Source organism: Haematobia irritans, chromosome 3 (genome assembly GCF_050003625.1).
Source record: "Haematobia irritans isolate KBUSLIRL chromosome 3, ASM5000362v1, whole genome shotgun sequence".
NCBI classification, from domain to species: domain Eukaryota; kingdom Metazoa; phylum Arthropoda; class Insecta; order Diptera; family Muscidae; genus Haematobia; species Haematobia irritans.
The window spans coordinates 137000823-138065155 of record NC_134399.1 but is presented as its reverse complement, the minus strand read 5'-3'; the positions used below and the strand labels follow the sequence as shown (position 1 = coordinate 138065155).

Below are 1064333 nucleotides of genomic sequence, written 5' to 3'. Positions count from 1 at the left end.
AATCAATAGGGTTCTATTCTGAGCCAAAACACATACTTGTGTCAAATTTGAAGTCGATTGGACTAAAACTGCAAATTTTGACAAAATTTTTTTAGAAATAAAATTTTGACAATATTTTCTTAGAAATAAAATGTTGACAATATTTTCTTAGAAATAAAATTTTGACAAAATTTTCCATAAAAAATTAAATTTTGAATTTTTTTTTTTTAAAACTAAATAGAAATAAAATTTTGATAACATTTTCAAAAGAAATAAAATTTTGACACAATTTTCTATAGAAATAAAATTTTGACAAAATTTTCTATAGAAATAAAATTTTGACAAAATTATCTATAGAAATATAGTTTTGACAAAATTTTCCATAAACCTAAAATTTTGACAAAATTTTCTAACGAAATAAAATGTTGACAAAATTTCTATAGAAATAAAATTTTGACAAAATTTTTAATAGAAATAAAATTTTGACAAAATTTTCAATAGAAATAAAATTTTGACAAAATTTTCTAAAGAAATACAATTTTGACAAAATTTTCTATAAAAATAAAATTTTGACAAAATTCCCTAAAGAAATACAATTTTGACAAAATTTTTTATAGAAATAAAATTTTGATAAAACTTTCTATAGAAATAAAATTTTGACAAAAATTTCTATTAAAATAAAATTTTGATAAAATTTTCTATAAAAAAAAAAATTTTTGAAAAAATTTTCTGAGGAATAAAATTTTGACAATATTTTTTTAGAAATAAAATGTTGACAAAATTTTCTAGGGAAATACAATTTTGACAAAATTTTCTATAGAAATATAGCTTTGATAAAATTTTCTATAGAAATATAGTTTTGAAAAAATTTTCCATAAAAACAAAATTTTCTAAAGAAATACAATTTTGACAAAATTTTCTATAGAAATACAATTTTGACAAAATTGTCTATAGAAATAAAATTTTGAAAAAAATTTTCTATAGAAATAAAATTTTGACAAAATAAAATTGTGACAAATAAAACTCTCCAAATTTCTTACTTATTATAAGATTTAAGTATCTCTGGATTTAAACTCTCAATTTAGACTTACGGTATAACATTGCTGAAATCGGCTTCTTTATCAAAAATGGAAAATGTTTAGGAAAAAGTGTTACAAATTCTTCATACCTTCCAAGAACTTTAGCCAAAAATAAAAAAACAAAACAATATCATCTAGGATTTGTTGTTTATTTTAGTAGTCACTAAGTCCGCATAAATTCATTTAAGTTTCATGACTTACATTTAGTGAGGCAGTCAGTGAGTGTTAATGGCCGACTGACTGTTCCAGTAAGTGAAGGCACTTGCAACCAAACATTGGACTTAAACTTGGTTTGTTCGTTATTGTGGTTGACATGCACATACTTGATCGCTAGACTTCAAGTAAACCTCTAAGTTAAATACTTCGCACGATTCTCTATGAATAAAGTACATTGCAAGTTCTTAATGGATGAGAAACCGTAAATTCTATCAGACAATGGAGGGGTATATCGTAGGTTTTTACTTTGATTTTAGTTTTAGTGTTTCAGTACCTTGACTTGAAGTTTTTGATTTCAATGTACAAGGCTCTGGCATTCAAAAGTAATCACCTGAGAACATGCTACCGACGAGACACCCCATATGCTTTACTAACATAGATTTTTTGTATGAATTTTTAGTTTTCGAAACTTAGAATGGGGAGCTGTCTGGGGGTGTTCGCTGATAACATTTTTTAATAACATAACTCAAGCATTTTATGACAAGCTTTACCACATATTACCGCCAATAATTAATTCGATAAATACATTTCTTCACATTTATGCATTAATATTGCACACTCACATTCTTTAATACCAATGTGCTTGCAGCTAGACTCCTATATTTTTTCTACCATCATACGATGGGGGGTATAAAAAATTTGGTGTTCCGTATATAATACAAATATTTATCGATTTGCTATCACATGGAATATATCAAAATTATTGATTATGGTATAATTGGGTGCCAAATTGAAACAGTGATCGACATTCCCGCCATGCATGCAAAGGGTCCTGTGTTCAAAATTTCATCGGTGGTTGGTGATATTTTTCGTTTCGCAGTAATGTGAAACTCCGTTCGGACTCGGCTATAAGAAGACTGTACCTCAACATTTTGCTAATCATAGAATCAAACACCACTCATCGATAAGGAAGAATTTCATCACCTGTGTAATCACAATGGGCTGAATTGTCAATTGACAGCTCTTTCCTAAATTTTCAGAACATACGAGCGGTATTTAATTGTTTACAGCAACTTTATTCCGGACAAAAAATCGAATTCTATAGTAGACGCTTTCTTGCAATTTATAAATTTAAATTTTTTTATAAAATTAACAATTATAAAATCATAGATTTTATAAGAAATCGAATTTGATAAATTGTCAAAATTTTATTACTATAGAAAATTTTGTCAAAAATTTATTTTTATAGAAAATTTCATCAAAATTTTATTTCTATAGAAAATTTTCTCAAAAATGTATTTCAATAGAAAATTTTCTCAAAATTTTATTTCTATACAAAATTTTCTCAAAATGTTATTCCTATAGAAAATTTTGCCAAAATTTTATTTCTATAGAAAATTTTCTCAAAATGTTATTTCTATAGAAAATTTTCTTAAAATTTTATTTCTATAAAAAATTTTCTCAAAAATGTATTTCTATAGAAAATTTTCTCAAAATTTTATTTCTATACAAAATTTTCTCAAAATGTTATTGCTATGGAAAATTTTGTCAAAATTTTTTTTTCTGTTACAAATTTTGTCAATATTCTACTTCTATAGAAAACTTTATCAACATTTTGTTCCATAGAAAATTTTGGTCAATATTTTGTTTCTATAGAAAATGTTGCCAAAAATTTCACCTAAAAATTTTGTCACAATTTTATTTCTATAGATAATTTTGTCAAAAATAAATACCTCGCACGATTCTCTATGAATAAAGTACATAGCAAGTTCTTAATGGATGAGAAGCCGTAAATTCTATCAGACAATGTTTTTGTTTGACAAAATTTTGTCAATATTTTGTTGCTATCGAAACTTTTGTCAAAGTTTTATTTCCATAGAAAATTTTGTCAAAATTTTATTACTATAGAAAATGTTGTCAAAATTTTATTAATATAGAAAATTTTGTCAAAATTTTATTTCCATAGAAAATTTTGTCAATATTTTATTTCAATAGAAAATGTTGTCAAAATTTTATTAATATAGAAAATTTTGTCAAAATTTTATTTCTATAGAAAATTTTTTCAAAAATGTATTTCTATAGAAACTTTTCTCAAAATTTTATTTCTACAGAAAATTTTCTCAAAATGTTATTTCTATGGAAAATTTTGTCAAAATTTTATTTCTATAGAATATTTTGTCAAGATTTTACTTCTATGGATTATTTTGTCAAATTTTTCTTTAGAAATAAAACATTGTCAAATTTTTTTTTTCGTAGAATATTTTGTCAAAATTTTTATTTTCATAGAAAATTGTGTCGAAATTTTATTTTTATAGAAAATTTTCTCAAAATTTTACTTTTATAGAAAATTTTCTCAAAATTTTATTTCTAAAGAAAATTTTCTCAAAATTTTATTTCCATAGAAAATTTTCTCAAAATTTTATTTCTACAGAAAATTTTCTCAAAATGTTATTACTATGGAAAATTTTGTCCAAATTTTATTTCTGTAAAAATTTTTGTCAATAGTTTACTTCTATATAAAACTTTGTCAACATTTTTTACATAGAAAAATTTGTCAATATTTTGTTTCTATAGAAAATTTTGCCAACATTTTACCTCCATGAAAAGATTTTGTAAACATTTTATTTTATTGATAATTTTGTCAAAATTTTATTTCTATGGAAAATATTGTCAAAATTTTATTTCTATAGAATACTTTGTCAGGATTTTACTTCTATAGAATATTTTGTCAAATTTTTCTATAGAAATAAAACATTGTCAATTTTTTTTTTCGTAGAATATTTTGTCAAAATTTTTATTTCCAGAGAAAATTGTGTCAAAATTTTATTTTTATAGAAAATGTAATCAAAATTTTATTTCTATAGAAACATTTGTGAAAATTTTATTTCTGTAAAAATTTTAACAATATTTTATTTCTATAGAAAATTTTCTCAAAATTTTATTTCTATAGAAATTTTTTTCAAAATGTTATTACTATGGATAATTTTATCAAAATTTTATTTCTATAAAAATTTTTTCAATATTTTACTTCTATAGAAAACTTTGTCAACATTTTGTTCCATAGAAAATTGTGTCAATATTTTGTTCCTATAAAAAATTTTGCAAAATTTTACCTTTATGGAAAATTTTGCAAAATTTTACCTTTATGGAAAATTTTGTCAACATTTTATTAATATAGAACATTTTGTCAAAATTTTATTAATATAGAAAATTTTGTCAAAATTTTATGAATATAGAAAATTTTGTCAAAATTTTATTAATATAGAAAATTTTGTTATTATTATGTTAGCCTGATATCAATGCAGGCTGGTTCAATGTCCAAATCATTTAAACTAGAATTTATTACAATATTTATTCGAACTTATTGGACAGGAAGATTAAGGGAATTGACATTATTAATCGCAAGTCTGACTATACATATATGTTTCAGTGTTGGCCACTACACATTTCCATAGTCTTTAGCGAGATCAGTAACTTAATAATGTCAATTCGCTTAATCTTCCTGTCCAATAAGCTCGAATAATTGCTAATAGAAGATTTTGTCAAAATTTTATTTCCATAGAAAATTTTGTTAAATTTTCTATTGAAAATGTTGTCAAAATTTTATTTCAATGGAGAATTGTATCAACATTTTATTTCTATAGAAGATTTTGTCAGAATTTTATTTATATAATATTTAGTCATATATACTCGTATATATATCCAATCATCAAGAATTCTAGCAATCTACCAAACAGTAAAAAATCTATAATTTTTGAATTTCACCAACTGTGGCAACCGTGTTTGAATCCCATACAATTTGTCAATCACACAGCCTCGTGTCGATTGTTTGAAAGAAATACTCCCAAAATACCACCACAGTTCTTCGAAACACGTCTATGACATCTTGACATGTGGTGATTCGTGGATTTACGCTTAGGAGCAGCAGCCGACTATATGGGTGTTTCGAGATGGGCCAAATCCGCTCAAAGTACTACCAAGCAAATGATCGCATGTTTCTTCGGAAAAACTCGACATATAGAGTCTCCCAATGGTTGTGGAAACAACAATTTTTATCCCATTTGCCACAAAAACCCGATTAACCACGACGAAGAGTTTTCCAATTATGATACTTTTTTAATGTTTTGTATGTAATTATAGGTTAATAGTTAGTTTTAAGTCAATTTTTCCTGAATTGTACTAAATTCTATCTATAGGGCGTTGGTTCATTAAATAATTGAATAAATAAATAAATTCTGACCATATCAATTTACCCTTCAAAATTGAGTCTGTTTTATATCGTTTAACAAATTCCCACATTGTCATTAGTACCTCGTATAACTAAACTACCACAATAACATCTAATACATCTGTTTATCAGATAGATGCTCGTTCTTCTTATGTTGTTATTTATATTCAAAGGAATTTTTCATACATTTTCATTACTTGATATAGACTTAATTAAAATGTAGTTTCTCTCTATTTCGAGCTCTTTAAGGTTGACGATTACCTGGCATTTTCCATAAATAAAACATAAAACAATTTCAGGATGCTACATTGTAGCGAAATCTTTACTAGCTAGAATTTATTCTTGTTAATTTCTCTCTTAGTCATCCGCTGTTTTGATTTATTCTTTAATGACGATCATTAAAGACAATTTAAAATTAATGCATTTAATTAGAACTTGGAACTAGTGAATAAAACAAGATGTTAATAACAAAGGATGCGTATTACAATTTTTTTTTTCAGAAAATCTAAAAATAATAAAAGAGGCCGCTCTAGAATATCTCAAATAAATTTTAGGATAAAAATTGATAATACGTGAATTTAAAAGTCCCCGAACTGAAAAATAGATATTGCTTTACAAATCAAAAGTAAACTGTTTTATACAATTTGTTGATATTTCCGCAAAACAGTGTTGCAACAAGGAACAAATCGATGACTATTTGGTATTTGTCTACCATGTGTGAAATTAGTCCTTATTATAAAACAAGTAAGTAAAGTAGAAAGTCGGGCGGGGCCGACTATATCATACCCTAAACCACCATTACAGAATTAGTAATCATAAGCATTTTTTGGGTAATATATAGGTCTGGGAGATAAACCGCAGTTGCATATTTAAGAAAATTAAGGGGTACATGTCTATGGGTGCTTTGTGTCAATCTGACTATAGCTCATAGTCAATGTTGCCAGGGAAAATGTTCGGCTTACCCTACAAGGACAAAAAAAAAGTTCCCTACTTTCCTATGCATTCCCAAACAATTTTCCCTACTGTATTTTTCGTTAAATTTAAAAAATTTTACAAAACAAAAATGGTTCTAAGTACTTTATTATCTTAAAACATGAATATGCAACGTATATAACTTAGAATATAAATTTGTATTACCACCACGGTTGCCACAGTTGGTAGAGTTTTACCCAAATTAGTAATCTTGTTTGTTAAATCTCTATAAAAATAAAATTGTGGAAAAAGTTTCTATAGACAAATTTTTGTAATTATTTTTTCTATAGAAATAAAATTTTGACAATAAATTCTATAGAAATAACATTTTGAGAAAAAATTCCACAGAAATAAAATTTTGAGAAAATTTTTTATAGAAATAATATTTTGAAAAAAATTTCTATAGAACTACAATTTTGACAAAATGTTCTATAGAAATAAAATGTTGACAAAATTTTCTACAGGAACAAAGTTTACCACACATTGTTAAAGATCAAGCCTTGCCGGCTTCTAATTTCCTCCTCTAGAGCCACCAAAATGTAAAAATTATTACAAATTGTGTTGAGTGAAAATGTCCTACATTGTGGGCCTACGTCCCTACAAGACGCTAAATATTAGAAAAACCCAATATATAGGGAATTTCCCCTACTTCTAGCAACACTGGCTGTGTTGATATTGCGCCTACGGAGTTGGTATGTCACTAATATTGATCCCATTATTAAAAAAGAGAAAATCGTTAAATTAGTGTGGCTAATAAATACGAGCAATATTCTTATGTAAGAGCTACAAGTACGTATAAGTACGATCGGCTAGTACATCAAAATTGAAATGAAATTTGAGTAACATTGGTTAATAAATAAGATTACTATGGCCAAATTTGGGAAAATCGAGCGATGCATATATATGGAAGCTATATCTAAATCTGAACCAATTTGCATAATATTTTGCGGGTTTGATTAATACCATAAAAGGTTACCTTGTGCAAGATTTGAGTAAGATCAGTTACGAAAAGAGGCCTGTATGGCCAAACATAAGGTTATAAGGGCGAATTTTTCAAAATCGGGCGATACATATATGGGAGCTATATCTAAAAAACCGATTTCGATGAAATTTTTCACATATAGTTAGTACTATAGAGGACTGGATCTAGCCAACTTTTAGTAAGATCGGTTAATAAATAAGGGTTCTATGGCCAAATTTGGGAAAATCGGGCTATACATATATATGGGAGCTATATCTAAATCTGAACCGATTTCGACGATTTTTTGCACATATAGTTAGTGCTATAGAAGACTACATTTAGCCAAATTTGGGTAAGATCAGTTGATAAATAAGGGTTTTATGGCCAAATTTAGAAAAATCGGGCGGTGCATATATATGGGAGCTATAGCTAAATCTGAACCGATTTCGATAATTTTTTGCACATATAGTTATTGCTATAGAAGATTATATTTAGGCAACTTTGAGTAAGATCGGTTGATAAATAAAGGTTTTGTTGCAAAATTTGGGAAAATCGGGCGATACATATATATGAGAGCTATATCTAAATCTGAACCGATTTGGATAAAATTTTGCAGATTTGAAGGGCGATGGAAAAGATTACCTTTTGGTAAATTTGGTGACGATCCGTTAGAAAAAACGCGCAACGTGACCCCATTTGTCGAAATCGGGCGATACATATATATGGGAGCTATATCTAAATTTGATCCGATTTCTTCCAAATTCAATAGCGTTCGTCCTTGTGCCCAAAAAACTCCCTGTACCAAATTTCATCAAAATCGGTTAATAATTGCGATCGGAATCCTGTGAACAACAAATACATGGACAGACGGACGGACGGACGGACGGACACCAAGCGCTAGATCGACTCAGGAGGTGATTCTGAGTCGATCGGTATATATTTTATGGGGTCTAAAATCAATCAATTTCTGGTAGGCACATTTTTTGGCCGATCAAACTTATTATACCCTGACCACTATGTTGTTTAGGGTATAAAGAAAACAAAATTAAATAAAACTAAGAAAATAAGTATAAACGGCCGTAAGTTCGGCAGGCCGAATCATATGTTACGTACCCGCAACCATGGATTGAGTAGAAACTTCTTCAAGATGCTGTAATCCACAATCAAATTACTTGGCTTGTGGTAGCACATGTCGATGACAAGGTATCTTAAAGCTTCTTAACAATGTCTTCTAAATTGTAAGTTGGTCCATATGTGGTATATGTTAGTCAAAAATGGCAGATTAAATACCTGTATAATTCAGTTATTGAACGGTATGTACAGGGGAATCTATAACTAATTACGAACCGATATGCCTATAGCCCCCATTAAAAATCAATGCCCAGATTTACCTTTCGGAACCTCCTGGAAGAGCAAATCTCATACTATCCGCTTGAAATTAGGTACGTTATGTTAGAATAAACCTCATAAAAAACCATGCAAAAATTAGTCGATATATGTCCATAGTTATTGTAGACCCCATGTACACGGAAAAAAAGTAAAATGTTTTATAGCAAGAATGACCTACTACATTCGAAAATTGAACTAAATTATACTCCACATTTTGAGATTTCCACAAAGCGTTGTTAAAACTAAGAAAATTTAAGGCCCTGTGTAATTTTTAACTACAACACAGCTTGTTTCGTTCGGAAGTTAGCGTGATTTGAACAGACGGAGAATTTCACCCAACCCAGAATATTTATAAAGGGTGGTTAAAATTTCAAGGGCCGATGTTGATTTTGAATAAAACACAAACTATTTAGAAAATTATTGTAATTTTATTTTATTATGATATATTGGTATTACTCAATTATGTATGGAACAAAATGTCGGCCAAATGGGCGCCGCGATCTCGGTGGCACACCTTCAACCGATGGTCCAAATTTTCGATGACGCTGAGGCATAATGGAGGTTCCATGCCGTTAAATTATCTCATCCTTTAGCTCTTGAATTGTTGCTGGCTTATCGACGTACACCTTTTCTTTCAAATAACCCCAAAGAAAAAAGTTCAACGGTGTCAAATCACATGATCTTGGCGGTCAATTGACATCGCCATTACGTGAGATAACACGGCCATTGAATTTGTTGCGCAAACGATCCATTGTTTCGTTAGCTGTGTGGCAAGTGGCACCGTCCTGCTGAAACCACATATCGTCCACATCCATATCTTCCCATTCGGGCCATAAAAAGTTCGTTATCATCTCACGATAGCGAACACCATTCTCAGTAACTGCCTGACCGATTTCATTTTGGGAAAAATACGGCCCGTTGATGCCGCCAGCCCATAAACCGCACCAAACAGTCACTTTTTGTGGGTGCATTGGTTTTTCGACAATCACTCTTGGATTCTCATTCGCCCAAATGCGGCAATTCTGTTTATGGACGAATCCACTGAGGTGAAAATGTGCCTCATCTCTGAAGATGATTTTCCTCGAAAATTGATCATCCACTGTTGCCATTTCTTGGAACCATTCTGCCCATTCACGACGTCCATGGTTCAAATTGAGTAAGTCTGAAATAGAGAAATGTCAAATAAAATTCGAAAAAAAACTTGGTGTTTAGGTGTGGTTCACATTCAACATCGGCCCTTACAATTTAACCACCCTTTACTTTAAAGAACAAAGTCATTGACGCCAAATCATGACCATTTTAATCATACTGTAGTTCATTCATACTTGTTTGGGAATCGTACGAAAATGTTCCTTTGCGTTAGTTCATATTGAACTTATTTGTATGGTCACTGAACTTTATACCCACATTTAGTTCATAAAACGTTTGAGACATACTTAATAAAAGGAAAATTTCATTGGTCTGTGGAAAATTTTGAAAAAAATAATTAAATTTAATTACAACCAAATATTTTTTTGCAATAAAAATAAGTTCAATTTAGTGTTAGTTTAATTACGGTTTTTTTTAATGTAAACAGATCCCCAGATATGATTTTCCACGATTCCTGCACGTACACAAATATCATCCGATCCGGTTACAATGTGGCCCTCTACACTTATAGAAAAAATCATGCATGGCGTGCTCATTTCAAAACGATTCGTTCATGAAAGTGAATCAACGCACATGTGGTGTCAAACTGAGAACAGGTGGTGTCAATCTGACAACGATAAAATGACACCATGCGTTGTCAAAACAACAACCCGCGTTCATGATCTGAAAACGTTATGGTTACGACTTTATAAACAAAATTTAAAAAAGATTTCCGCTAGCGTGACTCGAACTTGTGGTTTCTGCACCATACGCCTTTGCACATTGCACCACCGAGGAAGTTGCCATAATAACGTCTAACGATTATTTTAAGACTTTTCATGGCCAAAGAAAAATTAATGCCGTTCATGAAATCGTGAACGCCCGTGGACGAAATTGTGAACATTCCGTTTTGATTTTTAGTGAACGTTTCCGTTTCATTTTGTCACCGTCCGTTCACGACTATGGAACGTAATTTTTTCTATTAGTGTAATTACCATGCGAAAATATAGATTCCTCTATACAAACCGATCAAGAACTTAGTTGGCTTATATAGGTATTTAATCTGCCTCCATATGGGCTAAGACAAGTGTTACCACAACCCAAGATAGTCATTGTAGATGACAGTCGTTAGTAGAATTTTCTGCCCAATCCATGGTGGAAGATGGACTAACCGACATAAATAGATCGACTCGGAATTTCACCCCGACCCAGAATGTATATATATTTTATGGGGTCCGAGACCAATATTTCGACGTGTTGTAAACGAATGAGTTAAGACTGCAAATGATAAACCTGTCGGCTGTTACACCAAGGCAACGAATTGCTTTAACATCTTATTTGTCAGATCTAGACTCAGCGACAATTTCCTTTCTCAGAGAATGGAAGAAATGTTCGTTGTATGAAAAAGTGACCACCGAATTTGAGGCATAATTTGAAAAGGAATTTCCACTACAAAAAGGGTATCGAAAAGTTGGAAGATTTCTATAATCGATTTATTAGTTTTTATCTGTTATTACGGAAGAAAAGAAACAAAATAGAGCTTGCCAAACAAAATGCTATTTGAAATGTTTTGAAACAATGCAAAAAAATACATGGCAATGGGGCAAATATGCACCGTGCATGGTTGAGTACCTTGGCAATCACCAAAGTCACAATGGAAATCTTCCCAAAAGGCAGAACAAATTACAGCAGAAACAGAGAAGGAGGTAATAACAATAAATTATTACATTTGTGCGATTGTGCGCGCCCCACAATAATTTCCTTTTCTAATAGCACGCAAAAACCAAAACGTGAGCCAAATTAGGTGATAAAGCAATATAGGAACCACTAGTACTACAGTGGATGTGAAGGGAACAAAAGGTTCTCGAAAATATTGAGGTAGCTATTGTAATTATTTTAACCGCAGCACGGTTGTTCCGCACTTATAAGATTTTATTCCGATCTGGTTCTTTCATATGTTTGATTTGTTGTTGTTGGTTTCTTCCGTTTTAATTTCTGCTTAAACTACAAAAGTACCTTAATATACAGAATGATTATCAAATTGATTTAGGAAAAATGGTTTTAGACTGCAAGAAGATTAGGTATCATCGGCATCCTCTCCTTGTATTGCTACAACTACTACCAAAAACAAATACATATCAATCAACATACTAGGGCCATCACAAGGGTTTCTTGTCCAAGGAATGCAATTCTACCATATCCCACTCTCCAACCCAAATCCCAATCTCCATCCCATTCCGATTTCCTTCCTGGGCAGAGTCTGTCATCCAGTCTACTCAGATTCCTCCTCCTTTGTGCAGGAGACATTGAGAGCAATCCAGATCCTACGTGCGACCAGTCATGTCCGGAGCTTATTCTGTGATGTGCAGCGATTGTCACAATTGGGTTGCTCGGAACTCAAGAAAGTTGGAGAATGCACTGCTGCTTTCAAGAGTTCCACATGTGTGATCCAGCCCCCTTTGTCGACCCCATCTGTAAGACCTTTGATTTGGGATCAGCATTCATAATAGGAAATTCAACATCACCCAACCTTAATATACACCCTCCCCACATTCACCAAGGTAGTTAAATTGATTCCGTGTCCCGCCTACAAGACCTCGACACATGAGATACTTAGGCCTCACAAATTCGCACCAATATACCCTAGATTTTGTTGGAACATGGTGCCGGTGAACCGAACAATATCAGTCAACAATAGACAACACACAACAGCAATAGTGTATTGTATATTGCTGTCGTAGCTTTTGATACAGTGAAACATACCACCCACTTAAGGGATATTATGGAAACCACCCTCCCTATTTATCTTAAGAGATGATAGGCAAACTACATGGGTGGTAGAGAGTCCTATGTGGAATTTAGAGGAAAACCTTTTTCGCCCAGAAGAAAGAAACAAGTCATACTTCAAGACGGCTTACTATCCCCCTCCTCTTTAACTTATACTGGGTAGGAGCTCCTCTTCCACCACAAGATTTCTTCTGATAACGTATACGGACGACTGATCCATCAGGTAGAGACATCAAGAAGCTTGGCATGAGAATTAATGGCTACCTCACTGCACTAAGGGACTTCTTTGTCATAAGGAATCTGAAATTTTCTACATCAAAATCTACGGCAAAAAAATTCTTATCTGGAAAAAAAAGTGTTGAACCGGGAGCTTGATAACCACATACGTGGTCGAAGCATTCCCACATACAAGAACCCCAAGGTTTTTTGACTGCTACACTTTGGAAAACATGCGGAAATGGTTTCTAAAACCATTGGGAGTAGAAAACAAGTATATAAGGCCGTAAGTTCGACCAGGCCGAAGCTTATGTACCCTCCACCATGGATTACGTAGAAACTTCTAACCACTGCCATTCACAATCGAATTACTTGAGTTGCGGTAACGCTTGCCGATGGCAAGGTATCTTAAAACCTCCTAACACCGTCTTCTAAATAATAAGTAAGTCCATAAGTGGTATATATAAAATCAAAAAAGACCGATAAATACGTCAGTTTTGACAAAATTTTCTATAGAAATAAAATTTTGACAAAATGTTCTATGGAAATAAAATTGTAACAAAATTTTCTATAGAAATAAAATTTTTACAAAATTTTCTATAGAAATAAAATTTTGACAAAATTTTTCATAGAAATGAATTTTTAACAAAATTTTCTATAGAAATAAAATTTTGGTAGATTATTTTCGGCTCGAGTTGCAACCATGATTATAAACCGATGTGGACCAATTTTTTGTGATTTGTGAGATCGGCTATATATAACTAAAGACCGATATGGACCAATTTTGGTATGGTTGTTAGCGACCATATACTAACACCACGTTCGAACTTTGAACCAGATCGGATGAAATTTGCTTCTCTTTCAGGCTCCGCAAGCCAAATCTGGAGAACGGTTTATATGGGGGTATATATAATTATAGACCGATATGGACCAATTCTGGCACGGTTGTTAGAGACCATATACTAATACCATATTCCAAATTTCAACCGGATCGAATGAAATTTGCTTAGAGGCTCCCCAAGCCAAATCTGAAAATCGGTTCATATGGGGGCTATATATAATTGTGAACCGATGTGGACCATTTTTTGCATGGATGTTAGAAACTATATACTTCCACATTTGAACCGGATTGGATGAATTTTGCTCCTCCAAGAGGCTCCGGAGGTCAAATCTGGAGAACGGTTTATATGGGCGCTATATATAATTATGGACCACTTTTTGTTTTTTGGTGTTCTATTCGATCTTTTTCTTTTTAATAAAAGTCAATAGTTTTTTTTATATTACTTACTTTTAAGCTTGAAAAACTATTGACTTTTATTATGGACCAATTTTAGCATGGTTTTTAGAGACCATACCAACACCATGTACCAAATTTCAGCCGGATCGGATGAAATTTGCTTCTCTTTCAGGCTTCGCAAACCAAATCTGGGGATCGGTTTATATGGGGGCTATATATAATTATGGACCGATGTGGACCAATTTTTGCATGATTGTTAGAGACCATATATAAACCCATGTTCAAAATTTCAGCCGGATCGGGTGAAATTTGCTTCTCTTTGAGGCTCCGCAAGCCAAATCTGGGGATCGGTTTATATGGGGGCTATATATAATTATGGACCGATGTGGACCAACTTTTGCATAGTTTTTAGAGACCATATACCAACACCATGTACCAAATTTCAGCAAGATCGGATGAAACTTGCTTCTCTTTGAGGTTCCGCAAGCCACATCTGAGGATCGGTTTATATGGGGGCTATATATAATTATGGACCGATGTGGACCAACTTTTGCATGGTTGTTAGAAACCATATACCAACACTATGTACCAAATTTCAGCCGGATCGGATGAAATATGCTACTGTTAGAGGCTCAGCACGCCAAATCTGAGGGTCCGTTTATATGGTGTGCTATACGTAAAAGTGGTCCAATATAGCGTATTTGCAATACCATCCGACCTACATCAATATTAACTACTTGTGCCAAGTTTCAAGTCGATAGCTTGTTTCGTTCGGAAGTTAGCGTGATTTCAACAGACGGACGGACGGACATGGTTAGATTGACTCAGAATTTCACCACGACCCAGAATATATATACTTTATGGAGTCTTAGAGCAATATTTCGATGTGTTACAAACGGAATGACAAAGTTAGGATGGGGGGTATCCCCCATCCTACGGTGGAGGGTATAAAAAATTCTGAAGACATTGATAGGTAGAACTTAGGGGAAAGATAAAGAGATGATTCGAAAGACCTATGAGATGACTGGTCATCCCCTTATCTATTGTACAGTCCCTCCTTTGGGCGCCCAGTATAAGCGCACATGGCAGTGATTAAGGAAACAATATTTTCGTACCAGTGTATGGTCGCACTGGGTGGAAGACCTCCACCTGTCATTGATGACGAGAGACGGCTGCCTAGACATTGTCTCAGCTATGATCCTGTATCTCTACACGGTTGAAAAAGACTGTTTTTCATATGTTTGGCTATAAACATTATATGTTTGGAACACAAATTTTTAAACACAATATTTTTGAGTGCAAGCATATAATGTTCATAAACTAGCATAACATGTTTGGGACATACACAGTCTCACATAAGTTTACATACCCTTGAGGGTTTTACCTTATAACTAAACATGTTTCTTGTTGTTGTTTATAATCCAGACTAAAAACATCTTCTTGAAAATGGACAAATACTTTGTTTTTCAAATTAATTTACAAAATCTAAAGCATATATATGCATATTTTATTATATTTTAATAATTAAAGAAAATACAATTTCTTAAACCGTATGTAAACTTGTGTAAGACTGTGTATATGTTAATATGTTAGAACATATTATGTTTGGGACATAAAATGTTTGTAAATATAATATGCTTGGATGCAAACATATATTAATTTAGAAATAGCCTATAAACATATATGTGTTTGGTAGCTTGGAGCGCTATTTAACAGGGAGCGATATTGAATTAAGTTGGTGGTTGTTGCTTGTTATTACAAAATTAACATTTTATTTTCCCTTGGGCAATTCATCAGCTACTTCTTTGATCCTTACAAACTGTGTGGCCCGCTGTTCGAATCCCCGTCCGGCAAAAGGTAAAATTAAAATAAAAAAAAATCATAAAATTGAAAAATTTCTTCTACAATGTTTGTATTACAGAAAAAGGTTCTAAGAACTAAAAAATCTCGTGGAAGTGAGAAAGATGTGGGGGAATATACAATTAGGCAGAAACAAAATTTTGAGAATTCAGGTCGAAAACCTATGTTGTTAGCACCTATATTACCTGTTTATTTTCATAATTCATTATGATTGTAAATATATAAATAAATAAATAAAATTTTGAGCACAATATTGTTTGGGAGAATTTCTTTTAAGCATATAATATTTTTGGGTGCAAAATGCTTCCAAACATTATATGTTCACATAATAACATATTGTGTTTTGGAAGACAACATTATTGAATTTGGATGCAAAAATACAAAATGTTTGGAACTTAGACTACCCAAACATATATTGTTTAGACCAATATGCTTTCAAACATATTATATATTGGAAGAGATCAAACATATAAATGTTTGGGCAATACCCAAAAATATATATGCTTGAAGCAAAATATGTTTGGGAGTATATGTTACAGAAGCGATTTTTTGTGAGCGTGTAGGTACCTGAACAGTTACCTCTCACCTCTGAACTCAGAAAATAAATATGATTGCCACATTGTGGACATTTGCCTCATATCACGAAACATCTTTTTGCATGTCCTGCGAATCCAATAGACCTGACATCCACATCACTCTGGACTCATCCAGTTTAGACTCGCTTAAGCCTGAACAGTTACTTATTACTTCTGAGGGCAGCAATTCAAAATGTTTACCCAAATTGTGGACCTACGCCTAACGTTACGAAGCAGATCTTTGCGTGTCCAGACTTGACACCTACATCGCTCTGGACTCATCCAGTAGAGGCAGCGTTCTTCCTTGAGCTTGAACTGGTACCTATCACTTCTGAACCCAACAATTCAAGACTTTTGCCTAAATTATAGACATTCGCCTAACATCACGAGACAGATCTTTGCGTGTCCTGTGAACTCAACAGACCTGACACCTATTTCACCCTGATCTCTTCCAGTAGAGACAGCCCAAATGGTCGACAGAGTTTGCCCAAATGGTCGACATTCCCCACGCATGACGAGGCATCTCTTTACATGTCATGAGACCCAACACCTACTTCACTCTGAACTCATCCATTAGACCCAGCTCGCTTCCTCGAATCGGATTTCAATGCTTAAATGTCTAACCCAATGTAGTAGAGACAGATCGCTTCCTCGAGCCCGAACAGTTACCTCTTACTTCTGAACCCAGCAATTCAAGATGATTGCCCAAACTCCAGATATGCGCTTCACACCACCAGACATTTTTTGTGTGTCCTGCAAACCTAACAGACTGAATGTCTAACCCAGTGGAATTTTTTGTCTTTCCTTATCTTCTTTTATTTGTACATAGGGAAGTATCCTAGGGTCTACAGCAACAAGGAATCATCAGAATAAATACGATGAATTTACCAAAGCTGTTCTTAGGTTAGGTTAGGTGGCAGACCGATGTATCAGGCTTACTTAGACTATTCAGTCCATTGCTATACCACAGTGGTGAACTTCTCTCATATCACTGAGTGCTGCCCGATTCCATGTTAAGCTCAATGACAAGGGACCTCCTTTTTATAGCCGAGTCCGAACGGCGTTCCACATTTTCCAAAACTGTTGTAAATTCCCCTCGAAACTCCAGAAAGGGATTTTAACATTGATAGAAGATTTTTCCCTACATCAACTGCACAAACGTTTAGTTTTTCCTTTGCAAAATTCAAACCATCGATTTGAATGCAGTTGAATGAAAGCACCGACTAAGTATCGAATCATTCTAGTTAGAACGGTCGGATAAATATTACGATCGCTTTCTTGTGATCAGGGTCTAAGAAGCATATTTTTGATAGACACATTTTCACTCAAACCTAATTTATGTTACCCGGATCACATACTTACAGTGGAGTTTTTCACTTTTTTCTATGAAATTCAAAATTTTGATAATACCTTTTATCATCATATCCACTGTTGTTTTGCAATCATAGTCTCTAGAGCACTGGGGCAGCGAGGCATCAAGTCACTAGTGTCTCTATGTTTTTGTTGCCTTATTTACTCGTCTGTCTATCCATATCTCCTTGTCCGCAAGTACATTCAAAAGACCATCCATATGTCCGCTTATCTCATGGCTGTACTATAAGCTGACTGCTACTTAATGTTTAACTGATTTAGTCCTCCATCCCTCCCTCACAATAAAGTATGAAGAGAAAGACGAGAACTACATTTCTCGAAAAAATGTGCGTAGGCACTCAAACATATCCCAGCCGCCAGGTTGTTGTGAATAAAACATGGACGTGGACGTGTGTTGCAATTGCCTACTTCTATGCCAAACCAGTAATGTTGAGTTGCAGCACAATACCATGGTGGCATGCATTCATTATGCTGCCCATTGCCTGACATGGATGGCATGACATTAGTTTACCATAACCATCCATAACAATGAGAGCAAGCCTAACAACCTAAACACCAGGCATCAGTGTGCAGTGTACAACCTTAGGGTATGGAACAACAACAAAGTGGTCCAAAGCCCATATCTCCTTTGAACACAATTATTAGCGAACAAAGCTCCGAAACTTCTTTGGTAGATTTACTTCGTAGGGAACTAAAAAATTCTTCTATTCTCTAGCGATTATTTCTATTATGGAAGCAGGGAGAAATGTTCCTGCAATTGTGATGTTTATCCATTGTGATCGATAAGGTAGCATGTGAGTGGGGTTTGTTGTTTGAAACGAATAATAAAGAAAAAAATCGCAGAAAACTATGTCTAACCCTGCAACAACAAAAATCGACCATTACCAAGGTTGCCATCATTATAAAATAGGAAAATGTATCTCATATATCAAAGAAATAACAAGAATTCTTAAGGATTTTCATCTTAAGACCATTGGTTAGCTAAACTGTAAGTGTAAAAGGACTGCTCTACTGTGACGCCAGCAGTTTTCATTAGCCTCACCTCCGACTCTTACTTATTTATGTGTGCACTATTTACTATGAGCACTATATTTGAAGCAAATTTCACCCTGACATTCCTTAGTATTTCAGAGGTCTAATAGGCTCCAATAAACTCAATTATGACATAGGTCTAAATTAAAGTCAAATCAAACGAACGAGCCAAACATAACACAAGGGAACAAAATTGAACTTTTTTGTGTTGATTTGAAATTTGTAGCAAATTTGACATGACATAGGTCTAAATTAAAGTCAAATCAAACGAACGAGCCAAACATAACACAAGGAAACAAAATTGAACTTTTTTGTGTTGATTTGAAATTTGTAGCAAATTTTTACTAATTTGAGGTCGCTGAATCCAAATCTGCACTAAAACTGTGATTTTTATCCCATTTTTATTTTTTTTAGGAATTTTTAAGGAACCCATTTGTCGAAATCGGGCGATACATATATATGGGAGCTATATCTAAATTTGATCCGATTTCTTCCAAATTCAATAGCGTTCGTCGTTGTGCCCAAAAACTCCCTGTACCAAATTTCATCAAAATCGGTTAATAATTGCCACCGGAATCCTGTGAACAAGAAATACATGGACAGACGGACGGACGGACGGACACCAAGCGCTAGATCGACTCAGGAGGTGATTCTGAGTCGATCGGTATAAATTTTATGGGGTCTAAAATCAATATTTCTGGTAGGCACATTTTTTGGCAGATCAAATTTATTATACCCTAACCCTAAAATTTATTATACCCTATGTGGTTTAGGGTATAATGACTTTAAAACAATGTGTTGAAACATTTTATTAATTTTGAAGATTTTTTCAGAAATATTAAATCCATTTTGACTTCATTAAAACGAAATTTTCATTCATGTTAGGATACACATTTTTATGTCGAATCACTTAGCTATAAGGACAAACTGACTTCATTGAAAAGTTTAGAGACTTTTAGACAAGGAAAAAACTTTATATCAGAGAAATACATCTTCTATTCTAAGCAAAATTCGTATTCGTATTTTAAGCATGTGAAATATTTGGCCTCCCGACAATATTCTTTGCGGTGCACCATCTACTATTTAATATGTGATAGAAAGCAAATTTATGAAAATGGACCAAAATGGACCAAATTTAAAAATTAGAAATCTTTTGGACCAATTTTGGTCCGATCGGACTAAAACGGCAACGCTGATTGGAATTGAAAGTCTATAAACAGAGTAGAAGTAACTACTCTCCGAAAGTTTTTTTTTTTTTTGTTTTGCAACAGACGTAGAGAAAAGGTTTTGTAATGATTTGACTTAAAAATGGGTATCTTAACATGAAACAAAAAATTTATAGGCTAAGGTCAATTTGACTTTAATAATTCAGAAAAATTCTTTAAATTTAATGAAATTGTCTTTAAATTTGTTGTCTTTTTGCATATTGACTACAAAGCAAAAAATCGTTCAAATATAGGACATGTTTTTCAAAACTTTATTTTAAAGAAGTTTTTTACTTCAAACATAGCATAATTTCTACTGGAAGTCGAGTCCTAATTTGGAAAATAAAGTTGCCGTTAACTCGTTTTTAAATGACTTTGATAGCATATGAAGAAAAAAAGCTGAGGAAGCGAAAAATTAAAATTTGCTTCCTAGAAGCAAGTACACAAAACCTAAATTTAAAAGAGAATTGTGTTTTAAAAGTGTCCTTGCTTGTATTCTCCGCTTCTTTGGCTCGGAATCAATACCAAATTTTTTAAAGTAAAGACAAAATCTTTGGAACCGAGTATGCTTTTTTTCAGTGTATGTTTGCAACAACCTCCATCGAAATCAATCCGTGGTATACCTACGAATATTCTTACTCAGATCTAGTGTTACCTAATTTCGCTTTTTTCCCCTTTATTGTAAAAATACATTTTCGAACAGCGTTTTTAAGAAATGTTCGTTCTCAAAAAAGTAGATAACATGCAATAATAAAATCAAGTCATTAGTTTTCAATGTGAGAAAAAATTAAAATAAATGTATATGCGCATATTTTTCAACCAAAATTGAAACTATCCATAATTTTAATTAAATTTTCGAGAACTAATATCAGAAATAAGAGAATGCTAGGGTATAGTACAATAGTAAAGCAAATATGAATGTCCTTACACTGAAAAAACGCATGCCCGGTTCCAAAGATTTTGTCTTTACTTTAACAGTTTGGGTATTAATTCCGAGCCAAAGAAGCGGAGAATACAAGTAAGGATACTTTAAAGACGCAATTCTCTTTTAAATTTGGGGGTTATGTACTTGCTTCTAGGAAGCAAATGCTAATTTTTAATTTTTTTTAGATTTTTTTCGTCAGTTGTTATCAAAATCCTTTAAAAACGAGTTAACGACAATTTTATTTTCCATATTAAGACTCGACTTCCAGTAGAAATTATGCTATGTTTCAAGTAACAAGCGTCTTTAATATAAAGTGTTGAAAAACTTGTCTTTTTTTTAACGATTTTTTGCTTTGTAGGCAAGATGCAAAAAGGAAACAAATTTAAATACAATTTTATTAATTTTAAAGAATTTTTCTTAATTATTAAAGTCACGTTGACCTTACCTCAAAAATTTTATCTTTCATGTTATGATACACATTTTTAAGTAAAATCACTTTATTATAAGGACATTACAACTTCATTCAAAAGTTTATTGACTTTTGGACAAGGAAAAAAACTTTATTTTAGAGAAATGCGTCTTCCATGTTAAACAAAATTTGTATTCTTATTCTAAGGACATGAAATCTTTGACTTCACGACAATATTTTTTTCAGTGTAGAAAACTAAAAAATTAAATATAAATAAGATCGTTTAATTGCATTTATTTCACGTTCATTACAAACATCTTTGTAGTAATACGGGATGAAATTGATCGAAAGTACTGTTGTTACTTTTACAACACATACTAGAGATATATTTTGACATTTGCCGTTTTTGAAAAAAAATTACTAAAAAACACGTTGTGTTTTCCCCAATGTACGTACGTACAAAAATACATATCGTACATTTTAAACGTTTACTCACACTACGCTAAGTACTAAGTAATTTCAAAGTTACACATTTCATTCAAGTAATATTTTATTCGGAGCGGAGCGGTTTTTCATTTGGAAACCGCTCCGCTCCCGCTCCGCTCCGGATTTTAGAAATGCCGCTTCCGCTCCGCTCCCGCTCCGGATCCCTGCCCACCACCATAGAATGGTGATGGTGACAATTTTTCAATTTATTCAATTTACCTGAAATTGGAAATCTAGAGGTATTGTAGGACCACAAATACGTGTGCCAAAAATTGTGAGTATCGGTCCGTGTTTTGGTATGGTCCCCATATAAAACGACCTCCCGACTTGGGGTCTTGGGCTTATAGAAACCGTAGTTTTTATCCACTTTGTCTGAAATTGGTAATCTAGAGGTATTTTAGGACTATAAAGAGGTGTGCTGAAAATGGTGACTATCGGTCCATATTTTGGTATAGCCCCCATATAGACCGATTTCCCGATTTTACTTCTTGGGCTTCTAGAATCCGAAGTTTTTATCCTATTTGCCTGAAATTGGAAATCTAGAGGTATTTTCGGATCATAAAGAGGTGTGCCGAAAACGGTGAGTATCGGTCCTTATTTTAGTATAGCCCCCATAAGAACGATCTCCCGATTTAACTCCTTGAGTTTCTAGAAACCGTAGTTTTTATCTGATTTGCCTGAATTTGTAAATATTCTGGTATTTTAGGCTCACAAAAACGTGTATCGGATTAAGTTTTTATCGGTCCATTTGGTAATGCCTCCATATAGACCGACTTCACTTCTTGAGGGTGTAGAAGGCGCACTGATCATGAAAATTGCTTGAAACTCAATGTAAAATTTCCAGATTTTACTTCTACAGATTTAAGATTTCAAACCAAGACGTTATTTTATAATTTTCTTGTACACTTACAAGAGATGTTAATAATTCCTCTAAAACTCAAACAAAAATGGATCTTATAAATCCAGAATCTGATATAGTCCTCATAGGTGAAATCTTTAAATTTATCTTCGGGAAGTGTCCTAAAGTGCTCAAGCCCTCCTGAAATTTCAAAGGAAACCCTAATATTTTGTTCATGGTGGTGGGTATTTAAGATTCGTTCCGGGCCGAACTTAGTGCTGTATATACTTGTTTTTATTTAATATGGTGAACCGTTTTCAAGTTATTCCAAAATAACCCTATGGGAAATTGGTGCAAATTGCCACTGACGGACCTATCCCGGAACTGGTACCTGTGCTCCAGTTAGTTGCAATTTTTAAATAGTCGTATTTTATTTATTTCCGTACCCGCTTGATATTAAAATCTTAGATCCATTAAAATTTTGATATCAAGCATTTTCACATTTAGAGAAATAAAATTATCAGAATAACCTATTTTTCGACATATTTTAAAAGTTTTTTTTTTTTTCATTTCGGGTTCGATTGGAATGCCCAAATTGAAACAGATTTCTAAGAGTTTGTCCGAGACTGGTTCCTGAGGACCTGTCTATGGGGTGCTCCTGCTAAATTGCCCCAGGACGTGTCCTTTGGAATGAGTCCAAGGCGCGTCCTAAAATGTAAATTTACCCCGTCAATGACAAACCCATGTTAAATTGACCGATCCCTTCCATACGTTTTGACCAGAACTGGAACTGGTCTATACACACCAGGGAATAGTCCTGTGCCGGTTCTGTGGTTGATCCATTTCACGTAGAGAAGTAGCGGAAGTGCCTTAATTTTGAACATAACGGTATATCTCGAATAGTCGAGTTGATAGAAAAAACCCAAGTGCAGATTTGGATTCAGCGTCCCAAATAACCTTAAAAACAATATTCAGTTCTTAATCTACAGAACCATTGTTCCCTTGTGTTATCTTCTACAATTTGAAGAAAATTTTATTAAAAAAGAACTACCAAAATTTTACCTGGCAGTTTTTGATAAAATTTTTGGGTTATTATGAAAAAACTGTTTCTGTGAAAATTTTCTCTAGGAAAGTTTATCAAAATTTTATTCCTCAAGAAGAGAATTTTACTTCTATAGAAAATTTGTCAAATTTTTATTTCTACAGGAAATTTTGTAAAAATTTTATTTTTATAAAAAACTAGCGTAACCCGGCCCGCTTCGCTGCGCCTTCCGAAGCGTATTTGGAGGAACATTATGCGTTAACTTAGTCAACTATATCCTTCGTGCTGAAAACAAATTCGAAAAGATTTGAATTCTTTTAAACAAATCGGACTACTTGATTTTTCGTTTATAGGTACAAATACGGCGGGAGAGGGTGTACCCTTTCCTCCAAATTTTTTTAATAATGTTCTGTATTCAAGTAGTTGGACAATCTTCTATATTTCTTGTGAATTTTAAGTGTGGTTTGTCAAGGAAAGGTATCCTTTTCCTCAACAAATCTGAAAATTAAGCACTATATTATCCAATAAATCGGAAAAAGCAAACGTAGTAAAAAATTTTACCACATTAACATTTGCTAAAATGTTGGAAAATGATGTACCCTCTACGTTGGCTACCAATTTCATGTAAATTTAAGTTCTTTACTAAAAAGAAGTCTGGCAGAAGCCTGTGCAAAAATCATAAAATTATGTACCGAGTTCCCATTTATGGACAACCCTCTACTTTCAATTTAAGAAAAAAAAAAACGGACAAAAGGGCACCCTCTCCCCACCTTCGCACCACTCCGACCTGATATCGGACTATCACGTACCCTATATTAATTTCGCAACTACTCAATGGTCCCTATAAATTCTATCGAAGTAAATCGACAAAGTTTATTTCAATTTTCCCTTCCCCAACCAGATATCGAAAAATCATATACCAATGTATAAATTTAATCACCTCCTCCCACGTTCCCTGTAAATTTCAAGTAGATCGGCGATGTTTAAATTTTGCTCTATTGTTTTAAAGGGACGTCACTTTCCCCGACACAATATCGACAAACACCGTAGTGAATAGCACCCCTAACCTTCCCAGGTTGCCTCTTCGTTCATAACGTTCCCCCACTGCTTTTGTAAATTTCAAGAAAACTTAATTTTTTTTGCAGTTTTAGAGGAGGACCTCCTCCCCGACCAAATATCGAAAAGTGATGTAGCGTATCTTTTGTAAATGTCCCAAAAAATGTCAAACAAATTATAAGCCTAAAGGGGCGGCTTCTCTTCCGTCCAAATATCACAAAATCAGGTATCAACTATTAATATCGTAACCTCTCCTCAGTCCTCAAGTAACTCGGTAAAGTTTAATTGTTTCTCTGTATGTACTTAAGAGAAGCGGATGTCTCCCTATCGGCAAAAAATCGGCAAAGGGGAGGTCCCCCTCCCCGACCAAATACCGAAAAATAATGTAGCGGATTTTTGTCTAGATGCCAACCCCAACATTCAATGAAAATTTCAAGCAAATCGCATAATTTTGTTCCAAGTTTCAAAAAGTAGGTCAAGGGGGAGGTCCCCCTCCCCATCCACATATGAAATCATCAGGTACCCCATATTAATTCCATAACCTCACCACATGTTTTCTGTAAATCTCAGATAATTTAGAGAATTTTAGTTTTTTCACAGTACTTTAAAAAAGTCGAACAAAGGGGAGGCCCCCCCTCCGCCGCCAAATATCGAAATAAAAAGTAGCGGATCTTTGTCTAGATGCCAACACCAATCTTCAATGAAAATTTCAAGCAAATCGGTCAACTTTGGTCTAATTTTCAAAAAGTCGGACAAAGGGGAGGTTCCTCTCCGCGACCATATGTCAAAATATGAGGTACCCTATTTTCAGCACATGAGTGCCCACCACGATCTCTGAAAGTTTCAAGTAAATCGGTTCAGTCGTTTTCGCGCCAACCCGGAACATACAAATAAACAAACAAACAAACAAACAAATAAACAAACATAATTTGAATTTTATATATATAGATTTTATCAAAATTTTATTTTTATAAAAAATGTTATCAAATTTTTTTTTTGTAGAAAATTTTTTCAAAATTATATTTCTATATGATGTTCTATCATAAGTTTTTTTCTATAGTAAATTTTGTCACAATTTTACACCTCCAGAAAATGTTGTCAAAATTTTATTTTTATAGAAAATTAGTCAAAATTTTATTTCTAAAAGGAATTTTGTCAAAATTTTATTTCTATAAGGAATTTTGTGAAAAATTTATTTTTGTAGAAAATTTTGTAAACATTTTATTTATATAGGAATTTTTACCAAAATGTTATTCCTTGAGAAAATTTTGTCAAAATTATCAAAATTTAAAGCTATAGAAAATATAAAAAATTTTGCTAAAATTTTATTTCTAAAGATAACTTTATTTCTATAAAACTTTGCCAAAAAAAATGTTCTCACAATTTGCTTTCTATAGGAATTTTTTCAAAATTGTCAAAATTTGTTACCTATAGAAAATTTTATATCTATAGAAAATATGTCAAAATTTTATTTCTATAGAAAATATGTCAAAATTTTATTTCTATAGGAAATTTTGTCACAATTTTATTTTCATAGAAAATTTTGTTAACATTTTTTTTTCTATATGAAATTTTATCAAGATTTTATATCTATAAAAAAAATTTGTACAAATTTTATTTCTTTAGGAAATTTTGTCAAAATTTTAGTGTAGAACTCAAAAAAATCGCTTCTGTAACATATACTCCCAAACATATTTTGCTTCAAGCATATACATTTTTGGGTATTGCCCAAACATTTATATGTTTGATCTCTTCCAATATATATTATGTTTGAAAGCATATTAGTCTAAACAATATATGTTTGGGTAGTCTAAGTTCCAAACATTTTGTATTTTTGCATCCAAATTCGATAATGTTGTCTTCCAAAAAAACAATATGTTATTATGTGAACATATAATATGTTTGGAAGTTTGGAAAAAAATTCTCCCAAACAATATTGTGCTCAAAATTTTATTTATTTATTTATATATTTACAATCATAACGAATTATGAAAATAAACAGGTAATATAGGTGTTAACAACATAGGTTTTCGACCTGAATGCTCAAAATTTTGTTTCTGCCCAATTGTAAAGGGTGATTTGTTAAGAGCTTGATAACTTTTTTTAAAAAAAAAACGCATAAAATTTGCAAAATCTCATCGGTTCTTTATTTGAAACGTTAGATTGGTCCATGACATTTACTTTTTGAAGATAATTTCATTTAAATGTTGACCGCGGCTGCGTCTTAGGTGGTCCATTCGGAAAGTCCAATTTTGGGCAACTTTTTCGAGCATTTCGGCCGGAATAGCCCGAATTTCTTCGGAAATGTTGTCTTCCAAAGCTGGAATAGTTGCTGGCTTATTTCTGTAGACTTTAGACTTGACGTAGCCCCACAAAAAATAGTCTAAAGGCGTCAAATCGCATGATCTTGTTGGCCAACTTACCGGTCCATTTCTTGAGATGAATTGTTCTCCGAAGTTTTCCCTCAAAATGGCCATAGAATCGCGAGCTGTGTGGCATGTAGCGCCATCTTGTTGAAACCACATGTCAACCAAGTTCAGTTCTTCTATTTTTGGCAACAAAAAGTTTGTTAGCATCGAACGATAGCGATCGCCATTCACCGTAACGTTGCGTCCAACAGCATCTTTGAAAAAATACGGTCCAATGATTCCACCAGCGTACAAACCACACCAAACAGTGCATTTTTCGGGATGCATGGGCAGTTCTTGAACGGCTTCTGGTTGCTCTTCACTCCAAATGCGGCAATTTTGCTTATTTACGTAGCCATTCAACCAGAAATGAGCCTCATCGCTGAACAAAATTTGTCGATAAAAAAGCGGATTTTCTGCCAACTTTTCTAGGGCCCATTCACTGAAAATTCGACGTTGTGGCTCGTTAGTAAGTCTATTCATGATGAAATGTCAAAGCATACTGAGCATCTTTCTCTTTGACACCATGTCTGAAATCCCACGTGATCTGTCAAATACTAATGCATGAAAATCCTAACCTCAAAAGAATCACCCTTTATATTCCCCCACATCTTTCTCACGTCCACGAGATTTTTTAGTTCTTATCACCTTTTTCTGTAATACAAACATTGTAGAAGAAATTATTCAATTGTATGATTTTTATTTTAATTTTACCTTTTGCCGGACGGGGATTCGAACAGCGGACCACACAGTTTGTAAGGATCAAAGAAGTAGCTGATCAATTGCCCAAGGAAAAATAAAATGTTAATTTTGTAATAACAAGCAACAACCACCAACTTAATTCAATATCGCTCCCTGTTAAATAGCGCTCCAAGCTACTAAACACATATATGTTTATAGGCTATTTCTAAATTAATATATGTTTGCATCCAAGCATATTATATTTACAAACATTTTATGTCCCAAACATAATATGTTCTAACATATTAACATATATGTCCCAAACATGTTATGCTAGTTTATGAACATTATATGCTTGCACTCAAAAATATTGTGTTTAAAAATTTGTGTTCCAAACATATAATGTTTATAGCCAAACATATGAAAAACAGCCTTTTTCATCCGTGTATAGAACATTTTGTCAAAATCTTATTTCTATACAACTTTGTCAAAATTTTATTCATCGAGAAAATTTTGTCAAAATTTTATTTCTATAGAAAATTTGTGAAGTACCTCACAGAAGGAGAGGAATATTTTATAATCTACTACAACATCAAGAGTTCTATCAATCTATCAAACAGTAAAAATCTACCAGTTTTGGTAGAATTCTACCAACGGCAATCATGGTTTTAAAATTTTATTCATCGAGAAAATTTTGTCAAACTTTTATTTCTATAGAAAATTGGTCACAATTTTATTTCTATAGGATCTTTTTTCAAAATTATCAAAATGTTATACCTATAGAAAATTTTGTCAAAATTTTAGTTCTATAGAACATTTTGTCAAAATCTTATTTCTATACAACTTTGTCAAAATTTTATTTCTATAGAAAATTTGTCAAAATTTTATTTCTATATAAAATTAGTCAAAAATTTATTTCTATAGGAAATTTTGTCACAATTTTATTTTAATAGAAATTTTTGTCAAAATTTTATTTCTATATGAATTTTTATCATTTCTATATGAAATTTTATCAACATTTTATTTCTAAAAAAAATTTGTAAAAATTTTATTTCTATAGAAAAAAAATTTGCAAAAATGTTATTTCTATAGAAAATTTGTCAAAACTTTAGTTCTATGGAACATTTTGTCAAAATCTTATTTCTATACAACTTTGTCAAAATTTTATTCATCGCGAAATTTTTGTCAAACTTTTATTTCTATAGGACATTTGTCACAATTTCATTTCTATAGAAACTTTTGTCAAAATTATCAAAATGTTATACCTATAGAAAATTTTTCAAAAATTTATTTTTATAGAATATTTCGTCAACATCTTATTTCTATACAACTTTGTCAAAATTTTATTCAAAAAAAATTTTTGTCAATATTTTATTTCTATAGAAAATTTGTCAAAATTTTATTTCTATAGAAAATTTTGTAAAAATCTATTTTCTATACAACTTTGTCAAAATTTTATTCATCGTGAAAATTTTTTCAAATATTTTTTCTATAGAAAATTTGTCAAAATTTTATTTCTATAGACAATTTTGTAACAATTTTATTTTTATAGAAAATTTTGTCAAAATTTTATACATAGGAAAAATTATGTCAAAATTTTTATTTCTATAGGAAATTTTATGAAAATTTTATTCGTATAGAAAAATTTATCAAAATGTTATTCCTAGAGAAAATGTTGCCAAAATTTTATACCCAGAGATAATGTTTCCGACATTTTATTTCTATAGAAAATTTTGTCAACATTTTATTTCTATAGAAAATTTGTGAAGTACCTCTCAAGAGGAGAGGAATATTTTATAATCTACTACAACATCAAGAGTTCTACCAATCTATCAAACAGTAAAAATCTATCAGTTTTGGTAGAATTCTACTTGTGGCAATCGTGGTTTCTATGCTCTCAAGAAATCGGTTTATATAGTTCTTTATCGACATCTATACCGACGGGAGCCATATTTTGCGCATTGCTTTAGGCATTCAACATTCTGGCAAATCGTATGAAGTCTGGACAAAACATGCTAAACCTTTTTGGGGAAACCAGACTAACGTATTTAAGCTCTCAAGAAGCCAAATTAGTTTATGTGTGAGTATGATATCACAAATTTTGCGGTGTGATCTATTTTCGAGCTTGCTTCCTCTTTCTTCGTTTTATGTTATAGTAGGTTTCTATTCAATATATACCTAAAATAACACACTTCAATCCGCTACTTGTGCTAGCCAGATTTCAACAGATGGACGAACGGACATCTCTAGATAGTCTCAGAATTTAACCACGACCAATAATGCATAAATAAACGGTATGACAAAAGTTAGTAAATAATATTAGAGGGTATAAAATTTATTTCTAAATTTTTACTGGAGATTTCTCTCCACATTCTCTGAAATTTTTCAGAAAACCAGATCAAGGGCTAGGTCCCCGGCAAGATATTGAAATATCAGATCGCCACAGGCTTTTTCCTTATACACTAAATACGCACTAAACTACGGCAATGTGATTTCTATATCGTCTTGATTCTTGGGTCATAACTAACCGGTATAATTAATACCTTTCTCTATATATAATATAACCATGATAAATTAAGTATTAAAACACGCTTTTTAATTTCCCAGAAAATCAATTTTCCTTGCTCTATTTAATATAGCACCTGCAGTATGCATTGTCATAAAATTTAAACAAATTGAATAATAAATGATCTCAATTACTTTTTGGGCTATACTGGCAACTCTTTGACCGCAAGCGAAAATATTTTCTTTCGATTACTCGTACTCGTGTTGATGAGAGTTGTAGTGCGGTGAATCGTTGTGGCCCCTGTTATCTAGCTAGCATTTAACCAGCTAATGGTTCCACAAACTGCCTCAAGGTTTCACCACACTTCAGCAGAGAAGACAATTTTAGAGATGTGTTAGATGTGAATGTTTTTACGAATTTTGAGGTAAACGCTTGAACTTGGCTTGTATGCTAATGCAAGGTATAATTTTTCTTTTCGTGCAATTTTTGTCAGCACTTGTGGGCTTATTTTCCTACTTCTGACAGGGGAATTTGCTGCTGGTTTAGTGTTATTATTATCTTTAAATGCACCACTCTGTGATGATGGCAACTTCACAATATTGGTGAATCGAAGTAATGTGGGAATTTCAGTGAGGGCCCATTTTACTAGACTTGAGGAAACGTTTTGCAGAGGGGTGGCTGATATGTAATGCAACAAACTAAAGCCGTACATATATGTTTATACCCTAAAGCACATAGTGGTCAGGGTATAATAAGTTTGATCGGCCAAAAAATGTGCCTACCAGAAATATTGATTTTAGACCCCATAAAATATATACCGATCGACTCAGAATCACCTCCTGAGTCGATCTAGCGCTTGGTGTCCGTCCGTCCATCCGTCCATGTATTTGTTGTTCACAGGATTCCGGTCGCAGTTATTAACCGATTTTGATGAAATTTGGTACAGAGAGTTTTTTGGGCACAAGGACGAACGCTATTGAATTTGGAAGAAATCGGATCAAATTTAGATATAGCTCCCATATATATGTATCGCCCGATTTCGACAAATGGGGTCATGTTGCGCGTTTTTTCAAACGGATCGTCACCAAATTTGGCAAAAAGTAATCTTTTCCATCGCCCTTCAAGTCTGCATTTGTTGTTCACAGGATTCCGGTCGCAGTTATTAACCGATTTTGATGAAATTTGGTACAGAGAGTTTTTTGGGCACAAGGACGAACGCTATTGAATTTGGAAGAAATCGGATCAAATTTAGATATAGCTCTCATATATATGTATCGCCCGATTTTCCCAAATTTGGCCACAAAACCTTTATTTATCAACCGATCTTACTCAAAATTGGCTAAGTATAATCTTCTATAGCACTAACTATATGTGCAAAATTTCATCTAAATCGGTTTAGATTTAGCTATAGCTCCCATATATATGTACCGCCCGATTTTTCTAAATTGGGCCATAAAACCCTTATTTATCAACCGATCTTACCCAAATTTGGCTAAGTGTAGTCTTCTATAGTACTAACTATATGTGCAAAAAATCATCGAAATCAGTTCAGATTTAGATATAGCTCCCTTATATATATGTATAGCCCGATTTTCCCAAATTTTGTCATAGAAGCCTTATTTATTAACCGATCTTACTAAAAGTTGGCTAGATCCAGTCCTCTATAGTACTAACTATATGTGCAAAATTTCATCGAAATCGGTTCAGATGTAGATATAGGTCCCATATATGTATCACCCGATTTTGAAAAATTCGCCCCTAATAACCTTATTTTTGACCATACAGGCCTCATTTCTTAACTGATCTTACTCAAATTTTGCACAAGGTAACCTTTTGTGGTATTAATCAAACCCGCAAGATATTATGCAAATTGGTTCAGATTTAGATATAGCTTCCATATATATGCATCGCTCGATTTTCCCAAATTTGACCATAGTACTCTTATTTACTCAAATTTCAATTTTGATGTACTAGCCGACCGTACTTATACGTACTTGTAGCTCTTACATAAGAATATTGCTCGATTTTGACAAATTTGTATTTATTACCCACACTAATTTAACGATTTTCTCTTTTTTAATAATGAGCTCAATATTAGTGGCATACTAACTCCGTAGGCGCAATATCAACACAGCCAGTGTTGCTAGAAGTAGGGGGAATTCCCTATATGTAGGGTTTTTCTAATATTTAGCGTCTTGTAGGGACGTAGGGCCACAATGTAGGACATTTTCACTCAACACATTTGGTAATAATTTTTATATTTTGGTGGCTTTAGAGGAGGAAATTAGAAGCCGGCAAGGCTTGATCTTTAACAATGTGTGGTAAACTTTATTCCTGTAGAGAATTTTGTCAACATTTTATTTCTATAGAACATTTTGTCAAAATTGTATTTCTATAGAAATTTTTTTCAAAATATTATTTCTATAAAAAAATTTTCTCAAAATTTTATTTCTGTGGAATTTTTTCTCAAAATTTTATTTCTATAGAATTTATTGTCAAAATTTTATTTTATAGAAAAATTTCTCACAAAAATTTGTTTATAGAAACTTTTTCCAAAATTTTATTTTTATAGAGATTTAACAAAAAAGATTACTAATTTGGGTAGAATTCTACCAACTGTGGCAACCGTGGTGGTAATACAAATTTATATTCTAAGTTATATACGTTGCATATTCGTGTTTATACCCTTCACCACTACTGTGGTACAGGGTATAATAAGTTTGTGCATTTTTATGTAACACCAAGAAATAGTGGTCATAGACCCATCTTTTAGTATACCGATCGGCTTAGAATTAAATTCTGAGTCGATTTAGCGATGTCCGTCTGTCTGTCTGTCCGTCCGTCTGTCTATATATGTAATTTTGTGCACAAAGTACAGCTCGCAATTTTAGTCCGATCGTCCTCAAATTTGGCATAGGGCCGTTTCTTGGGACAGAGACAATCGCTATTGGTTTTGGAAAAAATCGGTTCAGATTTAGATATAGCTGTCATATATATTTATACCCGATTTGGTCATAGTTAGCGTGTTTATCAACCGATTTTCTTGAAATACCGTACATCCAAATATTTTATGAATCTCGAAAATCTTGCAAAATATCAGCCAAATCGGTTCAAATTTAGATATAGCTCCCATATATATCTTTCGTCCGATTTAGACTCATATGACCATAGAGGCCAAAGTTTACTACACATCTTCGTGAAATTTTGCACAGACAGTAGAATTGACATTCTACCAATGTTTGGTAAGTTTGATTGGAATCGGTTCAAATTTAGATATAGCTCCCATATATATCTTTCGTCCGATTTGAACTTATATGGCCACAAAAGCCAGAGTTTTTCCGGGATTTGCTTCAAATTTTGCACAAGAGGTACGTTTAATAGTATCGTTAAGTGTGTCAAATTTTGTTCAAATCGGTTCAGATTTAGATATAGCTCACATATATATCATTCGCCCGATTTGGACTTATATGGTCTCAAAAGCCAGAGTTTTGCCCTGACTTACTTCAAATTTTGCACAACCGGTACTTTTAACGATACTATTGTATGTGCCAAATATGGTCAAAATCGATTCAGATTTAGATATGGCTCCCATATATATCTTCCGTCCGATTTGCACTCATATGACCAGGGAGGCCAATGTTATACTCCCATTTACGTGAAATTTCGCATAGATTGCAGAATTATTATTCTAACTATACATGTCAAATTTAGTCAAAATCGGTTCAGATTATATATAGCTCCCATATATACGTACACCAGAGTTGGGAAAATATGGTAGACTGTTACACATTTTATACCCATTTTCAATGGAAGTTTCCTCCAATTAACTGGATAGCATTAGCCGATTTAAATTTTAATTCTAGAGATTTTGTAGAATTAAAAAATTGTCTCCTTTATATAGCTTCCTTCAAATGTGAAGTAGTTGAGATGGTAACACAAATTTTGGCCTACATAGGGGTGAAGGGTATAATATAGTCGGCCCCGCCCGACTTTGGACTTTACTTACTTGTTTTTCAATATGTGTTGCATCCATTCTCGCTATATCCCTTTCCGACCGTGTACGCACAATTGTGCGCACGGTTGAAAAAGACTGTTTTTCATATGTTTGGCTATAAACATTATATGTTTGGAACACAATTTTTTAAACACAATATTTTTGAGTGCAAGCATATAATGTTCATAAACTAGCATAACATGTTTGGGACATATATGTTAATATGTTAGAACATATTATGTTTGGGACATAAAATGTTTGTAAATATAATATGCTTGGATGCAAACATATATTAATTTAGAAATAGCCTATAAACATATATGTGTTTAGTAGCTTGGAGCGCTATTTAACAGGGAGCGATATTGAATTAAGTTGGTGGTTGTGGCTTGTTATTACAAAATTAACATTTTATTTTTCCTTGGGCAATTGATCAGCTACTTCTTTGATCCTTACAAACTGTGTGGTCCGTTGTTCGAATCCCCGTCCGGCAAAAGGTAAAATTAAAATAAAAAAAAATCATACAATTGAATAATTTCTTCTACAATGTTTGTATTACAGAAAAAGGTGCTAAGAACTAAAAAATCTCGTGGAAGTGAGAAAGATGTGGGGGAATATACAATTGGGCAGAAACAAAATTTTGAGCATTCAGGTCGAAAACCCATGTTGTTAGAACCTATATTACCTGTTTATTTTCATAATTCGTTATGATTGTAAATATATTGTTACGTTTTTATATTGAGGCGTATTTAATTACCCGATAATTAAAAAGACAGTTCTTTTCAATAACGTTAATCTACAATTTATTTGTTTAACTGATTGGTTTCACTTATTTGCTCTACGATGTGTACTGTATAAACTTTAGCTTACGACTGACTTGACTGCACCCTCCTCCAGGGGCTTATATACCGTGATTTGACGATTTCGAAAATTCTGGATAGTCTGGCCTACAACCATCGAGAACTATCTTGATACAATTTATCTAACACCACATATTCAACTGGTTATCTTCATTGCCTACAGCCATCTGGAATATTCCATCGGCGTTATTTTACAGGTGATATGGCACACATACTTTTAGGCTTATGCTAGTAATCTAGTGCATTCTACTAGATTAGGTAGATGTCGTGCAGGTATAAAACCAAAGGCGTTACTTTTACAATGAACGATTGGAAACACAAAAGATGTTTAAGGAAGTACTAGAAAATAAAGAAATGACTCTAACAAGTTATGACGTAATTTTATCGTTACAATTTGAAAATTAACGTAAACTAATTTAAATAAACTTAAATCTAGAAATATCACATTCGTAACACTGCCTCCCGCTTAAGCCTGTTCGTCCCGAATAGGCACAGAACCCGTTCCGTATGGAGCCAAACGTTCCAGGTGAACGACTTTCATCTTTGACCTTGGGCTGTCGTCTTTTTGAATGCGGTATACAACATCATTGATCTTCTTGATGACTTTATATGGGCCTTCCCACTGTGTTTGTAGTTTAGGACATAATCCTTTCTTTCGGTGCGGGTTGAATAGCAGAACCAGTTGTCCTTCACTAAAGCCCTCAGTGTTTGCTGCACGATCATATCTCGCCTTCATTCTGTTGCTAACCATTTTTATTTTGTTTCGCACTGATTCGTGAACTTTACCAAATGTGTTTGGTATGTCGTTACTGGTTTCTTCCATGGCGAGCTCATTGGGTGTAGCGCCAAATATCAAATCTCCGGGCAACTTCAATTCCGTTCCGAATAGGACCTTGGCCGGTGTTCGTGACGTAGAATCATGTATGGCTGATCTATACGACAGCAAAAACTTTGGTATATGATCGTCCCAGTCTCGTTGGCCGTTATCCACTACCTTTCGAAGATGTTCTTCCAGAGTGCGATTAAACCTTTCTACCATGCCATCAGACTGCGGATGCAATGGCGTAGTCCTTGTTTTCTTGATACCGAGGGAGTCACACATCTCTTTGAATATGGCCGATTCGAAATTTCTTCCTTGGTCTGAGTGTATCTCGGTCGGCACACCGTAGCGACATATCCAGTTCTTGTCGACTACATCTACAATCGTCTTCGCCTCTTGGTTAGGAATGGCATAAACTTCTGGCCACTTGCTGAAGTAGTCCATGACCACAAGGACATATCGATTTCCAGAATCACTTACTGGGAAAGGCCCTGCAACGTCCATTGCTATTCTTTCAAAAGGCGCTCCTGGCCTATACTCTTGCATAAGACCTCTACTTTTTCGTCTTGGCCCTTTCGCCTTTATGCACTTCTCACAATTTGCCACCCATTCAGCAATTGATTTCTGGCATCCAACCCAGTAGAATCGTTGCTTCACTTTCTCGGCTGTTTTGGTTATTCCTAAGTGACCTCCACTAGGTCCATTGTGGAATTCCGTCAAAACATCCTTTACCTTGGAATCTGGCACGATTATCAAGTTGCGGCTATTCTTGCCATCTTCACTTTCCCACTTACGTTGTAGGGTTCCGTTGACCAGACATAGACTGTCCCATTGAGCCCAGTATGATTTCATAAGTGGGCTTTCGGCTGCGATGTCTTTCTTACTGGGTTTCTTATCTTCTTCTTTCGCCGAAATAATTTTGCTCAAAATGAGATCTTTACGCTGTTCTGCTGGCCAGTCCACTCCAGATTCGACGTGCAACAGCCTGATATCCACGATTTCTTCCTTATGTTCAGCTTTCGAGCAGTGTTTGCACTCGACATTACAAGGTCGACGTGACAAGGCGTCCGCGTTGCCGTGTTTGCCACCTTTTCTATGCTCGATACTGAAATCATAGCTTTGGAGTCTTTCTATCCAACGTGCCAGCTGAGCTTCCGGATTCTTGAATTGAAGCAACCATCGTAGAGCTGAATGGTCAGTTCTTAACAAGAAATTCTGTCCATACAAGTATTTGTGGTAATGCTTCACGCTTTCTATGACAGCAAGCAGCTCTCTTCTTGTTACGCAATAGTTCTTCTCGGGCTTGGATAACGTTCGGCTAAAATATCCGATGACCTTTTCTTTACCTTCAATCTGTTGAGATAGTACACCACCAATTCCGTACGCACTAGCATCTGTATCCAAAATAAATTTTTCGCCAGGAATTGGATACGCCAGAACAGGAGTTGAACATAAAAGTTCTTTTAGATGATGAAATGACTGTTCCTGTTCTTCACTCCACTGGAACTTCGTACCTTTTTGCGTTAATTTATGGAGGCTTGCGGCGATGCTGGCGAAGTTTGGTACGAAACGCCTGTAGTATGTGCATAAACCAAGGAAGCTGCGCAACTCGTGGAGATTCCGTGGACGAGGCCAATCTTTTACTGCTTGAATTTTGTCTTCATCGGTGGATATGCCCTCTGCTGTAACATGATGACCCAGGTACTTAACTTCTCGCTGGAAAAGCGAGCACTTCTTGGCGTTAAGTCGTAGGCCAGCGGCTGACAATTGCTGGATAACGTCTTTCAAGTTCTTAAGGTGCTCGTCAAATGTTTTGCCCATCACTATGATATCGTCGAGGTATATCAAGCAGGACTTCCAATGCAACCCCTTTAGCACCCGCTCCATCAATCGCTCGAACGTAGCCGGAGCATTGCAGAGCCCGAATGGCATTACATTGAATTGCCAAAGACCGCCATTAACGCCAAAAGCTGTCTTTTCTTTGTCTTTCTCGGCGATCTCTACTTGCCAATATCCACTCTGCAAATCAAGCGTGGAAAACCATGTTGTTCCGGCTAGTGTGTCCAACGTGTCATCAATGCGTGGAAGCGGATAACTGTCCTTTTTGGTAACATCATTCAATTTTCTGTAGTCCACGCAAAATCGGGTACTTCCATCTTTCTTTTTGACCAGCACAACTGGCGAGCACCAAGGACTTGATGATGGCTCGATCACACCACTTTCCGCCATTTCCTTAACGAGCTTTTGAACCTCATCTCGTTTTGCTAGAGGGACACTTCGTGGTGCCTGTTTTATGGGTCTTTCTTCTGTGGTATTTATTTCATGCTTCACCACAGATGTTCTCCCTTGATTTTTCTTCTCAATGGCAAAGGCGGAGGCATTTTTCCATAACAATTTCTTGGCTTTATTTTTCTCGGACGGTGATAGATGACGTGTCCAAGTTTCGACATAACCTTCCAGATGTTTCATCACTTCATTATGCTTCTTTGGAGATTTGCTTTCCAAGTTGACTATTGCTTCGGCAGGAGTACATTTGCCAATGTCCGAAAATTTTCCAATTTGCTCTTGATGGTCAGATAAATTCAAAACTCGAACTGGTATAAGTCCCTCTTCATTTGTTGTTACCAGGGCATTTGCTATCAAGATGTTGTTGTTTTTATTTTCTGCTGGTTCAACAACCCACAATTTGCCGACTTCACAATCTCCATTCATAGAAACCCATATAATTGTTTCGGAATTTGGTGGTATTGACTCTGGCTGGCTCATTGTCAAATATCTGACAGGTGTATTCTCACTGTAGCCCACGTTTACCGGTATTTCGATATCGCACCAGGTCATTACACGATGCTTCAAATCCAAGTTGAGACCAAAAGCAATCATAAAATCCGCTCCAATTATAACTTCGTCCACTATATCGGCCACAATGAATTCATAATTAACGGATTTGTTTGCAATGGTTAACTTTACAGGAACCTTTCCATATACAGTTGCGGGTTCACCTGTAGCCGTGCGTAGTCTGACTCCAATCAATGGTGTAACTTTCTCTTTTACTATGTCTGATCTAATGATAGACTTCGACGCACCCGTATCCAACGTCAATGTACGCTTGTCGCCGTTAACACACCCCGCGACAGTTAAATTGTTATTTTGCTGTTGTACTATTGCTATGGAGATTGTGGGGCCATCATATGTGGGAGCCAGCTCTTGCCCCGCTGAACTAGCTCTATTTAGTTTAAAGGTGACTCACTGGACTGTGGGTTCACCCACAAATGGCTATTGTTTGATGGGGATGGGTATGGCGATTTCGATCTTGATCGCTTACGACGTGCTTTACATTCCCGAGCAACATGTCCAGGCTTATCACAGTTATAGCACTTCATTCTGGATCTTGTTGTCTCCTGCTTCATTTCTTGCATTGCCTGCTTAACGGCTTCTTTCACTGAATCAATCACGGAATTTGATTCGTCATTCTCAGTCTCCACCTTACGTACTTTGTGAACTTGAGGACGTGCTAGTACTCTCGCTGTCTCTTGTGCAAGGGCAAATGTTACAGTTTCCACAAATGTAGCTTTTTGTGACGCATATGTTGCACATTTTATGTCTGGGTCTCGAATGCCATTCACAAAGGTCTCAATTCTGATGCGGTCCACAAGTGGGTGACTCTCTCCTGGGTATGCCAAAAGCACCAACCGCTCAACCTCTGTTGCAAAGTCTTGTAGAGTCTCATTTGACTTCTGGACTCTTCCTCTTAATTCCATTCTGAAGATGTCTTGCTTATGTTCTCCGCCGTACTTACGTTGAAGTGCCGCTATTACTTCATTATAATTATTTCTAGAGGCAGCGGGAATGCTTTGTATCACATCAGCGGCGTTGCCCTTTAATGCCAATAGAAGTTCAATTGCTTTGTCATTGTCGTTCCATAAATTTCTAGAAGCAACCATTTCAAATTGAAATTTGAATACATCAAATGAAGTTGAGCCATCGAAAACAGGAGGTTTGGTTTTCGAGCCCTCGATAACGCGCACTGGTCCACCTTTAATTTCCAGCTCTGATATTTTTCTTTCAATGTGTAGAAACTTCTCATCATGAACCATAATTTTCTCATCCACAGAAATAATCTTCTTATCCAGCTCCCCAATTTGGCTTTCGATATGGTCCACACGTTTTTCCATGCCTTCAGCAATTTGTTGAAGATTCTCATTTAGAATTCTAGAATTTTCGTCCATCTTTTTTGAATTTTCGTCGAATTTTTCTTCCAATTTTCTAGAATTCTCTTGCATTTTTAGAGAATTTTCTTCCATCATTTTTCTAGAATTCTCTTGCATTTTTAGAGAATTCTCTTCCATCATTTTTCTAGAATTCTCTTGCATATTTAGAGAATTCTCTTCCATCATTTTTCTAGCATTCTCTTGCATTTTTAGAGAATTTTCTTCCATCATTTTTCTAGAATTCTCTTGGATTTTTAGAGAATTTTCTTCCATCATTTTGCTCAAAATATTGACCATCGATGTGTAATCAACAACATTAGAAGCTACAGATGGAGTTTCCGAGGCGCTGGCTACTACTGATTCGTCAAGATCTTCCTTATAATCGAACTCATGTGTTTCGATATCAATACTGCGCCGCTCGAACTCTTCCAGTAGTCGCTTTTGTAATTGAGCCTTGTTTCCTGTAGTCGGCTGCTCCATTTTGCTCAATTCCTTCTTCAAGTCTTCCACTCGAAGCTGATTAAACTTCATTGTAGATTTTTTTCCGTTATTTCACTTCCGACACCAATTGTTACGTTTTTATATTGAGGCGTATTTAATTACCCGATAATTAAAAAGACAGTTCTTTTCAATAACGTTAATCTACAATTTATTTGTTTAACTGATTGGTTTCACTTATTTGCTCTACGATGTGTACTGTATAAACTTTAGCTTACGACTGACTTGACTGCACCCTCCTCCAGGGGCTTATATACCGTGATTTGACGATTTCGAAAATTCTGGATAGTCTGGCCTACAACCATCGAGAACTATCTTGATACAATTTATCTAACACCACATATTCAACTGGTTATCTTCATTGCCTACAGCCATCTGGAATATTCCATCGGCGTTATTTTACAGGTGATATGGCACACATACTTTTAGGCTTATGCTAGTAATCTAGTGCATTCTACTAGATTAGGTAGATGTCGTGCAGGTATAAAACCAAAGGCGTTACTTTTACAATGAACGATTGGAAACACAAAAGATGTTTAAGGAAGTACTAGAAAATAAAGAAATGACTCTAACAAGTTATGACGTAATTTTATCGTTACAATTTGAAAATTAACGTAAACTAATTTAAATAAACTTAAATCTAGAAATATCACATTCGTAACAATATAAATAAATAAATAAAATTTTGAGCACAATATTGTTTGGGAGAATTTTTTTAAGCATATAATATTTTTGGGTGCAAAATGCTTCCAAACATATTATATGTTCACATAATAACATATTGTTTTTTGGAAGACAACATTATTGAATTTGGATGCAAAAATACAAAATGTTTGGAACTTAGACTACCCAAACATATATTGTTTAGACCAATATGCTTTCAAACATATTATATATTGGAAGAGATCAAACATATAAATGTTTGGGCAATACCCAAAAATATATATGCTTGAAGCAAAATATGTTTGGGAGTATATGTTACAGAATCGATTTTTTGTGAGCGTGCGGGTAACTTTAAGTCTCTATAATTTCTTTAATATATGACGTACTGCGATAAGAGCGGCAAAAAAATAATTGTGTATGCTCTCTCTTTGTCTAAGAATGTGAAGAACCGTTATAAATATTTGCTTTTCATATTAATTTTGTAGTTTCAGCAGTGTACTTTGCGCATTTGTAAAAATGAGTGGAAGATGTAAGTTTGCAAATATATTAAAATTATTTAAATTGTGGAATATTTCATCAAATAAGTGTTTTCAATAAGAAAGCATTTTAAATATTGTATGCAAACAGTAACTTCGTGATTATTTTGTGTTTTTTGATATTTTTACGTCCGGACTTTTACCGGAATTTACCGGACTGCAACAATTGTACGTATCCCGAAAAAACAGGATACAGGATCAAACTGAACAAACTTAATAATTTAAAATGTTCTATGTACACATAAATAACAGAATTCAAAAAATTTAGGAAAATCTATCACGTGGATCGGCTATAGGTCGGAAAGGGATATACTCATCTTACGCGGAAGTTTTCTACCAAATTTTGAGAAAATTTTGTTAAAAATTTATTTCTTTAGGAAATGTTGTCAAAATTTTATTTCTATAAAAAATTTTCTCACAATTTTATTTCCATAGAAAGTTTTGTCAAAATCTTATTTCTATGGAAAATTTTCTCAAAATTTTATTTCTATATAAAATTTTCCCAACATTTTATTTCTATAGAAAATTTTATCAAAATTTTATTTCTATAGAAAATTTGTCAGTTTTTTATTTTTATAGAAAATTTATCCAAAATTTTATTTCTATAGAAAATTGGAATTGGAAAAAATGCAATATTCTTTAAATTCTTTATATCGAGGCCCTACCACTTATGGTAATCCTCACTTCTTCCCTGACTATGTTGCGCCTCGTTGAACTAATAGAAAATTAATGCCTTCAATTCATTTGTGGCAACATAATTGTGCACCCACATTGTTTTGCATACGCTTTAAGCGTTGAAGCATCTCCCATCTCATTGGTGGTAATGTCGTTGGGATGCCTATTGTGGAGGCTAAAGGAGAATAGCAACTTTATTTTTTTCGATAGTAAAAAAGCCCAAGACCATGCTCCCTCTAGTATATGGCGTGTGCTTGCAATAATGGACTAACCACCATGGTGTTGTGTCTCTTGGTTGGTTTCATTGCTTTGTCAAATACGAAGATAAAACCCGCTCCCTTGCCAACAATATGGAAGTCATTCCAATACTTATGATGAGGATGGCGATGATGATGAAGGCGATTTTCGTTACATCGACTTGCTTTGTGAACATGAAAATCGACCTACCTATCTAGTAACCGCACAACCTACAACCTACTCCTTTCGCGCTGCAGTGGTGATTATTTTCGGGCATGCATTTCGGTGGTGATATAGCCTACTCTGGAGTTAATAGCAAAGTCATTCTCTTGTCTTCGACCTGTCCGATGATGGTGGCTTAGGTGTGCCTTAAAGCTAAATCAGATTCAGATCAGCCGCCAAAATGGCTATTTTATTCGGTGGCATTGCGCATATAATTTAGTTGAAAAAAATTGTGTGACCTCAAATTTATTTGCCATCATATTTTAATGTTATTTTCATGTCTACCACATCTGGTTTGGAGTAGTCTGTGTTTTTGTAAGGATTTATGATGATGATCTGCAAAGCTTTTGATATGAGGCGAAATCAAGTGCTGATCAAGGGGTATAAAGAGAGCAAAATAATTTGCAAAATTAATAGTAAAGGAATGTCGTAGAGAGATGGAGACGAAATAGACACTTGTCTTTGGCAATAATGCTCTGGACCGGCCCATTAGCAAGGTTGCCACAGATGGTAGAATTCTAGCAAAAGTGGTAGATTTCGCAAAACATTCCTCTCCAATTAAGAGCTTTTTAAATTTATGACAATGTTGTAAAAATTTTCTATAAAAATAAAATTTTGACAAAATTTTCTATCGAAATAAAATTTAGACAAATTTTTCTATTGAAATAACATTTTAATAAATTTTGCTATAGAAATAACATTTTGACAAAATTTTATATCGAAATAAAATTTAGACAAATTTTTCTACAGAAATAAACATTTTGACAAAATTTCCTATAGAAATAAAATTTTGACACAATTTTCTATAGAAATAAAATTTTGACACAATTTTCTATCGAAATAAAATTTTGACAAAATTTTCTATCAAAATAAAATTTAGGCAAATTTTTCTATAAAAATAAAAATTTTGACAAAATGTTGACAAAATCTTCTATACAAATAACATTTTGACAAAATTTTCTATAAAAATAAAATTTTGAAAAAAATTTTTATACAAATAACATTTTGACAAAATTTTCTATACAAATAAAATTTTGACAAAATTTTCTACAGATATAATTTTTTTCTAATTTCTATAGAAAAATAAAATTTTGACAAAATTTTCTATAGAAATAAAATTTTGACAAAATTTTCTGTACAAATAACATTTTGACAAAATTTTCTATACAAATAAAATTTTGACAAAATTTTCTATAGAAATAAAATTTTGACAAAATTTTCTATAGAAATAAAATTTTGAAAAAATTTTCTATACAAATAACATTTTGACAAAATTTTCTATAGAAATAAAATTTTGACAAAATTTTCTATAGAAATACAATTTTGACAAAATTTTCTATAAAAATAACATTTTGACAAAATTTTGACAACATTTTTTATAAAAACAAGTATATACAGCACAAAGTTCGGCTGGGCCGAATCTTAAATACCCACCACCATGAACCAAATATTAGGGTTTCCTTTGAAATTTCAGGAGGGCTTGAGAACACTTCCCGAAGATAAATTTAAAGATTTCACTTATGAGGACTATATCAGATTCTGGATTTATAAGAACCATTTTTGTTTGAGTTTTAGAGGAATCATTAACATCTCTTGTAAGTGTGCAAGAAAATTATCAAATAACGTCTTGATTTGAAATCTTAAATCTGTAGAAGTAAAATCTGGAAATTTTACATTGAGTTTCAAGCAATTTTCATGATCAGTGTGCCTTCTACACCCTCAAGAAATGAAGTCAGTCTGTATGGAGGCATTACCAAATGGACCGATAAAAACTTAATCCGATACACGTTTTTGTGAGCCTAAAATACCAGAATATTTACAATTTCAGGCAAATCTGATAAAAACTACGGTTTCTAGAAACCCAAGGAGTTAAATCGGGAGATCGTTCTTATGGGGGCTATACTAAAATATGGACCGATACTCACCGTTTTCGGCACACCTCTTTATGACCCGAAAATACCTCTAGATTTCCAATTTCAGGCAAATAGGATAAAAACTTCGGATTCTAGAAGCCCAAGAAGTAAAATCGGGTAATCGGTCTATATGGGGGCTATACCAAAATATGGACCGATACTCACCATTTTCGGCACACCTTTTTATGGTCCTAAAATACCTCTAGATTTCCAATTTCAGACAAATTGGATAAAAACTACGGTTTCTATAAGCCCAAGACCCCAAATCGGGAGGTCGTTTTATATGGAGACCATACCAAAACATGGACCGATACTCACAATTTTTGGCACACGTATTTGTGGTCCTACAATACCTCTAGATTTCCAATTTAAGGTAAATTGAATAAAAACTGCGGTTTCTATAAGCCCAGGAAGTACAATCGGGAGATCGGTCTATATGGGGGCTATACCAAAATATGGACCAAGATATGGCACACGTATTTGTGGTCCTACAATACCTATAGATTTCGAATTTCAGGTAAATTGAATAAAAACTGCGGTTTCTATAAGCCCAAGAAGTAAAATCGGGAGATCGGTCTATATGGGGGGCTATACCAAAACATGGACCGATACTCACCATTTTTTATGGTCATAAAATACCTCTAGATTTCAAATTTCAGGCAAATTGGATAAAAACTTCGATTTCTATAAGCCCAAGACCCCAAATCGGGAGGTCGGTTTATATGGGGACTATATCAAAACCTGGACCGAACTTGACCTGCATGCAGACAAAAGACGAGTTTGTGCAAAATTTCAGCACGATTGCTTCATTATTGAAGACTGTAGCGTGATTACAACAGACAGACAGACGGACAGACGGACATCGTTATATCGTCTTAGAATTTCTCCCTGATCAAGAATATATATAATTTATATAGTCGGAAATCGATATTTCGATGTGTTACAAACGGAATGACAAACTTATTATACCCCCGTCACCATTCTATGGTGGTGGGTATAATAACATTTTGACAAAATTTTTTATAGAAATAAAATTTTGGCAAAAATTTCTATAGAAATAAAATTTTGACAAAATTTTCTATATAAATAAAATGTTGACAGAATTATGTATACAAATAAAATTTTGACACCATTTTCTATAGAAATAAAATTTTACCAAAATTTTCTATAGAAACAAAATTTTGACGCTGTTTTCTACAGAAATGAAATTTTGACAAATTTTTCTATAGAAATAAAATGTTGACAAAAATTCTATAGAAAATAAAATTTTGACAATATTTTCTATAAAAATAAAATTTTGACAAAATTTTCTATAGAAATAATATTTTGACAAAATTTTCTATAGAAATAAAATTTTTACAAAATTTTCTATAAAAATAAAATTTTGACAAAATTTTCTATAAAATATAATTTTGACACAATTATCTATACAAATAAAATTTTAACACAATGTTCTATAGAAATAACATTTTGACAAAATTTTCTATAGAAATAAAAAATTTTGACAAAATTTGCTATAGAAATAAAAATTTTGATAAAATTGTCTATAAAAAAAAATTGATAAAATTTTCTCTAAAAATAAAATTTTGCCAAAATTTTCTATAGAAATGAAATTTTGACAAAATTTCCTATAGAAAAAAAATTGATAACATTTTCTATAGAAATAAAATGTTGACAAAATTTTCTGTAGAAATAAAATTTTGACAAAATTTTCTATAAAAATAAAATTTTGACAAAATTTTCTATAGAAATAAAATGTTGACAAAATTTTCTCTAGAAATAACCCGATTCCCAGATTGGATCTCCATGTCAGTTATGCTCATGGAAAGTCCGTTATGCTCTCTAACAACAATGCAAACCTTGGTCCGACAGCCCAAGATTAGACATTTGAAGACTCAAATTTCAACTGACCGGTTGAAATTTGGCCCCCTAATTAGCATGCGAAAATTGGTTCATATCGGTTGCTGAGCATCAGGTTCTTCATCTTCACCATCGTCGTCTTCACTTATTTCTTTATTAATGTTTCTATTTCCGAAAAGACAGTGCATTTACTAAAAATTTCTTGGAATTTCAGTATAGAGAACCTTTTCACACGTTCCCGTACTAATCTCATTCAAATTTCTATAGAAACTAAACTATTTTTCGGATCGCTTTGAAACTTTTTGTTAACAATTCTAGATAAAATTTCCTTGGATATATTTCCCTTGGACCATCAAGGTGTAATTTCAGTTTGGAAATGAAAAAGCTAAGCGACCTTGCCACCCGTCTGAAGTTTAAAATTAAGTATTGAAAAATATCTATTTTTGAACGATTTTTGTCTTTATAGACTAGATACAAAAAGTCAACAAACTTAAAGACGATGCCATTAATTTTAAGGAAGTTTTAAGAATTATTAAAGCCAAGTTGACCTTAGTCAAACAAAATTTTCTTTTATGTAAAAGACAAAATGATTTCATTGAAGTGTCTATCGACTTTTGGACAAGGAAAAAACTGTATATGAGAGAAATGCGTCCTCTATGTTAAGCAAAAAACGCATTCGTATTTTAAGGATATGCAATCTTTGGCCTCACGGTAATAGTTTTTTCTGAGTATGAAACAAAATTTTCGCCTTGTTAAAAAGTTCATTGACATAACCGCATACATGAGAGATAGAAAACTAAATGGAATTATCAACAGAAAAAATGTGACAGAATTGACAGATAAAGTAATAGTTAATATGGACAGATTATTATGAACATTTATTATTATATGTACATATACATGGCTATGTTCTATGTATGGATTTCTAACATACATGTATGTGTACATAAACTTAAGATCCAGATGTTCCAATGTGCGTGGTCGTAGTAACAAGGTTTTAGAAATTCAAGAATTCTATCCAAAACAGGGTGAGCCATTAAGAACTTTTAATTAACATTTCTATTAATAAGTTAGAGGACATGAAAAGAGATAGTATCCAAATTATGAGTTTATCTGACTAAAATAGAAAAACCAAAACAAATATTTGAATTCCATATTTTCAAATAATCCCCATTGTATCCTCGTCTTCTTATGGGTATCGTCAATATTTGTAGTTTCAGATAATGCATGTTCGATTGCATGTCTAGCCTGTTACACGTAAGCCCATGTTAAAAGCCATGTTTTTACAATGGACACAGACGGATGGACAGACAGGTAAATGTTGAATAAGTGATAAATGTTACATTGCATTTGGTTCTGCTGTTGCTACTGTTCATTAAAGACGTGCATTGCGAAGAAGAACTAATTAAAACGGAAAAGGTTTGCTGCAATTGGCCAGCATTCCATATTTGGTCTGAGTAAGAAAAGTTGTCATTTGCTATGGTTTAGTTTCGTCGAGAGAAAAACATTTCAACGTCATTACTGGCATATCAGTGGGGACCAAGTTTTTGTTTTCGTTTTTAATTCAACATATCCTTAAAAAATTATGGAGTTATTGCAGAGTCGAGAATTCCCATTTTCGTCTTCATCAAATATTTCAATTAAAAAAAATTATTGCCTGGTACTTCAGACTGTAATGGACAAGTAAGCCTCTTCGATTAGGGATAACAAATCGAAAATCGACTTTACGTCTTTTTGTCAAAAATAAGACGAAGTCAACTAGTCGACCAATGGTAGTACGTCCATTTTTCACGTAAAGGGTCATAGGTTCAATCCCAGTTTCGACCAAACACCAAAATGATTCCCTTCAGTAGTTCCATATGACTTATCTGAGTGGTTCCATCGCAATGTGCAACGCCGTTTGGACTCGGCTATAAGAAGGAGGTCCTTGCCATTGAGCTAAACATAGAATCGGGCAGCATTAAGTGATAAGAGAGAAACTTAATAGTCTAAGCGAAATGTCAGGCTGCCACTATACCTAACTTGAAGCCTTTGAAGTTCCAAAAAGTGCAAGACCACAACGCTGCACAAAAACCGTCACACTGAAAGAGCGAAGCTTCCACAAATCTTATTTTAAAAATGTTAATACAATTTTTTGGTTAGTTTGAAACAAATGTTTTTCTCCGAAAGAAATGTTGTACTATTTTATGTAAGTTAAGTTAATTTTAGTATTATAGAAAATTTTGTCAAAATTTTATTTGTATAGAAAATTTTGTCAAAATTTTATTTCTATAGAAAATTTTGTCAAACTTTTATTTCTATAGAAACTTTTGTCAAAATTTTATTTCTATAGAAAATTTTTTCAAAAATTTATTTTATAGAAAATTTCGTCAAAATTTTATTTCTATAGAAAATTTTGTCAAAATTTTATTTTTATAGAAAATTGTGTCAAAATCTTATTTTTATAGAAAATTTTGTCAAAATTTTATTTCTATAGAAAATTTTGTCAAAATGTTATTTTATAGAAAATTTCGCCAAAATTTTATTTCTATAGAAAAGTGTCTCAAAATTTTATTTCTATAGAAAATTTTGTCAAAATTTTACTTCTATAGAAAATTTTGTCAAAATTTTATTTCTATAGAAAATTTTGTCAAAATTTTATTTTATAGAAAATTTCGACAAATTTTTATTCTATATAAAATTTTGACAAAACTTTATTTCTATAGAAAATTTTGTCAAAATTTTATTTCTATAGAAAATTTTGTCAAAAATTTTTTTCTATAGAAAATTTTGTCAAAATTTTATTTCTATAGAAAATTTTGTCAACATTTTACTTCTATAGAAAATTTTGTCAAAATTTTATTTCTAGAAAATTTCGACAAATTTTTATTCTATATAAAATTTTGACAAAACTTTATTTCTATAGAAAATTTTGTCAAAATTTTATTTCTATAGAAAATTTTTTCAAAATTTTATTTCTATAGATAATTTTTTCAACATTTTATTTCTGGAAAATTTTGTCAACATTTATTTCTGTAGAAAATTTTGTCAAAATTTTATTCCCATAGAATTTTTTTTCAAAATTTTATTTCTATAGAAAATTTTGTCAAAATTTTATTTTGTCAAAATTTTATTTCTATACAAAATGTTGTCAAAATTCTATTTCTATAGAAAATTTTGTCAAAATTTTATTTCTGTAGAAAATTTTGTCAAAATTTTATTTCTATAGAAAATTTTGTCAAAATTTAATTTCTATTGAAAATTTTGTCAAAATTTTACTTCTATTGAAAATTTTGTCAAAATGTTACTTCTATAGAAAATTTTTGTCAAAATTTTATTTCTATAGAAAATGTTGTCAAAATTTTACTTCTATACAAAATCTTGTCAAAATTTCTATAAAAAATTTTGTTAAAATTGTATTTCTAGAGACAATTTTTGAAAAGTTTTATTTCTATAGACAATTTTTGAAAAGTTTTATTGCTATAGATTTTTTCAAAATTTTATTTCCATAGAAAATTTTGTCAAAATTTTATTTCTATAGAAAATTTGTCAAAATTTTATTTCTATAGATAATTTTTTCTAAATATTATTTCTATAGAAAATTTTGTCAACATTTTATTTCTATAGCAAATTTTGTCAACATTTTATTTCTGTAGAAAATTTTGTCAAACTTTTATTTCTATAGAAAATTTTTTCAAAATTTTATTTCTATAGAAAATTTTGTCAAAATTTTATTTTATAGAAAATTTTGTCAAAATTTTATTTTATAGAAAATTTTGTCAATATTTTATTTCTATAGAAAATTTTGCCAACATTTTATTTCTATAGAAAATTTTGTCAAAATCTTATTTCTATAGAAAATTTTGTCAAAATTGTATTTTGTAGAAAATTTGACAAATTTTTATTCTATATAAAATTTTGTCAAAATTTTATTTCTATAGAAAATTTTGTCAAAATTTTATTTCTGTAGAAAATTTTGTCAAAATTTTATTTCTATAGAAAATTTTGTCAAAATTTAATTTCTATTGAAAATTTTGTCAAAATTTTACTTCTATTGAAAATTTTGTCAAAATGTTACTTCTGTAGAAAATTTTTGTCAAAATTTTATTTCTATAGAAAATTTTGTCAAAATTTCTATAAAAAATTTTGTTAAAATTTTATTTCTAGAGACAATTTTTGAAAAGTTTTATTTCTATAGACAATTTTTGAAAAGCTTTATTGCTATAGATTTTTTCAAAATTTTATTTCCATAGAAAAATTTGTCAAAATTTTATTTCTATAGAAAATTTGTCAAAATTTTATTTTTATAGATAATTTTTTCTAAATATTATTTCTATAGAAAATTTTGTCAACATTTTATTTCTATAGCAAATTTTGTCAACATTTTATTTCTGTAGAAAATTTTGTCAAACTTTTATTTCCATAGAAATTTTTTTCAAAATTTTATTTCTATAGAAAATTTTGTCAAAATTTTATTTTGTCAAAATTTTATTTCTATAAAAAATGTTGTCAAAATTTTATTTCTATAGAAAATTTTGTCAAAATTTTATTTCTGTAGAAAATTTTGTCAAAATGTTATTTCTATAGAAAATTTTGTCAAAATTTTATATCTATTGAAAATTTTGTCAAAATGTTACTTCTATAGAAAATTTAGTCAAAATTTTATTTCTATAGAAAATTTTGTCAAAATTTTATTTTATAGAAAATTTTATCAAAATTTTATTTTATAGAAAATTTTGTCAATATTTTATTTTATAGAAAATTTTGCTAACATTTTATTTCTATAGAAAATTTTGTCAAAATCTTATTTCTATAGAAAATTTTGTCAAAATTGTATTTTATAGAAAATTTGACAAATTTTTATTCTATATAAAAGTTTGTCAAAATTTTATTTCTATAGAAAATTTTGTCAAAATTTTATTTTGTCAAAATTTTATTTCTATACAAAATGTTGTCAAAATTCTATTTCTATAGAAAATGTTGTCAAAATTTTATTTCTGTAGAAAATTTTGTCAAAATTTTATTTCTATAGAAAATTTTGTCAAAATTTAATTTCTATTGAAAATTTTGTCAAAATGTTACTTCTATAGAAAATTTTTGTCAAAATTTTATTTCTATAGAAAATTTTGTCAAAATTTTACTTCTATACAAAATCTTGTCAAAATTTCTATAAAAAATTTTGTTAAAATTTTATTTCTAGAGACAATTTTTGAAAAGTTTTATTTCTATAGACAATTTTTGAAAAGTTTTATTGCTATAGATTTTTTCAAAACTTTATTTCCATAGAAAATTTTGTCAAAATTTTATTTCTATAGAAAATTTGTCAAAATTTTATTTCTATAGATAATTTTTTTCTAAATATTATTTCTATAGAAAATTTTGTCAACATTTTATTTCTATAGCAAATTTTGTCAACATTTTATTTCTGTAGAAAATTTTGTCAAACTTTTATTTCCATAGAAAATTTTTTCAAAATTTTATTTCTATAGAAAATTTTGTCAAAATTTTATTTCTGTAGAAAATTTTTTCAAAATTTTATTTCTATAGAAAATTTTGTCAAACTTTTATTTCCATAGAAAATTTTTTCAAAATTTTATTTCTATAGAAAATTTTGTCAAAATTTTATTTTGTCAAAATTTTATTTCTATAAAAAATGTTGTCAAAATTTTATTTCTATAGAAAATTTTGTCAAAATTTTACTTCTGTAGAAAATTTTGTCAAAATGTTATTTCTATAGAAAATTTTGTCAAAATTTTATTTCTATTGAAAATTTTGTCAAAATGTTACTTCTATAGAAAATTTTGTCAAAATTTTATTTCTATAGAAAATTTTGTCAAAATTGTATTTTTTTGAAAATTTGGCAAATTTTTATTCTATATAAAATTTTATTTCTATACAAAATGTTGTCAAAATTCTATTTCTATAGAAAATTTTGTCAAAATTTTATTTCTGTAGAAAATTTTGTCAAAATTTTATTTCTATAGAAAATTTTGTCAAAATTTAATTTCTATTGAAAGTTTTGTCAAAATTTTACTTCTATTGAAAATTTTATCAAAATGTTACTTCTATAGAAAATTTTTGTCAAAATTTTATTTCTATAGAAAATTTTGTCAAAATTTTACTTCTATACAAAATCTTGTCAAAATTTCTATAAAAAATTTTGTTAAAATTTTATTTCTAGAGACAATTTTTGAAAAGTTTTATTTCTATAGACAATTTTTGAAAAGTTTTATTGCTATAGATTTTTTCAAAATTTTATTTCCATAGAAAATTTTGTCAAAATTTTATTTCTATAGAAAATTTGTCAAAATTTTATTTCTATAGATAATTTTTTCTAAATATTATTTCTATAGAAAATTTTGTCAACATTTTATTTCTATAGCAAATTTTGTCAACATTTTATTTCTGTAGAAAATTTTGTCAAACTTTTATTTCCATAGAAAATTTTTTCAAAATTTTATTTCTATAGAAAATTTTGTCAAAATTTTATTTTGTCAAAATTTTATTTCTATAAAAAATGTTGTCAAAATTTTATTTCTATAGAAAATTTTGTCAAAATTTTATTTCTGTAGAAAATTTTGTCAAAATGTTATTTCTATAGAAAATTTTGTCAAAATTTTATTTCTATTGAAAATTTTGTCAAAATGTTACTTCTATAGAAAATTTTGTCAAAATTTTATTTCTATAGAAAATTTTGTCAAAATTTTATTTTATAGAAAATTTTGTCAAAATTTTATTTTATAGAAAATTTTGTCAATATTTTATTTCTATAGAAAATTTTGCCAACATTTTATTTCTATAGAAAATTTTGTCAAAATCTTATTTCTATAGAAAATTTTGTCAAAATTGTATTTTATAGAAAATTTGACAAATTTTTATTCTATATAAAATTTTGTAAAAATTTTATTTCTATAGAAAATTTTGTCAACATTTATTTTTTATAGACAATTTTGTCAAAATTTTACTTCTATACAAAATCTTATCAAAATTTCATTTCTGTAAAAAATTTTGTTAAAGTTTTATTTCTAGAGACAATTTTTGAAAAGTTTTATTTCTATAGACAATTTTTGAAAAGTTTTAATTCTATAGACAATTTTTTCAAAATTTTATTTCTATAGAAAAGTTTGTCAAAATTTCATTTTTAAAGAAAATTTTGTCAAAATGTTACTTCTATAGAAAATTTTGTCAAAATTTTACTTGTATAGAATATTTTGTCAAAATTTTATTTCTATAGAAGATTTTGTCAACATTTATTTTTTACAAAATTTTACTTCTATACAAAATCTTGTCAAGATTTCATTTCTATAAAAATTTTGTTAAAATTTTATTTCTAGAGTCAATTTTTGCAAGGTTTTATTTCTATAGACAATTTTTGAAAAGTTTTGTTTCTATAGACAAAGTTTTATTCTATAGAAACTTTTGTAAAAATTTTGTTTCTATAGACAATTTTGTAAATATTTTCTTTCTAAGGAATTTTTTTATATAAAAGTTGTTCAAAATTGTAGTTTTATGGAAAAGTTGGTCGATATAGTATTTCTATAGATCATGTACTTCTTAGTTGGACAGGTATATTTGGCAAAATCTACCAAAACATCAAGAATTCACCAATCTACCAAACAGTAGCAAATCTAACATTCTTGGTAGAATTCTAGCAACTGTAGCAACCGTGTTGTCTTCGCACGAATGTGACCAGTTACCGAACTTGCCAAAGAGGACAGTTTAAAATGTATCACTTCTTCGCCGTTATGGTTAACTCTTTTCCTCTTTTAAAGGGAGGGTACTGACAAATGTAGGGTTCGAAGGACTCATCATCCTCAAAACACGCCCCACATGTTCCATCTTCTGTTGCTGTATGCGGCACAGATATGCTCTCAATTCTAGATGCCGAGTCATTATTTCCATGGCCTTCTGACCACACTGAAAAAATGTTCACGAAAATTTTTCCAATTAAAGTCTTAAATGAGTTTTAAAAATTATTCCATTAAAAATTTAATTGATTCAAGAAACTTTTTAATTGGATCAATTAATTTTTTAATTGATATTATCGTTTCTGTGATTGAAGACAACAAATATTTTTGTGTGTGCTGAGAATGAAGCCGCCGAGACGCACCAACGAATTTAGTCTCCATCGACCATTTAGTATCAGTCGTCGCCACCACCGCCGAGTAGTATGATCACCCCAATCATGTTTCAAGGGTAATATGTTATTTTTGGACTGTGGACATGGAACATTTTTTTCGCAAATTATTTTCTCGAAAATTATGTATTTGATTTCGGCAACAATTTTTATGTTTGCCGAGAAAACAAAATTTTTGCTACAAAATGTTTGCTACCAAAATGTTCCATGTTCATCATCCAAAAATAATATTGTGCTCTTGAAATATGTTTGGCGTGTCCACATTCCTTTTGACTACTTGAAAGCATTTATTAACGGAAGGTACCTCATGTTGTTCACCTCAGCATACAAAAGGGATTTTTTTTTTTTTTTGTATAGAATTAAAGAAAATCGTATCAATGTTCCACGAAAGAATTAATTTCATGTGTTTTTATTTGTGCTCGCTTCCATGTTCTCTTGTCACGAAATCATGTTCTATAACACTTGATAGAAACGTCCACAATGTCTGCAATCATTCTTCCGTACTAGATGGTCGGCCAATACAAAATTGGTAATAAAATTCCAATTTCCAGCTATTGCAAAGTCTATTTCTACTTCCAGTTCTTATATTAAGGACATACAAACAAACAAAAAAACCATCATCAGTGTCGATTTTACAATTCTATGTGACTAACATCGGTTCGGCAACAGAAAAAAAGCAGAGCTCCATTTGATCATATATCAGAATGAGCATCAATCACAGATGTTGACCATAAATGGGATGACATATTCCAGAGATTCACATCATGATCTGCAAGATACACACACACACACTGATCACAGTATTTGTAGTTAAAGTAAATGCTCAGGATTACTTTCAGTTTATTTTTGGGCTATAGAACAGCGGTCTCACGTTCCACGATTTTTTGTTCTTTTTTTATATATAAAGCCACACACATACTCTCTTAGTTGGTTACTAACCACCAAAGGTCCTAGCCATTGGCTATGGGTTAGCAAGTGCACAATGCAATTAGTTGCACTTTTCTTTGCCTCTGACCCCTGAATTACCCCCCGTTGACCAGTTACCCTTTCTCACAATACAGACCCCTTTCCAATTTCCTATTCCTATTTGGTCGTCAAGTGTAGCAACTATGCAGCAACATTTCTTTCTTAACAACTTTGACGTATTTTCTGCTTATTCCAACACCAACAGCAAGTACAACATTGTTTGTGTGTTTGCCTAGACCTGTCTACGAGTGTTGCACGTTCTACCATTTCATTTGATTCCATTGACCATTGGTCTCTATTTGGTGACGATGGACATTGAAAAAGGCTCTAATTAAACTGTTTGTCCAGCACTTATTCACTTCAAAGTCATCTTCCGTCTGTCCCATAGTGTCGTAGTGAGTGTTTTATTGCCTGCTTTCTGTCATCTGTAGTGAGGCTGTTGCTAAGAAATATTGCCTCGGGAAAGACTTCAACATTTAAGAGTCTTGTAAAATTTTTATTATGGTCATTGGTCATATAAAAGCATTAATTGGTCACTTTCGGAAAATCAATGGCTCAGATTTCCTTTTAAGATTTTTCTGGTGATATCTAGCGCCATTAGTAAGGTGCGGTGAATGATAGTACTAACCAGTGTCATTACGTTATGGTTCTTGTCTTAGATAGTTGTGCCACCTTTCAAAATTCGGAATTAAATTCAATATCGTAGACAACAACTTACCGAATAATGTATAAATATTTTGAAGCGTGTGAACACATCACCGGCGAGTAGTGTTGTCTGATTGGGGGATTTTTTCTCAAACTGGGGATTTTCCACCTTATGATCAGAGAATGAAGCCGACCCAGTTTTGTCGGCGGCGGCGGACACTAAATTTTTGCCTCCGGCGGCAGCGGCTTCACGGCTTAGCCGATATAAATTTGTTCAATCGGCGGCGGACAATTATCCATTATAAAATCAATTTGAAGTTAATCGAATGGTAATGAGATTAGTTGTACAACCTATCTTACAAACAAATTTACTTTCCTTTCAAATTTTCTGAGCTAAATTTTTGCCAAATTATTATAGCAGATTAAATATGATTGGTTGTGTTCAAAATTTTGGAAAAAATACGACAATTTGATAAAAAATTTTCTGATTTAAATCGATATTTTTGATTACTTGGCATCTAAATTTGAGTCGAGATGAGTCGACATATTCGGCGGCGGCGTCGACTGGCAAGAAATGGTCGGCGGCGCAACTCGGCGGCTTCATTCTCTGCTTATGATTATCATTATCATGATATTATGCAGTGTTATAATGAAATAAATGATAGAATTATGTTTTTCGTGTTTAATAATTTTTCGTGAGAAAATTTTATTTCAGAAAAGACTACGAACCAGGGTTGATAAAGTTGACACTTTTGTACTTTTTTTTTTGACACTTTTCGACTGCCAAAATCACTGTGGCACGACCGCGAACCATTTGGTACTTTTTCATCAGAGTTACTTTATATATAATCAAAAAACAGTAAACCACCAGAAAGTAAAAGTTCAATCTTTCAAGGATGTATTATAGGACATATGATTTGAAGCATTTTTAATTTTATGAAATTATGAACCTCTATCCAAGTGTAAAAATTTATAATTTTTAATGCTTATTTTATTTTCATTCAATTCATTTTGATAAGTAATGAATTTCAAATTTCAAAATATGTTTTCTCAGAGGAGAAAATACATTTTTCGACATTCAATTTGGAAATATTCTCTAGTATTTTAATATTTGAAGGAAGTCTATTTCATATTTCAATTAAGAGTACTTATGTCAATTTCATTAAAACTTTTTCAATGACATCTTTGTAAAGTTCATAAATTCTGCACTCGTCGCAAGATTTTTCAAAAGAATACCCTAAATAAATACACTGGTAGAAAAAAGGCGGTACGTGGCCATTATCGTTTGGTACTAATTGATTGGTTCACGTTACCTTCTAATTTTGATATTACTTTCTATCAAATCATTTACATCCGCACTGTTAGAAAAATATGTTTTTCATATGTTCCGATGTAAACAAAATGTGTTTCGGGCACAATTTTAAAACACAATATATTTAAGTGCAAATATATAATATTCCTAAACTAACACTAAATGTATGTGTGGACATGTGGTTTGTTTATCATTTTGGCATTATGGGCACAATTTTTTTCTTGGTTCGTTAAAAGAAATCAGGGGTCTTCATAAAAATAACGAAAGGGCACTATACTCTTTTTAGAGTTGGGACAGTAAAATGAAATAAGGAGGAAATAGTGAAAAATTACACAGTAAAATGTATAAAAACAAAGTTTAGTTCCTCTTTATTAATAAGTAGTCCACGAGGAGTTGACGGACACCTTCAAATATAAAAGCGGGCATTAAGTTCGAGTTTTGCAGCTAAAACAATTTAAAAAGTTTATTTTCCTTAAAATGAATTATTAAAGAAAAATAAAAGGCATTTTAGAGCGATGGTGTTAAATGCTAGTAAAAAACTGTTCACGCCTAAATAAATGTATGTTTATATTATAAAATTATTTATGTATGTTCCTCTTTGGTTAGAGTTTTTGAACTCCTTGCAAATTTTAAAGTTTTGTACCAAAAACAGTTTTTTGTTACAAAATTGTTATTTTTGCAATAAAAACATAATATTTTATCCAAAAATCAGTCAATTTCGTTTATATCAAGCACTATAAATCTTTAATAAATCACATTTCGAGGTTTCATTATAAAACTTTAATATAGTATAAATATAAATGTGTAAATTAAAAAAAAAAAAAAAGTGCTCGGTCGGAGCAGGGATTGAACCCACGACCCTTTGCATGCAAGGCAGACATGCTAACCACTGCTCCACGTGGCAAACAAATGTATGTTTTTGTTAAATAATGTTATGTTTGCATGGGCTCGTGGGCGCTGCAAACTATTCTATATAAATGTAACTTATAACGATAATTATCTACTGGTGACTATAACAGCTACATAGCCCAGTGGATAGTGTGTTGGCTTACAAACTGTATGGTCCTCGGTTCGATTCTCCGTGCAGGCGAAATTTATAAAAGTGAATTATTTCTTCAACATTATTTGTATTACAGAAAAGGTGCCAAGAACTAAAATATTTCGTGGAAGTGAAAACAACGAGTATGTTTGGGAATGAGCACAATCGTCTTTGCGAAAAATTCTTCCAAGCATATAATATTTGTGAGCTCAAAATGCTTCCAAACATATAATATGTTCACATGAAACAAACATATTAATGTTTCGGCAGTATCCAATAATATATGTGCTTCCTGCAAAATATGTTTGGAACATATGTTAAAGAAGCGATTTTTTTTTGAGGGTGCGGTATTATTATGGTATTAACTATCACATACCCGTAGCATATGATATGTCGCCGTTGCTAAAAACTAAGGGCGTTTTCGATTCGCAAAATATATGTTGCCTTGGTGTTACACTACTTTTTCCCTAATTGACATTTCGCCCAAATGCACCCTCAAAAAAAATCGCTTCTTTAACATATGTTCCAAACATATTTTGCAGGAAGCACATATATTATTGCATACTGTCGAAACATTAATATGTTTGTTTTATGTGAACATATTATATGTTTGGAAGCATTTTGAGCCAAAAATATTATATGCTTGGAAGAATTTTTCCCAAACACGATTGTGCTCATTCCCTAACATACTCGTAATTTTCACTTCCACGAAATTTTTTAGTTATTGGAACCTTTCTCTGTAATACAAATAATGTTGAAGAAATTATTCACTTTTATAAATTTTTTAAATTTTACCTTTCGCCTGCACGGAGAATCGAACCGAGGACCATACAGTTTGTAAGCCAACACACTATCCACTGGGCTACGTAGCTGTTATAGTCACCAGTAGATAATTATCGTTTTAAGTTACATTTATATAGCATAGTTTGCAGCGCCCACGAGCCCATGCAAACATAACATTATTTAACAGAAACATACATTTTTTTGCCACGTGGATCAGTGGTTAGCATGTCTGCCTTGCATGCAAAGGGTCGTGGGTTCAATCCCTGCTCCGACCGAACATTTTTTTTGTTTTTTTTTTTTTTTTTTTTTTTTATTTACACATTTATATTTATACTATATTAATTTTTTTTAATGAAACTTCGAAATGTGCGTTATTAAAGATTTATAGTCAGTAACAGAGCTTGATATAAACGAAATTGACTGATTTTTGGATAAAATATTATTTTTTATTGCAAAAATAACAATCTTGTAATAAAAAACTGTTTTTGTACAAAACTTTAAAATTTGGAAGGAATTCAAAAACTAACAAAAAAAGAACGTGGAGTCGAGTATAAACATACATACATAATTTTATAATATAAACATAAATTTATTTAGGAGTGAACAGTTTTTTACTAGCATTTAACACCATCGCTCTAAAATTCCTTTTATTTTTCTTTAATAATTCATTTTAAAGAAAATAAACTTTTTAAATTGTTTTAGCTGTAAAACTCGAACTTAATGCCCGCTTTTATATTTGATGGTGTCCGTCAACTCCTCGTGGACAACTTATTAATAAAGAGGAACTAAACTTTGTTTTTATACATTTTACTGTGTAATTTTTCACTATTTCCTCCTTATTACATTTTACTGTCCCAACTCTAAAAAGAGTATAGTGCCCTTTCGTTATTTTTATGAAGACCCCTGATTTCTTTTAACGAACCAAGAAAAAAATTGTGCCCATAATGCCAAAATGATAAACAAAACACATGTCCACACATACATAAAATGCTGCTCTCAAGGCGAAAACATAAGCTGTTTGTTTTTCAAATGTCTATTCTCTTGGTTCAGAATGTATATTCTCTTTATTCAAATTAAATAATATTTAGACTTAAACATATCAAATTTTTGGCCTTATCATAAAACAGTTTTCCGAAACAACATACAAGCGGTTTCACAAAAATTGTTCTCTTTTGACTCTTTTGCTGTGTTATATTGATATCTTTCGTCAACTCTCCCGGTTTCCATCTCTATTTCTCTCTATACTCTCTCTGTCGCTTTGAATAAAATATCACAACATATGTATGTTTAGTCGAAATTTGTAAATTTATATATGTTTGTATTCACACATATGGTTTTTATGAAACATTGATGCCCCAAACATAATATATTCTAACATATTAACATAGATGTCCCAAACATTTAGTGTTAGTTTAGGAACATTACATGTTCGCACTTAAATATATTGTGGTTTAAAATCGTGCCCGAAACACATTTTGTTTATATCGGAACATATGAAAAACATATTTTTCTAACAGTGTGATAGTGTAATTCTAAAGTTATTGTTAATTTATAATATTGTGAGGTATAAAGGATCCAAAATCTATGACAGTGTCCTTGATATGTTTCAATCAATTTCGAGAATATTGCACCTTTTTTCCCAATCGAAATCGCCATAAGTTGTCGCCTTAGTAGTTTAGTTTGTTCACATAAAGTAAATAGACGCCTTAATTGCAATATTTCTTGGAAAACATGATGACTGAAAAAACTAAATTTGTGGATATAGCGAAGTATTCGTAAGTATAAAATGTTTTAGTATTATTAATGTTTACTAATTCGGAACCATTCTCTCATTAGATACGTAAGAGACATACAAAAGCTTTCCAAATTTCACAACAGACAGCTTGAGACATGCAGAGCCTGTGACGGGACATAAAATTCGAAGAATAATTTTGCATGAAAAAGGTGGTGAAGTGTACTATGTATTTTATAAATGTATTAAAGGAAAAGTCATTGTTACGTGTGTTTTATTGAAATAATATATATTATAACAACAAATACCGGGTTTGTATTAAACCCAATACCGTTTTGGTATTATTTGGTAATACCACACTGTTTACACATCAATAACATAATGGTATAAATATTAATACCGCTTAGGTTTTATTTTTGATACCACTTTGGTATTTTCATAATACCATATGGTACTTTCATGCTATGCGTACCGCCTGTACCGTTCGGAATTGATATTGTACCATACGGGGTTGGCTAACTATCAATAACGTACGGTATCGATTTGAGCCCGTATAGTAATTTTTTTTCAATGGGTGTATATTGATTAAAAACAGGATCAATACCAATTTCAAAACAATCAAATTCTATATTTGGCAATTTAGTTGAGTTTCTTAAGCTTTCAGAACTTTGTATGAAAAGCATTAAGCCATACTTGTGCGTCTGTGAAGAAATACAAATTTTATTTTATTTTCCAACCAAAATAACAGCTTACAGTTGCTGTTGTATTTTTAGTAAATAACGAAAAATTACGAACTCACCAAAACTACTCCCACAGAAGTACAGAACGTAAATGATCTAACATTGGTAAAAAATTAAATTCTCAAATAACAAAAAAGTTGGTATTTTAAAAGTTATGAACTGAAAAAAACTTACATATAAAGTACCAATTCGATTTAATCAAAGAAGTACTTAGAAAACACTAAATATATGGCGAGTATGTTTGTCATGGGTATAAAACGTTTTCTAACGCTGTTATATATACCACACAAGAAATAAAATAAAACCCAAAACAACAAAAAATATCGTCCGTGGAAAATTATCGTAACACACAAAAACCAACTAAACGATACAAACATAAAAAACTAACTAATAGTTTCAATTTTGGATCTCAATAAAATAGCCTATTGGGTAAGGAGTGGAAGCGGATATTAAACGGATGCAACTCATGCTGACGGCAACGGAAACTCTCAGTGTTTGTGTGTTTTTGTTTTGTTTTTATCGGAAGGGAACATAAAATTAAACTCTTCTTTTCTCACTCGCAGTTTTGGGGTTTTTTGTTCCCCTTTATACCGCCACACCATTGTAGATTTATTTTGCCGTTCTTTTGTTGTCAACGAGGTTGATGCTCTGTAAATACTCTGCTTTATTCCCCACTCTGTTCTCACAATTTCTTTTGCGTTGAACACTGTTAAGTAATAGTGAGTTGAGTTGAACGGTATACCACAAGCAATTGCTTACATTAATGTATGCCCATATTTAATGTAAGCTTGTGTGTGTATGAAGAAATACAAATCGTATCCCTTCAGTTCTTGGGACTGGTCCCAAACCGGTCGATTCACCTGTCCTTTATAGCCGGTACAGGTCCTTTAACTGGTTAGGTGACCGGTGAAATTAACATGGGGTTGTCATAGGAAGGGTCAATTGACCCCCACATAGATACCTACAAACCAATCCTTCAACCCATCAATTAACCAGTTCAAATAGACATGTTGAGAGACAGTTCTAAAAAACAAATTTTTCCACCAATTTTACTTCTTATTTCTATCAATGTTGGTTTTTACTTTTATTTGTCGTCTTATTATCTAATTTTTACAATTTGATAAACTTTTTCGCTCCGACCAGGTTTTGAACCTGGGTTTACTGGCAGCATAACAGAACGCCTTAACGCATTCAGCCACAAACGCCATTGAACACACAGCGTTGAAACGTCAATTTAAATGTTTGTGATATTGGTAGAAAATGAACAAATGTAGGGAAAATGTAACTGAGAAAAAAATCTAAAAATAGAACTGTCCCTGTTATAGATGCAAAAGGGCCAGAAATGTGTTAATTAACCCTGTGATATAGACATTTGAACCGGTTAGGGGATGGGTTCATAGTGGTCTAGAGAAAAATGCATGAAGTGGCTACCAATTGGCTAAATACAACCAGTCCCATGACCGGTATAAAATTCCAATTGCTTGGAAAAAGGGGTCAATTGGCACCAAAAAAACTGAAGGGATTTTATTTTCCTAACACAAGAACATCTTATGGTTGATGTTGTATTTCTAGTAAATAACGCAAAATTTTATACTCACTAAAACTACTTCCACAAAAGTACAGCACCTAAGTGATTTAACAGTTATGTATCGGACAAAATGAATTTCTCCATTTACAACAAATTTATGTAAGCATTTTAAAAACTTTGAACAGTACACAAACTAACATGTAAAGCACCAATTGTCCACAGAAGAAATAAAAACACACGCACACACACAACACTGCAAAAATAGCAAATTTTCATAGCACACAACACGAACTGTACAGTACGAGCATAAACACCGAACTGCTAGTTTAGTTTTTGGATGACAATAAAATAACCTGTTGAGCAAGGAGAGGAAGCGGACATTAAACGCATGCAACTCATATTGATGGTAACGGAAGTTCTCTCTCTCTCTCAATGGTTGTTTCTTTACAAATAAAACTTAAAAGTATGAGAGACAGGTAGTTAATGAGATTTCTGATCTCTAATGTAGAGAGCCTCCAATTTTGCCGGGATATTTTTTCCCAATTTGAAGAACGAAGCATTTACACCAGAGGTGCCAAATTGGTCCAACAAATTTTTAATTTTTGAATTTGGTTAAATAAAGAAAATGTTCTATAAAAAAAAATTTTGCATTACTTTTTTATTAATTATTAAATGTAGAAAAAAATTCTTTGGAAATAAAATTTTGCAAACTGTTATTAAAGAAATACATTTTCTATAGAAATAAAATTTTGCAAACAATTTTGTGTAGAAATAAATAAATATGTAAAAATAAAATTTTTGTTTCTATAGAAAATTTTGCAAAATTTTATTTTTGCTACTCTCTAATGTCTTATTCAAATTCTTTTTAAAATCGTGTTAACCTCAGCATAATTTTCCAACTCGAGATTAAATGACCAATTTGATTAAAATGAACAAATATATGCCAAATTTAAAAGTTTTTGCAAAATTTTATTTCTACAGAAATTTTATTATATATTTTATAGAAAACATTATTATAAAATTAAAATTTTGCAAAAATTTTCTATAGAAATAAAATTGTGCAAAAATTTTCTATAAAAAAAATTTTGGAAAAATTTTCTATAGAAAAAAATTTTAAAAAATATCCAATAGAAATTAAATTTTTGCAAAAGTTAGTTAGAAATAACGAAGTCTTTAAAATTTGGAAAAGTCTGCTTTTCGAAAAAAGTGAACACTCCAGAAAGAAAAATGTTTTAGACATTTTATGTTAATGTTAGAAAATTTTAACTAAACTTTAACACAAACGCATATGCCACGAAGATTTCATAAAAACAAAAATATATTTGTCGACAAATTCAAGACTATTTTTTATACCCTCCACCATAGGATGGGTGGTATATTAACTTTGTCATTCCGTTTGTAACACATCGAAATATTGCTCTAAGACCCCATAAAGTATATATATTCTGGGTCGTGGTGAAATTCTCAGTCGATCTGAGCATGTCCGTCCGTCCGTCTGTTGAAATCACGCTAACTTCCGAACGAAACAAGCTATCGACTTGAAATTTGGCAAAAGTAGTTGTTATTGATGTAGGTCGGATGGTATTGCAAATGGGCAAATTTGGCTTGCGAATCCTCTAAGAGAAGCAAATTTCATCCGATCCGGCTGAAATTTGGTACATGGTGTTAGTATATGCTCTCTAATAATCATGCAAAAATTGGTCCACATCGGTCCATAATTATATATAGCCCCCATATAAACCGATCCCCCGATTTGGCTTGCGGAGCCTCTAAGAGAAGCAAATTTCATCGGATCCGGCTGAAATTTGGTACATGGTGTTAACATATGACCATGCCAAAATTGGTTCACATCGGTCAATAATTATATATAGCCCCCATATAAACCGATCAGCAGATTTGAAATTTGGTACATTGTGCTAGTATATGACCGTTAACAACCATGCCTAACTAGGTCCATATCGGTCTATAGTTATATATAGCCATCAGATAAATCGATCCCCAATCACACAAAAATTGGTCCATATCAAGTTCATAATTGTATATAGACCCCATATAAGCGACCCCCATATTTCAATTCTGGCTCTCTACGTATTGTCTAATATATACCACGTATGGAATAACTCACAATTTAGAAAACGATGTTAGGATACCACAACCCAAGTAATTCGATTGTCGATGACAGTCTTTCGTAGAAGTTTTTACGCAATCCATGGTGGAGGGTACATAAAATCCGGCCTGGCCGAACTTACGGCCGTATATACTTATTTTTATTTATTTATTTATTTATTACTTTTTTTGTTTAAGAAGTCTGAAGAAAAAAAGAAGAATTTTGAAGTCTGAAGAAAAAACTTGGAGTTAAAAATTGCAAAAATTTCTTTAGTACCATATGAAGTTCTTGACGAGACTTATGTACCCGTCATGAAGTTTATGACGGGTACATTGTTCTAATAAATTCTGAACTATTGTGTTGAAGACACGAATTTAGTACATTTTTATGCTTCATTTGTGTAATTGTTCCTCCTTCATTTGTGTAAAACATAACAATTCCATGAACTAATAATTAATTAAATAACATATAGTATTCACTTTTTTTTTTGTTTGAGTGAACGCTGTCATGGTACATAAAAAAGACTATGTAAAAGACAACTGGACAGATATAAAACCACAAATAATAATGTATGTAAGACACTTTTCATATTTATTATATAAATATGAAGCTGTGATTAGTGATGCCAAGTCCTAAAGGGAAAAAAGCACCAACAATATTTTAGAAATTCTTATATCAATTTAATACAAACGTTTTTAAATACATCTTTGTAAAGTCCATAAATTCTACACTTGTCGCAAGAGTTTTCAAACGAATACCTTAAATAACTAACAAATAACAATTGACAACGAAACATTACGTACGCACCAAAACTACTCCCACAGAAGTACAGTACGTACATGATCTAACATTGGTAAAAAATAAAATTCTCAAATAACAACAAATTTATGTTGGTATTTTAAAAGTTATGTACTGAAAAAAAGCTTACATATAAAGTACCAATTCGATTTAATCAAAGAAGAACTTAGAAAACACTAATTATTTGGCGAGTATGTTTGTCATGGGTATAAAAAGTTTTCTAACACTGTTATATATACCACAGAAGAAATAAAGTAAAATACAAAAGAACAAAAAATATCGTCCGTGGAAATTTATCGTAACACACAAAAACCAACTAAACGATACAGACATAAAAAACTAACTGATGGTTTCAATTTTGGATCTCAATAAAATAAGCTGTTGGGTAAGGAGTGGAAGCGGATATTAAACACATGCAAATCATGCTGACGGCAATGGAAACTCTCTTGTTTATGTTGTCTTTTTGTTTATCGGAGGAGAACATAAAATTAAACTCTTCTTTTCTCACTCGCAGTTTTGGGTTTTTTGTTCCCCTTTATAACCACCACACCATTGTAGATTTATTTTGCCGTTCTTTTGTTGTCAACGAGGTTGATGCTCTGTAAATACTCTGTTTTATTCACCACTCTGTTCTCACAATTTCTTTTGCGGTGAACACTGTTAAGTAATAGTGAGTTGAGTTGAACGATATACCACAAGCAATGTATGCCCATATTTAATGTAAGCTTGTGTGTGTGAAGAAATACAAATCTTATTTTATTTTCCTACCACAAGAACATCTTATGGTTGATATGTTTCTAGTAAATAACGCAAAATTTCATACTCACTAAAACTAATTCCACAAAAGTACAGCACGTAAGTAATCTATCAGTTATGCATCTTAAAACTTTGAAGAGTAAACAAACTTACATGTAAAGCACCAATTGTCCACAGAAGAAATAAAAACACACACACAACACTACAAAAATAGCAAATTTTCATAGCACACAAAACGAACTGTACGGTACGAGCATAAAAATCGGACTGTTAGTTTAGTTTTTGGATGATAATAAAATAACCTGTTGAGCAAGGAGAGGAAGCGGACATTAAACGCATGCAACTCATAACGGAAGTTCTCTCTCTCAATGGTTGTTTCTTTACAAATAAAAATTAAAAGTATGTGAGACAGATAGTTAATGAGATTTCTGATCTCTAATGTAGAGAGCCACCAATTTTGCCGGGATATTTTTTCCCGATTAGAAGAACGAAGCATTTACACCAGGGGTGCCAAATTGGTCCAACAAATTTTTAATTTTTAAATTTGGTTAAATAATATTTGAAAAAAAAATTTATAGAAATAAAATTTTGCATTACTTTTTTATAGATATTAAATGTAGAAAAAAATTCTTTGGAAATAAAATTTAGCAAACTGTTATTAAAGAAATACATTTTCTATAGAAATAAAATTTTGCAAAAAAATTTTTGTGTAGAAATAAATAAATATATAAAAATAAAATTTTTGTTTCTATTGAAAATTTTGCAAAATTTTATTTTTGCTACTCTCTCATATCTTATTCAAATTCTTTTTAAAATCGTGTTAACCTCAGCATAATTTTCCAAATCGAGATTAAAGGGTGACATGGTCAAAATTTGGTCAATATAAACTTGACGTATTTCTTTCAATTTTGCATTTAATAAACCTGAACACCCCTCATTTTGAAGGTGTGTGTGTGTAGAATGTTGCTCCTATTTTGATTTTGGAATTCACTCTTCAGTTGTCAAAATGCCGTCCAAGCAAGAAGAGCAGCGTATCAAAATTTTGCTCGCGCATCGCGAAAATCCAAGCTACTCGCACGAGTAACAAGACGTGGTCGTTTTGAGTTTTAACTTCAAACTAAAACTTTATTGTTAACAATTTTTTACTTATCGACTAGGTAAGTGTGTTTGTGTGTTTTATGAATTGCAGATTTGACAATTCGTGGTCATTACCTTTACTGTTTTGCCAAATCTGTGACCTAATTATTGTCTGGTCTCTTTCCGTTATTTGAACATAAATGTATGGTGTGTGTGTGTGTTTAATAAATTGAAAAATAAAGGAAATGCTTATTCTAGAGTAGTTAAAATGAAATTGAAATAATAAAGAAAATGCTTATTCTACATTGTCTGGTTCGTTTCCTATGATCGAATATAAAGGTAAGTGTGTGTGTGTATGTCTTTAATAATAAATTGAAATAAAGAAAAATGCATTATAAAGTGTTACAAAATTATTGTCAAATGTATGTCTTAATCAGAGAATTGTAAAATATGCTTATTCTATATTTTTAGTATATTAGGGTGTCTCGATGGTTCTAGATTTCTAGTATATTAGGGTGTCTCGATGGTGGGGGTTCTAACGTAACTCCTCCCCCCTTAGTGTAGAGCGAAGGCCACAGTGATTGCGATGGGGCCAAAGCGACTTTCATCTGCTCAGGGTAGAATTTTATACTAGATTTACTCCATAGGACGATCGTGCTGCAAACCAGTGTCATTCCAAATATCATTAGTGTGCCTAGTATGATATTGTTTTTGGTTGATGTATCTTGTTTGAGGGTAATGATATCATTTCTATTGTTAAAAGAGTAGTTTTTCAACTTTATAAGGTTCAATGAGTCGCTTATGGTTGAGGCTGCTATCTTGTTGTAATTGGGTGTGGATATCATGATGTGGTCCCAGAAGTACAAAGGGTTGTCTTTATAAGTTATCGAGGCTGCAGTTACTGAACAGTTCGAAAAGCGTATTAACGAATTCCCTCTGATTGTTACATTAGTTTTGCTGCAAGTAGATGTGATTAGTAACTCTTTTACATTAATAAACATGATATAGTTATTTTCAGGTTGGAATATTGAAGATGTGTGACCAACATCTTCCAGGGGACAGGTTGGTGTTTTTCCGCTTATGATACTGCCAATACAGGTGGATTTGTCTGTTTCCTCGATGACTGTAGATTTTTTACAGTAGTATGTATTCTCAATTCGTGGACAGGGTTCAGTAAGGTGTTGTATGCTTTGATTATTATAATTTATATAAGGGTTAGTTATAATTCGCATGGTCTTATTTATGGGTAGTGGAATGAGATGATAAAGTGTGTAAGTTTCATTTGCAAAATTTGGTATTTTTACATTAAATATGAGATTGTTATCGTTATAGTAGGCTTGAAGTTCTAAGAGTTCGTAAATGTTTTGGTCTGATGTTAGATCAACTCCTTGTGTTTTGAAAATATTTCGTATTACGGTGATTTCTTCAGGGTGAAGAATGAGTTTAGATATCGTACCCAATTTAGCAAGCATAATTGCATCTATTATGTCTGAAATATGGTCTGATAGTAGATCTATATTAAAGTTAAGTTGGTTCATGTATTGCATTTCTTCTAAAATAGTATCTTCTTTGCGTATACTATTTGAGGTTTCTGTTGAAAGTTTCGTCAAAAATTCGTTTATAACGTCCTGTTGATAGTTTATATGTTTAGTTAGGTTCTTAAATCTTTCAATCATTTGTAAATTTAAGTTCCTCTGATCCCGAATCATGCTGGCTGATTCATAGGTCATACTTTCTAAATTCTGAATTTGCTTGTTAATAGTCTCAGCATCATTTGCGTCCATGTTCCCAGTAATAAACTTTATTGTCGACCCTAGTCCATTTATAAGTCCTCGTTTTCTTCTTTTATATGGGCTTAATGTATTGAGTTTGGTTCGTGCATTATCTAATTTTAATATGCATATCCTTACAGAATCTTGAAGAACGCTATGTTTTCCAAATTGTTCAATGATAGCAGATATATTTGCGATCTGGTTACTGTAGTTGTCTAAGTCAATAATGTGTGTTAGACTGAAAAAATTGTCTATTGTCCTAGATTTACCAACATTTAATATTACCATACTTTGGTCTATGTCGAAATTATGTACTTCCAACATTTGTCCGAGTGTCAAGGGTATGCTAGAAACAAAACAACAACAAAAAAAAAATAGATATTGATCACTTCCTTTTCCTTAATTTCATCTTACTCTTATGTAGTTTTCTCTTGCTAGTAGTCAAGATAGTGAATTTATTATCCTTTAGCACTCTCTGCCTAGAAAATCTTGGAGTGAGTTTATTTCTCCTACATTCCTTCCTATAGATTTCCTCATTTTCGTCCCTCGATTCTGGGTCCTCTCGGTGTGTATTGAGCTTAGAGATTAATTTTCTTTTTGCGTCTAACACTTTTTCCTTTACTATTGGATATAATTTCTGTCTATATTCGTTAAGTTTATCTAAATATTCGTGTTCGTTTCCAAAGTCTACATGTTCTGCGAAGTTATATGGTCTGCCGAAAAAGAGTTCATAGGGAGTAAATTTTGTGGATGAATGAATTGTATTGTTATAGGTTATGAATGTCTCATCTAGGATCTCTTCGTGATCTGTTTCAAGTTTCTTTTGTTTCCTGGTTGTCAGTATAATCCGATAGATTTCGGTCAAAGTAGAATGTAATCTTTCTACTGGTGAGTTGCTAGATGACTGCTGGAATGAAGTGAAATGAAGGTCTATTTTGTATTGTCTACAAAAATCCTTGAATATATTAGAATTGAATTCTGTCCCTTGATCACAAACGATTTTCTTCGGTACGCCTAGAATATTGATAAAGGATTTTAGGGATTTCAGTACACAAATACTAGATTTTGACGGAAGTGTATATCCCGTCGCATATTTGGAAAACTTATCTATCATAGTCAATATACTCCTTCCGTTTACCGTATAAATATCAATATGTAGTATGTTAAGAGGTTGGGATGGTGTTTCAGTCAATTGGAATTTTAACTTCGGTGGATTTCTGTCGTATTTGAGAGTATCATAGATCTCGCAATTATTTATAGTCTTGTTTATTATTTCCTGCATGAGAGGGAAATAATATGTCCTTTTAAGGTAATTATAGGTATCTGATATTCCTCTGTGATTCCTATTCTCATGACATTCCCGTATTAGTTCCACTTGTTTGTCCTGATCCGTCACGTCTAACAAAAGTCTCGTACAGCGAACCACACGAAATTGTTTCCCGTATGCAAAGTATCTGGAGTAAACTATCTGTATGGTCTTGAAAATATCGTCATCTGTATAGATAGCCGTCAGTTTCTTTGGAGGGAGATATTCCTTCAATACCCTTACCAATACCTCCTCGGTAAAGTCCGGTTCTTCTATTGTTCTACGCTGCTTGTTACGGAAAACGTTTTCGACCCTCATCGCATGTTTTCCGGCAGATTTATTGAGAACGAGTTGAATACTAAATTCATTCAGAGGCTTCCCAGATATCGGAATCCCGTCGTCTAGATTTTCTAGACATGAATGTATGGTAGAAAGATCCGCAGAAACGCCCATATTCACCTCGGCAATATCTCCACCGTCGGTCCTTATTCTGCTTAATGCATCCGCGTTCATATTCAATGTACCCTTCTTATAAACGATCTCATAATCATACTCCTCTAACTTCAATCGCCATCTTATGAGCTTTGAGTTAGGTTCCTTCAAGGACATTAACCACGTAAGTGGCCGATGATCTGTGACTATCTGAAATTTCCGCCCGAAAAGATAAGGTCGAAAATATTTCGTAGCCCAGATTATAGCAAGGAGTTCCTTCTCTATCGTGGAGTAATTGCATTCGCTGCTTGAAAGAGTTCTACTTGCATAACAGACGGGTCGGTCGCTCCCTATCCGGCCCTGCGATAAAACCGCACCTAATGCAAAATTGCTAGCATCCGTCGTCAGTATGAAAGGTTTAGTAAAATCCGGGTATTGCAGAATGGGGTCATTCATTAGAATTTGCCTACATGTCTCAAATGACCTAACATAGTCCTGGTCAAGTGTGATTTGTCTGCCTTGTTTCAGACAAGCCGTCATCGGTCTTAAAAGTTTGGCTAGGTCAGGGATAAACTTCCTATAGTAACTTAGTAGTCCAACAAAAGATTTAATCTCTCGGCGAGTCCGAGGAATAGGAAATCTCTGTATAGCCTCAATCTTCGCTGGATTTGGTTTTATGCCCTCAGTCGATATCAGATGGCCCAAGAATGCTATCTCCTTTCGGAGAAATTCAGACTTGTCCAGCTGTATCTTAAAATTTGAAGCTCGTAGTCTTTCGAAGACCATCCCTAAACTCACTATATGCTCCTGTAAGGATGTCGAATATATGACGATGTCATCCAGATACACTAAACATACCTTCCCGATCAAATCCCTAAGGACATTATCCATCACCCTTTGGAAAGTAGATGGTGCATTCTTTAAGCCAAAGGGCATCCTGACATATTCGTAATGACCGCCCTCTACAGTAAAGGCTGTCTTCTGAATGTCCCTTGGATGCATCTCTATCTGGTGAAATCCGCTTGCAAGATCCAAAGTTGAAAAGTATAGGCATTTGCCCAACTTATCCAAGATTTCCGCGATATTGGGTAGCGGATATCTATCAGACACGGTCTTCTCATTCAACTTCCTATAGTCTATAACCAGCCTCCACTTTTGTTTCCCAGATGCGTCCTTCTTCTTTGGTACGACCCATACCGGAGAACTCCATGGGGAATAACTTGCCCTAATTATACCTTGATCTAACATGTCCAATATCTGACGACGGACCTCCTCCTTATGAATATAAGGGTACCTGTACGACTTCGTGTGTATAGGAATATCGTCTGTCGTAGCTATCCTATGCTTCACTTCGTTTGTGAAGGTTAATGTCTGTCCTTCCCTATAGAATACATCGTCATATCGTTTGCAAAGCCGGAGTAGTTCTTTTCTCTCTTCGCTATTGAGATGTTCGATGCGTAATAAGTCCGTTAGTTTCCTAGAGCTATCGTTCCCCATATCGTATTGCATATCAATCTGATTAAGTTCCACGAAATTACATGGGTTGTATGGATTTACCTTTATCGGTTGTTCTATAGAAAGCCTCAAATCCACATCTGTGGGATTAACTATCTCCATCGCACTAACCCAGTCGTCGGCATTGTATAATCCAGGTGGGATAACCAATCCGTTGTCCAAGTCGATTTTCCCTATTAAAAAGTCGCCCTTTTCAATGTCCACGGGAAGTTTAATCAGTTGTTTCGTCCTCGCCACCACGGTGTGTAAGCCGGAGGTAATATTCGGTTTTAGGTTCAAAGGGATTGTCACGTTACCTGTAATTAGTGTTCTGTCCTTGAGGTCTACCTTTGCCTCTATTCTAGTTAGATAGTCAGTGCCTAATAGGCCATCGAAGTAGCCATGGAATTGAAAAACGAAGAATGTGAAAGTTCCTGACCTTCCAATTTCCTTAAAAAATGGTAAAGTTACCTTCTTATTGATCCTATGCTCGTTACGAAGAGCAGAGATCGTAATCGATTCGCATTCCCTGATGGAATTAGGATCTACGAATTCAGGGTTTATGAAGGAAGCCGAAGCTCCAGTGTCAATCAAAAACTTTAATGGTCGTCCGAAAGGTGAAGAAATATTAATATAAGGCAATTCATTTCCGAGGCTATTAATGTCTATGTACCCCGTCTGTCTTCCGAGGCGAAATGTCGAAAATCCTGATTGTCATCAATATTGTCTTCCTCATATCTATCTAAGTTTGTCATGTCCTGTTCACTAGTGAAGAATTTCCTTTTATTGAAATCTGAATTCTCATAATCTTCCTGCCTTGGAGATTTAAACCCATTCACATTATTCACCTCTCCTCTATTAGAAAATTTACTGAATCGAGTGCTTGGGCTTGATTTGAACCTCCCAGAGTCCCTTTCAAATTTCGTAAAGGTCGTACCTATGTCCATCGGCTCTGGTTGTTGGGCCTTTCTCCAGGTTGGCTGTCTAAGAGTTGCTCCGAATGTCTGGCTTTGTCCGTTGTTATAATTGTCATTATGATTTGGCGGTTGAGACGTTTCCGTCCTCTTGTCCGAATAGTGAGATATTAGATTCCTCTTGATGTCGTCCCAATTGAGGGGTGTCCCATACATATTCAAGACCTCATTAGCTTGACCATCTATTTTGTTCCTAATTGCCCTGAGAAGAATTTGTCCCTGTGGGGTATTATCGGTTCCCTTGATGAATAATAATATCTCCTCTACATTACTGATAAACTCATGTAGAAGACGAGGATTGCCATCGTATTTGGGCAGATCCTTAATGACATCCGGTATCCTAAGTGAGCTGATAATATCGTTTGCCTGAGACATAGTGGGGTTACCTTGGTCTAGAGACATGTTAAAATTTGCTAAATCGTTCTCGGGAATGGAATTAAGACTTCTCGATTTAAAGATCTTAAAATTCTTTGGATATGGTAAAAATCTAGATTTACTGTTCATTAGGGGATGGCGAAACGTATAACAATATTTTTTTTCTAAAGGCACAAGGAGGTAACAACAAAAATATAAAATTCGTGTTATTCTCGTCGAGTAGTCTTGTCGTATTATTATTCCTTTCTATAACAAAACAATTATCTCACAGTTCCTCTTAAATTTTTGTACACAATCATTCAATCTTATTTCGTCTTACTTTTCTTTTTCCTTTATTATTTTTTTTATATATTTGCTCTGTAATAGCAATAGGTAAACAATTCACATAACATATTTTTTTTTCTTATTATGGGTATAAATTCTTTTCACAATTTTCTTTCCTTTCTTATATGATTCAACTTTTTCAATCTTTATCTTTAATTTCTTCACTTTCTTTTTTTTTTTTTTTGAGTTTTACTTATTTATTAGTTTTAACATAACAACATTTACTCACATTAGCCCTGTCCACATATATGCCAAGATTGTCATGTCGCTGCTGTTGATTCCTCTTTTGGTCCAGAAAGGCTGCTAACTTCCAATTTGCGTATGGTTGTGGGTTTGTGGGTTCCGACCACTGGTTGATTTTATCTCTGCCTGGTACTGATATTCCCTCAATACCTGTTGATAAGTTTTGATATACCCTCAGACTTATCAACAACGACAATAAGGAGATTTTTCCGTGGGTTTGTAGGTTCCGACCAATGGTTGACTTTATCTCTGCCTGGTACTGATATTCCCTCAATACCTGTTGATAAGTTTTGATATACCCTCAGACTTATCAACAACGACAATAAGGAGATATATTTTTTTTGTCGATTGGTCGCCTTTTGACTGCGCCAGTAACAAGACGTGGTCGTTTTGAGTTTTAACTTCAAACTAAAACTTTATTGTTAACAATTTTTTACTTATCGACTAGGTAAGTGTGTTTGTGTGTTTTATGAATTGCAGATTTGACAAAACCGTGGTCATTACCTTTACTGTTTTGCCAAATCTGTGACCTAATTATTGTCTGGTCTGTTTCCGTTATTTGAACATAAATGTATGGTGTGTGTGTGTGTTTAATAAATTGAAAAATAAAGGAAATGCTTATTCTAGAGTAGTTAAAATGAAATTGAAATAATAAAGAAAATGCTTATTCTACATTGTCTGGTTCGTTTCCTATGATCAAATATAAAGGTAAGTGTGTGTGTGTATGTCTTTAATAATAAATTGAAATAAAGAAAAATGCATTATAAAGTGTTACAAAATTATTGTCAAATGTATGTCTTAATCAGAGAATTGTAAAATATGCTTATTCTATATTTTTAGTATATTAGGGTGTCTCGATGGTTCTAGATTTCTAGTATATTAGGGTGTCTCGATGGTGGGGGTTCTAACGTAACTCACGCAAAGCTGGCAAAATCGTTAAAAGTTGCCAAATCAACCGTTACAAATGTAATTAAAGTGTTTGGGGAATGTTTTTCGACAGCCAGGAAGTCTGGATCGGGGGGAAATCGAAAACCGGAAGCCGCTGAGACGACAAAGAGAGTTGCCGGTAGTTTCAAGCGAAACCCTAACCTCTCTCTCCGAGATGCCGCAAATAAGCTGGGTGTATCGTCTACAACCGTGCATCGAGCCAAAAAACGAGCCGGACTATCGACTTACAAGAAGGTAGTGACTCCAAATCGCGATGATAAACAAAATACGACGGCCAAAGCGCGATCCCGGTGGCTCTACACTACGATGCTGACGAAGGTTGACTGCGTGGTAATGGACGACGAAACCTACGTCAAAGCCGACTACAAGCAGCTTCCGGGACTGGAGTTTTATACGGCAAAAGGAAGGGGAAAGGTAGCAGATATTTTCAAGCACATAAAACTGTCAAAGTTCGCAAAGAAATATCTGGTTTGGCAAGCCATCTGTACCTGTGGCGTGAAAAGCAGCATTTTCATAGCTTCCGGGAGTGTCAACCAAGAAATGTACGTGAAAGAGTGTTTGAATAAACGTCTGCTGCCTTTCCTGAAGAAACACGGTTGTTCCGTACTGTTTTGGCCGGATTTGGCATCTTGCTATTACGGTAAAAAGGCCATGGAGTGGTACGCCGCCAACAACGTGCAGGTGGTTCCCAAGGACAAGAACCCTCCCAACACGCCAGAGCTCAGCCCAATTGAGAAATACTGGGCTATTGTCAAGCGGAACCTAAAGAAGACCAAAAAAACTGCTAAGGACGAGCAGCAGTTCAAGGCAAACTGGCTTTCTGCGGCGAAGAAGGTGGACAAGGTGGCTGTACAAAATCTGATGGCAGGTGTCAAGCGTGAGGCCCGGCAACTCGGATTTGGAAAAGCGAAAGCCTAACTGAATATTTTTCCTGAATTTTATACTAATTGAACTTGAAAAAGAAATTTATTTTGATTTTTTAAATAAACGATTTCACCGATTTACACGCGTTTTCCCTTGACCAAATTTTGACCGTATCACCCTTTAAATTACCAATTTGATTAAAATGGACAAATATAGGCCAAATTTAAAAGTTTTTGCAAAATGTTATTTCTATAGAAAATTTTTGCAAAAGATTATTTCTATATAAATTTTATTATATATTTTATAGAAAACCTTATTATAAAATTAAAATTTTGCAAAAATTTTCTATAGAAGTAAAATTTTGAAAAAAATTTCTATAGAAATAAAATGTTGCAAAAAATTTCTATAGAAATAAAATTGTGAAAAAAATTTCTATATAAATAAAATTTTGCAAAAATTTTCTATAAAAAAATTAAAAAAATATCCAATAGAAATTAAATTTTTGCAAAAGTTATTTAGAAATAACGAAGTCTTTAAAATTTGGAAAAGTCTGCTTTTCGAAAAAAGTGAACACTCCAGAAAGAAAAATGTTGGTTAATTTTAGAAATGTTATGTTAATGTTAGAAAATTTTAACTAAACTTTACCACAAACGCATATGTCACGAAGATTTCATAAAAGCAAATAAATGTTTTTCGACAAATTCAAGACAATTTTATTTATTTTTACTTGTTTAAGAAAATTTCGAAGTTTGAAGAAAAAACTTGGAGTTAAAAATTGCAAAAATTTCTTTAGTACCATATGAAGTTTATGACGGGTACATTATTTTAAGAAATTATGAACTATTATGTTGGAGACACGAATTAAGTACATTTTTATGCTTCATTTGTGTAATTGTTCCTCCTTCATTTGTGTAAAACATAACACTTCCATGAACTAATAATTAATTAAATGGGCTTTAGTAACATATAGGATTCATTTTTTTTTTTTTGAGTGAACGCTATCATGGTACATAAAAAGGACTATGTAAACGACAACGGGACAGATATATAACCACAAATAATAATGGATGTAAGACACTTTTCATATTTGTTATATAAATATGAAGCTGTGATTAGTGATGCCAAGTCCCAAGGGCAAAAAGCACCAACAATATTTTATAAATTCTTATGTCAATTTAATACAAACGTTTTTAAATAACATCTTTGTAAAGTTCATAAATTCTGCACTCGTCGCAAGAGTTTTCAAAAGAATATCTTAAATAACTAACAAATAACAATTGATTACACACAGGATCAATACCACCTTCAATTTAGTTGAGTTTCTTAAGCTTTTACCAGTTTAATCAGAACTTTTGTATGAAAAGCATTAATCCATACTTGTGCGTGTGTGAAGAAATACAAATTTTATTTTATTTTCCAACCAAAATAATAGCTTACAGTTGCTGCTGTATTTCTAGTAAATAACGAAAAATTACGTACTCACCAAAACTACTCCCACAGAAGTACAGTACGTAAATGATCTAACATTGGTAAAAAATAAAATTCTCAAATAACAACAAATTTATGTTAGTATTTTAAAAGTTATGAACGGAAAAAACTTACATATAAAATACCAATTCGATTTAATCAAAGAAGTACTTAGAACCCACTAATTATTTGGCGAGTATGTTTGTCATGGGTATAAAAAGTTTTCTAACACTGTTATATATACCACAGAAGAAATGAAGTAAAACACAAAACAACAAAAAATATCCAACTAAGCGATACAAACATAAAAAAACTAACTGATAGTTTCAATTTTGGATCTCAATAAAATGGCCTGTTGGGTAAGGAGAGGAAGCGAATATTAAACGCCTGCAACCAGTGTTGCCAATTTGGTGCTTTTAGCACCAAATTTAGTGCTTTTTGATTTCTAAAAAGCACCAAATTGCCGTATTGGTGCCTTTTCAAAAAAAGCACCAACTTGGTGCTTTCTGGCATTTTCATTTAGTGCTTTTGGTGCTTTTTTATTTTGAACAGTATTAAGTTTAATTGATACAAAAATTTTGATTAGACTTTCAAGAGCCGAAGAAACTCAAATTTATTGCCAAATATAGAATTTGATTGTTAGGAAGTTGGTATTGATTATTTTTTAATTAATATTGTTATTTAGGGTATTCTGTAGGAAAGTCGAGCGATGAGTGTCGAATTTCATAATGGTGAGTACTAAGTTTGAGTTTTGCCGCTAAAGTGAAAACTATATCAGTAAAAATGGGCATAAAATTATGCATATTTGCTGCAAATTTTATTATAACTTGATGGGGAATAACCAAAAGCAAATTTTCACAAAGTTTGTATTCCTTAAAATGATTTATTAAAGAAAAGTAATTGTGAAAAAATGACTATTTTAGCGGCTAAACTCGATCTTTTTATTTTTTTTTTTTTAGTAGAGCATTTAATTTTCGATTTTGTGGTGGAAGGTGGTATGTTAGAATTTATATTTATAATATTTTTTTGGTGCTTTTTGGCCTTGGGGAGTTGGCAACACTGCCTGCAACTCATGCTGACGGCAATGGAAACTCTCAGTGTTTGTGCGTTTTTGTTTATGTTGTCTTTTTGTTTATCGGAGGAGAACATAAAATTAAACTCTTCTTTTCTCACTCGCAGTTTTGGGTTTTTTGTTCCCCTTTATAACCACCCCACCATTGTAGATTTATTTTGCCGTTCTTTTGTTGTCAACGAGGTTGATGCTCTGTAAATACTCTGTTTTATTCACCACTCTGGTCTCACAATTTCTTTTGCGGTGAACACTGTTAAGTAATAGTGAGTTGAGTTGAACGATATACCACAAGCAATGTATGCCCAATGTATGCCCATAATGTAAGCTTGTGTGTGTGAAGAAATACAAATCTTATTTTATTTTCCTAACACAAGAACATCTTATGGTTGATTTCTAGTAAATAACGCAAAATTTTATACTCACTAAAACTACTTCCACAAAAGTACAACACGTAAGTAATCTAACAGATATGCATTTTAAAACATTGAAGAGTAAACAAACTTACATGTAAAGCACCAATTGTCCACAGAAGAAATAAAAACACACACACAACACTACAAAAATAGCAAATTTTCATAGCACACAACACGAACTGTACGGTACAAGCATAAAAACCGGACTGTTAGTTTAGTTTTTGGGTGATAACAAAATAACCTGTTGAACAAGGAGAGGAAGCGGACATTAAGCGCATGCAACTCATATTGATGGAAGCTCTCTCTCAATGGTTGTTTCTTTACAAATAAAAATTAAAAGTATGAGAGACAGACAGTTAATGAGATTTCTGATCTCAAATGTAGAGAACCACCGATTTTGCCGGGATATTTTTTCTCGTATTTGAAAAACGAAGCATTTACACCAGGGGTGCCAGTTTGGTCCAACAAATTTTTAATTTTTAAATTTGGTTAAATAATATTTGAAAAAAAAATATAGAAATAAAATTTTGCATTACTTTTTTATAGATATTAAATGTAGAAAAAAATTCTTTGGAAATAAAATTTTGCAAACTGTTGTTAAAGAAATACATTTTCTATAGAAATAAAATTTTGCAAAAAATTTTTGTGTAGAAATAAATAAATATGTAAAAATAAAATTTTTATTTCTATATTTTAGAAAATTTTGCAAAATTTTATTTTTGCTACTCTCTCATGTCTTATTCAAATTCTTTTTAAAATCGTGTTAACCTCAGCATAATTATCCAACTCGAGATTAAATTACCAATTTGATTAAAATGAACAAATATCGGCCAAATTTAAAAGTTTTTGCAACATTTTATTTCTATAGAAAGTTTATGCAATATATTATTCCTATAAAAATTTTATTATATGTTTTATAGAAAACCTTACTATAAAATTAAAATTTTTCAAAAATGTTCTATATAAGTTAAATTTTGAAAAAATTTTCTATAGAAATAAAATGTTGCAAACAATTAATATAGAAATAAAATTGTGCAAAAATTTTCTATAAAAAAAAATTTTGCAAAAATTTTCTATAGAAAAAAATTTAAAAAAATATCCAATAGAAATTAAATTTTTGCAAAAGTTAGTTAGAAATAGCGAAGTCTTTAAAATTTGAAAAAGTCTGCTTTTCGAAAAAAGTGAACACTCCAGAAAGAAAAATGTTTTAGACATTTTATGTTAATGTTAGAAAATTTTAACTAAACTTTAACACAAACGCATGTGTCACGAAGATTTCATAAAAACAAATATATATTTGTCGACAAATTCAAGACATTTTTTTTTATTTTTTATACCCTGCGCCACACTGTGGAACAGGGTATTATAAGTTAGTGCATATGTTTGTAACACCCAGAAGGAGACGAGATAGACACATGGTGTCTTTGGCAATAATGCTCAGGATGTGTCCCTGAGTAGCTATAACCATGTCCGTCTGTCCGTCCGTCTGTCTGTCTGTGAACACATTTTTGTGATCAAAGTCTAGGTCGCAATTTAAGTCTAATCGCCTTCAAATTTGGCACATGTTCCTAATTTGGGTCAAAATAGAACCCTATTGATTTTGGAAGAAATCGGTTCAGATTTAGATATAGCTCCCATATATACCTTTCGCCCGATATGCACTAATATGGACCCAGCAGCCAGAGTTTTATACCGATTTGCTTGAAATTTCGTACAAACATAACACTTAGTCGTATAGTCATGTGTGCAAAATTTGATTGAAATCGGTTCAGATTTAGATATAGCTCCCATATATATCTTTCGCCCGATATGGACTTATATGGCCCCAGAAGCCAGATTTTTGGCCGAATTTGGTTGAAATTTTGCACAGAAACTAGATTTAGCATTGTAGCTATGCGTGCCAAATTTGGTTGAAATCGATTCAGATTTAGATTTAGCTCCCATATATATCTTTCGCCAGAGATATGGACTAATATGGTCCTAGAAGCCAGAGTTTTGGCCCAATTTGGTTGAAATTTTGCACAGAAACTAGATTTAGCATTGTAGCTATGCGTGCCAAATTTGGTTGAAATCGATTCAGATTTAGATTTAGCTCCCATATATATCTTTCGCCCGATATGCACTTATATGGACCCAGAAGCCAGAGTTTTATCCCGATTAGCTTGAAATTTTGCAAAAGGAGTACAATTGGTAGTATAGTCATGTGTGCCAAATTTGATAGAAATCGGTTCAGATTTAGATATAGCTTCCATATATATTTTTCGCCCGATATAGACTTATATGACCCCAGAAGCCAGAGTTTTGGACCAATTTGGTTGAAATTTTGCACTAGGAGTACAATTAGTAATATAGTCATGTGTGCCAAATTTGATTGAAATCGGTTCAGATTTAGATATAGCTCCCATATATATGTTTTTCTGATTTCGACAAAAATGGTCAAAATACCAACATTTTCCTTGTTAAATCGCCACTGCTTAGTCGAAAAGTTGTAAACATGACTCTAATTTTCCTAAACTTCTAATACATATATATCGAGCGATAAATCATAAATAAACTTTGCGAAGTTTCCTTAAAATTGCTTCAGATTTAAATGTTTCCCATATTTTTTTACTAAAATTGTGTTCCACCATAGTGCATTAGCCAACTTAAATTTTGAGTCTATAGATTTTGTAAAAGTCTATCAAATTCTGTCTAAATCGAGTGATATTTAAATGTATGTATTTGGGACAAACCTTTATATATAGCCCCCAACACATTTAACGGATGTGATATGGTATCGAAAATTTAGATCTACAAAGTGGTGCAGGGTATAATATAGTCGGCCCCGCCCGACTTTAGACTTTTCTTACTTGTTTTTTTACTTGTTTAAGAAAATTTCGAAGTTTGAAGAAAAACTTGGAGTTAAAAATTGTAAAAATTTCTTTAGTACCATATGAAGTTCATGACGAGATATATGTACCCGTCATGAAGTTTATGACGGGTACATTATTTTAAGAAATTCTGAAGTATTGTGTTGTTTTTTGAGTTTTGTAGTTTCATTTCGCTTACCTTTGTGCTTACTGTTGGCTATCAGAAAATAAAAACCAAAATTGTGAAGAAATAAAGAAAAATGTAAAACTACGGTAATTACACCCTGCGCCACACTGTGGAACAGCGTAGTGCAGCACCCAGAAGGAAACGAGATAGACACATGGTGTCTTTGGCAATATTGCTCAGGATCCGTCCCTGAGGCGATGTATCCATGTCCGTCTGTCTGCGAACACATTTTTGTAATCAAAGAACAGGTCGCAGTTTTAGCACATTCGGTTCTACACCCAGAAAAAGGTGCCTTCGAAACTAAAGGAAAAAATGTTCATCAATATAGGTTTGCCATCTTATTTGCATTAAGTCAAATTTTTGTGTGAAATAATAAAATTGAAAAAATCCTAAACTGAAAGCAGTTAGGAATATTTCATTAACTAGAATAAGGCATGGAATTTTACTAATACTGTTTTCTTTGCTGAGTATAATAATTTACTACTGAACAAGCAAATTTTATTCACTGCATTCGTAAAAATAAACAAAAACCGAACTAAAACCAAGTTTCCTCAAATTTAGTAAGAGCATAGAAAAATATTTTATCCTTTCAAAACTTTCAAAACTTAAGGAAACATACTTGTTTTGTCAAAATTTTATTTCTATAAAAATTTTTGTCAAAATTTTATTGCTATTGAAAATTTTGTCAATATTTTATTTCTATAGAAAATTTTGTCATAATTTTATTTCTATAGAAAATTTTGTTAAAATCTTATTTCTATAGAAAATTTTGTCTAATTTTTATTTCTCTTGATAGGTTTAAGTTTAGATAAATAAATCAAAATTTTATTATTATAGAAAATTTTGTCAAAATTTTATTATTATAGAAAATTTTGTCGAACTACTACTTTATTTCTATAGAAAATTTAGTCAAAATTTTATTTCTATAAAAAATTTTGTCAAAATTTTATTGCTATAGACAATTTTGTCAATATTTTATTTCAATAGAAAATTTTGTCGAAATTTTATTTCTATATAAATTTTGCCAAAATTTTATTTCTATACAAAATTGTGCCAAAATTTTATGACTATAGAAATTTTTGTCAATATTGTATTTCTATAGTAAATTTTGTCAATTTTTTTTTTCTGTAGAAAATTTTATCAAAATTTTATTTCTATAGAAAATTTAGTCAAAATTTTATTTCTATAAAATATTTAGTCAAAATTTTATTTCTATAGAAAATTTTATCAAAATTTTATTTCTATAGAAAATTTTGTCAAAATTTTATTTTTATAGAAAATTTTGTCAAAATTTTATTGCTATAGAAAATTTTGTCAAGATTTTATTTCTGAAGAAAATTTTTTCAAAATTTTATCTCTATAGAAATTTTTGTCAAAATTGTATTTCTGTAGAAAATGTTGTCAAAATTTTATTTTTATCGATAATTTTGACAAAAGTTTATTTCTATAGAAAATTTATATATTATTTCTATAGAAAATTTTGTAAAAATGTTATGTCTATAAAAAATTTTGTCTATATTTTATTTCTATAGAAAATTTTGCCAAAATTTTATTTCTATAGAAAATTTGGTCACATTTTTATTTCTATAGAAAATATTGTCAAAATTTTGTTTTTAATATAAGATTTTGCCAAAATTTTATTTCTATATAAAATTTTGTCAAAATTTTATTTCTATAGAAAATTTTGTCAAAATTTTATTTCTATAGAAAATTTTGTCAAAATTTTATTTCTATAGAAAATTGTGTCAAAATTTTATTTCTGTACAAAATATTGTCGAAATCTTATTTTTATAGAAAATTTTGTCAAAACTTTATTTCTATACAAAATTTGGTCGAAATTCTATTTTTATAGAAAATTTTGACAAAATTTTATTTCTATGGAAAATTTTGTTAAAATTTTATTTTTGAAAAATTTTGTTTTTATGGAAAATGTTGTAAATTTGTTTTTATTTTTTTCGCAAAACTTTATTTCTATAGAAAATTTTGTCAAAATTTTATTTCTAAAAAAATTTTGTGAATGTTTTATTTTTCTGGAAAATTTTGCCAATATTTAATTTTTATGGAAAAGTTGGTAAAAACTGTAATTCTATAAAAAATTTAAGTTCCCCTTAATTGGAGAGGTATATTTTGCAAAATCTACCAAAATAACGAGAATTCTACCAACAGTAAAAGATCTACCATTTTTGGTGGAAAATCTTCCAACTGTGGCAACCGTAATTCATATACCAGAAATTTTTGTTATAGATCACCGGATATGGCAAATGGGCATTGCAGACTATGGATTGGTATATCTCTCACATAGACCCTTCCCCACATTTGGCTTCTTGAATTCCAGGAGACCAGGAGATTTTACATAAATCTTTGAATAAAGAAAGGTAACGGAAATAGTTCTCTTCAAAATTATAATTTATGGAGACTCACTTTAATGAAATGAGGAAAAAGCGATCATTTTAAACACAACCGCCATCTTACAGTAGCTTTATTAACTATGATATAATCGGTTTGTGCATTTGATGGTAAACACTCAGCTTAGATAAATTTTAATTGCTACTTTGTGTATTCAGAGGGCGCCGTCCTCTGTGTATTCAGAGTGTGTTAGTCCCTTAGAGATTAAAATTTCCAAAGTCGATTCCAATAGCACATATTTTTATGAAATTTTCAAATTATATTTCACCTTTTGCAAAATGTGCACTGCTTTTAGATGAGGTAGATTATATTCCTAATGGTTCAAGTTGTGGGACTCCATTCAAGCACATTGATAGCGCACTATAGGGAGAACGGAAAACATTCAATCTGAACGCAACAACCGCTTCTTCAGGTGTTGAAAAACGTTAACCTCTCATTTTAGTTCTTATGGGACATTTGGTGTCAAGTCATGACTATACGACGGATGACCTATCAAATGGTGCGTTTTGAATATTCAAAAATACAATTGTTTCACCTGATGTGTGGAATTCGCCTTGTGGTGGTGAAAAGGGATCCGTCTTCTGTGGTTGGTTTTCCTGATTTCTTGGAAGACCACTGGCAAACAACTGATTGTGTACCATTCAGAATTGATGGTTCTGCGTTGCTGTAGTGGTACGATTGCGACATGTCTAGTTTCTCCTAAAAAAGTCGATAGTTCTCTTCATGCGCGGGCAACTTTCGTTGGATTTGGTTCTTCTTAAAACACCCATACATTCGACTGGTGGCAACATAACCCGGTTCAACTCTTGGTCTTAGTAAAAACATCTAATGTATAGTTTGTACATGAATGAAAAGGATCAGAGGTGATGATTTTAATTTAAACTTCTTCCAGATTACAAGTTGGGGCTTCAGTTTCAGTTCGGCGTTTTGCAGTTTTTTTTCTTTTGTTTTATCACTGTAACAAAAGACTTAAGAAACAAACATTAATAGAGACCTCTGTTGGCAACATAAATAAACTAAGTCTGAATATTGTGGACACAAACCGTTTTTAACCAATTCAATCAAAAAGATAACAGTTTAGATAATTCGTTAATGGAATCCAAAACAAAATGAACTAATCTGCACTGATGCCAGTGATGGAAAAATCTTTAGATATGAAAAATTCCGTACCGTTTTTAATTACAAAAACTTAGTATTGTATGGAGATAATATTAAGCATTGCTCGAAATTCGGGAGTAATATTTCATTTCATTTCATTTCGTTTATTGAGTCTATGGAATATTTCCTTACAGACTAGCATAATATTTTAATTACTTAACTAAATTACTAACATGTTTCTTAAAGATTGAACAATTGGAAGTATAATCAATATTATCACTAAGTGAATTATAAAGCCTTAAAGTTTTAGTTAATGGTTCATTAAATGCATAGTTTGTAGAATGACTAGCAATACGGAATGGATAAAACCGTCGTAGAGGGCGGGAAGGAGCGTTAAAAGGAATCAAGGCAAGTAATTCCGGACAATCAATTACAAAGTTTATGATTTTATACAAAAACATTAAAGAATTGGCATCTCTTCTAGATTTCAATGTCTCTAAAGAAATCAACAAACACTTACTTATTATATTTTACTAACAGTCATGCACACTAACACACGCTATATTTCTTAGGACTTAACCTCACGCACACTCACTAAATAAAAATCCTTACTCAAGGAAGAAATATGTTTAAAGACTTACAATCCCGAGTGGAACATTTTTATTCACGTATGCTCTCGATCAGAAAAAGGCACAAAGGCACAAAACTATCGTGACACATGAAACCCATCGAAACTCACATACATTCTCTTGACTAACGAAAATTCGATTCACTCTAGAAAATGATCGTGGCTCTCAATTGAGTCGCACGTTACGTTTGAAATCTACACTGAAAAAAATATTGTCGTAAGGTCAAAGATTTCATGTCTTTAAAATACGAATGCAAATTTTGCTTAGCATAGAAGACGCATTTCTCTAGTATAAAGTTTTTTTCCTTGACCAAAGATCGATAAACTTTTCAATGAAGTCGTATTGTCCTTATAATTAAGTGATTTTATTTAAAAATGGGTATCATAACATGAAAGAAAAAATGTTTGGGCTAAGGTCAACTTGACTTTAAAAATTTAGAAAAAATCTTTAAATTTAATGAAATTGTCTTTAAATTTGTTGTCTTTTTGCATCTTGACTACAAAGCAAAAAATCGTTCAAATATAGGACATGTTTTTCAACACTTTATTTTAAAGACGTTGTTTACTTGAAACACATCATAATTTCTACTAGAAGTCGAGTCTTAATTTGGAAAATAAAGTAGTCGTTAACTTGTTTTTAAAGGACTTTGATAGCATATGAAGAAAAAAAGCTGAAAAAGCGAAAAATTAAAATTTGCTTCCTAGAAGCAAGTACACAAAACCCGATTTTAAAAGAGAATTGTGTCTTAAAAGTATCCTTACTTGTATTCTCCGCTTCTTTGGCTCGGAATCAATACCAAATTTTTTAAAGTAAAGACAAAATCTTTGGAACCCGGTATGCTTTTTTTTCAGTGTACTCTAAAAAGAAAATTAGATGAGAATAAGAGTTAGAAAACATTTGCCAACGAGAATAATGAAGTAGTCGCTATTAAATATATGGTCAATAATAGTATTGTCTGAGTAGTGTACCTAGTGAACTTGTGAAAACCTGGGATTTATTAAACTCGAGGCTAAAATTGATTCGAATTCAGTATCCAGCAAAAAAGTGTCGCCATAAAAGTAGTGAAAATTTTTTTTGGATCCGGAATTGGCGCAGAAGCGATGAATTTAACATGGGCTTGTCATAGATGTCCGTATTTCAACAGATGTCCGCCATTTCAACATGCGTTGTACAGAATTTGCATCACTTCTTAAGGTGTGATCCGAATTCAGTGTTTTGGATGTGAATTAAAAAATTTTGTCATATTTTGCCAAATAAATGATGATGATTTTTAATGCATTTTAACGTTTATTTGAAACGTTTGACTCCAAATATTTTCAAAAATTCACAATTTTTCTAGAATGGATTTAGCATTTTTTCCGACAAAATTTGAATAATTTATACCATTTTATTAATTCTTACTCTGTTCTTAACCTATTTGAAGAAAAAAGTTAAAATTTCCCCATTAAAAATATGAAAAAAACGAATTATAAAAAATTTAAATTAAAACAACTTACTGTGTAGTTAAAATGGAGAACATCTTTGGGAGGACAGTTTCGGAAGCGCTTTGAAAGTCGTGCCTTTAGAAGAACTTCCAGAGTGCAGATTATTTCCGTGACTCAAGCACGATATTTGATCATCATGAGTCACCATAATTTCGTATCACGCAAACACCTCTATTATGCATGTATTTTATTTAACTGATTTTTTAACCAATATTCACACAACTTTAAATTTGTGGGGAGTAGGTTAGCCTAGGTTAGGTGGCAGCCCGATGTATCAGGCTCACTTAAACTATTCAGTCCATTGTGATACCACATTGGTGAATTTCTCTCTTATCACTGAGTGCTGCCCGATTCCATGTTAAGCTCAATGACAAGGGACCTCCTTTTTATAGCCGAGTCCGAATGGCGTTTCACATTGCAGTGAAACCACTTAGAGATGCTTTGAAACACTCAGAAATGTCACCAGCATTACTGAGGTGGGATAATCCACCGCTGAAAAACTTTTTGGTGTTCGGCCGAAGCAGGAATCGAATCCACGACCTTGTGTGTCCAAGGCGAGCATGCTAAAACTTGGACTACAGTGGTGGGGAGTAATAAATAACATTTGTGATTTTCTCTCTGATACGTCGTTTGATTTAGACTAAACAAATATTAAATACACAAACGAAATTATCTTATATAAAGCTTTTTGGTCCCCACGTTTCCCCGTGAGTAGGACTGACGAATAAATTCACATTCACGATAAATTTCACGCTTACTAAGAAAATTCACGCTAACGATAAAATTCGTTCAAACAAAATACAAAATTAAAATGCTCACGTTCAAGAGTGAATTTACGCTCACCGATCATGGTTTTAAATAACGAGAATTCCCACAAATCGCGAAGTTTGTTGAGAATCACGGAAATGTTCGTTCACGAGAATTTTCGTGAATCACAAAAGTTATTCTGAGTCACAAGACTTGTCGTAGGTTAGGTTAGGTGGCAGCCCGATGTATCAGGCTCACTTAAACTATTCAGTCCATTGTGATACCAAAGTGGTGAACTTCTCTCTTATCACTGAGTGCTGCCCAATTCCATGTTAAACTCAATGACCTAGGGACCGGCTTTTTACAGCCGAGTCCGAACGGCGTTTCACATTGCAGTGAAACCGCTTAGAGAAGCTTTGAAACACTCAGAAATGTCAACAGCATTACTGAGGTGGGATAATCAAGCGCAGAAAAACTTTTTGGTGTTGGTTCGAAGCAGGAATCTAACCCACGACCTTGTGTATGCAAGGCGGACATGCTAACCATTGCACCACGGTGGCTCCTCATCTTACGGACTAGTCTATCTGGTAATAAAAATTCAAACTAAGTGATCGTAGTCTCCTCGGGTATACGGCCATTGAAAAATTCTAATTGCAATACTTAATGTGGCAATTTTTTGTCTTACCTATTTTTGTCTTCTGGTTTACATTCGAAACCTAGTCTATCCATTTGCCTTTTTATGTCGGGTCCTTACTTTTTATCAACGAGATATTTATTTATTTTTTGCAATTCTATATTCAGGTGTAAACAATCAGGATACAGAGCCTATTTTAAAGTTATAAAGATTTTAATAAAAAAAATATTTGTGAAACATAGCTCCCCCTTTTCCTCAGGATCCTCAAGCCCTTTCACTACAATACAAAATTGTCTTTCTGATGCAATTTATTCACTCCAATTAGATATCTTTTGCATCTTCCTCTCCCACAGTTAAGGTCAGTGAAGATGGTAAAAGATATTCGCTAGTACAAAATGAACCAAAAATGGTACATGCATATCATCCAATTACCACTATTTTCATCTCTGACCCACACAACAGGCCAAAAAGATTCCAATTGAAATGTGGTTCGCTCACAAATTCATTCATTCATTCGAGTTTCAACCGTGTTCGAGTAAACAACGTGTCGTCGGAAGAAAAGTGCGTGAGGTACAGTGGCGTGAAATAATCGCTCTCTCTCTCTCGTGTGTGTGTGGTGTGGAACCCAAATAGGATCCAACTAAATTGAAGAAGAATTAAACGAGAGAGATACTCTCGTAGTAGAGAAAGAAAAACAAAATCGGAAAAGTTAAAAGGGAAAAAATAGAAGAAATATACGAAAAAAAAAATTCATCGGTACGTACGTTCGTGCTAGTACATATATATGTGTGAGTGTGTATGACCACAAATTGTATTGTGTAGTTTAATTTTGTTTGGTCTCTGTGAGTTAAACAAGTGGAAAATGCAAATAAAACAAAAAATATTTTATAATACCAAAATCAAGTGTATAGTCGTTCGTCTATCATCTGTATGAATGTGGATACATACAGACGACAACAATAATAACAACAACAACAACATGCATGTGGATAAAGTTTTGAAAACGAAGTAAAAGAAACCGAAGAAGAAGAATAGGTATACAACAATAATAACATAAAAAACGCAACAACAGAAATACCAGAAAAAGGTGTACGACACACGAAAAAAAAGAAAAATAAATACAAACGCATTTTTTACAGCGCCAAGTGTGTGAGGGGCAAAATATGCACTGTGTATGTGTGTGTGAAAGGAAGGTGTGTTTCTTCCAAACAAATTGATGATGAAGAAAATAAAAACAAATAAAACGCTTAAAAAGAATTTAATTCAGTTTGGAAGAATTAAAATAATATATTTTTATACAAAAGAAAGTTGAAATTACAGAAATATAATTTCAACTTTTTTTCACGTCTGGTGCTACTAAACAAATGTGAAAAAACCCGCCCAATAATTCAACGATGTATGAATATTATGTGCATGTGTTCATTTGTTTTGAATTTACCATTTCTCTAAGAGAGTCGGTGTTTGTATGAATTTTTACACTATGTTGTTTTTGTGGATTCATCATATGCTTCATTGTTTTTGTTGTTGTTATTTTAATAAAAGAAAGTATTTTACCTTTTTCTATAGTTTTCTTTTTACCGTCTCGTCTACCTTACAAACGTTCACACAAATTTTGTTTACCGTGCGTGCGTCGAGTTCGTTTTTATTTCGTATTTAAAACCCCATAATGTTTGTCTGCTGACGCGTCGGTAGTGGCATACCTTTGCATTGCTGTTGCTTTCACGTTTGTCGGGGTTTTTATTTTATTATTTCTTGCTGGAAAAACAAAAACAACAACGGCAATAAGAATGCTATGTTGATTTCATTTGAGAAAAACTTCAACTCTCCCACAACCATATACACACTCACATGTACTCAATACCCCCCAATCATAGGCATTTGTGAACATGGGGGTTAAACAGAGAATGATGCTGCCGGCTTTGCTTTTGTACTACACTCTGGCTCTGTTGACTTCGCTACTCCATGACATTGCTATGGGGGACTATTGTTTATAATAATTTCCCTTTTTTTGGGGGGGGAGAAAAGCAAATTCCATAAAAATATGACAAGTGGAGAACAGATGAGCACATATTAAAATGATCTGACAGGTCATATGATCGTAGGAATTAAAACCTATATAATATCACTAATAACAATAACTAGAAGAGATGTATTAAAATGATGTAATGAAAACTAAATAAACAAAAATAAAAACTACAAAATAAAAATGATTTTCAAAAATTAGGAAAACTCTTAATAAATTGGATTTTACTAAAAATTACAATATAGCATCAAAAACAACAGCAACAAAAAAATTAATAAAAATAAAAACTACCAAAAAAGGTGTTTCAAAAATTAAGAAATCTCATAAATAAATTAAAATATAGTAAAAACTAAATACATGAAAACCAAGAAGTGAAAAGAAAACATGTATTTTTTTTAAATTTGTTAAACCTTTTATGCAAATAATTGATTACTTTAATTGATTATTATGATTTATTAAAATAAAAATGAATTAAAGTAAATAAAAATCTAAATTTAAAAACTGAAAGAAGAAACAGAAAAACTTTTAATGAAAAAAAAAATAAATTTATAAAAATAAAAAAAATCTATATTAACAAACTACAATAAATACACCCAAAAAAAGTGAACCAAAAATAATGATTTTTTTTGTGTTGTTTAAGAAAATGTCACATTTTGAAAGAAAAAAATGGAGCTTAGCTCCAACTGGTAAAATATCTTTACCGCTATATAACGTTTATGGCGTTTTCTTTTCTTGTAAAAAATGAACACTTTTTTTGCATTTTGCCCGGAAAATGTACTCTTTAGGTTCTTTTCTAAAAAAAAAAAAGGCAAAAAAAAGGCAAAAGTGCGAAAAGGCTTCGAATTCTGTTGTGAAAATAGCGCCACGCATAGAGGCAAATTACGGGCATTTTCAGCACTGCCAACAAACGAGAGTGCTGCGATTGCCCTGTTTCCTTCTTTGAATTCTTTTCTGCCCGCTGAAATGATAGAATTTTTTTAGGTTTCTGGTAACATTTTAAAAATGCGCATTCTGTACAGACAAAATGAAGGCAAAGCACTTTTTTCAGAAAAGAAAACACCATTAGTGTTGTAAATTTTGATTACTTTCGACTACTCGTTACCAGTCGGTACTTTTGAATTGAGTACTCTTTACTACTCGTTACTTTAATAAAAAAATCGTTACTCTTTACTTAAAAAAAAAAATAAAAATACATTTTGGGTACTTTTAATTCCACATTCCAGATTTATTGCAGTGTTATAAAATAGGCCGTTGTAGATATACAGATCTCGTTAGAAACAGCATTGTATATATAGCATTGTGTATGTCTGATTCTTGCATTTATTTAAATATATGTCTTTCAAATATTGACAGTATATGCAAATCTTTAGCTTGAAACAAATTTTCATAAGTCTCTCGCAAATGTTACATTTTTCACATCCTTTATCTCTTGCATTGAGCTGAAGCCATTTGGCCTTTTCCCGACATTTTAACTAGTAAAGGCCGGTACTAAAGGGTGATACAGTCAAAATTTGGTCAAGGGAAAACGCGTGTAAATCGGTGAAATCGTTTATTTAAAAAATCAAATTAAATTTCTTTTTCAAGTTCAATTAGTATAAAATTCAGGAAAAATATTCAGTTAGGCTTTCGCTTTTCCAAATCCGATTTGCCGGGCCTCACGCTTGACACTTGCCATCAGATTTTGTACAGCCACCTTGTCCACCTTTTTCGCCGCAGAAAGCCAGTTTGCCTTGAACTGCTGCTCGTCCTTAGCAGTTGTTTTGGTCTTCTTTAGGTTCCGCTTGAAATAGCCCAGAATTTCTCAATTGGGCGGAGCTCTGGCGTGTTGGGAGGGTTCTTGTCCTTGGGAACCACCTGCACGTTGTTGGCGGCGTACCACTCCATGGCCTTTTTACCGTAATGGCAAGATGCCAAATCCGGCCAAAACAGTACGGAACAACCGTGTTTCTTCAGTAAAGGCAGCAGACGTTTATTCAAACACTCTTTCACGTAAATTTCTTGGTTGACAGTCCCGGAAGCTATGAAATTCTCAAGCGACAGGTACAGATGGCTTGCCAAACCAGATATTTCTTTGCGAACTTTGACAGTTTTATATGCTTGAAAATATCTGTTACCTTTCCCCTTCCTTTTGCCGTATAAAACTCCTGTCCCGGAAGCTGCTTGTAGTCGGCTTTGACGTAGGTTTCGTCGTCCATTACCACGCAGTCAAACTTCGTCAGCATCGTCGTGTACAGCCTCCGGGATCGCGCTTTGGCCGTCGTATTTTGTTTATCATCGCGATTTGGAGTCACTACCTTCTTGTGAGTCGATAGTCCGGTTTGGCGGTTACTTTATTAAAATAGCTTAATTCAAAGCAGAAATTTTAACTTCATTGATACTCATTTTCTTTGTCGTCGAGATTTCGACAAGATTTTACAGGAATATGTTTGTTTTCATGTATAATTTTGATTATTTCAGAAAAAGTAATCGCGAAATAAAGTGAAATTCGAAAACCGAAGTTTTATTTATTTATATTTTTTTTTTATTTATACTTTTCCGGAAATCAAGAATTTTGCTTTCAATCCACCGACTCGCCGTCAAAGGAAAAAAATATAGTATTGAAGTTCTCTTTTACTAGTAATGAGTACTTGTAATCAAATACTCGTTACTTTCCCAACACTAATAACGTTCAAGACAGACACAATTAAAGAAAAATTTAGTCATTTCCGAAACTTGTGAAAGCAATTTAAGTAAACTCGCCCATTTTAGGAATATAATTGAAAATAGTTCATCAAATTAAGTAAAATTGTTTACTTCATTTGTATACCATTCTTTTTCTCATTTTTAGTTAAGGAAAATATTTCACATTTGGATATATTTAATTAAAACAACTAATTCTCATGAACTAAAAAAAAGAAAAATCAGCCATAAAATCTTGCGTTCACTTTTTTCTGAGGGTATCTTTAAAACAACAAAGAATTAACAAATATAAATAATAGTCAACAAAAAAACTTAAATAAGAATTCAACAAATATGAACAAAAATCTAAAACTAAAAAAAAACAAAAAAAAAAAGAAAAATAGGTTTAAAAAATATTTACAACTAATAAATAATATTAAAAATTAAATGAAGACAAAACTTACAACTAATCCAAGCAATTTCTAATAGATGATAAACAAATTAAATCAAAAATAAAACTCTAGATATTGACAAAAATGGAAAAAATGCATGGATATAAAAATTTTTGGATATACATACATATGCGTATATATATGTATATTTATCATATAAACAACATGAAAAGAAATGTGATAGTGATATGAAAATTTTCAATAATTAAAGTGCTTTATGTGAACATCCATTAATTATACAAATTTTGTACCATTTTTGTAGCCCCAAAAGCAAATTTAGTCTATTCTTCGGTCAAGAACCTTACTTTCTGTTGCCCTAAATTTAAATTTGTCCAAAAACTAAAATGACCGAAAACAAAAATTAAAATATTTTGCACTTTTTCTTGTCATAAACCAGTTTTCTTATGATTTGTTTATTTCTTGTTCTCTTATGTTACCATTCTTTTTTCTACAATTCCATTGAGACTTTTTTATTTGCTCTTAACCTGTTTCAGAAACATGCTAAGAATATAGATAAGTTTTATAAATAAATGTCAAATTATACGTGTTCTTTTAACAATAAAAAAATTATAATATAATCTTTTATTATTCAATGTGATTGTAGAAAATTATAAACAGATATTTTTCTGTATTATGCTCTTTATCTATTTTCTCACATTATCTTCACTGTAATTCTTTTTGTGTCTTGTTTGTTTTGTTAGCCATCCTAAAGCCAGTAATAAGCTGAGCTTTTTTTTCAAGTATTTATGCCATTCTTCTGTTTCTTGAGTTCACCTCATGTTTTGCTAATGGAGTTGTATACAGAGTTGCCATACTCACAATAAAATAAAACGGTATTAACTAGAAGGGATAGAGTAGATAAAAATAAAAATATTTGCAAAAAAAAAAAACACTTAAAGTCGATAAAGATGTTTTTGTCAATTTTTATAATCGATATTTTACGACATTAAAAATTCGTGTTTAAAGTTGTCCTTCGAAAATTTTCAAAAAAAACCTAAATTAAAAAATATTAATATATTAAAGAAATTGAAAATCACATCAATCACATAATTTTCATCCCGCAACTAATTGATTGCGAAGGTGTAGTACACTAGAGCCACGGATGATTTACTATCATCTCCTTGAGGTGGGCAATATATAGAACAAAGGGTTTATCAAAAAAGAAGACAAAAGTTACTCTCATAATTCTAGCGTGAAAATCAATCACAAAGGTCTAAAGGCGTACTATACTGCCTTCTTAAAGTTCTGGAAATACTGAGAGATATTTATCTTAGAACTAGGACATTGCAAGATGTAACCGGAGCTTTCAGTAACGAAAATCCGAATCCAAAATTGGTTACCACCATCAAAGGATAAACCGGCTATTAGACGAAATCCTTACGATGAGGAGTAGTCCTCTGCCGCAATGGTACCCGCATGGGTATTTAATTTATTTATTAAGACACAGAATTGCAACGATATGGCAACTATTGCTATTCCTCTCAAAACTAAGCAAACTATGATGAAGTGAAGAAATTGAATTAGGGCAAATAAACAAATCATAATAAAACTAGTTATTTATATATAATTTTTGCACAAAATTTTAAATAAAACAAATTTATTTATATAATATAATTGTTGATTTATTTTCATCTACAGTTCCATCGCACAAAAAATACAATACACTTTTTAAAAATGTTGACATATCATTGATACTAATTTATACTGTGACCAAACTAAATAAACTCAACTTCCAAAAAATCATGACCAATTTATTAAAAACTTAACGACCAGCAAATCTGCGAAAACTTAGTTTGTAAAACTTTCAACCACAACTCCCGAGTTGCTCTCCAAAACTTCGCCCCATCAAAACAAAAAAAGATAGAAAACAAAATTGCATTAAATTCCCGCGCTGTTTGTCTCGTGACTCTCATTGTTGTATGCTGTGTAAGTGCTAGTGTGTTTGGTGTCCCATCTCCCTCTCTTTGAGCTTCTCTCTGTTTATCAATGTGGTGTATATGATGTGTCTATTTGTATGTGTAATCCCCACGACAATTAATTTTTTTACTGGATACAATATAACCACCACCCACCACCACCACTGCCCTCTTGCCACCGGCTTATAATAGCAGTGTTTTTGAGGGAACAAAAGTAAACCCGAAAATAATAACAAAACAAGTTCAACGACAAAAAAAAACAACACATAAAAATATAAAATCAGTCAATTTATATGTGTGGAAGGGAATTTTTAACAGCAACAGCACAACGAATAAAAAATGTTAATAAATAAACATTCAAATGACTTAAAGTCTTCAAATATGTGTGCCGCAAACGTCACATCCACCGTAAACCCCACCAGTAATAACATCGGCAGCTCCATGAACAAACCCACCCTAGCCATGACAACCACCACCCCCTCTATAAATCCTACTTGGATACAAAAACAGCAGCGGCTGCAGCAGCATAACAATCATCATAAGGCAGTATCAACAATTTCTTCGTCGTCGCCATCGTCAAGTCTGTCGTCGTTTGTATCGTCTCTGTCGCTGTCACATCTACTACAAATACAACGAAATCTTCTCATTGGATTTATTTTAACTATTTTATATATACAGGTGAGTAAGTGAATGAATAACTATCAAGTGTTCTATGAGTACATGGGTACGTAGAGTACCATGTCGGAGAGTTGTAATGACTCTCGTTTAGCAATATGGTTGTTATATTTTTCAGGCCCAACTGACTTTAGTATTAAACAGAACAAGTATATATGGCCGTAAGTTCGGCCAGGCCGAATCTTATGTACCCTCCACCATGGATTTCGTAGAAACTTCTACGAAAGACTGTCATCCACAATCGAAATACTTGGATTGTGGTATCTTAAAACTTCTTAACATCGTTTTCTAAATTGTGAGTTAGTCCATACGTGGTATATATTAGACAAAAAAGTTATGTATAGGTAAGTCTACAAATAATTACGAATCGATATGGACTTTTTGCACGGTACGTAGAGAGCCAGAATTGAAATATGGGGGTCACTTATATGGGGGCTATATACAATTATGAACTTGATATGGACCAATTTTTGTGTGATTGGAAATTGATTTATCTGAGGGATATATATAACTATAGAGCGATATGGACCTAGTTAGGCATGGTTGTTAACGACCATATACTAGCACAATGTACCAAATTTCAACGCACTCGGATGAAATTTGCTCCTCCAAGAGGCTCCAAAACCAAATCTTGGGATCGGTTTATATGGGCCTATATATGATTATGGACTGATATGGACCACTTTTGGCATGGTTGTTAAATATCATATACGAACACCACGTACCAACTTTCAAGCAGATCGGATGAATTTTGCTTCTACAAAAGGCACCGGAGGTCAAATCTGGGGATCGGTTTATATGGGAGCTATATATAATTATGGGCTGATAGGAACCAATTCCTGCATGGTTGTTGGATACCATATACTAACATCACGTACCAAATTTCAACCGAATGGAAAGAATTTTGCTCTTCCAAGGGCTCTGGAGGTCAAATCTGGGAATCGGCTTATATGGGGCCTATATATAATTATGGACCGATTTCGACCAATTTTTGCATGGGAGTTTGAGACCATATATTAACACCACGTACCAAATTTCAACTGAATCAGATGAATTTTGGTCTTCCAAGAGGCTCCGGAGGTCAAATCTGGTGATCGGTTTATATGGGGGCTATATATAATTATGGACCGATGTGGACCAATTTTTGCATGGTTATTAGAGACCATATACTAACACCATGTACCAAATTTCAGCCGGATCGGATAAAATTTGCTTCTCTTAGAGGCCTCGCAAGCCAAATCGGCGGATCGGTTTATATGGGGGCTATATATAATTATGGGCCGATGTGGACCAATTTTTGCATGGTTGTTAGAGACCATATACTAACACCATGTACCAAATTTCAGCCGGATCGGATGAAATTTGCTTCTCTTAGAGGCCTCGCAAGCCAAATCGGGGGATTGGTTTATATGGGGGCTATATATAATTATGGACCGATGTGGACCAATTTTTGCATGGTTGTTAGAGACCATATACTAATACCAAGTACCAAATTTCAGCCGGATCGGATGAAATTTGCTTCTCTTAGAGGCCTCGCAAGCCAAATCGGAGGATCGGTTTATATGGGGGCTATATATAATTATGGACCGATGTGGACCAATTTGCATGGTTGTTAGAGACCATATACTAACAGCGTGTACCAAATTTCAGCCGGATCGGATGAAATTTGCTTCTCTTAGAGGCCTCGGAAGCCAAATTTGGGGGTCTCTTTATATGGGTGCTATACGTAAAAGTGGACCGATATGGCCCATTTGCAATACCATCCGACCTACATCAATAACAACTACTTGTGCCAAGTTTCAAGTCGATAGCTTGTTTCGTTCGGAAGTTAGCGTGATTTCAACAGACGGACGGACGGACATGCTCAGATCGACTCAGAATTTCACCACGACCCAGAATATATATACTTTATGGGGTCTTAGAGCAATATTTCGATGTGTTACAAACGGAATGACAAAGTTAATATACCCCCCATCCAATGGTGGAGGGTATAAAAACGGAATGACAAAGTTAGTATACCCCCCCATCCTATGGTGGAGGGTATAAAAAGACAACAAATCAAGATTTTTCAAACCTTTGTCCATTCTAATAATTATTAAAAATATATATCGGAGTGTTTTTGGCGGGTTCTTTGTCATTATACAAATATTTCGAATTTTTTAACGCCTATTAAATTAACTTATTCATAAAAGACCAGATTCCAAATTATGGCAAAATCATATATTTCCAAACATATAAGACAACAATGTACTTGTTTTTAACACTATCCGAAGCTGACACGCTTCGCAGCGTCTTCCCGATTTTTTTTAACTGAGAGACTATTTGTTAAAAAAATATCGCACATTTAAGGAAGGTTTGGGAGCCACCGTGGTGCAACCCCCGCCTTGCATACACAAGGTCGTGGGTTCGATTCCTGCGACCGAACACCAAACAGTTCAGCGGTGGATTATCCCACCTCAGTAATGCTGGTGACATTTCTGAGGGTTTTAAAGCTTCTCTAAGTGGTTTCACTGCAATGTGGAAAGCCGTTCGGACTCGGCTATGAAAAGGAGGTCCCTTGTCATTGAGCTTAACACGGAATCGGGCAGCACTCAGTGATAAGGGAAAAGTTCACCAATGTAGTATCACAATGGACTGAATAGTCTAAGTGAGCCAGATACATCGGGCTGCCGCCTAACCTTATGGAAGGTTTTGCGTTAATTGCTGAAAACAATCTCCTACCGATATTTGATAAATTTTAAAAATTATAATAAAATATGAATTCGGAAATTCGAAGTTTTTATCGCTGGATCACTTTCAAAAAATTCTTGACACTAAATATATTGAGAATGTTCATGATATAATTAAACCCAAAAATAAACCTGAAAACTCATAAAGAGTTCACTGATTTAGTTGCAATTTTGCACAGGTAGTAGAATTAACATTCTAGCTACGCATGCCGAGTTTGGTTGAAATCGTTTCAGATTTAGATATAGCTCCCATATAAATGTTACGCCCCATATGCACTTATAATGCTCCAGAAGCCAGAATTTTTCTCTAATTTGCTTCATTTGATAGTATCGTCAAGTGTGCCGAGTTTGATTTAAATCGGTTCAGATTTAGGTATAGCCCCCATATAAACGTACATTTGCAGAAATGCATCATTTTACCCGGGTCTAAATATAAATTTTTGCAGAGAAAATTGTTTTAAGAAATATTGCTGAGTATACCATTCCCAAAATTGGTATAAAAATCCCCAAAGTGGGGACATATGTTGAAAAAACGTTATTTTTTGTAATTTGCATATTTCTCTGCTGTTGACTGGAAGGCAGGGCTGCCAATAAAATTTTAAGAAAAATCGTCACTTTTTCCCGAAAAAATCGTCATAATCGGGAATTTAAATAATATTAAAATAAAACGTATGTTTTGGTTACGCATTCTGAGTAAGCATATCCGCCATCCAGTAACTCTTTGCATATTCTATATTCCAGCTTGCAAAACATTAAAAACAATAAATGCATCCAGATTTTATATCGCAACCAACATAGTATTTAGAGTATAATGACTTTGATCCGAACAAAAATGTGCCTACCAGAAATATTGATTTTAGACTCCATAAAACATACTGAGTCTTCGGTCGGTCTGTCTATGTATTGTTCGCAGGATTCCGGTCCAATTCTTTTGATGAAACTTACTTCAGTGCTTTTTTGGCACAAGGACGAGCGCTATTGAATTTGGAGAAAAATCGGATCAAATTTAGATAAGGCCACCATTTATATGTATCGCCCGATTTCAACCAATGGGGTCGTGTTGAGCCCATTGGTTGAAATCGACTTCAAATTTAATGCAAGGTAATTAGGAAACCTTAAAGTAAGCAACATTTCATCAAAATCGGTTCAGATTTCGAATTCGCTCGATTTTCCCACATTTTTTAACGGAGTAAATATCGTCATTTTCGAGGCAAAAATCGGAAATTGCTATTTTTTGAGTTAAAAATCGTCAAAATGCCGATAAATCGGCAAAATTGACAGCCCTGCTGGTAGGATGTTGAAACCTTTTACAGTTAGTTAGTTGACACATAGGGCTCTTTGGAAAAGAGATCGGCTTAGCAATCGGTGCTTTGCCCAATGAGAATTTTTGAAAATATTTTTTTTTTTGTTTTGAAAATTTTCCGATTTTGGAAGGAAAAGAACTCATATACTACTTGACCGAATTGGCCAATAAAAGCTTAAAACGTAACCTTTTTTGGTTTTCTGTAAGAAACAAGTAAAACAAGACTGGGAGAAATCTATAAAAAATATGTTACGACAGAAAGAATGTATGTGCCTTTTTCCACAAAAAAATGGTCAAAATTCGATTTTTTTTGAACAACTTTTAATGTAAGGCATATAGGTATACATTTTTTCTTTTTAAATTCGTAGAATTCGTAGGGAATACAGTTAAGAAGAAAAATTACAAATTCACTCAAAAACGGAAATTCTAGGTTCAAAATACTGTCCCCACTTTGCCAAAATTCTGCAAAACAATAAATTGTGGGGCCTATATCATGCGAACAGTAAACGATAATCGCACACGCACGCGAACTTTTTTTAGAGCTTTACAAATTCTCATCGTTTCAAAATTGCGGAGTTGACAGCTAAAAAAATTTCATATCCCCGAGGTGACCAACTTTCAACGCCTACAGGTCAAACCGTGGACGCACTAGGTATCCACAAATTTACAAACTTAAGAGGAAAACACCTCAGCTTGATAGCTTTATCCGTTCAAAAGCTGCAGAATTATTTCCAAAAAAAGCGTTTTGGAACCACTGTGCGTCGTCTGTAAATTTCAAGTATATGAGAGTGGTTTATTTAGACGACATTCCGAAGCTTCCCTGAACATTTTAAGCCAATCGGAGAATTTTGATCCAATTTTCAAAAGGTCGGCCAAGAGGAGGTCCAGATATAAAAAATGAGGTACCATATTTGCAACACATGATCACCGTCTACGTTTCCTGAAAATTTCCAGTAAATGGAATCAGCCTTAAAAATATGTTAAAAGCTTCACCATGTTAAAGCCCACTGTTTTATTTGTTTCAACCTATTATTTATTGAAGAACTGGCCTATACATACTTTTGCTTTTTTCAACTATTCGTTTATGTGTTCCTATGTAGTGCTTTGTACTCCTTTATTTGTTGTTGTTGTTATTTCGGTTCTTTGTCTATTCTTCTCTGTCTCTTGTGACTCGCGTACGTTTACTCGTTTCAATTCATTGGTATGAATTGAAGTTCTCTGTTATGAGTTCCACACTCATAACTACAGAGAATTAGGTATTTTGTGTGCTTTATTGTGCGACGAGAGTGGGTTGGTTGATGGTGGGGTACATGTATGGGCGGGGTATTATAACTGTGTTTTGCGGTATTTCAAATCTGTCTATCATACCTCCATGCATTTTTTATGGTTTTTTGGTCAGCTGGCTTAACACTGAGCACTGAGCTTTATAGCTGTAGGTTTATACAATTGAGTGTCTTGTATTATGTTAGTGAGTGAATGGTATTCACCATTGAAGTTGTTTTATTTATTTTTTCATTTTTGAGTTAAATTGGTTTTAGCAATGAAAAAAAGAGAGGATTTTTAAACTTTGTTACAACAAAACAAAACTGGTTTTTATTCACTCCTCACAAAGGTTGGGTCATTTGAGGGGTTTTTGTTTTGATCAAAATATCAAAACCAAATAGAGGTCAAAATTTTGTTTTGGCTGAAATCTCTTTGTGTTTTTATGTTTATGAAAAAAATAAATTCTAACCTAAATTCATATTAAAGTGTATTTGAAGTATGAATCTTAAATTAAACTTTCGAGTAATCCGAGGTGGATCCACTTTGAAAATCGATATTTTCCCCAAATTGTTGCTGAACAGTCGCTTGGACTATTTGTCGGTAGTCGACAGAGCATTATGTGCTATATATAAAGGCAATATATGCAACATAATGTCTGAATCAATACATGTAAACTTTTGTTTAACAGGGACATGAGATTCTTCGTTGGGGAGAACACCTTGTCACATACATTTGAATTTCGCCGATTGGATTTTGAGTTCTCCCATTAGACGATGCATTGATCAACATTTAGAGGAGTTCATAATGCACTTTTTGTTGAACTCCGTTGCATGTTACAAAAAAGCAACTTAGATCAGCATAGAATAGTCCCCTAAAAATTCCAGATTCACATCTCCAGCCGATGTGACTCTGTGTGGCCGTCCACTAATATGTTGTTCGCATTTCAATTTTTCTATTCACTATCATAGCATGCCTTTCCGTTTGTAACTCATCGAAATATATATTTCCCACTATATAGAGAAATTCTTGGACGATGTAACGATGTCCGCCTGTCTATTGTAATCACGCTACGTCCTTCAATATTGTTCCGAAATTTTATATACACTCAAAAAACAGTGAACTCTCTATTTCACTAAAGCCAATTTAACTTTATTTTAGTTCATGGATTTATTATATATTTGGATTTATTCCTTTACTCTAATAATTTTTTGCGTACGTTAGTTAAATGAACTAAAAAACGGGAAAAATATACAAAAATAAAGTAAAAAGTTTTACTAAATTCGTACTTCTCACAAAATACAGTCGACTCCGCTTTACTGAAACGTTAAAAATGCAGCCATTTAATTTCAGTTATCCGAAGTTTTTGCTAAAGCGGACAACGGATAACTGAAAAAAACTTCCAGTAACGCGAACTTCGGATAACTGAAAAAGTTTCAGTAAAGCGGACTCCGTATAACTGGAAAAAAATCCACTCAATTTCAGTTAACCGAACTTATGACCAATGCTATGTACATAAAATAATAAAAACAAGGTGTTTGATTCCGTGTGTGTGCCATCTACAATTTTACCTTTCAGTTGATTTTATTTACAGAGTGATTTAAACTGTTTTGAAAGTGCCATCTTCACTTGAAATAAAGCGTTCTCAATACGGAGAAGAAAATGTACTCTCTCTCAATAGCGAGAATGTGGCATTTTCAGTAAAGCGAAGTCATACTAATGTGACGAAACTCATTTGAACACAAAAAACTTTTCAGTAATCCGATTTTTTCAGTTAAGCGGAGTTTCACTAAAGCGGAGTAAATGAAATGGACAGAAAAAACAACTGGGGAATGCGATCGATTTCAGTTATCCGAGGTTTTTCAGTAAAGCGCATTGCGCTAAAGCGGAGTCGACTGTAGTTCATTATTTCTTTAAATTTGTAAATTTTATTACAAATGTGCCCATCATGAACTTCGTATGTCAAAAAAGACATTCTTGAAATTTTGAACTCCAATTTTTTCCTTCAAACTACAAAATTTTCTTTAACAAGTGAAAAAAATTAATTATGTCTAATAATTTTTCTTGAATTTGTCGAAAAATATTTACTTATTTTTGTGATATCTGTGTGATGTCTGCGTTTGTAATACTGTTTAGTTAAAATTTTCTAAAAATATTAAAAAATTTCTATAATTAATCAAATGTTTTCTTTCTGGTGGGTTCACTGTTTTTTCAGTGTATACTCAAAAAAAAAAAGTTTAATTGGATCCAAAGATTTTGACCTTCCCTTAATGATTTTGATGCGGCTTCTTTAAAATAAAGAAATATATTAGCGACCTGCCTGGCTTTAAATCTAGGATCAATAAAATTAAAATTAGGATTCAGATCTCATTTATCGAATATTAATTCACTTTTCGCGGTGTATTAATGAAGCTATACACGTACAAACGAATGCCAAAAAAAAATCCAAATTATAACGGATACTTCAAAGTAACAAATGTTTTCTTAATTCCAAAACAACTTTAAAGCAGAGATGCTAATTCCTCAAAATAAGTCTTAGCCTATATTCGAAGCGTTTTTATCTTAAATCTAAAGATTCAATATATCAGTTAATTTAAGGACGATTTCTTTGTATTAGAAATGTGTTTCTTTACCTTAAGGAAAATTAGCCTTAGTTCAAAGACATGCGACTTTAACGGAGGGTCGCAAATTTACAAAATTTGTGTCCTAAATTTAATGGAAAAAATTTTTGAAGCAAAGATTATATTTATTTTAATTAAAATTTCATTGCTTTAAAGAAATTTGTCCTTATTAGTTTGTAAATTTGGCATACTACAATTTAGGTTGCGTAATCTTTAATATCACGTAAATATGTTTTTCAGTGTAGAAATAAAATTTTGACAAAATTTTCTATAGAAATAAAATTTTGACAAAATTTTCTATAGAAATAAAATTTTGACAAAATTTTCTATAGACATAAAATTTTGACAAAATTTTCTATAGAAATAAAATTTTGACAAAATTTTCTATAGAAATAAAATTTTGACAAAATTTTCTATAGAAATAAAATTTTAACAAATTTTTCTATAGAAATAAAATCTTGACAAAATTTTTCATAGAAATGCAATTTTGACAAAATTCTCTATAGAAATAAAATTTTGACAAAATTTTCTATAGAAATAAAATTTTGACAAAATTTTCTATAGAAATAAAATTTTGACAAAATTTTCTATAGAAATAAAATTTTGACAAAATTTTCTATAGAAATAAAATTTTGGCAAAATTTTCTATAGAAATAAAATTTTGACAAAATTTTCTATAGAAATAAAATTTTGACAAAATTTTCTATAGAAATAAAATTTTGACAAAATTTTCTATAGAAATAAAATTTTAACAAATTTTTCTATAGAAATAAAATCTTGACAAAATTTTTCATAGAAATGCAATTTTGACAAAATTCTCTATAGGAATAAAATTTTGACAAAATTTTCTATAGAAATAAAATTTTGACAAAATAAAATTTTGGTAGATTATTTTTGGGGATCGGCTATATATAACTATAGACCGATATGGACCAATCTTGGCGTGGTTGTTAGCGGCCATATACTAGCGCAATGTACCAAATTTCAACACGTACCAAATTTCAAGCGGGTGGGATGAATTTTGCTCCTCCAATAGCTCCGGAGGTCAAATCTGGGGATCGGTTTACATGGGGGTTATATATAATTAAGACCGGTATGGACTAATTTTTGCATGGTTTTAGAGACCATATACTAACACCACGTAACAAATTTCAACCGGATCGGGTGAATTTTGCTTCTCTTAGATGCTTCGCAAGCCAAATCTGTGGATCGGTTTATATGGGGGCTATATATAATTATGGACCGATGCGGACCAATTTTTGCATGTTTGTTAAAGACCATATACTGGCACCATGTGCGAAATTTCAGCCGGATCGGATGAAATTTGCTTCTCTTAGAGTCTCCGCAAGCCAAATCTGGGGATCGGTTTATATGGGGGCTATATATAATTATGAACCAATTTGGACCAATTTGTTAATATATGATCTCTGACGGTTGTCAGAGATCATATATTAACTCCATGTACCAAATTTCAACCGGATCGGATGAAATTTGCTCCTCCAAAAGGCTCCGCAAGCCAAATCTGGGGTCCGGTTTATGTGGGGACTATACGTAAAAGTGGTCCGATATGACCCATTTTCAACACCATCCGACCTACATCAATAAAAACTACTTGTGCCAAGTTTCAAGTCCATAGCTTGTTTCCTTCGGAAGTTAGCGTGCTTTCAACAGACGGACGGACTGACGGACGGACATGCTTAGATCGACTCAGAATTTCACCACGACCCAGAATATATATACTTTATGGGGTCTTAGAGCAATATTTCGATGTGTTACAAACGGAATGACAAAGTTAATATACCCCCGATCCTATGGTGGAGGGCATACAAAATAGGGATGAAAAATTCATGACCTACCCAGCAAAAAAATTTTGATGTTCTTCCAAAGGCACACCTTTTAAAGCACTTCCAGAAGATACACTCCCAATGATGTTCTTTATTTTAACTACCCAGAAAGTTCTTTTAATTCAATTTTTTATAACTTGGGTTTTTCATACTTTTAATGGGCAATTTACACTTTTTTGTTTCAAATAGATTAAAAACAGAGTAAGAATTAATAAAATGGTACAAATCATTTAAATTTTGTCGAAAAAAATGCTAAATCCAATCTGAAAAAATTGTGAAATTTTGAAAACGTTTCCGACAAGCGTTAGAATCTATTAAAAATTGTAAAAAAATATTTATTTGACAAAATATCACAGAATTTTTTAATTTACATCCAAAACACTGAATTCGGATCACATCTAAAGAAGTGATGCAAATTCAGTGCAACGGATGTTGAAATGGAGAACTTCCATCCTATGACAAGCCCATGTTAAATTTATCGCTTCTGCATCAATTTTGCACCACTTCCGGATCCAAAAAGAACATTTTCATTACTTTTTTGGCGACGCTTTTTTTGCTGGGTACATAAAGCAAACATATAAACACAAAAAAAAAAATAAAAATTCATCATTCAAAAATATTAGGGTTTAAAAATTAAGTGCATAAACAAATAAAAACCCGTTACGTTATATACATATAAAAAAATCGCCACTTCGACAATTGTGTTATATATGCAATATCAATCAGAATTTGAAGAATTTTCTATAAGAATTTCAGAAATAAGTGTTTCGATGTCATCATCGTTGGAACTTAACATATTTCCCTTATGGAAGGCGTCAATTTTGCACCACTTCCGGATCCAAAAATAATATTTTCATAACTTTTTTGGCGACGCTTTTTTTGCTGGGTAGTTTAAGGTATTATCTTGATAATAACAGTCCTCAACTTCGATTAAAAAGTGGATTGATCTAATTAAATGCTTAATTTTTGTAGTGATGATACAATGTTTATATGTTTATCAATTACTCTTTTAATTGACTTTTGTTTCAATGCAATTAATATTTTTATTGAAAAAAAAATGTATGTGGTTTCCTCCGTGTAGGAGATTAGCCTTTTCTAACTTATCCACTCAATTCCAGAAAATCTCATGTGGCAGCTGTAAAAAATTAACGGACGCACACCACTGAACAAACAAAACAGTGTTATTATTTACCTGCTGTTTTTGTTAAATTTCCTATCATATTAATTTGCAAAATTTAACTTTTGTTCATTATTTAATTAAAAAGGCAATTAAAGTAACCCTCTCCCATTTTAATTTGCCTCCTCTTCTATAAAAGTTAACTGTTGATTGAAAGCTATATTTAAATTTTATTCTTAATGATTTATACATTTAATTCGTTACTGGCATAATAGAACAGAAAACATCACTCCATTACTCTTTTTGCTATTCTAATTATTAACAATTGAATTGCATGCAAACAATTCATTAAAAAAAGAAACAAATTGCATTCGAATATATATACAAACTGCATAATAATATTGGGGTCATCCATCATGTGAAATGTTAAATAAATTACAGAGTGTGGAGAAGATGGAAATTGTATGCTACTGGGGATAAGATGAAAAATTACTAAAATTTATTAAATGTCTTTGAAGGACCAAATTATAGATTGTACGTTTACTGGATTTATGATTTTTCATTTTGAAATTCATTTAGTTTTTAATAGATTTGTTTACTAGGAACTCTCCTCATTTTATGGGTCATAGACAAATCAATTAAGTAAAGTGGTTGTTATTTGCAGTCAATTATTAATCATTTAACTCCGTAAAGTCTAATGAAAATATGAGCCAATTCCAATAGCCATTTTTTATGGGGGGGTTTACACTACGTTGTAGACTTGACTACAGATTGTGTCAGCTCTGCTGGTATAGTTAAGACAAGAGCTATATTATACTATATTCAAATCGAGATGAATTTCCATTATCATAGAAGTAATATGGTGTAAAGTTGTCGGACTCCAAGCACATGATTAAACTTTTATCTGTTCCCGCTACCACAGTAGTAGCGTCCCTATGAATTTTGTTGAGACCAGTCTGGTGTTCTACACGATTTGACTGGTATTCTGTTTATTGTATCGCTAGATTTGGCAACCCTTAAATGTTTCCTACAGTGAATGAAGGAGTTATTTTCTTAGATAAATAAAAGAGCTTCGAGAAAATCGTTAAATAATGTATCACAAAGTCGGATTTATTTTCTCTTAAAGAAAATACTTTATAACAAAGGGAAATTCCGTTTGTTTAAAATTTCGTTCCGGAGGAGTGTATCTTCTCTTTGTGTTTAGGTAGCACAGAATAGACTACATGTACTTATGTCTAGGAATAGCGATAATTCTCTCCCTTAGAACCGACAGATCTGTAAGATATACCACTGCGCATCGATTGTCTTTTGTAGTGCTGACATTTTCACCACCCAGTAGTGATTTCGAATTTTGGTAGTAGTGTAAATTTGGATCATGATCTTGTCATATGTATCAGTTTTTCTGATCTTATGCATTGTTGTTGAAGTCATGCTTTGGAATTTTATTGGAATGAAAAAATTAAAAAAAAGTTTCATTTATTTTTAGCAATTTTTTATTTTCCTAGAATATAATTTTTACAATTTTAAAAACGTTTCCGCTCCGACCGTGGGGTTAATCTGGCTATGTTGGCACTATAACAGAACGCCTTAGCAAACTCTGCCACAAATGCCATTGAACATAATGCATCAACGCGTCAATTGAAATTGATTTGTGACACCAAGGTATAACATTCTAACTACTTCTCGAGATGTTCATTACCCAGTGTAGACACAAACATACAATAAAAATGTTATTTTTGAATCCGAAAGAAATACACTGAAAAAAACGCATGCCCTGTTCCAAAGATTTTGCCTTTGCACAAATGATTTTTGTATTGATTCCGAGCCAAAGAAGCGGAGAATTGAAGTAATGACACCTTTAAGACACAATTCTCTTTTAAATTTGAGTTTTGTGTACTTGATTCTAGGAAACAATTTTTAATTTATTCAATTTTTCAATTTTTTTCTTCATGTGCTGCTAAAGTCCTTTAAAACCGTGTTAACTAAAACTTCAATTTCCAAATTCAGACTCGACTTCAAGTAGAAATTATGCTACTGTTGAAATAAACATCATCTTTGGAATAAAGTTTGGAAAAACATGGCCTTATTTCGACCGAATTTTTGCTTTGTGGTCAAGATGCAAAAAGTCAACAAATTTAAAGACGATTTCACTATTTTTAAATAATTTTTCACAATTATTAAATCTTTATAAAAATTTTATAAAATTAAAATTAATATTATAAAGCAAGTATATACGACCGTATGTTCGGCCAGGACGAAGCTTATGCACCTCCACCATGGATTGCGTAGAAACTTCTTCTAAACACTGCCATCCACAATCGAATTACTTGGGTTGCGGTAACTCTTGTATCTTAAACCCTCCTAACATCGTCTTCTACATTATCAGTAAGTTCATACGTGGTATATATTAAAAAAAAAGACCGAAAAGACGTATATAATTTAGTTTGACAAAATTTTCTATACACTGAAAAAAATATTGACCTAATATGGAAGATTATGCAACTTAAATTTTAGGAATCGAAATTTACTCAAAGTTAAGGACAAAGTTCTTTAAAACAATGACATTTTAATAAAATGAAAGTTTATAATCCTTGCTTCAAAAATTTTTTAGGACACAAATCTTAAAATTTTCCGTCTCTCTGCTGAAGTTGTAGATCTTTGAAGTAAGGCAGATTTTCCTTAAAATTTAAAGAAATCGTCTTTAACTCAACTGACATATTGCATTTTTAAATTTAAGATAAAATCGCTTCAAATATAGGCTAAGACTTATTTTATGGATTTGCATCTTTGGTTTAAAGTTTTTTTAACATTAAGAAAACGGTTTTTACTTTGAAGTACCTGTCATAATTTGGATTTTAAATTGGAATGTGTTTGTACATAAATATCTTTATTAATATATCGCAAAAAGAGGAGAAAAATTCGATGAATGAGATCTGTATCTAGTTTTAATTTTATTTATCCTAGATTAAAAGCCAGTGAGGTCCGTCAAAGATGCATGTATTTTAAAGAAGCCGCATCTGTGGCTCGGAATCAATACCAAAATCCTTAAGGGAAGGTCAAAATCTTTGGATCCAAGTAAACTTTTTTTTGAGTGTAGAAATAAAATTTTGACAAAATTTTCTATAGAAATAAAATTTTTACAAAATTTTTTATAGAAATACAATTTTGACAAAATTTTCTATAGAAATAAAATTTTGACAAAATTTTTTATATAAATAAAGTTTTGACAAAATTTTCTATAGAAATAAAATTTTGGTAGATTATTTTTGGCTCGAGTGGCAACCATGACCATATGGACCAATTTTTGTGTGATTGGGGATGGGCTATATATTATAGACCGATATGGACCAATTTTGGAATGGCTGTTAGCGGCGATATACTAACACCACGTACCAAATTTGAACCGGATCGGATGAAATATGCTTATCTTAGAGGCTCCGCAAGCCAAATCTGAAGGTCCGTTTATATGGGGGGAAGCAAGATGCTTCGGAGGACAAATCTGGAGAACGCTGTATATGGGGGCTATATATATTTATGGGCCGATATGGACCAATTCTGACACAGTTATTAGAGACAATATACTAACACCATGTTCCAAGTTTCAGCCGGATCGGATGAAATATGCTTATCTTAGAGGCTCCGCAAGCCAAATCTGAGGGTCCGTTTCAGCCGGATCGGATGAAATTTGCTACTCTTAGAGGCCTCGCAAGCCAAATCGGGGGATCGGTTTATATGGGGGCTATATATAATTATGGACCGATATGGACCAATTTTTGCATGGTTGTTAGAGACCATATACTAACATCATGCACCAAATTTCAGGCGGATCGGATGAAATTTGTTTCTCTTTGAGCCTCCGTAAGCCAAATCTGGGGATCGGTTTATATGGGGGCTATATATAATTATGAACCGATGTGGACCAATTTTTGAATGGTTGTTAGAGACCATATACAAACACCATGTACCAAATCTCAACCGGATCGGATGAAATATGCTTATCTTAGAGGCTCCGCAAGCCAAATCTGAAGGTCCGTTTATATGGGGGCTATACGTAAAAGTGGACCGATATGGCCCATTTGCAATACCATCCGACCTACATCAATAATATAATAATATTCATAAAAGTAAACAAGTATATATCCATAAAGCAAAAATATAAACAAACAAATAACAATTCATTATTCAAAAATATCGGGGTTTGAAAAACCGTTACGTTGCATACATATAAAAAAACATCGCCATTTCGACAAATGCGTTATATATGCAATATTAATCAGAATTTGACGATTTTTCGGTAAGAATTTCAGAAATAAATGTTTCGATGTCATCGTCGTTGGTACTCATTTCACTTATGGAAGGCATTTCTGATAAAGTTGGCAAAAAATCGAATGGCGACGTAAATCTAAGTTGGATAGAACAAAAAATTTGACTACATAAATCCAAATAACGTAGACCGAGGCGACGTAAATCGAGGGATTGCTATATATGTCTTACTTGAAAGGCATGCTACGTTAACAGAGGGACGCAAATTTCAAAAATTCGTGTCCTTAATATAAAGAAGGCAAATTTTAAAACAAAGATTTTCTTTTAATTAAAATTTCTCAATTTTGAAGAAATTTGTCCTAATATTGTGTAAACTACTGGGTGACCTAAAATTTAGGTTGCATAATCATTCATTAGATCATTATTTTTTTTAGATTAGGATCAAATCCCAACAGCGTCGGGTTTTTGTGTGAAAGAGAGGGTATAAAATTAAAAAAAAAAAAAACAAAATCTACTAAATTAAAAATGCATTTAAAAGAATTGAATCAAACTTTGTTGGTTAGTATTCAAAGATTATATTAAAAGATTTATATTATTTCATATAACAATTAAAAAGTAACTATATATATAAATATTCCTTGAGTTGTAAATAGTTGTAAAGTCATAATTTTTTGAAAAATTCGCAAAAGCTTGTGAAATTCTACCGCAATGCCAAGAATTCTACCAATCTTCCAAACAGTAAAAACATTACCAATGTACTACAACGTTGAGTGTCAACACTCCATATATTCTATCTAACAACTGGCTGTTATTCTATTTTAATTACTAAAAGACATGTATCAATAATTATCTCCATAAGTCCACCAGACAGACATTTCTGAGGCAGTTGAACTCAAGCAATTAATAAATTTCAAAATAGCTCTTTTTTAAAAGAATTTAATTGAGGTCTTTAAAAAAAAATACAGAATTGAAGTGAATAACATTTATATTTGCAACAAATTTAAAACCATGTGACGGCTATTTACTTGTAGCTCCGTTAAGCTTTAACTGTCAGTTAACAGAAAGTAAAGTAAAGATTTTTTTGTTGTTGATTCATTTTAAATGAAAAATGTTTATGCTTCTACCTGGCCACAGGTAGAAATAGTCAACAGTTTAAAAGTTGGTTAGTCAACCTTGTCTTAGCGGAACTTTATGAAAATGGGGGTGAATCACTTTTATATGGAAATACCAACACAAGACGATTAACAAGATTACTAAACAAAATGGCTTCAGTATAAGACAAAATGACAAACAATAAAATTGCACATAATTCTTGTGTCATTAAGGTAATTAATTTTTATCTACAATACAAAGTATTTTGTTTCTTCAATAATTAACAAAAAAAGAAAGAAAGGGATTATTTAATCCATAAGCATCTTTGTGAAGGGCATACCACTAAGATTTCTCTTTTGTTTATGAAATAAAAAAAAAATATTTAATTACAAATCCCAAGCCTGAAAAAAAAATCATATGCCGGCTTAACACTTCAATTGCGTGAGGCTAGGTTGTTTTGTTTTGTTTAGTGGTCGATATCATTAGAGTGGGAGTTAAGTCATTGCCAGACATGAATTTAGTACAGACAATCATTATGGCGTGCAGAAAACCTTCAGATATTCAATTTTTTTTTCATTAATTCAATAACAATTGCCTATTGGTGGTATTGATGTAGCCACATAAATACTTAATGTGAAGGATCAATAAAGTGACGATAGGCACTCACTTTGTTTAAGTTAGTTTTCAATTATGGCTTTCAATTTTGTCCAATATATTGTAACCCCGAGATATTTTCGCTTTTTATACCCAACACCATAGAATGGTGATGGGGGGTATAATAACCTAGCAAAAAAAGAATCGCCAAAAAATTAATGAAAATGTTATTTTTGAATCCGGAAGTGGTGCAAAATTGGCGCAGAAGCGATGAATATAACATGGGCTTGTCATAGGACGGACGTCCACCATTTCAACGTACGTTACCCTGAATTTGCATCACTTCTTAAGGTGTAATCCGAATTCAGTATTTTGGATGGGAGTTAAATCAAGTATATACGGCCGTAAAATCGGCTAGGCCGCATCTTATGTACCCTCCACCATGGATTGCGTAGAAACTTCTACGAAAGACTGTCATCCACAATCGAATTACTTGGGTTGTGGTATCTTACAACTTCTTAACATCGTGGACTTTTGCACGGTACGTAGAGAGCCAGAATTGAAATATGGAGGCTATATAGAATTATGAACTTGATATGTACCAATTTTTGTGTGATTGGGGATCGATTTATCTGAGGGCTATATATATCTATAGACCGATATGGACCTAGTTAGGCATGGTTGTTAACGGCCATATACTAGCACAATGTATCAAATTTCAACTGACTCGGATGAGATTTGCTCCTCCAAGAGGCTCCAAAACCAAATCTCGGGATCGGTTTATATGGGGCTATATATGATTATGGACTGATATGGTCCAGTTTTGGCACCACGTACCAAATTTCAACCAGATCGGATGAATTTTGCTTCTCCAAAGGCACCGGAGGTCAAATCTGGGAATCGGTTTATATGGGGGCTATGTATAATTATGGACTGATATGAACCAATTCCTGCATGGTTGGTGGATACCATATACTAGAGGTGTGCACGTGAGTAATAGTTTACTCACGCTCACGCACACTCACGACTGAAAAATCATACTCACGCACACTCACGCACGATATTTTTTGGTAGGACTCACGCTCACGTACACTCACGAAAAGAAAATTTGTACTCACGCACACTCACGCACACTCACGCACACTCACGCTCGAAAACGTCGTGACTCACGAAAAAGACCGCGACTCACGACAAATATCGTGACTCACGAAAAATAACGTGACTCACGAATAATTGTATGATTAATTTACCTTACCGAAGTGTCTGAAAACATGAGCATTATTAAAATCGCGAGTGTTATTAAACTCTTAACATCCCAGATGTCACTCTTAAGCGTTTTCTGTTGGTGAGCAGGAATATTTTCGTGAGTGTAATTCGTTACTCACGCACACTCACGAAGATATTATTTTCGTGACTCACGCACGACATTTTGGTTTGTTAATCACGCTCACGCTGTTATCAGGAGCGTGGCTCACGAATCACGAAAATTTTCGTGAATCACGACCATTTCGTGTCACGTGCACACCTCTACCATATATTAACATCACGTACCAAATTTCAACCGAATCGGATGAATTTTGCTCTTCCAAGGGGCTCCGGAGGTCAAATATGGGGATCGGTTTATATGGGGCCTATATATAATTATTGACCGATTTCCACCAATTTTTGCATGGGTGTTTGAGGCCATATATTAACACCACGTACCAAATTTCAACTGAATCAGATGAATTTTGGTCTTTCAAGAGGTCTTTCAAATCTGGTGATCGGTTTATATGGGGGCTATATATAATTATGGACCGATGTGGACCAATTTTTGCATGGTCATTAGAGACCATATACTTACACCATATACCAAATTTCATCCGGATCGGATGAAATTTGCTTCTCTTAGAGCAATCGCAAGCAAAATTTGGGGGTCCGTTTATATGGGGGCTATACGTAAAAGTGGACCGATATGGCCCATTTGCAATATCATCCAACCTACACCAATAACAACTACTTGTGCCAAGTTTCAAGTCGATAGCCTGTTTCGTTCGGAAGTTAGCGTGATTTCAACAGACGGACGGACGGACGGACATGCTCAGATCGACTCAGAATTTCACCACGACCCAGAATATATATATATATACTTTATGGGGTCTTAGAACAATATTTCGATGTGTTACAAACGGAATGACAAAGTTAATATATCCCCATCCTATGGTGGAGGGTATACAAATTTGTGATATTTTGCCAAATAAATAATTTTTATAAGTTTTTATGATTTTTAAAGCATTCTCATGTTTTTTTTTTTAACATTTGACCTCAAATATTTTGAAAAATTCGTAATTTTTCTAGAAAGAATTTAGCATTTTTTCGACAAAATTTGAATAATTTGTATACTTATTTTAACTCTTACTCCGTTTTTAACCCACTTGAAACACAAAACTTTACATTTCCCATTAAAAGTATGAAAAAAGCGAGTTATAAAAAATCGAATTAAAAGAACTTACTATGTAGTAGAGGTGTGCGCGTGACACGAAATTGTAGTGATTTTTTCCCCTTTTTTAGTTCATTTAATTAACATATGCAAAAAATTTTAAAGGAAATGAAACTTTCTCCAAACATAATAATTCCATGAAAAACAATAAAGTTAATTTGGCTTTAGTGAAATAGAGGGTTCATTTTGTTTTGAGTGAACCGCACTTTTTATCCGATTTGCATGATATGTGAAATTTAGGACCACAACGACCTCTGTTGTCCATTTTTTGGTCAAGCCCACATATAGATCGATCTCCCGATTTCACTTCTTTAGAGGATAGAACGGCATCCAATTAGCTCAATACTAAAATTAAAATTTCTAGATTTTACTTCTCGTACTCATTCGAATAACAAGGGTAAAAGTCTACAGAATTTCGATTTCAAATCACGAGATGTTTAAGATTTCTCTGGAATTCAAACAAAAATTCTTCTTATAAATCCAGAATCTGGTGTAGTCTCCATATCTAGAAATTCTAAATATAACTTCCAGAGACCTATCATTTGAACCTATTTTCATGTTTCTTACAATTCACCTGAAATTCTATATATTTTCAAATAAGCCGCTACGACGAGGTGTTTTCAGAGAAAATTATTATATTTGATTGATATATACTTTTTGGAGCCACCGTGGTGCAATGGTTAGCATGCCCGCCTTGCATACACAAGGTCGTGGGTTCGATTCCTGCCACGACCGAACACCAAAAAGTTTTTCAGCGGTGGATTATCCCACCTCAGTAATGCTGGTGACATTTCTGAGGGTTTCAAAGCTTCTCTAAGTGGTTTCACTGGAATGTGTAACGCCGTTCGGACTCGGCTATAAAAAGGAGGTCCCTTGTCATTGAGCTTAACATGGAATCGGGCAGCACTCAGTGATAAGAGAGAAGTTCACCACTGTGGTATCACAATGGACTGAATAGTCTAAGTGAGCCTGATACATCGGGCTGCCACATAATCTAACCTAACCTAACCTAATAAATGTTTAGTTTGCAAAATACGAAAGCCTTGAAATATTTGAAAAAACAAAATACAAATAATTACATGAGCACAAAAAACCCGAATATTATACACGCTTTGAAGAGATAAATATGAGGTTTCGTTATATCGGGCCAATGAGAAATGACTGAAATTAACTCGTCCATAATAAACAGATTGAGCTATGATAAATCGAGTTGATTGATGAGTGATATAAACTTCAAAATATTATGTGTTAAATTTCATGGTATATGGTATATAAAATATATAATTGAAATCGAAATCTAAACAAAAATCAACTAAATTAAGTATCTTTATAAACTATGTCAGTTTTGTCGAAAAAAAAAACACTTGACTAATTGTTAGAATGTGTTTAAATTAACACCTTAAAATTGCTTACAAAAAATTTACTGAATTACAAGTGATTACGCACTCTAGTTCAATTATTTATTTTAGACACCTTATGACATGTTTGAGCGTTTCAAAGCTTCTTCAAGTTGTTTCACCTTAATGTCAAACGCCGTTCAGGCTATTAAATCCAGATCTAATCGATATTGTCATTGATCTAATCATGTAAATGAGTCGATTTCGAGTTCATATGAAATTTTCTATAAGAATCAGATTTTAACAGTATTTTTTTTTTAGATATTTTAAAAAATTAATATAAAAATTAATTTAAAAAAAAAAATTTTGTATGAAAAAAAAAACAAGTAAGTAAAGTGTAAAGTCAGGCGGTGCCCACTATATTATACCTTTCACCATCGCGTAGACCAAAATTTTTGACACCATGTCAAATCCATCATTTTTTTTTTATACCCTCCACCATAGGATGGGGGGTATATTAACTTTATCATTCCGTTTGTAACACATCGAAATATTGCTCTAAGACCCCATAAAGTATATATATTCTGGGTCGTGGTGAAATTCTGAGTCGATCTGAGCATGTCCATCCGTCCGTCTGTTGAAATCACGCTAACTTCCGAACGAAACAGGGTATCGACCCCCAAATTTGGCTTGCGATTGCTCAAAAAGAAGTAAATTTCATCCGATCAGGCTGAAATTTGGTACATGGTGTTAGTATATGGTCTCTAACAACCATGCAAAAATTGGTCTACATCGGTCCATAATTATATATAGCCCCCATATAAACCGATCCCCAGATTTGACCTCCGGAGCCTCTTAGAGGAGCAAAATTCATCCGATCCGGTTGAAATTTGGTACGTGGTGTTAGTATATGGTCTCTAACAACCATGCAAGAATTGGTCCATATCGGTCCATAATTATATATAGCCCCCATATAAATCGATCCCTAGATTTGTCCTCCGGAGCCTCTTGGAGGAGCAAAATTCATCCGATCCGGTTGAAATTTGGAACATGGTGTTAGAATGTGGTCTCTAACAAACACGCAAGAATTGGTCCATATCGGTCTATAGTTATATATAGCCGATCCCCAATCACACAAAAATTGCTCCATATCGGTTAATAATCATGGTTGCCACTCGAGCCAAAAATAATCTACCAAAATTTTATTTTTATAGAAAACATTGTCAAAATGTTACTTCTATAGAAAATTTTGTCACAATTTTATTTCTATAGAAAATTTTTGTCAAAATTTTATTTTTATAGAAAATTTTGACAAAATTTTATTTTTATAGAAAATTTTGTAAACATTTTATTTCTATAGTAAATTTAAACTTAATTATATACGTATTTAATCGGCCTTTTTTAGTTTAATATATACCACGTATGGACTACGTGGTATATATTACGGTGTTAGGAAGTTTTAAGATACCTTGCCATCGACTTCAGTAGAAGTTTCTACGCAATCCATGGTGGACGGTACATAAGCTTCGGCCTGGCCGAACTTACGTCCGTATATACTTGTTTTTTTTTGGGAGCTGTACAAAGGTCTGCATTGGAATATACATGTAGTTAAATCCGGAGAGAATTTTACAACATTTTTAACACTTCTATTAATTCTCTGCAAATAAAATGTATATTGTCTAACACCCTGGGACGAAACAATATGGGAATGATTAAATCCAAAGTTATTTCTATGCAATTTGATCATAGTACATTTATGATTTATCGGGCGTTACATATGTATTAGGGATATAGGACAATTTGAGGTATTTTTATAATTTTTGCTATTTATCAGTGGCGATTTTACAAGGATATTGACTAGATCTTGTCAAGATAGGTGTTCAATTGTGGGTTGTGAGATATTATTTAGCCAAATCTGGCGATATTTACACAAGTCGGATCCTTATTTAAATTAGAGATGTGCACGTGATTAGTATTTTACTTACGCTCACGACGGAAAAATCTTACTCACGCATACTCACGCACGATATTGTTTGGTAGGACTCATGCTCACGCACACTCTCGAAAAGAAAATGTGTACTCACGCACGAAAATACCGTGAGTCACGATATTTTTCGTGAGACCTTTCATGAAGAAATTAATTTTTTAGCGACTAATGACACATCCAAAAATTCTTAACCTACATTTTTTTATACCTTATTGTTCCATATATATATATATATATTTTTTTTTTTTCGAAAAAATATAATGCATTGAAAAAAAATTGCGGAAATTTTCTGCATTTTTTGATTTCCAGAGGCTACAGCAAGAAAACGGCTCAATAAATTTCACTTTTTTAATTTTTTGTTATTTGCTTGAGCATTTAGCTCAAAGATTGCGCTTTAGATATTTCTTATATTTACTAATAAATTATTTAAAATTTTGTTTGTACGTATACCTTTAAAATTTTCGAAAATTGTCAAAATCCTGAATTCAACCGCGTTGAGCAACTTTTTGGCAAAGGTTTTTCAAAATCTTTTTTCACAGTTCTTATTACAATCATTGGGAGATTCTAAAACTGTAAGTGCTCATTAAAAAATTTGAGTTTTGAAAAACCTCATACATTTCCTGGACAGGTCTAGTATACACAAAAAAAATAGTTTTTGTCCTCAATCACAGAAATGATAGTATAGATAGTAAAATTAATTGATGAACCTAATTTTTGTGATTGGTTTTAGTTTCAATAAAAAACAAGTATATACGGCCAGGCCGAATCTTATGTACCCTTCACCATGGATTGCGTAGAAATTTCTACGAAAGACTGTCATCCACAATCGAATTTCTTGGGTTGTGGTATCTTAAAACTTCTTAACATCGTTTTCTTAATTGTGAGTTAGCCCGTACGTGGTATATATTAAACAAAAAAGGTACGTATATGTAACTCTACAAATAATTACGAATCGATATGGACTTTTGCACGGTACGTAGAGAGCCAGAATTGAAATATGGGGGTCGCTTATATGGGTGCCATATGCAATTATGAACTTGATATGGACCAATTTTTGTGTGATTGGGGATCGATTTATCTGAGGGCTATATATAACTATAGACCGATATGGACCTAGTTAGGCATGGTTGTTAACGGCCATATACTAGCACAATGTACCAAATTTCAACTGACTCGGATGAAATTTGCTCCTCCAAGAGGATCCAAAACTAAATCTCGCGATCGGTTTATATGGGGGCTATACATAATTATGGACTGATATGAACCAATTCGTGCATGGTTTTTGGATACCCTATACTAACATCATGTACCAAATTTCAACCGAATCGGATGGATTTTGCTCTTCCAAGGGGCTCCGGAGGTAAAATCTGGGGATTGGTTTATATGGGGGCTATATATAATTATGGACCGATTTCGACCAATTTTTGCATGGTTGTTAGAGACCATATACTAACACCATGTACCAAATTTCCGCCCGATCGGATGAAATTTGCTTCTCTTAGAGGCTCCGCAAGCCAAATCGGGGGATCGGTTTATATGGGGGCTATATATAATTATGGACCGATGTGGACCAATTTTTGCATGGTTGTTAGAGACCATATACTAACACCATGTACCAAATTTCCGTCCGATCGGATGAAATTTGCTTCTCTTAGAGGATTCGCAAGCCAAATTTGGGGGGTCCGTTTATATGGGGGCTATACGTAAAAGTGGACCGATATGGCCCATTTGCAATACCATCTGACCTACATCAATAACAACTACTTGTGCCAAGTGGCAAGTCGATAGCTTGTTTCGTTCGGACGTTAGTGTGATTTCAACAGACTGACGGACGGACATGCTCAGATCGACTCAGAATTTCACCACGACCCAAAATATATACATACTTTATATGGTCTTAGAGCAATATTTCGATGTGTTGCAAACGGCATTACAAAGTTAATATACCCCCATCCTATGGTGGAGGGTATAACAATTGTTGAATCAATTAAATTTTTTAATTGAATATTTTTTAAAACTCAATTAAAATCTTAATTGGAAAATTTTTTGTGATATTTTTTTCTGTGTATTTTCCCTTAACCGGAAGAACATTTATATGGAGGCTTTATCTAAATCTAAACCGATTTGGATCAAATTCTTCCATATTTCGTCAAATTATGCGCACATATTGCTAAAATGTTAATTCTCCTCTCAGTGTAAAATTTCATGTAAATCGGAATGAAACTTTGCAATCTGAACCGATTTCAACTATATTTGTCACACTTGACCATCACCCAGCAAAAAAATTTGTAAGTTCTTCTAAAGGAACGACTTCAAAAGCACTTTCAAAAATGCCCTCCCAAAGATGGTCTTTATTTTAACTAAAAGTTAAAGTTAAGTTTTTTTTAATTCAATGTTTTATAACCCGCTTTTTTCAAATTTGTAATGGGTAATTTAAAATTTTGTTGCTTTAAATATGTTTAAAACGGAGTAAGAATTAATAAAATGGTAAAAATTATTCAAATTTTGTCGAAAAAAAAAATGCTAAATCCATTCTTGTAAAATTGCTAATTTTTGAAAAAAGTTGATGTCAAACGTTTCAGAAAAGCGTAAGAATGCATTAAAAATCGTAAAATATTATACAAATTATTTATTTGGCAAAATATTCCAAAACACTGAATTCAGATCACACCCTAAAAAGTGATTCAAATTCAGTACAAGGGCTGTTGAAATGTTGGACATCTGTCCTATGACAATCCCATGTTAAATTCATCGCTTCTGCTCTAATTTTGCACCACTTCCGGATCCAAAAAGAACATTTTCACTACTTTTTTGGCTACGCTTTTTTTGCTGGGAAACGATGGGTCCCAGACTGTTCCTTCTTGGCGTTACATACAAATGCACAAACTTATTATAACCACAGTAGTGGTGAAGGATATAATTAATTTTCGAAAAAAAATGTATGAAAAAAAACATAATACATCTGTTTGGAGTGTGCATATGATCGCCCTTTACTTAAAATAATATATAATTATTAATAAGTGTCTTATTTAATTGTGCCTTAATAGCCTTTTTTTTAATTTACACAATATACGAGATTGTATCACTATTGTGCACACATTTAATTTGATATTTTTCCAACAAACAATAATAGATTGATTTAGTTTACGTTTTTGTTGTTGTTGTAATTACACTTCAATTTTAAAAATGTCTATTAAATAATTGAAATTGATTATTGCCATAATTGAGTAAGAGTGCCTGTATTGGTTTGCTGGTCGACCGCTTGTTGTTGTCACCAATCGATCATTTATTACAGTGAAGTGCATCATCTCAAACACTCTCTAGTGAGGCTCTGTAATAAAAGATTCATTTCAATCGATGCTGTCTGTCTGTCTGTGAATATATCAATAATTATGACATTTTAAGGTGATTGATGATTGAGTTATGATTTGCTAACATTTTCCCTATATATTGTACATGTGATTGTTACTTCTGCTCTATAAATGAACAATGGTGAGAGAAAATCATATAAAAGGCATTTTTCTTCAAACTTTCACCATTAGGGGAGGTTGAATGATAACCAAATTAATTTGAAAGCCGTGTACTGTTTAGAGATAGAGGTGAATGTTAAACGGCTGTCATGCAATAACTTTTAACATTGATAATTGATTATTGGTCTATTGTGATAATATTTGTATATAATACGATTTATTATATGATTCTATGAATGGAAATTTATTTTAAACTAGCGTAACCCGGCCCGCTTCACTGCGCCTCCCGAAGGTCCATATGTTATTTTCGTCAACTTAGGCAACCATATCCTTCTATCTGAAAACAAATTCGAAAAGATTTGACCTCTTTTAAAGAGTAGGGTCAGGCCTGACACAAAAACTGAAGTACCGATTAATAACCCATGGTTTCCACACACGTGTTATGACGGGGGTTTCACGCACTTGCACAGTTTTACTTTGACAAATTTACACTGAAAAAAATATTGTCGTGACGTCAAAGATTTCATGTCTTTAAAATACGAATACAAATTTTGCTTAGAATAGAAGACGCATTTCTCTAAAATAAAGTTATTTTCCTTGTCCAAAAGTCAATAAACTTTTCAATGAAGTCGTATTGTTCTTATAATTAAGTGATTTGACTTAAAAATGGGTATCTTAACATGAAAGAAAAAAAATTATAGGCTAAGGTCAAATTGACTTTAATAATTCAGAAAAATTCTTTAAATTTAATGAAATTGTCTTTAAATTTGTTGTCTTTTTGCATCTTGACTACAAAACAAAAAATCGTTCAAATATAGGACATGTTTTTCAAAACTTTACTTTAAAGAAGTTTTTTACTTCAAACATAGCATAATTACTACTGGAAGTCGAGTCCTAATTTGGAAAATAAAGTTGCCGTTAACTCGTTTTTAAAGGACTTTGATAGCATTTGAAGAAAAAAAGCTGAGAAAGCAAAAAATTAAAATTTGCTTCCTAGAATCAAGTACACAAAACCTAAATTTAAAAGAGAATTGTGTCTTAAAAGTATCCTTACTTGTATTCTCCGCTTCTTTGGCTCGGAATCAATACCAAATTTTTTAAAGTAAAGACAAAATCTTTGGAACCGAGTATGCTTTTTTTTCAGTGTAAATTGATTTTTTTATTTTAAAGGCAATTGAAAAATTGAAATGCCTTATATACATGTGTCAATTGGAAAATACAAAATTTTCATTCTGTATTGACTTCACAAGCATAATAAGTTGCAAGCAAAGTTTTTTATAAAATAAAACATAAAGAGAAATTGGTTTTGATTTGCAAATAAGATATATTGCAATTAGCTTCGAAATACAATTTTTATCTTTAGCCGGTAAGTTTTTTTGTGGTTTCGGCCAATATATGATTTAGTGATATTATGGGTAATTTTGGTTTTAGAAATCCTTTAATATTTTTTAAATTTGAATACTGGTCCGACATTATTAAATCAAAGACAGTTGGACAAGGCTTTTAGTTGGACACAGATCTTTTGGGATCGGTGGGATGGCTATCCCACAGATTGCAAAATTGGCATATGGAATTTTGACATGGCTGAAGCGTACAATTTAATTTGATTGTGAAAAAAGGCATAAATTGTGGAAATTAATGCGGCATGAATATCCCAAATTTACCTAAATAGCGCAATTCGCTATAAATTACATGAATCAACAAAGAATCCGGGTATCAAAAGAAATTATATATAAGGAAACTATTTCTAGAGCCCTGTCTGGCCTACACTTCGAAAAATTACAATCAATATAGATCAACGTTTTCCAGATATTACAATGGAGACAGCAAACCCAATCATCTATATATGTATATACTCTTAATTTAAATTATTCTTTTCAAGTTGTATTAAGAAACTGTAACTCAAATACTGGTCCACAAGCGCTTGTTGGCTGAGCAACTCAAATATTTTTCGTGAGTATTATAGAATCTTTATTTTTTTATTTTTTTATTAAGGAGGTATACTTCTCCTCAACATACCGTCCAATAAATCAGAAAAAGTAAAAGTACTTATAAATTGACCATATTAACATTTGTTCGACACGGAGAACATGCCTTTCCCAATATACCGGAAAATGAAGCACCCTCTACGTTGCCTGTCAACTTCATGTAAATTTAAATTTTTTAATTAAAAAAAGGCTGGCAGAAGCAATCTACTACTTTCGACAATCCTCTACTTTCTATTAAAAAAAAAAAGAAATTGGGCAAAATGGAACCCCTCTCCTTTGCTCCTCCCCGACCAGATATCGTAAATTCACGTACCCTATATTCATTTCACAACCTAGCCAACTTCACTATTCCCCATCTTCAACCAGACATCGAAAAATCATGTATCCTAGATAAATTTAATCATTTGTTTCACAATTTCAAATAAATCGGAGAAGCTTAGATTTTGCACATTCTCTGCAAATTCCAAGAAAATTTGTAAAATTCCCTTTAAGTTTCATAGTGTGGGACAAGGAGAAGGTTCCCGTCCAAATATCCAAAAATCAAGTGCATCATATTGATTTTATAACCTTCCCCTACGGCCTTTGTAAATTTCAAGTAAACTTGAGAATTCTAGTTTTGTTCAGTTTTAGAGGAGGTCTTCCTCCCCGTCCCAACATCGAAAAATGATATAGCGTATATTGTGTAGACGTCCCAGAAAATCCCAAGTCCAATTTTTAAACAGCAGGACAAGAGGGGTATCCCTTCCGAATATCACAAAATTAAATATCCATTATATTAATATAACTTACCCTCTGTAAATTTCTGTAAATTTCAAGAAAATTGGAAAAGTTTAATTGTTTCACGGTATGGACTTGAGGAGAAAGGAGGTCTCCCTGTGCCCTTTTATTTTTCCCCGACCAAATATTAAATAGTCATATACCTCATATAAATTTCATAATCTCCGCCAAGTTCTCCGTAAAATTTCAGTAAGTAGGCAAATTTTAGTTTTTTCACTGTACTTTAAAAAAAGTGGGACAAAAGGGAGGCCCCCTCCTCGACTAAATATCGAAAAATAAAGCAGTTGTTCCATTCAACCTTCCTAAAAATTTCATGCAAATCGGATATTTTGTTCCAATTTTCAAAAAGTCGGGCAAGGGGAGGGTTCTCCTTCTCAAGTAAATCAGAGAATTTTTGTTTTTTTTTTTACTGTACTTTAAACAAAAATCGTATAAAGGGGTGGTCCACCTCCGCGACCAAATATCGAAGAACTATGGCCCAATTTTGTAAAATTCGGGCAAATGAGATGTCCCCCCACCCCTTTTCCCTTTTCCCTTCATTTCCGTTGAAACTTTTCTTGGATTTTTTTTGCTCACAGAGCCCGAAACCTTTCCAACGAATGTAAAACCGTGGAAATCGGTTCGTGCTTTCTGGAGTTATTGCATCAGGAAGGAAAACACGATTTATTTTTATATAGATATGTTCAAGTGTTGGCCACTACACAATTCCCTTAGTCTTCGGTGAGATCTGGCCGAGTTTAATTTGGGTCTTTAATTCCTTACGAAATTTACATACGAGAATTATTTTTGGATTTTTTTTTTTTAAAGACTTAACTAAATTGTTCTATTTTATAAATTCTTACTCTATTTTTATCCTATTTGAAACAAAAAAAGTTAAAATTACACATTAAAAATATGAAAAAATCGAGTTGTAAAAAATTGAATTAAAATATCTTTCCGTGTAGTTTAATTAAAGATCATTTTTGGGAGGACATTTTTGGAAGTGTTTTTAAAGTTGTGTCTTTAGAAGATCAACAACACACACAACCCATTATTTTAACTGACAAATTTGTCTTCACATCCTTTGCAATTTAGGTGTATTTTGGGTCCATAAATATATGAGGGTTGCCTTTTGTATCTCGGCATTAGGCAAATCTAGTGTTGCAATTTGCACAATGACAGCTCTTGAAGTTATACGTTTTGACATATTTGTATTGTTTACATCAGCATCAAAGATTCATTTCGCCCAACAAAAATGGAATTAAATCGTGACCATATTTTTGCGATTATTTTTTACAACTTTCGATGAATTTAATTCAAATTTTTGGCACTGAAGTTACTAGTTACAAGGTCTAGTATTTTTCAATGGTATTGCGAATTCAATCCGGATCGCAGTTCACTCAAAGACGAATTTCGTAAAGGTCGTCCAAAATCAGTTGTTGTTTCAGAAACCATTGATGTTGCGTGCAAACTGGTATTGCAACCTCGTCATGTGTCCTATCGTGAGATTGGGGCAACCTTAGGCATTAGTGGGTGCAGCAGACATTCCATATTGCATGAAGATTTGACGGTAAAAACTTTTTTTTCGCGTTGGATTCCACACAATTTATCAATGGTCAATTTGCCGATTGATTGAAAGAAATGTTCCAAAAATATGATCGCGGTGCTTCGAAACACGTCTATGAGTTCGTGACAGGAAACTCGAATATAAACAGCAGTTGACTGTATGAATACACAGAGTCGTGGGTGCAAACCCCGTTTCGACAAAACACCAAAAAGATGTTGGGGACGTTTCTGAGTGATTCAAAGCTTCTCTAAGTGGTTTCATCGCAATGTGGGATGCCGTTCGGAATCGACTATAAACATTGAATCCGGCAGCACTCACTGATAAGAGAAAAGTACCCACTGTGGTAGCACAATAGACTCAATAGTCTACGTGAGCCTGAAATATCGGGCTGCCACTATACCTAATCTAACCATGTTATTGCTGTTTCAAGATGATCCAACAAGTTGGGCACATGAAACACATCCAAGCAAAGGATCACTTTCCGGACCACAGGATCTGTCCACAGAATAACGTAGACCAGTCAATTTTGAGTGGTACACATCCTTCGTTTATCAGTTGTCTTCCAAGAAATCAGAAAAACCAACCGCCACGATAATGGATCAGATTGAAAAGAGTTTCGACAATTGGTTTAAGCGCATGCAATAGTGTACAGATCTTAGTGGGGTATATTTAAAAGTACTTCCAAAAATGTTCTCCCAAACATGTTCCTTGTTTTAAATACCCACACTAATAGAAAATGTTTCGTTATATTAACGAAATGTGTCGTTAAAAGTCAGCCAACGAAATAAATTCTTGAATACAGCAAAAATGTTCGTTATTACAACGAATTTTCTGTAAATCGACGTAAGGTTTCGTACTATTAACGAATATTTTCATTGCATTAATGTTAATGTTTCATTATATCAATATTGGTAGACTTTTAATGAAATTTTCTTTGTATGCTGGAAGTTCCTTGAATTCAAGTTTTTTATATCTCGCTTCTTTCATATTTTTCATGGGTAATTTTAACTTTTTTGTTTCAAATGGGTTAAAAACACAGCAAGAAGTAATAAAATGGTATAAATATGGAAATTTTGTCGAAAAATGCTAGGAAAATTGCAATTTTTTAAAATATTTGGGTTCAAATAATGCACTAAAATTCAAAAAAATTATAAAAAATATTATTGGCAAAATATTAAAAGTTTTTTTAATTCAGATCCAAAACACTGAATTCGAATCACACCTTAGGAAGTGATGCAAATTCAGTGCAACGGCTGTTGAAATGGAGGACATCCGTCCTATTCATCGCTTCTGCGCCACTTCCGGATCCAAAGAGAATATTTTCACTACTTTTTGGCGACACTTTTTTGCTGGGCTTATAAACCGATCTCTCGACTTGGTTTCTTTTTTTCTGAAATTTGACAAAAATGGTCCATGTTCGCCTTCCACAAATAACATTCCAACTAAAAAAGAGTCGTTAAAAAAGTAGTGAAAATGTTCTTTTTGGATCCGGAAGTGGTGCAAAATTGGCGCAAAAGCGATGAATTTAACACGGGCTTGTCATAGGACGGATTTCCACCATTTCAAATGCCGTTGCACTGAATTTGCAGCACTTCTTAAGGTGTGATCAAATTCAGTATTTTGCCAAATAAATAATTTTATAATTTTTACGATTTTTAAACCATTGTACCGCTGTCTGAAATATTTTCAAAAATTGGCAACTTTTCTAGAATGGATTTAGTGTTTTTTTTTGCAAAAATTTTAATAATTTTTACCATTTTATTAATTCTAACTCGGTTTTTAAATTATTTGAAACATACAAGTTAAAATTTCCTTTCAAAACTACGATTTGTCGTAGTTTTAAAAAGATAATTTAAGTTACAACAAGTATATACGGCCGTATATACTTGTTGTAACTCGCAAGCCATATCGGCCTCCTAGCCAAATCGGGGGATCGGTTTATATGGGGGCTATATATAATTATGGACCGATGTGGACCAATTTTTGCATGGTTGTTAGATACCATATACTAACACCATGTACCAAATTTCAGCCGGATGGGATGAAATTTGCTTCTCTTAGAGGCCTCGCAAGCCAAATCGGGGGATCGGTTTATATGGGGGCTATATATAATTATGGACCGATGTGGACCAATTTTTGCAAGGTTGTTAGAGACCATATACTAACACCATGTACCAAATTTCAGTCGGATCGGATGAAATTTGCTTCTCTTAGAGCAATCGCAAGCCAAATCGGGGGATCGGTTTATATGGGGGCTATGTATAATTATGGACCGATGTGGACCAATAGCTTGCTTCGTTCGGAAGTTAGCGAGATTTCAACAGACGGATGGACGGACATGCTCAAATCGACTCAGAATTTCACCACGACCCAGAATATATATACTTTATGGGGTCTTAGAGCAATATTTGTGTGTGTTACAGGCGGAATGACAAAGTTAATATACCCCCCATCCTATGGTTGAGGGTATAAAAACATTGAATTAAAAGGACTTCCTTTGGGAGGACATTTTTGGAAGTGCTTTTAAAGTTGTGCCTAGAAATTATTCTCACTGATTCAGAATCATATGAGCACCAAACTCTTTGAACCTATCTTCTTGAAGTCGAATGTCTAACCAAATCCACTAAAATTTTACTTATTATCATGGAATCCGTTACGACGAGATTTTTCAAGGGAAAAATAATATATGCAATATTCCGTGCGGTCAAACTTAAGCCGTTCTCACTAGTTTATATAAAAAATGTTTACTGTTGCTTGTTTAAAAAAGTCAAATCGTCTACCTCAATTAGTTTAATAAATTCTAATTTTTATTTTAAATTCTAACATAATTTTTATTCTAATTAATTATATTTATATTAAACCTAACTAAATTGAAAACATATTAAATTTTTGTGAAAATAATTTTCTTTAGAAAATTTCAATAAAAACAACAAATAATATTTTCGTTTTCATTTAAGAATTTTAGACGTATTTTCTCAATTCATAGTTTTACTAAAAATTATTCTCATGAAAATTTCACCTTTTTTTATCGTGTTTTGAATTAACAAAAATCATGATGTAAGCCTTATATTCTTCCATGGTTAATTTCTTCATTCAATGTTTATACGCAGAACACCTGAAAGGCATAGTCTTTTAGCTAACTTGTTGTATGTAGACCTTTAAAATGTCGTCACCTCTGCTCTATGTTAAATATTGTTAGCACATCATTTACTTGCTGTATCCCACTCAAAAGCGTTTTCTGTTTTTATCCCCTGAGTTCAAAGACCTTACAAATACAGTTTTTTCTTCTTTGCAATGCTTTTTGTTTTGTAGACTCTTTATTGTTGAAATATTTATTTACGGTAAGAGATTTTTCTTTCCTTTTTTATAAATTTTGCCCTGCATAACCTTAGCCAGTCATAGGGTGATAAATTGCTTACAGGTGACACATTAGGTCAAGTGGTTCTTAGGTGTTTTTGTTTCAAGCGCCCCTTGGATGGATGAGTGGAAAGAATGTCCATGTATAATTTCCATATCGTCATCGTCAATGCCATAAGGAAACTAAAAATATTAAGAAATTGAAAGACTATGAGAATTTCAAAAGGCAAAATAGTAAATCACCGGTCCATTTCTCGAAATAATGTTGTCGTTGATATGTCCTTGCAATAAGTCTATTGTTTCACCCGCAGTATAAAAAGTGGCAACAAATCTGTTGAAACAACATTTTGTTTACATCCATATCTTGAAGTTTTGGCAATAAAAATTCTTTGATCATGATTTTGTATCGATTTCCATTCACGATGACGCGTCGTCGTTCCTCTTTTGTAAAGAAATAAAAATGTCCATTTATAGCACTCTTCTCATTCTTTTCGGTGGCTTGGCATCCAAAAGAATATAGACCAAAATTTAGAAATTACGGTCTTTATGGAGGTCTCAGACGCACGAGGTCTCAGACGCAAGAAGTGCTCTGAAAACATTTTTAATTGAACCTTGTTTTTGTAAATAAATTTCCACGATTTGAAAGCGTTGTTCTGGAGTTAACCTATTAATGACGATTCGTCAAACAATACTGAGTAGAGACGTCACTTTCAACTAACAAAACAGCTGTCAAACAACAGAGTGATTAATATAAGACAAGTATATAAATACGGCCGTAAGTTCGGCCAGGTCGAATCTTATGTACCCTCCACCATGGATTGCGTAGAAACTTCTACGAAAGACTGTCATCCACAATCGAATTACTTGGGTTGTGGTATCTTAAAACTTCTTAACATCGTTTTCTAAATTGTGAGTTAGTCCATACGTGGTATATATTACACAAAAAAGGTATAATTACGAATCGATATGGACTTTTGCACGGTACGTAGAGAGCCAGAATTGAAATATGGGGGTCGCTTTTATGGGGGCGATATACAATTATAAACTTGATATGGAGCAATTTTTGTGTGATTGGGGATCGATTTAAAGGGTGATACGGTCAAAATTTGGTCAAGGGAAAACGCGTGTACATCGGTGAAATCGTTTATTTAAAAAATCAAATTAAATTTCTTTTTCAAGTTCAATTAGTATAAAATTCAGGAAAAATATTCAGTTAGGCTTTCGCTTTTCCAAATCCGAATTGCCGGGCCTTACGCTTGACACCTGCCATCAGATTTTGTACAGCCACCTTGTCCACCTTCTTCGCCGCAGAAAGTCAGTTTGCCTTGAACTGCTGCTCGTCCTTAGCAGGCTTTTTGGTCTTCTTTAGGTTCCGCTTAACAATAGCCCAGTATTTCTCAATTGGGCGGAGCTCTGGCGTGTTGGGAGGGTTCTTGTCCTTGGGAACCATCTGCACGTTGTTGGCGGCGTACCACTCCATGGCCTTTTTACCGTAATGGCAAGATGCCAAACCCGGCCAAAACAGTACGGAACAACCGTCTTTCTTCAGGAAAGGCAACAGACGTTTATTCAAACACTCTTTCACGTAAATTTCTTGGTTGACAGTCCCGGAAGCTATGAAAATGCTGCTTTTCAAGCCACAGGTACAGATGGCTTGCCAAACCAGATATTTCTTTGCGAACTTTGACAGTTTTATGTGCTTGAAAATATCTGCTACCCTTCCCCTTCCTTTTGCCGTATAAAACTCCTGTCCCGGAAGCTGCTTGTAGTCGGCTTTGACGTAGGTTTCGTCGTCCATTACCATGCAGTCAAACTTCGTCAGCATCGTCGTGTACAGCCTCCGGGATCGCGCTTTGGCCGTCGTATTTTGTTTATCATCGCGATTTGGAGTCACTACCTTCTTGTAAGTCGATAGTCCGGCTCGTTTTTTGGCTCGATGCACGGTTGTAGACGATACACCCAGCTTATTTGCGGCATCTCGGAGAGAGAGGTTAGGGTTTCGCTTGAAACTACCGGCAACTCTCTTTGTCGTCTCAGCGGCTTCCGGTTTTCGATTTTCCAACGATCCAGACTTCCTGGCTGTCGACAAACGTTCCCCAAACACTTTAATTACATTTGTAACGGTTGATTTGGCAACTTTTAGCGATTTTGCCAGCTTTGCGTGCGAGTAGCTCGGATTCTCGCGATGCGCGAGCAAAATTTTGATACGCTGCTCTTCTTGCTTGGACGGCATTTTGACAACTAAAGAGCGAATTCCAAAATCAAAATAGGAGCAACATTCTACACACACACACCTTCAAAATGAGGGGTGTTCAGGTTTTTAAAATGCAAAATTGAAAGAAATACGTCAAGTTGATATTTACCAAATTTTGACCGTATCACCCTTTATCTGAGGGCTATATAAAACTATAGACCGATATGGACCTAGTTAGGCATGGTTGTTAACGGCACAATGTACCAAATTTCAACTGACTCGGATGAAATTTGCTCCTCCAAGTGGCTCCAAAACCAAATCTCGGGATCGGTTTATATGGGGGCTATATATGATTATGGCCTGATATGGACCACTTTTGGCATGGTTGTTAAATATCATATACTACCACCACGTACCAAATTTCAACCGAATCGGTTGAATTTTGCTCTTCCAAGGGGCTCCGGAGGGCAAATCTGGGGATCGGTTTATATGGGGGCTATATATAATTAAGGACCGATTTCGACCAATTTTTGCATTGGTGTTTGAGGCCATATATTAACACCACGTACCAAATTTAAACCGAATGGGATGAACTTTGCTCTTCCAAGGGGCTCCGGAGGTCAAATCTGGGGATCGGTTTATATGGGGGCTATATATAATTATGGACCGATTTCGACCAATTTTTGCATGGGTGTTTGAGGCCATATATTAACACCACGTACCAAATTTCAACTGAATCAGATGAATTTTGGTCTTCCACGAGGTCAAATCTGGTGATCGGTTTATATGGGGGCTATATATAATTATCGACCGATGTGGACCAATTTCTGCATGGTCATTAGAGACCATATACTAACACTATGTACCAAATTTCAGCCAGATCGGATGAAATTTGCTTCTCCTAGTGGCTCCGCAAGCCACATCGGGGGATCGGTTTATATGGGGGCTATATATAATTATTGACCGATGTGGACCAATTTTTGCATAGTTGCTAGAGACCATGTACTTACACCATGCACCAAATTTCAGCCCGATCGGATAAAATTTACTTCTCTTAGAGGCTCCGCAAGCCAAATCGGGGGATCGGTTTATATGGGGGCTATATATAATTATGGACCGATGTGGACCATGGTTATTAGAGACCATATAGTAACACCATGTACCAAATTTCAGCCGGATCGGATGAAATTTGCTTCTCTTAGAGGATTCGGAAGCCAAATTTGGGGGTCCGTTTATATGGGGGCTATACGTAAAAGTGGACCGATATGGCCCATTTGCAGTACCATCCGACCTACATCAATAACAACTACTTGTGCCAAGTTTCAAGTCGATAGCTTGTTTCGTTCGGAAGTTAGCGTGATTTCAACAGACGGAGGGACGGACATGCTCAGATCGACTCAGAATTTCTCCACGACCTAGAATATATATACTTTATGGGGTCTTAGAGCAATATTTCGATGTGTTACAAACGGAATGACAAAGTTAATATACCCCCATCCTATGGTGGAGGGTATAAAAACACCTCATAAAAACACCCTTTAATTGTGCCGAGTCTCAATCCGATTCGTTCGAATTGTTTCGTTCGTTGTCTGTCCGTCAACAACAGTCGGACGGACATCGTTAGATCGACTTAGAATTTCATCACGACCAAGATCATATATAATTTATAAGGTCTGATACCATTATTTCGGAATGACAAATAAATAATTAAACTTAATAACAATAAAACTCTTGATGGGAAATAATCACCAATTGAGTGGATCAATGTTTCTTTATTTGGTTTATTCTTAAACCAACTCTAATTGCCGGCTTCTAAATTAATTATTCGTAAACATTCATTTCAAATTGTATAAACGTTTATTTATAGTATATCCACATATCTCTCACATAAAATTATAAATATATATACATATATGAACATAGCCATATTTGTAAATAAGCATGGCAGAGAAAAAATATGGTTTTATTCATTTAAAGCCAGTTTTTAAAAACGTGACTGAATGTAAGAATTTCTCATTTGAGGAATATGTGTGCGTGGGGAATGTTTTGGAAAAAAACAACAAAAAACTATAATGTGTCTTTTAGTTAAATCATTTTTGTTTTATTAAAAAAAAGAAAAACAAAGAAAGCTGCAAAATATACACGCAACAAAATAGTTCGTTTTTTTTCATAAACGTTGATGTGATGGATGATGGATGTGAAAACAGTTTAATGAATACTATTTTTTTTTTTTGGAAATTTCTGTCTAACTCATTTTCCCTCATATGTTTCTCACTTCCAAGTGATTTAGTTAGAACTTTCTCTTTTCTGTTCCATAAACAATATAAAGGGTGATTTGTTAAGAGCTTGATAACTTTTTAAAAAAAAAAAAAAATGCATAAAATTTGCAAAATCTCATCGGTTCTTTATTTGAAACGTTAGATTGGTCCATGACATTTACTTTTTGAAGATAATTTCATTTAAATGTTGACCGCGGCTGCGTCTTAGGTGGTCCATTCGGAAAGTCCAATTTTGGGCAACTTTTGCGAGCATTTCGGCCGGAATAGCCCGAATTTCTTCGGAAATGTTGTCTTCCAAAGCTGGAATAGTTGCTGGCTTATTTCTGTAGACTTTAGACTTGACGTAGCCCCACAAAAAATAGTCTAAAGGCGTCAAATCGCATGATCTTGGTGGCCAACTTACCGGTCCATTTCTTGAGATGAATTGTTCTCCGAAGTTTTCCCTCAAAATGGCCATAGAATCGCGAGCTGTGTGGCATGTAGCGCCATCTTGTTGAAACCACATGTCAACCAATTTCAGTTCTTCCATTTTTGGCAACAAAAAGTTTGTTAGCATCGAACGATAGCGATCGCCATTCACCGTAACGTTGCGTCCAACAGCATCTTTGAAAAAATACGGTCCAATGATTCCACCAGCGTACAAACCACACCAAACAGTGCATTTTTCGGGATGCATGGGCAGTTCTTGAACGGCTTCTGGTTGCTCTTCACTCCAAATGCGGCAATTTTGCTTATTTACGTAGCCATTCAACCAGAAATGAGCCTCATCGCTGAACAAAATTTGTCGATAAAAAAGCGGATTTTCTGCCAACTTTTCTAGGGCCCATTCACTGAAAATTCGACGTTGTGGCTCGTTAGTAAGTCTATTCATGATGAAATGTCAAAGCATACTGAGCATCTTTCTCTTTGACACCATGTCTGAAATCCCACGGGATCTGTCAAATACTAATGCATGAAAATCCTAACCTCAAAAGAATCACCCTTTATATATAGCCCCCAATACATTTGACGCATGTGATATGGTATCGAAAATTTAGATCTACAAAGTGGTGCAGGGTATAATATAGTCGGCCACGCCCGACTTTAGACTTTCCTTACTTGTTTCAGAGATATTTTTGAGATAGAAATTGATAGCGATAAGCTCATAACAACACTTTGACCTAAATCCATGACAATTGCTAAATGACTCCCATATTTACAATTGCTTCTACCGCAGATCTTAAAATCGCTGATCGGTTTACATCTTTCAACTCTGTTATTCAATTTCAAACAATTTTGTATCATAAAACAACAGTACAAGTATTTTTTATTACCATCATATATGGATTTATGAAATTGTTCCTGCAAGTGTGCTTAGGATGCGACTTAGATTTTCGTACAGCCACCTTCATACTTTGCTTCCCCGGAGGCTGAAAACAAAAAAAGCTTTGGTGTACCTGAAGGCACGACCATCTCATCTCATCTCATAACATGACATGTGCTATTCTATTATTCCATTGTCATCAATATGATCATCGTGTTCCTAACATGTCTTTCGAACTCCTTTCCACCGACTACTACTACTCAACTACCCCCAAAGGTGAAGCATAAATGAGATCTCAACAATAAAATAGCGCTGGCAATGGCGCTAGTGTCATCTTTGCTATAATTTTCCTGCGATATACTTTGTATGGAAAACATTCAGTATTGAGCTACCATAGAGGTTGTTGTAGTTTTAGCTTGAGGTCTGCTTTTTGTACATCCATCAATGTTGGTAATTGCCCACTATTACCTGTATGTAATTAATTTGATTTTGAGTGCTTTCGGGAATACTGCATCGTAGTTTTTTGCAGTTACCATTTGAAAAATCCGAAGAGATGGTGGGACTTCATGATTTGTTTGCCGATCGTCTGCATTTTTGATGTTTTATTGCACACACACTTTGGCAATTATTTGGAACAGAATTCTTTAGGTGACGTTGCTTGATGGCTAATGTTGGTGGCGACAAGTTTTCTAGTCATTGGCCATATTCCAGAGTTGAACCTGTAGCACGTACAAATTGGAGTTTTCCATAAACGAAAAACAACAACGAACATACCAACATACAATGTAATGTTTATATGTTGTTTGGAGTTTTTGTAGTTGTTGGTGTTTTCTTGTTTTTCGCTTCATATTCAACATCACCTTGACAGTCATCAAAATGCTCGATTGCGAGCCGAGTTGTTGGTGTTGCATTTTCGCGCTGAAGCTTATCAGCGATCACTTATGCAAGCGTACGTGAATGCCTGCAACATGCAGAGGAAACCTACTCGTCACCATCACTTCGACTAACTGCCATGGCTGGCCCAGAATAGAAAATTCCTTTCGTAATCAAATGACAGTTGCTCCAGTCATCATTGTCATTGTCATGATCTCCCCGATTATTCGCACCATCTCCCCTTTGGCCGTTAGACAAGTATTTTGATTTTTTATAAAATGTTTCTTTTTAATACCCTATACAAAGAACTGGTATACAGGATAGAAGACACCAAAAGTTATCTACTCAACAAAAAAATAAGACTTTGATCTTCACTTATGGATTTTGAAATCGATTCCAAGCCAAAGATGTACCTTCTTTAAAACAGTATATTCTTGTAACAGGTAAACATATTCCTTCGCACCATCTCCCCTTTTGCCGTTAGAAAAATATTTTGATTTTTTCTAAAAAAAAAAACAAGTAAGGAAAGTCAAAAGTCGGGCGAGGCCGACTATATTATACCCTGCACCACTTTGTAGATCAAAATTTTCGATACCATATCACATCCATCAAATGTGTTGGTGGCTATATGTAAAGGTTTGTCCCAAATACATACAATTAAATATCACTCGATTTTGATAGACTTCTACAAAATCTATAGACTCAAAATTTAAGATGGCTAATGCACTAGGGTGGAACACAATTTTAGTAAACAATATGGGCAACATTTAAATCTGAAGCAATTTTAAGGAAACTTCGAAAAAGTTTATTTATGATTTATCGCTCGATATATATGTATTAGAAGTTTAGGAAAATTAGAGTTATTTTTACAACTTTTCGACTAAGCAGTGGCGATTTTACAAGGAAAATGTTGGTCGAAATCAGAAAAACATATATATGGGAGCTAAATCTAAATCTGAACCGATGTCAACCAAATTTGGCACGCATAGCTACAATGCTAATTCTACTCCCTGTGCAAAATTTCAACTAAATCGGAGTTAAAAATTGGCCTCTGTGGTCATATGAGTGTAAATCGGGCGAAAGCTATATATGAGAGATATATCTAAATCTGAACCGATTTGGCTGATATTTTGCAAGTTTTTCGAGACTCATAAAATATTCGGATGTACGGAATTGATATACGTTTGATATACACGCCAATTATGACCAGATCGGTGATAAATATATATGGCAGCTATATCTAAATCTGAACCGATTTTTTCCAAAATCAATAGGGATCGTCTGTGAGCCGAAACAGGGCCCTGTACCAAATTTTAGAACAATCGGACTAAAACTGCGAGCTGTACTTTGCACACAAAAATACATCAACAGACAGACGGACAGACAGACGGACATCGCTAAATCGACTCAGAAACGATGGGTCTCAGACTTTTCCTTCTTTGCGTTACATACAAATGCACAAACTTATTATACCCTGTACCACAGTAGTGGTGAAGGGTATAAAAAACATAAACATATTCCTTCTCTTCGCGCAAAAAATCAGAGTTTTGTGCCTTTTATGAGAGAATGTCCTAGAATATGACAATACACTGAAAAAACCGTGCTTTGATTATCTATGATGTGCATTCGAGACTTATTGTACGAAGTACATTATTATACTCTAATACATGTAATAATATTATCGCTCATATATATGAGCATATCATTACCCATTGCTTATTATGACGTTATGGAAGGGCAAAAATGTTGTCCAAATTAGTTGCCAAGAATTACGTACTTTACAAGATTTCCTTTAGAAACTAAATTTTGACAAAAAAAAATAAAATTTTGTACACAAATAAAATTTTGAAAAAATTTTCTAAAAAAAAATAATTTTGACACAATTTTCTATCGAAATAAAATGTTGACAAAATTTTCTATAGAAGCAAAATTTTGACAAATTTTCTATAGAAATAAAATTTTGACAAATTTTCTATAGAAATAAAATTTTAACAAAATGTTCTATAGAAATAAAATTTTGTCCAAATTTTCTATAGAAATAAAATATTGATAAAATTTTGAAAAAAAATTCTAAAGAAATAATATTTTGACAAAATTTTCTATAAACATAAAGTTTTGACAAAATTTTCTATGAACATTAAATTTTGACAAAATTTTCTATAAATATAAAATTTTGACAAAATTTTCTATAACCATAAAATTTTGACAAAATTTTCTATAAACATAAAATTTTGACAAAATTTTCTATAACCATAAAATTTTGACAAAATTTTCTATAGAAATAAAATTTTGACAAAATTTTCTATGAACATAAAATTTTGACAAAATTTTCTATAAACATAAAATTTTGACAAAATTTTCTATAAACATAAAATTTTGACAAAATTTTCTATAAACATAAAATTTTGACAAAATTTTCTATAAACATAAAATTTTGACAAAATTTTCTAAAACATAAAATTTTGAAAAATTTTTCTATAAAAATAAAATTTTGACAAAATTTTCTATAGAAAATCAATTTCGATAAAATAATATGGTGACAAAATTTTCTATAGAAATAAAATTTTGACAAAAATCTTATGGAAATAAACTTTTAACAAAATTTTCTATAGAAATAAAATTTTGTCAAAATTTTCTACAGAAATAAAATTTTGACAAATTTTTTATAGAAATAAAATTTTAACAAAATTTTCTAGAGAAATAAAATTTTGACAAAATTCTCTATAGAAATAAAATTTTAACAAAATTTTCTAGAGAAATAAAATTTTGACAAAATTTTCTATAGAAATAAAAAATTGATAAAATTTTGACAACTTTTTCTTTAGAAATAAAATTTTGACAAAATTTTCTATAGAATTGAAGTTTTGACAAAATTTTCTATAAACATAAAATTTTGACAAAATTTTCTATAAACATAAAATTTTGACAAAATTTTCTATAAACATAAAATTTTGACAAAATTTTCTAAAACATAAAATTTTGAAAAATTTTTCTATAAAAATAAAATTTTGACAAAATTTTCTATAGAAATACAATTTTGACAAATTTTCTATAGAAACACAATTTTGACAAGATTTTCTATAGAAATACAATTTCGATAAAATTGTCTATAGAAATAATATGGTGACAAAATTTTCTATAGAAATAAAATTTTGACAAAATTCTTATGGAAATAAACTTTTAACAAAATTTTCTATAGAAATAAAATGTTGTCAAAATTTTCTACAGAAATAAAATTTTGACAATTTTTTTATAGAAATAAAATTTTAGCAAAATTTTCTAGAGAAATAAAATTTTGTCAAAATTTTCTATAGAAATAAAATATTGATAAAAATTTCCAAAGAAATAAAATTTTGACAAAATTTTCTATAGATGATTTGTTAAGAGCTTGATAACTTTTTTTTTTAAAAAAACGCATAAAATTTGCAAAATCTCATCGGTTCTTTATTTGAAACGTTAGATTGGTCCATGACATTTACTTTTTGAAGATAATTTCATTTAAATGTTGACCGCGGCTGCGTCTTAGGTGGTCCATTCGGAAAGTCCAATTTTGGGCAACTTTTTCGAGCATTTCGGCCGGAATAGCCCGAATTTCTTCGGAAATGTTGTCTTCCAAAGCTGGAATAGTTGCTGGCTTATTTCTGTAGACTTTAGACTTGACGTAGCCCCACAAAAAATAGTCTAAAGGCGTCAAATCGCATGATCTTGGTGGCCAACTTACCGGTCCATTTCTTGAGATGAATTGTTCTCCGAAGTTTTCCCTCAAAATGGCCATAGAATCGCGAGCTGTGTGGCATGTAGCGCCATCTTGATGAAACCACATGTCAACCAAGTTCAGTTCTTCCATTTTTGGCAACAAAAAGTTTGTTAGCATCGAACGATAGCGATCGCCATTCACCGTAACGTTGCGTCCAACAGCATCTTTGAAAAAATACGGTCCAATGATTCCACCAGCGTACAAACCACACCAAACAGTGCATTTTTCGGGATGCATGGGCAGTTCTTGAACGGCTTCTGGTTGCTCTTCACTCCAAATGCGGCAATTTTGCTTATTTACGTAGCCATTCAACCAGAAATGAGCCTCATCGCTGAACAAAATTTGTCGATAAAAAAGCGGATTTTCTGCCAACTTTTCTAGGGCCCATTCACTGAAAATTCGACGTTGTGGCAGATCGTTCGTCTATTCATGATGAAATGTCAAAGCATACTGAGCATCTTTCTCTTTGACACCATGTCTGAAATCCCACGTGATCTGTCAAATACTAATGCATGAAAATCCTAACCTCAAAAGAATCACCCTTTACACACAAAAAAACAATGCTTGACTCCCAAACTAAATTTTAGACAAACAGCCATCGTTTTCCATTTGCTTTGGAAGAAAAGTGTATACATTGTGTGACAAACGTTGATTCTTTCAAAGAATGTAAAAACTAATTCATAAAGACCAATCCAAACATTTTTTTTAATTTCTGGGTAATTGCATCTTCCCTCACATCTTCATCGCTTCGACGATGTTTATTTAGTTCTGAGCACCTTTTTTTTTGTAATACAAACAATTTAGAAGAAATTATTTGATTTTTAAAATTTTACCTTTCGCCTTACGAGTATATCGCTATAACCATCAATGCCCAGTGAAGCAGTTATTTTTATAGATTTATAGAGCATAGTTTTGGGCACCCATGAGCCGATGTAAAGAAACTTTTTTTTAACAATAACACCCCCTTTAATTGGCCTCTTTTTCCAAAATACAATTTTTGGAAATGAATTTTACATATATTCCGAAAATGTTCGCATGATTCCGAAAAGATGTCCAGCTTTATATACTACTATATAAAATGTTTACTATGATTTTTCAAAATGGGTGTGCGACACCCAGAAGGAGACGAGATAGACACAGGGCCGTCTCCTGAGTCGATCTAGTCATGCCCGTCTGTCTGTGAAAACATTTTTGTAATCAAAGTCTATTCCAATCGACTTCAAATTTGGCATATGTATGTTTATACCCTGCGTCACACTGTGGAACAGGCTATTATAAGTTAGTGCATATGGTTGCAATACCCAGAAGGAGACGAGATAGACACATGGTGTCTTTGGCAAAAATGCTCAGGGTGGGCTCCTGAGTCGATATAGCAATGTCCGTCTGTCCTTGAACACATTTTGTAATCAAAGTCTAGGTCGCAGTTCTAGTCCAATCGACTTCAACTTTGGCAAAAGTATGTGTTTTGGCTCAGAATAGAACCCTATTGATTTTGGAAGAAATCAGTTCAGATTTAGATATAGCTCCCATATATATATTTCGCCCGATATGGGCTTATATGGCCCCAGAAGCCAGAGTTTTACCCTAATTTGCTTAAAATTATGCACAAGTAGAACAATTAGTACTATAGTCAAGTGTGTCAAATTTTATTGAAATCGGTTCAGATTTAGATATAGCTCCCATATATATCTTTCGCCCGATATGAACTAATACGGTCCCAGAAGCCAGAGTTTTACCCCAATTTGGTTGAAATTTTGCACTAGAAGTACAATTAGTAGTGTAGTCAAGTGTGCCAAATTTTATTGAAATCGGTTCAGATTTAGATATAGCTCCCATATATATCGTTCGCCCGATCTACACTCATATGACCAGAGTGGCCAATCTTTTACTCCGATTTAATTGAAATTTTGCACAGGGAGTAGAATTAGCATTATAGCTATGCGTGCCAAATTTGGCTGAAATCGGTTCAGATTTAGATATAACTCCCATATATAGCTTTCGCACGATGTACACTCATATGACCACAGAGGCCAATTTTTAACTTCGATTTAGTTGAAATTTTCCACAGGGAGTAGAATTAGCATTGTAGCTATGCGTGCCAAATTTGGTTGAAATCGGTTCAGATTTAGATATAGCTCCCATATATATGTTTTTCTGATTTCGACAAAAATGGTAAAAATACCAACATTTTCCTTGTAAAATCGCCACTGCTTAGTCGAAAAGTTGTAAAAATTACTCTAAGTTTCCTAAACTTCTAATACATATATATCGAGCGATAAATCATAAATAAAGTTTTGCGAAGCTTCCTTAAAATTGCTTCAGATTTAAATGTTTCCCATATTTGTTTTTACTAACATTGTGTTCCACCCTAGTACATTAGCCGACTTAAATTTTGAGTCTATAGATTTTGTAGAAGTCTATAAAATTCTGTCCAGATCGAGTGATATTTAAATGTATGTATTTCGGACAAACCATTATATATAGCCCCCCAACACATTTGACGGATGTGATATGGTATCGAAAATTTAGAACTACAAAGTGGTGCAAGATATAATATAGTCGGCCCCGCCCGACTTTAGACTTTCCTTACTTGTTTTTTACTAACATTGTGTTCCGCCCTAGTGCATTAGCCGATTTAAATTTTGAGTCTATAGATTTTGTAGAAGTCTATCAAATTCTGTCCAAATCGAGTGATATTTAAATGTATGTATTTGGGACAAACCTACATATATAGCCCCCAACACATTTGACGGATTTGATATGGTATCGAAAATTTTGATCTGCAAAGTGGTGCAGGGTATAAAAATTTTGATCTGCAAAGTGGTGCAGGGTATAATTTAAATAAAGTTTTGCGAAGCTTCCTTAAAATTGCTTCAGATTTAAATGTTTCCCATATTTGTTTTTACTAACATTGTGTTCCACCCTAGTACATTAGCCGACTTAAATTTTGAGTCTATAGATTTTGTAGAAGTCTATAAAATTCTGTCCAGATCGAGTGATATTTAAATGTATGTATTTCGGACAAACCATTATATATAACACCCAACACATTTGACGGATGTGATATGGTATCGAAAATTTTGATCTGCAAAGTGGTGCAGGGTATAATATAGTCGGCCCCGCCCGACTTTAGACTTTCCTTACTTGTTTTTTACTAACATTGTGTTCCGCCCTAGTGCATTAGCCGATTTAAATTTTGAGTCTATAGATTTTGTAGAAGTCTATCAAATTCTGTCCAAATCGAGTGATATTTAAATGTATGTATTTGGGACAAACCTACATATATAGCCCCACCACATTTGACGGATTTGATATGGTATCGAAAATTTTGATCTGCAAAGTGGTGCAGGGTATAATATAGTCGGCCCCGCCCGACTTTAGACTTTCCTTAGTTGTTATACCCTGCGCCACACTGGTATTATAAGTTAGTGCATATGTTTGCAACACCCAGAAGGAGACGAGATAGACACATGGTTTCTTTGACAAAAATGCTTAGGGTGGGTTCCTGAGTCGATATAGCCATGTCCGTCTGTCCGTGAACACATTTTTGTAACCAAGGGATAAGGTAGTAATTTAAGGCCAATCGACTTCGAATTTGGCACAAGTATGTGGTTTGGGTCAAAATAGAACCCTATTGATTTTGGAAGAAATCGGTTGAGATTTAGATATAGCTCCCATATATATCTTTCGCCCGATATGCACTTATACGGCCCTAGAAGTCTGAGTATTACCCCAATTTGGTTGAAATTTTGCACAGGGAGTACAATTAGTAGTATAGTCAAATGTGCAAAATTTTATGGAAATCGGTTCAGATTTAGATATAGCTCCCATATATATCTTTCGCCCGATATGGACTAATAAGGTCCCAGAAGCCAGAGTTTTCCTCCAATTTGGTTGAAATTTTGCACAGGGAGTAGAGTTAGCATTGTAGCCATGCGTGCCAAATTTGGTTGAAATCGGTTCAGATTTAGATATAGCTCCCATATATAGCTTTCGCCCGATTTACACTCATATGACCACAGAGGCCAATTTTTTCCTCCGATTTAGTTGAAATTTTGCACAGGGAGTAGAATTAACATTGTAGTTATGCGTGCCAAATTTGGTTGAAATCGGTTCAGATTTAGATATAGCTCCCATATATAGCTTTCGCCCGATTTACACTCTTATGACCACAGAGGCTAATTTTTAACTCCGATTTAGTTGAAATTTTGCACAGGGAGTAGAATTAGCATTATAGCTATGCGTGCCAAATTTGGTTGAAATCGGTTCAGATTTAGATATAGCTCCCATATATAGCTTTCGCCCGATTTACACTCATATGACCACAGAGGCCAATTTTTTCCTCCGATTTAGTTGAAATTTTGCACAGGGAGTAGAATTAACATTGTAGTTATGCGTGCCAAATTTGGTTGAAATCGGTTCAGATTTAGATATAGCTCCCATATATAGCTTTCGCCCGATTTACACTCATATGACCACAGAGGCCAATTTTTAACTCCGATTTTGTTGAAATTTTGCACAGGGAGTAGAATTAGCATTGTTGCTATGCATGCCAAATTTGGTTGAAATCGGTTCTGATTTAGATATAGCTCCCATATATATGTTTTTCTGATTTCGACAAAAATGGTCAAAATACCAATATTTTCCTTGTAAAATCGCCTCTTCTTAGTCGAAAAGTTGTAAAAATGACTCTAATTTTCCTAAACTTATAATACATATATATCGGGTGATAAATCATAAATAAATTTTTGCGAAGTTTCCTTAAAATTGCTTCAGATTTAAATGTTTCCCATATTTTTTTTTTTACTAACATTGTGTTCCACCCTAGTGCATTAGCCGACTTAAATTTTGAGTCTATAGATTTTGTAGAAGTCTATCAAATTCTGTCCAGATCGAGAGATATTTAGCCCCCAACACATTTGACGGATGTGCTATGGTATCGAAAATTTAGAACTACAAAGTGGTGCAGGGTATAATATAGTCGGCCCCGCCCGAATTTAGACTTTCCTTACTTGTTTTGACTTAAAGAAGGAGTCACTTTTTTCTGGGTTTATGTGACACCTTTGTTGAAAATCCTTTGAACTTTTACTAAGAAACCTCAAAATGTGTCTCATCTAAGACATAAATCTGGAGTTTGTCATTCATTTCTCGAAAACTGAATTGTGTGTAAATTTTTCAAGGAATTGTGTAACTTTTGGGCCTATCGAATTGGCTCTTTATGAAATAAATAAACAAATAAATCCCAATTTTTTTCTGTGTACACCACTTAGTAAGCAACAATTTGGTAATGATTTGATGGCATGGCAGAAAATTTGTACCGCACACTATTCGATGATGACGATATGATTGTGGATAATACCAAGCACATCATTTTTGTAAGTAATGTTATTATGTGAAAAAATGTTTATGTTGAATGAGAGATATATACGTGGAGATAATCACAACATAATGCTCAGATAATCTGAGTGACAATTTTATTGACAAATACCATGCTACAATCAAATATTTGTTGTCTTTTTATGATTGTGATAAATGACAATGGCATAGCAAAAAAAAAAAGCGAAACTAAATTGCCAAAGAATGTGGAAAAAATTCTCTAAATAATTTATTTGCGAATATATTCTAAATGGAAATTATAGTCTTAGTCTCTGTCTTTTGGCTGTTATGTTAATAAATTCCATATAGGAATTTGCATAAATATCAAAAGGCTTTGGGAAAATATTTTGGTTTCTATCCAAGAGGCTATCCATAAATTGAGGATATGTTAGTCATAAAAGAAAAGAGAATATTTTGTTTTAATTCCGAAAAAGAAAAGTGGCACAACCATTCTAGTGGTTTCTCGAGAATTTATTGGAGTAAAAGTGCTTAAGTTGACGAAAACGTTCTTTCGAAAAAAATTTAAATATAATCTTTGTTGTCAGTCTAGAATCTAAAATTGAAATTGTTAAGCCAAACATTTAAAATGAAGTAGATAATAGCAAATGTTTGTTTGTGTCCTTCCGTTAAAGTCGTATGACCCCCCCCCCCCCCCCATACTTCAAGTAAGGCAATTTCCTTTAACAAATAAAACAATTATGCCGTAAGTTCAAGACTGTCATCCACAATCGAAATACTTGGGTTGCTTGCGGTAACACTTGCCGATGTATCTTAAAACTTCTTAACACCGTCTTTCAAATTGTAAGCTAGTCCATACGGGGTATATATTAAACAAAAAAGGCCGATTAAATGCGTATATAATTCAGTTTGACCAAATTTTCTATAGCAATAACATTTTGAAAAAAATTTCTATAGAAATAAAATTTTGACAAAATTTTGTATAGAAATAACTTTTTGGTAGATTACTTTTGCCGATATGGACCAATTTTTGTGTGATTGCCGATCCGCTATATATAACTATAGACCGATATGGACCAATTTTTGCATGTCTGTTAGCGGCCATATACTAGCGCAATGTATCAAATTTCAACTGAATCGGATGAATTTTGCTATAAAATTATGGACCGATATGGACCAATTTTTGCATGGTTATTAGAGACAATATACTAACACCACGTACAAAATTTAAAGCAGATCGGATGAATTTTGCTCTTCCAAGAGGCTCCGCAAGCCAAATCTAGGTTTATATGGGGACTATACGTAAAAGTGGTGCGATATGGCCCATTTGCAATAACATCCGGCCTACATCAATACCAACTACTTATGCCAAGTTAAGTTAGCGAGATTTAAACAGACGGACGGACATGCTTAGATTGACCCAGAATTTCACCACGACCCAGAATATATATATACATTATGGGGTCTTAGAGCAATATTTCGATGTGTTACAAAAGGAATGACAAAGTTCATATACCCCCCATCCTATGGTGGAGGGTATAAAAATATTTGACTTAAAGAAGACACAGAATATTTGGATTAAAAATAAAAAAGCTTTGGAAAATAGGCTCGTGATTGCCAGCAAAAAACGAACTTCCAAAAAAGTAGTTTGGATTCCCAATTTGTGATCCGGAAGTAGTGCAAACTAGGATCAACGGACTGCAAGATTTTTTATTAAATTTTTTTTTTTTTAAATATATTTTTACGTTATACATCTTTTTTATTTTGTTGTTTTTTTCGGCATATTTATTTTTGTATAGATTTATATTTTCCATTTAAAATCAACAAAAAAATTAATAAAAATTGTCGTAATTTTCAAAACCTTCTCAAAAGAACTCCCTAGGAAGTGAAAAAGTCAAACGGCACAGGTTCAAATACCAGCGGGGATGATTTTTGTAAATATTTTTTTTTACTTTTTTATTGATTTTCTATTCTTTTTTGCGAAATTTAATTACCCAAAACTTAAATTTTTAATTACAACGATCTATTTCCGTACTTTCTAAGACTTGTCCAAAAGGACTGCATCGGAAGTGAAAAAAATCGATAGGAGATCGATTGGGGTGCGGTTTAAAAGAAATGTTTGTGCACTTGTCCAAAAGGACTGCATCGGAAGTGGAACAAAATTGATGGGGGATTCCAGGATGTGGTTTAAAAGAAATATTTGTGGAACAACTTCCAATTTTTTTGCTGGGTTAATATGAAGATTTTGCATTTTTTTGTTATAATTTTTTTTATTGTTCATCAATTTGGACGTACATTTTAATCTACACCCAAAGAAAAATTAACTTTCCTCAGGAACGAAGTTTTAGACAAACGAAATTCCCCTTTCCTTTTAGACCAAACAAACCCAAATTCATGATATGCGATTCAACGATTGTCTCTACACGGACGAAAAAGAAAATTTTTCATATATTTGGGTATAAAAATTATATGTTTGGAACTCAAATTTTTTAACACAATATTTTTGAGTGCAAGCATATAATGTTGATAAACTAGCATAACATGTTTCGGACATATATGTTAATATGTTAGAACATATTATGTTTGGGACATACATGTTTGTAAATATAATATGCTGAGATGCAAACATATATTAATTTGGAAATAACAAAAAATGTGTTTAGAAAGAGAGACCTAGAGAGTATGCTGCAAGTAAAATAATGGATGTAACCAATTGGCGCCTTCAAAGAAAATTTTAATAAAATTTTTTACTACCAGTGTATGCCCTAAGGTGAAACATAACATGTTTGAACAATGCAAACAATATTTTGTTTGCACCAATCCTGAAAATATATATGCTTGAAGCAAAATGTGTTTGGGGTATATGTTACAGAAGCAATTTTTTGAGGGTGTAGTTCTTTTTATTTTCCATTAAAGAAATTTAATTAGCGTCAAAAGAAAACTTTACTTGTCTAAAACTTTGTTCCTCAAAAAAGAAAAGAAAAAAGATAGCTCTCTAAAAAAGTCTTTAATCTTTGGCTCGGAATCAATTTCAAAATCCTTAAGGAACTTTGACTGGCTATGTCCGTCCGTCTGTGGAAATCATACTACTACCAATTTGATATAGTTGTTTTTGATGTAGATCGGATGGTATTGCACTGGGCCATATCGGACCAATTTTAGATATAGCCCGTATATAAACCGACCCTCAGATTTGTCATGCGGAGCTTCTTGGAAGAGCAAATCTCAACCCATCCGGTTTAAATTCGGTACGTAATGTTCGAATATGCCATATAAAAACCATACAAAAATTTGTCCGTATTATATTATATTGTCCGTAATTATATAGAACTCCTATATAAACCGGGTTCTATCCCAGGTTTGACCAAACACAAAACAATTTCTTTGCGGTGGATTATCCCTCTTAGTAATGCTGGTAACATTCCTGAGTATTTCAAAGCTTCTCTAAATGGTTTTAGCGCAATGTAGAACACCGTTCGGACTTCGCTATAAAAAGGAGGTTCCTTGTCATTGATCTAAACATAGTATCGGACAGCACTCAGTGATAAGAGAGAAGTGCATCACTGTGGTACCACAATAGACTGAGTAGTCTAAGCGAGCCTGAAATATCGGACTGTAACTATACCTAACCTAACTAAACAAAAGTCGTTTTCATACCTAAAGCGGGAAAAGCCTCTCACTCGAGGGCGAAGGATTTCCGACCAATCAGCTTATCCTCATTCCTACTTAAGACTCTGGATAGGATGAAAGATATTTATCTTAGAACTAGCATCGATTCAAGTTTGTTCTCGAAACGACAGCATGCATACTCGAAGGACAGGTCTACTGAGACCGCACTACATGAACTAGTCAGCTTTATTGAAAGCTCACTACCTGTCAAAGAATACACAATCGTGGCGTTTCTAGACATCGAAGGGGCGTTCAATAATGTCCATCCGAGCTCTATATTAAATGGACTGACAACTCTGAATGTTGATCCATGTATACCCAGGCTGTTAGACGAACTGCTAATGAAGAGACGTATTTTAGCCACACTAGGACAAGCAAACATACAAAGGTATGTGAACAGAGGCACTCCCCAAGGAGGAGTTCTATCACCTCTTCTTTGGAATGTTGCTATAAATAGCCTTCTGGTTACTCTAGAAAAAGAAAGGATAAAAGTGGTGGCATACGCAGATGATGTAGCTCTGGCAGTCAGGGGAAAATTCCCATCCACAATCAGAGATATTATTCAGAGGGCCCTCCGGATGACTGAGAAATGGGCGAAAGACAATGGTCTTGGGGTAAATCCTGCAAAGACAGAATTATTCATGTACTGCAAAGATCGCAAAACTCCCAAGGTTAGGACTATTTCCTTAGGGGGTATTGAAATTCCCTTTGATGATTGTGCAAAATACTTTGGCGTTATTTTGGACAGGAAGCTGAACTTTAAGCTTAATATTGAAGAAAGGGCGAGGAAGGCAACTGTAGCTTTGTACTCGTGCAAAAAGGCAATAGGAAAAAAGTGGGGACTAAAACCAAAAATTGTGCATTGGCTATACACGGCAGTGGTTAGACCTATAATGCTATATGGTGTTGTAGTCTGGTGGCCGGCACTTCAGAAACCGACTGGTTTAGATAAAGTTCAGCGTATGGCGTGTTTGTGTATTTCAGGCGCATTCAGCAAGACAGGAACAAATTCCCTTAATGTCATGCTGCATCTATTGCCTTTAGACATTTTGGCCAAACAGTCAGCTGCAACAACGGCTGTGCGGTTGCGCGAACTATCGCTGTGGTCGGAAAAAGGTTACGGTCACAATTCTGTCCTCAAAATAATGCCAGATGTGCCTAACGTAGTGGATTACACTTTGGTGAGTCCACTTTTCGACAAAAAGTTTGAGGCTCTAATCCCCAACAGTGAGGCGTGGTGCACACAGACCCCGGGGAATAAAGAATATATAGATTTCTACACTGATGGCTCCAAATTGGATGGACAAGTGGGTTTCGGAGTATATTCTAATGATCTGGAACTTCGAATAGCGAAAAGATTACCTAATCACTGTAGTGTTTTTCAGGCTGAAATATTAGCAATAAGAGAGGTGGCGAATTGGCTGAGAAGTAATGTTCCAAAAAATGTGGGCATTAATATATACTCAGACAGTCAACCTGCAATAAAATCCTTGGACTCTGTGTTCCTCAACTCGAAAACGGCCATCGACTGCCGCAAATCTCTCAATGAGATGGCTGAGCAGTACAATATTCACCTAATATGGGTGCCTGGCCATAGGAACATACCGAGGAACTGCGAAGCGGATGAGTTGGCAAGGCTAGGGACTACCTTACATATTCCAGGGGAACTAGAATTTGTTGGTATGCCCCTAGCTACCTGCAAGCTCATGCTGCGTGAGAAGGCTGTTATGATGGCAAATGTTCGATGGGAGAATTGCAAGGGTTGTAACGACACCAAGCAAATATGGCCCCATTTCAACTTAAACCGCACACTAGATATGCTAATGTTCTCGGGACGTCAGATATCACTCCTGATATCTGCTATAATGGGTCGCTGCCTGATAGGCGATTTTGCAAAAACTATTGGTGCGAAGTATAATGACTATTGTATGAGCTGTCATGATGCGGAGGAAAAAGAATCAATTAAACACCTCTTGAGTGAGTGTCCTACATTTTGTGTAAAGCGCAAGTAACTTTTAGGAGCATATAGCTTCAGATTACTGGTGGATCTGGAAAACGTTAACTTAAGCAGTCTGCTAATGTTTTTGGAACAATCTGGTTGGTTTAACAAAGAAAAATAATCAAGAAGGTTCAGCGGTTAAAACTAGAAGTGTCCATATATAATAGGTACCTTTAGTTAATGTGGTATCACAATGGACTGAATAGTCTAAGTGAGCCTGACTACTTTAACCTAACCTAACTAAACCATATATGGGATTTTGCCCGACCGAACCAAGTTCCATTCAATCTGCTCCTATGTCATCTGTCTTTGTTTTTTTTCATACTAATTTTAAATAAAAAATTACTCAATTCCTGTCGAACTAATTTATTTGGCATACAATTAATATCCATGGTATGACTCACATATTTTAAAATGTAAATTGAAAAAATTACATTTAAATTTCAAATTGTGTGTAATTTTTTAGTTTTTTTTTATTTATTATGTTGTACGTAGAATTCAGCACAAACAAGTTGCAAACATTGTATTATACAAGAGTCATTAATTTCCATTCTCAACAACGACAATAAATCGCAATTAATGTTTTATTTATGTGGCCAGTTTGCGTTTCAATTTTCTGAGAAAAAAGGCAAGTTCTATCTATGCTACAAAACTCTATTTCAATGCAAAAATGCAAACCAAATCGACAAAAGCTAATAAATAAAACTCGATTGCAACCGAATTGACAAAGAGTCGAAAATACAACATAAAGTAGACTGTCATTGTTGATGAGTTGTAGCATTTCGTTTTTGCTGAAGTTTATTATATCAACCTTTAAAATTCAATCTGCACAAAAAAAAAAAATAATATAATATTCGTTAAAACTATAAATAAAAAAATCGCCAAAAAATAACCTACATCATAATGCAGAAGCTACCGAAGCCATTCAAGCAATTGTTGGCTATTATTATTATTTTTTTTTTTTAAATCGCCTCATCATCATTATCTACTGCCAGACGATTCAGCATCATCTGTCCCATACTCCCATACATCATGATCTTCTATAACAGCGCCATTTTTTATTTTCATTGGTGAGTCTGTTTGCCCCACTCTAGCTATCATTGTCTGCTGAGCCACATTTTTGACAATATCGTAGCCGTATATCTTTATTGTGGAACATTAAAAATTCATAATTCGTATATTTTTTTAATGGTTGTTTTTGTTGATAGCTTGCAAAAATAGTAAGCAATAAAGAGAGGAAATTTTTATTAGCTTTCATTTAATATGCATGCATCCAAAGTCTCTGCTTTATTTAGTTTGGGTTAAACATTTCGGGCGCCAATATTTTTGTATACCCTCCACTCTAAGTTGTGAAGGCATAGCATGAAATTTGTTCCTATATGAGGCTCAAGAAATAAATTATGGCGATCGATTTGTATGGGGGCAATACCTAAAAGTGGTCCGATATGGCCCGCCGACCTACATACCTATAGAAAATTTTGTCAAAATTTTATTTCTATAGAATATTTTGTTAAAATTTTATTTCTATAAAAAAATTTGTCAACATTTTATTTCTATACAAGATTTTGTCAACATTTTATTTCTATAAAAAAAAAAATTGTCAACATTTTATTTCTATTCTGATTATTAATTTTGTTCGGCTTGAGGTCATACAAACAATCGATTATTGATTTGTTTTTATATTTATTTCCAATATTTCGGTTAGTACCACTAACCATCTTCCGGGATTTTGTATTTACATAAAATACAAAAATTAAATTACATTTAATGTTGAAAAATCACAAATATTATTTGAGATATAATTTATTGAAAATAACTAACGTGAGTTCGTGTGCTGCTGTTCGTTCTGCAAGTCACCGTACAGTAAGCTTCGTTTGTCTCGATGTTTATCTCGATATTCTCGCGCATTCTTCCATGCAGGGCTGCCAATAAAATTTTAAGAAAAATCGTCACTTTTTCCCGAAAAAATCGTCATAATCGGCACTTGCATTATAAAAATCGTCCAAAAATCGGGAATTTAAATAATATTAAAATAAATGCATCCAGATTTTATATCCTAACTCACATAGTGTTTAGGGAATAATAACTTTTATCGACTTTAGACTCCATAAAACATACTGATCGACTCAGAATCACCTCCTGAGTCGATTTATTCGTATTCGTCCGTTCATCGGTCGATATGTCTATGTATTTTTCGCAGGATTCCGGTCGCAATTATTTTGATAAAACTCGGTTCCATATATATGCATCGCCTGATTTCAGCAAATTTAATACAAGGTAATTAAATACCCTTTAAGTAAGCAAAATTTAATCAAAATCGGTTAAGATTTCGAATTCGCTCGATTTTTCCAAATTTTTGAACCGAGTGAATATCGTCATTTTCGAAGCAAAAATCGGAAACTGCTATTTTTTTGAGTCAAAAATCGTCAAAATGCCGATAAATCGGCAAAATTGGCAGGTCTGCTTCCGTGTCTTTTTTGAAATTGCTATTTTTGAGTCAAAAATCGTCAAAATGTCGATAAATCGGCAAAATTGGCAGGCCTGCTTCCGTGTCTTTTTTGAAATTCATTCCCTTGTCAGGAGAGAGATCTATTATATTAAGCATCTCAAGAGTGTATCTACGCACATGATTATTCTCTTGAGCAAGTATTTCGACGTCTGTGATATTGGGCTTGTGTCCTGTTGTTGCACAGTGTGCTGCCAGTGCTTTGTTTTGCTCTACCGATTTGTTTACAGCTTTAAGTTCTGATTTATGCGACGAAAGTCTTGTCTTAAGTTTGGCCATTGTAGTGCCAAATTCAAAATCAATAATACGTAAAATTTTATATCTATAGAAAATTTTCTCAAAATTTTATTTCTATAGGAAATTTTATTGCTATAGAAAATTTTCTCAAAATGTTATTTCTATAGAAAATTTTCTCAAAACTTTATTTCTATACAAAATGTTGTCAAAATTTTATTTCTATAGAAAACGTTGTCAAAATTTTATTTCTATAGAAAATTTTGTCAAAATTTTATTTCTATAGAAAATTTTGTCAAAATTTTATTTCTATAGAAAATTTTGTCAAAATTTTATTTCTATAGAAAATTTTGTCAAAATTTTACTTCTATAGAAAACTTTGTCAAAATTTTATTTCTAAAGAAAATTTTGCCAAAATTTTATTTCTATAGAAAATTTTGCCAAAATTTTGTTTCTATAGAAAATTTTGCCAAATTTTATTTCTATAGAAAATTTTGTCAAAATTTTATTTCTATAAAAAATTTTGTCAAAATTTTATTTCTATAGAAAATTTTGTCAAAATTTTGTTTTTATAGAAAATGTTGGTAAAATTTTATTTCCATAGAAAATTTTGTCAAAATTTTATTTCTATAGAAAATGTTGTCAAAATATTATATCTATAGAAAATTTTGTCAAAATTTTATTTCTATAGAAAATTTTGTCAAAATTTTATTTCTATAGAAAATTTTGTCAAAATTTTATTTCTATAGAAAAGTTTGTCAAAATTTTATTTCTATAGAAAATTTGTCAAACTTTTATTTCTATAGAAAATTTTGTTTCTATAGACAATTTGGTTTCTATAACGACTTTTGTCAAACTTTTATTTCTATAGAAAATTTTGTCTAAACTTTATTTCTATAGAAAAGTTTGCCAAAATTTTATTTCTATAGAAAATTTTGTCAAAATTTTATTTCTATAGAAAATTTTGTCAAAATTTTATTTCTATAGAAAATTTTGTCAAAATTTTATTTCTATAGAAAATTTTTCAAAATTTTATTTCTATAGGAAATTTTGTCAAAATTTTTTTTCGATAGAAAATTTTCTCAAAATTTTATTTCTATAGAAAATTTTGTCAAAACTTTATTTCTATACAAAATGTTGTCAAAATTTTATTTCTATAGAAGATTTGTCAAAATTTAATTTCTATAGAAAATTTTGTCAAAATTTAATTTCTATAGAAAATTTTGTCAAAATTTTATTTCTATAGAAAAGTTTGTCAAAATTTTATTTCTATAGAAAATTTTGTCAAAATTTTATTTCTATAGAAAACTTTGTCAAAATTTTATTTCTATAGAAAATTTTGTCAAAATTTTATTTCTATAGAAAATTTTGTCAAAATTTTATTTCTATAGACATTTTGTCAAAATTTTATTTCTATATAGAAAATTTTGTCAAACTTTTATTTCTATAGAAAATTTTGTCAAAATTTTATTTCTATAGAAAATTTTGTCAAAATTTTATTTCTATAGAAAATTTTGCCAAAATTTTTTTTCTATAGAAAATTTTGTCAAAATTTTATTTCTATAGAAAATTTTGTCAAAGTTTTATTTCTATAGAAAATTTTGTCAAAATTTTATTTCTATAGAAAATTTTGTCAAAGTTTTATTTCTTTAGAAAATTTTATCAAAATATTATTTCTACAGAAAATTTTGGCAAAATTTTATTTCTATAGAAAATTTTGTCACAATTTTATTTCTATAGAAAATTTTGTCACAATTTTATTTCTATAGAAAATTTTGTCAACATTTTATTTCTATAGAAAATTTTGCCAAAATTTTATTTCTATAGAAAATTTTGGCAAAATTTTATTTCTATAGAAAATTTTGGCAAAATTTTATTTGATGTGATTAGATATGAGTAGATACGAAATATGGTCAGTCAGATTCGATTATCTTGCTTGTCTTTTTATATGAATGGGGAGGGATATATTGAAGTCTTCTATTATCACTACCTCTTTCACATTCTGCATAAGGATTAATTGAATATGACATAGTGCAAAAATTAAAGAAATATGCAGCCGAGCACGATTCCAAGTTGTGAGCTCAATTTAACACACATTACAAATTCTTTTGAAATCGTCGTCACAAATTAAACACTCTCGCTCTTCCTACTGCAAAGCTTCTGTGTATTACAATAAAGGAGTCTTTGGTCTAAATTTTGAAGGCACTTTATTGTTTTTTATTAGCGATTTTTTTTATATTATTTTTGCTATAGCGTCAACTGTGTTGAGGGAGTATTCATCGGCGTAATTGATGCCATGCCGTTGGTGTTGTCTAGTCATCGGTCGAAGCTACTGGCAGTCAAGCCATTGTTGGTTGGCATTAATTTTGCTCATGAATTTTGAACATTGGCGGTTGTTCGTTCGACCGGTTGATTGTCAAAGCATTTGGCATATTTTTTTTTTTGGTTTGTTTGCGAAGCGGCGTAAATCGGTTTATTTTTATTTTTGTTCATGTTTTTTTCTCTCTCTTTCTCTTCTCTGTCATTCAACTAGCGCACCCCTTACGCCAATAGTGACATTTTCATTGAATATTTGAGGGAGATTTGTTTTTGGTGTTTTCCCCATTTCATTTAAAATACAAATCATTCCGTTTGCCTCTCTGGGATATTGTTTTATTTTTGTTTTTTTGGTGAATGCAATCAAATGAATTGAGTTTGATATACATCAACATCAAAATAATGCACAGTGGGAGATTCGAGTTTTTTCTTTCAAGAAAATCAAGAAATTTATTATTCCATAAAATGTCTATATATCCCACAACGGAAGAACATTTTTCTTTGCCAAGTTCATGAAGTTTTCTTACATTCAACATCGATTCCGACTTATAATCACAATTATATTTGTAGTGATTTATACAAAATTAATGAAATATTTAATTCATCGACTGTTGCTCAGCTGCGTGTTATTATCACGGTTGCCACAGTTGGTATCACAATGGACTGAATAGTCTAAGTGAGCCTGAATCTTAATCGGGCTGCCACCTTAACCTTAACCTAACAGTTGGTAGAATTCTATCAAAATATTATAAATTTGTTTGTTTTTTGGTAGATTGGTGGAATTCTAGATGTTTTGGTAGATTTTTCAAAATATTCCTCTCCAACTACGAGGTACTTACATTTTCTATAGAACTAAAAAATTGAAGAAAAATTTTATAGAAGTAAAATTTTGACAAAATTTTCTATACAATAAAATTTTTACAAAATTTTCTATAGAAATAAAATGTTGACAAAATTTTCTATAGAAATAAAATTTTGACAAAATTTCCTGTAGAAATAAAATTTCAAATTTTCTTTAGTAATAAAATTTTGACAAAATTTTCTATAGATATACAATTTTACTAATTTCTATAGAAAAATAAAATTTTGATAACATAGAAGTAAAATTTTGACTAAATTGTTAATAGACAACATTTTTACAAAATTTTCCATTGAAATAAAATTTTAACAACATTTTCTATAGAAGTAAATTTTTGACACAATTCTCCATTGAAATAAAATTTCAACAAAATTTTCTATAGAAAAAAAATGTTCACAAAATTTTCTATCGAAGTAAATTTTTGACACAATTTTCTATAGAAATAAAATTTTTTTACAATTTTCTGTAGAAATAAAATTTTGCCAACATTTTTTATAAAAACAAAATTTGGCCAAAATTATATACAATTTTACTAATTTCTATAAAAAAATTAAATTTTGACAACATTTTCTATAGAAGTAAAATTTGGACTAAATTTTCAATAGACAATATTTTTGACAAAATTTTCCATAGACAACATTTTTGACAAAATTTTCCATTGAAATAAAATTTTCACAAAATTTTCTATAGAAGCAATTTTTTGACACAATTTTCCAAAGAAATAAAATTTTGACACAATTTTCTATAGAAATAAAATTTTGACAAAATTTTCTATAGAAATAAAATTTTGACAAAATTTTCTATAAAAACAAAATTTGGCCAAAATTTTCTATAGAAATAAAATTTTGACTGAATTTTCTATAGAACTAAAATTTTGACAAAACTTTCTGTAGAAATAACATTTTTCCATCATTTTCTATGGAAAAAAATTTGGCCTAAATTTTCTATAAAAATAAAATGTTGACAGAATTTTCCATAGATATAACATTTTGACAAAATTTTCAATAGAAATACAATTTTGCCGACATTTTCTATAGAAACAAAATTTGGCCAAAATTTTCTATAGAAATAAAATTTTGACAAAATTTTCTATAGAACTAAAATTTTGACAAAATTTTCTATAGAAATAAACGGTTTACAAAATTTTTATAGAAATAAAATGTTGACAAAATTTTCTGTAGAAATAAAATTTTGACAAATGTTTCTATAGAAATAAAATTTTGACAAAATTTTCTATAGAACTAATATGTTGACAAAATTTTCTATAGTAATAAAATGTTTACAAAAATTTTTATAGAAATAAAATTTTGACAAAATTTTCTATAGAAATAAAATTTTGACAAAATTTTCTATAGAAATAAAATTTTGACAAAATTTTCTATAGAAATAAAATTTTAACAAAATTTTCCATTGAAATAAAATTTTCTATAGAAGCAAATTTTTGACACAATTTTCTATAGAAATTAAATTTTGACAAAATTTTCTGTAGAGATAAAATTTTGCCAACATTTTCCATAGAAACAAAATTTTGTAGAAATAAAATGTTGACATTTTTTTATTGAAATAACATTTTGATAAAATTTTCTATAGACATAAAATTTTGACAAAATTTTCTATAGATATACAATTTTACTAATTTCTATAGAAAAATAAAATTTTGACAACATAGAAGTAAAATTTTGGACTAAATTGTTAATAGACAACATTTTTGACAAAATTTTCCATTGAAATAAAATTTTGACAAAATTTTCTAAAGAAGCAAATTTTTGACACAATTTTCTATAGAAATAAAATTTTGACAAAATTTTCTATAGAAATAAAATTTTGCCAACATTTTCTATAAAAAGCAAAATTTGGCCATAATTTTCTATAGAAATAAAATTTTGACAAAATTTTCTATAGAGATAAAATTTTGCCAACATTTTCCATAGAAACAAAATTCTGTAGAAATAAAATTTTGACAAAATTTTCTATAGAAATAAAATGTTGACAACATTTTTTTATTGAAATAGCATTTTGATAAAATTTTCTATAGAACTAAAGTCTTGACAAAATTTTCTATAGAAATAAAATGTTGACAAAACTTTCTATTGAAATAAAATATTGACCATATTTTCTATAGAAATAAAATTTTGACAAAATTTTCTATAGAAATAAAATTTTGACAACATTTTCTATAGAAACAAAATTTGGCCAACATTTTCTATAGAAATACAATTTTGACAAAATTTTCTATAGATATAAAATTTTGCCAAATTTTTCTATAGAAATAAATTTTTTCCATTTCGTCCAAGTGCATTGCCAGTAAGTTTTCCTTTACTTAAATATGATAAAAATCCTCTAAATAAGATTTTGTTTTAATTTGGTACATTTTTGGTTATATTTTCTTCAAATGTTGGTAGATTATTTGTAGCACGAGTAGCAACCGTGGTCATGATAGCCATCAGCAATGCAAACAATGTGCAAGAAAAAAGCAAATTTGTTCATAACATTTTAAAACATTCAGTGTGTGTTGTTGTTGTTGGCCTGTTTCGTATTTTCGTCTTTGGGCGAAATTAAATAAATGTGGTTATAATGGTGTTGTGCTTAGGTCGTCTTTTTGGCTATCACATTTGCGAAGCAACGAGAAAAGTGCGTCCAACAAAAATCAGAAATCAAAGATATTGATATTTAATTCACTTTCTCTTTGACAGTGCAAGGTATTCAATGTAAACACGCTGAAAAAATATTAGGCCACCTAATTTACACAATACTAAAGACAATTTTTCTTATATATAAAAACTAATTAAAAGAAAATTCATAAAGTTTGATTTTTTCGTTCTATTTAGGACAGGAATTTGTAAATTTAATAAAGTAAGAGTCATATTTTTTTGGTATTTCAATTTATTTCAATAAATTTGTTGCAAATTTATGTGTGTCCACTTTTTATTTACTTATTTTAAAACAAATTATTATTTGTCATTAGGTTTATGTAACATAAAACTAAAGTGCAAAAAAATTAAAAGTGGTCTATTATTTCGAAATTAATCTCATACCCACCATATATTTCCTTTCAAGGTATCGTGTATCAAAAGTCCATTAATGCAGCTTTTAACTTAATTGAAAATTGAGCAGCGATAATAAACGGAAGTATAAATATTTATGAAAAAATAGGTAATCTACTAATATTTTCGCAAAAATAAAAAAAAGCAACTTAATATTTCTATTGTATAAAAAATAGTAAACAACTTATATTCAAATCACAATACTCTTGGACACGGCCATACAATAATCCATTTGTGAACCAGCACTACGAATATGAGAAAAAAATCGTGCCAATTTTTAGTTCATTTTTTCCCTCAAGCCACAGCATTTTGCGTAATTTCCACACAAACAAGTAGTAATTGCCTGCATCACATAAAAACATTGCTGCGAAATCGCAGACTTTTTGACACAATATTTTAAAATTGAAATTGAGAAGTAGCAAATAAAGCGAGATATTCAACAACACTAAAACTGGTTTTAACATTTAGCACAAAGAAAGAAAGACAAAAAACGCAATATTTTTTTCAATACCGGCTCAAATGTTGGCGCTGCTAGCATCGTTTGTGTGTTGCTATTTTATATTTAAGCCATTTATTTATTTATTTGCTGTTTTTTGTTTTTCTTAATTTTGTTTTGAGTGGTGTACTTAGGTTTGTTGATTTTTTTTTTCATTACTGCCAATGTAAATAATATGTATGTGAATTATATACTGGTTTAGATACTAAATAAAAATATAAATAAATACACACACACGTATGGCCTTTTTCGTGGTTTGATTTATACCTCTTATCTGTCATGTAGTAGCTTTAGGTTTCAGCTGTTGGGTTATTATGAATTGGTTTTTGAGTTCATGGTACAAACACATGAGAAACTAAATACTAACGTAACTTTGGATTACATTCTTCCTTTTTGGTTTCAATGGTTCAGTTAATAGATCCAATTCATTTTTTATTGAAATCTCATTTCTATAGAAAATTTTGTCAAAATTTTATTTCTGTAGAAAATTTTGTAAAAATTTTATTTCTGTAGAAAATTTTGTCAAAATTTTATTTCTGTAGAAAATTTTGTCAAAATTTAATTTCTGTAGAAAATTTAGTCAAAATTTTATTTCTGTAGAAAATTTTGTCAAAATTTTATATTTAAAGAAAACTTTGTCAAAATTTTATTTCTAAAAATTATATCTGTAGAAAATTTTGCCAAATTTTATTTGTATGGAAAATTTTGTCACAATTTTATTTCTATAGAAAATTTTGTCAAAATTTTATTTCTATAGAAAATTTTGTCAAAATTTTATTTTTCTATAGAAACTAGAAAAAAATTATATCTATAGAAAATTTTGCCAAAATTTTATTTCTATACAAAATTTTGTCAAAATTTTATTTCTATCGAAAATTTTGTCAAAATGTTATTTCTATCGAACATTTTGTCAAAATTTTATTTCTGTAGAAAATTTTGTCAAAATTTAATTTCTGTAGAAAATTTAGTCAAAATTTTATTTTTATAGAAAACTTTGTCAAAATTTTATTTCTATAGAAAATTTTTCAACATTAAATTTCTGTAGAAAGTTATATCAAAATGTTATTTCTATAGAAAATTTTGTCAAATTTTTTTTTGTCTATAGAAAATGTTGTCAAAATTTTATTTCTATAGAAAATTTTGTAAAAATTTTATTTCTATAGAAAATTTTGTAAAAATTTTATTTCTATAGAAAATTTTGTCAAAATTTTATTTCTATAAAAAATTTTGTAAAAATTTTATTTCTATAGAAAATTTGGACAATATTTTATTTCAATAGAAAATTTTGTCAAATTTTATTTATATAAAAATTTTTCAACATTAAATTTCTATAGAATGGTATATCAACATGTTATTTCTATAGAAATTTTTGTCAAAATTTTATTTTATGGAAAATCTTGTGAAAATTTTATTTCTATAAAAAATTTTGTCAAAATTTTATTTCTATAGAAAATTTGGTCAAAATTTTATTTCAATAGAAAATTTTGTCAAATTTTATTTATATAAAAATTTTTCAACATTGAATTTCTATAGAAGGGTATATCAACATGTCTGTAGAAAATTTTTCAACATCAAAAATTTATAGAAAGTTATATCAAAATATTATTTCTATAGAAAATTTTGTCAAAATTTTATTTCTATCGAAAATTTTGTCAACATTTTATTTCAATAGAAAATGTTGTCAAAATTTTATTTCTGTCAAAAATTTTGTCAAAATTTAATTTCTGTAGAAAATTTAGTCAAAATTTTTTTTTTATAGAAAACTTTGTCAAAATTTTATTTCTATAGAAAATTTTTCAACATTAAATTTCTATAGAAGGGTTTATCAACATGTCCGTAGAAAATTTTTCAACATTAAAAATTTATACAAAGTTATATCAAAATGTTATTTCTATCGAAAATTTTGTCAAAATTTAATTTCTGTAGAAAATTTAGTCAAAATTTTATTTTTATAGAAAACTTTGTCAAAATTTTATTTCTATAGAAAATTTTTCAGCATTAAATTTCTGTAGAAAGTTATATCAAAATGTTATTTCTATAGAAAATTTTGTCAAATTTTTTTTGTCTATAGAAAATGTTGTCAAAATTTTATTTCTATAGAAAATTTTGTAAAAATTTTATTTCTATAGAAAATTTTGTAAAAATTTTATTTCTATAGAAAATTTTGTCAAAATTTTATTTCTATAAAAAATTTTGTAAAAATTTTATTTCTATAGAAAATTTGGACAATATTTTATTTCAATAGAAAATTTTGTCAAATTTTATTTATATAAAAATTTTTCAATATTAAATTTCTATAGAATGGTATATCAACATGTTATTTCTATAGAAATTTTTGTCAAAATTTTATTTCTATGGAAAATCTTGTGAAAATTTTATTTCTATAAAAAATTTTGTCAAAATTTTATTTCTATAGAAAATTTGGTCAATATTTTATTTCAATAGAAAATTTTGTCAAATTTTATTTATATAAAAAAATGTTTCAACATTGAATTTCTATAGAAGGGTATATTAACATGTCTGTAGAAAATTTTTCAACATCAAAAATTTATAGAAAGTTATATCAAAATATTATTTCTATAGAAAATTTTGTCAAAATTTTATTTCTGTAGAAAATTTTGTCAAAATTTTATTTCTACGGAAAATTTTGTCAAAATTTTATTTCTATAGAAAATTTTGTCAAAATTTTATTTCTATACAAAGTTTTTCAAAATTTTATTTCTATCGAAAATTTTGTCAAAATTTTATTTCTATAGAAAATTTTGTCAAAATTTTATTTCTTTAAAAAATTTTGTTAAAATTTAATTTCTGTAGAAAATTTAGTCAAAATTTTATTTTTATAGAAAACTTTGTCAAAATTTTATTTCTATAGAAAGCTATATCAAAATATTATTTCTATAGAAAATTTTGTCAAATTTTTTTGTCTATAGAAAATGTTGTCAAAATTTTATTTCTATAGAAAATTTTGTCAAATTTTTTTGTCTATAGAAAATGTCAAAATTTTATTTCTATAGAAAATTTTGTCAAAATTTTATTTCTATAGAAAATTTTGTCAAAACTTTACTTCTATAGAAAATTTTGTCAACATTTTATTTCTATAAAAAATTTTGTCAAAATTTTATTTCTATAGAAAATTTGGTCAATATTTTATTTCAATAGAAAATTTTGTCAAATTTTATTTATATAAAAATTTTTCAACATTGAATTTCTATAGAAGGGTATATCAACATGTCTGTAGAAAATTTTTCAACATCAAAAATTTATAGAAAGTTATATCAAAATATTATTTCTATAGAAAATTTTGTCAAAATTTTATTTCTGTAGAAAATTTTGTCAAAATTTTATTTCTACGGAAAATTTTGTCAAAATTTTATTTTTATAGAAAATTTTGTCAAAATTTTATTTCTATGGAAAATTTTGTCACAATTTTATTTCTTTAGGACATATTTCTATAGACAATTTTGTGAAAATTTTATTTCTATAGAAATTTTTGTGAAAATATTATTTCTATAGAAAATTTTGCTCAGAAAATTTGAAAGAAATGTAAATGTGATTGTAAGATTGGTTGAGAAACTAATCTCACTACCATTCGGATAACTTCAAATTGATTTTATAATGAATAATTGTCCGCCGCCGAATAGCTAAATTTATATCGGCTTAGCTGTCAAGCTGCCGCCACCGGAGGCAAAAATTTAGTGGTTCGGCTTCATTCTCTGCTCCCGTCCTGTGTAATATGCCTTCCCAGTGTATTAGTCCACAATGATACTTTTCATTAAACACTAAAACTTCCTATTCGAATTAAGTTAAAATTCTTTATAAATAGATTTCTGGTTTTATTTTTTTATTTAGATCATATATCTCTTTAAAGCTTAAACTGTTCACTATAGCACAGGGAGATAGATAACTAGTCGAATTAACCAGCCGCAGTAGAAACTAAATATACCAGTATTCAACAGTTGAGGGTCTTTGCAAAAAATGAAAAAATGGATGCATTTAAATAAAAACAAAAACAGATATTTTTGTTTATTTCTACATTATGCGGTTGTTGCTGGGGATATTTTTTTGTATCATAAACTTGCACTGGAATTGCAGACAAACTTGTTTACCTTCAATATTAACGCTTTTTTCACATCTACAGAAAAACTCTATATTTTTTCATCTTTATTTATGCGCAATCTAAATACAAGTATTGATTCAGATTGATGAATTGGCTAGTTATGAACACCAAAAGAATTTTGTTTTTTTTATAGAAAAAATTTACATGATGTCATGTAATTGCGGATTCTATGGAAAATCAAATATGTAATGGCATACAGTTTTTATGATATTGGTTTTAGCCGTGATATTCTGCAAGATAAGTAATTTTGTAATATGAAGAGAGCGAAAGAAACTGTTTTAAATATGATCAATGTAAACATGTACAGTGTGGCTGATATATATTACAACCAACTTTAGTTTGCTATCATTTCGCTTATTCGAAAGTGGTCAATTTACAAATTTCGTTTTCTAAGATAAGAAGCCATTCCAAATTGAGCAGTTTTTCAACAAAAAAAAAAATGATCGTGTTTGATTGCCTAAGACGTCTGCTGACGTCTTACAATGGTAATTATGGTCTCCCCCGCTCTTTTTCATTGAGCGTGTCGAATATTATTGGGAAAATGTCCTAAAGAAAGTACTGAAGCTCTGGACATACCCAGAGAAGAAATCTGATCACCCCAAACAGGTATTACAGCAAAATGTTATTTTTAGACAATGAACATGGAAAATGTTTGTCGCAACCATTTTATTTTTTCGAAAATTATGTATCTGATTTCCGCGACCATGTACATGTTTGTCGAGATAACATTTTTGCGACAATAATGTTCAACGTCCAAACATAACATTTTTTCTCCTGAAACACGTTTGGAGTGATCATGTCACTCCGACTCCGGAGTCGACTCCGGGTAATATAACTAAATCTAATTTTAATACCACTAGTTTGTAGTGTGGGGGTACCGTAAGTGGATCGATATGAAGTATCGAAAGTGCAAAAAAAGGTCTTAATTTCACATTAGATGCCAATTGTACTCTATATTTCAAATTTAGGGCAATGTTTAATAAATAAAATAGTGATATAAATACCCATCATAATATGAGAAGATACCAACAGTATATGTAACATATTTGTGGACCAAAATTATTGATACTATCTCAAATCCTTTAAATTTGTTGCGAGCTATATAAAGGTTTATATTTCCATATGCATGAATTTGAATCTGAATCGATTTAGACAAAATTGTATATATTTCTACAAAATCTATGTACTTAAAATTTAAATCTAACGTTATGGGACGTAACACAATTGTAACGAAAAATAAAAATGCAAGGAACGTCTAAAGTCGGGCGGGCCGATTATAATATACTCTGCACAACTTTGTATTTAGATCTACATTTTGATAAAATCTCAAATCAGACTTCTACAAAATATCGGGCAATATTTGGGAAATATTTATAATTGTTTAGACAATTTTGCAAAAATGCATTTATGATTCATTCATTGAAAAATTTGAAAATTAGAGTCATTTCAACAAGTGTTCGACTTAGCAGCAATTTTTACAAAATTGTATGCTCACTGTATACAATTTTGGAAACATTTTCTACAGAAACAAAATTTTGACTAAATTTTCTATAGAAATAATATTTTGGAAAATTTTCTAAAGAAATAAAATTTTGGAAAATTTTCTATAGAAATAAAATTTTGACCAAATATATAAAAATAAAATTTTGAATAAAATTTATAAAATTTGCCAAAATTTTTTATAGAAATAAAAGTTTGAAAACATTATCAATAGAAATACAATTTAACAAAAATTGTGTAGCAAACAATATTTTGCAAAATATTCTATAGAATGTTCTATAGAAACAAAATTTTGACTAAATTGTATATAGAAAAAAATATATGTATAGTAATAAAATTTTGAATACATTTTTTATAACAGTGAGTATCAGTGAGCATTATCAGTAAGAAAAAAAACTGAGAAAATTTGCTATAGAAATAAAATTTGACAATTTTTTCTTATAGAAATAAAATTTTGAAAAAAAAAAATTATCAATAAAATGTATTTTAGAAAAATTTTAGAAAAATTTTTGTGTAGTAAATAAAATTCTGCAAAATATTCTACAGAAACAAAATTTTTACTAAATTTTCTATAGAAGTAAAATTTTGACAAAATTTTCCATAGAAATAAAATTTTGAAAAAATTTTCCATAAATAAAATTTTGACCAAATTTTCTAATAAAAAAATCTATTACTATAAAATTTTGGCAAAATTTTCTATAGAAATAAAATTTTGACCAAATTTTCTAATAAAAAAATCTATTACTATAAAATTTTGGCAAAATTTTCTATAGAAATAAAATTTTTGACTTAAATTTTTATAGAAATAAAATTATCAATAGAAATAATATTTTGAAAAAATTTTTGTGTAACAAACAAAATTTTGCAAACATTGTATAGAAACAAAATTTTGACTCAATTTTCTATAGAAATAAAATTTTGACTAAATTTTTTATAGAAAAAAATATTTCTATAGTAATAAAATTTTGACTAAATCTTTTATAAAAAAAATATTTCTATAGTAATAAAATGTTGAATAATTTTTTATAGAAATAAAATTTTGACAAAATTTTCTATAGAAATAAAATTTTGACAAAACTTTTTATAGAAATAACATTTTGACAAAATTTTCTATAAAAAACAACTTTGAAAACATTTTCTGTCAATATTCCACATAACATATGTATATGGCCTTAAAATAAAATTAAAATAAAAATAATATCGATTGTTCGAAATATTTCAAATAAACTGATAAGGGCATTAAAATGAATCGATCCACCCCATCTGATAGTCTAACATTCTTGGAAACATAAAAAGATAGACGTAATTGGAAGTTGATTTTCATTTACAATCATCCTGTACATTGATCGAATGAATAACGCAATGGAAATTAATTTGCGTAAAAACTTGCTTAGTTACAAAAATGTGAAGTGTTTATAAAAATTTGGTTTAGCCGGAGTCGGAGTCGAGCAAAATTTTTACGACTCCGACTCCAGCAAAATCTTCAGACTCCGACTCCAAGACTCCGACTCCGGCTCCACAGCCCTGGTCAAAGGTACTCAGTCCGAACACTTCTAAACTGGTTTTAAAATTTAATGTTATTTCAGACATTTGTGAGTTTGAACAATAAAGTTAAAAAAAAATTAAAAATATAGATTATTACTTTGTTGCATTACATATCAGCATACCATGTATATTAAGTGTTTAACACTAAAATTCAATTTCGGTGTAAAGCCAGTCGTTCTTCCGAAAAGAACAGTGCTTGTTATAAACAAAAATCGACAGTGGTATTGCAATAAAAAAATTTACGCCAAAAATAAACATGTTCTAACAAACCTTTTTTTTTGTAAAACTTTGAACTTTTCGAAGAAATAAAAAAACAATAACAAAAATTTCGACAACTGTTTTATTTTTTGGGTAAAATATTTTTTGAGTAATAAAGCGTTTTCCAGGTGGAATCCCACAGGTGAAATCCCACAGCGTAAGTGTGGATAGTAGCTGAAGAGGAAAAATTTCATTTTTTTAGAAACCCTCAGAAAAAAATGAACGAGCTTTTTTTTATAGCCGATTTAACTTTATTGTAGTTCATTAAAATTGGTTGATTTTAGTTAAGTTTTTCAAAATGTTAGAAAATTTTCCTTATTTTAAATAATTTTTGGTTACTCTCGTTTTGTTATTGTTGGTTTATTCTTCAATCATTTTGTTGTTTTTGATTTCAGCTGACAACCATGCACTGACTAAACTACAAGTGTAGCTTAACCAACAGAGGAAAAGAATGTTTGTCAAATTTATTTGGGCAAAGCCCTATAGACTGCAAGATGGTTGGATGGACGCACGTTTCGGAATTACCACATTCCCCATCAGCATCCTCTTTTTGCTTACTTTAGTGACGTGAACTATAAATGAGAAGAAAGTCGTATACAAATGAAGTACACAATTTTACTAAATTTGAAAATAGTTCATATTTTCCTAAAAAAGAAATAATATATTAGAAATTTCCAAAAAAAAAAAAAAAAAATGTGTAAAATGTTTCGATCCATTTCTCGATAGACGTGGAATTTGCAATAAAATATTTCCTAGCACTATTCAAAACATCTCTATGTAGAGATAAAAGCCGAAAATATTAAGAAAACAATATGTTTTTATACCCTGCGTCACACTGTTGAACAGGGTATTATAAGTTAGTGTATATGTTTGCAACACCCAGAAGGAGACGAGATAGACACATGGTGTCTTTGGCAAAAATGCTCAGGGTGCGCTCCTGAGTCGATATAGCCATGTCCGTGAACACGTTTTTGCAATCAAAGTCTAGATCGCAGTTTTAGTCCAATCTACTTCAAATTTGGGACAAGAATGTGTTTTGGCTCAGAATAGAACCCTATTGATTTTGGAAGAAATCGGTTCAGATTTAGATATAGCTCCCATATATATTTCGCCCGATATGAACTTATATGGCTCCAGAAGCCAGAGTTTTACCCTAATTTGCTTAACATTTTGCACAAGAAGAACAATTAGTATTATAGTCAAGTGTGCCAAATTTTATTGAAATCGGTTCAGATTTAGATATAGCTCCCATATATATCATTCACCCGATATGGACTAATACGGTCCCAGAAGCCAGAGTTTTACCCCAATTTGGTTGAAATTTTGCACAGGGAGTAGAATTAGCATTGTAGCTATGCGTGCCAAATTTGGTTGAAATCGGTTCAGATTTAGATATATCTCCCATATATAGCTTTCGGCCGATTTACTATCATATGACCACAGAGGCCTATTTTTAACTCCGATTTAGTTGAAATTTTGCACAGGGAGTAGAATTAGCATTGTAGCTATGCGTGCCAAATTTGGTTGAAATCGGTTCAGATTTAGATATAGCTCCCATATATAGCTTTCGCCCGATTTACACTCATATGACCACAGAGGCCAATTTTAACCTCCGATTTAGTTAAAATTTTGCACAGGTAGTAGAATTAGCATTGTTGCTATGCGTGCCCAATTTGGTTGAAATCGGTTCAGATTTAGATATAGCTCCCATATATAGCTTTCGCCCGATTTACACTCATATGACCACAGATGCCAATGTTTTGCTCCCATTTAGTTGAAATTATGCACAGGGAGTGGAATTAGGATTGTAGCTATGCGTGCCAAATTTTGTTGAAATCGGTTCAGTATTAGATATATCTCCCATATATATGTTTTTCTGATTTCGACGAAAATGGTCAAAATTCCAACATTTTCCTAGTAAAATCGCCACTGTTTGACTCCAATTTTCCTAAAATTCTAATTCGTATATATCGAGCGATAAATCATAAATAAACTTTTGCGAAGTTTCCTTAAAATTGCTTCAGATTTAAATGTTTCCCATATTTTTGACTAACATTGTGTTCCACCCTAGTGCATTAGCCGACTTAAATTTTGAGTCTATAGATTTTGTAGAAGTCTATCAAATTCTGTCCAGATCGAGTGATATTTAAATGTATGTATTTGGGACAAACCTTTATATATAGCACCCAACACATTTGACGGATGTGCTATGGTATCGAAAATTTAGATCTACAAAGTGCTGCAAGGTATAATATAGTCGGCCCCGCTCGACTTTAGACTTTCCTTACTTGTTTTCTGTTAACAAATTGAAATTTTAGACAAATTTTCCTTTAGTTTAACGTATTTTTTTCAGAGCACATATATACTCGAATTTATGATGAACAATGTAAGGATTTTCTCTAATCTTTTTTTTTTTAATGCTGTTAAAAAATTCTTCCACATCCCTCACAAAAGAAAAGGCGTCTTTCAGTGTAACTTTGAATTTTCGGATTGGCATTTAGTTGAGCTAATAAAGTTGTATTTGGTAAGGGTCAACCCAAGGAGAGTTAGTTTTTCCACCTCTATATAAACTCGAACCACTGAAATACTACCTATCTCTTGAAAACACTATCACTTTCAAATAATTTCTTTATAAACTATCGAAAAAAGAATAAACACATTATTTTCAATGCCTCAATAAATAAACAAAATACACACAATCATTAAAATACCTAATAATCTCAATTGCACCATATTCTATCAGCTCACTCACATTTCAAAGGAATTGTTAATTTCGAATGGCATTTTAATTGAAATTTATTAACACAAATTTATAAACACAAAATTTGTTTTAAGTTGAACGGATGTTCACATTGCAATACCCCAATCTCATTTGAGATGGCCACATTACAAATATGTTAGTGTTTTTGTGTGAGGCATGTTTGTGTTTTGATTACAGGATATTAACCCTTGACTTGTCTCCTCATGAATGAGGGAAAATATTCAAGAAGAAGTGGATAGAAGATGAAATTTCTTTTCCTTTCAGTTGTTAGTTTAAGTATTTTCAATTTCGAGTATCTCAAGAGGCAAATTCATTTACACACAGCAGCAGCATCATCTTCTTCATCAGTATTCATCATTGCTCTAGTAGTATAGTCATAGACATCGTCAGTTTTCCTCATTGAACACTCGAGCTCTTCAGCTAGAATGCACTTAAATTTAATTTTATGTGGTGGCGGTGCATCATTACAATAACGCTTGCCACACAGAGGCACCCATTATATGCCATAACACCAATCTAGAGGATGAATACAAATGATGCAGGTCTTTCACAAATGTTTGGGTATATGTTTGTTATTTGCTATTTACTTCCTTAGTTGTATGCCGAGAAACTACACTGAAACATATATTGTCGAGAGCACCAAGATTTCTTGTCCTTAAAAAGACGAATGCTAGTTTTGCTTAGCATAGAAGATGCATTGCTCCGATATAAAGTTTTTCTTAAATGAATTGAACTGTCCTATAAAAATCTGAAAATATTCTTCAATATTGAAGAGTTCAGGGAGTAGTTTCTAGAATGTACTCTATATAAATGAGTGACAACTCCCAGAATTGTAGAACAGAACCCAAGATCAGAACAGTGTCACCAAAAAATATAGAAAAAAAGAACAATTACGGATTCCGGATGGACTAATGCCCTGGGAGCCACCGTGGTACAATGGTTAGCATACCCGCCTTGCGTACACAAGGTCGTGGGTTCAATTCCTGCTTCGACCGAACACCAAAAAGTTTTTCAGCGGTGGATTATCCCACCTCAGTAATGCTGGTGACATTTCTGAGGGTCTCAAAGCTTCTCAAAGTGGTTTCACTGCAATGTGGAACGCCGTTCGGACTCGGCTATACAAAGGAGATCCCTTGTCATTGAGCTTAACATGGAATCGGGCAGCACTCAGTGATAAGAGAAAAGTTCACCAATGTAGTATCACAATGGACTGAATAGTCTAAGTGAGCCTGATACATCGGGCTGCCACCTAACCTAACCTAATTGCCTGACGGACTGAGCGTCTATAAATCCTGACGGAATTGTCGAATTGTCCGTTACTCGAGCAGATGATGAATTTGTTTCCCTAAGGGTACCCGAAAGCCAAATTTGTTCATCGATTTATATGGGGGATATACGTAAAAGTGGACCCCAACTTATATTAATAACAACTTCTTCTACCAAGTTTCAAGTCGATAGCTGGATTCGTTCGGAAGTTAGTGTGATTTCAATAGACGGACGGACATTCACACAAAGAAAATTTCATTAAAATTGAGCCAACGAAAATTTTTCATTGATATAACGAAACATTTTCATTAAGACAATAAAAATGTTCGTTAATAGTACGAAACGTTTCGTTGACTAACAGAAAATTCGTTATATTAACGAAAAATTTCGTTATATCAATGAATTTGTTTCATTGGCTCAATTTTAATGACACATTTCATTAATATAACGAAACTTTTTCTACCAGTGTTGTCACATCGACCCTGAATACATATAAAATTTATGTGGTTCGAGACCAATATACCGATGTGTTGCAAACGGAATGACAAAGTTAATACCCCCATCCTATGATGTAGGGTATAAAAACATACAGGACAGATTTACTGAAGATACTCCTTACCTCCTTCAATGAATATGGTAAACCATATGCATAAGTGCAGTGAATGGTAAAAGGCAAGTATTTGAAATCATTTGAGTAAAAGCTTTCTCTGTGGAATATAGAGCTACCTCGTTGTGTACTTGACACATGTCATAATTTTCACTTAAAATTCAGTCTGACTTTGGACACAAAACACGTTTTTACATATCTTCGATATCACGCGAAAAAAAAAACAAATTTGAAGAAAATTTAAAATTTTGAAGAAAAACATTGGAACCGGGCCAGCTTTTTTCAGAGTATAAATGATTCACATCAAAATGGGCGATATGCAATTAAATTCAAATTGTTTTAATTTTAATAAGAAAAAATTAAAAAGTTTATTACTATTTTTCCCCAGTGTATTATTTAGCTTATAAGACATTCTTAGATCTTCGCTGTCTATTGAGATTCCTCTTCTATGTGGTCACAAATTGATGTTTGAGCAACACAATGTGTTGTGGTTATTGGTTGCACTATCATCTTGCCCTATGCAATCAAATAGCATAATGTTTTTAAAAATTTTTTGCATTTTCCGAGGATGGGTGGTTTGAATTTGACGTTCGGTTTGTAACTTATCGAAATACCTCTTTTCTATTGCAAATAGGAATTTTGACAAAGTTTTCTATAGAAGTAAAATTTTGACAAAATTTTCTATAGAAATAAAACTTTGACAAAATTTTCTATAAAAATTAAATTTTGACAAAATTTTCTATAAAAATAAAATTTTGACAAAAATTTTCTATCAAAATAAAATTTTGACAAAATTTTCTATAGAAAAAACAATTAATCAATAGAAATAAAATGTAAACCAAAACTTCCTACAGACATACACATTTTGACAAATTTTTCTATAGACATAAAAAATGTGACAAAATTATCTATAGAAATAAAATTTTGACAAAATATTCTATAGAAATAACATTTTGAAAAAATTTTCTATAGAAATAACATTTTGACAAAATTTTCTATAGAAATAACATTTTGACAAAATTTTCTATAGAAATAAAATTTTCTACAGAAATAAAATTTTGACAAAATTTTCTATAGAAATAAAATTTTGACAAAATTTTCTATAGAAATAAAATTTTGACAAAATTTTCATAGAAATAAATTTTTGACAAAATTTTCTATAGAAATAAAAAAACAATTAACCAATGGAAATAAAATATTAACCAAAATTTTCTACAGACATAAACATTTTTACAAATTTTTCTATTAACATAAAAAATGTGACAAAATTTTCTATAGAAATAAAATTTTGACAAAATTTTCTATCGAAATAAAATTTTGACAAAATTTTCTATAGAAATAAAATTTTGACAAAATTTTCTATAGAAATAAAATTTTGACAAAATTTTCTACAGAAATAAAATTATGACAAAATTTTCTATAGAAATAAAATTTTGTATAGAAATAAAATTTTGACAAAATTTTCTATAAAAATAAAATTTTGTATAGAAATAAAATGTTGACAAAATTTTCTATAGAAATCAAATGTTAATAAAATTTTCTACAGAAATAAAATTTTGACAAAATATTTTTTAGAAATAAAATTTTTTTTATACAAATAAAATTTTCTATAGAAATAAAATTTTGACAAAATTTTCTATAGAAAAAACAATTAACCAATAGAAATAAAATGTAAAGCAAAATTTTCTACAGACATAAAAATTTTGACAAATTTTTCTATGAACATAAAAAATGTGAAAAAATTATCTATAGAAATAAAATTTTGACAAAATTTTCTATAGAAATAACATTTTGACAAATTTTTCTATAGAAATAAAATTTTGACAAAATTTTCTACAGAAATAAAATTTTGACAAAATTTTCTATAGAAATAAAATTTTGACAAAATTTTCTATAGAAATAAAATTTTGACAAAATTTTCATAGAAATAAATTTTTGACAAAATTTTCTATAGAAATAAAATTTTGGCAACATTTTCTATAGAAAAACAATTAAACAATAGAAATAAAATATTAACCAAAATTTTCTACAGACATAAACATTTTTACAAATTTTTCTATTAACATAAAAAATGTGACAAAATTTTCTATAGAAATAAAATTTTGACAAAATTTTCTACAGAAATAAAATTATGACAAAATTTTCTATAGAAATAAAATTTTGACAAAATTTTGTATAGAAATAAAATTTTGACAAAATTTTCTATAGAAATAAAATTTTGTATAGAAATAAAATGTTGACAAAATTTTCTATAGAAATTAATGTTAATAAAATTTTCTACAGAAATAAAATTTTGACAAAATATTCTTTAGAAATAAAATTTTTTTATAAAAATTAAATTTTCTATAGAAATAAAATTGTGACATAATTTTCGATAGATATAAAAATTTTCACAAATTTTTCTATAGACATAAAAATTATGACAAAATTTTCCATAGAAATAAATTTTGACAAAATTTTCGATAGAAACAAAAATTTGACATAAAAATAAATTGTTTGACAAGATTTTCTATAGAATTAAAATTTTGCAAATTTTCTATATAAATAAAATGTTCTATAGAAAATTATCTATAGAAATAAAATTTTGACAAAATTTTCTGTGGACATAAAAACTTTGACAAAATTTTCTATAGAAATAAAATTTTGACAAATTTTTCTATAGGCATAACAAATGTGACAAAATTTTCTATAGAAATACAATTTTGACAAAATTTTGTATAGAAATAAAATTTTGATAAAATTTTCTGTAGAAATAAAATTTTGACAAAATTTTCTATAGAAATAAAATTTTGACAAAATTGTCTACAGAAATAAAATTATGACAAAATTTTTCTATAGAAATAAAATTTTGACAAAATTTTCTATAGAAATAAAATTTTGACAAAATTTTCTATTGAAATAAAATTTTGAAAAAAATTAAATAAAATGTTGACAAGATTTTCTATAGAAATAAAATTTTGAAAATTTTCTATATAAATAAAATGTTCTATAGAATTAAAATTGTGACAAAAATTTCTATAGAAATAAAATTTTGACAAAATTTTCTATAGAAATAAAATTTTGACAAAAATTTCTATAGACATAAATATTTTGACAAAAATTTCTATAGACATAAAAACTGTGATAAAATTTTCTATAGAATTAAAATTTTAACAAAATTTTCTATAGAAATAAAATAAAATATAGAAATAAAATTTTGACAAAATTTTCTATAGAAATAAAATTTTGTCAAACTTTTCTATAGAAATAAAATTTTGTCAAACTTTTCTATAAAAAAAATTTCAATTTTTTTTAATTTGGTATAATTTTGGTAACATTTTCTTCAAATTTTGGTAGATTATTTTTGGCACAGTGGCAACCATAATTCAATCCGTGGGACTTTTGCATTTTGGGTCATATTAGAGAGTAATGCTAAACACTAAAAAATACCAAAATACCAATACTAAAAATACCAAGAGAGAGCTTTGGTGGAAATGGACCAAAATACCGGGAATGGTGGGAATGAACCAAAATACTATGACACTTTCGTTCAGCTTGTTATGGTTTTGTCGGTCGTTTGAAGGCAATAATTCGTGCTAAATGTGATTCTAAAATGTGATATTATTCCCATCACTTTTTTAAACAATAAAAATGAGAAAATATATCGCTTTTCTTTGTTGCATTACATACCAGCCACCGTGTATGACAAAATAACAAGCTATGTCTTTTATATAATATTTATGTGCATGGTGAAAGATCCACAAAATTCGTTTCTGCCTATCTTATACACATTTACTTCAATGTCTGTATTTCCCCTTGTCTGGTGTTTCTTGAAAAGATTTTTGTGTTCTTTTTTTTTACTGCAGCCATTGTTTTAGTTTCCTGAGATGTCAGATTCCAATTTTTGTTTATTCGACTAGGGAATGGGGAAACCTCAAGTCGTAGATTTTTTCATTATGTTTATCTAAACTACACTTGATCAAATATTTCTTTGTCCATCGCTCCAATCTGCCGACGACGAAAATGCGTACAGACCAACACTTGCAATCACCATCATCGCCGAGTCTATGTTTTTTTCGTACTGAAGTGCATACCGTTGTAAATTTTATAGCTCTTATGATTTTATTTCATTTGAATATCAAGTGTATTTCCTTTTCAATTGGGTGTAAATGAGTTTCTTCCTCCGTCTTATGATTCAGTTGTTATTTCAGGGAAATTATGGTCAATGTTTATTCTGTCTATTTTGTCCACATCTTTCCAGCAAATTATGACTTCTTGGAGCTTGATTTGGAGAAAGTTTATGGAAGGAAAGGAAAATACCTTTCGAATATTCGTATAAATTCTCTTTTATAATTAATATTTTTTGTTTTATTGTAATATTGTTCTTGCAACTTTATAGCAAAGCTCGAAATTCGTATTTAGTAAAATTGTGTGTATTTGAGTATGCTTTCGTTTCTTTTTTAGTTCTCGAAACGAAAGTAAAAAATTTTTATTGTGCTTCAAACTTTCTCATATTGGGAAAATTTTAATTAAAGCATAATAATTTCCCTGAACTAATATATAAGTCAGTTAAAAAATTATGAATATTTTTTTTTTAATTTTTAATTAAAATTTTTTGGGAAACAATCAATTTTCGAATCAAACTAAAAAGATTTACAAATAGTTATAGAAAGTGATTGAAATATATTTTATAAAGGGTGATATGGTCAAAATTTGGTCAAGGGAAAACGCGTATAAATCGGTGAAATCGTTTATTTAAAAAATCAAATTAAATTTCTTTTTCAAGTTCATTTAGTATAAAATTCAGGAAAAATATTCAGTTAGGCTTTCGCTTTTCCAAATCCGTATTGCCGGGCCTCACGCTTGACAACTGCCATCATATTTTGTACAGCATAATAATTTCCCTGAACTAATATAAAACAAAGTTTTCTCTAACATGATTCGGTTATATCCACAACAGTGTTAACTATAAAATAGTCTTAAACAAAATAATATAAGTGCCATTTATAATTCACTTTTATTAAACCAAAATTTCATTTTTTATTAATCATTTTTAATCTTCTTATTTTCAGGTATGTTTATCGAATAAGTTATTAAAATTTTTATTATATGGTGAGTAAAATACGAAGTAATATTAAATTGTTATTCCGCTATGTTCCGGTATATCAATTGAATAAGTAAATTCAGAATTTTAGTCGTTTGCATAAGGTAACTCAGATTGTCCTTGAACCAATCCTTAAATTTCCAGAGATTTTGAATTTTTGGATTACAAATATTATTGGCAACATTTCTCGAATTTCTCCGAAACCGGAATAAAAGTTCACTGTGTTTGAAGCATTACACCCATAGAAAAAATCATGAACCGTGTGCACGTTTCCAAACCAAAGAAAAACGAAAGCGTTCATAAAATCGTGAACGTCCGTAGACGAAACCATGAACATTCCGTTTTGATTTTCCGTGACATTTTCTGTTTAATTTTGCTACCGTCCGTTCAAGATTTTGGAACGTATTTTTTTCTTTTAATGTAGTCCTTTATAAAGCGCTATATTGTTTTCATTTTTATGTAGACAAAGAGGACATGCCAACCATTGCACTATAGTGGATCCCTTTGCCACGAATTGTGGCCTCCAACCTTCCGACAAAACCATCACACGCTGCACCGTGTGATGGTTTTGGCCCATTTCCGGCGTAGAGCAGTCTTGAGACGTTCGACAATTTGACATTTTTTAGTGCCAACCTTACTCTTCAAAATTTCCCAGACACAGACGATCAACCGGTTGAGATCCTGTGATTTTGATTTGAAGTTGAGAACTTTTTCAATTAAACAATTAATTGATACCTTAAATGAAACCTTCTAATCCAAACTAGAAACATTAAGCCAATTACATCAATAATTGATTTTTTTTTAATTTGCAATTAAAAAATTAATTGATACAATTAACTTTTTAATTAAACTCGCAAGAGTAAGCCAGTTAAAAAATTATGAATATTATTTTTAAATTTTTAATTAAATTTTTTTGGGAAACAATCAATTTTTGAATCAAACTAAAAAGATTTACAAATAGTTATAGAAAGCGATTGAAATACATTAAAAAATTAATTGATACAATTAACATTATTAATAAAACTCAGTCAGTTAAAAATTTATGAATATTTTTATATCCTCCACCGTAGGATGCGGGTATATTAACTTTGTCATTCCGTTTGTAACACTTCGAAATATTGCTCTAAGATCCCATAAAGTATATATATTCTGGGTCGTGGTGAAATTCTGAGTCGATCTGAGCATGTCCGTCCGTCCGTCCGTCTGTTGAAATCACGCTAACTTCCGAACGAAACAAGCTATCAACTTGAAACTTGGCGCAAGTAGTTGTTATTAATGTAGGTCGGATGGTATTGCAAATGGGCCATATTGGTCCACTTTTACGTATAGCCCCCATAAAAACGGACCCCCAAATTTGGCTTGCGAGGCCTCTAAGAGAAGCAAATTTCATCCGATCCGGCTGAAATTTGGTACATGGTGTAAGTATATGGTCTCTAACAACCATGCAAAAATTGGTCTACATCGGTCCATAATTATATATAGCCCCCATATAAACCGATCCCCCGATTTGGCTTGCGAGGCCTCTAAGAGAAGCAAATTTCATCCGATCCGGCTGAAATTTGGTACATAGTGTAAGTACATGGTCTCTAGCAACTATGCAAAAATTGGTCCACATCGGTCAATAATTATATATAGCTCCCATATAAACGGGGAGCTATATATAATCCGTCCCCCCGATTATATTATTATATAATAGGGGGGTCGGATTTGGCTCAATAATTATATATAGCTCCCATATAAACGGGGAGCTATATAAAATCCGACCCCCCGATTATATTAATATATAATCGGGGGGTCGGATTTGGCTTGCGGAGCCTCTAAGAGAAGCAAATTTTATCCGACCGGGCTGAAATTTGGTACATGGTGTTAGTATATAGTCTCTAATGACCATGCAAAAATTGGTCCACATCGGTCAATAATTATATATAGCCCCCATATAAACCGATCACCAGGTTTGACCTACGGAGCCTCTTGGAAGACCAAAATTTATTTGATTCAGTTGAAATTTGATACGTGGTATTAATATATAGCCTCAAACACCAATGCCAAAATTGGTCGAAATCGGTCAATAATTATATATAGCCCCCATATAAACCGATCCCCAGATTTGACCTACGGAGCACCTTGGAAGAGCAAAATTCAACCGATTCGGTTGAAATTTGGTACGTGATGTTAGTATATGGTATCCAACAACCATGCAGGAATTGGTTCATATCAGTCCATAATTATATATTTAACAACCATGCCAAAAGTGGTCCATATCAGGCCATAATCATATATAGCCCCCATATAAACCGATCCAGAGATTTGGTTTCGGAGCCACTTGGAGGAGCAAACTTCATCCGAGTCAGTAGAAATTTGGTACATTGTGCTAGTATATGACCGTTAACAACCATGCCGAACTAGGTCAATATCGGTCTATAGTTATATATAGCCCTCAGATAAGTCGATCCCCAATTACACAAAAATTGGTCCATATCAAGTTCATAATTGTATATAGCGCACATATAAGCGACCCCCATATTTCAATTCTGGCTCTCTACGTACCGTGCAAAAGTCCATATCGATTCGTAATTATACCTTTTTTGTCTAATATATACCACGTATGGACTAACTCACAATTTAGAAAACGATGTTAGGGAGTTTTAAGATACCTCAACCCAAGTAATTCGATTGTGGATGGCAGTCTTTCGTAGAAGTTTCTACGCAATCCATGGTGGAGGGTACATAAGATTCGGCCTGGCCGAACTTACGGCCGTATATACTTGTTTTTGTACCCTAAATCACATAGTGGTCAGGGTATAATAAGATTGATCGGCCAAAAAATGTGCCTACCAGAAATATTGAATTTAGACCCCATAAAATATATACCGATCGACTCAGAATCGTCTCCTGAGTCTATCTAGCGCTTGGTGTCCGTCCGTCCGTCTGTCCATGTACCCAGCAAAAAAAGCGTCGCCAAAAAAGTAATGAAAATGTCCTTTTTGGATCTGGAAGTGGTGCAAAATTGACGCAGAAGCAATGGACTTAACTTGGGCTTGTCATAGGACGGAAGTCCTCTATTTCAACAGCCGTTGCACTGAATTTGCATCACTTCTTTAGGTGTGATCCGAATTCAATGTTTTGGATGTCAAATAAATAATTTTTATAATTTTTAATGGATTCTAATGCATCTCGGAAACGTTTGACTTCAAATATTTTCAAAAATGCACAATTTATTATACCCTGCGCCACACTGTGGAACAGGGTATTATAAGTTAGTGCATATGTTTGTAACACCCAGAAGGAGACGAGATAGACACATGGTGTCTTTGGCAATAATGCTCAGGGTGGGTCCCTGAGTCGATATAACCATGTCCGTCCGTCCGTCTGTGAACACATTTTTGTGATCAAAGTCTAGGTCGCAATTTAAGTCCAATCGCCTTCAAATTTGGCACATGTTCCTAATTTGGGTCAGAATAGAACCCTATTGATTTTGGAAGAAATCGGTTCAGATTTAGATATAGCTCCCATATATATCTTTCGCCCGATATGCACTTATATGGACCCAGAAGCCAGAGTTTTATCCCGATTAGTTTGACATTTTGTACAGATTTAGATATAGCTTCCATATATATGTTTTTCTGATTTCGACAAAAATGGTCAAAATACCAACATTTGCCTTGTAAAATCGCCACTGCTTAGTCGAAAAGTTGTAAAAATTACTCAAATTTTCCTAAACTTACAATACATGTATATCGAACGATAAATAATAAATAAAGTTTTGCGAAGTTTCGTTAAAATTGCTTCAGATTTAAATGTTTCCCATATTTTTTTACTAAAATTGTGTTCCACCCTAGTGCATTAGCCGACTTAAATTTTGAGTCTATAGATTTTGTAAAAGTCTATAAAATTCTGTCCAAATCGAGTGATATTTAAATGTATGTATTTGGGACACACCTTTATATATAGCACCCAACACATTTGACGGATGTGATATGGTATCGAAAATTTAGATCTACAAAGTGGTGCTGGGTATAATATAGTCGGCCCCGCCCGACTGTAGACTTTCCTTACTTGTTCAGATTGGATTTAGGATTTTTTTCGACAAAATTTAAATGATTTGTACCATTTTATGAATTCTTACTCTGTTTTTAACGTATTTGAAACAAAGTTAATATTACCCATTAAAAGTATGAAAAAAAAACAAGTTATAAAAAATTTAATTAAAAGAACTTCCTGGGTAGTTGAAATAAAGAACATCATTGGGAGTGCATCTTCTGGAAGTGCTTTTAAAGTTGTGCCTTTGGAAGAACTTCCAAAATTTTTTGCTGGGTATTTAATCGGCTTTTTTTTTTGTTTAATATACGGGGTATGGACTAATTTACAATTTAGAAGACGGTGTTATCAAGTTTTAAGATACCTTGACATCGGCAAGTGTTACCGCAACCCAACTAATTCGATTGTGGATGGCAGTCTGTAGTATAAATTTCTACGCAATCCATAGTGGAGGGTACATAAGATTCGGCCTGGCCGAACTTACGGCCGTATATATTTGTTTTATTTAGAATACTAAAGACTAATGGTTTCGACATATTTTTCTATTACAAAATCTCTTAAATTCCTAAGAGAAACATATACAAAGTTTTTTTTTTAGTTTATGTAAATTCCCAAAAGCATATACACTCCTATTATACACAAGAATAATGCATTACTTCAAAAGGTATTGTTATTTCAATTGTGTTATTTTTATAGATTTTTGTTCCCATAGAGTTGGTAGTTTTCCCATCAACTAAGTAAATACTATAGGCTATGAAAGAAAAAAAATCTACAAACAACAACAAGTAACTATTTCTCAAATAATAGAACTAATGAAAGTATGCATTGTATACAAATAACATAAAACACTATACGAAAATAAGTAATTAAAAATATCTCTACAAGAGGATGAGTTTTTCCGGAGATTGGAGAAGGCATTGGAAATTGTATGCAACTAAAAGGAACAATGCATACAAATGCATATATCCATTGGCAAATATGTTAGTGCTACTTTATTACTGTATACACCTAGAGAAGTATTTTCGTAATCAATTTGAAATGAAGTTACATTTTGTTTATTGGAATTTAGTTAGATTTTTCTATAGTTTAATTTAATTTAACTTCAATACTTCATATGCTTAAAACTCTGTATTGTACAAACTGCATACGTGTTTACATATTATAAAGCTTGATCTCAATAAGTGAATATTAAATGATCAAATAAAGAAAGATGTCTTCTCGGCAATTTAAACAAAAAGTGAACCCACCAGGAAAGACAATTTTAGTTAATTTTACAAAATTTTAACTAAACTGTATTAGAAATGGGGATGTGACGGCGACTTCACAAAAATAAGTAAATCAACAAAATGGAGAACATTTATTAGACAAAATTATTATTTTCCACTTATTAAAGGAATTTCGTAGTTTGAAGGAAAAAATTGGAGTTCATATTTACAAGAATGCCTTTAGTGCGATACGAAGTTCAAGATAGGCGCATAATTGGTAAAATTGAAAATTTTTAGAAATACTGAACTATATTGTGGAAGACACAAATTTAGTAAATCTGTAAAAATGGGTGAAAAAAATTTTTAGTTTCATTTTTTTTACATTTCTTCATTCATACAAACTTCCAAGGTATAACTTCTAAAGCACTGCCACGAATCCCAAAACGAAGTACTTAGAAACCCATGTAAAATTCATAGGAAATTATTCAAGTTTCCACTACTTCCAATCACAAGTTTAGGATCCGAACCAATTTTTATACCCTCCACCATAGAAGGGGGATATTCTAACTATGTCAAAATGGTAGATTTTATTGCTGTTTGGTAGATTGCTGGAATTTTTGATGTTTTGGTATATTTAATTAAGAGGTACATCAATTTTCTGTAGAAATAAAATTTTGGCAAAATTTTCGATAGAAATAAGATTTTGACCAATTTTTTTATACAAATAAAGTTATGAGAAAATCTACAGAAATAAAACTTTGAGACAATTTTTGTATAGAAATAAAATTTTAACCAAATTGACTTTGAAATAAAATTTTGAGAAAATCTTCTACCGAATCAAAATTTTGAGAAAGTCTTCTATAGAAATAAAATTTGAGACAATTTTAAATCGAAATAAAATTTACATAAAATTTTCTATGCACTAAAATAACAATGTAATATAGTTTAATTTATTTTATTTATTAATCCACGAAGTAATGCAAAAGCCCTATGGCCAAAAAACGTATTACATAGCAAAACAAAATACCTGAATTATAGAAAATAATTAAATTCAAAAACCTAAAATATAGATAACCTAAATTACAAAAAAACAAGTAAGGAAAGTCTAAAGTCGGGTGGGGCCGACTATATTATACCCTGCATCACTTTGTAGATCTAAATTTTCAATACCATATCACATCCGTCAAATGTGTTGGGTACTATATATAAAGGTTTGTCTCAAATACATACATTTAAATATCACTCGATTTGGACAGAATTTGATAGACAAAATCTATAGACTCAAAATTTAAGTTGGCTAATGTACTAGGGTGGAACACAATTTTAGTAAAAAAATATGGGAAACATTTAAATCTGAAGCAATTTGAAGGAAACTTCGCAAAAGTTTATTTACGATTTATCGATCGATATATATGCGTTAGAAATTAAGGAAAATTAGAGTCATTTGTACAATTTTTCGACTAAGCAGTGGCAATTTAACAAGGAAAATGTTGGTATATATATGGGAGCTATATCTAAATCTGAACCGATTTCAATCAAATTTGGCACACATAACTATATTACTAATTGTACTCCTAGTGCAAAATTTCAACCAAATTGGGCCAAAACTCTGGCTTCTGGAGCCATATAAGTCCATATCGGGCGAAAAATATATATGGAAGCTACATCTAAATCTGAATCGATTTCAACCAAATTTGGCACGCATAGCTACAATGCTAAATCTACTTCTTGTGCAAAATTTCAACCAAATTGGGCCAAAACTCTGGCTTTTAGGACCATATTAGTCCATATCGGGCGAAAGATATATATGGGAGCTATATCTAAATCTGAACCGATTTCAATCAAATTTTGCACACTTGACTATACTACTAATTGTACTCCTAGTGCAAAATTTCAACCAAATTCGGCCAAAAATCTGGCTTCTGGAGCCATATAAGTCCATATCGGGCGAAAGATATATATGGGAGCTATATCTAAATCTGAACCGATTTCAATCAAATTTGGCACACATTACTACACTACCAATTGTACTCCTTGTGCAAAATTTCAACCTAATCGGTATAAAACTCTGGCTGCTGGGTCCATATTAGTGCATATCGGTCGAAAGATATAAAGGGTGATTCTTTTGAGGTTAGGATTTTCATGCATTAGTATTTGACAGATCACGTGGGATTTCAGACATGGTGTCAAAGAGAAAGATGCTCAGTATGCTTTGACATTTCATCATGAATAGACTTACTAACGAGCAACGCTTGCAAATCATTGAATTTTATTACCAAAATCAGTGGCAGAAAATCCGTTTTTTTATCGACAAATTTTGTTCAGCGATGAGGCTCATTTCTGGTTGAATGGCTACGTAAATAAGCAAAATTGCCGCATTTGGAGTGAAGAGCAACCAGAAGCCGTTCAAGAACTGCCCATGCATCCCGAAAAATGCACTGTTTGGTGTGGTTTGTACGCTGGTGGAATCATTGGACCGTATTTTTTCAAAGATGCTGTTGGACGCAACGTTACGGTGAATGGCGATCGCTATCGTTCGATGCTAACAAACTTTTTGTTGCCAAAAATGGAAGAACTGAACTTGGTTGACATGTGGTTTCAACAAGATGGCGCTACATGCCACACAGCTCGCGATTCTATGGCCATTTTGAGGGAAAACTTCGGAGAACAATTCATCTCAAGAAATGGACCGGTAAGTTGGCCACCAAGATCATGCGATTTGACGCCTTTAGACTATTTTTTGTGGGGCTACGTCAAGTCTAAAGTCTACAGAAATAAGCCAGCAACTATTCCAGCTTTGGAAGACAACATTTCCGAAGAAATTCGGGCTATTCCGGCCGAAATGCTCGAAAAAGTTGCCCAAAATTGGACTTTCCGAATGGACCACCTAAGACGCAGCCGCGGTCAACATTTAAATGAAATTATCTTCAAAAAGTAAATGTCATGGACCAATCTAACGTTTCAAATAAAGAACCGATGAGATTTTGCAAATTTTATGCGTTTTTTTTTTTTAAAAAGTTATCAAGCTCTTAACAAATCACCCTTTATATGGGAGCTATATCTAAATCTGAACCGATTTCTTCCAAAATCAACAGGGTTCTATTCTGACCCAAATTGGGAACATGTGCCAAATTTGAAGGCGATTGGACTTAAATTGCGACCTAGACTTTGATCACAAAAATGTGTTCACAGACAGACTGACGGACGGACGGAAGGACGGACGGACATGGTTATATCGACTCAGGGACCCACCCTGAGCATTATTGCCAAAGGCACCATGTGTCTATCTCGTCTCCTTCTGGGTGTTACAGACATATGCACTAACTTATAATACCCTGTTCCACAGTGTGGCGCAGGGTATAACTAATTAACCATAGTATATTTGGCTCCTCAGCCATACATAGATTTAAAAAAATGATCACTAAGATATGCCCAATTATCCATGTTAAAGCAACACAAAAATAGAGAATCATTCAGTATCATCTGAAAAATGTTTTAAAAGCTTACGCCTAAAAGCATTATTAGAGTATGAAAAAGTCTGTAATTCAATAGGCAAATAATTCCAACAACGTGCCACACGAATCAGAAAATATCTATCGAAGGTACTACACCTACTCAGAGGAATATCAATATGATTAACCCTTGCAGACCGAATGAAAGAAAATGCATTACACAGTGGTAAAACTACTCCGTCCTATAGAAAATATACACTGCGCGAATCTTAACGAAATCCCTGAAAGAACATCCTAACAATTATCTAACATAACCCCATATATGTTCCCTTCTCCTAACGCCAAAGACAAATCTTGCCGCATAATTAACAATACGTCCAAGGAAGTCAATATTGTTAGATGTAGTGCCCGTATAGACCTCGAGTCCATATAGTACCTGCGGCATGAGTAGCGACCAAGCTATACGATACTTAGTACCAAGTGGCAAATAAATGTTAGTAGAATAAATCCTTCGTAGAACACTCAAGACCTTACGCTGGACAGATTTTAGATTTAGTCTATTTAATTTCGCAGTAACAGAATTTGAAATTTATTCCTAGTCCGTTAATGTACATTCAAGAATGTTCTTCCAAAGAAATTTTTTTGAAAAATCTTCCGATAGATTTTTTTGGAGACTGAGAATTTCGGGTGAATTATGTGTCAACATAAGTCAGCACGTCTTTAAGTAGCGACTAAAATCAAGAATGTTTTGTGTTTTGACATTCCAAATAGCGAAGCATTTTAAATCCCAATTCGAAATGAATCCACTGAATACTTAAAAGAATTAATTCCTGACTTCCATGATATACCCTTGTAAAATTCAATGCTTGTGATCCGATTTTACACAACTTCCGGAATAATTCCATTTTTTGGCAACACCTTTTTTTTGCTAGATTAATGTATATGGACCCTATTTTTAGGTTATTTTTATTTTTTTTTGAGTGTACTACAATTCTGCGGATACACATTTTCAAATTCAAAAGAGTTATTTATTTCGAATGCACATGTACAGAACTCAACGTTGTACATCCATAGATCACATTTTGAAGTAGAATCTATTCAACGTCACCATAGATAGCTAAAGCCAATTCTTATTTCCAACATTTCGGCTCGAAATTCTCGTTGTGGAACTTTTATTTGTACAAAAAAAAAACAACAACAACAAAACGAAAATACCAACTTGCAATGACAATAGCAACTTTCAACTTGATGTTCTTTCAATATTTTCCAAGTAAATAATAAAAGGCAATACCAGTTCGGGAACATTGTCTGAATGCCTATCTCAATCGAGACAAACTAAATGAGAATCTGTGAACAATGTTCACATTTCGGAATTTATATGAAAGAAATATGTGTATTCGTTGTAAACATGAGCATGTTTCAGTAATGGAACATGGATTTAATATGGATTTTTTTTAGTTTGGTTGTCAACATCCAGTGGGTTATTCTGGAAGAAATTCGTCAATGAGGAGAATTAAGGAGAGGCAGTCAAATTCTGGGAAATTTATTCAATGTTCTTTTTTTCTTAACTATCATTTTATTCAGTGAACATATTTTTGTTTTGTCAACAAAAATATATATTTCGCTACAGTTTATTTCTATTATCTTTTGTTTATTTCCTCAAGTATGTGCCAAACATTTTTTTGAACTAAAATTCAATAACCTCCCTCACATGTTATTGTATTAAAACCACATTGCATTTTATTTGTTTTCTTCGATTCATATAATTTTTTCGTGCAGTTGTCATAATTTTGATGAACAATTACGAGGCAGTGGTTATGAGTAGGATGTTCTCAAAAAAAAAGAGACAACAAAGAAAACTAATGCCACTCTAGAAACATGAATGAAAGAATGAAAAATTGCAAGCAGAAGATCTAACGTACAAAAGAAAAATCCACATATTAATATTTTTTGTGATGACTGACTGACATTAGAAATAAATCTCTAGCAGATAAGAGCAATTCATGAATGAATCACAAAATGGATGAATGGATGCACTTCACATTATCATCATGGGATTGGTGTTGATTAATGTGTGTGCGGGATGTGGGTATCTTTGCAGGTGACATGTGTAGAAATTGTAAGGAAAACTTCTACGAGGTCGGTTCGGAAAGAGAATAGTTAGTTTTTCAAAAATATTTTTATTTTTCAATATAATCTCCTGAAACTTCAATACACTTAGTCCAACGCTTTTCTAGCAATTCTATCCCTTGATTAAAATAGTTTTCCACAAGGTCTTCAAAATAGTGGTTTACAACTGTAATTGCATCTTCATTTGAGGTAAAACGCTTGCCAGCAAGGAATTTTTTTTAAATTTGGGAACAAGTAAAAGTCACTGGGAGCTAAATCAGGAGAATAAGGTGGGTGGTCAAGCAACTCGTACTTTAATTCGTTGATTTTAGCCATTGTTAAAACACTCTTGTGCGCTGGTGCGTTGTCTTGATGAAAAATATTTTTTTTATACCCTCCACCATAGGATGGGGGTATATTAACTTTGTCATTCCGTTTGTAACACATCGAAATATTGCTCTAAGACCCCATAAAGTATATATATTCTGGGTCGTGGTGAAATTCTGAGTCGATCTGAGCATGTCCGTCCGTGCGTCCTTCCGTCGGTCTGTTGAAATCACGCTAACTTCCGAACGAAGTTAGCGTGATTTTCACGACTCACGCGTGAATCACGTGAGTCGTGAATAAAATTTGAAGCTACTGTCGTGAATATACGTGAATGGGACTAAAACAAATATGTCGTGCGTGAGCATGCGTGAGTAATAAAATCGGTTCGTGAATAAAATGTCTGCAAAATCACGCTCACGAAAAAAATCAAGATATAATTCTTACTCGTATGTTAACTGAAATTGATTTAGCTGTCGAATTATATTTTATTTATGAATTTTGTTACCCTTGCTCATTCCCGATGGGAAAATGTCGTGAGTCTCGTGAATTTGTCGTGAGTCACGTGAACTGTCGTGAACGTGAGCCTGTAAAAGTACTTCGTGCGTGAGCGTGCGTGATTACTGCTTTTCATTTCGTGAATGTGCGTGACTGTGAGTGGGTACGAAACTTATCGTGCGTGAGCGTGCGTAAATAAATATTTGACTTCGTGAATGTGCGTGAGTGTGAGTGAAATTTCACTCACTCGCACACCTCTAGCACCCATATAAACGGACCCCCAAATTTGGCTTGCGAAGCCTCTAAGAGAAGCAAATTTCATCCGATCCGGCTGAAATTTGGTACATGGTGTAAGTATATGGTCTCTAAGAACCATGCAAAAATTGGTCAACATCGGTCCATAATTATATATAGCCGCCATATAACCGATCACCAGATTTGACCTCCGGAGCATCTTGGAAGACCAAAATTCATCTGATTCAGTTCAAATTTGGTACGTGGTGTTAATATATGGCCTCAAATACCCATGCAAAAACTGGTCGAAACCGGTCCATAATTATATATAGGCCCCATATAAACCGATCCCCAGATTTGACCTCCGGAGCCCCTTGGAAGAGCAAAATTCATCCGATTCGGTTGAAATTTGGTACGTGATGTTAGTATATTGTATCAGTCCATAATATATGGCCTCAAATACCCATGCAAAAACTGGTCGAAACCGGTCCATAAATATATATAGCTCCCATATAACCCGATCTCCAGATTTGGCCTCCGGTGCCTTATGTAGAAGCAAAATTCATCCGATCTGGTTGAAATTCGACCATTCGACCTACATCAATAACAACTACTTGTGCCAAGTTTCAAGTCGATAGCTTGTTTCGTTCGGAAGTTAGCGTGATTTCAACAGACGGACGGACATGCTCGGATCGACTCAGAATTTCACCACGACCCAGAATATATATACTTTATGGGGTCTTAGAGCAATTTTTCGATGTGTTACAAACGGAATGACAAAGTTAAAAAATTTGGAAGTTCTTCCAAAGGCACAACTTTAAAAGCACTTCCAGGAGATGCACTCCCAATGATGTTCTTTATTTTAACTACCCAGGAAGTTCTTTTAATTCAATTTTTTATAACTGGGCTTTTTCATACTTTTAATGGATAATGTTAACTTTTTTTGTTTCAAATTGGTTAAAAACAGTTTAAGAATTCATACAATGTACAAATTATTAAAATTTTGTCGAAAAAAATGATAAATCTAATCTAAAACAAGTATATAAGGCCGTAAGTTCGGCCAGGCCGAATCTTATGTACCCTCCACCATGGATTGCGTAGGAACTTCTACTAAAGGCTGTCATCCACAATCGAATTACTTGGGTTGCGATAACACTTGCCGATGGCAAGGTATCGTAAAACTTTTTAACACTGTCTTCTAAATTGTAAGTTAGTCCATAAGGGGTATATATTAAACAAAAAAAAGGCCCATTAAATACGTATATAATTCAGTTTGACAAAATTTTCTATAGAAATAAAAACTTGACAAAATTTTCTATAGAAATAAAATGTTGACAAAACTTTCTATGGAAGTAAAATGTTGACAAAATTTTCTATAGCAATAAAATTTTGACAAAATTTTCTATAAAAATAAAATGTTGACAAAATTTTCTATAGAAATAAAATGTTGACAAAATGTTCTATAGAAATAAAATGTTGACAAAATTGTCTATAGAAATAAAATGTTGACAAAATTTTCTACAAAAATAAATTTTTTACAAAATTTTCTATAGAAATAAAATGTTGACAAAATTTTCTATGGAAATAAAATGTTGACAAACATTGCTATAGAAATAAACTTTTTACAAAACTTTCTATAGAAATGAAATTTTGACAAAACTTTCTATAGTAATAAAATTTGACAATTTTTACATGGCTGTTAGAGGCCATATACTAACGAAATGTACCAAATTTCAACCGCATCGGATGACTTTTGCTCCTCCAAGAGGCTCCGGAGGTCAAATCTGGGGATCGGTTTATATGGGAGCTATATATAATTATGGACCGATATGGACCAATTTTTGCATGGTTGTTAGAGACCATATACTAACACCACGTACTAAATTTCAATTGGATCGGATGAATTTTGCTCATCCAAGAGACTCCAGAGTTCAAATCTGGGGATCGGTTTATATGGGAGCTATATATAATTATGGACCGATATGAACCAATTTATGCATGCTTGTTAGATACCGTATACTAACATCAGGTACCCAATTTCAAACGGATCGGATGAATTTTACCCCTCCAAGAGGCTCCGGAGGTCAAATCTGGGGATCGGTTTATATGGGAGCTATATATAATTATGGACCGATATGGACCAGTTTTTGCATGGTTGTTAGAGACCATATACTAACACCACGTACCAAATTTCAATCGGGTAGGATGAAATATGCGTCTCTTAGAGGCTCCACAAGCCAAATCTGGGGATCGGTTTATATGGGGGCTATATATAATTAAGGACCGATATGGACCAATTTTTGCATGGTTGTTAGAGACCATATACCAACACCATGTACCAAATTTCAGCCGGATCGGATGAAATTTACTTCTCTTTTAGGCTTCGCAAGCCAAATCTGGGGATCGGTTTATATGGGGGCTATATATAATTATGGACCGATGTGGACCAATTTTTGCATGGTTGTTAGAGACCATATACTAACACCATGTACCAAATTTCAGCCTGATCGGATGAAATTTGCTTCTCTTAGAGGCTCCACAAACCAAATCGGGGGATCGGTTTATGTGGGGGCTATATATAATTATGGACCGATATGGACCAATTTTTGCATGGTTGTTAGAGGCCGTATACTAACATCATGTACCATATTTCAGCCGGAACGGATGAAATTTGCTTCTCTTAGAGGCCACGCAAGCCAAATCGGGGGATCGGTTTATATGGGGGCTGTATATAATTATGGACCGATGTGGACCAATTTTTGCATGGTTATTAGAGACTGCATACTAACACCATGTACCAAATTTCAGCCGGATCGGATGAAATTTGCTTCTCTTAGAGGCTCCACAAACCAAATCGGGGGATCGGTTTATGTGGGGACTATATGTAATTATGGACCGATGTGGACCAATTTTTGCATGGTTGTTGGAGACCATATACTAACACCATATACCAAATTTCAGCCGGATCGGATGAAATATGCTTCTGTTAGAGGCTCCACAAGCCAAATCTGAGGGTCCCTTTATATGGGGGCTATACGTAAAAGTGGACCGATATGGCCCATTTTCAATACCATCCGACCTACATCGATAACAACTACTTGTGCCAAGTTGCAAGTCGATAGCTTTTTTCGTTCGGAAGTTAGCGTGATTTCAACAGACGGACGGACGGACGGACATGCTTAGATCGACTCAGAATTTCACCACGACCCAGAATATATATACTTTATGGGGTCTTAGAGCAATATTTCGATGTGTTACAAACGGAATGACAAAGTTAATATACCCCCATCCTATGGTGGAGGGTATAAAAATTGTGAATTTTTGAAAATATTTGAGGTCAAACATTTCACACAAGCCTTAAAATCGATTAAAAATTATAAAAAATTTTAAAAATTATTTATTTGACAAAATATCACAGAATTTTTTAATTTACATCCAAAACATTGAATTCGGATCACACCTATAGAAGTGATGCAAATTCAGTGCAACAGCTGTTGAAATGGAGGACTTCCGTCCTATGACAAGCCCATGTTAAATTCATCGCTTCTGCGTCAATTTTGCACCACTTCCGGATCCAAACAGAACATTTCATTACTTTTTTGGCGACGCTTTTTTTGCTGGGATGATTTAAAAAAGCTTTGATAGCACACGAATCAGAAAAAAAAACAAAAAAACGAATGAATTCAAAATTATGTCCTAGTATCAAGTACACGAAACTCATGAAATTTTCAGCATGTCTTTGAGTATCGATTAAATCTGAAAATATCACATATCCAAATCTGAAATAGGCAAATAAACTCAGAAGAACTGATGTAAAAAGAATGCATCGGAGACCTAAAAGAATGACTTCCAGCCTATGACAAGCCCGTATAAAATGTATTGCTGCTAAGCGATTTTTCACAACTTTCGGATTTGAAAACAAAAACCACAAAAACATTTTTAATGCTTTTTCACATATTTTCCACAAGTGATCAGACTACGATGTAGTCCTCTTAAACCACTTGAATATTCCATATTCATAAAATAAGAACATTTAGGCGGTATGATATTCCCCATAGTTTGTAAATAATTATTCGCAATTGTTTGCATTTCCATTACCACGATACACATTTCGAATGAAAATGACAAAATGAATGCACAGCTCACAATGGAAAATAGAATAGCAGCTGAGACAATATGTCTACCAACATCGTCGTTATTATATTCCATTCCACTTCCACTTTTAGAGAAAAGAGATTGTTTGTCTTTGATTTTAATTGAATCATGAGACGAAGAATTATTTCAATTAGCCACATAACAACAATTCAATTATTCTACCCCTTTACCCTACTGATTAAATTACACCTTTCTTATATCAATGACCACAATGACCAATAGGAGCAGAATTCCACCATATGAGATTTAACCCCTTTTGGAGGAAGAGGAGGAGATTTGTTTTCTTTTATGCTCATCCATTCACATTTGCCCATTTAACGACATAATTTATCAATTAATTGCTCTCGACCACATTCCCCTGCATTGGACTGGACTACCAAAACCATCACAAGTGATGAACATAGCCACCAATTCATGGCATGTGGTTTTGGTCCAGCTTACGGCTTACGTTTCACTGCTGTAGGCTTCTGGGACGAGGTATTTACTTATCATCAATGACATCTCTTGTTCTAGTGCCAAGCTGATGGCGCTGTAACAACAATCAACCCCTTTCAAAATTTGAAAATGAGCATTTCCATTCATCGGCAGTATTCCCTGTCCATACCCCTCGCCACCATACCAAAAGTGAATAAATATACAAGTGTTTGCTAAAATTTCACAAAACAAAAATTAAAATAAATGAGAACAAATAAACCCCCATGTTGTTGCTTTCATTCAAATAAAAATACTTTTTTCCATAATCAATTCAACCTCCTATGGCTAAATAAAATTAGGTTGGTGTAACCCATTGGGTGGCATCGTTGTTATGCTGTGAGAGCAATGGACCATTAATGCGCTTCAACGATTCGCCACGTGAGTTGCAAGCATGGGGTTGAGATCTTTGAAGATAAGGTTTCGATTTAATTGCATTAAAGTTGAGGTCTAACGATATTAGCAGAAGAAATTAATTTTTTTTTGAGATTAAAGGAAACACCATTTGGTAAAATGGGTTATTTTTCCGGAATTAGTAATGGATAACTGGAATCATTTATTAGTTGTATTCAATATCAGATACTAATAAATTCCAAGTAATTTTTCATTTGGATGAGGTGCTTAGGTTAGGTTAGAGAGAAGTTCACCATTGTGGTATCACAATGAACTGAATAGTCTATGTGAGCCTGATACATCGGGCTGCCACATAACCTACCTAACCATGAGGTGCTTCAACTTGAAACTATTGCAATTTCATGTTTAATTCAATAAAAACAAGTATATACGGCCGTAAGTTCGGCCAGGCCGAAGCTTATGTACCCTCCATCATGGATTGCGTAGAAACTTCTTCTAAACACTGCCATCCACAATCGAATTACTTAAGTTGCGGTAACACTTGCCGATGGCAAGGTATCTTAAAACCTCCTAAACCCCATCTTCTAAATTGTATGTAAGTCCATACGTGGTATATATTAAATCAAAAAAGATCGATCCAAAACGTATATAATTCAGTTTGACAAACTAGACATAAAATTTTGACATTATTTTCTACCGAAATAAAATTTTAACAAAATTTTCTATAGAAATAAAATTTTCACAAAATTTTCTATAGAAATAAAAATTTTGACAAAATTTTCTATAGAAAGAAAATTTTGACAAAAATTTCTACAGAAATAAAATTTTAACAAAATTTTCTATAGAAATAAACCTTTCACAAAATTTTCTATAGAAATAAAATCTTGGTAGATTATTTTTGGCTCGAGTGGCAACCATGATTATGAACCGAATAAAATTTGAACAAAATTTTCTATAGAAATAAAATTTTGACAATGATGAAAATTTTAATATGAACCGAATAAAATTTTAACAAAATTTTCTCTAGAAATAAAATTTTGACAAAATTTTCTATAGAAATTATTTTTGGCTCTAGTGGCAACCATGATTATGAACAGATATGGACCAATGTTTGTGTGATTGGACCAATTTTGGTGTGGTTGTTACCGACCATGTACTAACACCACGTTCCTAATTTGAACCGGATCGGATGAATTTTGCTCATCCAAGAGGCTCCGGAGGTCAAATCTGGAGAACGTTCTATATGGGGGCTATATATAATTATGGACCGATATGGACCAATTCTGGCACGGTTGTTAAAAATCATATACTAACACCATGTTCCAAATTACAACCGGATTGGATGAAATTTGCTTCTCTTGGAGACTTCGCAAGCCAAATCTGGGGATCGGTTTATATGGGGGCTATATATAATTATGGACCGATGTGGACCAATTTTTGCATGATTGTTAGAGACCATATACCAACACCATGTACCAAATTTCAGCCGGATCGGATGAAATATGCTTCTCTTAGAGGCTCCACAAGCCAAATCTGGGGATCGGTTTATATGGGGGCTATATATAATTAAGGACCGATATGGACCAATTTTTGCATGGTTGTTAGAGACCATATACCAACATCATGTACCAAATTTCAGCCGGATCGGATGAAATTTTCTTCTCTTTGAGGCTCCGCAAGCCAAATCTGGGGATCGGTTTATATGGGGGCTATATATAATTATGGACGGATGTGGACCAATTTTTGCATGGTTGTTAGAGACCATATACCAACACCATGTACCAAATTTCAGCCGGATCGGATGAAATTTGCTTCTCTTTTAGGATCCGCAAGCCAAATCTGGGGATCGGTTTATATGGGGGCTATATATAATTATGGACCGATGTGGACCAATTTTTCATTATTGTTAGAGACCATATACCAACACCATATACCAAATTTCAGCCGGATCGGATGAAATATGCTTCTGATAGAGGCTCCACAAGCCAAATCTGAGGGTCCCTTTATATGGGGGTAAAAGTGAACCGATATGGCCCATTTTCAATACCATCCGACCTACATCGATAGCAACTACTTGTGCCAAGTTTCAAGTCGATAGCTTGTTTCGTTCGGAAGTTAGCGTGATTTCAACAGACGGACGGACGGACATGCTTAGATCGACTCAGAATTTCACCACGACCCAGAATATATATACTTTATGGGGTCTTAGAGCAATATTTCGATGTGTTACAAACGGAATGACAAAGTTAATATACCCCCATCCTATGATGGAGGGTATAAAAAGGCCCAACTTTCTATAACTTATTCCGAACTGCGGACGGTTACTTAAAAACTCAACAAATATTGGAAGCGCAAATTAAATATGTGGGATATTTTTCCGAAAAACTTGTAACAGACTGATCCATGGAATATTGTTCATCACTGGCCACTACACCCAGAAAAAAGTGCCTTCGAAACTAAAGGAAAAAATGTTCATCAATTTGGTTTAGCCATTTTATTACCATTAAGTTAAATTTTTGTGTGAAATAATAAAATTTACTTGTGTCCTGGGCTGTGGAGCCGGAGTCGGAGTCTTGGAGTCGGAGTCTGAAGATTTTGCTTGAGTCGGAGTCGGAGCCGGAGTCGGAGCCGGAGTCGTACAAAGTTTGCTCGACTCCGACTCCGTCATCGAAAATTTGGCACACTTGACTACACTATTAATTGTACTCCTAGTGCAAAATTTCAACCAAATTGGGGTAAAACTCTGGCTTCTGGGACCGTATATGGGGCGAAAGATATATATGGGAGCTATATCTAAATCTGAACAGATTCCAATAAAATTTGGCACACTTGACTATAGTACTAATTGTTCTTCTTGTGCAAAATTTTAAGCAAATTGGGGTAAAACTCTGGCTTCTGGGACCGTATAAGTCCATATCGGGCGGAAGATATATATGGGAGCTATATCTAAATCTCAACCAATTTTTTTGAAGCAAATTAGGGCAAAACTCTGGCTTCTGGGGCCATAAAAGTCCATATCGGCGGAAGATATATATGGGAGCTATATCTAAATCTCAACCGATTTTTTTGAAAATCAATAGCCACCGTGGTGCAATGGTTAGTATGCCCACCTTGCATACACAAGGTAGTGGGTTCGATTCCTGCTTCGACCGAACACCAAAAAGATTTTCAGCGGTGGATTATCCCACCTCAGTAATGCTGGTGACATTTCTGAGGGTTTCAAAGCTTCTCTAAGTGGTGATAAGAGAGAAGTTCTCACAATGGACTGAATAGTCTAAGTGAGCTGGATACATCGGGCTACCACCTATCCTAACTTAACCTAAAGGGTGATACGGTCAAAATTTGGTCAATATAAACTTGACGTATTTCTTTCAATTTTTCATTTAACACCCCTCATTTTGAAGGTGCGTGTGTGTAGAATGTTGCTCCTATTTTGATTTTGGAAAAATGCCGTCCAAGCAAAAAGAGCAGCGTATCAAAATTTTGCTCGCGCATCGCGAAAATCCGAGCTACTCGCACGCAAAGCTGGCAAAATTGCTAAAAGTTGTCAAATCAACCGTTACAAATGTAATTAAAGTGTTTGGGGAACGTGTGTCGACAGCCAGGAAATCTGGATCGGGGGGAACTCGAAAACCGGAAGCCGCTGAGACGACAAAGAGAGTTGCCGGTAGTTTCAAGCGAAACCCTAATCTCTCTCTCCGAGATGCCGCAAATAAGCTGGGTGTATCATCTACAACCGTGCATCGAGCCAAAAAAGGAGCCGGACTATCGACTTACAAGAAGGTAGTGACTCCAAATCGCGATGATAAACAAATTACGACGGCCAAAGCGCGATCCCGGAGGCTGTACACGACGATGCTGACGAAGTTTGACTGCGTGGTAATGGACGACGAAACCTACGTCAAAGCCGACTACAAGCAGCTTCCGGGACAGGAGTTTTATACGGCAAAAGGAAGGGGAAAGGTAGCAGATATTTTCAAGCACATAAAACTGTCAAAGTTCGCAAAGAAATATCTGGTTTGGCAAGCCATCTGTACCTGTGGCTTGAAAAGCAGCATTTTCATAGCTTCCGGGACTGTCAACCAAGAAATTTACGTGAAAGAGTGTTTGAATAAACGTCTTGTGCCTTTCCTGAAGAAACACGGTTGTTGTTGGCATCTTGCCATTACGGTAAAAAGGCCATGGAGTGGTACGCCGCCAACAACGTGCAGGTGGTTCCCAAGCACAAGAACCCTCCCAACACGCCAGAGCTCCGCCCAATTGAGAAATACTGGGCTATTGTCAAGCGGAACCTAAAGAACACCAAAAAAAAACTGCTAAGGACGAGCAGCAGTTCAAGGCAAACTGGCTTTCTGCGGCGAAGAAGGTGGACAAGGTGGTTGTACAAAATCTGATGGCAGGTGTCAAGCGTGAGGCCCGGCAATTCGGATTTGGAAAAGCGAAAGCCTAACTGAATATTTTTCCTGAATTTTATACTAATTGAACTTGAAAAAGAAATTTAATTTGATTTTATAAATAAACGGTTTCACCGATTTACACGCGTTTTCCCTTGACCAGGTTTTGACCGTATCACCCTTTAATACTCTACGCCAAATTTGGGGGTGATCGGTTTTAAACTGCAAACTGTACTTTGCACACAAAAATACATGAACAGACGGACATCGCTAAATCGACGCAGAATTTTATTCTAAGACGATCGGTACACTAAAAGATGGGTCTATGACTGTTCCTTCGGGGCGTTACAAACAAATTCACAAACTTATTATACCCTGTACCACAGTAGTGGTGAAGGGTATAAAAATGGATCCAAATCACGAAGATAGAATTAATATTTAAAACAATACAAAAAATAAGGTTAAGCTAACTTATACAGAAGCTTCATTCTCTTTGTATATACATTTCAATGTAAAAGAAGAGGTCTATCAAAACAACCCTTCAGGGGTCACAGTGTATAAAACCAAATTTTTGACCAAATATAAACAAATCTTTAGTTGAAATCTATGTTAATTAGGCAAATCGTTAAAAATGTTTGTATTGTGAACCCAGTGATTCCAGAAGGTACACGAAAATGGACGAGTATAACAAAAGGCAAAATCCTATGTACAACAGTAGTTCAGTATTGTTAGGAAAAGTGTCAATTTCAAAGATTATCATGTAAAAACAACACGCATTTCGTGTAAAAGAGAAGACGGAAAGGTTAAACCAAACAAATGAAGACCTCCGTACTTCATACATACACACCCCTTAGCAGGGCATGGCACATATACTGAAGGATCAGTGTAAAACCCAGAGCTAATTAAAAAGTAACAAATTCCAATCTCCTCATCCAAAGTAGGAAGTTCTAGAGGAACTTCCACAACAATGAAACAACAAACTCAGCAATCTGGAAAATTAAAAGGAAAATGGGGGAAAAGTGTTTTCCTTTTTCATAGTGCAACATATTATGCCATAGTTGATCCAAAAGACTTATCCTGACGGAAGACGCACAACCACCATCACCACCATGCATGGCAGGATGGCATCACCCAGCTAGCTATCCATCCGAAGGTTTCTCTAATAAATTATTAAACAGACTTCTGTTCCAAATGGTTGTAGTGTGAATGGAATTGCATTGCATGGCTGAAACAGGGCTGACTTGACAACCATGAAAAGGGGGATGGTTTTTACTTCAGTCTAAGACCAATTCATTACCTTCGCCTACCCAACTACCTATTCGTTTAACACCAAAAACTCTACAACGGTTCCATATTCATTCAATCTGCTTGCAATGAAATTTGATGCCCTCCATAGATGGACGTATGGTTGGAGAAGTGAAAGAAAACCTAACACGTGACTCATGTGTTTTTTGTGGCCTTTCCTCATCTATGGCCATTGGGTGTTAATGGTGATATGGTGATGATGGCGGCTTGTTCTTCGTCATCGCTTGGTATGCGGCTCTACGTGTTGTTATTTTTGATAAATCTCCCTAGTGAAAGTATTTCACTTTTCATTGCAGTCCAATAATCTCTTGGCAGCGAGGTGAGGTGACTTGTAGTTCATTTTGTTTTGTTTTTTTTTTACGATTAATTTTTGTATTGGTCGCCCTTTTGTGAATAGAGATTTTTCGTTTTTTTTTTCTTCTTCAAAATTTCCCCTTGTTTTGGATGCAACGATTATAATAATTTCTGATTTGGATTTTCATGGTACATCTAAAATAATTTTGTCACACCTTGTCAGTTGCCATGAAATCAGTATTTGGTGTTCTTGATTGGTTTATTAGTAATAATTCATGGGAGTTATTGTTTTCATTCATTTTGGATTCGTTTCACTTAATTATGGACCGTGATTTTTATACCCTTCACCACTACTGTGGTACAGGGTATAATAAGTTTGTGCATTTCTATGTAACGCCAAGAAATACTGGTCATAGACCCATCTTTTAGTGTACCGATCGGCATAGAATTAAATTCTGAATCGATTTAGCGATGTCCGTCTGTCTGTCCGTCCGTCCGTCTGTGTGTATATGTAATTTTGTGCACAAAGTACAGCTCGCAATTTAAGTCCGTTCGTCCTCAAATTTGGCATAGGGCCGTTTCTTGGGACAGAGATAATCGCTATTGGTTTTGGAAAAAATCGGTTCAGATTTAGATATAGCTGCCATATATATTTATCCCTGATTTGGACATAGTTAGCGTGTTTATCAACCGATTTTCTTGAAATACCGTACGTCCAAATATTTTATGAATCTCAAAAATCTTGCAAAATATCAGCCAAATCGGTTCAGATTTAGATATAGCTCCCATATATATCTTTCGTCCGATTTAGACTCATATCACCACACAGGCCAAAGTTTACTACCGATGTTCGTGAAATATTGCACAGAGGGTAAAATTGACATACTACCAATGCTTGGTAAATTTGATTGAAATCGGTTCAAATTTAGATATAGCTCCCATATATATCTTTCGTCCGATTTGAACTTATATGACCTCAAAATCCAGAGTTTTGCCGTGATTTGCTTCAAATTTCGCACAAGGAGTACGTTTAGTAGTATCGGTAATTGTGCCAAATTTGGTTGAAATCGGTTCAGATTTAGATATGGCTACCATATATATCTTCCGTCCGATTTGCACTCATATGACCAGGGGGGCCAAAGTTTTACGTGAAATTTCGCATAGATAGCAGAATTATTATTCTAACTATACATGTCAAATTTAGTCAAAATCGGTTTAGATTATATATAGCTCCCATTTATACGTACACAAGAGTTGGGGAAATATGGTAGACTGTTACACATTTTAGACCCATTTTCAATGGAAGTTTCCTCCAATTAACTGGATAGCGTTAGCCGATTTAAATTTTAATTCTAGAGATTTTGTAGAAGTAAAAAAATTGTCTCCTTTATATAGCTTCCAGAAAATGTGAAGTAGTTGAGATGGTAACACAAATTTTGGCCTACATAGGGGTGAAGGGTATAATATAGTCGGCCCCGCCCGACTTTAGACTTTACTTACTTGTTTTTTTGGGATTTTTGTTTCCAATCTGGAACATATGGAAATTTTTAATGATTACCCAGAAGAAAAAGTAAACTATTTGATGGGATATATGAACTACCTTGTGCGGAAAGTGTAGTAAATTTTATTCCACTTTTTGGAGATTTCCAAAAGGAAAAAGTAATCACCTGGTATACTTTCTAACCACATATTTCGAAATTACATTCTCTCAACTAAAAATTAATTAAAACTAAAGAAAGAAATCATTGGCGTCAAATCATTACCATTTTCAGAACACACATAGATGGTCTGACACATAGATGGCGTCGCTAGTATTAAATGCATATTATTTTTATATAGTACCAACCTTCAAATGATTCATGTCAAAATTTGACGTCTGTAAGTCAATTAGTTTGTGAGATAGAGCGTCTTTTGTGAAGCAACTGAAAAACAATGGAAAAAAGGAATTTCGTGTTTTGATAAAATACTGTTTTCTGAAGGGAAAAAAAATACGGTGGAATCACAAACTTGCCTTGATAATGAGTTTCCGGGCTCTGCCCCAGGGAAATCAACAATAATTGATTGGTATGCAAAATTCAAGCGTGGTGAAATGAGCACGGATGACGGTGAACGCAGTGGACGCCCGAAAGAGGTGGTTACCGACGAAAACATCAAAAAAATCCACAAAATGATTTTGAATGACCGTAAAATGAAGTTGATCGAGATAGCAGAGGCCTTAAAGATATCAAAGGAACGTGTTGGTCATATCATTCATCAATATTTGAATATGCGGAAGCTCTGTGCAAAATGGGTGCCGCGTGAGCTCACATTTGACCAAAAACAACAACGTGTAGAGCCGTATTTGCAGCTGCTAACTCGTAATACACCCGAGTTTTTTCGTCGATATGTGACAATGGATGAAATATGGCTCCATCACTATACTCCTGAGTCCAATCGACAGCCGGCTGAGTGGACAGCGACCGCTGAACTGTCTCCGAAGCGTGGAAAGAGTCAAAAGTCCGCTGGCAAAGTAATGGCCTCTGTGTTTTGGGATGTGCATGGAATAATTTTTATCGATTATTTTGAGAAGGGAAACACCATCAATAGCGACTATTATATGGTGTTATTGGAGCGTTTGAAGGTCGAAATCGCGGTAAAACTGCCCCATATGAAGAAGAAAAAAGTGTTGTTCCACCAAGACAACGCACCGTGCCACAAGTCATTGAGAACGATGGCAAAAATTCATGAATTGGGCTTCGAATTGCTTTCCCACCCACCGTATTCTCCATGTCTGGCCCCCAGCGACTTTTTCTTGTTCTCAGACCTCAAAAGGATGCTCGCAGGGAAAAAATTTGGCTGCAATGAAGAGGTGATCGCCGAAACTGAGGCCTATTTTGAGGCAAAACCGAAGGAGTACTACCAAAATGGTATCAAAAAATTGGAAGGTCGTTATAATCGTTGTATCGCTCTTGAAGGGAACTATGTTGAATAATAAAAACGAATTTTGACAAAAAAAATGTGTTTTTCTTTGTTAGACCGGGGACTTATCAGCCAACCTGTTAGTTCCTTTGGACATAATTACGGTTGCCTTTATTTCTAAATAATTTTGTTTCATTTGGTTCATCTTAAATTTTGCCATAATAAGAAATGTTAAGTCTACCCCCACATTGAATCACTCAAGAAAACGAAGATAGCAAGCATACATTTTAAGTAGATGTCAATAAAAGTTTCAAGTAATTCAAAGAAATTGATAGTAATGATTTATGACTTTGGGTACACTTTTGTTATTGCCGTCATGAAATTTCTTCGACCCATTCAAAAAGCTTTGCGAATCGAATGCATAATAATAGGCCATCATTTGGGCATAATGTTTGAGAAATCAAACATTTGGTTTATATTACATTAGCAACAATTTCTTAGGGTTTCGCCGTAATAGCTTCTTACTTTCCAAAATGTTCGAAGAAACACCCTCGTATAATGATTTCATTCATCGATGGGTGGTTACACAAAGAACAGAGATTTCAACGGTCTGCAGTAAATGCTTTCAATTATATTTAATACAATTTGCTAAAAGTACTCAAATTCGGCGGAAATCGCTTTCAGTGTTAGACATAATTAAATGTAAGAGTCTTACATTAATTACAATTTTAAATGTGAGCTAATTGGACATGAAGATTAAGGAATTGGTATTATTATGCTATTGAAAAGAAAATGCCAGATACAAGCCTGACCATACATATGTTTCAGTGTTGGCTAATCCACATTTCCATAGTCTCTAGTAAGATCTGGCTGGGTGAGTTGATTCAATTTGGATCTTATGTGCTAATTTCTTATGGAAATTACACACGAGAATCATTTCTCCCAAGTTGAATCATTTTTTCACCACCACTGTGCATCATCTTCTCATATAGCTACAATCCCTTAATCTTATTTTTTCGATTTCAATTTGTTATTACATTACTGCAACAACAGATTGAAATCTATTTTTAGAGGCATTGCTGAATTCACCTGATTGGTGAACGATCACACAATGTCTTGTTTCTAGTCAACAACAACTACTGTGATAACTATTTGAAACTGGTGTCAAGGACACAACAACAATTCTAACGACAACATCAGCAGTGGTTTGTTTTCCTTTACGACGGACTCATCGTAGCTTATGTTTGTCGCAACCATGTTATTTTCTCGAAAATTATATATCTGATTTAAGCATACCAGTGTATGCCCTAAGGTGAAACATTATATGTTTGAACAATACAAACATTATTTTGTTTGGACCAATCCTGAAAATATATATGCTTGAAGCAAAATGTGGGTGTACATATGGGCACTTTTAGTTTTAACCACTGAACCTTCACTATTATTTTGTTGAACCAACCAGATTGTTCCAAAAACATTAATAGACTGAATAAGTTAACGTTTTCCAGGTCCGCCAGTAATCTAAAGCTGTATGCCCCAAAAATTCGCTTACGCCTTAGACAAAATGCAGGACACTCACACAGGAGATGTTTAATTGATTCCTTTTCCTCCGCATCATGACAGCTCATACAGTAGCCATTATACTTCGCACCAATAGTTTTTGCAAATTCGCCTATCAGGCAGCGACCCGTTATAGCAGATATCAGAAGTGATATCTGACGTCTTGAGAACACTAGCATATCTAGTGAGCGGTTCAAGTTTAAATGGGGCCATATTTGCTTGGTGTCGTTACAACCCTTGCAATTCTCCCATCGAACATTTGCCATCATGACAGCCTTCTAACGCAGTAAGAGCTTGCAGGTAGCCAAACACATACCAACAGATTCTAGTCTAGTTCTGGAATATGTAAGGTAGTTCCTAGCCTGGCTAACTCATCTGCTTCGCTGTTCCCCGGTATGTTCCTATGACCAGGAACCCATATTAGGTGAATATTGTACTGCTTAGCCATCTCGTTGAGAGATTTGCGGCAGTCGCAAAGGCGGTTTTCAGCAAAGGTAACAAAATTCAAAAATAGGATATATGTTAGTTCGAGAGCTAAATTAATTTCACATAACGTATGAGTATTAATTGAATCTTGATTTTTTCGTGAGCGTGATTTTGTAGAAAATTTATTCACGCACATTCACGAACCGATTTTATTTCTCACGCACGCTCATTCACGACATATTTATTTTAGTCCCATTCACACACATTCACGAGATTTTGTTCACGACTCACGTGATTAACGCGTGAATCACGTTTAGTATACCGATCGTCTTAGAATTAAATTCTGAGTCGATTTAGCGATGGTCGTCTGTCTGTATATGTAATTTTGTGTGCAAAGTACATGTCGCAGTTTAAGTCCGATCGCCCTCAAATTTGGCACAGAGTTTTACTTTGACTCAAAGACAATCGCTATTGATTTTGAGTTCAGATTTAGATATAGCTGCCATATATATTTATCACCGATCTGGTCATAATTGAGGTATTTAAAAATTCGTACCGCCAAATGGTTTGCGGCTCTCGTAAAATATTCAAAATATCAGCCAAATCGGTTTAGATTTAGATATAGCTCCCATATATATCTTTCGACCGATTTGGACTTATATGCCCTCAAAATCGTTTCAGATTTCGATATAGCCAAAATACCCACATTTTCCTTATAAAATCGCCACTGCTAAGTCGAAAACTTGTAAAAATGACTCACACTTTCCTATTACTCTAATACACATCTATCGACCGATAAATCATAAATACGCTTTTGCGAAGTTGCCTCAAAATTGGTTCAGATTTAAATGTTTCCCATATTTTTGTAGTAACATTGTGCTTCATCCCAGGGCATCAGCCGTTATAAATTTTAGTTCCAGAGATTTTTGTAGAAGTACCAAAAAAAATTGTCTCGAAATCGGTTAAGATATAAATATTTGTATATGGGAATATACAACTTCATGAAGGAGTTGAGATGGTAACACAAATTTTGGTCTACAAAGTGGTGAAGGTTATAATATACTTGTAGTCGGCCCCGCCTGACTTTAAACTTTACTTACTTGTTTTTGATCCGAAAGTGGTGTAAAATTGGTTTAGGGACAATGGATTTTACCAGGCTGTGAAGTAAGGATACATTTAAGACACAATTCTCTTTTAAATTTGAGTTTTGCGTACTTGATTTTAGGAAACAAATTATAATTAATTTTATATATTCAACCAGAAATTGCAATATTTCGTCATCACCTTACAGATTTTTCGGTACAATCATATAATATTCTTTACCAAAATCAATCAGACTACTTACACTCATCGTATTCCAACCCATAGATAAAAAAAGGCCGAAAAGACATAACAGGCAACAATAAATCAAGTAATTTTTGAACAAATTTCACACTTGAGAAATCATCAAAAAATCCTATGTCTGTATTAAAGAAATTGTGAAGATTGAACATCTCAACACATACATCACCTTTCAGTGCCCTATACGCAGAATATATGTACTCACGCAATTGTCCCCCGGCAAAGAGCACAATTACATCCCTGCCTTCTGGGATGATGCCAAGTTCTATTCCCAGTAAATAAGCAAATCGAAGTTTATTTGCCCTTTTTTCACAGAGTTTGCTTATTTCATTCGCACATCAATAGGAATTCTAAGAACGTTTTTATTACTGCGTAAAGTAATAAATTTCAACAACCCTCTTCTTACTTCTTACACTCTGACCAAATCTTTTGCTATAAAGTCAGATGTTTGGAATACATGCTGTTTTTGATCTGAAATTAATTTAGTTTTCCCTTTTCGTTGCAATATTCGAGTGGCACCTTTGTGATTGAATGATTTATTGGCATATGTGACAATGTTTTGGAATATGTTGGATTTTCAATAACCGCTGGCATTTATGGCAAGATTCAAAGATTGTATTTTGCCAAAAATTTAATACTTAGTTTTTTGAAATTTTGTAATTGAATAATTTCATCTAATGCTCTGATGTTATGTTGTTATGTTGTTAATGCTAACAGAGTGATATTAATTTCGTTTTTTTTTTTTTACTTTCAGGTAAGAAATAAATTGTGCACACAACTTTATGTAAGTACTAACATGGAGAATTATTCCTAAAAGGAGAATAATGTCATATTGGAATACTAGTGAAATAAGGTGGGAGATTTAACAAATTAATATTAATTATACCAAAAAGGCCAAAAGCTCGGGTTGTTTAGTAGTGCATACGTAACGGACTTAAAAAAATGCAAAACTGATTTTTTTCGAACATACGCCAAAAATATTCAACACGGTCATCAGCAGGAAGCGTCCGTCGAAAACTGGGACATATTTGGCATACATTTACGACGTATTTTACTATACGTAAACCTATATAAAACACTTACTCCCATATAAAAAACACTTATGGCGTTTTCTTTTCTTGTAAAAAATGCGCACTTTTTTGCATTTTGTCCGGAAAATGTACTTTTTTTCTATAAAAAACAAACAAAAGTGCGAAAAGGCTTCGAATTCTGTTGTGAAAATAGTGCCACGCATAGAGGCAAATTATGGGCATTTTCAGCACTGCCAACAAACGAGAGTGCTGCGATTGCCCTGTTTCCTTCTTTGAATTCTTTTCTGCCCGCTGAAATGATAGCATTTTTTAGGTTGCTGGTAGCATTTTAAAAATGCGCATTCTGTACAGACAAAATGACGGCAAAGCACTTTTTTCAGAAAAGAAAACACCATTAAAAAAAAAAAAACACAAGTATATACGGCAGTAAGTTCGGCCAGGCCGAAGCTTATCTACCCTCCACCATGGATTGTGTAGAAAACTCTACTAAATACTGTAATCCACAATCGAATTACTTGGGTTGTGGTAACACTAGCCGATGGCAAGGTATCTTAACACTTCCTAACACCGTCTTTTAAATTGTAAGTTAGTCCATACGTGGTATATATTAAACTAACAAAATGGCCAATTAAATACGTATATAATTAAGTTTGAAAACATTTTCTGTAGAAATAAAATTTTGACAAAATTTTCTATAGAAATAAAATGTTGACCAAATTTTCTATTGAAATAAAATTTTGACAAAATTTTCTATTGAAATACAATTTGGACAAAATTTTCTATAGGAATAAAATTTTGATAAAATTTTCTATTGAAATAAAATTTGGACAAAATTTTCTATAGAAATAAAATTTTGGTGAAATTTTCTATAGAAATAAAATTTTGACCAAATTTTCTATTGAAATAAAATTTTGACAAAATTTTCTATTGAAATACAATTTGGACAAAATTTTCTATTGAAATACAATTTGGACAAAATTTTCTATAGGAATAAAATTTAGATAAAATTTTCTATTGAAATAAAATTTGGACAAAATTTTCTATAGAAATAAAATTTTGGTGAAATTTTCTATAGATATAAAATTTTGACAAAATTTTCTATTGAAATAAAATTTGGACAAAATTTTCTATACAAATAAAATTTTGATAAAATTTTCTATAGAAATAAAATTTTGACAAAATTTTCTATAGAAATAAAATTTGGACAAAATTTTCTATACAAATAAAATTTTGACAAAATTTTCTTTAGAATTAAAATTTTGACAAAATTTTCTATGGAAATAAAATTTTGACAAAATTTTCTATGGAAATAAAATTTTGACAAAATTTTCTATGGAAATAAAATTTTGACTAAATTTTCTATAGCAATAAAATTTTGACAAAATTTTCTATGGAAATAAAATTTTGACAAAATTTTCTATAGCAATAAAATCTTGACAAAATTTTCTATGGAAACAAAATTTTGACAAAATTTTCTATGGAAATAAAATTTTGGTAGATTATTTTTGGCTCGAGTGGCAACCATGAATATGAACCGATAAGGACCAATTTTTGTGTGATTGGGGATCAGCTATAACATATATAACACCACGTTCCAAATTTAAACCGAATCGGATGAATTTTGCTCCTCCAAGAGATTCCGCAAGCCAAATTTTCTACAGAAATAAAATTTTTACAAAATTTTCTACAGAAATAACATTTTGACAAAATTTTCTATTGAAATAAAATTTGGACAAAATTTTCTATAGAAATAAAATTTTGACAAAATTTTCTATAGAAATAAAATTTGGACAAAATTTTCTGTAGAAATAAAATTTTGACAAAATTTTCTATAGAAATAAAATTTTGATAAAATTTTCTATAGAATTTAAATTTTGACAAAATTTTCTATGGAAATAAAATGTTGACAAAAATTTTCTATAGCAATAACATTTTGACAAAATTTTCTATAGAAATAAAATTTTGACAAAATTCTCTATAGAAATAAAATTTTGACAAAATTCTCTATAGAAATAACATTTTGACTAAATTTTCTATGGAAATAAAATTTTGACAAAAATTTACTATAGAAATAAAATTTTGGTAGATTATTTTTGGCTCGAGTGGCAACCATGAATATGAACCGATATGGACCAATTTTTGTGTGATTGGGGATCAGCTATATATAACACCACGTTACAAATTTAAACCGAATCGGATGAATGTTGCTCCTCCAAGAGGTTCCGCAAGCCAAATCTGGGTATCGGTTTATAAGGAGGCTATATATAATTATGGACCGATGTGTACCAATTTTCGCATCAGTGTTAGAGACTATATACAAACACCATGTACCAAATTTCAGCCGTGTCGGATGAATTTTTCTTCTCGTTGAGACTCCGCAAGCCAAATCTGGGGATAGGTTTATATGGGTACACGGTTGTTAGAGACCATATACCAACATCATGTACCAAATTTCAGCCGGATGAAATTTGCTTCTCTTTGAGGCTCCGCAAGCCAAATCCTAGGGATCGGTTTATATGGGGTCTATATATAATTATGGATCGATGTGGACCAATTTTTGCATGGTTGTTAGAGACCATTTACCAACATCATGTACCAAATTTCATCCGGATCGGATGAAATTTGCTTCTCTTTGAGGCCCCGCAAGCCAAATTTGGGGATCGGTTTATATGGGGTCTTTATATAATTATGGACCGATGTGGACCAATTGTTGCATGGTTGTTAGAGACCATATACCAACACCACGTACCAAATTTCGGCCAGATCAGATGAATTTTGCTTCTCTTAGAGGGTCTGCAAGCTAAATTTGGGTGTCCGTTTATATAAGGGCTATACGTAAAAGTGGACCGATATGGCCCATTTCAAATCTCATCCGACCTACATCAATAACAACTAATTGTGCCAAGTTTCAAGTCGATAACTTGTTTCATTCGGAAGTTAGCGTGATTTCAACAGACGGACGCACATGCTTAGATCGACTCAAAATTTCACCACGACCCAGAATATATATACTTTATGGGGTCTGAGAGCAATATTTCGATGTGTTATAAACGGAATGACAAAGTTAATATACCCCCCATCCTATGGTGGAGGGTATAAAAACTTCAAGTCTACTTTTTCCATAGAAATTCCTTCGATAAACTGTCAATAAATTGTTTTGTATTAGTTTTTGACAAATATAAATTTTCTTTTTTAGGCAATTTTTGTATTGATAAAAAATTAAATGTTGTCCAGACCCAACTTTATCAAAATTGGCGTCTAACATTTCACGCTGTCATGAAAACTCCTTATATTTGACCGTTTTCAAGAATTTGAATGCAAGTCGAATTCAAACGTTTTTTAGAGTATGTTTCATTATAAAACAAGTAAGTAAAGTAGAAAGTCGGGCGGGGTCGACTATATAATAGCCTAAACCACCCCTACTGAAATAGTAAACATTGTTTGTGGGGTACCAATGGTATAGGTTTACGAGATAAACCGCATTTCCATATCTAAGAACATTAAGGGGTACATGTTTATGGCAGTTTTATCACAATCAGAACAGAACTGTCTGATATTAGGAGCTATAGTTGATACCGCACCTACAGAGTTAGTATACCACTAATATTGAGTTCATTACTAACATAAAAACGAGGAAATCGCTCAATTAGTGTGGGTTATAAATCCAAATTTGTGTATCTTGGGAAATATATTTATGTAAGAGCTACATGTAAGTGTAGTTACGATCGGCTAATACTTCAAAATTTGAAAGTTGAGTAATTTAATAATAAAGTAATTTGAGTAATTTAATAATTAAAAGTATTGTGACCAAATTTAGGATGCATATATATGGGAGCTATATCTAATTCTGAACCGATTTGCATGATATTTTACATGTTCGGTTGATACCACAGTAGGTTAATAAATGAGTAAGAACGTTTAATAAATGAGGCCACTATTGTCAAAAATATGGTTATTAGGGGCAATTTTCAAAATCAGGTGCTACATATATATCTAAATCTGAACCGGGTTGGACAATAATTTGCAGGATCGGTTGATACCACCGAAGGTTACTTTGTGCTAAATTTGAGTAAGATCGCTTAATAAGGCTATTATGACCAAATTTTGGATAATCGGGTGATACATGTATATGGGAGCTATATTTAAATTTGAACCGATTTCCATAATTTTTTGCACACATAGTGCTATAGAAGATTAGATTTGGCCAACTTTGAGTAAGATCGGTTGATAAATAACCCTACGGGAAATGGATCAACCACAGAAACGGTACAGGACTAGTCCCTGGTGTTTATGGAGCAGTCCCAGTTCTGGTCAAAACGTATGGAATGGTAATTTTAACATGGGTTTGTCATTGAAGGGGTAAATTTACATTTTAGGACGCGTCTTGGACCCATCCCAAAGGACTCGTCCTGGGACAATTTAGCAGGAGCATCCCATAGATAGGTCCTCAGGAACAAGTCTCGGACAAACTCTTAGAAATCTGTTTCAATTTGAGCATCCCAATCGAACCCGAAATGAAAAAAAAAAATTTTGAAATATTTCGAACAATAAGTTATTCTGATAATTTTATTTCACCAAATGTGAAAATGCTTGATATTAAAATCTTAATGGATCTAAGATTTTAATATCAAGCGAGTAGGGAAATAAATAAATTACGACTATTTAAAAATTGCAACTAACTGGAGCACAGGTACCAGTTCTGGGATAGGTCTGTCAGTGGCAATTTGCACCAATTTCCCATAGGAAAGGACTTATGACCAAATTTGGGAAAATCGGGCGATACATATATATGGGAGCTATATATAAATCTGAAGCGATTTCAATCGATCGGTTAATAAATGAGCGCAATTTAACCCCATTTGTCGAAATCGGGTGCTACATGTATATGGAATCTATATCTAAATTTTATTCGATTTTTTCCAATTTCAATACCGTTCGTCCTCGTGTAAGAAGAAATTCATATACCAACTTTCATCAAAATCGGTTAATACTCGTAATTGCGACCGAAATCCTGCGAACAACAAATACATGGACAGATCGGATGAAAATTGCTTCTCTACGAGGTCCCGAAAGCCAAATCTGGGGCTCAGTTTATATGGGGGCTATACATAAAAGTGGTTCAATGTGAATAAGAATGTTGACCTCTTTAGCGAGTTTCAGACAAAAATAAAAACTACGGTTCGGCACACTTCTTTGCGATCATAAAGCACCTCTAGATCTCAATTTTCAGGAAATCCAAATAAAAATTACGACATTTAGAAGACCCAGAAGTCAATGTGAAGGATCGTTCGATATGAAGGTTATACCAAAACTTGGACCAATACACACCATATTCTTCACAACAATTTGAGGTCCTAAAATACCTCTAGATTTCCAATTTCAGGCATATGGGGTAAAAACTATTGTTTTTAGAAGATCAAGAAATTAAATCGGGATATCGGCTTATATGAGGGCTATAACGGACCGCCTCACACTGGCCACCAGAAATCGAGGGCCACCGATGGTAATCGTGTGAGCCGTGGGTCGATGATCGCTCCCCGCTCGTATTCATCGACTGTGGGGTTAAAATAAATGCCGAATATTATCGGGAAAATGTCCTAAAAACAGTGTTGAAGCCCAGGCCACAAGCGATGAACATTCTTACAGGACTCAGTTGGCGTCAACCAAAAATGATCTAAAAATACGGTTCATCTCTTCATTACTACCGCAATACCATCATCAAAATCTTCGGATCTCAATACGTTTGAGTCTTGCGCGTTGAAGCATTTTAGAGAGTAAGGTTAGTACTAAGAAATACCGCAAGGGACACTTTCATGTAGCTTGGAATGGCTTACTCGGCCATTTGAAGGCCATAATTCGTGTCAAAAGTAGCCAATTTGAACAAATCTAAACTGATTCTAAAATTTGATATTATTTTTGACATTTTTTGCTTTTGAACAATAAAAATTAAAGAAAGTAAAAAATAGGGCTTTACTTTGTTGCATTACATATCAGTCCAAATCTTAATCCCAAATCCGGAAAATTTTACAAAGTGGATAAGCCAGTAACGCCTAATAAACAAAAAGACCCAAATAGTAAACGAACATCTTACTTTTTCACTTCAGAAGTAACAGGTTGGCTATAAGTCCCCGGTCTGACACACAGATGGCGTCGCTAGTATTAAATGCATATTATTTTTGTATAGTACCAACCTTCAAATGATTCGTGTCAAAATTTGACGTCTGTAAGTCAATTAGTTTGTGAGATAGAGCGTCTCTTGTGAAGCAACTTTTGTTATTGTGAAAAAAAATGAAACAAAAGGAATTTCGTGTTTTGATAAAATACTGTTTTCTGAAGGGAAAACATACGGTGGAAGCAAAAACTTGGCTTCATAATGAGTTTCCGGACTCTGCCCCAGGGAAATCAACAATAATTGATTGGCATGCAAAATTCAAGCGTGGTGAAATGAGCACGGAGGACTGTGAACGCAGTGGACGCCCGAAAGAGGTGGTTACCGACGAAAACATCAAAAAAATCCACAAAATGATTTTGAATGACCGTAAAATGTAGTTGATCGAGATAGCAGAGGCCTTAAAGATATCAGGAACGTGTTGGATATATCATTCATCAATATTTGAATATGCGGAAGCTCTGTGCAAAATGGGTGCCGCGCGAGCTCACATTTTACTAAAAACAACAACGTGTTGATGATTGTGAGCGGTGTTTGCAGCTGTTAACTCGTAATACACCCGAGTTTTTCCGTCGATATGTGACAATGGATGAAACATGGCTCCATCACTACACTCCTGAGTCCATTCGACAGTCGGTTGAATGGACAGCGACCGGTGAACCGTCTCCGAAGCGTGGAAAGACTCAAAAGTCCGCTGGTAAAATAATGGCCTCTGCGTTTTGGGATGCGCATGGAATAATTTTTATCGATTATCTTGAGAAGGGAAAAACCATCAACGGTGACTATTATATAGCGTTATTGGATCGTTTGAAGGTCGAAATCGCGGCAAAACGGCCCCATATGAAAAAGAAAAAAGTGTTGTTCCACCAAGACAACGCACCGTGCCACAAGTCATTGAGAACGATGGCAAAAATTCATGAATTGGGCTTCGAATTGCTTCCCCACCCACCGTATTCTCCAGATCTGGCCCCCAGCGACTTTTTCTTGTTCTCAGACCTCAAAAGGATGCTCGCAGGGAAAAAATTTGGCTGCAATGAAGAGGTGATCGCCGAAACTGAGGCCTATTCTGAGGCAAAACCGAAGGAGTACTACCAAAATGGTATCAAACAATTGGAAGGTCGTTATAATCGTTGTATCGCTCTTGAAGGGAATTATGTTGACTAATAAAAACGAATTTTGACAAAAAAATATGTATTTCTTAGTTAGACCGGGGACTTATCAGCCAACCTGTTATGTAAGGATTTTTATCTTTACTTAAGTAAGGCAGACAAGGGTAAATCACCTCCCCTTTTATCTTGCCCAATTTGTATAGTATACTTTGTATAAAGTGTGCTGGTGAATATGAAAATTTAATATAAGAAATTTGAGATTCATTTCCTTATGGGACATCCTCTTATATTCCACTAATAGCATTGCAATAAAAATAAAAATAAACAAAAAGTAAACGAATTATTCCTCGTTTATTGACAAAAATTGTTTATTTACCAAAAAGATATTTATTTACCAGTTCACTGTCGAATTCCTTCCTTCTCCCCAGCCGCACCAGATATCCTCCCCTAAAATCTTGAATTATTTTCCATGTTCCTTGTATTGGCCGCCCCCACAATGAACGAATAAACATTTACTCAGCCAACAATGGTGCGTATTTACTCAAGACTTAAGGACATACGGGCGCACTTAAGACGACGGATGGCTTCAATGTATAAAGATTTAAGGATTTGATAAATTGAGTGACAATGAATCGTATGCAAGAGCATTCAAAAGATGTGTGGAATGCATGGTGTTCTCAGTAAGTGATATTCCATTCATCCTAGATATCCTGCAGAGTAAACATTTATTTGCCCTCTGTTCGTTTTGCTGGAGAATGCACAAAAATAATCTTTAATTTATTTTTTGTTGGAATAAGTCAGACATATGCATTTAAGTATATTTACTGCACTTAATTCGTATAGCATATGGAGTGGGTATACGAGTATGAGTGTGAAAACGAAGGGTAGCCTTGTTCTTTGCCAAGAGAAAGTATTGTCTCAAAATATGTCATGTAACTCACTTCCTAATATCACTTAAAAAAATGTCAAAGTGTCACTGCCAAGTATCAAATCAAATGTCAACAATGGAATTAACTTTGTGCATCGACTTATTTAAGATCAAATAATCCAAAATACTGAAACACTTTTATGAGCTATTAATTTGAAATGAGCCTACTAAAAAGGTTGATATGAATTTAGCAGATCTATTTTAAAGTTAGTATGCTGCATCCAGAGAAGGAATATGAAAAACTCCTACACGGACGAAAAAGACCGTTTTTCATATCTTTCGGTGTAAAAAGTTTATGTATGGGACTCAAATTTTTTGCAAACATAAATTAATTTAGAAATTTCGTATGAACATATATATGTTTAGAAAACTAAGGGAGAGAGCGAGAAAAACTAAGGGAGAGAGCGATGAATAACGAAAGCCATGTAAAAATATGCATAACTGCATATCTTTACATAGCTTTCGTGGTGCAATGGTTAGCATGCCCGCCTTGCATACACAAGGTCGTGGGTTCGATTTCTGCTTCGACCGAACACCAAAAGTTTTTCAGCGGTGGATTATCCCACCGCAGTAATGCTGGTGTCATTTCTGAGGGTTACAAAGCTTCTCTAAGTGGTTTCACTGCAATGTGGAACTCCGTTCGGACTCGGCTATAAAATGGAGGTCCTTTGTCATTGAGCTTAACATAGAATCGGGCAGCACTCAGTGATAAGAGAGAAGTTCACCAATGTGGTATCACAATGGACTGAATAGTCTAAGTGAGCCTGATACATCGGGCTGCCACCTAACGTAACCTAACCTATGCATAAATGCAACTTTAATTACATAGAAGTTTAGGTTGCAATTATGAACGTTTAGTTTAGAAAAAATGTTATTTGTAGATTGCGAACAAGTAACATGTTAATCTGATTTCGACAACAATCTTATGCTAACGACCTTTGTGGCAAAAATGTTCCATATTTTGCTCTAAGAGGTGATCACATAGAAAACAGTATATTGTTTTACAAGAAAAATGAACTACCTTGGGGGAAATTGAACTAAATTGGGTTCCACATTTTGAGATTTCCACAAAACCTGGAAAATTTAATGCCCAGGTGTACTTTTTAAATGCAAGTCATGAAATTACACCTTTTTCTAGAAAAAAAATTAACTTAAAGTAAAGAACACCAAATCAAAGAAATTTTAACCACACAATAGTTGAATCTTACTATTTTTGGGAATCGTACGAAAAATTACTTCTGTTTTATTTCATATTGAACTTGTCTGTACGGTCATTGAGCTTTATACCCATGTTTAGTTCATAAAATATTTGAAACTTCACAAAAGCACATTTTCATTGGGCTGTGGGAAATTTCGAAAAAAAAAAACAACAAACAACTATTTTTTTTGCAATAAATATAAGTTAAAGTTAGCGTTTATTTAACTACGGACTTGTTCAGTTCATATTTGTTCTCAACGATAAATTTCGTCGCAGTAGTAGTATTAGTATTAATCCTATAAATATTACATTCGACGAAATTTCCTATAAATTTCAAATTTCGACAAAACTTCCTATAAAAAGTAAACTTCGACCAAATTTCCTACACTGAAAGAATATTTACATAATATTAAAGATTACGTAACCTAAATTTTAGGATGTGCAATTTACAAATTACTAAGGACAAATTTCGTTAAAATAATGAAATTGTAATTAAGATAAACTTTATAATATTTCCTTACAAAAATTGTATACCCTCCACCATAGGATGGGGGGTATATTAACTTTGTCATTCCGTTTGTAACAAGTTGGCTGATAAGTCCCCGGTCTGACACATAGATGGTGTCGCTAGTATTAAATGCATATTATTTTTATATACTACCAACCTTCAAATGATTCGTGTCAAAATTTGACGTCTGTAAGTCAATTAGTTTGTGAGATAAAGCGTCTTTTGTGAAGCAACTTTTGTTATTGTGAAAAAATGGAAAAAAAGGAATTTCGTGTTTTGATAAAATACTGTTTTCTGAAGGGTAAAAATAAGGTGGAAGCAAAAATTTGGCTTGATAATGAGTTTCCGGACTCTGCCCCAGGGAAGTCAACAACAATTGATTGGTATGCAAAATTCAAGCGTGGTGAAATGAGCACGGAGGACGGTGAACACAGTGGACGCCCGAAAGAGGTGGTTACCGACGAAAACATCAAAAAAAAATCCACAAAATTATTTTGAATGACCGTAAAATGAAGTTGATCGAGATCGCAGAGGCCTTAAAGATATCAAAGGAACGTGTTGGTCATATCATTCATCAATATGCGGAAGCTCTGTGCAAAATGGGTGCCGAGCGAGCTCACATTTGACCAAAAACAACAACGTGTTGATGATTCTGAGCGGTGTTTGCAGCTGTTAACTCGTAATACACCCGAGTTTTTCCGTTGATATGTGACAATGGATGAAACATGGCTCCATCACTACACTGCCGAGTCCAATCGACAGTCGGCTGAATGGACAGCGACCGGTGAACCGTCCGTGGAAAGTCTCAAAAGTCCGCTGGCAATGTAATGGCCTATGTTTTTTGGGATGCGCATGGAATAATTTTTATCGATTATCTTGAGAAGGAAAAAAACATTATATGGCGTTATTGGAGCGTTTGAAGGTCGAAATCGCGGCGAAACGGCCCCATATGAAGAAGAAAAAAGTGTTGTTCCACCAAGACAATGCACCGCGCCACAAGTCATTGAGAACGATGGCAAAAATTCATGAATTGGGCTTCGAATTGCTTCCCCACCCACCGTATTCTCCAGATCTGGTCCCCAACGACTTTTTCTTGTTCTCAGACCTCAAAAGGATGCTCGCAGGGAAACATTTTGGACACAATGAAGAGGTGATCGCCGAAACTGAGGCCTATTTTGGTGCAAAACCGAAGTAGTACTACCAAAATGGTATCAAAAAATTGGAAGGGCGTTATAATCGTTGTATCGCTCTTGAAGGGAACTATGTTGAATAATGAAAACGAATTTTGACAAAAAAATGTGTTTTTCTTTGTTAGACCGGGGACTTATCAGCCAACCTGTTAACACATCGAAATATTGCTCTAAGATTCCATAAAGTGTATGTTCTGGGTCGTGGTGAAATTCTGAGTCGATCTAAGGATATCCGTCCGTCCGACTGTTGCAATCACCCTAACTTCCGAACGAAACAAACTATCGACTTCAAACTTGGCACAAGTTGTTATTGATGTAAGTTGGATGGTATTGCAAATGGGCCATATCGGTCCACTTTTACGTATAGCCACCATATAAACTGATCCTCAGATTTGGCTTGCGGAGCCTCTAACAGAAGCATATTTCATCCGGTCAGGCTGAAATTTGGTACATGGTCTTGGTATATGGTTTCTAAGAACCATGCAAAAATTGGTCCACAACGGTCCATAATTATATATAGCCCCCATATAAACCGATCCCCAGATTAGGCTTGCGGAGTCTCAACGAGAAACAAATTTCATCCGATCTTGTTGAAATGTGGTACATGGTGTTGGTATATGGTCTCTAACAAACATGCAAAAATTGGTCCACATCGGTCCATAATTGTATATAGCCCCCATATAAACCGATCCCCAGATTTGACCTTCGGAGCCTCTTGCAGGAGCAAAATTAATCCGATCCGGTTGCAATTTGGTACGTGGTGTTAGTATACGGTCTCTAACAACCACGCAAGAATTGGTCCATAATTATATATAGCCCCCATATAAACCGATCACCAGATTTGTCCTCCGGAGCCTCTTGGAAGTGCAAAATTCATCCCATCCAGCTGAAATTTGAACGTGGTATTAGAATGTGATCTCTAACAACCATGCAAAAATTGGTCCATAGCGGTCCGTAATTATATATAGCCCCCATATAAACCGATCCCCAGATTTGACCTCCGGAACCTCTTGGAGGAACAAAATTCATCCGATTCGGTTTAAATTTGCAACGTGGTGTTAGTATATGGCCGCTAATAATCATGCCAAAATTTGTCCATATCGGTCCATAAATATATAAAGGCTCCATAGAAATCGATCCCCAGATTTGACCTCCGGAACCTCTTGGAGGAGCAAAATTCATCCGATCCAGTTAAAATTTGCAACGTGGTGTTAGTTTATGGCCGCTAACAACCATACCAAAATTACATATCCGTCTATAGTTATATATAGCCGATCTCGAATCACACAAAAATTGGTCCATATCCGTTCATAATCATGGTTGCCACTCAAGCCAAAATATAATCTACCAAAATTTTATTTTTATAGAAAATTTGTCAAAATGTTATTTCTATAGAAAATTTTGTTAAAATTTTATTTCTATAGAAAATTTTGTCAAAATGTTATTTCTATAGAAATTTTTGTTAAAATTTTATTTCTATAGAAAATTTTTTCCAAATTTCATTTCTATAGAAAATGTTGTCAAAATTTTATTTCTATAGAAACTTTAAACTTAATTATATACGTATTTAATCGGTCTTTTTTAGTTTAGTAAATACCACATAGTCCATATGTGGTATATATTACGGTGTTAGGAAGTTTTAAGATACCTTGCCATCGGCAAGTGTTACCGCAACCCAAGTAATTCGATTGTGGATGACAGTCTTCAGTAGAAGTTTCTACTCAATCCATAGTGGAGGGTACATAAGCTTCGGCCTGGCCGAACTTACGGCCGTATATACTTGTTGATTTAAAGAAATTGTCATTAAATTAACTGAAATATTGAAACTTTAGATTTAAGATAAAAATGCTTCAAATATAGGCTAAGTCTTATATTGAGGATTAAACGTCTTTGGTTTAACGTTTTTTTTTTTATTTACGAAAACATTTTTTACTTTGAAGTATACGTTATAATTTTGATTTTTAAAATGGCATTTGTTTGTACGTGAGTACCTTTATTAATAAACCGTGAAAAGAAAATGAACATTTGATATATGAGATCTGTATCATAATTTTAATTTTACTGGTCCTAGATTTAAAACCAGATAGGTCGCTAAAAATTTATTTATTTTAAAGAAGCAGCATCTTTGGCTCGGAATCAATACCAAAATCTTTAAGGGAAGGTCAAAATCTTTGGATCCAAGTAAACTTTTTTTTAGTGTATAATTAATTAGTAAATGTAGTGTCGCATAGAAAAGTCAACTAAATATGCCATAAAATTAAATTTCAATTATATGGTTATCTAAATTCGAACAAGTCCATGAAAACAATACAAAAGACTGTAGCGACATAGGAAACTAGACAAAAACGTTCTTATTTCGTTCAATATAGATTACAAATGCATGTCCGTTACACAGTAAATTTCCGTTATTTTTCCTCACAGTTTCGATTTACATCCATAACCGATACCCTCCCTCACTCTAAATATGAATCCGGAAGAATCTCATGCCAGATTTATCTTTAACTACAAAATTCACTTAAGGGATGGTTTTCCTACAATTCTGCTTTTGCCACCATTCGTTTTTGTTATGTCCTTTGTGATTCAGCTACCACATTGTTTTCGGGCTATCGCCTTTATACTCCTACATCTCATAACAAAATGCATTGTGTCGGTAGCAATGCACCACCGTGCTTCGTATTTGTGTCCTATTAATCGAATAGAGATGAGTGTTCAACTTCAATCAGCTTCATTTCGTGTTATTTTGTTATCTTGCGAATTCAGTTTTGGCTGTTTCAAAATCGATGTTTATTAACACTTGCATTGGCATGACATAGTCCTTATACAAGGATTCATAGCCGTTTTTGGCTTTTGGTCTGTTTATGCAATTGCTTTTGGTGTTTTTGTTTTTCGAAAGAAAAAAAAAAACAGGATTCCTTAGGGGAAAGAGAGGTAGTTTGGAATGGTATTTCATATATGACAATGATTTGTGTATTTCCGCTATCACTTCCATTGTGTTTACTACTACAAATTGCTTTTTATTATTTTAGGGGAAATGAAAATTGGGATAAAAATAAATAGAGAACTCTTACCAGTGGAGGATAAGTGATTTATGTGCAAACCTAAAAATTAGTCCTTAATAATGGCAATGACACAACGATGAACACTGGAGTTAACACAAATGAAACAAGTATATATGGCCGTAAGTTCGGCCAGGCCGAATCTTATGTACCCTATACCTTGGATTGCATAGAAACTTGTACTAGATACTGTCATCCAATATCAAATTACTCGAATTGCGGTAACACTTGCCGTTGGAAAGGTGTCTTAAAAGTTCTTAACACGGTCTTCTCAATTGTAAGTTAGTCCATACGGGGTATCTATTAAACAGAAAGGCCGATTAAATACGTAAATAATTCAGTTTGACAAAATTTTCTATAGAAATAAAATTTTGATAAAATTTTCTATAGCAATAAAATTTTGACAAAATTTTGTATAGTAATAAAATTTTGACAAAATTTTCTATAGAAATAAAATTTTGACCAAATTTTCTATAGAAATAAAATTTTTACAAAATTTTCTATAGAAATAAAATTTTGACAAAATTTTCTATAGCAATAAAATTTTGACAAAATTTTGTATAGTAATAAAATTTTGACAAAATTTTCTATAGAAATAAAATTTTGACCAAATTTTCTATAGAAAAAAATTTTGACAAAATTTTCTATAGAAATAAAATTTTGACAAAATTTTCTATAGAAATAAAATTTTGACAAAATTTTCTTTAGAAATAAAATTTTGACAAAATTTTCTATAGCAAAATTTTCTATGGAACTAAAATCTTGACAAAAATTTGTATACTAATAAAATTTTGACAAAATTTTCTATAGAAATAAAATTTTGACAACATTTTCTATAGAAATAAAATTTTGACAAAATTTTCTACAGAAATAAAATTTTGGTAGATTATTTTTGGGGATCGGCTATATATAACTATAGACCGATATGGACCAATTTTGGCATGGTTGTTTCTATAGCAAAATTTTCTATAGAAATAAAATCTAGACAAAAATGTCAAAAAAATTTTGACATTTTCTATAAAAATAAAATCTTGACAAAATATTAGATAGAAATAAAATTTTGACAAAATTTTCTATAGAAATAAAATTTTGACAAAATTTTCTATAGAGATAAAATTTTGATAAAGTTTTCTATAGAAAAAAATTTTGACAAAATTTTCTATAGAAATAAAATTTTGACAAAATTTTCTATAGAAATAAAATTTTGACAAAATTTTCTATAGAAATAAAATTTTGAAAAATTTTCTATAGCAAAATTTTCTATAGAAATAAAATCTTGACAAAATTTTGTATGCTAATAAAATAGAAATACAATTTTGATAAAATTTTCTATAGAAATAAAATTTTGGTAGATTATTTTTGGGGATCGGCTATATATAACTATAGACCGATATGGACCAATTTTGGCATGGTTGTTAGCGGCCATATACTAGCGCAATTTACCAAATTTCAACACGTACCAAATTTCAACCGGGTCGGATGAATTTTTTAATCCAATAGCTCCGGAGGTCAAATCAGGGAATCTGTTTATGATGTGAACCAATTTTTGCATGGTTGTTAGAGACCATATACTTACACCATGTACCAAATTTTAGCCGGATCGGATGAAATTTGCTTCTCTTAGAGGGTCGAAAAGGTTTATATTGGGGCTATATATAATTATGGACCGATGTGGACTAATTTTTGCATGTTTGTTAAAGACCATATACTAGCACCATGTCCCACATTGCAGCCGGATCGGATGAAATTTGCTTCTCTTAGAGGCTCCGCAAGCCAAATCTGGGGATCGGTTTATATGGGGGCTATATGTAATTATGAACCGATTTGGACCAATTTTTGCATGGTTGTGAGAGATCATATACTAACACCATGTACCAAATTTCAACCGAATCGGATGAATTTTGCTCCTCCAAAAGGCTCCGCAAGCCAAATCGGGGGGTCGGTTTATATGGGGGCTATACGTAAAAGTGGTCCGATATGACCCATTTTCAATACCATCCGACCTACATCAATAACAACTACTTGTGCGGAATGACAAAGTTAATGTACACCCCATCCTATGGTGTAGGGTATAAAAACAGTCAAAGAGAATTAAATTTGACAAAAAAAAGAGAATGTGGTATTGACCATGGCGCATCTTCTATATACAAAGTCCAAAAAGCAAATGTAAATTTTAGTTTAAAATTTTGCGTTTTTGGTCCCTTATACACCCAGAGAAGGAATATGATCACCTCAACCATGTTTCAAGAGCAAAATGTTATTTTTGAATGGTGACAATGTAACATGTTTGTCACAACCAGGGCTGTGGAGTCGAGCCAATTTTGCTCGACTCCGACTCCGACTCCGACTCCAGCATTTTTCATCAGCTCGACTCCGACTCCGACTCCGGACTCGACTCCGGGTAATATAACTAAATCTCATTTTAGTACCACTAATTTGTAGTTCTATTGAGGGGATATATATGGGGTATATATATGAATCGATATAAAGTATCGTATTTATTTATGTGTGCAAGAAAGGTCTTAATTTCGCATTTATACCAATTAAACTCTTTATTTCAAATTTAGGGCAATGTTTAATAAATAAAATAATGATATAAATACCCATCATAATATGAGAAGATACCGACAGTATATGTATTTGTGGACGAAAATTATTATAAAGGGTTATATTCCCATATGCATGAATTTGAATCTGAATCGATTTAGACAAAATTGTATATACTTCTAGAAAATCTCTGTACCTAAAATTTAAATCTAACGTTATGGGACGTAACACAATTATAGTAAAATATAAAAATGCAAAGAAAGTCTAAAGTCGGGCGGGCCGATTGTAACATACTCTGCACAACTTTGTATTTAGATCAACATTTTGATAAAATCTGAAATCAGACTTCTACAAAATCTCGTGCAATATTTAGGAAACATTCATAATTTTTTATATAGCAAAATTTGAGTCACTTTTACCAGTTTTCGACTTAGCAGTGAGTATCAGTAAGAAAAAAATTTGAGAAAATTTGCTACATAAATAAAATTTTGACAAATTGTTTTATAGAAATAAAATTTTGAAAAAAAATATAAATAGAAATTTTGGAAAAATTTTTGTGTAATAAAAAAAAGTTTGCAAAATTTTCTATATAAACAAAATTTGAACTAAATTCTCTATATAAATAAATGTTTGAGAAAATTTTCTATATAAATAAATTTTTACCAAATTTTCTATAAAAAGACTATAGTAAACAAATTTTGACAAAATTTTCTATAGAAATAAAATTTTGAAAAAAATATCAATAGAAATTTTTGGAAAATTTTTTGTGTAGTAAATAAAATTTTGCAAAATTTTCTAAAGAAATAAAATGCTGCAAAATTTTCTATAGAAAGAAAATTTAGACTACATTTTCTATAAAAATAAAATGTTGACTAAATTTTCTATCGACATAAAATGTTGTATAAATTTTGTATAAAAAAAATCTATAGTAACAAAATTTTGGCACAATTTTCTATGGAAAAAATTTTGAAAAAATTATTAATAGAAATTTTGGAAAATTTTTTGTGTAAATAAAATTTTGCACAATTTTCTATAGAAGCAAAATTTTGGCTAAATTTTCTATAGAAATAAATTTTTGACAAAATTTCCTACATAAAAATATTTTTATATCCACCACCATAGAATGGTGACAGGGGTATAATAAGTTTGTCATTTCGAAGATGAGCTAGATCGGTCTAGGTTTTGATATAGCTCCCATATCAACCGATCGCCCGATTTGGGGTCTTGGGCTTATAAAAACCGTAGTTTTTATCCAATTTGCCAGAAATTGGAAACCTAGAGGTATTCTAGGGCTATAAGGAGGAGTGCTGAAAATGGTGATTATCGGACCATGTTTTAATATAGCTCCCATATAGACAGAACTCCCGATTTTATTTCTTGAGCTTCTAGAATCCGTAGTTTTTATCCAATTTGTCTGAAGTTGGAAATCTAGAGGTATTATAGGACCATTACAAGGCGTGCCGAAGATGGTCACTGTCGGACGAAGTTTTGATATAGCCCCCTTTTAGACCGATGTTACGAGTTTACTTCTTGGACATCTACAATCCGTAGTTTTTATCCAATTTGCCTGAAATTTGAAATCTGGAGGTATTCTAGGACCATTAAGAGGTGTGCCGAATATATTGTGTATCGGTCCAGTTTTTGATATAGTCCCCTTATAAACCGGCCCTCCGTTTTGGGGTCTATATTCTAGAACTACAATAGATGTACTGAATACTGTACGTATCCTTCCATGTTTTTGGCGTAGCCCCATTAGTCCGATTGACCAAAATAGACCCAAAAAATTATTGAAGTTGGTCCGATGGTCAGACCAAATGGAATTTTTCTGCAGAAATAACATTTGGACAAAAATTTCTATAGAAATAAAATTTTAACAAAATTTTCATAGAAATAAAATTTTAACAAATTTTTCATAGAAATAAAATTTTAACAAAATTTTGTATAGAAATAAGCTTCTAAAAAATTTTGGGATACAATATTATGCAAATTTTGTACAAATTTCTGCTAAATATGTAATAGAAATAAAATTTTGGCTAAATTTTTTACAGAAATTAAATTTTGGCTAAATTTTCAATAGAATTAAACTTTGGCTACATTTTCTATAGAAATTAAATTTTGGCTAAAATGAAATCTATTGAAATAAAATTTGGACCAAATTTTCTATAGAAATAAAACATGGACAAAATTTTCGATAGAAATAGAATGAGGTCAACATTTTATATAGAAATAAAATTTTGAAAAAATTTTCTTTCGAAGAAAAATTTTAGAAAAATTGTAACTTTTAAATTATTTTAATTTAAATTAGAAAACTGGTCCCCTGGTACGAATTTTGGAAAAATTTGGTCCAAAATAAAAAATTCGTTGTTGCAACGCTGGTAAGGCCTCCATATAGACCGATTTCAGATATTGAGGGTACAGAAGGTGCATTTACCATAAATGTAAATTTGCCAGATATTACTTCTCGTAATCATAAAACAGTTGGTATACTATCGATTTTAGATTTCAAATCAAGGTATTTTTTCTTAATTTTCTTGCACATTTACAGGATATGTTTATGATTCCTTTAAAACTCAAACAAAAATAGTTCTTATAAATCCGGAATCTGATAGGTAAAATCTTTGCATTTATTTTCGGGATGCGAACTGGTTAAACTGATCTGTCATCAAACCCCCATGAAATTTTCTAAGGAAATTAGTATATTTGATTCATGGTGGTGGGTATTTATGATTTGGCCCGAACGAACATACTGCTGTATATACTTGTTTTATTTTTTATTTTCTATAGAAATAAATGTTGACTTAATTTTCTATAGGAAAAAAATTTTCTATAGTAATAATATTTCGAATAATTTTTTTATAGAAATTAAATTTTGACAAAACATTCCATATAAATACAATAGTGACAAAATTTTCTATAAAAAACAGCTTTGACAATTTTTTCTGTCATATGTGTGTAGGTATATAGCCTTAAAATAAAATTAAAAACAATAAATTCGAATTATTGTTCGAATTATTTCAAATAAATTGATATGGGGATTAAAATGGATCGATCCAGCCCATTTGCTAGTCTAACATTCTAGGAAACATAAAATGATAGCCGTAATTGGAAGTTGATTTTTATTTCCAATCGTGGTGTACATTGATCGAATGCATAACGCATTGGAAACTAATTTGCGTAAAAACTTTTTTAGTTACAAAAATGTGAAGTGTTTTAAAAAATTTGGTTTAGCCGGAGTCGGAGTCGAGCAAAATTTTTACGACTCCGACTCCGACTACAGCCAAATCTTCAGACTCCGACTCCAAGACTCCGACTCCGACTCCGACTCCACAGCCCTGGTCACAACCATGTTATTTTCTCGGAGATTATGTGTCTGATTTCGGCAAGCATATTATTTTTGGCGAGAAAAAACATTTTTGCCATAAACATGTTACATGGCCACCATCGAAAAATAACATTTTGCTCTTGAAACATAGTTGAGGTGATCATATTCCTTCTCTGTGTGTAGACATTTTGGAAAACTAGGACAAATACGATAAGTCCCAGCCTACCTTTTGAGAATAACATTTTAAATCATCCAAAAACAACCACAAAATTCAAATTTCAAGTGAAGCAGAAGCAAATTTGCCAATCGCGACAGAAAGCTCAAGAAGCACAAGTAGCCCCGGGGGAGGTGTTAGGAAAATCGAATTCCTCGTACCCCATAACAAAGTCTATGGGAATTAGATGAGTTGCTAAACTGCTGTATACATAGATCGGCCATCCCGTATGCTTGCTTTTATGTCGGTCGCTGGGCCATAAAGTCCACTCCTGAGGCGTTTTTCTTTTGTTTTTCTATTTCGATTGTTGTTTGGTGTGTGCGTTTTTTTTTGCGAAATATAATTCCACCGTTTGTTACCCATTACAGAGGATGATGGTTTTCGATGTCTGCGGACGCCGAGTGCTTCGACAACTTTCATTGCTGTTGATTGTGTCGTTATTACTTTCATTTGCTCTAAGCGCGTGTATGACATAGCCATTGTCATTGTCCCACCCTCTTGATCCTCATTGTGTTCCAGTTTAAATCTATTTGGGTTGTTTCTTTTCCATAGCCCATAGTGGGACCACTGATCCGGTGGCTATTGTTTTTGGAATTGCTACATGGAATATTTGTTTTTTTTTTTTCTCTTTCTTTATTATGGCATAATTTTTGTTGATTGCCATTGCTGTGTTGTTGTAGATGTAATTGCAGTTCAGGGGTAAATGCGTGGTTTTCATCCATATTTATTGTTAATAGCCTACCTCTCTATTGTGACTGCTGTTGTTCTCAGTACAACATTTTCGTTTTTCATTTTTTTTTTTGCTTTTCTGCTCGATTTTAAACACCATTTGGCCTTCACATGGGAATCAAACGTTGTGCGGTTGATTTGTTCATACCGACAATACACAGTGTTTTCGATTGTCTATATCGTTGCAAAGGGCACACTATGTTTTGATAGACTTCCAGGAGACTTTTAGCCTCAGAAAAAAAAATAATTAAAGAATTTTAGAGCTACACAGTGAACCCATCAGGAAGATAACATTTAGTTATTTTTAGAAATTTTTTAATATTTTTAGAAAATTTTGACAAAACAGTATTAAAAACGCTGACATCGCGCCGATATCATAAAAATAAGTAAATATTTTTCGACAAATTCAAGAAAATTTATTAGACATAAATAATTTTTTTCTCTTGATAAAGAAAATTTTGTAGTTTGAAGGAAAAAATTGAAGTTCAAAATTGTAGTAAAATTTGCAAATTTAAAGAAATAATGAACTATTTTGTGAGAAATACGAATTTAGTAAATCTTTATGTTTCATTTGTGTATAATTTTTTTCCCGTCTTTTAGCTAGTTTAACTAAACAGTATTACAAACTCTGACATCACGCTGATATCACAAAAATAAGTAAATATTTTTCGACAAATTCAAGAAAATTTATTAGACATAATTAATTGTTTTCACTTGTTAAAGAAAATTTTGTAGTTTGAAAGAAAACAAGTATATACAGCAGTAAGTTCGGCCGGGCCGAATCTTAAATACCCACCACCATGAACCAAATATTAGGGTTTCCTTTGAAATTTCAGGAGGGCTTGAGGACTTGAGGACACAACCCGAAGATAAATTTAAAGATTTCACCTATGAGGACTATATCAGATTCTGGATTTATAAGAACCATTTTTGTTTGAGGTTTAGAGGAATCATTAACATCTCTTGTAAGTGTGTAGGAAAATTATAAAATAACGTCTTGATTTGAAATCTTAAATCTGTAGAAGTAAAATCTGGAAATTTTACATTGAGTTTCAAGCAATTTTCATGATCAGTGCGCCTTCTACACCCTCAAGAAGTGAAGTCGATCTATATGGAGGTATTACCAAGTGGACCGATAAAAACTTAATCCGATACACGTTTTTGTGAGCCTAAAATACCAGAATATTTACAATTTCAGGCATATCAGATAAAAACTACGGTTTCTAGAAACCCAAGGAGTTAAATCGGGAGATCGTTCTTATGGTAGCTATACTAAAATATGGACCGATACTCACCATTTTCGGCACACCTCTTTGTGACCCGAAAATACCTCTAGATTTCCAATTTCAGGCAAATAGGATAAAAACTTCGGATTCTAGAAGCCCAAGAAGTAAAATTGGGGAATCGGTCTATATGGGGGCTATACCAAAATATGGATCGATACTCACCATTTTCGGCACACCCCTTTATGGTCCTAAAATACCTCTAGATTTCCAATTTCAGACAAATTGGATAAAAACTACGGTTTCTATAAGCCCAAGACCCCAAATCGGGAGATCGGTCTATATGGGGGCTATACCATAATATGGACCGATACTCACAATTTTTGGCACACGTATTTGTGGTCCTACAATACCTCTAGATTTCCAATTTCAGGTAAATTGAATAAAAACTGCGGTTTCTATAAGCCCAAGAAGTAAAATCGGGAGATCGGTCTATATGGGGGCTATACCAAAATATGGACCGATACTCACAATTTTTGGCACACATATTTGTGGTCCTACAATACCTCTAGATTTCCAATTTCAGGTAAATTGAATAAAAACTGCGGTTTCTATAAGCCCAAGAAGTAAAATCGGGAGATCGGTCTATATGGGGGCTATACCAAAATATGGACCGATACTCACAATTTTTGGCACACATATTTGTGGCCCTACAATACCTCTAGATTTCCAATTTCAGATAAATTGAATAAAAACTGCGGTTTCTATAAGCCCAAGAAGTAAAATCGGGAGATCGGTCTATATGGGGGCTATACCAAAATATGGACCGATACTCACAATTTTTGCCACACGTATTTGTGGTCCTACAATACCTCTAGATTTCAAATTTCAGGTAAATTGAATAAAAACTGCGGTTTCTATAAGCCCAAGAAGTAAAATCGGGAGATCGGTCTATATGGGGGCTATACTAAAACGTGGACCGATACTCACCATTTTTGGCACATCTCTTTATGGTCATAAAATACCTCCAGATTTCAAATTTCAGGCAAATTGGATAAAAACTACGATTTCTATAAGCCCAAGACCCCAAATCGGGAGGTCGGTTTATATGGGGACTATATCAAAACCTGGACCGATATAGCCCATCTTCGAACTTGACCTGCCTGCAGACAAAAGACGAGCTTGTGCAAAATTTCAACACGATTGCTTCATTATTGAAGTCTGTAGCGTGATTACAACAGACAGACAGACAGACAGACAGACAGACAGACAGACAGACGGACAGACGGACATCGTTATATCGTCTTAGAATTTCTCCCTGATCAAGAATATATATACTTTATATAGTCGGAAATCGATATTTCGATGCGTTACAAACGGAATGACAAACTTATTATACCCCCGTCACCATTCTATGGTGGTGGGTATAAAAATTGGTGTTCACAATTGCAAGAACATCTTTAGTGACATACAAAGTTCATGATGGGCACATTTGTAATAAAATTTACAAATTTAAAGAAATAATGAACTATTTTGTGAGAAGTACGAATCCGATCCGATCCGGCTGAAATTTGGTACATAGTATTAGTATATGGTCTCTAACAACCATGCAAAAATTGGTCCATATCGGTCCATAATTATATATAGCCCCCATATAAACCGATCCCCAGATTTGAACTCCGGAGCCTCTTAGAGGAGCAAAATTCATCCGATCCGGTTGAAATTTGGTACCTGGTGTTAGTATATGGTCTCTAACAACCATGCAAAAATTGGTCCATATCGGTCCATAATTATATATAGCCCCCATATAACCGATCCCCAGATTTGAACTCCGGAGCCCCTTGGGCGAGCAAAATTCATCCGATCCGGTTGAAATTTGCAACGTGGTGTTAGTATATGGACTCTAACAACCATGCAAAAATTGGTCAATATCGGTCCATAATTATATATAGCCCTCATATAAACCGATCCCCAGTTTTGAACTCCGGAGCCTCTTAGAGGAGCAAAATTCATCCGATCCGGTTGAAATTTGGTACCTGGTGTTAGTATATGGTCTCTAACAACCATGCAAAAATTGGTCCATATCGGTCCATAATTATATATAGCCCCCATATAAACCGATCCCCAGATTTGAGCAAAATTCATCCGATCCGGTTGAAATTTGCAACGTGGTGTTTCCTATAGATAGTAAATTCCTATAATTTAACTTTATTTTAGTTTATGAAAGTTAAATGTGGCCAACTGTATGGAAATTTCCCTTATTTTAATAAATTTTTCATTATTATAATGATATGAGATCAAAATGAGAAATATGTTTTATTCAAATAGAGAATTTACTAAACTCGTACAAATTCGCATAAAATACCCAGCAAAAAAATTTGAAAGTTCTTCCAAAGGCACAACTTAAAAAGCACTTTCAGAAGATGCACTCCCAATGATGTTCTTTATTTTAACTACCCAGGAAGTTGGTTTAATTAAATTTTTTATAACTTGGTTTTTTCATATTTTTAATGGGTAATTTTAACTTTTTTTTTTGTTTCAAATAGGTTAAAAATAGAGTAAGAATTTATAAAATGTTACAAATCATTTTAACTTTGTCGAAAAAAAATGCTAAATCCAATCTGAAAAAATTGTGAATTTTTAAAAATATTTGAGGTCAAGCGTTAGAATCCATTAAAAATTATAAAAAATTATAAAAAATATTTATTTGACAAAATATCACAGAATTTTTAAATTTACATCCAAAACATTGAATTCGGATCACACATAAAAAAGTGATGCAAATTCAGTGCAACGACTGTTGAAATGGAGGACTTCCATCCTATGACAAGCCCATGTTAAATTCATCGCGTCTGCGTCAATTTTGCCCCACTTCCGGATCCAAAAAGAACATTTTCATTCCTTTTTTGGCGACGCTTTTTTTGCTGGGTAGTTCATATTTTCTTAAAATTTTCACATTTTATAGCCTAAACCACATAGTGGTCAGGGTATAATAAGTTTGATCGGCCAAAAAATGTGCCTACCAGAGATATTGATTTTAGACCCCATAAAATATCCCAGCAAAAAAAATTGGAAGTTCTTCCAAAGGCACAACTTTAAAAGCACTTCCAGAAGATGCACTCCCAATGATGTTCTTTATTTTAACTACCGAGGAAGGTCTTTTAATTCAATTTTTTATAACTTGGATTTTTCATACTTTTAATGGGCAATTTTAACTTTTTTCGTTTCAAATAGGTTAAAAACAGAGTAAGAATTCATAAAATGGTACAAATCATTTAAATTTTGTCGAAAAATATGCTAAATCCAATCTGAAAAAATTGTGAATTTTTGAAAATATTTGAGGTCAAACGTTTCCGACAAGCGTTAGAATCCATTAAAAATTATAAAAAATTATAAAAATTATTTATTTGACAAAATATCACAGAATTTTTTAATTTACATCCAGAACATTGAATTCGGATCACAACTAAAGAAGTGATGCAAATTCAGTGCAACGACTGTTGAAATGGAGGACTTCCGGCCTATGTCAAGCCCATGTTAAATTCATCGCTTCTGCGTCACTTTTGCACCACTTCCGGATCCAAAAAGAACATTTTCATTAGTTTTTTGGCGACCCTTTTTTTGCTGGGTAGTTCATATTTTCTTAAAATTTGTACTTTTTATAGCCTAAACCACATAGTGGTCAGGGTATAATAAGTTTGATCGGCCAAAAAAATGTGCCTACCAGAGATATTGATTTTAGACCCCATAAAATATATACCGATCGACTCAGAATCACCTCCTGAGTAGATCTAGCGCTTGTTGTCCGTCCGTCCGTCCGTCTGTCTGTCCATGTATTTGTTGTTCACAGGATTCCGATCGCAATTATTAACCGATTGGATGAAATTTGGTACAGGGTGTTTTTTGGGTACAAGGACGAACGCTATTGAATTTGGAAGAAATCGGATCACATGTAGATGTAGCTCCCATATATATGTATCGCCCGATTTCGACAAATGGAGTCACGTTGCGCTTTTTTACAAACCGATCGTCATCAAATCGTCATTTTGACCATAGGGGCCTCATTTATTAACTGATCGTACTCAAATTTTACACAAAGTGACCTTCTGTGGTATCAATCATACCTGAAAAATATACAAATTGGTTCAGATTTAGATTTATAGGTCCCATATATCGCTCATTTTGTCATATTTGGCCATAATAATTTGAATAACACATAATCTGTGTTATTCAAATTTCAAATTTTTATGTACTAGCTGATCGTATTTAGACCTACATGTAGCTCTTACATAATAATATTGCCCGATTTTTACATATTTGGATTTATTACCCACAACTAATTGATAGATTTCCACTTTTTATACCCTGCTCTACACTGTGGTGTCTTTGGCAAAAATGCTCAGGGTGGGCTCCTGAGTCGATATAGCCATGTCCGTCTGTCCATGAACACATTTTTGTAATCAAAGTCTAGGTCGCAGCTTTAGTCCAATCGACTTAAAATTTGGCACAAGTATGTGTTTTGGCTCAGAATAGATTCCTATTGATTTTGGAAGAAATCGGTTCAGATTTAGATATAGCTCCTATATATATATATATATATATATATATATATATATATATATATATATATATATATATATATATATATATATATATATATATATATATATATATATATATATATATATATATATATATATATATATATATTATATATAGGAGCTATATATATATATATATATATATATATATATATATATATATATATATATATATATATATATATAGATATATATATATATATATATATATATATATATATATATTTATATATATTTATATATATATATATATATATATATATATATATATATATATATATATATATATATATATATATATATATATATATATATATATATATATATATATATATATATATATATATATATATATATATATATATATATATATATATATATATATATATATATATATATATATATATATATATATATATTTCTCCCGATATGGACTAATACGGCCCCAGAAGCAAGAGTTTTACCCCAATTTGGTTGAAATTTTGCACTAGGAGTACAATTAGTACTATAGTCTAGTGTGCCAAATTTTATTGAAATCGGTTCAGATTTAGATATAGCACCCATATATATCTTTCGCCCGATATGGACTAATACGGTCCCAGAAGCCAGAGTTTTACCTCAATTTGGTTGAAATTTTGCACAGGGAGTATATTTAGCATTGTAGCTATGCGTGCCAAATTTGATTGAAATCGGTTCAGATTTTGGTATAGCTCCCATATATATCTTTCGCCCGATATGCTCTTATATGGACCCAGAAGCCAGAGTTTTATCCCGAATAGCTTGAAATTTTGCACAAGGAGTACAATTGGTAGTATAGTCATGTGTGCCAAATTTGATTGAAATCGGTTCAGATTTATATTTTTTGCCCGATATGGACTTATATGGCCCCAGAAGCCAGAGTTTTGGCCCAATTTGGTTGAAATTTTGCACTAGGAGTACAATTAGTAATGTAGTCATGTGTGCCAAATTTGATTGAAATCGGTTCAGATTTAGATATAGCTCCCATATATATGTTTTCTTGATTTCGACAAAAATGGTCAAAATACCAACATTTGCCTTGTTAAATCGCCACTGCTTAGTCGAAAAGTTGTAAAAATGACTCCAATTTTCCTAAACTTCTAATACATATATATCGAGCGATAAATCATAAATAGACTTTTGCGAAGTTTCCTTAAAATTGCTTCAGATTAAAATGTTTCCCATATTTTTTTTACTAACATTGTGTTCCACCCTAGTGCATTAGCCGACTTAAATTTTGAGTCTATAGATTTTGTAGAAGTCTATCAAAATCTGTCCAGATCGAGTGATATTTAAATGTATGTATTTGAGACAAACCTTTATATATAGTACCCAACACATTTGACGGATGTGATATGGTATCGAAAATTTAAATCTACAAAGTGATGCAGGGTATAATATAGTCGGCCCCCGACTTTAGACTTTCCTTACTTGTTTATTATATAACTCTTGTATTTTTTACTGAGCTTTTAGGTGTGTTACACATATGCATTACTCATATACCATTTGAAGCCACTGTGCGATCAATAGTACAATTGCAATTTGTTCGTTTTTGTTCGATATTAAATTTACAGAATGTCAGTAATAAAGATCAACAAATGCCGGGTATGGGAATTACCAGTTTTACGGTCTCACAGCTAAAATGAATGCTAGAATGGTTACAAGATTCTTTTTTTTTTATGGCAAACAATGCTGGTGTAAAGGGAGAGGGGTAGGTTTTTTTTTTCTACTGTGCTATGCAAGCGTATAGAGTTTGCTGTGTTTTTTGTTTCTACAAAAATCAGAGGGTGGTGATGTGACAAACCTATAATTCCCACTGACTTTTCGATATCTGTTTTCTGAGATATTCTATAAGAAAAAAAAGCGAAAATAAAATAATTATTTTCTATGATTATTTGACTTTATCTAACAATTTCTCATCCTTTTCGGTATTTCGTTTTTCTGTTTATTTTGTGATGAGAAAAAAATCCATAAAAATTATGTCTCTGGGACGTGTTAATGACCATAGACAAGCAGGCGGGGTACATTCACTCCTTATTAGTCTAAACTTAATGGTTGTGCAGCAGTCTCCCCTTTTAAGGAATAAATGAGCGCAGTATATAAACGCACGTTCGGTCTCACGTTTATTGTCGCCATGAATTATGAGATTTTATTTGCCCCCTCATTTTGTCATTTCTGTTTTTGGACTCATTTTTGGTAATAAATGACTAAAGTAGCAAGTATGCAAGCTACCAACGATGCTGCCAAAAGTTTAATGAACTTTTAACACAGTTTTTTAATTGGTCCAAAGCAGATGCAAAATGCAAAGCGTGAATTAAATTAAATTTGGTAATGGAATGTGGATTAACAAAATTAAAATCTTTGATGTGCTAAATGTAGGCTAAAATATTAATTAAAATCGATCGGTGAGTTGTGCATATTTTGAAACAAGTATATACAGCAGTAAGTTCGGCCGGGCCGAATCTTAAATACCCACCACCATGAACCAGATATTAGGGTTTCCTTTGAAATTTCAGGAGGGCTAGAGGACTTGAGGACACTTCCCGAAGATAAATTTAAAGATTTCACCTATGAGGACTATATCAGATTCTGGATTTATAAGAACTATTTTTGCTTGAGTTTTAGAGGAATCATTAACATCTCTTGTAAGTGTGCAAGAAAAATATAAAATAACGTCTTGATTTGAAATCTTAAATCTGTAGAAGTAAAATCTGGAAATTTTACATTGAGTTTCAAACAATTTTCATGATCAGTATTTACAATTTCTGGCAAATCAGATAAAAACTACGGTTTCTAGAAACCCAAGGAGTTTAATCGGGAGATCGTTCTGATGGGTGCTATACTAAAATATGGACCGATACTCACCGCTTTCGGCACACCTCTTTATGACCCGAAAATACCTATAGATTTCCAATTTCAGGCAAATAGGATAAAAACTTCGGATTCTAGAAGCCCAAGAAGTAAAATCGGGAAATCGGTCTATATGGGGGCTATACAAAAATATGGACCGATACTCACCATTTTCGGCACACCTCTTTATGGTCCCAAAATACCTCTAGATTTCCAATTTCAGACAAATTGGATAAAAACTACGGTTTCTATAAACCCAAGACCCCAAATCGGGAGGTCGTTTTATATGGGGACCATAAGCGTAGGAAGGCCTCTGGGGAGGGGGCTTAGACCCCCCAGAAAAATTTTAGCCCCCCCCAGAATTTGAAAACCTATTTACGATTTTACATTTTTCTAAAAATTAAACAAGTATATACACAGCAGAAAGTTCCGCTAAAGATTTTCATGCACAATCGAATTACTTTGGTTGTGGTAGCAGTTGCCGATGGCAATGTTTTTAATCTGGTATTTATAAAATAAATCTGTGGTTGAACTTTTGATTTAGTTGAATAACTAAAGCTCCTTTATTATTTTGTTTAGTCTGGTTTAGTCAATTTAATTTAAAAAATAGTAATTGATACTATTTGGGGGCTACACCAAAATATGGACCGATACTCACCATTCTCGGCACACCTCTTTATGGTCCTAAAATACCTCTAGATTTCCAATTTCAGACAAATTGGATAAAAACTACGGTTTCTATAAGCCCAAGACCCCAAATCGGGAGATCGCTCTATATGGGGGCTATACCAAAATATGGACGGATACTCACAATTTTTGGCACACGTATTTGTGGTCCTACAATACCTCTAGATTTCCAATTTCAGGTAAATTGAATAAAAACTGCGGTTTCTATAAGCCCAAGAAGTAAAATCGGGAGATCGGTCTATATGGGGGCTATACCAAAACATGGACCGACACTCACCATTTTTGGCACACCTCTTTATGGTCATAAAATACCTCTAGATTTTCAATTTCGCGCAAATTGGATGAAAACTACGGTTTCTATAAGCGAAAGACCCCAAATCGGGAGGTCGGTTTATATGGGGGCTATACCAAAACATGGACAACAGACAGCCAGACAGACAGACAGACGGACATGCTTATATCGTCTTAGAATTTCTCCCTGATCAAGAATATATATACTTTATATAGTCGGAAATCGATATTTCGATGCGTTACAAACGGAATGACAAACTTATTATACCCCGTCACCATTCTATGGTGGTGGGTATAAAAAAAACGTATGAGGTCAACATATTTTGTTAAGAATAAATACAAACGTTCACTCGAAATCTTCATCGCCAGACTGTAAAGAGACGAAAATCCAATATATATCTTGATTAGAGGTAGTGTTATTGTTTAACCACTTTAGTGGCTAATTTGCCACTTTTTTCAAGCTTTGATTTTCACAATTTTGTGTCACTTTTTGCCACATTGTGACACGGTTTAAATTATTCCTTTCATAAAATGTTAATTTCAAGGATTGATTTTCGATGACATCTAATGATTATTGGTGTTATTTATTTATAATTTAATTTCTTTTTTACTTTATGAAGTGCGTCACTTTTTAAAATAAGAGCGCCACCTTTTCTAGGAAATGGCACTTTTTGGGCCATTGTTTAGAAATTCTCAACGGCAACGCTGATGGGAGAGGTTTCACTGAAAGTATGCTAAATAGCTGAGACACTTACCCTTTTGAAGGAATGTAATTGTCCTGTACGAAGTTAATGGCGTGAAAATTACCGGTGCGTTGGTTGCCGCGTTTACTCACTCAATTTAATAAGCGCAATATTCCAATCAGTGTTTAAATCTATATCGAAACAATCGACGAAATATCGATGATTATAAGACAACATTTTGACTTTCAGAAGAAGAGAGAAGTCAATATTTATTATGTCGACAAGTCAATTGATCTTACGACGACACCATCTGATGAGTTGTCAACAAACAAAACCGCATTCGCTTTTCAATTCTAGTTTGACTTTTAAATTTTATTGTTAAAGTTCAGTTAGTCCACTCTGACCAAACCTAAAGTCAATTTGCTGAATTTGAACAATACAAAAGGACGATTCCGATTTCGGTGTTGTTTAAAAGTTGTTTGATTTTTGTATTCCTATACCTGAAAGAAAGGCTTGCACGATTCCAAAGATTTTGTTATCATTTCCGAGCCAAGAAAAAGACGAATTTTATTAAAAGAGCATCTAAAATACATTTATTTCTTTTAATTTAAGTAAGGACAAAAATATTTCATTGAAAAGTTTATGACTTTTTGACATAGAAAAAATTAATTTATATTAGAGAAATGCGTCTTCTATGCTAAGCAAAATTCGCATTTATAATTTAAGGGCGTAAAAGCACCACGATAATATTTTTTCAGTGTACTAACAATTGGCACCATCCTGTCACGACACTCACTTTTCTATATTTATTTATTTAATTATTTTTTTATTTATTATTGTTTACTAAATATCTTCTACGGGTCCTTCCGGGATAATATTTTTAGACCAACTTCGATAAGATGGGATATAAAAACTGTGTTTATTTTTTGTTGTGTTGAATTTCTGAGTCGATCTAGCCATGGCTGTCCGCACTCCGACATGCCACAATTGCAATCACTACTACCACTCGAGCCAAAAATAATCTACCAACATTTGAAGAAAATTTTACTAATAATCTACCAAATTTACGAAATATTATTTTGAAGTTTCTGATCAAATGTTTGTGGTTAGTATGAAGAAGAAAATTCTTCTTCAAGCGAAATGTTTTATTATATATAATATATTTTGGTCTCTCCCACTAGGGTTTATAAATCTCCTACAAATCTATGATCTAATACGAAAATTACAAATGTTAAAGATATCTGCCTATATGCAAAACAATTTATTAGCAGTTTATCGAAGGAATTTGCATAACTTGAAGTTTTCTTTAATCTTTTTATATATAGGGTATTGAATTTATAGAAAATGTTGACAAAATTTTATTTGTATAGAAAAATTGTTCAAAATTTTTACCTTTTTTGTCAAAATTTTATTTCTATTGAAAATTTTATCAGCATCTTATTTCTGTAGAAAATTTTGTCAAAATTTTATTACATTGTTGTTGTTTTTACTGCAGCTTAAAACCATACATTGACTAAACTACAAGCGTAGCTTAACCAACAGAGGAAAAGAATGTTTGTCAACAACAATGCTTAAAGAACAAAACCAACAATAACAAAACAAAACAAATGGAAAATTTTATTACTATAGAAAATTGTGTCAAAATTTTATTCCTATAGAAAATTTTGTCAAAATTTTATTCCAATAGAAAATTTTTTCAGAATTTTATTCCTATAGAAAATTTTTCAAAATTTTATTTCTGTAGAAAATTTTGTCAAAATTTTATTTCTATAGAAAATGTTGTCAAAATTTAAATTCTACTGAAAATTTTCTCAACGATTTAAATTTTACTGAAAATTTTCTCAAAGATTTAAATTCTACTGAAAATTTTCTCAAAGATTTTTACTTCTATAGAAAATGGTGTTAAAATTGTGCTCTACTAGTGGAATTTTTGTCAAACTTTAATCTCTTAGAAAATTTTGTCCAAATTTTATTTCTGTAGAAAATTTTGTCAAAATTTTATTTCTATAGAAAATACTGTCAATATTTTATTTCTATAGAAAATTTTGTCAAAATTTTATTTCTATAGAAAATTTTGTCACAATGATATTTCTATAGAAAATTTTGTAAAAATTTCTGTAGAAAATGTTGTCAATATTTTATTTCTATAGAAAATACTGTCAATATTTTATTTCTATAGAAAATTTTGCTAAAATTTTATTTCTATAGAAAATTTGGTCAAAATTTTATTTCTATAGAGAATTTTGTCAAAATTTTATTTTCGTAAAAAAAATTTCTCAAAATTTGTACTTTTATAGAAAGTTAAAATTGTTAAAGATTTTGTATTTATAGAAAATGTTGACAAAATTTTATTTCTACCGAAAATCGTGTCAAAAGTTAACTTCTACAGAAAATTTTGTCAGAATTTTATTTCTATAGAAAATTTTGTCTAAATTTTATTTCTATAGAATATTTTGTCTAAGTTTTATTTCTACAGAAAATTTTGTCAAGATTTTATTTCTATAGAAAATTTTGTCAAAACTTTATTTCTATAAAAAATGTTGTCAAAATTTTATTTATATAGAAAATTTTGTCAAAATTTTATTTCTGTAGAAACTTTTGTCAAAATTTTATTTCTACACAAAATTTTGTCAAAATTTTATTTCTGCAGAAAATATTGTCAAAATTTTATTTCTATAGAAAATTTTGTCAAAATGGTATTTTTATAGAACATTTTGTCAACATTTTATTTCTATAGAAAATTTTGACATAATTTTATTTCTATAGAAAATTTTGTCAAAATTTTATTTCTATAGAAAATTTTGTCAACATTTAATTTCTACTGCAAATTTTCTCAAATTTTTTTAATTCTATAGATAATGGTGTCAAAATTATTTCTATAGAAAATTTTTTAAAAATTTTATTGCTATAGAAAATTTTGTCAATTTTTATTTCTATAGAAAATTTTGTAAAAATTTAATTTCTATAGAAAATATTGTCAATATTTTATTTCTATAGAAAATTTTGGCAAAAATTTATTTCTGTAGAAAATTTTGTCAAAATGGTATTTTTATAGAACATTTTGTCAAATTTTCTATAGAAAATTTTGTCAAAATTTTATTTCTATAGAAAATTTTGTCAAAATTTTATTTCTATAGAAAATTTTGTCAACATTTAATTTCAACTGAAAATTTTCTCAAAATTTTTTACTTCTATAGATAATGGTGTCAAAATTATTTCTGTAGAACATTTTGTCAAAATTTTATTTCTATAGAAAATTTTGTCAAAATTTTATTTCTATAGAAAATTTTGTCAAAATTTTATTTCTATAGAAAATTTTGTCAAAATTTTATTTCTATAGAAAATTTTGTCAAAATTTTATTTCTATAGAAAATTTTATCAAAATTTTATTTCTATAGAAAATTTTGTCAAAATTTTATTTCTATAGAAAATTTTGTCAAAATTTTATTTCTATAGAAAATTTTGTCAAAATTTTATTTCTATAGAAAATTTTCTAAAAAATTTAGTTCTATTGAAAATTTTCTGAAAATGTTATTTCTTTAGAAAATTGAAGTACTTCTTATGGATCAATTTACCTGAGAACTGTGATATATGGATAATTTTTCATGTTATTATTCGATTTATACAAAATAATAATCACATAGTCGAATGCATAAACTATCATGTATTCTTTCATTAATATCATTTACAAAACCCTTTTTCCATTCAATATATGGCTCACGTATCCACTATTGCATTTATGTGGCAAAAGAATTTAAAATAGTAACCGATTAAATTCATAAAAAATCTTTTCCCTTGTTTTGGTGTTTTTATGAAAATTTTTCCTAACCAATAAATTTCCTCTATGTGTGTGTGTGTGCAAAACTATAAACTTTTGCATTTTCCACAAATCACAAGGAAAAACTTTTTGCCATTTAGTCATATATATACGCCTGTTGGCCAACGTGGCAAAATTTCCCTAGCAATGACTTTGACATTGGACTGTCATAAAGAACCACTATATAAGCTTTCATTTCATGCCCTCCAGTATCCATAGCCCCTTTGTCATAATGACCGTATAAAATTCAACATGGAACCAAAGTGGAATGACATTAAAAATATAAACATTTTCTCGTTTTTTTTTTTTTTTGCTTTTTTTGTGAAATTCTCGGCTAGACGGGGGTTTTTCCGTCCCACCGACCGACCAACCGTCCTTGATGGCGGCGTCTACTACTATGGTTGTTGGTTAGTTAGTTGACTATCGATAGCGTGAATGTTTGTTTGGCTGGCTGGAAATTGCATGTAACACTCACACTGTCTTATTTGTATGGAAGTCTGCGGGCAAGTTTAAGGACGATATATGGCCACAAGCGGCGACACCCTAAAAATGTGTCGAAAACAAAATTGCAAAAAAACTCTCGTTCTAAAAAAACGAGACGTCTGGGTAAAGATAGTTAGTGTAAGTGTGTGTGTTTCTGTAAAGGATAGTGATGATGTCCTGCAAATATTTCCGGTTCGATCTTTGTCCAAAAAGGGAATATTTTATAGTTTCGAAATGCTGGCTATTGGAAAGCAAAGGTTCCCTTGCATTCATTGGGAAAAGGAAAGAACCTGGTCGTCATACATGTCTTATTTACGATGCATGCGTGTATAAGATGGCCCTACAGGGCCCATATATCTTCACTGGATGGCACTAGAGTTGAGAGTTTTCAAATGAAAACAGTTGTGATGGCTAATGGTTATGACTGGATATGAATAGCACTGGAGCATGTGCTTCATCGGCATTGAAAGTCAAATTTAGTTGATTTTTATCGTACACTAAATATCAATAAGCCAACGGTATAAGAAATAATAGTGCATCTAAGTGACTGGTATTTTTCACATAATGGATACATTTCTCAAAGAACATCAGATTGAAAAGTTCTGGAAAAGCGAACAAAAATTTCAGTTTATTTAACTGATCCGAATAAGGATTAACAAAAAATATGTGGACCCATAAACTACCTTCTCTCGTTTATCCTACGTGGTGACATTTATTTAATTTTATTATTTCTGTTTTACCAAAGACCCAACTGCCAACGACGACACTATTTATATGACCTGGATTACGATCATGTAGGCCGCATAATACACATAGGTCTTTATTAAATTATTAATTGATATAGATGCTGATGTTCCACATTTCTCCAATGTTCAAACCATTGCATTAATTTCCATAACAAAACTTTCGTGGAATTTTACCCATTTATTTGCTTTTGTTTTCTTATTCTCTTTGTATATAAAAAATTTAGTACAGTTTTGTGTTCACTTTTAATTGCTGTTATTGCGTTGAGTTTTATGACTACACATTTGGAGAGAACACATGTGCCTTGGCCAAATAAAGGAAAAAAGAATCTTAATGAGCCTTGCTTTTAGGAGCACATTTTTTTAATTATATACTATCATGGTTGCCGTGGTTTTATTTTTTTATATATCATGAATATATTTGGATATTTCGAGAGCCAATATCTGCAGACACAGAAAGAAATAACACCCAAATTTCCATATACATTCAATTCATTGATTCATTAAATTTCGACTATAGTTATAATGGGAATATCCATAGGAAAGTGAGTATGAACTCTCAAAAAGTTACTATAGAATTATTTCATCTAAAGCTAAAATAATTTTACAATAATATAAAATGTCTACACTGAAAGAAGAGTTTCCTTTTCTGAGGAAAGAAATTATAGACAAACAAGATTTTCCTTTGAAGCCAACAAATTTTCTTTAAAAACAAATAAAAACGATTAGAGGCAATTGTTGCATCGTTTGTCACAGATTCGGGTTTACTTGCTCTTACACGCAGAGAAGGAATATGATCACCTCGACCATGTTTCAAGAGCAAAATGTTATTTTTGAATGGTGACCATGTAAAATGTTTGTCGCAACTATGTTATTTTCTCGGAGATTATGTGTCTGATTTCGGCAAGCATATTATTTTTGGCGAGAAAAGAACATTTTTGCCATAAACATGTTACATGGTCACCATCCAAAAATAACATTTTGCTCTTGAAACATGGTTGAGGTGATCATATTCCTTCTCTGCGTGTACAGAAACTAATTTACATGAAAAGGTAATTTCGTTTGTCTAAAATTTCGTTCCGGAGGAAAGTATTTTTTCTTTGGGTGTATAATCTAATCATTTTTCTTATTGAATCAATAAAAAAAAAACTTTTTTGTTTCTAATTTTATTTTTGAAAAAACTTAATATTAAAATATGTTTGTCATTTTTTTCAGGTATGACATGTGCAATGCTTTAGGCATTAACACCAGGGTAAATAAAAAATTTTATATTTAATAGAAATTTAAAACATATTCGCATTATTTACAAAATATATATATAAAATGCATTCTTAAGTAATCTCATATTTATAGGCAAAAATCTGATAAAAATGAAAATTCAATATTCATTAAATTTTCTATGAAAATTCGGTATTCATCAAATTTTCAATGAAAATTCCATATTCATCAAATTTTCTATAAAAATTTGATATTCTTCAAATTTTCTATAAAAATTTGATATTCATCACATTTTCAATGAAAATTCCATACTCATCAAATTTTCTATGCAAATTCGATTTTCATCAAATTTTCTATGAAAATTTGATTTTCATCAAATGTTTTATGAAACTTGAATTTTCATAAAATTTTCTATAAAAATTCGATATACATTTAATTTTCTATGAAAATTCGATATTCATCAAATTTTCTATAAAAATTCCATATTCATCAATTTTTCTATAAAAACTCGATATTCATCAAATTTTCTATAAAAATTCGATATTCATCAAATTTTCTATGAAAATTCGATTTTCATAAAATTTTCTATGAAAATTCGAACTTGAACAAATTTTTTTATAAAAATTCGATATTTGGCAAATTTTTCGACATTTCTCAAATTTTTTATAAAAATTCGATATTTATCAAATTTTCTACGAAAATTCGTTATTCATTTATTTATTTTCTATAAAAATTCGACATTCATCAAATTTTCTATGAAAATTTGATATTCATTAAATTATCTATAAAAATTCGATACTCATCATTCTATGAACATTTGATATTCATCAAATTTTCTATAAAAACTCGATATTCATCAAATTTTCTATAAAAATTCGATATTCATCAAATTTTCTATGAAAATTCGATTTTCATAAAATTTTCTATGAAAATTCGAACTTGAACAAATTTTCTATGAAAATTCGAACTTGAATATATTCATTTATTTATTTTCATTTATTTATTTTCTACAAAAATTCGACATTCATCAAATTTTCTATGAAGGTTAGGTTAGGTTAGGTTAGGTTATGTGGCAGCCCGATGTATCAGGCTCACTTAGACTATTCAGTCCATTGTGATACCATATTGGTGAACTTCTCTCTTATCACTGAGTGCTGCCCGATTCCATGTTAAGCTCAATGATAAGGGACCTCCTTTTTATAGCCGAGTCCGAACGGCGTTCCACATTGCAGTGAAACCACTTAGAGAAGCTTTGAAACCCTCAGAAATGTCACCAAAAAGTTTTTCAGTGGTGGATTATCCCACCAATCCACCGCTGAAAAACTTTTTGTTGTTCTATAAAAATTCGATACTCATCATTCTATGAAAATTTGATGTTCATCAAGTTTTCTATAAAAATTCCATATTCATCAAATTTTCTATAAAAACTCGATATTTATCAAATTTTCTATAAAAATTCGATATTCATCAAATTTTCTACGAAAATTTGATTTTCATCAAATTTTTTATGAAACCTTAATATTCATAAAATTTTCTATAAAAATTCGATATACATTTAATTTTCTATGAAAATTCGATATTCATCAAATTTTCTATAAAAACTCGATATTCATCAAATTTTCTATAAAAATTCGATATTCATGAAATTTTCTATCAAAATTCGAACTTGAACAATTTTTTTATAAAAATTCGATATTTGTCAAATTTTCCGACATTTCTCAATTTTTTTATAAAAATTCGATATTTATCAATTTTTTTTATAAAAATTCGATATTTATCAATTATTTTTATAAAAATTCCATATTTATCAAATTTTCTTCGAAAATTCGATATTCATTTATTTTCATCAAATTTTCTATGGGAGTCACCGTGGTGCAATGGTTAGCATGCCCGCCTTGCATACACAAGGTCGTGGGTTCGATTCCTGCTTCGACCGAACACCAAAAAAGTTTTTCAGCGGTGGATTATCCCACCTCAGTAATGCTGGTGACATTTCTGAGGTTTCAAAGCTTCTCTAAGTGGTTTCACTACAATGTGGAACGCCGTTCGGACTCGGCTATAAAAAGGAGGTCCCTTGTCATTGAGCTCAACATGGAATCGGGCAGCACTCAGTGATAAGAGAGAAGTTCACCTATGTGGTATCACAATGGACTAAATAGTCTAAGTGAGCCTGATAAACCGGGCTGCCACCTTGCCTAACCTAGCCTAACCTATGAAAATTCGAACTTCAACAAATTGTTTATAAAAATTCGAATTTCATCAAATTTTCTATGAAAATTCGACATTCCTTAAATTTTTATAAAAATTCGATATTTATCAAATTTTTTATGAAAATTCGATATTTATCATTAAATTGAATTACAAAATAAAAATATAATAAATAATGAATTATATCAAATTTTCTAGAAAAATTCGATAATTATGAAATTTTTTATAAAATTCTATAATTATCAAATTTTCTATAAAAATTCGATATTCATTTAATTTCGATATTCATCAGATTTTCTATGAAAATTCCATATTCATCAAATTTTCTATGTACATTCGATATTCATTTAATTTTCTATGAAAATTCCATATGCATCAAATTTTCAAAGAAAATTCGATATTCATAAAATTTTCTTTGAGAATTCGATATTCATCATTTTTTTTTTATAAAAAATCGATATTTATCAAATTTTGTATGAAAATTCGATATTTATTAAATTTTCTATAAAAAATCGATATTCATCAAATTTTCTATACAAATTCGATATCCGCTAAATCTTCTATAAAAATTCGATAATTATTAAATTTTCTATGAAAATTCCATATTTTTCAAATTCTGTATGAAAATTCTATATTTATAAAATTTTTTATGCAAATTCGAAATTCATCAAATTTTCTACAAAAATTCGATATTCATAAAACTTTCTATGAAAATTCGATATTCTTAAAATTTTCTACGAAATTTTTGTATAAAAATTCGATATTTATCAATTTTTTATGCGATATTTATCAAATTTTTTATGAAAATTGGATTTAACAAAATTTAAAAAAAAATTCAACATTCATAAAATTTTCTATAAAAATTTGAAAATAATCAAATTTTCTACCCAAATTCCATATTCTTCAAATTTTCTACGAAATTTCCATATTCTTCAAATTTTCTATGCAAATTCCATATTCTTAAAATTTTCTATAAAATTTCGAATTTCATCAAAGTTTGTACGATAATTCGATATAACATAGAGAGAAACATCTCAGAAGTGCACAGCCACCGTTACCTAAATTTTGTCCACATTTAGAAAGTGTCCGGTTATGAGAGGTTAATTTTAGTGTATTAATATAGCAAAGGTCTCACGACAATTGGCCACTTTTAAGATGTGTCCGGGTTTCAGAGGATCCAAGTTTGAGAGGTTTCACTGTGTACATCAAATTTTTATACAAAATTAGATATTCATGAAATTTTCTATGAAAAATTAATATTTATGAATTTTTTTATGAAAATTCGATTTTTATAAATTGTTTTTTTTTTCGAAAATTCGATATTCATCAAATTTTCTACGAAAATTCGATTCGAGTAAAATTGTCTATAAAAATTCGATATTCATCAATTTTTTTTTCGAAAATTCGATATTCATCAAATTTTCTAGGAAAATTCGATATTCATAAATGTTTCTATGAATATTCTAAGCTAATCAAATTTTAATGAAAATTCGATATTATTCAAATTTTTCTATAAAAATTCGAAATTGATCAAATTTTCGCAAAGATTTCATCAGTGTTGTATATTTTTTGTGAAAATTGTACATGCATTAACTTTTTCATAAAAATTTCACTTTCGGGAAATGTTCTATGAAAATCTATATGCATGAAATGTTCAATTAAAATTAGATGTTCATCAGATTTTCTATGAAAGTACTCAAATTTTTTTATGAAAATTCTTCAATTGTTTTTTCTTCAATTTTTTTTTAATAAAAATTCAATATTCTTCAAATTTTGTATTAAAATTTGAATGTCATCAAATGAAAACTCGATATTCATCAAATTGTTTATGAAAATTCGAGAGTCATAACATTTACACACATAAAATTCGATATTCATTAAATGTTCTATAAAAATTCGCTATTCATCAATTTTTTCTTTTTGTGAAAATTCGCTATTTCACAAATTTTTCTATGAAAATTCGAATTTCTTCAAATGTTTACAATCATTTTACCAGTGATGTTTAGGAATTAAATCATAATTACACTTAAACCTTGTTTTAGAGCAAATTGATGGCACCTACCTCCACCAAGATCACTCTATGACCGAAGTGAATATTATTTGTCTAAAATTTCGTTTCAAAGTTAAGATTTTTTTTCGTTATTTAAGTCTGTAAGAATTATATGAATAAAAACATTTGTGACTTTTTTTACTAGCTTATTGTATGTCATCCTACTGTAAAATGTCGTATTGCATTATTTTATTGCAAAAGAACTTTCTAAAGTTGATATTAATCCCTTCTAAAGTTGATATTATTCCTATCCAAGAATTCACATTTCTATAGAATTTTTCAATAAAATCTCCCACCTTATTTCAAAACTTCCAATTGTTTATATTCACGCATCATTGCCACTAAAAAAAGTTTTCGCTAAGATTTATTTGCTCTCCAACTCCCCAAAATGCTACTTCCTAGCATGTAGTGTTGAAATGAAAATGGTGCCAATAAGACATGGTTGTGCATGCTAATGCACCATATCTGAAATTAATTATAACAATGGACATCAGATACCAAACCACATGACACGTCCAAACAATAGCTGCACCAGTGGGAGTTACAAACGCAATTGGGGGAGCCATCACCCACCTCAGAAAAGACAGGAAACAGGGCACAATAAACAAAACTCCGGTTTCAAGTGCAGAAAGTTAAATATTAGTCAAGCTATGGGCCAACAAACACCAAAGGACATTCGAACAATATAAACCCCTATAGCCATCAGGAAGGTAAGGAAGATGGTAGCGAACTCTCTTTATATGTCATCGAACAAATGCACGAAATAAAGTTAATTTGCTATACAGGACAGACGAAGGCAACACCACCACCATCATCCTCATCATCATAAGGCCGAATGAAGGCTCAAAATATCAAGCCATTGGGTAAAGGAGAATATGCAAAAATGTTAAGCATTAATTTTTCGCATGTCCTTTGGTGGACAAACATCATGTTGCCTTACAAGGCTCTATAAATTGACTTCCAACCTAATGTGTGAAGCATACATGTCGAGGTCTATATATGTGCTCCGTGTTCATTAAGTGTAATTGTGGTGTTGGTGGCAATGGTGGTTTCATCGCCATCGCCAACTTGGCCTGTACCTCCACCTACCATCCAGGATCTCATACTCAGAAAAAGTTATCCATTTTATGGTTTGATTTTCACAGGCTTGGTTAGTTGCTTGTTGGTTTCGACTGGACTCTTCACATGACTATTGATTAAAAACACTTGACATTTCAACACCTTTTTGTTGATTTAATTGCGCGTCCATGATGTGCAGACATTTGTGATGTTCATAGTCCTCTAGATATTGTCAGCAAGTGAAGGCATTTTGTTTTTTATTTTATTCAATCAAATATTTATTCATGGCCAATAAAAAAGGGCCTATGGACATAAAACATTTTGTGGCAGTAGAATTATTCTCAATTGCGAAATTTCAATGCGAAATAATAAAATGGTCTATATTAATCTATCGGAATTGATTTAATTGAAATCCCCCAAAATGTGAGAGGGAGTGAATATTTATAATTGAGGTGTGCCCAAATTGTCCACAAAAAATTCCATATTCAGTAAGTGTTCTATCGCAATTAGATATTCATCAAATTTACTATAAAATTTGGATATTTACATACCTAAATTCTATGAAACTTCTATGGCAATTCCATATTTTTCTGTGAAAATGTGATATTAATAAATTAATATAAAAAATAATATAAATTCCGTTATTTATCAAATTTTCTATGAAAATTCGACATTCATCAAATTTTCCATGGAAATTCGATATATATCAAATTTCCTATGAAAATTTAATGTTCATCAAATTTTCTATGAAAATTCGATATTCTTTTTTTTCTCTTTATATCGTTATTTGCAATCTATTTACAATACACAAATATTAAGCAAATTGGTTAGATGAATTTACAATACATGACATGTTATGTTAAGCTCCATTAAACTTAAATCATTAGATGAAATTGTTCAAAAACAAAATTAATATCATAAAAACATAACTTTTATACCATGAAATTTGCAGACTATATACATATAATTTTGACTTAAGTTAAAAAGGGCAAGTCGAGAACACTAAGTCTTTTCAGTCTTTTTAATTCATTTGTATCATCAAGGAGAGTTATAGCTAGAATATTCGAGTGGTTACTTAGTCTATTGAGGTAATTTGTACTACTTTTTCGTATTACATCTCGAACCATTGGGACATCAAGATCTTTGTGTATATTTTTGTTGGTCATAAACCACGGTGCACTTGTAATCATCCTTAACGTTTTGGATTGATATCTTTGCAGTATCTCAACGTTTGAGTTGCTTGCTGTACCGCAAAGTTCAATTCCATATGTCCAGATTGGTTTTAACGTTGTTTTGTATAGCAATAATTTATTTTCTAATCTCAACTGTGATCTTGGACCTAGAAGCCAGTACATTCGCTTTGTTTTAATTTCAAGCTGTTGTCGTTTATATTTTATATGCTCCTTCCACGTCAATCGTCTGTCAATATTTAGTCCTAAGTACTTTACGCAATTTGCCATTGGAATAACATATCCATTTAGATAGACCTCCGGACAGTTACCTTTGTTAAGTGTAAATGTTACCATCGGCATAAGTAGCTACGGTCACCGCTTCACTAGTGGGAAAATCGCTGGTAAAAATAGTATACAATATTGGTCCTAACACGCTGCCTTGAGGAACTCCAGAATTTATGCAACCAATATCAGAGTTTTCTTCATTGATACTAACATAGAAACACCTTTCATTTAAATATGATTTCAACAATAGGTAAAAATGTGTGGGTAGTAAGATCTTCAATTTGTATAACAGACCATTATGCCAGACTTTGTCAAATGCCTGTTTAACATCTAGAAAAACGGAATATTCTTTATTCTCCAAACAATCTCTAATGTTTTGAATGACTCTATGACATTGTTCAGATGTTCCGTGACCTTGTCTGAATCCGAATTGGTGATCAGGTATAATATTGAGCTCACGCAATATGGGCACCAGTCTTTTTTGTACTAGCTTTTCAAATACCTTTGATATTATAGGTAGCAAACTTATGGGTCTGTAGAAGCTTATAGAATTTTCTGGCTTTTGAGGTTTCAAAATCATGATAATTTTGGCTAACTTCCATTGAATGGGGATGTATGTCAAACGCAACGCCGCGTTGAATAGAAGAGTAAGAAAAATTATACCTTTTCTTGGCAGCGATTTCAAAATTCTTCCATCAATTAGGTCGTAACCGGGAGATTGTTTAACATTAAGTTTCTTCAACTCGTTACATACTTCATTCACAGCGAATGCTTTGATCGGACGATACATTTGACAGGGTACATCAAGAAATTCCCGAATTTTCTTATCATCAGACGCCCCACAGATAGAAAATGATGTAAAAGTTTCCTCCAGAAGAGATTTAAACGCATCAACTTTACTTTTATTACTTTTATTGCAACGTTCCTTTTTTGTGGTTTCTTAAGATATTTTGTAGCTCTCCATAGATTAAATTCATTGTCTGAAGGTTCAAGGTTACGAAGAAAATAATTGACGGAGTCATTCTTGTAGCATATTAAATGGGTTTTCAAGATTCTTGAGGCTCTGTTCAAATTAGATCTGTCGGAGGGTGATCTCGTCTGTTGCCATATTTTCCGTAATCGTCGTTTTTGTTTTATTAATTTTTTTATTTCGATATTCTGATTAAATTTTCTATAAAAATTCGATGTTCATCAAATTTTCTATGAAAATTCGATTTTCATTAAATTTTCTATAAAAATTCGATTTTCATAAAATTTTCTATGAAAATTCGATCTTCATCAAATTTTCCTTGAAAATTCGATTTTCATCAAATTTTCCTTGAAAATTCAAGATTCATCAACTTTTCAATGAAACTTCAAATTTTCTATGATTCTTCGATATTCATTAAATTTTCAAAGACAATTCGATATTCATCAAATTTTCTACAAAAATTTAATATTCATTAAAATTTCTCTAAAAATTCTATATTCAGCAAAGTTTTTTTTATCAAAATTCGATATTCATAAAATTTTCTATGATGAATATCGAATTTTCATAGAAAATTTTATGAATATCGAATTTTGATAAAAAAAAACTTTGCTGAATATAGAATTTTTAGAGAAATTTTAATGAATATTAAATTTTTGTAGAAAATTTGATGAATATCGAATTGTCTTTGAAAATTTAATGAATATCGAAGAATCATAGAAAATTGTCCATGGAAATTCGATATTTATCAAATTTTCTATGAAAATACGATGTTTTCTATGAAAATTCGATATTCATCAAATGCTTTCTGAAAATTGGATATTCATCAATTTGTTTTATGAAAATTCGGTATTCATCAAATTTTCTTTAAAAATTCAATATTTAATTAATTTTCAATGAAAATTCAATATTCAATTAATTTTCTATGAAAATTCGATATTCATCAAATTTTCTATGAAAATTCGATTTTCATCAAATTTTCCTTGAAAATTCGAGATTCATCAAATGTTCTATGAAACTTCAAATTTTCTATGACTCTTCGATATTCATTAAATTTTCAAAGACAATTCGATATTCATCAAATTTTCTACAAAAATTCGATATTCATTAAAATTTCTCTAAAAATTCGATATTCAGAAAATTTTTTTTTATCAAAATTCGATATTGATAAAATTGTCTATGAAAATTCGATATTCATCAAATTGTCCATGAAAATTCTATATTTTTTAAAATTTCTATGAAAATACGATGTTTTCTATGAAAATTCGATATTCATCAAATGCTTTCTGAAAATTGGATATTCATCAATTTTTTTTATGAAATTCGGTATTCATCAAATTTTCTTTAAAAATTCGATATTCAATTAATTTTCTATGAAAATTCGATATTCAATTAATTTTCTATGAAAATTCGATATTCATAAAATTTTCTATGAAAATTCGATTTTCATCAAATTTTCAATGAAAATTCAATTTTCATCAAATTTTCTATTAAAATTCGATTTTCATCAAATTTTCGATGACAATTCGACATTCATCAAATTTTCTATGAAAATTCGATTTTCATCAAATTTTCTATGAAAATTCGAGATTCATCAAATGTTCTATGAAACTTCAAATTTTCTATGACTCTTCGATATTCATTAAATTTTAAAAGACAATTCGATATTCATCAAATTTTTTACAAAAATTCGATATTCATTAAAATTTCTCTAAAAATTCGATATTCAGCAAATTTTTTTTTATCAGAATTCGGTATTCATAAAATTTTCTATGAAAATTCCATATTCATCATCAAATTGTCCATGGAAATTCCATATTTATCAAATTTTCTATGAAAATACGATGTTTTCTATGAAAATTCGATATTCATCAAATGTTCTCTGAAAATTGGATATTCATCAAATTTTTTATGAAAATTCGGTATTCATCAAATTTTCTTTAAAAATTCAATATTCAATTAATTTTCTATTTTTCTTTCAAATTTTCTTTAAAAATTCAATATTCAATTAATTTTTTATGAAAATTCGACATTCATCAAATTGTCTTTAAAGATTCAATATTCAATTAATTTCCTATGAAAATTTGATATTCATCAAATTTTTTATGATATATTCGATATTCTTCAAATATTCCTTAAGAATTAGATATTCATTAAATTTTCTATGAATTATTCGAATTCATAAAATTTTCTATGAAAATTCAATATTCATAAAATTTGTTATGAAAATTCGATATTCTCCAAATTTTCATTAAAAATTAGATATTCATCACATTTTCTTTAAAAATTCAATATTCAACAATTTTTCTATGAAAATTCGAGATTCATCAAACTGTCTATGAAAATTTGACATTCATAAAATTTTCTATGAAAATTCGATATTCATAAAATTTTGTATAAATATTCAATATTCAACAAATTTTGTATAAAAATTGGATATTCATTAAAGTTTTTATGAAAATTCGATATTCATTAAAGTTTTTAATAATTTTTATGAAAAATCGATATACATAAAATTTTCTATTAAAAATCGGCATTCCTGAAATTTTCTATAAATATTCGACGTTCTTATTTTTTTTATGAAAATTCGATATTCACCAAATTTTCTATGAAAATTCAATTTTCTTCTTTACGTTATCTTAAATATCCTATTTCCGCTTTAAATCTCATCATATTTAAAAATTTATGGAATTTAGTCAAAGGGTTAAGGTTAGACCAGACTCTTCACACTTCAAATGAAATATACGATGATAACAATGAACTCTCTGGTTAAGGGTACTGCATTAATAATTCCAGAAGATTGTTTTTTTTTTTAGTTCATGTTCGTTTTGTGTGAAAACATTTTTGATTAAAAAGGGCGGGGATTACAAATTTCCTGATACAATGCATTCACTGAACTACAAACTGAACTGAATGTGTTTATCAGAACATGAACATATTCAGTCTGTGTTATGTTAAACAGTTGAAAGGATTCCAAACAGGATGAATATCATGGGATGCGAAAGGAAGTTTCATGGATGTTAGCCTAATATGCAGATGTATGGATGCCAGCACATCTCGTAATGATATTTTCGCATTATTTCTTTTTTCCCCGGTTTCCTTTTTAACATTTTTATTTCCATTGGATCTGTGCACTTTGCCATTGTTCATGGTGGCATTGGGAAAAAGGACAAAATGTGTTGTTATGGGAGTATAGGAATGACTGCATATGTCTGTGGTTTATTTGTTCAACAAGAATCCAATGAAAATGGTTTGGGCGGACATGTTAAAGGCTTAATCCTTACACGCGGAAAAATGACAGAAAAACTACAGAGGTTTTTAAATTGTTGGCGCCATATCATTACCATATTATCAAGGGCGCAGTTCACTCTTACTACACGCAGAGAAGGAATATAATCACTTCAAACATGTTTCGAGAGCAATATGTTATTTTTGAACAATGAATTGGAACATTTTTGTAGCAAAAATTTTCTTTTCTCGGCAAACATATACATGGTGGGCGAAATCAGATACATGACTTACGAGAAAATAACATATTTGCTACATACATGTTCCCCGTCCAAAAATAAAATTTTGCTCTTGAAACATGTTTGAGGTGATCATATTCCTTCTCTGTGTGTGTTTTTGAGAAGTGTGCTTTAGTTAGCGTTCATTTTATCTGAAATTTATACCCAAATTTAGTTCAAGAAATTTTGGATATACTTGAAATAAAGAAAATTTCGTTACGCTGGGGAAATTTCTTTAACAATTTTAAAAATTAACTAAAACAAAATCATATTTTTGCCATAAAAGTAAGCTAATTTCAGCATTTGTTCATCAACGGACATTATTCTGTGAATAAATCTTTTGTTTCTCATTCAAAAAATGAGCTTCTGAACTAAAGCCAATGAATTTCCAAAAAGTGCAAGAGAGGGCACAAACAAAATGTTCTCATAGGTTGCTTCGTTGGCACGAAAGTGACCAGTTAACGAATTTGGGTTTCTCTGAAATTTTACTAGCCAAAAGGTCAGCTGGAAATGTATACCTTTGATTTGCCACCAGAATTCAAGCGCCACCGATGGTCGCTCCCCGCTCATATTCATCGACCTTGGAATCACATTAAATGCCGAATATTATCGGGAAAATGTGCTAAAGTCGGTTTGGAAACCCTGGGCAGACAAACATTTCGGCTGCTAAGGTTGCCAAAATCCGGGACTTACACCCATGTTCGGATATCCACTTCAATTCCACTATCCACGAACGTGAAAATTTGGTGTTCTTAATTCCACGTTATTTTTTGAACTTTTCTGTAACCAGTTGGGTTGCACAAATCACCCAAAAATTCACTAAGGCGGAAATCAAAATAAGTATTTGAATTTATTATTTTTATTATTATTAAAAATGACGCAGTTTTAATAAAACTCATGTATTAAATATAAAACATTTCAAATTTTTTACGCGAGTACTTTTTTAACCGGAAATACACCCATCTTGGACATAATTCAACTTTCACCAAGACTTTTGCAAGTAAATTGATTTCACGAAAATTCCGGTGAAAGTGGATTGTAGGACAGAAAATCGTGGAATTGATTCACATTCACTTGGAGGTGGATTTGGGAACATGGGCATTAGTTCCGTCATTCCGGTAATTGTCGGGATAAGCAAAAACGGTCAAATTTTTCTAAATTGGTTTGCCATGATCACTGGTATTCCTTTTAAATAACGACAGTAGGTGTTATTGTCTGAAATCTGGGAAATTCCTAAATATTTTGGAACCACTGAAGCTTTCTCGCAATATTTTAGCAAATGTTGTTGTTTCTTAAAAGTCGGAAGCCTAATCTCATATTTACTGGCTATATTTTCGAGATCAATTTCACTTCGGAATCCAGGCTCTGAGGTGGAAATCGCTGGTTCTTTTATAGTGCATTTCGATACTGTGAATTTGGATATATCCATGGACATGGACCTTTAATTTTGAATGTGCCATACATTTTGTAAATTTAGGTGTTGAATAATTGAAATTCCCGCATTTTTGGCAAATTTAGTGAAAGATTGGGAACTTTTCCTGGAGGCGAAATACCGGCACATTCTGGCAAGACTATCGGTTGCAGACATTGGACATTCCAAAACGGCTCAACAATATTGATCTCAGCACAGGTCAACCAAGAATGGCTTAAAAATGAGGTTCCTTCACAATGTCCGAATCTCAATCCGTTGGACTTTTGCGCCTGTGGCAGTTTGGAGAGTAAAATTTGTGATTTGTGCCAGTTGCCTACCTTTCCAGATTCCAACAAATCTAAACTGATTCCAAAATTTGATTTTATTTCCGATATTTGTTGCCCCGGCACATTTTTCGTGCCGTGCAGACAACTTAGCAAACAAAGACATTTTTCGCTATTTGATGAAGTGTCAGACTGCCGTGTTGAACTCTATGAATGTTTTCTTCCTTGGCTGGCATTGTCAACGACATCAACACCATCCTCAATATGCCAGGATCCCCTCAACCCCATGATGAACAATCATACTCACCGATATATGTGTGTTGGTTTGTCTGCTGTTTGTCTTCAAATGCATTTGTTTTTCTTTTTCGGTGGCATATCCTTTTGCCTTCATACAACATTTTCTTAGTATCATGTGACAAATTGCAATTTTCAATGCAATGCCAAGTTCCTCTTTTTGAGTTAGCTTTCTCCTTGAAGTTTCCTTTAGGATGGTCCAATGTTGTTGACAAATGTCAACTTGAGAGTGATGACATTGTTGATTTAAGCATAATGATTCTTCCTTCATATTTGTATTCTTCATCGTTTGTCTGGATTGGCTTTGGCTTATAACATAGTAGAACTGACATTAGAAAAATTAAATGTGTTTTTTTTTCATATCGTTTTTGCAATATGTATGTATATGATTTGATGGTGACAAATGACTTTGTGTGATAAGAACAAGTGAGGAATATTTTAAGTTTATAGACCAAATTTCTGAATGCAATCCCAAATCATTCACATATGGGCCGATTCCATTTAAATTTAGCACACATAGCACAAAAGTCACTTTATAACTAATCCACAAAGGAATACGAAAGCAAGGTAAAGAAGAAGATTATTTTTTTTAATTTTATTGTACAAAAACAAAAAATGTCGAATATAACATTAAATTTTAGAATCAGTCTACATTTGTTCTAATTGGCTAACTTTCGGGAGAATTGTGGCCTTCAAACAGCCGACAAAGCTATCACACACTACATGAAGGTGGCTTCGCCGTATTTTGCCCCATTTCCGATGAAGAGCCGTCTTGAGATGATCGACACTTTGGTGTTTTAAGTGCCAACCCTATTCTTCAAAATTTCCCAGGCCCAAAAGTCCAATTGATTGAGATCCGGAGATTTTGGTGTGCGGAAGAAATGAAGCGAGGAATCTCCATTTTAAGTCATACTTGGTTAACGCGTGCTAAATGCGATGGTGCCGAAACCTGTTGAAATGTTCATGGTTACTGTCTTTAGGACATTTTTTCGATACGAAGATTTCGGGATTAGAGAACAAAAAAAATATTAATCATCGAAAATAGCTTTATTGTTTTTCAAAACATTCCCCATCAAGATCAATGCATCTTGTTGTTTGAGCCGATGTGTGAAAACTCGCATTATTGCTGTAAAGAAGGATCCGTCTTTGGCTTTCTAATTTATTTTGTCAAAATTTTTTTTCTATCGAAAATTTTGTCAAAATTTTTTTCCTATAGAAAATTTTGGCAAAAATTTTTCCTACAGAAAAATTTTTCGCAATTTTATTTCTATAGAAAATTTTGTCAAATTTTTTTCCTATAAAAAAATTTGTCAAAAGTTTATTTCTATCGAAAAATTTGTAAAAATTTTATTTCTATAGAATATATTGTAATTTTTTTTTGCTATATAAAATTTTTTTCCTATAAAAAAATTGTCAAAAGTTTATTTCTATAGAAAATTTTCCGAATATTTTATTTTTATAAAAAATTTTGTCAAAAGTTTATTTCTATAGAAAATTTTGTCAAAAATTTATTTTTATAGAAAATTTTGTCAAAATTTTACTTCTTTCTAAAATTTTGTACAAATTTTACTTGTATCGAAAATTTTGTAAAAATTTTATTACTATAGAAAAATTTTGTGAAAATTTTATTTTTATAAACAATTTTATTTATATCGAAAATTTTTGACAAAAATTTTGCTTATATCGAAAATTTTGTCAAAATTTTGTTTTTATCGAAAATTTTGTCAAATTGTTTATCCTATAGAAAAATTTGTCAAAATTTTATTTCTATAGAAAATTTTGTAATTTTTTTTTGTATAGAAAATTTTGTAAAAATTTTTTTCCTATAAACAAATTTGTGAACATTTTATTTTTATAGAAAATTTTGTCAAAAGTTTATTTCTATAGAAAATTTTCCGAAAATTTTATTTTTATAGAAAATTTTGTTAAATTTTCATTTCTATAGAAAATTTTGTTAAAATTTTATTTCTAGAGAAAATTTGGAAAAAATTTTATTTCTATAGAAAATTTTGTCAAAATTTTATGTCTATTAAAATTTTTTATTTATGGAAAATTTTATTTATATCAAAAATTTTGTCAAAATGTTAATCTTATAGAAAATTTTTTAAAAATATTATTTTTTTTTTGTAAATCTTTTTTTGCTGTAGAAAATTTTGTCAACATTTTTTTCCTGTTAAGAAATTTGTCAAAATTTTATATTTATAGGAAATTTTGTCAAAAGTTTATTTCTATAGAAAATTTTCCAAAAATTTTATTTTTATAGAAAATTTTGTCAAAATTTTACTCCTATCGAAAATTTGGTAAACATTTTACTTCTATAGAAAAATTTTGTGAAAATTTTATTTCTATAGAAAATTTTGTCAAAAGTTTATGTCTATAAAAATTTGATATTTATAGAAAATTTTATTTTTATCGAAAAATATTGTCAAAATGTTTATCTTATAGAATTTTTTTTTAAAGTTTTATTTCTATAGAAAATTTTGTAAATTTTTTTGCTATAGAAAATGTTATCAAAATTTTTTTCCTGTTAAAAAATTTGTCAAAATTTTATTTTTATAGAAAATTTTGTCAAAAGTTTATTTCTATAGAAAATTTTCCAAAAACTTATTTTTAAAAAAAATTTTGTTAAAATTGTACCTATATCGAAAATTTTGTAAAAATTTTATTTCTATACAAAAATTTTGTAAAAATTGTATTTTTGTAGAAAATTTTGTCAAAAGTTTATGTCTATAGAAAATTTTATTTTTATAGAAAATATTATTTATAACGAAAATTTTGTCAAAATGTTTATCCTATAGAAAACTTTTTCAAAAATTTTATTCCTATAGAAAATATTGTTTTTTTTTTTTTGTCAAAATTTTACTTCTACCGAAAATTTTGCAAAAATTTTACTTCTATCTAAAATTTTGTGAAAATTTTATTTCTATAGAAAACTTTTGTGAAAATTTTATTTCTATAGAAAATTTTGTCAACATTTTAACATATGTTATAGAAAATTTTATTTTTATAGAAAATTTTGTTAAAATTTCATTTGTATAGAAAATTTGGTTAAAATTTTATTCCTAGAGAAAATTTGGCAAAATTTTATTTCTATAGAAAATTTTGTCAAAATTTTATTTCTGAAGAAAATTTTGTCAAAGTTTTATTTCTTTAGAAAATTTTGTCAAAATTTTATTTCTATAGAAAATTTTGTCCAAATTGTATGTCCAAATGTTTATCTTATAGAAAATTTTTTAAAAATTTTATTTCTATAGAAAATTTTGTAAATGTTTTTTTAATTTTGTCAAAATTTTTTTCCTGTTAAAAAATTTGTCAAGATTTTATATTTATAGAAAATTTTGTCAAAATTTTATTTTTTTTTAGAAAATTTTGTCAAAAGTTTATTTCTATAAAAAATTTTCCAAAAGTTTTATTTTTATAGAAAATTTTGTCAAAATTTTACTTCTATCGAAAATTTTGTAAACATTTTATTTCTATGGAAAAATTTTGTGTAAATTTTATTTCTATAGAAAATTTTCTCAAAAGTTTATGTCTATAAAAATTTTATATTTATAGAAAATTTTATTTATATCGAAAATTTTGTCAAAATGTTTATCTTATAGAAATTTTTTTAAAAATTTTATTTCTATAGAAAATTTTGTAAATTTTTTTTGCTATAGCAAATTTTGTCAACATTTTTTCTTGTTAAAAAATTTGTCAAAATTTTATTTTTATAGAAACGTTTGTCAAAAGTTTATTTCTATAGAAAATTTTTCAAAAAATTTATTTTTATAGAAAACTTTGTTCAAATTTTACCTCTATCTAAAATTTTGTAAAAATTTTATTTCTATACAAAAATTTTGTAAAAATTGTATTTCTATAGAAAATTTTGTCAAAAGTTTATGTCTATAGAAGAGTTTATTTTTATAGAAAATTTTATTTATAACGAAAATTTTGTCAAAATGTTTATCCTATAGAAAAATTTCATTTCTATAGAAAATATTGTTTTGTTTTCTTCAATATTTTACTGCTATCGAAAATTTTGTAAAAATTTTACTTCTATCTAAAATTTTGTAAAAATTTTATTCCTATAGAAAAATTTTGTGAAAATTTTATTTCTATAGAAAATTGTGTCAAAATTTTATGTTATACAAAATTTTATTTTTATAGAAAGTTTTATTTATATCAAAAATTTTGTCAAAATTTTATTTTTATAGAAAATTTTGTCAAAAGCTTATTTTTATAGAACATTTTCCGAAAATTTTATTTTTATAGAAAATTATGTTAAAATTTTATTTCTATAGAAAGTTTTGTTAAAATTTTATTTCTATAGAAAAATTTGTCAAAATTTTACTTCTATACAAAATCTTCTAAAAATGTTATTTCTAGAGAAAATTTTGTCAAAATTTTATTTGTATACAAAATTTTATACAATTTTTACTTCTATAGGAAATTTTGTCAAAATGTTGTAAAAAATGTTGTCCAATTTTTTTTCTATTAATACTATTTCTATAGGATTATGTTTTAATATTTTATTTATAGAAAATATGATTTCTATAGCAATTTTTCTGAAAATTTTATAGAAATTTTATCTATAGAAAATGTTGTCAAAATTTAATTTCTATAGAAAATTTCGTTAAAATTTTATTTCTATAGAAAATATTAACAAAATTTTATTTCTATAGAAAATTTTGTCAAAAGTTTAATTTTGAGCTATTAGATACACAATATGTATGCACTATGCAGAAAGGATAGCAACAGGCAATGGATATGTGGCTATTTATTTCCCTCTTCTGATCACTCTCAAATGTTTGGAAAAATGTCATCAGCCACAACATGATAACTCTTCCAAACTCAACTCCCAAATGTCCCACATGATGATATCGTATTTTTCCAGCTAGTGAAAATTTTGCAATTGATTTATTCATGGCTTACTTGGCTTCATATCGATGTTTACATGGTGACTCTGATGAATAATGAGGCACTGGCCGGCCAATCATGAATTATTCCAAATTTCCCTCAAACAAGAAGCCATGAATGAAAAGTCATAAACAAAAATGTACTGCAATGTTTGGTTTTTGGAAATTTCATCGTTTGGAGGAATGTAAATTTTCAGAGGTTCTCTTTTAATGGACTTCAATTTAAACAACAAAATCAGAGGCTGCACTGAAATGCATGCAATGTTGTCTTGTGCCCAGACTTAATGGAGACAATCTACAGCCCTAATGTATGCACTTCGTGCCTCCTTCATTTATCTCCTCTCTCTCTGTCACTCTATTTTAGTCTGTTGCATATCCGGCTTTTTAGTACTTTAGATACTTGTTCGTCGCAGTTGCAAAAACAAACAAAAAATGCATCAAATATTCAAAATGTTTTTCGAATTGACATTGTATGTATATGGTAACGGTCGTTGACGTCACCCCAAACGCCAGAGCATCAATTGTAGGCGCAAAATGATGGTCATGACGCCGTCGTTTATAGACTATGTTGTATCTGGCAGTAGTGTGCATTGGGCGCGTGCATATTCGCTTCAAATGTTTCCTTTTCGTTTGTAAAAGCGTTTTATTTTTGTCAAAAGAGCCACACAAAATGAATGAATATTTATGGCAGGAAATGTTTGGGGTTTTGTTTATTGCAGAAAGTGCCATTATTCGCATAGTAGGTGTTTTCGGGTCTATAGATGTGCTTTTCTGATGTTTAATTGTGAGGAGACACTATCTGCGAAGTGCATAAAAAAATGCATTCAATGGCAGACATTGATTTGCATTTGCAAACTTTCTCTCTGTAGTATAAAAATGCGTTTTTAAGGGAATTTGGTGCAAATTGCCACTGATGGACCTGTTAAAGGATTGGTACCAGGAGTGGTTTGACAATAATTCCAATTTCGCCTTCTGCGAGATACACGCCATCTGTTTGCGGACATAAAATTCGTCTAGATTTCCATATAAGCTATATCGAAATATGGACCGACTCATAACGTAATCGGAAAATTTATTTGTGGACTTGAAATTCCTCAAGATTTGCAAGAAGTTAAAATTAAATCAGGAGATTGGTCTATGTGCGGGCTATAGCAAAATATGGACCGATACACACCATAATTGGAAGCTCAGTTGTTGGATCCAAAATATCTCTAGATTTCCAATTTCAAGCAAATCGGATACAAATTGCGGAATGTAAAACCTCATGAAATCAATCCGGGACTATATTGCAATACTCGGGACTATATTTTCGGAAACCGATATTTCGATATGTTACAAACGGAATGGCTTACTTATTATACCTTCATCACCATTTTCGAAAACTCCTATTTGACATTTAAAATGGATTCATATATTACGGATAGTCTTGTGTCGTTCCGGAATGAACTAGTTCCAATAAACTGTTCTCCAAATGGAACGACCGGTACTAGTTCCTTCACTTTCGTTCCTATAGTTCCATAGTTTTTTTTTTAATTATTTTATGTCTCATTCATAAGAAAACTAATTCGCTTTAAAAAAAAAACATCGAATGCGGAATATTAATCAAAAGTTTTATAGATTTTATTTTTTTAATCTTTTTATATTCGATTTCTTCGGCTTTTTTAGTCTACTTTTTAAACAATTAAAATGCAAGTTTTACTTCATTTTTTCATCTCAAAGGATATCTTTTATTTGAAGAAGTATAATTAGATTTAGTTGTTGAAACCACAAATACGAAGGAACGACGACAGTGATGGCAAATATTAAAACCGGTACGAATTATTAGAACGAGATGGAACAAAAGAAACGATTTAAAGGAACTAGTTCCTTTCTAAAAAAAAAACGAACGATAAGTCCGAATCACTACGGTGAACGGTTTTGCCCAAGACTAATTACGGAGACCATTAAAGAACTGTAGTTTGGAAATTGGTAATTCCAACAGAGTTACGAATGAAGGTAATATATTCGGCACATAATCCACCTAACACAGCTCATGGTGGAATTTCTAAAGCAGTGCACCGTATAAGGAAACTAGTTACGGATGTTGAGAAATAAATAAAAAAAATTGTGGCATATGCAAAACCTCGAAAAACTCCAATACTATCTTAAGACCTCTAATGGCAACAGAGAGACTCTTTCAAGGGATTTATGTCGATCTGATCGGACCATGTCCTCCAACGAAATAGCTTATATAGGTATTTTATTAATATTATACCATTTTTCCAAATCCCTAATTTTACATTCTTTGAAGAAGAATTGAATATATTAAAAATGGAAAGGATTTCCAACTTATTAAGGACATAAAACTACCATAGGGAGCGGACTCCCTATTCATTCATAGAATTGACGAATTTAGATTATTACGGGATAAGATGTAACAAAAGATGAGAGAAACTTACTTACAATCAATCTAGAGAGCTCATCAAGCAAGTTCCAAGAGCAAAATTTTATTTTTGTATGGTGACCATTTAACATGTTTGTAGCAAAAATGTAAAGGCTCTCGTTATACAAAAAATGGAAATGTGTGCTACGAGTCAACCCTTTGACTACCGATGTCCACTTAGAAGGACATTCGAAAACGACAACAAACACTATTTCCCCACTTAGCTTTGATTTATTTCTTGATGTTATCTTAAAGTATAGGCTTTATTCCCACATTGGTGAGCGCTAAAATGCATTTTTATAAACTTCTTTAACAATAAACGAAAACTGCGAAATTTTGAAATTATTTTTCTACTGTATATCTCTAGAAGCATGTCCGTCCATCCATCCGTCTGTTGAAATCGCGCTACCTTCCGAACGAAACAAGCTATCGACTTGAAACTTGGCGCAAGTAGTTGATGTAGGTCGGATGGTATTGCAAATGGGCCATATCGGACCTCTTTAACGTATAGCCCCCATATAAACCGACGCTCAGATTTGGCTTGCAGAGCCTCTTGGAGGAGCAAAATTCATCCGATCTGGTTGACTTCCGGAGCTCTTGGAGGCGCAAAATTCATCCGATCCGGTTGAACTTTGGTACATTGCGCTAGTATATGGCCGCTAACAACCATGCCAACCTTGATTCATATCGGTCTATAGTTATATATAGCCGATCCCAAACAAAAAATCTACCATAATTTTATTTCTATAGAAAATTTTGTCAAAATTTTATTACTATACAAAATTTTGTCAAAATTTTATTTCTATAGAAAATTTTATCAAAATTTTATTACAACACAAAATTTTTTCAAGATTTTGTTTCTATAGAAAATTTTGTCAAAATTTTATTTCTATAGAAATTTTTGTCAAAATTTTATTGCTGTAGAAAATTTTGTCAAACTGAATTATATATAATTATATTTTTTATGTAATATATACCCCGTATGGACTAACTTACAATTGAGAAGATGGTGGTAAGAAATTTTAAGATACCTTGCCATCGGCTAGTGTTACCGCAAGACAAGTAATTCGATTGTGGATGATAGTCTTTAGTACAAGTTTCTATGCAATCCATGGTGGAGGGATCATAAGATTCGGCCTGGCCGAATTTACGGCCGCATATACTTGTTTTTATTAGTGTAGATCCTCAAAATTACATTTTTTTCTACATGCAATTAGTACAAGAAAAAACGTGGAAAAATTAAAGTTTTAGCATTAAGCTTATTTCGTTTGTGAAAGGGTTAAGAAAAAATGCAATTTATCATTTAAAAGATATATGGTTTACAACTTTACAAAGTGATAGCAGTGTAGATTCAAAAAATTTTGAAAAGATATTTGGACATGTACCAGTTGGCCTAGATTTCCGGGAAGAAAATATTTGACATTTGATAATAGAAAATTTTTAATTTTTGAATTCAATCAGAAAGGAAGTCATTAGATATTGTAAGGATAGAAAATTTTAATATCCTGGACAAAATACCGTGACCTGGTTACCCGCATTAAGTATTATCTTGGATAATACATAAAATAAAATCAGCAAGAGCTAAATGATTCCTTTAGTGTTATTTTTGGCAAATTTTTGTTATAACTTGATGGAAAATGATCCAAAAGAAAAGTAGCTGTGCAAAGTAACCGGCAGTAAAATATTTAAGCGCTCCTCCGAGATTCGTGGCCATCGAGCAATTGTTCAGGACAGCGGAACGGTCGAGCTCTAATATGCACTAACTTATGTCCACACAGAGGTGCAAGATATGAGCAGATAGTAAATTGATAAATAGATAGTTTGAAAAATGGATTTTTTTGTGCCAACTACAATTCACACATTTTCTTTCTCTTCTCAGGTATGTCCTCTAAAGCAAAAAGAAGAACCAGTAAGTATGGCTAAATCGACTTAATTATGCACTCACAGAGAAATCCTTTAATTATTAACTAATTTGCTTTACTTTCAAATTCAATATGTTTTCGTATAAATTACTGCGAATTATTCTACACAGATGATGATCCATTTGCGACATTCTTTCCATTGCTAAATGTATGAATTTAATATATGTGTTATATCAAAAAGATTCTACATCACTTTGATAAAATACTTGTCATCAGTTCCTCAACAGATTCATTTACACATTGTTCGTAATAAAAAATATTTATGGTCTCTAAGCATTAGTCAACAAAATCTTCAAAAGGGCTGGGAATGAAATTGTCATCATCTTCCACAAATTCCCTTAAATCCAAAGCTATTACTCGTATATAAATCCAAGGCTACTATAAGAATTCTGCAATTCATGTACATTATTTATGACAGATTTCTGTAGAAATTTGATATCATATTTATATTAAATAAATTTTATTCATATTAACTGCAAGTATTGCTTTTGGTTATTGTCTTTTATCAATTTCTTAACTAGAATTAATGGCTTAATTCTAATAAAGGAGTTGATGTTATTTAAATTCAATTGAATTAAAATATAGTAAATGCCACAAAATTTTGTCTAGGTCAAATTGCGTTAAATTTTCGATAAAAAAATGTTGTCTTCTTTATATACATAAAACATGCCACCTTCATATTTTTTTTTACCCTCCACCATAGTATGGTGGTATATAAACTTTGTCTTTATATAATCTAGGTCGTGGTGAAATTCTGAATCGATCTAAGCATGTCCGTCCGTCCATCTGTTGAAATCACGCTAACTTCCGAACGAAACAAGCTATCGACTTGAAACTTGGCATAAGTAGTTGTTATTGATGTAGGTCGGATGGTATTGCAAATGATCCATATTGGACCACTTCTACGTGTAGCCCCCATATAAACCGATACCCAGATTTGAACTCCGGAGCCTCTTGGAGGAGAAAAATTTATCCAATCCGGTTGAAATTTGGTACGTTGTGTTAGTATATGGTCTCTAACAACCATGCAAGAATTGGTCCACATCGGTCCATAATTATATATAGCCCCTATATAAACCGATCCCCAGATTTGACCTCCGGAGCCTTTTGGAGAAGCAAAATTCATCCGATCCGGTTGAAATTTGGTACGTTATGTTAGTATATGGTCTCTAACAACCATGCACGTATTGGTCCACATCAGTCCATAATTATATATAGCCTCCATATAAACCGATCCCCAGATTTGATCTCAGGAGCCTCTTGGAGGAGAAAAATTTATCCAATCCGGTTGAAATTTGGTACGTTGTGTTAGTGTATGGTCTCTAACAACCATGCAAGAATTGGTCCACATCGGTCCATAATTATATATAGCCCCCATACAAACCGATCCCCAGATTTGACCTCCGGAGCCCCTTTGGAGGAGCAAAATTCATCCGATCCGGTTGAAATTTGGTACGTGGTGTTAGCATATGGACTTTAACAACCATGCAAGAATTGGTCCACATCGGTATATAATTACATATAGCCCCCATATAAACCGATCCCCAGATTTGACCTCCGGAACCTTTTGGAGAAGCAAAATTCATCCAATCCGGTTGAAATTTGGTACGTGCTCTTAGTATATGTTCTTTAACAACCATGCAAGTATTGGTCCACATCGGTCCATAATTATATATAGCCCCCATATAAACCGATCCCCAGATTTGACCTCCGGAGCCCCTTGGAGGAGCAAAATTCATCCAATCTGGTTGAAATTTAGTACGTGGTGTTAGTATATGGTCTCTAACAACCATGCAAGAATTGGTCCACTTCGGTCCATAATCATATAAACCGATCGCCAGATTTGGTTTTGGAGGAGCAAATTTATCGGTCTATAGTTATATATAGCCCTCAGATAAACCGATCCCCAATCACACAAAAATTGGTCCATATCGGTTCGTAATTGCCTGAAGCCCCCATATAAAGCGACCCCCATAACATAAGTCCATATCGGTTCGTAATTATTTTTAGACTTACCTATACATACCCAGCAAAAAAAGCGTCGCCAAAAAAGTAATGAAAATGTTCTTTTTGGATCCGGAAGTGGTGCAAAATTGACGCAGAAGCGATGAATTTTATATGGGCTTGTCATAGGACGGGAGTCCTACATTTCAACAGCCGTTGCACTGAATATGCATAACTTCTTTAAATGTGATCCGAATTCAATGTGTTTAAGTTCAAATGCCGTTTTCTTAGCTTTTGTTAAATCATATAATCATTTTCAAGTGTAATCCCGCCGTTAGGATTTGTCTATACCTTTTCTGCCTTTCGGTACGAAAATAAGGACATTTTCTAACGTCAAATGTCATCAACCCCCGCCTTTCGGCATCCAAGCTTTTTGTCATTCTCTTTGAGACTCTCTCGCTTCTACGAAGGTAAATATTGTTTGACGAACAATAATTTATTAAATAAAGCCCATACATTTTGGTTCAAATTCTAAACCAGTGCCTTTTTATTTCTTTTCTACTTTTATGCCACGCATTCATTGGTCCATTCGAGCCGAATATTAATTGGAAAGAATTAATTCGCTCTTTTTATTTCTTCTTCGAAGGCAAAGGCTACGCCAATCAACAACAACAACAAACGATCGACGATCACCATCCTCTACGAGGCATTTTCAATTTATTACACAAATATTTTTATTATCAACAACCAAGGTATGTACCAAAGACAATAAACTTGAGGAAGATAGGAAATTGGCTTGCGTCATACCAAATGTTGCATTTACCATGTTAGTTCCATACATGTTTGTAATTTTTTTATTTGTTTTTCGTTTTTATTTTTTAAATGAAAAACTTAATTTTCTTAATGAAACAATGTTAAATTTTAGGCTACAACAAAAAAATTACATTTTCCCCTTTATGGAAATTTATTTCGTGCACTTAATTTATTTTTATTTGCATTTTAATGCTATGTCAATACTTGTCGTATACGCGTTTGGTTCGAGTATGAAACTAACACGGTAAATGGTTTGTTCTCCTCAGTAGCTAATTTCCTATCTTCCTAGAGTTTATTGTCTTTGGTATGTACTTTCAGTGATAATTAAAAAGTGAGCATATCCTTCGGTGTAAATATAAATAAAACAGAAATAAACACTCGCCTACGGTCGCTTTACAACTCGTATTTTATATCGGTTGTACATTAAATCTCTACGAGAAAAAAATAAATTATCCGTCGGTCTTTAATACCCGGTTACATTGTCATTAAAGTGTTGAAAAGTGCATTTAATTCCACTTTGTTTTCGTCCAAATATTCTACGTCAAAGTTGAATTCAATTTCGCTGTATTTCTCCATTTGATTACATTCATATTGTTGTGTTTTTTCTTTTGGTTTTTTGATCTTCGATCGGCATAGAAAAAACAAAAACAATTGCATTGGTTGTAAGCATTGGTTTGCCAATAGGCATCAATAGTAAAGTGTTATACAGTTGCCGTTCAACTTGCTATACACACGTACGCACACAGGTGTTACATCCAACATACGTTCGAACTGCATACACGTTGGTTTATTAGCGTGGGTCGCTTACGGCGCGAAATTATAAAAATAATTTTTTGCAAGTTCAATTGAGAAAAGTATTTATTGTTGATTCCTACGGATATCGGTCGTTTACTATTATCGTTCATGTTACGTGGTAGTGTACCCTACGGTCGGTCGATATAAACAATAAAATAACAGTATTTATTATATATTATATTATCGTAATACTGACATATTTGAGTTTCCACGAAACTTTTTTATTTTTTATATTATTGTTGTTGTTGGACCTTACTGTTTCGTAGTGTGCATCTTACAGTCCGTGCACCCTACAATCGGTCAAGTGGACATTTTACAATTTAAAGTTCACGACTTTTCATTGTCTTGTAATTTTTCCATTTGGCAAGTGATATTCACGATACACTTGCACAAATTTTGTGTATCTACGTACACTGGGAGAAATTTTGGATAATATATACACTGAGAGAAACTCTCTCGTAATATATAAAGTTTACAATTTTTTCGATAATTCGCCACGCAAAAATTATTCTTTGTATTCTACGATACACTGAAAATATTTTTTGTATTCACGATACACTTGCAAAAATCTTTTGGAACACAGGGTACACTGGAAAAATATTGTAATATTGTCCAAATAAAGATTTTGCATATATTTCGCCACGCGAAAAAGGGTTTCATGTATTTACGATACACTTGAAGAAACTTTACGTGTTTTCATACACTTGGAGAAATTTTTCGCCAATTATTACAAAAAGTTAAAATACTTATAATTTACCTTACAGAGCTAATTTTAGCTGGTATTTCCAATACACTGTGAGGAAATTGGTGTATCGACGATACACTGTAAAAAATTGGTTGTACTCCGTACACTGTGAGAAATTTTCTGATCTCATTTTTTGTGTTTTTGTGGTAATTACGTTACCTTGTTTACATTTGTGGTACTTTCGGTACACTGCGAAAAATATTGTGTGTTGACGATACACATTTCGCATACACTGGAAAAAAGCTGCATTTTCATTTGTTCGACGACGAATCGAAGTAGCGTTTGGATCGATTTATACTCTTTTCGAGAGTTTTGGACATCACGTGTCAATTTTTTCGCCCTTTAAGTTTGACAGTACTTGATCATAATGACTACTACACCACTTACCGCCTTCACAAGAGCAACTGACGCAATAGTCCGATTTGAAGCGAAGTTTCACAGTTTGCGAGACAATGATCTCACCGCCTATAGACTAGAATGTCATGGTTCCGAGGCTAAGTCATTGTGGGAAAAGGTTAAGGGCTTATTCGACGAATGTCTTGACTTTGTTTCCACACAGAGCAACGCCACCGAGGCAGCCGCTGCTGCTGGCGGCAAATATGATGTGGCTTATAATTGTTACTTGAATGTCATGGAGTCAATTCAAGGTAAATTGGATGCACTACGTGCACCATCTAAGCATTCTGCTAAATCGCCTCGGTTGGAGGACCAAACATCTCTTTTGAATGTTTCTCATAGGTCCGATGACTCACACAGTTCTTCCGTTAGTTCTAGGGGAGACAATAGTTCCTCCCATAGTCTCAATCTACCGCCTTGTGATATAGATGTTTTTGACGGCGATTTTCTCAATTGGCCAACATTTAGAGATTTCTTCACAGCGGTATATATTAACAATAGCCGACTTAGCGAAATTGAGAAATTATGTCATTTGCTCAAGAAGACCAGTGGTGAAGCTCGCGAGGTTGTTTCGAAATTTCCGCTCACGCATAGAAGCTTCGCTCTTGCGTGGAAGGCACTAAGGGGTACTTATGATAATACCCGCCTATTGGTGAACCACCAACTCAAATTATTATTCGATTTACCGGTCTTGGAGTCTGAGACCAGTTCAGGACTGAAGAAACTACAACGTGGTATCTCGACATGCATTTCGACAATGTCCATCTACGATGTGGCTACTGACGATTGGGATCCCATCCTCGTCTTTTTATGCCTTCAGAGGTTGCCGAAATGTACTGTTACACTTTGGGAACAGAGTATTAAGGACAAGTCTGCTTTGTCTTTTTGGTCAGATTTGGACTTCTTTCTCACGGAAAGAATCCAGACATTGACATGTCTTCGGGATATCCGCGGCATTGACGCCAGGCCTCCGGCCAACAAAAGAGTTCGTTCGCATTTCACGAATGCGAAAGCACCTCGTTCCCCAACAAGTACGCCTCGTTCCTCCCAGTCCTCTCCTGACAGATTATGCGTTCTCTGTCGACGACAGCATCACCTCAGAACGTGTTCTAGGTTTCATAATCTTTCAGTTCTTGAGAGGATGAATATTATTAAGCGCCATCAGTGCTGCAGGAATTGTCTGTCCCGCAGACATATTGCAGCTAATTGCCCCAGCGCATATGATTGCGGTAAATGTGGTAGAAGACACCACACTCTTCTGCACAGGGATATATCAAATGATCCCATAACTTCTCCGGTCGTTTCCGCACCGCTTATACGAGATACCGGGGTAGCATCAGTGGATACCGATCAGCCTTCTACATCGACTGGCATTGTGTCAGGGACGTCGAGTAGACAGGTATTCCATACTTCGCGTACTGGAAATGTATTACTAGGAACTGCAATGGTGAATATCGTTCACCAGGGTATCACGTATCCTGCTAGGGCCTTAATGGATCCCGCTTCGGAATCATCCTTTATTACGGAAGGATTGCGGAACCGACTTGGACTGAGCACGTCTTCGACTTCGGCTACAATTTCTGGAGTGAATCAAAGTGTTTCGATCACGTCGAGAGAACTTTGTTCACTTTGCATTGGTACCCCACTAGATGAGTCGCTCCTACTGGAGACTACAGCGTACGTTCTTCCGAACATTTCCGGCAACCTGCCATCTTTTTCTCTAAATCGTGACATTGTGTCTAGCATGCCAAATCTACGTTTGGCTGACCCCAATTTATTTGTTTGTCGTCCTGTTGACCTTCTGTTGGGCGCGGATCTTTATCCGAAAATTTTATTGCACGGTACTCGAAGGAATATTTTGGGATCATTACTAGCACAAAACACAGTCTTCGGCTGGGTTGTCACGGGTCCTATCCCTTCCTCGAATATTTCTGTCTACACGACTACTGTGGACCTCTCCAAGGAAAATGGTCTTCACGAGACACTTCACCGCACTTTGGGAACTAGAAGAGCTTCCCCGACGTCCTCTCTTATCTGATTTAGATAAGTTTTGCGAGGAAAATTATAAAACGACATCCCGACGGTATTCTGAGTGAAGATACTCTTCATCTCAAAACTTATTTCTCCGGACAAATCAGAAATCAAGGACGGGTTGCCTGACACACTTTCTTCGAAATGAGGCATTCTTCTTGTGAAAACCATGAATTAAGACGATTCACCACGACTTTGTCCGGGGGTATATATGGTTATACCATATGGGGCCAGTTTAGGTTACGCCTACGAATGAGGAGAAGACAATTTAACTTCGATTGGTTTTCACTGCCTTGAATGACATTTTTACACGTCGGTCCGACTCAACAATCAGACTTGTTTCTCCTCGTTTTGAGGTGGAGGTTGTATAAATTCGTATACAATTGCGATATCACACAGATGTATACAGACATATATATGTTGACCCGTTCTAGATTTTTCATCATTGAATACAACTACGATATTCTCTGCAAATACTATCCAGGACTTTTTATTTAATTAAACAGTGACTTTGACATATTTTACCATTGGCTGACGGCACGGAGAATGAGTTTCCTCTTTATGCATACGTCCTACGGAGGTGCATGTACGTTGACGACGTATTGACGGGGTACCATAATTTGGGTAATGCGCCTGGGTCAAGGGGCAATACACGCCATGAGTTTGAGCTTGTCCTATAGTACGCTATTTATCACGGTTATATTTACAAAACTGTCTGCTTTTCTACGAAAGCGGTAACTTTACATGCTACTTTTGATTTGTCCACGACATTCTCGACGAGAACTATTACTCCCCACTACGTGGAAATTATGTCGTCTTCGCGATATTCATCCGGAGACTATCGGCCGTCGTTTGTTCAAATGGATTACATCTATGTCTTTTAGGGAGTTAACATAGGTCTATCTGTCGCGTTATGCTCGCGTCCTCCCTAGTTTTTGTCTACGTGAAAATCTATGGTTTGATGGCCGCGTTCGAATCGCGATAGATCGGGCAACATACAAGTTGTAAGTCGACCTAGGGTTTCTGGTCACCCTGACCATTTTGTTAATTTGGTTTTTCGTTCCGTCATCGAAATCTTTCTATATTTTCATAGATAGAAAACATAGCAAAGATGGCTGCTACCCTTCCAGAGTCTGAGGACGACGTCCCCATGTTGGATGAGGAACGGGAGATTAATTCTAGCATCGCACCCCTTGCCGATGAACATACCATCAGTACGACTACTGATTCTGCCATTCTGGCCGACAATGTTGCAACAGCAACCAATAAAAAACCGTTGACGACGGCTTCTGGGGTTCCTCCAGGAGAATTGTTTGTGGCTTCGCCACCCCATATCACACTTGGGTGTAAGGTAGTCTTCAACAGCCTTCTGACTTTACGAGTCCTCGACACCCGGCTCTTCCGAGTCAAATTTATTTGAAATTTAAAAATCGATCGGGCTTAACGAGTCCATTTACGATCGCGTGCTTGACGAGCACATTTGTAAATATGAATTTGTTTTTGAAAAAATGAAACATGAAATGGAAACCATAACAAGAAAAAAAATAAGAATTGAACTAAAATAAAATGCTCATTTTTGTTAACTGAAATGTACATCCTGTATACTTTCATTATTTCATTATTTAAGTGTAACTATGAATTTATGTTTTAAACTTTGCAACCTGGCTGGATGTTGCAAGGCGGGCGGCAATGTTTAAGTTCAAATGCCGTTTTCTTAGCTTTTGTTAAATCATATAATCATTTTCAAGTGTAATCCCGCCGTTAGGATTTGTCTATACCTTTTCTGCCTTTCGGTACGAAAATAAGGACATTTTCTAACGTCAAATGTCATCAACCCCCGCCTTTCGGCATCCAAGCTTTTTGTCATTCTCTTTGAGACTCTCTCGCTTCTACGAAGGTAAATATTGTTTGACGAACAATAATTTATTAAATAAAGCCCATACATTTTGGTTCAAATTCTAAACCAGTGCCTTTTTATTTCTTTTCTACTTTTATGCCACGCATTCACAATGTTTTGGATGTGATTAAAAAAATTTGTGGTATTTTGACAAAAAAATAATTATTAAAAGTTTTGTGATTTTTAATGCAATCTAACGCTTGTCTGAAACCCTTGACCTCAAATATTTTCAAAATTTTGCAATTTTTCTAGAATGAATTTAGAAATTTTTTCGACAAAATTTAAATAATTTCGACCATTTTATTAATCCCTACCCGGTTTTAAACATATTTGAAACAAAAAATTTCAAAATTGCCCTTTAAAAGTATGAAAGAAGCGAGTTATAAAAAATTAAATTAAAAGAACTTCCTGAGTAGTTAAAATAAAGAACATCCCTGGAAGGACATTTTTGGAAGTGCTTTTAAAGTTGTGCCTTTAGAAGTACTTCCAAATTTTTTTGCTGGGTACCTTTTTTGTCTAATATATACCACGTATGGACTAAATTACAATTTAGAAGACGTTGTTAAAAATGTTTTAAGATACCTTGCCATCGGTAAGTATTACCACAACTCAAGTAATTCGATTGTGGATGACAGTCTATCGTAGAAGTTTCTACGCAATCCATGTTGGAGGATACATAAGATTCGGCCTGGTCGAATTTACTGCCGTATATACTTGTTCTTCGTAAACTATACTGAAAAAATGTTGTCGTGAGGCCAAAGACTTCATGTCCCAACAATACGAATATGCCTTTTTCTTACAACGAAACATATAATAATTTGTTTTATTTTTTTTTTTCATCCGTGTACTTGAAGACGAGTCTGAATTTGGAAATTTAAGTTTTCGTTAACATGTTCATAAAGGACTGTGATATCAAATGAAGAAAAATTTAAATAAAAAATTGATTAATTAAAATTTGTTTCCTAGTATCAAGTACGCAAAACTCAAATTTAAAAGAGAATTGTTTCTTAAATGTATCCTTACTTCAATTCTCTGCTTCTTTGGCTCGGAATCAATACCAAAATCATTAGTGTAAAGACAAAACCTTTGAAACAGGGCATACTTTTTTTGTCGGTGTATATTCAGCATACTTCTCAGAGTAATTCAATTTGTTTCGTCAACTTTAAGATATGCGCTTTAAAAAAGGTAAAAAAATCCCTTGAAGTCCAACAACCTCAACTAAAGACTCTTCAATTAAGGGTGAATTACTAAATTGAAGAAGTACCTTAAGGCAAACATTATTTCTTTGCATTTTGTGGGTGTCAAAAGGAAAGGAAATATTCTTAAAGATCCATAAATTCAATAGAATTAACAAACATGAGGAGGGGAGAGTATTGTCTGAGCAAATCTTAAGAAAACTAGATCTTTTTCAAGTAGTACATTTTGGGGTACATTTTTTTCCTTCTATGGTTATACATGAATAGGCCTTGCGGTGGAGAACATATAATGCACAATAAGGGGAGACTATATGGATGTGAGGGGTGGCTGCTGAGTACAGCTCGTTACTAATGATGTTTATGACATTTGCCCAACGTTTGGTCTCATGAATGCAGTACTGGGATTCCCCTTCATATCATTTTATTTTTATTATCATCGTCATCAGTAACATAGATGAGACTCTAGGATATGAGTAGTGTATTTGTGAAAAGAATATCAATTTTTTTTCTTATTTTGGGCCTATATGAGATGGTGTCTAGGATATGATGAATTCGGTACATAACAATTTATCCCAAAAGAAAGGAAAACGAAAAACTCCAACCAAGGGGATTATTAAAGTTTTTCCACATTAAAGAATAAAGTTTGAAGGGGGAAAAAGTATATTGCTGTTATTATACAGAGGGTGGGTTTTCCTTAAGTCATCCTGTAAGGATTTGATTTTGGTGAGGGTGTATCTTGTATCACATCATCCCCACACACCAACCTGCAACTTTGTTGTTGTGGTAACCAGCAATGTTGTTATCATCATTCCCTGGGCCTGCATTTAGGTTAAATCACTCACAGATGTTGTTAACAGCCTTTAAACTGAAGATAAGATTTAAGAGCCAAATTCTCGTTGGAACTTTAATTAAACATTAAAAATTCATTGATATTAATTTGATGCCACTTCAATGTAGACAAAAATGGAGGTATTGCAGAACCTGAAGATGTCGTAAACCATCTGTCTTAGTAGACTAAAATTATAGCCTTTTAAAATGTATTTGTCTGTCAGAGAAACTGCAACATTTCAAACTTATGGACAACTCTGAAACTATGGACAGAGAAAATGAAATGCCGTCTCTACCACCGCAATTATCATATAATCGCTTCAATTCAAAAATAGTATTGGTAGTTATTCTCAATTTTTGCGTACACACAAAAAAAAATTTCTGATTCAATCACGAAATTAAATGATCCAATTAATTTTTAATTGAAATGTCTTCAATCACGGAAATGATAGTATAAATTAAAAAATTAATTGAAGGTCAATTAAAAAGTTAATTGATCCAATTAAAAAATTAATTGATACTATTATTTTTGTGATTGATTTTGTTTCAATTAAAACATTTGTTGAATCAATTAAATTCTAAATTGAATATTTTTTAAAACTCAATTAAAATTTTAATTGGAAAAATTTCCGTGAAATTTTTTTGTGTGTAGCATAGAAGATGCATTTCTCTGATAAAGATTTTTACTTGACCAAAAGCTTATAAACGTTTCATTGAAGGCTTGCTGTCTTTGTTAGGTGATTCTACTTTAGCTTGGGTATCTTTGTTTGAAAGAAAAGTTTCTACTGTCAAAGATCAAAGAGGGAAGACCATCCAGGGGAAGGTTAGGTTAGGCGGCAGGCCGATGTATCAGGCTCACTTAGACTATTCAGTCCATTTTGATACCACTTTGGTGAACTTCTCTCTTATCACTGAGTGCTGCCCGATTCCATCTTAAGCCTAATCACAAGAGACCTCCTTTTTATAGCCGAGTCCGAATGACGTTCCACATTGTAGTGAAACCACTTACAGAAGCTTTGAAACCCTCAGAAATGTCACCAGCATTACTGAGGTCAGATAATCCACCGCTGAAAAACTTTTTGATGTTCGCTAGAAGCAGCAATCGAACCCACGACCTTGTGTATGCAAGGCGGGCATGCTAACCACTGCACCACGGTGGCTCCTTCCACACTGAAAAAATATTGACGTGATATTAAAGATAACGCAACCCAAATTTTGGGATGCGAAATTTACAAAATATTAAGGACAAATTTCTTTAAAATAATGAAATTTCAATTAAAATAAAGTTTGTAATCTTTGCTTCAAAAATTTTTTGCATTAAATTTAGGACACAAATTTTGTAAATTTGCATCCCTCCGTTAAAGTCGCATGTCCTTGAACTAAGGCCAATTTTCCTTAAAGTAACGAAACACATTTTTGATTTAAAGAAATTGTCCTTAAATTAACTGATATATTGAAACTTAAGATTTAAGATAAAAACGCTTCAAATATAGGCTAGGACTTATTTGGAGGATGTAGCGTCTTTGGTTTAAAGTTTTTTTTGAATAAAGAAAACTTTTTTTACTTTGAAGTATCCGTTATAATTTGGATTTTTTAACTGGCATTTATTGTGCTTTTCGCCCGTGGTCGAAACCGTGAACATTCCGTTTTGATTTTTCGTGAACGTTTCCGTTTCATTTTGTTACCGTCCGTTCGATTTGGAACTTAATTTTTTCTATTAGTCTGGATTGAGAGTCTGGATTTAATCCCAGTTTTGACGGCACAACGAAAACCTTTTCAGCTTCTCTAAATGGCTTCACCATAATGTGAAACGCCATTTGAACTCCGCTATAAAACGGAGTGCCGTTCAGTTATACTTGCAAACGGGCAGCATTTAGTGATAAGAGAGATGATCACTGGACTGAATAGTTCTAGTGAGTCAGAAATAACGAACTGCCACTATTCTAACCTAGCCTTCACATTGCTAAATGGACTTCAAGCCTCGACCTAGCATATGTGAACTGTTGTTGGAACGGATCGATTTCTGATCCATATTTTTAATAACTGTTTTGGAATATTAATATTTTTCTGCCGTCATAAACTAACTTTAACTAAAAGTGGTCCCCTCGGAAAATCCGGTCGCATCCCGGCAAAAAATGCTTCAGCAGTAAGAGTTTACTTGCGCTTTTTGGTATACAATAAAGTAGGCATTGCATCCACACTGCATGAATCAGTGGCAATAACGTAAACGAGTAATCGAATTAGTTAATGATCATTCGTTTACGTTATTGCAACCAATTCGTGCAGTATAGATGCATGAAAGGTAGTGCTGTTTTCCTTCATACCAACAATACTATAAAATAGGAAACTCAAGATTATATATAATTTCTGAAGAATATTGCTATTAAAATGAGCAAATATATCAGCGCTATGTAGATGCTGCTCTAAATCGGGACATGGGAGCCACCGTGGTGCAATGGTTAGCATGCCCGCCTTGCATAAACAAGGTCGTGGGTTCGATTCCTGCTTCGACCGAACACCAAAAAGTTTTTCAGCGGTGGATTATCCCACCTCAGTAATGCTGGTGACATTTCTGAGGGTTTCAAAGCTTATCTAAGTGGTTTCACTGCAATGTGGAACGCCGTTCGGACTCGGCTATAAAAAGAAGGTCCTTTGTCATTGAGTTTAACATCGAATCGGGCAGCACTCAGTGATAAGAGAGAAGTTCACCAATGTGGTATCACAATGGACTGAATAGTCTAAGTGAGCCTGATACTTCGGGCTGCCACCTAACCTAACCTAACCTAAATCGGGACATCGCCCACAAAAATCAGCGCTGATTCGGTTGTTTTGTAAGCAGGTGGTACTGCCTCTCTCCCTAACAATTCTGCTGAAATAGTGCTCCATTTCTTGCTGGGATGCTATTACTGCATCAGAGGCATCTCTAAATAAAATGCCCAATATTCTCTGATAGGTTGCCTTATTTTAGTGGTCGTCTAATTTTAAGAAATGATTTTGTTTCTGCACACAGTTAAACCGAGTTAACGTCACCGACCTGGCTAAAATTTCGTCAGTAGTCATTAACCAAACAGTAAATAAATTTTGCTATTCTCCTATTGTAAGCAAAGAAGCTAAGAACGTAACCCCTCGCACCATCCTCTTTAGTTCCCCAAGCCTGTATTTTTACGTATTCCGAAGCATATATTTTCAAGAAAGAAAAAAACTTTTACAACTTTTGCAACACCACTTTTACATTTGGCTTCAACAAAGGACACTGCCAAACAACAACAAACTTGTAGTGTCTGACTTGAAGTTTTCCTTTTATTTTCTTTGGCAATTTTAGCTACTTTTTATCATTGTACTTATTCGCTCAATTTTCCCATCATCCAGACAATGAGTGTGCAACTATGATAAGTGTGGTTTTTCACCATCAATTCCATTTGTCATTTTGTTGTCGTTGTATCGTCTCAGCTATGGTTAAGTCGGTATAATGAAAAACTTCATTTAATTGGTTACCTAGACAGTGATTTTCTTAATTTTGGCTCGTCTACTTCCTGTTGTGTGGTAATAAGATTTTTCTGGTCTTGAGGTGTTTGTTAAGAGAAGTGATAAATATAGCAAAAAATTGTGAAAGAGAGGAAACTATTTTCTGTAGACTTTTTGAATAATCTTGCAGAAAAAGTGATTTACATTTATATTCAGATTTCAGATTTAATGAAACATTTTCTATGCGAGTTTCTGGTTAATGTCCAAAATTTTTATTTACTTAAACAACTCATTGATACTGATATAAGGAGGATGTAAAGATAAGATATTAACAAATTGCATATTATTAAGTACATCAAATGTACACTGAAAAAAGTGCATGCCAGGTTCCAAAGATTTTGTCTTTACACTCATACTCACTTTACACTCACTTTACACCAAAGCAGCGGAGAATTGATGACATCTTAAAACTTCTTTACATCATCTTCTAAATTGTAAGTTAAATGCGGGATATATAGTAGACAAAAGAAAGGTCGATTAAATAAGTATATATTTAGTTCTTGACCGGTATATATAGGGAAGAAATAATTGCGAACCGATATGAACACTTGTGCGGTAATTATAAAGCCAGAATTGAAATATGTGGGTCGCTTTATACGAGGGCTTTATACAATTATGAACACGAGTTTACCAAAAATGGAAGATTTTTTACTGTTTGGTAGATTGATAGAATTTTTGATGTTTTAGAAGCTTTTGCAAAATATTCCTCTCCAACTATGAAATGCTTCATAAATTTTCTAAAGAAATAACATTTTGACAAAATTTTCTACAGAAATAAAATTCTGACAAAATTTTCTATAGAAATAAAATTTTGACAACATTTTCTATAGAAATAAATTTTTGACAAAATTTTGTATAGAAATTATATTTTGACAAAATTTCCTAAAGACATAAAATGTTGACAAAATTTCCTAACGACGTAAAATGTTGACAAAATTTTCTGTAGAAATAAAACATTGACAAAACTTTCTATTGCAATAAAATTTTGGTAGATTATTTTTAGCTCGAGTGGCAATTGTGATTTTTCTATGATTGGGGATCGGTTTATTTGGGGGCTATGTCTAATATAGATCGATACGGACCAATTTTGGCATGGTTGTTATCGGGCATACACTAACGAAATGTACCAAATTTCAACCGGATCGGATGAATTTTGCTCCTTCAAGGGGCTCCGGAGGTCAAATCTGGGGATAGGTTTATATGGAGGCTATATATAATTATCAACCGATATGGACCAATTCTGGCATAGTTGTTAGAGACTATATACCAACACCCTGTTCCAAATTTCAACCGAATCGGATGAAATTTGCTTCTCTTAGAGACCCGGCAAGCAAAATCTTGGGATCGGTTTATATGGGGGCTTTATATAATTATGAACCGATGTGGACCAATTCTGGCATTGTTGTTAGAGACTTTATACCACCACCATGTTCCAAATTTCAACCGAATCGGATAAAATTTGCTTCTCTTAGAAAACCCGCAAGCCAAATCTTGGGATCGGTTTATATGGGGGCTTTATATAATTAAGAACCGATGTGGACCAATTTTTTCATTGTTGTTAGAGACTATATACCAACACCATGTTCCAAATTTAAACCGAATCGGATGAAATTTTGCTTCTCTTAGAGGCCCGGCAAGCCAAATCTTGGGATCGGTTTATATGGGGGCTTTATATAATTATGAACCGATGTGGACCAATTTTTGCATGGTTGTTACCAACACCATGTTCCAAATTTCAGCCTGATCGGATGAAATTTGCTTCTCTAAGAGGCTCCGCAGGCCAAATCTGGGGGTCGGTTTATATGGGTGCTATATATGAATATATGAATTATGAACCGATATGGACCAATTTTTGCATGGTTGTTAGAGACCATATACTAACACTACGTACCAAATTTCAACAGGATCGGATAAAATTTGCTTCTCTAAGAGGCTCCGCAAGCCAAATTTTGGGGTCCGTTTATATAGGGGCTGTACGTAAAAGTGAACCGATATGACCCATTTGCAATACCATCCGACCTACATCAATAACAACTACTTATGCCAAGTTTCAAGTCGATAGCTTTTTTCGTTCAGAAGTTAGCGTGATTTCAACAGACGGACGGACGGACTCAGAATTTCAGCACGACCCAGAATATATACTTTATGGGGTCTTAGAACAATATTTCGATGTACGAACGGAATGACAAAGTTGGGGTGTATCCCCATCCTATGGTGGAGGGTATAACTAGGTTTAAAATAATTGGTTCTAAAGGGTGATACGGTCAAAATTTGGTCAATATAAACTTGACGTATTTCTTTCAATTTTGCATTTAAAAAACCTGAACACCCCTCATTTTGAAGGTGTGTGTGTGTAAAATGTTGCTCCTATCTTGATTTTGGAATTCACTCTTCAGTTGTCAGAGATTTGCAAGCACATAAAACTGACAAAGTTCGCAAAGAAATATCTGTACCTGTGGCTTGAAAAGCAGCATTTTCATAGCTTCCGGGACTGTCAACCAAGAAATTTACGTGGAAGAGTGTTTGAATAAACGTCTGCTGCCTTTCCTGAAGAAACACGGTTGCTCCGTACTGTTTTGGCCGTATTTGGCATCTTGCCATTACGGTAAAAAGACCATGGAGTGGTACGCCGCCAACAACGTGCAGGTGGTTCCCAAGGACAAGAACCCTCCCAACACGCCAGAGCTCCGCCCAATTGAGAAATACTGGGCTATTGTCAAGCGGAACCTAAAGAAGACCAAAAAAACTGCTAAGGACGAGCAGCAGTTCAAGGCAAACTGGCTTTCTGCGGCGAAGAAAATGGACAAGGTGGCTGTACAAAATCTGATGGCAGGTGTCAAGCGTGAGGCCCGGCAATTCGGATTTGGAAAAGCGAAAGCCTAACTGAATACTTTTCCTGACTTTTTACTAATTGAACTTGAAAAAGAAATTTAATTTGATTTTTTAAATAAACGATTTCACCGATTTACACGCGTTTTCCCTTGACCAAATTTTGACCGTATCACCCTTTAATCTAAAACTTAGATCAGAAGAGACCATGACTATATTGGTCAAAGCCCAGTCTACCTTCCTAAGTGACAATTTTGTTGTTTTCTATAATCACCAATTCAATCGCCGATCTCTGCTATCGTAGACATAAATAAACTTCAAATCTATAGGAATTAAGGATTAAGTTATACACCTCTTTATTGAAGTTATTCGTTCTTACTTCCCTTTATTTGCAAAATAATTGCTATGCACAACTTGAAAGGGTCACAGAGTAAAGTAAAATAAACTATAATTAATCATTTCCAGTAACCAAAACGCCTCTTTCATTTCAAATCAAAATTATAAATAAAACATTAAATGAGATGTATGGCAAAATGAAAAAAAAAATCTCTTCAATTTTTACCCCATTCTATAGAAACTCAATGTAGTGAAACACATAATGTCTTTTCCATTTCTGTTTGAAATGCTTTTGAACTCCTCTATACAAAATACTATTCCTGCGTAAAATGTCTCTAGAGGGGGAGTTTTTTTTTCCTAAAAAAGAAGCATCAAAAATAAAATCGAATGTTTTCCGCTAGCCTAGCCATTTGAGATATTTTTCTTTCCCCTGCCCTCATTGGGCATCACAAGGTTTCGCTTCTTTTAGCAAGAGATCATAAACTTGGCAAACAAAATTTACCATTTCCGGTATGATATCTGTATTTTTAGCCTTTCAAAGGAATGATTTATACTTTCATCTGTGTTCTTTGTTGGTCCCCTGATACAAAAGGCGTTTGTTTGCGTAATGTATGACTTTTTTGTTTTGTTTTTTTTTCTTAATATTTTTTCGCATCGTTTTATTTTTGAAATGCGGCAATTAAGGCATATTTTTTTATTTATCTGCAGTATTTTCTTATATTTTACTCCGGTTCTATTGAATGGAAATGAAATATATAGTTTTTGCACATTTCACCCCTTATTTTACAAATATATCCCCCGAACTCATCTGCTGTGCTTCAGAATCTGCTGCAATGCAATTTAGTTTGTGGCCAATCTTCAATCGGTTGTTGCTGGCCATACAGTGATGGTTTAATGCTTGTATGGGTTAAATCGACAGAGAATGTTTTTAAAAGGATCAATGCTTGTACAAGAAATGACTTCTGTAACCTATAGTCCCAAATATATATTTTCTATCAAGCATGGTTCTCAAGTAACATATAAATAACAAACATGATCCATTATTTAAATGATCGAATTAGAATAAAGGGTCGGGAAAATCTTGTCGCTATTTTTTGTGACCATTATTTAGTATACCCACCACCATAGAATGTTGACGGGGGTATAATAAGTTTGTCATTCCGTTTGTAACACATCGAAATATCGATTTCCGACTATGTAAAGTATATATATTCTTGATCAGGGAGAAATTCTAAGACGATATAACCATGTCCGTCTGTCTGGCTGTCTGTCTGTTGTAATCACGCTACAGTCTGCAATAATGAAGCAATCGTGCTGAAATTTTGCACAAACTCTTCTTTTGTCTGCAGGCAGGTCCAGTTCGAAGATGGGCTATATCGGTCCAGGTTTTGGTATAGTCCCCATATAAACCGACCTCCCGATTTGGGGTCTTGAGCTTATAGAAACCGTAGTTTTTATCCAATTCGTCTGAAATTGGAAATCTAGAGGTATTTTAGGACCATAAAGACCATAAAGAGTTGTGCCAAAAATGTTGAGTATCGGTCCATGATTTGGTATAGCCCCCATATAGACCGACCTCCATATTTTATTTCTTGGGCTTCTAGAAACTGTATTTACTATCCGATTTGCATGAAATTCTAAATCTAGAGGTATTTTATGACCATAAATAGGGGTGTCGAAAATGGGGAGCATCGGTTCATGTTTTGGTATAGCCCCCATATAGACCGATTTTACTACTTGGGCGTCTAGAAACTGTATTTTCTATCCGATTTGCTTGAAATTGAAAATCTAGAGGTATTCTAAGATCACAAATAGGTGTCTCGAAAATGGTGAGTATCGGTCCATGTTTTGGTATAGCCCCATAAGACCGATCTCCATATTTTATTTCTTGGGCTTCTAGAAACTGTATTTACTATCCGATTTGCTTGAAATTGAAAATCTCGAGGTATTTTAAGACCGCAAATAGGGGTGTCGAAAATGGGGAGTATCGGTTCATGTTTTGGTATAGCCCCCATATAGACCGATCTCCCGATTTTACTTCTTGGGCGTCTAGATACTGTATTTTCTATCCGATTTGCTTGAAATTGAAAATCTAGAGGTATTCTAAGATCACAAATAGGTGTCTCGAAAATGGGGAGTATCGGTCCCAGTTTTGATATATCTCCCATATAAAGCGATCCCCCGATTTGGGATCTTGAGCTTCTAGAAACCGTAGTTTTTATTCGATTTGCCTAAAATTGGAAATCGAGATGTATTTTAGGACCACAAATAGGTGTGCAGATTGATCGCCCAATTTTAGATTTCGTAGTTTTTACCCAATTTGTCTGAAATTTGAATTCTAGAGGTATTTGAGGAACATTAAGAGGTGTGCTGAAAATTTTGTGTATTGGTCCATGTTTTGGTATAGCCTCCATATAGACCTACCTACTGGATTTAGTTTTTAGGCTGCTAGAATCTGTATTTTTTATCCACTTTGCCTGAAAATATAAATATACTGGTATTTTTGACCCTCAAAAATTTGTATCGCATTTATTTCTAACGATCCATTATTTAAGACATTTATCGATCGACCGATTTCACTTCTTGAGGGTATAGCAGGATCATATCAATTGCTTGAAACTAAAAGTAAAATTTTCAGATTTTACTCCTCATTATCATTTAAATAATGGCGGTCAAAATCTACGGATTTAAGATTTCAAATCAAGACTTTTTTCATCATTTTATCGATATGTTTATGATTTCTCTAAAATTCAAACAAAATTGATTCTCATAAATCCAGAATCTGATCTGGTATTCATAGGTAGAATCTTTAAATTTATCTTCGGGAAGTGTACTGGTTGAATTGATCTGCTTGGGACAATATCTGTCATCTAACCCCTTAAATCCTACATATATTATCAAGATACCCGCACCGACGAAGAGTTTTCAAAGGAAACTATTATATTTGATTCATAGGGTGCGTATTTAAGATTCGGCCCGGCCGAACTTACTACTGTATATACTTGTTTTTTTTTTTTTACTTTTAGGCTCACTTAGACTATTCAGTCCATTATGTTACCACAAGCCGTGATATCTTTCTTTTATTTTTCTTTTATCAATGAGTGTTGTCCGATTCTATGTTTAGCTCAAAGACAAGCCGAGTCCGAACGGCGGTTCACATAACGGCTAAACCGCTTAGAGAAGCTTTGAAATACTCAAAAATGTCACCAGCACTACTGAGAGAGGATAATAAACGGTTGAAAAAATTGTTGGTGTTTTAGACTTAGACCGGCAATAGTGCTAACGATTGCACCATGGTTGCTCCCCCCAAAAGATATTTTTATTTTTGTTGTTATGGACCATTTCATCAGTTATCTTTCCGTTTTTCTAAGGAGAGCAAATGACTGTTTTACCAACATTCAGAAGTAACAGTGACCTAACTCTTCCCTGTCAAATGTCACTCCAATCACCCCTTAAATAAATGTCAATTTTCGATTTAGCCTATATCGTTGTTATGGCATCGATGGGTGTGCATATTCTTCTTTTCCTTTCACTTTGATCAACTCATACGCTTGTTGCTGTTTTTGCTTTCCAACTACACTTCATTGCTGTAATGTCAATTAATTAGTTGCCCTTTGAAGTGTGCAACTCACGTGTTTGGCTTTTCTGTTAAATCGAAGCGATGAAACTATGAAAGGGGATTAAAGAGAAGGCTTTGCAGTGCGTTTGAAAGCATTTGTATGGGCAAATGTGAAACCCATAAATGTCATTAATTTCTTTTATTGGAAATTTATTGAAAATTTCATTTAATTAATAAATGCAAATGGTTGTCACTAGCAGGGCATAGGTGCGAAGCTAATACATAATAATATTTAATGGAACCCCAGATACCAAAAGGAAATAGCTGTTACACCGATGGATCGAAAATAGGTGAGAGGAGGGAACTGGTCGTATATGTGGAGGACCAGACGCCGATATCCTATTTCGATTACCGAACCAAATGGGGAACCCCATAAAAGATACCAAAGGGAAATAGCTGCTACACCGATGGATCGAAGATGAGTGAGAGGACGGAACTGGACGTATATGTAGAGGACCACATACCGATATCCTCGATTTCGATTACCGGCAGAAGTGCGAGCTATAACAGAATGTGATAAATGGCTCGGAAATATTACGAGGCCACAAAACTTAAACCTGTTCACAGTTGGCGGAGGGCAATGAACCGTATTGGAATGCAAAATTATTCGAAATACGGTAGCATATGCATCACCTGGTTGCCGGAACGTGCCGGAAAAAGAAAGGAAGTGAACTTAGAAAGCTCAAAGCCAATAGAAGCACTGTGGGCCGAGTTGGACAAATGGAGACAGGAGCGATGTGGACCAATCCAACGGTCGAAAGGGCAACGAAAATACTTTCGGGCGACTCAAAACAAAAAAAAAAGACTGGAGAACTACTGAACTAAATTAAGACGACGGTCAGGAAGGCCGTCGGAATGACATCGGCACATCTGCGCTGAATAGGAGCAGCAGAGTACATGTAGGGTGTGTTTTGAGGATGGTGAGATCTTGGAACTCTACCTTTGCCAAACTGAAAAAACTATTGTCTTGAGGCCAAAGATTTCGTGTCCTTAAAATACGAATGGGTTTTTTGCAGAAGCCTAAGAAGTGAAATAGCATTCACCGATACACAGCATCTTCAGCACACTTCTTTGTCGACCCCAAATTTCCAATTGCAGGGCATATAGAATATCGGATCGAATATTCGGATGTCTAGACGTTTAAGAAGTCAAATTGAGAGATCAGTCTATATGGGGGCTATAACAATATATGGACTGATACACACCATCCCAGCAAAAACTCCTATTACCAGGTATGAGTACAAGTATGCCTGCGCCAAATTGGTAACAACTTCCTCGTACATATATCAGTAGTAATACTTTTACACGGGCATGACATTGGAGGAAAGTACTTCCGTGCAAGCATACCAGCAGTCGAAAAATAAGTACTTCTTCGCAAGCATACCAGCTCTCCAAAAATAATATCTTTACCATAAAGATACCCAAAAAGTGCGAACTCACCCCTGTTGTTTTGTAATTCAACACACTATACCACGCACCACGACATGGAACTGTTCAATGATATTATTTTGTAATATAAATTATGTACTATACAACTTTAGAAAACAAAGGTATATTTTATTGGCAATTTTTTTTTTCTGAAATGTAATTTGGCATTACTTATCGCTACTATTAACGGTGCCCACTGTAGAGCCGAACCCGGACCTCAAGATATTATTTTGATTACCGGTATTATTAGAAAGAATTACTTTTTGCCTACACAGGTAAGTTATTATTTTTAAATCCCAGGTAATACTACAAGTAGTAACTTTTTGATTACCGGTATTACTGAAAGAATCACTAGTGCTTACCCAGTTTTTGCTGGGATATTGAGCATACTTATGTGTGGACTTAAAATACCTCTAGATTTTCAATTTCAGGGAAATCGAATAAAAAACAAGTAAGGAAAGTCTAAAGTCGGACGGGGCCGACTATATTATACCCTGCACCACTTTGTAGATCTAAATTTTCGATACCATATCACATCCGTCAACCAAATTTGGCACGCTTATCGCTAAATCGGAGTTAAATTTGGCACGCTTATTCAACTAAATCGGAGTTAAAAATTGGCCTCTGTGGTCATATGAGTGTAAATCGGGCGAAAGCTATATATGGGAGATGGGAACCACCGTACACGCAGAGAAGAAACATGATTGTCACAATCATATTCGAAGAGCAAAATAATATGATAGGAGCTATTTTTGCGGCGACCATTTAACATTTTAACCTGCAACCATGTTGGCTCAGTGAACATGCTTCTAAGAAAAATGTAATTGTCCTCATCTAAAATGTTATTATATTGATAAAATGAATTTTGTTTGAATGAAAAAACAATGGTCACGATTTAAAATGTTATGGTATTCATTAAAAATGTTTTTCTCCTAGTTAAAAGAACATGGTCACAACCTAAAATGTTTTGATCTTTATGAAAAAAACTTTTTTCATCGTCGAAAAAAGGACGCCACTTGAGAAAAGAAAACACAACATTAACTTTATTTGTTTGTTTTTATTTATTTATAAACTAATTCATTGTTTATTTGTATTTATAATGCTCGTTCAAGCAAACATCATATATTTTTACACACTCTATTTTATTTCAATTTCAACAATAAGTAATTATTCCATATTTACATCGTGCGCATCAAATGTACAAACACAGACATCATGTAACTGCAAATAAAAATAAATGATACCATATAGCAAAATGCAGAACAAAAAACAGGTACATTTTTTTCAATTACACCTTCCTTTTTTGTGTTCACATAAAACCACGTGCCACTTTTGAATAAATAAATTAACACAAAACACAGTAAATCCGTATTCTCCGTCCATTCCAAGAAACAATCAACACACGACTGACGCGCAAAATGAAAATCGTGTGTACCTGCTGAATGTTTTTATAAAATTCTTTTCGCTGCAAACAAGTTAAAAAATTAAATGGTCACAAAAAATGTAAATGGTCTTTATGGCCATGTAATGGTTCTAGACATGTCTATATTTAACCTATAAAAATACTTTTTTCCCTGTAAAAAAGTAAAAAAATTGAATGGTCAGATACATGATTTTCCCGACCATTTAATGGTCTCAAATTCTATCATTTAAATGATAGAACATGTTTGCGCTATTTGAGAACCATTCAAATGCTTATTGCCACCATACATTTTTCTCCGCTCGAAAACTATTTTTACAAAGACAAAATACATGGTTTTCGCGGCAATTACATGCTCTAGATAAGCATTAAATGGATGCGGCAACCATGTCCAAACATGGTTTTTCTGTGCGTGTAGTGCAATGGTTAGCATGCTCGCCTTGCATACAAAAGGTCGTGGGTTCGATTCCTGCTACGACCGAACACCAAAAAGTTTTTCAGCGGTGGATTATCTCACCTCAGTAATGCTGGTGACATTTCTGAGGGTTTCAAAGCTTCTCTAAGTGGTTTCACTGGAATGTGGAACGCCGTTCGGACTCGGCTATAAAAAGGAGGCCCCTTGTCATTGAGCTTAACATGGAATCGGGCAGCACTCAGCGATAAGAGAGAAGTTCACCACTTTGGTATCACAATGGACTGAATAGTCTAAGTGAGCCTGATACATCGTGCTGGCACATAGCCTAACCTAACCTATATATGGGAGATATATCTAAATCTGAACCGATTTCAACCAAATTTGGCACGCATAGCTAGAATGCTAATTCTACTCCCTATGGGAGATATATCTAAATCTGAACCGATTTCAACCAAATTTGGCACGCATAGCTACAATGCTAATTCTACTCCCTGTGCAAAATTGCAACTAAATCGGAGTTAAAAATTGGCCCCTGTGGTCATATGAGTGTAAATCGGGCGAAAGCTATATATGGGAGATATATCTAAATCTGAACCGATGTCAACCACGCATAGCTATAATGCAAATTCTACTCCCTGTGCAAAATTTCAACAAAATCGGAGTAAAAGATTGGCCACTGTGGCCATATGAGTGTAAATCGGGCGAACGATATATATGGAAGCTATATCTACATCTGAACCGATTTCAACCAAATTTGGCACACATAGCTATAATGCTAATTCTACTCCCTGTGCAAAATTTCAATTAAATCGGAGTAAAAGATTGGCCACTGTGGCCATATGAGTGTAAATCGGGCGAACGATATAAAGGGTGATTCTTTTGAGGTTAGGATTTTCATGCATTAGTATTTGACAGATCACGTGGGATTTCAGACATGGTGTCAAAGAGAAAGATGCTCAGTATGCTTTGACATTTCATCATGAATAGACTTACGATCTGCCACAACGTCGAATTTTCAGTGAATGGGCCCTAGAAAAGTTGGCAGAAAATCCGCTTTTTTATCGACAAATTTTGTTCAGCGATGAGGCTCATTTCTGGTTGAATGGCTACGTAAATAAGCAAAATTGCCGCATTTGGAGTGAAGAGCAACCAGAAGCCGTTCAAGAACAGCCCATGCATCCCGAAAAATGCACTGTTTGGTGTGGTTTGTACGCTGGTGGAATCATTGGACCGTATTTTTGCAAAGATGCTGTTGGACGCAACGTTACGGTGAATGGCGATCGCTATCGTTCGATGCTAACAAACTTTTTGTTGCCAAAAATGGAAGAACTGAACTTGGTTGACATGTGGTTTCAACAAGATGGCGCTACATGCCACACAGCTCGCGATTCTATGGCCATTTTGAGGGAAAACTTCGGAGAACAATTCATCTCAAGAAATGGACCGGTAAGTTGGCCACCAAGATCATGCGATTTGACGCCTTTAGACTATTTTTTGTGGGGCTACGTCAAGTCTAAAGTCTACAGAAATAAGCCAGCAACTATTCCAGCTTTGGAAGACAACATTTCCGAAGAAATTCGGGCTATTCCGGCCGAAATGCTCGAAAAAGTTGCCCAAAATTGGACTTTCCGAATGGACCACCTAAGACGCAGCCGCGGTCAACATTTAAATGAAATTATCTTCAAAAAGTAAATGTCATGGACCAATCTAACGTTTCAAATAAAGAACCGATGAGATTTTGCAAACTTTATGCGTTTTTTTTTTTTAAAAAGTTATCAAGCTCTTAACAAATCACCCTTTATATGGAAGCTATATCTAAATCTGAACCGATTTCAATAAAATTTGGTACACTTGACTACACTACTAATTGTACTCCTTGTGCAAAATTTCAACCAAATTGGGGTAAAACTCTGGCTTCTGGGGCCATATAAGTCCATATCGGGCGAAATATATATATGGGAGCTGTATCTAAATCTGAACCGATTTCTTCCAAAATCTATAGGGTTCTATTCTGAGCCAAAGCACGTAATTGTGCCAAATTTGAAATCGATTGGACTAAAACTGCGACCTAGACGTTGATTAGAGAAATGTGTTCACGGACAGACGGACATGGCTATATCGACTCAGGAGCCCACCCTGAGCATTTTTGCCAAAGACACCATGTGTCTATCTCGTCTCCTTCTGGGTGTTGCAAACATATGCACTAACTTATAATACCCTGTTCCACAGTGTGGCGCAGGGTATAAACACTCAAAAAAAGTTTACTTGTTTCCAAAGGTTTTGCCCTTCCCTTAAGGCATTTGTTTGTACGTGAAAACTTTATTAATATATCGCAAAGAGAGAATGAAAAATCCTTAAATGAGAACTGAATCCTAATTTTAATTTTATTGGCCCTAGATTTAAAGCTACAAATGCCCCTAAAAATATCCTTATTTTAAAGAAGCCGTATCTTTGGCTCGGAATCAATACCAAAATCCTTAAGGGAAGGTCAAAATTTTTGGATCCAAGCAAACTTTTTTTTTTAGTGTCTATAGTATACTTGCCAAGTAGTGTGCCTCTTTAAACCAAAATTAATTCTAGCACCGTCATTCGATAATCTATTTAGATAACTCTTTCATACAACTTCGATCTCAATTTACCAAAAGAGGAGGACTTTTACCATTGAACTCTTTTCTTAATTACCTCTCAACAAACGTTTTAAAAATTTCCAACTTTTTCATCTTTGACAACCAACTGTACTCCAAAACATTCCAACCTTTCCTCCAAACAAACATCCATTCCAAAGAGTTTTTTTGAAAACATTGTTATCACTATGGACAGTCCCTGCCACCCATCCCTAAGAGTCATTTCAAAAACAGTTTTAACACTATACCCTAGCCGACACCTACACAATTCCATTCCTTAATTACCAAACTCAGAAAACCATTAACGACCATCCATGGAGTAATTGCACAAAGGATTCTCTAGACCAGTGAGCCAGAAAAACAAAATTTCCCAAAAACTCCAAAGTAACTTCAAGCCCTCACTCACATAATTATGCAGAAACCAAAAGAGCAACATCAGCATCTAAATGGCATCAAAAAAAGTTAACAATTCCATAATTACTCACCGGGTATTGCAATACAAAAATATGGCACCTCTCAACAAAAAATTATGGGGTAAGGAAGGGAGCGATATGACAAAGTAAAACAGGATTTATGGGAAATTTCCAACAACAATTTCCTGACATTTGAATGTACTCCTATGGAGTTCGACAGTAACAGCCAACAGAAACAGCAATTACCAAAGAGAAATCATGTAATAGGGACACAACATAAACTTCTCCTAGGATCGTAACTACAATACAAACAGACACACATGCATACATCTCCGTTCAATCCCACTTCTATACATACATCTTGTTGCATATCCTTAATGTTTGCCGGGGTAGGTGGGGGATGGAATCCTTAAGCTTGTTTCTACTGATTATTGTTGAGAGACGATGTTAATGACTATGGAAATGCAACAAAGCCCAACATGAGTGCATGTTTAATGAGGAACACCGCACCAAGGAACGGTAATGCTAACACCAGCGGCCAACAGACACCTAAGGCAACAGAGAGTTGTACATAAAAAGGACGACCGATGACTGTAACTAAATAACTGCAAGCGAGCAAGCAAACCACGTTGGGGGCTATGTTGATGATTACGATTACAATGACATCACTTTTGAAAGCTACGATAAAAAAGCAAGGCATTTTATGCTCACACAAAAAAAAGAAAACTTGCTGGAGGTTCTTGCTAGTTACACTTAATACCTATCGTTATCACTAATTGCAATTTAATATATCTCATAAGCACGGATATCCTTTAAGCGAACATTACAGGAAATGCAGGGAAAAGACATTGGCCATTTTCAGTAGAAATAAAATGTTGACTAAATTTACTGTAGCAATTACAATTTGACAAGATCTAATATAATAACAACACTTATAACAATAAAGCAAATATTCTGTACAAAAATATAATTTAAATAAATGTTAAAATTTTTTGCAAATTGTATGTAGAAATAAAATTTTAGGAAAATATCCTATAGAGCTAAGAATTCCTATAGAAATAAAATTTTCAGAAAATTTCCCATTACATTTTCAGAAAATTTTCTATAGAAATAAAAATTTCAGAAAACTTTCTATACACTGAAAAAAATATTGTCGTGAGGACAAAGATTTCATGTCTTTAAAATACGAATGCAAATTTTGCTTAGCATAGAAGACGCATTTCTCTAGTATAAAGTTTTTTTCCTTGACCAAAGGTCGATAAACTTTTCAATGAAGTCGTATTGTCCTTATAATTAAGTGATTTGATTTAAAAATGGATATCATATCATGACAGAAAAAATGTTTGGGCTAAGGTCAACTTGACTTTAATAACTTAGAAAAATCTTTAAATTTAATGAAATTGTCTGTAAATTTGTTGTCTTTTTGCATCTTGACTACAAAGCAAAAAATCGTTCAAATATAGGACAACACTTTATTTTAAAGACGTTTTTTACTTGAAACACATCATAATTTCTACTAGAAGTCGAGTCTTAATTTGGAAAATAAAGTCGTCGTTAACTTGTTTTTAAAGGACTTTGATAGCATATGAGGAAAAAAAGCTGAAAAAGCGAAAAATTAAAATTTGCTTCCTAGAAGTAAGTACACAAAACCCGATTTTAAAAGCGAATTGTGTCTTAAAAGTATCCTTACTTGTATTCTCCGCTTCTTTGGCTCGGAATCAATACCAAATTTTTTAAAGTAAAGACAAAATCTTTGGAACCGGGTATGCTTTTTTTCAGTGTAGAAGTAAAATTTTCTATAAAAATAAAATATTCAGGAAATTTTCTATAGAAATACATTTAAAAAAAAATCTTCTATAGAACTAAAATTTTCAGAAAATTTCCTATAGAAATAAATTTTTCAGAAAACTTTCAACAGAAATAAAATTTTCAGAAAATTTCCTAGAGAAATAAAATTTAAAAAAAAATTCCTATAGAACAAAAAATTTTCATAAAGTTGCCTATAGAAATCAAACTTTCAGAAAATTTTCTATAACAAAATATTCAGAAAATTTTCTATAGAAATAAAATTTTGACAAAATTTTCTATAGAAATAAAAATTTAGCAAAATTTTCTATAGAAAAAAATTGTTGAAACAATTTACTATAGATATAACATTTTGACAAAATTTTTTATAGAAAAATATTTCCGAAAATTTCCTATAGAAATAAAATTTACTATAGAAATAACATTTTCAGAAAATTTCCTATAGAAATAAAATTCTACAGAAGTAAAATTGTCAGAATATGTTCTACAGAAACAAAATTTTAAGGAAGTTTCTTATAGAAATAAAATTATCACAAAGTTGCATATAAATATAAAATTTTCAAAGAATTGCATAGAGAAATAAAATTTGTAGAAAATTTTCTAAACAAATATTTGGAACATGTTCTATAAAAAATATATTCAGGAAATTTTCCAAAATTGACAAAATTTTCTATAGAATTAAAATTTTGACAAAATTTTCTATAGAAATAAAAATTTGACAAAATTTTCTATAGAAATAAAATTTGGACAAAATTTTCTATAGAAACAAAATGTTGACAAAATTTTCTATAGAAATAAAATTTTGACAAATTTTTCTATAGAAATAAAATTTTGACAAAATTTTCTATAGAAGTAAAGTTTTGAGAAAATTTTCTATAGAATTAAAATTTTGACAAAATTTCTATAGAATTAAAATTTTGACAAAATTTTTTATAGAATTGAAAATTTAACAAAATTTTCTATAGAAAGAATTCCAGAAAATTCTATATAGAAAAAATAAAAATTTCAGAAAATTTCTATAGAATAAAATTTTCTATATAAATAAAATTTTTAGAAAATTTTCTAATGAAAAGAAATTTCAGAAAATTTTCTATAGAAAAGAAATTTTAGAAACATTTTTATAAAAATAAAATTTTCAGAAAAAAATGTTATAGAAATTAAATTTTCTGTAGAAATAAAATTTTCTGTAGAACTAAAATTTTCTGAAAATTTCCTATAGAAAGAAAATTATCAGAAAATTTCCTTTAGAAATAAAATTCTACAGAAATAAAATTGTCAGAATATCTTCTACAAAAGTAATATTTTAAGAAAATTTCCTATAGATATTAAAATTATCACAAAGTTGCGTATAAAAATAAAATTTTCAAAAAATTGCATATAGAAAAAAATTTTCAGAAAATTTTCTATAAATATTTAAAACATGGTCTATAAAAAAATATATTTAGGAAATTTTCCATAGTAATAGAATTTTGACAACATGTTCTGTAGAAATAAAATTTTGACAAAGTTTTCTACAGAAATAAAATTTTGACAACATTTTCTATAGAAATAAAATTTGGACAAAATTTTCTATAGAATTAAAATTTTGACAAAATTTTCTATAGAAATAAAATTTTGAAAAAAATTTCTATAGAAATAATATTTTGAAAAATTTTTTTATAGAAATAAAATTTGGACAACATTTTCTATAGAAATAAAATTTTGACAAAATTTTCTATAGAAATAAAATTTTGACAAAATTTTCTATAGAAAGAATTTCAGAAAATTGCATATAGAAGAAATAAAAATTTCAAAAATTTTCTATAGAAATAAAATTTCCTATATAAATCAAATTTTTAGAAAATTTTCTAATAAAAAGAAATTTCAGAAAATTTTCCATAGGAAAGAAATTTCAGAAAATTTTCTATAGAAAAAAAATTTTAGAAAAATTTTTATAGATATAAAATTTTCTGAAAATTTTCTATAGAAATAAAATTTTCAGAAATTTCAATAATAAATAAAAAATGTTCATAAAGTTGCCTATAGCAATCAAATTTTCAAAAAATTTTCTATAGAAATAAAATTTTGACACAATTTTCCATAGAAAAAAATTGTTGACAAAATTTACTATAGACATAAAATTTTGACAAAATTTTTTGTAGAAAAAAAAATCAGAAATTATAGAAAGAAAATTATCAGAAAATTTCCTTTAGAAATAAAATTCTACAGAAATAAAATTGTCAGAATATGTTCTACAGAAACAATATTTTAAGAAAATTTCCTATAGATATTAAAATTATCACAAAGTTGCGTATAAAAATAAAATTTTCAAAAAATTGCATATAGAAATAAAATTTTCAGAAAATTTTCTATAAATTTTTAGAACATAATAATATTTTGAGAAAATTTTCTGTAGAAAATTTTGACAAACTTTTCTATAGTTACAATTTTGAAAAAATTTTCTATAGAATTAAAAATTTAACAAAATTTTCTATAGAAAGAATTTCAGAAAATTGCATATCAAAACAATAAAAATTTCAGAAAATTTTCTATAGAAAAAAATTTCTTATATAAATAAAATTTTTAGAAAATTTTCTAATGAAAAGAAATTTCAGAAAATTTTCCATAGGAAAGAAATTTCAGAAAATTTTCTATAGAAAAGCAATTTTAGAAAAAATTTTATAGAAATAAAATTTTCTGTATAAATAAAATTATCTGAAAATTTTCTATAGAAATAAAATTTTCAGAAATTTCAGAATATTTGCTTTTCCCTATACATATTAAATTTCAATATAAAAACAATATTTAGAACATGTTCTTTAAAAAAAAATGTTCAGGAAATTTTCCATAGTAATAGCATTTTGACAAGATTTTCTGTAGAAATAAAATTTTGACAAAATTTTCTATAGAAATAAAATTTTGACAAAATTTTCTATAGAAATAAAATTTTGACAAAATTTTCTATAGAAATAAAATTTTAACAAAATTTTCTATAGAAATAAAATTTTGACAAAATTTTCTATAGAAATAAAATTTCGACAAAATTTTCTATAGAAATAAAATTTTGACAAAATTTTCTATAGAAATAAAATTTTGACAATATTTTCTACAGAATTAAAATTTTGACAAAATTTTCTATAGAAAGCATTTCAGAAAATTGCATATAGAAAAAATAAAAATTTCACAAAATTTTCTATAAAAATAAAATTTCCTATATAAATAAAATTTTCTATAGAAAATAAATTTGTTTTAATATTTATTTCCAATATTTCGGTTAGTGCCACTAACCATCTTCTGGTATTTTGTATTTGAGTTCTTGTGCTGCTGTTTGTTTCGCAATTCACCGTACACTGCGAAACAAACAGCAGCACAAGAACTCAAATACAAAATCCCAGAAGATGGTTAGTGGCACTAACCGAAATATTGGAAATAAATATTAAAACAAATCAATAATCGATTGTTTCTATGACCTCAAGCCGAACAAAATTAATAATCAGAATAAACATAAAATAGGTCAACAACACTCAAAAATATTTTTAAAAAATAAATTTCAGAAAATTTTCTATAGAACAAAAATTTTAGAAAAATTTTTATAGAAATAAAATTTTCAGAAAAATGTTTATAGATATAAAATTTTCAGAAAAATTTTTATTGAAATAAAATTTTCTGTAGAAATAAAATTTTCAGAAAAATGTTTATAGAAATAAAATTTTCATTCCAGAATATTTTCTATTCCCTATACAAATTAAATTTCAATATGATTCTTTGCTACGTTTCATGCCACTGTGCAACAGTAATCTGAGATTTGCACCATTGCGGAAATAGTGTCAAAACAATATGTCGTGGGCGTTAGTTTCGCGGCTGACAGCTTTTCTAGTTTAAGAGCACAGGGAGTCCTTTTTCGTATTCTCCAGGGTCCTTGGTAGCAATGGATAAAAAGTTTTTAACTTCATCAAAAAGATTTGCTAAAAACACCATAGCAGTACACATTTTTTTTGGTAACTTAAAATGTCTACTGGCAAGAAGAGCGGTAGATGTAATGCCAAAAACATACAGTAAACAAAAGAAAAGATGGGTTAGCAAACTATTTTGGCTATGCGAACATTATGACCAAAAGCCTCAAACCAGGGACAGTAGTAACATCAAAAAAGACCAGTAGCTAGCAGCATCACTCATGGTTGCGAAATTTTCCATTAAAAGAATGCAACATCATGGAAAAAATCTAAATCAAAGAAAATTAAAAAAGACAGAAAAATTTTTAAAGAATTCAGTACAACTAGGAACAACAAAAAAATGAGTTCCATCTGTTACCACCAAACCAAAACCCAGACGAATTGTGGAAACCAAATGGAAGTACAAAGATGAATAGTTGGGATGGTTGGTTGGTTAGACGGTAAATGGTGTATATTCGTGGTATATGGCATCCAGTCTACATACACCACCACATGCTGTCAATGAATGAATGCTGTTTTGCCTCCTGAATTGGTTGCCACTTCCGCCTCCAAAGTCTTCTGTGGCTACGATTGTCTGGAATTTGGGGGAGTGATTGTGGTACCACTGGAAACAACAGCGATAGTGAGATGCTGTTCCAAAACATTAATAGCACAACATGATTTCCACTGATTATGTCTGCAAACATAAAACTCTTTCTGACTTTATCGTTGCCATTGCTGCATTTTTTCTTTATTTCACTGCTCTTCTTTTCACTGCGCTTAATTGTTCACTAGGACCAATTGAAGTCATTTTAGATTTTTCACCATTGTTCTTGGGCCTTCATTCAATTACAGTTGGATGTTTCGGTGTAACTATCGCCTGTGACTGTTGTTTAGCAAACCCGATGTCAGCCCATCACAGACAACTGAAATAAAACTCTGGACATAAATGTCTCGTCTTGGCTCCATGGTTGGGAAATTGTCACTAATTGCAATTTGAAATTAGATCTGGCAAACTATTTAATAATTTAACAAAGTTTTGCCAACTATAATGGCTTTGGTCTCTCTCTCTCTCTCTCTCTTTGGTAATTGTTGAAATGTGGCCAAAACAAACAGACAATATTCCCAGAAACATAATTATCACCATGATTACATTAAGGTTTATCGCATTATCATTGAGATGATAATTTCGGGTAAAGTTATCTCGGAGATAATTTTGATTTTGAAAGCGCATATGAAGATATAGCAATTCTACACTATTAGCTTGGGATTAACAGCGTTCACCAGCATGGTTTTTATACCCTAAACCACATAGTGGTCAGGGTATAATAAGTTTAATCGTCCAAACAATGTGCCTACCAGAAATATTGATTTTAGACCCCATAAAATATATACCGATCGACTCAGAATCACCTCCTGAGTCGATCTAGCGCTTGGTGTCCGTCCGTCTGTCCATGTATTTGTTGTTCACAGGATTCCGGTCGCAATTATTAACCGATTTGGATGAAATTTGGTACAGAGTGTTTTTTGGGCACAAGGACGAACGCTATTGAATTTGGAAGAAATCGGATCAGATTTAAATATAGCTCCTACATATATGTATCGCCCGATTTCGACAAATGGAGTCACGTTGCCCTGTTTTACAAACCGATCGTCATCAAATTTTGGACATAGTAAACTGTTCCATCATCCTTTAAGTCTACAAAATTTCATCGAAATCGGTTCAGATTTAGATATAGCTCCCATATATATGTATCGCCCGATTATCCTAAAGTTGGCCATAAAAACCTTATTTATTAAGCGATCTTTCTCAAACTTGGCTTACTCTAATCTTTTATGGTACTGACAATATGTGCTCGAAATCGGTTCAGATTTAGATAAAGCTCCTATATATATGTATCGCCCGATTTTGCCAAATTGGCCGTAAAACCCTTATTTGTCAACCGATAGTACCCAAAGTTGGCTAAATATAATCTTCTATACCTCTAACTGTATGTGCGCAATTTCATCGAAATCGGTTCAGATTTAGATATAGCTCCCATATATATGTATTGCCCGAATTGGTCAAATTTGGCCGTAAAACCCTTATTTATCAACCGATCGTTCTCAAAGTTTGCTAAATGTAATCTTCTATACCTCTAACTGTATGTGCGCAATTTCATCGAAATCGGTTCAGATTTAGATATAGCTCCCATATATATGTATCGCCCGATTTTGCCAAATTTGGCCGTAAAACCCTTATTTGTCAACCGATAGTACTCAAAGTTGGCTAAATATAATCTTCTATACCTCTAACTGTATGTGCGCAATTTCATCGAAATCGGTTCAGATTTAGATATAGCTCCCATATATATGTATCGCCCGATTTTCCCAAATTTAGCCATATTTATTAAGCGATCTTTCTCAAACTTGGCTTACTCTAATCTTTTATGGTACTGACAATATGTGCTAAAAATAATCGAAATCGGTTCAGATTTAGATATAGCTCCCATATATATGTATCGCCCGATTTTACCAACACACAGAAAACAAATTTGTTGTGCCAACCAATTTTTTTGCCAACCAAATTATTTGGTCCCATCTACTATCAGAATATAACCGACAAAATTTGTTGAAGCAACCAATTGTTGTCTGACACAACAGTATATAAAATAGTTTGAAGAACTACATTTTGGGCACATTAACAGTCTAATTGGCAATCACAACCAATACAATTGCGTTCGTTTGTCAAAACAACTAACTATTTTCCCGATAACCAATGCTTGCGAATTTAAAGAAAAAATCCGTTGAATTCATTTTAGTTTTTATTATATTATATATTAATGTATATTGTAGTTATTGACCAAAAAGGATCTTGTAAAAAGCCTTTTATGAAGGGTAAAAGATAACCCCATGAAATAGCTAAGGTGGAGATTTGCAAAATCTTCAAAAGCAGAATCAGATATTTCCAGTTGTTGTTGTAGTACCATATTATCATCATTGGAAGCGTCCCATAGCAAATGAAATACATGGATTTTCCCAACTTCCGCCAGTACTCACGACCATACATTAACTTTGTTAGTTCGACCACTCACAATTACGTGATTAATTTTCAGTGTGACTTGGGATTCAATCAGGCTCATAAATTTTTCTTATATATCGGCAGCAGGGGAATGTTGAGATTTTGAGACCGATGATGAGGCAGACAAACCATATATTTACCTTTCCCAACTTCGGTAGTGGTCACATTTGCTAAGATATCTCTACATATTTTATGGAAATTAAGATAAATGGTGAAGAGTGAGTTGCAATTTGATGTTTATCTTACTTACCTTGAAAAAAATCTAACTTGATAATTAATGAAACAAAAGATTATTTGTTTTCATATATGTAGTCCATAGCAACAAGTTCCCTTTATAACTATCAAATCTGTTAACACAACCAACTTATTGGCCAGACAGACTTTCTGTTGGGTTTGGTGACACATTGGCAAAACAAATTAGTTATCACAACAATATGGAATATATTGAAATGGTTGCTTACTTCAATATATAAATAACGACCAATATTTGGTCGGGTGTACGAATTTTTAGTCACACAGCTATTATATTGGTTATAGAAACCATTAAACAAGGGAAGTAACTAACATTTATTCCAAACAACTAAAAATTGTAGGTCTCCACTATCTATTTGTTGTCGTACTCGAATTCCAACCAATCATTTCTCTGGGTGAATGTTGGCCGTAAAACCCTTATTTGTCAACCGATAGTACCCAAAGTTGGCTAAATATAATCTTCTATACCTCTAACTGTATGTGCGCAATTTCATCGAAATCGGTTCAGATTTAGATATAGCTCCCATATATATGTATTGCCCGAATTGGTCAAATTTGGCCGTAAAACCCTTATTTATCAACCGATCGTTCTCAAAGTTTGCTAAATATATAGCACTAACTGTCTGAAATATTTCATCGAAATCGGTTCAAATTTAGATATAGCTCCCATATATATATATATATATATATATATATATATATATATATATATATATATATATATATATATATATATATATATATATATATATATATATATATATATATATATATATATATATATATATATATATATATATATATATATATATATATATATATATATATATATATATATATATATATATATATATATATATATATATATATATATATATATATATATATATATATATATATATATATATATATATATATATATATATATATATATATATATATATATATATATATATATATATATATATATATATATAATATATATATATATATATATATATATATATATATATATATATATATCGCCCGATTTGCCCCTAATAATCTTATTTTTGACCATAGGGGCCTCATTTATTAACTGATCGTATTTTACACAAGGTAACCTTCTGTGGTATCAATCATACCTGCAAAATATTATACAAATTGGTTCAGATTTAGATATAGGTCCCATATATCGCTCATTTTGTCATATTTGGCCATAATATTCTTATTTATTAACCTATGTTATTCAAATTTCAAATTTTGATGTACTAGCTGATCGTATTTAGACTTACATGTAGCTCTTACATAAATCTATTGAACTATTTGCAGAAATTTGGATTTATTACCCACAACTAATTGACAGATTTCCTCTTTTTTAATAATGGACTCAATATTAGTGGCATACTAACTCTTTAGGTGCAAAATAAACTATAGCTCCTAATGTTAGAAATTTTTGCTCAGATTGTGACAAGACTCCCATAAACATGTACCCCCCTTTATGTTCTCCAAAACCTATACCAATGATACTCCAAAACCTATACCAATGATACCTCACAAATGCTTATGTTTACTAATTCAGTAGGGGTGGTTTAGGGTATGATATAGTCGGCCCCGCCCGACTTTCTACTTTACTCACTTGTGGTATCACAACGGGCTGAATAAGTTAAGCGGGCTTAAAATAGTAGCGGACTGCCACTATAACCTAACCTACCGTTGTTTAGCTGTACCTCGATGGATTAATGACATAGATTTCTTTGGACCAAGAAGAAAGCAATAATTATAATAATAAATTAGTCAGTGGTGTATGTTCGATTGCTGAAATAACATTCCCGAGTAAAAATTGGGAGATCTAATTAGACCTTAGCAGATCCGAAAATTGGTAAGATATGATTATATCTAATTGCTATAGAATTAGATCTGATGAGATCTCAATATTGGCCTAGATCTAATGCCTTAGATAGAATTATATATAGCCCGATATGTAGATAGATCTGATGTTAGATCTTGTCATATATGGGATTATATATAGTTATATATAATTATATCTCATCATATCTGGTTAGATCCAAAGTGGCCAATATTGAGATCTGATCACATCTAATTAGATACACCAATTTTTTACACGGTTTAAAAAAAATTCTAGAAATAAAATTTTAGGAAATATTCTATAGAAATAAATGTTTTAGAAAATTTTCTGTAGAAATAAAATGTTAAGAAAATGTTCTATAGAAATACAATTTTTAGAAAATATTCTATAGAAATACAATTTTTGAGAGAACTTCTTTTAGAATTAAAATTTTTAGAAAAAAAATCTATAGAAATAAATTTTTTATGAAATTGTTAATACTGATGTTAGATCTTGTCATATATGGGATTATATATAGTTATATATAATTATATCTCATCATATCTGGTTAGATACAAAGTGGCCACCAATTTTTTACACGGTTTTTTAAAAAAATTTTCTATCAAATAAAATTTTTAGAAAATTTTCTATAGAAATAACATTTTAGGAAGTATTCTATAGAAATATTGTTTTTTTTTTTTTTTTTTGAAAATTTTCTATAGAAATACAATTTTTAGAAAATATTCTATAGAATAAAAATTACGAGAGAATTTCTTTTAGAATTAAAATTTTTAGAAAAAATTCTATAGAAATAAATGTTTTATGAAATTTTCAATACAAATAAAAAGGTTAGAAAATTTTCTATAGAATGAAAATTATTGGAAAATTTTCTAAGGAAATAACATATTTATAAAATTTAAATTTTTAGAAAATTTTGTGTAAAAAAAGTAGTTTTAGAAACAAAATTTTCAATTTTATATTAAAGTTAAAATTTTAAAAAAAATTTTGTAAATGTTTAGAAATAAAATTTTTAGAAAATTTTCTATAGAAATATTTTTTTTAGAGAATTTTCTATAAAAAAAACTTTTTGGAAAATATTCTGTAAAAATAAAATTTTTAGGAATTTTTATATGGACATAAAATTTTCTATAGAAATGCAATTTTTAAAAAGTTTTGTATGTAAAGAAAATTTTCTGTAGAAATAAAATTTTTTGATATATTTCTATAGAAATAAAATTTTTAGAACATTTTCCATAAAATTAAAATTTTTAGAAAATTTTGTTTAAAAATAAAATTTTTAAAAATTATTTCTATGTAAAGAAAATTTTCTGTAGAAATAAAATTTTTTGATATATTTCTATAGAAATAAAATTTTTAGAACATTTTCCATAAAAACAAAATCTTTAAAAAATTTTGTGTAAAAAAACAATTTTTAAGAATTTTTATTGCAATATTTTTTTTAGAAAATTTACTACAAAAACAATTTTTTTAGAAACTTCTCAATGTTTAGGAAATTTTCTATAGAAATAAAATTTTCTAACAATTTTTTTTTTTAATTTTCTATTGAAGTAAAAATTTTCTGAGTTTGTCTTGTATTTTGATGACTTTACATTGATCAACTCGACAATGTAGAGGTACTTGTTAAGGTTTCGTTCAAGCATTTCCAGAGAACCATGCCTTGCTAATCCCACTCAACGCAGATCATGGTCAATTTTGGTGAAGACTTACTTGATTATCGGCATAGATTTCCCTCTCTCTTAGGGCCACATTTCTTTGATGATTTATTGACATTACTGGCATCATTTTTAAACGATTTCTTTTGTTTTCTTCGTTGATGTCGTGTAGCATTTATACAAACACTGAAAAAAAATATTGCCGTGAGCATAAATATTTCATGACATTAAAATGTGGTAGTATTGAAGACGAAAAACTATTCAATGTACACATTTTTTGAAATAAAAATGGAATAAAAAAAATTCCTATAGAACTAAAGATAAAATCTAAAACGTATTCAGTAAACGGAAATGTCTTTCAAGACTTTATATTAAATGCGGGTTTTACCTGAAACATGGTATTATTCGTACTTGAAGCCGAATTTAAGTTTGGAATTTTAATTTATGGTTAACACATTTACACTAGGGCACAAATCTTAATGCTAAACTTAAATTTAAAAGTGAACTGCATCATAAATGTACCCTTAGTTCAATTTCCCGCTTTTTTGTCTCGGAATCAAAATTCTTAGTGTAGAGACAAAAGCTTTGGAACAGGGAAAGCCTTTGTATTAGTTGAAAGTGGCGTAAGTTAATCGTCTTTGCAGTAATGTTCTTTTTTTCGACTAATAGGCTATTTTTTCGCAACCACCTATCTTTCGGAACTAAAGTCGCCGTCCCCTTCGATGCGTGTCTTCAAGGTCAAAGTCGCAATTTTTAATTTTGCGAAATTTTTGTTTTGCAGCGGATACGACTTAAGACACCTTCTGCATGTACACTGTGTATGTCTCTAGGGGCTTCGGCTGGTCTTTGACGCCGATGAAACGTCGGATACGAACATATATCCTTTGATTTAGGGTGTGGCTTTCGATACTTTCTTAAATCTCTTGGATTTAGAATTTAATATTTTTCCTTTGATCTCCACCTTTTTAAATTTATTCTTTATTGTATTCCAATTCCTTTTTCTATATTTATGCCAATTCACACTCTCATCTCAAGGATATAAAAAATACAAGGAAAATATATATTTGTCAAAAAAGGATGTGAATTTTAATGAAAAATTATTAGACAAAGAACTGAAGAAACCCAACGTATAGGGGGGGGGGTATCAAAACAAAGCGCAATAAGAGCAAAAACAGATCTAAATGAAGAACAGGAAATAAAACAGGTAGCCTGAAAAAAAGAAAAGGACACAGAAAAACTTTTCACACACCCACACACATCAATACTTCATCACCAACGACCACACGAAAACATAAGAAAAATCACAGAAAAAATGGAATTTCTTATCAGAAATATTTGTTCAGTCAAGAACCTCTGACAAGAACCGAAACAAAACAAAAAAACAGAAACAGAAACACCACCCACCATCTGTTGTTGATGGATATACGACGACGAACGCATAAGCTGCGGCCACATAACAGAGTGTGAAGGGTGGATTTTTCCTTTTCCATAGGATATGTGGCTTAGAAATTTTAGGGGATACACACTCATCATCGAGAAAAGTCAAAGAAAAAAGGGCATGAATGAAAATCAAGAATTGTACTTGAGTCTCATAAAAATGCATGAGATTTTATCCATCGAAGCAACAGAAGTAAAATAAAAACGGAAATCAAAATAAAAGAAAAGAAAACTTGGCCGAAAAAGCAAATGGGGAAGCCGGTGTTAGTGTGTGTGTGTGTTTTCTTTTTCTCACAAAAAAAGGGAAATGAAAACAAAAGCGTTAGCATAGTTTTTCTTTATGTATACGAAAATATCATTTGGATATTATAGTTCCGGTTAGGCGATGGTGGTATAGTAATGGTGGGGGATATTAAGTTCAACATGTGGTAAACCCAAAATTAAATATGAAAAGATGTTAAATCAATGTAGCATAAACAATGTCAAACACAAAGTGTCGTTCCCAATAAAAGGTGGCACAAAAAGTTGCATACCTGTTTTTTATAAAGAAAACAACGAGTTAAATGCCAGTATATTAGATTTTTACATATTATTGGAAAAAAATATTTCGAAATTATATTTCATCGAAAGGCTCCCTTTTCAGTTCAGGGAAGAAACCAGGTTTATCTACTATAGAAAATCATCTTTACGTACTTTCAGAAATACTGGATAACGTAGACAAGTAAGTTGCAGATCCTTAGTACCAACTATATTTTACTTATTATTTCTATGTGTATACCTTCGCTTCGAACGTTGAGGCAGCTGTTGGCAGCTCTTCTTTCGTAAAGAATGATATGTGGACGACATGATCTGGTGATTCTTCAAAACTATAATGCACTGCGAATAGTGTCTTCACATCTTGTCCAGCAAAGCTTTTGTCATGACATGTTTATAATAGAGGTGTGCACGTGAGTAATAGTTTACTCACGCTCATGCACACTCACGACGGAAAAATCTTACTCGCGCACGATATTGTTTGGTAGGATTCACGCTCACGCACACTCACAAAAAGAAATTTTGTACTCACGCACACTCACGCATGAAAATGTCGTGACTCACGGAAAATATCGTGACTCACGACAAATATCGTGACTCACGAAAAACGCCGTGACTCACGAATAGTTTTATGAGTAATTAACCTTAGAGACGTGTCTGAAATCATGAGCATAATTCAAATCGAGATCGTTATTACACTCTTAGCAACCCAGGTATCACTAAAATTGTAAATGAGCGTTTTATGTTGGTGAGAAGGATTATTTTCGTGAGCGTAATGAGCGTAAGAAGAGGCTTCTATTCGTAGGAACGAACTTTTAGACAAACTACGTTTTCATTTGAAGCTAAAAAATGCTCTTTTAAAGCAAATACAACTAGACAGAACCGTTCCTTAGTGTATCAAAAGTTGGGGTTTATTTTATCTAAAAGAAAACATCCTACATTAAATGTGAACTTTGTTTATATAAAATTTCGTTCCGGAGGAAATTTTTGTATTTGAATTAATTATACCCTGCGCCACACTGTGGAACAGGGCATTATAAGTTAGTGCATATGTTTGTAACACCCAGAAGGAGACGAGATAGACACATGGGGTCTTTGGCAATAATGCTCAGGGTGGGTCACTGATTCGATATAACCATGTCCGTCTGTCCGTCCGTCCTTCCGTCCGTCATTTTTGTGATCAAAGTCTAGGTCGCAATTTAAGTCCAATCGCCTTCAAATTTGGCACATGTTCCTAATTTGGGTCAGAATAGAACCCTATTGATTTTGCAAGAAATCGGTTCAGATTTAGATATAGCTCCCATATACATCTTTCGCCCGATATGGACTAATATGGTCCTAAAAGCCAGAGTTTTGACCCATTTTGGTTGAAATTTTGCACAGGGAATAGATTTAGCTTTGTAGCTATGCGTGCCAAATTTGGTTGAAATCGATTCAGATTTAGATATAGCTCCCATATATATCTTTCGCCCGATATGGACTAATATGGTCCTAGAAGCCAGAGTTTTGGCTCAATTTGTTTGAAATTTTGCACTATGAGTACAATTATTAGTGCAGTGAGGTGTGCGAAATTTGAATGAAATCTGTTCAGATTTAGATATAGCTCCCATATATATCTTTCGCCCGATATGGGCTAATATGGTTCTAATAGCCAGAGTTTTGGCCCAATTTAGTTGAAATTTTGCACAGGGAGTAGAATTAGCATTGGAGCTATGCGTGCCAAATTTGGTTGAAATCGGTTCAGATTTAGATATATCTCCCATATATAGCTTTCGCCCGATTTACACTCATGTGACCACAGAGGTCAATCGTTTGCTCCGATTTAGTTGAAATTTTGCACAGGGAGTAGAATTAGCATTGTAGCTATGCCTGCCAAATTTGGTTGAAATCGGTTCAGATTTAGATATAGCTCCCATATGTGTCGTTCGCCCGATTTACACTCATATGACCACAGAGGCCAATTTTTTAATCCGATTTAGTTGAAATTTTGAACAGGGAGTAGAATTGGAATTAGAATGTAGCTATGCGTGCCAAATTTGGTTGAAATCGGGTCAGATTTAGATATATCTCCCATATATATGTTTTTCTGATTTCGGCAAAAATGGTCAAAATACCAACATTTTCCTTGTAAAATCACCACTGCTTAGTCCAAAAGTTGTAAAAATGACTCTAATTTTCCTAAACTTCTAATACATGTATATCGAGCGATAAATCATAAATAAACTTTTGCGAAGTTTCCTTAAAATTGCTTCCACCCTAGTGCATTAGCCGACTTAAGTCTATAGATTTTGTAGAAGTCTCTCAAATTCTGTCCAGATCGAGTGATATTTAAATATATGTATTTGGGACAAACCTTTATATATAGCCCCCAACACATTTGACGGATGTTATATGCTATCGAAAATTTAGATCTACAAAGTGGTGCAGGGTATAATATAGTCGGCCCCGCCCGACTTTAGACTTTCCTTACTTGTTTTGTATATGAAAACGTTGTGTTACAAGTTTTTATACCCTCCACCATAGGATGGGGGTATATTAACTTTGTCATTGCGTTTGTAACACATCGAAATATTGCTGTAAGACCCCATAAAATATATATATTCTGGGTCGTGGTGAAATTCTGAGTCGATCTGGGCATGTCCGTCCGTCCGTCCGTTTGTTGAAATCACGCTAACTTCCGAACGAAACAAGCTATCGACTTAAAACTTGGCACAAGTAGTTGGTATTGATGTAGGTCGGATGGTATTGCAAATGGGCCATATCGGTCCACTTTTACGTATAGCCCCCAAATTTAGCTTGCGAGGCCTCTAAGAGAAGCAAATTTCATCCGATCCGGCTGAAATTTGGTACATGGTGTTAGTATATGGTCTCTAACAACCATGCAAAAATGGGTCCACATCGGTCCATAATTATATATAGCCCCCATATAAACCGATCCCCCGATTTAGCTTGCAGAGCCTCTAAGAGAAACAATTTTCATCCGATCCGGCGGAAATTTGGTACATGGTGTTAGTATATGGTCTCTAATAACCGTGCAAAAATTGGTCCATATCGGTCCATAATTATATATAGCCCCCATATAAACCGATCACCAGATTTGACCTCCGGAGCCTCTTGGAAGACCAAAATTCATCTGATTCAATTGAAATTTGGTACGTGATGTTAATATATGGCCTCAAACACCCATGAAAAAATTGGTCGATATAGGTCCATAATTATATATAGGCCCCATATAAACCGATCCCCAGATTTGATCTCCGGAGCACCTTGGAAGAGCAAAATTCTTCCCATTCGGTTGAAATTTGGTACGTGATGTTAGTATAGGGTATCCAACAACCATGCAGGAATTGGTTCCTATCAGTCCATAATAATATATAGCTCCCATATAAACCGATCCCCAGATTTGAACTCCGGTGCCTTTTGGAGAAGCAAAATTCATCCGATCTGGTTGAAATTTTGTACGTGGTGGCGTGGTGGTAGTATATGATATTTAACAACCATGTGAGTTGACATTTGTGGATGACAGTCTTTCGTAGAAGTTTCTACGCAATCCATGGTGGAGGGTACATAAGATTCGGCCTGGCCGAACTTACGGCCGTATATGCTTGTTATAATTAAAAAACAAAAAAAAACTGTTTCTCCCGTCATGAAAAATAGTCCGAATGTTTAAAATCGAGAGTATCCGACCGGCCAAGATGATTTTTACGAAGATAAAACACTTTCACCATTTTTGTAATGAAGAATGAATTGTTCCATTTCCATGCCTTTATGATTTTTACGAAGATAAAACACTTTCACCATTTTTGTAATGAAGAATGAATTGTTCCATTTCCATGCCTTTACAATGATAAATTCATGGTTCCTGAACTCATTCTAGTAGGCAAATTTATTTTTTATTGTATTGAAATATTATAGATGTTAAATTTTTCGTTCGTACCAAACGGAGTTTTTGTTAGGTTAGGTTATAGCGGATAATGCCAATTATTGGGAAAGGAATTGGTCTCCGCTTAGACCCTATTGGTCCATTGTGATTCTTCGTAGTTTTTTCTCTCCTCTTCATCAATCATATTCGAGTTTCCAAACGAGTTCCAAATGAGCTCTCTAGGTCTTCCATCCCGAAGCCTTGATGAAGACAAGTATATCCCGTATGTATGTAATTTCTTCTAAAAGATAATGCTGGACACTAGCACCAAAAATGGTAGGAGTCTTCCATAGCCACCGAGCCCAGACTCGATCTACATCCGCCTGAAAAATGCTGCATCCGCAGGCGATTTTATATGACTCTCTAATCCCCAACCCTACGCAGTAAATACTACTGTCAGTCTGTTCAACCATTTTCGATCCACCCATATTAATGTGCAGACCCCCCAGTATGAATGCGCCATTCTTCCCAATCCTCTATACTTGGTATAATCGGTTTCAATTTGCTTTCATATACATATAGTCTGTCCTCATATCTTGCCCAACTGAAACAACGAGTTATGTGTGTCTGCAATCCGAGTTTCCGAGCGAGTTCAAGCATTTAAGTCTCATGAGTATAACTTAAGCTGTTTTCCTGATATGCAGATCAAGTGGGCAGATTCCCTTCAATACCTCCAGAGCTGCGGTGGGCGTTCTCAATTCACCAATCATATAAATAAGGACCGTCTTGTTTATTCTGTTGAAGTTCTGTATATGATTTCGGTGGTTCGTAATGTGATATCCATAGGTAGCTACAGGTCTTATAATCGCTGTAAATAGCCAAAGGAAGGGCTTCATTCCCCAACGTTCCCTAACCAAAACTGGTTAACAGGCTAAAAACTAATATTAAGAAGTATATACGGCCGCAAGTTCGGCCAGGCCGAATCATATGTACCATCTCCATGGTGGATGCGTAGAAACTTCTACTAAAGACTGCCATCTACAATCGTATTACTTTGGCTGTGGTAATACTTGCCGATGGCAAGGAATCTTAAAACTCCTACTCTAAATTGGAAGTTAGTCCATAAGGGGTATATTAGGAAAAAAAAAACACATTAAAAAGCTATATAATTCAGATCTTGACCGGATTTTGCGCGGTAAAAAAGAGGCAGAAGTGCAATATGTGGATCGGTTTATAAGGGGCTATATACAATTATGAACCTATATGGACCAATTTTTGTGTGATTAGTACCAAATGTTAGCAAGAACATATAAAATTTGCTTATCCAGGAAGAAGTAAAATCTGGGGATCGGTTTATATAGGGGCCATATATAATTATAGACCGATATGGACCAATTGTTGTATGGTTGTTAGATACCATATACTAACACCACGTACAAAATTTCAACCGGATCGCATGAAATTTGCTCTTCCATAAGGCTCCGGAGGTCAAATTTGGGGACCGGTTTATTTGGGGGCTATATATAATTATGGACCGATATGGACCAATTCTTGCATGGTTGTTAGAGGCCATATACTAACACCACGTACAAAATTTCAACCGGATCGCATGAAATTTGCTCTTCCATAAGGCTCCGGAGGTCAAATTTGGGGACCGGTTTATTTGGGGGCTATATATAATTATGGATATATACAGACCAATTTTAGCATGAATGTTAGGGAGCATAAAGGGTGATACGGTCAAAATTTGGTCAATATAAACTTGACGTATTTCTTTCAATTTTGCATTTAAAAAACCTGAACACCCCCATTTTGAAGGTGTATGTGTGTAGAATGTTGCTCCTATTTTGATTTTGGAATTCACTCTTCAGTTGTCAAAATGCCGTCCAAGCAAGAAGAGCAGCGTATCAAAATTTTGCTCGCGCATCGCGAAAATCCGAGCTACTCGCATGCAAAGCTGGCAAAATCGCTAAAAGTTGACAAATCAACAGTTACAAATGTAATTAAAGTGTTTGGGGAACGTTTGTCGACAGCCAGGAAGTCTGGATCGGGGGGAAATCGAAAACCGGAAGCCGCTGAGACGACAAAGAGAGTTGCCGGTAGTTTCAAGCGAAATCCTAACCTCTCTCTCCGAGATGCCGCAAATAAGCTGGGTGTATCATCTACAACCGTGCATCGAGCCAAAAAACGAGTCGGACTATCCACTTACAAGAAGGTAGTGACTCCAAATCGCGATGATAAACAAAATACGACGGCCAAAGCGCGATCCCGGAGGTTGTACACGACGATGCTGACGAAGTTTGACTGCGTGGTAATGGACGACGAAACCTACGTCAAAGCCGACTACAAGCAGCTTCCGGGACAGGAGTTTTATACGGCAAAAGGAAGGGGAAAGGTAGCAGATATTTTCAAGCACATAAAACTGTCAAAGTTCGCAAAGAAATATCTGGTTTGGCAAGCCATCTGTACCTGTGGCTTGAAAAGCAGCATTTTCATAGCTTCCGGGACTGTCAACCAATAAATTTACGTGAAAGAGTGTTTGAATAAACGTCTGCTGCCTTTCCTGAAAAGAAAAACACGGTTGTTCCGTACTGTTTTGGCCGGATTTGGCATTTTGCCATTACGGTAAAAAGGCCATGGAGTGGTACGCCGCCAACAACGTGCAGGTGGTTCCCAAGGACAAGAACCCTCCCAACACGCCAGAGCTCCGCCCAATTGAGAAATACTGGTTGGTTGAAATTTTGCACAGGGAATAGATTTAGCTTTGTAGCTATGCGTGCCAAATTTGGTTGAAATCGATTCAGATTTAGATATAGCTCCCATATATATCTTTCGCCCGATATGGACTAATATGGTCCTAGAAGCCAGAGTTTTGGCTCAATTTGTTTGAAATTTTGCACTATGAGTACAATTATTAGTGCAGTGAGGTGTGCGAAATTTGAATGAAATCTGTTCAGATTTAGATATAGCTCCCATATATATCTTTCGCCCGATATGGGCTAATATGGTTCTAATAGCCAGAGTTTTGGCCCAATTTAGTTGAAATTTTGCACAGGGAGTAGAATTAGCATTGGAGCTATGCGTGCCAAATTTGGTTGAAATCGGTTCAGATTTAGATATATCTCCCATATATAGCTTTCGCCCGATTTACACTCATGTGACCACAGAGGTCAATCGTTTGCTCCGATTTAGTTGAAATTTTGCACAGGGAGTAGAATTAGCATTGTAGCTATGCCTGCCAAATTTGGTTGAAATCGGTTCAGATTTAGATATAGCTCCCATATGTGTCGTTCGCCCGATTTACACTCATATGACCACAGAGGCCAATTTTTTAATCCGATTTAGTTGAAATTTTGAACAGGGAGTAGAATTGGAATTAGAATGTAGCTATGCGTGCCAAATTTGGTTGAAATCGGGTCAGATTTAGATATATCTCCCATATATATGTTTTTCTGATTTCGGCAAAAATGGTCAAAATACCAACATTTTCCTTGTAAAATCACCACTGCTTAGTCCAAAAGTTGTAAAAATGACTCTAATTTTCCTAAACTTCTAATACATGTATATCGAGCGATAAATCATAAATAAACTTTTGCGAAGTTTCCTTAAAATTGCTTCCACCCTAGTGCATTAGCCGACTTAAGTCTATAGATTTTGTAGAAGTCTCTCAAATTCTGTCCAGATCGAGTGATATTTAAATATATGTATTTGGGACAAACCTTTATATATAGCCCCCAACACATTTGACGGATGTTATATGCTATCGAAAATTTAGATCTACAAAGTGGTGCAGGGTATAATATAGTCGGCCCCGCCCGACTTTAGACTTTCCTTACTTGTTTTGTATATGAAAACGTTGTGTTACAAGTTTTTATACCCTCCACCATAGGATGGGGGTATATTAACTTTGTCATTGCGTTTGTAACACATCGAAATATTGCTGTAAGACCCCATAAAATATATATATTCTGGGTCGTGGTGAAATTCTGAGTCGATCTGGGCATGTCCGTCCGTCCGTCCGTTTGTTGAAATCACGCTAACTTCCGAACGAAACAAGCTATCGACTTAAAACTTGGCACAAGTAGTTGGTATTGATGTAGGTCGGATGGTATTGCAAATGGGCCATATCGGTCCACTTTTACGTATAGCCCCCAAATTTAGCTTGCGAGGCCTCTAAGAGAAGCAAATTTCATCCGATCCGGCTGAAATTTGGTACATGGTGTTAGTATATGGTCTCTAACAACCATGCAAAAATGGGTCCACATCGGTCCATAATTATATATAGCCCCCATATAAACCGATCCCCCGATTTAGCTTGCAGAGCCTCTAAGAGAAACAATTTTCATCCGATCCGGCGGAAATTTGGTACATGGTGTTAGTATATGGTCTCTAATAACCGTGCAAAAATTGGTCCATATCGGTCCATAATTATATATAGCCCCCATATAAACCGATCACCAGATTTGACCTCCGGAGCCTCTTGGAAGACCAAAATTCATCTGATTCAATTGAAATTTGGTACGTGATGTTAATATATGGCCTCAAACACCCATGAAAAAATTGGTCGATATAGGTCCATAATTATATATAGGCCCCATATAAACCGATCCCCAGATTTGATCTCCGGAGCACCTTGGAAGAGCAAAATTCTTCCCATTCGGTTGAAATTTGGTACGTGATGTTAGTATAGGGTATCCAACAACCATGCAGGAATTGGTTCCTATCAGTCCATAATAATATATAGCTCCCATATAAACCGATCCCCAGATTTGAACTCCGGTGCCTTTTGGAGAAGCAAAATTCATCCGATCTGGTTGAAATTTTGTACGTGGTGGCGTGGTGGTAGTATATGATATTTAACAACCATGTGAGTTGACATTTGTGGATGACAGTCTTTCGTAGAAGTTTCTACGCAATCCATGGTGGAGGGTACATAAGATTCGGCCTGGCCGAACTTACGGCCGTATATGCTTGTTATAATTAAAAAACAAAAAAAAACTGTTTCTCCCGTCATGAAAAATAGTCCGAATGTTTAAAATCGAGAGTATCCGACCGGCCAAGATGATTTTTACGAAGATAAAACACTTTCACCATTTTTGTAATGAAGAATGAATTGTTCCATTTCCATGCCTTTATGATTTTTACGAAGATAAAACACTTTCACCATTTTTGTAATGAAGAATGAATTGTTCCATTTCCATGCCTTTACAATGATAAATTCATGGTTCCTGAACTCATTCTAGTAGGCAAATTTATTTTTTATTGTATTGAAATATTATAGATGTTAAATTTTTCGTTCGTACCAAACGGAGTTTTTGTTAGGTTAGGTTATAGCGGATAATGCCAATTATTGGGAAAGGAATTGGTCTCCGCTTAGACCCTATTGGTCCATTGTGATTCTTCGTAGTTTTTTCTCTCCTCTTCATCAATCATATTCGAGTTTCCAAACGAGTTCCAAATGAGCTCTCTAGGTCTTCCATCCCGAAGCCTTGATGAAGACAAGTATATCCCGTATGTATGTAATTTCTTCTAAAAGATAATGCTGGACACTAGCACCAAAAATGGTAGGAGTCTTCCATAGCCACCGAGCCCAGACTCGATCTACATCCGCCTGAAAAATGCTGCATCCGCAGGCGATTTTATATGACTCTCTAATCCCCAACCCTACGCAGTAAATACTACTGTCAGTCTGTTCAACCATTTTCGATCCACCCATATTAATGTGCAGACCCCCAGTATGAATGCGCCATTCTTCCCAATCCTCTATACTTGGTATAATCGGTTTCAATTTGCTTTCATATACATATAGTCTGTCCTCATATCTTGCCCAACTGAAACAACGAGTTATGTGTGTCTGCAATCCGAGTTTCCGAGCGAGTTCAAGCATTTAAGTCTCATGAGTATAACTTAAGCTGTTTTCCTGATATGCAGATCAAGTGGGCAGATTCCCTTCAATACCTCCAGAGCTGCGGTGGGCGTTCTCAATTCACCAATCATATAAATAAGGACCGTCTTGTTTATTCTGTTGAAGTTCTGTATATGATTTCGGTGGTTCGTAATGTGATATCCATAGGTAGCTACAGGTCTTATAATCGCTGTAAATAGCCAAAGGAAGGGCTTCATTCCCCAACGTTCCCTAACCAAAACTGGTTAACAGGCTAAAAACTAATATTAAGAAGTATATACGGCCGCAAGTTCGGCCAGGCCGAATCATATGTACCATCTCCATGGTGGATGCGTAGAAACTTCTACTAAAGACTGCCATCTACAATCGTATTACTTTGGCTGTGGTAATACTTGCCGATGGCAAGGAATCTTAAAACTCCTACTCTAAATTGGAAGTTAGTCCATAAGGGGTATATTAGGAAAAAAAAAACACATTAAAAAGCTATATAATTCAGATCTTGACCGGATTTTGCGCGGTAAAAAAGAGGCAGAAGTGCAATATGTGGATCGGTTTATAAGGGGCTATATACAATTATGAACCTATATGGACCAATTTTTGTGTGATTAGTACCAAATGTTAGCAAGAACATATAAAATTTGCTTATCCAGGAAGAAGTAAAATCTGGGGATCGGTTTATATAGGGGCCATATATAATTATAGACCGATATGGACCAATTGTTGTATGGTTGTTAGATACCATATACTAACACCACGTACAAAATTTCAACCGGATCGCATGAAATTTGCTCTTCCATAAGGCTCCGGAGGTCAAATTTGGGGACCGGTTTATTTGGGGGCTATATATAATTATGGACCGATATGGACCAATTCTTGCATGGTTGTTAGAGGCCATATACTAACACCACGTACAAAATTTCAACCGGATCGCATGAAATTTGCTCTTCCATAAGGCTCCGGAGGTCAAATTTGGGGACCGGTTTATTTGGGGGCTATATATAATTATGGATATATACAGACCAATTTTAGCATGAATGTTAGGGAGCATAAAGGGTGATACGGTCAAAATTTGGTCAATATAAACTTGACGTATTTCTTTCAATTTTGCATTTAAAAAACCTGAACACCCCCATTTTGAAGGTGTATGTGTGTAGAATGTTGCTCCTATTTTGATTTTGGAATTCACTCTTCAGTTGTCAAAATGCCGTCCAAGCAAGAAGAGCAGCGTATCAAAATTTTGCTCGCGCATCGCGAAAATCCGAGCTACTCGCATGCAAAGCTGGCAAAATCGCTAAAAGTTGACAAATCAACAGTTACAAATGTAATTAAAGTGTTTGGGGAACGTTTGTCGACAGCCAGGAAGTCTGGATCGGGGGGAAATCGAAAACCGGAAGCCGCTGAGACGACAAAGAGAGTTGCCGGTAGTTTCAAGCGAAATCCTAACCTCTCTCTCCGAGATGCCGCAAATAAGCTGGGTGTATCATCTACAACCGTGCATCGAGCCAAAAAACGAGTCGGACTATCCACTTACAAGAAGGTAGTGACTCCAAATCGCGATGATAAACAAAATACGACGGCCAAAGCGCGATCCCGGAGGTTGTACACGACGATGCTGACGAAGTTTGACTGCGTGGTAATGGACGACGAAACCTACGTCAAAGCCGACTACAAGCAGCTTCCGGGACAGGAGTTTTATACGGCAAAAGGAAGGGGAAAGGTAGCAGATATTTTCAAGCACATAAAACTGTCAAAGTTCGCAAAGAAATATCTGGTTTGGCAAGCCATCTGTACCTGTGGCTTGAAAAGCAGCATTTTCATAGCTTCCGGGACTGTCAACCAATAAATTTACGTGAAAGAGTGTTTGAATAAACGTCTGCTGCCTTTCCTGAAAAGAAAAACACGGTTGTTCCGTACTGTTTTGGCCGGATTTGGCATTTTGCCATTACGGTAAAAAGGCCATGGAGTGGTACGCCGCCAACAACGTGCAGGTGGTTCCCAAGGACAAGAACCCTCCCAACACGCCAGAGCTCCGCCCAATTGAGAAATACTGGGCTATTATCAAGCAGAACCTAAAGAAGACTAAAAAAGCTGCTAAGGACGAGCAGCAGTTCAAGGCAAACTGGCTTTCTGTGGCGAAGAAGGTGGACAAGGTGGCTGTACAAAATCTGATGGCGGGTGTCAAGCTTGAGGGCCGGCAATTCGGATTTGGAAAAGCGAAAGCCTAACTGAATATTTTTCCTGAATTTTATACTAATTGAACTTGAAAAAGAAATTTAATTTGATTTGTTAAATAGACGACTTCACCGCTTTACACGCCTTTTCCCTTGACCAAATTTTGACCGTATCACCCTTTATACTGACATCACATACCAAATTTCAACGGGTCCGATGAATTTTTCTCCACCAAGAGCTTCTGCAAGCCAAATCTGGGGATCGGAGGCTATATATAATTATGAACCGATATGGACCAATGTTTGCATGGGTTTTAGAGGTCATATACTAACACCACGTACCAACTTTCAACCAGATCTGATCAAATTTGCTCCTCGTAGAGCGTCCGTAAGCCAAATCTGGGGGTCGGTTTATATGGGGGCTATACGTGAAAGTGGTCCGATATGACCCATTTGAAATACCATCCGACCTACATCAATAACAACTACTTGTGCCAAGTTTCAAGTCGACAGCTTGTTTCGTTCGGAAGGTAGCGTGATTTCAACAGATTTCAACAGGACATACGGACGGACATGGCTAGATCGACTCAGAATTTCACCACGACCCAGAATATATTTCAAATGGCAAAGTTAATATATCCTATGGTGGAGGGTATAAAAATCAGTGAAAATCAGTTTTAAATACTTATACAGAAACCGGTGAATTTATGTTCAAATGCCGGGTTTCGTACTAACCAAAACCCGGAATCCGGTTAAACGTTGTTGGTTTAGTACACCCTTTCTAAGGAGTTTTTATAGTGACATAAATCAAATGCCATTCTTCTTACCTTTTATGTCCTACTCCTCGTAAGTTATTAAAATCCAAATCTCTAAAGAAAATGGAAAAATGCATTTTGTACAGACGGTTAAATCCACAAGGTCTTCTGCATGAATGCTTACGCATCCAAAGCAAAAAAAATTGCTTCCCGAGAATCTTGAAAGGATAAAAACTACATTTGGAAGAAATTTCGAATTATATAGTATTTTTAACTCGGTCTAAATGTGCCCGGCAACAGAAAGTCCTTTAAATTTGTTGCATAATTTGCGTATCGGTTAAAACTCTGCTACACTGCTAGTATGAGTTTTTTTATATAACTCCCACATGTACTTACACAAATATAGATAAAGTAAATGTGTATTTGTAGCAATCTCTCGATATGCCAAACAAAGAAAGGCGGTGATACAAACAGCAGTGTTGGTGTAGTTGTGAGCTTGTGTATGCCTTTTTGGGAAGTTTGAAGGCTATTGTCAGCTTGTGTATGTATCCAATATAATCGGTGTTTTGGAATACACAAGTGAGAAAGTTTCACTTTACTTTTGGCCTGTGTGTGCGTGTATGTATATACGGTGAGATACGCGAATTTTTCGTGTGTATCTATTGGCCTAACAAAATTATCCTGATTTTCGCTTTTGCCGCCCGGTATCTATATTAGACAGAATTTTTGCAATCAATTGCTTGAGAAAACAAAATGTTGTCTGCTTTTAGGATGATGTATTTCTGAAGTAATTTAAACTAAATGGTAGATTTATGTTCAATACTTAGGCATTCCACAAAATATATTTTAGTGAACAAGCTCTTTGAAGTATGTTCCTTAAAGTATACAATAGTAAAATACAATTGTTTACAGATTTTAGTAATTTTCTGCAAGTACGTATACCAAATTCTTAGTACAACATTTATAATTTTGTTGTATATATTTTTATTGCCCTTCAATAAAAATTTCAATGTCCTTTAAATGTATACTATCCTATAAATGTCTCTTAAGTATCTTCTTAATAGAGCGGAAATCCAATATAAATATTTGTTATTTATATACAAACCAAGTGAACCACATAGGTTTCCATAGATATGTATATACCAAGTGTTAGATGTATCATCTATCTTTAGAGTTAAATCGTTTAGCCATTTTATTCATGATGTTGATGTCGTCCATTATATGCTCGATTTTTTTAAGTCATGCATGCTTAATTTAATTTACTTCAATCTTTCATGTTTAACTCCCCATACAAATTGGTTCTATCGATGGTGACGTAACCAACAAGGATGGCGTTGTGTCTGATCCTTGTCCTCGTGCATAGGTGTTACGATGTAGATGAATGAATATTGGCGCTAATGAACTTGAACCTTCATTCCTATGTCCGAAAGGGAAGGAGCGCACAAACATGGTCAGTGTCGTGTGATAGATACATTAAACATATAGAATGGAAATGCTGTTTTTGTAGTCAAATGGAAAGATTTTAGACTTCATACATTTTATCTTTAAAATGTCAAATATAAATGGAGAATATGAAGACATGTTTGTCGCAACCATATTATTTTGCAAAAAAATTCCATGTTCTCCGTCAAAAAAAATGAGATTTTGATCTTGAAACATGTTTCATGTGATCTTATTCCTTCTCTGTCTTATCAAAATTTTATTTCTATAGAACATTTTGCCAGAATTTTATTTCTATAGAAAATTTTGTCAAAATTTTATTTCTATAGAAAATTTTGTCAAAATTTTTTTTTTTTTTTAGAAAATTTTGTCAACATTGTCAAAATTTTATTTCTATAGAAAATCTTTGCAAAATTTTGTTTCTATAGCAAATTTGGTCAAAATTGTACTTCTATAGAAAATTTTGTCAAAGTTTTATTTCTATAGAAAATTTTTGCAAAATTTTATTTCTATAGAAAATTTATGCAAAATTTTATTTCTATAAAATATTTTGTCAAAATTGTATTTCTATAGAAAATGTTGTCCAATTTTTATTTCGGGCTACTATGAGGCGACTTTTGGAAAGGTAAATTTTTCGGGTTTTCAATTTTTCAACATTTAAAAAAGTCCACAATTTTAATTTTTTTAATTTAGAAGGATTGACTTTCTCGAATTCTCTATAGAAATAAAATTTTGTCAAAATGTCATTTCTATAGAAAAATTTGTCATAAATTCATTTCTATAGAAAATTTTGTCAAAATTTTTTTCTACACAAAAGTTTGGCAAAATTTTATTTCCATAGAAAATGTTGTCAAATTTTTATTTCTACGAGTATAGAAAAATTCGTCAACATTTTATTGTATAGAAAATTTTTTCAAAATTTTATTGTATAGAAAATTGTGTCAAAGTTTTATTTGTATAGAAAATTGTGTCAAAATTTTATTTCTATAGAAAATTTTGTCAAAATTTTATTTCTATAGAAAATATTGTCAAAATGTTATTTCTATAAAAAATTTCAAAATTTTATTTCTACAGAAAATTTTGTCAAAATTGTATTTCTATAAAAAATTTTTTCAAAATTTTATTTGTATAGAAAATTTTGTCAAAGTTTTATTTGTATAGAAAATTTTGTCAAAATTTTATTTCTATAGAAAATTTTGTCAAAATTGTATTTCTATAGAAAATTTTGTAAAAATTTTATTTCTATAGAAAATTTTGTCAAAATTTTATTTCTATAGAAAATTTTGTCAAAATGTTATTTCTATAAAAAATTTCAAAATTTTATTTCTACAGAAAATTTTGTCAAAATTGTATTTCTATAGAAAATTTTGTCAAAATTTTATTTGTATAGAAAATTGTGTCAAAGTTTTATTTGTATAGAAAATTGTGTCAACATTTTATTTCTAAAGAAAATTTTGTCAAAATTTTATTTCTATAGAAAATTTTGTCACAATTTTATTTCTATAGAAGATTTTGTCAAAATTTTATTTCCATAGAAAATTTTGTCAAAATATTATTTCTATAGAACATTTTGTCAAAATATTATTTTTATAGAAAATTTTGTACAAAATTTTATTTCTATAGAAAATTTTGTCAAAACTTTATTTCCAGAGAAAATTTTGTCAAAAATTTTATTTCCATAGAAAATTTTGTCAAAATTTTATTTCTGATGAAAATTTTGTACAAAATTTTATTTCTATAGAAAATTTTGTCAAAATTTTTATTTCTATAGAAAATTTTGTGAAAATTCTATTTCTATAGAAAACTTTTTTTACCAAAAAGCTACCAAAATAAAAAAATAGTTCTATTTTAGGAAAATTTTATTTCTCTAAAAATTTTGTACAATTTTTATTTCGGGCTAATATGAGGCGACTTTTGGAAAGGTAATTTTTCGGGTTTTCAGTTTTTCAAAATTTAAAAAAGTCCATCATTTTAATTTTTTTAATTTAGAAAGATTGACTTTCTCGAAATTTCTTCTATTCCAAAATTTTACAAACTCATATTCATTGTATGTCTACACATATCCCTTTTAAAATAATTTATTAAAAAATGTATATCAAAATTTTAGTTAAAATTTTATTTCTATAGAAAATTTTGTCAACATTTTATTTCCAGAGAAAATTTTGTCAAAAATTTTATTTCCATAGAAAATTTTGTCAAAAATTTTATTTCCATAGAAAATTTTGTCAAAATTTTATTTCTATAAAAAATTTTGTCAAAATTTTATTTCTATACAAAATTTTGTCAAAATTTTATTTCTGTTGAAAATTTGTCCAAAGTTTTATATCTATAGAAAATTTTGTCAAAATTCTATTTCTATAGAAAATTTTGTCAAAATTTTATTTCTATAGAAAATTTTGTCAAAATTTTATTTCTATAGAAAATTTTGTCAAAATTTTATTTCTATAGAAAATTTTATGAAAATTCTATTTCTATAGACATTTTTTTTACCAAAAAGCTACCAAATAAAAAAAATAGTTCTATAGAAAATTTTAGGAAAATTTTATTTCTATAAAAAATTTGTAAAATTTTTATTTCGGGCTAATATGAGACGACTTTTGGAAAGATAAATTTTTCGAAATTTTAAAAAGTCCACCATTTTATTTTTTTTTAATTTAGAAAGATTGACTTTCTCGAAATTTCTTCTATTCCAAAATTTTAAATAATTTTACAAACTCATATTCATTGTATGTGTACACATATCCCTTTTAAAATAATTTATTTAAAAAATTTATATCATCTACAGACTGAAAAAAAGTTGACCTAGTCTGAAGATTTCGTCTTTACTTAAATTATTTTGGTATTGATTCAAATCCACATAAGCAAGAACTGACACCGAAAAGCATGCCCAGTTCCAAAGAATTTGTCTTTACCCCAATGATTTTGGTATTGATTACGAGCGAAGGAAGCCAAGAATTGAAGTAAATACAAATTTAAGACACAATTATCTTTGTAAATTATGTTGTTCATACATGATTCTAGGAAACAAAGTTTTATTTATTCGTGTTTTCAGTTTTTTTCTTTATGTGATATAAGAGTCCTTTAAAATCATATTAACAAAAACTTAAATTTCCAAATTTGGGCTCGACTACAGGTAGAAATTATACTTTGTTACAACTAAAAAATTCTTTAAAGTAAAGTTTTTAAAAAATCTCCTATTTCTAAATGCTTATTTGTTTTGTAGTCGAGATGCAAAAAGTCAACAATATTAAATACGATTTCGTTAATTTTGAAGATTTTTTTTTAGAATTATTAAAGCCCAGTTGATCTTAGCCAAACAGAATTTTCTTTCATTTTAGGATACCCAATTTTAAGTAGAAACTCTTAATAATAAGGATAAGATATATCTTCGTTCAATAGTTTATCGACTTTTGGACAAGGAAAAAAATTGTATATCAGAGAAATGAGTTTTTCGGATCTTTCTTTGGCCTCTCGACAATATTTTTTCAGTGTGAGGAAATTTACTTTTCCAAAAGTCGCCTCATATTAGCCTGAAATAAAAATTGGTCAAAGTTTTCTATAGAAATAAAATTTTGCCAAAATTTTCTATAGAAATAAAATATTTACAAAATTTTCTGTAGAAATAAAGTTTTGACAAAATCTCCTATAGAAATAACATTTTTACAAAATTTTCTATAGAAATAAAGTTTTGAAAAATTTTGAATTTTTTCCTGTGTGTTTTAGTCATGTAATATCAAAGTATATATTATTATATTTTCCATGTGAAAAGAGTCTTGAAAATAATGTATTGAAGATTTGTTTAAAGATGTCCTCAAATCAATGAAATTTTCATTTATGTAAAGATATCCTTTTTAAAGTCAAAATTTATTTTTATTATTTCTTTACAGGTAAGAATCCTTTACTATGGATAATGCCTCAAAAGGGTAGGTAGGTAGGTAGAATCCTTCACAGTCTAAATATGAAATTATACCATATACGTTTCCCTTATACTGCCCTATTATATGACCTCAGTACTTTGATAAAATGACTTCATTTAAATGAAAACACATAATGATCCATTTTTTTACATTTCTATGAATGGGTGTGTTTACTGCCACGTCAACGCAATGGTAGTAACATTTATTGTTTAAAATAAATTGTTGCATTACTTTACGAAGAAGAAAAAGCCATGATGACAAAGAAGTTTTGTCGTAGCACTTTTACTGCATTGCAAATGACCTGCATTTAATATGACAATGACCAACACTCCACAATAGTTTCCAACAGCAAACGAAACTTTCCAAGAACAATATCGAAAAAGTTTACAGTATGCTCGTTAAGGATAGAATTATTTTACAAAGTATATTGATATAGAATGAAAAGAATAGAAATACTCGTAATTAAAGTTTGCAGATTCCTTTTTTATGCAAACTTCTTGGAGAAGAGAAAGCAGCTCTTTTGTTGTGATTCCAAGTTTGTTTTTTCTTGTTAAGAAAGAGAAAGAGCATTATTATTTATTGTAACCATGACATTATAGAAACTTAATTAAAATCTATATTTTAAGAACTTATTATATGTTATGCAACAATGTACTATAATGTAATGTTTTCAGTGCCACACACCAGTTTCACAGAATAGATAGAAATCTTACTAGAAAGTGTCCGAAAATGGAAAATTGCCAAAATTATTGAGTCAATTAATAATAAAGATAATTAAACAAGTAAGAAAATTCTAAAATCGGGTGGGGCCGACTATATTATACCCTGCATCATCTTGTAGATCTATATTTTCGAAACCATCTGAAATCCTTCTAATTCATTGGGTGCTATATATAAAGGTTTATGTCCCCATATACATACATTTAAATCTGAACCAATTTGGATAAAATATTTTACACTTCTTAGAAAATCTCTAGACTTCAAATGAAAAAAAAAAAAACAAGTTAGGAAAGACTAAAGGAATTTTGGCCATTTTTCCCGAAATTGGAAACACCTACACCCAGAGAAATGATTGGTTGGAATTCGATTACGACAATTGTGGACTAATTGTTGGTTATTTCTCTTCTTTTATGGTTTATATAACCAATACAAAAGCAGTGTAACCAAAAGTTGGTACACACGACCAAATATTGGTGGTTATCTACATATGGAAGCAAGCAAACTTTTCGATTTATTCCTGCCTGTTGTGATAACTGATTTGTTTTATCAATGTGTCATCAAAACCAACTGGAAGTCCGTCTAACAAATAAGTTGGTTGTGTTAACAGATTTGATAGTTATAAAGGAAAGGTTTAAACATAGATTGTCTGTCTCATTATCGAACTCAACATGAACCATGAGAGAGAGTCGTGATCGAACTAACAAATGTAGTACATGAGTGAGTGTATAAGCGGCAGTGGGTCACTTTCAAGCTCTTCATTTCCTGTAGAACTATGTTGTTGTTTTAGATACATTGGAATTGCTTCATCGACTCCAATGTAATGCCATATATAATCATGTAAGGCGCGCATTTTAAACAAAGTTCAGCATTTGATAAATGACTAAATATTTTAATTTTAGACAATCAATCTGTTTGAAGTGGATGAAGAACTTTGTCCGCTTTTCAAGCTATGGTTTTTGCTGGCATCATAGTGCTCAATATCTCAAGATCTTACATTAGACAACGCCACAGGTAAATCCAAGCCAACTTGGACTTTAAAGCAAAAATTATAAAGTTTAATCTTTCTTCCAGAATTTAAAAAAAAGCATAGTTTGCAGCCCGAACAAGTTTTATGAATTCCGAGATGACAGGTTTAGAGCCATTCAGGCCTCAATGTGCGTGAAAATGTTCCAATAATTAATACAAAAATATTAGTATATAATAAAAATAAAAAAAAAACTAAAATGAATTCAATGGTTGGTATCTTTAATTTTATATGCACTGGTTGTCAGAAAAAACAGTTAGTTGCTTTAACAAACGAATGAAATCTTATTGGTTGTGACTGCCAATTAGACTGCTAATGTGCCCAAATTTTAGTTATTCAAACATTTTATCTACAGTTGGGACAGACAACAATTGGTTGCTTTAACAAATTTTGTCGGTTATATTCTGATAGTAGATGGGACCAAATAATTTGGTTGGCAAAAAAATTGGTTGGCACAACAAATTTGTTTTCTGTTTGTATATGTAGGAGTTATATCTAAATCTAAACCAATTTCAACCAAATTTGGTATGCATAGCTACAATGTTAATTCTACTCCCTGTGCAAAATTTCGGATTACAAATTCGACCTCTGTGATCATATGAGTGTAAATCCGACGTAAGATATACATGGCAGCTATATCTAAATTTGAACCAATTTCAACCAAAATTGGCATGTATATCGTTATTCTGCTGGGGCCATATAAGTGCATATCGGCAAATATACATATATATATATATATATATATATATATATATATATATATATATATATATATATATATATATATATATATATATATATATATATATATATATATATATATATATATATATATATATATATATATATATATATATATATATATATATATATATATATATATATATATATATATATATATATATATATATATATATATATATATATATATATATATATATATATATATATATATATATATATATATATATATATATATATATATATATATATATATATATATATATATATATATATATATATATATATATATATATATATATATATATATATATATATATATATATATATATAATATATATATATATATATATATATATATCCGATCCGAATGAAATTTGGGACATGGTCTCTAACAACCATGCAAAAATTGGTCCACAATCGGTCCATAATCATTAATAGCCCCATATAAACCGATCCCCGATTTGCCTTGCGGAGCTTCTAGAAAAGCAAATTTCATCCGATCCGGCTGAAATTTTGGTACATGCTGTAAGTATATGGTCTCTAATGACCATGCAAAAATTGGTCAACATCGGTCCATAATTATATATAGCCGCCATATAAACCGATCACCAGATTTGACGTCCGGAGCCTCTTGGAAGACCAAAATTCATCTGATTCAGTTCAAATTTGGTACAAGGTGTTAATATATGGCCTAAAAACCTATGCAAAAATTGTTCGAAATAGGTCCATAATTATATATAGGCCCCATATAAACCGATCCCAAGATTTGACCTCCGTAGCCCCTTGGAAGAGCAAACTTCATCCGATTCGTTTGAAATTTGGTACGTGATGTTAGTATATTGTATCCAACAACCATGCAGGAATTGGTTCATATCAGTCCATAATTATATATAGCTCCCATATAAACCGATCCCCAGATTTGACCTCCTGTGCCTTATGGAGAAGCAAAACTCATCCGATCTGGTTGAACTTTGGTACGTGGTGGTAGTATATGATATTTAACAATCATGCCGAAAGTGGTCAATATCAGTCCATAATCATATATAGCCCCCATATAAACCGATCCCGAGATTTGGTTTTGGAGCCTCTTGGAGGAGCAAATTTCACCCGAGTTGAGTCAGTTGAAATTTGGTACATTGTGCTAGTATATGGCCGTTAACAACCATGCCTCAGATAAATCGATCCCCAATCACACAAAAATTGGTCCATATCAAGTTCATAATTGTATATAGCCCCCATATAAGCGACCCCATAATTCAATTCTGGCTCTCTACCACGTATGGACTAACTCACAATTTAGAAAACGATGTTAAGAAGTTTTGATATACCACAACCCAAGTAATTCGATGGTGGATGACAGTCTTTCGTCAAAGTTTCTACGCAATCCATGGTGGAGGGTACATAAGATTCGGCCTGGCCGAACTTACGGCCGTATATAAAGGGTGGTTAAATTTCAAGGGCCGATGTTGATTTTGAATAAAACACAAACTATTTAGGAAATTATTGTAATTTTATTTTATTATGATATATTGGTATTACGTATGGAACAAAATATCGGCCAAATGAGCGCCGCGACCTCGGTGGCACACCTTCATCCGATGGTCCAAATTTTCGATGACGCTGAGGCATAATGGAGGTTCTATGCCGTTAATGTGCCGAAATACCTCATCCTTTAGCTCTTGAATTGTTGCTGGCTTATCGTCCACACACAGAGAATACAGATTGGTTGTGACAATCGAATTTATTGCCAACCTCCTTTTGGCAGTTGTAGCAACTACAAGTTGGCAGTTGTGACACCCAACAAATTCGGTCGACTTAATCGAATGATGGGAAACCCAACTAATACTATATATGGAGTTGGTTGTGTCAGACGATGAAATTGGTCGTTGCTCCCTTATTCATTTGGTTGTATCTTCCAACTTTAATGCACCATGACCGAATTGAATAACAAAATACTGCATTTTATTTATATTTTGTAGATGATAGGGAGGTACATATACTTAAATGCAATATATTAATACATTATAAAAAAATGTTCACCCTTAAAAGTATACCCTCCAGCATGAATAGGTTGGGGAATCGACAGATAATGGGGCTAAATCTTTGGTACTCTTAGCATATAAGTATTTATAGATGGTGTCCGAACTGTCTATAGCCCGTCTAAAACACACAATAAATTAAGTAAAGAAATTAGTGTGGAGTTTTAAAAACGACATACGAACCTCTCACCGACGGTCACTTTCTTGGGGTTTCAGATATATAAGGCAGATGTAGAGATTGATGTTTTCAGAGCCGCCGTGTTAAACAGAATAAAATTATTCCATATTGAGATGCGCACCGTAGCATTGAGTACCCTGCAGCTATTTGTTTGCAATATAGCCAATATTGCTGTGTATTATTTTAGATTCACAGCCAATATAGTGTACTAAGGCCAGTTTCGCACGGAGCGAGTTGTGCACGACAATATTTTATAGGCAGTCCACGGATGAGGCAGATAAACTTCGAAACCAATAAGAAATATTTCGTTTTCAGTTGCAGTTATTTGATATTAAAAAAACACACTATTCTTCAACGTTAATGGTAATATTTTATTGACATTTCAAAAAAATATATTCAAAGGAATTCGGCTGGGAGTACCAAACGAAAGTGTTGACTACTAAGTGACAGTTACAAAGGTTTTATAAGGTTGGTTGTGCCTATCGAATTCGATCAAAATTTTTCAAAAGAGAGGCATTTAGTTTAGACAACTAATTGTCTTGTATTACAAACAACAAATGGTAGAAGGAACAAAATAACGATTGTAAATAAAGTGAAATGAATGACACAACTGTGATTTGATTGTAAATGTAGAATTTTCGTTACAATGATCGATTCTCAACCTATCTGTTTTCTGTGTGCATCCATATCTTCCAATTCGGGCCATAAAAAGTTCGTTATCATCTCACGATAGCGAACACCATTCACAGTAACTGCGTGACCGGCCTCATTTTGGAAAAAATACGGCCCGATGATGCCGCCAGCCCATAAACCACACCAAACAGCCACTCTTTGTGGGTGCATTGGTTTTTCGATAATCACTCTTGGATTCTCATTCGTCCAAATCCGGCAATTCTGTTTATTGACGAATCCACTGAGGTGAAAATGTGCCTCATCACTGAAGATGATTTTCTTCGAAAATTGATCATCCACTGTTGCTATTTCTTGGAACCATTCTGCCCATTCACGACGTCCATGGTACAAATTGTGTAAGTCTGAAATAGAGAAATGTCAAATAAAATTCGGAAAAAAACTTGGCGTTTAGGTATGGTTCACATTCAACATCGGCCCTTACAATTTAACCACACTTTACTTGTTGAAATTAAGTGAAGACTTTTCACTGTGAATTGTCTGTTGAAAATTTGATATTTAAACTTAGGTTTCTTTGCACGAATTTTGTAAATAAATCCCAAAAAAAACAGAATGAAAATTCCATAAATGAAATTTAATTCTTTTGCTCGGAATCAATACCAAAATAAGGCTCGACATCTACTAAAGGTGGATTTGAAATCCCTTTTTTTATAAGGCAAATGGGAGCTGAAATGTAGTTAAATTGGATTTTGGAGGTGTAATAAGAATGAAGTATAAAGGAAGGTAAAATTATTTGAATTGGAGTAATCTTTTTTGAAATCTTTCACGAAATCTTTAAGCGTACGACAATATTTTTTGTCATTGTAAGGTAATAAGGATCACAACACATGCCATCCCGGGTAAATATTAAAAATCAGAAATAATTTCACAAATTGCTCTTTACATGGAAACTGAGATGTGCCCATCACATTACCTATGCACAATGACACTGTAAATTATCAGGCATCGTCCATACACAAGATGAGATGATCTCGCCTTGCATGAATAAATCTATGGAGGCCTAAGTATGTCGTTGCTGTTGATGAAGATGATGATGGGTATGTGGATGTGGATGAGGAGGGACTATGTGGATTGCTTGCTGTTGCATCCATTCAATGTTCATGTTTGCAATATGTAAATTAATCAACAAGAGCAACAACTGCCACATAATTCGCCAACAATAACTGGTGCGTCTTGTCACCGAGTTTTATGCAAATTTTTTTTGTCATTGTTTGTCTGGTGTATGCTGCTATGGTTTTGGGAGTGAGGCTTACTATCTCTAGCTCTATATGTATACTTGAACTCGTGTTGCGGTCGCATGTACTAGTGGAAAAAAAGTTTCTAATATCTTTTTATCTCAAAGTGGCATAATTTTTTTTAGATTAAAGAGGGGCAAAAACGAGCACGCGAAGCATTACATTATAATGCTGTACTAAATATTAATGTCACCACAAATATGTATGGACTGGAGTAGTAGGTCATCAACGGTCACCTTAACGGGAAGTAATTCATCAACAACCAAGAATTACTTCTTTTGTGGGGTTGTATTTAAATATTTAAGTAGTATATCTCATAGAAGGACCTAGGCTATGGAATTATAAATAGTAAATATACGGCCGATCCGAATTAAATACCTACCAAGTTATCTTTCCACACTCAAGAAAATTTACTTGGATCCAAAGATTTTAAACTTCCCTTAAGGATTTTGGTATTGATTCCGAGCCAAAGATGTAGCTTTAGCTTTAGAATACATACATTTTTTATCAACCTATCTGGTTTTAAATCTAGGATCAATAAAGTTAAAATTAAGATACAGATCTCATTAATCGAATTTTCATTATCTATTCGTGGAATATTACTAAAGCTATTCACGTACAAACAAATGTCAGCTTAAAAATTATAATTCAATGTAAACAAGTATATACGACCGTAGGTTCTGCCAGGCCGAATCTTATGTACCCTCCACCATGGATTGCATAGAAACTTGTACTAAAGACTGTCATCCACAATCGAATTACTTGGGTCGTGGTAACACTTGCCGTTGGCAAGGTATCTTAAAACTTCTTAACACCGGCTACTAAATTGTAAGTTAGTCCATATGGGGTATATATTAAACAAAAATGGCCGATATTTACGTATTCAAATAATTCAGTTTGACCACATTTTCTATAGAAATAAAATTTTGACAAAAATTTTTATAGAAATTAAATTTTGACAAAATTTTCTATAGAAATAAAATTTTGACAGAATTTTCTATAGAAATAAAATTTTTACAAAATTTTCTATAGAAATAAAATTTTGACAAAATTTTCTATAGAAATAAAATTTTGACAAAATTTTCTATAGCAATAAAATTTTGTCAAAATTTTCTATAGAAATAAATATCACAATGGACTGAATTGTCTAAGTGAGCCTGATACATCGGGCTGCCACCTAACCTAACCTAACCTAACCTAACCTAACCTAACCTATTGAAATAAAATTTTGACAAGAATTTCTATAGAAATAAATTTTTTTACAAAATTTTCTATAGAAATAAAATATTGACAAAAATTTCTATAGAAATAAAATTTTGACAAAATTTTTTATAGAAGTGAAATTTTGACGAAATTTTCTATAGAAATGAAATTTTGACAAAATTTTCTATAGAAATAAAATTTTGCAAAATTTTCTATAGAAATAAAGTGTTGACAAAATTTTCTATAGAAATAAAATATTATCAAAATTTTCTATAGAAATAAAATTTTGCACAATTTTCTATAGAAATAAAATTTTGACAAAATTTTCTATAGAAATAAAATATTGACAAAATTTTCTATAGAAATAAAATATTATCAAAATTTTCTATAGAAATAAAATTTTGACAAAAAACCTTTAAAACCTTTTTTTAAGCTGAAATCAAACCAACAACAATGATTAAAGAAAGAAACAAACAATAACAAAATAAAACGAATGGAAATAAAATGTTGACAAAATTTTCTATAGAAATGAAATTTTGACAAAATTTTCTATAGCAATAAAATTTTGACAAAATTTTCTATAGAAATAAAATTTTGACAAAAATTTCTATAGAAATAACATTTTGACAAAATTTTCTATAGAAATAAAATGTTGTTTTGATTTCAGCTTAAAACTTTTTTTTCTGCTGAAATTAAAACAACAATAATGATTAAAGAAAGAAACCAACAATAATGAAATAAAACGAATGGAAATAAAATGTTGACAAAATTTTCTATATTTAGAAATACAATTTTGACAACATTTTCTATAGCAATAAAATTTTGACAAAATTTTCTATAGAAACAAAATTTTGCAAAATTTTCTATAGAAATAAAATTTGGACAACATTTTGTATAGTAATAAAATTTGGACAAAATTTTCTACAGAAATAAAATTTTGCAAAATTGTCTATAAAAATAAAATTTTGACAAAATTTTCTATAGAAATAAAATTTTGACAAAAATTTCTATAGAAATAAAATATTGACAAAATTTTCTATAGAAATAAAATTTTGACAAAAAACCTTTAAAACCTTTTTTTAAGCTGAAATCAAACCAACAACAATGATTAAAGAAAGAAACCAGCAATAACAAAATAAAACGAATGGAAATAAAATTTTGACAAAATTTTCTATAGAAATGAAACTTTGACAAAATTTTCTATAGCAATAAAATTTTGACAAAATTTTCTATAGAAATAAAATTTTGACAAAAATTTCTATAGAAATAAAATTTTGACAAAATTTTCTATAGAAACAAAATTTTGTTTTCAGCTTAAAACTTTTTTTAAGCTGAAATCAAAACAAAAACAATGATTAAAAAAGAAACAAACAATAATGAAATAAAACGAATGGAAATAAAATGTTGATAAAATTTTCTATATTTAGAAATAAAATTTTGACAACATTTTCTATAGCAATAAAATTTTGACAAAATTTTGTATAGTAATAAAATATTGACAGAATTTTCTATGATAAAATTTGGACAAAATTTTCTATAGTAATAAAATGTTGACAAAATTTTCTATAGTAATAAAAATTTGGTAGATTATTTTTGGGGATCGGCTATGTATATCTATAGACTGATATGGACTAATTTTGGCATGGTTGTTAGTGGCCATATACTAGCGCAATGTATCAAATTTAAGCACGTACTAAATTTCAACCGGATCGGAGAAATTTGCTTCTCCAATAGCTCCGGAGGTCAAATCTGGGGATCGGTTTAAATGGGGGTTATATATAATTAAGACCGGTATGGACCAATTCCAGCATGGTTGTTACAGACCATATACTAACACTACGTACCAAATTTCAACCGAATCAGATGAATTTTGCTCATCCATGAGGCTCAGGAGGTCATATCTGGGGATCGGTTTATATGGGGGCTATATATAATTCCTGCATGGTTGTTAGAGACCATATACTAACAATATGTACCAAATTTCAGTCTGATCGGATGAAATTTGCTTCTCTTAGAGGCTCCGCAAGCCAAATCTGGGGATCGGTTTATACGGTGGCTATATATAATTATGGACCGATGTGGTCGAATTTTTGCATAGTTGTTAGAGACCATATACTAACACCATGTACCAAATTTCAGCTGGATCGGATGAAATTTGCTTCTCTTAGTGGCTCCGCAAGCCAAATCTGGGGATCGGTTTATATGGGGGCTATATATAATTATGGACCGATGTGGTCGAATTTTTGCATAGTTGTTAGAGACCATATACTAACACCATGTACCAAATTTCAGCTGGATCGGATGAATTTTGTTCCTCCAAGAGGGTCCGCAAGCCAAGTCTGAGCGTCGATTTATATGGGGGCTATACGTAAAAGTGGTCCGATATGGCCCATTTGCAATACCATCCGACCTACATTAATAACAACTACTTGTGCCAAGTTTCAAGTTGATGGCTTGTTTCGTTCGGAAGTTAGCGTGATTTCTAACAGACGAACGGACGGACGGACATGCTTAGATCGACTCAGAATTTCACCACTACCCAGAATATTTTTTTTATGAGTTCGTAGAGCAATATTTCGATGTGTTACAAACGGAATGACAAAGTTAATATATAAATTCCAAAAAAAACTGTAAACCAAAGATGTTAAATCCTCAAAATAAGTCTTAGCCTATATTTGAAGGATTTTTATCTTAAAACTTAAGATTCAATATTTCAGTTAATTTAAGGACCATTTCTTTAAATAAAAAATGTGTTTGTTTACTTTAAGGAAAATTTGCCTTAGTTCCGAAGACACGTGACTTTAGCGGAGGGACGAAAATTTCCAAAATTTGTGTCCTTAATTTAATTATAGCAATTTTTGATGCAAAGATTAGAAAACTTTATTTTAATTAAAATTTCATTGTTTTAAAGAAATTTGTCCTTAATATTTTGTAAAAAGGTCATTTTAAAAATTTTTTTTCTTCTCAAATGCATAGATCTGCCTAGGTTAGGTGGCAGCCCGATGTATCAGGCTCACTTAGACTATTCAGTCCATTGTGATATGTGCCTAAACACGGACCTTTTATATTCAAAATACTGACCCCAATTTGATAAAATTTTTCGCAAAAATAAAATGTCGAGCCCATATCTCGCAAACTATAAAGATATTCGAACACGTTCGCGAGGGGTTTACAAGGTCTATCCAGCCAAGAAAAAAATCATCGAAATCAGTTCATAATTGCGGATTTGATAGGTAAAATAAAATTTCATACCGCCGTGATGACCAATTTTCAATGCCTACAGGTCGTCACGTGTACCCACTAGGAACACAGAAACTATGTTGATATCTTTGTCCGTACAAAAAATGCAGAATTATTTAAAAAAAGCATTTTGGGTCGGTTTATGTGTTATAAAAAAAAACGGTATAGCCCATTTTCGTAATTGACTTGCATGCAGACAAAAAAAAAACAAATCTGTACTAAATTTCGGCACGATATCGTCATTATTAAAGGCTGTAGCACGATTACAACAGCGAAGCAGACATCGTTATATCCTCTTAAAAAATCCCACCTGATCAAGAAATATATACGGTCGCAAATCCATAACTTTTGATCTAATTTGTTTTGATACCATTTAAACATAAATGCCGTTTACAGCTTAAACTCAAAAATTTGTCGATGTTCTGCTTTGGAACCTCGCAATCTCAATAAATCTTTTGTTTCAAAATACTTGACACAATCACTGAACCCATCAATATTGAAAAAATAAAAAAAAAAACACACTAAACTATAGACCTCTATCTTAAAACCTAAGCCAACAAGAAGCTTTACAGTTATCTTTTTCACCATAGAATATTTGCTAGCCGCATTAATAGTCTGGGCGACGATTAAAACTATTTCCCCATTTTTCTTTTCATTACAAGATAAAAACAAGCATTATTTTATAATTTTCCGTTTTTATTCTTTTCTTTCCTTTTGATAACCTCGAGCTAGAATTCAGTCCTCGACAGGTCCTTGCACTCATAATGCTCATTCACATAAGGTTTACAAAACATTGCACAATTTCTACTCATACACAAACATTCAGCTGTTGTACACGGATAAGAAAATTGAGAGAACAGCGTTAATAGCGATTATTAATGTCTTTGTGTTAGTAGCTGTAGTGAAATATCATCATCATCATCATGCAATTGTTGCACATTTTTGTATTCACTGCTTTATTCTACTTTATTCTATACATCTTTTATAGTTGCATCCTGTTCCAGTGTCGTCGCATTTGTAATATTTTGTCGTATATATTGTACAGTGATGGGAAGAATACGAGGTCGGTTTTAGGCAATTAAAAATGTCATAGAAAATGTCGTTTTCCGAGGACTTTATTGAAGCATTAATTATTGAAAGGATACACTTTGTAAGACATGGCAATGAAAGAATCTTGAAGAAAAATAAATAAAAACCATTCATTGGCAAAGATAGAAGGCAAGGCCAGTTTATTATAAACCATTAGTGACCATTTGACGTCAACTTTTCTTTTCTTGAAATGACGCTTAAAACCATATATTGCAAAAAACGAACAAAATCGATCATTTTGTACATGTGATTATAGATTTATTTAATCATCTACCAAAACGTTTTTTTTGTGTTATTTAAAAGTATTGTATAGAAAAAGTAGATTTTCTACAAATTTAATAAAAAATTGAAAAATCAAATTTCTGTTTTTATTATATTTGAAGCCTATCAAGATGAAACTGAGACTTCTGTGACCATAAAACTGCATATCGGGCAAACCATATATGTATGGAAGCTATATTTAAATCTTTTACGATGTCGACCAAAATAAATGGAGCACAATTCTTATAGAAACAAGTATATACAGCAGTTAGTTCGGCCGGGCCGAATCTTAAATACCCACCACTATGAATCAAATAGTTTCCTTTGAAATTTCAGGGGGTAGATATTCTTCCAAGCAGATCAATTCAACCAGTACACTTCCCGAAAATAAATTTAAGTATTTTACCTACTGACTGACGACTATATCAGATTCTGAATTTATAAGAACCATTTTTGTTTGAGTTTTAGATGAATTATTAACATCTCTTGTAAGTGTGCAAGAAAATGAAACGCCTTGATCTGAAATCTATAGATTTTCACCCCCATTATTTAAAAGAAATATTACATTCAGTTTCAAGTAATTTTCGTGATCAGTGCGCCTTCTATACCCTCAAAAAGTGAAATCGGTCTATATGTAGGCCTTCCCAAATGGACCGATAAAAACTAAATCCCATACACGTGTTTTCGAGTTTAAATTCCAGTATATTTACTGGAATGGTTCTACAATGCGTCTATATTTCCAATTTCAGGCAAATTTGGTAAAAGCCACGGTTTCTATATGCCTAAGAAGTAAAATCTGGAGATCGGTCTATATGGGTGCTATACCAAAACATTGACCGATACCCACCATTTTTGGCGCGCCGCTTTATGGTTCTACAATACGTCTAGATTTCCAATTTCAGGCAAATTTGATAAAAGCTACGGTTTCTATATGCCCCAGAAGTAAACTCTTGACATCGGTCTATATGGGAGCTATACGAAAACATGGACCGATACTCACCATTTTTGCCACACCTTTTTATGGTCCTAAAGTACCTTTAGATTTCCAATTTCAGGCAAATTGGATAAAAACTACGGTTTCTATAAAACCAAAAAGTCAAATCTGGCGATCGGTCTATATGAGGGCTATATCAAAGCATGGACCGATAGTCATCATTTTCGGCACACCTTTTTATGGTCCTAAAATACCTTTAGATTTTCAATTTGAGGAAAATTGGATAAAAACTACGATTCCTAGAAGCCCAAGAAGTAAAATCGGGAGATCGGCCTATATGGGAGCTATACCAAACCATGGACCATTTTTGGCCGACCTCCTTGTAGTCCTCAAATACCTTTAGATTTCCAATTTCAGGCAAATTTGATAAAAGCTACGGTTTCTATATGCCCAAGAAGTAAAACTGGACATCGGTCTATATGGGAGCTACACCAAATCATGGACCGATACTCACCATTTTTGACACACCTTTTTATGGTCCTAAAGTACCTTTAGATTTCCAATTTCAGGCAAATTGGATAAAAACTAACGTTTCTATAAAACCAAAAAGTCAAATCTGGGGATCGGTCTATATGAGGGCTATATCAAAGCATAGACCTAAAATACCTTTAGATTTTCAATTTGAGGAAAATTGGATAAAAACTACGATTTCTATAAGCCCAAGAAGTAAAATCGGGAGATTGGTCTACATGGGAGCTATACCAAAACATGGACCGATACTCACCATTTTGGCCACACCTCTTTATGGTCCTAAAGTACCTTTAGATTTCCAATTTCAGGCAAATTGGATAAAAACTACGGTTTCTATAAAACCAAAAAGTCAATCTCTATAAAACCAAAAAGTCAATCGATAGTCATCATTTTCGGCACACCTTTTTATGGTCCTAAAATACCTTTAGATTTTCAATTTGAGGAAAATTTGATAAAAACTACGATTCCTATAAGCTCAAGAAGTAAAATCGGGAGATCGGCCTATATGGGAGCTATACCAAACCATGGACCATTTTTGGCACTCCTCCTTGTAGTCCTCAAATACCTTTAGATTTCCCATTTAAGGCGAATTGGATAAAAACTACGGTTTCTATAAGCCCAAGATCCCCAATCGGGAGATCGGTTTATATGAGAATTATATCAAAACCTGGACCGTTATAGCCCATCTTCGAACTTGACCTGCCTGCAAACAAAAGACGAGTTTGTGCAAAATCTCAGCACGATTGCTTCATTATTGAAGACTGCAGCGTGACTATAACAGACAGCCAGATAGACAGACGGACATGGTTCTATCGTCTTAGAATTTCCTCCCTGATTCTTGACGATATATATACTTTATATAGTCGGAAATCGATATTTCGATGTGTTACCAACGGAATGACAAACTTATTATACCCCCGTCACAATTCTATGGTTGTGAGTATAAAAAGAACAAACTTGTGCCACATTTGAAGTCATTTGTGACCATTTAGTACCTATCTTATTTATGAGCCAGGACACGCCGAACTGAAGCCGTGTGAACCCTCTCTTGTTAAAGGAAATTTCGCCAAAAACCTGAGTTGCCCAGATATGGTGTTTTTCTTTGTTTTCGTCAATGCACTGAAAAAATAGTGAACCCACCAGGAAGAAAACTTTTGGTTAATTTTAGGAAATTATGATTATTTTTAGTCAATGTTCTATTGGGGAAGTGGTGCAAAATTGGTGGAGAAACGATTAATGTAATATGAACTTGTCATAGGACAGATGTCCACCATTTCAACAGCCGTTGCACTGAATTTGCATCACTTCTTAGAGTGTGAACCGAATTCAGTGTTTTGAATTTGAATTAAAAAATGTTGTGATATTTTCCCAAATAAATAATTTTTATAATTTTTAATGCATTCTAACGCTTGCCTGAAACGTTTGCCCTCGAATATTTTCAAAAATTGTCGATAGTTTAGTTGAAAATAGTTTAAAAAAGAGTAAGAATTAATAAAATTGTAAAATTTATTCACATTTTGCCTCAAAAATATTTGAATAAATTTTACAATTTTATTAATTCTTACTCTTTTTTAAACTATTTGATAAAAAAAAAAAACAAGTAAGGAAAGTCTAAAGTCGGGCGGGGCCGACTATATTATACCCTGCACCACTTTGTAGATCTAAATTTTCGATACCACATCACATCCGTCAAATGTGCTGGGGGCTATATATAAAGGTTTGTCCCAAATACATACATTTAAATATCACTCGATCTGGACAGAATTTGATAGACTTCTACAAAATCTATAGACTCAAATGCACTAGGGTGGAACACAATGTTAGTAAAAACAAGTATATACGGCCGTAAGTTCAGCCAGGCCGAAGCTTATGTACCCTCCACCAAAGATTGCGTAGAAACTTCTACTGAAGACTGTCATCCACAATCGAATACTTGGGTTGCGGTGACTTTTGCCGATGACAAGGTATCTTAAAACTTCCTAATACTTCCTAATTTTGCCAAAATTTTCTATAGAAATAAAATTTGACAAAATTTTCTATAGGAATAAAATTTCGACAAAATTTTCTATAGAAATAAAATTGTGACAAAATTTTCTATAGAAATAAAATTTTTCTAGATTATTTTTGCTCGAGTGGCAAGCATGATTATGAACCGATATGGACCAATTTTTGTGTGATTGGGGATCGGCTATAGATAACTATAGACCGATATGGACCAACTTTGGAATGGTTATTAGCGGCCATATATTAACACCACGTTGCAAATTTCAACCGGATCGGATGAATTTTGCTCGTCCAAGTGGCTCCGGAGTTCAAATCTGGGGATCGGTTTATATAGGGGCTGTATATAATTATGGACTGATATGGACCAACTTTTGAATGGTTCTTAGAGACTATATACTAATACCATGTACCAAATTTCCGCCGGATCGGATGAAATTTGCTTCTCTTAGAGCAATCGCAAGCCAAATTTGGGGGTCCGTTTATATGGGGGCTATACGTAAAAGTGGACCGATATGGCCCATTTGCAATACCATCCGACCTACATCAATAACAACTACTTGGGCCAAGTTTCAAGTCGACAGCTTGTTTCGTTCGGAAGTAAGCGTGATTTCAACAGACGGACGGACGGACAGACGGACATGCTAAGATCGACTCAGAATTTCACCACGATACTTTATGGGGTCTTAGAGCAATATTTCGATGTGTTACAAACGGAATGACAAAGTTAATATACCCCCATCCTATGGTGGAGGATATAACAATATGGGAAACATTTAAATCTGAAGCAACTTTTCGACTAAGCAGTGGCGATTTTACAAGGAAAATGTTGGTATTTTGACCATTTTTGTCGAAATCAGAATAACATATATATGGGAACTATATCTAAATCTAAACCGATTTCAACCAAATTTGGCACACATAACTACAATGCCAATTCTAGTCCCTGTGCAAAATTTCAACTAAATCGGAGTTAAAAATTGGCCTCTGTGGTCATATGAGTGTAAATCGGGCGAAAGCTATATATGGGAGATATATCTAAATCTGAACCGATTTCAACCAAATTTGGCTCGCATAGCTATAATGCTAATTTTACTCCCTGTGCAAAATTTCAACCAAATTGGGATAAAACTCTGGCTTCTGTGACCGTATTAGTCCATATCGGGCGAAAGATATATATGGGAGCTATATCTAAATCTGAACCGATTTCACTAAAATTTGACACACTTGACTATAGTACTAATTGTTCTTCTTGTGCAAAATTTTAAGTAAATTAGGTTAAAACTCTGGCTTCTGGGGCCATATAAGTCCATATCGAGCGAAATATATATATGGGAGTTATATCTAAATCTGAACCCATTTCTTCCAAAATCAATAGGGTTCTATTCTGAGCCAAAACACATACTTGTGCTAAGTCGATTGGGCTAAAACTGCGACCTAGACTTTGATTACAAAAATGTGTTCACGGACAGACGGACATGGCTATATCGACTCAGGAGCCCACCCAGAGCATTTTTGCCAAAGACACCATTTGTCTATCTCGTCTCCTTCTGGGTGCTGCAAACATATGCACTAACTTATAATACCCTGTTCCACAGTGTGACGCAGGGTATAAAAAAAATTACCCATTAAAATATGAAAAAAAAAATTAAACAAAATTGAATTAAAAAAACTTCCTGTGTAGTTAAAATAATTAACTTCTTTGTGAGGACATTTTTGGAAGTGATTTTAAAGTTGTTTCTTTAGAACAACTCCCAATTTTTTTGCTGGGAAAAAGTGTGGAACTACTTTTAGTTGCTTTATTATAAATTAATTGTCTAGTTATTTGTGATGTCTGATTTTTTATTCATTTTTATAAAATAAAACATTAATTGAACCTATAAGTTCAGTCTATAAATTTTTAGCTAAGGGGGCTATAGACCCTCTAGGAAAGTTGTCTAGCTACGCTAATGTTTGTGAGAAGTACGAATTTAGAAAATCTGTATTCTTCATTTGTTTATAATTTTTTTTTTCATTTTTTAGTTCATTTAACTAACGTACACTAAAAAAAGTTAACTTGGATCCTAAGATTTTGACCTTACTTTAAGGATTATGGTATTGATTCCGAGCCAAAGATGCGGCTTGTTCCTAAAAAATGTCTTTATTTTATAAAGACATTTTTTAGGGACCTCCCTGGCTTTAAATCTAGGATCGATAAAATTACAATTGGATACAGATCTCATTCATCGAATTTTTATTCTCTGTTTGCGATATATTAATAAAGGTATCCATGTACAAACAAATTTCAGTTTCAAAATCCAAATTATGCCAAGTACTTCAAAGTAAAAACTGTTTTCTTAATGCAAAAAAAAACTTTAAACCAAAGATGCAAATCCTTGAAATACGTCTTAGCCTATATTTGAAGCATTTTTATCTTAAATTTAAAAATTCAATGTGTCAGTTGAGTTAATGACGATTTCTTTAAATTAAAAATGTTTTTCTTTATTTTAAGGAACATTTGCCTTACTTCAAAGATATACAACTTCAACAGAGGGACGCAAAATTTCAAGATTTGTGTCCCAAATTTAATGAAAAAAATTTTTTTGAAGCAAGGATTATAAACTTTCTTTTAATTAAAATGTCATTATTTTAAAGAATTTTGTCCTTAGCATTGCGTAAATTTCGAGTCCTAAAATTTAAGTTGCATAATCTTCCATATAGGTCAATATTTTTTTCAGTGTATGTAAAAAAATATTGGTGTAAAGAAAACATTCTCCAAACATAATAATTCCATGAACTAAAATAAAGTTACCTTTAGTGAAATAGAGGGTTCACTTTTTTTGTTTTTGAGTGAGGGTTAATGATATAATACAGCTTTGAGTAAAAGATCTCAAACTGTTCAAACCATCCTCCACAACAATGCAACAAACGATTCACATACAACTCAAACATAAGCAATCTAATATAACAACTATCATAGCAACCACATATTGCTAGAAAACTGTTTGAATTCTTGTAATGCAACACTCACAAAGACACACATTCACACACTAGTCAAAATCAGTATGCACTTTATATGCTGATCATGACTTTTAGTTGCTCGTTTAAGTTCTTCCTTCCTCTTCCTGTTCCTATTTCTTCAAAACATAGAGCAGCTCACAATGTCTCTATTGTTTTGTTTGTAAAACAATTGAACAAAGCTAGCTGAAATAAACATTGTTGTTGTATGTTTTATTGTTTTGTTAAGTTTGTATTTCCAGGATATTTAATAACAATTTAAGTCAATACAAAATCGACTTGAACAATTCAAATACTCATACAAAGGATAAAATGAAAAAAAAAAACAAATAGAAAGCAACGCACATTAAAAAAAGATCTATACTCCTTTATCGCCCAAAAGCTCGTAACAGAAGTTATCCTACAGTTTTGGTAAAGGACAAATGATACAGAATAATGGAAAGAAGCACATTATAAAAGGTCTTTTAGATGTTGCTTGCTTCTTTCACTAACGCTGTTTTTTTAATTTTGTCCTGAAGCCGATATCCAAAAGGTAAATATATTCTTCAGTTGTCCACATTATACTGGTCAATGAAAAGGGTTGTAAAAAAGAGGGTATTCTTCCATTCAGATGGAGTATTGTGTATTTTTTCTTTCCAAAGGGGGAAAAACAACCCATTACACAATGTGTCTAATCCACAATATGTCATGTGCAATAAAGGCCTCTATTTTCAAAAGATTATTACAAATTTTATTGCAAACATAAAATGTCTTCAAAAATTGGGGTGAATTTATATTTGAACCTTAAAATCATGTGAATCCCTCGGCGGGACACCAATATCGTCAGAGGGCGATTGATAGCAAACAAAGAAAAATATAAATATAGAGCATCTGCTACAAAGTGTAACTAATTCAAATGTTAGTTAAATGAACTTTAAAATGGGAAAAATTTGCACAAATGAAGCATTGAGATTTACTGAAATCGTACTTCTCATAAAATAGTTCATTATTTCTATAAATTTGTAAATGTTTCTATAAAAGCGTCCATCATGAACATTATATGGCACAAAAGATATTCTTCCAATTTTGAACTCCCAACTTTTTCGTTCAAAGTGAAAAATATTAATTAAAATAATTAATTATTAAAATATTAATAAATTTTCTTGAATTTTAATTTACAATTAATTATTGTTCGAGCTATATGGACAAATTAGATAAAGTAACTTGATTAATAGAACCATTGAAAAGAAAACGTCAGATTCCACAGCCTTTAGTATAGATCTGGCTGGGATAGATAACTCAATTTTGGTCCCTTTATGCTAACTTCTCATGGAGAAAACATTTGGGAATTTTCCTCTTACAAACGGAATCATCTTTGCTCCCAATTTGTCGAAAAATATTTACTTATTTTTGCGATATCGGCGTGATAACGCCATTGGAAATATTGTTTAGTTAAAATTTTCTAAAAATAATCTAAATTTTCTAAAATTAACCAAAATTTTTCTTTCTGGTAGGTTCACTGTTTGTATGTTCCATCTTATTGGCGGATATTTGGGGTTCCTTAACCATTTTATAGTGGTAATAGAGTCTTCACTCGTCATACCAAGTGTTGCCAGTATTGGGGATTTTTCCCCATGTTGGGAATATTTTTTCGCGCATGGGGACGAAATTTCTGAGTTGGGGATTTAGTGGGGAATTTCCATAAAATTGGGGAGTTTTGTGGGGATTTTTTCGAGAAATGGGTTTAATCTTTTTTAACAAAATGTTTTTCCTAAGGAAATTTTGCAATAATTTTATTTCTATAGAAAGTTTTGTCAAAATGTTATTTCTATAGAAAATTTTGTGAACATTTTATTTCTGTAGAAAATTTTGTCAAAATTCTATTTCTATAAGAAATTTTGTCAAAATTCTATTTCTGTAGAAAATTATATCAAAATTTTATTTCAATTGAAAATTTTCACAAAATTTTATTTCTATAGGACATTTTATCAAAAATTCTATTTTTATAGAAAATTTTGTCAAAATTTTATTTCTATATATATATATATATATATATATATATATATATATATATATATATATATATATATATATATATATATATATATATATATATATATATATATATATATATATATATATATATATATATATATATATATATATATATATATATATATATATATATATATATATATATTGTCAAAAAAATTTTTTATGTATAAAATTTTGTCAAAATTTTATTTCTATATAGAAAATTTTGTCAAAATTTTATTTCTATATAGAAAATTTTTCAAAATTTATTTCTTTAGAAAATTTTGTCAAAATTTTATTTCTTTAGAAAATTTGGTCAAAATTTTATTTCTATAGAAAATGTACCATTTCTGGTAGAATTATACCAACTTTGGTAACGTGTCTACCACATAATTTTACTAGAAGTAAATATTCGTTCATAAATGCAAAGTGACCGAACTCTCATTTTCATACCTCCAAGCTCTTGGTGTTGTGGTTCGTAATTTTGATCTTATTACGGCTTGTTTGACAAAATTTTTTATTTTTATACCCACCACCATAGAATGGTGACGGGGGTATAATAAGTTTGTCATTCCGTTTGTAACACATCGAAATATCGATTTACGACTATATAAAGTATATATATTCTTGATCAGGGAGAAATTCTAAGACGATATAACGATGTCCGTCTGTCTGTCTGTTGTAATCACGCTACAGTCTTCAATAATGAAGCAATCGTCCTGAAATTTTGCACAAACTCGTCTTTTGTCTGCAGGCAGGTCAAGTTCGAAGATGGGCTATATCGGTCCATGTTTTGATATAGTCCCCATATAAACCGACCTCCCGATTTGGGGTCTTGGGCTTATAGAAATCGTAGTTTTTATCCAATTTGCCTGAAATTTGAAATCTAGAGGTATTTTATGACCATAAAGAGGTGTGCCAAAAATAGTGAGTATCGGTCCATGTTTTGGTATAGCTCCCATATAGACCGATCTCCCGATTATACTTCTTGGGCTTATAGAAACCGCAGTTTTTATTCAATTTACCTGAAATTGTAAATCTAGAGGTATTATAGGACCACAAATACGTGTGCCAAAAATTGTGAGTATCGGTCCATATTTTGGTATAGCCCCCATATAGACCGATCTCCCGATTTTACTTCTTGGGCTTATAGAAACCGCAGTTGTTATTCAATTTACCTGAAATTGGAAATCTAGAGGTATTGTAGGACCACAAATACGTGTGCCAAAAATTGTGAATATCGGTCTATATTTTGGTATAGCCCCCATATAGACCGATCTCCCGATTTTACTTCTTGGGCTTATAGAAACCGCACTTTTTATTCAATTTACCTGAAATTGGAAATCTAGAGGTATTGTAGGACCACAAATACGTGTGCCAAAAATTGTGAGTATCGGTCCATGTTTTAGTATGGTCCCCATATAAAACGACCTCCCGATTTGGGTCTTGGGCTTATAGAAACCGTAGTTTTTATCCAATTTGTCTGAAATTGGAGATCTAGAGGTATTTTGGGACCATAAAGAGGTGTGCTGAAAATGGTGAGTATCGGCCCACATTTTGGTATAGCCCCCATATAGACCGATTTCCCGATTTTACTTCTTGGGCTTCTAGAATCCGAAGTTTTTATCCTATTTGCCTGAAATTGGAAATCTAGAGGTATTTTCGGGTCATAAAGAGGTGTGCCGAAAACGGTGAGTATCGGCCCATATTTTACTATAGCACCCATAAGAATGATCTCCCGATTTAACTCCTTGGGTTTCTAGAAACCGTAGTTTTTATCTGATTTGCCTGAAATTGTAAATATTCTGGTATTTTAGGCTCACAGAAACGTATATCGGATTAAGGTTTTATCGGTCCATTTGGTAATGCCTCCATATAGACCGACTTCACTTCTTGAGGGTGTAGAAGGCGCACTGATCAAGAAAATTGCTTGAAACTCAATGTAAAATTTCCAGATTTGACCTCTACAGATTTAAGATTTCAATCAAGACGTTATTTCATAATTTTCTTGCACACTTACAAGAGATGTTAATGATTCCTCTAAAACTCGAAAAAAAATGGTTCTTATAAATCCAGAATCTTCAATCACAGAAATGATAGTATCAATTAAAAAATTAATTGACAGTCAATTAAAAAATTAATTGATACTATTAATTTGTGTGATTGATTTTTATTTCAATTAAAAAATTTGTTGATTATCTTCGGGAAGTGTCCTCAAGTCCTCAAGCCCTCCTGAAATTTCAAAGGAAACCCTAATATCTGGTTCATGGTGGTGGGTATTTAAGATTCGGCCCGGCCGAACTTACTGCTGTATATACTTGTTTCAAAATATGCACAATATGCTGTATATACTTGTTTTTTTTTTTTACTTGTCAAAAATTTATTGGGGATTTTTGTCAGGAATTTAAGTTTAAATTGGGGATTTTTGGGGACGAAAACATCATAATTTGGAGTCAAGAGGTAGAAAAATACTGGCAACACTGGTCATACCCCTTCAGTAATTCTTTTTGAACTACCACCATTGCGTTTGACAAAGCTACCAGTATCATACAAAAGATGAATTGACTTTTTATAAATAAAAGTCGATTTTGGGTTTTAACTCGACTTTAAATGAAAAAGCCACCATTGCACTAGTCTGGCCCGCTTTGTATACATAGGGTCACAGTTCCCAGTTTCGACGATACACCAGCAGTGGATTATCCCTTTTAATAATGGTGACATTTCTGAGTATTTCAAAACATCTCTAAGTGGTTTCACCGCAATGTTAAAAACCATTCGGAAGACGAGGAGGAGGTCCTTTGTCAATGATATGAACATGGAATCGGGTAGCACTAAACAATAAGACAGAATTTCCTACTGTGGTCACAATCAACTGAATAGTCCTCGTGATACTAAAATAACGGGCTGCCACTATACCTAACTAACCAAAGAAGAATCATTAAACTCGTGACGTCGAAATGTTTTCCTTTTCAAATTTGGAACATTTTCGGTCTCGTAACAAACTTTAGTCATAAAATTAATTGTAGTATTAAAATAATATTAAAATATTAATTGTAGTATTTAATTTCAAATTTGTACTAAACCTTAATATGATATTTAATAGTTGTATTTTATACTTAATCTCTTTTAAACTATTGTCTTGTTTTGCAGGTAAGCCAACAATATGAAAAAAGTGAAAAACGTTATATTTAAGTCAAATAAAGATGTTCCGTAAAATGAATGCCTAAGACCCTCCTTAAGCAAACTAGTACTTTGACAAAAGTAAATGTGGGAGACAAAAAACCATGTAAGTCACAAACAGATTTTCCTCATATAAATCTACTCTAAACCCTTGAGCCAAAATATTAACTACGGCAAATAAAATGGAATACAGGTCTTACCTGTACTTTCTTTATTTTTTAATTCACTTGTTAAACGTTGCTCTAACCAAAAAAAAAACACAAAAGGATTTGCATTTTCCGCTTCATTTATATCACTGAACATTTTTACCTGAGTTCTTGAATGTTACCTCTTTTTCTGGGTTCGCGGCCATTGCTTCACGGTGGAGTACTTTCAATGTCAAAAACATTTTCCTGGATAAGAGACACAAACGTCCTGGCTAGGCTTAATTCTACCGCCAGTCTGGTATTTAAGTCATTGTCCTACACCCGACTCTTTTTCTCTGAAGTGTACTTATTTTTTTTAGTATTTTCATTCATTCCTGTATGCTTATTTGTGCCGCAAGAAGGACCCCAGGCTGGTAGAGTTGAGTGCATAGGAGACGTAAGTGTGCCCATTCGCGAAATCGCTCATTTTTTCATTGTGCCAAAGGAAATTCGTCGAGACATAGTCGAACAAAGGAATAATAGTTTGGAACTTTTGGCTACGCATCCTGCTGGGTTAGTTTATGATGAAGAGCATATAAAATCAACAAGAGCTACAGCAAATGAAACAGCCAGGAAACACACAGTTACATTTCCGGCAGCATGAGTAGCTTCCGCTTTGGATAATGTCTCCATAAAGGAAGTTAAAGCGTATGATTAGGGTGTAACGTATTTCGGGAATACATGGCATGAGGCATAATTCTAATAAGAAGGTGGTCTACTAAATACACTGACTAAAATCTTGCAAGTCGACAATAGACCTAAGGCAAGAAAATTATTATCGAAAATCGCTTTATTGTTTTTCCAAATATTCGCCATCGAGATCTATACAATTCTACATGCGATTGAACTAATTTTTAAAGCACTTTTGTCACTCTGAGATTGCGGCCTCCCAAAGCATGCGTTCTGAACGCTCAACCGCTTCTTGAGATCTTGAAAGACGTTAACTTCTCATTTTATTTTTTACGTACAGAAATAAAAGTCATTCGGTACCATGTCAGAACTATACAACGGCTATCAAATCGCTGTTTTGAGTGCTTAAATATGCAGTTGTTTTAGGCTGTAACGATGTCATAGACATATTTCGAAATTATTTTATGCCTTTATTACGAAAAAAATAGGTTTCCTCGAAAGAAATGTTTTATTGTTTATATAAGAAGTTTATTATTTTATGATCACTATCAATATTCTTTGAATTGTAAATGTGAAGAAGTTTAAAGATTTTTAGTTTGCTCCAACAATAGTATCACAATGGACTGAATAGTCTAAGTGAGCCTGAATCTTAATCGGGCTGCCACTTTAACCTAACCTAACAATAGTATAGTGATAGTAGTTTTGACTTTATAGAAAATTTTGTCAAAATTTTATTTCTATAAGAAATTTATGAATATCTCATTTCTATCGAAAATGTTGTCAAAATTTGTTGTCAAAATTTTAATTCTATAGAAAATTTTTTCAAAATTTATTTCTATAGAAAATTTTGCCAAAAGTTTATTTCTAAAGAAAATTTTGTTAAAATATTATTTCTACAGGAAATTGTATCAAAATTTTATTTCTATAGGAAATTGTATCAAAATTTTATTTCTATAGAAAATTTTGTCAAAATTTTATTTCTATAGAAAATTTTGTCAAAATTTTATTTCTATAGAAAATTTTGTCAAAATTTTATTTCTATAGAAAATTTTGTCAAAATATTATTTCTATAGAAAATGTTGCCAAAATTTTATTCTTTAGAAAATTTTGTCAAAATTTTATTTCTATAGAAAATTTTTGTCAAAATTTTATTTCTATAGAAAATTTTGTGAAAATTTTATTTCCATAGAAAATTTTGTCAAAATATTATTTCTATAAGAAAATTTTGTCAAAATATTATTTCTATAGAAAATTTTGTCAAAATTTTATTTCTATAAAAAATGTTGTCCAAATTTTATTTCTATAAAAAATTTCATCAAAATTCTATTTCTATAGAAAATGTTGTCAAAATTTTATTTCTATAGAAAATTTTTTCAAAATTTATTTCTATAGAAAATTTTGCCAAAAGAAAATTTTGTTAAAATATTATTTCTACAGGAAATTGTATCAAAATTTTATTTCTATAGGAAATTGTATCAAAATTTTATTTCTATAGAAAATTTTGTCAAAATTTTATTTCTATAGAAAATTTTGTCAAAATTTTATTTCTATAGAAAATTTTGTCAAAATATTATTTCTATAGAAAATTTTGTCAAAATATTATTTCTATAGGAAATTGTATCAAAATTTTATTTCTATAGGAAATTGTATCAAAATTTTATTTATATAGAAAATGTTGCCAAAATTTTATTCTTTAGAAAATTTTGTCAAAATTTTATTTCTATAGAAAATTTTGTCAAAATTTTATTTCTATAGAAAATTTTGTCAAAATTTTATTTCTATAGAAAATTTTGTCAAAATATTATTTCTATAGAAAATTTTGTCAACATTTTATTTCTATAGAAAATTTTGTCAAAATTTTATTTTTACAGAAAATTTTGTCAAAATTTTATTTCTATAGAAAGTTGAATCAAAATTTTATTTCCATAGAAAATTTTGTCAAAATTTTATTTCTATTGAAAATTTTGTCAACATTTTTATTGCTATAGAAAAAATTCTTAAAAATACATTTATATAGAAAATTTTGTTGAAATTTTATTTCTATAGAAAATGTTGTCAAAATTTTATTTCTATAGAAAATTTTTTTATCAAAATATTATTTCTTTAGAAAATTTTGTCAAATTTTATTTCTATAGAAAATTTTGTCAAAATTTATTTCTATAGAAACTTTTGTCAAAATATTATTTCTATAGGAAATTATATAAAAATTTTATTTCTATAGGAAATTGTATCAACATTTTTATTTCTATAGATAATTTTGGCAAAATATTATTTCTATAGAAAATTTTTGTCAAAATTTTATTTCTATAGAAAATTTTGTCAAAATTTTATTTCTTTAGAAAATTTTGTCAAAATTTTATTTCTATAGAAAATTTTGTCAAAATTTTATTTCTACAGAAACTTTTGTCAAAATATTATTTCCATAGGCAATTATATAAAAATTTTATTTCTATAGGTAATTGTATCAACATTTTATTTCTATAAAGAATTTTGTCAACATTGTATTTCTATAGAAAATTTTGTCAACATTTTATTTCTACAGAAAATTTTGTCAAAATTTTATTTCTGTAGAAAATTTTGTCAATATTTTATTTCTATAGAAAGTTTTGTCAAAATTTTATTTCTATAGCAAATTTTGTCTAAATATTATTTCTATAGGAAATTGTATCAATATTTTATTTCTATAGAAAATGTTGTGAAAATTTTATTTCTATTGGAAATTTTATCAAAATGTTATTTCTATTGAATATTTTTCAAAATTTTAATTCTATAGAAAATTTTGTCAAAATTTTATTTCTATCAAAAAAATTTTATTTCTATAGAAAATTTTGTCAAAATTTTCTTTCTATAGAAAATTTTGTCAAAATATTATTTCTATAGAAAATTTTTGTCAAAATTCTATTTCTTTGGAATATTTTATCAAAATTTTATTTCTATAGAAAGTTTTGTCAAAATAGCATTTCTATAGAAAATTTTGTCAAAATTTTATTTCTATAGAAAATTTTGTCAAAATTTTATTTCTATAGAAAATTTTGTCAAAATTTTATTTCTATAGAAAATTTTGTAAAATTTTATTTCTATAGAAAATTTTGTCAAAATTTTATTTCTATAGAAAATTTTTGTCAACATGTTTTTTCTATAGACAATTTTGTCAAAATTGTATTTCTATAGAAAATTTTGTCAAAATTTATTTCTATAGAAAATTTTTGTCAACATGTTTTTTCTATAGAATATTTTGTCAAAATTTTATTTCTATAGAAAATTTTGTCAACATTTTATTTCTATAGAAAATTTTGTCAAAATTTTATGTCTATTAAAAATTTTGTCAAAATTTTGTTTATATAGAAAATTTTTTCAAAATTTTATTTCTATAGAAAATTTTTGTCAACATTTTATTTCTATAGAAAATTTTGGCAAAATTGTATTTCTATAGAAAATTTTGTCAAAATTTTATTGCTATAGAAAATTTTGGGAAAATTTTATTTCTATACGAAATTTTGTCAAACTTTGATTTCTATAGAAAATTTTGACAAAATTGTATTCCTATAGAAAATTTTGCCAAAATATGCTGTTGAGTTAATCCACATCGAAAGTTTTAAGTTAAAGTCGCACAAAAATATTGGGCGAAATTAATCTTTTCAATTGCCGTAAACAACACAATATAGCTCCGTCCTTTTTATAACGAATATTTTGGAAAATTTTCGTTCTTCCCTAGATGCAAAAAATTCCACCAAAAAATCTTAACTATTATATATGACTTTTGGCTGCATAGAGAACTGGTTTTTATTCATTGTTCCTTTTATTATTTTCTCTCGATTTCCTTGGCATTTTATTTTGGCAACATTCTTTTGGTGCATAAATCAAAGAAATAGCTGCTTTATGATCCGGATTTCCTATGAGCACCACATAGAACAAAAAAATTGCCTTGAGCTATGGACTTCCTATACATCATTCTTATCTTGGATGGAAGTGATGGTCTCTTTCTAGTTCTAAGAAGAAGAAGAAGAAGACGATTATAATTTATTTCAATACATGCAGTTAATTGAAAAGTGTTTTGGTATTCTTTTTAAAAACTGGAGTTTTTTGCAATCTAGGATTATAATGGGAAAACAACTGGCCCAAGAGTTGACTTTAGCTTTTCAATAATTTATTTATTATTTTATTTTTTTTTACTTCGCAAGCCAGACAGGCTATTTTCCTTGGCCATAATCGCGTCGTTGTCCTCGTTCTCTATAAGCGTGTGAATTCAATTTTTTTGAAAAGATTCATTTTAGATTCCATTTCGTTATGCTCCAGCATCACACTAGATTCAAAATCGTATTGCTTTTTACCATACCACAAATTCATTCATATTCTCTAACAAAATGTGTTGTCGAAAGGGGAGGCGAAAGGGGGAGGGAGTTGGCCCATAAAACCAACCTATTGAGATTTCACTAAATTGAGCTCAAACAAACTTTTTATGAAACCTTTTCTATACACAAGTCTACAATTGAAAAGCTGTGCCCCGATTCTCGTGGCTATGCAGTTATTTTCCAATTTCCTCCCCCATTGCATCAAACTGCAGCAATCGCTCTTTTTGTTCGTTGCCCATGCAAAATATTCATAAAGAGTGGGTGTGGGTGAGGATGAGTTCATTGAAAGGATATTACTGGAATTTTTCCATTTTTTTAAATCAGAATTGCAGTGCATTTTTTTAGGTTTATGTGACACGTTGCTTTTGTTTTTTTTTATTTTTGTTTGTTCAAAATATAGGGGATTTCCCAAACTGGAACTTTTGCGTTGTAATAACCGGAAGTTGTTAGTTTTATAACAATTTTTGTTTTCACATTGCCATTCATGAAACCAAAAATTAATCTGTTCCAGAAACTAGGTGAGATTTTTCAACCACAATTGCTTATTGAGGGGGTTTGCCATTTGCAAAGCAGAGTTTAAAAAGTTTGAAACAAGAGAACTGGATCTACACTTCTCAAACTTAAAAGATTCAATGGGAAGAGTTTTAGTTAATAATATCAATTAATACAACAAAATCTACTGAAACTTAAGTTTCCTCCACCACGAATTAAAATCTTTAGACGCTGCTGTAGAATTTCTTTAATATTAAGCAAGAACTTCAGCTAGGTTAGGCATTGTGCACCCAGAGAAGGACTATTATCACCTCAAACATATTTCAAAAGAAAAATGTTATTTTTGGACGGGGAACCTGTAGCATTTTTGTCGCAAGCATGATATTTTCTCATAAAGTATGCATCTGACCTTGTATATTTTTGGCAAAAAAAAAACAATATTTTAGGGACAAACATGTCCATATTCTCCGTTAACAAATAACATTTTGCCCTTAAAAGATGTTCGGGGGGATAATGTTCCTTCTCTGGGTGTGATACAGTTGATTTTGAAAAATATTACTCTCCAACTAAAACAAAATTTTCTATAGAAAATATTCACAATATTTTCTATAGAAATAAAATGTTGAAAAAATTTTCTATGGAAATAAAATTTTGACAACATTTTCTATGGAAATAAAATTTTCATAAAATTTTCTATGGAAATAAAATTTTGACAAAATTTTCTATAGAAATAGAATCTTGACATAATTTTCTATAGAAATAAAACTTTGACAACATTTTCTATAGAAATAAAATTTTGGCAAAATGTTCTATACAAAATAAAATTTTGATAAAAATTTTCTATAGAAATAAAATTTTGACAAAATTTTCTATAGAAAATAAAATTTTAACAAAATGTTGTATAGAAAATAAAATTTTGGCAAAATTCTCTATAGAAAATAAAATCTGACAAAATTTTCTATAGAAATAAAATTTGGATAGAAATAAATGATGACAAAATTTGCTATAGAAATAAAATTATGAAATTTTAGCAAAATTTTCTATGGAGATAAAATTGTTACAAAATTTTCTAGAGAAATAAAATTTTCACAAAATTTTCTATAGAAATAAAATTTTGAAATTTTTTTTATAGAAATAAAATTTTGACAAAATTTTCTATAGAAATGAAATTTTGACAAAATTTAAAAAAAAAATAAAATTTTGACAATATTTTCTATAGAAATACAATTTGGACAAAATTTTCTATATAACTAAAATTTTGATAAAAATTTCCTGTAGAAATAAAATTTTGACAAAATTTTCTATAGAAATAACATTTTGACAAAATTTTCTATCGAAATAAATTTTGACAAAATTTTCTATAGAAAAAAAATTTTGACAAAATTTTCTATAGAAATAACATTTTGACAAAATTTTCTATAGAAATAAAATTTTTACAAAAATATTTTATAGAAATAAAATTTTTACAAAAATTTTCTATAGAAATAAAATGTTGACAAAATTTTCTGTAGAAATAAAATTTTGGCAAAATTGTCTATGGATATAATATTTTGACACATTTTAAATTTGGTAGATTTTTGGTAAAATTTTTAAAAATTTTTATTAGATTATTATGGCAGCCCGTTATTTTACGCTTACTTAGAATACTCAGTCGAGTCCGAATGCTGTGGATTCTCGAAATCAACGCTGAGGATTCTTAAACATATGACTTCCGCGCTGTGACAACCCACTGTAAAGTTCAATACTTCTGAACCAATTTTGCACCAATCCCAGACCTGGACAAAGTCTATGCGACACACTCCCAAAATTTCTAAATTGTCTTTAAATTTTGCCTTGCAATTTAAGCATATTGTGGGTTTTGAGTTTGAAAATAATTGCTTATTCCACAATATCTATAAAAGCTCAATGGTTTAACGAATATTTCAAAACCATTTAATGTTTACACAGAACCTTTGGCAATGCTCGAGACATATGTTATATGAGAAAATAAAATAAAATTTCTAGCAAAATGAGCCAACCAACTTCTTCATAGTGATCCAAATAAAAAAAAAAGAAACAAGAACTTCATTGTAATATAACTTGCCAACATCTGTTTGTGATAACTGAAAGAAAAAGCTTAAGGGGTTAAAACTGAAACAATAGAAAAAGAACTGAGCAAAAGAAAATCTTAAAAATATGCTTGGTCAATCAAAAACATAAAAACTTTTATATTTTATGCTTTCTACATTGGAAAAAAAAACTTACATGAACTTAAAACCTAAATTTCAATATGTCCAAGACCAAGACGAAGAAATCATAATCTGGATGCTGACATTTCTAACTTGGAACATTTTCTTGGAAACAAATGCTATGTTTTGGTTGTTTTGGGGACATGTAACATCATCTGGTGTTGTCACTTTCACATTTTGTTTTTGGGAAGAGTTAATCTCTCATTTCTGCCATGGAATTTTCCATGAAGAGACATATATAAATGTAATCGAGAAAAATTGGGATCAACCTTTTTTGATAGAGGACATTCTTTCGAGACATTCAAGTAGTTGTTGTCAATATGATAGTCTTGTTAGACAATTTAGATTTATTGCTAACCAATCGAACAAAGGTCATATCATTTTTCTTTCATACATCTAACAACAGTTCAAATACAAGAATTGCCCCATTTTTGCTGCTATTTTGGGTTTCGATCATGTTACATGTTATTTGATATGGGTAGTGATTTGTCTTTGCCGTTTTATTAAATAAAATATTAACCCTCTAATGCTCCACTTTTTTCTGCCATCTGAGAAAATAATCATGGTTTATGGCACAAAAGCAAGAAAATTAAACAAGCAAAAGCATGCGGTAAAACCCGATGCTGCAAGGTCTCTTGTAGAGAGAGAGAGAGTTTATTTATATTTTTCCCATTTTTGTTGTCGTTAGGTATCTTTTACCTTAACCTGCCTAAACGCGGGCCTTAGAGCGTTAAAGACACATTGGGCACATTAAATATTTTAATAATATTAGGTTATTTTCCTCTGTTGGTTAAGCTACTCTTGTAGTTTAGTCAATGTATGGTTTTAAGCTGAAATAAAAAAATAACAATATTAGGTTATAATAAAAATATCTTAATTTATCTATTTAGATACATGAATAATATGGTGGGTACCTGGTTTCTTGATATCTAGTCCACTTGCTCGACTTTTTTAAAAATGAACTTAAGTCTCCGATTTGCTTGAAATTTTCAGGGGTGGACAAAGGTCCACTGCTTAAGTTTTCCATATTTGGCCGAGAAGGGGCATCATCCCTTTGCCCGACTTTTTTGAGTACAGAGAAAACCCTAAACTTCACAGATTTACAGGAACTTTATAGAGGACGCACACAAAAAAAAAGTCTGATTCAATCAAGAATTAAGTTGATCCAATCCAAATTTGACTTAATTTCTCCAATTGGCTTAAAATTTTCAAGGAAAGCTATGTTTGCCTCTAGACAAAAATTGGCTACTTTATTTTTTCGTGTATAACCAGTGAGTGGCACCTCCAACCGATTTATTTGAAAATTAAAAGAAAACGGGGGGAGGTTATGAAATTAATAAGGTGTACCTATTGTCTGGTGGGGGAGGAACACATACACGTAGCTCGGCTTTTTGAAAAATGGAATAAAGTTATCCGATTTTCTTAAAATTTTCAGGGTTGAGGTTGAGGGTGCTCTCTAGGCAAAGGTCCACTACTTTATTTGTCGATATTTCATTGGGCAAGAGGACTTCACTTACCGGACTTCAAAATGATAACTTTGTTTTTTTTTTGATAATTTGAATGGTAAGCGCTACTGTGAGATGATATCCATTTTTTTTTGCCCAAAATGTAAGAGCTTGGTTTCAACCAGACTGTGACAAATACCACACATCACGCTTACAAATTGAGTTGTTGAACAGCGAGTTCGTTGAATATTTTATTTCACGTTCGTGACCGGTCAATTGTCCGCCTATATTGTGAGCTTTAATGCCTTTAGACAAATTTTTTTGCGGGGCTTTGTTAACGCTCATGCCTATACAGACAAACCAGCTCGATTGACACTTTGCAAAACAACACTGAAGCATTTATTCGTGAAATACCAGCCGTTATATTGGATAGATTATGTCGAAATTTGTCTTAGCGGATGGACTATTTGAGGCGCAGTCACGGTCGAAATTTGCATGAAATAATTTTCAAACATTAAATTATATGGACCATACTATTGATTCAAATAAAGATTTCATGCATTTTTCTGAATTTTATGTTATGTTTTTTTTTTCCTATAGCTCTTAAAAAGAGCTCGTTATGGAGTTGGAGACACGGTTGCTACTCGTGCCAAAAATAATCTACCAAAATGTAGAGAACATTTTACCAAAAATCTAACAAATTTGAAAAAATCTCATTTTGAAGTATTAGATGAATTTTTTGTCAAAATTTTATTTCTCTAGAAAATTGTTCAAATTTTTTTTTTTTTTGCGAGAAAATTTTTTCATAATTTTGTCTATATAAAAGTTTGTGAAAATTTTATTTCTAAAGAAAATTTTGTCAAAATTTTATTTCTATAGAAAATTTTGTCAAAATTTTATTTCTATAGAAAATTTTGTCAAAATTTTATTTTGTCAAAATTTTATTTCTATAAAAAATTTTGTCAGAATTTTATTTCTATAGAAAATTTTGTCAAAATTTTATTTCTGTAGAAAATTTTGTCAAAATTTTATTTCTATAGAAAATTTTGTCAAAATTTTATTTCTATTGAAAATTTTGTCAAAATGTTACTTCTATAGAAAATTTTGTCAAAATTTTATTTCTATAGAAAATTTTGTCAAAATTTTACTTCTATACAAAATCTTGTCAAAATTTCTATAAAAAATTTTGTTTAAATTTTATTTCTAGAGACAATTTTTGAAAAGTTTTATTTCTATAGAATTTTATTTCTATAAAAAATTTTGTCAGAATTTTATTTCTATAGAAAATTTTGTCAAAATTTTATTTCTGTAGAAAATTTTGTCAAAATTTTATTTCTATAGAAAATTTTGTCAAAATTTTATTTCTATAGAAAATTTGTCAAAATTTTATTTCTATAGATAATTTTGTTAAAATTTTATTTCTATAGAAAATTTTGTCAAAATTTTATTTCTATAGAAAATTTTGTCAAAATTTTATTTCTATCGACAATTTTGTGAAAATTGTATTTTTATAGAAAATTTTGTCAAAATTTTATTTTTATAAAAAATTGAAGTACTTTTTAGGTTAGGTTGTAGAGGATGATAACAAGTTTGTGTTGAATAGATGTCCACTTAGACCAATATAGGTCCATTGTGATTCCTCGATGTGATCTTTCCATCTTCCTTCTTCCGATGCGGTCCCATTTGGAATAGTCCCAGAACTTTCACCTGCTCGTTTTCTTTAAAAGAAATCTTAGAACAACCAACCAGAAGCCCTGATGAATGTAAGTATATTCCTTAAGCTGCACTCCCGCAGACCAGTGAGAGCCTGAAAGAAAAAAGAGCACAGTATCTTGTTTATTCTAAAGGATAATGCTGGACACTGGCAGAGGAAGTGGTACGAGTCCTCCGTATAATCCGGGTCCAGGCACCATCTACAGATATCGTCATCTTTAAGGCCTATTCTTACCATGTGTTTCCCAAGTGTGTTATGTCCTGTTATGATGCCAACCAATGGCCGCAATTCCTCTCTGTTCATCGACATTAAAATTTCGCAGTTCCTTCGGTTCTTTTCGTCCCATATCAATTTGGTTTGCTCGCAACCATCCGAAAAGACCGGGCGTCTTCGCCATAGTTCATCATATTTGACCTCTATCCTGTAATGATAAGAAGATAGTGGAGAAAAAACATCCGCTAGGACATTATTCGTTCCACGAGTGTCCTCCTTAGCCAGCACATCCGCTTCCTCATTTCCTATTATCCCACAGAACCTTGAGTTCTCTACGACAGCGGGTGACTACCTTAGACCTTATGATAGCACTGCACAATGCTTTTATAGCTGCCTGACTGACGATGAATAAGCTTCGCTTCTGAATAATGGCCTCATCAACAGCGACTCAACAGCCTTTGTGATCGCAAAAATCTCAGCCTGAAAAATACTGCAGTCACTATACAGCATGTAAGACTCCCTTATTCCCAGTTCACTGTAATGGATTCCTCTGTCCGTTCCTTCCTCCATCTTTGATCGGTCCGTATACATGTTCAGGGTTCCGAAGGGTATCTTCCTGTCTTCCCACTTCTCTATACTTGGTATAATGTGTGCCGGTTTGTGATGATAATCATGCTCCGTGGCCATATGGTCCGTCTCTCTATAATGCCCGGCAAGAATTTCAGTATGCCTACAGGCAGTCCTCTTCAGCGTGTCCAAACTCTTAAGTCTCATAAGTGTCAGCTCTGCTGTCTTCCAAAGCGGCAGTGGCTATGGTCGTCATAGCGCATGTCATATAAATAAGTGCAGTCCTATTTATTCTCGACATATGATTTTGGTGTCTCACGATTGTCCACATGACAACCATATGTGGCCACAGGTCTTACAACCGCGGCATAAAGCCAACCAAAAAGAGAAGGTCTCATTCCCCATCTTTGCCCGACCAATTTCTGACACGAATATAATGCCGCATAGGCCCTCTTTATGTGATCCGCAATATTCTCCATCCAGTTCAATTTGGAATCCAAAAGAACTCCCAAATCTACCAAAACATCAACAATTCTACCAATATACCAAACAGTAAAAAAATCGACCACTTTTGGTAGAATTTTAACCAACGGTGGCATGGTTAGAGACCAATATTTCGATTCATTACAAACGCTATGGCAAAGTTAGTATAGACTCCATCCTATGTTGGTGTAATTACCCCCGTCAATTGCAAGTTCATGTTAAATTGACCAGCCCGCCTCGCCCCATATGTCATAACCACAAATGGGACTGATGCATGGTTAGGTTAGGTTAGGTATAGTGGCAGCCAGATATTTCAGGCTCACTTAGACTATTCAGTCCATTGTGATACCACAGTGGTGAACTTCTTTCTTATCACTGAGTGCTGTCCGATTCTATGTTAAGCTCAACGACATTGGACCACCAGCATTACTGAGGTGGAATAATCCACCGCTGAAAATCTTTTTGGTGTTCGATCGAAGCAGGAATCTAACCCATGACCTTGTGTATGCAAGGCGGGCATGCTAACCATTGTACCACGGTGGCTAGTTCTATATCCGTCCTGGAATTGATCCATTTCCCTTGGGGGTTTTCTTGCGATACTATTGCATTAAGAGGTGAGGCTTAGTACTTATCGGACAACCCTCTTAAAAGAATTGGCTTATATATTTTCACTTATACCGTTAATTTAGTTCAAATTTTATCTATATCGGGTTGGTTTCCTGGCATATTTCGGTAAATTTACATCCATAATTCCTCTAAATGTACATATTGATACTTATTATCACTTATTAATAAGTGTGTATATTCTCTCAATTGTATATATGTGTATATTACAGGAAGTATATGCTACGTCTAGACAGGATATGTTAAGTAAAAAAATACACTCTCAGTTCACGTACAACATGACGTATGATTGATAAGACACTCACGCCACATATGATGGCAAAAATATTTAAATAGGAACATACTTCATTCCTCACACAATGTCTTGGAGTATTTTAGAAAAAACACAAAAACATTTATATACTTCCATGTAAAATTTTATATAAAGGAATTACTTCTTTTTGGTTTTAATGGCGGAAAGTTTTGGCGTATTTTATATAGCAGGAAGAATACATGTTTTTTTTAAGGAAAACAAATATACATGTATTTGTAATAAATTCAAAAAACCATAAAATACTTTGCTCATAAAATACTTCAGGAAAACATTCAAACAGGCACATCCACATACATTCATACAAAAAAAAAAACGCGTAAGCGAGCTCACTTAGCTCGCACTTGAATCCCTGGTAAACAAACCTAAAACAAAAACAAAAGAAACAAAACGCAATACAACATAGAAAACACGCTTTTTTTGCCATTTATGGCGTAAAATAGTGACAACACAAGCAGAAGCAACAATAGCAGCAAACCAAACCAGTAACAGAACGAGTATGCAGTCATCATCAGTTATGGCAACATCAACGGACAGACAATATGGCTACACTGTTGAAACATACTCACTCGCAAAAGTGCAAGTGAAATTATTGCAGCTTTAGTTTTATTTTTTGCCACTTCTTTAAAGTGTTCAACTTTAGCACAAAAATGACTTTTCTGGCTAATAGTCTGTGGGATTTGAATTGGGAAAAATTGTTTCAAACTAAATTTTAAATAAAAATAATTTCGCACACATGAAAATGTGCTCGAAGAGACTATCAAGCAACGGATTAGATGCACAAACAACCCTAAAGCGGTATATGTTACTTCCTTCAAACAGCCAACTAAGCCATCACACAAAACGAACGTTCTTTTAGCCCATTCACAGCGAAGCACTGTCCTGAGATGATCGAAACTTTGGTTTGATCTTGGAATTAAGATCACGGTTCACGAATTAAGATCATGGTTGCCACACGAACCAAAAATAATATACCAAAAATTGGAAACAATTTTACCAAAAAAAAGTCCAAACAAAAAAATCTTATTTTGCAAAATTTTATTTTTATAGAAAATTTTGTTTAAATGTTGATTTTATAGAAAATTTTGTTACAATTTTATTTCTATACAATTTTATTTCTATAGAAAATGTTGTCAAAATTTTATTTCTATAGAAAATGTTGTCAAAATTTTATTTCTATTAAAAATGTTGTCAAAATTTTATTTCTATAGAAAATTTTGTCAAAATTTTATTTCTGTAGAAAATTTTGTCAAAATTTTATTTCTGTAAAAAATTTTTGTCACAATTTTATTTCTATAGAAAATTTGCCGAAATTTTATTTCTATAGAAAATTTTGTCAAAATTTTATTTCTGTAGAAAATTTTGTCAAAATTTTATTTCTATAGAAAATTTTGTCAAAATTTTATTTCTGTAAAAATGTTTGTCAAAATTTTATTTCTGTAAAAATGTTTGTCAAACATTTATTTCTTAGAAAATTTTATTTCTATAGAAAATTTTGTCAAAATTTTATTTCTGTAGAAAATTTTGTCAAAATTTTATTTCTATAGAAAATTTTGTCAAAATTTTATTTCTATAGAAAATTTTGTCAAAATTTTATTTCTATAGAAAATTTTGTCAAAATTTTATTTCTATAGAAAAAAATGTTGCCAAAATTTTATTTCTATAGAAAATTTTGTCTAAATTTTATTTCTATAGAAAATTTTGTCGGAATTTTTATTTCTACAGAAAATTTTGTCAAAATATTATTTCTATAGAAAATTTTGTCAAAATTTTTTTTCTATAAAATATTTTGTCAAAATTTTATTTCTATAGAAAATTATGTCGAAATTTTATTTCTTTAGAAAATTTTGTCAAAATTTTATTTCTGTTGGAAATGTTGTCAAAATGTTATTTCTATAGAAAATTTTGTCAAAATTTTATCTATATTGAAACTTTTGTCAAAATTTTATTTCTATAGAAAATTTTGTCAAAATGTTATTTCTATAGAAAATTCTGTCAAAATTTTATTTCTATAGAAAATTTTGTCAAAATTTTATTTCTATAGAAAATTTTGTCAAAATTTTATTTCTATAGAAAATTTTGTCAAAATTTTATTTCTATAGACAAATTTATTTCTATAGAAAATGTTGTCAAAATTTTATTTATATAGCAAATTTTGTCAAAACTTTATTTCTGTAGGGAATGTTGTCAAAATTTTATTTCTATTGAAAATTTTGTCAAAATTTTATTTCTGTAGAAAATTTTGTCAAAATTTTATTTCTATAGAAAATTTTGTCGAAATTTTATTTCTATAGAAAATTTTGTCAAAATTTTATTTCTATAGAAAATTTTGCCAAAATTTTATTTCTATAGAACATTTTGTTAAAATTTTATTTCTCTTAAAAATTTTGTCAAAATTTTTTTCTTTAGGAAATGTTGTCAAAATTTTATTCCTAGAGAAAAATGTATTTCTTTAGAAAATTTTGTCAAAATTTTATTCTTAGAGAAAATTTTGTCAACATTTTATTTCTATAGAAAATTTATGTAGTACCTCTTAGGTGGAGAGGAATATTTTGTAAAATCTATCAAAACATCAAGGATTCTTCCATTCCACCAAACATTACAAATCTACCATTTTCGTAAAATTCTACTAACTGTGGCAACCGTGATTAGGATCCGAAGATTTGTTGCCCATTGGATGTCGCTTGCTGAGTGGCATTGTGTTGAGTGCTCTTGGAATGTCCATGGAACATTTTTCCGATAAAATTCGGCATACATTTTGGCCCCACGATTGAATAACAACCATCGACCGTTAATCATGTTGCTCTTCAATACGTTTCGTGTCTTCAGGATTTCTATTATATGGCCTAATGTTATTGCGGATCTAATACTTAACATATTCCGTGAAGGCTGCAGCCCAAACGATTGTGCTGTGGTTGGAATCCTATACTTGGGTGTTTGCGTCCATGACGTGTGCGTCCAATCCAGTCCCATCATCCTTCTTTAGTACATAGGTGTAACAGTTATTTATCTTTGGTATCCATTCAGAAGTTCGCAGCTCACAGGTCTGTTTTTCTAGGATTCGCATACTAAGTTATAGTCACTCTAGTACATGATCATGAATTGCTGTTGGATCTTCTTTTATATCCACTGATTCCACTATAATCCTTTAATGTGGTGGACACAAAGGGTCGATCGAACACGAACAAAAAATTGTGTGTGGTGGTTTTTCACACCCAGCAATGGTGGTGACAATTGTCAGAGTGGCAAAGCTTCTCTAACAGATTTTACTACTATGAAACGGCGTTCAGGCTCGGCTACAAGAAGGAGGTCCCTTGTAATTGAGCTTCACACAGATTCAAGCCGCTCTCATTGATAAGAGAGAAAATATCGATCTGCTACTATAACAAGCGTTTCCAATGCACATCTTCTCTTTGCTATGGAACGACCAGTTAAGATTTATGTCTACCATTGCCAGGATCCATTTACTTCAAAATATATGTACTTGTCAATATCGTTACAGGTGGGGAAAATGGTTACCACGATTGGTAGAATTCTACCAACAATACAACCAAAAAAAATGAGCTCTCTATTTCACTAAAGCCAATTTAGCTTTGTTTTAGTTCATGGAATTATTATGTTTGGAGAAAGTTTCCTTTACTCTAATAATTTTTTCATACTTTAGTTAAATGAACTAAAAGACGGCAAAAAATTATACATAAATGAAGCATGAAGATTTACTAAATTCGTACTTCTCACAAAATAGTTCATTATTTCCTTAAATTTGTGAGTTTTATTTCAAATGCGTCCATCATGAACTTCGTATGTCACCATAGACATTCTTGCATTTGTGAACTCCATATTTTTACTTTAAACTACAAAATTTTTTTTAACAAGTTAAAAAATATTATTTATGCCCAATAAATTTTCTTGAATATGTCGAAAAACATTTACTTCCTGGGGGGTCACTGTTTTTTCAGTGTAGTAGATTGTTTGGTATATTGGTAGAAATCTTGATCTTTTTTGTAGAATTTAAAATATTCCTCTCCAACTACGAATTACTTCAATTTTCTATTGAAAAACAAGTAAGGAAAGTCTAAAGTCGGGCGGGGCCGACTATATTATACCCTGCACCACTTTGTAGATCTAAATTTTCGATACCATATCACATCCGTAAAATGTGTTGGAGGCTATATATAAAGGTTCGTCCCAAATACATACATTTATGTTAAATATCACTCGATCTGGACAGAATTTGATAGACTTCTACAAAATCTATAGACTCAAAAATTATGTCGGCTAATGCACTAGGGTGGAGCACAATGTTAGTAAAAAATATGGGAAACATTTAAATCTCAAGCAGTTTTAAGGAAACTTCACAAAAGTTTATTTATGATTTATCGCTCGATATATAAGTATTAGAAGTTTAGGAAAATTAGAGTCATTTTTACAACTTTTCGACTAAGCAGTGGCGATTTTACAAGGAAAATGTTGGTATTTTGACCATTTTTGTCGAAATCGGAAAACATATATATGGGAGATATATCTAAATCTGAACCGATTTCAACCAAATTTGCACGCATAGCTACAATGCTAATTCTACTCCCTGTGCAAAATTTCAACTAAATCGGAGTTAAAAATTGGCCTCTGTGGTCATATGAGTGTAAATCGGGCGAAAGCTATATATGGGTGATATATCTAAATCTAAACCGATTTCAACCAAATTTGGCACAAATAGCTACAATGCTAATTCTACTCCCTGTGCAAAATTTCAACTAAATCGGAGTTAAAAATTGGCCTCTGTGGTCATATGAGTGTAAATCGGGCAAAAGCTATATATGGGAGATATATCTAAATCTGAACCGACTTCAAACAAATTTGGCACGCATAGCTACAATGCTAATTCTACTCCTTGTGCAAAATTTCAAGTAAATCGGAGCAAAAGATTGGCCACTATGGTCATATGAGTGTAAATCGGGCGAACGATATATATGGGAGCTATATCTAAATCTGAACCGATTTCAATAAAATTTAGCACACTTGACTATAGTACTAATTGTTCTTCTTGTGCAAACTTTTAAGCAAAATAGGGTTAAACTCTGACGTCTGGGGCCATATAAGTCCATATCGGGCGAAATATATATATGGGAGCTATATCAAAATCTGAACCGATTTCTTCCAAAATCAATAGGGTTCTATTCTGAGCCAAAACACATACTTGTGCCAAATTTTAAGTAGATTGAACTAAAACTGCGACGTAGACTTTGATTACAAAAATGTGTTCACGGACAGACGGACATGGCTATATCGACTCAGGAGCCCACCCTGAGCATTTTTGCCAAAGACACCATCTCGTCTCCATATGGGTGTTGCAAACATATGCACTAACTTATAATACCCTGTTCCACAGAGTGGCGTAGGGTATAATGAAGCATGAAGATTTACTAAATTCGCACTTCTTACAAAATAGTTCATTATTTCTTTAAATTTGTGAATTTTACTTCAAATGCTTCCATCATGAACTTCGTATGTCACTAAAGACATTTTTGCATTTTTGAACTCCAATTTTTTCTTTCAAAATACAAAATTTTCTGTAACAAGTGAAAAAAATAATTTAATTATGACTAACTTTCTTGAATTTGTCGAAAAATAGTTGCTTATTTTTGTGTTATTTTTTTACAAAATTTTCTATAGAAATAAAATTTTGACAATCTTTTCTATAGAAATAACATTTTGACAACATTTTCTATAGAAATAAAATTTTGACAAAAATTTCTATAGCAATAAAATTTTGACAAAATTTTCTATAGAAGTAAAATTTTGACAAAATTTTCTATAGAAATAAAATTTTGACAAAATTTCTATATATTCAATGTCTTTAAGAATTTAATTTTCGTGTTGGTCCATTTCGAAAAAAGATTTTTTTAAATTTGGTAGATTTTTGGTTAAAATGTTTAGTCTGAGTTAGAAAAATTTTACGCCGTAACAAAAATACTCCATTTTACTTGACTTCACCCTGACATATACTTTTCCTATTTTCAATGAGAATATAATAAAATATTTTACAAATATTTAAATTACATTAACAATTCTTACTATTTTATTGATATCAAAAAGCTTCCTTCTTCTTAACTCAATGACCCAATAGTGTCAAAATCGTAACATAAATCGCTTCAAGTTATCATTTCAAAATAAAACATAGGAAAATATTTTAGTAACAACATGAAAACACATAAAAGAAAACTTGTCATAAATGTTCGCAAAAAATCGTAATCTGCACAAACAAAAAAAAACAGGCAAGTGTGGCAACGGCTATGGTATAACTAAGCCAACAAGTGAAAAATGTTCCTAAAGCACACGAACAAACAAAGAAACGTCTTTAAGAGCATACAAGCAGAATGAAACTATCAGTCATATGTCCTAGGTTCCTTAAGTATCTACATCGCTTACCACCCACTTCTTCTAAATGTCGGCCCCTGTTGCCCCCTTAAAATAGTCTCACCTTTCTGGCACAATCTCAACACTCGATTCCGATTTATCCGTTCTTGAATAACTCCCTTTTAATCACCCTAGTTTCCCTCTCTCTAGTCGTCTATTCAAAAGAAAAATGACCTAAATTGTTGCATATGTTTGTTTTTGCATGGTTTTTTCTCTCTCCCGCTCTCACCACAATGCTTTTGTTGTGCCACTTGTTTCTTTTCGAATTTCACTTTCATTTTTTGTCGTGTTTGTATTTTTTCTCTTGCTTTTTTCCATCACAAAAGAACCAGGCTAGGAAGTATGACAAACTACCTTTTGTAATCCCGCTGCAGTTATCACTGATGTCGATGTTTTTTTTCTCATTTTTTCACGAAAGCAAAGCCACGTTTATCTTTGAAATGGGAAAGAAATGTTTGACACCAAAAGATAGCTTAACGACATCGTTCTTATCTTGTTTGTTTTCAGGGGGAAATCACCTAACAGCTTTGGCAATTGCACTTGCAGGCAAGGATATCATCGCTGTCAATCAGAGATGAAAAGAAAATGAAAGTGCTGTAGTATTGTAGTTTCTGATTGCACTTCTCAACGAAATATTAAAGTGATTGAAAAACATCTAAGTAGGAATTTGCCGCGGGTCAAATTTCGATATGATCAACACTTTTAATGGATTTTTTTAACATAGAAAAATCCATCATTATTGAAAATTGTAGCTTGATGCTGATAAGGTTAGCTTTTTTTGTTTGAAAATATCCCCAATATCGCTCCTTTAAAATATGTCACAAATCACCTTGTAATCTTAAATTTTTTATTTGCTTAACTTATTCCATCTACCATAGGATGTAACGCACTAACACTAAAAAAAATTTAACCCTATATGGCACCAACACCAATTTAATTCTAGTTTAGTTCATGGAATTGTAAAATTTTGAGAAAGTTTTGAGAAAGAAAAAAATTCGTTTGTCTTAAAATTTTAACCGAATTCTATGAAATTAGCGCTATTTATAAAAATATGTTTTTACCGCAAATTTGATGTAATCTGCAGTCAAAATTAAAAATCAAATTTTGACTAAAAATTCAAAAAACTACATATTGGCAAATGAGGCATAAAGATTTACTAACTTCGTGTCTCCAACAATTTCAGAATTTCTTAAAATTTGTCAATTTTATCAAAAATGCGCCCGTCATGAACTTCGTACGGTACCAAAGAAATTTTTGCATTTTTGAACTCCAATTTTTTCCTTCAAACTGTGAAATTTTCATTAACAAGTGAAAAAATAATTAAGTCTAATAAATTTTCTTGAATTTGTCGAAATATATTTACTTATTTTTGTGAAATCCGCGTGACGTCTGCGTTTGTAATACAGTTTAGTTAAAATTGTTTTCAAATTTTTTATATACAGCCTGTTTGAGAACTGACACATTTATTACTTAGTTTGAAAAGCTATGGTATGGTTAGATCCCTCCAGTATTTAAATGTGAATAAATCTTCTGTATTTTGCAACGCGTCCAAAAAGTGGACGAAAACAATGGTAACAACATCACAAATGATCAGAAAAGTTAAAAATGAAATTTGATAGAAATCCTGCTCGTAGTGAAAGAAAACTTGCTCATGAACTGAACATATCGCACGAATAGATGCAACACATATGAAAAATGAGATTGAAGTTCCTAAAAGTGCAAGAGTTGAAAAAAACAAGTTTGAATGGAAAGATCCAAGAAGTTGCCACCCTTGCACGAAAGCAGCCAGTTTACAAATTTTGTTTTCTCCCAAAGTGAGCAGTGCGTGGACAAACAAAATAATCGGTTTTTCTTGCCAAAGAGGTCAGCTTAAAATTTACACTTTCGATTGGACATCAGAACATAAATGCTGCCCAGGGTAAAATTGTGAACCATTGTTACGGAGGATGGTCTTTTCCCACTCGTATTTATCGACTATGAGGTCACAATAAATACCGAATATTATCGGGAAAATGTCCTAAAGACAGTATTAAAGCTATTGCCATTCAAACATCTTATTGTATGCCAAGATGTTTGAATGGACATTCAAACAGAACTCAGCACACGTCAATTAAGAATAGAGGCTCCTCGCTATTTTTATACCGCACAATTACCATCATAATCTCCAGATCTTAATCAGTTGGACTTTTACCCCTGAGCCATTTTGGAAAGTAAGGTTGACACTAAAAGTACAAAGTGTCGATATCAAGTCGTTCCTTCACCGGGAACGAACCATTTAAAGGCCATAACCCCTCCCAAAGGTAGCAAATTCAAACAAATCCAAACTTTTTTGGCTTTTAAACAAAATTAAAAAAAAAAAAAACAAGTATATACGGCCAGGCCGAATCTTATGTACCGTCCACCATGGATTGCATAGAAATTTGTATTAAAGTCTGTCATCCACAATCGAATTACTTGGGTTGCGGTAACACCAGCCGATGGCAAGGTATCTTAAAACTTCTTAACACCGTCTTCTCAATTGTAAGTTAGTCCATACGGGGAATATATTAAACAAAACAAGTATATACAGCAGTAAGTTCGGCCGGGCCGAATCTTAAATACCCACCACCATGAACCAAATATTAGGGTTTCGTTTGAAATGTCAGGAGGGCTTGAGGACTTGAGGACACTTCCCGAAGATAAATTTAAGGATTTCACCTATGAGGACTATATGAGATTCTGGATTTATAAGAACCATTTTTGTTCGAGTTTTAGAGGAATCTTTAACATCTCTTGTAAGTGTGCAAGAAAATTATAAAATAACGTCTTGATTTGAAATCTTAAATCTGTAGAAGTAAATTTTACATTGAGTTTCAAGCAATTTTCATGATCAGTGCGCCTTCTACACCCTCAAGAAGTGAAGTGGGTCTATATGGAGGCATTACCAAATGGATCGATAAAAACTTAATCCGATACACGTTTTTGTGAGCCTAAAATACCAGAATATTTACAATTTCAGTCAAATCAGATAAAAACTACGGTTTCTAGAAACCCAAGGAGTTAAATCGGGAGATCGTTCTTATGGAGGCTATACTAAAATATGGACCGATACTCACCGTTTTCGGCGTTTCTTGATGATCCGAAAATACCTCTAGATTTCCAATTTCAGGCAAATAGGATAAGAACTTCGGATTCTAGAAGCTCAAGAAGTAAAATCGGGAAATCGGTCTATATGGGGGCTATACCCAAATATGGACCGATACTCACCATCTTTATGGTCCTAAAGATGGTGAGTATGGTCCTAAAATACCTCTAGATTTCCAATTTCAGACAAATTGGATAAAAGCTACGGTTTCTATAAGCCCAAGACCCCAAATCGGGACGTCTTTTTATATGGGGACCATACCAAAACATGGACCGATACTAACAATTGTTGGCACACATATTTGTGGTCCTACAATACCTCAAGATTTGCAATTTCAGGTAAATTGAATAAAAACTGCGGTTTCTATAAGCCCAAGAAGTAAAATCGGGAGATGGGTCTATATGGGGGCTATACCAAAATATGGACCGATACTCACAATTTTTGGCACACGTATTTGTGGTCCTACAGTACCTCTAGATTTCCAATTTCAGGTAAATTGAATAAAAATTGCGGTTTCTATAAGCCCAAGAAATAAAATCGGGAGATCGGTCTATATGGGGGCTATACCAAAACATGGACCGATACTCACCATTTTTGGCACACATTTTTATGGTCATAAAATACCTCTAGATTTCAAATTTCAGGCAAATTGGATAAAAACTACGATTTCTATAAGCCCAAGACCTCAAATCGGGAGGTCGGTTTATATGGGGACTATATCAAAACCTGGACCGATATAGCCCATCTTCGAACTTGACCTGCCTGCAGACAAAAGACGAGTTTGTCCAAAATTTCAGCACGATTGCTTCATTATTGAAAGCTGTAGCGTGATTACAACAGACAGACAGACAGACGGACAGACGGACATCGTTATATCGTCTTAGAATTTCTCCCTGATCAAGAATATATATACTTTATATAGTCGAAAATCGATATTTCGATGTGTTACAAACGGAATGACAAACTTATTATACCCCCGTCACCATTCTATGGTGGTGGGTATAAAAAGGCCGATTAAATACGTATATAATTCAGTGTGACAAAATTTTCTATAGAAAAAAAATTTTCTCAAAATTTTCTATAGAAATAAAATTTTTACAAAATTTACTATAGAAATAAAATCTTGACAAAATTTTGTACAGTAATAAAATTTTGACAAAATATCCTATAGAAATAAAATTTTGATAAAATTTTCTATAAAAATAAAATTTTGACAAAATTTTCTATAGAAATAAAATGTTGACAAAATCTTCTTTAAAAATAAAATGTTGACAAAATTTTCTATAGAAATAAAATTTTGGTAGATAATTTTTGGTAGATTATAGACCGATATGGTACCAAATTTCGACCGGATCGGATGAATTTTGCTCCTCCTCCGGAGCTCCGGAGGTCAAATCTGGGGATCGGTTTATATGGGGGCTATATATAATTAATGAACGATGTGGACCAATTTTTGCATAGTTGTTAGAGATCATATACCTACACCATGTACCAAATTTCAGCCGGATCGAATGAAATTTACGTCTCTTAGAGGCTCCGCAAGCCAAATCGAGGGATCGGTTTATATGGGAGCTATATATAATTATGGACCGATGTGGACCAATTTTTGCATAATTGTTAGAGACCATATACTTACACCATGTACCAAATTTCAGCCAGATCCCCAAATCTGGGGATCGGTTTATATGGGGACTATATATAATTATGGACCGATGTGGACCAATTTTTGCATAAATGTTAGAGACCATATACTTACACCATGTACCAAATTTCAGCCGGATCGGATGAAATTTACTTCTCTTAGAGGCTCCGCAGGCCAAATCTGAGGGTCCGTTTATATACGTAAAAGTTGACCGATATGGCCCATTTGCAATACCATCCGACCTACATCAATAACAACTACTTGTGCCAAGTTTCAAGTCGATAGCTTGTTTCGTTCGCAAGTTAGCGTGATTTCAACAGACGGACGGACGGACATGCTTAGATCGACTCCGAATTTCACCACGACCTAGAATATATATACTTTATGGAGTCTTAGAGCGATATTTCGATGTATTACAAACGGAATGACAAAGTTAATATACCCCCCATCCTATGGTGGAGGGTATAGATGACGTCGCTAGTAATAAATTCATATTATTTTTATATAGTACCAACCTTCAAATGATTCGTGTCAAAATTTGACGTCTGTAAGTCAATTAGTTTGTGAGATAGAGCGTCTTTTGTGAAGCAACTTTTGTTATTGTGAAAAAAATGCAAAAAAAGGAATTTCGTGTTTTGATAAAATACTGTTTTCTGAATGGAAAAAATACGGTGGAAGCAAAAACTTGTCTTGATAATGAGTTTCCGGACTCTGCCCCAGGGAAATCAACAATAATTTATTGGTATGCAAAATTTAAGCGTGGTGAAATGAGCACGGAGGACGGTGAACGTAGTGGACGCCCGAAAGAGGTGGTTACCGACGAAAACATCAAAAAAATCCACAAAAGGATTTTGAATGACCGTAAAATGAAGTTGATCGAGATAGCAGATGCCTTAAAGATATCAAAGGAACGTGTTGGTCATATCATTCATTAATATTTGAATATGCGGAAGCTCTGTGCAAAATGGGTGCCGCGCGAGCTCACATTTGACCAAAAATTCTGAGCGATGTTTGCAGCTGTTAACTCGTAATACACCCGAGTTTTTCCGTCGATATGTGACAATGGATGAAACATGGCTCCATCAATACACTCCTGAGTCCAATCGACAGTCGGCTAAATGGACAGAGACCGGTGAACCGTCTCCGAAGCGTGGAAAGACTCAAAAGTCTGCTGGCAAAGTAAAGGCCTCTGTTTTTTGGGATGCGCATGGAATAATTTTTTTCGATTATCTTGAGAAGGGAGAAACCATCAACAGTGACTATTATATGGCGTTACTTGAGCGTTTGAAGGTCGAAATCGCGGCAAAACGGCCCCATATGAAAAAGAAAAAAGTGTTGTTCCACCAAGATAACGTACCGTGCCACAAGTCGTTGAGAACGATGGCAAAAATTCATGAATTGGGCTTCGAATTGCTTCCCCATCCACCGTATTCTCCAGATGTGGCCACCAGCGACTTTCTTGTTCTCAGACCTCAAAAGGATGCTTGCAGGGAAAAAATTTGGCTGTAATGAAGATGTGATCGCCGAAACTGAGGCCTTGAAGCAAAACCGAAGGAGTACTACCAAAATGGTATCAAAAAGTTGAAAGGTCGTTATAATCGTTGTATCGCTCTTGAAGGGAACTATGTTGAATAATAAAAACGAATTTTGACAAAAAAATATGCGTTTTTCTTTGTTGGACCGGGGACTTATCAGCCAACCTGTTATGAGCAGGAATAGTAAAATAAATAAAAAAATGATAAAATTGCAGCGCAGCGTGGAAATAATGTGGACTAAATTAAAAAATGTGCCTTGAATTATCAATTATTGTTCTTAAATTATTTTTTCATTTTATCAATTTTCATCCAAACAAATCAATTAATTACAATAAAAATATATATTTACATAGCTTATCCTTAGCTAAACAAAACATTTTTATATGTTATCTTTAATATCATGAAATACAATTGAAACACGAAATCTAAAGACAATTTTCCACACATTATTTGTACAGGATATAAATTCACATACACACAAACATTTGAATAGGTTATCGAACCGGAAATATTAATAGTAATTACGCATTTGCCTATTCATTGGCTATGTTAATTTTATGATTAGGCATAGATGTGTATGTAGTTAAGTCTGTTTCTTTTTGCCAACTGTTAGAATAGAGCAAATGTATGTATGCCTCTTCAATACATGGCATGACAATCTTAACAATATTTAAATTAGACAATAATAAAATAAAATCCTATCATATGCACGCTATTCATGTAATGCTTTTATTATTCACAACACAAACAAAATGTATTCATAATTCAGTTGCCCGGATCGTAATTGGTTTAAAGCCAAAATGGCTTAAGTAGCTTTATAATTACCTCAGCAAAAAAATTTGCAAGTTGTTCCACAAAAAAAAAATTATGCGCTTCCAGGGGTACTCTATCTTTTTTGTTTTTTCACTTCCGATGAAATTCCTTTTGACAAATCTTATAAAATGCTTATTTAAGCACAATCCATTGCTGGTGTGACTTCAAACATGAGCGTTCCTTTATATTATTTTGTTATGTCTGTTAAGTTAATTTGTATTTTAATTTCAAAACACATTCTTAGTAAGTACTAAGTATGTGTTTGACTTTGTTTGTTTAAATATGTTATTTTCGTTTTATCATATTTGGAACAAACAAGCGTTAGGAAAACATCAAAGGCTATTTTTTGAGTTGCCTCACAAAAACTTGAAAGAGATATATCATAAAGAAAATGTGAATAAAATTTTTTTATGTTTATTACAAAGAACAGGAAACGATACTGTTGCAATCTTCATTATATTACGACATAGAAATAGAGACTTTTTGACTTTCTAATGATAGCCCAGTCATATTATAACATAATGAGCTTAAAAAACGACAGGATTCTAATGATAAATTTGGAAGACATGAACTTTATTTTAATTTTAAATCTAAAAAAATTGGAATGTCTTTCTGAATATTATGGTGCCGACAATCAAGAGTATATCCGATATTCAATTCTCCTGATTATAATTAAAGGGTTGTTAAAATTTCAAGGGCCGATGTTGATTTTGAATAAAACACAAACTATTTAGGAAATTATTGTAATTTTATTTTATTATGATATATTGGTATTACTCAATTATGTATGGAACAAAATATCGGCCATATGAGCGTCGCGACCAAATTTTCGATGACGCTGAGGCATAATGGAGGTTCTATGCCGTTAATGTGCCGAATTATCTCATCCTTTAGCTCTTGTTGTTGTTGCAGGCTTATCGACGTACACCTTTTCTTTCAAATATCCCCAAAGAAAAAAGTCCAACGGTGTCAAATCACATGATCTTGGCGGTAAATTGACATCGCCATTACGTGAGATAACACGGCCATTGAATTTGTTGCGCAAAAGAGCCATTGTTTCGTTAGCTGTGTGACAAGTGGCACCGTCCTGCTGAAACCACATATCGTCCACATCCATATCTTCCAATTCGGGCCAGAAAAAGTTCGTTATCGTCTCACGATAGCAAACACCATTCACAGTAACTTCCTGACCGGCCTCATTTTGGAAAAATACGGCCCGATGATGCCGCCAGCCCATAAACCGCACCAAACAGTCACTCTTTGTGGGTGCATTGGTTTTTCGACAATCACTCTTGGATTCTCATTCGCCCAAATGCGACAATTCTGTTTATTGACGAATCCACTGAGGTGAAAATGTGCCTCATCACTGAAGATGATTTTCTTCGAAAATTGATCATCCACTGTTGCCATTTCTTGGAACCATTTAACATGTTGTTGGATTGTGTATCTCTCCATGGTTCAAATTGAGTAAGTCTGAAATAGAGAAATGTCAAATAAAATTCAAAAAAAAAACTTGACGTTTAGGTGTGGTTCACATTCAACATCGGCCCTTACAATTTAACTATCGGCCCTTACAATTTAACAATTTTAAACTTTTATTCTTATGTATCCGAGTATCTTTATTAATTACATTTTTTTTACTCTCTTTCAGGTATACATATATCCTAACCCATTAATTTTCAAAAAAAAAAATAATTCATACTGAAACGTAATTGCAGGTAAATCATAATAGATATAAATAAGGTCAATAGAGCTCTCTAAGTAAAAAAATAAAAAGCAACTACACACTAAATATCTATTTATTTTTTCGGAAATGCAATTTTCAACCCACGATGTGTTTTGTTGTCAAAAATGTTTCTTCCAGTCCAAAACAAAGTTCGTTGTGTTTGCAATTTTATGGATTCCTTCTGGCTCCACGGGCAAGAAATGCAAGTATTGGGGAATTTTCTTCATATTTGACATATTTTTTCATAGGGACGAAATATTTAAGTTTTGGATCTCGGACTATTTGAGGAGAATTTCCAGAATTTTGAGGATTTTTCGAAATGTGGTTAATAATTCATATTTAGAGTAATGGCTTGTACGAACTCCATTTTTCTACATTCTAAAAGAAGTATGTTACAGGGAATCTCCATAATATAAAAACAACACTTTGCCCTCTTCATACAACGGCATTTATTTGGGGGTCCAAGCACTAATTTACAATTTACAATCTGCTTGGCTATTATTGATAAACAACTAATTTTCAACAACTAATTTTCATGAACTAAAATAAAAATAAATGAGCTATAAAAAATTTCGTAAACTTTTTTCTAAGGACATAAATAATTCTTCTGGCAGTTTGTATCAAATGATATTTTGATTACCCGTCTCCTGATTTTCTATTTTAAAATCTTGAATTCATATTTCTTTAATTTTTAAGTTATTAAAACATTGCCAGAAATGTTTTTGTTGTTGTTTTTTTTTAATGAATTTTGATTTAAATTTGGAACTTTAGAGACGAAAGTGTCCCTATTTGGGGAAAATACTGGCAACACTACCACAGGCTGGCCTAAAATCGTCCGACTTTGGTCACTTCTTATTCTTTTCATATTGTAGGACATATAAAGTCGATTCGTAAACTCGAGAAGTCAATTTTTCCAAATTTTTAAATAATTCAAAAGTCGACTATAAGATTCCAAACATAAAAGAGATTCTAAAAGTAGTTTGGGTCCCCAATTTGTGATCCGTTGTGCTTTAGAAGTTGTGCCTTGGAAGTTGAATGAAGAAATTAAAAAAAAAAACAACAACAAAAACAACAAGTATATACGGCCATAAGTTCGGCCAAGCCCAATCTTATGTACCCTCCCCCATGGATTGCGTAGAAAATTCTACTAAAGACGGTTAGCCAAAATTAAATTACTTGGATTGCGGCCGATAGCAAGGCATCTTAAAACTTCTTAACATCATCTTCTAAATTGCAAGTTAGTCCATGCGGGATATATAGTAGATAAAACAAAGGTCGTTTAACTACGTATATATTCAGTTCTTGACCGGTATATAGGGAAGAAATAATTACGAACCGATATGAGCTTTTGGGCGGTAATTATATTGAGCTAGAATTGAAATATGGGGGTCGCTTTATATGGGTCCTATATACAATTATCAACACGAGTCTAACAAAAATGGCAGATTTTTTACTGTTTGGTAGATTGGTAGACTTCTTGATGTTTTGGAAGATTTTGTAAAATATTCCTCTCTAACTATGACATGCTTCATAAATGTTCTATAGAAATAACATTTTGACAAATGTTTCTATAGGAATAAAATTCTGACAACATTTTCTATAGAAATAAAATGTTGACCAAATTTTCTATAGAAATAAATTTTTGACCAAATTTTCTATAGAAATAAAATTTTGACAAAATTTTCTATAGAAATAAATTTTTGACAAAATTTTCTATAGAAATAAATTTTTGACAAAATTATATTTTGCCAAAATTTCCTAAAGACATAAAATGTTGACAAAATTTTTTTATAGAAATATAAAATTTTGACAAAATTTCCTATAGAAATATAAAATTTTGACAAAATTTTCTATGGCAATAAAATTTTGGTAGATTATATTTGGCTCTTAGAGGCTCCGCAAGCCAACTCTGGGGATCGATTTATATGGGGGCTATATATAACTATGAACCGATGTGGACCAATTTCTGCATGGTTGTTAGAGACTATATACCAACACCATGTACCAAATTTCAGCCAGGTCGGATGAAATTTGCTTCTCGTAGAGACTCCGCAAGCCAAATCTGGGGATCGGTTTATATGGGGGATATATATAATCATGGACCGATGTGCATTAATTTCTGCAAGGTTGTTAGAGAATATATACGAACACAATGTACCAAATTTCAGCCGGATCGGATGAAATTTGCTTCTCTTTGAGTCTCCGCAAGCCAAATCTGGGGATCGGTTTATATGGGGGCCACATATAATTATGGACCGATGTGGACCAATTTCTGCATGGTTGTTAGAGACTATATACCAACACCATGTTCCAAATCTCAGCCGGATCGGATGAAATTTGCTTCTCTAGAGACTCCGCAAGCCAAATCTGGGGATCGGTTTATATGGAGGATATATATAATTATGGACCGATGTGGACCAATTTTTGCATGGTTATTAGAGACAATTTACCAACATCATGTACCAAATTTCAGCCAGATAGGATGAAACATGCTTATCTTAGAGGCTCCGCAAGCCAAATCTGGGGATCGGTTTAAATGGGGCTTACACGTAAAAGTGATCCGATATAGCCCATTTGCAATACCATACGACCTACATCAATAACAACTACTTGTGCCAAGTTTCAAGTCGATAGCTTGTTTCGTTCGGAAGTTAGCGTGATTTCAACAGACGGATAGACGATCGGACATGCTCAGAATTTCACCACGACCCAGAATATGTTATATATACTTTAGAGCAATATTTCGATGTGTTATAAACTGAATGACAAAGTTAATATACCCCCATCCTATGGTGGAGGGTATAAAAACTTGCTTTGTTGGCACCATAACAGAACGCCTTAACACCATAACAGAACGCCTTAACCCACTCGATCACAAACGCTATTGAACACGATGCATCAAAACGTCAATTCAAATGTGTATGACATGATCGTCTTATGACATCAAAACATAATAGAAAGAATAATTTTTAATTTTATTTTTATTGTTTTCACTTTTCCTTGATTTTCTATTCTTCTTTGCGACATTTCATGGCCACCATTTCAATTTTGACTTTAGACCGCCAAATAGCGTTTTCTAAGACGGATCCGAAAGAACTCCATCGGAAGTGGAAAAACATTGAGGGATACTCCTAAAAATAAATGTTTGTGAAATAACATCCAATTTGTTTGCTGGAATTCTGATAACAATCGCAATTTCCAAACTACATTGTACGTGGGTGCGTATGAATTACCCAAAACTCTTTCCTATACCTCATACGCACTGTGGGACCACAAGTAGATTTCAAAGGAATTCCTCAATCATTCTTGATTGAATTGTGGTATTTGCTCTATTTCACTAAACCTTTGACTAATTATCACCAGTAGTGATAAAGTAGCTTAGTTTTAAGGGAGATTAATGTTTGTTGATTTTTCTACAAACACTTTTTTTCTTTGCCATGTGTTGAATACATATTTACATGCAATTTGTAGAAGCTTAACACATTTAGTGTATACTTTTTCTCCAACAGATTAGGTATTTTCCCTTTGAATATTTGGTATGCTAATTTCTTGTTTATTTTTTGTTTAGTTTTGCTCTTTTTTATTCGTTATTTGCTATGCAGGCCTTTTCTCCAGTATCCAGTTTCATTACCATTAGCCACTTCACAGCCATTACGACCATGCTTAGATGTCCAATTTACTAAGCTCCTTATCATTGGTTTGTCTCTCTCTCTCCTCTTACTTCCATAATTTTTTTCTACTTCAGTGTTTGTTAGCCATAAGAAAAGCTTAGACGTCAGTTGAATTAATTCAGCTGTAATTAATTAAAAACTTTTAACTTTTATAATGCTAACTAACGAAAGTAATATCTGTCCTTTTTTCCGCTGCCGTTTTGTCTTTTAATATCTGTTTGTGTTATATATTACTCGTGTTGCAATGCAGTATAATTAAAAATTGAAGACAAGCGAGTGATTCTGTTCAAAAAAAAAAACAAAGTCAACTGTAAGCGATTTTCTAAGTTTTAATATTTAATTACAATATATTTAATTACAGAAAACGTCGGTGATTCAATTCTTATTTTTCGAACGTAAATTGTTCAACGAAATCAAATAGGATTTGGATGCCGTGTTCGGTTATTGGTCTTCATCTATGGCTACCATCAATCACTCTCTAATGATTTTCAATACGGTCCTACACAAAAAAAAAAAATCACGAAAATTTTTCCAATTAAAATTTTAATTGAGTTTTAAAAAATATTCAATTAAAAATTTAATTGATTCAACAAATTTTTTAATTGAAACAAAAATCAATCACAAAAATAATAGTATCAATTAATTTTTTAATTGGATCAATTAACTTTTTAATTGACCTTCAATTAATTTTTTAATAGATACTATCATTTCTGTGATTGAAGACATTTCAATTAAAAATTAATTGGATCAATTAATTTCGTGATTGAATCAGAAAAAAATTTTTTTTTGTGTGTATGACGGTTTTTGCTGAGTCATGAAAGACAAACTCCACTCTCATTATATCAGACCGCCAATTGAAAGTGTGCGATGCGGATTCGACACTGACTTGCAGACAGTACATTTCGATTTTGTTGTTAAAAATCGATTAATTCATTTTGGAAATTATTTATTTAAAGTCAATTTATTGAAGTTGAGGATTTAAAAAAGTTGGTTCAAAAGTCTTGACAAACTATGTTGAAATATAAAACATCACTTTCTCAAATATTTTTAAACTCTGAACTTTTTTCACCACCCTCGTAGAATAATAAGATTATAGTTTTCCTTTAATTTGACCAATAACACTAGTTTACACTGAAAATGTACATATGATGAGAGGTGACTTTTCTTATATATTTTGATCTGCTGAATTCGAAAAAAATCTCGAGTTAGAAATGTCCGATTATATCGTTGTTGATACTTAAATGTAAGGTATTGAGATGACGAATAATCGTGTATATTTAGTTAAGTGGTTCAAAAAATATTGAGGCAAAAAGGGCAAATTTTCAAAAAACAAGTATATACGGCCGTAAGTTCAGCCAGGCCGAACCTTATGTACCCTCCATCATGAATTGCGTAGGAACTTCTACGAAAGACTGTCATCCACAATCGAATTACTTGGGTTGTGGTATCTTAAATCGTTTTCTAAATTGCGAGTTAGTCCATACGTGTAGAGAGCCAGAATTGAAATATGGAGGTCGCTTATATTGACCTAGTTTGGACCTAGTCAGTCATGGTTGTTATCGGCCATATACTAGCATAATGTACCAAATTTCAACTGACTCGGATGAAATTTGTTCCTCCAAGAGGCTCCAAAACCAAATCTCGGGATCGGTTTATATGGGGGCTATATATGATTATGGACTGATATGTACCACTTTTGGCATGGCTGTTGGATACCATATATTAACACCACGTACCAAATTTCAACTGAATCAGATGAATTTTGGTCTCCCAAGAGGCTCCGTAGGTCAAATCTGGTGATCGGTTTATATGGGGGCTATATATAATTATGGATCGATGTGAACCATTTTTTGCATGGTCATTAGAGACCATATACTAACACCATGTACCAAATTTCAGCCGGATCGCATGAAATTTGCTTCTCTTAGAGGCTCCACAAGCCAAATCGGGGGATCGGTTTATATGGGGGCTATATATAAATATTAACCGATGTGGACAAATTTGTGCATAGTTGTTAGAGGCCATATACTTACACCATGTACCAAATTTCAGCCGGATCGGATGAAATTTGCTCAAGGATGGAAAATACAATTTTTAAGAAAGTACAAAAATGGTATTTTTTTACTGTTTGGTAGATTGGAAGAATTTATGGTATTATTTATGGTTTCTATAGAAATAAAATGTTTACAAAATTTTCTATAGAAATAAAATGTTGACAAAATTTTCTTTAGAAATAAAATTTTGACAAAATTTTCTTTAGACATAAAATTTTGACGAAATTTTCTTTAGAAATAAAATTTTGATAAAATTTTCTTTAGAAATAAAATGTCAGCAAAATTTTCTTTAGAAATAAAATTTTGATAAAAATTTCTATAGAAATAAAATTTGGACAAAATTTTCTATAGAAATTAAAATTTGACATAAATTTCTATAGAAACAAAATTTTGGCCAAATTTTCTATAGAAACAAAATTTTGGCAAAATTTTATGTAGAAATAAAATTTTGACAAAATTTTCTTTGATAAAATTTTCTATAGAAATAAAATTTTGACAACATTTTCTATAGAAATAAAATTTTAACATTTTCTATAGAAATTAAAATTTGACATAAATTTCTATAGAAACAAAATTTTGGTAAAGAAACAGAATTTTGACAACATTTTCTATAGAAACAATTTTTGACAAAATTTTCTTTAGAAAAAAATTTTGATAAAATGTTCTATAGAAATAAAATTTTGACAACATTTTCTATAGAAATTAAAATTTGACATAAATTTCTATAGAAATAAAATTTGGACAACATTTTCTATAGAAATTAAAATTTGATAGGCTCCGCAAGCCAAATCGGGGGATCGGTTTATATGGGGGCTATATATAATTATGGACCGTTGTGGACCAATTTTTGCATGGTTGTTAGAGATCATATGCTGACAAATTTCAGCTGGATCGGATGAAATTTGCTTCTCTTAGAGTCCCCGCAAGCCTAATTTGGGGGTCCGTTTATATGGGGGCTATACGTAAAAGTGGACCGATATGGCTTATTTGCAATACCATTCGACCTACATCAATAACAACTACTTGTGCCAAGTTTCAAGTCGTTAGCTTGTTTCGTTCGGAAGTTAGCGTGATTTCAACAGACGGACGGGCGGACAGACATGCTCAGATCGACTCAGAATTTCACCACGACCCAGAGCAATATTTCGATGTGTTACAAACGGAATGACAAAGTTAATATACCCCCATCCTATGGTGGAGGGTATAAAAAATAATGTTTTACAGTGACCCTTTTCCGTTGGAAGAGTATAAACCATTGAGAAAACGTCCGGTTTCTCTTCATGGTCGTATACCGACCGAATAATGTCAAAGTTATAAGCAATTGAGTGAAAAAATCCGCTGTCAAATCATGCAAATATGAGCACCTCATCTAATAATGTTTTACAGAGATCCTTTTCCGTTGAAAGAGTATAAACCATTGAGAAAACGTCCGGTTTCTCTTCATGGTCGTATACCGACCGAATAATGTCAAAGTTATAAGCAATTGAGTGAACAAATCCGATGTCAAATCATGGAAATATGAGCACCTCATCTGCACAAAAATGCCACTCGGCCACATGCATTTTTTTAATGGTTTGTACTTTTCCAACGGAAAAGGCTCGCTGTAAAACAGATTTTTTTTTTTTTTGAAATTTGGCCTTTTCGCATCGATATTTTTTGAACCACTTAACTTATCACAGATCAAATTATACACGATTATTCGTCATCTCAATTTATTTAAGTGCGAACAACGATAGAACCGAACATTTTTAACTCGAGATATAATTTGTTTAGTGAAAAAAGAGCGAAAAACTAAAAATAACATGATATCTTAAAAATTGTACCATATTTTTTTTTTAATTTCTTTTCGAATTAAGCAGATCAATATATGTAAGAAAAGTCACATCTCATCAAATGTAAATTTTCCATGTAAACTAGTGCAATTGAACACCAGAAAATAATGAGACTCCTAAAATCCTATACTCTATTTTATTTCATGTCTGAAATCAATTATAAAGTAAAGTGTTTGAATTATAGGTTATCACATTGTATTACACTACAACGTAGTAAAATATTGTAATTTAATGTATCGATGTATACTCGTATTCATTTCAATTTTCTAATAAATCACCGTAAAAATATGTGTGAAATTTTGTAAGCAACAAGTAAAAGCCTAGTAATAATTAATTATACCAAGACAGTTAATTAATTTCAGTTTACAGTTTTTTTTAATGGAATTTTTCTTTTAAAATTCCACAAATAGAAACTTTTTAGTTTTTCTTTATTGTTAACATTTTTGTGTAAATTCGTTTTTTTTTTATTTGCTTCAAAGCAATTAATCTTCCTATTCCCTCTTTCGTGGAAATGTTATAATTTGTTGTAAGGAAAATGATTTTTTTTTAATTAGTTAACACAAAAAAATTGCATTGATTTTACACATGGGTGCCAAAATAACCACATCGTCATAAACAATGGAAATTCGGGTGTAGTTAGTAATTCATGGTGTTTTGTAACATTTAAAATAGAGATTGTATTGAAGATTACAAAGAAACGTAACAATGCATAACAAACTAATTGTTTATTTTTTTTTAATTTTCGTTTAACAACCCTTGTTTATATTTGTTTTCCCCAACCATATCGTGTAGTATATCATAGGTTTATTACAGCTTTTGTAACATATCGACATATTGATTCTCAACCGCACTGAAAAAAATATTGTCGTGAGGTCAACGATTTCATGTCTTTAAAATACGAATGCAAATTTTGCTTAGCACGGAAGACGCAATTCTCTCCTTGTCCAGAAGTCAATAAACTTTTCAATGAAGTCGTATTATCCTTATAATTAAGTGATTTCACTTAAAAATGGGTATCATAACATTAAAGAAAAAATGTTTGGACTAAGGTCAACTTGACTTTAATAATTCAGAAAAATTCTTTAAATTTAATGAAATTGTCTTTAAATTTGTTGTCTTTTTGCATCTTGACTACAAAGCAAAAAATCGTTCAAATATAGAACATGTTTTTCAAAACTTTATTTTAAAGAAGTTTTTTACTTCAAATATAGCATAATTTCTACTGGAAGTCGAGTCCTAATTTGGAAAATAAAGTTGCCGTTAACTCGTTTTTAAAGGACTTTGATAGCATATGAAGAAAAAAAGCTGATAAAGCGAAAAATTAAAATTTGCTTCCTAGAAGCAAGTACACAAAACCTAAATTTAAAAGAGAATTGTGTCTTAAAAGTATCCTTACTTGTATTCTCCGGTTCTTTGGCTCGGAATCAATACAAAGACAAAATCTTTGGAACCGGGCATGCTTTTTTTCAGTGCGCATAAAGTAACGATAATTCTAAATTCTATTTAAAACGATATCGTTATGTCCACACATCCGTCTGTCTGTTGGAAACAAGTTACAACCTTAAATAATGGATCTGATGCCGTCAGGTCGACTTTTAATTCTTGTGCACCCAGGAAGCTTATTTTGTATTTTATGCTATCGTAATGGACAGAATAGTCTAAGTGAGCCTGAAACTAAATCGGACTGCCACTTTATGGTATAGAACCCACATAGTGGTATCCCTCGAATTCACTTACTGAGCAACTTTATGTCTTTATATAAAAGTATGAAGTTGGATATCTGAGGATATTTTGGGCCCATCAAATATATCCATATTCATAGTGATCATTAGTTTTATACATGGCTTCCGGAGAACTTAAAAGCCCCAATTTTTATGAGATTTGGCTAAAATTTTGAATCTGGTGTTATTTTTTCTTGAGCGCAAGTAATTTTCATCCGATAAAGAGATGTATTGAATATTCGGAATACAGACCGAGCTCCCGACGTCAGAGCAATACTCAAAATAAAAACGGACAATGTTGCGATAAAAGCCATGACCTTTACAAAACGTTAGTTATTCCACCAAACTTCAGAAATACAAGGTCAATTAAAAAATGAGAAATTATTGCACCTGCATACGGATTCCGGGCTACATAGATTTCTCACACCATCTGAAAAGTAAAATTTTCTATAGAAAAAAAAATTTTTTGACAAAATTTTATTTATATAGAAATAAAATTTGGCAAAATTTTCTATACAAATAAAATTTTGACAAAAATTTCTATACAAAAATAATTTTGAGAAAATTTATTATAGAAATAAAATGTTGACAAAATTTATTATAGAAATACAATTTTGAAAAAATCTATTATAGAAATAAAATTTTGAGGAATTTTTTATAGAAATAAAATTTTGACACAATTTTCTATTGAAATAAAATTTTGACAACATATTTTAAAGAAATAAAATTTTGAAAAATTTTATATAGAAATAAAATTGTGAAAAATTTTCGAAAGAAATAAAATTTTTATAAGATTTTGCTATAGAAATAAAATTTTGACAAAATTTTCTATAGAAATAAAATTTTGAAAAAATTTAACAAAATTTTCTATAGAAATAATATTTTGGCTGAAATTTGAAATCTGGTGTTTTGTTTTTTTTTGAGCGCAAGTAATTTTCATCCGATAAAGTGATATATTGATTCTAGGGAATACAGACCGACCTCCCGACGTCACACCAATACTCAGAATTAAGAGAACGTAAGCCATGACCTTCACAAAACGTTAGTTATTCCACGAAGCTTCAGACAGCTTCAGAAAAACAAGGTCAAAGACAGCCGATTAAAAAATGAGAAATTAATGCACCTGTATACGGATCCCGGGCTACATAGAATTCTTACACCATCTGAAAAGTAAAATTTTCTATAAAAAAAAAATTTGACAAAATTGTATTTCTATAGAAATAAAATTTGGCAAAATTTTCTATACAAATAAAATTTTGACAAAACTTTCTACAGAACTTACATTTTGACAAAAATTTCTATACAAGTACAATTTTGAGAAAATTGATTATAGAAATCAAAATTTGACAAAATTTATTATAAAAGCACAATTTTGACAAAATCTATTATAGAAAATTTTTACGAAGTTTTTTATAGAAATAAAATTTTGACACAATTTTCTATTGAAATCAAATTTTGACAACATATTTTAAAGAAATAAAATTTTGAAAAATTTTATATATAGAAATAAAATTGTGACAAAATTTTCGAAAGAAATAAAATTTTGATAAGATTTCATATAGAAATAAAATGTTGACAAAATTTTTTATAGAAATAAAATTTTATTTGTTGTTTTGATTTCAGCTTTAAAACCATTGCATTGAAAAGAGTAGCTTAACCAACAGAGGAAAAGAATGTTTGTCAAATTTATTTGGCCAAAGCCCTAACGACTGCAAGATGGTTGGATGGACGCACGTTTCGAAATTACCACATTCCTCATCAGCATCCTCTACTTGCAGCAAAACTATCTACCAATTATCAGAATGAATTCGGTTAGTTCACTAAACCCAAAGTGAACCACACTCGAACCCTCCGAATAAAGGTTTATGATAGTTGGCCTTTGTCTAAATAAATCTTGCAGTCAATAAGGCTTTGCCCAAATAATTTGACAAACATTCTTTTCCTCTGCTGGTTAAGCTACTCTTGTGGTTTACTCAATGCAATGGTTTTAAAGCTGAGATGAAAACATAAAATGTGAATGAAGTACAAACCAACAATAAAAAACAAAAACGAATGAAATAAAATTTTGACAAAATTTTCTATAGAAATAAAATTTTGACAAAATTTTCTATAGAAATAAAATTTTGAAAAAATGTTGTATAAAAATAATATTTTGAAAAAAAAAAAATTTATAGAAAGAAAATGTAGGCATAATAAAATTTGGATACATTTTCTATAGAAACAAAATTTTAAACCTTTTTTTATAGAAATAAAATTTTGACAAAATTTTGACCAATTCTTCTATAGAAATAAAATTTCAACAAAATTTTCTATAGAAACAAAATTTTCTATTGAAATAAAATTTGGCAACATTTTTTAAAGAAATAAAATTTTGACAAAATTTTCTATACAAATAATATTTTGAAATAAAAAATCTATAGAAATAAAATTTTGACAAAATTTTCTATTGAAATAAAATTTTAACAAAATTTTCTATAGAAATAAAATTTTGAAAAAATTTTCTATAGAAATAAAATTTTGACCAAATAAAATTTGGATGAGATGAAAACATCAAATACGATTTTAAAAAACAAAAACGAATGAAATAAAATTTTGACAAAATTTTCTATAGAAATAAAATTTTTAAAAAAATTTTCTTTAGAAATAATATTTTGAAAAAAAAAAAATTCTATAGAAAAAAAACTTAGACATAATAAAAATTGGATACATTTTCTATAGAAATAAAATTTTAAACCTTTTTTATAGAAATAAAATTTTGACAAAATTTTCTATACAAACAAAATTTTGACAAATTTTTCTATAGAAAAAAAAATTCAACAAAATTTTCTATTGAAAAAAAATTTGGCAACATTTTTTAAAAAAATAAAATTTTGACAAAATTTTCTATAGAACTAATATTTTGAAAAAAAATCTGACAAAATTTTCTATTGAAATAAAATTTTAGCAAAATTTTCTCTAGAAATAAGATTTTCTATAGAAATAAAATTTTGACAAAATAAAATTTGGATAAATTTTCTATAGAAATAAAATTTTAAACATTTTTTTATAGAAATAAAATTTTCTATACAAACAAAATGTTGACCAACTTTTCTATAGAAATAAAATTTCAACAAAATTTTCTATAAAAACAAAATTTGCTATTGAAATAAAATTTGGCAACATTTTTTAAAGAAATAAAACTTTGACACAATTTTCTATAGAAATAACATTTTGAAAAAAAATCTATAGAAATAAAATTTTGACAAAATTTTCTATTGAAATAAAATTTTAACAAAATTTTCTCTAGAAATAAAGTTTTGAAAAAAATTTTCTATAGAAATAAAATTTTGACAAAATAAAATTTGGATAAATTTTCTATAGAAATAAAATTTTAAACATTTTTTTATAGAAATAAAATTTTCTATACAAGACAAAATTTTGACCAATTTTTCTATAGAAATAAATTTCAACAAAGTTTTCTATAGAAACAAAATTTTCTATTGAAATAAAATTTGCCAACATTTTTTAAAGAAATAAAAGAAAAGAAAATTTTCTATAAAATAAAATTTTCTATAAAAATAATATTTTGAAAAAAAAAATCTATAGAAATAAAATTTTGACAAAATTTTCTATTGAAATAAAATTTTAACAAAATTTTCTATAGAAATAAAATTTTGAAAAAAATTTTCTATAGAAATAAAATTTTGATCAAATAAAATTTGGATAAATTTCCCATAGAAATAAAATTTTGACAAAATAAAATTTGAATAAATTTCCCATAGAAATAAAATTTTGACAAAATCTTCCTTAGGAATAAAATTTTGACAACATTTTCTTTAGAAATAAAAATTTTACAAAATTTTCTTTAGAAATAAAAATTTGACAAAATGTTCTTTATGTTAGAAATAAAATTTTGACAAACTTTTCTATATAAATAAAATTTTTACAAAATTTTCTAAAGAAGTAAATTTTAGCAAAATATGATTTGTTCGTTTAGTAGTTTTTTTAGTAACATTTTATCAAAATTTTGATAGATTAATTTTTGCGCGAGTGACAACCATGGTTACAACCCGAATGCTATAATAAGTATATCATTGTAAATTCAATTTTAAAATCTCCTTCAACAAAAAATCAGCTAGCCCATCCGTTACATAATTGTAATTGTTTCGGTCTTGTAATTTTTGTAATTCTTCTTTGTTTCCTTTTGTGCAGCTAACATTATTAAAATTTGGGTAATGCTGTGGTATTATTACTTAGTGTTGTTACCTTTGCGGTTATAATAATGTGCATGTAATAATTTAAGCTTATTGAAAATCACCCATTTTACCACAATAACCGCATAAACTACTTGAGAATTAGATACTACCACACCTACACGCACACACACACAAGCACAAGCAACATGTAAACACAAAACAAAAGGCGTTTAAAGTTGGCCCGACAGACCCAACGGCATAATTAAGCTTAAGTAAAACAAAGCCACAAATGTGGAACCTTTGGTGTTTTTTTATTTTATTTTTTTTTTTTTTGAGTACTTAGAAAAACGCAACAGAAGATATTTCGATATTAAAAAATATGTAGACGCAAATAACAGGTTAAAATTAATTTTAAATATTTTTTCCTACCGAAAAGATTAATTATAGTCCTATTAAATGTAATTCACTTTAGCATTACGTATTTCGTCCAACTACTACATAATAGTTTTGGCTTCTAACAACAGCGAAACAAAAAAAGTACATAAATTCTGCAGCTATTGAAAATCACATTGTTAGCAAACAAACAGATAATTGCAATCAATGGTTTAACACAAAAATCTACAATTAAAGGCCTTAAAGCAGAATTACTAATGAAATCGTAACCACAAAACAAAAACCATACAAAAAATGCACTGGTTTGTACTACAGATTCCTTTTTGGTATTTTAAATAAAAAAATCTGCTAACATTTCACATATTTGTAGTTCTTCTTTAAAATGTTCTTTGCATATCTTTACATTAATCGTAACACTATTGTGCAAGAGATTACAAAATTTTTTTTCGGATCACGCAATTTTTACAAAAATGTGTAGTGAAAAGTGTAAAAGTTGGAAATAGTGGTGTGGAAAACGGCATTAGATTCTAACGTGATAATTGTTATGGGTTTTTTGTATGCTGTTTTACACTACAGAAAATCTCCACAGATTTGCTGCTCTTTAATTGGTATATGGTGTTTTCCAATCGTTAATCTTAATCAATTCCTTAATATGGATTATTCATGTAGAATAATTTATTTGGACAAAAAACAAGCCCGCATTAGACTATCACATTCCATCTACACTGAAAAAAGATTGCCCGTTTCCAAAGCTCTTGTCTTTACTCCATTTAGTTTGGTATTGATTCCGATCCAAAGAAGCGGATAATTCAAATAGGGATAAAGGATGATACGGTCAAAAAAAAAAGCGTGTAAATCGGTGAAATCGTTTATTTAAAAAATCAAATTAAATTTCTTTTTCAAGTTCAATTAGTATAAAGTTCAGGAAAAATATTCAGTTAGGCTTTCGCTTTTCCAAATCCGAATTGCCGGGCCTCACGCTTGACACCTGCCATCAGATTTTGTACAGCCACCTTTTCCACCTTCTTCGCTGCAGAAAGCCAGTTTGCCTTGAACTGCTGCTCGTCCTTAGCAGTTTTATTGGTCTTCTTTAGGTTCCGCTTGACAATAGCCCAGTATTTCTCAATTGGGCGGAGCTCTGGCAAGATGCCAAATCCGGCCAAAACAGTACGGAACAACCGTGTTTCTTCAGGAAAGACAGCAGACGTTTATTCAAACACTCTTTCACGTAAATTTCTTGGTTGACAGTCCCGGAAGCTATGAAAATGCTGCTTTTCAAGCCACAGGTACAGATAGATGGCTTGCCAAACCAGATATTTCTTTGCGAACTTTGACTGTTTTATGTGCTTGAAAATATCTGCTACCTTTCCCCTTCCTTTTGCCGTATAAAACTCCTGTCCCGGAAGCTGCTTGTAGTCGGCTTTGACGTAGGTTTCGTCGTCCATTACCACGCAGTCAAACTTCGTCAGCATCGTCGTGTACAGCCTCCGGGATCGCGCTTTGGCCGTCGTATTTTGTTTATCATCGCGATTTGGAGTCACTACCTTTTTGTAAGTCGATAGTCCGGCTCGTTTTTTGGCTCGATGCACGGTTGTAGACGATACACCCAGCTTATTTGCGGCATCTCGGAGAGAGAGGTTAGGGTTTCGCTTGAAACTACCGGCAACTCTCTTTGTCGTCTCAGCGGCTTCCGGTTTTCGATTTCCCCCCGATCCAGACTTCCTGGCTGTCGACAAACGTTCCCCAAACACTTTAATTACATTTGTAACGGTTGATTTGACAACTTTTAGCGATTTTGCCAGCTTTGCGTGCGAGTAGCTCGGATTTTCGCGATGCGCGAGCAAAATTTCGATACGCTGCTCTTCTTGCGTGGACGGCATTTTGACAACTGAAAAGTGAATTCCAAAATCAAAATAGGAGCACCATTCTACACACACACACCTTCAAAATGAGGGGTGTTCAGGTTTTTTAAATGCAAAATTGAAAGAAATACGTTTATATTGACCAAATTTTGACGGTATCACCCTTTAACTTTAAAAAATTATCTTTTATATTTGAATTTTAATTTATTAGTTTTTCTGTTGTTTTCTTCAGATTCGAAAGTCAGACGCGACTTCAATAGAAACTATGCTATGTTTCAAGTATAAAACGTCTTAAAAATAAAGTGTTAAAAAATGTCCTACTTTTAAACGCTTTTTAGCTTTGTAGCCAAGATGCAAAAAGTCAACAAATTTAAAGACGATTTCATTCATTTTTGAGAATTTTTCCGAATTATAAAAACAAACAAACAAAAAATTTTAAAATCAAATAAAAAAAAAATTCTTTCAAGCAAAGACACTCCGTTTTAAGTCGAATCTCTCAACTACAAGGACAAACCGACATCATTGAAAAGTTTATCGACTTTTAGATAAGGAAAGCAAACTTTATATAAGAGAAATGCGTCTTCTAAGCTAAGCAAAATTCACATTTGTATTTTAAGGACACGAAAACTTTGACCTTATGACAATATTTTTTCATTGTACACTGAAAAAATACTTACGTGATATTAAAGATTACACAACCTCAATTTTAGGATGCGCAATTTACACACTATTAAGGACAAATTTCTTTAAAATAATGAAATTTTAATTAAAAGAAAGTTTATAATCTTTGCTTCAAAAAATTTTTTTCATTAAATTAAAGTTATGTTACATGTCTTTAAACTAAGGCAAATTTTCCTTAAAGTTAAGAAACACATTTTTGATTTAAAAAAATTGTCCTTAAATTAACTGAAATATTGAATCTTTAGATTAAAGATAAAAACGCTTCAAATATAGGCTAAGACTTATTTTGAAGATTTAGCACCTTTGGTTTATTTTTTTTTTTTGGAATTAGGTTAGATTAGGCGGCAGCCCGATGTATCAGGCTCACTTAGACTATTCAGTCCATTGTGATACCACATCATAATTTAAATATTATAGGTCCTAGATTTAAAGCCAGATATGTCGCAAAAAAATCCTTATTTTAAAGAACCCGCATCTTTGGCTCGGAATCATTACCAAAATCCTTAATGGAAGGTCAAAATCTTTGGATCCAAGTAAACTTGGATGTAGATAAATATTAACAAATAGTTAATTCTTAAGTTACAAGATTGATGTGTCCCCAGTAGGTTAGGTTAGGTTTGGTGTAGGTGGCAGCCCGACGTATCAGGCTCACTTAGACTATTGAGTCCATTGTGATACCACATTGGTGAACTTCTCTCTGTGGGTCGTGTGTGTCCACAGTAAATTTGAAGTAAATAAGTTAAGGTGGGGCTCTGGTGGTCGTATCAGGGTAATTCGTACGAAAAATATATAAATCTCAACCACTTTCAACGAAATTTGGCATACTTGACGATACTATCAAGTGTACTCATTGTGCAAAAATTGGCTCTGAGGCCATATAAATGAATATCGGGCGAAAGTTATATATGGTAGCTATATTTAACTCTGAACCGATTTAGCTGATAGTTTGCAAGTTTTACAGGACTTGCAAAATATTCAGATGTATTAAATTTGAAGAAGATCGTTTCATAAATGTATGATCAAATCGATGATAAAACAAGTGAGTAAAATTTGATGACGATCGGTTTGTAAAAAAGCGCAACGTGACTCCATTTGTCGAAATCGGGCGATACATATATGTATATGGGAGCTATATCTAAATTTGATCCGATTTCTTCTTTGTGCCCAAAAAAACACCCTGTACCAAATTTCATCCAAATCGGTTAATAATTGCGACCGGAATCCTGTGAGCAACAAATACATGGACAGAAGGAAGGACGGACGGACGGACACCAAACGCTAGATAGACTCAGGAGGTGATTCTGAGTCGATCGGTATATATTTTATGGGGTCTAAAATCAATATTTCTGGTAGGCACATTTTTTGGCCGATCAAACTTATTATACCGTGACCACTATGTGGTTTAGGGTATAAATATATGGCAGCTATATCTAAATCTGAACCGTTTTTTTCACAAAATCAATAACGATTGTCTTTGACCCGAAGAAATACTCTATGTAAAATTTAAGGCCGATCGTACTTTGCACACAAAATTACATATAGTGACAGACAGACGGACATCGGTAAATCGACTCAGAATTTAATTCTAAGCTGATCGATGGTTATCGGACTACTGCTACTACAAATGCACAAACCTATTATACCCTGTTCCATAGGTCGCAAAACAGCGGCAAAAAGTCAAATTTTCAAAATGAAAAATTATTGGATATTCCAATTGAAATTACTATAGAACATCTTGGATAGTAAAAAATCGAAAGTTAATTTAAAACTTGGCAACCCTGTTCAGGAGAAAAAGGCTTAATGCTTAAGGCTTCGTGCTTAATTTTTTTCGCAATAAAAGTGAATAAAGAAAACTTTTAAATGTAGATTCTAAGAGGGGGTTTAGTAGTTCAAAATGTTGTAAAGACTTTACAAAATATTTTTGTTTTTGAACTTGAATTTATGGATTCAAAATTGCGGTTTATATGTGAAAATTGTAACACATACGTATATTTGGGAGGAATAGAACTAGAAATGTTAACGATTGTTAATGAAAATGTTTGCTTATTATTGTTCGTGCGGAAGTATACTTTTACGTGCTGTAAAGTTTGTGTGCCCCAACTTGCCCATACTAAAATAAATGTAAGAGTTTTATAGTCAAATTTGGGAAAATTGGGCGATACATATATATGGTAGCTATATCTAAATCTGAACCGAATTTGATGAAATTTTGCACACTTTAAGGGTACTATAAAAAATTACTTTGTGTTAAATTTGAAGACAATCGGGTGGTAAATAAGCGCAGTATGGTCTAATTTGTCGAAATCGGGCGATACATATATATGGGGGCTATATGTAACTTTGATCCATTTTTTTTCCAAATTCAACCGTGTTTTTCCTTTGACCAAGAAAACATGTTGTACCAAAATTTTATCAAAATCGGTTAATAATTGCCACCGGAATCCTGCGAACAAGAAACACAGAGGGACGGTATTAGAGTTAGATACCGAAAAATGTGATTTTGATGGTTAATATTTATTTAATTTTAATTAATAAAATTAATGTAATAAAATGACAATTGGTTTGTACTATTTACATCAAGTTCTGGGGATAAGGCGCTTTCTTAATAAGGAAAATAAGCAAATATAAATTAAACTCCATCTATATTCTATAGTATTCCAAGTGGAATTACAATTTCGACCACTCTATAGTAACGCACCTGAAATAAGGGGGATTGACTCCCTTTTTGTTGGTAACATTTGATTTTGATAAGATATATCGATATACCATGTTTTGCGATACTAGATTGATTGTAAATAATTTTTGCCGCAAATTTTCAATTTCCGCCCATAGTGCACAGTAGTGGTGAAGGGTATACAAATTACCCTACTCCCCACCTTATGAACTTGCACTGAAAAAAATATACTCGTGAGGTCAAAGATTTCATGTCCTTCAAATACGAATGCTCTTTTTGTTTATCATAGAAGACGCATTTATCTGATATAAAGATTTTTTCCTGGTCCAAAAGACGATGAACTATTCTATAAAGTAGCTTTTTCCTTATAATTAAATGATACAACTTAAAAATGGCAATCTTAAAATGAAAGAACATTTTATTTGACTAAGGCAACTTGTTTTTAATAATTGTGCAAAATTCTTCAAATTTATTTAATATTGTTGTCCCTTTGCATCGTGGCAACAAAGAAAAAAATCTTTTAAAAATATGAGATGTTTTTCAATACTTTTGTATTTTTTTGTTTTGAAATATAGCATAATTTCTACTTGAAGTCGAGTCTAAATTTGAAAATTTAAGTTGTCGTTAATACTTTTTTAAAGGCCTTTAATTGCACATGAAGAAAAGCCAGATAAAACGACTAAATTAAAATTTGCTACATAGAATCAAGTACATACGCAAAACTTACATTTAAAGGACAATTCTGTCTTAAAGGTATCCTTACTTTAATTCTCAGCTTCTTTGGCTCCAAATCAATACCAAAATCATTAGTGTAAACACAAAATCTTTGGAACCGGACATGATATTTTCAGTGTGAATGGATATTCAAACCAATCGGTTCAATTGTACAGTATAATTTTAATCAGAATCAAACAGGTCGCTTTTTTTAACTTAAAACAAGTATATAAAGCAGTAAATTCGGCCGGGCCGAATCTTAAATACCCACCACAATGAATCAAATATTATAGTTTCCTGTGAAAATTTCATGGGGATTTGGTGACAAGTAGATCAGTTCAACCAGTACACTTCCCGAAGATAAATTCAAAGACTTCACCTATGAAGACTAGATCAGATTCTGGATTTATAAGAACCATATTTGTTTGAGTTTTAGAGGAATCATAAACACCGTGTGCAAGAAAATGAAATAACGCCTTGATTTAAAATCTAACATCTGTAGTTTTTTACCCCCATTATTTAAATGATTACCAGAAGTAAAATCTGGAAACTATAATTCAGTTTCAAGCAATTTTCACTATCAGTGCACATGGACCGATATTCACCATTTTCGGCAAACTTCTTTATGTTCCTAAAACACTTCTAGATTTAAAATTTCATGCAAATTTGATCAAAACTATGGTTTCTAAAAGCCCAAGAAGTAAAATCGGTAGATCGGTCTATTTGGGAAATAAACCAAAACATGGACCAATACACGCCATTTTCGGCTCTCATATTTAAGGTCCTAAAATACCTGTAGATTTCTCATTTCAGGCAAATTGGATAAAAACTACGGATTCTAGAAGCCTAAAAAATAAAATCATTTCTTGCACACCTATTTGTATTCCTAAAAACCTCCAGATTTTCGATTTCAGGTAAAGTGGACAACAATTACGGTTTCTAGAAGCCCAAAAAGTAATATCGGGAGGTGGGTCTATCTGATGGCTATATCAAAACATGGACCTATACTCACCATTTTCGGCATACATTTTATGGTCCTAAAATACCTCTAGATTTCCAATTTGAGGCAAGTTGGATAAAAACTACGGTTTCTATAAGCCCAAGAATAAAATCTGGAGATCGGTCTATATGGGGGCTATATAAAAACATGGTCGGATACTCATCATTTTCAGCACACCTCTTGAGGGTTTTAAAATACCTCTAGATTTCTGATTTCAGGCAAAATGGACAAAAACTACAGATTTTAGACGCCCAAGAAGTAAAAACTGGAGATCGGTCTATATGGGGGCTACACCAAAACATGGACCGATACTCCCCATTTTCGGTACACCTCTTTATTGTTCTAAAATACCTCTAGATTTCCAATATCAGACAAATTGTATAAAAACTACGAATTCTAGAAGCCCAAGAAGTAAAATCGGGAAATCGGTCTATATGGGGGCTATACCTAAACATCAACCGATAGTCACAATTTTTGGCACACCTCTTTATCGTGCTAAAATACCTCTAGATTTCCAATTTCAGGCGCATTGGATAGAAACTATCGATTTTAGAAGCCCTAGAAATATAATCGGGAGATAGGTCTATATGGGTGCTATACCAAAACATGGACCGATACTCACCATTTTTGGCACACCTCTTTGTGATAATAAAATACCTCTAGATTTCCAATTTCAAGTAAATTGTATAGAAACTAAGAAGACTGTAGCGTGATTACAACAGACAGACAGGCTATGGCTATATCGTCTTAGAATTTCTCCCTGATCAAGAATATATATACTTTATATAGTCGGAAATCGATATTTCGATGTGTTACAAACGGAATGACAAACTTATTATACCCCCGTTACCATTCTATGGTGGTGGGTATAAAAAAAAAACTATTTTTGAAAATTTTAAAAAGTCGACCCTTCGACTATCCAACTTTTTTAAAAATTGGAAAAAGTCAATTTTTTGATTTTTTTGGCAAAACGCCGAAAAGCCGATTTACTACTATCGTATCTTAAGAAGACAACAGAAGCAGAGACATTCCCTCTACACTCAAAATTTTGCTTAAATGCCAAGACTTATACTTACACAACATAGAAAATTTCAACCGAAACGGATGAAATTTGCTCCTCCAAGAGGTTCCGAAAGCCAAATCTGTGGATCGGTTTATATGTGAGCTATATATAATTATGGACCGATATGGAACAATTTTTGCATTGTTGTTAGACACCATATACTAATATAACGTATAAAATTTTAACTGAATCGAACGAAAATTGCTCCGTCGAGATGGAAAATATATTATTATGGACCAATTTTATTTAAGTTTTTTATTACAGGTCACACCACTTACCAAATTTCAACCGGATCGGATGAAATTTGCTCCTCCAAGAGGATCCGCAAGAAAATCTTGGGGGTCGGCTTATATGGGGGCCATACGTAGCGTGATTTCCACAGACGGATGGACAGACGGACATAACCAGATCGACTCAGAATTTCACCACGACCCATAATATATATACATTATGGGGACTTAGACTAGAGGTGTGCACGTGACATGAAATTGTCGTGACTCACGAAAATTTTCCTGACTCACGCGTGAGTCATGCTGAGGGCAACGGCGTGAGTGTGCGTGAGCGTGATTAATCAACCCAATGTCGTGCGTGAGCGTGATTCACGAAAATAATACCATCGTGAGCGTGCGTGAGTAACGAATTTCGGAAAAACACGCTCACGAAAATAATCCCGCTTACGAACATAAAATGCTTAGGAGTTGAATTCATTTATAATTTTAGTGACATCTTAGGTGTTTAGAGTTTTATAACGCTCTCGAATTTAATCATACTCATGTTTTCAGGCAGGTTCTATAGGTAAATTACCAAAAAATTGTTCGTGAGTCACGAGATTTTTCGTGAGTTACGAGATTTTTCGTGAGTTACGAGATTTTTCGTGAGTCACGACATTTAAAAGATTTTCGTGCGTGAGTGTGCGTGAATAAGATTTCTCCGTCGTGAGTGTGCGTGAGCAAAATATTACTCACGTGTTTCTATGTGTTACAAACCGTGGAGCATATAAAAAAGAAATGTAGAACTATAAAAAATATGTTTTCTTAATTAAAAAAATAAAATTAAACCATGTATGCATAATCTTCAAATTTGAAGTTTTTTTTATCTATAATCCAAATGTTCAATATCTTAAATAAATTAATATAAATATTTTAAATTTATTTACATTCAGCCCTGGGTAATACAAGCTAGGAAATTGATAATTGCAATTTCCTCCATTCACCGTGGCGCAGGTTGCAAAAATAAAAATCGGATCAATAAATTAAAATTACTTTATTTTACATATCTTAATTTGATTCAATTTTAACGTAATTAGAAAATAATATATCTGATGTAAATTGTTCATATTACTCTTCCCTTTTCTGTTCCTGCTATGTTATCATTTCAATGAAAAGACATCATTCCTTCATTGCTTCTTTTTTTTAATTTCTTTTATTTGAAATGATGAACATGTTAAAGAACAACATTTCAATTTCAATAGACTGCTAATGGCTCACAAAATATCTTAATAAAATCTTGTGAATGAAATCAATGCTCACTACATAGTAATATGGAATCTACGATTGGCAACCGAATTGAATGTAATGGAGTAATAGATGATTCAATATTTGCAACTGGCGCCTTTTTTGTGTCTGTTTTTTTTTTTTCATCATCCACTCTATTTCTATTGATCAGCTCTAGATTCATTACTATCTATTTTTGTTACAATTCTTTCGTTTCATTTGCTAATTTCCAGGTAATAATGGAAATGATGAACCAATGAATGTCGTCTTCCAAAACGACATTCATTGGTTGGAGAAGCAACCACTGCTATTGATGTTGAAACATCTGCACTTGCTTGACAATCTGTGCCATGTATTCACGATTCTGTCCATTTTTTTTGTTTGGTTAGTTTGCCATAAAATTTAATGATCACGAAGAAATGTCTAAAGAAAAGAAGCTATAGAAGATGACTACATGAAAGCTGTTTTTTTTTTCTCCTAAGAAATTGTTTCGTAATTATAGCTCGTTATATAACGTTTTCTTGGCTGAGATTGCATTTTTCTATGGCATTGAATAACCAACGTTGACGGTTGTCTGTGGAAGAAAATGGGTAATCTAAGATGACTCTTGCACAAGGTACATATTAAAGAAAATGTAGTTTTTTTTTTAAAGAAATTTTTAGAATTTTTTCTTAAAGGATGGACATTTATTAAAAAATATTGCAATACATTTTGTTCCGTTGTTTAACAAAATTGCATATTGCATTAGCAATATTTGGAGCTAAAAATTGTTAAAATTTCTTTAGCGCTATACATAGATCAATATCGACACAATTTAAGTAAAGTGGAATAAATTTTAGAAATCTATGAACAAAATTTTTGTAGAATTTCGTCAATTTAGAAAAATTTGGAATTTCGAATTTCTCATTTTTAGATCATGATATCAATGTAAGCAACAACTCTTCTCTTAAATTTAGTTCTGGCGGTCAATCGAAGGTGTAAATTTTCAGATGACCTCTTTGGCTAGGAAACCGGATCATTTTGTTTGTTCACAAACTGTTCAATATAGGATGACTTCTCATCGGCGCTTTGTGTAACTTCAATGGATTTAGTCCAACGTCATTGTTCAATACCCCCATATTGGATGTTAGTATATGTTTTCTAATAACAAATCTCCAGATTTGAACTACGAAGTCTCTGGAAGGAGTAAATTTCATCCGATTCGGTACGCTATGTTGGTATATGCCCTCTAACCACAATACAAACATTGGTCCATATTGGTACATACTTACATATAGCTCCCCAATAAACCGATCTCCAGATTTAATTTCTGGATCCTCTTGGAAGAACAATTTTTATCCGATCTGATACGTGATGTTAGCATATGCTTTCCAACAGTCTTGCAAAACTAGGTTCATATCGGTCCATAATTATATATAGCCCCCATATCAACCGATCCTCTGATTTGGCTTCCGAAGGTTCTTGGGAAAGCAAAATTTCATCCGATCTAGTTGAAATTTTGTACGTCATATATGTATTCCAACAACGATGTAAAAATTGGTCCAAATCAGTCGATAATTATATATAGCCCCATATAACCTATATTTTTTCCTTATGGTTTAGTAAATATCAACCGATCCGGTTAAAAAATTTTTACGCGATGTTGGTATATGCCCTTTAATTACCATAGAAAAATTGGTCCATGTCGGTTCTTTATTATATATACCGATGCCCAAATTTTATTTCCGGAGCATTTTGAATGTGCACATTTCATCCGGTCTGGTTGAAACTTGGCCCTCTAACTGCCGCGCGAAAATTGGTTCATATCGATTCATTATTATTTGTAGACTCCTCTATATATAAACCGATCAAGGCCTAGGGAGGCTTACATAGGATGGGGGGTATATTACCTTTGTCGTTCCGTTTGTAACACATCGAAATATTGATCTAAGACCCCATAAAGTATATATATTCTGGGTCGTGGTGAAATTCTGAGTCGATCTAAGCATGTCTGTCCGTCCGTCCGTCTGTTGAAATCACGCTAACTTCCGAACGAAACAAGCTATCGACTTGAAACTTGGCACAAGTGGTGGTTATTGATGTAAGTCGGATGGTATTGCAAATGGGCCATATCCGTCCACTTTAACGTATAGCCCCCATATAAACGGACTTCCAGATTTGGCTTGCGGAGCCTCTACGAGTAGCATATTTCATCCTATCTGACTGAAGTTTGGTACATGGTGTAAGTATATGGTCTCTAGCAAACATGCAAAAATTGGTCTATATCGGTCCATAACTATACATAGCCCCCCATATAAACCGATCCCCAGATTTGGTTTGCGGATCCTCTAAGAGAAGCAAATTTCATCTCATCCGATTGAAATTTGGAACATGGTATTAGTATATGGTCTCTAACAACCATGCACGACTTGGTCCATACCGGTCTATAATTATATATAGCCCCCGTATAAACCGATCCCCAGATTTGTCCTCCGGAGCCTCTTGGGGGACCAAAATTCATCCGATCCGGTTGAAATTTGGAACGTGATGTCAGTATGTGGTCTCTAACAAACACGCAAAAATTGGTCCATATCGGTACATAAATATATATAGACCCCATATAAACCGTTTCCGCAATTTGACCTCCGGAACCTCTTGGAGGATCAAAATTCATCCGATTCGGTTGAAATTTGGTACGTGGTGTTAATATATGGCCGCTAATAACCATGCCAAAATTGGTCCATATCGGTCTATAGTTATATGTAGCCGATCCCAACTCACACAAAAATTGGTCCATATCGATTCATAATCATGATTGCCACACGAGCCAAAACTAAAATACCAAAATTTTAGTTCTATAGAAAATTTTGTCAAAATTTTAATTCGATAGAGAATGTTGTCAACATTTTAATTCTATTGAAAAGTTTGTCAAATTTGTATTTCTATAGAAAATTTTGTCAAAATTTTATTTCTATAGAAAATTTTGTCAAAATTTTATTTCTATAGAAAATTTTGTCAAAATTTTATTTCTATAAAAAATGTTGTCAAAATTTTATTTCTATAGAAAATTTTGTCAAAATGTTATTTCTATAGAAAATTTTGTCCAAATTTTACTTCTATAGAAAATGTTGTCAAGAATTTATTTTATCAAAATTTTATTTCTATAGAAACTTTTGTCAAAATTTTATTTTTATAGAAAATTTTGTCAAAATTTTATTTCTATAGAAAATTTTGTCAAAATTTTATTTCTATAGAAAATTTTGTCAAAATTTTATTTCTATAGAAAATTTTGTCAAAATTTTATTTCTATAGAAAATTTTGTCAAAATTTTATTTCTATAGAAAATTTTGTCAAATTTTTATTTCTATAGAAAATTTTGTCAAAATTTTATTTCTATAGAAAATTTTGTCAAAATTTTATTTCTATAGAAAATTTTGTCAAAATTATATTTCTATAGAAAATGTTGTCAAGATTTTATTTTGTCAAAATTTTATTTCTATAGAAAATTTTGTCAAAATTTTATTTCTATAGAAACGTTTGTCAAAATTTTATTTCTATAGAAAATTTTGTCAAAATTTTATTTCTATAGAAACGTTTGTCAAAATTTTATTTCTATAGAAAATTTTGTCAAAATTTTATTTCTATAGAAAATTTTGTCAAAATTTTATTTCTACAGAAAATTTTGTCAAAATTTTATTTCTATAGAAAATTTTGTCAAAATTATATTTCTATAGAAAATGTTGTCAAGATTTTATTTTGTCAAAATTTTATTTCTATAGAAAATTTTGTCAAACTTAATTATATACGTATTTAATCGGCCTTTTTAGTTTAATATATGTCCCGTATGGACTAGCTTGCAATTTAGAAGACTGTTTTAAGAAGTTTTAAGATACCTTGCCATCGTCAAGTGTTACCGCAACTCATGTAATTCGATTGTGGATGACAGTCTTCAGTAGAAGTTTCTACGCAATCCATGGTGGATGGTACATAAGCTTCGGCCTGGCTGAACTTACGACCGTATATACTTGTTAGTTAAATTCAAAAATTAAGTCAAGCAAATGAGTGAAAATGAATTAAACTAATTTAAATATTTATTATCCCACTTAGACAAACAAAAATATTATATTCCAAAAAAACAAATTGAAAATTTTATTCGGAAATAATTTGTTTCATACAATTCACTGGTTCATTATTCAAATTTATTGACTGAAAATCCCAACTACATTTTTAATCGGAAAATTCATAAGAAAGTAGAAAGAAATTATTTCGTTTAAAGGAACAGTAATTGTAAGTAAAAAATAAAAACTGATTGATTGCTTCAAGAAAAATATTATTTGAGTTGTTGGACAAAAACCAATTAAATTTTTAATTGAACCAATTAAAAGGTTAATTAAAAAAGCCGGAAGAAATCCATAAATATTTTTAATTTTAATTGACACTATAATTTTCGTGAAATTAAAGAAATTTTCGTGAATTTTCACTCAGAAAAAAACTGAACCAAAAATTCGCAATTTTTCTGGAATGGAATGAAACAAAAACATTTAATATTACGCATTAAAAATATGAAAGCAACGAGTTATAAAAAATTGAATTGACAGAACTGACTGTGGAGTTAAAATAAAGAACATCTTTGGGAGGACATTTTTGGAAGTACTTTTAAAGTTGTGCCTTTAGAACATCTTCCAAATTTTTTGGCTGGGATGTAAGTACTTATTAAACCACCCTAATCTCAGAAAATGACAAATGTTTGGATATAATCAGCCGAAAAGACATGAATCATAGAGATTCGGTTAGAGAAGAAATTCTCCTTTCCCTTTAGATATCAACAAATTAGAATCTCACTCGCACCATAGCATATCAACAAATTAGCATATTTAGTGTTACTTACAAAATTTCAAATAAAATGTGCAGCGGTAACCATCCACAGAGACATAAATGTGACAAATATTTTTTTTTTTTCAATTAATATAATTCATAAATTGAATCACAATAAACCAAAAAAATTAAATATAAATAAATAAAAATTGCGGGCACAAGGACTATCGTGAAACTTTTCATAAAAAAAACTCAAAATCCACTTTTATTCTTTCACTTGTTGTCACCCGCTTATCGTTTTCCACAAAGTTCGTGATTCTGCCTAATTAATAGCATATGCAGCTTTATGCCGTAGGGTGTTGGAATTTTTAATATCCCCATGAACACAGGCAAGTGGAGGATATGTTGTAATCTTAAAAGGCTATAATTACAATTACGAGTATCATTAACAACAAAGTCCTCCATGACCTAGCCCAGAGAAAGCAAAGCCCATGTATTATGCTTTCAACATATTTGCAAAAATAAAAGGAAGCAACCTTTTTATTTAATATCATATACGAGGTGTAATTTGAGGAACATAATTGGAAAAATATTGTTAAGCTTTAAACTTTTTTTCGCTCTAGGTAAAGTAAAAATTTTATATTTTATTTCCTTAATCCCAATTCAAAACATATTTTGCTAACAATTAGTTCCACTGCCTGTCGCAGGGATTTCGTATGTAAGATAAATGTGAAACAACCTTTTTATACCCTCCATCATAGGATGGGGGTATATTAACTTTGTCATTCCGTTTGTAACACATCGAAATATTGCTCTAAGACCCCATAAAGTATATATATTCTGGGTCGTGGTGAAATTCTGAGTCGATCTAAGCATGTCCGTCCGTCCGTCCGTCCGTCTGTTGAAATCACGCTAACTTCCGAACGAAACAAGCTATCGACTTGAAACTTGGCACAAGTAGTTGTTATCGATGTAGGTCGGATGGTATTGAAAATGGGCCATATCGGTCCACTTTTACCTATAGCCCCCATATAAAGGGACCCTCAGATTTGGCTTGTAGAGCCTCTAACAGAAGCATATTTCATCCGATCCGGCTGAAATTTGGTACATGGTGTTGGTATATGGTCTCTAACAACCCTGCAAAAATTGGTCCACATCGGTCCATAATTATATATAGCCCCCATATAAACCGATCCCAAGATTTGGCTTGCGGAGCCTAAAAGAGAAGCAAATTTCATCCGATCCGGCTGAAATTTGGTACATGATGTTGGTATATGGTCTCTAACAATCATGAAAAAATTGGTCCATATCGGTCTATAATTATATATAGCCCCCATATAAACCGATCCCCAGATTTGGCTTGCGGAGCCTCAAAGAGAAGCATATTTCATCCGATCCGGCTGAAATTTGGTACATGGTGTTGGTATATGGTCTCTAATAACCCTGCAAAAATTGGTCCACATCGGTCCATAATTATATACAGCCCCCATATAAACCGATCCCCAGATTTGGCTTGTGGAGCCTCTAAGAGAAGCAAATTTCATCCGATCCGGCTGAAATTCCGTACACGATGTTGGTATATGGTCCCTAACAACCATGCAAAAATTGGTCCACATCGGTCTATAATTATATATAGCCCCCATATAAACCAATCCCCAGATTTGGCTTGCGGAGCCTCAAAAAGAAGAAAATTTCATCCGATCCGGCTGAAATTTGGTACATGATGTTGGTATATGGTATCTAACAATCATGCAAAAATTGGTCCATATCGGTCCTTAATTATATATAGCCCCCATATAAACCGATCCCCAGATTTGGCTTGTGGAGCCTCTAAGAGAAGCAAATTTCATCCGATCCGGCTGAAATTCGGTACATGATGTTGGTATATGGTCTCTAACAACCGTGCAAAAATTGGTCCACATCGGTCTATAATTATATATAGCCCCCATATAAACCGATCCCCAGATTTGGCTTGCGGAGCCTCAAAGAGAAGAAAATTTCATCCGATCCGGCTGAAATTTGGTACATGATGTTGGTATATGGTCTCTAACAATCATGCAAAAATTGGTCCATATCGGTCCATAATTGTATATAGCCCCCATATAAACCGATCCCCAGATTTGGCTTGTGGAGCCTCTAAGAGAAGCAAATTTATATCCGATCCGGCTGAAATTCGGTACATGATGTTGGTATATGGTCTCTAACAACCGTGCAAAAATTGGTCCACATCGGTCTATAATTATATATAGCCCCCATATAAACCGATCCCCAGATTTGGCTTGCGGAGCCTCAAAGAGAAGAAAATTTCATCCGATCCGGCTGAAATTTGGTACATGATGTTGGTATATGGTCTCTAACAATCATGCAAAAATTGGTCCATATCGGTCCATAATTGTATATAGCCCCCATATAAACCGATCCCCAGATTTGGCTTGCGGAGCCTCAAAGAGAAGAAAATTTCATCCGATCCGGCTGAAATTTGGTACATGATGTTGGTATATGGTCTCTAACAACCATGCAAAAATTGGTCCACATCGGTCCATAATTATATATAGCCCCCATATAAACCGATCCCCAGATTTGGCTTGTGGAGCGTCTAAGAGAAGCAAATTTCATCCAATCCGGTTGTAATTTGGAACATGGTGTTAGTATATGATCTTTAACAAGCGTGCCAGAATTGGTCCATATCGGTCCATAATTATATATAGCCCCCATGTAAAACGTTCTCCAGATTTGACCTCCGGAGCCTCTTGGAGGAGCAAAATTCATCCGATCCGGTTCAAATTAGGAACGTGGTGTTAGTATATGGTCGCTAACAACCATACCAAAATTGGTCCAATCACACAAAAATTGGTCCATATCGGTTCATAATCATGGTTGCCATTAGAGCCAAAAATAATCTACCAAAATTGTATTTCTTTAGAAAATTTTGTCAAAATTTTATTTCTAGAGAAAATTTTTTAAAATTTTATTCGGTTCATAATAAAATTTTCATCATTGTCAAAATTTTATTTCTATAGAAAATTTTGTTCAAATTTTATTCGGTTCATAATTATGGTTGCCACTCGGGCCAAAAATAATCTACCAAGATTTTATTTCTATAGAAAATTTTGTCAAAAGTTTATTTCTATAGAAAATTTTGTTAAAATTTTATTTCTGTAGAAATTTTTGTCAAAATTTTCTTTCTATTGAAAAATTTGTTAAAATTTTATTTCTGTAGAAAATGTTGCCAACATTTTATGTCTACTTTGTCAAACTGAATTTTATACGTATTGGATCGATCTTTTTTGATTTAATATATACCACGTATGAACTTACATACAATTTAGAAGATGGTGTTAGGAGGTTTTAAGATACCTTGCCATCGGCAAGCGTTACCGCAACTTAAGTAATTCGATTGTGGATGGCAGTGTTTAGAAGAAGTTTCTACGCAATCCATGATGGAGGGTACATAAGCTTCGGCCTGGCCGAACTTACGGCCGTATATACTTGTTTAATTTCATATTCGAGTTGCAATATTAACAACATCCTTGGAAAAATAATGGCAAGCCTTAAACTTATTTTCACTTAAGGTGAAGTATAATTGTTTATTTTATTTCCCTTTAAATTATTTTCTCTCCCTGTGATATGGACCTCGTATGCTCCTTTAAATTTATTATTGTAAGTATGTAAGATAAATGTGAAACAACCTTTTTATACCCTCCACCATAGGGGGGTATATTAACTTTGTCATTCAGTTTGTAACACATCGAAATATTGCTCTAAGACCCCATAAAGTATATATATTCTGGGTCGTGGTGAAATTCTGAGTCGATCTGAGCATGTCCGTCCGTCCGTCCGTCCGTCTGTTGAAATCACGCTAACTTCCGAACGAAACAAGCTATCGACTTGGAACTTGGCACAAGTAGTTGTTATCGATGCAGGTCGGATGGTATTGCAAATGGGCCATATCGGTCCACTTTTACGTATAGCCCCCATATAAACGGACCCCCAAATTTGGCTTGCGAGGCCTCTAAGCGAAGCAAATTTCATCCGATCAGGCTGAAATTTGGAACATGGTATTAGCATATGGTCTCTAACAACCAGGCACAAATTGGTTCATATCGGTCCACTTTTACGTATAGCCCCCATACAAACGGACCCCCAAATTTGGCTTGCGATTGCTCTAAGAGAAGCAAATTTCCTCCGATCCGGCTGAAATTTGGTACATGGTGTTAGTATATGGTCTCTAACAACCATGCAAAAATTGGTCCATATCGGTCCATAATTATATATAGTCCCCATATAAACCGATCCCCCGATTTGGCTTGCGGAGCCTCTAAGAGAGGCAAATTTCATCCGATCCGGCTGAAATTTGGTACATGGTGTTAGTATATGGTCTCTAACAACCATGCAAAAATTGGTTCACATCGGTCCATAATTATATATAGCCCCCATATAAACCGATCCCCCGATTTGGCTTGGGGAGCCTCTAAGAGAAGCAAATTTCATCCGATCCGGCTAAAATTTGGTACATGGTGTTAGTATATGGTCTCTAACAACCATGCAAAAATTGGTCCATATCGGTCCATAATTATATATAGCCCCCATATAAACCGATCACCAGATTTGACCTCCGGAGCCTCTTGGAAGACCAAAATTCATCCGATCTGGTGAAATTTGGTACGTGGTGGTAGTATATGATATTTAACAACCATGTGAGTTGAAATTTGTGGATGACAGTCTTTCGTAGAAGTTTCTACGCAATCCATGGTGGAGGGTACATAAAATTCGGCCTGGCCGAACTTACGGCCGTATATACTTGTTTTATTTCATATACGAGGTGCAATATTAACAACATCCTTGGAAAAATCATGGCAAGCTTTAAACTTATTGTCACTTAAGGTGAAGTATAATTTTTTATTTTATTTCCCTATAAATTATTTTCTCTTCCTGTGACATGGACCTCGTATGCTCCTTTAAATTTATTATTTTCTTTATTGGAAGATAAATGTGTTCGCTTAAATTGCCAGATTAATGTCGTTGGGCCCTAAAGGTTTTATTTTATTACAAAATGCTGTTGTTGTTATTGAATTCATTTGAGTGAGTTTAACAAAAAAAAAACAGATAATTTTGAATACCTAAAAATGTTGCTTTATAACACTTGTAGGTGTGTCAATTTAAAATGTAAATAAAATACTATGCATATCTATTTAAATAGAAATTGTGCATTTAATACAAATGGTACTCAAACTATATTTAAATTGACGTTGTTATATTTCTATGCTGAAAAAATCCATTTTTTTGTTTTTGTGAATAATTTAACCTTCAGTACATACAATAATTTCCATTCAATAATTTCCATACAGTAGCTGAACATAGCACTTATCATTGATACTACAACTTAGCAAACACTTCTGCAGCCAGCTTGCATGCCATAATAAATGCAATATATTAATAAATTATTTACGATATACTAAAATCAGAAATAATAAATTTATGGTGGAAATAAAATCAATGCAAAGCTTTTCCAAGAGGATTTGATTTATGTGATAAGAGGTAAAAAAATTATACACCATAGATAACAATATTGTTGGAATAATATGTATTGGATTGGTTTGGTTATCCACCAAACTGGCAGCCTGGTAGCCGTATTATGTGAATATTGGATTTTACAGTAATTTTTCGAATGGAATAACTCTCAGCCAGAAGATTTTCTAAAGTTTAAAAATGGACAACGGACATTTTGGATGAATCACCATACTCGGTAACCAATTTGTGAACTTAAAATTCCTCCTGATAAACAATTATAAAACAATTTTATAATACTGCACTAATAGAAAAAGTTTCGTTATATTAACGAAATGTGTCGTTAAAAGTCAGCCAATGAAACAAATTGGTTAATACAACAAATTTTTTCGTTAATATAACGAATTTTCTGCAAATCAACGTAACATTTCGCACTATTAACGAATATTCTCATTGTATTAATGAAAACGTTTCGTTATATCAATGAAAACTTCTCGTTGGCTGACTTTTAATGAAATTTTCTTTGTGTGTGGTGGTATCTAAATGGAGGCTATATCAAAAACAAGACAAATATTGCTCATATTCGAACTTGAATTGCTTGCAGACAAAAACCCAAGTTGTGCCAAACGGTAAAAAGGCTTTAGAGTGATTACAACATACAGACAGGCGAACATCTTTATATTGTCTTTGATTTCTCCCTGATCAGGGATATATATACTTTATATAGTCGAAAATCGATATTATAATAAGTTACAAACGAAATGGAAAACTTATTATAGCCCCATCGCCATCCTATGGTGGTGGGTATAAAAATTGCAATGCTCAACCACATTGTTGAGAGATTGGCGGCAGTATGTGACCTCTTTGATATGAAAATCCCTCAGTCCAGAGATTCGGTGGAAATTTTCTATTTTTTCAATATCGTCTCCCTTTGTTATTTTGGACTCATTTAGACTATCCCGACCTTTGTGATGCTACAGGGACGTAGGGGCCAAAGTAGGGACTTTTTCCTTCAACACAATTTTTACTTTTCGGTAGGCTCTAGAGGAAGAAATTAGAGCCCGGCCAACAAAAAATTTGTCAACATTTTATTTCTATAGAAAATTTTGTCAAAATTTTATTTCTATAGAAATTTTTGTCAAAATTTTATTTAAAATAAAATTTTATATCTATAGAAAATTTTATCAAAATTTTATTTTTATAGAAATTTTTCTTAAAATTTTATTTCTATATAACATTTTGTCAAGGTTTTATTTCTATAGAAAAATTTCTATCGAAAAGTTTATTTCTGTAGAAAATGTTGTCAAAAATGTATTCCTGTAGAAAATTTTATTTCTGTAAATTTTTTTTTCAAATTTTATATCTATAAAAAATTTTCTCAAAATTTTATTATTTTTTGTCAAATTTTATTTTTATAGAAAATTTTATTTCTGTAGAAAATTTGTTAAAATTTTATTTCTATAGAAATGTTCTCAAAATTTTATTTCTATATAAAATTTTCTCAAAATTTTATTTCTATTGAAAATTTTTTCAAAATTTTCTTTCTATAGAATATTTTCTCAAAATTTTATTTCTATAGAAAATTTTCTCAAAATTTTATTTCTATAGAAAATTTTGTCAAAATTTTATTTCTATACAAAATTTTGTCAACATTTTATTTCTATAGAAAATTTTGTCAAAATTTTATTTCTACAGAAATGTTCTCAACATTTTATTTCTATAGAAAATTTTTTTTCTGTAGAAGATTTGTTAAAATTTTATTTCTATAGAAATTTTCTCAAAATTTTATTTCGATAGAAAATGTTATCACAATTTTATTTCTGTAGAAATTTGTGTCAAAATTTTATTTCTATAGACAATTTTGTATTTAAAATAAAATTTTATATCCATAGAAAACTTTCTCAAAATTTTATTTCTATAGAAAATTTTTTCAAAATTTTATTTCTGTTGACATTTTTGCCAAAGTTTTATTTCTATAGAAAATGTTGTCAAGATTTTATTTCTATAGAAAGTTTTGTCAAGATTTTATTTCTATAAAAAATTTTGTAAAATTTTTATTTCTATAGAAATTTTTGTCAAAATTTTATTTCTATAGAAAATTGTCAAAGTTTATAAAAAATTTATATTTTAAATAAAATTTTATATCTATAGAAAATTTTCTCAAAATTTTATTTCTATAAATAACTTTGTCTAAATCTTATTTCTATAGAAAAATTTGTCATAATTTTATTTCTATAGAATTTCTATAGAATATTTTTTCAAAATTATATTTCTATAGAATATTTTCTCAAAATTTTATTTCTATAGAAAATTTTCTAAAAAATTTATTTCTATAGAAAATTTTGTCAACATTTTATTTCTATAGAAAATTTTTTCAAGATTTTATTTCTGTACAAAATTTGTTAAAATTTTATTTCTATAGAAAATGTTATCACAATTTTATTTCTGTAGAAAGTTGTGTCAAAATTTTATTTCTATAGAAAATTTTTTCAAAATTTTATTTCTGTTGACATTTTTGCCAAAGTTCTATTTCTATAGAAAATGTTGTCAAAATTTTATTTCTATAGAATTTTTTTTTTTTAAATTTTATTTCTATAGAAAATTTTATTTCTATAGAAAATTTTGTCAAATTTTATTTCTGTAGAGAATTTTATCCTTACTCTACCGTATGAAAATACGTTTTCTCACCGGCTGCGATGATACCCTATTTTTATTTATGTTTATACGTAGTGAGGAAATAGCGGACATATTGTTTTCATCTTAACTCTTCGTTGCATGACATTGAAAATATGCAATGTTAATTTTTGGGCTCTATATTACTATTTATTTATATTTTTTACAATTATTTTTTTTTTATATTTCTCATCGTTTGGAAATTCTCTTTGATAAGTCTTTTGTCAGAATTGAACAGAAATCGCTCATAAATATACAAACAGCAGAAAAATTGTATCGTTACCAAAATTATATCACATAACGAACGATTAAAATAGTATTTCTTTTTTTCAAAAACGATGCATGCTAACCATTGCAACACGGTGGTGGGAGCCACCGTGGTGCAATGGTTAGCATGCCCGCCATGTCGTGGGTTCGATTCCTGCTTCGAATGAACAGCAAAAAGTTTTTTTCAGCGGTGGATTATCCCACCTCAGTAATGCTGGTGACATTTCTGAGAGTTTCAAAGCTTCTCTAAGTGGTTTCACTGCAATGTGGAACGCCGTTCGGACTCGGCTATAAAAAGGAGGTCCCTTGTCATTGAGCTTAACATGGAATCAGACAGCACTCAGTGATAAGAGAGAAGTTCACCAATGTGGTATCACAATGAACTGAACAGTTGAATAGTCTAAGTGAGCCTGATACATCGGGCTGCCACCTAACCTAACCTACATAAAAATTGTGGCCTTCTTTTGGGCTATAATTCGAATATTTAACGTATATACAATAATATGCAGAATTCTGTTATTTATGAGCATGGCTATGCTAAGATAATACTCTTGCTAGCGTAAGTAATCCAACAAAATATACTTATTTATTAAATTTGCTTTTTCAATAATTTGCATTTGTTGGGCTACATACAAATATTAAGTATACTTTAAGGAGATATTACTCAATATTGTATAAAGTAAAAAAAAAAATTATACTGCAATATTTTACATTCAGTATTCAGTTCCTTAGGCTTCACAAAAATTTCAGAAAAAAGCAACAACCATGAATGTAGCAAGTTAATAAAGACATCGCCCGGTACTTGATATAAGGAGGCATATTCCAAACAATTTTTTTGTATCGTTTCTTTCTCGTTATGTGTTTTCTAACATGAAGTCAAGTTGAATGACGCCTCCTTGTATTACAAGCTCTTGTAATTCTAAGCATTTGTAAATATAATCATATAGAAGGAAATGAGAGGAAAAAAACACCTAGCAAACCTTAAGGCCTATGGTAACGCTATGCACTTATACTCCATGTCCTAGCCTAACCACATGTCGGAACTCGACCTGTTGAATTAGTAAAAAATATATAAAAGACCAAAGTTTACAGTTTAGGAGGAAAAATTTTATCGTAATACACTTTTTCGCTATGTCATGGTTTTCTCTTCCTACTTGTATTTTGCCATTAGGCCAGCAATGGCGTTGAACTTTGTTATAGGAAAACAATTTTTTTTATGCAAAAACGAAAATCAAAACTCTATGTCATGGTTGACTGAGTTGTATGATGAAGGCTCTGGCAAATAAGGTAGTAAAGTCCTTGATAAACGAAATAAGTGGAAGCTCTTTAAGCGTGGGTGAACATGGAAATAGAGTGTCATATGGCCTGGCAAGGACTTGACTGAAATAACACGAATAACTTACAGCATCTTTTATCTTTAATTTTATTTTGTTTTCACTGCTTATCCTTTTTCATTCCGTTTCTTCTTGTTCACTTCTTCACATAGAACTCCACATAGTCACAGAATTTCTATAGAATCCTTGTCTCGAGGGTAACAACTTTTATCTTAGTGCAGTTTTTATGTTAAAGGAATTATCCTTTGGGCACCCTCATTCTCGTCATTCAACACTCTACACCACTTCACAGCATATCAGAACTAAACTGTGCTGACTACTCCTGGCGGTATTACCATATCACTTATAAAGTGAAGATTACATTACAAGTTTTTCAATATCATCATATCTTGTAGTTTTTTTTTTTTTTTATTTTAGGACGCTAAAAACTTGGAGCCTGAATATTCATTGTGGTTAAGCTTCGAACGAATGAACAAGTATTTGAAAGCCAAAAACATCAATATATTGAAAAATTCATCAAAAGCCATCTTTCAAGCGGTGATACTTTTGTGCTTCTAAATGTGATACTTTTTACTATATTTGCGCCTCTTTTTTGTCATACTGTGCAACTTTTTAGTTCCAGTACAAGTAGTAGTTTTGATCCCCACTTTATGATCCGGAAGTAGTGCAAACTTGGATCATCTCCAATGAATTTTACATGGGCTTGTCATAGGACAGAAGTACACCGATTTTGGATCCCTTACATTGCTTTAGCAGTTGAGCCACGGTCGTCGAAATTTTGTCCACATTTGGGATGTGTCCATTTATAAGCCCAGCAAAAACAGATTGGAAGTTCTTCCACAAACATTTATTTTTAACATCATACCGGAATCCCCCATCCATTCCACTTCCGATAACGTTCTTTAGGACCGGTCTTAGAAAATACACTATTTGGTGGTTTAAAATCAAAATTTAAATTTTGGACAACCAAATGATTGACTATCAACAAAAAATTAAAAAAAAATAAAAATTAAAATAATATTAAAAATTAAAATATTAAGAAGTTCTGTTATGGTGCCAACAATCCAGGTTCAACCCCCGGTCGAAGCGAAAAAGTTTTTTAAATTGTAAAAATTTAATACTTAGAATATAAAAAAGTGTAATAAAAATTGTAGATAAAGATAAAAAGTGAAATTCGTGAAAAAAATTTAAGTTTAAGTAAGTCCCCAGTCTAATAAAGAAAAACACATTCAGTTTCGGCGATCACCTCTTCATTGCAGCCAAAATTTTTCCCTGCGAGCATCCTTTTGGCGTCTGAGAAAAAAAAAAGTCGCTGGGGGCCAGATCTGGAGAATACGGTGAGTGGGGAAGCAATTCGAAGCCCAATTCAGGAATTTTTGCCATCGTTCTCAATGACACTTTTTTCTTCTTCATATGGGGTCGTTTTGCCGCGATTTCGACCTTCAAACGCTCCAATAACGCCATATAATAGTCACTGTTGATGGTTTTTCCCTTCTCAAGATAATCAATAAAAATTATCCCATGCGCATCCCAGAAAACAGAGGCCATTACTTTGCCAGCGGACTTTTGAGTCTTTCCACGCTTCGGAGACGGTTCACCGGTCGCTGTCCACTCAGCCGACTGTCGATTGGACTCAGGAGTGTAGTGATAGAGCCATGTTTCATCCATTATCACATATCGACTCGGGTGTATTACGAGTTAACAGCTGCAAACACCGCTCAGAATCATCAACACGTTGTTGTTTTTGGTCAAATGTAAGCTCGCGCGGCACCCATTTTGCATATCCAAATATTGATGAATGATATGACCAACACGTTCCTTTGATATCTTTAAGGCCTCTGATATCTCGATCAACTTGGGGGCTATATATAATTGTGAACCGATGTGGACCAATTTTTGCATGTATGTTAGAGAACACCACGTTCCACATTTGAACCGGATCGGATGAATATTGCTCCTCCAAGAGGCTACGGAGTTCAAACCAGGAGAACGTTTTTTATGGACCGATATGGACCAATTCTGGCACGGTTATTAGAGACCATATACTAACACCATGTTCCAGATTTCAACCGGATCGAATGAAATTTGCTTCTCTTGGAGGCTCCGCAAGCCAAATCTGGGGATCGGTTTATATGGGGGCTATATATAGTTATGGACTGATATGGACCAATTCTCGCACGGTTATTAGAGACCATATATCAAAACCATGTACCAAATTTCAACCGGATCGGATGAAATTTGCTTCTCTTAGAGGCTCCGCAAGCTAAATCTGGGGATCGGTTTATATGGGGGCTATATATAATTATGGGCGAATGTGGACCAATTTTTGCATGTTTGTTAGAGACCATATACCAACACCATGTATCAAATTTCAAACGGATCGGATGAATTTTGCTCCTCCAAGAGGCTCCGCAAGCCAAATCTGAGGGCCGTTTATATGGGGGCTATACGTAAATGTGGACCGATATGGCCCATCCTACATCAATCAACTACTTGTGCCAAATTTCGTTCGGAAGTTAGTGTGATTTCAACAGACAGACGGACGGACGGACGGACGGACATGCTTAGATCGACTCAGAATTTCACCACGACCCAGAATATATATACTTTATGGGGTCTTAGAGCAATATTTCGATGTGTTACAAACGGAATGACAAAGTTAATATACCCCCCCATCATATGGTGGAGGGTTCTTTTTTTTTTTCTTTTTTCTTGCATTTATACTAATAAAGAGCATCTCGAGAAGTAGTTAGCCTTGGTGCCATATTACGATCATACCCACATAAAAAATGAAATTCGTGAAAAAAAATTCAAGTTTTTGAAATTTCTTCATTCAAATGGTGAGTGTCCACTTCTGAGATCTGGCGATATCCTTCTGTCTGATGAAATTACGCTAATTTGAAACTTGGTACAAGTATTTATTATTCACATAGTATCAGAATATGTCTTGTAACACAAATTGATCCATAGCGGTTCATAATTATATATTGACCCCAATATAAACCGATTAATGACAAAATTGATTCATATATGCGCAGAAAAAGAATGCCATCTCTTCAAATAGGTTTCAAGAGCAAAATGTTATTTTTCGATGGAGGAAAAACGGACCGACTATAGTGGTTTGTTTTCTTCAAATAAGTTTCTTTACATCAGCTTGTGTGTGCCCAACAATGTAGTCTACAAATAAACTTGCTTTACTGTACGGGTTGCTTGGACATTGATGGCTATAGCGATAACTGTCTGTTGATGACAATAAGAGCTACATCGCCCGGTTAATAGTGTGTTTGTTTATAAACTGTATGGTCCGCGGTTCTGGTCTCCATGCGGATGAAGAGTAAAATTTGATTTTTTTTACTTTTACCCTTAGTTAGTCCTTATTAAAGTAAAGAATTATTTTTGCGCGTATATAAAAAATTAAAAAGTTTAACTTTGCCTGTTTTATTCAGGCTCCGACTAGGGAAATAATTCCAGTATATTCATTTGATAAATTCGATGAAATTTTTAGGGCAATCGCCACCGGTACACTCCATTGTCAATGTTACCTTGCAAAACTCTGAATTAAGTCGAGACTATTATTTTTGTTGATGTTCTCTCCTGCTTTTTATTCTCCCAAAATGCTTGTTTTGTTTACTGCTTAACACATTTCGTGACTAGAATAAATTGTTGTCACAGCAAACTCTTTATTATATGCATTCTTTTGTTCACACATGTATTCATTCAATTTTTCATGTTTTCCTAGAGCTTATATTAAAGGAAATAATAGAGTTGTTTTTGTTTTGTTGTTTTTTTTTTTAGTGGATAAGAACAAAAATCAAAAAAAATACATTTACAAAAAGTTTTAATTTGAGTGTCACACAAAACATGGTGAACACAAAAGAAGCATACGTTTTGTAGCCATAATAATAAAAAATAGCATAATATTAGGCGTTATATGGTTTTATAACTGTCTAACTTTTTGCTTTATGTAAAATATGGGAGGAAAGTTACTTTACTTACTTTCAGTTATTCATTTCGTAGGTATTGTTAGTTTCGAAACCAATTTCACTTAAAGGTTTATAAATACTCCTAAAGAAGAAAAAAAAAAACATATTTCATTAAACAATTTCCGATTGGCAAAACTATTTTACCTTTTCCTCTTACGAAATCCTTCAATCCCTTTTACAAGTAATATTCAACCACAATTGTTTTAAATTGGTACCAATTAAAGAATCTTACATTTGTGGTATTTATGTTCATAGTCTGTACTTTGAATTTTTTGGTTCATTATATACCAAATGCCAAACTTCGAAAACTTTCTTGAAGCTACAAGAGTTTTAAGGTCTTTAACTGGCTTATGCACATGATTTGTAACCAAAAATTGTTCAGCCTCTGGCAGTAATTTGTCAACAAAGTTATGAATTTCCAAAGTGTCATAACAACTTTGACAAAACATATTTGCATTGCCAAAAAATTTAAATGGAAAAGAAAGTGCAGTCGATGAGAAACTTCCGAATAGTTTTATTTTAAACCTCCTTAGGGTTTCGATTTGGCAAAGAAAGGCCATGAAGTATAATTTTATTTTAAAAATTAATTTAATTGATGTTTTTGAAAAGCTGCATTAATTTAGTTTATTTAAACAATTTGGAAATTAAAATTTAGTTTTGAGAAATGTATACTAAAACTCAACAACAAATAGGAACTTTTATGGCAGGTATGTCCATGCGGTAGTGCAAGCCTGGAAAAATAATCAGCCTAGCACGAAATGAATTCTTTTCAAATAATCATCTATTCATGATTGCTAAAATCTAGTAAAAATATAAGTAAGGCCAAACGCATGGAGCCACCATGGTGCAATAGTTAGCATGGCCATCTTGCCTACAATGGCCTATGGGTTCAATGCCATAGCCAAAAGTTTTCCTTTTTTCTCCTCTTGGAAATACTGTGTTAAAAAGCTTCTCTAAGTAGTTCCACATATTGTATAACTGGGCTATATTAAAAAGAGATGATTTCTCATTCTCATACACTAAAAAAAATATTTACGTGGTGTTAAAAATTACGCAACCCAAATTTAAGAATGCTCAATTTACACAATAGTAAAGACAAATTTCTTTAAAATAATACAATTTTAATTAAAATGAAGTTTATAAATTTTTCTTCAAAAAATTTTTTTTATTAAATTTCGAACACAAATTTTGGAAATTTGCATTCCTTCATTAAAATCGTATGCCTTTGAAAAAAGGAATTTTTTCATTAATTTAAAGTAAAGAAAAATATTTTTAAACTCCCTTAAATTAAGTGAAATATTGAATCTTTGGATTTGAGATAAAAATGCTTCAAATATAGCCTTAGACTTATTTTGACGATTAAAGTTATATTGGAATTAAGACTTTTTTTAAATATCCGTTAGGTTAGATTAGGTGGCAGCCCAATGTACCAGGCTCAAGTAGACTATTTAGTCCATTGTGATACCACATTGGTGAACTTCTCTCTTATCACTGAGTGCTGCCCGATTCCATGTTAAGCTCAATGACAAGGTACCTCCTTTTTATAGCCGAGTTCAAACGGCGTTCCACTCTGCAGTGAAACCACTTAGAGAAGCTTTGAAACCCTCAGAAATGTCACCAACATTACTGGGGTGGGATAATCCACCGCTGAAAAACTTTTTGGTGTTCGAAGCAGGAATCGAACCCCCGACCTTGTGTATGCAAGGCGGGCATGCTAACCATTGCACCACGGTGGCTTCCGTAAAATTTCGATTTTTAAACTGGCATTTGTTATACCCTCCAACATAGGATGGGGGTATATTAACTTTGTCATTCCGTTTGTAACACATCGAAGTATTGCTCTAAGACCCCATAAAGTATATATGTTCTGGGTCGTGGTGAAATTCTGAGTCGATCTGGGCATGTCCGTCCGTCCGTCTGTTAACTTTGTCATTCCGTTTGTAACACATCGAAATATTGTTCTAAGACCCCATAAAGTAAAAATGTTCTGGGTCGTGGTGCAATTCTGAGTCGATCTGGGCACGCCCGTCCGTCCGTCTGTTGACTTGAAACTTTCCACAAGTAGTTGTTATTGATGTAGGTCGGATGGTATTGCAAATGGGCCATATCGGTCCACTTTTACGTATAGCCCCCATATAAACGGACCCCCAAATTTGGCTTCGGGATCCTCCAAGAGAAGCCAATTTCATCCGATCCGGCTGAAATTTGATACATGGTGTTAGTATATGTTCTCTAACAAGTACGCAAAAATTGGTCCACATCGGTCCATATTTATATATAGCCACCATAGCAACCGATCCCCAGATTTGGCTTGCGGAGCCTCTGAGAGAAGCAAATTTCACCCGATCCTGGTGAAATTTGATACATGGTGTTAGTATATGATCGCTAACAACCATGCAGAAAGTGGTCCACATCGGTCCATAATTATATATAGCCCCCATAGCAACCGATCCCCCGATTTGGCTTGCGGAGCCTCTAAGAGAAGCAAATTTTATCCGATCGGGCTGACATTTGGTACATGAAATTTGATACATGGTGTTAGTATATGAACTCTAACAACCGTGCAAAATTGGTCCACATCGGTCCATAATTATATATAGCCCCCATATAAACCGATCCCCCAACTTGGCTTGCAGAGCCTCTAAGAGAAGCAAATTTCATCCGATCCGGCTGAAATTTGATACATGGTGTTAGTATATGTTCTCTAACAAGCACGCAAAAATTGGTCCACATCGGTCCATATTTATATATAGCCACCATAGCAACCGATCCCCAGATTTGGCTTGCGGAGCCTCTGAGAGAAGCAAATTTCACCCGATCCGGGTGAAATTTGGTACATGGTGTCAGCATATGATCGCTAACAACCATGCAGAAAGTGGTCCACATCGGTCCATAATTATATATAGCCCCCATAGCAACCGATCCCCCGATTTGGCTTGCGGAGCCTCTAAGAGAAGCAAATTTTATCCGATCGGGCTGACATTTGGTACATGATGTAAGTATATGGTCTCTAATAACTGTGCAAAAATTGGTCCACATCTTTCAATAATTATATATAGCCCCCATATAAACCGATCCCCCGATTTGTCTTGCGGAGTCTCTAAGGGAAGCAAATTTAATCCGATCCGGCTGAAATTTGGTACATGGTGTTAGTATATGGTCTCTAATGACCATACAAAAATTGGTCCACTTCGGTTTATAATTATGTTATATATAGCCCCCATATATACCGATCACCAGATTTGACCTCCGGAGCCTATTGGAAATTCATCTGATTCAGTTGAAATTTGGTACGTGGTGTTAACATATGGCCTCACACACCAATGCAAAAATTGGTCGAAATCGGTCCATAATTATATATAGCCCGATTCTGTTGAAATTTGGTACGTGATGTTAGTATATGGTATCCAACAACCATGCAGGAATTCATTCATATCAGTCCATAATTATATATAGCCTCCATATAAAACGATCCCCAGATTTGACTTCCGGTGCCTTTTTGAGAAGCAAAATTCATCCAATCTGGTTGAAATTTGGTACGTGGTGGTAGTATATGATATTTAACAACCATGCCAAAAGTGGTCCATATCAGTCCATAATCATATATAGCCCCCATATAAACCGGTCTCGAGATTTGGTTTTGGAGCCACTTGGAGGAGCAAATTTCATCCGAGTCAGTTGAAATTTGGTACATTGTGCTAGTATAGGGCCGTTAACAACCATGTCTAACTAGGTCCATATCGGTCTATAGTTATATATAGCCCTCAGATAAATCGATCCCCTATCACACAAAAATTGGTCCATATCAAGTTCATAATTATATATAGCCCCCATATAAGCGACCCCCATATTTCAATTCTGGATCTCTACGTACCGTGCAAAAGTCCATATCGATTCGTAATTATTTGTAGACTTACCTATACATACCTTTTTTGTCTAATATATACCACGTATGGACTAACTCACAATTTAGAAAACGATTTAAGATAACACAACCCAAGTAATTCCATTGTGGATGACAGTCTTTCACAGAAGTTTCTACGCAATCCATGGTGGAGGGTACATAAGATTCTGTCTGGCGAACTTACGGCCGTATATACTTGTTTTTTTTTTTTTATAAACCGCAAAAAGAAAATGAAAATTTGATAAATGATTTCTGTATTCTTATTTTAATTTTATTGTTCCCAGATTTAAAGCCAGATAGATAAGAAAATGTCTTTATTTGAAAGAAGCCACATCTTTGGTTCGGAATCAATATCAAAATCCTTAATAGAAAGTCGAAACCTTTGGATCCAAGTATACTTTTTTAGTGTATATGGCACTAAAGCCAATTTAATTCTATTTTAGTTCATGGAAATATTCTGACTTAAGAAACTTTAATAATTTTTTACGTACATTAGTTAAAAAAAAAAACTAAAAAATCGGAAAATTTTATATACACTGAAAAAAAGCATGTGCGGCGGTTCCAAAGATTTTGTCTTTACTTTAACAATTTTGGTACTGATTCCGAGCCAAAGAAGCGGAGAATACAAGAATACTTTTAAGACACAATTCTCTTTTAAATTTGGGTTTTGTGTACTTACTTCCAAGAAGTAAATTTTGAGTTTTCGTTTTTTCAGCTTTTTTTCTTCATATGCTATCAAAGACCTTTAAAAACGAGTTAACTACAACTTTATTTTTCAAATTCAGTCACGACTTCCAGTAGAAATTCTGCTATGTGTCAAGTAAAAACCATCTTTAAAATAAATTGTTGAAAAACATGTCCTATATTTGAATGATTTTTTGCTTTGTGCTCAAGTTGCAAAAAGACAACAATTTAAAGACAATTTCATTAATTTTAAAGAATTTTTCTGAATTATTAGTCAAGTCAAGTTGACCTTACACTAAAAAAATGTTTCTTTCATGTTATGATACCCATTTTTAAGTAAACTCGCTTAATTCTAAGGACAATACGAATTCATTGAAAAGTTTATCGACTTTTGGACGAGGAAAAAAACTTTATATTAGAGAAATGCGTCTCCTATGCTAAGCAAAATTTGCATTCGTATTGAAAGGACATGAAATCTTTGGCCTCACGACAATATTTTTTTTCAGTGTACAAATGAAGCATACAGATTTACTAAATTCATGTATCCCACAAAATAGTTCAGAATTTCTTAAAACTTGTAAACTTTTCCAATAATGGGTCCATCTTGAACTTCATATGGCACTAAAGACGTTTTTGCAATTTTTAAATCCAATTTTTCCTTCGTTCTACGAAATTTTCTTTAAAAGGTGAAAAAAAATGTTATGTCTAATAAATTTTCTTGAATTTGTCGAAAAAATATTTTTTTTTTTTATTTTGTGAAATCGGCGTGACATTTGCGTTTGTAATACAGTTTAGTTAAAATTTTTTAAAATTAACCAAAATTTTCTACAATTAACCAAAATTGCCCATCTTCCTGGTGAGTGGGTTTCCCACCTCCCTGTATGGTTTTGAGTGTGGTATAATTGCAATATATACCAATATCTAGAACTATACAACTTAATTTTTTTGAACATAGGCAGGACGTACTTTCATCAAGTCCTCCTGAAATTCGGTATGAATTTGCTTAGAGAATTGATTTTCCACAAGATTTACTAAATGCATGTCTCCCAAAAAATAGTTCAGAATTTCTTAAAATTTGTAAACTTTTCCAATAATGGGTCCATCTTGAACTTCTAAAGACGTTTTTGCAATTTTTAAATCCAATTTTTCCTTCGTTCTACGAAATTTTCTTTAAAAGGTGAAAAAAATGTTATGTCTAATAAATTTTCTTGAATTTGTCGAAAAAAATAAATTCTTAATTTGTGAAATCGGCGTGACATCTACGTTTGTAATACAGTTTAGTTAATTTTTTTTTTAATTAACCAAAATTTTCTACAATTAACCAAAATGTCCCATGTTCCTGGTGAGTGGGTTTCCCACCTCCCTGGAGGGTTTTGAGTTTGGTATATTTGCAATATATTTATACCTCTAGAACTATACAACTTAAATTTTTTTGAACTAGGTAGGACGTATTTTCATCAAGTCCTCCTGAAAATCGGTATGAATTTGCTTAGAGAATTGATTTTCCACAGCAACAATCGTCGACCAAATGGCTTTGGAAAATTTTCTTCCAATCTTTCCCTCCTGAAGGATTCTTAAGAGGCCACCAAACAAAACTCTCTTTTTTTTGTTTTTTTCTTTATATAGTAGATACCTAAATGAAATATTAAAGTAAATACATACATATATAATTTTTTGCACTTACCCACCCACACATTTGTAATTATACATATATCACATATGGCACAAGCGAACACTACAATAGTTGGTTGGTTATCGCGGTCAAGCCATAAATTACAAAAAATAAACTTGTTCGAAGTTAATTAAAATCTATAATAAATTTTGTTATCCTATAACAACATCAGCCTATTGGTTTTCATGTATTTAAATACAAAACATTTGTTTATATAAAATTTAAATCATTTCTACTAATACAAAAGAAAAATAAATCTGAATATTTATTTATTTTTACAAAACAATAAAAACCAGAAAACCTAGTATAAATGAATAAGGCTCATGAATATGTGTGGCCATTTTTTTTAATATTGACTATAAATATTAGCTGAGTGCCTGTTAGTTTAAAGCAATTTTCTTTAATTGCTCTTTTGCCATTTAAAATCAACACGCAAAGGTAATAAAATGCGAATTTTATTAGAAGTCTATACGAAAGAACGTTTGTATGAGGAATGAAGTGTTTTAAATCAAAAAAGACGATTTATTTGACATCAAAGGATATTAATATTTCAACCCCATGTATTTATGTGTCATTTAGTAAATGTAGTAATTAAAAATTGAGGATAAGTGTGTTGAAGAGTTATTGCAAAACTTTAAAGCAAATGTTTTTTTTATATTTGTTGTTTTTATCTCAGCTTAAAACCGTTGCGTTGGCTAAACTACAAAAGTAGCTTAGCCAACTGAAGAAAAGTATATTTGTCAAATTTATTTGGGCAAAGCCCTATGACTGCAAAATGGTTGTATGGATAGCCTTTTCGTAATTACCACATTCCTCATCAGCATCCTCCACTTGCAGCAAAACTATCAACCAATTATCAGAAAAAATTCGGGTAAGTTACTAAACCCAATGTAAATTACACTCGAACCTCCCGAAGAAAGGTTATCCATAGTCACTTTTCCTTAGCCAAAGTCAAATCAAAGTTGGATGGACAGCCGTTTCGGAATTACCACATTTCTCATCAATATCCTCTATTTGCAACAAAACTATCAACCAATTATCAGAATAAATTCGGGTAATTTTCTAAACCCGATGTAAATTACACTCGAACCTCCCGAAAAAGGTTATCCATAGTCGGCTTTGCCCAAAAATAAATGTTATACAAATATTCACTTTTCCTTTGCCAAAGTCAAATCATCGATTTGAGTGCAGTTGGCTGGGTTTATTTCTAGCGTGCTTCCTCTTCCTTCTTTCATAAAAATATTGTTGGTTTGTTCTTCAATCATATTTGTTTTTTTTTAATAATTTCATTTATTTATTTATTTATTATTTTTTTTTTTTTTAATAATTTCATTTATTGTTTTTTTTTTAGTTGTTTTCCATTATCTTCTCAGCAACCAAACAAAATATTCCACCGTGGTGCAATGGTTAGCATGCCCGCCTTGCATACACAAGGTCGTGGGTTCGATTCCTGCTACGACCGAACACCAAAAAGTTTTTCAGCGGTGGATTATCCCAACTCAGTAATGCTGGTGACATTTCTGAGGGTTTCAAAGCTTCTCTAAGTGGTTTCACTGGAATGTGGAACGCCGTTCGGACTCGGCTATAAAAAGGAGGTCCCTTGTCATTGAGCTTAACATGGAATCGGGCAGCACTCAGTGATAAGAGAGAAGTTCACCACTGTGGTATCACAATGGACTGAATAGTCTAAGTGAGCCTGATACATCGGGCTGCCACATAACCTAACCTAACCTAACGAAACAAAACTTGCTTGAATTTTCAGCGTCTTTGTAAAGGAAGAGAAGTGAAGCCAGTGTTGCCAACTCCCCAAGGCATTTTCTACAAATATTCAAAATTTTCTAAAATTAACCGAAAATCTTCCTGGTCGGTTCACTGTTTTTTTCAGTGTATATACGGCCGTAAGTTCGGCCAGGCCGAAGCTTATGTACCCTCCACCATGGATTGCGTAGAGACTTCTTCTAAACACTGCCATCCACAATCGAATTGAACCGGATCGGATGAATTTTGCTCCTCCAAGAGGCTCCGGAGGTCAAATCTTTAGTATGGTTTATATGGGGGCTATATATAATTATGAACCGATATGGACCAATTCCGGCACGGTTGTTAGAGACAATATACTACCACCATGTTCCAAATTTCAACCGAATCGGATGAGATATGCTTCTCTTAGAGGCTCCGCAAGCCAAATCTGGGGATCGGTTTATATGGGGACTATATATAATTGCGCACCGATGTGGACCAATTTTTGCATGGTTGTTAGAGACCAAATACCAACACCATGTACCAAATTTCAGCCGGATCGGATGAAATTTGCTTCTCTTAGAGGCTCCGCAAGCCAAATCTGGTGATCGGTTTATATGGCGGCTATATATAATTATGGACCGATGTTGACCAATTTTTGCATGGTTGTTAGAGACCATATACCAACACCATTTACCAAATTTCAGCAAGATTGGATGAAATTTGCTTCTCTTTGAGGCTTCGCAAGCCAAATCTGGGGATCGGTTTATATGGGGACTATATATAATTATAGATAGATGTGGACCAATTTTTGCATGGTTGTTAGAGACCATGTGCCAACACCATGTACCAAATCGGATGAAATTTGCTTCTCTTAGAGGATTTGCAAGCCAAATTTGGGGGTCCGTTTATATGAGGGCTATACGTAAAAGTTTACCGATATGGCCCATTTGCAATACCGTCCGACCTATATCAGTAACAACTACTTGTGCCAAGTTTCAAGTCGATAGCTCGTTTCGTTCGGAAGTTAGCGTGATTTCAACAGACGGACGGACGGACAGGCTCAGATCGACTCAGAATTTCACCACGACCTAGAATATATATACACTGTTAGAAAAATATGTTTTTAATATGTTCCGATATAAACAAAATGTGTTTCGGGCACAATTTTTAAACACAATATATTTAAGTGCAAACATGTAATGTTCCTAAACTAACACAAAATGTTTGGGACACATATGTTAATATGTTAGAATATATTATGTTTGGGGCATGAATGTTTCATAAAAATAATATGTGTGAATGTAAACATATATAAATTTACAAATTTCGAGTAAACGCCAGAGAGAGAGAGATTTAGTATAGAGAAATGAATAGAGATGGAAACCGGGATGGTTGAATAAAAAGATATCAACATAACACAGCGATAGAATGAAATGAGAGCAATTTCTGTGAAACCGCTTGTATGTTGGTTCGGAAAACTGTTTCATGATAAGGCCAAAAATTTTATATGCTTAAGTCTAATTACTATTTAATTTGAATATTATTATGAGTATTCAGAATAAAGAGAATATACATTCGGAACCAAGAGAATAGACATTTGAAAGAAAAAACAGCATATTTGTATTACAGAAAAAGATGCGAAGAACTCAAAAATTTCGTGGTAGTGAAAATTATGTGAGGGAATGAGCACAATCTTCTTTGGGGAATTCTTCCAAACATATACTATTTTTGGACTCAAAATGCTTCCAAACATATAATACGCTCAGATAAAACAAACATATTAATGTTTCTGCAGTATCCAATAATATATGTGTTTCCTGCAAAATATGTTTGGAACATATGTTAGAGAAGCGATTTTTTTTGAGGGTGTACTTTATGGGGGTCTTAGAGCAATATTTCGATGTGTTACAAACGGAATGACAAAGTTAATATACCCCCCATCCTATGGTGGAGGGTATAAAAAGCACCAAAAGCACTAAATGAAAATGCCAGAAAACACCAAGTTGGTGCTTTTTTTGAAAAGGCACACCCTCAAAAAAAGTCGCTTCTCTAACATATGTTCCAAACATATTTTGCAGGAAGCACATATATTATTGGATACTGCCGAAACATTAATATGTTTTATGTGAGCATATTATATGTTTGGAAGCATTTTGAGTCCAAAAATAGTATATGCTTGGAAGAATTCCTCAAAGAATATTGTGCTCATTCCCTCACATAATTTTCACTTCCACGAAATTTTTGAGTTCTTCGCATCTTTTTCTGTAATACAAATATACTGTTTTTTTCAAATGTCTATTCTCTTGGTTCCGAATGTCTATTCTCTTTATTCCGAATACTCATTCTAATATTCAAATTAAATGAAACAGTTTTCCGAAACAACATACAAGCGGTTTCACAGAAATTGCTCTCATTTCATTCTCTCGCTGTATTATGTTGATATCTTTTTATTCAACCCTCCCGGTTTCCATCTCTATTTCTTTCTCTATACTAACTCTCTTTCTCTGTCGCTCTCTGAATAAAGTATCACAACATATATATGTTTACTCGAAATTTGTAAATTTATATATGTTTACATTCACACATACTATTTTTATGAAACATTCATGCCCCAAACATAATATATTCTAACATATTAACATATGTGTCCCAAACATTTTGTGTTAGTTTAGGAACATTACATGTTTGCACTTAAATATATTGTGTTTAAAAATTGTGCCCGAAACACATTTTGTTTATATCGGAACATATGAAAAACATATTTGTCTAACAGTGCACCAAAAAGGCAATTTGGTGCTTTTTAGAAATCAAAATGCACTAAATTTGGTCAAAAAAGCACCGAATTGGCATCACTGAGTGAAGCAGCAGTTGAAAGCAATTGTCGAAGCATTGTTGCCACTCTGTTTGAGATATAACTAAATCTCCAATTCTGAACGCACCGCTTCTTCAGGTTTTGATCAGTCAACTGCTGTTTACTTTCGAGCTCATCAATGTCCATGCAATATTGATTGTATGCTGAGCCCACTAATACCTATGGTCTCAATCTCACGATGGGTCACATGATTATCTCGCAATATCAGTTGGTGCACAGCATCAATGGTTTCCGGAACAGCAACTGGATGACCTGCATGAAATTCGACCTGGAGTGAACTACGAAATCGATTGAATTCACCATACCATCGATAAACACTGATCCTTGACGGAGCTTCATCGCCAAAAATTGAATTAAGTTCATCAGTACATTGTTTTCGAGTTAATCCATGTCGAAAGTTGTAAGAAATAATAGCAAGAAAATTTAATTCCTTTGGAAAATTAGTTTTATTCATCATTTAGTCTCACTAGAAATTACTGTAATTTAAGAACCAAGTAAACTTTCGTCAATTAATATTTAATACCAATTAACCCCCATCAAAGCATTCAATGCAGTCCATAGCCATATGCCATAGAACCCTCCTTATGCAAAGGATTATTGACAATTATACGATTCCATAGTAGTTTGTTTGTGCACAACATAATCTTTCTTATATCAATTATTCACTCGACGACAGAGTCATAATACACCAGACCAAAGGGTCTGGATATCTTAGTCAACTAATGGAAAAATAGGGAGTAATTAGTGCCATTTACTTTTCTAAAACGGTCACATGCCCATACTTACTTGACTCTATCTACTTAAAGGTATTGATTTACATTTTTCTTTGCCTCAAAGGATATAGGTGCGAAGCATTGTGCAGGCATTTATGAAGGCAAACTTAATCCTTATGAATGCACATGCAACACAGGTATATGCATATTACAGTTGTGTGCAAAAGTGTGTGTGGTTGTGTATGTGTCAATATGTTGAGTTCCTCCTTTACATTCCATACAATGTTGGTGCAATTGATTGTAGTGTCGTCTGGCTTTCAAAGATAGTTAGATTTGTGTCACAAACTTTCCTCACTCTACTGTGTGGGTGTTAATAACTAAGTACTACAAAGTCCTTTTGCAGAATAGCACTGAGTTCGAGGATGGTATCTGAAATTTACGAAATATAATAATTTCCATGAGCTAAAAATAGTTAAATTGGCTTTAGCGCCCTAGAGGGTTTAGTGTTTTTTGAGTGTAAACTATTCAGTCCATTGTGGTACCACGAATGATGAAAACAGATTTAAAGCTACACTAAAAAAAATAATTACGTGATATTAAAGATTACGCAAGTTAAATTTTAGAATGCGAAATTTACAAAATATTAAAGACAATTTCCTTTAAAATAATGAAAATTTAATTAAAATAAAGTTTATAATCTTTGCTTTAAAAAAAAAAAATTTATTAAATTTAGGACACAAATTTTGTAAATTTGCATTCCTCCGTTAAAGTCGCATGTCTTCGAACTAAGGCTAATTTTCCTTAAAGTAGAGAAACACATTTTTGATTTAACAAAATTGTCCTGAAATATTGAAACGTTAGATTTAAGATAAAAACGCTTCAAATATATGTTAGGCTAAGACTTATTTTTAGCGTCTTTGGTTTAAAGTTTTTTGAAATTAAGAAAAAATTTTTACTTTGAAGTATCCGTTATAATTTGGTTTTTTAAACTGGCATTTGTTTGTACGTGAGTACCTTTATTAATAAACCGCGAAAAGATAATGAAAATTTGATAAATGAGATCTATATCCTAATTTTAATTTTATTAGTCCTACATATACAGAAACAAATTTCACGAAAAATTTTCCAATTAAAATTTTAATTGAGTTTTATGTTAAAAATTATATTATGTTAAAAAATATTCAATTAAAAATTTAATTGACTCAACAAAATTTTTAATTGAAACAAAAATCAATCACAAAAATGAATAGTATCAATTAATTTTTTAATTGGATCAATTAATTTTTAATTGACCTTCAATTAATAATTGGGAGCCACCGTGGTGCAATGGTTAGCATGCCCGCCTTGCATACACAAGGTCGTGGGTTCGATTCCTGCTACGACCGAACACCAAAAAGTTTTTCAGCGGTGGTTTATCCCACCTCAGTAATGCTGGTGACATTTCTGAGGGTTTCAAAGCTTCTCTAAGTGGTTTCACTGGAATGTGGAACGCCGTTCGGACTCGGCTATAAAAAGGAGGTCCCTTGTCATTGAGCTTAACATGGAATCGGGCAGCACTCAGTGATAAGAGAGAAGTTCACCACTGTGGTATCACAATGGACTGAACAGTCTAAGTGAGCCTGATACATCGGGCTGCCACGTAACCTAACCTAACCTTCAATTAATTTTTTAATTAATTACATCAATTATAAACTTAATTGGATCAATTAATTTAGTGAATCAGAAAAAAAATTTTGTGTGTATAAAGCCAGATAGGTCGCCAAAAAATTTCTTTATTGTAAAAAAGACACATCTTTGGCTCGTAATCAATACCAAAATCCTTAAGGGAAGGTCAAAATCTTTGGATCCAAGTAGACTTCTTTTTTGAGTGTAGATAGCTTTCTGAAGAAAATATATCTTTGGCTCGGAATCAATGACATAATCCTTAACGGAAAGGCAAAATCTTTGGATCCATGTAGCCTTTTTTTCGAGTAAAGTAAAGGCCGCCAATTTACAAATGTAATTGTCATTCGCCCAACTTATGAAATGTACCTCGTTTTTTCCCTCTCTCAAACATGAGTTGATGCATAAGGACAACTATCGTTTTGTCTAATTGCTTTCAAATGGAATTCCAATAACCTGTAACAATGAAATAAGCCCAGCCACTCAAGTACATGTCGTTCAACTGAGTTGTTTTGTCTACATCTCTAGACATATTGGCAAACACTTAAAGTTTTTATCCTTAGAAACCATTCTATGTAGACAGGTGACATATCTCGTACTGTCATAGTATATATCCATTTTATGTATATATATACACAAACAAATCTGATCTATATAAGCTTTTGGACGTTGCACTAATAAATACTATTAGTAGTTTATTTATTTTTCCAATTTGTATCATCACCTATACATATAAGAAGAATTACAACAATGCCAATGACTATTGCAAATCCCATGCTATGTATTGTTGTCAATGGAAATCTTATATTTCAAAGAACTCCTTTTGCAATTTACAATTCCGATTAGAACAATGATATTTGATGACATATTGTCTACATTTGGAATGTGTGGAAACCTTAGATTGTGTAAAAATATCTATAAAATCTAGTACAAATATCTATAAAATCTAGTACAAATTTCTAAATGCTTGATAAGTCTACTTTAAGGTATCACTATGATACATATTAGTTTAACCATTACATGTAAATTGTTTAATAAATATCCTAAATATATGCTTCTCTCAACATTTAATTTCACTCCTAAATATATACTACGTTTTATTTACGGAAGATTTTCACAAATTTTGTAAAGATAACCGAATCACCCAGTTTGGTTAGGAGAATATTACTCGTAGATAACCCACACTGGACAGGTTATAGAAAATTTATCATTCTCTATTCTTATTGCATTATAGTTTTAAAATCAGCATCAAACTAATCAAATTAGTTTTGAAGTTGCATTGAGTAGGTTTCAAAATTTCGAGGAAAACGCTGAAGAAGGTTTCTTCCACATTTTAACGTAGTTGCACGTCTTTAGCTCAGGTTTACTTAGGCTTATCGGTTCATTGTGATACCACTATGCTATGCTACTCACTTATAACTAAACGCTGCCGGATTTGATGTTTAGCCCTATGACATTATTGTGTAAATTGCATGTTCTAAAAATTAGGTCGCATAATCTTTAATATTACGTAAATATTTTTTCAGTGTACGTTAGTTAAATAAACTAAAAAACGGGACAAATTATACACAATTGAAGCATAAAGATTTAGTAAATTCGTACTTCTCACAAAAATAGTTCATTATTTCTTCAAAATTTGTAAATTTTACTACAAATGTGCCCATCAACGACATTCTTGCAATTTTGATATCGAATTTTTTTTTTCAAACTACAAAATTTTCTTTAATCAATTATGTCTAATAAATTTTCTCAAATCAATGATGTCTAATAAATTTTCTTGAATTGGAATTTGATATCGGCGTGATGTCAGCTTTTGTAATACTGTTTAGTTAAAATTTTTTAAAAATTATCTAAATTTTCGAAAATTAAACAAAATTGTTCTTCACTGTTTTTTTTTCAGTGTGGTTTAAATATTGTAATGTTATTAAATCGCAAATTCTGTGTTTACAAACTAATAATAGATGGACAGACGGTTGGGCAGCCGCGGCTAAGACCGGCCTAATGTAATGTGACCTCTTTAACCAATATTTGAAGTTCGCTTATTTTGTATACAAGGAGATACAGTGATTACGTATATAATTCAGTGTGAGAAAATTTCCCAAAGAAATTAAATTTTGAGAAAATTTTCTGTAGAAATAAAATTTTGAGAAAATTTTCTATAGAAATAAAATTTTGAGAAAATTTTCTATAGAAATAAAATTTTGACCAAATTTTCTATAGAAATAAAATTTTGATAAACTTTTCTATAGAAATAAAATTTTGACAAAATTTTCTATAGAAATAAAATCTTGACAAAATTTTCTATAGTAATAAAATCTTGACAAAATTTTGTGTAGTAATAAAATTTTGACAAAATTTCCTATAGAAATAAAATTTTGGTATATTATTTTTGGGGATCGGCTATATATAGCTATAGACCGATATGGACCAATTTTGGCATGGTTGTTAGCGGCCATATACTAGCGCGATGTACCAAATTTCACCACGTACCAAATTTCCATGGGATCGGATGAATTTTGCTCCTCCAACAGCTCCGGAGGTCAAATCTGGTGATCGGTTTAAATTGGGGTTATATATAATTAAGACCGGTACCAATTTTTGCATGGTTGTTAGAGACTATATACTAACACCACGTACCAAATTTCAACCGAATCGTATGAATTTTGCTCATCCATGAGGCTCCGTAGGTCAAATCTGGGGGCTATATATAATTATGGACCGATGTGGACCAATTGTTGCATAGTTGTTAGAGACCATATACTTGCACCATGTACCAAATTTCAGCCGGATCGGATGAAAGTTGCTTCTCTTAGATGCTCCGCAAGCCAAATCTGGGGATCGGTTTATATGGGGGCTATATATAATTATGGACCGATATGGACCAATTTTTGCATGGTTGTTAGAGACCATATACTAACACCATGTACCAAATTTCAACCGGATCGGATGAATTTTGCTCCTCCAAGAGGCTCCGCAAGCCAAATCTGAGCGTCGGTTTATATGAGGGCTATACGTAAAAATGGTCCGATATGGCCCATTTACAATACCAATATGGCCCATTAGCAATACCGACCTACATCACTAACAACTACTTGTGCCGAGTTTCAAGTCGATAGCTTGTTTCGTTCGGAAGTTAGCGTGATTTCAACAGACGGACGGACATGTTTAGATTGACTCAGAATTTCACCACGACCCAGAATAACATATATATACTTTATGGGGTCTTAGAGCAATATTTCGATGTGTTGCAAACGGAATGGTGGAGGGTATAAAATAAATCTTTTCCATCCGATGCAAAATATCATTACTGGTAACGACCTCAGAATATTACTGGTAATGACCTGGTAACGACAAAGTCTTCAAAAATACCACGTCAAGACTCATGGTATGGTTTCTAACACTTGATTGTTAGAAATAAGGAATCATAAAAAAAGGGACTACCTTGATATTTTCAATCAAATTTCCCTACATTTATGTGGAGGTTTTCGCCTACCGTGAGAACAAGTTGTTTTTCAACAAGACGGCAAACCCAAGCATACGTACAAAATTGTAAAGAAATGGTGGTCTGAGCAAAGTTTCCAATTGCTCAAATGGCCACCACAAAGCGCTTGAGATCACACCAAAGAGCACCACAAAATAGCGATAATATCTAGAGCCAAATTCAGCACAGTTAGTCGGATATTCCAAAATAAATGATAAAAAACTTTGTAGAAGTATATCAAGACGAGTTAAAAAATTAATTAACATAATTACTTTAGTTTAATTAATGCAGTAGTATGGGTATATAATTTATTTGAATGTACAGTTTTGTTTGTCGGGAAATAAAGAAATAAATTTTGTAGCTATTGGACTCAATAAGCAAATAAAGCATACTCCTAAGTGGTAAACATGCACTCTGTTTTGCTCCCCACTGTATATCAGAATATATACTGATACGCTTAAGTTTCAAGGGAATCGGATGCAAATTGTGGCTGCTACGGTCGCAAGAAATCAAATCACTGGAGCGGATCATGTGCGGCCATATTAGAATATGGGCCGATACACACTATATTCAGCACAATCAATCCACTCTGCGTTTCAAATTTCAGACTAGAAATCAAATCTATGTTGGGACCTAAAACATTTCCGAATTTCTAATTGCAGGCGTCGCATAAATTTACGGCATTTAGAAGCTAATTTATATGGGGCCTATATCAAAACCTGGGCCTATCTTCAAACTTGAAGATTATTAAAGACTGTTGCAACATTACAACAGACAAACAACCAGACAGGCGGACATCTGCACTTTAGAATTTGCCTCTGATTAAAAGTATATTGCGCGGAAATCGACATATCGAGGTTTTCCAAACAGACTGGCTGCTCCATTAATAAATAAACCAAAATAGTATTCAATTATAAACATTCTCAAAGTTATTAGTATTATTTTAAACTAATGGGAGGCTGATAGATTTAATGCGATTTTAAATAACCATAAAAATAAATATTCCAGGGAATACATTTAAGTAAAATTATATACGAAATTCCATTCGGAAGAAAACATTAATACTTACATCCGAAAGGTGAAATCACGCTTTGGTTAAGCATAATATTGGCATCATTTGGATAGGCGGACAAATGAATACCACACTCAGTAACAAATAATTGACAGGTTTATGTCTCTATATTAAGGTGGGCAATGATTGAGCATATGTTAGCATTGAGAATTTTTAATAAAATGCCACAAATACCTGGTACTTATAGGGTGATACGGTCAAAATTTGGTCAAGTGAAAAAGCGTGTAAATCGGTGAAATCGTTTATTTAAAAAATCAAATTAAATTTCTTTTTTAAGTTCAATTAGTATAAAATTCAGGAAAAATATTCAGTTAGGCTTTCGCTTTTCCAAATCCGAATTGCCGGGCCTCACGCTTGACACCTGCCATCAGATTTTGTACAGCCACCTTGTCCACCTTCTTCGCCGCAGAAAGCCAGTTTGCCTTAGGTTAGGTTAGGTTAGGTTAGGTTATTGTGGTATCACAATGGACTGAACAGTCTAAGTGAGCCTGATACATCGGGCTGCCACATAACCTAACCTAACCTAACAGCTTGCCTTGAACTGCTGCTCGTCCTTAGCAGTTTTTTTGGTCTTCTTTAGGTTCCGCTTGACAATAGCCCAGTATTTCTCAATTGGGCGGAGCTCTGGCGTGTTGGGAGGGTTCTTGTCCTTGGGAACCACCTGCACGTTGTTGGCGGCGTACCACTCCATGGCCTTTTTACCGTAATGGCAAGATGCCAAATCCGTCCAAAACAGTACGGAACAACCGTGTTTCTTCAGGAAAGGCAGCAGACGTTTATTCAAACACTCTTTCACGTAAATTTCTTGGTTGACAGTCCCGGAAGCTATGAAAATGCTGCTTTTCAAGCCACAGGTACAGATGGCTTGCCAAACCAGATATTTCTTTGCAAACTTTGACAGTTTTATGTGCTTGAAAATATCTGCTACATTTCCCCTTCCTTTTGCCGTATAAAACTCCTGTCCCGGAAGCTGCTTGTAGTCGGCTTTGACGTAGGTTTCGTCGTCCATTACCACGCAGTCAAACTTCGTCAGCATCGTCGTGTACAGCTTCCGGGATCGCGCGTTGGCCGTCGTAATTTGTTTATCATCGCGATTTGGAGTCACCACCTTCTTGTAAGTCGATAGTCCGGCTCGTTTTTTGGCTCGATGCACGGTTGTAGACGATACACCCAGCTTATTTGCGGCATCTCGGAGAGAGTGGTTAGGGTTTCGCTTGTAACTACCGGCAACTCTCTTTGTCGTCTCAGCGGCTTCCGGTTTTCGATTTCCCCCCGATCCAGACTTCCTGGCTGTCGACAAACGTTCCCCAAACACTTTAATTACATTTGTAACGGTTGATTTGGCAACTTTTAGCGATTTTGCAAGCTTTGCGTGCGAGTAGCTCGGATTTTCGCGATGCGCGAGCAAAATTTTGATACGCTGCTCTCCTTGCTTGGACGGCATTTTGACAACTGAAGAGTGAATTCCAAAATAAAAAAAGGAGCAACATTCTACACACACACACCTTCAAAATGAGGGGTGTTCAGGTTTTTTAAATGCAAAATTGAAAGAAATACGGCAAGTTTATATTGACCAAATTTTGACCGTAACACCCTTTACCATAAAATGTGGCACGCTTATTGTAAAAAATGGCAGAAGAATTCAATTATTCCATTCCAACTATTTCAGTTTTTATTGTTACAGAATTATTATTTTAAAAAATTTTCTCCTGCTCAATGAAATTCTCTTTATTCCAAAAGATTTACGAACTAAACATGGGTATAAATTTAATTGACCTTACAAATAAGTTCAACATAAACTAAAGCAGAAGCAATTATTCATGTAGTTCTCAAAACTAGTAAGAGAGAACTATAACGTAGTTAATGTGATAATGATTTGAGGCAGATGATATTTTTTACTTTTAATTCATTTTTGCTAATCTTAAAATCTTAGTAGATGGGGTTCTTTTAACAACGCATTATGGAAATATAGAAAAACGAAGTATATTTCTTTCTGTATACACACGCAAAAATATCACTAGAATATTTCCAATTAAAAAGTTGATTGAAGTTGAAAACGGAATCAATTAAAAAATTACAATCGCAATTAACATTTTAGTTCAATAAAGGAATATTTCAACCCAGCAAAAAAATTTGGAAGTACTTCTAAAGGCACAACTTTAAAATCACTTCCCAAAATGTCCTTCCTGAGATGTTATTTATTTTAACTAATCAGGAAGTTCTTTTAATCAATTTTTAACTCGCTTTTTTCATGCATTTGAAAGGGCAATTTTAACATTTTTTGTTTCAAATATGTTAAAAACAGGGTAAGGATTAATAAATGGTATAAATTATTTAAATTTTGTCGAAAAAAATTCTAAATTCTTTCTAGAAAAATTGTGAATTGTGAACAAGCGATAGTTGGCATTAAAAATCATACAAAATTATGAAAATAAGTTATGTGACAAAATATCACAAAATTTTTTTAATTCACATCCAAGCCACTGAAGTCGGATCACATCTAAATAAGTGATGCATATTCAGTGCAACGGCTGTTGAAATGTCCTATGACAATCCCATGTTAAATGCATCGCTTCTGCCCCAATTTTACACCACTTCCGGATCCAAAAATAACATTTTCATAACTTTTTTGGCGACGCTTTTTTTGCTGGGAAATTAATCCCTCAGAAAAAAGTGAGCGAAATTTTTTCTAGCTGATTTAACTTTATTTTATTAATCCCTCAGCAAAAAGTGAACGAAGTTTTTTATAGCCGATTTAACTTTATTTTAGTTCATGATTAGGTAAATTTAGTTAGTTGATTTTAGTAAAATTTTTCCATATGTTAGAAAAATGTCTTTATTTTAATTATTTTTTGCTTACTTTAACTTTTTCCTTCAAAATATGAAATTTCCTTAACAACAAAAAAATAATTATTTTTATAATAAATTTTCTTCAATTTGACAAAAATAATAAACTTATTTGTGGCATGTTGCTATTACTAAAAAAATTTACTTGAAATTTTCTAAACTACATTTTCTTTCATGGTGGGTTCACTATTTCTGGTTGAAGATTTTATTCAAATGCAAAGAAATCTATTTAATCAAAAAGTAATAATTATAAATAAAACAAATAATTGATTGCCTCAATTAAAAAACATAATTGAATTTTGCAACTAAAACCAATTAAATTCCTAATTGAACCAATTAAAAAATTAAAAGTGTCGACGAATTGTTATCACATATTTTTTAATCAAGTATATTTTTTAATTCAGTGACTGACTGATAGTAACATTTTCGTGATTGAAGCAATTTAAGTTAAAAATTAATTGCATCAATTAATTTCGAGATTGAATCAGAAACAAATTTTGTCTGTGTAGTATCTACGGTTGACACTCGTGCCAAGAATAGTCTACCAAAATTTCAAGAAAATTTTATCGAAAATCTGCCAAATAAAAAAAATCTTATTTTGAAAATTTCGATCAAATTTTTAGCCAAAAATTTATCTCTGTAGAAAATTTTATCAAAATTTTATTTCTATAAACACTTTTATTTCTATCAAAATTTTATTTCTATAGACAATTTTATTTCTATCAAAAATTTTGTGAAAATTTTGCCAAAATTTTATTTCCATAGAAAATTTTGTTAAAATGTGTGTTTCTATAGAAAAATTTGTCAAAATTTTATTTCTGTAGAAAATTTTTGATTTCTATAGAAAAATTTTCCCAAAATCTTATTTCTATAGAAAATTTTGTAAAAATTTTATTTCTATGGAAAATTTTGTCAAAATTTTATTTCTATAGAAAATTTTGTCAAAATTTTATTTCCATAGAAATTTTTGTCAAAATGTGTATTTCTATAGAAAAATTTGTCAAAATTTTATTTCTGTAGAAAATTTTGTAAAATTTCTGATTTCTATAGAAAAATTTTCTCAAAATTTTATTTCTATAGGAAATTTTGTCAAAATTTTATTTCTATAGGAAATTTTGTCAAAATTTTATTTCTATAGGAAATTTTGTCAAAATTTTATTTCTATAGAAAATTTTGTCAAAATTTTATTTCTATAGAAAATTTTGTCAACATTTTATTTCTATAGAAAATTTTGTCAAAATTTTATTTCTATAGAGAATTTTGTCGAAATTTTATTTCTATGGAAAATTTTGTCAAAATTTTATTTCTATAAAAAATTTTGTAAAATTTTTGATTTCTATAGAAAAATTTTCTCAAAATTTTATTTTTATAGAAAATTTTGTCAAAATTTTATTTCTATAGGAAATTTTGTCAAAATTTTATTTCTATAGAAAATTTTGTCAAAATTTTATTTCTATGGAAAATTTTGTCAAAATTTTATTTCTATAGAAAATTTTGTCAAAATTTTATTTTTATAGAAAATTTTGTCAACATTTTATTTCTATAGAAAATTTTATCAAAATTTTATTTCTATGGAAAATTTTGTCAAAATTTTATTTCTATGGAAAATTTTGTCAAAATTTTATTTCTATGGAAAATTTTGTCAAAATTTTATTTCTATGGAAAATTTTGTCAAAATTTTATTTCTATAGGAAATTTTGTCAAAATTTTATTTCTATAGAAAATTTTGTCAAAATTTTATTTCTATAGAAAATTTTGTCAAAATTTTATTTTTATAGAAAATTTTGTCAACATTTTATTTCTATAGAAAATTTTGTCAAAATTTTATTGCTATGGAAAATTTTGTCAAAATTTTATTTCTATGGAAAATTTTGTCAAAATTTTATTTCTATAGAAAATTTTGTCAAATTTTTGATTTCTATTTTAAATTTTGTCAAATTTTTGATTTCTATAGAGAATTTTGTCAAAATTTTATTTCTATAGAAAATTTTGTCAAAACTTTATTTCTATAGAAAATTTTTGTCAAATTTTTGATTCCTATATAAAACTTTGTCAAATTTTTGATTTCTATAGAGAATTTTGTCAAAATTTTATTTCTAAGAAAATTTTGTCAAAATTTTATTTCTATAGAAAAATTTTCTCAAAATTTTATTTTTATAGACAATTTTGTCAAAATTTTATTTCTATAGAAAATTTTGTCAAAATTTTATTTCTATAGAAAATTTTGTCAAAATTTTATTTCTATAGAAAATTTTGTCAAAATTTTATTTCTATAGAAAATTTTGTCAAAATTTTATTTCTATAAAAAATTTTGTCAAAATTTTATTTCTATAGAAAATTTTGTCAAAATTTTATTTTTATAGAAAATTTTGTCAACATTTTATTTCTATAGAAAATTTTGTCAAAATTTTATTTCTATGGAAAATTTTGTCAAAATTTTATTTCTATAGAAAATTTTGTCAAAATTTTATTTCTATAGAAAAATGTGTCAAATTTTTGATTTCTATAGAGAATTTTGTCAAAGTTTTAAAAAATATGGAAAATTTTGTCAAAATTTTATTTCTATAGAAAATTTTGTCAAAATTTTATTTCTATAGAAAATTTTGTCAAATTTTTTTTCTATAGAAAATTTTGTCAAAATTTTATTTTTATAGAAATTTTTGTCAACATTTTATTTCTATAGAAAATTTTGTCAAAATTTTGTTTCTATGGAAAATTTTGTCAAAATTTTATTTCTATGGAAAATTTTGTCAAAATTTTATTTCTATGGAAAATTTTGTCAAAATTTTATTTCTATAGAAAATTTTGTCAAATTTTTGATTTCTATTTTAAATTTTGTCAAATTTTTGATTTCTATAGAGAATTTTGTCAAAATTTTATTTCTATAGAAAATTTTGTCAAAACTTTATTTCTATAGAAAATTTTTGTCACATTTTTGATTCCTATATAAAACTTTGTCAAATTTTTGATTTCTATAGAGAATTTTGTCAAAATTTTATTTCTATAGAAAAATTTTCTCAAAATTTTATTTTTATAGACAATTTTGTCAAAATTTTATTTCTATAGGAAATTTTGTCAAAATTTTATTTCTATAGAAAATTTTGTCAAAATTTTATTTCTATAGAAAATTTTGTCAAAATTTTATTTCTATAGAAAATTTTGTCAAAATTTTATTTCTATAGAAAATTTTGTCAAAATTTTATTTTTATAGAAAATTTTGTCAACATTTTATTTCTATAGAAAATTTTGTCATAATTTTATTTCTATAGAAAATTTTGTCAAAATTTTATTTCTATAGAAAATTTTGTCAAAATTTTATTTCTATGGAAAATTTTGTCAAAATTTTATTTCTATAGAAAATTTTGTCAAAATTTTATTTCTATAGAAAAATGTGTCAAATTTTTGATTTCTATAGAGAATTTTGTCAAAGTTTTAAAAAATATGGAAAATTTTGTCAAAATTTTATTTCTAGAGAAAATTTTGTCAAATTTTTTATTTCTATATAAAACTTTGTCAAATTTTTGATTTCTATAGAGAATTTTGTCAAAATTTTATTTCTAAGAAAATTTTGTCAAAATTTTATTTCTAAGAAAATGTTGTCAAAATTTTATTTCTATGAAAATTTTGTCAAAATTTTATTTCTAAGAAAATTTTGTCAAAATTTTATTTCTATAGAAAATTTTGTCAAAAATGTATGTGTAGAAAATTTTGTCAAAAATGTATGTGTAGAAAATTTTGTCAAAAATTTATGTGTAGAAAGAAAATTTTTGTCACATTTTTGATTCCTATATAAAACTTTGTCAAATTTTTGATTTCTATAGAGAATTTTGTCAAAATTTTATTTCTATAGAAAAATTTTCTCAAAATTTTATTTTTATAGACAATTTTGTCAAAATTTTATTTCTATAGGAAATTTTGTCAAAATTTTATTTCTATAGAAAATTTTGTCAAAATTTTATTTCTATAGAAAATTTTGTCAAAATTTTATTTTTATAGAAAATTTTGTCAACATTTTATTTCTATAGAAAATTTTGTCATAATTTTATTTCTATAGAAAATTTTGTCAAAATTTTATTTCTATAGAAAATTTTGTCAAAATTTTATTTCTATAGAAAATTTGGTCAAAATTTTATTTCTATAGAAAATTTGGTCAAAAATTTATTTCTATAGAAAATTTTATTTCTATAGAAAATTTTGTCAAAATTTTATTTCTATAGAAAATTCTGTCAAAATTTTATTCTATAGAAAATTTTGCCAAAATTTCTATGGAAGATTTTGCCAAAATTTTGTAACCATGGTAGTATCCCCGTATATATTTAGATACATCTATTTCCCTCCTTCTAAATGTTATTTCAGCAAAATTATATTTTCTTTCAATAATTGAAGATACTGACCCAATCTAGGGCATAAAGATATGGCCAAACATATTTCACCTCCTCATTTGGCATTATGCCCAATATATAATTTGTCGGTTAGTAAATAGCGGACAGATGGCAGGCGCATGTAATGTCTATAAAAAAATCGCAAGAACACGTATGCCAAATACAATGTTACACTTTATGAATATTGTGGTCTGAAACACTATGAAAGAAATATGAACTTCTAGCCACATAAAATCTAGAGAGATAAAACAACTTGGAAAATAAAATCGTACCTCACATTGAAAATATTTCGTTTACATATTTAAATTCTTTTATGCTTGTTTAATCTGCCTCTTAGTTGGAAAAAAATTGTATTCCAAAAGTCACGTTTATGTTACTTGTTTTTCTTTTCTCATTGATGAAACCACTTATGTGAGATCTGCGAAAAGAAAAAAAGTTTTTTTTTTTCATAAAAAAAACTCATCCATCATGATGGGATCATACATCAAGTGTACTACGAACTATCAAGCCTACACCATGAAGGGCCAATGTCCATACAGGGTTATGGTCATATTCACATGTGGTTGATGAAAAATTAATCAAATGGATATACGTTGCTGGAAATTGGATGCTACCTTTTTTACAAAGACTTCACAAAAAAGTGGATTTTGCAACAGCAACAGCTCTCCATGACGTCAAGAGTTGGCTGAGAGCAAAGTAATGTGAAACATTTTGCGAAAATCGTATTGCACTAAAAAGTACAAATAAATGAGCAACGATAAAAAATGTTTAACATACACAAGTGTAAATGATTATTTAAATGAAAATTAAATATACAAAAAAAGTTTACAATGTGGCAAACATATTGTGCTACGCTATATTACGTTGTTATGGAAAAGGATATATTAGGAAAACTTTTTACATATATTAGGATAGAAAAGAAATTGCAAAGTTTTTGTGGGACATTTGTAATTTGCAGTTAGAAAAAATGTATATTTTGATGTATGATAGGAAAAGGTTCTTCGTTAAAATTATGTTTAAATTTAAAGTATTTTTATTGCAAAAATGAATTTGGTCTTAGTTTATTTTTTTTCGAAATTCTCTAAAGCTCAATGCAGTTTTTTTATTCTAAGTACGTCTCAAAAATTTTATGAAATATAAATCAATCATTACAATTATATTCATACAAAATCATTACAATCCAATGTAATGTAAATCATATTCATGATTTGGGACCGATTTTTATACCCATCTGATGATGGGGGTGTAATAAGTTTGCCATTCGATTTCCGAATATATATATTTTTGATCAGAGAAATCTTCTAAGACGATTGAACGATGTACGTATGTCTGTCTGTTGAAATTACGCTACAACCTTCAATAATGGAGCCAATTGTTCTGAAACTTTGTACAGATTCGTTGTTGTTTTGCGTTTTTTTTTTTTGAAGCAGGCTATATTTCCAATTTTTGATATAGCCCCCATACACACAAAAAAATAATTTTTGGATTCAATCACGAAATTAATTGATCCAATTATTTTTTAATTGAAATGTCTTCAATCATTGAAATGATAGTATCAGTCACCAAAGACAATTAAAAAATTAGTTGATCCCATTAAAAAAAAGTTTATACTATTTATTCTTGTGCTGTAATTAAAAAGATAGTTGTATCAATTAAATTTTTTAATTGAATTTTTTTGAAAATTCAGTTAAAGTTTTAATTGGAAATATTTTGGTGAAAAATTGAACATCATACATATCGTATAAAAATTGAGGTGATTAATTTTTATACGATTTGTCTGAAATTTAAACAAAACAAAAAAAAATCATATTTTTTATATAGCTCTCATATAGAACGAGCTATTGGTTTTACTTCTTGTGTCATGGTCACCAAGCCCGCCTTGTATGCAAAGGTCTTGGGTTCAATCCCAGTTTCGATCGAATACCAAAAGGTTTTTCAGCGGTGGTTTATCCTCTCTCAGTAATGCTGGTGACGTTTCTTAGGGTTTGAAACTTCTTTAAGTGGCTTCTCCATAATGTTAAACTCCGTTCAGACATGGAATCGGGCAGCACTCAGCGATAAGAGAGAAGTTCACCACTGTGGTATCACAATGGACTGAATAGTCTAAGTGAGCCTGAAATAGCGGGCTGACACATTACCTAACCCTAACCTAAGTCTAGACAGCGCAATTTTTATCCGAATTGTCTGAAATTAGAAGTTTCGAAGTATTTGGAGACTATTAGACTATTCACTCCATTGTGATACCATATTGGTGAACTTCTCTCTTATCACTGAGTGCTGCCCGATTCCACGTTAAGCTCAATGACAAGGGACCTCCTTTTTATAGCCGAGTCCGAACGGCGTTCCACCTTGCAGTGAAACCATTTAGAAAAGCTTTGAAACCCTCAGAAATGTCACCAGCATTACTGAGGTGGGATAATCCACCGCTGGAAAACTTTTTTGGTGTTCGGTCGAAGCAGGAATCGAACCCACGACCTTGTGTATTCAAGGCGGGCATGCTAACTATTGCACCACGGTGGCTCCCGTCTGCTAGTCTTGTGATAAGTTTATTAGCGCCAGTTTGCATTCATTTCTCGTTGGGAAGTTTCTGTCTGAAATTTCATTTCGTTGAATTGAAAATATTTTTCTCTGTGCATTTTATAAACTGATATTAAATAATTAAATTGTTTAAATTTACACCACCCAGTATCTGCAAAGGGAAAAATCTCAATCATAGCCCCAAAAACAATTTCCATTAACAGCCTCAAGCGGAAGCCACGGCCCAGACTGTTGACATTTAGTCTAGTCGGAATATACATATATGTGTATATATGTGTGTGTAGTAACGGATGTTCTTTGAAATATTTATCCTAACTTGGTTCCCCACTGCGTTTACTGCAGCATAGATTTTTCATTCTTTATGAATTTTGAAGTTGTGATTTACACAAAATATATGCAGACTATGTAAGTAACTTTGAATTAAGACTTTAGCATTTTTTCTCTGGTTAAGGAATAAAAATAAAGCCCTTTTTCAGTTTTATCCAGCCACAACATAAGGTCTGGAGCAGGCTAACTTGTGAAAAAAAAAACAACTAACCAAGTCTTTACATGTTTGTTCCATGTTCCATGAGGTTTTCCTTATTTCCACCCATTTCATACTCGATACTCGTTTCACCCATATTTATACCCGCATATTGAAGCTCCACATCTAGGAATATGTGAGTCGTAACACTCTACCACCAGCATGGGATATCTCATATCCTCATCATCATTGTTGGACAGACACTCGTTCGGTCCAAAAGAGGATGTTCACTTTTCGGTTGCATCTAGACCAAACAGAGACCGGCCCATTGTTTGGAGTAAATGTTTGGTATTTTGTGTCGTCTGCAATAAAACCCATACGTTTGTACACCACAAAGGTTTCCTGTGATGCAAAGCTCTATGTGCTTGGTTTGCCGCTAAAAATGTTCAGTCTCAATAGCCCCCAGACCAACAAACCTACTAATATATGGTCTGCGTCGTTATCCACATATACATAGGGCCTTTCTCATATGAATTAGACTCCAATAGTTGCATATGAAAGTGTAGAATGCTGTTTTTCATTTTGTTTTTGTCTCAGTTTGTTATTGTAGTGTATTCGATTTGTTGTGTCTGGAATCTTAAGTTTGTTTTTCCAAAGGATTCCCAGATAAGCGTGAATGATATAGATTTAAGGTTTCCAATGTGCCTTTGCAAAGTCATATTGCAAAACAAGAGAATAATACAATGTGCAATTTTATTCCTATTGTGAATCCATAAGGTATGCTATAGTTTTTGAAGATATTAAAAACTCCTTACGCATATGCTATTTTATGTATAGAGGAATTGTACTCAGTTCCCTAGATAACACTAACACAAGAGCAAAATGAATATAAAAATTTCTTAAACATTTCACAATTGTCAAATATTTGTTAAAATTTGATGAATGGCTAATTTTCATAAGAAAAATTCTATGAAAATCGAATTTTCATAGAAAATTTGATGAATATCAAATTTTTATAGAAAATTTGATTTTTTATGGTGAATTTGTTGAATATCGAATTTTCATAGAAAAAATCGCATTTTAACCAAAATTTTTTGAATATCGGATTTTAATCAAGATTTTAAGAATAACGAAGATTCTTAAAAAAATTTGTTGAATATCGAATTTTCATAGAGAATTTGATGAATATCGAATTTTCATAGAAAATTTGATGAATATCGCATTTTAATCAAAATTTTTTGAATATCGGATTTTAATCAAGATCTTAAGAATAACGAAGATTCTTAAAAAATTTGATGAATATCGAATTTTCATAGAGAATTTGATGAATATCGAATTTTCATAGAAAATTTCATGAATATCGAATTTTTGTAGAACATTGGATGACCATCGAATATTCGTAGAAATTTAAAGAATGTCGAAGAAGAAGAAGTTTTGATCGAATTTTCATAGAAAATTTTTTATCGAAAATTTGATGAATATCGAATTTTCTTAGAAAACTTGATGAATATCGAATTTTCATAGAAAATGTTATTAATATCGAATTTTCGTAGAAAATTTGATGAATACCTAATTTTCATCAAAAATTTATAAAAATTGAATTTTCATAGAAAATTTGATGAATATCGAATTTTCATAGAAAAGTTTGTGAATATTGTATTTTAATAGAAAATTTTATTAATATCGAATTTTCATAGAAAATTTTATGAATATCAAATTTTCGTAGAAAATTAGATGAATATCAAATTTTCGTAGAAAACTTGATGAATATCGAATTTTCATAAAAAATTTGATTTTTTATCGAAAATTTGATGAATATCGAATTTACTTAGAAAACTTGATGAATATCAAATTTTCATAGAAAATTTGATGAATATGGAATTTTCATATAAAATTTGTTGAATATAGAATTTTCATAGAAAATTTGATGAATATCGAATTTTCATAGAAAATTTTATGAATATCGATTTTTGTTAGAAAATTGGATGACCCTCGAATATTCGTTGAAATTTAATGAATGTCGAAGAAGAAGATTTGATCGAATTTTCATAGAAAATTTGATGAATATCGAATTTTCTTAAAAAAATTGTTGAATATCGAATTTTCATAGAAAATTTGATGAATATCGAATTTTCTTAGAAAATTTGATCAATATCGCATTTTCATACAAAATTTGATGAATATCGAATTTTCATAGCATATTTGATGTATATCGAATTTTCATAGAAAATTTTATGAATATCGAATTTTCATAAAAGATTTGTTTTTTTTATAAAAAATTTGATGAATATCGAATATTTGATGAATATCGAATTTTCTTAGAAAACTTGATGAATATCAAATTTTCATAGAAAATTTGGTGAATATAGAATTTTCATAGAAAGTTTGATGAAGACCTAATTTGCATGAAAAATTTATGAAAATCGAATTTTCATAGAAAATTTGATGAATATCGAATTTTCATAGAAAATTTCATGAAGAGCGAATTTTCATAGAAACTTTTATGAATATCGAATTTTCATAGAAAATTTGATGAATATCGAATTTTCATAAAAAATTTTATGAATATCGAATTTTTGTAGAAAATTGGATGACCAGCGAATATTCGTTGAAATTTAATGAATGTCGAAGAAGAAGATTTGATCGAATTTTCATAGAAAATTTGATGAATATCGAATTTTCTTAAAAAATTGTTGAATATCGAATTTTCTTAAAAAAGTTGATGAATATCGAATTTTCATAGAAAATTTGATGAATATCGAATTTTCATAGGAAATTTGATGAATATCGAATTTTCGTAGAAAATTTGATTAGCATCGAGTTTTTATAGAAGATTTGATCAAATTTTCATAGAGAATTCGATGAATATCGAAGTTTCATACAAAATTTCATTAATATCTCATTTACATATGAAATGTCATGAATGTCAAATCAGTCATACATATTTAATTATAAAATGTTTTAATTATAAAATTTAGGGTAAAAATAACAATGGGTACTTTTATAAAAAGAAATATATTTCTTTTATTAGCTTTTGTGCTATGGGAGAAATGTTAACCGAGTCTTGGATTTGGATTTAATTACACGAAGTCGCATGTTTACATGGTTATTAAGTTGATTTATCGCCACTTTTAAATTAGACATTCAAGCAACAAGAAATTAAATTATTTACATGCCTTTTGCTTAATTTTAATGTTGTTTATATGACTGTCTTCTGATTACATTAAAAGATATTGTCTGACAATTATTGTCATGCAAAGGTCTCTCTCTCTCTCGCCTCTATCTAGTAAATTCATTAGTACGTGGGATATTTGACTTCTGACGTTTCAAATTGAACCGATTTAGATTTTCTAAGAAAATTCAACAAAACAATTAAAACAACACACACTTTAATTTCTGTATATTTTGTTTTTCTCTTTGCAGCATGGTCATTGTGCCGATTTAGCCATAAGCATACCCAATAATCAGGGTATGAACGGTGCCTTTTACCGTCTAGACTACAGTCCGCCATATGGTTATCCTGAACCAAATGCAACAATCGCCTCCAATGAAATCGGTGATGAAATACAATTCTCGCGTGCTTTACCCGGTACCAAATATAATTTCTGGTTGTATTACACCAATGGAACACATCGTGATTGGCTTACATGGACAGTGTCCATAACCACAGGTAAGTTTCCATTAATATCCTTTCCAAGTATTGTGTGCCATAATTGTTATGACTTTGAGTTTTGGCCAACTTTGAGCGCTTAGTTGACATCGTAACTAATGGGTCAATACATTTTGTGCACCCACACGTGGAATGGTTTATGGTTCTGTGAGTTCAATTATTATGCTTTCCTGAAATTAATGAATTGACGACAGTGACAGAGTCTAGGAAATTTTGTCATAATTTGTATTTGACTTTAGTCGGACCTAATTGTGTATATAAGTTTGTACTTATGCGATAGGCAGATGGTTGGTGTAACTTTCAATGGAAGTAATTAAACTACTTTATGTACCCATAATGGTTCTGAGTGATGTCAGGGCAAATTGTAAATTGGTGGAGACTTTTTAATTGATTTTCTTTATCAACAAGGACACAAAGGAACTTGAAATGCTTGTTATATCCTCAAGGAGGATTCACACATAAGTTTAGATGAATTTTTTGATCCTTCCAGAAAAATATGTGACAAGGGCAATCTACACTTAAAAACAAGTTTACTTGGATCCAAAGAGATTTTGAGATTTTGATTTTTTTAAGGATTTTTGAATAGGTTGCGAGCCAAAGATGCGGCTTCTTTAAAATAAAGGCATTTTCTGCGACCTCTCTGGATTAATAAATCTAGGATTAATAAAATTTAAATTAGGATATAGATCTCATTTAGCGAATTTTCATTAATAAAATTTTTAATATATATTAATAAATCTATTCACATGCAAACAAATGCTAGTTTAAAAATCCAAATTCTAACGGATACTTCAAAGTACAAAATGTTTTCTTAATTCCAAAAAAAAATTTAAACCAAAGATGTTAAATCATCATAATAAGTCTTAGCTTATATTTGAAGCTATAGCTTATATTAAATCTAAAGATTCAAATTTTTAATTAATTTAAGGACTATTTCTTTAAATTCAAATGTGTTTCTTTACTTTAAGGAAAATTTACCTTACTTTTAAGACATATGACTTTAACGATCAAAAAATGTGTGTCAAAGCTGTGGCCTCAAATTTGTCAAAAATATTATCGAAAATTGCCCTTTTTAATTCCTTCGGATAAATGAAAAAGAAAATGTGCAAACTTGTATGAGAACCCAATTAATTATACCCCCCCCATAGGATAGGGGGTATATAAACTTTGTCATTCCGTTTGTAACTCATCGAAATATTGCTCTATACACTGAAAAAAATATTGTCGTGAGGCCAAAGATTTCATGTCTTTAAAATACGAATGCAAATTTTGCTTAGCATAGAAGACGCATTTCTCTAATATAAAGTTTTTTTCCTTGTCCAAAAGTCGATAAACTTTTCAATGAAGTCGTATTGTCCTTATAATTAAGTGATTTGACTTAAAAATGGGTATCTTAACATGAAAGAAAAAATTTATAAGCTAAGGTCAACTTGACTTTAATAATTCAGAAAAATTCTTTAAATTTAATGAAATTGTCTTTAAATTTGTTGTCTTTTTGCATCTTGACTACAAAGCAAAAAATCGTTCAAATATAGGACATGTTTTTCAAAACTTTATTTTAAAGAAGTTTTTTACTTCAAACATAGCATAATTTCTACTGGAAGTCGAGTCCTAATTTGGAAAATAAAGTTGCCGTTAACTCGTTTTTAAAGGACTTTGATAGCATATGAAGAAAAAAAGCTGAGAAAGCGAAAAATTAAAATTTGCTTCCTAGAAGCAAGTACACAAAACCTAAATTTAAAAGAGAATTGTGTCTTAAAAGTATCCTTACTTGTATTCTCCGCTTCTTTGGCTCGGAATCAATACCAAATTTTTGAAAGTAAAGACAAAATCTTTGGAACCGAGTATGCTTTTTTTTCAGTGTATATATTCTGGGTCGTGGTGAAATTCTGAGTCGATCAGCATGCCCGTCCGTCCGTCCGTCTGTTGAAATCACGTTAACTTCCGAACGAAACAAGCTATCGACTTGAAACTTCGCATAAGTAGTTGTTATTGATGTAGGTCGGATGGTATTGCAAATGGGCCATATCGGTCCACTTTTACGTATAGCCCCCATATAAACGGACCTTCAGATTTGGCTTGCGGAGCCTCTAAGAGAAGCAAATTTCATCGGATCCGGCTGAAATTTGGTACATGGTGTTAGTATATGGTCTCTAACAACCATGCAAAAATTGGTCCGCATCGGTCCATAATTATATATAGCCCCCATATAAACCGATCCCCCGATTTGGCTTGCGGAGCCTCTAAGAGAAGCAAATTTCATCCCATACGACTGAAATTTGGTATATGGTGTAAGTATATGATCTCTAACAATTATGCAAAAATTGGTCCACATCGGTCCATAATTATATATAGCCCCCATATAAACCGATCCCCAAATTTGGCTTGCGGAGCCTCATGGATGAGCAAAATTCATCCGAATTATATATAACCCTCATTTAAACCGATCCCCAGATTTTACCTCCGGAGCTCTTGGAGGAGCAAAATTCATCCGATCCGGTTGAAATTTGGTACATTGCGCTAGTATATGGCCGCTAACAACCATGCAAAAATTGGTCCATATCGGTCTATAGTTATATATAGCTGATCCCCAAAAATAATCTACCAAAAATTTATTTCTATAGAAAATTTTGTCAACATTTTATTTCTATAGAAAAATTTGTCAAAAGTTTATTTCTATAGAAAATTTTGTCAAGATTTTATTTCTCTAGAAAATGTTGTCAAGATTTTATTTCTATAGAAAATTTTGTCAAAATTTTATTTCTATAGAAAATTTTGTCAAATTTTTATTTCTATAGAAAATTTTCTCAAAATTTTATTTCTATGGAAAATTTTGTCAAAGTTTTATTTCATTATTGTTGTTTTTGATCTCAGCTTAAAACCATGCATTGACTAAACTACAAGTGTAGCTTAACCAACAAAGGAAAAGTATGCTTGTCAAATTTATTTCGGCAAAGCTCTATTTCACACTGAATTATATACGTATTTAATCGGCCTGTTTTTGTTTATTATATTCTCCGTATGGACTAACTTAAAATTGAGAAGACGGTGTTAGAAGTTTTAAGATACCTTGCCATCGGCAAGTGTTACCGCAACAATTAAATCATATTATTATTTCTTGTGATTGATTTTTGTTTTAATTAAAAAATTTGTTGAACCAATTAATTGAATATTTTTGAAAATTCAATTAAAATTTTCATTAGAAAATTCTGAAAATTTTTTTTGTGTAGGCATTAAAAATGAAATCTAGGCCAATATGGATCTCATTGGTTTTAGGCCATAGGCGTAGTAGTGGGGGGAGGTGAAATTTGACTTCGAATGCAAAGATATATTTTCTGTTTAATCGTATAGCGGCAATATGATATAAAATCAATGTTTACAAAATTTGTCTTTTCTATCCCTACATTGGAAAAGATATTGACCTAATATGATAGATTAGAAAAGTTCATAATCTCTCCTTTAAACATTTTTTTCTTTAAGTTTATTACCCGAACAATTCTTATTTGCATTTCCCTCCGAAATATTTAATCTATTATTGTAAATAATAATAAATAATACTTTCAACATTTTCCATATTTTTTCCATACACTGACAAAAAACCATGGAAGGCCCCAAAGATTTTGTCTTTACACTAATGATTTTGGTATTTATTCCGAGCCAAAGAAGCGGAGAATTGAAGTAAGGGTAAATTTAAGACAGCATTAACGACAATTTAAATTGTCGTATTCAGGCTCGTCTTCTAGTAAAATATTATGTTGTATTTAAAGTAAAAAAGTCTTTAAAATAAAGTGTTGGAAATCAGCTCCTATTTTTAAGACTTTTTTGCTTTGTAGTCAAAATACAAAAAGTCAAAAAATTTAAAGACGATTTTATTAATTTTGAAGAATTATTAAAACCAAGATGACCTTCTTTCATGCTAATATACCAATTTTTAAGGATAAAACGACTTCATTGAAAAGCTTATCAACTTTTGAACAAGGAAAAAATCTTTATATCGGAAAAATGCGTTTTCTATGCTAAACAAAATTCGCATTCATAGTTTAGGGACATTAACTCTTTGGAAAAAAACTTGCAACAAAATTTGCTTGCAAACACCTCCATTCCAAAAAAAACGTTCACACATAGGCCTAAACATTATTCAACATTGCAACAATACAGTTTCAGTTTTTGACCTTGCCATGTTAATTAAATTAAAAAACAAAAATAATAAATTGTGCAAAACTTTTCCCCAAACTCAACCATTTTGCATTAATTTGAAGCTTACCTCGACACACTTAGATCCAAATAGGTATCTTCCTCTTGTATTCCAACAACTTTCTCATGGTCAATGGTCGCGGCGAGAGGGCATTTGAAACTTATATCAACTTTCACCGTTAGTTTTTCTGAAAACGTAAATTGGGTTTGCTCCTGTAAAGCACATCTACTAGTGAGCTACATGGGACAATTTGCCACCCACAATTTTCTAATGCCCCTAGTGTAATAAGACATCTTTCACATTCACTTTACATTTTATAATGGAATTATTATTACAAAATTTCTAGAGCACAGCGTATTACACAAATGTTGAAATTATTATAAATTATATATTAACATTGCTAACATTGCGTCATAATTACTAAAAATATGCGCATCATCATTACCAGCGGCGATGACAAGCAAGCAGTAGCTTAATGGTACCATTATTTTTAAGCAAAATGATTTTTCTATTCAATTTTCTAGCTACAGCTGTTTGTTCGCAACAACACTATGGGGTTTTGGCATCATCATGGAGAAAGCATTTCTCCATGGTGGGTAATAATTTGTATCTGGGGACTTGTTTAATGGGGTAAATTAAATGTGTAAACATATTGAATTACCATTTTATATTTAGTTTTCTTTTTTTTTATTCAAATATATGTATGTATGTAGGGAATCTCAAACAGGGTAACGATTTACGTCAACATTTAATAGAAATACTTTAAATATTTTGATTGAAAGATGTTGACTTTCTCTTAAGGATTTTAGTATTGATTCCGAGTGAAGGATGCGGCTTCTGCAGAAAAAGGAAATTTTTTAGGGAGCTATCTAGATATTTTAGTTAAAATCTAGTCTAAAAATTAGGATACATATATAATTTTTTGAATTTCCATTCTCTTTTTACCATATATTAAAACAAGTAAGGAAAGCCTAAAGTCGGGCGGGGCCGACTATATTATACCCTGCACCACTTTGTAGATCTAAATTTTCGATACCATATCACATCCGTCAAATATGTTGGGGGTTATATATAAATGTTTGTCCCAAATGCATACATTCAAATATCACTCGATCTGGACAGAATTTGATAGACTTCTACAAAATCTATAGACTCAAAATTTAAGTCGGCTAATGCACTAAGGTGGAACACAATGTTAGTAAAAAAAATATGGGAAACATTTAAATCTGAAGCAATTTTAAGGAAACTTCGCAAAAGTTTATTTATTATTTATCGCTCAATATATATGTATTTGAAGTTTAGGAAAATTAGAGTCATTTTTACAACTTTTCGACTAAGCAGTGGCGATGTTACAAGGAAAATGTTGGTATTTTGACCATTTTTGTCGAAATCAGAAAAACATATATATGGGAGCTAAATATATCTCAATCTGAACCGATTTCAACCAAATTTGGCACTCATTGCTACAATGCTAATTCTACTCCCTGTCCAAAATTTAAACTAAATCGGAGTTAAAAATTGGCCTATGTGGTCATATGAGTGTAAATCGGGCGAAAGCTATGTATGGGAGATATATCTAAATCTGAACCGATTTCAACCAAATTTGGCACGCATAGCTACAATGCTAATTCTACTCTCTGTGCAAAATTTCAACTAAATCGGAGTTAAAAATTGGCCTCTGTGGTCATATGAGTGTAAATCGGGCGAAAGCTATATATGGGAGATATATCTAAATCTGAACCGATTTCAACCAAATTTGGCACGCATAGCTACAAAGTTAATTCTACTCCCTGTGCAAAATTTCAACTAAATCGGAGTTAAAAATTAGCCTCTGTGGTCATATGAGTGTAAATCGGGCGAAAGCTATATATGGGAGCTATATCTAAATCTGAACCGATTTCAACCAAATTTGGCACGCATAGCTACAATGCCAATTCTACTCCCTGTGCAACATTTCAAATAAATCGGAGTAAAAGATTGGCCACTGTGGTCATATGAGTGTAAATCGGGCGAACGATATATATGGGAGATATATCTAAATCTGAACCGATTTCAATAAAATTTGGCACACTTGACTACATTACCAATTGTACTCCTAGTGCAAAATTTCAACCAAATGGAGGTAAAACTCTGGCTTCTGGGACCGTATTAGTCCATATCGGGAGAAAGATATATATGGGAGCTATATCTAAATCTGAACCGATTTCAATAAAATTTAGCACACTTGACTACACTACTAATTGTACTCCTAGTGCACAATTTCAACCAAATTGGGGTAAAACTCTGGCTTCTGGGACCGTATTACTCCATATCGGGCGAAAGATATATATGGGAGCTACATCTAAATCTGAACCGATTTCAATAAAATTTGGCACACTTGACTACAGTACTAATTGTTCTTCTTGTGCAAAATTTTAAGCAAATTAGGATAAAACTCTGGCTTCTGGGGCCATATAAGTCCAATATAAGTCCATATCGGGCGAGATATATATGGGAACTATATCTAAATCTGGACCGATTTCTTCCAAAATCAATAGGGTTCTATTCTGAGCCAAAACACATACTTGTGCCTAATTTGAAGTCGATTGGACTAAAACCAAATTTGGCACGCATAGCTACAATGCCAATTCTACTCCCTGTGCAACATTTCAAATAAATCGGAGTAAAAGATTGGCCACTGTGGTCATATGAGTGTAAATCGGGCGAACGATATATATGGGAGATATATCTAAATCTGAACCGATTTCAATAAAATTTGGCACACTTTACTACATTACCAATTGTACTCCTAGTGCAAAATTTCAACCAAATTGAGGTAAAACTCTGGCTTCTGGGACCGTATTAGTCCATATCGGGAGAAAGATATATATGGGAGCTATATCTAAATCTGAACCGATTTCAATAAAATTTAGAAAACTTGACTACACTACTAATTGTACTCCTAGTGCACAATTTCAACCAAATTGGGGTAAAACTCTGGCTTCTGGGACCGTATTAGTCCATATCGGGCGAAAGATATATATGGGAGCTACATCTAAATCTGAACCGATTTCAATAAAATTTGGCACACTTGACTACAGTACTAATTGTTCTTCTTGTACAAAATTTTAAGCAAATTAGGATAAAACTCTGGCTTCTGGGGCCATATAAGTCCATATCGGGCGAGATATATATGTGGAACTATATCTAAATCTGGACCGATTTCTTCCAAAATCAATAGGGTTCTATTCTGAGCCAAAACACATACTTGTGCCTAATTTGAAGTCGATTGGACTAAAACTGCGACCTAGACTTTGATTACAAAAATGTGTTCACGGACAGACGGACATGGCTATATCGACTCAGGAGCCCACCCTGAGCATTTTTGCCAAAGACACCATGTGTCTATCTCTTCTCCTTCTGGGTGTTGCAAACATATGCACTAACTTATAATACCCTGTTCCGCAGTGTGGCGCATGGTATAAAAATGTATAAATAAAAGTAAATTTAAAAATCCACAATATAAACGGTAATTCGAGGTTAACAATATTTTCTTAATTTAAAAAAAATTAAACATTATTGTTGTTTTTGATTTCAGCCTAAAACCATGCATTGACTAAACTACAAGTGTAGCTTAACCAACAGAGGAAAAGTATGCTTGTCAAATTTATTTGGCAAAGCCCTATAGACTACAAGATGGTTGAATGTACAGCTGTTTCGGAATTACCACATTCCCCATTAGCATCCTCTACTTGCAGCAAAACTATCAACCAATTATCAGAATAAATTCGGGTAATTCACACAACCCAAAGTGAACTACACTTGAACCTTCCGACTTTAAAGAAGAGATACAAAATTTCAAAGTTTTGTGTCTCAAATATCAAGAAGAAAAAATATAAAGCAAAGATTTTGAACTTTCTTTAAATTAATTATACCCACCATAGAATGGTGATGGGGGTATAATATGTTTGTCTCTCCGTTTGTAACATATCGAAATATCGATTTCCGACTATAAAAAGTATATATTAGGTTTAGGTTTAGGTTAGGTGGCAGCCCGATGTATCAGACTCACGTAGACTATTCAGTCCATTGTGATAGCACATTGGTGAACTTCTCTCTTATCACTGAGCGCTGTCCGATTCCATGTTAAGCTCAGTGACAAGAGACCTCCTTTTTTTAAAGACGAGTCCAAACGGCGTTCCACATTGTAGTGAAACAACTTAGAGAAGCTTTGAAACTCTCAGAAATGTCACCAGCATTACTGAGGTGGAATAATCCACCGCTTAAAAACCTTTTTGGTGTTCGGTCGAGGCAGGAATCGAACCCACGACCTTGTGTATGCATGGCGAGCATGCTAACCATTGCACCACGGTGGCTCCCTATAAAGTATATATATTATTGACCAGGGGAAAATTGTAAGGCGATATAAGCAATGTCCATCTGGCCGTCTGTCTGTCACGCTACAGTTTTCAATAATGGGGCTATCGTCCTGAAATATGGCACAGATTCGCCTTTTGTCTGCACTCAGACCAAGTTCGAAGATGGACTATATTGGTCCAGGTTTTGATATACCTCCCATATAAACCGATCCCCGATTTGGGGTCTTGGGCTTCTAGAAACCGTAGTTTTTATTCGATTTGCCAAAAAAAAAATAAAAATCTAGAGGTATTGTAGGACCACAAATAGGTGTGCCGCAAATTGTGTGTATCGGTCCATGCTTTGGTATAGCCCTCTTATAGACCGATCTCCCGATTTTACTTCTTGGGCTTCTAGAAACAGTAGTTTTTATCCGATTTGTCTGAAATTAAAATCTAGAGGTATTTTGGGTTCTTAAATAAGTGTGTCAAAAATTTCTTCTTTACACTAATAACATCTCTTATTTTTGAAAACTAGTCTACAGTCTACAAATTTAAAGATGATCATTAATCTTGAAGAATTTTTCAGAATTATTAAAAGCCAACCTGATCTTAGTCAAATAATATTTTTCATTAATTTTAAGATATCCAGTTTTATTTCGAAGCAACTAATAATAAGGACAAATCGATCTCCTTGAACAGTTTATCGGGTTTTGGACAAGGAAAAAATGCTTATTCTATGGCAAGCAATTAGTCAATATTTTTTTTTTAGTGTGGCGATATATAAAGCAACAAAGAAAAGCTATATTTTTATTGGTCAAATGCAAAAACTGTCCAAAATAACATGAAATTTTAGAATCAGTTTAGATTTGTTCGAATTGGCTACATTTGGCTGGATTATGCGTGCCGTTCGATATAATATTCAACATTTATTTTGACGAGCATCGGTCATTACGGTGGCCCACACTATTACCATCGCCGGCACTTGAATTCTGGTGGTCAACCGAAGGTGTACATTTTCAGTAGACTTTTTGGCAAGTAAAACCGAATATATAGTTTGTTCACAAGCTGCTCAATTTGGAATGACTTCTTATCGGAGAAAACTAAATTCGCTAACATGCCATTTTCGTGCAAGGGAAACAATTCCTTGGCTCTTTCCAGTCTAGTTTTTTTGTGCATCGCTGTACTCTTGCACTATTTGGAACTTCAATTGTTTTAGTTCAGGCTAATTCAGCTCAACGAAAAGTTTTCTACCACAACGACGTGGATATGGCCTTCCCTTTTCGGATAATTTCTGATGTTGTTTCCGCTTTTTTTCGTCCACTGTTTGGACGCGATGTAACACTGCCAGTATAATGGTAACAAGCAATAATAGGAGAAGCAAATGATTTATTCACATTTAAGTCTCGCTTGAATTCCAATACACGAACTGTCACTGGAATAAATCCATCACATGTCAGACTAGCGATTAAGAAATAATACCAACCTAAAGGGTGATACGGTCAAAATTTGGTCAATATAAACTTGACGTATTTCTTTCAATTTTGCATTTAAAAAACCTGAACACCCCTCATTTTGCGTGTGTAGCATGTTGCTCCTATTTTGATTTTGGAATTCACTCTTCAGTTGTCAAAATGCCGTCCAAGCAAGAAGAGCAGCGTATCAAAATTTTGCTCGCGCATCGCGAAAATCCGAGCTACTCGCACGCAAAGCTGGCAAAATCGCTAAAAGTTGCCAAATCAACCGTTACAAATGTAATTAAAGTGTTTGGGGAACTTTTGTCGACAGCCAGGAAGCCTGGATCGGGGGGAAATCGAAAACCGGAAGCCGCTGAGACGACAAAGAGAGTTGCCGGTAGTTTCAAGCGAAACCCTAACCTCTCTCTCCGAGATGCCGCAAATAAGATGGGTGTATCGTCTACAACCGTGCATCGAGCCAAAAAACGAGCCGGACTATCGACTTACATGAAGGTAGCGACTCCAAATCGTGATGATAAACAAAATACGACGGCCAAAGCGCGATCCTGGAGGCTCTACACGACGATGCTGACGAAGTTTGACTGCGTGGTAATGGACGACGAAACCTACGTCAAAGCCGACTACAAGCAGCTTCCGGGACAGGAGTTTTATACGGCAAAAGGAAGGGGAAAGGTAGCAGATATTTTCAAGTACATAAAACTGTCAAAGTTTGCAAAGAAATATCTGGTTTGGCAAGCCATCTATCTGTACCTGTGGCTTGAAAAGCAGCATTTTCATAGCTTCCGGGACTGTCAACCAAGAAATTTACGTGAAAGAGTGTTTGAATAAACGTCTGCTGCCTTTCCTGAAGAAACACGGTTGTTCCGTACTGTTTTGGCCGGATTTGGCATCTTGCCATTGCGATAAAAAGGCCATGGAGTGGTACGCCGCCAACAACGTGCAGGTGGTTCCCAAGGACAAGAACCCTCCCAACACGCCAGAGCTCCGCCCAATTGAGAAATACTGGACGAGCAGCAGTTCAAGGCAAACTGTCTCTCTGCGGCGAAGAAGGTGGACAAGGTGGCTGTACAAAATCTGATGGCAGGTGTCAAGCGTGATTTCGGATTTGGAAAAGCGAAAGCCTAACTGAATATTTTTCCTGAATTTTATACTAATTGAACTTGAAAAAGAAATTTAATTTGATTTTTTAAATAAACGATTTCACCGATTTACACGCGTTTTCCCTTGACCAAATTTTGACCGTATCACCCTTTAATTTTGGTTGCAATACGACTCAGCCAGACTGTAAATGTTCTCCTTCCAAGAAAATAGGATAAAATCTGCAATTTAACACGGCAAAAATTAATTTGGAAGATCTATGGGGGTCATATAAAAATAAACCAATTAACCATCGATTCCCCCATTTTACATTCCTGAAGCTTGAAATTAATTTTTGCCGCCTCACAGCAGTAATTAAGAAAAAAGATGTTAATACAAATTACACATATTTGTTTTAATGAGTTAATATTTTTTTATTAACTCATTTTGTTTAAATGAATTAATAAAAACCTTTCTCACACCATACAAATATGGTAATTTGAATACGTAAGACTTCGTGTCAGCTAGCCTGTAGTCTTCATTTTGTCAGCTAATATTTGTTTTTTTTTTTTATTAGTAATAATACAATATTCGTACCACGAAATTTAATAGAAAATATAATGTCCCATTAATTAAGGTGTTTCTGTGTCTTCCTTTTCTCATATTGCAAATTACACCAACGAACAAATAAGGGGAAGATAAATTGCATACACCCCACCCACACACACACATCGCCGCATACAAACTTAATATTAATCAAACTTTAAGAATTCCATTCATGTCTTCAGAAAAGAATATAAAATTTTGGTTAAGACCATTTTGGATATAAACGTTGATGTTAGTGATGGTCTGCTGTGTGGCAGGGATGACATGGATACAAATGTACCTTGCCCTATATATGTCCACAAACAATCCACATGATGGCACTCCATACAAATCCTTAGGGAACAATATGGAAGTAATTTATGCTCGTTTGCCAAAAAAAGCCATGGAAGAGGGTAGGTGGATTGGACTTTTTATGACAGTCCTTGGACTAAGTATTTTTGTATAAAAGCCTCACCCTAGTAACTGACCTAAAGGTCAGTGAGTTAGTTGTACCACGACTTTTATGACTAAAGTCATTCAAAGTCTTGGTAAGAAAATGAGTCAGTCTCATTATATTGGAGATGGGGAATTATTTTGTATTTAATATGTTTATAGTTTTCCTTAGGTCATCTTTGTTGTTTTGTGTATTCAGGGAAATGTGGGAGAAACTTTTCCCTAATCAAATATCAACGTTCCAAATTATTTGGGACTGGTTATGAGCACGTAAATGCAATGTACTCACTCCAAAGATATTAGAAATGATTTTACGACAATATATCGAAAATGTTTATTTGGGATGACAGAGTATAAAAAATTGCATTATCGAATCCGGGCCGCCCCCGTGACAGTCTAGCATGGGGTCACCTATCCTTATAAAATTATGCAATGTTAGTGCATTCAAAATTCTAGATATTAAATTTTATGAATTTCTATTAGATAAAATATCTTAGAATTAAAAAAAATTTCCCTGATATTCCAAAAGGAAGATTATATATTTGTTATCAAGTATTTTTCAAAGTACTATAGATCATAGTGTCGCAAGTCTAATGCAAAATTTCTGTAAATGGACTTAGTGAGTTTCTGTTAGGTAAAATATCTTTTAATCAAATAAAATTATTATATGATAATCTAAAAGAAAGAAAATATAGTTTTTTGTTAAAACAAAATATAAGGTCTGCATCGGCCGGGAATCGAACCCGGGCCGCCCGCGTGGCAGGCGAGCATTCTACCACTGAACCACCGATGCTTTAAAAATAGACGTCAGTAGTTACCCTACGGGAAATGGATCAACCACAGAACCGGTACAGGACTAGTCCCTGGTGTGTATGAACCAGTCCCAGTTCTGGTCAAAACGTATGGAAGGGACCGGTCACATTAACATTGGTTTGTCATTGACGTGGTAAATTTACATTTTAGGACGCGTCTTGGACTCATTCCAAAGGACACGTCCTGGGACAATTTAGCAGGAGCACCCTATAGACAGGTTCTCATGAGCCAGTCTCGGACAAACTCTTAGAAATCTGTTTCAATTTGGGCATCCCAATCGAACCCGAAATTAAAAAAAAAAAAAAAAAAAAAAAAACTTTTGTCGAACAATAGGTTATTCTGATAATTTTATTTCACTAAATGTGAAAATGCTTGATATTAAAATCTTAATGGATCTAAGATTTTAATATCAAGCGAGTACGGAAATAAATAAATTACGACTATTTAAAAATTGCAAATAACTTACAATCAGTGGCAATTTGCACCAATTTCCCATAGGGTATTTAAAGTGTGTTCAGCCACAGTTCTGGGTCAGTCCCAGTAGTGGTCAAAACCTACAAGAAAAAATATTGACCTAATATGAACGATTGTGAAACCTAAATTTTAGGACATGCAATTTACACTATATTAAGGACAAAATTCTTTAAATTAATGACAATTTAATTAAAGCAAAGTTTATAACCTTTGTTCAAAACTTTTTCATTAATTTTTGGACACGAATTTTGGTAATTTGTTTCCCTTAGATAAATTCGTATGTCTTTGGCCTAATGCAGATTTTTCTTACGCTAAAGAAAAACATTTGTGATTTAAAGAAATCGTCTTTAAATTGACTAATATTTTGATTCGTTAAATTTAAAATAAAAGCGCTTCAAATGTCTCTAGCTTAAAAAAGCCACATCTTTGACTCAGAATCAATACCAAAATCCTTAAGAGAAGGTCAAAATCTTTGGGTCCAAGAAAATTTTTTCAGTGTATGGAAGTGATTGGATCACTTTAACATGGGTTTGACATTGACGGACTAAATTAACAGTTTAGAACACGACCTGGACTCATTCCAAAGGAAACATCCAAGGATAATTGGAACCAGTCTTGAAAAACTTTTTAAGAACCTGTTTCATTTTGATCATTCGAATCGCACCAGAGAGAAACAAATTTTGGAATATATTGAATAATAAATTATACAAATAATTATATTTCACTAACCCTCATTATCATAAAGCTCTGTTAGTGCTACTTTAGCTAACGAATTTTTAAACCGTGATATCTAAAGGGTGATTTGTTAAGAGCTTGATAACTTTAAAAAAAAAAACGCATAAAATTTGCAAAATCTCATCGGTTCTTTATTTGAAACGTTAGATTGGTCCATGACATTTACTTTTTGAAGATAATTTCATTTAAATGTTGACCGCGGCTGCGTCTTAGGTGGTCCATTCGGAAAGTCCAATTTTGGGCAACTTTTTCGAGCATTTCGGCCGGAATAGCCCGAATTTCTTCGGAAATGTTGTCTTCCAAAGCTGGAATAGTTGCTGGCTTATTTCTGTAGACTTTAGACTTGACGTAGCCCCACAAAAAATAGTCTAAAGGCGTCAAATCGCATGATCTTGGTGGCCAACTTACCGGTCCATTTCTTGAGATGAATTGTTCTCCGAAGTTTTCCCTCAAAATGGCCATAGAATCGCGAGCTGTGTGGCATGTAGCGCCATCTTGTTGAAACCACATGTCAACCAAGTTCAGTTCTTCCATTTTTGGCAACAAAAAGTTTGTTAGCATCGAACGATAGCGATCGCCATTCACCGTAACGTTGCGTCCAACAGCATCTTTGAAAAAATACGGTCCAATGATTCCACCAGCGTACAAACCACACCAAACAGTGCATTTTTCGGGATGCATGGGCAGTTCTTGAACGGCTTCTGGTTGCTCTTCACTCCAAATGCGGCAATTTTGCTTATTTACGTAGCCATTCAACCAGAAATGAGCCTCATCGCTGAACAAAATTTGTCGATAAAAAAGCGGATTTTCTGCCAACTTTTCTAGGGCCCATTCACTGAAAATGCGACGTTGTGGCTCGTTAGTAAGTCTATTCATGATGAAATGTCAAAGCATACTGAGCATCTTTCTCTTTGACACCATGTCTGAAATCCCACGTGATCTGTCAAATACTAATGCATGAAAATCCTAACCTCAAAAGAATCACCCTTTACATACCTGTGATCTTGCGTATATATTCCATATGCCAGTTAGAAACTTAACTGCTGAAAATTTTTCAGTTAAAGTTAATCGGAGAAAAGATATTCCATTTTTCTTTCTGTTAACTGGCAGTTAAAGCCTAACAGAGCTACAATAATTTGGCCGTAAATGTGTAGAGTATATAAATTAATAAATTATATAAAAATTTAAAAATTACCACAAACTGGAACATCGGTACCAGTCCATTAAATTGACACTCAAGAAATTTCCAATTTCCAAATTTTAGCAAAAAATTGCACTGCATCGGCCGGGAATCGAACCCGGGCCGCCCGCGTGGCAGGCGAGCATTCTACCACTGAACCACCGATGCTTATAAAAATAGACTACAAGATTAAAAACAGAATTGACTTAAAATATCCATACAGCAACTGATTTTTAGATTTCGTGGAATTTTCATGTGATAATTATATTAAACTAAATATCTTAGATTAAAAGAAATTTGTACTTACTATAGTATAAATTGTATTATCTAATAGATATAGTTGAATATATCTAACATAATTATATTTTCTCTGTGCCAAAATAAATTTAAATTGATACCCAAGAAATTCCGAATTGCACATTGAACAAAATTTGAGTTGAACAAAAATTTTGTCTGCATCGGCCGGGAATCGAACCCGGGCCGCCCGCGTGGCAGGCGAGCATTCTACCACTGAACCACCGATGCCTATAAAAATAGACTACAAGATTAAAAACAGAATTGGTTTAAAATAGCGAAACGGCTACTATTATTTTTAAATTTTGTCACATTTTCTTGTAATAATTATATTAAATTGAATATCTTATAATTAAAAACAATTATGCTTCATATAGCGTAAATTTTATAATCTTATAGATGTAATTGAATATAGTTAACATAATTATATTTTCTCAGTCTCGCAAAATAAATTTAAATTGACACCCAAGAAATTCCGAATAGCACATTGAATAACATTTGAGCCGAACAAAAACTTTGTCTGCATCGGCCGGGAATCGAACCCGGGCCGCCCGCGTGGCAGGCGAGCATTCTACCACTGAACCACCGATGCTTATAAAAATAGACTACAAGATGAAAAACAGAATTGGTTTAAAATAGCGAAACAGCTACTACTATAATTTGTAGATTTCGTCGTATTATTGTAAGATTTCTTTAAACAAACATACGCAAAATTAGCTAATTAAAAAAACAACGAAATCAAATAAACATAACATAGGCACTCAATATGTTTTCAAAAATTTTTAGTTAATGGAAAATATGTGAAGCAAAGAAAGCAAACATTGGATAGTATTCAAATATTTGTTAATCACTATATCGAATTGGTTAGATATTCTGACTTCTAAGCAAAATATTAATTTAACAAATAATTCCAAATCAGTCAGGTTGAACTATTAATTTCAACCTCAAAGATATATGCTCCTAGAATTAAGTAAAGTATTAGTTTTGTTTTTGAGAACGAAAAATCAAAAAATAAGAGAATTATTTATTAGTTCTTAATGTTTTCTATAAGTCGTAAAACTAAAAATATACTTATCCGCACTGACTGGGAATCGCTCAATTGACACTTAAAGAATTTCCAATTGCACATTGAATAAAATTCGAATTTAGCAAAAGTTTCGACTGCATCGGCCGGGAATCGAACCCGGGCCGCCCGCGTGGCAGGCGAGCATTCTACCACTGAACCACCGATGCTTATACTACATGGACTTCGAAATGTTTATCACGCGTTACCCAAGCTATCGTTTCTATAAATACATTTTATTTATTATTTCTTATCTATAAAATTTTTAAAATTTTATTAAAACTAAATCAATGCTGTTATCAATCCAACTCTATTTAACTCTAGCATTTAATCATGTCCAATGCGAGACACTTAAATATTTATTCCTATAGCTAAACATAGTTGTGTGTCGCATGTAGTGATAAATAAGAAATTAAAATTATACATAAATATTAGTTTGACATTTCCTAATGAAAGCGAATGGGTGGTATTCCCCTGTCGATAAAATCAAAACAATTTACAAGATGTTGTAAAATGTAAAGCAGTTCGCCCATGTACATACACATGCCCCGAACATCCCATTGAAATTAATGATTTTGTATGAATTATAACAAAAATTTGGTTTAGAAACATTAAGCAAAGTAATAAAATAAATTAATTTGCATCGGCCGGGAATCGAACCCGGGCCGCCCGCGTGGCAGGCGAGCATTCTACCACTGAACCACCGATGCTTATAAATAATACGATTTGATGTTTCGTAAAATATTTTTAGGTCGATTTTAAAACTTCGCTTACGCACGCAATTTTATATTAAATTGGGCCAATCAATCTCGCTGAGAATTAACAATAAAGGCCTAAAGGTAAAAAAAAGTAATTCAAGAAGAAAAATCCCTCATGTTCCGATATTCGGAATCACAAATCGCAAAATGTTAAATCTTTGAGAAGATAAAATTGAAATCGGATTTAAGTCCCAGAATATTTCGAATTGTTCGTTACTAAATTTTTACGATTAGCCAAGTATCAGAGCTTTTGGGGGAATAAGAGAGAAGTTCACCAATGTGGTATCACAATGGACTGAATAGTCTAAGTGAGCCTGATACATTGGGCTGCCACCTAACCTAACCTAAGCTTGGGGGAATATCTTATACATCTACCATAACCGGAGCAATTGTTGGTGTTGATAAAAATTATGTAATATAAGATGGAACCGCCTCTTGTACCAACAAATAGTGGGACAGACGGACGGATAGTTGCCGAATTGTTGCATAGATGTATTATTAATATTAGCAATATTAATAATTTATGCAGTACTAAAAATTTATTACTGCATCGGCCGGGAATCGAACCCGGGCCGCCCGCGTGGCAGGCGAGCATTCTACCACTGAACCACCGATGCTTCTATAGTTTATGAAGGCTGAGATTAACTATATTCCACTCAGCATAGTAGCGGTAAATTTACCAAAAAAGAATTTATCACTTTTACGGCCATTTTCATTTAGCTCCGTTAGGCTTTAACTGTCAGTTAACAGAAAGTAAATTAGAAATATCTTTTCTCTAGTTAACTTTAACTGAAAAATTTCTAGCAGTTAAGCTCCTAACTGGCATACAGAATGTATAGGCAAGATGACAGATATGTCCATAGATCGGTTTAAAAATTAGTTAGCTAACGTATCACTAACCGAGCTTCATGAAAATGGGGGTTAAAAGAATAACTCCAATATCAATATCATAGCATTACAATTACGTTCCGGATGCAGTGAATCCAATCGAATGAATATATAGATCATGTATAATCCGTCAGATAACTCACTATATTTCGAGCTTAATATCTCACATGTCTGAATTTCATTAAAAATTTTTGATTGCATCGGCCGGGAATCGAACCCGGGCCGCCCGCGTGGCAGGCGAGCATTCTACCACTGAACCACCGATGCTTATGTAGCTTATGAATGTTAATATTAACTATAGTAAACTCAGCATAGTAGCGGTAAGTTTACCAAAACTAATTTATCACTTTTAAAAGACTAACTCCAATATCAATCATAACATTACATTTATGTTTCGGATGCATTCAATCCAATCGAATGATTATATAGATGAATATATAGATTAACTATAATCCCTCAGATAACCTGCTATATTTCGAGCTTAATATCTTAAAGGTCTGAATTTCATTAAAAATTTTTGATTGCATCGGCTGGGAATCGAACCCGGGCCGCCCGCGTAGCAGACGAGCATTCTACCACTGAACCACCGATGCTTATGTAGCTTATGAATTTTAATATTAACTATATTAAACTCAGCACTCTTTCGATAAACTTTAAAACAAAACTTACCATTGTTAAAAGAATAACTCCAATATTAACCATAATTTCGATATAATATCACCAAGTAATGATTTTGATTTAGTGAATCAATTCGGTTATATAATCGAATGTGAATAAAACACTTTCTATAAGTTTGTATAATCTTTCAGATTATACCATAACTTCAGGCAATTTAATATTATCCAGGTCTGAATTTCATTAACATTTTTGATTGCATCGGCCGGGAATCGAACCCGGGCCGCCCGCGTGGCAGGCGAGCATTCTACCACTGAACCACCGATGCTTCTGTAGCTTATGAATGTTAATATTAACTATAGTAAACTCAGCATAGTAGCGGTAAGTTTACAAAAAAGAATTTATCATTTTCAAAAGAATAACTCCAATATCATAGCATTACAATTACGTTCCGGATGCATTCAAACCAATTGAATGATTATATAGATGAATATATCGATCATGTATAATCCGTCAGATAACCTACTATATTTCGAGCGCCATGTCTGAATTTCATTAAAAATTTTTGATTGCATCGGCCGGGAATCGAACCCGGGCCGCCCGCGTGGCAGGCGAGCATTCTACCACTGAACCACCGATGCTTCTGTAGTTTATGAATTTTAATATTAACTATATTAAACTCAGCACTCTTTCGATAAACTTTAAAACAAAGCTTACCATTGTTAAAAGAATAACTCCAATATTAACCATAATTTCGATATAATAACATATCAACAAGTAATGATTTTGATTTAGTGAATAAATTCGGTTATATAATCGAATGTGAATAAAACGCTTTCTATAAGTTTGTATAATCTTTCAGATTATACTATAATTTCAGGCAATTTAATATTATCCAGGTCTGAATTTCATTAAAATTTTTTATTGCATCGGCCGGGAATCGAACCCGGGCCGCCCGCGTGGCAGGCGAGCATTCTACCACTGAACCACCGATTACACAAGCATCGGTTATGGAGCAGGCGAGCATTCTACCACTGAACCACCGATTACACAAGCATCGGTTATGGATTTTATTTTTTAATACAATATATTTTTTAATACAATGTATTTAAGTGCAAGCATATAATGTTCATAAACTAGCATAACATGTTTGGGACATATATGTTAATATGTTAGAACATATTATGTTTGGGACATAAAATGTTTGTAAATATATGTTAATATGCTTAGATGAAAACATATATTAATTTGGAAATAGCCTATAAACATATATGTGTTTAGAAAGGAAGACCTAGAGAGTATGCTGCAAGTAGAATAAGGGCGCCTTAAAAATATATCCACTCAAAGAAAATTTCATTAAAATTTTTTACTACCAGTGTTTGCCCTAAGGTGAAACATCATATGTTTGAACAATACAAACAATATTTTGTTTGGACCAATCCTGAAAATATATATGCTTGAAGCAAAATGTGTTTGGGGTATATGTTACAGAAGCGATTTTTTTGAGGGTTTACTCAGCACTGTAGAGATAAACTTTAACTTGATATTGCAGTTATTAAAAAAACAAGTATATACAGAACTAAGTTCGGCCGGGCCGAATCTTAAATACCCACCACCATGAACCAAATATTAGGGTTTCCTTTGAAATTTCAGGAGGGCTTGAGGACACTTCCCGAAGATAAATTTAAAGATTTCACCTATGAGGACTATATCAGATTCTGGATTTATAAGAACCATTTTTATTTGAGTTTTAGAGGAATCATTAACATCTCTTGTAAGTGTGCAAGAAAATTATAAAATAACGTCTTGATTTGAAGTCTTAAATCTGTAGAAGTAAAATCTTGAAATTTTACATTGAGTTTCAAGCAATTTTCATGATCAGTGCGCCTTCTACACCCTCAAGAAGTGAAGTCGGTCTATATAGAGGCATTACCAAATGGACCGATAAAAACTTAATCCGATACACGTTTTTGTGAGCCTAAAATACTTGAATATTTACAATTTCAGGCAAATCAGATAAAAACTACGGTTTCTAGAAACCCAAGGAGTTAAATCGGGAGATCGTTTTTATGGGGGCTATACTAAAATATGGACCGATACTCACCGTTTTCGGTGCACCTCTTTATGACCCGAAAATACCTCTAGATTTCCAATTTTAGGCAAATAGGATAAAAACTTCGGATTCTAGAAGCCCAAGAAGTAAAATCGGGAAATCGGTCTATATGGGGGCTATACCAAAATATGGACCGTTACTCACCATTTTTGGCACACCTCTTTATGGTCCTAAAATACCTCTAGATTTCCAATTTCAGACAAATTGGATAAAAACTACGGTTTCTATAAGCCCAAGACCCCAAATCGGGAGGTCGTTTTATATGGGGACCATACCAAAACATGGACCGATACTCACAATTTTTGGCACACGTATTTGTGGTCCTACAATACCTCTAGATTTCCAATTTCAGGTAAATTGAATAAAAACTGCGGTTTCTATAAGCCCAAGAAGTAAAATCGGGAGTTGGTCTATATAGGGGCTATACCAAAACATGGACCGATACTCACCTTTTTTGGCACACCTCTTTATGGTCAAAAAATACCTCTAGATTTCAAATTTCAGGCAAATTGGATAAAAACTACGATTTCTATAAGCCCAAGACCCCAAATCGGGAGGTCGGTTTATATGGGGACTATATCAAAACCTGGACTGATATAGCCCATCTTCGAACTTGACCTGGCTGCAGACAAAAGACGAGTTTGTGCAAAATTTCAGCACGATTGCTTCATTATTGAAGACTGTAGCGGGATTACAACAGACAGACAGACGGACATCGTTACATCGTCTTAGAATTTCTCCCTGATCAAGAATATATATACTTTATATAATCGGAAATCGATATTTCGATGTGTTACAAACGGAATGACAAACTTATTATACCCCCGTCACCATTCTATGGTGGTGGGTATAAAAATAACTCCAATATCAACCATAACTTAGATATAATGTCAAGAACAATGATTTTGATTCAATGAATTGAATTCGGACTATTTAATCGCTTGGATATAATTGTCTTCTATAATTAATATAATCTTTTGGAGTTTACAAATATTGCCGCCAATGTAATATCATCCAGGTCTGAATTTCATTAAAATTTTTGATTGCATCGGCCGGGAATCGAACCCGGGCCGCCCGCGTGGCAGGCGAGCATTCTACCACTGAACCACCGATGCTTATAAATATGAGTTACTTAAGAATCTTCAAGAATCTTCACTTCAAAAAATTATTCTTTTATTAATCTTAAATGCAATATCTGTGGTTATTGTCAACATTTCATCCAGATCGAGCTCGTATGTTCTCACTTTTTGAATGGACTGCAACAGAGTTAGTGTGCAAACACGACACTCCGGACACTAAGCGCAACCATGGGCTGCTAGAAAATTCTTGGCTAGATTTCACTGGGATTCACAAGAGTCAAATTATTGGCCCGTTCCACGCTGAAAAATCACTGCAATGTTTTTCAGACAGAAATATTGTTAATAAAACAGATGACAAATTAGCTGAGATTTCATGTTCAACAAATACTCAGACAGCTAACCTGCAAAAAACCTTGGGTTCTGTTATTCTCTACTCGAAAAGCTCAGAGACTTCTTCAAATATCTCATCGAGATGGGTGCACAGTTCAATATTTACCATATATGGGGTACTGAGTAGTTTCAAAATTCTGCTTAAACCTCTAATGCCCAATGTCGCCTTTAGGCGGGCTTCTTTATATGAGGAAGCTTTTAGTAAAACACACCTTAAGCCAACAAAACTGGGTAAAATAAAAAGAAAATTTAGTTAAAACTGTTCAAGAGGCTTTGCAGCATATACTGATTTTTACCGTATAAAATTTTCTTGTGTCGTTTTCTTGATTTTGTATCGTTAACATTGAGTTTTTAGTCAGCTGGCAAAAAAAAATTTGGGCATTAGAGGGTTAATTTAACATTTTCGAGGTCCGCCAGGAAAATTTTAATGCTTGGTTCAATATGTTAGAAGGAAATATTGAGTGGTTTCAAAGGTAAAAACTAAAGGTGCTTATACGTAGATAGGGTTACCATGGACTGACTAGTCCACGTAACTCTGAAATAAACAGACTACCACTTAACCTAACATTAACCATAAAATATAAGAGTTCTCTTCTTCGCTACGTTAAAAATTAACTAAGACTGCTGCAAATCCACCGCAAGTCGGGCACAGCCGACAACATGTTTTTGAAACTTCTACAAAATCTCTAGACTTAAAATTTATTCCGGCTAATGCATTGGAACGATTCAAAATGCTAGTAATATAAATCGGACTAAAAAATTGGTCTCTGTGGTCTATGAGTTTAAATCGGGAGAAAGATATATGGGAGCTATATTTAAATCTGGGAGCTATATTTAAATCTTCCAAAATCATTCTGACCCATAACACATACTTGTTCCAGATTTAAAGTCGATTGGACTTAAACTGCAGCCTAGACTTCGGTCACAACAATGTGATCGCGGACGGATGGACATGGTCACGGACATTGGCATGCATAGTAAGAATGCTCATTCTATTCTCTGCAAACAATTTTTTTTTAATTGATTCAATTAAAAATTTAAATGATGTTGCTTGCAAAAATCAATTAATTTTTTAATTGATTCAATCAAAAATCTAATTGGTTGTTAGTTAAACTTTTTAATTAAATCATTTAAACAATTAATTGTGGTTTGAAATCGACATCGCTTCAATTTTTTAATTAAATTGTCAATTGGAACAATTCATTTTTTAATAAAAACCCGCGAAAATGTTCACACATTTTCTAAACTAACTGTATGTTCTTAGTTTGATTAAAAAATGATAGTATCAATTAATTCTTTTATTAATTTTTAATTGATACAATCAAAAATCTAATTGTTTGTTAGTTAAACTTTTTAATTAAATCATTTAAACAATTAATTGTGGTTTGAAATCGACATCGATTAAATTTTTTAATTAAATTGTCAATTGGAACAATTAATTGTTTAATAAAAAACCCGCGAAAATGTTCACACATTTTCTTAACAAACTGTATGTTCTTAGTTTGATTAAAAAATGATAGTATCAATTAATACTTTTATTGAAGACGTAACTATTTTCAATCACTTTCTTAATTCACTTTGTGCTTTTATTTTGATAAAACATTATTAACAATTAAAACTAAAAAAGTTAAAATTAAAAAGTTAATTGTATCAATTAATTTTTTATTTAATAATTTTCAATCATTGACCTAATTGACTTAATGTTTCTGGTTTGATTAAAAAGTTATCAATTTTTTAATTGAAAAAGCTTTCAGCTTCAATTAACTTTTCAATTGAAAATATTTGATATTTTTTCTGTGTGTACAAAGTTTCAAATGAATCGGAGTAAAACATTGGCCTCTATGGTCTTATGAGTGTAAATCGGGCAAAAGATATATATGTAAGCTATATCTAAAACTCAACCGATTTCAACCAAATTTGGCTCGTATAGTAAGAATGTTAATTCTAGACATTGTTCACAAAAATGTGCTCAAAGACAGGCGGACGGACGGACACCACAGTGTGGTGCAGGGTACAAAAAATAATTATATATTTTGACCCGAATTTGTTAAAAGAGGTTAATAAAATCACTACATTTCCAATTTTTTTCTTATAGTTTTGTAGACTAAGTATTTATCATATCATCATTCAAAAATGTGGACATATCCTAATCAGACATAATCAGCCAACTCATTGGCATTGTGCACAATATTATCTGCTATCAGCATAGCGAAAAAAATCTAAAACCCACCTTTCTCCAAACTTTCTAAATTGTTTAACTTTGGGTCCATCCCTTTTTATGAAATATGTATTGTAAAGTTTAACTATACACGAATTTTTGTATTTGGAAGAATTCATGCTTTCGCCTAAAAGTATGCAACAGTTCTTAGCAGTAAAGCTGCTATAAACCAAACTTTTATTCAAACTACAAACGAAACAAAAGAAATATATATTTGTACTAATAACATTTAAATTTTTTCTTTAATTATAACAATCTTAAACGTAAAGGTGAGGTACTTTCGTCAAATATCTCACATGTATATTACGTGTGGTGTACCGTACCGTATGCTCGGTTGCCATTCGAGCCAAAAATAATCTACCAAAATTTGGAGAAAAAATCTAATTTTGCAAAACGTTATTTCTATAAAAATGTCAAAATTTTGTTTCTATAGAAAATTTTGTCAAAATTTTATTTCTATAGAAAATTTTGTCGAAATTTTATTTCTATAGACAATTTTGTCAAAATGTTATTTCTATAGACAATTTTATCAAAATTTTATTTCTATACAAAATTTTGTAAAAATTTTTTTCTATAGAAAATTTTGTCAAAATTTTAATTTCTAGAGAAAAATTTATTTCTATAGAAAATTTTGTCAAAATGTTATTTCTATAGAAAATTTTGTCAAAATTTTATTTCTATAGAAAATTTTGTCAAAATTTTATTTCTATAGAAAATTTTGCCAAAATTTTATTTCTATAGAAAATTTTGTCAAAATTTTATTTCTACAGAAAATTTTGTATTTTTATACCCACCACCATAGAATGGTGATGGGGGTATAATAAGTTTGTCATTCCGTTTGTAACACATCGAAATATCGATTTCCGACTATATAAAGTATATATATTTTTGATCAGGGAGAAATTCTAAGACGATATAACGATGTCCGTCTGTCTGTCTGTCTGTCTGTTGTAATCACGCTACAGTCTTCAATAATAAAGCAATCGTGCTGAAATTTTGCACAAACTCGTCTTTTGTCTGCAGGCAGGTCAAGTTCGAAGATGGGCTATATCGGTCCAGGTTTTGATATAGTCCCAATATAAACCGACCTTCCGATTTGGGGTCTTGGTCTTATAGAAATCGTAGTTTTTATCCAATTTGCCTGAAATTTGAAATCTAGAGGTATTTTATGACTATAAAGAGGTGTGCCAAAAATGGTGAGTATCGGTCCATGTTTTGGTATAGCCCCCATATAGACCGATCTCCCGATTTTACTTCTTGGTCTTATAGAAACCGCAGTTTTTATTCAATTTACTTGAAATTGGAAATCTAGAGGTATTGTAGGACCACAAATACGTGTGCCAAAAATTGTGAGTATCGGTCCATGTTTTGGTATGATCCCCATATAAAACGACCTCCCGATTTGGGTTCTTGGGCTTATAGAAATCGTAGTTTTTATCTGATTTTAGGCTCACAAAAACGTGTATCGGATTAAGTTTTTATCGGTCCATTTGATAATGCCTCCATATAGACCGACTTCACTTCTTGACGGTGTAGAAGGCGCACTGATCATGAAAATTGCTTGAAACTCAATGTAAAATTTTCAGATTTTACTTCCACAGATTTAAGATTTCAAATTAAGACGTTATTTTATAATTTTCTTGCACACTTACAAGATACGTTAATGATTCCTCTAAAACTCAAACAAAAATGGTTCTTATAAATCCAGAATCTGATATAGTCGTCATAGGTGAAATCTTTAATTTTATCTTCGGGAAGTGTCCTCAAGTCCTCAAGCCCTCCTGAAATTTCAAAGGAAACCCTAATATTTGGTTCATGGTGGTGGGTATTTAAAATTCGGCCCGGCCGAACTTAGTGCTGTATATACTTGTTTTTTTTTTTTGGAAATTTTGTCAATTTTAAAATTTTGTCAAAATTTTTTGTTATAGAAAATTTTGTCAAAAATTTTTATTTTTTATAGAAAATTTGGCCAAAATTTTATTTCTATACAAAATTTTGTAAATTTTTTTTTTCTATACAAAATTTTGTCAAAATTTTAATTTCTAGAGAAAAAATTACTTCTATAGAAGATGTAGTCAAAATTTTATTTCTATAGAAAATTTTGTCAAAATTGTATTTCTATAGAAAATTTTGTCAAAATTGTATTTCTATAGAAAATTTTATCAAAATTGTATTTCTAGAGAAAATTTTGTTAAATTTTTTTTCTATAGAAAATTTTGTCAAAATTTTTTTTCTATAGAAAATTTTGTCAATTTTTTTTTTTGGAAATTTTGTCAATTTTAAAATTTTGTCAAAATTTTTTGTTATAGAAAATTTTGTCAAAAATTTTTATTTGTTATAGAAAATTTTGTCAAGATTTTATTTCTATAGAAAATTTGTGAAGTATCTCTTAGTTAGATATATTTTGCAAAATCTTTCAAAACATCAGGAATTCCACCAATCTACAAAACGGAAAAAAATCTACCAACTGTGGCAACCGTGAACGAATGTCGTCATTTTTTTCTGGGATCTGATACACTTTTAAGATATTTCTCTCGAGTACAAAGCTAACTTTGTCAAATAAGACAGTTTTCTTTTGACATGTTTAAAATTTGCAGAAGACAACTAATTGAGTTTGATTGTTGTAGGAGTATTATTTTGTATGATGCAATAATTTCAAAGGATTAGAATTAGTTAAAAATTTATTTTAATTTAATATTTGTTTTTAATTTTATTATTATAGTGAAAGACTACATTTATAAAATATATTTTTTTATCGCATCTCTTTGCAGCACCCGATCCACCTTCCAATCTGTCCGTACAGGTGCGTAGCAGTAAAAATGCTATTATCCAATGGTCACCACCCACTCAGGGCAATTATACAGCATTTAAAATCAAAGTTCTAGGCCTATCCGAAGCTTCCAGTTCATATAATCGTGTATTCAATGTCAATGATTCAACATTCCAACATAGTGCCAAAGAACTAACACCGGGTGCCACATATCAGGTGCAAGCCTATACCATCTACGATGGCAAAGAGTCAGTTGCCTATACCAGTCGTAATTTTACAACAAGTAAGTCACGCAGAGATAATCCGGATGATACCACTAAGCGACCAAATAAATGTGCTTTTTAAGTGATTTATGATTTATAATTAATCATTTGTTTGTTTCTTAAAATACAACAACAATTTTATTTTCCATATATTATGTATTTTGGGGATAAGTTTTGATAAAGTATGGGCTAATTATGATTGATTCAGCTATCAATCGAAGGAAAGGGGTTTTATTAATAATATTTTAATATATTTGGTTTTGGTTCTTTTTTGGCTTATAATTAACTTTGGTTTGGTTTGGTTTTCTTTTTGTTTTTGTTTTTTTTTTTTTTTTTGTAACAATATATATTATGGAAATTGTAACTAATATCCATTTGTTAATTAATATTAAATAATCTATATTTCTCTCCCTCTAATATTCCTTAAATAATACATTATCTATTTATGTTATAACGCAAACACAATAACACTTTAAAGTACGGAGAACAAGGCATAAAGATTTACTGGATATTAAAATCTTAAGAGGTAAACAATAAAATACAATTCTATAATAAAGTGATATCAACTTTGTTTAAATTTGTTTTTATAATTTATAATAATTCTTTTAATGACTATATATCTTAAATAAAAAAATATTTAATTTTAATGCACACTCTTTTAATTATAATAAAACACGAAAATTATTTACTTCTTCTATTGCATATAATATAAAACTATTAATATTTTAAACTTTTTTCATTTTGCCTCTTGGATTAATTTGCATTTTGAATGGATTTTGTTTGCTCTTTTGGTTTTTATTTACGGCCATTCTGATTTATTTTTGTGATTAAATAATCGTTATCTTTTGTAGAAAAAGTATATTGTTTTTCAGATTATGTGTGTGACTTTAAACAAATAATTTTATAGTTAACTACAGGGTGGTTGGTACAATGTGTTACCAATATTTTTTGTGTTAAAATATTATTGATTCTAATGACAAATATAACTCGATTTCGAAACGATAGATTTCGAAAATATTGCAACTCACTCCACCCTTCACTAGACTATTCTATGAGTCAAGCAGCGAGTTCTAGGCTGAAAGAATGTAATCTACCTGCAGTTTAAGCCTTCTCGTCCAATAACTTTTCTAACTGCATTCTAACAGGCTTTCTTCAATTTCCAAAGATAAGAAGTATATGCAGCCGAAAGTTTGGACAGGCCGAATTTTACGAGGGTTACCTTTTATATTTCGGGATTAGATTATATAAACATATATTAATCATGGAAAATCGCATTATTATACCCTCCACCATAGGATGGGGGGTATATTAACTTTGTCATTCCGTTTGTAACACATCGAAATATTGCTCTAAGACCCATAACGTATATATATTCTGGGTAGTGGTGAAATTCTGAGTCGATCGAAGCATGTCCGTCCGTCCGTCAGTCCGTCTGTTGAAATCACGCTAACTTCCGAACGAAACAAGCTATCGACTTCAAACTTGGCACAAGTAGTTGTTATTGATGTAGGTCGGATTGTATTGCAAATGGGCCATATCGGTCCTTTTTTACGTATAGTCCCCATATAAACGGACCCCCAGATTTGGCTTGCGGAACCTATAAGAGTGGCATATTTCATCCGATCTGGCTGAAATTTGGTACATGGTGTAAGTATATGGTCTCTAACAACCATGCAAAAATTGGTCCATATCGGTCCATAATTATATATAGCCTTCATATAAACCGATCCCCAGATTTGACCTCCGGAGCCTATTAGAGGAGAAAAATTCATCCGATCCGGTTGAAAGTTGGTACGTGGTGTTAGTATATGGTCTCTAACAACCATGCCATAATTGGTCCATATGGGTTCATAATTATATATAGCCCCCATATAAACCAATCCCCAGATTTGGTTTGCGGACCCTCTAAGAGAAGCAAATTTCGTCCGATCCGGCTGAACATACAAAAATTGGTCGATCTCTAACAACCATGCAAAAATTGGTCCACATCGGTCAATAATTATATATAGCCCCCATATAAACCGTTCTCCAGATTTGATCTCCGGAGTCTCTTGGAGAAGCAAAATTCATCCGATCCGGTTGAAATTTGCAACGTGGTGTTAGTATGTGGCCGCTAAAAACCATGTCAAATGTGGTCCATATCGGTCTATAGTTATATATAGCCGACCCCCAATCACACAAAAATTGGTCCATATCGGTTCATAATCATGGTTGCCACTCGAGCCAAAAACAATCTAACAAAATTGTATTTCTATTGAAATACAAAATTGTTTTCCTATAGAAAATTTTGTCAAACTTTATTTCTATAGAAAATTTTGGCAAAATTTTATTTCTATAGAAAATGTTGTCAAAATTTTAATTCTATAGAGAATGTTGTCAAAATTTTAATTCTATTGAAAATTTTGTCAAAATGTTATTTCTATAGCAATTTTTGTCAACATTTTATTTCTATAGAAAATTTTGTCCAAATTTTACTTCTATAGAAAATGTTGTCAAAAATTTATTTTGTCAAAATTTTATTTCTATAGAAAATTTTATCAAAATTTTATTTCTATGCAAAATTTTGTCAAACTTAATTATATACGTATTTAATCGGCCTTTTTTAGTTTAATATATACTACGTATGGACTATCTTGCAATTTAGAAGACGGTGTTAAGAAGTTTTAAGATACCTTGCCATCGGCAAGTGTTACCGCAACCCAAGTAATTCGATTGTGGATGACAGTCTTCAGTAGAAGTTTCTACGCAATCCATGGTGGAGGTTACATAAGCTTCGGCCTGGCCGAACTTACGGCCGTATATACTTGTTTTTTAAGATATTTCCATTAAGATCTATCTATTTTACTTTAATTTACAATTAACATAATTATTATTTGAGATTTATGGACAAAGTAGATTAAAGGACTTGATCAATAGAGTCATTGAAAAGAAAACGCCAGATACAAATCTACACACGCCTAAACTGTACATTTTTCAGTTTGGGCGAATGAACCCACAGCCTTTAGCATAGATCTGGCTGGGATAGAGAACTCAATTTTGGGTGCATTATGTAGCTTCTTATGGAGAAAACATCTAGGAATTTTCCTCTTACAAATTGAATTTTAATCAATTGTCAAAGCAGTTTCGAGCAGGTATCTTCAAAATATGGATCAGAACGCTTATTCAGGTCCATACAGTCAACTGCTCTTTATTTTCAGGTCATAAGCCTATTCAATGGTTTCCGGAACAAAAACAGAATTTGAACGATCTTCACGAAATTCGTCATGGAGTGAATTACGACCTCAGTTGAATTCACCATACCATCGAAGGTCCTTCAGCGCCAAAAATTGAATTAAGTTAATCGATGCACCGTTGTTGAGTTAATCCACTCTGAAAGTTGTAAAAAATAATCGCCAAAAATGTTTATCATTTAACTCCATTTGTTGGATGAATCTTTTAAGTTGCTATTGCTGAGTCCGTATAACCTCAAAAATATCAAGCTTCAGGGTATGGTCACACTAGGCAAATATTTTATCCAAATGAGTGTCAAACTTTTTCCAGGACCATTTAGGAAATATTATTATTAGGATATCGTTTTTGGAAAATACTCCTATGTTAGGTTAGGTTATGTGACAGCCCGATGTATAAGGCTCACTTAGACTATTCAGTCCATTGTGATACCACAGTGGTGAACTTCTCTCTTATCACTGAGTGCTGCCCGATTCCATGTTAAGCTCAATGACAAGGGACCTCCTTTTTATAGCCGAGTCCGAACGGAGTTCCACATTCCAGTGAAACCACTTAGAGAAGCTTTGAAACCCTCAGAAATGTCACCAGCATTACTGAGGTGGGATAATCCACCGCTGAAAAACTTTTTGGTGTTCGGTCGTAGCAGGAATCGAACCCACGACCTTGTGTATGCAAGGCTGGCATGCTGACCATTGCACCACGGTGGCTCCCTATCGTTATGTTATAGACCCAATATGAGCTAAACTTGTTTGCTGGATTGACTTTGGCGACGAACTCTTTTTTTATTTCGGTCAAATATTTACATAGTGTGAACGTTGCGATAGAGCAGTCAGTTGACAGATTACAACACTAGGGTTTTCCAATTTCTACTACAGAGTGTCCTCCAAAATCGAATTACTTGTATTGTGGTAACAGTTTCTGATGGCGAGGTATATTGTCTTCTAAATTTCCCATAGTAATTAGAGGGCCAAATTTCGGATGAAATTTGTTCTTCCATGAGGCCTCAGAATTTGAATCTTGTCAGGTCGGTTTATATGGGGCCAATATATAATTATGGACCTATATGGACCAATCTTTGTATGGTTATTTGAAGGCATATACTAACATCACGGAACAAATTTCAACCGGATGGGATGAATTTTAGTACTCCAAGAGGCTCTGAAGATCAAATCTGGGGATCGGTTTATCTGGGGATGCATAATAACTACAACAGTAACTACTTGGACTAAGTTTCAAGACAATAGCTTCATGGTTTCAAAAGTTAGCGTCATTTCAACAGACGGACGGACATCTCTAGATCGACTGAGAATTTCACTGGAATCCTTTGTGGAATATGAGACCAATATTTCGTTGAGTTAGAAATCCCCATCCTATAGTGGAGGGTATGTAAAATCTATTCCATTGGCTAGCGAACTGGACAGCCTCTGTGCCACGAAATTAAATGTGCAAATATGATGTTCTCCCAATTCTTGGTGTATGCGTGCTGCATGTTCGAGAATTGCAATTTCTTTAAATTTATATTTAGTATTTGTAATAAATAATTATTCCGCAAACATACGGACACCATATATTGTCACATAATCAATATCAAAGCTGTCTCATACCCAAATATGATTTACACATAACTGTGTAAGGTTTATAAAAAAAATTAAATAGTAAAAATTTAAGTTATTGTTTAAATTGAAATACTATTTAATTTTAAGTAGACCTGGTGTTAAATCAATTAATTTTTTTAATTAATTTTATCAATTCATCAATAATTTTTTAAAATTTTTTTTATTGCTTTATACTTACCGATTTTCTATAAAATAGCTCTGTGTCATTTTTTTAAATTGTAATTTATTCTAAACAATTGGCATGCATTACAAGTTATCCTCTTAATTTGAGTTTTATTATCATTATTATTATCCTGTGAGTATCCTTTTATCCTTTATATATTTATATTCAACGACTGTTTTTTGTTTTCAATTTATATCTATTATTGGGCCATAACATTATACCTTAAAATTATATTGTTGCTAAACACACACAAACATATTAAAAATCCATTTATAGTTGGCCCAAGTCAATTTAACTTTTATGTACAAATTATGAAATCCCATACTGTCTTCCCATTCCAATATTGTATACTAACTATTCGTTTAACAATCAACACTACACTCCCATTACCCAGTCCCATTATGAGGTAGTTTTGAAGGGATTATAGTGGTATATGGTGCATGAAAAACTACTACTTTCATCCAAGCATGTTTGTTTCCAATTCACATACTTTTTCAATTGATTTGGAATTCGTTAAAAATAAAGTGTATATATATCCAATACAGTCAACAACTGGTATTTGTACATTTTTCAAAAAAAAAATCGCAAGCTTACTTTCAAAATGAATTAAATCTAAAGATAAAAAAATTGTAAAACATTTAAGTAGATCGAGGTGAGAAGAATCTTTCTATCCGGAAGACCAGAATTACTTCGTTAGGTTGACATCCATAAGTATTCAAAGTAAACTTCAATCAAATCGTTTTGTCTAAAATCGGTTTAGGTTTATTTTGAACCCCTCTGATATCAGTAACTAACATCAATTACCTTCAAAGTTTGGTCTTTTATCTTCAGGCAAATAAAATACGTTTTCTATATTATTGAAAAGGGCGCTGGAGAAGATCCAACCTTCCTAACTACCTACAAAAAAAATTTTGACCCTTTGAGTGAACTAAGAATTATAAATGTATGGAAGATCGCCAATACCGCTTGTACATCTTGAAGCCGGAAGTACCAGTATATGGACTACGAAGAAGAGAGCAAAGTTTAGTTTCCCCTCCCAGCATATATATTGACTTCCCCCAGAGTCTTCCTTTACATTTGTCGTAATAAAATAAATGAATCCGGCAATGCAGAGAACTCCCCCTCTCTCAAGGATTTTCGGGATTTTTCGACTCCGTTCACACCTCCCACATTGTTAATTTGTTAATTTGTATAGACAATTTTGTCAACATTTTATTTCTCTCGAAAATTTTGTCAAAGTTTTATATATATAGAAAATTTTGTCAAAATTTTTACTGTAGAAAATTTTATCTACAGGACAGAGAAAGAAAATTTTATCAAAATTTTATTTCTATAGAAATTTTTGTCAACAACCAGAAAATTTTGTCAACATTTTATTTGTATAGAATAGTTTGTCAAAAGTCTATTTGTATAGAAAATTTGTCAAAATATTATTTCTAGAAAACTTTGCCAATAGAAAATTTTGTCAAAAATTGTATTTCTATAGAAAATTTTGTCAAAATTTTATTTCTATTGAAAATTTGTTCAACATTTTATTTCTTCAGAAAATTTTGTAAAAATGTTATTTCTATAGAAAATTTTGTCAAAATTTTATTTCTATAGAATATTTTGTCAAAATTGTATTTTTTTTAAATTTTGAAACAATTTTATTTCTATAGAAAATTTTGTCAAAATTTTATTTCTATAGAAAATTTTGTCAAAATTTTATTTCTATAGGATATTTTGTCAACATTTTATTCCTATCGAAAATTTTATTTCTAGAAAACTTTGTCAATAGAAAATTTTATCAAAAATTGTATTTCTATAGAAAATTTTGTCAAAATTTTATTTCTATTGAAAATTTTGTCAACCTTTTATGTCTTCAGAAAATTTTGTAAAAATGTTATTTCTATAGAAAATTTTGTCAAAATTTTATTTCTATAGAATATTTTGTCAAAATTGTATTTTTTTTTTAATTTTAAAAAATTTTATTTCTAAAGAAAATTTTGTCAAAATTTTATTTCTATGGAATATTTTGTCAACATTTTATTTCTATAGAAAATTTTGTCAAAATTTTATATATATAGAAAATTTTGTCAAAATTTTTTCCTGTAGAAAATTTTGTCAAAATTTTATTTGTAAAGAAAATTTTGTCAAAATTTAATTTGCAAAGAAAATTTTGTCAAAATTGTATTTCTATAGAAAATTTTGTCAAAATTTTATTTCTAAAGAAAATTTTGTCCAAATTTTATTTCTATAGAATATTTTGTCAACATTTTATTCCTATAGAAAATTTTGTCAAAATTTTATATATATAGAAAATTTTGTCAAAATTTTATTTCTAGAAAACTTTGTCAATAGAAAATTTTGTCAAAAATTTTATTTCTATAGAAAATTTTGTCAACATTTTATTTCTATAGAAAATTTTGTCAAAATTTTATTTCTTTAGAATATTTTGTCAAAATTGTATTTCTATAGAAAATTTTGTCAAATTTTTTTTTTCTGTAGAAAATTTTGTCAAAATTTTATTTCTATAGAATATTTTGTCAACATTTTATTTCTATAGAAAATTTTGTCAAAATTTTATATATATAGAAAATTTTGTCAAAATTTTATATATATAGAAAATTTTGTCAAAATTTTTCCTGTAGAAAATTTTGCCAAAATTTTATTTCTATAGAAATTTTTGTCAACAACTTATTTCTCCAGAAAATTTTGTCAACATTTTATATATATAGAAAATTTTTCAAAATTTTTTCCTATAGAAAATTTTGTCAAAATTTTATTTCTGTAGAAGTTTTTGTCAACAACTTATTTCCCCAGAAAGTTTTGTCAACATTTTATTTCTATAGAATATTTTGCCAAAATTTATTTGTATAGAAATTTTTTTCAAAATTTTATTTCTATAGAAAATTTTGTCAAAATTTTATTTCTAGAAAACTTTGCCAATAGAAAATTTTGTCAAAACTTGTATTTCGATAGAAAATTTTTTCAAAATTTTATTTCTATTGACAATTTTGTCAACATTTTATTTCTTCACAAAATTTTGTAAAAATGTTATTTCTATAGAAAATTTTGTCATAGTTTTATTTCTATAGAAAATTTTGTCAAAATTTTATTTCTATAGAATATTTTGTCACAATTTTAAAAATGTTGTCAAAATTTTATTTATAAAGAAAATTTTGTCAAAACTTTATTTCTATAGAAATGTTTGTCAACAACTTATTTCTCCAGAAAATTTTGTCAACATTTTATTTCTATAGAATATTTTGCCAAAATTTATTTGTATAGAAAATTTTGTCAAAATTTTATTTCTATAGAAAATGTCAAAAATTTTATTTATATAGAAAATTTTGTCAAAAGTCTATTTGTATAGAAAATTTGTCAAAATATTATTTCTAGAAAACTTTGTCAATAGAAAATTTTGTCAAAAATTGTATTTCTATAGAAAATTTTGTCAAAATTGTATTTTTTTTTAATTTGAAAAAATTGTTTTGCTATAGAAAATTTTGCCAAAATTTTATTTCTATAGAATATTTTGTCAACATTTTATTTCTATAGAAAATTTTGTCAACATTTTATTTCTATAGGTATTTATGTCAAAATTTTATTTCTATAGGTATTTATGTCAAAATTTTATTTCTATAGAAAATGTTTTTATAGAAAACATTTGAAACAATAAAAAAAATTTTATTGTTTCAAATGTTTTAAATTTTTTTAATTTTAAAAAAATTTATTCCTATGAAAATTTAGTCAAAATTTTATTTCTCCAGAAAATATTGTCAAAATGTTATTTCTATAGAAAATTTTGTCAAAATTTTATTTTTATAGAAAATTTTGTCAACATTTTATTTCTATAGAAAATTCTATCAACTGTGGCGTGGTCCCCACTCCTAAAATTGAAAAAATTGGTTCATTTATATTGAATAAAATTAATGGACAACCTTGAGTCCCTCTCCCCATTCAGATGGCAACAATTTAGGCCTTAGCCTTATTTTCATCTCATTTTCATTTTACTATTTTTACTTCCTCTACTTTCCCTATTTCAAGAAATTTTCAAATGTTAACACATTGAGAAACCTTCGTCACCTCGGAAACTACTTTGTTTATATTTTACCTTTAAGATTTTTTTTTCAAGTAAATTAATTACATTAAATTATAAAAACTTTTTCAACTCGGAAAGTGCTTTGTTAATATTTTTGCTTTTAAAACTCAATTGTACCAATTAAAAAAACACAACGGCACATTTTTGAAAATGTATCTTAGTCTAAAATTAAAAAGTATAGATACAGTTGTGTCTTTAGGTCACTTTGAATTTAAGCTTCCGATGTACATATTTGTATCATATCATGGATTTGGCTATATTCCCACAAGGAGATTATACAAAAAATATGCATTTATTACAATGGAGTTTTCATTTTTCCTCTATGCCATATATTTATAGCTACATACCTACTCTACTCCTTGGCCAAACTGAAACTCATATGAAAACAATTTTCCTTTTTTTCTCTCTTTCATTTTTGTACAATAAAAATACGCGAAAATTGCATTCAACGAAAATTCTTTTTGTTGAATGTACCTTCACATCATCATCAAACGAACATCATCGACAATTTCATATTTCCCCAACTCTCCACCACCACACAAATAAAATCCCACATTGCCATGCATACCGCCTTGCATCCGCTTTTGTGTCCTTGCCGTTTGTCGAACAGAGCCCAATACACCGGGTAAATTCATTGTATGGTTTCGAAATGAAACCACATTGCTGGTTCTTTGGCAGCCACCATATCCTGCCGGAATTTACACACACTACAAGGTCTCTATAGAACCGCCAGATGCATTGGAAAGCGTTTTATATGTGGAAAAAGAGGGTGAACCACCGGGGCCAGCACAGGCGGCCTTTAAAGGTTTGGTACCGGGACGAGCATATAATATATCGGTGCAGACAATGTCAGAGGATGAGATTTCATTACCCACTACAGCCCAATATCGGACGGTGCCATTAAGGCCATTGAATGTAACATTTGACAAGGATTACATAACATCAAATTCATTTAGGGTGCTGTGGGAGGCTCCGAAAGGAGTCTCCGAATTCGATAAATATCAAGTATCATTGGCCACATCGCGTAGACAATCTACTGTGCCACGCACTGATGACCCTATAGCGTTTTTCGATTTTCGAGATATACCCGAACCGGGTAAAACATTCAATGTCATAGTGAAAACCGTTTCGGGAAAAGTGACGTCTTGGCCAGCCACTGGAGATGTTACACTGCGACCCTTGCCTGTTCGTAATTTACGATCATTTAATGATGACTCCAGCAATAGCATGATTATAACATGGGAGCCAGATCCAGCTTCGACCCAAGATGAATATCGTATTGTCTATCATGAATTGGAAACATTTAATGGTGATACCAGCACATTGACTACAGATCGTAATCGTTTCAATTTGGAAAGTCTTTTGCCGGGAAGAAATTATTCAGTTTCTGTTCAAGCCATATCGAAGAAAATGGATTCGAATGAGACCACCATATTTGTGGTGACACGACCCTCTTCACCCATCATAGAAGATTTGAAGAGTATCAAAATGGGTTTGAATATCAGTTGGAAGAGTGATGTCAACTCTAAACAGGAACAATATGAGGTACTTTACTCACGCAATGGCACATCGGAAGTAAGGACCGTTTTTACCAAGGAATCACGATTGGTTATTAAAAATCTCCATCCTGGGGCTGGTTATGAGGTTAAAGTATTTGCTGTTAGTCATGGTTTAAGAAGTGAACCTCATGCTTACTTCCAAGCAGTGTGTAAGTATTCCAAATGGATTGTAGTATTTACCAAAGGACTCTTTGACATTTACATTTTTCTATTCATAGATCCCAATCCTCCCCGCAATTTGACCATTGAAACGGTTCACAGCAATTCGGTGTTGGCCCATTGGTCTCCCCCCGAAAGTAGTGACTTTACGGAATATAATATACGCTATCGTACTGAAAGTGAACAACAATGGGTACGTTTACCCAGTGTTCGTTCCACTGAAGCCGACATCACAGATATGACGAAAGGCGAGAAATATACCATACAAGTGAACAGTGTAAGTTTTGGTGTGGAAAGTCCCAATCCGCAAGAAGTCAATACAACAGTACCACCAAATCCCGTATCGAATATAATTCCATTGGTGGATTCTCGTAATATTACTTTGGAGTGGCCTAAACCGGAGGGTCGCGTTGAGTCTTATATTCTGAAATGGTGGCCCACAGATAATCCTAGCAAGACTCAGACTAAAAATGTTTCGGAAAATAAATCAAGTAAGTATATGGAAATTCTCTATGAAATTCTTAAGAACCTAAATGATTTTATTTTTCACCTTGATTTAGCGGATGACATATCCACAGTACGGGTCCTAATTGGTGATCTAATGCCCGGTGTGCAATATAAATTCGATATACAAACTACATCTTATGGAATATTTTCGGGTACCACCCATCTTTCAACTCGTACCATGCCTCTCATACAATCCGAAGTTGTGGTGGTAAATGATAAGCAAGAAGATGAACGTGATACCATAACTCTTTCATATACACCCACTCCACAATCATCTTCGAAATTCGATATCTATCGGTTCTCGTTGGGTGATCCCGAAATTAAGGACAAGGAAAAATTGGCCAATGACACCGATCGTAAGGTTACCTTTACCGGTCTCATACCGGGCCGCCTATACAACATTACCGTATGGACTGTGAGTGGTGGTGTATCCAGTTTACCCATACAAAGACAAGATCGTCTCTTCCCCGAACCCATTACTCAATTACATGCTACCAATATCACCGATACTGAAATTTCCCTTCGATGGGATATACCCAAGGGAGAATTTAATGATTTCGATGTGCAATATCTAACCGCCGATAACATTTTAGCTCAAAACATTACCAATCGTAATGAAATCACTATACCTGATTTAAAACCCCATCGTAATTATACATTCACTGTGGTGGTACGTTCGGGTACCGAATCATCGGTACTGAGAAGCAGTTCACCACTTTCGGCTAGTTTCAGTACCAATGAAGCGGTACCAGGAAGAGTAGAAAGATTCCATCCCATCAATGTGGAACCCAGTGAGATACTCTTCGAATGGTTATTACCCCAGAGTGAAGCTAATGGAGTTATACGACAATTTTCCGTAACCTATATGAATGTGAATAATGCCTCGGAGAGAAGAACATTAGATTTTGATTCATCTGAATCGACTGGATCCATAAAGAATCTTAAACCAGGTGAAACGTACGTCTTTAAAATACAAGCTAAGACATCGATTGGTTATGGACCTGAAAGGGAATATAAACAAACGATGCCAATTTTAGCACCACCTAAACCAGCAACCCAAGTAGTTCCCACGGAAGTTTATCGCAGTTCATCAACCATTCAGATACGTTTCCGTAAAAATTATTTCTCTGATCAAAATGGACCGGTAAGTAGAAGAAAATTGAATTTTTTTGTTTAGAGCTCATAATTAGGGAATCGTGGACCAAGTTTCGATTGAGTGTAGAGTCGAACCGTTATCATTGGAAAAATTCAGTCATGATTCTTTTAGAGTTTTCTATGGCATCGCAGTGTTCTACACTATTTAGGAATAAATATTCTTTGGGTGTTACTGCCTATGTGCTTGACTACTGTTGCATGTATGTTATACACCACTTCCTTAATTCTTTAAGGAAGTGGTGTATAAGACTCTGTTGTCCTATCCTTTAACAAAATTCGGAGTGAATCATATGACATTCCTTAGATTTTGAATTAATTTTATAAAATCCTCTAAGATATTTTAATAAAACGTAGAAATAAGGGTAACTTCGAATATACGATTCGCTAAAACTATGAGAACAAAAACTATGAGAATCCCAACCTGTCGTCTAGGATTAACTCCATTTGGACTGTCTTCGGCGTTCATACCAATCCTTAGTGTTGTTGGTATTGCAACAGTTTTTTGTGTTCGTTTTACTTTTTACACTTTGGTACATCAGCTTGTATCCAGATTAAGGAACTCTGCGAGAAGGATGTGATGTGCCAGAGTCATCTGGTGGTCAGTCGCGTAGGTTAAGCTGAGCAAGTGAAAAGGTGACGACTGTCATGTGGCCCTTGGTTAAAGATGGGACACACGTCAGCTATGCTGCTCTCAATCAGTAATAGGTAGGAATTGAGGCGGCTGGACTTGTCTGATCTTAGTTGGGCCAAAACTACCCTGGTCTGCCGCGGAAGGTCTCTTTCTTCCGTTGCTATAGGCGGTGGTCGAGCTTTTCATTGCATCAGCTACAGTATCCTCATGAATCCTGTTCACACCTATCTGGTCTGCATACTGATCTAGAGGTTCTATTAACGCTGGATCTCGCGCTCTAGAAGGTGAAGATCAATCCTTACATTCCTGGGTGGTGGTTGCCTATCCACAAGATGGTGATTTGGATAGCTACTGCGATAGCAACCCAGGAGGTTCTGCTTTGATAACATGAAATTGTGTTTATGTACAGGGATGATATTGGTCTCTGCATAAATATGATCCAGGAATTTACTGCGCAGATATCCTGTCGCAGTTCTATAGGTAGCGTTCTGACAGATCTGTATGTTATTCCACTACTTACTGTTTTTTTTTTAAGTGTTCACACTAAAGCTGCATAGTTTACCACTGATCGGCAAATTGCCTAATAGTAGTCAACAAGCACCCAAGTGCTACCGGCAAGCGACTTGAGGACCTTGTTTCTCTCTCGGAGCTTATCACAAATTGCAGTGGCCGAATTGAAAAGGATGTCGAATGTGACCCCGAGAAGTTTGAGGTAATCCGGAATTATTTCGCCATCGACTCTGACATTCAACTGCCTGGGTACTTCTGCCGTCCATGTAGTGAATAGAGTGGCTGAGGATTTGGTAGCGGATTTTCTCAAATTTAATCTAATCCTTAACCGTTGATTTTTCTGGGGAAGTTCCCGGAAACTCGTCATCAAACCAAGTTTACACTACTGCATTTTCGCTCTTCCAAAGACGTCAATATTTTTTCGAAATGTGAAATTCTGTGAATGGAGATGAATTTTGGGAATTAATTAAGGAAACAAGTAAACCACGAATAACACTATAGAGCGACCAATAAGTTTTACCGTCGCTCGCAATAGAATATGGCTCATTAGTTTTTAAAAAATAGCTCAAAATGTGGCTCACTGTCCATAATTAACCTTCTGATGGTCCCTGATCTTTTTTTATATGATTTCCAACATGATGGTTTATCATTTCATTTACTAATTAGTGCTGGTAGTCATAAACTATCATGTTTAAGATCAGATAAAATGCAGAGTTATGAAATAATAAAAGTCAAAAACTTGTCACAGAGACCTTAACACACCGGAGGGTTAAAAAGACGACTTAAGTCCATTTATATAAGCTTTTTATACGAATTGTAAAAAGTTACATTTCTAATTTTATCCAATAATCATTGTGTCTCCATATCATCCTCGTAGTTAACAGTTTAGGGGAGTATCCCGGTTTTATTTCATACACATGTGCCCACTTCAAAACATTTGACATAAGAAGGTAAAATTGCTTATAAATTTAGTATTCGTAGTATAGACTCGATTATTTGAATATTTCAGAATAAAAGGAATTAATTAAAATGTAGCACAAGATGACAAAAAGGGGGCACAGAAATATAAAATGTATGGCTTTTAGTGGCACAAATGTATAACCGCTGGAAAAAAAGTGGCAAATCGGTAACACTGACTCTCATAAGCGTTTTTCTCAGCGTAGAAATCTCGTCTCGCTTTTCAACTTAACACACATACTTTCAGCTCCACAACTCCATAAATTATTCTCAATATCTTGATGCCTTATATTAATTTTTAAACTAAATATCTAAAATATTTTTCAGGTTCGCATGTACACAATTATAGTGGCCGAAGATGACAATAAGAATGCTTCGGGATTAGAAATGCCCAGTTGGCATGATGTGCAATCCTATAGTGTTTGGTTACCATATCAAGCGGTGGAGCCCTATTATCCATTTGAAAACCGTTCCGTAGAAGATTTTACAATTGGCACGGAGAATTGTGATAACCGTAAGAGTGGCTATTGTAATGGTCCTCTTAAATCAGGAACCACATATCGGGTGAAGGTTCGTGCTTTTACAGCAGTGGATAAGTTTACGGATACGGCTTATAGTTTCCCTATACAAACAGGTAAGTTGGTTAGGAGTATACAACAAAACATAGTTTTAAAATTAACAAGAATTAGAAATCAAAAAAATTTTAAAAAATCTCCCAAGGACATTCAAGTTCTTCCCTTTAAAAATGAAATAAAACAATTTCTTTCTCTTTTTGTGAGAGGCATAATCCTTAATCGTATCTATATAAAATATATATAAATCATTGTTTTTAAAAAAAAAAATCATTTTATGTCTTGCATAAATTAAATCTTTTTTCGAAAAAAAAGATCTACTAACCTCTCCCGGTAAGTTCTATACTAAACACACACCCAAGAAATAGGATTTTGCTTATCATATACATGGTAATTTTCAAACAAAACTTTCATATATTCAATTTAGATCAAGACAATACTTCGCTAATAGTTGCCGTTACAGTGCCATTAACCATAATCTTGATATTATTGGTTACCTTGGTATTCTATAAGAGACGCCGTAATAGCTGCCGTAAAACTACCAAGGACTCAAGAGCCAATGACAATATGTCTTTGCCTGACAGTGTGATCGAACAAAATCGTCCAGTACCCATTAAGAATTTTGCCGAACATTATCGCATGATGTCGGCCGATTCTGATTTCCGTTTCAGTGAAGAATTCGATGAATTGAAACATGTAGGCCGTGATCAACCTTGTACCTTTGCCGATTTACCTTGTAATCGTCCTAAAAATCGTTTCACCAATATTCTACCCTATGATCATTCACGTTTCAAATTACAACCAGTCGATGATGATGAGGGCTCAGATTATATTAATGCAAATTATGTGCCAGGTCATAATAGTCCTCGTGAATTTATTGTCACACAAGGACCTTTACATTCGACACGAGATGATTTCTGGCGTATGTGCTGGGAGAGTAATTCGAGAGCAATTGTTATGCTGACACGATGTTTTGAAAAGGGTCGAGAGAAATGTGATCAATATTGGCCAAACGATACCGTTCCAGTATTCTATGGTGATATTAAGGTGCAAATATTAAATGATAGTCATTATCCGGATTGGATTATGACCGAATTCATGGTGTGCAGGGTAAGTTAATTGATAATTTTATTCAATTCAAAGTTTTGTTTGTAAAACGCTTACCAAAAATAGAGTCTACATATTCATATACCACAAATGAGATTTGAAATAAAATAATTTATTTATTTATTATTATTATTTTGTTTTTTTTTTTTTTGAGTGAAAATAATTTTGTATAATTTAAATTTATTTATTTTTAAAATTTTTAATTTTAATTCAAATTATTTTATAGCCCGTATAAATTATTACACCCATAGAAAAAATCATGAACGACGTGGTCATTACGAAACGATCCGTTCATGCAAGTGAATCAACACACATGTGTTGTCAAACTGAGAACAGGTGGGGTCAATCTGACAACGTAAAAATGACACCATACGTTGTCAAAATAACAACCAGCGTTCATGATCTAAAAACTTAATGGTTACGAATTTATAAACAAAATTAAAAAAAGATTTCCGCTACCGCTTTAGCACATTGCACTTTTCATGGCCAAAGAAAAACTAATGCCGTTCATGAAATCGTTAACACCCGTGGACGAAATCGTGAACATTCCGTTTTGTTTTTGTTTTTTTTTGTAAACGTTTCCGTTTCATTTTGACAACGTCCGTTCGCGATTGTGAAAAGCAATTTTTTCCATTAGTGTATAAGACAAATGAATTTATTTGAAAAAATTTGATTAAATTAATTTATGGATTTTATTATTACTTAATATATTTGATTACGTAATTTTGTTCAATTTTATTTCATTTAATAAAATTTACTTTTAATAATGCAATTTAATAGAATGTCATGTAATTTAAAATTATTTTTTTAAATGTAACTTTATTGACTTATTTATTATTTAATTAATTTAAAATACCTTAAATTAATAACTTAAATTTTTTTGGTTTGAAAATTCTGAACTAATTTTTTTGTCATTTGGTGAGGCTACGTTTGGCCAATTTACCCTATTGATTCGTGCCTTCTCATTTTTAATTTCTATTCTTGTAATTTCAGGGCAGTGAACAGCGTATTATGCGTCACTTCCATTTCACCACCTGGCCCGATTTCGGTGTACCAAATCCTCCACAAACGCTTGTGCGTTTCGTTAGGGCTTTCCGTGATCGCATTGGCACAGATCAAAGGCCCATTGTGGTGCATTGCAGTGCTGGCGTTGGCCGTTCTGGTACATTTATAACTTTGGATCGTATTTTGCAGCAAATAAATACCTCCGATTTTGTCGATATATTCGGTATAGTTTATGCCATGAGAAAAGGTTTGTATATTCTTGTAATTTTTGGAAAGTTCTTTTTTTAACGCATTTTATTTCATTCTGCAGAACGTGTTTGGATGGTCCAAACTGAGCAGCAATATATTTGCATTCACCAATGTCTATTGGCTGTGTTAGAGGGCAAAGAAAATATTATTTGCCCTCCACGAGAAATCCATGACAACGAGGGCTACGAAGGTAAGTTGGGCGGTTTTGTTCGGTTTTGTCTTTTCTTTTTAATATGCTTTAAAAATTGGTTAAAGGTTAAATTTATTTTTTTTTGGTTTTTATGGATAATATAGGCGAAAATGGCTTAAAACTTTTTGGGAGATAATTATTACTTTAAATGATAACCAAAACAGAAAATAACTATGTTATATGCGAAGGTACAAAAGGTCATAGTCTTTTTTACTCAAAAAACTTAAATATACAACCGACCACTACAGAGGACATTTAACATTCCCATAATGTAAACTCTCACTTAGTTCCGATTTTGTTTCTCTATGTTAATTGCAAGTAGGGACTGTTATCTATTTAGTTCAAAATTTTTTCCATATTGATGAGTTCTAAGAAGCGTTTTTATAAACATGTTTTACAATTAAAGAAAATCAAGTAACTGTCATACAAAAACTATACCCTATATTATTTCAGTTTAATTTTTATACCCACCACCATAGAATGGTGACGGGGGTATAATAAGTTTGTCATTCCGTTTGTAACGCATCGAAATATCGATTTCCGACTATATAAAGTATATATATTCTTGATCAGGGAGAAATTCTAAGACGATATAACGATGTCCGTCTGTCCGTCTGTCTGTCTGTCTGTCTGTCTGTCTGTCTGTCTGTCTGTTGTAATCACGCTACAGACTTCAATAATGAAGCAATCGTGCTGAAATTTTGCACAAGCTCGTCTTTTGTCTGCAGGCAGGTCAAGTTCGAAGATGGGCTATATCGGTCCAGGTTTTGATATAGTCCCCATATAAACCGACCTCTCGATTTGGGGTCTTGGGCTTATAGAAATCGTAGTTTTTATCCAATTTGCCTGAAATTTGAAATCTGGAGGTATTTTATGACCATAAAGAGATGTGCCAAAAATGGTGAGTATCGGTCCACGTTTTAGTATAGCCCCCATATAGACCGATCTCCCGATTTTACTTCTTGGGCTTATAGAAACCGCAGTTTTTATTCAATTTACCTGAAATTTGAAATCTAGAGGTATTGTAGGACCACAAATACGTGTGCCAAAAATTGTGAGTATCGGTCCATATTTTGGTATAGCCCCCATATAGACCGATCTCCCGATTTTACTTCTTGGGCTTATAGAAACCGCAGTTTTTATTCAATTTACCTGAAATTGGAAATCTAGAGGTATTGTAGGACCACAAATACGTGTGCCAAAAATTGTGAGTATCGGTCCATATTATGGTATAGCCCCCATATAGACCGATCTCCCGATTTAACTCCTTGGGTTTCTAGAAACCGTAGTTTTTATCTGATATGCCTGAAATTGTAAATATTCTGGTATTTTAGGCTCACAAAAACGTGTATCGGATTAAGTTTTTATCGGTCCATTTGGTAATGCCTCCATATAGACCGACTTCACTTCTTGAGGGTGTAGAAGGCGCACTGATCATGAAAATTGCTTGAAACTCAATGTAAAATTTCCAGATTTTACTTCTACAGATTTAAGATTTCAAATCAAGACGTTATTTTATAATTTTCTTGCACACTTACAAGAGATGTTAATGATTCCTCTAAACCTCAAACAAAAATGGTTCTTATAAATCCAGAATCTGATATAGTCCTCATAGGTGAAATCTTTAAATTTATCTTCGGGTTGTGTCCTCAAGTCCTCAAGCCCTCCTGAAATTTCAAAGGAAACCCTAATATTTGGTTCATGGTGGTGGGTATTTAAGATTCGGCCCGGCCGAACTTACTGCTGTATATACTTGTTTTATATTATCTTCTACTCACATATATAGACATATAGTGCTTATTTTCGTAAGATCGTTTAGGCAAAATTCAACAATTAAATTTTCAAAAAAAAAAAAAAATACATGTTCCATTTTCACCGTCCAAAAAATAACATTTTGTTCATGAAGCATGTTTGGGTAATCGTATTCCTTCTTTGGGTGTGGGGAGTTCACTGTTTTTTGAGTGTGACTTAACAAATTAAGGCATAATAGATTTCAAGACCATTAAAGGAGTGGATATACAAATTTCGATTATTCAAATTACTTTGGGTAAAATTCTAAACATTTTATGAATTGTTGTTGGATAGACCATTATAACAGGAGACTTTTTTCTAGGAGTGTAGTAAAACTTAATTCTTTTTGACCTCGTATCACTATAACCGAAAAGTGTCTAACCCTACAATGTTCTCACATTGCCGTTGCCTTAGTCAATATGTCAGTATCTCCAATAGATGTTCTTATGCTCATCAATAGCCTCCATAGAAAATCACATATTTCGACTAGAGGTGTGCGCGTGACACGTAATGTCGTGACACGCGTGATTCATGCATGAATCACGTAAGTTGTGAACAGAATCAGAAGCCAATCAGATGCGGCGGGACTCGCGGACGAGCGTGAAGAACGCAGTCCTGCTAAGCGAAACCATCCAAGGCGCTTAGACCCGACGGAATTTCTCTGCTAAAGCATAGAAATACTGGGAGTTGAGTTTCTGGCCAGACTCCCCAATTGTCCTTGGAATCAAGGCCGTAGCCAGGACTTTAATTGGGGGGGGGGGGGGTGGGGATTCAACTTAAAAAAAAATATTCATATAATCTCATGTGTAGAAAATTTTATTTATGCATAGGTATGTATACAATATTTTTATAATATTAAATTGAGCCGACGGGCTTTTTGGGCAGCAAATAAATCAATGACTTCTTCAGTCGGCACATTTATTCGGCGATGAACCGACATTAATGCCAATCCTTTGATTCTACTCTCGCTAGTTGAATTTCTAAGATACGTCTTTAATCTTTTCATTGTTGAAATAAATGTTCGGATGAGCACGTAGTAACTGCAGGGATGGAAAATGCAGTACTATAGTACTTTTTTCAAAGTTTTTTTCACCCCGGTCAGTACAGTAGTACACCGCGAACGATTTAGTACCTTTTGTGTAGGCATTTTTGAGTCGATATCAGATTTATGGTACAATAGCTTTGACAAAATATTTTAATATTTTGAGATGTCAACAGACATGTTCATGTGGGAAGAAAATCTCGATTTTGTAAAAGACATAGTCAAAAAGAGGATTTTATTGAACTTTAAGAATATTTTAGTAGAAAAAAGAATGCGATTCTATATTATCGATTTTTTGTTTCGGTAGAAAATGTTGTCAAAATTTTATTTCTATATAGAATTTTTGCAAATTTTATTTTTATAGAAAATTTTGTAAAAATTTTATTTCAATTGAAAAATTTGTAAAAATTTTATTTCTATAGGAAATTTTTGCAAAATTTTTTTTGGAAAATTTTATTTCTATAGAAAATTTTTGCAAAATGTTATTTATATAGAAAATTTTGTTAAAATTTTATTTTCTTTAAAATTCAGTCTCTTGACAATAATCTTCCAGTGAAATTTTTGTTGAAATTTAGTAAAAAGTACCTTTCCGCTCAAAAAATACCTTTTTTGTACTTTCTTAAAAATTGTATTTTACATCCCCTGAGTGACTGGCAAAGTGACCAAAATTTTTAAAAGAATATGTACGTTTTGGAAATATCTCTTTATTGCTTCCATCGCTGAATTAGGCAGGTTCTTTTTGCAGGTTTTGCGCCATTTCATTTACACATGTGTGTTTGGCTGTTCGTTGTTGTTGCTATGGCCAAACAAAGCGAGTCATGTTCACAAAAAGAACAACAAACAAACATAAAAAGCAGAAATACATTTTCCAAAATGAAATTTGTGGTGCGAGAACAAAACAATTTGTTTTTTTTTTTCGACCGTCGTTTGACGGGCTTTTCAACTAGTATTCTATGATTTGTGCAAGTTTATAGGTAAGCGTTTTTCAAAATAAAAACCTCCAGCTTTTCTTCAACATCTTCGATAAGATTTTTCTATGCAGCTAAAAATATATATTTATTTATGTATATAAAAATATTCATTCATTTCGGGGGGGTTTGATCCCCCTCATCCCCCCCCCCTTGAATACGGCCTTGCTTGGAATCACTCATTATTCCTGATGTATGGAAGATGGGTAGGGCGATTCCACTATTGAAGCCGGGCAAAGACACGAGTAAAGCTCAATCGTACAGACCGATATCCCTTCACTCGCCAGTGGCCAGTGTTGCCAGTATTTTTCTGGCTCTTGTCCCCAAATTATGATGTTTTCGTCCCCAAAAATCCCTAATTTAAACTTAAATTCCTCACAAAAATCCCCAATACATTTTTGAGAAGTTTTTTTTTTGAAAAAAAAAGTAAAAAGCTCTACTGTAGAAAATCAGTAATAATTTACAAATTTAAATTTTGTCGAATTCAACAATCTGCAATAAGATCAAGATTCGTCCTCCAAATGCTGAAGGTATGAAAATGGGAGTTTGGTCGCCTTGTGTTTATGAACGAAAATTTACTTCTAAGTATTCAAGTAGTAAAATTAGGGGGTAGACACGTAGAATTCTACCAGAAACGATAGATTTTTTTATTGTTTGGTAGATTGGTATAATTTTTGATGTTTGGTAGATTTTGTAAAGATATACTTCATAAATTTTCTGTAGAAATAAACTTCTGACAAAATTTTCTACATGGAAATATAATATTGAGAAAATTTTCTATATAGAAATAAAATTTTGAGATAATTTTCTTACAGAAAAAAAAATTTGACAAAATTTTCTATAGAAATAAAATTTTAACAAAATGTTCTATATAGAAATAAAATTTTGAGATCATTTTCTATACAGCAAAAAATCTTGACAAAATTTTCTATAGAAATAAAATGTTGACAAAATTTTTTATAGAAATAAAATGTTGACAAAAATTTTTATAGAAATAAAATTTTGACAAAATTGTCTATAGAAATAGAAATTTGACAAAATTTCTTACATACAATTTTGTTAAAAAGATTAAACCGATTTCTCGAGAAAAAAATCCCCACAAAATCCCCAAATTAATGGAAATTCCTCACCAAATCCCCAAGTCCCCAACTCAGGAATTTCGTCCCCACTCGCGAAAAAAAATATCCCCAATTTGGGGAAAAATCCCCAATACTGGCAACACTGCCAGTGGCCAAGACCCTTGAGGCACTACTTCTTCTCGAAGACTTCCCATAGCCCCGGAGGTAAGAGACTTCCCGCAGCAAACCCGCGGGTAGTCTTGGCCCAACTACGATCAGGCAAACGCAGCCGCCTCAATTCCTACCTATCAGTGATTGATAGCAGCGTAGCTGAGGTGTGTCCCATCTATAACAAGGGCGACATGACATTCGTCCATTTTTTCACTTGCCCTGCCAAATCTACTCGACTCACCACCAGATCACTCTGGACACATCCCATCCTTGTCGCAGAGTTCCTTGGTCTGGACACAAGCTGTAGTGCCTAAGCGAATAACATAAAATCCCGAGTAAACATTGAGAGATATAAATTGATACAATTAGATCCGAAAAATGGTAAGGTCTAATCATATCTAATTACTATAGAATTAGATCCGATCAGATCTCAATATTGGCCTAGATCTAATGTCTTACACTGAAAAAAAAGCATACTCGGTTCCAAAGATTTTGTCTTTACTTTAAAAAATTTGGTATTGATTCCGAGCCAAAGAAGCGGAGAATACAAGTAAGGATACTTTTAAGACACAATTCTCTTTTAAATTTAGGTTTTGTGTACTTGCTTCTAGGAAGCAAATTTTAATTTTTCGCTTTCTCAGCTTTTTTTCTTCATATGCTATCAAAGTCCTTTAAAAACGAGTTAACGGCAACTTTATTTTCCAAATTAGGACTCGACTTCCAGTAGAAATTATGCTATGTTTGAAGAAAAAAACTTCTTTGAAATAAAGTTTTGAAAAACATGTCCTATATTTGAACGATTTTTTGCTTTGTAGGTCAAGATGCAAAAAGACAACAAATTTAAAGACAATTTTTTCTTTCATGTTAAGATACCCATTTTTAAGTCAAATCACTTAATTATAAAGACAATACGACTTAATTGAAAAGTTTATCAACTTTTGGACAAGGAAAATAACTTTATTTTAGAGAAATACGTCTTCTATGCTAAGCAAAATTTGTATTCGTATTTTAAAGACATGAAATCTTTGACTTCATGACAATATTTTTTTCAGTGTAGATATGATTATATCTATCTATATATATAGTTGGATCTGATTTTAGATCTCGTCATATGTGGAATTATATATAAATATATAATTATATCTAAAGTGGCCAATTTTGAGATCTAATCATATCTAAAGATCCCCCAATTTTTACACGGGATGGATGAAACCACATAACAAACTGCAACAACAACATTGTATTAAGGTATAGATATGAAGCAGAATATTTTATTCTTTCTTCATCAATGGCCGAGAATATCAAGTAATGAAAGACATACACATAACTACAGCACATACAAACATCTACAAATCTACACATTTTGTTTACAACAACAACAACATTAAAGCAATTGGAAAGACTACCTACCCCAGACATTCTACAAAATGTGCCCATCATTTAAGATTACATTTCTATATTCATACAAGCAAAACCAAGAGAAAGTATAGGTTTTTTACTTTCATTTGAAGAATTTAAAAAGATTCGGTCTTTTGTATTCTTAATAATTCCCATTAAGGTTGTGTGTTGAAGAATTAATATACCTCTTGTTGGGAGTGGTAAATTTAAGACTATACTTCACAGGATCATTTCTGTAGTCAGTCTTCAATTACTTTCATTGCAAAATGAAAAATCACACACCTGCGATGAGGAGGTACATCGTTTTATCTGTAGCGTGAGGTTTTGAACTTTGTCTTGTATTCGCTCATTTTTCGGAATGGGTAATTGGGACAATGTTTCTTCGATGATCGCTCGATTAAACAGATAAAACGACTTCTGAGTGGTGTCAAACAATTTAATTTAATCAATTCGAATACTTGTAGCTGGATTATGCACTAACGATAGAATTAAAATGGTACCCACTACTACAGACAGTGTTGCCAACTCCCCAAGGCCAAAAAGCACCAAAAATATATTATAAATTCTAACATACCACCTTCCACCACAAAATCGAAAATTGAATGCTCTACTAAAAAAAAAAAAAAAAACTTCCGAAGATGTACCTATTATAGAACTTTTGTGAATTGAATTTTAAGAAGTTAAGGTGGGTATTAAGATCGAGTTTAGCTGCTAAAATAGTCATTTTTTGACAATTACAATTTCTTTAATAATTCATTCTAAGGAATACAAATTTTGTGAACATTTGCTTTTGGCTATTCCCCATCAAGTTATAATAAAATTTGCAGCAAATATGCATAATTTTATGTCTTTTTTACTGATATAGTTTTCACTTTATGCACCGCTATTCAAGTATACACTTTGATCAGTTTTAATGCTTTCGTCCAATTCATTTTGATCAGTGATGTTTTTCAACTTTCAAAATATTTATATATGGAAGGAGTCTATATTAATATATGGAAGGAGTCTTATTTCAGTTGTGCGTGCTTTTGTGAATTTAATACAAACGGTTTTAATGACATCTTTACCAAATTCGAAAATTCGACACTCATCGCTCGACTTTCCTACAGAATACCCTAAATAACAATATTAATTAAAAAATAATCAATACCAACTTCATAATAATCAAATTCTATATTTGGCAATAAATTTGAGTTTCTTCGGCTCTTGAAAGTCTAATCAAAATTTTTGTATCAATTAAACTTAATACTGTTCAAAATAAAAAAGCACTAAATGAAAATGCCAGAAAGCACCAAGTTGGTGCTTTTTTTGAAAAGGCACCAAAAAGGCAATTTGGTGCTTTTTAGAAATCAAAAAGCACTAAATTTGGTGCTAAAAGCACCAAATTGGCAACACTGACTACAGAACTGGGAACATCCAATAGTAAGCGAGTTAGACAATATGTCGTTGACGTAAATGCTCAGGGTTATCAAAGTTTGTTTCGTAGTTTTTATTGAATCCTGTTGAAGTTTAGGACAAGGAAAGTCGGACGGGTCCGGCTATATTATACCCTTCACCACTTCGTAGACCAATATGTTTGATACCATCTCAAATCCTTCAAATTTTTTGGGAGCTTTTCTATTCCCATATAATACATATGTTTAATTCTAAACCAATTTAGACACATTTTCTTACACTTCTATACACAAAGAAAAAACACTTTCCTCTGAAACGAAATTATAGACGACTGAAATTCCCGTTTTTTATAAAGTATTTTCTTTCTAAGTAAGCTTACCGGAGTTTGTGACAAGTGAATTAGCGTTTGTCTCTAATAAGTTTTATTTGCTTAAAAAGCATATTTTCTACGGATAAAAGAAAACTTTGTTTGTCTAAAATTTCGTTCCTGAGAAAGGAAATCTCTTCTTTCAGAGAACAAAATTAAAATTGGCTATTCCAATTCCTTGGCGGAAAATGAAATGATGTTGCCATTGCTTATCAAATTTTTGAACTCACCACTACACCCAGAGAAGGAATATTATCATCCCAAACATGTTTTAAGAGCAAAATGTTATTTTTAAAGGGTGAACATAGAACATGTTTGCCGCAACCATGCTTTTTTTCTCGAAAACTATGTATCTGATTTCGGCGACCATGTATATGTTTGCCAAGAAAACAAAAATTTCACGCTCTTCACCGTTCAAAAATAACATTTGGCTCATGAAACATGTTTGGGATGATCAGTCCCTTCTCTGCATGTACACTGAAGAAAATATTTATGTGATATTAAAGATTACGCAACTGAAATTTTAGGATGCACAGTTTGCAAAATATTGAGAACAAATTTCTTTAAAATAATGAAATTTTAATTTAAAAGAAAGTTATAATCTTTGCTTCAATATTTTTTTATAAAATTTAGGAAACAAATTTTTGAAAAGGGAGCCCTCAATGAAATTTGTTAGTAAAAAGTTATGGTGGAACAGTAATAGCACTCTGAATGCTAAATATATGCCTTGTGTTCATTCAAAACTATGATTTTTTCTCAAATTGAGACATAACAACAAACCGTATTTACTGATCGCATTCAACAGAATCTAAGATTAGTTAAGAACTTGGACGTTAAGAGGTTTTGTTTTTGAAAATCCGTTGAAAATATTATTTGGTTTTTCGTTAAATTAAAACAAGACATTGACAACTCTGTCTTTCGAATAATAAAATGCTAATTTACGTTCTATATTTGGAGTATTGTTAAATTGTCCAATCAATTATTGAAATAACTAACCTCCAAGCGTTTCTACCCTCCCTAATATACATGAATTCCTATGTTAATTGTACGCAAGAAATATACATCGTTAACATAATTCCATTGTAGGATAAGTCGACGCAGCATGTTTTCAATGAAAATGATATCAATATACTGATAATAGAGTGAATACGAGTAGAGAAGACTAGCCAAAATATAATCAGGTAGATTGGTGGAATTATTAAGATAATGTATTAAAATTATCTGAGGACGAACGATTACTGAGTAGACATTAAGTGACAAACAAAAATTACATTGCTTCGTTATTAACAATGACATTGCTGTAAATTGTATCAAATATAATGAAAATTTAATTAATTTAGTTAGAACTTTTTTATTTTTATGAAATTGGCTTGACATTTTTATTCCTATAGAAAGTTATCTAAAAATTTTATTTCTATAGGAAATTTTGTCAACATTTTATTTCTATAAAAAATTTTGTCAACATTTAATTTCTATAGAAAATTTTGAAAAAATTTTATTCCTATAGAAAATTTTATTTCTATAGAAAATTTGTCAAAGTTTTATTTCTATATCAAATTTTGTCAACATTTTATTTCTATAGAAAATTTTGTCAAAATTTTAATTCTATGGAAAATTTTGTCAAAATTTTATTTCTATAGAAAATTTTGTCAAAATTTTATTTCTATAGAAAATTTTGTCAAAATTTTATTTCTATAGAAAATTTTGTCAAAATTTTATTTCTATAGAAAATTTTGTCAAAATTTTATTTCTATAGAAAATTTTGTCAAAATTTTATTTCTATAGAAAATTTTGTCAAAACTTTATTTCTATAGAAAATTTTGTCAAAACTTTATTTCTATAGAAAATTTTGTCAAAACTTTATTTCTATAGAAAATTTTGTCAAAATTTTATCTCTATAGAAAATTTTGTCAAAATTTTATCTCTATAGAAAATTTTGTCAAAATTTTATTTCTATAGAAAATTTTGTCAAAATTTTATTTCTATAGAAAGTCAAAGTTTTATTTCTATAGAAAATTTTAAAAAATTTTTTTCTATAGAAATTTTTTCAAAATTTTATTTCTAAGAAAATTTTGTCAAAATTTTATTTCTATAGAAAATTTTATCAAAATTTTATCTCTATAGAAAATTTTGTCAAAATTTTATTTCTATAGAAAATTTAGTCAAAATTTTATTTCTATAGAAAATTTTGTCAAAACTTTATTTCTATAGAAAATTTTGTCAAAATTTTATTTCTATAGAAAATTTTTTCAAAGTTTTATTTCTATATTTTTTATTACTATAGGAAATTTTGTCAAAATTTTATTTCTATGGAAAATTTTGGCAAAGTTTTATTTCTATGGAAAATTTTGTCAAAATTTTATTTCTATGGAAAATTTTGTCAAAATTGTATTTCTATAGAAAATTTTGTCAAAGTTTTATTTCTATATTTTTTATTACTATAGGAATTTTTGTCAAAATTTTATTTCTATTGAAAATGTTGTCAAGATTTTATTTCTATGGGAAATTTTGTCAATATTTTATTTCTATAGAAAATGTTGTCAAAATTTTATTTCTATAAAAAATTTTCTCAAAATTTTATTTCTATAGAAAATTTAGTCAAAATTTTATTTCTATGGAAAATTGTGTTAAAATTTTTTTTCTATAAAATTTTTGTTAAAATTTTTTTCTATAGAAATTTTTGTCAAAATTTTATTTCTAAGAAAATTTTGTGAAAATTTTATTTCTATAGAAAATTTTGTTAAAATTTTATTTCTATAAAAAATTTTGTCAATTTTTTTTTTCTATCGAAATTTTTGTCAAAATTTTATTTCTATAGAAAATTTTGTCAAAACTTTATTTCTATAAAAAATTTTGTCAAAATTTTATTTCTATAGAAAATTTTGTCAAAATTTTATTCTAAAATCTTCCAAAACGTCAAAAATTCTACCAATCTACCAAACAGTAAAAAATCTACCATTTTTGGTAAAAATCTACCAACTGTGGTAACCGTGCTTGTATCGCAACTATAAACGAAAAGTTTCTGACCCTACGATGTACTCACATTGTCGTTGCCTTAGTCACAATGTCAGTACATATCTCTGATAGCTGTTCGTATGCTCATCAATAGCTTCCATAGAAAATTAATATACATATTTCGACTAAGCCTATTATGGTATTAATGTATACAGATATGAGACAGAATATTTTATTATTTCTTCATGAATGGCCGAGAATCAGTGTTGCCAATTTGGTGCTTTTAGCACCAAATTTAGTGCTTTTTGATTTCTAAAAAGCACCAAATTGCCTTTTTGGTGCCTTTTCAAAAAAAGCACCAACTTGGTGCTTTCTGGCATTTTCATTTAGTGCTTTTGGTGTTTTTTTTTTTATTTTGAACAGTATTAAGAAATTGATACACAAATTTTGATTAGACTTTCAAGAGCTGAAGAAACTCAAATTTATTGCCAAATATAGAATTTGATTGTTATGAAGTTGGTATTGATTAATTTTTAATTAATATTGTTATTTAGGGTATTCTGTAGGAAAGTCGAACGATGAGTGCCGAATTTTTGAATTTGGTAAAGATTTCATTAAAAACGTTTGTATTAAATTCACAACTGAAATAAGCATATATCCATATATTAATATTTTGAAAGTTGAAAAACATCACTGATCAAAATGAATTGGACGAAAGCATTAAAACTGATCAAGGTGTATACTAGAATAGCGTTTCATAATGGTGAGTACTAAGTTTGAGTTTTGCCGCAAAAGTGAAAACTATATCAGTAAAAAGGCATAAAATTATGCATATTTGCTGCAAATTTTATTATAACTTGATGGGGTATAGCCAAAAGCAAATTTTCACAAAGTTTGTATTCCTTAAAATGAATTATTAAAGAAAAGTAATTGTGAAAAATGACTATTTGAGCAGCTAAACTCGATCTTAATACCCACCTTAACTTCATAAAATTCAATTCACAAAAGTTCTATAATACATCTTCCGAAGTTTTTTTATTTTTGATTTTGTGGTGTAAGGTGGTATGTTAGAATTTTTAAAATATTTTTGGTGCTTTTTGGCCTTGGGGAGTTGGCAACACTGCCGAGAATATGAAATAATGGAAGACATATACATACTACAGCACATACAACCATCTACAAATTTTTACAACAACAACATTAAAGCAATTGGAAAGACTACCTACCCCAGACGTTCTACATAATGTGCCCATATTTTAAGATTAGATTTTTGATATTCATACAAGCAAAACCACGTTAGAATATAGGTTTTTGACTTTCATTTGAAGAATTTAAAAAGATTCGTTCTTTCGTATTCTTAATAATTCCCATTAAGGTTGTGTGTTGAAGAATTAATATACCTCTTGTTGGGAGTGGTAAAATTAAGACTATACTTCACAGGATCATTTCTGTAGTCAGTCTTCAATTACTTTCATTGCAAAATGAAAAATCACACACCTGCGATGAGGAGGTACATCGTTTTATCTGTAGCGTGAGGTTTTGAACTTTGTCTTGTATTCGCTCATTTTTCGGAATGGGTAATTGGGACAATGTTTCTTCGATGATCGCTCGATTAAACAGATAAAACGACTTCTGAGTGGTGTCAAACAATTTAATTTAATCAATTTGAATACTTGTGGCTTCAATAATATAGAAATGGCATCCACCAGTGTTGCCAGGTTGGGGGTTTTCCCCCCAAATTTAGGGGTTTTTTACACGTTAAGGGGATTTTTAGGGGTAACATTTATTTGGGGGGATTTTTAGCAGTGTTGCCAACTCCCCATGGGCAAAAAGCACCAAAAATATATTATAAATTCTAACATACCATCTTCCACCACAAAAATCGAAAATTAAATGCTCTACTAACAAAAAAAAAAAAAAAAAAAAAAAAAAAAAACTTCCGAAGATGTATTCTAGCACCTTTGTGAATTGAATTTTATGAAGTTAAGGTAAGATCGAGTTTAGCTCCTAAAATAGTAATTTTTTCACAATTACTTTTCTTTCATAATTCATTTTAAAGAATACAAACTTTGTGAAAATTTGCTTTTGGCTATACCCCATCAAGGTATAATAAAATTTGCACCAAATATGCATAATTTTATGCCTTTTTACTGATATAGTTTTCACTTTAGCGGCAAAACTCAAACTTAGTACTCACCATTATGAACCGCTATTCAAGTAAACACTTTGATCAGTTTTAATGCTTTCGTCCAATTCATTTTGATCAGTAATGTTTTTCAACTTTCAAAATATTAATATTTGGAAGAAGTCTATCGATTATTTTAGTTGTGCGTACTTTTGTGAATTTAATACAAACGTTTTTAATGACATCTTTACCAAATTCAAAAATTCGGCACTCATCGTTCGACTTTCCTACAGAATACCCTAAATAACAATATTAATTAAAAAATAATCAATACCAACTTCATAACAATCAAATTCTATATTTGGCAATAAATTTGAGTTTCTTCAGCTCTTGAAAGTCTAATCAAAATTTTTGTATCAATTACTTAATACTGTTCAAAATAAAAAAAGCACCAAAAGCACTAAATGAAAATGCCATAAAGCACCAATTTGGTGCTTTTTTTGAAAAGGCACCAAAAAGGCAATTTGGTGCTTTTTAGAAATCAAAAACCACTAAATTTGGTGCTAAAAGCACCAAATTGGCAACACTGATTTTTAGGGGTAAAAAAAATATCCTAGATCTTATAAAGTGGAGCTATTCTCAACAAAATTTGGAACAATTCTGGCATGAATTTTGAGAAAAAAATAAGGGAAGTCAACCCATATTTCTAAATACAAGGAAGTATGCAATGACATTCTTGTTTAAACGCATCTGTTGCAGGGGCATTTTTAATATTTGACACTATTAAAAACAAGGTTAGGTTAGATGGCAGACCGATGTATCAGGCTCACATAGACTCACTTAGGGACCTCCTTTTTATAGCCGAGTCCGAACGGCGTTTCACATTGCAGTGCAACCACTTAGAGAAGCTTTGAAACCCTCAGAAATGTCACCAGCATTACTGAGGTGGGATAATCAACCGCTGAAAAACTTTTTGGTGTTCGGTCGAAGCAGGAATCGAACCCGAATTTGTGACAAATGGTGTAAAGATTTTATCTAATGATTTTTATTTGCTTCGAAATAAAATTTTTAGCAATAAAAAACTTATTTTGTCTAAAATTTTGTTCCTCAGAAAAAATTCTTCTTTCAGTTTATATATTTGTGTTAAATTTAATTTTTAAAGTGTATCACTACAGGAATTTTTAACGAAGTTTTGGGTCTCTTTTTGTACTATTTACATACTTAAAATTTTTGGGGGTTTTTGAAAAAAGTATAGACCAATTTAGGGTTTTTTTTCTTAAGATTTGGGGGGAAGAATCCAAAAATTCCTGGCAACACTGGCATCCACTATTGTGGAACAGGGGTATGGCAAACAGCGGTGCCAACTCTGACGATTTTTCGTCATTTTGACGATTTTTGATGGTAAATTTGGCCTCTGACGATTTTACGACGATTTTAAACAACTTAGTCATGAGATGACGATTTTTTAAAATGCTCGAATCAAGTGTTTCCTTTTAAGGTTTTTTATGTCGATTTGACAATTTTTCAACGTGATGTAGTTATAAGTTGACGATTTTCATAAGTTGTAATGTAAACAAGTTATTTTGGATCTCAATAATATGTCAATTTATATGTAGCTTGCTCCCAGCCGTCTCCAATGTAGAAAGAAATTTCAAAGCAATCAATATAAATAAACCTAAAATTCGGAATCCCTTTGAAAATTAAACATTGCAAGGTATTCTTTTGTCTAAAAACTATTTAAAGCAAAATAATTCTGATCCCTATGAAGCCAGTTTAGTTAAATTCACTTTATTTATTTATTCATTACCGATAATAGTAATCATAATAAAAATTATACATGAGCAAGTAATAAGGATTTAAATTCGATTAGAGAATAGAACATTTTTCTGTCAAGAAAATTTTGTTAAACAATGTAGTACATATGGTCACAATCAGATATATTAATTTAAATTAATTAAAAATTTATTTCAATTAATCGTCGTTTAAAAAACTTGAAACTATATAACTTAATTAGCGATTTATACGGCATGTAACTAAAATGAATAAACCCCCTTTTTTAATAACAGCTTTATTGTGTATACAATATATGGATGCCTCAGATGTTTGAATAAAACTTTTATTTTATTATGAGTGACGAGTTTTTGACGAATTCTTTGGTATGAATTGACGATTTTGACGAAAAATATTTTTAAAATTGACGATTTTCAGCCCAAAAAAGTTGGCACCACTGATGGCAAATATAATTTTTATGAAAGTACAAAGGCGGTTTTTTTTTTTTGAGCGAAAAAAGTACTTTTCACCAAATTTTAACAAAAATTCCATTAAAAGATTGTTGTCAAGAGCTCCTTTAGACATAAGTTTAAATAAAGCAAAGTTTTGTTTGTCAACTCCTCTATTTTAAATATTTTTTTTTAGTTTTATAGCCACTTACAAAGACTACCGTAGTATCGTAATCACAGTTGGTAGAATTCTGTAAATAAAAAAATAATTTTGTGACAACATTTTCTATAAAAATAAAATTTTGACAAAATTTTCTATAGAAATATAATTTTAATGAAATTTTCTATAGAAATAAAATTTTGACAAATTTTTCGATAGAAATAAAATTTTGATAAAATTTTCTATAGGAATAAAATTTTAACAAAATTTTCTATAGAAATAAAATTTTGACAAAATTTTCTATACAAATAAAATTTTGGACAAAATTTTCTATAGAAATAAAATTTTTACAAAATTTTCTATAGAAATAAAATTTTGACAAAATTTTCTATAGGAATAAAATTTTGACAAAATTTTCTATAGGAATAAAATTTTTAACAGAAATAAAATTTTCGATAGAAATACAATTTTCTACTGAAATAAAATTTTCTATAAAAATAAAATTTTGGCAAAATTTTCTCTAGAAATAAAATTTTAACAAAATTTTCTATAGAAATAAAATTTTGGCAAAACTTTCTGAAGAAATAAATTGGTTTGGTAAGATTTTCTCCAAATGTTGGTAGATTATTTTTGTCTCAAGATTCGACCATGACTGCAATGGTTTATGAAATTGTGGGTTGTAATTTTTTTTTATCAAGTTAAAATTTAGGACAAGCAAATTGTTTAGAATAAAATCGATTTCAATTGACTTTGATAAAAATCCATTCAACGATCACTTACTGCCAGGGAAATTATATCGGAATTTAGAACAAAATGGGCTTTAAGTTTTGAACTGTTTAAATTCCCCGAAGCTGATGGCATTATTCCGGTGGAATTGTAAGCAGTGATAGAATTATCTTGTGATTGTCGGTAATATGAAAAGCCTCTATAAAATGTTCTAGGAAAGTAGAAGTTGATAAACGCTTTTTCATCCCTAAAGCAGCAAAATCATTCCAATCCAAACCAAAGGATATTCAAAGAAACAGTTTATACTCATTCGTTCTTAAGACTCTGGAGATTGTTTTCGAAATTCCAGCAGGCTTACTCAGAGGAGATGTCTACTGAGACTGCATTGCATGAACTACATTGAAACCTCCCAGAAATATACACACACGGTCACCTAAATTTTGTCTAAATTTCGGAGGTGTCCACCTATGAGGTGTTATTGTTATGCGGTAATATAGCAAAGGTTTAACTAAAGTTGTCCTCTTTTGAGAGGTGTTGGCTTTTCCGAGAGTCCAAGTTTGAGAGGTTTCACTGTAGTTAGCTTTATTGACTCCCAATGAGTGCACAATTGTAGTTTTTGTAGACATTGAAGATCAATGCATACAGAGACTGATAGATGAACTTCCAACGAGGAGACTTATTTTGGCCAATCTAGGACAAGCCAACATTCAAAGGTATGTGAACGAGGAGTCAGCTTATAACCTCTTCTTTAGAATGTTGCTAAAAAACTGTCTTCTGAATTATTTATAAAAAAAGCATAAAAATGGTAACATATGTCGAGGATGTCGAATTAGCAGTTAGGGGGAAATGCACAGCTACATTTAGAGATATTATACAGAGGGACCTACGGATGACTGAGAAATCGGCAAAAGAGAATGGTCTAGGGCCATTCAAACAATCCAGCATTTCTACGGTTAAACACAACTTCGGTGAGTGGGCAAAATTCCTCGGAATTATATTGGACAGAGGGCTGAATTTTAAACATAATGCTTAGTATCAAGTTCGTTTCTGCGAAAAACGAATATCTTCATCTATCTCCGTAAATAGGGTCTCAAACCCAGGGATGTGAACTTATCTATACGAAATAATAAGCCTGCCTATTTTTTCGTGCGAAAAATCCAAGGTTGTATAAATATGTGTTTGAAAATGTTTTCGCATTTATTCCGCGCTAACGTTTTTTATATGGAGTATAACTGTTTTTCGTGCGAAAACGTGATCTTAGTACTAGTACTTAATATTGAGAAAGGGGCGAGAAACGCCACAATTACGTTGAACTCGGGCCAAAGAGAGTGGTAGAAAATTGGACAATAAATGTTAAGCGAATGCCGAGTTTGTGTATATCAGGAAGAAATTTCCTTAATGTCATATTGCATATATTATCGGATGTACGGCCGCATATTAAATATGTTTTTGCTTTCCAGACGTCTCCGGCTGATAGACCACTTTGCAAAAACTATTGGTGTGAAGTATAATGAATTGTAAATGAATTTTAAGGTCGTCTAGCATTATATTGATGCCGGATCTAAAATATGTTAATTTAAGTAGTCTGCTAATGTTTCCATCGCTAAAAACTGACCAAAACTCCCAGTTTAAACAACCACTATAATAGAGTAAAAAAGCTGGTTACGTATTTTTAAAATGTTTTTATTTACCAAATAAATTTTTAAGCCATTTTCGCCAATATTTAAAGTTATTCTTAATTTTGTTTTTAATATTTTCTACCAAAAAAAAAACAAAATCTTTAAATATTTCTCCACCATCTTTTTTAAAGTCATTCTTGGTGTTGGGTTTTAAGGCGTAACTAACATGACACAAAACAATTTTTCTTTTTTCTTCCCGAAATTTTTTCTAAAAAAAAACATGCTTTCTATAAAATGCTACATTTACACACAAAAAAAAAAATCAAAAACTTTATGCACACATTTTTCTAAAAAATTATAATCAAATCATGCACACCTAAACCTTGCGCTATGGACAGGACAAGGATGTCAATATGATGAAAATGGTGAAATTGTGGCCACCATTGAGGGTCACAATGAACTACACGATATGATCTTACAGCCAGAAGATGCTGAAGCCATAGATAATGAGAATGCTGGCATTATTAATGATGATCAACAACCTCTCACCAGCTTCGGTGGAGCTGCCATGCACAGTGCTTCCATGACCTCGTTTGGTACTTCTGGACAGTCGTATACAAACGATTCCTTGGACAGATGACATACGGTCAATCAGAACGATAACAACAACTCCGTGGTTATCGTTCTGGTTGATAATAAACCAAGTTCGATGATCTGTAAGGAAGGTTCCATAGATGTCATAAGTATCGGTGGTGGTGGTGGCGGTGGTACCACTACTACTACTAGCAGTAATAACAGTGCCAATTCACAACAACAACTGAATGGTGTCCTGGGAGAAGGACGAAATTCCATTGCAACCATAACCAATGGTCACAATACCTTACAGCATAGGCGTAAATCACAATTAATAACATTTAGTTCATCTTCCTGTGATATTAAAAATAGTCTTAGCCATGAATATATAATGGTCAATAATAATACATCATCATCCTCATCTAATAGTAATAACTCTGCCAATAATACAAATGCCCGGGCTAGTACTGGTAGTGGAGGAAGTGGCTCCCAAATGGTGGGCGGCGTTTATACTACAAATATGCGTCTTAGTTTCGCCGAGGAAGATATTATGATAATGCCCCAGCAGCAACCATCCCAGCAGCTACAACAACAGATTCCCAATCAAAATGGTTCCATTTCTGGTTCTGGCACTGGATCAAATGCCAGTGCCTGTGGATCTGTTGGTCATGGCAATGAATTACTTGATGATGATGATGTATTTCGTCGCCATTCCCTGGAAGTTGATGAAGAGGCTCAAGATGCCCTATTCAATGAAGAATATGGTACACATATCGATGCCAAATCTAGTAATGCCAATAATGATGATAGTGGTGGTGGAAGTTATGAGGACTCCCATGCTCTCCATAGTTCTCTGGGAGGTAGCAATCGCAATAGCCTGGAAAAAGATGACGATGAGATCGAAGTGGATGTAATTAGCACAGATGCCAGTTGTTATGATCAATTGCTGGGCAGTAGTTGTAATACCCGTAATGATGATGACGAAATTGCCACCATTGTTGGTGATGGAGAAAACTATACAAAACTCTCGAAACATTCGATGAAGACAAGCTTGAATGGCGGCGTTGTAGTTGGTGGCTCATATGGTGGAGTAGTTAATGGTAGTACTAGTGTTGGTGGTGAGACTGGTGGTGGTATCATATATGCCAATCCTTTTATGGGTTTGTAAAAATAAATTTCATATATATCTTTATTATGATAAATTTTCTATGTATATGCGTATATCTTTGGTGTTAATTCTAATTTGAAATTAAACATTTTTGTTTGCATGCACCCAATTTTTTCTAAATACAAAAAATGATGGTTGGCAGTAATTCACTGGATCAAGTTCAAATTTTTATTATTTTTTTATGCTATAATAATAAAAAGTAAAAATATATTTTAAATTATAGACAACCCCGCAAAATTCGAAAATGGTGCAAAACTTACTCAGAGCAATGAGTTTTACATGGGCTTTATCATAGAGCAGAAGACATCTTTTTTAAGAATCCGCTGCAATAATTTCGCATTACTCTTTAAGATGCAGAGTTGCCAATTCGAGTTTTCTCCCGCCAAACCTGGCTTAGAGACTTTTAGTGGGGCAAATTAATTTCATGACATTATTAGCGATTTTTAGGCTGTTTTATTGACGACATGTTTCTTGTGAAGTGTGAACAAAACGGCATTTTAATCCTTGCAGCCAGAATAAAGTTTTTCAAATATTTCAAAGCTCAATCCAAACCTTGCAAATATCAACTCAAAAGAATTCTTTTGAAGTGGAAGAGAGCCTTTTTGGATGTACATTAAAAATAATGGCATAGGAAGATTTTCTATTTATTTTTTTGTGTTTGCTTTTTTTGTTTTTTTTTTGTGAAGTTTTTTATATCCCTGTTCTATTTAGAAAACATTTTCATCCAAGTTTTGACAAGATTTTATAAAAAAAAAATATTCTTAATATATATTCTTGCAAGATTTGGTGCAAACCCCGAACATAACAAGTTCGCTGATAAGTCCCCGGTCTAACAAAGAAAAACACATTTTTTTCAAAATTCGTTTTTATTATTTAACACAGTTCCCTTCAAGAGCGATACAACGATTATAACGACCTTCCAATTTTTTGATACCATTTTGGTAGTGCTCCTTCGGTTTTGCCTCAAAATAGGCCTCAGTTTCGGCGATCACCTCTTCATTGCAGCCTGGGGCAGAAACTCATTATCCGGAAACTCATTATAAAGCCAAGTTTTTGCTTCCACCGTATTTTTTCCCTTCAGAAAATAGTATTTTATCAAAACACGAAATTCTTTTTTTTTAATTTTTTTTTCACAATAACAAAAGTTGCTTCACAAAAGACGCTCTATCTCACAAACTAATTGACTTACAGTCGTAAAATTTTGACACGAATCATTTGAAGGTTGGTACTATATAAAAATAATATGCATTTAATACTAGCGACGCCATCTATGTGTCAGACCGGGGACTTATCAGCCAACCTGTTAATAATCTCCTTTTGACCGGTAGCAATTTAAAGTTTTTAAATTTTTGTCATTTGATATTTAGACACCAACTGGTTTTACGAGCTGACTTTTTCATGTAATGACCCAGCAAAAAAATTTGGAAGTACTTCTAAGAGCACAACTTTAAAAGCACTTAATAAAATGTCCTCCAAAGATGTTCTTTATTTTAACTACTCAGGAAGTTCTTTTAATTCAGTTTTTTTATAACTCGTTTTTTTCATATTTTAAAAGGTAATTTTAACTATTTTTTGTTTCAAACAGAGTAAGGATTAATAATAATGGTACACATTATTTAAATTTTGTCGAAAAAAATGCTAAATCCATTCTAGAAAAATTGCGAATTAGTGGAAATATTTGATACCAAATATTTCAGGCAAGCGTTACAATGAATTAAAAATTTATTTGGCAAAATATTAAAAATTTTTCTAATTCACATCCAAAACACTTAATTCGGATCACACCCTAAGAAGTGATGCAAATTCAGTGCAACGGCTGTGGAAATGGTGGACATCCATCCTATGACAAGCCCATGTTAAATTTATCGCTTCTGCGCCAATTTTGCACCACTGCACCGGATCCAAAAAGCACATTTTCACTAGTTTTTTTGGCTACGCTTTTTTTTTGCTGGGGATTAGAGTAACACTAGTTTCAATATTTTTATACCCTGCGCCACATTGTGGAACAGGGTATTATAAGTTAGTGTATATGTTTGCAACACCCAGAAGAAGACGAGATAGACACATGGTGTCTTTGGCAATATTGCTCAGGATCGGTCATGTCGGTCTGTAATCAAAGTCCAGGTCGCAATTTCAGTCCAATCGACAAATTAGGCACAAGTTTCTGTTTTGGGTCAGAATAGAACCCTATTGATTTTGGATGAAATCGGTTCAGATTTCGATATAGCTCCCATATATATTTTTCTCCTGATATTGACTTATATGACTCCAGAAACCAGAGTTTTACCACAATTTATTTGAAATTTTATACAAGGAGTACAAATACCCAGCAAAAAAATTTGGAAGTTCTTCCAAAGGCACAACTTTAAAAGCACTTCCAGAAGATGTACTCCCAATGATGTTCTTTATTTTAACTACACAGGAAGTTCTTTTCATACAATTTTTTTTGTAAATGCTTTTTTCATATTTTTAATGGGTAATTTTAACTTTTTTTGTTTCAAATTGGTTAAAAACAGTTTAGGAACTAATAAAATGGTACAAATTGTTAAAATTTTGTCGAAAAAAATTCCAAATCCAATCTGAAAAAATTGTGAATTTTTGAAAATATTCGAGGTCAAACGTTTCAGACAAGCGTTAGAATCCATTAAAAACAAGTAAGGAAAGTCTAAAGTCGGGCGGGGCCGACTATATTATACCCTGCACCACTTTGTAGATCTAAATTTTCGATACCATATCACATCCGTCAAATGTGTTGGGGGCTATATATAAAGGTTTGTCCCAAATACATACATTTAAATATCACTCGATCTGGACAGAATTTGATAGACTAAATCTGAACCGATTTCAACCAAATTTGGCACGCATAGCTACAATGCTAATTCTAATCCCTGTGCAAAATTTCAACTAAATCGGAGTTAAAAATTGGCCTCTGTGGTCATATGAGTGTAAATCCGGCGAAGGCTATATAAGGGAGCTATATCTAAATCTAAACCGAGTTCAACCAAATTTGGCACGCATAGCTACAATGCTAATTCTACTCCCTGTGCAAAATTTCAATTAAATCGGAGTAAAAGATTGGCCACTGTGGTCATATGAGTGTAAATCGGGCGAACGATATATATGGGAGCTATATCTAAATCTGAACCGATTTCAATAAAATTTGGCACACTTGCATACACTACTAATTGTACTCCTAGTGCAAAATTTCAACCAAATTGGGGTAAAACTCTGGCTTCTGGGACCGTATTGGTCCATATCGGGCGAAAGATATATATGGTAGCTATATCTAAACCTGAACCGATTTCAATAAAATTTGCCACACTTGACTATAGTACTAATTGTTCTTCTTGTGCAAAATTTTAAGTAAATTAGGACAAAACTCTGGCTTCTGGGGCCATATAAGTCCATATCGGGCGAAATATATATATGGGAGCTATATCTAAATCTGAACCGATTTCTTCCAAAATCAATAGGGTTCTATTCTGAGCCAAAGACACTATGTGTCTATCTCGTCTCCTCGTGGGTGTTGCAAACATATGCACTAACTTATAAACCCTGTTCCACAGTGTGGCGCTGGGTATAAAAATTATTTATTTGACAAACAAGTAAGGAAAGTCTAAAGTCGGGCGGGGCCGACTATATTATACCCTGCACCACTTTGTAGATCTAAATTTTCGATACCATATCAAATCCGTCAAATATGTTGGGGGCTATATATAAAGGTTTGTCCCAAATACATACATTTAAATAGCACTCGATCTGAACAGAATTTGATAGACTTCTACAAAATCTATAGACTCAAAATTTAAGTCGGCTAATGCACTAGGGTGGAACACAATTTTATTAAAAAACAAGTAAGGAAAGTCTAAAGTCGGGCGGGGCCGACTATATTATACCCTGCACCACTTTGTAGATCTAAATTTTCGATACCATATCAAATCCGTCAAATATGTTGGGGGCTATATATAAAGGTTTGTCCCAAATACATACATTTAAATAGCACTCGATCTGAACAGAATTTGATAGACTTCTACAAAATCTATAGACTCAAAATTTAAGTCGGCTAATGCACTAGGGTGGAACACAATTTTATTAAAAAAATATGGGAAACGTTTAAATCTGAAGCAATTTTAAGGAAACTTCGAAAAAGTTTATTTATGATTTATCGCTCGCTATACATGTATTAGAAGTGTAGGAAAATTAGAGTAATTTTTACAACTTTTCGACTAAGCAGTGGCGATTTAACAAGGAAAATGTTGGTATTTTGACCATTTTTGTCGAAATCACAAAAACATATATATGGGAGCTATATCTAAATCTGAACCGATTTCAACCAAATTTCATAGCAATAATGCTTATTCTAATCCCTGTACAAAATTTCAACAAAATCGGAGTTAAAAATTGGCCTCTGTGGTCATATGAGTGTAAATCGGGCGAAAGATATATATGGGATCTATATCTAAATCTGAACCGATTTCAACCAAATTTCATAGCAATAATGCTTATTCTAATCCCTGTACAAAATTTCAACTAAATCGGAGTTAAAAATTGGCCTCTGTGGTCATATGAGTGTAAATCGGGCGAAAGATATATATGGGATCTATATCTAAATCTGAACCGATTTCAACCAAATTTGACACGCATAGCAATAATGCTAATTCTACTCCCTGTGCAAAATTTCAACTAAATCGGAGTTAAAAATTGGCCTCTGTGGTCATATGAGTGTAAATCGGGCGAAAGCTATATATGGGAGATATATCTAAATCTGAACCGATTTCAACCAAATTTGGCACGCATAGCTACAATGCTAATTCTACTCCCTGTGCAAAATTTCAACTAAATCGGAGCAAAAAATTGGTCTCTATGGTCAAATGAGTGTACATCGGCCGAAAGCTATATATGGGAGCTATATCTAAATCTGAACCGATTTCAACCAAGTTTGGCACGCATAGCTACAATGCTAATTCTACTCCCTGTGCAAAATTTCAACCAAATTGGGGTAAAACTCTGGCTTCTGGGACCGTATTAGTCCATATCGGGAGAAAGATATATATGGGAGCTATATCTAAATCTGAACCGATTTCAATAAAATTTGGCACACTTGACTACAGTACTAATTGTTCTTCTTGTGCAAAATTTTAAGCAAATTAGGTTAAAACTCTGGCTTCTGGGGCCATATAAGTCCATATCGGGCGAAATATATATATGGGAGCTATATCTAAATCTGAACCGATTTCTTCCAAAATCAATAGGGATCTATTCTGAGCCAAAACACATACTTGTGCCAAATTTGAAGTCGATTGGACTAAAACTGCGACCTAGACTTTGATTACAAAAATGTGTTCACGGACAGACGGACAGACGGACATCGCTATATCGACTCAAGAGCCCACCCTGAGCATTTTTGCCAAAGACACCATGTGTCTATCTCGTCTCCTTCTGGGTGTTGCAAACATATGCACTAACTTATAATACCCTGTTCCACAGTGTGGAGCAGGGTATAAATATGGGAAACGTTTAAATCTGAAGCAATTTTAAGGAAACTTCGAAAAAGTTTATTTATGATTTATCGCTCGCTATACATGTATTAGAAGTGTAGGAAAATTAGAGTAATTTTTACAACTTTTCGACTAAGCAGTGGCGATTTAACAAGGAAAATGTTGGTATTTTGACCATTTTTGTCGAAATCACAAAAACATATATATGGGAGCTATATCTAAATCTGAACCGATTTCAACCAAATTTCATAGCAATAATGCTTATTCTAATCCCTGTACAAAATTTCAACAAAATCGGAGTTAAAAATTGGCCTCTGTGGTCATATGAGTGTAAATCGGGCGAAAGATATATATGGGATCTATATCTAAATCTGAACCGATTTCAACCAAATTTCATAGCAATAATGCTTATTCTAATCCCTGTACAAAATTTCAACTAAATCGGAGTTAAAAATTGGCCTCTGTGGTCATATGAGTGTAAATCGGGCGAAAGATATATATGGGATCTATATCTAAATCTGAACCGATTTCAACCAAATTTGACACGCATAGCAATAATGCTAATTCTACTCCCTGTGCAAAATTTCAACTAAATCGGAGTTAAAAATTGGCCTCTGTGGTCATATGAGTGTAAATCGGGCGAAAGCTATATATGGGAGATATATCTAAATCTGAACCGATTTCAACCAAATTTGGCACGCATAGCTACAATGCTAATTCTACTCCCTGTGCAAAATTTCAACTAAATCGGAGCAAAAAATTGGTCTCTATGGTCAAATGAGTGTACATCGGCCGAAAGCTATATATGGGAGCTATATCTAAATCTGAACCGATTTCAACCAAGTTTGGCACGCATAGCTACAATGCTAATTCTACTCCCTGTGCAAAATTTCAACCAAATTGGGGTAAAACTCTGGCTTCTGGGACCGTATTAGTCCATATCGGGAGAAAGATATATATGGGAGCTATATCTAAATCTGAACCGATTTCAATAAAATTTGGCACACTTGACTACAGTACTAATTGTTCTTCTTGTGCAAAATTTTAAGCAAATTAGGTTAAAACTCTGGCTTCTGGGGCCATATAAGTCCATATCGGGCGAAATATATATATGGGAGCTATATCTAAATCTGAACCGATTTCTTCCAAAATCAATAGGGATCTATTCTGAGCCAAAACACATACTTGTGCCAAATTTGAAGTCGATTGGACTAAAACTGCGACCTAGACTTTGATTACAAAAATGTGTTCACGGACAGACGGACAGACGGACAGACGGACAGACGGACATCGCTATATCGACTCAAGAGCCCACCCTGAGCATTTTTGCCAAAGACACCATGTGTCTATCTCGTCTCCTTCTGGGTGTTGCAAACATATGCACTAACTTATAATACCCTGTTCCACAGTGTGGAGCAGGGTATAAACATTGAATTCGTATCACATCTAAAAAAGTGATGCAAATTCAGTTCAACGGCTGTTGAGATTATGACTTCCGTCCTATGACAAGCCCATGTTAAATTAATCGCTTCTGTGTCAATTTTGCACCACTTCCGGATCCAAAAAGAACATTTTCATTACTTTTTTGGCGATGCTTTTTTTGCTGGGTAGTAATTTAGTCTAAAGTCCTAAATTTTATTGAAATCGGTTCAGATTTATATATAGCTCCCATATATATCTTTCACCCGATATAGACTTATATGTACCCAGAAGCCAGAGTTTTACCCTGATTTGCTTGAAATCGTCCCTGCTAAGTCGAAAACCTATAAAAATTGCTCCAATTTCCTATACACATATCTATCGACCGATAAATCATAAATTTTCAAATTTAAAAGTTTACCATATTTTTTACTACACAGTTTAGCGCTGGGTATAAAAATTATTTATTTGACAAAATATCACAGAATTTTTTAATTTACATCCAAAACATTGAATTCGGATCACTTCTAAAAAAGTGATGCAAATTCAGTTCAACGGCTGTTGAAATGATGACTTCCGTCCTATGACAAGCCCATGTTAAATTCATCGCTTCTGCGTCAATTTTGCACCACTTCCGGATCCAAAATGAACATTTTCATTACTTTTTTGGCGACGCTTTTTTTGCTGGGTAGTAATATAGTCTAATGTACTAAATTTTATTGAAATCGGTTCAGATTTATATATAGCTCCCATCAAGGCCGTAGCCAGGATTTTAATTCGGGGGGGGTTCAACTTAAAAAAAATATTCATATAATATCATGTGTAAAAAATGTTATTTAGGCATAGGTATGTATACAATATTTATACCCTTCACCACTACTGTGGTACAGGGTATAATAAGTTTGTGCATTTGTATGTAACGCCAAGAAATAGTGGTCATAGACCCATCTTTTAGTATACCGATCGGCTTAGAATTAAATTCTGAGTCGATTTAGCGATGTCCGTCTGTCTGTCTGTCCGTCCGTCTGTCTGTATATGTAATTTTGTGCACAAAGTACAGCTCGCAATTTAAGTCTGATCGTCCTCAAATTTGGCATAGGGATGTTTTTTGGGACAGAGACAATCGCTATTGGTTTTGGAAAAAATCGGTTCAGATTTAGATATAGCTGCCATATATATTTATCCCTGATTTGGTCGTAGTTAGCGTGTTTATCAACCGATTTTCTTGAAATACTGTACATCCAAATATTTTATGATTCTCGAAAATCCTGCAAAATATCAGCCAAATCGGTTCAGATTTAGATATAGCTCCCATATATATCTTTCGTCCGATTTAGACTCATATGACGACAGAAGCCAAAGTTTACTACCGATCTTCGTGAAATTTTGCACAGAGTGTAGAATTGACATTCTACCAATGCTTGGTATATTTGATCGAAATCGGTTCAAATTTAGATATAGCTCCCATATATATCTTTCGTCCGATTTGAACTTATATGGCCACAAAAGCCAGAGTTTTGCCGTGATTTGCTTCAAATTTTGCACAAGGGGTACATTTAATAGTATCGTTGCGTGTGTCAAATTTTGTTAAAATCGGTTCAGATTTAGATATAGCTCACATATATATCTTTCGCCCGATTTGGACTTATATGGTCCCAAAAGCCCGAGTTTTGCCCTGACTTACTTCAAATTTTGCACAAGCGGTACTTTTAACGATACTATTGTATGTGCCAAATATGGTCAAAATCGATTCAGATTTAGATATAGCTCCCATATATATCTTTCGTCCGATTTGAACTTATATGGCCTCAAAATCCAGGGTTTTGCCGCGATTTGCTTCAAATTTCGCACAAGAAGTACGTTTAGTAGTATCGGTAATTGTGCCAAATTTGGTTGAAATCGGTTCAGATTAAGACATGGCTCCCATATATATCTTCCGTCCGATTTGCACTCATATGACCAGGGGGGCCAAAGTTATACTCCCATTTACGTGAAATTTCGCATAGATAGCAGAATTATTATTCTAACTATACATGTCAAATTTAGTCAAAATCGGTTCAGATTATATATAGCTCCCATATATACGTACACCAGAGTTGGGAAGTACACTGAAATAAATGAAGTCGTATTGTCCTTATAATTAAGTGATTTGACTTAAAAATGGGTATCATAACATGACAGAAAAATTTTTTGGGGTAAGGTCAACTTGGCTTTAAAAATTCAGAAAAAGTCTTTAAAATTAATGAAATTGTCTTTTAATTTGTTGTCTTTTTGCATCTTGACTACAAAGCAAAAATCGTTCAAAAATAGGATATGTTTTTCAACACTTTATTTTATAGATAAGTTAGGTTAGGTTATGTGGCAGCCCGATGTATCAGGCTCTTTTAGACTATTCAGTCCATTGTGATACCACATTGGTATTTTATAGATGTTTTCTACTTGAAACATAGCATAATTTCTACTGCAAGTCTATTCTGAATTTAGAAAATAAAGTTGTCGTTAAAGGACATTGATATCATATGAAGAAATAAAGGTGAAAAAAAAACGAAAAATTAAAATTTGTTTCCTAGAAGCAAGAACACAAAACCTAAATTTCAAAGAGAATTGTGTCTTAAAAGTATCCTTACTTTTATTCTCCGCTTCTTTGGCTCGGAATCAATACCAAAATTTTTTAAGTAAAGACAAAATTTTTGGTAACGGGCATGCTTTTTTTTCAGTGTAGACTGTTACATATTTTAGACCCATTTTCAATAGAAGTTTCCTCCTATTAACTGGATAGCGTTAGCCGATTTAAATTTTAATTATAGAGATTTTGTAGAAGTAAAAAAATTGTCTCCTTTTATAGCTTCCAGCAAATGTGAAGTAGTTGAAATGGTAACACAAATTTTGGTCTACATAGGGGTGAAGGGTATAATATAGTCGGCCCCGACCGACTTTAGACTTTACTTACTTGTTTTATAATATTAAATTGAGCCGACGGGCTTTTTGGGCAGCAAATAAATCAATTACTTCTTCAGTTGGCACATTTATTCGGCGATGAACCGACATTAATGCCAATCCATTGAGTCTACTCTCGCTAGTCGAATTTCTAAGATACGTCTTTAATCTCTTCATTATTGAAAATGAAAGTTCGGATGAGTACGTAGTAACTGCAGGGATGGAAAATGCAGTACTATAGTACTTTTTTCAATACTTTTTCACCCCGGTCAGTACCGTAGTACCCCCGCGAATGATTTAGTACCTTTTTTGTAGACATTTTTGAGTCGATATCAGATTTATGGTACAATAGCTTTGACAAAATATTTTAATATTTTGAAAAAGTCTTTATCAACCTTATTTGGTAATAGTCTTTTACAAATATGGCAAAACAGACATGTTCATGTGGGAAGAAAATCTCGATTTTTAAAAGACATAGTCAAAAACAGGATTTTATTGAACTTCAAGAATGTTTTAGTCGAAAAAAGAATGCGATTCTATATTATCGATTTTTTATTTCGGTAGAAAATGTTGTCAAAATTTTATTTCAATTGAAAATTTTGTACAAATTTTGTTTCTTTAGGAAATTTTTGCAAAATTTTATTTCTATAGAAAAAATGTTGCAACATTTTTTTTCTACATATTTTTTTTGCAAAATTTTATTTCTATTGAAAGTTTTTGCAAAATTTTATTTTTATAGAAAATTTTTGCAAAATTTTATTTATATAGAAACTTTTGTCAAAATTTTATTTTCTTTAAAATTTAGTCTCTTGACAATAATTTTCCAGTGAAATTTTTGTTGAAATTTAGTAAAAAGTACCTTTCCGCTCAAAAAATACCTTTTTTGTACTTTCTTAGTAAATTGTATTTTCCATCCCTGAGTAACTGGCAAAGTGACCAAAATTCTTAAAAGAATATGCACGTTTGGAAATATCTCTTTATTGCACTCTCCAAGTGCTTCCATCGCTGAATTAGGCAGGTTCTTTTCGCAGGTTTTGCGCCATTTCATTTACACATGTGTGTTTGGCTGTTTCGTTGTTGTTGCTATGGCCAAACAAAGCGAGACATGTTCACAAAAAGAACAACAAACACAAATAAAAAGCAGAAAGACATTTTCCAAAAGTGAAATTTGTGGTGCGAGAACAAAAACAATTTTTTTTTTCGACCACCGTTTGACGGGCTTTTCAACTAGTATTCTATGATTTGTGCAAGTTTTATAGGTAAGCGTTTTTCAAAATAAAAGCTCCAGCTTTTCTTCAACATCTTCGATAAGATTTTTCTATGCAGCTAAAAATATATATTTATTTATATAAAAATATTCATTCATTTCGGGGGGGGTTTGATCCCCCACATCCCCCCCCCTGAATACGGCCTTGGCTCCCATATATATCTTTCACCCGATATGGACTTATATATACCCAGAAGCCATATAAGAAGAAGATCGAGTCAGATTTAAATGTATGTATATGGGAACAAAAACCTTTATATATATCTTTCACCCGATATGGACTTATATGTACCCAGAAGCCATATAAGAAGAAGATCGAGTCAGATTTAAATGTATGTATATGGGAACAAAAACCTTTATATTATACATCACCCAGCGCATCGATACCATCGAAAATGTGGATTTTCAAAGTGGTGCAGGGTATTATATAGTCGGTCCCGCCCGACTTTAGACTTTCCTTACATGTTTTTAAATAAAAATTTAAATTTTACTGTTCTAAATGTAAATATTTTGAAATAAATGGAAATTTTTCTAAAAGAATAAAAAATAATAATTTTCAGTGAATTGATTAAACCATAGTTTTTCTAACATTATGATTAGGTTTATATCATATTAATATTACTGTATTGCACGTATTTATTTAAAATTCCTTCTTAAATAAACAAAAGCTATAACAACTCATCAGTTTAGGTTTTTGTGTCCATATATTACTAACATCCTTTTTAATCCTCCCCACTAACATATGATTTCAAATAAATTTTCCATAATATTTTCTTATACTTAGTTTCAAATATTATTAATACATTTATTCATTGTTTTTCTGGTTTTTTTAATTATTTCAGACGATGAAGGCATCGCAGAGTCTGGTATGTAAAACATCCAGATTTGCACAAATTACTTACAACCAATGCCTCTTCCAATGCTTACATCTCCTCCAAGTACCACATAATCCTCTCCCAACGCCAGCTGTCCCTCATTGTTAAGGATATGATATCATATTAAAAATAAAAACAAAACGATATATACATATGGATATATATACCTAAATAAACACTTGACAAGTTCTGATATTAGATATACATACTAATTGCATATATATATATATATATATGAGTATATATATACATTAATGTATTAAAAAAGCCACATAAACAAAATGTAATAAAACATTGTACAAATGTTTGTTATAATCCAATAAAACTAAGGGGGGGAAATATTCCATAACCATTTTTCATGATATAATTTATAAAATTCATAAATATGGTTAAATTTTGTTTAAATGTAGATCTTTTTTTATAAATTTTTAAACTATAGTTTTGTAGTATATATATAACAAATCAATTAATTGAATCATTTAATTTTGTAATAGAAGTCAAATAATTTTTTTGTGTGCAATAAATCGAGAAAATGTATTCATATTATATAGCTAAATTTTTATATCCATTTAATTAGATATACATATTCTCCGTAAAATCAACATCCCAAAATAATTTTAATTTATTAAATGTTGTACTTTGTTCGGTTTTCGTTGTTCGAAATTTTTTCGTTGTTCGAAAATCGATTTTAAAATATGAAGTTGTACACACTCAATCAATGCCTTAAAACATTTCCATCCATGATTTGACAAAAATCAAGTCGTCGTCAATTATATTTTTGAACATTAAATTAGAATGTTGGCGGAAAATCAGACCGAAACGTTAATGTTAAAAAAAAATGATTTGAATTCAATTTTGTTTACGTGGGTACGTGAATGCCCAGCAAAAACTAGGTAACCACATCTCATTACAATTGACATTACCAGGAGTACAGCTGTCATTACACGTTGCATTACATTGTGGTGAGTTATAATGACTAACTTGTAATGACAAAAATAAATACTTCTCGGTAATTTTCGAATTGTTATTCTCAAATTTTTATGCAGTTGGCTGTAGTGTAATGTAACGGTAATTCTAAACATTTTTCCGTTAAGAAATTTTTATCACAAATATTTCATAATAATTGTGCTTTAAATTAATATCATTAACATATTATGTTTTAAATAAATGCTTCGTTCACATTACACTTCCAAAATGCACTTAAACTAGATTTTAAATGCCATTTGCCTTATAAAAAAGGGACTTCAAATCCATTTTTAGTAGATTTCGAACCTAATGTGAATTGACTATTGGATATAAATATTATAACGTAATTCACGAATCCAACTCCCTTAAACAACCTACTTTTATTTCTATTTTAAGTGTGAAATTAATTTGCGTGTAATTTTATTTAGATGATTTTTTCGATTTTTTTATTTATACAATATTCGTTTCTATTCAAGTAGTGCTCCTATTACAGCATTACTCGCCATATTTTGATCCATTGTAATCGGCGATAGAAACCAATATTTTCGAGATTTGGTTGCCTGAGACAATAAGTGGCTATTTTGCGAATTTTGGTGTATCTACGAATAAGTGATTACATATTAGGTGATTATATGCTCTAAAAGCACTACTTATTTCATGGCCGAAAGTATGCCTGGGGAGAAGTACTTTCCTCCTAGGACATGCGTATGTAAATGTAATCCGGAGCGATGCCAATTTATAAGTGGTTATTCATTTTTAAATAGGCTTGCATGTAAGATTACCGGGTAATGAGAGTTTTTGCTGGGTATATTCTGTTTTCGCAAATACCATTTTAAACTGGATGCGAATGATCTAAGGCAACGAAATGATTGAATCAGAAGAAAAGTTATAAAAAAGATTATATCCATTGTGAAATACAAAAATGAAGTAGAATATGCCCATAGGAATATTTTTGTAATTAATTTTGATGGATAACACTTCGTAAAATAGATTTTAAAATATCCCAAAGATTTTGAAAAACCAAAAATATTTTTTTTTTGTAAATTCAACACTTCCAATATTTCTAAAAGCTTCTAATTTTATTTGCTGTTATGTAAAAATTTGAAAAAAATCAAAATTCTCTTTTTTGGCAAACTTTGTGGTTTTAGAAGATTTTTCTGCTGTTTATACTAAATATTTCTTTGGGCGTATCGTTTATAAATTAAAATTTCGAGATGTATTATGTTTTTACATAGTTCTGATGAACCCTCTAGGAAAAAATATCACCAATTTTTTTCAATTAAAATCTTCATTTAATATTCTGTTAAAATATTATTTGATTTAATTAATTTTAATTACAACTAAAGCAAATAACGAAAATTAAATAGATCAGTTAGAATTTTTATTGAACCATTAAATGTTTCATATAATTATAAAACTAATTAGATTTGCTGATTTCATTTTTAAAACCAAAAAAAATTTTTTTTCATATAACATTGACCCTATTAAAACCTGGAATTATTTTAACTCTAAGTTTTATTGGAACCAATACAAAAAAAATCGAAGAGAAATGCAAAACATCAACAAAAACAAAACATGAGAACTCGAAATATTTTATGTACGGTAAATAATGATAAAACTGTAACAAAACTCATCATTTTTAAGGAATCTCTCGCCAATAAGAACAAACAAAATAATACAAAAAACCAATTACAAAGCATGTATTTTTTAGATATCAAATAAAACAAGGACACTTAATTAAACTATTTTACATTAAATGTATACAATAAAAACAAAAAACAAATATTATATATACTATACATATTATATATCATAAATATTTAAAATGATAGAAAAGGATGAAATTTAATTTTTAAGGTAAAAACAAAAACGAATTAATACATATTCTAGACATGGTAAAAAAAAACAACAAAATGGAAAAAAGCTAAGGAAAACTAAAAGTACTGCAGAGGAAAATGTTGCATGTGACTGGAGATTTACTAAATAGGAGTAAGTTTTTGGTGTCTTCAAGCAAAAAAATTTTGCATATAACAGCAGTTTTTGTCTGCTGTTACATACATATATTTAATTCCTGATCTAGCTAACAATTCGCAAAATGTTAAAAATTTTAAAATGGTACCAACAGATATAAAAGTACAAGAATTTTTATATATTCCAGACCCTAAATGTTTTTAAAATCTAGCGAATATGTTGCTAGATTTATAGAATTTTGAAAAAAATAATGATGGCTAAATATTTTCTTTTCAAAGTAGAAATAAAAAATGATCGACATTTCTCTTTTTTCAATAAATTTGGTAGCGATTTCTTTTTCTCCAAGGAATATTTTTCAATTTTCACAATAAAAGATTATCAGTCAACCTCGAAAGGCGATTAGTCGATCGATTGGTCAACATAAAAAATTTGGTGTCGATTTTTGTTTATTTTTTTCCCCCCAAAGAAGATGTTTCGATTTTCACGATAAAAGACTATCAGTCTACATCAAAAGGCGATTAGTCGATCGTTTGGTCTTTTTATAGAAATAGTCATTTAATTCAAAATATTCGTACCAATCCACTATAATGTTTTGGCGATTAGTCGATCGTTTGGTCTTTTGATACAAATAGTCATTTATGTCAAAATATTCGCACCAATCCACTATAGAGTTTTCTTATAAGCATTCAGCAACCATTCCTCATTTAAGAGTATATATGTTTTCCTTAGTTTTTTAAAGGCAACTATCCTCACTTATTTGAAATGCAATTGTTTTATATATACAAAAAAAAAACTAAAATAGAATGATTATAAATATTATGTTTTGTTTTATAAGAAGAAATTATGTTTTTCAAATTTTGTTAACTTATTTTTGTTTATTTTCTATCGATAAAAAATCTAAGATTGTGAATGATTCTAATTTTCTGTAAATTGTTGAAAAAAATATATATATAGAATGCAATAAATTAATTTTGTAAGTGTAATTGTTAATATACATAATAATAACTCCCTGAATCCAATTTATTTTATTTATCTTCTTACTCTGTGTAATTTGTTTTTATACACATACACAATTAATTGTATTTTTGTTTCCATTTTTCTTTTATTATTTGATATTATTATAAATATTTCGCTCATTCAAAAAGTCTAATGTAAATTAAAATTGTGTATTTTCTGTTTTTAATAAATAAATATACGAAAAAAAAACATCACACACACCTATGAAAATAAAAACCTGTAATTGTTCTTTGGCTATTTGTTTTGTGATTTGACAATATTAAATCATTCATTTTGTAAATTCAGCTAATTGGTTATGGAGACACATCAAGTATGTGAAATGAAAGGGAATTTTGTTAGAGATTTTTCTAAAACTGCTCAGTTTTAACAACGACCAGTTTCGCTAAGCCACATGAATTCCAAGAGCAACTGAATTTTTAACAATTTGGAATTTGGATCCAACTTAAATCTTTTATGATTTATCACCTTATTGCAGTAGGTCGCCTGATATGGCAAATATAGTATACCGAACGTTATGGTATGGGTGTACCGAGAAAAATACCACCCATATTTTCTCAATTTCGTTTAAATTTTAAATAATATTCAAATAAATTAAATTAATTGATTAAATTGGACCAATTTCGCCAACCATAAAAATCTGTGTATATAAAGACAATGCGAAACCCGATTATTCAAAAAAAAAAAAACAACTGTTATTTGGACGCCCTAGTCAGTGTTTCCAGTATTTTTTTGGCTCTTGTCCCCAAATTATGATGTTTTCGTCCCCAAAAATACCCAATTTAAATTTAAATTTCTCACAAAAATCCCCAATACATTTTTGACAATTTTTTTGAAAACTAAAATAAAGCAAAAGACTGCTGTAGAAAATCAGTAATAATAATCCAGCAAGCTGCAATAAGATCAAGATTTCGAACCACAACACCAAGAGGCTGGTGATCGGCTTCCAAATGCTGGAGACATGAAAACGCGAGTTCGGAGTTCCTTGTATTTATGAATGAATATAGAAATAAATTTGAGAAAATTTTCTATATAGATTTTTTTTGACAAAATGTCTATATAGAAATAAAATTTTGACAAAATTTTCTATAGAAATAAAATTTTGACAAAATTTTCTATAGAAATAAAATTTTGACAAAATTTTCTATAGAAATAAAATGTTGACAAAATTTTTTATAGAAATAAAATGTTGACAAAATTTTTTATAGAAATAAAATTTTGACAAAATTTTCTATAAAAATAAAATTTTGACAAAATTTTCTATAGAAATAAAATTTTGACAAAATTTTCTATAGAAATAAAATTTTGACAAAATTTTCTATAGAAATAAAATTTTGACAAAATTTTCTATAGAAATAGAATTTTAACAAAATTTTTTATAGAAATAGAATTTTAACAAAATTTTTTATAGAAATAAATTTTTGACAAAATTTTCTATAGAAATAATATTTTGACAAAATTTTCAATAGAAATAAATTTTTGACAAAATTTTCTATAGAAATAAAATTTTGACAAAATTTTCTATAGAAATAAAATTTTGACAAAATTTTCATAGAAATTAAATTTTGTCAAAAATTTGTATAGAAATAAAATTTTAACAAAATTTTCTATAGAAATAAAATTTTGACAAAATTTTCTATAGAAATAAAATTTTGACAAAATTTGCTATAGAAATAAAATTTTGACAAAATTTTCATAGAAATTAAATTTTGACAAAAATTTGTATAGAAATAAAATTTTGACAAAATTTTCTATAGAAATAAAATTTTGACAAATATTTCTATAGAAATAAAATTTTGACAAAATTTTCTATAGAAATAAAATTTTGACAAAATTTTCTATAGAAATAAAATTTTGACAAAATTTTCTATAGAAATAAAACTTTGACAAAATTTTCGATAGAAATAAAATTTTGACAAAATTTTCGATAGAAATAAAATTTTGACAAATTTTTCTATAGAAATAAAATTTTGACAAAATTTTCTATAGAAATAACATTTTGACAAAATTTTCTATAGAAATAAAATTCTTGCAAAATTTCCTTAGGAAAAACATTTTGTTAAAAAAGATTAAACCGATTTCTCGAAGAAATCCCCACAAAAATCCCCAACTTTATGGAAATTCCCCACCAAATCCCCAAGTCCCCAACTCAAAATTTTCGTCCCCATTCACGAAAAAATATCCCCAATTTTTGGAAAAATCCTCAATACTGGCAACACTGGCCCTAGTGTATACCAAAGATAATTGAGAAGAAGATGCAGTCTTGTCATAGCAAAACTGAAGCACCAGAGGACTCTGCCAACAAAATATCATAAAGTTTGCGTCGACGTGTCACTCAAATGTACTGCCGTTTGCGTCGGAAAATATCATAACATTAGCGTTTTTCATAAATTTCTGAATAAATACCCACAAAAGCAATACCAAAACGATTGTAGAAAATTAAAATAAAACGTATGTGTATTTTAAAGCGAATATTCATTATGGTTTTATGTGAATATTGCCGTTTTAAATTTATTCCTGGGCAGAGCTGCTTTGGAAAAAATTGACAAATAAAACAATTTTTTCTCATAGCCCTCTACACCTTGACATTTGTTTTCTCTTTATAAGAGCACAATGCTTAATCTTGTTATACTCAATTATCTTTGTGTATACCAAAGATAATTGAGTATAACAAGATTAAGCATTGTGCTCTTATAAAGAGAAAACAAATGTCAAGGTGTAGAGGGCTATGAGAAAAAATTGTTTTATTTGTCAATTTTTTCCAAAGCAGCTCTGCCCAGGAATAAATTTAAAACGGCAATATTCACATAAAACCATAATGAATATTCGCTTTAAAATACACATACGTTTTATTTTAATTTTCTACAATCGTTTTGGTATTGCTTTTGTGGGTTTTTATTCAGAAATTTATGAAAAACGCTAATGTTATGATATTTTCCGACGCAAACGGCAGTACATTTGAGTGACACGTCGACGCAAACTTTTTTGATATTTTGTTGGCAGAGTCCTCTGGTGCTTCAGTTTTGCTATGACAAGACTGCATCTTCTTCTCAATTATCTTTGTATATACAAAGATAATTGAGAAGAAGATGCAGTCTTGTCATAGCAAAATTTTTTCTCATAGCCCTCTACACCTTGACATTTGTTTTCTCTTTATAAGAGCACAATGCTTAATCTTGTTATACTCAATTATCTTTGGTATATACAGAAAGTTTTAAGGGAACAAGACGAAAATTTCTCTTCTACAAAAACAACAAATGTCAACCGTATAGATGTCGCACAATGCCTGCAGCTTTGGTATTACTGGCGTTGCGGTCTTAGCGCTGTTTTGATAAATTGTTTATAAAGCCATCGGCAGTTATAATTTTAAATTGTCTGCCAAAAAATTTAATAGAATGAAAAGATTTATATAAAAGAATATTTGTTACTACATAGTAGGTTCTAAATCCTATTTTTCTTACGTTTCATAAGGCCGGCAGAGATCTGAACTAACTGGGTGATATTTGAGAGAAGCACCGACAATAACTGCATGATATTAGAGAAATTTTCCTCATGACGCCACCTACTGACGCCGTTTCGCATGACAGTTTCGTTCTCTTGTTTTCTTAATACTCTCTGGTATATAAATAAGGTGTAGTCCAGTAGCTGAAAGCTACATTTTTATTATAAAAGTTTATTTAGTATATAAAAATCTAATATTCCGCTATATTAAACAAAATTACTCACTATACACTTAAAAAAAAGTGAACCCACCCTGAAAGAAAATGTAGGTTAATTTTAGAAAGTTTTAACTAAACTGTGTTCGAAACGCCGATATAACAAAAGTAAGTATTTTTCGATAATGGGAAATTTATTAGACGTAGTATGCTATTACAAAACTATATTTTATCAAAACACTGCTAAAACTAATGAAACACAACAATCTGTGTTTACTATAAATATTAGCGTTGCCACAATGATATTTTATTTTGGACCAAATTTTTCCAAAATAGGAGCAACATTTTGTCCCACGGACCAAATTTCCAATTTCGAAGAAAAATATCTTAAAAAGTATTGTTGTACATAGGCTTTTATTAAAAATTAAGTAAACCAGAAAGTAATGAAATGGTTGGAAATTTTGGAAAAAATAGACTTTTTCTAAAGGTCGAGTTTTAAAGTCAATTTTAGTTGACCAAATCGAAATTTATCGAAAGTTGGCTTAAACTTTCGACTTGTACCCATAATTTGATGCGTCAAGTGTTGTTCATATCGGTCCATATTCTTGTATAGCTCAATCTTACTTTTTCACTTCTGGCGTATTTTTGATTATATGGATAAAAATTGTCCATAAAGTTATAAAACCTGACACAAAACCTAAAACGCGAAATTTCCATCCGATTTTTTGGACCCTTAACCGGCGATTGAAATGGTATCTAATTCCATAGACACTATTAAATATGTTAAACAATTTAAATTCTAAAAAAATGAATAAATTTTACAAAATTTATGAAAATGGACCAAATTGGCTTTATTCCGTTTGGCCCGACCGTCGGACCAAATTTAAAATTTAAAAATCTTTTAGTCCACTTTTCGCCCTATCGGACCAATATGGCAACGCTGATTAATATCAGTTTTTCTTCTATGAGGGTATTCGAAATGGCGTAAAAAGAGTACTGAAACGGCAGCCAATATAGGAGATTTCCCCCCTAAATTTTGGATATTTGTTCGTTGAGTTGGGGACGTGGGGAATTGGTAGGGAATTTCTATAAATTTGGGGGGTTTTTGTGGAGATTTTTTGAAATTGGTTCGGTATAATAAATCATGTTTAGATAAAATTCGATTTACATTATTAAAAAAAAGCAGAAGAGAAAACTTTGTTCATCTTTATTTAATGGCGAATGGAGCATTTAGACACAGTTGGACAGGACTATATTTTGAGGACATAAGCGTTAATTTATAATTTTCCTCAGTTTGTCTAAGACATTTTTCTAAAATTGTGAAATCATTTCGTGACGACTTGGACCTGAATATTGCCCACTCATCAAAGTTCCTCACTGATTTGGACAATATATCCCATAAATATAGAAATAATGAAGATGGTTCAACTTAATTTTATAATACATAAAACTTAAATATAAATACATATAAAGGCTATATATGACGGTGGACAATTCAAAATCATTTTATTGGGGCGCAATAACGTTTTCGTTTTCAGTACAATTTTTTATTGCTTCGGAAAACAATTTTTTGTGTAAAAATGAAACTTAAAATTAAATGTGAAGAGAGAAAAAAGTAAAAGCAATCTCCGGCTGTTGGCATTCAGCTGATGAATCACTGATATTATAGTACTTTGAGCCAACTGGTCAAAGATAGTCGGCGGCGCGATCAACTTTTAAATTTTATAAAAATACTTTCAAGCTCTTATTAGTGCAATATAAAATATTTTCACCATGTGTTCATATTTTATTTATGTACCACCCTATCAAAGTGGCCATTCTCTATTTCAGCAAATAAACAAGTATATACACCAGTAAGTTTGGCCGGGCCAAATCTTAACCCGTATTCTCCCGAGTTATAAAATAATCATCCGATTATAATAATGTTTGATTCACAGCATGTATAGGCTACATTTAGTATATACATATATGAAAAAAAATTGTCATATCGGGTTCAGGTTTCCGGAAAATGGGTGTCGCAATTTTATTTTTTTCTGTGCAGCGATAACGGTACACTGGTGCATTGAACATGTCAATGTTTCTGTCGTCATACTTCAAATACTTCTAGATTTAACATTTCTGGCAAATCGTATTGAAAATTCGTTTTCTAGAAGCCCGAGAAGTAAAAGTGGGAGATCGGTCTATATGAGGCTATACCGAGACATGGACCGATACACACAATTTTCGTAACACCTATTTGTGGTCCTAAAATACCTCTAGATTTCCAATTTCAGGCAAATCGAATTGAAAATACGGTTTCTAGAAGCCCAAGAATTAAAATCGGGAGATCGGTCTATATATGGGCTATACCAAAACATGGACCGATAGGCACCATTTTCGGCACATCTATTTGAGGTCCTAAAATACCTCTAGATTGAAAATATGGTTTCTAGAAGCCCAAGAGGTAAAATCGGATCTATATGGGGGCTATACCGAAACATGGACCGATACACACCATTTTCGGCAAATCTATTTGTGTTTCTAAAATACCGCTAGATTTCCCATTTCAGTCAAATCGGATAGAAAATATGGTTTCTAGAAGCCCAAGACCCCAAATGGGGGGATCGGCTTATATAGGGGCTATATCAAAACCTGGGCCGGTATAGTTCGTCGAACTTGACCAGGCTGCAAACAAAAAACACCAATCTGTGCCAAATTGCAGGTCGATAGCGCCATTATTGAAAGACGTAGCGTGATTACAACAGACAGACGGACATGGTTATATCGTTTTAGACTTTCTGCCTGATCAAGGATATATATACTTTATATAGTCGGAAATCGATATTTCGATGTGTTACAAACGAAATGACAAACTTATTATACCCCCATCACCATTCTATGGTATGAAAATACTCAAATAACAAAATTTTTTTACTATTTTTACAGAGAAGGTTTCTCTTGAGATTAATGCTATCTAAACATTGAAAAGTATACACAAAATCCTAATAAATAATTCAAACCCCTTAATATAGAACATGAAACTTAATAAACAAGAACAATTTTCGTATGAATTAAAGACATTTTTTTTACAAATAAAACATTTTTTTATACACATAGTCCAATTTTTTACAAATATAGTCTGATATTTTTTACATAGAATTGTAGAAATAAACTTCAAACAAAAATTATGTCTGATTATCTAAAAAAATGAATTTGTTAAACATTAACTTAACGAAAATATCACATTTACACATATGAATGTGATCACTTATAATAATAAACTTAAATTGTAATAATAATTTTATAACGAAATTTTTCATTGTATTACCTTTTTGTGTAACCGATAATCTTTGTATGTTAGTTTCTAAAACTATTGTAATAATATATAAGCTATGTAATTAAAAATAATAAAAAAATTCGAAAATATTATATGCCTATAATGCACATGTTGTTTTTTTTTAATGTTCTAAAAAGCATAATAGTTAAAAATCGGAAAGCTATGAAAATTTTAAATTAATTTTATGTGGGTCGCACAGCCGAAAGGTCACTGCGAGCAAAATCAAAAGGCTGAAATAATAAAAGAATAATCTGCATCGGCCGGGAATCGAACCCGGGCCGCCCGCGTGGCAGGCGAGCATTCTACCACTGAACCACCGATGCTCATTACGAATAAAAATTCGTAATGTTGTCTACGATCGACTAAACATGTCCGTTTTCTATTGATCGCTGTTTGTTTACACTTGATTGAAGAATAATAGGAGGGCTGTCGATGAGGTTCATATTTCCCAGCGGGATAACATACGGGAAGAACAGTTTGAGACGTCCCAATAAACACAAGGGAATGGGCATGCAGCACAATATCAATTTGAGCGTGAACCGCATTCTCAAGGAATATGATCACCTCCTAGAGCAAAATGTTATTTTCTCGAACATTAGGTATCTGATTTCTACAAACATTTTATGTTTGCAAGAAAATCACATTTTTGCGTCAAAAAGTCTCCATGGTCCCCATCCAAACATTAGCTTTTAGTAGGCATGCCAGACGTGCTCTTTTAAAGAGCACATGTGCTCTTTTTTACAAAATGTGCTCTTAAAACAAGACAGGTCAAAAGAGCACGTGAAAGTGCTCTATTTTTAGTTAAGTGCGCTTTTTATGCATCACATCAAATATTAATCCAACGCGATTCAATAAATGGGAAAAGTAAACTGAAAATACGTAAATGTCGCACAAAGAGATTTTCCTAGCCGTTATTTTCTAATTAAGTAGTGTTTTACTTTATATATCAGAGTCGTAGAAGAGCACGCCGATGTTGCTTCTTCACTTTGTACTCTGTTCTAAATGTAAAGAAACTTCTTCAATAACGTTTTTCACGAAAACACCAAAAAATGACTTACAAAGTATTGTAAGATAATTAGCTTGAGTTGAATGTGGGTTATTTTATGTTTATGGTATGAACCTTTTTTGTTATGTTTAAATGAATTATATTTCAATAAATTGGAATTAAATGTTTTTCTTTTATTTGAAAAAGTGTGCTCTATTTTTTTCGTATGTGCTCTTTTTATAAGCTGAATGTACTATTTTTGCCTCTTCAAAATCTGGCATCCCTAGCTTTTAGCAACTTGCCATACAAATTGGTTGCTTTCATCACATTCTCTAATATGTTTGAGGTTCTTGCCAATGTATTGGATTCTACTGTAATATCGGCTACGAACTACTTTCATATGCACTACAATCTCATGTTGGGATCCGCGCGACTTCTCTTTTGTTTTCAGAATTAAACAAGTATTTACGGCCGTAAGTTCGGCCAGGCCGAATCTTATGTACCCTCCACCATGGATTACATAGAAACTTCTACTAGAGGTCTGCTTCGAATAACTTTTCACTACATGTATGCAATTCGCTGTCGAATATAGTACATACACTGTCTTTCTCTCAGAGCGCAAGTAGTGAAGAGAAGAGAACACTTGCTTGTCAAATACCACCAAGTACTTATCCGAAACAATATGTGTTCCGAAAAAAAGGAACAATAAAAATGTAAGTACTTGAGAAAAAGTACAACATGGATTCTCTTCACTTCACGTGGTACCACAAGTATTTCTCAGTTATGTGCGAAGCAAAACTTTCCATTATTATTAATCATAGATATGTATGTATGTCACATATTTCATATATTTATGTATGTCACACACTTACCTTAACGTTTGCCGTTCTTTATAACAAACCAAAACATATATTATGGAGAGTAACTGTTTTTTTTTTTTTTGTATATCTGAAACTGCACGTGGTACATGGAGTACTCTATGAAGTTTTGTTCTCGCAACATACTCGACGTGATCACTCTGAGTACACTTCAATAAGAGAGAAAGAGGAATATGTGTTCGTTGGTAGTGAAGACATCAGAGTAGCAACAAGAAGTTACTCGTGGCTTTTGGTGTTCATCAAAATGTGTACCAATAGTTTTGCGACTCTTTCAAATAGATGTACTCATGTAGTAAGTACACGTGTACTCTGCATTTACAAATGGAATTGTGCAGACCTCTAACTTCTACTAAATACTGTCATCCACAATCGAATTACTTGGGTTGCGATAACACTTGCCGATGGCAAGATATCTTAAAACCTCTTAACACCGTCTTCTAAATTGGCGTATATATTAAACAAGAAAGGCCGACTAAATACTTATATAATTCAATTTGACAAAATTTACTATAGAAATAAAATTTTGATAAAATTTTCTATAGAAATAAAATTTTGACAAAATTTTCTATAGAAATAAAATTTTGACAAAATTTTCTATAGAAATAAAATTTTGACAAAATTTTCTATAGAAATAAAATTTTCAAATAAAATTTTGGTAGATTATTTTTGGCGATATGGACCAATTTTTGTGTGATTGGCGATCGGCTATATATACCCAGCAAAAAAGTGTCGCCAAAAAAGTAGTGAAAATGTTCTTTTTGGATCCGGAAGTGGTGTAAAATTGACGCAGAAGCGATGAATTTAACATGGGCTTGTCATAGGACGGAAGTTCTCCATTTCAACAGCCGTTGCACTGAATTTGCATCTCTTTTTTAGGTGTGATCCGAATGCAATGTTTTAGATATAAATCAAAAAATTCTGCGATATTTTGTAAAATAAATAATTTTTATAATTTTTTATAATTTTTAATGGATTCTAACGATTGTCGGAAAGGTTTAACCTCAAATATTTTCAAAACATCACAATTTTTTCGGATTAGATTTAGCATTTTTTCCGACAAAATTTAAAAGATTTGTACCATTTTATAAATTCTTACTGTTTTTAACCTACTTAAAACAAAAAAAGTTAAAATTACCCATAAAAAGTAAGAAAAAACCAAGTTATACAAAATTGAAATAAAAGAACTTCATGGGTAGTTAAAATAAAGAACATCATTGGGAGTGCATCTTCTAGAAGTGCTTTTAAAGTTGTGCCTTTGGAAGAACTTCCAATTTTTTTTGCTGGGTAACTATAGACCGATATGGACCAATTTTTGCATGACTGTTAGCGGCCATATACTAGTGCAATGTATCAAATTTCAACCGAATCGGATGAATTTTGCTCCTCCAAGAGGTTCCGGAGGTCAAATCTGGGGATGGATATATATGGGGGCTATATGTATATAATTATGGACCAATATGGTCCAATTTTTGCATGGTTGTTATAGACCATATACTAACATCACGTACCGAATCGGATGAAATTTGCTCTTCCAAGAGGCTCCGTAGTTCAAATCGGTTTATATGGGGGCTATATATAATTGTCGACCGATATGGACCAATGTTTGCATAGTTGATAGAGACCATATACCAACACTGCGTACCAAATTAAAAGTGGTTCGATATGACCCATTTGCAATACCATCCGGGCTACATTAATAACAACTACTTATGCCAAGTTTCAAGTCGATAGCTTGTTTCGTTCGGAAGTTAGCGTGATTTCAACAGACGAACGGACGGGCATGCTTAAATCGACTCAGAATTTCACCACGACCCAGAATATATATACCTTACGGGGTCTTAGAGCAATATTTCGATGTATTACAAACGGAATGACAAAATTAATATACCCCCCATCCTATGATGGAGCGTATAAAAAAGTCACGAGTTTCTTTAAAACAACAAACACATAATCTGACAATGGTTTGATTAGTGCGTTTTGTGGCAGCCGAAGTTTTCATGCTGAAAATCAGCTTGTTTTCACGGTTACTTTGTTTAATTAATTAATTTAGAAATATAAAATTATTTGCAATCAATTCCTTGGATCTTTTCCATCAATTAAGACTTGATTAAAATATTATCTTATTCACAAATATATTTGTACTTTTAATTTAGTGTTTTGGTGAAAAAACCGAGCATAGTACTCACCTTATGTTGGTAAACAAACTAATATATCTCAAATTTTCAATTTGTAAAGTGGGAAATGTTTAAACAGCTGAATTTATACCAATTCAAATAAAATTGCTTTTTCAATATCTTTATGAATCGAAGCATTAACCGAAGCCAAAATATAACTTTTTGTACCTAACAATTAATGTAAGTGCCTTAATAAGGGAATACGTAAAACCATTCATTCGAATAAGTACAATGCTGGGTATAATATAAATAAACCACTCGGTTATCAACCACTTAGTATTCAACATAGTACAATAATAAACCTCTTACATTTCGGTTGCCCACATGCTCATACATGTTAAATAACAGCATTGTCAACGTATACCTTGTTCAACATAATTTAACTTGTTGCTATATGGCATTTTTATTTTCGTGGCACAAATTGTGGTTGGTTTCACTCGGAGTACCAAGAAAATTCCCATTGGGACGATATTCTTAAGAATTGATATAGCTCATGTTGCGTTGGGAATATTTAAGACTATACTTCACAGGATCATTTCTGTAGTCAGTCTTCAGTTACTTTCATTGCAAAATGAAAAATCACACACCTGCGATGAGGAGGTACATCGTTTTATCTGTAGCGTGAGGTTTTGAACTTTGTCTTGTATTCGCTCATTTTTCGGAATGGGTAATTGGGACAATGTTTCTTCGATGATCGCTCGATTAAACAGATAAAACGACTTCTGAGTGGTGTCCAACCTTTCGATCCAATCAATTTGATATTAAATGCTTTGAAGTGTGGCCGATTTTGAGGTTTTCCACATTTTTTTGGGGAGTTTTTTTTTGAGGTAAAAATATCTTGAGCCCAGTGTTGCCTGGTTGGGGGTTTTCCCCCCCGAATTTAGGGGTTTTTTACACGTTTAGGGGGATTTTTGGGGGTAAAAAAATATCTTAGATCTTATAAAGTGGAGCAATTCTCAAACAAAATTTGGAACAATTCTGGCATGAATTTTGAGAAAGAAAAATAGAGGAAGTCAACCCATGCAGTGTTGCCAGGTTAGGGGTTGTCCCCCCAAATTTAGGGGGTTTTTCACGTTTAGGTGGATTTTCAGGGGTAAAATTTATTTGGGGGGATTTTTGGGGGTAAACAATTATTTCAGACCTTATAAAGTGGAGCAATTCTCAAGCAAATTCGGAACAATTCTAGCATGAGTTATGAGAAAAAAGATGCGGGAAGTCAACAAGAAGATCCTAAATACAAACAAGGTTGCAATAATATTATTTTCGTTATCTTTTTTAAACTCTTCTGTTGAAAGGACATTTTTAATATTTGACAAGTTTAAAAACAATCGTATCTTAACTTAGCAGCTGAAAGCTTTTTAAGAGTAAACCCGCTTTTTAAATTGATATACATATTGTATTATTACATCCAAAGAAAAAATAATTTCCACAGGGATGAAATTTTAAACAAAGGAAAATCTCCTTTGTTTTAAAGTATTTTCTTAAATAGCAAATTTTATTTATTATTTACCTAAAACGAAAAAAAAATAGCATCAAAAGAAAACTTAGTTTGTCTAAAATTTCGTTTCTCAGGAAAGAACTCTCAGGAAAGAACTCTTCTTTCAGGTTATATATTTGTGTTAAATTTAATTTTTAAGGGATTTTTTCACGAAATTTTGGGACCACATTTTGTACTTTTTATATTCTGAAATTTTTTTGGGGGTTTTTAACTAATGATTTTTATTTACTTCAAGAGAAAATTTTTAGCATAAAAAAACATATTTTGTCTAAAATTTTGTTCCTCAGAAAAAATCTTCTTTCAGTTTATATATTTGTGTTAAATTTAATTTTTAAGTGTATCACTACAGGATTTTTAACGAAATTTTGGGCCTCTTTTTGTATTATTTACATACTTAAAATTTTTGGGGTTTTTTGAAAAAAGTTTAGACCAATTTAGGGGTTTTTTTCTTAAGATTTGGGGGGAAGAATCAAAAATTACCTGGCAACACTGCTTGAGCCTCATAAAGTCAGTGTTGCCAATTTGGTGCTTTTAGCACCAAATTTAGTGCTTTTTGATTTCTAAAAAGCACCAAATTGCCTTTTTGGTGCCTTTTCAAAAAAAGCACCAACTTGGTGCTTTCTGGCATTTTCATTTAGTGCTTTTGGTGCGTTTTTTTTTATTTTGAACAGTATTAAGTTTAATTGATACAAAAATTTTGATTAGACTTTCAAAAGCCGATGAAACTCAAATTTATTTGATTGTTATGAAGTTGGTATTGATTATTTTTATACCCTCCATCATAGGATGGGGGTATATTAACTTTGTCATTCCGTTTGTAACACATCGAAATATTGCTCTAAGACCCCATAAAGTATATATATTCTGGGTCGTGGTGAAATTCTGAGTCGATCTAAGCATGTCCGTCCTTCCGTCCGTCCGTCCGTCCGTCCGTCCGTCTGTTGAAATCACGCTAACTTCCGAACGAAACAAGCTATCGACTTGAAACTTGGCACAAGTAGTTGTTATCGATGTAGGTTGGATGGTATTGAAAATGGGCCATATCGGTCCACTTTTACGTATAGCCCCCATATAAAGGGACCCTCAGATTTGGCTTGTGGATCCTCTAACAGAAGCATATTTCATCCGATCCGGCTGAAATTTGGTACATGGTGTTGGTATATGGTTTCTAACAACCATGCAAACATTGGTCGACATCGGTCTATAATTATATATAGCCCCCATATAAACCGATCCCCAGATTTGGCTTGCGGAGCCTAAAAGAGAAGCAAATTTCATCCGATCCGGCTGAAATTTGGTACATGGTGTAAGTATATGATCTCTAACAACCATGCAAAAATTGGTCCACATCGGTCCATAATTATATATAGCCCCCATATAAACCGATCCCCAGATTTGGCTTGCGGAGCCTCAAAGAGAAAAAAATTTCATCCGATCCGGCTGAAATTTGGTACATGATGTTGGTATATGGTCTCTAACAACCATGCAAAAATTGGTCCATATTGGTCCTTAATTATATATAGCCCCCATATAAACCGATCTCCAGATTTGGCTTGCGAAGCCTCAAAGAGAAGCAAATTGCATCCGAACCGGCTGAAATTTGGTACATGGTGTTGGTATATGGTCTCTAATAACCGTGCAAAAATTGGTCCACATTGGTCCATAATTATATATAGCGCCCATATAAACCGATCCCCAGATTTGGGTTCCGGAGCCTCAAAGAGAAGCAAATTTCATCCGATCCGCCTGAAATTTGGTACATGATATTGGTATATGGTATCTAACAAGCGTGCCAGAATTGGTCCATATCGGTCCATAATTATATATAGCCCCCATATAAAACGTTCTCCATATTTCACCCCCGGAGCCTCTTGGAGGAGCAAAATTCATCCGATCCGGTTCAAATTAGGAACGTGGTGTTAGTATATGGTCGCTAACAACCATACCAAAATTGGTCCAATCACACAAAAATTGGTCCATATCGGTTCATAATCATGGTTGCCACTAGAGCCAAAAATAGTCTACCAAAATTTTATTTCTATAGAAAATTTTGTCAAAATATTATTTCTATAGAAATTTTGTCAAAATTTTATTTCTAGAGAAAATTTTGTTGAAATTTTATTCGGTTCATAATAAAATTTTCATCATTGTCAGAATGTTATTTCTATAGAAAATTTTGTTCAAATTTTATTCGGTTCATAATCATGGTTGCCACTCGAGCCAAAAATAATCTACCAAGATTTTATTTCTATAGAAAATTTTGTCAAAAGTTTATTTCTATAGAAAATTTTGTGAAAATTTTATTTCTATAGAAAATTTTGTTAAAATTTTATTTCTGTAGAAAATTTTGTCAAAATTTTATGTCTACTTTGTCAAACTGAATTATATACGTATTGGATCGATCTTTTTTTATTTAATATATACCACGTATGGACTTACATACAATTTAGAAGATGGTGTTAGGAGGTTTTAAGATACCTTGCCATCGGCAAGCGTTACCGCAACTTAAGTAATTCGATTGTGGATGGCAGTGTTTAGAAGAAGTTTCAACGCAATCCATGATGGAGGGTACATAAGCTTCGGCCTGGCCGAACTTACGGCCGTATATACTTGTTTTTTATTAATATTGTTATTTAGGGTATTCTGTAGGAAAGCCGAGCGATGAGTGTCGAATTTTTTAATTTGGTAAAGATGTCATTAAAAACGTTTGTATTAAATCCACAAAAGCACGCACAACTGAAATAAGCAATAGACTCCTTCCATATATTAATATTTTGAAAGTTGAACAATATCACTGATCAAAATGAATTGGACGAAAGCATTAAAACTGATCAAGGTGTATACTTGAATAGCGGTTCATAATGGTGAGTACTAAGTTAGAGTTTTGCCGCTAAAGTGAAAACTATATCAGTAAAAATGGGCATAAATTTATGCATATTTGCTGCAAAGTTTATTATAACTTGATGGGGAATAGCCAAAAGCTAATTTTCACAAATTTAAAATGATTAATTAATGAAAAGTAATTGTGAAAAAATGACTATTTTAGCGGCTAAACTCGAAATACATTCATTGAAATTCAATTCAATTCACAAAAGTTCTATAATGCATCTTCCGAAGTTTTTTTTTTTTTTTTTTTTTTTTTTTTTTTTTTTTTTTTTAGTAGTAGTAGAGCATTTAATTTTCGATTTTGTGGTGGAAGGTGGTATGTTGGAATTTATAATATTTTTTTGGTGCTTTTTGGCCTTGGGGAGTTGGCAACACTGCATAAAGTTGACCGGTTCTCAACCAAATGCGGAGCAATTCTGACGTTTGGAGAAATATAGGCGGTGGCACCCTAGTTTCAAAGCATAGAACCCATGTCATGGCCAGAGAATGAAGCGGACCCATTTTTGTCGGCGGCGGCTGACACAAAATTTTTGCCTCCGGCGGCAGCGGCTTGACGGCTAAGCCGATAAAAATTTGTCCATTCGGCGGCGGACAATTATCCATTAAAAAATCAATTTGAAGTTGCTCGAATAGTAATGCGATTAGTTGTACATCCAATCTGACAATCAAATTTACATTTCATTCAAAGTTTCCGAGCTGAATTTTTGTAAAATTATTATAGCAGCTTTAAAATGATTGTTTGTGGGAGGAAGGTGCATAATTTTGGAAAAAAAATATGACAATTATAAATACATTTTCTTATTTAAATCGATATTTTTGATTAATTGGCGGCTAAATTTGAGTCGAGATGAGTCGACATATTCGGCGGCGGCGTCGTCTGGCAATAAATAGTCGACGGCGACTGAAAAAGGCGGCGCGACTTGGCGGCTTCATTCTCTGGTCATGGCCCATTGATGCAATGTATTAGCATTACCTTTTTTAAAAGCTTCTGTGAAATGGCATTTTTAATGTCCAATATAGCGAAAACAAATGAAGAAATCGTATGTTAACAACTGAAAACATTTTAAGAGTTATACATTTATACATGATGGGTGTTACAATTTTAATAAATTCTCAAATTAAATTATTTACTTTCAAAAATTTGTACAATGCAATGTATTTACTGATTGTTTTTGTATTAATTTTACTTAAAACATTTATACCTTGAATTATTCTGTTTCATACTATTATCCAATCCCATTCTAAGTAATATTGGAGCTACAATTTTTTTTTAACGCACCAAACAAAAACTTCTATTACAAATTTTGTGCCAAATTCAAATATAATAAAGCTTTTTAATTAAAAAAAAAACAGTTTGCATCGGCCGGGAATCGAACCCGGGCCGCCCGCGTGGCAGGCGAGCATTCTACCACTGAACCACCGATGCTGACAAATGCCGTGGATTTAAACAACACACTTATCTGTCATATGTATGCAAATACAACCATTCATATTATAAATGTCGAGAGCATGCTGTTAAAAGCAATGAGCAACATCGATGCCAGGGCGTTGGTGGTGTAATGGTCAGCATAGTTGCCTTCCAAGCAGTTGATCCGGGTTCGATTCCCGGCCAACGCACATGTTTTTTAGTTTTATTTATTAGCAAATGGATACATCTTATTTTAATTTGCTTGAACCACTATTTTTAAAGAATTGAAAGGGAGATTCAATGAACCGGAGATGAATTGGGCACGGGGACTCCATATTTTTTTTTAGGAACTCTATGTAATTGTTGTATTTTGTAATATTGTTATTGTTATTGTGATGCCCATCGAAGCTGTTATATCTGTTTTGAGGTGTTTTCTTTTTTGAAAACATACTTTGCATTAATTTTGCTTTACAGCAGAGCTTCCCAACCCAAATTGCTTCGCGCCTCCCAAATAATGTATCAATTTCGTTGCGCCAAAAATGACGCTGCGCCCCCTGGAACCTGGTGGTGAACACCCCCCCCCCCCCTAGGGGGCCACGCCCACCATTTGGGAAGCGCTGCTTTACAGAGTGTACATTTTTAAAATGCTGCCACCAACCTAAAAATTATATCATTTTAAAAAACATTAATGAATTTAAAGGAGCAAGCAGAGCGAATTTAAAATGAACAACATTATAGATGGACCTTTCAGTGATCTAACTTTCGGTTTCCATGAACGTTTCAGCAATTTTCTGCAGTTTCCGAGTATCTAGTTCCACTTGTCCCTTTGGAACTAGTTGTTCATTGGGTTATGGATGTTATTGCCCCCAGTCTGGTGGTGTTTTGGAAAATTTGTGGATGAGGGTTGGTCGGGAGATTGTTCATTTGCGTCGAAAAGTCCTTACTGTTCGTTGTGAGTTGCGGGCCCGTATTGGCAGTATTCATGTGCTGGATTATATCGTTGATAAGGATTCCAAGTTGACAGGATTCCAAGATGCTGTTTGGTCTTTTGACATTTATGCGCACTTCACCTCGTGGCCCGGATGAATTGGCCACGGGGATACCATGGTTTGTGAAGGGATAGACCACGATAAGTCTAGGAACGTCGGTAGGCCAGCAAACCAATATGGGTAGTAATCTATGTAATTTTTGTATTTTGGGATACGTACCTTTTATGTTTTTGTAATTTTCATTGAGACTGGTTTGTTGGTTTTAGTTTTTTGTCAGCTACCAAAGAACTGAATTGCCAAAGAAACGCATCCGATAGACTGAGATTGTGTGCAAATCAGTGCCTGAAGCACGACCGGCAAATAATATTTTTAGTAAATTCATATAACATACAGTGCCGCACTTAGTGGTCGGGGTATCTGCGAAAAAAATGTGCCTACCAGAAATATTGATTTTAAGCTTCATAAAATATATACAGATCGACTCAGAACCACCTCCTCAGTTAGTTTAGTCCTTGGTGTCGGCCCGCCTGACCATGTATTTGTTGTTTGAAGTATTTAGGGCACTATTATTAATCAATTTCGATAAAATTTGGTGCAGTGTTGATGGAAGAATGGGGGAATATAGTTACAAATAAAACAAAACATTGGTACATTCATTGTCTAGACTGCTTGATGCTGTTATCAAACAAAAAGAAATGACCAAAAAGTACTAAATGTACCAAAAAACTAATTTAAAACTACTTGTACCAATATTTTTGTTCCTCAAAAATGTGTTTTAATTTTTTATAATTTAAATATTGAAATAACAAAAATGTTTCTAAAATAAAAAATTATCTAGGTTCTTAATGCAATTACAATCCAAATTAAAATAGGTTTTATTTAAAATAGCTTCATATCACTTTTAAAATATGGTTTTTAAACAAAATATTGTGTTGTTTCCCAATATTGATCTCAAACTAAAATATTTGCTAAATTCACATCTTTAAACAAATTTTTATTCATATTGAACTGTAATCTCTTAAATCAGCATAATTGCTGATATTCCTCTACAAAATTCTTTTACAAAACGCGCCGCTACGATGTGCAGAACAACTGCTCTGTGGACTGATAATGACGTCTACACATTTCTTTGTGTATGGCATTTGGATAACTCTTAGTTTACGTGTTTGTTCCCTGTAGGAATGTCTCGAACTCACTCAAAATCAAACTAACTTTTTACTAACTAATTTGAGACGACTTTAAGCTAACTCATTATTTATGCAGTCTTGAGTCAGTTGAAATTTTCCCAAACTCACTTTTTCTCGATCAGCAATGAGTTACCTTTTTACTCACTCTAAGCTGATGCATATTTAAGTGAAGTAAAGTCATGGAAACAATTCAAATAAACAAACAAAAAATATGTATTGGCTTCTATAACTGTCAATTTGGATTTGGCTTTTTATATTTGTTTCAATTTAGCTTCTATTTTCAGAGAACATTTGTAATTTTTTGTCACGGTTAGCGGTAAATAGCATAGAAGTGCATAATTCAAACCCAATTTAATAATTAAACTTTCCTTATTTCCACTAGAACCCATCATTATCAGTGAAGGAATAAATGGAAACTTCGAATAAATGTGTTAAATGGCTGTTTGAGGACGAAGATTTTGGGAAATACACTTAAGCCTTTTGGACCTCCCTGACGAATGCCACTTCCATTCAGTGTGCGTCATTACAAAAGTAGGTACAACTCCGAGTTAAACGAGAAAATTAACACAGCACTCAAACTCAAGACAAGATGAACTCAACTTATCCGAATTTTTACTTAGGTTATATTTTATTTACTGTAAAATAATTTTAAAGAATCTGAATTGTTATTATTTTTTAATTAATTCGAAATAAAATGAATCAAAAATAATAAAACAAAAACAAAATATTTTATTATCCACAAAGAGCTCACCATAAACTAATCAGTTAAGAGCTAACTCATAGTATGCTCATATATTATCAGCCTAAAGCTAACTCACTTTGAGCTAACTTTTGGTTAGCTGAAGCTTATGCAGGTTTGAGTGAGGACTGACTCGTTCCAATGACAACACGTGTTAAAACTGAATAGGATTTTACATGGGAAATGAGTTAGGATTTGAGTCACCTGTGACTCAGTTATGACTAACAATTTATTAACTTAAAGTCACCTCAATTTCCTACAGGGTTTTGTTTCAGCCAAACTAAAAAAATGTTTTAGAGTATTCAAGTTGATACCAGTTGATCCAGTGACTATTTCCCCTTTTTCAGCTGACTTCTTCCTGTTTTACCACATTTTTCTGCTGGATCTATCAATTAATTTCTTTGGGCGTTGTTGATATAATAAAGACAAGTGCAAAAGTGTTTTTCTTTTTAAGCAGATTTTCAGGCATTTTGGCACTACTTGTAATAAACTTTTTGAGTATGAAAGAGAAGCAAATTGTTAATTGGAACTCTAAATAAAAAAGATTTCTGCATCGGCCGGGAATCGAACCCGGGCCGCCCGCGTGGCAGGCGAGCATTCTACCACTGAACCACCGATGCTTATATCTGAAATGTACAGCTGACACCCTAAAGCTGTGACTTCCAATTCTAACATTTATCAGCTGTACTTTATTCACCACATTTATATATGATATGTTGTTTACAGACTATTTAACAGAATCAGCTCATGTAAATATTTGGGATTCCATGTTAACAACCGTTCGGTACAAGCATCGGTGGTTCAGTGGTAGAATGCTCGCCTGCCACGCGGGCGGCCCGGGTTCGATTCCCGGCCGATGCAGATTACTTTTTAGATTACTTTAGTTTCACATATAAATTCTTTTATTCCCATATATTTTTGTTTCCACATTTAGCAAAAGGTTGCATCGGCCGGGAATCGAACCCGGGCCGCCCGCGTGGCAGGCGAGCATTCTACCACTGAACCACCGATGCTTGAGTACCACCAACATTTGATAAAAGGAGCATACATTTTTTTTATTAAACATTCATATTTTATGTTGATATTATAAATCACATATACAAATTGGAAAAAATTAGGACATAATAAAGATTGTAAATATTTAAACTAATTTAATTAACCTATAGATAGTTTTAAACCTCAATTGGAAAATAAAATATTCGGTTCAATTGAATGAAGGATATTGAATCCTTGATGTAAAATGCAAACTCGAGGTACGCCACATTCAACCAGAAACTTTGAAAACTATGAATACATATAACTAGGGTCAATGTAAAATTATTAACAAGAAAATTATTGGGACTAACCTTAACGGCGTTTTCATGTATATTGCTTATACAAATTATTATACGATTATTCATCTTTTCTTCTAGTTGTGGTTCATTCAATGAAACCAAAGACTTCTCTCCCTCCAAGTCTATACCATTGAATGGTATATTAATGCTGTCTGGTAAATGAACACGATTAAAGTCCGATGGACTACGTATATCTAAGCAAAGCATGGCATTCGGGTCAAATTTTAACATATTATTCAGATCTGCGGCACTAATACGTGGGCACATTTCCTTTTGCAAATGGGCCAAAGTTACATCGTTTGTTATATCCTGTAAATGAGGAAAGCAAATGTATCAAAATGACAAACCGTTTTTGGTAGTTTCAGCATACAAATGGTCCAAGTTCTTTTTCGTTGATAGCATGAAATCGGTGGGATATACTTTTTGGTGTTGAATCATACATTTTCTGTGATTCAACAACACAATTTTCCATAACAATATCTGGCAAATCGGAGAACAATAAGATGCATTCGTTAAAACCGGAAGCTAAAAGTGTCGACTTCAATTGCTTCAATATAGAAATGCCAATATAAAGTGGATAGGAATTATCGCCCAACATTAATTTGTCCCATAAATGTAGAATTTTATGCAAAGGAAATACATCTGAAAGTTATACATATAGGATTACTCAATATATATTGGATAATGTGATTTTAAGTTATCTTACGGGAAAACATTGTCAAAAACCAAGGAATCGCAAAAAGTTCCGGTATGAAGTGAATATTGTGTAGATGTTGAGCCAGAAGGGGTTCATGAAAGGCTGTCAGTTGTGAAAATTTACACAGATATTCTTTAATAATGGCAGAATTGTCCTTGAGGAAAAACCATTGCAAATATTTAGGTATGAACTGATAAACGCTATGAAAAGCAATTTCTTCACGATTAAAATTTAAGTATAAAAATGGCGCAGTCAGCGAATCAAGGCCTTGCCAATAAACATACTGAGGATGGGCCGTTACCCAAGCCTTCAATAAACGCTTTAGTTTCAAATGACCCTCGGGCGACGAAAGTAGTTCATCATATTGATGACAGCGTGGAATATCAACTTCGATCTAATGGAAATAGTGTGGATTACAATAAAATACATAGTTAAAACGTTTAAATTTCATTACATATTTTTTTATATTTGAAATAAAAAAACCATTTGACTTACGGCGTGCTCTTTTAGCCATATTCATTTTGTGAAAAAAAAGTTACATTAGACTTACTTGGCGATCTGTTGAGGTGGGCGTAAATTTATCTATTTTCTCATAGCTTCCGTTTGGTATGACGTCTAAAAGGCAAGCCCATATAGGTCCCCGGAGCAAAGGTGGTATATCAATAGCTGATTCTTTCCTTATCAACTCCGAGGTATACGGATATCCCTAAAAATAGAATACCTCAAAAATCAATCAAGACAATATTTCATAAAATCCCACCTTTAATAAGCACGAAAATAAACGAACTCTATAGAATTGATATTCTATATCTTTTTCACGTATTACCAAGGGCAATTGATCCATGCCCAAACCAAATTTGTAGGGAAATTTCGGGGAATGTATTAGTGGATAATAGGCCATAGCGGGAATTTTGCGTAAGCGATCAATTAGATTATTTAATTTTAGAATCACCACACGATCATCCATTAGAAATGACTGACTACGTTTCGGACCCACAATACCGCCATTGAGACAAACAATCTGTGGTATAGCCAATATAGGAGCTTCACTACGTATAAGGCCTTCCTTTTTAAGCTCGGCTTGTACATCACCACCGGCCAACTGCCACCAATAGTATATTTGATCTAACGGCATACGTAGCACCAGAATATCGGATTTCTCTTTGGGAGTTACCAAATATAAATCAAGATTCTCAGTAAACAATGGATGACTTAGTATTTCGCTAGGTAAAGGTCTCTCCGATGGATTTACTACCAAACACTGCTCCAAGAGATTGCGAATACCTTCATCAAGTAATTGAAATGCATCCAATTTATTATGTTCTCTGGCAATTTTTTCAAGGATATTTGAAGACTGGCAAAATGAAAGAATTTTTCGTGAAATATTTGATATCTTCAGATTTGGCCAAAATTGTGTTTCTAGCAATAGTTCCGCTATGATCATTGCCAGTGACCAAACATCGCTTTTGTAATTGTTTTTCACGCCCAATAGCCGCTCTGGTGGCATATACTTTATATTGCCAATGGGGAAAGAAACGTGTTCTCCACTTTTTGACATGTAAAACAAACCATAATTAAATAGTTTAACATTGTCGTAGGCATCCAATAGTATATGTTTAGGTTCCAGATTATGAGCTACAAGTTTGTGGTCATTTAGCTCTTTCAACGCAGATGCGATTTGATAGAAGATTCGTAAAATCAAAGAGGTATTTAATGAGTCTTTACTTTTGTTCTGTAATGTAGTTCCATGATATTCAGAAACCACAACAGTTCGCTCTGCAAGAATTCATAGGAGTATTTTATACTACATTTTGGGGGTGTATTTCCAGTAGATTTCTTACCGTGTTTACCGCGAATCACATCCAAGTACTGGCATAAATTAGGATGTTTAATCTCCTTAAGCTTCTGAGATCTACCCAAAATAGCAATGGAATTAGGAGTCAATGGGAGACCATTGCTACCACAAACTTCGCCGTCATGAGATTTTGCAAAAAATGTTATTGCAGCGAGAAGAGACTCCTGCTTATTAACCATTTTTTTTCTTTTTTGCAATTTACTTTACTTTTGCTTGCTCTGAACTCAAATACAATTTTTGTAAAACATATTCAATTTTTCGGTATTTCGATACTTCTTCTCCAGCAGAAAAATAGAATCCTATACTGAATATGTTATTTTAACAGATCAGCTGTATGCCCGATTTTCTTATTTATAAATAAATGAACTTCCCTGTGTTATTATATTAGGGTGAAACTTTTGCAAATAACATCCTAATAAACACAGGATGAGCGTTTTTCAAATGCAACAACTTTTCAGTTTGAGGGTAAATATAATTTTCAACATAAATTCAACTTGACTTGAAATAGCTCATCTTCAATACATCTTCAAATTGTTTGCGAATTACTTCCAATTTGCCAAAATGTTGAAGAAACGTTTGAAAAGGTGTTGAAGATAATATGAGAAAACTTTGACAAAACACTACCGAAAAAACGAAAAAACCATGTGGTTTTCAATACTTATTTGTGCAACGAAGTTCGTGATCAATTGCAAGAAATAAAAAAAATGGAAAATTTTAGACAAAGAACCAAATAGTTTATAAAAATAGGTAAGTGAAAATAAAAAATGAAATAAAACTTTAAGGAAGTCACTAAATGTATATCTCTTTGCAAAAAACTAAAATTATGGATTCTACGTTCTTGAAAACATTAAAAAGCTGACCAGTGAAAAAATGGTGGACAATTAACTGGAACTGCTTCAAATAATTTATAATAATTGGTACGTCAATATTAAAAATTAAATCAACACTTTAAAGAAGTCACTAAATTTAAATCTCTTAGCAGAAAACTAAAATCTTTGGATGCTACATTCTTGCAAACAATAAGAAGCTGACCAATGAAAAATGATTGGCTTATCGACAAGAAAAAGTTTTCAGAAACATTACAAGTGCAAATTGTTAAAAACAACAAATTGTTGAAATCAACAACTTCTGAAAAATGATTGGCTTATCGACAAGAAAAAGTTTTCAGAAACATTACAAGTGCAAATTGTTAAAAACAACAAATTGTTGAAATCAACAACTTCTGGATGAAAATGTGCATCACATCGTCAGTTTAATTCATATACTATTATCAGTTTAAAATGGATATTTTGTGAATTCCTTCTGCTGGAAATCAATTCTAACACGCGGTCCAGTACGTTCCTAATTTCAAATTGCCCGCATGTTAATAAAAGGAAGGAACCAAAAGGAAGGAAATCGAATTATGAATGCAAAGGTGGTTACTAATAATGTTTAAGATATTTAAAGTTTTATTGTTTGTTTTTTTTTTTCTTATATGTTGATATGTTTAATAAGATTATTATTTATCAATTGGTATTGTAGTGTATTATGTAGTGTAGTGTATTATTATATATTTTATTTTGATGAAAATGAATAAATTATACAAAATTCATAGAATTTTAGCTTTGACTTTCAATTTGAAGTGGAGATATCATTCATACAAATTTAGGTTGAAAAGTATTTGCAACGATGTTAATTTTGAATTTGACTCACATCGAAAATTGTTTGACAAATTATAGAGTAGCGATGCATTTCAATTTGAGGATAACACATGAGATATTATTGCTAATGTGTTGAATTTCACTGTTGAGGGTAATGTCTGTTTTTTGTTGAGAACGCGATTTTCTCAACAATTTCTCAACTTGAATATTACCCTAATCCTTTGAAAAAATGTTTGAAAAATTGTTGAAATTTAGCATTTTTCTAACGTTTGTGTTTATTGGGATACAGATTATTACCATAGACCAAGAAATATATAGACGTCTGAAGTTCATTCACAGCGGCACTTTTTCGTCTGCAAATGAGCGATATTTTTGTCTTCTTTCCTTTGTTCTTTTGATGAAACACCAAATATTTATTACCATCAAACAACATATCACTCTGACCGTTCAAAAATTTTACGTATACGTACTTCAGAAGATAAGTTTTTTCAGGGAGTTGTTTTTTTCTTATTTTTTTAATTTGTAGTCAATACGTGTTATTACTAACTTGTATTAGTTGATTTTATATTTAATAGTTGTTTTTTTAAGCATTTACATTAAATTTATTATTATATTTGTTGATTATAAAATTCATTACTGAAAATTATACCCAACACCATTTGATCATTAATTGGTGTGGATTTCTTTCTAAAACCTGCACGGTTTCCAGTTGCTGAAATAGAAATCTGGAAATTCCAGACGCTTCGAGCTGAACATGTGTGAAATGTCAGCTTTCTTGTTCCTATATCCAATTTTCTAGGTTCTTAAATTGTGGACACCAGATGTTGATTAATGTCCTGACAAGCAGTTTCAATATTAAAATCTGCAATTTAACAAAGATGTTAGCTGACTTGGAACATGTACATGTTCATGTTCCATTGTACAAATTTTTTAATGTGTGTCCTCCAGGCGGGAATTAATGATATAAACATGGAGTTGCACATAGAAATATATGGTTTCTGAAGGAACCTAGGTGGTTTGGACAATGATCCATACCTTAAATTGTAACTATAGAATCAATATACATGTTCAAAGCCCACTGTGCATTGGTCATTGAAGAATTTTTATATATATTTTGCCAGGAATCTGGTTCTCCTTGATATTCTAGAACAGTTGACAAAAAGGGTACTTTTTCAGTTTTTACGTCTCTGTCTGTGTCACCCTATGACTAGACAAATTAATTTGTTATCGTTAATTAGCGACGACGCTAACTTCCCGGATATTTTCCCACATTTGCTTTTATGACACTGGTATCTAATGTACGCTCGTTGATTAAATACAATGGGTTGTAGACGCACATTAAAAAAAAATTTTGATGTCCCAAGAATCAAAACTACCTACAATCACCATTGACATTTCTAGCCACTTCCTCATCTACAACGTCTTCGCCGGACGATGCCATGTCCACATCCACAATAGTTTGCACGATTTCCAGGATTTCTGGGGATATCTCCCCACAGGATCTGGTTATTCGTTGGTTGCCTGGTGCTCCGTTTTATCTTGAATTTATTCTTAAGGCCGGTATGCACCTCTAGCGAAAAATTTCATTCCCATAAGAAATGCATTGCTATTTATGCTAACGAAATTTTCGGTAGCGTTCAATTTCGTAAGCTGGTACGCACCTCTAATGAAAATAACAGGGTTGTCAAAAGCATATTTTGGCAGCCAACATTTAATTTATTACAATCATTGTGTGCGTAAAAGTTTTAAAAGGTCTGTAAATAATAAACAATTTATTTGAGGAATATTTAGAACATATATTAACATTTTTTAAAAGCGATTAGCTGGTTTAAAATTTGTGTACACAGCCCTGTTTTTTTTGTTGCAGACTTAAATAAATGTTTGCTACCGAAAATTTCGCTAGAGGTGCATACCGGCCTTTATTCTGCATTCCGTTTCAAATCAAAAGAATTCAAAATATATAGGGGAGTAACGGCGTATGCGCAACGCATATTCCGTTTAATTTAGGTAGTGACCTATAGTACCGAATGTCAGCTTAGAGGAATTCTTTAACAACGAGTAGCGAATTAGGAAAAAACGAGTTTTCACAATTCCAATATGGTTGACACAAGCCATTATCACCATTCTATTTGAAGAAAATTTGTTCGGGATCACACGTGTTTTTGAAATGATGTCGAATGATTTCAATTGCAAAAAAATTAAAAAGAAGAGTTAGTGTCCATTTTCATAAATGGTAAGTAATTTTTATAAAAAGAAAAACAAATCATACATTCTTTTAATTTTCTATAATGATGAGACTGATGACGAGACTGAGAATTTGAACTTTCACGTGGAATTTTGTGTATTTTTCATAAAATTTCACATATTTTAGTTCTTAGACTAAGATGTAATGGCAAGCTGAATATAGAAAATGAAAATATGTTAAAAAATATTAATATTGTTCAAGAAATGCTTTAGTAATAGTTAATTTCTTATTTTTCAGTGTTGGATTACATGTTACCACGTGTTAAGCATAAGCTGATTATTCCATAGTCTATATAATGGCGTTATTTAAACCATAGGCCGACTACGCTGTAGCGTGGCGTTAATAAAAGCATGAAAAGGTACTTTTTAAATTAATTTCGTTTGTAGTTATTTTTAAATGATGAAAATTACACAGACCTGTACTGAATTAATGTATTGAAAGAGATATTATCCCTGATTTTAAAAAGAATATTTTACATTTAATGGTGTATCTACAAATTCCTAATCTAAATTTATTCTTATGTTGTTGTAGATGTCATGTGATTGGAGGCGGCGAGCTACGCTTAAATAAATGGACAAAATAATTAAGGTTAGTATGTCAGATATTTATAAATGAATCTACGCATATGATGAAAATCCTCAATCATTCCTCTTGCGGTTTCCACCGGAAGCTTTGCTAATGACGGTTTAGGATTGTCTGATGAACATAATTCATACATCATATCGTTTTCAAAATACACATATATTAAATTTTAGCTAATAATTGCATATTTTTATTCTTTTCAGTTGTTTTTATGCCTAAAAATGTGACTAATCATTGAACATTAAACCAGGAAGGTGATAAAACTACAAACTTTGGAGGGAAAGGTATGTAACAAGTGATAGGCGTCTGATTGTAGCGTTATAGTTCATATGATGAAATTCCTATTCTTTTCCTTTTGCGGTTTCCACCGGAAGCTTTGCTAATGACGGTTTAGGATTGTCTGATTATAATACGAATGCTAAAATTTTAAATTTTATTTGAATTTTGCATTGATTAATTAATTTTGTCTTTCTTTTACAGGATTACCGCTTCAAGTTTTGCTGTCATGGAAAAAGAACAAATCTCATATTGAAAGTGTAATATAAATATAAAGATTGAATGATTCATTCTTTACATGTGTGCTCGGCACCAGATATAAATAAATGGAAATTCAATGAAATTGGATATGTGTCCTTTTTAATGTTAGATTATCCCCATGTTTTGGTTAGTCTTGTGGTTTACAAATTCACAAAATGTTCATCCACTCATATGATTCGAACTGCAAATAGTAATGATACGAAGTTGTAACAAGTAATTCAGTTGGAAGAAAATGGAGATCTATAGAATCATATTCAAATCCGACTTAGATATAAACATTTATGGAGAGTATATATTCTTTGCGTATTTAATAAAGAGAGAATTTCGCTTACAATACAAATTTAATAATCTTGAAAAGTCTTTATAATCTCAAAATTCGAAACTACAACCAAATTTTTAAAAATAATACTCTTCGATTATGATTACAACCATTAGCTGAAATATATAATATATGGGATAATTGTAAGAAGTAGTTATTGAACAAAAAATTATCATAATATCAATCTTCTCCATTTCATGTTACACCGACAATTTACTGTTTGTGGTGAGGTGAAAATCGAGAAACACGTCGCTAAGGGACAAAGGTTGGCCTTAACCCATATGTAATATTAAAAATAATAGGTAACATGATAAAAGTACCATGGCAGTTAGTTTTTACATATCATGTATCCCAACTCCTCCCAACGTTGTTAAGATTGTATCTCATGAACAAGATTGTACATTCATTACAGAAATTAACATTAGGTTCCAAGTATTAAAATCGGCATAATTTTCAAGTTATGCGTCCGCAGTAGAAACATGATCCTCAGCATTGCAGCAACAAGCTGCAAAACATATTTGGCCAAATTTATTCACATGAATACAAAATTTAACATATCTGAGCTGTCCTTAACTTAGGTTTGCACCTAAATTGACTGAGAAGATTTAGTTGAAATTTCTTCCATTTTTTGACCATAGGTGAGTACTAAGTTCCATTTTTAGGAATACAAACTTTGTGAAAATTTGCTTTGGGCTATTCCCTATCAAGTTATAATGAAATCTGAAACAAATATGTATACTTTTATGGTTTTTTTACGAATTTCGTTTACACTTTAGCGGCTAAACTCGAACTTCGTACTCACCTTTAGTGAAAAAATGACTATTTTAGCGGCTAAACTCGAACTTAGTACCCACCTTCTTATCGCAAAAAAGTTGAGCACTTTCTACGAAACTATTTTGAGCATTTCATAAAAATGCTTTATGATTTCTATGGACATTTTTCGTTTTTTATGTAAATGTGCACTATTTTACGAAACAATTTCAATTTTAAGGTATGTACACAGAAAAAAATTTCACGAAAATTTTTCCAATTAAAATCTTAATTGAGTTTTAAAAAGTATTCAATTAAAATGTAATTGATTCAACAAATTTTTTAATTGAAATAAAAATCAATCACACATATGAATAGTATCAATTAAATATTTAATTGGATCAATTAATTTTTTAATTGATACTATCATTTCTGTGATTGAAGACATTTCAATTAAAAAATTAATTGGATCAATTAATTTCGTGATTGAATCAGAAATTTTTTTTTGTGTAGTGTTCAGTTTCCAAGCTGAAAACTAGCTTGTTTTCACGGTTATTTTTTTGAATCAATTAATTTAGAAATAAACGAGTAAGGAAAGTCTTAATTCGGCCGGGGCCGACTATATTATACCCTGCACCACTTTGTAGATCTAAATTTTCGATATCATATCACATCCGTCAAATGTGTTGGGGGCTATATATAAAGGTTTGTCCCAAATACATACATCTAAATATCACTCGGTCTGGACAGAATTTGATAGAATTCTACAAAATCTATAGACTCAAAATTTAAGTCGGCTAATGCACTAGGGTGGAACACAATGTTAGTAAAAAAATATGGGAAACATTTAAATCTGAAGCAATTTTAAGGAAACTTCGCAAAACTTTATTTATGATTTATCGTTCGATATATATGTATGTATTAGAAGTTTAAGAAAATTAGAGTCATTTTTACAATTTTTCGACTAAGCAGTGGCAATTTTACAAGGAAAATGTTGGTATTTTGACCATTTTTGTCGAAATTTGAAAAACATATATATGGGAGCTAAATCTGAATCGATTTCAATAAAATTTGGCACACTTGACTACACCCAAAGAAATTTGTTAGTAGGGACAGCAGAAAAGTCTGCTAAAACAGCAGAAAGTCTGCTGAAAAAGGGACAGCAGTCACTGTTTGCTGAAATAGCAAACATTTCTTGCTATTTTTTAAGCTCGACTACACTAAATTATGTTTTATTTTGGCTGAAACAAATAAAAATATCAACATAGGAGCTATCCTAACATAACTAAAACAATATTTTATGAAAATCTATAGTAATTGATTAAAAATCTGAATATTTATCGAATTGAGACATAACAGCAAACAAAATGTTTGCTGATCGTATTTATGAGCTTCTAAGTATATTACAGTACTAAAATATACCAAAAATTACTTTTGGTTCTTAAATATGCTTTGGGGAAAAATGTATAACCTACAAATTTTATAATTTGTTGTTCATACAAAAATATAACAGCAGACATCGACTGCTGTTATTTGCAGACTTTTTTCTATGAGTGTACACTACTAATTGTACTCCTAGTGCAAAATTTCAACCAATTTGGGGTAAAACTCTGGCTTTTGGGACCGTATTAGTCCATATCGGGCGAAAGATATATATGGGAGCTATATCTAAATCTGAACCGATTTCTTCCAAAATTAATAGTGTTCTATTCTGAACCAAAAGAAATACTTGTGCCAAATTTGAAGTCGATTGGACTAAAACTGCGACCTAGACTTTGATTACAAAACTGTGTTCACGGACATGGCTATATCGACTCAGCAGCCCACCCTGAGCATTTTTGCCAAAGACACCAAGTCTCTATATCTCGTCTCCTTCTGGGTGTTGCAAACATATGCACTAACTTATAATACCCTGTTCCACAGTGTGGCGCAGGGTATAAAAATGTTTCGCAATCAATGCCTTGAATCTTTTCCATCCATAATTTGATAAAAAAAATATAATCGTCTTCATATATATTTTTTTTTTAATTTTGTGTGTTTGTTTGATTACTTTAATTTCTTTCATATACTAACGACCGAGAAATAGTATAGGCGTACATTAAAGAATTGAGAAAAAAATATGGAACATTTTTAGTAGTGGTTAATGTAGTATATCAATTACAAAAATAATGCAAATTTTTAAAAATAGAAAGAAAAAATTTCAATATAGAAAAAAAAAACAATTGTTCCATGATATGCATATAGAAGTTAATTCTCATTTGTTTTAAAACCATTTCAAACTGCAAAAGGATATAAATAGTATTCGGCCTATTAGGAAATTATTCCGATACAAATTATAAATCAACATAAAACTAAACAACATATATAAGATTTTCTCTACTCCAAGGAGTTGTCAATTTTATTTTTAAATGTTCTCTTTTACATAATGTCTATAAAGATAAAATCTTTAAGCATCAATGTTGTGACGGGCACCGGGCTTTTCAGCCAAGAAACTAGCGAATTGCTTATAAGGAGTAGCACCCAAAGGCATATCCTTCCACAAATCGGGAGTCAAGTAAGCATAGGTCTTGGCAATAGCAGCATAAGTAGCCTTGGCGAAGTTACCCAAGGTGCCAGTGGAACCACGGGCAGAAGTATAGCAATCTTGAATACCAGCCATGGTCAACAACTTCTTAGGTACGGGGGCAGATACAATGCCGGTACCACGAGGAGCAGGAATCAAACGTACAGAGACGGAACCGCACTTGCCGGTAACCTTGCATGGCACTGTATGGGGTTTACCGATTTTGTTACCCCAGTAACCACGACGCACAGGCACTACAGACAATTTAGCCAAGATGATGGCACCACGAATGGCAGTAGCAACTTCCTTGCTGCACTTAACACCCAATCCAATGTGACCGTTGTTGTCACCAATAGCAACGAAAGCCTTGAAGCGGGTACGTTGACCAGCACGAGTTTGTTTCTGGACAGGCATAATCTTCAATACTTCATCGCGCAAGGCCGATCCCAAGAAGAAATCAATGATTTCGAACTCTTTAATTGGCAAAGAGTACAAGTAGATTTCTTCCAAGGAGTTAATTTTGCCATCACGAACCAAACGGCCCAATTTGGTGACTGGAACCCATTCCTTGGAGTCTTCTTTGCCACCACGTCCACGACCGCGTCCACGGCCACGTCCGCGTCCACGACCTCTACCACCACGAGAACCAAATCCTCCACGGAAACCACCACGGGCTGGAGCTGCGTCCGCCATTCTAAAAACAAATAGAAAGATGTTAACACCTAAGTAAGTATATATACTAAAATAAAAAATGTGCCGTCACATAAAGTGAGGTTAGGTTACTAAAGTATCAGACACCTTTAAACCATCCTTAGATCAAAAACCATGCTGAGATAATTTTGATCTTCTGGTGGAAACCGCAAAAGGAAATTTAATAATTATCATCATAAAGTAACCAAGAAAATGAAGATATTTCAGGCAAGTAGTACAGCCAAATTATTTACTACATGTCACTAAAGAAAACACGTGGCTATAGCATTCTTCTCTCCAAAAAGCCTTTTTTGACTTTTGAGGATATTTTCACGTAAGTTATTTATTAACATGGCCGGAATTATCTTCACATTCCTATCAATATTTTCTGCAACTTTTTAAATATATATATATATGAAAAACAAAATTATCGTACTTACTTGTAGTTAGATGCAAGTTAAAACGGTGAAGGTAAAAAACCGAATGAACGAGACACAATTCGTTGTTTTGATAAGAAGCCAAAATAAAACTCGCGTAAATTGTTACTCGCTGAATACTCATCGTTCAGTTCATACATAAATAGAAACGTGTTGCGCGCAATAGGTACGGCCGCTTAAAGTTCCTTATCATTGGATAACAACAATCCAAATTCAAAGTTAATTCTCGAGTTGGGAGTTATGTTCCTTTGAGTGATCTTCTTTTTAGTTCCGTTTAAGGATGCCAGATTTTGAAGAGGCAAAAAGAGCACATTCAGCTTATAAAAAGAGCACACTTTTTCAAATAAATTAAAAACATTTAATTCCAATTTATTGAAATATATGTAATTCAATTGAACATAACAAAAAGATTCTTAACATAAACATAAAATAAACCACTTTTAACTCAAGCTAATTTTCTTACAATACTTTGGAAGTCATTTTTTTGTGTTTTTGTGAAAAATGTTATTAAAATAAGTTTGTTTACATTTAGAATAGAGTACAAAGTGAAGAAGCAACATCGGCGTGCTCTTCTTCGACTCTGATATATAAAGTAAAACACTATTTAATTAGAAAATAACGGCATAGGAAAATCTCGTAGTGTGACATTTACGTATTTTCAGTTTACTTTTACCATTTATTGAATCGCGTTGGAGTAATAACTGTTGTGATGCATAAAAAGAGCACAAAAATAGTACTTAACTAAAAATAGAGCACTTTTGCGTGCTCTTTTGGCCTATCTTGTTTTAAGAGCACCTTTTGTAAAAAAGAGCAGATGTGCTCTTTAAAAGAGTACGTCTGGCATCCCTACGGAACGGAACTTCCGTTCCACAATATGAATTAGTTCCTTTTCTTAGGTCCTTTTTCAATTTTGTTCCATATCATTTTCTTCTCAGAGTTTATAAACAGAATTAACGACAAATAGTTTTAATAAATAAATTAATTCACATTGCAAATGGCGCAATGCTGTAAGGTGAGTACTATGTTCGTACTTTTCACAAAAACACTAAATTAAAAGTACAAAAATCTATATGAATACGATTATATTTTTATAAAGTTTTTTTGAAATAATGAATGGAAAAGATCTAAGGAATTGATTGCGAACCATTTTATATTTATAATTTAATTAATTTAAAAAAGTAACCCTGAAAACAAGCTGGTTTTCAGCTTGAAAACTAAACATAGTACTCAGCTATAAACGTCAGTTTTTCAACTCGAAAAAAAAACAAAGTACCACAAATGGAAAAAAATTTCGCTAGTTTTTTGCATTTTATAGTTTTGTATGGAGTTTCAACCCGAAAACCGAACTGAGTACCGGCCTTTACCTAGATTTCAACTGTCATTTGCTTTTTAAAGGCCGGTATTCTGTTCGGTTTTCGGGTTGAAACTCCATACAAAACTAAAAAATGCGAAAAATTAGCGAAATTTTTTCCATTTGCCCATTAGGGCACCGCATTACGCTCAAGAAGAAAAGGAACTGAGGAAATAAAAGATCAAAAGGGCTGGAACTGCTCACCACAGTTTTTAAAGTAATTAGCTCCAATGAACTAGTTCCATCTGGAACTACCCAACTGTAATTAATACTACTTCACTCCATGATCCAAATCTCGCTTTTAGAGATAGTTAAATCGCCCTTCTATAAAAAACGAGATTTCAAATGTAGAACAAAAATGATATTTATTTTATGGTGCAGTCGAATTTGACGTTACTATCACTATGACATCTAAATCTCATTAGGAAGACACCGTCATTTATTGAAAATTTTTTCCATGCCAAGTCAGCCACCGTGGTGCAATGGTTAGCATGCCAGCCTTGCATACACAAGGTCGTGGGTTCGATTCCTGCTACGACCGAACACCAAAAAGTTTTTCAGTGGTGGATTATCCCACCTCAGTTATGCTGGTGACATTTCTGAGGGTTTCAAAGCTTCTCTAAGTGGTTTCACTGGAATGTGGAACGCCGTTCGGACTCGGCTATAAAAAGGAGGTCCCTTGTCATTGAGGTTAACATGGAATCGGGCAGCACTCAGTGATAAGAGAGACGTTCACCATTGTGGTATCACAATGGACTGAATAGTCTAAGTGAGCCTGATACATCCTGCTGCCACATAACCTAACCTACCCTAACCATGCCAAGTCACTAAATTAAAGCCACTATGCGGCTGTTTTGGGACAATTAAGCATACCCAAAAAAGACAATATATAAGATTTCATAAACATATTTATTTTAGATTTATACATTTATTAACTCTGAATTCATTTAAAAATTAGATTAGACAGTATATTTGGAAAAATATCCAATAACTTACAGGCGATGTCCCTGTTTTATTGTATAAGAAAACTTTCAGAATATTTTATATGGAAATTCCAATCGCTTGCCGACTTATTTTTCCATTGTGTTCGACTAATACGAAGGCGTCTTCCCAATCAGAAATGGTTGATAGGCTTCATATTTCCAATATTCAACTTTCCGATTTTCAAGTTGTTGTCATTATCGCTTTATGTTGAAGGAGTGTTAAATACTATAATAACTTAAAATACAAAATTTGAAAATCGTAGAAACAGATAAAATACATTATTTTTTATCTATAAGCCAGATTACTTCTAACAATTTGGAAGAACTTATTATTTGTTCGAAATCTGCCGGCCGGTTAAACGTAAAGAAGAAGCAACTAAAATCCCCCACAAGATGACAATTTCAGACGGTTTACATTATTTAGCAACTGGTAATCCCCTGAGTAAATTTGTAATAAACACTACAGGTTCTTTATTAAACCGGAAGGTAAGGATCTGAAATGGAAAACTTTTAAAATATACAAATTATTTTTAAAATTTTCCAGTCTGCCCATACAAATGCAGTAGTTCATGCCTCGACTTCAATGTCCAAAGATTTGGTAAAAGTTATGCCACCTCTATGGCAAATAGCTGGAAATAATAGGATATTTACTCGTTTGGCTGGCTTGAGTGGGGCAGCAGCAGTAATACTTGGAGCGATTGGAAGCCACAACGCAAAATTCAAAGACAATTCTGAAATGCGAACCATTTTTGATACGGCTAATCGGTTTCATTTCTTCCATTCAATAGCTCTGTTGGGTGTTCCATTGGCGAAATATCCAATGCTGGTATGTAATCATTTCCTACATAGCACCTTGTGTTATACATATAACGGATATTCAATATTTCAATTCTAGTCGGGACCATTAATGGTAATGGGCATGACACTTTTCAGTGGATGTCTCTATTATCGTGCTTTCACTGGCAACAAACCTCCGTTTGCCAGCATGGCTCCCATGGGTGGAACTTGCCTAATTCTTGCTTGGCTGTCATTTATGTTGTAATCGGTTTTTTTCATCTCAAAATTTGATATAAATATCAGTACAACTGTTTCTTGTATTAAAAAGTAATAAATTAAGTAATTTCATATGAAACCTTTTGTTGGACAAATGAAAATACTATATTCCATATGATCATCAAGAAATCTTTGCGAGGATAAAATTGTGTAACATATCTTACGGCATTAAAACAAATTACCAGGCATATATATTATTTTACACTATTCAAATTTAGTTTACATGGAGACAGATTGGTCTGTTGTAATTGAAGAATATAGAGAAATCGGGAATTCAAGTTGTGTGAAATTATAGATATCTCAGTTCCAAAAATTGTATGAACCAGACTATGATGTCAATCTTAATTTCTGCGCGGAATTTGCTTCAAGTCGGAGAGAAGCTTTTGTTCATTTAGGAAATTCGGATTTACAATATAGATTAGGTTGTATAAAGTATGCATACTTTAGTTTCTTCGGTAGACTGTCTCTAATTTGAGTTGTATATTTGCTTTAATCCTTAACAATTGGTACTTAATTTTTAAAGAATATAATATAATAAATGCTTGTCTATTCTGAGTTTCGCCGCTCTGTACACCACAGACTAGAGCTGGACTGAAGCGGTTTTTTTTTTTGACCGAAGCCGATGTTCGGCAAAAAGGCAATAATCGACCAAAGCCGATTATTTTCTCGGAATTTGTACTTGAGAAAATTTGGCCTATTTTCGTTCAATATTAGCATATTTTATTATAAAATCATCAATAAAAGGTAATTCAATCCATGTCTTATAATATTCTTTTATAACTAACAGGCTTTTTAGTATTCAGATTTCAGTAGTTTGATATAATGACAAAAAAGAATTTTTTGAATTTTTTTTTACGTTTTATTTGTACTGGGTGTTTTGACTGAAACAAATTCAACACTATGGCAACTCGATATGATATAAATTATGTATTCAAAAAGCTTCGGCATCTTAACAGATCCTGAAACTGTAATGTTTTTTTATATAGTCCACACATTTTATGGAGCAAAATCATTTGCATATGGCACGAAACACGATTTAAAACATTTTTAATTTGAATAAAAATTTCTTCTGATACGCTCATAGAAAAAAGACTGCTGTTAATATCAAACCCTGTTTGCTGAAACAGCTATTTTGGAATAGCAGACGTACTTCTGAAAAGTCAGTAGTATGTTGAAATTTCCTGCTGTTCAGAAAAAAATTATAATTTAACTCAGGTCTATCTGATAATAGAATTACTGCTGACGTATGCCTAAAATAGTCGAATGAACCTCTAAAAAACATCAGAAATTCATGCGTAATCCAAGAGAACATATGTACATATATGCATATATGTACATATGTTCTCTGGAAAAAATGGAAATTACTTTTGAGTACAAATTGTTATTATAAAAATTGTAAAATTTTTCAATATGGAGTTTTCATGCTTTATGATATTAAAAATGTAGTTTGAAATCATATATAAGAGTCATGCAAATATTTTTGACATTTTTTACGTTTTTTTTAACTTTTTATACAGGTATGACGTTTCGACGTTTACAACTTTTTGACAGTAGATAACCCAATAAATTGCAGTTCGGACCATCTCTGTACATGAACCACACGAAGATCGTCATTTACTGTTAATTTTTATACCCACCACCATGTGACGGTATAATAAGTTTGTCATTCCGTTTGTAACACATCGAAATATCGATTTCCGACTATATAAAGTATATATATATTCTTGATCAGGGAGAAATTCTAAGACGATATAACGATGTCCGTCTGTCTGTCTGTCTGTTGTAATCACGCTACAGTCTTCAATAATGAAGCAATCGTGCTGAAATTTTGCACAAACTCGTCTTTTGTCTGCAGGCAGGTCAAGTTCGAAGATGGGCTATATCGGTCAAGGTTTTGATATAGTCCCCATATAAACCGACCTCCCGATTTGGGGTCTTGGGCTTATAGAAATCGTAGTTTTTATCCAATTTGCCTGAAATTTGAAATCTAGAGGTATTTTATGACCATAAAGAGGTGTGCCAAAAATGGTGAGTATCGGTCCATGTTTTGGTATAGCCCCCATATAGACCGATCTCCCGATTTTACTTCTTGGGCTTATAGAAACCGCAGTTTTTATTCAATTTACCTGAAATTGGAAATCTAGAGGTATTGTAGGACCAAAAATACGTGTGCCAAAAATTATGAGTATCGGTCCATGTTTTGGTATGGTCCGCATATAAAACGACCTCCCGATTTGGGGTCTTGGGCTTATAGAAACCGTAGTTTTTATCTAATTTGTTTGAAATTGGAAATCTAGAGGTATTTTAGGACCAAAAAGAGGTGTGCCGAAAACTGTGAGTATCGGTCCATATTTTAGTATAGCCCCCATAAGAACGATTTCCCGATTTAACTCCTTGGGTTTCTAGAAACCGTAGTTTTTATCTGATTTGCCTGAAATTGTAAATATTCTGGTATTTTAGGCTCACAAAAAACGTGTATCGGATTAAGTTTTTATCGGTCCATTTGGTAATGCCTCCATATAGACCGACTTCACTTCTTGAGTGTGTAGAAGGCGCACTGATCATGATAATTGCTTGAAACTCAATGTAAAATTTGCAGATTTTACTTCTACAGATTTAAGATTTCAAATCAAGACGTTATTTTATAATTTTCTTGCACACTTACAAGATATGTTAATCAGTCCTCTAAAACTCAAACAAAAATGGTTCTTATAAATCAATAATCTGATATAGTCCTCATAGGTGAAATCTTTAAATTTATCTTCGGGAAGTGTCCTCAAGGCCTCCTGAAATTTCAAAGGAAACCCTAATATTTGGTTCATGGTGGTGGGTATTTAAGATTCGGCCTGGCCGAACTTAGTGCTGTATATACTTGTTTTTAATTAAATGGTCGGAATTTTTTTATAATTTTGTCTAGGATCCCAAAATCTATGTGCGTGAAGATAAATTGTAAATTTAACTAGCCGAGACACAAACCAGACAGCTTTTGCCTGCCCACCTAATGGGTTAACTACAATTTGGCGAAATCAAATATTTAATAAAAATCAGCACTTTCCACTATACGTGCGCAATATATTATAGTATTAAACGAAAGATCTTGAAGAGTACTACAAACGCAAGTAGCTTTCAATCTCCAAATCAGCCCATAAATATTAGTTTTGCTGTTATATTTTAAAAGTTAGTTTGAAATAACGATTTTTATGAAAAATATAATTAATATGTCAGAATTTATAATACAGTGCACGCGGGTACCCTGTACAATACCTGCTCTAAACTTTTGGTGTCAAATGAAAGCTCTTGAGGAGTACTATAAATGTACGTGGGATTTATTTTCGAAAGCATCCCAAAAATACCGATTTTAATCAAAAATAAAATTAGTTTGAGCGAATTTACAATATAGGGCTCACTGGGCAATACCTGCTTTACAGTGCTCCTCAAGAGCTTTCATTTGATACCAAAAAATTTGGATCAGGTATTGCACAGTGGGCCCGCTTGCACTGTATTTTAAATTCTGCCATATTAATTATATTTTTGATAAAAATCGATATTTCAAACTAACTTTTAAAACATAGCATTCTAATGGAAAATATATAGTAGTGACGGGATAAATATTAAAGGAAAAATGCAGGCAAGTATAACTCCTCCATTAGGCGCAACCGGCTAAAAGTATGACGTAATTCGACATCATAGGCGGTTATCACGTCTATTGCAAAATGCCGACAAGCACAAAATGATAAAGCCGAGTTGTCTCCCCAAATTCCTAATGAATGAAACGTAAATTTCTCGTTCCCATGCACCAGATTTATCTTATCGTACACCAACGCCATAATATATCCCCTGTCAGAAGATGTATAAATGGGATTAACTACACGTTGATTTATTTACGTAAACACCTTTATTTGACAAGAATTTTATTACGAGCACCTTCATGCATTTCAAAACAAATAATTATTTGTAGTATTATAAATCGTGAATAAGTCTATCAATATTATTAGTATCTAAAAAATTGCATAAATATTATTATAAATAATATACATGGCCACATTTATGGCCAGAATATTGTTTTTATGAGTGTTATACCTAAATTTCTAACATTTTATTATTTAAATTTGTTTTGTATAATATTAATTTCTTAAGATAAAATCACGTTGGTATATGCCTTACTGCTCATCTCATCTTTGTGTTTTTCATACCTAATCTTTATTTGGGTAAAAACAATATGAAGCTATCTTTATTTTGATAATATATAAAGGCCATATTAGGAGAAGTATAAATACAAATAAAGGGATACAATTAAAAAATGCAATGAAAAAGTACAGAAATGTTTAAAAATTCATGGCGCCAAAAAGTAGCCGAAAACATTCTCTTTTTAAATAAGAAGGAAGTTTACATCGCAGTTTTAACTAGTACAATTGTAAATACCCCCTGTGTTATCGCCGATAGATGCGTTAATGAAGAAGAGAAAGAAAAGGGGAAAAAGGAGGGCGCTAATGCCAATTTAAGTGTGTAAATATAACCATAGTTCGATAGAGGGACACTTGTTTACGAGTACATACCTATTTCTTATGGGAACCCCAAAAATGGGACAGTGTTGTAGATACATAAGGACAACAACAACATCCAGCCTATACAATTGGAATGATGCTGGTATTATGTGTCCAAGGATCATTCAAAGTTCGTGAAGGACACAATTGTTATCTACACTCAAAAAAAAAGTTTACTTGTATCCAAAGATTTTGATCTTCCCTTAAGGATCTTGGTATTGATTCCGAGCCAAAGATGCGGCTTCTTTAAAATAAATCTAGGACCAATAAAATTAAAATTAGGATACAGATCTCGTTTATCAAATTGTCATTCTCTTTTCGCGGTTTATTAATAGAGGATACTTCAAAGTAAAAAATGTGTTCTTAATTTAAAAAAAAAAAAACTTTAAACCAAAGACGCTAAATCCTCAAAATAAGTCTTAGTCTATATTTGAAGCGTTTTTATCTTAAATCTAAACTTTCAATATTTCAGTTAATTTAACTACAAGTTCTTTAAATCAAAAATGTGTTTCTTTACTTTAAGGAAAATTAGCTTTAGTTCAAAGACATGCAACTTTAACGGAGGGACGCAAATTTACAAAATTTGTGTCCTAAATTTATCGAAAAATTTTTTGAAGCAAAGATTATAAACTTTTTATTTTAATCAAAATTTCGCTATTTTAAAGAAATTTGTCCTTAATAGTTCGTAAATTTCGCATCCTAAAATTTAGGTTGCGTATTCTTTAATACCACGTAAATATTTTTTTCAGTATGGAATAAATTCTTGAACAATATAGATTTTTTAATAATAGTTACAGCTTTTAAATGTAGGTTGTTTAAAGGATTTGGATTCGTGAATTACGTTATAATATATCCAATAGTCAATTCACATTAGGTTCGAAATCTACTAAAAATGGATTTTAAGTCCCTTTTTTATAAGGCAAATGGCATTTGAAATCTAGTTTAAGTGCATTTTGGAAGTTTAATGTGAATGAAGCATTTATTTAAAACATAATATGTTAAAGCATAATTTAAAGCACAATTATTATGAGATATTTGTGATAAAAATGTTCAGAATTACCGTTACATAACATATTCTTTTTGATTTTTTAAGTAAAAACTCAATTATGTGAATAATTATACCTAATGGTACCAGCGCTGCCAGAATTGGTTCACCAAAAACTGCTAGATTTGTCCGAAAAACTAGTCAAAAAAAGCTAAAAAATGTTAAAAAATAGCTAGAAAAAAAGCTAAATTTTTTTGTATCAAAAGTCACATTTTTGATTGAAATTTAACAAACTTAAAGGCTTTATTTCACTTAAAATGCATATTATTTTAATTGTATTCATTTTATTTCCATTTCTGTGAGACTGTAAGAAAATCTATGTCATATTACCTCTGTTTGCGTACTCGATACATTTTGATTACTATCACAAATTTTTACTGGAAATCCTTCATTTATATTTCCTAGTAACAAATTTTTTCCCGGTAAACTTGCAATTATCAGCTGGTTAATTATTAACAAGTCCAATGTCACATAGAACTGCATTAGAAAATATAAATATATTTCGTTTTAACTGAATTAATGATAAATTCGTGAACGTGTACACTTCTCCTAATATTTCCAAGAGAATAAAATCCATTCTAACTGTCTTGCAAGTTTATCTGAATAACTTTTATTCGAAAATTTCCCATACAAAATGCATTCCATTAATGAATAGCAGATTTGTTTTGATCCTATCACTACGAATTATTTATTGCATTTTTTTGATGTTAAAAAAAAAAATAATACCACATTCAAAACTTTATTTCCTTAATTATTTCTATGTTCGGTTCCAAAGATTTTGTACACTAATGATTTTGGTATTGATTCAGAGTCAAATTTGGATTTATTCGTTTTTTCAGCTTTTTCTTCATGAGCTATTACAGTGCTTTAAAAACGTGCTAACGGCAACTTAAATTTCCAAATTCAGGCTCGACTTTAAGTAGAAATTATTCTGTGTATACGTTTTTAAAATAAAATGTTGGTTTTTCAACATTTTATTTTAAAACGCTATTTTTGAACGCTATTTTTGTTTGTGGTCTAGATACAAAAACTCCACAAATTTAAAGACTATTTAATTAATTTTAAGAATTTTTTAGAATTGACCCTAGCCTTGTTTCATGAAAAGATACCCATTTTTAAGTTGAATCACTTAACTATAAGGACAAAACGATTTTATCGGCTTTTGGACAAGGAAAACAGTTTATAACATATAAGAGAAATTCACAAATGCTATTATAACCAAAATTCGCGTTCGTATTTTAAAGACATGAAATCTTTAGAATACGTATTATAATAACATAAAAAGGATAAACGAGTCAAATGCTATTATTCCTAATAATTTACTGACAGTTTATATAAGGAATTTGTATGGTAATAGTAGATTTAAAGTTTACGATAACTTTTTTGAATACGAGGAAAAAACTTTTAAAAAACTTTATTTACTGCAAAAATGCCCGCATAATGGCTGGAATAATTATTAAGGCTTCAATTGAGCTTCGAAATATGCGGAAAACCTTATTCTGGCAGCATGACTTAGATAAAAACGAAGTTTTATCCAGATTTCAATAGGAACATGTCGAAAATAAAAAAAGCCAAAAATAGCTAAAAGGGTCATGAAAAAAAGCCTGAAAAAAAGATAAAAGCTAAATGGATTTTTTTCCCGCTAAACGTCTTCAAAAAAAGCCAAATCTAGCGGGAAAAAAGCCAAATTGGCAACGCTGAATGGTACCAACATTTATTCTATTTTATTAAGTTATTAACAGCCAACTGCATAAAAATTTGAGAATAACAATTCGAAAGTTACCGAGAAGTATTTATTTTTGTCATTACAAGTTAGTCATTATAACTCACCGCAATGTAATGCAACGTGTAATGACTGCTGTACACCTGGTAATGTCAATTGTAATGAGATGTGGTTACCTAGTTTTTGCTGGGTAGAAATAAAATTTTGACAAAATTTTCTATAGAAATAAAATTTTGACAAAATTTTCTATAGAAATAAAATTTTCACAAAAGTTTCTAAAGAAATACAATTTTGACAAAATTTTCTATAGAAATTAAATTTTGACAAAATTTTCCATAGAAATATAATTTTGACAAAATTTTCTGTAGAAATAAAATTTTGACAAAATTTTATTTATTTTTGTCATTACAAGTTAGTCATTATAACTCACCGCAATGTAATGCAACGTGTAATGACTGCTGTACTCCTGGTAATGCCAATTGTAATGAGATGTGGTTACCTAGTTTTTGCTGGGCGATGATTAATATTTGTTATTGTTCCTTAACACTCCTATTTATAAAGGGAAGTTAACTCACCATATATTTTCGTATTAAAAACGTGAGGGATTCAGAAAATAGGGTAATTAGGCGTGAAGGCTATTTAACCATCGGAGTAAATAAGCGTAGAATAAATTTTGAATAGATTTTCAATAATTTATTATAGTGAATACGGTGGCTGATACAGTGTTTACCGCATCCAAACATTTATACTATAGAAATAGGAAACCTAAAACTTAAATCTTTAGAAGTAAAATTTTTACCTAAATTCCATAATTGTTTATTTATTTTAGAAGGTGTGTCGTAGGAAACTTGTAGATATAATGGTTGGCAAAAATGAAAGTAATCGTCACAAATGCCTACCGAACATTGCAATAGAAGATAAAGCCGAGTTGTCTCCCCAAATTCCTAAATGAAAAAAGTCATATAGTGGTTTATAGAAGTAAATAAAAATTTCTTATCGAGTTAGTGATAACTCGATGGGTATCTTTTTGTTTTAAATCACTGATAAATAAACGTACATTTTTGTGTAAACAAAATTTATATAAAATTTAGAATTTTCAATTTTAGATTTAGATTTAGAAAACAATTTTGCATATGTTCAATTTTGGATCAAATAGATATATCATTACGATATGTAATTCTGTATAAATTAATATATTATATTAATATTTTAATTTATTATACAATATAACTTCAAGCGATATTTATAAGAGAAATCAATAAAAATTATATGCTATCACAATGGTACACGGTACTCATTTTTCCAAATAAAATCTCTGTTAAAAACATTCTATTTGCATTTTTAAATAATTCCAAATCTTTATTACCCTTAAAGTATCTTTGTGATATGTGCAGTACTGCGCATCTCGTCTTTGTATTTTGGCTGTGTTAATCTCTACTTTTTGTATGTCCCCTTTTACGAGAGACACATTTAGAGAATAAACACAAAGTTATCATTAAATGGATCACATGGTGAATGGCACGAAAAAAAGTGAATATGGAAAAATACTGCTTTTTCTGCCATATAATATATGATCTTAGGAGTTTTATGTCTAGAAAAACAAATGTTTCTAGAATAAGGAAAGTAGAAACGACGTTCACTTCGCAATTGACTTTTAAAATAGTGATGTACACTGAATGATAAAAAGGGACTAATATCAGGTCCGTGTCCTTGTACGTAGAAAAAACCTCTGTTTCGTCGATTACCTCTTCATTCTGAAAACAGGAAATAGTCAATGAGGTCCATATCTGGAGAATCTGGCGGATAAATTATTTTGGTATTGATTCAGAGCCAAATAAGCGGGGAATTGGACTAACGATAAGACACATATGTTAGTTTATATATATATATATATATATATATTTTTTTTTTTAAATTCACCTACCAGTATAAATTATGCCAGTTTTCAATTAAATAGAGTTTTTAAAATTTAATATTTAGCTTTGTATCCAAGGTATTAGAAGTGATCGTTTTTTTTTGTTTCAGATAAATGTGTCTTCCGTGCACTCAAAAATGGCATACATATTTTAAGGACATGAAACATTTGGGCTTACGACTATATTTTTTTAGAGCACTCAGTTTTGCTCGATATGACAACCTTTCACCTTAACTACGAGCGTCCATATATGGACTTGTAAAAGTATTACTGCTGGTATATGTACGAAGAAGTACCCAGCAAAAAATTTGGAAGTTCTTCGAAAGGCACAACTTTAAAAGCACTTCCAGAAGATGCACTCCCAATGATGTTCTTTATTTTAGCTACCCAGGAAGTTCTTTTAATTCAATTTTTGGGTTGTTCATACTTTTAATGGGTAATTTGAACATTTTTTTGTTTCAAAGAGATTAAAAACAGAATAAGAATTCATAAAATGGTACAAATTATTTAACTTTTGTCGAAAAAAAAATGCTAAATCCAATCTGAAAAATGGTGAATTTTTGAAAATATTTGAGGTCAAACGTTTCTGACAAGCGTTAGAATCCATTAAAAATTATAAAAAATTATTTATTTGACAAAATATCACAGAATTTTTTAATTTACATCCAAAATATTGAATTCGGATCACACCTAAAGAAGTGATGCAGATTCAGTGGCAACCATGATTATGAACCGATATTGACCAATTTTTGTGTGATTGGGGATCGGCTATATATAACTATAGACCGATATGGACCAATTTTGGCATGGTTATTAGCGGCCTTATACTAACACCACGTTGGAAATTTCAACCGGATCGGATGAATTTTGCTCCTCCAAGAGGCTCCGGAGATCAAATCTGGGGAACGGTTTATATGGGGCTATATATAATTATGGACCGATATGGACCAATTCTTGCGTGTTTGTTAGATACCACATTCTAACACCATGTATCAAATTTCAGCCGGATCGGATGAAATTTGCTTCTCTTAGAGCAATCGCAAGCCAAATTTGGGGGTCCGTTTATATGGGGGCTATACGTAAAAGTGGACCGATATGGACAAAATTTTTCCACGGTTGTTAGAGACCATATACTAAAACCATGTACCAAATTTCAGCCGGATCGGATGAAATTTGCTTCTCTTAGAGCAATCGCAAGCCAAATTTGGGGGTCCGTTTACATGGGGGCTATACGTAAAAGTGGACCGATATGGACCAATTTTTGCATGGTTGTTAGAGACCATATACTAACACCACGTACCAAATTTCATCTGGATCGGATGATTTTCCACGGTTGTTATAGACCATATACTAAAACCATGTACCAAATTGCAGCCGGGTCGGATGAAATTTGCTTCTTTTAGAGCAATCGCAAGCCAAATTTGGGGGTCCGTTTATATGGGGGCTATACGTAAAAGTTGACCGATATGGCCCATTTGCAATACCATCCGACCTATATCAATAACAACTACTTGTGCCAAGTTTCAAGTCGATAGCTTGTTTCGTTTGGAAGTTAGCGTGATTTCAACAGACGGACGGACGGATGGACGGACATGCTCAGATCGACTCAGAATTTCACCACGACCCAGAATATATATACTTTATGGGGTCTTAGAGCAATATTTCGATGTGTTACAAACGGAATGACAAAGTTAATATACCCCCATCCTATGGTGGAGGGTATAAAAAGGACTCATTTGTGATAAATGATTCATTTGAATTTAAGAGAATTAATTTAATTTGGAAAATAAAACGTAAAAAGTTTGAAAATAAAATTTTGACAACATTTTCTATAGAAATAAAATTTTGACAAAATTTTCTACAGAAATAAAATGTTGACAACATTTTCTATAGAAATAAAATTCTGACAATATTTTCTATAGATATAATGTTGACAACATTTTCTATAGAAATAAAATTTTGACAAAATTTTCTATAGAAATAAAATTTTGACAAAATTTTCTACAGAAATAAAATGTTGACAACATTTTCTATAGAAATAAAATTTTGACAAAATTTTCTATAGAAATAAAATTTTGACAAAATTTTCTATAGAAATAAAATTTTGACAAAATTTTCTACAGAAATAAAATGTTGACAACATTTTCTATAGAAATAAAATTCTGACAATATTTTCTATAGATATAAAATTTTGACAAATTTTTCTATAGAAATAAAATTTTGACAAAACTTTCCATAGAAATAAAATTTTGACAAAATTTTCTATAGAAATAAATTTTTTTAAAAATTTTCTATAGAAGTAAAATTTTGTAAAAATTTTCTATAGATAGAAATAAAATTTTGTAAAAATTTTCTATAGATAGAAATAAAATTTTGTAAAAATTTTCTATAGATAGAAATAAAATGTTGAAATAATTTTCTACAGAAATATATTTTTGATAAAATTTTCTATAGAAATAAAATTTTGATAACATTTTCTATAGAAATAAAAACTTGACAAAATCTTCTATAGAAATGAAATTTTGAAAAAATTTTCTATAGAAATAAAATTTTGACAAAATTTTCTATAGAAATAAAATGTTGACAACATTTTCTATAAAAACAAAATTTTGACAAATATTTCTATAAAAACAAAATTTTGACAAAATTCTCTATAGAAATTAAAATTTTACAAAATTTTCTATAGAAATAAAATTTTGAAAAAATTTTCTATATAAATAAAATTTTGTGAACATTTTCTATAAAATAAATTTTAACAAGTTTCTATAGAAATAAAATTTTGCAAAATAAAATTTTTTGTTAGTGGTGGTAAAGTTTTCTCCAATTTTTGGTAGAATTTCTATGGCTTGAGTGGCAACCATGGTTCTAATACAGAAATATATCAGAATATAAATCACAAAATTCATCATACTATGTTGTTAGCGACAGCTATCGCCTAGGGTAGGTTAGGTGGCAGCCCGATGTATCAGGCTCACTTAGACTACTCAGTCCATTGTGATGCCACATTGGTGAACTTCTCTCTTATCACTGAGTGCTGCCCGATTCCATGTTAAGCTCAATGACAAGGGACCTCCTTTTTATAGCCGAGTCCGAACGGCGTTCCACATTGCAGTGAAGCTTTGAAACCCTCAGAAATGTCACCAGCATTACTGAGGTGGGATAATCCACCGCTGAAAAACTTTTTGGTGTTCAATCGAAGCAGGAATCGAACCCACGACCCTGTGTATGCAAGGCGGGCATGCTAACCATCACCCAGAAAAAAGTGACCCCTTCTTTAAGTTAAAATGAACTCATTGTGAAGAAAGTTGAACTTCGTATAGCGCCAAAGACATTTTTATTTGTTTGAACGATGTGATTTTCGTAGAAATTAGGAATAATGCATTCCATATATTAGTTAACATTTTCCTATATTTATATACCACTATACTACAGAATGAAAAAATTTAACTAATTTGAATTCATATATGGAATGATTTTATTGAAATTTTTTCATTCATTTCGACAAATCTTACACATTTATGGTAAAACTTTTACTTCATAATTAGAACTGCTTACCTTCGTTTTTAAATACAATTTTATTTATTTCTATAAGCAATTTTATCTTCAATAAAAGACATGTTTTATTAATATATTGAATATATTTATTAAGAATCAACAGCATCGAATCTCTTTGAAATATTAGTTTATTATTCCACTATTTCCAATTTCCGTGTGATATCAACTGTAAAACGCACTTTCTCTTCTTCTTCTTGTACTTTTCACTTTTAATAAGTTGCTGCCTAACGATTTTGTCCTCCTTTTACAATTTCAATACCTACAAATATAAAAAAATCATAAAACATTTTTGTTGCAAAAGGTTAGCGTCACTGAATATTACCTGATAATTGAAGATTCCAAAATGAAGACAAATGAAAGGGTTGTTATTCTGCTGGTGTTTTCTTTCTTTATACACTATCACGAATATTGATAGATTTATTTAAAAAAACGAAAATTTTTCTCACTAATTTAAAATAACAAATATTTTATATATTTTATTTGTTATTTATTATATTATTTTACCATATTATTTTTTAACAATCTCTCCGTATACCAAAAACACGCGATTCCAACTAAAAAAGCAACCGACGCGCAAATATATCGATTACACCCACGCGCAAACACATCGATTACGATGACAGGTATCGATTACAGGTAAACAATAGAAATTTAGGAAAATTTCCTATATTCTAACAAGTGTGTTTCCTTAAGTTTTGAAAGTATTGCATACTTCTTAGTACGAATGAACTAAAATATTTTTCTATGCCAAGTGTTGTTCGTATGTATGAAAAACTTTCTATTATAAAGGAAGTCGCAATTATCATTTTATAAGAAATTTTACTAATTTTGAGGAAACTTGGTTTTAGTTCGGTTTTTTGTTTATTTTTACGAATGCTTTGTTATCGGTGAATAAAATTTTCTTTTTCAGTAGTAAATTCTTATACCCAGCGAAGAAAATAGGATGAGTAAAATTCCATGCCTTATTCTAGTTAATGAACTATTCCTAACTGCTTACAGTTTAGGATTTTTTTACTGAAACGAGTAAATTTTATTATTTTTCACAAAAATTTACCTTAATGGAAATAAAATGGATAAACTATATTGATGAAAATTTTTTCCTTTAGTTTCGAAGGCACTTTTTTCTGGGTGATTGCACCACGGTGGCTCCCAATCGCCTAAGTTTTGAAATGAAAAAGCAGCGACTGAATGCTTTTGTGCTAAGAAGTAATTGAGAAATATGAAAATAAATCATATTTGACAGCTGGTGACATATTGGTGTATAAAATTTAAATTCTGTTAAACCAACATATTGAACCGTTTCGAGGTGTTTCCGGAAAATCCACAATTTGACATAATGAAGGAAACGATCTATAGAAAATATCAATTTAGCAAGTGTAGCTGTAGGCTTTATAAGTATCCAGTTGGTGGGGAAAATTTTTTTTTTAAGTTTTAAAAGTTTTTGTGCTTACGGTAATTTTCCATTTCTATTCGAAAAAAATCATTGCAGTTCATGAATCCTGGTAAGTTCTTGTATGGAAATTTTTAATCTCAAATATGTTTCTAAATTCAAAATATATAGGATATAACTAGTATATCAATTTTAGAATGTTTTCTATTTGATTAAAATACGACTTAACGATTCAAAATGCCCTTTTAGCCAAATTGCAATTGAAAACTTTTCGATTTCTATTTCAAATAACTCAAACTCCAATGATACAAAAATCTTATTTACTTAAGGAGGTGTGACTCTATATCTTGGCGGTATTGTGTGATTTCAAAACAATTCTAGGCAAAAACGTAATATAGCCTGCAGTATAATGCCACCATTTGTCAGCAGTAATCGTAAAGAATACACAAGTCTCGCGACTTGCTAAAAATGATAAAGCCCAGTTGTCTCCCCAAATTCCTGAAGAACGAGTACACGTTCTACTGGTATGAAATATGTTTGCTTTGTATTTTATGATTTGTTCTCATTGTATGTCACAGAGAAGTGCCCTAAAAAAGCTTTAATTATCATTGTTAGATAAAATATGCCCTGACGTTTTAGATTTACTTTGCTACTTTATTTTCGCATAGTATGTATGTGAGTGAATATAAAATTCATTACTTTAATGGGGGTTAGAATTATAAATTATCAAAGTTAAAGTTTACGAAAAGTCTACTGATATTCGAATAATGCAGTTGGGAAATTGGTAAACAATCAAGATCCAGCCTATGCACATGCATTAAAACTATAAAAACTACTTTATTTTTTATATCCTACCCCTCAAATGCACTGAAATAAGAATTTCCTTTTCTCAGGAAAGAAATTTTAGACAAGCAAATTTTTATTTTGTTGGAAATACATTTCGTATAATGACAAATTAAAATGTTAATAGACAATCGTTGCATCGCTGTTCATTAATTCGGGTTTATGTGCTCTTAGAGAGAACACTTTATATGATAAGGGAATTTCGTTTGTCTAAAATTTCATTCCGAAAGAAAAGCATTTTTTGTATAGGGTCATAGTTTAATGTCTTTAATCTAAAAATGGGTCTATCACAAATAATTGGTCCTAAACCAGAGATTGTATACAAAGAAAACAAATTTGTTGTGCCAACCAATTCTTTTGCCAACCGAATTAGTTGGTCACATCTACTATCAGAATGTGACTGCGCCCGAAATGGAATAAAAAAAATTAAATATACGAACTCACTGAAAAGCTGACATCTCTCAATAGTGGTAAATTTTCGTGAGATGTTTGCTAGGTTAGGTTAGGTTAGGTGGCAGCCCGATGTATCAGGCTCATTTGACTATTCAGTCCATTGTGATACCACATTGGTGAACTTCTCTCTTATCACTGCCCTCTCCTATCGCTGCCCGATTCCATGTTAAGCTCAATGACAAGAGACTTTTTTTTTATAGCCGAGTCCGAACGGCGTTCCACATTGCAGTGAAACCACTTAGAGAAGCTTTGAAATCCTCAGAAATGTCACCAGCATTACTGAGGTGGGATAATCCACCGCTGAACTTTTGGTGTTCGGTCGAAACAGGAATCGAACCCACAACTTTGTGTATGCAAGGCGGGCATGCTAACCATTGCACCATGGTGGCTCCCAATGTTTGCTAGATTATCACATTCAAAGGAACGAAGTGGACTCCTCCCAAATGTTAAAAATTTTTTTAGATTTAATACTGTAACTCGAGGTCTGTAATACTGTAGAGACCTCGAGCTCGTTTCTATCAATAATTCATTAATTGGAAAAATACTGTTAAAAATTTACATAATAATATTTTTTTATAAATTTTATCAGGTTTTTATTTCATTCAGTGAACTGAATATCTATTGTAATAGTTTAAAGGGTAAAGATTGTCGTGTTATATAACATAGATCTTATGGTTTTGCTGGAATACTTACCTTTTATTTATTATTGTTTGTGATGTCAAGTTTTAATAAATTATAAATCAAATACACTGAAAAAAATATTGACCTAATATGAAAGACTATGTAACCTATTTAAGGACGAACTTCTTTAAATTAAAGAAATTTTAATTAAAAGAAAATTCTCAATTTTTGTTTTAATATTTGTTTTCTTTAAAACAAATCTTTGAAATTTGCGTCTCTTCGTTAAAGTCATAACAGGTTGGCTGATAAGTCCCCGGTCTAATAAAGAAAAACACTTTTTTTTGTCAAAATTCGTTTTTATTATTCAACATAGTTCCCTTCAAGAGCGATATAACGACCTTCCAATTTTTTGATACCATTTTGGTAGTACTCCTTCGGTTTTGCCTCAAAATAGGCCTCAGTTTCGGCGATCGCCTCTTCATTGCAGCCAATTTTTTTCCCTGCGAGCATCCTTTTGAGGTCTGAGAACAAGAAAAAGTCGCTTGGGGCCAGATCTGGAGAATACGGTGTGTGGGGAAGCAATTCGAAGCCCAATTCATGAATTTTTGCCATCGTTCTCACTGACTTGTGGCACGGTTCGTTGTCTTGGTGGAACAACACTTGTTTCTTCTTCATATGGGGCCGTTTTGCCGCGATTTCGACCTTCAAACGCCCCAATAACGCCATATAATATTCACTGTTGATGGTTTTTCCCTTCTCAAGATAATCGATAAAAATTATTCCATGCGCATCCCAAAAAACATAGGCCATTACTTTGCCAGCGGACTTTTGAGTCTTTCCACGCTTCGGAGACGGTTCACCGGTCGCTGTCCACTCAGCCGACTGTCGATTGGACTCAGGAGTGTAGTGATGAAGCCATGTTTCAACTCGGGTGTATTACGAGTTAACAGCTGGAAACACCGCTCAGAATCATCAACACGTTGTTGTTTTTGGTCAAATGTGAGCTCGCGCGGCACCCATTTTGCGCAGAGCTTCCGCATATCCAAATTGATTAATGATATGACCAACACGTTCGTTTGATATCTTTAAGGCCTCTGCTATCTCGATCAACTTCATTTTACGGTCATTCAAAATCATTTTGTGGATTTTTTTGGTGTTTTCGTCGGTAACCACCTCTTTCGGGCGTCCACTACGTTCACCGTCCTCCGTGCTCATTTCACCACGCTTGAATTTTGCATACCAATCAATTATTGTTGATTTCCCTGGGGCAGAGTCCGTAAAATTCATTATCAGGCCAAGTTTTTGCTTCCACCGTATTTTTTTCCCTTCAGAAAACAGTATTTTATCAAAACACGAAATTCCCTTTTTTTCCATTTTTTTCACAATAACAGAAGTTGCTTAACAAAAGACGCTCTATCTCACAAACTAATTGACTTACAGACGTCAAATTTTGACACGAATCATTTGAAGGTTGGTACTATATAAAAAAAATATGCATTTAATACTAGCGACTCCATCCATGTGTCAGACCGGGGACTTATCAGCCAACCTGTTATAAACACATATGGCAAAATAGAATACTTATATCGGACTATTTTTGGAACACTACACCTTACAATTACAATTGGAATTCTGTTAAAATGAGATTTAGGTACACCACCTGGAGTCGACTCCGGAGTCGGAGTCGAGGCTAAGAAGAAATGCTGGAGCCGGAGCCGGAGTCGGAGCTGGAGTCGAGCAAACTTGAGTCGACTCCACAGCCCTGGGTGCGATTACCCAGCAAAATTGCCAGGTTATGTGTATATACCCAGATAGGGAATATGATCACCCCAAACAAGTTTCAAGAGCAAAATGTTATTTATTGAATGGTGACCATGTAACATAATGAAACAAAAAAATATTTAAAAATGGGAGATATGAAGTGTTTCGTCACCGACGACTGGTAACCGATATTTATTGTAATATTGGGAGTCGATTTTGATTACTGGTAATGATAAAAGGAATGACTTTTGGTTTATACAGGTAACTTATCATTTTCTAACCGGTAACGGTAGTAGGTATTTGATTACTGGTAACACTGGTTAGTTGTTACCCAGTTTTTGCTGGGTAGTTTATTAGCACATTAAAGTCGAAAAGTGAACTAAGAACAAAAGAGAAATAATAAATCCTAATAAAAAAAATTAAATGAAGAAATGTATTCAGATATAAGAGTAGTCCTTCTCAAACATAATTATCGTTCAATACCAGCAAAAAATGTAGAAGTTCTTTTGAACGCACAACTTTAAAAGCACTTCCAAAACTTCCTTACAAAAATGTTCTTTATATATACAGGAAGTTCTTTTAATTCAATATTTTCTAACTCGCTATTTTCATATTTTTAGTGGGTAATTACAATTTTTTTTAATTTCAAGTAGGTTAAAACTAGAGTAAGAATTAATAAAATAATACAAACTATTAAATTTTTTTCGAAAAGAATGCCATTGTAGAAATATTGCGAATTTTTGAAAATATTTTAGGTCAAACGTTCCAGACAAGCGTTAGAATGCATTAAAAATCATAAAAAATTATAAAAATTATTTTTAAATGCAAAATATGCAAATTTTTTTAATGCACATCCAAAATACTGAATTTGGATCACACCTTAAAAAGTGATGCAAATTCAATGCAACGACTGTTGAAATAGTGGACATCCTTCCTATGCCAAGCCCATGTTAAATTCTTCGCTTCTGCGCCAATTTTGCACCACTTCCGGATCTAAAAAAACATTTTCACTACTTTTTTAGCGAGGCTTTTTTGCTGGGATTATATAAAAGTCAATATCCTTTAAATATATTTCATTTGTATCTCGGAAATGACTCTTATTACAAATACTTATGTTATGTATCATGAAAAATATGTCCTTTGAACACAAAGGCATTGACCTAGAAAATTTACTTTTATCAGCATTGACAGAATAACATTTCTAGATGAAATCTTTTTATAGTAGCAGATATAAACGTTTATTTTCACAAATGTGCCACACTGCTCATCTCGTCTTTGTGTTTTATTTCACACTGCACCTAATCTCTATACTTAGATTTATTTATCTTCAAAAATTGCATAGAAGAAAAAGCTATCTCATCATTATTATCTCTAACCAACACATTGGATCTTTATAGTAGAATCAGCTACAAGTCCCACTCAAGACCCCAGTAAAAGTGTACATGTTCCGACCACATTAAATTTAAATGTTTGTCATTGAGAGTTTCACTACAAAGATTATTCTTAAGTAAATGATAGAAGTTTATTAATTTGCCCTTAACTTATATCGATGGAATTGAAATTTTATAAGTGTTCTAACGGATATACTTATAAAGAAGATATTTCTTTGGGAGCAGTCGTGATAGAATATATAGTTACTCTATAAAATTTAACATTTAATTGATTAAACAATTTTTTTAATTGAAACGAAAATCAATCACAAAACTTAATAGTATCAATTACTTTTTTATTGATACTATAATTTCGGTAATTGAAGACATTTCAATTAAAAAATTAATTGGATCAATTAATTTCGTGATTGTGTGTACAACTGAAATAATTTTTTGGCGCTAGGTCGAAACTGGTATTTAAGCCATAGCTCTTTCTATGCAACGAGGTTATGCTATCCACTCTAGGGCAATCAATCACTAAAAGTCCTCGAAGTTAAACAGTCAGTGGGAATTGTCCACCTGCCATGAGAAATTACTAGGTAATGGACTGATGGCTGGGAATTTGTGAATTTTGCGAACACAAGTCGAATATGATCTTCTCAAAAATGGTTCATGTTATTTTTCATGTTCCCTGTGGAAATTGACATGCAAAAATGTCAAACATAACATGTTTGCCGAAATCCGATACACCGAGAAAATAACATGGGTCCGACAAACATGTTGTATGTTCACAATCCAAAAATAATATTTTGGCCTTGAAACAGGTTTGAGGTGGGTGCAATTGTATGTATTGGTCAATACTTGGGAGTTACATTGGACAGAAAGTACAACATTTAAGGAAGCGCTAGGAAAGCCACAGTTTTCTGATACTTCTGTACATTCAGGATGATATATTAGCTATAAAAGATGTGTTAAACTGGCTCAGAAGTAAAGTTCCACAAAATATTTGAATAAATATATACTCAGACGATCAACTTGCAATCAAATTCTTGGGCTCTATATTCCTCCGCTTGATGGGTACCTGATCACCGGAGAACTGCCAGGCGGTAGGTATACCACTTAGTCTTTGTAAGCTCATACTTCGGGGGAAGGCTATTAGCATATCTAATAACCAATGGAAGAATCTTAATGAATGCAATATCGGCCAGAATCACTCGGGATTCCTGTGATCATATCTGATAAGCTACTTTGCAAAAACCGTTGGATTGAACTACAGAGAAGCTGTCGCTAACAGGAGTCTCTCTCCGCTTTTGCGAGACTCCTGGTTCCAGGGTAAGCAATATATGAAAATTGTGTTATTCATGTATATAAGTATTTAAATTTGATTTTCCAAACTACCTTGGAGGAGGTGATTCTGTGTGTGGGGTCTAGGACCAATATTTCACGTTAACACAATTTAAAATAGTCCGCGTCTTTACAACCAGACCAAATACTGGTCTAGGGTATGAAAACCTTTTAGAAGGCAAACAATTAACTAAATAATCATGATTTTCAAAAAATTTTTATTAAATTATTTTGCTTCACACACAAAAAATTATCAATTAATTTGATTGTCAATACAATTAAAATTATGTTTAAATTTGAGCTAACAACGTAATTTGTAAATACAATTACGATTTTAGTCACTTTAGCAACCAATTTTGTTATATGAACAAACATTTTGTTATATCAACAAAAATTTTGTTGAACTTAAAAATTTTCTGTAACAACAATTTATTGTTAGCTCAAAAATTATAATATTATTTTCTGTGCATTCTTGTAATTGGTGCCGTATATGAATCATTTTGTATTTATTTTCACAAAAGAAACAAATATTGTTATTGTCAGTTATTGATTTTACAAAGTAAATTATCAAGCAAAACACTTCAGCTCTACCATCATGAATTGTTTACTTTAGCTATAGCGACATCTATATCCGCTGTTGTCATAATAACAAATTCTGGCGAGGAAATGACAATAACTGACACGCATCACTTATCGTACGAAAAATGAGTGGTGACAAAATGATAAAGCCCAGTTGTCTCCCCAAATTCCTAATGAATGAAATTAATGTAGTGGTGCAAGTAATTTTAGCACACATATTTATCTAGAATTTAACATTTCTTTGAATGATATCTTATCTTGTGAAAGTGAGAGAAAAGTGAACGAATATCTCCCCACCTCCATCAAAAAAAAAAAAAAAATATCTGTCATCTGGGGGGTGTTCTTGGTTAAAAGGAGGATTTTTTTGCGATAACTTTTTAAGTGGGATTTCTTCAATTGCAATGCAAAGAGATAGAAAGAGTAGTGAGCATCGGTTATTTACAATTTGACGGCTTAACTATCTTTATAAGGCTTCTTAAAAATGACTTTAATTGTTATAAATATTATTGTTATTTTATTGTGGGGATATAAAATCCTAAAACTACTAGACTTTTTAGCATTTGCAACCATGGCAACATCTAGATTTCTCTAATTTGATTTATTACCGAAATATTTAGGCAATAACCCAATGAATATTCTGGAAATTATGTTTCAGTACTATGACGATATGACAAAGTGGTGGTGTATTTTAAGAATTTTTAAAATATTATTTTATCTGAGGATAAGAGTAAATAATTTCGTACTTTATCTTTCTAAATTTATCAAATTTTAAATTGATCAATATGAACATATTTTTTAACATTTGAAAAACGGGGTTTAGGAAAATACATTGAAAAATATAGATGAAAAATTGGATGGATTCTTCACAGAAAAATTTCTCGAAAATTTTTCGGATTAAAATCTTAATAGAGTTTTAAAAAATATTCAATTAAAAATTTAATTGAATCAACAATTTTTTTATTGAAATAAAAATCAATCACACAAATTAATAATATCAATTAATTTTTTAATTGGATCAATTATTTTTTTAATTGACTATCAATTAATTTTTTAATTGATACTATCATTTCTGTGATTGAAGAGATTTCAATTAAAACATTAATTGAATCAATTAATTTCGTGATTGAATCAGAAGAACATTTTTTTGTGAGTTTATTTAAAGATTTTGGTATTGATATCAATACTATTTTTAAGTAAATATTATTTACACTTAAAATTAAATCCATGTATTGCTATAAACCCTATCAAAGAATGAAGACACCGAAACGTGCCGCCGCCGACTATTTTTGGCGAGTCGCTACTGCAACCACTAATCAATCAAAGATACCCCTTAAAATCTGTAAAATGCATCAAAATTTTCTCATTTTCTGCCAAAAAAATAAAATTTCACCCTAATTAACTCAATACCACACGAAATTTTAAATTTTAAGGTTAAACTGGTTTTATTGTCTTTTACATTTTAGGTTCAATCGTTTTTTAAATGATCTCACTCCTAAAAGCAATGAACTCACCACACTGAAAAAAATATCTACCTAATATGTAAGATTGTACAACCAAAATTGTAGGACACGTAATTTACACAATATCAAGGAAAATTTCTTTAAAATAAAGAAATTTTAATTAAAAGAAAGATCATAATATTTGATTTAAAATGTTCATCTTTAAATTGAAGACACGAATCTTTCAATTTTGCGGCCCTTCGTTAAAGTTGTATATCTTTGAAGTAAGGCAAATTTTCTTTAAAGTAACGAAAAATATTTTTGGTTTAAAGAAACAATCTTTAACTGAGATATTGAATCTTTGGATTAAAGACAAAAATATTCCAAATATAGGATAATACTAATTTTGAGGATTTGGACTTTAGTAAACAATTTTTTTTAAATAAATTACGTGTCCAAAATTGTAGAACACGTAATTTACACAATATCAAGGAAAATTTCTTTAAAATAAAGAAATTTTAATTAAAAGAAAGATCATAATATTTGATTTAAAATTTTCATCTTTAAATTGAAGACACGAATCTTTCAATTTTGCGGCCCTTCGTTAAAGTTGTATATCTTTGAAGTAAGGCAAATTTTCTTTAAAGTAACGAAAAATATTTTTGGTTTAAAGAAACAATCTTTAACTGAGATATTGAATCTTTGGATTAAAGACAAAAATATTCCAAATATAGGATAATACTAATTTTGAGGATTTGGACTTTAGTAAACAATTTTTTTTAAATAAATTACGTGTCCAAAATTGTAGGACACGTAATTTACACAATATCAAGGAAAATTTCTTTAAAATAAAGAAATTTTAATTAAAAGAAAGATCATAATATTTGATTTAAAATTTTCATCTTTAAATTGAAGACACGAATCTTTCAATTTTGCGGCCCTTCGTTAAAGTTGTATATCTTTGAAGTAAGGCAAATTTTCTTTAAAGTAACGAAAAATATTTTTGGTTTAAAGAAACAATCTTTAACTGAGATATTGAATCTTTGGATTAAAGACAAAAATACTCCAAATATAGAATAATACTAATTTTGAGGATTTGGACTTTAGTAAACAATTTTTTTTTAAATAAGAAAATATTGTTTACTTTGAAGTATATTTTGTAATGTATATTTTTAACTGACTTTTATTTACACATGAATAGTTTTTTTTTTTGATAAATTGCAGAAAGTGAATAAAAATTCGAAAAATTAAATGTGTATTGTAATTTTAATTTTTAAAGACTACACCCATAGAAAAAATCATGAACGTCGTGGTCATTTCAAAACGATCCGTGCATGAAAGTGAATCAACACACATGTTTTGTTAAATTGAGACGGGGTCAATCTGACAACGTTAAAATGACACCATGCGTTGTCAAACCAGCAACCAGCGTTCATGATCTGACAACGTAATGGTTACGAATTTATAAACAAAATTAAAAAAAGATTTCCGCTATCGTGACTCGAACATGTTTTGTCTGCACCGGCGGAGTTGCCATAACAACGTCCAACGATTATTTTAAGACTTTTCATGACCAAAGAAAAAGGAATGCCGTTCATGAAATCGTGAACGCCCGTGGACAAAATCGTGAACATTCCGTTTTGATTTTTTGTGAACGTTTTCGTTTCATTTTGTCACCGTTCGTTCACGATTATAGAACGCAATTTTTTCTATTAGTGTAGATATAAAGCTACATAGCTGCCTAAAATATGTCCTCATTTTAAAGAAGCCGCGTCTTTGGCTAGGAGTCAATACCAAAATCCTCAAGGCAAGGTCAAAATCTTTGAACCCAAGTAAACTTTGATTTGAGTGCAGGAAGGAAAATTTTGTTTATGTTTAGAAAATTTTAACTAAAGTGTATAACGCAGATGTTACGCCGATATCACAAAATTAAGGATATGTTTTTGGACAAATTCAAGAAAGATTATTTGACATAAATATTTTTTTCGCTTGTTAAAGAAAATTTCGTAGTTTTAAGGAAAATATTGCTAACGTATTAAAATCAATTAAGGAAAGTCTAAAGTCGGACTGGGCCGACTATATTATACCCTGCACCACTTTGTAGATCTAAATTTTCGATACCATATCACATCCGTCAAATGTGTTGGGTGCTATATATAAAGGTTTGTTCCAAATACATACATTTAAATATCACTCGATCTGGACAGAATTTGATAGACTTTTATAAAATCTATAGACTCAAAATTTAAGTTGGCTAATGCACTAGGGTGGAACACAATGTTAGTAAAAAAATTTGGGAAACATTTAAAACTGAAGAAATTTTAAGGAAACTTCCCAAAAGTTTATTTATGATTTATCGCTCGATATATATGTATTAGAAGTTTAGGAAAATTAGAGTCATTTTTACAACTTTTCGACTAAGCAGTGGCGATTTTACAAGGAAAATGTTGGTATTTTGACCATTTTTGTCGAAATCAGAAAAACATATATATGTGAGCTATATCTAAATCTGAACCGATTTCAACCAAATTTGGCACGCATAGCTACAATGCTAATTCTACTCCCTGTGCAAATTTTCAACTAAATCGGAGTTAAAAATTGGCCTCTGTGGTCATATGAGTGTAAATCGGGCGAAAGCTATATATGGGAGATATATCTAAATCTGAACCGATTTCAACCAAATTTGGCACGCATAGCTACAATGCTGTGCAAAATGTCAACTAAATCGGAGTTAAAAATTGGCCTCTGTGGTCATATGAGTGTAAATCGGACGAAAGCTATATATGGGAGATATATCTAAATCTGAACCGATTTCAACCAAATTTGGCATGCATAGCTACAATGCTAATTCTACTCCCTGTGCAAAATTTCAATTAAATCGGAGTAAAAGATTGGCCACTGTGGTAATATGAGTGTAAATCGGGTGAACGTCTTATATGGGAGCTATATTTAAATCTGAACCGATTTCAATAAAATTTGGCACACTTGAATATAGTACTGATTGTTCTTCTTGTGCAAAATTTTAAGCAAATTAGGGTAAAACTCTGGCTTCTGGGGCCATATCGGGCGAAATATATATATGGAAGCTATATCTAAATCTGAACTGATTTCTTCCAAAATCAATAGGGTTCTATTCTGAGCCAAAACACATACTTGTGCCAAATTTGAAGTCGATTGAACTAAAACTGCGACCTAGACTTTGATTACAAAAATGTATTCACGGACAGACGGACATGGCTATATCGACTCAGGAGCCCACCCTGAGCCAAAGACACCATGTGTCTATCTCGTCTCCTTCTGGGTGTAGCAAACATATGCACTAACTTATAATACCCTGTTCCACAGTGTGGCGCAGGGTATAAAAAAAATTTAGAGTAAAGAATACTTTCTCCAAACATAGTAATCCCATGGAGTAATATGAAGTTAAATTAGTTTTAGTGAGATAGAGGGTTCACTATTTTTTTGAGTGTAAGGAAGGTCAAAATCTTTGGATCCAAACAAACTGTTTTTTGAGTGCAGTAAGGAAAAGTTTAACGAAACTATATAAGAAACGCATATGTCACGCCGATATCACAAAATTATGTAAATATTTACGAAGGTTTTCGACCTAAGTTAAGTAAATATTTTAGTACAAATTCAAGAAAATTTATTCGACATAATTATTTTTTTTTCACTTCTTAAGGTGAGTATTAAGTTCGTGTTTAGCCCCTAAAATCGAAGTTACATGAGTAAAAACAGTATAAAATTATACCTCTTTGTTGCAAATTTTATTAAAACTTGATAGAATTATCCTAAAGCAAAATTTTCACAAAATTTAAATTTATATATTATTGGTAAAATGTACAAAATTTAAGAAATTGTGAAGAGTTTTGTGGTAAACACGAATTTACTAAATCTGCATGCTTCATTTTTACGCAAAAAATTAGTAAGGTCAAGGAAACTTTCCCAAAACATAATAATTCCATAAACTAATAAAGAATTAAATTGGCTTTAGTGCAAATCACTTTTTTTGAGTGCGGGCGATTTTGACCTTTTAATCACAAATCCCATAACACCTAAATCTTTACTATAAAATAAATTAGGGGTAGTAGCTTTGTTAGTATATTTTTCATGTGCATATGATCACAACGACATCAATGTGTGAATGTCTTTCTGTGTGTTCAGTTCATTTTTTATAATTTCTTTACTTTCTTTATTGCTCGTACGATCATAAAAATATTTATTGATATTTGAATTTTTGTTTTGTTATTTGAATTTTCTTTTCTGGCCAAAAGTAAGTGGGGCTTGCGCCACCATTTCTTTTTCTCATCGTCGTTGAATTTTTTTGCAAAATCAAAAAACGCCTGACTTTGATATCTTTGCAGGTCTTGTCATTTTCTCGATCTCTGTCTTTTGTATAAAAGTGTTTAATTTTTCGCATAGAAAATCAGTTAGTTCAGATATGAAGATTCAAAAAGTCTAGAGCATCGCCGTATCGCACTTGTTGATGCTAAATAACAGATAACGTTATACAAGGCGGAAAGTGACCGTTTTTAGACAATAATTGGACCAAGAAGAAATTTGCCGTTAAATTAAAAAAAGGAATTTATATAAAAAATTAGATGCAAAAAGCAGCATTTATTTATATAAATTTAAAAAAAAAGTAATATAATATAAAAAAATTTGACGCAATAAGGAGCATTTATTCACTTTGAAGAAAAATACCAATTTGAATAAATATTTTTAGAGATTTATAGAAAATTATTTTAAAACAAAATGTGTGAGTTCAAAGAAAAAGTTGATTGTGCAGAAACTGGTGGTAAGTATTTACATTTATTTGTCATCCCAATATAAAATATGAAAAATATTTCCACAAAATGTGGAAAACTTTTTTAAGACTAACTTCGTTTTTTGTACTCATACTCTTCCCCCTAAAAAGTGTTTATTCTTGATCGTGCCGAAATCTGAGTCAATCTTGAAATGTGCGCCCTTCTGGAGCTACAAATCACAATCTTCCAACTTGATGTCTTGAGCACTATTAAAATAATTTTAAGGAGTAAAACTAATGTTAATCTTGTGTCAATTTGGATCTCCGATCTAACGATTTTTTTTATTTAGCCGAAGGTCGATGAACTTTCCATTGAAGGCGTTTTGTCCTTAGACTAAACGATTCAACCCGTAAATGGGTATCTCCGCATAAAAGAAAATTGTTTGAACTGAGGTCAATATTTCTTTAATAATATGAAACAATTCTTAAATTTTATAGAATAGAATATAGAAGAATATAGAAGTTTATAGAATTTTCAATGTTTTTGTATTTTGATGGTAAAGATAACAATAATTTAAAAATAGGGGGCTTGTTTTAAGACTTTATTGTAAAGACTTTTTACTTCAACCAATGCATAATTTGTACATGAAGTTGAGTTTCAATTTGGAATTTTAAGCTTTGGTTAAGAATACACGGAAAAAAGACTTTTCTTTTCTGAAGAACGAAATTTGTTTGTCTAAAACAAAGTTTTCTTTTGAGGCTAAAAATTTTCTTTAAACACAAACAAGAAAAATTATAGACAATGGTTGGGTGCAGGCAGAGAAGGAATATGATCACCTCAAACATGTTTCAAGTGCAAAATGTTATTTTTGAATGGTGACCATGTAACATGTTTGTCACTAAAATGTTATTTTCTCGTCAAATATAACCTGCTTGCCGAAATCAGATACATGATTTCCGAGAAAATAACATGGTTGCGAAAACCATGTTACATGGTCACCACCCAAAAATAACATTTTGCTCTTAAAACATGTTTGAGGTGATCTTATTCCTTCTCTGGGTGTGTATATACTTTTATACTATTTATGAAAAAAAAACTCAAAAAAAAAAAAAAAAACAAAACAAATGAGTTAAAATTAATTTCCTACACACAAAAAAAGTTTACTTGGATCCAAAGATTTGGTATCGATTCTGAGCCAAATATGCAGTTTCTTTAAAATAAAGAATTTTTAGGAATCCGTAATGTATTTGGCTTTCAATCTATACAATTAAAACTAGGATGCAGATCTAATCTATTGTATTTTCGCTCTCTTTTTGTGATATATTAACAACTTAAAAGTACAAATTATAACAGATAATTCAAGTATCTGTTTAATCATTACATTACACAATGTTTTATTACCCAGCAAAAAATATTTGCAAATTTGGAAGCAGTAAAATTATAGTGTCCATACTGTACACTCAAAAAAAATTTACTTGGATTCAATGATTTTGACCTTCCCTTCAGGATTTTGGTATTGATTCCGAGCCAAAGAGCAGCTTTTTTAAAATAAAGATTTTTTTTAGCGACCTATCTGGCTTTAATCTAGGACCAATAAAATTAAAATTAGGATAAGATCTCATTTATCAAATTTTCATTCTCTTTTTGCGGTTTATTAATAAAGGTACTCACGTACAAGGTTAGGTTAGGTGGCAGCCCGATGTATCAGGCTCACTTAGACTATTCAGTCCATTGTGATACCACATTGGTGAACTTCTCTCTTATCACTGAGTGCTGCCCGATTCCATGTTAAGCTCAATGACAAGGGATCTCCTTTTTATAGACGAGTCTGAACGGCGTTCCACATTGCAGTGAAACCGCTTAGAGAAGCTTTGAAACCCTCAGAAATGTCACCAGCATTACTGAGGTGGGGGTAATCTACCGCTGAAAAACTTTTTGGTGTTCGGTCGATGCAGGAATGGAACCCACGACCTTGTGTATGCAAGGCGGGCATGCTAACCATTGCACCACGGTGGCTCCAACTCACGTACAAACAAATGCCACTTTAAAAATCTAAATTATAACGGATATTTCAAAGTAAAAAAAAAATGTTTTCTTAATTCCAAAAAAAAAAACTTTAAACCAAAGACGCTAAATCCTCAATATAAGTCTTAGCCTATATTTGAAGCGTCTTTATCTTAAATTTAAAGTTTAAATATTTGGCCTCAGGATAATATATATTATTATATATATATTAATATATATTAACTTTGTCATACCGTTTGTAACACATCGAAATATTGCTCTAAAACCCCATAAAGTATATATATTCTGGGTCGTGGTGAAATTCTTCTTTAAATCGAAAATGTGTTTCTTTACTTTAAGGGAAATTCGCCTTAATTGAAAGACCACATATTTATTAAATTGATTTTTTTTAAGGAAAATAAATCTTTGGCCTCAGGATAATATTTTTATACCCTCCACCATAGGATGGGGGTATATTAACTTTGTCATTCCGCTCTAAGACCCCATAAAGTATATATATTCTGGGTCGTGGTGAAATTCTGAGTCGATCTAAGCATGTCCGTCCGTCCGTCCGTCTGTTGAAATCACGCTAACTTCCGAACGAAACAAGCTATCGACTTGAAACTTGGCACAAGTATTTGTTATTGATGTAGGTCGGATGGTATTGCAAATGGGCCATATCGGTCCACTTTTACGTATAGCCCCCATATAAAGGGACCCTCAGATTTGGCTTGTGGAGCCTCTAACAGAAGCATATTTCATCCGATCCGGCTGAAATTTGGTACATAGTGTTAGTATATGGTCTCTAATAACCATGCCATCGGTCCATAATTATATATAGCCGCCATATAAACCGATCCCCAGATTTGGCTTGCGGAGCCTCAAAGAGAAGCAAATTTCATCCAATCGGGCTGAAATTTGGTACATGGTGTTGGTATATGGCCTCAAACACCCATGCAAAAATTGGTCCACATCGGTCCATAATTATATATAGCCCCCATATAAACCGATCCCCAGATTTGGCTTGCGGAGCCTCAAAGAGAAGCAAATTTCATCCGATCGGGCTTAAATTTGGTACATGGTGTTGGTATATGGTCTCTATTAACCATGCAAAAATTGGTCCACATCGGTCCATAATTATATATAGCCCCCATACAAACTGATCCTTAGATTTAGCTTGCGGATCCTCAAAGAGAAGCAAATTTCATCCGATCTTGCTGAAATTTGGTACATGGTGTTGGTATATGGTCTCTAACAACCATGCAAAAATTGGTCCACATCAGTCCATAATTATATATAGCCCCCATATAAACCGATCCCCAGATTTGGCTCGCGGAGCCTCAAAGAGAAGCAAATTTCATCCGATCCGGCTGAAAGTTGGTACATGATGTTGGTATATGGTCTCTAATAACCATGCAAAAATTGGTCCACATCGGTTCATAATTATATATAGCCCCCATATAAACCGTTCTCCAGATTTGACTTCCGGAGCCTCTTGGAGGAGAAAATTCATCCGATCCGGTTCAAATTTGGAACGTGGTGTTAGTATATGGCCGCTAACAACCATACCAAAATTGGTCCATATCAGTCTATATTTATATATAGCCGATCTCCAATCACACAAAAATTGGTCCATATCAGTTCTAATCATGGTTGCCACTCGAGCCAAAAATAATCTACCAAAATTTTATTTCTATAGAAAATTTTGTCAAAATTTTATTTCTATAGAAAATTTTGTCAAAATTGTATTTCTATACAAAATTTTGTTAAAATTTTATTTCTATAGAAAATTTTAGTTAAAATTTTATTTCTGTAAAAAATTTTGTCAAAATTTTATTTATAAAGAAAATGTTGTCAAATTTTTTTTCTATAAAAATTTTTTTGAAAATTTCATTTCTATAGAAAATTTTGTTAAAATTTTATTTCTATAGAAAATTTTGTCAAAATTTTATGTCTATAGAAAATTTTGTCAAACTGAATTATATACGTATTTGATAGATCTTTTTTGATTTAATATATATGAACTTACATACAATTTAGAAGACGGTGTTAGGAGGTTTTAAGATACCTTGCCATCGGCAAGCGTTACCGCAACTTAAGTGATTCGATTGTGGATGGCAGTGTTTAGAAGAAGTTTCTACACAATCCATGGTGGAGGGTACATAAGCTTCGGCCTGGCCGAACTTACGGCCGTATATACAGTATAGAATATAGATATAGTTCCCTTGTAGAACATATCTCCTTGAAAACTAGAATACCGTGCTGTAAATTGTATGCATTAACTATTTCACAAAATAAAAATATGTAAATATAAAATCGGAAATCGGACTGAAATAAAGTCGTTGGTCTTTCAATTCAAAATCATATTTTAATTATCAAAGCGAAGGAAAAAATTTGATTTTAATAAATACCACATATTTATTAAAGTGACATTTTATATGTTAACGCCATGTCTTAAATTAAAACGGAAGTATCAAAATTTAATTTTTTTCTTAATTTCATTATGAAGAAACTAAAAAAATTGCAAAATAAGTTTAAACGTTACTGAGGAATGTATGAAGTAAACCATTGATGCCAAAACTCAACACTCATTTATGACAGCCAATGCAACTGAAGCGTGCTTACTTGTTCTAGCTATTTCCAGTCATTGTAAAGATGTTTTCGAAAATAAGTAAATGATCCACATATGATCCGTAGGTTCCTTCCAATCGCTTAATAGGCTCTTCCCTATCAATAAATCATTAAATCCATTAAATGATGCAATTATTTATAAAAAGAAATCAGAATTCTTTCAGAATTAAAACAATAAGCAAGTGAATAAAATAAACGGATAGAAAACAAAACGTTTATATAAAAAAAAATACAAATAAATCGTTTTTGATTTCTCACAGAGAAAACTTAAGCGGGGACAAATTTCCAAATGTAAATCTCGATAGCAAGTGAAAAAAAAAAACGGAAATAATCTGCTTAAAAACACCACCAATACAATAAATCAACATTGAACGAAACCACTAACCAATTGTTTCTGGTACTTTCTTTTTAAGATGGGTCTATACGGCGAATATAGTAAGTGTGACAAATCCAAACAGAGCTTAATTGAAATGGATGATTTGAACGCCTATCAAATCTATTGGATTCGATTGTATCGCATAAAAAAGTCTCAATCAGCTGTATGCCATTGCAGTTCAAGTGAGATGTTATTGTGCCCCTAAATACCCCCAGGGCCTACAATATCACATAATAATTCAAGTGCATAGTATTAATTAAAAAAAATCGATTTATTTATACGTAACACAAAACACCCTTCCCATGTGTAACAGAGCTTTTTTAATTTCGAATTGAAATTTCTTTAGATTTGAATTGAAATCGAAACGTAGAAGCTTCAATTAAAAAGAGGAATACAATTCTATCACATATTCTTTTGCGAGCGTCTTTTTATGAATATGTAATAGAAATTCCATGCAATTGAATATAAACAAATAAAGAAGAGAATTTATTATGTCATATTAAAAAAAAACGAGCTACCAGGCCAATTTTTTTACATCGATCTTTCGATTTGGCAGAAGGCATAATTTCGATTTGAATTCGCCAGGTTATTTCAGCGTGACTAACAGATATTCTAATTAAAGTTTATGTTATTTTAATTCGATTTGCTTAATTTGCACGGTTCCAAACATGTTGTCTTTCGATTAATGATTATGGTACTGATACAGAGCCAAAGAAGAGGATAAATGAAGTAAGACTAATATTAAGAAAAAATTATTTTTTACATTTGAGTTTTACGCAGGTCTGTGGAGTCGAGCCAATTTTGCTCGACTCCGACTCCGACTCCAGCATTTTTCATCAGCTCGACTCCGACTCCGGAGTCGACTCCGGGTAATATAACTAAATCTCATTTTAATACCACTAATTTGTAGTTCTATTGTGGGGGGGGGGAAGAAAATACCAACAGTATTGTGGACCAAATTTAATGATACTATCTCAAATCCTTTAAATTTGTTGCGAGCTATATAAAGGTTTACATTCCCATATGCATGAATTGGAATCTTAATCGATTTAGACACTTAAAATTTAAATCTAACGTTATGGGACGTAACACAATTTTAACAAAAAATAAAATGCAAGGAAAGTCTAAAGCCGGGATGGCCGATTATTATATACTCTACACAACTTTGTATTTAGATCTACATTTTGATAAAATCTCAAATCAGACTTCTACAAAATCTCGGGCAATATTTGGGAAATATTTATAATTGTTTAGACAATTTCGCAAAAATGCATTTATGATTCATTCATTGAAAATTTTGAAAATTTGAGTCATTTCAACAAGTTTTCGTCTTAGCAGTGAGTATCAGTGAGCATACAATTTTGGAAAAATTTTTGTTTGGTAAATAAAATTTTGCAAAATTTTATATAGAAATAAATTTTTGAGAAATTTTCTACAGAAACAAAATTTTGACTAAATTTTCTATAGAAATAAAATGTTGACAAAATTTTCTATAGAAATCAAATTTTGACCAAATATATAGAAATAAAATTTTGAATAAAATTTTCATAGGAATAAAATTTGGCAAAATTTTTTATAGAAATAAAAGTTTGAAAAAATTATCAATAGAAATACAATTTAAAAAAAAATGTGTAGCAAACAAAATTTTGCAAAATTTTCTATAGAAATAAAATTTTGACTAAATTTTATATAGAAAAAAATATTTCTATAGTAATAAAATTTTGAATACATTTTTTATAGCAGTGAGTATCAGTAAGAAAAAAAAATTGAGAAAATTTGCTATAGAAATCAAATTTGACAACTTTTTCTTATAGAAATAAAATTTTGAAAAAATTATCAATAAAAATACAATTTTAGAAAAATGTTTGTGTAGTAAATAAAATTCTGCAAAATATTATACAGAAACAAAATTTTGGCAAAATTTTCTATAGAAATAAAATTTTGACCAAATTTTCTAATAAAAAAATTTATTAAATTTTGGCAAAATTTTGACTTAAATTTTTATAGAAATAAAATTATCAATAGAAAAAAATTTTAAAAAAATTTTTGTGTAACAAACAAAATTTTGCAAAATTTTCTATAGAAATAAAATTTTGCAAAATATTCTGTAGAAACAAAATTTTGACTCAATTTTCTATAGAAATAAAATTTTCACTAAATTTTCTATAAAAAAAAAATATTTCTATAGTAATAAAATTTTGAATAAATTTTTTATAGAAATAAAATGTTGACAAAATTTGCTATAGAAATAAAATGTTGACAAAACTTTTTATAGAAATAACATTTTGACAAAATTTTCTATAAAAAACAACTTTGAAAAAATTTTCTGTCAATATTCCACATATGTATATGGCCTTAAAATAAAACTATAAAACAAATAATTTCGATTGTTCGAAAATTTTGACTTAAATTTTTATAGAAATAAAATTATCAATAGAAATAAAATTTTAAAAAAGTTTTTGTGTAACAAACAAAATTTTGCAAAATTTTCTATAGAAATAAAATTTTGCAAAATATTCTGTAGGAACAAAATTTTGACTCAATTTTCTATAGAAATAAAATTTTGACTAAATTTTCTATAGAAAAAAATATTTCTATAGTAATAAAATTGTGAATAAATTTTTTATAGAAATACAATTTTGACAAAATTTGCTGTAGAAATAAAATTTTGACAAAAACTTTTTATAGAAATAACATTTTGACAAAATTTTCTATAAAAAACAACTTTGAAAAAATATTCTGTCAATATTCCACATATGTATATGGCCTTAAAATAAAACTATAAACAAATAATTTCGATTGTTCGAAATATTTCAAATAAATTGATATGGGCATTAAAATGGATCGATCCAGCCCATTTGCTAGTCTAACATTCTAGGAAACATAAAAAGATAGCCTTAATTGGAAGTTGATTTTCATTTACAATCATGCTGTACTTTGATCGAATGAATAACGCAATGAAAACTAATTTACGTAAAAACTAGCTTAGTTACAAAAATGTGAAATGTTTTAAAAAATTTGGTTTAGCCGGATTCGTAGTCGAGCAAAATTTTTACGACTCCGACTCCAGCAAAATATTCAGACTCCGACTCCGGCTCATCAGCCCTGGTTTTACGTACTTGATACTAGGAAAGACATTTATGCGTGTTTTCTGTTTTTCTTCATTGGCTAAGACTCCCCAGTAAAAAAGTGGAAGTTGTTCCACAAAAATTTCTTTTAAATCGCATCCCGGGATCTCCTATCGATTTGTTTTTACTTCCGATGCAATGCTTTTCGACAAGTCTTAAAAAGTACGGAATTAGGTCTTTTTAAATGAACATTAAAGTTTTTGACATTTAAACTTCGCAAAAAAGAATAGAAAATTAATAAAAAATTTTAAAAATAAAACAAATCATCCCCGCTGGGATTTGAACCTATGCCGTTGACTTTTTCACTTCCATGGAAGTTCTTTTGAGAAGGTTTTGCTAATTATGATACTTTTTAAGTTTTTGTTGATTCTTAATGGAAACAATATATTTATACAAAAATATATATATACCAAAAAATAATGAAGACGATGTATAACATAAAAAATATTTTTTTAGAAAAATATTTAATTAAAAAATTTCCTCTGGTGAGATTTCTTTATTTTTTCACTCATAATAATAAAGAACATCTCAGGAAGTAGTTTGAATGACATACCGTGGTGTCATATTAGGTTCATGTTACAAACATTTGAATAGACGTTTCGATTCAAAGCCATGTCTAAGTCAAACAAAATTTTTTAAATGTAAAGATACCCATTTGTAAGTTGAATCGCTTAACTTAGTCATAACGACTTCATTTAAAAGTTTTTCGACATTTGGGCAAGGAAAAATACTTTATATCAGAGAAATGCATCTTCTATGCTAAGTAAAATTCGCATTGGAATTTTAAGGAAAAGAAATCTTTGGCCTCGGGACAATCTTTTTTCCAGTATATAATGTAGATATCGTTACTTTATAGTACATATCTCCTTGAAAACTAGAATACCTTGTTGTAAATGGTCTTGAACCGATGTATAAAACATCTCATAAAATAAAAATAAATATAAAATCGGAAATCATCCAGACTGGAAAAAATTTAAGAATTTTAAATTCATCATGGAATTGACCATATTTACTAGAAATATATCAATACATTATAAGCATTACTGTTATTTAATAACACCATGGGAAGTCCATGTGGTCTATTATTAAGCTTATCTCAACTACTTCATAATAAATTTTCTATTTCTGGAAAATACTACAAAAGAATATCATGAACTTTAAGTCCAATAACACTTTATAGGAGATCTGATCTTTCTGGAATATGCAAAGTACACCGTATATTATGCCTTTTCTGATCAGTTTGTATTATTACTTCGATGAAAGTTTGATTGATAAATGAGAAGCATGGCATTGAATATCGACAATATTGATGGCGATTGGTTATCAATGAAATATGAAAAAAAAAGAAAAGCGGAATTGGAAAAGTTCAACGTCTCCCAATATTTTGTCTCTGGTATTGTTTACATTTTGAGAATATTTTTAGAAAAAAAATGGGAACGATGCACAAATTATCAGCAATTGATTCATTATATAAAATTTAAGATAATATAAATTATAATAAAGAATATTACATAAAGAGATTATTAAATAAAAGGAATCAAAAAAAAAAATAAAAAAGCAAAAACAAAATGGAAGCTGTTCCACAAACATTTCTTTTTAAGAGCATCCTGGGATCCCCATCATTTTTTTTCGAATTTCGATTAAGTTATTTTGGACCAGTCTTAGAAAATGCGCCATTTAGCCGTTTAAATCCAAATTTTAAATTTTCGACAATTAATTGTCGCAAAAAAGAGTAGAAAATCAATAGAAACAAAAAAAAAAAATTAAAATAAAATAAAAATTTCACCCTGTGGGGATTTAAATTTTTGTCAGTTGACTTTTTCACATCCAAGGAAGTTCTTTTGTGAAGGTTTTGAAAAGTATGAGAATTTTAAACTTTTTTGTTGAGTTTAAATGGAAAAAATAGAAACAAAAAAAATTAAAATAAAATAAAAATTTCACCCTGTGGGGATTTAAATTTTTGTCAGTTGACTTTTTCACATCCAAGGAAGTTCTTTTGTGAAGGTTTTGAAAAGTATGAGAATTTTAAACTTTTTTGTTGAGTTTAAATGGAAAAAATAGAGTTAGTATAATAATGTATGTGGAGAATAACAACCCAACAAAAAAATTTGGAAGTTCTTCCAAAGGCATATATTTAAAAGCACTTCCAAAAGATGTACTCCCAAAGGTGTTCTTTATTTTAACTACACAGGAAGTTCTTTTAATTCAATTATTTATAACTCGGTTTTTTCTTATTTTCAATGCGTACATTTAATTTTTTTTATTTAAAAAAGGTTAAAAACAGAGTAAGCATTAATAAAATGTTACCAATTATGAAATTTTGTAGAAAAAAATCTAAATCCATTCAAGAAATATTGCGAATTTTTCAAAATATTTTAATTCAAATGTTTCAAAAAAACGTTAGAATGTATTAAAAATCATTAAAAAATTATACAAATTATTTATTTAGCAAAATATCGAAAAATTTTTTAATTCACATCCAAAACAATGAATTCGGATCACACCTTTAGAAGTGATGCAAAATCAGTGCAACGGCTGTTGAAATGGTGGACATCCGTCCTATGACAAGCCTATGTTAAATTCGTCGCTTCTGCGCCAATTTTCACTACTTCCGGACCCAAAAGGAACATTTTCACTACTTTTTAGTTTGGGAAACTAAAAACGATGTATAACATAATATTTCATAAAAATATTTTTGATAAAATGCACTGCTTGTGACATTTGAAATTGCATTCTTTATTTTTTCAGTCATAGTAATAAAGAAAATCTCGAGAAGTAGTTTGAATGTTATGCCTTGGTATCATATTACGATCACATTACAAACATTTGAATTGTGGTGCCAACCCACCCAGGTTCGAACCCCCATTGAAGCGAAAAAGATTTTCAAATTGCAAAAATTAACTAATACAAAAATAAATGTGTAACAAAAAATATTTATAAAAATAAAATGTGAATTTGGTTGAAAAATTTTTGTTTTTTTAGGTTTTTAAATTTCTTCATTCAAATTAACTTCCAAGGCATATCTTCTAAAGCAATGCAAAGGATCCAAAAACGGAGTACTTTAGTCCTATGACAAGTCCATGTAAAATTTAAGGGAAATGATCCACGTTTGCAATGCTTCCGGATCACAGATTGAGGATCCAAACTACTTTTTTTTTGGAAAAAATACACTTGCTCCAAAAATTAATTGATTTTTTCGGCAATTATTGATTGAAAAAAAAATTATTGAAATTATTTCCGACCAAAATTTTCAATTATTAATATTAAATGGACGCAGTATTTTATTTAATTGACAAATTTTATTTAATTACGCTTTCAATAAGTTGCAATAATCCTTCGCGCTTACGTAAAGTGCCTTAAAACATATCGTATGTCTTTAAACTAAGACACATTGTAATCAAGAGGAGGATGAAAAAGAGACTTAAGGATTTTTCGTCGAATGGCATATTACATTAATTAATAAAGACTTACCGATTTTTTGAGCGATTGCTCATTTTATCCAGCATTTAGCATATATTTGTGTACATTTATTCAGGTGCTTTCTTAATATTTTTACTATCGCTCTCGTTGTGGTCTTGTGATGATCGTTTATCTGAAAGATAAAAATAGAATAAACTCTGTGATTTGTTTAAATTTTTAATAATAACATTTGTGATTTACACCTTGTCAAATGATAATATAATATTGTGACTCATATTCATGCCACTTGATAGGCCTGACACTGCAAATAGCGTGACGTTTCTCGGTCTATTTATGCAATTCGAGTATTGTTTGATGTAAACACGTAAATGCATGTTTATTATTTATTAACATTGTTTAGTTAAAATTTAGTACAAATTTGGATTTAAATGAAAATGCCCAAGTTATATAAATAATTTCTTGAGGCTTTTAATAATTATTTAACAATGGTTATGTTACACTACCCTGCGAATGAAGTTAACAGAAATATATAACGCCGATTTAATTTTTTTTAAGTTCGTGAAAATTAATTAAATTTTGCCAAATATGAGTAAAAGTTCCTTATTTTAATTATTTTTTGCTTACTTTAATGACATCAACTAAAAATGATTAAAACAGTGCACAAGTTTGATTCCATTTTATTATACCCTGCGCCACACTGTGGAACAGGGTATTATAAGTTAGTGCATATGTTTGCAACACCCAGAAGGAGACGAGATAGACACAGGGTGTCTTTGGCAAAAATGCTCAGGGTGGGCTCCTGAGTCGATGTAGCCATGTCCGTCTGTCCGTGAACACATTTTTGTAATCAAAGTTTAGGTCTAGGGAGTAGAATTATCATTGTAGCTATGCGTGCCAAATTTGGTTGAAATCGGTTCAGATTTAGATATAGTTCCCATATATATGTTTTTCTGATTTCGACAAAAATGGTGAAAATACCAACATTTTCCTTGTAAAATCGCCACTGCTTAGTCGAAAACTTGTAAAAATGACTCTAATTTTCCTAAACTTCTAATACATAGATATCGAGCGATAAATCATAAATAAACTTTTGCGAAGTTTCCTTAAAATTGCTTCAGATTTAAATGTTTCCCATATTTTTGTACTAACATTGTGTTCCACCCTAGTGCATTAGCCGACTTAAATTTTGAGTCTATAGATTTTGTAGAAGTCTATCAAATTCTCCCCAGAACGAGTGATATTTAAATGTATGTATTTGGGACAAACCTTTATATATAGCCCCCAACACATTTGACGGATGTGATATGGTATCGAAAATTTAGATCTACAAAGTGGTGCAGGGTATATATAGTCGATATACTTGTTTTTTTTTTTTTTTATATAAAATGTTTCATATATTTGTAAAAAATATGTTTTACATAAATTCTATATATGGCGTATTTTTTTTAATAATATCTGGCTTGAACATCTTATATGGTTAAAAAAAAAAAACAATTTTTAACTTAAATTTTCAAAATTAACAGTAACTTTGGAATGACACTATCATTTGGGCGAAAATACAATGAGGGGAAAAGTAGTGTAACACCAAGGCAATATAATTTTTGCGAAAGGAAAACGCCTTTAAATTTATTTATTTATCTTTATTTTAAAATTCAAATTTATTTACTGTTATTAAATTAGTCCCTACTTCGCTAAATTTGTTTTTTCTAATATTTGTTATATATAAAAAGGATAAAAACACAATAAATTATGAAAAGAAATATCCATAAGACTTTTAATTCATCCCATTACTCTTTACAGCCGAAAAAACTAAACTTACAGTGGCAACCATTGAGAGTGGTGGCCATGGTACATTCACCCCAAAGGATATGAACAAAGGCACTGAATATTATGAATCAGCATTGGAAGTCACAAGTATGTAATACACCTTCGAACATTTGTATCGGATTAAGACCTTTATACCATTTTTTCCCATTTGAATCTGTTTTTTTAGCATTTGGCAAATTCAATTATATGCTCATCTTGATATGTGGTTTAATATTGGCCAATGTCTTATTGGAAACATTGGGTATTAGTTTTGTGTTACCTGTGTCACAGTGCGATTTGAATTTAACGGTGCAGGAGCGTGGTATTATGAGTGCCATTGGTTTTGCTGGCATTATAAGCAGTTCACATTTGTGGGGATTTTTAGCTGATACTACGGGGAGAAGGAATATAATACGACCTACATTGCTAATGGGATTCTTCATAACAGTTTTGTCGAGTTTTTCGACAAACTTTTGGACACTGGTTATATTGCGATATTTAAATGGGTTTTTGTAAGTTGACAAAAATAAAATTGAAAATAAAAACAATCTAACATTTATTTACTATATTACAAAAAAAAATAATATCAAAATTTTTCAAATTAAATTTTTAATTGAATTCTAAAAAAATATACAATTAAGAATTTGATTAATTTGGCTAATATTTTAATTAAAAAAAAAAAACAATCAAATAAATTAATAGTACCAAATAATTATTTAATTGGATCAATTATTAACATATTAAAATTTAGTAACAAATATTAACATTATTATACAGGAAAAAATATCAAGCAAAACTAATTAAATTTTCAAAATAAAAATTTATTTGAATTTAAAAAAATATACAATTAAGTATTCAATTTATTAAATAATTTTTGTTTTATTAAACAAGAATCAATCATAAAAATTAATAGTATCAAGTAATTTTGATTTTGATCACTTAATTTCGTGACTGAAAAAATATATATTTTATATTTTTTTTTGTGTAGACGAAACTATTATGTTATTTGACCTTTATAATCTTTTTTTCATTGTATATATTACCAACTGTAAAGATTTTCTAAAGGTGTATTTATACAATATTATTTTTTACCTTCAGTATTTCTGGCGGTTCTGCAACAGTCTATGCATATTTGGGTGAATTCCATACACAAAAGAATCGTTCACGTGCTATTATGGGATCTGCTTTCATTTTCGGCGTTGGAGCTATGCTAATGCCAGCCATTGCTTGGCTTTTCATAAATCAAGAGTGGCGTTTGGCATTGCCCTTTTTGGGTTTGACTTATAAACCATGGAGATTATTTATGGTGGTTTGTGGTATTCCAGGATTTTTATGCGGCCTAAGTCTATTCAAAATTCCCGAAAGTCCCAAATTTCTACTAAGTCAAGGAAAGGAAGAAAAATGTTTGGACATTTTGAAGAGCATTTATAATACAAATACAGGAAAGCCAAAAGAGGAATTTCCGGTAAGTAAAATGCAAAAAGAAATTTCTTTAAAAACATAGACAAAAGTTTAGCGACAATCATTTAATCATTAAGCTAAACATCATTGAGCTAAACATAGTGACCAGCAACTCTCTACCATACATAACTATAATACAAGTTGTTGCAAAGGATTTAAAAACGACTTTTACTTCCTTGCGCCTCTTAGTCTGAGAAGAGATTTGAGGCAGCCGGAATAATTTGAAGATTACTATCATGCTAAACTGCAATTACTCTCTTTTATGTGTAATCTTGATGTGAAAAAATGCTATCTTGCTTTAGATTTCTTTCAATCCTCTTTTCTAAATCCGAATAGATTGGATACAGTCAGACTTTTACGTTTTTCGGATTTTCTTAGATGAAAGATAATCCACATAATACCTTACTTAATACTTCAAATATGTATCTATGGCATAAATGCCCAATAAATACCCATAAACTATACTCGTAATAGGTACTTATTTTTTAGGTTATGGCATTATTATTATTACCTTTTTTCACATATTTAGAAGTTTCCTTTCGTTCGTTTCAAATAAATTTAAAATACTCAAATCACATATGGATAATTTGAAATATATTTACCTATTGCCAAGTTCACAATGTCATATATTTGTAATATCCTGATTCACCTATATAAGAGTTTCCTTTCATTCGTATCAAATAAAATTAAAATGTTCAACTCACATAAGGACAATTTGAAATATATTTACCATATTAGAACTTCGTAATAGGTAGCACAATATCATATATTTGTAATAGGTACATTTCATGACGTCAACAATGATTAGTTTTGACATACGACGGAATGTAGTCAGATACATATAAGCATTCTTAGATACACACAGAAAACAAATTTGTTGTGCCAACCAATTTTTTTGCCAACCAAATTATTTGGTCCCATCTACTATCAGAATATAACCGACAAAATTTGTTGAAGCAACCAATTGTTGTCTGACACAACAGTATATAAAATAGTTTAAAGAACTACATTTTGGGCACATTAAAAGTCTAATTGGCAATCACAACCAATAAAATTGCATTCGTTTGTTAAAACAACTAACTATTTGCCCGATAACCAATGCTTGCGAATTTAAAGAAAAAATCCGTTGGAATCATTTAGTTTTTATTTTATTATATATTAATGTATATTGTAGCTATTGATCAAAAAGGATCTTGTAAAAAGCCTTTTATGAAGGGTAAAAGATAACCCCATGAAATAGCTAAGGTGGATATTTGCAAAATCTTCAAAAGCACAATCAAATATTTCCAGTTGTTGTTGTAGTACCATATTATCATCATTGGAAGCGTCCCATAGCAAATGAATAACATGGATTTTCCCAACTTCCGCCAATTCTCACGCCCATACATTAACTTTGTTAGTTCGACCACTCACAATCACGTGATCAATTTTCAGTGTGACTTGGGATTCAATCAGACTCATGAAATTTTTCTTATATATCGGCAGCAGGGGAAAGTTGAGATTTTGAGACCGATGATGAGGCAGACAAACCTTATATTTACCTTTCCCAACCTCGGTAATGGTCACATTTGCTAAGATATCTCTACATATGTTATGGAAATTAAGAGAAATGGTGAAGAGTGAGTTGTAATTTGATGTTTATCTTACTTACCTTGAAAAAAAAATCTAACTTGATTTTTAAAATTTTATGTAATTAATGAAACAAAAGATTATTTTTTGTCATATATGTAGTCCATAGCAACAAGTTCCCTTTATAACTATCAAATCTGTTAACACAACTAACTTATTGACCAGACAGACTTTCTGTTGGGTTTGGTGACATATTGGCAAAACAAATTAGTTATCACAACAATATGGAATAAATTGAAATGGTTGCTTACTTCAATATATAAATAACGACCAATATTTAGTCGGGTGTACGAACTTTTAGTCACACAGCTATTATATTGGTTATAGAAACCATTAAACAAGGGAAGTAACTAACATTTATTCCAAACAACTAAAAATTGTAGGTCTCCACTATCTATTTGCTGTCGTACTTGAATTCCAACCAATTATTTCTCTGGGTGTAGGATGATGAAATTAGCTAATATTGGATAACATCCTGTTCCACACATATTAAAACTCAAACAATCCTTTAGCATAACTGTTTATATTTATTTCTTTCTTTCCTTTAGATTTCCCATGTAACAGAAGATTTGGACACTAGCAATAGACCACGTTCGCATAGCATTGACACTAATTCCAATGCCGTTATGGTTCTATTACGTTCAATGTGGTCACAAACCCAACCATTGTTCAATCGCGAATATGCTCGAACTACAATTTTAATTTGTACCATACAATTTTTCATTTTCTGCACATCGAATGGCATGTACATGTGGTTCCCTTCCATTTTGAATAGTGTGGCGGAGTTTATGAACGAATATCCCAATAATAGTACCTTCATTTGTGATGTTGTCTATGAGAAACAAAAGGCAGCATTACTAATAGAAATGGATGAAAATGTGACACAGGAATGTGTCGAAAAACTTGAAATTTCCACATATCAACATTCACTGATTCTGGAAGTTTTATATGCAGTAGGATTTGCTCTAATTGGAGGCATTATCAATAAAGTGGGCAAACGTTTAATATTGTGTAAGTATAAAAAATATTTATTATCTAAATTTAAAAAAATTAATATCTTATGCTATTAAATTTTTTTAAATATAAATTACGATTTGAAAAATGTTTTATAGGAACTGTTTTATAGGAAGAATGAACAAACTTATGGAAAAATTGAACTAAATTATACTCGACTATTCTTGCAAATTTGCATTCCTTCGTTAAAGTTGTATGTCTTTTAACTAAGAAAAAATGTCATTAAAGTAAAGAAAAACATTTTTACATTAAAGAAATCATCTTTAAATTCACTAATATATTGAATCTTAAGATTTAAGACAAAAACGCTTCAAATATTATTTTGCATATTTGCATTTAGATTTTTTTAACTCGTAGATGTTTGTACGTGAATAGGTTTATTAATATATTGCAAAAAAAAAAGAATAAAAATTCGGCATATAAGATCTGTATCCCAATTTTAATTTTATTGATCCTAGATTTAAAGTTACACAAAAAAAGTCTGTTATAAAACTGATGCTTAAATGAACACAAAGAAAAAGCATTCCCGGTTTCAAAGATTTTGTCTTTACTTTAAAAATGTTGGTAATTATTCCGAGCCAAAGAAGCGCAAAATACAAATAAGGATACTTTTAAGACAAAATTATGCTTTAAGTTTTTTTTTACGTTTTACGGGTTTCAACTTGTTTTCTTCATATGCTATTAAAGTACTTTAAAAACGAGTTAACGACAACTTTATTTTCCAAATTCAGACTCGACTTCAAGTAGAAATTATGATATGTTTCAAGTAAAAAACGTCTTTAAAATAAAGTGTTGAAAAACATCTTCTATTTTTAAACGATTTTTTGCTTGTAGTCAAGATGCAAAAAGACAATTTAATTTAAAGACAATTTCATCAATTTTAAAGAATTTTTCTGAATTATTAAAGTCAAGTTGATCTTAGCCCAAAAATGTTTTCTTTCATGTTATGATATCCATTTTTAAGTCAAATCACATAATTATAAGGACAATACGACTTCATTGAAAGGTTTATCGACTTTTGGACTAAGGAAAAAAAAATTAAAATAGAGAAATGCGTCTTCTATGCTAAGCAAAATTTGCATTCGTATTTTAAAGACATGAAATCTTTGACCTCACGACAATAATTTTCAATATTTTTCAGTGTACACTTCTCAAAAATAGCAATAATGAACTATAGCGTGGTTAAAATGGGAATGATCTGGCGCCTAAGATTTTTTCTTTATTTTTAGTTCATTTTTGCTTTTCGAGAAAGATGCATTTTGTAAATGGTACACTGAAAAAAATATTTACGTGATATTAAAGATTACGCAACCTAAATTTTAGGATTCGAAATTTACAAAATATTAAGGACAAATTTCTTTAAAATAATGGAATTTTAATTAAAATAAAGTTTATAATCTTCTCTTCAAAAATTTTTTTCATTAAATTTAGGGCACAAATTTTGTAAATTTGCGTCCCTTCGTTAAAGTCGCATGTCTTTGGACTAAGGCTAATTTTCCTTAAAGTAAAGAAACACATTTTGGATTTAAAGAAATTGTCTTTGATTTAACTGAAATATTGAAACTTTAGATTTAAGATAAAAACGCTTCAAATATAGGCTAAGACTTATTGTGAGGATATAGCGTCTTTGGTTTAAAGTTTTTTTTTTGGAATTAAGAACAAATTTTGTACTTTGAAGTATGCGTTATAATTTGGATTTTTAAACTGGTATTTGTTTGTACGTGAGTACCTTTATTAATAAACCGCGAAAAGAGAATGAAAATTTGATAAAAGAGATCTGTATCCTAATTTTAATATTATTGGTCTTGGATTTAAAGCCAGATAGGTCGCTAAAATAATTCTTTATTTTAAAGAAGCTGTATCTTTGGCTCGGAATCAATACCAAAATCCTTAACGGAAAGTCAAAATCTTTGGATCCAAGTAAACTTTTTTTGAGTGTAGTTAAAAATCCAAAAATGTTGGCAAATTTACGTTAATTTAATTAATATCTAAATTTTGAATACAATTTAGTTCAATTTTCGCCCGAGATAGTTCATTTCTCCCATAATGTAATTTAATTTTTTTTCTGTGTAGATAGGTCCCTAAAACATGACTTTATTTTAAAGAAGCCGCATCTTTGGCTCAGAATCAATACCAAAATCATTAAAGGGAAGATCCAAGAATTGTTGGATCCACGCCTCGCTATTTCACGGATAGATTTATACAAATATATCCCGTTTACTGTCTTTATTGAATATATTTTAGTGTTGTATTTAGGTTTTATCTTAAATATTCTGTTTCTTTCTTTTGCTTACAGTCGTTTGCTTGGCTGCTTGTGGTGTTTGTGGAATTGCTGCCATTTTTGTTAGCCAACCCATGATGGCCATCTATTTGTATGTTATTCTCTTACTTTGTGGCTTGGGTATTAATGTCCTTAGTGCTGCTACTGTAGAATTGTACCCTACGAGATTGAGGTAAGTGCACTATAAAAAACATTAAAAATGTGTTAAAGTTATAATGTATTAGTTTCTTATTAAGTCACCTGAATATACTTCTAACACAAAATAATAAAATTGAAAATTACTTAAATTCCTTTACCACTTTTACAAAGTTTCACTAGAAAACGTTCTTTAACATCTAAAACTATTAATCCAATTGACGTTTCTAAAAAATGGTTCAATTGACGATAATTCACTTTTGGATAAAAAATTTTTATTAACACTTTGCATTTATGATTTTTACTATTTGCTGTTCCCGTACTTTTATCATAGAAAATATTGTACTCTGAGAGGATTTTTGATATTCTTCTCTCTCTCTCATTTACTACTTTTACTACGAATAAATTAAAGGAACACAATTAATATCAATCTCCAATGTCAATTAAAAAACCATTAGTCTAAATAAAAATTGCTGGATTTATTGGATTATTTGTATAATATTTAGTGCGTTATAAATTTGGAAAGTATATTATAATAAGAAACCATTTCACGAACGTTAATGAAAATATTCTATCAGTTTAACACTAACTTTCTATTTTCTCTCTCTCTCTCTCTCTCTCTCTCTCTCTCTCTCGTAGGGCTATGGCTGTTTGTATCTCCTTAATGATGGGCCGTTTAGGCAGTGTGGTTGGTGCCAATGTTGTTGGCGCTCTTATTACCGATCATTGCGAAACAGCCTTCATTACATCCGGTGTATCCTTGGTGATTGCTGGCTTTATGGGTTTCCTTATTGTCAACAACAGTAAAAATAAGGGACAAATTTCACCTGAAAGACGAGTCAGTTTAATTTCAATGACAGGGAACTAACTTTAATATTTTAATTTTAAGTAATGTTTTATAATTAATAGCTTTCTAAATTTACTCCATTGGATATTATATATTTATTGTAATACTATTAAAAATATAGTGGGTAGATTAGTTAATTAGTTTGTAAATTGTTTAGTTTGTAGAATTTGTATAATTTTTTATAAAGTCTGATTTTTGCAAAACGAAAAGGAAAAATCCAAAATACCTGATCATAAAATGTATAAGTCTGCATTTAAATTAAATTAGAGAATATGAGTAGTTATTAAATAAAATAACAACTTAATTAGAAAGTGTAAACAAAATTTAAATATGACTTTTATTTGAACTTTTACATTGGACTTCAAAATGTGTCATTTTAGTGGAGGGAGAAAAACATTTTTCACGAATACCATAACATTATAGATGATGAGCATTTTCTTTTAATTCAAGCAAAATTCATTTTATCAATATAATAACATTTTAGAGTAGAACCATGTTATTTTTCTTAGAACTATGTTCACTGGGCGAACAGGATTGTAGGTGAAAATATTACATGGTCGCCACAAAAATAGCTTCTATCATATTATTTTGCTATTCGAATATGATCGGGACAATCAAATTTCTTCTCTGCGTGCAGGAAGTGGAAAATGTTATTCGTACAGATTCCTTCATTAATCGCTAAGCTTGTTGGTTTCCGTAACAAGAAATCGGCCTCCACTACGCTCAAAAAAAGTTTACTTAGCCCAGTATTTCTCAATTGGGCGGAGCTCTGGCGTGTTGGGAGGGTTCTTGTCCTTGGGAACCACCTGCACGGTGTTGGCGGCGTACCACTCCATGGCCTTTTTACCGTAATGGCAAGATGCCAAATCCGGCCAAAATAGTACGGAACAACCGTGTTTCTTCAGGAAAGGCAGCAGACGTTTATTCAAACACTCTTTCACGTAAATTTCTTGGTTGACAGTCCCGGAAGCTATGAAAATGCTGCTTTTCAAGCCACAGATACAGATGGCTTGCCAAACCAGATATTTCTTTGCGAACTTTGACAGTTTTATGTGCTTGAAAATATCTGCTACCTTTCCACTTCATTTTGCCGTATAAAACTCCTGTCCCGGAAGCTGCTTGTAGTCGGCTTTGACGTAGGTTTCGTCGTCCATTACCACGCAGTCAAACTTCGTCAGCATCGTCGTGTACAGCCTCCGGAATCGCGCTTTGGCCGTCGTATTTTGGTTATCATCGCGATTTGGAGTCACTACCTTCTTGTAAGTCGATAGTCCGTCTCGTTTTTTGGCTCGATGCACGGTTGTAGACGATACACCCAGCTTATTTGCGGCATCTCGGAGAGAGAGGTTAGGATTTCGCTTGAAACTACCGGCAACTCTCTTTGTCGTCTCTGCGGCTTCCGGTTTTCGATTTCCCTCCGATCCAGACTTCCTGGCTGTCGACAAACGTTCCCCAAACACTTTAATTACATTTGTAACGGTTGATTTGGCAACTTTTGGCGATTTTGCCAGCTTTGCATGCGAGTAGCTCGGATTTTCGCGATGCGCGAGCAAAATTTTGATACGCTGCTCTTCTTGCGTGGACGGCATTTTGACAACTGAAGAGTGAATTCCAAAATCAAAATAGGAGCAACATTCTACACACACACACCTTCAAAATGAGGGGTGTTCAGGTTTTTTAAATGCAAAATTGAAAGAAATACGTCAAGTTTATATTGACCAAATTTTGACCGTATCACCCTTTAGGACCAATAAAATTAAAATTAGGATACAGATCTCATTCATGAAATTTTCATTCTCTTTTCGCGGTTTATTAATAAAGGTACTCATGTACAAACAAAAGCCAGTTTAAAAATCTATGTTAAATTAAAACGGATACTTCAAAGTAAGAAATGTTTTCTTAATTCAAAAAAAAAAAAAAACTTTAAACTAACGGCACTAAATCCTCAAAATAAGTCTTAGCCTATATTTGAAGAGTTTTTATCTTAAATCTAAAGTTTCTTCAATTTCTTTAAATCAAAAATGTGTTTCTTTACTTTAAGGAAAATTAGCTTTAGTTTAAAGACATGAAACTTTACCAGAGGGACCCAAATTTACAAAATTTGTGTACTAAATTTAATGAAAAAATGTTTGAAGCAAAGATTATAAACTTTATTATACCCTCCACCATAGGATGGGGGTATATTAATTTTGTCATTCCGTTTGTAACACATCGAAATATTGCTCTAGACCCCATAAAGTATATATATTCTGGGTCGTGGTGAAATTCTGAGTCGATCTGAGCCTGTCCGTCCGTCTGTTGAAATCACGCTAACTTCCGAACGAAACAAGCTATCGACTTGAAACTTGGCACCAGTAGTTGTTATTGATGTAGGTCGGATGGTATTGCAAATGGGCCATATCGGTCCACTTTTACGTATAGCCCCCATATAAACGGACCCCCAAATTTGGCTTGCGATTGCTCTAAGAGAAGCAAATTTCATCCGATCCGGCTGAAACTTGGTACATGGTGTTAGTATATGGTCTCTAACAACCATGCAAAAATTGGTCCATATCGGTCGACTTTTACGTATAGCCCCCATATAAACGGACCCCCAAATTTGGCTTGCGATTGCTCTAAGAGAACCAAATTTCATCCGATCCGGCTGAAATTTGGTACATGGTGTTAGTATATGGTCTCTAACAACCATGCAAAAATTGGTCCATATCGATCCACTTTTACGTATAGCCCCCATATGAACGGACCCCCAAATTTGGTTTGCGATTGCTCTAAGAGAAGCAAATTTCATCCGATCCGGCTGAAATTTGGTACATGGTGTTAGTATATAGTCTCTATCAACCATGCAAAAATTGGTCCATATCAGTCCATAATCATATATAGCCCCCATATAAACCGATCCCTAAATTTGGTTTTGGAGCCTCTTGGAGGAGCAAATTTCATCCGAGTCAGCTGAAATTTGGTACATTGTGCTAGTATGTTGTACGGCCGTTAACAACCATGCCTAACTAGGTCCATATTGGTCTATAGTTATATATAGCCCTCAGATAAATCGACCCCAATCACACAAAAATTGTGTGATTGGGGGCCCCCATATAAACGACCCCCATATTTCAATTCTGGATCTCTACGTACTGTGCAAAAGTCCATGTCGAATATGAATTTCATCGTTAACGTGAATTTTATCTTGAGCGTGAGTTGGATCGTGAGCGTGGGTTGGATCGTGAAAGTAAATTTTTATCGGGAGCGTGATTTCGGAGAAAGTTTACTCACTCACAATCACGAACACAATTTGATTTTTACTTTAAGTTCAAAATTTTTTCAAAATCATTGTTTCTCAAACCTTTTTTTTCCAGGTCTTATGTCCACAAAAAATATGTAATTTTACTACCACAATTGCCCAAAGTTGCCCACAGGCAACTTTTCAATTTTAAAAATTTCTCATCTGTTGTTTTTTTGCAATTCTAAGATTTGACTTCCAGAAATATCTTATTTGACATGTACTACAATAGATTTAATAAAAACTTTCAACATTTTAGTTGTAATTTTTGAAAAATGTCACATGTATAAAAACCTCTTTTTAAATTCGCAAATATTTTTTTCTTGAGGTACGTGCGTATTAATGAAAAAATTTTTTGCTAATTGACAACCAAATTAGCTGATTTTTCTTTCAACTTGAAGAAAACACTTGTAGCTTTCGATACCGTTACAGTTTTATGAACAAAAACAAAAACAACGCTGACAGTGTGTCTCAAAACACAAAAAGTTGCCCACAGGCAACTTTAGGGTCGAAAGGGTTAAATGTTTTAGAATTTCGCCTAAAAATATGCTTTACTTTTTCACACGTTCACAAGTTTAATATGTCAATAATATACTTTTGTTTTTCGTGTACATAAGGAACATCAGATGCTTGGCCACATCCAGATTATCTTTTACTAGTTTATTGATTTTGGAATTGATTTCGGTCATTTGTACACACCACCTCCTCCGAAAATTGAACTAAATTGCATTCCATTTTTTGAGATTTCCTTAACTACCATTTACGAAAGTCATACATAATTAAAGTCATCATTTTATCCACGCTCTAGTTAATTCTTTGAGAAGTGTACAAAAAACTTCATCTCTTTTACTGAGCATTGAGCATTTTCGTTGAACATTATACCAACGTTTTTTAAATAAACATTAGATCAGTGAAAATAGGAAACAAATCTGAACAAACAATATGTAACTCAACTACGTCAATATTACAGTTAAAAATAATATTTGAAAGAAGATATTCACAGGCGTTACCCACAAAAAAAATTCTGATTCATTCACGAAATTAATTGATCCAATTAATTTTTTAATTGAAATGTCTTCAATCACAGAAATGATAGTATCAATTAAAAAATCAATTAATACTATAAATTTTTGTGATTGATTTTTGTTTCAATTAAAAAATTTGTTGAATCAACTAAATTTTTAATTGAATATTTTTTAAAAATCAATTAAGATTTTAATTGGAAAAAATGTCGTGAACATTTTTCTATGCAGTTTCATATAATTTTCAGTTACAATAGCGGGCGGACCGACTATACTATGCACTGGAAAAATATTTACCTAATATAAAAGATTATGGAACCTAAATTTTAAGACGAGCAATTTACACCATATTAAGTACAAATTTCTTTAAAATAATGAAATTTTAATTAAAAGAAATTCTATAATCTTTGCTTCAAAGATTTTCTCATGAAATTTAGGACAACAAATCTTAGAAATTTACGTCCCTTCGTTAAAGACGTATGTTTTTGATGTAAAGCAAAATTTCCTTAAAGTAAAGAAAAGTATTTTTTAAATTAGCTGATATAATCTTTAGATTTAAGATAGAAACTCTAAAACAGGCCAATACTTATTTTGAAGATTTTGCATCTGTCGTTTAAAGTTTTTTTGGAATTTAGATTTTTTTTTGAAGTATTTGTTATAATTTTGATTTTTAACCTGGCATTTGTTTGTATGTTATAGCTTTATTAATATATCTAAAAGCCGATAGCCTTATTTACTAGTTGTTTTTATACATTTATAATAATTTCTAATTAACATATAATAAAGATTATAATAAATAAAATATTAATATATCGCAAATATAGAATGAAAACTCGATAAATGAGATCTGTGTCCTAATATTAATTCTACTGATCCTAGATTTAAAGCTAAATAGATACATAAAGTTGTGTTTATTTGAAAGAAGCCGTATATTTTGCTCGGAATCAATGCAAAAATCCTTAATGGGAGGTCAAATTCTTTCCATACAAGTTAACTTTTTTCAGTGTACACTGCACCCCACTATTCGTCTACACACCAGCGACGAAATCGAGCCAATCTGACCCAAATTTTTGAAATATTTTCTACTGAGCAATTGCAATTCTGGAAGGATATGCTCTAGATACAAGTATTTACCCAGAGAGAATAATTCTAATTTCAATCTCTGTTCAAAATTGAAAGTAAATCGGAGTGAAAATTTTATTTATGTGGTCTTTTGGTCAATTGATATAGGTATATAGGAGCTATATCTAAATCTGAAAATATTTAGACCAAACGTAACTCAACTAAGCCAAAAGACATCCACACTCAAAACAATTGAACTTTGTTTTAGTTCATGGCATTATTATGTTTGGAGAAAGTTTTTATTACTCTAAAATGTTTTGCGTACGTTAGTTAAATGAACTAAAAAACGGAACAAAATTATACACAAATAAAGCATAACGATTTACTAAATTCGTACTTCACTCAAAATAGTTCATTATTTCTTTAAATTTATAAATTTTACTAGAAATGCGACCATATTGAACTTCGTATGGCACTAAAGACATTCTTGCAATTTTTAACTCCAATTTTTCCTTCAAACTACAAAATGTTCTTTAACAAGTGAAAAAAATTTAATAAAAATTAAATTTTATCAAATAAATTTTCTTGAATTCGTCGAAAAAATGTTTACTTATTTTTGTGATATCGGCGTGATGTCAGCGTTTGTAATACTGTTTAGTTAAAATTTTCTAAAACTGATCTAAATTTTCTAAAAGTAACCAAAATTGTTCTGCCTGGTGTGTTCACTGTTTTCTCAGTGCAGTATCAAATCATTTTCAGTTAAATAGCGGACATGCCGACTATATTATAATCTGAACAACTCTGTTGGTCTATAGTCTAGCGTCGAAATCGAGCCACTGCTCCACTGTAGTGGCACAGACTATAAAACCCCGTGTTTAAGAGACGTTTCAATACATATTGAAGAAATCTCAAATTATCTATCCTGTGTTTTGTTTTGTATCGGGAAATGCACTCCAAAAATACGAATTTTCGAACACTTCGAATAATGTGTCATCGCTCTTTATTTATTTATTAGATTGCAGAATCCAACAAATGGAAATCACTTTAACTGAAATCTCTAACCTGGCCTATTGAACAACAACAACAAACAACTAATCTATAAAATACCCTCTTTGTTCATTGATACTCTTTGATGCTAACCGATAACCGATGCAAAACTCTCTTGTTATTCATTCGATTGCTTGGTCATTTGCAATTAATACAATTAACATTCATACAAACATAAATAAATTATAGAGAGATGTCTGTGGGTGAGCAAAACAAGAGAGAGCCAGAAACAGCACAAATGTGTAAAAACGTTAACATTTGAAATTCGGTTGTGTCGGGCCACCGCATTTTTGTGCACACAAACCTATTGTATTGACAAAGGTTCTTCTACATTTTCAGTTTACCAAAGTTGCTCTCATCGGCAACAACACGCCACGTGCAAAGGCGGAAGAATAAATAAAAGAAGAAAATGTTTGTGTTTCCAAATCGATTTTAGACGTTATTTTTAACAAAAGTAAACAAAACAGGAACCGCGGTATTTTTTGGCATTGTGAGAGGCGGAAAAAAACACCCACAAAAATTACATATTTTTTTGCATGAAAATAAGTGCAATAAAAAATTATTTTACATTAAAATAAATATTGCTTAAGTTCAAGTTTAATACATAAGAATCTCAAAAAATATATATACAAAATTATATCACAAACAAATCAACAACGTCTGCAATGAGTACATTAAAAATAAATGAAACCAATAAATTGAATGATGATGGTGCTTGTGAAAATTGTAAGTCATATAAAACCACACTAACATACGTACAAACATGTGCGTACATGTAAATACTCGTATTTAAACAGAAAGTGAAGAAGAATTTAAGTGTGAATAAATTTATTATTACATAGTTCAACATTCTAAATTCTATTATACAATGTAGTTAAATTGCTTTGTTTTGAATGTGTTCCTCAAACGTCCGAAACGAAGAAAAGAAACAAAAACAAGTATATAAGACCAAAAGTTCGGTCAGGCCGAATATTATGTACCCACCACAATGGATTGCATACAAAGTTCTACTATAGACACATCTACAATCGAATTACTTGGGCTGTGGTAACCGTTGTCGATGACATGGTATCTTAAAAGTTCTTAACATTGTCTTTCAAATTTTAAGTTAATCCCAATGGGGTCTATGTTAGATAGAAAAGATGCATATTACTATCCTATATAAACCACTTTAGTTATGGATCCGACTACATAGAGGGTCAACATATAAGTATCACTATTTGTCGAAAAAAAAAAATCGAAGGCCTCTCTAATCAATATATCAATACAAACAGAATGACCAAGCAATAATAGAAGTGTTATAGTAAAGGGTTTACAAAGTTTATTGCTACATCGCATTACTATTCGAATATAAACAAGTATATACGGCCGTAAGTACAGCCAGGCCGAATCGTATGTACCCTCCACCATGGATTGCGTAGAAACTTCTACGAAAGACTGTCATCCACGATCGAATTACTTGGGTTGTGGTATCTTCAAACTTCTTAAATTTTCTAAATTATGAGTTAGTCCATACGTGGTATATATTAGACAAAAAAGTTATGTTTAGGTAAGTCTACAAATAATTACGAATCGACATGGACTTTCGCACGGTACGTAGAGAGCCAGAATTGAAATATGGGGGTCGCTTATATGGGGGCTATATAGAATTATGAACTTGATATGGACCAATTTTTGTGTGATTGGGGATCGATTTATCTGAGCGCTATATATAACTATAGACCGATATGGACCTAGTTAGCCATGGTTGTTAACGGCCATATACTAGCACAATGTACCAAATTTCAACTGACTCGGATAAAATTTGCTCCTCCAAGAGGCTCCAAAACCAAATCTCGGGATTGGTTTATATGGGGGCTATATATAATTATGGACTGATATGGACCTCTTTTGGCATGGTTGTTAAATATCATATACTACCACCACGTACCAAATTTCAACCAGATCGGATGAATTTTGCTTCTCCAAAAGGAACCGGAGGTCAAATCTGGGGATCTGTTTTTATGGGGGCTATATATAATTATAATTATAGGGTCTTATAGCAATATTTCGATGTGTTACAAACGCACTAAAAAAATATTGTCTTGAGGTCACAGATTTCATGTCTTTAATCAAAGATTTCTTGAGATCAAAGATTTCATGTCTTTAAAATTTTGCTTAGCATAGAAGACGCATTTCTCTAATATAAAGTTTTTTCCTTGTCCAAAAGTCAATAAACTTTTCAATGAAGTCGTATTGTTCTTATAATTAAGTGATTTGACTTAAAAATGCGTATCATAACATGAAAGAAAAAATGTTTGGGCTAAGGTCAACTTGACTTTAATAATTCAGAAAAATTCTTTAAATGTAATGAAATTGTCTTTCAATTTGTTGTCTTTTTGCATCTTGACTACAAAGCAAAAAATCGTTCAAATATAGGACATGTTTTTCAACACTTTATTTTAAAGACGTTTTTTACTTGAAACATTCCAAAATTTCTACTGGAAGTCGAGTCTTAATTTTGGACTTTGATAGCATATGTAGAAAAAAAGCTGAGAAACGAACATTTTAAATTTGCTTCCTAGAAGCAAGTACACAAAACCCAAATTTAGAAGAGAATTGTGTCTTAAAAGTATCCTTACTTGAATTCTTCGCTTCTTTGGCTCGGAATCAATACCAAAATTTTTAAACTAAAGACAAAATCTTTGGAACCGGGCATGCTTTTTTTCAGAGCAGAATGACAAAGTTAATATACCCCCATCCTATGGTGGAGGGTATAATAATTACATACACCTAATAGCTATGGTGAAAAATATCGACACTTAAAAAAAGATTTTTCATCTCTGAGGAACGAAATTGTAGACAAACGTATTTTCTTTTGACGCTAACAAATTTTCTTTAAAAGCAAACAAAACAGATTAGACATAATCGTTACATTGTTTGTCGTAAATTCGTGTTTATTTGCTCTTAAAGAAAGTACTTTATTACAAAGGCAAAATTTCGTTAGTCTAAAATTTCGTTGCGGAGTAAGCATTTTTTTTCTTTATGTGTATCTTGTAATTAATATTACTTATTCGACAATACGATTTCCATTTTAAACCATCAATCCATCCATATGTCCATGAAATTCTAGTTAATACTGGTTTGTTCTTAGCAACCATAATATAACAATAAATACCATAACATACAATCTAACCACTCTCCTCAAATGCATCAACAAGCAGTTCGATTAATATGTGTCTTAAAACAAATGATTTATAAACATTGAATTTTTGCGACAGACAATAATCGTTTACAGGTTTTTCAAATTAGTGGTGTTATTTATAAAAAAAAAAAAAATAATAATTAACAACTTTGGTACGGAGGTACCGTTTTTATAAAACGCATACTATAGATACCTATGTATTTAGGAGTTCGATGTACCGCTTAAATGTTTATTTTATATTTATGAACGAACAAATGCATGAAGTAAATTTTAATTATTTAAATATTTATACTTCTTAGAGACAACAATATTTTCCAAAACCTTCTATACTCTCAAACAAGTAAGAAAAGTCTAAAGTCCGGCGGGGCCGACTATATTATACCCTACACAAATTTGTAGATCCACATTTTCGATACCATATCAAACCCGTCAAATGCGTTGGGTGCTATATGTGGTTTTTGTTCCCATATACATATATTTAAATCTGACTCGATCTGGACAAAATCTTTTAGACTTATGTAGACTTAAAATTTAAGTCGGCTAATGCCCTCGGGTGGAACAAAAGTTAGTAAAAACAAGTAAGGAAAGTCTAAAGTCGGGCGGGGCCGACTATATTATACCCTGTACCACTTTGTAGATCTAAATTTTCGATACCATATCACATCCGTCAAATTTGTTGGGGGCTATATATAAAGGTTTGTCCCAAATACATACCTTTAAATATCACTCGATCTGGACAGAATTTGATAGACTTCTACAAAATTTATAGACTCAAAATTTAAGTCGGCTAATGCACTAGGGTGGAACGCAATGTTAGTAAAAAATATGGGAAACATTTAAATCTGAAGCAATTTTAAGGAAACTTCGCAAAAGTTTATTTATGATTTATCGCTCGATATCTATGTATTAGAAGTTTAGGAAAATTAGAGTCATTTTTACAATTTTTCGACTAAGCAGTGGCTATTTTACAAGGAAAATGTTGGTATTTTGACCATTTTTGTCGAAATCAGAAAAACATATATATGGGAGCTATATCGAAATCTGAGCCGATTTCAACCAAATTTGGCACGCATAGCAACAATGCTAATTCTACTCCCTGTACAAAATTTCAACTAAATCGGAGTTAAAAATTGGCCTCTGTGGTCATATGAGTGTAAATCGGGAGAAAGCTATATATGGGAGATATATCTAAATCTGAACCGATTTTAACCAAATTTGGCACGCATAGCTACAATGCTAATTCTACTCCCTGTGCAAAATTTCAACTAAATCGGAGCAAAAAAATTGCCTCTGTGGTCATATGTGTGTAAATCGGCCGAAAGCTATATATGGGAGCTATATATAAATCTGAACCGATTTCAACCAAATTTGGCACGCATAGCTACAATGCTAATTCTACTCCCTGTGCAAAATTTCAATTAAATCGGAGTAAAAGATTGGCCACTGTGGTCATATGAGTGTAAATCGGGCGAACGATATATATGGGAGCTATATCTAAATCTGAACCGATTTCAATAAAATTTTGCACACTTGACTACACTACTAATTGTACTCCTACTGCAAAATTGGGGTAAAACTCTGGCTTCTGGGACCGTATTAGTCCATATCGGGCGATAGATATATATGGGAGCTATATCTAAATCTGAACCGATTTCAATAAAATTTGGCAACACTTGACTATAGTACTAATTGTTCTTCTTGTGCAAAATTTTAAGCAACTTAGGGTAAAACTCTGGCTTTTGGGGCCATATAAGTCCATATCGGGCGAATTATATATGTGGGAGCTATATCTAAATCTGAACCGATTTCTTCCAAAATCAATAGGGATCTATTCTGAGCCAAAACATATACTTGTACCAAATTTGAAGTCGATTGGACTAAAACTGCGACCTAGACTTTGATTACAAAAATGTGTTCACGGACAGACGGACATCGCTATATCGACTCAAGAGCCCACCCTGAGCATTTTTGCCAAAGACACCATGTGTCTATCTCGTCTCCTTCTGGGTGTTGCAAACATATGCACTAACTTATAATACCCTGTTCCACAGTGTGGCGCAGGGTATAAATATGGAAATCATTTAAATCGTAAGCAATTTTTAGGGAACTTTGCAAAAGTGTATTAATGATTTATCAGTCAATAGATATGTATTATAAGTATAGGAAAATTGCAGTAATTTTTTAAGTGTTCGACTTAGCAGTAGCGTTTTTACAAGGACAATTTGACAAGGAAAATTGGCAAATTTTGCCGAGATCAGAAAAACATACAGTGACTCACACGTCTAACCGGACGCTTGCAACTTCAATTTAAAATTTATGATATATATGTGAGAAATAGAGATAATTATTATTATACATAATCTCAATATTATCGAGCACGTTTGGCACAAAATTGGACGAAAAATTTACCAAAACAGGCATTCCAATGTCCAGGAGCTCAAGTCATCTATTTTGGAAGCATGGATCAATATGGATCCTCAAATTTGCAATCCAAAGAGACTAGAAGCTCTAATATCTGCTAAAGGATATGCGAAAAAATATTAATAATAATGCGCTTTTTGAATAATCCGGTTAGATGTGTGGAGTGAATTTAATATGTTTTGTTACATTTGTTAAATTTATATATTAAGAGTGGGCGTTTTGTGTCTTTTTGCTTTATAATAGAAACATAAACAAAATTTTCTTCATTTTGGTGTAACATTTTACCCATAAATCTTTATTTTTCACAGAGATTTGATAAAATTAAACCTAACGTTGGTAGCGTCCGGTTAGACCTGTGAGTCACTGTATATATGAGAGCTATATCTAAATCTGAACCGATTTCAACCAAATTCGGCATACAATGTTAATTCTACACCCTGTGCAAAATTTCACGTAAATCAGATTATTAATTTGACCTCTGTGGCCATATAAGTGTAAATCTGGCGAAGGATATATATGGGAGCTATATCTAAATCTGAACTGATTTCAACCAAAATTGGCATTGGCAGGACGTTAATAATACTCCCTGTACAAAATTCAAAGCAAATCAGGGCAAAATTCTGGTTTCTGGGGCCATATAAGTCCATATCGGGAGAATGATACATATCGGAGCTATATCTAAATCTGAACCGATATCAACCAAATTTGGCATACATACCTATAATGTTAAATCTTCTCCCTGTGCAAAATTTCGGATCACAAATTTGACCTCTGGGGTCATATGAGTTTAAATCGGACGAAAGATATATATGGAAGCTACACTGAAAAAACAGTAAACCAACCAGGAAGAAAAATTTCGATTAGTTTTAGAAAATTTTGAATATTTTTAGAAAATTTTAACTAAACAGTATAACAAACGCTGACATCAAGCCGATATCATAAAAATAAGTAAATATTTTTCGACAAATTCAAGAAAATTTATTAGACATAATTAAGTTTTTTCAATTATCAAAGAAAATTTTGTAGTTTGAAGGAAAAAATTGGAGTTCAAAATGGCAAGAATGTCTTTAGTGACATACGAAGTTCATGATGAACGCATTTGTAGTAAAATTTACAAATTTAAAGAAATATTGAACCATTTTGTGGAAGACACGAATTTAGTTAGTCTTTATCCTTCATTTGTGTACATTTTTTTCGTCGGTTTTAGTTAATTTAACTAACGTACACAAAAAATTATTAGAGTAGAGGAAACTTTCTCCAAACATAATAATTCCATGAACTAAAATACAGTTAAATTGGCTTTAGTGAAATAGAGAGTTCACTTTTTTTTTAGTGTATATCTAAATCTGAACTGATTTCAACCAAAATTGTCATGTATATCGAGAACGTTAATTCTACTCCCCGTACAACATTTAAAGCATATCGGTGTAAAACTCTCGCTTCTGGGACCATATAAGTGAATATCGGGCGAGAGATATATATGGGAGCTATATCTAAATCTGAACCGATTTCTTTCCAAAATCAATAGGGTTATATTCTGACTCAAAACACATACTTGTGCCAAATTTGAAGTCGATTGGACTAAACTTGCGACTTTGATCACAAGAATGTGTTCACAGACAGACGGACATTGTAACTACACAAAAAAAAAAAAATAAAATATGAATTTGTACATTTTTATAAATTTACATTTTAAGCCTATAGATTTGGTAGAACTCTAACAAATTTTGTTCAGATCGAGTCAGATTTAAATGTATGTATTTAGGACAAAAAATTATATATAGCACCCAACATATTTGACGTATTTAATATGGTATCGAAAATATTGATCTACAAAGTGGTGCAGGGTTAGGGTTTCCATATGGATAATTTTCAAAAGAGAACTTTCGCTTTAAAAAAAAGAGAACATTTTAACTAAAACAGAGTTTACAATAAAAAAATTCTTTATTAAATAATTAATAATTTTATTGATGTTAAAATTAAAATAATAATAGTTTCTAATGATAGAAACAACGAAATAAATATATAATAAAACAATAAAAAACAAAAAGAATCACATTTTCTTAAAAAATAAACAAAATAAGTTGACGACGACAACGTATTGGCGTATTTACGTCGTACGTTAAATTACATCTATTTCTAATTTTTACGCCGTACGTCGAAACGTCGCAATTGTGTTCCGGCCTTTAATTTGTCAACAGATTTAATCCAGTAAACAATTAGTGGCGAACAATTGTGGCGAATTCCTACTAAATAAATAAAATTCCATCAATCTAGGATTTTTTTTAAATAGAGTACATAAAGAGCACTGTTGGACATAAAAATACGGCACCAAAACAAGAGAGTGAACAAAAAGATACGAACACAAAAAGAGAACATGTTCTCTTTAAAAGAGATGTAATGGACAGCCTATGCAGGGTATAATATAGTCGGCCCCGCCAGACTTTAGACTTTGCTTACTTGTTTATTTTTATGTTAGCTCGATATCAATGGAGGCAGGGTTTTCGTCCAAATTAATTACTTTAGTATAGTACTGTGGTATAGGTCTGGCGAGGTGAGATGATTCAATTTGAGTCTTATATGTTAATTTCTTATGGAAATTACATATGAGAATTATTTCTTCCAAATTGAAACATTTTTCACCACCACTGTGCATCCTTTTCTCATATAACTAAAGTTTTTTGTTTGAGTTTTAAAGGAATCTTAAATTTTTCGTTTATGCGTGCAAAAAAATCCGATAAAATGAAGCTGTCCATATGATTTGAAATCCAAATTCTATAAATTTTAACCGCTTGAGCACGAGAAGTAAAATCGGTAATTTTTATTTTTAGTTTCGTACAATGATGATGATCAGTGCGCCATCTATACCCTCAAGAATCATTTTATATGAGGGCTATATTAAAACCTGAAGCGATATAGCCCATCTTCGAACTTGACCTGCGTCCAAACAAAAAAGAAATCTGTGCAAAAAAGAAATCTGTTTCAGTACAATTGCTCCATTATTGAAGGCTGTAGCGTTATTACAACCGATGGATGGCCAGACGGACATGGTTCTTTCGTCTTAGAATTTCTCCCTGATCAAGAAAGGTACACCCAAAAAAAAGTGAACCCAGCGTGGAAGAAAATGTAGGTTTATTTTAGAAAATTTTAACTAAAATTGTTTTCTAATTGCAACATGTTACAAATAAGTTAATACTTTTTGTCAAATTGAAGAAAATTTATTAAAAATAATTAATTTTTTTCTCTTGTTTAAGAAAATTTCATATGTTGAAAGAAAAAATTGGATTTAAAAATTGTTAAAATGTCTTTAGCGCTATACGAAGTTCATGACAGGTACAACTTTAGTAAAATTTACTCATTTGAGAGACTTATGAACTCAATTTAAGCAAACTTCTGCCATTTTAAGAAAATATGAACTATTTTATTTTTTAGTAAAATTGTGCACTATATTTGTATACAACTTTTTTTCTTATTTTTAGTTCATGTCATTAAAGTTAGCAAAAAATTATTCAACTAAGGAACATTTACTCATATTGTGCAAAATTTAACTAAAATCAACTAATCTTCATGAACTAAAATAAAGTTCAGTTGGCATTAGAGCCCCTTTATTCTGGGTGTACATAACCTTATATAATCGCAAAAGGATATTTCGATGTGTTACAAACGAATTCACAAACTTATTATACCCCCATCACTATTCTATGGTGGTGGGTATAAAAATATTAACTAAAATGTAATAATATAATAATAATATCCATGAACTAAAACAAAGTTAAATTGGATTCAGTAACATTTTTTTGTGAGTACTGCAAACCGGTATTGATTGTAGAACTACTCTTATACACCAAAAAAAAAATACTTTTTCCTCCGGGACAAAAATTTTGAAATAGTCGCATTACGAGAAAAAACCGATAAAAAAGTAGTTTATATTTGTGAAGCCTTTTTTCAAATAAAACATGCCACAAAACAACTAAAAATAAAAAATGGTACATTTTATTTTCATTTTGGTTGTGTTTATTACTTCTTAAGATAAACCTAAGTTTAAAAGGAAACTGAAATGATTTTTAATAACTAATTACAAATGCTACTTACTTATAAATCAATTGGTACAACTAAATTTCTAAAACCACAAAAACCAATCCTTTCCCGAAAAAAAACAAATATTTTATTCTATTGTAGAAAAATTTAGAAGAGAACAACTGATAAGCTGACAGTGGTTCAAATGGCACGAACAAAAAAAGTCGACAATTGTAACACTTGACCCGAATTTATGACGAGTGATGCAAAGATCGTCTCTAATCTCTTTTATTTGCTTTTAAAGAGTATTTTTTAACGTCAAAATTAGTGGCAGAAATGAATAAGTTTTTAGTTCATTCATAAATTACTTAAAATTCAATAGCAATTTAATCAAGCGGGATTTCTGTGGAATTTTTTGACCTTGTATTTGACTTCAATTCCTTTTGGGACACTACTAATTTATACCATAGTTTTAAGTAATTTCTTGTCAGAAAAGTTTCCTTAAGTAATCATGAATCACTGATTGATATTAATTTGTTAACAGTCTATTGAGAAGGAATGCACAATGGGATATTGAAAAAAAGACAACACGATATGTCTGCAAAACTCAGAAGGAAAGGAGATAAACACTTGGTGTATTTGGTAAATATGCTTATGAGCACTCCTATGTAGGTCACAGTTTAATGCAATTGACTAGAAATTTGGCGCAACTCCTTTGTGGGCTAGAATGCATTCCTATTGATTTTGATGTAAATCGGTTCAAATTTAGAAATAGCTCCCATACATATCTTTTGCCCGATATGCACTTACATGGCCACGAAGTATTCTTTCCGAATGGCAATGTTTCATTCACATTATCTGTGTCTGGAATGCACTACCCTCATGGTTGAAACCCACACACAATTGTTTTTCTGATTCAATCACAAAATTAATTGATCTAATTAATTTTTTAATTGAAATGTCTTCAATCACGAAAATTATAGTATCAATCACAGTTTTAATTGGGCATAAAAAAGATACTTGATTAAAAATTAATTGATTTCATTACCAAGTTTCAATTAATTTTTTACTTGAATCAATTAAAAATATAATTGATGTTGATTTCAAAACTAAATAATTTTTTTTTTTAATTAAAAACGTAACCATTTCCAATATCTTTTTAAACTAACTTACGGCCATTTTCTTGTAGCTCCGTTTGGCTTTAACTGCCAGTTAACAGAAAGTAAATTGCAAATATCTTCGCTCCGGTCAACTTTAACTGAAAAATTTTCGGTAATTAAATTTCTAACTGGCATGTGTAATATATAGGCAAGATGACAGATATGTCCATAGTACATTTTAAAAGTTCGTTAGCTAACGGAACACTAACGTAGCTTCATGAAAATGGGGGTTAGTATTTTTAGTTTGTTTAAAAAATTGATTCAAAATTAAAAAAAAAATCCATCAACATTTTTTTAATTAAAAATTTTCAATCATTGACTTAATTAACTTAAAAATTAATTGTATCAATTAATTTATTAATTGAAAAAATTTTCAACTTCAATCAACTCTTTTTCTGTGCAGGCGATAGAATTCTACCAAAAATGGTATATTGTTTTACTGCTTGGTAGAATTATTGATTTTTTGGTAGATTTTGCAAAATATTCCGCCCCAACATAGAGGTACTTTACAAATTTTCTATAGAAATAGAATTTTGACAACATATCATATAGAAATAAAATCTTGCAAAATATATTGTTGTGTTTGGTAGGTTAAAGTGGCAGCCCGATTAAGATTCAGGCTCACTTAGACTATTCAGTCCATTGTGATGGTAACATTGTCTCCAAACTTGGGTAGACTATTTTTTGCTGGAATGGAAAGATTTTAAAACTTTTCCAATATTATTGTTTTTATTATTTATTTACGTCTTAAAATTTCGTTTCATTTTTGTTTTTATACCCTCCACCATAGGATGGGGGGTATATTAACTTTGTCATTCCGTTTGTAACACATCGAAATATTGCTCTAAGACCCCATTCTGGGTCGTGGTGAAATTCTGAGTCGATCTGAGCATGTCCGTCCGTCCGTCTGTTGAAATCACGCTAACTTCCGAACGAAATAAGCTATCGACTTGAAACTTGGCACAAGTAGTTGTTTTTGATGTAAGTCGGATGGTATTGCAAATGGGCCATATCGGTCCACTTTTACGTATAGCCCCCATATAAACGGACCACCAAATTTGGCTTGCGAGGCCTCTAAGAGAAGCAAATTTCATCCGATCCGGCTGAAATTTGGTACATGGTGTTAGTATATGGTCTCTAACAACCATGCAAAAATTGGTCCACATCGGTCCATAATTACATATAGCCCCCAAATAAAGCGATCCCCCGATTTGGCTTGCGAGGCCTCTAAGAGAAGCAGATTTCATCCGATCCGGCTAAAATTTGGTACATGGTGTTAGTATATGGTCTCTAACAACCATGCAAAAATTGGTCCACATCGGTCCATAATTATATATAGCCCCCATATAAACCGATCCCCCGATTTGGCTTGCGAGGTCTCTAAGAGAAGCAAATTTCATCCGATCAGGCTGAAATTTGGTACATGGTGTTAGTATATGGTCTCTAACAACCATGCAAAAATTGGTCCACATCGGCTCATAATTATATATAGCCCCCATATAAACCGATCACCAGATTTGACCTCCGGAGCCTCTTGGAAGACCAAAATTCATCTGATTCAGTTGAAATGTGGTACGTGGTGTTAATATATGGCCTCAAACTCCCATGCAAAAATTGGTCGAAATCGGTCCATAATTATATATAGGCCCCATATAAACCGATCCCCATATTTGACCTCCCGAGCCCCTTGGAAGAGCAAAATTCTTCCCATTCGATTGAAATTTGGTACGTGATGTTAGTATATGGTGTCCAAAAACCATGCAGGAATTGGTTCCTATCAGCCCATAATTATATATAGCTTCCATATAAACCGATCCCCAGATTTGACCTCCGGTGCCTTTTGGAGAAGCTAAATTCATCCGATCTGCTTGAAATTTGGTACGTGGTGATCGTATATGATATTTAACAACCATGCCAAAATTGGTCTATATCAGTCCATAATCATATATAGCCCCATATAAACCGACCCCGAGATTTCGTTTTGGAGCCTCTTGGAGGAGCAAATTTCATCCGAGTGAGTTGAAATTTGGTACATTGTGCTAGTATGTGGTCGTTAACAACCATGCCTAACTAGGTCCATATCGGTCTATAGTTATATATATCCCTCAGATAAATCGATTTCCAATCACACAAAAATTGGTCCATATCAATTTCATAATTGTATATAGCCCCCATATAAGCGACCCCCATATTTCAATTCTGGACATGGTGTCTTTGACAAAAATGCTCCTGAGTCGATATAGCCATGTCCGTCTGTCCGTGAACACATTTTTGTAACCAAGGGATTAGGTAGTAATTTAAGGCCAATCGACTTCGAATTTGGCACAAGTATGTGTTTTGGGTCAAAATAGAACCCTATTGATTTTGGAAGAAATCGGTTCAGATTTAGATATAGCTCCCATATATATCTTTCGCCCGATATGCACTTATACGGCCCTAGAAGCCTGAGTATTACCCCAATTTGGTTGAAATTTTGCACTAGGAGTACAATTGGTACACCCAGAAAAAAGTGCCTTCGAAACTAAAGGAAAAAACTTTCATCAATATAGTTTATCCATTTCATTTCCATTAAGGTAAATTTTTGTAAAAAATAATAAAATTTACTCGTTTCAGTAAAAAAATCCTAAACTGTAAGCAGTTAGGATTAGTTCATTAACTAGAATAAGGCATGGAATTTTACTCATACTATTTTCTTCGCTGGGTATAAGAATTTACTACTGAAAAAGAAAATTTTATTCACCGATAACAAAGCATTCGTAAAAATAAACAAAAACCGAACTAAAACCAAGTTTCCTCAAAATTAGTAAAATTTCTTATAAAATGATAATTGCGACTTCCTTTATAATATAAAGTTTTTCATACGTACGAACAACACTTGGCATAGAAAAATATTTTAGTTCATTCGTACTAAGAAGTATGCAATCCTTTCAAAACTTAAGGAAACACACTTGTTAGAATATAGGAAATTTTCCTACATTTCTATTGTCTACCTGTAATCGATACCTGTCATCGTAATCGATGTGTTTGCGCGTGGGTGTAATCGATATATTTGCGCGTCGGTTGTTTTTTTAGTTGGAATCGCGTTGTTTTGGTATGCGGAGAGATTGTTAAAAAATAATATGGTAAAATAATATAATAAATAACAAATAAAATATATAAAATATTTGTTATTTTAAATTAGTGAGAAAAATTTTCGTTTTTTTAAATAAATCTATCAATGTTCGTGATAGTGTATAAAGAAAGAAAACACCAGCAGAATAACAACCCTTTCATTTGTCTTCATTTTGGAATCTTCAATTATCAGGTAATATTCAGTGACGCTAACCTTTTGCAACAAAAATGTTTTATGATTTTTTATATTTGTAGGTATTGAAATTGTAAAAGGAGGACAAAATCGTTAGGCAGCAACTTATTAAAAGTGAAAAGTACAAGAAGAAGAAAAAGTGCGTTTTACAGTTGATAATATCACACGGAAATTGGAAATAGTGGAATAATAAATTAATATTTCAAAGAGATTCGATGCTGTTGATTCTTAATAAATATATTCAATATATTAATAAAACATGTCTTTTATTGAAGATAAGATTGCTTATAGAAATAAATAAAATTGTATTTAAAAACGAAGGTAAGCAGTTCTAATTATGAAGTAAAAGTTGTACCACAAATGTGTAAGATTTGTCGAAATGAATGAAAAAATTTCAATAAAATCATTCCATATATGAATTCAAATTAGTTAAATTTTTTCATTCTGTAGTATAGTGGTATATAAATATAGGAAAATGTTAACTAATATATGGAATGCATTATTCCTAATTTCTACGAAAATCACATCGTTCAAACAAATAAAAATGTCTTTGGCGCTATACGAAGTTCAACTTTCTTCACAATGAGTTCATTTTAACTTAAAGAAGGGGTCACTTTTTTCTGGGTGTAGTATAGTCAAATGTGCACAATTTTATTGAAATCGGTTCAGATTTAGATATAGCTCCCATATATATCTTTTGCCCGATATGGACTACTACGGTCCCAGAAGCCAGAGTTTTACTCCAATTTGGTTGAAATTTTGCACAGGGAGTAGAATTAGCATTGTAGCTATGCGTGCCAAATTTAGTTGAAATCGGTTCAGATTTAGATATAGCTCCCATATATAGCTTTCGCCCGATATGGACTAATACGGTCCCAGAAACCAGAGTTTTACTCCAATTTGGTTGAAATTTTGCACAAGGAGTAGAATTACATTATACCTATGCGTGCCAAATTTAGTTGAAATCGGTTCAGATTTAGATATAGCTCCCATATATAGCTTTCGCCCGATTTACACTCATATGACCACAGAGACCAATTTTTTCCTCCGATTTAGTTGAAATTTTGCACAGGGAGTAGAATTAGCATTGTAGTTATGCGTGCCAAAATGGGTTGAAATCGGTTCAGATTTAGATATAGCTCCCATATATAGTTTTCGCCCGATTTACACTCATATGACCACAGAGGCCAATTTTTAACTCCGATTTAGTTGAAATTTTGCACAGGGAGTAGAATTAGCATTGTTGCTATGCGTGCCAAATTTGGTTGAAATCGGTTCAGATTTAGATATAGCTCCCATATATAGCTTTCGCCCGATTTACACTCATATGACCACAGAGGCCAATTTTTAACTCCGATTTTGTTGAAATTTTACACAGGGAGTAGAATTAGCATTGTTGCTATGCGCGCCAAATTTGGTTGGAATCGGTTCTGATTTAGATATAGCTCCAAAAATGGTCAAAATACCAACATTTTCCTTGTAAAATCGCCACTTCTTAGTCGAAAAGGTGTAAAAATGACTCTAATTTTCCTAAACTTCTAATACATATATATTGAGTGATAAATCATAAATAAATTTTTGCGAAGTTTCCTTAAAATTGCTTCAGATTTAAATGTTTCCCATATTTTTTTTTACTAACATTGTGTTCCATCCTAGTGCATTAGCAGACTTAAATTTCGAGTCTATAAATTTTGTAGAAGTCTATCAAATTCTATCCAGATCGAGTGATACGTAAATGTATGTATTTGGGACAAACCTTTATATATAGCCCCCAACACATTTGACGGATGTGATATGGTATCGAAAATTTGGATCTACAGAGTGGTGCAGGGTATAATATAGTCGGCCCCGCCCGACTTTAGACTTTCCTTACTTGTTTTGTCTAATATATACCACGTATGGACTAACTCACAATTTAGTAAACGATGTTAAGAAGTTTTAAGATACCACAACCCAAGTATTTCGATTGTGGATGACAGTCTTTCGTAGAAGTTTCTACGCAATCCATGGTGGAGCGTACATAAGATTCGGCCTGGCCGAACTTACGGCCGTATATACTTGTTGTTTACTTGTTTATATATTAATGTTATTATTATTTTTTATAAATTTTTCCCGTAGTGTTAAGATTAGCAAGCGTTATATCGAAGCCTTCTTTACAATTGTCATTTGAGCTTGTTCACCTGTATGGACGTAGAAATGTACTGAGCCATTCTAGTGGTTTTCCTACGACCTGCTTTGGAGCTTGTTCGATTGGTTCGGACGGCAGGAGGATCATCCCTGCTATTGGGGATTCTTCTGCAATCTCTCCTTGGTCTTATTCGCTTAGATCAGATTGTAGGATACCATCTAAGAGAAAAAATTCAACTTCAACTGAAGAATTCCAAGGAGTTTGTAATCGAAATTTTAGGAAACAAAATGTTCAATATTAAGGACAAATTGCTTTAAACAAAAGATATTTAATTAAACAAAAATGTATAAATTCTATATTAAAAATGTTTGGAAATGTTCTCATTTCTTCGATCTTACGCTTATTTCCCTTTTTGTAAAGAAAAGTAGTTTTGCTTTATATTGTATAAAGACGTATTGTCTAAATTGCATTTAGACAAATATATTTTTTTTTGTTGAAATATTAATAATGTTTAGAGAATTTAAATATTAACGTAATTTTATTAACTATTGTGAATTTAATAGTAACGATAACGAATATGCTTGATTAATTTTTATACTTTATCGATATTAAAACCTGGAATTTTTCCAGCTACATTTGTATCTTTAGAAAGAAACAAATCTGAAATTGAAATGAAATATGAAATTATATAGTCACTTTGTGAAATAACCTCCAGCGGTGAGCATCAAATAAAATTAATTACTCTTCCCAAACCGAATTTTGACTGGTTTTATTTCTTGTATAATTTCCGCTTTATATATTTCCCCACATTGTACCATCATCATTCTCTTATGAGAAATTACATGCGGTATTTGCAATAACAATTGTTGCTCCCCCTTTTTGGTTCGTCACCATCATTTGGACAACTACTCATATTTGGTCATCATTGGTCACCACATATTTCACTCGCCCTCGTCCAGAGTAAGGCCCCCCCCTTTTCTACATGGTCCTTCGAAAAGAGAGCAGAACCAGCAATTGAAGATCATATTCACCACAGCTAAGAAATGAGGTAAATTATGGATTACATTCATTTGCATGATTAGTTCTTACTCGGAATCGGTGAGTGTATGACACATGATAGTCGGTTGGTATAGAATTAGAGTTAATGTGACCTACAATAGCTCATAAAATTTGTAAGGAAAAAGGAAAAAAGAGAATTAAGTGTATTTAACCGGAAGGAAAGGTGGAAAATCAATTTTTTGGTGCTTAGATGTGATAATGATCCAAATTTGGAGTATTGCTTAGCAAATTTCGCCAAGTTCAAAAATATATATTTCTATAACGTGAAGCGAGAATTTAATTTCTATGGCATAAACCGTAAAATTTGCTCGTCCGTTTAACGAAGAATAATTAAAATCTTGTGAAACCCCCCTTTTCTAAATTCTAAATTTTATACGTGTATTTCAATATTCTTGGATTAGCCGCTTCGACAGAATCAAGTTTCAAGAAAATCACATCGATGTAAGTTCCAAGTTAACTCTTTTCCCTCATTTCAAATTTTATTATAAAATACCTATATATAACAAAGTAAAAATTTGGCATATATAACGGTTTAGTTTATTGCATAAGAAATATCTTAAAGGAGAAAACGAGAATTTTTACCAAACATAACGGTTTAAACTCGAACATAATGATTTTAACTCGTTTTACTTTATTACTCGTTTGAAAGTTGTCAAGGGCATTAAATGTCACCCATATGCAATATTTTGACATTCTCTCATTCATCACCTACGAAACGCATTTTTCGAAAATGAGGGTAAAACATAATAACTAGAAGCATAAAGAAAGAGGACAGTAATGAAATGAGAAACATTGATGCGGAAAAACACATCGAGTAAATTATCCATGATCTTCTTTACACTAATATTAGCAGTGGACAATGGCAGGGCGGTCATTTGAAATTATTGTCGTATGATGGGAATTTAATTGGAATTAAATCATAATAGAATTGTTTATGATTATTACTATTGAAATCTTATGATTAATGCTATTGAAGTAATATGGTGTATCACAATGACTACAAGTTTTAAAACTCTGTAGATTATTCTGAAAATTGTCAACCATTTGGAATTTATGCTAAATAAGTATTTTTTTGTTTTTTGGATCTTCAATTACGAAGTTTAACACTACGACCTTGGGGTCACTTGGAAATCTATGTCTATTTATTTTAATTTTGACCTTTGGCAAGAATAATTAGACGGAACCACTGGTTCAATACTGCTTATCGATCCTCTGGATTACGCATTTTCATTTTGGTAATTTCACATTATTGCACTTATGGTGCATTTGCTCATTGCAATCAAATTCAGCAAAATTCTCATAGATATCATAGATATCATTCACCGCACAAAACTCAATAATTTCCATAAGTCTCCATAATCTCATTATTTTTGTAATAATTCTTGAATTTCGTGGTGTGAATTTCATATTGAGAATGGGCCAGGAATCCACTGCTACAGGTAGCAATTCATCAAGTGGGACACGAAGCTCTTCACAAATTGAAAGCAAGTTTTTTTTCGAGTGCGATCATATTCGTATGTTCTGCACCAATCTTCAACGACATGACATTGTCGATCATACTGATTCCCTGCTCGAGGTAAAACTCGAGGATTTGGATAATCGGTGGAATAGGCTTCAAGGTGCTTTTGAGGAGTTAATGATAGTGTCGGAGACGGATGGATGTGTCGAAGTCGTGACAAAAGCCCAATCAGACTACACTTCGTCCTCTGAGGCATACTACTCCGCACGGGCGTCAATTATGGACATTTTGCGACTGACACAGGCCTAACATCACCCAAATGTTACATTAAGGACAAGCAGGCCCACGACTGGTTCTCTCGACTCAAGATTCCTCTCACATCCCGTGAACGATGGTGTGGATAATTGTATCAAAGTCCCACCATGCGATACTGAGATTTTCAAAGGGGGATACGAGGAATGGCCGTCTTTCCGTGACATGTTCACGGCGGTCTATGTGAATCACCCACGTCTCACCCAGGCTCAGAAATTGTACCACCTCCGAAATAAAACTAGGGGTAGTGCAGGGGCAATTGTGAAAAGATATGCCTTGTGTGACGACAATTTTGATCTGGCGTGGAAGGCATTAAGGGACAGGTTCGAGAACAGGCGCGTGTTGGTAGATAATCAGTTGAAGATTTTATTTAATATCCCTTCTGCTAATGTCGAGACGAGTGAATCTATTCAAAAGGTTCAATCCACAGTAAGGGACTGTCTTGCTACGTTAAAGGCTTTGAGTGTTGATACCGAGGGGTGGGACCCAATCCTGATTTATTTGATTTCTACCAAGCTTCCGGAGGAGACTCTTTCTCAATGGGAGCAATCCTTGAAATCACATCGGGAGTTGCCGATGTGGGATCAAATGGATTCCTTTCTAGTAGACCGGTTCGAGGTTGTAGAAAGGATACGAAATATACGAGATACGAAGGAAAGGTACGGTTTTCCCTCTGGACAGAATTCCAAGGTTCAGACGTACTATTCACAGGAAAACCTTTCAATAGAGTGCAGACTGTGTTCTTCTAATCACTGCATAAGGACATGTCAGGCATTTCGGAGACTAACGGTGCCTGAGCGCATAAAGTTTGTTTTAGACAACGACTATTGCAATAACTGTTTATCTTCGAACCATACACGATCTGAGTGCAAGAGCAAGAGTACTTGTCTAACGTGCCGTAAAAAACATCATACCCTACTCCATCTTCAACAGAAACCGTTGGCCAGGAAGTATCAGGGTAACTTTAAGGCACAATCTCCAGCGGAGGCCGTAGTATCCCCACATGAGGAAAACTCAAATTCTGTAGAGCAAGTATGCTCAAATCAACCCTCTACTTCAGGCGGGAATACAAATATTCAGGTTCAGGCTAATTTTTCTACTGGCAGTGAAGAGATTCTCCTTAGAACGGCTCTAGTTCAGATAGAACACGAAGGAAATTTCTTCACCATTAGAGCTTTGATAGACCCTGGCTCTCAGAGAACTTTCCTCTCTGAAAAGGTTAGATCCCGCCTTCGCATCCCGTATCAAAGATCGAATTACGAAATTGTAGGCATTGGTGAACAAACGCAGTCAGCTACAAAACAATGCCAACTTAAATTGTTCTCCAGTAAATACAATATAAGCTGTGATATAATGGCTATTATTTTGCCTAAACTCACGAGACGCATTCCTGCCGTTTCGTTTGAGATACCAAGTCCAAACAATCTCCAGGATCTCGATCTGGCAGACCCTAAATTTAACAAATCTTCTCAAATCGATATAATCTTGGGTAATGACTCGGAAAGATTTATCAATATTGACGGCATTCGGAAAAATGTATGTGGAGAGTCATCCGCATACAACACAATCTTTGGATGGGTATTGAGTGGTCCAATGACCACTCAAGTTCATTCGTTTTCTACTTCAGTCAGAACATCGGAGGATTCCGTACTGGCAGACATATTGCGTAAATTTTGGGAGCTGGAGGAAATACCAAATAATTCTCCATTATCCGATGAAGATCAATACTGTGAGAATTACTACAGATCTACAACTGTACGTCTGGATAATGGCCGCTATATGGTAAGACTCCCTTTCAAAGAAAAGTTTTCGGAGAAGAGAAGTCTTGGGTCATCTCGACCAATAGCTCTAGCCCAATATCTAAGAATGGAACATACATTGGCTAAGGATGACGAATTGGGTAAGGAGTACTTCTCAGTTTTATCTGAATACCAATCTCTTGACCACTTAGAACCCACAATTTCACAAGAGGTGGTGGTTGACGGGAAGTATCGCTCATTTTATCTTCCTCACCATGCCGTAGTTAGACCCGAGCATAAAACAACCAAAGTAAGGATTGTATTTAATGCTTCCAGAAAAAGTAAGTCTGGCGTTTCTCTCAATGACATGCTCTGTACTGGTCCCACTTTACAGCGGGAACTCATTTCAACGATCCTCAACTGGAGGAAATATAAATTTGTCTTCGGGGGTGATATTCAGAAAATGTACCGACAGATTATGGTACACCCTGAAGACAGACCCTACCAAAGGATTTTGTTTAGGCAAAACGGTTCGATAAATGATTTTCAACTAAAGACAGTTACTTTCGGCATAAATTGCGCCCCTTTTTTAGCCATACGCACACTAGTGCAACTAGCATCAGATTCAGAAGTACAATACCCTAAGTCGGCTTCAATTTTGCGAAACGAAACATACGTGGACGACATTCTTTCGGGTGGTTACACAATAGATGGCACTCGAGAAGCCCAGAGCCAACTCATTTCGTGTTTACAATCTGCTGGATTTATATTAAGGAAAATTACGGCTAATGATCCCCAGCTGCTAACCCATCTTCCATCTGAATATTTGTATGATTCAGATTTTCTCAAGTTCAGCGAAACAAGCACTACGAAAACTTTAGGCATTAAATGGAATGCCATCTCAGATACGTTTTCCTATGCATTTTCCTTTGAAATTTCACCATCGAAGGTGACCAAACGTTCAATTCTCTCTGCTGTGGCCCAACTTTTCGACCCAGCTGGGTGGATTACTCCGGTCATAATACAGGCAAAGATTTTAATGCAACAGTTATGGTTGGAAGGTTTGCAATGGGACGAGGAAGTAGGTTCGGATACTTTGGAGAAGTGGAACTCCATTATTGCTCACCTTCCACTAATAGAAGACATCTCAATACCGCGTTGGATACAATACATGCCGTCTGATACTATACAGATACATGGATTCTCCGACTCCTCGAAACTGGCTTATTGTGCATGTGTGTATATAAGATGCCAAACATCAGAATATGTTGTGCTATCGAATTTATTAGTGGCGAAAAGTAAAGTGGCACCTATAAAACCGGTTAGTTTGCCGCGTTTGGAATTGAATGGCGCCGTTTTATTAGCGAAACTCGTACGTTATGTTATCTCTTCTCTTAGTATTCCACACAAAGATATAATACTCTGGACGGACTCATCAATAGTGTTAGGTTGGTTATCAAAACCACCGTGGACATGGGAGACATACATAGCGAACCGTACTGCAATGATCCACGACCTTCTTCCAAACTCCACATGGCGACATATAGCCACTCATGACAACCCCGCCGACCTTGGTACACGTGGGTGTAGACCACAAGATTTGAAAAATAGTCAACTGTGGTGGCATGGTCCATCCTGGCTTACTAATCCCATATCATCTTGGCCCAAAAAAAATCCATTGGAAACTCCTGTATTGGGCAAGAGGGTACAATCTTTGCACACACTTTCTCCCGACCCCGATATTTTGGAAAGATTCTCATCTTTTAACAGGGCCCTTCGGGTCCTTTCATATGTTTTCCGTTTTTTACATAATTCCCACAAGAATTTTCAATCTCCCGTTAAAAGTAAATCACTTAATTTATCTCAAGCGGAGGTGAACTTTGTCAAAATCCGTCTCATAGCACTTTCGCAAGAAAGGCATTACAAAGATGAAATTAAGCTAATTAGAAAAAACCAGCCTATCCCTAACAAGAGCAGCCTATGTCCACTAAATCCTTTTATGGACTCAAACGGTATATTAAGAGTAAATGGGCGTTTGGCAAACTCTTTTCTGCCCTATCGAGAAAGATATCCTATAATTTTGCCCGGAAATTCATTATATTCTCATTTATATCTCTCCGAATTACATAAATTTCTGGGACACGGTGAAATAAGTATCATGACTAGAATGGTTCAAACGGAATACCACATTTCCCGGTTGAAATCTCGAATCAAGAATGTAATTTTTAAGTGCAAAATATGTACCATACACAAGCATAAGGCAAGTTTCCAAATTATGGCTCCCCTGCCTCCCGAAAGATGCGCTATCACACCCCCATTTCATGTCACTGGCATTGATTTCGCGGGTCCCTTTGAGATAAAGAGCTCATTTTTACGAAAGGCACCAACACTGAAAGCCTACGTTTGCGTATTTGTATGCTTTTCGACAAAAGCAACCCATCTCGAATTATGTTCTGACTTATCATCTGCCGCGTTTGAGGCTGCATTTGCCCGATTTGTTGGGAGGCGGGGCCTCCCCCATAAAGTCATGTCGGATAATGGGCGAAATTTTCTGGGTACAAGCAGAACATTATCTAGAGAATTTGCACGATTTCATAAGTGTATATCAAATGATATTTCACAAAAATATGTGTCTCATGGCTTTGAATGGTGTTTTATACCTCCTCACGCCCCACACATGGGCGGTCTGTGGGAAGCTGCAGTAAAAAGCTTCAAATTTCATTTTAGACGAATCGCAGGCGCCCATAAGTTTACATTTGAACAAATGGCAACTTTACTTGCTCGTATTGAAGGCTTATTAAACTCTCGGCCTATCTCTGCATTGTCGGAAGATCCCTCTGACATTAACGCGTTGACACCTGGCCATTTCTTGAAAGGAGCTCCATTAGTATCTCTCCCTGAGCCTATTTCCCAAAATTTATCACTCATTAACAGATGGGAGAAACTCAAGGCTATGCATCACCAGTTCTCTTTGCGATGGAAGGAAGATTATCTAAAATCTCTCCAAAAAAGATACAAGTGGAAAACTACCACACCCAACATAAAAAATGATGATCTGGTCGTAGTCATGGATGATTTGTTGCCCCCGAACGAGTGGCGTCTAGGCAGAGTACAAAAAACATTCATGGGTTCTGATAACAACGTAAGAGTGGCAGAAATTCGGCTTTCGACGGGAACGATAACTCGTCCGATAGTTAAGTTGTGTGTATTACCCTACCATAACGATGGTAGTACTAACCACCTTTAATCGTTTATGTTACAAGAAAATACAACCAACAAAGTTTCACTAGTTAAAAATCAAACACTCCGCTAAAATTTTGATAATATTTACTACTTGCAGTGCTTCCAATCGAAATAGGAGAAATTCTAATATATACAAATGCAAAATTTGCCAGAGATATCACTCAATTCGATTTTGTAACCAGTTTCTACGGATGTCTATCCAAGAAAGGGAAAGGGTCGTAGAAAGACATCGCTATTGCAGAAATTGTCTTGCAAGAAGCCATAGCTCAACGGAGTGTACATCAACAACGACATGTATGAAATGCAAAAGATTTCATCATACACTCCTACATCCACAACATCCGAGAGTTCAGCCACCCCTAAGTGCTAGAATTCGACGAAATAAGAAGACGAATGACAACCGGCAACGAAATAAGCCAAGGAAATCTAGCGAGTCGATTGTTCCAAATCAAAACATTCTTGCGGAGGCATTGCATTCCATCGCTGCAGTCTTATGTGTTACGACCAAAAACATTGCACAAGTGCAAGGCCGGCGCCATGTCTAAATTGCATTTAGACAAATATATTTTTTTTTGTTGAAATATTAATAATGTTTAGAGAATTTAAATATTAACGTAATTTTATTAACTATTGTGAATTTAATAGTAACGATAACGAATATGCTTGATTAATTTTTATACTTTATCGATATTAAAACCTGGAATTTTTCCAGCTACATTTGTATCTTTAGAAAGAAACAAATCTGAAATTGAAATGAAATATGAAATTATATAGTCACTTTGTGAAATAACCTCCAGCGGTGAGCATCAAATAAAATTAATTACTCTTCCCAAACCGAATTTTGACTGGTTTTATTTCTTGTATAATTTCCGCTTTATATATTTCCCCACATTGTACCATCATCATTCTCTTATGAGAAATTACATGCGGTATTTGCAATAACAATTGTTGCTCCCCCTTTTTGGTTCGTCACCATCATTTGGACAACTACTCATATTTGGTCATCATTGGTCACCACATATTTCACTCGCCCTCGTCCAGAGTAAGGCCCCCCCCTTTTCTACACGTATTATACTTTGAAGTGGCTGTTATAATTAGTAACTCCCAGTTAACAGAAAGTAAAATCGAAATATCTTCTCTCTGGTTAACTTTAACTGAGAATTTTTCAGCAGTTAAGATCCTAACTGACATATGGAATATATAAGCAAGATGTCAGATATGTCCGTAGTACGGGTTAAAAGTTCGTTAGCTAACGGAGCACTAACGGGGATTCATGAAAATGGGCGTAAAAGTCAAACTATATTAAAGGTTTGTGTTTTTAGTTAAGTTTTAAAACTGATTTTTTTGATATTTTCTCAATCATTTTATGAACTACAACAGAGTATAAAAATTCATCAACGAATAAATAAACTAATAGCAAACTAAAGAAGAAGAAATTAATTTTTGAGCTAGCTCTTTAGGTTCTTCACTTTGTAACAGTCCATTGTGCGTTGTATTAAAACACAAACATCAACAACGGATGTACTTCAAACAAAACAGTTCGGCCATATCAATAAATGCGACTCGATTTGATTTTCAATGTGTCATGAGGAGGAAACAAGGGATCAACTGACCAAAGTGGTGTCCAATTAAATAAGAATAACATTGTATTGAAATATAGTGCTAATGAAATATTGTTCAATATTAACAATGAAGAGAAAATAACGCCCCACAGGCGTTATTTTCTGCATAAAATACGGAAGGAAGTTGGATTCTTAATTATAGTACAATAATAATACGCTGAATTTAGACTTGTATGTGTGTCAAAACTGATAAATGTTCAATTTTATTGCAGTTATCTTCATCTTAATCTATCTCTTTTATTTGTCCATTGGACAATGTCCACCTATATGTTATTCACATGATAGAGATCGAAATTTATGTTTGGTCTTCATACAATTTGGTATATACAGTGACGCACATAAGTATTGGCACACCAAACAATTTTGTTTAAAAACACCGGAGTTCCCCGGTGTCTCACATTAAGTTTTTCTTTTTCAAAATCGTCTAGAGCTCACTCTTTAATATTCCCTCGTTTTTCAACGCATTAGAAATGCAGCATTCTTTTATAATTCTCGTTTGCAGGCTTTGGAATACTATTGTGCCTTCCAATGAAAGAAAATTTTCCTATTCTCCAAGCGACCTTAAATCATTGTTGCTTACTCATGTATAATTTCTATTATTACTATAATCTTTTAGCAGATATATAAGTAACTTTAAATCCTTTTCCTGTGAGGGGCAGTTTGATTGTTAGAGTGAGATAGATGCAGTGCGATTGTTATAGTCAGTTTAGTTTGTAGTTTTTAAAATTAGGTTGTTATAGAATTCAATTGAATTTAATATTTGGTAGTGTCATGAAGTATTTTACTGTGTAATCATTTTGGCCAATGTTGGCTTATCGATTATGAATAAAGAGAATTAAATTTGAAAAGTGATATGAGTCTATTTTAAATTAAAATTATTTTAATTTGGATTGTAACTGCATTTAGAACCTCGATCATTTTTTATTTTAGAAAAATGTTTGTTCTTTAAATATTTAAATAATAGAAAATCAAAAAAGGCACATTTTTTAAGAACAAAAGTATTGGCACAGTTAGCTCTAAATTAGTTTTTTGGTACAGTTCGGACTTTTTGGGCATTCCGTTTTGTTTGATAATAGCATCAAGCTGTCTAGACAATGAGTGGACTCATTTTTTCCAACAACAGTGTACCAAATTTAATCAAAATTGTTTAATAATAGTGGCCTGAATACTGCGAATGGGCTAAACTGACTCGGGAGGTGGTAGGCACATTTTTTTGCAGATATCCTGACCACTATGTGGTTTAGAGTGCTGTGCCAATAGTTATGTGTGGTACTGTATTTAGATGTAATATATGTGTTTAGCCCTGTTTTCACAAGTATGGCGCATTATCCGAAGTGTCTTATGATTGTAAGCTGGTGGTCACTACATCAGAGGACGCGAAATAAGGGTAATGATTTCGAAAACTCGAAAAGTCTATCGACTTTGACTCAAAAAACAGTGAACTCACCAGAAAGGAAAATTTAAGTTAATTTTAGAAAATTTAGGTTAAGAAAAATTTTACTTAACTGTATTACAAGCAGCGATATCACAAATTTATGTTATGCCTCATAAATTTTCTTAAAATTTTCGCTACATTATTACAAAATTTCAAATTTGAAGTACAAAAATGGAGTTCAAAATTACAGATATGTATTTAGTAACATACGATGTTTAAGATGGCAGTATTTGTGGTAAAATTTACAAATTTTAAGAAATTCTAAACTATTTTGTGGGAAATATGAATTTAGTAAATATTTATGCTTCATTTCAGTTTAATTTTTCACTTTTAGTTCATTTATCAAATGTACGCAAAAACATTATTAAAGACAAGGAATCTTTTTCAAAACATAATAATTACGTGAACTAAAACAGAGTTAAATTGGTTTTAGTGCCCTTGAGGGTTCACTTTTCTTTAGAGAGTATACCTGGATCCAAAGATTTTGATCTTCCCTAAAGGATATTGGTATTATATTCCGAGTAAAAGATATGGCATCTTTAAAATAAAAACATTTTTAGCGACCTATCTGGCTGTAAATCTAGGATCAATACACCCAGAAAAAAGTGCCTTCGAAACTAAAGGAAAAATTTTTCATCAATATAGTTTATCCATTTTATTTCCATTAAGGTAAAATTTTGTGAGAAATAATAAAATTTACTGGTTTCAGTAAAAAAATCCTAAACTGTAAGCAGTTACGAATAGTTCATTAACTAGAATAAGGCATGGAATTTTACTCATACTGTTTTCTTTGCTGGGTATAAGAATTTACTACTGAACAAGAAAATTTTATTCACCGATAACAAAGCATTCGTAAAAATAAACAAAACCCGAACTAAAACCAAGTTTCCTCAAAATTAGTAAAATTTCTTATAAAATGATAATTGCGACTTCCTTTATAATAGAAAGTTTTTCATACATACGAACAACACTTGGCATAGAAAAATATTTTAGTTCATTCGTACTAAGAAGTATGCAATCATTTCAAAACTTAAGGAAACACACTTGTTAGAATATAGGAAATTTTCCTATATTTCTATTGTCTACCTGTAATCGATACCTGTCATCGTAATCGATGTGTTTGCGCGTGGGTGTAATCGATATGTTTGCGCGTGGGTTGTTTTTTTAGTTGAAATCGCGTTGTTGTGGTATACGGAGAGATTGTTAAAAAATAATATAATAAATAACAAATAAAATATATAAAATATTTGTTATTTTAAATTAGTGAGGAAAATTTTCGTTTTTTTGAAAATAAATCTGTCAATGTTCGTGATGGTGTATAAAGAAAGAAAACACCAGCAGAATAACAACCCTTTCATTTGTCTTCATTTTGGAATCTTCAATTATTTGGAATAATTTGGAATTCAATTATCAGGTAATATTCAGTGACGCTAACCTTTTGTAACAAAAATGGTTTATGATTTTTTATATTTGTAGGTATTGAAATTGTAAAAGGAGGACAAAATCGTTAGGCAGCAACTTATTAAAAGTGAAAAGTACAAGAAGAAGAAAAAGTGCGTTTTACAGTTGATAATATCACATGGTTGATTCTTAATAAATATATTCAATATATTAATAAAACATGTCTTTTATTGAAGATAAAATTGCTTATAGAAATAAATAAAATTGTATTTAAAAACGAAGGTAAGCAGTTCTAATTATGAAGTAAAAGTTTTACCACAAATGTGTAAGATTTGTCGAAATGAATGAAAAAATGTCAATAAAATCATTCCATATATGAATTCAAATTAGTTAAATTTTTTCATTCTGTAGTATAGTGGTATATAAATATAGGAAAATGTTAACTAATATATGGAATGCATCATACCTAATTTCTACGAAAATCACATCGTTCAAACAAATAAAAATGTCTTTGGCGCTATACGAAGTTCAACTTTCTTCACAATGAGTTCATTTTAACTTAAAGAAGGGGTCACTTTTTTCTGGGTGTAAAATTAAAATTAGGATACAGATCTCATTTATCAAATTTTCATTCTCTATTCGCGATATATTAATAAAGCAATCAACGTACAAACAAATGTCAGTTTAAAAATCTAAATTATAACGAATACTACAAAGTAAAAAATGTTTTCTTAATTCTACAAAGTAAAAAATCTACGAATACTATAATGTAAAAAATGAAGAGTTTTTATCTTACAACCAATGATTCAATATTTCAGTTAATTTAAGGACGATATCGTTAAATCAAAAATGTGTTTCTTTACTTTAAGGAAAATTTATCTTAGTTCAAAGACATTTGCCTCCTAAATTTAATAAAAAGAAAATTAAAAAAGGAATTATAATCTTTATTTTAAAGGAATTTTTCCATTGTAAAATGCACATCCTAAAATTTAGGTTGCGCAATCTTTGATATTACATAAATATTTTTTTCGCTGTATATATTCGAATTACTACTTAACATTGGCTTTTTATAGAATAGCCCTTCAAACAAAGATGTCGCAAAAAAAATGTTCCTTATGGTTCCGGAAGCAGAGCAAAATCGTATAAGAAGCAATGAATTTTACATGGGTTTGTCAAAGGGCGGAAGTCATACTTTTAAGCATCCGCTGCATTGACTTCTCATTCTTCAAATGTGATGCTTTTTTAGTATTTCGAACTTACAAAAATAAAACTCTTTCATACACTCAAAAAACCCACCAGGAAAGAAAATGTAAGTTAGTTTAAAAATGTTTAATTATTTTAGAAAGGCCGATATGACAAAAATAAGTTAATATTTTCCGACATATTCAAAAAGAAAATTTATTTCCCATAATTATTTATTCGACTTTTTAGAGGAAATTTCGTATTTTTAACCCTGGAAAGTAATCATTATTTTTTGTACACTAACGTCATCCTACGTCATTTTGACTACGGCTTATTTCAAGACGCTATAATTTGCATCGTGATCAAAAATTAGAACCATAATTGATTTTATTTTCTTATTCAACTTGTTTTTAATTAGAATAAAACAAAAATTCATAAAATAGTTGAATTAGTATAACTAAAATTTGGGTAATTCCAATTTAGTAAATCTTTATGCTTCATTAATTTAATATGTTGTTCAGTCTATCCCTACACTCAAAAAAAGTGAACTCTCTATTTCACTAAAGCCAATTTAACTTTATTTTAGTTCATGGAATTATTATGTTTGGAGAAAGTTGCCTTTACTTTAATAATTTCTTGTTTACGTTAGTTAAATTAACTAAAACCGAGGAAAAAAATATACTCAAGTGAAGCATAAAGATTAACTAAATTCGTGTATTCCACAAAATAGTTCAGAATTTCTTTAAATTTGTAAATTTTACCAAAAAGGCGTCCATCATGAACTTCGTATGTCACTAAAGACATTCTTGCAATTTTGAACTCCAAATTTTTCCTTCAAACTACAAAATTTTCTTTAACAAGTGAAAAAACTTAGTTATGTGTAATAAATTTTCTTGAATTTGTCGAAAAATATTTACTTATTTTTATGACAACGGCGTGATGCCAACGTTTGTAATACTGTTTAGTTAAAATTTTCTACAAATATTCAAAATTTTCTAAAAATAACCGAAAGTTTTCTTCCTGGTGGGTTCACTGTTTTTTCAGTGTACTCTCAAAAAAAAGTTTACTTGGATCCAAAGATTTTGACCTTCCCTTAAGGATTTTGGTATTGATTCCTAGCCAAAGATGCGGCTTCTTTAAAATAAAGAAATTGTTTAGCGCCCTATCTGACTTTAAATCTAGCACCAATAAAATTAAAATTAGGATATAGATCTCATTTATCAAATGTTCATTCTCTTTTCGCGGTTTGCTAATAAAGGTACTCACGTACAAACAAATGCCAGTTTAAAAATCCACATTATAACGGATACTTCAAAGTAAAAAATGTTTTCTTAATTCCAAAAAATTTTAAGCCAAAGACGCTAAATCCTCAAAATAAGTCTTAGCTTATATTTGAATTGTTTTATCTTAAATCTAAAGATTCAATATTTCAGTTAATTTAACCACAATTTCTTTAAATCGAAAAAATGTTTCCTTACTTTAAGGAAAATTAGCCTTAGTTCAAAGACATGCGACTTTAACGGAGGGATGCAAATTTACAAAATTTATGTCCTAAATTTAGTGAAAGATTAAGCAAAGATTATAAACTTTAATTTAATTAAAATTTCATTATTTTAAAGAAATTTGTCCTTAATATTTTGTAAATTTCGTATCCTAAAATTTAGGTTGTGTAATCTTTAATATCACGTAAATATTTTTTTCAGTGTAGAAGAGAATTTTTGGATATATATTTAAAATAATAAGTTGGGAGTAACTTCTACATTTTGCACATCTCTTTTATTATCGAGTTTTCATAAAAGCCAAATTGTACCTATATCTTGAAAATTTTAAACTCAAATAGGGTATTTGAGCGAAAGTTTTTCAAAAATTTGATTTTCGTATGACTCAAGACTAACACTACGGCATGAATCTTGAATTTATTGACGGATGGCGATGAGTAATAGACAACACAGTACCAGAGGATTATAACCGACCATTCAGAGTTCGACAAAGTCTACTTCAGGAATTTTACACTTGTAATACTTTTGGGTTACAAACTTACAAACACGCTAAGGAGACAACTTGGGGAATCCCCCGGCCTACAGGAGTTCCTAAAATAGGATAACGTTGAGGGTATACTACACATTTCGATATACTACCATTGCTCTTAGTAGGACCTCCACTATGTGTGTCAATATCCTACCGCAAAAATGTGCAGTCTTTATATCTCGTAAAAAAACCTGCTACACAGTATCTACACTTTCCTTCCGCACTAGTTTACAAGGTTTACACGAAATTGTGAACATTTAGGCTACACAATCACCAACACAACAATTAGCTACATATTTTTTCAGTGTGACTGCTTTAGTTTTTTTAGTGTATCGACATTTATGCCCCTAATTACAGGCGGATATTTTCTTTTGCGATGTGATTTTGTGATTTGTATAATTATCTCGAACGAAATAGAATATTTTGCAATAACTTACAACGGACGAGAGTAGATAAGACAGGTTGTCGTAAATGCCATTAAATAACTCAAATAACAACTGTTCACTTATGGAACATGTGAAAAAAACTATATACAAAATCGATTCTATGAAATTATTCTTTTTGTCATTTTGAGAGAAATATTTGATAGATAGTACATTAAAAAGAATGGAAAGATAGGCATAATGTTATTTTTATATAAAAAAAACTATCAAAACGAAACGTCATAACAAACGTGGCAACTAAATGTCGGGTATGATCAACAGTTTCCGTAACATGCCAATGTAATCATTTTGATAATTGGTGGATAGCAAAGGTGTTCTATATATCTATAAAGAGCAAAGCTACAAGGAATACTAGAATTCCATTGAATTTGTGATCAAGACAAAATATTAATTATACGTAATAACGTAGAAAATTTTCAGAAAAAAATATTTTTTTTATTATGATAATCCCCTCTATGATTAAACGAAGTATTACCAAGTTCCCATTGGTTTATTTGACAACTAAAGAGCATATATTTTAATTTATATTGTCCACAAAAATTATTTGCGTCTGAGGAAGCTATTACTGATTGCCACAGTTGGTAGAATTCTACCACAATTGGTAGATTTTTATTGTTTGGTACATTGGTAGAACTCTTGATGTTTTGGTAGATATTGCAAAATATTCCTCTCCAACTAAGAGATACTTAAATTTTCTATGAAAAAAAAATTGACAAAAATCTCTATAGAAATAAAATTTTGACAAAATTTTCTATAGAAATAAAATTTTGACAAAATTTTCTATAGAAATAAAATTTTGACAAAATTTTCTGTAGAAATAAAATTTTGACAAAATTTTCTATAGAAATAAAATTTTGACACAATTTTCTATAGAAATAAAATTTTGACACAATTTTCTATAGAAATAAAATTTTGACAACATTTCCTATAGAAATAAAAATTTTACAAAATTTTCTATTGAAATAAAATTTTTACAAAATTTTTTATAGAAATAAAATTTTGACAAAATTTTCTAGAGAAATAAAATTTTGACAAAATTTTGTAAAGAAATAAAATTTTCTATAGAAATAAAATATGACAAAATTTTCTATATAGAAATAAAATGTTTACAATATTTTCTATAGAAATATAATTTTGACAAATGTTTCTATATAGAAATAAAATTTTTGACAAAATTTTCTATAGAAATATAATTTTGACAAAATTTTCTATAGAAATAAAATTTTGACAACATTTTCTACAGAAGTACAATTTTCTATAGGAATAAAATTTTGAAAAAAATTCTATATAACATGTTGGCTGATATGTCCCCGGTCTAACAAAGAAAAACACATTTTTTTTGTCAAAATTCGTTTTTATTATTCAACATAGTTCCCTTCAAGAGCGATACAACGATTATAACGACCTTCCAATTTTTTGATACCAGTTTGGTAATACTCCTTCGGTTTTGCCTCAAAATAGGCCTCAGTTTCAGCGATAACCTCTTCATTGCAGCCAACTTTTTTCCCTGCGAGCATCCTTTTGCGGTCTGAGAACAAGAAAAAGTCGCTGGGGCCAGAACTGGAGAATACTGTGGGTGGGGAAGCAATTCGAAGCCCAATTCATCAATTTTTGTCATCGTTCTCAATGACTTGTGGCACGGTGCGTTGTCTTGGTGGAACAACACTTTTTCTTCTTCATATGGGGCCGTTTTGGCGCGATTTCGACCTTCAAACGCTTCAATAACGCCATATAATAGTCACTGTTGATGGTTTTTCCCTTCTCAAGATAATCAATAAAAATTATTCCATGAGCATCCAAAAAACAGAGGCCATTACTTTGCCAGCGGACTTTTGAGTCTTTCCACGCTTCGGAGACGGTTCAGCGGTCGCTGTCCACTCAGCCGACTGTCGATTGGACTCAGGAGTGTAGTGATGGAACCATGTTTCATCCATTGTCACATATCGACGGAAAAACTCGGGTGTATTACGAGTTAACAGCTGCAAACACCGCTCAGAATCATCAACTCGTTGTTGTTTTTGGTCAAATGTGAGCTCGCGCGGCACCCATTTTGCACAGAGCTTCCGCATATCCAAATATTGATGAATGATATGATATCTTTGATATCTTTAAGGCCTCTGCTATCTCGATCAACTTCATTTTGTGGATTTTTTTGATGTTTTCGTCGGTAACCACCTCTTTCGGGCGTCCACTGCGTTCACCGTCCTCCGTGCTCATTTCACCACGCTTGAATTTTGCATACCAATCAATTATTGTTGATTTCCCTGGGGCAGAGTACGCAAACTCATTATCAAGCCAAGTTTTTGCTTCCACCATATTTTTTTCCTTCAGAAAACAGTATTTTATCAAAACACGAAATTCCTTTTTTCCCATTTTTTCACAATAACAAAAGTTGCTTCACAAAAGACGCTCTATTTCACAAACTAATTGACTTACAGACGACACGAATCATTTGAAGGTTGGTACTATATAAAAATAATATGCATTTAATACTAGCGACGCCATCTATGTGTCAGACCGGGGACTTATCAGCCAACCTGTTAAATAAAAATTTCAATACAAAAATGTCTATGGAAATAACATATTTCCAAAATTTTCTATATTTTCTATAATTTTGACAATTTTTTTTTTAATATTTATGCACCCAAAAAATTATTGCTAATAGTAGAGGTCATAATATACAATGCAAATACTAAAATGAACTTCTAAAATGAAATAATAAATCATTTTCATTTATTTCAGTCTATGGATATATAAATGAAATGAAAATCATTCCTTTGGAAAAAAACTTTTTTTCAGACTAACCACAAAAATTTGATCAAAAACTTCAAACTAATATTTTTTTTGGTAAATACTGTGATAGATTTTTGGTAAAATTTTTTTTAAAATTTTGGTAGATTTTTTTTTGCAAGAATTTGCCATTCGGCATCTGGTATCGAAATACATGTAACTGATTTTCACAATCCCAGCATCCATTTTTCTATGATTTTGTGTCGTAATTGAAATTCAATGGCGTGTAATTTTATTATTGTTATTTTTTGTACCATCCCATACGAGGGTAACTAACTTTATCATTCTGATCGTGGTGAAATCTTGAATCAACATATTGATTTGAGGCCGAAAGTTTTGTCCGATTTGGTTGAAATGTGATGTCAGTACCGGTACTTGATGTATCGTGCAAAAAGTTGTTCGTATCTGTCTGTAATTTTATATATAGACCCCATATAAACAGATCCCTAGATTTAATTTCTTGAGCATCATATAGATACAAATTTCAACTGATCCAGTTGAAAATTGGTATGTATAAATTGGTCCAAATATTTCCCCCTAATAATATTTTCTCAGATTTCATTTCTTGAGCGTTCTAGAAGCAGATTAGTAATAATTTTCTGACAACAACAAAAATATGATAAATATTGAACCTTACACCCAGAGAAGGAATATGAACACCCTAAACATGTTTCAATAGCATCATGTTACCTTTACAAGGGGAAAATGTAACAATGTTTGTAGTTAGACATTGATTCTATGCAAACCGATCAATAACTAAAGTGATTAATATAAGTACTTTTATTTTTTATCTAAGGCCTCATATTGACTAAATTACACTTTAAAATACAATGTTAGTTTTTAAAAAATAATCGAACGTTTATAACGTACACTGGTTATATGGAATTACCGATTATAGCCGTTTTTCAGGTCCCAACGATTTTTCTTAACTATGTTTATAACGAGATTATAATAGTATATTTGTGGTCCCTTAACACATTTTAATTAAAACTTCCATATTTATAACAAACAAAAACAGAAATGCTTCTAAAAGAAAAATCGATTGCTACATACACAGAAAAAAATATCACCAACAATTTTAGTTGAATTTTAAAAAATATTACATTAAAAATCAATCACAAGAATTAATAGTACCAATTAATTTTTTAATTGGATCAGTTAATTTTTTAATTGACGTTGGTGATTGATACTATCATTTTTGTGATTGAAGAACTTTCAAATAAAAATTAATTGGATCAATTAATCTGTTTATAAGACCCAAAATGGGTCTTCTCCCCCCGTCTGTTATATACTGAACGGTATGGAAATTCACCCTAGCCAACGATAAAACATAAATGCACGCAAAAAAATATTTCCAATTAAAGTTGAAGTTGAAAACGCAATCAATTAAAAAATTAATTGATATATAATTAAATTTCTAATCAAATTAAAAAATAAAATCAATTAAGAATTAAGAGTTTTTTACATTTTCAAGGAAAATATTAATTATCCCAATTAATATTTTAATTAAGAAATCGAATTAAAAATGTCATTGATCATTTCGTTTGGAAATAATTAGTTTCATACTATTCTCTGTATGAATTATTGAATTTTCACTCAAATCTAAAGAAAAATTCAACTATAACTATAATCGGAAAATTCATAAGAAAGTAAAAACTCATATAAAAATAAACACAGAAAAAAAAAATTCGCAAAAATTTTTCCAATTAAAATTTTAATTGAGATTTAAAAAATTAAAAATTTAATTGATTCAACAAATTTTTTAATTGAAACAAAAATCAATCACCAAAATTAATTGTATCAATTATTTTTTAATTGGATCAATTAATTTCTTAATTGACCTCCAATTAATATTTTAAATGATACTATCATTTCTGTGATTAAAGACATTTCAATTAAAAAATTAATTGGATCAATTAATTTCGTGATTGAATCAGAAAAAAATTTTGTGTGAAGGAAAAATAATTATAAATATAATAAAACAAGTGAGAAAGCAGAAAGTCGGGCGGGGCCGTCTATATCATACCCTAAACCACCCCTACTAAATTAATAAACATTCTTTGTGGGGTATCAATGGTATAGGTTTGGGGAAAAACCGCATTTCCACATATAAGAACATTAAAGGGTACATGGGAGTTTTATCATAATCTGAACAGAAGTGTCTGATATTAGGAGCTATAGTTGATTCTGAACCTACAGCGTTAGTATGCCACTAATATTGAGTCCATCATTAAAAAAAGATGATTAATAAATAAGAGTGTTTTGGCCAAATTTGGGAAAATCGATCTATGCATATATGTATATGGGAGCTATATCTAAAACTGAACCGATTTCGATGATATTTCCCAGATTTGGTTGATACCACAGAAGGTTACCTTGTGCTAAATTAGAGTAAGATCGGGTACTAAATAAGGCTATTATGGTCAGAAATAAATTTGTAAGGGGTAATTTTTTCAAAAACGGGCGATACATATATATGGGAGCTATATCTAAATCTGAGCCGATTTGGATTATATTTTGCAGGTTTTGTTGATATTACAGGAGATTACCTTGTGCTAAATTTGAGTAAAATCGATTTATAAATAAGGTTAAAAGGTGCAAATTTTTGAAAATTGGGCGCTACATATATATGGGAGCTATATCTAACTCTGAACCGATTTGGATGATATTTTGGACATAAAGTCAGTACTATAGAACATTATAGTAAGCCAAGTTTGAGTCAGATCGGTTGATAAATAAGGGACTTATGGCCAAATTTGGGAAAATCGGGCGATACATATATAAGGGAGCTATATTTATTTCTTTGCCGATTTCGATGAAATTTGGCACACTTAAATGGTGGCCTATTGGATTACTTTGTGGCAAATTTGACGGCAATCGGTTAGTAAATGAACGCAATCTGACCCCATCTATCGAAATCTGACGATACATATATAAGGGAGTTATATCTAAATTTGATCCGATTTCAATAGCGTTCGTCCTTGTACCAAAAAAAGGCCACATACCAAATTTTATCAAAATCGGTTAATAATTGCGACCGGAATCCTGCGAACAACAAATACATGGACGGACGGACACCAAGCGCTAGATCGACTCAAGAGGTGATGCTAAGTCGATCGGTATATATTTTATGGGGTCTAAAGTCAATATTTCTGGTAGTCACATTTTTGGGCAGATCAAAGTTATTATACCCTGACCACTATGTGGTTTAGGGTATAACAATAACACAATAAATAATTGATTTCAGCAATTATAAAATTAATTCAGTTTTCCAACCAAAATCAATTAATTACTTTTAATGATACCAATTAAAACATTAATTGAAAGTGCCGAATAAACCAATTACTTTTTTAATCAAGTAAATTTTTTATTTCTAATTAATTCTGTGTGATAGTATCATTTTCGTGATTGAAGAAGTTTCAATTAAAAAATTAATTGGATCTATTAATTGATTGAATCAGAAAAAAATGTGTTCAGCTAGGCTTGGACAGATTGATATCTGGTATTTTTTGCAGTAACTTAACAAAAAAATCCTTTCATCTTCTTGTCCATGAAAGTGTGTATTTAATTTTAAATAATATGCCAAAACTAATACATTTTTTAGAAAGACTTATTTAACTTACGATTTTATGTTTTACTTTATTTAACTCTTATACAATTAACTTCTCTATGATGGAACGGGGAAATTATTTAAAGAAATGATTTTATATAGTCATCATTGGATATATTAATTTATCAAAAAAAAAAAAAAAATAAAATATTGTTCACAGCAAATATCATTACCAAAATTTGCATAACATTTATTATTTCGAGCAATGGAGTATTTAAAAGACAAACATATAGGTATATTATTTATTAGGATATTGTTTTATTTATCAATTTATTTTTAACAAATTATTAAATGTAAAAACCCATGGAAATTAACTACAATTCTTATATTAATTACATTTTTTGGTTCAAATAGAATTAAATTGATCATTTGATCGAATATTACACTAAAAAAATAATAATAACTAAGTCAGGGTTTGGGATCCCATTTGACTCCATTTCTCGTATTGAAGAAAATATATATGCCATTTTTTGTGGAAATATGCATAGTTTGTTTACTTACTTTGGTCACGCACAAACCCCTTCCATCCCATTTTTACAAGCGAACGAGGTCACCAAAACAAAAATAACAGAATGTACCATGCTGCACTTGTTTAGGTATACCTAATAAATGCCCCAAAAATCTCATTTGACTTAACTCAAATATTCAGTTCAGGTCAATATCCTATTTTTTGTGTGTGGATGATAACCTTTACCACTGCTATACATGCAATGAGCGAGCTTTGACAACATTAGCAATGACGTATGTATATGTTATTTTATCAATAAAACCATTATGTTATTAAAATGTTAGTAAATAACATTTGTTTGTAATACATATTAATAAACATTGGGATATGACAATAGTCGATAATTAATATCTATTAGAATTCTAGGTGCAAGTTGTTTTTTTTGCCATACACGTGCAAAAACACATTTTGGAAATACATATTGATAAGATTAATTTTTACACAATGTTTTCATTTGACAAATTCCTTGACAAATTCCCAATTTTTATTCCAAGCTGGGCCAGGTCTTGGATTAACTCTTCCACCCAGAGAAGGAATATGATCACCTCAAATATGTTTCAACAGTAAAATGTTATTTTCTCAGAAATTTATATCTGATTTCGAGAGAAAACAACATTTTTGGGACAAACAGATTCCATGTTTTCTGTCTAAAAATAACATTTTGCCCTTGAGACATGATTGGGGTGATCATATTCTTTTTCTGCGTGTCCCTATGGCCATTCAGCCAAATTCGTGAGCCTGGTCATAACAGGTTGGCTGATAAGTCCCCGGTCTGACACATAGATGGCGTCGCTAGTATTAAATTCATATTATTTTTATATAGTACCAACCTTCAAATGATTCGTGTCAAAATTTGACGTCTGTAAGTCAATTTGTTTGTGAGATAGAGCGTCTTTTGTGAAGCAACTTTTGTTATTGTGAAAAAAAAATGGAAAAAAAGGAATTTCGTGTTTTGATAAAATACTGTTTTCTGAAGGGGAAAAATACGGTGGAAGCAAAAACTTGGCTTGATAATGAGTTTCCGGACTCTGTCCCAGGGAAATCAACAATAATTAATTGGTATGCAAAATTCAAGCATGGTGAAATGAGCACGGAGGACGGCGAACGCAGTGGACGCCCGAAAGAGGTGGTTACCGACGAAAATATCAAAAAAATCCACAAAATGATTTTGAATGACCGTAAAATGAAGTTGATCGAGATAGCAGAGGCTTTAAAGATATCAAAGGAACGTGTTGGTCATATCATTCATCAATATTTGGATATGCGCACATTTGAACAAAAACAACAACGTGTTGATGATTCTGAGCGGTGTTTGCAGCTGTTAACTCGTAATACACCCCAGTTTTTCCGTCGATATGTGACAATTGATGAAACATGGCTCCATCACTACACTCCTGTGTCCAATCGACAGTCGGCTGAGTGGACAGCGACCGCTGAACCGGTCTCCGAAGCGTGGAAAGACTCAAAAGTTCGCTGACAAAGTAATGGCCTCTGTTTCTTGGGATGCGCATGAAATAATTTTTATCGATTATCTTGAAAAGGGAAAAACCATCAACAGTGACTATTATATGGCGTTTGAAGGTCGAAATCGCGGCAAAACGATCCCATATGAAGAAGAAAAGAGTGTTGTTCCACCAAGACAACGCACCGTGCCACAAGTCATTGAGAACGATGGCAAAAATTCATGAATTGGACTTCGAATTTCTGCCCCACCCACCGTATTCTCCAGATCTGACCCCCAGCGACTTTTTCTTGTTTTCAGACCTCAAAAGGATGCTCGCAGGGAAAAAATTTGGCTGCAATGAAGAGGTGATCGCCAAAACTGAGGCCTATTTTGAGGCAAAACCGAAGGAGTACTACACGCAAAAAAATAATTCTTCCCCCCCCAAACGAAATTTTAGACAAACAAAGTTCGTTTCTCATTTGCTTTTCGTTGAAAGGAAGTGTATTTGGAAGAAAAGTATATACTTTTTGTGATAAACGTTTATTCTTTTCCAGGATGTAAAAGCAATTTCATAAAGACTAACTCAAAAAAAATTTTTTCTGGCTAATTGCATTTTCCCTCACATCTTTCTCACTGTACAATTCCGAGACGTCTTAGACTGTAATGGACTGTATTCGTTAATTTGTTTGCTCCCAGAACAGTAGAAGTTGAAATAAAATAAAACAGAAAAAAGGCAGTTTTTCAGTTCAAATTGTACAATGGGAATTTTATTGTGAACAGCAGCTTCTTACCAGTAGAGGGGTTCTACACAAGTGAAGTTAGAAATCAAAGGTCAATTCCGACATAGTGTTTTAGAACATAATAACAAATTGGTAGATAAATGAATTCAATACAGAAAAGGACAAATATCTAAGTAAGCATTCAGAAAAACTTCAGGGTTACCAACTTCAATAGTATCTAGTAATTTATAAGATAATTCACAATCCATTAGAAAGATCAATTCAGTGAAAGAGATAATAGTTAAGTAGTAATTCATTTCATTTCTATTAAATTCATTTCAATTCATGTTGAAGTTTTTACAAAATAAAAAAAAAGTTTGTTGAACGGAGTTCAACACTCACTTCCACGAAGTTTTTTAGTTCTTAGCACCTTTTTCTGTAATACAAACAATGTAGAAGAAATTATACGATTTTATAATTATACGGACCATGCAATTTGTAAGGCAGCACACTATCCACTGAGCTACGTAGCTGTTATTGTCATCAATAGCTAATTATCCATATAAGTTATATTAATATAGCACAGCTTGCGGCGCCCACGAGCCGATTAAACAAAGTTTATTTAACAGAAAAATACATTTAGTTTGGAACCGTGGAGCAGTGGTTGCTACGTCGGACTTGCATGCCAAGGGTCGTGGGTTCGATCCCTGCTTAGACCAAAGTTTTTTTTTTTGGTCAGAAGATTCCGAAAAAATTTTCAACATTACATTCTACTATATTAAATGTTTACTATGAACTGTAAAATGTGTCTTATTAAAGACCTAAAGTCAGAAAAGAACAGTGTTTGATATAAACGAAATGGACTGTGTTGTTGGTTCAAAAATAACTCTTTTTATTGAAAAAATAAAAATTGTGTAACAAACGAATTTTTTTGGTGATAAAAGTGTATACTTTTCGAAGCAATTCAAAAAACTCTAACAAAAGAAAAACGTTTTCGGTACACGTTTTCCAAACGTTTTTTTTCTTTGCGTGTACCAAAATGGTATCAAAAAATTTGGAAGTTCGTTATAATCGTTGTATCGCTCTTGAAGGGAACTATGTTGAATAATAAAAACGAATATTGAAAAAAAATGTGTTTTTCTTTCTTAGACCGGGGACTTATCAGCCAACCTGTTACATACTATTCAAATTTATATACGCGCCTTTCGAAAGTTGGAGTTAACTAAGAATCATTTGGATTTAATTCCACTGGGGCTATCTTTGTGACAGGCCAGGAACTTCTCAAATGACTTATTAATAATACAAGTCCGTAGAAGTTTGTTTTTCATTCTATATACACAGAAAAAAATTTCACAAAAATATTTCTATTAAAATTTTAATTGAATTTTTAAAAATATTCAATTAAAAATTTTATTGATTCAACAAATTGTTTAATTGAAAGAAAAATCAATCACAAAAATTAATAGTATCAATTAAGTTTTTTATTGGATCAATTAATTTTTTTATTGACTTCAGTGATTGATACTATCACCCAGCAAAAAAAAAAAATTGGAAGTACTTCTAAAGGCACAACTTTAAAAGCATTTCCTAAAATGTGCTCCCAAAGATTTTCTTTATTTTAACTACTCAGAAAGTTCTTTTGATTCAATTTTTTATAACTCGTTATTTTCACATTTTTAAAGGGTAATTTTATCTTTTTTTGTTTCAAATAGCTTATAAACTGAGAAAGGATTAATAAAATAGTATTTTTTTGTTTATTTTGTCGAGAAAAATTGCGAATTTTTGCAAACATTTGAGGCGAAGCGTTTCAAACAAGCTTTAAAATCCAAACCACCGAATTCGTATCGCACCTTAAGAAGTGATGCATATTCAGTGCAACGGCTGTTGAAATGGTGGACATCCGTCCTATGACAAGCCCATGTGGATCCAAAAAGAACAATTTCACTACTTTTTTGGCAACGCTTTTTTTTACAGGGTATTTCTGTGATTGAAGACATTTCAATTAATTTCGTGATTGAATTCAAAAATTATTTTTTTGTGTGTACCCACTTCAGGCACTTCAAATAATCCCAACTACATACACACAAAAAAAATTTTTTCTGATTCAATCACGAAATTAATTGATCCAATTAATTTTTTAATTGAAATGTCTTCAATCACAGAATTGATAGTATCAATTAAAAAATTAATTGACAGTCAATTAAAAAATTAATTGATCCAATTAAATATTTAATTGATACTATTAATTTGTGTGATTGATTTTTATTTCAATTAAAAAATTTGTTGAATCAATTAAATTTTTAATTGAATATTTTTTAAAACTCAATTAAGATTTTAATTGGAAAAATTTTCGTGAAATTTTTTTCTGTGTATGGAGACGTTGTTATTATTAAACTATGATATTAACGTACTTTTCCATGTGCCATATTAACATAAATTATTTCTCATCACGTTTTTTAGAGTGAAACGTGTAAACAAGAAGTGGGTAAATAATAATTGTCTACTCTCACAGCAACTACACTGTATCAGTGGCACTTGGCACATCATTATCCCATAAGAAAACATGTGTCAGAAAAAATAATACACAACACATATTAAATTAAATTATTTTGTTTAAGATTATATATAAAATTGAGCATATAAATAAATTGCTTTAATTTTTTCTAAATATTGCAAATTTAATAGCTGAGTATGTAAGTAATGGCTCCGCCTTTGCCTTTATGTACTCCGAGAACAAACATGTTTGGTGTATGCTATTATTAATTTGTATTTACATCCTGTAAGAGACGTCAACATTTATTACAAAAATAATTCGAAACGATGTTTAAAATTTCGAAATTTGAATAATGTTCTATTTTTAATGCAAGGATCCAATGTTTTTACACTCACACAAAAATACTCATAGACATCATGCAATTTCCTCAATGAGCATTAAATTATTGCTGTAATTATGTTAACATATGTCATTCCTACAGTTCGAAATGTATGACGAAATACATTTACATACAGAATAAACATCTGATAGCATTTAACTCCCCAATGTATACAGTACAGAGAAGTCTGAATTCTTCATAGTAAAATAAACACTAAATTGAAAATATATTTGCTGATAATTTATAATATTAAAAAAAGACTATTAGTATACTCTGTTAACCTTGAATGATTTCAGTTTTTTTTCTACATAGCCTTTTTTTATTGGACCAAAAGACAAGCAAATACACTGTTTCTGATTTGGCGGTATAGCAAAACAAAACATTTGCTTCTTCATCGATTAAACAGACAGGCAACATAATATTTATAAAAATTTAGTGCCATACATATACGAATTTATCGTAGATATTAGGGTGGTTCGATTTAGCTCATATACATGCAAAGAAAATCAAGTAAGGAAAGTCTAATGCCGGGCGGGGCCGACTATATTATACACTGCACCATTTTGTAGATCCATGTGTTAGGTGCTATATATAAAGGTTTTTGTTCCCTTATACATACACTTGTGCTCACATACTTAAGTCATTAAAATCACAACATTAAAAATTAAACAATTAATACTTGTACAATAAAGTTTTGAAACATTTATTAGAAAAAAATAAAACAGGGATCAAATTAAGTAAATTCATACACTTTTGGAATTCAATAGTACTAAATAGATTGTTATATAAAAAAATCACATTGAATGAGATTTTTACTGCTCATACAATTAGGTCATTTGAAAAAATTTAAGATTATGACAGGATTTTGTTACATTTCTGTTAACACTGTCTTACAATATGTCAATACTTAGTTGGAAATCCTTTATTCAAGATGACTGCGCCACATATCTTACCTATTGATCGAACAAGTGATGTACATTGATCAGGAGTGATTTTGTACCACTCATCCTTTATTATTTCCCATAATGATGCTTTGTTCACAGGTTTTCTGGCCGAAATGGTTCCCCAAAAAATTCTCGATTGGGTTTATGTCCGGGCTTTGGGCCGGCCGCTCAAGAGTTTTGATCCGATTGGCACTAATCCAGTCCTTTACGACCAGTGAGTAGTGCATCGGTCGTTGTCCTACTGGAATTTCCATGCTAATGGTAAACCATCGGAGTAGTCCCCTACTAGAATATCCTTGTACATAATGCCTGTCATTTTGCCGTCAATTCGAACAATTGGTCCAACGCCAGATGTAGTGAAGCATCCCATACCATTACTGATGGGCGTCCGTGTTTGACAGTTTTCTTAGTGTATCTTGGGCTTAGTTGTTCCAAAGGAGGACGTGACCCATACGGTTTTCCATCGTTTCCGAATACGCTGAATCCAGATTCGTCACTCCAAACAACCCAATTCCAGAAATTTGCTTCTTTATGAAAATGCTGCTTTGTCAATTCCAATCTTGCTTTAATATTTTTCTTTTACACATTTGGTTTACGTCGCGCTATTCTCCCATTCAACGAATTTTCTTGCAAACGTCTACGGACTTTTTGTGCTGATATTTTTACACCATGATACTCTTCCATTTGTGATCTGATTTCTGTAGAAATTAAAAATGGGTCCGACTTGCTTAACCTTATCAATCGCCTGTCATCGACTGAAGAAGTTGTTCTTGGCTTTATACAAGGTAGATTCTCAAATGTTCCATTTTTCTTTTAATACTGTATTGCACTATTCACTTTTCCTCTTGAAAAGTTTAAAATCTTTGTGATTTTTGCATTATTTTTATGTTTTTATAACACTCCCATATTATCTTCCTCTCGCACGGGGTTGGGCTTTTTTTCTTGCCCATTCTTGAAAAAGTTATAATATTTGGTGCTAAATTAAGTCGATAGCTACACGCTCACAAAAAATCGCTTCTGTAACATATACTCCCAAACATATTTTGCTTCAAGCATATACATTTTTGGGTATTGCCCAAACATTTATATGTTTGATCTCTTCCAATATATAATATGTTTGAAAGCATATTGGTCTAAACAATATATGTTTGGGTAGTCTAAGTTCCAAACATTTTGTATTTTTGCATCCAAATTCAATAATGTTGTCTTCCAAAAAACAATATGTTATTATGTGAACATATAATATGTTTGGAAGCATTTTGCACCCAAAAATATTATATGCTTAAAAAAAATTCTCCCAAACAATATTGTGCTCAAAATTTTATTTATTTATTTATATATTTACAATCATAATGAATTATGAAAATAAACAGGTAATATAGGTGCTAACAACATAGGTTTTCGACCTGAATGCTCAAAATTTTGTTTCTGCCCAATTGTATATTCCCCCACATCTTTCTCACTTCCACGAGATTTTTTAGTTCTTAGCACCTTTTTCTGTAATACAAACATTGTAGAAGAAATTATTCAATTGTATGGTTTTTTTATTTTAATTTTACCTTTTGCCGGACGGGGATTCGAACAGCGGACCACACAGTTTGTAAGGATCAAAGAAGTAGCTTATCAATTGCCCAAGGAAAAATAAAATGTTAATTTTGTAATAACAAGCAACAACCACCAACTTAATTCAATATCGCTCCCTGTTAAATAGCGCTCCAAGCTACTAAACACATATATGTTTATAGGCTATTTCTAAATTAATATATGTTTGCATCCAAGCATATTATATTTACAAACATTTTATGTCCCAAACATAATATGTTCTAACATATTAACATATATGTCCCAAACATGTTATGCTAGTTTATGAACATTATATGCTTGCACTCAAAAATATTGTGTTTAAAAATTTGTGTTCCAAACATATAATGTTTATAGCCAAACATATGAAAAACAGTCTTTTTCATCCGTGTATGTATTAGAAGTAAAAGAAAATTTAAGTCATGCTTACAAGTTTTCGAATTAGTGGCGATTTTACAAGGAAAATGTTGGTATATTGACCATTTTTGCCGAAATAAGAAATACATATATATGGGAGCTATCTATATCTGAATCTGAAACGATTTCAACCAAATTTGGCATTCATAGTTACAATATTAACCCTCTAATGCCCCAATTTTTTTGCCAGCTGATTAAATTTTCAATGTTAACGACACAAAAGCAAGAGAACTAAGCAAGAAAAATTTATACAGTAAAATTCAGCATATGCTGCAAAGCCTATTGAATAGTTTCAAATAAGTTTTCTTTTTATTTGGCCCATTTTTGTTGTCTTAAGGTGTGTTTTACTAAAAGCTTCCTTATTAAATAAAGCTTGGGCATTAGAGGGTTAATTCTACTCCCTGTGCAAAATTTAAAGCAAATTAGGGCAAAACTCTGGCTTCTGGGGCTATATATGTGCATATCGGCCAAAAATATATATATGGGAGCTATATCTAAATCTGAACCGATTTCTTCCAAAATAGGGTTCTATTCTGGTCCAAAATACATACTTGTGCCAAATTTGAAATCGATTAGACTAAAATTGCGACCAAGACATTGATTACAAAAATGTGTTCATACACCCACAAAAAAAATCGCTTCTGTAACATATACCCCAAGCATATATATTTTCAGTATTGGTCCAAACAAAATATTGTTTGTATTGTTCAAACATATTATGTGGATATATTTGTAAGGCGCGAATTGGTTACTTTCATTATCTTACTTGCAGCATACTCTCTAGGGTTCTCTTCCTAAACACATATACGTTTATAGGCTATTTCTAAATTAATATATGTTTGCATCTAAGCATATTTTATTTACAAACATTTTATGTACCAACCATAATATGTTCTAACATATTAACATATATGTCCTAAACATGTTGTGCTAGTTTATGAACATTATATGCTTGCACTTAAAAATATTCACCCTTATTCCTGAAGTCGCCCTCGCCGTCGCTTTTTGTCGTCTGTCGCTTTTAAGTCGTCTCGTCATTCATTTGGTATTCCTGCGAAGTGGCGACGGCGACGACGACGATTGCTTTTTGTACCAATTACAATACTCGGTAATAAAAGGCCGATATCACTAGAAACCAATAAGCTGATGTGTAAAAAAAAATGCAATTTTTTTCGGTTTAAAATATTTTTATTTCTAACGCAATTCTAAGTCGGAAAATCAAGAAAAAAATTTAATTTGACGCGGAAAAAATGTGGGTATATATTCGAGGACAGTTAAAGCTTCCAAAACTACAAAAATGGCGACGACGCTCAATGGCACAAGGATCATCGTGAAAGAAAACAATCAGCTGATGTGCAAAACTGAATTTTAATTATTTGCGTTTAAAATGCTGTTTGCGTTTAAAATGCTGTTTGGATTGCAATGTTGACTTGGAAAATCAAAATAAATGATAAATTTGACTCGGGAAATGATTTAGATGTCTACATTAGGACAATAACAACATCCGGCATATACAATTGGAACGACGTTGACATTTTGTGTCCAAGGATCATTCATAACTGCTATATATACTGATTTTTCCCATTTTTTTGTTGTTCCCATTTTTTTGTTGTTCCCATTTGATTGTTGACGATTAGTCACTTTACCTCTTACCAATTTCCATTTTTTACATTTATTTTTCAATTAAATTCATCATCAATTATCAAAAATTAAACACTAAACTCGTCGCTGGTAAATTTAAAGGCGACAAAAAGCGACGATGTTGGCGATAAAAAGCGACAGCAGGATTACCGATTTTCTTCGATAGCAGAATATATCGACGAACGGAATACCAATTAGTGGCGACTGACGAAAAGCGACGGCGAGGGCGACTTCAGGAATAAGGGTGATTGTATTAAAAATTTGAGTTCCAAACATATAATTATTACACCCAAACATATGAAAAACAGTCTTTTTCGTTCGTGTAGACAGACGGACATGGTTAGATCGATTCAGGGGCCGGCCCTGAGGGGTATCGTAAATTTTTGTTAAAGATTTTTTGTTTTCGTAATAAAACGTATATTTTTATTCCAAAAGAACTATCAATTTCACTTACATCTAGCACTGTTATCTGGCTTCATGTCTTAAATAAGATAGATTTCAAGGGTTGGTAGTAAAAATGTAACATGCCGAACATCTTTTCGAAACCTTGAGAACATTTTTGGAATATATGTAAAAGTACATTATTATTTCCGTTTCCAAAAGTAGTATGTATTTCAGAAAAAAAGTGGTCAAAAGTCAATAAACCACGTTGATATGATAATAGAGAAACCCAGCAAAAAAATTTGGAAGTTGTTCTAAAGGCACATCTTCCAAAAATGTCCTCCCAAAGATGTTCTTTATTTTAACTACACAGACGGAACAACTTGTTTTTGTTATTCTTGATCATCTCACTCAGAGACCTTCTAACAATGTCCATCTGTTCGTCCGTCCATCGGTCTGTAAACACATTTTTGTAATCAAAGTCTATGTCGCAGTTTTAGTTTAATCGACTTCAAATTTGGCACAAGTATGTGTTTTGGGTCAGAACGTAACCCTATTAATGTTTGAAATAAGATTTAGATATAGCTCCCATATATATAATTTTTTTTTCGATATATGTTACACTCATATCTTTGCTGTTCGGAACATGGCGAAATAGTTATGAAATATTAAACTATACTGGTCGAAAGAGTTCTTTTTAATACATCCTAATATCACACATTTGGTAGTCTTCAAACAATTGCAGATATATACAAGTATGCTCCCGTCTAAGATTGTTTTTTTTTTTTTTTTGTCTTTTGAAGAACCAATTCAACCAAGACGCACGCCAGTTTTATTTTTAGCAAGCACGTGAGTTTTTCTTTGTTTTGAATTTGTTCAAGAAATGGTTTGTTGTTAGTGCTACTAATATTTATAAATTATAAAGAATAATAAATAAACGCAGATTCATTGATAAACAATTATCGATTGATATTAATAATTAGAAGAACAATTTCACATATGTTGATATATACACCGAAAAAATGTATTTTAGATAAAAAAATGACAAAATTTTAAGACACATGTTATACACTGCATTAAAAACAATTATCCTTAAAAGTGTGTAAATATGAAGTGTGGTTATAAGGATGATAGACGGAGAATTTGACAAAATATGCAGGTTAGACGACAAGAATGCGACTTCTCTAAAGCAAATATATTTTCAGGAAACAACCCAATTTTAAATTAAGGTTTTATAAAATTTGAATTAGGTTTCATATCTCATTTATCGAATTTTTCATTTCCTCTAAAGATATAGTATATTACCAAAACTAGTCACGAATAGAATAAAAAGTGTTTTCTGGTGTTATAAACCAAACATGCAATATCGTCAAATTAAGCATTTGCCTAATTTGGAAGCTTTTTTATTTATCTTTAATGCACGGACGAAAAAGAATGTTTGGAACTCAAATTTTTTGACACAATATTTTTAAGTGCAAGCATATAATGTTCATAAACTAGCATAACATGTTTGGGACATACACTCAAAAAAATTTGAACTCTCTATTTCACTAAAGCCAATTTAACTTTATTTTAGTTCATGGAATTATTATGTTTGGAGAAAGTTTCCTTTACTCTAATAATTTTTTGTGTATGTTCGTTAAATTAACTAAAAGCGAGGAAAAAACTATACTCAAATGGAGCATAAAGATTAACTAAATTCTTGTCTTCCACCAAATAGTTCAGAATTTTCTTAAATTTGCAAATTTTACCAAAAATGCGACCATCATGAACTTCGTATGTCACTAAAGACATTCTTGCAATTTTGAAGTCCAAGTTTTTCCTTCAAACTACAAAATGTTCTTTAACAAGTACAAAAACTTAGTTATGTCTAATAAATTTTCTTGCATTTGTCGAAAAATATTTACTTATTTTTATGACATCGGCGTGATGCCAACGTTTGTAATACTGTTTAGTTAAAATTTTCTACAAATATTCAAAATTTTCTAAAATTAACCGAAAGTTTTCTTCCTGGTGGGTTCACTATTTTTTCAGTGTATATGTATATGTTAGAACATATTATGTTTGAAAAAAAGAATAAAAATTGTTTTCTGGTGTTATAAACCAAAGATGCAATATCGTCAAATTAAGCATTTGCCTAATTTAGAAGCTTTTTATTTATCTTTAATGCACGGACGAAAAAGAATGTTTGGAACTCAAAGTTTTTGACACAACATTTTTAAGTGCAAGCAAATAATGTTTATGAACATTATACATGTTTGGGACATATATGTTAATATGTTAGAACATATTATGTTTGGGACATAAAATGTTTGTATATATAATATGCTTAGATGCAAACATATGTTAATTTGGAAATAGCCTTTAAACAAATATGTGTTTAGAAAGAGAGACCTAGAAAGTATGCTGCAAGTAAAATAATGGAGGTAACCAATTGGCGCCTTAAAATATATATCCACACAAAGAAAATTTCATTAAAATTTTTTACTACGTGTGTATGCCCTAAGGTGAAACATAATATGTTTGAACAATACAAACAATATTTTGTTTCGACCAATCCTGAGAATATATATGCTTGAAGTAAAATGTGTTTGGGGTATATGTTACAGAAGTGATTTTTTTTTGAGGGTGTGGAAAGATTTAAAAGCTCAGTTTAATTAAAGCAAAAATAATACATTACATACATTAATGCTTAAACGGAAGGATACAAATTTCAAAGATGAGTTTATCAAATTTAATCTGATTACATACATTAATGCTTAAACGGAAGGATACAAATTTCAAAGATGAGTTTATCAAATTTAATCTGATATTAATTAAGTTGTATCTATTTTATAGAAATTTGTTCTTAATATTGTGTAATTTTTTCATTTGGAAATTTTGGTTGTATAATCTTGCGTATAATGTCAACGTTTTTTAATATATTTTAGAAGCTATATGTATTTTTATATTTATAATTTAAACAGAAAACCATGAATTATCACGATCTATTTAATTTCGAAGCAAAATTTCATTACCTTTTTATTTATCTCGACTTATGACATTCCCTGTTGTAATGTAAACCCATTTCCATAGAATATGATCAAGAAAAATACTGTAAAATACTGTTTTAGTATTTTAATTTATTTACATACCGTTATTTCTATCATAGAAAAAAAATAATGTCTTTACTAGGGAATAATTCAAAATATATGCACTTCTATTTAAGTTTTTGTTTTATTATTTTATGACAAGATTTTTACAATATGTTTGGAAAATATACGAACGAAGACGAATGTATGTAAACGTGATTCGGTGAAACTGTAATATTTGCACTGGGCTCATAAAATTTTTTTCTAACTATTTATTGATATATAAGAAGCTCAAATATAACTTAAAATGCGTCATAAGGTAAAACGATTACATTAAATTAACAGTGTGTATTAAATAATCTTAAGTTAAATTAAATTTAAATGATGTAATGTACTTGATGTACTTTAAACTGAAATATATAAGTTGTATAAATTAATTGATTGTAATTATCCTAAAATAAATTAAATTCTAATAAATTGGGTAACATTACACTAAATTCATTAATTATAATACTCATTCGACACATGTCAGTGTGAAATTGGTAATAATTCTTGTAGACGAATTTAAATTAATTCAACTAAATCAAAAAACTCAACTTTATTATTATATTTTAAACCTAATATTAATTATCAATTTAATTTAATTTAAAGGAGAGTTTCAAATCAAACAAAAATATTACGTATAATGAACTTCTTCGGTGATGGCGTATTTAACTAAGTTTATCTGATGCTTGTCCGCTTGTTAGCAATTTTATAAGTTTACACCACATCAAAAAAATCACAAACTCATAGTTTCTACGTTGTTTGTTAAAGACATACGTATCGCACAAAGGTCCATCTTTATAAATGATGATACTTAGGATTTCTTCTCGTTCCACCTCTCTTATTATCTAAAATATTAGAAAAATAAATATAAATATTTATAAATGTATACACGCAAAAAAAAAATATTATTTCCTTTCAAACGAAATCGTAGACCAGCGATTTTTTATTGATTCAAGAAATTTTTTAATTGAAACATAAAATCAATCACAAAAATTATATGTTAGTATCGATTAATTTTTTAATTGGATCAATTAATTGTTTAATTAACTTTCATTATATTTATTTATCATTTCTGTGATTGAAGACATTTCAATTAAAAATTAATTGAATCAATTAATTTTGTGATTGAATACAAAAAAAATTTTTTTGTGTGTATAGAAATGTGGACATCTTTTACAGGATGTAAAAATAGTTGAATTTTATGGTATATCTTCCCACATATTTTCTCACTTCCACGTGGTTTTTTAGTTATTAATAAATTTTCTTTAGTTACATTTCGTCCAGACGGAGAAACAAACAGCAGATCATGAAATTTATAATCCAACATACTATCCACTGGACCATGTAACAGGTTGGCTGACAAGTCCCCGGTCTGACCCATAGATGGCGTCGCTAGTATTAAATGCATATTATTTTTATTCGTGTCAAAATTTGACGTTTGCAAGTCAATTAGTTTGTGAAGCAACTTTTGTTATTGTGAAAAAAATGGAAAAAAAGGAATTTCGTGTTTTGATAAAATACTGTTTTCTGAAGGGGAAAAAATACGGTGGAAGCAAAAACTTGGCTTGATAATGAGTTTCCGACTCTGCCCCAGGGAAATCAACAATAATTGATTGGTATGCAAAATTCAAGCATGGTGAAATGAGCACGGAGGACGGTGAACGCAGTGGACGCCAGAAAGAGGTGGCTACCCACGAAAACATCAAAAAAATCCACAAAATGATTTTGAATGACCGTAAAATGAAGTTGATCGAGATAACAGAGGCCTTAAAGATATCAAAGGAACGTGTTGGTCATATCATTCATCAATATTTGGATATGCGGAAGCTCTGTGCAAAATGGGTACCGCGCGAGCTCACATTTGACCAAAAACAACAACGTGTTGATGATTCTGAGCGGTGTTTGCAGCTGTTTGCTCGTAATACAACCGGGTTTTTCCGTCGATATGTGACAATGGATGAAACATGGCTCCATCACTACACTCCTGAGTCCAATCGACAGTCGGCTGAGTGGACAGCGACCGGTGAACCGTCTCCGAAGGGTGGAAAGACTCAAAAGTCCGCTGGCAAAGTAACGGCCTCTGTTTTTTTGGATGCGCATGGATTAATTTTGTCGATTATCTTGAGAAGGGAGAAACCATTAACAGTGACTATTATATGGCGTTATTGGAGCGTTTGAAGGTCGAAATCGCGGCAAAACGGCCCCATGTGAAGAAGAAAAAAGTGTTGTTCCACCAAGACAACGCACCGTGCCACAAGTCATTGAGAACGATGGCAAATATTCATGAATTGGGCTTCGAATTGCTCCCCACCCACCGTATCCTCCAGATCTGGCCCCAGCGACTTTTTCTTGTTCTCAGACCTCAAAAGGATGCTCGCAATGAGTAGGTGATCGCCGAAACTGAGGCCTATTTTGAGGCAAAACCGAAGAAGTACTACCAAAATGGTATCAACAAATTGGAAGGTCGTTATAATCGTTGTATCGCTCTTGAAGGGAACTATGTTGAATAATAAAAACGAATTTTGCCAACCTGTTAAATCATATTGTCATCGACAAGCAAGACATGCGTCAAGTATTTCCATTTATACACCAGATTGTTTGGCACACGTCGATTTAAAGAAACATTATTTAAGGTAAACAAACCACGTTAGTTGGTCCCTTTTTTACTAACGATGTATTAAATACAACTTTTGGAAACGGAAATATATAAATAGTGTAATTTTTTATTTTATTTATTTATTTCAGTCTTTAGAACAAAAATTTCTTACAGACTATGATGAATACATATATAATCTTATAAATTATGTTTTAACTAAATTTAGTAGCGAAATATAATTTGAAATCATTTTTCGAAATGCTTAACTCTATGTTTTTCCCAAATTTCTTTTGAAATTTTAAGTGAATAGAAATTATGTAAAAAAACACACGCGTCAGCGGACTGTGGGAAGCATAGTTCACACGGTGTAGAGGAATTTCAAATATATCATTTTAGATATATTCCAAAAATTTTCACAAGATGTCGAAGGAATATTCGGAATTCAGGAATTTTATTACCAAACCTCAAAATGTATTTTATTTAAGAACTCTGAAAGAACGGTGCTTGACATAATCGAAATGAATTGCGATTTAGGATTAAAGATTTTTTTTATCGCAAAAATAATAATTTTGTATTTTTTTCTGGTAATAAAAGTTTGAACTTTTCGAGGAAATTAAAAAAAAAAACTGTAGCAAAGGAACAACTTTGGCGACATTCGTTTTCCAAACTTTTTTTTAAATTTATATGGTATCTTTATATTTTCCTTTTTCAATTCCTACTTTTTGTTTCCAGTGTAATTATATGACATTATTTTATTACTTTTATCTGTCATTTTCTACGGCTGCTGTTCTAATTTAGGGCCAGTTTTATGAGAAAAGTATAGAAATGTCTAAGATTTCCTATCATAATTACAAAAATAATAAACCCTAAGCCTTTTGTTACCATGTTTGCTTAGCATTTTATCAAATAAAAATTTTCTCTTTATATATACGCCTGATTTTTGTCTTAATTTCAGTCAGTTTAGTGGTGGCATTGAAAATGGCCTGTTGCCATTCGTTGAGAATCGATTAAATATTAAGTGTTTCGATAATTAAAATAATGTTGGCTATTTAAATATTAATAAAATCATTACAAAACAGAAAGTGTTACAAATTTTGTTTCGGATAAATCAATATGGAATAATACAAACATCTCACAAAGCACAATTAAACAACTCGCACATCTTCAAAAGATTTAAACGTTTTCAAACAATGAGACTGGTATGATGTACCAAACATACTTGATATGGATCGATATTTAATCAATGGGAAAAAGCAGTAAAATTTATAAATATTTTTTTCTCTTAATTGAAAAATTTTTAAGATAAGCAATTATTGATAGTTTCTTGGGTGAACAAAGCTTCACATTTCGCAAAAAAAAATTCAATAAATTTTATCACAAACGAAATTTTAAATTGTGATAACGATTTCAATTAAAAAAAATTGTTGGGCTTGAAAACAATTCATTAATTTCTCATAATTTGAAAATGCTACATAAGAACTGCATCCCAGATCCATATGAAAAAAAATTACTATTGTAAGGTTTTTATCGTTACAATAGCTAAAACTTGATTATTTATGATTTTCTCAGGTTTTTTTTTGAATCTGTGAACAGTTTTTCATAGATCTTTGTGATATTTGAATGACGAATAGAATAATCCCCAATTTCGAAGAATATAGCCTTTGACCAATAAACTTTTATCTCATTGTTTAACAAACATATATATATTTTTAAAGATGGCAATTAAATCAGGTAAGTGATCCCAAGGAATAAGCGAAAATTTACATCATGGTTTTAATGTATAGGCTGACACGAAGTATTACCAATTAAAAAATTCATTTTCAGTAAACACAAAAAAATATTTTTTGTCTTCAATCACGAAATTAATTGATCCAATTAATTTTTAATTGAAATATCTTCAATCACAGAAATGATAGTATCAATTAAAAAATTAATTGATCCAATTAAAAAAATTAATTGATATTAATTCTTGTGATTGATTTTTGTTTCGATTAAAATTTTTTGAATCAATTAAAGTTTTAATTGAATATTTTTACAAACTCAATTAAGACTTTAATTAGAAAAATGATCGTGAAAATTTTTTCTGTGTACATGTATTTGGTGTAGCACATGATGTTTTTTGCACACAAGGACGAATTCTATTGAATTTGGAAAAAGAAATCGGATCAAATTTAATTTAAATTTAATTTAATTTAATTCCATAAAACCATAATGCCTTCATTTCTTAACAGATCTTACTCAAATTTAGCACAAAATAATCTTCTGTAATATCGACCAAATCTGCAAAACTTCATCTAAATCGGTTGAGATATAACCATAGCTCCCCGATTTTTATGAAATTTGAAAAACAGAATGTTTTAAAGTCATAAATTAATAAATTTATAATGCCGGTATTAACAGGTTGGCTGAGAAGTCCCCGGTCTAACAAAGAAAAACACATTTTTTTTGTCAAAATTCGTTTTTATACCCACCACCATAGGATGGATGGATGGATGGATTAACTTTGTCATTCCGTTTGTAACACATCGAAATATTGCTCTAAGACCCCATAAAGTATATATATTCTGGGTCGCGGTGAAATTCTGAGTCGATCTGAGCATGTCCGTCCGTCCGTCTGTTGAAATCACGCTAACTTCCGAACGAAACAAGCTATCGACTTGAAACTTGGCACAAGTAGTTGTTATTGATGTAGGTCGGATGGTATTGCAAATGGGCCATATCGGTCCACTTTTACGTATAGCCCCCATATAAACGGACCCCAAAATTTGGCTTGCGAGGCCTCTAAGAGAAGCAAATTTCATCCGATCCGGCTGAAATTTGGTACATGGTGTAAGTATATGGTCTCTAACAACCATGCAAAAATTGGTCGACATCGGTCCATAATTATATATAGCCCCCATATAAACCGATCCCCCGATTTGGCTTGCGAGGCCCCTAAGAGAAGCAAATTTCATCCGATCCGGCTGAAATTTGGTACATGGTGTCAGTGTATGGTCTCTAACAACCATGCAAAAATTGGTCCACATCGGTCCATAATTATATATAGCCCCCATATAAACCGATCCCCCGATTTGGCTTGCGAGGCCTCTAAGAGAAGGAAATTTCATCCGATCCGGCTGAAATTTGGTACATGGTGTTAGTATATGGTCTCTAACAACCATGCAAAAATTGGTCGACATCGGTCCATAATTATATATAGCCCCCATATAAACCGATCCCCCGATTTGGCTTGCGAGGCCGCTAAGAGAAGCAAATTTCATCCGATCCGGCTGAAATTTTGTACGTGATGTTAGTATATGGTCTATAACAACCATGCACATCGGTTCATAATTATATATAACCCCCATATAAACCGATCACCAGATTTGACCTCCGGAACCTATTGGAAGACCAAACTCAAACTCCCATGCAAAAATTGGTCCATATCGGTCCATAATTATATATAGGCCCCATATAAACCGATCCCCAGATTTGACCTCCAGAGCCCCTTGGAAGAGCAAAATTCTTGCCGTTTGGTACGTGATGTTAGTATATGGTATCCAACAACCATGCATGAATTGGTTCCTATCAGTCCATAATTATATATAGCTCCCATATAAACCGATCCCCAGATTTGACCTCCGGTGCCTTTTGGAGAAGCAAAATTCATCCGATCTGCTTGAAATTTGGTACGTGGTGGTAGTATATGATATTTAACAACCATGCCAAAAGTGGTCCATATCAGTCCATAATCGTACATAGCCCCATATAAGCCGATCCCGAGATTTGGTTTTGGAACCTCTTGGAGGAGCAAATTTCATCCGAGTGAGTTGAAATTTGGTACATTGTGCTAGTATATGGTCGTTAACAACCATGCCTAACTAGGTCCATATCGGTCTATAGTTATATATGGCCCTCAGATAAATCGATCCCCAATCACACAAAAATTGGTCCATATCAAGTTCATAATTGTATATAGCCCCCATATAAGCGACCCCCATATTTCAATTCTTGCTCTCTACATACAAAAAGTCCATATCGATTCGTAATTATTTGTAGACTTAACTATACATAACTTTATTGTCTAATATATACCATGTATGGACTAAATCACAGTCTTTCGTAGAAGTTTCTACGCAATCCATGGTGGTGGGTACATAAGATTCGGCCTGGCCGAACTTGCGGCCGTATGTACTTGTTATTATTCAACATAGTTCCCTTCAAGAGCGATACAACGACTATACACCCAGAAAAAAGTGACCCCTTCTTTAAGTTAAAATTAACACATTGTGAAGAAAGTTGAACTTCGTATAGCGCCAAAGACATTTTTATTTGTTTGAACGATATGATTTTCGTAGAAATTAGGTGGAATACATTCCATATATTAGTTAACATATATAATTATACATAATTATGTACAACTATACTACAGAATGAACAAATTTAACTGAATTGAATTCATATATAGAATGATTTTATTGAACTTTTTTTATTCATTTGGACAAATCTTACATATTTGTGGTAAACTTTCTACTTCAAATTTAGAACTGCTTACCTTCGTTTTTAAATACAATTTTATGTATTTATATAAGCAATTTTTTCTTCAATAAAAGACATGTTTTATTAATATATTAAATATATTTATTTAGAATCAACAGCATCGACTGACCTTGAAATATTAAAACACATTTTCTTTCTTCTAGTACCTTTCACTTTGAAAAAGTTGCTGCCTAGCAATTGTGTCCACCTTTTACAATTTCAATACCTACAAATATTAACAAAAAAATCCTAAACCAATTTTTCACAAAAGGTTAGCGTCACTGAATATTACCTGATAATTGAAGATTCCAAAATTAAGTTGATTGAAGGGGTTGTTATACTGAAAAACGAACATTTTTCTCACTCTCAATTTAAACTAACAAATATTTTATATATTTTATTTGTTTTTTATTATATTAATTTACTATATTATTTTTAACAATCTCTCAGTATACCATAACACGCGATTCCAACTAAAAAAACAACCATCGATTACAGGTAGATAAATGAAATGTAGAAAATTTTCCTATATTCTAACCAGTGTGTTTCCTTAAGTTTTGAAAGGATTGAATACTTCTTAGTACGAATGAACTAAAATAGTTTTCTATGCCAAGTGTTATTCATATGTATGATAAGCTTTCTATAGTAAAGGAAGTCAGAATTATCATTTTATAAGAAATCTTACTAAATTTGAGGAAACTTGGTTTTAGTTCGGTTTTTGTTTTTTTTTTTACGAATGCTTTGTTATCAGTGAATAAAATTTCCTTCGGTTTTGCCTCAAAATAGACCTCAGTTTCGGCGGTCACCTCTTCATTGCAGCCAAATTTTTTCCCTGCGAGCATCCTTTTGAGGTCTGAGAACAAGGAAAAGTCGCTGGGGGCCAGATCTGGAGAATACGGTGGGTGGGGAAGCAATTCGAAGCCCAATTCATGAATTTTTGTCATCGTTCTCAATGACTTGTGGCACGGTGCGTTGTCTTGGTGGAACAACACTTTTTTCTTCTTCATATGGGGCCGTTTTGCCGCGATTTCGACCTTCAAACGCTCCAATAACGCCATATAATAGTCACTGTTGATGGTTTTTCCCTTCTAAAGGTAATCGATAAAAATTATTCCATGCGCATCCCAAAAAACAGAGGCCATTACTTTGCCAGCGGACTTTTGAGTCTTTCCACGCTTCGGAGACGGTTCACCGGTCGCTGTCCACTCAGCCGACTGTCGATTGGACTCAGGAGTGTAGTGATGGAGTCATGTTTCATCCATTGTCACATATCGATGGAAAAACTCGGGTGTATTACGAGTTAACAGCTGCAAACACCGCTCAGAATCATCAACACGTTGTTGTTTTTGGTCAAATGTGAGCACAGAGCTTCCGCATATCCAAATATTGATGAATGATATGACCAACACGTTCCTTTGATATCTTTAAAGCCTCTGCTATCTCGATCAACTTCATTTTACGGTCATTCAAAATCATTTTGTGGATTTTTTTGATGTTTTCGTCGGTAACCACCTCTTTCGGGCGTCCACTGCGTTCACCGTCCTCCGTGCTCATTTCACCACGCTTGAATTTTACATACCAATCAATTATTGTTGATTTCCCTGGGGCAGAGTCCGGAAACTCATTATGAAGCCAAGTTTTTGCTTGCACCGTATTTTTTCCCCTTCAGAAAACAGTATTTTATCAAAACACGAAATTCCTTGTTTTCCATTTTTTTCACAATAACAAAAGTTGCTTCACAAAAGACGCTCTATCTCACAAAATAATTGACTTACAGACGTCAAATTTTGACACGAATCATTTGAAGGTTGGTACTATATAAAAATAATATGCATTTAATACTAGCGACTAGAGGTGTGCACGTGAGTAATAGTTTACTCACGCTCACGCACACTCACGACAGAAAAATCATACTCACGCACACTCACGCACGATATTTTTTGGTAGGACTCACGCTCACGCACACTCACGAAAAGAAAATTTATATTCACGCACACTCACGCACGAAAACGTCGTGACTCACAAAAAATACCGTGACTCACGAAAAATACCGTGAATCACGAAAAATATCGTGACTCACGAATAATTTCATAATTAATTTACCTTACCGAAGTGTCTGAAAACATGAGCATTATTAAAATCGAGAGTGTTATTAAACTCTTAACATCTCAGGTGTCACTAGAATTGTAATTGAATTTAACTCTTAAGCGTTTTATGTTCGTGAGCAGGAATATTGTCGTGAGTGTAATTCGTTAGTCACGCACACTCACGAAGATATTATTTTCGTGACTCACGCTCACGCACGACATTTTGTTTTGTTAATCACGCTCACGCACACTCACGCTGTTGTCATGAGCGTGACACACGAATCACGAAAATTTTCGTGAGTCACGACAATTTCGTGTCACGTGCACACCTCTACTAGCGACGCCATCTATGTGTCAGACCGGGGACTTATCAGCCAACCTGTTATATATGGTTCTGGAGTGAAGCGAAGAGCAAAGCGCCATTTTTGCCAGTAAAACAGTGGTAATTAGCTTTGTCGGACGCATTCTAAGGCTATGGTCACATTATGTTATTTAGGCAAATATTTGACCAAAATTAGTGTCAAACATTTTTCCAGAATCATTTTCCGAAAATCTGTATACCGTTTTTAGAAAATAATCCTGCCATGATGTTATATATCCAATATGAGCGAAAAATGTTAGCTGGTTTGGCTGTGGCGACGGATACTTTTTTGATTTCTGTCAAATATTTGCCCAGTGTGACCATAGTCCTCATAAGTTTTTATTAACTACATATTTTTCAAATTATCAAGTAGAAAAATTCTTGAATTATTGTATCAAAAAATGTGTAAAATTTAGTCCATTTAGGATTTATGTTACATATTGTATTCAAATTTTTAGGAATTTTAATATAAAGGTTGATACGGTCAAAATTTGGTCAATATAAACTTGACATATTTCTTTCAATTTTGCATTTAAAAAACCTGAACACCCCTCATTTTGAAGGTGTGTGTGTGTAGAATGTTGCTCCTATTTTGAGTTTGGAATTCACTCTTCAGTTGTCAAAATGCCGTCCAAGCAAGAAGAGCAGCGTATCAAAATTTGGCTCGCGCATCGCGAAAATCCGAGCTACTCGCACGCAAAGCTGGCAAAATTGCTAAAAGTTGCCAAATCAACCGTTACAAATGTAATTAAAGTGTTTGGGGAACGTTTGTCGACAGCCAGGAAGTCTGGATCGGGGGGAAATCGAAAACCGGAAGCCGCTGAGACGACAAAGAGAGTTGCCGGTAGTTTCAAGCGAAACCCTAACTTCTCTCTCCGAGATGCCGCAAATAAGCTGGGTGTATCGTCTACAACCGTGCATCGAGCCAAAAAACGAGCCGGACTATCGACTTACAAGAAGGTAGTGACTCCAAATCGCGATGATAAACAAAATACGACGGCCAAAGCGCGATCCCGGCGGCTGTACACGACGATGCTGACGAAGTTTGACTGCGTGGTAATGGACGACGAAACCTACGTCAAAGCCGACTACAAGCAGCTTCCGGGACAGGAGTTTTATACAGCAAAAGGAAGGGGAAAGGTAGCAGATATTTTCAAGCACATAAAACTGTCAAGTACGCAAAGAAATATCTGGTTTGGCAAGCCATCTGTACCTGTGGCTTGAAAAGCAGCATTTTCATAGCTTCCGGGACTGTCAACCAAGAAATTTACGTGAAAGAGTGTTTGAATAAACGTCTGCTGCCTTCCCTGAAGAAACACGGTTGTTCCGTACTGTTTTGGCCGGATTTGGCATCTTGCCATTACGGTAAAAAGGCCATGGAGTGGTACGCCGCCAACAACGTACAGGTAGTTCCCAAGGACAAGAACCCTCCCAACACGCCAGAGCTCCGCCCAATTGAGAAATATTGGGCTATTGTCAAGCGGAACCTAAAGAAGACCAAAAAACTGCTAAGGACGAGCAGCAGTTCAAGGCAAACTGGCTTTCTGCGGCGAAGAAGGTGGACAAGGTGGCTGTACAAAATCTGATGGCAGGTGTCAAGCGTGAGGCCCGGCAATTCGGATTTGGAAAAGCGAAAGCCTAACTGAATATTTTTCCTGAATTTTATACTAATTGAACTTGAAAAAGAAATTTAATTTGATTTTTTAAATAAACGATTTCACCGATTTACACGCGTTTTCCCTTGACCAAATTTTGACCGTATCACCCTTTATTAAACACTGTCTAATAAAATTATATATAATTATATTAGACAGTAATTTTATTAGGCAGTCTGTCTGGTGTTTTTTTAGATTCGTTAACTATTTCTTTGACAACGGTTTATATATTAATAAAAAAAAAATTGAATTAACATTTTTTTTCTACGGCTGAGCATATGGCTTAAACATATGGGAAATTGAATATCATCCGCGATGTTTTTGAAAATTAAACTTAGATTTTAAATTCAACATTCATATGAGTGCCTAACACTCCAACAAATATTTTACCATAACTTGAAATCCATTAGATTATTTATTTGCCTTTTACCTGCATTTGAATATGCATCCATCAATCTTCCCTATAATTAATTTGAAATTGATATAAAACTAGATATCTTATAATTTACCCATGTTTTGTAAAAAATAATTGATGTTGAAATTGATTTGACTTTTTATAAAATAATCAATATTGGATTTGGTAATACCCACCACAATATTATTGAACAGTTATTGTTTTGTATATTTAATTTCAGTACTTCCCGTTAAGACTCCAAAAGAAACCGATGACACAACGAATGGTAAACTCAAAGCTTTCGAAGATGCAATCACATTCTCAGAAGCTCTGGAGAGAACAAGTAGGTTACAATAACAACCAAAAAATCATTAAAGACATATTCCTAATATTGTTACTTTAATATTCTTCATCTTTCTCCTGCTTTTAGACTATGGAAAATTTAATTACATTATAATTATAATTTCGGGCCTTGTATTGGCCAATGTCCTGCTGGAAACATCCGCTGTGGCCTTTTACATGCCTGTTGCTCACTGTGATCTTCAATTAACAAATACTCGTAAGGGCTTCCTAAGTGCTATTGGATATTTGGGTATGATTGTTAGTTCCCATTTATGGGGATTCTTAGCCGATACCAGGGGTAGAAGGCGTGTAATACGACCCACTCTAATAGCTGGTTTTGTTGTGACGGTAATCTCCAGTTTTGCAACCAATTTCTGGAGCATGTTGGTGCTAAGACTTATCAATGGCATTTTGTAAGTATAAATATTCAATTTTTGATTAAAATATCTAGAAATCCTAACAAGATGTACACTGAAAGAAGAGTTTTCTTTTCTGAGGAACAACATTTTAGACAAACAAAGTTTTCTTTTGAAGCTAACAAATTTTTGTTGAAAGCAAATAAAAAAGATTAGAGGCAATTGTTGCATAGTTTGTAACAAATTCGGGTTTATTTGCTCTTACTGAAACTGATTTACATTAAAAGGAAATTTCGTTTGTTCCGGAGGAAAGTATTCTTTGGGTGTATTTGCGTGAATAAAAATGTTCTTATTTTTTCACATATGTCTTGGTTACGATTCGCGCGAATAGGTAAATTTTAATCGCTTGTCTTAACTAACCAATATCGTACTCAATACAGTAATCGCTCCCACAGATCCAAGGAATCTCCTATAAATTCATTACCAGGACCAAACTAACTCAAATACTCAATAAAATAATTCTTTCCTCCGAAACGAAATTTAGTTTGAGCAAAACATTGCCAACGGTAAACCAAAATAAAATTCTCTCTCTTATTCCAATTGTCATTCTAGTGTCTCTGGTGCTTCGGCCACTATTTATGCATATATTAGCGAATTCCATACTGATCGCACACGTTCCAAAGTTATGATGATCTCATCGTTTATATTTGCCATTGGTGCCATGTTTATGCCTTTCATCTCCTTTTCTGTTATAAATCGAGAATGGCGTTTAGATTTATCCTTTATCGGCTTGGTTTATAAGCCCTGGCGTCTTTTTGTCATTGTTTGTGGTATACCCGGTTTGGTTTGTGGCATTGCCATGTATTTCCTTCCGGAGAGCCCTAAATTTTTACTTTCGATGAACAAGGAAGAGGAGACAAAAGAAGTATTGCAGCAAATGTATAGAATGAATGGCGGCAAGGATAAGTTGGAGGTAAGTGCAAACGTTTTTCTTTTTAAATTAATAACAATGAGGCGGTGAATTAAATTTTATGAAATAAAAGTTTCAAGGATAATTTAATTAATACATATATATTTTACTCAAAAAATAATACACATAACTTATTTATTATTTACATGTATAATATTTAATTTATTAAATTACCTTGTCATGAACATATTTCGACATTCGACTTGGGAATTATTTTAGAAGAAAACCAGTAAGGAAAGTCTAAAGTCGGGCGGGGCCGACTATATTATACCCTGCACCACTTTGTAGATCTAAATTTTCGATACCATATGACATCCGTCAAATGTGTTGGGGGCTATATATAAAGGTTTGTCCCAAATACATACATTTAAATATCACTCGATCTGGAAGAATTTGATAGACTTCTACAAAATCTATAGACTCAAAATTTAAGTCGGCTAATGCACTAGGGTGGAACACAATGTTAGTAAAAAAAAAATATTTTAAGGAAACTTCGAAAAAGTTTATTTATGATTTATCGCTCGATATATATGTATTAGAAGTTTAGGAAAATTAGAGTCATTTTTACAACTTTTCGACTAAGCAGTGGCGATTTTACAAGGAAAATGTTGGTATTTTGACCATTTTTGTCGAAATCAGAAAAACATATATATGGGAGCTATATCTAAATCTGAACCGATTTCAACCAAATTTGGCACGCATAGCTACAATGCTAATTCTACTCCCTGTGCAAAATTTCAACTAAATCGGAGTTAAAAATTGGCCTCTGTGGTCATATGAGTGTAAATCGGGCGAAAGCTTTATATGGGAGATATATCCAAATCTGAACCGATTTCAAGCAAATTTGGCACGCATAGTTACAACGCTAATTCTACTCCCTATGCAAAATTTCAACTAAATCGGAGCAAAAAATTGGCCTCTGTGGGCAAATGAGTGTAAATCGGGCGAAAGCTATATATGGGAGCTATATCTAAATCTGAACCGATTTTGCTGATACTTTGCAAGTTTTTCGAGACTCATAAAATATTCGGATGTACGGAATTTGAGGAAGATCGGTTGATATACATGCCAATTATGACCAGATCGGTGAAAAATATATATGGCAGCTATATCTAAATCTGAACCGATTTTTTCCAAAATCAATAGGGATCGTCTTTGAGCCGAAACAGGACCCTATACCAAATTTTAGGACAATCGGACTAAAACTGCGAGCAGTACTTTGCACACAAAAATACATCAACAGACAGACAGACAGACAGACGGACATCGCTAAATCGACTCAGAATTTAATTCTAAGCCGATCCGTATACTAAAAGGTTGGTCTATGATTACTCCTTCTTGGCGTTACATACAAATGCACAAACTTATTATACCCTGTACCACAGTAGTGGTGAAGGGTATAATTATATTGAAAAAAAAGTAGCCATGAGCATTGTAAGGAGAAAGTCTATTACTTTGTAAAATATAATATCGCGCTGAAGATTATCACCGATGGTGTATCGAAATATCCCAGAACAGCAATATTCCAATAAAAAGTAATGAAAAATATTAACACCAGCATTTTTCATGACCTCAAGCCAAACAAATAATCCCAAAATTGTAAAAAAAAATATTATTTCAAATAGTATCGATACAGCCGTCCCCAATAATCCTTAATTTTTTAATATTTCTCTAAGCTCTAGTAGGATTTAAAACGAGAAGAGCCTTTGAAAAATTTAATTGATTAATTACAATTTAAATTGCAAATAAAATTACTTTTAGGCCAATTTATTCTAAATCATTATAATAGGGAATATTTTTGGTGGTAAAGTTTGTAAATATAAAGCTTCAAAAACTCTTTTTTTTTTAATGTGACCAAACAGAAAATTAGTTCCCTCCAATCGAATGTATTTTCCATAAATTTCTAATATGATTTTTAATTGGGGTGAAATCGCATGAAGTTGTGGTCATGATAGTGGAAATAACATTCATTTATTAGTTTCCTCCTAAAAATATGCTAGAAAAATTTCTATAATTTGTACTGTTTAATTTTTAATTATTTATTGGCGTTTCACGTGGCCTTCTACTTATATTTATTGAAAATGGGCCATATCGATCCGAATATAGAATATATGTGAGAGCTCGTGAGGTTTTACACGATCACAAAAAAGTCATTTCGGTCCATAATAATATATCATTCTTTGTTCATATTGGGCCAGAATAAGATATAGCACCCATTTAGACGGATCCCCGATTTGATCCCTGATGGCTTAGTTTCTACTTGAAAACTTCGATATAGAAATTTGTAAACGTCGGTCCGATTATAATTCGGTTATTAATATTTGTATTCACTCTCGAGCTCTAGATTTGACCTCTTGAATATCCCCAAGCCTAATTCATCATCTGATCCGCTTAAAATGTTGGACGTGAGACTTATATCGATGAATAATTATAATACCCTGTTACATTAATAAATTTGTTGTTAACTTTGTTTTAAAGAAGCGTACAATAGGTGTACAAAGAAGCGTATAGTGTACAATAGGTACACTGAAAAAAATAATGCTGTGAGGCCAAACATTTCACGTCCTTAAAATGCGAATCCAAATTTTGCTTACCATAGAAGTCGTTTGGTCCTTATATTTAAGTGATTCGACTTTAAATTGGGTATCGTAAAATTAAAAAAAAATGTTGTTTGACTAAGGTCAACTTAGTTTTAATAATTGTGAAAAATTATTCAAAATTAATGAAATTGTATTTAAATTTTTTGTATTTTTGTATCTTGACTACAAAGCAAGAAAACGTTTAAAAATAGGAGACTTTTTATATCCTAAACCACATAGTGGTCAGGGTATAATAAGTTTGATCGGCCAAAAAAATGTGCCTACCAGAAATATTGATTTTAGACCCCATAAAATTTATATCGATCGACTCAGAATCACCTCCTGAGTCGATCTAGCGCTTGGTGTCCGTCCGTCTGTCCATGTATTTGTTGTTCACAGGATTCCGGTCGCAATTATTAACCGATTTTGATGAAATTTGGTACAGGGAGTTTTTGGGCACAAGGACGAACGCTATGGAATAAATCCATATATATGTATCGCCCGATTTCGACAAGTGGGGTCACGTTGCGCTTTTTTTCAAACGGATCGTCACCAAATTTGCCAAAAGCTAATCTTTTCCATCGCCCTTCAAGTCTGCAAAATTTCATCCAAATCGGTTCAGATTTAGATATAGCTCTCATATATACGTATCGCCCGATTTTTCTAAATTTGGCCATAAGACCCTTATTTATCAACCGATCTTACTCAAATTTGGCTGAATGTAGTCTTCTATAGCACTAACTATATGTGCAAAAAATCATCCCATATATATGTATAGCCCGATTTTCCTAAATTTGGCCATAGAACCCTTATTTATTAACCGATCTTACTAAAAGTTGGCTAGATCCAGTCCTCTATAGCACTAACTATATGTGCAAAATTTCATCGAAATCGGTTTAGATGTAGATATAGCTCCCATATATGTATCACCCGATTTTGAAAAATTCGCCCCTAATAACCTTATGTTTGACCATACAGGCCTCATTTCTTAACTGATCTTACTCTAATCTTACACAAGGTAACCTTTTGTGGTATTAATCAAACCAGCAAAATATTATGCAAATTGGTTCAAATTTAGATATAGCTTCCATATATATGCCTCGCTCGATTTTCCCAAATTTGGCCATAGTACTCTTATTTATTAACAAATGTTATTCAAATTTCAAATTTTGATGTACTAGCCGATCGTACTTATACGTACTTGTAGCTCTTACATAAGAATATTGCTCGATTTTTACAAATTTGTATTTATTACCCACACTAATTTAACGATTTTCTCGTTTTTAATAATGGGCTTAATATTAGTGGCATACCAACTCCGTAGGTGCAATATCAACACAGCCAGTGTTGCTAGAAGTAGGGGAAATTCCCTATATGTAGAGTTTTTCTAATATTTAGCGTCTTGTAGGGACGTAGGGCCACAATGTAGGACATTTTCACTCAACACAATTTGTAATAATTTTTACATTTTGGTGGCTCTAGAGGAGGAAATTAGAAGCCGGCAAGGCTTGATCTTTAACAATGTGTTGTAAACTTTATTCCTGTAGAAAATTTTGTCAACATTTTATTTCTATAGAACATTTTGTCAAAATTGTATTTCTATAGACATTTTTTTTCAAAATATTAAAAAAATTTTTTCAAAATTTTATTTCTGTGGAATTTTGTCTCAAAATTTTATTTCTATAGAAAAATTTCTCACAAAAATTTGTTTATAGAAACTTTTTCCAAAATTTTATTTTTATAAAGATTTAACAAAAAATATTACTAATTTGGGTAGAATTCTACCAACTGTGGCAACCGTGGTCGTAATACAAATTTATATTCTATGTTATATACGTTGCATATTCGTGTTTTTAGATAATAGAGTACTTAGAACCATTTTTGTTTTGTAAAATTTTTTAAATTTAACGAAAAATATAGTAGGAAAAATTGTTTGGGAATGTATAGGAAAATAGGGAACTTTTTTTGTCTTTGTAGGGTAAACCGAACATTTTCCCTGCACTGAAAAAAAAAGCATACCCGGTTCCAAAGATTTTGTCTTTACTTTAAAAAATTTGGTATTGATTCCGAGCCAAAGAAGCGGAGAATACAAGTAAGGATACTTTTAAGACACAATTCTCTTTTAAAATCGGGTTTTGTGTACTTGCTTCTAGGAAGCAAATATTTATTTTTCGCTTTTTCAGCTTTTTTTCTTCATATGCTATCAAAGTCCTTTAAAAACAAGTTAACGACTACTTTATTTTCCAAATTAAGACTCGACTTCTAGTAGAAATTATGCTGTGTTTCAAGTAAAAAAGTCTTTAAAATAAAGTGTTGAAAAACATGTCCTATATTTGAACGATTTTTTGCTTTGTAGTCAAGATGCAAAAAGACAACAAATTTAAAGACAATTTCATTAAATTTAAAGATTTTTTCTAAATTATTAAAGTCAAGTTTACCTTAGCCCAAACCGTTTTTCTTTCATATTATGATATCCATTTTTAAATCAAATCACTTAATTATAAGGACAATACGACTTCATTGAAAAGTTTATCGACCTTTGGTCAAGGAAAAAAACCCTTATACTAGAGAAATGCGTCTTCTATGCTAAGCAAAATTTGCATTCGTATTTTAAAGACATGAAATCTTTGACCTAACGACAATATTTTCTTCAGTGTGGCAACATTGACTATGAGCTATAGTCAGATTGACACAAAGCACCCATAGACATGTACCCCTTAATTTTCTTAAATATGCAACTGCGGTTTATCTCCCAGACCTATATGTTACCCCACAAATGCTTATGATTACTAATTCTGTAATGGTGGTTTAGGGTATGATATAATCGGCCCCGCCCGACTTTCTACTTTACTTACTTGTTAACACATTATTTTAATTACTTGAAACAAATCTCAATTTGTACTTGTAGTCGAGTCCGAATTTGAAAAATTTAAGTTGCCGTTCGCGTGCTTTTAAACGACTTTGAAAAACCTGAAAAAAAAACGAATAAATTAAACTTTGTTTCCTAAAATCAAATACGCAGAACTTAAATTTAAAAGAGAATTGTGTCTTAAATTTGTCCTTACTTCAATTCTCTGCTTCTTTTGCTAGTAATCAATACCAAAATCATTAGTATAAAGACAAAATCTTTGGAACCGGGCATGCTTTTTTAGTATATACATTGACGAACCAATTCACTTTTATCTTCAATATCAAATAGAAAACTGTGAATGGTTTACATTAAGGACACTTCACCTTAGTCCAACGACATAATTTTCACATAATGTTTGTTATTAATATTAATAAAAATTTTTAAATATATATATATTAAAAATTTTACTTTTATGTATTTCCAGATCCCTCACCTTCTATCCGAAGAGGACAATAGTGAAGTCGTTGTAACTAAAGACAAAGGCTCCTATAGCATATTCAGTTTTTTGGCCACAATGTGGAATCAAACAGTACCCCTATTTAAAAGAAAATATTTACGATCTACTCTTATTGTTTGTACCACACAATTTTGGCTTTATGTCATTACCAATGGCCTATATATGTGGTTCCCGTACATTGTCAATGCCATGGGTGAATTTATGAAGAATCATCCAGGTCAAAATAGACATTTATGCATGATTGTCTACGATAAGCATGATAAAGTAGATAATTCGGTAAGTAGAAGATTTTGTTTTCAATTAAATTATATGCGAAATCTGAATTTTATATTATCCAAATTACAAATTATTTTCAAAGTTAAGGATACTCTGAAATAACTTTTTCCTAATTTTTTTACAGACCATCGCCGATTGTCCAGATAAACTGGAGAATACAACATATATGTATTCACTGCTTATGGAAATTCTCTATGTCTCAACATTTGCCATCATCACATTGATTATAAATCGAGTTAGTAAACTTGTAATAATGGTCACAATGATAATATTCTGTAGTTCATGTGGTCTTGCCGCTGTTTGGATTCCATATACTTCAGTATCGGCCATATTATATGTGGTATTATTTTTGGTTGGAATTTCCATTAATGTATTAGGTGCAGCCACGGTAGACCTGTATCCCACACAGTTAAGGTAAATTTTCGATTTTGATAGATTAATTGTAAATGTTCTAAAATGAGTTTATCTTTACTATTTTCAGAGCCATGGCCATGTGCGTCTCCCTAATGATGGGTCGCATTGGCAGTGTTGTGGGTACAAATATTGTTGGAGCCCTGGTGGCTAACTATTGTGAGATGACTTTCTACATTTCCTGCTTTGCCATGTTATCGTGTGCCCTATTAATTTTATTCCTACCAAGAAGTATTTCTTCAGAAAAGACACAATCAACGCCAGAAAATGCCTAAGAGAATCATTTTTTTCTCTCTCTTTTTTATATGGAGCATTTTAAATGTTGGGAGGGGGTTGTAAACCATTAGATACTTAAATATTGATACTTAAGTTTAGTGATATTTTTTGCCTCAAATTAGCTAGATTTTTTATAAGAAAACACATACAAAAGAAACAAATTGTATTTTACAACTATAAGTTGACACGGAATAAATACGTATTCATATCCAAAAACCTTTTTTTTTGTGTTTAATTTATTTAAGAAAAACTCTATAGTATATTTCAACAAAGGCCTAGATTCTAAGGCGCTCTTTTGAAACATACACAAAAAAATGTTCGTTGTAAATTTGATTCTAAAATGAACTTATGTTTAATGCAGAAAATGTATTTTGGTTTAGTTTATTTTTAAATATTTTATGTAATTTTCCCGAGCCAACTGATATTTTCTTTACTTGCACAGAAAACAATTTTTTATCGATTCAATTAATTATTTAATTGAAATGTCTTCAATCACGAAAATAACAGTATCAATCAGATTTTTATTTGGACGTAGAAAAATATATGATTAAAAAATTAATTGATTTTATTAACAAATTGCAATTAATTTGTTTAATTAACAACTTTTTAATTGGAAATATTTAATGAGAACTATTTTTAAGTTTCAATGACCGTACAAATAACTTTCATACTAACTAAAACAGAAGAATAAGAATGAACCATGGCTGTGGAATCGTGCCAATTTTGCCTGACTCCGACTCCAGCAATTTTTATCTGCACAGACAAAAATATCACGAAAATGTTTCCAAATGAAATTTTATTGCGGTTTCTAAAATTATTCAACTAAGAATTTAATTGATTCAACAAATTTCTTAATTGAAATAAAAATCAATCACAAAAAGTTGTTGTTTCAATTAATTTTTTAATTGGATCAACTACGTATTAATTTTTGTGATCGAAAACATTTCAATTAAAAATTCATTCGATCAATTACTTTCGTGATTGAAGACAAAAATTTTTTTTTGTGTTCCTCAACTGCGAATCCGCAGTCGATTCTGGGTAATTTAACTAAATCCCATTTTACTAACACTCCATTCTAATTATAAGTTGGAGGGTACCAAATATTAAGCGATATAAATTATCTTGTTATTTATGTATGCAAAAGAGCACTAGATTTCACAGTTGACGCTAATTGCACACCGATAAACCTTGAAATTTCAAGGGCCTAAACGAACTCTAAAGTTTAAATCTAAAGCCAATTGGCTCGTACGTTCAATAAATTAAATTATATGGATCAATATGGATACATACCAACCATCTTCAGTATAAAAGCTTTGTGTGTTTTATAAATACATAAAACGCACAAAGCTGTTAAACAAATAATTGGGCTTCCAGAAGTTCTAGAAAATCCTGCTTTAGGTTATATATAAGAAAACTGTCCGATATCAACAAAAACACACTAATTTGATTTTGTGGCCTCGAAATAAACCTTCAATCCAAATTTTTGTCAATTCGAATGAATGTGAGGGCTGCTATGCGCTCGAGAAATCGATTCCAAATTCTGACAAATCGCCTAAAAATTTAAGAAAATCCGTTTATGTAGGGTTATGTCAAAATCTGGATCGACATATTTTTGTAGGTATTCCACATTCTGGCAAATCGTCTGATTAGATTAGGTCCACTGCAGGATCCACATAAACATCCTCGAAGATGCTATGTTATCATATGTCGAATGCAAAATACAGTAATGTTGGACGTTTCAACAGGAAACGATACAGAATCACGGTTGCCACTCGTGTCAAAAATAACCTGTCAACATTTGGACAAAATTTTAATTTTTTTCTTTATTTCTATAATCAATAATGCCAAAACTTTATTTCTATAACCAATTTTGCCAAAACTTTTTTCTATAGACAATTTTGTCAAATTTTATTTCTATTGAAAATTTTGTCAAAATTTTATTTCTGTAGAAATTTTGTCAAAAATTTATTTCTATAGAAAATTTTGTAAAAAAATTATATCCACACGCAAAAAAATAATTCTTTCCTCCCAAACGAAATTTTAGACAAACAAAGTTCGTTTCTAATTTGCTTTTCGCTGTAAGGAAGTTTATTTGGAAGAAAAGTATATACTGTTTGTGATAAACGTTTGTTCTTTTCCAGGATGTAAAAACAATGTCATAAAGACTAACTCAAAAAACAATATTTTCTTGCTAATTGCATTTTCCCTCACATCTTTCTCACTTCCACGAGGTTTTTTAGTTCTTTCTTTCTTTCCTTTTTCTGTAGTACAAACAATGTAGAAGAAATTATACGATTTTAAAAATTTTTTAAATTTTACCTTTCGCCTGGACGGAGAATCGAACCGCGGACCATGCAATTTGTAAGCCAGCACATTATCCACTGAGCTACGTAGCTGTTATTGTCATCAATAGCTAATTATCCATATAAGTTATATTAATATAGCATAGCTTGCGGCGTCCACGAGCCGATTAGTGCTTGATATAAACGAAATGGACTGTGTTGTTGGTTCAAAAATATTTTTTTATTGAAAAAATAAAAATTTTGTAACAAACGATTTTTTTTTTGGTGATAAAAGTTTCAAATTTTCGAAGAAATTCAAAAAACTCTAACAAAAGAAAAACGTTTTCGGTAAACGTTTTTTTTTTCTCTGCATGCATAGATAATTTTAATTTATTTCTATAAAAATTTTTGTCAAAATTTTATTTCTATAGAAATTTTTTTCAAAATTTTATTTCTATAGAAAATTTGGCAAAATTTCTATAAAACAAATTTTGTCAAACTTTTATTTCTATAGAAAATTTTGTAAAAAATTTTATTTCTATAGAAAATTTTGTCAAAATTGTATTTCTGTGGAAAATTTTTTCAACATTTTACTTCTAACATATAGAAAATGTTTTCAACATTTTAGTTCTATGTATATTTTGTCAACATTTTACTTATATGAAAATTTCGTCAACAGTTTATTTCTATAAAAGAAACCCAGCCATGTGAATTCAAATCGATGATTTGACAGTGGCATAGGAAAAGAGATATGTTTGTTTCGAATTTATTTCGGCATAAGCCGGCTATCAATGTAAAACCTTTTTTCGGAGGGTTCAAGTGTGGTTTTTGTTGGGTTTAATAAACTGCCTGAATTTATTCTGATAATTGGTTGATAGTTTTGCTGCAAGTAGAGGATGCTGATGAGGAATGTGGTAATTCCGAAACGTGCGTCCATCCAACCATCTTGCAGTCTCTAGGGCTTTGCCCAAATAAATTTGACAAACATTCTTTTCCTCTGTTGGTTAAGCTACAATTGTAGTTTAGTCAATGTATGGTTTTAAGCTGAAATGAAAAATAACAACAATGCTTAAAGAACAAAACCAACAATAACAAAACAAAAGAAATTGTCAAATGTTATTTCTATTTATGAAATACATCTTACACCCAGAAAAGGAATATGATCACCTCAAACATGTTTCAAGAGCACCATGTTACTTTTTCACAGCGACCCTGTAGCCATGTTGCCGCAAAAATATTCTTTTCTCGTCAAATATAAAATGCTTTCCGAGATCAGATACATAATTTTCGAGAAAAGAACATTGTTTCGACAAACATGCTACATGTTTTCCGTGAAAAAGTAACATATTGCTCTTGGAATATGGTTGAGCTGATCATATTCCTTACATGCATGTAGTTGGAGAAGAATATTTTCCAAAATCTAACAAACAGTAAAAAATCTACCATTTTTGGTAGAATTCTATCAACTGAGTCCAGAATACACAAAAACACATCAAACGTCAAACATCAAAGCATGTCAAAACATGTCAATCGGCGAATTTTAATGCAATTGACTTGCAATTGTTTTGTCTTATCCATTTTGATACTTTGCATTTATTTAGCTTCATCAAATGTTCAATATTAATTAAATAAATTTAAGTTTAATCTGATATATTAGTTAGAGCTTATGAAATATAATAACTTTTTTTCTTATGATATAATATGGAAATGTATATGATAGTTGCAAATGTTTTGTCCAATACTGTATGTGCGAACAGCCAATGGAATCTGTTTTCAATACGTTTTGTAAGAGAATATGTCTGCTTTTGATAGAGTTAAGAGATAATATTAAAGAGATTGAAAAATACCTGTTACCAGGGCTGCCAATAAAATTTCAAAAATAATCGTCACTTTTTTTCTGAAAAAATCGTCATAATCGTCACTTCCATTTTAAAAATTGTCAAAAAATCTGCAATGTTAATAATAGCAAAACCAAACTAATTTTTTGGTTAAAAACAAAAATATTTATTTCATATAAAGAACATAAAATTAATACAACTATGCATTTCAACTACAAAATCATAATGAATTCAGTCTTGTATAAAAATAAAATAAAAAAAAACAATGCTATGCTATGCAATTCAAAAAATAATATAAAAAATATTTTTTTTAATATATAGTTTAATATAATATATATTTAAAAATAAAGATCTTTAATATTTACATATGTGTTGCCCGATTTTCTAAAATTTGACAATTTGCAAAATTTTATTAGAAATACAATTTTGCAAAATTTTCTTAGGAATACAATTTTGCAAAAATGTTCATAGAAAAACAATTTTGCAAGAATTTACTATAGAAAATAGATATAAAGACTTGAGAACATTTTCTACAGAAATAAAATTTTGACAGAATTCTCTATAGAAATAAAATGTTGACAAATTTTTTTATAGAAATACAATTTTGACAAAATTTTCTCTAGAAATACAATTTTGACAAAATTTTCTATAGAAATAAAATTTTGACAAAATTTCCTATGGAAATAAAATTTTGACAAAAGTTTCTATAGAAATAAAATTTTGACAAAATTTTCTATAGAAATAACATTTTGCCGAAATTTTCTATAGAAATAAAATTTTGACAACTTTTTCTGTAGAAATAAAATTTTCTTTAAATTCCATATAAAACATTTCTTTCGAAAAAAACAAAATTTTTGTATATACTAACCACAAAAATTTGATCAACAACTTCAAGATATTTTTGTAATTTGGTAGATTTTTGATAACATTTTCTTCAAATTTTGGTGGATTATTTATGGCACGAGTGGCAACCGTGATACTAATACTGTAGATGTAAAATGAGGTATAGCTCCTAGATGTATGAAATGTCTAGCAAAAACTAGCAATTTCTATATCTGACTATTGTCAAATGTATTCTCTCTTTTGCTGGCTCTAAATGTGTAAACGAACTGCTTCTAGTCCAAGTTTTTGAACCGAGCTAATATCGTCATTTTTGGGGCAAAAATCGGAAAATCGGCATTTGCTCTTTTTTAAGTAAAAAATCGTCAAAATGCCGATAAATCGGAAAAATTGGCAGCCCTGCCTGTTAATCTACTTAGAAAATACTCAGGTGAGTAAATTAAATGAGCGTACATGTACGATGAAAAATGCCAAATCCATATTCCATATATACGATATTCTTTAGATGTAATTTACAATGAATTCTGCAATGTTAATAATAGTAAAACCAAACTAATTTTTTGGTTAAAAACAAAAATATTTATTTCATATAAAGAACAGAAAATTAACACAACTATGCATTTCAACTACAAAATCATAATGAATTCAGTCTTGTATAAAAATAAAATAAAAAACAATGCTATGCTATGCAATTCAAAAAATAATATAAAAAATATTTTTTTTATATAATATATATTTAAAAATAAAAATAAAGATCTTTAATATTTACATATGTGTTGCCCGATTTTCTAAAATTTGACAATTTGCAAAATTTTATTAGAAATACAATTTTGCAAAATTTTCTTAGAAATACAATTTTGCAAAAATGTTCATAGAAAAACAATTTTGCAAGAATTTACTATAGAAAACAGATATAAGGACTTGAGAAAATTTTCTATAGAAATAAAATTTTGACAAAATTCTCTATAGAAATAAAATGTTGATAATTTTTTTTATAGAAATACAATTTTGACAAAATTTTCTCTAGAAATACAATTTTGACAAAATTTTCTATAGAAATAAAATTTTGACAAAATTTCCTATGGAAATAAAATTTTGACAAAATTTTCTGTAGAAATAAAATTTTGACAAAATTTTCTATAGAAATAAAATTTTGCCGAAATTTTCTATAGAAATAAAATGTTAACAACTTTTTCTGTAGAAATAAAATTTTAATAAAAATTTCTATAGAAATAAAATTTTGACAAAATTTTCTATAGAAATAACATTTTGCCGAAATTTTCTATAGAAATAAAATTTTGACAACTTTTTCTGTAGAAATAAAATTTTAACAAAATTTTCTTTAAATTCCATATAAAACATTTCTTTCGAATAAAACAAAATTTTTGTATATACTAACCACAACAATTTGATCAACAACTTCAAGATATTTTTGTAATTTGGTAGATTTTTGATAAAATTTTCTTCAAATTTTGGTGGATTATTTATGGCACGAGTGGCAACCGTGATACTAATACTGTAGATGTAAAATGAGGTATAGCTCCTAGATGTATGAAATGTCTAGCAAAAACTAGCAATTTATATATCTGACTATTGTCAAATGTATTCTCTCTTTTGCTGGCTCTAAATGTGTAAACGAACTGCTTCTACACCCAGAAAAAAGTTCCTTCGAAACTAAAGGAAAAATTCTTCGTCAATATAGTTTATCCATTTTATTTCCATTAAGGTAAATTTTTGTGAGAAATAATAAAATTTACTCGTTTCAGTAAAAAAATCCTAAACTGTAAGCAGTTAGGAATAGTTCATTAACTAGAATAAGGCATGGAATTTTACTAATACTGTTTTCTTCGCTGGGTATAAGAATTTACTACTGAACAAGAAAATTTTATTCACCGATAACAAAGCATTCGTAAAAATAAACAAAATCCGAACTAAAACCAAATTTCCTCAAAATTAGTAAAATTTCTTATAAAATGATAATTGCGACTTTCTTTATAATAGAAAGTTTTTCATACATACGAACAACACTTGGCATAGAAAAATATTTTAGTTCATTCGTACTAAGAAGTATGCAATCCTTTCAAAACTTAAGGAAACACACTTTTAGAATATAGGAAATTTTCCTATATTTCTATTGTCTACCTGTAATCGATACCTGTCATCGTAATCGATGTGTTTGCGCGTGGGTGTAATCGATATGTTTGCGCGTGGGTTGTTTTTTAGTTGGAATCGCGTTGTTGTGGTATACGGAGAGATTGTTAAAAAATAATATGGTAAAATAATATAATAAGTAACAAATAAAATATATAAAAGATTTATTATTTTAAATTAGTGAGAAAAATGTTCGTTTTTTTTGAAAATAAATCTATCAATGTTCGTGATGGTGTATAAAGAAAGAAAACACCAGCAGAATAAAAACCCTTTCATTTGTCTTCATTTTGGAATCTTCAATTATCAGGTAATATTCAGTGACGCTAACCTTTTGTAACAAAAATGGTTTATGATTTTTTATATTTGTAGGTATTGAAATTGTAAAAGGAGGACAAAATCGTTAGGCAGCAACTTATTAAAAGTGAAAAGTACAAGAAGAAGAAAAAGTGCGTTTTACAGTTGATAATATCACATGGAAATTGGAAACAGCGGAATAATAAACTAATATTTCAAGGAGATTCGATGCTGTTGATTCTTAATAAATATATTCAATGTATTAATAAAACATGTCTTTTATTGAAGATAAAATTGCTCATATAAATAAATAAAATTGTATTTAAAAACGAAGGTAAGCAGTTCTAATTATGAAGTAAAAGTTTTACCACAAATGTGTAAGATTTGTCCAAATGAATGAAAAAGTTTCAATAAAATCATTCCATATATAAATTCAAATCAGTTAAATTTTTTCATTCTGTAGTATAGTGGTACATAAATATAGGAAAATGTTAAATAATATATGGAATGCATTATACCTAATTTCTACGAAAATCACATCGTTCAAACAAATAAAAATGTCTTTGGCGCTATACGAAGTTCAACTTTCTTTACAATGAGTTCATTTTAACTTAAAGAAGGGGTCACTTTTTTCTGGGTGTAGTCCAAGTTTTTGAACCGAGCTAAAATCGTCATTTTTGGGGCAAAAATCGGAAAATCGGCATTTGCTATTTTTTAAGTAAAAAATCGTCAAAATGCCGATAAATCGGCAAAATTGGCAGCCCTGCCTGTTACTCTACTTAGAAAATACTCAGGTGAGTAAATTAAATGAGCGTACATGTACGATGAAAAATGCCAAATCCATATTCCATATATACGATGATATTCTTTAGATGTAATTTACAATGAAAACTTTACTTAATACTAAACATAAAAATAACTAATTTTTTTCATAGTTTCTTTATTAACAATTAAGGAAATTATTATAACAGCATTTTCCTTAAAACAAGTATAGAATGTTTCATTTGAATCCTCTTGTTATTATTAGTCTCTTGAATTTTTTGTGGATGAAATGAGAAGAGACAATAGGCGAGAGAGAGACTATTCTAAAAATGATTTGATACACACAATTTATATATTCATTCACGGAGGTTTCTTCAATGGATGAGTTTCAAATTAAATTCAAAATATAACTAGCAGTGCAACACAGCGGTTGGAAACGCCGGCTACAACAGCAATAATATCCACATCAACAGTTTTCAATAAAAAACTACAAAAATTACTCCACCGGCGCAGAAAAAACGTAAAACAATGGCAACAGCCGATAAACGTGAAAAGATAGGAATAGTAGGCAGGTAGGTAGCTGGTGGAGGTGTGTATTTCGGCCGGCGGGCATATACAGCAATCATGGCCACAACCTGACCCACTTAGTTTTTTGTGGTACCCTAACACGCGCTTTCCGCTTTTTTGTGTTATATATTTGTTTTAATTAATTATAGTGGCTTAATTGGACGCTCTTGGTCTATGTTGTTTGCCTCTGTGGGATATCAAGTGATGTTGTATGACATTCTTCCCGAACAAGTGGCCAACGCATTAAAAGAGACCCAAAAGGAACTCGTCAATTTGGAATCCAAGGGTCTGCTCCGTGGTAAACTAAAGGCAGAACAACAATTTGCCTGTATATCGGGAACAAACGATTTAAAGGAATTGGTTAAGGATGCCATTTTTATACAGGAATGCATACCTGAACGATTGGATATGAAGACTAATCTCTACAAGCAATTGGATGACGTTGTTGAAAGTCATACCATATTGTCCAGTTCAACATCAACGTTTCTACCTTCACTCTTCAGTAAAGATTTGAAACATCAATCAAATGTGAGTATTATTTTGTGTTATGTTGCAGCAAACACAATTTTTTTTTAGAAAATGTTAAATTTGCACTTAATAATGCGAAGGCCACTTTATGTGATTTACGTTATTCATGGATAGTTAAATAAATCAAGCGAAGCTAATACCCAAAAACATTTGTTAGGGATCATAAAAAACTAAATTAATGATATCTTCCATAATATTCATAAAGGTATTTCCTTTCGTTTATTATGAACCACCTTCGCCTCATTAATTTTTTTTTTGTAAAAAATATTTACTACATAAAAATTACACTGAAAAGAATATTGACCTAATATGAAAATATGCAACAGGATAAATTTCTTTAAAATAAAGACAATTTAATTAACAATTAATTTTGCTTAAAAAATATTTATATATTTTTCATTCAATTTAGGTCGCGAATCTTTGAAACTTAAGATTTTAATTTAAGTTTTTGAAGTAAAGACAGCAATCTTAAAGTAAAGGAAAAATGTTTGTGAAATTTAAAGAAATTTCAGTTAATTTAAAGAAATAATCTTTAAATTAACTGAGATCCTTGGATTATAGAAATTTTCAAAAATAGCCAAGTACTAATTTTGAGGACTCAGCATCTTTGGTTTAATTTTTGTTTGTTTTGAAACTAAGAAAATATTTTTATATTTTCTTTGAAGAATCTGTTATAATTTGGATTTTGAATTTATCGCAAAAAGAGAACGAAAATTCGACAAATGATTTCTATATCCTACTTTTAAATTTATAGAGCCTAGATTTAAAGCTAGATAGCTCTCTACAAAATGTCTTTATTTTAAAGAAGTAACATCTTTGGCCCCGATTAATTCCCAAATCATTAAGAGAAGGTCAACATCTACAAATCAAGTAAACTTTTTTTAGTTTTTACATTGAACATTTCGATAATCAAGTTATGTTTAAAATGTTGTTTTTTGCTTTTATTCATTGACGTAAAACGAAATATTATATTAACACACTATTATAAAACCACACAGAAAAAAATATCATCAACATCTTTCCAATTAAAATTTTAATTGATTTAAAAAAAAAATATTCAATTAAAAATTTAATTGGTCGAACAGAAATTTTAATTGAAACTAAAGTCAATCACACACAAACAAAAAATAGTCACGAAATTAATTTATCCAATTAAATTTAAATTGAAATTACTTCAATAACAGAAATGATAGTATCAATCACATAAGTCAATTAAAAAATTAAATGATACAATTAAAAATTTAATTGAAACTATTAATTTTTGTTTTAATTAAAAAATTTGTTAAATCAATTACATTCTTAATTGAATACTTTTGAAAATTCAATTAAAATGTTAATTGGTAATATTTTGGTGAAAACTGTCCACTATAATGGTATCAATTAAGTTTTTAATTGGAACAATTAATGTTTTAATTGACGTTGGTGATTGATACTATCGTTTCTGTGATTGAAGACATTTCAATGAAAAATTTATTGGATCAATTAATCCATGATTGAAGACAAATCCAATTTTTTCTGTGTACAGGAGTAGTTTAACCAACAGAGGAAAAGTATGTTTGTCAAATTTATTTGGGCTACAAGATGGTTGGATGGACGGCCGTTTCGAAATCATCAGCATCCTCTAATTGTAGCAAAACTATCAACCGATTATCGGAATAAATTCGGGGAATTGACTAAACCAAAAGTAAATTACACTTGAACCATCCGAAAAAGGTTTTTGATAGTCAGCTTTTGCCTAAGATTTGATAATCTTTGGCAAAGGAAAAGACTAATGTTCGTATAAAAATTTATTTATTTATATTATTAATATATGTCAAAAAGAAAAATTTTGTAATGGATATAGGTATACTATTTTTAAATATTATAACCTTAAAGTAGAGTTGCTTCCATGTTTAATGATTAAAATGGGAATTTTCACAAAAACTGGAGATTCGAGAATATTATCATGATTTAAGTGCGAACTCGTAAATTACGTTCTGCGGAGTGTTTAAAAGCGAACAAAATATACAACAATCGCTTCTCTGCGATAATAACATAGCGCGAAGAGAGGATACATGGCTGCCACAATCATATTCGAAGAGCAAAATAATATGATTGTCGTTTTGGTGGCGACCATGCAACATTTTCACCGCAACCATGTTCGGCCAATGAATATGTAATATGGTAGCCATCTATGATATTATATCTAGATGAAAAGAATTTTGTTTGAATTAAAATAACAGAATCCCTGTCTAAAATTTTGCGGCTTCAACTTCGAATTGTCACATATATTTTCAATATTTAACCTACCTCAAACCAGGTGTTCACAAGATAATGCAACTGAGCCCATGTGTAAATCTTAAATAAACCATTAAACCGGTTTATCTTATTTGACAAAAATTAAATAAGTACTATCAGCAAGACAAACGTACAGAATAGAATACATGAAAAATATGTTTGTAACGGTGTTGTTGGTTGGAACTTTGTAGATAGAAATGTTTCCAACAAGTGTGAGATAACCTTCAGTATGTCAATCATTCATCTACTAAATACACTTATACTTGTCCCCGTGTACAGTGGTATCAAAGTCATAAAGAATTGCATTCAAAAATGTTTCACAAGTTAATACAGTATCTTATCGAACAATTAAGTCACTGTTTGTGATTTATCATATTAAATTTAATGTGTGGTATATCTTAGAAAAAACAAGTATAGACGGCCGTAAGTTCGGCCAGGCCGAATCTTATGTACCCTCCTCCATGGATTGCGTAGAAACTTCTACGAAAGACTGTCATCCACAATCGAAATACTTGGGTTGCGGTATCTTAAAACTTCTTAACATCGTTTTCTAAATTGTGAGTTAGTCCATACGTGGTAGAGAGCCAGAATTGAAATATGGGGGTCGCTTATATGGGGGCTATATACAATTATGAACTTGATGTGGACCAATTTTAGTGTGATTGGAAATCGATTTATCTGAGGGATATATAACTATAGACCGATATGGACCTAGTTAGGCATGGTTGTTAACGACCATATACTAGCACAATGTACCAAATTTCAACTCACTCGGATGAAATTTCCTCCTCCAAGAGGCTCCAAAACCAAATCTCGGGATCGGTTTATATGGGGCTATATATGATCATGAACAGTTATGGACCACTTTTGGCATGGTTGTTAAATATCATACACGATCACCACGTACCAAATTTCAAGCAGATCGGATGAATTTTGCTTCTCCAAAAGGCTCCGGAGGTCAAATCTGGGGATCGGTTTATATGGGAGCTATATATAATTATGGGCTGATAGGAACCAATTCCTGCATTGTTGTTGGATGTCAAATCTGGAGATCGGTTTATATGGGGCCTATATATAACTATGGACCGATTTCGACCAATTTTTGCTTGGGAGTTTGAGGCCATATATTAACACCACGTACCAAATTTCAACTGAATCAGATGAATTTTGGTCTTCCAAGAGGCTCCGGAGGTCAAATCTGGTGATCGGTTTATATGGGCCGGATCGGATGAAATTTGCTTCTCTTAGAGGGCTCGCAAGCCAAATCGGGGGATCGGTTTATATGGGGACTATATATAATTATGGACCGATGTGGACCAATTTTTGCATGGTTGTTAGAGACCATATACTTACACCATGTACCAAATTTCAGCCGGATCGGATGAAATTTGCTTCTCTTAGAGGCCTCGCAAGCCAAATCGGGGGATCGGTTTATAGGGGCTATATATAATTATGGACCGATGTGAACCAACTTTTGCATGGTTGTTAGAGACCATATACTTACACCATGTACCAAATTTCAGCCGGATCGGATGAAATTTGCTTCTCTTAGAGGCCTCGCAAGCCAAATTTGGGGGTCCGTTTATATGGGGGCTATACGTAAAAGTGGACCGATATGGCCCATTTGCAATACCATCCTACCTACATCAATAACAACTACTTGTGCCAAGTTTCAAGTCGATAGCTTGTTTCGTTCGGAAGTTAGCGTGATTTCAACAGACGGACGGACGGACGGACATGCTCAGATCGACTCAGAATTTCACCACGACCCAGAATATATATACTTTATTGGGTCTTAGAGTAATATTTCGATGTGTTACAAACGGAATGACAAAGTTAATATACCCCCCATCGTATGGTGGAGGGTATAAAAAATAATGTGATCATCAATACCTGGTAGTGAGAACCTATTCAATAAAGTTACGCCACATTTTTGTTGTACACTGAATATGAAGGACAATGAAAATTTACAAAACGTACACGAGATTAATAAAAATTTACACATAAAAAGTAAATTGTTTTCTGAGAAAAATTATTTTAATTTTTTTGGTAATATAGAACTATATAGTTCAATGAGAAATTTAAATTGTAAATGGATTGAAGCCTAAAACTATCTCGTACTTTTTCTTTATGAGAAAAAAAATTCTTGCGATTTGCGATTCCGAATATCGGAATTGAATTGAATTATACCAAATTTTTTCCTAATAAAATAACTTTAATTTAGCATCAATTTAACCTTTAAAAACGTTTTCTTAATATTAAAAAATGTGATCAAATTTAAATCCTCCATATAAATCTTTATTTTTAATGAAAAGACCTCACTTAATTTTTTTCTTTTAATTTCATTAGACAAATAAACAAATTTTAATTAAAAGAAAGTTCAGAAGCTTTGCTAAAATAATTGTTTTCTTTAAAATTAAGACACGAATGTTTGAAACTTACATCCCTCCGTTAAAGTCACATGTCTTTGGAGGAAGGTAAATTCCCCTTAAAGTAAAGGAAAAATTTTTGATTTAAAAAAAATCTTAAAATTTAATGAGATAATTAATCTATTGATTAAATAGCAAAAATCTTCAAAAATAAGTTAATATTTATTTTGAGGATTTTGCATTTTTGATTTAAAGTTTTTCCAAAACAAGAAAACAATCCACTGTGCTACTTAGTAACAACATTAATTGTATGTAAACGAAATTATGTTGTATACATATAAAAATATAATAAGTATGTATTTAGCGATATAGTTCTTGTTGATTTCAAAGAGATAAGTGCAGTGCAATTATTTGTTATTAGTCAATACGGCTATCTTTTTTGGACTACTTTAGAATTTTCAACGCTTACTTTATTTTTCTTTTATTTTCAAAAATATAAAATTTCGGCAAAATAATTTAAGATATTTCTTTGAGAATTTTTAATGACAAAGTATTTTACATACATATTTTTTAAGCGATTTTCATATTGAATTGCGAAATAAAAAAATGTAAAGACAATAATAATCCAAAGACCTCGATATTAGAGAAAACATCATCCGAAAATTCATAGAAAAGTATAAACTCTTATAGAATCACAAGAAAATTATTGCATCTAAAGGTAAATGAAAAATTAATTGAGTTTTGCCACCAAAATCAATTACATTTTTAACTGAACCAATTAAAAAAATAATTGAAAGTGCTGAAAATCAATTAATTTTTTATTCCTAATTAATTCAGTGAATAACGCTATCATTGATCAGTTAAACAATTAGTTGGATCAATTAATTTAATGATTGAATAAGATTTTTTTCTGCGAAGCATTATTTTCAAAACAACTCTGCATTGTCCAACCACAGCGACAGAACGCCGTGCCTTACAGCCCTTGTTACTGCTAGTTGTGGCCAATATGTATCAAGGTAATAGATGCGACATATTAGAGAAATCTGTACCTAAAATTGGTTCCTGAGACGTTTAGGAATCTTGTAAACATTTTTGGAATATATGTAAAATTGCATTATTTTCGTTTCGAAAATTTGTATTTTGTACTTCATTTATAAGAAAGGGACTAACTAAAATAGTTTGTTTTCTTTAAATCATCTTGTGTGTGCCCAAGAATCTGGTCTATAAATAGAACTGCTTGACTGTATGCGTTGCTTGTGCGTTTATGGCTATAGAGCTTATTCGTTTTTCGATTTCGATTGGGTTGAAAGAATTATTTTTTGCGTGTGGTAGGTTTGCATCACGCAGATCAAAGTTGTTATACACGCACCCAATTTTTTTTGTAGACTTCCCGTATAATAACAATCCAAATTCTTGCATTGATTTCCTAATTCTATGGGAAATATCACAATTAATTGAATTGTACAAATAATTATTTTTCGAGAATTGGCTAAATATATTTTTTATTCCAAATTGTGCTTGCGTTGCTATCAAATCACTTCTCATTATGGTCGTCTTGTCATGTATGAACAATAGGAATGTAATAAAACAAGCATAGTAAGTTTTATTGCATTTCTATTTTCTTCACCAGCATTCAGTTGGTGAAAAGCAAATAGCTAAACGTATACGATAAGATAACAAATACACCAAGTTAACAAAAATTAACCCTAATCATGCATTCCGCTTTTCTCATATGTATCATAGGTTGTGGTCTCACATCCTGTTAACCCTCCCTACTATGTTCCATTGGTCGAAATTGTTCCAGCACCATGGACCAAACCCGAAGTGGTGACCAAAACCAGAGCCATCATGGAAGAGATTGGTCAAAAACCTGTAACACTCTCACGTGAAATTGAAGGATTCGCTTTGAACCGTATCCAATATGCTATTCTAAATGAATGCTGGCGTTTAGTGGAAGCTGGAATTTTGAATGTCAAAGATGTCGATAGTGTTATGTCAGATGGTTTGGGTATGCGCTATGCTTTCTTAGGTCCCTTGGAGACAGCACATCTTAATGCCGAAGGTATGCGTAATTACTTCGAACGTTATACCAATACTATATATGCGGTCAGTCAGACCATGGGTCCAACACCGAAAATGGAAGGTCCAACAGCAGCAGTCGGTAAGTTGTTCTTTATTATCTGCAAAATTCAATATTAGCCAACCAAATATTTCTTTTGTCTTCAAAGATTATTACTTAAAAAAAATTAGATATAAACATTCGATTTATGATTTGCTTAAAAACACTTAAGAACAAAAGGGAAATCTGGTTCTCTAAAATTTCGTTTGTAAGCTAAATTTTATGCACTAATCAAAATATCTCATTGTTTTGCAGTGGCTGATCAATTGGAGGATATGGTTCCTCTGGACAAATTGCCTGAAAGGAGAATGTATCGAGATAATTGTTTGACACAATTGAGTATTCTAAAAAACGAATTGAATAAGAAATAGAACTTTTGGATTAACAACTCCAATTTACATACATTTGCCTTTATAGCAAAATTTTGCTACAGTTTTATTTAAAAACAATTAATTCATTGTGAATTTGAACATAATAGTGTAATATAAAATAATACAATTAATGCGTTTCGTTTAACTTGAAAATGTTTAGTGGTAAAATTAGAATACTCGAATATCTGAAAATTGCATTAATCTAAACAAAATTCCACCGCCATAACAGATAGATATCTCTAAATTTAAAAAGAAGCGTGTGTAAATTTAACTGCTGAGGGATCTTTAGATTATGAATTATAACATTTTGAGTGAAAAACAAGTAAGTAAAGTCTAAAGTCGGGCGGGGGCGACTATATTATACCCTTCAACCCTATGTAGACCAAAATTTGTGTTACAATCTCAACTACTTCACATTTGCTGGAAGCTATATAAAGGAGACAATTTTTTTACTTCTACAAAATCTCTAGAATTAAAAATTAAATCGGCTAACGTTATCCAGTTAATTGGAGGAAACTTCCATTGAAAATGTGTAACAGTCTACCATATTTCCCCAACTCTGGTGATTTTGACTAAATTTGACATGTATAGTTAGAATAATAATTCTGCTATCTATGCGAAATTTCACGTAAATGGGAGTATAACTTTGGCCCCCCTGGTCATATGAGTGCAAATCGGACGGAAGATATATATGGGAGCCATATCTAAATCTGAACCGATTTCAACCAAATTTGGCACGATTACCGATACTACTAAACGTACTCCTTGTGCGAAATTTGAAGCAAATTTATCAGACATTGGTAGAATGTCAATTCTACTCACTGTGCAATATTTCACGAAGATCGGTAGTAAACTTTGGCCTCTGTGGTCATATGAGTCTAAATCGGACTAAAGATATATATGAGAGCTATATCTAAATCTGAACCGATTTGGCTGATATTTTGCAAGATTTTCGAGATTCATAAAATATTTGGATGTACGGTATTTCAAGAAAATCGGTTGATAAACACGCTAACTATGACCAAATCGGGGATAAATATATATGGCAGCTATATCTAAATCTGAACCGATTTTTTCCAAAACCAATAGGGATTGTCTCTGTGCCAAGAAACGGCCCTATGCCAAATTTGAGGACGATCTGACTTAAATTGCGAGCTGTACTTTGTGCACAAAATTACATATACAGACAGACGGACATCGCTAAATCGACTCTGAATTTAATTCTAAGCCGATCGGTATACTAAAAGATGGGTCTATGACCACTATTTCTTGGCGTTACATACAAATGCACAAACTTATTATACCCTGTTCCATAGTAGTGGTGAAGGGTATAAACATGTATAATTGCGAAAAAATTGACAAAAAAGGAGTTTCGCATGCTTATAATATATTAATTTTTGTGGGATTAAACATAAAATCTGAAGGACTATTACTTTGTATCATTGGGTCGTTTGAATTTTATCGAATTGTAAAGCACGTTAGTGCTTAAATTTTACTTCTTAAGTAGGTATGTTATACACATTTCGAATATCTATTATTTCCAAAAACATAGATAGATGTTGGGCGAAATCGCCTAATCGACTTTTAACTAGAGGTGTGCGCGTGACACGAAATTCTCGTGGGACTGAAATAAATATTTCGTGCGTGAGCGTTTGTGAGAAATAAAATCGGTTCGTGAATGTGCGCGAATAAAATTTTTACAAAATCACACTCACGAAAATAATCAAGATTTAATTCACACTCGTATGTTATCTGAAATTAATTTGGCTCACGAACACATTCTACTTTGTTACCTTTGCTGATTTCCATTTGGAAAATATCGTGAGTGTCGTGAATCACGTGAATTGTCGTGAATCGTGCGTGAACGTGAGTCTTTAAAAGTATTTCGTGCGTGAGTACTGGTTTTCATTTCGTGAATGTGCGTGAGTGGGATTGGCTACCACACGTATCGTGCGTGAGCGTGCGATAGGGGGAATCCCATATTATTATATTCTACCTATTATTTTTTTTAGCTCCTTAAATTGTATGTATGGCCATACACTCAGTGCACATGAATGTGCAAAATTGCATGCGTTAAGATCTTTCCGTCGTGAGTGTGCGTGAGCGTGAGTAAAATATTACTCACGTGCACACCTCTAATTCATATTAATATAACTGTGTTTATTGTGCTTAGTAATCGTTGTTTATAATCATCATTGATATTATTTGAAGACCATATGCAATAAAGTGTCCTGGAAAGATTTTCCCCAATCAGTTGTGAGAACCGCTATCATCTCACAGGCAATTAACTATGATTAAATAAAATACAGATTTATAGGAAATCCCGTGCAACTATAAATCAGGTCCAATTTTAAATAAATAAAAATTTAAAAAGTCGGAAAGTCGACTTTTTTAAATTTTTAAAAAAGTCAATGGGTCGATTTCCAAAACTCCCAAGCCCTATTCTTAATCGCATAGAAATTGCAATTTTCATCCGTTTTGCCTGTATGGCTTAAGTGCATTGGTTGCGTAGATAATACACTGAAAAAAATATTGTCGTGAGGTCAAAGATTTCATGTCTTTAAAATAAGAATGCAAATTTCGCTTAGCATAGAACACGCATTTCTCTACACCGAAAAAAAAATCCGTAGTTAAACTAACGCTAAATTTAACTTAGTTAAATTTTATTACTTTTTGGGAAATTTTCCACAGGCCAATGAAATTTTCGTTTTTTTAAGTATGTCTCAAATATTTTATGAACTAAACGTGAGTATAAAGTTCGATGACCGTACACATAAGTTCAATATGTACTAAAGCAAATGAAAATTTTCGTACGATTCCCAAAAATAGTAAGAATGAACTACTGTATGGTTAAAATGGTCATGATTTGGCGCCAATGATTTTCTTCTTAACTTTTAGTTAATATTTTCTTCTATTAGTAATTTCGTGAACTGTAGTTAAAAAGTACAACAGGGCATTAAATGTTCCTGGTTTTAACAACGCTTTGGGGAAATCTCAAAATGTGTAGCAAAATTTAGTTAAATTTTCGTACGAGTTAGTTTATTCTTCCTATAAAACAGTTTACTTTTTTTCGGTGTAATATAAAGTTTTTTTCCTTGTCCAAAAGTCGATAAACTCTTCAATGAAGTCGTATTGTCCTTATAATCCATGAAAGAAAAAACGTTTGGGCTAAGGTCAACTTGGCTTTAATAATTCAGAAAAATTCTTTAAATTTAATTAATTTGTCTTTAAATTTGTTGTCTTTTGACACCTTGACTACAAAGCAAAAAATCGTTCATGTCCAATATGTTTTTCAAAACTTTATTTTAAAAAAGTTTTTTACTTGAAACAGCATAATTTCTACTGGAAGTCGAGTCTTAATTTGGAAAATAAAGTTGTCCTTAATTCGTTTTTAAAGGACTTTGATAGCATATGAAGAAAAAAAGCTGAAAAAGCGAATAATTAAATTTTGCTTCCTAGAAGCAAGTACACAAAACCCAAATTTAAAAGAGAATTGTGTCTTAAAAGTATCCTTACTTGTATTCTCCGCTTCTTTGGCTCGGAACCAATACCAAATTTTTTTAAAGAAAAGACAAAATCTTTGAAACAGTATATAGCCGTATTTGAGAGCGATACGTTTCTATGGGGGGTACATTTAATTAGACCCGAGTTTCTCCAAAGTAGTACCAGTATTATTGCTAAAGCCTCTTTTGTGTTGGGCATAAAATGGGATAGAAATCATAACCGCTTGATGCCAATATGCTTATTAAAATTTCAAGATTCTAAAAGTCGGATTTCTCAAATTTTGAAAGGATGACTTTGACTTGAACTTTAACATTTTGCAAAGGTTAAAAAATTCGTAATTTTATCTGATTTATAAATTATAAGACCGACATGGACCATTGTACGCACATATATAGATAAATAGTTAAATAATACAGTAAAAATAAATAGCTTTTAGTGTAAACTCAGGGAGCCACCGTGGTGCAATGGTTAGCATGCCCGCCTTCGTTCGATTCCTGTTTCGACCGAACACCAAAAAGTTTTTCAGCGGTGGATTAACCCACCTCAGTAATGCTGGTGACATTTCGGAGGGTTTCAATGCTTCTCTAAGTGGTTTCACTGCAATGTGGAATGCATTTCGGACTCGGCTATAAAAAGGAGGTCCCTTCTCATTGAGCTTAACATGGAATCGGGCAGCACTTAGTGATAAGAGAGAAATTCACCAATGTGGTATCACAATGGACTGAATAGTCTAAATGAGCCTGATACATCGTGCTGCCACCTAACCTAGTGTAAACTCAAACATAGTGGCGAGCAAGTCACAACAATATCTTCTGTTAAAAATTTATCTTCTGTTACAAACTCTACAATGGAAAATATTTATAGCGTATTTAGATTAAGCTTCTACTTTAAAATAACATCGAAAAATAAACCGAAAATAAGTTGGGAAATGGAGTTTGGTGTCGTTTTCGAATGTCCTCTGTAGTGGATATCGACAGTCAAAGTGTTAAGTAATATATACGTATGGGTGTATCTCCAGTGTAACCAGCATTAACGAGAGGACTTAACCCCCGTCGAAATGCATTTTTGTACCCACCAATATAGTAGATAATATTTATAGCGTATTTAGATTACCGCCTCTACTTTAAAATAACATCGAGAAATAAATCGAAACCACCAATATAGAACATATTTATAGCGTAATTAGGTTACAGCTTCAACTTCAAAGTAACATCGAGAAATAAATCGAAACTAAGTGGGGAAATAGAGGTTGGTGTCGTTTTCGAATGTAATCTATAGTAGACATCGGTAGTCAAAGGGTTTGTAGATGACTGTAATCAGCATTAATGACCAATGTAATCAGCATTAATGAAAGGTGTTAACCCCCCGTCGAAGCCTTTTTAGTGTTCAGCAGAGACTGAGAATAAAACCATGACTCTTTGTATGCAAGGCAGACAATGGTTAGCATCATTGTCTCTGAACCCAGTTCTTCCAAGCTGCTATAACAAAACCAACATTTTTACGATTTCTATTTCTTTGCAAATTCGTATTTATTTTATTCAGTTAGTGGAATACATAAATAACAAATACATATATTTTCAATAAAATAAATTCATAATCTTTATTTTGTTTTTAAATAAAAGTAAGTAATTTTTAACAATAAGATTCGCGTTTTGAGATCTTTTTGATAAAGTTCAAAGTGAATGGTTATGTTGTGTGTATGCAGGGAGAACAAAAAAACTTATTAAGAATATAATAGATAGTTATACAATAAACATTGTTTATTACGGAATAAGACATTTAACAAAATACTTTCTCTTAGCCAAGTTAATACACATTGTCGATTGTTGGATTTTCTTTACATTCATATCATTGTTTGCTTAAAAGTTATTGTCATATATTGTATGTAATGCATAATTTATGTTTTTGAGAGTTTACGATATTATTAATTTCCATTTGCTCTAAAAACAATTGCTTTATTATATATATATATATTTTTTTTCATTTAAATGTTGAATAGCTCTTCCAATTTATTTTTACTCATGGAATTTTTGTTTAAATTTTATTTTATTTCATTTTTTTTTTTATTCTAAATACAACAACAACTTTATTAACTTATTAACCTAATACAAATTTACGATAAAATTAAGTACATTCAATCAATAATATAGGTATTTTTATAATCATTGTTTGTGTATATAAATATTACGCTGATGAACTAACAGCAATATATGCATTTGTCTATTTCATATATGTATCGCGTTAAATTTTGTTTTGTTTACCTCATATCGTATAGAATGTATGAATGTATATAACTAGTATATAGTAAGGATACTTTTGACTAAAATAATAAATGGTACTGTTTTAAAATAGTACATGTTATATATGTATATATATGTATATAAAATTGCATATAACAAAATGCGCATAAAAGACGGGAACATGTTACTAACTTATGGTATCCATTTTAAATGCATTCATTTTATCTTTTAGCTGTTGGCACAATGTTAAACCAACAGTAAATAAGACTAGGACATCATTTAACCAGCCAACGGAACATTCAGCCTGGGTGGCTTCCATTTTCATTGTACCCTGGACATTAAGCAATTGATAAACTGCAATTATCAATTTATGGCATTGTAAGAAAAATGATATTGCTTGATCTTCGGGTAGATTTGGCACTAGAGATTTCTGAAATATGAAAAAGGTAGTATTAAAGCAAAATTTATTAAAAATAAAAAAATTGTATTTTAATTTTTATAGTAATTATGAATTCGAAGCTCAAAAACTAAAACTTGAAGTGTTGGTCTAACAGGTCTATTGAAAAATCATACAATATTGATTTTAGTTGCGGTTGACTGTATCCGGAAACTAGTCAAACTTTTGTGTTATTTCTTTTAATAACCCAGCCAAAAAAGCGTCGCCAAAAAAGTAATCAAAATGTTCGTTTTGGATCCGGAAGTGGTGCAAAATTGACGCAGAAGCGACGAATTTAACATGGGCTTGACATAGGACGGAAGTCCTCCATTTCAACAGCCGGTGCACTGAATTTGCATCACTTCTTTAGGTGTGATCCGAATTCAATGTTTTTGATGTAAATCAAAAAATTCTGTGATATTTTGTCAAATAAATAATTTTTATATTTTTATATAATTTTTATATTTTTAATGGATTCTAACGTCTGAAACGTTTGACCTCAAATATTTTCAATTCACAATTTTTTCAAATTGGATTAAGCATTTTTTTCGACAAAATTTTAATAATTTGTACCATTTTATGAATTCTTAAACTGTCTTTAACCAATTCGAAACAAAAAAAGTTAAAATTACCCATTAAAAATATGAAGAAAGCATTTTATAAAAAATTGAACGAAAAGAACTTCCTGTGTAGTTAAAATAAAGAACATCATGGGGAGTACATCTTCTGGAAGTGCTTTTAAAGTTGTGCCATTGGAAGAACTTCCAAATTTTTTTGCTGGGAAGCAAAAGCAATTTTTCCAGTCCAGTTACTTTAATCAAAATGGTCTTTTGAGAGTACCAATATATCCGAAGATCCGAAACTTTTTATCTATTATTTGGGCGACACATTAACACCTCAGTTGAAATTTGTTCGTTTTCGGGCCTCAAGAAATTAAATAGGGAGATTGCTCTATATATGGGCATTATTAGAATTATTATATTTTATTTTATAAAATATAATAATTATTTTTATTTTATTTATTTATATTATATTATAATTTTATAACGGACGCAAATTGCCTCCACATGAAAGAATTCTCGCACTTGGGAGCTACATAAAAAAAATTTGCCATTGCATATACATATTCACCAAAACTCTTCAAAGGTCAACATCAAATACAAATTCTCTGAGAATAAATATTGGGCTTAGGCTTTCTGTAAGGAGATTTTTGCAAGAAAACAAAACAATTGTGAATACATTTCTATACTTAAATAAATTGATTTTTAGTAATTGACGCCTACATTTCAATCGAGATGAGACGACATAGTCGGAAGCTGTGGCTAAAATCGGCGGTGCGACTCGGAGGCTTCAATCTCTGGTCGGGAGTTCCAAATCAAAACTTGAATAAATTTATTTATTTATAATATTTATAACCATAATAAATTATGACAGAAGGTAAGGTACTAACCACAAAGGTTTTCGACTCATGAATGAATAAATCATATTCAGCACAAATTGCATATTTTGGATGCTCGAGATGCGTAAGATGTGAATTCGTAAAACCCATTTTCTATATATCGATGTCTCCATTCCAAAGTTCGCTAAGTCTAAAAAGTGAATTTTACAGGAAACAACCCTACGGGAAATTGGTGCAAATTGGTCTAAAAAGTGAATTTTACAGGAAACAACCCTACGGGAAATTGGTGCAAATTGTCACTGACGGACCTATCACAGGACTGGTACCGGTGATCCAGTTTGTCGCAGTTTTTAAATAGTGATAATTTAATGATTTCCATATTCGCTTGTTGTAAAAATCTTATTGGATCTACACATTTATTGAAGTTGAATTACCAGAATAACCTATTGTTAATCATTTTTCAAAAGTTTTTCATTTCTGTTTCCAAATTGAAACAGATTTCTAAGAGTTTGTCCGAAACTAGTTCATGAGGACCTGTCTATGGAGTGCTACTACTAAAATGCCCCAGGACGTGTCCTAAAGTTTAAATTTACCCCGTCAATGACAAACCCATGTTAAAGTGACCGGTCCCTTCCATACGTCTTGACCAGAACTAGGACTGGTCCATGCACACCAGGGACTAGTCCTGTACCGATCCTGTGGTTGATCCATTTCCCGTAGGGAAGTTCAAAGTTTTTTTGTTTGGAATTTCTCAAAAACCGTAAATAAATTTACTTTTTTCGGTCTTTTGTTGGTATGTACGAATTGAAAATGGTGATAAGGTTAGGTTAGGTGGCAGCCCGATGTATCATGCTCACTTAGACTATTCAGTCCATTGTAATACCACATTGGTGAACATCTCTCTTATCACTGAGTGCTGCCCGATTCCATTTCAAGCTCAATGACAAGGGACCTCCTTTTTATAGCCGAGTCCGAACGGCGTTCCACATTGCAGTGAAACCACTTAGAGAAGCATTGAAACCCTCCAGCATTACTGAGGTGGGTTAATCCACCTCTGAAAAACCTTTTGGTGTTCGGTCGAAACAGGAATCGAACCCACGACCTTGTGTATGCAAGGCGGGCATGCTAACCATTGCACTACGATGGTTCCCAAATAGTGATAATAGAACGTGGCTAAAAATGACTTTAGACCGAACAGAGCTTTTTGCCCTTTTTGGATTGGATATTTTTAAAACTTTAGTCACAGGCTACGTACAATATTAACCATAACTTTTGATAGAAGTATTCAATAAATTCAAACTTTTGACATAAAAAACAACGAACTCCTTCAAAAAATACTAAGTATACTTAACGTACGAATGAGGACATCGATATGGTCTATATATGGAAGAATACAAATTGACAAGAGCAGCAAATGATGCAAATATACTCATATCCAGCAAGATTCCAGCTGGCGATAATTTAATATATATTTTGGTCGACATATGTATACCTTTGGAAGCTACATCTTGAAGAGATATATTTTACATTTTACTCGTTCAAAACGAGTTACTTGCGATAAAAGTGAAGAAGATAAGTCAATAAGTGAGAAGAAAATGTCATGCGAATAGTACATATGTGAGGGGGCTCTATAGAATTTATTTTAAAAGCGTTCGTCCTAACTTGTTAATTAAACTTGGATTAACGAGTTAACATTCTCTTAGAAAATAGTTACCAATATTTGTACTTACCATATTACGGCTATTCATCAAGTCTTCTATAGATTTCTTCTTTGGTATTATAAGACTAGTGCGCCCTCGCTGTAAGGCTCCAATTAATTCGCCAATTATTTGTAGAACTTCTTCAGAGGAACTAGAATTTTTTACATAATTATTTATTTATTATATATTTTATTTCAACAATATTATTCACAATACACCACTAGTTCACATATGAAGATTAGCAATTTTAAAGTGCAAATAAAATCACAAACATCTAATGAATGAAGTCGTAACATTTTGAAGAATAGTAAACCAATAATAAACCAAAACATAGCACGAAAATAACAACGAAAAAATTTGAAATCGGATCAAAGGCATGCACAAATACTTACGAAATATTAACGGCATTAGATTATATTGTCATTCAGTATCAAAATGCTGGGTTAATATGATTATGCGAAATAATGATGAATATTAAAGGTTTCTAATGACTTAATTTTACAATTAATTATTTTTCGAGCTTTATGGACAAAGTTAATTAAAGAATTTGATCAATAGAACCATTGAAAAGAAAACGCCTAATGACCTTCAAATACCCGAAGTATGTTCATGAAGTCTTCTACACACAAAAAAATTTCACGAAAAATTTTCCAATTAAAATTTTAATTGAGTTTTTAAAAATATTCAATTAAAAAATTAATTGGTTCAACAATTTTTTTAATTGAAACAAAAATCAATCACAAAAATAATAGTATCAATTAATTTTTTAATTGGATCAATTAACTTTTTAATTGACCTTCAATTAATTTTTTAATTGATACTATCATTTCTGTGATTGAAGACATTTCAATTAAAAATTAATTGGATCAATTAATTTCGTGATTGAATCAGAAAAAAAATTGTTTGTGTGTATGGTACGTATGTTCGCATTGCAGTCAAAGGTTGTTTTATCCCCACTTCGTAATGATGGTGACATTTTTAAAATTTTCAAAGCTTACATGCTTATAATAAAGAAGTCCCTTATGAATGAGTTTAACATTGAATAGGGCGGTACTCGTTGATAGAGAGAAGTTCGCCAGGGTGGTAGGTCAAGCATTTCAAAAACTTACAGCTTGTAATTGGGATTAACTATACTATACTATATACAGCTAATTATCTGTTCAGAGAAGTTTAACAAGTTGATAGACCAGTGTGATTTAAATCCCACAACCGCTCATTCTTATGAATTGTAATCTGGATGAAATTTAAATGTAGGCAAAAGTCAACTATTGGACTCTTATGAACTTTTAAAATGTCATCTTTTGACGTAGTCCTTTGCATTAGTAGTCCTTAGTGTAGTAACTAATTTAAGAAGAAAAAATCAACACAACAAATACTAACTCCCGTACCACATAAAAAATGTATATTAAAAAAATTATAGCAAATTAATGGTGTTTTCTTATTTATTTTATGAAAATATATCTTACAAATTAAATTTATAAAATAAAAAAAAAAAAAAATTTAAAACAGAAAAGCGCAGGGTAGCATAGACCATAAGCGCGCAAAAGTAGAAAAAGTAAAATGGTAATATGACTCAAGTGTAAAATATATTATACGGTATTCTATCTAGACTATTATGAAGAAAAGCGCTTAAAGAAATAAAAAAAATGGTGTTTTCTTTTCTTGTAAAAAATGTGCACTTTTTTTGCATTTTGCCCGGAAAATGTATTTTTTAGGTTCTTTTCTAAAAAAAAAACAGACAAAAGTGCGAAAAGGCTTCGAATTCTCTTGTGAAAATTGTGCCATGCATAAAGGCAAATTGCGGGCATTTTCAGCATTGCCAATAAACGAGAGTGCAGCGATTGCCCTCTTTGCTCCTTTGAGTTTTTTCTGCCCGCTGAAATAATAGCGTTTTTCTAGGTTCTGGCAACATTTTATAAATGCGCATTCTATAAAGACAAAATGAAGGCAAAGCACTTTTTTCAGAAAAGAAATCACCCTAAATGCAAAGATAATAGACAAGCAAATGTATGGAGCCCCTCTGCCATGCAAAAACACTGCATATGGATTTTAATTTCTTTTTGGCGCAAAAAGTCAAAATAAAATCACATTTAAATCAATACATATTTACAGTAATGGATTCTTTATGAATCAGACAATAATTATATGGACTTACCGAAATTTATAATTCTCATCAACGTTATCAATATGATTAATGGCCTGTTGCAAGTGATTGGCAGCATCTTGTACTTGTTGTAATTTCCAAGGAGCATCGGTTGTAATTGTCGTTCGTTGAACTTGAGATGAGGAACGTTTCAGTTTGAAACTAATGTCCTGTGGTACATAAGTATAACATAAAATTATTAATTAGTATTTAGGTAAAATAAATGATTTAGTCAATAAAATGCTGTCGATGATAACTTTAAAAGTTTTGGGAAATTTTATGCATATAGTAATCGAAAATGCCAAATGTCGTAAACGTATATATTTTATTGCTTTAACATTTCTACATGCAGATGAGAGGAAACCCCCATGTCGCTATAATATCTTGAGCGATACATATATGTACATATGTTTTTTCACGTGTCACTGTTCGTACTGACCCTGCATATATTGCAAAAATGGTTCTTTTTGAAGCTCTACTTTATCTTGACTCGACTCCATCTTCCATCGGAAGAATATACGAAACACATATAGATCACGACCTGTATGAGCAAATTGAAAACATTCGAAGATGGAGTGTTACCTCTCACGGCAAACCAACATCTTAACCGCATTTACAATGTAAGAGTCGCAGAGCTTGAGGACCGTCAAACGACGTGCCTTGGACTGATTAAAGTTCAACTCAAGCTAATGTAACGCAATAGCTACGTAGTTTCTTCTTCTTGTATTGATAACTTAGGGCTTTAGACGAACTAATTCTTTTTAACTCAATTTTAAAGATATTTCATCTGCGGTATACTATTAATTTCTCCAAACTTTTGAAGTGTACTTAACATTTTATAGGTAACGTGTGACATACCGCTTGTGTAATACTATCACCGGTCAGAGTAAGAGTACATTTCAATTGGTCCTGTGCTGCAACCAAATGAAATTTTTCAGTACGTTTGCCCTCGTTGTCATAAAGAGGTACAGGAAAGCGTCGGGCACATTCCTACAAAAAAAGAAACAAAGGCAACAAATTAAAGACGTTGGGGTGCATGTATATATGTTTGAATTTATTGGGTCAAGTTTTGGGTGACGAATTTATTTGAGGGATGTACACAGAAAAAATATCGCCAATACTTTTTCAAGTAAATTCTTAATTGAATTTAAAATATTAAATTAAAAAGTTAATTAGTTTAATTATTTTTTCGGGATGTACACAGAAAAAATATCACCAATACTCAAGCAAAATCTTAATTAAATTTAAAATATTCAATTAAAGAATTAATTGATTTGTTTACTTTTTAGATTAATATAAAAATCGATCACAAAAATTAACTGAATTAAATAAATTTGATTGGAATAGTTAATTTTATACTCTTCACCACTACAGGGTATATTTTTGTTTTTAATTGACATTATTGATTGATATTATTATTTCCGTGATTGAACAAATTTCAATTAAAAATTAATTGGAACAATTAATTTAATGATTGAAAAGTAATTTTTTTTTGTGTAGTGACATAGGAATTTGTCTTATTTGGTTGAATGTATAATTTAAAAGCTGTTTTAATTACGTATGTAGGTTGGTGTATTTATATTCTATTAATAAACATCTCTAAAACTTACCACTAAAATTTCTCTAAGTTTCTTAAGTATTGAATGAACTTCATCGCGCATAACCCATTCGAATTCAATTTGCTGAAAAAAAAAAACATTATACAAAAAATTTATTAAACACAAGTATATCACATTTATATAAATCACACAAAAAAATTAAATCTTTGTTCTGTATTTATTCATGAAACATTATCAATATATTGATTCCACTTCAATTAGAACCACTGCCGCAATTTTCCACTTTTAATAAACAAATGGAGGAATATAAATAAACAAATGTTCGACGTGAGTGTGTATGTGTGTAATTCGATTGGTACAACAAGGGAAGGAATTTAAAGCGCCTTATAATATTTATATCAAGAATAAGTATTTTTTTCTTATTACATTGAGAATAAGTAAATCATATTTTAATATAAAAGTTAAGATTTCTCGGTTACTTTGTTATTCGGAATGAGAAAATCATGTCACACACTGCGCCGACAGATTTCTCAAGGGACAAATTTCGTGCAGGATATGACCAAATATCTTCGGATATAGCACAGTCTAGATATAGCAATTTTGCCGTTCCGAACGAATGAGTTTTCTTTCCCGTCTTAAATGTACTTTAGTACAAGTGGTCCGATTGGTCCAATTTTTGGCCAGCTTATAGACTTTTCGATTCTAAACACAAAATGTTATATACCACTTTTTGTGGGAATGACCTATTTTCGGATATACGGGCCCCTAAAGTTTTCATTATCACGTATATTGGATTTAGTATCCATTGCACATAATCATCCTAAAAGTAATGTATTTAGAATAACATGGACCCGTAACATGGATCCATAGGAGAAAGTTTCAAACCCCGGCCGAAGGCTGTCGGCCACCTATACCCAATTTTTAAGGATCGCTATCTCGATAACTACGCTCTTCCGACAAAATTTTTAATTAATATTTTCTTTTGGGAATGTACTATTTTTACCAAAAACGCAAAAAAGTGTAATTTCATTCATTACACGAAAAATTGCTGTCAGAATTAACAAAAATATATAGAAAAATACCGATTTTCAGATATCGTTATCTCGAAAACAAGGCATTTCGATAAACTTTTTACCTTACATTTTCACTTTAAAATCTCTTCTCCTACACTGAAAAACAATTTTGTTTGTTTTTAACAACTTTTGCTGAAGTAGATTTGTTCCAACTTTACTTACATATTTTTTTCTTTTATTTACAATAGGAATTATTTAAAATTACACCCCATATTCAATACCTTGTAAATTGAATTTTAAATTACACTTATTTTTGAGCTATGCGCACCTTTAATTTTATTTAATATATTATTCTACAAACAGCAAAATAAAAAACGATATATATAAAGGCCGTTGAGCAATTGCCCCTCAAATCGCACCTGGATAAACGAAATGGTTTTTGGTTTGGTTTTTATTTAGTGTTAGTAAATAGGAATAGAACACACACACATCCACACAAAAATTATTGAAAAACTGAGGGTGCTATTTTTCCTTCGGGCCAAACAATTGATTTATCGATTTTTTGCAGAACTTTTGAAATTAATTTGGCACTTGAAGATTGTTGTTTCATAATTCAATTTATTTCATAATTAAATTGCAATTTAATTCATAATTTCGAGTGGAAATACTCTCTTGAGATTTTACATAAAATCTTTGTGCAACACTTACTAAATTCTTCACTTCCTCACTTTCGATGTCCTCCATCATCATTATACTCGTATATTCTTATCGCTTATTTTCACAATGGCGCGCTTTGCTACAAGCTTTTTAATTTAATAAATTGTTTATTACAAGTCTTTCTATTTGTTTATCAGACCCGTAACTCACTGACTTCAGTGCACAAATACACAACCATGTTAAAAGTCACAATAGTTTTTGTTTTATTATCGATTTTGAATAACCCTGTCCAAGATGGCGGCCCCCATATGTAAAATTTTCTGACGAACGAATTGACTTCAGAATTGCCAAATTTAATATTTTGTGTCTAGTGTTGCCAAACTAAAGATTGGATTTAAAGCGGTAACGTTTTGTTTTTGATTTTATTATATACTGTTACTTTTCTTCAATAAGTAATTTCACAGAAAATAATCATTTTTCAATTGTTGCATTGGATCATTCCCCATTGTGATTTTAGCGGTTAAACTCGAACTTAGCTCCCACTTTAATAAAAAGGCTGTTTTCTTTTAGCACTAGATACCCTAAGCCGTGAAGGACTAAAAGAAAACAGAGTACTCGTTTATCCAGGACATCTCCAAAAATATGCAACACTAGGGCTGTTTTCTTTTTGCACTGGATACCCTAAGCAGCCACGGACTAAAAGAAAACAGAGTACTCGTTTATCCAGGACATCTCCAAAAAATATGCAACACTGTCATCAGCTGTTTAAAAACAATCAGAGAACACAAGTGAAATCTTAAATTTTTAATGTATGAAATGCACAAATAGTTATAAATATGTACTTCTGCGATTATTCATGACACTGTATCACTTTGAATTTCATGATATTCGATAAATTAGTCACAATAAACTGCTATTGTGAATCTAAAAAGGGTCACTTTATCAAAATGCAATCTGGTAACACCGACTCGACTTGCACTGATGAGATGTTCTGGATAGAATACCAGTGCAACGATGTTCTGGATAGCCCATACAAATGCTGCATCCAGTGTTAAAAGAAAACAGCCCTACTGTCACCCTGCCAACATTTTTTGAATTTGGGGACTCTTTTGAGAATCCCCACTACGTCGAAAACAATCATATACGACATCAAAAACTCGTCGGAAAAGCGCCGTCACTATTGAGAAGTTGTACCACGCCAAGTTACTACAAAAATGTTTCGCATGAGTGCAATTATTAGGTGCCTTTATAGATCAATTTAGAACGACGCCAATAAGGGACCCTCCAAACAATCAGAAAAAGTGCATTTTAAGATAGTTGTAAAAGAATCATTGTGGTCGAGTAATACACGTTTGTTTAGTTATTTATTAATTTGATTAAACATTTACAAATTCTTAAAAATATAACATTTATACCACTATCACATTACATTTAACATAATTTTTGGCATTAAAGATGATGTTGAGTTACAAGTAGCGAGTTACATGTTGCTGCGTCTATCAACCAGTGTTTTTATTCCATGGAGGCAGCGTGTCTGTAAAATATCTGAAAAACAATCACTTTATTCCATTTGGAAAATCACCAAATTGTTCACCAATATACCTTTCACAATTTTAAGCGTATAATCTATGTTTTCAGAACTTTATTTTCGTTTTTATTTAATTAAAATATAACAAGCTGGTTGCGCTTGGCGTTTCACAAAAAAATGGCTTTTTTAACAGTAGGGATGGCAAATTACTTGCATGTACTTTTTGATGTACCTTTTCATGATGGTTCAAGTGACATTTACGAGTCTGTGGTAACGATGAGGTTGAAATGGAACTTTGAAATGCTGGCAGGGCATCAGCTGTTTAAAAACAATCACAGAAAAGAAATGAAATCTTGTATTTTTAATATATCCCTGCCAGCATTTCAAAGTTCCATTTCATCTTCATCGCTACCACAGACTCGTAAGTGACACTGCAACAATCGCCAACTGTGATAGTATTTTCCCATCACTATTCGCATGAAAGTATTTTGCCATCACTATTCTTACAAGAGCCATATTATATTTTGTGAAACACCAAGCACAACTAGCTTCTTATAATTTATTTAAATAAAAATGATAATAACCCTGCCAGCATTTCAAAGTTCCATTTCATCTTCATCGCTACCACAGACTCGTAAATGTCACTACAACCATCCTACTGTGATGGGAGCAGCATATCATAAAGTACAAAATGTACTTCATACATGTATTTTGCCATCACTACTTTTACAAAAGCCATTTTATTTTTTGTGAAACGCCAAGCGCAACCAGCTTGTTATATTTTATTTAAATAAAAACGAAAATAAAGTTCTGAAAACATAGATTTTACGCTTAAAATTGTGAAAGGTATATTGGTGAACAATTTTTGATTTTCCAAATGGAATAAAGTGATTGTTTTTCAAATATTTTACAGACACGCTGCCTCCATCGAATAAAAACACTGGCTGATAGACGCTGCAACATGTAACTCGCTACTTGTAACTCTACCTCATCATTAATGTAAAAAATTATGTTAAATGTGATGTGATAGTGGTATAAATGTTATATTTTTAAGAATTTGTAAATAATTAATCAAATTATTAAATATCTAAACAAACGTGTTTTACTCGACCACAATGATTCTTTTACCACTATCTTAAAATGTGCTTTTTCTGATTGTTTGGAGGGTCTCTTATTGGCGTCGTTCTAAATTGCTCTATAAAGGCACCTAATAATTGCACTCATGCGAAACCTTTTTGTAGTAACTTGGCGTGGTACAACTTCTCAATAGTGACGGCGCTTTTCCGACGAGTTTTTGATATCGTATATGATTGTTTTCAACGTACTGGGGATTCTCAGAAGCGCCCCCAAATTCAAAAAATGTTGGCAGGGAAAGTGCTGAAAACATAGTTATTTCGCTTAAAATTGTGAAAGGTATATTAGTGAACAAGTTTTGACATTCCAAATGGAATAAAGTAGTTAGTAGTAGTTTTTCAAATATTTTTCCAGACACGCTGCCTCCATTGGGAATAAAATCACTAGCTGATAGACGTTACAACATGCAACATGTAACTTGCAACTTGTAACTCAACATAAATCTTTTATTAATGTTAAATGTGATGTGATAGTCGTATGAATGTTATATTTATGAGAATTTATAAATGTTTAATGAAATTAATAAACAATCGTGTTTTACTTGACCACAATGATTCTTTTACAACTATCTTAAAATGCACTTTGTCTGATTGTTTGAAGGGGCTCTTATTGGCGTCCTTCTAAATGTATCCAGAAGGGCACCTAATAATTGCACTCATGCGATACTTTTTTGTAGTAACTTGGCGTGGTACAACTTCTCAATAGTGACGGCGCTTTTCCGAGGAGTTTTGGATATCGTATACGACTGTTTTCGACGTAGTGGGGATTCTCTGAAGCGCCCCCAAATTCAAAAAATGTTGGCAGGGATGATATGCTCCAATTAGTAATAAATATTTACTGCTGCGATGGGATTTTTAAAGGTATAAAATGAATACTATAGGACTGATTTCTTTTTGCACTGGATGCAACATTTGTATCGTTGCATTGGTGTTCTATCCAGAACATCTCATCAATGCAAGCAGAGAGAATAAAAGTACAAGAGACGAAAAGTTCTCTTCTGCGAAAAAAAAAAACAAATGTCAACCTACAGATGTCGCACATTGCCTGCAGCTTTGGTATAACCGACGTTGCAGTCGAAGCGCTGTTTTGATAAATTCTTCATAAAGGCATCGGCAGTTATAATTTCAAAATTGTATGCCAAAAAAATTAATAGAATGAAAAGATTTATATAAAAGAACATTTTTTATTACAAAGTAGGTTCTAAATCCTATTTTCCTTAGGTTTCGTAAAGCCGGCAGAGAACTGAAATGGGTGACGTAGACGCAAACTGTACGATATTTGAGAGAATCATGATATTATGTTAGAGAAATTTTCCTCATGACTGACGCAGTTTCGCTTCACAGTTTCGTTCTCTTGTGTTTTTATTTTCTCTGGTGCAAGCATAGATCAAGGAAATATAATGCGCTTTACAGACTATCAGTTATTCCGGACGACAGTGCACATTATAGGTTAAGTCCGCAGGCATAATCGATACTGCTGCATGTTTATGGGATCGATAACTCATTTACCGATTATTTAGGCATCGCCGACAAGTCGTATCGATCTGACACAGTGTAAAATTCTTTACAAACACCGACATTCCGTCCGGAATAACTGATAGTCTGTAAAGCGATAATGCTCCAATCCATCATATATTTGGCAAGACTTGATCAAAATATAATCGTCTTCATAAATATATTTGTACTTTTAATTTAGTGTTTTGGTGAAAAAGCCGAACATAGTACTCACCTATATTAAAAAACAAGTTAAAAACTCAAGTTTTCCTCCAAAACACGTCAATTTTAGAATATGAACCCACCTAATATGGAATATACCCCGAATAACATACCCTATTCAAAATATATGTGAAAGTTTCATAGAAAAAAAAAGAATAAACAAAGGCTTTTAAGAACATAGACATGTGAAAATAATTGTTTCCCTTTGCGCTCGCGGTAATTATTTGGACATAGGTTGCATATATGTGAATTTCTAGTTTCCATGGTAATAAAGGTGAGTATTAAGTTCGAGTTTAGCCGCTAATTTTCACTAAAGTGAAAACTAAATCAGTAAAAAAAGTCATAAAATTATTTATATATTTGTTGCAGATTTCATTATAACTTGATGGGGAATATCCCAAAGCAAATTTTCACAAAGTTTGTATTCCTTAAAATGGAGTAATAAAGAAAAGTAATCGTGAAAAAATTACGATTTTAAGCTGAGTACTATGTTCAGTTTTCAAGCTGAAAACCCGCTTATTTTCACGGTTACTTTTTTAATTTAATTAAATTATAAATACAAAATGGTTCACAATCAATTCCTTAGATCTTCTCCATTCATTATTTCGCAAGACATTGTATAAATATAATCGTCTTCATATAGATTTATGTACTTTTAATTTAGTGTTTTGGTGAAAAATATGAACATAGTACTCACCTTTAGCGGCTAAAGGTGAGTACTATGTTTGGTTTTTTCACCAAAACACTAAAAAAAGTACAAATATATTTATGAAGACGATTATATTTTGATTGAGTCCTGCCAAATAAAGGTGAGTACTATGTTCGGGTTTTTCACCAAAACACTAAACTAAAAGTACAAAAATATGTATGAAGACGATTATATTTTGACCAAGTTTTACCAAATAATGGAAGGAAAAGATCCAAGGAATTGATTGCAAATAATTTTATATTTCTATATTAATTAATTAAAAAAGTAACCATGAAAACAAGCTGGTTTTCAGCTTGAAAACTGAACATAGTACTCAGCTTAATGGATGGAAAAGATCTAAGGAATTGATTGCAAATAATTTTACATTTCTAAATTAATTAATTAAAAAAAGTAACCGTGAAAACAAGCTGGTTTTCAGCTTGAAATCTGAACACAGTACTCAGCTTAAACTCGAACTCAATACCCACCTTAATAACTGTCAAACTAAAACATTTCAACCCGGTGTAAACGGTGAAATGTTTTGGAAAAACGAATGAGGAAAACTAGTCGGTGGGAACATAGCATTATACGGTGTTCTCACCAAGCATGTTTTGGGGTTTGAAATGTTTTCCCTTTATAAGCACTACAAAACGAGTCGTTTTCGCCATACTAAAAAATGAATATCGTGCTTTGAGTAAAGCACCAGCAACACTGCTAGCATTGTGAAGATCATCAAATGTGCCACTATCAGGTGTGGGAGGTGATGACTTTATCATAGGAGCTACTTTCTTCATGGGTAGAGTGGCTTTTAGAGGACAAGAAGATTTCATAACAGATTAGTTTTTAGTTTAGTGTATTTTCTTCAAATCTGGCTTGAAATTAGGCATAGGCATGGGCCTATCGATGGCTTTTTGCTGTTGTGGCTACTGCCCACTTTCTTGGTGAGTGTCAAGAGTTTGTACCACGCGAGCATGACCGGAGGTTTTGTTGTCTAAACTGCAAATAGAATTGATATAATTTTTTTTTTTTTTAAATTGCATAATATTTTTCTAAACCCAAAAATACTCGTACTTGATCTCCGTAAACCCACAGTTGTTGTATTTATATGGAGTACCGCTTGAATAAGAATTCCGTCTAAACATACGAACTGGTGTACGAAATTCTGGTGTCTTGAAATCATGGTCATCTACTTCTGTTGTCTGTGTTGGTGGTGTCGATACACAATCTGAATCATACAGTGCTGTTGTGCTATTCTGTCTGGTAAACACTTACCAGACAGATCTGTCTGGTAAGTGTTTTCGGTGTTGGTGATTGCAATGGTAATTGAACAATTTTTATTTTGTCATGTACTCGCCTTCAATGTAGTTGTGTCATCCACTTCGGAGTTTTCTATATAATTGATACCATTGCAGCATTTTGTTTTACAGATGGAGCTAAATATTACTGATATTGAATTAATATGTTGTGGCATGGGTGTGGTGTTCATTACGATTATAAAAGTGGGATTTTGTTGACTATTGTCTGAAGAATTATTGTGCATTAAAAGTGCTCACTGCTCACCAATATCATTGACATCAGGTTGGAGGGTTATCTATCCGTTGGAAGAATGTGGAGATATTGAATCGATTTCGGGTAAATCCAACACGTCTTTATCATCTGCGAAGAGGAGCTTAATTCTTGACCTACCCCAAAAATCGAAAATTCCATCCAAATCCTGAAAAAATTGAAATTTTTATATTAAAAATTTGTTTTGCTCATATCTCCTAAATATGCGTCCTACACTGAAAAAACAGTGAACCCACCAGGAAGAAAATTTTTGGTTAATTTTAGAAAATTTTGAATATTTTTAGAAAATTTTAACTAAATAGTATTACAAACGCTGACATATCGCTGATATCACAAAAATAAGTAAATATTTTTCGACAAATGCAAGAAAATTTATTAGGCATAATTAATTTCTTTCACTTGTCATAGAAAATTTTGTAGTTTGAAGGGAAAACTTGGAGTTAAAAAATGCAAGAATGTCTTTAGTGACATACGAAGTTCATGATGAACGCATTTTTGGTAAAATTTACAAATTTAAAGAAATAATGAACTATTTTGTGGGAAGTGCGAATTTAGTAAATCTTTTTGCTTAATTTGAGGATAATTTTTTCCCGTTTTTTAGTTGATTTAACTAACATACGCAAAAAATTATTAGAGTAAATGAAACTTTCTCCAAACATAATAATTCCATGAACTAAAATAAAGTTAAATTGGCTTTAGTGAAATAGAGAGGTCACTTTTTTTTGAGTGTAGAGCGACAAAGAATTTAATTCATGACCACACCCAAAAAATATCCATCCAAATCCTAAAAAAATGAAATTTGTATAGAAAAATTTGCTTTGCTCATATCTCCTATACTATGCGGCCTAGAGCGAAAAGGAGCTTAATTCATGACCTACCCCAAAAAATCGAAAATTCCATCCAAATCCTGAAAAAATTGAAATTTTTATATGAAAACCTTGTTTTGCTCATATCTCCTAAATATGCGTCCTAGAGCGAAAAGGAGCTTAATTCATGACGTACCCCAAAAAATAGAAAATTCCATCCAAATCCTGAAAAAAATGAATTTTTTATATGAAAAAATCGAAAATTCCATCCAAATCCTGAAAAAAATGAAAATTTTATATGAAAAACTTGTTTTGCTCATATCTCCTAAACTATGCGTCCTAGAGCGAAAAGGAGCTTAATTCATGACCTACCCCAAAAAACGGAAAATTCCATCAAAATCCTGAAAAAATTGAAATTTTTATATGAACAACTTGTTTTGCTCATATCTCCTAAACTATGCGTCCTAGAGCGAAAAGGAGCTTAATTCATGACCACACCCAAATTCCATCCTAATCCTGAAAAAATAAAACTTTTTATATGAAACACTTGTTTTGCTCATATCTCTAACCTATGCGTCCTAGAGTGAAAAGGAGCTTAATTCATGACCACACCCAAAAAATCGAAAATTCCATCCAAATCCTGAAAAAATTGAAATCTGTATATGAAATACTTGTTTTGCTCATATCCCTAAACTATAAGTCCTAGAGCGAAAAGGAGCTTAATTCATGACGTACCCCAAAAAATCGAAAATTCCATCCAAATCCTGAAAAAATTGAAATTTTTATATAAAAAAATCGAAAATTCCATCCAAATCCTGAAAAAATTTAAATTTTTATATGAAAAACTTGTTTTGAAAAGGTGCCTAATTCATGAACACACCCAAAAAATCGAAAATTCCATCCAAATCCAAAAAAAAAAATTAAATTTTTGTATGAAATATTTGTTTTGTCCTAGAGCGAAAATGAGCTTAATTCACGACCTACCCCAAAAAATCGAAAATTCCATCCAAATGCTGAAAAAATTGAAATTTTTATATGAAATACTTGTTTTGCTCATATCTCCTAAACTATGCGTCCTAGACCGAAAAGGAGCTTAATTCATGAACACACCCCAAAAAATCGAAAATTCCATCCACATCCTGAAAAATTTTAATTTTTATATGAAAAACTTGGTTTGCTCATATCTCCTAAACTATGCGTCCTAGAGCGAAAAGGAGTTTAATTCATGGCCACACTCAAATTTTATCCAAATCCTGAAAAAATTGAAATTTTTATATGAAAAACTTGTTTTGCTCATATCTCCTAAACTATGCGTCCTAGAGCGAAATCCAAAAAAAAAAAAAATTAAATTTTTGTATGAAATATTTGTTTTGTCCTAGAGCGAAAATGAGCTTAGTTCACGACCTACCCCAAAAAATCGAAAATTCCATCCAAATGCTGAAAAAATTGAAATTTTTATATGAAATACTTGTTTTGCTCATATCTCCTAAACTATGCGTCCTAGACCGAAAAGGAGCTTAATTCATGAACACACCCCAAAAAATCGAAAATTCCATCCACATCCTGAAAAATTTTAATTTTTATATGAAAAACTTGGTTTGCTCATATCTCCTAAACTATGCGTCCTAGAGCGAAAAGGAGTTTAATTCATGGCCACACTCAAATTTTATCCAAATCCTGAAAAAATTGAAATTTTTATATGAAAAACTTGTTTTGCTCATATCTCCTAAACTATGCGTCCTAGAGCGAACGGAAGCCAAATTCATGACCACACACAAATTCCATCCTAATCCTGAAAAAATGAAACTTTTTGTATGAAACACTTGTTTTGCTCATATCTCTATCCTATGCGTCCTAGAGCGAAAAGGAGCTTAATTCATGACCACACCAAAAAAATCGAAAATTCCATCCAAATCCTGAAAAAAATGAAATTTTTATATGAAATACTTGTTTTGCTCATATCCCTAAACTATACGTCCTAGAGCGAAAAGGAGCTTAATTCATGACGTATCCCAAAAAATCGAAAATTCCATTAAAATCCCGAAAAAATTGAAATTTTTATATGAAAAAAATCGAAAATTCCATCTAAATCCTGAAAAATTTGAAATTTTTATATGAAAAACTTGTTTTGCTCATATCTCCTAAACTATGCGTCCTAGACCGAAAAGGAGCTTAATTCATGAACACACCCCAAAAAATTGAAAATTCCATCCAAATCATGAAAAAATTTAAATTTTTATATGAAAAACTTGTTTTGAAAAGGTGCCTAATTCATGACCACACCCAAAAAATCGAAAATTCCATCCAAATTCAAAAAAAAAATTAAATTTTTGTATGAAATATTTGTTTTGCTCATATCTCCTAAACTTTTTGTATGAAACACTTGTTTTGCTCATATCTCTATCCTATGCGTCCTAGAGCGGAAAGGAGCTTAATTCATGACCACACCCCAAAAATCGAGAATTCCATCCAAATCCTGAAAAAAATGAAATTTTTATATAAAAAAACTAGTTTTGCTTCTATTTCCCAAACTATGCGTCCTATAGCGAAAAGGAGCTTAATTCATGACCAACCTCAAAAAATCGAAAATTCCATCCAAATACTGAAAAAATTGAAATTTTTATATGAAAACCTTGTTTTGCTCATATCTCCTAAACTATGCGTCCTAGAGCGAAAAGGAGCTTAATTCATGAACACCCCAAAAAAATCGAAAATTCCATCCAATTCCATTCAATTCCCGAAAAAATTGAAATTTTTATATGATAAACTTGTTGTGCTCATATCTCCTAAACTATGCGTCCTAGAGCGAAAAGGAGCTTAATTCATGACCACCCCCAAAAAATCGAAAATTCCATCCAAATCCTGAAAAAATTTAAATTTTTATATGAAAAACTTGTTTTGCTCATATTTCCTAAACTATGCGCCCTAGAGCGAAAAGGAGCTTAATTCATGACCACCCCCAAAAAATCGAAAATTCCATCCAAATCGTGAAAAATTGAAATTTTTGTATGAAAAACTTGTTTTGCTCATATCTCCTAAACTATGCGTCCTAGAGCGAAAAGGAGCTTAATTCATGACCACCCCCTAAAAATCGAAAATTCCTTCCAAATCCTGAAAAAATTGAAATTTTTATATGAAAAACTTGTTTTGCTCATATCTTCTAAACTATGCGTCCTAGAGCGAAAAGGAGCTTAATTCATGACCACCCCCAAAAAATCGCAAATTCCTTCCAAATCCTGAAAAAATTGAAATTTTTATATAAAAAACTCGTTTTGCTCATATCTTCTAAACTATGCGTCCTAGAGCGAAAAGGAGCTTAATTCATGACCACCCCCAAAAAATCGAAAATTCCATCCACATCCTGCAAAAATTTAAATTTTTATATGAAAAACTTGTTTTGCTCATATCTCCTAAACTATGCGTCCAAATACTGAAAAAATTGAAATTATTATATGAAAACCTTGTTTTGCTCATATCTCCTAAACTATGCGTCTTAGAGCGAAAAGGAGCTTAATTCATGACCACCCCCAAAAAATCGAAAATTCCTTCCAAATCCTGAAAAAATTGAAATTTTTATATGAAAAACTCGTTTTGCTCATATCTTCTAAACTATGCGTCCTAGAGCGAAAAGGAGCTTAATTCATGACCACCCCCAAAAAATCGAAAATTCCATCCAAATCCTGCAAAAATTTAAATTTTTATATGAAAAACTTGTTTTGCTCATATCTCCTAAACTATGCGTCCTAGAGCGAAAAGGAGCTTAATTCATGACCACCCCCAAAAAAATCGAAAATTCCTTCCAAATCCTGAAAAAATTGAAATTTTTATATGAAACACTTGTTTTGCTCATATCTCCTAAACTATGCGTCCTAGAGTGAAAAGGAGCTTAATTCATGACCACCCCCAAAAAATCGAAAATTCCATTCAAATCCTGAAAAAATTTAAATTTTTATATGAAAAACTTGTTTTGCTCATATCTTCTAAACTATGCGTCCTAGAGCGAAAAGGAGCTTAATTCATGACCACCCCCAAAAAATCGAAAATTCCATCCAAATCCTGAAAAAATTTAAATTTTTACATGAAAAAATTGTTTTGCTCATATCTCCTAAACTATGCGTCCTAGAGCGAAAAGGAGCTTAATTCATGACCACCCCCAAAAAATCGAAAATTCCTTCCAAATCCTGAAAAAATTGAAATTTTTATATGAAAAACTTGTTTTGCTCATATCTCCTAAACTATGCGTCCTAGAGCGAAAAGGAGCTTAATTCATGACCACCGCCTAAAAATCGAAAATTCCATCCAAATCCTGAAAAAATTTAAATTTTTATATGAAAAACTTGGTTTGCTCATATCTCCTAAACTATGCGTCCTAGAGCGAAAAGGAGTTTAATTCATGGCCACACTCAAATTTTATCCAAATCCTGAAAAAATTGAAATTTTTATATGAAAAACTTGTTTTGCTCATATCTCCTAAACTATGCGTCCTAGAGCGAAATCCAAAAAAAAAAAAAATTAAATTTTTGTATGAAATATTTGTTTTGTCCTAGAGCGAAAATGAGCTTAGTTCACGACCTACCCCAAAAAATCGAAAATTCCATCCAAATGCTGAAAAAATTGAAATTTTTATATGAAATACTTGTTTTGCTCATATCTCCTAAACTATGCGTCCTAGACCGAAAAGGAGCTTAATTCATGAACACACCCCAAAAAATCGAAAATTCCATCCACATCCTGAAAAATTTTAATTTTTATATGAAAAACTTGGTTTGCTCATATCTCCTAAACTATGCGTCCTAGAGCGAAAAGGAGTTTAATTCATGGCCACACTCAAATTTTATCCAAATCCTGAAAAAATTGAAATTTTTATATGAAAAACTTGTTTTGCTCATATCTCCTAAACTATGCGTCCTAGAGCGAACGGAAGCCAAATTCATGACCACACACAAATTCCATCCTAATCCTGAAAAAATGAAACTTTTTGTATGAAACACTTGTTTTGCTCATATCTCTATCCTATGCGTCCTAGAGCGAAAAGGAGCTTAATTCATGACCACACCAAAAAAATCGAAAATTCCATCCAAATCCTGAAAAAAATGAAATTTTTATATGAAATACTTGTTTTGCTCATATCCCTAAACTATACGTCCTAGAGCGAAAAGGAGCTTAATTCATGACGTATCCCAAAAAATCGAAAATTCCATTAAAATCCCGAAAAAATTGAAATTTTTATATGAAAAAAATCGAAAATTCCATCTAAATCCTGAAAAATTTGAAATTTTTATATGAAAAACTTGTTTTGCTCATATCTCCTAAACTATGCGTCCTAGACCGAAAAGGAGCTTAATTCATGAACACACCCCAAAAAATTGAAAATTCCATCCAAATCATGAAAAAATTTAAATTTTTATATGAAAAACTTGTTTTGAAAAGGTGCCTAATTCATGACCACACCCAAAAAATCGAAAATTCCATCCAAATTCAAAAAAAAAATTAAATTTTTGTATGAAATATTTGTTTTGCTCATATCTCCTAAACTTTTTGTATGAAACACTTGTTTTGCTCATATCTCTATCCTATGCGTCCTAGAGCGGAAAGGAGCTTAATTCATGACCACACCCCAAAAATCGAGAATTCCATCCAAATCCTGAAAAAAATGAAATTTTTATATAAAAAAACTAGTTTTGCTTCTATTTCCCAAACTATGCGTCCTATAGCGAAAAGGAGCTTAATTCATGACCAACCTCAAAAAATCGAAAATTCCATCCAAATACTGAAAAAATTGAAATTTTTATATGAAAACCTTGTTTTGCTCATATCTCCTAAACTATGCGTCCTAGAGCGAAAAGGAGCTTAATTCATGAACACCCCAAAAAAATCGAAAATTCCATCCAATTCCATTCAATTCCCGAAAAAATTGAAATTTTTATATGATAAACTTGTTGTGCTCATATCTCCTAAACTATGCGTCCTAGAGCGAAAAGGAGCTTAATTCATGACCACCCCCAAAAAATCGAAAATTCCATCCAAATCCTGAAAAAATTTAAATTTTTATATGAAAAACTTGTTTTGCTCATATTTCCTAAACTATGCGCCCTAGAGCGAAAAGGAGCTTAATTCATGACCACCCCCAAAAAATCGAAAATTCCATCCAAATCGTGAAAAATTGAAATTTTTGTATGAAAAACTTGTTTTGCTCATATCTCCTAAACTATGCGTCCTAGAGCGAAAAGGAGCTTAATTCATGACCACCCCCTAAAAATCGAAAATTCCTTCCAAATCCTGAAAAAATTGAAATTTTTATATGAAAAACTTGTTTTGCTCATATCTTCTAAACTATGCGTCCTAGAGCGAAAAGGAGCTTAATTCATGACCACCCCCAAAAAATCGCAAATTCCTTCCAAATCCTGAAAAAATTGAAATTTTTATATAAAAAACTCGTTTTGCTCATATCTTCTAAACTATGCGTCCTAGAGCGAAAAGGAGCTTAATTCATGACCACCCCCAAAAAATCGAAAATTCCATCCACATCCTGCAAAAATTTAAATTTTTATATGAAAAACTTGTTTTGCTCATATCTCCTAAACTATGCGTCCAAATACTGAAAAAATTGAAATTATTATATGAAAACCTTGTTTTGCTCATATCTCCTAAACTATGCGTCTTAGAGCGAAAAGGAGCTTAATTCATGACCACCCCCAAAAAATCGAAAATTCCTTCCAAATCCTGAAAAAATTGAAATTTTTATATGAAAAACTCGTTTTGCTCATATCTTCTAAACTATGCGTCCTAGAGCGAAAAGGAGCTTAATTCATGACCACCCCCAAAAAATCGAAAATTCCATCCAAATCCTGCAAAAATTTAAATTTTTATATGAAAAACTTGTTTTGCTCATATCTCCTAAACTATGCGTCCTAGAGCGAAAAGGAGCTTAATTCATGACCACCCCCAAAAAAATCGAAAATTCCTTCCAAATCCTGAAAAAATTGAAATTTTTATATGAAACACTTGTTTTGCTCATATCTCCTAAACTATGCGTCCTAGAGTGAAAAGGAGCTTAATTCATGACCACCCCCAAAAAATCGAAAATTCCATTCAAATCCTGAAAAAATTTAAATTTTTATATGAAAAACTTGTTTTGCTCATATCTTCTAAACTATGCGTCCTAGAGCGAAAAGGAGCTTAATTCATGACCACCCCCAAAAAATCGAAAATTCCATCCAAATCCTGAAAAAATTTAAATTTTTACATGAAAAAATTGTTTTGCTCATATCTCCTAAACTATGCGTCCTAGAGCGAAAAGGAGCTTAATTCATGACCACCCCCAAAAAATCGAAAATTCCTTCCAAATCCTGAAAAAATTGAAATTTTTATATGAAAAACTTGTTTTGCTCATATCTCCTAAACTATGCGTCCTAGAGCGAAAAGGAGCTTAATTCATGACCACCGCCTAAAAATCGAAAATTCCATCCAAATCCTGAAAAAATTTAAATTTTTATATGAAAAACTTGTTTTTCTCATATCTCCTAAATTATGCGTCCTAGAGCGAAAAGGAGCTCAATTCATGACCACCCCCTAAAAATCGCAAATTCCATCCAAATCCTGAAAAAATTGAAATGTTTTATGAAAAACTTGTTTTGCTCATATCTCCTAAACTATGCGTCCTAGAGCGAAAAGGAGCTTAATTCATGACCATTCCCAAAAAATCGAAAATTCCATCTATCTCCTGAAAAAATTTTAATTTTTATATGAAAAATTTGTTTTGCTCATATCTTCTAAACTATGCGTCCTAGAGCGAAAAGGAGCTTAATTCATGACCACACCCCAAAAATCGAAAATTCCTTCCAAATCTTGAAAAAATTGAAATTTTTATATGAAAAACTTGTTTTGCTCATATCTCCTAAATTATGCGTCCTAGAGCGAAAAGGAGCTTAATTCATGACCACTCCCAAAAAATCGAAAATTCCTTCCAAATCCTGAAAAAATTTAAATTTTTATATGAAACACTTGTTTTGCTCATATCTCCTAAACTATGCGTCCTAGAGCGAAAAGGAGCTTAATTCATGACCACCCCCAAAAAATCGAAAATTCGTTCCAAATCCTGAAAAAAAAGTAATTTTTATATGAAAAACTTGTTTTGCTCATATCTCCTAAACTATGCGTCCTAGAGCGAAAAGGAGCTTAATTCGTGACCACCCCCAAAAAATCGAAAATTCTTTCCAAATCCTGAAAAAATTAAAATTTTTATATGAAAAACTTGTTTTGCTCATATCTCCTAAGCTATGCGTCCTAGTGCGAAAAGGAGCTTAATTCATGACCACCCCCAAAAATTCCTTCCAAATCCTGAAAAAATTTAAATTTTTATATGAAACACTTGTTTTGCTCATATCTCCTAAACTATGCGTCCTAGAGCGAAAAGGAGCTTAATTCATGACCACCCCCAAAAAATCGAAAATTCCATCCAAATCCTGAAAAAATTGCAATTTTTATATGAAAAACTTGTTTTGCTCATATCTCCTAAACTATGCGTCCTAGAGCGAAAAGGAGCTTAATTCATGACCACCCCCAAAAAATCGAAAATTCCTTCCAAATCCTGAAAAAATTGAAATTTTTATATGAAAAACTTGTTTTGCTCATATCTCCTAAACTATGCGTCCTAGAGCGAAAAGGAGCTTAATTCATGACCACCCCCAAAAAATCGAAAATTCGTTCCAAATCCTGAAAAAAAAGTAATTTTTATATGAAAAACTTGTTTTGCTCATATCTCCTAAACTATGCGTCCTAGAGCGAAAAGGAGCTTAATTCGTGACCACCCCCAAAAAATCGAAAATTCTTTCCAAATCCTGAAAAAATTAAAATTTTTATATGAAAAACTTGTTTTGCTCATATCTCCTAAGCTATGCGTCCTAGTGCGAAAAGGAGCTTAATTCATGACCACCCCCAAAAATTCCTTCCAAATCCTGAAAAAATTTAAATTTTTATATGAAAAACGTGTTTTTCTCATATCTCCTAAATTATGCGTCCTAGAGCGAAAAGGAGCTTAATTCATGACCACCCCCAAAAAATCGAAAATTCCATCGAAATCCTGAAAAAATTTAAATTTTTATATGAAAAACTTGTTTTTCTCATATCTCCTAAATTATGCGTCCTAGAGCGAAAAGGAGCTTAATTCATGACCACTCCCAAAAATTCGAAAATTCCTTTCAACTCCTGAAAAAATTGGAATTTTTATATGAAAAAGTTGTTTTGCTCATATCTCCTAAACTATGCGTCCTAGAGCGAAAAGGAGCTTAATTCATGACCACTCCCAAAAAATCGAAAATTCCTTTCAACTCCTGAAAAAATTTAAATTTTTATATGAAAAACTTGTTTTTCTCATATCTCCTAAACTATGCGTCCTAGACCGAAAAGGAGCTTAATTCATGAACACACCCCAAAAAATCGAAAATTCCATCCACATCCTGAAAAATTTTAATTTTTATATGAAAAACTTGGTTTGCTCATATCTCCTAAACTATGCGTCCTAGAGCGAAAAGGAGTTTAATTCATGGCCACACTCAAATTTTATCCAAATCCTGAAAAAATTGAAATTTTTATATGAAAAACTTGTTTTGCTCATATCTCCTAAACTATGCGTCCTAGAGCGAACGGAAGCCAAATTCATGACCACACACAAATTCCATCCTAATCCTGAAAAAATGAAACTTTTTGTATGAAACACTTGTTTTGCTCATATCTCTATCCTATGCGTCCTAGAGCGAAAAGGAGCTTAATTCATGACCACACCAAAAAAATCGAAAATTCCATCCAAATCCTGAAAAAAAATGAAATTTTTATATGAAATACTTGTTTTGCTCATATCCCTAAACTATACGTCCTAGAGCGAAAAGGAGCTTAATTCATGACGTATCCCAAAAAATCGAAAATTCCATTAAAATCCCGAAAAAATTGAAATTTTTATATGAAAAAAATCGAAAATTCCATCTAAATCCTGAAAAATTTGAAATTTTTATATGAAAAACTTGTTTTGCTCATATCTCCTAAACTATGCGTCCTAGACCGAAAAGGAGCTTAATTCATGAACACACCCGAAAAAATTGAAAATTCCATCCAAATCATGAAAAAATTTAAATTTTTATATGAAAAACTTGTTTTGAAAAGGTGCCTAATTCATGACCACACCCAAAAAATCGAAAATTCCATCCAAATTCAAAAAAAAATTAAATTTTTGTATGAAATATTTGTTTTGCTCATATCTCCTAAACTTTTTGTATGAAACACTTGTTTTGCTCATATCTCTATCCTATGCGTCCTAGAGCGGAAAGGAGCTTAATTCATGACCACACCCCAAAAATCGAGAATTCCATCCAAATCCTGAAAAAAATGAAATTTTTATATAAAAAAACTAGTTTTGCTTCTATTTCCCAAACTATGCGTCCTATAGCGAAAAGGAGCTTAATTCATGACCACCTTCAAAAAATCGAAAATTCCATTAAAATACCGAAAAAATTGAAATTTTTATATGAAAAACTTGTTTTGCTCATATCTCCTAAACTATGCGTCCTAGAGCGAAAAGAAGCCAAATTCATGACCACACCCACATTCCATCCTAATCCTGAAAAAAAAATAAATTTTTATATGAAACACTTGTTTTGTTCATTTCTCCTAAACTATGCGTCCTAGAGCGAAAAGGAGTTTAATTCATGACCACACCCAAAAAATCGAAAATTCCATCCAAATCCTGAAAAAATTGAAATTTTTATATGAAAAACTTGTTTTGCTCATATCTCCTAAACTATGCGTCCTAGAACGAAAAGGAGCTTAATTCATGACCACACCCAAAAACTCGAAAATTCCATCCAAAACCTGAAAAAATTTATATTTTTATATGAAAAACTTGTTTTGCTCATCTCTCCTAAACTATGCGTGCTAGAGCGAAAAGGAGCTTAATTCATGACCAACCTCAAAAAATCGAAAATTCCATCCAAATACTGAAAAAATTGAAATTTTTATATGAAAACCTTGTTTTGCTCATATCTCCTAAACTATGCGTCCTAGAGCGAAAAGGAGCTTAATTCATGACCACCCCAAAAAAATCGAAAATTCCATCCAATTCCATTCAATTCCCGAAAAAATTGAAATTTTTATATGATAAACTTGTTTTGCTCATATCTCCTAAACTATGCGTCCTAGAGCGAAAAGGAGCTTAATTCATGACCACCCCCAAAAAATCGAAAATTCCATCCAAATCCTGAAAAAATTTAAATTTTTATATGAAAAACTTGTTTTGCTCATATTTCCTAAACTATGCGCCCTAGAGCGAAAAGGAGCTTAATTCATGACCACCCCCAAAAAATCGAAAATTCCATCCAAATCCTGAAAAATTGAAATTTTTATATGAAAAACTTGTTTTGCTCATATCTTCTAAACTATGCGTCCTAGAGCGAAAAGGAGCTTAATTCATGACCACCCCCAAAAAATCGAAAATTCCATCCACATCCTGCAAAAATTTAAATTTTTATATGAAAAACTTGTTTTGCTCATATCTCCTAAACTATGCGTCCAAATACTCAAAAAATTGAAATTTTTATATGAAAACCTTGTTTTGCTCATATCTCCTAAACTATGCGTCTTAGAGCGAAAAGGAGCTTAATTCATGACCACCCCCAAAAAATCGAAAATTCCTTCCAAATCCTGAAAAAATTGAAATTTTTATATGAAAAACTCGTTTTGCTCATATCTTCTAAACTATGCGTCCTAGAGCGAAAAGGAGCTTAATTCATGACCACCCCCAAAAAATCGAAAATTCCATCCAAATCCTGCAAAAATTTAAATTTTTATATGAAAAACTTGTTTTGCTCATATCTCCTAAACTATGCGTCATAGAGCGAAAAGGAGCTTAATTCATGACCACCCCCAAAAAAATCGAAAATTCCTTCCAAATCCTGAAAAAATTGAAATTTTTATATGAAACACTTGTTTTGCTCATATCTCCTAAACTATGCGTCCTAGAGTGAAAAGGAGCTTAATTCATGACCACCCCCAAAAAATCGAAAATTCCATTCAAATCCTGAAAAAATTTAAATTTTTATATGAAAAACTTGTTTTGCTCATATCTTCTAAACTATGCGTCCTAGAGCGAAAAGGAGCTTAATTCATGACCACCCCCAAAAAATCGAAAATTCCATCCAAATCCTGAAAAAATTTAAATTTTTACATGAAAAAATTGTTTTGCTCATATCTCCTAAACTATGCGTCCTAGAGCGAAAAGGAGCTTAATTCATGACCACCCCCAAAAAATCGAAAATTCCTTCCAAATCCTGAAAAAATTGAAATTTTTATATGAAAAACTTGTTTTGCTCATATCTCCTAAACTATGCGTCCTAGAGCGAAAAGGAGCTTAATTCATGACCACCCCCTAAAAATCGAAAATTCCATCCAAATCCTGAAAAAATTGAAATGTTTTATGAAAAACTTGTTTTGCTCATATCTCCTAAACTATGCGTCCTAGAGCGAAAAGGAGCTTAATTCATGACCATTCCCAAAAAATCGAAAATTCCATCCATCTCCTGAAAAAATTTTAATTTTTATATGAAAAATTTGTTTTGCTCATATCTTCTAAACTATGCGTCCTAGAGCGAAAAGGAGCTTAATTCATGACCACACCCCAAAAATCGAAAATTCCTTCCAAATCTTGAAAAAATTGAAATTTTTATATGAAAAACTTGTTTTGCTCATATCTCCTTAACTATGCGTCCTAGAGCGAAAAGGAGCTTAATTCATGACCACCCCTAAAAAATCGAAAATTCCTTCCAAATTCTGAAAAAATTGAAATTTTTATATGAAAAACTTGTTTTGCTCATATCTCCTAAATTATGCGTCCTAGAGCGAAAAGGAGCTTAATTCATGACCACTCCCAAAAAATCGAAAATTCCATCCAAATACTGCAAAATTTTGAATTTTTATATGAAAAACTTGTTTTGCTCATATCTCCTAAACTATGCGTCCTAGAGCGAAAAGGAGCTTAATTCATGACCACCCCCCAAAAATCGAAAATTCCTTCCAAATCCTGAAAAAATTTAAATTTTTATATGAAACACTTGTTTTGCTCATATCTCCTAAACTATGCGTCCTAGAGCGAAAAGGAGCTTAATTCATGACCACCCCCAAAAAATCGAAAATTCCATCCAAATCCTGAAAAAATTGCAATTTTTTATGAAAAACTTGTTTTGCTCATATCTCCTAAACTATGCGTCCTAGAGCGAAAAGGAGCTTAATTCATGACCACCCCCAAAAAATCGAAAATTCCTTCCAAATCCTGAAAAAATTTAAATTTTTATATGAAAAACTTGTTTTGCTCATATCTCCTAAACTATGCGTCCTAGAGCGAAAAGGAGCTTAATTCATGACCACCCCCAAAAAATCAAAAATTCGTTCCAAATCCTGAAAAAAAAGTAATTTTTATATGAAAAACTTGTTTTGCTCATATCTCCTAAACTATGCGTCCTAGAGCGAAAAGGAGCTTAATTCGTGACCACCCCCAAAAAATCGAAAATTCTTTCCAAATCCTGAAAAAATTAAAATTTTTATATGAAAAACTTGTTTTGCTCATATCTCCTAAGCTATGCGTCCTAGTGCGAAAAGGAGCTTAATTCATGACCACCCCCAAAAATTCCTTCCAAATCCTGAAAAAATTTAAATTTTTATATGAAAAACGTGTTTTTCTCATATCTCCTAAATTATGCGTCCTAGAGCGAAAAGGAGCTTAATTCATGACCACCCCCAAAAAATCGAAAATTCCATCGAAATCCTGAAAAAATTTAAATTTTTATATGAAAAACTTGTTTTTCTCATATCTCCTAAATTATGCGTCCTAGAGCGAAAAGGAGCTTAATTCATGACCACTCCCAAAAATTCGAAAATTCCTTTCAACTCCTGAAAAAATTTAAATTTTTATATGAAACACTTGTTTTGCTCATATCTCCTAAACTATGCGTCCTAGAGCGAAAAGGAGCTTAATTCATGACCACCCCCAAAAAATCGAAAATTCCATCCAAATCCTGAAAAAATTGCAATTTTTATATGAAAAAGTTGTTTTGCTCATATCTCCTAAACTATGCGTCCTAGAGCGAAAAGGAGCTTAATTCATGACCACCCCCAAAAAATCGAAAATTCCTTCCAAATCCTGAAAAAATTGAAATTTTTATATGAAAAACTTGTTTTGCTCATATCTCCTAAACTATGCGTCCTAGAGCGAAAAGGAGCTTAATTCATGACCACCCCCAAAAAATCGAAAATTCCTTCCAAATCCTGAAAAAATTGAAATTTTTATATGAAAAACTTGTTTTGCTCATATCTCCTAAACTATGCGTCCTAGAGCGAAAAGGAGCTTAATTCGTGACCACCCCCAAAAAATCGAAAATTCCTTCCAAATCCTGAAAAAATTAAAATTTTTATATGAAAAACTTGTTTTGCTCATATCTCCTAAACTATGCGTCCTAGTGCGAAAAGGAGCTTAATTCATGACCACCCCCAAAAATTCCTTCCAAATCCTGAAAAAATTTAAATTTTTATATGAAAAACGTGTTTTTCTCATATCTCCTAAATTATGCGTCCTAGAGCGAAAAGGAGCTTAATTCATGACCACCCCCTAAAAATCGAAAATTCCATCGAAATCCTGAAAAAATTTAAATTTTTATATGAAAAACTTGTTTTTCTCATATCTCCTAAATTATGCGTCCTAGAGCGAAAAGGAGCTTAATTCATGACCACTCCCAAAAATTCGAAAATTCCTTTCAACTCCTGAAAAAATTGGAATTTTTTAATGAAATTGGAATTTTTATATGAAAAAGTTGTTTTGAAACTATGCGTCCTAGAGCGAAAAGGAGCTTAATTCATGACCACCCCTAAAAAATCGAAAATTCCTTCCAAATCCTGAAAAAATTGAAATTTTTATATGAAAAACTTGTTTTGCTCATATCTCCTAAACTATGCGTCCTAGAGCGAAAAGGAGCTTAATTCATGACTACCCCCAAAAAATCGAAAATTCCTTCCAAATCCTGAAAAAATTGAAATTTTTATATGAAAAACTTGTTTTGCTCATATCTTCTAAACTATGCGTCCTAGAGCGAAAAGGAGCTTAATTCGTGACCACCCCCAAAAAATCGAAAATTCCATCCAAATCCTGAAAACATTGAAATTTTTATATGAAAAACTTGTTTTGCTCATATCTCCTAAACTATGCGTCCTAGAGCGAAAAGGAGCTTAATTCATGACCACCCCCCCAAAAAATCGAAAATTCCATCCAAATCCTGAAAAATTTTAAATTTTTATATGAAACACTTGTTTTGCTCATATCTCCTAAACTATGCGTCCTAGAGCAAAAAGGAGCTTAATTCATGACCACCCCCAAAAAATCGAAAATTCGTTCCAAATCCTGAAAAAAATGAAATTTTTATATGAAAAACTTGTTTTGCTCATATCTCCTAAACTATGCGTCCTAGAGCGAAAAGGAGCTTAATTCATGACCACCCCCAAAAAATCGAAAATTCCATCCAAATCCTGAAAAAAATTGAAATTTTTATATGAAAAACTTGTTTGCTCATATCTTGTAAACTATGCATCCTAGAGCGAAAAGGAGCTTAATTCATGACCACCCCCAAAAAATCCAAATCCAGAAAAATTGAAATTTTTATATGAAAAACTTGTTTTGCTCATATCTCCTAAACTATGCGTCCTAGAGCGAAACGGAGCTTAATTCATGACCACTCCCAAAAATTCGAAAATTCCTTTCAACTCCTGAAAAAATTGGAATTTTTATATGAAAAAGTTGTTTTGCTCATATCTCCTAAACTATGCGTCCTAGAGCGAAAAGGAGCTTAATTCATGACCACCCCTAAAAAATCGAAAATTCCTTCCAAATCCTGAAAAAATTTAAATTTTTATATGAAAAACGTGTTTTTCTCATATCTCCTAAACTATGTGTCCTAGAGCGAAGAGGAGCTTAATTCATGACCACCCCCTAAAAATCGAAAATTCCATCGAAATCCTGAAAAAATTTAAATTTTTATATGAAAAACTTGTTTTTCTCATATCTCCTAAATTATGCGTCCTAGAGCGAAAAGGAACTTAATTCATGACCACCCCCAAAAAATCGAAAATTCCTTTCAACTCCTGAAAAAATTGGAATTTTTATATGAAAAAGTTGTTTTGCTCATATCTCCTAAACTATGCGTCCTAGAGCGAAAAGGAGCTTAATTCATGACCACCCTCAAAAATTCCTTCCAAATCCTGAAAAAATTTAAATTTTTATATGAAAAACTTGTTTTTCTCATATCTCCTAAATTATGCGTCCCAGAGCGAAAAGGAGCTTAATTCATGACCACTCCCAAAAAATCGAAAATTCCTTTCAACTCCTGAAAAAATTGAAATTTTTATATGAAAAACTTGTTTTGCTCATATCTCCTAAACTATGCGTCCTAGAGCGAAAAGGAGCTTAATTCATGACCACCCCCAAAAAATCGAAAATTCGTTCCAAATCCTGAAAAAAAATGAAATTTTTATATGAAAAACTTGTTTTGCTCATATCTCCTAAACTATGCGTCCTAGAGCGAAAAGGAGCTTAATTCATGACCACCCCCAAAAAATCGAAAATTCCATCCAAATCCTGAAAAAATTTTAATTTTTATATGAAAAACTTGTTTTGCTCATATCTTCTAAACTATGCGTCCTAGAGCGAAAAGGAGCTTAATTCATGACCACCCCCCAAAAATCGAAAATTCCTTCCAAATCCTGAAAAAATTGAAATTTTTATATGAAAAACTTGTTTTGCTCATATCTCCTAAACTATGCGTCCTAGAGCGAAAAGGAGCTTAATTCATGACCACCCCCAAAAAACCGAAAATTCCTTCCAAATCCTGAAAAAATTGAAATTTTTATATGAAAACCCTATTTTGCTCATATCTCCTAAACTATGCGTCCTAGAGCGAAAAGGAGCTTAATTCATGACCACCCCCAAAAAATCGAAAATTCCTTCCAAATCCTGAAAAAATTGAAATTTTTATATGAAAAACTTGTTTTGGTCATATCTCCTAAACTATGCGTCCTAGAGCGAAAAGGAGCTTAATTCATGACCACCCCCAAAAATTCGAAAATTCCTTCCAAATCCTGAAAAAATTGAAATTTTTATATGAAAAACTTGTTTTGCTCATATCTCCTAAACTATGCGTCCTAGAGCGAAAAGGAGCTTAATTCGTGACCACCCCCAAAAAATCGAAAATTCCTTCCAAATCCTGAAAAAATTGAAATTTTTATATGAAAAACTTGTTTTGCTCATATCTCCTAAACTATGCATTCTAGAGCGAAAAGGAGCTTAATTCATGACCACCCCCAAAAAATCGAAAATTCCTTCCAAATCCTGAAAAAATTTAAATTTTAATATGAAAAACTTGTTTTGCTCATATCTCCTAAACTATGCGTCCTAGAGCGAAAAGGAGCTTAATTCATGACCACCCCCAAAAAATCGAAAATTCGTTCCAAATCCTGAAAAAAAATGAAATTTTTTTATGAAAAACTTGTTTTGCTCATATCTCCTAAACTATGCGTCCTAGAGCGAAAAGGAGCTTAATTCATGACCACCCCCAAAAAATCGAAAATTCCATCCAAATCCTGAAAAAATTTTAATTTTTATATGAAAAACTTGTTTTGCTCATATCTTCTAAACTATGTGTCCTAGAGCGAAAAGGAGCTTAATTCATGACCACCCCCCAAAAATCGAAAATTCCTTCCAAATCCTGAAAAAATTGAAATTTTTATATGAAAAACTTGTTTTGCTCATATCTCCTAAACTATGCGTCCTAGAGCGAAAAGGAGCTTAATTCATGACCACCCTCAAAAAATCGAAAATTCCTTCCAAATCCTGAAAAAATTGAAATTTTTATATGAAAACCCTATTTTGCTCATATCTCCTAAACTATGCGTCCTAGAGCGAAAAGGAGCTTAATTCATGACCACCCCCAAAAAATCGAAAATTCCTTCCAAATCCTGAAAAAATTGAAATTTTTATATGAAAAACTTGTTTTGCTCATATCTCCTAAACTATGCGTCCTAGAGCGAAAAGGAGCTTAATTCATGACCACCCCCAAAAAATCGAAAATTCCTTCCAAATCCTGAAAAAATTGAAATTTTTATATGAAAAACTTGTTTTGCTCATATCTCCTAAACTATGCGTCCTAGAGCGAAAAGGAGCTTAATTCGTGACCACCCCCAAAAAATCGAAAATTCCTTCCAAATCCTGAAAAAATTGAAATTTTTATATGAAAAACTTGTTTTGCTCATATCTCCTAAACTATGCGTCCTAGAGCGAAAAGGAGCTTAATTCGTGACCACCCTCAAAAAATCGAAAATTCTTTCCAAATCCTGAAAAAATTAAAATTTTTATATGAAAAACTTGTTTTGCTCATATCTCCTAAGCTATGCGTCCTAGTGCGAAAAGGAGCTTAATTCATGACCACCCCCAAAAATTCCTTCCAAATCCTGAAAAAATTTAAATTTTTATATGAAAAACGTGTTTTTCTCATATCTCCTAAATTATGCGTCCTAGAGCGAAAAGGAGCTTAATTCATGACCACCCCCAAAAAATCGAAAATTCCATCGAAATCCTGAAAAAATTTAAATTTTTATATGAAAAACTTGTTTTTCTCATATCTCCTAAATTATGCGTCCTAGAGCGAAAAGGAGCTTAATTCATGACCACTCCCAAAAATTCGAAAATTCCTTTCAACTCCTGAAAAAATTTAAATTTTTATATGAAACACTTGTTTTGCTCATATCTCCTAAACTATGCGTCCTAGAGCGAAAAGGAGCTTAATTCATGACCACCCCCAAAAAATCGAAAATTCCATCCAAATCCTGAAAAATTGCAATTTTTATATGAAAAAGTTGTTTTGCTCATATCTCCTAAACTATGCGTCCTAGAGCGAAAAGGAGCTTAATTCATGACCACCCCCAAAAAATCGAAAATTCCTTCCAAATCCTGAAAAAATTGAAATTTTTATTTGAAAAACTTGTTTTGCTCATATCTCCTAAACTATGCGTCCTAGAGCGAAAAGGAGCTTAATTCATGACCACCCCCAAAAAATCGAAAATTCCTTCCAAATCCTGAAAAAATTGAAATTTTTATATGAAAAACTTGTTTTGCTCATATCTCCTGAACTATGCGCCCTAAAGCGAAAAGGAGCTTAATTCATGACCACCCCCAAAAAATCGAAAATTCGTTCCAAATCCTGAAAAAAAAAGAAATTTTTATATGAAAAACTTGTTTTGCTCATATCTCCTAAACTATGCGTCCTAGTGCGAAAAGGAGCTTAATTCATGACCACCCCCAAAAATTCCTTCCAAATCCTGAAAAAATTTAAATTTTTATATGAAAAACGTGTTTTTCTCATATCTCCTAAATTATGCGTCCTAGAGCGAAAAGGAGCTTAATTCATGACCACCCCCTAAAAATCGAAAATTCCATCGAAATCCTGAAAAAATTTAAATTTTTATATGAAAAACTTGTTTTTCTCATATCTCCTAAATTATGCGTCCTAGAGCGAAAAGGAGCTTAATTCATGACCACTCCCAAAAATTCGAAAATTCCTTTCAACTCCTGAAAAAATTGGAATTTTTATATGAAATTGGAATTTTTATATGAAAAAGTTGTTTTGAAACTATGCGTCCTAGAGCGAAAAGGAGCTTAATTCATGACCACCCCTAAAAAATCGAAAATTCCTTCCAAATCCTGAAAAAATTGAAATTTTTATATGAAAAACTTGTTTTGCTCATATCTCCTAAACTATGCGTCCTAGAGCGAAAAGGAGCTTAATTCATGACTACCCCCAAAAAATCGAAAATTCCTTCCAAATCCTGAAAAAATTGAAATTTTTATATGAAAAACTTGTTTTGCTCATATCTCCTAAACTATGCGTCCTAGAGCGAAAAGGAGCTTAATTCGTGACCACCCCCAAAAAATCGAAAATTCCATCCAAATCCTGAAAAAATTTAAATTTTTATATGAAAAACTTGTTTTGCTCATATCTTCTAAACTATGCGTCCTAGAGCGAAAAGGAGCTTAATTCGTGACCACCCCCAAAAAATCGAAAATTCCATCCAAATCCTGAAAACATTGAAATTTTTATATGAAAAACTTGTTTTGCTCATATCTCCTAAACTATGCGTCCTAGAGCGAAAAGGAGCTTAATTCATGACCACCCCCCCAAAAAATCGAAAATTCCATCCAAATCCTGAAAAATTTTAAATTTTTATATGAAACACTTGTTTTGCTCATATCTCCTAAACTATGCGTCCTAGAGCAAAAAGGAGCTTAATTCATGACCACCCCCAAAAAATCGAAAATTCGTTCCAAATCCTGAAAAAAATGAAATTTTTATATGAAAAACTTGTTTTGCTCATATCTCCTAAACTATGCGTCCTAGAGCGAAAAGGAGCTTAATTCATGACCACCCCCAAAAAATCGAAAATTCCATCCAAATCCTGAAAAAAATTGAAATTTTTATATGAAAAACTTGTTTGCTCATATCTTGTAAACTATGCATCCTAGAGCGAAAAGGAGCTTAATTCATGACCACCCCCAAAAAATCCAAATCCAGAAAAATTGAAATTTTTATATGAAAAACTTGTTTTGCTCATATCTCCTAAACTATGCGTCCTAGAGCGAAACGGAGCTTAATTCATGACCACTCCCAAAAATTCGAAAATTCCTTTCAACTCCTGAAAAAATTGGAATTTTTATATGAAAAAGTTGTTTTGCTCATATCTCCTAAACTATGCGTCCTAGAGCGAAAAGGAGCTTAATTCATGACCACCCCTAAAAAATCGAAAATTCCTTCCAAATCCTGAAAAAATTGGAATTTTTATATGAAAAAGTTGTTTTGCTCATATCTCCTAAACTATGCATCCTAGAGCGAAAAGGAGCTTAATTCATGACCACCCCCAAAAAATCCAAATCCAGAAAAATTGAAATTTTTATATGAAAAACGTGTTTTTCTCATATCTCCTAAACTATGTGTCCTAGAGCGAAGAGGAGCTTAATTCATGACCACCCCCAAAAAATCGAAAATTCCATCCAAATCCTGAAAAAAATTGAAATTTTTATATGAAAAACTTGTTTGCTCATATCTTGTAAACTATGCATCCTAGAGCGAAAAGGAGCTTAATTCATGACCACCCCCAAAAAATCCAAATCCAGAAAAATTGAAATTTTTATATGAAAAACTTGTTTTGCTCATATCTCCTAAACTATGCGTCCTAGAGCGAAACGGAGCTTAATTCATGACCACTCCCAAAAATTCGAAAATTCCTTTCAACTCCTGAAAAAATTGGAATTTTTATATGAAAAAGTTGTTTTGCTCATATCTCCTAAACTATGCATCCTAGAGCGAAAAGGAGCTTAATTCATGACCACCCCCAAAAAATCCAAATCCAGAAAAATTGAAATTTTTATATGAAAAACGTGTTTTTCTCATATCTCCTAAACTATGTGTCCTAGAGCGAAGAGGAGCTTAATTCATGACCACCCCCTAAAAATCGAAAATTCCATCGAAATCCTGAAAAAATTTAAATTTTTATATGAAAAACTTGTTTTTCTCATATCTCCTAAATTATGCGTCCTAGAGCGAAAAGGAACTTAATTCATGACCACCCCCAAAAAATCGAAAATTCCTTTCAACTCCTGAAAAAATTGGAATTTTTATATGAAAAAGTTGTTTTGCTCATATCTCCTAAACTATGTGTTGAAGATTTGAGCCTTTTCAAACCTTTTTTCCAAAAAAATAAACTAAAACCAATTAATTTTAGACCTTTTTTAACAATTTTATTTTCTCGTATATTTTATACAATGCGAAAGCTCAAGAACGATAATGAATACTAAAAGAAATTTATATCAGCCAGCCGTCACGAACCGCTAAACAGAAAATCACTGCTTTAAAATGAAAGTAAGAAAAGGACAGCAGACAAGTTGTTGGCCTTGAACGTTGGTGAAAAGTAGCGGTGATCACACCAACAATGTAATGGAGTGACTAGTTATAATATCATGATATGTTGAGAATAAGGCAGCAGCAAGAATGACGATGAGCGAAGAGAATATTTGTATCATTCAAAACGAAGAAATTGTGTATAAGAGATATGTGGCTTGTGTTGATATCAAGAGCAAACGACGACAACTTTGAGTGGGGATTGCTTAGCTGGTGTGAAACTACGACAAAAGGGGGGTGGTGAAGTGTTTTTGTTCGTAAATTTGGCACAAACGACTAGCAACAAAGTAAACAAATGGAGTTTAAAGTGGAACATCGATGATTTTGGTGTTTGGATAAATTTGATAAAAATGAGATCTTCTCTTATTACATGTCTTAACATACTCCCCGCGCCCTTAATTGGAATTAATTGGAAGTTTACAAATCCTTGTTATTGCTCGCTTTTGTTGACCCTCAGCAGTTTTTACAATAACAACTCTGACATGTCCATCTGGCCCTTGTATGGTTTCGACGATTCTTCCCAGTTTCCATTTTAAAGGGGGAAGGTTGTCCTCCTTAATTAAAACCAAATCATTTATGCTAAGATTGGTGTGTTGTAGTTTCCATTTTGTTTTGCTTTGAAGTTCTCTGATGTATTCTGCATGCCATCTCTTCCAAAATGATTGTTGTACCCACTGCATCTGCTGATACCGTTTCAGTGAATCAACCTTTTCGTTTACCACTGAGGGTTCACATATTGTATGAGATGTTCTTCCAATTAAAAAATGAGAAGGAGTCAGAGCACGCAAATCATCCGGGTCACTAGAGAGAGGTGTTAATGGGCGGCTGTTTACAATTGCCTCAGCTTGGCAGCAAACTGTTTGTAATTCATCGTATGTAAACAAGCAATTGCCGAGAGATCTTTGCAGAAAATATTTAGCTTGCTTTACAGCACTCTCCCATAGACCTCCAAAGTGTGGGGAGCGCGGAGGGATAAATTTCCATTGTATACCTTCTTGTCGGCACATTTCTTCTACATTTGTTATGTGTTCTGTGGAGAGAAAGTGTTGCAACATCTCTTTCAATTCTCGATTAGCTCCCACAAAATTTGTGGCGTTATCTGAGTATATGGTATGACACTTTCCACGTCTTGCAACAAACCTTTTTAATGCCGATAAAAACGCTGTGCTGCTGAGGTCTGTAGCTAACTCCATATGTATGGCTTTCGTACTGAAACAAATAAAAACAGCCACATACACTTTAATCAGATTCTTACCTCGCAGTCTTGGTGTAATATGAAACGGTCCGCAGTAATCTACCCCGGTAATAGCAAAGGGATATGTTGGTTCCACTCTATCTTTAGGAAGAGATCCCATTATTTGTTCGGCAATGCGAGGTCGACAACGATAACATATTATGCATTGATGTATTACTCGTCGGATTGTATCACGTGAATTTACGATCCAAAATTGATCACGAAGAAGACTGGTTAAAGTTTGAATACCAGCATGCATATGCAATTTATGATAATAGGCAATCAAAACGTCGACAAATGGATGATCATTAGGTAGCAATATTGGATGAACGGTGGCATACGGCAACGAAGAATTTATTAGCCTTCCTCCAACACGAATAATGTTGTTGTCCATAAATGGCGACAATTGGCTTAATTTAGACCCAGCCCTCAAATTCTCTTTTCTGGATAATTTTTCATATTCCTCCGAATAACATTCTCTTTGGATTGATATGCATATACACATTAATGCTGAGTTTTCTTCCTCAATGGTTATATCCCCTACGGGTACATCATTTCTTCTCTTACATAAATTAATGAATCTATTTGCATAGGCGAAAACTCTCACGACTCTCTTGAAGCTATTGGCATACTTAAGACCTTTGAACAATGACGGAGATGATGCGACCAACAATGCGGTTGCTTCATGTCGCTCTTCAGGTATAATTGGTTGTGAAGAGGGCTCCAATTGAGGCCATTCATTTACTTCTTTTTGCAGAAATTGTGGCCCATAGAACCACAATTGATTGTCAATCAAGTCTTTGACATTTGCACCGCGTGACACCAAATCAGCAGGGTTCTCTGTTGTAGGACAATGATGCCAAGTATATTGGAACGTAGCTGATTGTATTTTTCGAACTCTATTAGCAACGAACTGATTCCAACGATTAGGGTCACCATTTATCCATGCTAATGCAATTGATGAATCAGACCAACAATGGACATTTGCAGGATTTGGGTTAAAAATTTTGCAAACAGAATCCAGTAGTTCAGCTAATAGCAGTGCGGCACATAGCTCAAGGCGAGGTAGCGTAACTGGTCTAGTTGGAGCAACTCTAGATTTTGCGCAAAGCAATGATGATTCGAAAACACCTTCCTTGCAGACTACATATATACATGCTCCATATGCCTTTGTACTGGCATCTGCAAAACCATGAATTTCAATCTTAGACTTTATATGTACCAACCTTTTTATTTTAAGGTTTTTGATATCTGGCAATGAACGGCAAATGTTTTCCCATTGTGTGGCGATTGAATGAGGTACGCTTTCATCCCAATGTATTTTCAGCTTCCAGAGGCCTTGCATTAATATTTTACATTGTACGATAATTGGGTTTATTAATCCTAGTGGATCAAAAAATGTTGCAATATGCGATAAAATTTTCCGTTTAGTTAATTTTGACGATGTTACAGGTAACTGATAGTAAAAAAGAAATGAATCTGCTGAGGGACTCCACTTTAATCCAAGTGCCTTTATGAATTCCATATCATAAAGCTGAAATGTTGGTTCCCTGTCCGCCATATTAATATCTTTAATTACATTTGAAACATTCGATGCAAACTTTCTCAAAGGAAAGCCACCAGTTTCTAGTAACTTTGTAACTTGGTTTTTAATTTCAATTACCTCGTCTATTGTATCGGCACCAGTCATTAAATTGTCGACATAAAAATCATTTAAAACTATTTTCGAGCCAAGAGGAAATTTTAATTGTTGGTCCTGGGCTAATTGCTGCAAACACTTTGTTGCCAAATAAGACGCGCACGTAGTTCCATATGTGACGGTTTGTAGTTGATAAATATTAACCGGTTCTGATTGTGAATTTCTCCACAAAATACATTGCCACTTTCTATCGTCAGGGTGTATCATTACCTGGCGATACATTTTTGTAATGTCTGCCATGAGTACAATTTTGTGAGAACGAAAACGAAGAAGAATTGTAAAAAGGTCATCTTGTAGTTTAGGGCCTACTCGAAGAAGATCATTGAGTGATACTCCAGAGGTAGTTTTGCTGGAGCCATCGAAGACAACTCGAAGTTTTGTTGTCGAACTGTCTAGCTTCGTAACATAATGGTGTGGAATATAATTAAACGACGATTGTTTTTGCACAAGCTTCATATGTCCGAGTTCTATGTATTCGTTGATGAAATTGGTGTACTCAACTTTTAGTTCACTATCGCTTTGCATTCTTTTTTCCAATAAGAGAAGTCTTCTATATGCGATATCATATGAATCTCCAAGCTTATCAAACATAGATTTGAATGAAAGACGAACGATGAAGCGGCCTGTTTTGGGACAACGTGTGGTAGTTTGACTAAAATAATTCTCGCAATCTTGCTCTTCGACACTCAATTCGGCGGGTGTGGAATTGATATTCTCTTCTACGATCCAAAATTTTTCTAATATTTTTTCGAGATGGGTGGTTGTTGTTGCAAGAACAGAATATTGAGTAGTCGATGACGCTATGGGTGATTTTGTTATGCCCCCAGCCACTATCCAACCCAAGGAGGTTTTTTGCAAAGTTGGAAGATTTTCTTGAATCTTAATTTGTCCTATCATTAAAAGTTCATAGAAAACACCCGTTCCCAATAACACATCGATTTGACTTGGAATATTAAAATTTGGATCAGCAAGTTTCTTTTTAATGTTTAGTGGTATGTTCCAACCATTGATGTTAAACGCTGTATGTGGTTGATTTCCAGTAATTGAAGGCAAAATAACAGCTTCTACAAAACAGTTAAAAGCATAATGGATAGATTTTAGATTGAAACGACATTGGTTATATGCTTTAATTGAATTTGTTCCAATCCCAGAAATGTCCATATTTATTTTATCGCGTTGTAAACCTAGAATTTGCGCTACACGCTCAGTCACAAAATGCAGCTGTGAAGCTGAATCTAGCATTGCACGCGCTGTAATCTTCTTTCCCGAAGACGAAACGATTTCCACCAATGCTGTGGCTATAATGATTTCGTTGCCTTTTGTAACTTGAAGAACAACAGGAGTTGATGACTCATCATCAACTTTGGATTTAGTTTTCTCTCTATGGAGCAGCGTATGATGACTCACATTGCATTGCTGACATCGATTCGTTGAAGGACAATTGCTAGACACATGATTTGGAGTCAAACAATTTAAACACAAGCCTTTCTTTTTTATAAGGTCATATCGACCTAAAGGGTCAAGACTCATAAAAACTGTACATCGAAATGGATTATGTTTACCGCCTTGGTCGCAAAGATGACATATTGATTCAGAGACGACAAACGACACTGGTTTTCTATGATGGGAATTAGATTTTGTAAGCCTATCGTTCGCAATAATATCCATAGTTTGACTCTTTTTTTCAAGAAATTTGGTTAGTGAATCCCAATCTGGCAAATAGAATGGTTCCGATGAATGGTTATGGCTATTATTAGAAATTTCTTCCTCCCATTGTGTTTTTGTTTGGATATCGAATTTTGAGACAACGAGATTTAATAAAATTCCGTCAGAAATTTGTGATTTTGAGGCAAATGATTGTATTGCGCGAAGGTTAGCATTGATAGTGTCGACGAAATTTCGAAGTTGCGATGAATTTGGATTTACTAATTTCTCGATGTTAAAGATATCTTGCAAATGAGCATTAAAAATATAACGTTTATTGCCGTACCGAGATGATAAAAGTTCTAAAGCCATTTGGTAATTACTATCTGTAACTTCTAACGAGTGTACTAATTGAGCAGCATCATCTTCCAAACACGATCGAAGGTATTGAAATTTTTCCACATTGGATAGGGATTCATTTTGGTCAACTAACACTGAGAACATATTGTAAAAGTCCAGCCATTGTTTATATTGTCCCCCAAATTTTGACAATTGCAACTTTGGTAGATTAACAGAAACCCTCGATGAATGGTCGTGTTGAGTAATCATTGTGCTATGTAGTGGTGCCGCAAATGATTTTCTTGATGACAAAACATTTACCAGTTTTGCCTTTACACTGCAATACGATGACTCCATATCATCCCGATGAGTTTCATTAAATTGCGTTTCATCCATGTATTCCAAATCGGATTGTAACTGTTCAAAAAGGTTAATTTTGCTTTCCAGAAATTCCAGCTTTACCTCAATTTCGGCTTGCGACAAGTCATCGAATGTTTGAGTATTTAAATTAGACAGTAATTTTACTAATCGATTTCGTTGTAGCATTTTAACTCGGTGCTCCCTTTCAACATTTGGTGATAGTGACTGCGATGACATCATTTTGAAAGTAATTCCTTTTTACGAAGAAACAATCAAATCATCCGGTTCGAAGGACCTTGTTGAAGATTTGAGCCTTTTCAAACCTTTTTTCCAAAAAAATAAACTAAAACCAATTAATTTTAGACCTTTTTTAACAATTTTATTTTCTCGTATATTTTATACAATGCGAAAGCTCAAGAACGATAATGAATACTAAAAGAAATTTATATCAGCCAGCCGTCACGAACCGCTAAACAGAAAATCACTGCTTTAAAATGAAAGTAAGAAAAGGACAGCAGACAAGTTGTTGGCCTTGAACGTTGGTGAAAAGTAGCGGTGATCACACCAACAATGTAATGGAGTGACTAGTTATAATATCATGATATGTTGAGAATAAGGCAGCAGCAAGAATGACGATGAGCGAAGAGAATATTTGTATCATTCAAAACGAAGAAATTGTGTATAAGAGATATGTGGCTTGTGTTGATATCAAGAGCAAACGACGACAACTTTGAGTGGGGATTGCTTAGCTGGTGTGAAACTACGACAAAAGGGGGGTGGTGAAGTGTTTTTGTTCGTAAATTTGGCACAAACGACTAGCAACAAAGTAAACAAATGGAGTTTAAAGTGGAACATCGATGATTTTGGTGTTTGGATAAATTTGATAAAAATGAGATCTTCTCTTATTACATGTCTTAACACTATGCGTCCTAGAGCGAAAAGGAGCTTAATTCATGACCACCCTCAAAAATTCCTTCCAAATCCTGAAAAAATTTAAATTTTTATATGAAAAACTTGTTTTTCTCATATCTCCTAAATTATGCGTCCCAGAGCGAAAAGGAGCTTAATTCATGACCACTCCCAAAAAATCGAAAATTCCTTTCAACTCCTGAAAAAATTGAAATTTTTATATGAAAAACTTGTTTTGCTCATATCTCCTAAACTATGCGTCCTAGAGCGAAAAGGAGCTTAATTCATGACCACCCCCAAAAAATCGAAAATTCGTTCCAAATCCTGAAAAAAAATGAAATTTTTATATGAAAAACTTGTTTTGCTCATATCTCCTAAACTATGCGTCCTAGAGCGAAAAGGAGCTTAATTCATGACCACCCCCAAAAAATCGAAAATTCCATCCAAATCCTGAAAAAATTTTAATTTTTATATGAAAAACTTGTTTTGCTCATATCTTCTAAACTATGCGTCCTAGAGCGAAAAGGAGCTTAATTCATGACCACCCCCCAAAAATCGAAAATTCCTTCCAAATCCTGAAAAAATTGAAATTTTTATATGAAAAACTTGTTTTGCTCATATCTCCTAAACTATGCGTCCTAGAGCGAAAAGGAGCTTAATTCATGACCACCCCCAAAAAACCGAAAATTCCTTCCAAATCCTGAAAAAATTGAAATTTTTATATGAAAACCCTATTTTGCTCATATCTCCTAAACTATGCGTCCTAGAGCGAAAAGGAGCTTAATTCGTGACCACCACCAAAAAATCGAAAATTCCTTCCAAATCCTGAAAAAATTGAAATTTTTATATGAAAAACTTGTTTTGCTCATATCTCCTAAACTATGCATTCTAGAGCGAAAAGGAGCTTAATTCATGACCACCCCCAAAAAATCGAAAATTCCTTCCAAATCCTGAAAAAATTTAAATTTTAATATGAAAAACTTGTTTTACTCATATCTCCTAAACTATGCGTCCTAGAGCGAAAAGGAGCTTAATTCATGACCACCCCCAAAAAATCGAAAATTCGTTCCAAATCCTGAAAAAAAATGAAATTTTTTTATGAAAAACTTGTTTTGCTCATATCTCCTAAACTATGCGTCCTAGAGCGAAAAGGAGCTTAATTCATGACCACCCCCAAAAAATCGAAAATTCCATCCAAATCCTGAAAAAATTTTAATTTTTATATGAAAAACTTGTTTTGCTCATATCTTCTAAACTATGTGTCCTAGAGCGAAAAGGAGCTTAATTCATGACCACCCCCCAAAAATCGAAAATTCCTTCCAAATCCTGAAAAAATTGAAATTTTTATATGAAAAACTTGTTTTGCTCATATCTCCTAAACTATGCGTCCTAGAGCGAAAAGGAGCTTAATTCATGACCACCCTCAAAAAATCGAAAATTCCTTCCAAATCCTGAAAAAATTGAAATTTTTATATGAAAACCCTATTTTGCTCATATCTCCTAAACTATGCGTCCTAGAGCGAAAAGGAGCTTAATTCATGACCACCCCCAAAAAATCGAAAATTCCTTCCAAATCCTGAAAAAATTGAAATTTTTATATGAAAAACTTGTTTTGCTCATATCTCCTAAACTATGCGTCCTAGAGCGAAAAGGAGCTTAATTCATGACCACCCCCAAAAAATCGAAAATTCCTTCCAAATCCTGAAAAAATTGAAATTTTTATATGAAAAACTTGTTTTGCTCATATCTCCTAAACTATGCGTCCTAGAGCGAAAAGGAGCTTAATTCGTGACCACCCCCAAAAAATCGAAAATTCCTTCCAAATCCTGAAAAAATTTAAATTTTTATATGAAAAACTTGTTTTGCTCATATCTCCTAAACTATGCATTCTAGAGCGAAAAGGAGCTTAATTCATGACCACCCCCAAAAAATCGAAAATTCCTTCCAAATCCTGAAAAAATTTAAATTTTAATATGAAAAACTTGTTTTGCTCATATCTCCTAAACTATGCGTCCTAGAGCGAAAAGGGGCTTAATTCATGACCGCCCCCAAAAAATCGAAAATTCCATCCAAATCCTGAAAAAATTTAAATTTTTATATGAAAAACTTGTTTTGCTCATATCTTCTAAACTATGCGTCCTAGCGCGAAAAGGAGCTTAATTCATGACCACCCCCAAAAAATCGAAAATTCCATCCAAATCCTGAAAAAAATGAAATTTTTATATGAAACACTTGTTTTGCTCATATCTCCTAAACTATGCGTCGTAGAGCGAAAAGGAGCTTAATTCATGACCACCCCCAAAAAATCGAAAATTCCATCCAAATCCTGAAAAAATTGAAATTTTTATATGAAAAGCTTGTTTTGTTCATATCTCCTAAACTATGCGTCCTAGAGCGAAAAGGAGCTTAATTCATGACCACCCCCAAAAAATCGAAAATTTCATCCAAATCCCGAAAAAATTTTAATTTTTATATGAAAAACTTGTTTTGCTCATATCTCCTAAACTATGCGTCCTAGAGCGAAAAGGAGCTTAATTCATGACCACCCCCAAAAAATCGAAAATTCCATCCAAATCTTGAAAAAATTTAAATTTTTATATAAAAAACTTGTTTTGCTCATATCTCCTAAACTATGCGTCCTAGAGCGAAAAGGAGCTTAATTCATGACCACCCCCAAAAAATCGAAAATTCCTTCCAAATCCTGAAAAAATTTAAATTTTTATACGAAAAAATTTTTTTTGCTCATATCTCCTAAAATATGCGTCCTAGAGCGAACAGGAGCTTAATTTATGACCACCCCAAAAAAATCGAAAATTCCATCCAAATCCTGAAAAAATTTAAATTTTTATATGAAAAACTTGTTTTGCTCATATCTCCTAAACTATGCGTCCTAGAGCGAAAAGGAGCTTAATTCATGACCACCCCCAAAAAATCGAAAATTCCATCCAAATCCTGAAAAAATTTAAATTTTTATATGAAAAACTTGTTTTGCTCATATCTCCTAAACTATGCGTCCTAGAGCGAAAAGGAGCTTAATTCATGACCACCCCCAAAAAATCGAAAATTCCATCCAAATCTTGAAAAAATTGAAATTTTTATATGAAAAACTTGTTTTGCTCATATCTCCTAAACTATGCGTCCTAGAGCGAAAAGGAGCTTAATTCATGACCACCCCCAAAAAATCGAAAATTCCATCCAAATCCTGAAAAATTTTACATTTTTATATGAAAAACTTGTTTTGCTCATATCTCCTAAACTATGCGTCCTAGAGCGAAAAGGAGCTTAATTCATGACCACCCCCAAAAAATCGAAAATTCCATCCAAATCCTGAAAAAATTGAAATTTTTATACGAAAAACTTGTTTTGCTCATATCTCCTAAACTATATCTCCTAAACTATGCGTCCTAGAGCGAACAGGAGCTTAATTCATGCCCACCCCAAAAAAATCGAAAATTCCATCCAAATCCTGAAAAAATTTAAATTTTTATATGAAAAACTTGTTTTGCTCATATCTCCTAAACTATGCGTCCTAGAGCGAAAAGGAGCTTAATTCATGACCACCCCCAAAAAATCGAAAATTCCATCCAAATCCTGAAAAAATTTAAATTTTTATATGAAAAACTTGTTTTGCTCATATCTCCTAAACTATGCGTCCTAGAGCGAAAAGGAGCTTAATTCATGACCACCCCCAAAAAATCGAAAATTCCATCCAAATCTTGAAAAAATTGAAATTTTTATATGAAAAACTTGTTTTGCTCATATCTCCTAAACTATATCTCCTAAACTATGCGTCCTAGAGCGAAAAGGAGCTTAATTCATGACCACCCCCAAATAATCGAAAATTCCATCCAAATCCTGAAAAAAATTAAATTTTCATATGAAAAACTTGTTTTGCTCATATCTCCTAAACTATGCGTCCTAGAGCGAAAAGGAGCTTAATTCATGACCAACCCCCAAAAATCGAAAATTCCTTCCAAATCCCGAAAAAATTGAAAATTTTATATGAAAAACTTGTTTTGCTCATATCTCCTAAACTATGCGTTCTAGAGCGAAAAGGAGCTTAATTCATGACCACCCCCAAAAAATCGAAAATTCCTTCCAAATCCTGAAAAAATTGAAAATTTTATATGAAAAACTTGTTTTGCTCATATCTCCTAAACTATGCGTCCTAGAGCGAAAAGGAGCTTAATTCATGACCACCCCCAAAAATCGAAAATTCCTTCCAAATCCTGAAAAAATTTACGTTTTTATATGAAAAAATTTTTTTTGCTCATATCTCCTAAAATATGCGTCCTAGAGCGAAAAGGAGCTTAATTCATGACCACCCCAAAAAAATCGAAAATTCCATCCAAATCCTGAAAAAATTTAAATTTTTATATGAAAAACTTGTTTTGCTCATATCTCCTAAACTATGCGTCCTAGAGCGAAAAGGAGCTTAATTCATGACCACCCCCAAAAAATCGAAAATTCCTTCCAAATCCTGAAAAAATTTAAATTTTTATATGAAAAAAATTTTTTTGTTCATATCTCCTAAACTATGCGTCCTAGAGCGAAAAGGAGCTTAATTCATGACCACCCCCAAAAAATCGAAAATTCCATCCAAATCCTGAAAAAATTTAAATTTTTATATGAAAAACTTGTTTTTCTCATATCTCCTAAATTATGCGTCCCAGAGCGAAAAGGAGCTTAATTCATGACCACTCCCAAAAAATCGAAAATTCCTTTCAACTCCTGAAAAAATTGAAATTTTTATATGAAAAACTTGTTTTGCTCATATCTCCTAAACTATGCGTCCTAGAGCGAAAAGGAGCTTAATTCATGACCACCCCCAAAAAATCGAAAATTCGTTCCAAATCCTGAAAAAAAATGAAATTTTTATATGAAAAACTTGTTTTGCTCATATCTCCTAAACTATGCGTCCTAGAGCGAAAAGGAGCTTAATTCATGACCACCCCCAAAAAATCGAAAATTCCATCCAAATCCTGAAAAAATTTTAATTTTTATATGAAAAACTTGTTTTGCTCATATCTCCTAAACTATGCGTCCTAGAGCGAAAAGGAGCTTAATTCGTGACCACCCCCAAAAAATCGAAAATTCCTTCCAAATCCTGAAAAAATTGAAATTTTTATATGAAAAACTTGTTTTGCTCATATCTCCTAAACTATGCATTCTAGAGCGAAAAGGAGCTTAATTCATGACCACCCCCAAAAAATCGAAAATTCCTTCCAAATCCTGAAAAAATTTAAATTTTAATATGAAAAACTTGTTTTGCTCATATCTCCTAAACTATGCGTCCTAGAGCGAAAAGGAGCTTAATTCATGACCACCCCCAAAAAATCGAAAATTCGTTCCAAATCCTGAAAAAAAATGAAATTTTTTTATGAAAAACTTGTTTTGCTCATATCTCCTAAACTATGCGTCCTAGAGCGAAAAGGAGCTTAATTCATGACCACCCCCAAAAAATCGAAAATTCCATCCAAATCCTGAAAAAATTTTAATTTTTATATGAAAAACTTGTTTTGCTCATATCTTCTAAACTATGTGTCCTAGAGCGAAAAGGAGCTTAATTCATGACCACCCCCCAAAAATCGAAAATTCCTTCCAAATCCTGAAAAAATTGAAATTTTTATATGAAAAACTTGTTTTGCTCATATCTCCTAAACTATGCGTCCTAGAGCGAAAAGGAGCTTAATTCATGACCACCCCCAAAAAATCGAAAATTCCTTCCAAATCCTGAAAAAATTGAAATTTTTATATGAAAACCCTATTTTGCTCATATCTCCTAAACTATGCGTCCTAGAGCGAAAAGGAGCTTAATTCATGACCACCCCCAAAAAATCGAAAATTCCTTCCAAATCCTGAAAAAATTGAAATTTTTATATGAAAAACTTGTTTTGCTCATATCTCCTAAACTATGCGTCCTAGAGCGAAAAGGAGCTTAATTCATGACCACCCCCAAAAAATCGAAAATTCCTTCCAAATCCTGAAAAAATTGAAATTTTTATATGAAAAACTTGTTTTGCTCATATCTCCTAAACTATGCGTCCTAGAGCGAAAAGGAGCTTAATTCGTGACCACCCCCAAAAAATCGAAAATTCCTTCCAAATCCTGAAAAAATTGAAATTTTTATATGAAAAACTTGTTTTGCTCATATCTCCTAAACTATGCATTCTAGAGCGAAAAGGAGCTTAATTCATGACCACCCCCAAAAAATCGAAAATTCCTTCCAAATCCTGAAAAAATTAAAATTTTAATATGAAAAACTTGTTTTGCTCATATCTCCTAAACTATGCGTCCTAGAGCGAAAAGGAGCTTAATTCATGACCACCCCCAAAAAATCGAAAATTCCATCCAAATCCTGAAAAAATTTAAATTTTTATATGAAAAACTTGTTTTGCTCATATCTTCTAAACTATGCGTCCTAGCGCGAAAAGGAGCTTAATTCATGACCACCCCCAAAAAATCGAAAATTCCATCCAAATCCTGAAAAAAATGAAATTTTTATATGAAACACTTGTTTTGCTCATATCTCCTAAACTATGCGTCGTAGAGCGAAAAGGAGCTTAATTCATGACCACCCCCAAAAAATCGAAAATTCCATCCAAATCCTGAAAAAATTGAAATTTTTATATGAAAAGCTTGTTTTGTTCATATCTCCTAAACTATGCGTCCTAGAGCGAAAAGGAGCTTAATTCATGACCACCCCCAAAAAATCGAAAATTTCATCCAAATCCCGAAAAAATTTTAATTTTTATATGAAAAACTTGTTTTGCTCATATCTCCTAAACTATGCGTCCTAGAGCGAAAAGGAGCTTAATTCATGACCACCCCCAAAAAATCGAAAATTCCATCCAAATCTTGAAAAAATTTAAATTTTTATATAAAAAACTTGTTTTGCTCATATCTCCTAAACTATGCGTCCTAGAGCGAAAAGGAGCTTAATTCATGACCACCCCCAAAAAATCGAAAATTCCTTCCAAATCCTGAAAAAATTTAAATTTTTATACGAAAAAATTTTTTTTGCTCATATCTCCTAAAATATGCGTCCTAGAGCGAACAGGAGCTTAATTTATGACCACCCCAAAAAAATCGAAAATTCCATCCAAATCCTGAAAAAATTTAAATTTTTATATGAAAAACTTGTTTTGCTCATATCTCCTAAACTATGCGTCCTAGAGCGAAAAGGAGCTTAATTCATGACCACCCCCAAAAAATCGAAAATTCCATCCAAATCCTGAAAAAATTTAAATTTTTATATGAAAAACTTGTTTTGCTCATATCTCCTAAACTATGCGTCCTAGAGCGAAAAGGAGCTTAATTCATGACCACCCCCAAAAAATCGAAAATTCCATCCAAATCTTGAAAAAATTGAAATTTTTATATGAAAAACTTGTTTTGCTCATATCTCCTAAACTATGCGTCCTAGAGCGAAAAGGAGCTTAATTCATGACCACCCCCAAAAAATCGAAAATTCCATCCAAATCCTGAAAAATTTTAAATTTTTATATGAAAAACTTGTTTTGCTCATATCTCCTAAACTATGCGTCCTAGAGCGAAAAGGAGCTTAATTCATGACCACCCCCAAAAAATCGAAAATTCCATCCAAATCCTGAAAAAATTGAAATTTTTATATGAAAAACTTGTTTTGCTCATATCTCCTAAACTATATCTCCTAAACTATGCGTCCTAGAGCGAACAGGAGCTTAATTCATGCCCACCCCAAAAAAATCGAAAATTCCATCCAAATCCTGAAAAAATTTAAATTTTTATATGAAAAACTTGTTTTGCTCATATCTCCTAAACTATGCGTCCTAGAGCGAAAAGGAGCTTAATTCATGACCACCCCCAAAAAATCGAAAATTCCATCCAAATCCTGAAAAAATTTAAATTTTTATATGAAAAACTTGTTTTGCTCATATCTCCTAAACTATGCGTCCTAGAGCGAAAAGGAGCTTAATTCATGACCACCCCCAAAAAATCGAAAATTCCATCCAAATCTTGAAAAAATTGAAATTTTTATATGAAAAACTTGTTTTGCTCATATCTCCTAAACTATATCTCCTAAACTATGCGTCCTAGAGCGAAAAGGAGCTTAATTCATGACCACCCCCAAATAATCGAAAATTCCATCCAAATCCTGAAAAAAATTAAATTTTCATATGAAAAACTTGTTTTGCTCATATCTCCTAAACTATGCGTCCTAGAGCGAAAAGGAGCTTAATTCATGACCAACCCCCAAAAATCGAAAATTCCTTCCAAATCCCGAAAAAATTGAAAATTTTATATGAAAAACTTGTTTTGCTCATATCTCCTAAACTATGCGTTCTAGAGCGAAAAGGAGCTTAATTCATGACCACCCCCAAAAAATCGAAAATTCCTTCCAAATCCTGAAAAAATTGAAAATTTTATATGAAAAACTTGTTTTGCTCATATCTCCTAAACTATGCGTCCTAGAGCGAAAAGGAGCTTAATTCATGACCACCCCCAAAAAATCGAAAATTCCTTCCAAATCCTGAAAAAATTTACGTTTTTATATGAAAAAATTTTTTTTGCTCATATCTCCTAAAATATGCGTCCTAGAGCGAAAAGGAGCTTAATTCATGACCACCCCAAAAAAATCGAAAATTCCATCCAAATCCTGAAAAAATTTAAATTTTTATATGAAAAACTTGTTTTGCTCATATCTCCTAAACTATGCGTCCTAGAGCGAAAAGGAGCTTAATTCATGACCACCCCCAAAAAATCGAAAATTCCTTCCAAATCCTGAAAAAATTTAAAAAATTTAAAAAAATTTTTTTGCTCATATCTCCTAAACTATGCGTCCTAGAGCGAAAAGGAGCTTAATTCATGACCACCCCCAAAAAATCGAAAATTCCATCCAAATCCTGAAAAAATTTAAATTTTTATATGAAAAACTTGTTTTGCTCATATCTCCTAAACTATGCGTCCTAGAGCGAAAAGGAGCTTAATTCATGACCACCCCCCAAAAATCGAAAATTCCTTCCAAATCTTGAAAAAATTGAAATTTTTATATGAAAAACTTGTTTTGCTCATATCTCCTAAACTATGCGTCCTAGAGCGAAAAGGAGCTTAATTCATGACCACCCCCAAAAAATCGAAAATTCGTTCCAAATCCTGAAAAAAAAGAAATTTTTATATGAAAAACTTGTTTTGCTCATATCTCCTAAACTATGCGTCCAAGAGCGAAAAGGAGCTTAATTCATGATCACCCCCAAAAAATCGAAAATTCCATCCAAATCCTGAAAAAATTAAAATTTTTATATGAAAAACTTGTTTTGCTCATATCTCCTAAACTATGCGTCCTAGAGCGAAAAGGAGCTTAATTCATGACCACACCCAAAAAATCGAAAATTCCATCCAAATCTTGAAAAAATTTAAATTTTTATATGAAAAACTTGTTTTGCTCATATCTCCTAAACTATGCGTCCTAGAGCGAAAAGGAGCTTAATTCATGACCACCCCCAAAAAATCGAAAATTCCATCCAAATCCCGAAAAAATTTAAATTTTTATATGAAAAACTTGTTTTGCTCATATCTCCTAAACTATGCGTTCTAGAGCGAAAAGGAGCTTAATTCATGACCACCCCCAAAAAATCGAAAATTCCATCCAAATCTTGAAAAAATTTCAATTTTTATATGAAAAACTTGTTTTGCTCATATCTTCTAAACTATGCGTCCTAGAGCGAAAAGGAGCTTAATTCATGACCAACCCCCAAAAATCGAAAATTCCTTCCAAATCCTGAAAAAATTGAAAATTTTATATGAAAAACTTGTTTTGCTCATATCTCCTAAACTATGCGTTCTAGAGCGAAAAGGAGCTTAATTCATGACCACCCCCAAAAAATCGAAAATTCCATCCAAATCCTGAAAACATTTAAATTTTTATATGAAAAACTTGTTTTGCTCATATCTCCTAAACTATGCGTCCTAGAGCGAAAAGGAGCTTAATTCATGACCACCCCAAAAAATCGAAAATTCCTTCCAAATCCTGAAAACATTTAAATTTTTATATGAAAAACTTGTTTTGCTCATATCTCTTAAACTATGCGTCCTAGAGCGAAAAGGAGCTTAATTCATGACCAACCCCCAAAAATCGAAAATTCCTTCCAAATCCTGAAAAAATTGAAAATTTTATATGAAAAACTTGTTTTGCTCATATCTCCTAAACTATGCGTCCTAGAGCGAAAAGGAGCTTAATTCATGACCACCCCCAAAAAATCGAAAATTCCATCCAAATCCTGAAAAAATTGAAATTTTTATATGAAAAACTTGTTTTGCTCATATCTCCTAAACTATGCGTCCTAGAGCGAAAAGGAGCTTAATTCATGACCACCCCCAAATAATCGAAAATTCCATCCAAATCCTGAAAAAATTTAAATTTTCATATGAAAAACTTGTTTTGCTCATATCTCCTAAACTATGCGTCCTAGAGCGAAAAGGAGCTTAATTCATGACCACCCCCAAAAAATCGAAAATTCCATCCAAATCCCGAAAAAATTTTAATTTTTATATGAAAAACTTGTTTTGCTCATATCTCCTAAACTATGCGTCCTAGAGCGAAAAGGAGCTTAATTCATGAACACCCCCCAAAAAATCGAAAATTCCATCCAAATCTTGAAAAATCTTAAATTTTTATATGAAAAACTTGTTTTGCTCATATCTCCTAAACTATGCGTCCTAGAGCGAAAAGGAGCTTAATTCATGACCACCCCCAAAAAATCGAAAATTCCATCCAAATCCTGAAAAAATTGAAATTTTTATATGAAAAACTTGTTTTGCTCATATCTCCTAAACTATGCGTCCTAGAGCGAAAAGGAGCTTAATTCATGACCACCCCCAAATAATCGAAAATTCCATCCAAATCCTGAAAAAATTTAAATTTTCATATGAAAAACTTGTTTTGCTCATATCTCCTAAACTATGCGTCCTAGAGCGAAAAGAAGCTTAATTCATGACCACCCCCAAAAAATCGAAAATTCCTTCCAAATCCTGAAAAAATTTAAATTTTTATATGAAAAACTTGTTTTGCTCATATCTCCTAAACTATGCGTCCTAGAGCGAAAAGGAGCTTAATTCATGACCACCCCCAAAAAATCGAAAATTCCTTCCAAATCCTGAAAAAATTTAAATTTTTATATGAAAAATTTTTTTTTGCTCATATCTCCTAAAATATGCGTCCTAGAGCGAAAAGGAGCTTAATTCATGACCACCCCAAAAAAATCGAAAATTCCATCCAAATCTTGAAAAAATTTAAATTTTTATATGAAAAACTTGTTTTGCTCATATCTCCTAAACTATGCGTCCTAGAGCGAAAAGGAGCTTAATTCATGACCACCCCCAAAAAATCGAAAATTCCATCCAAATCTTGAAAAAATTTAAATTTTTATATGAAAAACTTGTTTTGCTCATATCTCCTAAACTATGCGTCCTAGAGCGAAAAGGAGCTTAATTCATGACCACCCCCAAAAAATCGAAAATTCCATCCAAATCCTGAAAAAATTTAAATTTTTATATGAAAAACTTGTTTTGCTCATATCTCCTAAACTATGCGTCCTAGAGCGAAAAGGAGCTTAATTCATGACCACCCCCAAAAAATCGAAAATTCCTTCCAAATCCTGAAAAAATTGAAATTTTTATATGAAAAACTTGTTTTGCTCATATCTCCTAAACTATGCGTCCTAGAGCGAAAAGAAGCTTAATTCGTGACCACCCCCAAAAAATCGAAAATTCCATCCAAATCCTGAAAAATTTAAATTTTTATATGAAAAACTTGTTTTGCTCATATCTCCTAAACTATGCGTCCTAGAGCGGAAAGGAGCTTAATTCATGACCACCCCCAAAAAATCGAAAATTCCTTCCAAATCCTGAAAAAATTTAAATTTTTATATGAAAAACTTGTTTTGCTCATATCTCCTAAACTATGCGTCCTAGAGCGAAAAGGAGCTTAATTCATGACCACCCCCAAATAATCGAAAATTCCATCCAAATCCTGAAAAAATTTAAATTTTCATATGAAAAACTTGTTTTTCTGATATCTCCTAAACTATGCGTCCTAGAGCGGAAAGGAGCTTAATTCATGATCGAAATTTCCATCCAAATCCTGAAAAAATTTAAATTTTTATATGAAAAACTTGTTTTGCTCATATCTCCTAAACTATGCGTCCTAGAGCGAAAAGGAGCTTAATTCATGACCACCCCCAAAAAATCGAAAATTCCATCCAAATCTTGAAAAAATTTAAATTTTTATATGAAAAACTTGTTTTGCTCATATCTCCTAAACTATGCGTCCTACAGCGAAAAGGAGCTTAATTCATGACCACCCCCAAAAAATCGAAAATTCCATCCAAATCCTGAAAACATTTAAATTTTCATATGAAAAACTTGTTTTGCTCATATCTCCTAAACTATGCGTCCTAGAGCGGAAAGGAGCTTAATTTATGACCACCCCCAAAAAATCGAAAATTCCATCCAAATCCTGAAAAAATATAAATTTTTATATGAAAAACTTGTTTTGCTCATATCTCCTAAACTATGCGTCCTAGAGCGAAAAGGAGCTTAATTCATGACCACCCCCAAAAAATCGAAAATTCCATCCAAATCCCGAAAAAATTTAAATTTTTATATGAAAAACTTGTTTTGCTCATATCTCCTAAACTATGCGTCCTAGAGCGAAAAGGAGCTTAATTCATGACCTAGAGCGAAAAGGAGCTTAATTCATGACCACCCCCAAAAAATCGAAAATTCCATCCAAATCTTGAAAAAATTTAAATTTTTATATGAAAAACTTGTTTTGCTCATATCTCCTAAACTATGCGTCCTAGAGCGAAAAGGAGCTTAATTCATGACCACCCCCAAATAATCGAAAATTCCATCCAAATCCTGAAAAAATTGAAAATTTTCATATGAAAAACTTGTTTTGCTCATATCTCCTAAACTATGCGTCCTAGAGCGGAAAGGAGTTTAATTTATGACCACCCCCAAAAAATCGAAAATTCCATCCAAATCCTGAAAAAATATAAATTTTTATATGAAAAACTTGTTTTGCTCATATCTCCTAAACTATGCGTCCTAGAGCGAAAAGGAGCTTAATTCATGACCACCCCCAAAAAATCGAAAATTCCATCCAAATCCCGAAAAAATTTAAATTTTTATATGAAAAACTTGTTTTGCTCATATCTCCTAAACTATGCGTCCTAGAGCGAAAAGGAGCTTAATTCATCACCACCCCCAAAAAATCGAAAATTCCATCCAAATCCCGAAAAAATTTAAATTTTTATATGAAAAACTTGTTTTGCTCATATCTTCTAAACTATGCGTCCTAGAGCGAAAAGGAGCTTAATTCATGACCAACCCCCAAAAATCGAAAATTCCTTCCAAATCCTGAAAAAATTGAAAATTTTATATGAAAAACTTGTTTTGCTCATATCTCCTAAACTATGCGTCCTAGAGCGAAAAGGAGCTTAATTCATGACCACCCCCAAAAAATCGAAAATTCCATCCAAATCCTGAAAAAATTTAAATTTTTATATGAAAAACTTGTTTTGCTCATATCTCCTAAACTATGCGTCCTAGAGCGAAAAGGAGCTTAATTCATGACCACCCCCAAAAAATCGAAAATTCCATCCAAATCCTGAAAAAATTTAAATTTTTATATGAAAAACTTGTTTTGCTCATATCTCCTAAACTATGCGTCCTAGAGCGAAAAGGAGCTTAATTCATGACCACCCCCAAAAAATCGAAAATTCCTTCCAAATCCTGAAAAAATTGAAATTTTTATATGAAAAACTTGTTGTGCTCATATCTCCTAAACTATGCGTCCTAGAGCGAAAAGGAGGTTAATTCATGACCACCGCAAAAAATCGAAAATTCCTTCCAAATCCTGAAAAATCTTAAATTTTTATATGAAAAACTTGTTTTGCTCATATCTCCTAAACTATGCGTCCTAGAGCGAAAAGAAGCTTAATTCATGACCATCCCCAAAAAATCGAAAATTCCATCCAAATCCTGAAAAAATTTAAATTTTTATATGAAAAACTTGTTTTGCTCATACCTCCTAAACTATGCGTCCTAGAGCGAAAAGGAGCTTAATTCATGAACACCCCCAAAAAATCGAAAATTCCATCCAAATCTTGAAAAATCTTAAATTTTTATATGAAAAACTTGTTTTGCTCATATCTCCTAAACTATGCGTCCTAGAGCGAAAAGAAGCTTAATTCATGACCACCCCCAAAAAATCGAAAATTCCATCCAAATCCTGAAAAAATTTAAATTTTTATATGAAAAACTTGTTTTGCTCATATCTCCTAAACTATGCGTCCTAGAGCGAAAAGGAGCTTAATTCATGGCCACCCCCAAAAAATCGAAAATTCCATCCAAATCCTGAAAAAATTTAAATTTTTATATGAAAAACTTGTTTTGCTCATATCTCCTAAACTATGCGTCCTAGAGCGAAAAGAAGCTTAATTCATGACCACCCCCAAAAAATCGAAAATTCCATCCAAATCCTGAAAAAATTTAAATTTTTATATGAAAAACTTGTTTTGCTCATATCTCCTAAACTATGCGTCCTAGAGCGAAAAGGAGCTTAATTCATGACCAACCCCCAAAAATCGAAAATTCCTTCCAAATCCTGAAAAAATTGAAAATTTTATATGAAAAACTTGTTTTGCTCATATCTCCTAAACTATGCGTCCTAGAGCGAAAAGGAGCTTAATTCATGACCACCCCCAAAAAATCGAAAATTCTTTCCAAATCCTGAAAAAATTTAAATTTTTATATGAAAAAATTTTTTTTGCTCATATCTCCTAAAATATGCGTCCTAGAGCGAAAAGGAGCTTAATTCATGACCACCCCCAAAAATATCGAAAATTCCATCCAAATCTTGAAAAAATTTAAATTTTTATATGAAAAACTTGTTTTGCTCATATCTCCTAAACTATGCGTCCTAGAGCGAAAAGGAGCTTAATTCATGACCACCCCCAAAAAATCGAAAATTCCATCCAAATCTTGAAAAAATTGAATTTTTAATTTAAAAAACTTGTTTTGCTCATATCTCCTAAACTATGCGTCCTAGAGCGAAAAGAAGCTTAATTCATGACCACCCCCAAAAAATCGAAAATTCCATCCAAATCCTGAAAAAATTTAAATTTTTATATGAAAAACTTGTTTTGCTCATATCTCCTAAACTATGCGACCTAGAGCGGAAAGGAGCTTAATTCATGACCACCCCCAAAAAATCGAAAATTCCTTCCAAATCCTGAAAAAATTTAAATTTTTATATGAAAAACTTGTTTTGCTCATATCTCCTAAACTATGCGTCCTAGAGCGAAAAGGAGCTTAATTCATGACCACCCCCAAATAATCGAAAATTCCATCCAAATCCTGAAAAAATTTAAATTTTCATATGAAAAACTTGTTTTGCTCATATCTCCTAAACTATGCGTCCTAGAGCGGAAAGGAGCTTAATTCATGACCACCCCCAAAAAATCGAAAATTCCATCCAAATCCTGAAAAAATTTAAATTTTTATATGAAAAACTTGTTTTGCTCATATCTCCTAAACTATGCGTCCTAGAGCGAAAAGGAGCTTAATTCATGACCACCCCCAAAAAATCGAAAATTCCATCCAAATCTTGAAAAAATTTAAATTTTTATATGAAAAACTTGTTTTGCTCATATCTCCTAAACTATGCGTCCTACAGCGAAAAGGAGCTTAATTCATGACCACCCCCAAAAAGTCGAAAATTCCATCCAAATCCTGAAAACATTTAAATTTTCATATGAAAAACTTGTTTTGCTCATATCTCCTAAACTATGCGTCCTAGAGCGGAAAGGAGCTTAATTTATGACCACCCCCAAAAAATCGAAAATTCCATCCAAATCCTGAAAAAATATAAATTTTTATATGAAAAACTTGTTTTGCTCATATCTCCTAAACTATGCGTCCTAGAGCGAAAAGGAGCTTAATTCATGACCACCCCCAAAAAATCGAAAATTCCATCCAAATCCCGAAAAAATTTAAATTTTTATATGAAAAACTTGTTTTGCTCATATCTCCTAAACTATGCGTCCTAGAGCGAAAAGGAGCTTAATTCATGACCACCCCCAAAAAATCGAAAATTCCATCCAAATCTTGAAAAAATTTCAATTTTTATATGAAAAACTTGTTTTGCTCATATCTTCTAAACTATGCGTCCTAGAGCGAAAAGGAGCTTAATTCATGACCAACCCCCAAAAATCGAAAATTCCTTCCAAATCCTGAAAAAATTGAAAATTTTATATGAAAAACTTGTTTTGCTCATATCTCCTAAACTATGCGTCCTAGAGCGAAAAGGAGCTTAATTCATGACCACCCCCAAATAATCGAAAATTCCATCCAAATCCTGAAAAAATTTAAATTTTCATATGAAAAACTTGTTTTGCTCATATCTCCTAAACTATGCGTCATAGAGCGAAAAGGAGCTTAATTCATGACCACCCCCAAAAAATCGAAAATTCCTTCCAAATCCTGAAAAAATTTAAATTTTTATATGAAAAAATTTTTTTGCTCATATCTCCTAAAATATGCGTCCTAGAGCGAAAAGGAGCTTAATTCATGACCACCCCCAAAAAATCGAAAATTCCATCCAAATCCTGAAAAAATTTAAATTTTTATATGAAAAACTTGTTTTGCTCATATCTCCTAAACTATGCGTCCTAGAGCGAAAAGGAGCTTAATTCATGACCACCCCCAAAAAATCGAAAATTCCTTCCAAATCCTGAAAAAAATGAAATTTTTATATGAAAAACTTGTTTTGCTCATATCTCCTAAACTATGCGTCCTAGAGCGAAAAGGAGCTTAACTCATGACCACCCCCAAAAAATCGAAAATTCCATCCAAATCTTGAAAAAATTTCAATTTTTATATGAAAAACTTGTTTTGCTCATATCTCCTAAACTATGCGTCCTAGAGCGAAAAGGAGCTTAATTCATGACCACCCCAAAAAAATCGAAAATTCCATCCAAATCCTGAAAAAATTTAAATTTTTATATGAAAAACTTGTTTTGCTCATATCTCCTAAACTATGCGTCCTAGAGCGAAAAGGAGCTTAATTCATGACCACCCCCAAAAAATCGAAAATTCCATCCAAATCTTGAAAAAATTTCAATTTTTATATGAAAAACTTGTTTTGCTCATATCTCCTAAACTATGCGTCCTAGAGCGAAAAGGAGCTTAATTCATGACCACCCCAAAAAAATCGAAAATTCCATCCAAATCCTGAAAAAATTTAAATTTTTATATGAAAAACTTGTTTTGCTCATATCTCCTAAACTATGCGTCCTAGAGCGAAAAGGAGCTTAATTCCTGACCACCCCCAAAAAATCGAAAATTCCTTCCAAATCCTGAAAAAATTGAAATGTTTATATGAAAAACTTGTTTTGCTCATATCTCCTAAACTATGCGTCCTAGAGCGAAAAGGAGGTTAATTCATGACCACCGCAAAAAATCGAAAATTCCTTCCAAATCCTGAAAAAATTTAAATTTTTATATGAAAAACTTGTTTTGCTCATATCTCCTAAACTATGCGTCCTAGAGCGAAAAGGAGCTTAATTCATGACCACCCCCAAATAATCGAAAATTCCATCCAAATCCTGAAAAAATTTAAATTTTTATATGAAAAACTTGTTTTGCTCATATCTCCTAAACTATGCGTCCTAGAGCGAAAAGGAGCTTAATTCATGAACACCCCCAAAAAATCGAAAATTCCATCCAAATCTTGAAAAATCTTAAATTTTTATATGAAAAACTTGTTTTGCTCATATCTCCTAAACTATGCGTCCTAGAGCGAAAAGAAGCTTAATTCATGACCACCCCCAAAAAATCGAAAATTCCATCCAAATCCTGAAAAAATTTAAATTTTTATATGAAAAACTTGTTTTGCTCATATCTCCTAAACTATGCGTCCTAGAGCGAAAAGGAGCTTAATTCATGGCCACCCCCAAAAAATCGAAAATTCCTTCCAAATCCTGAAAAAATTTAAATTTTTATATGAAAAACTTGTTTTGCTCATATCTACTAAACTATGCGTCCTAGAGCGAAAAGGAGCTTAATTCATGACCACCCCCAAAAAATCGAAAATTCCATCCAAATCCTGAAAAATTTTAAATTTTTATATGAAAAACTTGTTTTGCTCATATCTCCTAAACTATGCGTCCTAGAGCGAAAAGGAGCTTAATTCATGACCAACCCCCAAAAATCGAAAATTCCTTCCAAATCCTGAAAAAATTGAAAATTTTATATGAAAAACTTGTTTTGCTCATATCTCCTAAACTATGCGTCCTAGAGCGAAAAGGAGCTTAATTCATGACCACCCCCAAAAAATCGAAAATTCTTTCCAAATCCTGAAAAAATTTAAATTTTTATATGAAAAATTTTTTTTTGCTCATATCTCCTAAAATATGCGTCCTAGAGCGAAAAGGAGCTTAATTCATGACCACCCCAAATATATCGAAAATTCCATCCAAATCTTGAAAAAATTTAAATTTTTATATGAAAAACTTGTTTTGCTCATATCTCCTAAACTATGCGTCCTAGAGCGAAAAGGAGCTTAATTCATGACCACCCCCAAAAAATCGAAAATGCCATCCAAATCCTGAAAAAATTTAAATTTTTATATGAAAAACTTGTTTTGCTCATATCTCCTAAACTATGCGTCCTAGAGCGAAAAGAAGCTTAATTCATGACCACCCCCAAAAAATCGAAAATTCCATCCAAATCCTGAAAAAATTTAAATTTTTATATGAAAAACTTGTTTTGCTCATATCTCCTAAACTATGCGACCTAGAGCGGAAAGGAGCTTAATTCATGACCACCCCCAAAAAATCGAAAATTCCTTCCAAATCCTGAAAAAATTTAAATTTTTATATGAAAAACTTGTTTTGCTCATATCTCCTAAACTATGCGTCCTAGAGCGAAAAGGAGCTTAATTCAGGAGCTTAATTCCTTCCAAATCCTGAAAAAATTAAAATTTTTATATGAAAAACTTGTTTTGCTCATATCTCCTAAACTATGCGTCCTAGAGCGAAAAGGAGCTTAATTCATGACCACCCCCAAAAAATCGAAAATTCCTTCCAAATCCTGAAAAAATTTAAATTTTTATATGAAAAACTTGTTTTGCTCATATCTCCAAAACTATGCGTCCTAGAGCGAAAAGGAGCTTAATTCATGACCACCCCCAAAAAATCGAAAATTCCATCCTAATCCTGAAAAAATTTAAATTTTTATATGAAAAACTTGTTTTGCTCATATCTCCTAAACTATGCGTCCTAGAGCGAAAAGGAGCTTAATTCATGACCACCCCCAAAAAATCGAAAATTCCTTCCAAATCCTGAAAAAATTGAAATTTTTATATGAAAAACTTGTTTTGCTCATATCTCCTAAACTATGCGTCTTAGAGCGAAAAGGAGCTTAATTCATGAAATTCCTTCCAAATCCTGAAAAAATTGAAATTTTTATATGAAAAACTTGTTTTGCTCATATCTCCTAAACTATGCGTCCTAGAGCGAAAAGGTGTTTAATTCATGACCACCCCCAAAAAATCGAAAATTCCTTCCAAATCCTGAAAAAATTTAAATTTTTATATGAAAAACTTGTTTTGCTCATATCTCCTAAACTATGCGTCCTAGAGCGAAAAGGAGCTTAATTCATGACCACCCCCAAAAAATCGAAAATTCCTTCCAAATCCTGAAAAAATTGAAATTTTTATATGAAAAACTTGTTTTGCTCATATCTCCAAAACTATGCGTCCTAGAGCGAAAAGGAGCTTAATTCATGACCACCCCCAAAAAATCGAAAATTCCATCCTAATCCTGAAAAAATTAAAATTTTTATATGAAAAACTTGTTTTGCTCATATCTCCTAAACTATGCGTCCTAGAGCGAAAAGGAGCTTAATACATGACCACCCCCAAAAAATCGAAAATTCCTTCCAAATCCTGAAAAAATTGAAATTTTTATATGAAAAACTTGTTTTGCTCATATCTCCTAAACTATGCGTCTTAGAGCGAAAAGGAGCTTAATTCATGACCACCCCCAAAAAATCGAAAATTCCATCCAAATCCTGAAAAAATTTAAATTCTTATATGAAAAACTTGTTTTGCTCATATCTCCTAAACTATGCGTCCTAGAGCGAAAAGGAGTTTAATTCATGACCACCCCCAAAAAATCGAAAATTCCTTCCAAATCCTGAAAAAATTTAAATTTTTATATGAAAAACTTGTTTTGCTCATATCTCCTAAACTATGCGTCCTAGAGCGAAAAGGAGCTTAATTCATGACCACCCCCAAAAAATCGAAAATTCCATCCAAATCCTGAAAAAATTAAAATTTTTATATGAAAAACTTGCTTTGCTCATATCTCCAAAACTATGCGTCCTAGAGCGAAAAGGAGCTTAATTCATGACCACCCCCAAAAAATCGAAAATTCCTTCCAAATCCTGAAAAAATTGAAATTTTTATATGAAAAACTTGTTTTGCTCATATCTCCTAAACTATGCGTCTTAGAGCGAAAAGGAGCTTAATTCATGACCACCCCCAAAAAATCGAAAATTCCATCCAAATCCTGAAAAAATTTACATTTTTATATGAAAAACTTGTTTTGCTCATATCTCCTAAACTATGCGGCCTAGAGCGAAAAGGAGCTTAATTCATGACCACCCCAAAAAATCGAAAATTCCATCCAAATCCTGAAATAATGTAAATTTTTATATGAAAAACTTGTTTTGCTCATATCTCCAAAACTATGCGTCCTAGAGCGAAAAGGAGCTTAATTCATGACCACCCCCAAAAAATCGAAAATTCCATCCTAATCCTGAAAAAATTTAAATTTTTATATGAAAAACTTGTTTTGCTCATATCTCCTAAACTATGCGTCCTAGAGCGAAAAGGAGCTTAATTCATGACCACCCCCAAAAAATCGAAAATTCCTTCCAAATCCTGAAAAAATTGAAATTTTTATATGAAAAACTTGTTTTGCTCATATCTCCTAAACTATGCGTCTTAGAGCGAAAAGGAGCTTAATTCATGACCACCCCCAAAAAATCGAAAATTCCATCCAAATCCTGAACAAATTTACATTTTTATATGAAAAACTTGTTTTGCTCATATCTCCTAAACTATGCGGCCTAGAGCGAAAAGGAGCTTAATTCATGACCACCCCAAAAAATCGAAAATTCCATCCAAATCCTGAAAAAATTGAAATTTTTATATGAAAAACTTGTTTTGCTCATATCTCCTAAACTATGCGTCCTAGAGCGAAAAGGAGCTTAATTCATGACCACCCCCAAAAAATCGAAAATTCCATCCAAATCCTGAAAAAATTTAAATTTTTATATGAAAAACTTGTTTTGCTCATATCTCCTAAACTATGCGTCCTAGAGCGAAAAGGAGCTTAATTCATGACCACCCCCAAAAAATCGAAAATTCCTTCCAAATCCTGAAAAAATTTACATTTTTATATGAAAAACTTGTTTTGCTCATATCTCCTAAACTATGCGGCCTAGAGCGAAAAGGAGCTTAATTCATGACCACCCCCAAAAAATCGAAAATTCCATCCTAATCCTGAAAAAATTAAAATTTTTATATGAAAAACTTGTTTTGCTCATATCTCCTAAACTATGCGTCTTAGAGCGAAAAGGAGCTTAATTCATGACCACCCCCAAAAAATCGAAAATTCCTTCCAAATCCTGAAAAAATTTACATTTTTATATGAAAAACTTGTTTTGCTCATATCTCCTAAACTATGCGGCCTAGAGCGAAAAGGAGCTTAATTCATGACCACCCCAAAAAATCGAAAATTCCATCCAAATCCTGAAAAAATTTTAATTTTTATATGAAAAACTTGTTTTGCTCATATCTCCTAAACTATGCGTCCTAGAGCGAAAAGGAGCTTAATTCATGACCACCCCCAAAAAATCGCAAATTCCATCCAAATCCTGAAAAAATTAAAATTTTTATATGAAAAACTTGTTTTGCTTATATCGCCTAAACTATGCGTCCTAGAGCGAAAAGGAGCTTAATTCATGACCACCCCCAAAAAATCGAAAATTCCTTCCAAATCCTGAAAAAATTTAAATTTTTATATGAAAAACTTGTTTTGCTCATATCTTCTAAACTATGCGTCCTAGAGCGAAAAGGAGCTTAATTCATGACCACCCCCAAAAAATCGAAAATTCCATCCAAATCCTGAAAAAATTAAAATTTTTATATGAAAAACTTGTTTTGCTTATATCTCCTAAACTATGCGTCCTAGAGCGAAAAGGAGCTTAATTCATGACCACCCCAAAAAAATCGCAAATTCCTTCCAAATCCTGAAAAAATTTAAATTTTTATATGAAAAACTTGTTTTGCTCATATCTCCTAAACTATGCGTCCTAGAGCGAAAAGGAGCTTAATTCATGACCACCCCCAAACAAATCGAAAATTCCATCCAAATCCTGAAAAAATTAAAATTTTTATATGAAAAACTTGTTTTGCTCATATCTCCTAAACTATGCGGCCTAGAGCGAAAAGGAGCTTAATTCATGACCACCCCAAAAAATCGAAAATTCCATCCAAATCCTGAAAAAATTGAAATTTTTATATGAAAAACTTGTTTTGCTCATATCTCCTAAACTATGCGTCCTAGAGCGAAAAGGAGCTTAATTCATGACCACCCCCAAAAAATCGAAAATTCCATCCAAATCCTGAAAAAATTTAAATTTTTATATGAAAAACTTGTTTTGCTCATATCTTCTAAACTATGCGTCCTAGAGCGAAAAGGAGCTTAATTCATGACCACCCCCAAAAAATCGAAAATTCCATCCAAATCCTGAAAAAATTAAAATTTTTATATGAAAAACTTGTTTTGCTTATATCTCCTAAACTATGCGTCCTAGAGCGAAAAGGAGCTTAATTCATGACCACCCCAAAAAAATCGCAAATTCCTTCCAAATCCTGAAAAAATTTAAATTTTTATATGAAAAACTTGTTTTGCTCATATCTCCTAAACTATGCGTCCTAGAGCGAAAAGGAGCTTAATTCATGACCACCCCCAAACAAATCGAAAATTCCATCCAAATCCTGAAAAAATTAAAATTTTTATATGAAAAACTTGTTTTGCTCATATCTCCTAAACTATGCGGCCTAGAGCGAAAAGGAGCTTAATTCATGACCACCCCAAAAAATCGAAAATTCCATCCAAATCCTGAAAAAATTGAAATTTTTATATGAAAAACTTGTTTTGCTCATATCTCCTAAACTATGCGTCCTAGAGCGAAAAGGAGCTTAATTCATGACCACCCCCAAAAAATCGAAAATTCCATCCAAATCCTGAAAAAATTTAAATTTTTATATGAAAAACTTGTTTTGCTCATATCTCCTAAACTATGCGTCCTAGAGCGAAAAGGAGCTTAATTCATGACCACCCCCAAAAAATCGAAAATTCCATCCAAATCCTGAAAAAATTAAAATTTTTATATGAAAAACTTGTTTTGCTTATATCTCCTAAACTATGCGTCCTAGAGCGAAAAGGAGCTTAATTCATGACCACCCCCAAAAAATCGAAAATTCCTTCCAAATCCTGAAAAAATTTAAATTTTTATATGAAAAACTTGTTTTGCTCATATCTCCTAAACTATGCGTCCTAGAGCGAAAAGGAGCTTAATTCATGACCACCCCCAAAAAATCGAAAATTCCATCCAAATCCTGAAAAAATTAAAATTTTTATATGAAAAACTTGTTTTGCTTATATCTCCTAAACTATGCGTCCTAGAGCGAAAAGGAGCTTAATTCATGACCACCCCCAAAAAATCGCAAATTCCTTCCAAATCCTGAAAAAATTTAAATTTTTAAATGAAAAACTTGTTTTGCTCATATCTCCTAAACTATGCGTCCTAGAGCGAAAAGGAGCTTAATTCATGACCACCCCCAAAAAAATCGAAAATTCCATCCAAATCCTGAAAAAATTAAAATTTTTATATGAAAAACTTGTTTTGCTTATATCTCCTAAACTATGCGTCCTAGAGCGAAAAGGAGCTTAATTCATGACCACCCCCAAAAAATCGAAAATTCCTTCCAAATCCTGAAAAAATTTAAATTTTTATATGAAAAACTTGTTTTGCTCATATCTCCTAAACTATGCGTCCTAGAGCGAAAAGGAGCTTAATTCATGACCACCCCCAAAAAATCGAAAATTCCTTCCAAATCCTGAAAAAATTTACATTTTTATATGAAAAACTTGTTTTGCTCATATCTCCTAAACTATGCGTCCTAGAGCGAAAAGGAGCTTAATTCATGACCACCCCCAAAAAATCGAAAATTCCATCCAAATCCTGAAAAAATTAAAATTTTTATATGAAAAACTTGTTTTGCTCATATCTCCTAAACTATGCGTCCTAGAGCGAAAAGGAGCTTAATTCATGACCACACCCAAAAAATCGAAAATTCCATCCAAATCCTGAAAAAATTAAAATTTTTATATGAAAAACTTGTTTTGCTCATATCTCCTAAACTATGCGTCCTAGAGCGAAAAGGAGCTTAATTCATGACCACCCCCAAAAAATCGAAAATTCCTTCCAAATCCTGAAAAAATTGAAATTTTTATATGAACAACTTGTTTTGCTCATATCTCCTAAACTATGCGTCCTAGAGCGAAAAGGAGCTTAATTCATGACCACCCCCAAAAAATCGAAAATTCCATACAAACCCTGAAAAAATTGAAATTTTTATATGAAAAACTTGTTTTGCTCATATCTCCTAAACTATGCGTCCTAGAGCGAAAAAGAGCTTAATTCATGACCACCCCCAAAAAAATCGAAAATTCCATCCAAATCCTGAAAAAATTAAAATTTTTATATGAAAAACTTGTTTTGCTCATATCTCCTAAACTATGCGGCCTAGAGCGAAAAGGAGCTTAATTCATGACCACCCCAAAAAATCGAAAATTCCATCCAAATCCTGAAAAAATTGAAATTTTTATATGAAAAACTTGTTTTGCTCATATCTCCTAAACTATGCGTCCTAGAGCGAAAAGGAGCTTAATTCATGACCACCCCCAAAAATCGAAAATTCCATCCAAATGCTGAAAAATTTTAAATTTTTATATGAAAAACTTGTTTTGCTCATATCTCCTAAACTATGCGTCCTAGAGCGAAAAGGAGCTTAATTCATGACCACCCCCAAAAAATCGAAAATTCCATCCAAATCCTGAAAAAATTAAAATTTTTATATGAAAAACTTGTTTTGCTTATATCGCCTAAACTATGCGTCCTAGAGCGAAAAGGAGCTTAATTCATGACCACCCCCAAAAAATCGAAAATTCCTTCCAAATCCTGAAAAAATTTAAATTTTTATATGAAAAACTTGTTTTGCTCATATCTCCTAAACTATGCGTCCTAGAGCGAAAATGAGCTTAATTCATGACCACCCCCAAAAAATCGAAAATTCCTTCCAAATCCTGAAAAAATTAAAATTTTTATATGAAAAACTTGTTTTGCTTATATCTCCTAAACTATGCGCCCTAGAGCGAAAAGGAGCTTAATTCATGACCACCCCCAAAAAATCGCAAATTCCTTCCAAATCCTGAAAAAATTTAAATTTTTATATGAAAAACTTGTTTTGCTCATATCTCCTAAACTATGCGTCCTAGAGCGAAAATGAGCTTAATTCATGACCACCCCCAAAAAATCGAAAATTCCTTCCAAATCCTGAAAAAATTTAAATTTTTATATGAAAAACTTGTTTTGCTCATATCTCCTAAACTATGCGTCCTAGAGCGAAAAGGAGCTTAATTCATGACCACCCCCAAAAAATCGAAAATTCCTTCCAAATCCTGAAAAAATTTAAATTTTTATATGAAAAACTTGTTTTGCTCATATCTCCTAAACTATGCGTCCTAGAGCGAAAATGAGCTTAATTCATGACCACCCCCAAAAAATCGAAAATTCCTTCCAAATCCTGAAAAAATTTAAATTTTTATATGAAAAACTTGTTTTGCTCATATCTCCTAAACTATGCGTCCTAGAGCGAAAAGGAGCTTAATTCATGACCACCCCCAAAAAATCGAAAATTCCTTCCAAATCCTGAAAAAATTTACATTTTTATATGAAAAACTTGTTTTGCTCATATCTCCTAAACTATGCGTCCTAGAGCGAAAAGGAGCTTAATTCATGACCACCCCCAAAAAATCGAAAATTCCATCCAAATCCTGAAAAAATTAAAATTTTTATATGAAAAACTTGTTTTGCTCATATCTCCTAAACTATGCGTCCTAGAGCGAAAAGGAGCTTAATTCATGACCACACCCAAAAAATCGAAAATTCCATCCAAATCCTGAAAAAATTAAAATTTTTATATGAAAAACTTGTTTTGCTCATATCTCCTAAACTATGCGTCCTAGAGCGAAAAGGAGCTTAATTCATGACCACCCCCAAAAAATCGAAAATTCCTTCCAAATCCTGAAAAAATTGAAATTTTTATATGAACAACTTGTTTTGCTCATATCTCCTAAACTATGCGTCCTAGAGCGAAAAGGAGCTTAATTCATGACCACCCCCAAAAAATCGAAAATTCCATACAAACCCTGAAAAAATTGAAATTTTTATATGAAAAACTTGTTTTGCTCATATCTCCTAAACTATGCGTCCTAGAGCGAAAAAGAGCTTAATTCATGACCACCCCCAAAAAAATCGAAAATTCCATCCAAATCCTGAAAAAATTAAAATTTTTATATGAAAAACTTGTTTTGCTCATATCTCCTAAACTATGCGGCCTAGAGCGAAAAGGAGCTTAATTCATGACCACCCCAAAAAATCGAAAATTCCATCCAAATCCTGAAAAAATTGAAATTTTTATATGAAAAACTTGTTTTGCTCATATCTCCTAAACTATGCGTCCTAGAGCGAAAAGGAGCTTAATTCATGACCACCCCCAAAAATCGAAAATTCCATCCAAATCCTGAAAAATTTTAAATTTTTATATGAAAAACTTGTTTTGCTCATATCTCCTAAACTATGCGTCCTAGAGCGAAAAGGAGCTTAATTCATGACCACCCCCAAAAAATCGAAAATTCCATCCAAATCCTGAAAAAATTAAAATTTTTATATGAAAAACTTGTTTTGCTTATATCGCCTAAACTATGCGTCCTAGAGCGAAAAGGAGCTTAATTCATGACCACCCCCAAAAAATCGAAAATTCCTTCCAAATCCTGAAAAAATTTAAATTTTTATATGAAAAACTTGTTTTGCTCATATCTCCTAAACTATGCGTCCTAGAGCGAAAATGAGCTTAATTCATGACCACCCCCAAAAAATCGAAAATTCCTTCCAAATCCTGAAAAAATTAAAATTTTTATATGAAAAACTTGTTTTGCTTATATCTCCTAAACTATGCGCCCTAGAGCGAAAAGGAGCTTAATTCATGACCACCCCCAAAAAATCGCAAATTCCTTCCAAATCCTGAAAAAATTTAAATTTTTATATGAAAAACTTGTTTTGCTCATATCTCCTAAACTATGCGTCCTAGAGCGAAAAGGAGCTTAATTCATGACCACCCCCAAAAAATCGAAAATTCCTTCCAAATCCTGAAAAAAATTAAATTTTTATATGAAAAGCTTGTTTTGCTCATATCTCCTAAACTATGCGTCCTAGAGCGAAAAGGAGCTTAATTCATGACCACCCCCAAAAAATCTAAAATTCCATCCAAATCCTGAAAAAATTAAAATTTTTATATGAAAAACTTGTTTTGCTCATATCTCCTAAACTATGCGTCCTAGAGCGAAAAGGAGCTTAATTCATGACCACACCCAAAAAATCGAAAATTCCATCCAAATCCTGAAAAAATTAAAATTTTTATATGAAAAACTTGTTTTGCTCATATCTCCTAAACTATGCGTCCTAGAGCGAAAAGGAGCTTAATTCATGACCACCCCCAAAAAATCGAAAATTCCTTCCAAATCCTGAAAAAATTGAAATTTTTATATGAAAAACTTGTTTTGCTCATATCTCCTAAACTATGCGTCCTAGAGCGAAAAGGAGCTTAATTCATGACCACCCCCAAAAAATCGAAAATTCCATACAAATCCTGAAAAAATTGAAATTTTTATATGAAAAACTTGTTTTGCTCATATCTCCTAAGCTATGCGTCCTAGAGCGAAAAGGAGATTAATTCATGACCACCCCCAAAAAATCGAAAATTCCTTCCAAATCCTGAAAAAATTTAAATTTTTATATGAAAAACTTGTTTTGCTCATATCTCCTAAACTATGCGTCTTAGAGCGAAAAGGAGCTTAATTCATGACCACCCCCAAAAAATCGCAAATTCCTTCCAAATCCTGAAAAAATTTAAATTTTTATATGAAAAACTTGTTTTGCTCATATCTCCTAAACTATGCGTCCTAGAGCGAAAAGGAGCTTAATTCATGACCACCCCCAAAAAATCGAAAATTCCATCCAAATCCTGAAAAAATTAAAATTTTTATATGAAAAACTTGTTTTGCTCATATCTCCTAAACTATGCGTCCTAGAGCGAAAAGGAGCTTAATTCATGACCACACCCAAAAAATCGAAAATTCCATCCAAATCCTGAAAAAATTTAAATTTTTATATGAAAAACTTGTTTTGCTCATATCTCCTAAACTATGCGTCCTAGAGCGAAAAGGAGCTTAATTCATGACCACCCCCAAAAAATCGAAAATTCCTTCCAAATCCTGAAAAAATTGAAATTTTTATATGAAAAACTTGTTTTGCTCATATCTCCTAAACTATGCGTCCTAGAGCGAAAAGGAGCTTAATTCATGACCACCCCCAAAAAATCGAAAATTCCATCCAAATCCTGAAAAATTTTAAATTTTTATATGAAAAACTTGTTTTGCTCATATCTCCTAAACTATGCGTCCTAGAGCGAAAAGGAGCTTAATTCATGACCACCCCCAAAAAATCGAAAATTCCATCCAAATCCTGAAAAAATTAAAATTTTTATATGAAAAACTTGTTTTGCTTATATCTCCTAAACTATGCGTCCTAGAGCGAAAAGGAGCTTAATTCATGACCACCCCCAAAAAATCGAAAATTCCTTCCAAATCCTGAAAAAATTTAAATTTTTATATGAAAAACTTGTTTTGCTCATATCTCCTAAACTATGCGTCCTAGAGCGAAAAGGAGCTTAATTCATGACCACCCCCAAAAAATCGAAAATTCCATCCAAATCCTGAAAAAATTAAAATTTTTATATGAAAAACTTGTTTTGCTTATATCTCCTAAACTATGCGTCCTAGAGCGAAAAGGAGCTTAATTCATGACCACCCCCAAAAAATCGCAAATTCCTTCCAAATCCTGAAAAAATTTAAATTTTTATATGAAAAACTTGTTTTGCTCATATCTCCTAAACTATGCGTCCTAGAGCGAAAAGGAGCTTAATTCATGACCACCCCCAAAAAATCGAAAATTCCTTCCAAATCCTGAAAAAAATTAAATTTTTATATGAAAAACTTGTTTTGCTCATATCTCCTAAACTATGCGTCCTAGAGCGAAAAGGAGCTTAATTCATGACCACCCCCAAAAAATCGAAAATTCCATCCAAATCCTGAAAAAATTAAAATTTTTATATGAAAAACTTGTTTTGCTCATATCTCCTAAACTATGCGTCCTAGAGCGAAAAGGAGCTTAATTCATGACCACACCCAAAAAATCGAAAATTCCATCCAAATCCTGAAAAAATTAAAATTTTTATATGAAAAACTTGTTTTGCTCATTCTCCTAAACTATGCGTCCTAGAGCGAAAAGGAGCTTAATTCATGACCACCCCCAAAAAATCGAAAATTCCTTCCAAATCCTGAAAAAATTGAAATTTTTATATGAAAAACTTGTTTTGCTCATATCTCCTAAACTATGCGTCCTAGAGCGAAAAGGAGCTTAATTCATGACCACCCCCAAAAAATCGAAAATTCCATACAAATCCTGAAAAAATTGAAATTTTTATATGAAAAACTTGTTTTGCTCATATCTCCTAAGCTATGCGTCCTAGAGCGAAAAGGAGATTAATTCATGACCACCCCCAAAAAATCGAAAATTCCTTCCAAATCCTGAAAAAATTTAAATTTTTATATGAAAAACTTGTTTTGCTCATATCTCCTAAACTATGCGTCCTAGAGCGAAAAGGAGCTTAATTCATGACCACCCCCAAAAAATCGCAAATTCCTTCCAAATCCTGAAAAAATTTAAATTTTTATATGAAAAACTTGTTTTGCTCATATCTCCTAAACTATGCGTCCTAGAGCGAAAAGGAGCTTAATTCATGACCACCCCCAAAAAATCGAAAATTCCATCCAAATCCTGAAAAAATTAAAATTTTTATATGAAAAACTTGTTTTGCTTATATCTCCTAAACTATGCGTCCTAGAGCGAAAAGGAGATTAATTCATGACCACACCCAAAAAATCGAAAATTCCATCCAAATCCTGAAAAAATTTAAATTTTTATATGAAAAACTTGTTTTGCTCATATCTCCTAAACTATGCGTCCTAGAGCGAAAAGGAGCTTAATTCATGACCACCCCCAAAAAATCGAAAATTCCTTCCAAATCCTGAAAAAATTGAAATTTTTATATGAAAAACTTGTTTTGCTCATATCTCCTAAACTATGCGTCCTAGAGCGAAAAGGAGCTTAATTCATGACCACCCCCAAAAAATCGAAAATTCCATACAAATCCTGAAAAAATTGAAATTTTTATATGAAAAACTTGTTTTGCTCATATCTCCTAAGCTATGCGTCCTAGCGCGAAAAGGAGATTAATTCATGACCACCCCCAAAAAATCGAAAATTCCTTCCAAATCCTGAAAAAATTTAAATTTTTATATGAAAAACTTGTTTTGCTCATATCTCCTAAACTATGCGTCCTAGAGCGAAAAGGAGCTTAATTCATGACCACCCCCAAAAAATCGCAAATTCCTTCCAAATCCTGAAAAAATTTAAATTTTTATATGAAAAACTTGTTTTGCTCATATCTCCTAAACTATGCGTCCTAGAGCGAAAAGGAGCTTAATTCATGACCACCCCCAAAAAATCGAAAATTCCTTCCAAATCCTAAAAAAAATTAAATTTTTATATGAAAAACTTGTTTTGCTCATATCTCCTAAACTATGCGTCCTAGAGCGAAAAGGAGCTTAATTCATGACCACCCCCAAAAAATCGAAAATTCCATCCATCCAAATTCCATCCTAGAGCGAAAAGGAGCTTAATTCATGACCACCCCCAAAAAATCGAAAATTCCATCCAAATCCTGAAAAAATTAAAATTTTTGTATGAAAAACTTGTTTTGCTTATATCTCCTAAACTATGCATCCTAGAGCGAAAAGGAGGTTAATTCATGGCCACCCCCAAAAAATCGAAAATTCCTTCCAAATCCTGAAAAAATTGAAATTTTTATATGAAAAACTTGTTTTGCTCATATCTCCTAAACTATGCGTCCTAGAGCGAAAAGGAGCTTAATTCATGACCTCCCCCAAAAAATCGAAAATTCCTTCCAAATCCTGAAAAAATTTAAATTTTTATATGAAAAACTTGTTTTGCTCATATCTCCTAAACTATGCGTCCTAGAGCGAAAAGGAGCTTAATTCATGACCACCCCCAAAAAATCGAAAATTCCATCCAAATCCTGAAAAAATTAAAATGTTTATATGAAAAACTTGTTTTGCTCATATCTCCTAAACTATGCGTCCTAGAGCGAAAAGGAGCTTAATTCATGACCACCCCCAAAAAATCGAAAATTCCTTCCAAATCCTGAAAAAATTTAAATTTTTATATGAAAAACTTGTTTTGCTCATATCTCCTAAACTATGCGTCCTAGAGCGAAAAGGAGCTTAATTCATGACCTCCCCCAAAAAATCGAAAATTCCTTCCAAATCCTGAAAAAATTGAAATTTTTATATGAAAAGCTTGTTTTGCTCATATCTCCTAAACTATGCGTCCTAGAGCGAAAAGGAGTTTAATTCATGACCACCCCAAAAAAATCGAAAATTCCTTCCAAATCCTGAAAAAATTGAAATTTTTATATGAAAAACTTGTTTTGCTCATATCTCCTAAACTATGCGTCCTTGAAAAAATTAAAATTTTTATATGAAAAACTTGTTTTGCTCATATCTCCTAAACTATGCGTCCTAGAGCGAAAAGGAGCTTAATTCATGACCACCCCCAAAAAAATCGAAAATTCCATCCTAATCCTGAAAAAATTTAAATTTTTATATGAAATTATTTTCATATAAAAATTGAAATTTTTATATGAAAAACTTGTTTTGCTCATATCTCCCAAACTATGCGTCCTAGAGCGAAAAGGAGATTAATTCATGACCACCCCCAAAAAATCGAAAATTCCTTCCAAATCCTGAAAATATTGAAATTTTTATATGAAAAACTTGTTTTGCTCATATCTCCTAAACTATGCGTCCTAGAGCGAAAAGGAGTTTAATTCATGACCACCCCCAAAAAATCGAAAATTCCTTCCAAATCCTGAAAAAATTTAAATTTTTATATGAAAAACTTGTTTTGCTCATATCTCCTAAACTATGCGTCCTAGAGCGAAAAGGAGCTTAATTCATGACCACCCCCAAAAAATCGAAAATTCCATCCAAATCCTGAAAAAATTAAAATTTTTATATGAAAAACTTGTTTTGCTTATATCTCCTAAACTATGTGTCCTAGAGCGAAAAGGAGCTTAATTCATGACCACCCCCAAAAAATCGAAAATTCCATCCTAATCCTGAAAAAATTTAAATTTTTATATGAAAAACTTGTTTTGCTCATATCTGCAAAACTATGCGTCCTAGAGCGAAAAGGAGCTTAATTCATGACCACCCCAAAAAATCGAAAATTCCTTCAAAATCCTGAAAAAATTGAAATTTTTATATGAAAAACTTGTTTTGCTCATATCTCCTAAACAATGCGTCTTAGAGCGAAAAGGAGCTTAATTCATGACCACCCCCAAAAAATCGAAAATTCCTTCCAAATCCTGAAAAAATTTAAATTTTTATATGAAAAACTTGTTTTGCTCATATCTCCTAAACTATGCGTCCTAGAGCGAAACGGAGTTTAATTCATGACCACCCCCAAAAAATCGAAAATTCCATCCAAATCCTGAAAAAATTTTAATTTGTATATGAAAAACTTGTTTTGCTCATATCTCCTAAACTATGCGTCCTAGAGCGAAAAGGAGCTTAATTCATGACCTCCCCCAAAAAATCGAAAATTCCTTCCAAATCCTGAAAAAATTGAAATTTTTATATGAAAAGCTTGTTTTGCTCATATCTCCTAAACTATGCGCCCTAGAGCGAAAAGGAGTTTAATTCATGACCACCCCCAAAAAATCGAAAATTCCTTCCAAATCCTGAAAAAATTTAAATTTTTATATGAAAAACTTGTGTTGCTCATATCTCCTAAACTATGCGTCCTAGAGCGAAAAGGAGCTTAATTCATGACCACCCCCAAAAAATCGAAAATTCCTTCCAAATCCTGAAAAAATTGAAATTTTTATATGAAAAACTTGTTTTGCTCATATCTCCTAAACTATGCGTCCTAGAGCGAAAAGGAGTTTAATTCATGACCACCCCCAAAAAATCGAAAATTCCTTCCAAATCCTGAAAAAATTTAAATTTTTATATGAAAAACTTGTTTTGCTCATATCTCCTAAACTATGCGTCCTAGAGCGAAAAGGAGCTTAATTCATGACCACCTCCAAAAAAATCGAAAATTCCTTCCAAATCCTGAAAAAATGTAAATTTTTATATGAAAAACTTGTTTTGCTCATATCTCCAAAACTATGCGTCCTAGAGCGAAAAGGAGCTTAATTCATGACAACCCCCAAAAAATCGAAAATACCATCCTAATCCTGAAAAAATTTAAATTTTTATATGAAAAACTTGTTTTGCTCATATCTCCTAAACTATGCGTCCTAGAGCGAAAAGGAGCTTAATTCATGACCACCCCCAAAAAATCGAAAATTCCTTCCAAATCCTGAAAAAATTGAAATTTTTATATGAAAAACTTGTTTTGCTCATATCTCCTAAACTATGCGTCTTAGAGCGAAAAGGAGCTTAATTCATGACCACCCCCAAAAAATCGAAAATTCCTTCCAAATCCTGAAAAAATTTACATTTTTATATGAAAAACTTGTTTTGCTCATATCTCCTAAACTATGCGGCCTAGAGCGAAAAGGAGCTTAATTCATGACCACCCCCAAAAAATCGAAAATTCCATCCAAATCCTGAAAAAATTGAAATTTTTATGAAAAACTTGTTTTGCTCATATCTCCTAAACTATGCGTCCTAGAGCGAAAAGGAGCTTAATTCATGACCACCCCCAAAAAATCGAAAATTCCATCCAAATCCTGAAAAAATTTAAATCTTTATATGAAAAACTTGTTGTGCTCATATCTCCTAAACTATGCGTCCTAGACCGAAAAGGAGCTTAATTCATGACCACCCCCAAAAAATCGAAAATTCCATCCAAATCCTGAAAAAATTAAAATTTTTATATGAAAAACTTGTTTTGCTCATATCTCCTAACCTATGCGTCCTAGAGCGAAAAGGAGCTTAATTCATGACCACCCCCAAAAAATCGAAAATTCCATCCAAATCCTGAAAAAATTTTAATTTTTATATGAAAAACTTGTTTTGCTCATATCTCCTAAACTATGCGTCCTAGAGCGAAAAGTAGCTTAATTCATGACCACCCCCAAAAAATCGAAAATTCCTTCCAAATCCTGAAAAAATTGAAATTTTTATATGAAAAACTTGTTTTGCTCATATCTCCTAAACTATGCGTCCTAGAGCGAAAAGGAGCTTAATTCATGACCTCCCCCAAAAAATCGAAAATTCCTTCCAAATCCTGAAAAAATTGAAATTTTTATATGAAAAGCTTGTTTTGCTCATATCTCCTAAACTATGCGTCTTAGAGCGAAAAGGAGATTAATTCATGACCACCCCCAAAAAATCGAAAATTCCTTCCAAATCCTGAAAAAATTTAAATTTTTATATGAAAAAGTTGTTTTGCTCATATCTCCTAAACTATGCGTCCTAGAGCGAAAAGGAGCTTAATTCATGACCACCCCCAAAAAATCGAAAATTCCTTCCAAATCCTGAAAAAATGTAAATTTTTATATGAAAAACTTGTTTTGCTCATATCTCCTAAACTATGCGTCCTAGAGCGAAAAGGAGCTTAATTCATGACCACCCCCAAAAAATCGAAAATTCCTTCCAAATCCTGAAAAAATTGAAATTTTTATATGAAAAACTTGTTTTGCTCATATCTCCTAAACTATGCGTCCTAGAGCGAAAAGGAGCTTAATTCATGACCTCCCCCAAAAAATCGAAAATTCCTTCCAAATCCTGAAAAAATTGAAATTTTTATATGAAAAGCTTGTTTTGCTCATATCTCCTAAACTATGCGTCCTAGAGCGAAAAGGAGATTAATTCATGACCACCCCCAAAAAATCGAAAATTCCTTCCAAATCCTGAAAAAATTTAAATTTTTATATGAAAAAGTTGTTTTGCTCATATCTCCTAAACTATGCGTCCTAGAGCGAAAAGGAGCTTAATTCATGACCACCCCCAAAAAATCGAAAATTCCTTCCAAATCCTGAAAAAATGTAAATTTTTATATGAAAAACTTGTTTTGCTCATATCTCCTAAACTATGCGTCCTAGAGCGAAAAGGAGCTTAATTCATGACCTCCCCCAAAAAATCGAAAATTCCATCCAAATCCTGAAAAAATTTAAATTTTTATATGAAAAGCTTGTTTTGCTCATATCTCCTAAACTATGCGTCCTAGAGCGAAAAGGAGTTTAATTCATGACCACCCCCAAAAAATCGAAAATTCCTTCCAAATCCTGAAAAAATTTAAATTTTTATATGAAAAACTTGTTTTGCTCATGTTTCCTAAACCATGCGTCCTAGAGCGAAAAGGAGCTTAATTCATGACCACCCCCAAAAAATCGAAAATTCCTTCCAAATCCTGAAAAAATTTAAATTTTTATATGAAAAACTTGTTTTGCTCATATCTCCTAAACTATGCGTCCTAGAGCGAAAAGGAGCTTAATTCATGACCACCCCCAAAAAATCGAAAATTCCATCCAAATCTTGAAAAAATTAAAAATTTTATATGAAAAACTTGTTTTGCTCATATCTCCTAAACTATGCGTCCTAGAGCGAAAAGGAGCTTAATTCATGACCACCCCCAAAAAATCGAAAATTCCATCCAAATCTTGAAAAAATTAAAATTTTTATATGAAAAACTTGTTTTGCTCATATCTCCTAAACTATGCGTCCTAGAGCGAAAAGGAGCTTAATTCATGACCACCCCCAAAAAATCGAAAATTCCATCCTAATCCTGAAAAAATTTAAATTTTTATATGAAAAACTTGTTTTGCTCATATCTCCTAAACTATGCGTCTTAGAGCGAAAAGGAGCTTAATTCATGACCACCCCCAAAAAATCGAAAATTCCTTCCAAATCCTGAAAAAATTTACATTTTTATATGAAAAACTTGTTTTGCTCATATCTCCTAAACTATGCGTCCTAGAGCAAAAAGGAGCTTAATTCATGACCACCCCCAAAAAATCGAAAATTCCTTCCAAATCCTGAAAAAATTGAAATTTTTATATGAAAAACTTGTTTTGCTCATATCTCCTAAACTATGCGTCCTAGAGCGAAAAGGAGATTAATTCATGACCACCCCCAAAAAATCGAAAATTCCTTCCAAATCCTGAAAATATTGAAATTTTTATATGAAAAACTTGTTTTGCTCATATCTCCTAAACTATGCGTCCTAGAGCGAAAAGGAGTTTAATTCATGACCACCCCCAAAAAATCGAAAATTCCTTCCAAATCCTGAAAAAATTTAAATTTTTATATGAAAAACTTGTTTTGCTCATATCTCCTAAACTATGCGTCCTAGAGCGAAAAGGAGCTTAATTCATGACCACCCCCAAAAAATCGAAAATTCCATCCAAATCCTGAAAAAATTAAAATTTTTATATGAAAAACTTGTTTTGCTTATATCTCCTAAACTATGTGTCCTAGAGCGAAAAGGAGCTTAATTCATGACCACCCCCAAAAAATCGAAAATTCCATCCTAATCCTGAAAAAATTTAAATTTTTATATGAAAAACTTGTTTTGCTCATATCTGCAAAACTATGCGTCCTAGAGCGAAAAGGAGCTTAATTCATGACCACCCCAAAAAATCGAAAATTCCTTCAAAATCCTGAAAAAATTGAAATTTTTATATGAAAAACTTGTTTTGCTCATATCTCCTAAACTATGCGTCTTAGAGCGAAAAGGAGCTTAATTCATGACCACCCCCAAAAAATCGAAAATTCCTTCCAAATCCTGAAAAAATTTAAATTTTTATATGAAAAACTTGTTTTGCTCATATCTCCTAAACTATGCGTCCTAGAGCGAAACGGAGTTTAATTCATGACCACCCCCAAAAAATCGAAAATTCCATCCAAATCCTGAAAAAATTTTAATTTGTATATGAAAAACTTGTTTTGCTCATATCTCCTAAACTATGCGTCCTAGAGCGAAAAGGAGCTTAATTCATGACCTCCCCCAAAAAATCGAAAATTCCTTCCAAATCCTGAAAAAATTGAAATTTTTATATGAAAAGCTTGTTTTGCTCATATCTCCTAAACTATGCGTCCTAGAGCGAAAAGGAGTTTAATTCATGACCACCCCCAAAAAATCGAAAATTCCTTCCAAATCCTGAAAAAATTTAAATTTTTATATGAAAAACTTGTGTTGCTCATATCTCCTAAACTATGCGTCCTAGAGCGAAAAGGAGCTTAATTCATGACCACCCCCAAAAAATCGAAAATTCCTTCCAAATCCTGAAAAAATTTAAATTTTTATATGAAAAACTTGTTTTGCTCATATCTCCTAAACTATGCGTCCTAGAGCGAAAAGGAGCTTAATTCATGACCACCCCCAAAAAATCGAAAATTCCATACAAATCCTGAAAAAATTGAAATTTTTATATGAAAAACTTGTTTTGCTCATATCTCCTAAACTATGCGTCCTAGAGCGAAAAGGAGATTAATTCATGACCACCCCCAAAAAATCGAAAATTCCTTCCAAATCCTGAAAAAATTGAAATTTTTATATGAAAAACTTGTTTTGCTCATATCTCCTAAACTATGCGTCCTAGAGCGAAAAGGAGTTTAATTCATGACCACCCCAAAAAATCGAAAATTCCTTCCAAATCCTGAAAAAATTTAAATTTTTATATGAAAAACTTGTTTTGCTCATATCTCCTAAACTATGCGTCCTAGAGCGAAAAGGAGCTTAATTCATGACCACCCCCAAAAAAATCGAAAATTCCTTCCAAATCCTGAAAAAATGTAAATTTTTATATGAAAAACTTGTTTTGCTCATATCTCCAAAACTATGCGTCCTAGAGCGAAAAGGAGCTTAATTCATGACAACCCCCAAAAAATCGAAAATACCATCCTAATCCTGAAAAAATTTAAATTTTTATATGAAAAACTTGTTTTGCTCATATCTCCTAAACTATGCGTCCTAGAGCGAAAAGGAGCTTAATTCATGACCACCCCCAAAAAATCGAAAATTCCTTCCAAATCCTGAAAAAATTGAAATTTTTATATGAAAAACTTGTTTTGCTCATATCTCCTAAACTATGCGTCTTAGAGCGAAAAGGAGCTTAATTCATGACCACCCCCAAAAAATCGAAAATTCCTTCCAAATCCTGAAAAAATTTACATTTTTATATGAAAAACTTGTTTTGCTCATATCTCCTAAACTATGCGGCCTAGAGCGAAAAGGAGCTTAATTCATGACCACCCCCAAAAAATCGAAAATTCCATCCAAATCCTGAAAAAATTGAAATTTTTATGAAAAACTTGTTTTGCTCATATCTCCTAAACTATGCGTCCTAGAGCGAAAAGGAGCTTAATTCATGACCACCCCCAAAAAATCGAAAATTCCATCCAAATCCTGAAAAAATTTAAATCTTTATATGAAAAACTTGTTGTGCTCATATCTCCTAAACTATGCGTCCTAGACCGAAAAGGAGCTTAATTCATGACCACCCCCAAAAAATCGAAAATTCCATCCAAATCCTGAAAAAATTAAAATTTTTATATGAAAAACTTGTTTTGCTCATATCTCCTAAACTATGCGTCCTAGAGCGAAAAGGAGCTTAATTCATGACCACCCCCAAAAAATCGAAAATTCCATCCACTTCCTGAAAAAATTAAAATTTTTATATGAAAAACTTGTTTTGCTCATATCTCCTAACCTATGCGTCCTAGAGCGAAAAGGAGCTTAATTCATGACCACCCCCAAAAAATCGAAAATTCCATCCAAATCCTGAAAAAATTAAAATTTTTATATGAAAAACTTGTTTTGCTTATATCTCCTAAGTTATGCGTCCTAGAGCGAAAAGGAGCTCATGACCACCCCCAAAAAATCGAAAATTCCTTCCAAATCCTGAAAAAATTTAAATGTTTATATGAAAAACTTGTTTTGCTCATATCTCCTAAACTATGCGTCCTAGAGCGAAAAGGAGCTTAATTCATGACCACCCCCAAAAAGAAAATTCCTTCCAAATCCTGAAAAAATTTAAATTTTTATATGAAAAACTTGTTTTGCTCATATCTCCTAAACTATGCGTCCTAGAGCGAAAAGGAGATTAATTCATGACCACCCCCAAAAAATCGAAAATTCCATCCTAATCCTGAAAAAATTTAAATTTTTATATGAAAAACTTGTTTTGCTCATATCTCCTAAACTATGCGTCCTAGAGCGAAAAGGAGCTTAATTCATGACCACCCCCAAAAAATCGAAAATTCCTTCCAAATCCTGAAAAAATTGAAATTTTTATATGAAAAACTTGTTTTGCTCATATCTCCAAAACTATGCGTCCTAGAGCGAAAAGGAGCTTAATTCATGACCACCCCCAAAAACTCGAAAATTCCATCCTAATCCTGAAAAAATTTAAATTTTTATATGAAAAACTTGTTTTGCTCATATCTCCTAAACTATGCGTCCTAGAGCGAAAAGGAGCTTAATTCATGACCACCCCCAAAAAATCGAAAATTCCATCCACTTCCTGAAAAAATTAAAATTTTTATATGAAAAACTTGTTTTGCTCATATCTCCTAACCTATGCGTCCTAGAGCGAAAAGGAGCTTAATTCATGGCCACCCCCAAAAAATCGAAAATTCCATCCACTTCCTGAAAAAATTAAAATTTTTATATGAAAAACTTGTTTTGCTCATATCTCCTAACCTATGCGTCCTAGAGCGAAAAGGAGCTTAATTCATGACCACCCCCAAAAAATCGAAAATTCCATCCAAATCCTGAAAAAATTTTAATTTTTATATGAAAAACTTGTTTTGCTCATATCTCCTAAACTATGCGTCCTAGAGCGAAAAGTAGCTTAATTCATGACCACCCCCAAAAAATCGAAAATTCCTTCCAAATCCTGAAAAAATTGAAATTTTTATATGAAAAACTTGTTTTGCTCATATCTCCTAAACTATGCGTCCTAGAGCGAAAAGGAGCTTAATTCATGACCTCCCCCAAAAAATCGAAAATTCCTTCCAAATCCTGAAAAAATTGAAATTTTTATATGAAAAGCTTGTTTTGCTCATATCTCCTAAACTATGCGTCATAGAGCGAAAAGGAGATTAATTCATGACCACCCCCAAAAAATCGAAAATTCCTTCCAAATCCTGAAAAAATTTAAATTTTTATATGAAAAAGTTGTTTTGCTCATATCTCCTAAACTATGCGTCCTAGAGCGAAAAGGAGCTTAATTCATGACCACCCCCAAAAAATCGAAAATTCCTTCCAAATCCTGAAAAAATGTAAATTTTTATATGAAAAACTTGTTTTGCTCATATCTCCAAAACTATGCGTCCTAGAGCGAAAAGGAGCTTAATTCATGACCACCCCCAAAAACTCGAAAATTCCATCCTAATCCTGAAAAAATTTAAATTTTTATATGAAAAACTTGTTTTGCTCATATCTCCTAAACTATGCGTCCTAGAGCGAAAAGGAGCTTAATTCATGACCACCCCCAAAAAATCGAAAATTCCTTCCAAATCCTGAAAAAATTGAAATTTTTATATGAAAAACTTGTTTTGCTTATATCTCCTAAACTATGCGTCCTAGAGCGAAAAGGAGCTTAATTCATGACCACCCCCAAAAAATCGAAAATTCCATCCAAATCCTGAAAAAATTTACATTTTTATATGAAAAACTTGTTTTGCTCATATCTCCAAAACTATGCGTCCTAGAGCGAAAAGGAGCTTAATTCATGACCACCCCCAAAAAATCGAAAATTCCATCCAAATCCTGAAAAAATTTAAATTTTTATATGAAAAACTTGTTTTGCTCATATCTCCTAAACTATGCGTCCTAGAGCGAAAAGGAGCTTAATTCATGACCACCCCCAAAAAATCGAAAATTCCATCCAAATCCTGAAAAAATTTTAATTTTTATATGAAAAACTTGTTTTGCTCATATCTCCTAAACTATGCGTCCTAGAGCGAAAAGGAGCTTAATTCATGACCACCCCCAAAAAATCGAAAATTCCTTCCAAATCCTGAAAAAATTGAAATTTTTATATGAAAAGCTTGTTTTGTTCATATCTCCAAAACTATGCGTCCTAGAGCGAAAAGGAGATTAATTCATGACCACCCCCAAAAAATCGAAAATTCCTTCCAAATCCTGAAAAAATTTAAATTTTTATATGAAAAACTTGTTTTGCTCATATCTCCTAAACTATGCGTCCTAGAGCGAAAAGGAGCTTAATTCATGACCACCCCCAAAAAATCGAAAATTCCTTCCAAATCCTGAAAAAATTGAAATTTTTATATGAAAAACTTGTTTTGGTTATATCTCCTAAACTATGCGTCCTAGAGCGAAAAGGAGCTTAATTCATGACCACCCCCAAAAAATCGAAAATTCCATCCAAATCCTGAAAAAATTTACATTTTTATATGAAAAACTTGTTTTGCTCATATCTCCTAAACTATGCGGCCTAGAGCCGCATTCCATCCAAATCCTGAAAAAATTTTAATTTTTATATAAAAAACTTGTTTTGCTCATATCTCCTAAACTATGCGTCCTAGAGCGAAAAGGAGCTTAATTCATGACCACCCCCAAAAAATCGAAAATTCCTTCCAAATCCTGAAAAAATTTAAATTTTTATATGAAAAACTTGTTTTGCTCATATCTCCTAAACTATGCGTCCTAGAGCGAAAAGGAGCTTAATTCATGACCTCCCCCAAAAAATCGAAAATTCCTTCCAAATCCTGAAAAAATTGAAATTTTTATATGAAAAGCTTGTTTTGCTCATATCTCCTAAACTATGCGTCCTAGAGCGAAAAGGAGCTTAATTCATGACCACCCCCAAAAAATCGAAAATTCCTTCCAAATCCTGAAAAAATTTAAATTTTTATATGAAAAACTTGTTTTGCTCATATCTCCTAAACTATGCGTCCTAGAGCGAAAAGGAGCTTAATTCATGACCACCCCCAAAAAATCGAAAATTCCTTCCAAATCCTGAAAAAATTTAAATTTTTATGTGAAAAACTTGTTTTGCTCATATCTCCTAAACTATGCGTCCTAGAGCGAAAAGGAGCTTAATTCATGACCACCCCCAAAAAATCGAAAATTCCATACAAATCCTGAAAAAATTGAAATTTTTATATGAAAAACTTGTTTTGCTCATATCTCCTAAACTATGCGTCCTAGAGCGAAAAGGAGATTAATTCATGACCACCCCCAAAAAATCGAAAATTCCTTCCAAATCCTGAAAAAATTTAAATTTTTATATGAAAAACTTGTTTTGCTCATATCTCCTAAACTATGCGTCCTAGAGCGAAAAGGAGTTTAATTCATGACCACCCCCAAAAAATCGAAAATTCCATCCAAATCCTGAAAAAATTTAAATTTTTATATGAAAAACTTGTTTTGCTCATATCTCCTAAACTATGCGTCCTAGAGCGAAAAGGAGCTTAATTCATGACCACCCCCAAAAAATCGAAAATTCCATCCAAATCCTGAAAAAATTTTAATTTTTATATGAAAAACTTGTTTTGCTCATATCTCCTAAACTATGCGTCCTAGAGCGAAAAGGAGCTTAATTCATGACCACCCCAAAAAAATCGAAAATTCCTTCCAAATCCTGAAAAAATTGAAATTTTTATATGAAAAACTTGTTTTGCTCATATCTCCTAAACTATGCGTCTTAGAGCGAAAAGGAGCTTAATTCATGACCACCCCCAAAAAATCGAAAATTCCTTCCAAATCCTGAAAAAATTTACATTTTTATATGAAAAACTTGTTTTGCTCATATCTCCTAAACTATGCGGCCTAGAGCGAAAAGGAGCTTAATTCATGACCACCCCCAAAAAATCGAAAATTCCATCCAAATCCTGAAAAAATTGAAATTTTTATATGAAAAACTTGTTTTGCTCATATCTCCTAAACTATGCGTCCTAGAGCGAAAAGGAGCTTAATTCATGACCACCCCCAAAAAATCGAAAATTCCATCCAAATCCTGAAAAAATTTAAATCTTTATATGAAAAACTTGTTGTGCTCATATCTCCTAAACTATGCGTCCTAGACCGAAAAGGAGCTTAATTCATGACCACCCCCAAAAAATCGAAAATTCCATCCAAATCCTGAAAAAATTAAAATTTTTATATGAAAAACTTGTTTTGCTCATATCTCCTAAACTATGCGTCCTAGAGCGAAAAGGAGCTTAATTCATGACCACCCCCAAAAAATCGAAAATTCCATCCAATTCCTGAAAAAATTAAAATTTTTATATGAAAAACTTGTTTTGCTCATATCTCCTAAACTATGCGTCCTAGAGCGAAAAGGAGCTTAATTCATGACCACCCCCAAAAAATCGAAAATTCCATCCAAATCCTGAAAAAATTTTAATTTTTATATGAAAAACTTGTTTTGCTCATATCTCCTAAACTATGCGTCCTAGAGCGAAAAGGAGCTTAATTCATGACCACCCCCAAAAAATCGAAAATTCCTTCCAAATCCTGAAAAAATTGAAATTTTTATATGAAAAACTTGTTTTGCTCATATCTCCTAAACTATGCGTCCTAGAGCGAAAAGGAGCTTAATTCATGACCTCCCCCAAAAAATCGAAAATTCCTTCCAAATCCTGAAAAAATTGAAATTTTTATATGAAAAGCTTGTTTTGCTCATATCTCCTAAACTATGCGTCCTAGAGCGAAAAGGAGATTAATTCATGACCACCCCCAAAAAATCGAAAATTCCTTCCAAATCCTGAAGAAATTTAAATTTTTATATGAAAAAGTTGTTTTGCTCATATCTCCTAAACTATGCGTCCTAGAGCGAAAAGGAGCTTAATTCATGACCACCCCCAAAAAATCGAAAATTCCTTCCAAATCCTGAAAAAATGTAAATTTTTATATGAAAAACTTGTTTTGCTTATATCTCCTAAACTATACGTCCTAGAGCGAAAAGGAGCTTAATTCATGACCACCCCCAAAAAATCGAAAATTCCATCCTAATCCTGAAAAAATTGAAATTTTTATATGAAAAACTTGTTTTGCTCATATCTCCTAAACTATGCGTCCTAGAGCGAAAAGGAGCTTAATTCATGACCACCCCCAAAAAATCGAAAATTCCTTCCAAATCCTGAAAAAATTGAAATTTTTATATGAAAAACTTGTTTTGCTCATATCTCCAAAACTATGCGTCCTAGAGCGAAAAGGAGCTTAATTCATGACCACCCCCAAAAAATCGAAAATTCCATCCAAATCCTGAAAAAATTTAAATTTTTATATGAAAAACTTGTTTTGCTCATATCTCCTAAACTATGCGTCCTAGAGCGAAAAGGAGCTTAATTCATGACCACCCCCAAAAAATCGAAAATTCCATCCAAATCCTGAAAAAATTAAAATTTTTATATGAAAAACTTGTTTTGCTCATATCTCCTAAACTATGCGTCCTAGAGCGAAAAGGAGCTTAATTCATGACCACCCCCAAAAAATCGAAAATTCCTTCCAAATCCTGAAAAAATTGAAATTTTTATATGAAAAGCTTGTTTTGCTCATATCTCCAAAACTATGCGTCCTAGAGCGAAAAGGAGATTAATTCATGACCACCCCCAAAAAATCGAAAATTCCTTCCAAATCCTGAAAAAATTTAAATTTTTATATGAAAAACTTGTTTTGCTCATATCTCCTAAACTATGCGTCCTAGAGCGAAAAGGAGCTTAATTCATGACCACCCCCAAAAAATCGAAAATTCCTTCCAAATCCTGAAAAAATTGAAATTTTTATATGAAAAACTTGTTTTGCTTATATCTCCTAAACTATGCGTCCTAGAGCGAAAAGGAGCTTAATTCATGACCACCCCCAAAAAATCGAAAATTCCATCCAAATCCTGAAAAAATTTACATTTTTATATGAAAAACTTGTTTTGCTCATATCTCCTAAACTATGCGGCCTAGAGCGAAAAGGAGCTTAATTCATGACCACCCCCAAAAAATCGAAAATTCCATCCAAATCCTGAAAAAATTTAAATTTTTATATGAAAAACTTGTTTTGCTCATATCTCCTAAACTATGCGTCCTAGAGCGAAAAGGAGCTTAATTCATGACCACCCCCAAAAAATCGAAAATTCCATCCAAATCCTGAAAAAATTTTAATTTTTATATGAAAAACTTGTTTTGCTCATATCTCCTAAACTATGCGTCCTAGAGCGAAAAGGAGCTTAATTCATGACCACCCCCAAAAAATCGAAAATTCCTTCCAAATCCTGAAAAAATTTAAATTTTTATATGAAAAACTTGTTTTGCTCATATCTCCTAAACTATGCGTCCTAGAGCGAAAAGGAGCTTAATTCATGACCTCCCCCAAAAAATCGAAAATTCCTTCCAAATCCTGAAAAAATTTAAATTTTTATATGAAAAGCTTGTTTTGCTCATATCTCCTAAACTATGCGTCCTAGAGCGAAAAGGAGCTTAATTCATGACCACCCCCAAAAAATCGAAAATTCCTTCCAAATCCTGAAAAAATTTAAATTTTTATATGAAAAACTTGTTTTGCTCATATCTCCTAAACTATGCGTCCTAGAGCGAAAAGGAGCTTAATTCATGACCACCCCAAAAAAATCGAAAATTCCTTCCAAATCCTGAAAAAATTTAAATTTTTATATGAAAAACTTGTTTTGCTCATATCTCCTAAACTATGCGTCCTAGAGCGAAAAGGAGCTTAATTCATGACCACCCCCAAAAAATCGAAAATTCCATACAAATCCTGAAAAAATTGAAATTTTTATATGAAAAACTTGTTTTGCTCATATCTCCTAAACTATGCGTCCTAGAGCGAAAAGGAGATTAATTCATGACCACCCCCAAAAAATCGAAAATTCCTTCCAAATCCTGAAAAAATTTAAATTTTTATATGAAAAACTTGTTTTGCTCATATCTCCTAAACTATGCGTCCTAGAGCGAAAAGGAGTTTAATTCATGACCACCCCCAAAAAATCGAAAATTCCATCCAAATCCTGAAAAAATTTAAATTTTTATATGAAAAACTTGTTTTGCTCATATCTCCTAAACTATGCGTCCTAGAGCGAAAAGGAGCTTAATTCATGACCACCCCCAAAAAATCGAAAATTCCATCCAAATCCTGAAAAAATTTTAATTTTTATATGAAAAACTTGTTTTGCTCATATCTCCTAAACTATGCGTCCTAGAGCGAAAAGGAGCTTAATTCATGACCACCCCCAAAAAATTGAAAATTCCTTCCAAATCCTGAAAAAATTGAAATTTTTATATGAAAAACTTGTTTTGCTCATATCTCCTAAACTATGCGTCCTAGAGCGAAAAGGAGCTTAATTCATGACCTCCCCCAAAAAATCGAAAATTCCTTCCAAATCCTGAAAAAATTGAAATTTTTATATGAAAAGCTTGTTTTGCTCATATCTCCTAAACTATGCGTCCTAGAGCGAAAAGGAGTTTAATTCATGACCACCCCCAAAAAATCGAAAATTCCTTCCAAATCCTGAAAAAATTTAAATTTTTATATGAAAAACTTGTTTTGCTCATATCTCCTAAACTATGCGTCCTAGAGCGAAAAGGAGCTTAATTCATGACCACCCCCAAAAAATCGAAAATTCCTTCCAAATCCTGAAAAAATTTAAATTTTTATATGAAAAACTTGTTTTGCTCATATCTCCTAAACTATGCGTCCTAGAGCGAAAAGGAGCTTAATTCATGACCACCCCCAAAAAATCGAAAATTCCATACAAATCCTGAAAAAATTGAAATTTTTATATGAAAAACTTGTTTTGCTCATATCTCCTAAACTATGCGTCCTAGAGCGAAAAGGAGTTTAATTCATGACCACCCCCAAAAAATCGAAAATTCCATCCAAATCCTGAAAAAATTTAAATTTTTATATGAAAAACTTGTTTTGCTCATATCTCCTAAACTATGCGTCCTAGAGCGAAAAGGAGATTAATTCATGACCACCCCCAAAAAATCGAAAATTCCATCCAAATCCTGAAAAAATTTACATTTTTATATGAAAAACTTGTTTTGCTCATATCTCCTAAACTATGCGGCCTAGAGCGAAAAGGAGCTTAATTCATGACCACCCCCAAAAAATCGAAAATTCCATCCAAATCCTGAAAAAATTTAAATTTTTATATGAAAAACTTGTTTTGCTCATATCTCCTAAACTATGCGTCCTAGAGCGAAAAGGAGCTTAATTCATGACCACCCCCAAAAAATCGAAAATTCCATCCAAATCCTGAAAAAATTTTAATTTTTATATGAAAAACTTGTTTTGCTCATATCTCCTAAACTATGCGTCCTAGAGCGAAAAGGAGCTTAATTCATGACCACCCCCAAAAAATCGAAAATTCCTTCCAAATCCTGAAAAAATTTAAATTTTTATATGAAAAACTTGTTTTGCTCATATCTCCTAAACTATGCGTCCTAGAGCGAAAAGGAGCTTAATTCATGACCTCCCCCAAAAAATCGAAAATTCCTTCCAAATCCTGAAAAAATTGAAATTTTTATATGAAAAGCTTGTTTTGCTCATATCTCCTAAACTATGCGTCCTAGAGCGAAAAGGAGCTTAATTCATGACCACCCCCAAAAAATCGAAAATTCCTTCCAAATCCTGAAAAAATTTAAATTTTTATATGAAAAACTTGTTTTGCTCATATCTCCTAAACTATGCGTCCTAGAGCGAAAAGGAGCTTAATTCATGACCACCCCCAAAAAATCGAAAATTCCTTCCAAATCCTGAAAAAATTTAAATTTTTATATGAAAAACTTGTTTTGCTCATATCTCCTAAACTATGCGTCCTAGAGCGAAAAGGAGCTTAATTCATGACCACCCCCAAAAAATCGAAAATTCCATACAAATCCTGAAAAAATTGAAATTTTTATATGAAAAACTTGTTTTGCTCATATCTCCTAAACTATGCGTCCTAGAGCGAAAAGGAGATTAATTCATGACCACCCCCAAAAAATCGAAAATTCCTTCCAAATCCTGAAAAAATTTAAATTTTTATATGAAAAACTTGTTTTGCTCATATCTCCTAAACTATGCGTCCTAGAGCGAAAAGGAGCTTAATTCATGACCACCCCCAAAAAATCGAAAATTCCATCCAAATCCTGAAAAAATTTAAATTTTTATATGAAAAACTTGTTTTGCTCATATCTCCTAAACTATGCGTCCTAGAGCGAAAAGGAGCTTAATTCATGACCACCCCCAAAAAATCGAAAATTCCATCCAAATCCTGAAAAAATTTTAATTTTTATATGAAAAACTTGTTTTGCTCATATCTCCTAAACTATGCGTCCTAGAGCGAAAAGGAGCTTAATTCATGACCACCCCCAAAAAATCGAAAATTCCTTCCAAATCCTGAAAAAATTGAAATTTTTATATGAAAAACTTGTTTTGCTCATATCTCCTAAACTATGCGTCCTAGAGCGAAAAGGAGCTTAATTCATGACCTCCCCCAAAAAATCGAAAATTCCTTCCAAATCCTGAAAAAATTGAAATTTTTATATGAAAAGCTTGTTTTGCTCATATCTCCTAAACTATGCGTCCTAGAGCGAAAAGGAGTTTAATTCATGACCACCCCCAAAAAATCGAAAATTCCTTCCAAATCCTGAAAAAATTTAAATTTTTATATGAAAAACTTGTTTTGCTCATATCTCCTAAACTATGCGTCCTAGAGCGAAAAGGAGCTTAATTCATGACCACCCCCAAAAAATCGCAAATTCCTTCCAAATCCTGAAAAAATTGAAATTTTTATATGAAAAACTTGTTTTGCTCATATCTCCTAAACTATGCGTCCTAGAGCGAAAAGGAGCTTAATTCATGACCACCCCCAAAAAATCGAAAATTCCATACAAATCCTGAAAAAATTGAAATTTTTATATGAAAAACTTGTTTTGCTCATATCTCCTAAACTATGCGTCCTAGAGCGAAAAGGAGATTAATTCATGACCACCCCCAAAAAATCGAAAATTCCTTCCAAATCCTGAAAAAATTGAAATTTTTATATGAAAAACTTGTTTTGCTCATATCTCCTAAACTATGCGTCCTAGAGCGAAAAGGAGTTTAATTCATGACCACCCCAAAAAAATCGAAAATTCCTTCCAAATCCTGAAAAAATTTAAATTTTTATATGAAAAACTTGTTTTGCTCATATCTCCTAAACTATGCGTCCTAGAGCGAAAAGGAGCTTAATTCATGACCACCCCCAAAAAATCGAAAATTCCTTCCAAATCCTGAAAAAATTGAAATTTTTATATGAAAAACTTGTTTTGCTCATATCTCCTAAACTATGCGTCTTAGAGCGAAAAGGAGCTTAATTCATGACCACCCCCAAAAAATCGAAAATTCCTTCCAAATCCTGAAAAAATTGACATTTTTATATGAAAAACTTGTTTTGCTCATATCTCCTAAACTATGCGGCCTAGAGCGAAAAGGAGTTTAATTCATGACCACCCCCAAAAAATCGAAAATTCCATCCAAATCCTGAAAAAATTGAAATTTTTATATGAAAAGCTTGTTTTGCTCATATCTCCTAAACTATGCGTCCTAGAGCGAAAAGGAGCTTAATTCATGACCACCCCCAAAAAATCGAAAATTCCATCCAAATCCTGAAAAAATTTAAATTTTTATATGAAAAACTTGTTTTGCTCATATCTCCTAAACTATGCGTCCTAGAGCGAAAAGGAGCTTAATTCATGACCACCCCCAAAAAATCGAAAATTCCATCCAAATCCTGAAAAAATTTAAATTTTTATATGAAAAACTTGTTTTGCTTATATCTCCTAAACTATACGTCCTAGAGCGAAAAGGAGCTTAATTCATGACCACCCCCAAAAAATCGAAAATTCCTTCCAAATCCTGAAAAAATTTAAATTTTTATATGAAAAACTTGTTTTGCTCATATCTCCTAAACTATGCGTCCTAGAGCGAAAAGGAGCTTAATTCATGACCACCCCCAAAAAATCGAAAATTCCATCCAAATCCTGAAAAAATTAAAATTTTATATGAAAAACTTGTTTTGCTTATATCTCCTAAACTATGCGTCCTAGAGCGAAAAGGAGATTAATTCATGACCACCCCCAAAAAATCGAAAATTCCTTCCAAATCCTGAAAAAATTTAAATTATTATATGAAAAATTTGTTTTGCTCATATCTCCTAAACTATGCGTCCTAGAGCGAAAAGGAGCTTAATTCATGACCACCCCCAAAAAATCGAAAATTCCTTCCAAATCCTGAAAAAAATTTAAATTTTTATATGAAAAACTTGTTTTGCTCATATCTCCTAAACTATGCGTCCTAGAGCGAAAAGGAGCTTAATTCATGACCACCCCCAAAAAATCGAAAATTCCTTCCAAATCCTGAAAAAATTTAAATTTTTATATGAAAAACTTGTTTTGCTCATATCTCCTAAACTATGCGTCCTAGAGCGAAAAGGAGCTTAATTCATGACCACCCCCAAAAAATCGAAAATTCCATACAAATCCTGAAAAAATTGAAATTTTTATATGAAAAACTTGTTTTGCTCATATCTCCTAAACTATGCGTCCTAGAGCGAAAAGGAGCTTAATTCATGACCACCCCCAAAAAATCGAAAATTCCATCCAAATCCTGAAAAAATTAAAATTTTTATATGAAAAACTTGTTTTGCTTATATCTCCTAAACTATGCGTCCTAGAGCGAAAAGGAGCTTAATTCATGACCACCCCCAAAAAATCGAAAATTCCATCCAAATCCTGAAAAAATTAAAATTTTTATATGAAAAACTTGTTTTGCTTATATCTTCTAAACTATGCGTCCTAGAGCGAAAAGGAGCTTAATTAATGACCACCCCCAAAAAATCGAAAATTCCTTCCAAATCCTGAAAAAATTTAAATTTTTATATGAAAAACTTGTTTTGCTCATATCTCCTAAACTATGCGTCCTAGAGCGAAAAGGAGCTTAATTCATGACCACCCCCAAAAAATCGAAAATTCCTTCCAAATCCTGAAAAAAATTTAAATTTTTATATGAAAAACTTGTTTTGCTCATATCTCCTAAACTATGCGTCCTAGAGCGAAAAGGAGCTTAATTCATGACCACCCCCAAAAAATCGAAAATTCCTTCCAAATCCTGTAAAAATTGAAATTTTTATATGAAAAACTTGTTTTGTTCATATCTCCTAAACTATGCGTCCTAGAGCGAAAAGGAGCTTAATTCATGACCACCCCCAAAAAATCCAAAATTCCTTCCAAATCCTGAAAAAATTGAAATTTTTATATGAAAAGCTTGTTTTGCTCATATCTCCTAAACTATGCGTCCTAGAGTGAAAAGGAGTTTAATTCATGACCACCCCCAAAAAATCGAAAATTCCTTCCAAATCCTGAAAAAATTTAAATTTTTATATGAAAAACTTGTTTTGCTCATATCTCCTAAACTATGCGTCCTAGAGCGAAAAGGAGCTTAATTCATGACCACCCCCAAAAAATCGAAAATTCCTTCCAAATCCTGAAAAAAATTTAAATTTTTATATGAAAAACTTGTTTTGCTCATATCTCCTAAACTATGCGTCCTAGAGCGAAAAGGAGCTTAATTCATGACCACCCCCAAAAAATCGAAAATTCCTTCCAAATCCTGTAAAAATTGAAATTTTTATATGAAAAACTTGTTTTGTTCATATCTCCTAAACTATGCGTCCTAGAGCGAAAAGGAGCTTAATTCATGACCACCCCCAAAAAATCCAAAATTCCTTCCAAATCCTGAAAAAATTGAAATTTTTATATGAAAAGCTTGTTTTGCTCATATCTCCTAAACTATGCGTCCTAGAGTGAAAAGGAGTTTAATTCATGACCACCCCCAAAAAATCGAAAATTCCTTCCAAATCCTGAAAAAATTTAAATTTTTATATGAAAAACTTGTTTTGCTCATATCTCCTAAACTATGCGTCCTAGAGCGAAAAGGAGCTTAATTCATGACCACCCCCAAAAAATCGAAAATTCCATCCAAATCCTGAAAAAATTAAAATTTTATATGAAAAACTTGTTTTGCTCATATCTCCTAAACTATGCGTCCTAGAGCGAAAAGGAGATTAATTCATGACCACCCCCAAAAAATCGAAAATTCCTTCCAAATCCTGAAAAAATTGAAATTTTTATATGAAAAACTTGTTTTGCTCATATCTCCTAAACTATGCGTCCTAGAGCGAAAAGGAGTTTAATTCATGACCACCCCAAAAAAATCGAAAATTCCTTCCAAATCCTGAAAAAATTTAAATTTTTATATGAAAAACTTGTTTTGCTCATATCTCCTAAACTATGCGTCCTAGAGCGAAAAGGAGCTTAATTCATGACCACCCCCAAAAAATCGAAAATTCCTTCCAAATCCTGAAAAAATTGAAATTTTTATATGAAAAACTTGTTTTGCTCATATCTCCTAAACTATGCGTCTTAGAGCGAAAAGGAGCTTAATTCATGACCACCCCCAAAAAATCGAAAATTCCTTCCAAATCCTGAAAAAATTGACATTTTTATATGAAAAACTTGTTTTGCTCATATCTCCTAAACTATGCGGCCTAGAGCGAAAAGGAGTTTAATTCATGACCACCCCCAAAAAATCGAAAATTCCATCCAAATCCTGAAAAAATTGAAATTTTTATATGAAAAGCTTGTTTTGCTCATATCTCCTAAACTATGCGTCCTAGAGCGAAAAGGAGCTTAATTCATGACCACCCCCAAAAAATCGAAAATTCCATCCAAATCCTGAAAAAATTTAAATTTTTATATGAAAAACTTGTTTTGCTCATATCTCCTAAACTATGCGTCCTAGAGCGAAAAGGAGCTTAATTCATGACCACCCCCAAAAAATCGAAAATTCCATCCAAATCCTGAAAAAATTAAAATTTTTATATGAAAAACTTGTTTTGCTTATATCTCCTAAACTATGCGTCCTAGAGCGAAAAGGAGCTTAATTCATGACCACCCCCAAAAAATCGAAAATTCCTTCCAAATCCTGAAAAAATTTAAATTTTTATATGAAAAACTTGTTTTGCTCATATCTCCTAAACTATGCGTCCTAGAGCGAAAAGGAGCTTAATTCATGACCACCCCCAAAAAATCGAAAATTCCATCCAAATCCTGAAAAAATTAAAATTTTATATGAAAAACTTGTTTTGCTTATATCTCCTAAACTATGCGTCCTAGAGCGAAAAGGAGATTAATTCATGACCACCCCCAAAAAATCGAAAATTCCTTCCAAATCCTGAAAAAAATTAAATTATTATATGAAAAATTTGTTTTGCTCATATCTCCTAAACTATGCGTCCTAGAGCGAAAAGGAGCTTAATTCATGACCACCCCCAAAAAATCGAAAATTCCTTCCAAATCCTGAAAAAAATTTAAATTTTTATATGAAAAACTTGTTTTGCTCATATCTCCTAAACTATGCGTCCTAGAGCGAAAAGGAGCTTAATTCATGACCACCCCCAAAAAATCGAAAATTCCTTCCAAATCCTGAAAAAATTTAAATTTTTATATGAAAAACTTGTTTTGCTCATATCTCCTAAACTATGCGTCCTAGAGCGAAAAGGAGCTTAATTCATGACCACCCCCAAAAAATCGAAAATTCCATACAAATCCTGAAAAAATTGAAATTTTTATATGAAAAACTTGTTTTGCTCATATCTCCTAAACTATGCGTCCTAGAGCGAAAAGGAGCTTAATTCATGACCACCCCCAAAAAATCGAAAATTCCATCCAAATCCTGAAAAAATTAAAATTTTTATATGAAAAACTTGTTTTGCTTATATCTCCTAAACTATGCGTCCTAGAGCGAAAAGGAGCTTAATTCATGACCACCCCCAAAAAATCGAAAATTCCATCCAAATCCTGAAAAAATTAAAATTTTTATATGAAAAACTTGTTTTGCTTATATCTTCTAAACTATGCGTCCTAGAGCGAAAAGGAGCTTAATTCATGACCACCCCCAAAAAATCGAAAATTCCTTCCAAATCCTGAAAAAATTTAAATTTTTATATGAAAAACTTGTTTTGCTCATATCTCCTAAACTATGCGTCCTAGAGCGAAAAGGAGCTTAATTCATGACCACCCCCAAAAAATCGAAAATTCCTTCCAAATCCTGAAAAAAATTTAAATTTTTATATGAAAAACATGTTTTGCTCATATCTCCTAAACTATGCGTCCTAGAGCGAAAAGGAGCTTAATTCATGACCACCCCCAAAAAATCGAAAATTCCTTCCAAATCCTGTAAAAATTTAAATTTTTATATGAAAATCTTGTTTTGTTCATATCTCCTAAACTATGCGTCCTAGAGCGAAAAGGAGCTTAATTCATGACCACCCCCAAAAAATCCAAAATTCCTTCCAAATCCTGAAAAAATTGAAATTTTTATATGAAAAGCTTGTTTTGCTCATATCTCCTAAACTATGCGTCCTAGAGTGAAAAGGAGTTTAATTCATGACCACCCCCAAAAAATCGAAAATTCCTTCCAAATCCTGAAAAAATTTAAATTTTTATATGAAAAACTTGTTTTGCTCATATCTCCTAAACTATGCGTCCTAGAGCGAAAAGGAGCTTAATTCATGACCACCCCCAAAAAATCGAAAATTCCATCCAAATCCTGAAAAAATTAAAATTTTATATGAAAAACTTGTTTTGCTTATATCTCCTAAACTATGCGTCCTAGAGCGAAAAGGAGATTAATTCATGACCACCCCCAAAAAATCGAAAATTCCTTCCAAATCCTGAAAAAATTTAAATTATTATATGAAAAATTTGTTTTGCTCATATCTCCTAAACTATGCGTCCTAGAGCGAAAAGGAGCTTAATTCATGACCACCCCCAAAAAATCGAAAATTCCTTCCAAATCCTGAAAAAAATTTAATTTTTTATATGAAAAACTTGTTTTGCTCATATCTCCTAAACTATGCGTCCTAGAGCGAAAAGGAGCTTAATTCATGACCACCCCCAAAAAATCGAAAATTCCTTCCAAATCCTGAAAAAATTTAAATTTTTATATGAAAAACTTGTTTTGCTCATATCTCCTAAACTATGCGTCCTAGAGCGAAAAGGAGCTTAATTCATGACCACCCCCAAAAAATCGAAAATTCCATACAAATCCTGAAAAAATTGAAATTTTTATATGAAAAACTTGTTTTGCTCATATCTCCTAAACTATGCGTCCTAGAGCGAAAAGGAGCTTAATTCATGACCACCCCCAAAAAATCGAAAATTCCATCCAAATCCTGAAAAAATTAAAATTTTTATATGAAAAACTTGTTTTGCTTATATCTCCTAAACTATGCGTCCTAGAGCGAAAAGGAGCTTAATTCATGACCACCCCCAAAAAATCGAAAATTCCATCCAAATCCTGAAAAAATTAAAATTTTTATATGAAAAACTTGTTTTGCTTATATCTTCTAAACTATGCGTCCTAGAGCGAAAAGGAGCTTAATTCATGACCACCCCCAAAAAATCGAAAATTCCTTCCAAATCCTGTAAAAATTTAAATTTTTATATGAAAAACTTGTTTTGCTCATATCTCCTAAACTATGCGTCCTAGAGCGAAAAGGAGCTTAATTCATGACCACCCCCAAAAAATCGAAAATTCCTTCCAAATCCTGAAAAAATTTAAATTTTTATATGAAAAACTTGTTTTGCTCATATCTGCTAAACTATGCGTCCTAGAGCGAAAAGGAGCTTAATTCATGACCACCCCCAAAAAATCGAAAATTCCTTCCAAATCCTGAAAAAAATTTAAATTTTTATATGAAAAACTTGTTTTGCTCATATCTCCTAAACTATGCGTCCTAGAGCGAAAAGGAGCTTAATTCATGACCACCCCCAAAAAATCGAAAATTCCATCCAAATCCTGAAAAAATTAAAATTTTTATATGAAAAACTTGTTTTGCTCATATCTCCTAAATTATGCGTCCTAGAGCGAAAAGGAGCTTAATTCATGACCACCCCCAAAAAATCGAAAATTCCATCCAAATCCTGAAAAAATTAAAATTTGTATATGAAAAACCTGTTTTGCTCATATCTCCTAAACTATGCGTCCTAGAGCGAAAAGCAGCTTAATTCATGACCACCCTCAAAAAATCGAAAATTCCATCCAAATCCTGAAAAAATTTTAATTTCTATATGAAAAACTTGTTTTGCTCATATCTCCTAAACTATGCGTCTTAGAGCGAAAAGAAGCTTAATTCATGACCACCCCCAAAAAATCGAAAATTCCTTCCAAATCCTGTAAAAATTGAAATTTTTATATGAAAAACTTGTTTTGTTCATATCTCCTAAACTATGCGTCCTAGAGCGAAAAGGAGCTTAATTCATAACCTCCCCCAAAAAATCCAAAATTCCTTCCAAATCCTGAAAAAATTGAAATTTTTATATGAAAAGCTTGTTTTGCTCATATCTCCTAAACTATGCGTCCTAGAGCGAAAAGGAGTTTAATTCATGACCACCCCCAAAAAATCGAAAATTCCTTCCAAATCCTGAAAAAATTTAAATTTTTATATGAAAAACTTGTTTTGCTCATATCTCCTAAACTATGCGTCCTAGAGCGAAAAGGAGCTTAATTCATGACCACCCCCAAAAAATCGAAAATTCCATACAAATCCTGAAAAAATTTAAATTTTTATATGAAAAACTTGTTTTGCTCATATCTCCTAAACTATGCGTCCTAGAGCGAAAAGGAGATTAATTCATGACCACCCCCAAAAAATCGAAAATTCCTTCCAAATCCTGAAAAAATTGAAATTTTTATATGAAAAACTTGTTTTGCTCATATCTCCTAAACTATGCGTCCTAGAGCGAAAAGGAGTTTAATTCATGACCACCCCCAAAAAATCGAAAATTCCTTCCAAATCCTGTAAAAATTGAAATTTTTATATGAAAAACTTGTTTTGTTCATATCTCCTAAACTATGCGTCCTAGAGCGAAAAGGAGCTTAATTCATAACCTCCCCCAAAAAATCCAAAATTCCTTCCAAATCCTGAAAAAATTGAAATTTTTATATGAAAAGCTTGTTTTGCTCATATCTCCTAAACTTTGCGTCCTAGAGCGAAAAGGAGCTTAATTCATGACCACCCCCAAAAAATCGAAAATTCCTTCCAAATCCTGAAAAAATTTAAATTTTTATATGAAAAACTTGTTTTGCTCATATCTCCTAAACTATGCGTCCTAGAGCGAAAAGGAGCTTAATTCATGACCACCCCCAAAAAATCGAAAATTCCATACAAATCCTGAAAAAATTGAAATTTTTATATGAAAAACTTGTTTTGCTCATATCTCCTAAACTATGCGTCCTAGAGCGAAAAGGAGATTAATTCATGACCACCCCCAAAAAATCGAAAATTCCTTCCAAATCCTGAAAAAATTGAAATTTTTATATGAAAAACTTGTTTTGCTCATATCTCCTAAACTATGCGTCCTAGAGCGAAAAGGAGTTTAATTCATAACCACCCCCAAAAAATCGAAAATTCCTTCCAAATCCTGAAAAAATTTAAATTTTTATATGAAAAACTTGTTTTGCTCATATCTCCTAAACTATGCGTCCTAGAGCGAAAAGGAGCTTAATTCATGACCACCCCCAAAAAATCGAAAATTCATTCCAAATCCTGAAAAATGAAAATTTTTATATGAAAAACTTGTTTTGCTCATATCTCCAAAACTATGCGTCCTAGAGCGAAAAGGAGCTTAATTCATGACCACCCCCAAAAAATCGAAAATTCCATCCTAATCCTGAAAAAATTAAAATTTTTATATGAAAAACTTGTTTTGCTTATATCTCCTAAACTATGCGTCCTAGAGCGAAAAGGAGATTAATTCATGACCACCCCCAAAAAATCGAAAATTCCTTCCAAATCCTGAAAAAAATTTAAATTTTTATATGAAAAACTTGTTTTGCTCATATCTCCTAAACTATGCGTCCTAGAACGAAAAGGAGCTTAATTCATGACCACCCCCAAAAAATAGAAAATTCCTTCCAAATCCTGAAAAAAATTTAAATTTTTATATGAAAAACTTGTTTTGCTCATATCTCCTAAACTATGCGTCCTAGAGCGAAAAGGAGTTTAATTCATGACCACCCCCAAAAAATCGAAAATTCCTTGCAAATCCTGAAAAAATTTAAATTTTTATATGAAAAACTTGTTTTGCTCATATCTCCTAAACTATGCGTCTTAGAGCGAAAAGGAGCTTAATTCATGACCACCCCCAAAAAATCGAAAATTCCTTCCAAATCCTGAAAAAATTTAAATTTTTATATGAAAAACTTGTTTTGCTCATATCTCCTAAACTATGCGTCCTAGAGCGAAAAGGAGCTTAATTCATGACCACCCCCAAAAAATCGAAAATTCCATACAAATCCTGAAAAAATTGAAATTTTTATATGAAAAACTTGTTTTGCTCATATCTCCTAAACTATGCGTCCTAGAGCGAAAAGGAGATTAATTCATGACCACCCCCAAAAAATCGAAAATTCCATCCAAATCCTGAAAAAATTTAAATTTTTATATGAAAAACTTGTTTTGCTCATATCTCCTAAACTATGCGTCCTAGAGCGAAAAGGAGTTTAATTCATGACCACCCCCAAAAAATCGAAAATTCCTTCCAAATCCTGAAAAAATTTAAATTTTTATATGAAAAACTTGTTTTGCTCATATCTCCTAAACTATGCGTCCTAGAGCGAAAAGGAGTTTAATTCATAACCACCCCCAAAAAATCGAAAATTCCTTCCAAATCCTGAAAAAATTTAAATTTTTATATGAAAAACTTGTTTTGCTCATATCTCCTAAACTATGCGTCCTAGAGCGAAAAGGAGCTTAATTCATGACCACCCCCAAAAAATCGAAAATTCATTCCAAATCCTGAAAAATGAAAATTTTTATATGAAAAACTTGTTTTGCTCATATCTCCAAAACTATGCGTCCTAGAGCGAAAAGGAGCTTAATTCATGACCACCCCCAAAAATCGAAAATTCCATCCTAATCCTGAAAAAATTAAAATTTTTATATGAAAAACTTGTTTTGCTTATATCTCCTAAACTATGCGTCCTAGAGCGAAAAGGAGATTAATTCATGACCACCCCCAAAAAATCGAAAATTCCTTCCAAATCCTGAAAAAAATTTAAATTTTTATATGAAAAACTTGTTTTGCTCATATCTCCTAAACTATGCGTCCTAGAACGAAAAGGAGCTTAATTCATGACCACCCCCAAAAAATAGAAAATTCCTTCCAAATCCTGAAAAAAATTTAAATTTTTATATGAAAAACTTGTTTTGCTCATATCTCCTAAACTATGCGTCCTAGAGCGAAAAGGAGTTTAATTCATGACTACCCCCAAAAAATCGAAAATTCCTTGCAAATCCTGAAAAAATTTAAATTTTTATATGAAAAACTTGTTTTGCTCATATCTCCTAAACTATGCGTCTTAGAGCGAAAAGGAGCTTAATTCATGACCACCCCCAAAAAATCGAAATTCCTTCCAAATCCTGAAAAAATTTAAATTTTTATATGAAAAACTTGTTTTGCTCATATCTCCTAAACTATGCGTCCTAGAGCGAAAAGGAGCTTAATTCATGACCACCCCCAAAAAATCGAAAATTCCATACAAATCCTGAAAAAATTGAAATTTTTATATAAAAAACTTGTTTTGCTCATATCTCCTAAACTATGCGTCCTAGAGCGAAAAGGAGATTAATTCATGACCACCCCCAAAAAATCGAAAATTCCATCCAAATCCTGAAAAAATTTAAATTTTTATATGAAAAACTTGTTTTGCTCATATCTCCTAAACTATGCGTCCTAGAGCGAAAAGGAGTTTAATTCATGACCACCCCCAAAAAATCGAAAATTCCTTCCAAATCCTGAAAAAATTTAAATTTTTATATGAAAAACTTGTTTTGCTCATATCTCCTAAACTATGCGTCCTAGAGCGAAAAGGAGCTTAATTCATGACCACCCCCAAAAAATCGAAAATTCCTTCCAAATCCTGAAAAAATGTAAATTTTTATATGGAAAACTTGTTTTGCTCATATCTCCAAAACTATGCGTCCTAGAGCGAAAAGGAGCTTAATTCATGACCACCCCCAAAAAATCGAAAATTCCATCCTAATCCTGAAAAAATTTAAATTTTTATATGAAAAACTTGTTTTGCTCATATCTCCTAAACTATGCGTCCTAGAGCGAAAAGGAGCTTAATTCATGACCACCCCCAAAAAATCGAAAATTCCTTCCAAATCCTGAAAAAATTTAAATTTTTATATGACAAACTTGTTTTGCTCATATCTCCTAAATATGGGTCTTAGAGCGAAAAGGAGTTTAATTCATGACCACCCCCAAAAAATCGAAAATTCCTTCCAAATCCTGAAAAAATTTACATTTTTATATGAAAAACTTGTTTTGCTCATATCTCCTAAACTATGCGGCCTAGAGCGAAAAGGAGCTTAATTCATGACCACCCCCAAAAAAACGAAAATTCCATCCAAATCCCGAAAAATTGAAATTTTTATATGAAAAACTTGTTTTGCTCATATCTCCTAAACTATGCGTCCTAGAGCGAAAAGGAGCTTAACTCATGACCACCCCCAAAAAATCGAAAATTCCATCCAAATCCTGAAAAAATTAAAATTTTTATATGAAAAACTTGTTTTGCTCATATCTCCTAAACTATGCGTCCTAGAGCGAAAAGGAGTTTAATTCATAACCACCCCCAAAAATCGAAAATTCCTTCCAAATCCTGAAAAAATTGAAATTTTTATATGAAAAACTTGTTTTGCTCATATCTCCTAAACTATGCGTCCTAGAGCGAAAAGGAGCTTAATTCATGACCACCCCCAAAAAATCGAAAATTCCTTCCAAATCCTGAAAAATGTAAATTTTTATATGAAAAACTTGTTTTGCTCATATCTCCAAAACTATGCGTCCTAGAGCGAAAAGGAGCTTAATTCATGACCACCCCCAAAAAATCGAAAATTCCATCCTAATCCTGAAAAAATTAAAATTTTTATATGAAAAACTTGTTTTGCTTATATCTCCTAAACTATGCGTCTTAGAGCGAAAAGGAGCTTAATTCATGAGCACCCCCAAAAAATCGAAAATTCCTTCCAAATCCTGAAAAAAATTTAAATTTTTATATGAAAAACTTGTTTTGCTCATATCTCCTAAACTATGCGTCCTAGAGCGAAAAGGAGCTTAATTCATGACCACCCCCAAAAAATAGAAAATTCCTTCCAAATCCTGAAAAAAATTTAAATTTTTATATGAAAAACTTGTTTTGCTCATATCTCCTAAACTATGCGTCCTAGAGCGAAAAGGAGTTTAATTCATGACCACCCCCAAAAAATCGAAAATTCCTTGCAAATCCTGAAAAAATTTAAATTTTTATATGAAAAACTTGTTTTGCTCATATCTCCTAAACTATGCGTCCTAGAGCGAAAAGGAGCTTAATTCATGACCACCCCCAAAAAATCGAAAATTCCTTCCAAATCCTGAAAAAAATTAAATTTTTATATGAAAAACTTGTTTTGCTCATATCTCCTAAACTATGCGTCCTAGAGCGAAAAGGAGCTTAATTCATGACCACCCCCAAAAAATCGAAAATTCCATACAAATCCTGAAAATATTGAAATTTTTATATGAAAAACTTGTTTTGCTCATATCTCCTAAACTATGCGTCCTAGAGCGAAAAGGAGATTAATTCATGACCACCCCCAAAAAATCGAAAATTCCTTCCAAATCCTGAAAAAATTTAAATTTTTATATGAAAAACTTGTTTTGCTCATATCTCCTAAACTATGCGTCCTAGAGCGAAAAGGAGTTTAATTCATGACCACCCCCAAAAAATCGAAAATTCCTTCCAAATCCTGAAAAAATTTAAATTTTTATATGAAAAACTTGTTTTGCTCATATCTCCTAAACTATGCGTCCTAGAGCGAAAAGGAGCTTAATTCATGACCACCCCCAAAAAATCGAAAATTCCTTCCAAATCCTGAAAAAATGTAAATTTTTATATGGAAAACTTGTTTTGCTCATATCTCCAAAACTATGCGTCCTAGAGCGAAAAGGAGCTTAATTCATGACCACCCCCAAAAAATCGAAAATTCCTTCCAAATCCTGAAAAAATTTAAATTTTTATATGAAAAACTTGTTTTGCTCATATCTCCTAAACTATGCGTCCTAGAGCGAAAAGGAGCTTAATTCATGACCACCCCCAAAAAATCGAAAATTCCATACAAATCCTGAAAAAATTGAAATTTTTATATGAAAAACTTGTTTTGCTCATATCTCCTAAACTATGCGTCCTAGAGCGAAAAGGAGCTTAATTCATGACCACCCCCAAAAAATCGAAAATTCCATCCAAATCCTGAAAAAATTAAAATTTTTATATGAAAAACTTGTTTTGCTTATATCTCCTAAACTATGCGTCCTAGAGCGAAAAGGAGATTAATTCACGACCACCCCCAAAAAATCGAAAATTCCTTCCAAATCCTGAAAAAATTTAAATTTTTATATGAAAAACTTGTTTTGCTCATATCTCCTAAACTATGCGTCCTAGAGCGAAAAGGAGCTTAATTCATGACCACCCCCAAAAAATCGAAAATTCCATCCAAATCCTGAAAAAATTAAAATTTTGATATTGTTACGTTTTTATATTTAGGCGTTTTTAATTACCCGACAATTAAAACACAGTTCTTTTAAATAACGACAATCTACAATTTATTTACTATGACTTCACACTTTACAATTCGTTCACACTGAAGTTATTCGTTTGACGCTTTAATTAAGACTGACTCGTTAGCAGCATGCGAGCGCTTTTATATATGACGGTGTGGCAATACGAGAACATTCTGGTAGCACTACAATATTCTGGCAACGCCAGCACATTCTTAGACAATGCTAGAAGGATCTACGACCATTAAGTTGTTTACCTGGTGGCTGCCAAACACATACACACTCACATAGATATATGCTCGCATTACTACAACAACAACAATAATGACAATAGACAATGAGATGAAATGAGAATGCAGAATAACAAAGCAAAGGGGTTGCTATTCTATGAGAGAGTAAAGGTAGAATTACATACCATGCGTTCAATGCGTACTATGCGTCCGATGATTGAAGAGTTGAAATTTCTCTTTGATATCAAAAGCTCGAATAGTATGTCGCAAACAGAAAAAATCAACCCTTCCATCAACGCACGGATTGACGCATGGTGTGTAATTCAACCTTTAGAACTAACATTTCGGTAAGCAAACAAAAGAACATACAAGAAATTCAGGAAAATACTAGAAAATGAATAGATGATTCCAACAAGTGATAGCGAAATTTTATCGTTACAATTTGAAATTTTAAATTAACGGAAACTAATTTAAATAAACTCATATCTATAATTATCAAATTCGTAACAATATGAAAAACTTGTTTTGCTGATATCTCCTAAACTATGCGTCCTAGAGCGAAAAGGAGCTTAATTCATGACCACCCCAAAAAATCGAAAATTCCATCCAAATCCTGAAAAAATTTTAATTTTTATATGAAAAACTTGTTTTGCTCATATCTCCTAAACTATGCGTCCTAGAGCGAAAAGGAGCTTAATTCATGACCTCCCCCAAAAAATCGAAAATTCCTTCCAAATCCTGAAAAAATTGAAATTTTTATATGAAAAGCTTGTTTTGCTCATATCTCCTAAACTATGCGTCCTAGAGCGAAAAGGAGCTTAATTCATGACTTCCCCCAAAAAATCGAAAATTCCCTCCAAATCCTGAAAAATTGAAATTTTTATATGAAAAGCTTGTTTTGCTCATATCTGCTAAACTATGCGTCCTAGAGCGAAAAGGAGCTTAATTCATGACCACCCCCAAAAAATCGAAAATTCCTTCCAAATCCTGAAAAAATTTTAATTTTTATATGAAAAACTTGTTTTGCTCATATCTCCTAAACTATGCGTCCTAGAGAGAAAAGGAGCTTAATTCATGACCACCCACAAAAAATCGAAAATTCCTTCCAAATCCTGAAAAAATGTAAATTTTTATATGAAAAACTTGTTTTGCTCATATCTCCAAAACTATGCGTCCTAGAGCGAAAAGGAGCTTAATTCATGACCACCCCCAAAAAATCGAAAATTCCATCCTAATCCTGAAAAAATTTAAATTTTTATATGAAAAACTTGTTTTGCTCATATCTCCTAAACTATGCGTCCTAGAGCGAAAAGGAGCTTAATTCATGACCACCCCCAAAAAATCGAAAATTCCTTCCAAATCCTGAAAAAATTGAAATTTTTATATGAAAAACTTGTTTTGCTCATATCTCCTAAACTATGCGTCTTAGAGCGAAAAGGAGCTTAATTCATGACCACCCCCAAAAAAATTGAAAATTCCTTCCAAATCCTGAAAAAATTTAATTTTTATATGAAAAACTTGTTTTGCTCATATCTCCTAAACTATGCGGCCTAGAGCGAAAAGGAGCTTAATTCATGACCACCCCCAAAAAATCGAAAATTCCATCCAAATCCTGAAAAAATTGAAATTTTTATATGAAAAACTTGTTTTGCTCATATCTCCTAAACTATGCGTCCTAGAGCGAAAAGGAGCTTATTTCATGACCACCCCCAAAAAATCGAAAATTCCATCCAAATCCTGAAAAAATTAAAATTTTTATATGAAAAACTTGTTTTGCTCATATCTCCTAAACTATGCGTCCTAGAGCGAAAAGGAGCTTAATTCATGACCACCCCCAAAAAATCGAAAATTCCATGCAAATACTGAAAAAATTCCATCCATCCAAATACTGAAAAAAATTAAATTTTTATATGAAAAACTTGTTTTGCTCATATCTCCTAAACTATGCGTCCTAGAGCGAAAAGGAGCTTAATTCATGACCACCCCCAAAAAATCGAAAATTCCATGCAAATACTGAAAAAATTCCATCCATCCAAATACTGAAAAAATTTAAATTTTTATATGAAAAACTTGTTTTGCTCATATCTCCTAAACTATGCGTCCTAGAGCGAAAAGGAGCTTTATTCATGACCACCCCCAAAAAAATCGAAAATTCCATCCAAATCCTGAAAAAATTGAAACTTTTATATGAAAAACTTGTTTTGTTCATATCTCCTAAACTATGCGAAAAGGAGCTTAATTCATGACCACCCCCAAAAAAATCGAAAATTCCATCCAAATCCTGAAAAAATTGAAATTTTTATATGAAAAACTTGTTTTGCTCATATCTCCTAAACTATGCGTCCTAGAGCGAAAAGGAGCTTAATTCATGACCACCCCCAAAAAATCGAAAATTCCATGCAAATACTGAAAAAATTCCATCCATCCAAATACTGAAAAAATTTAAATTTTTATATGAAAAACTTGTTTTGCTCATATCTCCTAAACTATGCGTCCTAGAGCGAAAAGGAGCTTAATTCATGACCACCCCCAAAAAATCGAAAATTCCATTCAAATCCCGAAAAAATTGAAATTTTTGTATGAAAAACTTGTTTTGCTCATATCTCCTAAACTATGCGTCCTAGAGCGAAAAGGAGCTTAATTCATGACCACCCACAAAAAATCGAAAATTCCTTCCAAATCCTGAAAAAATGTAAATTTTTATATGAAAAACTTGTTTTGCTCATATCTCCAAAACTATGCGTCCTAGAGCGAAAAGGAGCTTAATTCATGACCACCCCCAAAAAATCGAAAATTCCATCCTAATCCTGAAAAAATTTAAATTTTTATATGAAAAACTTGTTTTGCTCATATCTCCTAAACTATGCGTCCTAGAGCGAAAAGGAGCTTAATTCATGACCACCCCCAAAAAATCGAAAATTCCTTCCAAATCCTGAAAAAATTGAAATTTTTATATGAAAAACTTGTTTTGCTCATATCTCCTAAACTATGCGTCTTAGAGCGAAAAGGAGCTTAATTCATGACCACCCCCAAAAAAATTGAAAATTCCTTCCAAATCCTGAAAAAATTTAATTTTTATATGAAAAACTTGTTTTGCTCATATCTCCTAAACTATGCGGCCTAGAGCGAAAAGGAGCTTAATTCATGACCACCCCCAAAAAATCGAAAATTCCATCCAAATCCTGAAAAAATTGAAATTTTTATATGAAAAACTTGTTTTGCTCATATCTCCTAAACTATGCGTCCTAGAGCGAAAAGGAGCTTAATTCATGACCACCCCCAAAAAATCGAAAATTCCATCCAAATCCTGAAAAAATTAAAATTTTTATATGAAAAACTTGTTTTGCTCATATCTCCTAAACTATGCGTCCTAGAGCGAAAAGGAGCTTAATTCATGACCACCCCCAAAAAATCGAAAATTCCATGCAAATACTGAAAAAATTCCATCCATCCAAATACTGAAAAAAATTAAATTTTTATATGAAAAACTTGTTTTGCTCATATCTCCTAAACTATGCGTCCTAGAGCGAAAAGGAGCTTAATTCATGACCACCCCCAAAAAATCGAAAATTCCATGCAAATACTGAAAAAATTCCATCCATCCAAATACTGAAAAAATTTAAATTTTTATATGAAAAACTTGTTTTGCTCATATCTCCTAAACTATGCGTCCTAGAGCGAAAAGGAGCTTTATTCATGACCACCCCCAAAAAAATCGAAAATTCCATCCAAATCCTGAAAAAATTGAAACTTTTATATGAAAAACTTGTTTTGTTCATATCTCCTAAACTATGCGAAAAGGAGCTTAATTCATGACCACCCCCAAAAAAATCGAAAATTCCATCCAAATCCTGAAAAAATTGAAATTTTTATATGAAAAACTTGTTTTGCTCATATCTCCTAAACTATGCGTCCTAGAGCGAAAAGGAGCTTAATTCATGACCACCCCCAAAAAATCGAAAATTCCATGCAAATACTGAAAAAATTCCATCCATCCAAATACTGAAAAAATTTAAATTTTTATATGAAAAACTTGTTTTGCTCATATCTCCTAAACTATGCGTCCTAGAGCGAAAAGGAGCTTAATTCATGACCACCCCCAAAAAATCGAAAATTCCATTCAAATCCCGAAAAAATTGAAATTTTTGTATGAAAAACTTGTTTTGCTCATATCTCCTAAACTATGCGCCCTAGAGCGAAAAGGAGCTTAATTCATGACCACCCCCAAAAAATCGAAAATTCCATCCAAACACTGAAAAAATTTACATTTTTATGTGAAAAACTTGTTTTGTTCATATCTCCTAAACTATGCGTCCTAGAGCGAAAAGGAGCTTAATTCATGACCACCCCCAAAAAATCGAAAATTCCATTCAAATCCCGAACAAATTTAAATTTTTATGTGAAAAACTTGTTTTGCTCATATCTCCTAAACTATGCGTCCTAGAGCGAAAAGGAGATTAATTCATGACCACCCCCAAAAAATCGAAAATTCCATTCAAATCCCGAAAAAATTTAAATTTTTATGTGAAAAACTTGTTTTGCTCATATCTCCTAAACTATGCGTCCTAGAGCGAAAAGGAGCTTAATTCATGACCACCCCAAAAAAAATCGAAAATTCCATCCAAATTCTGAAAAAAATTAAATTTTATATGAAAAACTTGTTTTGCTCATATCTCCTAAACTATGCGTCCTAGAGCGAAAAGGAGCTTAATTCATGACCACCCCCACAAAATCGAAAATTCCTTCCAAATCCTGAAAAATTGAAATTTTTATATGAAAAACTTGTTTTGCTCATATCTCCTAAACTATCCGTCCTAGAGCGAAAAGGAGCTTAATTCATGACCACCCCCAAAAAATCGAAAATTCCTTCCAAATCCTGAAAAATGAAATTTTTATATGAAAAACTTGTTTTGCTCATATCTCCTAAACTATGCGTCCTAGAGCGAAAAGGAGCTTAATTCATGACCACTCCCAAAAAATCGAAAATTCCTTCCAAATCCTGAAAAAAATTGAAATTTTTATATGAAAAACTTGTTTTGCTCATATCTCCTAAACTATGCGTCCTAGAGCGAAAAGGAGCTTAATTCATGACCACTCCCAAAAAATCGAAAATTCCATCCAAATCCTGAAAAAATTTAAATTTTTATATGAAAAACTTGTTTTGCTCATATCTCCTAAACTATGCGTCCTAGAGCGAAAAGGAGCTTAATTCATGACCACCCCCACAAAATCGAAAATTCCTTCCAAATCTTGAAAAATTGAAATTTTTATATGAAAAACTTGTTTTGCTCATATCTCCTAAACTATGCGTCCTACAGCGAAAAGGAGCTTAATTCATGACCACCCCCAAAAAATCGAAAATTCCATCCAAATCCTGAAAAAATTTAAATTTTATATGAAAAACTTGTTTTGCTCATATCTCCTAAACTATGCGTCCTAGAGCGAAAAGGAGCTTAATTCATGACCACCCCCAAAAAATCGAAAATTCCATCCAAATCCTGAAAAAAATTTAAATTTTTATATGAAAAACTTGTTTGCTCATATCTCCTAAACTATGCGTCCTAGAGCGAAAATTAGCTTAATCCATGACCACCCCCAAAAAATCGAAAATTCCTTCCACATCCTGAAAAAATTGAAATTTTTATATGAAAAACTTGTTTTGCTCATATCTCCTAAACTATGCGTCCTAGAGCGAAAAGGAGCTTAATTCATGACCACCCCCAAAAAATCGAAAATTCCATCCAAATCCTAAAAAAAATTGAAATTTTTATATGAAAAACTTGTTTTGCTCATATCTCCTAAACTATACGTCCTAGAGCGAAAAGGAGCTTAATTCATGACCACCCCCAAAAAATCGAAAATTCCATTCAAATTCCGAAAAAATTGAAATTTTTATATGAAAAACTTGTTTTGCTCATATCTCCTAAACTATGCGCCCTAGAGCGAAAAGGAGCTTAATTCATGACCACCCCCAAAAAATCGAAAATTCCATCCAACAACTGAAAAAATTGAAATTTTTATATGAAAAACTTGTTTTGCTCATATCTCCTAAACTATGCGCCCTAGAGCGAAAAGGAGCTTAATTCATGACCACCCCCAAAAAATCGAAAATTCCATTCAAATCCCGAAAAAATTGAAATTTTTATGTGAAAAACTTGTTTTGCTCATATCTCCTAAACTATGCGTCCTAGAGCGAAAAGGAGCTTAATTCATGACCACCCCAAAAAAAATCGAAAATTCCATCCAAATTCTGAAAAAAATTAAATTTTTGTTTGAAAAACTTGTTTTGCTCATATCTCCTAAACTATGCGTCCTAGAGCGAAAAGGAGCTTAATTCATGACCACCCTCAAAAAATCGAAAATTCCATCCAAATACTGAAAAAATTCCATCCATCCAAATACTGAAAAAATTTAAATTTTTATATGAAAAACTTGTTTTGCTCATATCTCCTAAACTATGCGTCCTAGAGCGAAAAGGAGCTTAATTCATGACCACCCCCAAAAAATCGAAAATTCCATTCAAATCCTGAAAAAATTGAAATTTTTGTTTGAAAAACTTGTTTTGCTCATATCTCCTAAACTATGCGCCCTAGAGCGAAAAGGAGCTTAATTCATGACCACCCCCAAAAAATCGAAAATTCCATTCAAATCCCGAAAAAATTGAAATTTTTATGTGAAAAACTTGTTTTGCTCATATCTCCTAAACTATGCGTCCTAGAGCGAAAAGGAGCTTAATTCATGACCACCCCAAAAAAATCGAAAATTCCATCCAAATTCTGAAAAAAAATAAATTTTTGTTTGAAAAACTTGTTTTGCTCATATCTCCTAAACTATGCGTCCTAGAGCGAAAAGGAGCTTAATTCATGACCACCCTCAAAAAATCGAAAATTCCATCCAAATACTGAAAAAATTCCATCCATCCAAATACTGAAAAAATTTAAATTTTTATATGAAAAACTTGTTTTGCTCATATCTCCTAAACTATGCGTCCCAGAGCGAAAATGAGCTTAATTCATGACCACCCCCAAAAAATCGAAAATTCCATTCAAATCCTGAAAAAATTGAAATTTTTGTATGAAAAACTTGTTTTGCTCATATCTCCTAAACTATGCGCCCTAGAGCGAAAAGGAGCTTGATTCATGACCACCCCCAAAAAATCGAAAATTTCTTCCAAAAATTGAAATTTTTATATGAACAACTTTTTTTGCTCATATCTCCTAAACTATCCGTGCTAGAGCGAAAAGGAGCTTAATTCATGACCACCCCCAAAAAATCGAAAATTCCTTCCAAATCCTGAAAAAATGAAATTTTTATATGAAAAACTTGTTTTGCTCATATCTCCTAAACTATGTGTCCTAGAGCGAAAAGGAGCTTAATTCATGACCACTCCCAAAAAATCGAAAATTCCATCCAAATCCTGAAAAAATTGAAATTTTTATATGAAAAACTTGTTTTGCTCATATCTCCTAAACTATGCGTCCTAGAGCGAAAAGGAGCTTGATTTAAATTTTTATATGAAAAACTTGTTTTGCTCATATCTCCTAAACTATGCGGCCTAGAGCGAAAAGGAGCTTTATTCATGACCACCCCCAAAAAAATCGAAAATTCCATCCAAATCCTGAAAAAATTGAAATTTTTATATGAAAAACTTGTTTTGCTCATATCTCCTAAACTATGCGTCCTAGAGCGAAAAGGAGCTTAATTCATGACCACCCCCAAAAAATCGAAAATTCCATGCAAATACTGAAAAAATTCCATCCATCCAAATACTGAAAAAATTTAAATTTTTATATGAAAAACTTGTTTTGCTCATATCTCCTAAACTATGCGTCCTAGAGCGAAAAGGAGCTTAATTCATGACCACCCCCAAAAAATCGAAAATTACATTCAAATCCCGAAAAAATTGAAATTTTTGTATGAAAAACTTGTTTTGCTCATATCTCCTAAACTATGCGCCCTAGAGCGAAAAGGAGCTTAATTCATGACCACCCCCAAAAAATCGAAAATTCCATCCAAACACTGAAAAAATTTACATTTTTATGTGAAAAACTTGTTTTGTTCATATCTCCTAAACTATGCGTCCTAGAGCGAAAAGGAGCTTAATTCATGACCACCCCCAAAAAATCGAAAATTCCATTCAAATCCCGAAAAAATTTAAATTTTTATGTGAAAAACTTGTTTTGCTCATATCTCCTAAACTATGCGTCCTAGAGCGAAAAGGAGATTAATTCATGACCACCCCCAAAAAATCGAAAATTCCATTCAAATCCCGAAAAAATTTAAATTTTTATGTGAAAAACTTGTTTTGCTCATATCTCCTAAACTATGCGTCCTAGAGCGAAAAGGAGCTTAATTCATGACCACCCCAAAAAAAATCGAAAATTCCATCCAAATTCTGAAAAAAATTAAATTTTATATGAAAAACTTGTTTTGCTCATATCTCCTAAACTATGCGTCCTAGAGCGAAAAGGAGCTTAATTCATGACCACCCCCACAAAATCGAAAATTCCTTCCAAATCCTGAAAAAATTGAAATTTTTATATGAAAAACTTGTTTTGCTCATATCTCCTAAACTATCCGTCCTAGAGCGAAAAGGAGCTTAATTCATGACCACCCCCAAAAAATCGAAAATTCCTTCCAAATCCTGAAAAATGAAATTTTTATATGAAAAACTTGTTTTGCTCATATCTCCTAAACTATGCGTCCTAGAGCGAAAAGGAGCTTAATTCATGACCACTCCCAAAAAATCGAAAATTCCTTCCAAATCCTGAAAAAAATTGAAATTTTTATATGAAAAACTTGTTTTGCTCATATCTCCTAAACTATGCGTCCTAGAGCGAAAAGGAGCTTAATTCATGACCACCCCCAAAAAATCGAAAATTCCATCCAAATCCTGAAAAAATTTAAATTTTTATATGAAAAACTTGTTTTGCTCATATCTCCTAAACTATGCGTCCTAGAGCGAAAAGGAGCTTAATTCATGACCACCCCCACAAAATCGAAAATTCCTTCCAAATCTTGAAAAATTGAAATTTTTATATGAAAAACTTGTTTTGCTCATATCTCCTAAACTATGCGTCCTACAGCGAAAAGGAGCTTAATTCATGACCACCCCCAAAAAATCGAAAATTCCATCCAAATCCTGAAAAAATTTAAATTTTATATGAAAAACTTGTTTTGCTCATATCTCCTAAACTATGCGTCCTAGAGCGAAAAGGAGCTTAATTCATGACCACCCCCAAAAAATCGAAAATTCCATCCAAATCCTGAAAAAAATTTAAATTTTTATATGAAAAACTTGTTTGCTCATATCTCCTAAACTATGCGTCCTAGAGCGAAAATTAGCTTAATCCATGACCACCCCCAAAAAATCGAAAATTCCTTCCACATCCTGAAAAAATTGAAATTTTTATATGAAAAACTTGTTTTGCTCATATCTCCTAAACTATGCGTCCTAGAGCGAAAAGGAGCTTAATTCATGACCACCCCCAAAAAATCGAAAATTCCATCCAAATCCTAAAAAAAATTGAAATTTTTATATGAAAAACTTGTTTTGCTCATATCTCCTAAACTATACGTCCTAGAGCGAAAAGGAGCTTAATTCATGACCACCCCCAAAAAATCGAAAATTCCATTCAAATTCCGAAAAAATTGAAATTTTTATATGAAAAACTTGTTTTGCTCATATCTCCTAAACTATGCGCCCTAGAGCGAAAAGGAGCTTAATTCATGACCACCCCCAAAAAATCGAAAATTCCATCCAACAACTGAAAAAATTGAAATTTTTATATGAAAAACTTGTTTTGCTCATATCTCCTAAACTATGCGCCCTAGAGCGAAAAGGAGCTTAATTCATGACCACCCCCAAAAAATCGAAAATTCCATTCAAATCCCGAAAAAATTGAAATTTTTATGTGAAAAACTTGTTTTGCTCATATCTCCTAAACTATGCGTCCTAGAGCGAAAAGGAGCTTAATTCATGACCACCCCAAAAAAAATCGAAAATTCCATCCAAATTCTGAAAAAAAATAAATTTTTGTTTGAAAAACTTGTTTTGCTCATATCTCCTAAACTATGCGTCCTAGAGCGAAAAGGAGCTTAATTCATGACCACCCTCAAAAAATCGAAAATTCCATCCAAATACTGAAAAAATTCCATCCATCCAAATACTGAAAAAATTGAAATTTTTATATGAAAAACTTGTTTTGCTCATATCTCCTAAACTATGCGTCCTAGAGCGAAAAGGAGCTTAATTCATGACCACCCCCAAAAAATCGAAAATTCCATTCAAATCCTGAAAAAATTGAAATTTTTGTATGAAAAACTTGTTTTGCTCATATCTCCTAAACTATGCGCCCTAGAGCGAAAAGGAGCTTAATTCATGACCACCCCCAAAAAATCGAAAATTCCATTCAAATCCCGAAAAAATTGAAATTTTTATGTGAAAAACTTGTTTTGCTCATATCTCCTAAACTATGCGTCCTAGAGCGAAAAGGAGCTTAATTCATGACCACCCCAAAAAAAATCGAAAATTCCATCCAAATTCTGAAAAAAAATAAATTTTTGTTTGAAAAACTTGTTTTGCTCATATCTCCTAAACTATGCGTCCTAGAGCGAAAAGGAGCTTAATTCATGACCACCCTCAAAAAATCGAAAATTCCATCCAAATACTGAAAAAATTCCATCCATCCAAATACTGAAAAAATTTAAATTTTTATATGAAAAACTTGTTTTGCTCATATCTCCTAAACTATGCGTCCTAGAGCGAAAAGGAGCTTAATTCATGACCACCCCCAAAAAATCGAAAATTCCATTCAAATCCTGAAAAAATTGAAATTTTTGTATGAAAAACTTGTTTTGCTCATATCTCCCAAACTATGCGCCCTAGAGCGAAAAGGAGCTTGATTCATGACCACCCCCAAAAAATCGAAAATTTCTTCCAAAAATTGAAATTTTTATATGAACAACTTTTTTTGCTCATATCTCCTAAACTATCCGTCCTAGAGCGAAAAGGAGCTTAATTCATGACCACCCCCAAAAAATCGAAAATTCCTTCCAAATCCTGAAAAAATGAAATTTTTATATGAAAAACTTGTTTTGCTCATATCTCCTAAACTATGTGTCCTAGAGCGAAAAGGAGCTTAATTCATGACCACTCCCAAAAAATCGAAAATTCCATCCAAATCCTGAAAAAATTGAAATTTTTATATGAAAAACTTGTTTTGCTCATATCTCCTAAACTATGCGTCCTAGAGCGAAAAGGAGCTTAATTCATGACCACCCCCACAAAATCGAAAATTCCTTCCAAATCCTGAAAAAATTGAAATTTTTATATGAAAAACTTGTTTTGCTCATATCTCCTAAACTATGCGTCCTAGAGCGAAAAGGAGCTTAATTCATGACCACCCCCAAAAAATCGAAAATTCCATCCAAATCCTGAAAAAATTGAAATTTTTATATGAAAAACTTCTTTTGCTCATATCTCCTAAACTATGCGTCCTAGAGCGAAAAGGAGCTTAATTCATGACCACCCCCACAAAATCGAAAATTCCTTCCAAATCCTGAAAAAATTGAAATTTTTATATGAAAAACTTGTTTTGCTCATATCTCCTAAACTATGCGTCCTAGAGCGAAAAGGAGCTTAATTCATGACCACCCCAAAAAATCGAAAATTCCATCCAAATCCTAAAAAAAAATTGAAATTTTTATATGAAAAGCTTGTTTTGCTCATATCTCCTAAACTATGCGTCCTAGAGCAAAAAGGAGCTTAATTCATGACCACCCCCAAAAAATCGAAAATTCCTTCCAAATCCTGAAAAAATTGAAATTTTTATATGAAAAACTTGTTTTGCTCATATCTCCTAAACTATACGTCCTAGAGCGAAAAGGAGCTTAATTCATGACCACCCCCAAAAAATCGAAAATTCCATTCAAATTCCGAAAAAATTGAAATTTTTATATGAAAAACTTGTTTTGCTCATATCTCCTAAACTATGCGCCCTAGAGCGAAAAGGAGCTTAATTCATGACCACCCCCAAAAAATCGAAAATTCCATCCAACAACTGAAAAAATTTAAATTTTTATATGAAAAACTTGTTTTGCTCATATCTCCTAAACTATCCGTCCTAGAGCGAAAAGGAGCTTAATTCATGACCACCCCCAAAAAAATCGAAAATTCCTTCCAAATCCTGAAAAAATGAAATTTTTATATGAAAAACTTGTTTTGCTCATATCTCCTAAACTATGCGTCCTAGAGCGAAAAGGAGCTTAATTCATGACCACTCCCAAAAAATCGAAAATTCCATCCAAATCCTGAAAAAATTGAAATTTTTATATGAAAAACTTGTTTTGCTCATATCTCCTAAACTATGCGTCCTAGAGCGAAAAGGAGCTTAATTCATGACCACCCCCACAAAATCGAAAATTCCTTCCAAATCCTGAAAAAATTTAAATTTTTATATGAAAAACTTGTTTTGCTCATATCTCCTAAACTATGCGTCCTAGAGCGAAAAGGAGCTTAATTCATGACCACCCCCAAAAAATCGAAAATTCCATCCAAATCCTGAAAAAATTGAAATTTTTATATGAAAAACTTGTTTTGCTCATATCTCCTAAACTATGCGTCCTAGAGCGAAAAGGAGCTTAATTCATGACCACCCCCACAAAATCGAAAATTCCTTCCAAATCCTGAAAAAATTGAAATTTTTATATGAAAAACTTGTTTTGCTCATATCTCCTAAACTATGCGTCCTAGAGCGAAAAGGAGCTTAATTCATGACCACCCCAAAAAATCGAAAATTCCATCCAAATCCTGAAAAAATTTAAATTTTATATGAAAAACTTGTTTTGCTCATATCTCCTAAACTATGCGTCCTAGAGCGAAAAGGAGCTTAATTCATGACCACCCCCAAAAAATCGAAAATTCCATCCAAATCCTAAAAAAAAATTTAAATTTTTATATGAAAAACTTGTTTGCTCATATCTCCTAAACTATGCGTCCTAGAGCGAAAAGGAGCTTAATCCATGACCACCCCCAAAAAATCGAAAATTCCTTCCAAATCCTGAAAAAATTGAAATTTTTATATGAAATTTTTTATTTTTATAGAGCGAAAAGGAGCTTAATTCATGACCACACCCAAAAAATCGAAAATTCCATTCAAATCCTGAAAAAATTGAAATTTTTATATGAAAAACTTGTTTTGCTCATATCTCCTAAACTATGCGTCCTAGAGCGAAAAGGAGCTTAATTCATGACCACCCCCAAAAAATCGAAAATTCCATCCAAATCCTGAAAAAATTTAAATTTTTATATGAAAAACTTGTTTTGCTCATATCTCCTAAACTATGCGTCCTAGAGCGAAAAGGAGCTTAATTCAAAATTTAAACTATGCGTCCTAGAGCAAAAAGGAGCTTAATTCATGACCACCCCCAAAAAATCGAAAATTCCATCCAAATCCTGAAAAAATTGAAATTTTTATATGAAAAACTTGTTTTGTTCATATCTCCTAAACTATGCGTCCTAGAGCAAAAAGGAGCTTAATTCATGACCACCCCTAAAAAATCGAAAATTCCTTCCAAATCCTGAAAAAATTTAAATTTTTATATGAAAAACTTGTTTTGCTCATATCTCCTAAACTATGCGTCCTAGAGCGAAAAGGAGCTTAATTCATGACCACCCCCAAAAAATCGAAAATTCCATCCAAATCCTAAAAAAAATTTAAATTTTTATATGAAAAACTTGTTTTGCTCATATCTCCTAAACTCATATCTCCTAAACTATGTCCTTGAGCGAAAAGGAGCTTAATTCATGACCAGCCCCAAAAAATCGAAAATTCAATTCAAATCCCGAAAAAATTGAAATTTTTGTATGAAAAACTTGTTTTGCTCATATCTCCTAAACTATGCGTCCTAGAGCGAAAAGGAGCTTAATTCATGACCACCCCCAAAAAATCGAAAATTTCTTCCACATCCTGAAAAAATTGAAATTTTTATATGAAAAACTTGTTTTGCTCATATCTCCTAAACTATGCGTCCTAGAGCGAAAAGGAGCTTAATTCATGACCACCCTCAAAAAATCGAAAATTCCTTCCAAATCCTGAAAAAAATTGAAATTTTTATATAAAAAACTTGTTTTGCTCATATCTCCTAAACTATGCGTCCTAGAGCGAAAAGGAGCTTAATTCATGACCACCCTCAAAAAATCGAAAATTCCTTCCAAATCCTGAAAAAAATTGAAATTTTTATATAAAAAACTTGTTTTGCTCATATCTCCTAAACTATGCGTCCTAGAGCGAAAAGGAGCTTAATTCATGACCACCCCCAAAAAATCGAAAATTCCATCCAAATCCTGAAAAAATTGAAATTTTTATATGAAAAACTTGTTTTGCTCATAGCTCCTAAACTATGCGTCCTAGAGCAAAAAGGAGCTTAATTCATGACCACCCCCACAAAATCGAAAATTCCTTCCAAATCCTGAAAAAATTGAAATTTTTATATGAAAAACTTGTTTTGCTCATATCTCCTAAACTATGCGTCCTAGAGCGAAAAGGAGCTTAATTCATGACCACCCCCAAAAAATCGAAAATTCCATCCAAATCCTGAAAAAATTAAAATTTTATATGAAAAACTTGTTTTGCTCATATCTCCTAAACTATGCGTCCTAGAGCGAAAAGGAGCTTAATTCATGACCACCCCCAAAAAATCGAAAATTCCATCCAAATCCTGAAAAAATTGAAATTTTTATATGAAAAACTTGTTTTTCTCATATCTCCTAAACTATGCGTCCTAGAGCGAAAAGGAGCTTAATTCATGACCACCCCCCAAAAATCGAAAATTCCTTCCAAATCCTGAAAAAATTGAAATTTTTATATGAAAAACTTGTTTTGCTCATATCTCCTAAACTATGCGTCCTAGAGCGAAAAGGAGCTTAATTCATGACCACCCCCAAAAAATCGAAAATTCCATTCAATTCCCGAAAAAATTGAAATTTTTATGTGAAAAACTAGTTTTGCTCATATCTCCTAAACTATGCGTCCTAGAGCGAAAAGGAGCTTAATTCATGACCACCCCCAAAAAATCGAAAATTCCATCCAACTACTGAAAAACTTGAAATTTTTATATGAAAAGCTTGTTTTGCTCATATCTCCTAAACTATGCGTCCTAGAGCGAAAACGAGCCTAATTCATGACCACCCTCAAAAAATCGAAAATTCCATCCAAATCCCGAAAAAATTGAAATTTTTATATGAAAATCATGTTTTGCTCATATCTCCTAAACTATGCGCCCTAGAGCGAAAAGGAGCTTAATTCATGACCACCCCCAAAAAATCGAAAATTCCATTCAAATCCTGAAAAAATTGAAATTTTTATATGAAAAACTTGTTTTGCTCATATCTCCTAAACTATGCGTCCTAGAGCGAAAAGGAGCTTAATTCATGACCACCCCCAAAAAATCGAAAATTCCATCCAACAACTGAAAAAATTGAAATTTTTATATGAAAAACTTGTTTTGCTCATATCTCCTAAACTATGAGTCCTAGAGCGAAAAGGAGCTTAATTCATGACCACCCCCAAAAAATCGAAAATTCCATCTAAACACTGAAAAAATTTAAATTTTTATATGAAAAACTTGTTTTGTTCATATCTCCTAAACTATGCGTCCTAGAGCGAAAAGGAGCTTAATTCATGACCACCCCCAAAAAATCGAAAATTCCATTCAAATCCCGAAAAAATTTAAATTTTTATATGAAAAACTTGTTTTGTTTTCATATCTCATAAACTATGTGTCCTAGAGCGAAAAGGAGCTTAATTCATGACCACCCCCAAAAAATCGAAAATTCCTTCCAAATCCTGAAAAAATTGAAATTTTTATATGAATAACTTTTTTTGCTCATATCTCCTAAACTATCCGTCCTAGAGCGAAAAGGAGCTTAATTCATGACCACGCCCAAAAAAATCGAAAATTCCTTCCAAATCCTGAAAAAATTGAAATTTTTATATGAAAAGCTTGTTTTGCTCATATCTCCTAAACTATGCGTCCTAAAGCGAAAAGGAGCTTACTTCATGACCACCCCCAAAAAATCGAAAGTTCCTTCCAAATCCTGAAAAAATTTAAATTTTTATATGAAAAACTTGTTTTGCTCATATCTCCTAAACTATGCGTCCTAGAGCGAAAAGGAGCTTAATTCATGACCACCCCCACAAAATCGAAAATTCCTTCCAAATCCTGAAAAAATTGAAATTTTTATATGAAAAACTTGTTTTGCTCATATCTCCTAAACTATGCGTCCTAGAGCGAAAAGGAGCTTAATTCATGACCACCCCCAAAAAATCGAAAATTCCTTCCAAATCCTGAAAAAATTTAAATGTTTATACGAAAAACTTGTTTTGCTCATATCTCCTAAACTATTCGTCCTAGAGCGAAAAGGAGCTTAATTAATGACAACCCCCAAAAAATCGAAAATTCCTTCCAAATCCTGAAAAAATTGAAATTTTTGTATGAAAAGCTTGTTTTGCTCATATCTCCTAAACTATGCGTCCTAAAGTGAAAAGGAGCTTAATTCATGACCACACCCCAACAAATCGAAAATTCCTTCCAAATCCTGAAAAAATTGAAATTTTTATATGAAAAACTTGTTTTGCTCATATCTCCTAAACTATGCGTCCTAGAGAGAAAAGGAGCTTAATTCATGACCACCCTCAAAAAATCGAAAATTCCTTCCAAATCCTGAAAAAATTTAAATTTTTATATGAAAAACTTGTTTTGCTCATATCTCCTAAACTATGTGTCCTAGAGCGAAAAGGAGCTTAATTAATGACAACCCTCAAAAAATCGAAAATTCCTTCCAAATCCTGAAAAAATTGAAATTTTTATATGAAAAACTTGTTTTGCTCATATCTCCTAAACTATGCGTCCTAGAGCGAAAAGGAGCTTAATTCATGACCACCCCCAAAAAATCGAATATTCCTTCCAAATCCTGAAAAAATTGAAATTTTTATATGAAAAACTTGTTTTTCTCATATCTCCTAAACTATGCGTCCTAGAGCGAAAAGGAGCTTAATTCATGACCACCCCCAAAAAATCGAAAATTCCATCCAAATCCTGAAAAAATTTAAATTTTTATATAAAAAACTTGTTTTGCTCATATCTCCTAAACTATGCGTCTTAGAGCGAAAAGGAGCTTAATTCATGACCACTCCCAAAAAATCGAAAATTCCATCCAAATCCTGAAAAAATTTAAATTTTTATATGAAAAACTTGTTTTGCTCATATCTCCTAAACTATGCGTCCTAGAGCAAAAAGGAGCTTAATTCATGACCACCCCCAAAAAATCGAAAATGCCATCCAAATCCTGAAAAATTTTAAATTTTTATATGAAAAACTTGTTTTGCTCATATCTCCTAAACTATGCGTCCTAGAGCGAAAAGGAGCTTAATTCATGACCAACCCCAAAAAATCGAAAATTCCTTCCAAATACTGAAAAAATGAAATTTTTATATGAAAAACTTGTATTGCTCATATCTCCTTAACTATGCGTCCTAGAGCGAAAAGGGGCTTAATTCATGACCACCCCCAAAAAATCGAAAATTCCATCCAAATCCTGAAAAAATTTAAATTTTTATATGAAAAACTTGTTTTGCTCATATCTCCTAAACTATGCGTCCTAGAGCGAAAAGGAGCTTAATTCATGACCACTCCCAAAAAATCGAAAATTCCACCCAAATCCTGAAAAAATTGAAATTTTGAAAAACTTGTTTTGCTCATATCTCCTAAACTATGCGTCCTAGAGCGAAAAGGAGCTTAATTCATGACCACCCCCAAAAAATCGAAAATTGCATCCAAATCCTGAAAAAATTGAAATTTTTATATGAAAAACTTGTTTTGCTCATATCTCCTAAACTATGCGAAAAGGAGCTTAATTCATGACCACCCCCAAAAAAATCGAAAATTCCATCCAAATCCTGAAAAAATTTAAATTTTTATATGAAATACTTGGTTTGCTCATATCTCCTAAACTATGCGTCCTAGAGCTAAAAGGAGCTTAATTCATGAACACTCCCAAAAAATCGAAAATTCCTTCCAAATCCTGAAAAAATTTAAATTTTTATATGAAAAACTTGTTTTGCTCATATCTCCTAAACTATGCGTCCTAGAGCGAAAAGGAGCTTAATTCATGACCACCCCCCAAAAAATCGAAAATTCCTTCCAAATCCTGAAAAAAATTAAATTTTTATATGAAAAACTTGTTTTGCTCATATCTCCTAAACTATGCGTCCTAGAGCAAAAAGGAGCTTAATTCATGACCACCCCCAAAAAATCGAAAATTCCATCCAAATCCTAAAAAAAATTGAAATTTTATATGAAAAACGTGTTTTGCTCATATATCCTAAACTATGCGTCCTAGAGCGAAAAGGAGCTTACTTCATGACCACCCCCAAAAAATCGCAAATTCTATTCAATTCCCGAAAAAATTGAAATTTTTATGTGAAAACATAGTTTTGCTCATATCTCCTAAACTATGCGTCCTAGAGCGAAAAGGAGCTTAATTCATGACCACCCCCAAAAAATCGAAAATTCCATCCAAATCCTGAAAAACTTGAAATTTTTATATGAAAAACTTGTTTTGCTCATATCTCCTAAACTAGGCGTCCTAGGAGCTTAATTCATGACCACCCTCAAAAAATCGAAAATTCCATCCAAATACTGAAAAACTTGAAATTTTTATATGAAAAACTTGTTTTGCTCATATATTCTAAACTATGCGTTCTAGAGCGAAAAGGAGCTTAATTCATGACCACCCCCAAAAAATCGAAAATTCCATTCAAATCCCGAAAAAATTTAAATTTTTATATGAAAAACTTGTTTTGCTCATATCTCATAAACTATGCATCCTAGAGCGAAAAGGAGCTTAATTTATGACCACCCTCAAAAAATCGAAAATTCCATCCAACAACTGAAAAAATTGAAATTTTTATATGAAAAACTTGTTTTTCTCATATCTCCTAAACTGTGAGTCCTAGAGCGAAAAGGAGCTTAATTCATGACCACCCCCAAAAAATCGAAAATTTCATTCAAATCCCGAAAAAATTGAAATTTTTATGTGAAAAACTTGTTTTGCTCATATCTCCTAAACTATGCGTCCTAGAGCGAAAAGGAGCTTAATTCATGACCACCCCCAAAGAATCGAAAATTCCATCCACATTCTGAAAAAAATTAAAGTTTTGTTTGAAAAACTTGTTTTGCTCATATCTCCTAAACTATGCGTCCTAGAGCGAAAAGGAGCTTAATTCATGACCACCCTCAAAAAATGGAAAATTCCTTCCAAATACTGAAAATTCCATTTATATTCCTTCCAAATCCTGAAAAAATTGAAATTTTTATATGAAAAACTTGTTTTGCTCATATCTCCTAAACTATGCGTCCTAGAGAGAAAAGGAGCTTAATTCATGACCACCCTCAAAAAATCGAAAATTCCTTCCAAATCCTGAAAAAATTTAAATTTTTATATGAAAAACTTGTTTTGCTCATATCTCCTAAACTATGTGTCCTAGAGCGAAAAGGAGCTTAATTAATGACAACCCTCAAAAAATCGAAAATTCCTTCCAAATCCTGAAAAAATTGAAATTTTTATATGAAAAACTTGTTTTGCTCATATCTCCTAAACTATGCGTCCTAGAGCGAAAAGGAGCTTAATTCATGACCACCCCCAAAAAATCGAATATTCCTTCCAAATCCTGAAAAAATTGAAATTTTTATATGAAAAACTTGTTTTTCTCATATCTCCTAAACTATGCGTCCTAGAGCGAAAAGGAGCTTAATTCATGACCACCCCCAAAAAATCGAAAATTCCATCCAAATCCTGAAAAAATTTAAATTTTTATATAAAAAACTTGTTTTGCTCATATCTCCTAAACTATGCGTCTTAGAGCGAAAAGGAGCTTAATTCATGACCACTCCCAAAAAATCGAAAATTCCATCCAAATCCTGAAAAAATTTAAATTTTTATATGAAAAACTTGTTTTGCTCATATCTCCTAAACTATGCGTCCTAGAGCAAAAAGGAGCTTAATTCATGACCACCCCCAAAAAATCGAAAATGCCATCCAAATCCTGAAAAATTTTAAATTTTTATATGAAAAACTTGTTTTGCTCATATCTCCTAAACTATGCGTCCTAGAGCGAAAAGGAGCTTAATTCATGACCAACCCCAAAAAATCGAAAATTCCTTCCAAATACTGAAAAAATGAAATTTTTATATGAAAAACTTGTATTGCTCATATCTCCTTAACTATGCGTCCTAGAGCGAAAAGGGGCTTAATTCATGACCACCCCCAAAAAATCGAAAATTCCATCCAAATCCTGAAAAAATTTAAATTTTTATATGAAAAACTTGTTTTGCTCATATCTCCTAAACTATGCGTCCTAGAGCGAAAAGAGCTTAATTCATGACCACTCCCAAAAAATCGAAAATTCCACCCAAATCCTGAAAAAATTGAAATTTTGAAAAACTTGTTTTGCTCATATCTCCTAAACTATGCGTCCTAGAGCGAAAAGGAGCTTAATTCATGACCACCCCCAAAAAATCGAAAATTGCATCCAAATCCTGAAAAAATTGAAATTTTTATATGAAAAACTTGTTTTGCTCATATCTCCTAAACTATGCGAAAAGGAGCTTAATTCATGACCACCCCCAAAAAAATCGAAAATTCCATCCAAATCCTGAAAAAATTTAAATTTTTATATGAAATACTTGGTTTGCTCATATCTCCTAAACTATGCGTCCTAGAGCTAAAAGGAGCTTAATTCATGAACACTCCCAAAAAATCGAAAATTCCTTCCAAATCCTGAAAAAATTTAAATTTTTATATGAAAAACTTGTTTTGCTCATATCTCCTAAACTATGCGTCCTAGAGCGAAAAGGAGCTTAATTCATGACCACCCCCCAAAAAATCGAAAATTCCTTCCAAATCCTGAAAAAAATTAAATTTTTATATGAAAAACTTGTTTTGCTCATATCTCCTAAACTATGCGTCCTAGAGCAAAAAGGAGCTTAATTCATGACCACCCCCAAAAAATCGAAAATTCCATCCAAATCCTAAAAAAAATTGAAATTTTATATGAAAAACGTGTTTTGCTCATATATCCTAAACTATGCGTCCTAGAGCGAAAAGGAGCTTACTTCATGACCACCCCCAAAAAATCGCAAATTCTATTCAATTCCCGAAAAAATTGAAATTTTTATGTGAAAACATAGTTTTGCTCATATCTCCTAAACTATGCGTCCTAGAGCGAAAAGGAGCTTAATTCATGACCACCCCCAAAAAATCGAAAATTCCATCCAAATCCTGAAAAACTTGAAATTTTTATATGAAAAACTTGTTTTGCTCATATCTCCTAAACTAGGCGTCCTAGGAGCTTAATTCATGACCACCCTCAAAAAATCGAAAATTCCATCCAAATACTGAAAAACTTGAAATTTTTATATGAAAAACTTGTTTTGCTCATATATTCTAAACTATGCGTTCTAGAGCGAAAAGGAGCTTAATTCATGACCACCCCCAAAAAATCGAAAATTCCATTCAAATCCCGAAAAAATTTAAATTTTTATATGAAAAACTTGTTTTGCTCATATCTCATAAACTATGCATCCTAGAGCGAAAAGGAGCTTAATTTATGACCACCCTCAAAAAATCGAAAATTCCATCCAACAACTGAAAAAATTGAAATTTTTATATGAAAAACTTGTTTTTCTCATATCTCCTAAACTGTGAGTCCTAGAGCGAAAAGGAGCTTAATTCATGACCACCCCCAAAAAATCGAAAATTTCATTCAAATCCCGAAAAAATTGAAATTTTTATGTGAAAAACTTGTTTTGCTCATATCTCCTAAACTATGCGTCCTAGAGCGAAAAGGAGCTTAATTCATGACCACCCCCAAAGAATCGAAAATTCCATCCACATTCTGAAAAAAATTAAAGTTTTGTTTGAAAAACTTGTTTTGCTCATATCTCCTAAACTATGCGTCCTAGAGCGAAAAGGAGCTTAATTCATGACCACCCTCAAAAAATGGAAAATTCCTTCCAAATACTGAAAATTCCATTTAATTCCCGACAAAATTGAAATTTTTATATGAAAAACTTGTTTTGCTCATATCTCCTAAACTATGCGTCCTAAAGCGAAAAGTAGCTTTATTCATGACCACCCTCAAAAATTCGAAAATTCCATCCAAATACTGAAAAAATTGAAATTTTTGTATGAAAAACTTTTTTTGCCCAAAAAATCGAAAATTCCATTAAAATCCCGAAAAAATTGAAATTTTTATATGAAAAACTTGTTTTGCTCATATCTCCTAAACTATGCGTCCTAGAGCGAAAAGGAGCTTAATTCATGACCACCCCCAAAAAATCGAAAATTCCATTTAATTCCCGACAAAATTGAAATTTTTATGTGAAAAACTTGTTTTGCTCATATCTCCTAAACTATGCGTCCTAGAGCGAAAAGGAGCTTAATCCACTACCACCCCCCAAAAAATCGAAAATTCCATTCAAATCCCAAAAAAATTTAAATTTTTATATGAAAAACTTGTTTTGCTCATATCTCCTAAACTATGCGTCCTAGAGCGAAAAGGAGCTTAATTCATGACCACCCCCAAAAAATCGAAAATTCCATTCAAATCCCGAAAAAATTGAAATTTATATATGAAAAACTTGTTTTGCTCATATCTCCTAAACTATGCGTCCTAGAGCGAAAAGGAGCTTAATTCATGACCACCCCCAAAAAATCGAAAACTCCATCCAAATCCCGAATAAAATTAAATTTTTATATGAAAAACTTGTTTTGCTCATATCTCCTAAACTATGCGTCCTAGAGCGAAAAGGAGCTTGTTTCATGAACACCCCCAAAAAATCGAAAATTCCATTAAAATCCCGAAAAACTTGAAATTTTTATATGAAAAACTTGTTTTTCTCATATCTCCTAAACTATGAGTCCTAGAGCGAAAAGGAGTTTAATTCATTGCAACCCCCAAAAAATCGAAAATTTCATTCAAATCCCGAAAAAATTGAAATTTTTATGTGAAAAACTTGTTTTGCTCATATCTCCTAAACTATGCGTCCTAGAGCGAAAAGGAGCTTAATTCATGACCACCCCAAAAAAATCGAAAATTCCATCCAAATTCTGAAAAAATTAAAGTTTTGTTTGAAAAACTTGTTTGGCTCATATCTCCTAAACTATGCGTCCTTAAGCGAAAAGGAGCTTAATTCATGACCACCCCCAAAAAATCGAAAATTCCATCCAAATACTGAAAAAATTGAAATTTTTGTATGAAAAACTTTTTTTGCTCATATCTCCTAAACTATGCGTCCTAGAGCGAAAAGGAGCTTAATTCATGACCACCCCAAAAAATCGAAAATTCCATTAAAATCCCGAAAAATTTGAAATTTTTATGTGAAAAACTTGTTTTGCTCATATCTCCTAAACTATGCGTCCTAGAGCGAAAAGGAGCTTAATTCATGACCACCCCCAAAAAATCGAAAATTCCATTTAATTCCCGACAAAATTGAAATTTTTATGTGAAAAACTTGTTTTGCTCATATCTCCTAAACTATGCGTCCTAGAGCGAAAAGGAGTTTAATTCATGACCACCCCTAAAAATTGAAAATTCCATTTAATTCCCGACAAAATTGAAATTTTTATGTGAAAAACTTGTTTTGCTCATATCTCCTAAACTATGCGTCCTAGAGCGAAAAGGAGCTTAATCCACTACCACCCCCCAAAAAATCGAAAATTCCATTCAAATCCCAAAAAAATTTAAATTTTTATATGAAAAACTTGTTTTGCTCATATCTCCTAAACTATGCGTCCTAGAGCGAAAAGGAGCTTAATTCATGACCACCCCCAAAAAATCGAAAATTCCATTCAAATCCCGAAAAAATTGAAATTTATATATGAAAAACTTGTTTTGCTCATATCTCCTAAACTATGCGTCCTAGAGCGAAAAGGAGCTTAATTCATGACCACCCCCAAAAAATCGAAAACTCCATCCAAATCCCGAATAAAATTAAATTTTTATATGAAAAACTTGTTTTGCTCATATCTCCTAAACTATGCGTCCTAGAGCGAAAAGGAGCTTGTTTCATGAACACCCCCAAAAAATCGAAAATTCCATTAAAATCCCGAAAAACTTGAAATTTTTATATGAAAAACTTGTTTTTCTCATATCTCCTAAACTATGAGTCCTAGAGCGAAAAGGAGTTTAATTCATGACAACCCCCAAAAAATCGAAAATTTCATTCAAATCCCGAAAAAATTGAAATTTTTATGTGAAAAACTTGTTTTGCTCATATCTCCTAAACTATGCGTCCTAGAGCGAAAAGGAGCTTAATTCATGACCACCCCAAAAAAATCGAAAATTCCATCCAAATTCTGAAAAAAATTAAAGTTTTGTTTGAAAAACTTGTTTGGCTCATATCTCCTAAACTATGCGTCCTTAAGCGAAAAGGAGCTTAATTCATGACCACCCCCAAAAAATCGAAAATTCCATCCAAATACTGAAAAAATTGAAATTTTTGTATGAAAAACTTTTTTTGCTCATATCTCCTAAACTATGCGTCCTAGAGCGAAAAGGAGCTTAATTCATGACCACCCCAAAAAATCGAAAATTCCATTAAAATCCCGAAAAATTTGAAATTTTTATGTGAAAAACTTGTTTTGCTCATATCTCCTAAACTATGCGTCCTAGAGCGAAAAGGAGCTTAATTCATGACCACCCCCAAAAAATCGAAAATTCCATTTAATTCCCGACAAAATTGAAATTTTTATGTGAAAAACTTGTTTTGCTCATATCTCCTAAACTATGCGTCCTAGAGCGAAAAGGAGTTTAATTCATGACCACCCCTAAAAATTGAAAATTCCATTTAATTCCCGACAAAATTGAAATTTTTATGTGAAAAACTTGTTTTGCTCATATCTCCTAAACTATGCGTCCTAGAGCGAAAAGGAGCTTAATCCACGACCACCCCCCAAAAAATCGAAAATTCCATTCAAATCCCGAAAAAATTGAAATTTTTATATGAAAAACTTGTTTTGCTCATATCTCCTCAACTATGCGTCCTAGAGCTTAATTCATGACCTACCCCAAAAAATCGAATATTCTATCCAAATCCTGAAAAAATTTTAATTTTTATATGAAAACCTTGTTTTGCTCATATCTCCTAAACTATGCGTCCTAGAGCGAAAATTACCTACCCTAAAAAATCGAAAATTCCATTGCTCATATCTCCTAACTATGCGTCCTGGAGCGAAAAGTACCTACCCAAAAAAATCGAAAATTCCGTCCAAATCCTCAAAAAATTGAAATTTTTATATGAAAAACTTGTTTTGCTCATATCTTCTAAACTATGCGCCCTAGAGCGAAAAGGAGCTTAAAAAATTGAAGAAAAAAATATTTTTTTTTATGAAAAGCTTGTTTTCAAATACTTTAAAGAATCAAATACTTTAAATACTTTAAAAACTCAATTTGAGAACTTGTTAAGAAAATCGCGTTCTCAACAGTAGAATTCTATATATTGGCAACAACTCCTCGATAGATTAGGAATAGTTTCCCAATTTGAGATTAATTTCTATTTTTCAAATGTATATAAGGCCAGTTTGTGAAGCCAGCAAAATATATTGAGAATGAGGTTACAATCACCCGACAACTAACTAGTACTACAGATAAAATTAAAATTACTTAACAAAACATAAAATATTTTTGTACTTACATTTATTTATTAAATCATTAAAGATAACACAAGGGAACAAAATTGAACTTTTTTATTTTGATTTGAAATTTATAGCAACTTTGATTTCACTTCTTAATCAACAGAGCCTTAAAAAAACTAACTTATTACATACAAACACTTACACATTAGAAAATGTTATTTTTGTATGGATTTATATCAATTCAGTAAATCGTGAATAAATCAAAGATAGTGCATCGATTGTAATGAATTAAAGCTCATTTTATTCGAAATATATTTAACTAACTGTTGAACGATATCTCTAAAACTACTTGGAAAATTGAAAAACAATGTAAGCACGGCTTAAAGAGAATGGTCTTTGGCAGTTTCAGATTTCCTTTGTAATTTAATATGGTGAACCGTTTTCAAGTTATTTCAATATAATTTTGAACATAACGGTATATTTCGAAAATTCGAGCTGATAGAAAAAAACCAAGCGTCCCAAATAACCGTAAAAACAATATTCAGTTCTAAATCAACAGAACCATTGTTCCCTTGTGTAATTATTAAATTATTATAAGTAAATTCTGACATGATATCAATTATACTAATTTATGATTTTTATACCCTCCACCATAGGATGGGGGGTATATTAACTTTGTCATTCCGTTTGTAACGCATCGAAGTATTGCTCTAAGACCCCATAAACTATATATATTCTGGGTCGTGGTGAAATTCTGAGTCGTCCGTCCCTCTGTTGAAATCACGCTAACTTCCGAATGAATCAAGCTATCGACTTGAAACTTGGCACAAGTAGTTGTTATTGATGTAGGTCGGATGGTATTGCAAATAGGCCATATCGGTCCACTTTTACGTATAGCCCCCATATAAACGGACCCTCAAATTTGGCTTGCGAGGCCTCTAAGAGAAGCAAATTTCATCCGATCCGGCTGAAATTTGGTACATGGTGTTAGTATATGGTCTCTAACAACCATGCAAAAATTGGTTCACATCGGTCAATAATTATGTATAGCCCCCATATAAACCGATCCCCCGATTTGGCTTGCGGAGCCTCTAAGAGAAGCAAATTTCATCCGATCCGGCTGAAATTCGGTACATGGTGTTAGTATATGGTCTCTAACAACCATGCAAAAATTGGTCCACATCGGTCCATAATTATATATAGCCCCCATATAAACCTATCCCCCGTTTTGGCTTGCAGAGCCTCTAAGAGAAACAAATTTCATCCGATCCGGCTGAAAGTTGGTACATGATGTTAGTATATGGTCTCTAATACTAGGCAAAAATTGGTTCATATCGGTCCATAATTATATATAGCCCCCATATAAACCGATCCCCCGATTTGGCTTGCAGAGCCTCTAAGAGAAGCAAATTTCATCCGATCCGGCTGAAATTTGGTACATGATGTTTGTATATGGTCTCTAATGACCATGCAAAAATTGGTCCATATCGGTCCATTATTATATATAGCCCCCATATAAACCGATCACCAGATTTGACCTCCGGTGCGTCTTGGAAGACCAAAATTCATGGCTTGCGGAGCCTCTAAGAGAAGCAAATTTCATCCGATCCGGCTGAAATTTGGTACGTGATGTTAATATATGGCCTCAAACACCCAAGCAAAAATTGGTCGATATCGGACCATAATTATATGTAGGCCCCATATAAACCGATCCCCAGATTTGACCTCCGGAGCACCTTGGAAGAGCAAAATTCTCCCCATTTGGTTTAAATTTGGTACGTGATGTTAGTATATGGTATCCAACAACCATGCAGGAATTGGTTCCTATCAGTCCATAATTATATATAGCTCCCATATAAACCGATCGCAAGATTTGACCTCCGGTGCCTTTTGGAGAAGCAAAATTCATCCGATCTGGTTGAAATTTGGTACGTGGTGGTAGTATATGATATTTAACAACCATGCCAAAAGTGGTCCATATCAGTCCATAATCATTTATAGCCTCCATATAAACCGATCCCGAGATTTGGTTTTGGGGCCTCTTGGAGGAGCAAATTTCATCCGAGTTGAAATTTGTGGATGACAGACTTTCGTAGAAGTTTCTACGCAATCCATGGTGGAGGGTACATGAGATTCGGCCTGGCCGAACTTACGGCCATATATACTTGTTTTTTTTTTCGTTTTATTTTAGCATTCTTACTTAACAGTATTACTAAATTGTTTAATAAATTTAATAATTGGAACTTTTCCATCCAGGTTTTGATAACATTTGATAAAAATATAAGCCATAGTCTTTCTCTTTTTTCTTTAAATGTATATGCCAATATTCGAAGGTGTTAAAATAGTTGTCATTTCCCGATAGTTGTCATTAAGCGATCTATTTAGTGACACTGGAAAAACCCACGCGTTCGCATTGGGAGGATCTTTTGATCAATAAGTGAACATAGTTTAGACGAGTACTAAGAGGACAAATGCTGTATCCTTTTTTATCTTGAACATTTTGCTTAGTTTAGAGTAAAGTAGAAAGTGTGGTTATTATAATACTGATATATTTAAATAAAACATAGATTTTTAAATAAACAAATAAAATAGATATCTCAGAGATTAACAGAAGTTCTTAAGTACAAAAAAAAAAATATGTATAAAAATTCAATGAAATTGTGAATAAAGTCTTTTGGAGGGTTATTTCAGGGATGTTTATTTTCTTTATTTCGAGATGTTGTAACTGATGCTGCTGAGGAAAAACGAGAACCAGAGCGTCCGTTCTGAGGAAATAGATTAAAGAGCTTATTGTACGAAAAAATAAATGTGAGGGTGCAGAACTTACTGGCTTTACTGTAGCTGTATTTGTATTAGGTGTTAACTTTGTCGATGTTTTGGAGGGCGGCAGCTTTGCCATCGACGAAGTAGACAAACGGCTCGATACACTGGATCGAGTGGATAATCCAGTACGCATAGAAGTTGAGGCAGCATTCGTACTTGCCTTTGTCTTTAGTGGTGATTTAGCCTTAAATTCAGCTATTGTTCTCCTTTTGAGATTTGCTGTTGAAGCAGAAGAAACTGGTTTTGCATTGGGAGTGGTAGACAGATATGAATATCGTGGTTTGGGTAAAGCACCAGCAACACTGGATCGTTTAACAGGCGATACCAGGATTGAAGGTGTGGAGCAGGCATTAGGGTAACCAGACCCAACACCCAATGTAGATGTTCGCCCCGATACCATGGGTGTTGTTGGCATTCTTTTAGACTTTTGTTTTACACTAGTATTATGAAGATCATCAAATGAGCCACTATCAGGTGTGGGAGGTGATGACTTTATCATAGGAGCTACTTTCTTCATGGGTAGAGTGGCTTTTAGAGGACCAGAAGATTTCATAACAGATTCGTTGTTAGTTTTGTGTCTTTTCTTCAAATCTGGCTTGAAATTAGGCATAGGCATGGGCCTAACGATGGCTCTTTGCTGTTGTGGCTGCTGTCCACTTTCGTGGTGAGTGTCAAGAGTTTGTGCCAAGCGAGCATGACCGGAGGATTTGTTGTCTAGACTGCAAAGAGAATTGATATAATTTTTTTTTAATTTCTTGATATTTTTCCAAACCAAAAAAATACCTAATACTTGATCTCCGTAAACCCACAGTTGTTGTATATGGAGTACCACTTGAATAAGAATTCCGTCTAACCATACGAGCTGGTGTACGAAATTCTGGTGTCTTGAATTCATGGTCATCTACTTCTGTTGTCTGTGTTGGTGGTGTCGATACGCAATCTGAATCATCCAGTGCTGTTGTGCTATTCTGTCTGGTAAGTGTTTTCGGTGTTGGTGATTGCAATGGTAACTGAACAATTTTTATCTTGTCATGTAAAGACAAAGACTGCGATCTTCTGCGCATTGCAGAATTTTTTGTATTCGCCTCCAATGCAGTTGTGTCATCCACTTCGGAGTTTTCCATATAACTGGCTACCATTGCAGCATTTTGTTTTACAGATGGAGCTATTACTGATATTGAATTGTTATGTTGTGGCATGGGTGTGGTGTTCATTACGACTATAAAAGTGGGATTTTGTTGACTATTTTGACTATTGTCTGAAGAATTATTGTGCATTAAAAGCTTGCTCAACTGCTCCACAATATCATTGACATCAGGTTGGAGGGTTAACTCTCCGTTGGAAGAATGTGGAGATAATGGATCAATTTCGGGTAATTCCAACACGTCTTTATCCTCTGCAGTCTCCCCGTCGTAGGTTGCCGAGGAACTAACCATACAGTTGGGCATTTCTGAAACTAATGGCTGGCTATCCAATACCCCTTCCGAACATGGAAGGTCCAAGTCAAATGTGCCTTGTCTTTTCATAGGCTGCCGTGGCTGGGCACAATTATCAATAGACAAACTATTGGGGCAAATGTCACTCTTGGAAGTTGATAAGGCAGAGCTTAGTGTTTCGAGAAGTTCTGAAGCATGTTTCTGCTTTCCTTCGGCAATGTCGCCTTTCTCTATTAGTGATTTTAAATCACATATAAGTGATTGTATATCATGATTGTTGTTGCTAGCCTTCTCATCTCTTTTGGTCTTTAGCTTAGATCGAATGGCTTCCAAATCAATTTTTTTGAACTTTGTTGTAAGGCTTTCATTTTCAATATCTTGAGGGTTTCTTGAGCAATCAACTATGGGAGAGGTATTGTGAACAACCGGTGATGGAAGTTCACTTAGCATTGGTATTTTAAGCATCTCTAAATCTGCTTCGAAATTCTTCTCTGCTTCGACTAATGCGGGAGGTTCTTCAGCCATAATATCAATATCATCATCCACAAACTTTAGCGGTGACTCCGCTGCCAATGAAAATTCACAATACATGGAAGCCTTCGACATGGAAGATGATTTGGGTGTCCCCATTGAATCCATTTCCTCCAAAGACGCACGACGAGATGAAGGAGAATTAAAGGCTGCGTTTGTAACACTTAATTTCAATAAACGTTTCCTATATTCCATAGCTTTTTTTATTTTAGCACTGGATGTCACTTCTGCACTGTTATTGGGCGTAGAATCTGTGTCGGTTCCAGAGTTACTGTCACCGGGAAATTTGTCCAATAACATTACAGGTGGGCTTTCTGCGTCAAGGTCAAAATCCTTCACTTTACTTTTAAGCTTCTCATCCTCTCCATAGTTAGCGGCATCTAATAGATTCTCGTTACTCAAGGACAGTAAATTACCAACCTTAACCTCAATGGAAGGTGGCTTAGTACACATACGGGCTTTAAGGCAAGCTTGTCTTTCGACAATCTCGAAAGGATCATCCTGACAATTGGCCAGTTTTTGAACGCAATCAAATGGGTTGTTATCTAAACTATCACGTTTTGCAAATGGAGGGGAAAAATTAATTAACGCTTGATTTTCGGACGGCAATTCTGGCAAGGAAGTTTCAGTCTTTTTAGGAGAGGGCTCATCTAAACTTAAGTCTATTAAATTAGCACAATCTATATCACACATTATATTTTACAAAATAAAAGGAATGTCGATAATAAACAATTTCTCTATATTTCTTTACATTGAATGACTGACGTCCTTCGAGATTCGAGCGGTGTTTTCAAAAATATAAAAATAATGGTTTACCTGTCAAGAATACTGGGTAAAGGTAAAAAATGCTGCCAAATTGAACAGTAAGAATCTGCAGAAGATTAATCCATGATTCAACTAATTAAGGTACTACAACCAGTGTTACCGTTGTGCGACTTTAGTCGCATTTTGCAACTTTTTTTTTGCGCCATGCCACTTTTTTTAAATATTCAAAAAGAGCGAATAATTTTTACACATGGGAATACGGCGTGCGTCTTTCCGTTACTTAAGTTGGTTCAGTGTTCAATTTTCAATAGATATTTCTTCTGCCTCCACCCCGCCAGGGTCCGGATCATGGTGTGCACGCTGTCCCTACGTCATGGGGACGAAGCCCTCACGGGCGGGAAAGTGAGCGATGGGACCGTTCGAATATATGTGCGTCTTTCCGTTACTTAAGTTTGTTCAATGTTCAATTTTCAATAGATATTTCTTCTTAACGCTTTAGAGGATTTGCTTTATACATATATGAATTTGCGGCATATAAACTAGCATTACCTCATAACAGATTGTGCTGAAAGTAATCTTGGTTTAGGCCGGTACTATGTTCATTCTTGCAAAAAAATGTTATAGAATCCATTATTTCGCACATAGAAAGCCGTGTTTATTTAGGTAACAGGGAGCGCTATTTAACAGGGAGCGATATTGAATTAAGTTGGTGGTTACTGCTTGCTATTACAAAATTAACATTTTATTTCTCCTTGAGCAATTGATCTGCTACTTCTTTGATCCTTTGTATATTTTTGGAACAAAATGATCCGTGTTTGCGTTATAAACCCACACAAATAGTTTTAATAAATAAATTGTTTCCTATTTCACATTGCAAATGGCGCCATGCTATAAACGTCAGTTTTTCAATTGGAAAAAACAAAGTACCACAAATGGAAAAATTTCGTTAGTTTTTCACATTTTGTGATTTTGTATGGAGTTTCAACGCGATAACAGAGTACCGGCCTTTTGATGAAAAACTAATTAACAAGAAGATTAAAAGTTAAATCCTGCAGATCTATGTTATCAACCTTAAATTTTCTCGATATGGATGTTGAAGACCGGATTTCAATTAATGATTTAAGGCCGGTACTATGTTCATTCTTGCGAAAAATTTTTATGGCAACCCCCTGCCAACATTTTTTGAATTTGGGGACTCTTTTGAGAATCCCCACTACGTCGAAAACAATCATATACGACATCAAAAACTCGTCGGAAAAGCGCCGTCACTATTGAGAAGTTGTACCTCGCCAAGTTACTACAAAAATGTTTCGCATGAGTGCAATTATTAGGTGCCTTTATAGATCAATTTAGAACGACGCCAATAAGGGACCCTCCAAACAATCAGAAAAAGTGCATTTTAAGATAGTTGTAAAAGAATCATTGTGGTCGAGTAAAACACGTTTGTTTAGATATTTAAAGGGTGATTCTTTTGAGGTTAGGATTTTCATGCATTAGTATTTGACAGATCACGTGGGATTTCAGACATGGTGTCAAAGAGAAAGATGCTCAGTATGCTTTGACATTTCATCATGAATAGACTTACGATCTGCCACAACGTCGAATTTTCAGTGAATGGGCCCTAGAAAAGTTGGCAGAAAATCCGCTTTTTTATCGACAAATTTTGTTCAGCGATGAGGCTCATTTCTGGTTGAACGGCTACGTAAATAAGCAAAATTGCCGCATTTGGAGTGAAGAGCAACCAGAAGCCGTTCAAGAACTGCCCATGCATCCCGAAAAATGCACTGTTTGGTGTGGTTTGTACGCTGGTGGAATCATTGGACCGTATTTTTTCAAAGATGCTGTTGGACGCAACGTTACGGTGAATGGCGATCGCTATCGTTCGATGCTAACAAACTTTTTGTTGCCAAAAATGGAAGAACTGAACTTGGTTGACATGTGGTTTCAACAAGATGGCGCTACATGCCACACAGCTCGCGATTCTATGGCCATTTTGAGGGAAAACTTCGGAGAACAATTCATCTCAAGAAATGGACCGGTAAGTTGGCCACCAAGATCATGCGATTTGACGCCTTTAGACTATTTTTTGTGGGGCTACGTCAAGTCTAAAGTCTACAGAAATAAGCCAGCAACTATTCCAGCTTTGGAAGACAACATTTCCGAAGAAATTCGGGCTATTCCGGCCGAAATGCTCGAAAAAGTTGCCCAAAATTGGACTTTCCGAATGGACCACCTAAGACGCAGCCGCGGTCAACATTTAAATGAAATTATCTTCAAAAAGTAAATGTCATGGACCAATCTAACGTTTCAAATAAAGAACCGATGAGATTTTGCAAATTTTATGCGTTTTTTTTTTTAAAAAAAGTTATCAAGCTCTTAACAAATCACCCTTTATTAATTTGATTAAACATTTACAAATTCTTAAAAATATAACATTTATACCACTATCACATTACATTTAACATAATTTTTGGCATTAATGAAGATGTTGAGTTACAAGTAGCGAGTTACATATTGCTGCGTCTATCAACAAGTGTTTTTATTCCATGGAGGCAGCGTGTCTGTAAAATATCTGAAAAACAATCACTTTATTCCATTTGGAAAATCACCAAATTGTTCACCAATATACCTTTCACAATTTTAAGCGTATAATCTATGTTTTCAGAACTTTATTTTCGTTTTTATTTAATTAAAATATAACAAGATGGTTGCGCTTGGCGTTTCACAAAAAAAATGGCTTTTTTAACAGTAGGGATGGCAAATTACTTGCATGTACTTTTTGATGTACCTTTTCATGATGGTTGAAGTGACATTCACGAGTCTGTGGTAACGATGAGGTTGAAATGGAACTTTGAAATGCTGGCAGGGAAAATATGGTCCGTGTTTGATTTATAAACCCGCACAAATAGTTTTTAATAAATAAATTATTTCTTAATTCACATTGCAAATGGCGCCGTGCTATAAGTCAGTTTTTCAACACGAAAAAACAAAGTATCACAAATGGAAAAAATTTCGCAAATTTTTCGCATTTTTTGGTTTTGTATGGAGTTTCAACGCGAAAACCGAACAGAGTACCGGCCTATAGTTGAAAAATTGTTAATTTAAAAGCGGCTAATTTACATTTCTCATTTCATTATTCATTTATATAGATATGAAATGTTTCGCAATCAATGGCTTGTATATTTCACACCCATAATCTAATGTATATCTGCACTTTTAATTTAGTGCAAAAACCAAACATAGTGCTAACCTATAAAGATATTTTTGGTCATTTAGCATTTGGCATCTAAACGAATTGAGAATTAAAAAAAGAATTTGTTTTAAAGTCCTTTGACGCATAAACATGTTTGAATTGTGAAGAAAATTGGAAACAGGAAATGAAAAATTAGAATTACACATATTGTCTTCATTAATTCTTCATTTGCGGAAAAAGTGAATGTAATTAATAAGCAATTAGATAGACAAGGTTTGGCATTGATTTTATTGTATTCATTCGTCTTGAGATTAGTGTTCGTCTTTCGTTATACGACACTGTTGTGTTTACCAACTTTCATTTTCTATAAGTGTATAGGCAACACTTCAAAGAATTATGCCAAATTTACCACATATGTTTTCCTGATGTCATAGAAATATTGCATTTTGGGAAGGAAATTTCGTTTTTGTCGAACACAATAAAAATGGCCAATTTTATGCAAGATAGTGTTGTTAAATATGCCTGTTCATGTGGCATATTAAATCCAATTAGCAAATTATTTTTTTGTCGTCATTGTCCAAAGTTAAGGTGTGGTTTTTGTGTTTGCCACGAAGTGAGTAATCAATCGGCATTCTTCATCGATTTGTTAATATTTGAAAGTTTCCGTACATGGCTAAATCTATATACATTTTAGGTTGATTCCAATTTTTGTTCGAATTGTCTAGAAAATATTCCCTCATCGGAAGCCAGGAAATTGTGCAACAACTGTGCCAATTGTTTCAATTGTCCATGTTGCCTTCATACTCTATCAGCAAGAGCCACCTCTGTTGTGGTCCAGAAGTATGCTACCACATTTCACATCAATTCTGTTTGCAATGGATAATGATTACTTTAATTATTTCTCCTACAGAAAGCAAGACGATAACTCCAAAGATGGAGAAGCAGCTGCTAGTGCTGGTGCAGATTCTAAACCCGACCCATCCAAGGTTATTACCAAGAAAATGTATTATTTATCTTGTTTAGCTTGTCGTTGGACATCACGAGATGTTGGCATTCCAGATCAGTCTGTGGGTAAGATAAATTCCTAGTTTCAATTGAAAAACAATATAACTAGTTGCATCTTTCTATGAAGCTACTGGATCCTGGCCAGATAATGAATGTGCTTATCAAACTAGATTTAATGCATTGGCTGAATATTATCAAGCGGTTGTCCAACAAGATAAGCAAGAACGTCAGGAATACCTAAGACGTAAAACTCCAAAAGCTCATAAATTTCCTAGTTTAACTGATCGTACGGGTCTTACTGTTTCCATTATACGTAGACAAATGGGCTGGTCTGATAAGAATACTCAAAAGGCAAAGCCAGTGAACATTGCTCCAGCCCAAAATACTGACGATGTTGGACAATTGCCCGAAAGTATTTTCACTCAGAAAATTAATTTGAGGAATAGTAAGTGGAAAAGATCGAAATTATATTATGAAAGCTACTTTAAGAATTCTTTATACAATTCTAGTTACCACAATAAAACAACGTCACAATCAACCCTGTGATCAACCATATACAATAAATAAACTTTATCCACAAAGACGGGGTCTTTGGATTAAACGATCTTTACGTTGCCGGGAGTGTGAACATAATGTGATCAAACCAGAATATCATCCTACTTCAGTAAAATATCGCATTCAACTATTTGCTAGTTATCATGTTCCAGATGTTTTACTTGTAAAATGCGATCAACCACTTAAGGCAGGCCAAATGAATTCGGTTACCTTAAAACTTACGAATCCTACAATGCATGACATGGAAATAAATATTGTGGAATTGCCTTCTATAGAGGATGAATTGAAATTGATAGAGGAATTCAAACGTTCTTGTGCTATGAAGGATACATCATTGACAGCTGCAACTGCAATAGATTCGCTAAAGTCTCTTACAGGTTCTCCTAGTCTTACAAGTACCAATGCATTGGCCAATACTTCTTTAGTAAGGCAAACATCACTGCAAGAAGAGCCACGTGTTGTTAAACAGAAGATCAATTCTAAATTGCAACCTCTGGAATCAAGTTTTATATTAAATCTGAGAGATGATTCAAAAGAATTCGACGAAGAGACTCAGACATCAGCTAAGCAGGAACCAGAGTGAGTATACAGCCAAATATTATGAACATAATTGGTGATATGTAGATCAAATGTTTTCAATTTGAATATTTAACATCAAACTCTAAGATATCTTTCAATTGATTTTCCATGGTCGTCTTGGTACTCTCATTCAGTGTGTTTATTTCAACAAAACTTAAAAATGTTTAAGTGTAATCGGGTAAAAAAAGCAGACGGTGTTTTGCATTTCAATCCCCTTTTCGGCAGATTTTCTGCTGTGTCCACTAAAAAATTTCTTTGTATGTACCCTCGTCTACTACAGAAACAGAACTAGAGTTATATTGTTTAAGTTTGAGAGAATAAATTTATATACAAGAAATACAAAAAAGTTGCAACGCTTTTTACTTCCTAAAGAAATTGATGAAAGGGAAGCTTTCGACATGTGTAATGAAATTAAATCTCAAAGTTTAGAGTTAGTTAAATAGTTCTTTTGCGATTAGTTATAATTATTTGTAAAATACAGAAAATAAATCTTATATTTTACATACCTATTCTTCTCTTCCATTTCAGTTTTATTATATCCCGTAAATCCAATAAAGTCTGGTTACACTTGAAATTTACACCCGATCCTGAATTGAATAAAGGGGATGATGTATATACCGGTTTCAATATGATATATACATATGTGAATACGGTTACTAACACTCCCGAGAAGAAGGAACCAACAACACATGTCTTAAATTGTCGCGTTTATGTAAAAGTTGGCACTATTGAAGATTAAAGTATTTCCTTTCGTTACACAGTATTTAAAATATTTTCATAACTTTTTTGAGCTGTATTACAACTATTTTTGCATATGTACGTATATTTATTGCGCTTTGAAATAAAAATGAATTATAATAACAAAAATAAAAGGAAAATTTTGTAATGTTTTTGGTCTACACCCGGTCTACTCAGAAAAATATCCGTGTACATTTTTCAGATATGTGACGGTGTAATGTGTTGTCCAGAACACCTTGTAAGTGTGACACCTCGCCACGCCATAATAGGTGCGAATATCAACATATTTACTAAAGATGAGTACTACATAGTAGAGCTATGTAGTAGAATCGGCCTTCGGCGACAAGAGGCCGATTAACCGAAGCCGAAGATTTTTGAATAATTTATTTCTCATTGAACTGTGCAAGTGATGCATTTGTCTTATGGCGATTTCGATTGGGAAAAAAGGTGCAACATTCTCTAAAGTGATTGCCACATATGAAGGACACTGTCATAAATTTTGGTTCCTGTGTCCCTCAAAATGTTATGAATTAATAATAACTCGCCCATTTGGGCGAAAATACAATGAGGGAAAAAGTAGTGTAACACCAAGGCAACATATTTTTTGCGAAACGAAAACGCCCTTAGTCAAAACATCCAGTAAAAATAAAACGTAAAAATTTAAAGTCTTTTTTGTCATTGTAATATCAAACTACTAGATTAATATTGAACTAAAACACATCAAATTTCTTTAATTACAAATTTGAGGAAAATAATCGGGTTCGGCCGATTATTGCTTTGTTTGTCGAACATCGGCTTCGGCCTAGAAAACCCCGCTTCGGTCGAGCTCTACTACATAGTACCCACATTTGGACAGAGAGGAAGTAAATATGGGTAAATACTTAGTGACAGAAACAAGTGAGGGCCATATGTTGTTTATTTTTATACAAGATAAAATTATAAAAACTAAGAAAGAATTGTCTGCTAAAAAGTTTGATAAATTACAGCACTGGGTTTACTAAGAATATTTATTTATTTATATTATTCACACTTATTCCTGATTTAATGTTACTGTCCTGTTATGACAGTAATATCAAATCAGATATTACTGTTGTAGCAGTTTGACGAAGCTCAACCCTTCGGCATCAACATTATTGCGAGGCCGAAACGGGGATTGGACTCATGACACTTTGTATGCAAAGCGGACCTGCTAAGCATTGCGTTGATCGACAGTGATTCATACGCCTTCAGATCGTACCTAATAAGAGGCATAATAAGTAGTACATAAGCCAACTTGGACCGAGTAAAAAGAACGGAAAAGACTTTATAACGAGATAGTTTTGTCAATTTACATAACATATTCTTGATGTTCAATTCATTATTGGCTTAAATCAAAAACTTCGAATTATGCCGAAACTGTAAAAAGTTTACATTTCCAAAATTTTCTGGTGACAAAAGTTGCTTTTGTATACGAATAGATAAACATAGTTTTGTTTCATGGTTTTTATTTATAAGTATATATTTACTAGATTTATAAATACGAGTTCCTTTAAAAAAAGATTTGAAATCAGGATATTTATGAAGAAAAGAGAATAGTACGTACGAAAGTAATATGCAATTCAAGGACATTTAAAGGAAACTTGCTATACTAAAGAAAACATTAAAATAAAAATTGTAATGAATTATTCTCCCTAATTTTACGTAGTCTCTCTCCTTCGCTCTCCATCGAATACTACCACAGATAGCTTACAATGCCATTTTCCGACCTTCAATAGATATTTCAACTGCTCTACGACTACTCGCTTTCAGACGTTTTGCATCTAAGAACTTTTTCATATGCTTCTCAAATCGATTCGGTTTACGTTTGGTAGTCGTTGAGATTTCCCCTTCAACTGTAGATTTCGGGCGAACTACATATTCCTTTTCTGAAGGTCTAGGAACTCGAGCTCTCGCCACCCAACCTGGATCGCCGGGCCTCAATGTGTTCTCATCGTCAGCTTTGGCAAATGCTGAATTGATACCCTTCTTTTTCTTTGATGTCGATGGTTCGGGCTCTGGTGTCTTTTTGCGTCTAATTGTAACACGATCACGTTCTTGGCGCTCCTCTTTTGTCATAGCTCTAAAGTCGGTTGTTAAGTTAAAAATGGGACGTGCCCATTCCGATATGAGACGACCAGCTCGATCTCTATTTGTTTTTGTTTCCTTTGGATGTTTATACAAATACATAACAGCCTTGCCTATTCCTGATTGCTTTAGATAACTCTTATCGATGGGTGGAAACTACACAAGAATATATAATATTAGTTTACATTAACAATAGGATTTTCGAATAGGAAATTACTTACATCTGCCAATAGTTTAAGTATACTTTCTCGGATTTGCAAGCACGGCAAGCTTTTATTTGGCAATGGGGCTAACCAGTCGGTAAGAATATTAAGTATATTATGTTCCATAAACGCCAGTTGCAAATCCTTCTTGATTAACTGCGACATTACTTGCTTGAGCATTGATATTTTCTTTGTAGCTGGCTTTCCTTGCAAGTTCAACTGGCGGTCTTCATCGGAAGCATTTTTCATGCTCATAATAAGTTGATCGATAAGATCGTCATTATCATTTATCAAATCTATGTCACGTTTACGTCGTTTTGTGCGTTTTTCTTCCCTTTTTCTCAGCAACATTGCGTCAAAGTCAGAGATGAAGTTGTCATTGCTAAAACGAAGAGTTTATTTAATAATTGTTAATAGTTGGAAAATATTCCTGTTCCAAGCATTTTATATATTTTACGTACTCTCTATCTCTGTCTAAAGGTATGTTCTCATCGTCTGAATCGTCTGCAAGTTTTTTAGCTCCACCTTCCGCATTATCGGCCGATTTATCTTCTTCCTCGTCCTCATTATCAGTATCGGTAATTTTCGTTCTTTTCTTGGTTTTAGACGAAGGTCTGTCTTCACCTGTATGAGAATTTTTCAATAAAATCGTGGCCCTGGTTACGGTAGATATTAGGGTAGCTTACCTTCTGAGTCACTAAGTAGGGCCCGCTTGGAAGCCTTTTTGCTTTTAGTAGCCGGTGATTCAGAACCACTACGTGATATCGATCTTGATTTGGATCGGGATATTGAACGCGAACGTGATCTAGACACTGAGCGCGATCGGGATCTACTTCCCGATTTACTTCTAGACCGAGATCGAGAACGACTTCTAGAACGGGATCGTCGCGAGCCGCTGCGAGAACGTCGAGATCCACTTCTCGATCTTGATCGAGAACCTGATTTGGAGCGGCTTCGAGACCGTGAACGGGAACCAGAGCCCGAGCGGGATCGTCTTGAACCTGACCGTGACCTTCTGGAACCTGACCGTGACCTCCGAGAACCAGATCCACTGCGTGACCTTGAGCGAGAGCCAGATTTAGAACGACTTCGAGACCGTGAACCTGAGCCCGATCGAGATCGTCTGGAGCCCGAACCACTACGGCTTCTACGCGATCCAGATCGAGAACGCCTTGAGCCAGACCTTGAACGTCTGGAGCCAGAATGTGACCTTCTAGAACCTGAACGAGATCTTCTTGATCCAGAGCGTGATCTTCGTGAGCCAGATCGGCTACGGGAACGCGATCGGCTTCCAGAACGACTGCGCTTTGAACCACTGCGAGAACGTCTGGAACGGGAGCGTGATTGTCGTGAACCAGAACCACTACGGCTTCTACGCGACCCAGATCGAGAACGTCGTGAACCTGATCGTGATTTTCTAGAACCAGAATGTGATCGTCTTGAACCTGACCGGCTTCGCTTTGACCCACTGCGGGAACGCCGGGATCCAGATCGACTGCGTCTAGACCTACTACGCGACCTCTTGCCCGGAGAAGCACTACCCGAACGTGATCTATCGTTACTTTTGGATCGGGAACAACCGCGACTGTGGCTACGACTTTTGCGTCCGTCTGTATTATTTACAGGACTACCGCTACGACTGCGGCTAGGACTCTTAGAATGTCCTCTTTCACTCGATTCATTGATTTTCTTGTTCGTATCATCAACGGATGTATTTGGTGATGCCGGTGCAGCATTAGAACTGTGTGAACGTGATCTAGAACGAGATTTGCTGGATCTTGTTTCTCCAGTGGTATTAGCATCACCCTCCTTTGGTGTAACTGATCGGCTGCGACTTCGAGATTTTCGCTCCTTCAAAGTGGAAGGAGAAGCCGGCGTCTCCTCTGAGGGATTTTCAGCTGCACACTCTCCATCTTCAGTATGGCCTTAAAGTATAAAAGAACAGCATTTATGGAAAAATAAATAAACCTTGTAACCTAACCTCAACCAAACCGACGGAATGACTACAAAGAGATTCAGCGTATTTCATTCCTGTTGTTTGGGCATTCTCCAGAGAATAACACTCACCGTTTTCCACCGAAGGCATGTTTGTTGCAATCTAAATTATATACTAAAGCCGGAAAAACCGGAATTTGGATGATAGATTTCTAAACTCAAACCGATTAGTTTTAATATTTTATTTTTCACAATATTTTCGATGTTAAACGCGTCTTACATCAATGGCATATTTTAAACAAAACAGTGCTGCGTAATGGGGATGGCATTGATGTATTCGGTACAAAGCCATCCATGAAATGGTACTGTTAGCAAATCGTACCAGATTTGATCAAACAAACAGGTAGTGTTGTTTGCTACAAATATTAATAGCCCGTTCACACTTTAAGCCTACCCTGCCAACATTTTTTGAATTTGACGGCGCTTCTGAGAATCCCCACCACGTCGAAAACAATCGTATACGGCATACAAAACTCGTAGGAAAAGCGCCGACACTATTGAGAAGTTATACCACGCCAAGTTACACAAAATAGTATCGCATGAGTGCAATTATTAGGTGTCTTTTTTAATAAATTTAGTACGACGCCTATAAGAGCCTCTTCAAATATCAGAAAAAGTGCACTTTAATGCTATGTTCCCACCTACCCGTTTTCCTCATTCGTTTTTCCAAAACATTTCACCGTTCACACCGGGTTGAGATGTTTTAGTTTGGCAGTTACCATGGAAACTAAAGGGTGATTTGTTAAGATCTTGATAACTTTAAAAAAAAAAAACGCATAAAATTTGCAAAATCTCATCGGTTCTTTATTTGAAACGTTAGATTGGTCCATGACATTTACTTTTTGAAGATAATTTCATTTAAATGTTGACCGCGGCTGCGTCTTAGGTGGTCCATTCGGAAAGTCCAATTTTGGGCAACTTTTTCGAGCATTTCGGCCGGAATAGCCCGAATTTCTTCGGAAATGTTGTCTTCCAAAGCTGGAACAGTTGCTGGCTTATTTCTGTAGACTTTAGACTTGACGTAGCCCCACAAAAAATAGTCTAAAGGCGTCAAATCGCATGATCTTGGTGGCCAACTTACCGGTCCATTTCTTGAGATGAATTGTTCTCCGAAGTTTTCCCTCAAAATGGCCATAGAATCGCGAGCTGTGTGGCATGTAGCGCCATCTTGTTGAAACCACATGTCAACCAAGTTCAGTTCTTCCATTTTTGGCAACAAAAAGTTTGTTAGCATCGAACGATAGCGATCGCCATTCACCGTAACGTTGCGTCCAACAGCATCTTTGAAAAAATACGGTCCAATGATTCCACCAGCGTACAAACCACACCAAACAGTGCATTTTTCGGGATGCATGGGCAGTTCTTGAACGGCTTCTGGTTGCTCTTCACTCCAAATGCGGCAATTTTGCTTATTTACGTAGCCATTCAACCAGAAATGAGCCTCATCGCTGAACAAAATTTGTCGATAAAAAAGCGGATTTTCTGCCACTGATTTTGGTAATAAAATTCAATGATTTGCAAGCGTTGCTCGTTAGTAAGTCTATTCATGATGAAATGTCAAAGCATACTGAGCATCTTTCTCTTTGACACCATGTCTGAAATCCCACGTGATCTGTCAAATACTAATGCATGAAAATCCTAACCTCAAAAGAATCACCCTTTAAGGCCGGTACTCTGTTCGGTTTTCGCGTTGAAACTCCATACAAAACCAAAAAATGCGAAAAATTTGCGAAATTTTTTCCATTTGTGATACTATGTTTTTTCGTGTTGAAAAACTGACGTTTATAGCACGGCGCCATTTGCAATGTGAATTAAGAAATTATTTATTTATTAAAAACTATTTGTGCGGGTTTATAAATCAAACACGGACCATATTTTTGTTCCGAAACTATACAAAGGATCAAAGGAATAGCAGATCAATTGCCCAAGGAAAAATAAAATGTTATTTTCTAAAAACACGCAACAACCCCAACTTAATCCAATATCGCTCCCTGTAAAACAGCGCTCCAAGCTACCTAAAAAAACGCCGCTTTCTATGTGCGAAATAATGGTTTCCATAAAAATTTTTCGCAAGAATGAACATAGTACCGGCCTTTAGAAATTCACAATTACTCGAAATTCACATATATGCAACGTATGCCACCGTGGTGCAATGGTTAGCATGCCCACCTTGCATACACAAGGTCGTGGGTTCGATTCCTGCTTCGACCGAACACCAAAAAGGTTTTCAGCGGTGGATTATCCCACCTCAGTAACGCTGGTGACATTTCTGAGGGTTTCAAAAGCTTCTCTAAGAGGTTTCACTGCAATGTGGAACGCCGTTCAGTCTCGGCTATAAAAAGGAGGTCCCTTGTCTTGAGCTTAACTTGGAATCGGGCAGCACTCAGTGATAAGAGAGAAGTTCACCAATGTGGTATTGCAATGGACTGAATAGTCTAAGGGCCAGTTTCTCAATGTCTTGTTATTATTTATGGTGTCGATAAAACAGCTGATCCCATACAAAAATTTTACTAACCGGAGGTCTATCCACCGGTTAAAATTAATCGGAGGATGAGAAACTGGCCATAAGTGAGCCTGATACATCGGGCTGCCACCTAACCTAAACTAACGTATGTCCAAATAATTACCGCGAGCGCATAGGGAAAAAAATTTATGTTATTTTCACATGTCCATGTTCTTAAAAGCCTTTGTTTATTCCCTTTTTTCTATGAAACTTATTTTAATATTTTGACATATATTTTTAATAGGGTATGTTATTCGGGGTATATTCTAAATTAGGTGGGTTCACATTCTAAAATTGGCATGTTTTGGAGGAAAACTTGTTTTTTGGACTGATTTTTTATATGGGGAAAACGACTCGTTTTGAAATATTTATAAAGGGAAAACATTTCAAACCCCAAAACATGCTTGGTAAGAACGCCGTATAAGGTAGTTGTAAAAGAATCATTGTGGTCAAGTAAAACACGATTGTGTAGATGTTTATTAATTTGATTAAACATTTATAAATTCTTATAAATATAACATTTTTCCGTTTATCTCATAACATTTAACATAACTTTTTCATTAATAAAATAACGATGTTGATTTACACCTAGCAAGTTAGTGTGTAAATATAACCATAGCGATAGGCGGTAGGCGAAACATTTTTGCCGCAACGGCAAATACAATAAGCTTGACGGCGAATTATTCCCTTTTTCACGTTTCCTAGCGTTTTTGTTGTCAATACAGCACGCTTTGACAATATTATACAATGAAGTTGAATAAAAACATACAATGACTTGTTATTTGTTGAGTTATTTCAAGAAAAAATAATCTACACGTGTCGAGGCAACAGCAATTCCTAGTGGTGAGTTAAAAAAAAATTGATAAGCGATGGCAACACTATACCAGTTTTCGCCAAGGAGTTAGAATAAGTTTTAATTTAGCGACACGCCGCTAGCCGTCACGGTATTCCGTCGCGGATTTTGGGCTTCCCATAAGAAACACACGTAAATAATTTTTCGCCTACCGCCTATCGCTATGGTTATATTTACACACTTACATGTTGCAGCATCTATCAGCCGTTTGTTTATTCCTGATAGAGGCAGCGTGTCTGGAAAAATATCTGAGAAAACAATCACTTTATTCCATTTGGAAAGTCGAAAATTGTTCACCATATACCTTTCACAATTTTAAGCGTAATAACTATGTTTTCAGCACTTTATTTTCGTTTTTATTTAAATAAATTATAATAAGCTAGTTGCGCTTTGCGTTTCACAAAATATAAAATGGCTCTTCTAACAATAGTGATGGCAAAATACTTTCATGTACATTTTGTACTTTGTGATGTGCTTCCCCCATCACAGTTGGCAATTGTTGTAGTGAAATTTACGAGTCTGTGGTAGCGATGAGGATGAAATGGAACTTTGAAATGTTGACAGGGAAGGAATAATCGATATTGTTGCATGTTTATGGGATCGATTATTTAGTCATCAACGAATTGTCGTATCGATTGGACACACACTGTAAGATTCTTTACAAACACAGACATTCCGTCCGGAAAAACTTATAGCATAAGAATTGCCTTCAATTTCAAAAAATGTTGATAGGATATTCCCTGCCAACATTTTTGGAATTTGACGACACTTCTGAGAATCTCCACCACGTCGAAAACAATCGTATACGATATCAAAAACTCGTCGGAAAAGCGCCGTCACTATTGAGAAGTTGTACCACGCAAAAGTTACTACAAAAAGGTTTCGCATGAGTGCAATTATTAGGTGCCTTTATAGATCAATTTAGAACGACGCCAATAAGGGACCCTCCAAACAATCAGAAAAAGTGAATTTTAAGATAGTTGTAAAAGAATCATTGTGGTCGAGTAAAACACGTTTGTTTAGATATTTATTAATTTGTGTAAACATTTACAAATTCTTAAAAATATAACATTCATACCACTATCACATTACATTTTAAATAATTTTTGGCATTAATGATGATGTTGAGTTACAAGTAGCGAGTTACATGTTGCAGCGTCTATCAACTAGTGTTTTTATTTGATGGAAGCAGCATGTCTGTAAAATATCTGAAAAACAATCACTTTATTCCATTTGGAAAATCAAAAATTGTTCACCAATATACCTTTCGCAATTTTAAGCGTATAATCTATGTTTTCAGAACTTTATTTTCGTTTTTATTTAATTAAAATATAACAAGCTGGTTGCGCTTGGCGTTTCACAAAAAATAAAATCGTAGTAGGGATGGCAAAATACTTTCATGTACTTTTTGATGTACCTTTTCATGCAAGGCATATTAATTAAAGGTAAAGTCACGAGCAAACGTGTGTACACCCCATGGTATTTAGAAAGTCAAACTAAAATGGCAGATCACTTAAGTTGACATTTTGTGTATGTGTAGTGTTGTTGTATTGTAATATTTATGGACACAAAGAATGTAAACAAACCTACTAAACGTAAACAAAGCCTTTGACAAGATGAATGTCGATATTAGTCACCTGATTGCATGACTTTACCTCTTTAATATGCCTTGCTTTTCATGATGGTTGAAGTGACATTTACGAGTCTGTGGTAACGATGAGGATGAAATGGAACTTTGAAATGCTGGCAGGGATTGGAGAAGTTTTTATGTAGGTCAAAATTAATGGAACTCAATTGTTTGTAGCAATCTCAAGCTAAATCTAAAGAATCCAATGTCTCAATGGGTAATTCTATGTTAAAATATTAATATTCAGTGAAAACTAAAAAAAATGTTCCAAGCCTTACATTGTTAAGTTTGTAAATAGCTTTCAAATAAGCAAATAAAGGAAATCTCAATTTTTGATATTTATTTTGATGCTAGAAATCGAGATTTTGATGCTAAAAATCGAGATATAGTGTGAACGTGGTATAAAAGGTATTAGCATTTGAAAAATACTCACTTTCTATTTATTGAGTAGTGTGAACGTAGTATCAGAGTACTCTAACAGAGTTGTTTCAACATTTATGAAGAAATATGGTACCATTGACACAACCTTATCGTGACTGCAACACGGTTTTGCAAAAAGGGTTTTTTGCGCTGCATATTGGCAAAATATCAATAACTTATTAAGATGTAAATAGTTGATATTTCCTTGAAAAAATTCTTTCAAGTTACTCGATATCAAAAAGGACGTTTTCACCTACACGTACTTTTTGTGCGAAATTATTAAATTGTCGGTATCCATTGTCCAGAAGTTGTACCAATAAAGAATCATGTCAAAGTATCGTGGTGTTCCTGCTGGTTACGAGGATGAAGATGAAGATACATTGGATTTATTATGTTCCACACAGAATTTAAAAATTACTGTAGTTCCTGATATTACAGCTGGGGCAGGTCTGAATGGTGAAGATTTTGATAATACACTCAGTGCTTACATGGAAAATTGGTTTGAGGATTTCAAGGAGACATTTGGAAAATGTAAGTAAATTTCTATAATTGCACTGAAAAACTTCATCTAGATTTAGCTGTTGCAATTTTTTTGTTTTTAGAAATAGAGTAATAATATTGTATGTATCTGAGTATTAAACATGTTGTATGTATGTATGCATGCAATGGGTGGGTGGATGTTCTATTGAAATTATAATAATGAAGGCCTCTAATAGGGTATACCTGCAATAAGTAGAATTGACTGGCTTATTATTAGCACTTTCGTGAACTTAATGGTTTAATGGAGATAGTTACAATAGATAATAAATATATCCATGGCAAAGAACAATACGTGGATAACTATGTAGGATATGTTATCCGTCTTGCTTGAAATTATACTCTGATCATATCTGGTTCATTGTTTGGCTAAAGAAATGCATCGCCAAAGCCTACGATATAGTCACACTGGGCAAATATTTGACACAAATTAAAAAAGAATTCGCCCTTACAGTCAAACCTGCAAGCAGTTCTATGTCATATTGGATATATAAGATAACGATAGGAGTATTTTCCAAAAACGGTATCCAGATATTACGAAAACTATCTTGGAAAAAAGTTTGACACCCATTCTGGTCAAATATTTGCCTAGTGTGACCAAACCCGTAAATCTATATCATTTATAGCAATTATTGTTTACTTTTGTGCGCTCATTACATTAATGAAATCAATCATTGTCCAAAACTAAGAACTTTGATATAGTCCAAATTGATTTTATGGTTTATTGGATATATCTTCACGGATACTGAAACTTCGTGGGCTAGTAATGCACTCTGAAGGTTTATCTATTCTATTTTGGTTAGGTCAAAAATATTTTGGTTTTGAATGGTAGCTTTTGTTCTTATCATGGTTTGTTAGGATAATAACCACCGGAAATAAGTACCTACAGTTGATGATTAATATGGTTATCAATATTAGGCTTTCTGCCATTTTCAAATTTCTGAATTTCTGAAAGATGATATTGGTTGCAATGCCCGTTGGTCTGTGACAATTCTGATAACAATATTCTGGATGGATGGTTTGCTTTTCCACTGTGTGTATATTAGTGTTGCTTAGCTTATCTTACGTATACTTTGATTATTTAATTATCACAAAAGACGCAACTTGATCTTTTCGTAAGATTACAACTTGATTTTCTGAATTTAGACAAATTCGAGGAAAAGATGAATTTGATTATAATACCTATGTTAGCTAAAATTGTATTTTTTATTTATATCTATTAGTCTGATAAAAATAATATTTAATTTTTTTTAATTATTCAGGCAATCGTACACCAGCAACTCAACATCAATTAAAATCGGTACTAATGCAGGATTCCCAGCCATTGCTACAGGCCTTAAAGTTATTTGCTTCTTGTCCTGGTCGTAATTATTTAAAAAATAAAAATATGGCATTATTTAGTAAGTAAAAATGTCTTCCATGCTAGCCGTATTTATCATCATAACAATAATAATATTTTTTTAATAAATGTAGTCCTTGAAACAGTTTGTGAACTATATAAACAAAATCCGACAATTGAAGCAACCTGTGATGACAATACTCGTATGGTGGCTTTTAATTTCGTGAAAACCTGTGGCATAGCGCCACTCTACAGGGCTGTGACGGAAACTTATCAATTACAAAAAATACAAACCTATTTAATACCAAAACTGCAACAATTATTGAATGATAATTTTTACAAAGATGTAAGCATTTCACAATTTGACTAACAAGGAAATTTTTTTTCTCACCATCTACATATCTTTCTATGTGAATAGGCAGCTTATTGGTCGATTTACTTGAATTGTACACATATTTTTGGTTTATATGATATGTTATTCCCTTTGCTACTACAAGACAAAATTAATTTGGCCGAAGAGTTTTTGGGTGTGGCCAAGGAGCAACAATTACCTACAGTACAATTTTTGGATTCTCTATTGGATCGTAAAAAGACTGTTTATGAAAATTGTGATGAAATTCTAAAGTAAGTTTTCCTTATATTTTAATTTTACATAAATGATTTCTGTTTATTTTTGCAGAAAATATAAATATTCTGATGTTAAGCATAATATATTAAGTTACCGTCCTATGTCTAAATTAGTAACACGTTTAGCAAAAAAATACAATATAGATCCAGAACATACGCCGAATTTAAAATATTCCAAATCCTGTTCATACCTGCATTATCTGTATCACAAATATCAGGAAGGTGGTATGAGTTTGGACTCTTGGCGTGAATTGGCTCGCGAGGAGGCGAAGAAGAGTAAAGCTTTACAATTGGACCTAATTACAAGAATATCATCGTCTGGTGATTGGGAGGAGGCCATCTATTGGGTTGACCACTATAACATTCCATTGGATGAATGTCCTCCACCCTTGCAAACAAAAATGGAACAATCTGACAACGTTAACGCAACAAATAGCGATTCAAATGACTCATGGGTCGATGATGGACCCCAAATGCCTTCATCGAGAAAGAATAAAAATAGCTCTATTTCCCTTTTACACAAAGATGACTATTTGAGAATTCAATTACCATCAGAATCAATAATTCTGGTGGACACACAAACAAAGTTCCTTGAAATGTTACAATACTTAGAAAAATTTTTACTCATTGGTTTCGATTCGGAATGGAAGCCTTCGATGAACAATGATAATCATGTATCACTTATTCAATTGGCAACTCCAGAGAGAGTATATTTGGTGGATTGTTTATCACCACATTTGGATGACCATATGTGGAAAATGATGGGTCGGAGAATTTTCAATAATTTGGAGATTTTAAAACTAGGTTTCTCTCTGCACTATGATCTACAAATGTTACACAAATCTTTGCCTCTTCAACTTAATTTACAAGCCACTTCATGCTACTTAGATTTGCGAGATCTTTGGAAACGAATTAAATATATGCAAATATCATCATTACCATATGAGCAGATATCGGGAGCCGGAGAAAGTCTTTCGGCTCTCACAGAAGTGTGTTTGGGCAAAAAGTTGGATAAATCAAATCAATGTTCCAATTGGGCCAATCGTCCTCTAAGACATGATCAAATCATATACGCTGCATTGGATGCTCATTGTCTGTTGCAAATTTATCAAGTTTTGGCTGAAATACTATTGCGTGTTGGTATTAATATAGATGTTTTAGTGGAAGAGTTAACCACATCAAAATCTGGTTATCTATTTCGTACGAAATCTAAAAATCAAGGACAGGGACAGGGCTCTGCGGGAGCTGCAAAGAAATCTCAACAGAGTCTAAGTGAATGGGGACATCATAAGCAAAAGTGTACGAAATTAAAGTAAGTAAATACAATATTAAATATAAACAATTTCCAATAATTTGCTACTTGAAGAAAATTTTTTATTTTAATTTGAAATGCATAGCTCATTGCAATTTACTTAATGGAGATAATTTAATTTGGAAGAGAAATAAGAGATTTTCAGTCAAATTATTTTGACAAAATTTTTTTACTAACAAGGAATAGTTGAAAAAGGCTATGTTGTGATTCTGATTGCAATATGAAAAATTTGAAATTATTTTTGAACATAACATATATGGTGTATTTCAGGCCGAAATTCTAAGACGATGTTCGTCTGTCTCTTGTAATCACCATAGACCCCGCAATAATAGAGATACCACTGCAGCCGGGTTTATGAGGAAATTGAAGATAAATTATTATTATAAATTTGATAAACATTGTTTTCCTCTGTTGGTTAAGCTACAATTGTAGTTTAGTCAATGCATGGTTTTAAGCTGAGATCAAAAACAACAAAATGATAAATTATGATCTAATAATATATATAGATCCAAAGAAATTTGTTAGTAGGCCCAACAGAAAAAAATCTGCTAAAACAGCAGAAAATTTTCATTCTAATTTTTCATTACCAAGTAATTTTAGTTGCAAAACTGAATTGATCGTTTAATCTTTCACCCAATTTTTACGACAAATTTTGTCTAGTTCTAGTTTTTAAATCACAACTTCCGAATACTTTTACACCACAACAAAACCACTCCTGCTACAAAAAATTTTAATGAAAAAAAAAATATTTCTTATTTCAGATCTACAAGTAATATCCGATTTCTGTGCGATGGCATGTTAATTGGTCTTTCGAAAGAACTTCGAACCCTTGGCTTGGATTCTATGGAAATAAATGAAAGTAGAAACGATACAAATTATTTCATTGATTTAGCACGTAGTGAGCAACGTATTATCCTGACACGCGACTCTCGTTATTTTATGTTCTCTCGCGAATTTAATCAAACACAGTGCATTCAAATACCAGCGGATGCTATTGAGAATCAAGTAAAACATATTTTGCAATATTTTCAACTTCGTATAGAGCCTCGACAATTATTCTCTCGATGTCTGGAGTGTAATGGAAATGATTTCCTTTTGGCAAATCGTTTTGATATGCAGTTAATGCGTTTCGGCCAATTGCATCAGGAAGATAATGGTACATTGAGACATGATAGCCATGTTACTGACAGGATGTGGAATATACAAAAAATCCATAAAAACTCAATTGAGACAAGAACGACGCCAAAGGGCAAACCTATAAAAGTGAAACGAATCAAAACATACTTTCTCTACAACAAAGATTTTTTCTATATATGTGATGTAAGTAGATTGCATCCTGCAAAGAATGTAAACGATGGTAATAATTTATGAATATTTTCTTTCAGAATTGCGGCCTTTGCTCATGGCAAGGCAACGATAACAAATTAAATAAAACTGTAATGGATTATATCTCTCATATATCCAATGTTGGAAGTAATGCCAAGAATTCTGTATCGAAATAGTTTTCCTTTTTGGTATTGTTTGACGTGAATTTATTTTATTTTTCTTATAGCGAAGTGCATTTTTTTATTTAATGTTACCATATTATACACAAATATTTTTAAAAATCAAATCAAAAAACAAATTGTGATGATTTCTTTGTGTACATTAAATACGTTTAGTTTTCATCTTCTTTCTGCTTTTTTATTATTATTATTATTTTTTTTTTAATTGTTGATATGTATTTTACACAAATAACTAGAATTAGTACAAAAGCAATTATAAATACATAAAACATATGAGTGTATTGATGAATATTTTCAGAGAACATATTTGTTTTGAATTAAAAAAACAATAGTAATATATATTTACTTATTCTTTTCTCCATATTAAAATTCTATTATTACATTTGAAACTTTTAATGTATGATTTCATGAAGAATTTAAATAAAATGAATAAACAAAGCCTACTTGTGGACTAAAACGTTTAAATGTTATTATTTCATGGGGGCTCATTATATTTAAAGACAAGGAGGAATTGCCAAGAAGAAATTGGAATAGAATTATGGCGTCTTATAAAAATAATAATGCAGACTGCACTTAAACTGCAAGAATACATGCAGTAACGACGAACGGACCTCGTTCAGTTTAATCAGGGGGCGATCCTGAGCACGGTTGCCACTAGAGCCAAAAAACAAAAATCTACCAAAATTTAGAGAAAAAAAATCGCATTTTGCAAAATCATATTTCTATAGAAAATTTTGTCAAAATTTTATTTTTATAGAAAGTTTTGCCAAAATTTTATTTCTATAGAAAATTTTGTCAAAATTTTATTTCTATAGAAAATTTTGTCAATTTTTTTTTCTATAGAAAATTTTATCAAAATTTTGTTTCTATAGAAAATTTTGTTAAAATGTTATTTCTATAGAAAATTTTGTCAAAAGTTTATTTTATTCGTTTTGTTTTGTTATTGTTGGTTTATTCTTCAATCATTTTGTTGTTTTTGATTTCAGCTTAAAACCATGCATTGACTAAACTACAAGTGTAGCAACAGAGGAACATAGTGTAGCAACAGAGGAACATAATTTCTATAGAAAATTTTGTCAAAATTTTATTTCTATGGAAAATTTTGTCGAAATTTTATTTCTATAGAAAATTTTGTCAAAATTTTATTTCTATAGAAAATTTTGTCAATTTTTTTTTCTATAGAAAATTTTGTCAAAATTTTATTTTTATAGAAAATTTTGTCGAAATTTTATTTCTATAGAAAATTTTGTCAAAATTTTATATCTATAGAAAATTTTGTCAATTTTTTTTTTCTATAGAAAATTTTTTCAAAATTTTTTCTATAGAAAATTTTGTCAAAATTTTATTTCTATAGAAAATTTTGTCAAAATTTTATTTCTATAGAAAATTTTGTCAAAATTTTATTTCTATAGAAAATTTTGTCAAAATTTTATTTCTATAGAAAATTTTGTCAAATACATCTTCCAGACCCATTTTTTAGGTAGATGAGGTTTCCAATTATAAATAATCATATATTTACTTCGTGCATTTTAAATAAACAAGGGAGAAAAAACGAAATATTACACAGGCAGGACAAGTTCGAAGATGGGCTATATCGGTCCAGATTTTGATAGAGCCCCTAACGTATATAAACCGACCACCCGATTTGGGGTCTTGGATGTCTAGTAGTTTTTTTTTTCGAAAAACAGACATCGCTACAACGGATGACTATTTAACAGTCCTTTGCTATTTTTGGTAGTTTTCGGACCATGCTCGTTTTTATTGAATTTAAATGGAAACATACATATTTATTTGACTTATTTTGCCCAAAAACTAATCAAAAAATTTTATTTGTGCTTTTTTTTACTTTCAAGCGAACTTTCTTCAAAATATAAAATTGAACAAATTATTCTCATACTCAATATCTTTTATGTTATAAACTTCCTGCACTGAACATAGATTTGGATATTTTGGATTTTGACCACTTTGGCATTGGGAGGCTGGAGAACCCTCTCTATAGACAGAAACATTGTAGAAACTCGTGAAGGAATAATCACATGCAAGAAAAACTTCGCTAACGTTCGCTGTCGACTGACGGCTGATAGCACAACCAACTTCATTTGCACGTTCTTGAGCCATTAAGGTGAAATGACCAATTTTATGAGGCCTGAAACAGATATCAATATTTGTTCAAGATGTTATTGAAGCAATTGACCACTTACAAGTCCGTCCTCTTTTTCATATATTTGACATCATATTTTGTGATATATTGATTCTCTCTATACCAATAGTCGACCAACATCTCCAAGACGTAGTCAAGTGTGAAATTATAATTTGTCCATCGAACGGAGGCCAAATTTTGCCCAACATATGGATAATCAGGTGTGCGACGACATTTATCATGTTTCGTCACACATTGCAATAGATTCAGTTTCGATAGATATTCAAATTCATAATTCCAAGACATCGTGGCCATACGAACTGCAGGATCAAAGCCTTTCTCCATTCCTCCAGCTATGATATTACGACGTTCATTGTGTAAATCCAACAGATAGTTACGAAGTTCCGGTGTCATTTCCACAAATTCCACATTCGGAAGACATTGTTCGGAGAATCTCTAAAGAATGCAAATTTTTAAGTCTTCATAAGCCTTCATTGTGATTCGAGATAGTCGAATCGATATATAGTCTTCTCACCCACGTGCTTCGACAAGCTATGTGATTGGAACAATACCCAGCAAAAACTAGGTAACCACATCTCATTACAATTGGCATTACCAGGAGTAAAGCTGTCATTACACGTTGCATTACATTGCGGTGAGTTATAATGACTAACTTGTAATGACAAAAATAAATATAATGCCTAATAATTTTCGAATTGTTATTCTCAGTTTTTTAGGCAGTTGGCTTAATAAAATAGAATTGAAAGGATTGAATACTTCTTAGTACGAATGAACTGAAATATTTTTTGCTATGCTAAGTGTTATTCGTATGTATGATAAGCTTTCTATAATAAAGAAAGTCAGAGTTATCATTTTATAAGAAATTTTACTAAATTTGGTTTTAGTTTTTGTTCGGTGTGTTTTGTTCAGTGAATAAAATTTTCTTGTTCAGTAGTAAATTCGTATACCCCGCGAAGAAAACAGTATTAGTAAAATGCCATGCCTTATTCTAGTTAATGAACTATTCCTAACTGCTTTCAGTTTAGGATTTTTTTACTGAAGCAAGTAAATTTTATTATTTCACACAATAACACTAGTTTACAAAAAAATAAATAATGAATATACACTTAATGAAAGGCAACTTTTCTTATGTATTTTGATCTGCTGAATTCGAAAAAAAAATATTTTTTTTTATGGAACGACATTTTTCGGTCGTTTTTCTTCTAATTGATCTTATTACTTACGTTAGAGTATCACCTATACGATCATGAACTTCTCTTCCAGACGTTTTTTCGATGGTGTATACTTTTCTGGCGGAAAAGGTCCTTCGTAAATTTTTTGAAAATTTGGCTTTTCGCATCGAAAATTTTTGAACCACTTAACTTATCACAGATCCGATTATACACGATTATTCGTCATCTTAATACCTTTCATTTAAGTACCAACGATATAATCGGACATTTTTAACTCGAGATATAATTTGTTTAGAGAGAAAAAAGCGAAAAAATAAAAATAACAGGATATCTCAAAAACTGTTCCATAGAAAATTTTTAAACATTTTTTTCGAATTCAGCAGATCAAAATACATAAAAAAGTCGACTCTCATCAAGTGTACATTTTCAGTGTAAACTATTGTAATTTAACTTAATGCAAATAAAATGGCTAATCTAAATTGATGAATATTTTTTCCTTTAGTTTCGAAGGCACTTTTTTGTGGGTGTAGTGCTCCTATTACAGCATTACACGCCATATTTTGATACATTGTAATCGGCGATAGAAATCAATATTTTCGAATTTGATTGCCTGAGACAATAAGTGGATATTTTACAAGCTTTGGTGTATCTACGAATAAGTGATTACATATTAGGTTATTATATGCTTTAAAAGCACTACTTATTTCATGGCCGAAAGTATGCCTGGGGAGAAGTACTTTCCTCCTAGGACATGCGTATGTAAATGTAATCCGCAGCGATGCCAATTAATAAGTGGTTATTATTTTTTAAAACGGCTTACCCACAAGATTACCGGGTAATGAGAGTTTTTGCTGGGTATGTGCAAGGATTTACAGTTGATATGAGAAACCTTGAATAAGTTTTCGTTGCGGCCAAAACGCTATCGTTTATGGAGATTGCGAGTAGTAGTATGAGCAATGGTTTGAACATTTGCAAGATTTTAGTCACGTTTGTAATAATTCCGTATATGGGAATTACATTCTGAAGTCAGTATTTATATATGGTACCTTTTAATGGGATCCATTTACAAATGTCTTGAAAAAATGTGGCTCACGATCGCAATTATATTATTGTAAAGAAACTACAATCTGCAATTATTTTCCTAAATAATAATTGAATACTGATAAAATAGCCGAAATAATTGAAAAACCAAGTGAGAAAGTGGTATATACAGGGTCTAAACCAAAATTTGAGAGCCAGTTGGCTACACTGACAAGTCCTCTAATTACATTAAGTACATTAATTACATTAATTAAATTAAGTTTATAATTTAATTTGAATAGATTTGCTTTGTGCTAATGAAATGTACAGGGTAACTGCAATAAATTGTAACAATTGAACAGTAAAAATATTTTGTATTGAAAGTAAATAAAATGTTTGTGCATCGCACCATAAATCGTTATAATGATACTGGTGGAAATAAAATTTTGACAAAATTTTCAAAGAAATAAAATTTTGACAACATTTTCTATAGGAGTAAAGTTTGGACAACATTTTCTACAGAAATAAAATTAACAAAATTTTCTATAGAAATAACATTTTGACAAAATTTTCTATAGAAATAAAATTTTGACAAAATTTTCTATAGAAATAATATGTTGACAAAATTTTCAATAGAATTACAATTTTGACAAAATTTTCTATAGAAATAACATTTTGACAAAATTTCCTACACAGAAAAAACAGTGAACCCACCAGGAAGAAAACTTTTGATTAATTTTAGAAAATTTTGAATAGTTTTAGAAATTTTTAACTAAACAGTATTACAAGCGCTGGCTTCACACCGATATCACAAAAATAAGTAAAAATTTTTCGACAAATTCAAGAAAATTTATTAGACATAAATAATTTTTTTCACTTTTTAAAGAAAATTTTGTAGTTTGAAGGAAAAAATTGGAGTTCAAAATTGCAAGAATGTCTTTAGTGACATACGAAGTTCATGATGGACGCTGTTGTAGTAAAATTTACAAATTTAAATAAATAATGAACTATTTTGTGAGAAGTACGAATTTAGTGAATCATTTTGCTAAATTTGTGTATAATTTTTTCCCGTCTTTTAGTTCATTTAACTAACGTACGCAAAAAATTATTAGTGTAAATGAAACTTTCTCCAAATATAATAATTTCATGAACTGAAATATAGTTAAATTGGCTTTAGTGAAATAGTGAGTTCACTTTTTTTTTGAGTGTATAGAAACAAAATTTTGGTAGATTATTTTTGGCTTGAGTGGCAACCATGATTATGAACCGATATGGATCAATTATTGTGTGATTGGGGATCGGCTATATATAACTATAGACCGATATGGATCAATTTTGGCATGGTTATTAGTGGCCATATACTAACACGTTGCAAATTTCAACCGGATCGGATGAATTTTGCTCCTCCAAGAGGTTCCGAAGATCAAATCTGGGGAACGGTTTATATGGGGGCTATGTTATATATAATTATGGACCGATATGGACAAATTTCAACCGATCATATGAATTTTGCTTCTCCAAGAGGTTCCGGAGGGCAAATCTGGGGATCGATTTATATGGGGGCTATATATACTTATGGACCGATATGGACCAATTCATGCGTGTTTGTTAGAGACCACATTCCAACACCACGTTCCAAATTTTAACCGGATCGGATGAATTTTTCTCCTCCAAGAGGCTCCGGAGGACAAATCTGGGGATCGGTTTATATGGGGGCTATATATAATTATGGACCGATATTAACCAATTTTGGAATGGTTGTTAGAGACCATATACTAACACCACGTACCAAATTTCAACCAGATCGGATGAATTTTGCTCCTCTAAGAGGCTCCGTAGGTCAAATCTGGTGATCGGTTTATACGGGGGCTATATATAATTATGCACCGATGTGGACCAATTTTTGCATGGTCATTAGAGACCATATACTAACACCATGTACCAAATTTCAGCCGGATCGGATCTGGGGATCGGTTTATATGGGGGCTATATATAATTATGGACCAATGTGGACCAATTTTTGCATGGTTCTTAAAGACCGTATACCAACACCATTATTTCAACCGTCGAACGGAACGGACGTGTTTTTTAATAGCGGATAAAATCATCGTAATAAGTACCTACTACGAATTTCAAGTGTGGTGGGATATTAGGCCACCATGCAGAGAAATTCAAAGACATCCACTGGGTTGCTAACTTCAGGGCCCAGTGGACGAGTATCGACTGGAGTTATAGATTTGGGCAATGACCAAGAGTTAGGCCCAATTAGTCGACCTGTAGACGGGTCGACAGGTGGCGACAATTTGACAAGTCGGACCTTTTCCAAGGTAACGGCATCAAAAGGAGGTAATCCCTCACGAAAGAGATTCAAAGAACGCAGAAATGCTTTGTTTATCCTAAAGAAATTAGGATCAGTCGACCCAAGCACGTTGTCGGCTAAACAAAGCGATTCCTTAAAATGGGCTCAAGGAATTCTTGAGGCTGGAAAAAGGGAACGATCACCGGATGAGCTGCCATCCTCCAAAAGGGATCAACGATCGTTTGCCTCAGTTGCTAAAGACAGCCTTGTGATGGCTATCATTAATAAAGGAGCATTGGACGGTATGGTTCCAAAGCAAAAATGGGGGGAAATTGAGAATGCTTTGTCTGGCGTCTACTCACAGGTGCTGGAAAAGTTTCCCGGCCCATATCCTCGACACCAAGAGGCTGGTTGGTATCAAGGACGATTTAAGCTAGTCGCATTTGAGGACCAGAGGTCTATAGAAGGTTTTAAAGCTGCTCTGATACTAATTGGTGAAGTTTGGGAAGGAGCTGCTCTAGAGTTAGTCGAGAAGAAAGACATACCGGCTAGACCAAGAGCACATGCGTGGATACCTGCAAACCCTCCTGACCCGGAATCTATTTTAAATAGACTGAAACAATGCAATCCAGATCTTCCAACAGCTGATTGGAAGGTTGGCCGTTTGGATGAAGTGGATGGGCCAAGACGGCATGCAGTGTTTATATTGAACACTCAGTCTTTGCCACATCTAGCAAAGTCCCAGGGCCGTGTATGTTATGGCTTTCATTATATCCAAATGAAGGTGTATAAAAACGATCAGCTAAAGGATTCAGAAATGGACAAGCCTCTGTCTGAATCAGAAGTAAGCGGATCCTCTTGCGAAGTCGAGGGGGATACCAAGACATTTGAAGACATGGATAGATACCGTATGCGTGAGGAGGCTTCTACTGCCTCAGAACTCACCAAAGTTGAACCTATGGTTATTGCGAGAGTCACCGATATCTCTGAAGAGGACATTCTTGATGACTCGATTGAAGCGGCTGATGTGACGGTTGTTGAAAATCTCGATGGTCCTACGGATCCTCCAGATAAATCTTCATCATTGTAAGGCTGCATGTGCTGCCTTAAAAGTTCTCCTGATGAAAGGGGACATAGATATAGTTCTTATTCAAGAACCATATGTTTATAAAAACAAAATATGTGAATTAATTACTCCGGGGTTCAAACTATTGCAGTATACTGGTAATGATGTAAATCGAGCCTGTATAATTGCTAAAAACGAGCTCAACTTGTTTCTGCTTCCTTCAATGTGCAATACAGACACTGTCGTTGCCAGTTTAGAAATAGCCAAATGCAAATATTGGGTATCTTCGGTCTACATGGGACATGACAGGGAGATGCCTCCATATGCCGTTAAGACCTTAGTGGAGGAGTCACTGAAAACAAAGACGAAACTCATTATGGGATGCGATGCGAATGCACATCATAGTATATGGGGTAGTAGTGATACTAATGCAAGGGGAGAGTCGCTAATAGAGTTTATTTTGCGTACTAATCTGGTAGTTTGCAACAAGGGAGATGTCCCAACCTTTGTCACTAAAAACAGGCAAGAGGTTTTGGACATCACCTTGGCCTCGCAAGAACTGAATGAAATGATATCTGAGTGGCAGGTTTTAAGTGAACACAGCTTCTCAGATCATCGCTACATCAGTTTCAAATTTGATGTTCATATCACCAAGATCATATTTCCGCCAAATGTTAGGAAAGCTGACTGGAATAGGTATAGGGAATCGTTCAATATGATGATACCGGAAATAACAGAGACAAATATGAGAAATGTGCAAGATATCGAACACGCAGTGGAGCGGATTACTAAGGCCTTCAACATCTCACTGAAAGCTGCATGCCCTAGAGGAAAGCCAAGGGGGAAACATCGACCACCATGGTGGTCTACGGAATTAAGTAATATGAGGAAATCCTGCAGGAAGCTCTTTAACAAGGCAAAGTCCACCAGAGCTTCTGAGGACTGGGACGCTTACAAGAAGATTCTGAGAGGATACAAGCGAGAACTGAGAAAGGCTCAGCATAACTCTTGGAATGCTTACTGCAGCAGTATTGAGAATACGTCCGAGGCTTCCAGACTACGGAAGGTTCTAGCATCCACCAACTCCGCTCCAGGTTTCATTAAAACATCGGAGGGCAATTGGACAACGTCCAGTGAGGAGACGCTGGAGGTACTATTGGACACACATTTTCCTGGAAATCAGACGGTTGAACCATGTACTGGCGGTGCCACAGTTGCTCAGCGGTCGTTTCCTGTCGAGGAAATTGTATCGGAAACTAGAATAAGATGGGTACTAAATAGCTTTGGACCATTCAAATCCCCTGGACCTGATGGAATTACTCCGGCGGAGTTACAAGCTGTAACTGACAAAATTATCCCCTGGTTGTCGGTGATATATAAAGGATGTATCAACTTATCATATATCCCAGGAAAGTGGAGGGAAACAAAAGTCGTCTTCATACCTAAAGCGGGAAAAGCCTCTCACTCGAGGGCGAAGGATTTACGACCAATCAGCTTATCCTCATTCCTACTTAAGACTCTGGAGAGGATGATAGATATTTATCTTAGAACTAGCATCGATTCAAGTTTGTTCTCGAAACGACAGCATGCATACTCGAAGGGCAGGTCTACTGAGACCGCACTACATGAACTAGTCAGCTTTATTGAAAGCTCACTATCTGTCAAAGAATACACAATCGTGGCGTTTCTAGATATCGAAGGGGCGTTCAATAATGTCCATCCGAGCGCGATATTAAATGGACTGACAACTCTGAATGTTGATCCATGTATACTCAGGCTGTTAGACGAACTGCTAATGAAAAGACGCATTTCAGCCACACTAGGACAAGCAAACATACAAAGGTATGTGAACAGAGGCACTCCTCAAGGAGGAGTTCTATCACCTCTTCTTTGGAATGTTGCTATAAACGACCTTCTGGTTTCCCTAGAAAAGAAAGGATACAAGTGGTGGCATACGCAGATGATGTGGCGCTAGCAGTCAGGGGAAAATTCCCATCAACAGTTAGAGATATTATACAGAGAGCCCTCCGGATGACTGAGAAATGGGCGAAAGATAATGGTCTTGGGGTAAATCCTGCAAAAACAGAAATAGTCATGTACTGCAAAGATCTCAAAACTCCCACGGTTAGGCCCATTTCCTTAGGGGGTATTGAAATTCCCTTTAGGGAGTGTGCAAAATACCTTGGCGTTATTTTGGACAGGAAGCTGAACTTTAAGCTTAATATTGAAGAAAGGGCGAGGAAGGCAACTGTAGCTTTGTACTCGTGCAAAAAGGCAATAGGAAAAAAGTGGGGACTAAAACCAAAAATTGTGCATTGGCTATACACGGCAGTGGTTAGACCTATAATGCTATATGGTGTTGTAGTCTGGTGGCCGGCACTTCACCAGCCGACAAGTTTAGACAAAGTTCAGCGTATGGCGTGCTTGTGTATCTCAGGTGCATTCAGCAAGACAGGAACAAACTCCCTTAATGTCATACTGCATCTATTGCCTTTAGACATTTTGGCCAAACAGTCAGCTGCAACAACGGCTGTGCGGTTGCGCGAGCTATCGCTGTGGTCGGAAAAAAGTTACGGTCACAGTTCGGTCCTCAAAATAATGCCAGATGTGCCTAACGTAGTGGATTACACTTTGGCGAGTCCACTTTTCGACAAAAAGTTTGAGACTCTAATTCCCAACAGTGAGGCGTGGTGTACACGGACCCCGGGGAATAAAAGATATATAGATTTCTACACTGATGGCTCCAAATTGGATGGCCAAGTGGGTTTCGGAGTATATTCTAAAGATCTGGAACTTCGAATAGCGAAAAGATTACCTGATCACTGTAGTGTTTTTCAGGCTGAAATATTAGCAATAAGAGAGGTGGCGAATTGGCTGAGAAGTAATGTTCCAAAAAATGTGGGCATTAATATATACTCAGACAGTCAACCTGCAATAAAATCCTTGGACTCTGTGTTCCTCAACTCGAAAACGGCCATCGATTGCCGCAAATCTCTCAATGAGATGGCTGAGCAGTACAATATTCACCTAATATGGGTGCCTGGCCATAGGAACATACCGGGGAACTGCGAAGCGGGTGAGTTGGCAAGGCTAGGGACTACCTTACATATTCCAGGGGAACTAGAATTTGTTGGTATGCCCCTAGCTACCTGCAAGCTCATGCTGCGTGAGAAGGCTGTTATGATGGCAAATGTTCGATGGGAGAATTGCAAGGGTTGTAACGACACCAAGCAAATATGGCCCCATTTCAACTTAAACCGCACACTAGATATGCTAATGTTCTCGAGACGTCAGATATCACTCCTGATATCTGCTATAACGGGTCGCTGCCTGATAGGAGATTTTGCAAAAACTATTGGCGCGAAGTATAATGACTATTGTATGAGCTGTCATGATGCGGAGGAAAAAGAATCAATTAAACACCTCTTGTGTGAGTGTCCTGCATTTTGTGTAAAGCGCAAGCAACTTTTAGGAGCATATAGCTTCAGATTACTGGCGGATCTGGAAAACGTTAACTTAAGCAGTCTGCTAATGTTTTTGGAACAATCTGGTTGGTTCAACAAAGAAGGATAATCAAGAAGGTTCAGCGGTTAAAACTAGAAGTGCCCATATGTAATAGGTACTTTTAGTTAATGTGGTATCACAATGGACTGAATAGTCTAAGTGAGCCTGAATCTTAATCGGGCTGCCACTTTAACCTAACCTAACCTAACACCATGTACCAAATTTCAGCCCGATCGGATGAAATTTGCTTCTCTTAGAGGCTCCGCAAGCCAAATCTGGGGATCGGTTTATATGGGGGCTATATATAATTATGGACCGATGTAGACCAATTTTTGCATGTTTGTTAGAGACCATATACTTACAGGCTCCGCAAGCCAAATCGGGGGATCGGTTTATATGGGGGCTATATATAATTATGGACCGATGTGTACCAATTTTTGCATGGTTATTAGAGACAATATACTAACACCATGTACCAAATTTCAGCCGGATCGGATGAAATTTGCTTCTCTTAGAGGATCCTCAAGCCAATTTTGGGGGTCCGTTTATATGGGGGCTATACGTAAAAGTGGATACCATCCGACCAACATCAATAACAACTACTTGTGCCAATTTTCAAGTCGATAGCTTGTTTCGTGCGGAAGTTAGCGTGATTTCAATAGACGGACGGACGGACGGACAAGCTCAGATCGACTCAGAATTTTACCACGACCCAGAATATATATACTTTATGGGGTCTTAGAGCAATATTTCGATGTGTTACAAACGGAATGACAAAGTTAATATACCCCCATCCTATGGTGACGGGTATAAAAATAAGAAATAAGTAAAATAGGGCACCAAAATCAATTTAACTCAATTTTAGTTCAAGGAATTGTTAATTAAATTTTAGAACAAATGTCTTCAATACACTCAGAGAAGGATTGTGATCACCCCAAACATGTTTCAAGAGCAAAATATTATTTTTGGATGGTGACCATGTAACATTTTTATCGCAACCATGTTATTTTCTCGGAAATTATGTATCTGTTTTCAGAAAACATGTTATGTTTGGCGAGAAAACAACATTTTTGCAATAAGCATGTTACATGGTCGCCACCCAAAAATAACATTTTGCTTTTGAAACATGTTTGAGGTGATCATATTCCTTCTCTGAGTGTACCATGAAAACGCAGAGGTCAAAGATTTATGTCCTTAAAATACGAATGCCAAATTTGCTTAGCATGGAAGACGCTTTTCACTGATGTAAAGGTTTTTTTCTTGTCCAAAAGTCGTTAAACATTTCAATGAAGTCGTTTTGTCCTTATAGTTAAGTGATTCGATTTAAAACTAGGTATCATTACATAAAAGACAATTTTGTCTTTAAAAATTCTGAAAAATTCTTCAGAATTAATGAAATCATCTTTAAATTTTGAAAATTTGTTGACAACACTGGAGTATTCTATTGCAGTCTAGATAGATACATGTCGATAAGCTCGCATTTACTACGCAGAAAAATGGTATTAGGAAATTTCGTGAACCATATTGGTAAAAATATATATTCTTGATCAGGCAGAAATTCTAAGACGATATAACCATATCCATCTGTTGTAATTACGCTACAGCTTTCAATAATGGCGCTATTTGGCACAAATTCGTGTTTTGTTTGCAGGCAGGTCAAGTTCGAAAATGGACTATATCGGTCCAGGTTTTGATATAGCCCCCATATAAGCCTACCCATGATTTGGGAAACCGTACTTTCTATCCGATTTCCCTGAAATTGGAATTCTAGGCGTATTTTAGGACCACAAATAGGTGTGTTGAAAAGGGGGCGTATCGGTCTAGGTTTTGGTATAGCCCACATATAGACCGATCTCATGATTTTACTTCTTGGGCTTGAATAAACCATAGTTTCCTGAAATTTGAATTCTAGAGGTTTTTTAGGACCACAAATAGGTGTGGCGAAAACGGTGGGTATCGGTATGTTTTGTTATAGTTCCCATATAGACCGATCTCACCGTTTTACTTCTTGGGTTTCTAAAAATCGTATTTTCAATCCGATTTGCTTCATGTTTAAAATTTAGAGCTATTTTACGACCACAAATAGGTGTGCCGAAAATGGTTCCTGTCGTTCCAAGTTTTGGTATTGTCCCCATATAGACTGATTTCCCGATTTTACTTCTTGGGCTCTTAGAAACTTTATTTTCTATCCGATTTACCTGAAATTTTAAATAAAGAGGTATTTTACGACCGTAGTTTAGGTTAGGTAAAGTATAGTAGCAGCCCGATGTTTCAAGCTCACTTAGACTATTCAGTCCATTGTGATACCATAGTGGTGAACTTCACTCTTATCACTGAGTGCAGCCCGACCGTAAATAGGTGTGCCGAATAAGCACCAATATATATAGCGATCTCCCGATTTTACTTCTTGAGCTTCTAGAAACCGTAGTTTTTATCAAATATTCCTGACATTTGAAATCAAGAGGGTTTTTAGGACCCTAAATATGTTTTCAGCAAATGGTGAGCATCGGCCCATATTTTGGTATATCCCGATTTTACTTCTTGGGCTTCTAGAAATCGTAGCTTTTTGTCCAATTTACTTGAAATTTGAAATCTATAGGTTTTTCAGGGCCATAAATAGGTGTTCCGAATATATTATGTATGGGTACAGATTTTGGTATATACCCCTTATAAACCCGCCCTCCGATTTGGGATCTAGATTCTGTAGGTTTTTCAGAACCACAATTAGGTGTGCTGTATGTAGTATGTATCGGTGCATGGCATAGCAACTATATATACTGGTCTCCCGATTTAACTCCTTGGGCTATATAAACCGTAGTATTCACCCGATTTGCCTGAAATTGTAACGAATTTAGTTTTTATTGGTCCATTTGGTAAGGCCTCCATATAGACCGATTTCACTTCTTGAGGGTGTAGAAGGCGCACTGATTATGCAAATTGAATTGAAAGCGAAAGTAAAATTTCCAGATTGTACTTCTTCTAAAAATCTAGAGATTTTAGATTTCAAATCAAGGCGTTATTTCATCATTTTCTTGCACACTTACACGAGATGTTTATGATTCCTCTAAAACTCAAACAAAAATGGTTGTTATAAATCCAGAATCGGATCTAGTCTTGATATGTAGAATCTTTAAATTTATCTTCGGGAAGTATACTGATTGAACTGACCTGTCATCAAACCCCACTGAAATTCTATATATGTATTATCAAGTAACCCGCTATGACGAAGAGTTTTCAAAGGAAACTATTATATTCGATTCATGGTGGTGGGTATTTAAGATTCGGTCCGGCCGAACTTACTGGTGTAGATACTTGTTATACCCACACACTGTGGAACAGGGTATTATAAGTTAGTGCATATGTTTGCAACACCCAGAAGGAGACGAGATAGACACATGGTGTCTTCGGCAAAAATGCTCAGGGTGGGCTCCTGAGTCGATATAGCCATGTCCGTCTGTCCGTGAACACATTTTTGTAATAAAAGTCTAGGTCGCAGTTTTAGTCCAATCGACTTCAAAATTGGCACAAGAATGTGTTTTGGCTCAGAATAGAACCCTATTGATTTTGGAAGAAATCGGTTCATATTTAGATATAGCTCCCATATATATATATTTCGCCCGATATGGACTTATATGGACCCAGAAGCCAGAGTTTTACCCTAATTTGCTTAAAATTTTGCACAAGAAGAACAATTAGTACTATAGCCAAGTGTGCCAAATTTTATTGAAATCGGTTCAGATCTAGATATAGCTCCCATATATATCGTTCGCCCGATTTACACTCATATGACCACAGTGGCCAAACTTTTACTCCGATTTAATTGAAATTTTGCACAGGAAGTAGAATTAGCATTGTAGCTATGCGTGCCAAATTTGGTTGAAATCGGTTTAGATTTAGATATAGCTCCATAGGCGTAGGATGGCCTCTGAGGAGGGGGCTTTGACCCCCCAGAAAAATTTTAGCCCCCCCCCCTAGAATTTGAAAACCTATTTACGATTTTCCATTTTTATAAAAAATAAACAAGCCCAGCCAAAAAAGCGTCGCCAAAAAAGTAATGAAAATGATCTTTTTGGATCCGGAAGTGGTGCAAAATTGGCGAAGAAGCGATGAATTCAACATGGGCCTGTCATAGGATGGAAGTCCTCCATTTCAACAGCCGTTGCACTGAATTTGCATCACTTCTTTAGGTGTGATCCGAATTCAATGTTTTGAATGTAAATTAAAAAATTCTGTTATATTTTGTCAAATAAATAATTTTTATAATTTTTAATGGATTCTAATGCTTCTCGGAAATGTTTGACCTCAAATATTTTCAAAAATTCACAAGTTTTTCAGATTGGATTTAGAATTTTTTTCGACAAAATTTAAATTATTTGTACCATTGTATGAATTCTTACTTCGTTTTTAAGGTATTTGAAACAAAAAAGTTAAAATTTCCCATTAAAAGTATGAAAAAACCAAGTTATAAAAAATTGAATTTAAAGAACTTCCTGAGTAGTTAAAATGAAGAACATCATTGGGAGTACATGTTCTGGAAGTGCTTTTAAAGTTGTGCCTTTGGAAGAACTTCCAAATTTTTTTTGCTGGGAAATGTGTGGAACTACTTTTACTTGCTTTATTATAAATTAGTTTTCGAGTTATTTTGATATCTAATTTTCATTTTTATGAAATAAAACATTAATTGAAATATAAATAAATGAAATATAAATTTTTAGCTAGGGGGGCTATAGCCCCCCCTAGGAAAATTGTCTAGCTACGCTAATGTATAGCTCCCATATATTTGTGTTTCTGATATCGACAAAAATGGTCAAAATACCAACATTTTCCTTGTAAAATCCCCACTGCTTAGTCGAAAAGTTGTAAAAATGACTCTAATTTTCCTAAACTTCTAATACATATATATCGTGCGATAAATCATAAATAAACTTTTACGAAGTTTCCTTAAAATTGCTTCAGATTTAAATGTTTCCCATATTTTTTTTACTAACATTGTGTTCCACCCTAGTGCATTAGCCGACTTAAATTTTGAGTCTATAGATTTTGTAGAAGTCTATCAAATTCTGTTCTGATATTTAAATGTATGTATTTGGGACAAACGTTTATATATAGCCCCCAACACATTTGACGGATGTGATATGGTATCGAAAATTTAGATCTACCAAGTGGTGCAGGGTATAATATAGTCGGCCCCGCCCGACTTTAGACTTTCCTTACTTGTTTTTTAACTGACGTTGGTGATTGATACTATCATTTCTGTGATTGAAGACATTTCAATTAAAAATTAATTGGATCAAATAATTTTGTGATTGAAAACAAAAAATATTTTTTTCTGTGCAGGAGAACACTTTTGTTTTGATTTTAATCACAAAATTAATTGAACTAATTATTTAGATTATTTAAATTTAATTCGAATTATTGCTGAATTACAGCAATTAAATATCAATTACAGATACCAAATTAATTTTAAAAGTCGGAAATAGACTAATGGACTTTTTTTTTTTATTATTATTTTATTCAAGAATTCAACTTTAATACAATACAAGTCTGTCCCGCGCCATAAAGCATTAATGGGACTAGTTGGCCAATTATTTATACAATATTAAAAACAAAAATTATACGTATTTAAAAGGTTCATTCATATATGGTTTAATATTTGTTTCAAATTACAATATTATAAATATTACAATTATAGCAGAAGCGATTCAAAGCTATTGCAAAGATAGTATTTGCTCATTTCCTTAAATCTCGATATACGTTGAATGGATTTCAATTCGAGTGGAATATTATTGTAAGTTAAGCCACCTATATAATCAATCCGTTGCTTTGTTTTTTCGAATCTACACCTGGGCAAACGCAAATTCATTCTATTCCTTGTATTAAAATTTGTTTGATTCGTATAGAACTTTATTGTATGGTAACCAATGTTGTAATTACACTTGAAAACATACTTTAAAATATTATATTTATATAAACCATTGATTGGTAAAATATTTTTTGCAAACTCTTCAAATAGCGACAAGGTTGAGAAATTTGGAGGTAGATTAAAAACAACTTTCAAAGCTTTATTTTGCATAGATTGAAGTGATCTTAGCTCACTATTATTTTTATTATATGCATATGATGTAACCATATAATTTAAATGCGATTGTATTAAACAGGAAAATATTGTCTTTGTGTTTAATTTGTTTTTCATCTTGTAGAGAAATCCAATTGCGGGAGCTATTTTCCTTTTTAAACTGCGTATATGACAATCCCATGCTAAATTATTTTGTAACATCACGCCTAGATATGTTACGCTTATACATTCATGTATTGATTTTCCATCAATATAGACACTGAAATCGTTGTTAACTGAAGGATTTGGTCGAAATCGAATAAGTTTTGTTTTATCAGCGTTCAGAACTAGTCTGTTTACTCGTGCAAACTCACAGAGTAATGCAGAATCCCTTTCTACGTTTGCACGCAGAGCGATGTCATATTTATAGGGATAGAACAAGCAAATGTCATCAGCGAACATAAATAATTTTCCGCTAAGCTGGAGATTCCGGATATCATTAATAAAAATGGAAAACAATAATGGACCCAAACAACTCCCCTGTGGAACTCCGTGCACTACGGGCCCCACAAAACTTTTCGATTTACTGACATCAACGTACTGTTTCCTATTCTCCAAAAACTTCTAAATAATAAAAACTCTTTCCCTCGAATCCCATAGATATGCATTTTTTCCAGCAATAATTGGTGCTCGACAAGATCAAATGCCTTTGAAAAATCAAAAAATACTCCAGCAACTCCATTGAATCCCCCGTCTAAACCACTACAAATAAACTTAATTACATTTAATACAGCTTCCTCTGTTCCGCATCCACGCCTAAATCTATATTGATTCTCATAAAGCAAATTATTCGATTCACAGTATGTATATAATTTATCATAGATAATCTTTTCAAAAATCGTGTCTATTGTTGACAATACGGCCACTGGTCTGAAGTTAGATACGTCACTAGCATTCACTATTTTGGGTATAGGAACAATTCTATGTAATTTCAAAATGTCTGGATATATCGATAAACTGATCATCCCATTGAAAATTTTTGCTAAGAAAGGTGAAACTATTTCACTGTATTCTTTGAGGAATATGGAAGAAATGCCGTCATGTCCTGGTCTCTTACCTGCCTTCAGATTCTCTATAACTTCCATAATACAGTTGTTATCGACTTGTTCAATGGAAAATACGGAATCTATATCACCTGACAATGTATGGAAAATATTAATGTTATCCCCAGGATCAACTAAAATTCCTCGCCTCAAACTCATTACAGAATCTAAAAAGTATGTATTGAGTGCATTCGCCTTATCCAAGTTATTTGAAATCCTTCTTCCTTGTACATCTTTAAGTTCTAGTTCTTTATGCCCCTTTTTCCCTAGAACCTCATTAATAAAATTCCATCCCCTTTTGGGATCATTTGCTGCCCTGTCAATATTCTCTGCATAATACGCCTCTCTACTTCTCTTGTTGGCAATACTAATTATTCTACTAATCCTCTTTAAGGAATCCTGTATCGCCTCATTTCCTCTTTCCTTCTTTCTCCTCTTCAGCAATTTAAACTTAATCGTTATCAAATGCTGTAAATTTACATTTATCCATGGGGTCATCATAAACCTAGCATGTTTCAAAGTTTTACTGACTGTTGTTGAATATGCAATAGCACCTTGTATACAATATGTTAATCTGTCTGTCTGATCCTGTACATTCAGTGAACCAAAGTCAGGAGACAACTCATCTGATAAGTAACGTTTGGCCTTTTGGTAGTCACACTTAGTTTTCATTACCTCCACAAAATCATTTCTCATAATCTTACTTTTTATCTTGCAAAAAACTAAATTATGGTCTGAAATATCACATTCCACAGAGTCAACATCGACTCTCTCTACAAAATTGGAAAACACATGATCAATGCAAGTATTACTTAAAGGTCTTGTAACCATCTCATGAGCATTCTCACATCCAAAACTCTGAAAGAGATCCAACATTTCGTTATAATAAGAGCTGTGATAACGATCTATATTAGTATCTCCAACCAAAACTATTGGACTTCCAGCGTGATCATTCAACATTGATTCCAGTGTAAACTTAAATTGTTCAACAGAACATTTCTGAGAACGATAAAAAGTTAAAAATTTCATTGGTCTTGCATTAACTTTAAAGTTTAATAAGGAAATAGCAATAATATCCAAAAGATTCACTTTTGCAATAATCTACAGTATATACCCATTTATCCCTTACATAAACCGATGTTCCTCCATACCCATCTTCTCTACAACAATGAACTACCTTATAACCAGGAATCGAATAAATTTGAGTGATTGCATTTTGAAACCAAGTCTCTTGAATTGCTATTATATCCGGTAAAATAGGGATACTCGATAGTAATCCTTTCAAACGATTGAATTTATTAATAGATGAAACGCTTCTGCTATTCAAACTTACTATTGTGAAATAAGATTGCTTTAAATTACAAATATTCTTTTGGAAAGATTGAAAACTTTTAAAATATTTATTTTTATTTAACATTAATATCAAAAAATAGAAAATTTAATTCAAAATAATATATTTAAAAAGAAAATCATGATGTTAAATAATCATCATCTTCCTCGCCATTCTCCCGATCTTCTGTCTCCGCACCTCTTGCCATCACCTCAGATCTTCTCTTCCAATGCCTATTTGTAGTAGCGTTCAAAAGCATTGTGTCAACGTCATCTTCACATCTTAATAATTGAGGTCTTGAAATATTAGTTTTTTTACAATATACTCTCCCGTTGCGAGAACAAATTTGTTGGTAACCAATCGTTTTCAATGTTTTTGCATGATGTAACAAATTCATATTTTCTTTGCTCAAAAAGTCATTTATATATACATTTTTTGTTTTCTCATCTTCTTTAAGTTTATTTTTTGCTTCCATTATTTTTTCCTTTTCTGCTTTAGTAGTAAATTTCACCACAATAGTTTTCTTTTCATTTTGTCTCTTATTTCCAATAACGTAAACATCTTCAATAGCATTTTTCTCCAGATTTACACCAATAGTTTTCGATAGATTCATTACAGCATTCCTCGGATTTTCATCGCTACCGATTTTCATTCCACTAATTAAACAATCATTTCTAACTCGATAATTATTTAAATCCTTTACTGAATCTTTTAAAGCTTTGTTTTCTGTTTTCAATTGTTTGTTTTGTTTTTCCAGCTGTGATATTTTCTTTTTGTTTTCATTCACGTCTTTCATGATTTCATCAAATTTTTCTGACATATATATTATTGACTCAGACAGCTGATCTAGTTTATCAAGTTTTTTCAATTGCTTTAACTCAGTTTTTATTGTTTTCAATTCATTCTTTATGTCACTCTCTTTCTCTCTTTCACTGTCATCATCCTCTTCCTCTCTGCAATATTCGCACTCAAATGTCTCACTCTCGTTATCAATTAACATCTCAAACTCTCTCTTCGTTAAATCAGTGCAGCTGAGGTGAAATGTTTTCTCGCACTTATCACATTTTATGTAATTTTGCGTTTCTTCTTTAATAACTTTCTTGCACTTGAGACAATTTATTTTCGTTTTTACCAAACTACTACGAACAGTTCTTTTGGGCATTTTATTTCTGTTTGAGCACAGGAACTTATACTTGAATTTTAAAAAGTCTCAATGATTAAACGTTAACGTTTCAATGAAAAATTCAAATAATTGTTAGAGGCGATGAGAACACAGTTGAAAAACACGTCCGATCAGTAGGGTTGCCAACTCTTACTTTTTAGATAGAAAATCCATTTGGCTTCCCAGGATTGAGCCCATTCCTACCTTTTTCGATATATTTGCTACAATAAGTATCCATTAAAATTTTTACATTGAATTTTTTATTATTATTATTATCTAATGCAAAATTATGGATAAATCAACAATTTTATTTATTATCTAAGATAAAACTAATCTATATACAACAATATACATACATACATACGTACACATACTCGGTATCACAAATGTCTTAAATTATTAAGGACAATCTCCTATGTCATTATCTAAAGCCTCATATCCATATCCTTCCGTATCAACATTATTGTTTTCGTATTCATAGACGGGTTCCTTCCAGTCACACAGGGCTGGAAATTTGTCACTAGTCTTATACAAACATTTTGAAGCGCTAGGTCCACTCTGATATATGGGTTCTCCATATATATTCGTGAAATCATAATTGCATGTCATTAGAAATCTGGTTATAGTTGGATAATTTGGTTCACGGTAATGAATTGCGGCGCAACCTACTTTGTGTGCCCGATCCGCAACCATTTGTGTGAAATGTCCAATTTGTTTACTGAAAAAGAAAATAATAATATAAAAATAATGTGTTAAAAATTATCCAAATGTAAAAAAAATTATGATTAAGCGCTATAACATACAACACAGGATATGTTAGTACCAGAGAATGGTCCGATATGGTCAAATATGGACCCAAAACTAACAATTCGCCACTATTTTGCCGATATATTCTTCAAGTCCTTGAAAATGGCCTCGAAATTAGAGATCTGCACAATTCCATTTGTATATGCAGATTACCCTTGTAACTTGCCATATGAGTACACATATTTGAAGTGCCGCAAAACAATTGGTACACATTTGTATGAACAACAAAACCTTCGAATAAGTTCTTGTTGTTAGTATAATGTCCTCACTACCAAATTCATATTCATGTTTCGAACTTATTTAAGTATACTCAGAGCGGTGACCTTTTTATATGTATTTGCTGTTTTCGAAAGCGAATTTCATACATGCAGTGAAAACTTATTAGATACAGCCAGTGTTGCCAGGTATTTTTTGATTCTTCCCCCCAAATCTTAAGAAAAAAACCCCTAAATTGGTCTAGAGTTTTTTCAAAAACCCCCAAAAATTTTAAGTATGTAAATAGTACAAAAAGAGACCCAAAACTTCGTTAAAAATTCCTGTAGTGATACACTTTAAAAATTAAATTTAACACAAATACATAAACTGAAAGAAGAATTTTTTCTGAGGACCAAAATTTTAGACAAAATAAGTTTTTTATTGCTAAAAATTTTTTTTTCGAAGTAAATAAAAATCATTAGATAAAATCATTACACAATTTGTCACAAATTCGGGTTCGATTCCTGCTTCGACCGAACACCAAAAAGTTTTTCAGCGGTTGACATAAGCGTAGGAAGGCCTCTGGGGAGGGGGCTTAGACCCCCCCAGAATTTGAAAACCTATTGACGATTTTACATTTTTATAAAAATTAAACAAGTATATACAACCGCACAAAGTTTCACTAAAGACGTTCATGCACAATCGAATTACTTGGGTTGTGGTAGCAGTTGCCGATGGCAATGTTTGAAGTCTGATATTTATGAAATAGAGCTGTGAGTAAACGTATGGTTTAGTTGAATAACTAACAGCCTGTTTCTGTATGTCGAACGAGTTCAATCGATCGACTGAAATGCATAGAAACAGCTGTTTTTTGGTTATAAATTCAGCTGTTTGTTTCCATTTTAGTCGATCCACAGAGTTCATTCGACATACAGAAACAGGCTGTAAAGCTCCTTTATTATATTGTTTAGTCTGGTTTAGTCATCTTAATTAAAAAATAGTAATTGGTATTAAAACTATTCTTTCATAAATTAATATCTTAATAATGTTACAAAAAAGAGTCGCCAAAAAAGAAGTGAAAATCTTCTTTTTGGGTCCGGAAGTGGTGCAAAATTGGCGGAGAAGCGATGAATGTAATGGGAACTCATCATAGAACGAATGTCCACCGTTTCAACAGCCGTTGCAATAAATTTGGATCACTTCTTACGGTGTGATCCAAATTCAGAGTTTTGAATGTGAATTAAAAAATTGTGTGATATTTTCCCGAATAAATAATTTTTATTTATTCGTTTTTTATTTGATTTTTGGTCGACCTTTTGTTAGAATTATATACATATTTATAAATACCTCGAACTTCAAGAAACATTAATTTATAATAATTTTTATATTTTTTTATGATTTTTAATGCATTCTAACGCTTGTTTGAATATTTTCAAAAATGATCGATTTTTCTATTTTTGTGGCAAAATTTGAATAATTTTTACCATTTTATTTATTCTTACTCTTTTTTTAACTATTTGAAAAAATATTACAGAAATTACGCATTAAAATATGAAAAAAACTGAAGTAAACTTCCTTTGTAGTTAATATAATTAACTTCTTTGTGAGGACATTTTTGGAAGTGCTTTTAAAGTTGTGTCTTTAAAACAAATCCCAATTTTTTTGCTGGGAAAAGTGTGGAACTACTTTTAGTTGCTTTATTATATATTATTTTGATGTCTATTTTTGTATTCGTTTTTATGAAATAAAACAACAATTGAACCTATAAGTTCAGTCTATAAATTTTTAGCTAGGGGGGCTATAGCCCCCCCTAGGAAAATTGTCTAGCTACGCTAATGGCGGTTGATTATCCCACCTCAGTAATGCTGGTGACATTTCTGAGGGTTTCAAAGCTTCTCTAAGTGGTTGCACTGCAATGTGAAACGCCGTTCGGACTCGGCTATAAAAAGGAGGTCCCTAAGTGAGTCTATGTGAGCCTGATACATCGGGCTGCCATCTAACCTAACCTAACCTAACCTTTTTTTTTAATAGTGTCAAATATTAAAAATGCCCCTGCAACAGATGCGTTTAAACAAGAATGTCATTGCATACTTCCTTGTATTTAGACTTCCCATATTTTTTTCTCAAAATTCATGCCAGAATTGTTCCAAATTTTATTGAGAATAGCTCCACTTTATAAGATCTAGGATATTTTTTTTACCCCCAAAAATCCCCCCAAATAAATGTTACCCCTAAAAATCCCCCTAAACATGTAAAAAACCCCTAAATTTGGGGGGAAAACCCCCAACCTGGCAACACTGGATACAGCCCTCTTCTAGAAATTTACCTATACCTCTAATACATAAAAGGTGATTTTTAACAGTAAAATAAAAAAAAACATATAATTTAGAAAAATGCTTTTTTTTGAATCGATAGTATGTTTCATATAATTTAATGTTTAAAGATTATTTCAAGCGAATGTTGTCCGCGACTGCGCCTAATGGCCCATCCGCTTAGTCCAATTTGCACATATACTTTGCAACATTTCGACCTGGTATCTCACGAAGCATTTAATGTTGTATGGTGGTGGGGATATGATAAGTTTGCTATTCCCATAGAAAAAATCATCAACGTGCACGTTTCCAAACGATCCGTTCATGAAGGTTAGGTTATGTCTAGTGGCAGCCATTAGCGTAGCTAGACAATTATCCTAGGGGGGGCTATAGCCCCCCTAGCTAAAAATTTATAAACTGAACTTATAGGTTTAATTAATGTTTTATTTCATAAAATTGAATAAAAAATTAGACATCAAAATAACTCGACAACTACTTTATAATAAAGCAACTAAAATAGTTCCACACTTTTCCCAGCAAAAAAATTGTGAGTTGTTCTAAAGGCACAACTTTAAAAGTACTTCCAAAAATGTCCTCAATTATTTTAACTACACAGGAAGTTTTTTTACTTAATTTTTTTTCATATTTTAATGTGTAATTTTTTGTTTTCTTTTTTTTTTCAAATAGTTTAAAAAAAGAGTAAGAATAAATAAATTGGTACAAATTATTCAAATTTTGCCACAAAACTGCTAAATCCATTATAGAAAAATCGATAATTTTGGAAATTATTCGAGGAAAAACGTTTCAAGCAAGCGTCAGAATGCATTAAAAATCATAAAAACAATATAAAAATTATTTATTTGGGAAAATATCACAAAATTTTTTAATTCACATTCAAAACACTGAATTCGGATCTCACCTTAAGAAGTGATGCAAATTCATTGCAACGGCTGTTGAAACGGTGGACATTTGTCCTATGACAAGCTCATATTACATTCATTGCTTCTCCGCCAAGTTTGCAACACTTCTAGACCCCAAAAAAACATTTTCACTACTTTTTTGGCAACGCTTTTTCGCAGATATTAATTTATGAAAGAATAGTTTCAATATCAATTACTATTTTTTCAATTAAATTGACTAAACTAAATCAATCATAAGTTCAACCACAGCTTTATTTCATAAATATCTGACTTCAAACATTACCATCGGCAACTGATACCACAACCCAAGTAATTCGATTGTTCATGAAAGTCTTTAGCGGAACTTTGTGCGATTGTATATACTTGTTTAATTTTTATAAAAATTAAAAAACACAATTGACATTTATTGGAAAATGGAAAATTATAAATAGAGTTTCAAATTCTGGGGGGGGCTAAAATTTTTCTGGGGGGGTCTAAGCCCCCTCCCCAGAGGCCTTCCTACGCTTATGGTGGCAGCCCGATATTTCAGGCTCACTTAGACTATTCAGTCCATTGTAATCCGTTCATGAGAGTGAATCAACACACATAGAGAACAGACAGTGTCAATCTGACAACTATAAAATTACAACATGCGTTGTCAAAGCACCAACCATCGTTCATGATCTGAAAACGAAGTGGTTACGAATTTATTGATTTTTGTTTCAATTAAAAAATTTGTTTAATCAATTAAATTTTTAATTGAATATTTTTTAAAACTCAATTAAAATTTTAATTGGAAAAAATTTCGTGAAATTTTTTTGTGTGTATATTAGGCAAACAAGGTTATGAATTTTTGCGCGGTAAAAGAAAGGCAGAAGTGAAATGTGGGGGGTCGGTTCATATGGGGGCTATATAAAATTATGAACCTATATTTGTGTGATTAGTACCTAATCGTAGCAAGATCAAATGAAATGTGCTTATGCAGGAAGAAGTAAAATCTGGGGATCGGTTTATCTGCGGTATATATATATATATATATATATATATATATATATATATATATATATATATATATATATATATATATATATATATATATATATATATATATATATATATATATATATATATATATATATATATATATATATATATATATATATATATATATATATATATATATATATATATATATATATATATATATATATATATATATATATATACTAACACAACGTGCCAAATTTAAGCCGAAACGGATGAAATTTTCTCTTCCAAGAGGCTCCCGAGGTCAAATCTTGGGATCGGTTTATATGGGGGCTATATATAATTATGCACCGATATGGATCAATTGTTGCATGGTTGTTAGAGACCATATACTAATATAACGTACAAAATTTTAAACGAATCGGACGAAATTTGCTTCTCCAATAGGCTCCGGAGGTCAAGTCTGGGGATCGGTTTATATGGGGGCTATATATAATTATTGACCTATATAGACCAGTTTTTGCATGAATGTTAGAGACTATATACTAACATCACGTACCAAATTTCAACCGGATCTGAAGAAAATTGTCCGTTTAAGAGGATCCGCAAGCAAAATCTGGTGATCGATTTATATGTGAGCTATATATAATTATGAACCGATATGGACCAAGTTTTGTATGGGTGTTAGAGACCATATACTAACACCACGTACAAAATTTCGGCCAGATCTGATGAAATTTGCTCCTTTAAGAGCCTCCGCAACATAGTTCTGGGGGTCGGTTTATATGGGGGCTATACGTATGGTCCGATATGGCGCACTACCATCCGACCTACATAACAACTACTTGTGCCAAGTTTCAAGACGATAGCTTGTTTCGTTCGGAAGTTAACGTGATATCCACAGACGGGCGGACATAGCTAGATCGACTCAGAATTTCACCACGACCCAGAATATATGTATATACTTTATGGAATCTTAGACTAATATTTCTATGTGTTACAAACGGAATGACAAAGTTAATAAACCCCCATCCTATGGTGGAGGATATAAAAACAACCAAATAAAAAAAATTGTTTTGCAGAGTTTGATCAAATTTTTGTGATTAGGGATTCTTCGAAAGAAGTATTTATTTTAGAAGTTTATTTATTATTATTATTTTTGATCACTCCTAATAGCACCAATTTATTTGAGTATAAATAACCTCTGAGAAAAGTTGAGACTTCGATAGTATGAACTAAAACAAAAATTAAAATTTTTAAAGTTATTTATATAAATTTTTGTCAAAATTTTATTTCTAGAGGAAATTTTGTCAAAATTTTATTGCTATAGAAAATTTTGTCAAAATTTTATTTCTATAGAAAATTTTGTCAAAATTTTATTTCTATAGAAAATTTTGTCAAAATTTTATTTCTATAGAAGATTTTGTCAAAATTTTATTTCTATAGAAAATTTTGTCAAAATTTTATTTCTATAGAACATTTCGTCAAAATTTTATTTCTATAGAAAATTTTGTCAAAATTTTATTTCTATAGAAAATTTTGTCAAAATTTTATTTCTATAGAAAATTTGTGAAATATCTCTTGTTTGGGGAGGTATATTTTGCAAAATCTACGAAAACATCAAGAATTCTTCCAACCTATCAAACAGAAAAAAATCTATCACCTTTGTTAGAATTCTGTGGCAAACTTTGTGCTCCGTACGCGATAATGCGCTTTACAGACTATGAGTTATTCCGGACGACAGTGCTCGTGTCGAACATATCCCATATATTGTGCACATTATACTCGTAAGTTAAGTCCGAAGGCATAATCGATACTGCTGCATGTTTATGGGATCGATAACACATTTAACGATTATTTAGTCATCGCCGACAAGTCGTATCGATCGGACACAAGATTCTTTACAAACACCGACATTCCGTCCGGAATAACGGATAGTCTGTAAAGCGCATAACAGTCGCCTTAGCATATTGCACCGCCGACGGAGTTGCTTTAAGAACGTATAATGGCCAAAGAAAACCGAAACCTGTTCGTGAACGCCCGTGAACATCCCGTTTTGATTTTTCGTGGACTTTTCCGTTTCATTTTGGTACAGTTCGTTCACGATTTTGGAATGTAATTATACCCTGCCCCACACTGTGGAACAGGGTATTATAAGTTAGTGCATGTGTTTGCAACACCCAGAAGGAGACGAGATAGACCTATGGTCTTTGGCAATATTGCTCAGGGCCGGTCTCTGAATCGATCTAGCCATGTCCGTCTGTCTGTGAACACATTTTTGTAATCAAAGTCTAGGTCGCAATTTTAGTCCAATCGACTTTAAATTTGGCATAAGTATGTACTTGGGTCAGAATAGAACCCTACGAGTGGGTGCTATACCCACCACATTTGACGGATTTGATATGGCATCGAAAATGTGGATCTATAAAGTGGTGCAGGGTATAATATAGTCGTCCCCGCCCGATTTTAGACTTTCCTTACTTGTTTTTTTTCGATATTTTTGATCAGGGATAAATTCTAAGACAGTCTTCAATAATGGTGCTATGATCTTAAAATTTGGTACATATCTCCCGATTTGACTTCTTGGGATTCTAGACATCGCAATCGCCAATTTAAACAGAGAGTGACAGAGAGTTTGAATATCAAATCACCTTAAGGTGGATGCCTAAAATATAATTATCTTTTTATTATTTTATTAAAGTATAAATAATCTATGGGAGTATATACAACTTGCACTATTTAAACTTTACATTTAAAAATAATTTTTCATATAGTTTTCTTTGCTTTGATTTTTAGAAATAGAAAAAAAACATTTTAACAGATAAAAAAAAACTTTCAAGTTAGTCATAATTTTTCTGTTACACTAGATATATTGAATAAATAAATTTTATAATATTGAAAGGAAAAGCACAATTTGTTTCCTTAATTGATGACCCGCGAGTATTTGAGAACAATGCCAGTTGATAAGAACGAAAGTTCAACAATTTCACGTGTTGCGGTAAAAGTTCCGCCGTTTTGGAAGGCGAACCCAAAATTATGGTTTAATAAACGGTTTTGAAAAGTGTTGATATCTTACCCCATCTCCATTCATATAACCTTGACTTGGATACTTATTTACCGGTTCAATAAAAGGAAAATGCATCAAATAATATTCCTCTCTATTTGATATTTTATAGTAAAGTGTCAATGATTTAATGAATGGATGAATGAATGAATACTATTCAATTATTAAAGAACTATATTTAATGACGCTTTCGTTCATAAATTGTCGCCTGGCAAATATTGTTCCGGTCTGCGATTTAAATGAATTGCAATTGATCAGTAGTCCCATTAAATGAAATATGACAAAGCATTCGAGTCAGTAGCATCAAATAGTTTGGTTTGTTAGTTATGCTTAGTTGGACATGGCATGACAACGCACAGTGGGGTAAATTGATATGTGGTAAAAAGATTATGCTTAAGCTTCACTGGATGCATATGTGGGTGGTATTTTTTGTTATGATAATATGGAGCAAGAGAAGAAATATATGCACATTTTTTGCAGATCAAAGTTGTTATACCCTGACCACTATGTGGTTTAGGTTAAATAAAAAAATATATATTTGGTGCATGACATATTAGCCACCCTATATAGAATAGTTAATATATCTTTATACTAATGATTTTTGTATTGAATCAGAGTGAATAATTTATGTAAGGATACTTTAAAGAAACAATTATCTTTTAAATTTGAGTTTTGCATACTTGATACTAGGAGACAAATTTGAGTTTGTTTTTTTTTTAAATTTTTTATTCATGTCCTTCAAAAACGTGTTAATGACAACTTAAATTTCCCAATACAGACTCGACTTCAAGTATCAATTATTCACATATTTAGGGCAAGAAATCTTTGGACATACGAAAATTTTTTTTTTAAGTATGAATTCGGGCTTTCGTTATATTTTATTTTCGCTTAATTGGTCGTACAGTCAAGTACTCAATGGAATAACATTAAACTCGTTCGAAATTCTAAGAAATATATTGTAACAGAATAATTTAGAATACACAGAAAAAAATATCGCCAAAATATTTCCAATTAAAAAGTTGATTGAAGCTTGAAATTTTTTTCAATAAATAAATTAATTGATACAATTAACTTTTTAATCAAGATAGAAACATTAAGTTAATTAAGTCGATGATTGAAAATTTAAAAATTTTTATTAAAAAATTAATTTATACAGTTAACTTTTTAATCAAACTCGGAAGACTAAGTCTCTTAAAAAGAAATGATAAATTTTTTATACCCTCCACCATAGAAGCAAATTTCATCCGATCCGGCTGAAATTTGGTACATAGTGTTAGTATATGGTCTTTAACAACCATGCAAAAATTGGTCCACATCGGTCCATAATTATATATAGCCCCCATATAAACCGATCCCCCGATTTGGCTTGCGAGGCCTCTAAGAGAAGCAAATTTCATCCGATCCGGCTGAAATTTGGTACATGGTGTTAGCATATGATCTTTAACAACCATGCAAAAATTGGTCCACATCGGTCCATAATTATATATAGACCCCATATAAACCGATCCCCCGATTTGGCTTGCGAGGCCTCTAAGAGAAGCAAATTTCATCCGATCCGGCTGAAATTTGGTACATGGTGTTAATATATGGTCTTTAACAACCGTGCTAAAATTGGTCCACATCGGTCCATAATTATATATAGCCCCCCATATAAACCGATCCCCCGATTTGGCTTGCGAGGCCTCCAAGAGAAGCAAATTTCATCCGATCTGGCTGAAATTTGGTACATGGTTTTAGCATATAGCCCTCATATAATTATATATGGTTATATAATTATATATAGCCCTCATATAAACCGATCCCCCGATTTGGCTTGCGTGGCCTCTAAGAGAAGCAAATTTCATCCGATCCGGCTGAAATTTGGTACATGGTCTCTAACAAGCATGCAAAAATTGGTCCACATCGGTCCATAATTATATACAGCCCCCATATAAACCGATCACCAGATTTGACCTCCGGAGCCTCTTGGATGACCAAAATTCATCTGATTCAGTTGAAATTTGGTACGTGGTGTTAATATATGGCCTCAAACTCCCATGCAAAAATTGGTCGAAATCGGTCCATAATTATATATAGGCCCCATATAAACCGATCCCCAGATTTGACCTCCGGTGCCTTTTGGAGAAGCAAAATTCATCCGATCTGCTTGAAATTTGGTACGTGGTGATCGTATATGATATTTAACAACCATGCCAAAAGTGGTCCATATCAATCCATAGTCATTTATAGCCCCATATAAACCGATCCCGAGATTTGGTTTTGGAGTCTCTTGGAGGAGCAAATTTCATCCGAGTGAGTTGAAATTTGGTACATTGTGCTAGTATATGGTCGTTAACAACCATGCCTAACTAGGTCCATATCGGTCTATAGTTATATATATCCCTCAGATAAATCGATTTCCAAATACACAAAAATTGGTCCATATCAAGTTCATAATTGTACATAGCCCCCATATAAGCGACCCCCATATTTCAATTCTGGCTCTCTACGTACCGTGCAAAAGTCCATATCGATTCGTAATTAGTTGTAGACTTACCTATACTTAACTTTTTTGTCTAATATATACCACGTATGGACTAACTCACAATTTAGAAAACGATGTTAAGAAGTTTTAACATAACACAACCCAAGTATTTCGATTGTGGATGACAGTCTTCCATAGAAGTTTCTACGCAATCCATGGTGGAGGGTACATAAGATTCGGCCAGGCCGAATTATATGTCGAAACTAAGTGGGAAAATTATATTTTCCCACTTAGTTTCGATTTATTTCTCGATGTTATTTTAAAGTAGGGGCTTTAATCTAAATAAACTATAAATATTGTCCATATTGATGAGGTCTAAAATAAATTTTTATAAACTTCTTTAAGAATAAACGAAAAATACGAAAATTTAAGACAATTTTTCTACTGTATGTTTCTAGTAAATGCACATTTATACAAAAACTATAGCTGATCCTTTTACGGGTTCTTTTTTGTATTTTTTCTCACACTTTGAAAGATATTATAGGCCAAATAGCGCTTATTTTCGTAAGGCCATTTGGTCACAATTCATGAATCAAGTTTTCAGAACAAGCTCATATTGCTCTTGAAGTAATTGAGGTAGATTTTTAAAATGACAATTTTTGTTCTAAATACAGCATGTGTTAGTACAACTAAAAACAGATGAAAAATAAAAGTTTTTAACATTACATTTATTTCGGTAGTGAAAGTGTTGAAAAAAAGGTTGCTCTAACTTTAAGAACAATCTCAATGATCTTAAAGAATGTCCTAATTGAATATTATTATTTTTTTACTCACCCCTCAGGATGCATTTGAAATGCATCCACAAATGTTTGATTGGCATCTAAATATTCCTTGAACCAGCTAACAATAAAGTTTTTCATACGCCTCGAATAGGATGTTATATCACGTTCTATCCAATAGTAGCCTATATTCTGACCGCTATATGCAAAACGAAGTGTATTACGACATTGGTCATGGGAAAAGTGACATCGTTTAACATGCAACGTTGCCAGACGTTCCAATTCACTATCCCACCTGAGCAATGGCATGTGTGATGCTCCGAGATAGCCAGGCAAATTACCGGAGGCCACTTTGGAACGTGCTAAATTATGTAAAGCCAGAATGAGATTGCGCCGTCGATTGTTCATGTGCAGCAGGTGTGGCCGGAAACCGCAAGTTGGGGCAAAATTTCCAGGATTATGGCAAGCAATGTGTGGTAGTACTTGTATGTCAGTGCCATTGTAGAATTGGCATAGCGAAGGTATGCAATAGGGATCATAAGGTGACTCGCTACTACTAACCGCTGTAGGCGAAGTCAAAGATGTGGTGCTGGTGGTGTTTTGCAATTCCAAAGGACTAACCGTTGTTGGTCTTCGGGTTGTTGTGGTGGTTGTAGCTGGTGTAGTCGTAGTAGTTGTGGTGCTTGAACTCGTAGTTGTTGTGGTGCTAGTAGTAGTGAAATTCTTTTTAGATAAACTTTTCTTTTTGGACGATGATTGTATAAACTCATCAATGCTAGATGTTATTATCAGAGGCGAATCTGTGATTGGTTTTATGGGCATACTTCTTCTAACATTTGCTAGCGTTTCGTTTTTGTTCACTGAACGAGGTTTTCCTTTCATTACCCTCAAATTCTGAGGTGTTGCTAGAGTTTGTATTAACAACAACGACACTATATTTAATGTTATTATAATTTTCCACATATTTGTTCTATATTTCTTTTGAATTATTATTTTTGTTTTTTTTTTTTGCGATATTGAAAATCTTTCGTTGTTTATTGTTTAACTTTTGTGTACTTCACCAATTCCTCACTGTTAGTGTTTAATTGCCTTGAGTAGTTTGTTGTTTTTGTTTCTAAAATTTAAACGATCCGTTCAACGACCGTTCTGTGGCTTCTTCCCAAAACCAACTGCTTTGCATTCATGCAATCGTTGTGTTTTTCTTAATACTCGTAGAAAGATCAATAGCTCCCCACTCAACAAATTTCTAATTCTATTGTTCTAAAAGAATGTTTACACTGCAAATGTTGGGCTCGGCAGGGTAGAAATACCAATCATGGTTTTGGCAACATGTTGCGGCAACATTTTATTTAAATATTTCTTAAAATGTGAGGATAGATTAAATTCAGTCGTACGCTATGACACCACTGTTGGTGTCAATAATGTCATTGAACATTTTTTGGAATTACTAAAAAAGACTAATAACCTATAGGGTAGCTTACACGAATTGTTATCTATTCAAACGTCGATTTTTTCTTCTTTGGTCGGAGCCGACTATATTAAAGCCTCTTAACGAAGATTAATAAGCTACAGGGTAGCTGACACGAATAGCTACCAATTCAAACGTCGATCTATTTTTGTAAAAATATATGGAAGTACTCCTTGCTGCCTCAAGTGTCCTAAATAGAAAAGTCGTATTGGACAGCTGTGTTGGCGAAACCTATTTTTAGCCATTCCTTCTTTACATATGCCTCCTACGGTTTCTTGTAAATAATGCAATGAGATGTAAATAAAACAAATACAAACTGTTGAGTCATATAAAAAATAATATTTTATTATTATTATTATTTTTAACTCTTAAGGTCAAGATTTTTATAAAATAGTATTTTTTGTTTATTCCACTCGATAGAACTATTTTTGCTAATTTCAAATTAAAACAAGTAAGGAAAGTCTAAAGTAGGGTGGGGCCGACTATATTATACCCTGCACCACTTTGTAGATCTACATTTTCGATACCATATCACATCCGCCAAATGTGTTGGGTGTCTATCAAATTCTGTCGATCTGGACAGAATGTGATAGACTTCTACAAAATCTATAGACTCAAAATTAAAGTCAGCTAATGCACTAGGGTGGAACAAAATGTTATTAAAAAACAAGTAAGGAAAGTCTAAACTCGGGCGGTGCCGACTATATTATACCCTGCACCACTTTGTAGATCTAAATTTTCGATACCATATCACATCCGTCAAATGTGTTAGGGGCTATATATAAAGGTTTGTCCCAAATACATACATTTAAATATCACTCGATCTGGAAGAATTTGATAGACTTCTACAAAATCTATAGACTCAAAATTTAAGTCGGCTAATGCACTAGGGTGGAACACAATGTTAGTAAAAAATATGGGAAACGTTTAAATCTGAAGCAATTTCAAGGAAACTTCGCAAAAGTTTATTTATGATTTATCGCTCGATATATATGTATTAGAAGTTTAGGAAAATTAGAGTAATTTTGACAACTTTTCGACTAAGCAGTGACGATTTTACAAGGAAAATGTTGGTATTTTGACAATTTTTGTCGAAATCAGAAAAACATATATAAGAAAGCTATATCTAAATCTGAACCGATTTCAACCAAATTTGGCACGCATAGCAACAATGCTAATTATACTCCCTGCGCAAAATTTCAACTACATCGGAGTTAAAAATTGGCCTCTGTGGTCATTGAGTGTAAATCGGGCGAAAGCTATATATGGGAGATATATTTAAATCTAAACCGATTTCAACCAAATTTGGCACGCATAGCTAAAATGCTAATTCTACTCCCTGTGCAAAATTTCAACCAAATTGGGGTAAAACTCTGGCTTCTGGGACCGTATTAGTCCATATCGGGCGAAAGATAGATATGGGAGCTATATCTAAATCTGAACAGATTTCAATAAAATTTGGCACACTTGACTATAGTACTAATTGTTCTTCTTGTGCAAAATTTTAAGCAAATTAGGGTAAAACTCTGGCTTCTGGGGCCATATAAGTCCATATCGGGCGAAATATATATGAGAACTATATCTAAATCTGGACCGATTTCTTCCAAAATCAATAGGGTTCTATTCTGAGCCAAAACACATACTTGTGCCAAATTTGAAGTCGATTGGACTAAAACTGCGACCTAGACTTTGGTTGTGGTCACGGACAGACGGACAAACCGACATCGCTATATCGACTCAAGAGCCCACCCTAAGCATTTTTGCCAAAGACACCATGTGTCTATCTCCTCTCCTTCTGGGTGTTGCAAACATATGCGCTAACTTATAATACCCTGTTCCACAGTGTGGCGCAGGGTATAAAAATGTACAATTTTGTTTTTGAAAAAAAGAGAAGTTTCTTAGTATTTCACACATACATTTACAATTCATTAATTCGCATTATTTTAAATGCAAATGAGATATTGGAAAAATAATTAAATACAAGCAGACAGAAACACTAACACAAACAATTTTGTAATTATAACGTTAATTAAAATAGAAAAGCATTTAATGAAAAATGTGTATTTTCATTGATACACTGAAAGAAAATTAAGGAAATTTAAAGAAAATAATATTTAAAGCACCTATTATGATTTTTTATTTTATTTTTATTTCAATAAAATTCATCCCAGAAGAAGTAGGAAATTACGAAACGTCGGATGAGATAAAGCCTTTTTTATTTGCATATATAGATACCTTAAAATCCAGAATTAATCTAAGAATATCTAAAATAGAATTTCTTTATTTTAATGTTATTTGTCCTTGACATTGTGTAAATTGCGTATCCTAAAATTTAGTTTGTGTATTCGTTCATATTAGGACAACTTTTTTTGAGTGTACCAAAATTATTAGTGTAAATCTTTGGAAAAGGGCAATAATTTTTTAGGGTATTTGTGATTATACACCACGTGAAAATTTCCATGAGTCACGCGTGAATTAACAAAAACTTGCACGGACAAGAATAAAACAATAGCGGCTCCATGAAATAACACCCCAAAATGAAAAATGAAATAAGTTCCCAAAATTGGCGACGTATTTCATTATGAAATAAATACCCAAAATATTTTGTGAAATTATACCCCAAAAAATGAAATAAATCCCCAAAACGCAAAATGAAATATATCCCCAATATTTTGGGGACTTTTTTTTCATAAAAATAATAATAAATTTATTAAGAAAATACAATAATATTTTATGGTATTGCGCCCTTTTTAGAAGTACGTACGTACTGCAAAAGATCCCTACGCTTAGTCATATTTCGGCTTACAGACTGCCAAAAATTAAACCGTATTAAGAATCAAACAGAAATGTCAATAACGAATAAGAGAAAAAAATTATATCTTATTTAAATTAATTATACTCCAATATAAACAAACTACAAAGAAATGAAACACTATATAATTTGATGAACGCAAAAGCAAAAGATTTTTTTATTTTTTGGAGCGTGTGAGAAAGAGAAATTAAAAAATTCGCGCGAATTTTTTAATTTCTGTTTCTCACACGCTCCAAAAAATCTTTTGCTTTTGCAGAAGAAGATGTGGAAAACATACAATTCGGTGAATGCAAAAGCAAAATATATTTTAGTTTTTGTGCGTACGAGAAACAGAAATTAAAAAATTCGCGCGAATTTTTATTTTTTTTTTTAATTCGCGCGAATTTTTTAATATTATTAACCTTTGGGATGACTTGCAGTATATACGTGTGTCCAAAAATGACTCAATATATTACCATAACATATTAGCCATCTACAAATACGGTCACTCTCGCTTTACACGACTTAATCCTGCACTCACCATTGTATAGATTTCTTTTGATAAATCATTTTTGATCCACAACGTACGGTAATTCATTATTTTTTTTTACACCCGTTTATAAATCGTTATTCGTTTTATATCTTTACGCTTCACTTTTTTTTCAAAAACTGAGCATACCTATAGACATACACAAAAATTCATAAACATAACGGTTCCTGCCACTACTTTTATGAATTATTTTAAAATTTCAGAAAGAGAAATAACCCCCCCCCTAAAATCCATATTGGGGAATTATTTCATTATGACAAATTTGGGTGTTATTTCATTTGAAAGAATTCCCCAAAATTTAAAATGAAATAGCTCCCAAAAATTGTTGTTTTTGTTCTCTGTAGAGGAAATTGGGGACATATTTCATTTTTTATTTTGGGGAGTTATTTCATGGGGACTTATTTCATGGAGCCAACAATAACGCCCAACAAAAAAAAATTGGAAGTTGTTCTACAAACATTTTGTTTTAAAGCGCATTCCGGGATCCCCACATCCGATTCAGTCCTTTTGAACAAGACTTAGAAAGTATGGAATTAAGCCGTTTTAAATGAAAACGGCTTAATTCGTAGAAAGGATAGAAAATCAATAAAAAAGTAAAAAAATAATAAAAAATCATTCCCGCGTGGATTTGAACCTATGCCGTTTGACTTTTTCACTTCCAAGGAAGTTCTTTGAGAACGTTTTACAAATGACGATAATTTTTATTTTTTATTGAAAAAATTAATTTATAAAAAAATATATGACGAAAAAAAAAATAAAAACTATGTAACATATAACATATACAAATAATTTTTTAGAAAAATATTTAATAAAAAAAATCCGTTGATGAGATTTGAACCAGCGTTCTTTATTTCTTTATTCATAATAATAAAGGACAGGAAGTAGTTAGTATGTCATGCCGTGGTGTCATATTACACCGAAAAAAAGTGAACTGTTTTATAGGAAAAATGAACTACTACGCACGAAAATTGAACTAAATTTTACTCCACATTTTGGGATTTCCACAGAGCGTTGTTAAAACAAGGAAATTTTAATGCCCTGTTGTACTTTTTAACTGCAGTTCACGAAATTACATCATCTCATAGAAGAAAAAATTAACTAAAAGTAAAGAAGAAAATCATTGGCCCCAAATCATGACCATTTTAACCGTACAGTAGTTCATTCTTAATATTTTTGGGTATCGTACGAAAATTTTCATTTGTTTTAGGTCATATTGCACTTCTGTGTACGGTCATTGAACTTTATACTCACGTTTAGTTCATAAAATTTTTGAGATAAAATTTAACTACAAGCAAATAATTTTTTTCCAATAAAAATAAGTTAAATTTAGAGTCTGTTTAACTACGGAAATTTTTTATTGTGTAGGTTCGTGTCACAAACATTTGAATAGATTTTGTTTGTTTTAGATTGTGTAAAAATTAGATAATAAGAAAATAAAAGTGTAAAAAAATTCTGATAAAAATAAAAAGTGAAATTGGAAAAAAATTTTTTGTTTTTTGGTTTATTAAATTTCTGTATCCGAATGAACTTCCAAGGAACAACTTCTACAGCAATGTAAAGAATCCAAAAATTGAGCACATCCGTCCTATGACAAGCCCATGTAAAATTCATTGGAGATGATCCAAGTTTGCACAACTTCCGGATCACAGATTGGGGCTCCAAACTACTTTTTTGGAAGCTCGTTTATTGCTGGGGCAGTCCACATAGAGACCGATTTGTAGACAATTTTAAAGAAATTAGAATTTAAAGTGCTTTAATACTTTTAAAGTATATTGAATATATGAATGTGATTTATAGCCGATCCTATTATGTCATAGCAAAAATTTACTTCTTGAACAATGAAAAGATGCATTTTAAATAGAGCTGTGGATTTCGACTTGCAAATGGACATAGTAGAAATTGTAAACTTTTTTGATTTTTGAATTAATTAATATTGTCTAGAGAGGTTTTCATTTTCGTGATTAAAACTATTTCAATAAAAATTGAATTTAATTAATATTCAAATAATAAAAAAATAATTTTTGTTTTTTTTTTTCTAATTAATTACAAACACAGGTGAAAGATTTGTTTCTGTGCATGTTTAACTAAAATCACATGAATAATAGATTCATCAAAGCGATTGACAATTACGATAATAGAATTCAAACAGTAGTATGTTTAATAAATACATCTTAGTTTGTAACTTTAGCATCCAGCAGAGGGTGATTGATACCTGACCAGCATTTGTAATGGCACTTTAATGAATTTGCATTATTATTTGACCTATTCGTGTGGAACAAACGATTTATGGTAAATTAATGTAAATCAATTCACTATGAATAACAATAAAAACAAAAATATGATAATAAAATATTATCGTCTGTATATATGATGGGAATAAATGTATCTATGTCATCTCACATGTTTTGTCCCATATCAAATTTGACCTCATGTTACCAACAAAAATTATTGATGAAAAAGGGTAATGAAATTTCACACATTTTAAAGACTTATAATGTCATATATTAAATTTAAATATGAAATGGTTGATTAATAATAGTTTGACTATTTGTTTAATTAGTCAAGGGGGAAAGGTTGACGTGTTTCTAAGATGACAGTTTGAAATTTAAGTTATTAGTAATAGCATACACTGAACAAAAAGTTCCGTTCAAAGACAGTGGTTTTGGTAGAGGTTTCAGCGCACACAGTTTATACAACATTAAGGGCAAATTACATGAGATATCTTTCCACATCAGGGCTGCCAATAAAATTTCAAGAAAAATAGTCACTTTTTTCAATAAAAATCGTCATAATCGGCGCTTCTATTTTAAAAATCGTCAAAAAATCAGTAATATAAATAATATTAAAATTAAACATATTTTTTGGGTAAACACAAAACAGAAAATTAATGTACACTACTATGCATTATATGCACTATAAAATATAATGAAATCAGTTTTGTATGCAAATAACATTAACATAAAAATCATTTTCTGGTTAAACAAAAATATTTTGTAATTTTTGTATAAAAAATCTATTTATCAAAATATTGTTTTTAATTGAGTAACATTTTTATTTAAAAATTAAATATTTTGAAACTCAAGAAAAAGTTCAAAAACAGGTGATTTTTTATGGTGTTTCCGATATATATGTCTATATGTGGTTATTTGTTTATACTGTACTAGAATTTTATCATAATTAGTAAAAGTTTCTTTTGCACATTCTGAGTAAATCATTATCATTTTTGGTATTAAAACAACTTGGGTTATTTGATTTTAGGTTATTTTGGAAACAGAATATTCCTTCCAATGAATTATTCTCCAGCTATCATCTAATGTTAGTTTTTTGCTTAAAAATTTCTACGTTTGCTGTGGAGTGTGGAAGAATCATGAGTAGTACGAATTTTGACAAAGCTCGAAAAACCAAAGTACTCAACTCCGAGTTTGCCGATTTATCGGAACTCCGAATTTTTCAAATTTATTTTAATATTTTCAAAAATTTCTTCAAAATGTAAAAGCTTTAACTCCCTAAACTATATGTCTAATAAACGGAGTTAATATCGTTAAAATTGGGAAAAAATCGGAATTGTCCATTTTGTGAGTAAAAGTCGGCAAAATTGGCACCCCTGATCCACATTCTAATTTTATAAAACCTAGATTTAAAGACACATAACATCCTACAAAATGTCTTCATCATGGTTTAGAATCAATACAAAAATTCTTTAGGGAAGGTCAAAATCTTTCAATAGTGAAATTTTTTTGAGTGTCATGAAGCACACAAGAAGGAACGATTAGCTAATAACTTAGAGGCATAAATCTGAGCGATACTTCATGTAATTTTGGAACAGAAGTATGGAACACCGATATGATCGAAAAGACCACAACTAGGTATAAGACGGATGTCCACCATTTCAACAGCCGTTGCATTGAATATGCATCAATTCTTAAGGTGTGATCCGAATTCAGTGTTTTGGATGTGAATTGTAATATTTTGCCAAATAAATAATTTTCCTAACGTTCTATCATTCTTAATGTATTCTAACGCTTGCCTGAAACGACTGACCTCAAATTTTTTTCAAAAATTCACAATTTTTCTAGAATGGATTTAACATTTTTTTTCGGCAAAATATATTATTTATTTATTTATTTATTTCTATATTTATTATAATTAAAATTACAATAAATAAAAAGAAAATTTAAGCACTAGCAGCTAAAGCTATCGGCTTAGGCAAAATATAAATAATTTGTAGCTTTTTATTAATTCTTACTCTGTTCTAACTTATTTGAAAAACGAAAGTGACAATTATCCATAAATTATCCATGAATATGAAAAACGTGAGTTGTAAAAAATTGAATTAAAATGACCTCCTGTGTATTTAAAGTAAAGAATATCTTTCGGAAGATATATTTGGAAGTGCTTTTAAAGTTGTGCCTTTAGAACAACTTCCAATTTTTTTGCTGGGAAGCTATCGACTTGAAACTGGGAAAAAGTATTTGATGTAGGTCGAATAGTATTGTAAATGGGCCATATCGCACTACCTATATGTATAGTCCTCATATAAATCGACCCCCAGTTTTGCCTTACGGGATCTCCTGGAAGAGAAAATCTAATCCGATCCGATTAAATTAAATCCGATCCCATTAAATTAAAAATGAAATTCAGTACGTGAAGTTATTATATGGCCTCTAACAACCATGCAAGAATGGATCCATATTGGTGCATAATTTTATATTGCCCCCATATAAACATACCTCCCAAATTTGACTTCTGGAGCCTCATGGAGAAACAAATTTCATACGATGTGATTGAAATTTGGCTCTCTAATTACCGTTCGAAAATTGGTTCATATAGGTTCACACTTAAATGAATTGGCTTATATTTAATTGTTTATTTGGCAGTATTTAATTTGTCTTTTTTGTCTAAAATAGATTCCATATGGACTAACCTACAATAGAAGATGTGGTTTGTGCATTTCAGAAGTGGTAATTTTAATGTGGAAGACACGTCCAGGACAGTCGAAGAAGTTTAAAGATGCTGAATTGGAGACATTATTAGATGAAGGCCATGCACGCAAAAAAATAATTCTTTCCTCCCAAACGAAATTTTAGACAAACAAAGTTCGTTTCTTATTTGCTTTTCGCTGTAAGGAAGTGTATTTGGAAGAAAAGTATATACTTTTTGTGATAAACATTTATTCATTTCCAGGATGTAACAACAATTTCATATAGACTAACTAAAAAAAATTTTTTTCTTGCTAATTGCATTTTCCCTCACATCTTTCTCACATCCACGAGTTTTTTTAGTTCTTAACACCTTTCCTGTAATACCAACAATGTAGAAGAAATTATACGAATTTATAAATTTTTAAAATTTTTTTACCTTTCGCCTGGACGGAGAATCGAACCGTGGACCATGCACTTTGTAAGCCAACACACTAACCACTGAGCTATGTACCTGTTATGGTCATCAATAGATAATTATCCATATAAGTTATATTTATATAGCATAGCTTGCGGCGCCCACGAACCGAATAAACAAAGTTTATTTAACAGAAACAAACATTTAGTTTGGCACCGTGGAGCAGTGGTTGCTACGTCTGATTCTCATGCCAAGGGTCGTGGGTTCGATCCCTACTTCGACCAAAGTTTTTTTTTTTTTTTCATACATTCTACATATGTTCGGAAGATTCCGAAAAAAAATGTTCAACATTACACTGTACTATATTAAATTTTGAACTGTAAAATGTGTTTTATTAAAGACCAAAAGTCAGAAAAGAACAGTGTTTGATATAAACGAAATGGACTCTGTTGTTGTTTCAAAAATAACTTTTTTTATTGAAAAAATAAAAACTTTGTAACAAACGAATTTTTTTGGTGATAAAAGTTTAAAATTTTCGAAGCAATTCAAAAAACTCTAACAAAAGAAAAACGTTTTCGGTACACGTTTTCCAAACGTTTTTTTTTCTCTGCGTGCGGTTGCCACAGTTGGTAGAATAGAAAAAAAATTTACAAAATTTTCTATAGAAACAAATGTTGACAAAATTTTCTATAGAAATAAAATTTTGACAAAACTTGCGATAGAAATAAAATTTAGACAAAATTTTTATAGAAATTAGTTTTTGACAAGATTTTTGTGGAAATAAAATTTTGACAAAATTTGCTATAGAAATAAAATCTTGACAAAATTTTGTAAAGAAATAAAATTTTGACAACATTTTCTATAAAAATAATATTTTCACAAAATTTTCTATAGAAGTAAAATTTTCTATAGAAATAAAATTTTGTTGTTGTTTTTGATTTCAGCTTAAAATCATGCATTGACTAAACTACAAGTGTAGCTTAACCAACAGAGGAAAATAATGTTTGTCAAATTTATTTGGGCAAAGCCCTATAGACTACAATATGGTTGAATGGACGCACGTTTCGGAATTACCACATTCCTCATCAGCATCCTCTACTTGCAGCAAAACTATCAACCAATTATCAGAATAAATTCAGGCAGTTCATTAAACCCAACAATGAACCACACTTAAACCTTCCGAAAAAGGTTTTACATGATAGCCGGCTTATGCCGAAATAAATTCGTACAAACATATCTCTATCAAATCGATGATTTGACGGTGGCAAAGGAAACACACCAAGTCATTTTCCATCCATTGAAACTATTGGAAATGTTTAAAAAGCTAGGATATTGGGACCCAACAATTTCAAGCATATGGTTACCCCTGTCATGCCTCAACATCGAGGGAAAAGACGAATATCCAAGGAAAGAATCTTATGCTGTGAATATGGTGGGATCAGCTGGTGAACTGCTTTATTTTTTTTCGAAATTTGAAAGAATTACGAATTCTTAATTAAATTACGTTTGACTTTCGGAGAAAACATATGAAAAATACATATGTATTTCTCAATATACAGAAATACAGAAAACCGGTTAACCGGTGTTTAAAACCCGGGTTTCGACATAAGCGAAAATAAATTTTTTTCATTACACGGAAATCTAGTTAACCGTTGTGAGCTTTGGACATCTCAACCAACTGTTACGGTGAATTGATTGTACTTAATATTCCTTGAATAAAAATATATCTATATTAATGAAAAAGGTCAATATTTTTGAGTGTAGTGGAGAGTACTCCGAATTCAGATCTGTCGAATTTTGTGTTGTAGTTACTAGTTTGTTTAGATTAAAATATTTGCTTTAAACCATGATTAATTTCTCCTAACATTTGCCTTTTTTTTCAAAGGCATTCTTTATAATTTTTATAGAAAAAATATTATTTTCAGTGTAAATTAAACATTTCCTTAATATCATAAAATGTTCATTCTTATTCAAAGTATATTACTTTGTGGGGTCCCATTCCTTAAATTAAAAATATAAGCCACTGGGTCAGCAACTATGATGACAAGTTGATCTTCTTTTATATGCGATATGCTAAAACAGGCATTAATGTTCTACACCCCTCCCAAGCTTGTTTGGTTTTGTAAAATAATGTCATTTCAGAAATTTGTATAACAATAGGTGAAAAATATCTTTCATATGAAATTAAGTTTCATATTTAATCTCTCCTCTCATCAGAACGTCATCAAAGTTAAGGCATGGCTTGGTTATAGCACGTATCTGTGACTGGGGTTTCATTTGCATAACATCCAATGAAGATGATGATTTCTTTCCCAGCTAATGATTGATAGTAAGAAGTTTTTGTTTTGTCGAAATGATTTGTTACTTTTAAACGTTTTTTTAGGTTTTGTTTTAACAAAAAACAAAGTTAAGAAGACTTATTACTTTGCCTTTTTTAATTTAATTGTTGCGGTAGCTCGTTCACATATATCATTCATGTACATTTTAGCTGGTTTGTTTGTCTTGCTGCAGAACAGAAAATTATGTTTAAAAAACTATCATGATTAAAATTATTCCTTATTATAATTCTTTGTTCTATGTACACAGTGGGGGAATAAGTATTGTGAAGCATTTGAAGCAAACAAAATACTTGAATAGTATATATAGAGGAGTTTGTATAAAGGGTGATACGGTCAAAATTTGGTCAAGGGAAAACGCGTGTAAATCGCTGAAATCGTTTATTTAAAAAATCAAATTAAATTTCTTTTTCAAGTTCAATTAGTATAAAATTCAGGAAAAATATTCAGTTAGGTTTTCGCTTTTCCAAATCCGAATTGCCGGGCCTCACGCTTGACACCTGCCATCCGATTTTGTACAGCCATCTTGTCCACCTTCTTCGCCGCAGAAAGCCAGTTTGCCTTGAACTGCTGCTCGTCCTTAGCAGTTTTTTTGGTCTTCTTTAGGTTCCGCTCGGATTTTCGCGAGCAAAATTTTGATACGCTGCTCTTCTTGCTTGGACGGTATTTTGATAACTGAAGAGTGAATTCCAAAATCAAAATAGGAGCAACATTCTACACACACGCACCTTCCAAATGAGGGGTGTTCAGGTTTTTTAAATTCAAAATTGAAAGAAATACGTCAAGTTTATATAGACCAAATTTTGACCGTATCACCCTTTATATGTATAACAATGAATCGATATGGTCCAATTTTTGCATTTTTTTAGAAGGAATGTACTGATCAAATTTCAACCATATCGGGAATTGGAGGAACATTTTGGCATTAGTGTTCACAGAGTACAGGTTAGGTTAAGTCAGTCCATTTTGATAAAAATCGAGTGCATGTCCAATGGCTACTACATTTATTTCCTGACAAACAAAAATGTAGATTCAGATAAATTATACGCCTATAAATTTATATACCTCTTTTTAATACCTCTTGTGTTAACATGGACACGGATTTGCTCCCCACTGTTATATATAAATCTGGGAGTTATATATAAATCTGAAACGATTTCAACCCAATTTGGCTTATTCAAGTACACACAAAAAATTGTTTTGTCTTCAATCACGAAATTAATTGATACTATTAATTATTGTGAGTGATTTTTGTTTCAATTCAAAAATTTGAATTTTTTTGAAACCAACTTGATGATCACACTTTGTTGAAATTTTGCAAAAATACAAATTGTGGGGCCCATATCTCGCAAATTATTAAATATATTCAGACACGCTCGCAACTTTTTTGAAGGGTTTTACAAGTTCTATTCAGCAAAAAAAAAATCGAAATCGGTTCATAATTGTGGATTTGACAGCTAAAACAAAATTTGATACTCCCCGAGGCGACCAACTTTCAATGCCTACAGGTCAGCCCGTGGACGCACTAGGGAAAACATCTCAGCTTTCACAAAAAGAAAGAAAATTATGTTGATATATTTATCCGTTCAAAAGTTGCAGAATTATTTCAAAAAAAAAGCGATTTGGAACCACTGTGTGGTGGTCGCCCCCGCTCGTATTCACAGACCGTGGAATCCAGATAAATGCCGAATATTGTCGGGAAAATACCCTAAAACAGTATTGAAACCCTGGGCAAACAAAATTTCGGCCGCAGACCATGGACAACAGGACAGGATGAACAGCACCATCGATTTTCATCGCTTCATATCTGCCGCGTAATGGCCACCAAAATTTCTGGATATCAATCCGTTGGACTAAAAATACCAAATCCGAAGAGCCATTTTCGTACAGCGTGTGATGGCTTTGTCGGTCGTTTGAAGACCATAATTCGTGTCAAATCTAAACTGTCTCTAAAATTTGATGTTATTTCCGATATTTTTTGCTTTTGAACAATAAAATAAAATAAAATAAATCAAGTAAAGTCTAAAGTCGGGCGGGGCCGTCTATAGTAAATCCTTCACCACCGGGTGAACCAATAATTTTTTTGTACCAAATCGATCATATTTATTGGTAGCTGTATAAAAGTCTAAATTGGAATACACATGTATTTGAATCTGAAACGATTTTGACAAAATTTGTATACCCTCCACCATAGGATGGGGGGTATATTAACCTTGTCATTCCGTTTGTAACACATCGAAATATTGCTCTAAGACCCTATAAAGTATATATATTCTGGGTCGTGGTGAAATTCTGAGTCGATCTGAGCATGTCCGTCCGTCCGTCTGTTGAAATCACGCTAACTTCCGAACGAAACAAGCTATCGACTTGAAACTTGGCGCCAGTAGTTGTTATTGATGTAGGTCGGATGGTATTGAAAATGGGCCATATCGGTCCACTTTTACGTATAGCCCCCATATAAACGGACCCCCAAATTTGGCTTGCGAGGCCTCTAAGAGAAGCAAATTTCATCCGATCCGGCTGAAATTTGGTACATGATGTTAGTATATGGTCTCTAACAACCATGCAAAAATTGGTCCACATCGGTCCATAATTATATATAGCCCCCATATAAACCGATCCCCCGATTTGGCTTGCGAGGCCTCTAAGAGAAGCAAATTTCATCCAATCCGGCTGAAATGTAGTACATGGTGTTAGTATATGGTCTCTAACAACCATGCAAAAATTGGTCCACATCGGTCCATAATTATATATAGCCCCCATATAAACCGATCACCCGATTTGGCTTGCGAGGCCTCTAAGAGAAGCAAATTTCATTCGATCCGGCTGAAATTTGGTACATGGTGTTAGTATATGGTCTCTAACAACCATGCAAAAATTGGTCCTCATCGGTCCATAATTATATATAGCCCCCATATAAACCGATCCACCGATTTGGCTTGCGAGGCCTTTAAGAGAAGAAAATTTCATCCGATCCGGCTGAAATTTGGTACATGGTGTTCGTATATGGTCTCTAACAACCATGCAAAAATTGGTCCCCATCGGTCCATAATTATATATAGCCCCCATATAAACCGATCCCCCGATTTGGCTTGCGAGGCCTTTAAGAGAAGCAAATTTCATCCGATCCGGCTGAAATTTGGTACATGGTGTTAGTAAATGGTCTCTAACAACCATGCAAAAATTGGTCCACATCGGTCCATAATTATATATAGCCCCCATATAAACCGATCACCAGATTTGACCTCCGGAGCCTCTTGGAAGACCAAAATTCATCTGATTCAGTTGAAATTTGGTACGTGGTTTTAATATATGGCCTCAAACTCCCATGTAAAAATTGGTCGTAATTCGATTGTGGATGACAGTCTTTCGTAGAAGTTTCTACGCAATCCATGGTGGAGGGTACATAAGATTCGGCCTGGCCGAACTTACGGCCGTATACACTTGTTTGCTTTATTTTTTTACTACTACAAATCCCAATTAAAATTTAAACCGTAAAAAATAGTAACAAATATGGGAGCCTTATCTAAATCACAACCGTTCTGTGGAAAGTCTGGCATTCATGGTTGCCACAGTCGGTAGAATTCTACCAAAAATCGTAGGTTAGGTTAGGTGGCAGCCCGATGTATCAGGCTCACTTAGACTATTCAGTCCATTGTGGTACCACATTGGTGAACTTCTCTCCTATCACTGAGTGCTGCCCGATTCCATGTTAAGCACAATGACAAGGGACCCCCTTTTTATAGCCGAGTCCGAACGGCGTTCCACATTGCAGTGAAACCACTTAGAGAAGCTTTGAAACCCTCAGAAATGTCACCAGCATTACTGAGGTGGGATAATCCACCGCTGAAAGACTTTTTGGTGTTCGGTCGAAGCAGGAATCGATCCCACGACCTAGTGTATGCAAGGCGGGCATGCTAACCATTGCACCACGGTGGCTCCCTAAAAAATCGTAAATTTTTACTGCAGATTGGTAGAATTCTTGATGTTTTGTTAGATTTTGCACAACATTCCTCTCCAACTAAGAGGTACTTTAATTCCCTATAGAATTAAAATTTTGACAAAATTTTCTATAGAAATAAAATTTTCCATAGAAAAAAAAATGTTGTCAAAATTTTCTATATAAATAAAATGTTGACAAAATTTTCTATTTAATTTAAATGTTGACAAAATTTTCTATAGAAAAAAAAAATTGACAAAATTTTCTATATAAATAAAATTGACAAAATTTTCCATAGAAATAGAATTTTGAAAAAAAATTTAAATTTTCTATAGAAATAAATTTTGACAAAATTTTCTTTAAAAATAAAATTTTGACAAAATTTTCTTTAGAAATAACATTTTTATTGTTGTTTTGATTTTAGCTTAAAACCATACGTTGACTAAACCCCAAGAGTAGCTTTTTTATAAAAATAAAATGTTGCCAAAATTTTCTATAAAAATTAAATTTTTACAAAATTTTCTATAGAAATAAAATTTTGAAAAAAAATTCTATAGAAATAAAATTGTTATTGTTGTTTTGATTTTTGCTTAAAACCATGCGTTGGCTAAACTACAAGAGTAGCTTAACAAATAGAAGGAAATATTGTCAAATTTATTTGGAATTTTTTTAAATTGGTAGATGTATGATAAAATTTTCTTCAAATTTTGGTAGATTATTTTTGTCACGATTGACAACCGTGCTGGCATCCCAGCAAAAAATAGTTCAGCAGAGGCAATAACGTAAACGAGTAATCAAACTGTTTTATGATCATTCGTTTACGTTATTGCAACCAATTCACGCAGTATAGATGCACGAAAAGTAGTGCTGTTTTCATTCATACCAACAATGCTATAAAATAAGAAACTCGAGATTATATATCACTTCTGAGCAATATTGCTATTAAAATGAGCAATTATATCAGTGCTATGTAGAAGCTGCTCTAAATCGGGACATCGCCCACAAAAATCAGAGCTGATTCCGTTGTTTTGTAAGCAGTTGGTACTACCTCTCTCCCTTACAATCCTGTTGAAATAGTGCCCCATTTCTTGCTGGGATTACAGTGTGTAGGATTTGACTACAATATGGGAAAATCATCACAGAAGTTTGTGTAAAATGTGAGTATTTTGGTCATACTATTTTAAATCGGAAGAATAAATGTATGGAGGTTTATCTAAATCTGAACGGAATTGGATCAAATTCGACACACTTGAATATGATGTCAGATCGATTCTCTGTGTAAAATATCAAGTAAATTGGAGTAAAATTCTATTGAAAATGGGTATAAAATATGAAATATTCTATCATATATCTCTAAATCGGACGTGCATAAAGGGTGATACGCTCAAAATTTGGTCAATATAAACTTGACGTATTTCTTTCAATTTTGCATTTAAAAAAACTGAACACCCCTCATTTTGAAGGTGTGTGTGTGTGTGTAGAATGTTGCTCCTAATTTGATTTTGGAATTCACTCTTCAGTTGTCAAAATGCCGTCCAGGCAAGAAGAGCAGCGTATCAAAATTTTGCTCGCGCATCGCGAAAATCCGAGCTACTCGCACGCAAAGCTGGCAAAATAGCTAAAAGTTGCCAAATCAACCGTTACAAATGTAATTAAAGTGTTTGGGGAACGTTTGTCGACAGCCAAGAAGTCTGGATCGGGGGGAAATCGAAAACCGGAAGCCGCTGAGACGACAAAGAGAGTTGCCGGTAGTTTCAAGCGAAACCCTAACCTCTCTCTCCGAGATGCCGCAAATAAGCTGGGTGTATCGTCTACAACCGTGCATCGAGCCAAAAAACGAGCCGGACTATCGACTTAGTGAGTAGTGACTCCAAATCGCAATGATAAACAAAATACGACGGCCAAAGCGCGATCCCGGAGGCTGTACACGACGATGTTGACGAAGTTTGACTGCGTGGTAATGGACGACGAAACCTACGTCAAAGCCGACTACAAGCAGCTTCCGGGACAGGAGTTTTATACGACAAAAGGAAGGGGAAAGGTAGCAGATATTTTCAAGCACATAAAACTGTCAAAGTTCGCAAAGAATATCTGGTTTGCAAGCCATCTGTACCTGTGGCTTGAAAAACAGCATTTTCATAGCTTCCGGGACTGTCAACCAAGAAATTTACGTGAAAGAGTGTTTGAATAAACGTCTGCTGCCTTTCCTGAAGAAACACGGTTGTTCCGTACTGTTTTGGCCGTATTTGGCATCTTGCCATTACGGTTAAAAGGCCATGGAGTGGTACGCCGCCAACAACGTGCAGGTGGTTCCCAAGGACAAGAACCCTCCCAACACGCCAGAGCTCCGCCCAATTGAGAAATACTGGGCTATTGTCAAGCGGAACCTAAAGAAGACCAAAAAACTGCTAAGGACGAGCAGCAGTTCAAGGCAAACTGGCTTTCTGCGGCGAAGAAGGTGGACAAGGTGGCTGTACAAAATCTGATGGCAGGTGTCAAGCGTGAGGCCCGGCAATTCGGATTTGGAAAAGCGAAAGCCTAACTGAATATTTTTCCTGAATTTTATACTAATTGAACTTGAAAAAGAAATTTAATTTGATTTTTTAAATAAACGATTTCACCGATTTACACGTGTTTTCCCTTGACCAAATTTTGACCGTATCACCCTTTATATATGGGAGCTTTAACTGAACATTAACATATTAAATTTTGACACATATTGCTAAAATGTTAATTCTACTCTCAGTGCAAAATTTCAAATAAATCGGAATGAAACTTTGGCCTTCGGTGGTCATATGAATCTATATCGGACGTAATATATATATGAAGTTATATGTAAATCTGAACCAATTTCAACCATATTTGTCATATTTGACTATATCATCAGTTGTATTCTTTCTGCAAATTGTGAAGCAAATTCAGGTGAAACTCTGTTCTCTGGGGACATATAAATGTATATTCGGCGAAAAATTAGTATGTGGGGCTATATCTAAATCTGAACCGATTTTGACCAAATTTAACATGACAGTTGCAGAATTTCACGATAATAGGATTAAAACTTTGGTCTCCGTGATCTTAACAGTCTAAATCGGGTGAATGATATATGTATATGGGAGCCCTATCTAAATCTCACCCGATTTTAACCAAATCTCGCATTATTGACGATACCATCAGTTGTAGTCTTTGTGCAAAATTTGAAGGAAATAAATATGAAACTCTGGCCTATGGACCATACAATTGCATATCAGGCGAAAGATGTATATGGGAGCTATATCAATTTCAACCATATTTGTCATACTTGACCATATCATCAGTTGCATTCTTTGCGCAAATTGTGAAGCTAATGCAGGTAAAACTCTGTTCTCTGGGGACATATAAATGTTTATCGGGCGAAAAATTGGTATGTGGGGGCTATATCTAAATCTGAACCTATTTTGACCAAATTTGACACGACTGTTGCAGAATTTCACGTTAATCGGAATAAAACTTTGGCCTGAGTGATCGTGACAGTCTAAATCGGGTGAATGATATATGTATGTGGGAGGCTTATCTAAATCTCACCCGATTTTAACCAAATTTCGCATTATTGACGATACCGTCAGTTGTAGTCTCTGGCCTATGGACCATACAATTTCATAGCAGGCGAAAGATGTATATGGGAGCTATATGTGAACCTGAACCGATTTTTCGAGAATTAATAGGGATTGTCTTTGAATCAAAATAAGATCCTGTGCCAAAGTCGGATTTAAACTGCGAGTTGTACTATGTACACAAAAATACATGAACAGGCAGACAGACATCGCTAAATCGACTCATAATTTAATTCTAAGAAGATCGATATACTTAACGATGGTCCTGAGACTGCTCCTTCTTGGAGTTAAATACAAATGCACAAACTTATTATACCCATAGTAGTGGTACAGTGTACGAGTATAAAAGCCACCCTAAGCGTATCGACTTTTGAATAAGGACCAAAACTTTACTGATGGTGGAAGGTACATAAGATTCAGCCCGTCTGAATATACTTTTTATTTTATAACGCATCTCTAACATCTAAAGGCCCATACATAACCGTTCAATTTTATTTTGAATACTCCCGACCTTAAGAATTTCTTATCAAATATTCTCTTTGCCTTTCAGTCGAACATACTCTAAAATCACACTGCATTGATCCCCATAACTATGATCATCTTCGTCAAATAGGTATAAAATGACTTGGCATATTTCATAATTTGAGGAAATGAAATAAATCCATGGGAAAATAATGTAAACACGGATATTTTTCCAACAACAGATTACGAATTATTATTAAAGCAAACTTATATAGAAAATAAAAATCCATTGAAATAACAAATTGAATTAATTTTAGAGCACACAGTCAATGACCATAGAAATCGAAAACAAGTGGCATTTAAAAATAAATCGAAGACGCTATTGAATTGATGACTATGGAAGTTATGGAGAAGTTTTATTAGCTTCATAGTAGGTGCTTGATAAGATGGTCGTATTGATGTTGCATTTATATATCGATGGATCATTTATATAACCATGTAGTACTACTATCATTAATAATTACCGTAAATTATCTGATTATCTTCATTAGAAATAGCTGTAGCCTTTGTTGTTATCTTCAATTAATTTCACTTCACAAAACACGAAAAGAATCATTGATGAACACACCTTTTATTATGTGTGGACGTATAGGAAAGGGAGAATGAACCCATCGATGACGACTCAGTCAGTCATCGCCTCCAACAGCATCAACATCCCATTACCAATCTAACAATACACGATATCCGTAGATTCCACCACTCCACCCCCTCTAAATCATCAACATATTCATAGCCTCTTTGGTATGTTAATGAAGTTGTAACTAATATCGATTAAGAAAATGATTTACTAAGAACTAGGGTTGATGGAGTATCATATTAACCCGCTAGCATGTTTAACTAGTCGGAACCAATGTAACGATTGGCTTTTGTATAATTCTCAATAGAATTAGCATTTTCACCTTTTATTAGTCATTCCTGTTTAATGACAAAGAAGATAAAAGATTAAATAGGTGCGATATAGGCGATTTTAAGAATTTCGAATAACATGCAAATAATATGTTCTCTATTTTGGTTGATGTTTGACATCATTAGGCGTGAATGCATAATATATTAAAATTTTTTTGGTTTTCATAACTAACATATTTTACACTTTCTAAAAGAATTTATAAAAGAAAAGTAGAGTGTAAAGTCGGTCCAACCACAAACAAACAACAAAATAAAAAAATAAACATCCGTTGCAAACTTTGCTCTTTTATAACCGGTTTTTTGTATCTCTTCGAAAAATTCAAGCTTTATCACTAAAACAAACTATAAAATGTTTATTTTTGCTGTAAATAAAAATATTTTAAAACCACGGTCGATTTCATATAAAGGTAAAAATTTTAAATAGTACTATGCAACAGCACACAACCTAATCTTAAATACCCATCACCATGAATCATATATAATAGATTTTTTCGTCGGAATGGGTTACTTGAAAACAAGCTATCGACTTGAAACTTGGCATAAGTAGTTGTTATTGATGTAGGTCGGATGGTATTGGACCATATTGGACCACTTTTACGTATATACAAACCGACACCCAGATTTGGCTTGCGGAGGCTCTTAAAGAAGTAAATTTCATTCGATGCGATTGAAACTTGGTACGTCGTGTAAGTATTGGTCTTTAACATCCATGCAAAAATTGGTCCATATGGTTCATAATTATATATAGCCCCCATACAAACTGACCCCCAGATTTGATATCCGGACCCTCTTGGAGGAACAAAATTCATCCGATCCGAATGAAACTTGGTACGTGGTGTTAGTATATGGTCTCTAACAAACTATGCAAAAACTGGTCCATATCGGCTCATAATTATATATAGCCCCCATATAAACCGATCCCCAGATGTGACCTCCTGAGGAGGAGTAAATTTCATCCTATCTGGTTGAAATATGGAACGTGGTTAAGTATATAGTCTGTGATAACCAAGCACAAATTGGTCCATATCGGTACACAATTATATATTGGCCCCATATATACCGGCCCCAGATTAGACCTTCGAAGCCCTTTGGAGAAGCAAAATTCATCCGATCCGGTTGCAATTTGGTACGTGGTGTTAGTATATGGTCGTTAGCAACCATGCCAAAATTAGTTCATATCGGTCTATAGTTACATATAGCCCCCATATAAACCGATCCCCAGATTTGGTTTTGGAGCCTCTTGGAGGAGCAAATTTCACCCGATTCAGTTGAAATTTGGCACATTGTGCTAGTATATGTGCGCTAACAACCATACCAAACTAGGTCAATGTCGGTCTGTATACATATAGCCCTCAGATAAACCGACCTCCAATCACTCAAAAATTGGTCCATATCCCCAAAAATAATCTACCAAAATTTTATTTCTATAGAAAATTTTGTCAAGATTTTACGATTTTACTATTTATAGAAAATTTTGTCAAAATTTTATTTCTAGAGGAAATTTCGTCAAAACTTTATTTCTATGGAAAATTTTGTTAAAATTTTATTTCTTTAGAAAATTTTGTCAAAATTTTATTTCTATAGAAAATTTTGTCAAAATTTTATTTCCATAGAAAATTTTTTCAAAATTTTATTTCTATAGAAAACTTTGTCAAAATTTTATTTCTATAGAAAATGTTGTCAAAATTTTATTTTTATAGAAAAATATTTGTCAAAATTTTATTTCTATAGAAAATTTTGTCAAAATTTTATTTCTATAAAAAATTTCGTCAAAAGTTTTTTTCTATATACTACAGAAAATTTTGTCAACATTTTATTTCTTTCCGATTTAGAAGACAGCAAGTGTTACCGCAACCCAAGTAATTCGATTGCGGATGACAGTCTTTAGTAGAAGTTTCTATGCAATCCATGGTGGAGGGCCGAACTTATGGCCGTATATACTTGTTTTTAGTTTATTTGCTCGATTTTGTAATTTGAAGCCATGGGCCGATATAGGTTAAAAATTACAAAATTACATAAACATTATGACATAAGACTAAGAATAATAACAATATTATGGGAAAAAATTATTTAAATTGGAAACAATAAATAAATATAAATTTATGTATAAAAAAAAGAAAACATTTAGAAACATAGAAAAAATCAGTAAAATAAAAAAATAATAATAATTAAATCGCCAAATCAAGAGGACATGTAATTTAAAAACCATAAAATTCATATTAATTCACAAAGAGAAAAAAAATATATCAGATTAGCAATATGAAGAAGTAGCTGTTTCTGATATGTAGGACATTTCAGGGGGTTTGATGACAAATACTCTCCCAAACAGATCAGTTCAACTAGTACGCTTCTCGAGGTTACATTTCAAGTTTCTACATATGGAGACTACATCAGATTTGGGATTTATTAGGATAATTTTTGTTTGAGTTTTAGTGAAGTAACTCCTTGGCTTATTCCAGCCTATTTTTCTTTATGCATCGGTTTGCTCTTGGACTTATTGGAACTTCAATGGCATTAGTCCAAGATCATTTTGCAATATGTATTGCACCCGTCCTCGCGATATATTCTGCACTCGAGGAAGTTTTCTACCACTACTTTGTGGATTTCCATTAAATCTGCCATACACTTTATGGATAATTTCTAGTGTTACCGTTTTGTTTTTTGTTTTCTTGGGCGCGATACAACACTACCACTACACACAAAAAAATACTTTTTTGATTCAATCACGAAATTCATTGATCCAATTAATTTTTTAATTGAAATGTCTTCAATCACGGAAATGATAGTATGAATTAAAAAATTAATTGATCCAATTAAAAAATTAATTGATGCTATTAATTTGTGTGATTGATTTTTATTTCAATTAAAAAATTTGTTGATTCAATTAAATTTTTAATTGAATATTTTTTAAAACTCAATTAAGATTTTAATTGGAAAAATGTTCGTGAAATTTTTTTCTGTGTAGTATTACGGTAACGTGCAATGTACAGTGGTTCCAAATCGCTTTTTGGAAATAATTCTGTATTTTTGGAACGCATAACATAATTTTTTCTTCGCGAGAAAGCTGCGTTGTTTTCCTGTTGTTTTTGGACCCCCATGGGTCCACGGGCTGACCTGTAGGCGTTGAAAGTTGTTCACCTCGGGGTATGAAATTTTATTTTAGCTTTCAAATCCGCAATTAAGGACCGATTTCGATGATTTTTTCTTTTCTGGATAGATCTTATAAGCCCCCCAGCGTGTGCGAATATCTTTTATAGTTCGCGAGATATGGGTCCAACAATTTTTTTTTGCAAAATTTTAAAAAAGTTGGGTTAGTACTTTGAACCTATAAGGTTCAATAAAGGTGCCATTTTTTAAAAAATTAGTCAAAATTCTGTATTTTTTTTCAAATTGTGGATTCTATAACTTTTAGCCTAAAGCACATACACCCAAAAAAAAAGAAAACCCACCGTGGAAGAAAATGTAGATTTATTTTAGAAAATGTTAACTAAAATAGTTTTCTAATTGCAACATGTTACAAATAAGTTAATATTTTTTGTCAAATTGAAGAAAATTTATTAAAAAGAATTAATTTTTTTCTCTTTTTTAAGAAAATTTAATATGTTGAATGAAAAAATTGGATTTAAAAATTGGTAAAATGTCTTTAGCGCTATACGAAGTTCATGACAGGTACAATTTAATAAAATTTACTCATTTGAGGGACTTATGAACTCAATTTAAGCAAACTTCTGCCATTTTAGGAAAATATGAACTATTTTATTATACCCACCACCATAGAATGGTGACGGGGGTATAATAAGTTTGTCATTCCGTTTGTAACACATCGAAATATCGATTTCCGACTATATAAAGTATATATATATTCTTGATCAGGGAGAAATTCTAAGACGATATAACGATATCCGTCTGTCCGTCTGTCTGTTGTAATCACGCTACAGTCTTCAATAATGAAGCAATCGTGCTGAAATTTTGCACAAACTCGTCTTTTGTCTGCAGGCAGATCAAGTTCGAAGATGGGCTATATCGGTCCAGGTTTTGATATAGTCGCCATATAAAACGACCTCCCGATTTGGGGTCTTGGGCTTATAGAAATCGTAGTTTTTATCCAATTTGTCTGAAATTTAAAATCTAGAGGTATTTTATGACCATAAAGAGGTGTGCCGTAAATGGTGAGTATCGGTCCATATTTTGGTATAGCCCCCATATAGACCGATTTCCCGATTTTACTTCTTGGGCTTCTAGAATCCGAAGTTTTTATCCTATTTGCCTGAAATTGGAAATCTAGAGGTATTTTCGGGTCATAAAGAGGTGTGCCGAAAACGGTGCGTATGAGTCCATATTTTAGTATAGCCCCCATAAGAACGATCTCCCGATTTAACTCCTTGGGTTTCTAGAAACCGTAGTTTTTATCTGATTTGCCTGAAATTGTAAATATTCTGGTATTTTAGGCTCACAAAAACGTGTATCGGATTAAATTTTTATCGGTCCATTTGGTAATGCCTCCATATAGACCGACTTCAATTCTTGAGGGTGTATAAGGCGCACTGATCATGAGAATTGCTTGTAACTCCAGATTTTACTTCTACAGATTTAAGATTTCAAATCAAGACGTTTTTTTATAATTTTCTTGCACACTTACAAGAGATGTTAATGATTCCTCTAAAACTCAAACAAAAATGGTTCTTATAAATCCAGAATCTGATATAGTCCTCATAGGTGAAATCTTTAAATTTATCTTCGGGAAGAGTCCTCAAGTCCTCAAGCCCTCCTAAAATTTCAAAGGAAACCCTAATATTTGGTTCATGGTGGTGGGTATTTAAGATTCGGCCCGGCCGAACTTACTGCTGTATATACTTGTTTTTTATACCCTCCACCATAGGATGGGGTTATATTAACCTTGTCATTCCGTTTGTAACACATCGAAATATTGCTCTAAGACCCCATAAAGTATATATTCTGGGTCGTGGTGAAATTCTGAGTCGATCTGAGCATGTCCGTCCGTCCGTCTGTCTGTTGAAATCACGCTAACTTCCGAACGAAACAAGCTATCGACTTGAAACTTGGCACAAGTAGTTGTTATTGGTGTAGGTCGGATGGTATTGCAAATGGGTCATATCGGTCCACTTTTACGTATAGCCCCCATGTAAACGGACCCCAAATTTGGCTTGCGATTGCTCTAAGAGAAGCAAATTTCATACAATCCGGCTGAAATTTGATACATGATGTTAGTATATGGTCTCTAATAACCATGCAAAAATTGGTCTATATCGGTCCACTTTTACGTATAGCCCCCATATAAACGGACCCCCAAATTTGGCGTGCGATTGCTCTAAGAGAAGCAAATTTCATCCGATCCGCCTGAAATTTGGTACATGGTGTTAGTATACGGTCTCTAACAACCATGCAAAAATTGGTCCACATCGGTCCATAATTATATATAGCCCCCATATAAACCGGTCCCCAGATTTGGCTTGCGGAGCCTCAAAGAGAAGCAAATTTCATCCGATACGGCTGAAATTTGGTACGTGGTATTAGTATATGGTCTCTAAAAATCATTCAAAAATTGGTCCATATCAGTCCATAATTATATATAGCCCCTATATAAACCGATCCCCAGATTTGAACTCCGGAGCCACTTGGACGAGCAAAATTCATCCGATCCGGTTGAAATTTGCAACGAGGTGTTAATATGTGGCCGCTAATAACCATGCCAAAATCACACAAAAATTGGTCCATATCGATTCATAATCATGCTTGCCACTCGAGCAAAAATAATCTAGCAAAATTTTATTCCTATAGAAAATTTTGTCAAATTTTATTCCTATAGAAAATTTTGTCAAATTTTATTTCTATAGAAAATTTTGGCAAAATTTTATTTCTGTAGAAAATGTTGTCAAAATTTTAATTCTATAGAGAATGTTGTCAAAATTTTAAATCTTTAGAAAATTTTGTAAAAATTTTATTTCTATAGAAAATTTTGTCAAAATGTTATTTCTATAGAAAATTTTGTTAAAATCGTATTTCTATAGAAAATTTTGTCCAAATTTTACTTCTATAAAAAATGTTGTCAAAATTTTATTTCTATAGAAAATTTTGTCAAACTTAATTATATACGTATTAAATCGGCCATTTTAAGTTTAATATATACCACGTATGGACTACGTGGTATATATTACGGTATTAGGAAGTTTTAAGATACCTTGTCATCGGCAAAAGTTACCGCAACCCAAGTAATTCGATTGTGGATGACAGTCTTCAGTAGAAGTTTCTACGCAATCCATGGTGGAGGGTACATAAGCTTCGGCCTGGCCGAACTTACGGCCGTATATACTTGTTTTTTAGTAAAATTGTGTACATAACTTTTTTTCTTATTTCTAGTTCACGCCATTAAAGTTAGCAAAAAATTATTCAAATAAGGAACATTTACTCATATTGTGCAAAATTTAAGTAAAATCAACTAATCTTCATGAACTAAAATAAAGTTCAGTTGGCATTAGAGCCCCTTTTTTCTGGGTGTAGGTACTTTTTTTCTTTTAAAATACGTAGAATTATAGAGGATGCAGTTACGAAATCAACGTTCAAAATACTGACCCCACTTTGCAAATTTTGCAAAAAATATATTGTGGAGCTCATATCTTGCCAACGGTAAAAGATAATCGCATGCGCTATACATTTCGTATAGCCGAAATCGATATTTCGATGTGCTACAAACGGAATGACAAACTTACTACACCTTATCACCATCCTATGGTGGGAAGTATATAAAGACTTAAGGGTAGACCTCGTTGTTGACCTTACCAATTTGTAGGGAAGCATGCTACTACATCACAATGCTATTGATTGTTTAACATTGAAATTAGCTGCTTACATTGTAGATAGTAATAATACATATCTAAAGATGTAAGTAATTACCGACTGATTTTCATTTAAAGAATTCTATTTGCAAATCATTGATTGAAGTCAATAAAAATGAAATTACATGCTCATGCAATATTCCTTAGTACATTTCGAATTATGAACATTGACAAGTTGATCCATTCATATCTTTCACCAATGTAGACATTGCGGATAAAAACACATTAGCCATTATCTTATCGGGAAGTTTTGCATATTTTGCACAAAAATTGGATAATTGCATTAATTTAAATTTTATCACGTTTGGACGTGCTACTGCAATTAATTGGTCCATAAAACAAACATCGTTAAATTTCAAATGAACAACGAGCATAATTAAAACGAGAAATAGCACAAAGTTCATATACCGACCGCATAGAGTAAGACAAGGATATTAAGCCCTCCCCATTTTGGGTTGTTATCGAAGGCGAAGGGAAATGGTTATTCAAAAATTCGTGATTCTTTGCTACAATTACAATTTTTCTGTTAGTCTATAGACAACTTCAAAACTTGAAACGTAATTTGGTGAACATCAAAAGAATATTATGCACTTGCCAATTCCCTTCTTGGCTTCCATATCCGCTTGAGAGTTTCTATGCATGAGTAAAGGGAAGATTGAATGAATGAAAGCCGGAACTAACATTAAAAACACCGCACACAAACGTGGAAAATGCAAAATTTTACTGGGATAATAGAGGGAAATAGTAATGCAACATTACAAAGTGAAGTAATAATAAAAATGAGTTGCTTAATTTAAATCACAGAGATGTCCAATAGTTGTGGCATGGGGCTCAAATAGAATATACAGGATAAATGCGGGTGTGAAAATATCGTAAAATATTGATATGTATTAAGTATACCACACCATAAGTTCAGCTGAATCGTATCTGAATCTTAAATACCCACCACCATGAATTAATTATTTATTTCTTTGAAAAACTACCCAGCAAAAAAATTTGGAAGTTCTTCCAAAGGCACAACTTTAAAAGCAGTTCCAGAGGATGCACTCCCAATGATGTTCTATATTTTAACTATCTAGGAAGTTCATTTCATTAAATTTTTTATAACAAGATTTTTTCCAACTTTTAGTGGGTAATTTTAACTTTTTTTGTTTCAAATAGGTTAAAAACAGAGTAAGAATTCATAAAATAGTACACATCATTTAAATTTTGTTGAAAAAAATCTAAATACCATCTGAAAAAATTGTGAATATTTGATGTCAAACGTTTCAGACAAGGGTTAGAATCCATTAAAAATTATAAAAAATTATAAAAATTATTTATTTGACAAAATATCACAGAATTTTTTAATTTACATCCAAAATATTGAATTCGGATCACAACTAAAGAAGTGATGCAAATTCAATGCAACGGCTGTTGAAATGGAGGACTTCCGTCCTATGACAAGTCCATGTTAAATTCATCGCTTCTGCGTCAAATTTGTCCCACTTCCGGATCCAAAAAGAACATTTTCATTACATTTTTGGCGACGCTTTTTTTTTGCTGGGTATATATACATGCCACTAAACCTAACATAACCTACTACACGCAAAGAAAAAAAACGTTTGGAAAACGTGTACCGAAAACGTTTTTCTTTTGTTAGAGTTTTTTGAATTGCTTCGAAAAGTATACACTTTTATCACCAAAAAAATTCGTTTGTTACAAAATTTTTATTTTTTCAATAAAAAAAGTTATTTTTGAACCAACAACACAGTCCATTTCGTTTATATCAAACACTGTTCTTTTCTGACTTTAGGTCTTTAATAAGACACATTTTACAGTTCATAGTAAAAATTTAATATAGTAGAATGTAATGTTGAACATTTTTTCGGAATCTTCCAAACATATCTAAAATATATGTAAAAAAAAAACAAAAAAAAAACTTTGGTCGAAGCAGGGATCGAACCCACGACCCTTGGCATGCAAGTTGGACGTAGCAACCACTGCTCCACGGTGCCAAACTAAATGTTTGTTTCTGTTAAATAAACTTTGTTTATTCGGTTCGTGGGCGCCGCAAGCTATGCTATATAAATATAACTTATATGGATATTTATCTATTGATGACCATAACAGGTACATAGCTCAGTGGTTAGTGTGTTGGCTTACAAAGTGCATGGTCCGCGGTTCGATTCTCCGTCCAGGCGAAAGGTAAACAAAAAATTTTAAAATTTATAAAATCGTATAATTCCTTCTACATTGTTTGTATTACAGAAAAAGGTGCTAAGAACTAAAAAACATCGTGGAAGTGAGAAAGATGTGAGGGAAAATGCAATTAGTCAGAAAAAAAAATTGTTTTGAGTTAGTCCTTATGAAATTGGTTATACACCCTGGAAAAGAATAAACGTTTATCACAAAAAGTATATACTTTTCTTCCAAATACACTTCCTTTCAACGAAAAGCAAATGAGAAACGAACTTTGTTTGCCTAAAATTTCGTTTGGGAGGAAAGAATTATTTTTTTGCGTGTACTCCGTTTTACCGTTGTGCCACTTTAGTGGCAAATTTGCAAATGTTTTCAAGATGTGATACATTTCTGCCACTAAATAATATACTTTTAACTATTTTGCGCCAATTTTTGTCATACTCTGCTACTTTTTAATTATATTCATTCATAGTGTAACATATTTTACATATTTCTATCGTAAGTAGTGTTAATTTTATGGATATGTTTGTATTTTTAATAAATAATCGAGTTCACGAGTCGACTATTATATTTGTGGGCAATTTTTCTTTTTATTACCACAATAATGTCAGTGTATATTTTTGCCGTCTAAAAGTATGCAAGTAAAATTGTCTATAGTAGAGATAAACCGGATTAATCTCCCGTTAGACTACTTAAGATCTAAATTAAAACTATGTAGTAAGTAAAGTAGAAAGTCGGGCGGGGCCGACTATATCACACCCTAAACACCCCTACTGAATTATTAGAGTAAAGATAATCATTAATGGGTATCATTGGTATAGGTTTGGAAGATAAACCATTTCCATATTTTTAAACAAGTAAGGAAAGTCTAAAGTCGGGCGGGGCCGACTATATTATACCCTGCACCATTTTGTAGATCTAAATTTTCACATCCGTCAAATGTGTTGGGGGCTATATATAAAGGTTTGTCCCAAATACATACATTTAAATACCACTCGATCTGAACAGAATTTGATAGACTTCTACATAATCTATAGACTCAAAATTTAAGTCGGCTAATGCACTAGGGTGGAACACAATGTTTTAAACAAATATGGGAAACATTTAAATCTGAGGCAATTTTAAGGAAACTTCGCAAAAGTTTATTTATGATTTATCGCTCGATATATATGTATTAGAAGTTTAGGAAAATTAGAGTCATTTTTACAACTTTTCGACTAAGCAGTGGCGATTTTACAAGGAAAATGTTGGTATTTTGACCATTTATAAGAAAAACATATATATGGGAGCTATATCTAAATCTGAACCGATTTCAACCAAATTTGGCACGCATAGCTACAATGCTAATTCTACTCCCTATGCAAAATTTCAACTAAATCGGAGTTAAAAATTGGCCTCTGTGGTCATATGAGTGTAAATCGGGCGAAAGCTATATATGGGAGATATATCTAATTCTGAACCGATTTGAACCAAATTTGGCACGCATAGCTACAACGCTAATTCTACTCTCTGTGCGAAATTTCAACTAAATCGGAGTTAAAATTGGCCTCTGTGGTCATATGAGTGTAAATCCGGCGAAAGCTATATATGGGAGCTATATCTAAATCTGAACCGATTCCAACCAAATTTGGCACGCATAGCTGCCAGGCTAATTCTACTTCCTGTGAAAAATTTCAATTAAATCGGAGTAAAAATATTGGCCACTGTGGTCATATAAGTCCATATCGGGCGAAAGATATATATGGGAGCTATATCTAAATCTGAACCGATTTCAACTAAATTTTGCATGCATAGCTATAATGCTAATTCTACTCCCTGTGCAAAATTTCAATTAAATCGGAGTACAAGATTGGCCACTGTGGTCAAATGAGTGCAAATTGGGCGAACGATATATATGGGAGCTATATCTAAATCTGAACCGATTTCAATAAAATTTGGCACACTTGACTATAGTACTAATTTTTCTTCTTGTGCAAAATTTTAAGCAAATTGGGGTAAAACTCTGGCTTCTGGACCATATAAGTCCATATCGGGCGAAATAAATATATATATATATATAGGGGAGCTATATGTAAATCTGAACCGATTTCTTCCAAAATCAATAGGGATCTATTCCGAGCCAAAACACATACTTGTGCCAAATTTGAAGTCGATTGGACTAAAACTGCGACCTAGACTTTGGTTACAAAAATGTGTTCACGGACAGACGGACATTGCTAGATCGACTCAGGGACCCACCTTGAGCATTATTGCCAAAGACACCATGTGTCTATCTCGTCTCCCTCTGGGTGTTGCAAACATATGCACTAACTTATAATACCCTGATCCACAGTGTGGCGCAGGGTATAAAAATATGGTTATTTGGGACAAGTTTTTCAAAATCGTGCGATACATATATGTAAGAGATATATCTAAATCTGAACCAATTTTGGTAATATTTGGCAGGTTTGGTTGATGCCACAGAATGTTACCTTTTGCTAAATTTGATTAAATCGGTTAATAAATAAAGCTATTTTGGTGAAAAATAGGGGTTTTAGGGGAAATTTTTCAAAATCGGGCGATACATACATATATATGGGAGCTTTATCTAAATCTGAACCGATTTCGATGAAAATTTGCGCACTTGAAGGGTGGTGAATTACATTACTTTGTGCTAAATTTGACCACTATCGGTTAGAAAAGAAGGGCAATGTTACCCCATTTGTCATAATCGGGCGGGATAGCCTGAAAAGCATAACATGCTAACATAACATAGCTTTCTAAATTGACCTTTGAAGTTTCCATAACCCTAAAATATTTCACACCATGCCCGCATATCTGAAAGTTTTCCCATGTCAGTAATGCAATTCATATTCAATTTGAAAGCACCAAGATATTCTAAAGCCAAATATTATGTTTGGTCAATGTTCTCTTTGGGGTTGTTTAGTGCTTAAACTTTTGTTGCATACAAAATTATAGGAAATGTTGCATTTTTCTTGCTGGATTTTTTAATTTCTCTCTCAGGACATTCCTTTGTTCCTGTAGCTAGGGCATATTAAAAAAAAACCAAATAAGCTTGGGTTGAATAAAATTTGGAAAGGGGAAATCTAATTAAATTCACTGCGAAAAAACAAGATCTGCAACTATTGCTTCTGTTTCTAATTAAAAAGTTAAATTAGTGTGAAAATATGCAGTTGTTCATTGAATGGTTCATGGTTGGCTTTTGTTCCCTGGAGCCGCAATTCATTGGCTCTTTTTCTTCAAATTGTATGACCGTCTGTCCATTTTTCACCAGTCACTTACTTATTTGGGGAATATGCTTGAATAGAGTCTGTATTCGTTCCGTTTCGTTGATCTTGGACACCATTTTTCAATGCGTTTATTCAAATTTCCATTTGCCTTAATTGTAAGAGAACTTTTTCGTAGATTGTTTTTTTTTCAGTTTTTGTGTTATTTGCCACATTTCAAAGGATTTTAATGTGAGTCTATAGTTGCTACTATGTAAATACTAGAGGTGTGCACGTGACACGAAATTGTCGTGACTCACGAAAATTTTCGTGACTCACGCGTGAGTCGTGAGTCACGCTCATGGCAACGGCGTGAGTGTGCGTGAGCGTGATTAACAAACCAAAATGTCGTGCGTGAGCGTGAGTCACGAAAATATTATCTTCGTGAGTGTGCGTGAGTAAAGATTTACGCTCACGAAAATAATCCTGCTCACCAACATAAAACGCTTAAGAGTTAAATTCATTTACAATTTTAGTGACACTTGGGATGTTAAGAGTGTAATAACGCTCTCGATTTTAATAATGCTCATGTTTTCAGACGCGTCGCTAAGGTAAATTACTCAAAAAATTGTTCGTGAGTCACGACATTTTTCGTGAGTCACGATATTTTTCGTGAGTCACGGTATTTTTCGTGAGTCACGACATTTTCGTGCGTGAGTGTGCGTGAATACAAATTTTCTTTTCGTGAGTGTGCGTGAGCGTGAGTCCTACCAAACAATATCGTGCGTGAGTGTGCGTGAGTAAGATTTTTCCGTCGTGAGTGTGCGTGAGCGTGAGTAAAATATTACTCACGTGCACACCTCTAGTAAATACATACTCTGTTTCATAACAGGCCCGGAAAAAATGCATACTGATGATGACGATAATGCCGACGACGACCATGATAATAGCTAGAGAGCGGATGATGAAAATCTCCGCCATCATCACTGCCATGGCTATTATTATTGTGATTATTATTTTGAAAGGATTGGGGGTTTTTTCCAATCTAGCGCTCAAACTCAGATAGGTTGGTTTTAATATAATCATAGAATATATGAATTCCCATATGGAAATTAGATCCATACAATTTAGAGGGTTGATTTTGGTATGATAGCATTGATTACAAGAATATAACTACAAACACGGTTGAAATTTTTTTTGTAAAAATTTTATTTCTATAGAAAATGTTGTTAAAATGTTCGTATTAAAAATTTTTCAAAATTTTTTTCTATAGAAAATTTTATTTCTATAGAAAATTTTGATAAAGTTTATTTCTATAGAAAAAGTTGTCAAAATTTTATTTCTACAGAAAATTTTGTCAAAATTTTATTTCTATAGAAAATTTCGTCAAAATTTTTTTTCTATAGAAAATTTTGTCAAAATTTTATTTCTATAAAAAAATTTTGATAAAGTTTATTTCTATAGAAAGAGTTGTCAAAATTTTATTTCTATACACCAAGAAAAAAGTGCCTTCGGAACTAAAGGACAAAATTTTCATCCATTTAGTTTAGCCAATTTATTTCCATTAAGTTAAATTTTTGTTTAAAATAATAAAATTTACTTGCTTCAGTAAAAAAATCATAAACTGAAAGCAGTTAGGAATAGTTCATTAACTAGAATAAGGCATGGAATTTTACTAATACTGTTTTCTTCGCTGGGTATAAGAATTTATTACTGTACAAGAAAATTTTATTCACTGATAACAAAGCATTCGTAAAAATAAACAAAATATGAACTAAAAGCAAGTTTCCTCAAATTTAGTAAAATTTCTTATAAAATGATAATTCAGACTTCCTTTATTATAGAAAGCTTATCATACATACGAATAACACTTGGCATATAAAAATATTTTAGTTCATTCGTACTACGAAGTATTCAATCCTTTTAAAACTTAAGGAAACACACTTGTTAGAATATAGGAAATTTTCCTATATTTCCTTTATCTACCTGTAATCGATAACTGTCATCGATGTATTCGGTATGTTTGCGCGTGGGTTGTTTTTTAGTTGGAATCGCGTTGTTAGGTATACGGAGGGATTGTTAAAAAATAATATAGTAAAATAATATAATAAATAAAAGATAAAATATATAAAATATTTCTTATTTTAAATTAGTGAGAAAAAATTATGTTCGTGATGGTGTATAAAGAGAGAAAACAGAATAACAACTCCTTCATTCGTCTTCATTTTGGAATTTTCAATTAACAGGCAACATTCAGAGACGCTAACCTTTTTTGAAAAAAGTGGTTTATGATTTTTTATATTTGTACACAGAAAAAAAATTTCCGTTGTTAAACTAACACTAAATTTAACTTATTTTTATTGGAAAAAATTTTTATGCTTGTAGTTAATTTTTATTATTTTTATCGAAATTTTCCACAGCTTAATGAAATCTTACTTTTTTTTTAAATATGTCTCAAAGATTTTATGAACTAAACGTGAGTATAAAGTTCAATGACCGTACACATAAGTTCAATATGAACTAAAGTAAAAGAAGATTTTCGTACGATTCCCAAAAATAGTAAGAATGAACTACTGTATGGTTAAAATGGTCATGATTTGGCACCAATGATGTTCTTCTTTACTTTTAGTTAATTTTTTCTTCTATGAGATGATGTAATTTCGTGAACTGCAGTTAAAAAGTACAACATGGCATTAAAATTTCCTGGTTTTAATAACGCTTTGTGGAAATCTCAAAATATGGAGTAAAATTTAATTAAATTTTCGTGCGAGGTAGTTCATTCTTCCTATAAAACAGTTCACTTTTTTCGATGTAGGTATTGAAATTGTAAAACGAGGACAAAAGGTACAAGAAGAAGAAAAAATGCGTTTTACAGTTGATGATATTACATGGAAATTGGAAATAATGGAATAATAAACTAATATTTCAAGGCCAGTCGATGCTGTTGATTCTTAATAAATATATTTAATATATTAATAAAACGTGTATTTTATTGAAGAAAAAATTGCCTATATAAATAAATAAAATTGTATTTAAAAACGAAGGTAAGCAGTTCTAAGTTTGAAGTAAAAAGGTTTACCACAAATAAGTAAAATTTGTCCCAATGAATGAAAAAAGTTCAATAAAATCATTCCATATATGAATTCAATTCAGTTAAATTTTTTCATTCTGTAGTATAAGGATACATACATAAATATAGGAAAATGTTAACTAATATATGGAATGCATTCTACCTAATTTCAACGAAAATCACATCGTTCAAAAAAATAAAAATGTCTTTGGCGCTATACGAAGTTCAACTTTCTTCACAATTAGTTCATATTAACTTAAATAAGGGGTCACTCCGGGTGTAGAAGGTTAGGTTAGGTTAGGTGGCAGCCCGATGTATCAGGCTCACTTAGACTATTCAGTCCATTGTGATACCACATTCACCCAGAGAAGGAATATGATCACCTCAAACATGTTTTAAGAGCAAAATGTTATTTTTGGGTGGTGACCATGTAACATGGTTTTCGCAACCATGTTATTTCCTCGGAAATCATGTATGTGATTTCGGCAAGCAGGTTATATTTGACGAGAAAATAACATTTTAGTGAAAAACATGTTACATGGTCACCATACAAAAATAACATTTTGCTCTTGAAACATGTTTGAGGTGATCATATTCCTTCTCTGCGTGTTGGTGAACTTCTCTCTTATCACTGAGTGCTGCCCGATTCCATGTTAAGCTCAATGACAAGGGACCTCCTTTTTATAGCCGAGTCCGAACGGCGTTCCACATTGCAGTGAAACCACTTAGAGAAGCTTTGAAACCCTCAGAAATGTCACCAGCATTACTGAAGCATTACCGCTGAAAAACTTTTTGGTGTTCGGTCGAAGCAGGAATCGAACCCACGACCTTGTGTGTGCAAGGCGGGCATGCTAACCATTGCACTACGGTGGCTCCCGGGTGTAGAAAATTTTGTCAAAATTTTATTTCGATAGAGAATTTTGTCAAAATTTTATTTCTATAGAAAATTAAGTCAAAATTTTATTTATGTAGACATTTTTTTCAAAATTTTATTTATATAGAAATTTTATCAAAATTTTATTTCTCAAGAAATTTTATCAAAATTTTATTTCTCAAGAAATTTTTTTTCAAAATTTTATTTCTATGGAAAATTTTGTCAAAATTTTATTTCTATGGAAAATTTTGTTAAAATTTTATTTCTATAGAAAATTTTATCTACATTTTATTTCTATAGAAAATTTTGTCAAAATTTTATTTCTCAAGAAATTTTTTTTCAAAATTTTATTTCTACAGAAAATTTTGTCAAAATTTTATTTCTATTTGAAAATTTTGATTTGAAGAATTCATCAACAAACATTCTAAATTTTTGTAGAAAATTTTGTCAGAATTTTATTTCTATGGAAATAATTTCTTATAGAAAATTTTGTCAAAATTTTATTTCTATAGAAAGTTGTGACAAAATTTTATTTCTATAGAAAATTTTGTTTTTGGAGCTACGTGGACCCCCATCGAAACATAACTGTATACGTTCGTTCTTTGTCGTTATTTATGGCGAACAAGAGGTGGCTATTACAAAAATATTTCTTAAATGTCCTCACAGAGGTTCTTTAAGTATTGAGTTTCTATCACACGATTTGAATTCCCTTTTGTACATTTCTACTGTGTGGTAGTATTAACACCTAACTCATGCTTAGACCAATTCAAATTTCGTTATTAAATTATATTTAAAAATACACACGCGACTTGTGCACAAATTGGCAAAATTTGCATTTTTATAAAATTTTTATATTATGAATAAAAAAATCACAACAAAAATAAACTTAAATTAAATGCATCACAAATTGCTGATGCATTTGTGGGGGTTTATTCTTTAAAGAAAACCCCGCATTATTAAATTGGAGTATATAAATTTCAAAAGAATTGACAATACAAAATTAAATTAAAAAGATTGTCTTACGAAAACACATTAAAATGTTTGTGTCAGTTCATAACGTTTTTTTATAACCTCTACCGTTCGTAAAACTTCGAAATATTTGTCTCAGACCCCCTTAAGGTATACGATCCATAATTTATATGTTAATATTCTAGGTAGTGGTGAATCTATGGCAAAAGTCAGTCCATAATTTTTTATAGCCCCATATAAACTGGTGTGAATCTTCGAGAATTTTGTGCCATCTATTATATAAACCTCTAATGGTAAATACCTTTCCATCTTTATGGATCGAAATCTATTCTCTGATACTCTGCTAAAACTACAAAGAAATTGGTACTTTCCACTTCAACTCTTTCTTCATTTGCTCAAATACGATATCATTGATGATGAACATAAAACGTAGATATGAATCGAGTTCAACAAACACTAAATTACAAAGGAATAATGAATAAAAAGTCCACTTTTTCATTTGAAACGTAACCACAATAATGAACATTACGGTTAAATGTCAGGTAAATTCTTTTTCATGATTCTTGAAGGGAGAGTCAGAGTCATTTTGCCATATTGAAGTGCACATATAGGTAAGTGCAGTAGCACACTGAGGTATAATGGTGTATACAAATTTAAATCTTTGAGTAATAGGATATAAATAGGATAGGATATAAATAGGATATTTTTTCGGTATATACAGTGTGGATGATTTGTATGGCAACAAACTTCAGGTTGTTATCTTTTGTAAACCGCTTGTCTAAGATTTATTCCAGTGTTAGTTCATGTTATTGTGTACAACCTTTACAAAAGCATTTTGGTCTATTGCATTCACAAATATAGTTATTCGTTGTGGAATTCTAGCGTACTACTACACTGAGAGAAAATACGCCGGTTAGAAAGTTGTTGTCTTTACACTAATGATTTTGATACTGATTCCAAGTCAAAAAAAAAGCGCAGAATTGAAGCAAGTATGAATGTTTAAGTATGAATGTTTGTAGAGTTCGAAGATTTGTGTCATTTGCAGTTTCACGTTTGATTCGTTCTTTAGTTGTTGTTGTAAAATTTGAAACGACATGCACTTCAACTAGTTTCTCTTCTGCGTGTGTTTGTTTGTTTAAGCAGTCCCTACTTAGTGTGTCTGCTAGTTTTATTTCAGAGCCTTTTCTGTAAACAACATGGGGAGAGTATGGCATAACATAAAGTAGTATGGATTGTAATCTTTGAGGAGCTGAATAGAGAGGTTTTTTAAATATTGTTTCTAAGGGTTTGTGGTCGGTTTCAATTGTAAGTTTTTTCCCGTAAATATATTCATGAAACTTTTCGCAGGCAAAGCGGATGGCAGTAGCTTCTTTTTCTATTTGTGCGTAGTTCTGTTGTGCTTTTGTTAGAGCTTTTGATGCGTATGCGACTGGTTGATCATTCTGTAGCAATGCTGCGCCTACACTATATTTGCTTGCATCCACTTGAAGCTTAACATCTAAATTAGGGTCGTAATAGCGAAGCAATGGCGTTGAGGAAAAAGCATCTTTTAGTTTTTTGAATGCTGATTCGTGTTGTGGCAACCAGCACCATTCTACGTCTTTTTTCAAAAGATGTCTAAGTGGTGCAGTAATTTCAGAAAAATTTGTGATAAATTTGGAAAGGTATGTTGCCATGCCCAATATTCTTTGAAGTTCCACTTTGTTTTCAGGTATTTTAAGTTGATTAATTGCAGATACCTTTTGGGGGTCTGGGGCTATTCCATCCGACGTCAATATATGCCCTAAAAATTTCACTTTGTTTACGTTAAATATACATTTTTCTTTATTTAACTTCAAACCTAATTTAGATAAAATATCCATTACTTCTGCGGTTTGACGTTCAAGCTGTTCTTTGGTAACTGCATGGATCAAAATATCGTCCATCGATACTTCGGTGTTTGGCATGTGTTCCAATAGCTGTGACATCAAGTTTTGATAAACTTCTGGAGCTGAGGCCAATCCAAAAGGCAATCGTCTGAATGAGTAACGACCCCATGGTGTCGCCATTGTTAAATATTTCTGCGTACGCTCACTAACCTCGATCTGCCAAAAGCCTTTTTTACAATCTAACAAAGTGAACCATTTAGAATTTTTAATATTCGCTGTTATTTCATCTATCGTGTTTAGTGGATGGTAACGCCTTTGTATGTTTTTATTTATATCGGTAGGGTCAATGCATAACCGAATCTTACCTTTTTGTTTAACGATGACCATTGGTGATACAGCCGGTGTAATTTCATCTGTTTTTACTAAAACTCCAAGTTTTACCATGTTGTCAATCTCTTTTTTAACAGCCTCTTTTAATGCATGAGGAATTCTTCGTGGAGCATAGTGTTCGAATGATGGGTTTTCTACTAAATCAATGTCGTATATGAAGTTTTTTACTTTTCCCAAACCATCAAAAATTTGCTTGTCGAACATCACTTCGTTAACTCTAAGTATTAATGAAAACCGTTCACAATCATTTTTACCCAGAAGAGGTTCTAGATTAGGAAAATCTTTCACAACAAAAAATGATGCATTATATTTTTTATTGCGAACTATACAAGTCAAAAAGATTTCCCCATGAACATCAATTTTCGCGCCACCAAATGCTATTAATTTGTTATTCACAGATTGAATATATTTTTGTTGACCTTTATCTAAAACACTCAGTGGAATAACGTTGCATTGTGCAGCAGTATCAAGCTTAAATTTAATTTTTTTTTTATCGATTGTTATTTCTTCATACCAATTGTCTTTTCCGTCTTTGTTTGTTTCGGATGTTCTGACAGTTAGAACGAGCAAGTCGCTGTCGCTGTCCGATTCGGCGCTCATGTTCTGCTGCAGAGAATTAACCAGCTTCGTACCATTGCGTTTATTCTGAAAACAAAATTTTGAATAATGCCCTCTTCGTTGACAATTTCGGCATTTGCTGTTGAATGCTGGACAGTTACGACTCTCATGCTGTCTTCCACATCGTTTGCAGTCGTATGTTATTGCCGTCTGTTCATTGCTGCTTGTTTTCTTAAAACTTTTGGGTTTTGCATATTTCCTTATGGCATCGACTTTCATGTCGTCGTTTTTATGTAGCTCTTTTAACTGTTGCGTAGCCATTTCACTTGCTCTGCATATTTTAATTGCTTTTGCCAGATCGATATCATCTTCAGATAACAGTTTCTCTCTCACAGAATCATTACCAATACCGACGACTATTTTATCACGGAGCAGGGAATCTTCTATTTGACCAAATTCACATTTTTTCGCTTGATTTTTTATTTTAGTAAAATATTCTTCGAATGTTTCTCCTTCATTTTGGTAGAGAGTATTAAATTTATACCTCTCAAATGTTACACTAATTTTTGGGGCGAAGTAATCTTCGAACCTTTGTTCTATTATTTTAATATCTTTTTTTTCTTCGGGTCCCAATGAAAAGGAATTGAAAACATTAACAGCATCTGCTCCAATCGATGACATAAATGTAGCGACTTGAATTTGGGCTGATTTCATCTCTAATTCCGCCGCAGTTGCAAACCATCTATACTGCTGAATCCAACTTTTCCAAGAAGTAGACACATTATTACCCGTTATTTGCAGGGGTTTTGGAGGCTTAACGAAAGCCGCTGTAGTTTGCGAAATTAGTGGTTCGTTTGGCATAATTGAACCACTCCTGACACCATGTAATGAACAAGATGGCCGTCGAGTACGAACTGAACTTTATTGTTATGAAAAGTACAATGATGAGTTATAGAGAGTAATTCATATGTAAAAGAGAGTACAATAATATATAAGTACATATGCTATGCTGTAGCAATAACATTTATATATGTTATAAGTAAAAGAATATACAGGGTGTTGACACAATGCTGACAGTCACAAATAAAAAAATTACGTTGCAAAATCGTGAACGGACGGCAACAAAATGAAACGTTCATGAAGAATCAAAGCGGAATGTTCACAATTTCGTCCACGGACGGCTTTCGTTTTTCTTTGGCCATCAAAAGTCTTAAAATATTCATTAGACGTTCTTATGGCAACTCCGTTGGTGGTGTATTGTATTAAGGCGACTGTTAACTCGTATGGAGCAGAAAATCCTGGCTCGAGTCATGGCAGTGGATTTTTTTTTATAAATTCGTAATCATTACGTTTTCAAATCATGAACGCTGGTTGTCGTTTTGACAACGCATGGTGTCATTTTCTCGCTATCACATTGACACCGTCTGTTCTCTATTTGACACCAAATGTGTGTTGATTCACTTTCATGAACGAATTGTTTTAAAATGTGCACACCGTTCATAATTTTTTCTATGGATGCATACTTTCTACACACAATTCTCTTTTAAATTTGTGTTTTGGCGTATTTGATTCTAGGAAACCGATTTTAATTTATTCGTTTTTTTTTTCAACATTTTTCTTCATGTGTACAGCATTTTTTTCTGATACCCAATTTTTAGTCGAATCACTTATGTAAAAGATCCAAACGACTTCATTGCAAAGTTTATCGATTTTTAGACCAGCAAAAAAAAACTTTATATCAGAGAAATGCGTATTCTATGCTAAGCAAGATTCCCATTCGTATTTTGAGAACATAAAACCTTTGGCATCACGTCAATATTTTTTTCAGTGTGTTATTGCTTTATATTTGGTTGGAAAACCACAAGTGACTATCGTTGGAGTGAAGATTTGATCGAAATCTTCACCGTAGTGAAAGAAAACTCACTTGTGAACTGATCATATAGAGAGAACTCTTAAGCATGAACAGTGAGGGTGATGGGAAGTGAAGTGGGAAGGGTGAGTATGAGTTTAATCGTGAATATGCATTTTATGACGAACGTGAATTTTATCGTGATGGTGAATTTTAATGTGAGTGTGATTTTAGACTTGAACGTGATTTTTTCATGAGGATGTTTTTGAAAAAATTGTACTCACGCACACAAAGAGAATTTGTTTTCACTCACGCTCGCGCCTGACTCATTTTTGAATAGTACCATCCATCCAAATTCACGAGATTTAGTTAAAATTTCATTCACGATTCATTAGATTCCCCCCGTGAATCACGCGTGTTACGCGCACGCCGGTAATATGGACAATAAAGTCAAACAAAAGTTTTAATCGTTATTGTTGTTTTTGATCTCAACATAAAACCATATTTTCTTGTATTGTAAGTAATGTGACAGACATATATGTCGCTATAAATCCAGGCTCTACACGCAAACAAATAATTTTTTTGCGTCCCAAACGAAATTTTAGACAAACAAAAATCGTTTCTCATTTGCTTTTGGAAGAAAAGTATATACTTTTTGTGATAAACGTTTATTCTTTTCAAGGATGTAAAACCAATTTCATAAAGAATAACTCAAAAAAAAACATCGTTTGTGGCTAATTGTATTTTCCCTCATATCTTTCTCACTTCCATTAGTTCTTAGCACCCTTTTCTGTAATACAAACAATGTAGAAGAAATTATTCGATTTAATAATATTTTTAAATTTTGCATTTCGCCTGGACGGAGAATCGAACCGCGGACCATACAATTTGTAAGCCAACACACTATCCACTGGGCTACGTAGCTGTTATTGACATCAACAGTCAAACAGTTACATTTATATAGCATCGTTTTTGGCGCCCACGAGCCGATTAAAACAAACTTTATTTGACAGAAACATACATTTAGTTGGGCACCGTGGAACAATGCTTAGTACGTCCGCCTTGCATACCAAGGGTCGTGGGTTCGATACCTGCTTCGACCGAGCAGCAAAAAGTTTTCATTTGTTTTTTGTTTACATATATTCCAGATTCAGAAAAGATGTTCAACATTACATACTACTATATTAATTTTTTACTATGAAACTGTAAAATGTGTCTTATTAAAGACTTAAAGTCAGAAAAGAACAGTGTTTGATATAAACGAAATGGACTGAAAAAATAAAAAATTTGTATTATACGATTTTTTTTTGGTTATAAAAGTTTAAAATTTTGGAATAAATTAAAAAAACTCTAACAAAAGAAATACGTTTTCGATACAAGTTTTCCAAACGTTTTTTTCTTTGCGTGTATAAAATTAAAATTATAATACAAATATCATATATCAAATGTTCATATTGTGTATTATTAGCAAAGAAAATGTGAGTATTAAATCCAGATTATTGCAGATACTTTAAAGTAAAGAAATATTTTCATTATGTTAAAATAAACTTTTAATGCAAAATCCTTAAAATATGTTTTTGAAACTTTTTTATCTTTGATCCTAAGTATTCCATATCTTACTAGATATTTCAACCCGAATTGTGCTGTAATTATTTTTTTTCGAATTTTAAAATGTCAATGGTATGTTTATCAGCAATCAACACGAGAAGATTTAGTGGCGTTCTAATGTGTGTGACCATATGGTCACGCTAGTACAGCCCGGATTAAAGATTATTTATTACATAAGACATACGACTTTAATTGTGTAAAGTAGTATAGAACAAGTAAGTAAAGTAGAAAGTCGGGCGGGGCCGACTATATCATACCCTAAACCACCATTACAGAATTAGTAATCATAAGAAAATTAAGGGGTACATGTCTATGGGTGCTTTGTGTCAATCTGACTATAGCTCATAGCCAATGTTGCCTGGGAAAATGTTCGGTTTACCCTACAAGGACAAAAAAAGTTACCTACTTTCCCATACATTCCCAAACAATTTTCCCTACTATATTTTTCGTTAAATTTAAAAAATTTTACAAAACAAAAATGGTTCTAAGTACTTTATTATCTTAAAACATGAATATGCAACGTATATAACTTAGAATATAAATTTGTATTACCACCACGGTTCCCACAGTTGGTAGAATTCTACCCAAATTAGTAATCTTTTTTGTTAAATCTCTATAAAAATAAAATTTTGGAAAAAGTTTCTATAAACAAATTTTTGTGAGGAATTTTTCTATAGAAATAAAATTTTGACAATAAATTCTATAGAAATAAAATTTTGAGAAAAAATTCCACAGAAATAAAATTTTGAGAAAATTTTTTATAGAAATAATATTTTGAAAAAAATTTCTATAGAAATACAATTTTGACAAAATGTTCTATAGAAATAAAATCTTGACAAAATTTTCTACAGAAATAAAGTTTACCACCCATTGTTAAAGATCAAGCCTTGCCGGCTTCTAATTTCCTCCTCTAGAGCCACCAAAATGTAAAAATTATTACAAATTGTGTTGAGTGAAAATGTCCTAAATTGTGGCTCTACGTCCCTACAAGACGCTAAATATTCGAAAAACCCTACATATAGGGAATTTCCCCTATTTCTAGCAACACTGGCTGTGTTGATATTGCACCTACGGAGTTAGTATGCCACTAATATTGAGCCCATTATTAAAAAAGAGAAAATCGTTAAATTAGTGTGGGTAATAAATACAAATTTGTCAAAATCGAGCAATATTCTTATGTAAGAGCTACAAGTACGTATAAGTACGATCGGCTAGTACATCAAAATTTGAAATTTGAGTAACATTGGTTAATAAATGAGAGTACTATGGCCAAATTTGGGAAAATCGAGCGATGCATATATATGGAAGCTATATCTAAATCTGAACCAATTTGCATAATATTTTGCGGGTTTGATGACTACCACAAAAGGTTACCTTGTGCAAGATTTGAGTACGATCAGTTAAGAATTGAGGCCTGTATGGTCAAACATAAGGTTATTAAGGTCGAATTTTTAAAAATCGGGTGATACATATATGGGAGCTATATCTACATCTGAACCGATTTCGATGAAATTTTGCACATATAGTTAGTACTATAGAGGACTGAATCTAGCCAACTTTTAGTAAGATCGGTTAATAAATAAGGTTTCTATGGCCAAATGTGGGAAAATCGGGCTATACATATATATGGGAGCTATATCTAAATCTGAACCGATTTCGATGATTTTTTGCACATATAGTTAATGCTATAGAAGACTACATTTACCCAAATTTGAGTAAGATCGGTTGATAAATAAGGGTTTTATGACCAAATTTAGAAATATCGGGCGGTACATATATAGGTTAGGTTAGGTTAGGTTAACCTCACATATAGTTAGTACTATAGAAAATTATATTTAGCCAACTTTGAGTAAGATCGGTTGATAAATAGAGGTTTTGTGGCCAAATTTGGGAAAATCGGGCGATACATATATATGAGAGCTATATCTAAATCTGAACCGATTTGAATGAAATTTTGCAGACTTGAAGGGCGATGGAAAAGATTACCTTTTGCCAAATTTGGTGACGATCCGTTTGAAAAAAAGCGCAACGTGACCACATTTGTCGAAATCGGGCGATACATGTATATGGAAGCTATATCTAAATTTGATCCGATTTCTTCCAAATTCAATAGCGTTCGTCCTTGTGCCCAAAAAACTCGCTGTACCAAATTTCATCAAAATCGGTTAATAATGGCGACCGGAATCCTGTGAACAACAAATACATGGACAGACGGACGGACGGACGGACACCAAACGCTAGATCGACTCAGGAGGTGATTCTGAGTCGATCGGTATATATTTTATGGGGTCTAAAATCAATATTTCTGGTAGGCACATTTTTTGGCCGATCAAACTTATTATACCCTGACCACTATGTGGTTTAGGGTATAAAAATCTTACATAGTAGGTAAATATTTTTTACAATGGATGGCATTAAATTAAAAAAAAATGAAATTTTGAGTTTATATTGAATTCAATAATAACCCAGCAAAAAAATTTGAAAGTTCTTCCAAAGGCACAGCTGCACCACTTCCGGATCCAAAAAGAACATTTTCATTACTTTTTTGGCGACGCTTTTTTGCTGGGAAATGAACTCCTTCTTGTAGTATTGTTGGACATATTTGTGCAGGAAGGAATGCTAATCAATGTATCACGACGATTGTACAAAATCTCAACGGTGTCGGTTGAAATTTTCCCCACTGTGTTTTATTAGACTTTTTCAGCTAAATGTGCAAACATAAAAGTATCTTCACTTGAATGCCAATATGGGAGGTAATGGGTGCGTATACTTAACCTATTTATCGAAGCAAGTATACGAGAGAGGTTTTATGAAAATTCTCCTGTAAATGGAGACAATGCAGCGGTGTTTATTAACTATTGCAAAACATATGTATGTATGTATTGTATATTTATGTACTCTCATGCATATGGATATACTTCCCAAACATACGCTTATGCATTTATCGGATTCGGCGAGTGAGTTTGTTTCTGCGTATGTGTGTGTGTGAATGAGACTATAAATATAACGACGTTGACATTGTGTAGAGACAGATGTTTTTAATGATGCTTCTAAAGAACACTAAGAGTAAAGACTTTAAAAGGAGTACAGCTCATTGTTAACTCAACTCAATGAAAGTGAAGTACATAGTAGAACACAATGGTGTTCGAGTATTTGTCGATGTGTATGCATGTATCATGAACTGGCTGTGTGCAATCAAAGAAAATGAATACCTGAGAAAAGTAGTCGCATCAAACGAAAGAAATAGGCCATACAGTGTATTATAGATGAAAGACACAAAACATTGACAAATGGATTTGTGCTTAATGAGTGAGCTTTTAATTGATAGAGGTATTTGCACTACTATAATTTTTACACTCAAGGCTAGGGGAAGAAGTCATTTATGGAATCGTTTAAAAAATGTCTTACATTAGCTACCCAGCAAAAAAATTTGGAAGTTCTTCCAAAGGCACAACTTTAAAAGCACTTCTAGAAGATGCACTCCCAATGATGTTCTTTATTTTAAATACCCAGGAAGTTCTTTTAGTTCAATATTTTATAACTTGGTTTTTCATACTTTTAATGGGTGATTTTAACATTTTTTGTTTCAAATAGGTTAAAAACTGAGTAAGAATTCAAAAAATGGTACAAATCATTTAAATTTTGTCGAAAAAATTCTAAACTCAATCTGAAAAAATTGTGAGTTTTTGAGGTCAAACGATTCCGACAAATGTTAGAATCCATAAAAAATTATAAAAATTATTTATTTGACAAAATATCACAGAAATTTTTAATTTACATCCAAAACATTGAATTCGGATCACAACTAAAGAAGTGATGCAAATTCAGTGCAACAGCTGTTGAAATGGAGAACTTCCGTCCTATGACAAGCCGATGTTAAATTCATCACTTCTGCGTCAATTTTGCACCACTTCCGGATCCAAAAAGAACATTTTCATTCCTTTTTTGGCGACGCTTTTTTTTTGCTGGGTAACGGATATAAGCACACTTTAAATAAGAAATAACGCATATAAGTATTTTCAGCCAAATACCATACCATTTTGCTGCTTTTTGGCATGAAATATGTTTCGTATAAGAAAAACGTTATAAAAGGTTGTAAAACTGATGCATATATTCACTTATATTTATTGCGAAAATTTCATTTTGTTTTAGTTTATTTCAAAAATTTTGTAAGAAATTTACCCCAGCCCAATGAATTTTTCATTATTCCAAGTATGTCTCAAAAATATTATGAACTAAATGCCAGTAAAATTTCAATGACGCACAACTGTATTCAATGCCAAAAAAGCAGAAGAAGATTTTCGTACACAATAGTACAAATGAACTACAGCAAAATAGTAAAAATTAACTACAGCATTGTTAAAATTCTAAGAATCTAGCCCCTAAGATTTCTTCTCTAGTTTTAGTTCATTTTTGCTTTTTGAGGAGAGTGCATTTCGTAAATGGTAGTTAAAAATCCAAAAGCATAAGAAAATGTTTGTTAATTTATTTTTATATTCGGTGTCTTTGGCTTTTTTGGTCTACTTTTTACACAATTAAAATGCAAGTTTTACTTAATTTTTTCATCCTGACATTTCGTTGGTTTGTTTCCAACTTTCTCAACGGATATTGTTTATTTGAAGAACTAATAACGAAAATGAAAACAATTTACCTGTATAACAATATTTTTAACTTTCCACAACATTGTTAATTTAATTAATCTAAAAATTTGGAATACAATTTAATTAAATTTTTGCACGTTAATTTTCCCAAAACTATGTAGTTTACTGTCTTTCTGAGCAGAATACTGTCCTTTTACAAATATATTGCCTATAAGAAAAATATCGTTTCTTGCGTTTGTTTTCAGTATAGATCTGATTGATCTATTGATTAATTGATTCTATTATTTCTGTGATTGAAAACATTTCAATTCAAAAATTAATTGGGTCAACTAATTTCGTGATTGGATCAATTAATTTCGTGATTGTGTGTTCTGTAGAAATAAAATTTTGACAAAATTTTCTATCGAAATAAATTTTGACAAAATTTTCTATAGAAATAAAATTTTAACAAAATTTTCTATAGAAGTAAAATTTTGAGAAAATTCACTACAGAAATAAAATTTTGACAAAATTTTCTATAGAAATAAAATTTTGACAAAATTTTTTATAGAAACAAAATTTTGATAAAATTTTCTATAGATATAAAATTTTGACAAAATTTTCTAAAGCAATAAACTTTCAAAAAAAAATTGTCTATAGAAATAAACTTTTAAACACGTAATTGATACTATCATTTCCGTGATTGATTGATTAATTAAAAAATTAATTAGATCAATTAATTTCGTGATTGAATCAGAAAAAAATTTTTTGTGTGTTCTGTAGAAATAAAATTTTGACAAAATTTTCTATAGAAATAAAATTTTGACAAAATTTTCTATAAAAATAAATTTAGACAAAAATTTCTATAGAAAATTTTCTATAGAAATAAAATTTAGACTAAATTTTCTATAGAAATAAAATTTTAACAAAATTTCCTATAGAAATAACATTTTGACAAAATTTTCTATAGAAATAAAATTTTGACAAAATTTTCTATAGAAATAAAATTTTTATTGAAATAAAATTTTGACAAATTTTTCTATGGAAATAAAATTTTGACAAATTTTTCTATGGAAATAAAATTTTGACAAAATTTTCTATAGAAATAGCATTTTGACAAAATTTTCTATAGAAATAAACTTTTGACAAAATTTTTTATAGAAATAAAGTTTTGAGAAAATTCATTATAGAAATAAAATTTTATATTGAAATAAAATTTTGACAAAATTTTCTATAGAAATAAAATTTTGACAAATTTTTCTATGGAAATAAAATTTTGACAAAATTGTGTATAGAAATAAAATTTTGACAAAATTTTTTATAGAAATTACATTTTGACAAATTTTTCCATGGAAATAAAACAACAAAAAATTTTTTTGACAAAATTTTCTATAGAATAAAATTTTGACAAAATTTTCTATAAAAATAAATTTAGACAAAATTTTCTATAGAAATAAAATTTAGACTAAATTTTCTATAGAAATAAAATTTGATATAAAAATGTTCTATAGAAAAAAAATTTTAACAAAATTTCCTATAGAAATAAAATTTTGACGAAATTTTCTATAGAAAAAAAAATTGTGACGAAATTTTCTATAGAAATAAAATTTTGACGAAATTTTCTATAGAAATAAAATTTTGACAAAATTTTCTATAGAAATAAAATTTTGACAAATTTTTCTATGGAAATAAAATTTTGACAAATTTTTCTATGGAAATAAAATTTTGACAAAATTTTCTATAGAAATAAAATTTTGACAAAGTTTTCTATAGAAATAAAATTTTGACAAAATTTTTTATAGAAATAATGTTTTGAGAAAATTCACTATAGAAATAAAATTTTGACAAAATTTTATATTGAAATAAAATTTTGACAAAATTATCTATGGAAATAAAATTTTGACAAAATTGTGTATAGAAATAAAATTTTGACAAAATTTTTTATAGAAATTACATTTTGACAAATTTTTCCATGGAAATAAAATTATGACAAAATTTTCTATAGAATAAAATTTTTACAAAATTTTCTATAAAATTAAATTTTGACAAAATTTTCTATAGAAATAAAATTTTGAAAAACTTCCTAATTAAAAAAAAAAAAATTTATTAATTTTCTTTTTATTTTTTATTTAGGTCGTCTTGATAATGCCTTACAGATTAGTCGAAATATCGACAAATAAAGAAAAACAAATAAAAACATACAAACCTTGAGATTGGTAAAATATTTCATGAAATAAAAATTTGACAAAATGTTTTTATTCGCATACAAAAATGACCTTGAAAGCCCAGAGAAAATATATACAGAGAAGTTAAAAAATTTTTCAGTGGCAACATAAATAACAACGGTTTTTTTGTCTACAGACTCAAAAAAATGAACCCTATATTTCACTAATGCTGATATAATTCCACTTTAGTACATGGAATTATTACGCATTAAGAAAGTTTCCATCACTTTAATAATTTTTTGCGTACGTTAGATAAATTAACTAAAACACAGGAAAAAATTATACAGAAATGAAGCATAAAGATAAATAAAATTCGCGTCTCCAACAAAATAGTTCATCATTTCTTAAAATTTGCAAATATTACCAATAATGCGTCCATCATGAACTTCGTATGGCACTAAAGACATTTGTGCAATTTTGAACTACAATTTTTTCGTTCAAACTTGAACTTGTCGAAAATTATTTACTTATTTTTATGAAATCGGCGTGACATCTTCGTTTCTAATACAGTTCAATTAGAATTTTTTAAATTAACTAATATTGGGTTCACTGTTTTTTCAGTGTTCAGAGTTTTTCAAAAACATGAATTTCCGAAATGAATTTCATAAAATAATATTTTTACCCAATGTGTTGTACATACCTTTTTATAATATTGTTAAATGCAGGTCCATATGGTGGAAATTGCACCCATGTATATATAGGTCAACTCCACTATTATATCTCCCCCACCAAAAATATGTATGCAACATTTGTATAGTGGTGTTGAAATGCTAAAAGCCAAAATGTTCATGAATATGACCAAACTGACTGGTATTAATACCATCGTAAGCTCACCTCTAGTATTTATGTCACGTAAATTATCCGTAGGGAACGTAAAAGAGGCAACAAAACGCATCACAAGGTATAAAAGTGAAAATGCCGGTCACAGCATTGCTTAACAGAGAAGATTTTCAGGTAAATTATTCAAGCCTAGCACATAAGCACCTACAGCAGGTGGAATACTATATTAGAAAGCATTAAAACAAATAGTAAAAAGGGCGCTAAGTTTTCCCGTAAACTAGTATATCCTTGGTATACGGCATCTTATAATGGAGACTGCCTTCTACAATTGAACTTTATAGGCTGTGGTGACAGTTACACATGGCTAGGTATCTAGTAGACAGACAGTAGTGTCATATATACTCCACCATTGGATGGGGGGGGGGGGTATTTTAACTTTGTCATTCCGTTTGTAACACATCGAAATATTGGTCGTTGTGAAATTCTGAGTCGATCTAGCTATGTCCGTCCATTCATCTTTTGAAATCACACTAATTTCCGAACGAAGTAAGCTATCGACCTGAAACTTGGCACAAGTAGTTGTTATTGATGTCGGTCGGATGGTATTGGAAATGAGCCATATCAGACTACATTTATGTATAGCCCTCATATAGGTTAGGTTATGTGGCAGCCCGATGTATCAGGCACACTTAGACTATTCAGTCCATTGTGATACCACAGTGGTGAACTTCTCTCTTATAGCCCCCCGAATATAGAAGGGCAAATTTTATCAGATCCAGTTGAAATTTGGTATGTGATGTTGGTATCTACCATCTAACAACCATGAAAAAATTGGTCCATGGCGGTCCATAATTATATATAGCTCCCTAGATTTGATTTCCTGGAGGTACAAACTTCAGACTCCAATAAGCATACAAAAATTAGTCCATATCGATCCATAATTATATATAGCCCACATACTATTAAAATTTTGATTGATACTATTAATTTCATGATTGATTTGTGTTTCAATTAAAAATTTTGTGTAACCAATTAATTCAATTAAAATTTTAATTGGAACAATGTTTTTGTTGTATATAAAGGGTGATTCTTTTGAGGTTAGGATTTTCATGCATTAGTATTTGACAGATCACGTGGGATTTCAGACATGGTGTCAAAGAGAAAGATGCTCAGTATGCTTTGACATTTCATCATGAATAGACTTACGATCTGCCACAACGTCGAATTTTCAGTGAATGGGCCCTAGAAAAGTTGGCAGAAAATCCGCTTTTTTATCGACAAATTTTGTTCAGCGATGAGGCTCATTTCTGGTTGAATGGCTACGTAAATAAGCAAAATTGCCGCATTTGGAGTGAAGAGCAACCAGAAGCCGTTCAAGAACTGCCCATGCATCCCGAAAAATGCACTGTTTGGTGTGGTTTGTACGCTGGTGGAATCATTGGACCGTATTTTTTCAAAGATGCTGTTGGACGCAACGTTACGGTGAATGGCGATCGCTATCGTTCGATGCTAACAAACTTTTTGTTGCCAAAAATGGAAGAACTGAACTTGGTTGACATGTGGTTTCAACAAGATGGCGCTACATGCCACACAGCTCGCGATTCTATGGCCATTTTGAGGGAAAACTTCGGAGAACAATTCATCTCAAGAAATGGACCGGTAAGTTGGCCACCAAGATCATGCGATTTGACGCCTTTAGACTATTTTTTGTGGGGTTACGTCAAGTCTAAAGTCTACAGAAATAAGCCAGCAACTATTCCAGCTTTGGAAGACAACATTTCCGAAGAAATTCGGGCTATTCCGGCCGAAATGCCCGAAAAAGTTGCCCAAAATTGGACTTTCCGAATGGACCACCTAAGACGCAGCAGCGGTCAACATTTAAATGAAATTATCTTCAAAAAGTAAATGTCATGGACCAATCTAACGTTTCAAATAAAGAACCGATGAGATTTTGCAAATTTTATGCGTTTTTTTTTTTAAAAAAGTTATCAAGCTCTTAACAAATCACCCTTTACATATCTCCTCAAAAGATCGTCTTATGAAGGGAATATAAAATCCAGCATACAAAACTTCGGGATTCAAAGTATCGCATGGATCATATACTAAACGAAATCTTGGGCGAATAAAAATTGCGGTGTCAGGATGCAGAAGAATTAAAAAGGGATATCGGTCGATCGGGGGACTTATCAAAATACGGAATGATGTAAACCAAATTCAACACAGGTCTTTACACCCAAAGTCCGACACTATATCTATCTTCAGACATTTCTGATAAAAAGTGGGGTGTGTAGAAACCCAAGAAGTCAAATCTGGAGATCGATCTGTATGGGGCTATAGCAACACATGGACGGATACACACCATATTCGTCACACCTATTTGTCATCCTAAAATATTTTTAGATTTTGTATTTCAGACAAACCAGATAAAACTTGGGGTGTCTTGACCCCCAATCAAATCGAGATATCGGTCTATATGGGAGCTATATCAAAACATGGACCGATAAACACCATATTCGGCACAGCTGTATGTGGACCTACAGTACCCCAATATTTTTAATATCAGGCAAATCGGCTAACAATTTCGGGATCTAGAAGCCCAAGAGTCAAATCGGAAGATCGGTCTATTTGGGGGCTAACCAAACCATGTAACTATTCTCACCATATTCGGCACACCTATTTGTGGACTTACAGGACCTTAACATTTTTAATTAAATCACAGGACCTTTACCTTTTTAATCGGATAAAAACTTCGGGGTCTAGAAGCCCAAGAAGTTAAATCGAGAAACTGAAACATACCATATTCGGCACACCTCTTTGTGGATCTAAAACAGCTCTAGATTTCCGATTTCAGAAAAATCAGATGAAAATTGCAGTGTCTAGATACTCAAGACACCAAATCGAGAAATCGGTCTATAGGGAAGAACCGATATGTTCCCAAATCGCCACACCTATTTTGCACCTAAAATAGCTCCAAATTTTGAATTTCAGCCAAATCGAACAAAAATTGAGGTATACAAATCGGTCTATTGGGGGCTATCCAAAACCGATGTAAACCATATTCGGCACATATTGTTGTGGACCTAAAGTATCTCTAGGTTTCCAAATTCAGGCAAATCGGATGAAAACTTCGGTGCGTAGATACTGAATACCCCAAATTAGGTGGTCGGTTTATATAGGGCCTATATCACATTTTTATTTATACCACCATAAACCGATCCCCCGATTTGGCTTGGGGAGCCTCTAATAGAAGCAAATTTCATCCGATGCGGTTGAAATTTTGTACATGGTCTCTAACTACCATGAAAAAATTGGTCCACATTGGTCCATAATTATATATAGCCCCCATATAAACCGGTCACCAGATTTGACCTCCGGAGCTTCTTGGAAGACCAAAATTCATCTGATTCAGTTGAAATTTGGTACGTGGTGTTAATATATAGCCTCAAACACCCATGCCAAAATTGGTAGAAATCGGTCCATAATTATATATAGCCTCCATATAAACCGATCCCCAGATGTGGCTTGCGGAGCCCCTTGGAAGAGCAAAATTCATCCGATTCGGTTGAAATTTGGTACGTGATGTTAGTATATGGTAGCCAACAACCATGCAGGAATTGGTTCATATCAGTCCATAATCCCGATGATGTTAAGAAGTTTTAAGATACCACAACCCAAGTAATTCGATTGTGGATGACAGTCTTTCGTAGAAGTTTCTACGCAATCCATGGTGGAGGGTACATAAGATTCGGCCTGGCCGAACTTACGGCCGTATATACTTGTTCTGTATTTGTTATTTTTCCTCGCAAAAAAAAAAAGAAGATAAAATAAATTTTTCTCCAGATAAAATATGTGATAATCTAAAGGTCCAATGCTGTAATTGCGCATTCACCATCGTTAAACCATGACAACATACTGCAGTCGTAGAATGCACTGCAGTGTAAGCATATTCATTGTCTGCCTGTCACAGTATATGTGTGTGTGTGTGAGAGTTGTGCACATCTATGTTAGTGCAAATGTATATCTCTCACTAGAGAATTGCTAGAGATATGTTTCAGTGATTGCAATTGCTTTCGGTGACACAAGCCCAAGGAACAGGGCACAAAAGGGTTCAAAACAACTGTCAGTACAGGTGTGTAAGCCATGAGTGTTATCATCATCATCATCACCACCACCACTACTATCATCTGCAACGCCAGCAACATCTCCACAGGCATTGGGAGCTGACTTCCAACATTGTCACAATCATCACCAACAATTCTTTGGATTTCCTTAAAGTTTCCTTTTTTTGCACAATGCCATTTCATCGACACCGTTTTTGTTTTGCCCTGAATCTATGGGAATGTTTGTTTTGTAGCATTGTCTGGGACAGTGGGTCACAGGAAATACTCCTCAATAATGACATTGTTGATTTTTTATATCTACCACCATAGGATGATGATGGGGGGTATAATAGGTTTGCCATTCCGTTTGTAACAAATTGAAATATCGATTTTTGACTATATCAAGTATTTATATTCTCGATCAGGATGAAATTCTAAAGCGATGTAACGATTTCCGCTTCTCTGTTGTAACCGTTTTCATAAAAAGTACGAAAGTTTTTCATGCAACTATGAAGAACAAATTTATGAAAACTTCCAGTGATACCAACTCCCGAATGCAAAAAGCACCAACTTGATGCTTTTTTTTTTGAAAAGACACGAAAGAGGCAATTTGGTGCATTATGTGTTTCAAAAAGCACTAAATTTGGTGCTAAAAGCACTAAACTCACATCACTGAAAATACGTAAAATTGGAGCGGTGCAATGGTTAGTATGGCAGCCTTGTATACAAAGGTCGTGGGCTCAATCCCAGTTTCAACAAAACACCAAAACGTTTTTCAACGGTTTACTATCCCATCTCAGTAATGCTGGTGATATTTCTTAGTGTTTCAAGCTAAACATATAATTGGGCAGCACTCATTGATAAGTTCACTACGTGTGGTATCAAATTGGACTGACTAGATTAATGTACTGCCACAATACCTAAACTAACGTAAATTTGACAAATTTCATTCTTTCAACGAAGAGAAAACTTTCTGTATATATACCGAGCTCCCGATTTGACTTCTTAATGACAGGGAAGCCTCCATTTTCATCAGATCTTCCTATTTGGTTTCTTCAGCATCTAACCTGAAAAAATATGGCCATGAGGCCAAAGATTTCATGTCCTTAAAATACAAATGCGAATTTTGCTCAGTAAAGAAGATCTTGTGTTTTCAAAAGTCGATAAGCTTTTCAATAAGGTCGTTTTATCCTTATAGTTCGGTAATTCGAATTAAAACAAGTATATACGGCCGTAAGTTCCTCCACCATGGATTGCATAGAAACTGGTACTAAAGACTGTCATCCACAATCGAATTACTTGGGTTGCGGTAACACTTGCCGATGGCAAGGTATCTTAAAACTTCTTAACACCGTCTTCTCAATTGTAAGTTAGTCCATACGGGGTATATATTAAACAAAAAAAGGCCGCTTACGTCGTATATAACTCAGCTTGACAAAATTTTCTATAGCAATAAAACTTTTACACAATTTTCTATAGCAATAAAATTTTGATAAAATTTTCTATAGAAATAAAATCTTGACAAAATTTTGTATAGTAATAACATTTTCACAAAATTGTCTATTGTAATAAAATTTTGACAAAATGTTCTAAAGTAATAAAATTTTGGCAAAATTTTCTATAGACCGATATGGACCAATTTTGACATGGTTGTTAGCGGCCATATACTAGCGCAATGTACCAAATTTCACCACATACCTAATTTCAACCGGATCGGATGAATTTTGCTCCTGCAAGAGCTCCGCAGGTCAAATCTGGGGATCGGTTTAAATGGAGGTTATATATAATTAAGACCGCTATGGACCAAGTTTCGCATGGTTGGTAGAGACCATATACTAACACCACGTACCAAATTTCAGCCGGATCGGATGAATTTTGCTCCTCCAAGAGGTTCCGGAAGTCAAATCTGGGGATCGGTTTATATGGGGGCTATATATAATTATGGACCGATATGGACCAATTTTGGCATGGTTGCTAGAGACCATATACTAATACCTTGTACCAAATTTCAGCCAGATCGGATAAAATTTGCTTCTTTTAGAGGCTCCGCAAGTCAAATCGGGGGATCGGTTTATATGGGGGCTATATATAATTATACACCGATGTGGACCAATTTTTGCATGGTTGTTAGAGACCATATACAAACTGTTTGTACACTGGCCTTTTTTATTGAAAACACAAAGATTGTTTCAATTTAATATTTCACAGTTTTGAGTTTTATTTCAGTGGTAAGTATAATGGTGTTCATACAAAGGGTTTCACAAAAGGTAAGTAATGTTAATTCAACGAACTGTTGTTAGGTAAATATGTGCAATGTAAATAGGTAAGTATTTTAGGTTTAAAATTTGATTTTAGGTAAGTATAGGCAATGTAACAAGGTAAGTATTTTAACTAGGGTTTATGTATAATTCACAATTTTGTATGTAAATAGTTTAATTTTTTTTTTATAATTCAATTTAGGGTAGTTAGGTTCTTTTGCAATTTTACCAATAACAAAAATGTAGTATAAGTAGCCAAAATTTTATTAATTATATGATTAACAAATGCTCACTGTATTATTAAAGTTTGTATCAACGTAGGTTTTAAGTAGCAAATTTAGTATTAGTTAACAAATTTATTGATTTATTTAATTCTCAATTGTGCAATAGTTTTTAGTTCTTATTTAACTGTATGTGTACACTGTTGGTTTTGTTTCTTTATGTTTATTTGATAATAGTTTACAAACACTTTTGATTTTGTTTTTTATATTCACAATAGTTTGTTTAATAAATTTGTTACTCTTGTTATTTTAACTTTTACTTTGGCTTGTATTTGTTCTCTTTTGGTTTTTTTATTTCACTTGTCACGACGTTGTGGCGGTTGCAAAGGGCGCAAAACAATTAACTTTACTTTTACATTTTCCAATGTGATGGAAGTTATTTGACAGCTTTGTTATTATTATTCAGCTACTGGTGGCAACAACACTGTGGAGAGAGAGCACTGTGACTAGTGACGTATGTATGTGTCAATGCACCGCTAGTTGCAGTGCTGCTCAAAAGTATAACTCCACAGTGCTGAGCAAAAGTTTAGCGCAATGCTAAACATTCTGGGCCCGCCGTGACAAGTGTTACAATTTTCAGATTCTAGGGCTTAATTCATTGGCATGTTCCTTATTGGACCAGCAAAAGTGTAGCCAAGCGTTGTTTGATAGGCGTGCACATCGCCTAGCCCGGTGAAAACATGACCATCTCTTCGTAGCGCTGGATAAACATCGGCTCCCAGCTCTAAATCTATTGTTGTGTTTGAACGTGGGTCTATATCTGCTAGCGTATCTGCAGCGAGATCTCGGGTCGGGTCTTCTAATATAGGGTCTGAATACGGTCTGGTTGGCAAATCATTTGTGATTAGGGCATTTACACGCAGTGCCCACGTACTGTTGGTGCTCCGAGGCATTAAGCGAAACGTTGTAAAGCGATGGCCTCGATGAATAAATGACCGTAGCCCTATGCGTCGAAAGGTAGAATACGCCATCCTGGACATGGTGGCAGATTGATTTATAATTGCCCGAATAGTGGTCCAGGTGTTCACCCCGTCCTCCGACACTCGTACCGTAGCTGTGGGTACAAAAACTAAATCCCACCGCAAAGGGGCGTCATCTTCGCGAGAAGGTGTAGGGTCTGAGGGTGGCGCTTCTGCTATTGGTCCAACAAGGTGAGCGGGTCTTAGCGGGTCGTCGAATTGGGGAGCTCCGTGGAGAAGTGAATGATGGCGCAAATTGCATCTTCTACAGCCACTTAGAGAAGGACAGTCAGGAGCAAGATGACTTCTTGCTAGGCAGTTTCTACAGTAACCACGCCTCTCGACAGTTTCATAGCGTTGTGATGGTGTCTTCTCTAAAAATCGAGCACAGGAACTTATGGCGTGGTCTTCCTGACAGAGACCGCAAGAATATTGCCAGGAAGTTGGTCTTCCGCGCCAATCAACGTGTTGGTTCTGGCGATTGCTGGATCGATGCCTTGGAGTCCTCTCTGGTGCCCTGTTGTTTCTCTCCCGACCGAGTCGCTCACTATTACTTCTTTCCGGGCGTGGTAAATATGCAGCCATATCTGAAATAAAAAATCGCTGCGAGTACAAAGTCTTTTTGGTTAAGGCGCAAAAAGCTAGTCATGCGGAAAATAGCTTGACCAGCTTCGTAACGGGTCTACTGAATGTCCCCCTTGCCGTTCGTATATCTACTACCCTTATGTTTTGGTCGGTACCCGGATATATTTTTTCAATCCGACCCATTGCCCAATCAGTGGGAGGAAATCTGTCATCTTTTATTACCACGAGATCATTTTCTTTTAAATTTTCCTGCTGGTACTTCCATTTGTTGCGACGGTGCAATTCTTTAAGGTATTCTGACTTCCACCTCATACAAAAATATTGAGACACAATTTTGAGTCGTTGCCACCTGTTGGCAAGTGTGACATCTTGATCTGAAATATCAGGCTCCGCTGGAGCCAGCATTGAAGTCCCGATCAAAAAATGACCAGGGGTAAGAGGAGAAAAATCATTAGGATCATCATTGGCTCTATACAAAGGTCGTGAATTCAAACAAGCTTCTATACGAGCCAATATGGTAGATAATTCTTCAAAAGTGAAGCTCATATTAGGAATAAACTTTCGTAAATGGGTCTTCAGTGATTTCACACCCGCTTCCCATAAACCGCCCATATGAGGGGCACCAGGAGGTATAAATTTCCACACAAGATTGTTGTGAGAATATTGTTGCAATGTTTGGGTTTGTAAACTTTTCATAAATTGTAGACGATCTTTCTTCAAAAGTTCTGCTGCACCAGTGAAATTCTTCCCATTATCTGAATAAATACAAGAAGGGCAACCTCTTCGAGCAATAAATCGTGAAAAAGCCGCAAGAAAAGACTGTGACGATAAATCACTTGTAGCTTCTAAGTAAACAGCCTTTGTTGCAAAGCACACAAAAATACAGATATAACCTTTGGTTATCAAGCAGACCCTTGTTTTATAGTTTTTAATGTTGAAGGGACCTGCAAAATCAACACCTGTATTAGTAAAAGGTCGTGAAAGCAGGGTGCGTTCAGGCGGAAGTGATGCCATTATTTGAGATTGGGTGTGTCGTTTGAATAATATGCAAGTCTTACAATTGTGGATAACTTTTTTCACCAAAGGTTTTAATCGAAATATCCAGAATTCCGATCTCAAAACACGGGTCATAAGTTGACTACCACCGTGAAGAGTAACTTTATGAGTAAATTCAACCAAAAGTTGTGTAAAGCGAGCATCATATGGCAAAAGAATAGGATGTCTTTCGTTATAACTTAAAACTGGAGATTGAACTAGTCGCCCATTTGACCGCATAATGCCACTTGAGTCAATAAATGGGTTCATCGTCAATAAACTACTAGTAGACGAGATTTTTATTTTCTTCAATAAGTTAGCGTAGTCATGTGCAAAATGTTGACTTTGAGTCATAATGAGCAAACGTCGTTTTGTTTCTTGAATTTCTTCTGGAGTTATCTCCTGGGTAGAAATTCTTAGATGTGATCTGTTTTGCCCGGTATTTCTCCAAAAACGCAAAACATAACTCAATACTCTGTAAGCGCGTGGTAACGAAGAAAATCGCATCAGAGGGTCTTCAAAAGTGGAAGCATTTAAAACCTTCACAGTCTTTGTTTCTAAATTTGTGTCTTCCAAAATTTCAAATTTCGGCCATCTGTCTCTAGGTAACTTCAACCATTGTGGCCCATGCCACCATAATTGATGTGATTTTAATTCAGAAGGCGTACAACCTCTACTAGCCACATCAGCTGGGTTGTCTTCGGAGTCAACATGTTGCCATTTATCGTTGCCAACATTTTCCAGAATTTCAGAAACACGATTTCCCACAAATGTACTCCATGCACAGGGAGGCTTTTTTAACCACGCTAACACGATTGTAGAATCTGTCCAAAACTGAGTTGAGTAATTAGAAATTTGAAGATTTGTAATCGTTGTTGATGCTAATTTAGAAAGTAAAACTGCTCCGCACAACTCGAGTCGGGGCAAAGAAATCTTTTTAATTGGAGCAACGCGGGTCTTAGCAGCTATCAGATGTGTTTCAACTTGGTTATCTTGGAGTTCAACACGAATATATAAAGCTGCCCCATATGCACTCTCGGATGCATCACAAAACCCATGAATCTCTATTTTTGAATTTGGGACAAAATTAATCCATCTAGGTATTTTTACAGATTCAATAGCGTCACTATTTTTTACGAATTTTTGCCAATTCATGAGAGTAATAGTTTTCAATGGGTCATCCCAGTCGATTTTGTCCAGCCATATTTGCTGCATAACCAATTTGGCTACTACAATAACTGGAGCTAACCATCCACATGGGTCAAATAATTTTGCAATAGAGGATAAAACTTCTCTTTTGGTGTAATTTTGCCTACCTTCTATAGTTGGCTGATTAAAAGTGAAATAATCCCCGGATATGTTCCACCTGACTCCTAGTGTCTTGGTTGATGAGTCCTCAGATAACTCCATCCAGTTTAGTGGAAGCAACTGTTCCGAAGGCAAATCTTGAATAACTTTATGATTATTAGATGACCACTTCATTAGTTTAAAACCCGCAGAGCCCAAAGCTCGAATTAACTCTTTACGAGATTTAATAGCGTCCTCAATAGTGTGCGCGCCAGCTAAAACATCATCTACATATAAATTTTCTCGTATAATTTTTGATGCAATGGGATATTTGTCCGCCACATCCTCTGCAAGTTGAAGAAGTGTCCGGATTGCCAGGAATGGAGCACAATTAACTCCAAAAGTTACTGTTAAGAGTTCAAAATCTTCTAATGGGTCAGTTGGAGATTTTCTAAAAAGTATACGCTGATATTGTGTTTGACTTTTGTCGAGCAGAATTTGTCTGTACATCTTAGTGACATCCGCACAATAAACATACTTAAAGAATCTCCATTTCAGTATTTGTAAGACAAGATCTTGCTGGAGAATGGGTCCAGTAAATAAATTATCATTGAGGCTACGTTTATTTGAGGAAGGGCTTGACGCATTAAAAACAACTCGAAGTTTTGTTGTCAAACGATCAGGTTTTATCACCGCATGATGTGGTAGATAATAATTAGGAGTTTTAGAAATTTCTTGAGGCGAAATTTTCTTCATGTGTCCCAGTTCCAAGTATTCTAAAATTGTTTGATCATATTGTGCCTTTATTTCAGGAGTCTTCATTAGCTTCCGCTCCATTCGGAAAAATTGCGCCATTGCGATATTTCGAGAATTTCCTAATTCTTCACAACTTTTAAATGGAAGGGTCACAACATATCTGCCCTGTTCATTACGCTTTGTAGTGTTTTTGAAGTTTAATTCGCAAAATGCATCATCTTCTGATCTCAAAATCTTTTTTGGGATTTCCTCCACCTCCCAAAAACGTGTGAGAATATTTTCAATGGAAACAGTGTTATGTAAGGAGATTCTGTTTTTGTTAACATTTTCGTGAAATATTGGACCACCAACAATCCACCCAAAAACGGTGTGCTGGGCCAATAAAGAGCCGATTGATTTCATAGGTGTATTAGTGTTAAAAATTAAGGGTCCTATATCCATTCCAATTAGAAGATCAACCGGTTGACTGATGTAGAATTTTGGATCTGCCAAATCAAGGTTGACAAAATCCCTAAGTAGTGATAAATCTAGGTTTTGTGCTGGTAAATTTGACGGAAGGGTCCTCAAAACAGGAGCCCAAACTTCTAAATGGAAGCTAGGGTCTAGACGAGAATGTAAATTGAAAAGACAAGCTTTTGTAGAAGTTTCTGCCACCATCTCACTAACTCCTGTAATATGTACTAAATTTCGTTTAGTTGGCAAACACAATTTATTCTTGAGTTTTTCCGATATGAAAGTAGATTGAGATCCAGAGTCAATGATTGCTCTGGCATCAAATAATTGTCCGCGAGACTCGATTTGAACTAAGGCTGTGAAAAGCAATGTACCTCTGGGATGATCCTCACAAGTTCGATCATCTTGAAGAGTCAAAGTCGTAATATTGTTTTCCATGTTTGGAGTGGACTGTATTTGAGTTGTTAGAGCCGCAGTACTAGTGCTGGGTCGTACTAATTCTCTTGTTGGGTCATGGGTAACATTTTGTGTCTCTGTTCCCTTATGTAACATTGTATGATGTCGCATTTTACATTCTCGACAAGAATATTTACTTTTACAATCTTTTATGCCATGGTTGGATGACAGACAATTGTAGCAAAGATGTGCAACTTTGACAACATGAATTCTATCATTGATATTTTTCTCAATAAATTTGGGACAATCCCGAATAAAATGCACTTCTCTACAAATTGGACACATTTGACTATTTGAACTTGAGTTTGGATAAGTTATTTTTGAATTTGTAGCACCTGCTTTCGAATTAAATTTGTTTTTGCTCCCCGAATGAGGTTTCTGTGAAACGTTGGTTTGAAAACTATTGACGAATTTTCCCTTCTCTGGCCTATATTTGTTATCAACTTTATTTTGGTTTGTTTTATTGAATATTGGTTTTATATTCACCACTGACTCGAGAGTTTTGAATTTGTGAGTCAAAAAAAGTTCGAATCGATTCCAAGTTGGAAGAGTCTTACAGTCTTCCAAAGAATTCTCAAATTCCTCGAGAAAGGGTCTTGGTAATTTTGAAGAACAGAGATAAATTAGAATTGGGTCCCATTCCTTGACTTCTATACCAAGTGTTTCCAGAGTCTGGATACAACTGTTCACTGTTCTTTGAAGTTTTTGCACTGATTGACTTGAATCAACAGAGACGTTGGGCAAATTGAAAAGTGTTTTCAATTGATCATTAACCTGCATTCTTTTGTTTTCGTAACGATCCGTCAAATTTTTCCATGCTAAAATAAACCCATCATTGGTTAATGGAACGTTACTAATTATTTCCCTTGCCTCTCCAGAAGTTTTCTGTGTCAGATGGAATAGTTTTTCGACGTTACTAAGTCGAGAGTTGTTAATATAAATGGCAGAAAAAAGATCCCTAAAAGTAGGCCAAGCGCTGTATCCTCCCCTAAAAACGTCAGTATCACAGGGAGGAAGTCTTAAAGCTGGCGAAAACTCAAGATTCCTATCATGGGTCTCTAAAGATTCTCTTTCTGTCTTTTCTTTGGCCGCGTGATCCTTTAATGCGATTATATCAGCATTGATAGAACTCAAAACTCTTTTGTATGACGACATCGCTTCGTGGTAGTGGGTCCGAAGTTTCGTTTTATCTATTGGTTGTTCCTCACCTTGTGGAACATGATTGCGACAATCGAAGTATGCTTTTTTAACATTTGACCATAGGGTCTCAACTTCTACCCTTAGGGACTCAAGTTGTCGAATATCTTCAGTGGTCTTCGCGACAGAATAAATGCTTTCAAAATCATTCAAATCATTGACACTGTTTACAAATTGCTCTTTAAAAATTTTCTCCATTTTGCCCAATTTATTTCTTATGTCAAAATTTTGATGCGACAAAACTTCGCAAAGATAAAGCAAAAACGAGGATTAAATAAAACCGAATCTTAACCTCTTGCAAAAGAAGTGTTTAATTTTGAAGTGTTACTTTCGGCTATAAAAGTTACAATAAGTTTGAAAACACGGAGATAATTGCGTCAAATGATTAATTATTTCCCCGGACCATCAGAAGAATTACCAAAAAACTCGCAAGACAAAACAATAAAGATAAGAAAAGCGGGTCATAGGTTTACAGGATTAAATAAAGCCCAAATAGTTTCACAAACTTGATAGTGGTATAAGATTTTTGTTAAATTTATTATTGGACAGAGAAAATACAATTTTGTAGTCTTCAGGGCCGAAAATTTCGTATCCATCAACTGAGTTGAAACTAGTTGCCAAATAATAACTTACTTGAGTATTTAGCCTTTATTTATAAAAATTCACATCCAAACAAGCATAGAATAAGTCACCCATTAAAATATTTTTAACCAGCCCAGTCTTTGTTTAAGATTTCAAAACCCAAAAAAAGTAAGTTTCCAAAACAAAGAAATAACTTTTCAAAACATATGAAAAGATCTTATCAGTATTATGAGCCGTTGAGAGGTGTAAATTTTGCTTTACAGTTGCAAACTTTTTATTTTCAAAGTTGATTTGGGTCACTTTGCAAAATGTCAGTTGAATTTCTTTTTAATTGACTTAAGTCAGTTTGCAAATCACCAAATGGAATATGTACGAGGGGTATTGTAAGAGTAAGTATGCGTGGGTCGGTACGAAAGTTTTAAAATTCACCATCCTCCAAATTTCTTACAAAGACAACTTTTCATCATCATTTTTTAATTGATTTTACGATACGAATAGAGGGTTAACAAAACATAAAATAAAAAATTTTCGTACTTTGTAAAAATTTGGCCAAACGTTTGAATTTTCCGTGTCTCAAATTAAAATTTTCAATTTATCACCAAAAAACGTATGGGAACAACCACTTCGAGTCTCGTAAGTTAGTAAAATTTTTGATACAGATCCCCTGTTATGCCCAACAATAATTAAATTTAGTTTCGAGTTTTTTTTTTCCAAGAAAAAGATTTTCCAAAAGTTCACAATATATCGGAAATAAATACGAAATCAACAAGTTCAATACAAATTTCGAATTATCCCCAAAATATTTCGTGTTTCATTAAATTTCTTCCATACATTTGTTGACTTAGCTTAACTTGCAAAAAATCGATTTGGTTCATCACTCATACACAGACAAAATGGATACCAGCAGGATGATAATACACTGTTAATGCTAGTGAGATTTATTGTGTCAAATTTATCCAACAAACATGCAAATCAATAAACAAAACCATTTTCCGCAAAAATAGCTTATGTAAGGGTCAAACATACAAAATATATAGGGTCAAGCATGTAAAAAACAACAACTCCTTGGATCAAAGTACGGGAGAGTGTCTTGTTAGCAGCGCCCAATATATTCCGTTGGCTTGTCGCGCCAAAAACGAAAAAAAATCAAAGCTTGTACTCACTTTGGATGTTGTACTTTGTGTTTTTGTTGTTGTTTTGTGGTTGGCTTCCAAATAAACCGCTTCAACGGGATCTGCCTTCCAAAATTCGAGAAGGTTCGATGTTCTGCTTTTTGTTTTTGTTGTTGTGATATTGTGTATTTTGTGTATTTTAATTTCTCACCGAACCGGCACGAAAAATTTATTTTTGTTAAAGATTTGTTTTTGTAGCACTGTTCAAAATTCACTTTCACAATTTAGCACTTGGTAATATTATGATTTTTTTGTTTTTGAACCACACTGTCCAAAATATTTTAAGTTTTTGGAATGTCCCAACAATAATTTAGGGAAAGCAAAAATTATTTTGATGCAAATTTTCATATCCGGTTCGAAGGACCAAATAATGTTTGTACACTGGCCTTTTTTATTGAAAACACAAAGATTGTTTCAATTTAATATTTCACAGTTTTGAGTTTTATTTCAGTGGTAAGTATAATGGTGTTCATACAAAGGGTTTCACAAAAGGTAAGTAATGTTAATTCAACGAACTGTTGTTAGGTAAATATGTGCAATGTAAATAGGTAAGTATTTTAGGTTTAAAATTTGATTTTAGGTAAGTATAGGCAATGTAACAAGGTAAGTATTTTAACTAGGGTTTATGTATAATTCACAATTTTGTATGTAAATAGTTTAATTTTTTTTTTATAATTCAATTTAGGGTAGTTAGGTTCTTTTGCAATTTTACCAATAACAAAAATGTAGTATAAGTAGCCAAAATTTTATTAATTATATGATTAACAAATGCTCACTGTATTATTAAAGTTTGTATCAACGTAGGTTTTAAGTAGCAAATTTAGTATTAGTTAACAAATTTATTGATTTATTTAATTCTCAATTGTGCAATAGTTTTTAGTTCTTATTTAACTGTATGTGTACACTGTTGGTTTTGTTTCTTTATGTTTATTTGATAATAGTTTACAAACACTTTTGATTTTGTTTTTTATATTCACAATAGTTTGTTTAATAAATTTGTTACTCTTGTTATTTTAACTTTTACTTTGGCTTGTATTTGTTCTCTTTTGGTTTTTTTATTTCACTTGTCACGACGTTGTGGCGGTTGCAAAGGGCGCAAAACAATTAACTTTACTTTTACATTTTCCAATGTGATGGAAGTTATTTGACAGCTTTGTTATTATTATTCAGCTACTGGTGGCAACAACACTGTGGAGAGAGAGCACTGTGACTAGTGACGTATGTATGTGTCAATGCACCGCTAGTTGCAGTGCTGCTCAAAAGTATAACTCCACAGTGCTGAGCAAAAGTTTAGCGCAATGCTAAACACAAACCATGTGCCAAATTTCAGCCAGATCGGATGAAATTTGCGGAGCCTGCAAGACAAATCTTGGAATCGGTTTATATGGGGGCTATACGTAAAAGTGGTCCGATATGGCTCATTTGCTATACCATCCGACCTACATCAATAACAACTACTTGTGCCAAGTTTCAAGTCGATAGCTTGTTTCGTTCGGAAATTAGCGTGATTTCAACAGACGGACGGACGGATGGACGGACATGCTTAGATCGACCCATATTTTCACCAAGACCTAGAATATATACTTTATGGGGTCTTAGAGCAATATTTCGATGTGTTACAAACGGAATGACAAAGTTTGTCCTATGGTGGAGGGTATAAAAATGGGTATCTTTACATGAAACAAAATTTTGTTTGACTAAGGTCACCTTGGATTTAATAATTCCGAAAACTTATTCAAAATTAATGAAATTGTCTCTAAATTTGTTAGATTTTTGTATCTTCACTACAAAACTACAAAATAGGACATGTTGAAACACATGTCCTATTTTACTTGAAACCTAGCATTATTTGTACATGAAGTTAAGTCTGAATTTGGAAATTTAAGTTTTTTAAAAGACTAAATTAAATTAAATTAAAATTTGTTTCTGAGAATCAAATACGCAAAACACAAACTTAAAAGAGAATTTTGTTTTAAAAGTATTCTTACTTCAATAATCCCTTTTTGTGGCTTGGAATGAATACTACTTTATTCAAAAGTTTACTGACTTTTGGACAAGGAAAAAAAACTTTATACAAGAGAAATGCGTCTTCTATGCTAAGCAAAATTCGCATTCGTATTTTAAGGACATGAAATCTTTGGCCTCACGACAATCGTTTTTTCAGTGAAGACACTGCTTTTTATACGATTCGCCTGAAGATGGAAATTTAAATGTATTTAAGGTGTGGATATGTCCATGTATTGGAAAAGCCCCGACATAACAGGTTGGCTGATAAGTCCCCGGTCTGACACATAGATGGCTTCGCTAGTATTAAATGCATATTATTTTTATATAGTACCAACCTTCAAATGATTCGTGCCAAATTTGACGTCTGTAAGTCAATTAGTTTGTGAGATAGAGCGTCTTTTGTGAAACAACTTTTGTTATTGTGAAAAAAAATGGTAAAAAGGAATTTCGTGTTTTGATAAAATACTGTTTTCTGAAGGGAAAAAATACGGTGGAAGCAAAAACTTTGCTTGATAATGAGTTTCCGGACTCTGCCCCAGGGAAATCAACAATAATTGATTGGTATGCAAAATTCAAGGGTGGTGAAATGAGCACGGAGGACGGTGAACGCAGTGGACGCCCGAAAGAGGTGGTTACCGACGAAAACATCAAAAAATCCACAAACCGTAAAATGAAGTTGATCGAGATAGCAGAGGCCTTAAAAATATAAAAGGAACGTGTTGGTCATATCATTTATCAATATTTGGATATGAGGAAGCTCTGTGCAAAATGGGTGCCGCGCGAGCTCACATTTGACCAAAAACAACTACGTGTTGATGATTCTGAGCGTTGTTTGCTGCTGTTAATCCGTCGATATGTGTTAATGGATGAAACATGGCTCCATCACTACACTCCTGAGTCCAATCGACAGTCGGCTGAGTGGACAGCGACCGGTGAACCGTCTCCGAAGCGTGGAAAGACTCAAAAGTCCGCTGGAAAAGTAATGGCCTCTGTTTTTTGGGATACGCATGGAATAATTTTTATCGATTATCTTGAGAAGGGAAAAACCATCAACAGTGACTATTATATGGCGTTATTGGAACGTTCGAAGGTCGAAATCGCGGCAAAACGGCCCCATATGAAGAAGAAAAAAGTGGTGTTCCACCAAGACAACGCACCGTGCCACAAGTCATTGAGAACGATGGCAAAAATTCATGAATTGGGCTTCGAATTGCTTCCCCACTCACCGTATTCTCCAAAACTGGCCCCCAGCGACTTTTTCTTGTTCTCAGACCTCGAAAGGATGCTCGCAGGGAAAAAATTTGGCTGCAATGAAGAGGTGATCGCCGAGGCCTATTTTGAGGCAAAACCGAAGGAGTACTACCAAAATGGTAAAAAAATTGGAAGGTCGTTATAATCGTTGTATCGCTCTTGAAAGGAACTATGTTGAATAATAAAAACGAATTTTTACAAAAAATGTGTTTTTCGTTGTTAGACTTATCAGCCAACCTGTTAGACCCATCTCCCCTATATTTTTATACGAATTGCCTGAAAATGTAAATCTAGAGGTCTTATAGGTCCACAAATGGTTGTTCCGAATATGGTGTATATCAGTCCATATTTTGCTATGGCCCCCAATACAGATGCATATTATAACAAATACTTCAAAGTAAAAATGGTTTCCTTTGTTCCAAAATAATTTTAATCCAAAGATGCAAAATCTTCAAAATAAATTATAGCCTATATTTGAAGCTTTTTATCTTAAATCTAAAGATTCAATACATCAGTTAATTTGAAGATGATTTCTGTAAATCAAAAATGTTTTTCTTTAATTTAAGAAAAGTTTTCCTTAGTTCAAAGACATACTACATTAACGGATGCAAATTTATAGGATTTGTTTCCTTAATGTAACGAAAAGAATTTTTAAAGCAGAGATTATAAAATTTCTTTTGATTAAAATTTCATTATTTTAAAGATATTGTGTAACCTAGAATTTTGATTCCATAATCTTTGAAATTGGATCAATATTTTTTTCAGTGTAGACACCGCAATTTATATTTGCCTGATAATGGAAATCTAGAGATATTTTACGTCCTCAAAAACATGTGTCAATTTTGGTCTGATCATCCAAAGGTCCAAAATGATCATCCAAAATGCCTAAACTAGAAGCAAACTTTGCCGATTTTACTTATCGAGCTCATTTAATTAATGGGGGGTAAATATGGACAGAATTGCAATTTCAAATCATATGAAAGGTATTATTTCATGAGATTTTCTTCCACGCGTAAACGCGATGTTTAAAATTCCTCTAAAACTGAAACAAATGAGGAATCTTATGTGGTATACATATATAAGAAAACTTTAAAATTAACTGCGGGAAGACTATATATCTTTAAGTCCACAACAAATTCAATATATTTTCAAGTAATCTGCTATGACTTAGGATTTCAAAACTAATCTTTTATTTTTGATTCACGGTGGCGGGTATTTCAGACTCGACCTGACCGAACCTACTTGTTTGAAGTACAAAGTGCCAATTTGAACATACCTGTTATTAACTCTAAGCCTATCATGGAGAGTACAAACACATCATTGGGCAACTCTATATGAACGCCTCTCCCAAATAGCGCAAATTGCCTTTTGGACATGATCCGTAGGCAATTCAATTGCATATTAATGAAACAACGTTACTCTTAGATTCTTATTTAATGAAATCCTAAGGTAAACACATCTCTTGTTACTCGGACAAAGTGACCCTAGGCTACAATATCTTCCTATCCATTGGAATGCTCTCGAATGTTTGTTTAAATTAAGACAAACTTGGAAATGATACCACTGTTTGATGTTGCTTGCAGGAAATCAATGATAGACTTGCATCTCTCTGACAAAAAATGCAAACTATGCACAAAACATATGTGAACTGTTGTAAATACTCTCATCGGACTGAAGAATGAATCTTCTTTCCGGGCACAATGATGCTCCTTGCTACAATCTCCTGGAATGACAGCAGTAAACAACAAAATCACAAGACATTCAGAGTGAAATTGCATTTACGTTCTTCTACTGCAACTGATTTATTACTAAACAAAATATTTCACCATTTCGATTCATGACAATAATCAAGTAAATGTCAGATGAATGCAAAACCTTGGCATTGCATAGACATATGAAATAACAAAAGATAATGTTGTGGAGCATTTGCACAGGGTAAATTGTGGTGATTTTTTATGATAGCAAGGAAGTTGTTCTACCGAATAGCGAGTCTCTATTAAATTATGCCAAATTGTTTAGTGTTATCTATTCAGGTGCGGTTGAATTGGGAAACCAGAGGGTTCAGGGGTTGGAGTTTCGGAGAAGACTGAGGTATGGTTTTAATATATGACTTAAGAACTCCGGATTTGAAATGTCTTGAAGATGCAGACACATTCATCAAGAATAACCAAATTTTAGTTCTCCTTCCATCCTTTAGTTCTGTGACATCCACGAGTGCCAAAATGGCCGAATTAAAGGTAAAAAAAAACAAGTATATACGGCCGTAAGTTCGGCCAGGCCGAAGCTTATGTACCCTCCACCATAGATTGCGTAGAAACTTCTACTGAAGCCGATGGCAAGGTATCTTAAAACTTCCTAACACCGTAATATATACCACATAGTCCATACGTGGTATATATTAAACTAAATTATATACGTATATAATTAAGTTTAAAGTTTCTATAGAAATAAAATTTTGACAAAATTTTCTATAAAAATAAAATTTGGAAAAAATTTTCTATAGAAATAAAATTTTGACAAAATTTTTCTATAGAAATAAAATTTTGACAAAATTTTCTATAGAAATAAAATTTTGTCCAAATTTTCTATAGAAATAAAATTTTGACAAAATTTTCTATAGAAATAAAATTTTGACAAAATTCTATAGAAATAAAATTTTGACAAAATTTTCTATCGAAATAACATTTTGACAATGTTTTCTATAAAAATAAAATTTTGGTGGAATATTTTTGGCTCGAGTGGCAACCATGATTATGAACCGATATGGACCAATTTTTGTGTGATTGGGGATCGGCTATATATAACTATAGACCGATATGGACCAATTTTGGCATGGTTATTAGGGGCCTTATACTAACACCACGTTGCAAATTTCAACCGGATCGGTTGAATTTTGCTCCTCCAAGAGGCTCCGGAGATCAAATCTGGGGAACGGTTTATATGGCGCCTATATATAATTATGGACTAATATGGACCAATTCTTGTGTGTTTGTTAGAGACCACATTCTAACACCATGTTCCCAATTTCAACCGGATCGGATGAATTTTTCTCCTCCACGAGGCTCCGGAGGACAAATCTGGGGATCGATTTATATGGGGGCTATATATAATTATGAACCGATATGGACCAATTCTGGCATGGTTGTTAGAGACCATATACTAACACCACGTACCAAATTTCAACCGGATCGGATGAAGTTTGCTCCTCTAAGAGGCTCCGGAGGTTAAATCTGGGGATCGGCTTATATGGGGGCTATATATAATTACGGGTCGATGTGGACCAATTTTTGCATGGTCATTAGAGAACATATACCAACACCATGTACCAAATTTCAGCCGGATCGGATGAAATTTGCTTCTCTTAGAGCAATCGCAAGCCAAATTTGGGGGTCCGTTTATATGGGGGCTATACGTAAAAGTGGACCGATATGGACCAATTTTTGCATGGTTGTTGGAGACCATATACTAACACCATGTACCAAATTTCAGCCGGATCGGATGAAATTTGCTTCTCTCAGAGCAATCGCAAGCCAAAATTGGGGGTCCGTTTATATGGGGGCTATACGTTAAAGTGGACCGATATGGCCCATTTGCAATACCATCCGAACTACATCAATAACAACTACTTGTGCCAAGTTTCAAGTCGATAGCTTGTTTCGTTCGGAAGTTAGCGTGATTTCAACAGACGAACGGACGGACGGACATGCTCAGATCGACTCAGAATTTCACCACGACCCAGAATATATATACTTTATGGGGTCTTAGAGCAATATTTCGATGTGTTACAAACGGAATGACAAAGTTAATATACCCCCATTGGTTGGTTTTGTTTCACCGTTAATTCAAATTAAACAGAAACAAAATAAAGAAAAAAATATATACTTAAGAATATAAACACTAAGTGATGCAAAGATTCCCTGCTACACCAAGCACGTCACAAAATATTCAACAGATAAAACGCAGACTTTTCGAAATATCTCCAGAAGAGGAAAATATGGCCAAAAAACCTGTGGGAAATATGGAAGTTGCTGACCTAATGGAACTAATGAAATCCACAATGAATGTCATCTTAGAGGAGAAATTATCTAATTTACCTACGAAGCACGACATAGATGAGCTTAAAATTTCCATATCTGAAGTAACCACAGAAATATCGAGTCTTAAAGACGAAAATCAAAAATTGAGAGAAGAAGTGGAAATTCTTAAATTAAAACTCAACGATAATGATAACAATATACGTTGGTTGGAGCAACAAATCTGCAATTCTAAACTGGTATTTAAAGGTATTCCCAACGAGAAGCCAGCTTTTAACGCTGTACTCAAGATTTGTACTGAAAAATTAAAAATAAACCCAAATTTAATATCAGCTAAAACTGTATTTGAGCGAGATGGAAAGCAAACCGCCATAGCAGATTTTGGAAATGAAAGTGCCGCCTTGGATATTCTGCGAAACACAAAAAATCTAGCCGGTTCTACAATTTCCATCGAAAGGGACTTGAACCCTAGACGGCAGAAAAATAAAGTGGCCTTGTTAATGGTGAGGAAGTACATTTTGAAGGACTCCAAGAAATACAAAGTGCTGGTAAGAGATGACCGAATGAAAATAAATGATAAATGGTTTTCGTGGGACAGTGGAAATCGTCTTGTATGTGGAAAACTGTCTGCTGAGACGGTACTGAAAGATTTGTATGGCGAAGATCTATCCAAAACTAATTTTAATGACACTTTCGATAACATATTCTCAAAAAACTAGAAAGAAATATGCCTGAAACCCCAAAACAAAAAATATTATTAAAAATTGTCTCATATAATATAAACGGATTGCCAAATAAATATTTGTACCCATACTTTTTTGATTATTTGTGCAACTTTGATGTAATTTTGTTAATAGAAACTCACTTGGAGGGAGAATTTACAAAACAGGCAGAAAGATACTTTCCAGGTTATGAAATTAAATGGGTAAATGCGGATAGAAGTTGTCGATTTGGACGGGCGATTGGAGGAGTTATGCTTGGAGTAAAACGAAATATTACTACAAAAAATGTGAGGTATAAAATTAAAAGTATTAATGGATTTATCGCCGTTGAAATATGTTTAGGAGAATTTAATGCATTTATTGTCCCACTATATTTGAGAAGTGCTAATTGGGCAAAAGACTTCGAAAATGTCAAGCAACTTTTGGACATAACAAAGCATGAGTCTGTGGCACTTATAGGAGATATTAACATAAGAATAGGTGAACTCCAACAAGAAATTATACCATTATTCATGGAAAAGTTCCCATCAGGTTTGGCCAGACGTAGTTCTAAAGACAAAGTTTGTAATGGGAGAGGACGTACATACACTGAATTTTGTAATGAAAACAATATGATTATTTTGAATGGGCAAACGAAGGGAGACGAGGAAGGTAATTTTACTTTTATCAGTTATGCGGGAAAGTCTGTCAACGATATCTGCTCAATATCTCAATCTCTCTTACAAAGCGTAGAAGATTTCACAGTGGAAGACAAAATTTGGTCAGATCACATGCCAATAGTTCTAACTCTCAAACTTGATTTCTGGGGAAACAATGCAAATAAACTCAAATTACTGCCAAAACTTATGTGGAAAGAATCCGAAAGGAATAATTATCAATGCAACTTGAATAGGAACCTTCAAGAGATGTCAATCGTAAATGAAACCCTCACATTAAAGCATCTAACGGATGTAATAATTAAATCAGCAACAAAAGTACAAATTACACCAACTTACACTAAGAAAAATAAGTGGTTTAACGATAGATGCCACTGGGCTAGGAAAAAGGTTTTTGCAAGCTTGCACAAATTCAGAAAAACAAATAATGAAGCGGATAAATCTACATATTTAAAGGCCCAAAAGGAATACAAATTAATTTGCGAATCAAGCAAACAAATGTACTATGATGCAATTACAAGAAAACTTAATTGTATCCACAATGGCAAGGAATGGTGGACACTGGCGAAAGAAATAGGTAACCAAAGTACCCAAATTAGTCCACAAGTAGATGCAAAGACACTATCAAACTATTTTCGGACATTGTTGAATCCCGAGCAGAATGCACAGATTATTTATTACGCCCCAATGCTAACGAACAATTTTTTGTTGGACGCTGACATAACAGTAGCAGAAATCAAATCCATCCTATCTTCAGTCAAATTAAACAAAGCCCCAGGTGAAGACAGAATCCCTTACGAGTTTTTCATTAATTCCACAGATAATTTTCTACAAAAACTTGCCCAGGTATACAATCACATATATACACACGGAGACATCGATGAAGCAATTATAAGAACCGTGATCTTTCCTATACACAAGAAGGGCGCATTAAATGAAGTTTCTAATTACAGAGGAATATCATTTATTAACTGCGTTGCAAAAATCTTCATGGGAATCTTGAATGAGAGGCTATTCAATTGGGCAGAGGAAGAAAAAGTATTATCAGAATACCAGGCTGGCTTCAGAAGAGGTTATTCAACCACCGATAATTTATACACACTAGCGTCGATTGTGCACTTAAAGTTAGCGGAAAAGAAGAAAGTTTATGCATTTTTTGTAGACTTTAAAGCTGCTTTTGATATGGTTTGCAGGAGACTAATGATTTATAAAATGCATCAACTAGGAATATCATATAAATTTGTGCGAATGATAAACAATATTTATGAAAACACACTCTCTGCAGTATGGACAGGTGAGGAATTATCGGATTATTTCGAGACAACTTCAGGTGTTAAACAAGGATGCCTGCTTTCGCCTCTGTTGTTTGCCCTTTATATGAATGATATCCATGATGCACTACGAGGTGGAGTAATAATTGATGATATTAATATACGAGTACTATTATACGCCGATGACATTGTGATCATAGCTGAGGAAAGATCGGAACTGCAAAGCATGATACAAAATCTAGAACATTACTGCAATGATTGGAACCTTACTGTCAACACAAACAAATCAAAGATATTGGTGTTTAGAAAAGGTGGCAAGCTTTCCGAGCATGAGCGATGGACTTATCGTGGAGAAGAAATCGAAGTAGTTTCGGAATATAAATATCTGGGAGTTATTATTACTCCACAGATGAAATTCCGTAGTCATATCCGAAATAGGAACATACAATCTAAGAGTGCGATTAAAACGACATGGAAAAACTTTTTACAGAAAGACAATATAAACCTGTGGCAAAAATGGAATCTCTATCAGGCCGTTTGTAGATCCATTCAATCTTATGCCGCTCAGATATGGGGATATGGAAATTTTGAAGAGGTAGACAAACTACAAAGATATTTTCTAAAGAAAGTTTTACATCTACCAGATACTACGCCAAACTACGCTTTAGCGATCGAAACCGGACTTGAGGAGGGACATTTATATACACTTAACCTGCATCTTAATTATATTAAAAGAACTCTATTTAAATACCACCAGGAAAGACTTCCTTGTCGAATGACAAAAATCATTATACAGAAGAACCTATTCTGGGCTAAGGATATAAATAATATGCTGAGAGAGATTGATCAGCAACCAATATCAGTGAGAACATCACAAAATATGTTTAATAACACGGTTACCATCCTATTAGAGAACTTAAGACAGAGATATAAAAATAATTATTTACAAAAGGCTCTAATGTCCAATGCCCGAATATATAAAAAACTTAACCATACAATAGGATCCAAGTACTTAAACGGTCAATACAGCTCCGGAGATATAACATGGATACTGAAAACTAGATGCGACCTGATAATCCTAAATGGGAATAAACGTTATAGAGAAGCGACAGCAAACAACCAATGTACGTTATGTAATCTACGTGAGTGCGAAAACCTACAACATTTTATGGGAATTTGTCCAGTATTGGGAGTCTACCGACAACATTATTTTGGGAAACTCCAGCTTTCTGAAGACGAAATAGTCGAGATACTAAATGGAGGGGAAACGGCAGACTGGAAGAATATGATATCTTATATAAAAACGGCGCTACGGTTTAGAGACTTGATTACCACAGAGTTTAATTGAATGTTTGAAACAAAATTTAATTGTACCGTTTTATTTTACTCAAGATTTCAGCAAAAATTAGTCTAAGGTTCGGCTGACGACGAAAGTCATAGCCGTATATCTCTTTGTTTTATTTTATCTTGGGTCAATTTATTTATTAACTTGAATTCATACTCAATATATTCATAATTATTAGAACATGAAATGTAACTTATTAAACAATAAAGAGATACTACTACTACTACTACTACTACTACCCCCATCCTACGGTGGAGGGTATAATAAAGAAAACAAGTACATACACTGGAAAAATATTCACCTAATACTTAATAACCTAAATTATTGAACACGAAATTTGAACAATATTAACGAAATTTTTTTAAACAATGAGATTTTTATTAAAGGAACGTTTATAATATTTGCTTCAACAATTGTTTAGGACACAAATCTTGGAAATTTGCGTCCCTCCATTTAAATAGGTCTTTGTAGTATGGCAAATTTTCCTTAAAGTGAACAAAAACCTTTTTGATTTAAAAACAAGTAATGAAAGTCTAAAGTCGGGCGGGGCCGACTATATTATACCCTGCACCACTTTGTAGATCTAAATTTTCGATACCATATCACATCTGTCAAATGTGTTGGGGGCTATATATAAAGGTTTGTCCCAAATACATACATTTAAATATCACTCGATTTGGACAGAATTTGATATACTTCTACAAAATCTATAGACTCAAAATTTAAGTTGGCTAATGCACTAGGGTGGAACACAATTTTAGTAAAAAAAACCTATTATACCCTGTACCACAGTAGTGGTGAAGCAATTTTAAGGAAACTTCGCAAAAGTTTATTTATGATTTATCGCTCGATATATATGTATTAGAAGTTTAGGAAAATTAGAGTCATTTTTACAACTTTTCGACTAAGCAATGGCGATTTTACAAGGAAAATGTTGGTCGAAATCAGAAAAACATATATATGGCAGCTAAATCTAAATCTGAACCGATGTCAACCAAATTTGGAACGCATAGCTACAATGCTAATTCTACTCCCTGTGCAAAATTTCAACTAAATCGGAGTTAAAAATTGGCCTCTGTGGTCATATGAGTGTAAATCGGGCTGTATATGGGAGATATATCTAAATCTGAACCGGAGATATATCCAAATCTGAACCGATTTCAACCAAATTTGGCACGCATAGCTACAATGCTAATTCTACTCCCTGTGCAAAATTTCAACTAAATCGGAGTTAAAAATTGGCCTCTGTGGTCATATGAGTGTAAATCGGGCGAAAGCTATATATGGGAGCTATATCTAAATCTGAACCGATTTCAATCAAATTTGGCACGCATAGCTATAATGCTAAATCTACTCCCTATGCAAAATTTCAACCAAATTGGGCCAAAACTCTGGCTATTAGAACCATATTAGTCCATATCGGGCGAAAGCTATATATGAGAGCAATATCTAAATCTGAACCGATTTCAACCAATGTTAATTATACTCCCTGTGCACAATTTCAACTAAATCGGAGTTAAAAATTGGCCTCTGTGGTCATATGAGTGTAAATCGGGCGAAAGCTATATATGGGAGCTATATCTAAATCTGAACCGATTTCAACCAAATTTGACACGCATAACCACAATGCTAATTCTACTCCCTGTGCAAAATTTCAACTAAATCGGAGCAAAAAATTGGCCTCTGTGGGCAAATGAGTGTAAATCGGGCGAAAGATATATATGGGAGCTATATCTAAATCTGAACCGATTTCGCTGATATTTTGCAAGTTTTTCGAGACTCATAAAATATTCGGATGTACGGAATTTGAGGAAGATCGGTTGATAGACACGCCAATTATGACCAGATCGGTGAAAAATATATATGGCAGCTATATCTAAATCTGAACCGATTTTTTCTAAAATCAATAGGGATCGTCTTTGAGCCGAAACAGGACCCTATACCAAATTTTAGGACAATCGGACTAAAAGTGCGAGCTGTACTTTGCACACAAAAATACATCAACAGACAGACAGACGGACAGACAGACAGACAGACGGACATCGCTAAATCGACTCAGAATTTAATTCTAAGACGATCGGTATACTAAACGATGGGTCTCAGACTTTTCCTTCTTGGCGTTACATACAAATGCACAAACTTATTATACCCTGTACCACAGTAGTGGTGAAGGGTATAAAAATCGTCTTTAATTTAACTAATATATTGAATCTTTAGATTTAAGATAAAACGTTTCAAATATAGGTTAAGACTTATTTGAGGATTTTGCATCTTTGCGTCCCTCCATTTAAATAGGATTTTGAAGAAAGGCAAATTTTTCTTAAAGTAAACATTTTTGATTTTAAAAAATCATCTTTAAGTTAACTAATATATTGAATCTTTAGATTTAAGATAAAACGCTTCAAATATAGGCTAAGACTTATTTGATGATTCTGCATCTTTGATTTAAAGTTTGTTTTTGGAATAAAGAAAATTTTGTACTTTGATTTTTACATTTAAAGTAGATAAGTCCCCAAAAAATCTTTATTTTAGAGAAACTGCATCTTTTACTCGGAATCAATACAAAAAATTCTTAAGTAAATGTCAAAATCATTGGATCCAAGTAAACTTTTGTTTTGAAATTTGCGTCCCTCTGTTAAATTCGTATTCAAAATGGTCTTGAGTGATATGTTGAATCTTTAGATTTGAGATAAAACGCTGCAAATATATGTTTTGCATCATTAGTTTAAAGTTTTTTTTTTTTGGAAAAAATGAGAAATAAAATTCCATCAATGAGATTTGTATCTTAATTTCAATTTAGGATCCAAATCTCATTGAATCGCGTCTTCAGCTCGGAATCAGCACTAAACTCTTTAAGGGAAAGCAAAACTCTTTGGATTCAAGTTAACTTTTTTTTTGAGTGTAGACTTCGGATATAACGAAAGAGTCCAATGACAAATTGAGGACTATTGTCTGGTATACAATTCCATGTAACCCCAGATGCTTTAGGGAGCCACCGTGGTGCAATGGTTAGCATGCCCGACTTGCATACAAAGGGTCGTGGGTTCAAACCCAGTTTCGACCAAACACCTAAAAGTTTTTCAGCGGTGGATTATCCCACCTCAGTAATGCTGGTGACATTTTTTAGTGTTTCAAAGCTTTTCTAAGTGATTTCACTGCAATGTGGAACGCCGTTCGGACTCGGCTAAAGGAGGTTGCTTGTCATTGAGCTTAGCATAGAGTCGGGACGCATTGAGTAAAAAGAGAGAAGTTCATTAGTGTGGTATCACAATAGACTGAATAGCGTAAGCGAGGCTGAAATATCGGACTGCCAATATACCTAACCTAACCCCAGATGCTTCAATATCAATGTCCGGTCCAGTATGATTTGGTGCTGTTGAACCCGGAGAAATAACGTATCGCCAAGTAACGTTGTTTACAATTCCAGGCGATATTATATGGGGCTATATCAAGAACCTATGTACACAAAAATTATTACAGCTCTTCATTAACTTAAAATACTTCTATATTTGATTTTTCAAGCATATCGGATAAAAATTGCGGCCTCGATGCGATAAAGAAATAAAATCGGGAGATCGGACTATATGGGGGCTATATCAAAACATGGACTATTATATTCCAATTTTGGCATAGCTATTTGCGAACACAAGCTACCTTTAGATTTTAAATTTCAAGGAAATGAGATAAAAATTGCGGCTTCCATAGACTCAAGAATTCAAATCGGGATATAAGTCTATATGGGAGGTATTGAAGACATGAGCCGATAAATAACAAATTTGGTATAGCTCTTTAGTGACTTAAAATACCTCTAGATTTCAAAATCATATTAAATTGGAATAAAATTGGAAGATCATTCCAAATGGAAGCTATATAATATTAAAAAATACGTTCCAGAATCGTGTACGGACGGTAACAAAATGAAACGGAAACGTTCACGAAAGATCACAACGAAATGTTCACGGTTTCGTCCACGAGCGTTCACAATTTTATGAACGGCTTTCCCTTATCATTGGTCATGAAAATTCTTAAAATATTCGTTGGATGTGCTTATGGCAAATCCGTGTTCATAGCAGCTAATCCAGGTTCGAGTCACGGTAGTGGATTTTTGTTTATATAAATTCGTAACCGTTTTCATAGCATGTACGCTGGTTGTTGTTTTGACAACGCATGGTTTTATTTTATCGTTGTCAGATTGACACCGTCTGTTCCTCGTTTGACACCACATGTGTGTGATTCATTTTCATGAACAGATCGTTTTGATACGTGCACGCCGTTCATGATTTTTTCTATGGATGTATTGATCGGCCCATGTACGAACTTGACATTCCTATACACAAAAAAAGGGGTTTGTGAAAAATTTCAGCTATCGCTTATTACGGGCGGACATCGTTAGATTATCTTAAAATTTGACGCTGATAAAGAACATATGTATTTTATATTATCGGAAATGGATATTTCGATATGTTGCAAACGGATTGGCAAACTTATTATATCCCCATTTTGGTATAATGATAATTTAAAACATACCTTTTGGAAATATTTTGATTAAAATTCAGCCCGTTTATATAAAATCCGCTGGTGGCCGAATATAAATTTAAAGTTACTTGGTACAGCGGAATCTATTTCAAATTCATTTAATACTGCGTACAGATGATATTGTCTTTAAATATCTCCCTTCGTGTTTTTCACGGAAACTGTCATTCACTTTATTTCAAATCTGTATTTCACCTTTCGCACCTTTCATTTCCTATGACATTTACCTTGTGATTTCTCGAAGGATGTTGCATATTTTTACATACTAATGAGATTTCTGTATTTGTTATGTCCCGGAAATGCATGAAAATGGAAGCTGTAGAAGAATATGTCATCAGGTGAATTCCAACGGGATATTTCTTAATTTAAATGAGAGACGTTACATTTTTGTGACAAAAAAGAATGGTGTAGAAATTAACATTTAGTTTGAGTATACTTTTTACTTTAACCCCCATTTTCATGAAGCTCGGTTAGTGCTCGATTTTGAATTTTGAGAATATAAGTTGTCGTTAACACGTTTTTAAAGGAATTTGATACCACATTAAGAAAAAGAGCAGAAAAAAACTCAAATTTAAGCGAGAATTGTGTCTTAAATGTATCCTTATTTAACTTGCCCGCTTCTTTGGATCGCAATCAAAATCATTAGAGTAAAGACAAAATCTTTGAAACCGGGTAAACATTTTTTCAGTGCAATTTACGACTTATTGTGAAGAGGGTCGCTTTTTTTTTTAGGGCGCTTTTGTTTCGCAAAAAATATGTTGCCCTGGTGTTACACTACTTTTTTCCTCATTGTATTTTCGCCCAAATGATAGTATCATTCCAAAGTTATTGTTAATTCATAATATTGGAAGGAATACAGGATCCAAAAGCTATGAAAGTGTCCTCCATATTTTGCAGTCAATTTGGAGAATGTTGCACTTTTTTTAGCAATCGAAATCGCCATTAGGCATTCCCCTCAGGCCCTTAACCATTAAGGACTATATGCATGGTTGCGTTATGACCTTCGGCTCAAAAATCTACACAGTTTACTACGAACTCGTCATGCATTATTAGGGTTCCCATTGTACAACACGTTGTGAACATCGTTGCCACAGTTGGCAGATTTTAACTGTTTGGTAGTTTGGTAGAATTCTTGCTGTTTTGGTAGATTGTGCAAAATATTCCTCTCCACATAAAAGAAACTTCACAAATTATCTAAAGAAATAAAAAATTGACATTCTTTTCTATAGAAATAAAAATTTGACAATATTTTCTATAGAAATAATATTTCAACAAAATTTTCTATAGAAATACAATTTTGACAACATTTTCTCTAGGAATACAATTTTGACAAAATATTCTCTAGGAATAACCTTTTGACAAAATTTTTTATGGTCATAGTTGCGACAGTTGTTAAAATTCTATCAAAAATGTTAGATTTTTTCTGTTTGCTAGATTGGAAGAATTCTTAATGTTTTGGCAGATTTTGCAAAATATTCCTCTCCACCTAAGAGATACTTTACAAATTATCGGTAGACATAAAAATTTGACAATATTTTAGATAGAAATAAACATTTGACATCATTTTCTATAGAAGTAAACTGTGAGCAAAATTTTTTCTAGGAATAAAGTTTTGACATATTTTTTTCTAGGAATTATTTTTTGACAAAATTTCCTATAGAAGTAAAATTTTGACAAAGTTTCCAATAGAAATAAAATGTTGACAAAGTTGGCTATAGAAATAAAATTTTGACAAAGTTTCCTATAGAAATAAAATTTGACAAAACATTCTATAGAAATAATGTTTTAACACAATTTCCTCAAGAGTAAATTTTTGACAAAGTTACCTATAAAAAAATTGAAAAATATACAAAACTAAAATTTTATACAGAAATAAAATTTTGACAAAATTTTCTATAGGAATAAAATTTTGATAAAATTTTCTATACGAATAAAATTTTGACAAAATTTTGTATACGAAAAAAATGTTGACAAAATTTTTATAGAGATAAAATTTTGACAAAATTGTCTATAGAAATAAAATTTTGACAAAAATTTTCTATAGAAATAAAATTTTGACTAAATTTTCTGTAGAAATAAAATTTTGACAAAATTTTCTATAGAGATAAAATTTTCTCTAGGAAAAAAATTTTTAGAAAATTGTTTATGGTGACGGTTGCCACAGTTGGTAGAATTCTACCAAAAATGTTAGATTTTTACTGTTTCGTGGATTGGGTTTGGGTAGATTGAGCAAAATAATCATCTCCAACTAAGAGGTGTTTCACAAATTATCTGTAGAAATAAAAATTTGACAACATTTTCTGTAGAAATTGAACTATTTATGCCCTGCGCCACACTGTGGAACAGGGTATTATAAGTTAGTGCATATTTTTGTAACACCCAGAAGGAGACACATGGTGTTTTTGGCAATAATGCTCAGGGTGGTTCCCTGATATAACCATGTCCGTCCGTCCGTCCGTCCGTCTGTCTGTGAACACATTTTTGTGATCAATGTCTAGGTCGCAATTTAAGTCCAATCGCCTTCAAATTTGGCACATGTTCCTAATTTGGGTCAGAATAGAACCCTATTGATTTTGGAAGAAATCGGTTCAGATTTAGATATTGCTCCCATATATATCTTTCGCCCGATATGCACTAATATGGACCCAGCAGCCAGAGTTTTATACCGATTTGCTTGAAATTTTGTACAAACATAACACTTAGTCGTATAGTCAAGTGTGCAAAATTTGATTGAAATCGGTTCAGATTTAGATATAGCTCCCATATATATCTTTTGCCCGATATGGACTTATATGGCCCCAGAAGCCAGATTTTTGGCCGAATTTGGTTGAAATTTTGCACTAGGAGTACAATTAGTAGTATAGTCAAGTGTGCAAAATTTGATTGAAATCGGTTCAGATGTAGATATAGCTCCCATATATATCTTTCGCCCGATATGGACTAATATGGTCCTAAAAGCCAGAGTTTTGGCCCAATTTGGTTGAAATTTTGCACAGGAAGTAGATTTAGCATTGTAGCTATGCGAAATCATTCAGATTTAGATATAGCTCCCATATATATCTTTCGCCCGATATGCACTTATATGGACCCAGAAGCCCGAGTTTTATCCCGATTAGCTTGAAATTTTGCACAAGGAGTACAATTGGTAGTATAATCATGTGTGCCAAATTTGAATGAAATCGGTTCAGATTTAGATATGGCTTCCATATATATTTTTCGCCCGATATGAACTTATATGGCCCAGAAGCCAGAGTTTTGGCCCAATTTGGTTGAAATTTTGCACTAGGAGTGAAATCGGTTCAGGTTTAGATATAGCTCCCATATATATGTTTTTCTGATTTAGACAAAAATGGTCAAAATACCAACATTTTCTTTATTAAATCGCAATTGCTTAGTCGAAAAGTTGTAAAAATGACTCTTATTAAATTAAATTTTGTCAAAAAATTTAATAGGAATAAAATTTTGACACAATTTTCTCTAGGAATAAAATTTTGACAAAATTTTCTCTATGAATAAAATTTTGATGAAATTTCGTAAAGAAAATTAAATTTTGTATAGAAATGAAAATTTTTACAATTTTTTCTATAAAAATAAACTTTTGACTAAATTTTCTATAAAGTTAATATTAGATCAACATCATTAAAAATTATCGTCATACTATCAATGTCCATTGTGGGTAAGTTCTCCCTTTTTGCAGAATTATCAATTTTCCCATGTTGCTGGAAGCTAAAAATATTGAAAACTTCGACAATTTATGTATAACCCAAATAAATTGTTGCTATTAGGAGTGATCATAAAAAAATAAATAAACTTCTAAAATAAAATAATAATTCATCTCTTTCTTTTCCAGAAACATGGTTTTCGTAGGAACCACAAAAAATTGATAAAAAACAGCAAAATAAGATGTTTTTTGGTAAAATTGTTTTCAAATTTTGGTACATTATTTTTGGCTCGATTGGCAACAGTGGTTGTGAACCGTCGTTTGAAGCAATTACTTACTTATTTTACTATGATATATGTTATATTTATATCGTAATAAAGCTGACTTGTCTTCTATAATATATATTATCTAATACACAATAACAATACATATAGTTTTCATGAATTTTCTTGCCTTTAATGCATTTATGTCAAATCCGTTTTCCCTTGAGCATAGCTTTTCTACTCATAAATAAATCATTGATAGAAATTAAGATAAAAATCATATAAGTTCATTATAGAAGCAATTTGACATAACTACGATTTTTGTGTACATATATGAATGTGTGTTTGTGTGTGTGCATTTATTTAAATCTTAGTCAATTTAAATCATCAATTAAAATTGCAATGAAACACAATAAACACAGTAAAATGGAAAGTGAAATTACAATCGTCCTTCCTTTGTAATATTCCATTTGTAGAGAGAGAAAGTGATAAAACATCTGATGTATATGAATCAATCCATAAGTGTTACGTATTCGAAACAAAGTGAGAAATAACTGAAAAAAAACAATTTTCTTGATTATATAGATTTCGTGTCTTTAATATAGGGGACGAATTTCTTTGATACAAAGTTCTTTTTATACCAACCATGGTGATGGAGGGGGATGGGGTGGTTGTAAAAAGATTGCCATTCCGTTTGTAACACATCGAAATATTTCAGATTTCCTACTATATAAAGTATATGTATATTCTTGATCAGGGAAAATTTGTAACATGATATAAGCATGTCCATCTGACCGTCTGTCTGTCTGTTGTAAGCTCTCTACAGGCTTCAATAATTTGGCACAGATTCGTATTTTGTCAGCACGCAGGTCAAGTTCGAAGATGGACTATATCAGCCCAGGTTTTGATATAGCTTCAATATAAACCGATTCCCCAATATGGTCCACAAAGTGGTATTCCGAATATGGTGGTCCATTTTTTGGTATAACCACCTTATAGACAAAGGGAGCCACCGTAGTGCAATGGTTAGCATGCCCGCCTTGCATACACAAGGTCGTGGGTTCGATTCCTGCTACGACCGATCACCAAAAAGTTTTTTCAGCGGTGGATTATCCCATCTCAGTAATGCTGGTGACATTTCTGAGGGTTTCAAAGCTTCTCTAAGTGGTTTCACTGGAATGTGGAACGCCGTTCGGACTCGGCTATAAAAAGGAGGTCCCTTGTCATTGAGCTTAACATGGAATCGGGCAGCACTCAGTGATAAGAGAGAAGTTCACCACTGTGGTATTACAATGGACTGAATAGTCCAAGTGAGCCTGATACATCGGGCTGCCACATAACCTAACCTAACCTATAGACCGATCTCCCGATTTGACTTCTTGAGCGTCCAATTTTTATACGATTTGGCTGAAATTCAAAGTGTAAAGGTATTTTAGGTCCAAAAAGATTTGTGGCGAATCATAATCATATATGTGTATCGGTCCACGTCTTGTTGTATCCACAGAGAGCGATCTCCACATTTGACTTTTGCTACTTTAGGTCCTCAACGAGATGTGTCGAAAAAGGTATATACCGATCCAAGCTTTGATGTAGCTCTCATATAAACTGATACTCCGGTGTGGGATCTTGAGCACCTATATACCGCAATTTGCATGCCATTTGCTTTAAATTTGGAAATCTTGAAATCCTGTAGGTTTTTTGGTATGCCGAATATGGTGTGTATCGATTAATGTTTTTATATAGACCCCATATAGGCCGACCATCGCCTATATTTTGATGTGAACGAAACTAGAAGTAAAAATTTCCCGAGTTTACAGTAATGGTAATGGGGGTAAACATCTACAGAATTCAGATTTCCAATCATATGAAGAGCGTTATTGTATCAGATTTTCAAACAAATTTTGACGAGATATTTATGATTCCTTTAAAACTCAAACAGTATTGGCTTACATAAATCTGATGTAGCCTCCACGTGTAGAAACTCTAAGTGTAACTTCGGGAAGATTACCATTTGAATCCATCTGCTAGGGAGAATATCTGTCATCAAATCCACCTGCAATTCTATATAGGTCCAATCAGTGTTACCATTGGAAATTTTTGATAAAGTCGCTTACATTTGTGAGGTCTTTTTATTACAAAAAGTATTCTATAAAACAACATAAAAACAATAAAGGAACAAGTCCCTTTAACATAAAAAATTACTTTACCAACTTATTATACCCTCCACCATAGGATGGGGGGGGGGGGGGTATATTAACTTTGTCATTCCGTTTGTAACACATCGAAATATTGCTCTAAGACCCCATAAAGTATATATATATTTAGGGTCGTGGTGAAATTCTTAGTCGATCTGAGCATGTCCGTCCGTCCGTCCGTCTGTTGAAATCACGCTAACTTCCGAACGGAACAAGCTATCGACTTGAAACTTGGCACAAGTAGTTGTTATTGATGTAGGTCGGATGGTATTGCAAATGGGCCATATCGGTCCACTTTTACGTATAGGCCCCATATAAACGGACCCCCAAATTTGGCTTGCGAGGCCTCTAAGAGAAGCAAATTTCATCCGATCCGGCTGAAATTTGGTACATGGTGTCGGTCTCTAACAACCATGCAAAAATTGGTCCACATCGGTCCATATAAACCGATCACCAGATTTGACCTCCGGAGCCTCTTGGAAGACCAAAATTCATCTGATTCAGTTGAAATTTGGTACGTGGTGTTAATATATGGCCTCAAACTCCCATGCAAAAATTGGTCGATATCGGTCCATAATTATATAGGCCCCATATAAACCGATCCCCAGATTTGACCTCCGGAGCCCCTTGGAAGAGCAAAATTCTTCCCATTCGGTTGAAAATTGGTACGTGATGCTAGTATATGGTATCCAACAACCATGCAGGAATTGGTTCATTTCAGTCCAAAAGAATATTTAGTTCATATTGAACTTATGTGTACGGTTATTGAACTTTATACTCACGTTTAGTTCATAAAATTTTTGAGACATACTTAAAAAAAGTAAGATTTCATTAAGCTGTGGAAAATTTCGATAAAAATAATAAAATTTAACTACAAGCAAATAAATTTTTATACCCTTCACCATATTAACTTTGTCATTCCGTTTGTAACACATCGAAATATTGCTCTAAGACCCCATAAAGTATATATATTCTGGGTCGTGGTGAAAATCTGAGTCGATCTCAGCATGTCCGTGGTGTTAGTATATGGTCTCTAACAACCATGCAAAAATTGGTCCATATCGGTCCATAAATATATATAGCCCCCATATAAACCGATCCTCAGATTTGACTTCCGGAGCCTCTTAGAGGAGCAAAATTCATCGGATCCCGTTGAAATTTGGTACGTGGTGTTAGTATATGGTCTCTAACAACCATGCAAAAATTGGTCGATATCAGTCCATAATTATATATAGCCCCCATATAAACCGATCCCCAGATTTGGTATTAGTATATGGTCTCTAACAACCATGCAAAAATTGGTCCATATCGGTCCATAATTATATAGCCCCCAGATTTGAGCTCCGGAGCCTCTTAGAGGAGTAAAATTCATCCGATCCGGTTGAAATTTGGAACGTGGTGTTAATATATGGTCTCTAACAACCATGCAAAAAGTGGTCGATATCGGTTCATAATTATATATAGCCCCCATAGAAACCGGTCCCCAGATTTGACCTCCGGAGCCTCTTAGAGGAGCAAAATTCATCCGATTCGGTTGAAATTTGGTACGTGGTGTTAGTATATGGTCTCTAACAACCATACAAGAATTGGTCCATATCGGTCCATAATTATATATAGGCCCCATATAAATCGATGCCCTGATTTGACTTCCGGAACCTCTTGGAGGAGCAAAGTTCATCCGATTCGGTTGAAATACGTGGTGTTATATGGTCTCTAACAACCATACACAAATTGGTCTATATCGGTCCATAATTATATATAGCCCCCATATAAACCGTTCCCCAGATTTTATCTCCGGAGCCTCTTGGAAGAGGAAAATTCATCTGATCCGGTTGAAATTTGCAACGTCGTGTTAGTATGTTATATGGTCGCTAATAACCATGCCAAAATTAGTCCATATCGGTTTATAGTTATATAAATCCGATCTTCAATCACAAAAAAATTGGTCCATATCGGTTCAAATCATGCCACTCGAGCCAAAAATAATCTACCAAAATTGTTTTTCTATATAAAGTTTTGTCAAAATTATATCCCTATACAAAATTTTGTCAAATTTTATTTCTATAGAACATTTTGGCATAATTTCATTTCTATAGAAAATGTTGTCAAAATTTTAATTCTATAGAGAATGTTGTAAAAATTTAAATCTATTGAAAATTTTGTCAAAATTTTATTTCTATAGAAAATTTTGTCAAAATGTTATTTCTATAGAAAATTTTATTTTTATAGAAAATTTTGGCAAAATGTTATTTTTATAGAAAATTTTGTCAAAATTTTATTTATATAGAAAATTTTGTTAAAATTTTATTTCTATAGAAAATTTTATTTCTCGACTTAAGAAATTTTAATATTGACATTTGAAAATATTCAATTTACATTCGGCTGTAGCAACCATATGTAAATTATAATTACTAAATTACAGCCATGAAATTCTATTAAGGAAGGTTGTACCAACCAAACAATTTCAAAATAGATACATTTGGTTGCTACAACTATTCATCGTAAAACACGAAGGAAAATCTGTTACAACAGTTGTCTAATGGTTGAGTAGATGAAAATATAGTTGAAAATAGAGAGAGTAGGTAGACACAAACGACTTATTGTTCCAAATATGGAATTTTAATTATTACAACCGATTTCCACCCATTCTATTCTCTGTGTGTACGCAATCCATGGTGGAGGATACATAAGCTTCGGCCTGGACGAATTTACGGCCGTATATACTTGTTTCCAATAAAAATAAGTTAAATTTAGCGTTAGTTTAACTACGGAAATTTGTTTCTATGTACGTGGATGAGTTTTCACACAGAAATTTAACTTGATGGAAATAAAATGGCTAAACTAAATTGATTAATATTCTGTCCTTTAGTTTCGAATGCATTTTTTCTGGGTGTATACGTCCTCTAAAAACTATGCAAAAATTGGTTCAAAATTGGTAAACCCATTACGGAACATCCTAGAAGAGCAAGTCTAATCCGATCCGGTTTAAATTTGGTACATGATTATGCGAAATATTGCGAAAAAATAAACAGGATTTATATTTGACAGTAACCGCTTACCAATTTTTGGAAATGACTAACTGAATTAATTGTTATAGCAAATATTATATAAATGTTGGTTTGGAAGGCTTATTGTCTTGTTTATGTTAAAATTATCAAATTAAATGTTAAATTCATTGATCTTTGACTAAATGCAAATAATACCTTAGAAATGTTTAAATAAGAAATATTTCCTAATTCAATCATTGCCATCAGGAGTTTTTCTTTCTATTAAATATTTGTAAGTTTACGAAGTGAATTCACCAAATATTTGCTCCATATCCTTAACTTTTATTTGCTCTTGAACACGTGTTTGTGTTGTGGCTATGGTATTTGCATGTGTGTGCGGTCGACTGTCATGCTCTCTACCTCTGCCTAGTCGCTTGGCTGTAAACGGAGAGTTTTGCATCTTTGATTTTATGTCAATCTTTGAATAAATCATAGAAAACCTGCATGTACATAAGTGGCGAATGTATTTGTGGGAAATTTCACATTTAAATTTCAATTCGATTTTCTCCAACTCCTCTTTCAAGTTTCATCAATTATAGATTTTAAATTAAAATGTCATTCGTGTATGCAGAAAAATGGGTGTGTCATCTTTTGATGTCTTTCGGAGATAGTAGTGGTAGGGGTGGGGGTGGTGGCCAAGAGTTAAATGTAATCTTGAAAATGTGAGGAGAAAATGTATTATGAATTTGAATAAGTTCCCCTAAAGGCAATATAGATTTAGTACTTGGAGAGAACGGAGATATATGAGATGACACCCAATATAAACTGTACTGATTTATGGGAGCTGAGGGAATATATTATATCTTTATTAAAAAAAAATATTTGAAAAACTTATTGGTTCTAGACCTCACAATATTGCTAGCGATTAACTAAACATAAGCGATTAACTAAACATAAGCTTTTTATATGAGAAACTTCTTTTGCCCATATCTCCTTAAATATGTGTCATAGAGTGAAAAGAACGTTAATTCGTGATCACCCCCTAAAGTTTGAAAATTCCATCCAAATCCTAAATAAATTAAAATTTTCATATGAAAAACTTATTGTGGCCATATCTCCTTAAATATGCGTCCTAGAGCCAAAACATTTAAAATTTTTATATGAAAAACTCCTTCTGTCCATATCTCTTTAAATATGGGTCCTAGAGCTAAAAGGACGTTATTTCGTGATCACCCGCAAAAATTTGAAAATTCCATCCAAATCCTAAAAAAATTTAAATTTTTGTATGAGAAACTTCTTTTGCCCATATCTCCTTAAATATGTGCCATAGAGCCAAAAGAACGTTAATTCGTGATCACCCCCTAATGTTTGAAAATTCCATCCAAATCCTAAATAAATTAAAATTTTTAAATGAAAAACTTATTGTGGCCATATCTCCTTAAATATGCGTCCTAGAGCCAAAACATTTCAAATTTTTATATAAAAAACTCCTTCTGTCCATATCTCTTTAAATATGGGTCCTAGAGCCAAAAGGATGTTAATTCGTGATCACCCGCAAAAATTTGAAAATTCCATCCAAATCCTAAAAAAATTTAAATTATTATATGAGAAACTTATTTTGCCTATATCTCCTTAAATATGTGTCATAGAGCCAAAAGAACGTTAATTCGTGATCACCCCTAAAGTTTGAAAATTCCATCCAAATCCTAAATAAATTAAAATTTTTATATGAAAAACGTATTGTGGCCATATCTCCTTAAATATGCGTCCTAGAACAAAAACATTTAAAATTTGTATATAAAAATCTCCTTCTGCCCATATCTCATTAAAATTGCGTCCTAGAGAGCCAAGAGGACTTTATTTCGTGATCACCCCCTAAAATTTTAAAATACCATCCAAATCTTAAAACCGTTCAAATTCTTATATGAAAAAGTTCCTTTAGTCATATTTCCTTACATATGCGTCCCAGGGTTGGCCTGTCGCAAAATCTGAGTTTTGCGACATACATTTACGACGGTATAATACCTATGTCGCAAAAGTCATAAACCTAATGTAGAAAACCTATTTTTGAACCAAAAAATTTAAAACTTTTTTTATAATTTTTATTTTAATTTAGTTTGGCTCACCGATAAAAGGGATGTAAAAATTATGCTGTAAGGTTAGGTTAGGTTTGGTGTATCAGGCTCACTTAGACTATTCAGTCCATTGTGATACCACATTGGTGAACTTCTCTCTTATCATTGAGTGCTGCCCGATTCCACGTTAAGCTCAATGACAAGGACCTCCTTTTTATAGCCGATTCCGAACGACGTTCCACATTGCAGTGAAACCACTTAGAGAAGCTTTGAAACCCTCAGAAATGTAACCAGCATTACTGAGGTGGGATAATCCACCGCTGAAAAACTTTTTGGTGTTCGGTCGAAGCAGAAATCGAACCCATTGTGTATGCAAGGCGGGCATGCTAACCATTGCACCACAAAAAAATTAAAACAAAGTATATACGGCCGTAAGTTCGGCCAGGCCGAATCTTATGTACCCTATAACGTGGTTTTGTCGTAGGCTGAGATAGACCAGTAGTTGTCTAGGATTACCTTTAAGGACCCACAAACCTTAAAATTAAAACACGATTTATGCCTTAATAGGTTGAACAGTACAGGTTTTATTGATGGTTATTTTATCGTATACACGTACAATAATAATTCGTTTTATAAACTTGGAATTCACGGATGTTGTAGATGTTCGTTGGTGAGGCTCACTGTTGATTTGACGACCGTGAAGACGAGCTAGGTTCGTTGATTTGGGTTTTATTGTTGTCAATTCGTTTAAAGGTTGTCGGCCACCGTTTGGTGATTCGGGCTTTTTGTTAACGATCTGTTCGGCTGTCGTTAACGATCCACTGAATCGGCGTTCGTGGACGATGCTTCGGTATTGGTAAGTCGGAATTGCCGAAACAATTAGTGCGAAAGCAAGCGTATGCGGAAGCAAGCTAATTGCCGAAACAATTAGTGCGGAAGCAAGCTAAAAGCCGAAGCAATTAGTGCGGAAACAAGCGAATGCGGAAGCAAGCTAATTGCCGAAACAATTAGTGCGGAAGCAAGCTAAAAGCCAAAGCTATTAGTGCGGAAGCAAGCGAATGCGGAAGCAAGCTAATTGCCGAAACAATTAGTGCGGAAGCAAGCTAAAAGCCGAAGCAATTAGTGCGGAAGCAAGCTAATTGCCGAAACAATTAGTGAGGAAGCAAGCGAATGCGGAAGCAAGCTAATTGCCGAAACAATTAGTGCGGAAGCAAGCTAACAGCCGAAGCAATTAGTGCGGAAGCAAGCGAATGCGGAAGCAAGCTAATTGCCGAAACAATTAGTGCGGAAGCAAGCGAATGCGTAAGGGGTGAACTCCTTTTGATTAGACGGATCTATGCCAATTGACTTGTCCGTATGTTGGAATTCTGCCTACTCTCTAAAAAGGCTGCCCATATAAGTGGGGGTCACAATGAAGTGAATGAGAATTATCTCCATAGCGACCAAAAAATAATAAAAAATATTGTAGTCAGAGGTCATGTTACCATGTAACTAGCATCACTCGGTAGTGAAAACATAATCGGCATTGAGTGATAATGGGCTATAGTGGTAGGCACAGTGGCTCACAGCAAGTATATGTAGAGGTGTAAAACGATTATAAATAATGGTACGAAAAATACGTATTTTTATACCCTCCACCATAGGATGGGGGTATATTAACTTTGTCATTCCGTTTGTAACACATCGAAATATTGCTCTAAGACCCCATAAAGTATATATATTCTGGGTCGTGGTGAAATTCTGAGTCGATCTAAGCATGTCCGTCCGTCTGTCCGTCTGTCCGTCTGTCCGGCTGTCCGTCCGTCTGTGGAAATCACGCTAACTTCCGAACGAAACTAGCTATCGACTTGAAACTTGGCACAAGTAGTTGTTATTGATGTAGGTCGGATGGTATTGAAAATGGGCCATATCGGCCCACGTTTACGTATAGCCCCCATATAAACCGATCCCCAAATTTGGCTTGCGGAGCCTTCCGGAGCAGCAAAATTCATCCGATCCGGTTGAAATTTGGTACGTGGTCTAAGTATACGGTCTCTAAGAACCCTGCAAAAATTGGTCCATATCGGTCCATAATTATATATAGCCCCCATATAAACCGATCCCCAGATTTGGCCTCCGGAGCCTCTTGGAGGGGCAAAATTCATCCGATCCGGTTGAAATTTGGTACCTGATATTAGTATACGGTCTCTAACAACCATGCAAAAATTGGTCCATATCGGTCCATAAATATATATAGCTCCCATATAAACCGATCCCCAGATTTGACCTTCGGAGCCTCTTGGAGGGGCAAAATTCATCCGATCCGTTTGAAATTGGGTACCTGATGTTAGTATACAGTCTCTAACAAGCATGCAAAAATTGGTCCATATCGGTCCATAATTATATATAGCTCCCATATAAACCGATCCCCAGATTTGAACTCTGGAGCCTCTTGGATGAGCAAAATTCATCCGATCCAATTGAAATTTAGTACGTGGTGTTAGTATATGGTCTCTAACAACCATGCAAAAATTGGTTCATATCGGTCCATAATTATATATAGCTCCCATATAAACCGATCCCCAGATTTGACCTCCGGAGCCTCTTGGAGGAGCAAAAGTCATCCGATGCGGTTGAAATTTGGTACATTTCGTTAGTATATGGCCTCTAACAGCCATGTAAAAATTGTAAAATTTTATTACTATAGAAAGTTTTGTCAAAATGTCATTTCTATAGAAAGTTTTGTAAAAAGTTTATTTCTATAGCAATGTTTGTCAACATTTTATTTCCATAGAAAATTTTGTCAAAATTTTATTTCTATAGAAAATTTTGTCAACATTTTACTTCCATAGAAAATTTTGTCAACATTTTATTTCTATAGACAATTTTGTCAACATTTTATTTCTATAGAACATTTTGTCAACATTTTATTTCTATAGAAAATTTAGTCAACATTTTATTTCTATAGAAACTTTTGTCAAAATTTTATTGCTATAGAAAATTTTGTCAACATTTTACTTCCATAGAAAATTTTGTCAACATTTTATTTCTATAGAAAATTTTGTCAAGTTTTTATTTCTATAGAAAATTTTGTCAAAATTTTATTTCTATAGAAAATTTTGTCAAACTGAATTTTATACGTATTTAATCGGCCTTTTTTTTTTGTTTAATATATAACCCTTATAGACTAACTTATAATTTAGAAGACAGTGTTAAAAAGTTTTACGATACCTTGCCATCGGCAAGTGTTATCGCAACCCAAGTAATTCGATTGTGGGTGACAGCCTTTAGTAGAAGTTCCTACGCAATCCATGGTGGAGGGTACATAAGATTCGGCCTGGCCGAACTTACGGCCGTATATACTTGTTTTTAATATCATGTGGTAGTGGGAGATAGTATGTACGGGCGAAATATATTTCGAACCGTTACAACCCTCCACCATGGATAGCGTAGAAACTTCTACGAAGACTGTCATCCACAATCGAATTACATGGGTTGTGGTATCTTAAAACTTCTTAACATCGTTTTCTAAATTGTTAGTTAGTCCATACGTGGTATATATTAGACAAAAAAGGTATGTGTAGGTAAATCTACAAATAATATGGACGATATGGACTTTTGCACGGTACGTAGAGAGCCAGAATTGAAATATGGGGGTCGCTTATATGGGGGCTATATACAATTATGAACTTGATATGGACCAATTTTTGTGTGATTGGGGATCGATTTATCTGAGGGATATATATAACTATAGACCGATATTGACCTAGTTAGGCATGGTTGTTAACGGCCATATACTAGCACAATGTACCAAGAGGCTCCAAAACCAAATCTCGTGATCGATTTGTATGGGGGCTATATATAATTATGGACAGATATGGACCACTTTTGCTTCTCCAAAAGGCACCGGAGGTCAAATCTGGGGATTGGTTTATATGTAATTTTGGACTGATATGAACCGATTCCTGCATGGTTGTTGGATACCATATACTAACATCACGTACCAAATTTGAACCGAATCAGATGAATTTTGCTCTTCCAAGGGGCTCCGGAGGTCAAATCTGGGGATCGGTTTATATGGGGGCTATATATAATTATGAATCCATTTCGACCAATTTTTGCATGGGTGTTTGAGGCCATATATTAACACCACGTACCAAATATCAACTGAATCAGATGAATTTTGGTCTTCCAAGAGGCACCGGATTTAATCCTTCATACAAATCTGGTGATCCTTCATACAAATCTGGTGACCGGTCAAATCTGGTGATCGGTTTATATGGGGGCTATATATAATGATGGACCGATGTGGACCAATTTTTGCATGGTTGTTAAAGACCATATACTAACACCATGAGCCAAATTTCAGTCGGATCGGATGAAATTTGCTTCTCTTAGAGGCTCCGAAAGCCAAATCGGGGGATCGGTTTATATGGGGGCTATATATAATTATGGACCGATGTGAACCAATTTTCGTATGGTTGTTAGAGACCATATACTAACACCATGTACCAAATTTCAGCCGGATCGGAAGAAATTTGCTTCTTTTAGGGGGTCTGCAAGCCAAATTTGGTGGTCCGTTTATATGGGGGCTATACGTAAAAGTGGACCGATATGGCCCATTTGCAATACCATCCAACCTACATCAATAACAACTACTTGTGCCAATTTTCAAGTCGATAGCTTGTTTCGTTCGGAAGTTTCAACAGACGGACGGACGGGCGGACATGCTCAGATCGACTCAGAATTTCACCACGACCCAGAATATATACTTTATGGGGTCATAGAGCAATATTTCGATGTGTTACAAACGGAATGACAAAGTTAATATACCCCCATCCTATGGTGGAGGGTATAAAAATTATGCTGTTACATTGTATTTATTGAAAACTTAACTAGTTTTACAACTCGCATTCGCAACTTCAAACTATTCGGATTTTGCGTGGTTCATAATGTTCATCCAAGCTTTCGTTGCATCTGCGAATGGCTAAATTGGCTCTAATAAGTCAAATAGTTAATTTTTAAAATTCAGTTGTTAGTTTCTGCAGAATTTTGTGGAGCATGAGCATGTACAGATCGACACGTTTACTGCACCATCGAGTAAGATATTGTAATTTTGGCTTGAAGTCTTCTTCTGAAATAAGTCTATTGTCTTCTACCTTTTTCAAATCCGTTTATAATTCAATGAACATTTCTGAGAACTGAAACTTCTTCGAACATACCATCATCTTGGATATCATCGGATTCGCTGCCCAGCCGACGCGACTGAAGTATTTTGAATTTGCGACTTTTGTTACTTTCTCAACATTTACGACGCGAATGTGATGTTTACGACGTTTACAACTTTGCGACAGTCGTAAACTTAAACAAGTTTGATACAGACCATCTCTGATGCGTCCTAGAGCCGAAAAGACGTTAATTAGTGATCACCCCAAAATATTTGAAAATTCCATCCAAATCTCAAAAATAAAAATCAAATTTTTACATGACTTCTTTCGCCTAGAGCCGAACGTTAATTCGTGATCACCCTAAAAATCTCCGAATTTCAACGAAACCGTGAACATTCCGTTTTGATTTTTCTTGAACGTTTCCGTTTCATTTTGTTACCGTTCGTTCATGGGTTTGAAACGTAATATTTTCTATTAGTGTATGGCTATATGTATGAAGGATTAAATCCCTTCCACTCTTATTCTACCTTTCAATTCAATATCAGTTTCGCAGCACATGTTTAAAATTGATATACATCTACTTAGATGAATCCAAGATGAAAACATAATCAAAATGATATAATCGCACTATCTTTCAGCTATATTGGCAATTCTCTTTCAACGTTGAATAATTCCAGGTGAAAAGAAAAGACGATTTAGTGAAAGTGAAATTTCACGTTCATGGCATATCAAATTATCCACACCTATCGCAACATTTATCAGCAATTCAAAAGATGTCTGCTTCTACTGCCCCCACATTTATCTTCCCATATCCTGTAGCTGTTCATTCGTTTGAAATTAGAAAATGTTTGCTTGAAACCACGAACTATGACCGCTGTTGCAAATCACGTGACTGGTAAACAAATTATAAATCCAAAAGAAAATTCTTGGCAATAGCAAAATGAGAAGGTGCGGGACAAAAGGCGAAACATTCTAAATGTCCGGCATACAATTCCTCATGACAACGCCATAGCGTGAGAACTAACATACCCACACATTCGTAACAATGTCATGTAGAGAAGCGTCCTGATATATAAAGGAAAACGTGTTCGAAGATTTGTATGACATATACACTTTTAAAAACAAGAAACTGTTTTTCTTAGGAACGCAAAACGCAACATCAACACAATCATGAGCAATGTGTGTTTGACATTTTTTCCAAAGAAAATTCTTTTGTGTCAATAGAAAATCGTGAAAAATTTTACTGAATACTTTTTAGGGTTGCAAACAATTTGGGGCTAGTATTTCCAAGCGAAAACAATTGTTAATGGTTTTGTAATAGTTGTGTTTTTTTCTACGTGTATCGCCACATATATTGCTTATAGATATGGACATGTATAGGTTAGCTGTGGGTGCTAGGTGCTGCGTGCTTGTGTTTTTGCTTCATTGACATTAGGACCACAGCGAAAAAGAGATGTCAAGTCAAGGTTCAAATCACAATAAAAAAAAAGAATACTGAGGAGAATTAAAAAAATAAACAGATGGGAAAAAGCACTTGTAACGACCATTAGAAGCAACAAAAAATACAAAAAAATGGCTGTAATTGAGATGTTTTGTGCGAATAAATGTACGTTGGCGCTTTTTATGGCCATAGGATATAAAGATTAACACCTAAAAAAAATAGTTTCAGACTTTCGGTACACGAATATGAAGAGAAGAAATATGATAACCCCAAATTTATTTCGTGAGCATAATGTTATTTTTGTCCCAAAAAAATTTGTTTCCTCATCAAACATAGATATGCTTACCGCAATCGGATACATAATTTTCGAGAGAACATCAGGGTCACGGCATCCTGGTTACATGTTACCCGCCCAAAAATAAAATTATGCTATTGAAACATGTTTGATATTATCATTTTGTATGATGGAGATTAAATCGAAATAAAGAACGAACAAAAATATATTTAATCTGATTTGTGACCTTGTACACTCAAAAAAAAGATCCGGCTTCCTTAAAATAAAGAAATTTTTTAGCGACCTATATGGCTAAAATTGGGATACAGATCTTATTTTTCGATTTTTCATTCTCTTTTCGTGGTATTCGCGTACAAACAAATGTCAATTTAAAAATCCAAATTATAACAGTTATTTCAAAGTAAAACATGTGTTCAAAAATGTGTATCTTTACTTTAAAGAAAATTTCCTTTGGTTCAAAGACATATGACTTTAACCCTTTTACTACCGCTGTCCACTTAGAAGGACATTCGAAAAAGGCACCAAATTCAATTTTCCCACTTAGTTTCGATATTATTTTAAAGTAGAGGCTTTAATCTAAATAAGTTATAAATATTGTCCATATTGGTGAGGTCTAAAATACATTTTTATTAACTTCTTTAACAATAAACGAAAAATACGAAAATTTGAGACAATTATTCTACTCTATGTTTCTAGTAAATGGACATTTATACCAAAACTATAGCTTACATTTTTACGGGTTCTTTTTTGTATTTTTTCTCACACTGTGAAAGATATTATACGCCAAATGGGGCTTATTTTCGTAAGGCCATTTGGTCATAATTCAAGAATCAAGTTTTCAGAACAATCTCATATAGCTCTTGAAGTAATTGAGGTAGGTTTTCAAAATGACAAGTTTTGTTCTACATGCTGTTAGTACACGTAAAAACAGAAGAAAAATAAAAGTTTTTAAAATTAGTTTTATTTCAGTAGTGAAAGGCTTAACGAATGTAAAATTCCAAAATTTGTGTCCTAAATTTAATGAAAACAATTTTTGAAACAAAGATTATAATTTTTTTTAAATTAATATTTCATTATTTTAAAGAAATTTGTCTTTAATATATTGTAAATTAAATCAACTGATCTTTTTAATATTTAGATTTAAGGTAAAATCTAAATTGCATCTTTAATTTTTTTTTTATTGAAAAGAAGAAGAAAACTATTTTTACTTTGAAGTATCTGTTATATTTTGGATTTCGAAACGAGAATTTGTTTGTACATTGATACCTTTATTAGTAAATCGCAAAAATGGACTTAAACTTCGATAAATGAGATCTGCATCCTAATTTTAATTTTATTGATCCCAAATTTAAATCGATTATTTTTTACAAATTTCGTCGTGGATTATAAAATTTTTGACGATGATGCTCCGTTAAGGACTAGTTTTATCGATGATATGGTGAATTCAACCAAGGTCGTATTTCACTCCATGACGAATTTCGTGAAGGTCGGCCAAAATCAGTTGTTGTTCCGGAAACCAGTGATGCTGTGAGCCAGCAGATATTGTAAGTCTGTCATATGACCTATCGTAATGACTGTAAAAACAAGTATATACGACCGTAAGTTCGGCCATACCGAATCTTATGTACCCTCCACCATGGATTGCGTAGAAACTTCTACGAAAGGCTGTCATCCACAATCGAATTGTTGTTGTGGTTGTGGTAATACTTACCGATGGCAAGTTATTTTAAAACTTCTTAACATCGTCTTCTAAATTGTAAGTTAGTCTATACGGGGTATATACGAGTATTAGACAAAAACAAGGCCGATTAAATACGTACAGTAAATATGTGATGTATTTAATTCAGTTATTGAATGGTATATACACTAATAGAAAAAATTATGTTCCAAAGTCGTGAATGGACGGTGACAAAATGAAATGGAAACGTTCACAAAAAATCAAAACTGAATGTTCACAATTTCGTCCACGGGCGTTCACGATTTCATGAACGGCAATCGTGTTTCTTTGGCCATGAAAAGTCTTAAAATAATCCTTAGACATTATTATGGCAACTTCCTCGGTGGTGCAATGTGCTAGAAAACACAGGTTCGAGTCACGGTAGCCGGAAATTTTTTTTTAATTTTGTTTATAAATTCGTTTTCAGTTCATGAAAGCTGGTTGTTGTTTTGACAACGCATGGTGTCATTTTATCGTTGTCAGATTGACACCGCCTGTTCTCCGTTTGACACCACATGTGTGTTGATACACTTTCATGAACACTTTCATGTAAAGGGGAGTCTATAAATAACTATGAACCGATATGAACTGTAGTGGTAATAAGAGAAACAGAAGTGAAATATGGAGGGTCGCAAGAAAAATCTGGGGATTGGTTTAAATGGGGGCTATATACAATTATGAACTGATATGGAACAATTTTTGTTTGATTGGGGGTTGGTTTATCTGGGGGCTATATATAACTATAGACCGATTGTTAGCGGCCATATCCTTGCACAACGTACCAAATTTCAACCGGATCGGATTAAATTTGTTCCGGAGGTCAAATCTAGGGATTGGTTTATATTGGGGCTGTATATAATTATGGACCGATATCAACCGATATCGGACCGATTTTTGCATAGTTGTTAGAGACCATAAACATACATCACGTACCAAATTTCAACCGGATCGGATGAAATTTGCTCCTCCAAGAGGCTCCGGATCAAATCTGGGGATCGGTTTATATGGGGGCTATATATAATTTAGAACGATTTGGACCGATTTTTTGCATGGGTGTTAGAGGCCATATATCTACACCACGTACAAAATTTCAACTGAATTGAATGAATTTTGCTCCTCCAAGAGGCTCCGGATCAAATGTGGGATCGGTTTATATGGGGGGCTATATATAATTATGGACCGATATGGACCATGCATGGTTGTTAGATACCATATAGTTATACCTCGTACCAAATTTCAACCGGATCGGACGAATTTTGCTCCTTGAAGAGGCTCAGGAGGTCAAATCAGGGGATCGGTTTATATGGGGGCTATACGTATATACCATCCGACCTACATCAATAAAAAATACTTATGCCAAGTTTCATGTCGATAGCTTCTTTCGTTCGGAAGCGTGATTTCAACAGACGGTCATGCTTAGATCGACTCAGAATTTCTCCACGATCCAGAATATATATATTTTACGGGGTCTCAGAGCAATATTTCGATGTGTTAAAGTTAATATTCCCCCCATCTTATGGTGGAGGGTATAAAAATTGTTCGTATGTGATACCACACAATTTGTCAATCGCCCAAAACAAAGGTTCATGTCAATTGGTCGACACGTCCCTCCGTAGGTGTTGTTGATATAGGTCGGATGGTATTGTAAATGGACCATATCAGACCAGTTTTAGGTATATGCCATAGGTATGTCTTGCGGAGCCTCTTGGAAGAGCAAATTTCATCAGATGCGGTACCATATAACAACCCTCTAATAACCTTTGGTCCATATCGGTCGATAATTATGTATAGCTCCCATATAAACCTAACCCCCTAAGATATAACTTCGTAAGCCTCGTGGAGGAAGAAAGGAGGAAATCTGATGCAGTTGAAATTTGGTCCTCTAATTAACATGTGAATCGGTTCATAATTATTTTTTGGAATCCTCTATATAAAACGATTAAGAACTAACAAGGCTTACGTAGGTATTTATTCTGTCTTTTTATCTATCCTGGACTCCATATGCACTAACATACAATTTAGAAGACAATGTTAAGAAAGTTTAATATACCTCGCCATGGCAGTCTTTGGTAGAACTTTGTACGCAATCTATGGTGCAGGGTACATAAGACTGAGCCTGCCGGAACTTTCGGTCGTTTCCTTGTTGAGCACTCAAAATATCGATTTGATGGGTCATTCGCCGTGTAGTCCTGACTTGGCAAAAAAAAATTGAATGAGAGGTCAACGTTTTTCAAAAACTGAAGAAACGGTTGATCCATTCAGAATTCATGTTTTGGACCTCATCAGAGAGAGCTTCGACAAGTGGTTAAAAAAGTGTATAGATCTTAATGGGGATTAGTTTGAAAAACAATAAAGCGATTTTGGATGACTAATCTTTGTTATTATTCTCTAAACCCAAAGGCAACCCTTGTGTGTGATACAAAGAAGGACCAGTCTGACACCCATGGTTAGGTTAGGTGGCAGCCCGATGTATCAGGCTCACTTAGACCATTCAGTCCATTGTGATACCACAGTGGTGAACTTCTCTCTTATCACTGAGGGCTGCCCGATTCCAGGTTAAGCTCAATGACAAGGGACCTCCGTTTTATAGCTGAGTCCGAACGGCGTTCCACATTGCAGTGACCACTTAGAGAAGCTTTGAAACTCTCAGAAATGTCACCAGCATTACTGAGGTGGGATAATGCACCGCTGAAAAACTTTTTAGTGTTCGGTCGAAGCAGGAATCGAACCCACGACCTTGTGTATGCAAGGCGGGCATACTAACCATTGCACCATGGTGGCTTCTGACACCCATAGTGTCGTATACTAATCGTCTTACAATTGAATTCTGAGTCTTTTTAGAGTTGTCCGTAGGTCTATTGATGTATTTTTGTGTACAAGGCTGTTTAATTCCGATCGTCCTCAAATTTGTTATAAGGTCTTGCTTCGGCTCAAAAAACATATCTATTGATTTTGGAAAAAAAGTTCAAATTTATATATAGTTGCCATATATATTTATCACCAATCTGGTCACAATTGTCCTGTTCATGAATCAATATTCTTCAAATTTCCTGCATCCAAATAGTTTGTGAATCACATAATACTCCAACTAGATCGGTTCAGATTTAGCTCCCATATATATCTTTCGAACGATATGCAGTTATATGGTCCCAGAGGCTAAAGTTTCATATTTATTTGTTTAAAATTTTGCACAAGGAGTACAATTGATAGCATCTTGACGATACTGCGATTTGGATGAAATCGGTTCAGATTTTGATAAAGCTCCCATAGATATCTTTCTCACAACTTACACTCTTATGACCACAGGGGCCAACATTTTACTCCGATTTACGATTTTCAAATTAGGTAGAGAGAAAGTGGTATTAATGTCGATATGGATTTAATTGGCCCCAGAGACCAGAGTTTCACATTTATTTGGTTTATGTTAAATATTGCACAAAGAGTACAACTGTTGGGGTATCGTCAAGCATGCTAAATATGGTTGAAATTAGTTCAGGTTTGGATATAACCCTCATACATATCTTTACCCGATATGCACTTTTATGGGCCCAGAGGCCAGAGTGTGTGTGGCCACTACAATCAAGAGCGATATGAAACACGTAACTTTCTTACCAAGCCTACACTAGTTAATATCCCAGAGTCCTTCGATGTCGTTACAGATTAACACATCCCTAGATCTGACAACAATTTGGTCTTATTCCATCACACAAATAGTTATCCTCCTATATTAAGTTTTATGGTTTTATGTATGGGTAAAATCACAGGATCACCTAGTCGTCGCATACTTCTCCCAGTAGTCGATTGAGTATAAGTCAGGAAGCTGTTTCTTTTATAATATTTTGTTTCTTTTTTCAGGCACCTAGTATGTGTGTGGAGTATTAAACATTGAAGGGCGCGTGACCGGGAATACGAGTAGCACCACAAGTGGTGATGACAAATGTTTATGACTTCAAATTAACAAGGATGTGCAAAATGATTCTGTCGATTCGCTTCTTTCTGTGATTTCCGTAAAAAAAAATATATGAAAAAATTTAATTACAAAACTATGTTGTAAATCATATAAAAATATAGATGGGGCGGGTAATAAAGTTTCTTTTTTTTAATAACATGCGCTTTGGGTCCGAATCGATTCCTATTGTTATTGGTAGCAATTGGTTCAGATTCAAATATAGCTATCAGAGGCCTGAGTTTCACTCCGATTTATTTGAAAGTTGTCACAGAGAGTATTAATGTGTTCCAAATTTGTCTCAAATCGGTTTAGATTTCGATATAGCTCTCCTATAGCCCGTTAGGAAAATATTACAAAACTACCCACATTTTTGTCCCATCGCATTCCAATGGACTTGATATTGTACACTTGATAAAAAATGTTGTCGTAAACATAACGCTCTCATCTCCTTAAACAACGAATGCAAAGTTGGGTTTTACCTGTCCAAAACTCGATAATCCTTCTAATGAAGTCAGTTTGTTCGACTTTAACATGGGAATCTTTACATAAAAGAATATCATGTGCTATCAGGTCAACTTTTCCTAAAATATCTGAAGCAACTCTTCAATACTATTGAAATCGTTCTTAAATTCGACATTTTTTTAATTTGGCAATAGAGCTAAAACGTATTAAAAAACCAAATTTAAAAGAGAATTGCATTTGTTTTTCAGTGCTGTTTGAGTCCTATCATTCTCAAATTTGTTGTAGGGTTGCCAAAAATGTTAGTCTATACAGTGGTTAAGTAAGCCTCGTCCGACTTTAGACTTTCGTTACTTGTTTATATGGGAGCCACCGTGGTGCATGCCCGCCTTGCATATACAAGGTCGTGGGTTCGATTCCTGCTTCGAGCGAAAACCAAAAGTTTTTCAGCGGTGGATTATCCTACCTCAGTAATGTTGGTGACATTTCTGAGGCTTACAAAGCTTCTCTAAGTGGTTTCACTGCAATGTGGAACGCCGTTCGGACTCGGCTATAAAAAAAGGTGGTCGGGCAGCACTCAGTGATAAGAGAGAAGTTCACCAATGTGGTATCACAATGGACTGAATAGTCTAAGTGAGCCGGATACATCGGGCTGCCACGTAACCTAACCTACTTGTTTATATATGAAGGCGTGTTTGACATAGGAATTTTAAGTTACAGTTAATATTTTACGAAGGACTTTTATATTACATGATGGTAACAGCGTAACTTTTCGCTTCTTTGGTTCGGAATCAACATAAAAAAAAGAAGGTAAAGAAAAAAGTTGGGCCGACTATATCATACCCTAAACCACCCCTACTGAATTAGTAAACATAAGCATTTTGACAACGCATTGTACATAATAGAGGTGTGCGCGTGACTGAAATTTCACTCACGCACATTCACGAAACAAAATGTTTATTCACGCACGCTCACGCACGATACGTGTTGTAGCCAATCCAACTCACGCACAATCACGAAATGAAAACCAGTACTCACGCACGCTCACGCACGAACTACTTTTAAAGACTCACGTTCACGTACGATTCACGACAATTCTCGTGATTCACGATAAATTCACGAACATCACGACATTTTCCAAACGGAAATCTGCAAAGGTAACAAACTTCAAAAATAGAATATAGTTCGAGAGATAAATTAATTTCAGTTAAAATACGAGTATGAATTAAATCTTGATTTTTTTCGTGAGCGTGATTCTGCAGAAATTTTATTCACGCACATTCACGAACCGATTTTATTTCTCACGCACGACATATTTATTTTAGTCCCATTCACGCACATTCACGAGACTTGCTTTGGATTTTTTTCACGTGAGTTTTTATATTTTTTTTTTCAAATTTTTCTATAGAAATACAATTTTTATAAAAATTCTATAGAAATAACATTTTGAGAAAAATTCCATATAAATAAAATTTTGAGAAAATTTTCTACAGAATTAATATTTAGAAAAAATTTCTATAGAAATACAATTTCTATGGCAATATTTTCTATGGACATAAAATTTTGACAAAATTTTCTATAGAAATAAATTTTTGAAAAAATTTTCTATAGAAATAAAATTTTGAAAAAATTTTCTCTAGAAATAAAACTTTGACAAAATTTTATATAGAAATAAAATTTTGACAAAATTTTCTACAGGAATAAAATTTTGACAAAATTTTCTATAGATATATTTGTTTGGTAGATTTGTGGTAAGATTTTCTTCAAATGTTGTATATATTTTTGGCACGAGTGATAATCTTGGTTATTCCACATTGTTAAAGATCAAACTTTGCCGGCTTCTTATTTTCTCCTCTAGAGCCACCAAAATTTTAAAATGATTAAAAACTGTATTGAGTAAAAAGTCTTTATATTGTGTCCCTACAAGATGCTAAATATTAAAAAAAAAAACCGACATGTAGCAACACAAAACGCGGGCTATAGTTGTTTTGCAACTACAGAGTTAGTATGCCACTTAACATATCACTAAGTGGTGCCCGATTCCATGTTAAGCTCAATGACAAGGGACCACCTTTTTATAGCCGAGTCCGAACGGCGTTCCACATTGCAGTGAAACCACTTCGAGAAGCTTTGAAACCCTCAGAAATGTCACCAGCATTACTGAGGTGGGATAATCCACCGCTGAAAAACTTTTTGGTGTTCGGCCGAAGCAGGAATCGAACCCACGACCTTGTGTATGCAAGGCGGGCAATGCTAACCATTGCACCACGGTGGCTAAGGTTATTGGAGGCAAATTTTTCAAAATCGGGCGATACATATATATGGGAGCTAGATCTAAATCTGAACCGATTTCGATGAAAATTTGCACAAAGAGTTAGTGCTATAGAATATTACATTTCTCCAACTTTGAGTACGATCGGTTGATAAATAAGGGTTCTACACTGAAAAAACAGTGAACCCACCAGGAAGAAACCTTTTGATTAATTTTAGAAAATTTTGAATATTTTTAGAAATTTTTAACTAAACTGTATTACAAGCGCTGGCATCGCACCGATATAAAAAAAAAAGTAAATATTTTTCGACAAATTCAAGAAAATTTGTTAGACATAGATAATTTTTTCCCCTTTTTAAAGAAAATTTTGTAGTTTGAAGGAAAAAATTGGAGTTCAAAATTGCAAGAATGTCTTTAGTGACATACGAAGTTCATGATTAACGATTTTGTAGTAAAATGTACAAATTTGAAGAAATAATGAACTATTTTATGACAAATACGAATTTAGTAAATCTCTATCCTTAACTTGAGTATAATTTTTTCCCGTCTTTTAGTTCATTTAACTAACGTACGCAAAAAATTATTAGAGTAAATGAGACTTTCACCAAATATAATAAGTTCATGAACTAAAATATAGTTAAATTGGCTTTAGTGAAATAGTGAGTTCACTTTTTTTTGAGTGTACGGAAAAACTTGGCAAAATCAGGCTCTACATAACATATATACACAAAAAAATATCACCAAAATATTTCCAATTAAAAAGTTAGTTGAAGTTGAAATTTTTTTCATACTTAATACTTTAATTGAAACAATTAACTTTTTAATCAAGATATAAACATTAAGTTAATTAAGTCAATTATCGAAAATTTTAAAAATTTTAATTAAAAAATTAATTGATACAATTAATTTTTTAATTGCACCACCGTGGTGCAATGGTTAGCATGCCCGCCTTGCATACACAAGGTCGTGGGTTCGATTCCTGCTACGACCGAACACCAACAAGTTTTTCATCGGTGGATTATCCCTCCTCAGTAATGCTGGTGACATTTCTGAGGGTTTCAAAGCTTGTCTAAGTGGTTTCACTGGAATGTGGAACGCCGTTCGGACTCGGTTATAAAAAGGATGTCCCTTGTCATTGAGCTTAACATGGAATCGGGCAGCACTCAGTGATAAGAGAGAAGTACACCGCTGTGGTATCACAATGGACTGAATAGTCTAAGTGAGCCTGATACATCGGGCTGCCACATAACCTAACCTAACCTAACTTTTTAATAAAATTCGGAAGACTAAGTCAGTTAAAAACAAGTAAGGAAAGTCTAAAGTCGGGCGGGGCCGACTATATTATACCCTGCACCACTTTGTAGATCTAAATTTTCGATACCATATCACATCCGTCAAATGTGTTGGGGGCTATATATAACTAAATCGGTGTTAAAACTTGGCCTCTGTGGTCTATGAGTGTAAATCCGGCGAAAGCTATATATGGGTGATATTTCTAAATCTGAACCGATTTCAACCAAATTTGGCACTCATAGCTACAATGCTAATTCTACTCCCTGTGCAAAATTTCAACTAAATCGGAGTTAAAAATTGGCCTCTGTGGTCATATGAGTGTAAATCGGGCGAAAGCTATATATGGGAGATATATCCAAATCTGAACTGATTTCAACCAAATTTGGCACGTATAGTTACAATGCTAATTCTACTCCCTGTGCAAAATTTCAACTAAATCGGAGTTAAAAATTTGCCTCTGTGGTCATATGAGTGTAAATCGGGCGAAAGCTATATATGGGAGATATATCCAAATCTGAACCGATTTCAACCAAATTTGGCACGCATAGTTACAACGCTAGTTCTACTCCCTGTGCAATCGACTCAGGAGGTGATTCTGGGGTCTACGAGTAACTATGTGGTTTAGGGTATAAACAATTAAGAAAAGATACAATTTTTGGAATGGTTTAAGATTTTTTCTGTGTAGTGTAAAATTTCAATTGCCACTAGTAGTAATGTAATAATAACCTCCTCATGTTACTTTGAAAAAATCAATAAAGCCATACCAACCAACAGTCAACCTAAAAGCGACCTTCATTCAGCCATCTTTCGATTTATTTGTTATTGCAAAACTAAGTCATATTAACAAATCACATCTAGCTTTAAACTAAAGAACAACCCCACTACACAAGTGCTATTCGATATCTTAATTGGGAATTCCCATATGGATCTTTAAAGCTCGTCCTTGTCCTTGCTTGTAGTGATCCAATTCGCAAGCACAAATGTTCATCTTGTAAAACGAATTCTTGGGTCTTTGGTGGCTGGCAATGTTGCTGTTTCTGCTGCTACTGCTACAGCTGCTGAAATAGCATGTTCAGCTAAGTGGCAATAAAAAAAGTTTTACTCTTATCTCTGGCAGTAGTAAAAAACAAAGAAGCTGACAAAAACATTAGAAATTGTAAACCCCGAATAGAAGTAGGAGAACTAACCGAATTTGACCACATGTTTGTGTGGATTAAATGTCAGTGCTATGTTTATTTCCATTTTTTTCGGTTTTCTTGCTACCCCGGATTCTTGTCATTCAATTGGGATGTGAAAGTATTTTAGTGTTTTGGGTATATTCGATAGTTTTCTTTTAAGTTTTTTTTTTTCTACATATCTGGTCCATTGCTCACACTCGTTTTTAGCTTAGTATTGATGATAGCAAGGATTTTATATTGTGTTGATATTTTCAACACCTATTCCCCCCAAGTGATGAAAGAACGTTTTAAATCATATTGAGACATTTTTAAAATTGGATAGGATTTAAGAATGTACACTGAAAAAAAAGCATACTCGGTTCCAAAGATTTTGTCTTTACTTTAAAAAATTTGGTATTGATTCCGAGCCAAGGAAGCGGAGAATACAAGTAAGGATACTTTTAAGACACAATTCTCTTTTAAATTTAGGTTTTGTGTCCTTGCTTCTGGGAAGCAAAATTTAATTTTTCGATTTCTTAGCTTATTTTCTTCATATGCTATCAAAGTCCTTTAAAAACGAGTTAACGGCAACTTTATTTTCCAAATTAGGACTCGTCTTCCAGTACAAATTATGCTATGTTTGAAGTAACAAACTTCTTTAAAATAAAGTTTTGAAAAACATGTCCTATATTTGAACGATTTTTTGCTTTGTAGTCAAGATGCAAAAAGACAACAAATTTAAAGACAATTTCATTAAATTTAAAGAATTTTTCTGAATTATTAAAGTCAAGTTGACCTTAGCCTATAAATTTTTTCTTTCATGTTAAGATACCCATTTTTAAGTCAAATCACTTAATTATAAGGACAATACGACTTCATTGAAAAGTTTATCGACTTTTGGACAAGGAAAATAACATTATTTTAGAGAAATGCGTATTCTATGCTAAGCAAAATTTGTATTCGTATTTTAAAGACATGAAATCTTTGACCTCACGACAATATTTTTTTCAGTGTATTCATGAAATGGAATATTAAAGATATGGGTGATTTTAATTAGGAGTGCACCATTTTCTACCCTAGGATAGAGATTATCGTATATCTTCAATAGATAATACTGTTGTGGGCAAAAATTCATCAGGAATTAAACATTTTTCGAAATTTGAATTCAAACTTCGCAAAAAAGTAAGACTGGAAAGATCCAAGGTGGTTCTTCAATTACACGAAATTGAACCGTGACCGATTTTGGTTTTAAGAATCCATTCCATTTTAAGATTCCATTCCAAATTGAGTAGTTTGTGACCATACAAAATGCTGGTGTTTACTTGTCAAAGAAGTCAGCTGAAAGTTTACATGCCCGAGGGAATGATTAAACCTAAAGCCATTTTTATGCTACAAAAGTGCATAAAAAAGTGTATAGCACAATTTGAGGAATTTTTAAAATTTTTGTTACTTAGCAGTGGCGATTTTATAAGTAGATTGTGGGTTGTTAGATATTATTATAGGGCGACATTTATACAAACCGGAGTAGCACAGTAGTTGTGTAGGGTATAAAAATGTACTTGATTAAAATATTAATTGATTGATTTTCAATTATTTTATACCCTCCACCATAGGATGGGGGATATATTGACTGTGTCATTCCGTTTGTAACACATCGAAATATTGCTCTAAGACCCCATAAAGTATATATATTCTGGGTCGTGGTGAAATTTTGAGTCGATCTGAGCATGTCCGTCCGTCCGTCTGTTGAAATCACGCTAACTTCCGAACGAAACAAGCTATCGACTTGAAACTTGGCACAAGTAGTTGTTATTGATGTAGGTCGGACAGTATTGAAAATGGGCCATATCGGTCCACTTTTACGTATAGCCCCCATATAAACGGACCCTCAAATTTGGCTTGCAGACCATCTAAGAGAAGCAAATTTCATTCGATTCGGCTGAAATTTGGTACATAGTGTTAGTATATGGTCTCTAACAACCATGCAAAAATTGGTCCACATCGGTCCATAATTATATATAGCCCCCATATAAACCGATCCCCCGATTTGGCTTTCGGAGCTTCTAAGAGATGCAAATTTCATCCGATCCGGCTGAAATTTGGTACATGGTGTTAGTATATGGTCTTTAACAACCATGCAAAAACTGGTCCCCATCGGTCCATAATTATATATAGCCCCCATATAAAGCGATCACCAGATTTGACCTCCGGAGCCTCTTGGAAGACAAAAATTCATCTGATTCAGTTGAAATTTGGTACGTGGTGTTAATATATGGCCTCAAACAACAATGGAAAAATTGGTCGAAATCGGTTCATAATTATATATAGCCCCCCATATAAACCGATCCCGAGATTTGAACTCCGGAGCCCCTTGGAAGAGCAAAATTCATCCGATTCGGTTGAAATTTGGTACGTGATGTTAGTATATGGTATCCAACAACCATGCTGTAATTGGTTCATATCAGTCCATAATTATATATAACCCCCATATAAACCGATCCCCAGATTTGACCTCCGGTGCCTTTTGGAGAAGCAAAATTCATCCGATCTGATTGAAATTCGGTACGTGGTGGCAGTATATGATATTTAACAACCATGTCAAAAGGGGTCCATATCAGTCCATAGTTATATATAGCCCCCAGATAAACCGATCCCCAGATTTTACTTCTTCCTGGATAAGCAAATTTCATTTCATCTTGCTAAAATTTGGTCATCATATTTGGTAATCACATAAAAATTGGACCATATAGGTTCATAATTGTATATAGCCCCATATAAACCGACCCCCATACTTCACTCCTGTCTCTCTTTTACCGCGAAAAAATTCATACCGGTCAAGAACCTTTTTTGCCTAATATATGCCCCGTATTGATTAACTTCCAATTTTGAAGAAGATGTTAAAGAGGTATAAGATACCTTGCCATCGGCAAGTATTACCACAAAGGAAATAATTCGGGCGTATATACTTGTTTTATTAGAAATACTTATTATTAAATTAATATGTTAGTTGGGTTAATTATTAATTTAATTAAAAATATAAAAAATTCCTATCATTTTCTTAACTGACTTTATTATACCCTCCACCATAGGATGGGGGTATATTAACTTTGTCGATCTGAGCATGTCCGTCCGTCCGTCTGTTGAAATCACTCTAACTTCCGAACGAAACAAGCTTCGACGTGAAACTTGGCACAAGTAGTTGTTATTGATGTAGGTCGGATGGTATTGCAAATGGGCCATATCGGTCCACTTTTGCGTATAGCCCCCATATAAACGGACCACCAAATTTGGCTTGCAGACCCTCTAAGAGAAGCAAATTTCATTCGATCCGGCTGAAATTTGGTACATAGTGTTAGTATATGGTCTCTAACAACCATGCAAACATTGGTCCATATCGGTCCATAATTATATATAGCCCCCATATAAACCGATCCCCCGATTTAGCTTTCGGAGCCTCTGAGAGATGCAAATTTCATCCGATCCCGCTGAAATTTGGTACATGGTGTTAGTATATGGTCTCTAATAACCATGCAAAAATTGGTCCCCATCGGTCCATAATTATATATAGCCTCCATATAAACCGATCACCAGATTTGACCTCCGGAGCCTCTTGGAAGAGAAAAATTAATCTGATTCAGTTGAAATGTGATACGTGGTGTTAATATATGCCCTCAAACAACAATGGAAAAATTGGTCGAAATCGGTCCATAATTATATATAGCCCTCATATAAACCGATCCCGAGATTTGACCTCCGGAGCCCCTTGGAAGAACAAAATTCATCCCATTCGGTTGAAATTTAGTACGTGGTGTTAATATATGCCCTCAAACAACAATGGAAAAATTGGTCGAAATCGGTCCATAATTATATATAGGCCCCATATAAACCGATCACCAGATTTGACCTCCGGAGCCTCTTGGAAGACAAAAATTCATCTGATTCAGTTGAAATTTGGTACGTGGTGTTAATATATGGCCTCAAACAACAATGGAAAAATTGGTCGAAATCGGTTCATAATTATATATAGCCCCCCATATAAACGGATCCCGAGTTTTGAACTCCGGAGCCCCTTGGAAGAGCAAAATTCATCCGATTCGGTTGAAATTTGGTACGTGATGTTAGTATATGGTATCAATATCAGTCCATGTAATTGGTTCATATCAGTCCATAATTATATATAACCCCCATATAAACCGATCCCCAGATTTGACCTCCGGTGCCTTTTGGAGAAGCAAAATTCATCCGATCTGTTTGAAATTCGGTACGTGGTGGTAGTATATTTAACAACCATGTTAATAGTGGTCCATATCAGTCCATAATCATATATAGCCCCCATATAAACCGATCCCGAGATTTGGTTTTGGAGCCTCTTGGTACATTGTGCTAGTATATGGCCGTTAACAACCATGCCTAACTAGGTCCATATCGGTCTACAGTTATATATAGCCCTCAGATAAATCGATCCCCAATCGCACAAAAATTGGTCCATATCAAGTTCATATAATATAAGCGACCCCCATATTTCAATTCTGGCTCCCTATGTACCGTGCAAAAGTCCATATCGATTCGTAATTATTTGTAGACTTACCTACACATACCTTTTTTATCTAATATATACCACGTATGGACTAACTCGCAATTTAGAAAAAGATTTAAGATACCATAACCCAAGTAATTCGATTCTGGATGACAGTGTTTCGTAGAAGTTTCTACGCTATCCATGGTGGAGGGTACATAAGATTCGGCCTGGCCGAACTTACGGCCATATATACTTGTTTTTTAATTTAATTAGTAAGTTAATTGTAGCGGTTTAGTTTTTAATTGATTCCTTTTTCAACTCGTATTTAACTATTTAATTGGAAATATTTTGTTGATATTTTTCTGTGTTATTAGTCTTGAAAATTTATTTCCACTTTCACATGTCTATGGATGTGAATACTGTACAAAGTCAAAAAGCGACATTTGCTAAAGTCTACTCTAGCAGATTTTTGTAAAAAGTTTGAATTTTCATGTTGCAATATTCCGCGTGTTTTTCTATAATTTCCAATTTCAATTGCGTAATTAGTTACAATGACATTTTATTTTGCATTTAAAAATAAATTTCACCCTTTGACATGTTTATAGACGTGAATTCTAGACGTGGTATTTTTAAGCAATAAAGACTCGGGGCTTTATTTCATTCTATGCTAACAACAAATCGTCAATAGAATATTGTATTGCTTAATTAAATCACCACCAAGGATTTGTTTGATTTTTGTTTATATTCATTTCGTCTCCAATTGTTCTGTGTATAGAGCTCTTTGATTTCCGATTCAATGTAGCTTGTCTAACATTCCCATGCCGTAATAAAAACCTTAATGATCTTAAACGTATACAAAGGACACTTTAGCAAATCCCATCAGACGATTTTTTTTCTTCTCTCTAAGAAGACAATTTAATCCGATTTCATTTGCAATTGCCTAGTCTGTGTATGCGAATGTGTATAGGTATGGCTGTATGTTAATATCTCTGTGGTAGTATTGGAAGGACCCAAATCGAAAGGATTTTCTAGCAATTAGCCTTTGAGTGCCAAGAATGTTTTTGCTTTATTTATCGTACGCAAAACTAAAACTGAAGGATGTCAAAGAATTAATATCAATTTCCAGATTAAAATGTGACCGAACAGTGAAGAAAAAAGATAAGAAAATTTAGTCACATACACGTGCCAGGACAACGATAGAACGATAGATGACATTTTACCAATGCTACGAAAAATGTGGTACTCTTCGACTACATCATTATCCTCATCATGTTGTGAATGGCTAAATGGAAGCAAATGGATTGAAGAAATCGATTGAACGAGTGAATGAATCTTTTCGTTTTTTTGTTGTTGCTCCCTGAGAATCATTATAAGTGTCAGACAAAGGCGGAGACTGGTGGCTGTTGGAAAAAAATGGAGGCTTTGATATAGGTGGACAGAAGAGATGGAAAGTTGGCACAATATGCGAATACAAATTACATTCAAGCAAAATTCCTTGAAGCGACTGCGGTAACAAAAATTTGTTGTGTAACACTTCTAATAATATGAAATTACACAAGCCAACTTGCTTACTACACCCTAGGACGGCATTGGATTATTGAAAAATAACACTAAATAATTATAATTGAGTTAAGGAAATTTTTCAAGATGGGCCACACCGGAGAATTGTATGACATAGGTTGGAATAAAATGATAGACCAAAAGGTTTATCATTTTTTCCAGCCAGTCCAGTATGATATCGAACTTAGAATTCAAAAATAAAATTTTGCTATAATTGATTAGAACTATTTAAAACAAGTAAGGAAAGTCTAATGTCGGGCGGGGCCGACTATATTATACCCTGCACCACATTGTAGATTTAAATTTTCAATACCATATCACATCCGTCAAATATGTTGGGGGCTATATATAAAGGTTTGTCCCAAATACATACATTTAAATATCACTCGATCTGGATAGAATTTGATAGACTTTGACAAAATCTATACATTCAAAATTTAAGTCGGCTAATGCACTAGGGTGGAATACAATGTTAGTAAAATAATATGGGAAAATATTTAAATCTGAAGCAATTTTAAGGAAACTTCGCAAAAGTTTATTTATGATTTATTGCTCGATATATATGCATTAGAAGCTTAGGAAAATTAGAGTCAGTTTTACAACTTTTCCACTAAGCAGTGGCGATTTTACAAGGAAAATGTTGGTATTTTGACCATTTCTGTCGAAATCAGAAAAACATATATATGGGAGCCATATCTACATCTGAACCGATTTCAACCAAATTTGGCACGCATATCTACAATGCTAATTCTACTCCCTGTGCAAAATTTCAACTAAATCGGAGTTAAAAATTGGCCTCTGTGGTCATATGAGTGTAAATCGGGCGAAAGCTATATATGGGAGCTGTATATAAATCTGAACCGATATCAATCAAATTTGGCACGCATAGCTACAATGCTAAATCTACTCCCTGTGCAAAATTTCAACCTAATTGGGACAAAAATCTGGCTATTAGAACCATATTAGTCCATATAGGGCGGAAGATATATATGGGAGCTATATCTAAATCTGAATCGATTGTAACCAAATTTGGCACGCATAGCTACAATGCTAAATCTACTCCCTGTGGAAAATTTCAACCAAATTGGGCCAAAGCTCTGGCTTTTAGGACCATATTAGTCCATATCGGGCGAAAGATGTATATGGGAGCTATATCTAAATCTGAATCGATTGTAACCAAATTTGGCACACATAGCTACAATGCTAAATCTACTCCCTGTGGAAAATTTCAACCAAATTGGGCCAAAGCTCTGGCTTTTAGGACCATATTAGTCCATATCGGGCGAAAGATATATATGGGAGCTATATCTAAATCTGAACCGATTTCAATCAAATTTTGCACACTTGACTATACTACTAATTGTACTCCTAGCAAAATTTCATCCAAATTCGGCCAAAATCTGACTTCTGGGGCCATATAAGTCCATATCGGGCGAAAGATATATATGGGAGCTATATCTAAATCTGAACCGATTTCAATCAAATTTTGCGCATTTGACTATACGACTAAGTGTTATGTTTGTACAAAATTTCAAGCAAATCGGTATAAAACTCTTGCTGCTGGGTCCATATTAGTGCATATCGGGCGAAAGATATATATGGGAGCTATATCTATATCAATAGGGTTCTATTCTGATCCATATTAGGAACATGTGCCAAATTTGAAGGCGATTGGACTTAAAGTGCGACCTAGGTTTTGATCACAAAAATGTGTTCACAGACAGACAGACGGACGGACAGATGGACAGACGGACATGGTTATATCGACTCAGGGAACCACCCTGAGCATTATTGCCAAAGACACCATGTGTCTATCTCGTCTCCTTCTGGGTGTTACAAACATATGCACTAACTTATAATACCCAGTTCCACAGTGTGGCGCAGGGTATAATTAAATATTTGAATTTTAAGCATTTATGGTCGAAAATGGGATTAAATTACGTGGGTGGTGTAAAAGAACAAATTCCGTCTGTTTTGAGCCAAGTTAAAAAAGTTAAATAAAATCTTGACAAAAATTTTCGACAGAAATAAAATTTTGACAAAATTTTCTATAGAAACATTTGTTTAGTAGATTTGTGGTAAAATATTCTTCAAATTCGTAGTTACCACACATTGTTAAAGATGTGTGTAAAAATTATTAAAAATTGAGCTGAGTGAAAAAGTCCTAACATTGTGCCCATACGTCCCTACAAGCCGCTAAATATTAGAAAAAAACTTAGGGAATTTCCCCTATTTCTGGCAACATTAACCGAGGTCGTAGTTCATTCCAAGACGATTTTCGCGAAGGTCGTCTAAAATTTGTTGGTGTTCCGGAAACCATTAATTCTGTGCACCAACTGATACAACTCTTTCTCCCAAACGAAATTTTAGACAAACAAACAACGTTTTTCATTTGTTTTTATACCCTGCGCCACACTGTGGAACAGGGTATTATAAGTTAGTGCATATGTTTGTAACACCCAGAAGGAGACGAGATAGACATATGGTGTCTTTGGCAATAATGCTCAGGGTGGGTCCATGAGTCGTTATAACCACGTCCGTCCGTCCATCTGTCTGTGAACACATTTTTGTGATCAAAGTCTAGGTCTCAATTTAAATCCAATCGCTTTCAAATTTGGCACATGTTCCTAATTTGGGTCAGAATAGAACCCTATTGATTTTGGAAGAAATCGGTTCAGATTTAGATATAGCTCCCATATATATATATTTCGCCCGATATGCACTAATATGGACCCAGCAGCCAGAGTTTTATACCGATTTGCTTGAAATTTTGTACAAACATAACACTTAGTCGTATAGTCAAGTGTGCAAAATTTGATTGAAATCGGTTCAGATTTAGATATAGCTCCCATATATCTTTCGCCCGATATGGACTAATATGGTCCTAAAAGCCAGAGTTTTGGCCCAATTTGGTTGAAATTTGGCACAGGTAGTAGATTTAGCATTGTAGCTATGCGTGCCAAATTTGGTTGAAATCGATTCAGAGTTAGATATAGCTCCCATATATATCTTTCGCCCGATATGCACTTATATGGACCCAGAAGCCAGAGTTTTATCCCGATTAGCTTGAAATTTTGCACAAGGAGTACAGTTGGTAGTATAGTCATGTGTGCCAAATTTGATTGAAATCGGTTCAGATTTAGATATAGCTTCCATATATATTTTTCGCCCGATATGAACTTATATGGCCCCAGAAGCCAGAGTATTGGCCCAATTTGGTTGAAATTTTGCACTAGGAGTACAGATTTTTATCCCGATTAGCTTGAAATTTTGCACAAGGAGTACAATTGGTAGTATAGTCATGTGTGCCAAATTTGATTGAAATCGGTTCAGATTTAGATATAGCTTCCATATATAGTTTTCGCCCCATATGGACTTATATGGCCCAAGAAGCCAGAGTTTTGGCCCAATTTGTTTGAAATTTTGCACTAGGAGTACAATTAGTAATATAGTCATGTGTGCCAAATTTGATTGAAATCGGTTCAGATTTGGATATAGCTCCCATATATATGTTTTTCTGATTTCGACAAAAATGGTCAAAATACCAACATTTTCCTTGTTAAATCACCACTGCTTAGTCGAAAAGTTGTAAAAATGACTCTAATTATCCTAAACTTCTAATACATATATATCGAGCGATAAATCATAAATAAACTTTTTCGAAGTTTCCTTAAAATATATAACATTTCCTAAAACATCTAATACATATATATCGAGCGATAAATCATAAATAAACTTATGCGAAGTAGTGCATTAGACGAATTAAATTTTGAGTCTATAGATTTTTTAGAAGTCTATCAAATTCTGTCCAGATCGAGTGATATTTAAATGTATGTATTTGGGACAAACCTTTTTATATAGCCCCCAACACATTTGACGGATGTGATATGGTATCGAAAATTTAGATCTACAAAGTGGTGCAGGGTATAATATAGTCGGCCCCGCCCGACTTTAGACTTTCCTTACTTGTTTTAAATTGTACCTTTCGCGGGACAGGGAATCAGACCGCAGACCACACAGTTTGTAAGCTAACATACTTTCCACTATAACCATCAATGCACAAGCAACGCAAAGAGCCAAGCAGTCATATTTATAAAGCATAGTTTTTGGCGCCCACGCGCCGATATAAAAAACTTTATTTAATAGAAACATACCTTTAGTTGGCCACCGTTAGCATTTCCGCATGCATACAAGGTTAGTTAGCCACCGTGGAGCAATGGTTAGCATGCTCGCATTGCATACAAGGATAGGTTAGGATAGGTGTAGTGACAGCCCGATATTTCCTGCTCACTTATACTATTCAGTCCATTGTGCTACCACAGTGGTGAACTTCTCTCTTATCGCTGAGTGCTGTCCGATTCTATGTTAAGCTCAATGACAAAGGAGATCCCTTTTTATAGCCGAGTCCGAACGGCGTTTCTTATTGCAGTGAAACTCAGAAATGTCACCAGAATTACTGAGGTGGGATAATCCACCGCTGAAAACTTTTTGGTATTTGGGGATGATCCCACGAACCTATGTTTGCAAGGCGGGCATCATAACCATTGCACGGTGGCTCCCGTGGTGCAATGTCCGCTTTGCATACGAATGGTCGTTGGTTCAATCCTTGCTTCGACCGAACACCAAAAAGTGTTTTTTTTTTTTTTGGAAACGGCAACAATGTAATTTTATATATATTTTTCAAAAATATTCGGAAGATTCGACAAGATGTTCAACATTGCTTACTGCTGTATTCAATTTTTACTATGTAACTTGAAAATATGTTTTAAAGGCTTAAAGTCAGAACAGAACAGTGCTTGAATTAAACGAAATGGACTGTGTTTTTGGAACACAAATTATTTTTTTTATTGCAAAAATGCTGTATTCAATTTTTATTATGAAATTAAAATACGTCTTATTAAAGACTTAAAGTACAAAAAAACAGTGCTTGAATTAAACGAAATGGACTGTATTATTATTGTAAAAAAAAATTTTTTTTGGTGACAAAAGTTTGAGATTTTCGAAGAAATTCAAAAAACTCTAAAAAAGAAGAACGTTTTCTGTGTATGCTTTACAAACGTTTTTTTCTTTGCGTGTAGAAAGTAAATTCTGAATGATACACAAACATTTGTTTGCCAGGTATGATCCTAGATATCAGGAAAATCAAACGCCGAAGACAAATCACTCTTCACCACGACAGTGCGAGCTCTCACACATCGGTTCAAACAATTGCATTTTTGGGCCCTCGAAACATCGACTTGATGGGTCATTCGCCGTATAGTCCTGACTAGGTACCAAATAACTTATTTTTATTCCCGAACGTAAAAAATAGAATGAGAGGTTTACGGGTTTTGACACCTAAAGAAGCGGTTGATGCATGTTTTGTAGAGTTGTATAAGTGCTTCGACAATTGGTTCAAACGTCCAAAAGAAATTTGAATTTAGGGTATCAAGTGGTCGTCTTCGCTCAACTTTCTTTTTCTCAATTAATTTTCCTCCTCAATTTGTCACCATGTAGCTCTTATCACCCATCTCTCTTCGTAATTCTTCATTGATTCTTCGATGAACTTTCTTTCGCAATATGTCGAGTGAACCACAACTGTAGTGGTTTATCATCTCATTGCTTTCTTCGAATATCTTCATTACATTTCACAAAGGATGATGGCATTGCATTGCGGTTTGAAGTTCACACAGCCTGCAGCAATTCACATGGCCCATGACTGTGGCGGCCAAACCAACACATGCTGAGCTTGCTCGTTCATCTTAGGCGGCGGTGAGTGCAGACAACATTGAACATACCCATCTGTAGCATCGTTTGTTCGCTTGTACTGTTACTTACTACTACTGCTGCTACAACCACCACTATACGAAGTGCAAAATAGTACATGTGTAAGTAAGTGTGCACGACAAGTACATAATTTATGAGAGTTCATATGCGAATGAATGTTGTCGAAGTTACTTCTACGGATACAAGTTCAAAGTACATCATTGGAATTAAAAATTGCGAGTGTTTGCCTGGTTGCCTACATACATCCAATATTAAAGGCCATTCTGCTTTTGTTTTGATGGTCCAAATGATACACTTGACAAAATGTCCCTTTAATTTAAATTATGAAATATGTTTCTATGCCATAAACTGATTGATATTCTAGAACTTATTCCAGTTGTTATTAATGACAAAGGCCGTTCGGAAGTTCGCTACCTACAGGGTGACCGGTATGTATTGACACCAACTTTAGGTTGATGGCATTTCTAACACGCTCGTTTTATAGCTGATATATTTATTCACGTGATATTTAATTTTATTGTTTAAACGATTACAAAAGAATTTTGATCTAATGCATTTAGAAATAACGTTATTTGTGATGGAATGCTTTACATTTGGCTAGAACACCACAAGTGGCTGTCGGCACTGGTCTCAAGCATTTAATTCTGAATAAATCGTTCTTTATCACGTCCCAAAAGTGAACGAAAAAGTGCTAAAATCAACACCAGAAATGTTGAGCTGAACATATTCCGTTAGATGGGAAAATCCAAGGAGTTGCTTCGATTGCACGAAAGTTGCCAAAAAAGTAAGCTGTTTGTGAACAAACAAAATGATCGGATTTACTTGCCAACGTGGCCTGTTGAAAATTTACACCATCGATTGGGTACCAAAAGTCAAGCGCATCGTATGGTAATAATGTGGGTATTTAGCGACAGCAGGGTCAAAATAATATTTCGGTTCTAGATTAGGAACATTCCAACAGTAATCAGTACATACGCATACGTCAACCATGAATGACTTAAAAAGGAGATTCCTCGCTTCATATGTGAAAAATTTGTCAACCATCTTGCTGTCTATCGGGCTTTGCCCAAATAAATTTGACAAACATTCTTTTCCTCTGTTGGTTAAGCTACACTTGTAGTTTAGTCAATGCATCGTTTAATAAATAAAAATAAAAAACAACAACAATGATTAAAGAAAAACAAAAACAACAATAACAAAACAAAACTAAAGAAAATTTTATTTCTATAAATAATTTTGTCAAAATTTTATTTTCATAAAAAACTTTATCAAAATTTCATTTCTACACACAGTTTTTTCAAAATTTCATTCCATAGAAAGTTTTGTCAAAATTTCATTTCCATTTTTTGAAAATTTTTTGTCAACATTTCATTTCTATAGCAAGTTTTCTCAAAATTTCATTTCTATAGCAAGTTTTGTCAAAATTTTATTTCTATAGAAAATTTTGTGAAAATTTAATTTCTTAATAAATTTTGTCAAAATTTTATATCTATAGAAACTTTTTTCAAAATTTTATTTCTATGGAAAATTTTCAAAATTTTAATTCTGTAGAAAATTTTGTAAAAATTTTATTTCTATAAAAAATTTTGTCAACATTTTAGTTCTGTAGAAAATTTTGTCAAAATTTTATTTCTATAGAAAATTTTGTTAAAATTTTATTTTTAAAGAAAATTTTGTCAAAATTTTATTTTTATAGAAAATTTTGTCAAAATGTTATTTCTATAGAAAATTTTGTCAAAGATCTTACTTCTATAGAAAATTTTGTCAAAATTTTATTTCTATAGAAAATTTTGTCAAAATTTTATTTTATTACTAGCGTAACCCGGCCCGCTTCGCTGCGCCTTCCGAAGCATATTTGGAGGAATATTTTGCGTTAACTTGGTCAACTATATACTTCGTACTGAAAACAAATTCGAAAAGATTTGAATTCTTTTAAACAAATCGGACTACTTGATTTTTCGTTTATAAGTACAAATATGGCGGGAGAGGGTGTACCTTCTTCTATATTTCTTGTGAATTTTAAGTGTGGTTTGTCAAGGAAAGGTATCCTTCTCCTCAACATATCTGAAAATTAAGCACTATATTATAATAACATACGGAAAAAGCAAAAATAGTAAAAAATATTACCACATTAACATTTGCCAAAATGTTGGAAATTGATGCACCCTCTACGTTGGCTGTAAATTTAAGTTCTTTACTAAAAAAAAGTCTGGCAGAAGACTGTGCAAAAATCATAAAATTATGTACCGAGTTCCCATTTACGGACAACCCTCTACTTTCAATTTAAGAAAAAAAAAAAAAAAACGCACAAAAGGGAACCCTCCCCCCACCTTCGCTCCATTCCGACCTGATATCGGACTATCACGTACCCTATATTAATTTCGCAACTACTCATTGGTCCCTATAAATTCTATCGAAGTAAATCGACAAAGTTTATTTCAATTTTCCCCTTCCCCAACCAGATATCGAAAAATCATATACTAATTTAAAAATCATATATAAATTTAATCACCTCCTCCCACGTTCCCTGTAAATTTCAAGTAGATCGGCGATGTCAAATTTTGCTGTATTGTTTTAAAGGGACGTCACTTTCGACAAACACCGTAGTGAATAGCACCCCTAACCTTCCCTGAAAATTCTTGAAACTTTCCTTCAAGTGTGGGGCAAGGAAGGTTGCCTCTTCGTTCATAACCTTCCCCCACTGCCTATGTAAATTTCAAGAAAACTTAAGAATTGTTGTTTTTTTGTAGTTTTTGAGGAGGACCTCCTCCCCGACTAAATATCGAAAAGTGATGTAGCGTACCTTTTGTAAACGTCCCAGAAAATGTCAAGCAAATTATAAGCCTAAAAGGGCGGCCTCTCTTCCGTCCAAATATCACAATATCAGGTATCAACTATTAATATCGTAACCTCTCCCCAGTCCTCTGTAAATTTCAAGTAACTCGGTAAAAGTTTAATTGTTTCTCTGTATGTACTTAAGAGAAGCGGATGTCTCCCTATGCCCTTTTATTTTTATTAAAAAATCGAGAACCTGATATAAATTTCATAACCCATTTTTTCCATAAAATTTCAGCCGGGGGAGTTTAGTTTTGTTTGTACTTTCAAACAAAAAAATTCGGGCAAAGGGGTGGTCCCCCTCCCCAACCAAATATCGAAAAATAATGTACCTGATTTTTGTCTAGATGCCACCCCCAACATTCAATGAAAATTTCAAGCAAATCGCATAATTTTGTTCCAAGTTTCAAAAAAGTAGGGCAAGGGGGAGGTCCCCCTCCCTATCTACATATGAAATCATCGGGTACCCCATATTAATTCCATAACCTCACCACATGTTCTCTGTAATCTCAGATAATTTAGAGAATTTTAGTTTTTTCACTGTACTTAAAAAAAAGTCGAACAAAGGGGAGGCCCCCCTCCGCCACCAAATATCGAAATAAAAAGTAGCGGATCTTTGTCTAAATGCTAACCCCAATCTTCAATGAAAATTTCAAGCAAATCTGTCAACTTTGGTCCAATTTTCAAAAAGTCAGACGAAGGGGAGGTCCCCCTCCGCGAACAGGTGTCAAAAAATGAGGTACCGTATTTTCACCACATGAACGCCCCCTACGATCTCTGAAAGTTTCAAGTAAATCGGTTCAGCCGTTTTGGAGCCAACTCGGAACATACAAACAAACAAACAAATAAACAAACATAGATTGAATTTTATATATATAGATATTGTCTAATTTTATTTCCATAAATTTTGTAAAATTTTTATTAGTATAGAAAATTTTGTTAAAATTTTTTTTCTATAAATAATTTGAATGGCTTAGAAAGGAGACACCTCGCTTCATATGTGAAAAATATAGCGCTTTACTAGGTTGATATCAGTCACTCTGTACATATAATATAATAATGGAAATTTCTTATTTTGAAGTTTTTGATCAATTTTTTTTGGTAAAAATTTTGTCAACATTTTATTTCTATAGAAAATGTTGTCAAATTTCCATAAATTTTGTAAAATTTTTATTAGTATAGAAAGTTTTGTTAAAATTTTTTTCTATAAATAATTTTGTCAAAATTTTATTTCCGTAGAAAATTTTGTGAAAATTTTATTTCTGTAGAAAATTTAGGCAAAATTTCATTTATATAGAAAATTTTGTCAAACATTTATTTCTATAGAAAATTTAGGCAAAATTTCATTTCTATAGAAAATTCTGTCAAAATTTTATTTTTATAGAAAACTTGTCAAAATTTTGTTTTTATAGAAAATTTTATTTCTAAAGAAAACTTGTCAAAATTTTGTTTTTATAGAAAATTTTGTCAAAATTTTATTTCTATAGAAAACTTGTCAAAATTTTATTTTTATAGAAAATTTTGTCAAAATTTTATTTCTATAGAAAATTTTGTCAAAATTTTATTTCTATAGAAAATTTTGTCAAAATTTTATTTCTATAGAAAACTTTGTTAAACTTGTTTCCTATAATTTTTTCAAAATTTTATTTTTATAGAAAATTTTGTCCAATTTTTATTTCTACAACAAAAATAACAAAATCAAATATATACAGCCCGAATTCCGACAGGGCCAAATTTTATGTGCCCACTTTAATTTGACTGAAATCGTACACCAAACTTTAACAAATTGGATGAAATTTGCTCATTCAGGAGGCTTCGGTAATCACATCTTGGGATCGATTTATAGGGGAGAGGGCTATATAGATGCTATAAATTGACACCATGTGAAATTTGTTCTTCCACACTGAAAAAATATTTACATGGTATTAAAGATTATGCAAACTTAATTTTAGGATGTGTAATTTACACAATATTAAGTATAAATTTCCTTAAAATAATGAAATTTTAATTAAAAGAAAGTTTTAATCCTTGCCTCAATTTTTAGACCCTTCACTACTACTGTGGTGAAGAGTATTTGTATGTAAAGGTTAGTACTATGTTCGGTTTTTTCACCAAAACACTAAATTAAAAGTATAAAAATATTTATGAAGACTATTATATTTTTATCAAGTCTTATCAAATAATGGATGGAAAAGATCCAATGAATTGATTGATAATCATTTTATATTTCTAAATTAATTAATTAAGAAAAGTAACCATGAAAAAAGCTGGTTTTCAGCTTGAAAACTGAACATAGTACTCAGCTTAATGCATTTGTATGTTACGCCAAGAAGGAAAAGTCTGAGACCCATCGTTTAGTATACCGATCGTCTTAGAATTAAATTCTGAGTCGATTTAGCGATGTCCGTCTGTCTGTCTGTTCATGTATTTTTGTGCGCAAAGTAGAGGTCGCAGTTTAAGTGCGATCGTCCTCAAAATTGACAGAGGGTCGTTTTTTCGAGCAAATACATCGCTATTGATTTTGGAAAAAATCGGTTCAGATTTAGATATATGGTAAAATGGTTCATATTTTAATCCAATTTTTAATAGCATTTTCCTCCAATTGACTTGATAGTTTCTACAGAGAATATATTTAATTCGCTATTTAAGTATATTAAGTTAAGTGTGTCAAGTGTGATCTAATTTGGTTCAGATTTAAATAAATCCTCAATAAACATACCCACATTTTACACAAAATTCTGTGATGATTTCCCAATATCGTAATCATATCCTACACACTGTAATGCCAGACTTTCCACAGAATGGATGAGTTTTAAATAAGGCTCCGACGGGAGCCAACGTGGTTCAATGGTTAGCATGCCCGCCTTGCATGCACAAGGTCGTGGGTTCGATTCCTGCTTCGACCGAACACCAAAAAGCGGTGGATTATCCCACCTCAGACATTTCTGAGGGTTTCAAAGCTTCTCTAAGTGGTTTCACTGCAATGTGGAACGCCGTTCGGACTCGGCTATTAAAAGGAGGTCCCTTGTCATTGAGCTTAACATGGAATTGGGCAGCACTCAGTGATAAGAGAGAAGTTCACCAATGTGGTATCACAATGGACTGAATAGTCTAAGTGAGCCTGATACATCGGCTGCCACCTAACCTAACCTAAGGCTCCGACTTGGCCAAAAAATAGATCATAACCCTCAATAGAGCACATATCTTCGAATCGGTTAAGAAATATATATTTTAATATGGGAATATAAACATTCATAATAACTCCAAACAAATTTGAAGGAGTTGAGATGGTAACACAAATGTTTGTCTACATAGTGGTGAAGGGTATAATATAGTCGGCTGCGCCCGACTTTAGACTTTACTTACTTGTTTCGATTAAATTTAGGATATTTAGGACCTATGTCTTTGAATTATTCCAAAAATAATATCAATTTGTATTTCTTTTTTTTTTCAGTGTATCTACTCTTCTAACGAATGTGTTGGACGAGCAACAATTTTAATAAACCAAACACGCAAAAGATGTTACCATATCCCACTCATTGCCATTGGATAGATGGATGGATGGATGTCAACCAAAATTTACGAATACATAGATGATGAGCTAGTCAGCCTATAATTTCAAGTTACCTCTGGTGCAAAGGAGCAAATGGTTTTTGTCGCCATGATATGATATTCCACGATGATTTTTGCTACCCGGTACTTTAGCTGCCACATATTTTCATATCTATTCATAAGAAAATATGTTGTTTTTTTTTGGTAAAAAGAAATCTATTTCATATAATTTCATTAAATGGGATGAGTTAGAGCAAAATGAAGTAGAAGTCACATGTGTGTATGGAGAAGGATGTCTTAAGCTTGAAATGAATACAAATTGTGTTTTAACTCCTGGCCTACTCAACTTGGATGCTGTTCAATTTGAAATGTCGCATATGAAACATGACTATCCACTAAATTATAAATGGAACCCCGAAAAATAATTTCAAATATTGTTTCGTCAAAAAAATTTACTCCCTACAATAGAATGGTGATGAGGGCATAGTAAATTTTCCAATACGTTTGTAATACATGGAAATATCTTTTTCCGAATGTTATATTCTAGATCAGCAAATTTGCAACAAATTCGAAGAATCGGCATAACTCACATATAAACCGACTACCGATTTAGTTTCTTCGCCATCTAGATATAGCAATTTATTTTTTTTTTTATTTTCCTGGAGGTAATGTATGTCCATAAATAGGTGTGCCAAATGCGGTATGTATTGGTCCATGTTTTTGTATAGCCTCCATGTAGACCTATTTCCCGAATTGATTGTTTGAACTTCTATCTGATTTGCTTGAAATTAGAAGTATACATGTAGTTTTGGTCCATTATAATGTGAGCCAAGTATTTTCGATACCGGTCCATGGTTTGTTATATCCTCCATATAGACCGATCTCTCGATTTGAATAAAGGGCGATACGGTCAAAATTTGGTCAAGGGAAAACGCGTGTAAATCGGTGAAATAAAATATCGATACATATCAGCCACCCTTATACAGAGTGGCTGACGAAATGATTTAACAATTGTAGAAAAATGTCTTAGCTTAGCTAAATAATATTATAAATTATTGCTTAGGCCGCTAAAACAAAGTCCTGTGTCCGCTTCTAGCCCAAGTGATCCATTTGCATCCTCTAACATCCTAGCAAAAAGTGGAGCACTATTTCAGCAGGATTGTAAGGGTGAGAAGCAGTACCAACTGCTTACAAAACAACCGAATCAGCGCTGATTTTTGTGGGCGATGTCTCGATTTAGAGCAGCTTCTACATAGCGCTGATATAATTGCTCATTTTAATAGAAATAGTGCCCAGAAGTGCTACATAATCTTGAGTATAGCATTGTTGGCGTGAAGGAAAACGGCACTACTTTTCATGCATCTATACTGCATGAATTGGTTGCAATAACGTAAACGAATGGTCATAAACTAGTTTGATTCCTCGTTTACGTTATTGCCACTGATTCATGTAGTGTGGATGCACTGCCTACTTTATTGTATACCAAAAAGCGCAACTAAACTCTTACTACTGAAGTATTTTTTGCTGGGATGCGGTGGAATAAAGAGGAGCAAAGTAGCATTTTTTAAATTTTGACGATTAGCTGTGTTTCTTTTCTAATAATTTTTTTCTAATAAAAAGAAGAATTTCACGTAAACCTGATTTATTATACATAACCGATTTCTAAAAAGGCCCCAAGTTTATGGAAATGTCCCATCAAATCCCCCTGCCCCCAACTCAAAAATTTCGTCCCCATCCACGAAAAACTATGCCCAATTTGGAGAAGAAAATCATCAATACTGACAACACTGACCAGAACTCAAGTGTCGCCGATGGTAATGGTGTGGTGAGCACTAAAAAATACAAAATTCACTGGAATGGACCAAAATACTGAAGATTCTTATGAGTTGAAAATCATGGTCGATTTTAAGCGAAATTGTGCATAATTCTTGAGTAATTAAAAAAACAGATTTTCTCATGGAGTTTTCATTGTTGGTTCTTGCACATATCCTGATATGATCGCTAAGCAATACTATATTGCAATTTCTGAAGGGTTGGCCTTATTTTCATACAATTTATTTCATTTTAAAATGAGAATTTCACTCATTTTCATTACTGATGCATGACTCTCAGTCAGTCAGACATATACATACATATTTTAATAATTGCAATAATATATTACAATTTCTGAAGGGTTTGCATATTTTCATACAAGTTATTTCATTTTAAAATGAGAATTTCACTCATTTTCAATACTGAAGCAAAGATATATCTGACTGGCATATACATATCATATATGCCAGTCAGATATATCTTTGCTTCTTTGGAATTAATCGGAATTAATACTAAAAATTAATACTTCGGAATTAATACTAAAATCATTAGCGTAAAGACAAAATCTTTGTAACCGAGCATACTGTTTTTTTCAGTTCGCTTAAAAACTTTTCGCTTGAAGCTGGGGTTGAACCCACCACCCTTTGTATGCAAAGCGGACATGCTAACCATTGCACCATGGTGGTTCTGATCAATGATCAAGTAAAATTCTTGGACATATAACATACGCTCATATTTGATCTAGACTTAATACTTTCTTCCCATTAAATAGTTCCCTTTCAATTTAAATTTCTTTAAAAGGTCGTATTGCAATCAAAATATTTGACATATTTGACCACTATAACCTTGCCAAATTTTCTGCATTTATGATGCTGCTGGCAACAACAATAGATTACATGCTGATTCTTGTTCTCTTTAACATTTCCATATTTTATTGGTGTCTATATTGGGGGCTTCGCAGACAAATTTGTTTGCTCCAGACGAAATTAAGTTGTGCTGTTTTTCATGTCTTTTTTTGCCCATAACGCTGCAGGCAATTGCCAAAATGAAACAAATGAAAAAGGAAAAAAATGGTCAGACGCTTTGAATGTGAATATGTCATGTAACACAGATTGGCTTGAGGACAAACGCGTTAAAGTTTGATATTCCTGCAGACTCATAACGTGCATATAATTTTGATTGGTCCACATTCATTTATGTGTATGGGAAATTTCTGAATATTTGTATGCATTACATTTGCAGGAAAAGAAAAAAATTGCTTTAATTTTTTATACTCACCACCGGATGCTCAAAAGAATAACTTCGAGTCTACTTAGCTGCATTCTTATAAGTTGAAAATCATGGTCGATTTTAAGCGAAATTGTGCATAATTTTTGTGTAATTAAAAAATCAGATTTTCTCATGGAGTTGAGCAATGCTACGTTGCAATTCCTGAAGGGCTGGACTTATTTTCATACAAGTTCTTTCAGTTTAAAATGAGAATTGCACTCACTTTCAATACTGATACATGACTCGCAGTCAGTCAGAAATATACAAATTTTGGCAATTGTGACACAAATATGTTCGAACATTGTTTCGTTTGAGTAGGGAGCCACCGTGGTGCGAAATGGCGATGATTATTGAAATGAATTAAACAATATAAACAAGTATATATGGCCATCATAAGGGTTGCTTTTTATATTTCGGGATTAGAGCACACAAAGAGAACAAAACATTAAGATCTATACACTTTGCGTTTGAATCAATTGTCTAAACACTGTTGCCACTCTGATTGAGGTATCTGCAAAACATGCATTCTGAACGCATCAACCGCGTCAGGTGTCGACCAGTCGACTGCAGTTTACTTTGGAGCTCATAAGCGTAAATCCTCTATTTATCATCTGTCACGATGTCATAACATAGACGTATTTCGAAACATAGCCATCGTATTTTTAGAGCATTCCTTTCGACCAATCGACACGAGCCATTTGACCGATTGACAAATTGTGTGGGTTTCAACGTGAACAAATTCTTTAGACGGTCAAATGATCAATATTGAATTTATGCTATGGTCCCACAAATGACAAATGACATCGGTTGAATTCACCTTACCCTTGATAAAAACTGGTTCTCGACGAAGCCACATCGCCAAAAACTCGAATTCGGTTTATCGATGCACTGGTGTTAATTTAATCCAAGTTGAAGTTGTAAAAAACAACACAAATAACATTCGTATGCCAAAATCCCGCAAAATAAAAGCCAAAACTCGTTCAAAATTTGTTTAAAATAAGAAGAATTGCCAATATTGAAATGAAAATCAGTCAGAAGTATTACAGAAGAGAATGGTGAGCACTGCTGTTAGATCATTTCCAACATTTTATACCCTTCACCATAGGATGGGGGGTATATTAACTTTGTCATTCCGTTTGTAACACATCGAAATATTGCTCTAAGACCTAATAAAGTGTATATATTCTTGGTCGTGGTGAAATTCTGAGTCGATCTAAGCATATCCGTCCGTCTGTTGAAATCACATTAACTTCCGAACGAAACAAGCTATCGACTTGAAACTTGGCACAAGTAGTTGCTATTGATGTAGGTCGGATGGTATTGCAAATGGGCCATATCGGTGCATTTTTACGTATAGCCCCCATATAAACGGACCCTCAGATTTGGCTTGTGGTGCCTCTAACAGAAGCACACGCAGAGAAGGAATATGATCACCTCAAACATGTTTCAAGAGCAAATGTTATTTTTGTATGGTGACCATGTAACATGTTTGCCACTAAAATGTTATTTTCACGTCAAATAGAACCTGCTTGCCGAAATAAGATACATGATTTCCGAGAAAATAACATGGCTGCGAAAACCATGTTACATGGTCACCACCCAAAAATAACATTTTGCTCTTAAAATACGTTTGAGGTGATCATATTCCTTCTATGTGTGCATATTTCATCCGATCCGGCTAAAATTTGGTACATGATGTTGGTATATGGTCTCTAACAACCATGCAAAAATTAGTCCACATGGGTCCATAATTATATATAGCCCCCATATAAACCTATCCCCAGATTTGGCTTGAGGAGCCTCAAAGAGAAGCAAATTTCATCCGATCCGGCTGAAATTTGGTACATGGTGTTGGTATATGGTCTCTAAAAACCATGCTAAAATTGGTCCACATCGGTCCGTAATTATATATAGCCCCCACATAAACCGATCCCCAGATTTGGCTTGCGGAGCCTCAAAGAGAAACAAATTTCACCCCATCCGCCTGAAATTTGGTACATGATGTTTGTATGTGGTCTCCAACATCCGTGCCAGAATTGGTCCATATCGGTCCAATATTATATATAGCCCCCATATAAACCGTTCTCCAGATTTTACCTCCGGAGCCTCTTGGAGCAGCAAAATTCACCCGATCCGGTTCAAATTTGGAATGTGGTGTTAGTATATGGCCGCTAACAACCATACCAAATTGGTCTGTAGTTATATATAGGCGATCTCCAATCACACAAAAATTGGTCCATGTCGGTTCGTAATCATGGTTGCCACTCGAGCCAAAAACAATCTACCAAAATGTTATTTATATAGAAAATTTTGTCAAAATTTCATTTCTATAGAAAATTTTGTCAAAATTTTATTTCTATAGAAAATTTTGTTAAAAATTTATTTCTATAGAAAATTTTGCCAAAATTTTATTTCTATAGAAAATTTTGTCAACATTTTATTTTTATAGAAAATTTTGTCAAAGTTTTATTTCTGTAGAAAATTTTGTCAAACTGAATTATGTACGTATTTATTATATCTTTTTTGATTTAATATATACCACGTATAGACTTACATACAATTTAGAAGACGGTGTTATGTACCCTCCACCAATCCATAAGCTTCGGCCGGGCGTATATACTTGTTTTGCCTAAAATGCAAGAGTTTCACTCGCACGACATTCGGGGAATATTTTATTTCGGGTACCGGTCAATTAGCCGCCAAGAACGTGCGCATTGAAAGTCAACATTGATTTATTGATTTATACGTGAGATACCAGCTGAAATGTTGGTAAGATTTTGTCAATATCGGACTAAGCGGCAGCCGCGGCCAACATTTGAATATTTTTCGATCAGACATGGATTATTTCCATCCTATGGTGGAAATGTGAATATTGAGTAACTCACGAAATTTGAAAATAACGGTTATTTATTCGAGGCCTCATAAGTTGATGAAGTGTTGACTGAACACTTGTACACTAAAAAAAAGGTTAATAGGATGAATAGGATGAAGGGCATATTAACATTGTCAGATTCAAGATGTGGAGATTCGTGTCCTAAATATAATTAATATATTTTTAAAACAAAAATTCTAAACTTTCGTTAAATTAAAATTTATTTTTTTTAATCCTTAATTATGTCTAACTTGCGAGTCATAAAATTTAGGTTGCATTAGGTTGCAGACTTTTATGTCTGATCTTTAAATTATGAATGATTTTCCTCACACTGAAAAAGTGACATAGGAGAGGTTATTCAAAATTTCAAATTGCACCACACCAATAGAAAAGTTAATATTAATTATCCTTCCATTAAAGTTGTATGTCTTTACGATTCCATGGTGACGGGATGAATTTCTTCAAAATGTCAACTTCTTGAATTTATGACATTTAAGACATTACATACAGTGTTGTATGCATGCTTTAATTTCTACCTCCATTTATAAACGTTTGTTCAGATTCTTTGTTTAATGCTGTCTTGCCCTTTGCAGTTATATGTATCAATTGTTTTTTTTTTGTTTATTTCTGTGATTCACATCAATAGGACACTTGCTACCCACTATTATGATCATATTTGTGTGTTGCTATGTAATTTCAGAGCACTTAATATTGTGCCATAGTCGTTGTAAACAAAATTCTAAGGATATTTGAAGCCTTTGTTTACAATACAATAATTCGACTATGTTGTATCCTATATCAGAGACCCCCCACGGTATGTGAGTGAATAAACTTGATGTCATATTAAACAATGGTGATACATTAAATGGTACTTAAGGAAATCTTATAGATACATTTAATGTAATTCGTTGCTGGCCCATAGTTTCATAGGTGTGCAAGAACCAGCAATGAAAACTCCATGCGAAAATCTAATTTTTATACCCTCCACCATAGAATGGGGGTATATAAACTTTGTCATTCCGTTTATAACACAAATATAGCCCCCATATAAACCCATCCCTAGATTTGGCTTGCGGAGCCTCTAAGAGAAGCAAATTTCATCCAATCCTGTTGAAATTTGGTACATGGTGTTAGAATATGGTCTTTAACAACCATGCAAAAATTTGTCCACATCGGTTCATAATTATATATAGCCCCCATATAAACCGATCCCCCGATTTGGCTTACGGAGCCTCTAAGAGAAGCAAATTTCATCCGATCCGGCTGAAATTTGGTACATGATGTTGGTATGATGTTGGTTGGTATGTGGTCTCTAATGACCATGCAAAAATTGGTCCACATCGGTCCATAATTATATATAGCCCCCATATAAACCGATCACCAGATTTGACCTCGGAGCTTCTTGGAAGACCAAAATTCATCTTATTCAATTGAAATTTGGTACGTGGTGTTACTATATGGCCTCAAACACCCATGCAGGAATTGTTCGAAATTGCTCCATAATTATATATAGGCCCCATATAAACCGATCCCCAGATTTGACCTCCGGAGCGCCTTGGAAGAGCAAAATTTATCCGATTCGGTTGAAATTTGGTACGTGATGTTAGTATATGATATCCAACAACCATGCAGGAATTGGTTCATATAAGTCCATAATTATATATAGCCCCCATATAAACCGATCCCCAGATTTGACCTCCGGAGCCCCTTGGAAGAGCAAAATTCATCCGATTCGGTAGAAATTTGGTACGTGATGTTAGTAAATGGTATCCAACAACCATGCAGGAATTGGTTCATATAAGTCCATAATTGTATATAGCCCCCATATAAACCAATCCCCAGATTTGACCTCCGGTGCCTTTTGGAGAAGCAAAATTCATCCGATCTGGTTGCAATTTGGTACGTGGTGGTAGTATATGATATTTAACAACCATGCCAAAAGTGGTCCATATCAGTCCATAATCATATATAGCCCACATATAAACCGATCCCGAGATTTGGGTTTGGAGCCTCTTGGAGGAGCAAATTTCATCCGAGTCAGTTGAAATTTGGTACATTGTGCTAGTATATGGCTGCTAACAACCATGCCTAACTAGGTCCATATCGGTCTATAGTTATATATAGCCCTCAGATAAATCGATCCCAATCACACAAAAATTTGTCCATATCAAGTTCATAATTCTATAAGGCCCCGATATAGGCGATTCCCATATTTCAATTCTGGCTCTGTACGTACCGTGCAAATGTCCATGTCTATTCTTAATTATTTGTAGACTTACCTATACATAACTTTTTTGTCTAATATACACCACGTATGGAATAACTCACAAAAACGATGTTAAGAAGTTTTAAGATACCACAACCCAAGTAATTCGATTGTGGATGACAGTCTTTCGTAGAAGTTTCTACGCAATCCATGGTGGAAGGACATAAGATTCGGCCTGGCCGAACTTACGGCAGTATATACTTGTTTCTTTTTGTGTTGAAGTTTCGGCAGATCGGTCGATCTATACCAAACCATGTCCTAAAAAATCTCTAGATATTAAGCTTCAGCAAAGGTGGTCAATTTATTTTAAATGCCATGCTTCATTGCATCATCCTTTCACATTTGGAGATATTTCATCACAATATATTGAATTAAATTCATTTTAACATTCATTTTAACTTCAATCTCCCCTACCCTCTGTAGTGGACTATCATCACATCACAATCCTTAAATACATAGATAGATTGACAAATATATTTCACATCCTTGCTAAATGTTGTCGTTGCAGGTGTGCATATAAAATTGCAGCTATTTGAATTTGTCACCGCTGGAAATAATGCATTTCGAATGAACTCTTCTTCATGGAGCAGCACTTAATTGCTTCGCATTTGAAATTCAACGAAAGGTTAACATTTGAATTTCGCAAATAATGTTAATCAATTGAATTTCTGTCCAATTAGTTGTTGGTGGTGGTACAATGGAGAGCTGCTTCTGCTGCCGCTGTTGTAGAACAATTGATGTTGGATGATATTCGTTGGCTTAGTTAACATTCATGCATTCATTTACTCTGTCAATCATTGCTGATGTGCTGACATTCATTCGTTTATTCTAAGCGACAATTGATGTATGCAACTCCAAAAACCCACTACTACCTAACAACTACCACAAAATATGCTGGTAATGCAATGGTTCACCAGAGGGGGTGATGGTCACAGGGATTATATTCTTCATTGAAACATTGACTGGGGTTTGAGGTCTAGTCATTTTTTAGAATATCGGCAATTAACCTCATGCTATTGCCTTCATAACCCATCTACGTGAATGTCCTTGCTGTTGAGACTTGAATCTTCATTCATTGGTATCTTGAACATTGTTTCACCTTAAAAAAGAAATGAATGTAAATATTCGGTTGACACCCAATTCAACACCTTTAACCCTCCATCCCAAAGATATAAAATGCAAATATTGAAATTCATTTTTTTGTTGTTTTAAATCCGGAATTCATTAAATCGTAACAACATTGTTGTGCGCAAAATTCTAAAGACATGGGGATTTTTACATGGATTAGATGGAATCTCAATCAGTTGCCCTCTCTCTATGTTGGAAGAAAAATATGGAAATACAAACAAACATAAAACAAAGTGAGATTCCCAATCAATGTGTTTGATATTTGTATATTTGAAAAAATCGAATAGTTAGTTAGTGCTTCAATTTGCTTTCCATTTCGGTTTTCGTATATTTTAGTTAGAACTATGTGCCTCTCCGATAACCTTGGCGAGAGTGCAGATATTTTTGAAGGACATGTGTGGAGAAAGTTTGTTTGGAAAATAAGACAAAATATTTCTTATTAAAATTTTCATTGGCTTAGAGGAAAAAACGTTGTCTCACTTCGGTGACATACAGTTGGATTTTCATACCTTCAATGTCATGGTACCTTAGGAAAGCTGGTGCTACGTATATTTTTTCTATTGAATAGAGTTGAAGATCTAAAAGTATATAATAATGAAATTGTGTCCCCAGGAAATATTGGTCGCAGAATCTGGGTTAAATTACTCACTGGTACCACATATGGTTCTTCCTTCTATTATGGACGAGTAATGCATGTCTAACTACTGGGCTACATATGTTAGTTGATGGCGAACTTGTCGAATAGGGTGGAAAACAAATATATACGACCGTAATTTCGGCCAGGCCGAATCTTTTGTACCCTCCACCATAGGATGGGTAGATACTTCTACTGAAGGCTGTAATCCACAATATAATTACTTGGGCTGTGCTAACTCATGCCGATGGCAAGGTATTTTAAAACTTCTTAACGTCGTCTTCCACATTTTTAGTTAGTTCATATGGGTTATATATTAGATAAAAGAGGCAAATTAAATATTTATGTAAATCACTTCTTGGCCAGTGTATATAAGGGAGTCTATGCACAATTACGAACCGAATTTTGAATTTGAATTTTTGCGCGGTAATTAGAGATCCAGAAGTGAAATATGAGGGTCCATTTACATGAGGGCTATATACAATTATGAACCGATTTGGACCAAGTTTTGCGTGATTAGTATGAAATTTTAGCAGGATCAGATGAAATTTGATCCTCTAAGAGGCCCAAAAAATCCACATACCAACACATTGTACAAAATTTCAACCGAATCGGATGTAAAATCTAGGTTTATATAGGGGGCTATATATAATTATGGACCGATATGGACCAATGTTTGCATGGTTGTTAGAGACTATGTACTAACACAACATACCATATTGCAACATAATCGGATGAAATTTGCTCATCCAAGAGGCTCCGAATGCCAAATCTGGGCGCTATATGTAAAAGTGGTTCGATGTAGCCCATTTGCAATACTATCCAACCTACATCAATAAAAACTACTTGTGACAAGTTTCAAGTCGATAGGTTGTTTTGTTCGGAAGTTAGCATTATTTCAACAGTTGGAAGGACATCACTAGAACGACTTAGAATTTTACCAGGATCCAGAATATATGTACTTTATGGGGACTTAGACCAATATTTCGATGAAATGACAATGTTACTACACTGAAAGAAGAGTTTTCTTTTCTGAGTTTTTTTTTCGCGTTTATATGGTCTTTAAGAAAATACTTCATAACAAAAGGGATTTTGGTTTGTCTAAAACTTCGTTCCTGAGGAAAGTATTTTTTCTAATCCCCATAAAAAATTCTGGGAGTTTGTGGATTGTATTTATTTATTTCAGTCTTTAGAGTAAAAATTGCTTACAGACTATGATTAATAACCCAGCAAAAGAAGAGCTTCCAAAAAAGTAGTTTGGATCCCCAATCTATGATCCGGAAGTAGTGCAAACTTGGATCATCTCCAATCAAGTTTACATGGGCTTGTCATAGGACGGAAGTACTCGCTTTTTGGATCCTTTGCATTGCTTTAGAAGTTGTGCCCTGGAAGTTAATTTGAATGAAGAAATTTAAAAAACGAAAAAAAAACCTTTTTTTTCAACCAATTTCACTTTTTTTCATCCATATGTTTTATTACAATTTTAATTTTTACAATTTTAAAAACTTTTTCGCTCCGACCAGGGGTTGAACCTGGGTTTGCTGGCACCATAATAGAAAGCGTCGAAAGGTCAATTCAAATGTTTGTGATATGATCGTAATACGACACCAAGGAATAACATTCTAATTGCTTCTCGAGATGTTCTTTATTAGTATGAACGAAAAAATAAGAAACGCAGGTTCAAATCTCACCAGCGGCAATTTTTTTATCAAATATTTTTCTCAAAAAAATTTTTTTTATGGTTTTATGTTTTCGGCATATATTTTCGTATATATATATATTTTTTCCATTAAAAATCAACAAAAAAATTAAAAATTCTCGTAAATTGCAAAACCTTCTCAAAAGAACTTCCATGGAAGCGAAAAAGTCAAACGGCACAGGTTCAAATCCCAGCGGGGATGAAATTAATTTTTTGTTATTTTTTTATTAATTTTCTAGTTTTCTATTTTTTTTTATTAGTTTTTTTTTTTTTTTGTAAAATTTAATTGTACAAAATTTGCACTTAAAATAGCCTGATTGCGTTCTTTCTAATACTTGTCCACAAGGACTGCATCGGAAGTAGAAAAAAATCATTGGGGGATCCCAAGATGCGCTTTAGAAGAAATGTTTGTGCACTTGTCCAAAAGGACTGCATCGGAAGTGGAAAAAAAATATTGGGGGATCCCACGATGCGCTTTAGAAGAAATGTTTGTGGATTTGTCCAAAGGACTGCATCGGAAGTTGAAAAAAATCGATGGGGGATTCTGGGATGGGCTTTAAAAGAAATGTTTGTGGAACAACTTCCAATTTTTTTGTTGGGATATATATGGAAGCTATATGTAAATTTGAACCGATTTCAACCAAATTTGCATGCACAGTAACTATGTTAATTCTAATTTCACGTAAATCGGATTACAACACTGACCTCTGTGGTCACAATACGGAATATCGGGCGAAAGATATATATGGGAGCTATATTTAAATCTGAACCGATTTCAATAAAATTTGGCATACTTGACTATAGAACTAATTGTTCCCCTTGAGCAACATTTCAACCTAGTTGGGGTAAAAATCTGGCTTCTGGGGTCATATAAGTGTAAGTCGGAATAATGATATATATGGGAGCTATACACTGAAAAAACAGTGAACCCACCAGGAAGAAAACTTTTGAGTAATTTTAGAAAATTTTGAATATTTTTAGAAATTTTTAACTAAACAGTATTACAAGCGCTGGCATCGCGCCGATATCACAAAAATAAGTAAATATTTTTCGACAAATTCAAGAAAATTTATTAGACATAAATAATTTTTTTCACTTTTTAAAGAAAATTTTGTAGTTTGAAGGAAAAAATTGGAGTTCAAAATTGCAAGAATGTCTTTAGTGACATACGAAGTTAATAATGGACACTTTTGTAGTAAAATTTACAAATTTGAAGAAATAATGAACTATTTTATGACAAATACGAATTTAGTAAATCTCTATCTTTAACTTGTGTATAATTTTCTCCCGTCTTTTAGTTCATTTAACTAACGTACGCAAAAAATTATTAGAGTAAATGAAACTTTCACCAAATATAATAAGTTCATGAACTAAAATATAGTTAAATTGGCTTTAGTGAAATAGTGAGTTCACTTTTTTTTGTGTGTATCTAAATCAGAACCGATTTCTTCCAAAATCAATAGGGTTGTATTCTGCCCAAAACAGAAACTTGTGCCAAATGTGAATTCGATTGGACAAAAATTGCGACCTGGACTTTGATCACAAAAATTTGTTCACAGATAGACGCACCTGGCTATATCGACTCAGGGACCCGCCCTAAGCAATATTGGCAAATACACCATATGTCTATCTCGTCTCTTTCGGGGTGTTGCAAACATATACACTAACTTATAATACCCTGTTCCATACTGAAACCCTCAGAAAGGAACATTTTTATTAATTTTAGAAAATTTAGTAGGAGTCACTAATGGTTACCCAGTTTTTGCTTGTTACACATAATTATGGACCGATGTGGCCCATTAGAAATATTCTCCGACCTACATTGATAATATCTACTGAGGCCAGGTTTCAAGTTGATAGCTCTTGTTGTGTGCAATTTATCGTGATTTCAACAGATGGAAGCACAAGACTGGATCAAATCAATTTCACCACGACCGAGAATATATATACGTTATGGGGGTCTGAGACCAAAATTTTGAACTGTTACAAACAGAATGGCCAAAAATATTCCTTCATATCATTATATATATCCCTACACTGAAAAAAATATTATCGTGAGGTCAAAGATTTCTTGTCTTTAAAATACGAATGCAGATATTACTTAGCATAGAAGACGCATTTCTCTAATATAAAGTTTTTTTCCTTGTCCAAAAGTCGATAAACTTTTCAATGAAGTCGTATTGTCCTTATAATTAAGTGATTTCACTTAAAACTGGATATCATAACATGAAAGAATAAACGTTTGGGCTAAGGTCAACTTGACTTTAATAATTCAGAAAATTTCTTTAAATTTAATGAAATTGTCTTTTTGCATCTTGACTACAAGCAAAAACTCGTTCAAATATAGGACATGTTTTTCAACACTTTATTTTAAAGTCGTTTTTTACTTGAAACATAGCATAATTTCTACTGGAAGTCGAGTCTTTATTTGGAAAATATAGTTGTCGTTAACTCGTTTTTAAAGGATTTTGGTAGCATATGAAGAAAAAAAGCTGAAAAGCGAAAAATTAAAATTTACTTCCTAGAAGCAAGTACACAAAATCCAAATTTAAAAGAGAATTGTGTCTTAAAAGTATCCTTACTTGTATTCTACGCTTCTTTGGCTCGGAATCAATACCAAATTTTTTTAAGTAAAGACAAAATCTTTGGAACAGGGCATGCTTTTTTTCAGTGTAGTACATGTAATGATATATGTTTTATTTTCTAACATGTCGAAATCAAATCTACGCCCAATTGGGCACACAAGATAATGGCCATCAATTATTATTTTCAATCACAATTTGAACATGCATCTCATCACCTCATTATCCATCATAATGAAAGATTATATATTGTTTGGAATTTTACATTTGCAAATTTCATCACGGCTACACCACTATGTTTATATGGGGTCTATATATAATTATGAACAGCTCATAATTGTTGAAATGATAAAATTCATTACCAGCTCAAAACTGAAATCAAATTGTTGAATGCAAAACCCCCCTGTGTACGATGATGAAAAACAAATATTGTATAAATTCATAATGAATTTCTATCAGATGTCAGCAACACATCATCCAATGTTTTACTGCCAAAGACATATTAGGACATTATAATAAAATTTTGGGGAACGTCATTCCACAAACAAGTAAGTAAAGTAGAAAGTCGGGCGGGGCCGACTATATCACACCCTAAACCACCCCTACTGAATTAGTAGACATAAGCATTTGTGGGGTAACATTTGTATAGGTTTGCGAGATAAACCGCATGTCCATATTTAATTTAATTAGTTACTTTGTGGCAAATTTGACGCTGATCGGTTAGTACATGAGTGCAACTTGACCCAATTTATCAAAATCGGGTATCAAAATCTGTTTATCAAAATCGGGAGCTATATCTAAATTTGATCGAATTTTTTCGAAATCAATAGCGTTCATTCTTGTACCAAAAATATACAAAATTTCATCATAATCGGTTAATAATTGCGACCGGAATACTGCGAACAACAAATACATGGACAGACGGATGGACTGACACCAAGGGCTAGATCGACTCAAGAGGTTATTCTAAGTCGATCGGTATACCATCCGTGAACCCCTTATTTCACTAAGGCCAATTTAACTTTCTTTAAGTCCTTGGAATCATATTTGGAGAAAGTTTCCTTTACTCTAATAATTTCTTCCGTACATAAGCCAAATGAACTAAAACAACTTGAGAAAATTATACACAAATGAAGCATAAAAATTTACTAAATTCGCTCATCCCACAAAATAGTTCATCATTTCTTTAAATTTGTAAATTATACTACAAGTGTGTCTATCTTGAACTTCGTAAGGCACTAAATAGGTTCTTTCAATATTGAATTCCAATATTTTCCTTCAAACTACAAAATTTTCTTTTACAAGTGAAACAAGTGTATACGGCCGTAAGTTCGGCCAGGCCGAATCTTATGTACCCTCCACCATGCATTGCGTAGAAAATTCTACGAAAGACTGTCATCAACAATCGAATTACATGGGTTGTGGTAATACTTATCGATGGTAAGGTATCTTAAAACGTCTTAACATCATCTTCTAAAATGTAAGTTAGTCCATACGTAGTATATATAGGTAAGTTTAGATAGCCAGAATTGAAATATAGCGGTCGCTTTATATGGGGGCTATATACAATTTTGAACCGATATGGACCATTCTTGGTATGATTGGGGATCGATTTATCTGAGTGCTATATATAACTATAGACCGATATGGACCTAGTTAGGCACGGTTGTTAACGGCCATATACTGGCACATTGTACTAAATTTCAACTGACTCGGATGAAATTTGCTCCTTCAAGAGGCTCCAAAACCAAATCTCGGGATCGGTTTATATGGGGACTATATATATAACTATAGACTGATGTGGACCAATACCTGCATGGTTGTTTGAGGCCATATACTGACACCACGTACTAAATTTCAATTAGATCGGATGAATTTTGCTTCTCCAAAAGGTACCGGAGGTCAAATCTGGGAATCGTGTTATATGGGGGCTATATATAATTATGGACTGATATGGACAATACCTGCATAGTTGTTAGAGACTATATACTAATACCACGTACCAAATTTCAACCGAATCGGATGAATTTTGCACTTCCACGAGGCTCCGGAGGTCAAATCTGGGGATAGGTTTATATGGGGGCTATATACACACAAAATAATAATATAATTTTTGAGCTAACAATAAATTGTTGTTACAGAAAATTTTGAAGTTCAACTAAATTTTTGTTGATATGACAAAATGCTTGTTGATATAACAAAATTAGTTGCTAAAGTGACTAAAATCGTAATTGTATTTACAAAATACGTTGTTAGCTCAAATTTAAACATAATTTTAATTGTACTGACAATCAAAATAATTGATATTTTTGTGTATAATTATGGACCGATTCGGACCAATTTTTGTATAGTTGTTAGAGACAATATACTAACACTACGTACCAAATTTCAGTCGAATAGGATGAAATTTGCTTCTCTTAGAGGCTCTGCAAGCCAAATCTGGGGGTCGGTTTATATGGAGGCTATATCTAATTATGGACCGATGTGGACCAATTTTTGCATGGTTGTTAGAGATCATATGCTAGCACCATGTACCAAATTTCAATTTTTGCATGGTTGTTAGAGGCAATATACTAACACTACGTACCAAATTTCATTCGAATCGGATGAAATGTGCTTCTCTTTGAGGATTCGCAAGCCAAATCTGGGGGTCCGTTTATTTTGGGGATATACGTAAAAGTGGACCGATATGGCCCATTTGCAATACCATCCGACCTACATCAATAACAACTACTTGTGCCAAGTTTCAAGTCGATAGCTTGTTTCGTTCTGGAGTTAGCGTGATTTCGGACGGACGGACGGACGGACGGATGCCTAGATCGACGCAGAATTTCACCACGACACAGAATATACATAATTTATGGGGTCTTAGAGCAATATTTCGATGTGTTACAAACGGAATGACAAAGTTAATATACCCCCATCCTATGGTGGAAGGTATAAAATTGTAATTATGCTTAATAAATTTTCTTGAAATTTTTCTTCCTGGTGGGATCACTGTTTTTTCAGTGCTTCAGAAGTAATTTTGAGAAATCAGATACATAATTTCTGAGAAAATAACATGGTTGAGGCAAACATGATGCATGTTTGAGATGATAATATTCTTTCTCTGTGTAGCGTTATTTCAAAAGAATGACGGACTATCCTAACAACATTGATTTACAATGTCACCACTAAAAAGAATATTTATTTATTTATTCATTTCGTCTATGGAATAGAACTTCCTTTCAGACTACTGGCTAAAAATAAATAACATCTAAAATATTTTTAAATCTTTGGAAATTATAAATAAAGGGTGATACGGTCAAAATTTGGTCAAGGAAAAACGCGTGTAAATCGGTGAAATCGTTTATTTAAAAAATCAAATTAAATTTCTTTTTCAAGTTCAATTAGTATAAAATTCAGGAAAAATATTCAGTTAGGCTTTCGCTTTTCCAAATCCGAATTGCCGGGCCTCACGCTTGACACCTGCCATCAGATTTTGTACAGCCACCTTGTCCACCTTCTTCGCCGCAGAAAGCCAGTTTGCCTTGAACTGCTGCTCGTCCTTAGCAGTTTTTTTGGTCTTCTTTAGGTTCCGCTTGACAATAGCCCAGTATTTCTCAATTGGGCGGAGCTCTGGCGTGTTGGGAGGGTTCCTGTCCTTGGGAACCACCTGCACGTTGTTGGCGGCGTACCACTCCATGGCCTTTTTACCGTAATGGCAAGATGCCAAATCCGGCCAAGACAGTACGGAACAACCGTGTTTCTTCAGGAAAGGCAGCAGACGTTTATTCAAACACTCTTTCACGTAAATTTCTTGGTTGACAGTCCCGGAAGCTATGAAAATGCTGCTTTTCAAGCCACAGGTACAGATGGCTTGCCAAACCAGATATTTCTTTGCGAACTTTGACAGTTTTATGTGCTTGAAAATATCTG

At 32.6% G+C, this 1064333-nt stretch overlaps 20 protein-coding genes, 4 long non-coding RNA genes and 21 other non-coding genes across 50 annotated transcripts; 14 read left to right on the top strand and 31 right to left on the bottom strand.

Annotated features, from left to right (window-relative positions):
• The first annotated feature begins 90854 nt into the window (after positions 1 to 90854).
• On the top strand, positions 90855 to 537334 carry Ptp4E (Protein tyrosine phosphatase 4E). Of its 3 annotated transcripts, XM_075302615.1 has the most exons (12): positions 90855 to 91114; positions 97098 to 98053; positions 455699 to 455945; positions 483459 to 483740; positions 493422 to 494519; positions 494589 to 495020; positions 495090 to 496180; positions 498617 to 498923; positions 499289 to 499971; positions 500962 to 501220; positions 501284 to 501412; positions 519805 to 520201. In XM_075302615.1, exons 2-12 carry the CDS (start codon positions 97715 to 97717, stop codon positions 520044 to 520046), a joined length of 5109 nt encoding a protein of 1702 aa, XP_075158730.1. In that variant the 5' UTR covers positions 90855 to 91114; positions 97098 to 97714; the 3' UTR covers positions 520047 to 520201. The 3 variants fall into 3 exon arrangements, with proteins under 3 accessions (XP_075158730.1, XP_075158731.1, XP_075158729.1); XM_075302616.1 differs by lacking the exon at positions 519805 to 520201 and adding an exon at positions 533111 to 537334 and having other exon boundaries at positions 494589 to 496180; XM_075302614.1 differs by having other exon boundaries at positions 494589 to 496180.
• LOC142230687 (uncharacterized) lies at positions 272238 to 278245 on the top strand. Its single transcript, XM_075301318.1, has 2 exons — positions 272238 to 272661; positions 277783 to 278245. Exon 2 carries the CDS (start codon positions 277801 to 277803, stop codon positions 278107 to 278109), a length of 309 nt encoding a protein of 102 aa, XP_075157433.1. The 5' UTR covers positions 272238 to 272661; positions 277783 to 277800; the 3' UTR covers positions 278110 to 278245.
• On the bottom strand, positions 468790 to 468860 carry TRNAG-GCC (transfer RNA glycine (anticodon GCC)). The gene has a single exon. It is a non-coding gene; the product is annotated as a tRNA-Gly (tRNA).
• On the bottom strand, positions 471367 to 471437 carry TRNAG-GCC (transfer RNA glycine (anticodon GCC)). Its single transcript has one exon. It is a non-coding gene; the product is annotated as a tRNA-Gly (tRNA).
• Positions 471724 to 471794, bottom strand: TRNAG-GCC (transfer RNA glycine (anticodon GCC)). The gene has a single exon. It is a non-coding gene; the product is annotated as a tRNA-Gly (tRNA).
• On the bottom strand, positions 472085 to 472155 carry TRNAG-GCC (transfer RNA glycine (anticodon GCC)). Its single transcript has one exon. It is a non-coding gene; the product is annotated as a tRNA-Gly (tRNA).
• TRNAG-GCC (transfer RNA glycine (anticodon GCC)) lies at positions 472726 to 472796 on the bottom strand. Its single transcript has one exon. It is a non-coding gene; the product is annotated as a tRNA-Gly (tRNA).
• TRNAG-GCC (transfer RNA glycine (anticodon GCC)) lies at positions 473266 to 473336 on the bottom strand. Its single transcript has one exon. It is a non-coding gene; the product is annotated as a tRNA-Gly (tRNA).
• Positions 473931 to 474001, bottom strand: TRNAG-GCC (transfer RNA glycine (anticodon GCC)). Its single transcript has one exon. It is a non-coding gene; the product is annotated as a tRNA-Gly (tRNA).
• TRNAG-GCC (transfer RNA glycine (anticodon GCC)) lies at positions 474469 to 474539 on the bottom strand. The gene has a single exon. It is a non-coding gene; the product is annotated as a tRNA-Gly (tRNA).
• TRNAS-GCU (transfer RNA serine (anticodon GCU)) lies at positions 474795 to 474865 on the bottom strand. Its single transcript has one exon. It is a non-coding gene; the product is annotated as a tRNA-Ser (tRNA).
• TRNAG-GCC (transfer RNA glycine (anticodon GCC)) lies at positions 475145 to 475215 on the bottom strand. The gene has a single exon. It is a non-coding gene; the product is annotated as a tRNA-Gly (tRNA).
• TRNAG-GCC (transfer RNA glycine (anticodon GCC)) lies at positions 475458 to 475528 on the bottom strand. The gene has a single exon. It is a non-coding gene; the product is annotated as a tRNA-Gly (tRNA).
• Positions 478045 to 478115, bottom strand: TRNAG-GCC (transfer RNA glycine (anticodon GCC)). Its single transcript has one exon. It is a non-coding gene; the product is annotated as a tRNA-Gly (tRNA).
• On the top strand, positions 508049 to 508266 carry LOC142232448 (small nucleolar RNA U3). Its single transcript, XR_012721131.1, has one exon. It is a non-coding gene; the product is annotated as a small nucleolar RNA U3 (small nucleolar RNA).
• LOC142232447 (small nucleolar RNA U3) lies at positions 513981 to 514198 on the top strand. The gene has a single exon (XR_012721130.1). It is a non-coding gene; the product is annotated as a small nucleolar RNA U3 (small nucleolar RNA).
• A 6984-nt stretch (positions 537335 to 544318) lies between the features above and the next one.
• On the bottom strand, positions 544319 to 544389 carry TRNAG-GCC (transfer RNA glycine (anticodon GCC)). Its single transcript has one exon. It is a non-coding gene; the product is annotated as a tRNA-Gly (tRNA).
• A 4227-nt stretch (positions 544390 to 548616) lies between these two features.
• Positions 548617 to 548834, top strand: LOC142232446 (small nucleolar RNA U3). The gene has a single exon (XR_012721129.1). It is a non-coding gene; the product is annotated as a small nucleolar RNA U3 (small nucleolar RNA).
• A 5008-nt stretch (positions 548835 to 553842) lies between these two features.
• TRNAG-GCC (transfer RNA glycine (anticodon GCC)) lies at positions 553843 to 553913 on the bottom strand. Its single transcript has one exon. It is a non-coding gene; the product is annotated as a tRNA-Gly (tRNA).
• A 119-nt stretch (positions 553914 to 554032) lies between these two features.
• Positions 554033 to 554104, top strand: TRNAG-UCC (transfer RNA glycine (anticodon UCC)). The gene has a single exon. It is a non-coding gene; the product is annotated as a tRNA-Gly (tRNA).
• Positions 554105 to 557359: 3255 nt separating this feature from the next.
• Positions 557360 to 557430, bottom strand: TRNAG-GCC (transfer RNA glycine (anticodon GCC)). Its single transcript has one exon. It is a non-coding gene; the product is annotated as a tRNA-Gly (tRNA).
• A 170-nt stretch (positions 557431 to 557600) lies between these two features.
• On the top strand, positions 557601 to 557671 carry TRNAG-GCC (transfer RNA glycine (anticodon GCC)). The gene has a single exon. It is a non-coding gene; the product is annotated as a tRNA-Gly (tRNA).
• An 81-nt stretch (positions 557672 to 557752) lies between these two features.
• TRNAG-GCC (transfer RNA glycine (anticodon GCC)) lies at positions 557753 to 557823 on the bottom strand. The gene has a single exon. It is a non-coding gene; the product is annotated as a tRNA-Gly (tRNA).
• A 16-nt stretch (positions 557824 to 557839) lies between these two features.
• LOC142229340 (TBC domain-containing protein kinase-like protein) lies at positions 557840 to 561018 on the bottom strand. Its single transcript, XM_075299894.1, has 7 exons — positions 560683 to 561018; positions 559602 to 560617; positions 559392 to 559547; positions 558851 to 559235; positions 558515 to 558786; positions 558157 to 558453; positions 557840 to 558094 (listed from the first exon to the last, which is right to left on the bottom strand). Exons 1-7 carry the CDS (start codon positions 560873 to 560875, stop codon positions 557990 to 557992), a joined length of 2424 nt encoding a protein of 807 aa, XP_075156009.1. The 5' UTR covers positions 560876 to 561018; the 3' UTR covers positions 557840 to 557989.
• A 3392-nt stretch (positions 561019 to 564410) lies between these two features.
• On the top strand, positions 564411 to 565782 carry LOC142230500 (uncharacterized). The gene is made up of 5 exons (XR_012720713.1): positions 564411 to 564569; positions 564819 to 564939; positions 565113 to 565169; positions 565367 to 565447; positions 565644 to 565782. It is a non-coding gene; the product is annotated as an uncharacterized LOC142230500 (long non-coding RNA).
• A 3352-nt stretch (positions 565783 to 569134) lies between these two features.
• On the bottom strand, positions 569135 to 570598 carry LOC142228552 (small ribosomal subunit protein uS5). Its single transcript, XM_075299005.1, has 2 exons — positions 570463 to 570598; positions 569135 to 570026 (listed from the first exon to the last, which is right to left on the bottom strand). Exon 2 carries the CDS (start codon positions 570023 to 570025, stop codon positions 569216 to 569218), a length of 810 nt encoding a protein of 269 aa, XP_075155120.1. The 5' UTR covers position 570026; positions 570463 to 570598; the 3' UTR covers positions 569135 to 569215.
• A 2363-nt stretch (positions 570599 to 572961) lies between these two features.
• LOC142229967 (transmembrane protein 256 homolog) lies at positions 572962 to 573925 on the top strand. The gene is made up of 3 exons (XM_075300561.1): positions 572962 to 573279; positions 573338 to 573619; positions 573689 to 573925. The coding sequence occupies exons 1-3, from the start codon at positions 573187 to 573189 to the stop codon at positions 573833 to 573835; spliced, it is 522 nt and encodes a 173-aa protein (XP_075156676.1). The 5' UTR covers positions 572962 to 573186; the 3' UTR covers positions 573836 to 573925.
• A 26927-nt stretch (positions 573926 to 600852) lies between these two features.
• LOC142228923 (synaptic vesicle glycoprotein 2A-like) lies at positions 600853 to 622237 on the top strand. Of its 2 annotated transcripts, none has more exons than XM_075299445.1 (7): positions 600853 to 601226; positions 614536 to 614649; positions 614729 to 615053; positions 615640 to 616006; positions 618180 to 618642; positions 620942 to 621098; positions 621701 to 622237. In XM_075299445.1, exons 1-7 carry the CDS (start codon positions 601184 to 601186, stop codon positions 621927 to 621929), a joined length of 1698 nt encoding a protein of 565 aa, XP_075155560.1. In that variant the 5' UTR covers positions 600853 to 601183; the 3' UTR covers positions 621930 to 622237. The 2 variants fall into 2 exon arrangements, with proteins under 2 accessions (XP_075155560.1, XP_075155561.1); XM_075299446.1 differs by lacking the exon at positions 600853 to 601226 and adding an exon at positions 606210 to 606246.
• Positions 622238 to 628679: 6442 nt separating this feature from the next.
• On the top strand, positions 628680 to 700885 carry LOC142228041 (synaptic vesicle glycoprotein 2B-like). Of its 3 annotated transcripts, none has more exons than XM_075298323.1 (8): positions 684021 to 684272; positions 684667 to 684804; positions 692330 to 692431; positions 692519 to 692843; positions 693399 to 693759; positions 699671 to 699979; positions 700104 to 700393; positions 700461 to 700885. In XM_075298323.1, exons 2-8 carry the CDS (start codon positions 684789 to 684791, stop codon positions 700663 to 700665), a joined length of 1608 nt encoding a protein of 535 aa, XP_075154438.1. In that variant the 5' UTR covers positions 684021 to 684272; positions 684667 to 684788; the 3' UTR covers positions 700666 to 700885. The 3 variants fall into 3 exon arrangements, with proteins under 3 accessions (XP_075154436.1, XP_075154438.1, XP_075154437.1); XM_075298322.1 differs by having other exon boundaries at positions 684643 to 684804; XM_075298321.1 differs by lacking the exons at positions 684021 to 684272; positions 684667 to 684804 and adding an exon at positions 628680 to 629042.
• Positions 674649 to 674970, bottom strand: LOC142229679 (uncharacterized). Its single transcript, XR_012720459.1, has 2 exons — positions 674901 to 674970; positions 674649 to 674838 (listed from the first exon to the last, which is right to left on the bottom strand). It is a non-coding gene; the product is annotated as an uncharacterized LOC142229679 (long non-coding RNA).
• Positions 700886 to 709223: 8338 nt separating the features above from the next.
• On the top strand, positions 709224 to 717196 carry Had1 (beta Hydroxy acid dehydrogenase 1). Its single transcript, XM_075300188.1, has 4 exons — positions 709224 to 709405; positions 709550 to 709928; positions 716318 to 716735; positions 716949 to 717196. The coding sequence occupies exons 1-4, from the start codon at positions 709362 to 709364 to the stop codon at positions 717062 to 717064; spliced, it is 957 nt and encodes a 318-aa protein (XP_075156303.1). The 5' UTR covers positions 709224 to 709361; the 3' UTR covers positions 717065 to 717196.
• A 4867-nt stretch (positions 717197 to 722063) lies between these two features.
• LOC142229777 (protein rogdi-like) lies at positions 722064 to 731966 on the bottom strand. The gene is made up of 6 exons (XM_075300355.1): positions 731767 to 731966; positions 730097 to 730168; positions 729345 to 729476; positions 728499 to 728656; positions 726374 to 726494; positions 722064 to 723238 (listed from the first exon to the last, which is right to left on the bottom strand). Exons 1-6 carry the CDS (start codon positions 731806 to 731808, stop codon positions 722996 to 722998), a joined length of 768 nt encoding a protein of 255 aa, XP_075156470.1. The 5' UTR covers positions 731809 to 731966; the 3' UTR covers positions 722064 to 722995.
• Positions 731967 to 733052: 1086 nt separating this feature from the next.
• LOC142230122 (uncharacterized) lies at positions 733053 to 733552 on the bottom strand. Its single transcript, XR_012720580.1, has 2 exons — positions 733318 to 733552; positions 733053 to 733260 (listed from the first exon to the last, which is right to left on the bottom strand). It is a non-coding gene; the product is annotated as an uncharacterized LOC142230122 (long non-coding RNA).
• Positions 733553 to 761578: 28026 nt separating this feature from the next.
• LOC142231207 (uncharacterized) lies at positions 761579 to 766699 on the bottom strand. The gene has a single exon (XM_075301826.1). It carries the CDS (start codon positions 766697 to 766699, stop codon positions 761579 to 761581), a length of 5121 nt encoding a protein of 1706 aa, XP_075157941.1.
• Positions 766700 to 859122: 92423 nt separating this feature from the next.
• Positions 859123 to 862181, bottom strand: LOC142229745 (uncharacterized). Its single transcript, XM_075300312.1, has 3 exons — positions 860197 to 862181; positions 859418 to 860132; positions 859123 to 859355 (listed from the first exon to the last, which is right to left on the bottom strand). The coding sequence occupies exons 1-3, from the start codon at positions 862071 to 862073 to the stop codon at positions 859278 to 859280; spliced, it is 2670 nt and encodes an 889-aa protein (XP_075156427.1). The 5' UTR covers positions 862074 to 862181; the 3' UTR covers positions 859123 to 859277.
• A 3573-nt stretch (positions 862182 to 865754) lies between these two features.
• DCTN4-p62 (dynactin subunit 4) lies at positions 865755 to 868238 on the top strand. The gene is made up of 6 exons (XM_075300308.1): positions 865755 to 865951; positions 866033 to 866178; positions 866249 to 866409; positions 866471 to 866788; positions 866853 to 867477; positions 868006 to 868238. Exons 1-6 carry the CDS (start codon positions 865823 to 865825, stop codon positions 868214 to 868216), a joined length of 1590 nt encoding a protein of 529 aa, XP_075156423.1. The 5' UTR covers positions 865755 to 865822; the 3' UTR covers positions 868217 to 868238.
• A 1444-nt stretch (positions 868239 to 869682) lies between these two features.
• On the bottom strand, positions 869683 to 872759 carry LOC142229740 (uncharacterized). Its single transcript, XM_075300307.1, has 5 exons — positions 872589 to 872759; positions 871208 to 872446; positions 870983 to 871145; positions 870540 to 870903; positions 869683 to 870474 (listed from the first exon to the last, which is right to left on the bottom strand). The coding sequence occupies exons 1-5, from the start codon at positions 872605 to 872607 to the stop codon at positions 869941 to 869943; spliced, it is 2319 nt and encodes a 772-aa protein (XP_075156422.1). The 5' UTR covers positions 872608 to 872759; the 3' UTR covers positions 869683 to 869940.
• A 4093-nt stretch (positions 872760 to 876852) lies between these two features.
• Positions 876853 to 877284, bottom strand: LOC142229739 (uncharacterized). Its single transcript, XR_012720482.1, has 2 exons — positions 877137 to 877284; positions 876853 to 877080 (listed from the first exon to the last, which is right to left on the bottom strand). It is a non-coding gene; the product is annotated as an uncharacterized LOC142229739 (long non-coding RNA).
• Positions 877285 to 878013: 729 nt separating this feature from the next.
• Positions 878014 to 883696, top strand: Nbr (exonuclease mut-7 homolog). Its single transcript, XM_075300306.1, has 7 exons — positions 878014 to 878450; positions 879719 to 879856; positions 879930 to 880141; positions 880214 to 880419; positions 880475 to 881734; positions 882496 to 883054; positions 883120 to 883696. The coding sequence occupies exons 1-7, from the start codon at positions 878246 to 878248 to the stop codon at positions 883234 to 883236; spliced, it is 2697 nt and encodes an 898-aa protein (XP_075156421.1). The 5' UTR covers positions 878014 to 878245; the 3' UTR covers positions 883237 to 883696.
• A 1264-nt stretch (positions 883697 to 884960) lies between these two features.
• Positions 884961 to 887586, bottom strand: LOC142229737 (venom allergen-1-like). The gene is made up of 4 exons (XM_075300305.1): positions 887431 to 887586; positions 885915 to 885950; positions 885441 to 885835; positions 884961 to 885385 (listed from the first exon to the last, which is right to left on the bottom strand). Exons 1-4 carry the CDS (start codon positions 887539 to 887541, stop codon positions 885103 to 885105), a joined length of 825 nt encoding a protein of 274 aa, XP_075156420.1. The 5' UTR covers positions 887542 to 887586; the 3' UTR covers positions 884961 to 885102.
• Positions 887587 to 901073: 13487 nt separating this feature from the next.
• Positions 901074 to 904111, bottom strand: LOC142231206 (uncharacterized). Its single transcript, XM_075301825.1, has 3 exons — positions 903865 to 904111; positions 902797 to 902951; positions 901074 to 902618 (listed from the first exon to the last, which is right to left on the bottom strand). Exons 1-3 carry the CDS (start codon positions 904109 to 904111, stop codon positions 901074 to 901076), a joined length of 1947 nt encoding a protein of 648 aa, XP_075157940.1.
• Positions 904112 to 904348: 237 nt separating this feature from the next.
• Positions 904349 to 916796, bottom strand: LOC142229822 (venom allergen-1-like). The gene is made up of 2 exons (XM_075300400.1): positions 915674 to 916796; positions 904349 to 904829 (listed from the first exon to the last, which is right to left on the bottom strand). Exons 1-2 carry the CDS (start codon positions 916579 to 916581, stop codon positions 904511 to 904513), a joined length of 1227 nt encoding a protein of 408 aa, XP_075156515.1. The 5' UTR covers positions 916582 to 916796; the 3' UTR covers positions 904349 to 904510.
• A 38351-nt stretch (positions 916797 to 955147) lies between these two features.
• On the bottom strand, positions 955148 to 957889 carry LOC142231205 (uncharacterized). The gene has a single exon (XM_075301824.1). It carries the CDS (start codon positions 957887 to 957889, stop codon positions 955148 to 955150), a length of 2742 nt encoding a protein of 913 aa, XP_075157939.1.
• Positions 957890 to 975299: 17410 nt separating this feature from the next.
• On the bottom strand, positions 975300 to 983435 carry LOC142231204 (uncharacterized). The gene is made up of 2 exons (XM_075301823.1): positions 983183 to 983435; positions 975300 to 976255 (listed from the first exon to the last, which is right to left on the bottom strand). The coding sequence occupies exon 2, from the start codon at positions 976251 to 976253 to the stop codon at positions 975300 to 975302; it is 954 nt and encodes a 317-aa protein (XP_075157938.1). The 5' UTR covers positions 976254 to 976255; positions 983183 to 983435.
• Positions 976314 to 981635, bottom strand: LOC142231203 (uncharacterized). The gene is made up of 2 exons (XM_075301822.1): positions 979690 to 981635; positions 976314 to 979464 (listed from the first exon to the last, which is right to left on the bottom strand). Exons 1-2 carry the CDS (start codon positions 981633 to 981635, stop codon positions 976314 to 976316), a joined length of 5097 nt encoding a protein of 1698 aa, XP_075157937.1.
• Positions 983436 to 1064333: the final 80898 nt, after the last annotated feature.

Bases quoted from the DNA above. Each gene is read 5' to 3' on its own strand.
- Ptp4E (XM_075302614.1), top strand. From the start codon at position 97,715: ATGTTAATAAATAAACATTCAAATGACTTAAAGTCTTCAAATATGTGT. The intron at 483,741-493,421 runs GTAAGTCACGCA...TTTGTCGAACAG, and splicing joins CAGTCGTAATTTTACAACAA to AGCCCAATACACCGGGTAAA. The intron at 496,181-498,616 runs GTAAGTAGAAGA...AATATTTTTCAG, and splicing joins TCTCTGATCAAAATGGACCG to GTTCGCATGTACACAATTAT.
- LOC142230687 (XM_075301318.1), top strand. From the start codon at position 277,801: ATGGCTGCTACCCTTCCAGAGTCTGAGGACGACGTCCCCATGTTGGAT.
- LOC142229340 (XM_075299894.1), bottom strand. From the start codon at position 560,875: ATGGTTAATAAGCAGGAGTCTCTTCTCGCTGCAATAACATTTTTTGCA. The intron at 559,236-559,391 runs GTAAGTCTAATG...TATTTCCATTAG, and splicing joins CCACCTCAACAGATCGCCAA to ATCGAAGTTGATATTCCACG. The intron at 558,454-558,514 runs GTATGCTGAAAC...CCTCATTTACAG, and splicing joins AAAAAGAACTTGGACCATTT to GATATAACAAACGATGTAAC.
- LOC142228552 (XM_075299005.1), bottom strand. From the start codon at position 570,025: ATGGCGGACGCAGCTCCAGCCCGTGGTGGTTTCCGTGGAGGATTTGGT.
- LOC142229967 (XM_075300561.1), top strand. From the start codon at position 573,187: ATGACAATTTCAGACGGTTTACATTATTTAGCAACTGGTAATCCCCTG. The intron at 573,280-573,337 runs GTAAGGATCTGA...AAAATTTTCCAG, and splicing joins GTTCTTTATTAAACCGGAAG to TCTGCCCATACAAATGCAGT. The intron at 573,620-573,688 runs GTATGTAATCAT...TTTCAATTCTAG, and splicing joins TGGCGAAATATCCAATGCTG to TCGGGACCATTAATGGTAAT.
- LOC142228923 (XM_075299445.1), top strand. From the start codon at position 601,184: ATGTGTGAGTTCAAAGAAAAAGTTGATTGTGCAGAAACTGGTG. The intron at 618,643-620,941 runs GTAAGTATAAAA...TTTTGCTTACAG, and splicing joins GGGCAAACGTTTAATATTGT to TCGTTTGCTTGGCTGCTTGT. The intron at 621,099-621,700 runs GTAAGTGCACTA...TCTCTCTCGTAG, and splicing joins TTGTACCCTACGAGATTGAG to GGCTATGGCTGTTTGTATCT.
- LOC142228041 (XM_075298321.1), top strand. From the start codon at position 628,982: ATGAGTACATTAAAAATAAATGAAACCAATAAATTGAATGATGATGGT. The intron at 693,760-699,670 runs GTAAGTGCAAAC...ATGTATTTCCAG, and splicing joins GCGGCAAGGATAAGTTGGAG to ATCCCTCACCTTCTATCCGA. The intron at 700,394-700,460 runs GTAAATTTTCGA...TACTATTTTCAG, and splicing joins CTGTATCCCACACAGTTAAG to AGCCATGGCCATGTGCGTCT.
- Had1 (XM_075300188.1), top strand. From the start codon at position 709,362: ATGGCAACAGCCGATAAACGTGAAAAGATAGGAATAGTAGGCAG. The intron at 709,406-709,549 runs GTAGGTAGCTGG...AATTAATTATAG, and splicing joins AAGATAGGAATAGTAGGCAG to TGGCTTAATTGGACGCTCTT. The intron at 709,929-716,317 runs GTGAGTATTATT...TATGTATCATAG, and splicing joins ATTTGAAACATCAATCAAAT to GTTGTGGTCTCACATCCTGT.
- LOC142229777 (XM_075300355.1), bottom strand. From the start codon at position 731,808: ATGATGATGGAGGACATCGAAAGTGAGGAAGTGAAGAATTTA. The intron at 728,657-729,344 runs GTATGTCACACG...TATGTACCACAG, and splicing joins GTGATAGTATTACACAAGCG to GACATTAGTTTCAAACTGAA. The intron at 723,239-726,373 runs GTAAGTACAAAT...TTCATATTTCAG, and splicing joins TGATGAATAGCCGTAATATG to AAATCTCTAGTGCCAAATCT.
- LOC142231207 (XM_075301826.1), bottom strand. From the start codon at position 766,699: ATGATGTCATCGCAGTCACTATCACCAAATGTTGAAAGGGAGCACCGA.
- LOC142229745 (XM_075300312.1), bottom strand. From the start codon at position 862,073: ATGTGTGATATAGATTGTGCTAATTTAATAGACTTAAGTTTAGATGAG. The intron at 860,133-860,196 runs GTATTTTTTTGG...TTCTCTTTGCAG, and splicing joins TTACGGAGATCAAGTATTAG to TCTAGACAACAAATCCTCCG. The intron at 859,356-859,417 runs GTAAGTTCTGCA...CTATTTCCTCAG, and splicing joins ATACAGCTACAGTAAAGCCA to AACGGACGCTCTGGTTCTCG.
- DCTN4-p62 (XM_075300308.1), top strand. From the start codon at position 865,823: ATGGCCAATTTTATGCAAGATAGTGTTGTTAAATATGCCTGTTCATGT. The intron at 866,410-866,470 runs GTAAGATAAATT...CTTTCTATGAAG, and splicing joins CATTCCAGATCAGTCTGTGG to CTACTGGATCCTGGCCAGAT. The intron at 866,789-866,852 runs GTAAGTGGAAAA...ATACAATTCTAG, and splicing joins GAAAATTAATTTGAGGAATA to TTACCACAATAAAACAACGT.
- LOC142229740 (XM_075300307.1), bottom strand. The intron at 871,146-871,207 runs GTAAGCTACCCT...ATTCTCATACAG, and splicing joins CCTACTTAGTGACTCAGAAG to GTGAAGACAGACCTTCGTCT. The intron at 870,904-870,982 runs GTACGTAAAATA...TCTTCGTTTTAG, and splicing joins CCTTTAGACAGAGATAGAGA to CAATGACAACTTCATCTCTG.
- Nbr (XM_075300306.1), top strand. From the start codon at position 878,246: ATGTCAAAGTATCGTGGTGTTCCTGCTGGTTACGAGGATGAAGATGAA. The intron at 880,142-880,213 runs GTAAGCATTTCA...CTATGTGAATAG, and splicing joins ATGATAATTTTTACAAAGAT to GCAGCTTATTGGTCGATTTA. The intron at 883,055-883,119 runs GTAAGTAGATTG...ATTTTCTTTCAG, and splicing joins ATTTTTTCTATATATGTGAT to AATTGCGGCCTTTGCTCATG.
- LOC142229737 (XM_075300305.1), bottom strand. From the start codon at position 887,541: ATGTTCAAACCATTGCTCATACTACTACTCGCAATCTCCATAAACGAT. The intron at 885,951-887,430 runs TACCCAGCAAAA...GTTTTTGCTGGG, and splicing joins CAACTGTAAATCCTTGCACA to TATTGTTCCAATCACATAGC. The intron at 885,386-885,440 runs GTAAGTGGTCAA...TATCTGTTTCAG, and splicing joins ATGAAAAAGAGGACGGACTT to GCCTCATAAAATTGGTCATT.
- LOC142231206 (XM_075301825.1), bottom strand. From the start codon at position 904,111: ATGCCCAAAAGAACTGTTCGTAGTAGTTTGGTAAAAACGAAAATAAAT. The intron at 902,952-903,864 runs GTGACATAAAGA...ATTTCACAATAG, and splicing joins CAGTGAAAGAGAGAAAGAGA to TAAGTTTGAATAGCAGAAGC. The intron at 902,619-902,796 runs GTAGTTCATTGT...TATCGTTCTCAG, and splicing joins ATTCGATTCCTGGTTATAAG to AAATGTTCTGTTGAACAATT.
- LOC142229822 (XM_075300400.1), bottom strand. From the start codon at position 916,581: ATGTGGAAAATTATAATAACATTAAATATAGTGTCGTTGTTGTTAATA. The intron at 904,830-915,673 runs GTGAGTAAAAAA...TTTCTTTTTCAG, and splicing joins TTTCAAATGCATCCTGAGGG to TAAACAAATTGGACATTTCA.
- LOC142231205 (XM_075301824.1), bottom strand. From the start codon at position 957,889: ATGCCAAACGAACCACTAATTTCGCAAACTACAGCGGCTTTCGTTAAG.
- LOC142231204 (XM_075301823.1), bottom strand. From the start codon at position 976,253: ATGGCTGCATATTTACCACGCCCGGAAAGAAGTAATAGTGAGCGACTC.
- LOC142231203 (XM_075301822.1), bottom strand. From the start codon at position 981,635: ATGGAGAAAATTTTTAAAGAGCAATTTGTAAACAGTGTCAATGATTTG. The intron at 979,465-979,689 runs GTGGATTGTTGG...TCCATTTAAAAG, and splicing joins GCCCAGCACACCGTTTTTGG to TTGTGAAGAATTAGGAAATT.